The sequence below is a fragment of the Lutra lutra genome, chromosome X, assembly GCF_902655055.1.
Source record: "Lutra lutra chromosome X, mLutLut1.2, whole genome shotgun sequence".
Classification (NCBI taxonomy): Eukaryota; Metazoa; Chordata; class Mammalia; order Carnivora; family Mustelidae; genus Lutra; species Lutra lutra.
Window position 1 is genome coordinate 91,458,226 of NC_062296.1, and position 1,153,433 is coordinate 92,611,658.

Consider the following 1,153,433-nt stretch of genomic DNA (forward strand, 5'->3'; position numbering starts at 1 on the left):
CCTGAAAATTTTATATGGAGTAAAAGAAATCTTCCAAAATCAAAGTTGGGCAATTCTTACATACCCACAGCAAGGTGAACATTTGTGCCAAACACCTGCGTTTGTAAGTTCATTGTAAGTTTTTTTTTTCTTTAATACAATAAATGGTAGAGAAAAGTTACCTTTACATTCATATATAATTTTCTTCCCCCTGAAGTGGTAAGAGGACACATGAACATAGTTAAAAAAAAGTATGTAGGCATTTCCAACATTCTGCTCCCCTGTCCAGGAGGTTATAAGTTGTGTTGCAAAACCTAAAAGTTACATCACAAAGCCCGCTAGGAGGCCGGTGAGGCTTCGAGCTTTTTAGATTCCAGGGGTTGGACAGTAGCTGGAAAAGCTGCTTCCAGACTCGTTTCCAAGTGAGGAACATTGACATCGCCAGCTTTCTTCAGCTTCCCAGGAATGTGGCCGCTGTGCACTTCGCCCAGAGGCGTCCGAGAGCCGAACCCGGAGACCTATCACTCGGGAGCGCCAATCTCCGAAGCCTCTGGGCGGACGCTGCTTTGGGCGCCTGCCTCTCACTCACCCATCCTCCTCGAATACATTCACACATGACCCTTACTGGACCAGGACTCCCCCCACCTCCATAGTAGGTCCCCATCTCCAGCCCGTTCATTTGCAGCCACTGCTTTTGAACTGAAATCTGCCCTTAAAAAAAAAAAAAAAAAAAAGCTGTAGGGGTTGGAAAAGGAGGACAGGAGATTTAACTCCCAACTTTAGAGCAACCGTCCTGGGCTGCCCATCTGACACTAGTGGGTGGGGTGCAATCTGACACTTCCTTTCCTTTCCAGAAACGTGAGTGGTGCTGGCGCCCCCTCTATCTGGGGGAGGGGGGACAGGGAGAAGGTCCGAACTTCCGTCCTCACTAGCTATCTCCCCTGGAGACCCGGTATCAGCAGCAAGCTGCGCTCTCACAGCGCGGCTCCCGGGTTTGGCGCCTGGAAAACTCCACGTTCTGCTTTCTCCTGCTCTTGGCTCCGCCCCAGCTCCAGACCTGGCTTCCCTCCCGCCCTACCCGTCCCGCCCACCCCCTTCCCTCTGCCTCCAGCGTGAGCGTGCGGGGACAGCTCCGCTCCAGCTCTGGGCCCGCAGCTGGGCTGCGAAGATCCAGAGCCTTTATCCGGTGGGGCTTAGACACTCGCCCCTGGGGCTCTTTCCGTAGCTCCCTGAGCGCAGCCAAGAATTCTCTCCCACCGTAGCCACTCAGCTCTTGGGAGGCCCTAGGCGCAGCGTGGTCCGGTCCGTGTCCCCACTTCGTAGCAAGGTTTGCACCCCGAGGGATCCTGGAGCTTGGAGACACTCTCGCACCTAGCCAGTCGGAGGAGTGGGCACAGCAGCCAAGTGGAGACCAGACGCGCAGCTTCAGGGGCCGGGGCACAAGGACCGTACAGCCCAGGCGCAGCTCGGGCGCCCAACTTCAGAGCCGGAGGAAGTCCCTCTCGCAGCGGCGGGGAGCGCAACAGAGGGACGCGCCCTGAGCGCACGCCCACGAGGCCTCCTCCTCAGCCCTCGGGACCGTTCTTAGGGCGCGAGGAGGAGCTTGCTGAAGACTTCGAGGCTGTCCAGAGCCAGCGAGCGGGAGCGCGGCGTGTCCTGCCTCGGCTGGGAAGGGGGAGTGGCGCTGGCGGGCTGGAGCTGGGGACCCAGAGAGCGCCTGACCTTCCTCCTCTTCCTCACCCCTTTCGCGACTTGGGCTCTGGGGGAAAGTTCTAGTGGCCACAGGAGGCCATCCGACCTCTTTCCCTAGAAGGCCGGTGATGGATCTTCTGCTTCTGCACCCGCTGGGGCACTTGGAGCGCGCTGGTGGCGCGTGAGCCGGGCACTGCCCTCCACCGCCCTCGGCCAGCCTCGGGCCAGTACCGCCTGGCAGCCCAGTCTGAGCCCCCTTCCTTTCCCGGCTCCAAATCGCCAGCGTCCCGGGAGCGGGAAGAGGGTGGCCCTTAGGCACAGTCACGCCGGGATGTCCGCGCAGAGCCTACTCCACAGTGTCTTCTCCTGCTCCTCGCCGGCCTCGGGTGGCTCGACCTCGGCCAAGGGCTTCTCCAAGAGAAAGCTGCGCCAGACCCGCAGCTTGGACCCGGCCCTGATCCGTGGCTGCGGGGGCGAGACCGGCGTGGAGGGCAGCTCCCGGGGGGCCACCGGGGGCCGCCTCTGCTCCCCGCTGCCCCCAGCCGAGGGTCTCGGCCCGCGCTCGGCGTCCTCCCCTAGGGGCCCACATCCCCGGGCCAACCGACTCCCACCCCCTAGACCCCTCTGCTCATCCTTCTCCACGCCAAGCACCCCGCAGGAGAAGTCGCCTTCTGGCAGTTTTCACTTTGACTATGAGGTCCCCCTGGGTCGCGGTGGCCTCAAGAAGAGCATGGCCTGGGACCTGCCTTCAGTCCTGGCTGGGCCTGGCAGTGGCCGCAGCGCCATCCTCTGCTCCTCCGGGGGTGGCCCTAATGGCATCTTCACTTCTCCCAGGAGGTGGCTCCAGCAGAGGAAGTTCCAGTCCCCCCCCAACAGCCACAGCCACCCCTACGTTGTGTGGAAGTCCGAGGTAGGTAGGGTCCCGTGCTGTGCATTCTCATGGCCCAAGGCTGGACACCTGGGCATTTGTTTAATTCCATCACGTTTACAGCACCAGGGACCCATTGAGAGATTTCCATGGTGTGGCTGTCCCTCTTTGGCCGGTTAAATGGTGCCTGGAAATGGGATGTCCCTAGTGGCCACCCATGTGTGTCTTGTTAGGACTTCTTGGCTTCACTTTGGAGCAGTGGTGGGAGCTGCAGGGAGAGCTGATGTGCTTTCCTGTTTGTGCTGTGGGCGATTTCAGAGGGTCGTCTGATCCCTTCATGCACTGCGGATATTTTTCAGAACTCAAATGATCTAATTCCTGTGCTCTTATAAGGATTGGATGTAATGTGTTTTGAAATATGTCTGCCATCTGGTTGCTCTACAGAGAATTCAGAAACATTATTCTGGAGGGTGCTGTTGTGTGTGTGTGTGTGTGTGTGTGTGTGTGTAGGTGTGTGTGTTTGGGTGGTATGGGGAGTAAATACTAGAATTCTCTAGTTTGATCTTTTCTTCTCCCTACAGGTCTAATTTCAGGAATCTATGATACTGAGTACTAGTCTAATCTAGGCGAAAAAGAATCTCTGCTCAGGCTATGAGAGATCATGGAAATATGCCCAAGTTCCACTAAGGACAACTACTAGTTAGTGAAATATATGCAAATCGGGAATCTTTAATAAACAGGGAACTGAGAGGGAGCTATTTGGTACCTTTAAAATGTTTGCTGTCTGGTTAAGAAGAATGGAGACTAGAGCTCTTGGGAAACTGTGGTCGATGGGTACTTGGAAGGCAGCATGCTTTTAGGGAGTAAATAGTAGTTGTTTTAGAAATGAACAACTTCCAATCTCTTTCAGTTCACAAATTCTATAGATTTGCCTTGGATCTCTTTCCATAAGGGAAGGGAGATTCCATCAGTTGTAATTAAATATTTTAAAGTACAGTTAGAATTACAGAAATGAAATGAAATACCATGTAATTGCTGGAGATTTGGACTAAATAAAGGAAACGCAATCAAGAAAAACAGTTTGAAAATAGCATCCAAGATCATACCTCGCTCTGTTACCATGAGATAACTATGAAATTTTGGCTTTTAATAGACTGTCTTAGAAAAATCAACAGTATTAATCAGAAACATTAGTATCACATATTAATAAAATATTGGTTATTATGTCAAAGTAACTTGCTGTTGGGTGGGGAGTATGGATTACAAAAACTAACAAACTCTGCTGACTGTTCTGCCTATTTTCCTGAGGAAGATAGGCAGTAGAAAGAAAAGTCAAGTCAGAGAACAAGAGATTCTCTCCAAACCAGGGAACTCAGCATTAGGAAGAGGATAAAATATCTAGATGTTGAATTTCTCTTGGTCTTTAAAAGGGGCTGAATTCCTGCTATATAACAGAAGCACACATTATCAGACCAATCCTGTGAGTTGAGAGGAGAGAGAAATGCAGAAGCAAGCCAGATTCTTGGAGTGGACGGCCGCTGATGTTCACGTTTAAACCCGATTGCATCATTAAGAATGTCTCTGCTTTTCTTAACAACTGTACATACTTGAAATATAGTATCCAGATGCTGTTGCTGTTATGACCAAAAGGTCTTCTGCTATAGAGGATCACGGCTGGTTAGAAATTATCTTCTTATCCACTAAAATCTCATCCTCAATGGGCAAGTATGGGAACTGCGGCAATAGCGGTGGCTTTTCACTGTTCTGTACAGTATCTGGGCAGTTGGCTTAGCTTGGCTACCATAACTTGCACCTCTTTGCACTGGTTAAAACTTAGTACATAGCCGTCTAGCAAAAGAACATTTTCTCATCAAGTGTTCACGTGGGCGTATGTGTGTGTGTGCACGCACAATTTCTTGAGTCTCAAGGCAGACATGGAGTGACTGGATGGAAGGAAGGTCCAAGGCTGGTTTTGTTTAGTAGAGGCCCAGATATCCTGTTTAACCCCTGGGTCTGGGATTTAATGGCCTAGATCACCTTTCAAAGGTTTAAGGCTTTGGAACCGTCTCAAAAACCAAGGAAATTCATCCGGTTGGGCACTGCTTCTCCTTCTCACTTGCAAACGAGCTGGCTCATCTCTCCTAAAAGCAACTCTTTATCAATAATGTCAAAAGCCCAGCAAATGGACACCTTGCAAGGTTACTTCACGTGGGCTCTGGAGGGGTACTTGGGTTGCTTTGCTTTTCCTGGTTGCTCTGGCTCAGGGTTTCTCGACCTCTGCGCTGTTGACAGTTATGGCTGGGTGAGTCTTTGTGGTAGAGGCCATCCTGTGCCTCGTAGGATGTTTAGTAGTGTCCTGGGCCTCTACCCCCTAGATGCCAGTAGCACTCCTCCCCACCAGTGTGACAGTGACAAATGTCGACAGACACTGCCGAATGTTCTGTGGGGGACAGAATGGCCCCGACTGAGAACCACTGCACCAGTGAGTTGAATGTGAGCTCCTCATGCTGGCTATGCAGCGAGTGCCCACGTCAGTGCTCTCAGCTGGCATGAAGTTTCCCTGAGGCCTTTGTCCCCTCCTAAAACCACATGTACTTCTCTTTGGTCATGCGTGCCTCTTATGGTTCATGAACAATTCTGTTTATCTTCCACTGAATCCATAGCCAGACCTGAGAATTCACCCTCATTCAGGTCTAGCCAGTGATGGATCACAGTTATTTCTGCTTAGTTCTTTGAGCAGCTTCTCTGGTTTTAAACTAAATTGTTCCTAAAGTGGCTCCCGCTCCCAAGCTTCCCATAAGTGCCTGTAGCTCTGTGCCTTGTGCTCACTCAGAGCTCCCAAATGGCCATTTTATGGCCTAAAACCAGGAGGTATTAAACAAAGTCAGCTACGACTCTATTAATATTTCCTTACTATGTATTTCAGGATTGTTTTAACAAAAATGGATTCATGGACATGCTGGGTAGAATACCTGTTGAGTAGAAAAAGAGAGAAGGCAAAGGAGTAAGTGACCCAGTTGGTACATGCTTCTCAACTTGTGTTCTTAGAAGCCCAGCTCTGTCCGTGATTCTGATCTCAGAGGAGTAAGGTCTCCTTCCAACCCTGGCATTCTCCTGATGCTTACGGATCAGAGCTAGGATTATGCTCATAGCTGACTAGGAGCTTGCCAGCTTTGAGAACCCATAATTAACATGATCTCTTTCTACCCATGACTTCTTTTCTTCATTCCTGCCATAAGCACTTCTCGAGTGCAAGATTTCTCTAGGTACCAGAAATACAGAGAGGCTAAAATATGGTGTTGGCCCTTAAGGAGCTCACAGTCTAATGAGGAGGACAGATGAGTTGACCGGTAGGTACAGTGCAGAAGGATCAGGACAGTGGGGGACTGGGCTGTGTGTGGGGGGCGTGGAGGGTGATGATTCATTGTGCTTTGGAGAATTTTGGAAGGCTTCACTGTGCAGAGAACACTTGAACTTGATCTTCAGGGGTGCCTGCCATTTAGAAGAAGGAGGGAGGTGATTCCTTGGTGAAAGAGAAAGGAGTGGACGCGCAAAGGCACAGAGGAGTTGGTGACGTCAGAGTGTCCAACGAAGAGGACTTAGTGGCGCTTGAGTGCAGCGCTGGTCTGGAGGAGGAGGTGAGGACATCTGTGGCTTATTTTATGTAGCAAGCAAGTGGCTGTCTATATAGTAACCTAATGAGACCAGAAATCAGGCACATATTTGGGGGATCATAACTGACTATGGGCATGGATGCAAATGGCAGGAAGGCCAGAGCTCATGGCCCACGCTCCAAGGCCCCTCTTGTTATTAAATCTGCAAGGAAGTGAAAGGGAGTAAAGTGCTTTTGAAGTTGGGAGTTTGGTATGCCTGGAGCATAGGTTATGTCTCGCTGTGTTTTGGATAGTAGTGTTCAAAAGTTTGGGTAGCATTCATTATGAAGAGCCCCACTGTGCACGTCCCAGGAGTTTGGACTGGACATTTTGTGGGGTGATGGTTCTCAACCTGGAGGTGACCTCATCCCCAGGGGACATTTAGCAACGTCTGAAGTCAGTTTTGGGGTGGTGATATAGTAATTTCCTATTGCTGCCATAACACATGTTTTAGTGGCTTAGAGCAACATAAATTTATTACCTTCTAGTTCTGGAGGTCAGAAGTCTGAAATGGGTCTCGCAGGGCTAAAGGCAAGGTGTTGGCAGGACTACGATTCTAGGCAGTTCTAAAGGCTCTACGATCTGTTTCCTTTGCTTTTTCAGTGCCCCCTTCTTCCATATTCAAAGCCAGCCTTGTTGCATCTCTTCCACAGTCCTTTCTCTCTCTGACTCTCTTAAGGACCCTTGTGATTACGGTGGGCTCACCTGGATAATCCAGGCGATCTAATTGTTCTAAGGTCAGTTGATGAGTGCCTTTAATTCCATCTGCAGCCTTAACTCCCCTTTGCCACAGAGCCTAACATATTCACAGGTCCCAGAGATGAGGGCGTGGACATCTTCTGTGGACATTAGTGTGTTTGCCACGGCAGTAGGTGCTCTTGGCATGTAGTGGGGGAGAAGCCAGGGGTGCCGCTAAACATCCAGTGATCTATAGGGCAGTTCCACAGCAAAGCATTCTCAGTCCTTCGGTGTCAGGCGTGCCCAGGTGGAGAAACCCTGTGCTAGAGACTGGGAGAAATGGGTGATTTGTTTTAAAAGCATGAGGGTGTAACATGATCAGATATGTATTTTAGAGCGATCAGTCTGGTGTCTGTGGGGCGGTGGGAGATAGTGCATTAGCAGAGTGAAACAGGCCGGGGGTACAGAGATTCAGAGGAGGCCGGCATGGGAAAACCATGCCAAGCATCCTACAAACAGATGGGAGTTGGCATATAAACATAATACTTCTGTATTTCTTTTCCACTTTAGCAAATTGTTTCCTGGCATTATTGAACTACTACTGGGTTCGTCTCTGTAGACTAGTGGTTTTCACCTGTGGGTGAGTTTGCACCCTGAGCACATGGGGCAATACTGGCAGTGTTTTTGGTCGCCAGAACTGGGGTATGGGGTCGCTACCTACATCTGGTGGGTCGAGGCCAGGGATGCTGTTAATGATCCTGCAGCGTGTAAGACAGGCTGCTGTGGCAAAGAACTATCCTGCTTGAAATTTCAATAGCGCTGAAGTTGAGGAATTTTGTGTTATGTGCTACTTTATACAAGAAACGGAATTCTAGGTTTTGCTTTCCAGTACTTTTTCTCTCATGTCATTTTTTCTTCTTTTCTAGTATATGTCGACCAGAACTCTGAATTAGGAGAAAAAAAAAAAAAAGCCTTTCCAAAAGATACTGAGGATAGAAAAAAAATGTGGGGTTTCTAAATATATGTGTAGGGAAAAATTGAGTGGTAAATATATTATGGTGGAAACTGGAATTAAAATTTAAAGTGTAGGCAGAGATGAATACTGTTGTTAAAAATAGAGGCTCACTGGTGTCACCAAAGAGAAAGTAATTTGAGTAAGACAGCTTCGCATATGAAATTGACAAAGGGCGTTTTACAAGGAATTATGTCTCAAATCAGCATAATGTTGTGAGAAGTTACAAATTAGGAAAATAATTACTCAGCTTTCATATGCTCTCTCTTGGATTATCCCTCTGTTAGAGTTCATCCCTAAAGTAATTTTAAACATAAGTAGAGAATAATGTGAAGGTAACTTCTCAGATACCTGGAGATTGAACTTTCACCAGAATTTAGAGATTTGCGGGTTGGAAAGAGTAAGTTTTAGACTCAAGAAGGACCTGGGGTAGCATCTAGCTGTAACCTTAAAGCCAGGGATTGGAAGGATTAAGCTCAAATTCAGACAAGCCAAGGGCAGAACTACCTGGAAATTCTTCTGGACTCTCAGTATAAACTGCCAAACTCCTGGAAAAAGTCTGTGGCTACAAGCACCTTATTCCTTTGCAATCTCTTTTCCATCCCCATTACTTACAGAAACAGTTCTCTTGAAGGTCCCACAATTCTAGGACTGTTCTTAGACCTCCTTTGGCTGGACTTCTTTTTTTTTTTTAAATTAAAAATTTTTTTAATAAACATATACTGTATTTTTATCCCCAGGGGTACAGACCTGTGAATCGCCAGGTTTACACACTTCACAGCACTCACCATAGCACATACCCTCCTCAGTGTCCATAATCCCGTCCCCCTCTCCCAACCCCCCTCCCCCCAGCAACCCTCAGTTTGTTTTGTGACATTAAGAGTCTCTTATGGTTTGTCTCCCTCCCGATCCCATCTTGTTTCATTTATTCTTTCCCTACCCCCCAAACCCCCCATGTTTCATCTCCACTTCCTCATATCAGGGAGATCATATGGTAGTTGTCTTTCTCTGATTGACTTATTTCACTAAGCATGATACCCTCTAGTTCCATCCACATCATCACAAATGGCAAGATTTCATTTCTTTTGATGGCTACATAGTATTCCATTGTATATATATACCACTTCTTCTTTATCCATTCATCTGTTGATGGACATCTAGGTTCCTTCCATAGTTTGGCTATTGTAGACATTGCTGCTCTAAACATTCGGGTGCACGTGCCCCTTCGGATCACTACATTTGTATCTTTAGGGTAAATACCCAGTAGTGCAATTGCTGGGTCATAGGGTAGCTCTATTTTCAACTTTCTGAGGAAACTCCATGCTGTTTTCCAGAGTGGTTGCACCAGCTTGCATTCCCACCAACAGTGTAGGAGGGTTCCCCTTTCTCCTCATCCTTGCCAGCATCTGTCATTTCCTGACTTGTTAATTTTAGCCATTCTGACTGCTGTGAGGTGGTATCTCATTGTGGTTTTGATTTGTATTTCCCTGATGCCGAGTGATGTGGAGCATTTTTTCACGTGTCTGTTGGCTATCTGGATGTCTTCTTTGCAGAAATGTCTGTTCATGTCCTCTGCCCATTTCTTGATTGGATTATTTGTTATTCCGGTGTTGAGTTTGCTAAGCTCTTTATAGATTTTGGACACTAGCCCTTTATCTGATATGTCATTTGCAAATATCTTCTCCCATTCTGTCAGTTGTCTTTTAGTTTTGTTAACTGTTTCCTTTACTGTGCAAAAGCTTTTGATCTTGATGAAATCCCAATAGTTCATTTTTGCCCTTGCTTCCCTTGCCTTTGGCGATGTTCCTAGGAAGAAGTTGCTACGGCTGAGGTCGAAGAGGTTGCTGCCTGTGTTCTCCTCAAGGATTTGGATGGATTCCTTTCTCACATTGAGGTCCTTCATCCATTTTGAGTCTATTTTCATGTGTGGTGTAAGGAAATGGTTCAATTTCATTTTTCTGCATGTGGCTGTCCAATTTTCCCAACGCCATTTATTGAAGAGGCTGTCTTTTTTCCATTGGACATTCTTTCCTGCTTTGTCGAAGATGAGTTGACCATAGAGTTGAGGGTCTATTTCTGGGCTGTCTATTCTGTTCCGTTGATCTATGTGTCTGTTTTTGTGCCAGTACCATGCTTTCTTGATAATGACAGCTTTGTAATAGAGCTTGAAGTCTGGAATTGTGATGCCACCAACTTTGGCTTTCTTTTTCAATATTCCTTTGGCTATTTGGGGTCTTTTCTGGTTCCATATAAATTTTAGGATTATTTGTTCCATTTCTTTGAAAAAAAAAAAAAGGATGGGATTTTGATAGGGATTGCATTACATGTGTAGATTGCTTTAGGTAGCATAGACATTTTCACAATGTTTGTTCTTCCAATCCAGGAGCATGGAACAGTTTTCCATTTCTTTGTGTCTTTGGCTGGACTTCTGAGAAGAATTGCCACACTGTCCCTCCTGTGCTCCTGCTCTGCCTTTGCCCACCACCCTGAGTCACAGCTGCCACCTCTCCATGCCAGTGTCTCTTCCTGTTCTTCTGTCTCTGTGCTGGTTCATCTTTGTCCACCAATCCCCTCAGTCCTCTGTTTTTCCTTCAAATCATTCTCCTGTGATGATCTCATTCAGTCTTGCGACTTGAGCCATCATCCCTCTCGGGGACATGCTTACCTGTTGTGTTTGAGTTCCTGACATCTCTGCCTTCCTCCTGGACGTCTGCTCACAGTGTCAGCTGGACTCATGTTCTGCATGTCTGCATTGGAGCAGGTCATCCCCCTTCCCTGTGAGCATGCTTCCCTTTCTGCATTCCTAATTTTGCCTGGTGCCACCATTCTTCCACCTGCTTACTTTTCCCAGGTTGCAGGCATCTCCAGTGCTCCCCTCTGCTTTCTCTTGTCTTCTCAAATAAGTTACTCAGTTCTGCTGTGGTTACTTCTCATTTGCTCCATTCTGAAATGGATTTGAAGTGGAATGTATCCCCGCTCCTACATCTTTCTCCAGCTCTTCCTTCTCATTGCTGCCGCCTAGTCCATGTCCTCATTGGCTGTGGCTTCCTGCTTGGCCACCCTGCCTTCAATTTCTCCCTCTACCCATCTGGCTTATGGGACTTTTACTCCAAAGACGCTTTGTAATCATGTTAACTTTCTGAGCAAAAACCTTTGCTGGGACTCAGTATGTACAGAATGAAACCCAGACTGCTTAGCGAGTCATTTCAGGGGCTTTTACAATATAACCTTACCCTACCTCCTCTGTCCCCCATGAACTCTGGTCCAGGAAAACCAAACTGGCCACTCAGCTAGGCAATCATCAAATATTTATCAAGTACCGGCTGTGCACGTGACACAGGGACATGTGGAACAAGCAGGCATGGCCCCACGAGGTGCCGACCCTTTTATGAAAGCAACACTTTCAAATAAACAGATCCCTGTGCTGTTCAGAATGCTGTGGCATTATCATAGGACTACTGTAGACAGAGCAGTGCCCCCCTCCCCAACAAATGTCCATGTCCCGATTCCCGGAACCCATAGTTACGCTACCTTACTTGGCAAAAGGCACCCTGCAGGTGTGATTAAGTTAAGAATCTTGAGGTGGGAGATGATCTTGGATTATCTGTGTGAGCCAGGGTCATTCCAAGAGTCCTTTTTTTTTTTTTTTAAAGATTTTATTTATTTATTTGACAGACAGAGATCACAAGCAGGCAGAGAAGCAGGCAGAGGGAAAGAGGAGGAAGCAGGCTCCCCGCTGAGCAGAGAGCCCGATGTGGGGCTCGATCCCAGGACCCTGGGATCATGACCTGAGCCTAAGGCAGAGGCTTTAACCCACCCAGGCGCCCTCCAAGAGTCCTTGTAATAGGGAAGCAGGAGGGTCAGAGTCTGAGAAGGAATGTGGGGACAGAATGAGAGAGAGGGAGGGAAGGAGAGAGGGAGGGAGGAAGAGGAGGGATGACTTGGTTTTGAAGGTGCTCCACTGCTGGCTTTGAAAACGGAGGAAGGAGTCATGTGCCAAGGAATGGGGCAGCCCTTAGAAGCTGAAAAGGGCGAGGAGATAGATTCTCCCTTAGAGCCTCCAGAAGGAGTGCAGCCCCAGTCCAGTGGGACTTCTGACCTGCAGAACAGTGAGAGAATAAATGTGTCTGATTTGAAGCTGTAGAGTTTGTGGTGACTTCTTACAGCGGCAATAGGAAGCCAGTACAAGGACTAAGGGCGCCTGGGATGTCTAAACTGAAACCAGTGGATGGGGAAGCTTTGGCCAAACAAAAAGGAAGGCAGGTGGCACGCTGGCTAGCAGGAACAACCTGTAGGTCACCAAAACGTAGTATGCTCCAGGAACTTTGAGAAGTCCCCCGAGAGGGGAGTATGAGAGTGAGAGATGGCAGAAAGTAAGTCTGACTGGGCCTTGAGCTTCACGATACAGATTTCATCGCTTAATGCCAAGGCTTCTGTAGAGATTTTTGTCTTCTCCTTCTTAATTTGCTTTTGATCAGTTGGTCCCCTGTCTCTCTGAGAAAGCTCCATTTCCATTTCTTGGCTCAGCCAGATGCCATCTCAGAATAAACAGGCTTTGAGCATGGTACATGTCATGACACATTCAGCATTTGCACAATTGTGAGCTTATTTTTCCACAGTGGGATTTTGATTCTTCTGGTCTGGTGCCTGCAGCAGGGAAAGTGTGTTCATATCAGAATCCAGTCAGTGATTTGTGGGAGTCTGTGTTCTGACAGCAGTTTTCCAAATCCTGGAGACACACCTTTGGGGCGTGACATCTTGTTCTAAAGTTTACTGCATCCTCTCTGGGCCATTGCTTCTGAAAAAGAGAGAGTATAATTGCAACTCTCTTACAGTACGGCAGAAGAGGTAGAATGTAACATGTGAAAAAATGAAATTAGTTATTGTGTTAGTTAAGAATGATACTTTCATGAGCTCTTAGGGAACTGCAACTCAAAAGTACAATGGCATACCGTTTCATGCCCGCTAAGATGGCTACAATGGAAAGGGTAATAACAGGCGTTGGCAAGAATACCTCCTATGCGATTGGTGACAGTGCAAAATGGCGCAGCCGCTTTGAAAAACAGCATGAGGGTTTCTCAAAAAATTAAACATAGAGTTACCGTAGGACTCAGTTAATTCCACCTCTAGGGACATATTCAAGAGAAGTGAAAATATGTCTTTGCAAAAACGTGTCCATGAATGCCCATAGCAGCATTATTGTAACAGCCAAAATGGTGGAAATAACCAAATGCCCATCAATAGATGAAGGGATAGGCACACTGTGTCTGCCCGTACACCGCAAGATTGTTCAGCAATAAAAAGTGAAGGAAGCTCATCACAAGGGGCCACAAATGACATGATGCTGTTTATATGAACTGTCCAGAATAGGCAAATTCAGACACAAAGTAGATTAGTGGCCACCAGAGGCTGGCAGTAGGGAGGAACAGGGAGTGACTGCTAATGGATCCTGGGTTTCTGTTTGGAATGTTGAACACGTTCTGGAACGAGATAGAGGTGATGGTTGCACAACCTGGTGAATATCCTTTAGGACATTGCTGACCTGTGCACTTCAAAGGGTTGGATTTTACAGGATGCGAATTTGAATTTTTTTTTAAAAATTTTTTTTTTAAGATTTTATTTATTTATTTGACAGAGAGAGATCACAAGTAGACGGAGAGGCAGGCAGAGAGAGAGAGGGAAGCAGGCTTCCTGCTGAGCAGAGAGCCCGATATGGGACTCGATCCCAGGACCCTGAGATCATGACCTGAGCCGAAGGCAGCGGCTTAACCCACTGAGCCACCCAGGCGCCCCAAGGATGCGAATTTGAATGTCCGTTAAAGAAAGAATGGTGTTTATAGCTTTTAGAAAATATACCAACATTGTTGCTACACCATCTTTTCAAGAAAACATCAACCCAAGTGAGCAGTCATGCAGTTGGCCTAGGCCTAATGTATGGGAAATGCTGGCCTGGAAGACACAGCAAGGGAAGCAGTAATGGCTCGGGCAGATTCGGTGCAAGAGTTGACAGCCAGCCCAAGATTCTCTGAGATTGGTTACCATGGAGATTCTGTATCCTGATCATTAGGCCTTGAAAGCAAAGTGATTAAAAAGATTGTTTTTCGAAATACGCAGGGACTTTAAAAACTACTTATGATCTTGAAAAATTGCCAAGCCATATCACACCAGACCTATTAAATGGCCAAAGATTTTTAGGAGCCATTAGAATTAAAAGCAGCTTGAGAAACCGCCCATCAAACGATGGGCCGATGGACCCAAGAGAAGGCTAAGCCTATACTCTTCATGTCTGTGGAGAAATTGGAAATGAATTGAGTTGGGTGGCCCACGGATCAAGGAAAGTGACATGTTATTGTTTCTGTATATGTGGGCCACTCATGGAAATAGGTGAATTCATACCACCTGTAGGAGCCAAAGTGTGAAGAAGCATGGCATTGCTGATAACTTCATCTCTCAGGTGTTAAGAAACAGTTAGGCAAGCTGGTCCTCTGAGACCTAAATGGCTCTTGAGCCAAATATCACTCTTCTCACATTGGAACTTCCAGTTGATTCCCTGCGCCCTTATTTCAGTTGATGGATGTTGATGGTGATGGCAAGTGAAACCACAGTTCGTGTTTGCAGAGTGCTCACCGGTTTCTTTCTGTTATTACGACAATCCTCTGGGATGATGCTGTCAACATTTATTTTGTACATGAGGACACTGAGACTCTGATTAAGAGGCAGCCAAACTGAGTTGGAGAGGAAAAGAAGTGAATGGGTTAGAGCTGGACTCTGAACCAGACTGCCTGGGTTCAGATCCCAGCTCTGCCTTGTAGCCTTTGAGAAATTACAAAGCGTATTTCCTCCTCAGTTTCCTCATCTGTCAATTGGTGATAAAGTGCCTGCCTCAGGGAGTTTTTGTGAGGATCGCAACACTTAATTACTTGGAAAGTGCCCAGCACATAGGAAGGACTAAAAGATACCAAGGAGAACAAGGTTAAATAAGTGGAAGAAGTGTCCAGGTCAAACAACTAGGAGGCAACAAAGGTGGGACTTGCATTAAAATATTACATCAGTAAAAAAATACGCTTTCCACACCTACTGTGTGCCGGGAAGCTTAATCTTTTCGTTGTGGCTATCGAAGAGAGCTTAGGTGATCAACAAGTGAGTGAGTAGGCCTAGTTGAGTTAGACAACAGTGGAAGGCAATTTGAAATGTATTTTGCAAGCTGTTAAGTAAGATATACTTTTCATGATAGGCACTGTAGCAACAGCAGGCTGTCACTCCTGGTGTTTTGGCCTAGTGACTTGGAACACAGGAATTTGTCAGACTTGCATTGTGGATTTGTTATAACCCAACATGCCAACAGGCCTAGGGGTAATAACCTTCATTCCCACATGCTAGTCATAGTAAGTTCATTGCATCAGACACTTTTTGTTTGTAGAATACTTAGAATGTTGGAAACTGGAGAGCTCGCAGTCCAGCCCTGGTTCTCTAGCTGGTAAATGGCAGACTGCTTTCTCACTTCAAGCTTGGTGTTTTTCTCACCTCTTCGTACCACCACTGTCACGTGAGATCAAGCTGACTTTTCTCGTGGCTCATCTCTCCAACATCTTTCCAGGCAAACAGGGTAGCATCACTAAATAAGGCTGTAGCATCTACATTCAGATGCTTGTTTTTTTCTCTCAAAATCTAACTGTAACTCCTATTAACATTTCTAGACTGACTTCAGCAGGCTAGAAACAGAATATTAGGAGGGGAAAGCTTTAAAAAGTCTTCTATGTAGTACAGATACCCATGTGATGCTTAAATCCTATCTATGAAATCCCCAGTCTATTCCTGGACCCCACAAATGAAGACCTTCACAGTTCTGCCTTTAGATTTTAATAGACATGGAAATTCTTCCTGAAATTGTGTTTAAAAACCAGTCTCCCTGGTACTTTTACCATGCTACAAATGAATTCTGCCGCTCCTGTTCTGCAGATAGTCACTAATATTGTGTTATCCTTTTCTGCAAGTTGGCTTAGCTTTCTTTCTGAGTGTCAGCACAATGTTTGGTCATATTTTCTTTTTGGCAGATAAGAATTGTGAATACATCAAACTAGAATTGAAGAATAGTTTAAAGTTATACTATTGACCCAAAGTTCTCTTGGAAACTACTTACAGAAATGCAGGATTAGAGCTCACTGTATCAGGGTACCTGGGTGGCTCATTTGGTGAAGCATCTGCCTTCAGCTCAGGTCATGATCCCAGGGTCCAGGGACCGAGTCCTGCACTGGGCTCCCTCCTTGATGGGGAGTCTGTTTCTCTTTCCACTCCTCCCCCTGCTTGTGCTCTCTCTCTCTCTCTCACGTGCTCTCTCAAATAACAAAATCTTTTAGATTTTAAGAGAGAGTGAATGTGAGTGGGGGTTTGAGGGGAGAGACAGAGGGAGAAGCAAAAGCCCCGCTGAGTAGGGAGCCCAATAATGGTCTGGATTGCAGGACCCATGGGATCATGACCCGAGCCGAAGTCAGACAGTTAACCAACTGAGCCACCCAAGTGCCCCAGACTTACAAATTTTTGAACAAATGGATTAGTGCATTTCTCTTTGCAATATTATTCTGTTTTGGTTCTCCCTGGGAGAAGCTAGATGCAGAAGAGTTAGTAGCTTGTGATCGTCAAGTTTGTCTCTCTCTACCTAGAAATATTTCTCTTATAGGAAATATTTAAACTCATGCTATGTATTTTACTGTCCTCATAAGGTATCATTTCTAATTTATATAAAGATATGGTAGATGTATCTTATGTAAATGTTCATTGAAATCTAAAACCGTTCTAAAGAAGTAAAGTTATTTTTTTTAAAGTTCACTGGATGAGAAAGTTGAATGGTCAAGAAGAAAATTAACTTAGTATACCAATGGAGATTTTCTCCAAGTCATTGTTCCTATGCAATATTTTTACAGTGCAGAAAGGTTAATTTTTTCTTTTTAATTTTTTTGGAGAGAGTATGTGTGCATGTGCGAGCAGGGGAGGGGAGGGGCAGAGGGAGAGAGAGAGAGAGAATCCAAGCACACTGCCCATTGAGTGCAGAGCCAGACTCGGGGAACTCGATCTCATGACCCTGAGAGCATGACCTGAGCCAAAATCAAGAGTCAGATGCTCAACCAACTGAGCCACCCAGGCACCTCAATTTTTTCTTTTATTTGGAGAGACTTCTTCCAGAGTTTTATTTATTTACCATTATATCTTTTAATTTAATATTTTTATTTTTAAATTTTTAATTGAAGTACAGTTGACATAATATTATTATTTTAGTTTTAGGTATACGACATAGTGATTCAACACTTAGATATATGATGAAATTTTCACCATGATCAGCGTGGTTACTCTTTATACAAAGTCACTGCACTAAAAAAAAAAAAAAAAGTCACTGCACTATTATTGACTATATTGCCTGTGCTATACTTTTCATCCCCCTGACTTATTTCATAACTGGAAGTTTGTACCTCTGAATCCTGTTCACCTATTTTGCCTTCCACACTTGCTCCTGTGCCGCATTCTCTATGAGTCTGTTTCTCTTTGTTGTTGTTATTTGTTTTGTTTCTTAGATGCCACACATAAGTGAAATCATGATGCTTGCCTTTCTCTGTCTGACCTATCTTACTTACTGTGATATCCTCTAGCTCCATCCATGTTGCCAGAAATGGCAAGATTTCATTCTTTTTTATAGCTGAGTAATATTTCATTGTGTATATACATAATACCTTTTCTCTATCCATTCATCTCTTTTTTTTTTAAAAGATTTTATTTATTTATTTGACAGAGAGAGAGATCACAAGTAGGCAGAGAGGCAGGCAGAGAGAGAAGAGGAAACAGGTTTCCTGCTGAGCAGAGAGCCCGATGCGGGGCTCGATCCCAGGACCCTGGGATAATGACCTGAGCTGAAGGCAGAGGCTTTAACCCACTTAGCCACCCAGGCGCCCCTATCCATTCATCTCTTGATAACACTTGGGTTGCTTCCATATCTTTTTTTAAAAATTATTTTTAAAGAGGGAAAGGGAAGGAAAATCTTAAGCAGGCTTCATGTTCAGCACAGAACTCCGTCTCACAACCCTGAGATCATGACCTGAGCTGAAATCAGGAGTCAGACGTTTAACTGAGCCACCGAGGTGCCCCTGCTTCTGTGTCTTGGCTATTGTAAATAATGCTGCAATAAACATAGGGGTGCCTATATTTTTTGAATTAGTGTTTTTGTTTTCCTTGGGTAAATACCCAGAAGTAGAATTACTGGATTGTTCGGTATTTCTATTTTTAGTGGTTTTTAAGATTTTTTTTTTAATTTATTTGACAGATCACAAGTAGGCAGAGAGGCAGGCAGAGAGAGATAGGAGGAGGAGGCAGGCTCCCTGCTGAGCAGAGAGCCCGATGCGGGACTTGATCCCAGGACCCTGAGATCATGACCTGAGCCGAAGGCAGAGGCTTTAACCACCGAGCCACCCAGGCGCCCCTATTTTTAGTGTTTTTAAAAATTTTAATTCCAGTGTAGTTAACATGCACTGTCATATTAGTTTCAGGTGTACAGTATAGTGATTCAGCAATTCTGTACATTACTCAGTGCTCGTCATGAAAAGTGCTCTCTTAATCCCCTTTTGCCTATTTCACCCATCCTTCCCCCCACCTGCCTTCCGTCTGGCAACCACCAGTTTGTTCTCTATAGTTGAGAGTCCATTTTTTGGTTTGTCTATTTTCCCTTTGTTCATTTATTTTGCTTTTAAATTCCACATATGAGTCAAATTATATGGTATTTGTCATTCTCTGACTTATTTCACTTAGCATTATGCTGTCTACATCCATCCATGTTGTTGCAAATGGCAAGATTTCATCCTTTTTATGGCCAAATAATATTCCATCATGTATATATACACCACCTCTTCTTTATTCATCTGTCAGTGGACACCTGGGCTGATTTCATAATTTGGCTATTGTAAATAATGCTGCAATAAACATAGGAGTACAGTATATCTTTTCAAGTTAGTGTTTTCATATTCTTTGGGTAAATACCTAGTAGTAGAATTACTGGATCATATGGTAATTCTGTTTTTAATTTTTTTGAGGAACCTCCATACTGGTTTCCACAGTGGTTACACCAGCTTGCATTCCCACCAGCAGAGCACAAGGGTTCCTTCTTCTCCACATCCTCACCAACACTTGTTTTTTGTGTTTTTGAGTTTAGCTATTCTGACAGGTGTGAGGTGATAGCTCATTGTGGTTTTGATTTGCATTTCCCTGATCATTTGTGATGTTGAGCGTCTTTTCATGTGTCTGTTGGCCATCTGTATGTCTTCTTTGGAGAAATGTTTGTTTGTGTATCTGCCTATTTTTAAATTGGATTTTTCTTTTTTTGAATACTGAGTTAAGTTCTTTGTATATTTTGGATACTGACCCTTTATCAGATGCATCACTTGCTAATATCTTCTCCCATTCAGAAGGTTGTCTTTTAATTTTGTTGGTTGTTTCCTTCACTGTGCAGCAGCTTTTCATTTTTTTTTTAAATTTTTTATTTTTTCAGCGTAACAGTATTCATTATGTTTGCACCACACCCAGTGCTCCATGCAATCCGTGCCCTCTCCAATACCCACCACCTGGATCCCCCAACCTCCCACCCCCCTGCCCCTTCAAAACCCTCAGATTGTTTTTCAGAGTCCATAGTCTCTCATGGTTCACCTCCCCTTCCAATTTCCCTCAACTCCCTTCTCCTCTCCATCTCCCCTTGTCCTCCCTGCTATTTGTTATGCTCCACAAGTAAGTGAAACCATATGATAATTGACTCTCTCTGCTTGACTTATTTCACTCAGCATGATCTCTTCCAGTCTAGTCCATGTTGCTACAAAAGTTGGGGATTCATCCTTTCTGATGGAGGCGTCATACTCCATCGTGTATATGGACCACATCTTCCTTATCCATTCGTCCGTTGAAGGGCATCTTGGTTCTTTCCACAGTTTGGCGACCGTGGCCATTGCTGCTATAAACACTGGGGTACAGATGGCCCTTCTTTTCACTACATCTGTATCTTTGGGGTAAATATTCAGTAGTGCAATGGCAGGGTCATAGGGAAGCTCTATTTTTAATTTCTTGAGGAATCTCCACACTGTTCTCCAAAGTGGTACACTAACAATGAAAATACAGAAAGGGAAATGAGAGAATCGATTCCATTTACTATAGCACCAAGAACCATAAGATACCTGGGAATAAACCTAACCAAAGAGGTAAAGGATCTGTACTCGAGGAACTACAGAACACTCATGAAAGAAATTGAAGAAGATACAAAAAGATGGAAGACCATTCCATGCTCTTGGATTGGAGGAATAAACATTGTTAAAATGTCTATACTGCCTAGAGCAATCTATACTTTTAATGCCATTCCGATCAAAATTCCACCAGTATTTTTCAAAGAGCTGGAGCAAATAATCCTAAAATTTGTATGGAATCAGAAGAGACCCCGAATCGCTAAGGAAATGTTGAAAATCAAAAATAAAACTGGGGGCATCACGTTACCTGATTTCAAGCTTTACTACAAAGCCGTGATCACCAAGACAGCATGGTACTGGCATAAAAACAGACGCTTAGACCAGTGGAGCAGGTTTTCATTTTAATGTAGTCCCAATAGTTTATTTTTGCTTTTGTTTTTCTTGCCTCAGGAGACATATTTAGAAAAATGTTGCTATAGCCAATGTCAGAGAAATACTGCCTGTGCTCTCTTTTGGAATTTTTATGGTTTCAGGTCTCACATTTAGGTCCCTATTCCATTTTGAGTTTATTTTTGTCTATGTTGTAGGAAAGTGGTCCAGTTTCATTCTTTTGCATGTAGCTGTCTAGTTTTTCCAGCACCATTTGTTAAAGAGACTGTCTTTTTGCCATTGCATATTCTTGCCTCATTTGTTAAAGATTAATTGACCATATAATCCTGGGTTTATTTCTGGGCTTTCTATTCTGTTCCATTGATCTATGTGTCTGTTTTTGTGTCAGTACCATCCTGTTTTGATTACTGCAGCTTTGTAGTATATCTTGAAGTCTGGAATTGTGATACTTCCAGTTTTGGTCTTCTTTCTCAAGATTGCTTTGTGGTTCCATACAAATTGTAGGATTATTTGTCTAGTTCTGTGAAAAATGCTGTTGGTATTTTGATAGGGGTTACATTTAATCTGTAGATTGCTTTGGGTAGTATGGACATTCTAATAATATTAGTTCTTCCAATCCCCGAGCATGGAATATCTTTCTATTTATTTGTGTCAAAAGACTTCTTGAAGAATTTTAGACATGATCTATTAGCGTAATTTCTCTCTTTGTCTATATATCTCTACACATCATTTTTAATTTCATAATAACATCTCTCTTTAGAAATAAAAATGAATGGTTAATTACTACTATATATAATTAGAACAATCTGGATAAATTATTTTTATGAAAATATAAACGTTAAAACTCCATGATAAAAATTTTTAAAGGGGGCAAAAGTTCTGGGTCTTAGTTTGAGTTCCTCCAAAGTCAGGACCTGGCTGAGTGCAGTTTATTGGGAGGTGATCCCAGCAAGCAGGAGTGAAAAAAACAAAAAGGAGAATGAAATGCTGTTGTAAGTTACGTCATGGTAGTTGTAGCTGTGGACAAAGGGACAACTGGAGTTCCATTAGGACCGCTGGAAAACACACAGAAGGCCTCTCAGGATGATCCATCTGTGTTTCACTTGCCTATTGCTGCATAACAAACCGTACCCAAACTTAGTGGTGTGATTCTGTGAGTCAGGAATTAGATCAGGGCACAGCTAGGCACTTCTGTTTCATATGGCATCAGCTGATGTCTCCGGTGGTTGGAAAGTTCAAGATATCTTCATTTACATGTGTGGTGCCTTGGTATTCCTTCATGTGGCTCCTCTCTCTTCAAGTGGCTAGTTTGGGCTTCCGTGCTGCGTGGTGATCTCATGGTATTTGGTCAAAGTGAGTCACAAGGTCAGCCCACATTCAAGGGCAAGGGAAGCAGATTCTACTTCTTGATGGGAGAAGCAAAAAAGAATATGTGGCCTTCTTTGTTCTGTCACAAGCTAAAAGATGGGGATCTGGGATCTGGGCAATGTCCCCATTGGTTTCCATCCTCCACTGGTTGAGATTCTTTCCAGGGTTTTTAATTTACCTGATAACTTCTTGCACAATGCTGTGCATTCACTATAGACGTGGGTCACTAGTGGCACAAGGTTAGTGTGAGCTTGCACAGAACTTCCCAGCACAGTTCCACCTGAATTCAAATGTTTAGCATAGGCTCATGGGGAGCAGCATTTAGAATTAGTCACCCACTATCTTAGCTAACCAAAAGCATTACTGAAGGACTATATGACCATAGATTTTGGAGGTAGCGAAGCCTGGGGTCAAATCCCAGGGCTACTACTTGTGAGGGATGAATTTCAGTTTCTTCATCTTTAAGGGCAAATATAATTGTATTTTCTTTGTAGGTGGTTGTGAAACCAATGATGAGTGCGCTTAGGACCCGTAAGAGGCACTCACGCCCTCTGATGTAGTATGCACCGGGGTCTAGTGTTTATTACTCAGTCTACTTCATTCTGAAATCCTATCACAGGCAGGTGCAGATTAATGACTGTAATGCCTTCAGAGGAAAAAAGGCAATAATACTACGGTACATGTAAGTAACAAGTGTAAGAGGCAATTTTAGGCTTTTTAAACTGTAAGGAAAATATGTAGTAGTTAAAGAACTATGACATGCAGTTTTTCCTCTATATATTAGCTTTTAAGATTTGTATACTGCATTTTAAATTGTATTGAAAAGAATGTAATTCGGTTCCTGTCAAATGGATATACTGATGAATAAATGGCAAAATAAACCTCCCTTTTAATTTTAGTCAAAGTTGGAGCAAAGAAGTTAATTAAGACTGTCCATCCGGTCTTACAGCAGTTGTTTATTAGATGAGTCATTGTTGATTGATCTGCCGCCTTTAGGGAATTTGCACATACTCTTCATCTGGCAATATCTGCCGCTCAGACAACCCCATTGGCTGTAAGAGTTGCATTGTGCAAAGCTGCTTGTTCCTAGAACTTTTTGTTGTGGTATGTAGAGATCCTTCCAAATGACTGGAATGACAAAACACAGAGCAAAACAAACAGGTCTCTTTGGTTAAAACTGGCATTCTAAAGCTTAGAGGCATGGGGTGGCAAATGAAAAAAATTGTTTCTACCATTAGCTGATAATGATAATCTGTATCAGCTACTGAAGTATTTTACATCAGTAATTCTTCTTACCAGTTAATTCACTCATTCATTCATCAAGTAATTCAGCATATCTTAAGTGTCAAGCTCGGGGTTAACAGGACAATAATTATAATAGCCAAAATTTATTGAATGCTTGCCTTCAACTAGTTATCCTACTAAATGCTTTGAAAGGCATTGGATCATTAAATCCTCACAATAATCAAAGGAAATCCAGCTTGGAGAATTTCACCCTGGAAAGTAGGTATATATGGTCCTTGTTCGGGAGGTCCTCCATCTGGACAGACATGTAATAACCATAATAATAGCTAACAATTATTAGCCACTTATCTGAGTCAAACACTCTTAGAATTACTTTATGTGTGGGAATTCATTTAGTTCTCCTATCAACTCCATGAGTTGTTGTTATTAGCCCCATTTTATAAACAAGGAAGCATAGACACAGAGAATTAAGTAGTTTGTTCAAAGTTACACTGCTGGCAAAGGATTGGGTCAGGATTTGAATCCATATAGCCTGATTTTAGATCACTTGCTTGTAACCATTATTCCACATAGGGTAGATTTAGTCCCTTCTCATGTGAGCTAAAATGGTTTTGTAGAAGGTGCTTTAGGAATGGAAAGTCAAAATTTGCCTGGGGAAGCCAGGTGAAATGATATTTGAGGTCAGTCTTTTTTTTTTTTTTTTTTTTTTAATTTGAAGTCAGTCTTAAGGAGTATGAACTGGGAACAAAGAAGGGGAAGAAGGCAGGTAGAAGAAACAGAATGAGCAAAAATATGGAAGAATTAGTAAGCGGGGCATAGTATAGAAACGAAAAGTTGTTTGATATGATTGGAAAATGGGTCATGAATTCTGGAGTTGTTTTGCGTATGAGTTAATCTTCTACTCAGCTAGCCATTAAGATCCAAAGAACGGGACAAACAATAAATATACAATAACTTTCTTGATGGTAATATCTCGTATGACCATGGTACATTTATGAAAACTAAAAATAAACCTTGGTAACAACCAAGATAATCTTAGTGATACCAGTTAACTGCAGTACTTTTAACTGAAATAGAGAACTTACTTGGAGTCTCCAAGTTTTCTACTCTCGCTCTTTCTCGGTTTCAGGAGCCTGTTCAGGAACCCACATCGCATGTAGTTAGCAAGGCTTCTTAGCCTCTTCCAGTCAGTCTTTCATGACCTTTTCACTTTGTGGACTATTCCCCAGTTTTGGTTTGTCTGGTGTTTCCCATGGTTAGAACTAGGTGATGGAAAGAACACACACAGCATGTTTGAACACCATTGTTACTGTTTATACATCTACATTAGTAAAATATAACGTATCTGTTAATGGCAGTACTTTTTACCCAGTGAGCCACCTCCTCTTGTCCTGTCTGCATGGCAGCACAGTCATATGTCTGTTGAGCAGATGCAATATTGAGAGTATAGAGTGTGGTTAGGGGACTGAAGAAAGCCCCCACATAGCAGTGACCTTGCTAGCAACCAGTAGACCCTTGAGCCATATTCTCTCTCTATAACTTGGATTTGCCCACCCTTCTCCACGACTGGAAAAGCTCTATCATAGTCTCCTGCTTTGTCTGTGCTTATTGCCACCCTGAGCCATTAACGAGCATTTCTTTGGGTGCTGCATTTGTTGGGGGTGTGAGGCTGGGAAAAAGCCAGCATCAAAATGCTCTTTGTCATTCCTCAATGTTGGGGAGGTTGGTGGGGGGGAAGATTTGGACTTGGAGTAAATATTCATTTACATCAGTAGCATTCCTCTGTGCTCTTTGGATGCTTGCTTCTCTCTTGTTAACAGTGCTAGAATAAACACATAATTCTACCAAAATATTAGCAGTGTGTGCTGTTTTCTTTCACTTGCCAAGATTGTTTTATAATAAATACCATTGGGAAAAATACCATTGGCCAGCATCCTCGGTGATTACGTTCATATCTCTAGGGAATGAAGTATGGATTTGGGAGGTGCTTTGCAAAGAGAAGCAAAATATGCCTGGTTTATACTGCATTCCTTGAATATGCTGATCTTGTTATCTGTGAGCCTGATTTGAACTTAAAATATTTCTCTTGGTTTACAAAATTTGATACAATTATTTCCTATGATATTCACTAATTAAATATCTTTTAGAAGGTAAATCTAACATCAGGTTTCTTTTGAAATGGAGTGGTACTAAAACAGATGTCTATATTGTACTTTCATGGTAGAAATTTGTAAATTAAATTGGATATTCCTATTTGTCAAAAACAATTTTAGTCAAATGGAAGATATGGGTTTTCCCAACAGTTTTATTCACTTGGTTAATATTGTATCTTAGTTTCAATCATCAATTCTGTCCTTTACAAGTGCAAATGGTTATTTACCTCCCCAATTGAATCCTAGTTCTGTATTTCCATTTGTCTACCGGATGGTTCTTTTTGTAGGTTCATTTCAAATTTTATTTTTTATTTTTTTATTTTATTAATTTTTTAAAGATTTTTATTTATTTATTTGACAGACAGAGATCAAAGTATGCAGAGAGGCAGGCAGAGAGAGAGGAAGGGAAGCAGGCTCCCTGCTGACCAGAGAGTCCGATGCGGGGCTGGATCCCAGGACCTTGGGATCATGACCTGAGCTGAAGGCAGAGGCTTTAACCCACTGAGCCACCCAGGCACCCCTCATTTCAAATTTTAAATGTTCAAGATAATTAATGATCCTTTCTCTGCAAGAAGGAAAGTAAGTAGATGAACCACGGCTAGCTTCTCTAAACTTTCCTGTTTTCTTCCATGATAACCATTTACAGAACCTTGGAACCCTGAAAATATTTTGATTATTCCTTCTTTTTTATATTCTGTATTCATATGGCTCCCCTATGGGGGATAACTTACCCTTCTTTCTAAGTAATATTCTTATTTATTCTTTTCTTTCTGTCCATTCTGGCACTGGCCCTCATTTCTCATGCTGGGCCTTATAACTAGTTTCCTGGATGACAGGTTTCCTCATTTTAATTCCTGCTTTCTTCTTCCTTTTTTTTTTTTTAAAGATTTTATTTATTTATTTGACAGAGATCACAAGTAGGCAGAGAGGCAGGCAGAGAGAGGAGGAAGCAGGATCCCTGCTGAGCAGAGAGCCCCATGCGGGGCTCGATCCCAGAACCCTGGGATCATGACCTGGGCCGAAGGCAGAGGCTTTAACCCACTGAGCCACCCAGGCGCCCCTGCTTTCTTCTTCCTTAAGCACTAAGGTCACCATCTAATTTCCTATTATGAAGTCCTGTTACTATCAAGACAAAATATCATTTGTCATATAGACTCTCCCTACATTCATCACTTGTTATCGATATTTTGTTCCTTTTTTTTTGAGGGGGAAGGGGCAGAGGGAGAGGAAGAGAATGTTTTTTTCTTAAAGATTTCTCTGAGGAGGGGCAGACATGCATGAGTGGAGGGAGGGCCAGAGGGAGAGAGAGAGAAATCCCCCAGCAGACTCCCCACTGAACGTGGAGCCCAACATGGGGCTTGATCCCAGGACCGTGAGATCATGACCTGAGCTGAAATCAAGAATCAGACACTTAATCGACTGAGCCACCCAGGCACCCCAGGAGAAAGAGAATTTTAAGCAGGCCCCACGCCCAGCACAGAGCCAACCTGTGGCTCAATCTCACAACCCTGAAATCACAATCTGGCCAAAACCCAAGAGTTAGATGCTTAACTGACTGAGCCACCCAGGTGTCCCAATAGTTTGTTCCTTTTTGTTGCTGAGTGGTAAATTCCATGGTATGGATGTACTGTAATTTATACATTGACCTGTTAAATGATATTTGGATGTTTTCCAGTTTTGGGGGATTGTGACTAGAGCTGCTATAAATAAACCTGTGTAGAGGTTTCTATGTGAACATGGGTTTTTATTTCTACAGGATAATTGCCAGGAGTTAGATTGCTGGATCATATGGTGAGTGTATGTTTAAGTGTCAAAACCATCTTCTAGAACGACTGTACTATTTTTGCATTCCCGCCAGAAATGTGTGAGAATTCCAGTTGTTCTACATCTTTGTTAGCACTTGGTTTTGTCAGTGGTTTCTATTTTATCCATTTTAAGAGGAATGTTGTGGTATCCCATTGTGGTTTTGATTTGCATCCCCCTAACAGCTCATAATGGTGAATCTTTTTTTATGTGCTGATTGACCCTCCTTAGATCTTGTTTGGTGAAATGTCTATTCAAGTCCTTTGCCCATAGCTTTGATTTTCGTAAGAGAAAATATGCCCTAGGTTTCCCTAGGTAAGAGCATAATGAAGGCATTCATTTCTTAGCAACAGTGGAGGTAGAAGCTTCTAGCTTTTAGGAGTTGTCTGAAAGGTTAAGTTTCTGATGAGAGTGGCATCTGTTTGGTGACAACATAGTTGCAACAAAGTCAAGGTTTTGGAAGCAACATCAACTACACCCTCTGAGCTTGAGGAAGGCCAAATGCAATTTAATCATCGGGTCAGTTTGTGATGTGATTTGGGAAATTGTTTTGGGAAACTTGGTCCTGAGTATCTCCATGATCCTGTTAGCTGCTCTTCTTAATTGCCTTTCTGATTAGAGGGATTCAGCTTCTAAGAGCTCAGATGAGGGTGATATACTGCATCAATTATCTCTGGCCACAGAAAACGATGTAACAAACTATCACAGAACTTGACTTAATCTAACAGTGAATAATTATTTTTGCACACCATTCTGTAGGTTGGTGGAGTAGTTCTGTTGATGTGGGCAGAATTCAGCTGATCTCTACCGGGCTTGCTTGTGCCCATGCAGTCAGGGAGCATGTTGGTAGAGGATATTCATCTTGCTTCCACGTGGTCTCTCATTCTCCAGCAGGCTGGTTAAGGTCTACACTCATTGGGATGCAGGGTTTTAGTAAGAGGGATTAGATGCTCCAGAGCCTGTTGGGGCCGAGCTGGAAACTGTCCATTGTCACTTCTGCTGTCTTCTCTTGTTTGGGTCACAGGGCCAGCCCAGATTCAAAGGATGGGGTCATAGACTTCATCTATTAATGGAAATTTCTGCCGTATTGCAAGGGCCCAATTTGGTAATCAGTCTGTTTTATGTGTAAGTGACTTGGAATTTTGAAGTGAGTGTGTATTAAAAGAGAATCCAGCTGGAAATACATCAAAACATTAAATCGTATATTGTTGGATGAATTTAAATCCTCTTTTTGCATTTTTATATTTTTATTTCTTCTAAAGTAAACAGGTATTGCTTATATAAATTAAACATAAGGGAGTGATTACTTCTGTCTGTGAGGAAGGCACTAACATTTCTTCCCAAATAGAAGGAATTGTAAATAGTAAATTTCTGGGGGGTGAATTTGTTAAGATTTTTTTTTTTTTTTGGTGTAAAATGTTAAATGCATTGTATTTGGATGGGAACCTCTGCTTTTTATCCAAACTTTCAAAGCTTTTACATGTATTTTTCATAATAGCTCTGTGCTAAGAAGATAGAGTGTAGAAGATGACACATTCTAGTGTTAGCTCTTAAATTTGGGAGACTAGAATCATATATGAGAAGGAACTCTGTGCTATGGACTGTTCTTTTGACTGTTGGTGGGTGGACAGTAGGATGGTGGATCCATGGATGAGACCAGGGCTAAGAAAATTGCTTTTCTTCCCTAGAGCTCATATGTGTTCTTCACAAAAAATAAAAGTAAGTGCTATTAGAGAATCCATTTATCGAGTAGATTTGAGTTACAGCCATTATTCCCTCTAATTTTTTAAGAAAACTGCATTGAGATTAGTTCATACACTATGCAGTTCACTCATTTCAAATGTAGAATTTAATGATCTCTGATATTGGCACAGACATGTGCAACTGTCAGTTTTAGAACATTTTATCGCCATGAGAAGAAACCCTGTCCCCATCAAAGTCATTGTCCATTCTTTCTGCTCCAGCCCCTGAACAGCCATGAATCTGCTTTTGCTTTCTGTCTCTTTGGATTTGCATATTCTAGACATTTTATATAAATGCAGTCATACAATATGGAGCATTTTGCCTTTGGCTTCTTTCACTTAGCACAAATTTTTCAAGGTTCATCCACATACTGTAGCATGTATCCGGACTTCATTTAATTTTGTTGCTGAATAATATTCCATTGCTTGGAGAGGCAACATCTTGCTTACCCTTTTATCAGTCGACGGACATTTGGGTTGTTTCTACTTTTTGGCTTCTATGAATAATGCTGTTATGAACTCTTAGTACAAGTCTTTGTGTGAACATATGTTTTATTTATGTTTTTATTTATTTTTTCTTTTTAATTTTTTAATAAACATATAATGTATTATTAGCCCCAGGGGTACAGGTCTTTGAATCACCAGGTTTACACACTTCACAGCACTCACCATAGCACATACCCTCCCCAATGTCCATAACCCCACCACCCTCTCCCTACCCCCCTCCCCCCTAGCCCCCCTCAGTTTGTTTTGTGACATTAAGAGTCTCTTATGATTTGTCTCCCTCCCGATCCCATCTTGTTTCATTTATTCTTTGCCTACCCCCCATTGCATCTCCACTTCCTCATATCAGGGAGCTCATATGATAGTTGTCTTTCTCTGATTGACGTATTTCGTTAAGCATAATACCCTCTAGTTCCATCGACGTCATTGCAAATGACAAGATTTCATTTCTTTTGATGGCTGCATAGTATTCCATTGTATATATATACCACATCTTCTTTCTTCATTCATCTGTTGATGGACATCTAGGTTCTTTCCATAGTTTGGCTATGGTGGACATTGCTGCTATAAACATATGTTTTAAATTCTCTTGGGTATATACCCAGGAGTGGAATTTCTGAGTACACTAAGGTTTAAACAAATTCATTGCTTAGGCTCCTTTGACAAATATAGTTGGTTTTGCTGAGAATACAGTCTTTCAGCCTAACCAAGGTGTGAGTGTGATACATGTTATGAATGAATACCTGAGGGGCACTTGGATGGCTTAGTCGGTGAAGCGTCTGCCTTCGGCTCAGGTCGTGACCCCAGGGTGCTGGGATGGAGTCCCACATCAGAACCCCTGCTCAGTGGGGAGTCTGCTTCTCCCTCTCCCTCTGCCTGCCACTCCTCCTGCTTGTGCTCTCTCTTTGTCAAATAAATAAATAAAAGCTCTTTAAAAAACGAGTGACTACATGAGAAGAGTTTTCCAAAATGCCTCTCTACATATACTTTTAAGGAATAGCACAAAAGTTGGAATAGGTGTTCAGCATCTTTAGTGAGTTTTAAAGTTATATGTAAGCTTCTGCTGCTTGTTTCCAAGATGTTTTATATACACACACGCGTGCGCACACACACACACATATATGCACACACACAATATACATATATATATGAAACATTATATTTGAAATTGAATATATGGTATATTGCATATTCTTGGTATTACCATGCTTACATGGTGAACTGAAGAAGGTGAAATGGCTCTGTGCCCATGGAATGAAAGTGAGTAAAAGAAGGGGTAAAGTTATAAACTATTCATTGGTCTGTCAAGCAGTGTAAGAATAGTCTGGAGGTTTTTTTTGTTTTGTTTTGTTTTGTTTTTCCAAATGGTATTTTTCTATAGGGAAAAGAGCATAATGAGAAAAAAAGATGAGAATGCAAGTGATGTCGTCGAGCTTTTGCCAGAATGATATGATTGATAATTACCTGCAGCTGAGCAGAAACCACGTGGGCATGCTTAGAATTTGCTTAAGCAGTTTCTAGGCTTTCCTCCCTGCGGGCTGTTAAAATTCTTCAGCCTAAGAGCATTTGAACAAGGAGAATATTGCCTTTTTCTAACTATAGAGTCTGTTGAAGCATGCAGAATGCAGGCTGTGCTGAAATGCTCCAAAGCCAGGTTGTGGAAATACTTATAATGTACTCATCAGTTTATTCACATAATTTAAATATATGCTTTTTACATTTCTATTTTTCTCTGAAGTGTTTGTGTCTTTATGTCGGAATTTATTGCATCATCCGTTACTTTCCCAAGATGTCACATGTGGTGTGACCTTCAGGCTGAAAGTGTGACCGTTCAGCATATCACAATGAAAAGGTTCTCCTCTTTCATGAATGTTGAGACACTGAGCTGCTTGCAGTAATTGTCAGTATGCCAGGTCCCAGGCTATGTGCTGCTGTTGCTGAAGGGTAAGATAAATGGCTTTGGAAGAAGTTTTCTCCCCTCTGGGCAATCTTCTTGGAACCACAAATGTCCCCTTCTTCCATGCAAGGGAATATATTTCCCTCTCCACTCTCCCTGTGAGTATACTTTTGGCAAGTCCTTGTCCCTGTTAATTCCCGGGGGTGGGGGGGGGGCAGGGAGGGTGGCTGCCAATTTGAAGGATGTAGTGATTACCAAAACAAGAGGCCACATTTAACCTATGCTTCCCTTGAGGCAGGATAGGATTCTTATGCTGTGATCCCTTGTGAAGTCAGATAATTAGGTGACTGTTTGTCCCAAGGACAAGTCTCCCTATTCCTTCACCCTCTTACCAGCCAGGAAAAGAATTGATCCATCAGTCTATCTCCCAGCAAGTATTTGTCAAATATCCATGCCCCTGTTACTGTCCAAAATCTTGTTTTGTAAAACTGCCTTCGACTTCCATCCAGTTTACCATTGTAGTTGGATAGTACATGGGGAAAAATTAGGGAATAACACAAGTATTAAACTGAGGGAAAACTGTTGAGGTGTCTGATAATTCCATCTAAATTGAAAGAAGGGAGAATCTGGGATGATCGGGAATGAGTGAACAAGACCTCATAGAAGGGGGACCTTGAGCTGGCTCTGGAGGTAGATAGAACGTCAGTATACGACATGGGGACTCGCAGGCACTTGAGGCTAGGGAAGAAACATGCACCATAGTTCTGAAAGAGAAGCAACCCAGCCAACAGCTCTGAGGAAGAAGCAATCACTTTATGTGCGAGGTTATGACTGGAGCTGCCTGGAACAAAGCAGCAAAGCCAGAAGCTGCTTTTTAAGCATCTGAGCAAACCTCTTATTTTCTTGGTGTATCTTTGTTTATCCTGTTGCGTACTTTACAATAGAAGGTCCTTTAAGGCGAGGCAGCGCTGTTCTTTATTAGGTTTGCATTTATGTTTTTGATTTTTGAAACCCCACGACTTTTGGAAGCCAACAAGGGCAGAGTGAGGATGAACACCCAATTCCAGTGTAGGAGAATTTTCTTTCTCCAGTTCATTGAAAAGATTAGTATTTTTGGATTTTTGTTATGTTCAGATGGGAAACAAAATACAGATGCAAGCCTAGAAGACAATGCAGATGCCAAGTTTATGTTTTCTTGAATAGTAGATGTGGGATCAACAAATTTAGCACAGTGAAAGAGCAGTGAGGATGAATTAAAGAGTGGAATTTTCATGTTCCCTTCCTGGGGGCATTAGTCTTATCTCTCATGTACATGTTATTCGATTTTAAAACTATGGAATCAGAAGCTTATCAAAAGTTATAGGATGACCTTGCTTACTAAAAATCACTTAAGATTTTAATACACATTGGCTGAAACTTAAAAGGAAGCTTTACAAATGCGTGGTTCTCATCTACTTTTACTTAACCAGGAGTCTGGGGATTGGGAGTTTGGTAGTAAAGCCGGTTGGTGACCATCTCTCAGTCTCTCTCTCTACCCGCCCCCCACACCCCACAAATACATCACAGAAGTGAAATCCTGTAAAAATGTACTACTGAGTTACAGCATCATATGGTTGTTTACTCCAGAAGGATTATTTTTAAAATAATTTATGTTCTTTTCATTACTTGTTCAATGTCCCTATTTTCTTTCAGCCCTATGTTTCTCTTCTTTCCGTTCCTGCTACCTTATCATTCTTTTACCATTTCACATTTATTATACTCTTTCATTCTTAGTTTCCATCCCTGATTTTTGTCAGTCAGAAATCCTTTCAAATGAGACCACGTCAATTCGTGCTTCCTAAAATCTCTAATTTTCAGATTAACTCAATTATGAACTTTTCCACTGACAAGTGTTGTGTTCCTTTGTAGCCTAACGGTTGTTTAAAAATAGGGTTTGTATCCATTAGATCTCATTCGTTCTAATATACAAAATTAGTACTTTAGGGGCACCTGGGTGGCTCAGTTGTTAAGCATCTGCTTTCGGCTCAGGTCATGATCTGAGGGTCCTGGGATCGAACCCCACATTGGGCTCCCTGCTCAACAGAGAGCCTGCTTCTCCCTCTCCCTCTCCCCCTGCTTGTGCTCTCTCTGTGTCTGTCTCTTTCTCTCTCTGTCAAATAAATAAATAAAATATTTTTTTTAAAAGATTTTTATTTATTTATTTATTTGACAGAGAGAGAGAGAGAGAGAGAGAGAGATCTCAAGTAGGCAGAGAGGCACCAGAGAGAGAGGAAGGGAAGGAGGCTCCCCGCCAAGCAGAGAGCCCGACGCGGGGCTCGATCCCAGGACCCCGGGATCATGACCCGAGCCGAAGGCAGAGGCTCAACCCACTGAGCCACCCAGGTGCCCCATAAATAAAATCTTTTAAAAAAATTAGTACTTTAGCTTTTCTTTTTTACTAATAATTTTTTTTAAATTTTATTTTTTTTTTTCAGTGTTCCAAGATTCATTGTTTATGCATCACACCCAGTGCTCCATGCAATCCGTGCCCTCCTTAATTCCCACCAGCAGGCTCACCCATCCCCCTACCCCTCTCCCCTCCAGACCCCTCAGTTTGTTTCTCAGAGTCCACAGTTTCTCATATATTTAAGTCTTTGTATTAGTTGTTAGTCTGGGGCTACATATGATTTTTCTCTCATCTGCTGGAAATTAATATTTTCTTTTTGGTTGCCGATTAAAACTTAAATTTAATGTGAGGAGAGTAGTAATTTGGCCCTATTTTCTCTGTATACCAGCTGATTTCTTCTTTTCTAGCATAGATACCAGGAGGAATTACCCTTATAACTTCAAACAAGTGAAGATTTTAATGGAGGTATAGAATTTTATTTATTTATTTATTATTTATTTATTTATTTATTTAGAGGGCACACATGGGAGTGGGGAGCAGGCTAGAAGATTAGAAGGAGAGGAAGGAAGAGAATCTCAAGCACCCTCTGCACCCAGTGTGGAGCTTGACATGGGAGTCGGTCTTACCACCCTGAGATCATGTCCTGAGCTGAAATGAAGACCTGGATGCTGAACTGACTGAGCCACCCAGGCGCCCCAGTATAGAATGAATTTTATTTTATTTTATTTTTAAAAAGATTTTATTTATTTATTTGACAGAGAGAGAGAGAGAGAGACATCACAAGTAGGCAGGCAGGCAGGCAGGCAGAGAGAGGGGGGAAGCAGGCTCCCTGCTGAGCAGAGAGCCCGATGCGGGGCTCGATCCCAGGACCCTGAGACCATGACCTGAGCTGAAGGCAGAGGCTTTAACCCACTGAGCCACCCAGGTGCCCCTAGAATGAATTTTAGATGGCTATAATCACTAAAAATGGCTAAACAGTTCAGTCAGATTAGTTGTGTGATCATGTAGACAAATCATCTAAATACCTGAAATTTGGTTATTTGCACAGAGCCTCACTGTTATTTCAAGCTTCAATTTTTAATGTATGCTAACTTGTAAACAACTTTCATGGATTTAGTTCTGGTAGATTTACCTCCGACCATTGAGTTTCCATTGCTTCTGTCTGCGTTGTTCAGTGGTATTCTTGCTCTTTTTTAACTTTACCATTTTCTTCAGTCCAACTGTAAACATTATTCAGAATTTATTTTGCATTGGAAGAGATAGTTCTAGATAGCAAATGCCAAAGAACAGCTTCTTGTTCCTATTTTTGCTTCTTTCGGTGATACTGTTTGTATATTGCTTTCAAGAGGTGTCCCACCACTGTATGGCAAATTTGTACTATTAGCTATCTGTCTGTCTAATCCTCTGGTTTCCTTCCTTATGGGGACTAAAAATAGAATTTCTCCTGTTATCATTGAAAATTGTTGCTCTTAGCCCTGACCATATTATTTTGGCAGGAAAACAGCCCATTTGTATCATTGAACATCCTTTCTCATTTTTCTTTCTCTATAAGGAGAAATTCATAACTGTTTATCACCTGAACCTCCGTGAAACTACTCAAAAACTAATTTCAGAGAATCCCAAAAGAATCATTTTAATTTAAGCCACCCAGTCACTGGTAATTAGGAATACTTTTAAATGCCAATTGAAAACATTATCAAAATTTGCATTTATTATAGCTAAGACTTTGGAGGAAAGGGTAAAAGCAATTACAGAAAGAAATTTAATTAGTTTTGAAAAGAATTTGGAAGAGAGAAACGTATTTAAACTCAGTGAAGTGACTTTTTGAGCTCTTCACAGAGACATTTAAACTAAAACTGTGCTTATTATCAAAAGTTAGTTTTGTCTCTGTTTTCTTTTAGTATAAATAGGTGTTAGTCTTGAATCAGAGTTTAAATAATTAGGCTAATGAATTTTGCTTTCATATATTATTAGGAGAATAAACCAGGTGGAATGAAAGTGAAAGCAAGATTTAGAATAATTTTCTTTTTTAAAGTTCAGGTATTGTTAAAAGTAATTGATGTGGTCCCAGCAGAGCCCTGGATAACGGCAGGATTTTGTATCATATATTATCATTGATGCCTTTTGCCAGATTTTAATGGAATTGCCTGCCCTAAACATCAGCTTGACCATTCCAACTCTTATGTTTGAGATTTTTCACCAGCACAGTCAGACCATGGTAAAACCCATGATGTGCTAAGTAATGAATACTGTGCAGTTCGGACTTTTAAAAAAATGACTCTCCTTTAAAAAAAATAATCTTAATAATTAATATGTTAATTGCATATTGGTTGATAGATTATTTTTCCTCTTTGGGTCAAGTTTCTCTGCTTAAATTTATACCTTATAAGTTAATAAGGTAGTACCTTGGAGCAACACTGTTATTGGAAGGTAGTTCAACTTTGATTTCACAGAGTCTATTAATTTTACTCTGCACAAAGTGAAATTATGCAGATATTTTTATCAAATTGATCATGGCTTAAAATTTTATGTAACATATTTGGTTGACTGAAGTTATTGTTAAATTTGGCCTAACCAAAATTTGGATTTCATATTCCATGGTTACCAGTGAACTCTAAGAAGTTGTGATTTTCTTGTGGTGGCTTTTATCTGGCGCCAGCTGTTTCATATGGTTTAGTACTTGCAGTTTCTCATTGTACTGAGGAATGGTGATGCCCAACTTAGGTTTGATCTGATGACCATGGAGATGGCAACCTCTACCCCAAATCTCGCTGGATTTCAGACAAGTCCTTTAATTCAGTGAGCTTAAACTGTAGTTCTGAGGACAAAGCTGGGGTGAAAAACCTCATCTCAATCCCTGTCCTGGAGAATCCGAGAAAACCTATATAATCCTCTTCCAAAGCCATTGGGGACCTTTGTTCATGCTACAAACTCTAGGTGTGCCTGTAACCACCAAGCTTTAGGAGTCTTTCTGGTATCTGCTCTAGTATCCTGATAACGGTACAGAAGAAAAAAAGGGAAAACAACTATGCAAAAAAATACACTCTCACAGTCCTTGTCTCTAATTGACTAGTATCATGCAGCAATAATAAAAAAAGGTAAAACAAATTACCCTTTTAATAAATGAACAAATAATCTGAGTGAGTAAATGTTCTTTTGTTGGTGCTGGTAAGACATATTAACTATTGAATAAATGTACTCAAGTTAGTGAACATCCATGCTCTCTACTAGGGAACTTTTGCTTAGGGTATTCCTATCATTTTATTTCAAAATTGGGACAGTCTGGAATGTGAAAAGGAGCGCTATTAATTACTGCTCCAGAGTAACAAGCATAACCTGAGATTGTACTGGGCAAACCTCACCTGGAATGTCTTGTTCTTCGCCCTTCCACGTATGTTTAAGTGCTACCCACTTTGGAAGGCCCACATCAAGTATCCTACAAGAAGGATCTTTGGAGTACTTTGGCCTTCTTTTATCTGAATTATTAAGACAGCAGTGGGGCAAGCATGTGGACATCAGGATGTTTTACATACCTCAAGTAAAGAATTATGTGCTATTATTTGTTGTGTATTTGTTCTTTCTCTTACCAATAAGAACACAATATTCTTGAGCACAAGGACTGTCTCCCTGAAACTCTGAGGACATTGCAATGCCCAAAGTGAAGAGTGAGGAAATTCTTGTTGGGTTGTTGACATACCTTCATAGTAATATTCCTCTCTATGATTGTGACTAAAAGCATGGATGATGGTGCCAAAAATGATTATTTAAAGATATTTCTCTTAGGTTCATAGTTTTATACAGTAGAAAGGGTTAAAGATTAAGCCAGATATGGTTAATCATGACCCAAGTGCCCATTTAGTTACCAGGGTTAGAAAGTATTCACCTGGATTTAGACATTTTAACTACAACCAGACCTTTATAGGAGTATTTTATCACAGAAGGGATCATTTGAGAATAACTTGATTTTGGCATTCTTAGCAAACTTATAATTAAATTTTACTAAGTATTCATTAAAAAACATATTTCTCTAATTTTAAAAGTAATGTATGCTCACTGTAAAAAATGCTGACAGAATATAGAAGAGTGTAGAGACAATGCTGAAAATCACCCATACTCCTTCAGTTTAGAGATAATTACTTAGAATATCTTGCAGTATTTTTTTTCTGTATATTTATATATTATAGCATTGCATATAGCTGAGACTTCTGGGCAGTCTCTAAGATGGCCACTGATCCCTGCCTTCTGTCCTCACAGCCTTGTGTGATTGCTTCCCTGTGAGTAACTTGCTTATAATCAATCGAATACGGCACCTTTGAGGGGATGTCACTTCCGTGATTAGGCCACAAAGGATTGTGAATTTTGACTTGCTAGCAGGCTCTCTCTTGAAGCAAGCTGGCATGTAGGAGAGGCCCACATGGCAAGAACTTAGGGAGAACTCTGGACAATCACCAGAAAGGAAATGAAGCCTGTAGTCTAAGAGCCCTCAATGAATGGATCCTGCCAATAACCTGAGTAAGCTGGGAAGCATATGCTTCCCCAGTGGAGCTTCCAGATGAGACCTCAGCCTCCACAGATTCCTTGACCAGAGTCCTGTGAGACCCGGAGTGGAAGACCCAGCTAAGTGGCTCCTGTGCCACAAAACCTGTGAGATAAAAAATGTGTGCTGTTTAAGCACCTTACTTTTGAGGTAATTTGTTGCATAGCAATAGATAACTAATACAATTAGGGAATGTCTCATTTAGAGTCTTATAGTATTTTTATGTAACATTCTCTTATAAAATCTCCCAGGTCATTAAAAATTATTAAAAATTTGATTTTCTTATGGATGCAGAAATCACTTAGTAAGGATATGCCATGTCTTAGTTATTCTATGTTGTTGGCTATTTACATTATTTCTGATGACTGGCTACTATAGATAGTGTTATGCTGAATAGCCTCACGCATCCATCTTTGCCTACACATCTTTTTATTCCACTAAGGTTTATTGCTAAAGGAAGAATCAGTGATTCAAAGGCTATGAATAATGTTAAGGATTTAAGAGTATTGCAAAATTACTTTCCAGAAAAGTTAGATAGGCTGTTTAACATGCCTCAGAGTATTTGACTTGCCAACACTGAATACTTAAAAAAAAAATAGCTAACTTGAGAAATAGTATCTCCTTGTTACTGTAATCTTTATGTCTCTCATTATATTTTCACATGACTCTCGGTTGAAGCTTAGGAAACATTTAGATTAAAATAATTATGTTTGTATCTTAAACCACTAGATCTACAAGTAAAGATAAATTTAAGGATGTGTATAAGTGAACATTTGTCAACTGCTCCTTATTCATTTTACGAATATTATCTTAATCTGTCCTCATGCCAACTCCAAGGCAGATAGCACTATAATCCTCATTTTACTGAAAGTAGGCGAAGTGCAACTTGCTGAGAGCAGCACAGCTAAGGAAAGCATGCTTTCAAACTATGTAGTGAGGCCACTGTCTTAGTCAACTAGGGCCACTATAACGAAATACTGGAGGATGGGTAACTTAAACCACAGACACTTAGTTGTCATAGTTCTGGAGGCTGTTAAGTCCAAAATCAAGGCATGGGCAGGTTTGGTTCCTGGTGAGAACTCCTTTCTTGGCTTGCAGATGGCCACTTTCTTGCATGTCTTCATCTGGTCTTTTCCTCTTCCTGTAAGGATGTTAATTCCGTCATGTAGGCTCCACCCTCATGTCCTAAACATAAATTCCTCCTAAAAGGTACTGCCAAATACTGACACATTGGAGGTTAGGGCTTCCACGCATGAATTTTGAGGTTGGGGAAGCTCAAACATTCAGTCCATAGCAACAGTGGATCAGGAGAACAAATCCATTTAAATACTGTTCCCAGGGGTGCCTGGGTGGCTCAGTCAGTTAAGCATCTGCCTTTGGCTTAGGTCATGATCCAGGGGTCCTGGGATTGAGCCCCACATTGAGCTTCCTGCTCGTCAGGGAGCCTGCTTCTCCTTCTCCCTCTGTTGCTCCCCGTGCTTGTGCTCTGTCTCTCAGATAAATAAATAAAATCTTAAAAAAAATACTGCTCCCATGTATTTGTGAAAACTGGAAGAGTTTTTAATTTGTTGGTTGAGCTGTTCCTGCTGAGCCTTAATGTACCAAACAGAAGTACCAAAGATAAATTATATTAAGTTCTTTACACTGTGATCATTTATGCTGAATCTGTGGGAGTTAGATTGAGGTCAATTAAAAACACAATTTTCTAAGGGAAAATAAGGAAGACAAATAATTCCAAGTCTCTAACTTAGAAGGTTCATGTTAAAATCAAATTGGAGCTTTGCAAATGGTAATAGTTAAACTATGGTCAGGGCATTTCAATTCTGTCCCTAAAGGCAGGTTTTAATAAGTCACAGAAATCGTAGTCCCAAAAGCTTTCTAACAGCAGGATAGGAAATCGTTATGTATCATTTATTATATTAGGAAATGAAATGTGCCTTTCCAATTGTCATCACCCTAAAACACACTTCAACAATTGATTAAGCAGAAACCAGAAGAAAATTGTTTTTTCTTACTTTTCTTTCTTTCTTTTTAAAAAAAGATTGTATTTATTTATTTGACAGAGAGAGAGAGACTGAGGGAGCGTGTGCACAAGCAGGGGCAGAGGAAGAGGGAGAAGACTCCCCATAGAACAGGGAGCCGTACCTGAGGCTCGATCCCAGGAACCTGGGATCATGACCTGAGCTGAAGGCAGATGCTTAACCAACTGAACCACTCAGGCACCCCTCTTACTTTTATTTTCTTAACTTTTCTTATCTTTGCTAGGAAAGACAGATGTTAGCTAATCTGTGTACAGCAACAAATGCCTGCGTGTTTTAAGTATTACCAAACTTCACTGACAGCATAGCTTAATGGCAGTGCTTCATGTGTAGGTCAAATATGAAATTTAAAAATTTTTAAATTTTTAACATTGGATCATCAGCATATTTATTTTTAATTTTTTTTTTATTTTTTAAATTTCTTTTCAGTGTACCAGAATTCATTGTTTATGCACCACACCCAGTGCTCCATGCAATACGTGCCCTCCACAATACCCACCACCAGGCTCTCCCAACTTCCCACCCCACACCCCTTCAAAACCCTCAGATTGTTTCTCAGAGTCCACAGTCTCTCATGGTTGACCTCCCCTCACTCAGCATCATCTCTTCCAGTCCCGTCCATGTTGCTACAAAAGTTGGGGATTCATCCTTTCTGATGGAGGCATCATACTCCATAGTGTATATGGACCACATCTTCCTTATCCATTCGTCCGTTGAAGGGCATCTTGGTTCTTTCCACCGTTTGGCGACCGTGGCCATCGCTGCTATAACATTGGGGTGCAGATGGCCCTTCTTTTCACTGCATCTGTATCTTTGGGGTAAATACCCAGGAGTGCAATTGCAGGGTCATAGGGAAGCTCTATTTTTAATTTCTTTTTTTTTTAAAGATTTTATTTATTTATTTATTTGACAGAGAGAGATCACAAGTAGGTAGAGCAGCAGGCAGAGAGTGGGGGAGGGGGAGGAAGCAGGCCCCCTGCTGAGCCAGAGCCTAATGCAGGGCTTGATCCCAGGACCCTGAGATCATGACCTGGGCAGAAGGCAGAGGATTAACCCACTGAGCCACCCAGGTACCCCTATTTTTAATTTCTTAAAGAATCTCCACACTGTTTTTCCAAAGAGGCTGCACCAACTTGCATTCCCACCAACAGTGTAAGAGGGTTCCCCTTTCTCCACATCAACATCATATTTAAAGCAAAAACTCCTGATTCATTAAAGGACTCCAGTCAAATATTAAAGTAACGGCTTGATCTAGACTAAAAGTCGGTAAACTATGGTCCATGGGCCAAATTCAGCCTTTCACACATTTCACTTTATGGCCAGAAGAACATTTTGTGGCACATGAAAATTATAGGAAAATGAAATTTCAGCGTCCATAAATAAAGTTTTATTGGAACACAGACAGGCCCATTTATTTGTGTTTGTCTCTGACTGCTTTTGTGCTATAATGCCAGAGCTGAGTAGTTGTGACAGAGACTGTATGACCCTCAAAGCCTAAAATAGTTACTGTTTGACCATTTAGAGAAAGTGTTCGTTGATCTCTGCTCTAGATTTTTACGCCGTGCTTTGCCCACACTTTGTGGTCTTTTAAAACAATACTAGAACACACAAAACCTGGGGAATCATGTGATGATGAAAATAAAGTTCAGTTTAGCTCTTTAGGAAAGAGAGGACTACGGTTTATCTTGATGAACATTTTACTTAAACACGTAATGCTACAGCACAGACACAGTGCAAGATCTTTTATCTCTGCATATTTGAAGTGATCAATCGTAGATGTCCAGGGGCCTGAATTATTCGAACTGCTATCTCTGTTACCTGTACATGACTGACATGTCCTTTAACCCAAAGGTGATTATCAACTCTTTTCAATATAGCTCTTTCCAGCATTTAAAAAAAACATGGTGTCTGGCTGTCCCGTGGGCTCTTTCACTGTTACTTCGTTTTATCCTCTCAATAACCCAAGTACATTTCACTTTTTAACTTTAGTGATAAGGAAATGGGCCCCCAAAGGTGGCATTACCTGCTTAACCTTGCATAGCTGATCCAAGGTCACTGCAGGACCTGTACGTGAATTCACCTAACTTCAAAGCTTGCCTCAGAGTATTTTCTCTTATTGCTAAAGGGAGAGGGTCATTAATATGGGTCAGAAATCTTTCCCAGGGCACCTGGGTGGCTCAGTGAGTTAAAGCCTCTGCCTTTGGCTCAGGTCATAATCCCAGGATCCTGGGATCAAGCCCCACATTGAGCTCTCTGCTCGCCAGGGAGCCTGCTTCCCCATCTCTCTCTCTGTCTGCCTCTCTGCCCGCTTGTGATCTCTGTCTGTCAAATAAATAAATAAAAATTAAAAAAAAATCTTTCCCTAACTCATTGACTATTCTCTCTCTCTAATCCCTCCTCTATTCATCCAAATAGGGAACAAAATCTATGCATTCATTCACCTTTCCATCCACCCAACCATCCATCCATCCATCCTCCCTCCCTCTCATTCACCATTAATTCTAACATCAAATATTTACTGAGCACTTGCTCCATGCTCATCATCAGGCTAATTGAGCCAGGCATTAGGCACACAATTATAAGCAGAAGAGACACGGTCCCTGCCCTCAGAGACAGCACAGTCCTTTTTTCACCTGCCAGAGCCACATGGAGGATAAATTTTATTTATCTACAGATCTCTAAGGCCCAGGCATCCCCACCACATGTGGAGTTCGATGTCTGCGTGGTTCAGTCTGCTCATTCAGAAGTCACTTGAATTGGATTGCTTGGATATTTTGCTTTTACAAATAGTCTGAATAGTGCAATGAAGATCTTATAATTTGATTTTTTAATTGAAGGATGAAAAATATACTGGACATCAGCTTTATTTTTATTTAAGTGTAACACTTTATTTTTCTCTGAGCTACCAAACACATGCCAAATGTTGCTAACAATTCTCTCTCTCTCTCTCTCTATATATATATATATCTTTATATATACTTCTCTCTATATAAATCTGTTTATATATAAGTAAAACATTTGGTTATATATTTCTCTTGATCCTATCTGAACAGATTTTTATCTATTGCTTGTTTTGAGAGAACAAAAGCCAGCAGGGGTGATTAACAGACTTGAACTCTAGGGTGAATAGACACGCATACTGGTTGGGGGGGGCCTCAGGTTCTTTTCAAAGGACTTTGCTGGTCAAACTTGCAAGCACCGTGTGGCTGCTCAGAGAAGTTTTGTTTTGGTAGTAGTTACTGGTTAGGCTCTGTAAATTTTCCTTTCAGACGTTTGGCTGGTTCTCAAGAATTGCCTTTAAGAATTGTATTTTGTGAGTTAAGAGCAGAAGCTATTATTAGCTGTGTGTTTGTGGTTGAAACATGAGGTCAGATTTGGCAGGGAACTCTTAAGGGTGTGTGAGGGGGAACCTCAGCCCAGCCTTCCTGCTGCCACTCGGTGCCTTGGGGGAACAGCTTATTCCTGGGCATAGACAGAATGACTTTGTCTTCTAATTTGTGGGAGTATGTGCTTTAATAATGGAATGCTGCCTTTGGGAGCTAGGAGTGACTTGTGGCAAAGTTCTTTCAGAATTCAGTGTCCTAATGAGGATTTATATAATATTCATATTCATGATTGCTTTATTAGGTCAGGGACCATGTTGGTCTTGTTCATTATTGTACCCAGCTCTAGGTGCACTGCTTGGCATACATAATAAATATTCGTAGAATGAATGAATGAGTTAAAAATGACAAGAAAGAGCAGGTTTAGAAAGATAAAGATATACATTAAATGGAAGAGTAGGAGTTTGGAGTTGGAGCACGTTTCTAGGTCAAGCACTTCCAAAGGGTAACAAATATTCCAAGGGGAGTTGGCCATCCTCATGAATGGCCTTGTAGGATAAATGCAAAGTTCTCTGGACCTGAGAACATGGACCACTATGAGGTTATGGGCTGTATTGACGATGAGGTCACTACTGGTAATGGCAGATGAAGGAGGTGGAGGAAAGTAGGCAAGTCCCTCCTTTCCTAGTGCTCTCTTGGGATGAACTAAGTACTTTTGTATGGATGTATAAAGATATAAGACTTGCAAGACCCACTCTCCACCTTGTGTGTGCACATGACCCATATTCGCCACATTTGGGAGCTGTGGGATGATTAGTACACATACTTATTTTCTCGTGATAGCAAAACGGGAAATATTCATATACATCTGGAATATTCAAACAGGGAGAGAACAATTCTAGTTTTGCCAAACTATCTTTATATTCATTTTTTTGGAAAAGTTTCCATGTTAGGAAGAGGAGTTGATCTGTTCATTGCCTGCTTTTTTCTGATGTAGCAGGTTTTGGTGGGATTTGCAAGGGAGCTTTGGAGGAAGTGGTTAACATTTTTCCACTTGACGAGTGCTACCTGAAATTGTGTATGGTTAGAATGTCAGTGTATGTATGTGTTGTGTGGGGTGTGCATATGTGTGTGTGTATGTATGTGTGTTTGTGTGTGCGTATGGTTAGAATTTCTGTATGCTCTGATATCAGCTTGCTGTAGAGTACCACACAAGGGGACATAGCCTTTCTTCTCTGTGTACAGATGCGAAATGGACAAAGAGTATAACTATTTTAAAAGGAAGCTTTTATAAAAAGAGATTTGTAAGGCTTTCAATAAGAAACCTGTTAAGTTCTTAACAGTAGATAATAATGCAGTTTTCTTTTTACAGATTCATTTGTATCTTTACTGAATCAGAAGATGATGTTGGGGGGACAGTTGCTTTTTCAGTGTAGCAGTAATGTAATTTTCTCTGCAGCTTTCAAATAATTGTCTGTGAAATCATTTTGTAATTTTATTTCAGAAGTTTACCCATGACAGCAAAATCATAAATATTTTCCCCTATGTCAAACATTTTAGGTGACACTCAGATCCACCTAGTACATTTTGTTTTCCTCTGAAATCTCAAATATTGCACAAGCCAGTTCTTTTCAAAGTTGTGGTGTAATAAACGATTGGAGAGCAAAGTGATTTATTGCACAGAAAATGACTCATCTTCATTTAGCTTTTTTTCCTCAGATTTACAGTGACACTTTTATACTACATTGTTAATGGAAGTTTACCTATGGGTCTAAAAATAGAAATGAAAGACAATGAGTTGACTGGAAAAATAACCTTTAGAATTTGAATTTTGTGGAAACTGTGGCTTTGTTCTGAATAGTCCATGACACCCAAAGGCTTAGAGGTTGCAAATGCCAGCCTGCACTGCACAGGGGAAATGGTTTCTGCAATAGCAATAACACTCATCACTTAATGAGGGGATTATTACTTATGAGACCAGGTACTTTGTGAATTTGGTCAGTATGCTCATTAGTCCTCCCTGAATCCTATGTAAATTCTGAGATAGGAAAGTGATAAGATAGATTAGATAAGATACTCAAAGTCACAAAGCCAGTAAGGGCAGAGGCAACACTTAAAGCCGGGTTTGTGTTCTCATCACTTTGACCTCATGACGTGGTTGCTACCACTGTGTTCTTCTTATTCATTCAAAGTGGGAGAAACGTGATCATAAAGGCAATTTATTGTGACTGATATACTTAGTGGCTAAACTCAGCATTTTTGCATGTTTTAAAAAAATCTCATTTTATAGGTATCATTCTGCAACATGTTTTCTTTGCTCATCATAATTCTAATTATTCATGTTCTCTGATATATAGTATTCTACCTTATGAGTAGAAGATCAACTCATTCCTCCCTTTTTCTATTGATAATTCTTCAAAATTTTCTTGGCTGTGTTTGGACACCCCTTTTGTATAAATTTTATGATAAGCGCAGTAAGTTCCTGAGCAATCATGTTGCAGTTTTGTTTGGAATTGCTTTGAATTGGTATATTAATTTAGGAAAATTGACATGCGCATGATATTGAGTCTTTCTATCATGAAATGGTATGTATCCATTTGCTGAAGTAATGTTTTATGTTATTAGTGATATTTTACAATTTTCTCAACTTAGCTTGTACTGATTGTATTCCGTGTATTTCCAGGGATCTTATAGTTCTCATTGATATTTTGTGTGATGTATTTTCTTCCTAACTGGTTATTACTGGTATATGGTAAGGCTCTTGATTTTTGTGTTTGGCTCTTGATTTGGCAACCTTGCTGGATTCTCTTATTTGTTCTAATAATTTTCTGTAAATTCCTGTGGGAGATCATCACATCTTCATTAGTATGGGCAATTCAATCTCTTCCTTTCTAATTCTTCTTAACTCTTTTAGTTTAGTTTTGTTTTGTTTACATTGATTATGGCCCTAAAAAAGGGCTGGTGGGAAAGTGATAATCTAATATTTTGTCTTAGGTGTTTGTTAAATTCTTATCAAGTTAAAAGGGTCTTTTAAAATTCTTACATGCTAAGAGTTTTTAAAATAATAAGTGATGAATTTTAGGGAATTTTTTTTTCCTTGAACTCAAGGAGATGCAGATATGGCTTTTCATCCATAATATATATTAATGTGGTATATTAAAATTTTAGATTAAAAAAAAACTTGAACCATCCCTGCTTAATCGATATGCATGGTAGATTAAAAAAAAGTTCTATATTTTCTTTCAGACTTTGGTATCTATATTCATTGGCAGGTAGGGCTCCAATTTTAGTTTTTTATTCAGTCCTTATCAAATTGGTATGAGGAGCATTCTAGCTTCGTTCAGAGAATTAGGTGATTTTTTGTTTTTGTTTTTGTTTTTGTTTTGCATCTTTTGAAGTTGTTTGAACAAACTGTAAAACCATCTAGGTCTGGTTGTCATTTTCAAGGGCATACTTATAGCTAGCAATTAGATTTCTTTAATGGTTATTTATTTGTTCTGGTTTTCTGTTTCTTCATTACCAATTTTCATAATTTACATGTTTCTTTGAAATTATTCATTTTATCCAAGTTTTAAAATTTCTTATGTTGATACTATTTTTTATGACCTAAATCTTTGCTGCATTTGTATTTTTTACATTATTAATATTGCATACATGTGTATCTTCTCCAGGTATATCTTACTTAAGACTTTCCAATTTATTTGCTTTTTAGTACAAAAGTAGCTTTTGGTTTTACGTATCTTTTATTATATCTTGTTTTCTGTCATTAATTTCTGCTTTTCTCTTATATTCTGTTTTTATGTAATTTTCTTTTATTTATTTGTGAAAGTGTATTGAGGATATATCATAGACCAGGCACTGTTGAAATATTTGGCATACAATCAGTATACAACTTCAGGAATTATTAGAAATTGTGTAGTTCATGGTTCAATGTCTCCTTTGCAATTTTACCAACAAATGTTAAAGGTAATATAGAATGTATTTCTCGGGCTTATAAATAATAAGATTTTACCTGGGCTGTTGATAAATGCTATGTTTTGGTTCCATTCTCTTTGTTGAATATCTAGTTTGAAAAACTTGGCATAGATCCATGGAGAAAATGCAAAATATTTTCTAGGAACACCTAAAGCTTTAATACATATATATTTCAAGCCTAAGATTTTATACTTGTGACCGCTACATAATTTTTGCTAAGTAATTGAGCAAAAAGATGCTTTAAAATGATCTTTTAGGTTAATAACACCTTTGGTCAAGGATGCAGATATTGATTTTCCTCCATTCCTTGTTTTATCGATAAAGTAGTTAAAGCAATCTCAGTTTTGTCCAGGATACACATTTCTTCCCATTCTAATTTTTTTTTTGGTGGTTTTCTTGTCTTTACCTTTCCCCTAATGTTTGGTAACTATTTCTTTGAAGAGTTTTTTTTGTTTGTTTTTTTGTTTGTTTCTTTGGTACATTGTTTCTGTCTATAATTGATCTATTCTGGTCATTCCAAGTTTTTGTAAGCTTGTTTTTGACAACCTTTTGTCTCTCTACTTGAAAATAGAATTTTCTCTTTTAGTGAAATTAAAACCAATATATTGAGGTACCTGGGTAGCACAGTTGGTTAAGCATCTGACTTCAGCACAGGTCATGATTCTGGGGTCCTGGGATGGAGCCGCATGTCGTCATCTTCATAGGGCTCCCTGCTCATAAGGAAGTCAGCTTGTCTCTCTCCCTCTGCGCCTCTCCCCACTGATGCGCGCACGCACACACACACTCTCTCTCTCTCTCTCTCAAATAAATAAATAAAATCTTTAAAAAGCAATATATTAAAGTAGGGATTATGAGGTAAACTATTAATATTACTGAAGTCAAGGTCATTTGGCATTTTTGCGAGTGGTACAGTTTAACTCTTGCGGCAATATCATTTTGTTTTTCATCTATAAGAAATACAAATGCTTTTTTTCTTTTGTTCCATGCCTTTCCTCCAAGTTCATATTTCTTCTTGCTTAAATAAATCCTTGAATAGTTCTTCTAGTGAGTGCCTATGAGTGCTAAACATTCTTAATGTTTTATACTACCATTATTTTGCCCTCAATGTCACGTGATAGTATCCAGGAATAAAATTCCGTATTGACAGTAACTTTTCATCTTCATTGTAAAGGTTTTGCTTCAGGTTCTTCTATCAACTTTTGTCACTTATCAGAAATCAGCTTTGAGGGACACCTGGGTGACTCAGTCATTAAGGTCTGCTCAGGTCATGATCTCAGGGCCCTGGGATCGAGCCCCACATTGGGCTCCCTGCTCAGTGGGAAGCCTTCTTCTTCCTCTCCCACTTCCCTTGCTTGTGTTTCTTCACTGGCTGTCTCTCTCTGTCAAATAAATAAATAAAATCTTCAAAAAGAAAAAAGAATTTGGCTGTGAGTCTTTTTTTAGGTTAAGCTACTGGTTGTCTCTGCTGACTTTTAATACTGATATTTTTCAATTTCACTAAAATATGTCTATGTGTAGGATTTGTTCGTATTCATGCTGCTGAATACTAATAGTGTACTTTAAACTGAGGATTTTCATTTTTCTTTGATAATGGAAAAAGAACTGTTGTGTATTTATGTACAAATACTTCTCTTTAGTTGTTTCAGACTTCCGGTTTTTGAAATCTCTCTTAGCAATTTCTAAGTCTCTGATTAAGTCTCTAAAGTTGGAGATTCTCAAGCCATCTCCCTGATTCTTTTTTTTTTTTTAAGATTTTATTTATTTATTTGTCAGAGAGAGTGAGCACAGGCAGACAGAGTGGCAGGCAGAGGCAGAGGGAGAAGCAGGCTCCCCGCTCAGCAAGGAGCCTGATGTGGGACTCGATCCCAGGACGCTGGGATCATGACCTGAGCTGAAGGCAGCCCCTTAACCGACTGAGCCACCGAGGCATCCCCATCCCCCTGATTCTTAAATGCTCTTTAACAATTTTAAATTTCTTTTTCTGTTTTTGCTGGCTTCTGGGCAAATTTCTTTTTTTTTTAATTTTATTTTTAATCTTATTTTTGTAATTTCTTTTCAGCATAACAGTATTCATGTTATGAATATCCATGCAATACGCGCCCTCCCCAATACCCACCACCTGGTTCCCCCAACCTACCACCCCCCCGCCCCTTCAAAACCCTCAGGTTGTTTTTCAGAGTCCATAGTCTCTCATGGTTCACCTCCCCTTCCAATTTCCCTCAGCTCCCTTCTCCTCTCCATCTCCCCTTGTCCTCCATGTTATTTGTTATGCTCCACAAATAAGTGAAACCATATGATAATTGACTCTCTCTGCTTGACTTATTTCACTCAGCATGATCTCTTCCAGTCCAGTCCATGTTGCTACAAAAGTTGGGTATTCATCCTTTCTGATGGAGGTGTCATACTCCATAGTGTATATGGACCACGTCTTCCTTATCCATTCGTCCGTTGAAGGGCATCTTGGTTCTTTCCACAGTTTGGCGACTGTGGCCATTGCTGCTATGAACATTGGGGTACAGATGGCCCTTCTTTTCACTACATCTGTTATCTTTGGGGTAAATACCCAGTAGTACAATTGCAGGGTCATAGGGAAACTCTATTTTTAATTTATTGAGGAATCTCCACACTGTTCTCCAAAGTGGCTGCACCAACTTGCATTCCCACCAACAGTGTAAGAGGGTTAACAGACACATAGACCAGTGGAACAGAGTAGAGAGCCCAGTTATGGACCCTCAACTCTATGGTCAAATAATCTTCAACAAAACAGGAAAAAATATACAGTGGAAAAAAACAAGTCTCTTCAATAAATGGTGCTGGGAAAACTGGACAGCTATATGTAGAAGAATGAAACTCGACCATTCTCTTACACCGTACACAAAGATAAACTCGAAATGGATAAAAGACCTCTACGTGAGACAGGAATCCATTAGAATCCTAGAGGAGAACATAGGCAGTAACCTCTTTGATATCAGCCACAGCAACTTCTTTCAAGATATGTCTCCAAAGGCTAAGGAAACAAAAGCAAAAATGAACTTTTGGGACTTCATCAAGATCAAAAGCTTCTGCACAGCAAAGGAAACAGTCAACAAAACAAAGAGGCAACCCATGGAATGGGAGGAGATATTTGCAAATGACAGTACAGACAAAAGGTTGATATCCAGGATCTATAAACTCAACACACACAAAACAGATAATCATATCAAAAAATGGGCAGAAGATATGAACAGACACTTCTCCAATGAAGACATACAAATGGCTATCAGACACATGAAAAAATGTTCATCATCACGAGCCATCAGGGAGATTCAAATTAAAACCACATTGAGATACCACCTTACACCAGTTAGAATGGCCAAAATTAGCAAGACAGGAAACAACATGTGTTGGAGAGGATGTGGAGAAAGGGGAACCCTCTGGACAAGTTTCTTGGTACCAAAATCTAATTTACTAATTCACTCTTCAGCTTTTTCAGGTCTAAAGATTATCCTAGCCTTTGAATTTTTAATTTTAAAACTGAATTTTTTCCTAATTTTGAATTTATTTCTTTTTTCATTTTCCTGTCCTTTCCTCCCTTCTGCCCAATTTTGTGTCATAATTTTTTGTTTTTGTAGATGTGATCTTATCTTTTATATTCCTGAAGATTTTAAACATACTTCTTTTTAAGTTTTTGTCAAGCTATTTTGTAAAATTATTTTAACTGGAGTGAACTCACTTAGGAATATATGTTTTATTGCCTGTCTTTTTCAGTGTTATATTTATTCACAGGTTTTGTGATTTGGGTTCATTGGCTAATTTTGAGTGAAATTTTTTGTTTGTGTTATTTAAGCTCTCTCTTGCTCATTTGTTTTTGCATTTTTATTCTCTTTATGCTGTCTTTCTCTCTCTCTCTCTCTCTTTAATGGACAACTCTTTGTGTCTTGACTCTTTCAGTTGACTTCTACCTGGGTCCCCAGGACAGAACCACGTCCTGTATGATGGTTTCGAGCTCTTGTCCTATAGTGAGATGAGAGATAATACAGAGCCAGTCTCCAAGGCAGTAGCAACCTGATTAAGATTTTGGTCTAGACAGGCTGTATTGATGCCTCCTGCTTTCATAGGTCTTCAGTTTCATGTAACCCAGGATTTCTTGTTAGGGAAACTCTTGACATTTTGGACCAGATGGTTCTTTGTCGTAAGGGGCTGTATTTTGCATTGTAGGATGTTTAGTGGCATCCTTGGCCTCTACTCATTCTGCCCTAGTAGCACATCTTTCTCTCCAGTTATGACAACCCAAAATGTCTCCAGACATTGCCAAATGTTCCCTGGGGAGCAAAGTCATGTCTTTGTAACCAATGGTATAGTTTATAAATCTGGGAATCAGTTGTTAATAGTTTATTTTAACTTCCTTTAATAAGCAAGTGGTTCTAAATCCTGTCCAGCTTTAAGCCTAGAGCCTGGGTTCAGCCCTTCATATTAAGTAGAGGACTTTTAATCCTCCGCTGGAAAGGAAGTCCCACCTCTTGCTGCCTGTTTAAGGTCCCGACACCCCGCAGATTGTGACTTCACGTTCGCCACTACTGGTGAGGATAGTTATCTTTGTATCTTGCTGTTATCTTTTTTAAAAAGATACATTTATTTGAGAGAGAGAGAGTGGGCACGTGCACCCATGTGAGCCAGGGGAGGGGCAGAGGGAGAGGGAAAGGATCTCAAGTGGACATCCTGTTGAGTGTGGAGCCCAACTTGGAGCTTGATCTCATGACCCTGAGATCATAACCTGAGCTGAAATCAAGAGCAGACACTTAACCAACTGAGCCACCCAGGCGCCCCTTTGCTGTAATCTTTTGGTGTTATCTTTTTATAGTCCATTGATCATAACTATATATTTAGAGCAGAGGGGACACTATACAGCATGAACTTTAAACTCTTTCTTATCCAGAAGTCATAGAAGAAAGGTTTGCAAAAAAATATTTGGGTTTTTTCTAACTGAGTTTGAGGGTTTTTTTCCCCCTTTGGCACAGGCACATCTTGGAAATATTGTGAGTTTAATTCCAGACCACCACAATAAAGTAAATGTTGTAAAAAAGTGAGTCAAATGATTTTCTTGGTTTCCCAGTGAATATTTAAGTTATACTTACACTGTATTATAGTCTATTAAGTGTACAGTAGCATTATATAAAAAAAAAGCAATGTACATACCTTAATTAAAAATACTTTATTGCTAAAAAATGCTAACCATCATCTGAGCTTTTGGCCAGAATAATCTTTTTGCTGGTGGAGGGTCTTGTGTCAATGTTGAGGGCTGCTGACTGGTCAGGGCAGTGGTTGTTGAAGGTTGGGGTGGTTGTGGCACTTTCTTAAAATAAGAAAACAATGAAGTTTGCAGCATATACTGATTTTTCCTTTCATAACTGATTTCTCTGTACCATGCAACGCTGTTTGATAGCATTTTACCCACAGTAGAACTTCTTTAAAAATTGGAGCCAATCCTCTCAAACCCTGCTGCTGCTTTGTCAACTAAGTTTATGTCATTTTCTAAGTCCTCTCCTGTCATTTCAACAACCTTCACAGCATCTTCACCAGGAGTAGATTCTGTCTCAAGAGACCACTTTCTTTGCTCATCCATAAGAAGCAACTCATCTGTTCAAGTTTTATCATAAAATTGCAGCCATTCAGTCCCATCTTCAGGCTCCACTTCTAATTCTAGTTTTCTTGCTGTTTCTACTACATTCACAGGTGCTGCCTCCACTGAGGTCTTGAACCCTTCAATTTATCTGTCTTGAACCCTTCAACGTTACCCATGAGGGTTGAAGTCCGCTTCTTCTAAATTCTCATTAATGTTGATATTTTGACCTCTTCCCATGAATCATGAGTGTTCTTAATGGCATCTAGGATGGTGAATTCTTCCCACAGGTTGTCAATTGAGTTTGCCCAGATCCATCAAAAAAATCACTCTTTATGGCAGCTATAGCCTAAGTGTATTTCTTTCCTTTTAATTTCCATTTTGTATTGAGAAAAATTATATCCCTATCTCATACTACTTGGTAGTAACATTTCCTTTCTTTATGATTATAACATTTTCTTTCTTTTTAAAATTTAAATTCAATTAGCCAACATATAGTACATCATTCTTTTCAGATGTAGTATTCAGTAATTCATCAGTTGCATATAACATCCAGTGCTCATCACATTACATGACCTTCTTAATGCCCATCACCCAGGTACCCCATCCCCCCACCCATCTCCCCTTCAGCAGCCCTGTTTGTTTCCCAGAGTTAAGAGTCTCTCATGGTCTGTCTCCCTCTCTGATTTCTTCCCATTCAGCTTTCCCTCCCTTTCCCTATGATCTTCTGCACTCTCTCTTATATTTCTCATATGAGTGAAACCATATGATAATTGTATTTCTCTGAATGACTTATTTTACTTAGCATAATACCCTCCAGTTCCATCCACATCAATATAAATGGTAGGTGTTCATCCTTTCTGATAGCTAATATTCCATTGTATCTATAAACCACATCTTTATCCATTCATCTGTTGAAGGACATCTTGGCTCCTTCCACAGTTTGGCTATTGTGGGCATTGCTGCTATGAACATTGGGGTGCATGTGCCCCTTTGTTTCACTACATCTGTATCTTTAGGGTAAATACCCAGTAATGGAATTGCTGGGTTATAGGGTAGCTCTATTTTTAACTTCTTGAGGAAACTCCATACTGTTTTCCAGGGGTGCCACACCAGCTTGCATTTCCACCAACGGTGTAAGAGGGTTCTATTTTTTCTACATCCTCATCAACATTTGTTGTTTCCTGTCTAGTTTATTTTAGCCATTTTAACCAGTATACGGTGGTATCTCATTACAGTTTTGATTTGCATTTCCCTGATGCCAAGTGATGTGGAGCATTTTTTTTTTATATGTCTGTTGGCCATTTGTATGTCTTCTTTGGAGAAATGCCTATTCATATCTTCTGCCCATTTCTTGACAGGATTATTTTTTTCTTGGGGTGTTGAGTTTGGTAAGTTCTTTCTAGATCTTGGATACCAGGCCTTTATCTGATATGTCATTTGCAAATATCTTCTCCCATTCCATAGGTTGCCTTTTAGTTTTGTTGACTGTTTCCTTTGCTGTGCAGAAGCTTTTTATCTTAAATAATAAGACTTGAAAGTCAAAATGATGCCTTGATCCATGAGCTGCAAGATGGATGTTGTGTCAGCAGGCATTAAAACACCATTAATCTCATTGTACATCTCCATCAGAGCTCTTGGGTGACCAGGTGAATTGTTAACAGTAATATTTTGAAAGGAATCTTTTTTTCTGAGCAGCAGGTCTAAACAGTGAGATTAAAATATTCGGTAAACCATGGTGTAAACAGATGTGCTCTCATCCAGGCTTTGTTGTTCCATTTATAGACCACAGGTAGAGTAGATTTAGCTTAATATTTAGGGGCCCTAGGATTTTCCAGATGGCAAATGAGTATTGCTTTCAACTTACAGTCAGCAGCTACATTAGCTCCTAACAAGAGAGTCAGCCTGTCCTTTGAAACTTTGAAGCCAGGCATTGACTTTTCCTCTCTAGCTATGTCCTAGGTGGCATCTTTGATGGAAGGCTGTTTTGTCTACACTGAAAATCTGTTGTGTGCAGTAGCAACCTTCAGTAGACACCAGAGCTGGATCTTCTGGACCACTCACTGCAGCTTCTCCATTAGCACGTGCTGCTGCACTTCACGCTCTGACATTGTGGAGTCAGCTTCCTTCCTTAAACCCCACGAAGCAACCTCTGCTGGCTTCCGACTTTCCTTCTGCGGCTTCCTCACTCTCTCAGCCTTCAGAGAACTGAAGAGAGTAAAGGCTTTGCTCTGCATTAGGCTTTGGCTTAAGGGAATGTAGTGGCTGGTTTATCTTCTATCCAGACCATGAGAACCTTCTCTGTAACAGCAATAAGGCCATTTCACTTTCTTATCATTCACAGTGTTTATTGGAGTAGTAGGGTTTTTTTTTTAAAGATTTTATTTATTTATTTGACAGAGAGTGCGAGAGAGAAAGAGAGCGAGAGCACGAGCACACAAGCAGGGGTAGTGGCAGAGGGAGAGGGAGAAACAGGCTCCCCACTGAGCAGGGAACCTGATGCGGAGCTCAGTCCCAGGACCCCAGGATCATGACTCTAGCTGAAGGCAGACGCTTAACGGACTGAGCCACCCAGGCGCCCCTGGAGTAGCACTTTGAATTTCCTTTAAGAACTCTTCCTTTGTATTTCCAATTTTGTTGTTTGGTGCCAGAGGCCGTTTTAGCCTCTGTCTGTCCTTTGACATGCATCCCTCACTAATCTTAGACATTTCTGACTTTTGATTTAAAGTGAGACATGTGACTCTTCCTTTCATTGGAACACTGAGAGGCCAATGTAGGGTTTTCAGTTGGCTTGATTTCAATATTATTGTGTCTCAGAGAATAGAGGGGCCCAAGGAGAGGAGAGAGATGGGGGAATGGTTAGTTGGTGGAATAGTCAGAACATACACACTTGCCAGTTAAGTTTGCCATCTTAGATGGGAGTGGTTTGTGGCACCCCAGGACGGTTACAAGAGTTGCCTCAAAGATCACTGGTCACAGATCACCATAACACATATAATAATAATGAAAAAGTTTGAAATACCACGAGAATTACCAAAATGTGATACAGAGACACAAAGTGAGCAAATGCTGTTGGAAAAATTGTACCAACAGACTTGCTTGATGCAGACTTGCCACAAAGCTTTACTTTGTTTAAAAAAAAAAACCCCACTCTCTGTGAAGTGCACTAAAATGAAGTATGCCTATAGTTCAGTTCCTTTAGATACTTCTTAAAAAGAAGATTTATTTACTTATTTGAGGGAGGGAGTGAGAGAGCAAGTGAGCGAGCCTGAGTGGGAGGGACATAGGGAGAGGGAGAGATAATCTCAAGCAGACCCTGCACTGAGCGTGGAGCCTAACTCAGGGCTCGTTCTCGTGACCTCGAGATCACAACCTAAGCCAAAACCAAGAGCCGGACGCTCAACGCATTCCACCACCCAGGCTCCCTTAGATACTTTCGTATTACCTTCTTGCCCCAGCTTGATTGTGATTTCATTTCATCTTTTTTTTTTTTTTTGTATTTGCAGCAAAGCCTTCATAAACCTGCTTTATTTTTAGCTAAATTCTACATTTTTAGTATTGACCAGCCTAACTCTAAACTCTAAAACCTCTGGATATTTTTGAATGTCTTATGCAGACATCTCTCTATGACTTTGTATATTATCTCTGTGACTGAGCACAGGCATTGCATGTTGCAAGTGAAGACAAGGAGATTGTCCTGTAAAGAAAGATGTAAAGGGAAGTGCTGCCTGTAGTTTTAATGTAGAAGGACAGTGAAGATTATGAGGGAGAAGAGGGCAGCAGGAGGTTTAGACCTTGCTGGAAAATCTTCAGGAATGAAGAGAAATGTAGCCAACTTGGAACTTACCCCAGCCTTTCCCTCCATATTAAAGTTAGTTAAGTCAATTCCAGTTCCTATTTATAGTTAAGCCTTGCTTTTGATTAATGATGTTGGACAGTGATAGGAGGGGGGGTGCTGCCAGGAGGAAGGGAGGAGACGAAGCTGCAGAAGCTGATACGCTGATCTGTTGTTTGGATCCTACTCTTCCTCGCACACATATTTCTGGCCAAATGTAATGAAAATTATTTTTATTAGAGGGCAGTAATCTGTGTCAACATTTTCACTACAAGCCAAGTGAAGACATCAAATCCCTAAGCACTGAACAAACTATAGGACGAATCACGCTGCTCTTTTTCATTGAGTCATCAGACATGCATTGTCATGGACACAACCGGAGATTTAAAAGTCTTTATAAATTATGCTTTTATATGGTAACAAAGATGAAATTAATAAAACAATCCCGTATGAATGTTTACGCATGGATTGTTCTTCAGCTGTAAAGAGCCATAGAGACGCACGGCTGGTCTAATATTTTAATCTTGTGAAGGGGAAGACCATGATTTGAGAACCCAAGGGACCTGCTTAAAGCTGCATAGTATCTTGGTTCCAGAACAGGGACTAGATCCTATGTCTTCCCCCTAATCCAGATCTCTTGCTACTTCAGCCCAAAAGAGAATCAATTTTAATTTTGGTAGCTAGCCATAAATACTTTTCTGGTTGACTTATGTTCTCTGCTTTTAAAGTTGGAAATAGATTAAAGTTTATAGTTCTCATAAATTAGCTTCAGTTACTAAGGAGATTAGTGTATTATTAATCCCTCCTATTTAAAAAAATTTTGTTTTACTAAAGCCCACCTTCCTTGAAATGTGATATTATCCAAAGGATTAACTCTCTAACTATGCACTCAAACACAGAGGCTTGTGAATAGGGATGGCCTGCATTTTAAAAACCTTCATTTGCCTGGTAATCACATGCGTTTCAATATTATTGAAAAGTAGAGGCAATTTGCTTTTGTGTTGGAATTTCAATAGCATAGGTTGGGTAGTGACCATCCATCCACAAGACCCAGTTTTATATATGAATATGTATGTTATATAGGACAATCAATTTTTAATTTTTTTAGCTTCCTATTCTTTTTCTCTTTAGTGATTTCTACTTGGGGCACCATGCGGTGTTGTGCAAATCAGTTATCCGTGCATGGGCCCAGTATGGTTTACAGTAATTCACTAGGTAAAGTAGTTTTGGTAAATGCATTGCATTGTAAATGTGGAGGTGGTTTAGACCCCCAGAACACATCAGCTCTCAATGAGTGTGCTTAATCAAAGTCATATAGATTTCTACTTCCCAAAATGCAGTCATGGATTTTGCTAGAGTTTTCAATTTTGAAGGAAAGCTGATGTGCAACATAATCCACCTCTGCATTTATAATGCTGGATTAGTGTCCTGTGCTGCTGTAACAAATTACCAGAGACTTAGTGGCTTAGGACAGCACAAATATATTATCTTACAGTTCTGGAGGCCAGATGTCTGAAATGGGTATCAATGAGAGAAACCCAAGGTGTTGGCAGTGCTACGCTTCTTCTGGAATCTCTAGAGGAGAATTCATTCTGTTGCTGATTCCACCTTTTAGAAGCTGTGTGCACCCTTGGCTTGCGGCCCCTTTCTTCATTTTTGAAGCCAGCAGCATAGCAAGCATCTTTCAGTTTCTCTTGGACACGGTTTTTGTCATCACATCTCCTCTGACCTTCCTGCCTCCCTCTTTTCCTTATAAGGATCCTTGTGATTATTTTGAGCCCACCCAGATAGTCCACCATCATCTCCCTAACTCAAGGTCCTTAACTTAATCACACCTGCAAAGTCCTTTTGCCTTGTAAGGTGACATATTCGTTGGTTCCCAGTAAGGGGCTGGGGACATCTTTGTGGGAGCTATTACTTTACCTATTACAAATTGGAAGACAGTTTTGCAATAACCTGTTCTCACGCTGTTTTGCATAATGAATATGACGTATACTGTTTCAACTAGCTATTTTCTGGCAGCAACAATCTCTATAGCACCAGTATCCAAAGAAATATAATGCAAGCCCCAAGTGTTAAGGCACATACAGAATTTTAAATTTTCTCATAGCCCCATTAAAAAAATAAAAAGAATCAAGTGAAATTGATTTTAGTTATATATTTTATTTAATGCAGTAGATCCAAAATATTATCATGTCAACATGAAATCGATAGAAAAATATTGAGAGAATTTGTATGCTTTATTTCACACTGTCCTCCAAACCCAGAATTATCTTGGTATGGCCTGGACACATTTCATGCACGTGATGCTTATGTGTGGCTCGTGGCTTTTGTGTTGGAAAGCATGGCCCTGTAACCAAAGACAAAGCGATATGATGGTAAACACATGGGACCAGATCTGGGTTTCTCAACTTCAGCACTGTTGACATTCTGGGCCAGGTAATTCTAGCTTATGGAGGGCTGTCCTGTGTAGAATGGTACGTTTAGCCACATTTCTGGTCTTTTGCACTAGATGCCAGTAGCACCTCACCCTCGGTTACAACAACCAAAAAATGTCTCCCATTATTGCCAGAAATCTCCTAGGGGGCAAAATTGCCTTGGACAGAGAACTGCTTAACTGGGTATAGAAGGTTTGGGTTTGAATTCAGTTCTCTATATATTACTTTGCAACTTTGAGGCCTTGAGGGAGCCACTTGCACTTGTTAAAACACTTTCATCCCTTTTTAAAAAAAGATTTTTATTTATTTATTTATTTATTTATTTGAGAGGAAGGGCAGTGGAGGAACAGAGGGAGAGGGACAAGTGAGCTTAGAGCCTGATGTGGGGCTCAGTCCCACGACCCCGAGATCATCACCTGAGCTGACAACAAGAGTCAGAGGCTTACCTAACTGAGCCATCCTAGTGCCCTACTTTCATCTTTTTTTAAATGGGTAAAATATTATCTAGGTTGACTGAACGTTGAAGGAGACAGTACAGATAAAATAAACTACATGTAGTCTGCAGGAGGAAGTCAGCATTATTTATATTTTATTTATGTTTAGCACTTGAATTCAAGTATAGCTATTTCAGTAGAGATGTATTTTCTCATAATTTTTTACTTATTCAAAAATGTTCTATTTATGACAATTGGATTATATCTTGACAGACTTTCAGGTATTTTGTTTTCTTGGCTGTTGGTGCTTGTGGGAGTGCAAAAATAAGTGGAATTGGGTCTTTTCAGTGGTTATGACAATTGGATTATATCTTGACAGACTTTCAGGTATTTTGTTTTCTTGGCTGTTGGTGCTTGTGGGAGTGCAAAAATAAGTGGAATTGGGTCTTTTCAGTGGCTGAACGAACTTTGAAGTAAGTGGGAGTTGCTTTGTGGCTTTCTCCACTCTTGTAGTGTGCACCTTGCCCAAAGACTCACAAATATGTTCTATAAACTACTTTGATTGATCTTAGCAGTTAATGAACGCCTGTTCCTGCCAGGAACATTGCTAGGTCCTGGGAGCAGAAAAAAGAATGAGGCAAGGTTCTGTCCCTCAGCATGCTTTTAAGAGTCACAGGAGAAAAACCACCAGCACTAATGAAGAATATTCAGATGGAAGTAGTATTTGGTCAAGAGTGGAGTGGAAAGAGAAGGTTCAGTCTGTAAAACAGAGAGTTGATTGGCGGAAGGCCTGAGAAGGATGCAGAATGAAAGCGTGCTTGGACAGGCTCGTCATTCACAGAAATGGAGCATAGCATATAGGAGAGACATAGAAAAGGGGTTAAGTGGGAGCATAGCCTTCCTGGGAGAGGTGGGTCCTCTTCTGCAAAGGGCAGTTCTTGGGAGAAAGAGTCACCTGGAAGTCCTTAGCCAGTGTGCACAGAACTGGGAATGGGTCCGTTGGGGTGAGGGAGCCAGGAAGTCACACCACAAAATCCACCTTACAGGTTCCAATGTCTCTCATCCTTTTCTCTTAAGTAGACTTTTTTAGATATTTTTTTCCATAATTGCAATCCCCCATGAAATTTTTTTTTTAAAGATTTTATTTATTTATTTGACAGAGAGAGATCACAAGCAGGCAGAGAGGCAGTCAGAGAGAGAGGAGGAAGCTGGCTCCTTGCTGAGCAGAGAGCCCTATGCGGGGCTCGATCCCAGGACCCTGAGATCATGACCTGAGCTGAAGGCAGCGGCTTAACCCACTGAGCCACCCAGGCGCCCCCCCCCCCCATGAAATTTTTTTAAAAAGATTTTATTTATTTATTTGACAGATCACAAGTAGGCAGAGAGGCAGGCAGAGAGAGGGGGGGAAGCAGGCTCCCTGCTGAGAGCCCGATGCGAGGCTTGATCCCAGGACCCTGGGATCATGACCTGAGCCGGAGACAGAGGCTTTAACCCACTGAGCCACCCAGGCGCCCCTGCTGCAAGCCATGAAATTTTAATACCACAGATGTAGTGTATGTATGTCTGTATTTTATACATAAAAAAGAGTAAGTTTTCTTCTCTCCCAAGAGTCAGTTTTTACTCCCTTGGTGGCAGTATTGCCCCCTTGAGAATGTATGTACTAAGCCCATCACTCATGAATTGCGTTCTTGTCCTTGGTTCCCTTGACTCACAAAGGCCTTGAGAATAATTTTGTGTTTTAGGGGTTGCCCTGAAAAACAACCCTTTTCCCAAGCCTCGAGGGAAGAGACTGGAATTGGAGATTCTGAGAAGTACAGGGTCTGTGATCCTGCTTGGGTGGCATGTGTCTGGCCAGTGGGTCCTTAAGGTAGGCGTTAGAACAGTTGGCTGTGTGGGCCATGGGGAAGGGTCAGTTTGCTGAATTCGATAGATAGGGAAGTGGGTGCTACCAGCAAAATTGCCTGCCTTCAAATGGACCATGTGTGCCCGTGGTGCAAGGAGCCCTCGACGAGGCGCCGTGATGGCCTGGAGACCAGAGCCCTTCCTGTTTCTTGCCAAGTGCTCTTGGCTTCATCTGGGTTTATTAGAAACAGGCTCAGCTAAAAATAAAGTAGGACCTTGTTTTTACTTTTGCTATTTTTTTTTTTTTTAACGCATGGAGTCTTTTCACAAACCTAGAAGTGGCCGATGGAGGTAGATGGCAGGCAGGATTTAGCGCAGAGCTATCAAACACAGTCTTCCTAAAAGTGTGAGTCTATTTCCTCTTTTCTAAAGAATAGCAGCTTGGACACAGACCATAATGCCAGAGTATGATGGGACTGACACTCAGAAGCCTTCAAGTTTCATTGTAGATGGCAAAGTACGAACTAAGAAATGTGGGAGGCTTCAGATTTGTCCTTTATCACCTACCATAAGAAGCTCTGTCAAGGCTTTCAATAACTTCATGTGCCAGTTAGGCTCTTGGTTGTTAGTAACCTAAGCCGATGGAACTAGCCAGAGGGCATCTTGTAAAAGTATGTAGGGATATCTGTGGATCACAAGAGCAGCGATAGAGGCAGATCTCAGGAAAAGGCTGGAACCTAAAATTAGAATGATACATATATTATCCTGGATTCTCAGGTTGCTGTACATCTGCTTTATTCATCTCCTCCTGTTCACAGTCCTTTTCCGATTCTTGGTTCCCACAGTGGCCAAAAGGTAGGCCACTCTAAGGGGTTGTATCACATGGGCCCTGCTCCGCGTGGAACCTGATAACAGCCCTTCGGCCTTCTAGGCCCAGTTCCCAGATGCAAGAATACCATCAGCCATGCTTAAGTTGGTTGAATGCTCCAGGTTGGTCAGCTGTAAGGCAACGGACATAGATGCTGGGGGCCAACCCCTGGGGTGGGAGTGGGGTGGGTAGGTGAACAGATGACGGGTCCCAGAGAATATAACAATGAATTGTTGGCTTCTGAAGGTATCTGCCACAGACAGTAATCACTGGTTTTCCCACCTGGGATAAACCATTCAATTTTAGGAAATTATGGGCATTTTTATTAATGGCAGTGTTATTGTTTAAACAATGTTCTTTCCTTATGTTGTGTCTCTGGCTGATAGGCTTAGTTGGTTGGTGTATATCCAGGGAAATAATAACTTAATTTGAGTTTAATTTTCAGTTGCAGCTTTATTCTTAATTCTTAAGTCAGAATTCATATGAATATCTACTATGGACCCAAAGGGAGTGAGTGGGAATACAGAACGATTAGGAACAGAGAGGAGTTGTGCTCACCAGGGCTTGTGGGGGAGATGGGGAGATGCTGGTCAAAGAGTGCAAATTTTCAGTTACAAATTGAGTAAGGGGATCTCATGTACAGCATGATGACTATCGTTAATAATACTCTCTTATACACTTGAAAGTTTCTGAGTAGATCTTAAATGTACTCACCACAGAAAAGGAATGGTAATTCTGTGGTGTGATGATGGAGGTGCTAGCTGAAGCTGTGATGGTAATCACTTTGCAGCATGTAAGTGCATCAAATCAACACACTGTACACCTTAAACTCACACAATGTTTGATGTCAGTTACATCTCAATTACCTAGGGAAAAAATAATGCAGAAGGGTTAGCTGGCTGACAGCACTTACTGAAAGAATGACACCGAAGTGCCATCTCTGTGGATACTGAGTTATGAACTCTACTCTGTGAGAACCGTTCTTTCTTTCCATCTCAAGAGTGGGACCCAATAAACATCTGTGGTATGTGTGGTGACAGCTCATTGGATCAGAGATGGACACTTGACCCAAGATGGCCAATCTGTTTTTCTCTTCTGAAATTTAGAATTGAAATTGGGAGACGTTGGTCTGTTTGGGTGCCTACAATGTGCCAGAAGCTAGAGGTTACGTGTACAGTGTTGAACAAGAGAGAGGTCATTGCTCCTATAAAAGCTTGCGTTTTGGCAAGCAGTTATGTTCAGTCATGTGCAGATGAACACTCGCAAGGAATTATAATGACTTTTACTTCCTCCCAAGGCCAGTACATGTGGCCTTTCTAGTTCTGTGAGATTGAGACACCACAGTATCTTTCCAATGATTATATTCAGAGGATTAAGCTAGTTAGAATCGATTTTTTTTTTTTTTACTTACCACCAAAAGAGTGTGTGTGTATCTCTATATGTGAAATGGTTTTGATTATTTGTATACTGATTGATTAGCCTTCTTTTTTTTTCAAAACGGAGTAAGTTCCTTGAGAATATGTATGGGCCTTGCCTGTTAGTATTTTTCTGTTCCCGGACTGAACACCATGTTTGGCACATATAGGCACTCAGTCATCATTGCGTGTTATCCGATGTCCTGAGCACTCACACGGGGTGAGTCTTAGGTGGAAAGTGGGGCCAAGGAGTGAAAGGAGATGTTGTCAAGAGGGGATGACATGGGGCGCCTGGGTGGCTCAGTTGGTTAAGCATCTTCCTTTGGCTCAGGTCATGATCTCAGAGTCCTGGGATCAAGCCTCTTGTAGGGCTTCCTGCTCAGTGGGGAGTCTGCTTCTCCCTTCTACCCCTCACCTCTGCTCATGATCTCTCTCTCTCACTCTCCTCAAATAAATAAAAAAAAACTCTTTTAAAAACAAGGGGAGGGGCGCCTGGGTGGCTCAGTGGGTTAAGCCTCTGCCTTCGGCTCAGGTCATGATCTCAGGGTCCTGGGATCGAGTCCCGCATCGGGCTCTCTGCTCAGCAGGGAGCCTGCTCCCCTCTCTCTGTCTCTCTGCCTGCCTCTCTGTCTACTTGTGATCTCTCTCTGTCAAATAAATAAATAAAATATTTTTTAAAAAAAGAAGAAAAACAAGGGGATGTAACATTGATTTGAATTGAGAAAAGTCACTGGGCACTTGTTTTTGGAAGGTTTTGCTGGAAGATTTTTTCCTGAGTTTCTGGGTAAATTTTAGGCCAGCACATATAAATTATTAGATTTTTTAATGTTTATTTGAAAGAGAGTGAGAGAGAGAGAGAGGGAGAGAGCGTGTGCAGGAGCAGAGGGCAGGGACAGAGAGAAAGGGAGAAGCACACTCCCTGCTGAGCAGGGAGCCCAATGCAGGAATTGACCCCAGGACCCCGAGATCATGACCTGAGCAGAAAACAGACGCTTAACCAACTGCGCCACCCAGGCACCCCATTAGATTCTTTAAAAACATTTTTTTTCGTTGCTTATTCGTTTGAGAGAGCGAGCAAGTGAGCATGAGTGGTGGGTGGGGGTGAGAGGCAGAGGGAGACGCAAGGGGAGAGGGAGATGCAGAGCTGAGCAGGGAACCCCATTCAGGGCTCGATCTCAGGACCCCAAGATCATGACCTGAGCCAACACTTAACCATCCGAGCCACCCAGGTGCCCCATAAATGATTAGATTCTTATTAGGTCCTAAATGATTCCTTTGGAAAGATAAGCTTTAGCGACTACACCTTTCACCTGAAGGAGGATAATCCTATTTATTCCTCATCATGTGCTCTCTGAGGAGCAAAGATGCTGAATAGCTCTTTTTCTCATTACTATGTTCAGTAATATATCTGTACTCCATTTCAGTAAGTACATTGTGCCCTGGCTTCTTGCTGTTTCTTTTGAAGGTACAGTTTTGTCCCCTCCTAAAGGTTTTCTATTCCCTTATAAAGTGTCTTCTCTAATAGATTCATGTTAACTGTTCCCTTCATTAGAAAAGTTATTTTTAAGGCCCTAGCTCTAGAGATCTTCCTTAGGCTATGATGGATTATATGAAAACAACCTGATGGAAAATAATTTGTATTTAGAATTAAAACATAAAAACAAATATTCACAGTGGCATAACTCATAATAGCTAAATAAACAACCCAAATATCCATTGGCTGATAAATGGATAAATAAAATGTGGTACATCCATAAAATGGAATATCACGTGGCAGTAAAAACCAATGAATTAATGGTAGATGCAGTGACATGGGTGAACCTTGAAAATATGATGCTAAATGAAAGAAGCCCACCACAGAAGACTACATGTTGTATGGTTGCACTTCTACAGAATGTCCAGAAAGGACAAATCTGTAGAGATAGAAAGTCAGTGAGTGATTGCGGGGGGCTCGGAACAGGTGGATGGAAGGAATGGGGGATTGACCGCTAATGGGGCTGAGCTTTCTTTCCAGGCAGATGACATGTTTTACAGTTGAGTGTGGTGATTTGGGCACAGCTCTGTGGAAATACTAAAACCACTGAATTATACACTTTAAATGGGTACATTGTGTCCTATGTGAGTTACACCTCAACAAAGCTTTTAAAGAATTGAAGGCACACTTCTGAGCGTGTGTGTTTATGTGCACATGTTTCTGTGTGCATACATTTACATATATTGGTGATGTTGCAGATTTGGACAAATGCAGCATGAGTCAGGGTGGGCCCTTGTTCCCTATGACTGCTGGAGGAACTCTGAATGTATGTCAGAAGCCCGGGCTCTGTCATTGGCTGTGTGAACTTGGATGGGCCATTTCGCCTTTCTTAGTCTCCATTCCACATCTGGAAAATGGGGATAAGAAATCACTTTTTCATGCTCCTTGTAAGAATTAAATGAAATCGTATATGAAGGCCAGCGGCCCGTCAGGCACAGCAGGTGTGTGTCTGGGGCCTGCAGTACTTCAGGGAGCCTAAAAAATGTTTTGATTTCTTCTGCATTCAGATGAAAAAATGAACTCTTAGGTCCAAGAAAATGCCTTCATGTGTATTACCATGTTCATATTTATACCAACATGGTCATAAAATATATTTTACGTATTTTTTATGGAGGAAGGGGCCCATGAAGGCAAAATGCCTTGAGCCCCTTGAAGGCATCACGCACGCTTCTACATGGCAGCTCGGCCACATAGGCCGAGTGTCTCTTTTTGCATGAAAGCCTTCTTTAAAATGGCAGGAGCAAGGTGTCAACAGTGCAGGTGGCCGATGCAAAGCAGCCTGGCTGCACACCTGGAGGCGACCGGCTGGAGGTGAGGAGGCACTCTGGCTGGGCCAGACCAGGGTACCGACAGGCTCCTGAGTGCAGTGGTGCCCACCCTCCTCTAGGATGACATCTCTGCCACCATCCCTCCCATTTGCCAAGTCCTTGTTCTGGACCAGGCACTTGGCGCTCCGGTCTCAGATCCTCACGTTGTCTTGGAAGGGCAACTGGTGTCCCAAGAATAGCAGATGCTGTTATGCCTCGCCCCACCCCCCATAGCCTCTCCATAGACCTGCCGTTTGCCTGCAGCTATAGTCTTTGGCCTGCTGACGGGTTCCCACCGCCAGGGCCTGCCAGTGTTCTTTGTGTCTCTCCCTCTCTTTCTTCTTGGCCTTCCTGATCTCTGCCTGACTGCTTCTCTAGCATTCCCAGGGCTAGCTTTGTTGCCTGTAGAGGCAACCTGGAAAGGCCAAGGGGGATTGACACTCCCCAGGGCAGCCCTAAGTGGATGGTGGGTGGAAGTTAAGTAAAAAAATGCTACAGCCCTCCCTCTTTGTAGTGAGTGATTCTGAGCTGTGCTCCTTGTGGTTTCTCAGAGCGCCTCTGAGGAGGGAACCCCACCTAACTGTGGCAGGAACCCCCTCACTGAGGCTTTCCTGCCGTCTTCCCCTCCCTCTTCCCACTCCCTGCCTTGAGCTTCCTGAGATCACCTCCCATCCAAAATACCTGCACCCCCATCCTTCTGCAGGGTCTGCCCGGACCCAAGTTAACATAACAAGTTTGTAAATTAAAAACTAAGGTTTGGGAAGGGTTGCAGACCTTGCCCCAGGCCCGCTGGCCATAAACAGTGGAGCCAGGTTTGCAACCTGGGTTTATCTGGTCGCAGGGCATTCTGTCTTCTGGCGGTTGCCATGACTCCTGTTACAGGCCAGAATTTCCCTCCTTAATTCTGATGGAATCGGCCATTCCTGATGCCACCTGGAGGTCCAGCTGTGCCCTAGTGGGCAAAGACCACATAGCTGAAGGGATGCGAAATCACAGTGCATCACAGCCAGACTTGTCCAGCTCTGAGGCCGGGTTCCTTCTCCTAAGACTCTGTGCTTCTCCACAGTGGTGACGATGGTTGTATTGATGGTGGTGGTGGTGGTTTTGATGGTCAGACTTTTCTAGCCCATCAACGTGCAATGTATCATGGCTGTGTTCTCATAATTAGTACATTCCATAGTTCAATTTTACAGAAAAGAAAAATCTCTATATTTTGAATACTGAACTGCCCCAGAACCATCCTTTTCCTCCTTATTTATCTATCGTTACTTAAATTTATTTGTATTTGTAGGAAGAGTGTCATTTCAGTCTCTGTGATCACATGAGCTTGCCATTTTTGCACAATAATCCATTACTTTCTCTAGTGTTGTAGTTGTGAAGTTTCACTTCATAAAACTGAAATTTATTTGTAAAATAGTAGAAAATGAGAGATTAATGAAAACCAGGCTTATCTATTTTTTTTTTTCTAGTAGGGAGGACAAAACATCTTTAAATAATAGCCTGTTCTATCCACAAGATATAACTTCATACAGATTGCTGATTTAATTCTTAAATTAGTGTTTTTGAAGCAAATACCCTATGAAGAACCAAAATGTGATTCTTTCCCCTTATTTTTTATCATAGCCTATAGTGTCAGTTGTGCTGCTATGCTTTTGCACTGGTTCACTCAAAACTTTGTTGAAAGAAGCCAGAAGACTGCAAGTTATTTGTCGGCCTAGCTCTTTGGCTACAATTGCACATAAATTTAAAGTAGAATTTAGGGGCGCCTGGGTGGCTCAGTGGGTTAAAGCCGCTGCCTTCGGCTCGGGTCGTGATCCCGGGGTCCTGGGATCGAGCCCCGCATCGGGCTCTCTGCTCGGCGGGGAGCCTGCTTCCCTTCCTCTCTCTCTGCCTGCCTCTCTGCCTGCTTGTGATCTCTGTCTGTCAAATAAATAAATAAAATCTTTAAAAAAAGTTTAAAGTAGAATTTAAAGCAGACTATAAGGTCACTGTGACAAGCTATACTTTTATACATGACCTGATTTAACAGTAACAAGCAGCCAGCAATAAGAATTAGATTACATTCCTTCAGAGCTATTTTTATAATATATATTTACAAAGGAAGATGGAGTTTTTAAAACCCTAAACATAACTCCAATTGTCAGTTACTTTGCCTGTGGTTCTAATTCTGTTAGCCTCATGGATTTTTCCTCTGGGCAACTCAAACCTCACCTGACCCGTCTCTGAATGCTAAATGATGGTAGGAATGCTTTCTTTGCTTGCTTTTAATGAAGAGTGTGGAACCAACTATTGTGCTATAACAACCACCAGAGACACTCATAGAGCCACTCATTTCCACATCTGGCTTTTTCAGGGAACTCTGGACAGAAAACGCTGCCTGTGAATGAGCTGTGGAAGTCGTGCATGGTCACGGTCTGTCATCCCTTTAGACTTTTGTTGATGTTATCATTTGAGATGGTGGGAACTAGGATAAGAGAAATAAGGTTCTTAGAAGGCAGTGTTGAATGCAGGAAGAGCTGAGCATTGTACATTGTCAAAACACAAAGGGGCAAAAAAGCCTACCTGCCTAGTCTGTTAGGGACCCATCCACACAGATTGTAATCTTAGCTGTCCACAAGTGATAGCTAAGCATTGAAGGGTCGTAATGAAGATGCTTCCAGTCTTTACATGTAGGACAGAAAACTTAGTCATGAATATAGCTCGTGAATTGGCTGCTGTCAGAGCCAAATCCCACTTAATGAAATGAATACTTACAGAGGGAGAAGTATTTGAGCATCATGTTATGGGAAGTAAGATGAACAGAGGAAATAAACAGACTGGAGAGAGTTCAGCATTGATTGAGGTGATTTTGCAATGTGCCATTTTCAATCACCATGTGTTCAGCAACGTTTATGTTTTGCTAAGTGTCTTCCTAACATTTTAAACTATTAAATTACTGATGATGGACAGGTTTTGTTTGAAAGTGAAAGTAGCACCTAAATGAAAGAATGGATAAATTTACTATTGCGTCCAGATGGGGTCTTAAAGATTTTAAAAAGTAACACTGAGCCTCCAGAGATCTGAAAAGCAATCTGAGAAATGGTGTCTTTCACACTCACAAGATGCTCCCACTGCTTTCTTGAATGTTCCCTGGATTAGGCCTAAGGGAGATCCTGGCCACTGATTTCATTTCCACTTTAGCTGATCATGTGACCCCATCTGGATCCACCCATCCCTTCTCTGAGTTTCATTCATTGATTCTGTGCTCTACAAGGACTGCCAAGCACCTTGGATCTGCATATATAACATTTGCCCTCAAAGAGATCATGAGGCATGTGGAGGCTATGAATAAGTAGAAGCTGCAGCCACTTCTTGGGGTTCTTAAAAGTCAATAACACAGCAAGGAGTAGCATAAAGCACAAGACAACCCTTCGAGAACTATCACAAGGACATCCCCTAAGTGTTGCACCTCCATCCCTGCGAATCTTTGTTCTTTCTCTCTTTTCTTTTGTATAATGTGGATAAAGCCAAGCCACTTCCTGTTGAGTCCAACTGGGTGTTGCAAAAAATGAAATTACACTTTAAAGAATTTGTTGCACTTGAAAGAATTAAAGTCAAATTAGATTGCATGGCACACAGAAAATCTTAAGTGGTCCAAATCCCTAAATCCTACCCTACAGCATGGTAGCCATCTTTGCATATTTTCTGTCTCTCTGCTCTTCTTCCCCTCTTTTCCCTTTCCTCTCCCAACTTTGCCTCCTCAGGATCTTCCCTCTTTCACAGCACTGCCCCAGCTCCCTCCCCCCTCCCTTTCTGTATCCCTTCTTTTCTCCCTGGGATGGGGTTGCTCCTGGCTGTCATATAGATCATTCTATCTTCTCTGGGCTTCTTTCAGTTTACCTTTATACCCATTGCCCAGATCAGTACGAGCAAAGTCCAGGCCCTGTACTCTCCAAGCATGCTGCTGGTTTCCATGCAGAGGAGAGGAAGAGTGGACAGCTCTCTAGCTCTGGGTCAGCCTTGGCCATTTTGATCTGAAGCTTGGGTGTGGAGTCTCTCATGGAAATGGAAGGGCCTTAACCATGCAACTCAAACCCAAGCCTAGGGACCAGATGGAGGACATTCCTCCCATTCTCTTCCTCCCTTCTCCTGGCCCTCTTGTACAATCACTGGCTCTTCTCTCCTCCCCCAGTTACTTAGCAGAAATTCCTGCAGCAGATCAGTGGATACCAGCTGTGGTGGATTCTGAAGTGCTCTGTTAAGGACCCTTTCCAGGGACTGACACCCACCCAACTCCAGTTGCTGGGGACGATACCTTCCGAGGGCTCACAGCTGCTCCCCTTACTGGAATTGTCTTCAGCCCCATGGCACTGACTTTCTCAAGGTTACATTGCCTCTGAGAGGGTGATCCATAGCCATGGACTGGCCAATTTGGTGTTATAGAGGCCCTACCTCCTTGTGTCTGAAGGGCCACCCAAGTTCCAGAGCTCCTTGTCTGCTCAGCTGAGGCCTCTGTTGCAACTGCATTGCAGGACTCCTCCCTGTGCCTGGTCCTTCCTTCCCCCCTCACTTCCTCATAGGTTTATCTCCCTAGAGGATTCTCTAATCAGCCTTCTGCATGCAACTCCCAGGCTCAGAGTGCTTTCCCAGAGAAACTAATCCTAGGACTACCACAAATGTTACTGTTTGGTGAGGATGGAGAACTTGGGGCAAGGCTCCAAATAAGCTAGCTTTGAACTCAGTTACACAATAAATAACAGCTGTATTTTGCATGGAATGTGTAGATTTCATGTGAACACTGGAAATTTCTAGATGTTTGCAGAACCCAGTTTCCTAACTCACACATGAAACCTCAGACTGCTTCGTGATTTCAGCGGCAGTTTCCCTTTGTTGGTGAACTCAATGAATAAGTCATTCATTTCTCCCTTTTCCAAAAAACCCGTTCCTCATCAAAATGTGATTTGAGTGGTGGCATGCTCCTTTTCTTTTGTGTCATAGCGATAGGCTCTCTGTACAGTGTGATAGCTTGTGTTCTCAATTCTTCGTTACGCATGTAGTGTGTTCTTACAGTGTCCTCGGGTGACTATGGTATATTTTTCATACCTCTTTTTTTTTAAGATTTTATTTATTTATTTGACAGAGATCACAAGTAGTCAGAGAGGCAGGCAGAGAGAGTGAGGGAAGCAGGCTCCCCGCCGAGCAGAGAGCCCGATGCGGGACTCTATCCCAGGACCCTGAGATCATGACCTGAGCTGAAGGCAGAGGCTTTAACCTGCTGAGCCACCTAGGTGCCCCCATACCTCTTTGATGTTGGTCTTGGCCATATGACTTGCTGTAGCCGTTAGTAGGTTAGCAGATGTGAGGCCAGAGGAGCTCTTACGTATGTTGGCATGGTTAGGCTTGGCCTTTGGCCTCCTAATGGTGCAGTGATTAGAGCATGCCCCACCCACATAGCTGTTACCCCTTCAACCTAGGCTTCAAGAAACAGATCTGGACCCAGCTTGAAGCTGGAGCCAAACCCAGTTGACTGCAGCCTGAAACAGAGCTGTGTAAAATACATGAGCAAGGACATCATGGTTTTCTTGGTGAGGTATTTTGTTACGTAATTTTATCACAGCTCTAGCTGACCACTGTAGATCATTAGTTTTTGACCCGTGGTTTCACATTCTTCAGACTAATTTACCTTAATCAAGGTTACCATCTTTCCCTTGTTTTGTCCTTTCCCTCTTTTGAGCTTTATAGTCTCCCCTCCTCGGTTCATCCTCTGAGTGCCTCTGAGCCCAGAAAGCCCTCCTTCTTCCTGTTGTGCTTTCAGGTACATTGGAAGTGGTGCAGGTGGCAGAAAAAAGGAATAAAAGAGAAAGTCATTTTGGTTGGGATGGTCTGAGAAAGCTTCATGCAGGGAATGACACCCAAGCAAATCAGGTTAGATAAGGAATATTTTAGGGCCTGTGATTCACTCAGTAAACACTGAAAAAGTCCCTACTGTGTGCTAGGCACTGAGGAATACAGTGGTAAGCAAAACAGTCTAGATTCTTGTTACAGAGTTTATAGTCTAGTCTTGGAGCCAACCATTCATCAGAGAATGACACAAAGAGATCCTGGCATTCAAGAAAGGTTAGGAAGGGGTGCCTGGGTGGCTCAGTGGGTTGGGCCTCTGCCTTCGGCTCAGGTCATGGTCTCAGGGTCCTGGGATCGAGTCCCACATCGGGCTCTCCGCTCGGCGGGGAGCCTGCTTCCCTCTCTCTGTCTCTCTGCCTGCCTCTCTACTTGTGATCTCTCTCTGTCAAATAAATAAATAAAAATATATATATAAAAAAAAGAAAGGTTAGGAAACTGGTGGTAAATGCCTAGGAACTCACAATCTGAATCCTAACTAGGATGGGTCACCAGGGACTGAGATTTTTTGGTGAGAAAGTAGCCTGGTTAAGCTATGTGCTTGGGCAGGGGTCGTAGAAAAGAGTCAAGCATTTGAAGGGCCAAAACGCTATCTTGGGCTTTGAAATGGAATGTTAGGGCTTGTCTCAAAGGGTGGATAGTGCAGAGGTTTCTGGAGCCTGAGGTTCATGTCCATGGTAGCTGCTGATGAGAGCCTGCTTCAGAGTTCCTGCTCATATCTATACGGGCCTGGCATTCCCACTGAGGGGCTAGACAGCTCCCTGGATTTACGGGTGCTTCCTTGATACCAGGCTTCTCCACTGTCTGTGTGGAGGGAGTGTGGGGGCATGTCAGGGTTCAAGAGTGGGAGCCCCAAACCCCTGGATTTCTCCTTCCTGCTGTCACCTTATGAAGTTTGGGAAATGATCACAGTAATCCCAATTGGTTAGAGTTCTTTCATGTTAAAAGAACTCTGGTTGACAGCTCGAGTGGCTGATGCGAGGTGAGAAGTTGGAAAAGCATTCTAGGAAAAAACATTTTTTTCTTGAATTTAATCTCAAATTGGGAAATGAGGTGATACTACAAAAAGGGAAAATGAACATTGTAATCTTAAGCAAGACTGCTTCACCTGTGGGTCTTGGTCAGAAGAAGACAGTCTTCACATCAAATGTTCATTGGTATAGGTCCTCTTAATCTAAATTGAGTTTGCTATTTCCCAGGATAAAAAAGTTCCTTAACAGTGGAATAAATTGCTTGAGAACTAATTTAGGAATCTCACAACTTCTCAGAGTTTAAAGGCCACTTGAGAGCTACTACCAATGGGATGGGCTAGAGGATCTCAGTGCTACTTTCCAGGACAGGAGCCCATCTTATAAGATGTTTATGAGGATTGGCTGAAGCTGGCCACTGGTGGACACATAGCTGTAACTTGGCAATTTAGGTTAGCTATTTACATTAAAAATTGTGAATACTTTTCATTTCTGTTTTATTATACTCTTTTATCTTGTTAAATCAGAGGAATGTAATATAGGATATGCACAATGGATAAAATATTTATGTCCCCTCCAAATTCATAGGTCAAAATCCTGATCCTCAAAGTGGTCATATTAGGAGGTGGCCTTTGGGAGGTGATTAGGTCATGAGGGCAGATGAATGGGATTAGTGCCTTTATAAAGGAGACCCCAGAGTTCTCCCTGGTCACAGTGAAAAAAAAATGGCCATCTATGAACCAGGAGGTGGACCTTCAGCAGATCCTAAATCTGCTGGCACCTTGATCTTGGATTTCTCAGTCTCCAGAACTGTGAGAAATACATGTTTTTGCTTATAAATCCTCAGTTTATGATATTTTTGTTATAGGAGCCTGAACCGACTAAGACAGTGTGTATACAGACTAGAAAAGTACACCTTTAAGAAGATTCTGTTCTTGGGGCTCCGGGGTGGCTCAGTTGGTTAAGCCTCTGCCTTCAGCTCAGGTCATGATCCCTGGGGTACTGGGATCGAGCCCCACATCGGGCTCCCTGCTCAGCAGGAAACTCTGCTCAGCGGGCTCCTGCTCAGCTCCCTCTCCCTCTGCCTTCCCCCCAACTTGTGCTCTCTCTCTTGCCCACCCTTTCTCTCTCTCAAATAAATAAATACAATCTTTAAAAAAGAAGATTTTGTTCTGTATGCATAAACCTGAGTCCTGTATCCACAATTCTGTTTTCTTCTTTAAGTATAAATTACATTATTTTTCTTATAAACTATGTTCAGGTATGTAATCCCTCTTCCCCCACTATGTGAAGAAGACAAAAAAAAAAGGTCCCGTTAATAAATCAAACATCTAGTATTAGAGTCACAGAACCCACTGGCCCTTTGAAGTTTCAAGTCTGATGTATTTAAAACACCCCCCCACACACACACATGCATGCTCACAGACACCCACACACACAAGGTGTGTAAACATTGCACACACACATGTATTTGTAAGCCAGAGCAGCGATTAGCTGAGGGAAAGACACATTCCAGAGCATTATTATTATTATTATTTCCATTTTGCAGTTTTATACCTTTATTTGACAATCAGCACTTCGTCCTCAGCCCACATTAACTGTCTGTAGATTTTGGAAAGTGGTGACAGGTACAAAGGGAACCAATGTTTAGGACTTGTTTGCTGAATCTTCACCCTCGTTACGTTTTCTGGGCAACTGCACACAGGTATGGTAGAGAACATTCCTTACTCCTCTGACCCAGACAGCTTTGCTGAGCTCGGAGTCAGTGCGCACATCTGGAGTTCCCATCTTCTTTGTGGCAAATTTCCAGATCTTTTCTGAGGGCCTGAGAAACCCACTCTGTGATGCACTTGTGAATGTGGGTGGTGTATTTTCCGCTCACTCCCTCGATGGCGGCGGAATGGCCATCATCACCACCCTTCTTTTCAGGAGCTGTTTGCCGGGCCCCAGTTCGAAAGGGAACCAGTCCCTCATTTTGTGTGAGAAACAAAAAGACTTCCGTATCAAAGCCTGGCCAATTAAAAAATAGGACTGCGTTGTTCACATCTATAGCTCCTCTTCCTCCAAATAGCACTGGCTGTTTTCCAGTGTGAAAATTATTCTCTTGGTGGATTAAATTACCCTAGAATTAATTAGAAATCTCAGAGTTTCTGCTCAAGGTCTAAATGCCGCTTGAGAGCTGCTACCAGTGGGATCGACTAGACAACCTTGGTGTTGAATTCTGAGGCAGGAACTCCACTCTGCCGGTCAGATCTCAGATCATATTCTTGGTCATTTGCTCAGCACTGCGCCCTCGACCTCAACACATGTAACACTACTATAGCCTGTAAAACCACATGGTTATCGTAAGTTCTTTTCAGTCTTTATCTTCTTTGTGTTTTTTCTACTCCACTGACCATTTGTGCTTGGTTTCTTTCAAATGCTTTCCTTCTGCTGACTGTCCTTCAGACGCTGGAATTGCTCCACGTTCTTCCGTTCTCAGTGTTCACATTCTTCTTGGACGTCTTATTAGCCACCATGGTTTCTGCCAACATCAGGGTAGCAGAAACTGTACTTTACTGAAAGATCCAGTGGGGAAGAGACTTCTTCCTTCATATTCATCATGGCATACCTCTAGGGAGTAACACAGTGCCTGGCACAGAGTAGATATATTTTTAAAAATCTTTGTGGAGTAAATTTTGCTCCCTATATTCTCGTGATAGGCACAGATTGCTTCTAAGTTGCTGACCAGTAATGTCCACAGCATCTCTCTACTTGGATTCCCCGTAGGTTTCAAACTCAACATGTTAAAAAAAAAATTAATTCACGATGTTCACTCTAGGGTGTTCTGTTTTTCTGTGTTCCTGGCATAATGAACACTGCAGCCGTTTGGTCTCTTGAGGCAGCCATCTACAAATCATCCTCTTCTCACATTCCTTACCATCACATTATTCGTGTCCCCTTGATTCCATCTCTCTCCAGCTCCACTTCCTTTCCCTGGCATCACGCCTGCACCAGTTCTCCTGGGGATGGGCCCAAGAGCTTCCCATCTAATGGCCTTCTTTAGACTGACTCTGCTCCTGCCTACTGTCCTGTCCCTCTCCCATAGCACCCCCTCACCCTGCCCCAAACCCTACTGGCTCCTACTTGCCCTCCATGGCTTAGCTCAGTCAGTCACTGAGAACTGCTTGCTGGCCCCTTTCTGTGGAGTTTGTGCTTCCCTGTAGTAGATGCTGTCAGTGCCCCTTAGCATTCATCGCTCTTGTGCACCCTGACCCATTGGCCTCTGGCTACCAGCACAGGTTCTCCACATCTGGGATCCACTTTGAGCCTGTGACCAATGGTCACTGGTACATAAATGTACCAGCTTTCTTAGCTTTGAGGCATGTTCTACAACCATCTCTCAGAGGCCCCAGTGGGATCAGTCCCCAGTTTCCCACAGTGGTAATCTGCGCTAGTGGATATCTTCCTTTTCCTATCTCACTTCACACTCCTCTACTAGTTTCCTGGGAACACCTCCAAAATAAACTACATGCACTCAAATGTTTGCCTACTACCTGTAACTGGGCTCAGTCCGGCCATAAGACTTTGGGAGAGTGTGTAGAACACCCCTCAGAGTTAACCCAACTGGGGGCCTAGGAGATTGGTGTATTTGCCTACCAACACCTTATTTGTCTAAAGTAAGGGCTGCTTCCAGGGGCATTAACTTTCTGGTATTTCCAGCTTGCCCCGTGTGAGGAAGACTTGCTCCTTCAGCCAGAAAAAAAGCCCTCAGGCCTAGATTTACTGGCGTTCCTGGTAGGCAGCCTTCAACAGGCAAAGGTGAAGGTCAGGGGTGGGGCATCAACCATATATACTCTACAAGTTTAAATTTTGTACAAGATTTTGTTTTATTGCTACAACACTGAGGTTTTTCCTGTCTGTTTGTGGGCCAAGAGTCTTGAAATAGAATATAAGACTTGTTTGCATCCATGTTAAACATGGAGAGCATCTGGTTCTCTGACAATCTTCTTGAGCTGGTATGTTATCATCCAGATATGCTCTGGGATTCTTACGTAGTCGAAATTACAACTCTCCTTCTGGTTACCATTTTCCCTTGACTCCCTGTGGATTCCCAGGAATTCATGCACCGGCAACACAGTGGCCTGTGTTCTGGTTAAATTGCTTTTGAGAGTGGTGTGTGGTATCTTGGCAATCACCACAGAGCCATTTGCCTACAAGAAAATTTACAGAAAAAAATGCCACAGGGCATTCTATCATTGAAAATCCAGACCTATTACAAATTGGCACCTCTGTTCCATCTACTTTCTGCGTTCTTTATTTTGCACAAGTGTAAACATTTGTTTTGAGACTGTATTTGATTCTTGGGGTGTGTTTCTGAAGTGAAAATAGCTATTTGGATTATAAACATGGCATTATAAATTGGTGTTTTGTCAGCTTAGGACTCAATGTATAAAGCAGCTGAACTCCTTGTCTCTCCAACCCCACCCAGCCCCCTTGCCCGAGCTCCCAGGCCGGTGAAGGGCACAGGGTCCACTGATTGCTGAAGCCAAACTCTCGAACGTCAGTTTCAGCCGTACCCTCTCACATGACCCCATCCCACATCCAGTCACTTATCTCATGACATGTCTTCTACTTAAACATCTCTCCAGTTTCCCTGTCTCCTTCCCCACTGCCCTATATTCCATCATTCCATGGCCAGTGACAGCCTCAGGAGTGGGCTTTTTGCCTCCAGCGTGACCCACCAACAGTGTACTTTCTCCTTTTGCTATTTGAGTGGTGTGTCAGAAAATGAAAATCTGACATCCGCTTCCCTACTCAAATACTTTGATGTCTTTCCGTTGCTCTTTGAATCCAGTACAAACTCTGTGACCTTGTTGGTAAGACTCTCTGGGGTTTGAATCTACTTCTTCACTTCCTCATCATTGGTCTAGCACTACCTGTCCTCTTCTCAAATTCTATCTCAAACAAAAGAAACTCTTTCAGCTCCTTGAATATGCCTTGTGGTCTCTCACTTACAAGTCTTTATGCATGCTCTTCCCTCTGCCTGGAACATTATCGCTTCAGCTTGATTGCTTGCTTTTCTCAAGAGCCAAGTTCAAGGCTTGACCTGATGTCACTTTTGATTTAAAATGTTGACTTTGGCTTTGCCTTTTATATTAATAGTGATAAACTCTGTAATTCCTTACAGCTCACAGAATGATACTTGCTTCCCTCATGGGGATTCAAAGTAATTTTTAATGTAACATATTTGACAGGGATAAAAGGGCAGATTCAATACCTTACTATTAGTATCAAGAATAAAGGTGGTAGAGGGGTGCCTGGCTGGGTCAGTTGGTGGAGCATGAGGCTCTTTATCCTGGGGCTATGAGTTTTGAGCCCCATATTGGGCATAGAGCTTACTTAAAAAAAAAAAAAAAAGGTAATAGAACAGATGTTAATCATCTATAGTAATTGGTCACAAACCTTAATCCTTCTCAAGTATTTCTTGGTGGTCATAGATAAGCTGTAAACTCTGTTAGCAAGGATTTTCCTAGCTCTGCCATATTTTTAAATGCTATTAACATTTTGGCTCTGTGCTTTTCTTTTTCTCTTCATGTTCAGGTTGCCAGGAACTGACCGTTTTGTCTAATTATAACAGTACTTGGACCTTATGATGAATTCATAGAAAAATCACTTATGAAAATGTCTTCTTAAAAACACAGTGACACAAATGCATGTGGTTGAAATTCATCAGAAATTTTTTAAACAAAAATTATGCTTAAATCCCTGTGTTAAGCCTGTGGAAAACACAGATAAGCTCATAATTTATATCAAAGTTTACAGAATGACAAACCATCCCTGTTTGCCCAGGCCTTAGGGGATGGAGTGGGGTTTCTGAGATACCTACAGGACTTTCAGTGGTAAAGGTGGAAAGTCCCCAGCAAACTGGGATAGGTTGATCACCCTAGTTACTTATCAAAGTATAGGTTCATAGCATGGGTCATTTTATGGAAAGTACTATATAGTTAGTTTTAACAACAACAAAAAAAGATTTATTAAATGCTTGAATCAGGTGGGCAGAAAAGAGACCTGAAGACACTCATAAGCCAGGAACATGGCATGATCAAAGATAACATGCTGCAGAACCATAAAATGGATCCACCTAGAGTGTCCAAGTTTGAAGGTAAGTGTAGATCAGGGGATCAGAAAATTAAGATGCCAAATTCGAACATCTTCTAGGTTCCAAGCCTGGTGTGGGGACGGGGGGCGGACCTTATCTGCTAAGTCCTTGGGTGCTAATTTTGGATAACTTGGATCCTTTTGGACATCTGTGACTGACATTGTGAATAATAGAAGTGATGTTTTGTAGGAGTAGTCTAAGCCTTGTTTTGATCCTTCATTTTTAAGAGAATGGAGACATTGGTAGGAAATTGTGGTCATCCAGAAGACAACATCATTGTAGGCTTTGATGTTATCTTGTAAACAAAATCAAGTATTTGGAAACTTGTGTTTTTTCAACAATTGACAATATGACAAGCTATACTGAAAACTACCAGTCTGCCTAATTTAATGTGAAATCATTTTGTGAAAATACAGATTTACATATATAAAAAATGAGAGGGTTATTTCTTGTATAAAAATATTTTTTCTTTCTCTTTTATTTATTTTTTTAAAAGATTTTATTTATTTATTTGAGAGAGCGTGAGCAAGAAAGAGAGCACAAGCAATGGGAGGGGCAGAGGGAGAGGGAGAAGCAGGCTCCCCGCTGAGCATGGAACTGGCCTTGGAACTGGCCATGGGGCTCAGTCCCACAATGACCCATCTTGAGATGTGACCTGAGCCAAAATCAAGAGTCGGAGGCTTAACCACTGAATGAGCCACCCCGGCGGCCGAGCTGTCACTTCTTTGCTTAACTGAGGCTTGCAAGATCAGTAGCAGTTACAGTGATGAAAAACAGGGGGAATTACAGTCCCAGTAAGGGAAACACATGCGAAGATGCTGTGGCCAGGAGAGCATAGAAAATTCAAGAAACTGAAGAAACTTTAGGGGACTAGAATACAGAGAGTAGGGTGGGGCTGAAGACAGGTGGGTGGATCTGGAAGGGCAAGTGAAACCTGTTAAGGACTTGGGACTTCTTGCTCATTGTTTACAGGGGATCCTAAGTGCTTTAAGTGGGGGAGTGGCAATCGCTTGCTAAGGCCGGGCTGCTTCACTGGCATGTGACCTGTGCAGTCACACGGGACCTGATGTTTAGAGGGACCCCCGCTGGGTTTAATGCTTTGTTGTCACCATCTTGGAATTCTTAATAATGTTTGGACAAGGAGCCCTGCATTCCCATTTCTGGGCTCTGCCAGTTAGCTACTGGCCTTGGCCAAGGCTCCACGGAGACGGGGCAGAGTGAATGAATAGCTACTGAGAGCTGAGAGGCCCATTTTTTCTGCTTCCTTCCTTTTTTCTTTAAAGAGACTCTACTTTTTAGATCAGTTTTAGGTTTACAACACCACTGCGGGGAAGGTACAGAGATTTCGCCTATGCCCCCTGCCTTCACGCACAAGTGCACAGCCTCTGGCACTATGAACACCCCCACCAGAGTGGGACATTTGTTACCACTGTTGAGCCTACACTACCCGTCATCATCACCCAGAGTCCACATTCTACATTAGGCTTCACGCTTGGTGTCGTATGTTCTATGGCTTTGGACAAACGCGTAACGATGCGTATCCACCCTCGTAGTGCCAGACAATGTAGTTTCCCTTATTCATCCCTGCCAGCCCCCGCCTCCCCTTAACCCTCACAACCATGGACCTTTCTACCATCTCCATAGTTTTGCCTTTTCCAGATTGTTGCGTAGTTCCAGATAGTTGTGTAGGAATCATATAGTAGGTAGCTTTTTCAGTTAGCTTCTTCTCACTGCTTTATTTTTTCCCTGTTCAGCTTTTGATAATTCTGCAGGCCACTCTATAAGCGCCAAAGGTCACATTTCTACTCCTGCTGTAATAATCATGGGCACAGGAGGTATTATTGCTGGAACAATCAACTTTAGAGGGTTGGAGGACACAGAAACGCTCCAGTGGTCACAATGTTCCTGAGCAATAATGTGAAGAAAACATGGATGGACATGGGAGTTTTTATTCTGATGTTCTCTAAAGACATTTTTTGTGTTTCCAGGTTAGTTCAAGGTGGTCTACAACATTGCCAGGTCTAATCAGCAAACTAGTCATTCATTGCAAATGCTAAGGAAACAAACTTTTAGAAAACAACTAGCCAATGAGATTTATTAAATATACCTCATTCGATCCCAGACAGTAACGTTATTTTGCATGCCAAACTTTTGTACTTAGAGACATCCCTTCCAGAGTCTGACAGGAATTCAAGGTGCAGGGCTGCCTGGGTGGCTCACTTGGTTAAGTGCCTGCCTTTGGCTCAGGTCATGATCTTGGGGGTCCTGGGACTGAAGCCCGTGTCAGGCGCTCCTCTCAGCAGGGACCCTTCTTCTGCCCCTCCTTCCCTCTCATTCTCTCTCTCTCTCTCTCTCAAATAAATAAAATCTTCTTAAAAAAGAATTAAAGGGGGACGCCTGGGTGGCTCAGTTGGTTAAGCGGCTGCCTTCGGCTCAGGTCATGATCCCAGCGTCCTGGGATCGAGTCCCACATCGGGCTCCTTGCTGGGCAGGGAACCTGCTTCTCCCTCTGCCTCTGCCTGCCTCTCTGTCTGCCTGTCCTCGCTCGCTCTCTCTCCCTCTGTCCCTGACAAATAAATAAATAAAATCTTTAAAAAAAAAAAAAAGAATTAAAGGTGCAAATATGTTCTGACAGAATGCTGGTTGTCAGTGAGGACCATCTTCTACCCAACCAGAAATTTGCCAGAGGCCCTTCAAGCCATGCTTCTCCTATAGGGAAGCCCCCTCCACTGACAGTTTCCCTTGTGCTAATGACTCCTTGCTTCCTGTGCCATTTTGGATCTTAATTCTCTCTACTTCAAAGAAAGCAGCAACCACATCTTTTTCAACTTTCCTCTACATTTTATAGAATGTCTCAGAAATGCCGTCAAACCGTTATTATGATGTACATGTGGTTACATCACTAATATACTATGTTTTGCAGATATCATATACTATGAATAGTTTTTTTGTTTTGTCCTAAAATATTTTACTTTTTTGGCCTATGTAATCAAAACATGCTTGTTGCAGATCCTGCCAGGGCTTCATCCTTATTCTCTGGCACCCTTGTTTCCCGGGTGCTTTCACTCGCAACACCCAGTACCCTGTCTGCTGTTTTGGAGGACCAACCCTAGGCTATGGGTCCCACCGCTTAGCTGGCAGACAAAGAACCACACATACCTGGGAATTTACTCCTCCTGGTGGGTGGGTGGGGCATCGTGAGGACGGCCAATGACTGGTATTGTGGTGACACGCACGTGCACGTGTGTGTGTGTGTGTGTGTAATAAATATTTCAGCTTCCTTATCAGATGACTGATGTGGATCCCACACTGTCTCCCCAGCTCCCTCCATCAGTACGGACTGAGCCATGGTTAATCTTCCTGAGATCTTTGCCTGATGCTACATCTTTCCTTGGCATCTTTACTTTCCTGGCCTACTGTCCCACTTTACTTCAGGTTTATCCTCGGAATTATTCTTATGAATCACTTTCTCTATTTTTTTTTTAAGATTTTATTTATTTATTTATTTATTTGACGGAGAGAGAAAGAATGAGAGTGAGCAGAAACAGGTGGTGGGACAGAGAGAGAGAAGCAGACTCCCCACCAGACAGGGGGCCTGAACCCAGGTTTGATCCCCGGACCCTGGGATCATGACCTGAGCTGCAGGCAGACGCCTAACCCACTGAGCCACGCAGGCGCCCCTACATCAATTTCATACAGTTCTTCACCTGGGTCTAATTCTGGGGAACCTAGTATAAGAATTTGCTCACGTAGAAAATTTGCAAATCATTTGCAACAAAAAAAAGAAGAAAAAAGAAATCACGCACCATTCTCCACCCCCAAGGTACCCACCATCAGTCCTTTTCTATGAATTAAAAAACGGTTTATTGAGGCATATTTTGCTTATCATGTAGTTCACCCTTTCAAGTATATATTCCAATGAGTTCTTCACAAATTTGCTAAGCTGTCCATCCAGCACTACAAATTGGTCTTAGAACTATTTCGTTACCCCAAGCAGACCCATTTAAATGGCATTAATCTTGATTTTCCTTCACCCCAGCCCCTGGCAACCACTAATCTATTTTCTTTATCTATAGATTTACCCATTATGGGCATTTCATACAACTGGTATGGTAACATGTGGTCTCTTGCAGCTGCCTTAGTTTAGCCTGTTTCTGAGGTTCAGCTGTGTTGCATCATGTATCAGTTCCTTATGCCTTTTTATTGCTGAATAGTATTCTGCTGTATGGATACACCACCTTTTGTTGATTCGTCACTTGGGGGGGCATTTGGGTTGTTTCCACCTCTTGGACTACTGTGAATAAGGCTGTTATGAACACTCACGTACGAGTCTTTGTTTGGCCAGTTCTCTTGGGTGGATACCTAAGAGTGGAACTGCTGGGTCATGTGCTAACTCTGGCTTAAGTTTTTGAGGAACTGCCTGAATGTTTTGCAGAGGTACTGGGCCATTTTACAGTCCATCAGTGTATGAGGGTTCCAGTTTCTCTACATCCTTGTGAAGTATTCTAATACAGGAACGGATCTCTGGGAGACTCTGTGTTTGTAGAGCTGTGATCTAAATTTTTCTGAAATATGAATGGATTTCTTAAACTTCTTTGTTATCATTGTAGTACATGTTTAAAATATCTGATCCCTGTTCAGGTCCACAGAAAACTCAGGACACAGAAAGCCTATACAATTTGTATCTTCACTTACTCTGTCTTCACCATGCCCTCTCTTTCTTTCTTCTCTCATCCCTCTGTTTCTTCCAAAATAAAGCTGGTTCTTGAAACCATGCCTAGCGAGTCTTGTGTTTCTTTTACCTTCCAACAGCAACTAATTACTTCTTTAGATTTTGATGGGGGCATTTTGAATGTGTCTCACCACTGAGCTTTGTGCTGAGGTACTGGATTCTCATAAGCTAACGGTAAATGAACAGGTCACACAGATCAACAGGGACCGGGGATGTGAGGACAAAAGTGTTTGCAGTGAGGTAAATTTTCTCCTGCAAGTCTTTTAATGAGACATCACCACATGAGTGGGTTGGTCTGGATTTTGTCACTCTCATGTATCAACCTTCACCCTCTAAACCAGCCTATTGGGTTCTTCATTAGATAATTTTCTTCGGGCTCAGCATTTCTGCAGATAGTAAGTAAACACCTTCTTTCTTTCACTCAGAAAAGAGTTTTTATAGAAAACAAGAAGAGCTTGCTGAAATATTCTCAAAGGCAGGCTTTCCAGATGAGTTTATTTTCCCAGGATTTTTATAGTTTAATCTACTCACAAACTCCTAGAAACACGGTGTGTCTCTTTCTATGCAATCTTCTGCCTGATATCCGTGCATAAGAAGCTGTACAAGTGGTCATAGAGTTCTTCATTCTTTAAAAGCGCAGAAGAGCAAACCAGATGACTGTGTCTGATTTTCCTACATGCAGGTATTGACAACAGGATCACAGACAAGCGACAGAATATAAGATTATTTTTTAATAACAGCTTCATTGAGATACAATTGATAGACCAAAAAATTCACCGTTTTAAGGTGTCCAAATAAGGGGTAAGGGTCTTTTAGATTATTATTTTTTTAGTTTAATTGTTGAATTTATTTACAGTTGTGCAACTATCATCACTATCTAATTTTGGAACATTTTCGTCACCCCCACAAGAAACCCTGTGTCATTCAGCAGCCGTTCATTCTTCCCAGCCTCCCCAGCCCGAAGAAACCACGAATCTACTTTCCATCTCTCTGGATTTGCTTATTCTGGACATTTCACACCGATGGGATCATACAGTATGTCATCTTTTCGTGACTGACTTGCACTTCACATGTTTCCAGAATTCATCCCTGTTGGAGCATGTGTTGGGACTTCTTTTCCTTTTGTTGCTGAATAACTTCCATTGCCTGCCTCGAATGCATTCTGTGTATCATCATTTGGCAGACAGTTGGGTTGCTGCACCTTTTTGGCCCAAATGCAGCATTTCTCTCTTTAGACCCACGCTGCCGTGACCGTTCACGTACAAGTGTCTGTACGGATGTAAGTTTTTCACTTCTCCTGGGTTTATACCTAGGAGTATTAATTGCTGGGTCATATGGTAACTCTACGTTTACGTTTTTGAGGAATTGGGAGAACCATTTTACCGAGTGGCGACGCTCTCTTAAACTCACAATAACCACGGGAAGGGAGGATTATATTTGTAGATCAGGAAATGGTGGCCCAGAGAACTTTAAAAATCTACCTAGTAAACCAAGCCTGCTGTTATCAAAATGTTGGCTCATCTCAGAAGTGGGGCCTTTTCAGATTCCTTTAAGAAGGGCCAGTAACCGATATGGAAGGCGGGAGCTTGGGACCTGGGTAATAGGTGTGTCTGCCTCACGCTCTGAACATCTCCAGGGTAATTCTGCAAATGGCAGAATGCATCTGTAAAAATCACACTTCTGTTTTTAACAATGAAAAATGGCAGTTATTTCTATAACGAATACATATCATTTCAGAAATCAGGGAGAGAGCTTAAATAAATAGAAAACATTATGCTACTGAAAATCATGGTACTATAAGGATTTATTCTGTTAAAATCACCTCTTTTCCATGGTTTCTTTTGGTGGGGATGAAGGAATCCTGTGGCGCATCGATTTTTACACTGTTCTCTGTCTTGCAGCATATAAGGAGTTAATATTTTCAGCAACTCTGTCTCTGCTGAAAGACTCCCTCCTCTAGCCCCTCAATAACATGTGTGCCCTGCCTTAGTTACACTTCGTCTCTTCCCAGGACTGACCCCATGGGATAGTTACAGCACAGTCTTTCCTTGAAGACAGCAAACACCCCAGATTTGTTTCCTGTTTTAAATTATTAGGAACCGATGTGTCAGAACCATGCAACTGCTTCTGCTTGTACCTGCATTCATACGGCCCATCCTTCTACACCAGTCTCAGTACTCTTGCTGGCTGTGGCTTTTGGAACTTTTGAATCAGTCTTGACCTAGGGTCTTCGTTCAGGTTGCCCTCTGTGCCTGTAGTTATCTCACAGACTCTTATCTACAGTTTTCATCTCTTTGACATGCATGTATTCTTCCCGTGGATTCCAAGAATATTGCTTTAAAATGTATGCAGTCTCATACTTTTCCATTACATCTACAATTATTATAATCCTAATGTTTTGGAGCTATGCATACAAAGGATCAGCACCAGGATCTGCAGTTTTGACAGCGGAACAGCCTGAATATATGAGACCTGGGTGGGCTCTTATTCAGAAGTGAAGTTATTCATATTCCTTGAAATAGGAAGGTAATTCACAATACTCCAACACCCAACAGCCTGTGTGCAGACCTTCCTCCTCAGGGCACCGTGCAGGATATACAATCCTGGCCAGGAAGGGATCAGTGGGGACTTCTACTTCCTAAGGGGCTGATAAACACTCAAGAGGGGGAGGATAAATGCCCAACGGATGGGGTCTGCTTTTGGCTGGCCACACTAGCCACGCTGGCAAAATGTCAGTTACTTGGCAAATTACATCTGGGCAGCCAAATTGAATAGTTCAGCATCTCCCCCTTGTGAGGTTTTAATAGCTTATGTGCTCCTATTTGATGATAATTATTCATCAAAGTAATACTTGTAATTAGCAGATTTTCGTTTTTGTAAAATCCTCATACAGATCTGGCACATTTCTTGTTAATTTTATTCCTTACCACTTAACAGATTTATTTTTGTTTCTTCTGTGATTGCTTTGCTTTTCTGGATGAAATCTATTTTTCCATTATGTTTTCAATTTGGTTCTTGCTGGCATATAGGAACTCTATTAACTTTTATGTTGGTCTTATATCTGGTGACCTTATTGCTTTTATATTAGTTCCAATAAATTTTAAATTAACAGGGTTGGATTTGTAGATAGGAAATCATTTATCTCCCAATAACAATAATTTGAGATTGTATTTTTTTATCTAAGGTTTCTTTGTGTCTTCTTGTCATGTGTATTGATGGAATCTTCTGGTACAATGTTGAATGTGGGCATGTTTGCCTTGCTCCTGAGTATAATGGGGCCACTTCTCAGTTTCCACTGTTAAACAAGGATGATTTCTATCACTTTCTAGTGGATACCCTTGACCAAGATGAAGCAGTTCTTTCTATCTTGATTTACTAATAGTTGTATTTTTCTTTAATATGTAAGCCCTTGAAATTTTCTAAAATATATTTTAGCATCTGTTGACATGACAATGTTATTTTCCTCCTCCTTTAATGTAAACACATAGAGAATTCCATCAATAGTTGTCCTAATGTTGAACCATGTTGAATCTCAGGGATAAAGCTTACTTGATCATGATTGATTATTATGGAGTTTTTAATTTACTTTAAAGCTTTGTGATCATTCTCCATTAAAAAATACTTACTGAGTATGCCAAAATACCCAATGAACCATGAAGTTGTTTGAAATTATAGTAGGGAAAACAAATAGACTAGCTGGCAATACTGTTTGCTTTTTTCCTGAGTAATTCCATTCCATGCAGACATGAGCAATAGGATTTGACCTTAAAGAGAAATGACTCCTTGGCTGGGTAGACTGTATTTTTCCTGGTAATTCATTTGGTATCTAACACGGAGTAGCCTTCTGGCTTATTTTGTATGTTTAAACAACCCGTTCAAATTCACCTCAGTTGCCATAACCGTCACTTGCTGACAGAACACTTTTCTGAGCTTGTAGAAGTTATTACAACCAGGAAATTTAGTTGATTTCGGTGTGTTGCATTTGTCTTTGCCCAGTGATCCCCAGTTACAGAGGCTCTCGCTTCTTCTTCCATCAGTTGTCAAGAGCAGTTAGTAGGCTGCAGTAGTTCAGAGTAGGAATCGTCTGGTTTCACACCCCAGCTCTGCCGTTAACTGGCTGCCAAAACCGTAATTAGTTTCATCATTTTTAGAATGGGACTATTGCATGCCTTATGGGTTTTTGTGGATATTAACTGAGTAAATAGAAAGCACTTGAAATAGTACGTGGGGCACCGTGAGTATTATGCATGTGTTAGCTGTGATTTTTAGATAATCAGATTGGAGTCATTGATTTGTCAGGAGTTTTGTTACAGATACCATTGTCTTGTGATTGCACATGAAATATATTTTCTTATATATGACTTACGGAATTACATCCCATGTGGAATTTCACTGGGCCTTTACTCATTCAGGGCATTTCTGAAAATAGGCAGTTTTGTTTGAGTGTTTTTCCGGTAAAAAAAGGCTGGCTGATTTTTCCAAAATATTTTATGTTTTGGAAAACTCAGAAGGATGAGGTTGAAGCTGATTATCAGGATAAGCCAATGGGTCTATGGATACAAAGAGAAAAGCCATTCAGCATTGGTCACTTATAGTCAATAAGCAGTGGGGCTTGCAGAATATGGGTTGAGAGGCATGGGGTAACTCCCACCTCTCCCTGCTCCCCACGGGGCTCTTCTGCCGCCTGCGTGTTGGCTCAGAGAGCTAGCGATGAGCTGAAGCAGCTTATGGGGGGACTCAAGATGGAGACAGAGATGGTGGGTGGGCTCTGCTCCCAGACTCCCTGGCTTCAAAACTGGGTGTCACCACTGCTCACCTGCTAGTTGATCTTGGATATGTTTCCAGTGCCTCCATTTTCTCATCTGTAAAATGGTGATGGTAATAATAATTAACTTCTAGAGCTGTGGGGAGAATTTTTAAGGGAAAATCCCTGTTCTGGACCAGCACAGGACCTGGCACACAGGAGGTGCTCCATCCATGATGTGTTCTTTGGCACAAGGCGTTCTTTGTTCTAGTTTTTGTTGTCTTTGTTCTAGTCTGCAGGTCATCAGATTTCCAGCTGGGCAGCATAGCATATGTGAAAGTCTGATGACAGAAGAGTTCACTGCCTTTTATTTAAAAAAAAAAAAATAGCAGTTTTTAGTATATTCACAGTGTTCACAGATGTGTGCAACCATCACCCCTGTCAGTCTGAGCACATTTTGGTCACTTCAAAAAGAAACCTCACACTGTTTAGCTCTTACCTCCCTCTACACACACCCCATCCTCCTTGTTAGCCCTAAGCAACCGTTAATTTACTTCCTGTCTCTATGCTTTGGCCTATTCTGGACCTTTCATATCAATGAAATTATACAATATTTAGTCTTTTGTGACTGGCTTCGTTCATGTAGTTTAATGTTTTTAAGCTTCATTGGTGCTGTAGCATGCATCAGGATATCATTCCTTTTTAAAAAAAAAAGATTTTATTTATTTATTTGTCAGAGTGAGCACAGGCAGACAGAGTGGCAGGCAGAGGCAGACGGAGAAGCAGGCTCCCGCTGAGCAAGGAGCCCGACGTGGGACTCGATCCCAGGACGCTGGGATCATGACCTGAGCCGAAGGCAGCGGCTTAACCAACTGAGCCACCCAGGCGTCCCGATATCATTCCTTTTTATGGCTGGCTAATGTTCTACTGTATGGATAGAACACATTTTTTTTGAAAGACCCACAGCAAATATCCTCAATGGGAAAAAGCTTGCAGCCTTCCCATTGAGATCAGGAACATGACAAGGATGCCCACTCTCACCACTCTTGTTCAACATAGTATTAGAAGTCCTAGCAACAGCAATCAGACAACAAAGAGAAATAAAAGGTATCCAAATTGGCAATGAAGAAGCCAAACTCTCTCTCTTTTCCTTATATGGAAAACCCAAAAGACTCCACCCCCAAACTACTAGAACTCAAACAGCAATTCAGTAACGTGGCAGGATACAAAGTCAATGTACAGAAATCAGTGGCTTTCTTATACACTAACAATGAAAACACAGAAAGGGAAATGAGAGAATCGATTCCATTTACTATAGCACCAAGAACGATAAGATACCTGGGAATAAACCTAACCAAAGGAGTAAAGGATCTGTACTCGAGGAACTACAGAACACTCATGAAAGAATTGAAGAAGACACAAAAAGATGGAAGACCATTCCATGCTCTTGGATCGGAAGAATACACATTGTTAAAATGTCTATACTGCCTAGAGCAATCTATACTTTTAATGCCATTCCGATCAAAATTCCACCATTATTTTTCAAAGAGCTGGAGCAAATAATCCAGAAATTTGTATGGAACCAGAAAAGACCCCAAATCGCTAAGGAAATGTTGAAAAACATTTTTTTAAACATGAAATACTTTTAAGGTGTTTCAAATTTTATTTTATTTTTTAAAGATTTTATTGATTTATTTGTAAGAAAGAGAGAGGGAGTGAGAGAGAGCACAAGCAGGGAGAGCAGCAGGCAGAGGGAGAAGCAGGCTCCCTGTTGAGCAAGGAGCCAGATGTGGGACTCGATCCCAGGATCCTGGGATCATGACCTGAGCCAAAGGCAGACACTTAGCAGACTAAGCCACCCAGACATCCCTAAAACACATTTTGTCTGTCCATTCATCCACTGATGGACATATGGGACACCTTTTTTCTTAACAAATATTTATTTATTTAGTATTTGAGGGAGTGCAGAGGGAGAGGAAGGGAGAGAGAGAGAATCCCAAGCAAACCCCCTGCTGAGCGTGGAGCCTGACACAGGGCTATATCCCACAACCCTGAGATCATGATCTGAGCCAAAACCAGGAGTCAGACACTTAGCCGAACAAACCACCCAGGTGCTCCAGGCTGTTTTTACCTTTTGACCAATAGGAGTAATGCAGCAGTGAGTATTCATGTACAAGTTTTTGCATGGGTGTCTGTGTTCAGTTCTGTGCGGGATATACCTAGCAGCAGAATTATTGGTTCATATGCCATATAAGGAACTGTCAGACCATTTTCCAAAGTGGCTGCACCATTTTCCACTCCCACCAGCAGCATGTGAGGCCTCCAGTTTCTCCACCTCCTTGCCAACACTTATCATTGTTTGGCTTTTTTATTATAGCCATCCTAAGTGGATATGAAGCAGTGTCTCATTGTGGTTTTTTTTTTTTTAACTTTATTTATTTATTTTACAGACAGAGACCACAAGTAGGGAGAGAGGCAGGCGGAGACAGAGAGGGGAAGCAGGCTCCCCGCCAAGCACAGAGCCCGATGCGGGGCCCGATCCCAGGACCCTGAGATCATGACCTGAGCCGAAGGCAGAGGCTTTAACCCACTGAGCCACCCAGAGCCCCTCATTGTGGTTTTGATTTTAATTTCCTTAATGGGTAAACAACCCCAAGCATCTTTTCATGTGCGTATAGGCCATTTGTATATCTTCTTTGGGAAAATCTCTCTTCGGATCCCATGTGTAAATTGGGTTATTTTATTGAGGCACCTGGGTGGCTCAGTGGGTTGGGCAGCCGACTTTTGATTTTGGCTCAGGTCATGATCTCAGGGTCGTGAGATCAAGCTTCCATAAGGCTCCGTGCTCAGTGCTGGGTCTGCTTGGGATTCTCTCTCCTTCTTCCTCTGCTCCTCCCTCAACTTGCACTCATGCTCTCTCTCTCTCTCTCTCTCTCAAATAAATAAAGTTTCTCAAGAAATAAATTGGGTTTTCTTTTTAACTGTTGAGTTGCAACACTGGTCATTTTTATCGAGCTACTCTCTGGTGGGTCAGTGCTGCTCACCCCTCTGTGCACATAGGTCCCCTGGGGCCCTGGTTAAAATGCAGATTCTGCTTCAGTAGGTTCAGTGTGGGGCCTGAGAGACTGCATTTCCCAAAAGCTCCCAGACAGTTCTGCTGTCCATGGACCCCACTCAAGTATAAAACGAAAATATATTATTTCCAGGGGCTTAATTTCCCCCGCAGTGTGAAAGATCCGTAGGAAACACGAGTTCGGAAAAGAGGCTGGAAATGAAAAACGCAATTTAATGAGGTTAATTGTGAACACCCAGGAGTTTGTTCAAATGAGTTGCTTTTTTTGGTCATCGTCACTCTTATAGTGTCCTCACCTATCCTCTGGGACATATTATTTCACTTCTATACGGAATTTTCTGGCCTTTAATGAGTGCTGGCCGTAGTTAAGCCTTGTTGCAGTGGCTGCTGGTATAATTTGGAGGTGCTTTATGTTCTGCTGTTGAGACATTAAAATGGAAAATATGAGGCCAGAAATGATTTCTCTGGGGATGCACATACATGGTTAGAGCTCATAATGGACCTGTCAACATCTTCCCTTCTGCCCCTCCTTGGGTGAGATTTTGTCTCCTGACGCAGTTTTGAATGAGACTTTCATGAGGGCTGAGTCTCGTACCTTTTACAGTAAAGTATTTGCCCAGATGAAGTCATCTCCTTCGGAATTTGAGATTTCTCTCTGAAAATACAGCTAAACCCACAAGCTGTGGAGAATTATAATAATTCATTTAGAGATACCTTTTTGGGCAGCTGGAAGCCCTGGGAATTTTCTGGATTGTAGATTGGGGGAAGTTAGGCAGGCTGAAGACCTCTGTCCCCGGATAAGTGGCACTGAGGGAATTTGCCATTTCCCAACATGAGGGGAACGATGGGAGATGGGTTCATTTATCAAGTTCCTGAGTCAACATCTTATTTCTGGGACTTGAAATAATTAACAGTTACTGTACACACATTGATGAAATTAGAAAATATTTACTCTAAAGTCATGTGACTGTAATTTTTAAATGTAGCTTAGATAATAAATTTAACTTATACAGTTATAATAGAGTAATACTGTAGTATTGCCATACAGATAAGGCTTCGAGGCTAAGGAATTATAATTTTTTCTTTATTTCTTAGTTTAGAAGGCAAGTACAGATGCTTTATAATCTGTCCTTGAAATTGTTGACTTTCTTTAAGTGGGCCCATGCTTGTCCAGATAGTTCTCTAAGGAAAGTCCCCTTGAATAAAGGCAACATCTTTGATCATGGAAGTAAAAAATATCCTCCACATGCACAGAGTTGAAGTGATGACCCTCCACTTTTTATCGAGTTGGTAGAATCTCCACCTTGTTATTCACTGGCTGCCATTAGGAGACTGAAGGTAGGGGGTGCCCATGCCTGCCCATGGGACCCTGGGGTCCACTCTGCCCTGACTACAGCAGTGCTACCTTTACATCTTTTTCATGCAGAACCTCCACTCCTTTACTATTCTTTACAAAGTATAAAAATGCCCTGTTCTCCCTCTCTTCCTCCCCATCCCTCTTCTCCTTCTCTTCTTTCCTTTTTATCCCTTGAAACTTAGCGAACTCACTCATGCATGCTAGAGAACTGCCAGACATTAGGACGTAGCATCTCCTCAAGATGATGCCATGGTATGGGCAGCCTTCAGATAGTCGTAGGCTGGGGAATATAAGCGGGGGGCAATGCAGGTGTGGGCGGAAGGAGGATGAGTTCCCGTTTTGACTCTGTGCTTTTCAGCGCTGCGGAGCCGTTCAAGTCGAGGTGCCTCATAAGTAGCTGTAGAGCTGAGACAAGAGGTCGAGAGGTAGAAATAACAAAATGGATTGTAACAAGAATCAATAAAAATTCTTAAAGGTAAATGCAGAAAAACCACCTGTATAAATCCTGGATAGAGAGAATACAACTTAGAATTATGTTTACATGTTTTAACTAAGAGTCAGCTGGCAATGTAAGCTCACTTACTGAGGCAGTTTCCAAAAAATAAAAGTTTTCTTGGATTGCATTAATAGAAGTATTACATCTAGAATTAGGGAGGTGGTAGTCTTGCTATATTTTAGGTGGGTCGAGGCTACAACGGGAATAATGCATTCAGTTCTTAGCTCATGAGCTATACAAAACTGAGGAAGAGGCTGGATTTGGCCTGCGAGCTGTAGTTTGGCAACCCAGGCTTTGTAGACTTCTCTTCTACTAAATAGCCACTTATTACATCTAACACTACTCCTAGGTGTGTAATGTTGGCCAAGTTTGTTAGGACAGTATTCATACTCACATCTTAAGGGTGGCTAGGAAGATTAAATGTGGAAGCACATGTCAAGCCCTTGGTACAGTGTCCAGCACACAATAGCCTGAGATACTAACTAAATGGAAGCAGCCATCACTTCTTTTCTTTGTCTCATGATCTTGGGCCATCCCTTCTGGGCCTCTGGTCTTCTGAAAAGGGGATATGGTCAGATAAGATGATTCCAGAAGCCACTTCCTCCTGATGGCAAGTGCTTGAGAAGAAGAACACCTGCAGCTTTCTTCCCAGCACGTTCTAGCTGGTTGTGAGTGCCCACTGCCAACACAGGGAAAGCTGGTAGTGTCAGAGTTAGTGACAGTGGGAGCAGCCCTCACATGGTGGTAGATGGGCAAGTCATAGGCAGTCACCCCCCTTCTGATATTACTGAAGCATATCGGCCCTACCTCTCAGAGTCTCCCTGCAGGACTGAATCCCAGTTGCCCTTGGTGATGGCTGCCTTGTTAACTCACATTAACTGACTTCTTTCCCTTCTGTGTCTCACTTCTTCACTCCCCTACCAGTGTTTTCTGGTATCCCCTCCTGTGGTGGGCAGAATATTGGCTTCTAAGAGATGTCCATGTCTTATACACAGCCCTGTGACTTTGCTACCTTGCATGGCAAAAGGGACTTGACACATGTGGATTAAATTAAGAATCTCAAACTGGAACAATAAACCTGGATTATTCAGGTGGGCCCAGCATAATCACTAGGATCCTTACAGGTGAAAAAGGGATGTGGGGCAGGCAGATTCAGGAAAGGCAAAATGATGACCAAAAAGAGTCAGAGACTGGAAGACGGTACAGTGCTGCCTTTGAAGATGGAGGAAGGGGCCACAAACCAGGAAATGCAGGTGGCTTCTAAAAGTTGGAAAAGGCAATGAAATGGGTTCCTTTAAAGTCTCTAGAAGGAATGCAGCCCTGCCAACACCTTGATTCTAGCCCATTGTGACCCATTTTGCATTTCTGACTTTCAGAACTCTAAGATAGTATGTTTGTGTTGATTTCAGCCACTAAATTTGTAGTAATTTGTCACAGTAGCAACAGGAAACTGATACTCCTCCTAAGTGAACTATTTGTCTACGAATCTTTGCTTCAGCATCTGCTTCTGGGGGAGCCCACATTAAGACCCTTTGGAGCCGACATTGTGTGTTTATTTCTATCTCACTTAAAATATCAATGCTTTTTAATTGTTCCATAGGCACTGAGTTATTGTGTACTTCTTTATGCTTGATGTTGCTCTAAAGCTAGTCACAAAAGAGGAAATAAACTCAGCTCTCCCCAGCAGGATCTTATCGTCTAACCATGGAAATAAGCCACAGATAATTCTATCATTTGCCTTGTGTTATTCAGTGCTTTTTCTCTCAGAGTCACATAACCGTGTTTATTAAGTTTTTGCTGTGAACTGTGGTCAGATCGATAGCATATATAAATATATGCCATAGTCACTGCTAACAAAAGGCAGATTCTCAAATCTAATTTTTAATAATATGATAGTAATGCCTTTAAGGAGACCAGTCTCTCATTTTGTCAGTAGAAAAAAAAAGGAGAACAAGGAGTTCTAAGTGAAAACAATGCAGGGATCCCATTTTAGGGAAATCGAAGCACTGATTTCACCTCCTGGTTCCCATAAAAAACATGCAAAGTTTGTTTTGTTCCCAAGGAAATTCACTGTTGTTTAGCTCCTGAATCATCAACACATTTTTAAAAATTATAATTTACTGCAGCATTTGGCTGCGAAATATTCTGAAAGAAGGTTGAAGTCAGATTCACAAGATATGAGTTCGAATTCTGGATCTCTCGCTTCATAAAGGCACATGATCTCAGGCAAAAATGTAACTGCTCTGAACTCCATCTATTAACTGACCACAGCGATGTGAGCCTCTCAAGTCAGTTGGCCGGGGCGCCTGGGTGGGTCAGTCAGTTAAGCACCTGCCTTTAGCTCAGGTCATGATCCTGGAGTCCTGGGATTGAGCCCCATGTTGGCCTCCCTGCTCAGTGCAGGGAGTCTGCTTCTCCTCTCCCACTGCCCCTCCCCTCCCTCATGCACTCACCCTCCCCCCCCTTACCTTCTCAAATAAATAAATAAAACCTTAAAAAAAATAAAGTAAGTTGGGCAGTGGAGGCCAACACACACTGATGTTCTAAGCCTTTCTTTATTTTATGTAGTTGGGTATCTAGAAGAGTAAGCTTTTCCAAACTTTATAGGTTCCAAGTCTGGAATCCCTGTTCCTTTCATTTCTACTGGCAGAATTGAAATTCTCTCTCAGACTCCTCCTTTTCAGTTGCAGTCCCTTGCTCTGAATGCAACCAGGAGTAGCCAACATGTACAACATGTATGTAGAGATAGTTCATCTCTAAAGGTGCTGGGTCTGCCTTCTAGGTCATCGCAGGTGAACATTTTAACAAGTCCCACTGCTACAATAGCGGGACTGCAAAAGACAGTCACCTGTCTTTCCAGCCACTACTATTTCCTCTCTGCCTGTGACCTGATGGCTAAGCCTTTTCTACATGTTTTAGATCTTGGTAATGACAGCACCTCATGTTAAGGTTCAAGTATCTCTACTGGGGCAGGCTAAATGCTGCAACAAAAAGCTAGTTGCTGGAACAGTCTGAACGTTTCTGTGGCTTAACACATTAAAAGTTAACTTTTTGGTTAGCATTGGAATTACATCAGGTGTTTGAAGGGCAGACTTCCACGTGGGCACTCAAAGACACAGGCTTCTTCCATCTTGTGGCACCTCCATGTTCAGTCTGTGTGCTCCATGGAATGGCATGAGGATGGGGTACATCCCATGATCCTGACCTGGAGGTGACATGCAGCACAACCAGCACTTGATCATATGGTCCCATCCTAGCTGCAAGGGGGTTCCAGGGAATGTGGACTCCTGGCTTACCATAAGTCCTTTGTCATCAGCTTGCCATTTCTGTCTCTCTGTGTGCTTGTCTCAAAATGTTGCTATGTGGGATAAAAATGCAAAATAGATGAAAATTCCTTTTAGAGTAAAGTGGTGGTATAAATGAAAAGAAAGCTTGTTGTCTGTTATGATCGGGTTCTCCCAAAGACAGTTAGCCACCTCATCAGTTAATAGGGTTTGAGTGGACTTGAGCCCTCATCACTGAGTCTTAGCATTACTCTTCTGGGAGAATGACTACCTAGTTCCAAACTACTGGCCTAAAAATAGGCTCTTGGAACTGATTTCATAAGTTAGTAGCTTCCTCTGCAAGCTTTGCAGAGTCTATGTTCATTTTGACTTGATTTCTATTTTATTGTAGTTTAATTCAACTTTATATATAGTTTGTAGTTTTATGCTAATTTTACATCTTGTCTGTATTAAAGATAAAGCACAGTTGCATCTTAGCCTGGAGTTCTGGAGTCATTAGTGGCACTTACTGCCTCCTCTATGTTAGGTACACGCCAGTGTACCTCCCAGTAATGCTGCAACATATACATGCTTACCTCTATTTGATTATTGAGAAAACCAACCTAGAGAGTGGTGACTGTATTAGTTTTCTCTTGCTTTGTGACAAATGACTAAAAACTTAGTGACTGTGTTCTGTGCTAGAGGCTCTTGGGGGAGAATCATTTGTGAGCTCCTTCTGGTGGTTGGCAGAACTCCGTTCCTTGTATCTATAGGACTGAGGTCTCTGTTGCCTCGCTAGCTGTTGGCGTGGGCTCTTTCTTAACTTTGAGAGGTCATCAGCATTCCTTGGCTCATGCGCTCTCCACCTTTAAAGCCAGAAGTGGCATGTTAAATCCTTCTCATGCTTCCAGTCTCCCTGACTTCTGCCTTTTTTTTTAAGTTTTTTAAAATTTTAATTCTAGTATAGTTAACACACAGTGTTATATTCATTTCAGGTGTACAGTATGGTGATTCAACAATTCTATACATTACTCAGTGCTCATCATAAGAACGCTCTTTAATCTCTATCACCTATTTCACCCTGATTTCTGCCTTTTAAAAGGTACAGCCAGCTAATCTCCATATCTGAAGGTTAAATTACTTGGGACTTCAATTACATCTGCAAAATGCCTTTGTAACAGTACCTGGATTAGTGTTTGATTGATTAACCAGAGGTTGGGAATCTTGGGGGGGGGCATACTTAGAATTGTGCCTGCCACAGTAACTACGTTGCCTAAATTCATACAGCTAGAGAGTTGGGAAACGAGCATTTGAAACCCAGTCTATCTAGCATTAAAGTCTACCCCTTTTTTGTCTACCGGGCTGCCCATCTTATAGAAAGGAGTGGCGGGCAATACATAAAGAAAATGTCCTAGAAGGAAAGCCCAACCCCAATTCCTAACCTCAAGGCATGCAATTTAATTCTTACATTAAAAATGATAGATTTAAAATTTTAAAATCGTACATCAAAGTAATACTGGCTCTTTCCAAAATGCCATCACCAGAGAGATGGTATGATTATAGGCTACACAGACAGATCTGGATACATTCCAAGAGCTGCCACTTACTCACTCTGAAATGCCAAGCCTCAGTTTCTGCACTGTAAAATGGGATAATAATAGTATCTTACAGTTGCATCGAGAGACTGAAGCAATGACACTTACGAATGTTTTTCATAGTTCCTGGCACACAGTAAGCACCCAGTTGTTGACCATCACCTTCACCATCATTATCTTCCTCATCATGTTTGGTCATTGCTAGCCATCAGCCCAGACAGCAACGATGTATTAAATGTATCAGGTATTTATATTCCATATAATAACATGCAAAACCAATCATGTTCATTTATCAAACGGGGAGAAAAAATTACTATGCCTATGATCTCATTGTTAACTTGGCTTCTGAAACCTCAGCTGCGGATTAATAAGTGTAAGACTCGGTAACTTTTCAGTCTCTTGGAGACTCAGAAATAAAAGGGGAGGAATTTTCTCTGCCACTCATGTAATTTAAGAGTCTGTCCTCTTGGTTCTGATGCTGCCGGTAACTTAAATGTATATAGATTTCATGTCACAATTCATGAGACCTCGTGTCACTTTCAGAGCCTTCCTCTCTGGGCATCTTTGTCCATTTCCCTCTCGATCCGAGACCCATTATTGAAAGGTCTCTAACATATGTTTCATTTTCTTCTTACTCCAGACTTAAGCTTGCTGTAAACAAGAACTTTATTTTTAGTATTTTTCCTGCATTTTCGCCACATTCCTCGGCTTCTGTTAAGCCAACTTTTTGAATGTGAGAAAAAGAAATGTCACGAATGAAGACTCTGTAGCACCCAACAGAAGTGCCAGGTTGAGTCCTCTGTGGGAGGAAGCTTGAGACCCCCGGACGGTATAAGCGGAGATTGGAATGAAGAATTAAGGACAGAGGTAGGAGGAGGACCCTCCAAGACTGTTTATAAGCAGCAAATGCTAAAGAAGATGTGGGGATACCCAGACCTTAGTTAGGATGGGGGAGCGTGGTTGGGAGAGGCCCCCGCGGGACAGACTTTATCCACCCAACACCACGTGGCTAGAACTCAGTGGCAGAAATGGTCGATGGTACCGTAGTGTCGCCCTGGATTTAATCCCCTTAATGTCGGTACTATGTATTATTAAAACGTGAGGAGAGGAGAGGAATTTCTAATGAACAAAACTCAGTGAAATCCTTCTAGCTCGGCTCCCTTCCCCCAACCCCGAAAGCAGCCGCCTGCAGCATCCTTTACGAGGTACTAATTCGCTTCCCCTATTAACCTTTAGTACTCTCAGTGTCTGAGTCGGGGGTTTCTCAGCAGTGACCCTCTGGACATTTGGGGTTGGGTAGGTCTTTGTTTTCCCTCAGCATTCACTCTGCACCCGGAAGGCTGCACCCAAGCGCTTCTCTTCTCCCCCCTGATACTGGCCAGTGCTGTGAGTGAGAGCCTAGGAAAGCAGCCCTGGGGACGTGATGGATGGGGACTTGCCGGTTAGTTGCTCCAGCCTCCTCGATCCTTAACTGGGACAACTCCGAGGCGTGTTCCACATTGTCTCCCACCATTCCCTGCTGGGACCGAGGTCCAGGGCCCGCAGAAGTGACTTGTTAGTTAACACACCTCTATGGACGTCTTCCCTATTCTCCGACTCACCTCCCAAGTAAGCCATGTACCTTCATACCCTTGCCTCAGGCTCCACTTGTAGGGGAACCCAAACGGAGACTCCATGTCCCAAACAGTGCAATTCAGTCTGTTTAGAGAAACCTTGAGCTAATTCTCAAAAGATTTGTCCATGAAATGCCATTGATCAGTGTTGTCACCAAGTGCTCAAAGGCCTGCATTCTGGGTGGGCCAGGCTGCGCCGGGGATGGGTGTGTGCTGATGTGTATGTCTGCGATGATGTAGGCATTGTTATTTCTCGTGGGTTTGTTCTGAGTAAAACTTTTGGAAATTGTGTTTTCCCACAAGTTCCACAATGTTTCCACATTTTAGAAATTGTTTGAGCATGCTCTAAGCAGCAACTTTAAAAGTCAAACAATTTTGGCTGATGATATTATTTTTAAAGAAACAAAACAGTTTTGTTTTGTTTTCAATTTTGGCTTTTGTTATGCTTTGCAATCCTTTTCTGCTCTAAGGGCCTTTACTTCCTTTGTTTAGTGCGTGGCTTTGCAGAATGCTCAGGGAAGTATTTGGTAGACATTTTTGCGTGGATATGGTTGCAGTGATTTTTTACTGGTAATACTTTACATTCTAAAGCTCTTATGCATATAATGTTTCATTTAATTCTCACAAAAACCTGGTATAATAGGATTATCATCGTGCTTTAATGAAAGGGAAAGCCAAGTTCCAGAAAGTTGAAGTGATTTTCTGTTTAGCACTTTTATCTAGTCATGAATTAATGGGAAATTTTGATGAATGTGATCAGTGATTCTTCAAAGACAGCAAAGAAGGAGAATTAACTCAAGGGATGCAAAGCTGTAAGAGGTGGGGAAACTCGGGGAGGAAAGGACACAGCCCTCACTCAGCGACAGCCAGCACCCTGAGAAACTTGTGTTTTATCTTAACTACCAGACCATTCCCTCCGTAGCTCAGAAGGGCACCCCTTCACTCCCACCTACTTGAAATATCCTGCAGTCTCTGTGCTCTCATTGCAGCTCCATGGGTTCCATATTTCCTTACTCCCCTCCAAGTCTCATTGGATTGCAGAGTTAAGTTTATGGTGATGAAATAAAAACTAAACCACAGCAAAACAACAACAAATGGTTATAATGGTTGTAATGGTTCTAATAGTTGTGGATGTGACATAGGAGGAAACTGGGCCTTATACTTTGAGCAGAACTATCAGGAACATTGAGCAGCTCTATCCTCACATACTTACTAGGCATAGTACTTGGAGATTTCCTTACTTTCTGGTAGGATACGTTGCACGCTTTAATCAGCTGGCTGAATGTCTGTTCTACTCCTGTATGACAGGTCAGAGTCTTGGATAAGTTGTTGAATAAGTCTGCTCCCCCAGAGATAAATCTTGGAAAAAGTCCCCAGGAGGCAATGGGGACTGGCCAGAGGGTCATCCCTGGATATTATGCCATCAGACTGTTCCTACAGGGCATGGGACCTGGCCAGGAGTTCTAAAACCACTGTGGGGGTTGCTTTTAGTAGCATATTAGACTTGTCATCTGATTCACAACATTTGCTTCCAGAAGCTGTGCTTTTGGCCTAGGTACAAGTCTGGAAGGCCAAAGCATCCATGAAATTGACCTAATGCTGTGTAAAAACGTTACTGCAGCACAGGAGTTGTGAAGTCTGATTTGCTCTTCATTGAATGCTAGTAGTCAGTTTTCTTTTCTTCACAAAGTAAAATAGTCTTTGTATATTTCTGATTGGGTTTTGGGAAGGAATTTTACTCTGCTTAGTAGATGAATTCATAATAACTATCAAGCTGTGATGTGTTTTTTTTTTCCTCAAGAACACTTTATAAAACCAAAACTCAGTAAATTGCTCTTTTCGATAAGCCAAATGAAAGGTACTCTACCTGAGCACGTAGGGACTCTTGATTTAATCCAAGTAAAATATTAACTTCAAATTTTTTAATGCTCAATTATTCTTCTAATTTATTTCTTCTAAGAAATTTGTATTGGAATTATCAGCATTCTAACTATTTTTAAAAATTCTGGTTGGAAAGTAGAGATCAATCCACCAATAAAATTTTCTTTCTTTGATAACGATTAGCAAGCAAACAGAAAGGCATAACTTAATAATGAAAACACTAAATTTTAAGATTATTTTTCAAAGTAGATAATTAATTGGAAACTGTACTCTTTTCTCTCTATATATTAGAATTGTCCTTTAGTTGCTCTGGACAGTGGTTTATTGTCTCTCCTTGCTGTATCCCGTTTTTTCTTGAAGTAAAGACATCTTTTAGACTTCATATGATTTTTCTGTTGACAGGGATAAGATAGCATGTAGACAAAATGTTTAATAAGAGAGTAGGTTTGGGGGCTGCATCTGACTCTCTGTGACCTTTGACACATGATATGTTAGACCTCTAGACTAATATAAAAGGTGAGAAGTCAAGACCAAGAATGCTAAGAGACATTCTAAGCTAATGAACAGTAGCTTATCAAAGGGTGTAATGTTTTAGTTGTGGGACTAACCAAGAATACTAGATTTTGTTCAGAATTTAACTTCACCTTGATTTAATCTGTAAACCTAAATGTGAAATTATGCCAGTTCCTTCTAGACTTAACTTGTGGTAGGAAATTAGGAACTGGTATCTGTGATTGTGTTCCTAATTCTTACAAATGATGAATATATGCAAAGTATATTTCTAGTCTTTGTATAAATGCATTAATGTTCTGGTTCATTTGGAATATCTTTCCGATTAATCAGTGGATATGTCCTTATATGTGTGTGCATTCATGTAAGAAAGACAGAGATGCTTACTCTTAATTAATGTGCTGCTGATCATTTACATCTTGTGGGGCTTCATAAAATTGAAAAATGATCTGGGAAGAGTGATAGTTCTCAGTGTTCTTTACAATAGCTTTCCATAACGCCTGCTCTTATTATCCATGTTATTTATACCCCTTAACATCTTTATAATTAAATTGGATTCTCTTATGATTTAAAAAATTTTTTAATTTTAATTCCAGGCTAGTTAACATATAGTGTTATATTAGTTTCAGATGTACAATATAGTGATTCCACACTTCCATACATCACCCTGTGCTCATCACTAGTGAATTCCTTAAGCCTCATCACCTGTTTCTCCATCCCTCTCACTCCCTCCCCTCTGGTAACCATTAGTCTGTTCTCTATAGTTAAAAGTTTTTCCCCCCTTGGTTTTTCTCTTTTTTCCTTTACTCATTTGTTTTATTTCTTAAATTCCACATATGAGTGAAATCATATGGTATTTTTCCTTTACTGACTTAGTTTACTTGAATTATACTCTCTGGCTCCATCGATATCATTGCAAATGACAAGATTTCATTCTTTTTATGGCTGAATAATATTCCATTGTATATGTGTACACACACACACACACACACCCCACCTGTTCTTTATCCATTCTTCTATTGATGGACACTTGGGCTGCCTCCATAATTTTGCTATTGTAAATAATGCTGCTATTAACATAGGGGTGCATATTTCTCTTTGAATTAATGTTTTCATATTCTTTGGGTGAATACCAGTAGTATGATTACTGGATTGTAGGGTAGATCTTTTTTCTTTAAAAAAAGATATTATTTCTCTATTTATTTGAGAGAAAAAGTGAGAAAGGGCACAAGGGGAGGGAGAGGGAAAGAATTCCAAGCACACTCCATGCTGAGCATGAAGCCCTATACCCGTTCAGTCTCACGACCCTGAGATCATGACCTGAGCTGAAACCAAGAGTTGGACACTTAACCTACTGAGCCACCCAGGCGCCCCAATCCTACCATAGTTCTATTTTTAACTTTTTGAGGAACCTTCATATTCTTTTCCACAGTGGCTGTACCAGTTTGCATTCCCACCAACAGTATAAGATGGTTCCTTTCTCTCCAGCTCCTCGTCAACACTTGTGGTTTCTTGTGTTTTTGGTTTTAGCGTTCTTACAGGTGTGAGGTGATATCTCATTGTATTTTTTTTAAAGATTTTTTATTTATATATTTGATAGACAGAGATCACAAGTAGGCAGAGAGGCAGGCAGAGAGAGAGGAAGGGAAGCAGGCTCCCCTCTGAGCAGAGAGCCCAATGCGGGCCTCGATCCCAGGACCATGGGATCATGACCTGAGCTGAAGGCAGAGGCTTTAACCCACGGAGCCACCCAGGTACCCTCTCATTGTAGTTTTAATTTGAATTTCCCTGATGGTGAAACATGTTGTCTGTTGGCCATCTGTATGTTTTCTTTGAGGAAATGTCTGTTCATGTCTTCTGCCCATTTTTAATTGGATTATTTTGTTTTTTGGGTGTTGAGTTGCCTAAGTTCTTTATATATTTTTGGATACTAACCCTTTATTGGATATCATTTGCAAATATCTTCTCCCATCCTATAGGTTGACTTTTAGGGTTTTTTTTTTTTTTTTGGTTGTTTCCTTTGTTGTGCAGAAGCTTTTTATTTTGATGGCGTCCCAGTAGTTTATTTTGCTCTGTTTCTCTTTCCTCAGGGAACCTATCTAGAAAAAGCTACAGCCTACATCAGAGACATTACTACCTGTGCTGTCTTCTAGGATTTTTATGGTTTCAGGTCTCCCATTTAGGTCTTTAATCCATTTTGAATTTATTTCTGTGTATGGTGTAAGAAAGTGGCCCAGTTTCATTCTTTTGCATTGTAGCTTATCCAGTTTTCCCAACACCATTTGTTGAAGAGACTTTTTCCCATTGCATATTCTTTCCTCTTTGTCAAAGATTAATTGACCTGGGGCACCTGGGTGATTCAGTGAGTTAAGCAAATGCCTCTGGCTCAGATCATGGTCTCAGGGTCTTGGGATTGAGCCCTCATGGGGCTCTCTGCTCAATAGGGAGCTTGCTTCCCCATCTGTCTCTGCCTGCCTCTCTGCCTGCTTGTGATCTCTCTCTCTCTGTCAAACAAATAAAATCTTTTAAAAAAAGATTAATTGGCCATATAATCATGGGTTTATTCCGGGTTTTTTATTCTGTTCTATTGACCTATGTGTTTTTGTGTCAATGCCGTATTGTTTTGATTACTACAGCTTTGTAATGTAACTTGAAGTCTGGAATTGTGATACCTGGTGATTTTTTTCAATAAGTGGGTATTTCAACTCTTGGCTCACTTAATTATAGTTGGTACTTAATTCATTCAAGGAATTTTAACATAGTAAGTACTTATTTGAAATAATATATTCATATAATATCTTTTTTGGTTTTCTTATGAGTTTTCTAATAAAAGTATTTTCTCTTCCTTATTTCTTTTCAGATTAATGCCTTTTAAAAATTGTATTAATATGTGGTCTTAAGGAACAATGTATCCCAAGTTCTCAGTAATCATTGTGCTTTTCTAAATAACTTTTATTTGTGGTGGGTTTCCTCCCAAAGCAGAAATTAGTCCAAATACACATCGCCTTGAAATTGAACAATTAGGCAATTAAATTAGAAATATGACAACTGGCATGTGTTCAAAGTAATAAAGTTCCAAAAATAGAAAGTAAATCAAATTAACATAAAGGTGTTAACTTTTTCTGGGTGGCGTGAGTTTGCAAAAGTCTTGAGTAATTAGATTTGCTTATTCTCAAACTAGTCCTCAAACCTTGAGTGACATTGCATTTCAAAGGTGGGAGCCAGAGGGAAGGTCGCTGTTGGTATTGGAGTGACAAAAAAGGAGAGGTTTCACTTTGAAGTCACCTCAACTAGTACATGCTACTCTACTGTGAAGTTTTTACCCAGTACCCTAAAGAAATTATTTTGTGATTTATAAAATAATCCCTGGATTTGGAACTTTACACAGCTTTTAGAACTTTATCTTTGCATAGTTGTCCTTTTTTTCCAAGAGATTTTGTTTATTAGAGAGAGTCCAAGAGAGCGAGAGTGAGAGAAAACGTGTGTGAGAGTGTGGTGGGGGAAGACTGTGGGGGGTTGGGGGGAGGGACAGAGGGAAAGGAGGATGCAGACTTCTGGCTAAGCAGGGAACCTGACTTGGGGCTCCATCCCAGAACCCTGGGCTCATGACCTGAGCTGAAGGCAGAAGCTTAACCAACTAAACCATCCAGGTGCCCCTTACCTTTGTATAGTTTTCTATGTCATTTATATTTTCCTAACATTCAAGTAATAATAAGGTTGTTTTCATTTTGAAAAGAAACAATTCCAGAGAGCAATCCCATTATGTGCGATCATTGGCTCTAAGCTTTGTGTTTTCTCGGTATATTAGTTATATGATTATGGGCTTTTAAAATTTTGTACATAAGTGTTTTAAGAATGTATGAATGAATGAATGATCATGCCATTTCCATTACAAGCTGTGAGACTTAGTGTTTCATGCTGCAAGATTTGTTTCAAATCCAAAGATTTGGAGATCTGTGGGCAGTTCCCCAAAGTACTACAGTAGTTCCACTATTTTGAAAGACAGTTTTCATTTTACATAATTTCTGGCATGTTCTGACAAAGGATTACATGCACCCTTTTTTGTTGACTGCCCCAGTGTGGCTGTTTTCCATTTTGTTGTTGGCGTTGTTGTGCAGGTCCAGACCAGTTCTGGGATGACGTATTACCCCTGTTGCCCTTCCTGACCTTCTGTCAGAGCTCCTGGTCCTTCTCCTGGTCCTTAGGGTGGGCAGCATATTTCATGTTGCCCAGAGGTAGCCATGCTGAGTCCCCTGGGCCAGCACCTTTCATGGGAGCTCTTTCCTAGTGCTTCCCTCTTCAGATGGCTCTTGCCACTGGCCTTCATCTGAGTTTGTCTCACCACACTGGCCATGCATAGACATACACATGTTGTGTTCTTGGTTTTCATGTGGGACAACTGGTGCTTCTTAATTCCGAGGAGGCTGAGGTCTCTCCTACAGCTTCCTTTCTTTGACATGAAAAATGGATGTGGTTAGGGAAGGTTGAAATGGCTAGTCTATTTTTGTCCAGAGCTGGTAGAAAATTTGGGTTGGCCGAATATAACTATTTCTTTGGGGGCAATAGCTAGCCTTGATTTTATTTAGTGTATTAATTTTGAAAAATACCATTTCAGGGGTGTGTGACTGGCTCAGTTGGTAGAACGTGTGACTCTTGATCGCAAGGTTGTGAATTCAAGCCCCATGTTGGGTATAGAGATTACTTAAAAATAAAATCTTAAAAAAATTATTTCATTTTTGTATACTTATTAATGTTAAACATATCATAAATGCACATGGTTAAAAAGTTCAGATGGTTCAAAACAGATGTGCCTCCCATCTTAGTCTAAAGTCTAACATTTTACTTACCCTGAGTCAACCACCAAGACTGATTTCTTGCATATATTTTTGTTCTTCCTGTGATATCATATGCATTTGTAAGCAGGCATTTCTCTCTTCCTTTCTCTCCCTCTCACCAACCCCCCACACATGCAGACAAATTGTAGTACACTATTTGCACACAATTTCTTACACGTAACATAGCATGGAGATTCATACCTCTGAGTGTACATATGATTTCTTGTTTTTTAAGGGCTTCCTAGTATTCCATAAGATGAAAATTAATTATAGAACAGCAGTCCCTTATTTTATTGAACCCGCACCCTCCTGATGAACATTTATGTTGTTTTGGGTCCTTTACATTGGATCAGGGGTTGACAGACATTTCTGTAAAGGTCAAATCATAAATCTGTTAGGCTTTGTAGGCCTTGTACTCCCTGTCAGAAGTGCCCGACCATGTCCTTGTATCACAGGAGCAGCCACAGTCTGTATGTAAATGAACGGGTGTGGCTGTGTTCCAATAACATTTTATTTATCAGAACAGGCAGCAAGCCAGATTTGGCCCCTGCCTGGATGATTGGACAATTTTGAGAAGTACTGTCATCACACCTAACACTCTGACTGGCCTGTAGTAAGTGTTTGATAGATATTTGTTGATTGATAGGTGGGTTGTGTGGAAATTTGTGTTAGAAATAAGGAGAATGCTGAAGAATGAAAGACCTGAACTGGACGTATTGATACTGGAAACGAGTTAAAAAGAAAATTCATGACCTTCAGAGCCTTCTACTTTTTGGTGTTTAAAAAGATTTTTTTAATGTGGTGCTTTGACTTCTTTTTTAAGTGTGATAAACACAAATGTGAAAATTATGTAATGGAGGAAGGATTGATCTGACTCTTCCTAGCAGTGTTAATTACCCACTGAAATTTTGCTTCTTGCCATATGGGGCCTCAGTCTCATCAGTAAACTCAGAATCACTCATAGAACTGGGTACAGTGACATAGCTCATGGTCATTAAAACTACTTGGTTTTGGACAAAGAGTGTATCTTCTTGAAAATGAGTATCATTTCCATAATATTCCCTTCTGAGTGGCTTTCCTGGCTTTTTCATCTTTGTGACTCTTGGTAGGAGTCCGAGATATCACATGACAGGACTTCTCCTTTTATTAGATGCTTAATTCAATACTTTTTTTTTTAAAGATTTTATTTATTTATTTGACAGAGAGAGATCACAAGTAGACGGAGAGGCAGGCAGAGAGAGAGAGAGAGAGGGAAGCAGGCTCCCCGCTGAGCAGAGAGCCCGATGTGGGACTCGATCCCAGGACCCTGAGATCATGACCTGAGCCGAAGGCAGCGGCTTAACCCACTGAGCCACCCAGGCGCCCTAATTCAATACTTTTGAATTATTTGAAGTTGTAGATCATGGATCAGGCCAAATCCAACCTGCTGCTTGTTTTTGGAAATAAAGTTTTATTAGAACACAGCCGTACCCGCTTGTTTATGTACTGCCTGGGGCTTCCTTCCCATCACAACAGCAGACCTGAACAGTTGAGACAGCAACCATAAAATTCACATGGCCAAAGTATTTACCATGTGGCCCTTTATAGAAAAAAGTTTGCTAATCCCTCTTGGATTGTACTGTTCTTTTCCCAACTTTGAGAATTTGGTGTTCTCTGCTCTGAAGTTACGGGGGTCTATTCCTATTTTTCAAGAGAGACCTTGCAATAGGCCCGTTTCTTGGCTTTTAAGGAGCAGGCATGGTTGTTGTTGTTTTTGATTTGTCTTTATAATACACTGAACTCCTAGTTTTTTGAGCAGACAGTTATTGAATACCTGTCCTGTTCAAGCCTGGGCATACAAAGGCAGATATGATTGATTTCCTGTCCTAAAATGCTGGGGCTAATGGTAGACACAAATAGATCAGTGGTTATAGTGAGTGACAGAGGTTTGAAGGGACTCCTGTGGGAGGAGGAACCCTCTTTATTATCCTTGAGGACAGTGAAGTCTTCTTTATGCAGGAAGGTGAAGCTTGAGCTAAGTTTTGAAGGCTGAGTAGGAGTTGGACAAAGAAAGAAGCAGAGGCGTAGAGGGCAGATAGAGGGTACACGTAACGTGTATAAAGGTGCCGGGGCCTTAAGCCACTTTAAATCACCTGAGATAATGAAAGAGCTGGTGACAGAGGAGGAAAGAGCCTCATCCTAAAGGACCAAGGATATGGATGCTATAAGAGTAAGGTGAAAGCATTGCCTCCCCTTTCATAGCATGATTCCCACTAGGGGATCATGACCTTGAAAATTGCTAGAAAAGGAAGGACTCTGAAATTCTGGAGGAGCTGTTGTTGTCTCTGACTTCTTCAAAGGAAGGGAGGATGAGGATTTGTCACTTCAGCTGAAAAGTGACTATGGCCAAAGCAAACAAGTCGCCAGAGGCCGAATAACGGGTCCCAGTAAATGCCCAAAATAGTTCATCTGGAGGTAGAGGGAGTTTTACGTGACTTCACTCTAGAGTTTTCCATGGGGAGGGACATCTTTTTGGGAGTAACAAGTCTCCTTTTCAAACTCTAGCTGAAGCTCTTTATATTGGGAGAACAACTAGAGTTGATAAAGTCTTCATGACCCTCTGCAGACCAGTTCAAGTTAAAAGCAAGAGAGGAAAACAAAAGCAAATTAAGCCCTTTCTTTTGCCAAGAAGAAGTGTTATTTGATTTTTATTTGCATCCTGAATGTTCTTTGGAAAAGAACATGCCATTTGGCAATGTCCAAAGGCCTGTTGACAATCCTCCGACATCATTTTCTGTTTCCATTGCCTCACTCGGCACGAGGGCTCTCATAAGCTTTCCAGTCAACGATGAAGCCCAGATGTTGTGGATAAACCACAGCCTTTGGGGGGAAAAGAAGCAAATACTACTAATAAATAATGCCTCAAGGTCATGCTGTGGCTCTCCCTAAAGTGGCCTGATGATCAGGCTTCATCATTCCCCAGGCAGATTACTTGGATTTTAATCTTGGCAGCAAATAACGTGGAGCATATGGCCTTAGGAATGGTAGCTCCATCCCAGTAATTCCTGGTGATGGTTCCATTCCAGCTTTCTTTAACTTGGTGATTTGAGTGTGTATTGTGGTGGGTCAACGAGCCATTTCTGTCTAGAACGATTTAGACAGGCTGCTCCCAGTCTGGGCCCTTTTTCATCCAGATAAGTCATTGGAGGCCATATTAGCCTTATGTATAACTTGGGAGTTAAAATTTGCTCAAAAGCAAGCCTGGGTTTGATTAGCAGGTTGGAGGTTAGAAACATCCTTTCTTGTGATTTGACCCCAAATTCCCAAGTTATATTGTGGCACCTGGGGCATTTTTCTAATTAAGGATGACTTGATGGTACCACCATGCGGATGGTTTTTGGATGAAGTTCAGTGTGCTAACAGGTTATTCCATGATAAGTAACACTGGAACAAATCACAAGGCCCATCTTTGGATGAGAGCAGCGTCTCTCCAGTTTGTTTGTTTTTTAAAGGATTACCCTGAAATGATGTTGCTTGTGCCTGGGCTTCTTAATGCTATCTCTATTCGTTTCTTTTGTGAATTGTTTTCTTTGCGTCTTTTTCCATATACTTTTCGCATTGCAGTAAAAGCAAAGAAGAAGCTTAAAATTCAAGAGGTTCTCGGGGCTGTGGGCTAAAACTTGCGGTCTCTCGGTGCCACTTGTAACCTCTGCAGACTCCTAGAGTTTTACTCCTGTTTCAGCGTTGGGTCTGCTGTCTTCCTCATTGTGAGTAATCTAGCATTCATGCTGCGTTCTATTCATATTTGTCAGTACTATCTCTGACAGCATGATTTCAGAACTTCTGATCTGCTTCCAGAAAGAACTTTTACATGAGTGATAGGATTTAGAGAGGGAACTGTCAACTGAATAACAGGTACTAACTTCCTGGAAGGAGCAAAACAGGACGCACTGTCTCCTCCCCCTCCTCTTCCTTTTCTTTCTTCTTCTTTTCTCTTAGAGAAGATTGGTGTACAATAACTTGATGTTTCCTTTTTATAACAGTGTCTTTGTATTCTTCAATAGCAATGTCCTAGGCTAGGAAATGTGATTGTTGTGGGGGAAGAAGCAGGAAAAACAACTTACTTAGACAAAGATTTAATGAGTTCTTGCTGTGTGCCAGACTCTGAGCGACTTACTGGAGTACAGCTGCAGATAAGACAGCTTCTCTCTCTTTGGGACTTCTAGGACTTAGTAGGGCTACAGTTGCATAAATATTGTACAATATAGGAAGTGATGAGCAGATATTCTAGAAGCACTAAAGACTCTGAAAGCCGAGTCCTTTTCATTTCTTGGAGAAGAAATATAGGTTCTGAGATTAAATTCCTGAAAATAAGGGCAACCCCGGAATCACCGTGGCATGGTTAGCTATAGTTTGTTATCCTGATAGTAACTGAACTCCTTTTCTTTAGTTCTCGAGGAGCCCCACCTTCACGGGAGACCCAAAACAAGAGGTTTTGGGGGTGGGAGGGCGGTGTTAGCTTTGTGAAAAACTCTATTGTTTACAAAGAATGGATCTGTTGCCAGAAGTTGGCCAACTGAGTGTTGCCTAGTCGGATAGCAGCCTTGCTGTGGTGTGGCACAGGCTGGCCAGTTCCACTGGCGCATGGTCTGGCACCTTGGCTGTGCCTAGCAACTCAGATCACCTTGTGAGCTCTGAGAACTACAGGGAAGTCAGACATACCTCTCACTGACCCCATGCACCCAGCTCTCCTACAGAGAAAGGTGTTGTGTCTTGGCCTGTTATGTGGGAAAGCATCCCAAGCAATGGTTGTATGAGAAGTAACATAATTTGGAGGGGGATGAGGAGGAGCATGGTGATGATAGTGATGTCGATGATTCTGGTGCTGAGGATAATGGTGTTGATGGTGCGTGCTGCCGCCAATCTGGGTGATAAGGATGTGCAATTGCAATAATAGGCAGGGACTAGTTCTTTTTTTTTTTTTTAAGATTTTGTTTATTTATTAAAGAGAGAGAGCGAATATACAAGCAGGGGGAGTGTCATGCAGAGGCAGAGGGAGAAACAGGTTTCCTGCGAAGCAAGGAGCCCAAAGTGGGGCTGGATCCCAGGAGCCTGGGATGACGACCTGAGCAGAAGGCAGATGCTTAACCGACTGAGCCACCCAGGTGCCCCCATTCTTACTTATTATATGCCTATATTTGGTACAGAGTAGGGATTTCAAAATATTTTTTGAAGGATGGCGTGAGGGCTTAGTTTTCCTCCTAAGAGGTGATGCAGAGGGGTGCCCGGCTTGTTTGGGACGGTGGAGTGTGCCCCTCTAGATCTCGGGGTTGTGAGTTCAAGCCCCATGTCGAGTGCAGACATTACTTTAAAAAGAATCTTAAAAGAAAAAAAGGTAATGCAGGGCATGCTACCCCCTTGTTCAACATCCCGCAATGTACTTCCATTTCACCGGCATATACCCTGTTTGTTGCCTTGGCCTCTCTGCACTCTGGCCCTCCTCTGATGTCACTCTAACCTCTACTGTTATCACTCCCTAGGCACACTGGGTTCTTTCCTTTTCTTCAAATACTGGTACGTGTTTCCATCTCAGACTCTTCCGTCTGCCTGGAATGCATTTCTTCCAAATATGAATGTGGCTCACTCCTTTACTTCCTTAAATGTCTTCTTCTGATAGAGGTCTCCCTGACTACCATGTATAAAAAAGCATTTCCTCTCTCTCCCTCCCATGTCACTTTATCCGGCATCAAGGGCTGAATGTTTGTGACTGCCCCCAAATTCCTATGTCGAAGCCCTAACCCCCCAGTGTGATGATATTTGGAGGTGGGGACTTTGCAGGAGAGTTAGGTCGTGAGGTGGAGCCCTCATCCATGGGATTAGTGCCCTTATAAGAAGAGGCGTGAGCAAACCTTTCTCCCTGCCACGGGATGGGGGTGGGGGTAAGTTACAGTAAGAAGGCAGTTGCACACAAACCAGGAAAAGTGCTCTCACACTGAATCTGGTCCTGGAATTCTCAGCCTCCAGAATATGAGAAATAAATGTGTATTGTTTAAGCCTCCCCCCCAGTCTATTGTATGTGCTGTAGCAGCCCAAAGTGACTAAGATATCCAGCTTTATTTTTCTTTGTCACATTTACGTACGATGCATTATTTATGTTTTTTATATCACCTGCCTTTCTTCTCCCGTGCTGTCTCCACTGAATCAAACTGTATGAGGGCAACTGCTTTGTTTCCTTAAAACCATTTCCCCAGAACCGAGAACCGTGCATGGTACATAGGCAAAGAGCCATAAATACTGGTGACTGAATTTGAAATGAGTTGATGAATCATTTATACCATCAAAGGACAGATATATTTCTAGGTATCTTTCTAGGTTTGTCCATTTCCTCAGCCTCCCGGCTCTATGAGCCCTTTCAGTACAGAGATCCCATCAGAAACTTTCGTTGTCCCAAAGAGAGCCCAGCACAGACTCGTTTGCAGAATATTGTTCAGGGAAGACTTCTCAGTAGGCCATCTGAAAGGCCCAGCTGATGGGGCTTGATTGCCCTTCCCTGTGGCACTTTTACCACATTTCCCAGTTTCCTTGTTTTCCTTTTTGTGTTTTCACATGTCCTCCTACTTTCTTTCATTGTCGATTTCCATGTATACAAAAAGCGTTTATCCTTCTGCTCTTAAATAAATGCGGTGGGCTCAGGCTTCATTTTGTGTTATTCAGACCCTACACCAAAGACCAACCCCCAGGACAATTATAAGAGTCAGAGTATTTTTTCTATTTTTGATGAAACGTGGTTTCTCTGTAAAAAACCCAAATTCCTAACTTTAAAAGATCGAGTAGGATGATTCTTTTTTTTTAAAAGATTTTATTTATTTATTTGACAGAGAGAAATCACAAGTAGGCAGAGAGGCAGGCAGAGAGAGAGGAGGAAGCAGGCTCCCTGCTGAGCAGAAAGCCCGATGTGGGGCTTGAACCCAGGACCTGGGATCATGACCTGAGCCGAAGGCAGCGGCTTAACCCACTGAGCCACCCAGGCGCCCCAGGATGATTCTTAAAAGGGACTTCTAGGGGCACCTGGGTGGCTCAGTGGGTTAAGCCGCTGCCTTTCGGCTCAGGTCATAATCTCAGGGTCCTGGGATTGAGTTCCGCATCGGGCTCTCTGCTCAGCGGGGAGCCTGCTTCCCCCTTTCTCTCTGCCTGCCTCTCTGCCTACTTGTGATCTCTCTGTGTCAAATAAATAAGATCTTTTAAAAAAAAAAGGGACTTCTAGCTAATTACATTTAGGCCAAGCTATTTAGATTTTGCCTTGGTGTTTAGCATTCTTAGGAGCTTCTGAATAGAGCACGTTGTCACAAACTCAGTGCCCTTGAAATGTCTTTCTGAAATAGTTAAGATCATGTTGCTATTCACACGGAACTCAGTATCACAGCTTCCCTCACCCAAAGGAGCTTGGCCAGTTCCTTGGCCAATTGAAGCTGGCCTGGTACTTGCTGACACATTTTTCAAGAACTGGTTGTGTAATACATGTTGATATTCTGTGTTCTCCCTTCCCTTATTCATCCATTTGGCTCCTTCCTTCTTCCCTGACTCCCTCTCTGCCCTCCCCCTTGGCTTTTTGGAATCTATTATCTGCTTTAGTGAACTTAATAGTAAATTGCCTCAAGGATAAAAATGCTCTGCATTTCTAATCGGAAAGTACTGTTTTCCATATTTCTTGAGCATCTCACTCTGTCATAACTCTTATTTTAAACAAGTTTCAAGCAAGTATTTTGTTTGTTCAGGATTGGATTTTCTACTCACTTGAGTCTGATCTGTCACAAATAAAGCTTAAAGAACACTTTCTCACATCCTTCCTCACAAGACATATTCTGAACTAATAGTTTTCATTTTCATTGGGAGTGTTGTCTTAATCTTATAGCAAGTCAACTTCCCCCGGTTTTGATCCTGTCTTTGTTGTCCTCCCTTATGGCTCACTGTATTAGTGGGCCTGGGCTGCTGTAACGAGTAGCACACACTGGCAGGCTAAAACAACTGAATGTGATTGTCTGTCAGTTCTGGAGGTCAGAAATCTGAGATCCAGCCAACTCTTGGCCTCTTTTGGTTTGTACATGCATCAACCTGTTCTCTGCCTTCATCTTTACATGATGTTCTCCCTGGAGTGTTTCTGTCTCTGTGTCCAAATGTCCTTATTTTATAAGGCCACTACTCATGTTGGAGTAGAACCCACCCCAATGACTTCACTTTAACTTCATTACCTCTGTAAAGACCCCATCTCCAAATAAGGTCACATTCTGAGGCCCTCGTGGTAAGGATTCCAGTATATCTTTGTACAACCCAATAACATGCATTTTCTGTATATCCAGTATGTCCAGTATATCTTTGTATACTGTATACAGTATATCCTTGTATATACTTTGTATACTGTATACTGTATATCCAGTATATCTTTGTATACCCCAATAACATGCATCTTCTGAACCCTGAAGCTCTGGGGTTAATGAAAGGAACCTGTTTTCTGCTTTATCAAGTCTTTAATTTTTAAATTTGGATTTATTCACTTACTCAAGAGGAAGGAAGGACAAAGAGAGAGGGAGGGAGAAAGAGTCTTAAGCAGACTCTGTGCTAAGCATAGAGCTCAAGGCAGGGCTCTGTCTTATGACCCCGGAGATCGTGACCAGAGCTGAAACCAAGAGTTGGCACTCAACTGACTGCGTCATCCATGTGGCCCTCAAGTCTTTAAGTTTGACTCTAGATACAGTTGAACTTCACCTGATTCAGAAGAAATGCTCTAACAGATGGAATTTTCTAATTTACTTCAGAATTAACATGTAAATGGCTTTGTGAGATGTAGTCTCTGATTCTCCAGTAGAATATACAAAATTGAAATTGTATTTAAAAAATTTTTTTTTTCAAAATCGAAATTTTAGCGATTAACAGTCTTTCAGTTCAGTTCATAGTTTCCCATCCTGACCTCATTACCCTCCCCTAGGCCCACATTTCATTTCACAAACCCACCTGCTTGCCCATTATAGCAAAAATCACTACCCTGATGTTGCCTGTGAGTTTTATCTCAGACCTTCTTCCTTGTTCCAGTCACTCCTCCACCTCCTAAATCTTGCTTCTCTGTCCTTGCTTTTGGGCATTTGCATTTGTTCTCTGGATTTCACCACTCACCCTCCCCTAAAGAATTTGTCTTCTATGTGCTCTACTGGCTCTCCCTGACTTAAATCCAGTTGTTGGAGGGGCCCCCCCAGCCAGCCCTTTGACGTCAGCCACCACAGTCAAGTCTAATCACCGACATACGGGGTGGGCCCCCTTAGTTTGTCCACCAAGTAGGGAATTTGACGAGAGACTATATTGTCATCTCCAAGGTAAGTATTATGGTAGCCTTCTAGGTGACTTTGCCCATGGCTCTTCTCTACCTTGTCTGATTCAACTAAGGTGCGATTACCTGCATCACCTTTCTAATGCATACTTCTGGAAATGCAATTTGCTGCTCCACATCTCTCTGTTGCCCATTCATTGAGTGCAAATTCCTCAGCCTGACCTTTTACCTTCATATATGGGCTCGAGTTCCAAACCAGTGGTTCTCAGCCCTGGCTGCTGCACATTGAAACCACCTGGGCAGATTCACACACTGATACCTGCATCCTACTCTCACAGGTTCTGATTTCATTGCTTTGGGGTCTGGTCTATGTGTCAGGGTTTTTTAAATCTCCCTAAGTGATTCTAATATTTGACCAAGGCTGAGAACCACCTACTGAGAGCAGTAGCTCTCCAATTTTAATGTGTATAGCAGGTGCCTTGTTCAAATACAGACTCTGATGTATGGGTCTGTAGCCAGCCAGGATTCTGCATTTCTAATAATCAGTGATGCTGCTGGCCCACACATTGAGTAACATGGTGATCAACTGAGCTTTCTGAGGTCCAGGACCCCATTTTGCCCAATTTTGTGTCTGCAAAGTATAGTGCAGAGGTTTTCAGCAAATGTTTGAAACCAAGTTCAATGTCAGCCTACCACCAACTGTCTAGCCTTTTGCTCTGCTTATCGAAGTCCATATAAGCTTGGGCCCATCTCCTTTTGGAACCTATGCCTCGCCACAACCAGAAGGCCAGTATTTCATTCAGTCATTCAACTAACATTTGGTCATTATGACCAGGTACTGGGCACTCAACGGATGATAAAATGTGATTCCTGCCATCAAGTTTACATGTTGGTGGAGGGGATTATCCTCTAGGCTGGTACTTCATAGATTTCCTGTGCAAGGACCAGCTGTTTTGTTTCAGTCTCTTTAATTTTGTAAAATACATTATTAGGCACTTAGATGTCTCAGCAGTGTCCAATTGCTATAAAAGTTTCTAAAGTTTCAAAGAGAAGGGACTGGAGGTCAAACTCCACTAAGAACTACCCCATTATCTTCCTCCAAGTGTGGCCCATGGACCAGCAGCATGGGCACCACCTAAGTGATCATTAGAGATGCAGAACTCAGGCCCCAACCCAGACCTGCAGAATCAGCAAGATTCCCCAGGTGATTCCTGTGCACATGAAAGTTGGAGAAGCAAGGGCAGTTTTCTTTCTGTAACCTCTTTGCAATTCCCCTGTTCCTTCTGCTCCCATGGGAGATGGACTCACCACAAAGGGAAGACCATCAAGAGTGCAGGCACATTCTTTGCTTGGGAATTCAAACATCTGTGTTCACACTGCAGTGTGACCGTTGTGACATGTTCTATTGGAAAGTCACTTACCTAGATGCCATCATGTAGAGCCATAAGCTATTTTTAACTTTTCTGGACAGGCCAAAGATTCTGCTGCCCAGATGACTCCAGAGAACATGAAGCTGATCCGTCTCAGATTTTCCTGTAACCCTTGCTTTTCAAAAAATATCTTGGGTGTTTACTCTTGAGTTCAACCTCGTTTTACTAACTAAAGAAGCCCACACATTCACTATCCCACTTGTCAGGTTGTCCTTTTCCCCCTCTTCATTTACCAAAACATGTTAAGTTTCCTGGCACTGCTTTATCAGAGAGATAGAACCAGAAATTGATTTGATACGCATAACATTATATCAGATGGTCATGTCCCTCTCAAATTTTTCTGGGGGTTTGAGATAAGGAATATTGGACGTGGAGCTGGAAAAGAGACAGGGTGGTGGAGGTTCGAGTTTCCTCAGTTTTTGTTAGATGAATTTAGACGTTGCTGGGAAGTCATTAACAAATAAGCAGGCAGCCACCTGAGACAGTCCTTAGAGACTGGAAGAGCAAGTATAAAAAAAAATGGCCACAGGAGAACGAAGTTACTTAAGCCTAACACAATTAGTCGGAAGTGCTTTTCGAATGTGCGCCATTATACCCTGTTTTGTAACCCTCTGAACACCACCCAACACTCATCATGGAACTTGGGAAAAAACAGATGTGAATTTAGGCTTAAAACTTACTTAATCCTCACACATTTTACAGTCTTTTGAAGACTTGTATTTTAAAAAATTCTTGCTGCTGTCATGAAATTCTTCCCACTACGACAATTTAGAAGGGCTCATTGGATGGAGAAAGACATTTACATACAGTAGTCATCTTTTATCACAGACCCAATAAGTGCCAGGCATTAGGGGTATAAATCTGAATATAAAGAAGATAATGTCGCTAATGTAGCAGCATAAAAAGCACAAACAATATATAAATCAGGAGTGCCACAGGAGACAATGAAATAACCCTTAAATCATAGTTGATTTCTTAATTCTCCCAGTAGGAACAGGCTCATTTTTCATGTTTTTCTTTATTATTTTGAAGGCAGGACTTCAAAAGAAATAAAAACAGAAGGTCAGCTGCAGGGCAAATCACAGTGGCTCCGTTCTCCGATATCCAGATGGGCGTCACCTGTGTTTACCTTCCCAAACTGGGGATTCTTCCATCCCTTCAAAAAAACGCGATCCGTTATTATTTTGTTACTGGTAGGAAACATGTTTTTGATGGTAAGATAGTTTGTGAGTGAAATAAAATTAACATTTCATAGCTGCATTTCAAGGTGCTACCTCAAGCCAACATCAGCTTCTGCAGTCTGCAGAACAACTTTCTGAACTGAAGACTCTTTAATTCCTGTCGTAGGGGTGTTGAGACTAGGATTTGAGTGATAATTTTCTCCAAACCTCTAGAAATGAAGGATAGAGTCAGGGTGTCCACCTGACCCCCACGCTTAATTTTCTAAATGTTACCTTGCACACTGTGTCTTTTGTAATCTAGAAGTGATAATTGATGGGCCATTTTGAAACCCAAATCTAAAAACAAAACAAACCCCAAAACCCAAAAAACCCCACCAATAGCCTTATCTGAAAGAATTAGCTCCTTTTGTGCAAAAATTTGAAGGAAATAAATTATATAGCTACGTGAATTATTATATTTTAAACTTAAGGGTTATTGAAATTAACAGAACTGTTATCTAACTTCATATTTCCAGATAAGAAGCACGATATCTACTTGAAGTCAACATTGTTGCAAAGCATTATTGTTCGGAGAACTGAACATTGGTTTGCCAAATAAGATTTTTCCTGTTCCCGGGAATTATATAATAGGATCAGGGGCCTTTTGTAGTTGCCAAGAGTCACTTCCTGTTTCACGCAGAGCACTTTCCTCCTCCTTCATTTTATAGATGAGTAATTCAGAAGGAAAAGCATTTGCCCCAGGTCACACAGCTTGCTAGTATCTGAGATTAGTGAAACATGACAGGCTCTCTGATTCACCTTGGGATGGATCTCCAGCTGAACATTAAATGTGATCATGAGCTATCTACGTATTTTGTTTATAGGGTGTTTCAGAGTGACGAGATCATTTCTTTGAAGGTTTTGCTTGTTTGTTGTTTGCTTGAGATAATGTTCTAATTTCTGCCAAATAGCTTCAGCCCTGTTGGAGGACTGGCATAAAATATTTATCATTTTCTTTATTTGTTGAAATGTTTATCTTGTTACCCTTGCATAGGAACAGTCTGGGGTCAGAAAGGCCGATGGAGAATCAAGGTGTTCACAAGACAGAAACCATACTATTCAAATGGCCAAGATGTCAGTGTAAAATGAAGTTCCACCAGAGAACTGATGATACTGGTATTGGCCCTTGCTTGAAACAAGTAAATAAGATGGATGATAGAGTAATTCCCATTCCAAACAGGGCATCAACTGCTATAATGGTGACTTAAAAGACACTTGTCCTTGGTTCCAGAGTTTTCAATCTCAAAAGTAAATTGGTCATGAAGCCGGTTTCAAGACTCAGCTTTTAGCATTGGTTAGAACCTTGGCCATATTCTTAAGGCCACTCAAGTTTTGGCATGGCTTAAGCATTTGCCGCTTTGCCCCACATATAGTAAATCTCTGACTTCTAACTCAAGTCTTGCCAGTGGAGCTTTCCCCATATGTAGATTCAAACATTTTGTGTTCTCTTAAATAAACATTGACTAGACGTTGATTATGCCCATTGATTATGGGCAATCGCTGTTGACGTGGATCCTCTAGTTGTACACTCGTTTTTTTGTTGTTATTTTTTATTAATTAATTTTATTTTTTTAAACATATAATATATTTTTATCCCCAGGGGTTACAGGTCTGTGAATCGCCAGGTTTACATATTTCACAGCACTCACCATAGCACATACCCTCCCCAATGTCCATAACCCCACCCCCCTCTCCCAACCCCCCTCCCCCTATCAACCCTCAGTTTGTTTTGTGAGATTAAGAGTCACTTATGGTTTGTCTCCCTCCCAATCCCATCTTGTTTCATTTACTCTTCTCCTACCCCCTTAACCCCCCATGTTGCATCTCCTCTCCCTCATATCAGGGAGATCATATGATAGTTGTCTTTCTCCGATTGACTTATTTCGCTAAGCATGATACCCTCTAGTTCCATCCACGTCGTCACAAATGGCAAGATTTCATTTCTTTTGATGGCTGCATAGTATTCCATTGTGTATATATACCACATCTTCTTTATCCATTCATCTGTTGATGGACATCTAGGTTCTTTCCATAGTTTGGCTATTGTAGACATTGCTGCTATAAACATTAGGGTGCACGTGCCCCTTCGGATCACTACGTTTGTATCTTTAGGGTAAATACCCAGCAGTGCAATTGCTGGGTCATAGGGTAGTTCTATTTTCAACATTTTGAGGAACCTCCATGCTGTTTTCCAGAGTGGTTGCACCAGCTTGCATTCCCACCAACAGTGTAGGAGGGTTCCCCTTTCTCCACATCCTCGCCAGCATCTGTCATTTCCTGACTTGTTAATTTTAGCCATTCTGACTGGCGTGAGGTGATATCTCATTGTGGTTTTAAATGGTTTCTCTTCATCTCTTACTGAGCATCATCCCTTGCATGGAATGTGCTCTTTTCACATGTTGTATGTTTTGTGTTTCACTTTATATGCCTCATAATAATCCTGAATATCTAAAAGTCTTTAAACTGGTCTATGTACAAGGAAAGAGTTGTTGGAAACCCTAAAGCTGAAGTTACCTTCAAAATCACTAATGATTGAATTACCCTTGATATGGTTTTAGCATGAAGGCAATTTCCTTGCAAATTGGTAATCCATCTACCAATGTATGCTGCATTGTTCTGTTTCTTAGGGACTCTTGACTTCAACTAAGATTTCAAAAATTAAGCACATTTCCAAAATTAGCACTAGAAATTAAAACTCGCCTCTTCCCTTTTCTCTACACACATGTAATTATTTGCAAGGTTTCTGGACCGTGCATGTAATGTACTGTTTAGGAGTACATGCTTTGAAATTAGGCAATCTTGGATACAGACTCAGCTTTGTCACACTCACTTTTGACACTGGCAGGCTGCCATCCTTATGTGAGCAACAAAGTGGGGAGGATAATATTCACCTCTTGGAGTTGGTAAGGTTTAGCAAGATAATTTGAGCAAAATACTTTTGCATCTTCTAAACTAGGGTCTCTTACATTCTGCATTAATGACATTTGGCCTGGATAATTCTTCGTTGTGAGGGGCTGTCTTGTGGACTGTAGGGTATTTCCAGCATCCCTGGTGTCTGCCCCCTAGAAGCTCCCCTCCCTGTCTTGCAACAGCCAAGAATGTTTCAAGACTTTGTCAGATGTCCACTTTAGAGCAAAATTGCCTCAGGATGAGAACCACTGCTCTAAAATGATATGAAATGCCCCCCCTTCTTGATAAAGCAAAGTAATTTTTAAACATTCTCAGACTCCTAAGAAAAGGAACGTTGAAATGCATCAAACCACTAAGGCCATTTGAAGTGAGACGCTACAGAGAGCAAGTGTGTTCACAAGTGCCTAAATCTAGGAGGTCTGAGCCTCCCCCTGTCTTCCCTGCCCTGTTGAAGTTCCATTAGTATCTGCAGTGAATTATTATGTAAACACTGCCAACTCCATTTCTCAAGTCACTGTTTCATCTCTCGTTTGAAATCCCAGGTAGTAAAAGCTTTTCTTTTAGATTACCCCCAAATACATGATTTTTTTTTCCTACCTGAAAGAGACCCTTCCCATCTCATGTCCTAACATGTCTGTGCATTGACTCTTGGTAAATAAGGCAGTTGATCAAAAAATTAATGTGAACCAGCTGATCCTCGGGTTTTCCCTCCCGCAAGCCCAGAGGGTTTTCTAACTTTGCATGTTAGGTCCATAGACTCTTGAACCTCAAAGAAAGTCTTTCCATAGCATCCTTGACTTAAGGTCCAGGATGTGACAGATGATGCTTGTGGACAGGTGGAAGTGAGATGGGAGGGGAGCAAACAAACCTGTTTCCAGGAAATGGAGTCAGCTCCATGCCCTTCCATCACACCTTTCTGAAGGTTGACTCTCAAACTCACACTTGAGATTGGGCACATTGCTTGAACTAGGGGATTGAGAGTGAAGCCTGGGCATGATCTATCCATAAACCATAGAAGGTTACTTGTATCCCTCCCCTCCACTCTCCCCCATTCTCCTTCCTCTGGTTGCATTGGCATGAGGACGTACTCCTAAGGAATGAGCTGACAGGAACAGGATTTATTTGAGCAGAGCTGTCTTCTCCCTTTGGGAGAGAAAGAAAAAGTAAATTAGTGATTTGCCCAACCATTATTTACAGTTCCAAGAAACAAATACAGTTGAAATCTAATGGGAAAAAAAACAAGCAGAACCTTAGAGACAGAAGTTGTTCACAAAAAGCTCGCCATTCCCATTCCAGAGTACAGCACTGATATGCCTTCAGTTCAGGTCAATGGACATTTTGAAAACCGAACAATTACATGGGGCTTACAAGGCTTTTTATACATAGTAACCAATTATTCGATTCTCATATCAGTCATATGTGGTTGGTATTATTATTATGATTTCTTCTTCTTCTCATTACACTGAAACGGAAGGAAAGTGAAGGGCAGAGGTAGAAGTAATTTGCCTGAGGTCGTGAAGCTAATAAACGGTGGCTCCAGGAGTCAGATTTATTAAGCAGTTACCAGATGTACTAAATCCTGGACAACAAGGGAAAAAGTGTAGAGTTTTGTGGGGGAAGCCTCGAAATTGTTAGTCCTGGGATGAAGTGGTGAAGTGCTATTAAGCGTGCCCTTTTTAATCTTCTGTGTTTCTGATGATTTGACCTCTGAAGCCTTGCTGACCCTGCAGAGAAATGCCCCTCCTGGGGTTAGCCAACTCCTAGAGATAGTCAACCAGGGACCTACAGACGGACTTTTCATATGTAAACTAGCCAATCTGCAGTCCCTACCCCAACTACCCATTTTTTTTTAATAGGGCTCTCATATTCCAGGACACTGTTCCCCTGCCCTAATTATCCCAGGGCACCAAAACCAGAAACAGCCCCCTTATCCCTGAGCCTGATGAAATTATTCACACTCCCCGATCCAAAGCCTGCTTACCTGCCTCTCCCATTTTTTCCCATGGAAACCACAATAAAAGCTCTTGCCCACGTTTTTCCCTTGCCCTCTTTGCCTCCTGACTGACCCTAAGTATTTCCCCCATATGGCCCTGCCTGGCATCGTGTGCTCCCTCCTCTTGGAACTGTCAGTCATAAGCTGCCTTTTCAATGGCAGTTGTCTCCTGCTCTGTCGGCCCCACCATATGTGAATAATAATAAAACCGACATTTGAAAACAGTTGTGTGCTCATGTTGTTCCATACGGGCACTGAGGAGAGGAGCACAGCTGGACGCTGTTCGCAGACCACTCACAGCTACGCCATACTGTGCCACCATATGTAGTTCCTGTGCCCTGGCTAGTCCCCAGCAGCTTTTCGATTCCCCCCACAGGCCTGGTTTGTGCAAGTGGAACAGATGACTACGTACTGTTGAGAAACTGCAGCCCTCACAAACATCACTTTGCTTTAGCAGGACCACTTAGGAACTGCTTCCGTCACCGCACGACTGCTTTGTCCACTCCTTAATTAAAGGAGCAGTGTGCCTCATTTAAAGCAACAGTCTTTTATAGAATTTTCTATGTACACTCTCAGGGCTGTGTTGGTGTCGGTTAGCTATTTTTTCTCAAGCTGGCCTGGCCATTTGGCCGAGGAAAGACAGTTACTTGTCAGGTGGGTAATCTAGCCTTTGGAACCTCACTCCCCCCCCAAAAGGTGACCATTTACCATGATTGTTGAAAAAGAAGATTCTAAAATTGGGAGAAAGAATAGGAAGAAACTTGAGGTCTCTTGTAGCAGAGGGTCCCTTAAAGCTATAGTATTGATCCTCATGGAGGTTTTTCTAATTTAATTCCTCTAAATATTGCACTTGTTGATTTTTTTTTTTTTGCCCCTAGCTAGCCAATAAGCTCAGATCTAACTGGTCTACCCTAGTTAGTTATCTCCCTTAAGCTTAGTGGCTTTCATCCTCATAGGTTTACAAGAACTGCTTATAGACTTACAGACTCAGTGGGGCTCAGTGGAACAGAGTGTGCGGATGCATGAAGATACATGGGTACTGTGACTGCAGGTCTGTGTTTTTCTCCAGAGTGAGGATAAAGTCCCATTCCTTTTCGTGTCCTCAGCAACCAAAAGCGGACAGTGATCGGCCCCGCTAACATGTATTAGATGAGGGTATTTCCTGATGTTAGATCACTTAGGCTAGTTTCAAAGTGGGAGCTGCGGTCTGGATCTCTGCGAAACATTTCCTGAGAGGATGAAAGAAAGTGTTAACCCCCAAAGGCTGGGGTCTATGTCTATGTGGATGGCTAAGGGGTCATCTGTTCAGCAGGGCAGGCAGCTCAGCACAGAGAGAAATGAACTTTCTTGGAACTGATGGAATAACTTTAAGTAGACTTCATGGTAATGAAGCAAAGGTCTGGTGTGGATCCTACCAGGAAAGTATAGAGTCATATTCCCAATTCTGCTAAATTTGCTATGATGAGTAAGTTAGTTTTCTTAGTAACCAATTTATCGCACAGTTGAGTGGTGAATTGGTGGACCTCTCTCACTGGTTCTCTACTGAGGACGGTTTTGTGATTTCTGGAGACATTTTTGGCTGTCACAACTCAGGGAGTGCTACTGACATCTGGAGGGTGGAGGTCAGGGTTATTACTGAATATCCCACAATGCATAGGATGCGCCCCCCCCCAAACAAAGAATTGCCTGGCTTCAAATGGCAGTAGTGCCAAGTTGGAGAAATCATGATCTTTATTTACACAGAACAACTGGATTAGTTTTTAGGAATCTAGGCTAAAAATCAAGTGTCCAGGATGTTAAGAAATGGAGAAAATGGGGTGCCTGGGTGGCTCAGTGGGTTAAGTGTTGCCTTCAGCTCGGGTCATGATCTCAGGGTCCTGGGATCGAGCCGTATGTTGGGCTCTCTGCCCAGCGGGGATCCTGCTTCTACCTCTTCCTCTGCCACTCCCCCTGCTTGTGCTCTCTCTCTCTCTGCCAAATAAATAAAATCTTTGGAAAAAAAAAAGAAATGGAGAAAATGATTATTTAAAAATGAATTACTTTAATGTTTTAAAAATGAGAAACATTTTCTGAAAAATCAACTGCTTTCTGTTTACTGATGTCTAATACTGAGACCATGCATAGCTCTCTCTGTGGGAAATTCTGTCATTCATTATTATTATATACATTCTGGGAGTTAATTCTTCATCAAATACAGAAAAAAAAGTTGCAAAAATTTTGAGTTCTGAAATCTTCATGAAGAAAAAAGCCATTCTGGGTCTCTTCTCTGAGCAGTTGATATTTTGTGAGGTACAACTTGTGTTGTTCTTCTCCTAGAGATACATTTTATTGGGAAGTGCTCAACCATGAAGGGCTAGGAAAAAAAGTAAAGAAAAATCTAATTCAAGATCTCAGGGTCCCTTTTGTTACCAGATTTGATTGGGCTTGGACCCTTTAAACAGGAAACCGTGACCTTCTGATATTTCCAGATGTCTCAGATAGGAGGAAATTTAGAACAACGGATTCTTTTTCTCAAATGATCTTTGAGACCAGTGAGCCAGTTTACATGTTCAATATTAAAAATATCAAAGGTCACTCTTATGCTATAGTTATTTTTTCTCTCTTCCTCTCATTTGTATATGCTTTGGGCTTTGGAGGAAACTATAAGAAAGAATTATCTTAGCTCAAACTTCCAGAATGTGGAGGTCTGGCTACAATGGGGCCAGAACATCCTTAAGAATGACCACCAGGAGGATTTCTGGAAAGTGAAGGAATTCCTGCAGAGCCAGGGGAAGCCAAAATATACCCTTCTGCTGTACCATGTGATGATGGGTGACAGCAAGGTGGCCTAGACCCTTGCCAAGGAGACCTTCATGGCCACTGCCCCCCAGCTCCACTGCAGTCTTGTCAGCTATGTCCAGCAGATCGTGGTACCCAAGGGCAGTAGGCTCTTAGGCCTGACCTCTGCCCCCTTCAGACTTTGCAGGTTTTCAGAATACTGTTCCCAAATTCCAGTTCTCCAATCAAATTCCTGAAGTTTACACATCTTCAGGAAAATCTCTTCTCTGGGTTTGGTATCTCTGACTCTTGGGCCTCTGCTCTGGTGGCAGCTTCTCTGGACCAGTGAGTCCAGAGACCAGAGAACCTTCCATAGCTCTCTCAGTGCAGGCTCCTGGCTTTGGTGAGGGCAGGCAGTCTTTTCCCTCCTCCCCACTCTCCGGGAAGAACAGAGAGGATTTTCATGTTTCTTTTCTTTTCTGATTCTTTTTTTTTTTTTAAGATTTATTTATTTATGAGAGAGAGAGAGAGCAGGTGAGGTAGGAGAGGGGCAGAGGAAGAGGAGAGAGAGAATCCTAAGCAGACTCTCCACTGAGCATGGAACCCGATGTGTAACTTGATCCCATGACCCATGTGATATGACCTGAGCCAAGACTAGGTGTCAGACACTTAACTGACTGAGCCAGCCACGCACCCCTCTTTTCTGATTTTTGAAGTATTATGCAAAGGGCTGTCTTCTGGTAATTCTTTTTTTCAGGTATAATCTTTAATAAATATTTTTAAGTGAAAAGTAAAAAAAAAAAAAAAGAAAACTATCTGTACCTTTTAGAAATGATGAGCATATATTTTACAAGGGGAAATACCCTCTTCTGTCCCAAAGGAAAATAGAATATTAATATCCGGGAGCACCTGGGTGGTTCAGTGGGTTGGGCCTCTGCCTTCGGCTCAGGTCATGGTCTCAGGGTCCTGGGATTGAGCCCCGAGTCGGGCTCTCTGCTCAGCGGGGTGCCTGCTCCCCCCCCCACCTTCCTCTCTGCCTACTTGTGATCTCTGTCAAATAAATAAATAAAATCTTAAGAAAATTAATATCCACATCTTTAAAGTGAGTTCTTTAGTCCTATGTTTTTCAAAGTATGGTCTGAGGAACCTTTGTGGTCTTAGGAGTTCCTTGAGGTTAAAATTATTTTCATAGTAAACTGAAAACATGATTTGCGTGTTTTCATTCTCACAGCCTCAGGAATGTCTAATAGAATTTTTCCTGAGAGCACATGGTATATGATGGTATCATCCTGCTGATAGCTAATGAAATACATGCTTATGTTCTACAACTTTCTCAGTTTTCATTACTAATTTGATAAGTAGCAACACATAAAAACCACATAAATGCAAGCATTTGGAATCCTCAGTGATTTGTGAGAGTTTAAAGCGGTCCTAGGGCCAGAAAGTTACAAGAGCCACTGTTTTAGTGAATGATGGAGAACATTAATCAGGTTAAACAAAAATTCAGGACTCAGCATACTTCAAATACCACGGCTAAGGCCTGGGTCAGCACCATCTCTGATTGCCTTGTAGCTATCAGGGAAGCGAAAGGCATTTGGATTCTGTGCAGTGCTTAAAAGAACCAGAAGCAGTTGTCTCTGAGTTCTTGCTTCAAATTCAAAGTGTAATCCAGAGTTTCAAAATCGCAGTGCTGTTGACATTTTGGGCAAGATCATTCTTTGCTGTGAGGACTGACCTGTTCACTGTAGGATGTTTTAATAGCATCGCTGGTCTCTGCCCTTTTGATATCAGTAACAACCTTCAGTGTGATAATTAAAAATGTTTTGAGACATTTCCAAATGTCTGCTGAGTGACAAATCACCATAGTTGAGGAGGACTGTCTCTTAAGTCAGTTTTCTGTTGCTACAGGACATTTCTGCTTCTATCCCACTGTCCAGAATGTAGTCACATGGCTATCCCTAACTATAAAGGAGGATGGGTAACATAATATTTGTTCCAGCTGGACATATGCCAGCTAAAATTGGATTCTTTATTACTGTGGCAGAAGAGGAGAACAAGTACTAGGGGAGCCCCAAGTCTCCATCATGTATGAAAAGAAAAGTCATGCCTGAAACATTTGTGATTATAATGGCACATTCTACCAACTTAAGACAAAAACAAGTCATTGGATTTTACTGACGTATTTAGGTCTAGAAATTTGGAGGTCATTCTATTGAAAAGCTTCTAACTGGCCATTTTCTTTTATGTAAAAATCCTATTCTATTATCTGGGAGAGTTCAAACATACCATTTATCCTTGATAGTTATGGCACAAGGCAAAATTCAACTACCAGAAGGAAATATGAAAATAATTATATGGGCTCTTTGCTTTCTCCCAGTTACGTTGCAGTCCAGAAATTTTTTTTGTGTGCAGATTTTCATACTGTAAAGCTAAATTATTTTTCAGCTTTCATTAAGACTTCATCATCTCCCTCAGTGGTTATTGTTCACAGGCAACACAATATTTATCTCCTAATGAAAATTAGTGTGATTTGGGTGGGGTTCTCTAAGAAGTAGGATCTGATTCTAGGAATCAGGTTCAAGGGGGTGAACTGAGGAATACCAGTAGAGAAGTAGAAAAGAAGTGGGTGAGACCGAGAAGGAAGGAATCCAATAACGAGAGGATTATCAAACAAATTTCCACCTTAACCACTGGGCCACAATCCCATTAGGAGAAAGCAATGTACACCCTGTCTCAGAGCTATCCTATCCAAGGGCAAGGCTGCGGGGATAATTATCCTCCAACAGGCGGTTGGGGCTACATCCTAGAGCATGAGCTCCCCAGCACCATCTGGCCTGTGCCACGTTTCCTGGCCAGGAGAAAGTCTTAGGCCCAAAGCTGCACACATGTGTAGGAGGATGCCATTGTTGTGCACTGGAACAGTGAATGCTCAGAGGATGTGAGGGGCCACCGGCTGCCATCTGCTTCCGCCTGTAAGCTGGTAAGTTGGCTTAGCTCACTCCGCAGGCTCCGGCCAGCCAGCCTTGGTGTATATGTTCTATTGTGAGGTGACTGACATTGACTAAGCAAAGGAAAAGCAGCTGAAGCACGACCTCGAAAGCCTTACATAACGAATCAGTATGCACATTTCACCGACTTGACGCTCAGGAAGACACAGACTTTAATACATGTGCCAAGCTAGTCTGCAAGAGCCCTGGGGATACAGCGTTCAATTCCAGCCCAAAGGAGAATGCAGAGTGACAATGGGAAATTGAATGTTTTTGCCCTTGTTTGACTGGAACATGTCAGACTCATCCTCTCTAGGATGTTAATCAGGGACATCTTTGCGCCATACTTACTGTCAGATGTAAGCCAGGCCTCTGTTAATGAGTGTCGGGAATGCAGCCCTAGGATCAGTGTCTGTTTCAACACAGATGGGCATGCAAATGAGAGGAGGTGGGTGGTTGTGCAATATGGAAAAAACAATATGGTGACCTAAAGAAGGGCAGATGCCCTCAAAGCTTCTTTTTTTAGAGTACGTCAAAGCTGTTGACCAGTGCGGAGAAAAGGCCCAAGGTGGGCCTCTGTGGCCTGGTTTCAGCAGGAATGCTTATTATTTGGAACATAAGTAAACCAAAGGGCGTCGTATAAGGATCCAGAGCTTATCTGCAGATTCCGGTTGAGCCCACATCGTTTGCAGAACACTGCATTAAGCCTGCCCCCCAAATTCCATACAAGATTGATGGAATTTGCTCAAGGAGATGGTATAGCTCAAGTCTACATGTGAGCAGGAACGATTCTAGAAAGCGAGTGTTGGTCAGTGAGCCGAGGGACATGATGAAGGAGGCATCAAGACTTCTCTGGGTGGTGGGGGAGGGAAGCACATCAGAGGTACACCAGAAGGAAAGTATCATAATTCAATTTGTGTTTTAGACCAAGGAGGATAGCAGTGGTCAGATAATGAAGAGGCTAGAGGGGCCACTTGTTCATAATTTTATGTCTGTCACCCTTTATTGCAGTAAAAAAAGAGCCACGTGGGGCACCTGGCTGGTTCAGTCGGTGGAGCAGGTGACTCTTGATCTCGGGGTTGTGAGTTCGATCCCCATGTTGGGTGTAGAGATTACTTAAAAATAATAAAATCTTTTTTGAAAAAGGAGCCATGTGATACTTCCAGAACATCTCCAATATGTGGTTAAAAATATAAAACTAAGTTTGAGGGGGTGGAGGGGAAAAAAAGGTGAAGAAACTAAGAGGCCATCAGTATACAGAACTGCACGCTGTGAGATCCTGTACCTGTATGGTCCAGCAAGGTAGCCTCTAGCCACATGTAGCTATCGGGCACTTGAAAAGTGGTGAGTCCAAATGGAGATGTGCTATAAGGCTCAAGTGGGCACACTGGATTTCAAGTACTAACATGGAAAAAATTGTAAATTATATCATTGATAATTTTTATGTAGGTTAACGTGATAATACCTTGGATATATTGAGTTAAGTAGAATATAGTTTAAAAATTAATTTCATTTCTTTTTCTTTTTAATATGGCTACTAGAAAATTTTAGATTACATGGTGGCCCTCACTTGTGGGTTACATTACATTTCTGTTGGATAGGGCTGTTCTATACTGTGTCTTACACCAATGCCTCTCAACTGGGAGTGATTCCTGTCCTCCAGGAGACATGTGGCAACGTCTGGAAACATTTTTGGTTGTCACAGCTAGAGGGGAGAGGGTGTTGCTGACATCTGGTGGGTAGAGGCTAGGGATGCTACTAAATATCCTACAGTGCCCAGGACAGCGCCCCCCACCCCAACAAAGAATTCTCCAACTCTGAATGTCAGTAGTGCTGAATTTGAGTGACCCTAGTTTAGCTGATGCAAAACTGTTTTGTTCTTATTATCTCACTAAATCCCAACAACTCCAAGATGTACTGGACAGCCCCCTACAATAAAGAATGATCTAATCCTAAATGTCATTAGCACCAAGGCTGAGAAATCCTGCCCTATACCATCAGTACAGGAGTGCTGGGACACCTAACAGTGGACTACAGTATCAACAGACGTGTGAGGGTACAAAGGGTTTTCTCCAGAGCGGAGGCAATGGGACCCATAATAACATCCTTTGCCGCTCATTTGTGAATTGCCAGGCAGTACAGCACGCACTTCTGTTGATGTTATTTAACCCCTATGAGAGCATGAGTGAGGTGGGCAGTATCTCCGTTTTACTGGTCAAATTCCCTGCGGTTCATAGGGTTCAAGGAACTTGGCTGAGCTGTTGCGTTCAGGCAGTGGGGAGGTAGACTTGAATCACAGCCATTTCACTCCAGTGCAGGAGCTTTATCCACCCCAGAGACAAGGTCTCAACTGCTTCAAGTTCAGGTCTTCAGATTCCATTTCTTTCTTCCCATGAGAAGGGCCACTACCCTGGTCTGGGCCACCTAACTGGTTTCTGCTATTGACCACTTTAGTCCCCCAGTTCTTTTCTCCACATCACAGTGATCTTTCCAGAAACCCCAGAACTTTCGATAATTCTTTGGTTATACTTAAGATACAGTCCACACTCTTTGTCATGGCTTAGAAACTGTGATTTGGATTCAATAAATTTTTCTTAAGGATGCACAATATATTTTGGGTTAAGTGGTAAGAATCAAAATATAACTGCACGATATTATGTTAGTGACTGTCAGTAATAGAAATGTAGCTTGAGGACAGAGCTGGTGATGTCTCTGTCCTCTGTGAACAAAGATTTGGGGGCAATATTTTGCTCGTGTATAGTGGGACCCATGACCATTTGGGTAAAAACGCTTAGAAAATTTAAATAACTACCAAACCAGAACAAGTTTATTGGAGTGAGAGGACTACTTTGGGAGTTAGGTAGGATGATTTATGTTTTACTTTAAACATTTTTTACTTATTTTTTTTTGTTAAGAGAGGAGGGTGGGGAGGAGCAGAAGGAGAGAGACTCTTAAGCAAGCTCCAGGCCCAGCACAGAGCCTGAAGTGGCGCACAGTCTCACAGCCCTGAAATCGTGACCTGGGCCACAGTCAAGGGTCAGTCACTTAACCAACTGAACCACCCAGGTGCCCCAGATATTTTTTACTTTATTTTCTTTTATAAATTTTTGTTTATTTGAGAGAGAAAGAAACAGATAGCAAGAGAGAGCATGAGCGGGGAGGAGAAGGAGAAACAGGCTCCCCATTGAGCTGGGAGCCCCCTCCCAGGACCCTGGGATCCTGAGCCCAAGGCAGACACTTAACTGCTTAACCTAACTGAACCACCAAGGAGCCCCATATTCTTTACTTTAAATCAGCAAATTTGTTTTACTTTAAATCTACAAATGAACGGTACTTTGGGGGGAGAGGCTCTGATTTATATCTTTTTTTCTGTATCTCCAGCAATAATAATGTACAGTAGGCTTTGCTAAATAGCGGCTCTCAGTTAAATAGAATACCTAATGACAATCCGGAAATAGGTTAGTTTTGAAAGTATAAAGGCTCCTAAGTGCCACCTAGTGGTAACGAGATGATACCTCACACAATATATTTAAAACTGTGTTAGTGTAAACTTGTTCTTTTTATCCTGGCAACCCCAGCATGACTTAAGACCTATGAATATAAAGCACAAAAATAGTGTCTCCTTAAGAATATGCATTCTTACATTTTCCTCATTCAGTTCACCTGAATTAGCATCACTCATCTGTGTGCCCCCACCCCTGGACTTAGGCATCAAAAAAGAATTTTTTTTTTCCTTATCTATGTTCTTCTTAATGCTTCTATATGCATTGAGTTTAAAAGCCAAAAGTCTTAAAGTGGAAATGTTCAGGAACGTGTTTTTGTTATTATAATTCCAAAGGAACATGGCTAAGAAATGACATCAACTAATAAAGAATGAATGAGTGGGGGGGGGATGTGTTTTTAAAGAAACAGCATGTGCTTGCCTGATGCTTCTGTAATCCTTACTCACTTCTGCACACTGGCGCAGTGCAGATCGGTGCTTTCGTAGGGTCTGAGAGGGGCAGGGCTTCTCAGAGGTGGATGTGCATACACTCCCTTGGGGGATCTTACCAGTAATTGGAGGGGGCCTGCGTTGCTTCGTCTTTAATATCGGTGTTGCTGGTGCTTCTGGTCTGGGAACCCCACTTTGAGTAGTGAGAGAACTGTACTAATAAGGGCAGGACCTGGTTGTTTGTTTGTTTTCCCAGCTCCACAACCTTACATGATTTTGGCTTTAATGGCTAGGACCACAGGCAGCTGTCAGGATTTTGGACAAAGCGGGGATGAATAGGGAGTGGCAATTGAAACTCAAAGCTTGGGATAGCTATCATTGCGCTTTTTGCCAGAGAAAAATCAGTCCCTTGTTTAAACCTTCTTCATGCTGCCTTGTAGAGTTTTAAGAGCCCGGCCCAACTTAATGCCACTGAAACGGTCAGACAGAAATAATGAGATGCTTTGCTTTGTCTTGGTGTTGTTAGTCCGGGACATTTGGAAATAAAAATTACTTTGTTTCGCACTGTTAGCATACCGTGAAACGAGCGTTTTAAATACTTCTCTTATTTTCACATTTCATTGGTTACCGTGATCTGTAATAGATCTTTTCCAAGAATTCTATGATCCTGTATATTAATTATGCTTCAATGATAAAGTAGCAAAAAATGAATTTTACTCTATCATTGTCATTTTCTTGCTTCTATAATAATTGACTGGGTCTTTGGGGAGATACTTAGGATATTTTTAGTTTAAATAGAGGCATTTTCAGAAGTGCCAAAGAGCCTAATAAATAGTCAAAATCCTAACAATATCCAGAGTTTGTCATCTGTTTTTGGAGAATGGTTTTCTCTTGATATTCATCTAAGTGTCTTTACCAATACCTAATAATATTGATGGAAATTAAAAATAATTTCTAGTCAAAAGCTGGAATACCAAAGTCATACTCTGAGCACATGAATAAAGACACACCTGATCGTAGTGGATATGACTTTTACACGCATATGAGGTGTTGGTACATTGTAGACTTATAACTGAAAGAAAAAATTAATATAAGATTTCTTCCATTTAAAAATAGAGTGAAACAAAAACAGAAGATATTTTATATATTCAAATAATTTTGGATTATAACAAATTTTAAAGCAACAAATGGCAAACAAATGGGAATTAGCTGTCTGATGCAGTTTAGGTTTAAAAATAAATGTTATGGCACAAAAAAGGAGCTCCTTTCAGTAGGTATACTTAACAGACATGAATGAAAAGTATATCCGGGAAAGAAAGGAAACCGAGTGACAGGAATGGTGTGGGGTTCAGGTAGGGGGGATATCGTAGACCAACTAGAGAATGCTCCTTTTAATCTCCTGTTATTTTTCATGTCGCCAGGAGGGGGCAGCCAGTCCCCAGACTGGAAACAAGCTAACAGATTAAATTTTTCAAGTTTGCACGTACCATTTTCAGAAAGTATTGTGGTACGCAGAGATTTTTTTAAAAGCTTACCCCTACTGCCCATTCTGTTGACCATAATTGGAAGTTTGATGCGCATGGAGGGCACAACACCAGGAGTCTTACAAACAGATCTGAATTTGGAATGCCTTTGCCTTAGATCTTAGCAATTCTGTGCCTGCAAACAAGTTCATGAACATCCTAGAAGACTTTTCATCTGTGAAATGGATGTGATAATACCAAACCTGCCTCCTCGAAGAGTGGCAGTTTACGAGGTCATGTTTGTGAAAGCCCTGTCATTTGTTCGTTCCTTCATTCATTCGTTCATCTGTTCACTTGCTCAGTTACACATTTGAGCCTTAATATGTTGCGATACTGGATGCCGAAATACAAAGATGAGCATCTCATGGACTTTGCCTTCAAAGAGTGCATGGCTACCGGGATAGAAACAGGATCCTGGTGCCATGACAGCCCTGCAAGCAAAGTGGAAGGCCAAGGGCGCTTGCTGGGGGCCGCTCTCTCCTTCAGAACGCTGCCACGTTGTCCTTGTCTCCCGTTGCTCTACTCTTTGCTCACTCTGTTTTAGCGCACAGGTCTCCCAGCCCTCCTTCCGACTCATGTTCCCTACTTCTTTGGAAATTTGTTTGCTATTCCTTGCCTGGAAGGCTCCTCCCCTAGTTACCTACAAGGCTCCCTCTGAGGGATTGTTTTTAAGCCTCGGCTCACGTGCACGGTGCTTAGAGAGGCAACTCGAGCGCATTCTTGAAAGCAGCGGTTTGGTTCCTCTGTATTTTGGTGTCCCTCAGTCTGAGAATTGAGACCTCCCTCCCTAAGGCATCTGTTGAGTACTGCATCAGATTCTCTCCTCTGGATCTAAGTTGGTTATCACAATGCATCATCTTTGGGGAAACTGAGAAAATAGTTTCTCAAACCCCTTTCTGTGTTCTGTTGAGGAAAGCAAGTTGAGTGTGTGTTTTAGCTTCTTCATAAAAACTTCCCACTTCCCAGGTACTATATTATAAATACATTTGCTAATTTGTTTTTCTCTCTTTTTTCCTCACTAAAACACAAGCTCCCAAAAGATAGGAGCTATGGCTTGTTCATTGTTGTATCTCTCAAACGGTGCCTGGCAATATGCCCTCGTTGGGTGGATGGCTGGATGATGAACGAATGAATGAAATGTTGAGAAGGCACTTGAGAGAGAACGCTTGATCTGGATCTTATAAGCTACGCAGAATTTTACTTGGCAGGCGGGAGTGGGAAAGCTATTCCAAGTAGTAAAATAGCATGGTTTAATGAGACAGGCTTGTAAATTTGAGAGTGCCATATCCAGGTAAAGTGGTGGCTTTCTGAAGGAGTAAATCCATATGCTTTTTAGACTTCCTCAGGTTTATTTTCCTTCTTTGAGGAATATTATAGACTGGATACATATTGTATTATTTGCAGTACACTTTTTAAACAAAAATAAATTGTATTCGCTGGGCAGATACCTCCATCTGTTTATAGTCTTAGGTGCTTAGAAAAATATAGGTTTTAACATTGGCCTAAATACTATATATAATCAGAAATTTAACCTACCAGGGAAAATATTGTTAGATAAAATTTCAAATCTAACACATTACTTTGGCTTATCACAGTTATTCTTCTCTCATTAATAAAAGAACCAAATGTCAACTCATTGTTTAAAACAATAATATTCTTGTAGTGGGAGAGAGTGTCTTTTCAGTAATGAAATGTATATGCAGTCACCATTAGGTCTGTGCTACTCAGAGTATGGTCCCTGGACCAGGGCTTGTCCTTGGACAGTCCTTTCAGGTCTGCAGTGAGATAAATCAAGAGAAAGTACACATCTAGAAACTTTCATAGAAATTTAACAGTTTAATTTTATATCCATTGAATCTAATTTTAAAAATTAGGTTTATGTACATGACATGATACTATTTATAGAGAATCCTAAAGATGCTGCCGAAAAACTACTAGAACTGATAAGTGAATTCAGTAAAGTCATAGGATACGAAATTGATATACAGAAATCTGTTGCAATTCTATATGCTAGTAATAAAATAGCAGAAAGAAAAATTAAGGAAACAATCCCACTTATAATTGCACCAAAAAGAATAAAATACCAAGGGATTAACTTAACCAAGGAGGTGAAACACCTGTACTCCAAAAACTATAAAACACTGTTGAAAGAAATTAGAGACAACACAAGTAAATGGAAAGATATTCTGTACTCATGGATCAGAAGAACCAGTATTGGTAAAAAGTTCACACTGCCCAATGAAATCTACAGATTTAATTAATGCAGTCCCTCTCAAAATACCAATAGCATTTTTTTTGCAGAATTAGAACAAATAATCCTGTAATTTGTATGGAACCACAAAAGACAATGAATAGCCAAAGCAGTCTTGAAAAAGAAGAACAAAGCTGGAGGCATCACAATCCCAGGTTTCAAGATATGTTAGAAAGCTATAATAATCAAAACTGTATGGTACTGGCACAAATATAGACACATAGATCAATGGAATAGAATAGAGAGCCCAGAAATAAACCAATGCTTATATGGTCAACTGATCTACGAACAAGGAGGTAAGAATACACAATGGGGAAAAGACAATCATCTCTTCAACAAATGGTGTTGGGAAAACTGGGCAGCTACACGCAAAAGAATGAAACTAGACCACTTTCTTGCACCATCCACAAAGATAAACCCCAAATGCACTAAAGACCCACACGTGAGACCAGAGATCATACAACTATTAGAAGAAAACATATACAGTAATTTCTTTGATGTTAGCTGTAGAAACATTTTTCTAGATATGTCTCCTCAGGCAAGGGTAATAAAAGTAAAAATAAACAACTGGGACTATAACAAAATGAAAAGCTTTTGCATAGCAAAGGAAACCATCAAAAAAACAATAAGGAGGGGCGCCTGGGTGGCTCAGTGGATTAAAGCCTCTGCCTTCGGCTCAGGTCATGATCCCAGGGTCCTGGGATGGAGCCCCACATCGGGCTCTCTGCTCGGCAGGGAGCCTGCTTCCTCCTCTCTCTCTCTCTGCCTGCCTCGCTGCCTACTTGTGATCTCTATCTGTCAAATAAAATAAAATAAAATCTTAAAAAAAAAAAGCATTGGAGAATCAGCCTCTGGCAGGACAAGGAGATAGACCTCTCCAGCACCTCTGCCTTCCCCCTCACAGCTCAGTGTACTGCACAAGCAGCAGCTCTGGGGCAGAAGGCCAGCCAGAGATATTAAAAAAAAAAACAAAACAAAACAAAACAATAAGGACATCTACTGAATGGGAGAAGATATTTGCAAATGATGTATCTAACAAAGGGTCTGTACCCAAAACTTGTAAAGAACTTACACAACTCGACACCAGAAAAACAACCTGATTAAAAATGGGCAGAGGACCCGAGTAGACACTTTTTCAAAGGAGACATACAGATGGTAAGCAGACACAAGAACAGTTGCTCAACGTCACTCATCATCAGGGAAATGCACATGAAAACCACAGTGAGATATCACCTTAGACCTGTCAAAATGGCTAGACTCAAAAAGACAGGAAATAACAAGTGTTGGCGAAGATGTGGAGAAAAAGGAACACTCATGTACTGTTAATGGGAATGCAAATTGGTATAGCCACCCTGGAAAATAGTATGGAGGTTCCTCAAAAAACTTAAAGATAGAATTACCATATGAGCCAGTAATTTCACTACTGAGTATTTACCCAAAGAAAATGAAAAACCTGATTCAAAAAGATATATGCAAAAAGGTGGAACGCACCTAGATTTGTTGCAGCATTATTTACAATAGCCAAGATATGGATGCAGCCTAAGTGTCCATCGATTGATGACTATAAAGAAGAGGTGGTGTATGTATAGAATGGAATATTACTCAGCCATAAAAAGAATGGGATCTTGCCATTTGCAACATGGGTGGACTTAGAGGATATAATGCTAAGTGAAGTAAGTCAGGTGGAGAAAGATACCATGTGATTGCATGTATATATAGGATTGAAGAAAACAAACAAATGGACAAAGAAAAAAGATCAAAAAACACAGACTTTAAAAAAAGTATTTATTTATTTATTTGACAGAGAGGGAACACAAGTACGGGGAAAGGGAGAGGGAGAAGCAGTCTTCGTGCTGAGCTCGATGTGGGGCTCAATCCCAGGACCCTGGGATCATGACCTGAGCTGAAGGCAGATGCTTCACAACTGAGCCACACAGGCACTCCCCCCCAAAACCCAGACTCTTAAATACAGAAAACAAACTGGTGGCCAGAGAGGAGGTGGGTGGGGTTGGGGTGGGGGAAGTAGATAAAGCAGATTAAGAGTACAGTCATCATGAGCGTTGAGTTTTGTATAGGGTTAAACCAGCGAATCATTATACTGTGCACCTGAAACTAATATAACACTGTATGTTAATTATATTTTAATTAAAATACATAAATTAAAAAATAAACTAAAAAATCAGGTTTGTGTTTTATATGCCTTTCTTCCATTTTTGAGGAATTTATTTTGTATTTTTTACATTGTACAAAAGTATAAGCCTGCAATGGATCAGAAACAGAAAACAGAACAAAATCCTTGTCTTTCAGTACAGGTCATTTGAGGAATGTGGCTCCAGAATGTGGTTTGTGCTGCCTTTAGTCCCACAAAATTTGAGCTATAAGTTTGCTGATTGGTACATTCATTCTCTTTAATTACTGGGTGGTTTTAGTAACATTTTGAGAACTGAAACCATTACAGTCATACATGGGTGCCGGAAAGCCTATGAGTTTCTGGTTACTTGTTTGTTTGTTTGTGCATGCCTTGGAGACCTGTTGGAAAACTCAGAAGTTTCATAGTGACTTTTGCTCTGGGAAGCCTAGCATACTTGACCCAGAGACAAAGCCATTAGTATCCAGAATATGGGTCCTACTGCATGAAGATCTTGCTGCAACTGGTTCAGTTCTAGGTGGGCTAGGGCAGTCTGTTTTTTAGAAGCCCTAGATTTCACAACCGCATTGTCCATTGTAGTCCTTTCAAGGCATCCAAAGAATCTGCACTGATAACATTCTATAGATTAAAAGGAGAGGCAACCTCTTCTATAGTTTCCTATATTTGGAAACCCTGTGGACCATGCTAGGCAACCTTGCTAGTAAAATGCAGGCAGTGCAATGCGAAGATCAGTGGAGCCTACGTCAGAGGTGTGCCTGAACGGAATGAGAGGATGGGCCCTAGAGAAGCTGGATCTCACTAGCAGTGTTTCATCTCACTCTGTGCTGAAAGGTTAGCAAATATTTTATATGAACGCGTCACAGGAAGGCACTATAAACATTGTCTGTCACTAGAATAAATAGCTGAATGGACTGTCTCTTCTCAGAATTCTGGGTCCTGGTTCTTCAGTGATTACTCATACAAGAACGTGAATCTTTAGACGAAGTCTCCTGAAGGAAGTCCAGCCATACGTCTTAAAAATTTTAGTAGAAATTGTAAAACTAAAAAAGAAAACAAAAGAAAAAGAAAAAAGAAATTGTAAAACTGAAATGAAACTCGTATCCACAGATCCTTAAATCTTTTGTGCCCTTGTGATCAGGCATATTCATGTGATATAACATTGCCAGATTTAGTAAATAAAAATACAGGATACCCAGTCAAACAAATTTCAGTAAAACAGTGAATTTTGGGGTGTAAGTATATCCCAATGCAACATTTGGTATTTAGTGTAAGTGTGTCCTATGCAATACTGTTTTAAAAGACTGTAATGGACAATAAGGTTTGAACTCCAGGGCTTCTAGAAAGCACATTGACCCCAGTCCATCTGGAATCATGCTTTATTTGGGACATGATTATACAGAAAGTATTCCTTGATTGTTTGAAATTCAAATTTACCTAGCATCATCAATGAAAAGCTGTGGGAACAGCAGCAGAAGAGTGGTTAAGCTGAGCTAACTTTCATGCATTAAGTAGTCACTGCATACCAGGTTCTGAATTGCAAGTTTTATATGTATATCTTGTTTAAATTTCTCAGCACTCATAGATGAAAGGCATATCATTAAAAACCTTATTTCACAGATGTGCAACTTGGGCTTGAAGACATTAAGTCACTTGTCTAGGGTCAAATGGCTACCAAGTCATAGAGCTAGGATTCAAGCTCACATTGAACTTTGCAACACATCAGTGTAGTCCAAGTGGCATTTAATAGCACTTTGGAAGCAGATGGACTAAAAGAACACCCCCACCCCCATAATTAGCAAAGCATCATTGAGATGAATTCTTTAGTCTTCTTTAACCACTGAAGTAATGGTTTCTAAAATTTTTGTGTGTGAAGACCTCCTCCCCATTTTTACCTCTCATAGTTCAAATTACTAATTGTGATAGTTTTAGTATTTGTTGTCTAAAAAAATCCCACAATGGCAGAAACTGGTAAGTTAGGTTGTGCTTTAAAATATATTCATATGATTTTTCACAGTAGCATCAAACCACAAAAAAAAAACAGTAAAATAAATACTTGGAGATAAATTATTTATTCTGGAACTGATGCTTGGTGTGAGAAGAGATTTAAGGATTCCCCACTTCACCTCCAAGCATCTATGTCCTGCTGATTGGAAATCTCTAAATTAGAGCAATTGAATCTTAGAGATAGACTCCAAACGAATGAGCTTCCTATCCCTGAATGCAGAAGTGAGCTCACAGGAAAAGAAACAGAGACTACTGGAGTTGGGGAGAGATGCAAGGGGCAGGGGAGTGCAGGGTCAGTGATTTAATTCTGGACCATAACAGGTGCTTCTGGTTCCCTTCCCACATGCTGCCCACATCCACCCAAGGACTTTATACTGTGAACACCTGAAACTCTTTACCAGTAAGCTTCCTCTTCCACCCCTCCCGACTTGTGTGTTCAGCCAATAACAAGGCAATCTGGAAACGGCAGGGAGATCCTCCCCCTGGAAGCAACCCTTGACACAACCAGCTTCTTTGCCTCTTAAGTGGGAGGACTCTGAGTCAAGCTCTACACAGTCTCCCAGGGGGCCCAGCAGGCTTGAGCCCCAGTTGTCCACAGTAATCACCTGCTCATTAATGTGCTCTGAATTGGCTGCCTTCTCCTCCCTTCCAAATGCTTCTTGGGAGCTCTTCCCAATTGAACTACTTGCATGCACATTGTCATTATACTGTCTGCTTCTGGGATAACCTAAGGTTAAGATAAGGATGAAGAAGCATTTCTTTTTTTATATATATATATTTTCAAAATCTGCCATGGGTACCAGTACTGGAAAAGATTAACTCTCAGTTCTTTTTTCCAGTATTCAGTGCCTTGAGAATGAGTCTAGTCTTTTGAGAGTTAAATTTGTGAGCTTGGTTAATATCAATTCTCGACCGGGGGGGGGGGGGGGCTATGTAGCTACTAACAAGATGTATAAATAGAGCTTGGTGTCAGTTAATCATTCTTGCATAGATTCTTTTCCTCTGTAAATTTTGGTCACCGTACATAAAGAATTGACAGATTTTTATATACAGCACATGGTGAGTAACTGGTATCCTTCCTTGCCTCCCTCTTAGCATCTTTTTGAGGCATTTTCCTTGAACTAAACTGTGAGGGATAAATTAGATTGTTTTATTTGGTGAGAAGGTTGTGTAAGAAAACAGATGTATCCATTCAGTCTCATGCCTGGAAGGATGGGGTAGTGAAAGTGAAATTAAAATGGGAATTGGGATTCTTGATTTCTGCATCACCTGGGAAAATCCTATGACATCTCCAGATTTCCCTTCTCCTTGGGAACCAAATTATCTAAGAATCCATCCACCAGAGGCACCTGGCTGGCTCAGTGGGTTAAGCCCCCGCCTTTGGCTCAGGTCATGGTCTCAGGGTCCTGGGATCGAGCCCCGCATCGGGCTCTCTGCTTGGCAGGGAGCCTCCTTTCCATGCCTTCCCACCTCTCTGCCTGCCTCTCTGCCTACTTGTGATCTTTGTCTGTCAAATAAGTAAATAAAATCTTTAAAAAAAAAAGGAATCCATCCACTAGTAACTGGGTATGATCTTTTCAACCAACAAAATCCTTGGTGTAAATTGCAAAATTGAAAGGGATGCTGGATTAAGGACAGACTTCAGCATCTCAGACTTTTTTCTGCTCAACCACCCTTGAAGGATGCCATGCCTGCAGCATGTTGAATACCTGTGAAGATGGGTATATGGTTGGGATAGGCTAGAGGAGTGGTTCTTAGCCAGGGTGATTTATTCTCCCCAGGATACATTTGGCAAAATCTGGAGACAATTTAGGTTGTCACAGCTGGGGAGGCGGAGTGCTTTTGGCTCCTAATAGGGGTGCAAGACAACCCTCCACAACCAAGAATTATTCAGCTCCAAGTATCATTGGTACCAAAGTTGAGAAATCCTTGGCTAGAATAAGGCAACAAATAGACCAAAGCATCTAATGGCTCCAAACAATAGAAATTACTTTTTTTTCTTCTATGACCACCTAGGATGCTTCAAGCTAGACTGAGTTGGAGTTGTGAGAGTCGAGGGGAATAGAATCAGCTCTTCTCCATGCACAGATAACCGTCTGATGGTGCTCTTCCCATTTTCATGTATTTTCTCCAGGGCCACTCTAGGGTCCCTCCATTCCAGCTGCTGGAATAGCGAGACCATATGGGCCAGCATGTGTGGGAGCTTTATATGTGCCAAATCTGGCAGCAACACAGAACTCTTCCTGTCATAGTCCATTGGCTAGAAACCAATCAATGGCCGCTCCTAACTGCAAGGAAAGTTGGGAAATGTGAACTAGTCATTTACTCAGAAAAAAGAGGAAAAGATATTGCTGACTACTTATCCCTCTTTGCCCTAATTTGGTAGCTGCATCACTTTATTCTAAAAACGAGAGTGGTGATAATACCTTAGGTGTTGAATACCACTCGTATGCTTTATGAATTTGCATACATTTTGCATGGGTTAATTCATTTAATTCTCCCAGTTGCCTAATGGGATACATCCTGTTATTATTTTTGTTTTGCATTTCAGGCAGCAGAGGCATGAGAGGTTAAATAATTTCTCCAAAGTCTGCAACTAGTAATGTCCGTGCCCAGCTATGAACCCGGGCTGTCTGATGCTAAAACCCGAACTGTACTCACTGTACTATCATTCGTTATTTTCTCCTTGAGTGTTCCTATTCCTTCTACTGAATCCAAATCTGCCTTTCTGTCCATCTCCCCCCGCCCCCACCTCCGCCGCCCAACACACACACACACTTGCTGGTTGTTCTTTTGTCATTGGGGAGAAATAGACCAATCATTTTGTTAAGCTTTTAATTTTAATTCCAATATAGTTACCATGGAGTGTTCTATTAGTTTCAGGTATACAATATAGTGATTCAGTGATTCTGTACATTACTCAGTGCTCATCACGATAAATGTACTCGTTAATCCCCATCATGGATTTCACCTATGCCCCTTCCCCCCTCCCCTCTGGTAACTAACACAGGGAAGTAGAGATGTGAAGGTAAGAGATGCAGGGCCAGGGTGATATAGCAGCAGGGATGGGAAAGAAGCAGACAGGCTAAGAGTTGCAGCATTCACAGGAGAGCACCTCACCCAGCGAGTGTTAGATCTGAGACACAGTAGGTACTCGGTAGCTGTTGTCTTTGCAAATGAAAATGTGAGTGTGGCGAGAGTTCAGAGTTCCCCAGAAACAGGTTTAGAAATAGTCACATAAGATTGACAGGAAACCTGGGTGGTCTGTGTCTCCTCATAAATGACCAACTTGAATAGGGAAGACATTTCCTTTCCGCTGGAGGTTCCATGTTTGGGGGTGGTTTGGCAGTGCAGAGGCTCGAGTCGTTTGACTCTGTCTCTGTAGTTTAGTTTTCATTTCTTATTTTGGAACTACCAGTAAAATTTCATCAGTCAAATGAAATTTTGAGATAAAGCTCAACTAAATTTTAGAGAATGTTTTGAGCAAATAAATTGTTTACTGCTCCTGGAACAGGACAGATTTCTTCCATTACTAATTTGTATGAATCACTTTTTACTAAACAAGATGATTTTGTGCTCTCAACAATGGAACATTTGGTTCTTTTAATACAAAATATGTTTTAAAAGAAAAATAACAGTGAAACATGTAGAAGGCAAATGTCCCCAAAATATCTGAAAAGGTACGCATTTTCCTGGCTTAAGAGCTGTTATCCAGGTTCAGATACTTGGCCAAGATTGAGAGGAAGCTTTGGTTATCAAAAAAAAAAAAAAAAAAAAAAAAAAGAGGAGGTATACTTTTAATGCCCCAGCAAGTATATGGTATATAGCTGCTACTCAAACTGATAATTTGAAGAAGTCAAAATAGAGCTCCCTAATATGACAGTGTGATTAACACAGAGCCTAGGGAATGACTGCAGCAGGATACAACTTTTCCTTCTTGATTAATATATTAGTAAAAGGTTTAGGAATAATTTCAAAAGTTCTCTGTACCCTTAGGGACCTATAAACTAACATTTTCTTGTCTGAGTATCTGAGAGAGTTTTTCTTCCTGTATAAAGCATGGGTCCTGTGTTTAAGGAAATGATAGTGGAAGAAGGAAAAGTCAACCGAGCACCATGTAAAGCAGACTCTCTGGGGTGGCGTGGGCACCACCGTTCTGTTCCAGGTCCTCGGCAGACCTTAGTAGTTCACAACACACTGCTGCTGAGCCTGGATGACAGCTTCGCCTTCTCATTGCCATGCTGTAAGCAGCCACTGTGAATTAGTTATTGTTTACCCATGAGATAAAACTCATTGTTTACTTCATACCTATGCACCTATGGGAATTTTCAGAGGAGAGAGATCCCTGACGGTGGGATTGAAAGTCTCATGGGAATGGGCCATAGGAACAAATACACAGAAATGGAAGCGCATGTGGTGAGCGTGTGAGTGTGTGCCGTGCGTGCACAAAGGAGAAGAAAGCAGCGTTACAGAGACTCAGCTGATGTGTTGGGTGGTAAATGTCAAGAGCTTTAATGGAGAGGAGTATGGAGGTTTCTCAAGAAATTAAAAATAGAACTACCATATTATCCCAGCAATCCCACTTCTGGGTACTTATCCAAAGGAAATGAAACGGATATCTCAAAGAGATAGCTGTACTCCCATTTTCATTGGAACATTATTCACAAAGTCAAGGTATGGAAACAACATAAGTACCCACCAATAGATAAATGGATCAAGAACTTGTGTTTATATATATATAAACTACACACACACACACACACACACACACACACAGAGGAATATTATTTGGCCTTTAAAAAGAAGGAAATTCTTCAGTTGTGACAGCATGGATGAACCTAGAGGACATTATGCTAAGGAAAATAAGCCATACAGAGAAGGACGATACTGCATGTATCACTTATATGGAATCTTACAAAAAAATAATTTCGGAAAATAGGTTTGACTTGGTCAAATTAAGAAGTTAATGAAAATCACACAGAAGACTTCGGATTTCCAGTGATAAGAATGAAGAACTGTTTGATATACTAAAAAAGAGAAGCCTGGGATGCCTGGATGGCTCAGTTGGTTAAGCGGCTGCCTTCGGCTCAGGTCATGATCCCAGTGTCCTGGGATCGAGTCCCACATCGGGCTCCTTGCTCGGCGGGGAGCCTGCTTCTCCCTCTGCCTCTGCTGCCACTCTGCCTGCCTGTGCTCTCTCTCTCTCTCTCTCTCAAATAAATAAATAAATAATCTTTAAAAAAATAAATAAATAAAAAAGAGAAGCCTGTGCACACCGGATAGGTCAGAAATAGGGTATATCCAGCATATCAGATAGTAGGTCTCAAATGGAGGCAATTTGGCCATGCAGGGGACATTTGTCATTTCTGGACACATTGTTGGGTTGTCCCAATTAGTGGAGGAGGTGGTTCTACTGGTTTCTGGTGGTAGAGGCCAGAGATGCTGCTAAACATCATACAATGCATAGTATGATTCCCCCACAACAATGAATTTTCCAGCCCAAAATGTCAGTAGTTGTGCTGAGGTTGGAAACACTGGTAGAAGCTAATTGCAATGAGAAATAACCCCACATCTCAGAGACTTAACTCAGCAAATATCTGTCTTGCTCATGCAAAGACCAAAGTAATGTTAGCTGGAAATCCTGGGAGTTCTCCTTGAAGTAGTCATTTGGATCCTGGCACCTTCCATCATGTAAACCCGCCATCTTTAATACATAGGTGCCAAGGTAGCAATGGAAGGGGGAGGAGACTGTGTTTGTAGAGAAGTCACACTTGCTCTTATGTGCCTTGGACCAGAGGTGACCCATCATTTCTATTTGCATCTTTTTGGTAAGAACTAGTCCTATGCCCCAGCTAAGTGCGTGGCGGCTGCAAAATGTCATTTGGTGCTGTGCCTAAGTCAGTCTCCTTGAAGGTGGTCTTGAGTCTTAATCTTTTTTGAAGTCTGAACTCACTTGGGCAGTTCATGTTCCACATTTCCTGCATGAAAGAATGGACGTGTAGAGATAAAGGAGATGGGAATAAAACCTTTGTTGTTGTCATTGTTGGTTTGTTTGGTTATTGTTTGCTGGGGGATCCTGGGGTAGAGAAAAATGATTTAAGATTTAGAACATGATGAGTTTTCAGTGATGATAAAACATTCTGATAGAACTGGCCCCTAAAACATTAGGTAAGAATACAGCATTAGAGGGGCACCTGGGTGGCTCAGTCGGTTAAGCGTCTGCCTTTAGCTCAGGTCATGATCCCAGGGTCCTGGGATCGAGCCCCACAGGGGGCTCCCTGCTCAGCAGGGAGCCTGCTTCTCCTTTTCCCACCAACTGTGCCTGCTTGTATTCCCTCTCTCGCTGTCTCACTCTGTCAGATAAATAAATAAAATCTTTTAAAAAAGAAAAAAAAAAAGAGCACAGCATTAGAGATGTGGTTGTAGCGACAATGATCAGGGGAGTGGATTTCATGGCTATATCCCTGGAACCCAGTTCAGAAGCTGACACAAAATAGATAACTAATCATATTTTGTTGAATGCATGGATCAATGTATATTTGAATATTAGAAATGAAGACAAGAATAATTTCCCCTTTCATTAGAATGGAAGAAACCTGATGCTAATATATCTGTGTATCAGCTATTGCTGCATAACAAACCACCCCAAACCTTAGTGTCTTCCAACACTAAACATTCATTATGGGTCAGATACCTATGAGTCAGCTCAGTGGTCTTTCTGGTCTTGCCTAGGCAACCTCATGCCTATGTAGTCAGCTGTGGGTCCTGAAGATGGCTCTGCTGATGGCTGCCTCTCTCCCATGTTTGGAAGTTGGCTGGTCTAGGGTGAGAAAACTGGGCTCATTTTTTATCATTTTGGATCTCCCCTCACACTCTCCTGGCCTTTTCTCATGATGTGGGCAAGGATCTCAGAGGGAATGGAAGCATTCAAGACGTCTTAAGGTCTAGGCTCAAAACTGAAGTCCATTACTTCTGCCACCGCTGAGGAAGCAAAGCAGTGTATGGGGCCAGCTTATATTCAAAGGTGGGGAGATAGAGCCAACTCTTGACGGGTGTAGTTGCCAAGTCACATTTGAAAGGGTGTGGATTTGGAGAGACAATTAGTTGGTATCATCAAATAAAATCAGTCCATCACAGTCTGGAAGGAGGTTATTACATAGCATGGAAAGAGAGAACATTAAGCTTGATTTATTCACTTCTGGGCATCCTGATCTCTAGAGTAATTAATGCGATCTTTAGGATAATTTCAAGGTCATTTTTAGTACTCTTGATTAGTGAAGAATCAACTAGGAAAGCCCAGCATATTCCCTGCAGTTGAAAAATAAATAGTTGTCAGACTAAACGGATCTCCTGATATGTTAAATCCTGGCTCAATTTGCCTTGAGTGTAACCGAACCGTTTTCATGTTCCGGTATATGGAGGAAGCAATTCTAATTTTGTGGCACTCTAGAGTTAAAAGAGCAAGGCCGCTTGTAGTCAGGGAACTTGGTTTGTGAACTCTGACTCCCCCCGGGTCTCATCTGGCTGGCCTGAGGGCTTCCTACCTCCACATTCCTATAACCCACCAGCAGGGCAGGTTAGGATGTTATGCAATGGATTGAACTAATAATGGGTCCAGTGACTCCCACCACTTAGTTGCAGGATCAGGCACAGAAGCCTCTTAACTCAATCCCAGGCTTTCCATGAAGCCCGTATTGTGTTCAAAGATGTGTGGTCAATCAATGCACGTTTATCAAGTACCCACTGTTTGTCTTGAAATCTGCAAAACCCTGAGGATAATGTACAGGACATAGAAGGCCTGGCCTCTGTCCTCCCAGGGGTTAGGGAAGGAACTCTCATCCACCTCTTTTGATCTCTTCTCTGTGCCAAGTGTAAGCCCCTGTAAGGAGGCAAGAGCATCTCTTCTGGAACTACAAGCACATTGCATGGTCATCTTCCTAGGTTTCATTCACTGCGTTGAACACAGCATAATCCACAGAAGTGCAGGAAATAGAATCTGCTTAAAAATCCCTGACAATGTGAAGCAGTGTGAGCAAAGTGAGGCTTGGAAACCTCATTCTGGTGGATCCTCTGGTTCTGCTACTTAAACGTTATTTTAAATATGTTCACTCCCTTTGATACAATTACTACTAATTATTTACTAGTTTATTGTGTGTGTGTGGGGGGGAATCACTTGCATATGTATTGCTACAAAACTCCATGGCTTCAAGTAGGGTCGAAAACCTTTTCCTGGGAAGGGCCAGCTAGTATTTTCAGCCCGTGGGCCACATGGTCTCCATCCCCACTATTCCTTCGCTCTGCTCTAGTCCTGAAGCAGCTACAGGCAACACAGACATGCATGAGAGTGGCTGTGTTCCAAGCAATCTTTATTCACAGACACTGCGCTTTGAATTTCATGTAATTTTTATGTGTGCAAAAATCTTTTTTTTTTCCTACCCTGGAAAATAGCTGGCTATTTAAATTAATTACTAACTGGCTGGGGGCGACTTAGGTGGCAGCTGCATTTGGTCTGCGAGCCGTAGTATGTGGTCTCCTGGCTTCAAAGGACCATCATTGTCGCTTGCTGGTCTTCAGGTAGGGGCAGGGCTTTGAAGGGTGGGGGTGGGGTGTGACAGACTGGTGTCAGCTTGGGCCAGGTGACTTTGCTTTTCACCAGGTGGAGGATAACGCCTTCATATGCATGTTTGTTCTAGGGCTTGGGCTGAGTGGCTGCAGCTCCTGGGGGAGGCTATTTTCATGGCACGAGAGAGCCAGCAAGCCCAGTCACCAAGGGCAGCAGGTACATCATGCAGGCTAACGTCCCATTGGCCAGAGCAAGTCACGCGGTAAACTCCAAAATCAACAGGCAGGAGAATCTGCTCTTTAGCGAGAGAAACTCCGTCCAGTATGAATTCCGGGAACTGCGAAGAACTGGGGCCGTTATTGCCATTTGCCACACCCACTGTCCCCTTCCTGTACTGAAGAATGTAATGGTCTCCCTCTTTCCTTTCCTCCAACTTTCTTCAAGACAGAAAAGAAGGGAATAAGGAATCCATTTTATATTCTTTCTGGAGAGAATCACTTCCTGTGACCATTATTCTTAGTCATTTGCAGGAAAATGCCATGTATCATTTTGCCCTCGTTGCGCTATCTCTTTTACTGGAAAGTACACATTGCATGTTTTTGACTGGGCATTCCACAGCCTAATCTGATACACAAAAGGTCAACCAAATGTCTTCTGTGAGAGCATTTCAAACCATCACCTTCTGTCTGTGAATAGCCTTTCTTTAGCTTCTGAAGTTTCCGCGTTACCCAAGAGGTCCTCTTGTTCTGCACGCGGGTAGGTGAGAGGACTTTATTCCTGGAAGCGGGGCCTATGAAACCACTGGACCTTTTCCTACAAGGGCTGTACCCACGTCACTGACTGCGGACTGTTTAGCATAGCATTTTTTTTTCTTGCCTTTAGCCACATTCCTTCCACTTCACCATTTGTTGATGCAACTTTTAACACAGGACAAAGTGTCTTATGTTTTTCTAACCTTTCTTACTTTCTGGATTTCTTTCCTGATAACCTTTTGGGTTTTTAGAGTTATGAATTTGAATTCCTGAATAGAACATTTCTCAAAACACCACCACTTTTTTTTAGCATGCACCCTGATTTTTAAAAAATAATAAATCAATGAACAACAAAGCATCAAGGAGGACCGAGAATGTGGAGTTTCCTTATCAGGCTAGAAGACCCGTGTGGCTTTGCAGGACCTGTTTCTGCATCTCAAAATAAAAGTGACTTGCAACTTGGAAATTACATGATTCTGGGGTGCCACAAAAAGCACAAAACTGGAATCCTGTATAACATTTGAGGTAAAGTTCCAATAAGTTACTTTTATCACCTGGCTATAGGCTATATGTTAGACGGAAAAACAGTATTCCTGAGAACCTCAGTTCTCCCTTCCTTTTCCTGACTCTCCCCAACCCTTCCTGGTCCTAGGTACCAAAATCTTAAATTTAATTTTATTTCCCTAGTTAAGATGACATGAATCTTTAAGGAGTTTCTCGTAGACTGAATGTGTCTCCCCTAGAGTCATACACTGAGGCCCTAACTCTCAGTGGGGCTATAGTTGGAGTATGGAAGTAGTTAAGGTGAAATGAGATCGTAAGGGTGAGACTTGATCTGAGAGGATTAGCATCTTTGTAAGAAGAGACACAAGAGAGGTTGCTCGTTCCCTTCATGCACAAGAACAGAGGACAGGAGACATTCCCCTAACTTGATCATTTCCACAATTACATTCATACACGTTCACGTACACAAATACCTTCATGAACATTATCCTGGTCTGTCACACTCAGAACAAATCAAGCAGAGAGTATGTAGATAATATTTACAGCTACAACTATGGTAAGACTCCTTGTCATACATTAAAAACCTTCAAGAGAGGCAGCACAGTGGTTGAGAAGGGGAAGCCTGGAGCCAGAGCTCAGGGTCGTTAGCTCCCTGATCTCCCTCCCACTGACCACATAATATTGGCAAGCTGTCCTAACTCTCTGTGCCTCGTCTGTAAATATGAAAAGGGGGGAGGAATAATCACACCTACCTCGTAGGGTTGTTATGTGGAGTAAGTGCATTAGTATTTGTAAAGCACCTAGAACAGCATCTGACACACAATGACCGTGATCTCAGTGTTCAAGAAATAGAATAATAGTAAGCATAGAGAGCCATGAAATGCATTCATCAGTACAGACAAAATTAGAAAAAAGTGGGGGCATTTGAGTTTTTGTGGGAACTTGTATATGAGATGGGGGATTCTGTGAAAATCTTGTTATTTCTCCCACAAAGATAGGAACGGTGACGCCATGGGAGAGGCAAGGGAGGGGCAGAGTGGGTGGCATAGATGTCTGGGTCTCAGCTCTAGCTTTGCCACTGGATGCCCTTGGACAGCAAGTCGCCTTCCCTCCCAGGGGCCTGCCTCTACATCTGTCTAGAAACAGCTGGACTAGATCTGTATAGTAGTTGATTCCAGGAGTAGAAAGGAAGGATCCTTTGTGATCCCAAAAGCACATTGGGCAATGCTGCTAGGTCTCGTTGGCTATGGTTTAAAATAAAGGGGTTAAATGGGAGGCAAAGAATCAAGGATCCCAAATATTTTCAGAGGGAAGGAGAGTGAAAAATGTGAGAAAATGCAAAGAAATATTGGTAACCAGAAGCTTGACGTATTGGATGGTTTCAGTGCTGAGCATGAGCACTGAGTGAATAATTTTCAAGTCCTTGAAATTTGTCTAATGACATCTTTATAGCTGCTCTTGGTAGAGAAATATTCCTGACCTTACTCTACCTATTCAAAGATTTGAAGCCTGGGAAGATGGCGGCCATTATCATAGGATGAAAGAATTTGAGAAGCTTTTAGGTTATTATTGGTAAACACCCCTGTTTATTCTGTGCTCTCAGCTTCACGTGGTAGCCAGCATTGGGTGGGGGGCCAGACAGCCTGAAGACTGACTTTGGATTTGTGGGTTTTTCCAGGTGACTGTACAGGCTGTGGTTGCAACAGTGGATTGCATTGTGGTCCAGGTGGCTTAGATGATACAGATGTCCATTCTGCAGCTGGATTCTGAGTGTGTGTGTGTGTGTGTGTGTGTGTTTGTGTGTGTGTGTCTGTGTGTGTGTGTGAGGGAGAGGGAGAGACATTGAGATTGGGATTGAGATCTAGACCAAGGTTGCTGACCATCAATGCTCTTGAATCTCAGGGCCAGATATGTCTTTTATGCAGCACTGCTCTGTGCGCTGTAGGGCATTTTGCAGCATCTCCGCCCTCTACCAACCAGATACCAGTAGCACTCCCTCTTCCCATACCAGTTGTGGCAACCCAAACTGTCTTTAGACATTGCCACGTGTCTCCGAAGAGCATAATTGCCCCTAGTGGAGACACATTGCCCTCTACTGAGAATCAGATGGCCTGCTCTGTCATTGTCTGAGTGACTTTAGGAAAGTCCTCAAACTTTATAAGCCTCAGTTTCTCATCTACAAAATGGGTATTCAAATCCCTAACACATGGGCACTCTGAAGGATTGAAAATTCATATAAGTGCAAGTGTGTACGGAAATAACTATGCTGTGATTTTTAAAGACAGAAATGCAAATTTCCATGCCATAAAAAGAGTGGCAACCAATCTGAACAGATATCCCTGGTTTTAGTGATGTGTAGAGTGAGATGTGGAATCCTTCGCACTCAAGTGTGTCCTTTAACTGCTTAGAAGCTGTGCTGCCACGTACATACAGTATGCTATGCTAAAGTCACTTTGTGGAGAGGGTAGGTGAGGCGTTCACCCTGGAAAGAGCAGCTATCACCTCCCTGTCCCTGACCATAAACATTCATGTTACTTTGTAGTGGGTCACTGAGTCACAGACTTCCAGATATGTCTCAGGAAATCCTTCCCGCTTTAGGATGAGGCTTTTATCCTTTCACTACTAAATAACTTGTAGGGATTCAGGAGTGTATTAATAGATCATGTACAAGTAAACAAATATTTTTGCATTTTATAAGGCTCTGTGCTCAGTAAAAAGTAGTGGAGAATACAAAGGTGATTAAGACACAGTACTGAAGTAAGAAAAAAACCTTCAGATAACACTAATAAAGACACAGGCAAAATAGAGGAACTGGATCTTCTGACTGAGGGCTGGGGGGAACCAGGGGAGAGTTATGGGAGGAAGAGCCATTGGATTGGGGTTTTGCAGGTTGCATAAAATTAAATAAGCCCTGCTCAAGCTCTTCTGTATTCTCAATTTCATGACTCTATGTCATTTATATATTTGACTTACTCAAGTGTAAAGTGAGGGTCATCCAACCTAACCTGTCCCGGCTGCCTCAGCAAGGCAGATGGGACCTTGTAGGAGGGAGTGGAAGGCGCTACACTGGGGGGCAGTGTTCCTGTTGAGCGGCTTGTCACCTCCGTCGATCCTTCCCTTGTATGTTACTCTGGGGGGGCGGGGGGAATTTCAGGGAAACTTCCAGGTTTTTTGAATAAAAGCCATCTGGATTTTCTACTTTGGAAAACAAAAAACACCTTCCTCCAGATATCTTAATTTACCATGGCCAGGGACAGGTACAGAAAGAACACCCACTAACTTTTGGGTTTCATCTTCCTACTAGGACTGTCCTAGTGTAGCATCTGAAATATCTTTTGAACATTGTCTGTGGCTGTTAACTACTTCCACTCATTTTTACCTCTGTGTGTTTACCTCCAGGAAACCACCATCCTTCATTCCATGACCTTCGCTGAACTTCTCTTCAGCCTTGTGTTTCCTAAGTAAACCAATGAATGGGTGTGTCTGTGTGTTTTCCTCATTTGACTAAAGATCTCCTTGTAAAGCACTTAGGGTAGGAGGTGAAAGATGTAGTTGGATTTTAATCAATACTCTGCATTTCATCTTATTTAATAGCTACTTGGTGAGCAAGTTTAGATACAAGGACTTAAGAATGTTCTAGAATATTTATTTATATATAAAACAGTGGTTCTTAACTGAGAGCTGTTTTGTCCAGCAGGGGATATTTGACAATATCTGGAGACATTTTTGGTGGTCACAGCTGCGATGGGGGTGCTATTGTCATGTAGTGGATAGATGTCGTGGGTGCTGCTGAACATCCTACAGTGCCCAGAGTGGCCCCACAACAACCAATTATCTAGCTCCAAATGTACATAGTACTGAGACTGAGAAACCTGATTTAAGACTTATACTTTACCTGGGTTTGTCAAATTAAACATAATATGGAGCCATTACAAATAAAAGTAGAACTGAAACAAAATAAAAGGAGCAAGAGCATAGATGTCACCAAGGTCCTGAAGTGACTTAAGCATTAAGGTTGAACATTTGATTTGAGTTTGGAATTTCCTGATAAATTTTAAAAAAAGAAGAAGAAGAAGAAAGCATAGTTATAAGTATAGGTATAGGTATGTTTATTAGTAAAACTACCCTTCCCACCACTGAATTCAAAGAGAACTAGATCTTTCAGGGATTTATATGTGGGAGGGGTGTTGTGTAATAAAATAGACATATTTTCAACTATGGTTTTTGCAAGAGACACAGGTGTGTGTGCACGTGCGTGTGCATGCGCCCGCCCGCCCGCATGCACTCATGCATGCAAATGGGTATTTCTGGTCTCAACCCTTTACCAAAAAGTAGCAGAGAGTCTAACATTAGATCTCGTGCAATTAAAGGCATTTCTTTGAGGAGCTGAACAAATATGATCCGGGTATTGTCTTTGCTTGTGATACAACAAATAAGGAATAGAGTTTCTGAGGATCTGGGAGAGAGGTGGTTGACATTTCCATCAAACTCTGGAACTCTTTCTGGAATAACAAATGATTTCAGTGGGTTTTTGTCAAGGGCTAAAGAGTAATCAGTTCACAGAGGAGTTGTCTGATGAGCTCCCCAAGTGCTTGCTGAAGCTCATTCTGTAGCATTTACCTCTGCTCTACTTTGGATCATCCACTGTGTTTGTCTTGGTGCTCCCTGTTCTCAAGCAGCAGTCAACCTCGCCCTTGCAAGAAGATATATAAATAATTACGAATTAGTACACATAGTAATGTACAGTGTGCCATGGGAACTCAGAGGAGGAAGTGATTAATTCTGTCCCGCGGCTACAAGGAAGGATTCAGTGAGGAAGTGAGTTTTGAACTGTGTGGGTTATTAGAGAAGTCTTCACAGGTTTTATCTGTAAGCATTTTATTGGTGTTTAAGATATATGCAGAAAAGTGTTTAAATCATAATGCATCCCTGGCTCTATTTTTACAAAGTGGACCCACCTGTGTAACCAGCACCCAATCAAGAAAATAGAGCACCAGCAGAAATAGAACCTTAAAACCCCCTCATACTCTGTTATCTACCCCCATTTGCCAAAGGTAACCACTGTTCCAACTTCTAACCATGTAGCCTAGTTTTGTGCTCTATAGAAATGTAATCACACATTGTAGGTTATTTTGAGTCTGACTTTACCATTGTTTTTGTGAGATTATCCAGGTTGTCACATGTAGTTGTAATTCATTGGTTTTCACTGCTGGGTACTATTCCATTGTAGGAATATACCGCAATCTATCTGTTCAACTATTGAACATTTGTCTTATTTCTGGCTTTTGACTATTTTAAGTTGTGCTTTCATGCACATTTTTTATACATGCCTTTTAGTGAACACATTTTTGTACTTCTGTGTGTATATATCTAGAGATAGAATAGCTGAGGAGTATATAGTATGTATATAGAATCATATATATAGTGTAATATCTAGAAAAAAATTTGTATATGATATAGGATGGAGTATGTACATTGTAATATGCAGTATGTATATGTAATATGTATTATACTACTATATGCATGTATATATTCAGCCTTATAGACTGCTTGTGCCAATTTACATTATTGCTGACAATATATTAGAGGAGAATCTACAATCTATGGCCTGAAGGCCTGTTTTTGGAGGTAAACTTATTCACACACAACCTCACTCATTTGTTACATATTGTCTGGATCCATTTTTGTGTAGTCAGATCAGAGTTGAGTAGTTGTGAAAGAGGCTGCATGGCCTGCAAAGCTGGAAATATTTACTATGTGGCCCTCTATAGAAAAAGTTTTCTAACTCCTATCTTGGATTTCCAAGAGTTTCACAACCTTGCCAACACTTGCACCATCTGTTGTTTCCCGTTAGCTATTCCCGCGAGCGTTCTGGTGGGTATCACGTATCACGTTATGGTATTAACATGCATTTGCTTGCTCACCCCTCTGTATACATTACACTTCAGGCCTGTAGGAGAGAGCTGCCATTGTGGTTAAATGTTGAGCCCAGCTTGAGGTTCTGTAAATGTCCTCTCCACAAGACCAAAAAAAGACCTCATTATTCTATATGATTTTTCTAAATGATACACTATAAAAATTTGATTTTGAAAAAAAAAATTCTTCTCTTTGCTTCTGGATCTTAAGTTGTGGGATGTCACGGAAAGTGTTTCCCGGTGTGCTTGGGGAAAGACTTTTCTTCTCATGGGGTGCAGCGTGGTAAGCCGTCAGGTGTGGGGAGAGGCACAGACACAGAGAAGGAGCACCCACAGATGAGGCAGGTTTTGGCTGCAACAGTGATGAGGGAGCCTCTTGGGAAGTACCCTCCAAAGAAAGAAAGAAAGGGCCCAATAAATATTTCTTATCTGAATAAAAAGAAGAAAAGGTGGACCAGGTGACTCTTAATGCCCTTTCAAATTCTTTCATTTTATAAAATCATACACAGGGAGGTTTTTACAAACGACTTGGCAGTTTTCTCCCTTCTTGAGATATGTTCCTATCTTAAAGACTTTGCTGGAAAAGTGTTACCCTTTCAATGAGAAGATGCAACAAATAGAACAACTCATGACGACCTAGGTCCGAACCCATCTTTCAGAAGAAGGCCTGTGTGCACACACACACACAAACTGTGGAATTGTGCTCAGGAAGTCTTCCTGCTTCAAGATTGTTTCTGGCTGAAGTCACGCTTGGCAAAGCCTGATGCCTCAGAATGTAAAGATGGCCTTTGTCCAGTGGCAGACCTTCACTGTGCTCCTTCCTCTTCCCGTTTGCACCCAGCGGTGCTTGGGAATGGCTGAGATCAGAGTTCCTTCAGGCAGCAAGAATGAAATGGATGAAAAAAAAAAAAAAGAATGAGATGGATGAAGAATGAGGACGTTAACATTGGGAACCAGAGGTCAGGGAACCTGGAGCCCAGGGCTGCAAGGAGATGTGAGAAAACAAGTCATTTTGTGAATACCTGAACATCAGAGAAACACTTGCTCTCTGAAGAGGGGTTACTGGAAAAAGGTTCGGAAGCTCTGTGCTCTTGGAGGACACCCCCCCACACACACACACCCATGCTCTTGGAGGACATTGAGGAGGAAAATGAGGAGACACCATTTTGTTTAAAAAAGGAAAGAAGTAGAGAAGTACAGGACTACTATTTTGAAGATAAATAGATTAATAGAAAAAGAGAGACCTATGATGTGTTTAGAAGGAATAAAAACTACCAGAGGAGGTTGAGAAAACATTTTCATAAATGTAAATAAACTTCAGAAATGTCTTCAGATCAAATGCGTGACTGACTAGAAGAAAGATGAGTGACCCTGAATTCATCCATGAACACCAGGGTTATGTCTACACACAGAAGTTGGTTTGACTCAATGCATTAGAGGGAGAAAAGATTAAGTCAATAAAACAACCAATTCTTAAAGTGCCAAGTACCTGCTTCGTGCTTTGCCTGAATGTTTTAGTTTTTGGTTGTTTTGGCATCCTGTAGACACGACCAGAAAATATTACAACAACAGAAATATCTCATTCCAGGATGTTGTTTTAGTTACTGGGACAAGGAAAAGGACAATTGCTTTCCTAGTGTTATTCAGTTAATGGGTGCCCCTGGTTCCTAAAATCATTATCAGAAATTGCTAAGATCCTGAACAAATGTAGCTACGGATGTTCATTTTAAAATGCTTCCAGAAAATGCTCTTTTACCAAATGGCTTTAAAACACAGCCAGAAATAATTGGGGTCACCTTTTCTATGTATATATATAGCTTTATTTCAACAACAACACAATGGTCTTTGAAAGCTGGGACAATATATTATCCTTTTTAAAGCTGTACCCTCCCCCAGATGCTTCAGTATAACTTCAGTTCAAACTTTGGTTTACTTTTTACCCTTTATTCGGTGAGGTGACTGTTAACCCACTATATGGTTGTGATGAAATTGAAGTTCAGAGAGGTGAAATGAGTAGTAAGGTCTTGAGGCAGGTCTTGAATTGAGTCTTTTGGTTTTTCTACCCTGACACCCCCACTGGACTTGGAGCCAGTTCTTTGCTTTGATTTCAGTAACACAAATGGAGAAGCTGTTTGCATAAGAATGCTGTAAAATGATATTAATAACTATAATAATTTTTTTGCTAGTTCAAGATAATCAGAAGGCATTTAACCAAAATGAATCACCCTCAAATGTCAGTGCTAATGAAGAACACATGATAAGTCTGTGAATCTCACTCATTCGTTTGAATATAAAGTTAGCACAGTAGCTTTTTGGAATGTTATAATAGATATAGCATAATAAATCTTATAATAAGCAATCACTTGTTATTATGCTAATGAAATTTAAAAGTGCAAAAAGACAGGATCTGCACAAGAAATTTCCCTGTGTATCAGCCAGGCTGCTTTTGGCCACGTGAAACAGAAGACATGACTGAAAATTGCCGAGGCAGGAAGGATATTTTTTTTTAAATCTCACATAGGCGTTGTATTAGTTATCTATTACTGTATAACCGATCACCACTAATTCAGTGGCCTTATTACCTCACAGTCCAGACATAGCTTAGTCCAGTCCTCTACTATAGGGTCTTTTATGAGGCCGCAGTCAGGGTGACAGCCTAAGCTAGGGTCTCATCTGAAGGCTCAGACTGGAGAAGGGCTCATTTACAAGCTCCCACTGACCATTGGCAGAATTCAGTTTCTCAAGGGATGTTGGAGTGAGGGCCTCAGTTTCTCACTGGCAATCGGCCAGAGGTCACCCTCAGTTCCTTAACCTATGGGTCTCTCAGGACACATTCTCAGTGAATAAAAGAGGGCATTCCGTGTTTGTTATTTTTAGAGAAAGACTTTCCCAGAAGTCTCCTGACAGACTTCCCCTGGGGTCTCATTTGTCAGCATGGGGTCACGTGCCCGTATTTACATTGCAAAGGAGGCTGGGAAAGTACGTGTGAGGATCTGGCATTTTGCCCTTAGTAGGAGGCAAGTCTCTGCCAGCAAGGGAAGGCAAGCAGAGGGTGGGAGTTGGGAACTTGCTGTTGAGGAAGCATAGTATCTATTGCAGGCACATGTGATTAGGGACAGACTCCTTCAGGGCATGTGTCTGTACTCCCTTATATCACATGATGGCTGAATCTGCTGTCTCTTTTATCTGTTCTCCTTGCTTGAGAGATTTATTCTTATAGTGAGCTATGATGTCATTCAGTTTGTAGTTGACTCAAACATCCTTATACAAACAAATGCAAATACAGGTTCTGAAGCTGCCCAAAGTTCCCTATTATCATTATGCTTATTTTTATTCCAGTGTTTACTAAATAAATTGAAATTAATAAGCTACTTATAAAATTTTTATTCTCAGGTCTCTTATCTGTAATCATTTGTCTATTTTTTCTTTACTTCACACAAAAGTTACTGGTTCTTTAACGGACCATTAACTTGTAATCATTGAAGTCATTTCTTTAGTCATGCAAAGATAATTATTAAAAGAATAATAGGCAGTGGTACGAGCCTTTGATCTACCCTCCAACTCCTACCTCTTTAGCACAAGGCCCCAGATAAATACACCAACGGTGGGTTGGTTACAAAACAATCTCTTCTGTAATCACAGCTGGAGACTGTGACCACAGCAGCTTAGGTTACGAAGCTTCCAGACCCTCTCGTGAGTCCCTCAAAGCCTGGTCACTGTCCCCCCACAGGTGAGCCTGTGACCAGCCAACTTAGACAACTGTCAGGAATTTGCACAAAATGACTCCTGAGAACCACTCCTTTGGGTAGTCATGTTATAGTTTGCTCTAGCAGAACTTCTTTTCACAGTTGCAGAAGCTAAATCATGTCTCTCTCCATCCTATAATTTGCTGTTGGTGGTCTGGACTCAAGTGAATAAGCTTGTATTTATTCTGTTGGAGTGGAGTCATATTTATTAGGCCCATTTGCTGTGACCTTTTGAATCCTTCTTCTTTAATCTCCCATAATTACTGTAATGCTCAATGTTGTGTCATACACGTATTTTAAAAAAAGCATGTCCGGGCATACTAATCGACTGGGCCAGTTTTCAGTTATGTCCTAAATGGTCTGACCATTTTGTGGGATTTTAAAAGAAAAGGTAGAGGGAAAGTGATGATTTTTATTAGTTCACTTAAGGCAGTGGTTCTCAACCTGGGTGGGAGGAATGGATTCCATGCCCCCCACCAGGGTATATGTGCTAATGTGGCGAGACATTTTCTCATTGTCACAATGGGGGAGGGTGGGCATGCCATTGACGTCTAGTAGATAGATGCCAGGAATGCTGGTAAATATTCTGCAGTCCCTGCCACAAAAGATGATCTGACTCCAGAGGTTTATACCATTGAGAAATTCTGGTTTAATATAAGAAATGCCATATAGTTTTGTATGGGAAAATTTATATAGCCTTTTCTGTCAATTTGATGTGAATTTCTGTTAATTTTAAAAATATTTTAATGTAGAGCCCAGTCTTACCATATTTGCCCACATCTTTGTCTTGTTTTCTATTGAACAGTTCTTGCTATGACATCTGGACCCCACAGCTGAACTCTATCCCAATCTCCCAACCTGTCTGGGGCTCAGACACCCTCAGGAATACGATCCTACTCTTCATACTCCATGCCATTGGTAGTTTAGAACACAACCATGGTCACACCAAAGAACGGTCAGGTCAGGAAGCTTCCCTAGGGACGCTTGCCGCCACTCCTGTTAGACTCAGTGCCACTGTCATCAGCATGAATAATCTCTCATTGTCCTGTGACCCTGTGTCACTCTCTACAGATTCAAAGTGTTAGTCAGGTGCATCTAATTGGCTAAGTCCGTGACCAAATCTGAGATTTTGGGATGGTCTGTGGACCAGAGGATTCAAATGTATTAATCTTGTTTTTAAAGATTTTATTTATTTATTTGACAGAGAGAGACATAGCGAGAGAGGGAACACAAGCAGGGGGAGAGGGAGAGGAAGAAGCAGGCTTCCCACTGAGCAGGGAGTCCAAATGTGGGGCTCAATCCCAGAACCTGGGATCATGCCCTGAGCTGAAGGCAGACACCCAATGACTGAGCCACCCAGATGCCCCTAATCTTTTAATCCACTGAGTAATTCTCATTCCTCATCACCATGTTGATTCTCCAGAATCAACTGTTAACAGTTTGTGGAATATCTTTGCAAACATTTTCAGTGCGTATATAGACACATGTCTTGTGTGATGTACTCTTCACATTATAATCTGCATGTAAGTTAGGGTTGACTAGGATGTGATGAGACTACCCTAGTTAAGCAGTTTAAAGCATAATGAGATTCATTTCTCCTTTGTGTCCAGGTTTGATGTCTGTAGTCTAGGTTGGAGGGCAGCTCTGCTGGAGAGAGTCAGTCATTTGGAAACCCCAGTCACTGTGTCTTTGCCATCTTCAGTGCCTGGTCCTCCAGGTCACTCTGGTGGTCACTGTTCTACCTAGCGAGAAAGAATGAGACACAGCATGAAGAAGGCACATAGCCCGGCTTAAAGGGCAGGTTTGAGCAAGAACTGAGTTGCATGGCCCTACCTAACCGTCAGAAGGGCCAGGAATTGAAATGTGGGGAGGCAGCCACATACCTTGCTACAGTTCTACTCTATGAGGAAGTGGAGAACCAATTTTGATGGATAACTGCCCAATTGTAGGGAATCTCTCCTTTCTATCTCAGTTTCTTTCAACATAAATAGGACCACATTAAACAAAAACCATGCTTTACTATTGTCCATATCCATGAGGCATCCACAAAGATGCCTCTTTTTAAAACAACTATAATAACTTAAATGCATGGATTATATATTCTTGACTCTCGTGAAGCAAGTGCATACTTTCTTTCCCCATAAAGTTACTCTTTTGAGCCTTTCCATCTGTTTCACTGTTGATCGAACGTTCAGCATATATAGAACTTGGCCAATATATGTTAGTGCTTTTTTTTTTTAGGAGTTTATTTGTTTATTTGACAGAGAGATCACAAGTAGGCAGAGAGGCAGGCAGAGAGAGAGGGGGAAGCAGGCTCCCCGCTGAGCAGAGAGCCCGATGCGGGGCTCGATCCCAGGACCCTGAGATCATGACCCGAGCCGAAGGCAGCGGCTTAACCCACTGAGCCACCCAGGCGCCCCTGTATTAGTGCTTTTTGAGTGACTGGTTAGGGCTTCCTCTTTCTCGCCTTTCTTTTCTAGTACAGAAACTTGGATTCTGATGCACAATGTCTGGTTTATAATTCTCCCAAATCATCGATGAAAGAAGTGTTCATTTGTCCTGTTTTTGTTAAATAACAAGGGCAATGAGGATGACACACAGTACATTGTATTCCATTTTCCAAGAACTGGAGAAAAGTCTGAATTCCTCTGAAGTCTGTTGCTGGCTTGCTTTTACACTGTTGACATACCTCAGAAGAGAGGGGATGGCTGAAGAATAACATGATACCCATTTCACTTCTGACCCTGATGGCTTCCTTCTCGCACTTCGCTCTTCTTCTTTGGCATTACAGTTTCAACATGAGATATTTTTCTTTTTGAAAAATTGTTGGGGTTTTTCGGTCTGTTGTCTCCATTTTGATAGACTAGAAATAGTCTTCCTGTCCACAGTTAAGTCAAATTTGAGCTTCAGTAAAACAATTTTGCTATGGTTTCTGTCTATCTCCCACCTGTGATTTGAAAAGCAAGAAGAAAATGTAAAAAGCTAGTAATATCTGAGGCATTTCTGCATTGGAGTCTTCTAAAGACTATGAATAGACATAAACTGGTGACCAGTACCAGATCTGGACACGAGCGGCCATCTGAAACACCACCAACGTCTGGGACACCCTGTTCCTAATCATTTATAGTCATTTCCTATCGCTGCATCACATATTAACTTGGAGCTAGAGGCTTAATCTGCCACATATTTATTAGTTCACAGTTCTGCTAGGTCAGGAGTTCAGGCACAGCTTAATTGGGTCCCCTGCTCAGGGTTTCACAAGGCTCTAATCAAGGTGTCAGCCTAGCGGTGTTCCTTTCTGGGGCTCCAAGTTTTCTTCTAACTCATGTGGCTTTTGGCACAATTCAATTCCATGTAACTCTCTGATTTTTGACTTCAGGTGACTTGAGGAATGGCCAGACCACTGAAATGAGGAGAAAAGCCAGAAGGAGGCGGTATTCACCATAACACTATTGGTTTCATTTCACCCATGTTGCATCTGACTGGACCAAGAGACTTTCCTTTTCTGGCTTTAAAAAAGTTCTGTGGATCAGAGCCCCCAACCAGGGGTCAGCAAACTCTGGCCTATGGGCCAAATCTGACCCACCTGCTCATTATTATAAATAAAGTTTTACGGGAGCACAGCCATGCCTGTTTTTTTTTTTTAAAGATTTTATTTATTTATTTGACAGATAGAAATCACAAGTAGGCAGAGAGGCAGGCAGAGAGAGGAGGAAGCAGGCTCCCCGCGGAGCAGAGAGCCCCATATGGGGCTCGATCCCAGAACCCTGGGATCATGACCTGAGCTGAAGGCAGAGGCTTTAACCCACTGAGCCACCCAGGCGCCCCACCATGCCTGTTTTTTTAAGTATGGTGTATGGTTGCTCTTCCAGAACAAAGACAGAGTTCAGTAGTTGCTATGGAGACTGTCTGACCTACAAAGCTGCAAATATTTATTAGCTGGCTCTTTACAGAAGGCATTTGCTGACCTATGCTCTAAACTAAAGAGGACCAAGCTTCTTGTTGTTGTTGTTGTTTTTTTCCATTTAAACTTCTGGTAGCCTCCATTCTCTCCATTTTATTCCTTCTGCCACTACTCACCCTAGTTGACTCTCTTGTCCTCATACACCTGGATAGACACAGTCATCTCCTAATTGGGACCCAGCAGCTAATTAGGGCTGCTCTTCTTTGAGACTTTTGATAGATTGCTGTTGTTTTTGCATCTCAGGCTCTTCCCTGTCTGGTTTCAAATTCTTTTTTTCCTCTCTCTTTCCCTATGTTCTTCAGTAGGAACCCATCTTTGCCACGCAAAGTATTTGAAAGCAAATACTAGCTCAAAGACTTTATCCAGTTTTGTCTCTGTCGAGCGTGGGACTCACTTAGCACTTCTCATAAATTGTTTAGATTCGGTAGTTTTCTCTCACCCTGCATGAGCCCTAGATCCTTTGTAGAGGATAAGATCATAGCACACGCACATGGGCTGTGTCATACATTTTGCGTCTAATAAAATGATCAAGTGGTAGGTTGAGCTGGACAAAGAGGTATAGAAAGTATGCACTATTGATAGGCCTGTGTGGCAAACTGCTTTACTATTTAAAAAAATAAAGCCTCTGCTTCATTTTATGTTACTTTAGATGGTGGTGACTTTTAAAAAAAAATCCTTAAAATTCAAACGTAAGAACAAGTTGCCAATGTGATGCTCCATCACTCTTAGTACTTTAGTGTGTCATTCCTACAAACAATGACCACAACATAAGCCCCCTGATTAGGAAATTAGCATTGATACATTACTTCTAGTTAGTCCCCAGGCCCTTTGCAGGTTTTACCAACGGCCCCAATAATCTCCCTTATATCAAAAGATCCCATCCGGACCATGAGATGGATTTAGTTGTCAGGTTTCTTTAATCTCGTTCAATCTAAAACAACTGCTCAGACTTTTTGACTTGCAAGACCTTGATATTTTTTTGAAAATATTTTATTTATTCATTTGAGAGAGAGACAAAGAGAACCCAAGCAGGGGGAGAGGCAGAGAGAGAAGGAGAAGCAGACTCCCCACTGAGCGGGGAGCCTGACATGGGGCTTGATCCCAGGGCCCTGGGATCATAACCTAAGCTGAAGGCAGACTCTTAACGACTGAGCCACGCAGGTGCCCCCAGGACCTTGATATTTTTGAAGAATATAGGCCAGTTGTTTTATATGACGTCCCTAAATTTCTATTTGTCTGATGATTCCTCATGACTAGATTCGGGTCATTCATTTTCATCAGGAACATCACATTTGAGGAGCTGTGAATATCCCATTCCTCATCAATCTTTTACCCACTAGTTTCAGCATCCATTGACGTTCCTTGGCTAAATTATTACTGTGATAATTGCCAGATGATAATTTTCTACTCCATGAAACCTTCAACAAATACTATTTGGTATTCCACCATAGGGAAATGCTTTGTACTCTTACTATTTATTTACATCATGATGGTCTTACGGATTCCCATTCTATTCAGTGGGTTGTAATCCATTACTCTCATTCATTCATTCTTTCGTAGAGGAAGAAAGAGAGGGAGAGGAGGGGCAGAGGAAGACGGAGAGAGAATCTTAAGCAGGCTCCATGTCTAGTGTGGAGCCCAATGGGGAACTCGATTTCACAACCCTGAGATCATGACCTGAGCCAAAATCAAGAGTCCGACACGTAACCACTTAACTGACTGAGCCACCCAGGCGCCCCCATTACTCTCATTTATTTTGATGCTCAAAGAGTCCCTACACTTAGCAGTAGGATGGGGTTGTCAGATAAGATACAGCACACTTAGCCAAATTTCTATTTCAGATAAACAATGAATAATTTTTTAATATAAGCATATCTGAAATATTGCATGGGCATACTAGAATTAGTCACTGTTTACCTGAATTCAAATTTAACCAGGTGTTCTCTGATTTGATTTGCTGAATCTGACAAACCTATAATGGGAGTCCCTTCAAGACCCTTTTGGTGTCCTTCCAGTAGTCCCCATCATTCTTTGAACACTTACTTGCTTTGTGGCCCAACAAGATGTTCCAGGATCATCATGTACTTTTCCTGCTCTAGCACTCGAATAAGCCCCTGGTTCTGTTAGTATAAAATGGTATTTTGAAACCAAGATCTCAGGGGTGCCTGGGTGGCTCAGTCGTTTACACAGCTGCCTTCGGCTCAGGTCATGATCCCAGGGTCCTGGGACCAAGCCCCAAATCAGGCTCCCTGCTCAGTGGAGAGTCTGCTTCTCCCTTTCTCTCTCCCTCTGCCTCTCCCCCGCACGTGTTCTCTCTCCCTCTCTCAAATAAATAAATAAAATCTTTTAAAAAATAAGAAAGAAACCAAGATCTCAACACAAGGTATACTCATTGCTATTAAGAATCATATCTCCTAGGCCTGCCTCTTCAGTGGACAGACCCAGGGGAATATATGTATGATTCTATGTATGCGTATACGTACACCAACTTACATTTACATATGCATTTACTTCTCTAGTCTTCTCCCAGTTTTATTGAGAAATAATTTACCTACATTACTGGATAAGTTCAAGACATACAGCATGATGGTTTGATTTACATATATTGTGAAATGATTACCATAACAGGTTCAGCTAGCATACATCTTTTCATATAGGTACAATAAAAAGAAGACAGAGAAAAGGCATTTTTTTCCTTGTGATGAGAACTCTTAGGATTTAATCCCTTAACAACTTTCCTGTACATCATACAAGTGTTATAGTCATCATTTGTACATTACATTCCTAGTACTTACGTATCTTATAACTGAAAGTCTGTATCTTTTGGCCATCTTCCTCCAATTCCCTGTCCCTCTCCCTTCCACCTCTGAAAATCACAAGTCTGATCTCTTTTTCTATAACTTTGGAGGGTTTTGTTTGTTTTTATTTTTAGATTATACATAAAAGTGAGAACATACAGTATTTGTCTCTCTGACCTATTTCACTTAGCATAATGCTTTCAGGGTCCATCTATGTTGTCACAAATGGTAGGATTTCCTTTTTTATGGATAAATAATATTTGTGTGTGTGTGTGTGTGTGTGTGTGTACAAATGCTTTATCCATTCATCCATCAATGGACACTTAAGTCGTTTCCGTGTGTTTGCTATTGTAAACAATGCTGATATGAACATGAGGGTACAGATATCTTTTTAAGTTAGTGTTTTTGTTTCCTTTGGATATATTCTCAGAAGTGGAATTGTTGGATTAAATGGTAGTTCTGTTTTTAATTTTTTGATGACCCTCCATTCTGTTTTCCATAATGGCTGTACCAATTTCCAGTCCTACCAACAGTACACAGGTGTTCCCTTTTCTCCACATCCAAACCAGCATTTGTTATCTCTTATCTTTTGGATGATGATCATTCCAACAGGTGTAAGATATCACATTGTAGTTTTAATTTGTATTTTCCTAATGACTATTTACGTTGAGCATATTTTCATGTACCAGTTGGCCTCTCATAGATCTTTGAGGAAATCTCTGTTTAGGTCCTTTGGCCACTTTTTAATTGGGTTATTATTATCATTTTTCTATTGAGTTGTGCAAGTTCTTTATATATATTGGATATTAACCTTCTATCAGATAAAGATTTGCAGATATTTTTTCCCATTCCATAGGTTTTTTTTTTCACTTTGCTGATGGGTTCTTCTGCTGTGCAGCAGCTCTCAGTTTAATGTACTCCCACTTGTTTTTGATTCTGTTGCTTGTGCTTTAGGTGTCATATCCAAAAAACCATTACCAAGACCCATGTCAAAGAGCTTTATTCCTATGTTTTCTTCTAAAAGCTACATGCTCTCAAGTCTTACATTTAAGTCTTTGATCCATTTGGAGGTAGTTTTTGTGAGTGGTGGTATAAGAGGAGTCCAGTTGCATTCTTTTACAAGTGACTGTTCAATTATCCCAGCACTATTGTTTGAAAAGACTGTCTTTTCTCCATTGAGTGTTCTTACCTCCCTTGTCAAACAGTAGTTGACCATATATGCTTGGATTTATTTCTGGCCTCCTGATTCTATTCTCTTGGTCTATTTGACTGTTTTTATGGCAATACTATACTGCTTTATGGTATAGCTTGAAATCAGGAAGTGTGATGCCTCTTGCCTTGTTGTTGTTTGTCAGGATTTCTTTGGCTATTTGGGGTCTTTTGTGGTTCCATATGAATTTTAAGAGTATTTTTTTCTACTTCTCTAAAAAAATGCCATTGGAATCTTGACATTCCTGTCAATGCTTGCATTGAATCTATACATGGCTTTTGGTAGTATTTATAGATTCTAAAATCCAAAATCCTAAATTTTTTTTTTTAGATTTTATTTATTTATTTGACAGAGAGAGATCACAAGTAGAGAGGCAGGCAGAGAGAGAGAGAGAGAGAGAGAGGGAAGCAGGCTCCCTGCTGATCAGAGAGCCCGATGCAGGCCTCGATCCCAGGACCCTGAGATCATAACCTGAGCCGAAGGCAGCGGCTTGACCCACTGAGCCACCCAGGCGCCCCAAAATCCTAAATTTTAATAATATTAGTTCTTCCAATTCCAGAACATAGGATACCTTTTCATTTATTTGTGTCTTTCAGTTTCTTTCATCAATGCGTGGTAGTTTTCAGAGTAGAGATCTTTCTCCTCTTTAGTTACATTTATTCCTAAGTGTTTTATTACTTTTGATGCTATTGTAAATGGGGGTCAATTTATTTCTTTTTCAGAAAATTTGTTGTTAATGTATACATCAACTTTTTATATTAAAAATCATGGCTACACACCTGTATTTCCAATTCCAATCCAATACTACATGGGTAATTCTAGTTTTCTCCCCTCACTTCTCTGACCGTGAGGAATTTGGTCCTCCACCCATCAATATAACCATAATGGATCAATCAGTCCCCCCTGTATGTATCCATTTCTCCATTGTCACCACCAACTCTTACACCTGTACGTGGACATCTTTCTCATTTCTCTTGGGCTCCCACATCCCACGCCGGCCTGCCTCTTTCTGTCTCAGGCTCCAAAACACCACATCAAGCTGCTGCCACTGTCACTTCCTACGTGTGGCACATGGACATTCTATTCACCCCTTTCAGGTGCCACAGGCCTATACCAGGCTAGTACCATTGCCTCTCTGTGTGGATGCCTTCCTCATGCCACTTGGGCTCTAACCTCCAGCAGCAGGCCACTTGAGCAATGTCCTTCTTACTGTAACTACTTGTGTTCTGCTGTGCTGGGTTACCACCACTTCCCAGCCCTGTGCAGATTCATCCCTATCCTGCACAGCCCACCTCATGGCTCTTGTATTAGATTATTTTGAAAGAAAGAAAGGAGGAAAGGAAGCTCTTCATGCATTTCTCATTATGTGAAATTATAATTGATTTACTCTTCCATTATTTGTTTCCTGCTCTTAACCTGGTTCGTTCACTGGTATTTTACGAAGACCTAGAAAAATTTCTTCTCTGTAATGGACACTCAAAGATTGTCCATTGAATGGATACATGAGTAAATGAATGAACAATGAATATGTGGAGACCTAAGGTTTGTTCATCCCCCCAAAATAAATCCCAACACCCTTAAAAATTTCTTCGTCTCTTGAACTCACTTGACTTTTGATGTAGAATTCACCCATGGTAACCCACTGATTGTTTTGGGTTTCCTACTTGACCTAACATAACATCTGGGCAAGTTTATTTTCAGGTCACTATAACCCAGCCTTTTTATCCTTGCAAGGGAACGGCCAAAGCATCATTTTTCCTTATTAGGAGGTATCTTGTATGTTTGTGTTGGGCTCACATTTCATGCCTCCCAAGACTTCTGCCCGCATCCCCTATGCAGACTTAATAGTATGCCTAATGGTGATTTCAATGTACAGAGATCAAAATCAATTGGTACTTCTGTCTGTGAATCAGAATGCTAACAAATAAGACATCTGCTCAGTAGAGCTACTTCTACTCATAAGCAGAAAGAACTGAGGACCGCTTCTGTGATTGGTATGAATGAGTTGGAGAGAAGAGGCAGTAAGGCACCAACCAGATGCACCTGGGGGGTCAGGAGATGGTATTCTCATCCTTTCACCAGCTAGTTATATTCTTGTGGGAAAATCCCTTCCTCTCAAACCTGCAAACTGGAGAGATGTAGCAGCTGGCCCATTGCCTCCACCCTAGGTCATCAGAAGGAACGCGAGCAATGTAAACAGGCATTGCAGTTTATGAAATTATATTTTCTTTTAGGTTTATCATAACTAGTTTCCTTTAAAATCACATAAAAATATTACAAAATATTGCACAGTTTCCAAGTTTATTTTACTTATGTACGTGGAAAAGAGAGCAGGTATATGGATCTTTAAAAATAATATTTATTTCATGACTAAGAATTGCCTCAGGGGCTGAGAAGGAAGACTAACATTGCGTAGTCAGAATATTTTTAGAAGTTAAATGGCATTTTGTACAATTTTACTTCTAATGCATTCAGCTGATCACCTCTTTCAAGATACCTTGTGCCTTGCATGCCTTTTTGGAAGGCTTCATTCTTCTTTCCCCCTTCTTTTCTAAGACCTTTCCCTGATAAATCATCACTCATCCTATAACGAAGAACATTTTCTCTATGAAACTTCCAGTGGTTGTCTCATGAGTTTATTTAGACCAATTACCATGCACTGAAATTATATATATATGTTCTCTCTCCACCATAGCCTGTGAACTTTCAGACAAGGAGATGTTGCATTTCATTTAGTTTTATTTTGTTTATGTTAAGGATTTCAAGTGTACAGAATCGAGGTAAATTTCACTGGCTCACTCGTGCTACTCTAAATGATGTGTTATGTTTCTTTCCATTTTTAGTACCTGGCCTTCAGTGGCATTTAGTGTAAAAATGGCTAAGAGCAGGACTATAGACTTGGATGCACCTGGACTGAATCCCTGTTCACCTACTCTGCTGTGTGACTTTGGGCAATTTACATAATCTTTCTGAGCCTCTGTTTTCTCAAATATAAAATATAAATAATAAAGAGACACATGAAAAAATGCTCCCCATCACTTGCCATCAGGGAAATACAAATCAAAACCATAATGAGATCCCACCTTACACCAGTTAGAATCGCTAAAATGAACAAGACGGGGAACAACAAATGTTGGAGAGGATGCGGAGAAAGGGGAACACTCTTAACACCGTTGGTGGGAATGCAAACTGGGGCAGCCACTCTAGAAAACACTATGGAGGTCTTGCAAGATGTTAAAAATAGAGCTACCTTGTGACCCAGCGATTGCACTACTGGGTATTTACCTCAAAGATACAGATGTAGTGAAAAGAAGGGGCACATGCACCCCAATGTTCATAGCAGCAATGTCCACAAAAACAAAACTGTGGAAGGAGCTGAGGTGTCCTTCAACCGATGAGTGGATAAAGAAGGTGCGGTTCCTATATACAATGGACTCTCAGTCAGCCATCAGAAAGGAGGAAAATACCTACCATTTACATCGATGTGGATGGAACTGGAGGGTATTATGCTAAGTGAAATAAGTCAATCAGAGAAAGACAATTATATGGTTTCACTCATATGTGGAGTATAAGGGATAGTGCAGAGGATTATAGGGGAAGGGAGAGAAAAGTGGATGGGAAGAAATCAGAGAGGGAGACAAACCATGATGGACTCTTGACTCCAGGAAACAAATTGAGGGTTGTGGAAAGGGAGGTGGGCAGGGGGATGGGGTGTGTGAGAGAGTGCACACACAGAAGACTGGGTGATGGGCATTAAGGAGGGCACGTGATCTGATAAGCACTGGGTGTTATACGCAAATAATGAATCATTGAGCACAACATCATAAACTAATGATGTACTATATGTTGGCTAATTGAATTTAAATTTTAAAAAAAGATGTGGAATTTAAGAAAACAAATGAACATGTGGGGAGGAAAAAAAAAGAGAGAGGGAAGTAAACATGCAACTGTAAACAATAGAGAACAAGCAGGGTTGATGGAGGGAGCTGGGCGTGGGGTGTTCTAAATGGGTGTTGGGTGGACACTTGTTATGATGAGCACCGGGTGTTGTATGTAAGGGAAGAATCACTGAATTCTACTTCTGAGACCAGTATTACACTATATGTTAGTTAGCTAGAATTTAAATAACCCAAAACTTCCTATTTAATATTTTTTTTCTTTTTGAGTGTTAAATGTAATATTGAAAATTAAATGCTGAAGAAGGTTTATATGATAGGAAGCAGTTATAAATTTTAGCGCTTTTTTTAATGGATTGGAGCCCAACAGCCCTTGAATTAAAGATCTATGAAATTTTTTGGAATTCCAATCAAGTATACAACTGCCTCCCAACTCGTCCTTCTCCCTATTCTTCTTTTTCTCTCACTTATCTCTTTCTCCTTTCCTTCCTTCTTCCCTCCTCCCCAGCCCTTTTGCCATCTCTGAGCACAGCTGCTGCACAAACCAAGGCAAAGTTGATCAGGTACCAAAGTCTTTTTCAAGGAAAGCCAGTTTTCAAGCTCAGGCACATGGACTTCTAGGATGCAACCCAGACACTATCAAATAACAGTATTAAGCTTCTTTGCAGATAATGCTGGAATACCTCATTATCCAAGGGTTTTAAATTTAGGGAAGTGGAACCAGGCACTTCACAAATGTTAGTTCAAATCATTCTCTTTTAACAGTCCTGCATGGTAGGAATCATTATCTTGCCTTTACGGATAAGGAGGTTGAAGCTAGTGTCACTACAAGAATTAACTTTTTTGTAGTTGCAGTCTTTCAGCTCTGTTTCCTTCCCTGATTGGTCTGCTTTCTCCTACTACAGAAGTCTTTCTCCCTGTAGCCATAGAAAGTGATCATTGGCCAACAGAAACATCTATGCTTAGAGCTCATAGTCCCAAAGGAAGTGGAGCTCTATGAAAGCATCCGATTTCCTAACCAATCTTATGGGAGGCCCGTGATTGGGTTTCATCTCAGGACTTTTTCATTGGTAAGCTAAAGAGTCATCAGCAGTGGCTTAAGGGGAAACAAAATGTTTGGTTGTTTCACAGATCTAGAAATCTAAAGGTGAGGGGCTCTCAAGTTGCTTTGGTGACTTGGTGAAATCACGAACTGGACAGCGTGTTATGAATCTGTTGAGTTTATGCTCCTCGTTGCAGATGGCTGTTGGTGTTTCAGGCATCACTTCTTTACCTCAGTGCCATAGGGAGACGGGAAGGATAGTAAAGGGGTTTTTCTTTCCACAACACTGTTATTTTTTGGGAGTAAGAAATCTCTACCCTATAAAACCTTAGCAGTACATAGCTGATGAACCACTAAATTCTACCTCTGAGACTAATAAGAAGTAAATTAATAATAATAATTTTAAAAACCTCAGCAGACTTATTTTTATATTCCACTGGCCAGAAATGGGTCACGTGTCCACTCTGAGAGCAGTCACTGGCATGGAAAGTTGGGGTTGCCACGAGTAGCTGGAGCAGTGGTGACTCACATTGTGAGGCTAAGGGAAAGGACAGCTTTCCCTGAGATAAGGGGTCTTGGCTTGCCGCCCAAATACATTGCAGGTTCTGTCGGTGGGGCAGGAGGGGGCATATGTACAGAAGGTTGTTGGTAAGGTGATGGCTGAAGTCTGCCATGGCCCATTTGGGTCACATGTTCATCCCTCAGATCTGTTGAGGACACTGGTAAGTTTTGCTTGTGGTCACATTCCTGAGTTGCAGAGTCCGAGACTAGGACTAGTATGAAAGGGATGGATTGGGAAATATTCTCGGGAAAAAATGGTAAGGGAGGCGAGTCGAAGAACGGAAGTGGGCTCCACAAGGATTCAAGGTTTCACCAAGTCCTCTTCAGAGAGTAACTGAAGTTCAGTCCCATAGAGGAACACTGGGGACAGTGTAGGTCCCACTCAGTGCCGCTCTCCCCATTAGGACTGCCGCCGCTACCTTGTAGGGAAGGAATGTAAATTTCTAGGTGCTTCACGCTCTCCACATGTGCAGGCAGAAATGGTTCTGGAAACCTGAATGTGGTCTTCCAGCCAGGAGATACAAAACTGGCTGTTTGGAGTAAGAGCACTCCAGAGCTACTGAGGAAATACTGGGAAAGGGATGGGAGTGGATAAGAGCAGAGCCCAGAGAACATCTCTTACAGGACATTACTTGGTGGTTGCCAAGCAAACTAGGACAGTATGGGTGTGAGGGATAGCTCCAACAGAAGGGTAAGTGCTAGGAGGTGAACTTCTTGCATACCCCCTCACCGGCCCTCTGCACATTCCCTCAGCTTGTTAGGGCCCCTTCAGGAGGGGTGTTATGTGTGAACAGGAATAGTGGTTGCACAGGAACTTTCTGGAGTCAGCCCAACTCTCATCTTGCAACCCAGCAGCTGCTGGCGTACCCCCTGTCAGTGATGACTTCTAGTGTGGTTCCTCTCCACCGAATTTGGTTCCTCCGACTCTCTTTAGCTGAGAGTAGGGTTTCCTTTTTTAAAATTTATGTATTAGAGAGAGAGAGAGAGTGCGCGCACACAGAAGAGTGAGAGAGAGGAAAGGATTGGGGGAGAGGGAGCCTTTTTTAAAATTTATGTATTAGAGAGAGAGAGAGAGAGAGAGAGAACACAGAAGAGTGAGAGAGAGGGAAGGAGCAGGGGGAGAGGGAAAAGCAGACTCCCTGCAGAGCAGGGAGCCTGATGTGGAGCTCGATTCCAGGACCGTGGGACCATGACCTGAGCCAAAGGAAGATACTTAACTGACCGAGCCACCCAGGCGCCCAGAGAGTAGGGTTTCTCAGCCCCAAGCACTATTGGTAGTTGAGGCCAGACATGTCTTCATTGTGGGGATCGGTCCTGTGAAGTGCAGGATATTTAGCAGCGTTGCTGGCCTCTGCCCACTTGATGCCAGTGCCACCCCTACCTCCTCCCCCATTGTGACAGATGTCTTCCAGACTCTGCCAAAATTGTCCCTAGTTGAGAACTTCTGGCTTAGAACAATGGCCTCCTGGAACTCTGGGTTTTAGGTTTTCACCTGCTAAATTTCAGAAAATGTCTTCCAGGTGGTGGAACTCTATGACCTTTGTGGGAATTTGTCAGATCTAATGCAACAATTCTTTTATTCTAGAATTATTACTTATTGAGTTAATTTAGTATTTGCGTCTCATTTTTCCTGTGCTAGGGGAAGAATACTGTGGCCTATTCAGACTCTCCTCTGCCCTCTCACCCTTATTTGGCATTACTCTAGCTGAGACTTTCTTCCTTTGGAATTAGGGTTGCCAGATTTATCAAGTAAATTTGAATTTCAGAGAACAAGTAAAAAAGAAAAAAGGAAAACAATTTTTAAATATAAATATATCCTGTGTAATATTTGGGATATACTTATACTACCAAAGTATGTGTTCTTTATCTGAAATTCAGATCTAAGTAGGCATCTTGTATTTTGTCTGGCAGCTGTACCCGGACCCCACCAAGGAAATGCCCACCATTACTAATGGCCAGTGCTCTCAGCTTCTGCTTCCACCATGGAATCCCTGCTCTGCTGGCTGATCAGTTTCTACTCTACTCCCCACAGCCCCACCACTCAGACTGTCCCCATCACAGTGCTTTTAGCACTGCTGCTACTCCCACCACCCTCGGACCCTTCTTTTCTCCAGCTTTTGTGTCTTTCCCCAGCTTCATCCTATGGGCATGGACTTTCAAGGCCTGATGCAGTTGTGTGTGGATGTGCCTGGGTGTGAGAACAAAACCGTTACTGTCCCTAAGAGAAGCTCATGGGAATGGAATAATTGAGTAATACAGCCGCAGAGGCTCTTGGGGAAGGAATTCTCCAGCATTCCACAGTAGCCCCTGTTCTGAAAGCCTCCAGTCAGCACAGCCATGAAAATATTAGAGGCAGAGGAAAAAAATCCTCTGTAAATAATAACACTCCAGGGGATGTCCTAGTAGTTTGTATTTTTAAAGAACAGATGCAGTTAACCTTTGATATGTTGTTCATTCTTTGGATGATTTTTCTCAGAGTTTGGTCACTAATACTATTGTGGCTTAAAAGAACAGTTGAATCTTGAGTTGTTTGAATAAAGCCAGTCAAAAAAATAAGAAAAAAATATTGCTTATCATCTTTTGAAAATGTGTTTCCACTGTGTTAGAAAAGACAGTGGGGAGTGTTAAGTGCCTAGGGGGGAGCTACAGCTGGGGGCAGCGATGTAGGAGGCAGCATTATGGGAAGCCACTGCTATCCAAGAGACTCAGATAATTCACATTTCTGTTTATGTAATGGCTGAGGGGAGTTTGGGCATGGGTTATAGCGTATGTACTGCTGATTTCTTTTTGAGTGTCCTGCTTCATTTAATTAAAAAAAAAAAAGGAAGGAAGGGGAAAAAAAAGCAGCTGTCATGCTAAAACTTTAATAATTCCTTGACATTATTTTTTAAAAATCAGCTTTGCTGAGACATAACTCACACAGCCATTAAATTCACCCATTGAAAATGCACAATTAAATGGGTTTTAGTATATTCACAGAGTAGTACAATCATCACCACAATGAACCGGAACATTTTTATCACACCAAAAAACACCCCACACCCTTAGTCATTACTTCCCATGCCCCCCCTACCCCCACCCCCGCTTTCACCTCGTCTCAGGCAACCTTTAATCTACTGTCTGTCTCTGTGGACTTGCCCATTTTGGATATGTCATATAAATGGAATCATGCAATATATGATTTTTTTGTATCTGGATTCTTTCATTTTGCATAATGTTTTCAAGGTTCACCCGTGCTGTAGCATGTATCAGTACTTCATGATTTTTATTGCTGGGTGATATTTTATTATGTATGCCACAATTTGCTTACACAATCATCAGCTGATGGCCATTTGTGTTATTTCCACTTCGGGGCTGTTACGAATAATGCTACTGTGAACATTCACAGAAGGGTTTTTGTGTAGGTATCTGTTTTCATTTCTCTTGGGTGGATAGCCAGGAATGGGATTGCTGAACCATGGGGTGACTTTATGTTTACTATTTTCTGAGGAACTATCAAGCCATTTTCCAAAGTGACCGACCCATTTATGTTCTCATTAGCAGTGTATAAGGGAGGGTTCCAATTTGCCCACCTTCCTACCAACACTTGCTGTTATCTAACTTTTTGATTATAGCCCTCTTAGTAAGGGTGATATGATATCTCATTGTGGTTTTGATTTGCATTTCCTTGATGGCTAATGATATTGAGAATCTATTCATTCATAAGTTTATTGACCACTTGTACATATCTGAGGACAAATGTCCATTAGATCCTTTGCACATTTGTAAATTGGGTTGTCTTTATTATAGCATTGCTAGAATTCTTTATATTCTGAACACAGGTTCTTTATCAGATATATGATTACAGATATTTTTATCCCATTATTTAGGTTGTATTTCTTTCACTTTCTTGATGGTGTCTTCAGAAGCATAGAAGTTTTTAATTTTCTTGAAGTCCAGTATATTTTTTCTTTTGTTTCTTATGCTTTTGGTGTTTTTATTTATTTATTTTAAAGATTTTATATATTTATTTGACAGAGAGAGAGATCACAAGTAGGCAGAGAGGCAGGCAGAGAGGGAGGGGGAAGCAGGCTCCCCACTGAGCAGAGAGCCCGATGCGGGCCTCGATCCCAGGACCCTGAGATCATGACCTGAGCTGAAGGCAGAGGCTTAACCCACTGAGCCACCCAGGTGCCCTGCTTTTGGTGTTCTATCTAGGATGGCTTTGCCTAACCCAAGGTTATAAAAATTGGCTCTTAGGTTTTCTGCTAAGGGTTTTACAGTTTTAGCTCTTACATTTATGTCTATGATCCCTTTGGTGTTGAATTGCCTTGGGCCCGGCTCAAAATAAAAACACCAGACCCCTTTGGAAGAAATTGTTAAGAATCTCGAGCTGAGAGATTCAGCCGAGTTCAGAGCCCTTCGGAGTATGGAGCCCTGTGCACAGGTTGTGCCCCCAGGAAGCTGGCCCTGAATTGAGTTTCTCTAGATTTGAGAATTTATCGATTACGTCTGCTGCGCAGTACCTGCCTATAATCCAAATTACACATCTGCAGATGCTTCCTCAGCAACACAAGTTACCCCTGGACCTGTAGATCTGAGGGACACTACCCTGCCCAGACGAGCATGTGACCACGCGTCTCCAATTTGAGATCTCTTTGGCTGAATCTTCGCAGGGGTGGCATGACGAGCTGGGCTGTGAGGTTGCCCTCGTTTGGGAGGGCCCTTGCTCATTGTGCGGTCACGCAGCTTTGCCTTTCACGACAGAAACAGCCAAACACCATGGGCGATGCATTGCTTCTTGTGTGGCGAGCACTGTTTGTCCAACGGCGTATGAGAAACCTTCTGACACACAGGGTTCTCCAGCTCGGGACTCCCCAAGTCAGATTAACCGTGACCGCAGAGTGCATGGGTTGTTATGAGTAACTCTGGGAGAAAGCTGCATTTGTTTAAAGTGGGCACTGAGTTGATTCTGAATGCATTTTAAGACCTCTGTGATGGCCAGACTGCTGTGTCAGTAGCCTCATTGCCTGCCTGAAGCTCTTTGCGTGCGTGTGTGTTTCTGCTAGGAAACAGAAAATGTTTGGCTTCTCAATTTAGAATCCCTTCTTCTGTGAGTTCAAAGATTCTGGGCTTCCACATCTCAGCAGCCTTCTGTTTTTGTTTCTTCAGGCCCTCAGAGAACTAGAGCTCCGTGTCACTTTGCTCTCAGAGGAATTTTGTTGTTGGTAAAGAATAGTCTTGAAATGTAGCATCTTGGGAATCTCTAAGAAAACACGAAAATGAGTACAAATGAACATAAGCTCTGAAGAACTCTCCAGCCCCCAAATCTTTCTGGCTTTAAATTTTATTTTGGGTTTTTCTTTTCCATGCTTTCAAGATATAATTTATATGCAGTAAAATGCACCAGTCTTATTCACCTTGATGAATTTTGAGACACGCACACACCCATTTCCCAGATTAAGATAGAAAACATCGTCAACCCAGAAAATGTCCTCGTGCTCTTCTAGTAAGTTCCCCTGTCCAAGGGCAACCACCATTCTGATCTATCCATGTAGATTGGTGCTGTGTGTTTTTGCAAATCCATATAAATGGAGTCATAGTATATGTGCTTTTATGTGCCTTTCACTTAACGCGTGCTTTTGAGATTTGTCCAAGTCGTTGTGAGCAGTGTTAGTTTTTCCCTTTATTGCCAAGGCCTTTTCCATTTTTAAAAAAAATTTTATTATTTTTTTAATTTCTTTTCAGTGTTCCAGAATTCATCGTTTATGCACCACACCCAGTGCTCTGTGTAATACGTGCCCTCCACAATACCCACCACCAGGCTCCCCCAATCATTTATCACTTCTCCTGTTGATGGATCTTTGGATAGTTCCCAATATTCGGCTGTTGCAAATAAAGCTTCTGTGAACCTTCTTGTACAAATCTTTTTGTGGACATATGCATTCATTGCTTTTGAATATAAAGCTAGGAGTGGAATTGCTGGGTCACAAGCAAGCTGTTTATTTAATTTTAACTGCCAAAAAAGTTTTCCATCAAGGCACAAGAGTTCCAATTGCTTCATATTTTTGTTGACACTTGGTCGTGCCAGCCTGTGTACTGTAAGTCATACTGGTGGGTGTGTAATTGTAGCTTATTCTGCATTTGTCTTAAAATCAACTTTATTGAAGTATGGTTAGCGTTCAAGAAAATATGCCATTTTTAACTGTATACGTTGATGAGATGTGACACACATATATATGTATATATCTATATCTACACACACAGATACACAGATGCCCACCCATGTAGCCACCCCAACAATCAAGATATTGAATATTTCCATCACCACAAAGAGTCCCTTCCTGGCCCTTCTCAGTCAGTGCTCCTCCCCTGAGTGCTCCTCAGGCAACTGCTGATCTATTTTCTGACCCTGTAGACTAGTCTTATTTTGTTCCACAATAGGAATCATATGGTATGTGCACCTTTTTTTGGCCTGGCTTCTTTTGCTTAATGCATTTTTGAGATTCACATATATTCTTGTGTATATCAGTAGTTTGTTTCTTTTTATTGTTGAGTCATATTCACTTGTGTGGACATATCCCGATAGTCGGTTGATGAACATTTGAGTTGTTTTCGGTTGGGGCTGTTATGAATATAGCTACTATAAACATCGTGTACAATAGTTTTTCATTTCTTTTGGGTAAATATTGAGAAGTAAAATGGCCAGCAGTGTGTATTTGATTTTTTAAGAAACTACCATGCAGTTCTCTAAAAGGTTGTCACATTTTTACACTCCCATTGGCAAAGTATGAGAGTTCCACTTGTTCAACCCTCTTGTCAACATTTGTTTTTCATACCCCAATCATACAATGTTTCAATTCTAGTAGGTTTATAGCAGTACCTCATTATGGTTTAATGAGCATTTCCCTGATGACTAATGATGATAAATATCTTCTCATGTGCTTACCAATCATTTAAAAATTTAAAAATTGGATAATTTGTCATTTTTATTTTTGAGTTGTAAGAACGCTTGTTGTATTCTAGGAACAGATATAAGTACTATGGACATTTCCTTCTAGTCTGTGTCTTGCCTTTTCATTTCTTAACAATACCTTTCAAAGAACTGGGGTTTTTAATTTTGATGGAGTACAATTTTTACTATTTTCGTCTATGCTTGTGACTTTTTATATCCTAAATCTCTTGACCACAAGATCACAGATTGTCTTCTGCATTTTCTTCAAAATGTTTTAAGGTTTTAACATTTACACTTAGGTCTTTGATTCCATTGCGCACGTGCATGTGTGTGTGTGTGTGTGGGTGTGTGTGTGTGTGTATGGCGTGAAGGGGGCTAGTTTCATTTTTTTAAAAAACATTGCTCTGCCAACATCTTTTGAAATTCTATTCTTGCCTACTGAATTACCTTTTGATACTTTCGTTGAAAATCAACTGATTATGAGTGTCTGAGAATTTTCTATTCCGATTCATTGTTCTATATATCTTTCTTTATGCAGTAGCACTCTGCTTGATTACTATAGCTTTATGGTAAATCTTTAAATAAGGTAATATAAACCCTATAATTTTGTTTTTCATTTTCAAAATGTATTAGCTAATTTGTATCCATTCCTACACAATTTTAGAATAAGTTTGTCAGTTTCTGCAAAAACTGATGCTAGAATTTTTATTTAGATTGCACTGAATTTACAGATCGATGTATTATTTCTTTTTTCTTTTCTCCATAATATTTTTTGATTTTCAGTTTTTTGGTTGTACATTATATTTTATTACATTCGTCCCTGAGTGCTTTATGTATCTTGATTAAATTCTAGATTATATTGCTTTTCTAATTTTATGTTTCCCCTTCTTCATTGATAGCAAATAGAAATGTAATTATTTTTGTATATTGACCTTGCGTCCTGAGACTTTGCTAAATCCACTTACAGTTCTAGTAGCTTTTGGGGGTATATTTCTGGATTTTCTTTCCACATAATTAATACATGACTGTGGTTTCTGGGAATAAGTTTAATTTGTCTTCTTTGTTTCCTGTGGATATGTCCTTTATTTCTTTTTCTTGTCTTGTGGCACTGTCTAGGATCTTTTAGTTAATCTCACTATGGCTTTATATGCATTTCCTTGTTGAACACCTTTTCATATGTTCATTGACCATTTGAGTATTTTATTTTGAGACTTTCCTGTTCTTATCTTTTTTCCATTTGTTATTGGGCTGTTTCTTTTCATTATTTATCAGTAGTACTATTAAAACATGTATCTGAATACAAGTCCTCTTTTAGATATATGTTTCATACATATTTCTCCTAGTCTTTGATTTGTCTTTTTCACTTCCACAATGGGGTCTTTTCCTTTTTTTTCACTGTGATGAAATCAAATTTATCAAATTTTATGTCCTAGGAAATGTTTATCTACTCCCAAGTCAGAAACATATTCTCTGATGTTTTCTTCTAGAAGCTTTTAAGTTTTAGTTTTTATAATTAGATCTATCATTCTTTGTGTGTGTGTGTAGTTTCTTTCACATAATATACAAGTGCTTTGTCACCATTTTTCATTGGTAAATTTGAGAAAGATGAACGATGTGTAATATATGATGTTGGTGATTGGGTAGGTATATGCTGAGATATGCTGCTGAAGGTGCTTATGTATGCAGTCTTTTGGTGTGGGTGGGGGACAGTTCTGTAGTAGAAATCAAAAAAGTTTTAAAAAATGTTAATTCCCAAGACCACATGGGTCCACATCCAGAAATATATTCTGTGGAAATAATCCTGGGTGTGTGCCAAAATTCAGCTTCAAGGATGTGTTTTCACAGATTTTTTTTTTTATTAAGACGAAGAATCAAAACAGTCTACAATAATAGATTGTTTAAATTATATATGCCACTGTTAGGGGACACTGTTTAACCAATCAGGATAGGGCTGTAGAATATTTAATACCATAGATGGTGTTCATAAACATTTTTAAGTGAAAGACAAGTCATAAAATTGAGCTTATGGGTTGATTGCCTTTTGATCTGTGTGCACACACGTAAATGCCTATATTCTTACCCTACGATTTTGTGCTTATTTGTGTTTCTAAAGTTCTTAACAGTGCACACATATTCCAGGAAAAGCTATATATTTAAAATTTTGACTCTGGAAGAGTATAAAATATGAGGGAGGGGGAGGTGTTGAGGTAAATGATACCTGGAAGGGAATGTGTTACAATGAGAACTTTTATATCATGCTATAAAATGTCTTAAAATTGACATATCTTGACTGGTTTTATGCTATAAATTTGTTCCTTTCAGTCTATGTCTATTCTTCTGTATGACTAAGGAAAGGGGCCTGCCTAGTCCCTTGGCTATGAGTTGAAAGCTTGACAGAGAAGTGTTACTGGCTAAACGTTTCTCTGATGGTCCTGTGTTCTGTCACTGGAGCTACAGTGCCTTGAGTCAGTTATGATTTGGGGAGATGTATCTGTTTAAATTCCCATTGGATGAAGATGGAAATAGACTTAAACAAGAAACACTTACCTGACATAGGGATAGAGGTATGCAGACCCAGAGAAGCACCAGTAGGTGAGGCTGTAGATAGACTTGGGCAAGAAACCCTGGTATACATACCTCTGGGCATTTAGCCAAGGCTGACTCAGGGGCGGTGCAAGGGTGACACTTCTAGAAGACTGTGCTCAGGTCTTTTTGGAGAGGCATGGGACTATGTCAAGCTTATGGCTTGTGGGAAAGAGTAATCAGAATGTGCAAAGGCTTGTCCAACCTTTCCTGAGGTACTCTCACCCACAGTACTAGGGCTTCCGGGCCCTGAGGATACACATCGAATTTCTCTGTACAAAGAACCCAGCACGAGAGCCCTGGGCCCCAGGAGCCTGCATCTAGCAAAGCCGTTGTGCAGCTAAAGGCAGTTTAATCAGGCCACAGGTGTGCAGAGCCAACCAAACTCTGAAGGTCAAACTCTGCTGGAGTTCTTGATCTCATTAACCTTCATCTTTGAAATACTCTTTACAGCTTTGCAGCAGAAAATTCATTCGTAGACAAAATGCACCTTTTGGCCTAAGTTGTCCAAATGAGCATTTTATTAGTTTTTTAGGTCTGCCAAGAAAAATGACCACAAACTGTGTGGTTTAAAACAACAGAAATCTATTCTTTTCAGCTCTGGAATACAGAAGTCAAAGATCAAAGTGTCAGCAGAGCTGTGCTCCCTCTAAAGGCCAGAGGGGAGGATCCTTTCTTGCCTCTACAAGCTTCCGGTGGCTTTCAGCGATCCTTGGTGTTCCTTCGCTTGTGGACCTTTCACTCCAGTCTCTGCCTCCTATGTCCCATGGCCTTCTTCCCTGTGTGTATCTGTGTCTGTATAGATCTGTTCCTCTTTTTATAAAAACAGTGGTCACTGCTTATCTTAACTAATCACACCTGCAAAGACCCTATTTCCAAATAAGGTCACAGTCACAGGCACTGGGGGTCAGGACTTGAATATATTCTTGGCGAGATGGGGGGAGGACACAATGCAACCCATCATCAGCATATGCGGTAGAAAAATCACCATTGAAATCTCCTTCCTTGGCTGCTATGTCTGCTAAGCTGAAAATCATTCCTCTTTTTTTGCATTTCTGACCCCTACCTGTACCATGTCTGTCATTCATAAGATGACTCCGAGAAACTTCTAGGCCCTTCTGTGGCATTCATAATGGACATAGTGGGGTTTTATAGTTACAGAAACAGAATGTTCAGCTTTAGCTTTTTTTTTTTTTTGTATTTTTTAAAATTTATTTTCAGTGTTCCAGAATTCATTGTTTATGCACCAAACCCAGTGCTCCACACTGGCAGTGTTTGGAGGGAAAGTGGGTGTGAGGGAATGGCAGGGAGACTAAGGAAAGATGAGGCCCCAGACATGGAGCTGACCTGTGCAAGTGTCAGGGACGACCTGTTAGAAGATGAGGGTAGAGAGAGGGATGAAGAACCGGAGACTGAGCCCAAGCAAACAGAAATGTCACAAGCCTGGCCCAGTTGGATGCAGGGGTGGACTTCCAGGAACATGGAAAATGGGGCACATGTTGGCAGACACACAAAGAGTGAGGGAGCTTATGGTTCCCATGCGGTCCACCCACCAGGCCTCTCAGCGCTATACTGCATGTGCCAGATTTGTCCGATGTCTCTTCATTCCCTCCACTAAAACCCTTTTCCAGCCCTTCCTGTCTCTCTCCTAGACAGTTCAGTTCCTTCTCCTGCAATCCCACACTGCTCTCCACAGAGCAACTACATTTTTAAAACGTGAACCCAAGTGACCGTATGACCCAGGCCCTGCGCACCCATCTTCTGTCATTTCACAGCAGCCGCTCTGCTTTCGCTGCGCTCCTGAGCATAGTATCCTTACACCTCACAGCCTTGGCACATGCTGTGCCCACTGCCTAGAACTTTCTGTACCCACTTGTCCGCTACTTGGCCACTTCTCCTTGGAATAAGCTTCTGTGACCCTCCAGGATAAAGTGGTGCCTCCCATCACTCTCTAGCCGTCATCCGGTTTGATTTGATTTTACTTATCCTTATTACTACCCGAGAAGTTCGCTGGTTTCAGTACTTCTCAGGCTGGAGCCGTGTGGCCTCCTGGGCACATTTGGCACCACTGGAGCTGTTTTGGGCGCTCATAGCTTGGGAGTAGGACTGCTGCTACTGCCTCTAGGGACTAGAGGCCAGGGTGCTGCTGAACATCCTGTTGGCACAGGGCAGCCCCCAAACCGAAGCTTTATGTGGCCCTTAAATGCCAAGAGTGCCAAGGTTGAGAAACTGATTTATCTGTTGCTTTTCTGTTCTCTCTCTGTGCTTAACCTCCTCTTCAGATGTCCATTCCATGAAAGCAGAGACCTGTTCTGGTGTCCATTTTCTTCCCTGCTCTATCTCTGGTCCCCAGAACAATGCCCAAGCCATGGCTGATGCTCAAAAAATCACTGATGGAGAAATAAATGAATGAATAAATGGCTTCAAGCCCTGCATCTGCCCTTTGCCAGCTTCTTGAGCCTGGGAACATTGCTTAACTGTTTGAAGCTCCAGTTGCTCCCTCTGTCAAATAGGGACCCCAGGGTGCCGACTTCAGAGTTATGTGTTCCGAAGTCATCGACAAGCACCCTTGGTGAGTAGCAAGCCTGCAGTTCACAGTCGCTCTTCCGGCTGCCACATGCCCCTTGCCCTAAACTTTTGCTCCCACGTTCTTTCTCTTTTTCCATGTTTAGAAAAGAATACGTTCTTCTTCCAGCCAGCTTGGCTTGAGATGACCATCTCAGCTTTGTACTCTCCCTTTGCCTTACCCCTTTCGCCATGGTCAAATTCTTTCCCCTGCTCAATGTGCACTTCGTGGACACAGGACAGGGAATAATATTCTTGCTGTACGCTGTAATGCCTTTCTTGCCGTGTGCTCACACAAGAGACCCTCACATGTTTCTAAGTGAATTAAGCTACTATTGACCTGGTTCAGCCCTAGTCTTAGGTGGGCTCTGGGTCCCTGGATCTCAAGGGTCACACTGTGACCTTTTCCTTCCCCTTGGGGATGCTTTCCTGCCCCACCTTGTGGGGACAGAAAGATTTTTCTTTTCCTTATATTTTCTTTCTTTCTCTCTTTCTTTCTTGCAAGAAGAATTTATTTTTATGTATTAATTTGGGGAAGGCTGATGTCTTTATAAAAAAATTTTAAGATTTTATTTATTTGAGAGTGAGAAAGAGAGAGCATGAGAGGGGAGAGGGTCAGAGGGAGAAGCAGACTTCCTGCCAAGCAGGGAGCTCGATGCGGGACTCAGTCCTGGGACTCTGTCCTGGGACTCCAGGATCATGACCTGAGCCGAAGGCAGGCGTTTAACCAACTGAGCCACCTAGGCATCCCTGATGTCTTTACAAAATTAAATCTTTCCATCCAGAAACAGAAAATGGCTTTTCATTTCTTCCGGTCATCTTTAGCATCCTTTAAGAAAATTTTATAGCCTATTCGCACACATGTATATTACTAATGCAAATGTTTAATTTTTCTTTGATCCAGTAATTTTTTAAGAATGCTGTTTCTGTTTCATTTTTAGTTTTCTGGTGTAAGGGGCTTGTTTTTTGTTTTGGGTTTTGATTGTTTACTAATTTTAGGGGGGCCTGGGTGGTTCAGTCGGTTAAGCGTCCATTTTGATCTCAGCTCAGGTCTTGATATCAGGGTCATTGAGTTCAAGCCCCACACTGGGCTGCATGCTGGGCCTGGACCCTGCATGGAGCACTGGGTGGGATGCATAAACAATCTTGGAACACTGAAAAAATAAAATTAAATAAAAAAATTAAAAAATCAAATAAAATACTGATTTAACTTTGTAAGTTTATGATGACCTGGCCTTGGCCCTTTTGGAATTAGCTTAGATCTACAGAAGAGTTGCGTACATTGTACAGAGTTCCTGTAGACTGCAGACCCAGCTTCCATCGCCTCTGATGCTATCTTTTCCTATTACTGTTCTCTGATCCTTTTTCTCATCCTTCTGGTGGGCCAGACCCTCCTGCTGCTAAAAACTAAAATTTTAATTTAGTATAAACAGCCAGTATCATACGTGCAAACAATAAGGAAGAAAGAGGTCTAGGGAGGGGGTAAAAGTAAGGTTGCACTGCTGTCTCCAAGATTGTCACATACTTTGGGAGGCCCAGCGCAAAATGAAAATGCAGAGCCCCTTGCTCAAGACTTAAGAATTTTGAGACAGCGACAGCAAAGTATTAAACTAATTGTGGGGATGTTTGTACTCAGCCACGAAGGCCTGGTGACTGCCCAGGTTGCACACCCATGAAGCCAGCACTTGCTGCCTCTACCGATATTTCAACTCTCCCCATGATCCAAATACCTAGTGAGTTAAGGGAAAGTCTTCTGCATGACCTAGCCAGATCTACTCCTGTGTGAGTTTTTCTGGAGCCACACTCAGAGTCACAAGCTTTGCAGCTTGCTCACCTCCTAAATCTCAGTTCAAAGGCTTTGAGGTGAGGACAATGGTATTAGCTACTCTGAAATGGCAGCAAAGCTAATTCTAAAATAACATCCACATTAGCTCACACAGGCCAATGTTTTCTTTGCTGAAGATCAGGCAAATGGAGTATCGGTTTTGAGTGCCTTCCAATAGTACTTACAAGTAGCCAAGAATGCCTGGGCTCTTGGAAATCGTACCTTATGCCCAGAGGCTCTTGATGAATATATATATATATATATATATATATATATATATATATATATATTTTTTTTTTTTTTTTGGTCAGAGAGAGAGGGAGAGAGAGCAAGCACAGGCAGACAGAATGGCAGGCAGAGGCAGAGGGAGAAGCAGGCTCCCCGCCAAGCAAGGAGCCCGATGTGGGACTCGATCCCAGGACGCTGGGATCATGACCTGAGCCGAAGGCAGCTGCTTAACCAACTGAGCCACCCAGGCGTCCCGATGAATATATTTTTTTTAACCAGGTTTACTCATTTAACTTGTCCAAATGGGGCACTTTCACAAGGGAACCCATCAGCCAGTCATTTCTGATGAACTCACAAAAGTACCTGTGAGGAAATGAACTGTGAAAGCTCTCGGTAAGCTGGGGGTTTGAAAGTATCTGGGAAAAACACACGGCTGGAAATTGGGTGAGCTTCATCATTTCTTTATCAACCTTCCGCAGCGTTGTATTTTGGAATCTGAAAGCACGAAGTCCACTTGTAGTATTTGCTTGGCCGAGCTGGTCAGACAGCTGCATGCTCAGGTTGACCTATAGTGTGAGCTACACACCTGCGGTGTGGCACACGCTCCCTTCTGCCCTCAGGGCCCCTGTTCATCCTGTCAGAGGAGGATTCTGGTTCTGGGGCTGCTTTCTTCTGTTTCTCTAACACAGGCACTGGCTCCCATCACATAGGAGAGATGCTCCCTTCTCTCTCTCCCGTCTCTTGTGAGGCATGGGTGGTGCTGTACTGGCTTCTGGGAACTGACATCCACTGAGAGCAAATGGCAGATGACTGCCGAGAATGACTTTGGGAGAAGCCTTTTGCTCACTGCCATTCTGTTCCCCGTGTGTCTGTGCAGCTGGTGTGCAGACCTCATGTGTTGCATTGTACCAACAGGTCGCTCACTCAGAATTTCAGGCTGTGTTCTAGGGGATTAGAATTGCCAGAAGTCTGCAAGAGATTTGAAGCGAGAGACTGCTTCAGAAGCTCTATATCCACTCTATGGAGAGGCTAGGAGCATAAGGTAAATATATATATATATATATATATATATATATATATATATCTGTAATTATATATATGATTATGTGACATCATTTTAGTTATATAGCTAAAGATACGTAACTATATAAAACTAAATATATGTAATTATATATAGCTATATAAATAAATTTACAGTTGAAATTATATATACTTGGTTCCTGGGTGGCTCAGTCAGTTAAGTGTCTACCTTGGGCTCAGGTCATGATCCCAGGGTCCTGGGATCCAGCCCCGCATTGGGCTCCCTGCTCAGTGGGAAGCCTGCTTCTCCCTTTTCCCCCTGCTCATGCTTTCTTCCTTGCTCTCTTTCTCTCTCTCTCTAATAAATAAAATCTTAAAAAAAGAAATATATACTCATAATTACTATGTAATATATATAAACACACACGTATCTGAAGAAATGCTACAAGTGGACAGACATCCTGCTCTCACATTTCAAAACACACGCTTGTTTATAGCTTGCTAAATAGCCGCGGTCTCTAAGCCAGCCTCTCCAAGGGCGGTGGATTCCTTTGACTTCTCTCTCTATAGATGAGCTGCCCTCATCTTTGTACTTTATGTAAATAGAATTACACAGCATGTGCCTTTTTGTGTCTGATTCTTTTGCTTGTCATTATATGTGAGTTCACCCACAATGTTGGATCTGTCTTGTCTGTTGTTTCCAGTTGCTCTGTCACGTGTCCTTCTGTGTATATCCCACAAGGTACCCATTTTCCTGGCAGTGTGCACTGGAGAAACAGCTGGAGTTGTTCCCCCGGTGAAGTCTGAGGCAGGAAATTTTCCTGCTTATGACTGGAGGGAGGAGTATCCCTCCTTACTGCAAGGATTTATCCTGTTAGAGTTCCAGCTTTATGGGATGTCCTGTTCAACTTGCCAACTTGTTTTCATGACTGCAATTTGCATTTCGTCCTCTAAATCCTATAAGGCCAGAAAACTAGAATTTAGGTTCACCTGGTTCAGCAGATGCCGTCCAAGTAACCCCTGGCTATAGGGCTGCAATGTCCTTTCTGATTATTTTGAGATCTAAGTGTTTCTTACTTTCTTGCCTACTCGTACATACAGTTAATAGTTTTAAAATATGCTACCCAACATTCCTAGTTGTTTTCCATGGAAGGTTGTCTGGAGAGTACTCTGACTTTCTGTAAGAAACCTATGTAAATCAGTACTTTTATAATGCCCCTTGCTTTGTGAGATGCATGTGTCTGTTATAAAACTTTCAAAAGATGATGTATGCTAATATTTCTCAACTTATATAAGGACACCAAAGAGACTGTAGTGCTTTACTAAAGTTTTCCTCTTTTTTTTTTTTTTTTTTTTTTTGGTGGAGAGTAAATAGCTCCACTGCAGGGATTTAGACTTATTTCTTTTTAATACTTCCTTCACAGTCATTTTGGATGATTCAGGCAAAAAAAAATTTTTGAGAAGCTACTTTTTACGCAATTTTGAGGTAAGCCAAAGATGGTAGTATGAGAAAGGAGTGAAGGGAAGTGCCAGTTAGACAAAGGGAAATGTGAAGGTTGCCATTCAGGAGTTGTCCAAGGTTGGAGGAGGAGTGGAGTTCTGGATGCTTTGTGAGTGCATCAGAGAAGCGTCAGTGTAGGAGGAGGACCTGAGCTGGCCTCGTGGCAGAGGAGCGGATATCCGCAGCACGTGAGCTTGGACAGGGATGTGTAGTTGAGTTGCTCGTGAGGACATTCATTAACCTAGATCTGCACTGTCCCCGTGACAGCCACCGACTCCATGCTGCTCATGAACACTTGACACTTGACACATAACATGGCTAGTGCGACCGACAACTGATTTTAATTGTACGTAACTATCATGACATTAAATTTAAACTCTACATGAATATTATGTTCAGTTTTTGGAAAACCTTTAAATATGTTCGGGACAGTTTGGGTATGTGAGTGTACTTTTCCATCTGTATATTCTGTGAAATCTAAATCCAGATCAAGTAGTTCTAATGAAAATTTGTTGTCCCAACTGAGATATACTATGACAGTGTAAAATGTCTTATTAATAATTATTTTTACATTGACCGCCTGTTGACAGTGATACTATCTGGGGTATTGGGGTGAGCTAAAATACAGAGTTGGTTATAATCAGTTTTATCTGTTTATTTTTACTTTTTTAATCTGGCTACCAAAACACTGAAGATTACATATGTGGTTGCACGATGTTTCTATTGGGCAGTGGTGCTCTAGGCACAGGAAGGTTAGCCTATCAAGTGGACGTGTCTTGGCAGCTTTAGCAAATTAACTTCTCTACAGTTTTGACCTTGTCCAGGTAGTATGAGGGCCAGAGTAGATTTGCTCTGCAGAGCCCATATCAACACAGGAGCACCCAGTTCAGTAATTGGGTGTCCTAATTCTTATCTTTAAAGAGATGAAGGGGAGAGGCGACTGGGTGGCTCAGTCAGTTAAGAGTCTTGATTCCTGATTTCGGCTCAGGTTATGATCTCAGGGTCTTGAGCCCGAGCCCCCCATCCGGCTCCCTGCTCAGTGGGGAGTCTGCTTCTATCCCTCTCCCCCTGTCCATCCCCCTGCCCATGCATGCTCTTTCTCTGTCTCTATAAAATAAATAAATAAATCTTTAAAAAAAAAAGACAAAATGACAGAAAACCAAGTTCTGCAGAAAAGGGAGGAAACTCCAAGACTGCCTGCCTTTATAAAATGTCTGATATGATGGCATGAGTGGTTCTAAGGCTCAAAACCCAACGATCAGTGGGTAACGAAGAGTGCCCTGCAGCAGAACAGCAAAGGGGATTGGGAGCGCTGGAAAGAGATGGCAGGTGAGCGGTGCACGCGGTGGAACCTGAAGGTTGTTCTGGCTTTGACTTTGCCATGAACAGCCGGGGGTGAAGGGGGTCAGTGAAACCAGCTCACCTGACATGGCTCTTTTCAGCATCTGCAGAATGATATTCCTCTTGGGCCAGTTTAATTTGGTGAAAAGAAGGAGAAATAACTTGTTCATGACCGTTGGTTTTCCTTTGTACATGAGGCTCATCGTGGTTAAGTAAAAAGAGGCAATTTATCACAAGAAAGGTCTAAGGAACGTCTGATGAAAGACTGAAGAAAATGAACAGTGTGTGCAAAGGGGAATTAACTTGTGGAAGAAGGGGTTGGCAAATTCTTTAGCTTTGCAGTTGAACTTGCTTGGCAATTACTGGAGATAAAGAAAAGGAGGAGGATTTGGCTAAGATTCATTAACTTTTATAAACAGGTAGGAACATCCTGTGCCTTTTCCCCTCTAATTATAGTTTATGAATAATTTTTTGGGTGTTAGGACACCTGTCTCTTGGCCTTTTAACGTATTGTTGCATGTCCTCCTTGTTTATCTGTGATTTTGTTTCAGTTTTCATGTCTTTGCGCTTTTAGCCTGTCAGTAAAATTAATCACACGGGCTTCAAATGTTGAACGAGAAAAGCTCAGCAGGGAACATTTGAATTGAATGCACAGTGATTTCTTTTAAAATAAAAGTAAATAATTTTGACTTTCCTGGAGGGCAAGCAGTCACTTTGTAAATGTTCCTCTTTGCAAGACGGTTCCCCTGCAGTCTAACCTTGGCCAGGAAGAGGGCGTGATTTTATATCTCAAGGTGGAATTCATTTTACGTGTAAACAGTGTATAAATAAGGATGAGAGATTTAGCTGCATATATGAGAAAATGGAAAAAAAACTATAGCTTACAAAGAGAAGAGGTTATGATCTTCTTATTTAAAGGAGGCTGGGATGGCAGCTTCACCTGTGCCTGGGACCCAGGTTCCTCCAGTCTCCCTCCTCCAGCTTCCCAGCACCTGTGTTTCTCCTCAAGGGTGCTTCGTGGTTCAAGATGAGTACCACTGGTCAAAGTCAGAAAACTGAAAAATGCCAGGTGTTGCCGAGGACATAGGGATCTGGGACTCTTCTGCACTGTCAGGACTGAGACTGGTGCAGCCATTCTGGAAGCCGGTCTTGAACTGCTTGGTCAAATGGAAGCGCCCTCATCCGATGACCCAGAGCTTCTGCCTCTGAGCAAATACAGCCCAGAGAAGTTTTTACATGGGTCCATAAAGGGCCACACAGGAGACATTCATCGCAGCCCCTCGTGGCAGTAGGGAATCACAGGCGATCAAGGGTCCGTCCCTGGGGGAACAGATAAGTGACGTGCAGTAGATGCGCACTGTGAGAGGTTGGGGAGGGGAACAGAGGGCGAGGAGACTCCGTATTTAAGTGATGATTGTGCCTTCTCGTGCCTTTTATCCCTTCATTCTCTCCCTCCTCCGTCTCCACATGCTTCACTCCCATCGTGAAGAGCACGCGGTGTTGAACTCAAGGCAAATACACGGGCCTGCGACGTCACTCCTGCTTGTCTTGCCTCTCCTCCCACACTACCTTCCATGTTGCTTGGGTGTCTCGTGGGCACTGCAGTCCTGAACTTAGTGTAGGGAGAAAGGAGTCTACCAAGGCCACCGAGGAGAGACACATGAAATGCTGTCATAACGCAGTAGAGGGTTGGCTGCCCAGATTTCTAGCAGCGACAGACTGAACTTCTGAGTGATGGCACAGACGGGAAGTGAGAGATGGAAGAAGGGTCTTAAATCCTTTAAAAGTTCTCACCACTACATTTAAAAAGCCATTCAGTCAACCATGGTAGTAGAAGCACATGTTAGGTTCAGCTCTTGGCATGGCCGTGTGTTCTCTTATGTTGTGTCACTGTGGGATTCTAGTTAGAGAGTGAATGAAAATGCCTCGTCAGGTGCTCGCCACTCAAAATTGTAAATTTGAATACCGTCCTGCCACAGCCTTAATGGGAAGAAGAAATGACTGCTTTCTAAGATTTGGGAGATCAGAATGTCACGTTAAATCTCTTAAAAATGTGATGAATCAATTTGGAATGAATTTCCAAACACAGTGTGGTGAGGATGTTCCTTTCTTTTCTTTTTCTTTCTTTTTTTTTTTGACTGAGTCACTAAAACAATACAATTACTGCTATATTCCTATTGTGTTGCTCCTTGACCAGAGCTGAAATGAATTCAGAAAGTGTTTTCAGAGGGTTGGGAAGGAGGAAACACAAGGATACCATTACTGCGCCATACAAATAAAGCGAAATGTCACTTTCCCACATCATCTCCAGGTTTGATATTAATCTAAGACAAATATGGTTTGATATATATATATATATATATTTTATAGAGAGGGCACTGTTGTGGGTGGAAGAGAGATGGGGCAGTTCCCTTTGACTCAGATGTGACTCAGCTCAGGTCATATCTCTTGGCCTAAATTTCACGGAGAATTAGATGTGTGCGATTTTACAAGTTGGACTCTTTTTCAGCCATTTTTAAAAGCACAAGAAGGACATGTGCAGCCTACCATGTGCTAAAAAGCCAGTAGACACTTCTGCTTTCTGTATGCCTCTGATTCCTTTCGCATCTCATAAATAAAAGATTTCTACCAAAATATGGAAAATATCCTTGCCCTAAATTAGGAAAGCAGCTTTGCTTTAATTTCCTTCCCTGCAAGTTGGCAACTGGGTAAAAGAAAATATTTTGACTTCCAGAGATGCTGTAGTCCCTCCTCCAGCCTCCCTCCAAGCTCTGGCTTATGGGCAGGGTACACGGCATCCTATCTGGCCAGTTCCTGGTCAGACTGGTCTGTTTCTCCTTGACAGGGCCCCCTGGTTCTCAGCCACCACAGCCTTCAGCAGGGAAGCTTCACTGCCTGGAAGGAGTCTGAACTTCAGACATATCTTTTGGCTCTATCCTTAGCCTCCAAGATAGGAATATATTTTCCTTGATAACGTTCTGCTGAGCTGTCTCCGTACACAAGAAGAATTTTTTTATCCTTCTTGAGATGTGTTTCCAAAGCCTGGTTGTGATGGTTAAGAAAAAACCGCTCTCTCCCCTCCCCTGAACTTCCTCTCTTGCTTTTTCTCAATGGTTTTTTAAACAGCTTTTTTGAGGCAGAACTTGCCTACCATAAAATTTGCTAATCTTAAGTGTACAATTCAATAATTTTTAGTAAAGTTGTAGAATTGTGTAACCGTCACGTTTCAATTTTAAGAGCATTTCCCTCTGCCCAGTACCACCCCTCATGCTCATCAGCTGTCACTCCCCATTCCCTCTGTCCACACCTTGCCAGCCGCTGCTACCACTAATCTTTGTCTCTAAATGAGAGAGCTTTGCCTATTCTGGACGTTTTCTATAGAAATGGAATACTACGCCATGTGGTCCTTTTTTGTCTGGCTTCTTCTTCCACTTCCCATAAGTTTTGAGTTTGTATTTTGATTGCTGTAGTTTGTATCAGTACTTCATTCCTTTTTGTTCTTGACTAGAATTTCATTGTATGGATATGATGCGTTTTGTTTATCCATTGACCAGTTGGGGGACATTTGGATGTTTCTGTCTTTTGGCTCTTACGAATAATGCTGTTGTGAACATTTGTGTACCAGTCTTTGGGAGGGCATGCATTTTAATTTATCATATAGATACCCAGAAGTGGAATTGCTAGGTGAAACATAGATATTTAAGCAAGTACTTACAACAAAGTGAGTTAAGAGCAGGAAGATTGAATCTAGAAGTCATGCTCTATTTTGTTTCCTCTAGTCATGGAGTAGAGGATGAGCACTGATCTGCAGATTTGAAAATCTAAGCTCAAAGTCTTTGTTTAGTTTGTTTTTTTTTTTTTCAAATTCTTTTTCTCTCCTTAGTAATTGGATAAACTTGGAGCAAATGGCTTTACCTCTCAAGAGCTCTGTTTCCTTACCTATAGCATGGGGATGGTAATATCTATAGTGAATATTATCATGAGAATTAATTTAAGTAATTTATCAATCGCCCGGCCCATATATAGTATTTAAGGATTTAATGTACTGCATCGTGACTATAGTTAATACTGTGTTGCATATTTGAAAGTAATTAAGAGAATAGATCTTAAAAGTTCTCATCACAAGAAAAAGATTATAACTGTGGTGATGGATGTTAAGTAGACTTACGGTGGTGATCATTTCACAGTATATACAAATATCAAAATATTATGTTGTCTACCTGAAACGAATGTGTTATATGTCAGTTATAGCCTAATAAACAAGAAAACCTACTCGAACAAAAATAAAAGTATATGAGAGATTCAGAAAAAGATTTTTTAAGATATTTAATAAAATATCTTTGGAATATACATATATTTTATTCAACTCCAGGAAAGTGAATGTAAACTAAGCTGATCCTAGGCCATCTGGCTTTATTCCGGCTGCTCTCAGTTTGAAAGGCTTCAGGAGAAGAAAGTTTGGGTTTCCAGATAGTCTAGGGAGTTGGGTCTACTTTTTGTTGAGGGCAGGCCTGCCTGAGGATGGATGTGGCTTCCAGAACTGTTTTCGTCCTCAGAGATCCTCCATACTAGGTATTGTTAGGGACCACTGATAGAAAGAGCCAAGGGACACTCCTATGCAGGCCCGTTTCTTGACCTGGACTGGAAGCGCTGTGGTTTTCAGGGGTCAGATGTGGATGTATTTCCTGCTGTCTGCTCCAATGAGGAACTGATGCTCCTCCTGGTGACTGAGTCTTGCAGGATCTAAATGGAAATTGCTCTTGGAATGGTCTTTGAAGCAGGCAACGCGTGCCTTAACTGAACTCATCAGATCTGGTGTGTAGAAGGAAAGCCAAACACATATTCAATTTGTTCATTCATTCGGTCAGTCAACAAGCGTTTACTAAGTTTATCAGTGCATCTACCATACTAGATATTGGAGGTACAGTGGGGAAGGTGGGGATTTCTGCCTCTAGTACAGGAGACTGGGGGAGTAATAATACATACACGATACAATTCCATGTAAGTACAATGAGGAAGTTAGAATTGGCTAAGGAGTGGGGGGTGACTGGAGAAAGGGGGATGCCGTTTTAGCTAGGACAGTCAACAAACACTCTTGGAGGTGGAGATTTGCTTCTGAAGCTTGAACAGATCCGTGTGCATCTTGGTGAGACCCTGCCTGATCTCACTCCTTCCTGCCTCTATAGTGGTTTCTTCTGCACTGCTTGTCTTTGGTCACCACACAGCTGCCGCAGTGGCCTTCTTACTCCTTGACTATGTCGGTCTTTCCTTCCTCAGAGCCCGTCTCTTCTCTCTACCTGGAAAGATTTCCACACGGTGGGCTTCTTTTTAGGTCAAGTCTCTTCCCAAACAACTGGAGTTAGGTGGGGCTATGACTGGTCTCAACACATGCACTGTGAGCAGAAGTAATGGGTGTTCCTTCATGGCCAGGGTGGTAAATGCCCTTCAGCTCTCTCTAGGCCATGGTCAGACGCTGGCATCTCAATTTGGAGGATCTGCCACCTGCTGGAGTCCATGAGTAATGATAAGATGCAGGGCACCTTAAAACCCAAGTTGAACACCTAGCATGAGTGAGAAACATGTCCTAATTGCATGAAACCATGTGGGTCCATGGTTAATTTGTGGCCCCAGTGTAACCTAACCTACTCTATCTAATACAACCCATTTGAATGGAGTAGAAACCATTACCTGCCATTAGAAATGAGGAAACTGAGGCACAAAGAAGTAATAATTTCCCCAAGTTCACAGCCAGCAAGCAGAACTGAGATTTGAGCCAGGGAGTTTGACTCCCAGGACTGTGCTCTAACCCCCAGTGATAAGCTGCATGAGGAACACAGAGAAAAACACCTAAACAGAAATTTCTGGCTGGAGGGAGCTGTTCTGGGGTAGTACATGTAGCAGGGGCCCAGTACATGTTACATGAATGAGTGAGTCTTTTTAAGGAGCAGTACATTCAGTTTCTGTGGCCGGGTCGCAAAGTGCTGCAAAGGCGCCATCTTGGAATAGCACTCCTTGATTGTCTCATCATGAGGTTGCTGGGGGTTGGGGGTCCAGGCACATCCGACAGGAACTGCCACTCGGGATCATACACAGCTGCAGAGAAGATGTCACCTGGACCTCAGGATCCTCTTCCATGCTCATGTTTCTTGGCAGAATCTAGTTTCTTGTTATTGTAGAACAAAGATCCCTCTTTCTTGCAGGCTGTAGCCAGGGGCTCCTGTCAGTTTCTAGAGGCTTCCCCATCGTTCCTTGCCATGTGGCCTTGTCACAGGCCCCTTCCCAATATGGCAGCCCACTTCTTTAAAACCAGCAAGGGGAAGTCTTTCTCTAGTCAGCTACTCTGGAGTCTTACATCATGTGATGTAATCACAGGAGTGACATCCTATCATCTTTGATGGCAAAGCTTGCCTTATATTCCACATTTATATTCCTGCCTGCCCCCAATGAGAGAAGGTTATACAGCATGCAATTACTGGGTGGTACGAGACTCGCGTGCCGTCTTAGAATTCTGCCTACCACAGCAAGGAACAAAGAGAAACTGGTAAACTTCTGGGAGGTCAATCAAATCCATTGGCTACTCACTCTTTAAATGTCGAACCCAGTCCTGGAGTCTGTGGAGAGATTCAAAGCTAATAGTACATGTAAGTCATACTTCAAGGAAAAGACAAGAGAGTTAAGAGAAAACACAGAAATCACGCTTAGCCCATGCATTAGAGACACGGCTAAATGGAAATGTTCTGTAGGGTAACTGGGGTGAATGGAACTGATGATTTCAAGATATGCAATGCAAATTTTCCAGCCCCCCCTTTTTTCAAGGATTTATTTATTTCAGAGAGAGAGCGAGCGAGTGAGCAGGGAGAGGGGCAGAGGGAGAGGGGAGGCAGACTCCCCACTGAGGGGGGAGCCCGACTCAGGGCTTGATCTCACGATCCTGAGATCATGACCTGAGCTGAAACCAAGAGTTGGGCCCTCGACTGACTGAGCCACCCAGGCGGCCCAACCCAGTGCTCTTTAAAGCCAATTTTATTGAGGAATAATTTAAGCATAATAAATTGTATGCATTTTCAGTATAAGTTTGATAAGTTTTGACAATTACTGTGAAAGGACCACCACTGAAAAATAGCAAAATATTTCCATCAGCCCCAAGAGACCCCCTCATGACCCTTTGCAGTCCCAACCTCCCTCTACCCCCTCAACTTTCACCCCAGGCAATCAGTCCAGCACCCCTTAACTGTCCTTTTAGTTGAAGAAGGGCAGTATGGTATAGTGGCTGAGTGCTCAATATTTCTGTCAGAATTCTTGGATTTCCTTCTTCCTCACTTATTTGCTGTGTGACCGTGAAAAGTTTACTAATTTTTCCATGCCTCAGATTTATTAGCTCAAAATAGAAGAGTACCTCTCTCAAAGATGGTGCCTACACCAAGAGTTGCTGTGAGAATCAGTTTAGTTAATGTACGAGAAGCCCAAATAACACTTGGCACACACTAGGTAAATGTTTGTCATGTTTCTTTTATTGTTACTGTCAATATTGTTTAATTCAATTAAAAAGCCGCTATGAAGATGGCTAGTGGAAGATATTTAATATACACTAAAGTATATTTATGCCTCTGCCTAGGGCACTCTTTCTGTAAATATCAATACTTCAACTTCCTCCTGTCCTTCTAGTATTTTCTCTGATGTCAGCCTCTTCCTGAGAACTCTCACCAACCTTATCTGATACTACACGTTGACCCACCCCACTCCTTCCCTCCTGCTGTTTTTCGACCCTGCTGTACTCTTCATTTTTTTCACTAGCCAAATACCTAGGAAACACCATCTAAGATCCTAAGTGGGGGCACCTGGGTGGCTCAGTGGGTTAAAGCCTCTGCCTTCAGCTCAGGTCATGATCCCAGGGTCCTGGGATCAAGCCCGGTATTGGGCTCTCTGTTCAGTGGGGAGCCTGCTTCCTCCTCTCTCTCTGCCTGCCTCTCCGCCTACTTGTGATCTCTCTCTCTCTGTCAAATAAATAAAATCTTAAAAAAAATTTTTTTAAGATCCTAAGTGATTTAGTTGTGTATCATGTTTCCTATTTAGTGTCTATCATTTCTTGTTAGAATGTAAGTTCCTCTAGGACAGGTTTGCTGATGTATCCCAGCCTTTTAGAACAATGCCAGGCACATAAACAACACTTAGTAAACGCTTGCTGAATGAAAGAAATGGGCATGTGTATTGTGAGTTTTATATATGTTCACATATAATTATCACGACAGAACTATGAGACGTTGATGTTGTCACCACATTTAATAAATGAAGAAAGCAGACACTAGAGAGGTGTAGTGGCTTGCCAAAAGATGCACAGTTTAGTTGGTACACCTCCCAAATATACTCTTTCAGCCGTAGTATTCCGGATGAAGGAAGGGGCGTGGAGGAGCCCGAGGGCAGATGTGATGAGTCAGGCATTATGGCCCAGCTCTAGGAACCCAGGAGCAATTTGTATGTTTGTACACATTGGGTTTTAGATACCCTGGCTTATGCCAAGCCGATTCTTTATCCCTGCCCTGCCACATTTTAAAATACTGGAGTGGCAAGAGGCAGAGGCATATTTCTGAAGGATTAGCTCATTCCCTGGCCTGCAACCCTGCCAAAGTTTTCAGTAAATCCATGGCAGAAGGTTGGACTCCATAAAGCTTAGGATTATCTTGCTTTACTACAACTGGGACCTCAGGAAAATCAATATTTGAGTCATCATGGTAACTCCATGAATCAAAAGCCATCCTATTAGAGGAAAGAATTTGTTTTCATGCTAAGATATTTCAAGTATGACTTCCTTCCATTTTTGAGGCCATGTCTACCCATCCCAAAGCAAAGATGTCAGTTATGGACCCTGGATATTCACTGTGCATTTATTTCTTTGCTCTGTGTTGCTGTGTGCTTTCTAAAACCAGACTCTGAGACCAGGAGTTGAGTGAAAGTAATTTATTTGGGAGGTGATCCTAGGAGCCCAGTGAGGGAGTAGGGAGGTGGTAGAGGGAAAAGAGGCAAGCCAGCAGATGGTGTGTTCGCGAGCTGATTACTGCTGTGGGGACCTGGGGCTGAATTCTGCTGAGACACTGTGGAGAACACACCTGAGAAATGTCCCGGTGGGAGGTGATGGAGCAGAAGTTTGTGTGTCAACATCTGGACTCTTCACTGGGCCTTCAACCTCTCTGCACTTCCGGTGTGCCCTGGGCAAGTGATTCAGGACACCTGCATGGCCAGAAACTGCTCTGAGGCAGACACAGGAAGCTACCTGAACGTGGGGAACTGTCAGTTGGTGACCCCTGCTGAAAAATGAATCTCTGTGTGTCTGTCACATTCCATAGATTCTGAGTGCACTAAATATTGTTTTACAATTGTAAGTTGTGCATCTCTTAATGTTATAGTTGGTAACTGTTGGCTGCAAGCTTATCAAAATGCAATTTGTCTTTGTATGTTGAAATTATCACAGCCACTTTGCTGAACCCACCCATTCATTCTAATTATCTGTAGAGTCTTTTCAGTTACCTATGTAGGCAGCTATGTCATCTGTAGATTATGACAGCAGGCTAGAATGTGCAAACACTTTCATGTGTATTGTGCCAGCTGATTCTCCCAGAGTAAGTTTTATTCTCCCTCTCTTAGAAATGAGAAAATAGACCCAAAGATTTCAAGAGACTGGCCATAGGTACCAAATGACTGAAGTGGAACATTCTAGACCCTTGTCCTCTTATTTCAGTGTACTAGGATACATCCTAAAATCACTTATCATGAGAAGGCGTTGAAAATTACAATAAGAGAGAGGTCACAGATAGTGAAGGTAGATGAGAAAGAGGAAAATAATTTTAGCTACCATGGGGACATCAAAATACCATGAATTTGCCACGTCTTGCTTTATTGACCAGAGGGACTTACAAATTCTTCTTCTCCACGCCCCCCCACCCCAGTTTGTAAGGTTTAGTATCACTGCTGTCTTTATAAACTTCGACGTCTCCATTCTGTCCCAGCACTACTGAGGTCATGAAGTCCATGGCTAAAGTCACACAAATGGCGAGGCAAGATGAGGCCTTTCTAGGTTCTCATGATCACCTTGTAAATGGTAGGGACTGGGCTCACTAACTGTGCCACCTTTCACAATGCTTTAGACAATGACAAAGATGTCACCAGTGAGTCTACCCATGTTTATACCCTCCTAACCATTATTCCAAGTAAAAGGTCACAGCTTCTTCTTTTGTCTTCCTTCTGCAGAATCTGTAAAAGTACTTTAAAGTTTGGATTCGGTAAGAGTATATCCCATTTCTTCCCGTGGTTTTTTTCAAAAGAGGCCTGGAAAGTAAGTGGAGGAATTTCCATTTGGTAAATATAATAATTTCTTCCACTGTCTTGGAGAATATGTTTCCTCTCCAGTGTCAAGTAGATATATTGGAATCTGCCCATTGAATAATAAGGAAATAGAGTCCGGGAAAACTCATGAAAGATTAAGTGTTGGTTTCCATGTTTCTAATAAAGATCTGGCATCTCCCCAAGTTGTGCTTGGAAAAAAAATGTGTTTTGTTATAAAGCCAAATAGCTCCTATCCCAAGGTAGTACAGTATTGGTCCCTATAGTCAGCAGTAATTCCAGTCATGAGGCCAAACTCGATTGAGGTGCATGTACCGAATAACAAATATTTTGCATAGTAAATGGCCTGTGTCATAATGTCCTCCCCATGCCAACTGCTATCTAAAGTGCCCAGAGTGGGTCAGGGACTCCATAAGTACCCCACATGAACCACGGAAGTGTAAAGTGAGGGTTTGTAAGCAGGACTCTCAGCTGTGACTCATAAAATGCAAGGCTGGACCGGCTGTACAGTCAGTACGCAGGCCGCAGCGTGAGCCTAATCATCTCCAAGACCCTGAAAACCACACTCCTCGGTGCCTGCCAATGCAGCTCCGTATGGAAACTTACTATAGGAAATATTCCAGTGAACTCAAATGCCAGATTGTTGGAAAGCCGCCTGGAGAAACAGTAAAGCCCCTCTTAGCCAGTTACTTTCTTTACAGAAGATACCCCGGGCTTTATTTCAGGGGCTGCAAAGGAGGCATCCTTGCTCTCTTTCTGTACTCTGCATGCTTCAAGGAGAGTATTTTAGGGCTTATTATCTCAGAAGTGTGATTTTCTCAAAAAGGAACTTCACCATGGAGGGTTCTTTGAGAGCCCACTCATTTCAGAAGTGAACCTTCAAGAAACAGCTCACCTATGAGATGGACCCTTTTTCTGGTTTCTGGAATAACATGAGACAAAGCCAAGGAAAGACAATGAAAAACACACCTGAAATGCAGAACCACAGTAGATAGCTCTGGAGGAGAGGTTAATAAAGCATATTAATTTGGAATAATACAAAAAAATGAGAGTGGATGTGCATGTTCTACATGCTTCTTTGCCTACGTTTCTTTGGGGGGGGGGATATTAAAACAAAAGTCTATATTAACGAGCTTTCATGAGCTGAGCAATAATATACCTTCAGAGGCCTGGAATATGTCATGTAACTGATGTTTGGCTTAGCTTTGGAAGAGTCAAAAGAATACTGTTCTTATCACCAGAAATCATTGTGAAATAATCCTGTTAACTTACATGAACTTCTTGGAAATCATCAAATAGTCAGTATCCAGAACTGCTGTGTGCCTCTCCCATCCGCCGTCCTCAAGCATGATCGCCAGATCCACACCACTCTCGAGTGCTCAAAAGCTCAAGAACCATTTCTGTGAGACTGAGGCCCCTTGGAAGCCAAGGCAGGTGCATACGGAAGCTGGACAAGCCAGAAGATCTTTAGCATGTTGGAGATGGGAGTATATTAGAACAGTCTTAAAATTTTGTAAAACACAAAGAGGCAAACGTAGCCTGTCCCACATAAAACTGCAGCAAATAAATTTAATACATCCAAAATGAAATTACAGCTTGCCCATTTTTTTGGTTCTGTGTCACCCAAGTGGATCTGATCATATCTGGGTTTTCAGAGCCCACGCTAGCATTACCTTATTTTGAATCGGGGCTTTTTATAAATAAACGCCCACGTAAAGGTGTCTGTAGGTCAACTTTTCCGAGTATCCTGGTGAGGAATAGTTTTGGAAACTTGGCTGTGGCAACTTTCAAGACTAAGAAAAATTGTAGAAATCATCGAGCTTCGGCTTGATGTCCCTCCGCTATTTATCTTAATAACTAAGTGAGCTTCCTGCCTTTGGACAAAGCCCAGAGGACTTTACCACAGAGAGAGATTCTTGTGTGATGCTGCTGTGGCGGATCTCCTTGGACTAAAACCCTGATTCACTAGCTGAGTGTTGAAATTTGAAGATTGGGAACTTTTAATTATTTGTTGTGAAGCGTAAGGTTCTTCAGAGGTGTTATTCTGAATGGAGGTGGTCATCAAAAGAGCTCCAAGTGTAATATCGGTCAGGAGAGGTGGATCTCTCATGCATATGATCTTAGGAAAACACAGCCACTGAGTTTCTGAATATTACTCTGATTCGATTATGTGGCTTAAACTCTTTATAGACCATAAAGCCTTAGAGCGGTATAAAACCTTATTATTCTCACCTGTCAACCACCTAGCATGTAGTGGACATTCCGTGGATAGTCCTTGAATGAATGACATACTCTCAAGGCATTGATGGAAAATTTAGAATTTTAGATTGCATCCGTACTCCCCCAAAGTCTTCTGCCAGATGCCTTGATCTGGGGTGTTTGTTCATAATTGTGCTCTTTCTTGGTTTTCCAAATTATTTTATGAGTTTCTTTTGTTATCCATTGGTTTTCATCTTCTCTTAAGTGCCAAACATAAAAGAGCCCTCTCGATTCAGTAGACATTTATGAAAATCTTTTGTTAAGTGCCAGAGACGATACCGTCTCTACCTTCCAGGGGTCTCCAGTCTCACAGTGACTTCAGATATGTCACTACAATGGAGCAGATTAGGAACAGGTGCTGTGGTGATGGAGAAAGGGCATCATCTCAGCTGGGGAACTGGGGGTGAGGTGACATCTGTGCAGGGTGTGGGAGGCAGTGTGGGCAGAGGTACCAACAAAAGCAGAGCTAGAAGGGTTGGGAGTGGCCAGAATTTTGTACTTCAGATCATTTACTCATGCTCCCCATTTCTGCATTCACTTAGAAGTGGAGTCAGTAGTCTAGAAGAGCCTTCAGGATTCATGTTTCCCCTAGGAATATTCTCCAGAAAAAAGCCCCATGACAGCTAGAAGAACCGTGTATGTGGATGCTCATCCTCACTGTGACTGAGGTTCTATTTCTTGAACTGTAACGTGTGAGTGTACCAATTCCTATCTTATTGCAGTTAGAAAATCCAGTCTGTGATGAATGGATAAAGAAGATGCGGGGTGTGTGTGTGTGTGTACACAGGAATATTACTCAGCCATCAAGAAGAATGAAATCTTGCCATTTGCAACAGCGTGGGTGGAGTTAGAGTGTATTTATGCTGAGCGAAATAAGTCAGTCAGAAAAAGACAAATGTGATATGATTTCACTCATATGTGGAATTTAGGAAACAAAACAGATGGGCCTATGGGAAGGAGTGGGGGAAGAGAGGGAAACAAACCGTAAGGGACTCTGATGATAGAGAACGAGCTGGGGGCTGCTGGAGGGGAGGTGGGTGGGGGCGATACGCTAGATGGGGGATGGGCATTAAGGCAGGCACTGGCTGGGATGAGCACCAGGTGTGATACGTAAGTGATGAATCACTAAATTCTACTCCTGAAACCTGTATTGTACTATATGTTAACTAACTAGAATTTAAATAAAAGTTTGGGAGGAAAAAGAAGATAATCCAGTCAGCTGGCACTGGGAGCCTGCTCTGCGAACTCAAAGGGTTACAGGAAATGCACCTTGGCTCTGTTGCTATGGCAACAAGTAGCTCCAATTTTGGGTTCCAACCAAGCCACACAGATAACATTTTCTCTTGGGGGCAATTACGAAAAAAAGAATTGGAGAAACATACAAAGGCAATGGCTTGGCATTTGTCTTTGCATTTAGCAGCTGAGATAGGTTCCTGCAACTACTAAAGGTATCAGAATGAACTTTTGAAGAGGTGATTACTGTCGATAACTCTCCTGAGGCTCCCTGTGACAGTGGCTTCAGGAAAACTTTTAATGTACCTGGGGCTGAGCTGTGTTGCACAGCTGGGTCTGCAAAGAGGGTGTTGGAACCTGTCACCTGGGGTCTCTACGGACCGCCCCCTTGATTCCCCAGCAAGATGCTATCCTTTGGACCAGGGGTTCTCCATGGGGGAGGGGGCGGGGGATTCGCCTCCCCCACCAGGAGACATTGGGCAGTGTCCGGAGACATTTTTGATGGTCACATCTTGGGGGCAGGGTGTGCGAATGGCACCTGGGGGGTTAGAAGCCCACGGGTGCTGCTCACCTTCCTGCAACGCACAGGACGGGCCCCGCAAATACCCATGGTACCGAGGCGGAGAAAGCCCGCTTTTGAGCTGAAATTTCAGGATTTGGGAATGGCTGGAGTTCAGGAAGGAGCAGCAGGGTCGGGGTGTAAATCTCATGCCGCGAATCAGATTTCTTCAGGGTGAGTTTTCCGTGGCTTCTCAGAGCACTATCGGCGACGCCCCACCTTGGGAGAACATGTGTTACTAGGGGCGGCCTTGTGAGAGCCTCCCAGTCAAGTGTTCATCTTGAAGCTCACATGACTCAGAAGCCTGGGAGGCTCAGGTGCTCAATTCCAGAAATAAACTCCCTCCCGCCTCACACTGCATTCCTTGTTTAGAATTTCATGTAGGTAGCAGAGCACATGGAAATGACACGTTTGTTGTACTTCGATTGAGCACCATATGTTGAAACAGCTGCAGGAACAGTAAGCTGTTTTCCAGAGAATTTCACTCACCCATCACCCCTCTCATCAATCTAGGATCGAACACCCAGGAGATAGCAAAAGAAAACACACACACACACACCCACGAACGCTCACACACACACACACACACCGGCTCGTTCTTTGCTCTAGAAAGGGGATTTCCAGTGAAAATCATGTGTCAAGCTCTGGGTGGATATCAACTCTGTGTTGGCCTACTTCTTGTTCTGGAAACCTTTTCTTAAAGGAGCAAGAACAGACTACCTTGTTGGTATCTGGGGACTGTTCTGATAACAGCTGCGCATATACATGGCTCTGAACGGTGCTCACTCCTCGGCCATCGCTGTGGGGGTGACTGCCACCCCTGTCGCCGGGAAATAACATCACATTTGTAGAAGCGTCTTCGAGTGTTCCCAGCAGCCCCGTGGAAGTTTACAGCCTGTTACTTTTTTTCCAAGCCAGTACTTTCTACACAGGTCAGTCTGCGAGCATCTACTCACATATGTGCCCAAGGCCTTTGGGCTCACTGAGGGCCGTCAGCTACAAATCATCCTGGAGTCCTGCTGAATCCTTGGACTTCCTCGTATTAGTTCCTAAGCCTTTATGACCCCATCTCCTGCAGCTCCTGCCAGAGCCTGGGCTCAAGGATGCAAATCTCGAAATCAGGGAGGTGCGGCTCCTGCATTCAGGAGAAGTGAGCCTGGGGGGAGGTGCATGTGGGAAGTCAATGATGGCTGCTCAGATGTTTGTCTCCCATTAATGGGAGGTGACTGATCTATCTGGCATTTTAGAAAGGCCATTCTAGAAGTGGAGAGGGGCATGTATGGATTGGGACTTGTGAAAGCCCAGGGAGACCAATGAAGAGACTATTAAATGGACTCAAGAGAGATCTCTGATGTGGAGCCAACTGGCCTGGGAGACTGTTGGATTGGTGGTAGGGGGTGGCAGCTCAGCCAGCAGTGGCAAAGAAAGGCTAGTGGAAGATCTGGCCTCTCATGATCTTCACAAGCATCCTGTTCCAACCACCCCACGTCAACATAGAAACCACGTCAAAACAGCTTGTTCCCGGCCTCCACCCCCCCAAACCAAAGTGCTGTGTATAAAATTCTGGAGGCATCACTATCCCCTGTCTTGGAAAATTGAGTAAAGGTAAGGCTTTTACCTGAAACAGACCCTTTAAGGTGGGAGAGGGGAGTGAGTCATGTTTGGTGTTTCATGATAAATTTGAGATGCCTGTGGAATGTCCATGTGTGGGTGTCCAGGGAACTTGGCGTTGGGTCGCTGGAACTCAGGAGAGAGGGCTAGGATGAACATGTCCATCTTGGAGGAATTACGGTCTACATCAGTGGTTCCCAGTGGTTCACATCACCTAGGGAGCTTTGAGAATCCTGATGCCCAGGCCAACCCCTAGACCGATTATGACAGATTCAGACACGAGTTTATGTTAAGGAAAGGTGGAAGAGTTCCCAGCAACAGGTGAGTTCTCAGTGAGAGGTAACCTCAAGTGATGCAAGTCTGGGGACAAACTGGAGAAAGGGAGTGGATGTAGACTGAGAGCTGAAGGGACCAGAGAAGGGAGGAACGCAACGGACTGATGGCCACACATGCTTTGGGTCCCCTGAGAGGAGAACCACAGATTTGTGTCCAGTCTGTACATGGTTTTTAATGGAAGTAGAGACATGCAACGTAATGTTCATTTCAGGTGTACAGCGTAATGATTCAGTATTTGTGTACCTTGCAAAATGATCACCACAGTCTGGCTAACACTGGTCGCCACACATAGTTACAGAATTGGTTTTTTCCCATGATGAGAACTTTTAAGATTTACTTTCTTGGCAATTTCAAATATGCAATAAAGTATTATTAACTATAGTCGCCACGCTGTAGATGACATCTCTAAAGCTTATTTGTTTCGTAACTGGAAGTTTGCACATTTTGACTACCTTTACCCAGTTCACTCATCCCCGCCCCCATCCCTGGCCACCACCGATCTGTTCTCTCAATCTATGAGCTCAGTTTGGGCTTTGTTTCTTAGATTCCACATATAAGTGAGATCATATAGCATTTGTCTTTCTGTCTGACTTTTTGCACTTAGCATGATGCAGTCTGCACATTTGTGCAGTTTTTTTCTCCACGTACTTAATGTCCAGATTGGGGGAGGGGGCATGGTCCTGCTGATCAGGAGTGGACTTTGCTGAAAGGGCAAGAATTTCTGCAGCCAACCCTGGAATCCAGGCTGGCTAAGGAAGATGCTGAAGTTGAGAGGGGGCTGCTTATCTGGAAGCAGCTCAGAAGTGGAGGAAGAATTAGAGGCAGTGCTCAAAGACTAGAGCAGAGCAATTGGGAGGGCATGTGAGAGAGGGTGGCTGGATTTTCTGGGAAGTGGAAGCCCTTGCAGTTGAGGTGGAAGTTGTAAGTGTGGAGAAATTTGTGTTCACTCCTTTTGTACTCCTTTCCTCTGTGGTTTCTTCTTCTCCTTCTCCTCCTTCTCCTTGTTCTTTTTTTTCTTATTCTTCTTGCTTATGGCCAATTTCCTTGACCTAGGGGCAATCACTATCTCACAGTGACGTGGAGTGTTTTCGTACAGCTGTGTTCTACAAAGTAGATATATTATATCTCCGTTACTTAAAAACACCCACCACAACAAATCAAAAACTCTCACCCTTACATCAACCACTGTTTATGTCCATAACTAATCATTTATGGAAATTGCATTGCCTCAAGCAATGCTTTCAGAGTCAGCATCTTTTAGAAACACCTACCTTTTGTTCTTGATTTGTAATTGTTTGCATAGTTTGTTACTTCGTCTGTAGATGATATTCTTTCTTAAAGATTATCAAAGGAGGAGGAGGAGGAGGCTACTCCAATTGGTTGTGTAATTTTGTGGGAAAGTCTCTTCAAGTTCATATTTTAATTGGATCAACTTTCCAATTTTGGCTTTCTAAAAACATACCGTAGTTTGTTATGACTTTATAGAAATGAAATAACTTGTAAATGATGATGACACATGTAAGGTTTTCTGACTACAGATGGGTTTGTGGAAACCTAATAGGTCATGACAGTCTGATGTAGACAGTCACTGGGTTTGTCATCTTAAGGTACTTCCTAGAACACTCACACATGTCCCTACTGGTCTTGAAGGAACATGGGCATCCCCTTCAACTGGGTAATTGATTGGCACAAGTGAAACTATAATTCAGCATTTGCTGTACTAATGCCTATCTTCTAAAATATTTCCTCGTGGAAATTCAGTGTCTTCTAGGAAAACTAACTCTGGACTGAAAATCTGTTCCTAGCTTCCAGAAACTCTTCATTAATAAGCACCTTTTTTTGGATAGTGAAATATGGCTTGGCCAAAAATATCTCTGACAAAATGTCAAGACTCAATGTTGCTCTTGTGATTTAGAAGACTGGCTGACATGGGAGGATGCTTCTCCACAAATAAGTATTTCTTAGAATCTCAGCCAGAGTTACATGGTTTCATGGTATCATTAAAGGAGTTAAAGACTTGCTATTAAGGCTTGGTAAATATTTATGACTATGGTTGCCACTCTCTAAGGTGGTTTGATGTTTCAGTCATGGCTCAGAAGGGCTGCTTTCCATCAGCCATTCTTTGGAGTTAAATGTGTACATGTTGGTAGGACAGGAAAGGAATGGAATGTCAACTTTCTGCCAATGATTCTTCTGGCCGAAAGGAAATTTCTTAATTTCTTTCTTGTCAGTGTGAGTCACATGGAGAATTTATCTGAGGAGGACATCAAAAGAAGGAGTAAAGGCAATTAAGGAAGAAAAAAAAAACCAACTCCTGACATTGATGTTGGTCTTATTCCTATTGGAAAATGGGTACCAAGTAGGATTGCTGTTACCATTTTGTTTTTCTTTTTCAAGCATAATTACTGAATTTCTCATTTGGGTTGTGCCCGGATGGAATAGGCCTTATTCAGGCCTCATTCTGAAAGAAGAGATATGGAAATTCTCATTAGAATGGCCAGTTGAAGGGCACCTGCTGGCACAGTTAAGTATCCTTCTCCTACTCTTGGTTTCGGCTCGGGTCATGATCTCAGGGTCTTGAGTTCAAGCCCCGGATCATCGTCAGGCTCTGTGCTTGGCAGGAAGTCTGCTTGAAATTCTTTCCTCCTGCCCCCGCCCCTCGCTCATTCACTCTTTCAATCTCAAATAAATGAATCCTAAAAAAAAAATTTCTTAAAAAATTAAAAATAAAAAAAATAATAGCCATTTGAGGCAACTTCAGGGAATGCTATCTGAAGAGATTCTTTTATTTCAGATGGTAGAGCAAAAACAAAGAATTCATTAAGAATGATTAACCTTGGGGTGCCTGGGTGGCTCAGTGGGTTAAAGCCTCTGCCTTCGGCTCAGGTCATGATCCCGGGGTCCTGGGATCGAGCCCCGCATCGGGCTCTCTGCTCAGCAGGGAGCCTGCTTCCCTTCCTCTCTCTCTGGCTGCCTCTCTGCCTAGCTGTGATCTCTGTCAAATAAATAAATAAAATCTTAAAAAAAAAAAAAGAATGATTAACCTCAGGCGCCTGGGTGGCTCAGTGGGTTAAGCCTCTGCCTTCGGTTCAGGTCATGATCTCAGGGTCCTGGGATTGAGCCCTGCATCGGGCTCTCAGCTTAGCAAGGAGCCTGCTTTCTCTCTCTCTCTCTCTCTCTCTCTGCCTGTTTGTTATATCTCTCTGTCAAATAAATAAATAAAATCTTTTTAAAAAAAAAGATGGGATGGGATAGATTAGATTTTATTAGATTTTTATTTATATATATATAAATAAATATATAATATAATATATAATAAATATATATATTTATTAAATTATATTAGATTATCCCTGGATGGGATATATTTGATTTACAGTTTATTTAGAATTGTTGCTTGAACATACACACACGATAACCAGAGTCTGACACTAACTTCCATTCCCTCTGTATGAAGCAGCTAGTGAGCGCATATGGCACTGTGACGGACAGTTAGCTCTGCCCAGCTTGTGACTGATCTCCCTTCTGGACCACTCATTGAGCATAGCAGGTAGTGTGTGTGCTTGAAATCTCACACCTGTGTGCTTTGAAATGTCCACGCCCCATCCTAGGTATTGTTCTAGCTTTCACTTGCTTTAACTCTGGGTTTCTCAACCTTAGCACTCTTGTTGTTTCTGGATGATTCTTTGCCATACAGCTGTCATATGGGTGATGTCCATATGCTGTCAGGATATAGAGGATTCTCAATGGAGGACGTCACCCATCACGTGGCTCCTGGCCTCCACCCATCACGTGGCTCCTCCACCTCTCACGTCCTACCCACTTCCCATTGCGACAACCAAAATGTCTTCAGACATTGCCCAGTGTCCCCTGGGAGGCAAAATTGCCCTGTTTGAATCCCACGGCTCTAATCTGATACTGCCCAGCCCTGGGTTTGACATCAAAGTGATGCTCCAAAAAGCATTGGCTACATCCCCACGCCACCCTGGGTTTCTCTCTGTACATTCGATCCCAGCTTTGCAGTAAATGGTGGAAGGAAGGGGCTACATGGGTAGGGTGTCCACACATCCAGATTTATCTAGGACAATCAGGTTTTTGTCTGTTGTCTGGATGTAATTATTAAGTAGCACCACCGTGAAGAGTGTCAGAGTAGGTTGAAAGATATCCAGCCCCCTTTCAATCAGGGCATTTTGGCCCTGGAGAGTGGGGAAGAGTTTTAAGGGCTCCTGTAGTCTCAAAAGGCTTTTCTCCTCTGCAGAGGTCTTAGACTCCTTCCTGTCTGTTTTCAGGAGCCTGGAAATTTAACCATTTCATGCCCATGTGGACCGCATACTCAAACCTCGAGTCTTAACTCCCAAGCACTTCAGTTTTTGACCAAGTAGGCAAAGTGAGCTCAGACAATAGGGAAAAGAACAGTGCCCTTATGAAATTGTTCTTTGCTCTATAGAAACAGAGTTTAAGGTTCTAAGTAAGAAGGAGTTGAATTTATAATGGCTTTTATATTGGCTTTTGCAATTACACTTTTATTGGGGTCAGGCTTCCTGCTTGGAAAAGTGCTGTGCAGTACTTCAGACAGAAGAGAACAAGTTTCAAACAGACTGGGCTACAATAGAAAAGAGTTGAAATAAAATCAGCGGTGGTTTGAAAAGCAATCATTCCTTTGGTCTTAAGAATAAGGAAAAAAGATTTTTTTTCTCCCTCAGTAAACACTGTCACGTGTAGAGCAGAATGCTTGTTAATGCCTTGAGTGGACATTTGGATTGTTTGGTTCCTGGCATGTACCTTTGCTAGAACACACACACACACACACACACACACGTACACACACACAGGTACACACACACACACACACACACAATCTGCACATGTTAATACCCACTCTAACCTGTAATCAGAATCAGCCTCTTGCCTAGAAATATGAAGACAAGATTTTTAGCCCATAATGAAGGCAAAATAATGATGTGAAACTACTCTGTTGAAAAGGTCAGCATTAATTCGGTCATCTGCAACTCAGTACCAGTTGAGATGTGATTTCTAAAGTGATGCACATTCATGGCATCCTCGAGATATTAGACACACAATCTCCCTTTTTCCTCATACGTTCCTTCTTTGTCAGCCTCCTAGTGCTTTATCTTCTCTTTAACTCAGATAAAATCCAGTAGGTCTGGAGGGCTGAAGCTGCAGATCTCTGACAGAGAACGACGAGGCTGGCTGCTTTCACGCACCGAAGACTCGTTGTCCCAATCTCCTTATCTTCACGTTATGATGTTTTCTCTCTGGGTATAGCTGGCATAAAACTTGTAATAGATACCATCTCTAACACTTTAGCAAAGGGCGTGTCTTTACCTTCGTTGGATTTCGGGAGATTTTTTGGGTATTTCCTGGGTCTTGTTGCTCTTCCATGTGCCTGGCTGTGAAATAGGAGTGGGCAGACGTGCTGTATTTCTCTGTGGTTCTCAGTCGGGTAGGCGTCCATTGAAACAGTCAACTCCCAAACTGGTCGTTAGCCCCAGATAGTAGCCCCTTGTAAACTAAGGGAAACCAACTATACAGAATATGATAAAAATGACCGTCTGAAAATTGTTGAATGGGATTTTGCTTTGGAACGTGTTTCATAGTTTTCTAATGATACAGAATGCTGTCTTAGGATGTAATATTTTAGGAGGGTGTGAGTGTGCCTCTCTGCAACTACAAAGGGCAGCAGTCTCTACTCTGCCTCGTGAGGAAGTCTTATATGATCATCTGAACCTCAGCTCGAATGCACTCCAAACATAAGAAATGGATCTCTTGCTAGTTCGCCTGAAGGCTAAACAGTGCCACAAAGAGTGTAATTTTGATTTGCTTAAATTTAGAGTGTCAGTATTGCAGAACGGTGTGCCTCCGAAGAGCCTACCCAGCCCTGCCCTTTGTCTTTAGAGCCCAAGGTCACCTTTCTTTCACTGTCTTTTGAACCAAAAATATCATGTCCTTTTGCCGAAAGACGTATGTTCTTCACCATTTGAACGTAAACATCATCATCACAAAGAATCATTTTTTGAAGCTGACTACATGTGATGGAAGTACTACTTACTGTGGACACAGAGTATGAGACGTTTCTTCTCCATCAAAAAAGTATGTGCCCAAGGGGAGCAAACAGGACAGAAACACAGAGAGAGAGAAAGCTCGAAAAGATAAAAAGGCATGTGCTAAGTGTTTCATGACGATGGATGAGATAGCTAAACAATTAAACAAAGCTAAAATTTCAGTCAGGAGTTAGGAGGGATAAAAATATAACCCAACAGGATGGGAGTGTTCTTTTATCCATTACAAATTACCCCTGGGCTGCCAGTGACAGAACTAAGAGTGTCTTAAACAGGTGGTTGGGAATTTTCCTTGCACATAGAACACATGAAAGAATTGGGCTAGTATAGCAGTTCAACAGTCACGAGTGTCTCTCGTTCTTTTTGTTTCCATTCTCAGCGCCAGCTTTCATATTCTAGGTTGTCTCATGGTGACAAGATAGCCACTAGACATCCAGCCATTGTGCACATGGCTTAGAAAAAATAAGGACGAGGGGAGCTCTAAGGGTCATCCTTTCTGAGACCGCTTCCCTGTAACAGTTTCCTAGAAGCGTACACACGCTTGGTCTCTGGCGGCTCCAGTTTCTTTCTGCCAGGTCTTAATGGTGCCCCCTCCAGTGTTACGATACCAGGAAGAACAGTAGATAGCAGATGAACAATAAGCAAGCCCTGGGATGTGGCTCAGCCTTTGCTAATATTTAAAAATCAAAACCACCTAGGTCTTAAAAAGTAGCGGTGACCAAACCATGCGTGAGCTAAATTCCACCCACTGACTGTTTTAGTCCGTAAAACTTTACTGGGACTCAGTGACACCCTTTCATTAACATACAACCTGTGGCTGCTTTTGTGCCGTCACAGCAGAGTTGAGCGAAGCTGTGACAAACCGTCTGGCCTGCAAAGTGAAAAATACTTTCCATGTGGCCCTTTACGTGAAAATGTTGCCAACCCCATTCTGGACAGACAACTCAGTGGGAAAATGGGCAGCAGACTAGAAACAGACACTTTGCAAAAAGCATATCCAAAGATCAATAAACATAGGAAAAGCGCTCCAACTCCTCAGTCCCCAGGAAATGTTTTTTTTTTTTAAGATTTTATTTATTTGACACAGATCACAAGTAGGCAGAGAGGCAGGCAGAGAGAGAGAGGAAGGGAAGCAGGCTCCCCGCTGAGCAGAGAGCCCGATGCAGGACTCCATCCCAGGACCCTGAGATCATGAACTGAGCTGAAGGCAGAGGCTTTAACCCACTGAGCCACCCAGGCGCCCCCCCACCCACCAGGAAACGTTATTAAAGCCGCAGTGCACATCACCCCTTACCCATCGGAACGGCTCTCACGAGGCAAGGGAGAGCACGCGGACCTCGCCACGGATGGCACTGAGGTGGGACAGCCGGACTTCTCGCGCATTGCCGGTGGCAGAGAGAACTGCACCCGGGCTTTGGAAGACCATCAGGTGGCAGCTACTGAAGCGGAGCATATGTTCCCCGGGAGTGCAGCGCTTCTACTCCCAGGTGTAAACCTGACAGAAATGCCTACCTACGCTTACTAAAAGGCATGTACTAGAAGGTTCCTGTGAGCACTGTTCTGGTAAAATGTCTCTCAGCAGTAGAAGTGGGAGACGATCGTCTTTTATTCCTGCCATGGAATGCTTCTCAGCGAAGAAGACAAAGGGCCACTAACATGCATGAACAGGCAACAGCGGTGGAAGAGGCCGGCCGGAAGACTAGATGGTCCACCGTGGGATCGTATGAGGGGAAGTTCAGAAACAGGCAAACGAAACAAAACCTCTAGGGTCACTGGTCAGGCTAGGGGTTCCTTTGGGGGATAAGACGTAGAAGGGGGCTTTTCTTGATCCGGGCAGTCATTATTCAGGGCTCTTCACTGTGGCAAAATGTGCTGAATTGTGCACTTACGAATTCAGTACAGTTTGGCTCATATTTTGTAGTTCAATAAGGAATCCCCCTCCCCGCCCCGAGAAGGAAAAAGAACACACATCTCTTTAAAGCTGGAAACCTAGCAGTGCTACTCTCAGCCAGTTTTCTATTAAAACGTTGCCCATTATGCTAAGTGAAATAAGTCAGACAAAGACAAATACCGTATGATTTCACTTATACGTGGAATCTACAAAAGCCAAACGAATGAACGGCAACACCAACACCAACGATCATGACAACAAACCAAAACAGAAACAGACTTGTAGGTACGGAGAATTATCTGGTGGTCGTTGGGGGGTGGGGTGGGGCAAAATCGGGGCAGGGGACTCAAAGGGACAAACTCCCAGTTATAAAAAAATAGGACAAGGGGATTCCAGGTACAGCCCAGAGAACATAGTTAATAACACCGGACAACTTTGTACGCTGACAGATTTATTGGGGGATCACTTTATCGCACACACAAATATTGAATCACTATGTTGTATCCCCGAAACTAATGTCATACCATATGTCAACTACACGTCAGCGAAAAAGATGAAATGTGTATGGAATCAACACTTTGGACCCCTTGAACTTACACAGTGTTGTATGTCAGTTACATGTCAATAAGGCTGGTGAAAGAAAGAAAAATCTTTTTTAGAAAAATGTCTCCTATGGTGATGTGTTCCTCATGAGACGACAGCACAAGACTCCCCAACTGGCCGTGCCCTTTGTCTGAGACTTTGTCTGCATTCTAGTCTCAGGAACAAATGGAACACATTTCCTCCGCACAGCTTTTCTGCATCAGACGGCAGCCACTCTGACAGCGTGGCCCTCTGGGGGCTCGGAGCTCTGCGGGCCCCGCCACGCAGCAGGGACGGGATGGCTGTGTCTAGCTGCGGTGGCTTGACCGGCGGAGCGGCCCCCGTGTCCCTGGGCTTGCCGGCCAAAGGAGCAAGCGAAGGCTGAGAGGCCAGGGGAATGTGGAATTTACGGATTCTAAGAAGGCAATTTGGAAGGAGGGATTTTTTTCATTTATGTTTAGTCTTAACTCTGTGAGGTTGTAAAGAGGCGCTGGAGACGGAGGGAACTGTTTGTATGCTAAGTGTTGTCTGCCTCAACTGCACTCTTGTGTTTGGGCCGGCTGCCCAGTTTTGTGTGGGAGGCTGCTTGAGATATGTGCATGTCTCCAGAACATCAATTTTTGATTTTAAAAAGGATTAAAGTGTTATTTCTCTAAAGCCATGGAGCTGAGGCAGGTTTTAAAGGAGGACAGAAGAGGGGCGCCTGGGTGGCTCAGTTGGTTGGGCATCTGACTCTTGGTTTTGGCTCAGGTCGTGATCTCGGGGTCATGGGATCGTGCCCCGTGTTGGGCTCTGTGCTCAGTGGAGAGTCAGCTTCTCTCCCTCCCCTTCTCAAATAAATAAATAAATAAAATCTTGAAAAAATGAAGGAGAAGGTCAGAAGAAAGAGCCAGGTCTTTTTAAAGAATCATCCAAATTTTTGGCTGGTAGATTGTGTTAAATTTGTTTCTCTCCTGGAGGCAAGTGAGGAATTCTAAAAGAAAGAAAAACATTAAATGCTAAGAATGAATAAAAGGGAAATAATAACCCAAGCATTAATTGATGGCCAGACTTAAAAAAAAAAAAAAGGCACTGCTATAAACTAAGTTTAAACAATTGGATAATAGTTAATAAGTGTAGCTGTTCAATCCAGAAGTTCTGGTACATACATCAGATGTACTTCTCACATTTCGTAACTATCCAAGATCTTTAATCTAAAAATATCATGTTTATGGATTTTATACGACTTGTGACTATATATGTATATGTGTATAAAGATACATATCACCACGTGTGTGTATATATTTGAGTACATATGTGTAGACATTCACGAGATTTTTTAAATTACCATCCTCTAAAAGAAAGAAAACAACTGGCAAGTCATGAGAAGCAACCAGAGCTGACTGTTTATAGGAATCTCAGAAGATTTAGATTATGTTGCTGTGGCCTCCCAGGTCTGGTATAGCACCTGAAAGGACAATTTTTTGAGAAAAAAATATCCAAATATCAGTTGAAGAGAAGCCACTGAAAACTGCCTGACTTGCATTTTTGTGGAAATGGAGATCTGGCTGTAGAAAGCCAAGTGACGCCCACCGCCTTGGCCTCAGTGTTTGGGTTACTCCTGATCAGGGAGGTAACTTCCCTGTTCCTTCTGTTTTTTCCCTTAGCAGTCCCCGGAGGAGAGCGCAGTTGGGTGCCGTTGCCAAGCTCCTGTGGTCAGAAGCCAAGTGGGCTCCTTGCTTTGTGAGCCTAAACATTTGGAGAGCCCCATCTTAGGAGAAGCAAATTGTCCTGCCCCATGGTGGCCCCTCAGTGTTAGCCCATCATGCAGTTCGGTCTCAGTGTCTGATTCCAGAGATGAACAGAGATAAATGTGTCAAGATGGGATGGGCTGTTATCAAAACTCGGCCTTTTGGCAGGATTTGGAGTGGATTCCCCTTGTTGCGTGAGAAACCGAAGCAGAGATCCCTGCCTACTAATCCCTGCATGGACTGATATGTCCTTAGGAAGCTCTCCTGTTCTGTGAGCCGCATCTGCCTCTTGCAAATGCTGAATTCCTTTATGGGGGGGGCCTTGAATGTAGCTACTCTATAATCTAAAATGGTGACCCTGAGGTTGGACAATGTCCCTGGAAGTTCCTGGGGACTCAACTTTTCTAGAGAAGTGGCAAATTCCTTCCTAAAAACCAGGGTTATGATTTTAAAGGCCTTTGCTCTTTATTTGCTCGTCACAGTGTCCTAATGATAATTGAGAGCTGTCTGCAGCATGGACCATGAGGGCAGGGGAAGTCCAAACTGGAACCAAGGAAAACGATTATGTTGGATAAATTACCAGATTACTCCAGAGAGCAGTCACTGCCATCGTAGCGGATTCTGGTTCATGTTCCTTGTAGACTTGCTGGTACTGTCATCACCAAATGCCGATTGTTCTCATCTCGTGGACTCATACATAATAACAGTACTCAACAGATAGTTCTCCAGTGGTTGCTGTATGGTAGGCACAGGACCAGGTTCTGGAGGTAAGAAGATGACAAGGACAGCCCCTGCCTTCAAGGAGAACAGTGTTTTAGGAGGAAACAGACAAGATGAGTGGTCTAGCAGAGGTCCGACCAAAAGGCCTGCAGTGCCTCCTATTGGGGGGTGTTGGGATGGGTCCGTAAGGTCCTGGGGAGCCAGAGAAGCTAGTGGGAGGTGTACAGGCAAAGGGGAAATGGAAGGGTGGGGGGAGGGAGGTGGTGGATGTGATGCGGGCAGAAGGGTGTTACAGGCGGAAGGGTTCACCCCTTGAAAACAAAGGACTCATGTCTAATGTGTGACCTAGAATTTCAAAGGGCACCTCCCCTGGCACCTCCCCTGGCCAGAAGCCAAGAAGGTGGATGGTCACATCTTGGAATGTTCAGAATGTGAAGAGGGTGCTACTGGCATTGGGCTGGTTGTAAAAAAATGGGTTGGGTTCTAGTGACCTTCCAGAATCTTGGCTAGTCTGAAAATTTTATATGCACGCACATTTGTCTTTACGGTATGGCATGACCTAAAAGTCACAGCCTGATACAACGTTTAGGTCATAAAAATAAATAACAATCTGAGGTTACTTCCAGTGAGCAGCCTAGGGTTTTTAAGGCAGGGCAAAACGGCCTGACTCTGAGGGCCAAATATAGACATGGTTGTTTTAGAATCTTCTGCTTTTCTGGTCTCAGAACGCATGGCATGGCATGTAACTGAATCCAGTGCAGATGGGTGTGAATCCAGTTCAATTTTGGAGGGAGGGATATCAAGGAACAGCATGTGTCTAAGATCAGGATTAAACTTGCCAGATGAGGGCACAGGGAAAACTTTCTTTTTGATGAGACCGCAAATCCCAGTCGGTGGGAGGGACAGATGATTGGAGAATAGTAAATACAAATGAAATAAGGGAATGTTTGTTTTTAGTTATGGTGTATATTATTCTAAAAGAAATGGGGGTGGGATGCCTTCTGCAGACTGAACGAATCCCACATACATTTACCTGAGACTTCTAGAAATAGCATCGATGTGTCTCCAAAAGCTCAGATGCGTGGAGAGCAGAATCCAATCTGGAAGTCTGCCTCACCTAAACGGGCTGGCTTATTTTTGGCAATTCTCTGCTTCAAGACTATAAATGAAATAGAATAATCAAAATGTTAATAGGAAGGAGTATGTAGAAGATATATTTTTTCTTTGGGCTTGTAAAACTCCAGAAGGGAGAAAATGAAAGCCAAAGTGGACCAAAAAAAATCAAACAAACCAAAGTTCTATTTTAGTTTTCTAAGTCAGAGGTCAGTGAACATTTTGGGGAAAAGACCAGGTATGTTAGGCGAAAAGCGGCCGAAAGCGGCCATAGACAAATGTGTACATGAGCAGGCGTGACTATGCTCCAGTGAGACCTTATTGATGATGAATGCTGAAATTGGAGATTTTTGTCATTTGCACATGTCATGAAACCTAATACTCCTTTTGATTTTCCTTTCAACCATTCAGAAACATAAAAACCATTTTTACTGACTCCTATGCCAGATTGGAGACAAACATCTCCCCTCATTTGTTCCTTTCGAACTAACCAAACCAAGGAAAACCAAACCAAACTGAACAAATAACGTTGAAGAGCAACGTGCTTTCTCTTCAGGCTTTTGTAAATTCATTGAGTCATAATTTTTCACCTTTGGTATTTTCTGGGATTTTCTGGAATGCTTTATGCTCCTGCTAGAATGGTTTGGGCCCTTGTAACACTTCCTAACATCAGTCATCATGCATTTATTAAGTGCTCACCATCAACAGAGATGCTGGGGACAGACGTCAGAGGAAAAGAAAATATTAGCAATAGAAAGTGGTCCAGAAGCTCCTCTATTTATGGAATTTCACCTTGTGCACTTTCACAGATACAAACAAAACCAAACTCTGGAGTAAAGCCCTCTGGCTGTCTCCTCACTGCCAAAAATATGCATTAAGAGTTTCTGGGAGCTCGTTTTGTTTCTGCCCTACCCCCCTCCTTTTGTTTTTCAATCTACCTAATATTTACTCCCTTTCTATTTGGTACTGAGGAGTTTTATCATTAACCCCATCTTGTATGGTAACCTCAGAGGAAGTGGGAGAAGAAAGTGCTAGTAGGAAGTATCAGAGGGGAAGGTGAAACAGAAGCCATTTTTCAAAATTGAAATAGGTAAACAAAATTGTTGCATGTTCTTTGGCAGAAGAACAGTTTTTTAAAAGATTTTATTTATTTATTTGACAGAGAGAGAAAGAGCACAAGCAGGGAGGAGCAGCAGGCAGAGGGAGAGGGAGAAGCAGACTCCTGCTGAGCAGGGAGAGGGACGCAGGGCTCAATCCCAGGACCCTGGGATCATGACCTGAATTGAAGGCAGATGCTCAACCAACCGAACCATCCAGGGACCCCAGCAGAAGAACAATTTTGAGGACAAAGACCTCACCATATAACCTGACCATACCTGTGTGATGACAGTAAACATTGATATAGAGCTTATATATATGCCTGGCACTGTTCTAACCTCTCTCTCTCTCCCTCTCTCTCTGTCTCCACACACATACACACGCACACAGGCACATGCAGGGATGCACACACTCATTCGTATAATCTCCACACCACCCCCCAAAAGATGGTAACCAACCAGTGATGTCATAAAATGATTGATGAAACAGAGAACATCTAACTGTGTTGTTAGGAATCAACAGCTTAAATATGTTTGTGATGATCTATAATTTGGCAAAAGGAAATCAATCCAGTAAGTAAGGTAACCCAGTCCTGGATGGTTCTGTGGACTGGCAGCTTGGGGAATCTGCCCAAACTCAGTAAGTGGCGAAATGACAACTGGGGATAGCGAAGCTGCTGAGAAATTCCCTGGGATGCTTGTGCTTTATGAGCAAGAAAGAGGATGAGCTGGAGTGCCAAGCCTTGGAAAACTGGCTCATACTTCACCTTGCTGGAAATACTTTGGAGGCTACAAGTTTCCACCCTGCTCAGGACCTCTGCACATAGGAACAGAGTCCTAAACAGCCTTTAGGGCTTAACAAGTTTTCAACCAGCATGTGCAATGGATACTCGCTATTGGTGCTTTGCCCAGAATATCACAGATCTGTTATCAGTTTTGTGTGCCTGACCCATCCCCCAGCTTCTATGTGGTTTGCTTCTAATGACCAACATCTGTGAACTTCACAGGATATCCCTTGGGATTCTCGAGCAGTTCCCCCCCCCCCCCCCCCCGCACCCACAAAGAACAGGAAGTGCCTGAGACTTTACATCACCCTGGGGCATCCCATAGCCCATGGCTGGCAGGTGTGAGAATGTTAAAGCTCAGCTCCTTTGGTTTGAGATGAGACAACTCTGAGATGGAATCGACACTCCGGAACTCCCCCTCCCCCTGCCCCCCAGGACCAGGCTGAGATGGGGACTTTGCCAGAAATCACACCGTTACTTGGCTTCCTCCCCTGTCTTACCCTGTTACGCTTGCCCCTTACCCATTTCTCCTGGGAACGTGTCCTTAATAAATCACTTGCATATGAATCCTTATCTTAGTGTCTGTTTCTGGGGAACTCTGCCTCAGGCAAGAAGCAACTCTTACTGAGACAAGTCGCACAAGGCCTTCCCTTCAGTTAGCGTTGAAAGACTGGATGAGAGAGTGGACTGAAAAAACTAATAGAAACCCATCTTTAGCCTGGAGCCACTCGTGTCGTAGTCAGGGAAACAGGAAAGGGATGAAATGTCGCAGGTGCAACAGTGAAACTTCTCACGTAGCACAGCTCTCCAGCTGAGGCTCTCCGGGCTCGGCTTATTAAATGTCCCAGAGAAGAAACCACCACATCCTGGGCTAGCTGCCTGTCTTCTCTGGCACCACTCAATTTATTATGAAGACCTCCTCCTTCCCTCCCTCCTTTCCTTCTTTTTATTAAAAATATTTATTTACCTGAGAGTGTGCACACATATACATGCAAGATGGGGGAGGGCGGGGGGGAGAGAGAGAGAGAGAAAGCGAGTGCCCAGCAGACTCCCCGCTGAGCATGGGGCCTGATGCAGAGCTTGGTGTCATGACGCTGAGATCATGATCTGAGATGAAATCAAGAGTCAGATACTTAAACGACTGTGCCACCCAGGTGCCCCTTTCTTTCTTTCCAGTAGCTTTATGGAGATCAGATTCACGTTTCATCCAACTGGAGTTCAGTATACTCAAGATTCGTGCAACCATCAGCACAATCAGTTTTAGACCATTTTCCTCACCCTGCAAAGAAACCCTGTACTTTTTGGCTATCGTCTCTTCATCTCCCCATCCTCTCATCTCCCCAGCCCTAGACAACCACAGACCTGCTTTTGGTCTTTGTGGATTTGTCTATTCTGGGGATATTTCTAATAAATGGAATCATGTGATCTATGTGGTCTTTTGTGACTGGCTTATTTCACTTAGCATCATGTTTTTAAGGTTCATCCATGGTTTATCATATAACAGTATTTCATCCCTTTTTATGGTCAAATAATCTTCCATTGTATGGAATGTGGATAGACCACATTTTGTTTATCCATCAGTCAGTTGATGGACATTTGAATGGTTTCCATTTTAGGCTATTATAAATAATGGCTCTATGAACACAAGTGTACAAGTTTTTGTGCAGACGTATGTTTTAATTCCTTTTTGTTATATACCTGGGAGTGGAATTGCCAGGTTAAATGTAGAAAGTTTTTTCTTATGTTGAGCCAAAATCCAAGTCTTCTTAATTTCCACTCTCGAGCCTTGTCCAGCCTTCTGGAGAAAACTGACAAGGCTTTCCTTTCTTACACATGATGTCCCTTCAAATCATTCATCATTGTCTCCATGGCCTTCTTCAGCTCTCACAGACTGAATTTTCATTGTTCTTTTGATCATTCCACTGTAAAAATGGGAGTTACAGAAATGCAAACTGAGAGCCTTGAAGTTGTCACACAGTCTGTTATGATGTACAAACCAGCTTTCCTTTGTTCCAAATCTCAAACTCTCCCGTCAACCATAGGAGAATAGTGGCTGGCAACTTTATTTAGCTAAGATGGGAAACGGAATTGTTTCTAGGTGGGAAGGTTTTTCAGTAGACTCTGAAGGGATTTTCCCATTGGAAAATCTAAAAGGACTAATAATTTGTGTGATTTATACGCATTTGTCATTTTTTTGACATGTTCATGTGAGAAAAAGGAATTCCATGGTTTTGAAAAATTAAAGTTTAATGGAGATCAGTTATCCTAAGAGCTTTGAAAGAAGTCATGTGTAGCATTCTTTTTACTGTTAGTCACAAAGACAGTGGGGAGAAAACTTGACAAAACCACAGGAAAAATGAAGCAACTCACTTAGCAGGCTCTAGGTTGTGGTGAACTGGGCCAAATGTTATGTTCATTTACTCGTTAATAACTACAAATGGATCTGATTCTGGCTTGTTAGTCATGGAGTTAGGAATGTTTTCTACATTCCTCTAACATTCAATCCAGAGGGCCGGATGGGTTCTGATGTTGTCTCATGCTAGCTGCCTTGAACAAGTCATTTGCCCTTTCTAGGCATTAGTTTCTGCATTTTACTGCCATGGCATCAGTGGCTTTCCAACTGTGTTGTTATACGTGATAACAGTCAAAGGATCTTGCTAAAAATGTCAGTCCCAAGGTGGTGCTTCAAGAGATTCTGAATCATTGTGTTTTGGGGAGGGCCTCACAATCTTTTTTCTTTTTTTTTTTTAAATATCTCCTGCCAAGTGATTTTAATGTATGTAGTCCTAAAGACCATACTCCCAGAAACACTGATTAGCCATTTATTTCGAATCTCTTTTCCTCTTGTCCTGTGTTCTGCTGAAAGGGAGAAGAAATCTTATAATCTCTCCAGGTCTTATCTGTCCCTATATGCTGTGTTTATGAACGTGAAGAAGGATGGCAACTAAAATTGAAATAATGAAAAAGCCTTAGTCCAATGCTTAGATTCTGCTGTATTAAAATTATTTTGGCTGGAACAACTTTATCTATAATGTAGGGTTTCCTCAACCTTGGCCCTACCGGTATTGAGGGCCAGGACATTCTTGGCTGTGAATGTGTGTGTTTGCGGGGCGGGAGTGGGTGTGTGTGTGTGGGGGGTGCATCTGGTTTGTTGTGGGATGTCTGGCAGCATCCCTGGCATCTATCCAGTAAATACTAGTAGCACGTCATGTCCTTACTCCCACGTGTGACCCCCCCCCTCAAAAAAAAATCTCCAGATGTTGCCAAGTATGCCCTGAGGGACAAAATTGCCTTGCCCTTAGTTGAGAACCACTTTTGTAAAGCATGGTCCCAAAGAAAACAAATCAAGAAATTAAGCTTGGAACAGCTTTCTTTGGTTGGCTCTGACTGCACAGTAAGGTGGTAAAGGCCCTGTTGAATTGTTGGTGCTCAATCTTTCTGATTCAAGCACTTCTTGGAGATCAGGAACTCTCTGGCCCATCCTCCCTGTTTGGTGGATTAATGGGCTACAAACAGGTTTAGGTGACTTGGCAAGTGAAGGGCATTCTGTCTCCTCATTTTATTACACTTCTGGCAACATATTCTTTTTTTTTTTTAAAGATTTTATTTATTTATCTGACAGAGATCACAAGCAGGCAGAGAGAGGAGGAAGCAGGCTCCCTGCTGAGCAGAGAGCCCGATGCGGGGCTCGATCCCAGGATCCTGAGATCATGACCCGAGCCGAAGGCAGCGGCTTAACCCACTGAGCCACCCAGGTGCCCCCTGGCAACATATTCTTAATATTTGCCTTATATGTCCTGCTCCCTATGAAAAATGAAAATCATAATCGCAAAATAGGTTAAGGAGGGGGACAGACACTGTTCCATGTGAAATTGCTTTGAAAGTTCTAGGGACGAGAGTAATGCCAGGTGCCATCATTCCTAATATTGCGGAGCCTCTGAAATGAGGGATTTTTGAGGTTTTAACAATGGTTTCATTTCATGACTCGTCAAGTGCTCCAAAGGACCCTGTAGCTATCTGTTTGGGTCACACAAATAGCCAGTTTTTACTCTACCTGCTAGCCTTTCAACATGCCATGTTGCCTGGAGAGCCACTTGTGGATAAGTCCCGTTGCTCAGCCCTACTCTTCTGCTCTCAGGATATTTCTCCTTGTTTTCTTGGGGGAAACGTTACCCACTCCACTGAGAGAAAAGTTGTTGTTGGTGTGGATGCGCTACTAAGTATAAATTATTAAAGGATGGGTTTCTTAGGTCTGTGGAAGGTTTAACAACCTTGGCACTCTTGACATTTTTGGCAAGCTAGTTCTTTGTTTGGGGGGAAGGGCATTCTACACATTGTAGGACGGTTGGCAACAGCCCCGGCTTCTCCCCACTGGCCACAAGTGGCAACCCCCACCCACATACACCGTTTGTGACAACCAAAAATCTCTCCAGACATTGCCAAGTGTCCCTTTGGGGGGAAAAAGAACTACTGGCTTCAGAGATATGGCTGGGGCACTGGTGGTGTCTGACCCCGTTTTGCAAGAATCCCCCATAGTAATCTCATAGATGAGTCTGACTTATCAACGAGAGTCTCTACTTGGAAATGTACCGGAATGGTCCTCAAAGAGATATGGACCCATCTTTCATTTACATCTCAACTCCGCCATTTACCAGATGTGCAGAGCAAGTTAATCACCCTCATGAATAAAATGGGGGATAATCATACTTTCCTCATACTGTGATTCCAAGGATCCAGATTTGCTATTCGCAAAGCATCCAGTTGAACAAAGGATCAGTGACGTGTGAGCTCAATAATTAGTGGGATTGTTATCGCTCCAAATAGTAACCCCCACACCTGCAGCGCTGGGGCAGCCAGGAGCGTCCTGCGGGCTTTCCGTGCTGCAGCACCACGCAGGGAGAGGGCGTCCTAATGGGTCGAGCAAAGGCAATAGACTAACATTAGATGATGGATATAATGAAAAGCAGTTTCCTTAATCTCACACTCTTTTTGGGGGGAACCCATAACCAGAGGGATTGCAGCCTCCTCTTTTTGCCTACTGACGCTTGAATAGAAAATTCATTTTAGAAATGTCTCTCTGTGGATACTTTTGAAGGGCATTTTCCCTGGCTCCCTGATATCAAATACAGCAGTTCTTCAGGGAAAATATCAAAATGGCAGGAAAAGGACAAACCAGTCATACCAAGCTGAACCTATTTTAATGATCACTTTATCCTCACCGTCCCTCCCTTGGCTTTCCCCCCTACATTCACAAATCATCACGTTGTCAGTTCTGGCTGATATATAACTTTTTTTTTTAATTTTTAAAATTTAAATTCAATTGGCCACTACACACAGTACATCATTAGTTTTTGATGTAATGTTCAATGATTCATCGGTTGCATATAACACCCAGTGCTCATCACGATGTATAACTTCTTTATATTCTTTGTAGGAGGGATCAAGGCTGAACGCAATAGGAGGAGGGGATGCCAGGGCACTCTTCTCTTTCTTCTCTGTCCTTTGTCATCACAGCTCCAGGCACCATTCCCAGCACCCCCAGGAATTCCTCATTCACTGTTCTTCGGACAGGGTGTGTCTTTAGGCTGGGGGTTGTCTCTCTCTAGCTTACCTGGAGCAAGGAATGGGATTCTTTATTCTTCCTTGGATCCCTCCCATCTACACATCCATGTTAGAGTTAAGAAGAAGGGGAGAAATTGTGGCCATGGAACAAAATGGTAATTCTATAAGTGGCACTTATGTTTACAGTTGGGTTGCTGAGATACTGTGCCACTCCTCCCCTCCCCCAGTATACTGAACTTCTGCAAAATAAAATGTCTTTCCCCAAAGGCATAGCTGATGTATCCATCGCTTTAACTGTATGTGTGGACAGAGTCAGCAATGGCATGACGTGAGCAGGGCTAGTAAAGTCTTCACTTACGGGATTCATGTGATTTGGGACAAAGAAAACCTTAAGCTTCTTCCCCATCTCTCCTTCCTGGTCCGGGAGTTTGATTTCCTGAATTGTATCTTTGTAGCCCCATGAGAAAACCTAGAAGAGAGACAACTCTAAACTATGTTCAGTCTTTATATAAACTATGTTCAGTCTATTTATACTGTAGTGTAAATAAAGATTCGAATTGGTACAATGAGTTCAGAAAATTATTGGGCACTGTCCAATAAAGTTAAAGACATGCATACCTATGACCTAGCAAGTCCGTTTCTAGATCTGCACCCTATACAAATGCATGTGCTTGTGCCCAAGGAGGTTTGTGAAAGGATATACAAGCAGTATGGTTTTCAGTAGTCCCAGACTGGGAAGGACACAAATGTCCATCACAGTTGGAGAGATGAACAGTGGTAAACACATACAGTGAGATCCTGGACAGCAGTGGGTATGAATCAACTATGTCTACCTACGCCATGGAAGAGCCTTAAAACAATATTGAGTGAAAGAAGCCACATGTAATAAAGTATACATAGGAATCATTTATATAAAGTAAGAAAACCAGCCACGCTGAGCTCTAATATTTATGGATGCTCAACTTCCTAAGAAGCAGTAGGTCTCAAAACAGGGGTGATCTTGCTCCCCACCCCAGGGAGTATTAGTCAATATCTGGGGACAGTTGTGGTTGTCACAGTTGGTGGAGGGAGATAATGCTGGCGTCTAGTGGGTAGAAGACAGCCTCCACAGTCGAGAACTGTCAGTATAATGCCAAAGCTACAAGAAACAAAAGCAAAAATAAACATGTGGGATAACATCAAAGTAAAAAGCTTCTGCCCAGCAAAAGAAGCAATCAACAAAATGAAAAGGAAGAAGGAATGGGAGAAAATATCTACAAAATATCTGATGAAGGGTTAACAGCGAAATAACTCAAGAACAAAACCAGAACCAAAACAAACCCAAGCAGTCCAGTGTAAAAACAGGCGAAGGACTGGAATAGACATTTTTCCAGGGAAGACAGACAGATGGCCAAGAGACACATGAAAAAGTGGTCAGCATCACTCATCATCAGGGAAACACAAATCAAAACCACACGAAGATACCATGTCACCTGTCAGGGTGGCTTTTATCAAAAAGACACATGATAGCAAGCGTTGGCGAGGATGTGGAGAAAGGGGACCCTAGCACACTGTTGGTAGGAATGGAAATTGCTGCAGCCCCTGTGGAAAATGGATGGAGGTTCGTTAGCTACTGTATGATCCAGCAATCCCACTTCTGGATGTTGACCCAAAAGGATTGGAGTTAGGATCTCAAAGAGATATCTGCCCTCCCATGTTTATTGTAGTATTATTTACAATAGCCAAGATATGAACACAGCCTAAGTATATGTCTGCAACTAAATGGATAAGGAAAGTGTGACAGCTCTCCCTGACCCCCATCTCTCCCTGTCTCTTTCTCTGTCTCTCTTTCTCTCTCCCTCTCGTGTGTGTGTGTGTGTGTGTGTGTGTGTGTGTGTGTATCTGTGTGTGTGTACATACACATATTTCGGCCACAGCAAAGGGAAATCCTACCACTGGCAACAACATGGATGGACCTTGAGGCCATTATGCTAAGTGAAATAAGTCAGAGAAAGACAAATACTGGTGATCTCACTTATATGTGGAATCTAAAAAAAGACAAGCAAATTCAAAGAAACACAGAGTACAGTGGTGGTTGCCCGGGGTGGGGGAAACGAGGAGATGATGGTCAAATGGTACAAATTTCCTTCCAGTTATAAGATGAAGAAGTTCTAGGGATCCAGTGTGTGGTGCGGTGACTGTAATTAACAATACTATGTTGTATACTTGAAAGTTTCTAAGAGAATAGGTCTTAAATGTTCTCACTACACACACAAGATATGGTAACCATGTGAAGTGATAGAAGTATGAACTCATCTTATTCTGGTAATTATTTAAATAAATACTTAAACTTAAATAATGTTATATGTTAATTATATCTCAATAAAGCTGGTGGGGGAGTGGAAGATTATTGGTTCCCAAATGTCAACAGTGCTAGGATTGAGAAACCCTGCTATAAAAGGGAAGCAAAGAAGTCAAGTCCATAAAATATAGGGCAGTGTCTGCCACTGGGGGAGGGTGTTACAATATAGCTGAGGGACTTGGGACTCTCTGTTGACTTCAGTGATGGTGATGATAGGCATATGTTTTGCAAAAATTCATTAAGCTACACATTGTATGTTATCATTTTTTTAAATTCAAAATTTGGAAAGTACTCTAGCAGGTAGATTGACAAGACAGTAGGATGGAAGAGTGTAGGCACTGGGTTTTAGGGAAGGGGTCCCTCCACCCAAGAGGGTCTCAGAGCTACTCTGCGACAGGGCTGGGCCTCCAAGCGGGGCCTTATCCTGCTAGCCTACATAGGTTTTAGTACTCAGATAGCCCTTAGGTCCTCCTAAACTCTGAAGCTGAATTTGCTTCCATGGGTTTGGGTAAAGTTTTCTTGAAAAACTAATCACCCCTGGGCTGGCACCAAGTGTGGAAAATGTCAACTCAGCTTATAGGCAGACGGAGTAAAGGCAAACAGGGGTTTTAATTTCAATGCTGTGGTGGCAAGGACAGCCCTTAGTCCTGAAAATGCTGTAATGTTCAGGGGGCAGGAAGACAAGGAAATTCCACTGTGAGGATGACACATGTTTATCTTAAAAGTGATGCTGGTAGAGGAAGTCCTAGAGATTATTTCTGAGTCCTCTCTGGGCGAAGTGATAAACATCAGAGAAATGTATTATTTTTTGAAAAAGTGACTAACCAAAAGAGAACATTAGCCACACAGGCTCTTAACGTAACGAGCGAGAGGCATGAACTTCAGCCTCCGCTAGGGGAGGGTTCGTGTGCTTGGGGTCATCTCCCATGGTCACCCAACAGACAAAAACCGGAATTTTGAAACCACCTGCCGTGTTAAAATGTAGTTTAAATGACCTAGGACAATACCGGCAAATTGTATGCCCTTAAAAATATTTACTGAATGAGTGACCGAGTGAATAAATAAACACCATGGAGAGGATACTTAGGAGCAGAAATGTGCAAATAAGACTTTTTGATTGGAGCAGTATTTAAACTATGCCTTGAACTATATTCAAATAGAAATAATGTGTGGAATTCAAATTGTTTAAGACTTAATAGGACTTTTCAAGTTTGGCACAATCTTCTAGGTACCTTCTTGAGTCTTGAACGAGCAGACTGAGAACTGAAAAGGTGTGGGATTCCCTCTGAGGTGAATTTGGTGTCTTGCAGCATGAATCGATCATTTCCTTTCTCAAATGCTTTGTCTTATATCCCCAGACCTTTCAAACACGGAAAAACAGCCCTGTTGCACTTAAGAATTTAACTCTGACTTAGCAATGACAATTTAGCAAGAAATATGCCAGCAGGTAGAAGTCATTCCTAGAATGTAAGCACACAGTTCGGGAATGATGGATTTTTTTCTGGCTTACGATAATGCTGTTTCGTGACAACACATTTTTCAAAGGTGGCACACCAACAATGTGAGGTGAGCCAATTTAACATGGGGGTGGCTTACTGAGGGGTAATGATCAAAGCACTGTTGTTAAGGTGTTTTTTAAAAATTTTATTTATTTCTTTGAAAGAGAGCACGCACGAGTTGGGGGAGGGGCAGAGAGAAAGAGAGAAGCAGACTCCCTGCTGAGCAGGGAGCCCCATGCAGGGCTCAATCCATCCCAGAGCCCCAGGATCATGATCTGAGCTGAAGGCAGAGGCTTAACTGATTGAGCCACCCAGGCGCCCCACGGTTCAGGTTTTTAAATCCAGGGACACACCTTGTATTGTTTATGTATATTAATAATGAACCCGTTTCTGTAGGGCAAAGGATTTTTAGCTTTGGAGGTTCGATGGCCAGTATGACACAGAGAGAAATCCTAAAGCTGGAGAGTTCAGCTTTCTAAATGGACCACGGTGAAGCGAAGTTCCCTAAATGGGTCGGGGCTTCATTCTCTGAAAGATGCCGCGTGGCGAAGCCGATGCTAGTTCTCTGCCTTATCCTACGGGTCTTCGCTGCCAGAGCTCTAACGGCCGCTTTCTGCAGCAGAGCAGAGCCGAAGTGAAGAGGGGACTTGAGCATATCATTTTTCCAGCTCTGCCTGGAGGTGTGAGGAAGCAGGGAGGGCCTCCAAGGTGAGCAGGCGAGCTCTGGTCTCCCAGGCAGCAGAGGGGAAGGAGACCTATGCAGCGCGGGCTGCAGGGGGACCGGGGTGAATGGTGACGTGGACTTTCTCTCAAGACAGGCGGCAACACGCTGGTCATAAGTTCCCGTTTGGGACAGGGCACTGGTTTTAAGCTTATTTTTATGTTACTGCAGTATAAAATACACATAGCAAAGGGTGTAAATTACAGGAATCTGAACTGGAGTGCTCAATGAGATTTTCCATGTGGGTGTCCTCGGGTAAGGTGTCTAACCGATCAAGATACAGAACGTCTCCAGCACCCCGAAAGGTTCCCTTGTGCCCCCTTCCCAGTCAGTACCAACTCCCTATCTTGGTAATAGATACTCATTTGTTTATATTTATTTCCTTGTTTATTTATCCCTGTTGTGGCTTCTGTAACCATAAGTTGGTCACAGCTGCCTATTTCAGTTCAACATTTGAATTTCAATTCTGGAATAAGTAAGTAGAATCATACATTGTGTCCTATTTTGTGTCTGATTTCTTTCAACATTTGTGAGAATAATCCATGTCATTGTGTGTGTCAGTATTCTCTTCTGTTCATTGCTGAGTAATATCCCATTGTTGAACAGACCACCATTGGTCCATTGAGGAGCTGTTGATGGGCATCTCGATCGTTTTCATTTTAGCGAATCTACCTAAAGATTTTAAATATCCTCGTACGTGAGGAAGCTGTTGGCACCCGCTTTTCTCTACGCATCTGGGAGTGGAATTCCTGGATCAGAGGGCAAGCGTGTAATCAGCTTTAGCAAATGTAATCTTAGAGCTTTCCAGAAAGATGAATGGTCACGGGATTATCTATTCCTCAGGATACCTGTGCCCCTGGCTTCACATTCCCGGTTGTTGTTGTTGTTTTTACAATGTCCATATTTACAATTACGATGCCATTGTTTTCAAAATATTATTAGTTGGGTGGTTCATCCAACTGAATTGTAAGGGTTCAAACACGGGGGACACATGTTATTTCCCTTATTCCCACCCGGTGCACCCACACAGAGCGCAGGAGGTGCTCCTGGCCAAGTGCAGTACCGTGGGAACCCTGAAGAATGGAGACAGGCCACCCAGAAACCCGCCTTCCCCTGGGTAGCTCCCCGTCTTGGGCTTTGATGGATGGATTTCACCGGGTCTGGAGTCTCCACACTGGCCCCAGACCCTGCCTTTGTCTGGACTTGGCTTGTGGGAAACCTCAGGTAAATCACAGAATGCCAGGCCGAGGGAGGGACCTCTGGGGTGTTTCCAAGTGCACACTTCCTCAAGGGATTGTACAGCGGAGGCCAGTTTTCAGTGGTGTTGTGAACCTCCAGTGTGTGCTAAAAATTATTTGGTTCATCTGGCAGCATTTGCAAGGAGTATACGTTTCTTCTGTTTCCAGATTCTTGCTGTGCCCTCTTCTGATGCGCACCTCAGAACTAAGGCACAGAAAGCAGCGACCCCAGCCCCCAACTCCGATGCAACCTGGCACCAACACCAGCCGTTGCGTCGTGGCAGACTCTTAAGCGACTCCCGCTTCCAGCTGGGTTCCTCAGACGTGCCCAGGTCCCGCAAGCTCTCTTGGACTCAGTTTACCTAAAGTGGCGCGGTCAGGCCGGCAACCGGCCGGGCCTTCCTCAGGCCTTCCTCAGCCCCCCACCGTGCTGCACTACTTGGCCCCTCTCAGGCCTGCCCTGTCCCGGGGTTCCCGCCGTCGAGACTCTCGCGAAGGAGGGCTTTTCCGAACACCAAAACTCCGCCCTCGCCGGAGCGGGTTCCGAATCGCCTTCCAGCGTCAGGCCCACACCCCTTTCAAAGTTAGCGAAAGTCGCTCTTTCTTGGAAACCCAAGCTCGCCCTCTCGCTGATGTTGAGGGCTTCAGCAGCCCCAGCGCTGGCAGCGCGGCTCCCACGGGCCTGGCAGGGGTGGAGGGGCAGGAGGTAGGAGCGCCGGCCGCCCTGACACCTGTCGTGGGCGCGCTCGGTCGCTGCAGCCCCCAGCAGCTGGCGGCGGCGGCAGCGACAGGAGCCCGCCAGGAGCGGAAGGAATTAAGCACCCGCCCATCCCATCTGACTCGGCCGCTCCCCTCTCCTCCTCCCCCACCTCCTCCCCCTCCTCTCCTCCTCCTCGCCCTCCTCCTCCTCCACCTCCCTCTCCTTCCTTGACGCCGCGGCCGCCACCTCCTCCGGGTCCCTGTCAGCCTCTGGGCGGGACGCTGGTGCCTGCGGGCTTTGCGGCGCGCTGGGGGCGCGGGGAACGGGGCTCGCGTCCGGGGGCTGGCCCGGGATGGCGGTGAAATAGGGGGACCTTGGAGAGGCGCCGCGACCCCAAGCTGTGCTCAGGGGCCTGTCACTCCTTCTCAGTGGCGACATGGGGGACCCGGTACACCGCCAGAAACCACAGCTGCACTACGCGGTGAGTGTCCCGGCGCGCACACGGGCGACAGGGGGCGCCACTTGGCCGGCCTGGGAGGGGACAGCTTGGGGTTTAAGGGACCAGTGTCTCCCCAGAGGTCCTCGGTCGGGGGTTAGGGTGTTGGAAGGCATCCTGGGCGTCACCCCCGAGCGTCACCTGCTTAGAAACTCGGCTGCACCCTAGAATGGGAGCCCCCAGCCCTGAAGCCCGCGTTCCTTTGCCCCGCGCGGTGGACACGGCGTTCGCGGCCAGAGGCTGAGTCCTGCCGCCGCCTCGCCGGCCAGGTCTGAGAAACCGGGCTCCTGGGGCCCAGGTTCGCCCGCTCAACCTTCGGTCAGATGTGCGCCAAGAAGGAGAATAGAACTAGCCGGGAGGCAGGGCTGCTCCGCGATCTGAGCGTGGGGCTAGTGGATTCTCATGAGAAAATGCTGCAGGGCACTTTGGGGTGCAGCCGGTTTGCTTCTGGAAAAGAGGGTGTGCATCTCCCTCAGAGTCTGTGGCGGGACAGAATGTCGCACATTATCCGATTAACACAAGGTGACGCCAGGGGGTCTTCTGCCAGTGGCTTCTCTCCTCCCTGTTGACTCAAATACTCCTCAGATATTTACCGGGGACTTTGGGCAAACTGAGCGCCAGGCACTGCGTGGACTCTGCACGGGGGTCGGCAGGACACCACAGACTAAAAGCTCAAGGGCTTTTCCTCTTTTAAAGTAGGAGTCAAGGTTTCAAGGTGAATGACGGACCGGCAAATCCAGATTGCAGATTGAGTTTATTTTTGAGAGAGAGAGAGAGAGAGAGAGAGAGAGAAAAGAGGTGTTTTTGAGGAATGAGTACTACTCCTGAAGGTTCTGAATGCCTTAGCTCACCGTGGTCTTCCGACATTTATTTTCCAGTTGTAAGATGCGGTGTTTTGAGATGGGCCATTGCAGCCGTCCTGCCGTCTGCTACTTTACTGACTTGTCTTTGACGTGATGTTCACTGCTGAAATTACACATGCTACTTTAAAATCGGAGAGAAGCAGGCACAAAGTTAAGAATCATCAGTATTTATAATTAGTCTCACAGTTATCTGTCTGGAATTCCTGTCCTCCAAAATGCACTCTCCACGTTAAAAAAAAAAAAAAACAACAAACAAACAACTAAAAAATATATATTTTATTTAAAGAAAGGAGTGGAGAGTGGACAGGAATTGTAAATACAGAGGTCCTGGTTCTTGTTGCCAGGGTGGGTCCTAGATCAGCTAGGGGCCACTGGGCTAATCTGGAAGCCCTACCCTTTCATGCTGATGCGTTGGGAGGAAAAAAAAAAAAAGAGGACCTGAATTAGAAAATCATCAGGGTCCCTACCGGTGAACATTCTAGGAATCTTATGATGGCTTTCTCTAGTTTTGCCATTAACTTGCCTTGAAATGACAACTGAAACACTAGTAAGTTACTAATGCTCGTTTTTGGAGACACGCGTGGCTCAGTGATTTTCCTTTTAAAGTGATATTAAGGGTAACCCAGTTTTGGCTGAGGTTTCCTTGCACTGAAGGTTCTGAAGTCTGTGCTCATTACTCCCAGTCGACATTTTACCCCACCACCTTTTCCAGATTTTGAACTGTGTGCTGATGCCCTTTGATTTGCAATCTGAGGTCTCTATGCCATTTCCAAGGTGGAGGAGGAAAGGTGAGAACTAATTCCTTACTTAAAAAAAAAAAAAATCTATCCATTCTATGAATGATTATTGCCTCAGTTAGGCAGATGCATCCCCAAACAATTTAAAAACTATTTTCATTCAGCTGTCTCATCCTGCTAAAAGCATAAACTTAAAGTCAAGCTAATGCGGACATCTCCTCTTGTGCTCTGAAGATTCGCTGATGAACTAGCCTTTTTTTCAAGCACAGACCACCACATGCCTATTTTCTGATTTAGGGCTATAAAAAAGAAGATTCCAGAGGGAATTTGTTGGCTTTCAGGTTGGAAGAAATCACCCGGGGTCCTCTAGAAGTTTCTCATGCATACTTAAGGGTGATAAAGCAGCAGCATTCAGCAGCTCTGTATCAGTCACAAGTCAAAAGAATGTTCTTTATTAAGTGTGACCCATTGCTTTTCATATCAACATAACCCTCTAAGGCTTAACATCTCTTCTAACACTGCTCTCTTCGTCTGCTTCCCCCATCCTGGTTTAAGTAATTCCAAAAGCTCATTTTGCCTTTTAGCACGAAGAATCCACTTCCTTTGCGCCACGTGGTTCTGCCCCACTATGTATTACCGTATCTTAGTACCTCCTGCCCACCCTGAGATGTAATCCAGGGGGCAAGTATTTAATGTTCTTCCTTCGGTGCTTTTTCATTTGCCCAAGGCGAGACTTCCCGTGAGAAATCAGTGGCTCACATTTTATTCATTCAACAAACATTTGTTAAGTGCCTATTGTGCGCCTGCCATTTGGTCTGTTTTCTAAAGGGACAATTGAATAGTGAAAATGCTAAGAGTTGCCACAACACTTGCTCATGTTTTTACACGGTCATAATGGTCTTAAGTAGACAAGAGCATTCTCCATTTGTATAATGTGACAGTTTTCCAAAGTATAGCACCACGGTCTTCTTGTTTTTATCATCAGAACAAAAATGTCCTGTAGCAGCTAATGCTCTCCTCCCAACCTTTCCTCCCACGGTTTTCCCACATTTGGTTTATGGTGTGACTCCATCCTTCCAGCTGGGTGTTGTCCTTAACGCCTTATGGTGACTTGGTCAGATTTGCATTCCATCTATGTGGAGCCCAGGATGGAGTTGAGGGTGAGCAGGAGGCAGAGTGCATCCTGGTGGTGGGGCCAGGGAGAGATGAGAGAAGAATGACCTGCGTATGATGGCAGCTGGACCGGAGGTGGAGAGCAGTTAGCGTGTTCAAGAGATACTCAAGATAGCGAACCAGCCGGTCTTCGTTTGGATGGGCTATCAAGATGCTGGAGTATGATGGTCACGGACGGTGTGCATGAATCCGTGATTGCCTGGCAACACTTTCAGAGAAACGGCAGGTCATAATAAATACCTCCTTATTATCATACAACTTGCAAAGTGTTTGGGTACGGTCTGTGTCAAATCCAACTAGTGGGTTAGACAGGTTTTCTATTTTGTGTTCCTTGGAAAACCAAGCCTCAGTGGTGGGGTTCAAGGTGGCACAGGTGTAGCTGGTGACAGAGTGGAGTGCTCTCTCCCAAGTGCCCTGATTTCGCACAGCTCATCTGACTCATTTAGACGATTGAGATAGATGAGCCGAGTTGTCCTTCCTCCTCCCTGTTCTGTCACTGTAATAAACCAACAATCAAATATTGTACCTTCGTTGGCTTACTGTGACCATCCGTGTTGTTGAATTGCATGGCCAAATGGCTCTTTAATTGGACAGGCATAGACAAAATCCCAATTTTAAGATACCTGTTGAGTTCAGTGCTGTGTCTTTATGTCTTTCTTGGGGTTTCTTAGCCTCAGCAAAATGAACATTTGGGGCAGGATGATTTTTTGTGGTAGGAGCTGCCCTGCACACTGTAAGATGGTGAGTGGCCTCCCCGGGTTCTAGTCATTAGATGCCAGTAGCACTCCTCCCCCCAAGCTGTGACAACCAGAAATGTCTCCAGACATTGCCACATGTCCCCTGGGGGACAAAATCGCTCCCACTTGAGACCCACTGGTGTGTGTGATTTTCATGCGTGCTTTTGAGAAGAGGTGACAATTACCACATAATAAGAAGATCTGAAAATAGGAAACATGGTAAATGTTATGAGTCTTATGCATGTTATTCAGGGAACATACAGAACTTGAGCGACAGGCTGACACAGAGGCTCAGAGAGAGGCTCAGACCCTGGGGGCAGAGTAATGGGTCACCTAGTTTCAGCGATCATGGCTTTAACAGTATCCTCCTGCTCTTGCTGACCCTGAAAAGTTAGGTTGCTTGGTCTGGGTTAAAGAGTAGGTTAATCTACCTTCCCCAACAGTCCCCATATGCGTTCGTCCGTTAAACACAAACAAAATATTACAAACCTTGATTGTCTGCCAAGATCATGTAACATAGGTCTAATTTCCTGACAACTCACGCAGTTAAGTACAGTGACTCCTCCAGCAGAATGACTGCGCTGAGCCGTAGTTTTAGAACAAGGTATCCGAGGCACTTTCGAGCTGCTCATGAACAGTGTCTCTGAAGCAGCTCCCTGGAGTCACGCTCTTCCTTTCACCCCCTTCTACGAAGGGGAAACAAGGAAGTTTCAGGAGGCCTCTGGCTGAGATAAATCAATCCGTGGGGTAATGTGTGTTCTGTTCACTGAGCTGTGCCAAAAAGCAGGGGATTAGACTCTGACTTGACACCGATCCCTGGGGAGTCCAGCTGTCAAGGTGTAGCCGTTCCCATCCCTCGGACGGTCTGCTGCTGAGCTCCTCCGTTGCTCCCTCACTTCCTCTTTGGTGCGATTGCCCCACCGTCTGTGCTCTCGACCACAACCTCGACGTTAAATGCTGACTATTCCCTGGCTCTGTGTGACCGCTTCTTAAGGAAGCCACTGGAAGGGCTAAGCTGCCTACCCCGAGTGGGAGCCTCTCTTTATCACAAACGGTTAAGATCTTACTCTGCAAATTGCCAGATTTGCTCTCTGTGAACATTCGATTTCCGAAGACTTGGAAGCTATTGAGTTCACTTAATAATTCAGTGATGCCGATTACAGGACATTCTTTGGTAATTCTGAAGACACCTTGAGCTGTTGCAGAGCCGAGCTGATACGAATTGGTTATCACCCATCAGCACTGTGGGTGTAGACATCTTAAGAAATTGAGCAGGACTGGTACTGACCTGCTACATGGCCCAGAATTCACCTTTGTAGCTCTCTGCTTGTTGTCTGTCTCCTCACAAAAGCTAATGTTTTGCTTGTTACAAGTAAATGGGAAATTATTGAACCCCCTTAATTCACAGCTCTATTAATTGTGGATACCTTTTCCAGCCTCACCCCAACCCCACAACGTACTCTCTTTTCAGTTGCTCTGAGAGCTTTTCCTTTACGTGGTCCCTTTGCTGTGGAATTCCCATCACCTTAGGAAACCATGCCTCCCACCCTTGAAGACACTTTTTTTTTTTTTTAGTTTTTGATTTTTTAATTTAATTTTTAAATTAACATATAATGTATTATTTGCTCCAGGGGTACAGATCTGTGAATCGTCAGGCTTACACACTTCATAGCACTCACCATAGCACATACCCTCCCCAATGACAGTTGGGTTATGGACATTAGCCCAACCATCCTATCGCAACCCCCTTCCCCCCAGCAACCCTCAGTTTGTTTTGTGAGATTAAGAGTCTCTTATGGTTTGTCTCCCTCTGGATCCCATCTTGTTTCATTTTTTCCTTCCTTACTGCCCAAACCCCCCACTCTGCCTTTCAAATTCCTCATGTCAGGGAGATCATATGATAATTGTCTTTCTCTGATTGACTTATTTCGCTCAGCATAATACTCTCTAGTTCCGTCCATGTCATTGCAAATGGCAAGATTTCACTTCTTTTGATGGCTGCATAGTATTCCACTGTATATGTGTGTGTGTGTGTGTGTGTGTGTGTGTATGTGTGTGTGTGTGTGTGTGTATGTATATATATGTATATATATATACTACCTCTTCTTTATCCATTCATCTGTTGACGGACATCTAGGTTCCTTCCATAGTTTGGCTATGGTGGACATTGCTGCTCTAAACATTCGGGTGCACGCGCCCCTTCGGATCACTACATTTGTATCTTTAGGGTAAATACCCAGTCGTGTGATTGCTGGGTCATAGAGTAGCTCTATTTTCAACTTTTTGAGGATCCTCCATACTGTTTTCCAGAGTGGCTGCGCCAGCTTGCATTCCCACTAACAGTGTAGGAGGGTTCCCCTTTCTCCACATCCTCTCCAACATCTGTCGTTTCCTGATTTTTAAATTTTAGCCATTCTGACTGCTGTGACATAGTTATCTCATTGTGGTTTTGATTTGTATTTCCCTGATGTCAAGTGATGTGGAGCACTTTTTCATGTGTCTGTTGGCCATCTGGATGTCTTCTTTGCAGAAATGTCTGTTCATGTTCTCTGCCCATTTCTTGATTGGATTATTTGTTCTTTGGGTGTTGAGTTTGATAAGTACTGTATAGATTTTGGATACTAGCCCTTTATGTGATATGTCATTTGCGAATGTCTTCTCCCATTCTGTCAGTTGTCTTTTGGTTTTGTTGACTGTTCCCTTTGCTGTGCAAAAGCTTTTGATCTTGATGAAGCCCCAATAGTTCATTTTTGCCCTTGCTTCCCTTGCCTTTGGCGATGTTTCTAGGAAGAAGTGGTTGTAGCCGAGGTCGAAGAGGTTGCTGCCTGTGTTCTCCTCAAGGATTTGGACAGATTCCTGTCTCACATTGAGGTCTTTAATCCATTTTGAGTCCATTTTTGTCTGTGGTATAAGGAAATGGTCCAGTTTCATTCTTCTGCATGTGGCTGTCCAATTTTCCCAACACCATTTGTTGAAGAGACTGTCTTTTTCCATTGGACATTCTTTCCTGCTTTGTCAAAAATTAGTTGACCGTAGCGTTAAGGGTCCATTTCTGGGCTCTCTCTTCTGTTCCATTGATCTATGTGTCTGTTTTTGTGCCAGTACCATACTGTCTTGATGATTACACCTTTGTTATAGAGCCTGAAGTCTGGAATTGTGATGCCACCAACTTTGGCTTTCTTTTTCAACATACCTCTGGCTATTTGGGTTTTTTTCTGGTTCCATATAAATTTTAGGATTATTTGTTCCATTTCTTTGAAAAAATGAATGGTATTTTGATAGGGATTGCATTAAATGTGTAGATTGCTTTAGGTAGCATAGACATTTTCACAATATTTGTTCTTCCAATCCCTGAGCATGGAACATTTTTACATTTCTTTGTGTCTTCCTCAATTTCTTTCATGAGTACTTTATAGTTTTCTGAGTACAGAGTCTTTGCCTCCTTGGTTAGGCTTATTCCTAGGTATCTTTTGGTTTTGGGTGCAACTGTAAATGGGATCGACTCCTTAATTTCTCTTTCTTCTGTCTTGCTGTTGTTGTATAGAAACGCAACTGATTTCTGTGCATTGATTTTATATCCTGACACTTTACTGAGTTCCTGTATGAGTTCTAGCAGTGTTGGAGTGGTGTCTTTTGGGTTTTCCACATAAAGTATCATATCATCGGCAAAGAGTGAGAGTTTGACTTCTTCTTTGCCGATTTGGATGCCTTTTATTCTTTTTGTTGTCTGATTGCTGAGGCTAGGACTTCTAGTACTATGTTGAATAGCAGTGGTAATAGTGGATATCCCTACTGTGTTCCTGACCTTAGGGGAAAAGGTCTCAGTTTTTCCCCATTGAGAATGATATTCACTGTGGGTTTTTCATAGATCGCTTTGATGATATTGAGGTAGGTACCCTCTATCCCTACACTTTTGAAGGGATCAAGAAAGGATGCTTTGTCAAATGCTTTTTTGGCATGTTTTGAGAGTATCATATGGTTCTTGTTCTTTCTTTTATTAATGTATTGTATCAGTGATTGATTTGCAGATGTTGAACCAACCTTGCAGCCCAGGAATAAATCCCACTTGGTGGTGGTGAATAATCCTTTTAATGTACTGTTGGATCTTATTGGCTAGTATTTTGGTGAGAATTTTTGCATCTGTGTTCATCAAGGATATTGGTCTGTAATTCTCCTTTTTGATGAGGTCTTTGTCTGGTTTTTGGATCAAGGTAATGCTGGCCTCATAAAATGAGTTTGGAAGTTTTCCTTCCACTTCTATTTTTTGGAACAATTTCAGGAGAATAGGTATTAATTCTTCTTTAAATGTTTGGTAGAATTCCCCTGGGAAGCCGTCTGGCCCTGCGCTCTTGTTTGTTGGGAGATTTTTGATGACTGCTTCAGTCTCCTTATTGGTTATGGGTCTGTTCAGGTTTTCTATTTCTTCCTGGTTCAGTTTTGGTAGTTTATATGTCTCTAGGAATGCATCCTTTTCTTCCAGATTCTCAAATTTGCTGGTGTATTGTTGCTCATAATATGTTCTTATAATTGTTTGTATTTCTTTGGTGTTGTTTGTACTCCTCTTTCATTCATTATTTTATTTATTTGAGTCCTTTTTCTTTTCTTTTGGATAAGTCTGGCCAGGGGTTTATCAACCTTATTAATTCTTTCAAAGAACCAGCTCCTAGTTTCGTTGATTTATTCTGCTGTTCTTTTGTTTTCTATTTCATTGATTTCTGCTCTGATTTTTATTATTTCTCTTCTCCTGCTGGGTTTAGGCTTTCTTTGCTGTTCTTTCTCCGGCTCCTTTAGGTGTAGGGTTAGGTTGTGTACTCGAGACCTTTCTTGTTTCTTGAGAAAGGTTTGTATCGCTATATACTTTTCTCTCAGGACTGCCTTTGGTGTGTCCCACAGTTTGAACAGTTGTGTTTTCATTTTCATTTGTTTCCATGAATTTTTTCAGTTCTTCTTCAATTTCCTGGTTGACCCATTCATTCTTTAGTAGGATGCTCTTTAGCCTCCATGTATTTGAGTTCTTTCCAACTTTCCTCTTCTGATTGAGTTCTAGCCGCAGAGCACTGTGGTCTGAAAATATGCAGAGAATGATCCCAATCTTCTGATAGCAGTTGAGACCTGATTTGTGACCCAGGATGTGATCTATTCTGGAGAAGGATCCATGCGCACTAGAGAAGAATGTGTATTCTGTTGCTTTGGGTTGGAATGTTCTGAATATATTTGTGATGTCCATCTGGTCTAGTGTGTCATTTAAGGTCTTTATTTCCTTGTTGGTCTTTTGCTTGGATGATCTGTCCATTTCAGTGAGGGGGGTGTTAAAGTCCCCTACTATTATTGTATTATTGTCAGTGTGTTTCTTTGATTTGTTATTAATTGGTTTATATAGTTGGCTGCTCCCATGTTAGGGGCATAGATATTTAAAATTGTTAGATCTTCTTGTTGGAGAGACACTTTAAGTATGATATAATGTCCTTCCTCATCTCTTATTATAGTCTTTGGCTTAAAATCTAATTTATCTGATATAAGGATTGCCACCCCAGCTTTCTTTTGATGTCTATTAGCATGGTAAATTGTTTTCCACCCCCTCACTTTCAATCTGGAGGAGTCTGTGGGTCTAAAGTGAGTTTCTTGTAGACAGCATATTGATGGGTTTTGTTTTTTTATCCATTCTGATACCCTTTGTCTTTTGATTGGGGCATTTAGCCCATTTACATTCAGGGTAACTACTGAAAGATATGAATTTAGTGCCGTTGTATTGCCAGTAAGGGAACTGTCACTGTACATTGTCTCTGTTCCTTTCTGGTCTACTACTTTTAGGCTCTCTCTTTGCTAAGGGGACCCCTTTCAATATTGCTTGTAGGGCTGGGTTTGGTGTTTGCAAATTCTTTTGATTTTTGTTTGTCCTGGAAGCTTTTTATCTCTCCTTCTATTTTCAATGACAGCCTAGCTGGATATAGTATTCTTGGCTGTGTATTTTCCTCATTTAGTGCTTTGAATATATCCTGCCAGTTCTTTCTGGCCTGCCAGGTCTCTTTGGATAAGTCTCCTGCCCATCTAATATTTCTACCATTGTATGTTACAGACTTCTTGTCCCAAGCTGCTTTCAGGATTTTCTCTTTGTCACTAAGACCTGTAAGTTTTACTATTAGATGATGGGGTATGGACCTATTTTTATTGATTTTGAGGGGACTTCTCTGTGCCTCCTCGATCTTGATGCTTGTTTCCTTTGCCATATTAGGGAAATTCTCCACTATAATTTGCTCCGATACACCTTCTACCCTCTCTCTCTTTCTTCTTCTTCTGGAATCCCAATTATTCTAATATTGTTTCATCTGATGGTGTCACTTATCTCTCTAATTCTCCTCTCATGGTCCAGTAGTTGTTTGTCCCTCTTTTGCTCAGCTTCTTTATTCTCTGTCTTTGGTCTTCTATATCACTAGTTCTGTCTTCTGCCTCATTTATCCTAGCAGTAAGAGCCTCCATTTTTTTATTGTACCTCATTAATGGCTTTTTTGATTTCAACTTGGTTAGATTTTAGTTTTTTTAATTTCTCCAGAAAGGTATTTTGTTTCTCCAGAGGGGGTTTCTCTAATATCTTCCATGCCTTTTTTGAGCCCAGCTAGCACCTTGAGAATCATCATTCTGAACTCTAGATCTGACATATTACCAATGTCCATATTGATTAGGTCCCTAGCCTTCAGTACTGCCTCTTATTCTTTTTTGTGTGTTGATTTTTTTCCACCTTGTCATTTTATTCAGATAAGAATATATGAACAAGAAAATAAAATACTTAAGGGTGGCAAGGACCCCAGAAAAATGTATGCTAACCAAATCAGAAGAGACCCAAAACCAGGGGGAGAATAAAGGGGGGAAAAAGAAATTAAATATATATATTTTTATATATTTTATATATATATAAAATATATAAATATATGCATATTTACATATATATATAAAATATATAAATATATGTATATTTACATATATATAAAATATATAAATATATGTATATATACATATATATAAATATATGTATATTTACATATATATATATATATACACACACACACACACACACATACACATACTGGTAAAGAGAACAGTGCCACCCCACTTGATTTTGGGTGTATTTTGGTCTCTTAAAAGAAACTACCTCCCAAAATTTTAGAGAAAATAATCTTATATATATACAAAAATAAGGGTAAACACAGCGAAGGGATGGGCTATGACTGTAAAGATGAAAATTAAAGACAAATTCTAAAAAGGGAATTGATGAGATAAGTTGGTTGGAAAAAGAAAAAAAAAGAGAGAATGTGCTCAGGCTGGAGACTAAAACAAAGCCATGTGCTAGATTTAGGGTGTATTTTAATCTATTAGAAGAAATTGTATTCCAAAAATATTTAGAAAGAAAAAAACCCTATATGTGTATAAAAAATAAGGTTAAATACAATGAAGATATAAAATATGACTATAACAATAAAGGTTTAAAAAGGTATTGTTAAGATAAACTAGTTTAAAAATGTTAAAAGCAGAAAGAGGAAAAGTTAAAAAAAATAGAATGAGGAAAAAAATTTTTAAAACTTAACTTTGAGGGGCGCCTGGATGGCTCAGTGGGTTAAACCCTCTGCCTTCGGCTCCGGTCATGATCCCGGGGTCCTGGGATCAAGCCCCACATCAGGCTCTCTGCTCAGCGGGGAGCCTGCTTCACTTCCTCTCTCTGCCTGCCTCTCTGCCTACCTGTGATCTCTGTCTGTCAAATAAATAAATAAAATCTTTAAAAAAAAACAAAAACTTAACTTTGAAAGACTATCAGATCATGGGGAAAAAGCCATGAATTCTATGAGTTGCTTTCCCCTCCTCTGGAGTTCTGGTGTTCTCCTTGATGGCTGAGCTTGGTCTTGGCTGGATGTTCTTGCTGATCTTCTGGGGAAGGGGCCTGTTGCAGTGATTCTCAAGTGTCTTTGCCCCAGGTGGAATTACACCACCCTTGCCAGGGGCCAGGCTAAGAAATCTGCTCTAGGTCGCTCTCTGTGCAGTTTTGGTCTCGGGAGCTTTTTTTCCCTGAACGCTTTCCGTAGAGTTCCGGAGGATGGGAATGAAAATGGCGGCCTCCCAATCTCTGGCCTGGAGGAGCCGAGAGCTCAGGGCCCTACTCCTTAGTGCGGCCTCAGAAGAAAAGCGCTCAATCACTCGTGTCTCCCTGGCTCCAGCCATGCTCCATGCTCACCTTGCCTGTGACCGAGTGTTTCTATCTCTGGCGCACAGTCCCGTTTGAAGTCTCCAAACCCAGATTTCTGCTGCACTTCTCCTCCTGGAGGAGAAAGGTGAGTCTCCCCGGATCTGCCCACTTGTGGGGTCCCTGCTCAAAGACCAGTGGTCTGACTGTGCCTTGGATCATGATTTAAGGTAACCCTGAGCTGAGAGCTCATTCCTCAGCTCTGTCTCTGTAGTTGGCTTCCCCACTCTGATACCTGGGAGCTCTGCCACACTCAGATGCCCCCGATCTCTCTGTGACCCCGCAGGACCTGAGACCACGCTGTCCCCACGAGGGCTCCACCCCTGCTTAGCTTCTGGAGTGACGTCCCTCGCTGGAGTGGACTTCCAGAAGTTCGGATTTTGTGCTCTGCCGCTCCACCAATTGCCGGGAGCCAGCCCCTCCCCCTGTGGTCTATCTTCCTGTCGCTTCGGATTCACTTCTCCGCACGTCATGCCTTCTAGAAAGTGGTCGATTTTCTGTTCCTAGAATTGCTGCTCTTCTTGTATCTCTTGTTGAGTTTGTAGGTGTTCAGAATGGTTTGATAACTGTCTAGCTGAACTCCTGGGACCTGATGTCATTTCAGTCCACTACTCCTCCACCATCTTGCAACTTCCTTGAAGACACTTCTTAAGCACCACTGTGAACGCATAAATAGTCTGACTCCTGTTGCATGTTCCATTGCATCTCTGCCAATCATGGGAAAACAAATACTACTCTTTGCCTCATCCTTTCTGGTAATGAACTCCTGTGATTTACTTTTCCCGTTCCCCACCCTGTGGTAACCCTGGACCAAGTGCTCTTGATTCTCAACTTGGCTGCGATGTTATTTTCTCGTCCCAGGCAGCCCTTGCTGGCTTGCCAATTTCTCCCTCGCCCCGTGCCCATGTCACCCTCAGTCTTTGCCATCTCAGTAGGTGGCTGGTCACTGGGGGAGCCGCACAGGCCCGAGCACCTTGGGAGCAGCCCCGCCGGATCTGTTTTGCAGTGCTCTCCAAATGCATCCTCTTCTTTGCATCTCCATTGCTGTTACCTAAATCCAAGCACCCAGCTGTCCACACTAGGACAATGTGGTAACCCTATATCCCAATAGTGGGAGCAGCGAGATCTTTGAAAAAGATAATGCACTTGTGACATTTCAGCACTTAATGCAGCACTTAAGGCTTCCACTACGCTTAGGCTGATATCTTTGTTTGTGACTGTGGCCTTTCAAGTCCTCCCCAATCACCCCACCCTGCTCCCTAAAACCCTCCCTCACCTTTCCACTGCCCGGCCACCTGAGTGTTACTTCCGGTCTTCGAGTGCAACCAGCTCTTTCCCACCCGAGGCTTTTGTACTCGATCTCCCTTCTGTCTAAGATGGTCCTTGTGCGGCAGGCGTCCCTCCAAACTGCGGGGGAAAATGTCATCTTCCCTGAGTGCTCTTCCAAAGTGCTTCTGATCTCACTCAGTAACCTGTGATTAGATCATGCTGGCTGCTGTCTTTGGGTTTGCCTCACTCCTTGGTCTTCTGTCACACATTTCGCCGTTTGTCTGTCTCTCCCTACTGATGTGGAAGTGTGTTTAGGGCAGTGACCCAGTCATTCTTTTCCCAGGGTAGCCCCACCGCCTCTAGGGTGCCCAGCCCAGGGTAGGCACCCAGTAAATAGTAAGGAGTAGAGGCCCTTTGTAATCTTGGGCCTTAGTTTTTAAATATTTCCTGTCTGCTCTCCTGTGTCAGAGTGTAACTGACTTCTTGATTTATTAGTGTCTAACAGCCTTGTCTAAATTTGCTACCTCTATTCCGATGGATCTGGGGTACCAGTTTATTAAATCCGTTAGTCCTAGCTCTAAAATTAGGAATCATAATCTCTGAACTCGCATAGGAGCGATTCTCAGAAGGCCTGTGTGCATAGACATGGGATCCATGACTATGTGAGTAAGGAGCTAAGGTCCACTTCCTTTCTGCAACCACCCCTCAAGGATATGATATGGACAGGCCTGCTCCAGGGAAAAATGCAAAGGCACTGAACAAAGAGTAAAAGGAAAGAGGAGAGAGACAGCTCCCCCTTCACTTTTTGCTCTCAGTCCCATCCACTTTAGAGGTCTCCTGGGCAGCCCAGCCTGGTGGGTATGTCGGTGGTCTGTCTAGCTTGCCATCAACAAGGACTGCAGGGCCCTTTCTTAAGTCCTGGCCATGTGACTGAGTGGAAATTACACAACCTGTTTTAGATTGTAAGCTCCAAAATGATGGGAGTAAATGGATTTCAAGGTCTTAGGTGCTTGTAAAACGTTGGACTAAGATCCACCAGGGTTTACAAATGAATGCAATTAATTTTTAAAAAATTTTAAATTTTTTTATAAACATATAATGTATTATTAGCCCCAGGGGTACAAGTCTGTGAATCGCCAGGTTTACACACTTCACAGCACTCACCATAGCATGTACCCTCCCCAATGTCCATAACCCCACCACCCTCTCCCTACTCCCCTCCTCCTGGCCCCCCTCAGTTTGTTTTGTGAGATTAAGAGTCTCTTATGGTTTGTCTTCCTCCCGATCCCATCTTGTTTCATTTTGAATGCAATTAATTTCATATCTTTTAACATAGCCTCTCAGATTTTCTGGTTCTAACATTATTTTCAAGAGACCTGCCTCTCTGATTTCTTTTATTCTCAACTACATTCTGAGTACCTAGAAACTTGAAAGATCAAACAAAACAGCATGGACTCCTACAAGTCATTCTAGAGTATGGCTTTCTCTGACTTGATGGCAATGACTTGGACACAAATATGGGATATGTCTCAATTTGGATGAGTTGTACACGAAGTATAAGACTGATTTGTTCACTCAAATATGATCATCATTACTAAAGGCTTTTTCCTTGAGAGATGTCATGACCGTTTGAAATGCAAACAGATCAGGATTTTCTCTTCTCTCTGGTTACTTGACACATTCTTCGAACTCTTCTAACTTAAAAATTTTTCATAGTACAATTTGATTGTTTGGAGTGTCAGCTAAATTGAATTTCTGAAATGAAGTTTTCAGAAGAATTTGGAGTTGTGGCTTTGGGGAAGAGTTTCCATGGAAACAGCAGAAGGTGGTCGGATGAATAAACTTTAAAAATATTTTTGAATGACCCCTTTCTCCAGCCGACTGAAATATCTGGTAAAGAAACATATAAGACCGTCCAAGTGAAATAAAGAGCCGACAGGCCTCCCGCCAGCACGTGGAACCCCTCAGCTGCGCATCAGCGGAGCTCCCCTGTGCGAGGTGGGGGCCGCTGTGCATGGGCAGAGCGCCCTGACATCGCTCTAGATTTCTTACTTGGCAGCGCCAGCACCGTTTTCATTAGCTCCACAGGATAATAATAGTTTAGCGAGAGAATGGAATCTCGAGTTTGCTAGAAGACTTTGCAGACGGTAACGTGTAGTATTACTTTTGTAAGTATTTATGCGCAGGACCTTCAACAATCCCATTATGATGTCACTTTGATGGTCTAGGCAAAATGTAAAACACCGATCTCAAAAGATGAGGCATTCCCCCCACCTTAGCTACTGACTCACAGCAGCAGGAGGATGGCACACCCCAAAAGCCTTTGCTTCAGGAATGAACTCTCCCTGATGTGCCAATACTTTTAAGGGAACCCAAAAGGGATGGGGCAGCACGGAGCATTAGCAACATGGGGAAGCTGTTACCACGTGGGCGCAGGGAGGGACCGGGGTCACTAGAAGCCAGTGACTTCCAATCTCAGCTGAAGGGACCCCGGAAATGTGCCCAGGGAGGATTGCAGCAAGGGCAGAATATGGAGAAGCAGGGATGGGGTGGGAGGAGCAATACTGTGACCTCTTGGGCTTCTTATTCTCTCCTCTCCCCTTTCTAGTACCGAGCCCAGCCCATCCACCAAGGGGCAGTCCATGGGGATCAGCCTCACAGGGTGCAGGCCAGCGCAGAGATGGGCAGAAGTGTTTCTTTTGTTTTGGCAGAAGTGGAGTGGGAGAGTTTGCACACATGAAAGTCACCCTACTCATGTTCAGTTTTCTTTGGGGTTTACTTGCATTATGAAATACCCTAAATTCCCAAGCAGGTACAGGATTTTTGGATTGCTTAGAATGTCTCTTTTCTCTCCCCTAGGGGTTGTTTCAATGACCACATTTAAACTAGTAATGTGTTACGCCAGCTCCATCCATATGAGATGTGCATGTCTTTAAAAATATTCATATTACAAGCCTATTAAAGTACTTACTCTTCACTTATTATACCATGATATATTTTACATATGTATTGTAATGAATTTCATATTGAGAAGCTCCATACTTCATTCAAAAATACTTTGGTATTTTTATTTTTATTTATTTATTTATTTTTAAAGATTTTTATTTATTTATTTGACAGAGAGATCACAAGTAGGCAGAGAGGCAGGCAGAGAGAGAGGAGGAAGCAGGCTCCCTGCCGAGCAGAGAGCCCGATGCGGGGCTTGATCCCAGGACTCTGAGATCATGACCTGAGCCGAAGGCAGTGGCTTAACCCACTGAGCCACCCAGGCGCCCCTACTTTGGTATTTTTAATATAAGCTTAAACTATAATTAATTTTTCCCCTATATGCCCACTGAAATAGTCTAATATAATTTAGTTTCCAGACAATGAAAAAGGAAGAATTGGTGTGGCTCTTTTTCTAGTCGATGGTTACAGAGTTTGATTCCTTGACATTATACATCGACACAAAGTGGGTTGACCTGTGCTTTCATGAAAAGTTATTCTCATTTCTCTGTGGTGGTTAAGGAGTGGTTGCAAGTGAGGTCTACGGTTTAATCACCCTATTAACTCCAGTTAACTTAGCAGAGAGAAAACTACCGTTTCAGCCCTGACTACAGAAAGTGCCTCTCATTCCTGAGTTAGTTCCCTCTCGAGGCCCGTGTATCCACTTTTGTAATACCTATCCTGCTTGTAATTGCTTCTTTAAATGCCCCATTCACTACAGAACTGAAAAATCCAAAGGGGCAGAGGCCAGGACCAGGGGCGTATCTGGACTCCACCTCCTTGGCCACAGGTAGCAGGGACCCGACACTGGTATGTGCTTGAATGCCAGCAAAATGAATGACTTAGGACTCTTAGAAATAATTAGGCAGATATGTTAAGAAAAAAGAAAAGAAACAATTAGGTAGACTTACAGTAATAATACCAGCCAATATTTATTGAATGCTTCCCATGAGCCCTTGACATTCTACATTATTTAATCCTTAAAAGAAACCTGTGAGGTAGGTCCTAAATCTGTTTAAAAGAGGAGGAAACTGAGGGACTGAGTTGAGACGTTTCAGGGTCACACAGCTAGTAAGTTGAGTAGTGAGACTGGTTCTCAAATCCTTGTCTCTCCGACTGCCGAGCCTCAGTGCTTGAACCACTACATAGTGGCCGATGGTTAAAATGCGATGGGCTTATCTTTGAGATGATAGTTTCAAAACTCTCATTTTGTAATGATTGTAGACTCAAAGGAAATTGCAAAAATGCTACTGAGATATCCCGTGTCCCCTTGACCCAGCTTCCGTCAGTGATAGCTTCCTACATAAGTAGAGTACAATATCAAACCAGGACATCGATGCCGGCGCATTACTATTAACTTGTCTACAGACCTTGTTCACATCTCACCGCCAATTTTTTACGTGCATTCCTTTGTACACATGAGTGAGTGAGCGAGAGAGGGGGGGAGAGAGAATAGTACCATGCAGTTGTTTCCCATGTATAGATGGGCATATCTGCCACTCAAGATACAGAACTGTTCCAGTGCCACAGAAGAACTCCACGCTCCCCCTTTGTAGTAACAGCCATACTGTGTCTTACCCCGTCTCTGATCCAGGCAACTGCTCACCTGTTCTCCATAAAATGACACCTTTTAAGTGACCCCCATCTCTCCTTCCTGCACAAGGGCAACATTCCTTTCTTCTTCTTCTTCTTTTTTTTTAGAGGGGGGTGGTGAGGGGAGGGGCACAGGAAGAGGGAGACAGAGAATCCCAAGCAGGCTTTATACCCAGTGAGGAGCCTGACGCAGGGCTCAATCTCACGACCCTGAGATCATGACCTGAGCCAAAACCAAGAGTCGGATGCTCAACCGATTGAACCATCCAGGCGCCCCACAATGGCAGCATGCCTCTGTTCACTCATCGTTTATGCCCAAACCATCCAGAAACGTAACAGAAGAAAGTAAAATGAATAGATAATGAGATCAGAGAGGATTTTTGTATTCTTGTTGTTAGTAACATATACAACCGCAAATAAAGAACATCCTGTTTGGTATTTTTAGCTGAGTGTGGTGGTAATTTTGTCATTCCAACTCTTGTGTTTTCTCTCGCAAAGGGCTTTTGATCAAAACACCACAGGCTTTTTTAGCTCCTGCACGGAGGCCCCGTGCCCCCTCTCTGCATGGCTGTTCTGATGGGACATCCATTTCAGGAATGACAGCCGCATGGGTGAACTCACAGCAGCCTGGAAAAGGTACATGAGACCTGGCACTCTGCCCTTCACAAGGCTCTATGAGCAAGGAGAAGCACACGTCCCACATGTACTTGCTGCAGCCATGACCCACTTGTGCTCTGGGCAGCCCAAGGGTTATGTAAACCCTGGCATTCAGGAGACACATGCATTTTTACTCATTCACTTCAGAGGGAGTGGTGGTTCATAGACCTCTCTTGGGGAAAAGTTTGAACCTTATCAAGATTAGCTGTTTCAAAAAAACAAAAAAAACCTTAATAGCTGTTTTTATCCAGGATGACTGCAGAGTGAAACCTTATCATCGGGACACAGTTATAAAGACTTCCTGCACTTATTTGGTTCCCACTATTTAAAAAAAAGGTGTAAAAAGTGCTGATGCTCTGTGATTCTGCAAACACAGGCATACTCTTCTTGGATGCTTCAATTACTGCAGAGTTTTACTATGTCATCTGCCTTGATCTTTATTGGAAAAGGAGACTATTTTTTTTTTAAATCTAGACATTCTTACACCAAGCTCTGGCTTTTAATTAGGTAGGCATGCAGTGCCATCATTTCCATGGTGGTTCCTCCTATCACCCTTGTAGGGAGTCTCAGGAGAACCTGGATGTAAAGAAGTGTAAGGCCTTCTACGGGATTTCTGCACTGGGGGACACTTTTTATTTTATGTATCTTTCAAAAGAAAAGTCTAGAACCCCTGCCGTGCAGATACATACAGACACCCAAAATGGTGCTTGGCTGTGTAGTTCTGTTGACTGAAATGTAGAACTGTCTCTTCCTGTTGGTTAGCTAGTGCCACACTATTGCATATGACAAGCTACTTTGACATTTAGTGTCTTAAAACAGCCATCACTTATTTTCCTGAGTCTATGGGTCAGCTGGGATCGGCTTACTGGGGCAGAGCTTAGCTGTTTGACCTGAGGCCAGGCTGCTAGTCCCGCAGGGCTTGGCTCCTCGATTAGTTGTGCTCCATGTCTGTTTATTCGGGGGTGTGGGTTTGTGGGCAGCACCCGCCTGGGGAAGTGCAGAAATATGACCAGCAGAATGGACTAAGGATTCTTGACGCATAGGTGGGACCCTGGAACACACTCATCTCTACCTACCCGCCATTGGCCCAGGCGAGTCACGTGTCCACGGCTAATGTCAGAGGATAGGGAAAGAACACTCCCTCCGTGATGGAGCCATGGCAAGTTTGTGAGTGCAGTAAGGGGTGAGAAGTGGGGGCAAATCGATATGTAATCAGATACATTTGAACATGCTGATGTTTTGAAGAAGGCACAGATCTATCTCATTTTTTTCCATTTGGTCAATGGGCTGTCTCTACCGAGGGTGTGACTGTATCCTTCCTTATGACCTAATTAGATGACAAAGGCAAGATGATGGGGCTATCCCACTGACACCAGTCCCCACAAATCCACATTGATTGGATATAGACTGAACAGATAGCAAGGGAGTATTTAGAAATAGGATGAATAATATTAACCTTCAAACAGAATTATTGTAGTCTCCTCCTGGTTCCTTGTGTGTAGCAGCTCTGGTTCCTCAATCTGTCAGAAGGAAAACATTCGGAATCACCTCCTGGGAGATTTTTTTAATCTGCTTTGATTTACTGGTGTCACTTTAAAAAGATTTGTAAATTTAGCTCCTGTTTTAAAACCCAGAAGAATTGTAGATGAGGTCATGTATAATTGGAAGAAAAATACATTTAATCCTTTAGTTCAAACAAATCGGAGCCAACCTTTGGAAATTAGATGGTTAATTTGATCAATTTTGACATGTAAATGGATAAGCTAAATTAAAAATAATGCACACACACACACACAAAATCTCCTCTCTGAAGTTTAAAACCTTTGCCCTGTCTTCTTCCATTATATCAATTGGTTGAACAGTTGCCAAATCCTGGTGGTTTCTGTTTTTGTCCCCCAGTTTGCTCTGTAGTTGATTTTACCTAGCAGAGCACCTGCTGTATTTTAGTCACTCAGTTGTCTAAATTAGGGGTCAGCAAAGCGTGGCCCATGGACCAAATCCAGACTGCCGCCTGCAGTACTATAAGCTATAAGCCCACAAAGCACAGAATAAGCATTAGGTTTTTAAACAGTGGGGGAAAAAAATCAAAAGAAGACGATTTTATGATATGTGCAAATTATATGCAATACAAATTTTAGCATCCATAAATCCAGTTTTATTGGAAACAGCCACACCCATCGTTACGTGTTGGCTATGGCTGCTTTCAGGCTAACACCAGAGTTGAGTGGTCGCAATAGAGCGGTTGGCGGGAAAGCCTACACTGTGCGTTATCTGGCCATTTACTGACACACTTTGTGAATCTCTGGTCTAAAACTCTGCCTCGCATTCCCACAGACACGGTAGACAGGTCTACTGCTGATATAAGAGCAAAGGCCAAAGAAAGGGGACACACATCCTTTGAGTGGAAGAGAATTCTGGGAACATTTGGATAAGGGCAAAATAAGATCAAACATTCATGTATCTGCCAGTATGTGTGGAGAACTGGGTATGTGTCCAGTGCTCAAAGAATTTTTCAAAAAAGGATAATATCTGGTTTCTACTCTCAGGCTTCCTCTTGAATAAAAAGCACGTGTCCCCATTATAGGTCATAGAGTCTGAAACCTCTCTGCCTTGTCTAATTCTCTAAGTCACCAGAAAACCCTTTGGAGTTTTTAAGTTGAACGTGATATTTTTTTTCATGGCTTATCTTGTAAATATTCTTGGCAGAATCATTTTCACAAGCCTTACTGTTCTTACCAGTTCAAAGCTGAGGGCTGAACTCTGGAAAAATGTCATTTACTCATTGGTTTAAAATGCTGGCCCCTCTTGTTTTGCATTGGAGATTTTTACATTAGTGTGTCCAGAACTCCCTCAGAGGAAAGAATGTAAAGGGCCTCGGAGGGCTGACCCTTAAAACACCATAGTCTGCAGCGCTCGCTGCGCGCTTAGTCACAAGAGGTGTGTGGGGAGAGAGCTCTCAGTCCTGCCAGTGTAGCCTGTGTTTTGCCAAGGGATGTGGCCCCCTCTTATGCTTTGTGATGTTTCTCTTGGCTGACTCTTCCACATTCTTGTGACCCTTTGAATGGAGATGTCTTTACAGCGTTAGCCCCTACAACATGGCCTCCTGCTATCATTTCCTGCAGGTCTTGTCTTAGATCTCAGCAGCTTCCTGAGTAAATGTCACCTTGGTGTCTCCTCAGAGGAGCTTGGGAGGCTCACAAAACCTGGTTCCCACCAGATATGAAGCCTAACGTCTGTGAGTCGTCTTCTCATTAGACTTTGCAAGAGGATGAGCCTGGAATTCTCTTCAGTTCAAAAGTGAGGGGCAAGGTATGGCACCAAACAGGGAACCAGGAAAATGCCACACAAGGTGGGGATCAAGTGACCCCCAGAGGAGGAAATTCCAGTTGAAAATAGAAAGCCGGTCAGCACCCTTGTGAGAGCCAGTGTACTAGACTCTGAAACTGGCCACCTGTGGCCTGTGGAGACTGCCGTCAGAAGGTCATGGATTGGCCTGAAGAAGGGTGTTGTGTTTCAGGGCAGTAATTGGGTGGTACGAACCCAAAACGAAACATTATTTATCTACTTGCACAGTTGTGCTGGGCTGGAGAGTTATGCGGAAATGACTCAATTTCTTATATTTGACATGTTGACCAATGGTCAATTCATTAACAGAGAAAGGCAATTTGGGAACAATATTTCCTTCAGGACTATAGCGTACGTATTACATGAGGGGGCAGAATTCTAACTCCCCATGATAAGAATTTTGTTATTTTGTTAATTAAATTAAAATATCTCAGTAAGTGTTCCTTAAAAGGACAAATCTATGATCGACTGTGAACTGCTCACATTATGGGGTTGCTAAGAAAGCTGGTGGCTCTTTGACTAGTCAGAACTTTCCAGAAAATCTTTAAAGAGAGTTTAATGTCTTGAAACTTTACCAAAGCCCTGAGGAAGCTGTGGAACTGGGTGTCATTTGGGAAAGTTTTGTTTGTTTGATTCAACCTATGATCCAAATTTGGAGGAGATGAAACCTCTTCAGGGTTTCTAATGCAGATAAAATAAAGAATATGTGCCATAAACAGTTTTAACCTGTTTAACTTGGTGCTTTTTTGTGGGAGAGGAATGCTGGAAGGGGGCAAAATGGACCCTTTTGATTTTAATGAGGAAATCTTGCACGATGGAAAAGTGCTGTCTGTTGGTCAGTTGTCACAGGCTTTTTATTTTTCAGTGGAGAAAACAGGTTTGTAGGACTGGTTTTCAGAGATTTCTTGGCAACCTTTGATTTATTTGTTACTTAAAAATTGTAAATATTAGAGACACCAAGTCCTTTGTCTAGAATTAGGATTTTGTTAAAGGAGAGAGATTTTTAAAATCTGTATTTTGTGTATGTGTATGAAAATAAAATGATTTCCACAAATCTGTAGCAATAGAGGGTAGACGAGTGGTTGTCTGGAGCTTGAGGGTAGGAGAGGGGTGTGACCGCAAATGGGCACCAGGGATGTTATTAAGGTGATGGAAATGTTCTGATATTGGATTGCGAAGATGTTGCAAAGTTCGGTAAATTTACAGGTAAATTTTATGGTATGTAAATAGCATCTCAATAAAGTTGTTTTTAAAGAGGATGCACTTATTAGAGAATCAAAAAGTGTTTATTTGCAAATGAATTGAAAGCAATGTTATACAACTGAAGTTGAAATACATGAGTATTCTAGCCCACCCTCTTAGAAAAACCAAATGTAATAAATGAGAAAAAGCATCATTTTTTACTACTTATTCAAGATTCACAGTAATCTGACAAAGCATACGTTTCTGGGTAATGCAGGAACATCACACTGAACTAATCACCAGCCTGGTAAGAAATTGGACTTTCTCAAATCAAAAGCCAAAAAGGATCTGAGCTACCATCAGAATTGTCTATGTAATTTGTTGAAAATGTTTTAAGACTGGATTTTAGTTATGGTTGCACAATTTGGGCATTGGCTGAAAATCATGGATCCGTACATTTAAAGTGGGTGACTTTGACGATGTATAAATCATACTGTGATGAAGTGAACATAGAAGACTTCCTGGTGACGCAGGCCCAATGCCTGAATTCCATATAATGAAGTCACTGCCTCCAGGCCATGGTCTTGTCTTCCTCATCTTATTTGCAGCATTTTGGCCATGACCGCGTGATCATGAAGTTTGCTTGGTGCTGTTAAAATTATTCCCTTTGCTTAAAGAGATTCTACAGGAAACAACTTTTCACTTATTTTTTTCCTTTACTTGATTATTTTGTGCAGTGGAAAGATCTCATTCCAACATTAGCTTTTTTCCTCTCCTCCTCCTTTTTTTCCCCCTAATTTCTCTTTATCATTCCCTTACTCTTGTGGTCAAGGTCATTCAGACCCTGTGGTTCCATTGGTATGGGCTTTCATTTTTCTAGCATTTGGTAAGACTGTCCTGTGATAGCTGGAGATGTGTGCATTAGCCTGACGGATGTGCGTGTTACGTGGTCTAGCATAGACACACTGAGGTTGGGTAGGGATACCCTCCTCTCTAAACTCGAGGGATAACTTTGTTTCACACGTGTAAATAACAGCTCATACACTGAGAGTGTACAGTTTGGTAGGTTTTAAGTATATCTGCAGGATTTCATAGTGATCGCCAAGAGCTAGTTTTAGAATATTGTGTCTCCCCTAAAGAAAAGCCCATTCGCACTGGCAGTCAGATTCCATTCACTTCTGTCACCCTCCAGGTCCTGACTGCCACCCATCTCCTTTCTGTCACCATGGATCTGCTTATCCTGGATATTTCATATGAATGGAATCATACGCTATGTGGTCCTTTGCGACCATCTCCTTTCGCTTAAAGTGTTCAGGGTTCACTCCTGTTGTGGGATGTATCAACACTTCATTACTTTTTATTGCCGTATGATGTTTCATCATATGGAAACACATTTTGTTTATCCATTTGTGAGTTGATGGACATTTGGATGGTTTCCACTTTTTTGCTCTTATGAATAATGCTGCTGTGGGCATTCATGTAGAAGTTTTGTATGGCTGTGTATTTTCATTTCTCTTGGGTATATGCCTAGGAGTGGAATTTATGGGTCACTACGTTAACTCTAAGTTTAATCACTGGAGGAACGTCCAGGTTGCTTTCAAAGTGACCATGCCATTTTCCAGTCCCACCAGAAGTGCATGAAGTTTCCAATTTCTCCACATCCTCGTCAACAGTATTATCGCCTGTCTTTTTGATCTTTGCCATCCTAGTCAGTGTGGAGTGCTATCTCGGTTTTGTTATGATTTTCAGTTTTAAGCAAAGGCATGATAGAAGGTGGTTATTTTCTTTACAGCACTCTTTGCTGTAGTGCTCTAAAATTGCCTATATATTTAAAACAGTGTCCTTTAAAAGAAATAGCTCACTGCAGTCTGCACACTCCGGCACTATCCATTACAAAAAACAAAGTACACACAAAGGGCTCCCCCTTCTCTCCTTGCCTCGGCCTGTGTGTCTCCTTGAGTGTGGAGGCCATATAGTACCTTTGCGGTGCTCCTGGGAGGACATGGCAGGGCTCCTCCAGCTCAGCAGTCCCCAGCCCTGGCGCGCTCGGCAGGCAGCAGGACTCTGAGAAGGCCAGAGGGCGTGTGTTTCCAGGTTCCTGCCTGTGCTCCTAGTGAACAACTTGACACAGATATCCAGCGAACCATGGGGTACAATCCAGAGACCTCCCTCCCCCTTCTCGGAGGGCTGTGGAACCAGATCGACCTGACTGTGGCACTTGTTGTATCTGTCACGGCTTGGCCTAAACATCAAGACGTCCAGGCTGAAGAGGCATTAGGTGGCAAAGAGAAGGAGAAAACACTCCAGAAAGAAGGAGTCCTTTGTGCAAAGACCCCAGGGAATAAGGAGGCAGAGCAGGTTCGAGGAAGTGAATGAAGGAAGTCCAAAGTGAGTGAGAGGAGGAATGGCATGAGAGGCATTTGGAAAAATGGGTGGGGGTGGGCAGGAGGAATTGCTGGGTCTTGTAAGCCACAGAGTAAGGATATTGGATTGTAACCCAGGAGCAAGAGAGAGCCATTGAAACATTTTAAGCACTGTGAGGGTTGTGGATTTCGTGTGTGTGTGTTATGATTGATTTCCTCATCCGTGAAAAGGACATGATGAAATTGTGTTATAGCCTTTTGAACGCTGAGGATAGGAGGTCCTTTATCACCAGGACACCCATAGGATCCCCAGTCCCAGGTTTTGGTCAACCCTGGTAGGAAGAATTCAGGGATGACTGCTGTAGGATCCTCCTATGTTAAAATCTGCTTCACTCTGTTCCCGGCTTCTTCTGCTCTGACACCCACTGAACACCAGTGACCACATCTGTCAGCTAACTAGCACCAGAGAAAGTCCCATTGGTTCAGTTAGGGCAGTGGCATGCATGCTGGGAAGGCTCTCTCACTACGCCTTCTCACAGGTTTCTGCAGATTGGGCGGCTGCTGGATCACCACCCCGGGGCCAATTAGCCAGGGCTCAGGGCTGGTCTGTAGGATCTGGATGGACTTTTATGCTTAAGGAGCCTCCAGTGGCTGCTCACCTCAGGAGGAGCTAACTGTGGGCAGGAAAGGACTTTGCTGCCCTTCTCTGTAACAAGCAAACCACTGCCAAGGGCAACAGTAAAAAATAATCTTGTAGGATTGGGGCAAGGATAACAGATACTGTAGGTGAAACACAACGCTTGCCACACTCTTGACAACAATGCTTGTCACATAGTGTACCTTGAGAACTTGGTTGCCCTTTTTGTTACTGACCATCCCATTCCACCCAACCTCTCCCACATACACACATCACCTCGGTAGACTGCGTGACAGGCTACCAGGCTGGGGTCTTAATATTTGACACAGGAGCCAATGATAACACCTTTGACCAATGGATGGATGACTTATAGTTCTATTTTCATAGCTTTTTTTTTAAAAGTTACGGTATTGAAGTCATTTGTTTTTTTTTTTTTAGTTATTAATCTTACTGCTTCTTCCAATGTTTTGTTGAATAGTATTTCATCGTGTTTTGGTTAAGTGATTTATGGCTGGCTCACAAATTCCAGTCTTAAGATTACAGTTACTTACAAATTCCTCAGGACGCTCATTGTGCTAGCAGAAATTAAAAAAAAAAAAAAAAGGACTGTAGGATAACATTCCTGTATCTGATTCCTCCACAACTCTGTTGGAAGTTCTACCTCCTACGTCCACTCCGTTCACCTCCAAACGGCCAGTAAGCATATGTAACATACATACAGTTGACCAATAAGGAGATGAAAAATGCTCAAAATCAGCAGCCATCAGAGAAATGCCAATCAAAACTACAAGGAAATACCACTTCATACCCTCTAGAGTGGTAACAATCAACACGTCAGATAATAACGACTGTTGCCAAGAAGACGGGAAAACTGGAGCCCTCATACACGGCTAGTGGGAACATAAAATGGTGCAGACACTTTGGCAAAAATCTGGCGGTTCCTCAAAGAGTTAAACAGACAGTTTTCCTATGACTCAACAATTCCACTTCTAGGTATACACGTAAGAGAAAGGAAATATGTGCCTGCATACAAACTTGCATGTGAACGTTCATAGGAGCCTGATTTATAATAGCCCAGGGGTAGAAATAGTCCATTAACTGATGAATGGGTAAATGAAATGGAATAGACCCATACAATGGAATATTATTTGGCATTTAAAAGGATGACGTGTTGATACATGCTACAGCATGGATGAACCTTGAAAACACTGTGCTAAGTGAAAGAAGCCTACCACAGAAGGTCACATATGGGGTGGTTTTTATGTAGGTGAAATGTCTAGAATAGGCAAACCCATAGGGAGAGAAAGTTGACTGGTGGTTCCCTAGTGCTGGGGCTGGGGGAGGGGGAGTGACTGCTACTAGGTGTGGGTGTCTCTCTGAAATGATTAAAATGTTCTAAAATTGGTTGTGGTGGTGGCTACAAAACCCTGTGAATATACCAGAAGCCGTTGAGTTGAACATCTTAAATGCATAAATTGTAGAGTATGTGAATTATATCTCAATGAAGTGGGTATAAAAAAAATAAGCAAAGAAAGCCAACCAATGCGCGACGGGAATGGCGCACTCCACTGTATGGTAATTGTCTAGGCCTATTTACTCATGAAACAAGACTCCTCGGTTCTCTATTTATGTGTTACTTTGCCATATATGTACTTAAGAAACTTCTCAGTTTACTTACAATATATATGTGACAGCCAGTTTATTTTATGTCATGGGAAACAGAAACAGAATGAGCAAAGGACTGTTTATGTGAGCACAGTCTGGCCTTTTGCTGGAGACTGGGATATATTTTAATGCCCCAAACCACCCACATACCCCACACATTAATCAGGGCCAACATGCTGGGAGCAGCCATGACTGCCGACCACAGGAAACTAGGATGCGTTTTGTGTGGACATTTGTAGGCAAATGTAGCGTAATCTATTTAACCGGTGCTGTTGTGGTGGTGGGGTGTGTGTGTGTGTGTGTGTGTTTACATTGCATATGAGTGTGTGTTTACAGCAAGCTCAGTCAGAATGCCCTAGGCCAAAGAGTACTGAGAGCTTATAAAAAGGAAGAAAGATCAGTATCTTTGAAAATGTACTCTTGCACTCTCTCTGTTGTTCAAGGATTGCTTTTCCCAGCTGAGGTCCAGGTCAGTCTTCTGTAGCCAGAGAATCAGGAATGGGAAAAAGAAGTTTCCCTCTAATATCTACTCCCTGTCATTTTACTCGATGCCTTGTATGTGTACTTTCTAACCCTTGGAACACTTCTCTAGTGAAGTTAATTTATCCCATTTTTTTGGATGAGAAAACTGGGGCTTGCCGAGACTAAGTAATTTTCTCAAGGTCACAAAGATGTTGAATGGTGGGATTGGGTTTTGAACTCATGCTAGCTGATGTGAAAGACCACCTTCCTCCTCCTTCGTGGTAAGCTGTTTTCCATCTCCCAAGGAGAAACAAGACCCTTTATTCTCTTGCTGTTGACTTAATTATACTCATTAATAAAACTGAAGCAGAAATTAATTATTTGAGTAGAGATGAATTATATAGCAATTCAGTCTTTATACCAGGAACCAAGGATTTCCAATTTCCATGCCAGACCTTAGCAATTCAAATTCTAAAATTAGTTGTTTTTTTTCCCCCTGGGAAAATATAAAATCATAGAGCAAACCCTTAGTTTTTAGGATAGCAGCCTGCAGGAATTACTAAGGATTTAAGGAAAAAAAAGAAACAAATAAACAAACTCTCCTGAGAAGGAAAGCTGGGGTCCAGAGAGCACCTGCTTTTACCCAGTGATGTCATCCTTCATGGATCTGTCTTAACAGAAGGAAAGAGATGTGGCAGCCCATTGGTGATAAGTACATGAGAAGCTCATCTTCAGAACCGGAAAGCCTGGAGAAGCCACTGTAGATAATGAAGGGAAAAGCAAAGAGAAATATAGGAGTAGAGCTGGCCTGGTAACAGCCAGCTGGCCACCTGGGACTTGGGTGGGCACCCATGGTCCCTTGGTGGTAGAGACGAAAAGCAGCAGTGGGGTAGCAATTTGCCCATACTGTTGCCAGTGGGCACGAGAGAGGGCAGTGAAGAGGTAGAACCAAGAACTGCTCTGACATTCAGAGGAGACGCAGCCAGCAGTCCCTCACATGGGGCCCAGGAGGAGGCTGAGCTGAGTGCCACATTAAAGAGACATTATCACTCATAATGGGTTGTCACTGGGGATGGCTGGAAACATATTCGCTTCATGTGGTCCTATTGTGATGGGCTCATTCAGCTCTGAATTCGAGCTGTATTTTCACCTATAATTATGCCTATAAGACTAAGTGGTTCGGTGGTTCAAAAAGACAAGGAAATGCCTCCATTACAAAAATAAAAACTTACAATAAGATGGTTAGCGCGTAAACTTTGGGCTCTCCGGGATGTGTGCTTATCTAGAGTGACTCATTCCTAGACGATCCAGGGTCGCCCGAGGATTTGCTGTACTGGTCCTGAAGAACTGCAACCTGCTGTTTAAAAAAAAACAAAAAAACAAAAAAAAAAAAACAACTGGAGACATTTTTCCTTCCTGAGGTTACCCACAGCAGTATCCTTAGACCACACTTTCTTTGAGCTCTAGATTAGAGGGAAAAAAAAAAAATCCGTAGCCACCCACAAATACAAAATTTCTTAAGATGAGGCTGTGAGGGGCATAACAGTTATGAACTGAAAAGAAAATGTGGTTCCCGTTGGCAGGCACTGTTACTTTCATTGAGTTCTAATTACATGGAATAGTTTCTAGGTGAATTAAATGCAAAGCAAGAGGATTATCTTTGTATTTGCATTTATATGTTGAATTAAGGAGACTGAAGATTGACTTGAATAGATTGGAAGACTTGACAGTTACCGAGCCTAACACTCATCTTTGGAATCTTGCTCCAGTGAGTTATATGGATTTTAAGGCTTTGATGCATGGCTGACATTATTCGCCACCTGAAGTCTCCTTGCCATTATGGTAGTCTCTGGAGCCAAAGGTTAGAATGGCTCACAGTGGCAGAGTAAGTGCAAGACAGATCAGCAGTGGGAGATGCAAAGGGTGGAGAGGTGCATGAGAGTGATGAGGAAGACGGCTTTTGCCTCTGACCCCAGCGTGACTCAGTCAGGTGGTGGTGGTAGGGACAGAGAGGAGACATGGAAAAGCCAGTGGTACCAGCAAAGCATAGAGGGGTGGAGCTCGGCTCTCTCCGTGTACCGATCGCGAATATGGTATTCAACCTTCTCTTCTCTCTTGCCTGGTGCAGGCCTGGCCTCTGTCCATCAGCGTGTCTTTTGGAAGCACTGCAGGATATTCAACATCAGCACCTAATCATGAGCCTGTTCCAATGTTGGAGCCTGTCTCATCTCCGCCTTAACATGGTTTAAGTATGTCTGCAAAGGAAGAACATTTACTTACATTGTTAACCATCCCTTTTCATGTCTCAAAACAGCAGATTTGTTTACCCAACAGATTTTGCCAAGAAGGCAGTGAATGAAATTTCAGTTTTCAAGTATGTTTGAAGTTAACATTTTGTGATAGAGAGCCAAGCTCAGTCAAGCAACACTTTGTTACGAAAGCATCTTTGAGCTTGACATAAATCATGACTTAAAGTAACATTTCAGCCTTCAGACCGGTGCTGTCCAATAGAAATGCAGTCCAAGCCATATAGATAATTTTAAATGTTCTAATAGCCATGTTTAAGTAAGTTCAAAAAGTAGAAAGAGTGATCTGTTTTCCCCGATGTATCTGAAATAGTAACATTTTGATACACAATCAGAAACATTAGTAAGGAGATATATTATCAGGGATGGTTCTCATTCCAATTCTTTGAAACGTGGCATGTATTTTGTGCTCCTGTGAATCTCACACATCTTAATTTCAACTGGCCACATTTCAAGCACTGGAGAGCCGCAACACCTAGTGGCTACCATCTTTGACAGCAGGGCTTTAGAGGACTGGATTAGGAGACGAAAGACAACAGATCTGATGCGGTTTCCCTGCCGAGGAAGTTTTTAAATCCATTGGTGGGAATTTCCACTCTCCCCCATGCCTGTATCCCAGGCCCAGGCACCCCAGGACCACACTTCCCACTGACATAGTCAGTATTTGGCATCTCCGTAGGCCATCTGGGTACAGAGCCCTGTTTTCTTGTTGCATGCTAAGATCTAGCAGCTGTTCTCTGCTGGGGTGCTACTCAGCTTTGAATTTCAGCCCCTTGGCTTTCCCACACTGAACAGCCAACGCAAACTATTGTTTGCCATGATACCTGTTCGTTTCTAAGAAGATGAAGGCAGTAATCAGATTTGCACTTAGTACAAGGTGTTCAAGTGAAATTACCTACTGGTTTTGGCAATCCTCCCTCCCAAATTGCTGGGGTGTTATCTTCATTGGGGTTATATAAATAGGAATTGCCCACCTCCTAAATAGAGTGTGTAATCCTGGAGGTAACCTAGGCATCCTCCCACACGCTGCCACAGTTGATGCCCAATTATTCCCCAGAACACCTAAGCCTTTATGTAATAGGGTCCTGGAAAGAAGGGAAGTGGCAGGCAAAAGTGGAATAGATATTTCAAACATCGCCCATGTGGGAAATATTCAGATCTGGCATTTTCGGTGCAAGACTCCTTTTGCTTCCTGTCTCAGGGTTTGTTCCATTGCGAGCACGCTGGGTGCTGCCAGGGCATCTTGGAGCTGATACATACAGAGAGCCCGCGATTTACTGTGCCTCTTGATAGAAGCATGATTATGGCCAAAGCCATCCCAGAAGAGGAGATAAAGCTCGAGTCATTACAGTGCATTTCCTCATGCAAAATGGAGAGCACAGTCTTCTATTTATTAATGAATCTGCTGTATAAAGCTTTGCTGAAAAGGGGATGGCTCAAAGCATGACTCACTGACAGTCTTTAATGTTTGGAGAATGTTCAAAGAAGATGGAACCAAAATGGATGGAAAAATTTATACGCTCACTGGAGCTGTTCTTGTATGTTAGTATTTGTCATTTTTCTTCAAAATGAGACAGTCTTAAGCCATTTAGGTACGGTGTAATCATGTGGCCAGGAGCTTGGGAATCAGACCCTAAATTTCTGGGCAGTGTCATCCTTTGGGTTTGTATTTGGAGTCGGGCATGGCTTCCAATCCTGAGTCTGGAACTTACTAACTGGGTGACTTTGAGCAAGTTCTTTGTGACCCTCAGTATTATTTCACAGTCGGGTCAGCAAAATTATCTCATAGGGCTGGAGTCAGAACTAAGTAGAATGATGTATGTAAAGTGCTTGGATAGGGATCAGGACAAAGTAACCCCCAAAATAAATGGTAACTACTCAGTTTTAAAAGTTAATGTGTTACCAGATGTCTTTCAGTTATATGTGTGTATGTCTGTATATGTGTATGTGTGTGTGTGTATATTTATATGAAATGAGAACATATAATGTACTAGCTTTTAAACCTAATTATTTTATTTTTATTCAAAAGCAGAAAATATGTCCAGTTGTGTTTCTATTAGTCAAACAACTGAGTCAAAAGTCAACAAACATTTGCTGAGTTTGGGTTACGTCAAAGAATTTACTGGTGGGTGATGAGGTGTACATTATTGTCAGGTGTTGAGTCTCCAAACATCCTGTACATACGAATGGCTGTTAGATCACAGCTTCCTTCCTGTAGCTCTTAGAATGTAACACAGGTTGCCCTGTGGTCCTCAGCCGGGGACCACTTTTGCCCTCCCCCCGACCAGGGACTTTTGGCAATGTCTGGAGACATTTTTGGTTGACATGACTGGGGGAAGGGGGCAACCGGCCTCTAGTGCGTAGAAGCCAGGGATGTTGTCCAACATCCTACAATGCATGGGAGACCTCCCACTATGAAGAATCATCCCGCTCTAAAGGTCGATAATACCAAGGTTAAGAAGGCCTGGGTTCGGCCTACCCTGATCTACCCCCATTCCTGTTCTACACAGTCACACACTCCCGCTGCCCACTGGGCAGCACCCCTTGACAACCAGTGAGGGCAAATGTCTCCCACATGTAAAGCCCCACTGCCTCTCCTGTTCCTTCCTGCCTTCCCCTTCCAAATGTTGGCAACTTATTTTAAAAAATGTGTGTTGTTTGACTCCTGCTCTTTCTGTTTTATATTTAGAAAAAAAATGACTTTGTTTATCATCAAAGGTATGCTGCTAGTGAAATACCATATTAAGACCAATTTCCATCAGCTTTTAAGCCCTTGAAATTGTCCGAAACTGCCTTTCGGAGCTCTATCACCCCAGTTTTAGATGCCTTTCCTGGTCTTTCTCTTGTTAAATCCCTTTGTCCTGAGGCTTCAGGTTTCAGGGTGGGCACAGTTGTTTTAATCGGTGTTGTTCTACTGTTTCAGGTAACTAAGTAGCATTATTGCCTTCTGTGGGTCTTCACTACCTGTGTATAAATTCCCATGGAAATGTGAGTTAAGTAGATTTCTTTAAGTTAAGCCTAGCACAGTGGTCATCTTTTATGTCATGGTTTTTAAGAGAAAATGTTTATTGAGTTTCTTAAGAACTGGCTGACAAATTAATTTAGAAAAAGAAAATTTTATTTTTAAAACATTATCCATCTATCAGTGGGGGTTCCCTGCTTGTTGTCATCTTATTCATAGTGACTACCTGTCGTGTCAGCATTCATGTGTGCAGAGGGAACAAAAAAACATGATAACAATTTCACCATGTGTCGGTTGTTTTTTTTTCACCATGTGTAGGTTTAAATGTTCATTGCTTTGCCTTTTTTGCAGCTGGGGCAGTTTTTTTGTTTTGTTTTTATTTTTGTTTTTTGTTTTGTTTTGTTTATAGAAACAGTTTCTGGTTGCAGTCTGAGAGAGCACTGCGTAGTATGCCAGCTTGTAAAGAAATGCCCTGAACAACCGCTAAAAAATGTAAAGTGTTAGAATCATCAGTTGAGTATCAGTAATACATGCCTAATATTTAGGTGCTGGTGAATCTGCTTCCCGGATGTCATTTACGCTCTAGACCATAGGTCTCACCCAGGCAGCTTTGGTCCCAGGGGACATTTGGTGAGGTCTGGAGACAGTTTTGGGTTTCACAAAGAGGGTCGGGGTACGTACTACTGGCATCTAGTGGGCAGAGACCAGTGATACTCCCAAACACCTACATTTTACAGGACAGCTCCCACCCCAAAGAATTAACGCAGCCCTAAATGTCAGTCGGATGAGACTGAGAACCTTCCCTAGAGGTTATGTGTTTTTCTAGAGTTTATATCTTCTCTCTTCATTCCAGGTTTCAACCAGACTATTCAGTCTGTGGAGGTAAAAACCAGCCTCTCTCATGGACATAAAGCCATGAGGGTTAAGGTCAAGGTGATACCTACCCATAAGAGTTGTCAGAGGGAATTTGTTTATCAGGTGGGGGCCTGGATTAGCTCCCCTTGGATGTCTTTCTGATCCCAAGATCCTCTGTTCCCGTCTTTTGCCCCACCGAGCTGTGTTTCAGCAAGAATCCGTCCTAAAGTTTGTGGTCATCATGACCAGCCTGTTCTCAGATCCCGCCATTAGAGCCAAGCAGAGTATTTTTGGAATGTTGATGAATGTGCTGAGAATGTTATTTTTAAATAGCATTCTGCTATGCAACACCATGGTACAGTCTCTTGAATGGAACCGATTCCAAGTGGAGGCATGACCTCTAATGTCTAATAGTACGATCGAAAACCTATGAAGACAAACAACGCTAGGGGTTTCCAAATCTATTCACATGACCAGCTGCTGCCACTGTCATCCATCCCCCTAGACACAGAGACAACTCTGTCCTTGAAATTCAGGACCTTCGATATTGGGAAAGAAACAGAAGACTGCCCAGTCCTAGGACGTGTGTCATGGTACAGTGGAAGGTTAAGCTAGGTGAAGGTTAATCAAGAGTCTGATACTGAAATATTTCTGGATGAAATGATAGGATGTCTGGGACTCCTTTTGATAGGATCTGCTGGGGTAGAAACCTACAAGTCAGTGTTTTTAAGGGCAAATGGTGAGCCACAGGAGCGAACGTAGAGGCTTAGATGGTTTGCGTTTTGACTGCCCATTCTTCTGGTGAATTCCTCTGGAAGCAGAGGCAGATGTGCTTTGTAGCAGGGGAGGGCACACATTTATGGATGATACCGCCACAGCGGGCGTTAGCCTTTCTTTTTGTGCCTGGAACAGCAAGCAACCTCACTCTGTCCTCTTTTTCCTCTCACCTGAAGTGCCTTCTCTCCTCACCCAGATCCAGTGTATGTTCCTGAAGACCTGGCTTGGTCCTCATGGCCTTCTCGAAGCCTTGGAAGGTCTTCAAACATCAGCCATATTTCCCTCTCGGTTGAATTCCTGCACCCATGCCTCTTGGGCATCTTTTTGTAAACGTCGAGATAGAACTCTTAGAACATACAATTCACCATTCTAAAAAGTGCACAGTTCAGTGGGTTTTAGTACATTCACCGAGTTGTGCCTCTGTGACATGGTTTAGAATAACTTTCAGCACCTCAAGAGGAAATGCATCCACAGCCATGGCCCCTCTACCATTTGCCTTCGACACCCCCTCCCCTGACATCCAGTAATCACCTTTCAGCCTTGCCTTTTCTGCCTTTTTCCCCTTAGTGTGTTTTCAAGGGTCATCCCTGTTATATCATGTGTTGGAGCTTCACTCCTTTTTAGGACCGAATAACCTTCCATTGCACAGATAGACCACATTTTGTTTATCCATTTATCGGTCGATGGACATTTGGGTTGTTTCCACTTTTTGGCTGTCATGAATAATGCTGCCATGAATGTTCATGTGCAAGGTTTTTATAGACACATGTTTTCATTTCTCTTGAAATGAAACATGACTAGGAGTGGAGTTGCTGGATCCGGTGGTAACTCTGTGTTGATCTGTGCCTTCCCACCAGCAGCGTAGCAGGGTTCTCCTTTGCCCCCATCCTCTTTGACATTTTGAACAGCCCAAGTCTGTTACTATGATTATTTGTCTTCAGGATGTATGATCTCACATGCGTTACTCTCACTTCCCCAATTGAAGGGCAAGTTACTGCAGGCGGCAGTCCATCGGTTCAGTCTTTATGGTTCAGCAAGTGTTTCTCGATTGCCTTCTGTGTGTCAGGAACTAAGGAGTGAGGCTATGAAAATGAAAAAGTTCTCTTTAGTAGGGGAGGTACCTACAATCATGGCAGCCCATTTCTGGGTGACAGGTGCAGTAATGAGCACCTATTCAAGGAACAGCCTTTGCTTCCCAGAATTCATGTTGATTGTCTCCCTCCCACAATGTCATACTTATAACAAACACCAGTTAAACCTACCATTTCATACATTCTATTTCAGAGAAGGAACAGATCTCTGTGTGTGTCCTCCTTTTAGTCCAAATGTAGGAGCTCTGATCTTTCCCTTGGGCATTTGCATTTCAGTACCACGTAACAAATATGCTTAAGGAAGTAAATGCCAGCAATATTTCTAGCAGTCACTTTGGAAGTACAATGTGAGTTATTTTGAAACAGTGAATCATCAAGAATGTTAATCTGTTGACTTGTAAGTATAAAAGCTGCTTGAGACTCTCGGCCAAAGAGAGAAAAGGAACCTTCTAAAATTTTAATTCCTTGGGACTCAAAAATAGGTTGTCCATATGTTGCTTTCACCTGCAGTCAGTCTGGTTTTGTGTTTGTCTTCCTTCAACTACAAGTCAGGGGTCAAGAGATGTTAAGATGTTGGTGTCAAGATAAATGCTGTCAAGAATGAAGGGTATCAAACTACAAATTGTTGAAATGAAAGACGTGTTAGGCTATAGAAAGGTACAATTGTCCAAATATAGAGACATGATCATTAAAGTGCATTTTATATTGTGCCTTTTGGTGACTTCACAATAGTATCAAATGGTTTTCGTCTGAGTTGTTAATTACCTAATTAAAAATGTCAATGTTTGCAGTGCTGGAGCAGTGACATAAAGGCATTTCTTGAATTTAGGAAAAAGTTATTGATCGTCCGGTGCATTCGAGGAAAGAGAACGGCACTTTTCTTCCAGTTTGTAAATCACATTGATTTTAACAGTGACTGACAAATTCTTCTGTGATTTATTTGAACTCTGAAAAGAAGTTTGTTTGTGGTAAAGAAAAACTAAGACGTTAAGAGTGAATTGTGTGTTCATACTGAATATAGATGAGTGAAATCCGTACTGACTCCTTGCACATAGAAGAACAGTATGATTCTTCCATGGGTTCAATATTTTATAAGCACTTACACAGCACTCAGTATTTACCAAGCACTGGGTTAGGATTTTTACAAATACTAACTTCTTTAATCTTCATAATAATCCTAGAGAATGTGTATGATTATTATCCCCATTTTGCAGATAAGGGAACTGAGAAATTCGGTGACCTGCATAAGGCCACCCAAGTAGTTAGTGTAACCCCATGCAATTTGGCACCAGATTGTCTGCTCTGGCCTGTCTCTCAAAGAGTGCAATCACTGAGTTAATACCAATGTGGGGATTCTGTTGGCTTCACAGCATTCCAGGTTTTGGAGGGCAGTTGGCTGCAGGTTTTTTCAAAAGTCCAGGAGAGCACTGAACTAAGTGTGCGAGAGAAAATATACCATACATTGTAACCTGTATTTCCTGTGGTCTAGATGATGCATTATCCATGCCATGTATTATACATTACAGAGTCGAAGGCTTACATTGCATTTCCCTATCACATATATGAATGTCATATGTTGTGCCTATATGCATGTGTATGTGCCTCCATGGCCTAGATAACCATGTGGGCTCTCCATCCTTGCTCCTCCCTTCTCAGACTTCTAAGAACTGTGGACTGCTCGACTTCTCGAAAGTTATTACTCTTCCTTCTTGGTGAGGAGTATAGTGAGAATTGACAATGTCCATCTGTCTTTGGACACCAAGGTTAGATCACGGAAGAGAGGTCTGAAAACTTTGGGCCTGTCTACAGCTTGGTGGCCTGACACGAGTTTTTCTGGTGTGGGGCAGCTTTCACAACAATGAGTTTCTTGTCACCATTCCTTCATATGGGAACATCTCGTGGCAGTTGCTTGTGATATCAACTACTTCCAAGAATGACAAACCTGCGTTTCATCTTCTGGGCCGTGGCTTCTCAAAGATGGGCCCCATTTACCAGCAACTCCTACTGGCAGTAACTCTCCCATGTCTAATCATTTAGGGTGTGTGTGTGTGTCTATGTGTATGTGTGTATGTACGTGTTTTAAAAGGCCAAAATGGGGCGCCTGGGTGGCTCAGGGGGTTAAGCCTCCGCTTTTGGCTCATGTCGTGATCTCAGGGTCCTGGGATCAAGGCCCACATTGGGCTCTCTGCTCAGCGGGGAGCCTGCTTCCCTCTTTCTCTCTCTGCCTGCCTCTCTGCCTACTTGTGACCTCTCTCTCTGTGTCAAATAAATAAATAAAATCTTTTTTTTTTAAAAAAGGCCAAAGTAATGAATGTTAACAAACCTATTATTCCAGGCCAAGAGGATCTCAAATTAAGTAGGACTTTGCAGGTGCTCATAACAGCAAGTTCATTGTAAAGGCAAGGAAGACACTCAATTAAAACTGATAATCTCTATATAGGCTCTGAGATTTCTTTTTTAAAAAATAGAGCTTACATTGAACAGATATAATGAGGAGAGTCATAGTTACATAGACTTCTTTAACTTAAGTCAGTGTTTCTCATCTTGGCATTCGTTCCAGAACTTATTTTTAAATGGGCTGCTGTGTGCACAGCATATTGCCTTGCCTTCCAAGTACTGTGTCACAGTTTGGACCGGTACCCAACAAGAATAATGAAATTATGAGTCCCAGAACAGTGCCTACCTATAATAAGCATTTGATAAATACTTGGGCGGGAAAAGTGGATTGGCGACAGTTGTAGCAGGTAATAGAAGAAGGTAACTTTAACTCCTGACCGCCTAGGAGGAGGGAGCAGCTACTTGAAGAGGGGCAATCGTCCCAGCTCTCTCTGGGTACAAGTCACCTCTGGGCGCAAGAAGGGCATCAGAGGAGGGGTGGGGAAATTTGGGCCTGCTGGGTAGCAAGATGGCTCCTACCTTACACACCGTCTGGGAAGTGTCTCCTGTAGTATCATGCCCAAAGCCAGAATTTGGGTGACCGCCTTTTTTTTTTTTTTATTTCTTTTCAGCGTAACAGAATTCATTGTTTATGCAGCACACCCAGTGCTCCATGCAATCCGTGCCCTCCATAATACCTACCACCTGGCTCCCCCAACCTCCCACCCCCCACCCCTTCAAGACCCTCAGATTGTTTTTCAGAGTCTATAGTCTCTCATGGTTCATCTCCTCTTCCAATTTCCCTCAACTCCCTTATCCTCTCCATCTCCCCATGTCCTCCATGTTATTTGTTATGTTCCACAAATAAGTGAAACCATATGATAATTGACTCTCTCTGCTTGACTTATTTCACTCAGCATAATCTCTTCCAGTCCCATCCATGTTGCTACAAAAGTTGGGGATTCATCCTTTCTGATGGAGGCATCATACTCCATAGTGTATATGGACCACATCTTCCTTATCCATTCGTCCGTTGAAGGGCATCTTGGTTCTTTCCACAGTTTGGCGGCCGTGGCCATTGCTGCTATAAACATTGGGGTACAGATGGCCCTTCTTTTCACTCCATCTGTATCTTTGGGGTAAATACCCAGGAGTGCAATGGCAGGGTCATAGGGAAGCTCTATTTTTAATTTCTTGAGGAATCTCCACACTGTTCTCCAAAGTGGCTGCACCAACTTGCATTCCCACCAACAGTGTAAGAGGGTTCCCCTTTCTCCACATCCCCTCCAACACATGTTGTTTCCTGTCTTGCTAATTTTGGCCATTCTAACTGGTGTAAGGTGGTATCTCAATGTGGTTTTAACTTGAATCTCCCTGATGGCTAGTGATGTTAGAATGGCCAAAATTAGCAAGACTGCCTGACTTTCAAGAGGTTTTGGAGTTCTCCTGAGGTGGGCGCTCTCGGGTGGGCTAGTGATCCTCGACGTAGCCTGTGGTGACTTGAAGTGCTTACGTTTCAACCTGCCATGCCATCTACCCTCATTTCTACTGGAAACAACTAAAACGGATAGTGAAGTCTTCATGCTTTCGCTCTAAAAAGTACGAGTTGCATGTGTCTGGTATGATAGTACTCCTACAGGGTGATTCATAGGTTAAATCATTAGAACAGAAAAGAGGAAATATTTTTACTTGGCTAAGCCCTCCTTTTTAAAAACAAATATTGCTCTTTAAAAAAAAACCCATATCACTGGCATGGTTTTCAGTTCCTTTCACAATTGGTTACTCTTTAAGCATACAATCTTTAACTATGAAATCATTTGGAGATAATTACTTTTGGAAGGAAAATGACAAGGGAAATAGTTATGTAGTCGATTTTTGATTATCCATGAGGATTTTGCCACTGGAATTAAAATTGCATTTGAACAAATAGCAACAGTTACCTTCTGTCTTTGCTCACTCCTGGAACAGAATGTTTTATTAGGAAACAGGACTGAATTTTATTCCTCCTCCTGAGCCCTGGGCCTGTCCTGTTTTCTCTGCCTGTGCTACCGAATGTTTTCCCCAACTCAGCCGCGGGCTGGAGCTGGCTAGCCCTGGAGAGAGGACTGATTGGGTGCCTCTCTTTCCAGCCCCATGTTCCATTCCCCACCTTGGTCCCTTGGAAGCAGCCACAGTGGGAGCATTTACACCATGGAAATTGGTGAACGCTGCAAATCGGGGCTTTTCTCCAGAGGGTCAGCTGTTAAGCATTTCCCCAGCACACAGCTGCCCTGTTCAGTCTTTACTCCTCTTGATACATACCCTCTGAAATAGATGGTAGGCTGCCCTCCTTGCAAACATATAATGTTTGTAATGGAAAAGGCCACTCTTTCTTTGCTCGTTGTAGTAATTCATATACCTGGGTCTGCTTTTCTAGTGTCCCTTTCTCTATGTTTCAATCAGAAGGAGGCATCTTCCTTCTGAAAACCTTTGCTCACTTCTCATTAGCTCACTGTGATTGCCCACACGGCCCAGGATTTAGAGAGCCAAGGCATCTAGGTGTGCATATAAAAGAAAAACAAACAAGAGTTTGAGGAGTCCTATGATAGAAGAAAGTTCTCGAATAAAGTGCATAATCTTGGCCCAGGCCTTTTGCGGCAGCCGGTTTGGGTGCCAGGATTGACTTTCTGGGCATTAGCCATGGCCAGTCACTCATGGCCCCAGGCTCAGAAGGGCTTCACGCATGGTTTCCTGCTCTGCTGTCACATATCTTGAAATTCTGAATTCTTTTCGAACAAGAGGTCCTGCATTTTCATTTTGCTCAGGGCCCCATAAATTATGTAGCGATCCTGAGAGTTGTTCAGATGTCTTCTTTGCTTCTGATTTTAGAAAGTCAAATTTCTTAGAAGTCTGGTGTCTAGATCAGTGGGATGTTTCTATGTTAACCACAGATGATGCTTGGTCAGATCCCTCTTGAATCCTGAGTAAGTAGTTTGAAAAAAAATGGTGTTTGTTCTCCCTTATTTTGATTTTTCTAAGGCGGTGGCCCAGTTTGAGTGTATGAGATTGGTTTCAGTCCTTCATTTGCAAGCAACTATTTTTAATTTTTTTCTTAATGCGTACTTTTGAAATAATGTTACTGATGTATTTATTACCCATCACAAGATTCATCCAGCTGAAGTACACGATTCAGTGCTTTTTCATGAATTTACACAGTGGTACAGACCTCCCCACAATCCATCTTAGAACATTTCGGTCACCCAACGGGATTACTTATGCCCATTTGCAGTTACTCCCTGTTCCCATCCCTAGCCCCTGGCAACCGCTCATCTCCTTTGTTTCTCCAGCCTTTTGCCTTTTATGGACATTTTGTATAAATGGAACTACACAGTCTGTGACCTTTCACGACTTGCTTTCTTCACTCAGCATCACGTTTTTAAGGTTCATCCGCGGTGTGGCAGGTAAATGCACACTTTTAGGCAAAGATTCACAGCATGGGTGACATTTGTGCAGGACAAATAATAATCATCCCCTTATCTGTGAGTGCACACTCATTGTACCTCAAATTTCCATTTAGATTGAAAAGCTAGCCCCAATGCGTTCTAAAGTATACCATTTTGGCACCTTCCAGATCAACCATGTACCCCCACATCCGGAGAAAACTTAGGTGCTGTTTCTGAAGGTCTACGCGAGCTTGGTATTTGAATTCATTCATTACCAAGTATACTTTCTATGCTTTCTAGAATTACCACTCAATTACAAGGATACTCTGACAGTTGCAAAGAAGCTTTTCAGAGTCGATGCTCATTAAAAACATATTTTTTCACGGTATAAAAGCAAATACAGTAAAAATTCCATGGATTCAAATTCAAGCTCAGGACTCAGGCAGCCCTCGGTTGAAATCCTAGCTCTAGCCCTCAAAGCTGCTACCTTAAAAATAGGCTACTGTAGCTCTCCAAGATTCAGTTTCCTACAACTAGGTTATGAAATAATGTTAGACCCAACCTCTGAGAATTGGCATGAATTCAAGAAGCCACGTCTTGCCTCGAATGTAGCACCTGGCGCAGTCAATGTTCGCTGCATGTTAACTGCGAGGCTGATGGGTGTGATGATTCTGTCTGTCCTGTGAAGTTATCCACCACTCTTCCAAAGGGGTACCTGGCATTGTTTGGGTCCACATTGGAATTTGTTCCCTTTGGAAAAATCTGGCCTTTTCTTTTGCTTTTGAAAGTTAAGACAAAGATATGTGGATTGCATTACCTGAAAGCTCTGATTTAGGATCGAGTAATTCCTTATTTGAGGAATGCTTTTTCGCACTTTCATTTCTATGCCCACCTAGCACCCAACACAAAGCCAGGGGCTCAACCGTTGATGGTTCCCAATGCCAGCTACACATTAGAATCGTCCAGGAAGCTTTTGACACTCAGTATTCAAAGTGTGACTCTTAGGCCAGCACCGTTGGTATCAAGAAATGCAAAATCGCAGGCACACCCAGACGCACTTGATCGGAATCTGCATTTTAGGAAGCACACGGGGGAATCTGTATGCACATTAAAGTTTCAGATGTGCTATACAGTATCATACCAGAGGCCAGGCCCCTCCCCTGGAGATTCTGATTTATTTGGTCTGGGGAGGAGCCTAGGCATCATTAAATAAAAGCCCCCAACCCCCAGTTGATCAGAGGAAAATGTACAGCCAAGTTAGACAGCCCCTGGCATGGTCCTTCTCGCTCACAGGCCGTTGATAACCGGCTCACTATCTAGCAAGCACTTGGAAGTGGGTTTCATCACTGATTTAAATTGCCTGTTTTAGAACTCCCGGTCATGTTTTAATGTGTTTGGGCCTCTAATAAATAATCTTAATGATTTGTAAATCTTCCCCTAAAGTAGTCTTCTAGTTTCCATTTAACATTACTCTTATCACAGATCCGAGGCTGGAGATGAAGGATTAGTTTTCTTTGTCTTTCAGCCAAAAAAGGCTCTTTCTCCAGCTTTAACCATACCTGTATTCTCATATTTGAGGGTCATATCATTTCTCACTGTCCACATGCTTTGCAATCCTATAAAACATCTTAATATGCCACTTTCATTATGATCTCCATAAAATGAATAAATTTACTAAATGGTTTGGGAGAAATGAATATAAGTGCATTGCTTCCAAACCCTTTATTTTTCTACAAATCCATAATTTGGGGAGTTGAAAGTATCATATTCCACATGAATATTTAATTTTAGGCATCACTTACTAAATATTGATGATAAAGCAGGCTCTTTAGAGGTCTTCAATTTGAAAAAAAGTCTCAGTTTGTCTGAGTGTAAAGTCAACTCCAACAATCAGATTCCATTTGAAATTCAGTTTTCACTTCAGTGTACTGGTTGGCCAAGGTTCTGTCCTCCAGTCCTTAATCTCTGATTGTGATAAGCCCACGGAATAATTTTGTGTGTGGTTCAGTTTTCTGCGGTTGGCCTTTTTGTTTTTCTTTAATTTGGCATATAATGTGTACACACTGAAACTTATTTTATTTGCATTGAGATGGGAAGACACCGAATATTACCCATTATTTGTGGAAATGTGAACTGTGTTGTTTAGAGCAGGATTTCTCCAGCCCGGCACCATTGGGTCAGATTTGGGGCCAGATGGTTCTGCGTTGCCCTGGGGGCTGTCCTACTCACTGCAGGTTGCTTCTCAGCCTCCCTGCACCCCGCTCAGTGGATGCCAGTAGCATGGTCCCCAGTTAGGACAATCAGAAATGTCTGAGACATTGCCAGATGTCCCCTAAGGAGACCAAACTGCCCCAAAGTTGAGAATTTGTAGACACTTTCTGATTTAAATAAGACTTTCTCAGTGTTGCTAGTTTCCACTCGTGTGTTTGGGTGAATTGTTACCAGTGTGAAGAGCGCTGGTGTATTGGATTTCTAGCTCGAGATGATTGCAAATATTCAAGATGATTAGTTGAGAAAACTTTCTTACTTTCCTCCCTCTGGATTTTAAAGCTCCTTAAGCCAAGTGGAAAATCAAGTCATTTATCTGCCAAGGTCAAAGAAGGAAATGACTTTGGACACAGTTACTGGAGGGCTTCAGGTGCAAGTGGCTATTCTGGCCTGGTGATCTAGAGACACGGGGATGCCACACTTTTGCTCGATATGTACAGAACAGTGGGTCTCAACCCTGGTTGCACACTGGAATCATGTGGCAGTTGTAGAAATTTCAGGCCCCAAGCCCCAGAGAGATTCCAGCTCTGTGTTTGAGGGTGGGGCATATGTATGTCTTCAAGCTGCCCAGGTGATTCTAGGGTGCGGCCAAGGTTGACAGCCACGGTGGGGGGTGGATATAACCGCTTCACGGCCTTTCTCCTTCATCAGGCACTTTCCCACATTCGCCTGGGCCTGGCTTTTTTCCTCTCTGCCAAGTGCCAGCCTAACTCTATTGTCCATGTATTATTATTCTTTTGTGACCAAATGGTCTGTTGCAAGTATTTTTCATTTGCTCAGACTTGCAAGGAAACCACTGGCTCAGCCTAGTCCCCTTAAATCTATGAGCTTCCTCTGACTGCTGCCTTCGCTTCAACTTCGCTTCAACATGGCACCTGAAAAACCTTTTTTTTTTAACGATTTTATTTGTTTGACAGACAGAGATCATAGGTAGGCAGAGAGGCAGGCAGAGAGAGGGGGAAGCAGGCTTCCTGCTGAGCAGAGAGTCCAATGCGGGGCTCGATCCTAGGACTCTGAGATCATAACCCGAGCCAAAGGCAGAAGCTTAACCCTCTGAGCCACCCAGGTGCCCCCTGTTTTGGGTTTTAAACATGTGTTCCTGCTTCTGCAAGCAGTTCATGATCCCAGTTCCCATGGTATCTTTTCCATCACCACCTGCATCGATTTTCTGCCCTCTGTAGCTTACGTTTCTTTCTTTCCTTTGTGGTCCCTCATACTCCTTTTCTCATCCTTAGATGACATGCCCACATTTTGCAAATTCTTCAGTGTGTTTCAAGATGCCGAGAGAGTGTCCTCGCTTGGCTGTTTTGATCTTCACCTGCCTGTTATTTTTAGCTCAAGACCAGTGTGTTTTGTTGGCACATTGGTTATTTAAAATGTATGCTTTTATGTCCCCGTCTGCCCCACCTGAGCTCTTAAATGTGACACCTCATGTCTGCAGGGCTCCCAGGTTCCTATTATGGCTAGTGGCTCTGGGCCAGGCCAGCCCTCCCAGGCCTCAGGCATCACGTCACGTCTAGATCCACCTCTCCCCTTCCCGCAGGACCGGCTCACCTGCCTTTAGGGAGCGTGTGGCCGGCATCTCCCCCAACCCCTGTAGTCTGTCGAGGCTGTTGCACTTCTAAATGGGATCAAAACAGTCTTTATCCTTGGCTTGCCTGGAAGTACTTCTGCTCAGTCCCACCAGCAGCTTTCATCTTGTTTCTTCGGCTAGTTCTTCCAAAATAAATCAGCTGTGGCCTCATCGCTAAAACTTATGTCACATGCTCTCTCGACTCTGGTGGCTGAATCACTCCACAAAGGCCTCTTGGATTCATCTCAGTAGTTTTGCAGTGGAGGCTCCCAAGGTACGGTGAATGTGGGGGCCCCTTTCGGCCTCCTTGTTCAAGCATAGGAACAGATTCATGGTGCCCGGTCTATCCTGTTCCCTTTTCTAATTTTCGAGGAATTGTCTTTGTTTTCTTATCTCCTTTAGGACCCCAGTAACATACCTGTTCCAGAAACATCACTCCACCTGTAGTTTTTCGCCTGAGCTTCTGTTTGTGTCTACACAGGGACAAGACTAGTAACGTTGCGCCTGCTTTGTATAATTTCTCAGTATATCCACATCAAGTTACACTTTTAAAAGCACCTTTCATAAACTCTCAAACTCAACTTACAAATCTTTTACTTGTAAATCTTTAACATGCTTGCATTAATGTTAAACACACAGACAGACACGAACACACTTTTCTGTTGAGCTTTTAAATACCAGCCAATTAGATTTTTTTTCCCCCAAGTCTAATCCTTAAAACTTCACTGAGCATCTAAATATTCCTGAGAGGTCTAAATTTCCAGGGTTTTTTTTTTTTTTTTAGAGATTTTATTTTTGTGTAATCTCTACACCCAATATGGGCCTCAAACCCTCACTCAACCCCAAGATCAAGAGTCGCTCGTGCCACCGACTGAGACAGCTGGGCGCCCCGAAATTTCCAGGTTACGTACATTAGATTTGAATAGCAGTTACAAATGTAAATCACTAAGTCCCAAGTATGTTAATGAAAATGATAAATTTAATAAGTCAGATTCTCCTAGTGCTGAAAGCAGAAAAGGACCCAGGATGGCAGGGCCCCCTCCAGTCTAGAGCACTGGTTCTCAGCTCTCTCTAGAATGGTCTGGGAAACTTTCGAATATCCCAGGCCTGAGTTCCAGCTCCAGAGATCCTGACTTCATTGATCTGGAGTAGTGTGCAGGCACTGATATGTAAAAAACAAAACAAAAAGCACCTCTCCAAGTGATTTTCATGTGTAGCCAGGGTTGCGAAGCACTTTTCTGTACTCCTTACCTCACCTAAAACACCTTGTACAACATTTTACTGCTCACTTTGACCTCAGGGAATTCAGCAGATCTCAAATTGGACGGGCATGTGTAACATTTCCAGGAAATATTCCCAAGGGAAATAAAGTACACCTTTCTTGTGTAGATCATGTTGTTTGTTGTTTTGGAGTATCATCGTGTTCTTGTGGGTTTCTGCAGAATTCTTTTTTCCCTTTTTTGATGTTTAACTTGGCATCTGTTCATCAATGTGAAATCCTTTAAGCTGGCTCATTTGTCCATGTCACACCATCCTTGAGAGCATTCGTGCTTCCTGGTGGTGACAAAGTATACCAGGTCAATTCTGATTCTTCTGCCTCAAGATGTGGATTTGATTACTTTCCAAGGATCCCTGGCTCCTTTTAGTGGGGAGAGTTGTAGAGACAAAATCTTGGCTATTGGGGTGCATGTAAGTACTAATAGCAGGTGGGTCTTGGACCCATGAGCACATCTCCAGCTGAAATCCTTGATTCTCTCAATGCGGTTTCTGTGCATCTTGTTGATCATCTTATAATTTTTGTATCTCTATCTTATCTACTTTTCCCCCCTGCAACTGATATTACAGTGTTCTCTGTAGATTTTTGAGCATTAAGATGCTCTCCCTTCTTAATTTACTCTCTTTCAAATTTCTATTGTGTTTGAATCAGGAAAAATATGTGAGCGGTCTTTGTGTATTTTCTGGTTTATGTTCAGAGGCCAGGGGAAACACACTGTTCTCTTTTCCAGGCCCAAATTCTATTTCCTTTTATAGTTTGATAATTTCTCCCTTCTCCAGTCTTCATATTTCCTGAAGTTTCGTCACTTCTTAGCCAATTTGTTCATAAGCCATAACCAAGTAAGTTTTATGCGCAAACTGGAAAGTGGATTTTCCTCTGCAGTGAGAGGAAGTCACTATTTTGATACTATTTTAAGAAGTGGAGATGTGTGAGCAGAACTACTCTCCCAGTCATCACCCTGGCTGGTAATTTGTATCTGAGGTTGTAGATTCAGGTTATGGGTCAGAAATTTGGGATTAGAACAGCACAGACACAAATGGCAGGGACCACAGGCAAACGATTAATAATAAAATTCACCTAAGTGTTATTTTTGGTGTCAGGTATACTCCGTCTGGAGGTAACTTCCAGCAAGGCCCGAAAGCAATCTTCTTGACTTGATCTTAGAATAAGTCTTAACTTTAGAATTCACTCTGAGAAGACAGGAGGCAAACCCTCACTATCCAAAGGACTGCCCTCATTTGGGATCCTGAGTTTCGTCAAGTAACTTTAGATCAGCAATAAAATCCTGTTGAGAGTTTCCAGATTTTTCTCCACAAGGAGCCATGAAGCAGGCTGTTTATTTGTGGAACTCCCAGTTCTGGTTCTTTAGAACTCCTTTCTCTGCTGACCTAAAGATAACCAGCAAAGAAAAAAAAGAGGCACTTAAAAATACATGCCTTATTGATTTTGGAATGTTTGGGTAAATGCCAATCTGACTGATGTCCTTTATGTAGGAGTGGCTTTGGTACAAGACCCAGGATGATTATAGCCAAGAGGAAATAGAGTATCTAACAAATGATGTAAAGTTTGCATATATATATAAATGTTACATATACATAACACAAAATAGCAGTTATGGTTGCTAATAATAGCACTACAGGCACCATGCCCATCTCTCCATTTAGGTATGTTTTTAGTAGATGAATCCCAGTGAAATTTGACATACACATAAGCTTCTTTGGACTGAATTATTTTTTTATTTTGTTACAGGTACATTTTCAATTATGTTTTGTTGTTGTTGGTTTCATCTGTACTTTGACTTGTTTGGGGCAAAAACTTGGTGACTTTTTAGTGACTTAGGAAACAGTTTAATAAGTGTGCACACCCATGTTTCCGACTCATAAATGCAAGTGATTTTGCTGAGAATATCCTCAGAAACTACACCTTCTGATTGTTCTAAGATGGCATAGCTCTATTGATTTTGGTTGTACATATAACACATCCTCATTGTAAAGATGTCACAACTGCAGGGAAAATTTTAAAGAGCAGATTGCAGTAAGAAAAAAGTTCTGTGTATATGGCAGACTCCCTATAGTATGTGTATTTTTGCTTTTATATGGACGTAAATGAAAATGGACCAAAAAGTCATCAGATGAAGAGCCAGCCTTTTACAAATACAGCTCTATGGGGTTTTATCTGAACACAAAAGCATTCTCTATGGAATAATCATTAATTTAGCATTTATTTAACAATAACCTTTAACTCTATTTGCTTATTAATCTCTGTGTTTGGGGGCCTTGAAAGGTTTTCCAGAAGGATACGGATGCCCTGACTTTAAAACAAGTAAATGAAGGGGCACCTGGGTAGCTCAGTCAGTTAAGCATCTGCCTTTGGCCCAAGTCATGATCTCAGGGTCCCGGGACCGAGTCCCTCCTGCTCCTTGCTCAGCAGGGAGCCTGCTTCTCCCTCTGCCTCTGCCCCAGCCCCTGCTGTGTCTCTCTCTCTTGTGCTCTCTCAAATAATATATAAAATCTTAAAAAATAATAAAACAAGTAAATGAAAAAGCTAGGGTTGGGGAGAGGCTTTAATTAGCTACTCATATAAATTGCTTAGTCCAGTGTTTGTCCTATGGGGGCAGGCTTTCACGAAATTTAGCTAAAATCTCCATTACCTTTGCCACTGTTAGCATCTTCCTGGCAGCCGCCATCACTGCTACGGCAAGCACCACCACCACCATCGCCACCATCGGCAGCGTCACCAACCTTACTACATTATCTTTAGCAGGCAGAGACAACACAAGCCATTTCAAATTATCCTATGGACATGGGAACAATCTGAAAACTATCTGGGTTACTCTGTTTGCAAGTTTCTTCTTATATCATGGAGGACTTCATTATCAGTTGAAAAGCCACACCAGTTACATTCAAACATGCTATAAAAAGAAAGGTCTTAAAAATTGCACACAGAGGGGCACCTGGGTGGCTCAGTCATTAAGCGTCTGCCTTCAGCTCAGGTCGTGATCCCAGGGTCCTGGGATGGAGCCCTGTGTCTGGCTCCCTGCTCAGCGGGAAGCCTGCTTCTCCCTCTCCCACTACCCTTGCTTAAAAAAAAAAAGAAGAAGAAGAAGAAGAAGAAGAAGAAGAAGAAGAAGAAGAAGAAGAAGAATTGCACACACAGAATTATCAAGACAGGGATAGCGTATTCACTGCTTGCTGATGGAGTAGATGAAAATGCAAACAAGTGGGTAGGGATGTGAATGGCATCGCCTTTTAATACTTGATTCAGGAATGCTAAAGGACGGCCATTTCTCTCCACATTCTTTCAACAACTCACTTCTTCCGCAAAATAACTTTGACGGCTGCGGTCATGCACTTTCTCATGTCCAAGGCACAGAACTTTCTCTTCAGTAGCATTAATTTTTACATGTCTTATTCCTAATGCTTTATCTTAACTGTAGAGAAGAAAGAGCACCAAGAGACAGTTAAGTTTGTCAACTCTTGCCTCCTGGAAACAAAAATAGCTATTGCTATGGTGTTTGGAATAGAAAAGCTCCAAAGAACCTTATATACAGAAGTGGTTCGTACAGACTTCTCTGCTGAATCCATGCCAGGAGGTATTTTTATCCCATTAGGAAGTAACTGAATTTATTCAACTCTGGCCCGCCAGCCTCTGCCCCGGCGCATCTGACGAATGCTTGAGTGGTGAGAAAGTGTGGTACTCCTCCTGGTGGCGAAAGAGAAAAACTAAGGACAGTGCTCCTTCTGGGGGACCTTTGATAGGATCTGAGATATGTAAATGTTGCTTTATCCTGTTAGCCGGGTCTCTTGTGCAATTCTTATCTCAACTCCGTGTGGTTGCTTTTGTTCTTTGGACAACAGCTGATTTTTATCTTCTAAGGTCATTGAGATGCAAGGGACTTGACAAGCTGGCAGAGCGTTCTAGAGACGACTTGAGAAACATAGCTATGTCTTCAATCAGGATTATTTCAGAATCACAACAGTATGTTCAGCATATTAGTCACAGAACCAGGTTTTGAGCCTCGTGACCACAGAAATAGATCTTGGGCTTCTTTTCTGGTTACTGCTTCCAAACGCTCTGATTTCTCGAACTCGGTAGACAGAAACGGAGCCTTCTGCGATCAACAGAGTTTGGAGGGGGTTGGAACATACAAACAAAGCCACTCACTACCCCTTCTTGAGGCCTGCTTCTGGGCCAGCCCCAGGCTACAAGATCAAATACATTCTCCTTCAGTTGGTCCTTCATCACAGCTCTATGGGAGAGGCGAAACCATCCTCTTGATTAATGATTTGGACCCTGCTACCCTGAATCACGTGGGTAGTAAAAGGGTGCACCCAGAATCCAATTCTGATCTTTTCTATTCAGAACATACCCTACAAGCCAGTGGTTCTCATGGGGGACAGTTTAGCAATCTGAGGACAAGTAGCAACGCCTGGAGACATTTTTGCCTCTCACTCCTGGGGAGGTGCTGCTGGAATCAAGTAAGCATAGACCAAGGATGCTGCTTGATGTCCTACAGTGCATACAGCAACCCCTACCGCGAAGAGTTATCTGGCTTTAAATGTCAGTAGTGGTGAGGCGGAGAAAATTTGCTCTAAACCAGCACTACTCAAAAGGTGGTCCGTGGACCAGCGGCATCCACATCACCTGGAAGCTTGTTAGAATGCAGACTCGTGGACCCCATCCCAGACTTAGTGACTGGAAGCTTTGGGGCTGGAGGGTGGGGTCCAGGAATGTGTGTTTTAACAAGCCCCCTAGGCCCTTCTTACACACTCAACTGGGAGAAACTGTGCTTTAAAACACCAGGCCAGGGCTGCCTGGGTGCCTCAGTGGGTTAAGCCTCTGCCTTCAGCTCGGGTCATGATCTCAGGGTCCTGGGATCGAGTCCCACATCGGGCTCTCGGCTAGGCAGTGAGCCTGCTTCCTCCTCTCTCTCTCTCTACTTGTGATCTCTGTCAAATAAATAAAATCTTAAAAAAAATAAAAATAAAACACCAGGCCATTCTCTGTCTTATTGAGCTGGACACAGTAGTATGGTTTCCTCATCACTTTCCAGCGTTCCATTGTCGAATAGAAGTTTCTCTTGAGGCATCCAAAAGGGGAAAGTCTGGCATACACAGGAACAAGTGTGACTCATGGGGAAATCAGCGCAATTGCAAATTCAGGAACCGTGCCCAGCTGAAAATCTAAAGGGGCTTTTTTTTTTTTTCCTTTTCTTTTTCTCTCTGCTTAAGGAGAGAAGTCTTGGAGACTCAGCCCAGGTTTAAAAAAAAAAAAAAAAGCATATATGCTGGTTTGGTTTGAGGTTTGATTATCTAAAATTAAACTTACCTCAATTTAATAAAACCACTTTTGGAGAGAGTAAGAGCCACAGAATTCTGAATTGCAAATGACTTTGAGTTTCTGCTTTACTGACAGTCCTCAAATAAATCTTGCTCTCTGTATGTGCAATTTTTTTTGAATCATGAATTGTCTTTTGGAGAACCCATGGGATAATCATTTTGATCCGGGCCTCTCTTCAAAAATTGCTATCACTTGGTACTTACTTTATGTGATTGTTATGGGAAATACATTATGGGCGAGGATGAACTGTAAAGAAGAGAGCTGTCAGAACACAGGTTTGCCGTGGTGCCGTACCATTCTCTGCCTCACTCCTTAACGCTGCTGGAACCTGAAATATTAAAATATTTTTTTAAAATCTGAAAAAAAAAATCCTTTAATTTAGAGCCATTTTACTCATTGACTCCTTTGAGTTTGGGAGATTAAACTTTTTATAAAATCTAAAGAAGGTTTTCTAACTTGTCTGTTTTTTGTTTTTTTTTTCCGCCATCTATATTATGGCTAGAAAAAAAAAAGAGTCTTCTTCTAAAGTATTCTACGCAAGGATGACTGCATTAAAATCACCTGGGGTGATAGACAAATTCCCTGATCTCCTTCTGCTGGGATCCAGATTCAGGAGCTGAGATGCTCAGAAACAATACTTTTTTTAAAAACAGCCAAATTTAGCAATTAGCACCCTAGCGTGAGTTTCCAGCATCAATAATTTCCTAACAGACGGGAATCATACTGATGCGTCTTAGTTAACGCTTTCATGATTTTGGTGGCAGAGTGTTTACTGTAAATATTTTATCCTGTTATTAAGTAGTCAGAAATATAAATTAGTGGTCCCACCAGCTAACAGAGATCTAGAAATTCATTAATAATTTAAACAAATAATTCACGAAGCCATTTGTATCCCCTCTGTATAAAGTTGCTATGACTTTGTTAGGGAGGGGAAAAGGCCCAACCTTGTTGCAGGCAGAGGAATTAGGGATAGCAGCATCACTGATGAATTGAATCTAGAATGATCCTCCATTGACCAGGCATTGCAGAGAAAGGCCTGGGAAATATCTTGCAGGAGTTTTCCAGATAATTGAAGTTTTACCCTTTCGTTTTCCTCAAAATTATTAGCGTGAAAACCTAAAACCGAGGAATGTCTGCTTAAGAAGTATGAATTGCACATTCACCGTGTACCCCAAGCCAGGTAGAGCCACGGCTGAGGACACACACTTTGACCCCTCAAGAGGTCCCGCTCCTGAGGAGGAGAGTGGGCCGGGAGACACTCATGGCCAAGCAGCAGCCTGTGGGATGGTGCTTGCCACAGGTGAGCATGAAGGGCAAGGAGGCAGCACAGGTGGCCTCTGGAGGTCGCGTTTCTTGTTTCCATGCATCTGACCTCCACCGTGGGTGTTACCTGCACAGGAACTCTGCGGAAATGGGGAGGCCTTCAGGGAGCCTCGAGATGTGTCGGAATGTTTGCCTAGTTCCAGTGACTCCAGACACTCCAGCTACTCTAACTGGTTTTCTTCTTTCCCTTCATCCATCACTGTCCTCCAACCTCTTGGCTTCGAGGGCTGAATTTAAGGCTGTCACAGGAAACCAGATAACCGGGCTCATTAAATAACTGTCGTGGTAAACACAGTATGAAACTCGTCAACCCTGGCCAGAGCGGGGGAAGGGTCTCAGAACTTCCCTATCTTGAGAGGAAAGTTCATTGGAAAGCCTCGGGTCTACTTCCAGATTTAAGATTATATTCTGGATAATTCAGGCCCCTAAATGACAGACAAATAAGTGGAGGCATTTCTGTTATGTTGCTCTCAAGGACCCAAAGGAATAAACATTGCCATTTGTTGTTAAAGGATTTGATTTAGTACATCTCACGGCATGTATTTTTTAAAATTTTTAAAACTTTTATTGACATATAATGTTAGGTCACTTGTATTCAGATGGGACCTGTTTTAAGAAAGATAATTCATGGAATCCCAAATGTATTAGAAAGATAAATGGATGTTTTCTTATTTGACTAAAAAGAATCACTGACTTTTTTTTTTTAATCGAAGACACATTTCCGCTTCAATCCTTAAGTAATTCGCTGGAGATGAACAACTTGTTTGTGTCGAGTTTGGAAGGCAGGAATATTAGCCATGCTTCGTGATTTCCAGCAAAGGTATAACAGCTCTGACTATTATAATTTAAGACAATAGGATGTTGAATAATTGAGACCCAATGATTAGTAACAAGGTTTTACGTTTGTCCAGGGCTGTAGAGTTTATAGACTCTGTTATGTAACAATCATATTAGCTATTCCTGCCCTGTGAGGTGGGGAGAGCAAGAAAGCATTATTAGCGTTGGTTTATAGAAGAAAGAGATGGAAGGATTTACCAAGATCACACCACCTAGTAAGTGACAAGGCCAAAATAAGAAGGGAGGCCTTTGATTCCTTTTTATGCTCACTTTCAGGATCCTCCACAACAAAAAGCATGCTTCAGCATACTTTCAATTCTCTGATCAACTGGTTTTGTTTTTGTTTTTGTTTTCATTTCTGAGATTTTGGGTGTTTCTAGTATTTGTTTCCTTCTTTTCACTCTTAAATGAAGATGGTCTTAACATGATTTTAGTGCTGGAGGTGGGAGCTTCGGGTGAGGCAGGGATCAAGGTCGAAGGCAGGGCAGGAAGAGGGAGAAGGTAACAGGAATTTGGGGTTCAGAGACAGCAAGGTGACACTGTTACATCTCTCTCCCTCTCTGACAGACCCCGGCTGGGGAAGGTTCTCCCTCTAAAGACCCATGGGATGAGAGTAGGCCCATTTGGATAATCCCGGATACCCTCTCGCCATCTTCAGGTCCATATGCATAATCGCCTTTGTAAAGTCCCCTTCCTTGTGTAGGGAGGGTGACTTGGTCACAGGCTCCAAGGGTTAGTGGGTGGGCCTTTTTGCAGGGCTACTAGGGTGTTCACCATACCATGGCAGTCAGTCAGTGAGTTTTGGGTATGGTCTCCCCTGACTTGACTCTACCGTGTTCGTGAGTGTGTGTGCCCAATTGTCTCTTTATTTTCTCCCTTCTCTACTTATATCCTCGTTTTGTTTTCTCTTTTCATGATATATCCTTGTTTATCCCATTTATACATTCTCTGTGACCTTTGCTATGGGTTTCTTTTTTCCTTCATTATTACAGTTCTTGCTCCCCCCTCTCCTTACCATTTTGCTTGTGTTTCTTAGTCATTTAACTATTTAGGGCTGTTTTGAGCTTGTTTTATCTTCCTATTCCTTTCTAATTTAATTTTTTTATCACTTGCTTTCCTTTGAGCCCACTTGGTCTCCAGTTTTAGACGCCTTGACCCAATCTCTCTTTCCGTCCTTCTTCAACTTCCCCTCCTAACCCTCGCTCTCATCCAGAATTCTTATCTCCATGTGTACACATGGTTTCACTTTTGTGTCTCCTTCAGCCCTGGCCGTGCAGTTCCTATCTTAGAAAACAAGGGAAGAGGGGAAGCAGGCAGAACAGGGCAAAGTCATCTGTGCCGTTAAGCACAACCTAGGCTTGTACACATCTGCCTTGGAATGCCCCAAGCGCTGCATCCAAACTTGACCTTCTAGAACTCTTGCTCAGATCTCTTAGGAAAACCTTGACGGACAAAATGTACGCAGTCATTGATGACACATATGTAAATATAAACATATGTCCAGTAAGAAGGGTCAGGATAGAGTTTAGAATGACCTAAATGATTTAAGTATGGGTTCAGTTCTTCTGGGTTGCAAATCTTACTATATTTACAACAGCAAGCCTTTAAAATATAAACATTCCCCATGTCGTTGCTTTCTCAGTTTGTGCTTATCTATTTTATACAATTCTAGTACAGTGAGCATTTTATCAGTCGCAGAACTTTCAGTTATGGATGTTGCCAGTAACAGTGTTACAGATAATGGAATGGCTTTACACACACACGTGCAACTGAAGTTCGTAGTCTTATCAGGCCCCAGACGGAATCCATATGGAATAAGATCTGAACTGTGCCTTTCGTCTCCAGAGAATGGCACACATACAAAATTTTATATCCATTTTCAGAAGGTTCCGTTGATAAATTCGTTCTAAAAGTATTTACTGAGCACATACAAAGTAAACAAAACGGAAAGACTGTTCCGGGCACGATGGATGCATCAGTTAGTAAAATAGAAGACTTCTTTCTCTGGAGATGACATTGTGGAATGGGGAGTGACCGTGGATCAGTAAGTTTTAAGCGTGCCAGGTCCGAATAAGTAAGATAAAAGGACCACAGGCTGCAGCTGCTCAGAGGGTAAGGGAAGCTCTCTCGCAAGGTGATCTTTAAGCAGAAATATGACATAATGGGGGAGCTGATATTTAGAGGATGAGTCAACCATCGTAACAGCTTGCTATCACTTAGGTTCCTGTGTGGGAAGGCAATTGAGATAGTCAGACAAAGCCCCCTTTGTCTGTTAATGTGAAAAACAGGTTTTAGTTTAAATTCCTACACATAGCCATGAGTAGGTAGAAATGAACACATTCCAGGGAAGACGTGCTGTTTCAAATTTGTTTGGTTTTGCAGTTTGACTAAGCAAACATGTGATTATCCATTGAAACCGTAGCTCCAAAGCTAGGATTAGGTTGCCCACTTCTGGGGAATTGAGAGATCATCGCAGATCAGTTTTGAAAAGGAAAGTTTAAAAAGCTGACACTTTCCATTTCTATAGCATCTAGATAGGCAGCGTGGTCCATTTTTGTGACGCTGGAAATCTTTTATAGGTGTTCTCCGTGCCCCCCAAGCCCCTGTGGAATGCCCCGAGGGCCAGAGAGACTGACTCTCCGCCTGGAGCCTGGCCGCCTTAAGGTCTGAACAGTGGCTCCCAGGCACCTGGTCAACTAAGCTACGGTCCTCCTGGAGCTGGTTTTAAGTTTTCAGACTGCTCCATCTTCGGTCACTCCCTGCCTGGTACCACAGACACCAAGGCTGTGGTGATCCTGTGAAGGAGGGAGGGCCCCCGGTGTGACCCTGCTTCTTGGCCTCAGCAGGCCAAGCTGTAGAGATCGCTCCTCGGGCTTGTGCTTCTATCTTTGGATCATTTCCATGGGTCGTGGGGCTTGATTCGGTTCTTTTCTTTCTTTTCCATCTTCTGAGAGGCAGGTAATTGCTCAGTCTCGGGCAACAACAAGAAATGGCTTCCATACTGGGAGAGTCATCAAAAGGATGGGTGCGGCCTCTGTAGGACGCCAGTCTACACAAATATGGCTCCTCGAGGAAGGGGAAGTTTGGGTGCAAAGACTGGGCTTTATTTGCCATCATTCAGAGCCCCACTCCAAGAGAAAGAAGTCACAAATCCAGTGCACCTCATGGGCACCACTGGTGCCCGTGTTCCTGAAGCGTGTTCCCCACCGTTTGGTGGTCATGGTCCAGGGCGGCCCAGCTGAGAAAAGCTGGTGAAGTTGAATCTGTGCCCTTTGCTTCAATTTCATCCTCAAATGTGCCCTTCAGGATGTCACTGCGTTGGTGTGTGTGTCAATAACTTTTCAAAGTGAAGGTACAATTCCTTTGTTATTTATATGCTCGAAATGCACACTTCCTATTTTCCAAATCCACAGATGCAATAATTGAATTTTCAAAAGTTAGGAAGTTGGGGTCAGATTTTAGCCCTCGTGCTTTAGAGATTTGGGTAAACATTATCATTTTCTTTTCTTTCTCTTTGTTTCTTACTTGCTTGCTTGCTTTGTGTGTGTGTGTGTGTGTGTGTGTGTGTGTGTGTTATAAACATGAGAGGAATAGTGATTTTTTTCCTTCCAAAATAAAACAGAGTCCCTTGTTTTACATTTTACTTTTTATTTGACTTACCAAGCAGAAATTTGTTGGGTTGGTTTCTTACCTACTGACATATAACATCTGTGTGTCCTGGGGTTGAGGGTTGGCTATGACATGCTCTTTAAAAGGCTGGTACTGATGGGCAGAGATTTAGTATTCTTGTCTATTTTATTTTAAAGATTTTATTTATTAATTTGACAGACAGAGATCATAAGCAGGCAGAGAGGCAGGCAGAGAGAGAGGAGGGAGCAGGCTCCCTGCTGAGCAGAGAGCCCGATGTGGGGCTCGATTCCAGGACCCTGAGATCATGACCTGAGCCGAAGGCAGAGGCTTAACACACTGAGCCACCCAGGTGCCCCGTTCTTGTCTTTTTAAAAAAAAAGATATTTATTTATTTATTTATTTGAGAGAGAATGAGAAAGAGAGCATGAGATGCAAGAGGGGCAAAGGGAGAGGGAGAAGCAGGTTCTCAGCTGAGCACTAAGCCTGACTCGGAGTTCCATCCTAGGACCCTGAGATCATGATCTGAGCTGAAAGCAGATGCTTAACTGACTGAGCCACCCAGACACCCCAGAGATTTACTATTCTAATTACAAGAAATATATAGAAGTGTTGATGAAGTCAATAATACACTACATGTTAATAGATGGAATTTAAATAAAAGTATATAGTACCGAAAATTATAAAGCATTCATGTAAAAATTTGGCATTATTTGAACATATTAGTTTCATGTTTAGGAATTTGTATGATTTTTTAAAATAATTTTTATTTTAATATCTCCATATAGTAAGCATGTCTTGAGAAATTTCTTTGTACCTGATAAGGAAGGAAGGAATAAAGCAACATGAATTGTCTTGGCATTTGAATTTCCAAAGTCTTTCCGTAACCTTTCAGAATAATCAGAATTGTAAGCCATTGTTCCAGTTATTAATAACTTCTTAATTATTATTTATGATGCACATGAAGTGAGGACTAGGAGGTCAGTACTCTAAAGTGAAGGTGGAGATTTTTAAAAATAAAATCATTCTTTATCACTTCCCACTTAGTTAATCACTGATTCACTGATCAGAGAGTATTTGCAATATGAAAAATATATAATTTCACATATTGACTTCAAGTAATAAAAAGCTGATAATAAATATAGATATTAATTATGCACTTCATTTTCTGAGAAAAATAATTTTGTTGAATTTTCTATCTGATTATCATGACACATCTAGATACTGTGAAAATAAAACCACAGCAGGTACTTGAGGGTCTTTGAAAGGAGAGATAGACTCTATTTCAAAAGTAGCCTAAGTGTCCATTAACAGATGAATGGAGAAAGAAAATGTGAAGTACATATGCAATGGGATATTACTCAGCCATAAAAAAGAAGGAAATCTTGCTATTTGCAATGACATGGATGGAGCTAGAGAGTATTATGCTAAGCAAAATAAGTCTGTCAGAGAAAGAAAAACACCATATGATTTCACTCATATGTGGAATTTAAGAAAGAAAACAAATGAACATAGGAGGGGAAAAGAGAGAGGCAAACCATAAAACAGACTCAGCTATACAGAACAAACTTATGGTTACCAGAAGGGAGGTAGGAGGGATGGGTTAAATGGGTGATGGGGGTTAAGGAGCGTATTTGTTGTGATGAGCACTGGGTGTTGTATGTAACTGATGAATCACTAAGTTGATGAATCACTGAGTTCTACACCTGAAACTATTATTACACTGTATGTTAACTAACCGGAACTTAGGTAAAAACAAGAAAATTAATGAAAAAAATACATTGGCTATTTCTAAAAAACAAAATGTAGCCTAGACCTGAGTTGCAAATTATTCATGTCAGATGGTTTTGTCTCTCCTTTTTTTTTTTTTTTCTTGTGGAATATAAGTAAGTATTCATGCCTTATAATTAACTGAAGCAGGATGCAGGGATAACACTCTTCTTCATTTAAATATAATTTCCCCTTATTGGCTCTAGGTTCTCAAATAATTACACGTTTGCATTGAGGTGCATTAAATCTAAATTAAGATGATACTATATTTTTATAGGGACATTTCCGATATAACTCACAGAGGAGTCTTTTGGATGAACTTGTCTGTTCCCAGTTAGCGTATCCTAAGTTAGGCTTGGGATATGAGCATAACCTCAAATACTAGTTTTTATTGACCATATATTTGTAGAAGTCAAAGATATTGAATATGTTATTCATATATATGTAACATATCTTTCTATGTTATTACCTGCCTTTTCCCACTTGAATTCTAATATTTAAAACTTTATTATCTTTAATAAAGATATTATAGTAATAATTATTATTACTAAAGAGAAAGGCATATTTTTCTCACCAATAATATTTGGTTCATTTGTTAGTGACTAACTATATACCAAAGAGATATTGGTATAGAAATTTTTAGTAAAAACTTCTTCATGGTAGCTTTTTAATATCTTTAGGAAGGCTTATAATTATTTTAAATTATTAAAGAGATATATGAATTCTTCAAACCAAATCAGTACATCAATTATTAATCAGGAAGAGCTTGGTTTTTTGGTTTTTGATTGTGTGTGTGTGTGAAGTACATAGTATTTTAGTAAGGGCCAGATTGTAAATATTTTAGGTTTTGCTGGCCGTATGGTCTATGTTACAACTCTGCTGTCTTAGCACAAAAATAGACATAAACAATGCATCAATGAATATACATGGTTGGTTCCAATAAAACTTTATTTCCACTAACAGGCAATGGGCTGGATTTGGTCTGTGGGTCATAGTTTGGTCAACTTCTGGCTTAGAGGAGAAACAGCAATGTGCCTATAGAACCAGTCTGGTGCGAGAAACACTTAAGTGGCCATGTTCATGTTGCTGCTGCCCGTGTCCTGGCTGCCCGTTGTCTAGGAAACAGCCATCTCTCCAATGACATAATGGAAATGTGCTGGAGATTTCTCTCCCTGTCTTCATGGAGATCATCTTAAGGAATTTTTGAGATTTATGCACCAAATGAGATCTGTCAGTGCCAAGGGGGAAAATATGAATTGTATCTACTTATTTTCTCAATAAGCAGGCCCTCTTTTGCAGCCTGATAGTTGGGCTAATCTTATGTTATGAACATATTTTCTATTGTACTTTGAATGTACTTAGATGTACTCTGAAAATAGATGTCATCCACCTGCCATCCAGGTGCCAGGATAGCTGTTGCAGGAGGGAGCTGGGTTAGCCTGTAGATAGTGGTGGGCCTCAGGCAGCATGTTCTGGTAGTTCTGTGAGTGCTCAGTGTGAGAGCCATCTTCTCTTTTTTTTTTTTAAGATTTTATTTATTTCTTTGAGAGAGAGCGAGCGAGAGTGAGGAAGAGAGAGCACAAGAGGGGAGAAGGTCAGAGGGAGAAGCAGACTCCGTGTGAAGCTGGAAGCCTGATGTGGGACTCAATCCTGGGACTCTGGTATAATGGCCTGAGCAGAAGGCAGTTGCTTAACCAACTGAGCCACCCAGGCGCCCGAGAGTGATCTTCTTATGTTCTTCATGCTATAGGTACTGTGGTCAAATCAGATGTGAAATTGATAAGTTATTAAGTGAATTGATGGAAAGTTATAATCTGTAGTGAGCTTTGAATTGTAGGACGTAAAAATAGAGCATGTTGTGACTCTAAACTCAACGTTTCATTTTACAATGTCTAAATTAGAGATTAATTTTCCAGTGAGAAAATTATCCAAGTTTCTGTTCTCATTTTTCCCCTTCCATTGTTGACTCTGCCCAGACGGAGAACTCTGGTCCTGCTTTAGGACTGACATCAGAGGAAAGAGAAATGTTTATAGCTTCAGATGAGGAAGAGGAGAATAATTTTGATGACCACAACAATGATTGCGACCCTATAGATTTAAATAGCAAGTCTTATTTGCAGATTGCTATTTCAATCCTATCCGTTCATGATAGTTAAAACAAGTGTTCTGCTTATGTGGCTTTTGAAAGCCTAAAGGAATGAAAGTAAAACTGAAAGACTTGAAATTTTGCCTCCTGGTACCCAGTTAGGAAAAATAGGAGACAAAGCTTAAAATGAGACCCAGTTTTAAAAATTAAAAAAAAAAAATGAGACCCAGTTTGAAGAGGTCTTTTGTTCAAACTGCCTGTTTTTCTAATAGTACCCCCGCTGGTTCTTCTGCCAGTAGGACTGGGTTTTAGAAGAGTGCACGCAGTTGAACAGTACCTGCTCCTGGCTGCTGTTCTAGATGCACAAGAACTCGGGGAGGCAGCCAGAGCCCTGAAAACTCAATTTGCCCAAGTGACAATGGAACATCTGTGAACTGGGGTTAATCACCATCTTTCAACCAAATGTTTGTTCCTGCTTTTCCTGTGGCTCTGTTCAAACCCTGATTCCAAGTCTTGCATGTGCTGACCACTGGATAATCTGGCATGCCCAAGTGTCCTTTTTTATGGCACTGTTCAAAATACAGCTCGTTACCCTCTGATGTTTCCTTGAGCAAGTACCCTGTGATGTTAAGCTTTGAATAGAATGGGAGAAGTAGCAGGAAGTGCTACACAGAGTGGACGGGAGAAGAATGTGAGCTGTAGTTTAATGACTATGATGATGGCAGTTTTAACTACCACCATTTTTGAACATGCACAATGGGTGAGAGATAGTATTGTTTCATAGTTATTATGTCCTTTCATCCTCACATTAATCCCCTGAGATGGATATGCTTTCTATTTCATGTATAAGAAGATTGAGCCTTAGAGAGATCAAATACTTTATTAGATCTTGAAGTCATACAGGTAGTAAGTGATAGAGACAGGACTTGACCTCAGTGCTATGGCGTCTAAAGCGCACACTCATAAGTACTAAGTGGAACCTCCTCCTAATGGCTGCTCTTTACATTTGTGGCTAAATAGGAACACTTGCAGACCCTTGACTCTCCAAGTGTTGCCTTCAGCCCAACAGTACCAGTAGCAACCAGGAGCCAGTTAAAAATGCAAAATCTGGGGGGCGCCTGGGTGGCTCAGTGGGTTAAGCCTCTACCTTCAGCTCAGGTCATGATCTCAGGGTTCTGGGATCGAGTCCCGCATCAGCCTCTCTGCTCACAGGGAGGCTGCTTCCCCCTCTCTCTCTGCCTGCCTCTCTGCCTACTTGTGATCTCTCTCTGTCAAATAAATAAATAAAATCTAAAAAAAAAAAATGCAAAATCTGGGAGCACCTGGGTGGTTGAGTCGTTAAGCGCCTGCCTTCGGCTCAGGTCATGATCCCAGGGTCCTGGGATTGAGCCGGGCATCTCAGGCTCCTTGCTCAGCAGGAAGCCTGCTTCTCCCTCTCCCACCCACCACCCCCTGCCGCTTGCGTTCCCTCTCTCGCTGTGTCTCTCTCTGTCAAATAAATAAATAAAATCTTTCAAAAACAATGCACAGTCTGTGTTCCCATTCCAGACCTGCTGAGCACAATTGGAATTTTCACAGCAGCCCTAGGTGATACATATGCATATTAAAATTGAAAAGTGCTGGCCTAGATTTTTCTTAGACATCTACTACCCAATACCCAATGGTCTAAAGGTCCACGGAAATGCTTTATCATCAGGAAGGGGACTGGGGAGCAAAACAAACAGAAACTACTGCAATGTACAGGAAAGTGTTCACTGGAGGCCCCTGAAGTCCACATATAGAATATTGTAGAGGGGCTCAAGTGAGTCCAAGGGAGTAGTGGACACAGGTTCATTCGGACCAGGATACTTTTGAAAGGGAAAGGGTCACTAGTAATAATGACACTGGGACATTAGGCATAAACTAACACTTCCTTGAGGAAACTGGGACATACGGTCAACTCCATTACAGCACCTAAGTCTTATTTGGTGAGAATCCATGAAAATATTAGGATTCTTTAGTCTGTAAAAAATGAGGGTGGAGAGATGGGAAGCTTAAAACCTGCAGATTAAAAGGGGGTGACAAGAACTTGTTTGTTAAACTATTTTATTTCATCCCAAATATTTATTAAGCCCTCTCCTTCTTTGTCAGGTATCTTATAGGCTGTGGAGATAACAAAGGTGGACATAATACAGTAGAACCTAACAGGACTAGATAATACCCTTTACGCAACATTAAGAAACATGGTTATAGAATAAGAGTTAAGCTTGTGGGAGTTGTAAATGGAAAACATGTTTGTTCTATTTTTAAACCTGTATTTTAAGAAAGTAATATAGCCTAACACTTTTAAATGCAGAAATTCTAAAACAAGTTTAGATGAAATCATGGAAGATGAATCCAACAGTGATCATCAAGGCAAGTTAGGACGTTAGTATTGGAGGAGAGATAAGAATGCCATTTGAGATGATAACGAAATGAACTTGCCCTCTCTAATACATCATGTGGGTCTTCCAACACATACGGAACCCGGGGCCAAATGTGCCATGATGAAACTTGAACCCATATAAGTTTTGGAGTTCATCCTCTTTTGTGGGTCCTAGAATGGAGTATTTATCTTAAGGGTTTGTCTGCCCTGAGCCGTACCTCATAAATGCAGAGTACGGCATGTGCGTCTCCCATGCTGAAAAATAAACAGCAACTTCATCTTTCGTAAACAGTAATGCAATATGCTTAGTGAGATTTACAGATGCATCCGTTTAGATAAACAGTAAGAATCTTTATTAATAATTAGACCTTATGCAAGACCCATGGCCATGTATACTACATGGGAAAATTATTTCATGACCACCCCTCCTCTCCAGTGCCTACAACAGATTCTAGCACATAGTAGGAAATCATTTAAAATTTGTGGGACAAGTAGATGAATCCAATAGCATTTCAGAGACGCTGAGAGAGGAGAGCAGTGTTACTGGTTCCTATTTCAGTTCTTTTCTCAGAGTGCTGTATTGCTCCAAGGCAGCTCACGCGGATCGTCCTAGCTCAGCACAGGAAACTAGGTAGGAGAGGGCAAGGATTCACCTTGTGGCTTTGCCAACTGTCTCTTCTATTCTGGTTTTGTTTCCTTCATTGGGAGAAGTAGATGTGCCTACCCAATAGGGTGGAAGCCTGGAAGCCCCAGGATCTGGAGGTAACAATGTCCTGGTCTCTCAGACTTCCTGGGTGATTCATTGGCCGGCCACAACTGTAAGAATCGTCACTTCCAGAAACCCAACCCCATCGGTGCTCTTGTAAGATGGGCTTATATCCAGAGCAAGTAATAATAACTGGCAAATCACAGACAGCTCTGTTGTTTACACATACCACTTTGTGAGCTTAAAGCAAACAAATTTAAAACTTGATATATTCCGGTTGCCTGGGTGGCTCAGTGGGTTAAGCCTCTGCCTTCAGCTCAGGTCATGATCCCAGGGTCCTGGGATCGAGTCCCGTGTGGGGCTCCCTGCTCAGTGAGCAGCCTGCTTCTCCCTCTCCTACTTCCCCTCCTCTGGCTTGTGCTCTCTTGCATGCATGCGTGCTCTTTCTCCCAAATAAATAAAATCTTTAAAAAAAAATAAAAATAAACATGAAATCTTTAAGAAAAACCTTGAAATATTCCTTTCTTTTTTTTATTATTTATATATCCATTCTTTTTAAAAAATTTTTTATTTCTTTTCAGCGTAACAGTATTCATTGTTTTTGCACCACACCCAGTGCTCTATGCAATCCGTGCCCTCCCTAATACCCACCACCTGGTTCCCCCAACCTCCCACCCCGCCGCCCCTTCAAAGCCCTCAGATTGTTTTTCAGAGTCCATAGTCTCTCATGGTTCACCTCCCCTTCCAATTTCCCTCAACTCCCTTCTCCTCTTCATCTCCCCCATGTCCTCCATGTTATTTGTTATGCTCCACAAGTAAGTGAAACCATATGATAATTGACTCTCTCTGCTTGATTTATTTCACTCAGCATCATCTCTTCCAGTCCCGTCCATGTTGCTACAAAAGTTGGGGATTCATCCTTTCTGATGGAGGCATCATACTCCATAGTGTATATGGACCACATCTTCCTTATCCATTCGTCCGTTGAAGGGCATCTTGGTTCTTTCCACAGTTTGGCGGCCGTGGCCATTGCTGCTATAAACATTGGGGTACAGATGGCCCTTCTTTTCACTCCATCTGTATCTTTGGGGTAAATACCCAGGAGTGCAATGGCAGGGTCATAGGGAAGCTCTATTTTTAATTTCTTGAGGAATCTCCACACTGTTCTCCAAAGTGGCTGCACCAACTTGCATTCCCACCAACAGTGTAAGAGGGTTCCCCTTTCTCCACATCCTCTCCAACACATGTTGTTTCCTGTCTTGCTAATTTTGGCCATTCTAACTGGTGTAAGGTGGTATCTCAGTGTGGTTTTAACTTGAATCTCCCTGATGGCTAGTGATGATGAACATACTTTTAATGCCATTCTGATCAAAATTCCACTGGTATTTTTCAAAGAGCTGGAGCAAATAATCCTAAAATTTGTATGGGATCAGAAGAGACCCCGAATCGCTAAGGAAATGTTGAAAAACAAAAACAAAACTGGGGGCATCACGTTACCTGATTTCAACTTTTACTACAAAGCTGTGATCACCAAGACAGCATGGTACTGGCATAAAAACAGACACATAGACCAATGGAACAGAGTAGGGAGCCCAGATTTGGACCCTCAACTCTATGGTCAAATAATCTTCGACAAAACAGGAAAAAATATACAGTGGAAAAAGGACAGTCTCTTCAATAAATGGTGCTGGGAAAACTGGACAGCTATATGTAGAAGAATGAAACGGAACCTTTCTCTTATACCACACACAAAGAAATATTCCTTTCTTATCGGTAGTTCCCTGTGAAAGTACTGTGTCAGTTTGTTCTGTGGTAGAAGATCTGTCCAAATGAAAGTCAAATAAGCAGCACAGACCCCTCTTCTTCCCATCTGTGAGGTAAAGACATCTGTCTTTCTAACCAAATCCCATGCAGTCTTGCTTCCTCAGGGTCCACTCCAAATAGTATCATCTCACTCTCCTCCAGCTTCAACTTCTCTACATCCTCAGCTATCTCCTCATGTCAGAAATCCCTCTTGAGCAAACCCCTCCTGAAAGGCCTCTCTTCTTTTTCAGCTAAACCTCACCTAAGGATAATTTACACTCAAAGCTACTTTACATTCTCATTTCTATTCACTTGTCAACCTTCGGCCAGCTGACTTTCACACCATGATTCTTGAATCTCCTTTATTCAAGGTTATAGAAGACCTCATCACCAAGTTCAGAAAGATGAACCCTTACTGCATTTAAATTTGGAGGCCTTTGAATCCAACTCTGTTTCTTCCTGGCAACCTCTTTTCCTCCACTCCCTACAACTCCTTTATTTCTCTGGATTTCTCTGAGTAATATCCCTTGATCTCCTCTGCAGGCATCTATCTTTTCCTTCTTCTACTCTTTAAACACATTTCTATCTCAGCTTTCTTCCCTTATCACTGTATACACATTCTTTTCACCCTGTTTCCAATTCCATGGCTTTAGCTACCATTTACTTGGTTTTAAGATCTTTTTTAAACTATTTTTTATTATGTTATGTTAGTCACCACACAGTACATCATTAGTTTTTGATGTAGTGTTCAAGAGTCATTGTTTGTGTATAATACCTAGTGCCCCATGCAATCCATGCTCTCCTTAATACCTACCACCAGGCCAACCCATCCTCCCACACCCTTCCGCTCGAAAACACTCAGTCTGTTTCTCAGAATCCACAGCCTCTCATGGTTCATTTCTTTTGTGTTGCAAGGAACAGAGACATGCTTGATTATTTCAAATAGGAGGAATTCATTATAAAGTTACAAGGGAAGGAATGTGAAGAGGAGAGAAGCATCTTAGTCCTTGGGAGAACTGGCACCCTACTCCAGGCAAGACTCAGAAAGAACTCATCACTGTGCAAAACATGAGTCTTCAGCAATGCTAGACATTTACCAGACTAGAGACTCAACTTGGCTCATTGTCTTTTTCAGTCTCTCTCCTCCCCATCCCTGGCCCACGTCATACCTTCCTCCCTTAATCCTGCCTTTCTTCTTTACCCATTCCTTCTCTCTAGTCTTAAATACTTTCTGTTTCCCACATGGCTTCTGCTCTTTGTGTTGTCTTTTGCCTTCTGGTTTCTGCTTTTTCTCTGACTACTCATAATTCCTTGGTATATACACTTTATTCTAGAACTTAAAATATTGCCGTGGTGTTTCCGTTTGCCTTCTGGCTGCTTTCAGTGCCTTCTGGGAGTAGATGGAATATGTACTTATACATGTATAAATGAATGAAGGAAAGAAAGAAAGGAAGGAATGCAACTTTGAACCAGATCCGATTTCATCTTTGTGTCTTCAGTGGCTGCCCATGACATTGATAGTTTCCAGTTACTGAGCACCTAGTATATATCTGACATTATATCATTTACATACATTTCTGAACTTCACACACTTTAAAAAGGGATGGTATTTTTCCTTTCTTTTCATATAAGGAAACCATGGCTCTCACAGATTAAGATACTTGTACTAGATCACAGTACCAGAAGTGGTGTACCCAGGATTTTAAAACCATTATGCTTTTCAGTAAATACTCGAATACCTGAGTAAATGATTGTGCAATATGGTTTTGTTCTTTTTTTTTTTTTGCATTCCTTTTTAAATAAAACCAATAGTAACCACAGTATAGTTTGATAATAGTGAATAAAACAGTAACTGGTTGGTCTCTTATGTCTCTAGAATTTTTAGCTTGTGAAAATACAAACCAAGAGGAGAAATAACTGTCTTCGACTTTGGGAGTCCTGTTGGATGGGTGGGATGGATAAGGAAGCATTCAGCTACAAGTAACAGAATACTCCCCCTCCAACAGAATTAAAGAGCAATGAAATTGCAGTCTAACATCATAAGAAATCCAGAGTGGCATAAGATCCATGTGCAAAATATTAGGGTGGCAGGTCTTTCTCTGTACAGACTCTGTCCTGCTCTCTTTGTTGGCTTTCAAGATGGCTGATTGGTAACAAGATGGCTGCATCAGTTCCAGACATCACGTTGCTATCTGACAGGGACCAGGGAGAGAAGTACAGGCCACGTCTTCCTTCCTCCTCCTTAGCAGGGGACTTTCCTGGAATCTCCTTCATAGCTCATTGGCTGGGATTGGGTTGCGTGCTGTGCCAATAACTATCAGTCACTGCCCCTCTCCCCGGCTGCCCTTCACTGCCTCCCATACAGCTAATTGTGGCCATGTGACCAATGAGGGCTTCCTGTTGGCTGGAAGACAGATATGTTTTCTGGAGCTCAAGCAGCCATGTTGGGCCCGAGGTAGCACAGCAAACTGACAGGCAAGTAAGCTGGTGGGAGCCTCCTCCCTGATGGCATTGGGTGCTCCAGGACGCCTGACACCCGGCTTCTCTCTCCACCAGGGAATTCTACTTGCATCTTATTTGAAGCCCTGTTACTTTAATTTCTCGCTCTTTTTGTTGTTGTTATGCAACTGAACTTAATCTGATGTCCATTTCCCTCCTGAAAACAGCCCTGGCAAATGTAAGGGCATAACCACAACCAACTAAAAGTAATGCGGCTCTAGCATTGGAACCAGGGATGGGTCACATACCCTTCATCACCAGGGGGAAGCTTGAAAGGCTTACAAATGTCAGACTTCTGGAATGAGGAGGGAAGGGGAATTGACTGCTGGAGAGACAACTAACAGAGGCTGCTTACCAAGTTAATAGCTTTCCCAAGGTCACATGGCTAATTATTGGTAGAAGAGAAATTCTGGCTCAGGTTGTCTACGAGCAAGTTCGGTGGACTTACCTTTGCAAGTTGAGTTTAGTTGACACTTTGTCATTGATATTACAAAGGAAATTCATACAAATCTGGGAGATGGCACCCCAGCTCTTAAACATCTCTTGCTTTCTGGATTCCCTCCTACTAAGATACAAATTGTTAGCAGTCCCTTCTGCACTGGTGGGGATCGTAGGCCTATAGATGATGTTACGCTCACATGGAAAAATAGCAGGCAGGCAGACCACTTTAGACACTAGGCTGTGGGTAGTAATGTAAGAAAAACTTGCCTTGCTCATGTTGTGTGCCTGAGCCAAATGTTGAAATGGCATGTATTTGCCTGGCCCGTGAGCGGGGAGGCAGTGGGGTCAGGGGTGGGGTGAACTGGGATTGTTTCAAGCGGTAGGAGGAAGCCAACCCAGTTGTATGTTTGTGGGCTTTTTAAAGATTGAGGTCATTTGGAAACATGGGTTTCTTTGTCGGTACTATCCCTGTGCTGACCCTAGAAGTTTCACTTCCCTTCCCATACTGTGGCTCCATTTGGGGATACTGCGTGGCGCGTGGATTTCAAGGGTGGGGGCCTCGTTAGCAATTTGTAGAACTCAGTAGCCCTCTCAAACAAGCAAAACTGTAAGAATGATACTGCTGGAAAATCCTATAACTCAGCTTTCTTGTGTATGGTTTTATCTTTTCCTTCTTGTTTTAAGAGGGCCTTCAGAGTGAAGTAGCCAAGGGCAATAGTGCCTTTGTTATTATATGTCTATTATCTAGATCGATTTCTCTTATTCAACTGAAAAGGTGGGAAAAACATTTTGTGTTTGTGGACAGTGTTTGCATAAGATCCAAAGGCAAATTTGATCTATGTGACTGATGGATATGTTGTGAATCACCTTCTGTCCCAGTGGACTTTACAAAATGAACTCCCTGTTACTGAGCGAGGCAGGAGAAAGAAAGCAAATCTGAAATCTGCAAGATCCCTGGAGAAGTATCTTCTCAGAAGACAAGGGAAGGGATATTTTTCTAAGTGTGAAGCAATACAGTATAAAATTATAGTGTTTAATGATGTTTGTGCCAAGATGATTAGGAATTTTGAATACACTGGAATCTGGTGGTAGGAGGTTTGGTACTGATTGGACTAATCTTTTATTCTAGGTTTAAATATGATTCGGAGGTTTTATTGACAGGACTTAAGGGCAAGACTGATTATATTTAATCTTCCTTTAGGGGCTCTTTACAGAATTAATTTGTTAATTTTAAGTAAGTTCCTCTTATTACCGAATGACATTTATTATTCTGTTATTCTGAGTAATTAAGTGTTCCTGGATGTAAAAAAAAAAAAAAAAGTTGCATATAAAAAGTGAGGTTTTTCTGGCATCACTAATTCAGGTTGGGTCAGTTGTCTCATGGAAGATGGATGTGACCCTATGAGATTTCTCTTTAGATGGATGTCATTACCCCTTGAAAGACTCGACCCTCATAGAAGGAAGAAATGGATCATACTGAATACCAGGAATATTTGTTCTTTTAAGGAAATGCTATGGCAGATACTACTATAAGAAGGTATTATTAACCAATGGAGAATTTACCCATTCTATTATCTATAGCATTCTTCTAAATAAGATGTTATTTATTTTTAAGAAGATAAAAGCCTCAAATTTAATTTTGACTTTCTGTAGGTCTTTGCATTAAATTATTCATAGACACAAACGGATGGCCTTTAGAATAGAATTCTACGACCCAGAAATTCCATTCCTAGATGTCTTCCTAATAGAAATGAAAACCTATATCCACACAGAGACGTGCACAGGAATGTTTATGGCAACATTATTTGTAGTAGCCAAAAAGTGGAAACAATCAAAATGTCCATCAACTGATGAATAGATAAGCAAACACGATATAGGTAAACAATGCAATATTCTTCAGCTATAAAAAGCAATGCTAAGTGCTACAACATGGACGAGCCTTGACAACATTATGCTAAGTACAGCATGCAGACGCAGGAGGCCCATGCTGTGCGATTGCTTTTATATGAAGTACCCAGAACGGGCTAATACATAGGGACAGAAAGGAAATTCATGATTGTAGGGACTGGGGAAAAGCAGAATGGGGAGCAACTGTTATTGGGTATGGGTTTCTTTTTGGAATGATGAAAATGTTGTAAAATTGACTGTGGTGATGGTTGCACAGCTCTCTGAATATATTTAAACCCTCTGGACTGCAGACTTTAAGATGGTGAATTTAATGATATGTGAATTATATCTCGGTTTTTTTTAAGTGATAGTTAAGACACAAGTTTGAGCAAAAGCAGACCTGGTTGGTAATCCTAGCTCCTCCCTCTACACAGCAGAGATTTATTAAGAAAATTGCTATGTCTCTAGCACACCACTGGTCATGACTTATAGGCTACCCAAGATGATCCCTGGGCTGCAGGTGACTTCTTAGCACAGAGGAAAGATGCTGTGTGTCACTCAGGCAGATCTGTGCAGCCAGCTAGAGAGGCCCCATATTTGAAAAGTGCTGTGACATTGGGGGAAGAAAGGAAAAAAAATAATGTAGCTGTTTGAATGCAATGGCTAGAATTAGGAGTCTGATCAACTGACCAAGAAACATGTCAGATTTGGAGACCAGTAAAGGCAGGAGCCCAATCATGAGAGTGTAGGATACAGATTTCTCCAACTCCACCCCTAACTTAAAAAGAGAAAGAATTTCCCACCAACTGAATGGGAGAAAAGCCAGGAATCCTGTGAATCAGAGCCCCTTGGATTTCATCCATCTGCATTGCTCTGGAAGTGATTAAGTCCAATGATGAACCAGTGTCTGTAAAGAATGACGCATTGTGTATGTGTCTGTCATTTTGATATTAATTAAAAAGGTAACCAGAAGAAAATGACTTCCCAGTTCAGCACAGTTTGGGGGTGGTTCATAAGCACAACACCATGGTAATCAAAATCCACAGTGAAATGCTCCGAGACTGCAGGAGCAAAAGCCATGGCATTCTCAGTTGACCCAGAGAGTCATCTACTGGCAGGTCATAGGGCTGTGGTGAAATTCCCCAGCAATACAAGGTGAAAATGAATTAACAGGAGCCACAGACTCAGTTAGGACTAAGTGCATGGCCAAGAGCAATGAAGAGGTAAAGCAGATATTTGAAAATATACTCCTTCAGCAAGTGTGCCTTACAATCATGTTCTAGCCTTGCTTTAGCTCCATAGCATCATTGTCCTTGTTTCTGGGTCAAGGCAATGTGGACGTTTTGTGTTATTTAATGATGTGATAGATTCTCAAGTTGCTTTGGTGTAATTTAACTGTATAGCGATTAGATGGTTGTAAATCTTCTAGAGAGTTTTGTTAGTTATTAAAAGGTACCTATATATATTAAAACACAGTGTATGCTATGATATTGAACCGTTAGAGTACTGAAGTGCAGACTAACAAAATTGTTAGTGTCCCATCAGACACAAAAAAAGTATATTTTTGAAAAGACAAGAAGGGAGTTGAGGGAAATTGGAAGGGGAGGTGAACCATGAGAGACTATGGACTCTGAAAAACAGTATGAGAGTTTTAAAGGGGCAGGGGGTGGGAGGTTGAGGGAACCAGGTGGTAGATATTAGAGAGGGCACGGATTGCATGGAGCACTGGGTGTGGTGCAAAAACAATGAATACTGTTATGCTGAAAAGAAATAAAAAATTAAAAAAAAAAAGACAAGTTAAAAAAAAATGACCAGCCATCAGAAAATTTAAGGAAAAAAAATACCTGTGTTGACAGACTACTATGATATTTTGCCACAAAACAGCCCAAACCATGTTTTTATCACTCCAATGTCCAAACACTTCCAATTAGGTTAGGATCGTTTACCCTAGTGAAAGCAGTCAAGCAAAGAGCCCCTTGGCCTAACTAGACTTGCCACCGTGGGTGAGTCATTCCTCATTCTTTAACCTGAATCCTCTGGAGAAAAAGCCAAAGGTAACTGAGCAGCAAGGGGCTGGGGAGCTCTGGACCTAAGCTGTTGGGAGGACACGAAAAAGCATGAGGCAACATCCCATCCTTCTGAGGGCAGGGATAGCATGTAGGGTGCTGGCAAACTGTCTTCCCCACATTGTCTTCAGGATAGGATCAACCTTAAGTGAACTTCTGAAGTTTGGTTCAGGCCTTTATTATTTAATTAGCATGGATCTATGAAGGAGGCCACCTGCTACACCCCTTAGCCACCCAGAGCCATTGGTAGACTTCGTGTCTCCAGTTTCTAAGCACCTCCCTCTCCCTTAACGAACCCACTGCATCTTCTTCCTGGCTGTCGTCAAAAGTCACGTAGGAGAATTGAATGACAGTGGTGGGACCTCTAAGGTCATATGTTTGGCCTTTCCCCCAAAGCAGAAATCCTTTTCTCCACGTTGAGAACGGAGCCCTTGGTTATCTGCACAAACCTCTTGAGTGTTGAGTCCCCTTACCCCTAAGTCACTTCTTGGGTAAATGTTTTCTTTAGAAAGGATCTCCTTGGGAAAGGCCAGACCTACTCCCTGGAATTCCAGCCATTTGAAATCTTCTCTCTTGAGATAGGCCTGATCTACTACTGAATTTACCTGCTGGCCAGTCAGCATTTCTGTTATCCCTCATTTCTATTATCCCAACCCCAGGCAGACTACACAGCCTTAATGCCTTTCGTGGACTTCAAAGTTTTGTTAAATGGCTTTCCAGAAACTCCCCCTCCTAGCCACACTGCCCCATTCAGGGCTTGCTGGATTGCATCAATGTCTTTCAAAGCTATGCCCCTCCAGCACAGTTTGCTGCTCCTGGAGTACTGTAGTCTGGGTGGATCGCAGGGCATTATCACTTTTCTTGAGTTGGATTCTCAAGTTCTTTTCATGCAGCCTAAGTTTCCTTTACCCGGTTTAGCCCTTTTGTCAGCTTTCCTTTGCGCATAGTGGACAATCACAGAGCTCTACCTATTCCTCAAGTCACTTCTCTCTCTCTGATTAATTTTTTTATAATTTAAATGCAAACTTCTCTCCGTTTTTTTGAATCTTTTTGTTTTAGCCTCATTCTAAACATTCAGATCTAATTAAATTATTATATGTAAATTTAAACTATGTTTTAAAACCCTAATTCTCTCTTATTAGCTATTTTTCCTAGCTTAGTGCCACCCGCAAATTTGATAAGCAGGATCTATACTTCTATGCAGTTTTTGATGAAGTTGTTGAGCAATGTGGAGCCAAGTGTCTACCATTGTAGTCTTACCCTCTTTGTTAATTAGCTCTTTCCTATTTTTTTAGACAGAGAAGGCGGGGTGCAGGGAGGGGCAGAGGGAGAAGGAGAGAGAATCTTAAGCAGGCTCCCCGCTCAGTGTGGCGCCTAACTCGGGGCTCAATCTCACAACCCTGAGATCATGACCTGAGCAGAAATCAAGAGTCAGACGCTTAACTGGCTGAGCCCCCTGGTGCCCGGGTTAATTAGTTCTTAAGTTCACATGAATGTACAACCATTTCTGCTACATTTTACTGTCTGGTCCATAGATGTTCCAGAAAGATTTGTCCAGTACTTCACTGAAATTGGTCATTTATGTAAACCTTCAGGCTTCTGGGTAATGTGAGAAAAGTGGAGATAGACAGTCTATTGAGGCAAAGTATATTGAGGCTGATGAACTATTGGGACATTCTTCTATATAAAAGAACTGTAGATTACCGTGTTTACCTTTGAGTTTACTCTACAGTAGATCACATTCCCTTCCTAACTAAAACTCTATAATGAGTCGTCCTTCTTTTCACACTGAAGGATAATGATAATAACAATGGCGATGGTAGTCGTGGTGGTGACAATGATGGCAATGGTGATGATGATCATGATGATGGTGGTGAAAACATATGTGTATGTATTTCATTTAGTCATGACAGTGAGCTTGTAGGATAGATGTTGCACACTGACCCTGGACCGTGACTAGTTTGGACATTCACAACTATTAGGTTCTCTTGTAATGGAAACCATTGAGGAAGCACAAGGTGGTAGTTAACCTTTAACTTCTGCTCTACCGTACCCCTATCAGGTTTTATGAAAGACCAAATTCTTCCATACATATAACTATTTATTAGCCATCGGGCACCCAAAGTCTTGTTAGCCTGGCAACAACAAAAAGTTAGCTTCTCTATCCTTTCAGGTAATCTGAGCGTCTCTTTGCATGAAAAGTTTGCCTGCTGCAGCCACAGAAGACTGTTGGCTCATTACAAATCCCAGGCAGTGACTTGTCTAGAATATGACTGCGCCAACTTTACGGACACACCCTTTCCAATGATGGGGTCAGGGAGGGTGACCAGAAAGTGCTCAGAGGAAGCCGAGCAATTAGGGAAGAAGGAATTGAGACAAGGAGGGACCTGGCAAAAACTCAGTTGGGCCGCTTGCCATGTATTCTAACTCCTTATCCTAAGCTGGATTTGATCAACTACCAAGAAATAGGTATGGCCCTTGGGACAACTTAGCCCAGATTAACATGTCTGTCATCCTTTTTTTTTTTTTTAAATTCTTTTTCTGGTGTTTTGTTTTGTTTTGTTTCATTTTGAGTATAGTATAGCCTTCCTATTGAGCAAGACAGATGGCTTCTGGTCAGGCAACTATACCCCAGCAAGTGTATCAGCACCCAAGACTCGTAAACACTGGTCAAGTCTGGTCAACTCCCTGAAAGGAAGAAGTTTAGTTCTCAGGGTGACTGGAAATTAGGACTTTTTCAAAAAAGCTATATTTCTTTTAAAATGCTTTTGCCTGGGAGAAAGCCCTATGTGGAATTAATACCTTTTTCTGGTTCCACAGCACCATCCAGGTTTACCTAATGTGGATGGGGAAGTTATTTTTTTGCCTTCTTTCCAAATGCCCGTGAAGGAACACTTTCTTTCTGGGGCTTACCTCTGTGTATCAATCAGACTGAGCCATCCAAGGAGCTATGGCTGCTCCAGAGGATGGACTCGTGTTGATGCTTCTATAATAGTATAAAGGATAATACTTTTAACAACCAATGCAGATGTACAAACTTGCATCTTACTTTCGGTTTGGAAACCTGTTAGTGAGACAGTAATTTCTAATTAGCAACCCACAGATAGATGTAGTCCTAAGTACACTTGAACTCAAGAGTACAATTTCAAAGCATTTTTAAAGGTCACTTAGCATCCATATTATATGAAAAAGCAGTATGTATATATATATACATATGCACAGTGTATATAGATCAATCTAGGTGAACACAGTCTATGTCCATAATATAAAATATTTATTTATGTTTATATATATTCTGTGCCAACTAAAAGATCATTCTCAGGCATTTATTTTAAGAATAAGCCCAAATCTGCTCTTTCTTCATTTCAGATTCCCTGTGGAAGTGAGAATATTTTATCCTTGGGGATGATTAAGTAAGAAAGATGGTGGTGGGTATGACACAGATTGCATGGGGCACTCAGTGTTATATGTAACACTTGTAGCACTACATCAAAAACTAATGACATACTGTATGGTAACTAACCATAACATAATAAAAAAATAAAATAAATTGAGATATGATTAAAATACCATAAAATTGGGCACCTGGTGGCTCAGTTCATTAAGCAACTGCCTTTGGCTCAGGTCATGATCCTGGAGTGCCAGGATCGAGTCCCACATCAGGCTCCCTCCTCAGCAGGGAGTCTGCTTCTCCCGCTGACTCCCCTTTCTCTCATTCTCTCTCTCTCTCCCTCTCTCTCAAATAAATAAATAAAATCTTTTGAAAAATACCATAAAATTAAAAAAAAAAGATATAACAGCAAAGCTGAAATATCATTACTGGCTCTGTACTGGAGATCATTCATGTGTGCTGGAATCTCTTCTGGTCCCCTCCCTGGAGGACAGGCCACCACACTGAACTTGGTCCTTGTCTCTGCCCTTGCCCTTTGATGAAAGACTGATCAACTGACTTAAGAAGATAGCAGATTTGGGAAACCCTCGGCTCTTCCATGGACCACTGTGGTCTTCAGTGGTTCCTGTGCTGTCTTTAAGTAAATAATGCAGCTTGGGCTTTCTTGGGCTGCAAAGACTGAAGGTATGTTGAATGTACTTACTTCAGCATCACCATTGTCTCCCTTGGACAGGTTAAGAGTGTGCATTTTTAAGGCTCCTAGGCAGTGAATATTTTTCATCTCCTAGCAAAGTATAATGTGCTGATAAAATCATCCAACATCTCCTCTCTTGCACTGTTAGCTCTGTGTATGTGTGTTGAAACGATTTGGATTTGCAATTCATCAACTTTTACCAAAGTCTCTTTGCCATTGATGAGAACAGGATCCTTTGCACATGTAAGTTTCACTAATCCAAGAGGACTGTTATGTAAGAGAGAGTCTCTCAGTTGATTTGAACATGATGTTATTCAGATCCCAGGTCTAATCTTGATTACAGCTCTTTCACTTTCTGTCCCATGGCTGAGCATCTCTATGCTTTGGCTGGTTGTCTATAGTTGTCTTTTTGGCCTGGGGAGGAGCCAGTTGATGTAGATGAACAAGTACAAATCAATCCCCAGAGCAAGAAAACAACAGCTAGAGTACTCATAGTTCAAGCCTGGATCATGGTTTATTCTTTTCCCAAGAAAAGACAAAGATACTTCTTTGTAGACAAAAACATGTTCACATGGAACATGGCACGGTGGAGTGTGTGCATGTATGTGATGGGTCTCAAGTGTCCTAATGAGTGTGTACATGTGTATGTGTGTCAGGGGAGAGGCAGATCTGTTACTGTATTAATGAGGCAGCAAAATATGCCTATTAGTTACCATGGTCAGGTGCCGAGTGTTGACCCTGCCGTATGTTTATCTGCAACGTTTTACTCTAGCGATCACCCAAGCACTTCCAGAAAGGAAAGGTGAGGGTTGATTTGTCAATGCCTAAGGGTCTCTCAACATGTGGTCTACAACCATGTTTGTCAGTGAGTTGTTTGGGCCTCAGCAGGAATTTTCCCACAGAAAGGATGTTCTAACTGGCAGGCTCCCAGGACCGCCCACAAATCCATTTAACCATAACAGAGCTGATGAACACTGTCAGGGCTGGAGTTGGCTTCCAAGAGGGAAGTCAGCCTAGTATTAATAGCACAGTTCCAGCTGTACTGTGGGCCCAGCGGACTTCTGATGGACCCGCCTGGGAACCAAGGCGCTCTTTGTAACATTTATGGGAAATGGATTCCTTGGTGAGCATGGTGGGAAGGCAATACTGTGGTGGCATGAGAACCATGGCTTCCCATTTCTCCATTCTACTCTAATCACTGCCAACACCGGTGTCCAGCAGGAAGAGACCAAGGGGAATCCTTCTCCCGCCTTCAGACCTGGGGAGAGCCTGCCCTAGTCCTGGTCCAACTCACTTGGGTTGGCTGTTCCCACATACAGGATATTTGTAAGTTGGGTGTTTCTAGGTCACCTGTATTTAATTATGTGATATAGATATTTTATTTTAACATGGTAGCTGTTGATCCAGGCAAAGTTATAGTAGAATTTAAGGTTTATTTTTGTCTTAAAAACCTTTATTTATTTTGACTAATTTCAGCCCTGATTATGTTCTTTGTGCTTCTTTCTTGGTTAAAACCATTATTTTTTATGCAAATTGAAGGATGTGCATGGTTGCTGTAAACCGTTCCATTTTCTGGTTACAGGAGGAAACGGGGGAGGTGGCTGGTACAGAGTGTGTGTGCATGTGTGTGTACGATCGGAATATGTCCCAAAGGTGTGTGATTTGAATATGACCTGAAAGTATGTTGTTCAAACCAAGATGTGCTTTAAGGAATTAAAAATTGTGGTTGTACTCAAGGGAGCTTTTTTTCACTAGCATATTCAGAAATATTTCAGACCATTTTTTTTCTTTGGGCAAAGGTATTAGAATTAAAAGACTTTTCTCCCCTGGGAACTCTTTGAATAGGTTACTTTTTAAAAAGGACTTTTAAAGACTGGATGGCAACCAGTAAATTATTTTCCACTAATCCTAAGTAAATTTTTCTGTGATGTCAGTGCTGTATTCAAGGTATCTTATGGGGTGCATGTGACCCAAAGGGAAAATAATTTGTGTGGTAACTTGATTTTCTTCCTTTTTTTGTTATTCACAGGTTGTCAGATTCATCCTGTTTGGGTAGTATAAATGTGGGAACTTGTAAATGAGGAACAATTTTAAAGCATAAATCAACTGAAATGCGTATGAAACTTTGATGGATTCTTAAGAGGTCTCTTGGTATTTCTGAACCACACTTCTCTTTTCTAGGATTCTCTTTTGGGACACAGTCATAAATGCAAAAGGAAGATTTCAGCACCAAATTTTCATCTTTAAAATATTGGGCCTCTTCAGCCCCTCCCAAACATTGAAAAACTCTCTAGAGTTTGAACTGCTGAGACATGGAATGTAACTCTTCTTCCAGAAGACTTGTTCAGGAAAAATTACATTTTAGGGTTATGAGTCTAGAATTACAACACACACAATTCACAATACTTAATAATCCTCTGTAGATATGTCTAGATTATCTCTATAAGATCTCTTTAATTCATCCAGCCCCATAATTACATACTTGGGGAGGTAAAAGTGAGTGCACAGGATTTTCAGAGGGGAAGATCTATTTGGAATCATTCTAACACAATTGTTCATCTTCTAGGAGCAGGAAGTGGAGACAAGGGGTTCAGTGACTTGGGCAACCTGTTGCTAATGGGGCAAAGCTGGGAGGGTGATGGGAAGCAATGGTGAGAAAGTCATCACCTGTTGAAAGTTCTCTGCCTCCTGGGTTTACTTACATCTTTTCATTTCACCCTCACAACAACTTCGAAAGGGAGTGGGCCATCTTCCGGTTTTAGAAAGGAGAAAACTGAAAGATGGAAGGTTCTCTAACCGCTCAAAGTCATTAAGACATTAAGGCATTAAGAGGCAGAGCAGGAACTCAAAGGCACACCTACCCATGCTGATGGTCTTGTTTCTCCGTTATATTGGGCTAGCTCCCAGGCCTCAGGGTAGCCTCAAGTCCAACAGTAGCCCTTCTTTATACATGTTTATAGATAAGCAAGAGCATCTGTATTTAGGCAACCACTGCATTTACTGAATTTGCTGGGTAGTAGTCTGGGGTACTGGGTCTCCTTACCTTAATTTTTCTGACCAAAAATGATTGTCCTTCTCCTCCTAGATTTAGTAAGATTCCAAGATTTGTCTTCCATTAATGCTTCCTTTTCTTTTTTGGAAAGTCTGTACTTTGAGATATCTAGCTCCTCTATTTAGATCTAAAGCAGAGTATGCTCCTTTCTCTCATTCAATTATTCATATGTTCAGTAAATATGTGTCGAATGCCTACTATGAGCAGACACTGCTCTGGGTTTTAGAGCTACAGCTCTGAAGGAAACAGATGCACACTCCTACCATGTCAGGGGATAGCCACTAAATGGCAGAAAACAGACTAAGTGAGAAGGGATCTCTGTCCCAGAAACAAAAAAATAAAGAAATAAGGTAAAATATCAGGGAAAGGAGACACCAGAAAGGTGAGGTGGGCGTTATTCAAAAAGGGCTTCCCAGAGAGGGTGAATTTGTGAAGTGTTTGTTATCACATTATTGCTTCAGAGAAAAATGCTACTAGGTGTCTCTATTTTCAGGAAATTCCTTTCCAAAACCATGATTCTCCTATCCACGCCAGTGGTTTCTGTCTCCATCCTAGTGATACGTCTTTCCAGCCACCACTTGTGGCAACCATTGTTATCCCTATGGTGGAAAAAACAGGAATAAAATGGGTTGCCCACCAATCTGAGGGGAGATGAATAGAGAGCAAGACAAGCATAGTGCCTGGTCTACTCAAGCATCTAATTCAGATTCACAGGGAAGGAGACTAAATCTCAAAGATGGTCGAGTGACTAGCCCAGAATCATACTGTGCTCATTATTTCATTTAACCAGCAAGTTCTGGATGGAGATCCTACGGCGGGTGGGGCAGGCTACTGACATGGACCCAGGAGATTCCATAGGACTCACAGGAGATGGTCTCTGGTCTAAAGCCACCGAAAGGGACCTCTGACCCCAACCCAGTGCTCTTTCTCCTGATGATGGAGGAGGTGATGGAGGACACCTCTTCTTACCAGGGTCTGAGATGAATGAGAATTGTGTTCCCATTTATTTTTATACTTCCCACTCTGCACTTCAGGTTTGTTGTGGGTTAAATGAGACCACATCAAGTGGCCCGAGAACCCAAATCACTATGCATATGATTGTTTCTATGGGAAAACACCAACCATCTTTACAGACCTTCAAATTGCCAAGTGCCTAAGTTGGATAATATGAACAAAGATTGTTTAGGGCTCCCCAGCCTCCAAGATATTGACCATCTCCTGGAGTAAACAACTTCCTCTTCAGTCCTGAAGGCAGCATCAAATGAGATACAAATGAGTAGTAATGGCTTCCTGACAATTGTATGGAAACATTTTTCTTCTCTCCACTATGAAGGCAAACGGATGTTTATAAATATTTTCCTTTAAGAGAAAGGCCCCCAAATGCTAATCTGTGGAGTGTGCCTACTAGCCATTCTGTACTTTCTCATAGTTCTCTAGGGCCATGGGGATCTACGAGGCAATTGCAGCTCATTTTAGTCTCTGCTTAGTGCATTGTCTAGGGGTGGGGCTTATGTCCCCATCCATGGTGAGTACCACACATGCTTGTCGAATGGAGTGGAGTGGGGACAAATATTCTCTTGGCCATTGGGTATGCTAGCAAGTGGCAAGTGTTGTTTTCCCAGCTTTTCCCCATGAGAGGAGTGCCAGGGGCATTTCAGTTCCTGTTCTTTACTCTTGTCATCACTTGCTTGATTAGAATGATACTGCTGTAGATAATAAGGACTTTGAATTTATATAAGCTTCCTAAGGAAACATGAACTTGGATTGAACTACAGTGGATGCTCCACCGAAGTTCAAAGGAAATATGATTACGGTTGCCTTGGCAACCATAGCTCTGCACTCTGTTTTATTTCTTACTATTTTCCTATTCTGTGATCATTTTGAGGAGAAATGAAGGGATATCAGTGGGGTCTTATTTTCAATTTATGAGGCTGCTGGGAATGATACAACTTTTTGTAGCTGCAAAAGCTCCTTTTCTTAAAATTTCCCCAAACACTGGAAAGGCCAGGCCTGTTATGTTGAAACATAAATGTCATCTTTACTCTTTATAAAGGTAATTATTTTTAAAGGGCTGGAAAGGAGATCATCTTTCTATTTCTCTCTAGCATACAACTATGACTTCTGTATTTCTTTTAAAAGGGAAGAGTTCTTGGTTAATAAATTTTCTTGAGTAGTTTTACATGTAATGCAGTTATTCAGCTCCAAATAACTGTACAATTAAAATAGTTTTACTCTAGGAAAGCACCAGTTTGAGAGATTGTCAACATGTTAAATTATTAATCATCAACACACATCCTCCGTTAGGTTTCCTTTGTAGGCCACATCAATTTTTTTTAAGGAGAAAATATGGTAGTTAGTATTTGAATCTTTTATAATTGGTTTGTGAGTATTAAAAGAAAAATAGAGAAGAAATGTGTATTATCACATGACAATAGTACAAAAAGTCATTAAATTTTTCCTTTTGTCTAATCTCTTATTATTAAGTTTCTATGGGAAAATTTTATATGTTAAGGAGTTCAGAAAGCTTTTTACAAAGGGCCAGATGGTAAATATTTTAGGCTTTTGGCCGGGGTTTGTTATAGCTACTCAACTCTGATGTTGTAGCTGAAAACATCCAGAGATAATATGTAAAGGAACAGAGCAGACCGTGTAAAATTACTACTGTATTTACAGAAACAGACAGCAGACTGGATTTGGCCTCTGGGTTGTAGTTTGCCAACTCCTACTCCAGGAGAAACACTGTTCTGCTTACTTATCTGATCACAGCCCACACTCCACTGTAGTGCTTCCAGCAAATTGGTTCTTTTAATTAATTAATTAATTTTTAAAGTATGCTCCACACCCGGCGTGGAGCCCAGTGCAGGGCTTGAATTCATGACCCTGAGATCAAGACCTGAGCTGAGATCAAGAGTCAGACGCTTAACCGACTGAGCCACTCAGGTGCCCCCAAGATTAGTTCTTTTAAAAGATGCACCTAGGGGCGCCTGGGTGGCTCAGTGGGTTAAAGCCTCTGCCTTCAGCTCGGGTCATGATCCCAGGGTCCTGGGATCGAGCCCCGCATCAGGCTCTCTGCTCAGCAGGGAGCCTGCTTCCCCCTCTCTCTCTGCCTGCCTCTCTGCCTACCTGTGATCTCTGTCTGTCAAATAAATAAAATCTTTAAAAAAAAAAAAAGATGCACCTAAAGGGCTGTCCTCTTACTCCCTTTTTTGTAAAATGTCACAATTACCACCATATTGCTTTCTAGAAATAGAGACGAGTACGGGGGAGGGGAGAAGCAGATATTTCATAACATGTTGCTTAGTGTAAAAGCCAGTAGAACATGTGACAAAAATAAACTCCTTCCATGCAGGGCAAGTTCAACACTGATCTTGAACGTCAAAGGCCTGATGTCTGCTACCTGCATATGCCAGCGGTGGAAACAGAGCCAGGCAGTCTGAGGTGGAGCCCCTTTGCCTCCAGCTGGCCTCCCATCCCTCTGGGGGTCTCCTTGGTCACCTGACACCAACTAAAACATGTCTTCTTTATTGTTCCTTCAGAGTATTCTTGGATGCTTTGTTCAAACTGATCTTAACATATTCTTTTAGTCTTAATCAAATATTTCAAACATATAGAAAAGTTTAAAAAATAAAAACCTATATATCTGTTGTTCAGATTTAATAACTGTTAATATTTGGTATTGTTTGCTTCAGATACTTTGATCTTTTATTTTTATTATTTATTTTAAGGATTTATTTATTTATTTTTTAGAAAGAAAGCATGAGCAGGGGGAGGGGCTGAGGGAGAGGGAGAGAGGATCTCAAGCAGCAGTGAGCATGGAGCCTGACTCAGGGCTCTATCTCATGACCCTGAGATCACGACCTGAGCCAAAATCAAGAGTTGGATGCTTAACTGACCGAGTCACCCAGGCGCCACATGATCTTTTTGTTTTTCTAAAGAAATCATACATATGGACACAGTTGAAGCCTATACCAGACTTCTAATATATATGATTTTTCTACTTTGTAACAATTTTTAGAGGTTTTAACAATGTTTGTTCTTCTGATCCAAGAGCATGGAATGGTCTTCCATCTTTTTGTGTCTTCTTCAATTTCTTTCATGAGTGTTCTGTAGTTCCTCGAGTACAGATCCTTTACCTCTTTGGTTAGGTTTATTCCCAGGTATCTTATGGTTCTTGGTGCTATAGTAAATGGAATTGATTCTCTAATTTCCCTTTCTGTGTTTTCATTGTTAGTGTGTAAGAAAGCCACTGATTTCTGTACATAGACTTTGTATCCTGCCACATTGCTGAATTGTTGTATGAGTTCTAGTAGTTTGGGGGTGGAGTCTTTTGGGTTTTCCATATAAAGAATCATGTCATCTGCGAAGAGAGAGAGTTGGACTTCTTCATTGCCAATTTGGATACCTTTTCTCTTTGTTGTCTGATAGCTGTTGCTAGGACTTCTAATACTATCTTGAACAAGAGTGGTAGAAGTGGGCATCCTTGTCGTGTTCCTGATCTCAACGGGAAGGCTGCAAGCTTTTTCCCATTGAGGATGATATTTGCTGTGGGTCTTTCATAGATAGATTTTATGAAGTTCAGGAATGTCCCCTCTATACCTATACTTTGAAGCGTTTTAATCAGGAACGGATGCTGGATTTTGTCAAATGCTTTTTCTGCATCAATTGAGAGGACCATGTGGTTCTTCTCTCTTCTCTTATTAATTTGTTCTATCACATTGATTGATTTTTACCTTCAGATTAATTTGAATCCTCTCCTACTTATTCAGATGAGTTATTGAGAGCCAAGAGGGTAGAAAGATTAGGGATTTGATTTTGGATGTGCACATTATTGCTGGTGAACATTATGACAGTTTGATCTGATCTAATACGTTTTTCTAAGACTAAATAACACTACCAGTTTACTCCTAAGAAACACTTTGCAAATTCCCCACATCTCTTTCCTATTGTAAATGAGGTGTGCATCCAAGAGACAGTAAATATAAATTGTCCTAGTTCGTTACAGAGGGCTGGATACAGCTTTTGCACGTCATCTTTTTCCAATCCATTATTTCTCCCTGCCGCCCTTAGCTTTGTGTTTGGTGGAACACGTGCTTTTACAGGTGATCTCTCATTTGATCCTTGGGACATTCTGTGTGATAGCTAGAGAACAGATAGCATTGCACCCATCTCCCCGGTAAGGAAATTAAGGAACAGGGATGTCAATACAGTGTTTGGAGGTCTTGGCCGCACCTCAGCAACACCTGGCGAACTTTGAGAGAGTACCTGTGGATTCCTGAGCCTACCCCAAGATCTGCTACAACCCGATTGGGATGGACTGTGGGCATCAGCATTTTTAATGGAATCCACTGTGCAGCCAAAGTTGAGAATTCCTGGTGGACCAATAGAAATGGGACATTTAATTATTGCCACAGCTTGGGGGCGGGGGGCATTGCTCCTAGCACCTAATGGATGGAGACCTGGGAGGCTACTTAAACATCCTGCAGCTTCCCTCCCACAGAGAATTATCTGGCCCCACATGTAAATAGCACTGAGGTTGAGAAACCCCCACTTAACCCGTACAATGCTGGAGTAAAGTCTCTCTGACTCTAAGCCATTGATGTTTCTTCAGACCCAAGCTGCTAGGTGATTCAAATTAGTCATCCTCTTATTATTGCTGCTAATAGCTTACATTTTAAATAGGTAATTCTGGGGTGCCTGGGTGGCTCAGTCATAAAGCATCTGCCGTTGGCTCAGGTCATGATCCCTGGGTCCTGGGATCAAGCCCCATGTCAGGCTCTCTGCTCTGCGGGAAGCCTGCTTCTCCCTCTCCCGCTCCCCCTGCTTGTGTACAGTCTCTTGCTATGTCTCTGTCAAATAAAATCTTTAAAAATAAATAAAATAGGTAATTCTTTGAAGCTAAAATGTCTACAATGACTTTTTAGTTCATCAGGAACTAGGTGAACTTGCGTCATAACCACACTAGGATAAGCAGAAACCCCACTTTTGTCAGAATACCAAAAGAACACAAAACAAGTGAATAGGCAAGAACAAACAAACGAACAACCCCAAACCTCATAGCATCAAAAAGAAGAAAGGAGCTATTTCTCAGCTTCAGTGTATATATGTCTGATCCTAAATGAGAAACACGTATTGTGTAAAGTTGTGGTTCTCACACCTGAGCACGCACTGAAGCTCGCTGGAGGGTGTGTGGGAACACAGACTGCCAGACCCTACCCAGAGTGTCCGATTCTGTAGGTCTGGGGTGCGGGGCAGGCACTTGCATTTCTATGAAGTTCTCTTCTGAGGCTCGCCCCGGGGACCAACTGCTTGTGGCTTACTGATGGGAAATATGTTTCCACAGTAGCTTTTCAAAGGAATATTAACCTTGAGGGTCTCTATTGAAGTCACAAGTTAAATCTTCTAAAAATGCCAAACTCACTTCTTCATAATGTACAAATAACTTAGAAATATGATTCATTAGGAACAAGGGCCTTCTACCTCTAGCATTATGATCCAGACAGACCTATGGAATGGAGGCTTTTGCTCCCTTCTCTGAGAGCAGCAGGGGCTAGCTACGGTGGGCTTTATGGAAAGAACATGTGTAGTGTGAAGAATGCGCGCTCTCCACCTGATCAGAAATGAAAAGACGCCAGTTTGCTGAGACATTTAAAAAGGCATCTGGTCCGTGAGAGAGTCGATGTGTCCTCCGGTACCTGATACACGTTCTTCAAATTAGAAGTAGGTGCTCGGCTGAAAAGTGACTGGAGCCAGATTGTTTCCTCACTCTGGGTTCATCAACATATGATTGTGGAAGGGTGGTTAGATACCTAAACTTTCAGCAAAATGTATTTCCTATGTATAAGAAGACACACACATTTCCTGCACTAATTAGAACATTAGCCCAGGCAGCCGAATAATTTTGAAGTAGGGAATTGCAAACCTATTTTGGGTGTTTTCAGGAACAAGCCAGTTTTTCTTTCAGTCCATCGGCCAGTGACACTTTACAGATAGTGATTGAGATGCTGTGCTCTGTGATTGTCCTACGCTAGCCTAAAGTGAGATGTTACAGCATATTTTGTAGGTGAAAAATCGAATCCCCAAAGTGGCAGAATTCAAGAGTACCCGTACCTTATTTTCTACAGCAAAAGCTCAAAGAAGAATATCCCCTTATCTCTGCTTCTTGGTTGTTTTCCGAATCCCTTGATAGTGAAGATTTTGCTACTTCTTTCTAGAGCCTGGCACACTTCCTAGCACATACCAAGTGATAATTACACGTTCATTGAATTTACTTAAATAGGTATATGAGAAGTCTGTGTAGTCCTCTATTTCATGAATTTCAAAGAATGTATTTCAGTCCCGTTTAAACTTAGGATCCTCATAAAATCCTAAACTGGATCCAGCCTATACTGTCCAAAGTGCAAACTTTTAGTGGGGAGCAAAGGATTAAGATGAATAAAGGGCAACCATGGGTGAATTTTCCAAGAAGTAAACACTTCTCTTGTGCTGGTCTTGATGATATCTATGGCGGTCAGCAGTGATAAGACTCCCAAAGGAGAACTAAATAACCCTGTACTATAAAATATGGTATCAAGTTAAAACTGCTAAGAGAACATATAAAATCTAAGGATTGGAAAAAAAAAAAACCCATACCTATTAGTATCATTCTGCTGTTGTGTGTTTAAGGGCAAATTGGGAGGTTGCTATGACATCGACTCATGCGTGCATAGCAACAGAGCGAGCTCAGTGATTCAGCTCGATAAAAGAGGAAATTAGCTCACTATTTCCCTTTCCCCAAATCGGAGTCAGATATCCAAATATTTCATTTAGAAATGGTATATCTATCAACATGTTCTAATGGATAAAAGTCAGTAGTGGGGGCTGGGGGGAAAGGTCACAAGATGAAATTCATATGCCATGGGCTTACTTTAGAGAATGCAACTCATGTCTAAAGAATCTATTAATATCTGTGAATCCTGCTTTCTCCCGATAGAATGGAGTTTCTCAGTGGCATATGTTGGGTGACTATACCATGATGAGTAATAATTTGGCAAAAGAGAGCAATTTTTCAGCCCATATAACTTTGTTCTAATGAAAGTCGATCATGATAATATTTTGAGAAAGAAACATTGTTCAGCTGTGAGACTCTAATTCTCTGTGGGTAACAGCCCTCCAGGGAAGGGGTAGATTTTGCCAGGGTAATATGTGAAGTTTAGTCATTATCTGCTGCACAAAGCAGAGGTCAGCCGTGGGTGTGTATGTGGGAGGCACCATTGTGAAATCAGCCCACAGCCACTGCACCCGTGGGGTGAGCCAATACAAACAGAGCCAAGTGTCCCAAATGCTGACATTTTATCACATGATTATTTTAAATATTATTTTAACCACTGTCTTTTCTTGTATTGTTTATCTGCCACATCTTGAGTTTGCTTCCGGTTTCCTTTCTTTAAACTGATAAATGAGAAATGAGGAAGTATGGTTTGAGTCAGTACTTGACCACGAACATGGGGAGTTAATTGACACCCCCTTCCCAAAAGAGCCCCAAGCCTATGAAGCCTGGATTCTTTGATTTGCTCTGAGTTGACTTGGGTTTTGGAAACACCACAATTTTATTCATTTGTTTTTTAATTTATATACAGTAAAATGCATCTTGTCGGCGGGGGGGCAGTACTATGAGTTTCGATAAATGCATGATGTTGCATAACCACCACCACAATCAGGATGTAGAAGAGTTCTGTCACACTCCCCCAGGCTCCCGCAAATTCCTTCACGCTGCCTCTTTATTGTCAACCCCTCCCCGTACCTCCAGGTCTAGCAACCACAAATCTATTGAAGCCGTTCTGTTTTATCTGTTCTTCTCTTTGTTCATTCATGCAATAACCATTTATTTCGAGAACTATGTTCTGGACTTTGAGGTGTGGGGATTAAATGGCCAACAAGACTGACATGGAGCTTTTCAATGCAAAAACAAGACAATGAACAATGGTACATCAGTAATTCCAAGTTGTAGTAGATGCTGTGTAGAAAATAGATTTCTGTGATAACAGATATCAGAAGATGGACTCTAATTTTAGATAGAGTGCTAGAGAATGTTGCTCTGAGAAGCTGACATTTAATCTGAGGGCCAAAAAGAGAAGGAGCCAGCTTTGCAAAATAGGCAGGGGGTGAAGGCACACAGGGCAGTCATTCCAGGCAGAAGGAACAGCATGTGCGAAGCAGATTCTGGTAAGAGAAGAGAAGATGAGGGACTGTGGACAGGTAGGCAGGGCCTAGCTAAAGAGTATGTACTTTATTCCATTGCAGACGGAAGCCATTGAATTGGGATGTATCTTTTTTTAGGGATGATTTGATTGATGTTTTGAGTTCTGTGTAGAACATGGATTATTATTAGAGAGCAAGAATGGATGCACGGTGGTCATTGGGCCACGACAACCATCCACTTGACTGTTGAGGGGCGATTGGGCTTGTGTAGCAGCTGTGGAGATGGAGAAGGGATGGATTTGCAATGTATTTTAGAGGTAGATGAAAACAAGACTAGGTGTTTAATTGGCTATGGGTTAGGAGACTGATGAAGGAAAAGAAGGAACCAAATGCAACTCCCAAGTTCTTGCTTGAGCAGCCAGGTTGCTCATGCTATCTACCCACATGAAGGATATACTGAGAGAGAAACAAGATTGTGGGGTGGGAGGAGTTAAGTTTGGTCTCTGGACAGTTTTAAGGAGAGAAACCCACTAGATATCCACGTGGAAACTCGAGGCTTCTAAATGGATATATACCTTTAGAATTCAGAGCAGAGCTTGGAGCTAGAGAGAGAAATTTATGCCGTCACTTAATAATTATTTATTATATCATTAATATAACATTTAAATATATTTAGTGTATGTATTATTAATACACTTTTGATGTATTAATATTAACATAATATTAATCCATATCATACATATTAATTTAGTCACTGATATTTCTTGAGGGCTTACTATGAATAAGGCTTAGGTGAAGAAATGGGAATACGAGAAGCCTACATGATCTGAGGCAGGCTGGTAGGAGAGAGGACTTCGTTAAATAGTTGCACACGTGTAGGGGTGCCTGGGTGGCTCAGTGGGTTAAGCCACTGCCTTCGGCTCAGGTCATGATCTCAGGGTCCTCTCTACTCCGCAGGGAGCTGCTTCTTCCTCTCTCTCTGCCTGCCTCTCTGCCTGCTTGTGATCTCTGTCTGTCAAATAAATAATAAAAAAAAATAAAATTAAAAAAAATAGTTGCACACGTGTGTATAAAATTAAAGTGACAATAAATTCCACAAAGGAGAGGATTCTGTGAAGGGGCCCAATAGAGAGAGACTTACTTTGGGTGGTATTGGGGTTCAGGAAAGACATCTCCCAGCATGGAGGATGAGGAAGAGGGGAGGGTATTGGGTCAAAGAAAGAGCATGGATGAAAGGTCATGTGACAGAAGACCAGAGATTTTGGTTCTCAGATGTCAGATTGACTGTGATTCCAATTTAGAAGTCCAGGGATGTATCCCAGATTTTCACAAGCACCTCAGGCAATTCATTTCTTCAACAAATCTTTCTTGAGCACCAAGGAATGCCTGGGACTCTTTCAGATTCTGGGAATTCAGCAATTGATGTTAAAGGTTTGCTTCCCTGATGGAGCTTATTTCTGGTGAGCCTGAGTCAAGAGATCCATAGATACTGAGCACCTCTTGAGAAGGTTGGACTGAAGAGATACTAGCCTAGGACAGAGCGATGAGGTGCACCATCATTTAAAGCTTGGAAAAAGGAAGAGCAGCAGCAAAGAAACAAAACCAAGTGGCTAGTGAAGGCAGAAGTGAGGAAAGTGATGTATTCAGCAAAAGCTAGGAGAGGAAACAGGTGCAAGATGACTGGGTGAGTGGCCAGCTCAGCCTAATGCTGCTGTGGAATCAGGTGGAATGAAGGCAGAACAATTTCTCCCCTCACCCCTGCCCTGAAATTTACAACATGGTATCATAGGCGATCTTCACCAAACCAGTTTCATCTGAATAGTGGAAGCAGAAAACAGACTGAATTATATTAAAGAGCAACTGGGAAGTGAAAAATTGTAAAGTGAGAAGACATGGACAATTAGAAAATAAAAACATGCTGATGAGTCTCAAAAAATTTGCCTGCAGCTTGGGGCTTCTTCATTGTCCTGTAGGAAAGAGTCTTATGGCAGTAGTGAGGTTTATTTTATTGAAAAATAAACACACTAATAATAAAACACAAGGAAGCAAATGAAATTCACCAATTATTGTTAGGTGTCTATATATATATACATATATGTATGTATGTATGTATATATATATATATATATATATATATAAATATATATATAATATATCCAATCCTGGTGTATTTTTTCCCTCCAGTAGAAATACTGTGATTATCAGTAGAAAGTACCAGTAGGAAGATTACCCAGAGGGCCAGAGATCAGGAGGCATTCTCAGGACTCATTAAGGAGCTTAAAGACGGTGGGCTCTAGGAGTCTCGCGGAAAGCTTGAAAGGTGTCTATCACCTATTGAAAGAGAAGACTTAAGGAAAGTAGACTTACTCTGTGCATGTCTCCCTGGGATCTTACTTATGGGCTCAGAGGAACAGCCTAGAAAAAGCATGTGGAGAAAGCCCAGTGACGTTGGACCCAGTACTTGGTTCCATTATTGCCCTGCAGTGGCAAGAGTGATCTGTAGAAGCTCCGCTTTCTAGGCCATCTCTATGGTCTGTGTGAGTGTTGCCTGGGAACTAGAGAAGGGAAATGGAGCCAGACCACCCCCCAGATTCCTTCCCAAATCTCTTGGGTTGGGTCACTTGAAACTGCCATCTTTATAGGTCCAAAACTGTCAACTATTAACCGTTTCATGAAGTTCAACCAATAAGTATGATCCTGATATCGTAAGTGAAGAGGTATGGATGGAGGGAGACCTTGTTGGTTTAAAGTTGGATCAGTGGGTGGAAGCCTGGAACCAGATATTAAGGCCTCTCAATTCTGTGAGCCAGAGCCAAGGCATTTTTGTTCCCAGCTCTATTTGAATAGCATCTTGGATGAGAGAATGCCAACATCATCTATTTATTACCTTCCATGCTCAGATTATTTGAAAAGAAAGGAAAAGACCTTTAAAGCTGGAGTGATTGTCTAGACAGTCCTAAAATAGCTGCTCCCAGGTGCAAAGGAAGCAGTAAAATGCAGACAAAGCATGAGGGTCCTTTGCCAAAAATACGGTGATTGAACTTTCATAAGCTCCCTGTAAATTCCAAAGGAGAGAATGGCCAGGAGACTAAATCCCAATAATTACGGTCATTAGTTACTTGAAATTACCACCACTTACTTCAGACAGAGGCATTCTATGCAAACTAAATTAAATGAAATATTTTTTGAGATAATCATTTGGATAATTCAGAGCTAAAATAGTCCCAGCTAAAATATTTAGCTGACTGAAACACCTGTGCAAGCTTTAATTTAAAATATGCAGAAAATTGACTGCATTTTCACTTCACTGTGGGGGTATTGTAATAAAAAACAAGGTGGTTTATGTAATTCCCCCACAAAGTCATATTACATTATATAGCATGGGTGCAGATAAGAAAATTGCATTGAATCAAAAATGTGTTTCTGGCAAAACAAACCATGGTGTGGTCATACCACAGAACACAGTTTGATCATAAAAAGAAATGAACTATTGATGCACTCAGCAACTTGGATGGATCTCAAAGACATTATGCTGAGTGAATAAAGCTGGTCAAAAAAGGCTACATGCCATATGATTCCATTTATATAACATTTTTGAAATGACAAAATTATAGAAATGGAAAACAGTTTAGTGGTTGCCAGATTTAAGAAGGTGTTAGGTTGAGAGGGAGGTGAGAGTAGTTATAAAGGGGTAGCATGAGGGATCCTTGTGACAATGGAATGTTCTGTGTTGACTGTTGTGATAGTCCCATAAATCTACCCATGTGATAGAATTGCATAGAATTAGATACACACACATTCACACACACAAATGAGTGCTTGCAAGATTGGTGAAATCCCAGCAGAGTGGTTGGATGGTATCAATGTCAGTTTCCTGGCTCTGACATTGTACTACAGTTGCACAAAGAGGTCTCCCCGGGGGCAGCTGGGTGACGGGTACAGGAGAGTGCTCTGTATTATTTCTTACAGCCGAATAGGAATCTACAATTATCTCGAAATAAAAAGTTTAATTTAAAAAAATGCGTTTTCTCAAAATTGTTTAAATTGGGTCAGACTCTGGGTCTTAATGTTGGAAGAGAGGCTCCTTTATGTATTCAGTCCACTAGATAGCAGATGGAAGACCCTCTGATATCACCAGCAAGCCAAACCACATGTATACCAGTGGGTGGGGTTTCTGCGCTGTGGACAAGGGAACGCATGCACCCTGTAGAACATTTTAGTTGGCTTTGGGTTTGCATCATTAAAATCTGCAAATGAAGGTGAATATATGTGTAGATCTCTACAATTCATCAGCACTCAAATATAGGAATAGACCAGATGTCATGGGGAGGCTCTGTAATGGGAAGTACGGGAAACAACTGGATAATTGGAATTTTTTCAGACAAGGCATATTTCTAGGGGACAGATCTAAGAGGAGCTTGTTAATGAAAATAGTGGTAGTGAAAAGGGTCACCAAGTTTAAGCAATGGTTCTTAGGAGAACACATTCGCTAAACCTTTAGGGACTAAAATGAATAGACTGGAATGGGAAGTAGACACATCATTGGGAAATATACTTGGGTACTTTGTACTCATTGATTGATCAATATGCTCAGTTTTGTTTGTTGTTGTACGTAGCTTCACAGTTAGTCTTTTTTTTAAGATTTTATTTATTTATTTGACAGGATCACAAGTAGGCAGAGAGGCAGGCAGTGAGAGAGAGAGGAGGAAGCAGGCTCCCTGCAGAGCAGAGAGCCCGATGTGGGGCTCGATCCCAGGACCCTGGGATCATGACCTGAGCCGAAGGCAGAGGCTTTAACCCACTGAGCCACCCAGGTGCCCCCACAGTTAGTATTAAAGTAAGCCATAGCCAGATACGGCTCTGATTTCTCTATGATCAGTTGCATTTGCCCAGGGAAGTCTAATCAACAAAGAGTTATCAGTTACCTTACCCATGACAACTTTGGGTGAAGTGACATATCAGGATTAGACCAAAAGTGCTTCTCTGTGTTGGCCTCAGACCTTCAAACCAATAAAGCAGAAGAAAAACACGTGGTAAATCAATTACAGATGCATAGCATTTGAATTCACATGGATGGTTTGGTTAGTGCGCCTGATTAAATAGCTTCCCTTTGCAGCTCAAAGAACCTTGTATTCACTCTGCCTGCCTGTCTCCATCATAGTTTTGTCATTTAGAGCATAAGCAGTTGGCTTATTCTTTTACTTAATTTTATTTAATAAACTCTTCTAAAATGCGGACCATGTGCCAGGAACCATTCTAAGAGCTTCATAAATAGTAGTTCATTTTAATAGTCAAAGCAAAGCTAGTTTATTTGCAATTTGCAAATGAGGAAGCCAAGGCACAGAAAGGCTAAGAAAGTTGGCCCACAGTCCCACAGCCAGTCCAGTATGATTTCCTTTTGGGATTCACCTCTTGACATCAATCTCTATGATCAAGCCATTAGTACGTGTTCGGCTAGAGTCCTAGGTGGGCCTGATTGATGAAGCTGATTGAGAAAGCAGGGAGGATGCTTCCACCTGATAAGCCATGTCTGTTCATTCCCTCGTTCAACTTCATCCCTTCATTCCTTCATTTGGTTCTTCCTCAAGTGTTTTTCAAATGCCAGCCGTGGTCAAAGCATTATGATGGGCAACGTAGATAAAAGTATGATTTTGGTTCTCATAGAATTTACATGCTGTGTGGGAGATGAGACTTCTTACATAAGTTTTTTTGGATGAAAGGCCTTCGGGGGCAAATGTTCTGACAATGGCCTGGATAAAATGTCTAGCTGGGAGCAGATAAAGCAGAGATCGTCTCCAGCTGGGGAAGGAAGGGAACATCATGGAAGCTGGCCTGGAAGAGATAGCATTTGAGCGGATCTCCAGAAGAGGCAGCGTGTTGATATGCGGGAGGCTACTTCAGCCAGCCAGTCTACTAGGGACGTGTTCCTGAAAGGGAGTGAAAGCCTTAGGACTGGAGATTCTGTAGTGGTAGAGGGGAGGGGAAGGGAGGATAGGGAAGTCTCAGGAAAATGGGGACTACACCGAGGGGTAGGTTGAGGCCAGCATGGACGGACCAGCCCATGTGGGCTGTCCGAAGCCTTGAGGAGTCGCCGGTTGTCCTTTTACAGTATGGGAAGCTGTTGAAAGTGTCGAGGCAGGGGAGCCTGGGTGGCTCAGTGGGTTAAAGCCTCTGCCTTCTGCTCAGGTCATGATCCCAGAGTCCTGGGATCGAGCCCCGCATCGGGCTCTCTGCTCTGCAGGGAGCCTGCTTCCTCCTCTCTCTTTGCCTGCCTCTCTACCTCCTTGTGATCTCTGTCTGTCAAATAAATAATATCTTTAAAAAAAAAAAAAGAAAAGAAAAAGAAAGTGTCGAGGCAGTGGAGTGCCATCAGTAGACTTCTGCCGGCAGTGAACAGGAGGGATTAGAGAAGGAGAGGCTTTGGGCAGGAAGACCATCCTGCCATGTGAGTCCAAGCAGAAGCATATGAGGGGTTCATCGAACATTTAAATAGAAGCACCACACAACCCAACAATCCAACTCCTAGGTGCACACTCCAGAGAAGCAATTCTACTCCTAGGTATGTGTTTCAAAAGAATTGAAAACAGGTATTCAAAAAAAAAAAAATACTCGTATGCGAGTGTTCGTTGCAGCTCTATCCACAGTAGCCAGAAAGTGAAAACAACCCAGGTATCCATCAACAGATGAATGGGTAAAATGGGCAAACAAATGCAGTCTGTCTTCGCCATGGATTATTGTTTGGCCATAAAAAGGAAAGAAGCACTGATTCATGCTACAGAAGGGGTGAATCCCCAAAATGTTAGGACACGTAATGTATGGTTCCATTTATAGGAACCATTGAGAACAGGCAAATCCATAGAGACAAAAAGATACATGAGTGATTTTCAGGGGTTGAAGGAGGGAGATTGGGGAGGCACTACTTAGTGGCCCCTGGCTTTCCTTTAGGGATAGTAAAAGTGTTTTAGAGCTAGACAGAGTGGATGCTTGCGCAATACGGTGTGTGTCTTGAATGCCAGTGAACAATACATTTACAAATGACTGATTTTATGTTAGATGAATTTCACCTCAATAAGAAACAAAATAAAACAAGAAAGCCTCTGTGGACCTGGGCCAAGATTGTGGGAATGGAGGGGAAAGAAGGAGAGGTCTATGAAGACCCTCAAGAGAATTGGCCAGTCTTGGGGATGCAAGTAGGGGAGAGATCCTGAAGTTTTTACCATGAGTGCTGAGATGAATGGTGACACCATTTGCCAAGTGTCCCACGTGATTAACCAAATCTATTCTCTTCATGTTGACTCTGCCACTTCCTAGCTCTGGGTCTGTGGGCAAGTTTGTGTACTCGTCTGCCTGTAAACTGGGGACAGTGGTCGTGTTGTGATGATGAAGTGGGTGAATATACCTAGAGCATAGAGCTCAGTGCCTCGCACACAGGAGGCCCTCAATTAATATTTGTGAAATACCTACAGGACCACGTTTGTTTTTCAACGTAAGACAGTTCTATGTAGAGATGCCAAGAGGGTAGTTGCCATGCTTTCTGGAATTCTAACACCCTCGCGTATCTCATTAACCCTTGAGAAGTTCGCTCCGTTCCCCCAGGATTTTGAAGCAGCATGATGGAGTTCCCAGCGTGATGGAGTTCCCATAATGCTTTTGGGATTTGTGCTTAGAGCAGTGGCCGGCCCACAGGAAGTGCTAAAGAATTTTAGCTTTTGTTGTTGTCATTGGGGTGGTTGTGTGGTTCTAAACTGATGGCCAGAGTCGGCTTGGGAATGTACTTTAACACAGACACAACTCTCAAACACCTTGTCATGGAAGGAGCTGGGATAGGTAACAGAAATAAGGGTTAGCTGGTTGGGCTCTTTAATTATGAAACTCATCAATTCATTAAAACACCTGTCTATGTCAGTACTTAAGTTGAGGTACGTGAGGGGGAAAATGGCTTCAGTTTTCCAATTTGTCATTCTTCCTAGCTGAACAAATAGCTGCTGCTGGTAAGAATGTTAGATTATTGAATACTCAAGCCAGACTTGTGAAATATTGAAAAGTGACTACTCCAACGTTCACCCATAAAATCCTTACCATCAGGGAGAAAACGAATGACTCATTCCCCTGACATCAGCTCCAGGAACTTCCTGTAATGATCTCCTAACCCCGGTGTCCGCCTTGCCCTGTGTTGTCAGCCTTCAGGAAGTCCATTATTGAAGGAGAAACCTGTTTTTGTGTAGGTGTGATGGGGTCAGTTGCATTACAAAGATGGTAGAGCATCTTTGTCCATTTAGAGGAAAAGCTTGCGTCTAACCCTTGCCTGTTTTAATGAGTCACCATAATGCTTTTGGGATTATAGAGGTGGTTTCCTTTCACAGAATTGGCCATTTTGCAGCCTTGGGAGAATTTGATGAGAACATTCTGTCATTCGGTCTGAGGAACAACCTGGCTATGGGTTAATATTCTTTGGATTAAATGTGTTGAAAATTAAGTGAAAATTAGAATTTTTGTACACCGAAGCCTCAGGTGACTTTTGGCGACTCCAGGCACCAAAATAACTCTAGATTTGGACACAAGTTGTACTAAAAATACTTCATACTGCTTCCCACCCCATCCAGTCAACCCATCCAGCCTTAAGCTGCCCCATTAAGTCGCTGGGATGTGTTCCTATAAAATAGCTAATCCTGCCATATGGACTAAGGCTCCGATGTTTGGGGATAAAGGTACAAGGTATGGAAATGATTTTGGACACTCTTATTCTTCCTTCAGTAAAATGAGAACATTATCACTAAGCTAATACCAAAACAACCGCGTTTACAAAACAAAAATGATTTTCTTATAGTGTAAGAAATTCCGTATAAACTGTTACTGAATGCTGTCTGAATGGGTGCCACCTTGATGCATGTCCAGAGAAGCAGGCCAGACTAAATCAGCAGGGGCTGTGTTGCTGCATTTGGCCACCCCTCCAAAGGGCTTTTCTAAAAGAGCAGGTTAAGCAAAGATTTGAGGGGACTTCTGCAGTCGCAGAGCCCGTCGCAAATGAAGATCCAGTCTTTTTTATTTTGATAAACCCAGCCTATTTCCCGCTCTAGCACAAGATCATACTCAAAAGCAGGCTCTGTTTGACCCCACATTCTTAGGTACCCTTGTAAAGTCAGGCTCAGATTCAACTATTTGGATCTTTATATCCCAGCACCCACTTTCCTGGCGCTGAGAGGGATTGGTAGGTAGTCACTAAATGAACTTACGGTATCCATGTTTTGGCTGAGGGATGCTTCTTGCTTTTCTCTCGGTTTCCAAATGCCTCTCTACTCCCCAGTAGTGGCCTTCTGGATTATGGTGCTCACTTGCCGTGCCCGTCCCAGAGGGGTTTACCATTTTAGAACTGTTTGGTACTATGTAAAGCATCCAGTAACATTAAGTCTCTCCCAACCTTTTTTTTAAAAAAGATTTATTTATTTAGAGAGAAAGAGCAAGCAAGGGAGGGGCAGAAGGAGAGGGAGAGAATCCCAAGCAGACTCCATGCTGACCTTGGAGCCTGATGCGGGGCTCGATCTCAGGACCTTGAGATCATGACCTGAGCCAAAATCAAGAGTCAGAAGCTTAGCCGACTGAGCCACCCAGACACCCCTCTCCCAGTCTTTAAAGGGCTGAACTCAGTTTGGCCTTAAAAGAAGTGGATTACGGTCATGTAATCTACGGTGATACAACATAGTGATGTATTTTGTCCTGAACTCTTTAAAATTCAAGAGGAACTTTTGTTTTTCATTTCAAGTCTTTGAATGGAGGGTGTAAGCAAGATTTCAAGATTTCTAAGATTTCTTAGATGGAGTGAATGCCAGATGCCCTTTGCTTGCCTCAGTTTCTCACTCCTTACCCATTCAGAAACTTGAGACCTGTTTCCTGAGATGTTGATGACCTGTGTTATCTAAAGAATACCATAGGCACTCAAGAAAAGTAAACACACAGGAAACATTTCTCTTCCTTCCTAGTGTGAAGTTTTCTATTTTTCTTTCCTGTGGGTGGGGTGAAACATGAGTAATTTACACAGTGCTAGTCCCTAATGTAAAATTATAAAGTAATTTGTATTTAGGAACATGTTTCTCCTTTTTTTAAATTACTGTGTATTAATTGTGTGATCAACTAATTATTTGTGTCAGGTCTATCCTGTGACTTAATCAGAGGGTCTTCCGTGGCATTCTTTATTGAATTAAAAAATGGTTTTATTTGGAAAAGATACACTGACCCACTGAAGAGAAATTGTAGTCAAAGTCGGACAAGTGCTTTGTTCGCAACGAGGCATTTGCAGCTGTAAGCAATCATATTACTCTGCCATCACTTCAGTTTCGTGAAAAATGAAGATGTTTACTTAGGGCTGTTAAAAGTTTGATTTTAATAACAATTCCCAAGCGCAGAATATCCCTTATGGCTGACATCAGGGGGGAAAGGACAGTTATTTAAACTGGTTGCTTATGCTGTAGCTTGTATTGATTTTTATGATGTGTTTTTTTAGCATGTCAAGTGAGTCCTGTTTTACAGGGAAGGCATTGCTTCGACTCAGTATCCAAGCGCATCCTTGTGGCTCATAGAAGATAGATTCAATTAGAGAACAGCATCAGGAGGACTGCCCACTGCCCACTTAAGGCTGTTTCTGCTGTCCTCTCAACCTTCCATTTTCTTTCCTGCTCCATCAGATGCCAACAGTAATAGCAAGAAGGGATAGTTAAAATTCCACCAGCCACGGAAGGAGAAAAATCTCTTTGGTAAAATACTGCGTGCTCTCCAAAAAGGGATTATCATCACAATATATTGAATCTGGTGCTTCTTGCTTTGTTGTGCCGATTACACCAGGCTTTCCCAGCCTCAGCCCTTACTGATTGACATTTAGGACCAATCTTTTTTTTTTTTTTTTAACTGAAATGTAGTTGACATACAATGTTAGATTCATTTCAGGTGTACAGCATAGTGATTCAAAAGCTGTGTACATTACACAGGCTCCCCACTTGTGAAGGGCTGTACAATGCATTGTAGGCTGTTCAACAACATCCCTGGTCCCTACTCAGTGGTGCCATCCCCCCGCGTTGTGACATCCATAAATGTCTCCAGATATTTCCATCTGTCCTGTGAGGTGCAAGGCACCCCAGCTGAGAACCACTAATCTAGCAAGAGCAATATAGCTTTTTCTTTTTATCTTCTTAGTTTAAAATTTTTTCTCTTTTTTTTAGTCATGTTCAGTTAGCTGGCATATAGTACCTCATTAGTTTTTCATATAGTGTTCAATGATTCATTAGTTGTGTAAAACACCCAGTGCTCATCACCACAAGGATCTAGGATGTTTGATCTAGGATGTTTTTCTCCTTCAAATGAGGTATCTTTTAGACCATTATAATCTCAACAATAGGTGTCAAATAATTACAGAAGTCAGAATTTAGATTTGAGATGTTTATCTGTGTGGGAATGTGAGTAACGTAGTGACAGTATTTTCTGAAGGAATAATTTATATGTACAGACTAACAGAGATATTTTTCTGACTTGTGCATTTAATTATATGAAATGTCTTTTGGTGAGATGATAATGTGATTATATTTAGTGATAAATGAATCATCTTCATGAGAAAATTATAAAAGGAAATGAGGAAGAAATGAACAATTTAGAAAAAAAATTATAGCTTTCATATTTTTCCCTTTATTATTGAAATAGGCATGTTGTCACCACTTGCTCAAAAAACAAAACACATAGATACAGAGAACAGAATGGTGGTTGTCGGCCGGTCGGTGGGGAGCTTTGTATGGTGATGGATATTAACTAGACTTATTGTGGTGATCATTTGCAGTGTATACAAATATCAGATCATTACATTACATCATACACTTGAAACTAATACAGTGTTATATGGCAATTATACCTCAATAAAAAACTATTCTTAAAAATTTCCAGTAGGAGCACCTGGGTGGATCAGTCGGCTGGACATCTCACCCTGGATCTCAGCTCAGATCTTGAGCTCAGCATCATGAGTTCAAGCACAAGTGTGGAGGCTACTTAAAAAAAAAGTCCAATATTTCTTGTCAAATTTGAGTAATTCCTCTGCATTGCAACTGAACGTATTATAATTTTAGTAGTTATTGATAAGCATTTTGATCTCCAGATTTATTACCACTAAACAATGTAGTCACATATTTTAAAATAGACTTAGCCAAGAAAATGTGCATATTTTCTTTATTTGGAATATTAATTTCTCAGGTTAAAAAACTAAGAGCTTAATATACTTTCTCTTTGTTCGTTTTACTAGCAAGTTCTACTAAGACAAATTTTAAGGACAAAAATCTCCCTTAAATGGTTATTATGATTGAGGATTTCTGTAATAATTTCACTGGGGAGGTTCCCCCCACCACCACTGATTACTTTCAATATTTATCTAAGATAGATCTGATAATAATAACAAAATCTTTAGAATTTCAGGGTGTACCATCCTCAGGAATATTACTCTGAGATTCTCTTTAAATAGGGGAAACAGACTGTTTTCCTTCATCTAAAGTATAACAATAAGCAACACGGTTCTTCTTATACAGTTTCCAATGCTAACACAGTCTGTGCTTCCATTTTGAAGAGAGCATTATGTAAAACAGTGATAACGTTTTGATTTAAGCCCAAAATCACAAATTCTGGATGAGAATCCTTGGGTATTTTCATAAAATCATCAGAAGTATTTTAGTGTATGTCTTTAAATGTTTATACCTAAGAAACAGTCACTCCATATTTGTCAGTCTGTTGTGATTAAATATGAAAATTTGTATACAACACTTAGGCAAAATTTGCAGAATGACTTCTGCATGAATGTAGGATTTTGGAGAGTTTTATAATATTTATGATGTCAATTGATCAGCTAAGTTTATGTAAACATGTGCTCCCAGTGCTTTTCACAGGGTGTGGGGGAGAGTTTTGCCCCCCAGGACACTTTTGCCAATGTCTAGAGACATTTTTGTTGTCACAATTGGGAGGGGATGGTTTGCTACTTGTATCTAGTGGGTGAAGACCAGGAATGGTGCTAAACATCCTTCAATGCTCAGGACAGTCCTCTACAGCCAAGAGTGATCTGGCCCCAAATGTCAAGAATACCAAGGTTGAGAAACTCTGTACTACAGATGATTCATGAAAATATTTTTCTTTATTCTCCAGTAAACTCTTGAGATGTTTCTCAGACCTGAGACATTCTGTGACTCTAAAGTTGGCATCCGTGTCTCCGTGGGTGTGCCGACTGTCTTACTCATGTAGGTCCCATCACAATACAAAGACGAGATAATCTCTTAATAGGTCCCTTATCTCGTTTTCCAGAGCTGTCATTTTAACTGCAGTCCCTTCATAATGATTTCTCAGTCAGATATGGGCAACTTTGATATTTATGGTCAGTTTATAGTAACGATGGGAGTTTAAAGTTTTACTCTATTCCTGGGACAAATGTTTTTGAATTTCTGATGCACGCTTGTTTTGAGTATCTGCTTTGTGTTTTGTCTGGGCACAAGTCTGTTTTTAACAGGATTAAATTTAATTTGAAAATGAGTGTGTGTGTGTGTGTGTGTGTGTGAGAGAGAGAGAGAGAGAGAGAGAGAAAAGAGAGGGATGGATGGAGAGAGTGAGGGAGAGAGAGAGAGGGAGATAGCTAAGAGGGAGCTAAGACTTGAAAACCAACAGATTTTTAAAATGCATTCTTTTTTCATTCATTTAGTTTATTACAGTTATTTGTGAGGAGCATTTATTTTGCTATTTTATATATAAAATATTACATTTCTTTAGAAAAGATATTAATTTTGGAAAGTGTTTGATTTTCCTGTCTTTTATACTGATTTTTACTTCAAAATACCATTTTGCAACTCAATTTGTGCCTAATCAAACACATTTTTAAACCAATTGAAACTACAGGCCAGTTTCTGCATCTAGATACTCTTAGGAACAGCCTATGTCTTCTACTGCAGTGATTCCAATCAGTTCTCTCCACAGCACAATCTGTGACAAATTACCTTTTATTTTGGACGTATCTTTAGCACCAAAAAAAGAAAGAAAGAAAAAAGAAAGAAACACCACTTAAACGTATCTACAGCTGTAGATACTAAAATGGAGATTTTTTAAATCACAAAATCTGAGAGTGTGTGCACACACATCAGTCTATCCACCCATCCATCCATCCATCCATCCATCCATCCATCCATCCATCCATCCGTCTATCAGGATATTAAGGGAGAAAAAGATATTTTCTGAACTGGCCAAAGCACACATCTTCCTTTTCTCTTTTAGGGCACAAGTTTTGTTCCTATTCTTCCATCTCTCGTGTTGTCCTGAAGTCAAAGACATCTGCGGCAGGTCGCAGGTGGCCATCATTAATGATCATTTCAGTAGTGAAATCCATCATTTTGGGATCATTCCCTGTCATTGCACATCACCTCCTCGCCCCAGACAGTCTTTGCTTTGACCTCGTCTGTAAACACGTACCTCCCTTTTCCGTGTCGGCATTTCACTTCCTGAAGAAGTAACCTTCGTTTCTCAAGGATTTGAACAAATGGAATACGAAGTGTTTCCTGACTGCACCAGCACGGAGTGACTGGCTTTTTTTCCCTCAGTCTTGCAACTGTTTACCCACTAGAATTACCAATTACATGTCCTTGTGTACATGTCTTGTCTCCCACTAATTAGTACCCACGGAGGTCTGAGACAGCACAGCCCATATTCTTTTAACTTCACCCTGAGGAGATGCAGGCCTAGCTTTTATTTAGGTTAAGGTTGGCATCCGGGGAACTGTGTTCCCATTACACGCTGCAAACATGAGCCAATACAACCCTTAGATCCAGCGCTGTGAAACTAACACAAGGAAGCAGGCTTTGTTCTTCTTTGTTCTTCGAACCACACCTCGAATATGGCTAACTAACAGGGTTGACATCCAGCAAAGCCAAAATTGACTTGAAGTGATGTGGTTGGTTTGGGACTTAGACAATGACTTGTAGACCTGGAAAAAAGAAGTGAGGAGAATAACATCTGCTTTTCTGTGTGATATTTTCTCGCTGTTGTTTAGAGAATTCTAAATTGCTTTGTCAAGCGTTTGTTTACAAAAGCTTGGCCAATTTCAAAACGAAGCTGCCTTTGAGTCGTCCCTGTTTCATCTCACTGTTTGGAAAAGAAACCTGAATTGTTAAAATGTAAATACATCAAGTTAAAAGCCAAAGGCAGTGAAAACCAAGTCAAAGCAAGAAGTGTACCACAATCCAACCATTCTCCTGGGAGGAAGAAGATACCTGGCAATCATTTTTATATCTGACAATTTTTGTTAGTTAAGTGGAAAGAATTGGAAAGCACCATAATATCTGTTTTCTCTTGTATGTGACGCTACGGTTTATATCGACAAGTGGTGATAATGGAAATTAAAGTATGTGAGGGTGGCCATATGTTCCCTAAAACACAGATTGGTAATGAGATAGAGGTGAAGTTGGAGACGTAAGTGTAGGCGATGCTTCTCAAAGCATAGTCTCCACACCCACGGCAGCTTCAGCGCCTGGGAGCTGATTAGAAATGCAGTCCGTGATGGGCATTAAGGAGGCACGTGTTGTGATGAGCACCGGGTGTTAAACACAACTGAGGAATCACTGAACACTACATCAGACACTAGTGATGTACTGTAACAGTGGCTAACTGAACATAATAATAAAAAAAATTTTTTATTTAAAAAAAAAAAAAAAGAAACGCAGATCATGTGCCGAGGCAGAGACATGCTGAATCAGAAACTCTGGGGATGGGGGTGTGCGAGTCTTGTTTGAACAAGCTGTCCCGGGGATTCTGGTACATGTTCAAGTTTGAGAGCCACCGACCTATAGATGGATGGATGGGTATGGAGATACAGGTACAGATGTGGGTACAGACATACGAACAGGTGTAAATACAGACACAAATACAAACATAGATACTGATAGACCTGCAGATGCGTGGATATACATTTAACTATAGATATCTGGAATCGCCACCACAGGATTTCTGCAGGGGAGCAGATTACTTTTTTGTACTAAGGATCTGGCTGGGTAAAGCCTGTTTTTTCCTAGGGAATGGCGCTATGACTTAAAGTGAGAAAATGTGAACTCGTTGAACATTTCTCCGTGTTGTTTATTTAGTGCCCGCCCCGTCATGTCCGTCGCTGGGGTGGCTCCATCCCTGAGAGACTGGTTTGCTCTTGCCTCCTTTTTGTCCCCTTCGAGGTTGCTTTCTGAGATTGGATCAGCAAGGGAATGGTAACAGAATTTCGAAGCCAGTGGTATTCTACGCAGCAGTCTACTTTTCAGATTTCTTTTTTTAAGATTTTTTATTTATTTGTCAGAGAGAGAGGGAGAGAGAGCGAGCACAGGCGGACAGAATGGCAGGCAGAGGCAGAGGGAGAAGCAGGCTCCCCGCCAAGCAAGGAGCCCGATGCGGGACTCGATCCCAGGACGCTGGGATCATGACCTGAGCCGAAGGCAGCTGCTTAACCAACTGAGCCACCCAGGCGTCCCAACTTTTCAGATTTCTTTTGTGCTTGTGTTCGTCCGTCCCGTTTTTGGTTTTGAGCAGAGTCTAACTGATTTTCAGTCGGCCATTCATATGAAGCACTGCCTGCAGTACGGGTGAATTAGAAACAACATAAAGAGTGATAGAAGGGAACTTAAACATAAACATAGATTTCAAAATAGTAATGATACCATTTGGGAAGAAAAATCTCAATATGCAAGAAAAATATTTGGGAGAATAGTCACGAAGACATAATCGGTGATTCTTGGATTATAGATTATTTTAATATTATCTGTTTTGCTTATTTCTGTAGTTCTGGTGTTTTTGGTTAGAAGCTTGCATTGCCTTTATAATAGGCAAAGGTAATATGATAAATTCATATATATATAATATTATAAATTCATATAAATTCATATACATAATAAAAGGAAGGGATTACGATTTTATCTTCTTCCCCTCCCCACTGCACCATGAATTAAGTGTCAGCTCTATTTGTTCTTCAGTTTTCACATTAAAAAAATTACTGCTGGATGGTACAATTAAATGACAACTCTGCCTGTGGAAATGACAGGAAGTCCGCTCCAAGTAGATCACTGAGTCGTTAAAACCACGTAGAATTCCTGTTTAGGGAGAAGGGAATATTTAAGTGTATGTGGTCATAAGAAAATGTCTCCCTTTGCTTTTTATGCAAGATGTATGGTGACTTGTCCTGCTCAGGAAGTGTTTTGAAGTGGCTAATGGCTCTTTTCCTGATATTCGGAGTCACGTGGCTTAATCCTCTTTTGAAAGCCTTCCTTTGAAGATAAACATAGGCATTGGTCTTTGCTTAATTCTCCTTCCCTAAAATCCCTTTCTGCTCTAAAATTCTACAGTTCCATAATGAGTGTGCATAAGCGGCAATTAACAAATGGGAAAACGAGCCATTTTATTTTTGTCCCGCACATGAAACTGAACCCATAGGATCTTATCCCAAGGTGGGACCTAGGTTATTTGGCCAAGCCGGAGGATAGTCCAGGATAAAGCTGTGTACTATGTATGAACTGTGATGGCGGACCCCAGGTCCCTTTGATGCCCCTGGCTCATAGTAACAGCAAAATCCACTTAAATCAGCTTACATAGTTGGGAATTACAGATAATCACAGGTATGGTGGGTTTCATGTAGACACTCTGGATCTTTTTCCTGCCATTTTCTTCACTTTCTGTTCCTTGAAGCATCTCTAAGTCAGTACAGAGAGAACCTGTGTCAGGCAGTCGAGATGAAGCTGACAATGTTTAGGCCAGTGGTCCCCAGCTTGGGGTCATCCCCACCATCACGACCACCAAGGGACACCTGGCAATTTCTGGAGCCATTTTTGTTTGTCACAACTGAAGAGCTGCTGCTGGCATCTAGTGGGGAGAGACCTGAGTCACTGCTAGACTCCTGCAGTACCCGGGACAGTCCCCTACAACTGAGTGACCCAATGCAGAATGTCCGTAGTGCTGTGGTTGAGAAACCCCGGCATACAGGAAGAAAATGTTCCCTTTTCCTGCGTCTCTTCCTTACATTTAAACAAACATTTTGCAGAAGACCCCAGCCACCTCTTCCTCAAGTGCCTCTCTGTCTGTAAGGAAGGCTGATGGCTTTAGGTCTGGGTTCCAGAATCAGTCATGGGCAGGAGGGGGCGGTATCCCCAAGATCAGCTCACTCATCCCCAAAATATGTGGGAATGGCCGCTCTACCCACTGTTTGTGTGAGCGACAAATGCACATCGGGGTTGGTACTATTGCATTATGAGCAAGAAAGTGGAATTCAGGGCTCATTAAGAATCCTGCGAGCTGCTAAGGAGTAAACACCTTCTCCACAGCGATTCGAGTTCTCCCTGTGGGATTTGTGGCAGTTCTTCTGCACCTGTATTTTTTTTTCCTGGGTCACCTGCATTAATACCTTTTTAAGAAGAAGATATGACTGGAAGTGACTCATTGACTATCCAAAGATTGTTTCAAGAAGTTGTCTTCATCAAGGAGAAGTGACTGTTTTAGAGACGGTTTTGCAAAACCAGATTTTATTATTTTTATTTATTTCTTAAAAGTTTTAGTTTTGTAAGTAATCTCTACACCTCTGTGGGGGGCTCGAACTCACAGTTCCGAGATCAAGAGTCAGATATGCTTCTGACTGAGCCAGCCAGGCACCCCAGCAATCTTATTATTAATTGAGGTGAGACACGATGTTAGCTTGGATGAGGAGGGAACAGTGGAAATGAGTAGAATAGGTTAGATTCAGGCATGCTTTGAAGATAGAGCCAACAGGCTTTTACTAATGGGTTGGCCATGGAGTATGATATGGAGTCAGAGGGAACAGGGAGTCAAGGTTTTGGCCTGAGTCACTGGAAGGATGAACTTGCCATTGACTTAGCTGGGGAAGACCAGAGAGGAACAGGTTGGGAGGAAGTTGAAGAACTCAGAGAATTCAGGAAAAAACAGCCGCTTTTGTCATTTGAGCAAGCCAGGAAGCTCTTCCTGCCTTCAATTTTAGTTTTCTTACCACTATCCACTTATAGCCTAAAACATAGTCAAGTTACAGGCTAAAGCACTTACCTTACTATCCTTTTTATCTGGCTAAATGGTTCATCCTTCCCCTCCAAGGTGAGAAATGTCTGTTTCTTTCTTTCCAGGTGGATATGCAGGCTATGAAAGACATTTACCAGAGATGACTTACCAAAAAAGGCTACTGATAATGTGCATTTATGTGCCTTTAGTGAGCTTAATACAGTTAATAGTGTATGTTTTTCCTTTAGGTGAAATGTTATCTTGGATTGCTCAGAATTAAACCATACATTTAAGGAGTGGACACTGGATCTCTGTGGTATATTTTTCTTTTTCTTTTCTTTTTTTTAGATTTTATTTATTTATTTGAGAGAGAGACAGTGAGAGAGAGCATGAGCGAGGAGAAGGTCAGAGGGAGAAGCAGACTCCCCATGGAGCTGGGAGCCCGATGTGGGACTCGATCCCGGGACCCCAGGATCATGACCTGAGCCGAAGGCAGTCGTCCAACCAACTGAGCCACCCAGGCGTCCCACTGTGGTATATTTTTCTAAAACAATCCATATAGTCTAGATAGAAGTAACAGCTCTCAAATTTTATTTGCATAACAATTTCCTGGAAAGTTTCTTAGAAATACAGATTCCTGAGCCCCAGAAGACCTACTGTGCTCAGTTCAGGACTGGACTCCAGCTGGCCCAAGCCATCCATTACACATCATTATCTGATAACAGGGCCCAAGAACCCCAAGCTTTCCAGGAGCCCACACAAATGTCTGCAAGCTGAAAAGGAAATTATTGGCTCCCAAGGCAATTATGCAAATGCTTACCTAAATATCTAAAAGCATAGCACATATCAATTTCATTGTCAGTGTTTCGAAACAGTCTTATCTCATGTGAAAGCAATTTATAATATACACTTTTCTCTCTTAGCGAATGTTCCTGAAAGTGTACACTGATTACTTACAAATCACAGCCAAACCAGTCTTCTAGGAGTTACTCATTGCCAAATCATGTCAACATTAAAATTACAAAAATTCTTTAGAAAACTAGGTGATAGGCCTCAAAAGTAGGTGTTTAGGGATACCTGGGTGGCTCGGTTGGTTAAGCCACTGCCTTTGGCTCGGGTCGTGATCCCAGAATCCTGGGATCGAGTCCCGCATCAGGCTCCTTGCTCAGTGGGGAGCCTGCAGCCTTGCTCTGTCTGCTTGTGCTCTCTCTCTCTCTGACAAATACATAAATAAATAAAATCTTTAAAAAAAAAAAAAAGCTAGGGGGACGCCTGGGTGGCTCAGTTGGTTAAGCAGCTGCCTTCGGCTCAGGTCATGATCCCAGCGTCCTGGGATCGAGTCCCACATCGGGCTCCTTGCTCATCAGGGAGCCTGCTTCTCCCTCTGCCTCTGCCTGCCATTCTGTCTGCCTGTGCTTGCTCTCTCTCCCTCTCTCTCTCTCTGACAAATAAATAAATAAAATCTTTAAAAAAAAAAAAAACTAGGTGTTTAACACAGAGTCCATGGGACTCTATTTTTGATTAAAAAAAAAAGTCATCCTTAGGTGAATCTAATTCTGATCCTGCACTCACACTCAGAGAACCTAAGGTCTGGATGGGTGTTTAATATCACCAAAAAATTCTTGCCTGTAGCCAATCATTTATTAGATTTTTACAGCATCTACTATGTACAGGCGTGATGCTAGATGCTGGAAATACAGTAGTGAACAATATTTATCATTGTTCAACTTCCATGCCAGTGAGAGAGACCGTCAATAGACCCATGGACAAGCATATGAAAGCAAATACAAGTTCAGATAGATGCTGAGAAGAAAACCAGCAGGGTGTTGACATCAAGAAGCCAGGTGACATTGACTTCAGACTGGGAAAGCAGGAGAGGGCTTCTCTGAGGGCGTGGGAGTACAGAATAAAGAAGGAGGAGCCAGCCCTGGGAAGAGCAGGGAACAGCATGAGCAAAGATCCCTACCCTGGACCAAGCTTGCTTTGTCCTAGAGTGTCAGGAGAACGGGAGGAAAGAGAGAGAGGTGGAGAGGGGAAGGAGGAAGTTGGCCGAGACCCTTTGGCGCAGGGACTTCCTGTGCAGATGGATTTTACTCTAGGTGCAGTGCAAGTGAAGTGACAGTCTTTGCTTGCTTGTCTGTTATTCGATAAAGCTTGGGTATGGCATGGTACTTTGTGTAGCAGTGCTTGGCCCTGGAGTGCGAATTCTAGCTTTTCCTCTTAGAGGCAGAGTGACATGTTCCAGCCTGTCTTCGCTCAAGTCCTCACCTGCAGAGCAGATGTAACGGCACCACCTGCCACCGAGGTAGTTAGGCGTATGAATGAGTCCATGATAAGCACTATATACATCTCAGTAAGGAAGCCGCATGTGTCTCAGAGCATTCTGGTTTCCGACATGGACAATTAACTGGGCAAGGGCAAGAGCAGACACCTTTAGGTTGGTTGGGAGTCTGTTAAGTTTGTTTGGGAGAAATGTGATGGAGGCGGGAGGTGGGGTGATGAGAGCAGAGTTGAAGAGGAGGGCTCAGATTCCTGATTTGTGTGGAGGGCAGAGTTGATGGAACCCCTGGGAACAGATTAAACATGGGACACAAGGTGAAGGCAAGAATAAAGAAAAGCTGTTCCGTTTCTGGCTTCACGAAGTGGGTGCATGAAGATCACGGTCATCAGTCATCATCAGTATCAGCAGCAGCGACATTTATTGAGCGGGTGTGCCTGCCAAGTGCGGAGATAAATGCTTTATAAACACCTCTTAAGATGTGGGAGGCTTAGGTACAAAGACATTTGCCAGAAGGGAAAGTCAAGAGTTCAGCATTGGTTGAGGGAAGCTCGAGATGACCCTGAGATACCAGCTGGAAAGGTCAAGAAGGCAGTTGGATAGCCGACTCCATAAAACTCAGAGATGATTGGTTTGGAGATGATATTCACGAGTCATGAACTTTGCAACGGAATTCACCACAGTGTTCTTTTATGTAATGATCTGGGCTGTCTCAATAACGTTTTATTTCTTTTGGCTGAAGCCTTTTTTGAGTTCAAGGCTTGCTTCTTAACAACCTTCATGTCAATGGACTTTTCAGTCGATTGTCTATAGTGTGACATAAAGTATCACATTAATGTTTCTGACTCCAAAACAGAACTCTACTGACTCAACTTGTCCAATTTGAAGTTCATGTTCCCTGTGAAACATATCTGAATTAAAACCCAAAGACACTTTAGTTCAAGTTATGGTCTAAAGTCGACAGAATTATATTAGTTCATATGGGTATAGAAAATCACGTATTTACAGTCTTCCAATTGACATTTAAATTGACATTTGAACGGTTTTTCCAATCCCACACAGTTAGTGGCATAAGGTCTTGAGAAAGCATGAAACATTTGTTTATCAGCCTCATATTTCATCGGGCTTGCCAAACACAGTTCATTTTCCATAGAAATTCACAAACCTGAGCAGTGGCCAAATTGTCAGAGTCGCTGAATGTAAGCCAGCGAATAAAATTGTTAAACCCTTTGATTTCCCCCACTTTTTTCCCTTAAAAAGTAACATAGCGTGTGCCTCTGAGTTTTATTATTTGACATCTATTACCCACAGCACCCAAGTGTGTTTGAGAAAAAGCCTGTATGAACATTCTAGCACAGAGCAAACACTCGCAGGGTCTTATGGAAACATTCACTTGCAGCCTTGCTCACCCTCCAATGAGAAAGACTATTCCTTCGTAGTCACATGGACATCCTTCTGAGGGCAATGGTACCCACTTGGAAGAACAAATAATTTTAAGGACTTTTAAGGGTTGAAAAATTATAAGGCAAATTCAGAAGAGGCAAAACTTACATATTGGTGCAAAATGTGATCCTTGTAGTTAACTGGGGTCACTAGCAAACCTTTCTCTCTCTCTTTTTAATCAGAGAGGGAGAGAGAGAAAGAGAGCAAGCAAGCACAAGCAGGGGGAGTGGCAGGCAGAGGGAGAAGCAAGCTCACCACATAGCAAGGAGCCTAATGAGGTACTCGATTCCAGGACCTTAGGATCGTGACCTGAGCCGAAGGCAGCCGCTTAACCTGCTGAGCCACCCAGGTGTCCTGCAAACCTTTCTCTTAAGACTTTAGATCTGGGGCACCTGGGTGGCTCAGTCAGTTAAGTGTCTGCCTTCAGCTTAGGTCATGATCCCAGAGTCCCAGGGTTGAGTCCCACATCAAGGGACTCACCAAGCAGGGAGCCTGTTTCTCTCTCTCTCTCTCTCTCTCTGTCACTCCTGAATAAATAAATAAATAATCTTTTAAAAAAGATAGATTTTAGTTCTAATAGCAGAATGCACTGATTCAAGTAACATCTTGAGCATGGGGCAGGTTGGAACTAGTTCTCATGAAGGAAATAATATTCATGGGAATTGGTCCATTGTGCCCCCAAAATAGTATGGAAAAATAAAGGATATGTAAATGAATAATAATAATCATGAATATTAATAGTTAGAATGTGTCCATAACTCTAATGTCGTTTTCTTAGTGGATAATAAAATTATCAAAGAATGTTGGATTTTTTTTTTAACTCAGTCACCGCTATGGTATTCTCTTCATTGAATCACTTCCTTCATTGGCATCACCTGCTAATTTCGTTTTTACTTATCATAGTGAAAATGCACAGTAGCCCCTAGAGGCAATACCCTTATTTTAAAATTGCTGGGAAAAAAATCCTTTCCCTTCATAAAAGGTGAAGGGTAACAATTAACTTCTGAATTTCAGCTATAAGAAAGTCACTGAGCTGTGAGGCCCACAGTGCAGAAGTCACATGGAATCTATTCGGGGAGGGCAGCCACATGGGACAAGGGCAACTGTGTTCAAAAGGACTGTCACAAATGGGGACCACAGGCACGTTGGAAAGGGAGTCACCACTTGGGAGTGGGGGTGTCATATAGGAGCGGGGCTAAACCACGAAGCTGGAGCAGGACTCTTGTCATCAGTGGCCTAGAAACGAAGTTGGAGAGAAGGGTCCCAATGTGCTAGAGGCCAGGATTTGTCACTCTGTGCTTGCTGGAAGCCCCCTCTCCCCAAGACCCCTGCCGAGCCCCACTGGTGAATCAACAGGCACAATCATGACCTCAGAAGAGCCCAGTGTAATTGGGGAAGGGTTGGGGCAACAGGATGAGAGCCAGCATTTCATTTTTAATGTAACAGTTTGGTTGAGATATAGTTCACATGCCATATAATTCAGTCACTTAAAATGTGTACCTTAATAGTATATTCATAGAGTTGTACAGCCATCACCACTGTCAATTTTAGAACACTTTGATCTGCCCCAAAAGAAACCCCGTGTGCCTCCTAGTCATTACCGCCTGTGATCTTCCCATCCCCCAGAACCCTTGACAACCACTCGTCTTCTGCCACTCTACAGGTTTGCCTATTCATGGAATCCTACAACATGTGGTCTTTTATGATTGCTTTCTTTACCTTAGTGAAGTACTTAGTTTACTGTTTTCAAGGATTGTCCGTGTTGTAACATGTACCAGGACTTCATTCCTTTTCATGGCTGCATAATATTCCATGGTGTGGATTTGCCACATTTCATTTAGCCATTCATCAGTTGATGGACATCTGGCTTACTTCCACCTGTTGGCTATCATGAATAATGCTGCTGTGAACACGCTCTTGTCCAAGTGTCATGTGAACATCTGTTGTCAGTTCTCAGGGATATAGGTAGCCGTGGGATTGCTGGGGCATATGGTAACTCTGGTTATAATATTTTGAGAAACTGCCAAACTGTTTTCCAAAGCATTTTACATTCTCATCAATGGTTCTAATTTCTCTAATTAGAGAGGAAAGTTCTAATTTCTCTACGTCCTTGTCAACCTTTCTTTTATCCATCCTAGTAAGTGTGATGTGCTATATCATTGTGGTTTTGATTTTGCATTTCCCTGGTGGCTGATGATGTCAAGAATTTTTTTTTTTTTTTTTTTTTTTGAGAGAGAGGGAATAGGGAAAGGGGCAGTGGGAGAGGGAGAGAGAATCCCAAGCAGGCTCCATGCCCAGTGTGGAATCCAACACCAGGCCAGATCTCACGGCCCTGAAGTCATGACCCTGGTCAAAATCAAGAGTCAGACACCCAGCCGACTGAGGTACCCAGGCGCCCCCTCAAGAATCTTTTTGTATGCTTATGATCTTCAGAGAAATGTCCCTCCAGAGTCTTTGCCCACTTTTCAATCAGGTTGTCTTTTTATTATTGAATTTTAAGAGTCCTTTAGATATCTGGATACAAGTCCCCTATCACATATGTGGGTTGGCATCTCATTTAAATGAGTTGTTGCCTCCAGCATGCCTGTTGCCTCTCTACTGCTTACTGTCAACTGACATAGGTCTACAGAACCTTTTACCTCTGCTTCCTAACTTTAGAGTCTTCTCCCTGTAAGTGCTTGGTGCCTCTCTGCTTTGTGTGCTGAAGGAGGCCTTCCAGAGCTGACAGCTCCCCAGGGTGTCTGACTCAGAAGATCACAGTGACCCCCCAGGCCTTCTCCCTCCCAGGGCCTCTAGCTGCACATTCCAGCCGGGGAGCCTGCCTGCCTGACTCCTCTAGCTCTTTCAGCAGGCTCCCTGTCTCTAGCCTCCTCTTCTGTTCCCACACTGACCGGGGGCTCTGCATGGAGAGGATGGGGGGTCAGTTCTGCCTGGAGCTGCTGTTGCTGCTGAGGTGTAAGGACCCTGGAGAGGTAAGAAGATGCGGCGCGTGCATTTCAGGCTCTGTGCCTCGTACCTCCTGCTTCGGGCGAGGCAGATGTGAAAGCCTTCACGGGGTCGTGATTCTGGAGCAGCAGTGGGGGCAGGTGGACACGAGCAAGCAAGAGCGAGAGAGGCAGTAGCTTTGGAGGGCTTTGCTCCACGTACTCCAGCACTCGGGTCTCTTTTAACCTCAAAGTTTAGATGGTTCAGATGACACTTACAACGTCTCTGCCTGTTGCTTTAGGAGAAAGCTCAGAGCCTCTGAGCCAGGGTGACTAGAATGTTGTAAATCATCATGAAGACACTAATGTTTTTATTGCAAGCTCCGAGCACATCTCAGTTAGACCGTCGTTTCTCTGCACCTTTCCTTTTGGCTCTTTATTCAGGACTTCTGAATCGATGCATTTCGCCTACGCATATGGACGTATGCTGTCGTTACATAGTTCTTGGTGGCCTTCTAGTGTGCTGTTTTATCTGTGATGGGTGACGAAACGGAGGGTGAATGTGGACCACGTTGTGTGAGGCAGGGTCAGCTGGCTAGTCTGTGACAGAAATGAGACTAAACAGCATTACTCTGTAGCCTCTCTCTGGGTCTGGTTTATTGGATACCGTATAATGACAGACATTTGGGACAAGGGCAAATGTTGTCCTTCCCCTCAGTATGATAAAGGAGCAGGATTCAATGACAATGACAAGCAATATGGGTACTGATGTGAAACCACAAAATGTGGTCAGCCTCTTCCCTTGTGGCCACTCTGTGCAGCAAAGATAGATGATCATTCCAGAAAATCAGAAAACCTTGGTTCTGCTGCCTGTAGCTTCTGGTACAAATCTTATTTTTTTTTATGCTTCTAGTTTTTCATGATTTCAGAGAAAGAATCTCAAAATCCATCTTTTCTTATTATTAATTTAGAATATTACCAAAGTATTTACAGAGCTTAGGTACGTGCTGGTTTCGGATAGCTCCGAGTGAAAGTTTCTTTGAATCCTTCCTTAAGGAACAAGATGGTATCACATTAAACATTGGTTTATTTGGTGAGTTAAAAAAAACAGCAACCACAAAACAAAACCACACACCAAGGTGAAATCACAAGCTTTGTCACAGATTGGCTATGTATAAAGCAATGTAAACATGTATTAATTAATTTGTTAAAAAACAAAAAAGCTTTTGGAGAAAAATTACTGCTCTAGATCACCATCCTTTACAATCTGTTTATGATTCTGTTTTGAAGGAGGGCAAAGGATATTGTGATTCTAATTATTTACAGTAATAGCAACTAGAAAATAAATCAACTCAGGTTGCCATCATGGCAGGTTCCTGGATAGTGCCCACTGTTCCTTGGGAGACTTTGTGTTCTTTTGTGGGGAAATGAGCCACAGAGGCAGTAAATCCCCTTCTGTTTTCCAGCTGTCTTTGTAAATCCCACTGATAGGAACTGCACATTTAAGCACTGTTCAGTAAGTGCTTTCAAAAGCTACCACTGTATTTGTTTATTTTTATTTTTTAAAAGATTTTAATTACTTAGAGAGAGAGGAAGAAAGAGAGCATGAGCAGGGGTTGGGGCAGAGAGAGAAGGAGAAGCAGATGCCCCGCTGAGCAGGGAGCCTGATGCCAGGCTCCATCCCAGGACCCTGGGATCATGGCCTGAGGCAGAGACAGATGCCTAACCGACTGAGCCACTCAGGCGCCCCCTCACCACTATCTTTAGAAAGAAATAGATTTTGACATTGCTCTGCTGTGCCCATCTTGAGATGAAGAAACAAATCACTTGTGGAAACCTGAGTGAGCCCAAGTTCCACATCCAGGGCGCAGGTAGGACTTTGTGAAGCTCCAAGCCTTCATCCGTTCTTGCCTGTGGCTGTGGGAGGTCGTGAGCATCTCCTCTTCTAGCGGGGTCCCTGCAGTGGCAGCCAGTCCTTGGCCACCTCCATAGTGAACATTCAGGGAAGCTTTTTGTATCTTTAATCTGGATGTCAAGGGCCAGGGAGAGAGTCATTATCCCACGAGAGATAGAGCAGCCACCCTCCTATTGTGGCCACTCTCGGCGAGCTTCCGAATGTCACTTGAGATGGGCTCCCTGCAGGTGCCGACTGTGCGTTTCACGGGCTACTTGGCAAGGAAGGTCATAGAGGGCTGGGGCTGGCCTTTTCTAACACGACATTGTTAGTTCCTGCTGAACGAATCAGGGGGGAAGACAGCACCTTGCAGTTCCTGCGAGGACTGGACTTGGTTGGTTGGTTTTCAGTCCGTCTTTGGGAACTAAGGAAACAGAGTGAGGGCTGCTCATGTTCAGGCGCGCACCTGCCGCTGGGATGGACGGATATCTCCTGTTTCCAAGGCAGCGCTGCCTTGGTGTGCTGAAATTGCCCATATTTACAGAAGTTTCTTCCCCATCCGTGGGGGTTGACCACAATGGCACAGAAGTTACTGGACGGGGACCTCTTCAGTTTTCTTTGCCATTAGCTGCTTAACCTTGGGAGCTCAAATGGACAGGAAAGACTAAGTGACAAGGGAGACGAGCTTCATGACTCTGGTCGAGCTGAATTCATACGTACTGTTTAGAAATAGAGGTGGTTTTAGTTAGGATCCTAGAGGCAGATGCAGATTAGTTTGCCTATCAAACCGCAGTGATCAAAAATGGGAGAGTCTGTGTGTGTGTGTTAAGAAGTGCATTTCTTTTTAAAGCTGAACGTTTAGATGACTCCTCAACTGTAAATTGGGATAGAGACAGCATTTCCTCTAAAGGTTGTGAGCATTAAGTGAGCTAATATGTGTCATACGCTTAGAACAAGTCCAAGAATATAATAGCCCAATAAGTGTTCGATGTTACTACTAACATTAGTTTTATATTACAGTATGGTGGCTTTTTTATGCTAATGATGGTTCCTTGAGCAGATACTAAGCACCCTGACCAGTTTCTATGGATTTTTCTAAATCTCCTCAAGGAGGTTATGGGCTAGTGGAGAGACCAAAGTAGAAACAAGTAGTTGCTTGAAATAGAAGCGTGCCCAACATATCCTGGGAAAGCTAGAGGCCTGAACACTCCAGTCCACATGGACCAGTAGAAGAAGGTCCCTAAATGAGCCGGCATTGACCTGATGTTCATTTATGGCCCTTCTGCTATGAGGTATATGGGGGACAGATGGAGGGGTTCATGTCACATAGAGGAGTGTCTTGAGTTTGCTATTTGGACAGATAGAATGTCTCGTGTTCTGAGTTTGTCACATATTGTAGGTTGCCCAAAGTCTGCCCTCCAGCAAAGTGGGTCTCCTCTACTTATAGCACACTGTTTATATTCTCCATGGCTGTCAGAGGTTTTCTGGTAATAATATTGTAACAAAAATTTTGTCATACTTATCAAAGAATACTTGTGCAGAGTGATGGTTCTGAAAATCATGAGCATTATGGCGTCTTAAATCCCTACCCACTTATTTCTCATTATTATGCCAAATTCAAGTAAATCCCAGAACAGGACTCTTCCCAGACAAACTAAATGAGTTCTAATTCAGTAGTTATACCAATGGCTAATAGTCTGGTTATTTTTCTCCTCATTACCACTGAGGCAACACAACTTTTTTTTAAAGATTTTTTTAAATAGATTTTATTTATGTATTTGACAGAGATCTCAAGTTGGGGGAGAGGCAGGCAGAGAGAGAGAGAGGAGGAAGCAGTCTCCCCACTGAGCAGAGAGCCCAATGTGGGGCTCGATCCCAGGACCCTGGGATCATGACCTGATCCGAAGGCAGAGGCTTTAACCCACTGAGCTACCCAGGTGCCCCAACTTTTAAGTAACCTCCCAAGAAAAAATGAACACACTTTTAAGTAACTTTTATTTTAAAGATTTTATTTATTTATTTGACACAGAGAGAGAGAGAGAGAGAGAGAGAGAGAGAGAGAGAGAGAGAGAATGAGGGGGGGAGGGGCAGAGGGAGAAGCAGGCTCCCTGCCGAGCAGGAAGCCTGATACGGGCCTCGATCCCAGGACCCTGAGATCATGACCTGAGCCAAAGGCAGGTGCTTAACCGACTGAGTCACCAAGATGTCTCTAAGTCACTTCTGAAGAAACGAATAACTATTTTAATTTCTGCAGAATGGTTTTGACTTAGAGACCCCAGCTCCTTTAATCCTGGTGCAGCTATCTCTTTTCTTTTGCAAATTTTCTTTTTTTTTAAAAGATTTTATTTATTTATCTGAGAGAGAGAGAAAGAGAGCGAGCGGGCACAAGCAAGCAGAGTGGTAGGCAGAGAGAGAGGGAGAAGCAGACTCCCCACTGAGCAGGGAGACCAATGCAGGACTTGATCCCAGGACCCTGGAATCATGACCTGAGCCAAAGGCAGCTGCTTAACCGACCGAACCATCCAGGCGTCCCTCTCTTGCAAATTTTCTTTAACACCTGGCCATTCCCCAAGCTGTTTGGATTTTGCTGATATAAGTAATGGAGGAAGTGAAAAGCCTACTATATGAGGTCCTGCATCAAATTTACCAACATTAAGATTTGAGCTCCTGGGTTTTGCTTTCTCAGTTACATTTAAGAAATGTACACAGACTTCTACATTTGTTCGCTGTTACTGTATGTTAAGTTCTGAACACACAGCATGGTTCCATATTGGCTTCGTTTTCTAGAGCAGTGTTCCCATCTTCAGCGGTGTTGACATTCAAGGCTGGGTCATTGGTTGCTGTGGGCCCTGTCCCGTGCACTGTTGGATAATTAGCAGCATCTCTGGTCTCTGGCCACTAGGCACCAATAGTAGCAGCTCAACCCTCATTCCCAGCCCATCATTGTGACTCTGGGCGTTGCCAAATGTCCTCTAGGGGGCACAGCTGCCCTGGTTGAGAACCACCACCCTAGAGAAAGAGTTTGGTAAGAAATCCCTCAAGTGGAGTTAGCTGACCTGTGACCAAAGCCGGAGCAACAAGAGAAGGGTTGGAGTTGGCACTATACATGGCAGCCGGGCCTTATAAAGAAGGTCAAGAGAAGACAGGGAGGAGGTCTAATGCTGTGGCCTCTAATGAGCCCTGTGCAGCCCATGATACCCTACTGGTGGCTTTAGTCTCATATCACCCTCAGGGTGACCTTAGGAGTGGCAAAGAACTGCCTCTGGGGGTGTCGGGTACAAGGCGGGGGTCATGTAGGGTAGCGATCAGTAAGGAAGGCGTTCAGGGGCTGTACGTCAGAGATGGCACATTGGTAAGCGACATGTGTTTGGAGCCTTCGGCATAGAAAACTTCCATGTTGTGTCCAAATTTTACATCATTTCCGATTCCAGCTGTGTAGTGTTCCCTTTGCGGGGGTGGGGGCAGGCAGAGAGCCTGGAGAAGACTTCCTTTCACACTAGAAGAACTATGGCCAACATTTGTGGAGCTTGGGGCTCGTTGATGTGAAAGGACGCAGAGATAGTACATTTTATAGATGAGGAGACTGAGGCACATGGAGACTGAAAAACTGGTCCAGATTTGCACAGGAGATTGGCAGAGGTCCTGCTTGTGAAGCGGGATGGTCTGGTTGTGAAGTCTGCGTAGCGCGCCAGCACGCTGGGAAGCCGTCTTTGCCCTTATGCGTAAACGTAACTGACCGCAGAGCCCATACGTTCCACAGACTGGAAGCATAGAAAATTTGGGGGAGAGGAAGACAAGATTTGGTGGTTTTGAGGAAGATATTTAACACTGTTTAACACTTATTATTTATGAAAAGAAGGTAAATGCTGGACCCTGGGCTATTTTTTGTTGACCATAGGGAAATGTTATTAGAAAATTTGGGGGAGAGGAAGACAAGATTTGGTGGTTTTGAGGAAGATATTTAACACTGTTTAACACTTATTATTTATGAAAAGAAGGTAAATGCTGGACCCTGGGCTATTTTTTGTTGACCATAGGGAAATGTTATTTGTAAGGGGGCTTTATTGATCTTGTTGTTTGTTTTGCTTTGTTTTGTTTTGTTTTGTTTTGTTTTTGTAGATTATTCAGGTGCAATTTATCAAGGCAGATGTTTTGGGACCCAAAGGATCGTTCCTGTCTTCACTCACCACCACTTCTAGCCCGATCTTATTCCTCAAATATTATTTATCTTCTAGAAGAGTCAGGTGTTTCAGATGAGGCCAAGATGAATTCTTCCCAGCAGGGAAGTATATTTGGATAACTAAATGTCAGCCAATGATCCCTGCTGATAAGGCTCTAGACCAGTGAGGGCAAAAGGAATTATAAGCCAAATCACCAAACAATAAGTAAAAAGTCCAATTAATAAGAATTTCACAACAAACATAGGCTGATGACTATTTTATTAAAGCAATATGGAACACTACTAGAGATCGCTGTGTTCTGGAAATGTGGGAATTGGTTGAAACTATTTTTCTCTTGTGATTCCCATATTAAGCTGTTCACAGTCGGATCTCTTTTGGTTTTTTTCCTAATTAATAGAGTTGTTAGCTCTTTTATATTCTTTTTAAAGTCTTGGTCTTAAACTCAAGCTTGGTATTTTCAGCAGTTGTTTACTACTAAGAGGCAATGTTCAGGTTTATGGGAAAAGCCAATGTTTTCATTTTAGAGGAGTTGAGAGAGGAGGTAGTCAACTTGACATTGCATATAAATAAGATAAGCAACTTGACCTTTCTTTCTTGATAGATTTTTATCTTGGAAGAGGTGTAGTGTGCCATAATGATGATAATTGATACAATAGCCGTATCTAAATGATTAGAATGGAAAGAAGCTTTATGGAACACTGCAAGGTTCTCAGATGGTCTGTGTCTCCGCATGTGTCCTTTTACTACAGGTAAACTCAGTGGACAGTATACACGCACATACGTGTGTGCGCATGTGTGCGTGTGTGTGTTTGTGTGTGCACCCATTTGTCCTATGTCACACTGTTGCTTTGAACCACAAAAGAGAAAAGAATGTAAATATTTTTGATGTTTCCAGGCAGTCAGCCACCCTTAGGGATGGACAAAAGTTTGCGTTTTTTTTCTTACTTTTATCTTTCCATCAGCTTAAACTTTGGCCTGTTCCCAGGGAAGCCCTAGGTCAAGGGCAGCCCCAGCCTTCTACCTCCAGCATGGATGTGGCTGGTAGAGGTCTGAAAATGAATGACTATTCCTTTGGAACCAAAATAGTTTTTCTGATGAGGAGAAAAAATAGTGTAGCTGAACTCCGAATTCATCTGTTTTAGAAGAGAACTGGAGGGAAAACCATTTTGGTGTGTGCGATTTGACCTGTGGAATAGAAGGGCGCTTCTACAGTTCTTCGAAAATTTCCATACAAGATCAGGACTCCTGGAATGCTTGGGAAATGACTTGTTATGGATAGTTGAGATGTTCAGCTCTAACCAGCAAGTCTGTTTTGTTTCATCTTTTGTTTAAAATCTTTGAATTAACAGGATTTGCTCTTCTACCTCAGGAAATAGTGTATAGAGCAGTACTGTCCAATAAAACTCCTGGCAGTGATGGAAATGTTGTGTGTCCGCGCTGTCCAATATGGTAGCCACTAGTCCCATGTGACCTTTTAGCACTTAAAATGTGTCTCGTGTGGCTGAGGAAGTGAAGTTCCAATTTTATTTCATTTTAATTCTTTTAAATTCGAATAGCCATGTGGGGATACATACTGAACAGGACAAGTATAGAGTGTAATTACCAGTTAGTATATATCTCTGATTTCAAGTATTCTATTGTATTATCTCCCTACGTATCTGAATTTTTATTTGGAAAATGCTGCCAACTAGTCACTGTCTCTGTCAAAGTGAAGATTATTTCCGGCTAACCCTTTGAACCTCTGTCTTCAAAGCATACCATCAAGAGGTACGTGGTCGTATGCTATCAGGGTAGGTGGTTCTGGAAATCCAGGCCAAAACCCAAGTTTGTGAGGTTACATTTTCCTCTGCCCTTTCTAATGCGTGAGCTGGAAGCATTTTCTGATGATTCAGACCTAATGTCATTAAAGATAGAAGAGGAAAAAGCACATTGTAGCAAATTGAAGCCCAAAAGTGAAATTAGATAATTGATGAGTTTTAAGGCATTATTTCAATCAGAGGAGAACCCACTTAATGTGAGAAGTCACTGCGCACCCAGCTCCTTAAGACTTTAGGGGTTAGATGTGTTTGACCTCTCACCGGAATTTCAGAATTTCAGCAGGAGCTGCTTTGACGGTCATTTCTCTATTTTATTTTATTCATGCCGTTTCTAGTTCTTCTTTCTTCATCCTATAATGCTCATCTCCTTTTTGTTCTTTGATCTTGTTGCTCATTTTTGTTCCTGCTAAAGCCAGTAGTTCCTTTCCCTTAGCCCTTCTTCAGTCAAAATGTTTCTCTGAAGATCAAGTACGTGTGAAGTCGTTTCTACTTGAAATTTACCTGCAGGGGACCCACCAAGAACCAAAACTCACATCACAGGGAACTGAAGGAAAGAGCTGTGTCTGCACTGAGGTAGAAGAAAGGGAGAACAAACTTTTAAATAAATAATTTAATGATTCTAGTTTACAGAAGCAACTTACATTGATTGTGGGAAAAATTGTGTCTTTGTACAAACAGCTGCATCTCATTCCAAGTTTTTGCCAATGCACATTTATGTGTATTTATGTGTAAGTAAATTAGTTACATGTTAAGGTCATGTGTAATAGTACGTATGATAGGTGGTTTTGGTCTTAAGTTTTAGTTTGTCACATTTTCTCCACTAATAAATTTTCTTCTAAAGCATACTTTTTTTTTTTTATCACATTACTCCTTCAGCTAGAGGTAAGAAAATTGAAATTTCTCATAGTATAAATAATGTTGTGACCAATACCTCTGCGTGTATCTTTTTGTGCATTTTGATGGCTCTCTTAAGGTAATTCCCGCACACACACCCCCAAAAGGATGCATATTGAAGTCCTCACCAACAGAGAGTGAACAAGGGCAGAGTAGATTTCAGATTTATTAGTGACATGAGAGTGGTTCTGACTGACTTATTTTGCTCAGCATAATACCCTCCAGTTCCATGCATGTCGATGTAAATGGTAAATATTCATCATTTATTAGTGACATGAGAGTGACGTGAGAGTGGTTCTGGTGAGAAGGGAGTTTCCTTGAGGTGGTTTCCTCAACTTCATCTGTCTCTTCAGCTGAATTTCAAAGACGTAGTACAGCTTCGTAAATAGTCTACTTTCGTTTGTTCCCTGATTTAAGAATTCTTCGGGTGGAAGTTCGGGTTTATTAGTGCACTTATGGCCAGTCCTGTTATTTATTTCAGCCTGTACTTTGAGGCTCCGTCATTAGTATCTAGTGATTTTCTTCCATATTTTACTCAAGTACAGTGTTGGGCAGCTCGCTCTGCCTGAGTTGTAATGAATGAGAAATGCTCTGTTTATTCATTTTACATCAGATACGTTCTGCTATGTGGTGACGGCCACATCCATGTCAGAATTCTGTCGGTTGCAGCCATCTGCCACAGTTGGGGAGTCAGGAAATAAAATAGTCTCAAAACCACGGTGGAACTTCTGAAGTAACAATCCCAAGGTCAATGTACTTAATTTTGTTAGGGAGAATATGTTTACAAATAAGCTACACGTTACAAGATGTAAATATACATTAACAAAAAGAAGTGATAGCCAAGAGCCGAAAGGGACAATTACAGTGAAAAGGAAATTTAGAACCGGCGTTAAGAGCTTCGAGATCTCTGAAATGCCCAGGCAACACACCTCACTGACAGGTGTTCCTATGTCTCATTCTGGATCATCAGAGAGGTGCTGTGTTGTGGTTAATAGACATTGTTTAATGCAGTAGAATAATGTCCGTTGTAGCCTACCATGAAAATGATTATATTAAAACACATGTTTGGCCATTGAATACACAAGTTTCTGTTTCTCATAAAATTAACTTATGCAGTACATCTCATTCCATAGTGAATAGTTTTCAGAGTCCAAGACCTGACTTTTTCCCTGTAATTCAAAATGTGATTTGAATGTGTGTGTGTGTGTGTGTGTGTGTGTATAAGTTGAATCATTATAAAAGGAGAATTATTTTGTCAATGACTTTTCCAAATAGAGAGTCCTCTTATATCATAAAAATTGAAAGCAACTCCAGTCTCACTCCAGAGTTTCTGTTTTTTTTCCAGTGTCACACATAGTCTCCCAAGTAACATCAGCCCTTATACCCTCCAAACGTTTCTCAGCAGAAATGAATGTAATGACAATACTTTCATCAACTGTGAAAGGCAGTGTGTGGGGAGGCATATGTTTTCTGGAATATACCAGGATATATATCTCTATCTATCCACTGGCTTTTTTTTTTCCCCAGGAAATGCATTGACAAAATAATTCTTAGTTCTGGCCAAATAAGCTTTAAATTATTGAAAGAGACAGCTTGCTGGCATGACACAAATGCCAGGGCTCCTGATATTGATGTCATGACCCACAATTGAAAAATACTGTTATGGAAATAGAGTGTTTTATCCATCTAGGAGTAGATGGTTCCAGGGTAGGTTAATTCAGGGACACAATGATGCCACCAAAGACTTAGGTCCTTCCTGGTCATAATATGGTAGACACAGCTCCAGGCATCATATCCTCAAACAAATAGATCCAAAGACAGAACAGCACTCTTTCCTAGCATGAGTGGTTGTGTGTGTGTGTGTGTGTGTGTGTGTGTACTTTTTCTTTTTTTTTTTAAATTCAATTAGCCAGCATATAGTACATCATTAGTTTCAGATGTAGAGTTCAATAATTCATCAGTTGCATATAACAACACCCAGTGCTCATCACATCACGTGCCCTCCTTAATGCCCATCACCCAATTACCCCATCCCCCCACCTGCTTCCCCTCAGTTTGTTTCCTGTAGTTAAGAGTCTCTCATGGTTTGTCTCCCTCTCTGATGACTTCCCATTCAGTTTCCCCTCCCTTCCCCTATGGTCCTCTTATATTGTTATATATTCCTCTTATATTGTTTCTTATATTCCAGGTACAAGTGAAACCATATGATAATTGTCTTTGTCTGATTGACTTATTTTGCTCAGCATAATACCCTCCAGTTCCATGCATGTTGATGTAAATGGTAAATATTCATCCTTTCTGATGGCTGAGTAACATTCCGCTGTGTTTATGTACCACATCTTCTTTATCCATTCATCTGTTGATGGACATAAGGGCTCTTTCCATAGTTTGTCTATTGTGGCCATTGCTGCTATAAACATTGGGGTGCATATGGCCCTTCTTTTCACTACATCTGTATCTTTGGAGTAAATACCCAGTAGTGCAATTGCTGAGTTTTAGAGTAGCTCTATTTTTAACTTCTTGAGGAACCTCCATACTGTTTTCCAGTTGTGTGTGTATTTTTTAATTGGAAAGTACTCTTGCCCCTCAGAAACTCCTCCTCTCCTAGGAAATATTCCTTGTGGCCTCCTCATTCATTGTTCAGGTTCCACCTCAACCCGTCCCTCAACTAGTCACTAGCAAAGGGAATAGATTCCATATTTGGTATGGATATGGTGTGTTATGGTAATTGATGCCATAATTGGCATGGAGAAGTGAACATTCATTCCCTGGGACAGGGGAGGGGCTCATCTCTCCTGGGTTTGTGGAAGGCCAGATGCTGGGAGCAATTCCAGCTCTGCCAACACAGAACGAGTGGTGAGGAAAGCTGTCGTGCAGCTAGCTAAGGAAGTCTGCCGTATTTGCCAGGGTGTCTTGACCATACTCCTGTCATAGTGGTAATGGTGCTAGGCCTTCTCTTGTCAGTATTTCTTAGCTCATTTCATCCCTTTGGTGTGTTCTAGATTTCTTTTTTTTTTAAGATTTTATTTATTTATTTGACAGAGATCACAAGTAGATGGAGAGGCAGGCAGAGAGAGAGAGAGGGAAGCAGGATCTCCGCCGAGCAGAGAACCCGATGCGGGACTCGATCCCAGGACCCTGAGATCATGACCTGAGCCGAAGGCAGCGGCCTAACCCACTGAGCCACCCTGGCGCCCCGTGTTCTAGATTTCTTAAGGATGGGAACTTACTGCTTTCACCAGGGCATGGAATAGTGCCTTACCCTAAGGGGTTATAAATAAATATTTTCTAAATTGATCAGGATTGGTTCGTGCAAATTGATTAAAAGATTTCTTACATTTTTATGGGATCCTAGTTCTTTTAAATCAAGTTATTTGTTTAAATATCAAGACCCTCCCTGTAAAGTTATGTTTATTCATGCCAGAAAATGATTAAGGAGCCTTGATCATAAAGGTACTGTGGGTGCTGTGTAATGTAAACCCTAAAAGGACTGTTTACAATTCTGTGTGGGCGTAGGAGGAAAAAAGTATTCGAATATAAATACGAGTGGGAAAGAAAAGTTGTGTTGAGTCCATTTTATGCATGTGTTAACATTTGGAAGACTATACAGTACAGTTTATCATCTTAAAAATTATTAAGTGAAAGAAATGACTTGTGTACAAAACCGCTGTGAGTCTCTGTTTGAAGCTCCATTTAATAAAAGTTTTCTTAGGAAAACTGATTACCCCAATAATTTAAAATTCAACACATTGTTATACATATCACATAATTTCAGTTAAAATCCTTTTCAGTAGAATGAGATCAAAAGATTGGATTTTGGTTACTAATGTGGTGCAAGATATAAAGCCCGTGTTCCACGTCTGAACTTGTTTTGTAATATAAACATTTCCCAAGGGCTTATTTTTTTCAATTTAAAGAACTCTTCGTATAAACTTCCCTTCATTTGATTTAGGTTCAGTGACTATACATGTTCATAATTTTTCACTTCATCTATTATTATAACTACTGCATAAACTTCTGGGTTTTTTTTTTAAATGTTTTGAGATGCTATCCATTTTCTCCATGAGGGAAAATAGTCCTCATTTGCCTGCAAAATGGTCAGTTTTGCAGGTGTGTGAGCAGTTCCTACCTTATCGGAGAAAGGCCATTTATAATACCTTCTCTGAAGTGACAGGAAATTGTAAGCTTCAAACAACACAAAAACGTGAGTGATTATTAAACCATTTTATTGTTTGCTAATGGTACTGATCTTTAGTTACAGAATGTACTAAGTGAAGTGATGGCAGCCAAAACGCGTCGTGTTCTTGTGTCTTTCTGAAAGCACCTGAAGTATTTACTTCAGTTCTCATTTCCTGATGCCTTAATCCTTAAAATAATAACAAAAGGAAGAATTAAAATAATTTACAGATATTCCTAGTGAGTGTCATTTACAATCACACGTGTGGCTTCCGTTTTGCCAGAATGATGTACAGCCCTTTAAGTCGAACTCTGTAATTTTCCAAACTTCTTTGTTATCTCATTGTCATTGGAGAGGAGGTATCCAGAGTGAACGTTCCTGCCTTCAGGACACTTGCAACTCTTCCGTTATAATAAAGTAACAGTAGCTGCCCTTTCCCTGAGGACTTCCTGCGTGCCAGGCTCTGAGCTCGTTACTTGATTTTTATCTCCTGCAAAACAACTCTAAGAAGCTACCAGTATTGATACTCTGATTTTACATAAGAGTTTTTTTGGTTTTTTTGTTTTAAAGAGTTCAAACTACCTGCCCAAAGCCACCTTTCCAGAAATAGCTCTAGTAGGATGTGAGCACATTATAAAGTTCATGGCCTTAATCATTCATGAAGCAATGAATAAATGCACATTCTATACAGAGGGAACAGTACCTTAGACTAGAAGAATCGATGAGAGGCACCAAATTCTTTGGGATACGATTTCCAAAATTCTGCCTCATATTCTCCACAGATATGCTCATAATTATGAAGCCATATATGGCAGACACTGTAATTTTTTGTTGGGAAACTATGGTATTTGTACTTGGACAGAGGCTGGAAGTTATCAGAGGTAGTCACTTTTTCTTCTTTTAAAAAAGAGAAAACACCCATAAATTTGAAGTAACTTGTACAGTATCATTTTCTCTTTGGAGGCAAAGCCAAAACTGGAACCTGGGTATCCCATAGCTCCCCATCCAGGTCATTTCCATCTCAGCCCTCACTGCTTCTCAGTAGAAAAGTCATCAATAGTGTTTGTAACTTGGAATTACACATGCAGTAGAATTACATAATCTCATATACACAGAATAAGGATTTGTGGATATGGATAGGAGTCATTTATTTTATTGGCTACTTCCCAATCATTTGGAAGAACTTTCTGTAACGCAGTGAATTTTGTGCTTGTGGAAACTTCTTGCTGAGAGTTTAATCTATAGAGCCCAATACTGAGAATGAATGTAACAAACCGTCTAGCTTCCTCCAAGTTAGACTAAAATCCTCTCTAGACTGGTAATCTTCCTTTAAAGAGATTAAAGAGGTCTTCAAAGAGATTTCCCACCTACCTTTTGTAGCCTGTTCAAATATTTACATCCCCCTCCACTTTCAAAAATTACTTTTTTTTTTAAATCTTCAGTGCAATTCTAGCCTATTCTTCCTAGTCAAACCCTTGAAATATAAGGAGAACGGATAATTCCCTTATACTGCTCTCCTTAAAATTAATGGGTTTCAGTAATACATATTCTGGGAAAAATTCAAAATCATCGTAGAATTTAAACCCACCATAAAAACTATGGTCATAATTCCTAAGCTTCCCTGATAAACTTATTTATAATATGAAGTTACAGCACATGCTTGGACTCATAGAGTCACTGCCCTGTGTAGCTGCTGAAACTCTAGACCCTGGATTGTTTGAGAACTTAGAACTCTGGGGGTCAGTTTTGCTTTACCATTTTCCCAGGCACCGCAGTGGCTTCAAGCGCTACTCACCACTTCCTCCCGCTTGGTCTTATCTGTTGCTGGCCAGGCTTCCAGAGGCAGGTCAGGAAGCATGGGGGGCAGGGGCTGTATGGGGAACATCGGAGGCAGAGGTGGCTGTGGCGGCAGGGGCTGGATGGGGTGCACGGGTGGCTGGGGCTGGATGGGCTGGTGAGCCTGTGGCTGGACGGGCTGGGGCTGGAAGGGCTGCTGGGCTGGCAGAGGGAGGTTTGGCTGGTGGTGTTGGGTTGGAGTCATGGAGTGTTGGCCAGGAACTGGCATCATTGGTTGCTGGGGGACCACGGGCTGCTGAGCTGGCATCATGGGGATGTGGTGATGAGGCTGTAGGGCGTGGTTCGGGGGATTCTGCTGGGACAGCACGGGAATGATTTGGTGGTGCAGCCATCCACCCATGGGTTCGTAACCATAGGAAGGGTACTGGTGAGAAACAAAGAGTCAGGTTTACCATTGGCTCCGTTGACTTCCAGCCGGAGAAGTAGTCATGTTTTCTTTGTCATTATTACTATGAGTATTTATTCATTATTTTTGCTGTGCAAGAATTTCTGACTGTGTACACAGACAGGACCTTTTACAGGCTAGATTTTCCGTTAGTGTCTGTGTGTGGCATAGATATGTTATTTCATTTAAAGGGGAATTGAAATGCATGCTTATATTTTAAGGGAACAAAGAAAAAAAACCTACATACCGGATGCCTTATCATGTTCTGGTACCACTTCAGGGGGGTAAGCACCTTAAGAAAAAGAGACATTAGAATACATTTGCTTTCATTTCGTTGCATGAAATGCAGACTCACTGTTGCAGTCCTGTCAATACTGATAGCCTGAAAGCGGGAGTTCTACAGAACAAGAATAAAGTTAACATTTCTCAGGAGCTTCCTAAGTGCTGGGCACTACATTACCTCCATCACACACATGTTTCATGTGTTCTCACATATCCTGAGGCAAGTATCTTCACCCTCACTATTACAGACGAGGTCATGGGGAGTTCAAGAGGTTCATGGGCTTGATCAAGGTCACAAAAGTAGTAATTCTGGTCAACTCCACAGCACCTGCTCTTGTTTGCAAGAGCAAAACAAAACAAAACCAATGAACGTGCCATAACATTAGTCATATCCTTTTTTGATTTGCTGTCACAATGAAAAAATAAAGAAGCCAGAAAAGCTGTCCCTCACCCTAGAAACTCAGGTTTTCTGGTCAAATATGTCAACCTTTTAAGGTTTCCCAGGAAATCTTGCCTCTGAGTGTTACTCACAATTTCCTCAGCTTGTATGAGTAAACAGATTCACAGAATGTCATCTGAACCTTGGAAAGAAGTAAGAGTTTATTCCTCCCTAAATGGTATATACTTGGTTAACCTCAGTTCTGGGGATTTCGTGGTGTAGTAGTACAGCATTTGATATCCATACAACAATTACTAACCTTGCTCAAATTGTACTTGACAAAGCAGCTGTTATATTGCTTAACTATTTTGCTCCTCAAGCCATATTTTGAAGTGTGGGTATTATAATTATTTCCCTTCTCCAGATGAGGAAACCAACGTTTTAGAGAGAAAAAATGATTTGCCTGTGGTCGCGTGATTTGTGTGGGGTTGGAAAGAGCCTCAAACCTGATTTCCAGAAATCTCTTGCTTCCCATTGCTCTGCAGAATGTCTCACAGACCCCTTGGTCACTGATCACTGATCTTTCAGTAAAGACGACAAAGGCAACACATAGAGTGTGAACATCTTAGAATCAAGAGTTTCTAGTCGGAAAGGATCTTCAATAGCGTCTTACCTGACCCCCCCCACCTTCCCCAGGCTGGAATAGAACAGAGCTGTTCAGCCAGAGTTCACTTTCTGCGCTACCATGCAGCCCCACCCTGCGCGGTAGCTCACGATGAATAGCTTTATAGCCATGTAAGGAGGAGAAACTAAGTCAGAGAGGCCAAGTAGGAGTGTGCTGGGGCAGTACAGGCTTGAGGCAACCCATCAGGGCTTAAACCAGGAAGCTGGTAATGGGAACTGAAGAAAGCAGGACTGAGAAACATCTTGAATAAAGAATCAACACACTGTTCTTTACAGAGCCCAGGGCATTGTTAACTCAAACAATGGTCAAAATTAGTAAAGAGAAAAATTACCTCATAGCTGAAGTTGATATAACCAGGGTGCCCAGGATGAGGTGGTAGCTTTTATAGAAGGGAAAGGAGGAGAAAAAGAAAGAGGGAGAGGGAGAGAAGAGGGAGGGGGAGAGAGAGAGGGAGGAAGAGATTAAGTCAATATGCAATTGTTCACATTAAGAGAGACTGAAGCTACTTAAAAAAAAATCTATATGGTGCTGAATATATTTAAGGTCCCCTTTTCATTTGAGCATGTATGCTGTGTAGGACAGGACTCCTCTTATTTTAAAGTGGTCCAGAGGAACTAAATGACTTTCCCAAGACCTAGAAGCAAAAACCAGCACACATTTGTCCTCCAGTGATCTTCGGACACCCCCTTCCCCCATCCGTGTGGTCAGCTAATTTTATGTCTGCCATTTTATGTCTTCATGCAGCTCGCTCCATGTTGGAAAGAGAGATGGGTTTCTCTTACACGATTATGAGATACCAACAGGAAGAGAACTAGCTCACAAACCTTCCCTTATAGATCAGGAGGCGGCTAAGTGCTTCAGTATGGAAGAGAGTCCTCACAACGGACACGTGCAAAGCACATGCACAACAACAGAAGCGACAACTACCTGTGAATTCTTGATGAGTGTGCGGGGATGGGTGTGGTCAGGTGGAGACGTTAGGAGTCCCATGGAAAGTGAAGGAGTTGATTTATGAAATTTACTCTGATTCTTTTTATGATTCTATCAAAGTTTTTATGGCAGAAAAAAAAATTTAAGTTAAAAAAAAAACCAGCCTGAATCATTATCTACACAAGGACTGTCTGTCCCATCAAAAGGGAGGCCACGTGACGGATGCCTGCATTGTGCAATGCTGGTTGGCCCTGGACGGGGGAGAGGAAGAGGAGAAGGGACGGTGCAGAGCCTCTACCTCGGACACTGAGCTGATTAACACTCTGTTATTTTTAAATGCTCGCATTTTATAAGAGGGTTTGTTTGCTCTCATCTGAATGTGAATTCTTCTAGTCAGATAACTGCCTTTCCTATACCTTCTTGATAGAAGCTCTTAGGGAGTAGGGTTATTCAATGGAGGAGTGGAAAAAGGGCTCAATTTGTAATGCAGAGGCCCCTCAGGGGCCTAGAAATTGCCCCAATGCAGGATTTCAGGAAGGCAGAGCACAGAATCTTGGTCTTGTGGGCAAGAGAGGAAGAGAGGAGGCAGATACACAAGTTTGCTGGCTTCTGGTTGTATCAACTGCTCTCTATGCCACCGAAAGGCAGCTGGGTCCTGTTTTGCCTGCATGGGATCTGAGCTCTCTAACCTTATGTATCTGTGTCTAAAGAGAATGGGTCAGACTTCCTGGTCCTTGGTACATTCGAATGGAGAAACTATCCGCACAAATTGGGCACAGGTAGGATCCTGGACGACTGCACGGAAGCCCCCATGTGCCGAGCAGGTGTGCACCAGGGGATGAGGCCTCTGACAATGAGGAGATGGTTCAAGAAGGAAATTCCTGACATAGAAACCTTACCCTCTGAAGGATAACAGACAGTAGGGTTTGGAGGGTAGGAAGAGAGCGGGACATTCGTGAGAAATTGGGCTTTAGAGAGAACTGGCATTTCTGTAGTATTTGCCTAAGGCTGATTGAGCACTTTCTCTGGAGGTCTTTCGAGGGTCCCTTCCAAAAGTTTCCTCCATCTAGAGATGGGCAATGATATTTACAAACAACTTGTTTGCATAGACTCTCCTGAGGTGCTTGTTAAAATGCAGAGTCCTGGGCACTGCCCCGACTTCAGCTGTCCCCAATCAGAAAGAGGCTTGGGTGGAGGCCTCTGAGAGTACTTTTTCTAACAAGCTCTTCCAAGTGTTTCTTAAACGCAGAGACATTTGAGGACATCTGATCTCGTACTGTCTTAAACCCGCAAGTTGGCCAACTGTGGGGCAGATTTTTATTTCTAAACTTGTGAAATTGGATATTGACATCTGCAGGGGTGTTTTACTCACGGGCATAGCAAAGGCTGCTCCCAAGAGGCAGGCAAACAAAATCCAGGTCCCCATGTCTTGATGGCCCTGAAATAGAAGTTGACACTTTTCAAAAAATGTTTTTGCAAATATGGACATAACTAATGCTCCCTAAAACCCACATAGCCCATATTAGTCCATTGCCAGTAAAAGAGGATGGGGGCACATTTTGTGAGGTGACTTCATTCACATGTGATTTCTAGTGCGGAGCTCATTCCATTGCTTTTGGAATCCCGATAGCGGTGAGGATGCTTCTCATTTCATCAGAGAGCAGAACAAACTGTAGCCATGTGAAGCCATCATTACGTGATCTGCTGTGCTATTTTCCTACACGTCTGCAGCCTGGGGAGTCCTAGAAACTAGCTGTAGCTTATAATTAATGAACCCAAGGGTGGAGTGGGCTCTAAAAGCTGTGCAGATCTTCAGGGCACACAGTATTTGATACTTCTAGAACCAGGAGGGCACAAAAATGGTGGTGTTGTTGGTTTTGTTTTGTTTTGTTTTGTTTTGTACAGTCCACCTGACCATTGCTACTGTTAAAAACAAAGACTAATCATCTGAGAAGAGGCATTAAAATAATCTTCCAAAATAGAGTAAGGAAGAAGTAAAGTGGAGTTCTAGGTGTTTCAACTGCAGGACTTCCAGCAGGACCTGCAGGAGACACTTCTAGAGCTCTAGAGACGGAACAACAGGTGTGGTTGAATGGAAGGGAGAAGACAGTGCCAATACTTTGTGGTCATTCCATGAATTGTGAATGACAGCTCCTTGAAATTTGCCATATTTAGTCAATGACATCTTCCTTTTTGTTTGGCCCAGCACTGTAATTATACACTTTATGACCCTTGGGACACGAAGCAAAACAGGCCATCCTAAAATATGCACATTGCTCTGTGGTAGGAATTGTTGACTATGAAAGCTGTCAGAAGTATCTTAAATTTTGCAGAGAAAGTAAGTAGCTTGTGTAATAATGTTGGCTATAAAAAGCACACCGATGTTTTCTACCTCCCAAATCTGTTTGAATTAATGAGAAAACACCACATTTTGTTGATGGTTCTATTTGATGTAATTAAACAAAATGGATTTCAAAGTAGTCGATGACAGCCTGTGAAAAAGATCATTTTTATCTTAATTGATAAGTAATTAAAATAAATATTTTGCTGTGAGATTTGGCCCTGAAAAGTGCTTTGGGATGCTGGAAGTAAATTAAAAAAAAAAATAATACAGAGAAACATTTTGCTGCATTAGAAGGTAAAATAATTCATCTAAGTAATCAGTCTAATTGAATTATGGTCCAACTGAAGAAGTAACCAAATATGACAGCATGAAGTATTAGAAATGCAGAATACATTTGCATCTTTTATACATGAAATGCAGAAAAAGAAGTAAACACAATAGAAAGGGTACCAAAGGAATAAAGTCCACATACCTTTGAATATGCGTATTCCAAGGAAGTTTCTGTCTGAAACTCAGGGATGCTTGATCCTGTAGCTTCCTTCCAACTAAGAGCTCAATTTATATCATTCACAGCATCTAGCGCAGCCAATCACATTTCTGAAGGAAAATGTGTTGAGTATAACTAAAAACCCCTGTATCATGAAGTTTTACAAACTGTGATCAAGCAGAAGGCTGCATGTTGTCATTAGTGCATATACAGTCTTTCATTATGGGCAATAATAGGTTTAACAGGCAAAAAAATTTCATCAGACTGTTTTTAAGTCCACTTTTAAGTCAGCAAATAAGTTGGCTGCACATGCTGATACATTCAAAGTTACTTCTAAGAAGTAGCTGTGTCATTGTCTGGTCCCTGGTTCCAGCAAACACAACATTGTTCTTTACCCAAAAAAGCTAGATTGTTGATTTCTGTAGTGTAATCAACATGTCCCCTACAGTTCCCCAGCTCTTTTAGATCGGGAGATGTTGATTCAAACTCCCATTCTGGTAAACCCCCAAGGTTCTCCCCAGTATTTCTCTGAGGGATTCTAAGTTCGGGATCACCACTGCTCTGTTTTCTACTTTCATTGGAAGTATTTTCTCTGTTCCCTGTGGCCATTCCTTTATTAGCAATCTGGTGTCCCCTGAAAGAGGGGACAAATGCCCTTTCTCCATAGCCCCATCTTACCACCCATCTGCCATGCAAGCAACCATGAACCCAAGATGATCACAGTAGCAAAACTTGGGCTGATGATCTGAAGGACAAGGCAGGAAAGGATGTCCTACATCCCACAGAACAGCTCAGCCTCTCTCTGTATGATGGTCCTCCTTTGCCCACATCCTTCTGGCCCAGTCCCTCTTTCTCTTATGAACAAATCCAAATCCCTCTCTTTCTTTCTCAGGGCCTCTGAACTTCCCTGGTAGGCACGTTGTCCCCATGTTCTCAGCAGCCTCTCCTTCTTTGCCTAAACGACAGCAACCAAAGAAAGCTCTTCCCTCACTGAGAGGACCTCTGATCTAGCTACTCAATCCATATGTCTTTTACTCTCCTACTGTAGTAAAGCATATGGATTCTTTTTCCTGTTGTTCTAGCATCTCATCAGTTAAAAAGCAAATCTGTAACTGCTGATGAGAGGCGGCTGCTGAGCTGTTTATGAATATTAGTTCAGTAAAGGGAATACTGGATTTATATATACTCAGACACTAGTGGTGGTATAGCCAGATCTCTTTTACTACTTAAGTGATATTTTTTTTTAATTTTAAAAGATTTTATTTATTTATTTGAGAGAAAGAGAGCAAAAGTGGGGAGCAGCAGGCAGAGGGAGAGGAAGAGTCAGGCTCCCCTGAGCAGGGAGCCCCATGTGGGACTCGATCCCCAGACTCCAGGATGGTGACCTGAGCGGAAGGCAGATGCTTAACCAACTGAGCTGCCCAGGTGCCCCAGCTTAAGTAGTATTTTTAGAGTTTATACAGGTACATATATTTTTATATACATGCTTCGCATTGGCTGAATTAAATTCAAGGAGAAAATACCCATGAAAGGCAATGTAGTACTATTAAGAACTAGAGCTTAGACTTATGTGGTTCCTGACCCCAGCTTCACCACACTTGGCACACAGTAAGGGTATAAAAAATGCTAATAAATAAGATTACAAGTTGATCTTTGTGGATGAATTAGTAGGGAACAAATAACCATGGTGAAGAAAGGTGGATCTCTCAAGCACAGAGCGAGAGACAGATCGCAGAGAGGAAAGTGGAAGATGATAACAGACAAAAGGTATGAGTGAGAGTGAAGGTAGACTATAGTTCTAAAAGCCAGCTGTGTCCAGGGTTCGCATTTATTCCTGAGTATGTTTGTGGTGAGTTGTATGTCAGAGGTAAGAAGGATTCCTTCCCTTTGAAGGAAATTATGAAATGGATTTTAAGAGAATTGGCATCAGCTTACTTAGAGGAGGAGGAGGTGGGGGGTGTGACGCAAAGTGGCACGGGAAAGGTGAAGGGAGAGGAACAGCAATGTAGATCACATCATATTCTTTTTCAATCTTTTTTTCTGTTTTATTTAATTACGTATAATGGTGTCTGAAAAGATTCAGGACATATATTTCTTGCAAAGTCATGGATCATCTCTACTAACAAAGTCACTGGTGAACTATTAGTGGTCTTGTAGCGTTACAGAACTTACCTCATTACTTTGTGTCCCACTTCAAGAATGAGAGACTCATGTATTTGTCCACAAGAATCAACAGAAAGATCCCGCATTGTGGCATTAATTTCTCCGGCCCACTGGCTAGTGAGTTATTGCCATTTCACCATGGACAGTTGTTCAGGCTTTGAAGGCGAATACAATAGTAACGATGTGGTTCTTTCCGTTTATTTTCTCCCAGTGTGTGTTCTGAGTCATAGGGTATTAAAATATGGATCTCTCTGCTGAAATGTCTTCCGCTAATTTAGGTCCCACATATGCAGTTTGAAAGTTAATGTTTGGGGGGAAAAAAAAACAAAATTTCAATTGAAAATCTTTTGCTGTAGGCAATTATTTCATTTATGAATACATTGAGTTTATAAAAGAAAACAGAATTTACTGGATCGGCTGCTTACTTTGTTCTGTAGAGGCTGTAACATTTCCAAAGTGTTTGTGTTCTTGTTCTTCTTGCTCTTTGATGTCAGATACTGTCTTCTCTTTTTAAAAAGAATTGCTATTTTAAAAAAATGGATCATAAGTGTAAAATATTTTTCTCTCTGGCATTATCCCTGGAACAACTGCGACAAGATGACCCGAGAAGCTGTCTTCGTTTACTTAGGCTTTCATTCCATATACGGATGCTGAATACCAAAGAACCTGAGACCATTCGTATTACTGTAGCAGACAAATACATCCTGAATTGATTATCATCTCTAGAAGCTTTTCTCCAAAATGATGAATGAATAAACACCCTTATGGATTACAGGTTCCCATTCTTGCTTAGTGGGAAGCAAGAGCGTCTAAGAAAGGGTTATTAAAAAAAAAATCACACCTGGGACACCTTTTCGCCCAGAAACATCTGCTCTCAAGTCCTTCCTGAGACCCGTAGGATCAAGCAGGGCTGCAAAAGATGCAGCTCGTGTGGAAGGGCCTCAGGCTGGGAAGCCTTCTACTGTTTTTGGCACAAATCAAAACCCAGATGGTTCCCGCCCGTGGTCAGAGTTGAGGGAAAGCACGGGTTAATCCTGGGCGGTGGGAATCTGACCCACCGCCATTACATCTCCTCACGTGGGCCTCATGGGATCCATTTAATGGAAGGAGGCCATGGCCGTCAAGAGCCGAAGCAGTCTGGAGCTCTGAGAGGAAGCATGTCTTAAATGTCTTCACCTCCCGCAATGCCTGGCCCCAAACAGTAAGCTCTCAACATAAACAACAATGGATTTTATGGTTATTCTTTTTCTTGACACGCAACTCATCGTATTCTGCTGTGTCCATGTTGCTCATGCCAACAGCTTCTCCCCTCCTAGTTGGCTGCTTCTAATTTACAGCATGCCGGGAAAATCTGACGGCCAAGCTTGTTAGAATTTTGTGTGGACTGCAAGTGAAGAGATGCCCTAAGCAGTATTGGTACTGGAGGCTCGCTTGTGAGAAAAGCTCAAACGTTTCAGTCTTGAGGCCTTGCTTTTTGACTGCCAGGAAGAGGTTTTGTTTTGTTTTGGAGGTTTGCCCCCTTTGCTTAACTTCCTGGGTTCGAGCAGTGATTGAGGCATACAGGGGACCTTCAGATAAGTCGGGTGTTAGGAGTTCCAGAAGCCTTTCTTATCTCCTAGGGGAGCTCAACTCTCAAGTCTTTTTTTTAAAGCAGGTCCAAGATTGTCCAATATTCTGGAATAATCTCAAGAGTGAGTATTCTTAAGTAGCTGGAGCCAAAGTCAGCTTTTAAATGTTTCTTCTGCGGATATTTATTTACAAGAAAATCTTGTTCTCTAGGCTCCTGTTTTGGTTTGGTTTGGTTTGGTTTGGTTTGGTTTGTTTTTTTGCTGGAGTGGAGTTGTACCCTCTTGAGAACTCAGGTACACTGCTGCTAAGTGATTCTAATCAACACGGTGACTTCCCTTTGCAACCCATGGAGGTCAGATATTGTGTCTTATATGTCCTTGGGAGCTCTTCGTTATCTGGAAAAATCTCTTTTACAAGCTAGGTGCTGGATGAATGTGTTGATTAATTGAAGAAAATGTAGAGAAATTATCTGTGACACTATGAAAATGCATAAAGAAAGTCCTTGATCTATGTGGCTTTTCCATAGACAAAGAAATCTTGATATCTTGATTCACCAAGATGACAGATAACTCAGCATCACTGTCAAGTCTTCCAATGGACTTTCAGGCAAATGGCTTCTAATAAGAACTTTCAAAGGGAGATACTATAAAAGGTTTCCAGTCCATTATCCCAACATCCTTATTATGTTTGGCTCCGATCTGTGAGTTCAAACTATTATTTACTATGAACAAATATACTATGATAGATCCACTTGATCTTTTCTTATTTGTGACTAAGTTTGTTTGCTTAAGATAATAAAGCTTTATTATTGTTGTTGTTGTTGTTATTATTATTATTATTATTTTCTTGGGCTTCTAGAATCACTTCAGCCCAAGGAGTAATATGAAAAGAATAACAACAAAAAACCCTCTCTCACTCGCATTCACATACTTCGTTGATTGCAAGCCATCAGTATCTATTCCAGAATACCCTGGAAATAACCATGTTTTAGGACTGGTTGTTTGAAGCTATGAAAAAAAGGAGGGATTGTTTACTGGCTAACAGCACTTAATAAGTGAGTAGACTGGGGACAGGGAGCATAAGAAAAGCAGTAACAGAAGTAAGGAAACAGAAAGAAAAAAGGCACAAGTAAGAAGAGGGAAATGTAGTGATATTTCGAAGTGGTGATCAAAGATGGGAACAGGCTTATTAGCAAGCCACCAGCGTCCTGAAAAGATAAAACTTATTAATGAGGAGCGCCTGGGTGGCTCAGTGGGTTAAAGCCTCTGCCTTTGGCTCAGGTCATGATCTCAGGGTCCTGGGATCGAGCCCCACATCGGGCTCTCTGCTTGGTGGGGAGCCTGCTTCCCCTCTCTCTCTGCCTGCCTCTCTGCCTGCCTCTCTGCCTACTTGTGATCTCTCTCCCTGTCAATTAAATAAATAAAATCTTTTTAAAAAACTTATTAATGAAGCAATAGGAGATAATACAGCTACACGGAAAAGGGAGAGGGCCCTTGGTCACAAGCTCTGAACATATTCCTTAGAGGCCAAAATTGTGATGTGACTTCAGCAGCCATTATGGAGCACATGGTATATGCCTAACGCAGTCGTCAGCCTTGGTGTATAAATGTGAAGACGACAGTGGTCCAATTCTCAAGCTCCTCATGGCCTCTAGAAGATTTCTCCACTCTGAGTTGGAGGGGAGAATGCTGGGTGTGCTGTTGGAGCAAATCATCCTTCTCGCCTTCAGGAAGCTAACACACTCTGTGTCTCTGTCTGTGTTTGTGGATGAGAAAGGGGTGAGGAGGGAGCAGAGGGAGAGTAGTGACACCAAAATGCAGCAGAGGCTATGGCAAAGGCAGGCCTTCTGGAGCATTCCAGTTGTTCTTTGGGTGGGTTGGGAAGGGGCATATTAATTATAATAGGACCACTTCTGTCTTTCAGCCCGAAGTCCTTTACTTTCTGCTTCTGCATGATTGAACATTAACAGGATACAGACACACTGAGTCCGTCGGGGGAAGAGTTAGTTATAGCCAGCACCTGCTGTTTCCATTACGAACTAACACCGAAAACAAAATGTCTGCCAGTAGGGGGCTGGCTCAAATCACCTATGGCATGTGTAATATTCAAAGTGAGAGTGTTAATGTGTATTGGCTGACACAGAAAATGTCTGTGACACATAGTCTGGTGAAAAAAGGTTGATGCTTAAAGTTCTCTTTATCTAAAACGATTCTTCCTCCTCCTCTTCCTTCTTTTCCCTCCCTCCCCCACTCTCTCCCTTTCTCTCCATTTGAGGAGAGAGTCACCAAAATATTAACAGTCATTATCTAAGACACTCATTTCTGAAAGTCTCTGGGAAGCCAGGACTTTATTTTATTTATTCTAAATAATCCATGAATGGAGCAAATGCAGGGGAGAGACAAGAAGTTCGGGGCATAATTTCTCAATCATGTTCAGTAAGAGTGATGAGTGAGTGACAGTGCTATGTCTCCCATAGGCCCTGGGTTTATAGAATATTCATTCTCAGAGGAGGGAGGAAAAGCTGAACAGAAAATCAAAGACAAAAAAAAAGATTGTTTTAAAGCAATAGGCTCCCTTTTAGATCAATAGTAGAAAATATCCTAATATAAGCATTCACAGAGTTCATACAAGCTTGTAATTTGAAAGATCTGTAAGCATTTGCTAAATCTCTGGTGGAGCGATTTTCAATAAGGGAAATTATATGCAGATGGATCGTGTGTTGTTTGGGTTATAATTAACTGGTCACTGTCGGGAGTGAAAATGTTACATCTGTGTTAACAGAGATACCACAGTAATGTAAAAACAAGCATTCCTACTTCTGCTTGTCGGTCAAAGTACTCCAAAGTAAGCTGCACTTACCTCCTGGGGTTCAGCACACAAATGCACAGACTGGTATTTTCTGAACAAAAGCAACATGCCATGGTGGAGAGAACTTGACTTTGGCAGGACAGCCTAGGTCAGAACTGTGGTTGGGCCACTGACCCACCATGCCTGACTTTCACCAATGTTCTTGACTCTTTGGTACACTTACTTTACTGCCTGGAAAATGGGAAGACACCAGCAAGGAAAGCTAGATGTCTTTCAATACACATTTGACTCTTCGCAATCATGATTTCCAATATCAAGAGTGGCAATTTTAGTCATCGCTCAAGGGGCAGAGGGAGCAAATTGAAAGAAACAAAGGAAATAGTTGACCACTTTAAAGGTTGGAAATGATCCTTCTCACATATTTCCTCTGCAGAGTTTCTTCCATTCCTGGACAGAACATTCTTAGATTGTTAAGAGTTTGGTGGCATACTTTCCGTCTTCATCTCTTAAGGAACTGCCCACAGGGAGACAAATATAAAATGTCAGAATACGATTTTCCTACGATCTGCTCATTCTACAGAGGACAGGAAATAGGTGGCGAGACCTAAGTATCAGCGATGTGTTGTCACTGTTGGTATCCATTCCAGTCATTGTTTTAGCTAATGGCCCTTTGAACGGGCACAGAGCCCTGAGCTGCTCTCCCCCTAGCAGCCTCTTCTTCATATCCCTAACTTATGTAAGATCCGGTGGTAGCAATTGAGAATCATTTCCAAACCTCTGTTACAAAATCACATCACGAGTGGTATGTCTGCTTGGATTATTAACTAGATTTGAAGCTGATACAGTCCTGAAGAATGAAATGAATCAGGAAGAAGACCAGCAATTAATTTAATTCTACGCACATACATTTTATTATAGGGAATTTTTACTTGAAATGAAATTAGACAGATGTAATTGTCCATCACAGATATCTGTGGAGTGACTGCAAGGTTGTTCTAATTGTAGGCAATGTTTCTCCCAGTATAATGCTAACGTAGCTTTAAAATAATAATAAAATCTCCATTCTGGGGTCTTTCCTGTGCATCGTCTTTATCATCCTCATGCTTTTAGGAGAATCATAGTCATGTGCTAAGTTTTTTTCTCAATAGCATTTCATGTATCTCCCTACTTTTCAAATCATTAGTATAAAATATTTATCGAGTATCTGTAATATCCAAGGCATAGGGATATGTGGCCTGATAGCCATACGATGAAATGGTATTAGCCATACAAAGAAATGAAGCACTGATACACGTCACAATGTGGATAAATCTTAAAAACGTGCTGAGTGAAAGAAGCCAAACATAAAGGACCGTATATCATAGGATTCCATTTTTAGGAAATGCCCAGACTGGGCAAATCCATAGAGACAGAAAGCAGATTTGTGATTGCCAGGGGCTGGGGAGAGAGGAATGGGGAGTGACTGCTAATGGGTTTGGGGTTGGGGGCGGGCAGTGATAGAAGTGTTCTGGAAGTAGTGGTGGTTAGTTGCATAACCTTGTAACTGTACCAAAAGCCACTCTGTTGTACACTTCAAAGTGGTGAATTTTATGGTGTTTGAATTATATCTCAATCTAAAAAAAAAGACCTATCAAAAATATATACATGTCGGTCTCTACCCTCAGAAAATTCAGTCTTTATACAAAATAAAGAGGGGGGGCACCTGGGTGGCTCAGTGGGTTAAAGCCTCTGCCTTCGGCTCAGGTCATGATCTCAGGATCCTGGGATTGAGCCCCACATCGGGCTCTCTGCTCCGCAGGGAGCCTGCTTCCTCCTCTCTCTCTCTGCCTGCCTCTCTGCCTACTTGTGGTCTCTGTCTGTCAAGTAAATAAATAAAATCTTTAAAAAAAAAAAAAAAAAGAGGGGCACCTGAGTGGTTCAGTCAGTTAAGCATCTGACTCTTGATTTTCAGCTCAGGTCTTGATCTCAGGGTCATGAGCTCGAGCCCCACTTTGGGCTTCAAGCTGGACATGGAGCCTACTTAAAGAAAAATTAAAATAAAGAAACATGAAATACTAAACACAGTGCAACAATGAAGAATAATAGTACAAGAGTTGACACATCATGGTACACTTATTGATGATCATGACCGTGATGGTGGAGCTTATCATTTACTGAGTGCCAACCAGTGTTCTGGCACTGTACATGTTTATTTTTTTAACTTTTTTCATTTTTTTTTCAGTGTTCCAAAAGTCATTGTTTATGCACCACACCCAGTGCTCCATACAATATGTGCCCTCCACAATACCCACCACCAGGTTCACCCAACCCCCCACCTCCCTCCTCTCCAAAACCCTCAGGTTGTTTCTCAGAGTCCACAGTCTCTCATGGTTGGTCTCCCTCTCCGATTTCCCCCAACTCAATTCTCTCCATCTCCCCATGTCCTCCATGTTATTCCTTATGCTCCACCAGTAAGCGAAACCATATGATAATTGACACTCTCTGCTTGACTTATTTCACTCAGCATAATCTCTTCCAGTCCCGTCCCTGTTGATACAAAAGTTGGGTATTCATCCTTTCTGATGGAGGCATAATACTCCATAGTATATGTGAACCATATCTTCTTTTTTTTTTTAAAGATATTATTTATTTCAATCTCAAGTAGGTGGAGAGGCAGGCAGAGAGAAAGAGAGGAGGAAGCAGGCTCCGTACTGAGCAGAGAGCCTGATGCGGGGCTCGATCCCAGGACCCCGAGATCATGACCTGAGCCAAAGGCAGAGGTTTAACCCACTGAGCCATCCAGGTGCCCCTGAACCATATCTTCTTTATCCATTCGTCCGTTGAAGGGCATCTTGGTTCTTTCCACATTTGGGTGACTGTGGCCATTGCTGCTATGAACATTGGGGTACAGATGGCCCTTCTTTTCACTACATCTGTATCTTTGAGGTAAATATCCAGTAGTACAATGGCAGGGTCATAGGGTAGTTCTATTTTTAATTTCTTGAGGAATCTCCACACTGTTTTCCAAAGTGGCCACACCAACTTGCATTCCCACAACAGTGTAAGAGGGTTCCCCTTTCTCTGCATCCTCTCCAACACTTTTTGTTTACTGTCTTGTTAATTTTGGCCATTCTAACTGGTGTAAGGTGGTATCTCAATGTGGTTTTGATTTGAATCTCCCTGATGGCTAATGATGATGAACATTTTTTCATGTGTCTGTTAGCCATTTGTATGTCTTCTTTGGAGAAGTGTCTGTTCATGTCTTCTGCCCATTTTTTTGACGTGATTATTTGTTTTGTGTGTGTTGAGTTTGAGGAGTTCTTTATAGATCCTGGATATCAGCCCTTTGACTGTAGTGTCATTCGCAAATATCTTCTCCCATTCCGTGGGTGGCCTCTTTGTTTTGTTGACTGTTTCCTTTGCTGTTGAGAAGCTTTTGATCTTGATGAAGTCTGATAAGTTCACTTTCTCTTTTCTTTCCTTTGCCTTTGGAGACATATCTTGAAAGAAGTTGCTGTGGCCCATGTTGAAGAGGTTACTGTCTAAGTTCTCCTCTAGGATTTTGATACATTCCTGCTTCACATTGAGGTCTTTTATCCATTTTGAGTTTATCTTTGTGTATGGTGTAAGAGAATGGTCAAGTTTCATTCTTTTATACATAGTTGTCCAATTTTCCCTGCACCTTTTATTGAAGAGACTTTTTTCCCACTGAATATTTTTTCCTCCTTTGTCGAAGATTATTTGACCATAGAGTTGAGGGTCCATATCTGGGCTCCCTACTGTGTTCCACTGGTCTATGTGTCTCTTTTTGTGCCAGTACCATGCTATCTTGGTGATCACAGCTTCGTAGTAAAGCTTGAAATCAGGCAACGTGATGCCCCCAGTTTTGTTTTTCTTTTTCAACATTTCCTTAGCAATTCGGGGTCTCTTCTGGTTCCATACAAATTTTAGGATTGTTCGTTCCAGCTCTTTGAAAAATGCCAGTGGAATTTTGATCAGGATGGCATTGGAAGTATAGATTGCTCTAGGCAGTGTAGACATTTTAAGAATGTTTATTCTTCCGATCCATGAGCATGGAATGGCCTTCCATCTTTTTGTGTCTTCTTCAGTTTCTTTCATGAGTGTTCTATAGTTCCTTGAGTACAGATCCTTTACCTCTTTGGTTAGGTATCTTATGGTTCTTGAAGCTGTAGTAAATGGAATTGATTCTCTAATTTCCCTTTCTGTATTTTCATTGTTAGTGTATAAGAAAGCAACTGATTTCTGTACATTAATTTTGTATCCTGCCACATTACTGAATTGCTGTATGAGTTCTAGTAGTTTGGTGATAGAGTCTTTTGGGTTTTGCATATAAAGTATCATGTCATCTGCTAAGAGAGAGAGTTTGACTTCTTCTTTGCCAATTTGAATACCTTTTATTTCTCTTTGTTGTCTGATTGCTGTTGCTAGGACTTCTAGTACTATGTTGAACAACACACAGTACATATTTAAAAAATTATTGATTGTGCTCCCCGTGCAGCCATGTTCTAAATTCATCTACTACATCAGGGAGGAAAATACAGAGATCCCTGCTCACAATCCTGCAGAGAGCAACGATGAACAGTAGATGTAATAAATAATGGTGCATTAGAAGGTGGAAGGGCTAAGGAAAAGGAAAAAGTTGGGCTGGCTAAGGGGGATTTGAAGTGCCGAGTGGCAGGTTTCAATAAGGCAGTTATTTATCAACAAACCCTTCGAGTAGATGAAGTATCTCCTGGGCATCCCTAAGGTCAGTACAGGCCAGTATGAAGGCATCAATATGGAGGTGCTCTTGGTATGTGGGAGAACCGGCCGGAAGCTGGTGCTCCTGGCATGCGATGAGGTTGAGGGCATGCGTAGTATGAGATGATGTCCAAGAGGTGACATCTTGCCATGCTTCCATGGGCTTAGCAATTAAATGTCCTATTTCTTACCTACAATAACTGCTGTCAGTGCTCTGGGGAGAGGCGGAACAGTGTCTGGGCTTCAGGGATACAAAGGATTTGGATGGACGTAGAGGCAGTTCCATCACAGGGCTTTGTCATTGGAAAGATCCAAAATGGAAAAATGCAGAGCATGTTTGGGTGTGCCAAAGGTGACCAGCTGGGTGGGAGCAGAGGTTTTAGATGGAAAAAGAGCAATAGAGAGGGCCCAGAAGAGAGAGGGCCCAAATGGCAGGCAAGGAGTGAGTCATGTACAATAGGCAGTGGTGAAGCTGTGAGCATTTGCTTTCCCCATCCTTGCTTTCTTGGGTTTCTAACAAAAAAGTTAATCAGGAAGCTTAGACTTGTGGCAGGAATGAGGAAGTTGAGGCACAAAGTGGTCCGATGACTGGGCCATCTTCCCACTGCAGTGAGAACCAGAGCAGAGGCGAGACCCTTGGGTTTCTGCCCTGTCCCAGTCACTCCTGACCTATTTGCTCACAGATGAATGAACTGTATTTCAGCGGCCCAGATCAAACAATAACATTATGGGAACAATTGGAAATTAAGCTATTTTGGCAGTATAGAAAATCTTGAAGTCTCTCCTGTAAGACACAGGGTTGCATTTAAAAAGTGTTGCCAGAGAATATTTTCCACTCAAAACTAAAGCTGCTCAAAAATACTCTCCAGTGGGACGCCTGGGTGGCTCAGTGGGTTAAGCCACTGCCTTCGGCTCAGGTCATGATCCCAGGGTCCTGGGATCAAGTCCTGCGTCGGGCTCCTTGCTCAGCGGGGAGCCTGCCTCTCTCTCCGCCTCTGCCTGCCTCTCTGCCTGCTTGTGTGCTTTCTCTCTCTCTCTTTCTGACAAATAAATAAATAAAATCTTTAAAAAAAATACTCTCCAGTATTAGTTCTTGCACAGTAAGAATAGAAATTACTGCATGAAAGACCTCTCAAAAGAATTTTAATAACTTTATTGATGTAGAATTTACATACCTTGAAGTTCCCATTTAGAATGTATAATTGAGTGAGATTTAGTGTATGTTTTTTGTATCTTTACAAAGCTTGCCACCTTCAACCGCAATTTAATTTTCATCACCTGAAACGAAATCCCATCCTCACTAGCAGTCATTTCACATTTCCCTCTCCCCAAGCCCAAGGCCACCACCAATCTATTTTCTATCTCTATGGATTGGCCTGTTCTAGACATTTTGTTTCAATGGAATCATATAATGTGTTTGGAAAATGGGTCTCTGAGAACCTGTCCTGGAGGTTTTGTCAACATTGGCATTCTTGGCATTCTGGGCTAGGTAATCACGGTGGGGGGCCGTCCCGCATGCTGTGGGGTGTTGAGCAGTATTGCCAGCCTCTGCCCACTACGTGCCAGGAGCTCCCCCTCCCAGTTGTGATAGCCGATACTGTCTCCAGACAAGGCCACATGTTCCCTAAGGGTGAAGGGGGACAAAATTGCTCCCAGTAGAGTACCACAGATCTACCGTTACCAGACAACTGAGCTGGGCATAGGGGCGGAGGATGTGGGGTTGGTACCTGGACCCAGTGCACTATTGTGGAAAGACCACTGTTTCAGGGTCCTTGAAGGGTCAAATATTGAACCCCAAGTTCTAAAGTTCTGTGATTCCTTTTAGAAAATGGTGGAGAGATGAATAGGGGAAAGAAAACACCATAGTTATTTGGATGAAATGATCGTTCAAAAAATATCCGGCAGGATGGGACGCCTGGGTGGCTCAGTGGGTTAAGCCGCTGCCTTCGGCTCAGGTCATGATCTCAGGGTCCTGGGATCGAGTCCCGCATCGGGCTCTCTGCTCAGCAGGGAGCCTGCTTCCCTCTCTCTCTCTCTCTGCCTGCCTCTCCGTCTACTTGTGATCTCTCTCTGTCAAATAAATAAATAAAATCTTTAAAAAAAAAAAAAATTAAAAAAAAAAATATCCGGCAGGAAAAATCACCCATTTTTCAGATTATTTCAAAAAGATTGAAATTGTTATTTTAAAAAATAAAATAAAGCCGAAAATGCCAGCGGCCTTTTTACCTTCATTATAAAGGATTGGCACCACACGTGGTGCCAATAATTCAAAAAACATATAAATTTAAATTTGGCATGTTCTGTGTTAGAAGCATAGAGGTGTATTATTGGTTACCAAGGACTTTTGTTTAAATCAGCATTAAAACTGACCCTGTGAGCAAGCAAAAAGAAGCATGAGATTTGATTTATACTGTGGCCAACGAAAACAAGTGGGCAATCACAGGTTAGTCGTATCTTACTAATCTAACTCAGCCTCAGGAATGGAGGAGAGAGAGGAAGTGTGTGGGCTTTAGAAATACGTAAATTTCAGGGAAAAAAATCAGTTTATAAGCGTGACCTCTTTTCTGTTCAGAAATGCATGAGTGGGGGCGCCTGGGTGGCTCAGTGGGTTAAAGCCTCTGCTCAGGTCATGATCCCAAGGTCCTGGGATTGAGCCCCGCATCGGGCTCTCTGCTCAGTAGGGAACCTGCTTCCCTTCCTCTATCTCTGCTTGCCTTTCTGCCTACTTGTGATCTCTGTCTTTCAAATAAATAAATAAAATCTAAAAAAAAAAAAAAAAAGAAATACACGAGTGGAGGAGGCCCTCATCCTCTGCTAACTCATTTCTAGATGGATGAACGAAAGGAGATCGTGCCTGTGGTCCATTCCCTTTCTCAGGCTGTGCCCTCCTCAGGGTGGGGACCTTCCAGTCATTGAGGTAATAACTGACATGTTTCCTGCTCTCAGTCTGAAGGGAGGGTTTGGTCGGTGTGCCTTGGTCTGTGTGACCTTGACCATCTGGGAGGTCAATACCCTGTGTATGGCACTGCCATCAGACTAGTTAGTAAATTCGAATTGTGTTTATGAGTAGGTTACCTTTCCCCAGTGGCTTCTCTGTAAATACAATCACAGAATGTTCTTCTTAGCTTTTGTTTCTATTAGGGATATTATCAAGTGCCTTAAAGTCATGCTGACTTAAATTTATTTCAAAAGCCATGTTCTGAAGATGTTTTCGAGATTTTGAGTGTGCATATTTATACAGTGTTTTTTTTTTTCCCCTTTAATCTCTTCTCGCACTCTGTCAGTTAGGTGGTAGAATAGGTAAGAGTGTCCAAAGGAGCCTGGGTCTACCCGATCAGCGATAAAATTGGGTGAGAGCAAAACTTCTAGAAAAACCTATCTGTGGGGACGCCTGGGTGGCTCAGTTGGTTAAGCAGCTGCCTTCAGCTCAGGTCATGATCCCAGCGTCCTGGGATCGAGTCCCACATCGGGCTCCTTGCTTGGCGGGGAGCCTGCTTCTCCCTCTGCCTCTGCCTGCCATTCTGTCTGCCTGTGCTTGCTCTCTCTCCCTCTCTCTGACAAATAAATAAATAAAATCTTTAAAAAAAAAAACCTATCTGTGTGGTGGTTCATCTGGAAAGATCCATTCCCACTCCGTTCTTTAGAGAATTATTGTGGGGACCAAACAAAATGATTGAAATCAAGCCCACGGAACAGCGTTTAGCCAGTGGGAGCCCTTCCCAGACCAGGAGCACGCTTCTCTATGTGTAAGCTGAAACATCTGGCACCATCACGTGGTAGTTTCACCCGGCGATCAGTCTCCTAGCCGCCCTGCACAGGCTGAGACCGAGGCATGTGGGGTTTGTCTACAAAAACGCTTCTTGAAAGTCCACTTCGGACTTCTTTAATAATCTTAATTTAGAGGAAACTGGACTCAGTGCAGGTTGTACTTTAGAACCACTTGTGTCGCTTTTAAATAACACTCCTGCCTGGGTCCCGTTCCACCTGGCTACCGATTCAGCTGGTTGGAGCCAGGGCTCTGACTCCTACTGTGTTTTTGAATCACCCCGGGAGCTTTCAAAAGTATCATTGACGGCCAGGCACATCTCCGGATATTGTTTCAGTTGAATTTAAGGTGAGCCGAGGTTGAGAGGCACGGGACACAGTCTATCCACCCATCGCGCACGGGTCTTAGACCTTTACTGTACTTGAAAAGTTGTGGTTTTATCCACCTTGCCCAAATCAGTGGAGCTTTTTTTGCTTTTAAGGGAACTTCCATGCTGGGCCATGGGTGGAATTAAGAACACTCAACGCAGTGACACTGGCAACTGATTATAAAGTAGTAGACTCAGACCCACCCATTTATCATGATGGCAGACCCGCAGTGAGCATTCAACAAACGTTTGCTGGTGATGGACAAGAATAAGCAAACAAACAAACAAATAAATACATAAGAAGTGTTTCTTATGGTCTCTTGGTTTATTCGTGAGTATTTCATTTCAAACGGGATCTTTCACAAAGTATGCATGAGGCTGCTAAAATGTTGATTCGGTGAATGGGCACATTTCATGAGCCGCCACCCATCCAAGCGGGTTACTTTGGGTGCAGGTGTTTGGATTTTTCCTTCCTCCGAGTATATGTTTTTGTTCATTTAATCAAACAAATCCAGTTGTTGTGCCGTTTTGCAGACACATTCTTGGTGTGGCCAAGAATCCTGTTTGCAGTGGCCACACCATAACTAAATTTGAATGTGGAGCAGCCCGGCAAACAAGTGCTAATTTGAATCAACTGGTAAGAGTGCCGGCAGCAAACCCACGCGACCTGCACCACTGGGTTCTGTTCGCTACCCTCCAGGCAGGGAACTAGGTTTATTTCGTTACCATTTCCTTCACCCATCAGAAACCCTCATCTTTACTGAATGATGAAATAATAACGATCTCAAACTTAAGGCATATTTTGTTCATCTTAACTTCCTATAGATGCTTTTTTCTGAGTACAAACATAATACATACTTGTAAATAAATTCAACAATATAGGTATTAAGCAGAATGCCAAAGTCCCTAAGAATCCCATCCTAAAGTGACAGGTACTATTAACCATTTGAGGGTATAATTTCTGGACTTTCTGTGCTTACACTAACATGTATTTCCGGTAGAAATTATAGTAGACATATTATCATACTGTTCTGAAACTTTCTTGTTTAAGTTTATATATAGTGGACATCTTTCCAGGTTTGTAGAGAGAGAGCTACTTCATTTTTTCTTAATGACGGCACAGAATTCTATTGAGTAGACCCATTTTGTAGTATATATAGCTTGTCACCCACCGATGGACATTTAGGTGGTTAATGTTTATATAGTCACATATATATATATATATATATAATGTGTATATGTATGTGTGTGTATATATATAAATATATATATATATAATATGCATATAGAAAGATGCACAAGCTTACAATTTAATCATTTTCCACAAAGCGAACACACCTATGGCAGATGAGGAAGCAACATGACCAGCATCCAAGAGGCCCCCTTGACTTCCTTCCAGTTACTTCTCCCCAAGAGTAACTTCTTACCTGCTTTTCCTAACACAGATTGGTTTTGCCTGATTTTATACTTTTTATTAATGGTTTCACACAGTATATTCTCTTTTTTTTATATTTTATTTATTTATTTGACAGACAGAAATCACAAGTAGGTGGAGAGGCAGGCAGAGAGAGAGAGGAGGAAGCAGGCTCCCCGCTGAGCAGAGAGCCCGATGCGGGGCTCGATCCCAAGACCCTGGGACCATGACCTGAGCCGAAGGCAGAGGCTTTAACCACTGAGCCACCCAGGCGCCCCCAGTATATTCTCTTTTGTGTCAGACTCCTTTTGCTCAACTTACTGTAGGCGCTCGGTTGGTTTATTCTTTCCCATTGCTGTGTGGATATACCACAATGTATCCATTCTCTTCGGGTGGGTGTTTGGGTGGTTGACAGACTTTGGCTGTTGCAAATAACACCATTGTGAACATTCTAGCACACGTCTTTTGGTGAACATACACATGCATTTCTACTGTTTTTCTTTGCTATTAGAAATGGTGTTGAAATGAACATCTGTGACTGTATCTTGCACATTTCATAAGTATTTCTGTAAAATGCATTCTTAGCAATAGAATTGCTGGGTCAAATGATATCAGCAATCACATTTTAAGTCGATATGGCAGATCTGTTCTCTGAGAATATTTTGACTTTTAAGCTTGGTCTGCACCCCAAGCAATCCATTGTGGCTGTATCCCTTTGCTATTGCCATTATCTGTGACGCAGATGCTGCTGTTGTGTCTTCTGGACTACAAGGCAAAGCTAATGAAAACCAGAATCTTCTTTCTGGCCCCTCTCAGGCACTTCCTAGTGGGCTAAGGCCTCTCTCGTGTGTTCAGTGAAAGAAAGTAAAATGACCTCATGTCCCAGGGTGTCAGGGCATACTGTGCGACTACCGGCTGAAATGATTGAGTAAACTGATGCTGCGAGAAGGTGCACCAAATGGACACCATGGCTCTACGTGCCCTCCACCCCAGGGTGAGAGGACCTCATGTCCCAGGCTGAGACAGAGATTTCTAACTTGGAAATGAGAATCACATATCTTACCCACAAATGGCCCATTCAAAATGCCTGGACTTTGGGAGGTGTTAGGCTAAGGTAGTGTTTCCTAGCCCTGGAACTCTTGACAGTGTGGGATCATTCTCTGCTACGGGGGTCTGTTGTGTGCACTGTAGGATGCTCGGTGGCCCCCTTGGCCTCCTCTCACTAGATACCAGGGGGGCTCCGCCTTTCGTTTTTGATGACAGAAGATGCCTCCAGGCATTGCCCATGTTCCCTGGGAGGTAGAATCACCCCTAGCTGAGGGCTCGCTGGGCTGCTGCCTATGGGAGACTGGCTCTAAATCAGATTATATTCAGGTTTTGGCTCCATTGCTTTTTGCTGCATGACCCTGGGTGAGGTACCTAAATTCTCTGTACCTCAGTTGGTGTATATATACTGTACAGATGTTAATAGTGATACGTTCCTTAATCATTTCTTAATAAAGATTAAATGAGAGTCCTTGTGTGATGCATGTAGTACAGTATTTGGCATAAAATAAGCATTCGATGTTATTAGCTCTAATAGTTGAAGTCTTTATTTTTATTTGTGTTATTATTATCTAAAAGCTGAGGTGGTGGGAAAAAAGTATATTCACTTTCTGGAAAAGGATGTGGATAATGTGTATTTGAAAAACATCAAAGGACCGTGGGTTCACAGCCCTTGGAACAGGCAGTGGGAAATGTGGAGAAAGCATTATTTAAGTGCTACAAAGGAAAACAACGGCATTTGGTTGTACCTCTGTTCTTTCTCAAATTAACATTTATGGAAACCAGAATTTGTGGGAAAGGGACTTTGGCAGCAGAATTAGGCACTTTTAGGAACATGCGAAATCACTGTGGGGAAATACTGCATTCTTCTCATTAATATGAAATTAGTAAATTTTCAATAGTTTGTTGAATGCTTTTATTTTAAATAATAAGATATGTTGAGTGCTAAAGTAGCCATGTTGTTTTTGATATTATTGAGTAGAGAATTTGATCTGTTATGAACTTTGTTGGGTTGCTTCTCACCTGATATCCTTTCCTCCCACCAGAGGTTTAACTTAGAACTTGAGTGCCAGAAAAATGGTGTCCCCTTCTCAGTGGTACAGAGTGGCATCCTAGACAGGTTTCCAGATGAGGAGGGTAAAGCCAAGGTTGTGTCTTTGTGTTGCCAAAGTGCCGCCTTGGTGAGTCATTTCTTCCCTTTTGGTCTCAAATTCTCAGTTGAACAGGTAGGATTAGTTCAGTGGTTCTCAACTATGTTCCGAGAACTCTGAGGAATGTGAAGACATATTCTGAAAAGAAAAAAAAAGGAAACAGAGGTGAGATTATAGCAAATGTATTTAGAAGATACTCTGAGTCACAGTTCTCCCTCTGCAGAACAGTTTTTCTTTAGTTATTGTTTAACATGACTATTTAAGACGAGACTAACATGAACAGCTTTCTCATGAAAGCTAACATGAACTAACCTGATCATGGAGCGATTTAGGAAGTTTTGCCTTAAATGATTTATGAGTCCAGGGATGCCTGAATGGCTCAGTCTGTTAAGCATCTGCCTTCAGCTCAGGTCATGATCCCAGGGTCCTGAAATCAAATCCTACATTGGGCTCCTTGCTCAGTGGGGAGCCTGCTTCTCCCTCTGCTTATGCTCTCATGTGTTCTGTCTCTCTCTCTCTCAAATAAATAAATAAAATCTTTAAAAATAATAATAAATGATTTATGAGTCCCTGTAGACATAGAAATTTCCTGATTCCTTCTGTATTCATTTTCTATCACTGGTATGACAAACTACCATAAACTTAGTGGCTTAGAACACCACATACCTATGATCTTACAGCTCTAGGTTAGAGATCTGATGCAGATCTCACTGGAGTGAGATCAAGGTGACAACAGCACTGCATTCCTTCTGGAGGCTCTAGGGGAGCTAGAAATGTCCCATTTCTTTGCCTTTTCTTGCTTTTGGAAGCCACTTACATTCCTTGGCTCATGGCACCCCATCACCATCTTTAAAGCCAGAAATGTTGCATTTCTCTGACCACTTTGCTATAGTCCTCTCCCTCTCTCTGTGAACTCTACTAGAAAAGGGTCTTCTATTTTAAGGACCCATGTGTTTACATTGGGTCCACCTTGATAATCCAGGAGACTCTCTCCATCTCAGAGTCATTAACTTAACTATATCAGCAAAATCCCTTTTTCTATGTGAGGCAACATATTTCCAGTTTCCAGAAATTAGAGTGTGAACATCTTTGGAGGCCCTTTATTCTGCCGACCACTTTATCTGTTTCAGTGGCTTCTCTATTTCTCAATCGTGCAGGGTGAGGTGTAGTGTTCTGTAGAACCAGAAAGAAGCTCAGGTGATTATCCTCCTCATTTATTTGCTTCCTAGCAACTCTTATGGCACAGAATGACTGTCTTGCAAGAGGTAGTAAGTTCTGGCTCCCCCGACCAGGAGCAATAAAATCAAAGAACAAAAGAGCAATTAAAACAAGGCTATTGATCTAATCAGTGCAACATTTTTATTTTTAGCTTCTCTCCTGATGTAGACAAGAATATTTCCTTGAAATGAACTAGGCTCCAAACCGTAATTTGTTTTATGTGAAATTACCAGACTAGGTGTTAACAGTTAGTCTTTGAAATTAAAATATGAACATAAAGGGATTAAAGACTTTATTTGCTTTTTTTTTTGGCATAGCCATTACCTGGTTAATTTCTAAAAAAAAAAAAAAGAATGCTTTAAATAAAAGCTTAAAAAATGAATGCCACCACAGTGTTTAAATTTTTCAAGCTACTCATGACCCTTAGCTTGGGAAAAAAAAAGAAACTGAAGGATGTGTTTCTTCTCACTGCTGGGTAAAAACTCTGATGGCCAGTCTGTATGGATTGGAAACACAGTATGGGTTTGCTGGAGGTTGTTGATATTTTATCTCTCATGAAAGGAATGAGGTGGAAAATGAGTTTTACACTACAAAATATTTTTAGATTTTGGTATTTCAACCCATGTTGCTTAAGTATTTGTTGTTCTTTTTGTTGAGCTATTTGAGTTATCATATGACCCAGCAATTCCATTCCTAGGCATATACCCAAGAGAATGGAAAACATATGTTCACATGAAAATTTGTACCTGAATATTCACAGCTGCTTTATTCATAATGGCCAAAATGTGGAAGCAATCCCAAATATCCATCAACTAATAAATGATAAAACAAAATTTGGCATATCTATACAATGAATATTATTCGACCATAGAAAGGACCATGCTCCAATGTGGATGAACCCTGAAAACATGCTAAGGAGAAAGAAACTGGAAACAAAAGGCCACACATTATGTAATTCCACTTATATTTAAAGTAAAAAATAGGCAAGTCTGTAGAGACATAGACTAGATTAAAAGTGGTCAGGGCCTGGGATGACAAGAGAATGGAGAGTGACTGCCAATGCATTTAGGGTTTCTTTTTGGGGGGATGAACGTATTCTGAAATTCGATAATGGTAATGTTTGCATATATCTGTGAATATACTAAAAAAGTTGAATCATATACTTTAAAGTAGTAAATTTTATGGTATGTAAATTTTATCTAAAAATAATTGCATCAGAACTTTGGATATTTTGTCTGGAACATAAGAAGCCTAGAAGCCACCACTTCAAGTATAAGTCTGAACAAACTGAAAAATCAACAACTCTTCTTAGATCCATAGGAGAAGTGAGTTCATAGGGCAAACTGCTAACTCTAAAAATTGGAGAGACCGACAGATCAATATAGAGCATCAAACTTATTGGAGCAGCAATCTCCAAGGGAACCAGTGCTGGGGTAGGGACACCTGAACTGTAATTGATAAATTGCTTGAGGCTCAGTGTGGACAACTCTGACAGTTAAAAAGTCCAGGGAGACCCAGTCATCAGGAGGCCCTTACAGTTTTGTGGGCTAATTTAACGCTTGGATCTCCACTGGGTTCACAGATGATGTGATTAGCTACGTAAAAAATATGAAAAAAAATCAGCAAAAAATCCTCTCGGAGCTGATAAGTAATTATAGCATGGTTGTGGGATACAAAGTTAGTATACAAAAATCCAATCGCTTTCCTATATACCAGCAATGAACAAGTAGAATTTGAAATTAAAACTACATTACTATTTACATTGGCACCCCTGAAAATGAAATACTTTGGCAAAAATGTATTAAAATATGTACAACATCTATATGAGGAAAACCACAAAACTCTGATGAATAAAGACAAAGAGCTAAATTAATGGAGAGATATTCCATGTTCCTGGATAGAAAGAGTCAATATTGTCAAGATGTCTGTAGATTCAAGGCAATTCCAATCAAAATCCCTGCAAGCTATTATGCAGATATTGGCAAACTGATTTCTAAAGTTTACATGAGGAGGCAAAAGACCTGGAATTGCCAGCACAGTACTTAAGGAGAAAAATAGAGTTGGAGCATTGACACTGCCTGACTTCAAGACTTAGTATAAAATGGCAGGCATCAAGGCAATGTGGTATTGGCAAGAGAAGAGATAAATAGATCAATGGAACAGAATAGGAAGCCCAGAAATAGACCCACATAAATATAGTCACTTATCTTTGACAAAGGAACAAAGGCAATACAATGGAGCAAAGGCAGTCTTTCCAACAAGTGGTGCTGTAACAACTGGACATCCACATACAAAAAAAAAAAAAAAAAAAAAGAAAAGAAAAAAAAAGAAAAAAAGGATCTCGACATAAACCTGTACCCTTCACAAAAATTAACTCAAAATGGATCACAGACCTGAATGTAAAATGCAAAAGTATAAAATTCCTGGAATGTAACACAGGAAAAAACCCAGATGACCTTGGGTATAGTGATGACTTTCTACATACAGTACCAAAGGCACAGTATAACAAAAGCACAAATAACTCATCAGCTGGCCTTGACTAAAACCAAAATCTTCTGCTAAATCTCTGACATCAAAAGATAATGTCAAAGAATAAGAAGACAAGTCACAGACAGGGAGAAACTATTCACAAAATACACATCTGATAAAGAACTATTGTCCAAAATATACAACTCTTAAAACTCTCTCAAAACTCTCAATAAGAAAACAAACAACAGGATAAAATGTGGGCCAAATACTTTAACAGACAACTCACCAAAGAAGATATACAGATGCCAAGTAAGCACATGAAATGTAATTGTGATTATGGAGATGCCAGTTAAAACAACAATGAGATACGACTGCATACTTAGTAAAATGGTCCAAATCCTGGAACACCGATGACGTCAAGTGCTGGGAGGATATGGAGCCCAGGCTCTCTGGCACATCGCTGGTGAGCATACAAAATGGCACAGCCCCTTTGGAAGACAGTTGGGCAGTTTCTACAAAACTAAGTATACTTTTATCGTTCCATCCAGCAATTACGCTCCTAGGTATTTACCCAAAAGAACTGAAAACTTATGTGCACACAAAAAGCTGCACAGAGATGTTTATTCACCGTGGCCCAAACCTGGAAGCAGCCGACATGTCCTTCAGTAGACGAATGGATAAATGAACTGTGGCCCGTCCAGACAATGGACTCTTATTTGGCACGAAAAAGAAATGAGCTATCGAGCCATGAAAAACCATGGGAGAACCTTCAATGCACATTACTGAGGGAAAGATGCCAGTCTGAAAAGCCTGCATGGTGTATGATTCCAACTATCTGACATTCTGGAAAAGGCAAAACTAGGGAGACCATAAAAAGAGCAGTGGTTGCCAGGTGTTCGAAGGGAGAGAGGGATGAATGGGTAGAGCATGAAGGATTTTAAGGGCAATGAAAACACTCCGTGTGAGGGCGCCTGGGTGGCTCAGTGGGTTAAGCCGCTGCCTTCGGCTCAGGTCATGATCTCAGGGTCCTGGGATCGAGTCCCGCATCGGGCTCTCTGCTCAGCGGGAAGCCTGCTTCCCTCTCTCTCTCTGCCTGCCTCTCCGTCTACTTGTGATCTCTCTCTGTCAAATAAATAAATAAAATCTTTAAAAAAAAAAAAAAACACCCCGTGTGATACTATGATTATAAATGCATGGCATCATTCATATCTCCAGAGCAATAGAATAGAGAACACCAAGCGTGAACCCTAATGTAAACTGTGCAGTCTGGGTGATGATGGCGGGTCAGTGTAGGCTCATCAGTTCTAACAAATTTCCCCGCAGGGGAGGACGTTGATAGTGGGGGAGGCCGTGCAGGTGTGGGGCAAGGGATAGTTGGGAAATACCTGTATCTTCTACTCAAGTTTGCTGTGAAACTGAAACTGCCCTAAAAACTCAAGTCTTATTAAAAATGCACCCATGAATGATAACTCTCCAAGCTGCCGTAATAGATGACTGTATTTAGTTTGGGAAAAACTTCAGTTCCTGTACCTTTTGTTGCTCAAAGGAAGCGTTTTCCTCATGCAAACACATTTAGCCAGGTCTGGGAAACACTTTTTAATTTATCATTTTAAAAGTAGTATATGTAGAAGGAAACATTTCCAGAAAAAAAAAGTCTGAAACATGGTAACTAAAACCTCGGATCTGTTCCAGTAAGTTCAGATGGTTGGTTTTTATGTTTTTTTTTTAATGTCATACCTGGCATTTAGTATCATTCTGCGAATTGATTTCTCTCCGTTCATGTGTCCCTCTTACATGTTTTGACACTTGATAGTAAAAGCCAGGAAGCAAGCTTTTTTTTTTTTCATTTTTACTGGAAGTGATTTTAGCTACTTTAGAACAAATGTCGTCGATATAAATATGGCCCACTGGTCTTGTTTCCGTGCTAATAGACACAGATAGCTTTCTGTATAGATGCTGCGGCTCTTTCCCAAGAGCTTTCTTTCAACCCACAGATATGCAAAAGCACAAACCTCAAGTGCTATTTCTTCTGATTGCTGCATCTGTCCTTCCGGAATGTACAGTCGAGCACGGGAGAAAAGGCACAAATGCAGAGAATCGATGTCCAAATCAGGGTCAAGAAAATAGCCGAAATGTGTGGTGTGTGTGTGTGTGTGTGTGTGTGTGTTGGGGGAAATGAGTGTGATGATTAGGTAGGAGGGAGGTATCTTAGGAAGTTAGAGTTTTCTGGAAAAATAAGTAACATTGAAACATTCCCAGTCCTCTTGCTTCTCTCCGTGAGACATGGCATGGACATTCCCTACACATCTTAAGCATCTAGGTCATTTGGATTCTTAAAAGAAACATGTAGGAAAAAATAAGCTATTGAGCGATCTCTGTGGACCCATCTCCTCATCCATATATATGTATATGTTGTAATGATGTTTGTAAAAAGAGGCAGTTCCCTTGTTGTTTGACAGTGAAACGCCCTAGGAAACTCCATCATTTCCTGTACTAGGTGTCTGGTGATTTTTCAGCGGGTCGAGAATGAGGTCAGCAAACGTTTTCTGTGAAGGGCCAGATCGTACATATTATAGGCATTAGGAGTCCTACATCTCTCACCTTTCTGCTCTGCTGTCGTATCAGGACACAGCCCCACACAAGACGGAAAGGAATGGGTCTGCCAGGGCTCTAGTTATTAAACAAGCGAGGGCTGGATGCGGCTGGGGCTGGTCCATCCCTGCTATAGATCAACAGTTGGCACCTCAAGGTCAGCTCGTGCCTCAATCAATGTGTTAGGAGTAGTATCGCCCGTAATAGATCATTTACGGACTTCAGAATTTTACATTGTGGGGAAATGAAATAAGAATGGATTTCATTCTAATGTACTTTCTTGAGTCATACCTTGCCACTCCTTGAGAGAAAGTTATGGTACTCACCGGGAGGTCGCATGGGGTGATGGTTAAGACCCTAAACCCTGGGGTTAAGGCCTATGACTTTGAACCCCAGCTCTGTTACTTGCCTCTGTTGCCTTGGGCGAGTTACTCAACCTCCTGGCCCTTGATTTCTTCACCTGTGAGATGGGTGTGTATCAATAGACCTTACCTCCTAAAGTTACTTAACAATTAAGGCAGGGAGTACATAATTTGGGCTAGGAATAGTGATGGGTACGTATGTACATTCACAAGAAATGTTAGTTATTCCTCGAATTTCTAAATCCCCTGGGGATGGAGCATAGCTCCCGGCTTAGCTTATCTGTGCCGTGAGTCACGATGAGCATGACTTACCATTAATAGTTTTGTTGACTCCAAACTCTCGTGGTGCTAATGGGCTGTAATTTTGTATTTTCTTACATTAAAAAGTTGCTCTACGCATAGATGGATATTTTATAAGGAAGAAGGCAGCAAAACTCACTGTAGAAAATGTGAACATAAATCAACAGTGCCTGTGAGTGAAAACAGCATTGGTCCATGTCAGGCTATGGCTGTTCAGATTTGCGGAAAGGTTGGCAAACTGTTATGTGACTGGAAATTGTGCCGTATGCTCTTTCGTTGCTATCAGTGAGCTCTGGAATTCTGAGTCTTACCATTTTTAGGAATAAGGTGATGTGTATTAGCACACCGTTCCTTGTTCCCTTAATATTAACCAGTAATGAGTCAATAAAAATGAAGACATGCTACAATAAATAAGTCGAATATTTTGTAAAAATCACATTAGCATATTCTTTTTTTCCTCATTAACCACTTTCCAAATGGCCTTCCTATTGACACGTTAATTAATCATGTGCTTAGAGGATGCTTTCACGAATTCCGCGACTTCCTCCGGAAAAGTTTCCTCTGCTATTTGTTTTAATCACCACAAAACTGTGTGTCTGTGTGGCGCGGTTGGGTGGGGGAGGGAATACAAATCTGGCTCTCGGGCAATGGGTGTGTCACCCATGTCTCATTCATCATGCAAATGACATGCGTCACTCCACCTTCCCAACAGGATCCTTCTTTATCTCCCCTTCCCAGAGGGTAAGTGAGACTGAGAAGGGTTAGACACCCACGTGGCTAGTTGTGGGCTGAGCTAGACTTTCAAGGCAGTCAGACTATGGAAACCTCCGAGCGGCCATGGTGCTGTAACACTGTGTCCTGCGGGGAGGAAGCAGCTGCAAATGAGCACGTGAGACCTGCTTATCACATGAGCCCCCAAACCCCACGACCATTAGCACTATTCCCCGTGGCATCCGTGGCGGAAATCATAGAGAGTGGCATCTGGATCAAGCCTGAAGAAAGGAAAAACAGTTTTAAATTATGGGTGCCCAAGTTGGGGGATTTAATTCCCAATCGGTAGTATTATTAGGTTTTTATTTCTGTTGCCAGTGGAAGAGAAGGGGAAAGGGTAAGAATCTGCCCTTGGTGTCAGAGAAATCTGGCAGGGGCAGTGGGCGAAGGAATACAGAGCTATAGCGCCCCTGTCACAGGGGAGTATGGAGGGGGTGCGAGAGGGGAGGCGTGGAAGGAGAGAGGCAGAGGTGTGTGGCAGATGCTTCGTGGAATTTGGAGAAAAAGGAAAAAGAGCAAGGAATTTGCCACCCCACTGGTTTCCTAAAACCCCGGCCATTGCAGTGGTTCTCATCTTGGACTGCTCACGAGAATCCCCCAGAGGGCTTTGTAGACCTACCAAAGCCCGAGCCCCAGCCCTAAAGAGTCTAGCTGTTGGGCTCTGTACCTGCGCAGTCCAATACCACTAGCCACTGTGGCTATTTACATTTAAATCAATGAAGATTTAGAAAACTAAAAATTAAATGATTCCATTCCACTAGACACATCTCAAGTACTCATCAGCCGCAGGCCGCCGGTGGCCGCCATATTAGACAGTACAGTCATCGTAGAAAGGTCTGTTGGACCTCACTGGTCTGGAGGGGTGCATGGGCGTGGGTATTTTTTGAAAACCGCACCAAGTAATTGTTTTTCTTTTTTTTTTTTTAATTGAGGTATGCACTAAGTACTTCTTTTTTTTTTAAGATTTTATTTATTTATTTGACAGGCAGAGATCACAAGTAGGCAGAGAGGCAGGCAGAGAGAGAGGGAAGCAGGCTCCCTGCTGAGCAGAGATCCTGATGTAGGGCTCAATCCCAGGACCCTGAGATCACGACCTGAGCCGAAGGCAGAGGCTTAACCCACTGAGCCACTCAGGTGCCCCGACAAGTACTTCTAATGTGCAACCAGTTTAGAGACCTGCTGGTCCTTAATACAGTTTGTTCTGACATTTATTGCCACTTGTACCTGAACTCATTTTGCTTTTGAAGCAAATACTCCAAGAGTATTATTAAAGCTGGACTCTTCGTGCAATCTAGCAGTGCAGATGCCTATATTTTCATTTCAAATAGCTTACTTGCTCGTCGCTCAGCAACTCAAGGTTAAGTTAGATGAGTTAACTACCAGCCTTCTGCTGGAATGTATCAGTTGTTTTTTCCCATTGAGGTTGAAGAATTAGAGCAATTCATGCTGATTTGGAAGTACTTATTGGGGGAGTTTAAGAAGATAAGGTATCTTAAACTGAAACCCAGAGGCTGACCAGCCACAGCTCACACTTGGGGCCCAGATTAGAGGTGACCGATGTTCACACACTTGGTAATACTCGAAACTAATTCATTTGGGTAATGAGTTTATTAAGTCTAACGTCAACCTTAGGAAGTTGTTTTCCTTTCCTGTTGGACAAAAACCTCGGTGAGGGGAGACTTTGCGGGGTGATAGGTGCAGCTGATGCAACAAAACGAGGACAAGTGTGGTGTTGAAATGAGAAACCAAAACGGAATTCACTCTGCCATTTGCCGATTTTGTCTTGCCTACGAGTTTCCAGTGCAGATCTTTCCCTCTCCTGAGTATGATAGTCATCTCTCTTCAAGGCTTGCTTTACTTCCTGCTGCTTTAGAAATACCTGATGGGGAATCGAGTTCTCCAGTTTGGGTAACATTACTTCAGCATCCCGAATGTTTCAGTGAGCAGTGGACGCCCCCCCCCCCCCGGGTCTGAATAAATGACCTGTTCTGCAGAGCCTCCCCACGACATCTTCCCCAGAACCAGTGTCCTCTCATCTGAGGGGCCTTTCCTGGGTGAAACCTGCAGCCTTCATTCTTAGAACTCAGCTTTCCTCGCAATGTGGGTAGAAGGAGCCGCCTGAGAAAGGAAGGCCACTCTGTGCTGTGTATGAAAGCCAGTGACATCATGTCCGTGTGTCTCTGTGAGAACGGGAAGAGAATGGTCTTTCCTAGGTCTACCCTGCCTGACCCACAAAGTGACGTTCGGATTTCTCACTCCCCCCTCACCCCCGAGGGCACTTCTCCCAGTAGCATACTGGGCCCGGCCTCCCTGGGGATCCACATTTCTTGGAAGAGTTGAGGGACTGTCCTAAAGAAAGCATCCCTAAGGGGTGCCTCAGTTATGGCTGCCGAAAGCCTCGTTTTGTCAGTCGGTGTCGTGTGTGGGGCCTCCATTTACTGATCGCGCTGCAGACCTCAAGGTCTGCTCGTCCTCTCTATCCCCTTCCTATCCGCTCTGCAGCACTCTGCCTCATTCAGCTTTCCTCAAACGCCCCTTTCCTCGTGTTACATCTCTACCCAAAAACATAAGGTGCATATTCCTACTGGCAAAGGATGGGACACTCTGGAAGTTTTCTAAAGTGCCTGCTCCTCTTTCCTGAAAACAAACCCCAGTCCCTCCCCTTGTTCCTGGAGGCAGTTGCCTCAACAGCTTTTCTTTTCTTTTTTCTTTTTTTTTTTTTTTCCTCTGAGCACTCAGTCCATAAGGGATTCATTGAAAAAAGGCTTAGCTGGGATGTACCCTAAGGGTTAAACCCGTTGCATTTGGAAACAGACCGCCTACGTTTGAACTCCTTACTCCCTAGTTAGTTAAGTTCCCTTTGTCTCCGTTTTCTCAGCTGCAAAACGGGGATAATCCTAGTATCTGCCTCCTAGACTGTAGCAAATATCCATGGAGGCAATGAGCACTAAGTATTACATGTTCTTTACCATGGTTTTGACTGTTTCAGATCCGTGGCTTTAAGTAACTTTCCAGTTACCTAATACTTTGTTTTGATGGTAAGTTTTTAGATATTAAGGATCTAAAATTCACTCTCTCTGCAAATGGGTCACAGTGGTAGCAGGAGGATGCTAGAGATAAGACCAAGGTCAAGTACTGGGGCGGGGCGAGGACAGAGAGAGCTATGGTTAAAGAAGCAAAGGACAAGGGCAAGAGAATGCAGAGTCCTCGTTCTGTGCTTGTACTTGGCACCCCACTTCCGCAAGTTCTGATCAATCCAAAGGTAGGGTCCAATAGGTAATTAAAATAAAAGATACCACATTTTCGCTGCATGCTTTATGGTAGCAGGAGAACTAAAATGTCCTTCACAATTTGCATTTTTAATGTATAATCGGAAAGCATCAAGACCTTATGTGCCAATTCTGTAGCATTGGCCAAAAGAGGTTAATTGAACCAATTCATCAGTAATGAATGTGTCTAAATGAAATTTTGCTATGCCATTTTATCAGATGGAGTCGTAATTCTGAAACATAGAAGCATCACCTGTTTCTAAATATTGACTACATATTATTTAAAAACTGAAGGATGCCATTAGATACGCATTTATCTTCTTGCTCATAAAAGACTTTCTAAATTGTCTGCAAAATGGTTTATTAAGGTTAGCTTTTATTTTATTATCCAGTTCACCAGCCACTTTCTTTCCTTGCGAACATGTAGAAAGTCAAGGAACGAGCTGTTAGGCGGTTCAGTAGGGAGACGTACGGGAGAGAGTCCAGGGGCTGGTTTAGGTTAAAGGAGGTGAGGTTAGCTGCTATGTCACATGCATCCCCAAATCCCACCGAACAGGTGTATTCCTCCCTCATGTCGTCCCCGTGTCCATGGCTGCTGGGATGGCTAAGCCCCAAGCATGGAGTCAAGGGCCGGGGCTCTGCTCTCTTCCACACGGGAAGATGTTGATTTGCTTATCCGTGGCTGCATCACACACTATCCCAAGACCTTGGTGCTTAAAACAACCACCATTTTATTTGCTCGTGGCTCTGCGGTTCAACCTGGGCTCAGCTCTGCTTTTCTGCTGACCTTGACACTGGTCACTCAGGAGGCTTTATTCAACCTGGAGGTTGGCAGGAGGATGGATCTCGCTGGGACGTTGGGACAGCTGAACTTTACACTCTCTCTCCACATGGTCTCTCCAGTACAGTAGCCAGACTTAAGACATGGTGGTGGGAGGGTCCCAAGGACGCAAAAGCAGCATTCTCCAGGCCCTCCATAGTCTGAGGTCCAGAATCATCTCAGCATCATTTCTTCCACAGTCGATTGCTTCGAGCAAACGACAGGGCCGGCTGGGACTGCAGGGCAGCAGACGCTAGGACGTGAATACTGAGAAGTGTGGTTTCTGCCTGGAACGGCCACATGTAGCTCTGAGAACTCTTGTCTCCAGGTTGTCATGGGCTAGAAGCGAAGCTCATCGCTTTCTCCCACAGTCCATTGGCTAGAGCCTAGTCACGTGGCTCCTAATACCTGCGAGGGCCTGGGGGCAGTGGCTAGGAAAGAGTGAGAGTCTGTGAGCAGCCCATCGGTCTTTTCCTCTGTTTCTATGCATCCCCTCCTCTGTATCAGAGAGTTGTGGCAGGGAGTGAACACATGACCCACGTACACTGCTTAGTACTTAATACATGCTTCATTCCTTTTCTATTATGATCATTATTGTTGTTATTTGTTATTATGCAGAGACTACTTGACTTTACGCCATTTAAATCAACACACATGGATGACAGTGGAGGCCATGCGGAGGAGACGTCCAAGGGTTTTAAGCAAAACAGTGTTGTCATTGGAAATGTACTCACCCCAAGAGTTGGACAGAGTGGTTGTGTAATATTTTTGCCCTGAATGTGCAAAATGTCCCCAGTGGCCTTTGCAGGAATAATCCAGAAGAGCCAAAGAAGAAGGTGGAGTGAATACTTAGGGGCATAGATTCTGAAGCTGTAGGCTGGTGTGTGGCGCCCTTGCCTCGTGAAGAGTCAAGTAGATAAAGGATTGCTGTCGTGTTCTAGGCGCTTCCCCTGAGCAGGACCTTCCGCAGATTGGACCTTTTCGTTGCTTCCCAGAATTTATTTCTAGGGCCATCTGGGTGCTTTTTTGGCCTCTTGTGGGTTCTATGTAAAGAGCTGATATTTAATAAAGAGAAGATTCTTTATCTTCGCCCTTCGTTTTTCTGGCTTGACCGCATTTTTCCAAAGAATGCCAGGGATACACAACTTCTCCATTATTTCTGCATTTCCTCTCCTGGCCAGACTCGGTTCCACTCTTAAAACAGACTAGGAATTCCCCAAGACGTTGTCTCTTGAGATTATTGGAGATTGTTCACTTAAAGAAATAGTCACTTTCTTATGAAACATTTGTTAACCTGACCATTAAATAATTGATTTCACAGGCCACTCCAGTCTTAGGTAATGATTCTTATTAAGTTACTGTGTCTAGTTCTCATTAGACATTTATGACATGGCGCTGACTAGTGTGGGCTGAGGACTGTGGCTTTGTCATCCAGTTAATCTGTAAGCCGCATAGTGGTTGGGATCACAGCTGCGGTACTTACAAGCTGCGAATCTTTGGGCAAGTTACTTAACCTCTCTGAACCTCTGTTTCCTCCTCTGTAACATGGGATATAATGTAACCCACGCCTTATAATTCTTTTAGCAGTTAATGAATCAACACCCATAAAATGCTTAGAGAAAGCGTTGGGAGCACTTAGAGAGCTCTCAACGAGAACTACATGTTGTTTTCATGTATTCATAATCTAAGAGATGACTTGCCTAGCAGTGACGAATGAATTGCATATTTATCAATTCCACGTGAAGTAGTATACGAAATACATTTAAATGAGGGTCTCAATTCCATTAGCCAGTGTTCACATTGCATGAACCACTCTCTGCTGGAACGATGACTATTTTCCACATCTGAGTTTTTGGGGAAGTAGATGGAGGCGGAGCTATCTGAGGACACAGGTAGATTTTGACTCGGAATTTCTCTTTAAGTGTAACTGTCCTAGTAAAGAAAACCATCTGATGTATTTTATTGTTTCTGAATTCCTTTCTCTTGCTAAATAAATACCAGCAGCAACAGAAGCTGTGTGTGGCTTATATCAAGTGATGATTAACCTCACAGAATCCTAGTAAAAAACATACCAGAATCTCTAAGTTTTGAGTAAGATGTTCCATGAAATCATTTCTCAGTTTGTCAGTTATCATCACAGTGAGAGCTGGAATTCACTTGCAACCACAAAAGAACTATAACTTCGTATCGACTAGAAAACAAAAATGACTTTTTGAGTTGTTTTTTTGCCTCGGTGCCATGTGGCATACATGGAACTCAAGGTAATTAGGGATCAGGATATGTTTTGAATCTTTCATCTTTCCTTTTCTTTCCGCTCTTTCTGGATTTCTCCCCGCCGCCCCCAACTCCCACCTGCACCCTCTTAAACATACTCACGTGATGAACATCCACGCTGCCCTCCACACCCCCTGTTCAGGAAATGAACAACTTCTCAAGGACTGTTGTTCCACAAAGAGCATAAAATTCAGAGCATGTGTTATGCTTCAGTCTAAAAGAGAATGAAATCTTTTCCTTTTTCAATGTTTTTTTTTTTCCCCTAGTGTTAGAAAAATGAAGACGCCTGTGGTTTTAAAATATAGTTTAGGAGTTGAGAATTGGCCCTACACAAGGAAAGCATCCTGTGTGCTTTATCATGCCCTCAGGGGTTTTACCCGAGGCTTCCAACATTCTTTGGTTGATTCCTAATAAGGACAGTTTGCACAGTTACAATCCAATTACCATTTGTAGATCCCTCTGGAAAAGGGGATTTTTTTTTTAAGAGGAATCTTTTCCTAACTCCAGAATATCTCTTCAAAATAGTCTTATTAAAATAAAAATCAGGAAATCCAGTTTCACTTTCTCTGCATTCTTTTCATCCCTCCCCCCTCCCCCATTCTCTTTCACACACACACACACACACACACACACACACACACACACTGACTCACTCACACACTCTCTCAGTGACACAGCCTGCCTCCGTTCTGAAGGGACAGGAACTTCTCAATAGTCCAATGACAAGATTGCCTTTTTTTTTCTTTTTTTTTTTTTTTGGTCCCAAGATTCACAGTAGCAGAGATCTCTGGCACCAAAAGGTACTGTGGGAGAGTCACTGCCCTGCCAGCTGGGCCATTTCTCAGACACTCTTGTAATCTGCCATTGCACGCTGCATTTTTCACCAAAAGAATAATTTTTTTTTTTTTTAAAGAACAGACTCAAGTTCCTACTCCAAGCTTAGCTCGGTTAAATTAGGACAGCAAAGACCCGGCCGAATAGAATTCATGGGTAAGCGATATCAGTATCTCTGCTTATGCTTCTTTCCGAGAAGATTACTGTGCTAAAATGTTGTGCTTCTTACACATCTATCTTGTAATTTGGGAAGAAAAGTGGATTGATCAGTGTCTGAGCTGTGCGACAGCCCAAGTACTGTCTGTGCCAGGAGAGATTTATGAGCACGTTATTTTTAGATCAGTTGATAATGTTAAAGCAGCTTGAACTGAGCAAAGCGGGGCCGAGAGGAGCCTGCCGTGATGACATGGGACAGCATTTGCTGGGCTGCTTTCTGCGAAGGCTTCGGCACAAGTCGTTTTGAGTTCTGAAAGAATAAAGTGGCTTATCTCCTGGGCTTCTTGAACTCACTGCGACATTTTCGTTGCTGTGCATATGATAAATAAGGCTCATAAAAAAAATTCTAATGTGCTCTATTTTACCAAAGAGGAAAATCTTAAGCTCCTGGATTTTTAAACACTGTCTGGCTTGCCCTGCTGTAGGGCTGTGTCCCGTAATGAAAAGACTCGGTGGGGGAAAGAGGCAGAATGGGACCCTTATGTCCCAGCTCCTGCTCTGTCATTGTAGGAGCCGTCTAACCCCTTTGGACCCTGCTGTCGTCCTTTGTAAACGGAGGGGCTTGGATCGGTTTATCATGAGAAGTGGTGAAATGCGTAGAGTGGGTTGGGGTCTGGATTCTGGAGCCCATAGCCTGGCTTCAGATCCCAGCTCTGTCACTTACTAGTCACTTCACACTCATGCGTATGTTTCCTCATCTGTAGCATGGGAATGATGATGGTAACATAGTCCTTAGGGTTGCTGTAAGAAGGAAACGAGCTACCACAATAAAGGCTCAGAGCAGTCACTAGCAGAGAGTGAGCTGTCCATGAGTGTTAGCGCTATCTTCAAGGTCCAGTCCATGCCCGGAGGTCAGCCATTTCTACTGTCCGTGAACTAAATCAAATTATAGAAAGATAAGCAAAACCATCAGCTGCTGGTCCTGTCACTGAGAATTTCTCATTCGTGCAAATGTTTCCATTGTCCACACTCTGGGATCGGTGCAGGCTGTGTTACCTCCTCTCCATCCAAGATGCAAGTGAAACTTAAAACTCAGAATTAAATTGGTGGTGGGTAGACCAGTCCATGATCTAACTGAGGATATACAGAAATGGAATTAACTTTTTGTTCTGATGCTTTCGCCTTTGGGGACTCCCAACCTGTTGCTCTATCCGGAAACAAGATGTGAGTGACATTTTATTTTTTTGAACACTAGTAGTGCCATCCTCGCTCGACAATGTTCATTTCTACTTCTTTGGTTTATCAGTAATTCAGATGAGTAGGTCATTTGCAGATAATCACTTTTATATCACCCTGACTTTTACATCCTTTCCAATATCCCCAATTCTTACTACATTATGTGATTTCTTTGTAGGCTCTTTGGGATGTTGCCCAGAGAAAATCTTAGGGGAGGAGGAAAATGTTGATCCCAAAGACAAATCCAAATCATAGAGGTGCCTTTGCTTTTAGTCTGGTCCAGGGATCAGCAGGTTTTCTCTGTGAAGAGTCAGATAATAAATATTTTCAGCTTTGCAGGCCAATGAAAGCAGCAGTAGACAATACCTAAGTGAATGAGTGGCTGTGTTCCAATAAAACTTTATTTACAAAAGCAATCAGTAGGCGGGGTTCAGTTCACGGGCACTTGCTTGCCAAACCCTGGCTAGTCATCATTCCCATGCCATAGTTTAGGAAAACAAAGCATAGGAGGGAGAAATAGCTTCCTAAAAGCCACAAGGCTGGAAGGTGGCAGAGGTGGAGTTTAAGCCCTGGCAGCCTAGCTTGCCAGCCCTTGCTTTTAGGCACTTCCCCAACTGCCCTTGTGTCAGTTCATCTCTGCCTGAGACTCACCTCTCCTGGAAGCTGCCTGGCTCATCACATCACCTCCCTACATAAGGGTTGACTCAAATATCATGTTCTTGATAAGGTTGCCCTGAACGCCCCTCCCCTACCCCAGCACGCCTGATTCCTCTCAGCCTGCTCTACCTTTTGTTCTCCTAGGGTTTTAGCACCTTGTAGCCTGCTATGTAATTTACTTGCTATGTAAATTACTGTGCTCTGTAATTTACTCATTTATTATGTTCATTTCTTATCAGTTTCCTTCACTAAACAGGAAGCTTCTTGAATGCAAGGTGCTTTGTTTTGTTTACCGATGAATCCACAGATTTATTATTAGATGTAAGAACAGTGCCTGGCCCTTAGAAGGTGCTCATTTAATACTTGCTGAATGCGTGAAGTGCACATTTCCATTACGCTACGGTGACTTTTTTTGATACTCTTTGTATAGCAATAAAGAGCTACTACCCCAAAGGAAAAAAAATGGACTGCCATACCTACTAACTGTTCAGAATTTTCTAAAATTCCTTCTTTAATTAAAAAAAACAGACTAGAATAGATTAATAAAGCATAAATATTATGCCCGATGTAGCAGAAGTATTAAATTTTCTTAAAGATCTTTTCAGAAGGAGTGACTGACACATTAAGAGAAGAATTAGCCAATGTTCTTCTATTGAGTTCCTCAAGGAGAACTTCTTTTAAGAGTCCAAACAGGGGTGTGACAGCTACACAGATACGGTTGGCTTTGCCCAGAAGCTCGTGAAGAAGGGAATTCCTGGTCATTGGCGATGTGTTTATTTTGGAGTTATAAAGAACCAGGCAGCCCTTTTCAGAAATGCTGGTTGCAAGCCTGGTATTTAAACTTGTACCATACTTCAGCAACACATTGTGATTTTCTGGGAACCTTGGCTGTGCAGATGACAGCTGGCCACAGTAGAAAACAGTTAAAAAGACATTTAGCCCCTGGTATGGTTTATCTAAATGGCGTGCCATTTTTCAGGCCTCAACGGACTCATCTGATCTGTTCTTCTGCTCCTCACCCATGGGGAGCCACAAGCCAGGTGGTGAGCTTGTAACACCTAGAGAAGGCATCTGACACACAGTGGAGCCATTTATTACTGAATTCAGTGCACATTTCTTAAGAGTTTTTGGTGTCCCTAACCCTGCCAGGTTTAAAAGGGCGATGCAAATGTAGAGTCGTGATGATTAATATTATAACATAATTACCATGTATTCAGGGCTTGCAGGGAGCTAATAAGCTCTCTCCAAGAAATTCCCTTGCATTGTTTCTTATGATCACTATAAACCCATGAGCGGTCTTGTTCTTTGCTCCATCTTACTGATGAAGGCAGCGAGGCTCGGGGATGTTCTGCCTCTTGCCAAAAATCTCATCTCTGTCATAACCCAAGTCTTCACCACCATACCAGTGGGTCTCAACCTTCATTGTGCAAAAATAAGAATCATCTGGGTTTATGATGAAGGTGCTGGAGCCCTACATCAGCCTTACAGCCCAGAAACCTGCATGTTTAACAAGATGATTTAACAATCATCTGCCCAGGTAATTGCATGGCACTAGGTCTGCAGCCATATTTGGAGCGGCCCTGCCCCACTCCTTGCTGGCTCCCTCGGCCTTGGGAAGTTTACAGTTGGATGAGGTTAAAGAAATGCCACAATTAGAGACTAGTCTTGAGGACATAAGAAAACAATGTGGTATAGACCAAAACCAAAGTTATTTCAATCAATTTTATTTCATGGGAAAATCAAGTCTGTTTGTAAAGATGCAATTTAGCTCAAAAGAATGACCTTTCGGAATAAATCACAGATATTAGATTGTTGGTTTTTCAGTTTGTCTTTTGCTTCTTTTTTTTCGAAATGTGGAGACATGCACTTCTGGTGGAAAGGAAGTCTCTTTAGTTAATGCTTTCGGTGAATTATTCTCCAGTTGATCCAGATTCTGTCGTATGGAGACCTTTCTTTGGTTTGTTTGTTCCACTTAAATTGGTTTGTGCTGTTTGTGTTTCTTAATGCTAGTCTTAAATCACTTCCATAATTCTGTTTATTTATGTAATACGCAGAATAATACATGTGTAATATACAGAATGATGCATCATATACTTAAGATTACATAGTGCATGCATTTAGTGTTAAACCAAACTCATCAATGATTGTTAATAGCTCCTGACACCATCATTTTAAGGAGATTCTGAGTAATCTGGGCCTAACAGCAGACCTAAACGTATGCCATGCCCGGGTTTCTCAGCCTCTGGACTACGAACATTTTGGGCCAGACATTTCTTTATTGTGGGGGGCTGTCCTATGTTTTGGAGGATGTTAAACAGATCACTGACCTTCACCCACTAGATGCCAGTAGCAAAGCCATCCCCAGACTTATGACAGCCAAAAATGTTTCCAGACATTGCCAACAGTCCCCCGAGGGGGCAAAAATCACCCTCAGAGACTACTGCATGATATCTTTTTGTATCATATCATTACCCTTTGTTAACGCTGTCCAATAGTACTCCAGATTTAAAAGATATTTTTACAACTGTCACAGCCTTTAGTCTATCCTGAAACATGGGGTCAGTTTCAACTTTGCCTTACACTTATGATATTTAAACAAATTTAAAGTCATCCACTCTCAACCTCGAAAGAAAAATCCTATGGCAACCGCTCGAAAGACTAGAGCCAGAGAGCCTTGAAATGAATCATCCATTTATGAGATGAACGGCCACCAAAGAAACATGCTCGCCTGGTACACAATTTGGGGGTCGAGGAAAAGCCAAAAGCACATCCTAGGCTGCACTGGTGGGCCTTGGCACTCTTCTGGCTGCTTGTCATGAGGATCGCAGAGCAGTATCGACCTTTGTGTTCATGTCTTCCTGCTCGTGAGAGGTCTGATGGGTGAGGTCTGATTCATTATTCTTCAGTTCTGATATTATAATGTTTATTTTCTGCCCTCATATGCTGCCATTTTTTGGCTCATCCACAGACTCTGTTTAAAAAGACTGTTTCTTTTTTGTTTTTGAGAAAGAGAGAGTATATTATATGTTAATTAATTGAATTTAAATAAAAGAGAGAGAGAGAGGGAGAGGGAGAATCTTAAGCAGGCTCCATGCCCAGCTTGGAGCCCAAAAGACTGTTTCTTAGCAGTTTATTCAAATCCACAGGACATCTCCCACGTAGATAAAACGTTACATGGGTGCTTTGTTTCCAATTTATTACTGAACTCATGATGTACCTGATTCATTTAGTCCATAGATTGACACATATTTATTCAGTGACAGTTAAGAGCCAGGTACTGTCTTGGGTACTAGGAACATCAAGGTGAGTAAACCAGGTGAGTTTCTTCATTGAGCGTCTGCCTTTGGCTCAGTGCATGATCCTGAAGTCCTGGGATCAAGCCCCACATCGAGTTTCCCGCTCATTGGGGAGCCTGCTTCTCCCTGCCCCACCGCCCCTGCTCATGCTCACTCTCTCTCTTTCAAATAAATAAATTAAATCTTTTTTAAAAAAATAAGCAGAAGAGTAGGACACAGACATGTACTGAGAGAAGACCATGTGAAAACAGAAAAGATGCCATTAAAAACCCAAAAGATCGTAATCTCTATGTATCAGGGGTTGGTCTTTGCACCACCAAGCCAAGAGCAGTTTTTCCATTTTTGAATGGTTGAAAAAAATCACAGGAAGAATAATATATGGTTCTAGGTGTCTTTCTTAGAGGCTTAGAGAGTGTAACTCTCTACTCATTCAAATGTGACTCAGCAGCATACCTAACCTGGCACCTTTGCTGATCTCTACATGTGGGACGTGCTCTCTCCCTCAGTTTCTTTCAAAATCTGTTTCCAGTCATCTTTCCCATATGTAGATGTAATCAGGCTCCGCTAGCAGTCAAGTTTCCTTAATGTCTAGCCATCACCTACTGAGTAAAGTCCAATCTACTTTGCAATGCCCGCCGAAGAAGCCCTATAGGATCTGGCCTTGACTTCTGCATGGCTTCGCCTCCCGCTATTTCCCTCCCTCCAACCTTGTAACTTCCCCAGACAAGCTCGTTCTCTCCAGTTCCTTTGCCTTAGCACCCACTGTTGTTTCCAGTTTTGCATTTCTTCTAGGCAAACCCTCCCTCCTCTTACCCAACCTTCCGGTCTTCACTGAAACACCACCTTCTCTGGAAAGCTTTCCTTGATCCCCCAGACAGATGTCTGGGCCTTTTCTCCTAGGCACCCCATTGCATCTGGTACTGACTTCCAGTATCACAGTCTCTATGTTTGATGGATCAGATGTGCTTTTCCTTATACAAGTTTAACTCCTTAGGGATAAGGACTGTGTTGTCACTTTGATAACCACAAGCCTAGTACTGTTCTCAGCATATAATAGGTACTCATTACATTTTTTAAAAGTAATTAACCAAGGGGACATAGCAAATAAAAATAAAACATATCTCATAGGGGTTGGTTTATTTCCATGATAGGCTATGGTTCAGAGCTTGGCCAGCTATAGCCCAGTGGACAAATCCAGCCTTCCACCTGTTCTTATTAATGAGGTTTTATTGGAACACAGCCACACTCATTCATTTCTGAATTGTCTGTGGCCACTTTCTGCCACAAAGGCAGATTTGAGTAGTTTTGACAGAGACCACATGGCCTGCAAAGCCTGAAATATTTACTGTCTTGCCTTTTACAGAAGAACATAGTCTAGAGATAATTGAGCCAATTGGAGGTCCTATTCTTAAATGCTTTTTAAATGAATAGGCATGTAATCCCATTTTGACACTTCAGATAGCAGTGGGCTTTCCTGGATACCTAAACCTCATATTTAAAAGTCACCGACTCATCTGGAACTTACCTTTGGGAGGAAAACACTGCAATTCACTGATACTGGACCTTGTGGTACCCTAAGCCTGGAGGGTGTGAGTGAGAGGTACACCCAAGGCGTGAGTCCCTAGCTCCTGTCTAAACTTGGGTTTCCTCTGATTATACCAAAAAACAGGAAAAAGAAAGAAAAAATGCAAAACATACTGGGCCTGGAAGAATTCATTTTTCAGTTCGCCAAATGCGATGGCCGTTGCCCACTTTGCCTAGATTTGCTCACTCACTTCCCTGCCCAGACTGTCCTCACATCATGCCCCTGAACCCAGCCTGGGCTCCTGTTACTTCTCACCATTATCCACTGGACACAAACTCAGACGTGTGAAGACAAGCAAAAAGCCCTCACTTGCTTTAACTCCTTCCCGGTCATGGTGTTCCCTGTGTGGCCTTTCCTGGCCACTCTCTCCGAAACATAAGTCGTGTCCTCTCCTCACACTGCTTCTGCCGGTCCCTTCCCTGCTTTTTGGTCCATCCTTGGCCGTTACCATATTTAACACACTCTACCCTTTACTTACCCTGTTGATTGTCTGCTCCTACTGGAGGATAACCTCTCCATCTGTTAAATGCATGCCACCCTACATAAGAGGGGGGCAATACCAAAGAATGAACAGAGTGCCATTTACTGTCAGAATGAACATTCTAGGCAGGAATTTGCTACCACGAGGGAGTGCAGGTGTTTTAATAGCTGCTGGGGCCAGCCTTTCTTGTCTCTCTTCTGTGAGGTGAGCGGTGAGGATGGTGAGGTCTTAGGGGACTTCTTAAGGGTTCCTCAGGTCCCCAGCAGCTCCCGAGCACTGCCCTTGGGGGCCAGCACTGTCCCTTCCTCCTGGAACTTCTTTTGATGGTCAAGGCACTGCTAGCAGGTCTTCCAAACTCTTGGGTGGTGGCTTTCTGTGGGTCACAGGAAGTCCTCAGTAAGGGGACATCAGGCTTCAGAGGATCATGAGGACTTATTTCTCGGGGCATCACATCCTCACTGTCTGCAGGGAGGGCAGAGCTATTCACTCTGTGGATGTGTGTGTGCACACGAACATACTCACGACTGGGGGAGTCTTGCCTTTCCTTCTTCGATGTGATCAGATGTCTCTGTAATTATACATAGTTCTTATAGATCACATCTCTGTACCTTTCGTGATCAAAGCAGCTCAGAGTGCTGGAAATAGAAACTTCACTGGTTACAATTTAGCAGAGTTTGAGGGCACGTGTTCTTAGCTTGAGTTCTGATTGGTTCCCAGTCTTGTGAAGTTTTACGATTTGGGGAAAAGTACTTAACTTCTGCAAGCCTCAGTTTCATCTGCACTATAATATATTAACATATACTGAATATTACTATAATATTACTATAATGCATCATACACATATATTATAATCATGTGTCATAAGTATATATTTGTATCTAATAATATATGTTATATAGTAGCAATATACTAGATTGTATTATTATATAGCATACTGTATTATTAAATACTATGCAGTTTACTCTTGAACGTTGTGGAAGTTGGGGCACCAATTTTTGACTTGCCCCAATTTAACTACTAATAGGCTACTACTTGACTGGAAGTCTTACCAATAACATAAAGTCCATTAACACATATTTTGTCTGTTACATGTATTGTAGACTACATTCTTCCAATAGAGTAAGCTAGAGAAAAGAAGATGTGATTAAGAAAATCATAAGGGGGTGCCTGGGTGGCTCAGTCAGTCAGTTGGGCATCTTCCTTCAGCTCAGGTCATGATCAGGTCCCAGGATCAAGCTCCGTGTCTGGCTCTCTGCTCAGCGAGGAGTCCACTTATCCCTCTGCCCCTTCCCCACTCCGCTCATGGTTGTGCTCTCTCTCTGTCTCTGAAATAAATAAATATCTTTTTTTAAAAAAGAAAGACATAAGGAAGAGCAAATATATTTACTGTACTGTACAGTATTTATCCAAAAATATCCAAGTATAAAGTGAGTGGACTTGTGTAGTTCAAATCTGTGTCATTCGAGGGTAAAGCAAAAATGGTAACCACCTCATAAGGGTGTTGGTAGGCTGTCCATACGCGCTTGCCCTCGCGGATGTAGCACACAAGAAGGCAACTAGCAGCGATTGTTGCTGTTTCTGAGATATGTAACCACAAAGATCCCATGCATTCCTGGAGAAGAGAGGCAGTAGGACCCTCGAAGTATCTTTTCCAGAGCTTCCTTTGGCCTCTGTGTGAATTGTTATATGGGATCACGTGATCCAACAGCTCCTAGAGATTTGGACGTTTGCAACAGACTGAGAAAATTCCCAATTAACTGAGAGTAGATTTGATTGGAGGGATGGAGAGACAATTTTGGGAACCGAAAGAGGAAGTTTGCTTGACTCTGTGACTAAGAGGAAGGATGATCTTTGTGAGACCTAGACGAGCTGTGTAACGCCTGGTGTGTTCTTGCTCTGCAGGGTGATTTCACCTGGAACAGCATGTCGGGCCGCAGTGTGCGGCTGAGATCTGTCCCCATCCAGAGTCTCTCAGAGCTGGAGCGAGCCCGGCTGCAGGAAGTGGCTTTTTATCAGTTGCAGCAGGACTGTGACCTGAGCTGTCCCATCACCATTCCCAAAGGTAAGGCTGTGTGTGCTGTTCCACCAGGGAAAGCTGTGAGTCAGATGTCTGTTTTGCCAAAGCTGCAGACTCATCTCACACCTGACATTAACACAGGAAGGAAATGACAGCTTCTCGGTTGTTGGCTGGCATTAGTGTCCACTTTGAAAGACATGTTCAAGGAGGACAATTGACATGTCGGCCAATATGTTTATTGAAAGGGAAGGTCAGCTTGAGGTATTAAAATGGAAAGCCATGTGTATCTCACTAGTCTACATAACTTCAGAACAGTCCATTGAAAAGAACTTTCCAAAAGGTCAACTTCAAGAACTCACGCTAAAACCATGTCTATTGCAGCAGGATTTCAAAATAATCTGTTGAAAAGAATGTTTTTGCAATCTATTAAACGTGTCATTTGACCTTATGCTAACCCAGAATCAGGGATTATACTCAGGTTAACTCGTTTTTATGGTCTTTCACCTGGCATGTTCATGCTGAGCCATTCAGACCTGGTCAGCTGAGGTTTTCACAGATACAGGTCCTGATTCTGGTAAAGATAAGACGCATGTATTTGAAATCTTGTCATCTATGAAATTGTGTTTTTGAATGTTTACCCTCTTCTATGAGGGTCCTTTATACTTGGTGGAAGCGTGTAGCACAAAGGTAACTTCTTCTTTTAGTTTCTCAACAAAACAGAAATGTTGTTGGCAAACCTGATTTGTAGTGAAGGGAATGAGGACTCTAAAAAGTTCTACGAAACCGAGAATGGATGCACATCAGATAAGATACCAGGGAACAAACATTCTTTTTAGCTTTGTTTTTCAATCCGGTTAATTTGATGTTTCTCTTTGTTCCTGCTTTTTAAAGACTCCACTAAATAAATAACCTTTACCAAACAGACAGTTTTATAAAAATTGTCTGCTGGAAGCTCTGTCTCCATTACTCGTTTCCGAGACTTGTGGTTCCCAGCATATTCACGGAAATATTTGCTCTGTTGAGATGTTCAAAGATGTTTGGGCTATCGGAGTTATTTTGATACTTTCTATCAAAATAGGAACGAATGATTTACAAATAATTTCTTACTGATGGAGGAGAGAAAGAATCATGTGGCTGGGTAGAGAGAAACAGGCATCAACCCACCCGAGAGTTCTGAAGCTCTTGTTTGAGGTAGACAATTGTAGACATTAACCGAGGTCCTTCAAATCCAGGACAAGTGCTGAGTGCCATGATGGCAGCTTTGGTCCAAGGGTGGCCACTTGGTTCCATGTGAACCCCCAAGTCTGACCCGAAACAGGGTCAGACTCACTGTGTGAATAACTTATTCAGGAAAAAGCAGTACAGTGGCCACAGCCTAGAACCTAAAGAAATGATGACAAGCCTAACGAGACAGTGGGTATGATGAAAATGGAAACATTCTCGAGCTCACGCTTCTGTTCTTTGTCACTCTAGGAGGATTGTAGGGATTTGATTATGGGTATCTGTTTGGAGACCCCTCTTCCTCCGGGATACTGGTGCTTCCAGGGTTCAGATGAATGAAGCCTGGCATATTCATCAGCTACTTGGGTTCCCTGTAGAAAGGGAAGAATCGAGGAGTGGATGGTGGGGGAGTGACCGAAGTGACTCCCCAGAGTGACTGCAGGAATGGGGGTCCAGAGCACCAGCAGAGTCTGACCTCTCGAGCTAAAATGAGAGGTGGACATCGGCGATAGGGGCGCAGAGGCAGGCCGATTAAAAGACACCGTCAGCGAAGTAAGAAGCAGTGCCATCTTCTAGGAGTGAGGGTGGTAAGGAGGTCCTGGAGGCTTGAGGAAAGAGAAGAGGAGGGGAAGAGAGGGCAGCTGATGGCCCTGCGGTGTTGCAGGATTGCAAAGCAACCCGAAAGATCCATTTGAGGCTAGTGGCTGGGAATTCAAATTACAAAATAAACATCCTGGCAGTAAACATAGCTAAACCGGGACATACCACTTTGCGCTTTAAATTCCCAGCCCCGGAGAATCCAATCTCTCCCCAAACTTAGGATTTTCTAGTTGAGCTCAGTGATGGTGGAGAGGGACAAGGCCATTGTAAGGACATCAGTGGTAGGCAAAAAACTGCACTCCCAAAGATGGCCACGTCCTCCTCCCTGGAGCCCACCAGTGTTCCCTCGTAGGCCCCCAAATCTTTGCAGATGTGATCAGTCAAGGTCCTTGAGATAGAAAGAGGATCCTGGTTTATCTGGGATGGCCAAGGCTAAGCAGTACAGGGTTACTGGAAAGCAGAGAAACTTTCCCAGCTACGGCTGAGTCTGAGAGAGCCAGGATTGTTGGAGGAACAGTCAGAGCGAGGAAACGGATTGTCCTAAGAGCCCTGGAAGGGATACAAGCTGCTGGCGCCTTGATTTTAGCCCGCGAGACCTGTTCCAGACTTCTGACCTCCAGAAATGTGAAATGATAAAATTGAGTTGTTTAAGCCACTAAGTCGATGGTTGTTTGTTACCGAAGTGGTAGGAGACTAGTAAATACAGCGTCCACAGGAGTGATGAGAATTCCAGACCATGGGATCTCAGTTGGATAAGAAGAGGAGTTAGGAATAAATACAGAAGTCTGCATTTTTCTTGAATAAGAAGAATCCGTAAAGCAAAGATGTCAATTATGTCATTGATGAGCTATAAACTGAGTGTGATTCCAAAAACCACACCAGAACAATTTGCTTTTGGATCATCACTAAATTGTTCTAAACATCTAGACAAATAACTGTGTACGAGTAGGCAGGGGAAATCTGAGAAAGAGGTCAAGTGGAGAGTGTCCCTGCCCATTTATTAAAGTGTCATACGACTAGAGCAATTAAGAGTATTATACTACTGCCCCATGGGCAGATCAATAGAAAGCAGCAGAGCCCAGAAATGAGCAAAAATAAATACAGTAACTTATGACGTGATAAATACTACTTTTTTTTGATCAAGGGGAAAATGATGGATTATTATTATTAGTGACAGTGAGACAACCGTTGAGGAGAAAAGGTTGGACTCTAACCTCAGTCCTTGCGTCAAAGTAAGTTGATATGCAAGAATTATTAGAGGATTTTTTAAAGATTTTATTTATTTATTTGACAGACAGAGATCACAAGTAGGCAGAGAGGCAGGCAGAGAGGGAGAGGGGGAAGCAGGCTTCCCGCCAAGCAGAGAGCCCAATGCGGGACTCGATTCCAGGACCCCGAGATCATGACCTGAGCCGAAGGCAGAGGCTTTAACCCACTGAGCCACCCAGGCGCCCCTAGAGGATGTTTTTAATGAAACTGTAAGTGTGCCAAAACAAACCATAAGTGGATATTTATTTATTTTTACATTGGAGAAGGCATTACCCAGAAAACATAAAGAAAGAGAATGACATGTATCACTATGTTGAAGAAGAAAAGATAGAATCATTTGCGTGGCAAACAAATAAATAGAAATTCACAGCACATCTGACCAACCAAAGGCTAACTTCTGTACTGTATAAGGCTTTATTACAAATTAATCTGGAAAAGACAAATAATTAAAATACACGCAAATTATGGGCAGCACACAGAAAAAGTAACACAAATGGCTGAGAGGTACTGAAAAAGGTGCTCACCCTCCTATGTACAAAAGACATGCAAGCGAACCACCAAGGAGGGTTTTTTTTTCCCTCTTAGATTGGGTTGGCTCCAGAAGTTGGGTGATAAACTTGATGGGAGGACAGACACTCTCATACTATTGTAGGGGCCACTCTTACGGTAACTTACAAGGCAAATGGGCAACAGCTAACTTTTAAATGGCTCAGCTATCTTACCTCACAGATACACCCTTGTGTTAGCTGAGGTAGGCTAACCCTCCGCGCCTCAGCATGACAGAAGTTCCTTACTCAGACATGTGTCCCAGGCAGGGTGGCAGTGGGAGTGGGGAGAGGGACCAAACCGCATGCAATTATTCGGGGCCCTAGGCTTCTCATGTCTTGTGACAGCTTCTTCCTTGAGATCTATTCAGCCAGGAGACAACGCAAACTAAAAACTGACAATTACGTAAACGTTATAAAATGACTGATAAGCTTGATTCTCTATCCCTTCTAATCTTAAGCTGCTTCAACAAAGGACTTTTTTTCAGATTATAGTTTTAATATCTGTAGCATTAGTTGCTTTTAAATTCCTTAAATAAAAATTCCACTACTGAATTTCTATAACTAGTCACATGTCTAGAAATGGTTTAAGGGACTAGAGAACCTAGAGAAATCTTTGATGGTAGTGATCGGAGGTCTTTCGGTGGGAGGGATGCTATCTGTGACTTCCCTGTGAGCCTGAGTTTCCCCCATGGAGACAACCGTGGCATGTTTTTCCTCCTGATCAAAGGCTGCTCTCGGCATAGGCTTTGGAATCAGACCTCCTAGTCTGTAACTGGCCCAATCCTGAATAGCAGAACCAGGAAAACAGATGCTGGGAGCGGGGTCATGAAATTCAACAAGACCTCAGGCCTGCGTGAACTCTTCATTTATTCACAACACATCAACAGAGTACTACTTACCTATCAGATAGCGGGTTAGGCTCAGTTGCCATGCATCTGGTAGCTTTTCAATACAAATGGTCTAAGGCGGGGGTTAGCCACTGGCCTGCTGGTCCCACCCAGCTCCCCAACTGTTTTCTGTAACTGAAGTCTCCCGGGAACGCCGCCGTGCCGTTCCACGTACGTCTTGTCTCTGGGGCTTTCAGGCAGCAAACGCAGACTTAAGCAGTGACAGCCCCTATGTCTCGCGGGCTCAAGTGTTTACTCTCTGGGCCCTAGCAGGAAAACTTTGCTGTTGACGGTAAGATGAAAGGAAATGACTGATTTCTGCCACAGTCAGAAAAGCATGTTTCTGCGGGCGCTGTGGCATCCCCTCATTCTGTCAAAAACAAAGTATTTGAAGCCGAGTAGTTGTTCCACAAGACAGAAATGCTTAACGCATGTTGTCTGTAGTGCTCCCCCCGCCCCCTGCATCATTCAGCCGATTTCTGATAGCACATGAGAAAGGCTCAGTTGATGTATTTTGAGAATGGTGTCATGGGCTGGGGAATTGCTGACGGTCTCAGAAAAGGTCGGCAATAGTCTCATAAAAGAGTACCCTGATGCGTCAAAATTTCTATCATACCACTTCCTTGTAACATGGTCCCTCACCCGTGTCACCGGTATAAAACCCAAGTAAACAACTCAGTGAAAATCAAGAAAATGGTATTTTTGGTGGGGTAACACTCAAGGTGTCTTTGGGATTTCAGTGTGGTTTGTGATTTAAGTGTTGATTTGAAAAAATAAGGGCAACCTGACGGACAAGGAAACAGAGCTTGAGTGTTCACGTGCCAGCCCTGGACAGGAGATCTGACTACCCTCTTCTCACGTCGTTCTTGCTGGCAGAGTCCAGGGGGAGAGGCGATGTGCTGGAACTGTTTGTCAAAGCCTTCTGTGTAAGTAAAAATGAAATTGAGAACTGGGGTAAAATCCACAGACTCCCCTAGAAGTGGAAACGTGGAAAGGAAGTCAATGCCGCCCAACAGGGCGATCAGAGAATAATGGCACCACTGGGCTTTGAGGTGCTCAACGCGGATCTCCATGGCGTGAGCTGCCAAGCTAGGTGTGTCTTTCATGTGTCCACACTCACCTTTGCTGAGGCCTCCCAGAGGACTGTGATTCCCCTAGGGTCAGCCTCTATCTTAGTTCTCTTTGAATCTGGAACACCAGATAAACCACTCACTTCTCTGCCCGATTCCACCGCCCCTCCGCAAATCTTCGAGAGGTGAATGAACGCACACAGGCACCTCTCCTTTCAAATGAAGCTCCTTCCTCTCCTCTTCCCTGACTCTCCAAAGGGCATCGCTCACGCCTTTCTCTCCTTTTCCCCAGGAGCCCCAGGAATGATTCTGAGACACAAGTGTTTCCCTGTTGCTTCACCCCATGCCCGGTTTCCAACTTTGGTTGGTGGTCTCATAGGACTGATGTGAGGTTCAAAAGAAGTAAGAACCATGGTGATGCTTCACACATCTCCCGAAACTGTACACACTCTCAGGGAAAGTTACCTGTCCCCATCTCCGGCATCATTGTTGTCAGCACCAGGTCGCTTTGTCTTCATCTGCCCTCAGCTTGTCTTTATATCTCATCTAAACTACAGCCAGAGGTCCCCCACCTGCTTCCCTAAATTCGGGGCTTCTCCCTTATTCTGCCCACCACACCTGGAACCATTAGAGTGGTCTTCAACCACAGAATCTACTCCTTTCTTGGGGAAAAAAAACAAACAAACAAGATGAAACAAAACTCCTGGGCCTCCTGTTGCCAACTAATGTCATGATCCAAGCCATTTACCACACTGTTGCATAGAAAAGAAAAATCCATTTTGCTTGCAGCCTCTTGTGGGAAAGCACCACAGATTTATGTGCATTTGTCTCAGAGCACTAGGTTTCAAACTCTTTGTCCACCATCTACCAGTGAGGGATACATTTTACTCCTCAGTCCAGGAAACACATGAACCAAATGGTGCTCATGTTTATCAGAGATACACTTTGATGTTGTCTCTAATGTTCTGTCCTATCCGCTTCTATATGATTCTTTATCCTTTCCTAAAACACACTCATGTGACTCACTAAATTTTCCTTGAGATTCACTAAGGGTTTGTGACCTACAGTTTGAATAATGCAGTCTTGGAAGGAAGATGGAATAGAGGAAGGGGCAGTAAGGAAGGAAAGAACAAAAATGTCAATGTGGAAAACTTGTAGTTGTTCTTTGCTTTGGCTCCTAGGGCCCTGGGAAGGTGGATGGGGCATTGTTTCTGTAGGGCCACAGAAAGGAACCAAGGTCGACCTTGGCCTAGGCACCTAGTCCCTTCTCAGTCCAGAGCCCAACTGTGGACGGCCAGCCAGGGGGCTTCCTTGTGCTGCTTCACTGCTCTCTCTCTCTCTCTCTCTCTCTCTCTCTTTTAATACCAAGCTAGGCATACAGCCCAGAGGAGGTAGATATGTGGGGCTTTAGCTTCTCAAGAGGTAGAAGCCTTTAATGAAGGCTACAATATCATGTCAGAGGTAGTCCATGTCGTCTAGGATCTCCTAGTCAGTCAATAGAGAAAACAGAGATCCATCAGTTACATGGAAAGAAAGAACAGTGGATGGCATTTATCCATGATACCATTGGTAACACTTAGAGATACGAGCTGTCTCGTCTACCTAGTCCAGCAAAAGCTGGGAATGACAGAGCGGCTTCTCTGCAGGCTCCTCTGTAATTTTCTTCTTGGATGCTCTCCTCCGCACCCCCGGGCTTAGACCATGTCAAGTTCTCCCGTGTAGGCTGCTGTATGATTCTGTTCTGCTGCTGAGTGACCAGCCCGCATGATAGCAAGTGGTTCTTCAAGCCATAGGCTCTGTGCCTTTGTAGTCATAAGTGGTTTCCTTTATGTTCTCAGACCACAGTTTTCTATCCAAGGTCTTGTCCCTACTGGTCACGTATACACGTGACCATGTTTTATATATCTTTTATATATATCTTTGTTGGAGCGGCAAAACTTTTGAACAAAACTTTTGTCACTGCAGTTTCTGAAATACTCTGGCACCTTTCAAGGGTTTGCAGACTACACTATTCTTTCTGTTGGGATCATGACCCAAAAGTAAACCTGATAATTACAAAGAATGTCTCACCCCTGAAATATGAATAGGAGCTCCCATTTTTGCTCTTTTTGTTTGTTTCCCCTGGGGGAAACAAAGGCAGGTAAGTATTAACTGAAATTAAATACTAAGTGCTTTTAAACCAATCAGGCTTTCCAGATCATTTGAAATGAAGTCCTCAGGATGATTTCCAAATTGAATTAGTAGGTGTTTATAAAATTGTTACACAGGCAAAGCTCTGAAAAAGTAGTTTCAGGGGTCTTCGCTTAAGATAGGAGTGAACAGACTGCAGCCCAAAGGCCAAATCTAGTCCACTGTCTGTTTTTATAAATAAAGTTTTATTAAAACACAGCCACCCCCATTTGTTGCCGTATTGTCTAAGGTTGTTTCAGTGCTACTGCAGAAGAGTGGAATAGTTTTGGCAGAGACCATATGGCCCACAAAGCTGAAAATATTTACAATCTAGACCTTTACAGAAATGGCTTGTTGGCCTCTGAGTTAAGAGATTAATATTAATTTGATATAGTAATTTTTAAAAATATTTTATTTATTTATTTGACAGACAGAGATCACAAGTAGGCAGAGAGGCAGGCAGAGAGAGAGGAAGGGAAGCAGGCTCCCTGCTGAGCAGAGAGCCCGATGTGGGACTCGATCCCAGGACCCTGAGATCATGACCCGAGCCGAAGGCAGCGGCTTAACCCACTGAGCCACCCAGGCGCCCTGATATAGTAATTTATAGTTATTATCTATGTAGTTGATCAAGCATGCCATTCTCTTCATTTCATTGTCTTCACTATCTTTATTTTGCAAGTGTTTTTTTAATGATCAGACCTAGGCAACTCTCGATGTTTTGAGTGTTTGTTGTGTTTATGCCTTTTTTAAAAAGATTTTATTTATTTATTTATTTGAGAGAAAGAGAGAGTGAGGGAGAGTGTGAGCAGGGGAGAGGGGCAGAAGGAGAGGGAGAAGCAGGCTGCCTGCTGAGAAAGGAGCCCGATGTAGGGCTCAAACCCAGGACCCTGATCAGGATCCTGACCCGAGCCAAAGACAGATGCTTAACTGACTGAGCCACCCAGGTGCCCTTAAGTGTTATATACTATATGTATATTTTATTTCTATTATAAACACTCACATATAATATAAGCCATATTATATTCATATTATATTATACAATATAATTCTATTATATTCACTTATAATTCAATTACCCTCCTTATCCCACCCAATGTACAAGCATTCTGACTTTCCAGGGACATCTTTTTTAGGGATGCCTGGCAATACCTGTCAAGGCTGGTGCTAATATAAGTAGAAAAACACATCCCACAGCAGAGTTTCGGATTATCCACTGTTAAGATGCTTTGGCTGCAAATTACAGAAACCCAATCCAAAGTGGCTTGAATAATAAAGAGATTGATTATATTACTTTACAAGGAGCCCATAGATAGATAGACTAGTTTTAGGACTCGGGAATTTCTTCTTGGCCATCATCAGTGGGTCACTCTATTCTTTGGCTGGCTTCGCTCATCACAAAATGACTGCAGCAGCCCCTGATATCCCAGCCTCTATAGCAGCACAAAGAAGCAGAGAAGTAGGGACTCTTCATCAGGTATCTTTTTAATAATAGAGGAGTGTTTCCCCCTGCTTCCCAGTAGACTTTCCTCCCTTCTCCATCCCCAGAATGGCAACGTCTGCCAGTGTCCAAATCCACAGTAGCAAGCAGAAAGGAATCACTGGAATTGGTTTGACCTCAGATTCCTTTCCTGAGCCTGGACTGAGTACTCACCCCAGGCTGTGTATGTGACCACTGGGAGGGTGAGCACCTAGCAAATCAGGGAAAGAAAAAAATTGGTCGGGACATAGTAGGGTAAAGGTGGATTTAGATTAGAAACTATCGGTACACATAATGGCAACGTCGTCCATCATTGCAAAGAAGCAATAGGGAGGAAACCATTCTTCGGTCACATTTATTTGTTTTAGTGTATAGCATGGGCCTTGGCATAGATCTGTGGCTCAGGAAATATGTGAGAAATTGAAGGCAATGGATTTAGAATTCAATCAGAGCACATTTATTTATACAGTGTTTTCTGTGTTGTGAAGAATTATTTCCCATGTCTCAAAGAATAATCAAAAGCAAGAATGGAAAAGGAAAGAATGAAGACCCTAATACTTTTCCTCTAATTACGTCATTGGTCCGGTAACTGCCTTTGTGAGAGCTGTTTTCATGGGAGCAACCGGCAGAAATTTGGAAGCATTCCCAAGGCTTAAAGTTTATGACTTAAAGATATTTGATTCCGTTCTTACTTGTTCACTATAAAACAACAGCTGTCAAAAGAAAGTCTGTAGCATTGGCCCCTACGCTGATCAAAAATCAGACCATGGGGCACCTGGGTGGCTCAGCGGGTTAAAGCCTCTGCCTTCAGCTCAGGTCATGATCCCAGGGTCCTGGGATCGAGCCCCACATCGGGCTCTCTGCTCCTCGGGGAGCCTGCTTCCTCCTCTCTCTCTGCCTGCCTCTCTGACTACTTGTGATTCTGTCTGTCTAATAAATAAATAAAATCTTTAAAAAAAAATAAAAAGGGGCGCCTGGGTGGCTCAGTGGGTTAAAGCCTCTGCCTTCGGCTCAGGTCATGATCCCAGGGTCCTGGGATCGAGCCCCACATCGGGCTCTCTGCTCTGCAGGGAGCCTGCTTCCTCCTCTCTCTCTCTGTCTGCCTCTCTGCCTGCTTGTGATCTCTGTCAAATAAATAAATAAAATCTTAAAAAAAAATAAATAAAATAAATAAATAAATAAAAAATCAGACCATGTGTAGACCCTTGTCTGTCTACCTTTTCAACTTGAACTACAAGCTTTGGCTTTAAAACAAGTAATGAGGGGCGCCTGGGTGGCTCAGTGGGTTAAGCCGCTGCCTTCGGCTCAGGTCATGATCCCAGGTCCTGGGTTCGAGCCCCACATCGGGCTTTCTGCTCAGCAGGGAGCCTGCTTCCTCCTCTCTCTCTGCCTGCCTCTCTGCTTACTTGTGATTTCTCTCTGTCAAATAAATAAATAAAATCTTAAAAAAAAAAAATAAAACAAGTAATGATGAAACTTCTTTAATTTGGAGTTTAATTTCCTTAACAATCCAGGGCATTTCTTTGGGATAAGTGATCTTTGTCTTTTTGTTTTCCTACCTGCTTTCTTTCCCTTATGCTCCAGGAAGGAAACATGGCTTAAGGAAAAGACCTGCCAAAAGCCATTTCTCTTGCTCTGATATTTGGAAACTTCTGTCTCTGCAAATATAACGCCTACCTAGGTTAAGTTAAAAGCATTGTTTTTGATTTAAGGAATATGCTGTAAGAAATGCAAGTTAGGATGCCTGGAGAGACAAAAGGACAGCAGGGATATCCAGTATATATAATATATATATATAATATTTTTATTTTCTTTACTCACAGCATTTGAATATGGAAAAATGACAGCAAGTAAAAGATCCTTCTAGGGCATAATTTGATCATGACTGGTTATTACAGCAAGCAGTGATTATCAAGAATGCCTGGTTAAGGAGAAACCACCGTTGAGCTTTTCAAACCCATGACCTCCGAGCCATGAGATGAGCTTCCCTACCTTGCGTTTTGATAGAATAAGACATCATCAACAAATCAAATATCTCAATGATTTTCTGTAATAGAAAAACACCTGCTTTGAGGCTCAAAAATCTACAAGGTGATTTTTTTCCTCTTAAGGAAAAATTTCAGAACAGATTACTTTGCCAAATTAATTTACGCAAAGCAGAGAAGGCTTCTTAGCATTTAATTTAACGGGAAGCATGGTCACCTCCAAGAGCTGACTCCCTTTACAACAGTGAGAGAGACTCACAGAATGTTCTTGTTTTCTGACCGCAGCTTTGCTAATTTCACCACTACTTCAACATGTAAACTGTGAGGATTAGTACATTTCACAAGTACTTTGTGGAGCCTCCGCTCTAAGGAGAGGCATCTGTATTGCTTAAGAATGCCATAAATATTTTCTTCCCTGAGAAACATAGACACTTTGGAAACAGATTTTGAAAAATCTAACCCACAGGGTGCTAGCAGGCTAAAGAAACAATGCTTAATTCATTGGGGTTCACACCAAGAAAAATTACTCAATTGCTGTGTTTCTACTTGCCTCCTATTACAATCAAGGTTAATGGAAGTACTGCTAGGGAGAAGGTGATATATAAATGGAAACTTTGACCTTTGAACTTGATTAAATAACCAACAGTCTATAGCATGGAAGATTTCTTAATACATGAAAAAATATATAGTGAGATCCAAACTTGACCAAACAGTGGGACACGTTTGGGCTTGAATATATTGTTTGCCATGATTTCCATGTAGACTGTTTTCTTCCAGAATTCTAACTTGTCACTCTCTTGAGCCCTAGATCCCACTAAAGAAACTATGGGGGTTAACAATCTTCTCATCTTTTTTCCCCAATAGAATGCTTGCTTGATAAAGGGTTGGATTACCAGGAATAAGAGGCTTAGGATAAGAAAGGACCTCCTAGACTAAATAGTCACCATGTGATTTAGTGGAGGGAACCCCCACCAAAATTCAAAGGCTCCTGAGAGGCCTCACTTTGTCCTTTAAGACTGAACATGAACATTAGCCTTCTCAAGCAGAGTTGGAGACAGCCTTCTCACTTCTGACCTCCCACTTGCTAGATGCCTCCACTGAAATGTTTCTTCATTTCGCTTTAGTGAGTTTTCCATGTATCTGTCTTTGGCACTAAACTCTGTGTCCGTTCACCTGGGTTCATAGCGCCAAGCTCCGTCTCCCCTACAGCATGGGCTGTATCGGTGTTGGATGGAGGGATGGATGGAGCAGGGATGGATCAATGTATGGGGGACGAGCCCACTTTCTGGGGGGACGACGCTGTTTCAACAGATAACTTGTATAGTATAAATCGTATTCCCACGCCAAGGAGATCCGTCACATTCTGTGGCACAGTATCCGGGGACAGAGAATATTTGTTTGCACACCGAGGCCAGAATGCTGTTTCAGCTCCTCTCCTGTACCTCTACAGTGAATCCCAGTTCAGCTTTCAGACTGGAGCATCGCACTGGTCACATTGGGTCCCCTATCCTGGGCTCGCTGCCGCATTTCCTGCCAAGAAGTAGAGGTGTCCGTTTTCCTGCTAACTACCTCCGTCTTTTTATCAGGACTACCCTCCCTTCTGTTTCTCCAGATGGACTTTGAAAAGGCAACTCAAAGCAGTAGGGACAATTTCAAGTCCATTCCACTGAGGATGGCGATGGCAATAACAACTGTCCCCAACCTACCCAGCGGCCTTTTCCTGGGATGGGTCTTTGCCTGGCGTTTTGTCATCAGTCCTGCCAGGTTTTCAGTGTTGACTTAAACATGCCAGATGAACTTATACCACTGAGATGAATCACTGGAAAACATGAGACGTGGAGTATGGGCGCAAGGAATGGCCCTCAGGTACCAGGACCACTAATAATAACGTAACTTCTTTGACAAACCTTCCTGTCCCAAACTAGAAAGAAAGTATCTGATTTAGTCTTTTTCTTGCTTTCGGTTTAGAAGTCTGTGGCTTGAGAGCCCTCAAAAGGGGAGGTGGATGAGACTAAAGGATGAGTTTGAGTTTTAGTGAGGGATAAAATATAGTTTTAGTAAACATTTTGATAAGACATCCACATCCATTGTATAGCTCGCCTTATCCACATTCATTCATGTAATTTAAACACTGTATTTTGGTTCATCAGAACAGTCATGGGAACTTGAAAAGGAAACAGATTTATATATGTATCTGTGTTCTTGGAGGCAAACAATCAAGCAACAAGTCTGGATAACTTACGCAGAAAAGGGATTTAGGGAACCTAAGAAATAGGAGGGATCATGCGACACTCCAATCAGCCGCCTATGAAAACATCACCAGCACCATAACAACAAATCTGGTCGAACCTCTCATCTGTCCACTCCCTTTCCAGGAAACATGCTACACCAGAATGGCAGGCATAACAGATGCTTTACATTGGCCCAGACCCCTGGTTTCTTCCAGATCGGGGAGATGTGACTAGGAAGATTATTTCAGGAGTTTCCAGCCAGGCAGAAACTCTGACTTGTGAGTCACCTTCTCGCCATGAAGTTGAGCTCCACGGCCTGTGTGTTTCCGAGGAACCCAGTGAGCCGTGAGAGCCTCCACCTTCTCGCGTGCGTGACAGATGAGGTCTCAGCCTTTGCTTGAATACGTGCAGTACCGGGGTGAAAGGGTTTTTTAAAACAACAACACAACTGCTTTATTCTAGAATAATTTTAGATTTATAGAAAAGTTATAAAGACAGTTACAGAGTTCCCTTACACCCCTCAGCCAGTCTTCTTCAATGACCTTGTGCCCTATGTAACCTTGGTACACTTATCACCACAAAGGACCCAACATCGATACGTTGCTATCAGCCAAACTGCAGACTTTGATCCGATTTTACCAGTTTCCCCACGAAATATCCTTTCTCTGACCCAACATCCTATCTATGATACACCAGGCATTTGGCCGGGCATCTTTTTTGTTTTTCTTTTCTTTTCTCTTGTTTTTGAAAATAGTAAACATTTCTGGGACTATCACAGCCCGGCTGCTCTGGTTTAGGTTCTGGTGTGTGAGGTTTGCCGTCAAGCTCAGCTGGGGCTGCAGTCATCTGAAGGGTTGACTGGGGCAGGAGAATCAGTGGCCTGGCCCACTCACAGGGCTGCTGGCTAGAGACCCCAGGTCCCCACCGCATAGCCCTTTTCATAGCACTGCTCATGACGTGGCTTCCCCAAGAGTGAAGGATTCAAGACAGAAAGAGCAGCGGAGACAGAAGCCACTGTGAGCAGTGCTTTCTTTTTTCTTTTCTTTTTTTTGGGGGGGGGTGGGTGGGTGGGGTGAGGCAGCTCATTCCATTGCTGAACAGCTCCATTTGCTGAGAAAACGGCCTTCCTGTAATCTCCTTCTGGATCCTTGCTCTGGCCAGTGGAGGGCTGGCCAGGAAGTCTCCCCATCGACCATGTTTAGTCCTCAAAAGAAAGAAAGAAAAAAAAAGAAAAAAGAACTAGTGTCCCCTGAGTCTTCCCCACCTGCCAAAGACACGCTCATGCATCCATTCAGACAGCCGTTCATCATCAAATGCAGTTCCGCACCTGACCTAAACAAGGGTGAGATGCTTCATACAGAGAAATGGAAGGCTGTTTATTCAAAGAACCTGCTCTATTCCCCTACCTGTAGACAGGAATCTGGTAGAAAGATAGCCATAGGCAGACTCGCATTTCTTTCCAAATTGACAGAAATTGTTATTCAACCGGATACATAAGAGCTCAACAATTTATAAACATATTTTACTGTTCTGCCTCAAACAGAAACCGAGATTGGGTATGGGTCGAGCATTGTGATAACTAGGAAAATGTGACTCTTCTGGAGTTGGGTGTCACATGGCTTGAGCCTGTAGCTGTCCTCTAGGTAGAGTTATGCACAGACCAGGGCTTCTCAACCAGAGTGATTTTGTCCCCGCGGGACATTTGGTGACATCCAGAGACATTACTGGTTGTCACCACAGGGACTGGGTGGGCTCTCTGGCATCCCGGAAATTGAGCCCAGGGATGCTGCTAGATATCCTGCTGTGCACAGGACAGTTCCTCCCAGCAAAGAGTTAGCAGCCCTCAGCTTTGCTAGACTCAAGTCTAGTGGTTAGGTGCCATCTCTAAAGGGCCACTTCCCGTTCTGCCACCAAGTGTCTCTTTTATAGCATTTTCCCTTCCCTTTTCACTGAGCTCTCCTCGCTGCCTGTGAACTCCTTCATCCTTCAGTTTGCCTTCTCTGAGAGTCTAGGTTTCTGGTCCGAGTCAACAGCAAGGCAGCTGTGGTTGGGAAAAGTAAGGGAGGTGGTGCCGAAAGGCATTCTTTCAAACTTCCCTCAGCAGGCATTTTCTGGAGGTTGGAAACAAGCTAGAACCTTCCTTTGAGGCTAGGATGGAGTGCAAACTCCAAGACTTGCCAGGTGTGCTGTGACCCAGGGTCACTTATCCATGCTGACCTGGGGTGAGTGTGAGTGTGAGGACGGTCTCATGAAGTGAAAAAGAGAATGTTTGTATCCGTTGTAAATAGCTAAGCATTTTTAAAATTGTAGGCCACTATTCACAAAGAGCACATTTTTTTTTTCCCCTATAAGGAGGCTTTAAGATATTGTTTGGAATCTTGGAATTTGAAGTACACATTATCCTTGTGGGACTGTGTGAACTCTCATGCTGGCGGGAATACAAATGAGCGAACCTACCTGGAAAATGTTTGATGTTACCTAGTAGAGGCCAAGATTGCATACGTGCTAGCCTGACAACGCAGCTTGTACATAGCTCTCCCAGAACAGTGGTTCTTAGATTTCAGCGGGAACTAGCCCCTGGTGGGCTGGGGAAAGCACACATTGTGGGGCCCCGCCCCAGAGTTCCTGAGTCAGTAGTTTTGGGGCAGGACCGTAGAATTTGCAGCTCTACAGAGTTTCCAGGCACTACCGATGCCAGTGGTCCCAGAGCCACATTCCAAGAACCACTATCTGAGAGAGGGTCTTCGACATGGACATAGCAAGACATGCACAGCATTTCTCAAAAACACGGGTCCTGAGAATCTCAAGCTAAAAGCAACTCACATTTCCAGTGAACCGTGGTATATTCGTACCAGAAAGCAGTATACAGCCACCTGATGGAGTGATCCACAGCCACCCGCTTCCACGGGGTGAAAATTTCCAAAGTGTTGATGAATGGCATAAAAGAGGCAGGAGAGAATTCCTACAGTGTGACTCCATCTAGGGGAGCCCAAAAGTTGGAAAACAAACTGTATTCTTTATAAATGCATCTGTAGATGGTAAAACTACGTAAAACTACGAAGAAAAACAAATGCTTGATTATGGCAAAAACCAGACCAGTGGTCACCTGAGGGGAAAGGGAGGGAGACACACAGGGGGCTTGGGCACGAGCAGTGTCTACCTCTGAACTTGGCTGTTGTGGTGTGGGATTTGGCCTCCTATTATTTATTTAAACTGCACATTTGTAGTTATACACATCTTTATATATGCTACAGCTTCCAATTAAAAAGAAGTTTTAAAAAAACCTATCTTTAAAGAAAATGTCCCCTATCCTATCTATCTGTGTGCTGGTTCTTTGATAACTTGCTTGAATTTTAGGATCTGTGCACTGGTTATGAAAACTAAGTCTCTTTAGCTTTACTATATAGTTTAGTTATTCTTCTGGGTCAACGATTAAAATGAAGGAATGAGAGAATGTTGTTAAAGAAATAGACCCTTGTTACAGTCAGAGACACATGGAGATGTGAAATGATGAACAGCGTTAACAAAGTAAAAGTCTTGTCCTGTTTGGAGAATGGATTTGAGTCTTGTGTTGTTAGTATGTTTATTGTCGTATATTTTATAATAAGTTGTGGGTAGGCCATATAAGTAATCATCATCTAGACACTGGAGATAAGAACATACCCATAGTGACAGGTGGCTGTCTCTTCACCGCATTACAAGTGACTTACTCTTGTCCCCCCGTACAAACCTCACGGCTGCAAGGGTGCAGGCTCTTACGAACTGTGTCCATTTTGTGGGAGGAGAGGCATTCTTGCAATATTTCTTTGCTTTTTGAAAGAAGAGGGATTGACTGTGTCTGTTGATTATACCATGATATCTTTTGCCTCCAAAAATCCGGAGAGAAGGAATTGGGAACATCTGCAGCCCCACTAGGATCCCGGGAATGCTCATTTCTGGTTGAGAACGTGCATGCTGTCTTTTTCTGATATCAGCATTTGGCTTTGAAATTTTATTGGGCTGAGTCTCCTTCTGGACTACAATTTTGAGTGTATCCTGTAAAAAAAAAATTCTAAATCCTCCTTTTAAACTCAAGTTTCTTTGCAGCATGGGCTGCATTTCCCCTACTTGACCTCGGTGTGGATTCCCGAGGTTTGCCTCCCACACGTTAGGTTGACGGCAACATTTTCTGATGACATCCCAGGAATTTGATTGCAGCTGCCTACTGATATGAGTGGTATCTTTATTATTTGGAGAGTTAGCCAGACATGCTACATAGGTTTGTTGCAAGTACAAGATGCTGGAAGGGGGTATATCCTTTACTTATTGTAGTGAAAACTTCACAATGACCCAAATGTCCATTTAGTGGGGGAATGGTTAATAAAACTACAGTACAGCCACAGAGATCTACAGAGAAAGTAAATCTGAATTCATGCCTATGAGTCAGGGTCCCCATGAGGCATTTGATGTACAGTGTTTCATTAAATCTCACAACAACCTCATGAGATTCCCATTTTATAGATGAGGACGCTGAGACTTGTCCCAAGTCACACAGTTAGTAAATGGTGCAGCAATAGTTAGATCTGACTTCTCTAGACTCCCAAATTCATCTCCTTATCCAGTTACACTCTACCAGCTTATAAATGTCAAAATCATATGTCCCGTTGACTTTCCTCTAGTGGAGATTTGATTCAAGATGACATTGGTTTGCATAAATATGAAAAATAGGAAGAGACCCATTTGATAGGAACAGCAGACATATCTAAGTGTCAACACTCAATTAATTCTGAAGGAGGTAAGTTTTCTGTACTTTCATGATTGAAACAAAATTTGAGAGCATACGTCAAGGTTCTCGTTGTGTGTACTATCCAAGTCAGGGATTTCTGTGTATTTTCAGAGCCATTATTCTGCCTAAAATGTCAAATTAGGAGCAAAGTAAGTGAGAAGTCATGCTTTTGCTCAAATGTAGGTATTGATGGTGTAAGATACGACATGTATGCTTCTGTTTACGACTTTTCTTTCTTTTAATACTTACAGATGGACAGAAGAGAAAGAAATCTTTGCGAAAGAAACTGGATTCACTAGGAAAGGAGAAAAACAAAGACAGAGGTAAGGGACAGAATGACCTAGAGCCGAGGCATCTTCCGTGGAGCATAATGGTTGAATTTGGTGGAGTTTTTGAATTGCATAGATTTATGCAGTTCGACTCTATTATGCAAACTGGATTTCTACAATGGAATGTCATTAAAGCCTGTTTTGGTCTACTCTTTTGTGTTTGAGTGGCCCTGTACTGAATTGATGAATTCAACTGGTTTGAGCAAAGTGTGACTTGGGCCAAGTTTATGGTTCCAATTATGATGCTGGCCAATCAGCAGCGCATAAGAAGACCCTGGGTTGAGTAGCCATGGACAGCATCTCTAACGCTAACCAGCTGTCTGGCAAGGCCAGATCGTTAGGCAGGGCTAGTTGAATGAGAAAAAGTTTGGATTCGCCTACCATGGCTACTGGAAAGAAACAGTCTCATCTTCATGGGCTACAGGAGATGGGCCCTTCTCAGCATTTTTCTGTCCGATCACAGCATGCTTATTTTTTGCCCTATATGTTTTGGGAACTGTTGACTCTCTCCATACTGGTTTGTGTCCCCCTCTATGTCTATTTAGGGAACTGACACATTAGCCAGTCTTTCAGAGGTATTTATGGTCATTTTAAACTAATTTCATTGAGCCTGCATAATGGGCACCTGGGCCCCATTAGCGCAGTACAACTCTCTGTGGCTTGTTGGTATGGTCCCATATGAAATGACTGCTGAGTGGTGTGGTTGTGTGAATGTATTTCCATTTTATGTGACATAATGAATGAGTGTTGAGTGAGCCGAGCCATATGTCTCACCTTGAAGTTCTTTTCTATAATGATTGAATTTCTGCTTGAAAAATGATGAAAGGCAGTCAAACCGAAGGTATAAAAATAAATGCACTATGGTCAGTAATGGACAAGACCTAGTCCACACCATTGATCCCCGACTCTGCACCCACGTCGTGAACTGTGCCTAAAGTGTCATGACATTTGGTTCTTTGGACTAAAAGGAGATAAAGAATTTGAAAGAATGGGAAGCCAATGTTTTACTTCCCATAGAGCATGATTTCTCAACCTGGGTCTATTGACATTTTAGACCGGATAATTCTTTTTTTTTTTTTTTAAATTATGTATTCATGAGAGAGAGAGAGAGAGTGAGAGAGAGAGAGAGAGAATGAGTGGGAAGAGGGGCAGAAGGAGAGGGAGAGAAAATCCTCAAGCAGATTCTCCACCGACCACAGAGCACCTCGCAGGGCTCCATCCCAGGACCCCAAGATCATGACCTGAGTCAAAATCAAGAGTCAGCTGCTTGACTGACTGAGCCACCCAGGCACCCCCAGACTGGATAATTCTTTGCTATGGAGACTGTCCTGTTCACCGTGTGAGATGGTTAGTGGCATCTCTGGCCGCTACCACTGGATGCCAGTAGCACCGCACCCAACCAGAATATCTCCACACATTTCAAGTGTATGCCTCGGACTAGAGAAAGGGAGTTGAAAAACGTGAATGATCCCTGCCTCTCGCTGCTGAATCTACTGCCGGAATGATCAAGGCAAAGGGCATTAGCTCTTGTCCAGCTACCTATCGCTGTGTGATTGATTGTATTCTAGTTCATCGGTCCGTATGTTCTTATCCTTCTTTGTAAATGAAAATTAGTAACCAGGGTAGCTTTTTTACATGAGACCCTTACTCGTCCTATTCCTGCCATCCATCACATTTACCTTGATAGATTAGAGAAATTCTTAGTGTTTATTGAGAGGATTAAAGGAGCCACTTGGACTGGCATTAGTAATGTGTATCTTTGAAGTTGGTTTACTCTAGGATGATGTTACTGATCTGAGGACTGAATCCTCATAATGGAGACTTTTGGTGATTCTTCCGAACTGCCCATTTAGGCTAGACCAAGCAGAACGAGATGATTGAGTTCCCCCAGCAGAGAGAGATGCGTGTGTGCTTGCTTAGGTTACAAAACAACAGGAAGCAAGGATGTGAATGAGCAGAGAAGGGCGGGCCAGGGGAAGTGATTGACCAATGTGTACTGGGCCACTATATGTTTTTCAGACCTTATTGTATTTACATATTATATAAGCTCAGGGAAAACTTGGAGGTGTTCTGGAAGGCTGTACAGGGTGCTGGCTGGGAAAAAGGAAGGCAGGTTCTGGTGGTCCAGAGAAAAGACACATCGCCCAACCAACTAAATTAGAGAAAAATATCAGGCTTCGGGGCGCCTGGGTGGCTCAGTAGGTTAAGCCTCTGCCTTCAGCTCAGGTCATGATCTCAGGGTCCTGGGATCGAGCCTTGCATCAGGCTCTCTGCTCAGCGGGGAGCCTGCTTCCCTCATCTCTCTGCTTGCCTCTCTGCCTTACCTGTGATCTCTCTCTCTCTCTCTGTCAAATAAATAAATAAAATCTTTAAAAAAATATATCGGGCTTCATGGCAAAAGAGGTTTTTTTTTTTTTTTTTTTTCTCTTTTAAAGTAGCTCTGATGTTTAAAAAGATGTCCTGGGCTTAAGTGAAACTTAATCACCGGGCATCTCTTCAGAACAGAGAGTCCTGTCTGTGTGCTCACATCCATTCCACGGCCACCCTGGGAAGCAAGGCAGGAGGGGTCAGCGTGCTGGTCTTGCCGAGCTGTAATGGTTCACATGATTTTCTTGCACTTGAACATTAACATTGGGGTTCCTAACAGCTGCACATGTGGAAAATGATAATCATTGGAGTCCAAAAGTAAAAGAAGGAAAACAGGAAGCTCTCAGTGACCTCTTGGGTTAGGTCATCTAAAAATAAGTAGGAGCAGCTTTTTAGAATCCAATTGGTCTCCCAATAAAGAGTGATTCATTAAGTGTTTGATATGCAGCTGGATTAATTGTTCAATCAGAATGAATCACGTCCTGTATTTTATTTAATTGCCTTGACATCAGACACAGCAAATCACGTGACACTCCCGTGTCTCCCCCCCCCCCCCCCGCCACTTAAGCCAGTGCCCACATGACTCTTGAATTCCGAATGGAAACAAATTCAAGATGGATGCTGGGTGGGAAAACATATTTTCATCCAGAAGAGTTCCAAGCCCTTAATTTCTCTTAGTTAAATTACTTGGCAACCAAAAGCACTTTTTAAACTTCCAGAACTTCAGCAAATTTCTTTCATGGGTCCAAAAGAAATCACTTTTGGGGAAGCGATTTTAAAATAGCCACTTCATTCCAGTTCATGTGGTTCCTAGTCGGAGCGTAGGGGGATTAGGTTCCACTGCGGCATATGTCTGGGAGATAGGTCCCCACTTCACAGGACATTTCAGACTAATATATCTGCCATCTATTTATTGACATGAAACCTGGGGATAATTCAGGTCTGGCACATTCCTTTAGGCGGAAATAGTATCATGCCATGTTTTATTGTTCCTCTGCATCCGAGTATGTTACTACACGCCAGCTATGACTTAGCGCTGGATAGGAATAGTTGATACAACTTTATTTTGCATCACATTAAATAGCAGGATACAAATCAAGTATCAGTTATCACTATGTAGAAATTCTCAAAGAGAATATATCGAATGCTGTCTTTGGGTGCTGTTAGTGGAGACGAGAGAATCCTGGGGAGTGAGATCCCAAGAGAGAATAGCAAGGGGCCACCTCACGCAGGACTGTGTGAGCCCCCCCGACGGTGTTTGGTCTGTATGCAGAGAACGTTGAGACACCATCAAAGTGCACTAAGGAGGGCGCCTCCTAGTGGTGTGTTTTAAGAGATCGCCACCCTGCAGTGTGGAACATGAACTTGTGGGGGGGGGGGGCCGTAAGATAAGAGTGGAGGGAGGAAGCCTGATTCTTGAGGTGAATCCCTTCTGGAGAGGACAAAGGCCAGGATGGGACCAAGGGAGTGAGTGGAAAAGGTGGCATGCAGGAGAAAAGTAAGGGTGAGGAGACGGTCAAGGTGATGGGAGATGGGGAATTAGATGGGCCATTTAGGTAGCCATCCAAGCTGCCAAGAGTGATGGTAGCTTGGGGATCTGACTGCCTGTCAGTCAGTGCCAAGAGAAGAGAGCGATGGGCAGGAGACAAAGGAGCCTTGTGATAGCTGGTTTCTGCCACACGGTGGGAAGGTGCAGATCTAGAAATGGCAGTAGGGAGCAGAGGATGGCATGCCACCTCCTGACCCTGCCATTCATGGGCTGGGAGAGTGCACAGTTGCTGCTAATGAGTGCAGCAGGGGAAGCAGTCTCCTCGGTGAACACGTACTGTAGATCAGAACACGATACACACTGTCCCCAGCCCCAGAACACTGAGTCTTGGGAAATGTCCATCTGGTTTTAAAAACCTATTATCAACTGTATTAGCCACTATCAACACGGAGTCTCCAGGGTTTTTTCCCCCCGAGAGAAGAGCTTTGAACCCACAGATAAGCATGTATGCCCAATGTTTTATTTACACATGAGGAGGGTTTTGCTAAATAGACTTGCAATGATTCCTCAATTTCACAATAGCCACATTTTGAGAAGCAGTCACAGTCAAGGAATCCGGCCTAGAACTTTCCAGAGTCTAGACACTGCAACACAAGTTTAGGGCATAGGGAGGCCTCCTTTCTGAAGCTTGTAAGGGTTCTCGAGAGAAAGCAACAAGAAACAAGTGACCACATCAAAATTCTAACCCCGAGAGAAACAATAAACTCAGCTAGGAAAGAAAGCCCATTAGGGAAAAATAAAAATCTGTTAGCAGGTCATCTCTTGAGTGAGAATCAAAGAGAAAGAAAAGTCAGAAAGAACGACTTCATGTGTCCCATCTATTTAATTTGTGTCAGTTATTCCTATTTGCAGGGAGAGTGGCAGATTTTGGGATGTTGAAAATGACAGGTAGCAAAGGACACCAGTTTTCTTCTTTTTTCTAGGGATATTAGAAACTCTAAATGAGTGCAGTTGGTTTTCCTCACATGGCAAAACTGGCTAAGAGAAGAGTCAGTAGTCCCCATCTCCTATGACAACCCTGAAGTGAGCATGCCTACGTGAGCAGACAAGTGTCACTCAATACATTTATCATTGTCCCTTCTGCTGTTGTCACCCACCCCCCACAATTTTTGTGTGGTCCCCCTAACTGTCAGCCTTGGCACCCGCATGTTTCTAGACTCTCCCCGGGTTTTCTGAAGCAAGACTCTTTGCTTATTCCCATACACAAGAAAGCACTGACTTACACCATACATCCGGGGGTGTGTGGCTCGTGGACTGCTATTCCAATTGTGCTAGTAGAGAAGATGGCCTTCTATCAATAGTGAGTATCAGATCTTGCTACACCGTCTACACCGATCACTCAAAAACATGCCGAAATTTTGGTTTGCGTTATTACTGTATGCCACCTAGTTTGTTGATCAAGAATGGTAAGCATCTTCTGAAAATCCCCAAATGCTGACGTTTTGATTTTTCACTTCAAAACAGACTACATGTTGTGATGGAACCTGAGGTTCAGACTTCCTAAGTGCCATTTCTGCTTTTAACATAGACTTGGCCATTAACCCAGTGATGGTACCATGTTGCATGGACCAAGGAGGAAAGCCTTTTAAAGGCTCTTTCCATGTGATTTGAAGTTAGCCTTTTCTTTCCAAAGAACAAACCCTTAGAATTGTTTCCCCGTGATCATTCTGGTTCTATTCATAGGGTTATAAAAACAAGAGAGAAGCTAGACTCCCATATTCTGCTGCTAGATGTAATTTTGAGTCTAAAAGAAATAATGCATTGAATTTCATTATGAGTGCTTTTTGGCATAAATCTAAAATAATGCCCAAGAGGTGGCCGGCCCTAAGGATCAGTGTGCTTATTACAGTGTATGTGTATGAATTTGGACACAAAGCAACTGTGTGTCCATCTCCAAATGAAGCAGTAGATTTCTGTGATATGCTCCTTCCCCCAGATTGTCCTTACTGGAGGATTTAACGCATTGTATCTTGAGCCCTTCGCTGGTTCCTTAGTGAGGAGAGTCTATTGCACAGGGCCCTGCAGAATGGCTTGAGTACATAGATCATGAGAGCGACAGCCCCAGCCCAGCAACTGGAGGCAGCCAGTGGGGACAACAAACGCAGAGGGAAAAAGCAGACTTCCCCTGAGCTGCTTCCCTGTCTCTTGGGTCCTCACTCACGTATCTGGCTCTTTTACTGGGAACCCCAAAGTGTATCCACTTCACGAAACTTCAGTCTTTGCTCCATACACCTGAGAGACACCTGTGTAATTCTTTACATATCTGACTCCCGCTGCCCCACACGCCCCTTGCTCTGGACCCTTCAGGAGCGAGCACTACACCTCTGGTGAGCTTTGCCCTCCCATCGTGGTAGCTGTTCTGTAAGTCCCTGTGGACTAAGCAGATGTACCTAGACCTTTCACGCCTTATAAATTCTGGGGGCTCTTGAGACACATAAACCCAAGACTAACGGTTTGTAAAATGGTATCCTTGTGAGGATAAAGCATCGTGTACATTCTGTCAAAAATGTCACATTTCTCCATTCAGTTCTTTACTTTAAGACATACTTGAGATATGTGGAGGGAAAACTAGTGGCCTAGATTTCTGAAAACCCATGTTCTTTACCCATACTGGCCTTCTTGACAGTAATAGAAACTTGGGCCGCTCTGATACATGCCAAAGTCCTCCCTGTATTTGACTGAAGAATCAGTCCTTCAGGAAACAGTCATTTGAATGCGGCTGCACTTGGGTCTGAAGCGTGGGTGCGAGCCTTCCCGGGCCCAGCCACGTCTGAAAGTGTTTTGTTTTTTGATTCCAGAATTCATCCCGCAGGCATTTGGGATGCCCTTATCCCAAGTCATTGCAAACGACCGGGCCTATAAACTCAAGCAGGACTCGCAGAGGGACGAGCAGAAGGATGCGTCTGATTTTGTGGCTTCCCTCCTCCCGTTTGGAAATAAAAGACAAAACAAAGAACTCTCAAGCAGTAACTCATCTCTCAGCTCCACCTCGGAAACACCAAATGAGTCAACGTCCCCGAACACCCCAGAACCGGCTCCTCGGGCCAGGAGGAGGGTGAGTTGGCCAGGACTTTCTCTGACACTACTGCTGAAACAACCGAAGCATTACTAGGTTATTCTCTGAGTCTCTCCGCTCTTGCGAAAACTGGAAAGGGAGCCCGGGGATCTGTCCACGACCCCATGCGGGGACAGCGTGCCCTGGGCCATGTGGCATGTGACACAGCCCCAGAGCCTTTTCCTGACCACTCTCAGAGCTGCTGGGTGCCCCTCCTTGGATCCCCATGTGTGTGCCCCGTGATGTCCTAAACATTCTAGAGCATCACTGTTGATCATGCTGTAGCGTAATCTTCTGTCGTTCTACGGACTTGCCCTAGAGACTCTACGGGTTGGGGGCGGGGCCAGGTGGTTCGTTAGTCTCTTCATCTCTAATCCAAGAACCATGCCTGGCCCCCCAGCGACCTGACTACCAGTCTTCATAAGCAAGAATATTTTTTTAATCAATGGAACTTCCCCCCCCCCACAAGAAACCTACATATATATCGTGTATCATCTATCATCTATCTGATATAGCATATCATATATCATATATATATAGAGAGAGAGAGAGAGGGCACATATGTCCTCTTTCTTTCTTTCTTTCTATCTTCCTTTTTTAAATTTACATCCTCTTTCAAATCAATTCTGTAACAGAATCAATTTCTTGTTTCAGGTTTCCTGTTTCAATCCAGGAAAGCTGAGTTCTCAGGCAAACTGGTTGGTGATGGGCTGAGTCGGTTGAGAAGCATCTCTAAAATTTCCCAGGTCCCTGGGAGATCTTCTCTTCTCCTCTTGCCCGGAGACCCCCCAGAACTTTGCCGCCTCTAACCACTCACTACTGCTCTAGTCAAAACCCCAAACGCTTCCCACTTAAAATCCACACTCAAGACATCTCCAAGATAAAGGGGTACCTGAGCCACTGCTCTTTTTCAAGGCGTTGGCTATGTTTAAAAGCGGAGAAGTGCCGACTTCACAGGGTATTTAAATGGACGTGACGGAACTGTTCTACAGTCCTGTCATCGTTTGCGTGTCATAAGGCCATAACACCCAGACTCCACGTGTGCGCTTTCTGGGAATCAGGGGCCCAGGCAGCGGGCCTCCCAGATGCCCTCCCCTCTGTCCAGGCCTTGCTAAGACATGGGCAGTGAACCCCTTCCTCTCCGCTTCATCAGCCGGCTGGCGGGGGGTGGCTGTGCAGACATGGCTGGTGCCCTGCTCCCCTCCACTCGGCCTTTACCAGTCCCAGGACACCAGAGCCCTCCTTCCACCTACCAGCACCTCGCCCCTGCCAAGGGCTTTCTCCGACGGTCAGAGGCACCAACCCATGCAGGTGATAGGCTGCAAGGGCCGAGACATTGAATGTCACCTCCCCGCCCCGACCAGAGTTGCTCTTAATCAGTGACTCTTGAGGCTTGTGGTTTAAATAGCCCAGCACCCTTGCTCCTGACCACAGTTGGCTCTGAGCTCCTTGACCCACACTGTCTCCCAGAGGTGCCGGGGGCTTGGGCATGAGCTGCATACAGGCTCGTCATAGACTGGGTGACGCTCTCCATCCGCTGCCCTCCCTCCCCTTTCTCGACCCCCTACCCCCTAGAGCTGTCTCCCAGGACCACGTCCCTGATCAAGTTCTTGGTGCCAGTTCTGGGGGGAAGCCCAGCTAGGGCTGTTCCATGGAATCCAATGTTAAAAATCTACTTCCCCGAATCCCAGTCGAGATATTTGGTTTTTATTCACGAGGCTTCTCTGACTTTACCTCATTCATCAAGCATGTGATCTTTTTCTTGTTTCAAGAAACGAAGTGGTTGGGTCAAAATACAACAACGCAACAGCCGCCCTCTCCCGTCTTCCATTTGGCGAATGTTGTTTGTGGAAATTGTAACTGCCATTCCCTTGTGGTAGTTTCCTGACTTCTTCAAGAGGTGTTTGCCGCGTTCCTTTTATGGAATGAACAGCATGATTCGATGAAGTGGCGTGGTTTCAGGGGGATGCGCAGTCCTGGGCAAAAGCGTTACCGGCTGGCATGCGAGGGAACTTGCTCGTGTTTTCTCCATCCGCGCCCTTCATTCATGCCTCTGTGTGGTTTGCAGGGCGCGATGTCAGTGGACTCTATCACAGATCTTGATGACAATCAGTCGCGACTGCTAGAAGCTTTGCAACTGTCCTTGCCTGCCGAGGCTCAGAGTAAAAAAGAAAAAGCCAGAGATAAGAAACTCAGTCTGAATCCCATTTACAGACAGGTCCCCAGGCTGGTGGACAGCTGCTGTCAGCATCTTGAAAAACATGGTAAGCAGATTTGTCTGTCGGTGATGGAGTATGAGAGATTCTCGGTTATTCAAGCTTCATGGATTTAAGCACCCAGTTCAATGCTTTGTTCATCTGCTCAGACTCTGGGCTGAAATTTCCTTTGTGAAGAAAGTTTACAGATCTGACTGTTGGCTTTAGAGAGTACTGGGCTATACATGATTATGGGAGAAAAAAATCAACTTGATGGTGTTCAGGCCACCCAGCACCCAAGGGTTCTCAGACGTGAGCCTGGAGGCCAAGATCTATTGGTCTGGGTCTGTCCCCAAGCCTCTCGTCAAACACAGCCCAGCCACTTTTATCTTTTTTTATGCATTGATGCTGCTAGCAAGGCTTCCTTTAAAAAAGTAAGAATCTAGCTACTTAAAAAAAAAAGATTTACAAACCATTCTTTGAGTAGAAAATGCATGGTTTCTGACAACAATTTTCTATATTGCTATTTGCATTTTTGTGGAAAGATGTTCACTTCAAACTTCTTCACAATGACCCTTTGGCAACTCTATACCAATTAATATGTGACTTAAAAATATACTTCTTTAAAAAATTTTTCTGAAGTGTAGACTTATTGGCTCATCAAACTGCTATTTCCATAACCTGAGTGTGTTTCCTGTAGTGTTAGCATGTATTTTATGGACACGAGAAAAGTTAATTGCTTTTTTACTATAAAATAATACGTTCATTGTAATCAAGAGAAAAAGAAACAGAAAAGCAAAGAAAATTCTGAGGCTATCATGGAGACATAACTACTGTTAATATTCTCATCTCAGTTTTCCTCGTGTAAGTGGGACTTCGTAAAAAATGATTAAGGAGATACCTGATTGTCTTAATCACTAGATAACATGTAGATGACTTAACAAAATGAGTACATATTGAAGCTTTGTCTACACAAAATTTTTTTAAAGATTTGTTTGAGAAAGAGAGAGAGCACAGTATGGGGAGGGTGAGAGGGAGAGGGAGAGAAACCTAAGCAGATTCGTGATGAGCCTGGAGCCCGATGTGGGCGGAAACCAAGAGTCAGATGCTCAACCGACTGCGATACCCAGGTGCCCCTCTGTACAAAATTTTTATATGTACCTGTGTGTATGTGTGTATCTATCTATCTCTGCTCCTAGGAAAGCACACTGGGAGTCAAGGAAAATGCCTTCGTATTTTGAATTCCCAACAGTTAGTATCATGATTAATATAATGTAGGTGTTCAATAAATATTACTTGCACAGAATTATTTTCTAAAATAGCTTAACAACACAAGTGTTCAGTACCATGAATATGTAAATTCAGCCTAAATTCCACCAGAAAAAGAGACTCATGCTTTTACAATTATGGTTTTTCTCCATAAAGAATGTAGAGAGTGAACTGTAAGCAGTTCGAAGAGTCCTAAGTGAGAAAATTCTACTCCAGTCCTGCAAAAATCCATTGCCAGGCTGAGTAACTCTTTACGTGAAAGAAAACTTGATATGTCTTTCTATTTTCTTTTTCAAAATGAATTTTCATGAATTATAATTTGTAAAATAGAATTTCCTTGAAGCTTACTAAGAAACTGGACAGTTCTTAACATGCCATGTAGGGCCTAAAAGAAAGGATATTATCCTGTCAAGGACCTGATTCTGCTCCTGGTTTCCATGGTGTTTAGCTCCAGAAAAAATACAAGACATATTCAAATGCAAACAGATATTCATCCTGGTTACTTGAAACCAATGCAAAAAAAGCAAGCCTCAAAAACAATTCTCTCATAAGACTTTATTTGCCCATGTGGGAAATGGGTAAGACAGAGTCATAGTCACTGTATCCTTATAATCATTTGTCAGAGATCTTTTCATTCCCTCCACAACTGGTCTTGGACAGTTAAATTGACTCTTGTCTGTGTCTGTGTATAATACCCTTCCCTACTTATATTTCTCCCAGATGCTTTCTGTACTATTAGCCAAAATTCCTTAAGCATCCTCTATTTCCCAGAAGCACAAATTTAAAAAAACAAACACCACCACCACCACCAACAACAACAACAACACTACCACCAACCACCACCACCAACACCACCACCAAGAACAACAACAAAACCAGACAATACAATGGAGGCTCAAGCCCTATTACATTTCTGGGATTGGGGCTGATTTTAGGGTGGGGCATCCTGCTCATTCTGCCTGCCTGCTTTATTTGAATTCCCTAAGCTTGAGACCCAGGTGCTCCGGGGTCATGTTTCCATTCCAGTTTCTGCTGAAAAGGAGAGAAAGATGATCATGTCAATTTCTGGGACAGGCCACTCAAAGTCACGTTCCTTTGGCAGGTCAGTGCCTTTTTGGATGTACGCCTGTTTTTATCAATGACTGTCTTAAGTCAAGGTTACTAAATGCCTAGACTGTATCTCCTCTTTGAGGAAAATCACCATATAGCTCGTGGGAGAGAATGGCATTGGCCTTCTGATGGCTGTCAGTTGCTCTCCCTAGAAACAAGCAAACAAGATATATTTCAAAAACTTGAAACAGATTCTAACCAACTGAGATATATAGGAATTATAGCACTTGATCACTAACTCGTTATTTTTTCAATTACAGTCATTTTTGCTGAGCGAAAAAGTAATCTAATTGAGGAAAATAATGTCATCAAAATGGGCATTTCTGAAGGCTGGAGAGATTCAGCCGAATGAACAGTCCTGCCTGTGTAGGAAATGCCCTTATGCTATTTCACTTCTGTAGAAAATTCAACTCTCTGGAAACCATCAAAAAACTAAGAAAAAAATGCAGCCAAAATTAAAATTGCTAACACCTGCTATTATATTAAAGTTTTCTCTCTTGTGCAAAGGAGGCTCATTCCATTCAGTCAGGGTCTGTTTCTCTCTCTATAAGAGATGCCAGATATGATTCGAAGAACTCTATATGCATTAATTAATTGAATCCTTGCATAACTCTTCAGACGGATACTCACTGTGCTCCCTTTGCAGGTGAAAAAGTATAATTCTGGAGTGACTCTAAATAGCTCGATTATCCTGTTCACAAGCTCCCGTCGAGGTAGAAGCAATAGATTAGGCTAGGGGTTGGCCTCACTTGTGAGGAAGACAGACTGAGAGCAGCAACAAGGGAGGTATGGAAGTCTTTTGGAAAATAGATGCAGGGGCGCCTGGGTGGCTCAGTGGGTTAAGCCTCTGCCTTCTGCTCAGGTCATGATCTCAGGGTCCTGGGATTGAGCCCCGCATCGGGCTCTCTGCTCAGCAGGGAGCCTGCTTCCCCTTCTCTCTCTGCCTGCCTCTACCCCTACTTGTGATCTCTTTCTCTGTCAAATAAATAAATAGGATCTTAAGAAAAAAAAAAAAGAAAAGAAAATAGATGCAGAGCAAAATCCTACCCAAGGGCAGTCACCAACATGTGATTATGCAAATCAGCAAGAATTAGCCTCTCAAATTATTCCGGAAGTTCAGGATACCATTTGTAAGCTATAGAACTGATAAACAGGGTTTATGGATTTATAATTATATTTATAAATGAGTTTGTAATAATAGATACTAATCCTTTCTGACTAAAAAGCCCTGGAAATCCAGCCAAAAAGGGATTATACTTAATACATAAAGTGGCAAGACCATAAAATACATATACAAAAAGATACCTATTTCCTATGTAAGAGTAGTAATCAGTTATATACTCTAACCATAAAATCATTCATATTAATATCAGAAACGTACCCAGAGTATCTATAAGAAGCAGCAAGGAACTTCTATAAAGAAAACTGTAAAGTTCTACCAAGAAATCTAAAACATGACTTAAACAAATTAAGATGTTGACTTTGGTTCTGGATGAAAAGGAATAATGTTATAAAGATTGTAATTCTTTCCAATTTAATGATATGTTGTACTACTCCGAACTCTTTCAGTGGCAAGAGAGAGGAACCCATATAAAATTAGATTAAGGAAAGCACCCCCCCAAAGATCCTATTTACAAACTGGAAGTCTCAGTATTTTATCGAGATTGAGACACAGCTGGAGCCAGGATTCAAATGATGGTAGGAGAGCATGAGTCTGTCCGCTGGCTTTCCTCTCAGGCCAGCTCTCTCCACGTGGCTACAGAATGTCCATGGGCGGCTCCAAACCAGCATCACCCTCATAACTGATTATCCCAAATGAAGAGAAAATGAGCCACCAGTGAAAAAAATAAATGTAGGTGATGACCATCGGTGATGATGATTAATGGCTTGCGCAGGAAAGGGAGAGCTGCTCAGACATTCCGTGTCCCGCTGCAGGAAGGAAGTACATAATACTTCTTAGGAAGTGTTCTGCTGCCCCCTCCCCCCGCCCCAGAATCAAACCTGAATCAGAGAAAACTCTGGCTCAACTATGTAAAAAGAAAAAATACACACACATACAGACATACACGGAGAAAAGACTGAATAGAAATAAAACAGAATATTAAGAGTGGTTATTTCTGCATCAGGTATTCTTAAAAACATTCTCTTTTACATTTTTCTGCATTTTATACATTTTAATATGTACTTGTTTTAATTCTAACCAGTGAAACAATAAATGTCTATTTTTAACATCGATAAAGAACTAAGACTTCATATAAAATGCGTGTTTAAGTAACGAATCTGAATGATGAAGAAAACGGTAATTTTTTCATATGGGGAAGATATGGAAATACATAGTATCATAGGAGAAGTTTTTCATCAAAAACGTTTAACATGATGGGTCCCTGGTGTTTAGAGGGTTTAGCTTCAGTTACCTGAAGGCTACTGGGGGGTAACTGGCGGGTAACTGAGGCTACTGGGGGTAACTAAGCAAGCGCTCGTGCACGCTGTTGTGATGTTGCTGTTCCGCACGTTGCTGGCATTCTATTCTATGTCCACGGTGATTTCCTCCAATTTCAAGCCACAAAACAGGACTGTTGACTTTGTTTTCTTCTTTGCAGGCCTCCAGACGGTGGGGATATTCCGAGTTGGAAGCTCAAAAAAGAGAGTGAGACAGGTAAGTGAAAAGCGAAGACTGTCTTCGACGTTTCTTGACTTTCAGTTGAATTACCTTGCGCGAAGCTCTAGCTCCTGCAAATTCATTTGAGAGTAGCTCTTCTGGATCCTCCCACCAATTACAGGATAATCGACTCCCAAGAGGTAAAAGGCAGCAACTCAGAAGCTCAGAAAAGTTGTGATGGAGTTAGGATCAAACCTTTGAAATCAAAATGTTTGGATGTGTTCATGGTGTGTCCAGCCAAACAAAGATAATTTATAAACATCTTATTGAAACTGTAAAAGCAGGAGATTCAGAGAGCACCTAATTAGGAAGGGATAATAAATAGAAGACAATTGTCTAGCACTTGTTTTTACTAAAACATAATGAAATGATGCCCTTGACATTCCCTTCATATAAGATGCTGTATTTATAATTTTACTTTCTCAAAAAGAAATCATTCTTATTACATTTCCGTGGAACCACTGGCGCCCTCCACCCCCAACTCCTTGTACACCCGGGGACCGTGCCCCTTGCTCCTTCGGCATTGTACAACATTCCCGCCACAGAATTTTGATGCTAGACCTTCAGGAATAGGTTCCTGTGAGCGGGCAGGTAATTGTGCCCATGAGGGCTTCACAAAAGGCAAACCGCCCTTTGAAAAAAGAATTCGTTTGTTGGCTAAAAGAAAATTAAAACGTGACGTTTCCTCCATTGGTCCCAACAGACCAGTAAGCAGTAAGGAACATGGCAACTCAAAAGTGAAGCCAAATGAAAATAATTTTTAGCTGATAAAGCTGAAGGAATAATTGTTCATAGTATTGAAACTACTGAAATCAACACCCCCTGATACTTCTTTTTTGTCAAGATAAAAGGGGCTTCCAAAAGGAGCCCTTTTTCTGTTTATTTGGTGGGTGCCTTTATTTGTAATAGCCACACAAGGGACTACAGAACATACAACACTTTGCCACAGGGCTTGCAAGAAGGAAGGTAGCATGATAACATTCTGGGGCCCTCTCGCCTGGGCAGAGCAGCAGAATATTTTCAAAACATTATCTTACTGACTCCAGCCACCGGCTGTGAGAGGGGCCCCTTCGCCCACTTCTTTCGAGGCTTAGAAAAATTAAGAAACTCAATTCAAGATCACACAGTTTGCCCCAGGTTCGGTTCAAGCTCAGGGTTAAACTCAAGATCCCACAATTTAGATTAAGCCTCTTCCCACGGTCCATTCTTTCTGCATGTGCGTGTGCTGGGGAGAGAACCTGGCGGGTTTGAGTGATCACAGGAAGGAGTGGTGCCAAAGGGGCGACTTCCGTTCCGGCCGCCTGCTGCCCACTGCTGATGAGTTGGCTGGCATCAGTGGGCAGCTGGGGACGGGAATGGCATTCTCACCAGGCGGAGAGGCGGCTAGTCTCAGAAATTATTCCTCGCTTACATCGGGACCCACCAAAGGGAAAACCTTTGCATAGAGATTTCTTTAAGGATTATCCAATCAGAATATAATTTGTGGTTATGGAGGCTTCGATTCCCAGGGTGACGTATCCCTTAACCCACCATTTTACTCTTGAACATCACTTCTTAGCACCCTACACTTCTTAATTCACAACAGTTGTTCTGAATAACAATATTAACAGCGACTTAATCGTCTGTGGGATTACCGGTTGCTCACCAGTCTCTCCAGCAGCCTGAGAGCTGGGGAGGGGATAGGAACATTGCCTCTTTGTTCCCTAGCATACTTGGAGAGCCTAGACCTCGGCCCGGTACACGGGAAATCCAGTGAATGGATGAATGAGTGAGTGAACCGATGAACTCTCTTACAGAAGCGTATTGCATAAAGGAGGTTCAGGTACTCATGGAATTATTTCTACAGCAGAAAACAATACACAGGAGAAGTTGAGCCATCGGTCATGGAAGTTGGCTGCAGAGTTATGACTCCCTTCCTCTCGCTATTTTGCTTTCATGTTGTCATAAATGCTAATGAACCCAGGATAACGAATAAGGCAGGGACTCCCTTTGGGAATTGTTAATAAGGCTCCTTTGACTAATCTAAGGCAGCTTTTATTTAGTAATTGTCATCTTTTGAGGCTTAGTCACAAATGGCTTATCAGGGTTTTTAATTTCATCGTGCGCAGCAAAAAAACCTTGCTTTCTTGTTGAGTATTTCTGTAAAATGTCAAAATTCCAACCTGGTACGATCGCTGATATGCAGAACTGCTGTGTGATAGATGAATTCCTCCCTCCCACATTCACCCTTGACCTAACCCCCTCATCTCTTTCCTCCCAACCTTCTGGATGTCATTCTCCAGCCCTTCTGCTTGCATCATTAACTGTAAACCTACAGATACATTCATTAATAATGCGTTTATTTAATAATGCATAATGATGCATATATATATGCATGTGAAAATATATTCATGGTTAGACTCTGTAGATCAAGGCAACACGTTGTTTTCTTCTCCTTTCTGGTGTCTGTGTAAGCTTAAGACCAGATACTGCATGTCCCCGCACTTCGTTTGCTGGGCTCTGAACATTGAGGTATGGTGTCATGAGACTGCCATTTGAACCATTATTTTTCCAGTTACGTGAGGAATTCGACCGTGGGGTTGATGTCTCTCTGGAGGAAGAGCACAGCGTTCACGATGTGGCTGCCTTGCTGAAGGAGTTTCTGAGGGACATGCCGGACCCCCTTCTCACCAGGGAGCTGTACACAGCCTTCATCAATACTCTCTGTGCGTAACACGGCCATTTGCAGGAACGTGTCCAGGGATTTACTGGGATGGCCGACTCACTCATTGGACCTTGTACATGTATTTCCCAATGACTTTTTTTGCTTCTTATTTATTGGTTTCTAATGAGTGGCCTATTAGGGAAATTTTCTGAGATTTACCCTGGGGAGCATTAGCAAGAAGAAAGTTACCATAAAACAAAGAGGAATTTGGGATGCTTTCAGATGACCCCAGCCCAGTAGAAAGTGCTATAAACTGATGCTTTGGAGGAACAGAAAGCGCTCACAGTGAGTCTGTGCCTTAAAAATGAGTTTGCGTTTCTGGTATGAGGAAGGAGGGAGCCATAGAAACCCAGAGTGAGGAAAGGGGGCAGGCAGCATTCCGGGGAAAGCGGAATGGCATAGCCCAGTGGCAGGGCTTTCAGTATGGCTGCTTGAGGGCTATCGACCCAGATCACATGAAGGAGAAAAGGAGGAGGGGAGGGGAGAAACAGGCCAGAACTGTGACAGCCTCCATATTTTTCTTCCTCCGATGCCACAATTAAAACAGGATCACGGAAGAGCGTGAAGACACTGGCATTGTGCCCTGGCTTTGGTTATTGCCGACAAAAAGTCAATTCCTTGTGGATTCCTCAATAGAAAAGGGCCTCAGATCTGCTATAAACTCAACTTTTAGAAAGTTCACCAACTCCCAGTCACTGTTAGTAAATATTTACTGAAAGGGAAAGACCACAGTCTACAAAGTAAATGATGAGAATGGCAGGGAAGGGAGAGAGAAGAAAGTAAGGGAATTGAAGCTACCTTTCTTCCCAGGGATGGTAATGCCCGCTCCCGCTGGCTATTTCCCCCGGTCTGCTTCATCTTTACGCCCTTCATAGGACCTTGTGCTAAATTGCTAGGCCAGCGGGAGAATGGGTGCGGTGCAACGTGACTGGCCTGGCTCATCCCTTTCTGAAAGGGGTTGAGAGGGGCCTCTTCTCGGGACCTGAATAGTGGGAGTTCCCCCTTTAACTTACTCAGAATGCCTCCCTTTGCCTTGCTTAGTGTTGGAACCAGAGGAACAGCTGGGCACCTTGCAGCTCCTCATCTATCTTCTACCTCCCTGCAACTGTGACACCCTGCACCGCCTCCTCCAGTTCCTCTCCATGGTGGCCATGCATGCCAATGACAACGTCAGCAAAGATGGGCAAGAGGTATGACGTGCCCCCAGCGGCCCTAGATGCTGTGACTCTTCCTTTTTCCAGTTGCAGAAGAGCGGGCCATCAATGTGATGATCTGTTTCACCTGGTGGAAATGGCACCTGCCCTTTCCTGACCCAGCTGTTGATGTAGAAGGAGAACTAGTGCAGGCTTTTTTCAGGAGGGACAGTTCCTAGGAGCACACAGGCCACTGACGTCCTGTGTTTCCAGAATGCTTCTAAACGAGGCTGCCATTTTCCCTGATGATGCTTTATGCAAGACCTTGAATCTCCACTTGTGTGAAGAAGATGAGCGATGAGCTGTGGAGGTGTTTACAGCTGTGAAAAAATGGAGTAATGGGGGCAGGGGGAGATTGCTGTCATTGTCATTAATTTGATCTGCTTCTTTAACTCGGGGCCCCACTATGTCGTCACCTTGTGATTCTTCCAGATTGTCCCTCAAGCTCCCATGTGCCCTATGGCTAAAGGAGTGTTATCCTCCTTTTAAGAGGTTCTTTCTCTCCTTAAACCCTTCCCCCCCAAATCGACTGGCTTAAAGCCATGGAGAGTCGGTCCTGCTTCCAAACCTGGTACGGAAGGAAGTAGAAGGATCTAGAAGGCCTGATCTACCATTGCCATGCATCTCGATGCCACAGCATGTCAGCTACTGAACAGATTCTGCACAGTCCCATGGGCCTTCGTGGGATGTTCTTGTTGAACCTAGTCCCCACTCGGGCCCTAGGGTGACTCCACCCCCTGCCCATCTGAGGTCCTGGGGTCCGGTTCTCTTTGGTTCATATGCAGCCATATGCTTCAAGGTGGTTTTGGTTTCACCCTCAGACAAAGGAGATGCTGGCTTCAATTTTAGGTGACCAGTTAACAAGCCTATTCAGTCTTCACTGTAACAAGAGATCTGTTTCCCTTTTTGGTACGATCCAGTCATACTTCTCCTTGACCTTGGACACCCCAGGTGATCTCAGACCCTTTCCTGTGCTAATAACACTCATTACAAATCAAACACGAAGATGCCAAAGGCATTCCCAACTTATTCCACTGCAGAACCTTTTTTTTTTTTTTTCAATCCTTGTTAAGCAGAACTCAGCCCTATGGTAGAATTGGTTCTATATTTATCACATTTCTTTCCTAAAAATCCTGGTCCTATTTTTTTCCCACTTTAATCTGGAAAGGGAGTTCTGCATTTCTTGAGGTCATCCTCGCTGTTGGTGCGAGAATGGAACTTTCCTGACTTAGCCATGTCTCTCTATCGTAGTTATAATTAGTGAACCCTCTGCTGGCTTCAGGCTTCATAATATGGTACCGACACCTTATTTTAGCACACACAGCTCTCCCCGGGATATACTGTAATTCTCATAATTGTTAAGTGGTAGTTGGACTCCCCGCCTGGGTGTCATCCCTTATCAGCTACGGATGCAACGCAAACTGTGGAATCACCTGCCAAATCACTGGGTGGAGGCAGGGCCCTGTCTGCGTTCCTAGGCGCCCAACCCCTTCTCTGATGCTCCTGCAGTAGCGTGGGAGCAGACAGTCGGGTCTTAGGTGACGATGAGGAAGGCTTCGATGAAAGCAGGAGGTCCGATCGAAGCGACTCTTGCTTTTTTAGAATCCTTTGCAGACACTCTCTCAGTCCAAATGCTGAACTGAACGAAACCCCATCACCTAGGCCCAAAGGAAGAAAAGATTCCGGGCTTGGGACCGACACCCCTTGGCCTGTTGGCACTGAAGCTGTTTTCATTGCCCTCTCTCTGACCTCATGCCAGCTGCATGCCTGAGGCTTTATACGTTACAGTCAGTCCTCCACTGCACAAGGCCGCTGTCACTGCCTCCGCATTTCAGAGGTGGAAACCGAGACCTAGAGGAGTTAAGTAACTCTGCCAGGATCCCACAGGGGCACAACTCTGGGGGAAGCACCCTCCACCCCATAGACACGGTAGATTTGCAGAGCATGACAGGACCCTAGAAGATGGCAGGAGAAAATGTGGAGGGAGGGGCTCATCATTCTCATTCACACAACCTTCTCGTATGGAATAGTGGTCGGAGCCATCCAGTGACCAGTAAAGTCGCAGCTGTGGCTCAAACTGGTCTAGCTTACACAGAAGACAGGAATCTAGACTAGGAATTAGGGGGAAAAAACCCATGGGTCTAGCTGGCGGTTTTCCACCCTCCGTATGTTTGATATTTGGGACCAAGTAATTGCAGGGCTGCCCTGTGCATTCTGATATTTTAGCAGCATCCTGGGCCTTTATCCTAAATGCTTGATGTCGGTAGCAGCTCCCTACCGTGTCCCCGTTGTAACAACCAAAAGCATCTCTAATTGCCTAGTACCCTGTGAGGGGTGGGGAGGGGGCAGAGTTACCCCTGGTTGAGAGCTCTGGGTAGCTTTATAACTAACTGACCAGGTGTTCTTGGAGAAATCTATTAACCTCCCTAAACCTGAGTTTCCTTATCTGAAGTTTGGGGATACAGAGTCTCCACCCGGCACGGCACGGTGGTTGGGAAGACTGCTTTACTCTAATGTGACAGTGTCCCGGGAACAGCAAAGCTGTATGGGGAAGCACGAGTTTGCAAGTGCTTCTACGCACTCTCCACCTGAACCTTGAGTCAAAATGAAGCACTAGCAACCAAATGTTAAAGCGGCTGGGGAAAGAGGAGGAGAGGTTTGCTTCTGTGGAATGGTGAGATGTCCCAGGCGAACGGGCAGCCCACGCAGCCATCTCGGTTGGAGTAGAGGCTCTTGGAGTGGGAAGGTCCCGAGGACGTATGAGGGGCATTGGGCTGTGTTCATGGAGTGCCGAGTGCCTTTGTAAGGGGGTAGGTGCTGCATTCCTTTCAGCCCTGAACGTTTGGAAGGATTCTGCTAAGGCTGTCTGACCCATGCTGTAGATTGGTAGCGGCGGGGAGCGAGAGCATTGGGAAGCCTCTGGGTGACTAGCGATGTGGAAAACAGCAGTCCGCGTTGTCAGCGTCTCCACGGGACAGTGGCCTTGGTGTTCGAATCACGGACATCCTGGGCCCCGATCTGAGTGTTGTTCCAAAACTGTCCGGTTGCTGTTCCTGGGATGCTGCGGCCCCTAGGAGGTGGAGGAGGTGAGGACACGAGGCAAGCGTGGAAGTAGGGGAGGCAGTGCAGAGCCAGCCCAGAGTCTCGGGACAAAGGTGGCGAACACGGGCCAGGAAAGTTAGGAGTGGCTTCCTGGAGGAGACGTCTCGAGGGGCTCAAGTGAACGGACCATGTAAGCCCTGCGCGGGGATGGGGGTTGGCCGAGAGCCCCTCCGCTCGGAGTTCAGAGTGGAGGGAGAGGAACTGGCGGTCGTTTGTGAATATTTTGTTGGTGGTGGTTTGGCACGAGTACGTAGAGGCTACGGGATGGGCGCACTGCGGCGAGGCAGGACTCCAGCTGTCAAATAGGGTCCAGAGACAGAGCAGCCTTCCGCTTTTCTGCTTTTCCTCTCGCCCGTCCGGTGCTCGGGCTTAGACAGGTCCTGTCTCTGCTGGGTGGTGGTTGTGGCTTGCAACGTGCAGAGCCGCGGTCAGAGAGCGTCGAGGAGCTCGGAGGTTCCCCTGCTCTACCAGGGCCTTGCTGCACAACCTGGTTTCTGTGACCTAGAGGAAGAGGGAAGAGAACGGAGTTGGGCAGGGGGGAAGGTCTCAGCTTCCTCCTCTATGAGATGAGCATAATATTCCCTTTCTAATCGGCACTTACAGTGTCCTGCGTCATTAACTAATAGGATCTTAATGATTTTGACAAGAAGGACGTGAGAACATCTGTTGGCTGGGAAATTGGGGGGAAATGATAATGGCATTTCGCTATCTGTGTTCACTTTGTCTGATTCCATTTTATGTGCTTTGCTCCTTGGGGAAAAGAGAAATTCCCAAAGGGAAGAACGATTTCCTTTCTTTAAGAAAGAATACTGCAGGAACATCACTGAAACCTCTTGAGCCTGGAAAAAAAAAACCCCCAAAACCTAGTGGTTTTTCAGGTTGTCTAAGATTGCTCTGGTATTGCAGAAAATGTGGTGTGGATATGCTCATTTTTGGTGGGAGAGTCCGTAGCTGGCCTTCAGTTCTTCACAAAGTCTGCGAGGCAGAAAAGACCTTACGAGCCACCGGCGTAAAACCAGGATTACTGATCTCTGAGGAGGTGTAGACCTTCAGGAAGTGGGAGGTTGGCTTTGGAACTGGAGCAGGACCAGTGTCTCACCCTCCCCACCCCAATCCCAGCCCTTGCTTTAAAGTTTAGTTTTCCCATTGCCCCATGCTGTGACCAGGGGGAGGTGCCGGCTCATGAGGAAGACTAGGGCTGGCTCCTCCGCTCCTCCCTGCTCCTGACTCCCCACTCTGGGCATCACTTCCCTGGGTGTTTAAAAAAAAAAAAAGGACAACAGCCCAGCTGCTTCCCCAGCTTATAGCACAAAAGAACTGAAACAGCCTGTGGAAAGTTCCTAGTCCGGTGACCGTGCATGCCAGACTGATAATCAATGCGAGCGATTCCTGTTAGGTTTAGAAAGGCTCTGGGATACTTATTTAGTGAAGATAAAATCGGTCGCTTAATTGGCTGGCTCATAATTAGCTCATGAGCTGCCCCCAAGGGCACATGTTGTAACCTAGACCCCCGTAGAGGTAGATGCTTACCACGGGCTGCAAGGCTGGAGGCTGTCTTCGAGCGAGTCCCCTTTCCAGTCTCAAGCACAATGAAACAAAAACAAATCACAAACCAACAAATAAAGCATTAACAAGCCACAGCAGCATGGTCTACAGCTGGAATCTCTGTGCCATTTTACGGACGGATTGGATTGCGTTCCCAGAATAGCAACAGGAGAAGGAGGGAACGGAAACAGAGTTTTGGACTGTCCTTGTGCTAAACATTCTTTTAAAGGAAAACAAAATCTCCTATTTGTTAATGTTGAAAAAAATAGGAAAACCCTGATACGACTTTAAGGGGGTAGAGGGAAGCGCTCCAAAAGCCTAAGTTCCAAAGGGATGAATTTGAACATGACACATAGTTGATTTTATCCTCAGCCGTAAATTTCCAGGAAGGGAAAGGAAAAAGCAAATGAAAAAATGGCAACTTTTATATCCATGAAGTAAAATGCAGAAGAAAAATAATCAAACAGTCCTACGGATAAAGAGTATTTCCGTGAAAATGCCCAGTGTTTACATGTGAAAGCATTTCACTTGGCAGGAGGCCTGAAAAACAGGCTCACCTTCTAAAAATAGCACCTGCCGTGTGCCATGCCAGGATCGCAGGCCTGGGCGGCCACCAGCTCCAGCTCAGGGCTCCCCAGGACAAGGGTGGGACCAGGAGTCTTTCTTGTGGCTGTGAATCAGGACTCTCCAATTCTATGCTGGGCACCCAGATGCCTCTCAAAGGCTCTGCACATTTTCCCAGACCAAGGAGCCCCACCGAGCAGCCACAGTCCCCACACGTATCCCTGTGTTCCTAGATTTGCAACTAATATCGAAAAGAGAAAGAAAAATTTGCCTAGCCTAGTGGTTCTCAACCAGGGCCAGTTTTGCCCACAGGGGACACGTCGCTATGGCCCTTGCCTGCCTTTCCCACAGAACCCCCTGTGACGCTGTTGCGGGGGCGCGTTGGGGTGCCTGGATGTAGTTTAAGTGTTTCTGTTTTTGCATACGGTGTTCCTCCTACTGTGAAATAGTCCCTTGCCTCTGCTCCCCTGCTTTTTGGCCTAACCAACTCCATTCCTCTTTCATGGTTTTGTGCAAATATCACCACGTCTTTGAAGTGTCCCTGGGGCCGCCAGAGTTGATAGCTTCATACTTTGTACCCAATCCCTGTAACTGATATGTTTACTTCCCCTCTAGAAAGTGACCTCTTTAAAATAAGGACTGTACTGTGGTCATTGTTGGGAAAATTTTAAATAATTCAAATCCATGAAAATGGTATAGTATGTGGTAGGCCCTGAGTGGGTGATTTAATAGAGGGGTGATGGGCTGATAGATGCCAGGATAGGCGGAAGGCTGGCTGGCTCGGATGGAGGGACGAGTGGTTGGTTGGATGGATGGGTGTGCGGATGCAGACAGAGAAGACATTTTATATAGTACCAGTTTCACAACGGATAACTTAGAGATGTAAAATTGTGCTTAATATGCTATTGAAATGACCACTGAGCTATGAGAGTCAATCCAAGATATGAAACAAAAGGGAAGTGATGGTGCTCCTCATGGATTCTACCAAAGGTGATATAGTCCTTGCAGGGGGGAAAAAAAAAGGAAAGGAAAAAGGTCCCTTTGATTACCAACCCACCCAGCAGTTTGAAAAGCAAAAATAACACCAATCCTTGTGTTGTCCACTCTTACAGGTCACTGGGAACAAAATGACCTCTCTGAACTTGGCCACCATATTTGGACCCAACCTGCTGCACAAGCAGAAATCATCGGACAAAGAATTCTCTGTCCAGAGCTCAGCCCGGGCTGAGGAGAGCACAGCCATCATTGCTGTGGTGCAGAAAATGATTGAAAATTATGAAGCCCTGTTCATGGTAAGTGGCTCTCCTTAGGCAGGACACCTCGGTAAGCTGCCTCGTGGGGTTGCTGGGCTGCAGACCAAAACTCACGCACACCATCTCTGGTCTGCAGGGCCAGTCATTGCCCGAATCACTAGAAGCCAGGCAGTTTCAATAGAACTAGAAATGTACAGAGCTGTGGTGTCACTGGAAGTTTGTGATCCCACGTTTAAACAAACATACCCAAGTTAGAAGCGTATTTTGTTGTCCCCTAGACCATGGCCACATTTTGGAGTGATTTAATTATCCAGATGGAGAGGTCCTTGCTCAAAATATTGTTAACATCCTTTTTTGGGGAGTTTTCTGTGGCCCTCCTGAATTCACGTAATCCATAACCACCCCGTCGATAGCATCTCCTCCAAGGTCAACGCTGACATCTTACCTCCTCCATGAAGCTTCACCTCTCTCTCCCATGTCCTTCTCATGTCACTTCTTTGTCCCTTAAAACCCATCACTGTTCTTATTGATGTTTATCTTACTCAACATTGTGTTACAGTCGTTTATGACTAGTTCCCTTAGTGGTTTCTAAATGCATCTGAAACATGGGCTGTGCCCTTGTTATCTTCTCCCTGTATCCTCTGTACACTTTTGGAAGGCCTTCCATCTGGCAGGCACTCAATAAATATTTTTTGTATTTGTATTGAATTACCAGTTCCTGTTTTCCTTCAAAAAACTGCACTGCTTGCTCCAACTTCCCTTGAAACATTAGAACAGATGCCAAGCCTCTTCTATTTCTGTTCACCGCTCATATCGCATGTCAGAATTTACAGGAACTTTCTCCATGTTTCCTCTCCCATTTCTCCTGTCAATTTGCAAACGCTCACCATAAATCTTCCCCTATTCCACTAGAGCCTCATGTGGCCGCTTCAGCCGAGCGTGTCAGTTCCCTCTTTTGCAACCCCTTAGTATTGTGTCTGCATTGATCAAATGCCCTGCGTGAGATTTACTTCCACGCCCATATGGTATTTTTGTCAGTTTGAGAGCCGGTGCTTTACACTCTGCCCTCTGTGTCTTACCTGTGTGATCATGACCAAGGACTTCAGCGCTCAACAAACATCAATTTCGGTTTTTCTGAAATGAAAAGGTTAAAAGTACACCCTATTTCCCAGGGTGCTTCCCAGAATCATTTGATATGTGAAAGCTTTCTGCAGGCTCTCAGGGTCTATGTAAATGTTCATTAAGAATCTCGTTGGTTGGGCAACATGAGCTGGTCCAAATCTCAGGACTTCAGCACAAACAGACGTCAAGATCTTGTTGATGTGAAGTGTAAGCAGATGCGTGTCAGACAGCTTTGCAGCTAATGATTTAGGGTCTTGAACTCCTGGCATCTTAAGACGCTGCAATCCCCTAGGATGTTATGGGCCGTACCTAGAAGAGCCATCCATCACGTCCACTCAAATCCCATTACACAGGCCATGCTTAACAACAAGGGAAGCTGGGAAAACGGATTCCTGCTGGATGCTCAGGAAGAAGACAAAATGGATTTACACACGGTGGGAAAGTTCACTGAGGTAGAATGGTGTCTTGCTCCCCTCTGAGTCTCTGAAGCGCTGTTCTGTTTGCAAACAACGAACTCTCAAAAAATATGGAACTAGTCATTGCCTGCGTGTAAGTTTCACACTTCAGCCAAAACGCTCATAATTAACTACATATTAGGATGAATCAAATAACTGAACTTTTCACCATTTTCTTCAAGTTTTAAGTCCCATGTCATCATGCCAAGTAGTCTTGGCATGATTTCATGCTCTCTGGATTTTTTTTTTTTTAACAAAATAATACCTCTCACCAATCTGAATTCTGTTCTCTAAATTCCATATTCTAAGCAAAGTTCTTTAGATGAGACCACAAATCATCAGGCATTTCTTTTCCATGCGTATACCAACACAACCTTTCCTGGCCGCTGTATCCTGCTGCCCGGACTATGGAAAACAGCAGAAGAACATCAGTCCATCGGTTCCACCTCTTCCAGCATTTTCTTCGCTTGCTGTTCTTGGGAGACGTCGATGCCTGGGGTCTCTGGGGTAGTAGCTTACATTTGTGCTCCACAACCCAATTGTGGTCTTTACTTCTCAGTGAGGCCTTTCCTGGCCACCTGGTCTAAAATACACCCCCGCCACCACCCCCCTGTGCACACCCCCTCACTTCCTATTCCCTCTCCCTGCTTTTTCCCCATGGCACTCATCACTACGAATATAGGATTTTACTAAGTTCTCTCGTTTGTTGTTTCTTTCCCCACTGGAACGCGAGCTCTGCGACAGGATGAATTTGTGCCCGTTTCCACCTACTTTCTTTACTGCATCCCCCCTGTGCCTGGCACACGGTAGAAACACAAGAAATATTGGTTGAATTAATGAATGATTTGGTGGTAGTTCTGGAACATACGATTTCCGTATTGTTAATTTTTACTCTGTATACATATGAAAAAGTTTAGACGTGGAGGAATTAAGGATGCCTTTCCAGAGTAAGTTAAAATTAATACAAGCATTCTTGATTTCCTAGACAGATAATGGGAATTACGTATGGAGGGAAAAAAGGGAGGAGAGGTGAGATGAAGATCCCAAGCCAAGGTCAGTAAAAAGCAAACCAGCTCTGGAATCAGGAAGCTTTGCTCTAGTCCTTTCTTTGCTCCACATCAACTTTCTGAGATGTCTGCTTCTTTAGGTATCAGAGGACAAGGTTAGAACGAATGAAAACCAAGATCCCTTCTAGTTCTAAAATCTACACGGTCCTGTGCCCTCGCCCCGACTTTACCTCTTTTATTTCTAGAAAGCACAAAAGAAAACGAACCTTATCACTGGTGGCTTCTCTTGGCATATTTGGCATCTCAGAATCTAGTTGGTTATCCTCAAGCTGCTGGCTGGTTGGCAAAGCCGGTCCACGTGGGTGGAGAAAACTTCAGTGATGTATGTCGCTGTTTCGTTTTGTTTCTTAAAGAAGCTTTCAGAGTGAGCACAATAATCCCAAGCAAGGATGGCCGAAGCCCAATGGTGAAAGGTTGTTAGCCATTGTGCCATTTCATGGATTTGCGGGGAGGCGGAGTTGATGAGCTCCAAAAGGGAGGCCTTGCTCCCCACTGGCATTAGAAAGGCAGACTTGTCAGGAAAGGTGGCAGAATGGCTGGAGTGGTCATGCAAACCCCCAGAGGCCCGGCGACCACTCAGATGTTTGTTCTGAGTGTTAATAATGTCCTCCATGTCCTAGTGTAGAGACTGCCTCTCCCGTGCAGGAGAGGCATCTGAGTTAGTGAGAGAGGCCCGACAAGAGCCTGACTTTGTCCCATCATTAGGAGAGGGGCCTACATTCAGAGGCTGGCGCAGGCTTTGAGAGGCTGGCTAGGGTAGTCTTTCACACTGGTTGTTTGCTTTTCAGCCACTGGGTTGGAAATCCTAGAGCTGGAGACAGGTCCTGATAACAGCCCTTGTGATCCCTCTGTGGAAAACCGAGGCAGCAGATTGTAAGAGTCACTCTCAAGCCTGAGCTTGCAGCAGAGGAGCAAGGAAACCACATTTTGGGAAACCCCCAAGGTGCAGGAAAGACCATGAGCTTTGGAACACGCTTGCAGAGTTCACATCCTTGTCCGGCTGTGTATTTGCTATGTGACCTTGGGCCCATGCTCAGCTTCCATGAGCCTTGAGTTTCCTGTTGTACCAAAATGAGATGAAGTTATCTCCTCTTTAGGATTATTTTGAGAATAAGAAGTAACATTTTAAGGTCCTTGGGACAAAAAGTGACATATACTAAGCACACAGAAAAGATCGCTGGTATTACTGCGTGAAATTGATAAGAAGCTCCACTATCACGCACTTCCAAACTTGTCAGCTGTGTGGGGATGCCCACCGTGCCCGCTCTGTCCCACACGCCCACATGCCTCCTTCCTTCCCCACTCTTCGGTTTCCTCTCACCCTTCAGCTCACTGTATAATAAATATATTTACTTAGGATGCATATTGAAACCTAATAGAATGTAAACTTCTTGAAGACACGGAATTTCACCTGGTTTATACAGTTTGTCGATGTCCCATAAAGCAAATGGGTGCCCAGTAATGATTTGTTGATATGCGTTCCTCTCTGTTTGTGCTTGCTTCCGTGCCCATGCCCCTCACTCCCTCACCTTTAAATCCTGACCCTGCATTTGTGCTATCAATAGTTTCAAAACCAGATAACATAAAATGATATGTGCGGGGAACACTGGAAATAAAAGAGAAGGTTCATGCCTATCTAGAAACCCTCCCCGGTATCATTGTAAGGTAGAAAACATTCCCTGACGAAATCGTTAGCGCGCGTTGTCCCACAAGCTGTTGCTTCCATAACTGCTGTCGGCAATCCCAGAGAAAGCTCATCATTGCTCCTGGAATTAATAAGAGCTTCAGAGCAGAGTGGGGAAAACTGTCAGCTCGTGCTGAGGGCCGATTCTAAATGATCCCTACCAGGGTTCCTTTTTTGGAGAGAGGGAAAGAGGAGAAGGCACTACCCTTCCAGGCTGATGAACAGCCCAGGGAGCATTGGAGACGTGGGAACGCCGGCGAGCTCCCAGCCCGCCGGGTCGTCAGCCCAAGCTGGGGACCAGCACCGCGCACATGGGAATTTTCATGAGAACCACTGGGAGCAGGGGTCAGAGGCCGATGTGAGGATTCCAAGCTCAGAAGCCAAGCTTCGTTCCATGTTCCCTTCATTCCCTGACACAAACTGCAGGTTCTTAAAACGGCTTTTGCACGCCAAATCAAAGGGAGTCAAGCTGTGATCCAGGTCCTGGCACTAGGAACCAGCCGCTACCAACATAGCCAGATCATTATATATCATGTCCATTTCCTTTGCTTATATAATCGCTGTTTTTTAAAAGGACCACTGTTTACGGACCAGGGGTCGGGCCGGTCGTGATGAACAGCACCAGCTCATCTAAATGTCACCACTGTGTCGTGAGAGCAAACCAAGGTAGTTTGCCCAAGTGATGCAGCAACTGAGTGAATTATTTCTACAGCATGATGCCTCCCTGCCCGGAAGACAAGGTGCTTTAATGTGGTGTCTCGACTATGGAGTCCATTTGCGGGGGAGAACGAGACTGTGTTAGCCAGTTTGAAAATGGGGAGCAAAGAAGACGTTAACCAGCATTCATCTCTCTGGACTAATCCTAACAGCGACCCGCTTGATGTTCAGTGTCTGTCGCCTTCAGCCTGACACGGTGGAGCGAGGACTGCTCGTTTTTTCTTCATCTTCCTTCCTCCCGTTTTCCTCCAACCACAGCTCCACGAGTCCTGGGCTCCTTGACTGTATCTGTTCCCTCACGTGCCCCAGTTGCCAAACATGCTGCCTGGCATGTATCAGGCACTTGAGAAAAATGTGTTGAATTTCATGCCTACCGACCCTCCGGATACACCCAGAGCCCCTTCCCATAATGTAAAGCCATCCTCGGCAGCAGTCACATGGAAGGTTCTAGGCTGGGCCTCCTCGTGTTTGAGCTTATACTCCCGTAAACAACCCAAGAAATTAGTGATTTCTGTCAGCGCGTGTGTTGACTTACAGAAATGTCATCGTGACTTCCGGTGCCACTTGCTTTGGCTGGAAAGTGGTAGAGTTTGCAATGCTGAAGCCTCCTTCCTGGTCCTCTGCAAGGGGATGGGTTGGCATGGAACACTTGGAGTAACTAACGTTTGTAAATGGAGAAAACTTGAGCCATTTTGCCGTCTCTGTGGGTTATAGAATAAGCTACACCGTTAAGTGTTATACCCTAGGTGACCGTTCAAGGTTTCATTTTTAATTTGATAGGGTGGATTTTTATTGTGACAGTTTTATTCCTTCGTATGTGCAGTGTTTACATTTTTTCTCTGGAGCAGGAGCGTCCAAAGTTCTTTTGATTTTTGAAATAGCATTCTGCTTTGAAGGAACACATGAAAATCTAAGGAGTTGAGTCTCCAGATAAACACAGCCATAAATGGTACCCTTGGGAAATATCTAAACTTACTACATAGTTGACCAAAACCCAGTAGAGATTTTGATGTGAGACAATAAATTGTAAGTGAAGAAGGCGCTGGGGCTGGGTTTTGTTTCTTCACTCCGATGTGCAGAATTGGTTGATTTTTTTTTTTAAAACTAGTGTGTTTTTCACAGTCCTCCTTAGTTTCTATTTTGCTATGTACAGAATCCCAGAAGAAAAAAGATAATAAAATGTGTTTGGTTATGGAGTCATACTTTTCGATTTTTTCTCTTTTTTTAAGTAATCTCTATGCCCAACGTGGGGCTCAAACTCATGACCCTGAGATCGAGAATCGCATGCTCCACTGACTGAGCCAGCCAAGCTCCCCTCATTTCTCATTTTTTAAGAAAGATTTTATGTATTTATGTATGTATGTATGTATGCATGTATGTATGTATGTATTTGACAGAGAGAGGATGCACACGTGAGTTGTGGGGGATGGGGCAGAGGCAGAGGGAAAGGGAGGGAGAGGTTGGGAAAAAAAAATCTCAAAGCAGACTCCACACTGAGCTAGGACCCCAATGCAGGGCTTGATCTCACAACCCTGAGATCATGACCTGAGCTGAAACCAAGAGGCAGTTAACCCACCGAGCCACCCAGGTACCCCTCATTTTTCATTTTTCTATTAAGGAGATAATAGTTTATGAACATGTCAGAAAATTTCTCATGATCCTCAGTTGGGAAAGGAAATTTATTTTCCAACTCTAAAAATTAATAGGAAGGAGATTTTGCTAGAGCATGACACTGGTACTATTTATAAGCAGAGAGAAGCATCTACATAAAGGTAGAAGAACCAGTGTACGTATGCCATGAAGACCAGTAATTCTGGGTTCTTCTTGATTCTTATTTGTCACCATTCTAACAACATTTTTTTGAGCACCCATTGGGTTGGAAAGGGCCCCTAGCTTGTGTTCTAGAAGAATACAGTTTTGACCTGCGAGAGTGAGTGGGTGAAGGGTCATTGGTGTGCAGGTAGGAGCTTCCGGAGAGAAAAGAGCAGGGAGCAAAGAGGAAGAAGAGGCATAATGGAGAAAGCATTTGACTGACTGCTGGGAGGAGAAAGCTCAACTGCTGATGGCTGCAAGCAGCAGGATTATTGCGTCACAGAAACAGCCTAAGGGGCGGGGCTTTAGTGGCTCACCTGCACTTCAACTTCAAGACACTCCAGTTATCTCCAGCATCTCTTGCGGCCATCATCACATCCACTGATGAGAAGAGAGGTTTCAGGAACCCCACGAGGGGCACCCGGGCCAGGATTGGCACTCATGAGCTTGCCCGTGCTGCGAACGAGGCTAGCTGACGGAGAACTACAACCTAAGGAGCCCCTGTCACTTCTGGGCAGACAAGTCAGATCGTCCCTGCCCTCTGGCAATTTACCTACCACGGATGTGACCAACGGAAGACTTGGGGTCTGGCGGAAGAGAAGGAACCAGAAGCGGGAAGCTACATGGGGTTGGTCAAGACCGTTGCAGCTGAGGGGCCAAGAGATCACAAACTTCAACTCTAGAAATTCAGGCACAGGTCAGGAGCAGAGACATATCAAGAGGACATCCCACAGCTTAGTTACCCACCCAAAGTGTTAAGCAAAGGAGAAGAGAGTGATGCTTCTCTAGGAGCGCACAGGATAAGAGGCAGAGACGGATGACTGAGTCAAGAAAAAAGTCGTGGAATAAATATTGGCCATCTCCATGTTATCTGCTTTTATTTGGTTCTTTTAAGTATTTCATTTATTAATTATTTTGTCTATTTCTAACAAAATTTCTTATTCTGAACCTCTTTGCAATTGGTAAGGTACTTTCAAAACTGTTGGTCCTTTTGATCCTCATCACACTTAAATAAAGGTAAATGGGACAGATAGGATATGCCTGGATTTTCAGATGCAGGAACAGAATCCTAAAGAAGACTGTTGATGTATCCAAGTTTACATTAAGGAATTATTTGCAGCAAAGCTGATAAAACCTGGACCTCGGGGGCTATCGACTCTTAATCAGAAATTCTTTTGACAGCATCCTGATTCCCACAGAGGAGCATATATAGGAATGATCCGTCTGGATATTTCTGACTTACCCTAAGCTCCTGTTTCCTATCAGTTCATTCCCTTCACTTGTGTTTTCTCTGTTACATACCTAACTTCACAGGAAATGAATGCTCATCCAATTGAACTGAGCCAGTAGTTTGAAATTTGTATTAAGTAATAGGAAAGGAAACATGCAAATAGGGACAAAGATTGGAGGGATTGTTGGGGAGACAGCACTGGAGGCCGTTATACGAATATTACAAGTCAGTTCTAGGCATCGTTTCAAATTCTCTACTCTCATTTTCCCACTGGCCCCAATTTTCTGTACCATTCCTTAACAATAAACAAACAAATGTGGTTTTATCATATGAATTTTTAAAGCTGCTTTAAGTCATTTTGTAATAAGATGGGATATAAATAAACTAATTAGAATAAATGGATTATGTACACTGGAGTCAGTCTTAGCTAATACAGAGGAAAATATTACCTACCCTTCCTGTAGTACATGAATCCACATTTTGAAGCTATAGCTTTATACTTATTTTTAAAGAGCGTTTCCAAGCCAGAATGGCATCATGGGTCTTTTAAAAAGAAACTATAGATAGATTTATAGCACTGACCCTTTCTGTTTGCATTTGTTAGCAAGTAAAAGTCATGTATGCTACATAAATAAACCTCAATGATTATAATTGGTTGGGAACCGAGCCGAGTTGAGAGAGTAAAAACTCTGAATTATGGAATAATTTAACAGAACATTATGGAATGTTATGTTTTAAATAATGATACTTCCTGTAACCTATTCTGATAGTGTACCCAAGTTAATAATTTATTGTTAGACACACTGTCTACTCTCCCAGAATTAATACCATGATACCCCACTCCAAAGGATACGCATGAGGGTTGTTTATTCTTCAGTGGGAATGGATTAGTGCTTGGAACAAAATTTTTTATTACGTGTCTAAGCATAGAAAATTTTAAATTAAACTAACTGGATGAAAAACAAATATTTTTCCTCATTTGCTCATGGAAGTTTCTTTTACAAAGGGTTCAGGATATACGTTTTTGGCTTATATTGTTTTTTGCTTTCTGTTCATTTTTCACAAATGAGTTCTCTCCTCATTTTTACCCTTCAGGCATTACTTTTTTTTTTTCTTTTTTTACAGATTGGTACAATAGTGTGTATCTGTTGGGTCGTGTTGCTCAAAAAAAAAAAATCGCTCAAAAAAAAATAAAAATTATCAGTCTTTTGATGTTTAATTTAGTCAATAAAGTAGAGAATCGAACCCCTTAGCCTTGACCTAAAAACCCTGCCCTTTCTCTTCTCCTTCCCATTCTCATTCCCGGGGCCACTGGATTTAGGCACAGAGCTTTAAATGCCATCTGTATGCATCTCCCAAATTTCTCTGTCCAGCCCAGTCCTCTCTCTTGAACCCCAGAGCCTTATTCCCAGTTGCCTCCTACATCTCTCTTTCATTTGGATGTCCCACAGGCTCCCCACCCCCCTTACCCTAGCGAAGCCACCCTCCCAGCTGTGACCTTCCACCTCCTCCACCTGCAACTTCTCTGTACAGGTCAATGTCAGAGGCAACCCCGTGCTTCCAGGTGCCTGCCAGCTCCAAACGTTGAAGGCGTCTTTCCTCTTCTCCTCCTCCCTCTCCCTCTTTCTTTCTCTCTCCAGCCAGCAGATTAGCTAACTCGATCATGTCTATCTTCACTGTCTCCAGGATCCACAGATACCTCATTGGCTCACCAGCCTGGTCCAGCCCTCTGCCATCTGTCTTCTGGACATAGCAGCAGCCCCTCTTGGCACTCCTTGCATCGCCCCTTGCTTCCCTGTGATCTGCTCTCAGTGCAGCAGCCAGCGATGCCAATTCATGTTAGCCCAGTGGCTCCCCAGCCACCTAGATTGAGAGCAGATGTCCTTATCCTGACCTGTAAGACTCCACAACATCTGGCTTTGTCTACCTGACCCACTTCCTACTGCTCGCCTCCTTCCTCATTCCTTCTAGCTTCACTGGCCTCCTCTCTGCTCCTGACTCATGATCTTGCTGATTTTTGCTTCCTTCTGCTTGGAATTATTTTCTCCAGTTCCTTCATCAACTTCAGTTCTCTGTTCAAGTGGCAGTTTCTCTGTGACCTGCCATCCTACTTAAATGGCACTTCCCTGCCCCGCCCTTCCCCCCCAAATCATAGTCCTTTGTCCCTTCTCTGTTTTGTTCATCTCCATCTCCGTGTGATCCCCGCTATGTTTGCTTTATTTGTTTAATGCCAGTCTTCCCATAGCGATTGTCAGTTTCAAGGACACAAGGGTTCTCGTCTGTTTGGTTTATAGCTGAATCCCCACATCCAGTGCCTGGCAGCCGATAAGCAGTCACCAAATATTTATGTAATGAATGAAAGGAATGAGGTGGGAAAAGGCCAGAGTGAGAAGCACAGTGGTTACTGAAGTAGAGAGCAGGAGAGGGTGGCCACCAGGGGACAAGATGGCAAACACACACTGGCGAGTGGGGGGCCTCCACTGTAGGGATAAAAAGGTTTCTGAGAAAACGTCTTGATCAGGGCACTCGAACAACCACGGAGAGAAAAAATTAGACACCGGTGGTGAAGGAAATAGCCAGTGTCTAAGTTAGCAAGCAGTTGCATCAAAGGCCCATGAAGGATGTATCTTTCTTTTCAACCAAAATATCAAAGTAGTTTAAGGAATTTGAGATCCACAGGCAAACACGGCCTCGGGCATAGGTTTACCTAGGACTCATGCTATCCAGAGATCCTTTCCTTTTCTTGCTGTAGTTTCTTACAGCGTCAGCACAATCCTCAGGCCTGTGGCTTCTGGCCCTGTGTTGTCTCTTCTCAGATGCCTCGGGGATACTCCCCCGGCTGTTCATGACCTTGAATGGAGTCCCATGCCCGTGGCACAGGCAGCCCCGGGAATCCGGGAGGGGCATGATGGCAGCCTTCGACCAGCTTACATATCACCCTTGAGCTAAGGGTTGGGGAGCACTTGATTCTTCAGAGGGAACGTGGGGCAGAACTGTTACAACAAGAGGGAAATGGAAGCTGGTAATGGCCAACAGATGCCACTACAAAGGGGTAACAAGGGCTTGAACTTGGATCAGTGTGGTGAGAGTGGAAGATAGAGGAAAGAAGGAACAAGCTTCACAGAGCTGAAGTCAAGTAGGTCTCCCGGTTCTGAACAGGGAGGGGAGAGGACACAGAGAAGCTTGAATGCAACCCAGACTTTGAGTTTGTGTGAGTAGGGTTTGGCGATGTCATTAATGAAGACACAGGATTAAGTGGGAGGAGCAGATTTATGGGGGAAGGAAAGTTTTGTTGTTGCTTTCTCATCCCTGTTTTTATTAATAAAATTGTTTCCAGCTTCTCAGAGCTCAAGAAGAACTGAGTTCTGCAAGAGGCAGGAGGCAGATTCTTCTACCTGCCGCTTATTCTCCGAAGACTTGTCCCTGCATGTTTTAAGGGCCTGGTCTCCGAGCCCTTCTGTGAGAGAATCAGACACAAATGTTGTTTCCTCTCAATAATTGGAATTTCCTTTACTTGAGCTACCAGCATCTGTAGAGTAGAAAGCCTGTTGGAGCTGAGGTCATTCTTTTCTCATAGAACATTTTCACACAATATTGTGGCTCAGGATTATGAGGCCATCTTCTAATACGCTGCGGGTGAGCCTAGGGAAATGTGACACTCAGCTCCAAAACTCAAGCAAATGCCTTGTCAAATGCTGAAGCGAGAAACCTTTTTCACTGTCGTTGGAGCAGGACGCAAGTACAGAGTGAGGGCGAGCACCCAGTGATAAACTGACATGGGCAAATGCAGTAGTCAGCAAGTTTTTTCAAGCATTGACTATCTGCCGGCTACTGTTCTAAGTTTGCAATGGGTACTAAGTCATTTGATCACCACAGCAACCCCTTGTGGTGAGGCCTATCATCCTCTCCACTTTACAGATGAGGAAACTGAGACCAAAAAAGGTCACATGCCTTGCCGAAGGTCATACAGCTAATAAATGGAATTTATTTATTAATAAATTTATTAATAATAATAATTAATAAATTAAATTAAATTAAATTAAAAATAATTAATAAATAAATAAATGGGACTCAAACACAGTCTGGCTCAAGGGCCTGTTCTCTTTTTTTTTTTCTTTTTTAAGAGACAGAGAGGGGGGTGCGTGGTGCCGAGGGGGAGGGTGAGAGAGAATCTTAAGCAGGCTCCACCCCCAGTGCGGAGCCTGACATAGGCCTCGATCTCACGACCCTGAGAGCATGGCCTGAGCCAAATTTAAGAGTTGAACATTTAACCGAATGAGCCATCCAGGCATCCCAAGGGCCCGTCCTCTTAATAAACTAATCTTATGTTCCAGAACTGCCCAAGACAGTTACAATTTATGCCTGTCGTCTTGGCTGAATTAGAAATAGGAACTCTAGAAAGTGTCCCCATTTGGACAGTAAATGACGAGCACTGCCCCTCGTAACCGTGATATTTTGCTTATCCAAAGCCAGGAAAACCTCATCTGAGCAATAGAAGAATCAAGTGATGAGGCTACCTCTCCGGTCATAAGAGGGGTAACAGTTCGGACTGAATATGACGTTTCGGTCATCATCCACTTTTTCCTGAGAATTAAAATGGCTGAATGAGTTGGTGTACGTTTGATTTTAACTGGCAAATCACTCTGTCCTGTTACGACTTTTAACGCTCTGTTTTATGTTACCGTAGAGTTGCCCATGACCATATTTTTCCTCTTCCCGGAATGGTTTGATTTATGCCTCAACATTTGGTCCCTCCAGGTTTCGCCAGATCTCCAGAACGAAGTCCTGATCAGCCTGTTGGAGACCGACCCCGACGTGGTGGACTATTTACTCAGAAGAAAGGCCTCCCAGTCCTCGTGAGTAGACCAGTTGCTTGTCTTCTAAAGCTGCCATGGGGATTCCTCCTTTCATTTCTAAAGAATTAGGGAAGTTTACATAATTCCACACAGGATGACTGGAAGTGGACATGTGGCAACTTTCTGGCAAATCTTGTCAGTCCACCTGCCTGGAAAATGCTTCACGTTTCCTAATCCACTTATTGAATTAGAAAGTGCTTTATGGAGGTTTGTTGTTTCATTTTTGGCTTTTTCTAGCCCCTTGAGGTCGCTTTGACTGTGTTTACGGGGTGGGGGGGACTAAATCCCTGGCAAGAAGCACAAAGGAGTTTGATGCACACCAGTGATCCTTTTTCTAGAGTCCTGATTAGCTGTACTTCCGGGTCCCTTAGGCTGCACCTGGTTGCATCTGACTTGTGTAACTTACTAGCCCAAGTGACACATCACCAAAATCACAAGACTAGCCTCTACCAAAGCCTAGGTGCCCATTTGAAATTGGAGGGGTGCACCCTCCTGACTCTTCTGCTCTTTATAATTAGCATCCTTTTGGTAAAAATGCACGCTAAACTCCTCACACAGTCACGTTTGCAATGAATAAAATGCAAGCCGGGCTGTAGGCTGTGCTTAGCCGCCATTTTGCCCTGAAAGGAAGACCAATGGATTTTGCTTTATATCCAGATTTTAGGATTAATCTCAAACATTTGGTACACAGGCAGCGTGTATGGGGGCTCTGAGCACTTGGCAAAGCCAGCGACGAGGGGTATTATTGTGTTATTAACCAGGAGCGATGTTGCCACCGTGACGCCAAACCTTAAATTTGGCCAAAGAGTTGTTGTCCTTCTCTCACGAAAGCATCGTTTAAGTCATGCTTTTAATTTACTGAATGTCAACAACTCTAAGACACATTTTGCCCCATATTTTATCGTCTCTGAAATTGAGAGTCATCTTTGTAATCAATGACATGTCCTAATATACATCACGGCATTTTTTTTGTCTTTCTTAGCTGTACGTAGGATAATGGTATGTCTTATTCCATGGTGTCTCAGAAATATTGATGCGCGCTGAATTGTTCCTTTATATCGATGTGGAACTTGAGAGACTGATGTTCATTTGAAACTATGTCAGATATAAAAATCTTATATTCTTTAGAGAAATGTAGTGAAAGGAAATCACGTTGCTCAGACCTCCTTCTTTCCTGCACCATTGCATGAGTAGCACCGCAAGACCTAGCTTCAGTCCATTTCCCGCAGAGCAGGAAAGAATTTTTAAGTGGTTCCTCTTTTCAAATGCAGTTTTTCAAAAGTTCATCTTTGTGCCAATTATCATCAGACCGGATTCTGGCTCAAGTAAGGCGTTTCGCCTGGATTCTGGCCCTAAGAGCCACGAGTGAATAAGAATATGATCAAATTGTCTAAATAGGCTGACATTTCATGGTCTCGCTTTTCATTTCAGATAATTGGGCTCCCTTAAATTTTCCCGAGATTTCTAACTGTCGTCAAGGTATAAATTCTAGTTTAAACTAATGCAAATGGCTTCTCTTCACAGCAGACCTTCTATCACCAGAATTTTAATGAACTCACTTCTTTCCCTCCCCGTGCAAGAAGCAGACACAGTGGCGTTTCTGTCTGTGAATCCCTTGTTCAGCTGCATTTATGACATTTTGTGGGTATTCTGCGGAAAAGCTGGAAAACACACACCTGAAAAAAACACTGGTGTTGACTTGCCAAATTTCCGCTTTGATATGGCATGTTGAAATACAGAAATAGTGTGCTTTGAAGAATAGTTGATAGAAGTTATTTTTATGTGGTTTTCAGGTATGCTCTTTGCATATAAATACCAAGAAGGGAACCTTTTTTTTGCTACTCTTAGGAAAAAGAAGGAGCTTACAAACTAAGGTCATCCGAAGCTATACAGTTGTCTAGCCTCTCCCATTCTCGATCCCTGTAAGATTAAGAATTGTAAGGTCAAAGCAAGCTGGCCCTAGAGCAGGGTCATAGGTGAGTGTCAGGACCTCAGGGGAAGGGAAGTGAGCTCCCAGGTGCTCTGTGGATGTCAGGGACTAGCATCATTGGACAGAAAACATTTGGAGAAGACTTTGTCTGTTTTCCTCTAGGTGCAGGCCAAGGAGCAGCCAAGAAGGGTTGATAATGATGCCGTGAAGTAAAAATACATAAATAAATGCATATTTAATTTGAGTTGCTTTTGAGGCTTGAGAGTCCTACCCGTTGAGCTGTAGATAGTGCCTTCATACCTTAAGCCCATGCTTCTCAAAGCTTGCTATGTCTACGGATCACCAGGGGATCTTGTTAAAAACAAAAGCCCTCTGTCAATCAGGAGGTCTGCGGCAGAGAGTCTGAAAATCTGCATTTCTAGCAAGCTCCTAGGTATTGCTATGATGCCGCTGGTCCGTGAGTCACACTTTGAGTAGCGGAAGTTTAAAATCTGAAGGCATGTTCTCGACTCCCAGAGCTTGCAGACTTGTTGAAGGAGGCCTCCGAGGATAAAAATAATACGAAGCCTGTTATTAAGTGTGTTGCAGAGGGCAGAGTGGTTTGTGCTGGGCCATTGGTTCTCCGACGTGAATCCCCTGGGGAGCTTGAAGAATGACCATGCCTGAGTGCCTCCCCTAGAGATTGTGATTCATTTGTTTTAGGGCACAGTGTGGACAGTAGGAATTGTTGAATCTCCCCACCATGAGTGTACGGAGCAGCCCCCGTAAGAACCTCCAGCTTAGATCTGCAGATATCACAGATTTGCCGTCACCGATCACTCTATTTGAGGTGGGTGATTCCTGACATTAAAAGGAGTCTTCATGTTGACAAAGGGAGGAAACCAGCACTCCAGACCAGAAATTGGAGAAGAGAAAGAGATGTGACCTGTAGCCTCAGGGATGGCTTGTGAGAAGAGCAAGGATCTGCAGTGGATTTTGAAGACTGGAGAGGGGTCCACAGGCCTGGACGTTTGGGAAGATTGAAGCAGGGCCTACACCGAGTAACAACTGTGTCAGCTGGCCATGGGCACGATGAAGGGGTCGGCCAGCACACAGGGCAGAAGCCCTTAAATGGCAGGCTTCGGGGTGGCACTTGTATTGAGAAGCAGTGGTCCCTGGTCCTGACAGATGACAGGGATGACAAATCTCAAACTGCAGGACCTTGCGGGCTGCATCGCTATGTCAGTTGCACGTCAGTTGCCTGTCAGTAGCACGCTCCTGCAGAGCTGAGCACGCGGGTTCTGATGTTGGGATCCAGAGCCAGATCCCCTGTGTTGGAATTCCTTTTCCACAGCTCTTCGAGCTGTGATCTTGGGTAAATGGATTCATCCCTCTCTGTCTCGGTTCCCTCACCTCAAACCAGAGATTAAAAAGCAGCACCAACTTTACAGAGTAGTTGTGCTGTGAGAAGAGTATCCAGTCTCTAATAACTGCTTAATGGAGGTCAGTGATTTACTTACTATCATGTTATTTCAAACCTCACCATTTTGTTCATTTACAGCCACTTAGCAAAGGCTTTGGAGTCACTACTTTCTACCTTTCTATGAAGGCAATATGACACGAAGAGAACCTGTCCACCTTAAACTGTGGCAGTGTCTGAAGGCAAAGCCCACCTGTACGGGCCTGGTCCCACTAGCAGCAGGAGGGTGGCATTGATTCTAGAACAGAGAGAGGGTCAGGACAAAAAGACACAGATGTGGGAAGGCGACCTGCTCACGCGAGGCTGGGAAGAACTGGGGAGGATGGGAGGCCATCGTGTGTTTGCAGGAAGTGAGGGAGAGGCCTGGACAAGCCATGCCACTGCGGTCATGGACAGAGTTCTTGTTTTGAAGTCTTGAGTGAAGACTCAGCTACAAGGCGGAGAGTAGGGCTAAGAGAAGTAAAGACTATGGGGATTGGCGGGACGACCGCTGAGCGGGAAGCAGCAGTCGTCTGCTAAAGGCCATCGTTAGCGGTTCAGGTCATCTCCTAAAACACCTACCTGAGTGCAGTGATGCATGGTTGGTTTTCTTTGTGATTCTCCTCCGACCCTTCGGGTTTTTTCCTGAAGCTTCTGTTCTTTGCCATCAGTTTACGGCACAAGACTGAATCGGGAGTGGAAACATGAGCTTTCAGAAGGGTGAGAACCAAGAACAAGAACATATTTATGATAATTTCTGTCTTGAAAGAGCAAACAATTCGTGATATTTGGGAATTTAATGTTTTGTTTTCATTTGACTTTTTCTCTTGTGCGACAACAGAATCAGGGCGACGGTGAGAGGAGGATTCGTTATTTTTTCTTGTGTTTGTCCACTGACATTTTTGGCTTCAACCAAAATGCAATACCAAAGGGAGATTAGAAGAGATTTATATTCCTGACAATGCAAGACTTCCAGTTTTTTCATTGCTTGTCTGGAATATTTATTAGAGCCTATGCTCCTTTCTTCACACACACTCAAAATAGATCCCCCTCCCTTGATTTAGAGATGGAAGGAGATAGGGGATGAGAGCGCAAGGCAAATCAAAAAGGACAAGGCATGTTGAGCACGGGTATTTGCAACAAAAGCAAGGCCCTGTGGCAGGGCAGGGAGTAGGTCGAGGAGAGTGAGGCGCTCATGTAGGTGCCAGAGGGAAGGGATCAAAATTAACGTCGACATGTCATATTTTTAAAAATTAAAGTTAGCACCAAAAATCTATGCTGAACAAAATAGTTCTAAAAATTTAAAAGACTAGTATCATGCCCAGCCATTCTGGAGCCTTCCTGTACGTCCTGTATGTCTCCCCCTGTCCTAAGGCAAAATGTATACTCTGCCCTCCATGGAAACAAACCCATCAGTGATGCTTTGAAAATGTACCGCTTTGCTTATCTTATTTTTCAACCAAGAGAACTGCTGTGTTTGACAATTTCTCCTGACCAAGTAACAACCCTTAACTAAGTTAACCTGAACTAAATGATACGATTCTGTTTGGGCACGAAGGAAGCATCTTAAACCGAATATAACTGTTGTAAGTTCCAATGTGCCAGCTTTGGGATTTTCGGTAGTTTTCAACTGCTTTAATGTTCTGGGGAAAAGCCTAACCATTAAAAATTACATAAAGCCAGGTCTACCTATACAGTATCCCCACGTGGTATACAAGGCTTGGTAGACCATTTTCCTTCCTGTATTCTGGAAATACAATCAAAGTACATTAAACTGCACTTGGGGAGAAAGCCAATATGGATGAACCAAACCTATAGCTGTACATTTGTGAATTTCATTGTATTTAATTCTGTTTGTGGCCTTCACACGGTTTTTACTGGACTTGCCCCCCAACATAGCAAAACTGGTGACCAGGTGATCAAAACCATGGAAGAAGACTCATAGCTGTCTTGAAGGATAACATTTCAGAACTGAAAAGTATTGTTTTATTGAACTGGATTCTCCTCCCAGTGAATTAAAAAAGTCCACCTTCTCATTGATGGAGGAGTGTAAGGCTTTCTCATAATTTCAAGGCACCATATTTAAATTATCCCATAAATATCATGTAGATAATTTATTTTAACCTTTCAAAAACTGTCATGGAAAATGTCTTCTTCAACAAAACCATGGAGCGTTACAAGATGAATTGTAATTTTGATTTTCCTTTCACTAGGATTTGTAAAATCAAAAAGTTCTCAGGAAATTTTAAGAGATAAGAAATCAGACTTCATCGGTGTAGTATGACAGCCATGAATCCATTGACTGGCAGTAACTATGGCCTCAACTGTCATTCTGCTCTGGCATCTTGGAAATTAATGAAGCATTAACACCTGTGTCCCCCACCCCCAACACACACGCTGTTCAAGAAAGCCTTTTTTTTTTTTTCAGCCAGTTTTAGGAAAAATGTATGTAGAATAGGGAATCCGTAATGAAAAATTCCAAAAAGTCTTGAATGTGCCTTCTAGGAAAAGCCGATTCAAAATGGAGGGAGAATTTATCACATCATCTCTTTCTTCCAAAGTCTTTGTGGTTCACAGCTTCTTTATAAACTTGGAAAATATTAACTTGAACATGTTTTATCAGGCATAGTGTACAAAGAGAGAATAAGGTCAGCATCGTTTTCTCTTCCCTGTCCTAAATGCCTTCACGGGCCATGGCTATTAGGAGGGAATTCATAAGCGCTGAAAGGGAGGGGAGACATTTCACCAAAGCCATGAGTAAGTCCTAATGTCCAGGGTGCTGACCTCATCTCCTGTGGGGAGTTTGGCTCCATCCTCAGCTGCTTCTTGGAAGGGGGTGCCTTTGTCTGCATAAGGGCTGCTTTGCAGAGCCGAGCATGACTCATGTGAGAATCCTCCATAAATCCAGAGCTGTCATGTCCGTGGATTCCGTTCCCTGTACACCAAATCGTGTCTGAGACGGTTATGTGCTTTGCGTTCCAACAGACGGAGGTTTATCAGTTGAACGATAAAGGCAAGGATGAAGCCAACACAAGCTTGTCGTCTCCGAGGATGTTTCTCACTGGGGTGGCTCAGCAAGGGGCTGGGCCGCCACACCCGGTGGTTGAACCCCAGTTTTCCATTTATCCGCAGAACAAGTTCTGTGCAGCCGGCGGCAGGGCAGGCTTGCCCACAGTACCCTGCCGGCAGCGTCCTAACCCCCTGACCTGGAAGGACCAGCGAAGGGTGAGAAAGTGATTCGCTCTCCATGTCCATCTCATGCTTGTTTTGTTAGCTGAGATTGGCCACGCCTGTGTGGATGGTCCTGGGGTTTTCAGGTCTCATGGAGAAAAGCCCTCCATTCGCGGAGGCAAACCCTTGCCAACTGGTTACCTGTCCGCTCACCATTCCCGACCTCCCTCTGCTAAATTCCAAGACATAGAGCGCCCACTACCTGCCTCCAGACTAGTCCTCATCTAGTGAATCACTATTTTCTGTAGAGAAACAGATCTTTTATTACGTTGACTTGCAGCACTGAACTGAAAATTGTCTTCACAGAGTTGAATCATCCTCGAGGCGAATGTGAATGAAGGCAGTGGTGGCCGCTTGTCCCGTCTTTCAGCGATACCCGAAATAGGGGTTCTGGTTTTGTTTCTAGTAGATTTAATGATAAAGCCATGGAATGCCACCCATTTTGTTTTTAACCTCGGAACTGCCTATGTTGTCAGTGAAAGTCCCGAGAAGTGAATAAAATAGTTTGGTTTCGTTGACCAACTGGCGGGCTCCCATGCGGAAAGGCGGTTCTGGGATGTGGGTTCTTAGCCAAATGTGGCCACAGGCTGACGGACCTGGGCTGAGAAAATGGAATGACAGATAGGAAATAGCTCCAGCATTTAAGAGGGCCATTAACTCAAGGTGTAACACATGGCATTTTCCTAGCGATATTTAATAAGACTGACTGCCGTTTTTCACATAAGTTTGAGAAGTGTCTCAAGCCCTGCCGTCCCGGCTGCTAGAAAGACACGCGATCACCTCGTGTCTTCCGCTCACCTCTAGACCGTGATCAAGGGCCAGGAGAGTTGTTGGCCGGCCATGCCGCCTGAGGTCGGGGTCAACACCAGCCCTCACCCTTCTTACAGGCCATGGGGCTGTCTCACATTTGTGCATTTCACGAGCCACTTACCATGTGCTCGCAAACCACAGCCTCGTCCGTCACTGAGCTGTGCCGGGTGGCTGAGAGAGGAAGGCATCCCCTCTCCCCCGTCCCTCTGTTCCTGTCCCTGGCTGCAAGCCCAGCCACCCCAGCAGGGGGCGTGTCCTCTGGTTTGTCCCCTGATTGGCGCCCCAGATGTCGTCACTTTGGTGGCTTGACTTCAGAGAATGAACCAGAAGAGCAGAGTAAGGCAGGTTGGCCTCTCCTGCTCCCTCTCGCCTTAACTTGTTCGGACCCGCAACCAAGCTACATTCAGTGAGCTGGGTCCGGCGGACTGGAGCTGGTAGGATGGACACACACACCCTTTCTTCATATCCCCGCACCCCCACCGTCAGCCGGTGCTGAGGTTTGGGCCACTATCTGCAGTTTCCTTCCCGATTTGACTCAGTGGAGCCTTAGCCCACTGTCCTCTCTATAGATGAGGGAGGGAAGGCAGGTTCCGCATGGACGTTCTCAAACTTGCCCACGTAGCACACTTCGCCGGAGGGGTTTCTGAAGCACAGTTTGCCAGCCTGGCGCCCAGATGCCCTTTCAACAGGCAAAGCCGGCTTTGCAGTCTGTGACCCGGGCAGGTGCACGGGACCTCCACGGACCAGAAGCCCACATTTGGCTTGATGATCTGTGGTCACCACCTTGAAATTCTTAATAGTTCCCCCACCCCCGGGGGTCCCAGCTGTTACAGCCAGTCCCTTTAGCAGGCTCGGAATGGAGCTGGAGAATTGGCTTTTCCAGCAAGTTCCCAGGTGGTGTTCCCCAAAGAGCAGAGGAGAGGGACCCTGGCCTTCCACCTCCTCCTCTCCCGCCTCTCCTCCACCAGAGCCAGTCACAGGCATGAGCGTGGAAGGGAAATCATGTGGCAGCTTCGATTATTTTTGTTACCGTTGTGATTGTTCTTTGTTTTATTCTGTTTGGGTTAAGCACACTCAATGTTCTCATGAAGCCTTTTCGGTACCCGCAATAATTCATGTGCGTGCGATTTCCTTGTCTGTACACCAGTCCACAAAGAGTTTGTGGAAGCAGCTTGCCGAAGTATGTAAGTGGAACAATGTCGTAGTGAATAATTTGAGAGCCGAGGGAAAGGAAAGGGGGAGAGCGAGCGATAAAGGAAGATGAGGTTGGGGCGGGAGCGCCCCGTCGCACCGACAGGCTTCCTGTGTCCCGACCCCCGAGCGGAGCCCGGCGCCTGGGAGCCCTTCGCAGCCTTTGCCGAAAGACGTGCATGACTTATGACGTCACGTACGCTTCCCTGGGGGGGGGGGGGGGGACGTCACCTACTTGCTCGGCAGGAACCCAGATAGATGTTCCTGGTACTGAGACTCGATACAGTTAGGGGACCTTTCTTTATGCATGTCACTGTTAGCAGAATCTGCAACTTGTCACATTTTGCTGACTGTATTCTCTGTTTTTTAAGACAGATGAACGAGACATGACACAGAATAATTGGGGTCTCCGTGAGTGAAAATACCACCTTTCTGACATTTTTCCTCCCAGTAGGAGGGACCAAGAAAGCCTTCCTCACCCTGATGGGTATTCTGTGTTGGCTAATGAATTGACTTGGCTCTCTTTAAAACATCCCGTAAAGGAAGGCTTTCTGGCCCCGCTGGTACTGATAGAGTACCGTGACTTACTCTCGCGGAGGAGACAGAAGATATTTTCATTAATGACTGGGGAAAACCCATCAACTAAACGGGGAGAACAAACAGAAAGGGGCCCAGTCATAGAATTTCTAGCCCTGGTCCGAACCCTGATTCTAAGCCGAGCAACCTGATCGACACATTCAGTTTTTCTTATTTTCATAGTAAAGTTTCCTCAAGCAGAGTCAAATTCATGACAGACAAGCGTCCATTTGTTTTGCTCTGTGTTTCCCCCACTAGAATTAGGGAGGAACCCCCCCCTTGAATTAGAAGTGGAGGTTAAGTAGTTCCCCCCACACACACACACCCTTCCAGCAGAAAATAGTAAGTTCTTTTGAGTTCTCCTTCATTCGCTGGAGGCCTAACTAGTTTCTGGAAAAACATCCTCATGGTGGTTCTCTGGCTCTTTCCCATAAGATTGTCACCTGTTTAAAGAGGAGGCAAGGAAAGGACTTATTTATTCCATGTGGGTAAGAAATTGCCTCAGCAAAAAGTGCTCGGGCCCTGGCTGCGTCAGTGACAGGCGAGGCATGTCACAGATGCTGAAATGCTTTTCTCCTGGACGCCAACCCCCTCTGGAAACCCGAGACAAAGCTAGGTCCCCTGTGAGTGCGGGTCCTCCATCGTCCGGGCTGTGTGCACACAGCCAGCTCGTTAGGAAAAGATTACTCAGGCATGTGTTTACCTTTAAGATCCCAGAGGATTTGTTTTGAGGAATTAAACCAGAAGAAAGCAAAGACTAGTAAAGAGGAGTGAAGCAGGGTTGGCAGGGAGAGATGGAAGGAGGTTCTGGAACTTTTAATCATTCTGTGATCATTTCCCTTTAAGATGTCAGGGCCACTTGTTTTGAGGAAGGTAGAAAATACAGATGTTCCCAGGTAAGACTTCCAACACTCGTTTCACATTCCTGACGTTCTCATTTTCCTGTTCCTCTCGCATTTTCACTGTTGTTTCTGTTGGTGTGACAACCCATGCACATAGAAAACATCATGGACATGCTAATTAGCCTGTTTTATATCAGTTTAGGAAAGCACTAGAGCCTGGTAGAATCATTTCAGGAGTATTAAAATACAGTGAACTCTGGTGATGGTCATATATTTATCTCGTTGGCCTGTACATGAAACTGTTACTCCCACCTGAAACATCACCACCACCATCACCACCATCATCATTGCCGGCGTCATCATCACAGGAAAGATGGGTTCACGCACATGAAGTATTTGGGCGGGGGAGGAGACATTATCTATAAAGCCATCATGAACTTCTTGTACAGTTTCAATCATAATTCGAATTATTTTTAAATTCAGGATGTGGAGGAACGTAAGAGGGTTATCTGCCAGTTTCGCCTTCCTTAACAGATAAGGAGCATCAGACTCTCATTTCCCAATGGCAGTGGGAGTAACACACCAGGCATTTCAGCGCTACACAGTGGAGAACACAGGGATCCATGTCTGTCCCATCATCCCGCACCCCCGCCCCCCCAGTTCCCCTGCCAACTGTGGGGTTTCACTGCCCTCTGCCGGCCATGTCGTGGAAACGCTTTCACATTCTTGCTGTACAAGTCTTGGAACCTTGCTCCCAAGGTCTTCTTGTTTCGGCCCCTGTGCCCATGCGTTCTCCGCCTGTCATTTGTGTAACGGTCATACTGTTTGCGTCTGGTCGCTAAGTGTTAACACGCTCACACACTTGCCATTGTCTCCTTACACCAGAAGCCCTGACATGTTACGATCGGAAGTTTCCTTTTCTGTGGGAGGAAGGCACTCGTCCACCGACTCCAACAAGGCCTCCAGCGGAGACCTCTCCCCTTATGACAACAACTCCCCAGTGCTGTCTGCACGCTCCTTGCTGGCTATGCAAGAGGATGCGGCCCCGGGGGGCTCGGAGAAGCTTTACAAAGGGCCGGAGCAGTATGTGCTGGTGAGCCACTTGCCATCGTCGAAATCAAGGGAGAGTTCTCCTGGACCAAGGCTTGGCAAAGGTAACTGGAACCTGGCTGGCGCTGGCCAGATCAGTGACTCTCATTACAGGTGGCGTGGTAAGGACCCTCGGACCTCCTCTTCGTCTCTTTCTTTCCCTTTCTTTCTTTCTTTCTTTCTTTCTTTTTTTATAGCAGAGTAAGGGTTCCATGGTCAAATACATTTGGGGAATGCTGGGCTAACCAAGCTAATAGTTTCTCTATCGTACAATTTCTCAAACTCTGTAAAGTGCCAATGGGCACCATTAATTCGCACAATGGAAGGGAGAGTGTGGTTTGCAGTTTTTCCCAAATTTCTTTGACCACTGAATGTGTGGCTCTGTTCTTTCCCTCCACAGAATAATTCCTCAGTGCCAGGACTCAGCAGGGCAGTCTGAGAAATAAGTGGAAGACACAAATTCTTGCTCTCTTATCCTACATGTATCACTTAATCCAAAGAGACCCCCTGAAAGGGCTCTGGTTTTTGATGGTTTTTTTTCTTTTTGGTGGTTTAAATCATAGCATATTTTTATTTTACAAATCATATTTTTATTTTACAAATAGTCATGTCAAAAATAATTTTTAAAAATTATAATGAAATGAAAACAGTAACCCATGTCCCCGTCAAGCATAAAATTTGTTTTTAAAATGTGAAACTTCATTTTTTCTAATCCTTGTCCAGATGCATCTCTAATTTGATATATTTGTTTTCAAAGCATAGCTACTTTTGAATTAAGCTTATTCTACTTAAAATCGTATCATTAACATTTTCCATTTTGCTAATATTCCTCATGCCCACTATATATTCCCATTAAGTCGGTGTATTGTAGATTTCTAACTATTCCCTTTCTAATGCATATAGATGAGCTCTCATTTTTGCTCTTTCCAATTAGTGACAAATTTTCTATATGTGGTATTCTCTACAATGACAAAAAGAGATTTTTGCTCTTATGAAAGGCATGGTGTATTCGGGTTTCTAAATACAAATTCAAGGGGAGATTAATAGACAACTTACCACCAAGAAAGCTAGATTCTTTCTTCCCAGGATCTGTGTGTTTGCTTCGTAGTTTCTTAGCACATTGGCTAAGATACACATTTGCTCCGATTCGCAGGTGGACTAAAGCGCGTGTCCATGCTTTCTGTGCATTCGTCTCAGCCAGCTCTAACACTGCCGTCCTCAATTCTGTGTCCCCAGAGACATCTGACAATGTCGGGAGGTATTTGGGGTTGACACAGCCTAGGACCGGGTGCTGCTGCTGTGTAGACGGTGAAGCCCAGGGCTGCTGCTCAGCATTCCACCTCACACAGAACGGCCCCACACAGGGAAAGTTCTGGCCCCAAATATCACTGCAGCGGGGCTTAGCAATCCTGCCTAACTGCAACTTTCTCCCTGGAAATAACTGCACCCTGAGGGAACTCGAAACAAGTCGCGGGCACCTGGGTGGCTCAGTCGGTTAATCATTTGCCTTTGGCTGAGGTCATGATCTCGGGGTCCTGGGATCGAGCCCCGAGTCAGTCTCCCTGCTCAGAGGAGAGCCTGCTTCTTCCTCTCCTTCTTCCTCCCCTTGCCCTCTGCTTGTGCGCGCTCTCTCTCTCTCTCTCTCTCTAATAAATAAAATCTTAAAAAACAAAACAAGACAAAAAGAAGTCGCATTAGGGACGCCTGGGTGGCTCAGTCACTAAGCATCTGCCTTTAGCTCAGGTCACGATCCTGGGGTCCTGGGATGGAGCCCTACTTTGGGGGTCCCTGCTCAGCGGGGAGCCTGCTTCTCCCTCTGCCTGCCGCTCCCCCTGCTTGTGCTCTCTCATGCTTGCTCACTCTCTCTCTGTCAAATAAATAAAATCTTAAAAAAAAAAAAAGAAAGAAAGCAGTCATGTTAGAACCCTATGGGGGTAAGAGCCCTCGATCTGGATTCAGTAACCGTCTTGGTACTTTGGATCTGCAGGATCTCGTGTGAAAGGCTGAGTTCTTCGGAGTCCCCGTTCTTCCTCGCATGAGAACTAGGAAAGACAGCCGCATTAATTCATAGAGTTTAACCAGCTAATCCGTGTAAAGTCCTCAACACAGACCGTGGCATGTAGGAAGCGCTCGATAGTCCCCGCCCCGTGCCCGCGGCCTGTTCTTAGCCGCTCCTTCTGCTGCCAGCCTCACCTCTAAAGCAGACTCAGGCCATTGCCTGGGAATTCAAGGAGAGGCTGCATTTGCAACGCCTGGTAGACGTTTGCTTCGAGAAATACTTATAATCACATCCCAGGCTCTCACACACTCTCCCTCTTTCTCTGAAATAAATAAATAAAATTCTAAAAAAAAAAAAAAAGATAAAACAACGCAGGCATTTATTATCTTACAGTTCGGGACCTCAGGAATCCAAAATGGCCCCACAGGGCTGCATTCCTTGAGGACACTCTAAGGACCAATCTCTTTCCTTGCCTTTTCCAGCTTCTAGAGGCTGCTTGTGTTCTTTGGATCTTGGCCCTTCCTCCGCCATTAAAGCCAGCACTGTACCATCTTCTCTTCTGCCTCCCCCTTGTAAGGACCCTTGCGATTGCCTCGGACCCACCCAGATAAGCCAGGATCATCTTCTCGGCTCAAGACCCATCATTTCATCACATCTGTAAAGTCCCTTTGGTATATAACACCTTTACAGGTTCCGAGGATCATGGCGCAGACATCTTTGGGGGGCCTGATTCTGGGTACCACAACCATCATAGAGAGAACCTTTCTGTAAATCGCAAATGGGCTAAGCCCCCGAAGGGCAAGCATCCATCATATTCTGTCTTGTATCCACCACAGCCTTGAATGTGGTGCTATGTTACCAGAATATTTGTTTTTTGGTTTTTGCCCTTCGCTTTTCATTGTGAGTGACGTGCCTTTCTCTATACACTTTCTCCTAGATGTGTCAAAGGAGCCTTTCAATATCTGGGGAACTTGGCATTCAACATTAAAAAGTGGTTCCAAAGACCCAGGAATGACAGGTGACATATTATCTTTTAAAGACCGTTTATTGCACTTACTTTTTAAATTAATTTTCTTTGATTTTTGCCTTACTCTCGTATTACAAACTCGTCAGGCATTATTTGGAAAATGCTGAAAATAGGGGGGAAGACAGATCAAGCTGTACTTAGCCTTTCCACCAAAATATATCAGCCTTTCACTATATTTCATTTTACTTCCTTTGCAAGAGTTTTTAAACACGGCTACCATCATTCTGTCCATGCAACTTGATATTATCTGTTTAACTTCCATTTCCCGCTTACTTGTCATTTTTATTGTTAAGGGCCACATAGTATTCCAGAGGACGTAGTCATATTTTACAACCCATATTTTTGGTCATTGTTGTAGTAAGTTATGCTGTCAGGAACCTCTTTCATGAACTTTTTGTTTTGTATTTTCAATGATTAATAGATTCACAAAATTTTGGAAAGCAAGTTATACATCCAGAATAGGACAGTGGAAATTACGCAGCTTTCCAAGCAATCCTGTCAGCATTGCACATCATTGGGTTGCATTTTTGCCAATTTGAAAACCAGACTGGGGGCACCTGGGTGGCTCAGTGGGTTAAGCATCTGCCTTCGGCTCAGGTCATGGTCCCAGGGTCCTGGGAACGAGTCCCGCATCGGGCTCTCCCTGATCAACAGGGATCCTGCTTCTCTCTCTCCCTCTGCCCCTCCCCCTGCTTGTGCTCTCTCTCTCTCTCTCTCTCAAATAAATAAATAAAATCTTATAAAAAATAAAGCAAAATTGTATTTATCATTTTCATTTGCATTTCCTTCTCACCATTATTTTCCAGTTTTTCTCTTAATCAGCTGAACCTCCCCAAGCTGATGTTTTGTATTTTTTAATTTTTAATTTTTATTTTTAAAAGTTTTTATTTATTTATATTTGGTGGGGAGAGAGAGCAAGCAGGGGAAGGGGCAGAGGGAAGAGGGGGAGAAAGAGAGAATCCCAAGCGGACTCCAGGCCGAGCTCAGAACCTGGTGCCGGGCTCAATCTCACAGCCCTGGGATCGTGACCGAAGCTGAAATCAGGGGTCGGCAGCTTAACTGACTGAGCCACCCAGGCGCCCCCTCCCATATTCCATTTTTAAAGCTCAGTGCCTCTTTAATCTAGTGGCCTGTAAGCTAGCTGAGTTTAGTACCAATCCATTATCTAACCACATCGCGTTGTACCCTATGAAGTGATTTACTGCCTTTTCCCCCAAGGAGAAAGACTTCCAAGATGTTGCGCTCCATTTCCTTCTGCTATTTCAACTCTGATCAGTCCCCGTGCAAATGCTCATGCCTCTTGCCCAAAATGATCTTTCTTTCCCTGCCTGCTTTTGAATAAGCGAGAGGACTAGGCCGGTCTTGCCCACAGTGGTGGTCGTGACGTCCACACAGCAGCTGCTGTCTTTATTACCTTCTGGCCCGAGATGGGGCATTTAGCTTCAAGTCATTCATTCCAACACCTTTTCCTGACACGGTGGGAACATCAGAGCATTGTCCTTGGTTTCTCCTCAGGACTGCGACTCGCACCGAATGAGAAGAGAACACTTTCTTTCCCTTCCAGGTTCAGAAGCCACGTGGAAGGGGCCTTTCTCGAAACAAGTCAGTGCCAAGGACCATGGGATCTCGTGTGACATCTGCAGCTGGAGCTGATCCCTGGGTTGTGCCAATAACCAAAGTGTTACTTACTTCCTTTCCCAGGATGCGTCTTACTTTAGCCAGTAGCAGGAGTGCCCTGTGCTTCCGCGATTTTTGAAGTCGGCCGTGAGAAGGAAAGTAGCAGGACACATCCCAACAGGGATTCTACAAACTAATTCCATTTCTCGCCCTTCTCTCCGGCTTCCAGGTTCCTATGGAGACATTTTTGAAAGCAGCTCCCTACGACCGGGGCCCTGCTCCCTTTCGCAAGGGAACCTGTCCCCGAATTGGCCCCGGTGGCAGGGGAGCCCCACAGAACTGGAAAGTGGCCCACAGGTCATCCGGAGGACTCAGACCACGGCCACCATCGTGGAGTGCAGGGCCTGCCCTCCCGTGTCCCGTGTCTGCAGCACGCCCCACATCCAGGGTGGCGGCAGAAGGTCTGAGCAGGCCACAGCGAAGTCAGAGCAATATTTGACTCTGAACAGCGCCGAAGACCTCACAGAGAGCGAGCTCGATGTGGCCTGGCGGCAGGGCAGGCGAGCCAAGCCTTTGCACCAGAGAACTCGGGAGAGTGAGAAGCATGACAAGAGGCCTCCTCCTCCTTACCCTGGTCCAGGGAAGCAAGCTGGGGCGTCATCCCACCAGCCAGCAGAGCCGCTGCTGTGGAGGCCTCAGAGGCCAGAAGAAGGTTCCAGAACAGCTTTGGAAGAGGGAGGTCAAACAGCCGAGCGAGAGCGAGAGCGAGAGCAGCAGGCCGCTGAGCAAACACGGAGCAGCGCCTACTCCACCTCCGCCAGTGATCAGAACAGTGAGACTTTGGGGGATGCCACGTGGCTCGAGTGGCAGAGGGAGCGGTGGCAGATCTGGGAGCTCTTATCACCCGACAACCCCGATGCCCTCCCGGAGACGCTGGTATGAGCCCGCCCAAGCTCACGTCCCCATGGCCCAAACACCCTCCTTTCACTCCGCAGGGAAAAGTTGGTGTTGGACAGTTGGACGCGGACTGATTTTTCTTCTTTAACACTTAAAAAAAAATAACACGAGAGAAACCCGGTTCACTTAAAGATATAGAGCACTAGTACCCTTGCCATTTATAATAAACTTCTGTTGCATAGCCAGCCTTAGGAGAAAACGAAAACAAAAATAGATGGTGATACCCAACCTAAAAACTACTCCCACTGGCTTTGTAGAAGATAAAATCCCTTGCTTTGGTATAGCTTAATTGTATTTATGTAACTTAGTTTTAACTGTTGTATATTCTGTAACAGATTGTGTATGATAATCATATATGATATATTCACAGAAACGGAACAATTTAAAAAAATCACTTCACTTAAACTATTAAGTAAGGAGATTCTATAGAATGTTCTAGAATATGCACAAGCAGGTTTCTGTGCTTTTGCCATAGCTTTTTAGCTGGGGACAGCCCTTCCTTCAATGCCGAGGAGAAACACTAACAAAAGAGATTATGCCAAGCCATATTTTTATATAGTAGTGAGATACAAAAGAAAACGTAGTCACTGAATGCTTTTTCGTATTGAATGTGTTTTAAGGAAGATATTAAATTTGATACATTATGGAATATATTTTTAGAATCTGTTTAGAAAGGATTCAGTTACTCAAACAAGAGAAAGGCCGTGCCTAACAAAGAAAGAACAACTAAGAAGTTGTCCTTCCCATTTCAGATCAAATTCAATTTTATATAGACCCTACATAATATATATTTCTAATGTATACTTTTTATGTATTTTTCAAAAGTACAAACTGGAATCCAACTATAAAGCGTTTAAACACCCAGAGTATTCAAATCACAGGACAAAGTTTTTCCTTTTGCCCCCTAATCAGTATTAACCCAATTATATGCAAAGCTTTGTAAAGTAAGTCGTGTTTGGACAAAATCCTCAGCCTTGTAGTTACATCGTGCCAAAGGCTGAGGACATGTTTTCTTCGGTAATTTTGTGTGTATCGTAAATACTCCTACCGTACTTCAGTAGTTTCAAGTTTTTCAACCGCAAAACCATTTTTGACCAGCAGGTGGCGATTCGCTTCAGTATTTTATGAGTTTTTTTTTTTTTTTCACTTCGTAAGGGAATGTGTCTTGTAGAAAAGGAATTTTTTATGAAACGTGCTACTCTTAGTTTTCATGTCAGCAGTGACATTTTCCGTGGTGTTTCGTAAAGTTCTATCTTGTGTCATGATGAATAAAAAGTTAAACAAAGGCTTTGCTCTCTGGCATTCAGTGTGGTGAATGAACTCGCCACTCCCGGTCCAGACATCCGCTTCGCTTGCCCCAAGTCCGGCGCCATCAATAGCAGCGACGCCATGCGTGCACAGCTCAAGGCTAGTGAAGGCTACCCGGTGGTTTGGGGACACTGACACACTTAGGACGTCGTACTAATTACGTGTTGCAAGTGAAGGCTGAGTGTCGCTCAGTTGAAACTCGGTTGTTGGTGAGGAAGGGTTTGGTGCAACGCAGTCCCTGTACATTACATCTGTCCTAAAAGCCTTGGATGCTTCTAGACGTGGTGTCTGCCGTTTCGTACTGGGCAAAGGATCGAGCTATCTTCAGGCTCCTCCGCTGGGACTCGGGAAGGATTTGCCCACAGGTCTCCGGGTCTTCCTGGCTGCCCACACGCAGCCAGAAGTTGTACCCAAGACTCCGAGCAAATGCTACCTGACTGTGACTCCGCAGTTGCTCTTCTGGGTCACCCACCCCCATTCGTGCTCACCGTGTGTCCTCTGGGCTTTGAGTCCGATTGGGAGCTGCTGTTCTGGACTGATCCGCCCCATGTCTGGGACCCTCTGTCCACCCAGCTCCTGCTCTAACAGTTCTATTTCATCAAACTCTGAGGTTGATGTCTGTGACACAAAGGTCCATCCATCTGTTGACAGTCGGGTCTAGAATAGCCGGTCCAAAAAACAGGGCTTGGATGTGTTTTAAATAATTAAACTGTGTGTGTGTGTGTGTGTGTGTGTGTGTGTGTCTGTGATGAACAATATTCACAGCATCACTTTCCCTTTCTCTTTGTGTGGCTTAAGCCCAGTGGCCATATCTTTTAGCTGAATGAGTGAAAGCTAGGTATTTAGATGCCCTTATCACATTGAAAATAAGCTGTTTTAAAACACACACACGGGGCACCAGGGTGGCTCAGTTGTTAAGCATCTGTCTTCAGTTCAGGTCATGATCCCGGGGGCCTGGGATCGAGCCCCACATCGGGCTCCCTGCTCAGCGGGAAGCCTGCTTCTCCCTCTCCCACTCCCTCTGCTTGTGCTCCCTCTCTCGCTGTGTCTCTCTCTGTCAAATAAAATCTTAAAAAAAAAAAAAAAAAGTAAACACACACGCAAGACTCACGGACCTGAGCGGAAATGGAAAAAATTTATAACACCTGGACAATGATACAATAGCTGACAAGAAGAAAAATGAAATCCAAGCTTTTTCAAGTTGGACAAAACCATTTGAGAGATTGTTCAAGCCCGTGGATCCTGTGAGCAGAGAGCAACTCCGAGTGAGAAGAGAGCTCACGCTGTGCCAGTGGAGTTGGTGCAAACGAAGGAAGCTTTTAAATTTAAAGCCCAGCTTACTGCTTTCCTCGGGTGCATTTTACCACCCCTGGGCTCAGCAGAGGGGCAGAGGAAGGGCATGGGGAGTCATTGTCAGGAGCCAGGGGGACAAAGTCCAGGCCCTTGGCGTGTTGGCTGATAAGCTGGCTGTGGTGGGCGGACTCCACAGAGCAGAGAGGAAGGAAGGACAGCGACAGGAAAAGGGGCACACGGAGATGAAGACAGGACCACAGCTCGACCAAACCGAATTTTAAAACAGGACTAAATCAGCAGCAAGAAAAGCAAACAAAAAATCCAAAAAAAAAATGCAAAGCAAAGGAAAATTCTAGTAAGGGTTGAGAATCTTCAGCACAGTCGAAGCAACAGACAGCGTGGTGCAGAGGGGAGGCTGCCGAGAGGGCTGGCTGGGGTGGGCACCCCTGGCCCACTGAGGCCCCCAGGGCATCCGGCCGCAACCGAGGGCCCCCTGCCCCCCACCCCGGGAGATGGCCGAAGGTCAGAAGATTCCCCAAATACAGTTCAGGCGACATATGTTCAGCCTAGCGTGACCCGGTCACCCCAGTTCGCCTGCAACATCCCAGGTTTAGTAATCAAAACTCCATGTCCGGGGGCACAGCCATGCTACGAGCCGGCAGGCAGGGGAAGGTGGGTCGGGGGTATGGAGCCCTCTACCTTGGCACCTCTCAGGTAGAGTCACCAGAGCAGATAGAGGACACCCAGTCCAACAGTCAGATAAATGAATGTCCGTGTTTTAGTATGAGTATGTCCCGTGCTATATCTGAGATGTAATTCTACTATTTTATTATGTTAGTCACCATACAGTACATCATTAGTTTTTGATGTCGTGTTCCATGATTCATTGTTTGCGTATAACACCCAGTGCTCCATGCAATCCGTGCCCTCCTTAATACCCATCACCAGGCTCACCCATCCCTCCACTCCCCTCCCCTCTGAAACCTTCAGTTTGATTTCCAGAATCCACAGTCTCTCATGGCTCATCTCCCCCTCTGGTTTCTCCCCCTTCATTTTTCCCTTCCTTCTCCTAATGTCCTCCATGCTATCCCTTATGCTCTACAAATCAGTGAAACCATATGATAATGAACTATCTCTGCTTGACTTAGTTCACCCGGCATAATCTCCTCCGGTCCCGTCCATGTTGATGCAAAAGTTGGGGATTTGTCCTTTCTGATGGCTGAGTAATACTCCATAGTGTATATGGACCACATCTTCCTTATCCATTCGTCCGTTGAAGGGCATCTTGGTTCTTTCCACAGTTTGGCGACCGTGGCCATTGCTGCTATGAACATTGGGGTACAGATGGCCCTTCTTTTCACTCCATCTGTACCTTTGGGGTAAATACCCAGTAGTGCGATTGCTGGGTCATAGGGAAGCTCTATTTTCAACTTTTTTAGGAACCTCCACACTATTTTCCAAAGTAGCTGCCCCAGCTTGTATTCCCACCAACAGTGTAGGAAGGTTCCCCTTTCTCCGCATCCTCTCCAACACTTGTTGTTTCCTGCCTTGTTAATTTTGGCCATTCTGACTGGTGTGAGGTGGGATCTCAATGTGGTTTTGATTTGAATCTCCCTGATGGCTAGTGATGATGAACATTTTTTCATGTGTCTGTTAGCCATTTGTATGTCTTCTTTGGAGAAGTGTCTGTTCATGTCTTCTGCCCATTTTTTGACTTGGTTATTTGGTTTTGGGGTATAATTCTATTAAAAAAAAAAAAGATTTCTTGCCCCAGATATGGCACAGGACATGCTTACCATCAAAAGTATTTAAAAGTCATTCACTGGTTAGCAAGTGTCTGTTGGCTAAGTCTGACATCCCCAGTCTCCAGCCTAGATAGCCCACTCGGTCCCCAGTGGCATGATATCTTCACTGAGTGTCGCACAGAGCCCCTCAGTCCTGAAGGACCAGCTGCACGCCTCGACTTCCATGTGGAGCCACATTCCCTGCTGCCTCCAGCCACCTGCTCCCCCCCCCAGCCGCCCAGGCATCGTACCCCAGCCTCCCTGGGGTCCCAGCCTTGCCACCTCTCTCGCATGTGTCTCCCGTGTGTCTGCCCTCATCCTCTTAGCCTCCGGTTCTTGGGTTCCCTTCTGTCTCCTTCCTCCCCGCTCCTGCACACCAGAGCCCCTTACACACACCTCGTCCCAGGCACGTCCCTGCCGCCAAGCCACTGATGCCCTCCTCCCCCGCTGGCCCACAAGACGAAATCCACACTCCTCGTGGTAACCTCAGAACACTCCACAATCCAGCCTCCACTGACCTTCCTCCTGTCGTCTCTCCCCAACACCGTCCCCCCTGCTCTGGCCTATCCGGGAAACACCCCTTTCCCACACGTGGGAGGCACTTTCGCACTTCTGTCCCAAGGGCCTCGAGTGCTCCTCCCTGTTTTTCCTAGTCCTGCAAAAGCTATCTTCCTTGTCAAGTTAGCTTGATTCTTCCCCTCCCATAAACGTGCAGGTTCATAACTTATTCAGACACTTGGCTCACGTGGCGGTGGTGAGGAGCGTTGCTGGGCGTTATCTGGAAGGCTGCGAGTCTTATCTCGAGGTCATTCCCACCCTGTCCTTGATGGCGGGGACTGTGTGCTCGGGACTGGGCAGAGACCCAGCATGTGGCCGGCATTTGACTAATGCTGGCCGAACGGATGCATATGGACACAGTCCGGTGGTTTCCCGTGTAATGGAGAAAAAAATACACAAGATCGTTGACCTCCCGCCAGAGCTTTGCGTATAAAACCCACTGCTCCATGCAATGCAGAGCTCGAGGTATGTTTGCCAAATAAAAAGGCTTTTGAGGAAATGGGGACACAGTCTGGGGAGAAGCTGAAGGCAAGCGCGGAGACCCTGTCTCCGAACCAGCCAGGCCGCACAAACTCGCGTTGCCCAGCTCTGTAATATCTGGGACAGAGAGGGCAGGTGGCTTGGATGTGGTACCTTTCCATTCTTAAGAGGAAAAATTTACTAGTAAACATGGCAAGTAAATGCATATTTGCACGCTTCCTGGTCGGTGCTCACTTCAGATTGCAGGAGCAATGGGCTTTCCAAGTGTGGGCTTCAGGGTGAAAGACGTGGGAGTTTGAGTCCTGGCTTTGTCATTCATGAGCTGCGCGACCCCCGCCCAGGCCCGTTCTCCTCGCTGACTCTCCATCTGCTCCGGTAGTCAGGGCATAACAACACCTGGCCTTCAGGATTGTTCTGAGGGCTAAGGCAGAAACAAGCCAGAGCAGTGCTGAATGAGGAGTCAACAACCAGCAGCGAAGTGGGGTTCCACGTGCGGTCACTTTCGAAGAAACAAATTGGGGCCGTCCGCTGCCAAAGGCCTGTACTGTTAACTCACGCTAACAGCATCTGCTCAAACCCAGGTGTTTTACTCTGACACTCATTTAACCCCCACAAGCAAAAGACAGGAGCCCCAACCTTCCTCTCTTGCCAGAGGGCAGAGAGGACTCAGAGTGACAATCAAATGGGTTGCCCCGGGTCACACAACTACAGGGTGGCAGAAGCAGCCGTCCAGGTGGGCCAGCCTGCCATCTGGATAATTCAGAGTGACGTGCACAAAGCTCTGTGGGTCCCAGGGCCCTGGTCTCTTTCAGGAAGGGGAGGGGCTCACCCGGAACCCCACGGGAGGAGCTCCTGCCTCTGGAATGACAACTGAGTCCAAAGGAGGACAGACCTTCCAGTGTCCCCTGGGGGTGCTGGGAGGAAGCTGTTAATTGTTTCCCTACAAATAAGCTGCCCGCATTGGCTCAGAGGCTGTAGAGGAGGGAAAAACTCCAAAGCCTTTCCTCCTACCCTTTTAAGTGTCTTAACCAGGGCCTGAGAATTAAACCAGCAAAAGATAGCTTGACAGGAGAAAAGGGTTTGTTTCATATGCATAAGAGGAGCCAACAAAAGAGTTGCTGGTTCCTTAAACGGTTCAAGTTAAAGGTTTGGATATCTAACTTAGGAGAGGAAAGGGAGCTGGGAGAAACAGCTTCTTTTTTTTTTTTTTTTTATATTTGGTTGATATGCATTTTATTTATTGTTTTAAATATAAGATTAACATATAATGTATTATTAGTTTCAGGGTACAGGTCTATGATTCGTCAGTCTTATATAATACCCAGTGCTCATTACAATACATACCCTCCCCAATGCCCACCCCCCCATTACCCCACCCCCCATCTCCCTCCCCTCCGGCAACGCTCGCTTTGTTGTCTCCCTCTCTAGCTGCGTCTTGGGAGAAACAGCTTCCATGAGAAAAACAAATAGGTTTTTAGGAGAGCAGAGGGGAGAAAAGGAAGTTTGTGAGAGTGATTGTACAGGTGGGCGTGATTTCCCTATCTCCTTCAGGACCATAAAACTCCCCCAGAGACCCTTCTTTGTGGTGGCTTCATTTCCCAGGAAGTTGCTGCTCTTAGATACGGGAAACTCTGAGAAGGTCTTTATCAACAACAGTTGACTCTCAAATGTGTTCAGCTTAAAGTCGTCTTGATGCCAGCTCTGGGGTTCTGAGTGGGTCTCCGCAAGGGTAAAATGAATGAGAGAAGGAATTAGAAACATGCTTCTTCCTTCAGGAGGGAAACGGGGCAAGTCAGTGTTCAGGAGCCTTGTCAGTTACTTTGCTTGGTCCAAGATCAAGGATCCGGGTCCAGGATCTGTTTGGGAAAGTCAGTCTCGAGAGGAACACCAGGGCAGATGAGCCACCTGGCTCTTGTCCTTCCTCCTGCGTTGCCGGACTCTTTGCATCTGGTCGTCTTGCCCTCCCCCCCACCCCAAGAGATTTCCATCAGCTGCTTAGCCGGCTGGGGAAGGCTGGGTGCCACTGTGGCCGTGAGCACATCCAAGCTTGGCAGAAGCTACTTTCGAGAGACCAAGCCAGTGCTGGCTCTCAAGGTCACTGCTGAGCCAAGTGTGCAAACAAAGGCAGTGGAGCACTTCAGCGGTGACAGAGCTAGGAAGCCAGAGGGACAAGCTGGACCAGCCCTGGGTGAGGTTTTTCATAGCCATCCCGCAAACGGCCATGTTTTGTGTGGAATTGTGTCTGCCGAAAAGATGTTGAAGTCACAGTACTTGTGGATGTGATCTTATTTGGAGGTTCTTTGCAAATGATCGACTTCAGATGAGGTCATTAGGGTGGGCGCTAATCCCATGTGGCTCATGTCCTAATAAAAAGGGGAAATTGGGATGTAGACACAGACACACATTCATGTGAGGACTGGAGTTCTGCTACTACCCCAAGTCAAGGAACTACCAGAAGCTAGGAGGGAGACCCGGCACAGAGTTCCCCTAGCACCTTCAGCGGCCTGGTTCTATGTACACTCTGATCTTACTCAGAGCTACCAGAACTGCAAGAGAATCACTTTCTGTTTAAACCACTCCGCTGGTGGTGCTTCATTGTGCCCTAGCGAACTGACACTGTGACCAGGTTCAAGGATGCGCGCAGGTTCAAGGATGCGCAAGGAAGTGCCACTCACATCACAGCACCGGCCCCCCGCCCCCAGCAGCGGTCGTGTCTCCTGGGAGCTCTGTTAGGAAAGCAAGTCCTCTCTGACCTGCCCAATCAGGGACCCTGGGGGTGCCCCCACCATCTGTGTTCTAACAAGCCTTCCAGGGCATTCTGCTCTACACAAAAATTTGAGAAGCATTGAGCTGGGGAAACCACAAAAGGGGGAGAAGTGGAGGGCGGCAGGACAGGCGGCAAGAGCCAAGATGCGGCTCTAATGCACACTTTGCCCGACCGATATTGGATCATATATATATTTTTTAGAGTCAGCTGAAACAGGAAATCATAAAATGATTACCTGCTACATTTTAATCGAAAAACACGTAAACGTATATCATTTGTTCATCGGCCACAGTCGCGGCCGCCTCTCCGTGTGTAGGGTGGGGGGTGGAGGGGTGGACCTCATCCATCTATCGGTCCCCTTCCAGTTTCTCCAGCGCAACTCAAAAGAATGCTGTGAGGCCACGAACGGAGCATGTTCTGGAGTTTTACAAATGTTTTCCCGACCCTTTCCAGGTTCAGGGAAATATTTTTTGTGATTCTCCTTCAAACCCTTCTTAGCCACTTGGCGGCATGTATAGACTTGGTTTCTGCATTTACACGGCCTTGTCTTGTCTTTCGCTTCATTAAAATGAAGTTAGTGGCTCTTGGAAAACTGACATTCGATTACTCGCGCGGGGCTCGGTCGCTGTAGGGATCAGCCAGCACAAGTTCTTCTTTCTTAAAAATAGCTTCAGGGAGCTGTCATCACATACCGTGGGGGTCACCCATTTGCAGTTGCCGGTCGAGTCACCGAGGGCTCCAAGGAGCAATTTCAGAACATTTCGTCACCCCTGAGAGAAAGCCCTGCACCCTTGGCGGTCGCTCCCCATAACCCCCTCGCCCGGGCAGCGGCTGCCGCTAACCTACGCTCTGCCTCTATAGCTTTGCCTGTTCTGGGCATCTCTATAAATGGAATCATATGGCGTGTGGCCCTCGGTCTTTGGCTTCCTTCGCTTAGCGTGATGTTTTCAAGATTCCTCCGGGTTGTAGCGGGCCTTGGTGCGTCTTTCCTTTCTACGGGTGGGTAGGACTCTAGTCTAGTCCAGTGCTGGGTGGGTAGGACTCTAGTCTAGTGCGGCCGGACTACCACTTATCTGTTGGTTCGTCAGTTGATGAACATTTGGGTTATTTCTAAGCCGGCACATTTGACAGAAGGGAAGCGGCGGCCGGCTAGGAATTAGCCCAAGTGTAGGCCAGGCGAGTCTACTGATGTTCTTTCTGTGAAAACTAGTTCGAAGCAGGCTTTTGAACCACATTATTTTCCTTCGCTTGTGCATCCTCAGCCCCAAACATGGCACGACCCAGCCTGTGTGAATGTGAGGGAAGCAGGCTGCATGAACCCTAGCAATCTGGTGTGGAAGATCATCTGAGGAAGGTGAGCTTTCCAGATCTAAAGCGACTGTCCGCATAACCCACCCGGCAAACGCCAAGAACGAGCACACAACGAAGATTCTCTTCCGCCTTCCGCTGTCACGCTAGCCACCTGCTCCAGATTTGAAACCCTGGCATCAGAAAGGGGCCCCAATGAAGGAAAAATACCGTAATGAAATGATGATTAAGTGTGGGATTTAAAAATCCATAGTGAGATATTCCTCTGGTGGGCAGCAGTTTATTCTAAATGATTCATCGGATAAGGCTAAGCACGAGACTCTCTCCTGGGAACGGACAAGGGAAGGGGATGGCAGGACACAGACCTGATGCTGAACTGGCCCAGTGAGCTTGCAGAGGCGGAAGCTTACTGTCCATGGCTGCGGGAGCCGCCCTCCTGCCCCACATCACACCTAGCGGCCATCAACAAGCATTGTGAAGCTCGGGCAGCAGGTAGGAGCTGTCTGAGGATGCTGGAAGGAATCCACCCTCTCGGGACCAAGCTCAAATCAGGCATGAAGGGAACAGCATGAGAGAGCTGGAATCGACCAGGCGTACACCCAACCTCGCACTTGTGGTGAGGAGTCCCAGCAAGGGCTCTGAACTTGCACCCCGTCGACTACTGGAGGCTGTCTTTAAGTTGGAATTCCAGAACTTACCACCATTTCATTTACAGAGCATCCCTCAAAAGACTGGGTACCTCTCTGGTCAGGGCTGCCCCTTTCGCATTTCATATCCCCGGGACGCGGCAGAGGGCATAGCTCCCTAGACAACAGGGAACTGCTAGGAATGGTCCAGTTTAATACATGAGCCCAGTTCCAACCCCACCTTGTCCACCGATACCTGGCCTCATGACAGAGGAGTTTGTTCTGATTCTGAATGGGGCTAACGCCACAGAGAGAAGACTTAGCCTAAAATCCCGGACATCTGAAATTAATTCCAAGTTCTAAATGAGACTTCCTGTCAGAGCAGGGAAGTACTGACCCCGGGACATGAGCAAGCATGATCTGGCCCCCCAGGAGCTCCGAAACCCAGTAGGCTGTCTTCTCCAGGAGTGCTGGAAGGTGGAGCGACCGACCGTTGACTTTGACCGTTGACCTTGTCCTCAGCTTTGCTTGACAGTTTCCCGCGGGTGTGGTTCTTCAGGAACTAACTAGTCCGGCTCTTTAGAACTGCGGTGACCCGCCCATGGCTCAATTTCCAGCTTCCAGTTACACCGCTTTCCCATTATGATGCCTCATCCTATACTTATTCAGCAGTACTGAGCCCCCCCCGCAATATGGCAACAGTAATTTCTTTTCTCAGCCATTTGAACCGTGATGAGGAGACTACAGCCTGACTTCTGCAAAGATCATCTCTGTAGAAATGACTGCGACACGCAAAGTAACTCTTAAAGTCCAAACCTGTCAACTATCAGCTTTATTTTATTTTAAAATATACAAATATTTTGACATGTAGAAGAGCTTCAAGTTGTTGGATTTTGAAACCAGCACACAAAACTGACACAACAAAGAAATCAGTACCAACCGAATCACTCCAGACTGCCAGTTCCTTCTGCTAACCTAACGCTAGACTCCAAGGAAATCCAAATATTATTGACACTTAAGAAAAACCCCAACAGTCGTCGGGAACATGCTGCTGTAAGGAGAATAACCAGTGTATGAATCACTGGTAGAGAGAATTTCAACGGCAAACTTAGAGCTCTTTTAAAAAAGAAAATCTGCACCGAGAGAGCGAGTTGATGCAAACACCGTGTATCTGGGAAAAATACTCTTCTTCTGAACCCTAACATTCAACAGAACGGAATCCCATTTTCGAGAGGGACCGTCCTGGTGCTGTGATGCGCACCCAGCCTTCAAGGCTCCGGTGAGGCCGGTGGGGGCGGTGGGGGGGGCGGGCTTCGGGCAGGAGGAGAAACGGGCTCAGGCATGGGGGAAACGGGTCAGGGGCCGCGGGCAACGAGACGCGCTTGCTGGGAGCTGCGGTTCGTAGCAGGATAGTGGGAATTTACAAAGTGAAAACACAGATCTCAATGCACATGCATCCTCAAACCAAGGGGGAGTTGAACTATTCTAGAAGAAAGTCCAGCCCGAGAAATTCTCACCGCTGAGAACTTGGAGCCAAGATGCGCCTCCGTTTGCGGAGTCCGTTGCCGGCGGGTAGCTCTGCGTTTTCTTAAGGGCACGCTATTCCTGCAGGGACAGCGAGACGCTGGTGACTGTTCCCGAAGCAGAACCACTTATCTGTGACACACGGTGGTGGTGCGAACACCCGGCCGGCTGAGCTCCTCCGCAGAACACGGGCTTCCAGGTGTGCGGCTCACGTACCCCAGAGAGACGGGAAGGGAAAAGCAGCTCTCTTCACGCGACAAACGTTCTCAGACGTCGTTCACTTTTCTAGATTAAATACACAGGCAATACCATGGCCGAAGGAGAAACCAAGGGACTGCTTCCCACTTAGGCCAAGTGGGAAGGAAACCTGCAACGAGCCGCTAGAAACTGGGCAAACTAAACACCAAAGAACACGGCGCGGGGCGGCCTCGCTCGCTTGCCGCCCCCCTTACATCACGAGAGCGATTCAGTTTGGAGAAATAGTTTAATGTATTGCTCGGAAAAAAAGAGTTTCTATTTCCCCATCTCTGGCGAAGCAGCGGCTAGGACGTCCAGCGCCACCACGCGACCTTCATCCTGTCCCACACGGCCGACAGCGAGTCCAAGGCGGGCCGCACGTCCAGGACGGTGAACTGGTAGTCCTGGTTGACCTCCCCGCCGTCGTAGTAGTCGATGACGTACCGCACTTCCGTCCCGCAGCGGTTGATGATCCAGTCGTGCCTGTCGAAAGGCAACTCGTACCTGAAATGAAACACGTTTTCGAGCGTGAGACGCCTGCTCCCGGGCGCCGGACCCCCCCGCTGGCAGGTGAGGCTCCGGGGAAGACGGGGCCGCGGAACTGTGCGGAGCCCAGGTCAGGCGACGGCTCATCTGTCTGCAAAGGCAACGCCGTCGGTGGGGAAGAGCCCCAGGCCGGGGAGGTCACGGAGACGCTGCAGAGCTCCACGTGCGAGCTGAGAACCGGCCTAGGCGGGAAGGAAAGGGGGCCACTAAGTGCCCCGACGCAGAGAGACCACGGGAGGAGGGAGAGGGCAGTTCCGAGAACAAAGAAGGCAACTCAACTCAGGGCTAGGACAATCAGACAGGAACGACGCACGACACCCAGAGAAGCCCGCCCACCGACGGCAAACTTGAGGGAGAGCAAGGACTCTCCGGCTGAGTGCCGGTAACGTTCTGGAAGGTGGCCCCACAGTCCTGAGACTGCTTGGCCTGGGTGCCACGAGTGGAGGACGGGCCGGGAACATTTCTGCAGCGCCACTCACCCCATCCAGGACCGAATTCTCGCCCTCGGTGAATACTCTTTCGCTTTACCTCCGAACCGGATCAATGATGGACCACAAGGGCACTCCCTAGAAAGTCCCAAATAAGAAAAGCGTATTAAAATACTTCCTCTCCGTTGAGAAAGGTGGCACTGCCGGCTCTTAACAACACACAGTCTTCTGCATGCATTTTACATAATTTCATGTTGACAGAGTGAGGGAACTTTCAGGACAGCTCAAAGAAAGATCCCTATTCAGTAAAAATGCTGCTCTTTGCTCCTGGATCGAGTGCATTCCACCCCTCCCCGGCATTCCGAGCATCAGCGGTCTTCCCAGGAGGCCGAAGTGCACTTCGCGTCTGCTGGGGGGATAGAGGCATATTCTCAGGGGAAAAGAAGGAAAGACATGTGAAGTACTGAGCATTACACTTGACTTTCACACCCTGCAGCTGGATTTTTTAAAACAAATAAATGAAAATCTTCTACTTTTCTTTCATTTGAAACCAATGAACAAGGCTTCATGAAGAAAAATGCTGCAAGAATCCGTAGGAACAAATGAAATTCGTGCCGCACCGGCTCTTTTAGTAAGTAAATACGGGGCAGGGGCCGATCTCGTCAGCTGCTGTCCCTGTTAGGACAGACTTCCGCCTTGCCCGGCCTAAGGACGTGGGCGGGAGAGAACAGGCCCGAGGGTGCCCGAGCCCTACGTGAAGCCCATCGGGAGTCACTCTGCTTCCTGCTTTATCAACGACTCACTAGCATCTCTTCTCAAGAGGGTCCCGGGAAGCTGCAGCAGGTGTCTTTAAAAGGCTGACCTAATTTTGAGGGACCCTAGAAAACGACTAGAAGGGGGGCTGGAACTGTCAAAGTGGCATGTCCTCGTCTGTCTGCTCTGCTCTGTCCCGCTACAAGTGGTTGGCAGGGGCTGTCGCTCGGGCACACGCTCCCACCCTGGCAGCTCACATCACTAGCGAGCTGGAGGGAGGACAGATCGGAGCCGGGCTGCTCCCGGGTTACCGAGAAGGGAGTCGTGCTCGCTGCAGCATCCCCTCCTCACAAGGACCCCTCTTGGGCTTGGTGCCTGGCCGCCGACACAGCAAGTGCTACTAGTGAAACTCAGAGTCCAAGTGTTTAAAAAAAACAACAGGACATCTACACCAAATCGTTCCGTGGACTTGTGCCAAGAAGTTAACCACATTTTATCATGAATTTATTTTTTTAACGATTTTATTTATTTGACAGAGAGAGACACAGCAAAAGAGGGAACACAAGCAGGGGGAGTGGGAGAGGGAGAAGCAGGCTTCCTGCCGAGCAGGGAGCCCAATGTGGGGCTCAAACCCAAGACCCTGCGATCATGACCTGACCTGAAGGCAGAGGCTTAACCCACCGAGTCACTGAGGTGCCCCTATTTTTATTTTTAAAGAGTTTATTCATTTACTTGAGAGAACAAGTACCACCAGGGGGAGGAGCCGAGGGAGAGGGAGCAGACTCCCTGCTGAGCAGGGAGCCAGATGTGGAGCTCCATCCTGGGACTCCACCATCATGACCTGAGCCGAAGGCCGACGTTTAACCAACTGAGCTACCCAGGCGCCTCCTATCAGGAGGTTAAAATGTAATCCGCCTGTGATAATATAATCTGGCTATTTGTGCTGACATTCCCCACCCCTTCTCAAAGTGGCCTCCTCAAACCAGGAGCATCTATGTGGTTCTGGAAATGTCAAGTCTGGGCCTCAGCCCAGATCTACTGCATCAGAAACCCTGGGGTGGGGGCCCGGCCCTCAGTGTTTCAGTAAACCCGCAGGCGAGGCCGACGCAGCTCAAGTGCGAGGACCACCGCTCAAACAGACTGACGGCCTGTCGCTGCCAACACACTGTGCTGCATTCACCGAGGCCCTCCGAGAAGAAGGCTCGCGGGCTAAGACTACTCTTGATGTTTAATCCTACTGGGGAGTCAGTACAGCTAAGGGAACAGAACTGGTTTTCTCCTCAGCCCTGGGGCGGAGAGCACTGTACCATCTCCCATCCCACGTGCGGCTCCTTCGATGCACCGCAGGATTCCTCCCACTGAGAGGGGCAGTCCACGGTCCCTCCCATCGAACCTGGGCAGGCTTGCAGGACAGCTGAAGCCAGGTCATCAAGAGAGAAGCAGCTTCCCTGGAACTTTCTGGAATTCTAGCTCTGGCAACCCAGCCACCATGGTGTGAGGAAGCCGAAGCAGCCACAGTGAGAGGCTGGGGGAAGGCGTCCTGGCTGACAGCCGGCACCAATCAGCAGACGAGCGAACCGTCCAGCCTTCAGAGGATTCCAGCCCTCCGCTGCCAAGCCGTCCCTGATCAGAAGCTGGGTGAGGCCCGAGCCGTTGGAAGCAGAGACAAGCCATCCCTGCTCTGTACCTTCTGCACTTGGGACCCACCGAATCCACGAGCACGATGAAATGCTTGCCTCTCACACAGCTGCGTGGGAGCGGTCTACCCCACCAGTCACTGAAGCGGGCCTGCTGCCCAAAACGCTGTATGAGAGGGATGCCGGGGGGTCTGTCAGTTACGCCGCTGCCTTCGGCTCGGGTCATGATAAGGATCCTGGGATCGAGCCCCACATCGGGCTCCCTGCTCAGCGGGGAGCCTGCTTCTCTCTCTGCCTGTGCCTGCCACTCTGCCTGCTCGTGTGCTCTGACAAATGAATAAAATCTTTTAAAAATAACTAACTAAGTAAATAAAATGTATTAGAGTAACACGTTGTTTGAATAAAAGGTTTAAACTCTAGAAAGCAGAGATGAAGTAAGAAAGATGCTGGAAGGATGGTTTTTTTTTTTTTTTTTTTTTTTAAAGATCTCAAACATACTTACGCAGCATGAAGGGCTTCCCACTTCAAAATCTCCTTCCAAGCTTGCTCGTTATTCTGATTGTGAATTCTGATGATGTTATACATATCTTTCTGACTAATATCATCATCTTTCCACTTCCACCTAGGAAAGAACATCTGGTAAAACCTAATAAAACCTTACTGAGAATGCCATAAAATCAACCCACATATTCATTTCAACAAGTGACCAAAAACCACTCATACATGTATCAAGGAACCATAAGATGACACTTTTTCAGTCAGTACCACTGATTAGTGATTCCTCAACTTTTTCTAAGTATTTTATGTAACTGTATTTTTAAAAACGGCTACTGGCTATGATGGGTTAATCTTGTGTGTCAACTTGACTAGGCCGTAGAGGGGTAGGTATTTAGTCAAACGTTATTCTGGGTGTGTCTGAGGGTGTTGTGGACGAGAGTAACACTGAAACGGGTCAGAGGGCTCTCCGGAGCGTGGGCGGCCTCATCTGATCAGCTGAAGCTCTAAACAAAACAGGAATGAACCTCCCGCACGAGAGAACTCTGCCTGCATGATTGCCTTCCAACCGGGGCCCTGGTTTCTCCTGCCTCTGGACGGGAATGAAATCAGTTCCTCCTGGGTCACCAGGCTGCTGACTGCAGACCGTGGGACTTCTCAGCCTCCATAATTACGTGAGTCAATTCCTTAAAATAAATCTCTTTCTATGTATAAGGACACACACATCCTCTTAGTTCTCTTTCTCTGGAGAATCCCAGCTGATACACTGGCCTTGCATTTAAATTCTTTTAAGTCTGAATAATCAGTTGAATATTATATACTGATGGGCGTTTGGGGATGAAAATGTCTTTAACATTTAATTCTTAGATGAATTTGATGAGCATATTTATACCCTCGGTAAGACGCTTGCTCACCCTTTCCGTAACATGGCATTCCAGAACATCTGTTCGGAAGGATACACCCAGTTTTTCTCCGAATCTGCTCTCGGAATGGATGACTCCTCTCTCACAGTAGACAGTGCAAACGGCTGATCGGGGGCTGGCATCTGATTGGGCGGTGGCATCTAAAGAAATTAAGCGGATTTTTTAAAATGTTGGAAACAGGACATAAAGTAGAAACAAACAATACTAATCAACGACTTTCTGGAAAGCAGTGCATCACACACAGGGTACAGGTCCCGATGACGCCAGTGACGGCAAAAGTTCAGCTCTCCCAGATAACCTGGCCGCTTTAAAGAGCCAGAGTTCCAAAGTTTCTCCTTCTTGTTGAAGTTCTCACAGATGGTAAATTCACACTGTGCTTAAGTTTTCTGTCTCTTTCTCCCCAAGGATTAAGAAGTAAAAACTAATACCGTGACTGCCGACGTTTCTGTAAACATTTCTACGATGAGCTTTTCAAAAATGACTGTTCACTCTTCTGAGGGGAAGCATCATAAAGTATAGGTGCGCCCCCACTTTCTTTTTAGATATTCTTTACTTTTTAGGATCTGGCCGATGCTTTCAGTCTCTGGGCTGAATACAAGACAGACGAGCAGCGACACCGCACCGGCGGACTGGAAGGTGGGCAAGAACCCTTCCTCCCAGACACCGGGGGCAGCAACACTGTTGTGCGAACACCTTCCCTGGACCAGGGTTCTCACCCCAGGCCTCGATGCCATTTGGGGATGGACAACTTTCGGTGATGGGGGTATGTTCTGAGCACTGTAGGATTTTCAGCAACCTCCCCGGGTCGCTACCATATAGTATCTCTCCTCCCAGGCTGTGACAACCCATGTCCTCCCAGGGGCAAAAATCATCCCTGGCTGAGAACCCCGGGCCTAGAACTTCTTCTGTGTTTCCAGGTTGAAGATCTAGCAGATGCCCGTTTACTATTAAGTCACGCTATGGCCCCAGCTCGAATGGTGGCAAAGGGAGAACTGGGTATGCCAGGCGCCACAGCGAGCACGTGACCTGCATCATCACCACAGGGGGCTGAAGGACAGGTCAGAGGCAGCTGGGATTCAATGGGGGCCGCCGCTTCCCCGCTGAGCGATGTGGGGCGAACTGCACCCTCGCTCATTCTCGGTGGCTTCAGCTCTGAACATGGGGACATTAACACCCCTGGCTGCCGACGGGCATGAGGATTACTGGAGAGTGTGTGGTGCCCAGCGCAAGGGCTACAGATATCTCCAGAAGCAATGCTGGCTAGTATTCATTAATATTCTTGCTACAGGGGACGCCTGGGTGGCTCAGTTGGTTAAGCAGCTGCCTTCGGCTCAGGTCATGATCCCAGCGTCCTGGGATCGAGTCCCGCATCGGGCTCCTTGCTCGTCAGGGAACCTGCTTCTCCCTCTGCCTCTGCCTGCCATTCTGTCTGCCTGTGCTCGCTCGCTCTCCCTCGCTCTCTCTGACAAATAAATAAATAAAATCTTAAAAAAAAAAAAATTCTTGCTACAGGTAACAATCCCATGAGTAAGAGTCTAGGTCTGTGGGATTCCAAAAGGCCCATGTTCTGACCCACTAGGGTATGACAGATTATCTAGAACAGTAGTCCTACGGTGGCACTTCCGGCAATGTCTGGAGACACATTAGGTGGTCGGGACTGAGAAAAGAGGGAATCATGGCATTTGCGGGTGACGACCACGGATGCTGCTAATATCCTGCAGAGCACAGGACAGTGCCCCGCCTCACGGAACTGCCCAGCCTCAAATCTCAACAGTGCTAAAGGTGGGGAGACCCTGATCTCGTCCGTCAACACAACAGTTTCCTTATAGCTTGGCAAGGTCATTACTGACTGTTGCGGCTGAATGTTAGTGTCCCTCCAAATTTACTGAAACTGCCAACACCTTCCAATAGGACTTCTTGGCCTCTGGAACTTTGAGAATGGCATGTCTGTTGTTTACCAACCACCCAGCTGATGGTACTGTTTTATGTGTGTGCGCATGCGTGTACGTACATATATAACATGTATGTTGTCATACACACACACACAATCCCACCGCCCTTCTCTTCCAGACTAAGTATATCTGGTTCCTTCAAATGTTAGCCAAGGATTCTAAATACTTCAGATAACCTGGCCTTTTTTTTTTTTTTAAAGATTCTATTTATTTATTTGACAGAAAGAGACAGTGAGAGGGAACACAAGCATGGGGAGTGACAGAGGGAGAAGTACGCTTCCAGCTGAGCAGAGAGCCTGATGCAGGGCTCGATCCCAGGACCCTGGGATCATGAACTGAGCCAAAGGCAGACGCTTAACGACTGAGCCACCCAGGTGCCCCAACTCTGGCCTGCAAAGCACCCTGTTCTGCCCTTCCAGGGTACAGATTGGAACATGTCTGTCTCTCCATTAAAATGTGATTTCAAACAGGAAACCTCCATTCCCTCCGCTATCACAAAATATGCTGAGGTCATGCTTGTCTCGTCTTTGCTTTCTCGGTGGCATTCCACTGGTGGCCGCCACTTGACGCTGTGCCACAGCAGTGACTCTCACACAGGCTGGCACCTGGCTGTGCCAGAAAACAGAGCCCTAACCAGGCATCGTGCCTGTGAGGTTTCCCAGGACCAGAAATACCTCTACCCAGTGTAGCGGAACCCCTAACGGCACTTCCCTGCCTTCTATTATCCCTAAAGGAAAATCCCTTGGCTGTGGCTTCTCTCCAGTCAACCTATTCTGGCGCTTCGTGATCAGTGTTTCCTTTACGAGGCACTCTCTGAAGCTCCGATTACTGATGCGTTCAGGAGTTTCAACGTGGACGGAATATCAGACTTCTTTATTTTGAAAGGAAAGAAGAATGAATCCTAGCAGTCAGCAGTCTGCCTTGGGAGGCCATAAAAACATCTCTGCAGAAAAAGTTCCAGAAGAGGGGCTGAGTGCGAATTACCAGATTAGAAGGATCTAGGTTCTCCTTATTCTTAGCCACAGCGCCCGTCACAGGACATTCCACATACTCGTACGCACGATCCTGGTGGGCAGGCACGGCGTCCATTTTGTTCTCACAAGCTGGTTTAGATGGCTCTGCGCTCACTGGACAGCCTGAAATAAATCAAGTCAAAAACAGTGTCACCACAAAGGCAGGACATCTGGCGCTCTCAGTCCCGGCCCTAAAGAGCCGGCTTTCTGACCAGTGGTCACCGTCAAAGGCAAAGCCAGCTTCCTCCTGTTCCACGCTGCCGAGAGCTAAACCAGCTAACATTCTAATATCCTATAGACCAGGGGAAGGTTCTATAAATTTACTTTCCCCTTGAAAGAGAAATGGGTACGCATTCCCTTATCGTGTCATGCCTGTAGCAAAACTAAACCAAAACCAAACAAACAAAAAAACCTCAATATTTGCAAGAGAAATGTACTGTTCATTGCACGGTTTTAGCGATGGGCGAGAAGGTACCCGGGTGGGCCCCTGGCAGCGAGCGGTCGCCGAACAGACTAAGCAGAGGCCCGGCCATGCTTTACTGGGTCTCCCTGTATTTTCAATTCAGAGTCCAGACAAGGCCCGGCCTGACCACGACACAGGACGCCGCGCTTACCAACACCCTCCCCCAGGAACTGGAGACGGGAGATGGAATTGAGCAGAGGAGCCTTCAAAAAGGCTCCCGGAGAGAAGTCTGGATGGCGCTCTGCTTGTGCTTTGCTCCAGGACAGAAACAAGGCACAGAAAACTACCCCTTGATTCCGTTCTATTCCCCATCAGTAAATAGCAAGCATTTAGCAAGGAAAGGCACATATTAAAGAAAATGGTCCATCGTCCATGGGGGACCCAGCTGCCACTTAAGAGGGAAGGTGTGAAGCTACAAGGGCCCAGCACGAGGGGCAGCTGACACCCAAGAATCCAGGGTGCTCCTGGAAGCAAGTGTGGGGACTGAGAAATAGGTCTTCCGCTATTGAGAGGGGGCAGGCACCGAGAGAGCCATGACCCAGAAGACAGCTGCCCAAGTAAGGGATCCTTGCGTTAGGCAGCAGCAGTGACACCAAGAATGTGCTAGATGCCCATACACACCAAAGACAAATTTCTATTCACTTCCATTCCTCCGTTCCTCCTCGCTGACCCTCATTCCCTAGGACCCTGTACGGCTGTCTGTTTGAGGGGTGAAGGGAGACTTTTCTATCAGCTTTCCACTCCACCATTCAAAATGCCCATCTCTCCAGGGTCAGTGATCCCAGCTGGGTGTGAGAAAATACTGTTACATTTTCCATATAACCAGGAGCCCCATTAGTCGCCTACAAATATCCATATTCTTTACTTTTGCAAACAAATCTGACTGACAGCGCTTCTGGATACATAGTAAATGAAATCAAACCACATTCAGGGCTCTATGATCCACCCGGGGACACTCAGCACAGATACACAACAGCTCTGTCCAACTTTGTCTCCATTCTTCCTGTACAGAGGGAACCCTGGAAGAGCACTGGGTCTGTCCTTGTCCAAGGTCACAGTTTTTGCTGGCTTTGCCACTTACTAACTGTGTGGTTTTTAAGTTTCGTGAATATAAAATAGAAAACCTAACCACACTGGAGTACGAGGATGAGAATGCGTACTCCACCAGGCAAAGGATTTCTGTGTTCTATGCACTGCTGTCTCTCGGTGCAGAAACAAAACCAGCCGGTGCTTGGCAGAGAATGGGCAGTGGGTAAATTCTTGCTGAATGACCAAGGGAATCAAAGACTACAATGCAAGAAAGTGTTTTTCAGGTCATACTTTTATATAAAGCATCTAAAGCAAATGTGGACCAGTGAGGAATAAAAGACAGCTTTTCCATTCTCACCTCTGCAGCTAAGGAAACAGCAGGAAGGCCATAAGTGATGACTTACTTTTACAAAGATGAATAACGCAATGGGTGTAAAGTTGCCTTAACAGATAAAGACAGATCCAGACCAAGGTTTCTCAATCTTGGCACTGCTGATATTTGGGGCCAGGAGATCTTTGTTGCAGAGGTACATTGTGCACTACAGGATGTTTACCAGAACTCCTGGTTTCTACTTGCTGGATGCACCAGCTCCTCTCAGTTTTGACCAACAAAAATGTTTCCAGACATTTCTGAATGTCCCCCCCCTAGGGGGGATGGGCGTGGCCACCCACATTGAGAACCTCTGATTGCAAACTTTAAGGGGTGAGGGCTAATGTATGAAGCCACCAGTCCACTCTCGTGCACTGTCTTAATTGTCACAACAGCCCTGTGAAATATTATTATATCCTCACCTTTCAGATGACAGGTTATGACTTAGAAAAGTAACTTGTTTATAGTCACATACCTTGAAAGTAGCACCGTAAGGACAGAACTCACTTTGTCCCACTAGCGTGCTGTGCTGCCTCTTCCTTAAAACCCTTTTGAGAATTCTTTTTTGTTTTTATTTGCTAGACAAAGGGTCAATTACCTTTCATTTTCCCTTCATGCATGGGACATCCGGAAGGTGGGGATGCTGTCTGATGATCTGAAGCATTTGAGGTCTGAACGGCAACAGCAGGGGTAGATGCAGACAAACCCATGGCTGGAACCAACGTGCTGAATCCAAATAATTCTAAACTCAATCGTGCCAAAGCAGAAAGACAGGTTAATGCTGATGCCTGGGCCCCGACAACTCCCTCGGTCTTCTTAATCTGTCCAATCCTCCTTAATCTACCCAACGGCCGTCCCTCCTCGTCATTCTGATGTAAATCTACAGGGCAGGGTATCCACTTCGAGAGATAGCTTTAATGTATTATAACCCCTTTGGGAAATATCAGTGTGAAATCTAAACCACACCATTCTTTAGAGTCACGTTTCTAAGATGCGCGGATTTTGGGGGTGAGGTGATGGGGGTCCCTGAAAAACTACGTCACGGATAGAGAGCGTGGGTCTGGGGAACAGGGAGCCCTAAACGTGATGACCCAGAGGAGAGTCCAGACTAACCCCTCAGACCCAGGCTTAGAAAAGAATTGGGAATCAGGGCAGGGTACCGCGCGAAAACGAATTCGAGGAAGGAAGGAAAGGACCTCCAAGGGGGAAACGCGGCCAAAGTTGTCTTCACACGGTCCCTCCGCGTCCCACCTGTTCCAGTCCCGGGACCCCGAAACCCACCGGCCTCAGCCAGCCTCCTCCTCCGCACCTGACTCCTGTCCCGAACCGCTCCGAGGAACCGGCCCCGCCTCTAACCGCCAAACCGTGGTCGCCTTCTCCTCTCTCGGTCACCGCTAGCTTCGCGGTCACCGCCGGCGCCCTAGCGCACCGCTACTTCCTTTTCCGAAGGCGGGACTTCCGGGCGCACAGGAGGCGGGGCGCGGACGGAAAAGGAAGAGCTTCCGTCGAGCCCGAAGAAGCGGGCCCGCCCCCTCCCGCCTCTACCTATAAGTGCGAGTGCGGGTCCCCGGCCCCGCCCCTCCAAGCCCGCGCGGGCAGGGAGTGTTTGGGTTGAGCCCGAGACTTCCACAGAACGAGGCTGTCCACTCTAGCTCTTTTAAGCCGTAGAAGGGTTGCTTTGGAGGTGTTAGTTTTAAAAGTCTTTATCTTTTAAGCTGTATCCCATCAGCTTTAATTATAGCAATGACTCAAGTACTATCAGTAGGTGTCCAGAACTGTGGCCGACTCTGGAGATCCCAAAATGAACAAATCAAGGTTCCGGCTCCCAAGGCCTTCTTAACTGGGTGTGCGGACTTGAAGGTCTGTATTTTCACTTACCTCTAACAGAAATCTAGTATTTTTTCCACCAGGAATGCAGGCAACAAATCCTAGTAGTGTTAGCAATATGCAGTACTAATAGAAATCACAGATAAATTGTCACAAATGATGGTTGTTTCTGTCTTAAGATAATTTTATCTTGTTAAGTGTTACTAAGAAGCATATGCCTTTCTGTATCTGTGATACACTGTGGTGGAACTGTGAAGCATGCCCAGATGGCCCTTTAGGACCTGCACGCCATCTCCAGGGTGCTGGGGGCTGTTAGCCGCTGACACCGCTGAGCTGAGTCTCTCCCCAGGAATTGTCCTCTGCCAAAGAGAACTGCATCAGGCAAAATCAATCCCCTCCCTGAGCACAGGCTGCTGCCTCCAAATGGCCTCTGCAAGGGCACATAACCCCCAGGCCCTCGATTCAAGGAGGTCACCTCAGAAGGGTCCTCTGAGTGTCAGTGGCTGAGACTTCCACGGCGACTGCATCACAGTTCGACTTCTCCCGTTGCCTAGACCTCCCGTCACTCTCATTGCTGTGTATGAGAGCACTGTGCTGCACATTTCTTGGAGTCTCAACCATTTTAATAAGTTTAATTATTAATTATTATTTAGATTTGGTGAGGTCAACGAATCAGGAAACAACTGCCATTGAATAAACAGTTGATTATACTCACAGATCCCAAGAGAGGGGTATACATCACACGGTGGGGTGCCACACGCAGGGGCCCTGGAGTCCATGAGCCAGCGGGAGAGCGGGGAGAAACAGGAGAGGCAGGCTCTGGGGCAGGTGCACAGCGTATAGTGGTTCAGAGTATGAGAGCCCAACATGGGAGGTGGTTGGCAAGTGCGGACTTAGCTGCTCAAAAAAGGGAACGGACCAGCCACTAGGCAGGGCCTTCAAACTGGATCAAGACAGCATTTTAAAATCTATGTTATATCAGTGTATATCTCCTGGGGAACCTGACCTTTAATGATCAAAATCTGTTCTTCTAAAATATGTGGATGATTTCTTTTCAATCTATTAATTTTTTTAGTGATTTCTTGTATTTTGTTTTACGCACGTAAAAATATTATTCTGAGAAGATACTCAGAGATTTCACCACAATCCACAGGGGCACATGGCACAGAAAGGCCCCACACCCTCTGGTGATGGGAGAGACAGGCATGCAAACAAATAACCGTATTTACATGCGAGGGTATGTACGTGCAGACTCTTGGAGGCAAAAGGGAAGAAGTGACTGTTTCGAGGGTCATGTGCCAAAAGTGGATAGGAAGGAAGGAGGTAACAAGGGTGCTTTATAAAAGAGCTACCAAACAGGGTGTTAAAGGAGAGCTGGACATGGCTAGGGAGACTCGGAGGACACTTCACCCTCAATTCCCACTCTACCCAAAGACTTACTGCCCCTTAACTGTTTCTTCTACTTTTTCTTCATGTTCCAAACAACATGGTAACACAAACACATGTGTCCCTCTCCTGTGCCAATAGCTACACAGTTTTGGATACATCACAGTTTAGTATTTCTATTTTTGTGACTGTGAAAATATTTGTTATGACCAAAGATGGATTTTTTTTCAATAGAATTTAATACTTGCCTTTTCCCCCTTTGTCTAGATTTTTAGGTTATCTCTAAGCTTTCTGTCTGCATTGTAAGACTCCTCCCAATGCATTTAAATATGTCAACTACTGTGTATGTTTCCCTTTTTTCCCTTGAGACCTCTCTCAGATACGCACCTCACCTCGGCCACTGCCTAATTCTAAACTGTTTGGAAGTGACTTTTGCTCGTCATCTTCTAGGACTTCCTTTTGACCTTTTCCCATCTTGTGTTGGAGCTCTGGTTCTTGGATATCCTGTATCCTTCTTTGCATTGTTTTGGGAGCACATCAGTTTTCGAGGTCTTGAAAATCAGAAACTGTTTTTGGTTTACCCTCCCATGTGATTGGTAGGTGGGATATATAATTCCAGGTTTAGAAACATTTCTCTCAGAATTGTTAAGCGGTTGCTTCATTGTCTTTTAGTTTCCATTGCAGATGTTGAAAAGTCAAGTGTTGTTTCTTTTTTTCCCTCAACAATATTTTTAACTTCTCTTTCTACTAGTAGCTTGGAAAGATGCCTGATACAGACCTCTTTGCTTTCATTGGCTGGGCACTTGATGGGACCATTCATTCTAGAAACCTGTAACCTTCCCATTGGGGATATTTTCTTGTATTATTAGTTTTCTTGGTAACTTGCTCCAGTCCCTCTTTCTCTTTTAAGGAACTTCTCTTCCTCAAATGTTGGATTTCTTGACTGACACTCTGGTTTTCTTCTATTATTCTGTCACCTTTTCATCTTGTTTTATTTTTTCTGAGATTTTAAAAATTTCCCAACCATTTTATTAGTTTATTTCTGTGATCATGTTTGAAATTTCCAAGACATGTGTGCGTATATATTTGTATGTGTGTGTGTTTGTGTGTGTACATGTACACACACGTGTGTGTGTCAGTCTATGTGCATATGTTTATGTATATGTCCCTCTGCCTAGACAAGGCAGTGTGTGTGGGTTTGCGAATCTTTGGTAATGTGATGTGAACTCCTGCTGTCAGACCCAAGGGTTTAGCAGAGAGGAAAATTTGAAGCTCTTTTGTAATTACAAACTGAATTTATGACTGGTTCTTGTAAAAAAAGTCTCCTTTCCAAACCTTTGGTTACTTATGTTTACAAAGTGCTGCTTTTGTACTTCTTAGAGCTCCCACAATTCCATGTCTTGTGCCTGACTCTCCTTCCCCCCCCATAATTCCCTGTTTCTTTTATAATTCCCCATCTCTCTCCAATTCTCCACTCTTTCACAATTCTCTGCTCTCTCATAATATTCCTCCCTTTATAGTTCCCCAGTTGTCCCACAATTCCCCTTCCAACAATTCTCTGTCCTTTCCCAGAATTCCCCATGTCTCCCACAATTTTTTACGATCTCCCACAGTTCCCTGTCTCACACAATTCTCTGTTGTTTCCTGTGATTCTCTGTTTCTTCCATAACTCCCTGTCTTTCCCATAACTTTTGTGGTGGGTTTTAGAAATACTTTTTAAATTGAGTTTTGATTGACATATAATTTTCGATTAGTTTTAGGTGTACAACATAATGATTGGATATATGTAAATACTGCGAAATGATCACCCCAATAAGTCTAATTAACATCTGTCACCACACAGTTAATAATTTTTTTCCTTCCAATGAGAACCTTTAAGATCTGCTGTCTTAGCAACTTCAGATGACTCAGACAGCATTGTTAACAATTGTCGCCATGTTGTGCTTTATATCCGCAGGCCTTAATTTATTTTACAACTGGAAGTTTGTACCTTTTGACCATTTCCATCTATTTTACCCCATCTCCACCTCCAGCCTCTGACAACTACCAGTATGTTCTATCTATGAGTTTGGTTTGTTGTTGTTGTTGTTGTTGTTGTTTTGTTTTTAGATTCCACATGTAAGTGAGATCATACAGTGTCTTTCTCTGTCTGACTTATTTCGCTTAGCAAAATGCCCTCAAAGTCTGTCCATGTCACCAAGGACAGGATTGCCTTCTTTTATACGGCCAAATAATATTACATTGTGTGTGTTACCTTTTTTTATCCATTTGTCCATCAGTGGACATTTAGTTTACTTCCGTGTTTTGGCTATTGTCAATAATGGTGCAGAGAACACAGGGGTGCATGTGTCTTTTTGAGTTAGTCGTTTCCTTTGGATAATTACCCAGTGAAATTGCTGGATCATAGGGAAGTTCTATTTTTAAGTTTTGGGGGAATTTTTAAAAAGGATTTTACTTATTTATTTGATAGATCGAGAGCACAGGTAGGCAGAGCAGCAGGCAGAGGGAGAGGGAGAAGCAAGCTCTGTGCTGAGCAGGGACCCTGATGTGGGGCTCGAATCCAGGGCCCTGGGATCAGGACCTGAGCCGAAGGCAGCCGCTTAACTGATTGAGTCACCCAGGCACCCCTATTTTTAATTTTTTGAGGCAGCCCCATAATTTTTCCATACTGGCTACGTCAATTTACATTCACACCTATAGTTCACAAGGTTTCCCTTTTCTCCATAGCCAACTTGCTATTTCTTGTCTTTTTGAGAGTAGTCATTCCAACAACTGTGCAGTGAAATCTCAGTTGGGTTGATTTGCATTTCCCTGATGATTAATAATGTTCAGCACCGTTTTAAAAAAGATTTATCGATTGCTTTGAGAGAGAGAGAGAGAGAGAGTGAGCGTGCGCAAGTGCACCTGAGCAAGGAGAAGGGTAGAGGGAAAGGGCAAGTATCCTCTAGCAGTCTTCCCGCTGACTGCAGGGCCTAATGTGGGGCTGGATCCCAGGACCCCGAGACCATGAACTGAGTTGAAACCAAGAGTCGAAGCTTAGCTGACTGAGCTACCCAGGCGTCCCTGTCCTGCACATTTTGTGTAGCTATTTGCCATCTAGGTCTTCTTTGGGAAAATGTCTACTCAGTTTTTCATTGGACTTTTTTTTTTTTTTTTTTTTTTTTTTTTTTTTGCTTTTGAGTTGTATGAGCTATTTATATATTTTGGCTCTTAATGCCTTACGGGATATCTGATCTGTAAATGTTTTTGCCCATTTTGTAGGTTGCCTTTGTATTTTGTTGGTGCTTTCCTTTGTCATGCAGCAGCCATTTAGGTTGATGTTCATTTTTACTTGTTTACTTGTTTATTTTTGCTTTTGTTTCCTTTGCTTATGGTGTGAAATCCAAGAAAATTTTCTCCAAGACTGAGGTCAAGGAGCGGACTACTGGTGTTTTCTCCTAGGAGTTTTATAGTTTCAGGTCTCATGTTCATGTCTTCCATCCATTTTGAGTTAATTTTTGTGTCTGGTGTAAGATGGGGTCCAGTTTCATTCTTCTGCATGTGGCTGGCCAGTTTTACCAACACCATGTATTCAAGAGATTGTCTTTTCCCCATTGTATAGTCTTAGGTCTTTTGTTGTAAGTCAGTTGGGCATGCATTCATAGGTTTATTAAGGGGTTCACGATTCTTTTCCATTTTTTCTATGTCTGTATTTATGCCAGTACCATACTGTTTTTTAGTGCTAAAGCTTTGCAATGTGGTTTGAAATCAGAAAGTGAAGTGCCTCCAGCTTTATTCTTTCTCAGGATTGCTTTGGCTTTTCAAGTTCTCATGTGGATCCATACAAACTTTAGGATTGTTCTATTTCTGTCAAAAATGCCCTTGGAATTTTGTTAGGGATTGCACTGAGTCTGTAGAATGCTTTGGGTAGTATGCATTCTTCAATATGGATTCTTCCAATCCATGAGTATGGAATGTCTTTCCATTTATTTGTGTCCTCCTCTATGTCTTTCATTAACATCTTACAGTTTTCAATATGCAGGCCTTACACCTTTTTGGTGGAATTTATTTCTAGGTATTTTGTTCTCTTTGATGCAATTATAAATGGGATTATTTTCTTATTTTCTCTTACTGATAGTTCAATATTAGTGTATGGAAATGCAACTGATTGCCCACAATTTCCTGTCTCAAGCACAGTTCTCTATTTTTTCCATGATTTCCTGTTCTCTCCTACAATTCTACATCACTCCAACTATTCTGTTATTTCCCAAAATTCCCCTTATCTTCCACGTTTCTGTTTTTTCTCCACAATGATACCCTCTCCCACAATTCTCCATGTCTCCCACAATTCTCTGCTCCCTCTCATAATTCCACGTGCCTCCCAAAATTTTCTATCACACCCACAATTCCCTGATGCTTTACAGAATTCCCCATTCTTTCCCAGAATTTCCCTTGTCTCCTATACTTCCCTATTCTCTCCAACAATTCTTTGTTCCTCAGAATTCCTCTTTTCTCCTACAATTCTATTTTTCCCCACAATTCTCTACTTGCTGCCACAATTCTCCCTTCCCTTTCTCACTTCCCTATGACTCCCACAGTTCCTTGTCACTTCAACAATTCCCTTTTGTCCCACATTCCCCGTTCTTTTCCACAGTTCCCTCTCTCAAGTATAATTCTCTGTTCTCTCCAATTTCTTTATTCTCTCCCACCATTTTCTATCCTCTTTCAGAATTCCACATCTCCCACAGTTCCCTTTTAAGCACAATTCTGTATTCACTCCCACAATTGTCTCTTCTTTCCCACAATTTTTCCCTTTATCTCCCACAATTGTTTCTCTCACAATTCCCTTTATTTCTAACAATTCTTTATTCTCTTACCCAGTACACCATTATCTCTCACAATTCTCTCTTCTCCCATAATATTCTTTTCTCTGACAATTCTTGTTTTATCTCACAATTGTCTTTTTTTCTTCTTATAATTTTCTGTTCTCTCCCGCAACTCCCTGTCTCCCACAATTCTTCCCTTTTTCCGCAATTTCCTAGTCTCCACAATTTTGTTCCTTCCTACAATTTATTGTTTCCCACAACTCTTTGTTCTCTCCCACAATTCTTGTTTCCCACAATTCCCTGTTCTTTCTGAAAATTTCCCTTGTTACCCACCATTCTCTATTCTTTCCCACACTCACTCTGGACCCCCACTACTCTGTTCTCTCCTACAGTTCCCTTTGTTTCTCACAATTCTCTATATTCTCCAACAACACCTCTGGTCCCGCACAATTCTCTTCTCTCCCACAGTTCCTTGTTCTCTCCCACAGGCTCTCTTGCTTCCCACAATTCTCTGTTATCTCCTACAATTTGCTTTGTTTCCCACAATTCTTCATGCTTTCCCACAATTCCACTGGTCTCTCATAATTCTGTTCTCTCCCACAATTCCTCTGCTCTGCCATAATTCCTGCTTTCTCCCATAATGCCCTTTGTTTCCCATAAGTCTCCATGCTTTCCCACAATTCTCTGTTCTACCCCATAATTCTCCTAAATTTCTCCTAAAATTCCTCTGGTCTCCCTATAATTCCTCTGCTTCCCCACAATTTCTCTGGTCCCCCACAATACCTTGTTCTCTCTCACAAGTCCTCTTGTTTCCCACAATTCCCTATTTTATCCAACAATTCCTTTTGTCTCCCATGATTCACCATGCTCTCCCACAATTCCTGCTGTTTCCCACAATTCCACTGGTCCCCCATAATTCTGTTATTTCCCACAATTCCCTTTGTCTCCCATAAGTCTCCAGGCTTTCCCACCATTCTCTGTCCTCTCCCACAGTCCTTTTCTCTCCCACAGTTCCACTGGTCACCCATAATTCCTTGTTCTCTCCCACAAGTCTACTTACTTCCCACAAATCCCTATATTCTCCCACAATTCCACTTGTCTCCCATGATTCTCCTTGCACTCCCACAATTTCTATTGTTTCCCACAATTCCACTGGTCCCCCACAATTCTGTTCTTTCCCACAATTCCTGTCATCTCCCATAAGTCTCCAGGCTTTCCCACCATTCTCTGTCCTCTCCCATAGTCCTCTTCTCCCCACAATTCCACTGGTCACCCACACTCCCTTGTTCTCTCCCACAAGTGTACTTATATCCCACAATTCCCTATTTTCTCCCATAATTCCTTTTGTCTCCCATAAGTCTCCATGCTTTTCCATAATTCCTGTTGTTTCCCAGAATTCCCTGTTCTCTTCCACAATCCTGTTCTTTCCTAATATTCCTCTGCTCCCCCACAATTCTGTTCTCTCACATAACTCCTTAGCTCCCCTGCACTTCTCTATTCTCTCCCATAATTCCCATTGTTTTTTCACAATTCCTGGTTGTCTCTCACAATTTCTCCACTTCCCTACCATTGTCTTTTCTCGTCCCCCACAATACTCTTTTCTTTCACAATGCATCTCATATCCTGTAGTTCCCTGTTCACTCCCACAAGTCCCTTTGTTTCCCACCATTCTGTACTCTTTCCCACAATTCCCTTTCTCTCCCACACCAGTCTCCATGCTTTCCCACAAATCTCTGTTCTCTCCCATAATTCTGTACTCTCCCACAATTCCTCTGGTTCACCAGGATTGTATGTTCTCTCCCACAAGTCTCCTTGTTTCCCAACAGTCTCTGTTCCCTCCCACATTCCCTGTAGTCCACTAGTTCTGTTCTTTCCCACAACTTCTCTACTGCCATACCACTGTCTATTCTGACAGTTCCTCTGGTCCCCCACAGTTCTGCTTTCTTTCACAATTTTCCCTGTTTCCCACAATTCTATGTACTTTCCCACAATTCTTCTTTTGTACACTTTACTTTGTCTCCCACAATCCTCCATGCTTTCCAACAGTTCCTGTATTTCCCAGAATTCCTTGTTCTCTCCCATAGTTCCCTTTGTCTCCCATGATTCTCCATGCTTTCCCACAATTCTCTGTTCTCTCCCAGAATTCTGTTCATTCTGTTCATTCCCACTATTCCCTGTTCTCACCCATAATACCTCTGGTCCCCCCCACAATTCCCCCGTCTTCCACAATTCTATGTTTTCTCCCACAGTTCCCTTTGTCTCCCATAATTCTCCATGCTTTCCCACAATTCCTGTTGTTGCCCTCAATTCCTCTGGTCCCCCACAATTCTTTTTTCTTTCACCATTCCCCTTATTCCCATAATTTTCTGTTCCCGCCTACAATTCCTTTACTCACCCATAGGTCTCTGTTCTTTCCCACAATCCCTTTGTTTGTTTCCCACAGTTCTGTATTCTCTCCTACAATTCCCCCATTCTCTCCCACAATTCTTTCTTCTTTCCCACAGTTACCCTTGTTTCCCACAATTCTATGTTCTCCTTCACAATTCCTCTTTTCCCCACCATTCTCTAGTCTCTCCCACAATTCTTCTGTTCCCCCACAATTCTGTCCTTTGCCAAAATTTGTCCAGTCCCCCACAATTCCCTATTCTCTCCCCAAATTCCTCTTGTCCCCCATATTTCCCTGTTCTCTCCTACAATTTCTCTTGTCCCCTACAATTCTGTGTTCTCTCCCACAATTTGCCTTGTTTCCCACAGTTCTCTGTTCTTTTCCACAATTCCTCTGGTCCCCCACAATTCCATTTTCTTTCATATACCACAGATACGCTTGAAAACGTGAGAAATGATGTAAGTACATTTTTATTCATTGTAGTGTTGCTTGTAATAGGAATGTATTAGAAACCATCCCAATTTTTATAATTAATGAAAGACCAATTATATAAATTATATTAATCCAGACAGTGGAATAGTATACAACTGTATACTATGTTTTATGTAACTATATGGAAATCCTCCAAGATATTTTAGGTAAAGAAAAACACAGGTGAAAATACTCTGTGAGGTATGATGCCATTTGTGTAAGAAAAATTGGAGGTGGGGAGAGAAGCGCTTTCCTGTAGCATGTGACGGTGTCTGCTAAACTGAAGTAAGACCTCCTTAGCCATTAAAGTCAATTCTGGGTGATGGTTGCCCAATACTGTAAATGTGCTTGATACCACTGAGTTGTACATTTAAAAATAAAGTGGTGGGGGGGAGTCGATTCAGAGGTCATCTCCTCCAGAGTAAGGGCCATGGCTAAATATATTTTCCTTATATTCCCACAGTAACTTTATAAATTAGCACAATCAATGAAATTGTCTGAACATCTGTCTGTCTTACCCCCTAGTGTATTGGTGAGACTATCGGTGGGGACCATGTCCCCCCCCCCCCATTATATGGACTCTGAGACTGGCTCCACGTCCACCATATGGTAGGTGTTCAGGCAATGTTTCCCTGACAGCCCATCCTACAGATTTCAGACTCAGGACTGCATTGGCAACTTCTGCTGAGTTTGGTATTTGCATATACTACAGAGTGATCATCCCCAAAAGTAGTTCCCATCCATTATCATACAGGTGGCTTCCTTCACCCTTTTTTGCCCACCCCCATTCCCATTTTCCCCCCGATAAGCACCAGTCTGTTCTCTGTGTCTATGAGTTTTGTTTGTTTTGTTTTTCATATTTCACATGTAAGTGAATTCATATGGTCTTTGTCTAATTCCTTATGATTTTTTTAACTTTACTTTTTATTTTTTTTAAGATTTTATTTATTTATTTGACACAGAGAGAGAGAGAGAGAGAGCAATCACAAGCAGGCAGAGAGGCAGGCAGAGAAAGAGGGGGAAGCAGGCTCCCTGCTGAGCAGAGAACCCGATGCAGGGCTCGATCCCAGGACCCTGAGATCATGACCTGAGCCGAAGGCAGAGGCTTTAGCTCACTGAGCCACCCAGGTGCCCATTTTCTTTTAACTTTAATTACCTCCCTGAAGATTACTAGCCTTAAAGTAATATTTGGGGTTAAGGCTTCAACATGTGAATTTTGAGTAGGACGTAGTAAGTCCATAACAGTAAGTTAGACATATTTTCTGTTTATCGTTTTTCTTGGGTGTTTTTTTTTTTCTTATGGTGAGTTTTGCTTTAAGTAAATTTTATGCACCTTAATTTGCACAGTTTTTTTTTTAACAGTTTCTGGGTATTAGTAACATAGTCAGAAGTACTTTCTTTTTAACTTCTAAATAAATTCTTATTTTTTCAAGTTTTTCAAAGTTTTTACTTTTTATTTTTAAAACATTAATATATTTGAAATTTCTCCTGGTGTAAGGAATAAGTTATAGCTCCAGCCCCCCTCTGTATTTTTGACATTTTTACTCAATTGCCCCAAGATGATTTATCCAATGTTCTATCCGCCCAGACACTCCTTCACCCATACTTAGATTTGAGATATCTCCTCGTTATTAAGACATTAAGTCCCCATGTATTCTTGGGCCTATTTTTGGATTTTTTACTCTGAGCCATTGTCGTATTCAAGAACACACCAACGCCAGATTCACTGAAGTATTGGGACCATCTGGCAAATCACTAACCTCTCATTACACTTCTTTTTCAGAATTCTTCTTGGTACTTTTGCTTATTTATATTTCTGAATGAAATTTGTAGTTGGCTGGTCAAGTTTTTTTTTTTTTTTAAACCTGGATGGCAATTTCATTGAGGTTATGTTAAATTTATATGTTAGTTTAAAAAGAAGGGCCATATGGACCCCAAAGTTCATAGCAGCAAAGGCCACAATTGCCAAACTGTGGAAGGAGCCAAGATGCCCTTCAACAGACAAATGGATAAAGAAGGTGTGGTCCATATACACTATGGAGTGTTACGCCTCCATCAGAAAGGATGAAAACCCAACTTTTGTATCAACATGGACAGGACTGGAGGAGATTATGCTGAGTGAAGTAAGCCAAGCAGAGAGAGCCAATTATCATATGGTTTCACTTACTTGTGGAGCATAAGGAATAACACGGAGGACACTGGGAGATGGAGAGAAGAAGTGAATTGGGGGAAATCAGAGGGCGAGACAAACCATGAGAGACTGTGGACTCTGAGAAACAAACTGAGAGTTTTGGAGGGGAGGGGGATGGGGGAATGGGTGAGCCTGGTGGTGGGTATTAAGGAGGACGCGTATTGCATGGAGCACTGGGTGTGGTGCATCAACAATGAGTCTTGGAACACTGAAAAAATAAAATTAAAAAAATTATATGTTAATTTAAGAAGACTAAAACTCTTCAACCTATACAACAATATGCAGGACCCTCCCAAATGTTTAGTTCTTCTTTTGTGTTCCTCAATATCATTTTTAAGTGTTTCTTCAAATCTTAGATATTTTTTGATGAGTTATTTATTGGTATTTAAACTTTGTTGTTGCAGTGGAAGGGAAATCCTTTCTTTTCCTATGTCTTCAAACTTACTGTTGGCATATTTATGAAAGCTATTGGCCACATTCACTGTATGTTCTACAATGTTTTGAATTTTTTATTGTCTTTGGTCTTATTTTCTGTTTATATTGGGTTTTCCAGGGATTCTTCCATATCATCTTAACTAATAAGAACTTTACTTCCTTGTTTCTCATTCCGATGCCTAAAATTTCTTTGTGCTGCTAATTGCATGGGCTAGGGACTTCCAGCAAAATATTAAATAATAGGAGTGGTGGTGGGCATTTCAAAAATTTTGGGAATGTTTCTAGTGTTATTTATCCATGGAACATTGTATTAACTTTTAGATTGGCTTAGATGTAGTTTTTTTTTTTAAGATTTTATTTTTATTTATTTGACAGAGAGAGATCACAAGTAGAGAGGCAGGCAGAGAGAGAGGGGGGAAGCAGGCTCCCTGCTGAGCAGAGAGAACCCGATGCGGGGCTCGATCCCAGGACCCTGAGACCATGACCTGAGCCGAAGGCAGAGGCTTTAACCCACTGAGCCACCCAGGTGCCCCTCTTTTTTTTTTTTAAGATATTATTTATTTATTTGACAGAGAGACAGATCACAAGTAGGCAGAGAGGCAGGCAGAGAGAGAAGGGCTATGCAGGCTCCCCGCTGAGCAGAGAGCCCGATGCGGGGCTCGATCCTAGGACCCTGAGACCATGACCTGAGCTGAAGGCAGAGGCTTTAACCCACTGAGCCACCCAGGTGCCCCTAGATGTAGTTTTTTTAAATCATGTTCAGAAAGTCTCCGTATGTGTCTGTTTTATTATGAGTTGTAACAAAATCAACAAACGCTTTGGTGAATGGACTTCCATAGAAGATGATAAAGGGGTTGTTTGCTGTCTGAGTTAACACAAACTGAGCCAGCACAGGCCGAAGGAGGAGGCCACAGGCAGAGGTGACTGTGAGAATGTGAGTCCTTGGAAAGTATCATGTAACTCAGGGAAACTTGATCTCCCATAGATCTGGAGATTTGAGTAAAGCAGATCGTGAGCTCCAGGGGATAGGGAGACCAGGCCCAGCTGACAGTGGCTTAAACTTTGCTTAAGGGTGAATTTATTAAATACCTATTATATAAAATATGGTGAGTTGATCATAAAACATTCTGTGGTCTTAAAGTTATATGCGTATGTCTGCGTGCCTGTACAGTTGCTTTTGATTTTATAGTTCGGGCCGATGCTTCTCATCCTTGAACGTGCACACATGTCCCTCCAGGGGTGTGTTAAAACGTGGAGTCTGATTCAGCGAGTGTAGCTGGAGGATGAGCGTGTGTGTCCTCACGAGTGCCCCGGTGACGCGAGCGCTGCTGCTCTGAGGGCCATACTCTGGATGGCAAGGTTTTAGAGTAGCCTGTGTGTTTTTTTGTACAAAAACATACAGAGATCCCGAGCAAGTATTTGGAGAGTTTCGCAGCAGTGTAAGTGATTTTATATCTGGCGAATCTGAACTTAGGCTGGCGTTTTGTATGTTTGCTTTTTATTCCAACCACAATTTTTTTGTTTTTCTTGTTGTTTTACAAAAATACTGGTCTGTAATTAGAAGTTTTTAAAAACCCTAGTCCTTCACTGTAGGTAGCTCAAGAAGCTCTACTTTAAACTACCATGTAGTGGGAGAAAACTGCTTCTTTCTGTTTTCTCACGTGGAAGCAAGAGCATTTCTCTGAAGTCTTCACTTACCCCAAATGAATTCATCTTTGTGATATATTTAGCGACTAGCAGAGATGAGTATGACTGTGCCACTATTTACAATAATAACGTAATTCGCCCCACCTTTATTTACGTAACAGTTTTAATAATAATAATAAACTTGGTTTATTTTTAAAAATTGCTTTATGATTGCTCCAAGTGGTCAGAGCACTGAGCCACGCGAGGTGAGAGAGGAGCGTGTGCGCTGATGTGGTTTGAGGCCCACCTTCAAGAGCCCCCCTGTCCGAACCCCTTTATCCCCAGGTGAGCCTGCCGTGGGGTTGGAATTCCTCACACTGAGGAATGGCTGCTAAAATGGGGACGTCATGCAATGCATATTTACTGCGTCAGGTGAAATAGAAACAATTGGTTGCATTTGATATTTACAAGAAATTCCATTTCTGGGAACTCCGCTTGACTTTTTTGTTATCGTTGTTGTGTGTTCATCTGCTTCGTTCTCACAACATGAGAATTCCACCTCCATGTATGCTGGAGAAAGGGTGAAAATTAAGAATGTTCTTCTATCTGTTCATTTAAAGATTTCCTTTAAATCTTTAAGGAAGATTATTGTGTGTGTTACTGTGTGTGTGTGTGTGTGTTTGCATGTGGCTATTATTTTATTATAATGGTGACCAGGTCAGTCTTGTCCCCAAAGTATGAGAAAACTCTGAGAACCATCACTTTGAACCATTAACTCTAATAGATTAATTTGTCGTGAAAGTTATGTCCCTGAAAAGAAACCTCAACAGCATGCTTAGATCATTTGCTAAGGAGGACAAGGGGGTATTTCATTATTGGGTGGTGGTTATTAGCGGGAACGTCGGGTCTTTATAGAATAATTTTTTTTCTCTACCTTTCCTTTCTATATTATTCCCTCTTTTCCCTCACTCCTTTCCTTCCGTCCTTCCTTCTTCCTTCCATCCTTCTCTCCCCTTTCCCTTGCTTTTATTTTTTAAAAATTTTTTTATTTATTTCTTTGTCAGAAAGAGAGAGCACAAGCAGGGGGAGAGGCAGGCAGAGGGAGAAGCAGGCTCCCTGCTGAGCAAGGAGCCCGATGCAGGGCTCGATCCCAGGACCCTGGGATCATGACCTGAGCTAAAGGCAGACGCTTAACCGACCGAGCCACTCAGGCATCCCTGCCTTGCTTTTAACAAATTATTGAGGACCTACTATGTGCAAGATATTATGCTAGGCATGCACAAGAAGATGGGCTTTGGCACTAATAATGAGGCTCCCCAGACCACTGGGATTTAAAATGAGATTTGATGAACTTTACCCTTCAAAGTGGGGGTCATCCCTGTCCAGAGGAGAAGAATGTTCTGTCTGGAAAGGAAATAAGATCCGAGTAAAGGAAGCTGAGGGACGTGCACTTGCGCTCAGGACTTTGGAGTGGCAGGAATGCTTGGCGTGTAGGAGGTTAGCAGCAGGCTAGTATTATTTACAGGACGATGAGCCTGGCCTCCAAGCCAGAAGGGGCGTGGGGGCGAAGCCTAGCAGGTGGCAAAGCAAAAGAATTCACCGTGATCTGAAAACTGTTGAAATACGGACTCCAAGGCAAGAGCCTTCCCTGTTCTGAGCTGAAGGTAAGCTTCTTCAGTCTGGACTGGCTTTCTTCAGTACTAGTTCTTCCCTTTCTAGAAAATGAGGTGAAATGCTTTATACCAACCATAAAAAGCACTGACTGTGTGTAATGCAAATTTGTGAGCTTATTATGCTATACAAGTGTTCCTTGGCTCTTTCACGTGTAATGTTTGTTCTCTCCCACAAAATAGTTCGTATTTTTGGAATCCCAAGGAGCCCTCCACTTGTTTTTCAGAGAAAACATTTGGTGGCTGTCGCTAGATGAGTTCTTTCCTCTACTCTATGCAGCCAAGGCCAACTAGGTCTCTAGGCCATCTAGGTGCCACCCACCGAGAGTCTTTTCTGGGCTTAGGGATTTGGTACTGGCTATTTCCACCTTCTCTGAGAAAGGAGCCTCAGAGTAGAGGCCAGATTGAAAAGTCTGATCACTCTCTTTTGCTTCTGGAACCATGAAAGCAAGTACTGTATCTTACCTATCCTTTCTCCTTGGCACCTCACACAGTGTCTGGCACCTGCCTAACGTAGGGATGGGCGGAGACAGGTCATCAGGGAAGAGAAACGGAGCCCACAGCATACTACTAAGTAGCCTGCGAAGTCATCCCTGCACCCAAGACCCACTCCTTCTCCTTCGTTTTCTGTAGGGTGCCTTTCTCAGCCTAAGCGGGTAGATGGGAGCACGGGCTGATTGGTGGATAAGGAGCGGATGGGGTAGTAGGTGGGCAGAGGGGTGGGCGGTGGATTAAATCTCGTATGTCAGTCCCTACTGACTATTGAGACTGCTTGGTGCCCTTAAACTATGTTTGAGGACTCAGGGCACCTGTGTCACCTGTTTTCGGGTCTCATCTGCTTGCAGTTTGAAGTCACTAAAACTTTTATTCATTTCGTTCTGCCACTTCATGTATAATCCGCTCAAAGCTTTGCCAACCTGACAGTGATATTTCTGTGTGCTTTGTGTGCGTTTGATGTCGGCTTTTTGCAAAGTTACACATATATGGTTTATAAACCTTCACTTTTAGTGGTTTGAAATTTTCTCACCTCCTTGGACAGTGTTACAGAACATTTTATGGTGGAAAAGTTTACAAAGGGATAGCACAAGTCCCCAAAAGTCATAGTAATTACTAACAGTTTAATTGGACCAGAAACAATGGAAACCCAGGTCTGGATCCTCTAAATAAAAAAAAAAACTCATTTGAGGTAATTGCTTTAATACTGGACTTTGCAGGTATGGTAGGTAGGAATTTTTTTTAAGGGGCACCCCAATTGGTGAGATCCATCCAATTGTGTATTTCTTGTCCGTCACATGAATCTGTGACCCCATGACCCAGCAGCTTAGTATGACGTTACTAATACATGTCCACACAAACTTTTCATAATCTTCAGTGTGAGAATTAAAAAAAAAATTTTTTTTTTTTAAAAACAGCTTCGTAAGGATGAATCCTAAGCCTTTTGAAGTAAGACTATCCCGGACCAAAAAAACAAAAACAAAAACAAAACTTTGCCACTGGGGGGCGATGGAGGTTCAGAAACCGCCCTGCTATTCCCTGAGGCAACCGAGCACTTTAGCTGGTTTATTTATTCAAAGCTGGAATTTGGACGTGCGAACCACCAAGCTCAGAGAAATTCCTGGACTAGGAGCACAGTCCTGGGAAAAACCTACCAAAGATGGAATTAGCACCTTGGCGGACCGCCTTTAACACAAAGATCTTTCCTTCCTTGTGGGTCATAAGAATTGACTTCGGCCCCCATCAGCGTGAAACGGAGGGAGCCAAGTTAAACTGCGAAGACCTGAGACAGCACAGAAGCGTGCTTATTTATCCGTACCTGCAAACACACTTGAGCGTGCCGTTCACATGGCCTTAAGGCCTCTCCCAGTCGCTTGGCTCAGAGTTCTGGCTGGTGTGGGCAGGCCTCAGTCAGGTCCTCTCCTCTGCAGAGCGGGGAGACGTCGTAGAGTTTCTCGCAGGAAACTCTGAGTCATAGCTAACACTAGAGGTGACAGCTGTAGAATCCAGCAAGGCAGAGTTTGGACAGGTTCAGAGAGGTGTCGGCTGTGCTGGGCCCACTGGTAGGTTTGGGGTCCAACCCTGGCACCAGACTGTGTCTGTCTCACTCTGTCAAGCATTATCAATGTGTGGGCCCAGCCGTAAATCCTACCTGGTCTTCTTTTTTTCCCCAGATCGATTCCATCAGTGTCCCAGCCTAAGGTTTTTGTCTTGCTTCTACTCCAAGATGGGCCAAAGGACAGGGAGATGCAGAACTCAGGAATACATATCCAAGAAATGATGTTATGTCCTGTGTCCCGTAGGCTGTCCATTTCTAAGACCCTCTAGCCTGGCAGAGGGCTGGCCTAGGAGTTCCAGGAGTGCCACTAGGAGGGGGGCCCCTGTGGATCCCAGTGCCCTGTGCCCTCTGGGAGTGGCTGATGCATATTTCTGAGAACACTTGGAAAGAATGGATTAGTTAAGGAGACAAACGAATGTGTTGGTTTACATGCCCAGGAAGGCCAGGGCTGGGTAAGAGCTCAGGAAGGGCTTGATGCGGGGGGCTCCACCTCCCTCCCTCAGCACAGTGTCCCTTTGTTGGATGGCCTCTCTCCCAACTTGTTCACATGCTGGAGACTTGGTTCCCATCGGGTCACATAGTTTCCCTTGTGTCAGCTGCTGTGTCTCAGGGTAGAACGGGGCGATATGATTTGCAGGGCCCTGGCATGTTGTACCTAGGACCCCATGAAGTGGGCACGAGGCCGCTGCTCGGAGGAAACGATGTGGATACACGAAAGCACAATACTCCACAGAGCGTTCTTCTGTGCACACAGGAAGATCAAGAAGCCAAGTCCTGGGAAGAGTCCTTCAGCCAACAGTAAAAGTCAGCCCAGTTGCCGTTTTGCTTCCTTAAATTCCACCGTAGGCCTAGTGAAAAGGCTGTGGATTCACATGCGAGGAACGCCTCCATGAACTCAAAGAGGATCTGAGAACTGTTTCCCATTGACAAATGCGTCCATAAACAGGAGCCCCAGTTGTAATAGATACAACGAGGAAAGCAGCCTGAGTTCAGTGTCGGATGCTGAAAAAGGAACATACTGGCTAGTAATGAAGAGGACCAACGATTGCATTTAGGACTAACAGTCCCAAAATTATCCCTGGAAACCCCTTAAGGTCTACATAATTATTTGCAAGGCTCCCTTAATGCGCACGATCTGCTTTCTATGTAAACGCTAATCATACAAAACACATGCCCTGGCACAAAACAAAGTGAAAGAAAATAAAATTTCAAGAAACCGAGGACCTAAAATAGCCGTAAGCAAAAACTCATCAGGTGTGGATGGGGACAGCGGGACATTCGGGCCTGAGTGACAACAGTCTGGGAGGCTGAGAGGGAAAGCCATGGTGCTGGTGGGACCATTTACCCAGGCCACAGGCGATTCCAAGGTCTAGGAGAAAAGCCCTAGGTCCTGTGGTGGGGTGGCCTGGAAAGGGCTCCCTTCCGAATGTTCGAGATCTTCTCCAGGCTTGCCGGCTCTGAATGTGGCAGTCACTTCTCATTGCAGAGCCTCCACCGCCTCATGGGTGACGTGGCAAGCAAGAATGCAACCTAGGGAGTCTTCCTGCGGAGGAATCAGGCTGTCCTCTGTTGGCCCAGAAGGGCTGAAGAGGAGTGGTCGGGGGCTCAGTGAGCCAGACTGGCGGCCGCTCGGCTCTGCCTCCTCGCAGAAGCCTGGGCCGTGTGTCCGTGGTGGCGGTGGCCATGCAGCAGAAGTTGATTTACAAAATCCAGGTGGCCTTCCGAGCAGGCCTGCAGGCCCTTGTTTGCTGTCCTCCCGTCCGCCCGCCTCTTCGTCCCTGCTCGTCCTCTTAGCCCTCTGGCCCCTTGTCAGAGAACGTCTTTGTGTGGACTAACTCGTGCCCCCCACCAAGTTCATGAGTTGAAGCCTTCACCTGAGATGTGACTGTCTTTGGAGATGGGCCTTTAAGGAGGTAATTCAAGTTCAATGAGGCCCTGAGAGTGGGGTGTCAGCCTGGCAGGGCTGCTGTCCTTGTAAGAGGGAGAGACACCACAGCGCCCTCTCTCCACGAGATGAGGACACAGCAAGGCAGCACCCCCGGGTGACACCTGCAGCTCAGGCTCCCCGACTTAGGAACTGTGGGAAAATAAATGTCTGTCACTTAAGCCACCCCATCTGCGTCTGCCTATTAATTAACTGAACGAGGGCGTGGCACCTTATGGGTCTTCCTTCTCTTACGCTCTCCCTCCTCCCGTCTTCCTCCTTTCCTCCCTTTCTTCCTTCCTTTCCAAAAATGTTTACGTCTCTCCAAAGGAGCTAAAAAACCACCTGTCCTGCTTATCTAACCAAATCTGTGTGAGGCTTAAATTAATAGAAGACGTGAGGTACCATATAGGACGGGCAGTCACTGCAGTATTTCTGCTTAAGCTCCATCCCCTATCGTTGCAGATAGAAACTACCCCACGGGACAGCTGACCTGGGCCCAAATGTCGGGGGCCCCCGCACCCAGCCCCCACCCGAAGTTACACGGACATGGAGTGTGTGTGCCCACAGGCAGAAGGGGAGAGGAGGTCAGGCTCAAAACAGAGGACAGTTGAATGAAGGAAATAATGACAGACTCCGAAGAAAACCAGCTGGGTCCCGTGTCAGACATTACAGAGGTGGGTCTGCTGGAAACAAAACCCACAGTGTCCGTGGTCTCTTCAGCTCCTCTTTGTCCTTCTCTTCTCCTCTCTTCCCTCAACCCCAATCTCCAAGAACAGCTCCTAGTTCCTCCCAAAAATGTTGAATCAAGATGACAGTCTTCTTGTTGGGATCATTCCTCACATGATTTACATATGCAGGTCCCAGTAATAGTAACAGCTATTTTTTTTAAAAGATTTTATTTATTTATTTGACAGAGATCACAAGTAGGCAGAGAGGCAGACAGAGAGAGAGGAGGAAGCAGGCTCCCCGCTGAGCAGAGAGCCCGATGTGGGACTCGATCCCAGGACCCTGAGATCATGACCTGAGCTGAAGGCAGAGGCTTAACCCACTGAGCCACCCAGGCACCTCAGTAACAGCTATTATTAATAGGTACTTCTGGCCTGGGCACTACTCCTCTAGGCACTTTTTGGTAATAAACTTTTAGTTTTAGAATAGTTTTATTTTTAGAGGGAAGTTTTCCAGACGTGCAGAGTTTCCGCACACCCCACACTCAGTTTGTCCTATTACGAACATCTTACCTGAGTATGGTACATTTGTTGTAAGCTCTAAGCCAATTTTGATACGTTAATATTAACTAACATCCATTCTTTACTTAAATTTCATCCATTTTTATCCTAATGTCCTTTCTCTGTTCCAGGATCTCTTACAGGATGCCACAGTACAGTTGATGGTCATGTGTCCTCTTGGCTGTGACAGTTACTCAGACTTTCCCTATTTTTGATGACCTTCACAGTTTTGAGGACTACTGGTCAGGTATGTTGTAATGTTCCTCAACTGGGATTTGTCTGATGCAATGCATCGTTTCTTATTCTCATGGCTAACCTTCAGCGTCAGTATAAGTTACTCATTTCATCCTTACAGATGAAAGCACTGAGGCACAGAGAAGTTAAGGAGTTTCCCTAAAGTTGCACAGCTAGCAAATGACAGGAACAATGATTCAAACTCAAGACTGATACGACTTCATACCATACGTTTACTTTTCCTCCCCAGCCCCTCTCTGCTGAATTCCTGACAATGGAAGAGGTCCCTTCAAGGCTGTCTGGGTGATTTCTTTGGTAATTGTTCCTTCCAAATAGTTTTAGATGATTTACTATGTTAAATTAACTTAGAGCAATTTCCCCAATCGGTTATTTGCTGAACTGATTATTTGTGTAACTTCAGTGGCTGTCTTCTCAGGACAGTTGATTAATCCAGAAAGAACTTCACGAAGAAGTATTCAGGTGTCTGTGTTTCTCCAAGTGGCTCTAAAAGTGTGCTCAGCTGGAAGACATGAGTATCACCCGGACTGCTTGTTAAACGCCCGCTTCCCTGGGGTGGGATGACCAGCTGGCCCAGTTTGCCCGAAACTGGGCAGTTCCCAGGATGTGGGATTTTCTGGCTAAAACCAAACCCGGGATGGTCCCAGGCAAGCCAGGATGCTTGGTCAGCCTACCACAGAGCTGCCATTGATGCTGGGCCCCAGCAACCTCCTTGTAAGCCAACCACCCAGGAGATTGTTCTAAATACACACAAGTAGGAGATCCCCTACGTCAGATACGGGAATGAATTCCCGGAAGAACTGGTGGTGGATTTCTGGAAACGCCGAGAAAGTATGAGTTTCACCTGGGTTTGATTCTGCCTGAAGTCGAGGTAGAACATTGTCACCCAGCATTCGGCCCAGATGACATCAGTGGGGATGCTTTTTCACTCTTTAGGTAAGAAATGGGCACTACTTTTCCAGCTCTACAATTTTGTCGAGGGATGATGGGAGCGCCCAAAATATCCTTCTGGTCTTTCTGAGGCCGTTATTTATCAGTGGGGATCCATGACTCTGTGTTAAGCTGGGGCAGTGTTTCCCTACCTGGCAGATGAATAGAATCAGCGGGGAGAGTTTACAAACGCTACTGCCCAGGCTCACCCCAGACCAGTTGCATCAGACTCCCTGGAACTGGGAGCCAGGCGCTGGTAGTTTCCTGACGTGGATCAAAAGCAGCCCTGTCCGGTAGAAATAATACGTGAGCTGTCCTTTTCTAGTAGTCACATTTCAGAAAGTAAAAACAGCACGTGAATTTTAAGAATATATTAAATTTAACATAGTATATCTGAAATTTTATCTTTTTAACCTCTAATCTTTATAAAAATGATCAATTACACATTTTATGTACATTTTTTCATCCTGTGTCTTTGAGATCTACTTCACAGTACTACTTCACAGTACTTTGCAGTTCAGATGCTGAGTTTTCATCAGAAATATGATCTGGATTTAGATTCATACATACCCCAGTTGTTCCAAATGTGTTTAGCTTAGAAGTAGTCCAATCACAGCATCAGGCATTATTTTCCAAATTTTAATTTTAATTAAAATGAAAAATGCAGTTTCTTGGTCTCACTGATCACATTTCAATTACCCGATAGACAAGGGCAGCTAGTAGCTTTGGAGATGGTTACCATGGATCCAGGGCAGTGTTTCACAGACGAATCACCTGCAGTCAGTCTGGTTAAAAGCTACGTTCCGATTCAGGAGATCTGGGGTGAAGCTTCAGAGTCTGCATTTTTAAAAAATTTTTTTTAAGATTTTATTTATTTGACAGAGAGAGAGAGATCACATGTAGGTGGGGGGGGGACAGGCTCCCCGCCGAGCAGAGAGCCCAATGTGGGGCTCAATCCCAGGACCCTGAGACCAGACCTGGGCAGAAGGCAGAGGCCTAACCCACTGAGCCACCCAGGCGCCCCAAGAGTCTGCATTTTGAACAGGCTTCTAGGTGATGCTGACACTGCTGGTCTAGGGGCCAAATTCTGAGCGGCAACAGATTAGAATTATCTTGAATGAAGGGTGCCTCGACTCTGATTTCTCTACCTGCTCATGGGTATTCTCTCATTTTAAAGGCTGGGAAAGGTGCGTGCGATCTTGTGAATATATGTAAAATACACGTGTGTACATACATACATGCAAATGTATGTTATGTGGCTGATTACGCTGAACTTGTGTTTTATCTGAATTTGGTGTAGACCCCTAAGTTAGCCTGCAAATATAGAGAACGGTTCATTCTTACATGTGTTCTTTGCCTTCTTCACTTTCTTTTTTTTTTTTTTTAATTTTTTTTAAAGATTTTATTTATTTTATTTGACAGATAGAGATCCCAAGTAGGCAGAGAGGCAGGCAGAGAGAAAGGAAGGGAAGCAGGCTCCCTGCCGAGCAGAGAGCCCGATGCGGGGCTTGATCCCAGGACCCTGAGATCATGACCTGAGCCGAAGGCAGAGGCTTTAACCCACTGAGCCACCCAGGCGCCCCGCCTTCTTCACTTTCTTTATAATTCAACTTACTTACTCTTCCTTGGTCACTGGAACTGAACAATAACTGACTGTTTAACCTGGATTTAAGTCCCTCTATGTATTTGTTTGCTTTTTTTTTTTAACTGAGTGCAGTAGGTTCCTGCATTGTATTTCAGTATTTGAAGGTATTTAAAAAGCATTTGATGACCCAGCCTCTCTGCGGTTTTGTGTATAGTGCAGAGTAACCTCCAGTTCCATCTGGTTCCCTTGTACTTATGAGTGGAAATATTACGCCCCAGTCTCTGTGTTTCTTTCTGTAGGTGGTTTCTCATTCTTCTTTAGATGTCAGTATGGAAAGGTTATGAATTACTTCTAAAGTGTCCCAACATTTACCGCCCCCCCCAAACCAAACAACAAAAACTAAAATTGACTGAGTTCTCTTTTTCAGGATTTATAATCTGAGAAAATTATTGGAACATCAACAGCAACCAAAGTCCTAGTGAAGTTAGAGAAATTGGTCATGCTTGTCCTTTTATTATCCTTTACTTTCTTTTAAGGGACAGGTTTTCCATGGGAAAACACCATTATTTTTGGCAGTTACTGGAATCAGACAAAGGATGAGATGAAGGACATAGCTATTATATACTTTGGGGGAAAAACCGGGGAATAACACTTCCTTCCACTAAAATGGAAGGAAATAAAATGAGGGATTACAACTGGGTATATCAAAGCAGGATGGAGGGTAAAAATATTATTTTTTACTCTAAACCAAGTTTCCATTTTATTTTCTGTTATAGGCCATGTGTGGTGGAAAAAATTACATATCTTTCTGAGACACAATACTTACACTGTGTACTGTTATAGATCCCAATAATTACAAGATTTGGCATCATCCATGAAAATGGCTACTAATTCAAAAGCTTAGTTCATTGGGCTGCATTCTGGAGAATTCAAAAATCTCCAGGGAAATCAAGCTAGAGCTCAGTGTGACTAGTCTCTTAATTTTATTTCTTTTGATTTGGCAAATGGGTGTCTCTGGGTGAAGTTTTGGATATGTTACATTTTCTATTTCCTGTGGATCATGCTGTATTTAATTATAGCTAATAATAATATCTAACATTCATTAACTGTTTAATATGTGTCAGGGCCTTATTAATTACTTTATTTGCTTTATTTTATTTAATTCTCATCACTACTTCATAAGATAGGTACTGTCAAAAGTGTAATTTTTAAAGAACTAAAAACATAGTCTCGTACAAATACAGAATGAACACCTGTCAAGAATTTATTCAACTCATTAATGATCAGAACTGTAAATGGGTTAAGCTGATTCTAAGAGCATTATGAGAAACTTGGTATTTATAGGCATTTTGAGGGGGGAAAAGGTGTTGCAGTAAGATTTCTAGGGTAGATTCAAAGCTGATTACTGTCCTACAGGGCAATAAAACCACAACCTTTGGGGCTGTCTTTTCTATTGGACAGAAGTCTATGAATTAATATGTAACTTCAGAGCATCTGAACTCTAATCAAGTAAAAAAACAAAGTCAAACACAACTGCATTCCCAAGGTAACGAGGTAAGTCATAGGTAGGCAGGTTGGTGCCTCATTAAGATTTTGAAAGGTCATGCTACAGCCCATTTCACCTCACTTAAAGTTTGGGAATAGTTTGCTTAAGAAAATTATACGTATCCTCATTGTACCAGTGAGGATGCTTAGAGATGTTAAACAGTATGATAAAGGAGTCACAGAGTGAAACTGAAACCTACTCCCTTACACTAGGTGAAATCCATCTGACCTGGTTTTACGAAAGTCTGTGAGTGTGTGTGTGTGTGTGTATGTGTACATGTACATGTGGCAGGAAAGAGGATTTGGAAACTGGCATTCTAACCTGGGTATTTCGGGGGCTTTGACTGGCAAAACTTATTCAGATGATACTAACATTTTGACCATTTCTTCCTTTTCTGAAAAAAGAAAAATCTCATCCCTTGCCCACTAAAACATCCGTCATTAGAGGAGGAGTCTAATCTCTTGGTTTCTTAGGAATGGGGGAGGGGGAGGGCTTGCACTGAACCATCACACGTGTTATCCTTGCCCTTGACCACCAGCACGCGTTTGAGAACTAGCTGGCTGGGGGGGGGGGTTAGACTTTGAAGTTCTGAAACAGGCTTTTCCTTGGTATGAAGCAAACTGTGTTCATGAACCCCAGTCTGTAATCAACACAGCTACCTAGCTTTAATCCAAGAGAGTTAATACATGCCTTTTAGGTGTAATTTGAGTGAAAAACAGTCTAAAATCTACCGGATTTCAGACAGAGGGAGAGAGAGAGAATGAGAGATTACATTAATTGAAGGCAAAGTTGAATTTTGCACCCATTGGGGGATCAGAGGCCGGATTGAAAGGCTAAAATGTGGGGGAGTGTGTGGATTTGGGAATTTGGCAGTATGGCAAACTCCATACCCTTTCTTGGGTCTCCCACCTCTAATCTGTTTGCCTCCCATGAGCCAGGCAGCTGCCACAAGGTAGGGGGGAGGCAATTAGAGCAGGTGAGGACTTGGGCTCTGCTAGGGCCCTTGAGAGTTGGAGAGACCTGGGTTAGACTACTGCACAGAGGGGTCACCTGATGATGACCAGACGATGGCAGATCCCAGCTCAGGGCTGGATGACGATCCCACCCGAGTGTGCTGGGTGTCTGTGATCCACACAAACAGTAGAAAATGAAAGGTGTAAAAACTACACCAAAAAAACACAACTGGTCCTATGGCCAGTTGTAGACATGAGGATGGCAATGGGTATATTTTCTTCCTGTTGTGATATGGATGTGTCTGTACATATAATAAAATTTGGTCTTCTTCCCTCTGCCTATTATGTAATATAAGGAATGAGTTTGGGAGGTATGGGGGATAGTTGATTCAAGTAGGACGGAAGCATTATGTTGTTCACTTATTTGGAAGTTGAAAATGGGTGAAAGGAGAGTGTTGGGACACTGCACTAGCCAAGGGGTGGAATGTGCTGGACCGTCCATGGCCAAGGAGGCATCACCACCACCCCTTCGGAGATGTCTTCTGAATTCCTGGAGAGGCAGGGCACTGCGTCTCCTACGGTGTCTGTCCCCATACTGTCCCGCGTTAGGGTTGCCGATGTGGTCACGTCTGCTGTTTTTCAGGTGAAAGAGAAGTAGAGGCTGGTGTGCTCAGGGGTGCTTGCAGCTGGATTGGGCAGACAGGAGGCTCGTGGTGGCTTTGCAGGGGGAGCTTGAGAAGCAGTGGCTTTTGCTGGAGCATGCTGAGAGGCGATGCAAGGTTTCTCAGATGATCTTACGGATCAGAGATTTCCGTAGAGCTTTGGATGGGCGCCCACATCGCTATGCCAGGCTGCGAGATAGCCAGCGTCTGCTTCCCAGGCCTTTACTAGTGACTTTCTTGACCCAACTGTCCCAGTGTATTCCAGCATTGACATAAGCCCTACTTAACATATTAAGTCCTTTATTCCTGGAATGTTTAGAATGACTTGATTTTCTTGACCGAATCTAAGCTCATGCCAATAGTTGGATAAAAGATGTGCATCTCAATGCATTTAAGGAAAATGCTATTGGCAAGCAGACATCATAAGATCACACAGGAATCAGGGGTACTGCTAAGCGCATTTTAAAATACAGCGAATTAATGGGGCACCTGGGTGGCTCAGTTGGTTAAGCGACTGCTTTCAGCTCAGGTCATGATCCTGGAGTCCCGGGATCGAGTCCTGCATCGGGCTCCCAGCTCCACGGGGAGTCTGCTTCTCTCTCTGACCTTCTCCTCGCTCATACTCTCTCTCACTGTCTCTCTCTCAAATAAATAAATAAAGTATTAAGAAAATACAGCAAATTAAGAAGCACTATAGTTTTCAATTTGACCTTGCGATCTGCAGCTTTCCGTAGGTTTCAGTCTGTTGGACAGCCATCTACATATTATTTGAGGGGTTGGCAGACTACAGGCTATGAGTCAAACCCAGCCCATCACCTGCTCTCATAAATGCAGTTTGGCTGGAACACAGCTCCGCCCATCGGTTTACATCCCCCCGATGGCCGCTTTCAGCACAGCGGTGGAGCTGAACGTTTGCGAGAGAGACCGTGTGGCCCACAAGGCCAAGGACGCTGGCTTTTGGCCTTTGACAGCAAACCTTTGCCGACCCCGGTATTATCCTAATTCCTGCTTCCTTCCAAAAGGAAAGCCTTTTCCTCTGTCGTCAGCTTGGCTCGCTCAGTGGGATTGGGCTAAAACATTAAGGCTTTTTGGCAGAGCAGTCACAGATGTAAGCACCCACTTACCAACCCTTCTAACTTGGCATGGCAACATGTCATTTTTAAGTTGTGGAATTCTTCCTTAATCATTTTGGCTACCTTTGCGATGTCTTGCTCCCTGCATGGCTCAAGGCGGACCAATCTACCCAGCCCGGCTCGTGCGCCCCAAGTGCAGTCCCCACGCAGGCTTTTCCGAGGAGCGGCTCTGTTCTCTAACTGGACTTGGAGCGTTAGCAACGCGGGAGGTGTTCATGTCTGTCCTCATCTTCACACACTACAAAGAAAGGTTTAGTAGAACCGTGGAGCCTTATTGCAACCTAAATTCAACATTTTAGAAGCTACTGACGAGTTGTTATATAAATTACCGGAAATGCAGACGAGTAGTGATTAAGATGCTTTAGAAGCAAAACCTTCGTCCGTGAGTCTGTTTGGACTTTTTTTTTTTTTTTCAGCACTTGGCTATGCTGATCTTTCTTTGTTAGTAACAAAATGGAGCTTGCCCTCTCCTCTAAGCAGTGACAATTGAAGAGAAACTCCCGAAAGGTATAGTTCAGGACATGTAATAGCCAAGTTGAGACAATCCAGAGAGAATTCTTCAGCTTTTGGTTCTGATACTGCATCTGCCACCATACAGTGAGCCCACAGATACATAAGATGATGACTCCTTTGATCAATCCTTTGATAAATGTTTTCCATCCCTGTGCACGTGTCGTTAAGTCCAGCCCCTGTTTGCTGAACTCATGTAAAAAGTATGTGCGTATATATGTGTATGTATGTACGTATTTGGATCCTACTATAGGCCGGGCCCCGCTTTTGTTTTGGGGCGTATGAGCACAGGAGGTAAATAATGAGAGAAAGGAAAGTTCTGGAAACCTCTCCGTCACTCATCTTATTTTGGAGAAGTAGCTCAGTTACATGAACCCTTTATTTGTGGCCGTGAAGCTGAGGGGCTCTAGAGTGGCTCGGGCAGGCAGCCCCCTCCACGCTCACTCCTGGCTTGTGTCCTCTTGCTGTGTGAGCTCTGCTCACCGAGCAACCGAAAAAAAAAAAAAAAAACAACATAGGAGGATCATTTTAAATGGATGTTTTTGTGAAGAGTCAACTATAAAGTTTGTATTGGACCGAAGGTAACATGGAGCAGCAGGAAGCCTCTTGCACTCCCCCTTCCAACTCCATAGTCTGAGATTTATTCTTCTCGACAGGAAGATAGACTGCCAACTTTGTTTTTAATTATTTGAATAAAATTACATACATCATTCTCCCTTTTCTTGTGCCTCCCTCTGAAATCCCATCTTCTGTGTAGCTGATGCTGATGAAATTGCCGGTTTGGGCATTACTGCTTCTGTCAGCCAAGTGAGATGAACTGAGTTAATATCCACACCCTGAACTGAAGCCAGGAACATTTACCCCCGGGTTACTCCCCTCCTTCTCTGCCTCCCTCCGCTCTTTACCTGCCACCCTGCAGACATACCACACGTCTCCATGCACCTAACCTGGCACCTGAATAAACATTTTCCAAGTATTTTCTAATGCCCCTCTTCCCCCATCATCCTCTTTTCATCCTTTCCTTTCCTTTCCTTTCTTTTTTCTTTCCTTTTCTTTTTCTTCTCCTTTCCTTTCCTTTTCTTTTTTTTCTTTCCTTTCCTTTTTCTTTCTTTCTTTCTTTCTCAAAATGGTCGGACCCTCCTTTTTTGTATTCCAGTATAAACATGGAACAAATGTGTAGCTCATCATAATGGACATCTGTTACATGAATAGTGGCGAACTCATATCTCTCAGATTAATCACTGTTTCTATTCATTTGGAATTATCAACCTGTGACTTCAAGTAACTCCCTGATGAAACAGAACACACATTCTTTTCACAGATGTATAGAAACAGGAATAAATCTACAATTTGGCAAGTGCGCCAGATGCAGAACACAGTGCATGCTTATAATAAGAAAATATAATAACTGTCCTAGACTAAGACATGGTAACTCTGACAAAGAGGAATTTATATAGTTGAAACTTCTTGAAAACAGCCTCACCTGCGTAAGTGTTTTCTAAACTCTGGCCCTGAGGGCCTGTCATTTCCTGACAAAGTTTTCTCCTGTTATTTGTCCTCTTTGGAGACTTGAAATTCTTCATCACTTAGAAGCAGATAGAAATTTGGAAGCTATGAAGCATAACAGAATTATCGTCTGTAGGAACCAGGGTCTTACTGGCTACCCTTCTTTGTCAAGGTATGTTTTCAGAAAGACTGCATTTCTGTGGGCTAGGACTGGGGATCCAAGACATCTATCATATACGGACCATTGACTAGAAGTCTGCAGAAGCTAATGATTCACAGTTGTATCCCATTGTACAGTCACACAGAATATTGCCCTTTAACCCAAATAAGGAGTGTCCAGCATGAAGTATTTGTTGAATTTGTTTGTGCTGTGAATAATGCCAGCTTTTACAACGAGGTCTTTCATTCATTTAGCAATGGCTTATCAATCCCGTTTTATCAGAACCTACTGGTCCGATCCTGGGGCTGTTCTGATTTGGGGTATGAACACATGAACTTTTTTCCTAAAAAACAGTTGTCTCACGAAGGAGCCAGGTGTGTGTACACGTAAAGCCAATACTGTGACAGAACTTCTGAGGGGCATCTGGGCTGCAGAATGGTCAGTCTCTCTTCAGTGGGCTATAGGCAACGAGAAGAAATCCAGAAAAGGCTAGAAGGAGAGGATAGTGTCTTAGCAGAGTCTTGAAAGAGAGTTATTGATCTGGGGCCTTGGAAAGAGTGTTGGACGCAGGGTGGGGACAGAGGGGGACTGTTACTGATGGTCTTCCTTAGGTTGCATCCTGTTTCTATTCTGCTTCCAGAAACAAACTTAGAGCGTAAGAGATGGTAGTAGGAAAATTCTATAGCAGGGTCAGGGTTTGAGAGGCCGAGATAAGGGACAGTTGAGGTCACTTACAGTGATTATCATCTGATGGTAGGAGAAACATCAAGTAGTCCACCTCTGGTTTCCTTTAATCAACTATGCTGAGGGTAGACAAGGTAATAAGAAAATTGTGCATCAAAAGCGGTCAAATATCGGGTCGCCTGGCTGGCTCAGTCGGGAGAGCGTGCGACTCTTGATCTCGAGGGTTCTTAGTTTGAGCCCCACGTTGAGTGTGAGGTTACTTAAAAATAAAATCCTGAAAACAATTTTCTTAAATGGTCAAATATTGGTATTTCCATAAGGTTCTGTCTAATATGTATGACATGCATGTACATGGCACAAAATCCCAAAGCCCAAAAAAACGTGAAAAGCACGTCTCAGTCCTTTCCCTCTCCCCGGCTCCTCCGTTTCCCTCCTCAGAGAAGACCACTGCTAGAGTTCTTTCAAAAGATATTCGTGCCACATCCAAGCATTTCCATAATGTAAAATGTTGTTAAAATGGGGCTCTTCTAGGTCAGTTTTGGCTGAGGAATGAAGACGATGGCCACTGCATTCCAAGATACCACCGGGACAGTAATTCTCAGTTGACCACGGAAAACCTGAAGAGAGGAGTCACTGACATGGGAGGTAAGAGTTAAGAGGAGTTTGTAGGTGTATGTGTCTTTGGGGGGGCTCCTTGGAGGAACTGGCACCAAGAGTCCCACTACTCCTTACCCATTGGAATGAGGGCAGGGGACTCCTGCCTCTAGCCCCTGGCCTCCTGAGGGGCGCATCTTTGGGATCAAGCTGAGACACATGAGGTCTGTTCCTTGCATCTGAGAAGCCCAGAGGGCTGGTGCCTGGTTCATCTGATGGGCCTAAGCGTCTTATGATCAGAGGAAAGGGGCTGTATCTGGAAGGAAGCTGCCCTCCCTCCCCAGTTGCATGGATTCAGGAGATCGTATGTGGAGTTTGTGATGGGAATCTGGGCCCACCGTTGTTCTAACAGGGATCTGCTGGCTGGGTGTTGCAAGTCGGGTGCTCCCGGAAGCATACCATGAGAAGGAGGTCAGTGCGCACATGTCTAAAGGGGTCAACACCTGAAAGGGGAGAAGAAGGAAACCATGCTGGGTAGAGGGAGAAGCTGAGCGGCAGTGCAGGCCAAATCAGCCTTGGCCACACCCCTGGATAGCTCTGGCATGAAATGGCCCATCATAATGATCCCACTTGGGGCCAAATAGCGCAGATTTTATACCTTTACTTTGACCGACCATCATTGGGTATAGGCCACCCTGGGAAGGATGCATCCCTGACTTTGAGAGCCATCTGCCGCTCAGTTGCTGCCAGCAGAAGGCTGTCTGTCTACCTGCAGCCCTCCCAACAGCTGGGGCGACCGGCCGTCCCTGGAAGGGGGACCTGGACAACACATCTCAGTGTTCATCAGACAAGGTCAGGGTACCTCAGCGTTCGGGGGCGAGTGTGTGTAGTGCTGCGGGCAGGAGCCAAGAGGGGACTGGGAACAATGAGTCAGAGGAAGGACCTATGAGATTTGAGCCTCAGGAGAAAAGGACACCAGTGTTGAAGTTTCTGTGATTTAGTCCGTTGCTTAGAGATGGACGCTTGATTCTGCTCTGAGGACGATTTCTTTTCAGCTGTGGGAACGAACAATGACCAAAGCAGACCTTTTTGTTTTGCCAAAGAGAAGCTGTAACTTGTGCCATCTGCATACTTCCTCACCGAAGGCCAGAGTCGTACCGTCCCAGGAGGGGAACCCGGGGCTGGTGTTGGAGGATAGACTGCTGTTTCCTCTCTCTAGGTCCCAGGAGAGTTTGGGAAGTGGGGGAGACAATGGCCAAAACCCCTCCCAGGGTGAGAGGATAGTGGGGGGCGGGCTCAGCGTCCCTGCATGGGGGTGGGCAGAGTTCTGGGCAGAGTTCATGGGGCCTGCTGGCCGAGGCTGTGAGGCAGGAAGTGCTGAAGTCCCATAGCCACAGGGCACGAGGGGGAGCCGAAGGAATAATCTGGGAATTTCTGTAGCAGAGAGAGCGGGGGGTAGAGAACACACGGTGGCCGGAGGTGGGGCTTTGCCACTATTACAGGGACCTGAAAGGCAAGCACCACCAGGAGGGAGGAGCACTTGGCCCACTGGAACACAAGTGCTGGCGGACCTTTCGTGGTCTCGCTGAAGGCCATCTTGTGCAGCCACTGTGTGGGTGTCTGTGGCTCTGGTTTTGTGTCGTTGGCCGGGGCCACTTCCTAGAAAATCCTTTCCAGTGAAAATTAAATTCAGGTTTGCTTACCTGCCTCTTCCTAGCTGTCTCTTTATTCTGCTCCCTTCTGCACGTTTCAGTTCAGCCCTGCTTTGATCAAGAGGCATGGCGTATAGTAGAAGCATTGCTTTGGAGTAATGAAAACTCCTTTTCAACATTGACTACTTCTTCCTGGCGACCAGTACTGGCACAGATGACTTAGCTTCCCCCAGCCCGAGTCGGTACAGCTATGACTTAGCAACTTGGCTGCACTTACTCTATTTGCTGCTCAGATCGTCACAGATTTGACTAATAGGGGCCTCTTTAAGTTACTTCCAATGTCCTTCTGAAATGACCGTATCTTTGAGATCTTCCCTGATTCCTGGCACTACGTGACGTCTCAGGCTCGTCTTATATCTTCTCTGCCACTGAGCGAGATCTGGAATTGGCCATTTTCCCAAGAAACTCTGATACCTTTCAGTGGGGATTGGAGTTGAAGACCAAAATCTGGGGGCTTGGTCATTTATTTCTACTGGTCGTTTTAGTTGACCTTATGTGACTAGGAAAATGGAATGACTGTTTTCATGTATTAATCAGAAGAACATCCGTGATGTATTGGTCAATGATAAAAGCAAATTGTGGAGTAATATAATACTATTTTGGAAAGAAGTTTAAAGGAAATAGGCACATATTACAATGAGTCTAAGAAAGATGTAGAGGGATATGTAGAAACTGCTAACAAAATTGTGGGATTTGAGAAGAGTTAGGATATCTTTATATTATATAATTTCCTACAATGATTGTGTATTACCTTCTTTTATATTCTGAGATCTGTTAAAATAATTTAAATCACTCACACACAAATACAGAGGGATGAATTCGGGCCTACATTAAAAAAACTTCATTCCATTTTATTTTGTCTACTGTAAGCTCTGTGTGTTGCTACAGATGATCCCTGGGGCTCTATCAGGGGGAAACATGCTTGATGGAACCCGTAACAAACCTTCATTCTTAGATTTATGTAAGTCACTATACCTTTAGAGAGTCTTGTTTCAAATATGTGTTACTCTCTGGCAAAAAGACACCACGTTGTATTCCAATGATAATTACTGTTTCAGTCACATAAGAAAAAGTTATTTGTATGTATTTTCATATCTACTCGTTCAGTAAAAATCGATTTTTATCGGATTTTTAAGTGGTTATACAAGTCCTCTCCTCTTCTCCCATGTCTGGTTCAAGGCCATCTCAGTTTCACTTTTGACCTCTGTGAAATACCAGAAGGAAGGGTCAGTAGCTAATTCAGGACCTATGAGTTGGTGATCCAGTGTAGCCATTTTAGGTAACTCAGCTGAAATGGTCCCTGTCACTCCCCTTGGATGTCATTTGGTTTGCTGGACAGTGGTGGCAGGAGTGTGATTTATGCTCAGGTTGAAGGTTACTCCTCCTCTTTCTCTCTATTTTGTCCTGTGATAAATTGCCAAGGTTTCTCAGCAGGACAGAGGAAAACAGGCACAAGGATGATGAGAATGTGACCAATTTCTGATAGAAAATAGTCCTTAAATCCAATATGAAGATTTTATTGAGAAACTAAAGTTTGTAGATGCTTTGAACTTTTATTAACAAGTTTTAAATGCTGTATTTATGAAGATGCCCCCACCCCTTAATTAGGATCTAAAACAATAAGCATTCAATCTTCAAAAATTTAAATATAAATAATCGAGTAATAGTAATGATTTAGGTTTAATAGGATGTAGTTCTAAAACATTCTTTCAAGCTCTTGTGGCTAATATTTTGGAAAAGATATTTTGTCCCATATAGTTTGTTCTATATATCCTCAGTGAACATTTAGTTGGTATTTTAATATATTTCCTTTTATGATCTTTCTGCCAGCTTCTTTCCGTCAGAGACGGCATAGCGTAGTGAAAACTGCACAGGCTACAGTGTTAGGTCTGAGTTTGAATGCAGCCTTGGTCCAGTTAGCCAACCCTTCAGGAACTTGGCTTTCTCGGCTGTGAAATGGAGATGAAAATGTTGTCTCAAGGGTTAAATTATGAAATATATAAAGGAACTAGGATGCCTGTTTAATGATAGTCATTAATATATGGAAGTAAACATTTTATAGCTCTGCATTTCTGAGGAGTGAGCCAATGAATGGATGCAGGGAACACCTGCAGAAATGAGGAAGGGATGAGAAACTGCGCGAAGGACATGAAGACGTGGGCTAGAGGGTATTGTGCTAAGTGAAAGAAGTCAGGCAGAGAGAGAGAAATGCCGTAGGATTTCAGTCATATGGGGGATTTAAGAAACAGCACAAGCAAAGGGGAGGGAGAGAGAGACAGAGAAAACACCAAACAATAGACTCTGAACTACAGAGAATAAAGTGATGGTCACCAGTTGGCAGGTGAGTGGGGGGTATGGGGGAACTAGGCGATGGGGGTGAAGGAGCGCACTTGTCATGGTGAGCACCGGGTGATGGGTGGAAATATTGAATCACTGTATTTTACACCTGAAACTAATATAACGCTGTATGTTGACTAACTGGAATGAAAATAAACACTAAAAACAAGAATACTCCCTGTAATACATTGAATTCTGGTGGCCTAATGTTACAGAGAATATGTCAGTATTTAAGCGAGCCCTCAAATTTATCATAGGACTGCATTGTGTAATGAATTATTTATAACTGTGGTTCCTGTTTTCACCAAAACAGCATAGATTTTCCTCGAGAAGATTCAGTGCAAGCGTATCCTTCTCAAAATTAATCGTATTTCCTTCAATCCAAGTAAACTAATTGTTGCCAATTCACAGGAAATTCGGTTCGAAGAAAACGTTTATAATTTTGGGATATCATTCATTGGAACGCCACAAAAGTAGAGCACAGATTAATAGAGAAACCGTTTCCAAACCAATGTCTGGGATTTTATTTGGAATTATCCTCAAAACCCCAGTTCTGGAGCTTAACTGGTAATATCAGATGACTTTTCATGTCAGTTACTCCTCCTAGTCCCTCCTTGTCCCTCCTTTCTGCCAAATAATTTTCCCCTCTAACTATGGTATTAATTCATTCAACTGAACCCCCTTGAATACAAAGCAGACTGAAAAACTCACATGGTGTCAGAGATGGAAATATCAGCTCATGTTTTTGATCGTGCTATAATGAGATCTAGACTCTACACCGTAGTCATTCGTGTTGCGTCCTTTTGGAAGGTCTTGTGTACCACTGACACATGCAGTCGACTGCCTTCCCGGAGCTGGAAGTGTTACATATTTCAAGAAGCAGTTCTCTGTGCTAGTATTTGAAACGCAAGCTCCTTTGTGTGCTATTCTATCCCACCCCCTTACTGGTATGAAGCTGTATACTTCAAAAATGTCTTGCTTATGAATACCAGGCAGAGAGAGCACCCATGTAAGCGTTTAGAAAGGAGAGAAGCAGACTAAACTAGACGAAGAGAAGCATAGTGAATTTTGGAAACCTTGCTTGTTTTTCCGAAAGAGATTCCCTGGTTCCTTTGCCACTCCCCTCCTCCCAATCCTTATGGAGCCGTTTTAGAGCCAAAAAGAAAAAAAAGAAAAGAAAAAAGAACAAGAAAGAAAAGAAAAGGAAGAGAAAAAGGAAGGAAACAGAGAAGAAAAATGGTGTTTCAACTTTCATAATGTTGTAGTATTCCTTTCCTATCTTTGTGCTTTTCCTTTCATGTTGAACAAATAATACATTTCTCTTTGTCTTTTGCCGAATTTCCTGATGAATTTGCATTTGTAGCACTTGTCCACTGGGGAAACATTTATAAAACAATTTAACCCATTACTGATGTTTGGATTTTGCCTGTCGCTGTCACTAGTGTCTGCCAATTTCCTGTCGGGTGCGCCTTCCCTTGCCCTGCTCCATACAAGCAGATCCCTTCCAGCTTTCTTACCTGTCCTAAGACCATTGCGCATCTAGGATTTTTGTCGCTCTTATTACTGATTTTGGGACCTTTCACAATTTTGTTGCCCACCATTCATATTTCAGTCCTTAAGGAAATTCTACAATAAGTAATACTTTTGATCCTCTAGCCTCTCTCTTGGCAAATGGATTCATTTTCTTTTATTTTATTATTTTTAAAATTAAATTAATTTCATTTTTTAAATTTTGGGATTTTATTTTTAAAATCTTATTATTTTATTTTACTTTTTAAATTTTTCAAAAATTTTTATGCTTCATTTTGAATCATATTATGTGCAAGATTACAGGCAAATCAGCCGCGTCTGCCATAGATATAATTCCTGAGAGAGGAGAAACCGTTGGATTCAAAGTATAATTGTTCACATGAATTTATTAAGGACTAGAATTACCCATGTCGCTTTGTACACCTTCAGCTATTTACATCCAGCTGAATTTATAGTGTCTATTGCTAAATGTATGCAAAGACCAAAACATCAAGTGAAATGGAGAGCAGAATCAAGGAGAAGCAGTCCCCTTCCTCTCTGAGCCTTCTCTTTAGAATGCCGGGTCCATTACTAAAGGGCCGGTAATATCAAGACAGGAATCTTTAGCTCCCTTTATAAAAAAGGAGGGGACTCCTAGTTCCTCTGAGAAGAGAGGGTGACTCTCTGAGAACACCCGCTCTCCAGATCAGTATAAATGCTTAAAATGTGATCATTACTTTTGCCTTAGGATTTTGGATCATTTCTTTTTTCTTTTCATGCTTTACAATTTTTTTTATTTGAGCCTCCAAACAACCCTATTGAGCAGATAACATGAGAATTATTTTATGTTATTTTGTTTTTTTTTAATTATGTTCTGTTTGGTAGTAGAGTAGAAGCATCACTTTTAATATCCATCTTCTCATTACTGTGGACTCTTTCTTTTCTGTCCTCTTCAGCGTGTCCCTTAATTCTCTTTAGCACCTTAACTGAGGAGAAATGTATCTGGAAAAAATTTAGTTGGGATAGACCTTGTATCAAGCATCAAAATGAAATTAGGGGATTATGATTATCATGTTTATTTAAACTATTACCAGCTCCTAATAACACACACACACATACTCAATTGGAGTGAGATTTGACTGACCGCTCACGAACAGCAGAGGTTTGAATAAAATGTTTAGAACCTAAGTGGATGTTAAGATCACATTGTTTTCCTTCCTGATTATATGCGGTTACGCTTGATTTAGGATTATTGCATTTCCTAGCAGTAGAGAGCCAATTCAAACTATTTAAAGAAAGAAATAGAATATATTGATTTATGTAACTAAGGAAAGAATTAGTTCCGACTTCAGGCGTGGTAGGATCCAGGGACTCAAATGATGTCATTAGAAGATGTGTGTGTGTGTGTGTGTGTGTGTGTGTCTTTGTTTTCGCCTATCTAATCTTTTTTTTTTTTCATTTTTAATGGTCTTGGGATTTTTAATAATTTTTATTGTGATAAAATATGTATAACATAAAATATGCCATTTTAACCAATTTAAATGTATAAGTCAATGGCATTCACTACGTTAACAGTGTTGTGCAGCCATCACCACTACCTGTTTCCAAATCTCTACCACCCTAAACAGAATCTCTGTAACCAGTCATTAAGCAGTAACTCCCCAATCCCCTCTCCCCCCCCAGCCCCTGGAAACCTCTAATCTTCTTTCTGTCTTCATCAACTTGCCCATTCTAGAAATCTCATGTAAGTGGAATCGTACGATATTTGTCCTTTGGTTTCTGGCTTATTTCAATTTGCATAATGTTTTCAAGTTTCATCCATGTCATAGCAGGTGTCAGTATTTTATTTCTACTTATGGCCAAATAATATTCCATCATATGGATAGACCACATTTTATTTATCCATTCATCTGTGGATGGACATGTGGACTGTTTCCATCTTTTGGCTGTTGGGAGTACTGCTGCAACAAACATTGTGTACAAATATCTCTTGGAGTCCCTGTTCTCAGTTCTTCTGGAATATACCTGGGAGTAGAATTTCTATCTGGTCTTGATTCCTCCTTCCTCTCTGCGGTTTCATTCTCAGGTAGACAGAGGTAGTTTGTTCCTTACTCCTCAAGTTCCTGAAAGATGGGAGAGATTTTCTCTCCCATTGCCTATATTAACCCCCGAAGAGCAATTCTGATTGTCCATATTCAGATCTCTACCTCTGGGTGGGTCACTAGATCTAGGAAGAAACTTCTTTATGACTGTGTGACTAACAACCCACTGGGTTGAAGGGCAGTTCTCTATAGAAAAGGGAGGCTCAGCTTCTAGATATTTCTAGATGCCAGTGGGTAGAGTAAGTCCCATTCCTGGTGTAGGCAAAAAACTCATCTTTGCTGTTTATCAGGGACCCTTGGATGAAGGAGACAATTTAAGAATGACACCGTTGGAGTTTGACAAGAATGAGGGAAAACCATCTGTCAGGGCTGCTGATTGGAATACTAATGCTATTACCTCCTGGGAGAACATTTCAATGATATCTAGCATGGCTGAAAATGTGCAAACATTATGACCCAGCAGCTCTGCCTCCATCTAGTCCCAGGAAAACCTCTTCCACCGAAGCCTCTGGAAACAGGGACAAGACTCTTCTTTGTGGCATTGTTTGTAATCGTGAAAAATGTAAAAACCCCGAAGGTTTCATCAGCTGGCTAAAAGAGAAATTGTGGTGTATTTATAGAAGGGAATGTGATACCACATTAAAAATGATCTAGGGGCGCCTGGGTGGCTCAGTGGGTTAAGCCGCTGCCTTCGGCTCAGGTCATGATCCCAAGGGCCTGGGATAGAGCCCTGCATCGGGCTCTCTGCTCAGCAGGGAGCCTGCTTCCTCCTCTCTCTCTGCCTGCCTCTCTGCCTACTTGGGATCTGTCAAATAAATAAATAAAATCTTAAAAAAATGATCTAGATCTATAGGTATTGGAATAGATAGGCCCAAAAGTGTAACAGGAATTAAAAAAATCAAGTTGTGTTATCATAGGTGCTGATTTGATAGCATTTATTTACATATCAGAAAACATACAAGACCCTGTTCTGCATTTTTGAAGCCACATTTAAGATATATGTGTATAAAATGAAAGTGTAAAACCATGTCCTGGAAGGGTTCTCAGCCAATTAAATAGTTATAGGCAAATGGGACAAGGGGGGGGGGAAATCAAAGGGATTTCAGTGTTTTCTATATTGCTCCTTCTTTTTTTCATTAAAAAAAAAAGATATATTTACTTATTTAAGTAACCTCTATGCTCAGTGTCGGGTGCAAACTCATGACCCCAAGATCAAGAGTCACATGCTCCACCAACTAAGCCAGCCAGACGTCCCCCCCCCTTTTTTATTATTTTAAAATTAGCTCAGTTAAAATGGCTAAATGTAATCAATTGTTAATTTAGTCTGGTTGGTATTGTATTGTTTTTTTCTTGACCATTCTATATTTTTCCAAGCTTTTCACAATTAAAAAAAAAGTAGCACATTATTAGAGTTCAAATGCAAATCTGATTTTTTTTCCCTTTAATCTTAAATATTTGGGGTATGTATGCAGATAGATGAAAAAGGTAGATGGGTAGATAGATAGATAGGTGGCATATTACAATTCTTTTACTTCGTATTTTTCCCAAGTAATCAAAAGAAGAGGCTCTCGCCAGACTCTCCCTGCTGTGCTAGACTACTTCACGCCATTTTGTGTCATTTCTGTGTTAGAGTACATTTTGTCCTTAATCTTGGCTGTGCCCCAGTATTTCTCTAACTAGCAAGATACCCAGTGTGTTTCCCATTAACCTCAAAATTCCTACCAGGATTTAGTCTTCGAGCCCTGAAGTGCCTCCTATCGTTTTAGCAAACAATCAGACTGCTCCCCAAACGTTAAAAGCTGGCAAAAATCAACTACCCAAATCAGTATTCCTAAGAGAACAAAGTCCTGGGAGGTGAAGATGGATTTCAGAAACCCTATTCCTACCATAAGGGAAAAGTCATTAAATAATTGTGCTTGAGGCAGTCGGTGATAGCCGTGTCTCTTTCGGTTTTGCAAAAATGCTAACAGAAAGATTTGCAACATCTTGCCTGATTCTGAAGTGGTTAAAATTTTATAATAGGAACCTTAATGGCAAGAAAAAATATCGCAGTGAGAGCATTGCTCGCTGAGCACTGACATCACCGCATGGGAATGAAGATTGTCTTACACAATGGAATGCGCTCTATCCCTCCTCCGAGAGGGAATTTGGCTTGGTATGCAAATTAAAATATTGTTTTGAAAAATCTGTTGCATCACATGACAGAAACACTTTTTTTCTAATCCGGCTCTTCGGTGCATTATTGGCAAAGCAGTTGACAGCGCGCTCATGTAGCTGGTGCGTCTGGGCCACGCTCTTGGATTTTGTAATGGAACCCAATCAAGCAGGATTGTCCTTTGGCGACGATGTCAAACAGCCCTAAATTCTTGGGGTCTCTGTTCCAATAGTTTTATTGGGCATAAAGGAAAGGAAGGAACATTTACTTGAAATGCTTGCAGACCCTTAAAAGCATTTCGAATGTGAGTGTTATTTTGTTTTCCTTTTGTTGGGAAGTTGGCAGGTGAGGGAGGGGCGCGCGGGCTTGTTTGGGTAGGCGGCCTTCCTCTCCTCCTCTCAAGGTTCCTCAAACGGGTCTCTCCCCAAATGAAGTCTTCCAGTCTCAAGTTCTGCAACCTGGAAATAATTTGAAACGACTCAGAAATGTTACCCATTTCACGGGTCTGCTTTGCAACGTCATTTGACTGAGGTTGAGCCTAAGTTCACAGGTGGGGATTCCGGGAGTGACCGAGGCCATCACTCATGCTCACTGCTCCTGCGTCACCCCTGCGCACTGGTTCCCCAACGGTGGTCCTCAACAGCCTCAGCGATGTCCCCTGGGAGCTGGTTAGAACTGGCGATTCTTAGAGCCCACCCTAGACCTCCTGGGGCCGGGACCCAGTGATCTGATTTAACCAGCCCTCCGGGTGATTTGGATACACGCACAAGTGTGAGAACCTCTGCTTCAGGGAAATCTGTCTACTTGGGTGTAGAGAAGCCCAAGTCTGAGCCCCCTTTACTCTTCCTCCTCCTGCCATGGCTGAAGTCCATATACCAAACCTGTCATCAAATAGTTTGTGATGGAATAATTTTAAACGGATTGCCATCACACGCAAGGGACTTCTGGGGTTACCTGGAATTTGCAGGGCCGTGTTTTTCCACAAGGAGGTAAATGTAGTCATCCTTAGTTGTAAAGAGGGGACTGTTAGTCTGGGACTAGTCCCCTTATAAAAGAGGCCCCAGAGAGGTTCCTCTGTCCTTCCGCCATGGTAGGTTATACAGTCCGATTAGTGTCTAACTGGATCCCTTTTTTCTTCCAGAGATAAACTTGAAATTAAAATGGAAAGAGTCTTTCCCTGAGATTATATCTCCCCTAATGACTCCTTTCACTTGTTTCTTGGTACAGGACTCTTTTCAGAAATGAATTTGTCATCTTGGGTAAGAGTCCTCAGACAGACCGTGATACTTTTGGTTGCTGGCCGTAAGTGTATTATGTATATCATAATACCTAAGTGCAAGGAATGGAAAACTATATCTAGATGATTCACCTTCTAGTTTGCTTGGTGTCTAGTTTTTAAAAATCTCCTTAGGGAAAAAAAAAATAAAAATCTCTTTAGGGGAATAATGCTATAATTATTGATGGGGCATGTTGAGGAAAAAATTGACATTTATGGAGCAGCTAGTATAAGCCAAGTGTGCTTGCCGTATGCTATCTTATTTTTTAAATATTTATTTATTTGAAAGAGGGAGAAAGAGAAGCAGACTCACCACTGATCAGGGAGTCCTGTGTGGGGCTCGATCCCAGAACCACAGGATCATGACCTGAGCCGAAGGCAGAGGCTTAACCCACTGAGCCACCCAGGCATCCCCATACACTATCTCACTTAGTGTTTCAAACAATTATGAGAATAGATTATTTTGCCCAATTTACAGATAAACAAACTGAACCTTTAATTACTTATTATAGCCATTCATTGGCTGCCCAGTGGTGACTTCTTTTTTATCTTTTGTTAAGAGAGGAACTCAGAATTACTGTGGGTATCAGGTAAAGTTATGTGCTCAGGTAGGAGGGTTCAGTCTCGGGATATGAAATATGATTGAGCTCAAGTTGAGCGTGATTATTCTACCTCCTTTCCAGTATTTGAGTTGAGGGTGGTCATGTGACCTGGTTCTGACCAATTAAATGGAACAGAAAATTTGTGGGAGAATGCTGTGAAAACCTATCCTCCCTGATAAAGTGAGACCGGTACAAATAAAAGACCTCATTCCTTCTTACATTGGACTGCTGTCTTGTAAGGATGTGGTGCTTTGTTGGAGCTGCAGCAGCCATCTTGCAACTATGAGGAAAAGGCCAAGGGAGAGAGCTGTAGGGGTTGTCGTGCCTGGCATTGTTCTGCTTTTGGATTTCTGGTTGTGTTAGTTAACAAGTCTCTATTGTTTAAGCCACTTTTTGTCAGACATCCCATTGCTTGCTATTAAAAGTATGTATTCTGAGAACATACATGTTTATCAGACACCAGATTAGGGACTCAAACTCAAGTTTAACTGATGGTAAACACCCACCTGGTTTGGTCTCTCTCTTACCCACCTGCCTTCCAGTCTTTTCTTTTAACAAAAGTAAACTTCATCTATCATCAGCCTACAGAATTTGAAGTCATGGAAGTGACCAACAAAAATGAGATGGTCGGGGCACCTGGGTGGCTCAGAGGGTTAAAGCCTCTACCTTCACCTCAAGTCATGATCCCAGGGTCCTGGGATCGAGCCCCGCATCGGGCTCTCTCCTTGGTGAGGAGCCTGCTTCCTCCTCTCTCTCTCTGCCTGCCTCTCTGCCTACTTGTGATCTCTCTCTGTCGAATGAATAAATAAAATCTTAAAAAAAAATGAGACGGTCTTTGGAAACATTCTTTTAAGTACAGTATATTCTAGACCAGATCGTGACAAGGAATGCTTCATCAGTATTTTTCAAGTAACCTGATACATTTTAGGCATGTATGTGATAAACACATTCTTCTTGTAAAAATCCAGATATTACACCAGGCCAAAATTGTCCAAGATTTAGTCAGACCTGTTTTCCCTTCCAGAAGTAATCATCCATTGGCTCTTAGTCAGATATCTCCCTAAATTATTTTCTATGCATTTATATATTTACATACTCAGAGATGAATTTTAGAACACAGGTAGTGTTACATAGCCTCTATCGTTCCATTATTTTTTTTTAAAACTTCACAGTATGTCTTGTAGATTCTGCCACATCAGTTGATTAGGTGTATTTTGTTCTTATTGTATGTAGCCCAGTGTTCTATAGAGCAGTGAAAGGTTTTATCTGCTTATCCCTTTGGCTAAAATAATACCTGGCATATAATAGGCATTTAGTAAATATTTGTTAAACAGATTTGTCTTTGAAGTTCCTTAGGGTGTTCATAATTTTTCCTTGTTTCAAACACTGTTTCTACTTAAATTGGAGAGTCAGTTTTTCTCTTTGCCCAAAATTAATCCGATTGGGACTTTGATTGGAATTTTATTGGCAGGATTTGACATTTTTGTCATACTGAGCTTTTTCCATGCATTTTTTTTTTTGCATAAGTATCTCTGCAGGACAGATACCTTCGAGAGAAATTGATGATTCTAATGGAATAGAAATTTTTAAGATCTAATAGTTACTGCCAAAATTATTTCTAATAAAGCTTCTATGGTTGTCTGTACTACCAGCAGTATAGGGCGGTGGCAGTCATGGTGGTGATGGTGGGAATGGTGGTGACAGCAGTGGCGTAGCGGTGGTGTTGGTGATGGTGGGAATGGTGTCCTGGTGAGTGTGGTGGCGACTGGGAGGGCGGTGGCGATGGTGGTTTCTGTCACAGTTCAGTTTAGCTGCGATTATCCTCAGATTCCTGATCACTTTTAAATTTTATGGCTCCTCAGCAGTGCCTGGGTGGCTCAGGCAGTTGAGCTCAGGTCATGTTCCCGGGGTCCTGGGATCGAGCCCTGCATCGGGCTCCCTGCTCAGCGGGGAGTCTGCTTCTTCCTCTGCCCCTCCCCTTGCACATGCTCCCTCTATCTCTCTCTCTCAAATAAATGAATAAAATCTTAAAAAAAAATAAATTTCATCGCTCCTCCCTTCAAGTGTGCAGAGAAGTACTGATTCTTCAGCTAAACCCACATCTGGAAACTTAGGCTTGCCTGAGAGTATACATTTTACAGTTGCTGCCAAAATACTGGGCCAGTCCTAGGTGAATGCCCACATTGCTGCATTTCGTTTTAGGAGTAGGAACTCCCACAGTCTCCAACAGCTGTCGTAAAGCGTCCCAGGATGGCAAAGGAAGCCTTCCAGCAGGAAAGGCGAGCAGTGAAAGTGAAGTAGTTGACTGTGGGTTCATGCCCATGTGCCAGGACTCTCAGCCGAACTGCTGCGTGTCCCCATTTCCTAGTAAATACCCAGACCCTGTATGGAGGCGGATCCCGGGACCTCAGAGGGAGCACAGCTGCCTGCTTCCATTTAGACCTTGTTTCCACGAGGTCTAAAGCTGAGCTGCCTGTGCAGGACCTAGTACTCCTGACCTTCATCTCACGGTGACTGGCTCATCTTCGGGAACTCGCAAAAGTACAGGCAGACGAAAGACCGCTTTTGCCACCATGTTTGGTGTGTGTGTGTGTGTGTGTGTCTGTTGTAGTCGTGTGTGTTTCTTCGACAAAGTATTTTTGTGCTCAAGGATTAATGCCACTAATCTAGTTAGCAATAAACCAGATCAGTTGCTCTAACTTGAATATCATGCCACATCCAGTATTGGTATTTCTGGTTTTACATATACAGTTTCATTCTGAATGACGAGTTAAATGCTGAAGTAAAATGGTTGGAGAAATTATGAATATTCTGAATTATTGAGATTCGGTGATTCAAGTGTATTTCTAAAGAGGGTCTGGAACACTTGCATAGAGATAATATTTTAACTTAAATACTCTATTTTTAAAAAGATTTTCTTTATTCATTTGAGAGAGAGAGAGTGAGACACAGAGGGAGGGACAGAGAGAGGGGGAGCAGCAGGCTGCCCGCCTAGCAGGAAGACAACCGTGGGGCTCGATCCCAGGACCCTGAGATCATGACCTGAGCCAAAATCAAGAGTCGGATGCTAAACTGACTGAGCCACCCAGACACCCCTTAACTTAAATACTTAAAAAAAAAAAAACAACTTAAGACTCAAAATATGTCCCCACGGCATGCCAAATATACTGTCACTATGATTTTACTGTCTCTTATCTCATATATATGTGATATATATGTATGATATATACATACCTTATACCTTATTCTTATATATATACGATATGTATATCGTATATATATCTTATCTTCCTTACTATCTCTTATAATCCTTATAATCCAAAGGTCACTTTGGGGCAAAATCTGTTTCCTTTATATCTGCCTGAGGAGCAACGTTGTACCCAGCAGTCATAAGGACAAGAGTCCACACCTGATTATGGAAGCAGGCTCTGGCCTGTTTTAGGGAGGGACTCACTGACCTGCATTCTTCCCTCCCTGGCTGTCAGGCAGAGTGTTCCTACCAACCAGTGTGAGCTGAAGTGTTGGTGAGACGTTGCCTGCGGTCCATTGCTCTGGTCCCAGATGATTCTGGAAGGTCTGCTGCCTACTCTGTGGCAGCTGCAGGTCAGTAGGAGTCCTACAGATTGGTGATGGGAATACACCAGAGAAGATGCATGATTTTGATTTAATACAATGATTTTGAGCTAAGACATGAAAATTAGAATGCCTTTCCAGAAAGCTTCTTTTCAGTTCTGAAAGCTACCCTTTGTCCATTGCTGGGACGCTGGCTTGTATATTTTGACCCTAAAGCAGTCAAATGTTGAAGCCTGGACTGAGAATGCACACAAGGAGAGAGGTACTTTCAGGAAACAGAGAACATAACCATAGAGAAAAAAAATACCTGCCCCTGACAACTCAAAGTGTGGACCACGGACTAGCAACACCTTGTAACCGTAAGCTTGTTAGAAATGCAGACCGTATCTTGGGTACCTGGGTGGCTCAGTTGGTTAAGCAACTGCCTTCAGCTCAGGTCATGATCCCAGGGTCCTGGGATCGAGTCCTGCGTCTGGCTCCCTGCTCAGCGGGAAATCTGCTTCTCCCTCTCCCACTCCCCCTCCCCCTGCCTGTGTTCCCTCTCTGTCAAATAAATAAATAAAATATTAAAAAAAAAGAAAAGAAATGTGGACCCCTGGGCTCCACCCCAGACCTACTGAAATCAGAATCTGCATTTTAACAATATGCCTTGGTGATTCCTATGCACGGTCAAGCGTGAAAGGTGCTATTTTAGGCAGTATTAAGACTGTTTTAAGCATGATTGCCTCTGGAGTCACCCCACCGCATAATACCACTTGCCATCACTATGCCCCAAGTCGCTTCTGAGAGTTTCAAAGGAGCTTCCCAGGAAAGCATTCGCACGGACTTGCACAGAGTTCAGATCAGAAATGGTAATGACGAGATCATCAGGTAGTTAATGGTAGAGCTCTAGCAAGCCATGCAGTCGATAAGCTCTGTGTGGTTAGAATGGGAATCCCCGGTGCTTTAAGGGCTGACCCTGAACAATTATAGGCTGACACAGAGATTAGGGCCATGACACATTGGCAGGTTTTGGGTGAATCAGCATGAGATAACGCTGGCTAGAGACAGATGAAAGGATACGATCACTCATTAGGTGTGGGGTTGTGCCTTTCTTTTAATAGCAAGTCCTGTCGTGTCTGCACCCGGTTGTTAAATGCTATGAATAAAAGAAGTGCTGGGATTGTTTTATGTTGACCTTGGGTGGCCTGCAGGACTTGGCTTTTAACGCTTGTATCCTGGACTCACTTTGGAGCTGACTCATTCTCAATATTCAGACATGGTGACATTTGACCTTGTACATTTTAAAAGTGAGATATAATTAAGCTACAATAAATTGCACACATCTTCATTTCAATTACATTTTGACAACTGTATGTATTAACTATCCAGAACACAATATAGACCATTTCCATCATCCCGGAAAGCTTCCTTATGCCCTTTTCTGGTTAATTCAGCTACCGTTTTGATTTTCATCACCACACATTACTTTGCCTGCTTTAGAACTTCATACAAATGGATTCACGCCTGTCTGGCCTCATGCTTGGCTTCTTTCCTTCAGCACAATATTATCAAGCATCATCCGTGTTGTGGATCATCGTGTCTAGTGCTGAGTAGCGTTTTGTTGTGCGAATGTACAGAGTTTAACCACTTCCGTGCTGATGAACATATACAGGTAGTCTCCAGTTTGGAGCTTCTCTATGTTCTCTCCATCTCAGCTAGTTGCATAATAGTGGAATTGCTGGTTCGTAGGACAGCCGTATGTGGACCTGTTGGAAACTGCCGAACAGTGCTTTAGGCTCTGACCGGAAATGTCTGAGAGCTCTGGTTGCGCCATGTCCTCACCAATATTTGATGACAGTCTCTTTGGTTTGGGTGTAATTTGCATTTCCTCGGTAGCTAATGACATGGGACACTAGGTCACACGCTTTTGCCTTTCATATCATCTTCTTTCGCAGTGGGTGGGTCTGTTCAGGCAACTCTTTTGCTCATTTGTATTGAGATGTTTGTTTGTTTGTTTCTTGTCAACTTGTGGGAGTTGTCGCAGACGGATTTCTTTTAACTTACCTGGCAAGCCCGCTGCCTTCAGGACCTCAGAGCCCAGAGTGCCCCTGATGCCTTTTCCTTGGTTCTGCTTGTGGAGAACGGCGGCTTTGCCCCTGGGAAAGGCCCTTTTCATCTCAGGGGAAAATCCTTCTGCTACCCTGTTCCAGCGTTTGGCATGATAGCCCTGAACACTTGGTCACGATCCGTGGGAATGACCCATCAGGGTCAGTGCTGACGTGTTCGGTGGCCGAGGTCCTTGGCATCCTCCGCTTGTCCTGCTGGACCGTGGGCAGCCGTTGAACTTTCACTGCAATCCTGATGAACTTCTCCTTAGCCTTTTCACGTGGCTTGCTTCTCCATCCATCACTCCGCTCTGAATGGGAACAGTCATGGCTCTCTTCTCCCCTACGAAGGGCTCATTGTTCTCTGGAAATCTGTTCGTGCACGTTGCTTTGCACTCCCCATCCTGAGATAGATTTGATAAAACTTTGGTTTTGTAGCTAATCAGGCTTCTCCGGGTGGCTAGGTGAGAATGATGCCCTCTTGGGATGCCTGGGTGGCTCAGTGGGTTAAGCCTCTGCCTTTGGTCCGGGTCATGGTCTCAGGGTCCTGGGATCGAGCCCCGCATCAGGCTCTCTGCTCAACAGGAAGCCTGCTTCCCCCCCCCTCTCTCTGCCTGCCTCTCTGCCTACTTGTTATTTCTCTCTCTCTCTCTCTGTCAAATAAATACATAAAGTCTTAAAAAAAAAAAAAGAATGATGCCCTCTTGACTTTTCTACACTCTAGCCAGAAGTGAAGTCCTATACGTTCCCCACACTCCATCCCTTCCTACAATGTGCCAGAAATGCTCTCTGGGCTAAAACCTAGAGAGAGAGATTGCCTTAGACATAAGAAGCCAGAAGGTTCACCATAACCCAGTGTGGAAACCCTGGAGTTAGTAGAAGACCCAAACTATGTGACAGCAGTCGACATCACTGTGACTCAGTTTTCTTGTCCATGAAAAGGGAATAAAAAGAGTCCTTGCATCACAGGGTTATTGGAGGAATAAAGAAATGTATGTAAAGAGTTTAGAATCATACTTCTATTTTAAAGATATTTATTTACTTATTTATTTGAGAGAGAGAGAGAGAGAGAGAGAATGAGTTGGGGGCAGAGGCAGAGAAAGAGGGAGAAGCAGACTCCCTGCTGAGCAGGGAGCCCAATGAGGGGCTTGATCCCAGGACCCCTGGATCACAACCCGAGCCAAAGTCAGAAGCCCAACCAACTGAGTCACCCAGGTGTCCCTGGAAGCATACTTCTAAGGCACATAGTAAATACCTGATAAATGAAACAGCTGTTATTAATAATATGGTACTACTGGGCCTCCCGGATAGCTGAGTCAGTTAAGTGTCTGACTCTTGGTTTTTGGCTCAGATCATCATCTCAGGTTATGAGATCAAGCCCCGAGTCAGGCTCTGTGCCTGGAGTCGGCTTGAGATTCTGTCTCTTCCTCTCCCTCTGCCTCTCCCCCATCTCTCTCTAAAATAAATAAATCTTTAAAAAAACAAGCTATGTTAGCACAAATGACAGTAGTTATAGCATAAAGAGTTCCGTTAATCAAGGACCTACGTCTTCTCTGTCAGTCCCTTTCATGTGTTAATTGAACTTGAAGTTAGAGCCTTCTCTTGGGATTAGTGAGGGTTTGCGGATACGGTCAAGCAACACTAGTCAGTGTTCCAGTTCCACGAACAAATGGATCAGAAAACCGTGGCTTAAAACTTGGTCCCCATGTTGATAGTTAATATTACTTAGCAATATCTTCGGTCCTCCTGCTTTTAGGTGGGATTGTATCTCTGTGCCTCCTTGATATGGGGCAGGGCTGTATGACTTGCATCGGGCAACGAAATGTGCCTGAAACGTATCACTTCCGGGCAAGCCTTGAGAGCCGCTTTGCAGTGCAACGAGCTCTCTTCACCCAGCCACCAGAACTCGCACAAGTGGCACAGCTTCTGAGTGAGGGTGACTCGGAGCAGACTCATGGCAGGCCCACGGCGAATATGCAGAATAGGCCCCAAAATGAACATTAGCCTTATAACACAGAGAGTTTGAGGCTGTTCCTGACAGCAGCATCGCCAAGCCTATCTTGATGGACAGGCACAGCACCTTCAGGCTGTGGTCCACACTGTGCTTTGCTCTGGATGGGCAGGACTGAGTCTGGTGGATGCACCGGCCAAGCAGAGGACTCCTAGAGACCACACTTTGGCTGGAGGGGTAGCGAAAGGCACGGGTGCCAGAGAGCGAGTTCAAACCGTATCTAAGACCAAGTGCCAAATAGTCAAGTGTCCAAATCTGTCCAGAGCGCAGGTGTGGGCCTGGCAGCAGGAGACAGGAACGAGAGCCGAAAAGTCTGGAGCTGAGTAAAGACAGGGAGGGAGCAGGAACTGACGAACAAACCCTGGAACCGGATAAGAGGGTCTGCCCGTGTTGTTTTGCTGGGGAGCAAAGGGAGAGCCAAGGCGCGGTGTTATTGGGTGCAGCTGTTTGGTGTGTGGCGGGCTGGCTGGGGGGCTGAGGGTCGCAAGGTCAAGTGGGCAGCGCCTTGGGGCTGTTTCTCTTTGGATGCGTCAGTCTTTATACCAGCAAGATTCCTTGGTACCCCAAGGTTCGAAGAACACCACAGACATTCACTGTTCTGGACAGTGTTTGTGCTCATTCTCTTTCTTACGCTGAGAATCTCCCAATCCGGATTTAAAGAGGGATCCCTCTCTGATTAGCTCAAGAGTCTGAGTCACTCTGCCAGGGTCACTTCCGAAACATCAAAACATGTACTCTGGCTCCCTTTTAAGGTACCATGTCATGTAAATCGTGTAAAATGTTGCCAACACAGAGCTGTCCGTGTATGTTTCTAATTGGGTCAGCGGAGTTAACACAGCAGAGAATTTAAAAAATTTTCCCCAATCCTTTTGGAATTCAGCTCTTGGGCTTAACAGACATGTATTGACATAACTAACTTGTTCAACATGTCTTTCTGTAAGTTATAAGTGAGGAGAAAGTAAAGCTTTGCATTAAACTAACAGATGAGATTTTTGTATTAGGAATAATATACTAATATGATACACGCTAATAGGGTACACATCCCAAAGTGCAGTTTCATCACTTAATGCAAAGGTACCTCTTACTGGGAACTGAAGATTATTTTACAGACAATATAAATAACGGAAAGCCTTTCTTCACACTCAGCAACCACCTGGGATGTGAAAGAATTTACTATGTACCATTGGCCAGGTGCGCTTTTCTCACATTGAAGACGATCAGTGGTGAATGGCTTGTCAGGGCTGGAGGGTGGGCAATTCCTGTTATGACAACCAGGGACCAAAAGCTTGTTTTTGTTCTCACTTGTCCCGTTAATGAACTACAAAGGTAGAAAATGGTTGCACGGATCTGTTTCTATTTGCAACTGTGAAGTTGTTTAGCATTATTACTTACTGGTTAAAGCTGTGTGAGTTTTTGAGGTAGTCGACTTGTTGTGGGTAATCATTCGAAGTGATATTCACTAGTACTCCCATCTCGGCAGAGTAGACGTTTAATGAATGGTGAGAGTGATTTTATTTGTACATTTATGAAGTTTGAAATCTACATGGTCGGAAAGCTAAAAAGAACCCTTCGGTTAAAAAAAAAATCAAAGCAATCTGAAACATTTGAATAGTTTGTAATATATGTGCATGTGACATGTGTTAGACATATAAATATGGAAATATTTGACAGGAGATATCTCTGAAGAAATAGGAGCAGATAATCTTTTGGTGTTTAGAGGAAGACTTGTACGAGGAGGACAGATTCAAGGTAGACGAGCTGCCTGAACTTATTTTATTGCTTCTTTGCTAAAGGTATTTACTCAGGACATCAGAAGTAAAGCTTTAAAGTCAAATGTCTGGAGAAATTTAAATATATGTGAATGCATGTGTTTAAATTGAAGAAGAATGTTGACAGAAATAAATCACTTTTAGAGAGAATTCCCAGGACCTAGTCCCTTTTAGGAAAGCTTTCTTGGTCCTTGTGCAAATACACGGTCCTTTAAAGTACTGGTGCACGTAATTTATGGGTTTATGTCTGTACACCTCTGTTTATTTTTGGCATAAAAATCCTTGCTTATAAAAGGGGTAGTTAAGTATGGTACTACATAACTGTGATCCCTTTTGCCTGACTTCAGAATTTGTACTTGAGGAACACAAACGAGAGTCAAAGGTAATTCAATGAACATTCTGAATACACAAAGGTATGCTTGCTTCTCAGCTTTAGGGCACGGAACAGAGCCATCAGATTAGAGCAGTAATTACAGCGTGTGTCCACATTCTTCAAAGTTTCACAAATTGCAGGGCCAAGCTCTAATTTCTGATGTTTGTCTGTCTGTCTCTGGAGAATCAACTGAAACAGAAATCTTAAAACCAGAGAGCTCAACTCCTTGTCTAACCTCACAAAACAAAAATCACCACCTTTGTTCACAGACACGTACCCAGGTCCCCCTGTTTTCCTACCGCTCACGCTAATTCATTACCAAACTCCGTGAACCTGGCTACTCCTGCCCGCTTTCTTTGCCATGGTCCTGCAGTGGGATGCTATCTTCTCTTGCCCATGTCAATGTCCGTGATCTTGTACATGTTCTCCCCGCCCCCATACTGTCTCCTCCAGCCTCTCCTCCACTTTGCACAGGGCCATACTTGTAATAAATAAAATTGTGCCGAGAAGAACGCTGTGAGTCTCAGCTTAGACAGACTTCCCTGGGGCCATCCCTGGTTTCAGCTCCCTTTCTCTGCCTTCCCAAAACCTCTGTAATTTCTCTGTTGTGACGAGTGTCACACTTGATTGTGACTCCCGGTCTAGTCACCAATTTCAGGAAATCACAAGCTCTGTGAGGGTAGGGACTATGCTCGTCTCGTTTACCTCGGAGTCCTTGGATTCCAGCCCAGGACGGACTTTCACATTACAAGAAGTTTCTCAGAGCTCTGTAACACGAGAGCAGTCCTTGAGTCAAGGCGTGTCCCAACACTCTTTCACATACCAGTATGTTCTTTGTCTCGTGCAAGAACATTTATGTCTCTCAAGGAAAATTCCCCGAACTGGTGTATCCCCACAGGCTTTATTTTAACTAGTGAGGATAGTAAAATCTTATAAATTTCTCCGTGAACAAAGGGTACCGACTTAAATTCCTTCTCTTGACTTCGGCTAAAATGCTAAGAAGGGCGGTTCCGAAGACTTTTATTTTAGGCATGCTTTATGACATGTTAATATGGAATTACATACAACTTGGTGTAAAATGTATGAAAATCTGCACATGTGTGGAAGGCGGTATAGTATTGTTTCCCTTAACTGTTAACATGTTAGACGACGTTTCGTGCATTTTTCTTATTTCTTCCTCTAACGCCTTATTTACGGGTTTTTTCCCCCCATGACTGAAAAATCTGGTTTAGTTTAGGCTAGAAGAATGTGATATAGGAAGAAAAATTACATGTGTCTCTGTGTGTGTATTTGTATGTATGTATATATGATGATGGATTAATGACTATTATGAGCAATAAGAAAAATGTAACGTGTGGGAGTTCGTGGAGCAGAAGTTCATTCGTGGCTCTATTGCGAAGGAAAGGTCACTGTCAGTTCAAATGAGATCCTTTTCCCCCCACCTTTATTGAGATATAATTGACATATAACACTGTGTAAGTTTAAGGTCAAAGGAAATCTTGTCTTCATTATAAATGTTAAAAATGAGTAGCATTGAACAGACTTGGTCCTTGTTCTGAAAATAGTAGAAGTAAATGTAATTCTCCTTGCAGAAATAAAAAATACTCATTTAGTTACGGCCATTGATAAATTTGGCATAAAATCTCACACAAGAAATATAAAGTTTAAACATATACGTACGTACAGAAATAGTGATAGGTGAAATGGTATAGTCTGGGGTAAGTGGGGTGGGGGTGGGAAGGGGGGTAGGGGTAAGGAGAAAATAAGAAGGCCCTGAGTTGATAGTGGCTCAAACGGAGTGTTGAGTACATAGTGGGTTGTTAGATATTCTGACTTCTGCCTATGTTTGAAAGTTTCCATAATGAGATATTTTTACAAAGAGAAAAAGGAATCCTTTATGTAGAAGTAGAAACATCCTAAAGCTGATAAAACTTAAGCCTGAGGACCCACCACTGAATGGGTCCCTTCTGGAACAGTGGGAGTAGCCCCTGCGGTGTTTTCTAATGTTTATGTGGTTTTGTTTTGGAAAATTTGCACAAATGAGATAATTTAACCACAGTGGGCTAAGACAGCTGTCTCTTCCCATTTCAAAATCCCCTCCATTACACTTCCCTTTGTGGTGAGAGGTGTTTGAGAGGCTGTGGGCTTTTGAAGGATCTAGCGAAGGGGAAGTTGAGTTGGGGACACAAAGAGCCACGTTTCGCTATTTTTACTTGTGGATGAAAGATACAGATTTCAGATTCCCAGCAGAGACATGCATGTTGGCACCCCCATAATTATTGGTGGGAATATTGATTCATTATCCGTCTCTTCTGTGTGTTTTGGCACTAGTTCGTTGTGCTCATGTAAGGATGGCTTCTAGCAAGGCTCCTGTCCAGGCTGCTGACTGTTGTGACTTGAGGCGTAGGACTGCAGACTGTATTGGAGTGTGAATATGCCCCACGGTGCTTGGCACGAAAGCATCTAGGCAGGAGAGGAGAAACGAGGCCGGAAGTGTGCGAAGCCGGAAGCCAGTCTACGGATGATTTTTCCGCCTGACCCATGTGTCAAGTTACAAGCTTCTGAGTTGGCTCCTCCTGATAACTGGTTAAACTAGGAATCCTTTCGAGTCAGATATACTCAAAAAGGCTGCAAATACAGTTATAAAGGCATCATACTTCTTTTGCACTTCTATAGACATCGAGAGAGAGATAATTCAGCAAAATGTTGTGTTGATAGTGCACAGACCTCCACCAGCGGAAACATAAACTTGAGTTTGACTCTGCGTAGCTGCTTAAATATCCACTCATTGTGTATTAGCTTATCGAATGCATTTTCCCCCTGAAGTAGTGTGGGATTCCAAATTTGAAGAAATGCAAAACTGCCTCTGATGCAACAGAATGACCTGCAGCACACATGTGTGCCTGCAAAGACATGAGCGTGCGCGCGCATGCGCGCGCACACACACACACACACACACACACACACTCGCTGGATTGGACCGGCAGTTTGAATGTGACAGGCATTCAGACATGAGTAAGTGGATGAAAATGTCGCAGTCTAGTGAATATTCCTATGAACTGAAAGATTTTTGGAAGCCCCCTTCCACAGTGACTTAAAATACGTAATGTGCTCCTTGAGGATAAAATTTAAAATAAATGAAATCAGATGCGTTTCTAGGTTTGAAACCAAAGTTCCTTACTACTTTAAATTTGAGCCCTTTGTGAAGATGGTTTCAAAGATAACAATCTAAGTCTTTTTTAAAAATAGAGTCCCCTCCAGAGAACTGAAGTGCAGCCAAATCCCTCAACATAGAATAGAACAGTCACTTAAAAGAGAAAAGCAAGTCATCCTGTTTCACTTGGTTATTTTCTCTTCCAAATAACGGAATCTAGGCATCTCGAAAGGGCAACAGCAAGTTAATATTCATCATGTTTTGTTTGTCTTGGCTTTTAAAATACCATTTCTTAAATTTCTGCTTTCTATAATTTCCCTATTTACCCAAGCCGCCTTATATCTTTCCAAGTTTTCGCTTTAGAGTGAAGATCTTAGTCCCTTTTCCTCAGGTTTTCCTTCTTTCTTCCCAGACATTGCTCATCATTTTTTTCTAAGTCTGTTTCCTCAGAGCATGGCGGCAGGATATTTTGTCTCTGAAACAAGATTTAAACACGTTAGCACACAATCGGTGCTATGTGTAGTATGTATGGGCGAGCGCAATTACATGATCCACTGATCTCTTCCATAGCTAAGCGCAGGTTAGCTGGTTCTTGGTTTGTAAGTGGTTATGCCTTTGATTAAATTATCTCAACTAGCTATGCCTATAACAGCACAGAAGTCTTTCTTTTTCTTCGCTGAATTTTCTAGGATATTGTTATGGATAGGGCCTCTCTGAGACAGGGTTCCTCAAATATCAAGGCATTTTCTCACAAACGTAGCTCTCAGAGCTGCATGCAAATACAGCAGCAGTCAAAGTATTAAGGCACGGAACATTCTGTAGTGACAAGTGACCTACGGATCTCCATGCCACGACCCAAGCATGATTGACATTGCGTAGGGAAAGGCTTTATTATGTACAGATATTCGGGGACCCAGATTCCATAAGTTTTATGGCTCTCCCCTTGCCCACAGGCTCAGGATTTGCTGGGATCATCTGCAACCAAATGGAAGAAGAAAGAAGAGAGAATGCATGGAGGCCTGTGTAGGGTGGGGGGCGGAGGGGGGCGATTCGGGATTCAGGGACCTGGCCTAGTAGTAGCAGACATCACATGCGCCGAAATCCTGTGGGCCAGAATTCAGCCGTGTGCCCGGTGGCGTCGCAGGGAAGGGTTAGGCTTCACTAATGTGTAACGGGGAGGCTGGGTGGGACCAGAGTTTGGTGAGTTCACAGCATTGTCTCTGCACCATTCGGGTCAACCCGCTGTGATTGCAGTGGGCTGGGCTTCGTGGATGTTTAGCAATATCCCTGGCTTCCACCCGCTAGACGCCAGTAGGGCTCCTCAGATCTGATGACCAAAAAGAAATTTCTAGACGTTGCCAAATGTCCACCAGGGGTCCAAGTCATTCCCAGTTGAGAACAACTTGGCTAGAAACTTCAGCGAGAGGCAGCACTTGCCATGACAGCAGCTTCTATGTGAGCAAGGGACATTACTTTTGTGAGGTGAAAATTTAGGAGTGTGTTTAATGCCGATGGAAGTCCAGATGCTGACTCTCTCTCTTGGGAATACTACACTTGCGGTGGGCGTTTTATTATCTATTCTTGATGATCTGTCCACTTCACAAAATATCTCTGCAGTTGAGGTCTGGTATATGGACCCGATTTTTCCCAAAGTTAATAGTTCAGCTTTTTCAAGTGTTTCTTATGGAATATATAGTCGTGGAATAAAAAGATCATAGTTAATAATCATTTGTTTATTATTTTTTGGAAACTTTGACCAGCAGGGAAGTATGAGGATTTTTAGAAATCACCAGGGTACAGTGAAAGTTGCCAATAAAAATGTAAAATAATACAGATGTTGTTATGAAGCAGAAACATGTTATGTTTTAAATAAATCAGTATCCTTAACTATTAGCAAGAGAACTTGAGTTTTTAAAAAAGAACAATGGTATTATAATTTTATTATCTTTTTCCTACACATCTGGAATTTTGAAAACTTTTTGAATAAAAAAAAATCCCATTAGATTATTTAAGTCATTTTTGAGTTTAATTGTAGTTTTGAGAGTATATGGAAAAGTTCTGTTTCAAATCTCTTACGGAATCTTTTTAACATTTTCAAAGAATTTATCTGTGAGTTATTGCCTAATATATGTAGGGGAAATTCAGAGAGAGTCTACAAATTTTGTTTTAAAGTCACACTACTTTTCCTACAAAACTATAAAATTTGAAACATAGAAACAAATATAAAGAAAGTAAATGTGATTTATAATATTTTTATATAATTTTTATAGCTTTATTCTTTGCTCATATTTTAGTGCTTCCCCAGCTTTAATGTGCACAAGAATCATAGGGAGAACTTGTTTAAAAACCATGTTCTACATTCACTGCAAAAGAAGGGTATGGTGTGGGGCCTGGGAAACAACATTTTAACAGATACGCCAGAGGATTATGATTCAAATGATCTCTAAGAAGCGCTTGGGAAAATCTGATGTATGTTCTTATGTTGCCATAATATCAGGACCATTCATTGACTGGTTAGGGGCGCTCCCCGCTCCTTATAAATACCAATTCTTTCTCCAACAGTTAGTTTCTATTTAAAGACACAGCATTCATTTTAGTCTTTTAGTAGCTTTTTTAAGGTTATTTTCCATGAATTGATAATCACTCAGTGTTTTTTGTTGTTGGTTTGTTTTGCCTTATGTTACTTGGAAGATACACGATTAATCCATTTAAGAGTTAATAATCTCCCCTGAACAACTATAACACTTGACTTGTATTTGTCTTGACATGTGTCAGTTCTAGGCAGGAGATAACAGGGGGTGAGGAGTGTGAAACACACATTGTCAGTGTGCAGGGAGAGGAGTGGCATAGACCTGAGTGGATTGGGGGGTGGGGGTGGGGGTGGAAATCTGTAGTAATTAGCACCTGTTAAAGTGCAAGGGCAAATGAGAAGGAGGTGTCTAGATGACCTCAAGTTTGTGAGTCTGAGCAGCAAAGAGGAGCTGTGTGGGGGAATTTGGGGTTATGGGAGCAAGGAATCTAGAAAGGGAAGGATGATGCAAAGTTTCAGGGGCCAATGGATCAGCCATCAGGAATGTGTATAAGCAGTTTAGAAATTTTGAACCATGCCGAAGAAGTAAATCAAGGATTGACATAGAGAAGTAGGAGCCAAAGAAGTGAATGGACTGAGCAAAAGAGGGCAAAAAACGAAGCTGTGAAGTCTGTCTTCATTTAGAAGCCTGAAGAAGGAGGGCGGCCTGGGTGGTGCAGTTAAGCGTCCAACCCTTGGTTTCCACTGACCTGGTGACTCAGGGTTGTGGGATCGAGCCCTGCTTCAGGCTCCACACTCAGTGTGGAGTCTGCTTGGGACTCTCTCCTTCTGCCCCTCTACCTTGCACCTCCCCAGTGCACTCTCTTTCTCTAAAATAAATATATTTTTCTAAGGAAGCCTGGGGAGGGGAGGGAGAAAGGAATAAAACAGATAAGAAATGGCCAGAGAGGAAGTAGGAACACCAGAAAAAAAGCCTGTCCTGGAATCAAGGGAATGCATCGGCAAGGAAGATGTGTCCAGCAGGGACAAAGCCAGTAGAACTGAAAGACTGAAATAAAGTAGTTGAACTTGGTGGCCCGATTTCATTGGTGACCCCTGATGGAAGTTCTGTTCTTTAAGTAAATTTAAATTATTGAAAAGCCAAGAGCTTACAAAAGAACTTAAAACTCGGAATCGCAGCGAACATTTGACTTCTCCATCTACTCATCTCGACTTCCTTACTTTGCTGTTGACTTCCGCCTGCAGGCAAAGTACTCCCCTGCATTTTTGCCTTGGTGACCCCTTCGATGTAATCAGTTTAGTATTCATGGTGCTCTTCCGTGACCCTCCTCTGAGGCTCTCTCAGCTAGGTGGGATGCTTCAGTGGAGTTAACTTGTTCAACTGGCAATTCATGCCCAAGGCAGCTTGTCATCCCCTGACTGAGCTCCTGATGGGGTATGCTGGGACATGAGGGAGGACTTGAACTAATTTTCTATAACCCTTTCACCTAAGGGCTACAATACCATCACTCTCCCTTTTGTTTAGCTATTTCACCCTCAAATACTAAAACCACTCAATTCAACTTATCAAATCCCTGAAACAACTTAATACAATGATATAATTCAGACATTTGGAAAAGGCCTATAGTGGGGGTTGATATGTACCCGCTCCCATTCTTCTCTGAGATTCAAAGCGCATATTTAAGAAACCGTTTAGTTTTCTTCAGTGAGTCCTGTTTCACTGTAGTAGCTTCTCTACTGGGAACTATATCTAGTGTGGTAATATGGCCATGAACCTATACATAGCTTTGGAAAGCTAAATAACCTGGAAGTTGCAGAGTTGAATTTGACTTCAGTTTGGTCTGACTCCATTGCCAATATTTCTGCCATACCATGCTACCTTGGCAAGTCATTTTTCTCTTCAAATTTTGCTTTATAAGAATGGATAGTTGACATATTTTCTTTTTGCTGCCTCCTATAGAGTACATAAATACAAGTAAGAAATAAAACCAAGAAAACGCATTATCAAATTGATTATGTATGACCCAAATGCTTAGGAATGAAACATTTAACCTTATACTTATTCATTATGCATTAGCAGCCAAGAACAAGTCCTAGTTTTCTAATGTACCTCTTGATGGGCTAAAAAAAGACCATAATGAGCTCATCTTCCATAACACATCTCTAATGTTTATAAATATTTTATATAAAGTCGATTCATGGAGTTAAACTTGTACCAGATTATGGAACCTGACAGATCCCATCTTTTTAGGGCAAAGTTGAAAATCTCTAATTCAAAGCCATCATAAATTATTTATATGTAAATTAAAACTTTTAAAGTCTCATTTTTGGCTTGTCCTCATTTTCAGAGAAGGAATGGGTTGTTCTCGAAATGATAACAAGCTGTAAGTATAGTTATATGAGATGTCAACTTATTTCCAGATATTGGGTTGAATACCCCATAAAGCATGCAGGGGAGCTGTGTATCTTATTTCTGGATTTGAACACTCAGAGGCATGGGCTAGGGTGAGCTTGAGGACACTGCATCGAGGAAAGATGTGGGTTTGGTTCTGAATGGTGGATGTGTCTAAGGTAATATGATCTGGCTACTGAGTCAGGGTGTCACTCACTGGAAGGACAGACTTTTGTGGTCATAGATGATGAGTCCGGCAGAGGACCACCCCAGGCAGTAGCTGTGGGTCTAGGGGAAAGAGTACCTCTCACTCAGGGGACAAAGTTGGCAAGAGTTGGGAAAGGTAGGGATCGTAGGGAGAGCTCCAGGCCATCCCTGTGGAGAACCCGGAGGATAAGGATGAACGCTACAATGGGAATTATGGAAATTATGATGGCCAGCAGGTGGGTAGCACTGTCTCCTCCTGATGGGAGCATGTGGTATTCCATCGCCACATTGTCTCAAACTCGAAGGCCTTCAGTCTGCAGTGATAAGCTCAGTTACAAAGGGCTGAGAAAGAGGAAAGCTGACATCTTCCAATCTGTTGGTCTTTAATCCTACAGTCCCATGATCTTAAATACTTTATTTTTATTTTTATTTATTTTTTGAGAAAGACAGAGAGAGGAGGGTCAGAGGGAGAGGGAGAAAGAGAATCCCAAGCTGGGTGTGGATCCCAACACACACAGGGCTTGATCTCATGACTCTGAGATCATGACCTGAGCTGAAGTCAAGAGTTGGACATTTGACCAACTGAGCCCCCTTGGCACCACCCACATGCCCTCTAAATACTTGATTTAAAAAAAAAGATTTTATTTATTTATTTGACCGAGAATGAGAGAGAGAGAGAAAGAGAAGGAGAGTGAGAGAGAGACAGCATGAGTGAGAAGGAGGGGTAGAGGGAGAAGCAGGCTCCTTGCTTGCGGCTCAATCCCAGAACCCTGGGATCGTGATCCAAACTGAAGGCAGATGTGTAACCAACTGAGCCACCCAGGCGCCTTAACTACTTGATGTTTATGTGTGTGTGATTAAGCCTCTCAAAAGTCAGCAAAGCATAGTGGATATGAGCACAGACTCTGGAGCCAGACTGCCTGGGTTCAGCTGTGGGCCCTTGGACGAGTTACTTAACCTCTTCGTGGTTTAGTTTCCTCATCTGTAAGTTGAGAACAAGAGTCCTACATTGTTAGTTTGTTATGAGGATTAAATGAGTTAATATTTATAAAGCATTTGGAACTGTAGCTGGCAGAGAGTAGGAGTTCTCGATTACATTGCAAAATCCAAAAATAAAACTTCATCTAGCTTAGTGGGGCCATTTGTAGCAGTCTTTAATAGGGACATTATTTAAAATGCAGATTCTGGGGTGTCACCCCAGACTTACTCAAATTCTTAAGGGTGACCCTAGGAATCTGTATTTCTCAAGAAATTCTTTTGGTCCAAGTCAGATTTGGGAATTAAATAAGCCATGTCTTCAGTTCACAATAGATTTGAGGGCATTAGCAAATTATTTTTTGACTGATTTATTAAGAAAGACCCTTAATACGTGGGACAAGCCTGGATTACTTATTTGGAACACAAAGAATATAAGCAAATCAGACTTTCTTCCTCTTCTAACTCCAGGTACAAATATATTACCTTTGAGTTATAGAAGCCACTCTCAGTCATTTTTTTGGTATGTCATTTAGTAAGACTAACCTGGAATTTGGTTTGGATTATCAAGTATTTATTTTATTATTTTTTTTTTTGTAAAGATTTTATTTTATTTATTTGAGAGAGAGACAGTGAGAGAGAGCATGAGCGAGTAGAAGGTCAGAGAGAGAAGCAGACTCCCTGCAGAGCCGGGAGCCCGATGCGGGACTCGATCCCGGGACTCCAGGATCATGACCTGAGCCGAAGGCAGTCGTCCAACCAACTGAGCCACCCAGGCGTCCCTGGATTATCAAGTATTTATAATACAATATAAAGACAATGCAGTTGTTCCAAATGTTAAGTATCCTAAGGAGAGTGCTCAATTTCTAAAGGAAAAAAAACAACACTGTGAAAGGCAATCGCCAACTGTTCATGGATGCATTTTTTAATAGTGCAGTCATGATAGAAAACCAAACAAAGAGCCTCCACAAAGATTTAACCAACTGTAGCTGCCAAGACAGTAATATTGCATTTTAGCAGTAACATGACTTGATCATCTCAGTTAAAACAAAAACAAAAACAGAAATGTGATCTGGTCTTCTGTAAACAAGTTCAGGAGAACAGTAATATACAAATGATTTATTTGAAAAGAAAACGGAAAATATTTTTTTTTTTTTTTACTCCTGTCCTAAGTGTTCATGAGCGTCCTCATTTGGGCAAAGAAGTCCCCATGTATCTTCAGCAGATCCTGTGCTAGAGGAAATGGATTTACACTGAGCCATTCTTTTTTGTTGTTGGCTTTGTTCGGTTTGGTTGACCTTGTTAGCAGTATCACTAATTTTCAAGGTGATTGGCTCCAGTTAAGGACCCATTTCATGACCTCGAAGCAAAGCAAAGCGGAGTTAATTAACGTAGCAAAAGATTCTGTTAGCACTTGTATCTCAACCATGAAACCAGATGGGCAAGGTAGCCTAACTGAGAAATTAACTGTATCTTTTCTTGCCTGTGGGCTTTTAACATGCACAGATTTAAAAAGAAAATCTTTCTTCCTCTTGTTTTTAATGTAGGAAACTAGGTGTGGCAGATCATATTTTCTGCAAATTGCCTCAGCAATATATCCAGTCCCACATGTTCCCCCAGAACCATGCCACACTCCTACCAAGAGGTGGAATCTATTTCTCCTCCTTTGAACTTGAGTAGAACTTGGAGACCGGCTCACCTAGTAGAATGCAGTGGAAATGACACTGCATGACTTCTGAGGCCGGATCATAAATACTGCCACGTCTGTATCTGGCTCTTTCTTTGGGGACACTCACTAGGCTATGAGGAAGCCTCAGACACATGAGGAGACCATGTGTTCATTCCTGAATGATAACATTAGCTGAAGTTCCCTATTGGCAGCTAGTATCAGCTGCCAGAAATGTTAGTGTGCTAGCTTCCAGATAATTCCATATCCCAGGCCTTATCCTGTGAGCAGCCCCAAATTGCAGAGTTTTGAGCAAAATAAGTGTTGCCGTTGCTTAAGCTGCAAAGTTTTGGGATGATTTCTTGTGTGTATCCTTTTTTTTTTCTTTTTTCTTCAGGAGACAGATTAGAGGCCCTCGTTTTCAAAAGCCAGGGAGAACAAGATCAGGGCTCAAAGAATTCAAGAAGTAAAGCAGCAGTCCAGCCCTTAAAAGTAAAATTCCTAAGCCCCATGGATAAGATCTGGGAGTTCTGAGAACAGTGCACATGGTGTTCCAATCCCAACTGGGTGCTGAAGAAGGGGCAGGACCTCTGACAGGGCTGGCAGTGTGGGGGCCTGTGGACCAAATACTAAGCTCAGTGATCTTGGGAGTAATGGTAAAGGCTGTCATAAGCCCAAGTGGGGTGTGGGGTGGAGGGGGGAGATGGTGTCAGAAAAGCCAGCTGTCTTCAGATGTGCCATGAAGAGCCAGAGCAAAGAGAGGTGGCAGAGTTATAACCACATACTAAAGGACATCCTTGGAATCCTTGTCAGCCCCTGGGATCCTTGTCTGATCCTGGGAAGAGAACGGGATTTTCAGAATTTATTCTGATAAAGATTTTATATCTATGTATATGAAAATTGCTAGTCATTTGTTATAATATCATTTATCAACTGGCTAGTTTTCTGGTTAATCCTTTTCTTACCAGTTTGAACTATTATATTATCATATACCAAATATTTTTATGTATTTGGTTTTGCTTTTTTGTTCGATTAATCTGTCTATAACTACCATATGATTCCATTTTAATAATTTTATATTTACATTTTAATATCTTGTAGAGAAATGTCTCATCTTTGTTTTTTTTCCCAGAAGTTTCTTGGCTTTCTTACAAGTGTATTCCTCCAAACAGGCTCTCAAAACTCCCAAAACTCACTGGGGCTTTGATTTTGATTGTCTTACATATAAATAGTTAAGAATGGCAGATTGGACACACAGGTACCTTAACTCCTCTTCCTCTCACAATCCCACTAAATGAGAGTAAAGGAATGTTTAAGGAAGATATGAATACACAAGGACAAAGAACGAGATAGGAGACAATAGTAACAAAATTTTGGAAGTTGGTAGACGGATAGATGGGAGTTAAACAACTTAGCAGATGGGAGAAAGCTGAATCCTAAACTGGAAGTTGGGAAAAGGGGAGAAATAACCTAATGTACATTGCAGAATCCTCCAAAGGAGTAGGATTTGGCAGGTGGAGAGTTGGTTGAAAGTCTGTTTAAGAATTTAGTACCTCATATCTCCATTCCAAATTTAGGCACCTGAGCAAACATCCTTCCCCCATTCTGGCAGGAGACTCGAGGCTTATTCTGTAAAGAGGATAAGCAGATGATCTTTGAACACAATACCAGGCACCACTAAGATGGAGAGACCAAGTAGAAAACATAGGGATTAAGATAAACCTTATATATGGGACTTGAGATCTTCAGCCTTCTTCCTTCATATGACTCAAGAATTTTGGCAGCCAGATATGTACCTCCTAGGCAAGAGGTCAGAAGCTTTTTTTCTGAAAACCTAATGTCCCAGGGAAATGAGCACAAAATATTCAAATCTGAGATCTTCCAAATATTACCCTGGAGAGAAAAACACTGTTGACAGGCATCTTCCCCCAAGAGCTCTCAGTCATCTTTTTTAGTGCCCCACTCTTAAATATGACCAGATGGCTAAGGACTGCCAGACATTTATTTTTTTTAAGTGGAAATACCAATATAATGGAAAGAAAAAAGTCTATAATAACTATTATTATCTTCAGAGAAGATATGAATCTATGAAACAAGAAGTGGATACTGTAAAAAAGAAATAGTGAACACAAAACGTTAGAAATTAAAAATATGATAGCACAAACTATTGGAAGATATACTGCAGGGAAGCCCCTAGAAAGTAGAATAAATGCCAGAGAGGAAAAGAGGAAATACACAATTTAAAAAAATAGAGACCCATCTAGAATGTTCTAGGATAATTGAAGTTCTATGAATAGAGGATAGAGATAACAAAGGTAAGGAAACCATCAATAAAATCATTCAAAACAGATTTCCCAGAATTGAAGAACATGAGTGTCCTGATTGAAAGAGAGAGTAAGTGTCCAGAACAATGGATGAAATACCAACACCAAAGCACATTATCAAGAGATTTCAGTAAGCTGGGGACAGAAAATAGATTCTGCAAGCTCTCAGGGAGAAAAAAAAAACAAACAAACCCCAAGTTCGTCCAAAGTATCAAGTGTTAGAGGACATCAGACTTAGCAATAGTGGAAGCTAGAAAACAATGGAGAAATAGCACACTCGGAATTCTGTGGAAAAACAACTTCAAACATAGAATCCCATATTCAGCTCCTAAGAAACAAAACTTAATTCCCATGTAGCCCTTTTCGGGAAGCTGAAATGTGCTTCTATAAAATTATGGAGTTAGTCAAGAAAGAAGAAACATAGGGTTCAGGAAACAGGGACTCCAGTCTAAGAGAAAGGCTAAGGGGATTCCCATGGTGGTAATTAAGGGAGATTTCTGGATGACTTCTAGGTATTAGGTACAGTGGTGGACAGAATTATTCTAAGATGGTTCCCAAGAGTCCCACCCCCTGATAAATGTATCCTGAATAATCCCCTCCCCTGAGTCTGGGCAAGACCTGTGAACAGGATGGGCTATCAGTCCCATGATTATGTTATGTTGATGATGAAGGCAAAGAAGTTTTAGAGATGTCGAAGGCCCCTAACCAGTTGAACTTAAATTAATCAAAAAGGAGATTATCCCGGGTGAATCTGACCTAATTGGGGGAGTCCTTTAAAAGAGGAAGTAGAGATAACAGAGTAAAGAAATCAGAGAGATTTGAAGCAGCAGAGTTTCTCTCCTGTTGGCCTTCAAGAAGTAGACAGCCATTGTGTGGAGAGCATCACCTGTCAGGGAATGGTAGGTGGCCCAGTTCTATGACCAAAAGCAACTGAAGAGCCCCAGGAGTTTGGAAGAAGATTCTGTGCCTCAGATGAGAGCACAGCCCTGGCCATCACCTTGATTTTAGCCTAGTGAGAACGTGATTAGAGAACAAGTTTTGCCAAGCCTAGACCTCTGGCCCAGGGAAACAGTGGGATAATAAATATGTATTGTTTTCAGCCACTATATTTGTATCAGTAGGTAACTAATGAAGCTTCCAGATGGGAGCAGCACAGGACATTGGAGGGATTTATCCAAAGCTGTAAAATTGTCCCAGTGTTCTGAAAGATGTACACACCTTGAGGATAATTAGAAGGTATATTGGTAGTAAGTATATAGAAAACTAAGCAATCAAACACAAGACCATTGGTAACTTTAAGAAAAAACAAATTTTTCATGAGAAAATAGTCCTAGTATATAAACTGACTTACTTATAAATACGATTTACGGAGTCATAATAATGTAAAACCCAAATTACAACCTAAACAAAATTGCATGATAAATACCGTAGAGGAGGGAAAAGTTCCTTGATCCTTTTCGGGTCCCTGGCTGGGTCAGAAAATTAGATTGACAAAGATACATAAACAGAACAGCTTACAAATTTATTTAATGTAAGTTTTATGAGACACCGGGACCTTCATAAGGAAATGAAGACCCAAAGAAATGGCCGAACCTGAGTGTTTACATGCTGGGTTTGGCGAAATCATGGAAAAATATGATAGGACTTAAAGGGGTATGTGCTAAATGTGTTATCTGAGAAAAAGCATAGCAAGTCCTCTTGGTTCAGATTCCTCTCCCTGGTCCTTCGTCTTCAGAGATAAAGCTGCTCCTTTCCTCCAGGTATGGGAAGGACACCTGTCACATGTTTCTCTGACCAGCTGCAGGGTAAGATCAGAGAGTTATCCCTGCGAGTGCCTTTTCTCAGGTTCCTTCAGCTGGAAATACTCAGTACGGCGAGGTACCATATTTTCAGGTAGCATGTCCTAAACTCTGCTAATACATTGGAGGGTTGGAGATGGAAGTCATATGTGGGAGTAGGCATGACAGTGAGACGGAGCAAGATCAAAAATCATCATCATCCCTGGCAGAAGTCATAGCTAATGACCAGGACTGAAAAATTTAAGAGTAGCAATATATATCTACCCCAGTGGCTGGGGGAAGGGAAAAATTGGAGTCGACGAGGCAGGTTACTTTTGTAATCAACTATTATTATGGACCTTGCTAAAACCTTGGGAAAGTACTTGACTTTTTATTTATTTTTTTAAGATTATTTATTTATTTATTTGACAGATGAGATCACAAGTAGGCAGAGAAGCAGGCAGAGAGAGAGGAGGAAGCAGGCTCCCCGCTGAGCAGAGAGCCCAATTCGGGGCTCGATCCCAGGACCCTGAGATCATGACCTAAGCCGAAGGCAGAGGCTTTAACCCACTGAGCCACCCAGGCACCCCAGTACCTGACTTTTTAAAAAATTAAACATAATATAGTAATTTAAAAAGCAGACTTCAAGTTACAACACAATTAAAAATGAGACAGAAGAAGAAAAAAAAGAAAAGTAAATAAATAAGTTATGTGAATATATATATTGGACAAAAGTGAAAACGAATCTAAAGCAAAGAAGTGAATGTTCAATAGAATAAAGATAACTAAGATTGGTTCTTGAAATGACATTTTCACTTAATTGCATTTTCATATTCCTCCCGTTTATGGGTTCTTTATAAATGAACAAGATTATAAATGGTAAAATTCAATTAGTTTATTCCATGTGTGAACAAATGCCACAAAAGAAAAGACTTTGTTTTCATGGCCACCTACATTTCCCTTGAAAAATACCTTCAGGAAGCTGACCAGACCAAACAAACAAGAGCTGCTGCTTGTCAATTTTTAGCACATCACCGAGTGAGAGGATTGTTTCTGTTTACCCTTGTGTTTCTGAGAGTAATTAAAATATTTGATAGGGGCACCTGGGTGGCTCAGTCAGTTGAGCATCTGGCTCTTGGTTTCAGCTCAGCTCATGATCCCAGGGTCGTGGGATCAAGCCTCACGTCAGGCTCCCTGCCCAGCATGGAGTCTGCTTGGAATCCTTACCTCCTTCCTCTCCCTCCCCCTCTGTTCCTCCCCTGCTCATGCATGTGCATGTGTATGCATACATGGTCTCTTTTAAAACATTAAAATACTTGTGATATATTAACACCCTCAGTCTGGTGAAGGGTCAAACATTTCAGTGTTTGTTTCTTCAGTAATCAATTTCTCATTTGGAATAGTGGGAATCTAATTCTTGTTTCTCACACTTTCCACTCTCCAGAAGCTATGATTTGGCTGGATCAAGAAAGAGATGTATTATGCTGGTTTCTATATTTTCTGTTGAAAAGTATTCACTAGCTGTGTACCAGAACTTGGCGTGCGCCAGTGTTGTGCATCATTTGCCAGTACAGGCACTCACCATGCCAGCTCCTAAACCTTGCTAAACCTTGTTAAGCAGCTGTTTCCATCTCTGTACAAAGGATCACATAAATGAGATAAGTAGGCGAAGGGCTTAGCACAATGTCTAGCACAAAGTGAGAAATCAACAAGCATTAGCTGTTGTAATTATTCAAGAGAACACAATTGCCAATAACAAGCATTTACAGTTAATGTTTCATAAATGTAATAATGAAATTCTAACTTTAACCCAATAGGAGCTTTTCAGTTCTGTGTATGGAATTTTCTCCTCCACTCCAAGACGTAAATGGAAAGTTGATCCATTTCTACCCTCTTTCTGAAACTCAGACTTCATAAAGCATGGTGGTTCATATACTCCTTTTTTATCCATTTAAATCTGTGCAGTTGAAAGGAACTTTTGGTCGCAGGGGCAGGTATATCCATGAATTTTACGATCATTTTTACCCATTTATTTCTTGCTGAAAAACAAATTTTAAAGCAGAAATATCTGTGCTTTCATTTTTCTGAATGATAAATTTTTAAAAATTGCTTTTAGCAAAATGGTCATCATTTCTCAGGAAAAATTCTCAACATAAATGTAAAGAATAAAAGCCCATAAAGACAATAATCTTTTGTTCTGTGTTTTTTTTTCTGTTGTTACCTTGCAGTCCCTTAAAGACAAATGAATTAAGAACTTTGGAGTAGGGACTACTGAGTTGAAAATTTCCCTAGAATGCTTTCTTCCTTTAATAAGCCCATGGAACTAAACGCAAATTCTGTTACCATACGATCTATGCGCAAAGTCCAAATTTTAGAACAGTTGTCAGGAAATTCCAAAGGGTCTACAGCCCAATTATGTGGGTGTTGTGGCCTGAATGTAATTTTTCTATCCCTCCTTCCCTTGAAAATTTATACCTTCAATGCAGTTCTGTTCATGTGGTAAAAACTGTGTCAGAATTTGCCCAGGGTATGTAATTTGGCCAAGTTCTCATTGCTCCCCAAATCCTTAACTAGGCATTTCCTGACTTTTGATTTTTCACCCTTTAAACAATTTTGCATTAATGTGTACCATACAGAATACCCACTTGACAGAAGAGGAAGAAGCTGAGGATTAGGATATTTATAAACACATGACATGGCATCCACAGAACACAGTTCCAATAAAACCAGGCTTGCTGTGTGAATAAATACACTTTTTAACACAGTCAGCTTGTCCTTTAAAGCATGACGAGAGAAAGAGAAAGACACATCTTGATTTTGTATTTTGTATAAAAGCTGTGCTAGGCTTGCCTCATTCATCATTCGGCTACAAAATGGAAACTTGGCCTTTGTTCACTCAACTCTAATTTTTCAAGAAAGCGTGCACAGATTTGAACAACTCCCACTTCTTGTGAACAGTCAACATGAAACCCTCAGTTTTTAGAACTTGGGGAAAATTTTTTTCACAAGATAAGGAAACAGTTCACCTTGGAGATTCAAACCCCTAGGTACTGGAGACCTATAGGGGGAATTGCGAATCAAGAGAGACCCGAGATTTCCACAAACCACAGTTAAAATAAAATTAGTTCCAATGTGGTACACAGTGAAATTACTGTTAACATAATTAGTTAATATCATAGTGCATTTAAGGGATATCTTTTCTGTACAACCATAGGAAACCGTGACTGCTATCTAATAGAGTGGTTTTTTTTTTTCTTCCTGTTTCTTAGCTGAGTTCTGTTCCCACCTCCCCATTCCCTGACCCTCTTGCCTACTCACCTTTCTCCCTATTTCAATTGGCCAAGTGGGACAAAGTTGGCTGGAGATGGGGGTCACAGCTGCAAGTACCTTCTGCCCTCTTTTTTTTTTCCTTGTCTAAATCTTCCTATTTCAGAACCCCAACTCTGTGGATTCACATTCTCTTGGCACCTGGGTTTTCCCTTGCCTCTACCACATGGCTATCCAGCTTCCGTGTGCTCTCTGATGGGGCAGCTGGCAAAAAGAGCCAATAAGAATTTATTGCAGGGGCGCCTGGGTGGCTCAGTCAGTAAGTGTCTGCCTTCGGCTCAGGTCATGATCCCAGGGTTCTGGGATCGAGCCCCGCATCGGGCTCCCCGCTCAGCGGGGAGCCTGCTTCTCCCTCTCCCACTCCCCCTGCTTGTGTTTCCTCTTTCACTGTGTCTCTCTCTGTCAAATAAATAAATGAAATCTTTAAAAAAAAAAGAATTTATTGCATATAACCGTGTATCTGGCATGTGGATTGCAGTCACTCTGATGGCTGGTGTTTTTCCAACTTAACCTAAGACTCTACCTACCGCTACCTCCTTGGGGCCCCATGCCACAGCCTGACATGGTGAGCATGCTGTCACTCATTTTTGGTGATCCTCGACTTCCAATTTTGTTCCCTTAGCCTTAGGAAACTGTCAGATGTTCTGCTCAACTTCTCAGCCTTTTAGTCCCTTCTTTTGGACTTGACAGATGTCCCTGAAGGAGAAGGAAACCCCAAATGGCAGGCTTACCTCTATGCAGTTCTGTTTCCAGTTCCTTGACCTTAAAATTCTTTACTCCTTTGTCAGCTGCTTAATGCCTTAAGTCAGCAGTTTTTATACCATGTCCAGTAGTTCATAGGGGGATGGGTGGTTCCAGTGATCTAGTCTGTCATTATTGGAACCCTTGACCTTTTAAGATTCATTTCCACATTCTTCCTCTATGAGATTTTATCTCTGATACCCCGTCCTTCTAGGCAGAATTCATCATGTCATCCTCTGTGCCAGCAAACTCCTGGGCATATGCCTGATTAGAGAGGGTATTCATTTCAAAATAAATTTAGCATCCATTGTTCCCAATAGACAGTTCACACGTGAAGGGCATCAGTTATATCTAACCCATTTTTGTATTCCCAGTGCCTAATGTTGATGCACATAGTAGATGTTCAGTAAGTGTTTACTAGCAGAGATGGTTGGCATTTCATGTAAATTTCATGTTTGTAAATTCAGTGTCTCGAAAAAAAATCATGTAACAGCTACCGTCCTAGAAGAAGGAAAACAAAAGAAAGAGCAAAGCTTCTGTGTCTCTTTTAGCATACTTGAGACAGGGAAATTTTTAAAAGCAGGTGTCTTCTTTGGTTTTGTCAAAAGAAAGATGGGGAAATAGACAAGGAGAAGTACAGTAAACATAAAACAGTGCATTTTTGGCATAAGCTATGGATGGGAAATAATTAAGGAAATACTAATTTTTACTCTCAGTGGAAATTCTTTTATAAGATAAAAATTGCCTCTTCACCATACATTAATTACTGCACACAGCATAAGCAGATGGAATTTGTGTGCAATGCTTAATTAATCAAATAATATGAAGAAGTTTATCCACAAACAGAATGTTGCCGTGACAAACCATTGCCAGATGTGATATTTTATTTCTTCAGCTCCTAGACTATGAATCAAGTAGAAAACAAACATGAATAAGGGTAAAAGGATGAGAATTTGTCTCTTTTTTGGAGATTTTATTTATTTATTTTGAGAGAGGGAGAGTGTGCAAGCAGGGGGAGGGGCAGAGGGAGAGAGAGAATCTCAAGCAGATTGTATACAGAGCATGGAGCCTGATACGGGGCTTGATCTCACGACCCTGAGACCGTGACCTGAGCCTAGATCAAGAGTTAGATGCTTAACTGGCTGAGCCATTCAGGTACCCTGAGAATTTGTCTTTATAATAAAAATTTAAAAGTATCAGAGGATTCATACCAATTGTACTGTTCTCTATTATAAAATACATAAAGGAATATAGTATAGGACACTCATTTTTACCATTTCATTCTTGTCCCCCTTCTCATTTTTTGTCTCTATACCTTCTCTATACCTCTAAGAAAATTGGCACATGGACAATTTTCCTCTGTTCTTTAAGGAGGTCCCATTTTTAGAATAGTACCATCCCACAATAATGTTTCTAAAGTCAAATTTTACAATAGAAAAAAAATGAACCTGCCATTCATATAGGATCAGTAGGCCACAGAAATCATGCTGTGACAGTCTCTGAAGTTGCTTTTCGAATAATGAGGGAGGCAAGCTTCACCATCATCTATTCATTCAGCGAACTTCTAGTGTTAAGAAAAAAACTAGAAGGAAGCCTATATAATAAGCATTATGAACCTTAACACACCAATCTTGTATTCTTCCCAACGAGCCTGAGAGGTAGGTAATACTACCTTCTTAGAACCAAGGAAGCAAGCCTTCTGAGAAATGTGAGATCTTATCCAAAGCAAGGAAGTGAATGAAGAGAATCAGAGCACAGACATCTAGACTCTCTGCTCTGTCCACTTGACCACAGTGGCTTCAGTCTTGGGGCAGGGCATGAATGGGTCATGGCCCTAACACATGAAAAGTTCAAATCCTCCAATATAATGCAAAATAAAATAATGCCAAACTCTAAAATAAGGACAAAAATGTCCCACAATGTTTTATATTTTCCCCAAGGTAATGATTTTGTTTGGTTATGGAAATATCAGTAACCATATATTTTCCAAGAAACCATACCCCTCTACACACACTTTTTCCCTCCCTCCCTCCCTCTCTGTCTTGCTTTGGTGTTGTCATAAGCACAGGTTTTGTTTTCCATTTGTGTAGTCTATTACCAGGCAAGATAGGAAAACCTTTTCTCTGGAGCCGAGGTTCTGAGGTAGTATATGGACAACTAAGTGCCCAACAGATGAACTAGCAGTGTTGATGAGAGCCAGGGAATGTGCGCGTGGGCACTTGTCTGGAGTGAAGGCCAGAGCTTTTGTTGCCATCCCAATAGACGAAGAGCTACTGCTCTAAATAAGCTGGGGACTCTAGGAATTCATTGAGAGCAGGAGAGGAAACGGAAGAACAATTAAAGAGAAGATTATGCAGACTGCTTTTATCAGAGAAATGCTAGACATTTCACTCATCTGCTTTTATTTTTTAAAAATTTTCATTCAAATCCCAGTCAGTTACCATACAGCGTTATATTAGTTTTGGCCGTATGCTCTAGCGCCACCACACTGCCATCCGTCACCTGGTGCTCATCCTGACAAGTGCCCTCCTTCATCCCCATCACCCATTGAACACTCAGCTGCTTTTCCATCAAGAACAAGGATTCAATCTTATGCAGTATCTGCCAAAAATTAAGGTAATTGTTCTACCTTTCATGTATGCATCTTTTTTTTATTATGTTACATTAGTCCCCATACAGTACATCATTAGTTTTTGATGCAGTGTTCTATGATTCATTGTTTGTGTATAGCATCCAGTGCTCCATGCAATCTGTGCCCTCCTTAATACCCACCACCGGGCTCACCCGTCCCCCTTCCCTCTCCCCACTAAAACCCTCAGTTTGTTTCCCTGGAGTCTTTCATCATTCCTCTCCCACTCCAATTTTCCCCCTCTTCATTTTCCCCTTCCTTCTCCTAATGTCCTCCATGCTGTTCCTTATGTTCCACAAATAAGTGAAACCATATGATAATTGACTTTCTCTGCTTGACTTATTTCATTCAGCATAATCCCCTCCAGTTCCATCTAGGTTGATGCAAAAGTTGGGTATGAGCAATATTCCATTGTGTACATGGACCACGTCTTCTTTATCCATTTGTCTGTTGAAGGGCATCTTGGCTCTTTCCACAGTTTGGCGACTATGGCCATTGCTGCTGTGAACACTGGGGTGCATATGGCCTTTCCTTTCACTACATCTATATCTTTGGGGCAAATACCCCTGTCATGCAATTGCTGGGTCATAAGGAAGCTCTATTTTTAATTTTTTGAGGTATCTCCACACTGTTTTTCGAAGTGGCTGCACCAACTTGCATTCCCACCAGCACTGTAGGAAGGTTCCCCTTTCTCTACATCCTCTCCAACACTTGTTGTTTCTTGCCTTGTTAATTTTTGCCATTCTGACTGGTGTGAGGTGGTATCTCAATGTGGTTTTGATTTTCTCCATACCCAGCATGGTTCCAAGCATTTCACACATATCCTCACAAGAACCCAGTGAAGTTAATATTATCATTTCCATTTTATTTAAGATATTTCATAAATAAAAATATATCCTAGCTCTATATTACTACAGTCCATAATGGAGAAAGACAGAACAGGGGAAGGGAAACAAAGAGAAATAGGAAGGAAAAATAGAGCAGAGGACGGGTGATGGATGAAAGGGCGAGAGGGAGAAATCTAATACCAAAATGCTATAGGAAGAAAGAGAAGTCCTAACTGTGTAGAGACTGGCGTGACCAGAGCTGTAAAAACACAATTCTGCTGCTTGCCAAAGCCACATGCACGAACAGATTAATCATTTTAGAAGAAAAAATATATATAAACGATTAGATTAAAAACACGTATAAACACTGTCAAAATTTATCAGAAGCAGTGTTTGAATTTCAGCCTAATATTTGGAATTACAGACATTTCTGAAATGTTCTCTTCTCTTCATCTGATGGTGAAAATCCTCATTCACATGCTGTAGAAACAGCCTGAGAAAATAGTAGTTTCACTGAATAAACATTTGTCTCCCACCTGGTCTTTTGGACTTTTAATTAATGGCCCATCGTAGCTCGCCCTGTGCATTGGTGAACTTAAGCCAAGAACTGAATGGAGACCACAGGTGAATGCTAGTCCATCCTTCCTTGCTTGCCAGGTCTACCATGAAATTAAACCCGGGCTGTCGTAATTGGAAAGTAAATGATCTATATTGTACTCTAGTGCTCTCAATGTGTTTAAAGTAGCCCGTATACTACTATGATAATAAACATCCTACTGTAGCAATTTCAACTGGTTTCAAAGAAAAATTAACCAGGAAATTTTATTAAGAATTTATAAAATGTTAAACTCCACTCTTTTGTTTTCTTTATTTTTTTTTTTTTATGAAGTGTAGTTGACACACAATGTTACATTAGGTTCAGCTCTTCAACATGGATTTGGCCGCTCGATACACTGTGCTGTGTTCACTTCAAGTACAGCCATTGCAGTGAACACATTTAGCACAAAGAAGTTTGCAGGATTTTCCTATGAAATTAGAAGAGGTTTGTGATACAAGGGGAAATGGATGATTCAGTGTCAAGCTTCTCATTGTATGTTTTCATCTTTAGAAATATGGAGAGAAGAATGGATTTAAATATTAAAACTGACTTTGTTTTTCTACCTTTGTTCTCAGTGATCAGAGTGGCCCAAGGATGTAGCTTTTCTGAGTGTTTTCTAATAGACTTTGTCTTTGTTGCTGAGAAGCCTGCCCTACCTCATTCCCATTGCCTGCATACACCGTCTACTCTCCACGACTGCAGGCCCATGGTATTGCACAACTTGGGGGACAGGACTGGGAGGCCACAATTTGGGCCCTACATGAATTGTCTCACTCGCGGAACTAACTGACACATAACGATTAATTTTGACTAAGTGGTTATCAAAGATCTATGTTAAATACCTAGAATTGGCTCCAAATGACCAATTTTTTAAAGAAATTTAAGCATATGTATTTCAAAGAAAGAAGGGAAACTTGCTTATTTACTATTCTCTTAATGTTCACTTATATAAATACGTACTCCCTACTTGCCTATTCCCTCTCATTGGACATAGACTGTCGTCACAATCAGCTCATGAAGCTGTCAGCAGGTCCGCGGAGACCACTTTATGATGTCAAAGTGAAGGCACAGTAACATCGATGCAAATCCCATGGTTATTAACAAAACAAACAGAACTCATTTCAAATGACTTTTACAGTTGAGGCCCCCTCTCTGGACTCTTCCCCACTACTATGTTTCTATTTTAAAGTCACATCTCTGTTAATAATATCATGGGATTCTGAATTCAGATTGCTTGTGCTTTGCTAAATCTTAGGGAAGATTCATGCTAGAGTTCCGATTTCCCTTGGGCATATTAGAAAACCACAAACTATTTAAAAGTTTGTTTTTAATATTGGTTAGACACATTGTTCACTATAATGCTATATTATTGCATCAGACTTTAAAATAGTCCCCGGAATTGGGGGTATCGAGTAAAAGAGAATTCAGCTAAATTGCTAAAATGTTTGCAGATAAAGAATATTTGAATGAGGACTTCTCCAGTTTTTACTCTTTCTCCCCAAAAGAACATTTATTAAGTGCTTACCTTATGCCAGACTTTGGCTACATGTTAAATAGGGGGAAGAAACTAATGCAAAAAAGGAACAAGCACGCCCACGACACTCAAGGGTTTTATGGAGTTTAAGAGTGAGGGAAACACAAACACACAATTCCAGTATGGCGTGCCGTGGCGCGGGTATGCTCTGTGAAATTGGGAGCCCAATGCCTGAGGGAATGTGGTGATGAGTCTTGGAAGGAGAATATGAATTTGGCCATCAAAGAGGAAGGATGTAATGGATGGTTGCTGCCTAGATCCATTTACACACTCTCCTAATAACTGAGAAACTCTTGGCCTCCCAAAATAGAAGGCAAAAAAAACCTCTCCCTAGCCTCATTTGAAGCTAGACACTTGCCCATGACCTAGATTTCAGCAGTCAGAGGTGCTTGTAGGAGATGTTGCTGTAGAAGTGAGCAAGAGAGGTAGTAAGTATGTGGGATTTATCCTCTGGAGCCAGAAGTAAAGTTTTGGGGTGAGCTCTGCAGGAAAGGGGAAAGTTGTGATGTGTCAGTTGGAGGAGAGTGGAGCAGTTGGTATTGTTTTTGGCTTCAGAGTAAACAAGTTGGCCCCTGGTTTTCCTGAAGATTCTGCAAGTTTCCCCATACCACTCAGAAGATGGTATGAGTGACTAATATCCTATTAAAAATCTTTTTTTGCTAGAGCAGTTATGGTGTGGACCCAAGGGTCTTTAACCTGCTGAGCCACCCAGGTGCCCCAGGACCCCAGGATCTTGACTGATAGAAATATGTATATATTTATGGTCCAGACAAGGTGGAGGGAAAAGGATGTTCAAAGAAAAGGAGTTAAAAGAAATAGACCAAGTTGGGTATATGACAAAGGTGGTAAGGCTGGAGTGGGAGAAATACAAGATGAAATAAAAGGAAGTTGATAGCAGACTTTGGGGGAATGAGGATATAATTCCTCTTAATCCAGACTTTGCCTCAGAGAAAACGGAACCTCTAGAAGATTTTAATTGGAAAAGTGACAAAGATATTTTTGATATATTTTCAAGCGAGAATCCTGGTGGCAGTGAGAGGAGGCAGTAGTGAAGAATTGTTCATGATGGGGAAACTGGTTTGGAAGTTGATAGCATAGTTCACATAGGAGATAAGGAGGCCCTCATGTGATAGTTATAATGACGAATAGAATGGGGGGCGGGTCTGTGAAGTCTTTAGGGGGAGAATCGGTAGAGCTTTTTGACATTGAAAGTGGTGGATAACGAGGAAAATAAAGATAACTCCAGTTTTCTCATTTAAGTTACTAGGTGAATGGTAATGAAATTTATTGAGATGGGAAGTATAGTAGAAGAGGCAAGTCCTAAGATGAATTTGCTTTTAGACATAGTGAATTTTAAGTACTTGAAAGAGAAGCGTAGTTGGGAGACCTTTAGCGTAGTCACTGTTGCAGCTAAAATTTGGAATCATTAGTAATTCAGTGGTAGTTGGAGTCATGGACTTGGGTACAGTAAACATGGGAGAGTATGCAGGGACCGAGGAGCAGAGATCTGAGTGGGGGGCTGGGGAGGTGTCATATTAAGGGGCAGAAGGAAATCAATAAAGGAGACAGAAAACTGGAGAAGGCTCATCAGTGAGCCTTAATTAATTAATTATTATTAATTTAAAGATTTTGTTTATTTGAGAGAGAGAGAGAGTGAGCAGGGGAAGGGAGAGGGAGAGAGAGAATCCCTAGCAGACTCTGTGCTGAGCGCAGAGCCCAACGATCCCACGACCCTGAGGTCAGGACCTGAGCCAAAACCAAGAATCAGAAAGAAAACCAGAAGAGATGCTCAAACAGACTTGAGTCTTTTAATTGTTCGAAATCCATGGCTTTATTTTTATCTGACCCACATGAAGGCTGTATTATCTCATAAAATATTTTCTTTTCACTGGAATATTCCCCACAGAATACATCGGAATGTCAGCTACTAATTCATCTTGCAAACGTTGTAGTCAAGGTTGGAGAAGGTGTGGTGCGCATTAAATAAATACAACAGAGCAAACGTGAGCGCGAGGGGTGGGTGTCCTGAGACTGGCGGTTGGCGTTAACTTAGCTTTTTGACTGCAAGGAACTGAGCCTCTTTAATTTACGTTAGGCACACCCCACATGGTCCTCTCCTCATGAAGTCTCCCCTCACTCTGGATTTCTATTCCTTTCACGACTCATTGACCAGTGGCGTACCGAAGTCTGGGGCAGGGGAGTTGGTAGTATTTTATCACTGACGTTTAGAATCACAAGTGCATGGTAACAACGAAAACAAGACCAGCTTTTAGCCAGTTTTATTATTCTTTTCAGATTATCTATAGATAATGTACCCCCTTTTATCTGCATTCAGGGTGGACTGGTCCCCTGTAGCCACTGTGGCTGGTTCATTCTTTTACCCCAGCTCATCTATCTTTTCCTTACGTCATAACTTCAGCTTACTTATGACTCGTGTATCCTCCTAACCACAGCTTCTGTGTTCATGGCCAAGGTCGCCAAGAATGGCTACCTAGGTTATGCACTACACAACTATGGGGATCCTGCTTGTGGCCCTTCTTCTGCCTCACTGCCTTTTAGCTGAGGCTTTGGATCGTTCTAAAGAGCAGGAAAGAGAATCTACAATTTCTTTTTGCATTTGCTAATTTAAATTTCCAGGGAATAGGAATCTGGTTGGCTTGACTCTTTTTCGTGGTAGGCCACATGGAAGGATTAACTCCATTGAATCATGGACCCATCTTGGATCTAGTAGGTGATCACCCTGCTGTGTCTTAGACCGAGTCCCATGAGGGGAAGCTTCCACTTACAAAAAAGAGAGTTAGACATGCCTTGGCATACTAGTGGCAACTTTTTTGTTACTTAGTTTTTCATTTATAATATAAATTTCCTACCAAGAGAATTCTTTTAACATATAATGTATTGTTTCAGGGGTACAGGTCTGTGATTCCTCAGTCTTACACAATTAACAGCACTCACCATAGCACATACCCTCCCCAATGTCCATCACCCAGCCACTCTATCCCTCCCCCCTACCCACCAGCAACCCTCAGTTTGTTTCCTGACATGAAGAGTCTCTTATGGTTTGTCTCCCTCTCTGGTTTCATCTTGTTTCATTTTTCCCTCCCTTCCCCTATGATCCTCTGTCTTGTTTCTCAAATTCCTCACATCAGAGAGATCATATGATAATTGTCTTTCTCTGATTGACCTATTTTGCTCAGCATAATACTCTCTAGTTCTGTCCACGTCATTGCAAATGGTAAGATTTCGTTTCTTTTGATGGCTGCATAGTATTCCATTGTATATATATACCACATCTTCTTTATTCATTCATCTGTTGATGGACATCTAGGCTCTTTCCATAGTTTGGCTATTGTGGACCTTGCTGCTATAAACACTGGGGTGCATGTGCCCCTTCGGATCACTACACCACCAAGAGAATTTTTGTAGAGGATCTTCTCTGCAGAAAACAGTCAGTCTTCATTTCTGTTTACAGATTTCTAAACAGTTAAACCCACAAACAATTCCTTATGGTAAATGGCAGCAGACAATCTGGGGAGTTTCCTTATGTAATTACTACCCTCAAGGATTTTTGGAAAGGCAACCACACCAGCATAATACTGATAATCCAGACACCTTAGTTTGACCTCTCAACAGATGATCTAAATAAGAACAATCAAGTCTACATGTTCACAGGATTTGAAACATTCAGCACATCTACAGAAACCTTTCTTTACAGAACTTGATTGAAGTTAGCAATCATGTGTTCTTTTCTTTTTTAATATTTTATTTGAGAGAGAGAGAGAGAGAGAGAGAGAACAGGAAAAGGGGGAGGGGTAGAAGGAGAAGGAGAAGCAGACTCCCCGCTGAGTACGGAGCCCGACATGGAGCTTGAACCCAGAACTCCAGGATTACGACCTGAGCCGAAGGCAGTTGCTTAACCAACTGAGCCACCCAGGCACTCCAGCAATCATGTTTTCTAACCAAGGAATTTTAATCACTATCCTTCTAGTGACTCTCAGCATTGACAATAGCCTCAAAAGGCCAGAGTCAGCTTTCTTCCCCTTTTTAGATTTTTAGCTCTTGAGTACATTGACTCCCTGTCCGTGATTTTTTTTTTAAAGATTTTATTTATTTATTTGACAGAGAGAGATCATAAGTAGGCAGAGAGGCAGGCAGAGAGAGAGAGGAGGAAGCAGGCTCCCTGCCAGGCAGAGAGCCCAATGTGGGGCTCGATCCCAGGACCCTGAGATCATGAACCTGAGCCGAAAGCAGAGGCTTAACCCACTGAGCCACTCGGGTGCCCTGTCCGTGATTTTTGAATACTCAATTTGCCAGACTCTTCTCCTAGCACGTATTTCTCCATCTTGGAGAATGCTGGGAGGAGGAAAACATTCTCCATTCCTTTATTATTATTATTAATTTAAAGATTTTGTTTATTTGAGAGAGAGAGAGTGAGCAGGGAAAGGGAGAGGGAGAGAGAGAATCCCTAGCAGACTCTGTGCTGAGCGCAGAGCCCAACAGAGGGCTTGATCCCATGACCCTGAGGTCAGGACCTGAGCCAAAACCAAGAATCAGACACCCAACCAACTGAGCCACCCAGGCACTGCTCTTTGTTCCTTTAATGTGCTGTTGCCATTTTGCCCTGTCTTACCTGGAATCATCTCTACACTCTCCCTCTGCCCCTAAATCCAAAGAGAAGGAGGGACCCTTACCCCATCTGCTTGTATAAGAAATCACCAGCACCATCACATCCAATGCCCCTTCGTCCTACATTTGCTTGGTACTCCTGGTGGTTTATGCAATGAATCCCGAACAGAACTACCCTGATTGCAGATAGGTTTGTGATGGTAACCAACAGCACTTATGGAATTGTTTAGCACCCTTCAGTACACACCCAAGTGCGGGCAGAGTGAAGGACCGCTACAGGTGGAGTTGTCAGAGTGAACAAGTTGAAGGCTTCCAGGAGAGCTGATGAAGTGACTGACTCTGGAATCCAAATTGGAAAGGTCAGTTTATGAATTTATTTATTCCTTTAGCTGGTTATTATGTGCCTGTTTCTCACCAGGGCCCGGTGACTCTTCTATCCCCAGTATTTGCCTTTTTTTTTTTTTTCAAAAATGGAAAGGATTTAAGGAAGGAAATGACAGCCTTTAAGCCCAACTCCTTGACTCTGCTTTCCCAGACTCCCTATACGCTGTCCCTAAGACGGTCTTGCAGTCTGTGGCCTCTGGCACTCCAGTCTCTGAAATGCATTTGATTCTTCTATCTTCTGTACTAAATTCCCGGGAAGAGCTGTTGTTCCCATGCTTTGTTGTGTTTTGGCCTACGTGAAACCTTCTTTCCCAGATTCGTATTATAATGAGCATGCCACTCAATTAAGAAGAAAAACATCAGTTACAGTAGAAACCAGTCTGCTGAGGAGAGAGGGAACAGAGTGGGTGTGACAGGGAAAAGAAGGAAGAGAAAAGGGGTAATGAAGACAGAAACAAAACAAATAAGTTTGGAAAAGCTTGACACAAGAAATTAGAGGAATTAATTTTGGCTGAAAGGCTATGGGGAGAGGTCATTAGGAAGTCTTTAAGATTTTAAAAATGATAGTATCTAAATCTGGAGGGGTGAAGAGGGCATTAAGCATTGCTGGAGGTGGTATGAATCTAGAGTTTGGCAAGAACCTTAAAGATGTTTGTACTGTTTGGCTCGATATTATGCTTCTTGGAATATGACCTTTAAAATATTTCTAAATCTTGAAGGAAAAAAGAACTTTTTGTGGAAAAATTTCTTCTCAGTAATGTTTGCATAAGTAGTGACAACTAGTATGACTAACAATAGATGCATGATTAAATAGTTTTAACTATTAAATAATTCCTGTCACTTGATTGAATATTAGGTAGCCAATGAAAATGGTGATTTTGAACACCATGTGATAGAGAAAATGCTTCTGTTGTCATAAAAACAGGCTATAAAAAGGCCATATGATCCCAATCATGTTTACAAATGAAAAAATGTCTACGATAAACGTTGAGAAACACACCAATGTGTTAATAGTGGTTGTGTCTGAGTAGTGAGACTACCAGGCTGCTTATGTGGTTGTCTTTCTTTTTAACAAATTTCTAAATGGTATTATTTAGATCTGATAAAATTCACCCATGTTTAGTATGCAGTATAATGAATTGTGTGGTATTATATATAATTAGTTGTCACCACCTTAATAAAAAAGTTTCCCAGTGCCCTTTCAGAGCGAATGCCTTCTCCCCACCCCTGGCTCCAGACAACAGATCTGTCATGAAAATTTTGCCTTTTCTAGAATTTCACATAAATGGTATCATATAGAATATGAGATTATAGTTTTTGAGTTTTAATCTCCTTTTTAAAGTGTTTCTTCAGTGAGCGCATTGAAACATGATTTGAACCTAAAACATAGAGATTTTACCTGCGCTTTCTTGGTGGGTAAAATAAGTCACAAAGTAAAAATTTTCCCTCTCAGTGGGAATAGCTGTAAGTATTGCTTTCATGTCTTAGTACATGGGCTACAGCGTCTATGACAATTTTAGAAAGTGTGGTGCTATTGAGAATGCATTTGTACTTACAGTTAAGCGTGAAACTGTTTTCCTAACAGAGATGTTAATTATTATGTTATAGAAATAGTCCTAGATTCTAGGACTTTTAAAAATTGGAAACAAGTATTGAATTTAACAAAATAGCCCCTTAACATCTATTTGAAATAGTGTTTTTCTCCTTGGATATATTCAAATGTTTAATCAAAATAATAAAATTACTAGTAATAAATCTAAGATAAATCCCATGTTTTTAAGGCATGTCATTCAAATAATATACAGCAGTTGTTTTAGTACTCTTTCGATTTGCTTTTATTCGATGTTGATTTTTACTTATGGACTTAAAATATTTTAGGCTATAATTTTCTCTGTAATGTATTCTTGTCAGATTTTTAATCAGCCTTATGTTTACTTATTTCTTATGCACTGAAATGTTCCTAGAACAGCAGTATTCCTTCTCTTGAAGATTTGGTAGAACTCATTTGTAGAACTCTGTAGACATGGTGGAACTTTGGGGAGATAATTCTTGAAACCATAGAAGAAATTTTAAAAGTTTTTATTATAATCAGAGCTTTTCTCTATCTTCTGTCAGTTTGGTAATTTATAGTTTGCTAGAAATAACCCATTTATTATAACTGTTAAATATGTTGTCATATAATTATAATAATATTTTAATATTTTAAAAAATCTCTGTGACTGTTATATATATTATATATATCCCTTTCTCTTATTCACATTTTTGTGTTGGATACTTAATATTTGTTTACTAAAACTTGACAGAGTGTTTTCCCTGTTTTTTTTTATTTTTTCAATTAGTCAAGTATTTGGTTTTATAATTACTTTATTCTATTTCCTTTCCCTGACTTTTCTTATTATCTTGCTTACTTCCTTTTTTAAAGTTTTTATTTAAATTTCAGTTAGTTAACATACAGCATAATATTAGTTTCACATGTACAATATAGAGAATCATCACTTGATACAACACTCAGTGCTCATCACGAGTGCTCTTCTTAATCCCTATCACCCCTATCAACCTCCCTTCTTGTTTATTTGTTAATTGAGTTAGCTCATTCATTTCCATTGTCTTCTTCTATTAATATCAACAAAATCTGTGAAATTACCTTTGGGTATAATTTTGACCCAGCGTGTATATTATGGTATATTGTAATCAACTTTAATTGTAGAGCTTATTTTCCATTATAAATAAGATACAAATTGAGATTAATGCTTTAAAATTTGTGACTTGTTACATTTTGTGTGTATTTAACTAAAATTTTGTTATGAATTTCTAGTTTGTTGCATTGTAGCCAGGAAAATGTCCACTTTGGGGGAATCTAAAAATAGTTTTGCTTTTTTGTGACTGATATTTGTTTTTTTTTTAAATTATTTTTATTAACATATAATGTATTATTTGCCCCAGGTGTACAGGTCTGTGAATCATCAGGCTTACACATTTCACGGCACTCACCATAGCACATATCCTCCCCAATGTCCATCACCCAGCCACCCTATCCCTACCTCCCCATTCCCCAGCAACCCTGTTTGTTTCATGAGATTAAGTGTCTCTTATGGTTTGTCTCCCTCCCGATTCCACCTTGTTTCATTTTTTTCCTTCCCTACTCCCCAAGCCCCCTGTCCTGCCTCTCAAATTCCTCATATCCGAGAGATCATATGATAATTGTCTTTATCTGATTGATTTATTTCACTCAGCATAATACCCTCTAGTTCCATCCATGTCGTTGCAAATGGCAAGATTTCATTTCTTTTGATGGCTGCATAGTATTCCATTGTGTGTGTGTGTGTGTGTGTGTGTGTGTGTGTGTATACCACATCTTCATTATCGATTTATCTGTTGACGGACATCTAGGTTCTTTCCATAGTTTGGTTTTTGTGGACATTGCTGCTATGAACACTTGGGTGCACATGCCCCTTTGGATCACTACATTTGTATCTTTAGGGTAAATATCCAGTAGTATGATTGCTGGGTTGTAGGGTAGCTCTATTTTCAACTTTTTGAGGAACCTCCATGCTGTTTTCCAGAGTGGCTGCACCAGCTTGCATTCCCACCAATAGTGTAGGAGGGTTCCCCTTTCTCCACATCCTCGCCAGCATCTGTCGTTTCCTGACTTGTTAATTTTAGCCATTCTGACTGGTGTGAGGTGGTATCTCACTGTGGTTTTGATTTGTATTTCCCTCATGTTTAATCATGTTGAGCACTTTTTCATGTGTCTGTTGGCCATCTGGATGTCTTCTTTGCAGTGTGGCTGATATTTATAAACATTCATTAATGTAGATACACATTCTTTGTTTAGGGCAAAGTTCTATGTGTAACTATTAGGTAATTTTGGCAATTAAATTGTTCAGATTATCTATATTCTTATTTTTGTTCTATTTAATATTTCAAGATGGTTTTATTCATTTTTTTAAAGAATTTTAGATAGAGAGCGTGCATGCACGTGGGGGGAGGGGCAGAGGGAGAGAGTGAAAGAGAATCTCAAGCAGACTCCGCACTGAGCACAGAACCTAATGTGGGGCTCCATGCCACAACCTTGAGATCACAACCTGAGCCAAAACCAAGAGTAGGATGCTTAACTGACTGAGTCACCTAGATGCCCCTCAAGATTTAACATTAAAACATACACCTTCTAAGCTAATTTTAGTAACATCTACTACATATATACTGATACCCAAACATGTGCTGTTCAATATAATAGTCACTCACCACATGTGGCTTTTTTTTCCTTTTCTTTTTTAAATTTATTTTCAGCATAACAGTATTCATTGTTTTTGCACCACACCCAGTGCTCCATGCAGTCCGTGCCCTCTCTAATATCCACCACCTGGTTCCCCCAACCTCCCACCCCGCCCACCTCTTCAAACCCTTCAGATTGTTTTTCAGAGTCCATAGTCTCTCATGGTTCACCTCCTCTTCCAATTTCCCCCAAATGCCTTCTCCTAACTCCCCGTGTTTAATTTAAATTTTAATTAATTAAAAATAATACAGTCCATCTGCTACTCTGGCTGTATTTCAAGGGCTCAATAGCCACTATTGGCTAGAGTCCACCATATTGGACAGCACAAGTATAGAATATTTCCATTGTCCTGGAAAGTTCTATTAGCACTGATCTGGACTATTATATTTTATTATGGATTATGCTTTTGGTCAGTATAATATTATTATTTTTGTTATATTCTGTTATATTCTGAATTTAGTATTTTCCTTTTTAAATTTAATTTAATTATTTTTTATTATGTTCAGTTAGCCAGCATATAGTATATCATAAGTTTTCACTGTAGTGCTCAATGATTCATTTGTTGCATGTAACACCTAGTGCTCATCCCATCACGTGCCCTCCTTAATGTTTTCTATTTTTTCTTTTAATCAATTGACACGTTTGCTATCCTTTTATTTTTAACATTTTATATATATATTTTTTTTAATATGTCAATATCTTATTCTATATATCCTCTTATAAATAACCTGCAGTTCTATTATTTAAATTTTTTAAATGAGTCTAACAAATTTATGCTTATTTTTATACTTTTTTTAAGATCTTATTTATTAATTTGACAGAGAGAGAGAGATCACAAGTAGGTAGAGAGAGGGGGAAACAGGCTCCCTGCTGAGCAGAGAGCCCAATGCAGGGCTCGACCCCAGGAGCCTGAGACCATGACCTGAGCCGAAGGCAGAGGCTTAACCCACTGAGCCACCCAGGCGCTACTATTTTTATACTTTTATTTTTGATCTTCTAACATCTTGGTTTATGCTTTTTGAAGAGTGTTTTTTCCATTGTTCCTGTTGGTTTCCACCTTTTGATGCATGTGTAGAGTGTTAAGACCACTAGCTCAGGCATATGCTTGCCTGAGCTTGGATCCATTTCAACATTTCAAGAATCAATAGTGCTTACATTCTTTTTTTTTCTTTTTTTTTAAATAGTTTAAACCAAGAGTGCAACTAAAGTTCCTTCTTTTTTTTAAGATTTTATTTACCTGACAGACAGAGATCACAAGTAGGCAGAGAGGCAGGCAGAGAGAGAGGGAGGCAGGCTCCCTGGAGAGCCCGATGCGGGGCTCGATCCCAGGACCCCGGGATCATGAACTGAGCCAAAGGCAGAGGCTTAACCCACTGAGCCACCCAGGCGCCCCACATTCTTTTTTTTAAAGGTTTATTTATTTGGGCGCCTGGGTGGCTCAGTGGGTTGGGCCTCTGCCTTCGGCTCAGGTCATGATCTCAGGGTCCTGGGATCGAGCCCCACATCGGGCTCTCTGCTCAGCAGGGAGCCTGCTTCCCCCTCTCTCTCTGCCAGCCTCTCTGCCTACTTGTGATCTCTCTCTGTCAAATAAATAAATAAAATCTTTAAAAAAAGGATTTATTTATTTATTAGAGAGAGAGGAGGGGCAGAGGGAAAGAAAGAATCCTCAAGCAGACTTCCTGTTGAACATGGATCCCAGCTCAGGGCTCAGTCCCAGGACCCTGAGATCATGACCTGAGCCAAAATCAAGAATAGACCACTTAACCAACCAGGCCACCCAGGTGCCCCAGCTCTTAAATTCTTTTTACCTAAATGTCCTCATTATAAAATGTATAAAATGGGCATAAAATAGTACCCGATTCACAGTATTATTAAGAGGGATCTAGAAATGAATATCTTGACTGTGCCTGGTACATAGTAAGTGTTCATAACTATTAGTAGTTAATTCCTGCGCTGTTTTCCTCTAGGAACACTGAATATATTTTCATTATAATAGTTCACATTAAATTAAAAAACATAGCTATCGCTAATTTTTTATTTCATAGAGGAAATACAATTATTTGAATCCCACATAAGATGAGGTCATTAGCTTGTTTTTATGTCTCCCTCCTCTTTGTATACGCATTTCATGATTTTTTGTTGGAAAATCTTGAGATTCTAGAGCCACATTATTTAATATTGAAACGATTTTAACCCATAGGTGTATGCTTTCAAGAATGATCTATTGTTTTTGCAAATCTGTAGTATATAAGTATTTGATTCATCTCAGATCGAGTGTTTTCAGTGCTTACCAGCAAACCTTTTAAACCTTTCTTATATTCTTTTTCGTTTATATATTTACAGTTTTTAGCCAAGCAGTTATCACACTGTGTACATTTTGAATCTGCCTTTATTTCCTTAGCAATTTTTGAAAAGCAGAAAAAGTCATCCCAAGAGTAAAAAATAATTAGAGTTCAGCTGATATGCCAAAACACGTGAAATACAAACATCCAACTTTCTCTACTTATTCACATGGTTTGGACTGTAGAGTTATCTGTGCTTGGGTGGCGTCCATTTGGCCATTTCATTATGGGTGTGTCACTCTCTACATGCTTTGCTTGGAGGCTGAAATGCATCTCTTCCCTCTGCTAGGGCAAACTGTATCATCATGTATGATTTCAATTACTGCATGAGCCTAGACCACTCCAAAATCTGCGTGTCCATTTCTGGACTCTCTTCCTCTTTCTAGTACAATAACTCCAGTTTTAATGCGTTATTTCCACAGGTCTGTTGTCCATAAGATATGTATTTCTTTATCCATAAATAATGAGGTTAGAGTAAATTATCTCAAAGGTTTATTCCAGGAATAAACACCTATGATCGGTAAGCTGCCATTCCTTGATTATGCCACCAAGAGTGTTCTTTAAAATGCTTTTAAACTCCTCCCTCTGAATTTGTTCTTTTTTCACTGTTGGTCTGGAAGGTAGTCATTATTTCTCTAACAAATTGAGCCCTACTTCTACTGGGGTGAACAGCGGTGGTAAAACACCCACAATATTTGATCCCCTCAAACCTGCTCCATTACATTTAGGGGCTCCAGTATCCAGCTGCTCACCAGTTCCTTCTTGTTTACTCATCCACACGTGTTCTCAACTCTCAAGTCACCTGATAAGTCACATTTGGGTCCTGCTCAAAAAATGGTATCCTAAGAGCCAGTACCAGGGGTATGAGGGATCAGCTCAAGGGATGGTGGCTTTCCCTCTGTTTCTATTTCTCCTCCTCTTAAAGACTTTTGGTAGCCCCTTACCACCTCTCACTGCCTTATTTCTTTCTTAGCTGGTACTCATTTCAGTCAGTTTAAACCATACCCTTTACCTCAGGAGTACTGGCACCATTTTAGTCCAATAGATGGGGACACATGCCACATGCTAGGAGCACCCAAGAGAGATGGGTAGACCTCGGAGGCTCAGGAGGTCACTTCCGTCAAAGGATGATTATATTTGGGCCATGATCTCCAATGATGGTTTTTGGTTCCAATTTACTTGGCTAGTCAGAACACCTCTCTCACTCACTCACATACTTTCCCTCGCTCTCTTTAGCATGACTTTTGGCCTCTAGACCATACCAGAAAGATTTCAGGTCTATGTCCTTAAACAACTGCTGCTACTAGTACTATTGTGCAGGCTTCTGTTACGGCCACAGCCACAGTTGTTGTTCTTGTAGCTCTTACTCTGTGACAGGAAATGGGCAAAATTCTTTACACATTCTTTATCTCATTTAACCTTTACAATAGCCCTTTTCAATAATTTTACTATGAGCCCTACTCGAGAGAAGAGGAAACGATCTTAGGGCGGTTGAGTACATTTCCCAATGTGTCTGAGCCTGTGCTTTTCAGTTGAGGTCTGGTTGATTACAGAGCCCACTCTCCTAACTGCTACCAAGCCCCAAGCTGGAAAATTTCTGCTCGTGAGCTGACACCCTCTCATTCTGGAGTACTGGCAAGTGTTGTGAATAGTCTCTTACCTTCTGTCTGCCTAAACCCAGATACCATCTCAGAATCCTTCAGAAAGGGCCTAGGCAGCTACTAGGGAAACGCCATCAGATTTGGCATATGAGCCAGATCTGAGTAAAGCCTGTTTGTGAGCCCTATCGTGCTTGGCACAAAATGGTGTCTCCCCTCTGCTTTCCATTCCGTGGTTCTCCTCTGGAACTGAGATGACAGAGGCTAAATTCAAAGCACAATCACTTGAGAGACACAATAATATGGAGCCACAGGCAGAAATAGAAACTGTCGCCACAGTATACTCCTGTCCCTTTTCTTGAATGACACATATTGATCACGGCTGCATATGCTTGAACACTGGCATTGAGTTGTGCAGTCAAAAGTAACCCAAATATTTTGTATATATTCTTCCTTAATATTTTTAAAGTGTGGACAGCTCTGTAATTCCCACATCATTGACCACATCATCTCTCCTCCCTGGAATCCATTTTTGTTATTTGAAGAATGGGATTTATAGTACTGAGAACTTTCTATAACTAGAAAGCTTTCAAATAATGAAATGTACATGTATGAGTATCGCCTGGAAGTTGAAGACAATTGTAATTGCTGCAGTGAAGCAAAATGAAGCTAAAAATGCATATCCGTATGATGGTACCCTTAGAAAAATGTCCATTTTTTCTTTGTGTTGGTGTAAAATGTGTCAGTCCAAGGAGAAGGAGAGATTTCTTCCTGTTATTATGAAGCATTGCCAAAAAGAAAAGATCAGTTATTCTCAAGACACACTTAGTTGAGCCTTCTTCCCACATCCTAAATGCTTATGTTTATGGGAGGTATACATTTGTACAATGCAGCGATTGTTTCATCTTTCCCAAACTAATAGAGATGCTAGAAACATCTGGTAGTTGATAGTTAATTCATTTTTTCATTGCACCTTTTCATAGGAAGCAGGGAACGCAATTCAATATATCCCCTGAGAGCGTCTTGCATTTATGACAGGTGTGTATTTCTTAGCAAGTCGTTGTTTGACACCATTGCTTCTCCTAAGTCCAGCTGGAAGTACATTCATCTGGCAAAAAAAGAGAGGGGAGGAAAAGTGAAATTTGAAAGGAACTTGGAGTGTCAGGTGGTGGTTGCATAAAGCGTCCAGTTCACTCCGGTCGTATTTATTCTGCTTATTTTGTGCAATTTCCTGCAACTGCCTTTTACAAGTCTGTCACGATGATGACTTTCTCTGTTTTGAGCATTATTTAGGTACATACTACTAATTTATTTGAGACAGTAAAATGAGGTTTCTTTTCAGCATGGAACCAGGAATTGATTCGATGTAAGGCTTGACCACCAACCGCCCCCTCCCCCAATCCCAGCATAGCATCTCAGCCCCCTCTGAGGGTCAGAAAGAACAGAAGGATATAAGATGAGTCATTACATCCTGAATTTTCTGACCCCTTCTCAGGGTACCTCTTTGATCTCTAAAGGCTTTTATAGCTCCTTGTGACCTCACTGAGATTATCTCTATCCTCCCTAGCAGTTACGATTAGCTAAGGTTATTTTTACTGAAAACATCTCAGGGCTTGAAGTGGGAGGGCGAGGATACTGCATTCTTGGTGGAGGGCCCAGTGTTTGGAATTCTTCCCTTGATGTGACATAATGAATCTTAATTGGCCTGCCCTTGGGCCATGGCACAGCAACCCCAGCTGGCTAAGCCTAAAGGACCGAAGCTGTTTAGGGAGAGGTTCAGAGGTAGCTCCAAGAAGTGCCATTAGTAGGCAGACAGTGACCACAGGGCCACCTTGATGGCCGAGAACATCGCATCTACCCTACTGGCTCAGCGACTTCCTCATTTGAAGACTTAGCTTACTAGATAGCTACAGAATATTTATTCAAACAGAATCAATGATGATGGTGTTTATGTCACTCTTGTTTATCTCAGACTTCTCAGACTCCTAGGTGCTATTGACACTCCAGCCTTGTAGTTTTGTAGTTGGCTTAAAGTATTCTTTCCTAGACATACACGTGCATGTGCGCATGTGTGCGCACACACACACTAAATGCAGGAAAGCTCTTGTGTTAATAGAAATATTTGATTGGTCTCCTTTTAATGTTCAATGTTAGGCAACATATGATACTTGTCTACTGACTCAGTGACTTCCTCATTTGATTTCAGTGATGGGAGCTTGGAATATGGACTATTTCTAATTTGTTCTTGAAGGTAAAAATTAAAATACGTAGAAAATTATAGAACACAGTACAGAAGTGCCCAACTCTTGTCATCCATTTCTTTCAGGAGTCATCCAGTAATGAGTTGGTGATACTATTCCCACTGGTCTCATGAGGTCACTGGAGCAATAAGGGATTTAATAATTTGACCAAGGTCAATGCTAATGAACAAAGTGACCATGCCTCCACACTGACTTGCCCAGCTAGTCCTAGTCATATAATTTCACTTAGCACGTGAAATTATTTTGAGTTCCTTAAAGCATCTGTTGTAAGGTGGCAGAGCTAATGCAAATAAGCAGTTGGATTTAGACAGGACCAGGAGGTGGTAGGGTGGCTGGTTGAGCTCAGATGACCTCAGTGCCCAGGCATCTCCATCCCCTTGAAGTCTTCTCCTGCTGATAAGTTTAGGAAGGAGTTTGCTCAGTTCATGCTCTTCCATTATTAGCCGGCATGCCCTCCCTTATCCTTACTGTCACTTAGTGGCTATAAAGAAATGTGTTTTCCTGAGATATCCACTTGGAAGTGGCTTTAATAATTGCTCTTTGTGCCTCCAGTCAGTCTTCTTTTATTTGTCATTAGGGGTGGTCTGATGGCCTCAAGAATGCTACAAATGTGAGGAATGTGCACAAGTCTGGGGCTCTGATTTCAAGGCAATTTCACCTGAACTCCTCTCCCCTTCCTTTGTGACTGGAATAAAGAGAACTTTAGTAATTAGGTTAATCTCTTTAGGAAAAATTTCTTGATAGAAGGTGTGTGACAGCACTGGAAAAATCACTACAGAAAGGTATTCTGATTCATCTTGGCTACTCTGTCTTAAAAGTTTTCTTTGTCTTAGAAACCAATGTAATAGATTTTGGAATGACCTAATGAGTGTTATATTTCTTCCATAGCAGGAAAGAGAGAAATTTCTTTTCCCAAGTATGGTCTTCTATTCCTCTTTTCTTTAAGTCCCAAGAGTGGTATTTAATCTTTGAGAACATTATGCTTTGCATATGGTAAAGATTGTTAAAACCAATGGGGAAATTTACCAGGAAATTGGCGCATTTTTTCCTTCTTCCTTTTCTTCATAGAACTAACAATGATCCTAACACTGTTTTCTGTGATCTAAGACTCACAGAAACAGGGTGAGTTTTAAGGATTCCACCAGAATCTCTACAAACTGGCTTTGCCCATATCAGCTTGGCCATGTGATTGACAGGGGAGTTCCATCTGAGGGAGATGCACCAGAATCACCCAGAGAGTTTGTTTGTTTTCATCTTATAGTATTTTTTATTGCGATATAACTGACACACAATAATATATTAGTTTTGGGTATATAGCACAATGATTCAGTATTTTTTATGGACATTCAGCTAGCCAACTTACAGTTTGTTAAGACTTAGATTACTGCCTACTACTTGCACGGTCTCTGATTCATTGTGTCTGGAGTGAGTCCCAAAAATTTGCCTGTAACAAGTTCCCTGGTGATACTGATGTTGCTGGTCCCTGGACCACAGTTTCTGAGAACCATTGGAGAAGGAGATGAGAGTACGTAACAAATGTCCCATAGCCAATATCCGAAACGAGTCTTCCCTATGCTAGGGTAACTTGTGGACTTGCTCTGTTGGAAGAGTTAGAACAACCTATGCTACTACCAGGAACTTGCTAATTCTGTTATTGCCCTGTTAGGATGCTTGAAAAATGGGCCAGGAATATATTTGCAAAATTTGACTCTAGCTTCTTAAGAGATACGCAAGATACCATTATTTTTGTTGTTTTTTGTTCCACTCCTTGTCTTGGAATTGTTGTGTTGTGAGAAAAATGGCTATAAAAGCCACCAGGAAAGTAAGGTCTTAGTATGATTTTCAGTTTAACACCTCTTGGAGAAGGACTTGTTTTTCTGTGTCACATGGCTTAAAAGGTTAGTTAACCAGGACAAGCCTTGATGTGTCTGGATTGAGCTAATGACTAACTGAACAGTTTACCCAGAAGTGCGGAGTAATCCTCATGACCATATGATATAACATGGAAAGTAATCAACAGTTTCAGAAACTGACATCACCCATCCTATTGTTTTCATTTGACTTAACTGATAGTTCCTACGTGCCTTCAAGGGAGAACTGGACTAATTAGTAGAGGAGGGAGAAACCACCTGGCAAAGAGGCGCAACTCTAATTACATAAGCAAGCCCAGCCATAGTTTTTCAGTTACAGCATGTGGAGATGGGTGAGAATACAGGGCAGTAAGAAGCCAGTGCCCGGCAAAGATTAGAGGTAGATCCTGCTGCCAACAGACTTACTGACAAGTTCCAACAATATCACAGATGCTTTATGAAAGGAACAACCAGATTATAATAAGCCAACAGGTATAAATGAAGTTAATGATGTCTTCCTCTTCTAAATGACCTCTTGAGAGATGTGTGTGTGTATATATATATATATATATATATATATATATATATATATCGAGAGATCTATCTATATCTGTATCTATCTGTCACTCCTGACAACTTAGTGATAAATCAGTAATCTCTAAATGCAGAAGTATATTTGGTGCAATCGTAAATAAGATTGCTTTCTTAATTTCTCTTTCTACTGCTTCATTATTGGTATATGGAGATACCTAGGAAGAAACCTAACCAAAGTGGTGAAAGACCTGTACTCTGAAAACTCTAAAACACTGATGAAAGAAATTGAAGGTGACACAAAGAAATGGAAAGACATTCCATGCTCATGGATTGGAAGAAAAATATTCTTAAAATGTCTATTCTACCCAAAGCAATCTATGCACTTAATGCAATCCCTATCAAAATACCAACAGCATTTTTCACAGAGCTAGAACAAACAATCCTAAAATTTTTATGGAGCCACCAAAGACCCTGAATAGCCAAGGCAACCTTGAAAAAGAAAAAGTTGGAAGCATCACAATTCCAGACTTCAAGTTATATTACAAAGCTGTACTGATCAAGACAGTATGGTACTGGCACAAAAACAGACATGTAGGTCAATGGAACAGAATACAGAGCCCAGAAATAAATCCATAGCTATTTGGTCAATTAATCTTCAACAAAGCAGGAAAGAATATCCAATGGGAAAAAAAGAATGTCTCTTCGACAAATGGCGTTGGGAAAATTGGACCACTTTTTTACACCAAACACAAAAAAATAAATTCAAAATGGATTAAAGACCTAAATGTGAGACCTGAAACCACAAAAATTCTAGAGGAGGACACAGGCAGTAACCTCTTTGACATTGGCTATAGCGTCCTCTTTCTGGATATGCTCCTGAGGCAAGGGGGAAAAAGGCAAAAATAAACTATTGGGACTTCACCAAAATAAAAAGCTTCTGCATAATGAACAAAATAATCAGCCAAACTAAAAGGCAATCTACAGATCGGGGAAGATATTTGCAGATGATGTATCTGATAAAGGGTTAGTATCCAAAATATATAAAGAACTTATCAAACTCAACACCCAGAAAATAATCTAACTAAAAATGGGCAGAAGACACGAATAGACATTTCTTCAAAGAAGACGTCCAGATGGCCAACAGACACATGAAAAGATGCTCAGGATCACTGATCATCAGGGAAATGCAGATCAAAACTGATGGAATTTGAGTTTTGGGGTTTGTGAGCAAATGGCCAAGAAAGAATTCTTGACATGTTCTTGGTACAAAAAGGTGATTTCATTATAGCGTGGGGACAGGACCCGTGGGCAGAAAGAGCTGCACGGGTATTGTGAGGAGTGACTAATAATATACTTTTTAATTAGTGGGAGTTCGGGAGAGCGTAAGTCTCTGAGGAATTTGGAAGCAAGGCTTTCAGGACCCTGAGGGGCTAGCTGCTCTTAAGATAAGGCTACTTTTAGTCTTTAATAAAACATAAATCTTAAGGCACTAAGGCAGCCATGAGTTCCTTGAGGAAGGTCACGCCCTGCATGGTTCAGGTGTCTATCAGTGGGTACAAACTGTAAGGAGATTTAATTTAAGATGCATTTCTCTTGCCTTTGTTTCCCTCATCAAAAACCACAATGAGGTCTCACTTCACACCTGTCAGAATGGCTAAAATCAACAATACAAGAAACAACAGGTGTGGTAGAGGATGTGGAGAAAGGGGAACCCTCATGCACTGTTAGTGGGCATGCAAACTGGTGCAGCCACTGTGGAGAAGAGCATGGAGGGTTCTCAGAAAGTGAAAAAGAACTACGCTACAATGCAGCAATCGTGGTACTAAGTATTTACCCAAAGTATATAAAAATACTAATTCAAAGGGATACATGCACCCCAATGTTTAAGGCAGCATTATCTACAAGAGCTTAACTATGGAAACAGCCCAAGTGTCCATCAACTGATGAATGGATAAAGAAGATGTGGTATATATATATAATGGAATATTACTCAGCCATAAAAAGAATGAAATCCTGCCATTTGCAATGATGTGGATGGAGCTAGAGAGTATTACACTAAGCAAAATAAGTCAGAGGAAGAAAAATACCATACGATTTCACTCTTATGTGGAATTTAAGGAAGAAAACAGATGATCAAAGGGGAAAAAGAGAGAGAGGCAAGCCAAGAAACAAACTCTTAACTCTAGAGAAGAAACTGATGGTTACCAGAGGGGAGGTGGGTAGGGGCGGTGGGTTACAAAGGTGGTGGGATTAAGGAGTGCCCTTGTGATGAGCGCTGGGTATTGTATGGAAGGGTTAAATCACTATATTGTACACTTGAAATTAACATTACGTAGTATATTAACTAACTGGAATTTACTATTTTTTTCCTTAGAGAGAGTGGGAGAAGGGGCCAAGGGAGGAGGAGAGAGAGAATCTTAAGCAGGCCCACACCCAGTGCAGAGCCCGACACGGGGCTCAGTCTCATGACCCTGAGATCATGACCTAAGCCAAAGTCCAGAGTGGGACCCTTAACTGACTGAGCCACCCAGGTGCCCCAACTAACTGGAATTTAAATAAAAACTTTTAAAAAGCAGAAGTTTAAAGCTTTTTACAATTTTAGGCAAAAATTAGTTTCTGATATTTAATGGCAGGAAATGGTACAAGACTATAAAGCAAGAATAATAGGCTAACAAATGACTTATTGGTGGATAAACTTACTTTTTGAACTAGCAGCTCCATGCCTCTGTGTTGTCCAATGAGGATTTCCCTGACGAGTTAAAGAACTGGGGACAGCTATACAGGTTCGGGCTGTGGATGCCTCCAGTCATGGGGCACTTTCTATTCTGTTCTCCAGAAGGCACCTGAAAAGGAAAGCCTAGAGACATCTGACCAGGGAGGCTTTGTCTCCCTCAATGACCCTTGTCTCCTAGCATTCCCCATATCTGCTCCTTGACTGCTGTTCCGTCATTCTGTCACCCTCCTTGTGGTACTGGTTCCCCCCCCCCCCCGCCTTCTGTCTTCTCCCTTGCTGCCACTGCCCACACCAGTCAGAGAATGTGGCGAATCCCAAGCGAGTCTTGCCTGGCCTATAAATGATCTTTTGGGTGCTCCCAACCAAAGAAATTTTTGCTATTTCAGTTTTTGTCAATTGCCTCAGATGAGGCTGAAGAACCTTGGTGCACCCTGGAACTTACAAAAACAACTCCCTCCTGGTCCCTGCCCAATAAATGGAGAGCCAATACAATAAAAGTCCTGTCTGACCTAGATTGAGTACTTGGTGTGGTGGGCATTTTTCCAAGCGCTTGAATCCATTGACTTGTTTTAGCTGTATGCAGTTATCCTAATATGTAGCTACCCAAACTGTTCCCATTTTACAGATGAGGGGACTAGGCACCATGTCAAGTAACTTACGTAAGTTTCCCCAGCTAGTTGGGGCAGAGCTAGGATTTAACTCCATGTGCTGAGATTCTTGGTCCCGAGTAATGAATTCTCCCTCCTGCAAGGGTATCCGCCATCTCCCTTGAGCACTGTCCTGCTCCCACTAAAATCTAGGCGATCTCATCTTTCTACTCCCTGCTAGTTGGACAGGATCATTTCTGGCTTCCCCATACACAGGAAGCACTAAGCACAGAGACCTCTGGGGGAAGAGGGGTGAGGCCATAGAGGAGCATTCTCAATCTTGCTAATTCACTGAAAAAAATGATTGAGATATTTCTATATCAATAGTGAGAGAGCTCTCCTCAATACTCCCCGCTCTTTAACAACAAGATCCCAGTCCTTTCAAGTTAAAATAGTCCTGATTAATCCAAATGGACTAAACAGGTAAACTGGGATAGGAGGTGTTCCTTTGTAAGATGACTCCATTCCATTTGAGTTGCTGAGTACAATTAGGATAGAAACTAATTGTCACATACTCGAAACATATACAATTTTATAGGAATATATTCGTACCTATATAGCGCTTTATTCTTAGAAAAATAGAGATAAGTGGATGGCTGGGTTTTATGGACATTGGGGAGGGTGTGTGCTATGGTGAGTGCTGTGAAATGTGTAAGCCTGATGATTCACAGACGTGTACCCCGGGGCAAATAATGCATTATATGTTGATTTAAAAATAGAGATAAGAAATCAGGATTTAAGAATTGACTTTCTTAAGTGTGAGAAAAGTGAATTTGACTTGCTTTGATAAATGAATAGATATACTAGTTCTGTGGAAAAAATCCTTAAAAATGAAACTTTCGGTTTCCATATAAATTTTGAGCTCATTCATGTCTTTGTCTAACAAGTATTTATTGAGTTCCTTCTGTATGCTCAGCAGTGGGGAGACAGCCCTGAACAAGAGAGATGTTTTTTGTCCTAGTGGAGTTTAAAGTCTACTGGGAAAAACAAATACTGAAGTGATTATGGTAAAATCTGTTGTGAATAATGGTGGTGGATGATAGATGGCCTATGAAGCTTTCGGTAGGCGACCTAACCATGGTAGAAGTGAAGGCCTCCCAGAATATTTATCATTTATGCTGAGATCTGAAAGATTTGGAGGGTCAGCCTGGTGATGAGTGAAGGACAAGCATTCTTTCCAAGTAGAAGCAAAAATCTGAGATGATAATGTATGTAGTATATTCAAATAACTGAAAGATCTCCAGAACCAAATTTCATTCAGTCAGTGAGGACATTCGGACCCAGAAGGGTGAAGAAAACTGTCCAGTGGGGCCAAGTGTAGAGCGCAGGTCACCTGATTTTAGCAGCTAGCATCCTGCCATATGCCCATGGCCTTCTGTGGACTGAGTAGGCCTTTTGGGAGGGGCCGCTGCTAGCTCATATGGCACCTTCACATGAATTAGGAATATAACCTATTTCTAGATCATTGTGATACAAAAATATTGCTAAAAGAAGTCTGCCAGAACATTATGGCAATAAATATCTAAACCTATAGCATCTGCCTTCTTAATGGTTCCCCTTAGATATACAACATGCGTAATGGTATTGGCCTCTGTGGATTCCCATCAAACCTGAAGTAATAATCTCTGAAGGTTCTGTTGGAGAAGAGTCTATAACCATCTCATACCAGCGGCTTTTTAATGGTTTCTGATGGGCTGCCTAGAGTGGAACCATTGACCTTGACCTCGTCTCAGGCATTTGTGTTCTCTCAGTTTCTGATTTATAACCCATTGCCTGCTGTGACCTTCAACATTTCCTGTCTGTTCTCCCACCTGCTTGTCTTCTAGTTTCTGATTTATTACTTGTTCCACTATCAGGTTAACTTTTTCTGTCCAAGAGGACCATAACCACCAAATCATAGAATTAGACATTTAATTTTGAGTTTTCCTTCCTTATTGGGTTTCTCTCCTTCTTTTATTCAGTCTCTCATTTGTGTGTGTGGTCTGTCATAACTCTTAGGGCTTTGTTTGGGAAGTTTACTGGAGTCTTCTTTTATAAGGGGCAAGCTGGAGGGAAGAATGGAAGGTAGACTTGGGTTGGGATAGATTTTCCCAAGTGTATTCCACTTGGAAAACACTAGTTTTGCACAATGTCCACAAGCGTATAGCAAAGAGGGAAGATTCAGTAGTCGAATCATCCTGGACAACTGTGGGATAAAAAAGGGCCACCATCTTTCTGCACGACAGTCTTCAGAGTCATTATTATGCTAACATGTGAATATACATACACATACATACATACATATGAATATGTACGTGTATGCAGCATTTGTAAGATTTATTTGACCCTTTAAATGATGAGGTTCTTGTGCCCCAGGGCCTACCCTTGCCACCTTGGCATGGTGCTCTAATTAGGCCATAGAGAACTTGGTTCAGAAGAAGGAGAGAGTAGCCCAATCCTTGATGCCCATGGAAGCATGGCAAAGGTGGGCTGTCCATATCCCAGGCAATACTTAGTGGCGGAAAGTAGTGGCTGGGGAAGGCCAGAGGCAGAATCCTGCTCAGGGTAGGAGAAATGATAAAGTCTGGTGATCACAGCTTCTGTTAGCTGGTTAGGGCTGGCTTGGAGCCACACTCAGAAATCGGAATGCCCGTCTGGAAACAGGGACTGGAAGAAAATGGTAGGGGGCAAGTGTGGTGCTCCTAATAACTGCCTCAAGGTCGTGGCAGAGTGGCCACAAGCCTTGAATCCAGAGTCTTACAGATTTTTGTCTTTCTCTCATCCAAGTCTGAGAGAGAGTCGGTGGTCCTTGGCCATCTTGGGGCACAGGCAATTATATATGCATGCATCCTTTTATTTATTTATTTAATTTACACAAATGGCAACTTATTTATATCGTGTTCTGTACTTGGCAATCTATCAGTGAAATCACTCTATATAATGCTGCTTCAATTTTAAAATAATGACAGAATTCTCATGCATGGGTGTGTCATAATTTACTTAGTCTTACATTGGTGGGCATGGGTATGATTTGTAGCTGAGATGTGCCCCTGGATATGGCCTACTGGTCCTGAAATCTCGGGAGATTTGGATAGTTCTACCGAGATTTGGACAGATATCCTGAGACATGTGACCTGAATCTCCCAGCCACGGCCGGAGATCTCATGAGATTTGGATCAGGTGTCCCCATATCTGAACTTCGGTCCAACTAGATTTGCCCCTCGATCTCGCTGACCGTGCCCAAGGTCTCAGGAGAGATGGATGAGATCTCCCGAGATGTAGACTACAATCAGGAGTGATATGCCCCCTGGATCTTGCAGAAGGGGTCCAAGATTTCACAAGATGTAATTTCTTCTTCTGAGATTCGGACTGAAAGCGCACAGGTTTTTACCCTGGTTCTTGCTGTCTGGACTTGAGAACTCAGTGACTTTGGGTGAGTTCTCCTGAAAATTGGCTTTAGGTCACCTGAGATTTGCCCCCTGGATCTCACTGACTGGGCCCAAGATCACCCGAGATTTGGACTGAGGTTACATGAAGTTAGATGCTGGCTTCTCACAGAATGGCCTTAGATCCCAGGAGATTTGAGTGAGTTCTTCTGACGCTTGGACTAAGATCACATGAGATTTGCAGGTGAATCTTCCTGCTGGGCCCGAGATCTCAGGATCTTTTGATGAGTTCTGACCAGATTAGGACTTAGATCCTGCAAGATTAGCCCCTGGATCTCGCTGAGTGGGCCAGAGATTTCATAAGATTTGGAGAGTGCTAGCGAGATTTTTAGAATCTGAATTTTTAGAAAAGGAAGATTTAAATTAGAAAATCAGCTTTTCAAATTTTATTTTTTCAGTGTTCCGGGATTCACTGTTTATGCACCACACCCAGTTCTCCATGCATTCTGTGCCCTCCTTAATACCCACCACCAGGCTCACCCAACTCCCCCCCCCCCCAAAACCTTCAGTTTGTTTCTCAGAGTCCACAGTCTCTCATGGCTCCTCTCCCCCTCCGATTTACCCCAATTCACTTTTCAAAACTAAGCATTTTAGATAAGAAAGGAAAAAAATAATGGTACAAATAAAAAAAAGAAAATCTGGTTTTATATTTTCTTGAAAAACTTGACTTTGGCCCCACAAACCCACAAGTGTCAGTCAGCTAGGATCAGTAGTGACTGTCTTCCTTAGGTGGGCTGTGAGCACTCAGGGTGATCATAGTCTCCTGTATTTCTTATCACATCCCAACACTGAGCCATACTTTAGATGCCATTTGCCATCATGTATTTATAAAATGTATGTGTGTATAGGCGAATTGTACATTTATACATATATACATACAGGAGAGTTAAGAGGAAAGTGAAACATTTCTTGTCTACAGTAAAGAGGGAAATGTGTGTTGATTATGGTCATATTACACACAGAGCCCAAATAACTCTTTGCCCAGTGCCCCCAGCAAATAGGAAGCACTTAATGAAAATATGTGTATTTATGGTTGGAGGCTGGATTAACTGGGGTTGGTCTAGAGTAGGCTTGCCTCTTGGGGGCCTTCAGTACCTACAAATGAATGGAGTTGGAGACTCCAGGGCTGATATTCAATACATGTTTATTGAATCAAATTGAAAAATCTAATTTTAAAAATGATTCTTAAACCCTGCGATCCTTTTGCTAAGCATGCATATATTTTAAATGGTTTAGTTTTACAATCTTGATTTAGGATTAACATCCTGTCCAAAAAAAAAAAAAAAAGACATAAAGAACAAGAAAAGGAGCTTCAGATACCAGTAATGGAATGCGAGAGACTCAATACAAATGCCTTAGGTCTAATATTTTGCATTCCTCTAATATATCATAGAGAGCTAGGCTTTGATTTCCTCCTTAGGTCTTTATTTACACTGTATATGTTCCAGGCCGTCTCCAGGGGAGACTTCACGTGGTGATCGTCTGGGTAAGGGAAGGTTCCTGGGTCCCCCTTTGTCTCCTAGTGCGCTTCAAGGAAGGCAAGCTATCTTGGCTTTACTTTCCCTCATCCTAAGGGAAAAGACTTGAACTTAATATGTTTTCGTAACTGAGGTGGGGAAGTAGGATACAGTGACCTCTAAGTATCAATTAGGAGCCAGCTTAAGTTATAAGAATAGTAACTCTGCTCCCTCCACCCCTCATGGAGCTGGGTGCGCAGCGGTCATGGCAAGTCTTCTTGTAACATCAACTTCTTGGACGACCTCAATGTGAGCTGGAAAAAAGACAGACATGGAAGTGGACATCCAGCATGTTCCCAACAATGTAAAAATATCCATAACACAGAGAAGACTGAAGGAAATGCACTGCAACTCTAGTAGTGGTCAGCTCTGAACAGTGGCATGAGTGACAGTCGTCTTTCCTTTTTGTTGTTGTTGAAGTTTCCAACCTTTCTAAAGGAAGTTTTACTTCTATCATCAGAAAATTATCAAACTATATTTATATATCTGAAAAAGAGGAAAAAGACACGAGTGACAACCCAAAGATGCCAAGCGAGTGTTTGGCTGGCCGGCCTGTTCCTGCTGCTTCAGTCATCTCTCCAGAGTGCTGGGCCTTCCAGGGGACATGCCCCTGGCCTCTCGTCCTGCTGGTGCCCCTCTGGTGCTGTGGGAGTGCGTGTCATCTCTCTCCTCTCCTGCTCTGGGGCTCTGTGGGGAGGAATGTGATTGCCATCAGAGACCCCCACAGGAACTCTTTCCACCGCAGCTGTCTCTCGAGGGCACTGCTGCTGGGGTAGCAACCAATGCCGTCTGTCAAGATTGTGGATGGGGGCCGCCATGTCACCCCCATGATCACCGGAATGAAGCAGCCACGGCCATCAGCGCCTCTGCTAATGCCAGCTTCTCTTTCACAGTCACAGAACCTCCAATCCTTTGTACTTTCAGTAGCCTTCGGAAATTTCACAGAAAAAACTGTGGTTTATTAGAGTCTCTTTGTCTGGAGACTCAGGGTGAATCCACAATGACTGAATAAGGGAACAGTTCTGATGCAGGATGTGTGCTGTGCTCAGAATGACCCCTCGTTTCAAAGCTCACCTGTTATCTTTGAAACACACTTTTGCTGTTGACTCTTTGTTCTCTTGGGATGAGTAATTTTCTAAGAGGCTTCTGCATTTCTTTTGTGCAGAGATCCAGGGATCTTGAGTCACAAGGTGAGAAAATAGTGGTAGCTCAAGCCCCTGCCTGAGTCTGGGATCACTGATGGATGGGAAATCTCAATTCTCAAAAGGAGGTAGAAAAGAAAGAAAAAAGAAAAGAAGAGAAGGAGGATTGAGGAACCCTGAAAATGTTGGGCTGTGAGGAGAGGATCAGACTCTCTCCTTCCTCCCTCTGCCTCTATGATATTCATTCCAGAAACCACCCAGAGTAAGAAAAAAGGGAAAAGAAGGAATGGCTTTTTGTTGAGTGCCTGTGGGGAGGGGTTCATGTTTAATATCTTCTTTAACCCTTACATATTCCTGTAGAGCAGATATTAGGACGCTGAACTTGTAGGTGAAGAAATTGAGATGGAGAAACATTTAGTAATTGTCCGAGCTCATGTGGCTGGGAAGAGGCGGGCTCTGGATTCTGACTACGAAGACCTTAACATTTCAGTGAGTTCCTGTTTGTTCATCACCCTGAGTGAGAAGTTTTTCCAAAGTCCAGAGATGCCCCATGCCTGGCTCTACCCAATGCTGTCCTCCTTGACCACATAATCTGGCTGCTTGTGCCTCACCAAGGTGACCATTAGGCCAAGGTTTCTCAATCACTGTGCTAGCGACATCTGGGGTCACATCATTCTTGGCTATGGGAGGCTGACCTATGCATTATAGGATGTTTAGCAACATCCTGGCTTCTCTTCACTAGCAACCAACAGCCTTCTTGCCCCCAGTTGTGACAACCAAAAGTGTCTTCAGATATTGCCCAGTGTTGCAGGTGGGGGAGGAGATGGTGGGGGACAAAACTGCTCCTGGTTGAGAACCACTAATTTAGAGGTTCCAGTTGTAAGGCATCAGTTCTTAGATGACTCAGCTTCTCTGCTCAGCTCCTGTAACATTTCCTCATGACTCACACTAGCCGCATTTGCCATACTAATGGCTGGCTCTTCTTAGATGAGGACACAGAGACCTGTGCATAAGGTCAGCTGGGCTGAGTGGACCACCTGAGCTCCAAACAGAGCCTGGGTGAAAATGATGGCCCTGAAAGATAAGAAATGGGCCAGGTGGGGATGAATGGAGAGAGTCTCTGAGTAGGACAGACTGATGCTTCAATGATCTTCAATGCTTTTCTCCCTCCTGAATGGGCAGGAAGTGGGGCGGTATGGCTGAGGCCTTGGCCATGCCTCCACCTCTCCCACTCCCATCCTCAATAGATTTTGAATTTTTATCTCAGGTTGCTGTCTTCTCCTTCCCTGTGTTGTCTGTCCCCTTCACCATTTCCCTGCTTTCTACCCCTTCCATGGAGAGTCTGGGCATTCCAGGTGAAAGGGGAGACTGGTTGGGATGAGTTGAAGTCTGTGTATCAAAGGAAGCATCATTTCCTTTACACTGACTTCATTCCCTTCCAATGACAGTGACTCTCTGAACTCAGCAAATTCCACAGCAATACTTGCCAACTGTGATTAGACACATCACAGCACACATGGACACACATGTGCTTTAACACAAACACAGATAACAAGACTTTTGCTCCCCCCTGAAATGGTGTATTTTTGTTCCCCTACTCTATTGTCTTATCTAGACACCTCTTAATGCAGGACAGCTTTAAAAGTCTCCTTACCTTTGATCAGGTCCTCACCCAACTGCAAATAGCACCCCTGTGTCTGCTTGTCTGTCTTTAAAGAACACTAGAGAAGGATGACTCAGTTCCGATAAGTAGTCTTGGTGGAGGATAGATGGAAGGGCATATGAGTGCTTACTGGTTGGCCTGAAGATTACGGACGACCAGTGTTTCTAGCTTGGCTTTGGGTATCTTCCCGTGTTGTGGCTGTGTCTGAAGTCCTTGGTGTTGGGGTGAGCTGTGCAAACCGTTGTGTTATGGTGGCTTCTTACTTCCTGTCTCTAGTTGCTAGATTGAGAATTGTACACGCCATGGGAGCTACAGTCCAGATTTTAATTTGCTGGTCTTGAAAAATGCATGTACCCTTCCTGCTCAAATTCAATGTCAGTCAGATGCCTCCTGTTTACATCCTGTTCCAGCCACTACAGTTTTTGTAATCCTTTCTTTGTTGTCACCTGAAAGTTGACCTGCATCTTCACTTCACACCTCTCATTAGTCATCTCACCCCTCTCTAGTGCGCTCTTTACCCTCTTGTCCCCAACCTCTTCTTTCCCTTTCCTTTTTGCCCTCTGCTCTGCTTTCCCCAGTTTATAGTTATTTTTTCCTTTGCAAAATTGTTTGCATCTGTGTCCCAATTAGAGTCAACATTTGTTGGTGCTGAATTTGGACAAGACTTTGTGTTAAAGTATCATGGAAAATAGAAATACAGACGTGAATCATGCCCTACCCTCCAGGAAATCCATAATTTGAATTATACTACAAGACAAATTATAAAACTATATTTTTTCAATCCATTAATTTGGCAAAAATGTCCTGAGTAAAATATGTCTGAGGCAATGTTTGGGACAGGTGATGCGCCCTAGAGAACAAAATAGACCCCCATTGTCCGTATGTAGCTTATAGTCTTAGAATCATAAGCTATGTCTTGAATTATAAGGTGCAACATCTGTTTAATAATACATTTTTCAGGAATAAAAGCTGCATTAAATGTTTGTATCAATTGTAAGATACTCCTTGACTTCAGGACAATTTTAATGTGGGGAAAAGAAGTTTGTTTTCAGTTTGGTCCCCAGAAACACTGAAATGAGGATTTATTTGTGAGTGACGAAGAAAATGCTTCCAGGTGGAGCTGGTTAAGGAAAGAGAACAGGCAGCAGGACCCAGTGAAAGCCAAGGTCGAGCAAAATCCCATCCTCCCCCTGAGACCCCACAGAGGAGCTCAGGGAAAGCTAGTTATACCTCAGAGATCACCACCTGCTCTGGTGCCAGGGAGCTTCCTTCTCAGGCTCCCATCTCGTTAGTCCTGAGCTAAGGTCACCTCCCAAGTAGGTCAGGATGTTGGTGCAGCCAGAGTTGCTCCCGTAGCCCAAGGGCAGTGCCAGGTCAAGTCCCCGGAGGCCAAAATATACCCCAAGCGGGGGAGGTGGCTGGTGGAGAGTGAGAAGGACCTCAGGAGATCTGGAAGGAGCAGAAGTGTCTATTACAAGGTCATCTCAGATCAAGGACCCATGGGAAGCATTACCATTTATGGGTGTGTTTGCACACCTATGTGTACACACATAGGTACATACGTGTGTGTGCATGGATAAATTTTAAAAATGGATTAAATTTATAAGTGACATTGAAAATGTAAAAAAAATATATGAGTAACCAGCTTCCTCGTAATTTGAACATCCAGTTACAAGTTCCCTTGAAGATTTAGGTGTGTGCCATTTCAGCCTTGCCTCTTTTCAGTTCATGGCATTTTGATGACAAGAATTAGACTTTCCAGGGAAGTTTGGTGTAATATTTTCTCTTACGTTTCTGACCACTTGTTGACATTCGGGAAGGCTGGGCTAGGTTTGCCTGCTCCCAGGTAGCTGTATACTGCGGGAGAAGAGCAGGCCCGTGACAGCAGGCGACTTTTGCTGACTCTTCTTCCAAGAAAATGCCTGGGTTTCTAGTTCGGAGTAACGAGGATTACGTCTGTATAGTTATCATCCATAGTTTTGCCATTGTTGCTCTTTTTTTTTTTTTTTAATCAAATGGGCAATTAGTTGAACAGTGAGTGTAAAACCCATGAGTTATAGTTACAGACTTCCGTGCACAATACATAAGTGCTAGGCAAGAGCAGAAATGTACAGATAGACAACCCTGTTAGCGAGGAATTAAAAGGCAGTTCCTTGTTCTGTCACGTGATAACAACCCGTGTTAAATATTGATATGATTGGGTTCATTTTAATATGACTTGGTATTGCTTTTGCATAAATAACATCAATTTGATTGTCAGAAATACATCAAAACTTTTTCCTTTGCTATTAATGATGATTTTGAGTTTTGCTCATGAAATATTATCTTAGGAAGGTTTTTTATTTCTGGGAGGTAATGTCCCTCAAAAGACAGGTGGCAAGGGGTGCCTGGGTGGCTCAGTGGGTTAAAGCCTCTGCCTTCGGCTCAGGTCATGATCCCGGGATCCTGGGATCGAGCCCCACATCGGGCTCTCTGCTCAGCAGAGAGCCTGCTTCCCCCCTCTCTCTCTGCCTGCCTCTCTGACTACTTGTGATCTCTGTCTGTCAGATAAATAATAAATAAAATCTTAAAAAAAAAAAAGATAGGCGGCAAGACTCGTGTGTATGTTTTGATAGAGATGTGGCTGTCGCTTTTTGGAAATGTTTTTACTTTGAAATAATTCGATTTGCAGGCAGCTATAAATAATACAGATACTGTATGTGCTGCATTCCCAGTTTCCTCCAGTGGTTAGGTCTTATGTAAATACACTACATGTCGAAGTCATGAAATTGACATTGGTACAGTGCATGTGTATAGTTCTGTTCCATTCTATTACATATAGAAACTTGTGGAACCACCACCACAGTCGAGATACAAAACTGTTCTGTGACCACAAGTCTCCTTCATGCTACCCACTCAGTGACACCCACTCCCCGTCCCCATCTCTAAACTTTGGCAACCACTAATCCATTTTCCATCTCTATAATTTTGCTGTTTTGATAATTTTATATAAATGGAATCATACAGTATGTGGCCTTTTGAGATTAGCTTTCCTTCCACTTGGAATTGTTATCTGGGATCCATCCAAATTGTTGCACGTATCAGGAGTTTGGTTTTTTCTGTTGCTAAGTCGTATTCCGTGGTATGGCTTTCCTAGTTTCTAGTGTATACATCAGTTGATGATGTTGGGTTGTTTATACTTTTGACTATTAGAAATAAAGTTGCTGTGAATATTGCATACAGCTCTGTGGACATGAATTTTCATTTCTCTGGGATAGATGCCTAGAAGTGTGATTACTGGGTTATGTTAGTATAGATATAGTTTTTTTTTAAATATAAAAACTACAACCACACTGGTTAATTTTTAGATGTCAGCTAGAAGGTATGGACTCAGCCAAACATGTGTTATACTTTCTTAGAAAAGATGAACTTAGCATTAACATAATGGTGATTTTATAAAAGAAGGGCTTTGTCCACAGGGAATTCACATTGTAAGTATTGTAGTTTTCTGCGGTCGTGCTATATTTCTAGTCCTTGTTCTAACCTATAATTTTATAACAAGCTGTGACTCCCAGTGAATTCAACTGGAATGGCTTCTCTCTACAGTAAGGGACACTGTTCTTAAGATCAGATCATCATTATTCCACTTAACTTTACTCTTTCTATGCAACTAATCGTTTCAGTCCAGTGCAGTGCCTCTGAGCCTGATGTAAACGTAGCCAGGATATATTGTTTCTCCTTTCAAAGAAAACTATTTTAGCTTCCAATTTTCTACCTGGTTTTTTTTTTTTTTTTTTGGACACATGTAGTTTCAAATGCCTGTGAAACTGGCAGCCCCTTGTATTTCAAAAGGCATTGCTACTTTGTTGTCTCGTGTTGTTTTCAAACTTTTAAACCTGGTAGAAATAAAGTGTCATTGTTCCCTCACATAAGCCCCTAAGCCCGAGCAAGCCGGAGCACATCAGCTTCCACAGGGTAAGGCTGACCCCCTTCCGCCCGATGTTGAGTCAGCTTGATGAAGCAATTTCACGGTATTCAACTTAGTGAAGATTTCAGGCGCTGTCACACTAGGCTTCTGGGATTCTCATCACACAGTAAGTCCAGTGACTGAAGCATGGAGAAGAAAGATATTTGCCAAATGTGTCGCAACGGTTGATGTAATTTGCAGTTCATTTTGGGTGAAATACCATGGGGCATATGTGGCTAGCCTAAACTTATTTTTAAGTCAGGATGTATTGAGAAGTGAAGAGAAACTGAAAGGGAAGAGAGAAGCTCATGAATTAATTGAGTGGCCCTTTAGATGCGGGTGTAGCTAAGCTCTTGAAAGTGTATGTCTCAACCCTGGATGTCTGTGTTCCAGCCCTCGGTCCTCCCTCAACAACAGCTGTATTGCACTGGATGTTTATGATTTATGACTTGCCACTTACAGAGTATTTATAACATTTTGGGGAAGAAGAGTCTGACCAATGTCCTGACTACAAGACAAGGGTTTGAACGAGTCAGCCTAAATCCAAAAGGAAGTAAATTCTGAAGTTGGCATTAGATATTGGCCCAAGGGAGTCCATTTTCCCAGGAAAGTCCAGGTTAAATGGTCCCACTGCAAATACTAACAGTGCCTCTTAATTCTCCATGTTTCTCACTTTTAGGACAAATTCTGTGTTCACTCTGCTGGTAGTTGCATTAGTATATTTTTCCTGATTTCCTAATTTTAAAAGATTCATCTGTTTTTCAATTATGCAAGATAAATAGGTGACACTCATTGCGTCCTTTAAGTCTTTCCACTGATAGAAAAACTTCAGTTTGATGATTGATATATTCTGCTGGTTAATATTAGAATTTCATTCCTCGTTACACACCCAGGGGAAACAAGTGCATATATCCACAGTGTTATCAGTAATCATCCCCAACTATTTTTTAACCCCACAAATATCTATTAACAGGGTCTGTGGTATATTTACATGATGGAATACTATGTAGCAACAAAAAAGAACAAACTGCTGACATACAAATTTATACGCATGAACTTTAGAAAAATATTGCATGATAAAAAGTCACAAAGATTACCTATTATGCAATTTAACTTATAGGCTAAAAAGCAAACAAAAAAAAACCACAGTCAAGGCCAACCTTCATTGACAGAAATCAGAATAGTGCTTGTTTTGAAAGGTGAGGGATAGGTATTAACTGGGTGGAGGCAGGGAAGCCTTCTAGGGTAATGGAAATATTCTGTATCTTTATCTGAGAGGCAGTTGCATGAATGTATACATATGTAAAAATTCATAGAGCCTTAATACTTTATATTCGAGCATTTTATTATTTATATCTCATTCTATAAAAAGCCAGAGAAGAAATTTTGTAAGAATCACATCTATTAAGGGACGCCTGCGTGGCTCAATCAGTTAAGCGTCTGTCTTTGGCTTAGGTCGTGGTCTTGGGGTCCTGGGATAGAGCCTGCTCAGTGAGGAATCTGCTTGTCCCTCTCCCTCTGCCCCTCCCCTTGTTCATACACTTTCTCTCTCCCTCTCTCTCAAATAAATAAATAAAAATCCTTTTTTAAAAAGAAGAACATCTATTAAACATTTCTATTAAATTTCTGCAGCATGGCTGTCTTTGACATATTCAGAGAAGTAACCCAACCTGTGAGTAAAAAATCATAACTCATTTTGATTAAGAATGAATATCTATACCTCACTCCAGTCAGAATGGCTAACAAGTCAGGAAACGCCAGATGTTGGTTGGTGAGGATGCAGAGCAAGGGGAACCTCCTCCACTGTTGGTGGGAATGCAAGCAGGTGCGGCCACTCTGGAAAACAGCATGGAGGTTCCTCAAAAAGTTGGAAATAGAGCTACCCTACGACCCAGCAATCGCACTACTGGGTATTTACCCTAAAGATACAGATGTAGGGACCTGAAGGGGCACGTGCACCGAGTGTTTTTAGCAGCCATGTCCACAATAGCCAAACTATGGAAAGAGCCTAGATGTCATCAACAGATAAATGGATGAAGAAGATGTGGTATATATATATACAATGGAATACTATGCAGCCATCAAAAACTGAAATCTTGCCATCTGTAATGATGTGGATGGAGCTAGAAGGTATTATGCTGAGCGAAATAAGTCAATCAGAGAAAGACAGTTACCATATGATCTCCCTGATATGAGGAATTTGAGAAACAAGACAGAATCATAGAGGAAGGGACAGAAAAATGAAACAAGACAAAACCAGAGAGGGAGACAAACCATAAGAGACTGTTCATCTCAGGAACAAATTGAAGGTTGCTGGAGTAGAGGCCGGTGAGAAGGCTGGAGTGGCTGGGTGATGGACACTGAGGAGGGTATGTGCTATGGTGCGTACTGTGAATTGTGTAAGACTGATGATTCACAGACCTGTACCCCTGAAACAAGTAATACATTATATGCTAATAAAACAAAAAACAAACAAACAAAAAGAATGGGTGTCTACTTCTCTCCTCCCTCCCTTCACCATATCACCCTTGTTGGGTCTTGACCATCTCTCACCAAAGTTTGTGGTCTTGAGTGGAAAACCTGAGCGAATGAGACCCTTTCTATGGCCTTATGACATTGGGGGCAGGGCCTAGGTGGTGTTCGAAGGTTTGGTTGGCAGGTTCTAGAAACCTGAGAGGTCGATGCTGAGTGTGGGCATCAGAATGAGGTCAGAGACGAGCACATGAGGCACTCTTCTGTCATTCCTTCCCTTTCTCCAAACTCCGGGCTAAGGAAGGGAGAAGAGGAGAGAGGGAATTTGAGGTTGGAAGTGCACCAATTGGTTCTTTCCAAAATTCGCTACAGAATTATATCATAATTACAAACAGGCAGCCTCTGTTTTCATGGCAACAAAAACACACTTGAAGGCAAAAGTGTGGTGGGAGTGAGGGAAGGCATATGGTTCATTAAAACAACTTTCCTTTTTCATTTTTTCTTCACCAAAACATTTCAATGGCTTTAGAGCTAAGGAAGGTTCATAGTCAGAAGTGCCAGTGAGTTCCTTTTTATCCCACTTTTCATCTGTGCTTTTGTCCCTGTGTTGTGTCCGGGTTTATATATAGGTGCTGAAGGATTTAGACCAGTGGTTCTGAGTCTGGGGTGATTTCACCCCACAGGAACAGCTGGAATGTCTGACAACATCTGTGGTTATTAACCACAGCTCAGGGGTTGGAGTGCTGCCGGCATCTAGTGGGTAGAAGCCAGGGATGCCGCCAAACAGGATGGCATGGGACAGCAAAGAACCATCCAGCCCCAGAAGTCATTAGCGCTGAGGTTGAGAAATCCTGGTTTAGACCAAACCCCACATCTGGGATTAAGGGTGAAGGCGGAGTGTGTTAGGATCCAGAATCCCACCATGGAACTCGTGTCTTAGGGATCTTTTCATTTTACAATAGCATTACTTAGATACAAATTGTTATCAAAGGGTTTGGGTAGATCCAATCCTTAGAGCATTTCTCAGTGACTTTGTGGGGCATTGAGAGAAGCGGAGCCCCAAGAGTGAGTTTGTTCTTACTATTTTGATTCAAGATACATCAAAGCAAACTGCAGTGGGGTTACAGTGGGGGAACAAGTTAATACTATACAGTAATAAAACAGTCTGCTAGAGGAGAAGGACAATGACAAATGAGAAGATCATTGGATGAGTCATCAGAAGACCAAGGTCCTAGGCCTGAATTGTCCTGGATCTCTAGTTTTGTGATAGTACACAGCTCAGAGGCCCTTTCTAGATCTTGTTTTCTTCATCCATAAAATGAAGAGGCCAAAGTAGATCATTTCAAAATCCCTTTTAGCACCAACATTCAATGATTTGATGGGAAACGACATGTCCCTAACTCAAAAATAAGTGATGCCATTCGCTTTAGAATTTCTTCCAACAATGAAATGACTAGAGGAATATAAAAGTTGTTATGCAAGAAACTCTCCTTTAAAATAATTGATCTTATTATGCCTGTCACATAGACAGAGTTCCTTTGTCTCTGTAACATGAAGATGTGTCTTTTTAGCTTGTCAGTTTAACTGGTTGGCAAAATGTGTTCAGGTAAAGAAAAACAACTGTGCAGAGCTGTTTAACATTTGTTCCTAATGTTAACTTTTAAACTCTGCTTAGAAAAATAATTCTGTTCAGAAATTTGATCTCTCTGCCTTCCTTTTGTATTGCTTTTGGCTCTTCCAGAACTCAGAGATGTCAATTTGTTATTCATGTTTGCCTTCACTAATCCTTCCAAAAGAATGTGAAAAGGCCCACAGTCTTTTATATTAGGAAATAACAGAAATTAAAATGGATTAAGTCTGAGCTCTTCTTTTGCTCTATATTAATGTAATGAGTATTATCGCAGCATTTACGAAAGCGATGGGGTTTTTCATACGAAACTATAATTTCATTGTGTGAGCTTTCAGTAGGGGCATTGATACAGTTAGGCCTGGTGACTTTTCACAAGTTAAATGCCAAGATCCTGCAGCGTCCTTCTGAAATGTTGGACAAGGTGATGGATAGGGGTTAGAGAGACAGAAGTATGTGTCAAGTCAAAGTCTTGAAGAAGGGGCAGAGGGCAGTGGATAGACAGACTGAGGGTTGTTGACTTGGAAAACCAGTGGGAGATCATAGCATGGTGGGAGCATTCATCTTCTAATGAATTGGAAGTAGAATTGTTCATGCAACTGTCTTCTATCTATCTACTTTTATCACCAAGAATAAAAGAATCTTTTCCCTTTACATGGAAGACACTATAGGTCTCACATCAGGAGGATAATGTCTTTATTTTCCAGTAGTTACAACAAATATGCTGATCTGTCCACACCCCTTCATACAGACCTATTTAGGATGAGACACTGTACCACAGGGCACAGGTAAGCAACCTATAGAGGCTGAAATGCACATGGAGTTGGGCTTCCATTCTAGTCCCCCAACTAGCATGTCAGAAATTTTATAAAGACAATGAATGAGTTTTTGGATTTGTTAGATCTTACTCAGCTAGATTCTCTAACTAAAAGCTAAGAGAATGCTAGATCCAAATTATATCAAGGGTCTGGGCAAAAGTGTTCCCATTTTAGAGATTGCATGAGAAAGTTCCCTTCCAGAAATGTGAACCCTATTATTGTTCCTGGTAGTTCTACTTTCCAAAAAGGAGAAGTTATTGTGTGAGCAGCTTATGTCTGCTGCCCTGTACTGACCACCCAGCTCTCAGATTATTCCAAAGAGCCACAGAGCACACCTCCCCAGAGCTGTATGGGACCGCAGGCATCACCCAGGTTCCGTCTGAAGGAATGGCTTCTCAGGCTGGCCATGACAGTCCAGCGTCCAGTATGGGGAACCAGCCGTCCAGGATGGAGGAGACAAACAGTTAAATAAATTATTTTTTTATAGTTTAGTCAAGGAAATAGTTGTGATGTCAAATCCGTTTTGGTTTCAAATGGGCAACAGACTTAAGCTCTTTACACCATTCAGAAAAAAAATATCTGAAAAGTGAAAGAAAAAAAGAAAAGTTTACCAATGGATTCAATCCATGCTAGAGAATTTAACGACAAGTCTTCATTCCACCTTCCCGTCAGCTCAGTTGACTAATTGTTTAGACTGGATTGCCTTTTGTTTTTTGTATATTTCATGTATTGGATTTTACAACTGGTCATAAGAGGAACAGTGAGAGAAGGATGTCTTCATTGTACTAAATTATTTTTTTCTGATTTATTTGAGAGAGAGAGGGGAAGGGGGGAGTGGCAGAGGGAGAAGAAGACAGAGTCCCAAGCAGACTCCGTGCGTTGAGCGTGGAGCCCAACACAAGGCTCTATCTCACCACCCTGGGATCCCGACCTGAGCCAAAACCAGGAGTCGGGTGCTTAACCAACTGTGCCACCTGGGCGCCCCATTTCTTTTTTTAGGACATGGCTCATACCTGACTTTAAATGTCATATGTGATAAATGCTTCTTTAAGTGTCATTGCTTGAAATTGTGAACATTTCCTAAAATTATTATTTGAAATTCTCATTATTTCAGAGGAGAATTTTTTGCACAGTGGTATTTTTGAGACTGCCTGGTGGTCATTTTATCACTATAACCACATTCTCCATTTTTCCTGTCATGAACAAGCAAAATTAAGAAATTAAATAAAAGAAACATAAATAAATAAAAACAAAAATCTGTTCCCTCAAGCCTTGAAATCTTCCTCAACGCTCATCTGTTTACTTAAAGCTTACATCTCGAAGATCACCCATGATATACTACGATGAAAGTCATGGCCTTTCCTTAGTGATCACTCAGTGTATCTTCTCCATAGTGGTCAGCCTTGCTGACTAAGGCTTCCTTATCCTCTCATCTCTTTGATCACTTGATTTTGCCTCCTCTTTCCATTTGCTTAATGTAGGCACTTGTCCATCCCTCCCTCCCTTCCTTCCCATGTATTAAATGTAATCTGTGTCCCAGGAATATTGTCTGATTTCATACTCCCAACCTGGTAGTCACTTGTCATGTGTGGCTTCTGATCCCTTGAAATGTGGATCCTGTGACTGAGAAACTGAACTTTAAATTTTACTTTTCTTTTAATAAATTGATATCTCAAAATGATACTCAATTCAGTTATCAGGAAACTTATAAAGAAGGGACTTCCTTTCCTTCTTTCCTTCTCCCTTTCGTAACGATACTATACCAACATGGCTTTCACTACTTCTCCTAATTGGAGAACTTCACATATTTTAATTCATTACTGACCCATCCTTTGAGTTCCATCTAGACCAGAGTTTCTCAGCATGGGCACTATTGACATTTGGGTGCCAGAAAGTTCTCTGTCGTAGGGTTGTTTTGTGCACCATAGGGTGTTTAGCTATATCCTGTGGGCATCTGCCCACTAAATGCTAGGAGCACTTCCCTAGTCGAGACAACCCAGAATATCTCCAGCTGTTGCCCCATAAGGCAAAGACACCCCCACTTGAGAACCGCTGAGATAAGTATTGACCAGCAGTAAGCAGTGGGGAGTGCACACAGGTCTTGGAAAGAGGAAAGATGGTATTGAAAGGAATGAGATTTTACCTAACGGTGAGAGTCATTGGGAGGTATATTTCAACGAGTGAGATTAATGGAACTTTTCTGATGAATTAGAAAGGAAACACATGTTTGCTTTTCCTCACAGAAGATAGTTAATTTTGGAAGGTTTCTGTTTTCATACGGTTTTTTAGCTGTAAGTAGCTAAATGACAATAAAGAGAAATGGTATCCTTAGAACTTTCATTTTAATTCTGTATTAAAGATCACTTCTTTGACCATTTTTTTCCATGTAAGAACAATAAACGCCTTTTGCAAAGCTCTGGAACATACCCAATAACAAAGAGAAGAATCGTGTAGTTAAAGGTTAGACAAAGTACAGGCTTAACCTTTAGACATTTCAATTAGACAAGGCAAACATTCTCCTTGAAGCCAAGTGTCTGTCTCTTTAGTGTCTATCAATTTAATTTTATCAGTTTTAACTAACTTTCTAAGAATTAAATAAACTGTGTTTATATCTTTAGAGAAGACTCTAAATTTAGGACACAGAGAGCCTTGGGAAAACAAGCCAGTCATTCAGCTTTTACAAGACAGACTCGCTTCCCAGGGGATCTTTATCAAAATTGCAATTTTCAGACGAAAATTAAGTGTAGGCCTACAAAACAAAGAAAACTACCATGAACTTTTGACTAGATAGTTATGCTCCCGGAGAAGTAACCTTGTTTGCAGTGATCTCAGCGAGGTCTGTTTGGATTTCCATCGACTTTAAATCTTCATTTAGATTAAAAAGACAAGCAATGCAGCCATATACGAATTAGTTTTCTACTGCTCCTATAACATATTGCCACAAACACAGCAGCTTCTAACAGCACAGACTCTCACAGCTCTTTTGGTCAGGAGTGTCAGTTGGCGTGGCAGGTTCCTCTGCTCAGGGGCTCACAAGCCCGAAAGCTATGTGTCAGTCACCTGGACTCTTGTCAGGAGGCCATGAGGAAAATCAGCTTCCAAGCTCCTTCAGGTCATCAGGGCTCATGGGATTCCACTGGCCCACTCAGACATCTGGGAAGCTCTCCTACTTTAAGAAGAGCTGGTTCACAACCTTCATTCCATCTGCACGACCCTTTCACAGCAGTAGGTAGGTTAGTGCTTGAGTGGGTAACCAGGACACAGGAAGCTTGAAGGGACACCGTAGAATTTTGCCTACCACAGCCTAGGCACCTATATGTGCAGCAGAAGTCTTTCCCAACTAATGTCCTCACCTCTTCCACCAAACAGGTAAGCATTATTACTAATTCTTGTTATTCTTCCAGAATTTCTTTATGCATATAAATAAAGTATAAATATATACATTCTACTTTCCTCCCTTCTTTTACAAAACATAGCCTTCTACAGGTAGCATTTTTCATCTTACTCTTTCAGGTATGGCCATATCTTGGAGAACTTTCCATATTGGTATGTATAGAACTTCCTCATTCTCTTTCACTGCTTTAGAGTAGTCAACCATCATTTATTTAGCCAGCTCACTAGTAGTGTACTGTAGGCTGGTTTCCTGCCTTTTGCTACAACAAATGGTGTTGAAACCAATGCATTATCTCACTTATGTGCTGATGTGTTTATAGAATGAATTTCCAGAAAGGGAATTTATAATTTCAATAGGTATCACCAAATTGCCCTCAATAATGAATGAACCAGCCTACCCTCCTTGTCGCAGAAGCACTTGAGTGGTACTTTTGTACAACCTCGTGAGCACAGAGTGTTGGAAGACTTTTAGACTGGGGCCAATCTGGGAGTTGTAAACTTGTGTTTCCATTTGCATACCGTGCTGCGACATATTTGAACTTCATGACCACAAACATATTTTGTCAAACCATGTAATGCTTTAAAAGGCTATTTTTCCTTTGCGTCCCGCCAGAGTCCCCAAAAGCAGTATATTTTTCTTAGAATAGAATATTATTCGGCTACAAAAAAAGGAACAGAGTACTGATATGTGCTACAACATGAATGAACCTTGAAAACATTATGCTAAGTGAAAGAAGCCAGGCACAAAGGACCACATGTTATATGAGTCCCTTTATATGAAAAGTACAGGATAGGCAAATCTGTAGAGACAAAAAGCACATTAGTGGTTGCCTAGGGCTGGAGGGAGGGTGAGAAGTGCCTACTAATGTGTATGGGGTTTCTTTTTAGGGGAATAAAAACATTCTCAAATTAGATAGTGGGGATGGTTGCACAGCATTGTAAAAATCTGCTGAAAACCACTGACTTGTACTTTGAAAGGGTGGATTTTGTGGTGTGTAAGTCATATCTTTGAAAAAACAGGTCTGGTCCTTACCGTGTGCGTATGACATGGGTATATGAATTACTGAAACTGTATGAACCACAAATGCCTCTCTTCTATAAAACAGAGGAGGGTTCCCTCCAGGGATGTTGGAGGGATGAAAGTTGATGGTGTTGGTGGAGCTCCTGCCCATGGCCTGCCCTTGACACATGGGAGGGCACTGCCTCCTCCCCCCCCTGCCCAAATTCCAAACAGGGGCCCCATGAGGACACTAAGGAACTGGTGCCCAACAGGGGAATAGGAGCACCAAGGAAAAGGACTGAGAACTGGTCACCCTAACCTGACTGGACTCTCTTTTCATGAACTGGTTCTGGTCTCAGAAATCCCATGCTGGACTAGAATCAGGAATAGCTCTTTGGAGAGATGACACATTCATCAAAGGTCAAGTGTATGAAATCTTCTGCGGCAATAGCATGACTGAAATGATATGCTTTACTCTTTCTTAAATTTTGGCATCTGTTTTCTTTTTAGCCATGTGGTTGCCAACCATATAAGACAAATAATTTAAGAGAAACTCTTAGAAACTCAAAATGTAAGATTCTCCAAAAGAAATTGAGACACAGTTTTCATGTGAAGGGAAATGATTAACTTGATTGATTTGGGTGGGGCTGGGGGGTTCTTTCTCAGTGTGGAGGAAAGCAGGTAATATACCTTGTTAAATGATTTCCAAGACATTGATCTACTTAGCAAACATTTACTGAATGTCTGCTTTGTTCAAAGCATTTTGTTAGGCGCTTTTGGGGAATAAAGAATTAGATACAGGTTTGAAGGGGCGGGGGTGGGAGGTTGGGGGAACCAGGTGGTGGGTATTGGAGAGGGCATGGATTGCATGGAGCACTGGGTGTGGGGCAAAAACAATGAATACTGTTATGCTGAAAAAAATAAAAAAATTAAAAAAAAAAAAAAAAGAATTAGATACAGTCCTTGAACAGAAGGAAGAAGGGAAACCTACGTTTTTGGAGAGGCTGTGACTTATTTAAGCCCTACAATAGCCCTGGGAGGTGACATTATTACATTATTTTTTTCCCAAGTTTTTAAAAAATTTTATTTCTTTATTTCCAAATTATATATACCTTTTTTTTCTTCAAATACCATACGATACTGACAGAGTTTGATATTAAAAGGTACTCATGTTTCACTTTGGGAATGCATCTTCCTTTTTAGGCCAAATTATTTTAAGGCAGACACATTAAAAATCTATATTTTACATCTGTAACACTATAGACCTATTCATTTCAATCCATTTTCCTGTTATGTTAGAGTTTCACTAGGAGTTCTTTATTTTCCAGACATTGTACATCTCCTGAACAATCATCTTTGCTCTTTGATTTATAACCGTGGTGAGATACATTTACAAGTCTTCTTGATATCAAAGATTTGGATATTAACCCTATTGAATGAGGCCTGTCATTCATATTGTCTGAATTTGTGATACCAAATTTTTTGGTATTAAGGGAATTAAACTTTTATAAAAATTATATAGTGAGCAACAAGGATTCCAACCTAGATCCTCCTGACTCATACATGTACTTTCTTTTTATTACTCCATATTGTTTCTCTTATTCTAACATTTTTGTAATTTCTTTAAGATAGTTTCATAAACTGGGACTTTAAATGTAATCTGACAATATCATTGAAATAGTCTGTGTATTTCACATACGTGTAAATTCATAGATTGAAAATACAATTTTTGAGGTTAATATATTTAATGTTTTTAAAATACAGATCTGTGTACTTTATATACACATGCAATTAATTTAAACAAAAAGTAAATAGTTATGTGAAAAAAAATCTATCTTTTCCACAAGGATTATATTTCTACAGGAGTATAGTTCTGTATTTATTTGGCTAGAATAATGTTAAACATTTTTAAATAGACAGGATTTTTCCCCCCAAAAAATGTTGACATCTCTACCATCTACACCAAGTCAGTTATTTTTTAATAACTTTTCCCTTTCATGCCTCTTTCTCTTCATCCATGAACCTCAATTGGCAGCAAAAATTGTTGGGACTATTTTGTGAGGTTTTTGAAGCCTGTAACAAGAATATATTAGTGTCAGCACTAGAAGGCACATAATTCTGTTTTCAATAATGGGAAACCATATGATAAAGTTTATACATTGATGAAAGTAATATTTTGTAACCAACTTTTGGAGACAGAGATGGAGAGATGATTACCTGAAGGCAGATCCAGCTCTTTGGGGTAAGAGTTCCAGGGCCTGTGATGATCAGCTCATGAAAAGCTTTCATTTCAATGAGCTGCTTAGACCATTGAATTCAGTAAACATTTAGCGAGTGCCTGTTACATAAACGACACAGTTCTTTAGGACTTACAAGCAGAGTAACTTTATTTTCCAAAATGAAACAAAGAATATTTTATATTTATGAAGACATTGGTGTAGAGTATTTGGGGTTAGGGGAGATAATGATCTCAGGGAATTCCTGTTAATGTCATTATATCTATTATGTTTCCTGTGTGTCTCTGAAAGACACAACAATCTAATATTCTCTCTCACTTGAGAACTTCTTGATTTTGAAGCAAGGAAACACGGTAAGAGGAACTAAGAAGACAGGGATTTCTAGCTTTGGAGATCTAAAGATGTAAAGGGAAAAAACTAGAGAATGGTTTGTCCTGGGTGGCTTAGATGGTGCTTACTGGCATGCAGGCGTGGAGCTTATGAACCCTCCTTATATGCTTCAATGACAGAAACCAATAGATTGACATAGGGGAATATGCAGAGGGCATGGGATCCAGGGCACATGGAGAGGATGTGGATTTGAGAAGGACAAAGGGTACTGATTTTGAATCAAGAGGAAATAACTAAGGTAGCTGAAGATGAAAGACAAGGTGAACGGCTGTAGATGATCCCACTCTTCTCAGCAAAGGTAGCCTCGTTCAAGGGTGAAGTGGGTGGAGGTAGGTTTGGAATACCAGACAGAGTAGAAATATTTGTAGCATCTACTACTGAGCCACTGGTGAGAAATCTTCAAGGAAAAAAAAAATAGAAAATTCAGAGAGTTATAAATGTTCCCAACTAGTTTGGGATCTGCTCCAACATCATTCAGAAACTGATGAGCAGGAATGAGAAAGTCCACTATTGGGACAGAAGTCAATCAAGGTTGGGGACTGGCAAGGTAGAAGTCCAGAAAGGTCTCTAATGAGAGGAATTCTAGGGTGAAGCAATGGGCAAAACTGAAATTATTGACTATTGGCATGCTCAGAACTGTGTCAAGAGGCCATTCAGCTGCATGAGTGGTAGATTGGTTTCCTATCACTGCTGTAGCAAATTACCACAAACTCAGTGAATCAAATAAAAACTAATGTGTTATCTTGCAGTTTTGGAGCTCAAAAGTCCAGAATGAGTTTCACTGGGCTGACATCATGGTGTCAGCAGGGCTGGTTCTTCAGGATGCTCCAAGGGATCATCTGTTTCTTGCCTCTTCCAGCTTCCAGTGGCTTCTAACATTCGATGGCTCATGGTTGTATCACTCTAATCTCTGACTGTGGTCTTCCCACTTCTCTCTTAATCTGAGAACTTCATGAGTACACTGGGCCTACTGGGATAATTCGGGATCCTTCTTCGACCTCAAAATCCTTAATTTAATCACATCTGCAATTCTATTTTGCCACTTGGGAGGCCACTGTCCATCTGAGCACAGATGATCCACTGGGAAAGCAGGGAGAAATCAAGGATCAAGGAAATGGATGTCACGATAGGGAAGGAGTTTGAGATCACAGTTTGAGATCTTAGTAGCAATAAATGGTCAAGTGTATTATGATGCTTCCTTAGAGGGTTAGTGCTGAAGAATTGCGTACTTACTGCTATGAAGGACAAGGATCTATGAGGTGTGGTATCAGAAAGGGCTTCAGTAGGTTTTCGAGCCTTAAAGGATGATAGCCACTGAAAGGGAAGACAATGCTAAATGCCGTGTTTCTTAAAGGACCTGGCGAAGGATCCTAGGAGGGAACAAAGGTGAATGGCAAAGAAGAGTTGTGCAAGAATATGGAAAAAGGCTTAAAAACTAGGAATATTATTACATGTTGATGGTGAGGCAAGAACCTAGACACTGCGGAGGAGAGTAGGGAATGTTCCTTTGCCTTCCAGTCATTCTCCCCATCCCTAAGTCATGGGAGGTGCGACAGAGCAACCTATCTTCCTTCGGACAGATCAGGAAGGGAGTTGAAGTTTTAGGAACATGTTATCAGTAGACTGTGGGTCCCACAATGATAAGGGTAGAGTAATCTTTTGGGGACTGGGACTAGAATGCTTCTGGATGGTCAGGAGAATTCTGCGGCAATTACAGTGGGAGGTCATTTCACTTTATAGTACTGAGCGCGGATACGTGAGACAGTGGCTTTTCCTCCTAGAAGGAGAATGCCAACACATTCTTTTGTCAAGTATTTACCGTAACAGAGATGCATCTGAATAAAAAATACCTACATCCACCATCTTGATACTTACAAGGCTTCTTCACAAACTACCATTTCTGTGAAGCCTCTACTTGTGCTCTAGCTATTGGTGTCATTCTTTTCCAGATAAGGCCCCTGGGCTCGGAGGGATTTCAGGACCAGCCACAGTCCATGTAGCTAAAAAAAAAAAAAAAAAAAAAAAAGGCAAAATTGGGTTGATTCCCCACTTCTTCTAATCCAAGTCTAATCTTTCTTTCTTTTTTAAAATCTGCTTCTAGAAAAGAGAGTGGCCTGAAAAAGACTGCCACAATTGAAAGGAGTGTGAGAAAAATAAGGGAAGTTTATTAAACCACCAGATAATTTAAAAATTGCTGTTCAACAAAAAAGGGAAGGGGTGGTTAAGAGAATTTTTTAAACTTAGAAGTAAATATGAAAATGATACCGCAAAATCTTAGAGGAAAAATGTATTGCCCTGTGAACCATGGTTGTATTGACTTGTTGTTCATTTTGTGGTGAATCCTGAAACAGTTGGCCTAAAAATTTTTCATGTGGTGTGGACACTGCAGTTCTGGCTTCCAAGATGACTGTATCATTTTGGAATTTCAAGTGATAGAAAGGACAAACTCCCAAGCAAAGCAGAGTTAAGGTCATTCTTCCAAGTTCTTGAATGGGAAAAACTGCAGAGTGATTGAGTGGGGTGTGTGTGTGTGTGTGGTGTGTTCCTCCAGGCTATTTATTTGGGGGCCCAGAAATCACTTTTCTTCCAAATTAAAGTGCCCTGCTTATAAAGTCTTTGGGATATTTGAGTCTGTTTTGGGGCCAACTAAAATGAAAATCAGATAGAATGGAAATATAACACTCCTTCTTTCTAGAATTTTAATTTAAAAGTTGTGAATACTGTGTAAATGTGTAATTTCTTTAAGCCAGATCTTGAGAGGCTATCATTTAGCTAAAAGTTTAAACATTTTCCTAATGTTTTTATTTCCAGTTTCTGGTAAAGATATGGCAAAGGAAGGGAGGCAAAGAAGAGTTGAAAGAAGAGAGGTTTTTACACACAAGTGAAATTTTTTCTGTAATTATCATGAAAAGAAAATTAAACATTGTCAGAGATTAGAGAAACAAATTCTTTCAGGTGGCTTTTTGGGGGGGGCCTTTCAACAAAATATTTTACCTCAACTCAATTATTCTGCTGATGTTTATGTGAAGTACTGTGGAGGAATTTTTAATTTTATTTCTGCCAGTAATTTAATTATATGTCATGAGAGTTAGTTTATTTTAGCTCAACTAGTGATGAATACTTTCAGCTTAGGAATAAATCAGAGTTAAAAGATTGCAGGGTAGGGGGATTATTCATTTAGGACATTTTTAACTTTTTCCTGTGTCAGACTTAGGAGATGTACCTCCAAAGGAGACCAAATCCAGTAAGCACCTGTAATGGCTTTTAAGCATGGGGAGGAAAATCACTCTGTTGCTGGCGGAAATGAGGAACCCAGTGAAAGGGTTGCAAATCATATTAATGTTGCATTTTCATGTTCAGATAGAGATTCTGCTTGACAAGCAACCAGAGATCATTACCAAACACTTTAAACCTGCAACTCTTCGTGAAGGCATGAGCACTCTCTTTAATGGAAAAATGATGCATCAATTGCCAAGAGACTGGCTTCCAGAAATGCATTTCCCAATTGCTGAAGGGATGAAACAGTATATATCACAGAAGACAGGTTGCTAGAAGGAAGGGAGGGATATCATGCTACACATTCCGAAAGGAATATGGAACTATTACATGGGGAATAGGTTTTCAGGCTAGGAAATGAGAAGACTACATAAAATATTGTCAGACACTCAGCTCAACCCAAACGATTATGCTATTCTCTGGAAAAAGTGACGAGCAAAGGGCTTTCTCGGTTCAGTGAGTAAACACAATAACATGAAAAAGTCATGTAAACCAATTGGTTCTCTTTTAATTTGTGAATAGGGACACCGGTGTTGACTATCTTTGTCTTGCAGAATTACCTCTTCCTCTCTCCTCCTGGCCTTCCCCTCACCATCATCGTCTTAGCTCAAAAGTTAGTCCACTGTGGAGATCCCATCTGTTGCCTCCACTCCCGTTTTCCCACACCGTAGCAGTAGCTAGACAAGCCCAGGTTCCAAGGGCCCCTTTTTTCTTATCCTATGTGTCGCAGCTTTGGCATCATACATAAAACACTTCAGTGCTGACTTATTTTTTCTAAAGAGAAGGAAGACATCGACTGTGCAGGATTATTGTGAGCAGAAGATAAGGTAAAGACAAGTAAAGTGCTGACCCTTTGATCAATAATATGTGTTGATATTAAAATTTTGAATGCCACCCGTCTTCCCCTTGCAAGGCTTACAGCCTTTCTTCCACTTTTTCTTACCTTCACTCTTTGGTCCTTTTGAGGACATTCCCAGCCCACTTGTCTGCCAGTTTCTCAACCTCCAGCACGGGCCTCTGCCTTTACCTCGCCTCTCTGGCCTGGCCCTGCCCCCGCCGTCACTCCAAGCTGCCCGGCTCTGAATACATCACTTGCCTCCATCTGCGTCTTCCATGTCGTCCATATGTTGCTTGACTCAGTCGTCACAGTAATGTCCACAGGGCGCTCTTGCTATTGCTATTTTAGAGAAGGAAACCGTGATGTAGAAAGACGATATGATTGGGCCAAGGTCACACTAGCAGGAAGTGGCAGAGTCCAGATTCCAAAACAGCATTAATGGAGGCAGGGGCTGTGGCCTTAGTCACTGTGTCCCGCTTCCTCTCGTGGAGTAACGCACTCTTGGGGCATAGTCTCCAGTGTTCAGTGGGAACCTGAGACCTGTGCTTCCTCATCCATCTCCCTCACAGTCTTCCCTCTACTCTAGCCAACTCATTTGGTACCTTCTCCTGGGCCTCACAGACGTCTTCCATCTGTCTTCATCCCTTCCCCGGTCAGTCCCCATTACCCTTCTAAAGCCTACTGTACTCAGAAACTCAGAAATTCCCCACTCCTCCCCTTTGAGAGAGACAGAAGCTTGTTTTTAGGGAACATGGAGGACATGATAGGACCTGAAATCAATTCACAGAGATTGGCACTCTGTGCTAATCCAGAAGGCAAGTGGGCCTCATAGCTTCAGAAAAATCTGAAGGGTCAAAAGCAGCTATCTCAGGGAACTACAGGTGACAGGAAGTAAAATGAATCTCCACACACTTACTGTTTATATAACTGGAGATATAATTTTGCCAAATACGTATTTTGAATAGTAAATTGAAAATCAATCTTTAGAAAAGCTGGAAGAGCAGAACACACATAGAGTGGGGTCACATAAAATTATTTTGGTAGTTTTCACTCAGCGGTAAGTTAGCAGATACCAATTCAAACCAGCACGTGGGTGTTTTTGTATCACATATTTAACATAAAAATGTTGAGTCTAAATCCCTCTGGATCAAATGTGGAGTGATTCAGGAAAGCTCTGTATGTACAGTGAATATGATTGATACAAGGAAATAAATGTGTGATGTGAACTAGTGAACCAGGAATGGTTAGATTGCTAAAATGGAGTGTTAATTTCATGACAAAGTAGATTATCCTAATAAAAATTTTAACATCAGAGAAACAGAAAGTGGACTGTCATTAACTTCTCTTTGTCCTGTAGGACTCCATTCAAGGGTTAACTTACCTTGGATATATCTTCTTCTCCTGCTTTCTAGCCCCAGGCTGAATTACTTGAGAGTTCTTCTCCTGGAGACCTACCTTTGTAGGACTATGTGCATCTTTTTGTACTACTGATCACAGTCTTTTATCACTTTTTATTTTCTTGGCTGCTTTTCCTTCTAGACTTGCACCATACAATATGGTAGCCACTAGGTCCATGAGGCTATGTCAGTTTAAATTAATTAAAATTAAATTAAGAATTCTGTCCCCAAGTTGCAATAGCCACATCTCAAGTACTCATTAGCCACAAATGGCTAGTGGCTACTGTATTGGACAGTACAGATATAGAACATTCTCATCAATACAGAAAGTTGTCGGACACGGTGATAGCCTCTGATCCCCTGAAGGGATTGATTTTGCCCTTTTTATTTCTATATTCCCTATACCTAGTACATGTCAGGAACTCAATAAATATTTGTGAGATGAATAAGTACAGGAAATTCAAACACTGAGATGAGAGAAAATAATTATAACCTATTATTATTTTGAAGCTGTATTTTCAAGTTTCTGTCATTTGTTAGGTTGCTCTGGTGAACATCTGATTGTAATTAGAAATGATGGATTAAAGACAAAATTTCCTGAATTGTGTGCAAGATTGGCAAATATGTGTGCATTCAAGTGGCCTGAGCTGCAAAGGCATTGCTTTCCCCAAGGATTAATGGATATCATCTTTGGTTATATTGCCATCCAGCTGTGAGGTTTGCCTGCAGAAATAATAAAGGACATCTCTCTTCTCAGATCTTCAGAATGTAAGCCTGTTTGCTTTCCTTTTGGAGCATCAGGTTACCAAGTGTAGCAGTACAGTTACCCTATGATTTTTTTTTTTTTTTGGAAGGAATACTTTGAAAACGGATCTTGGAAGAAATGGGAAATAAATGCATCCAGGAAGTAGCATCAGATAAAAGGTTTTAATGGCATGCATTCAGAAGCAGGACATCTCAGCTGGGCTGACTTAAACCACAGAGAGAAATATTAGCTCACATAAGGAAACTTCCATAAATGTAGCATGTTCAGGGTGTTTGATTCTGTGACTTCGTGATATCAACAAAGGTCCAGGTTCTCACCACTACTTGCCTGGGTCATCCTAATGACTGGTTGTATTTCAAGCAAGATGGCAGCAGCGGTTCTAGGCGTCACCTACAGACACAGAGCTTTCTAAAGAAAACAGAGAGACAGTTTCATCTGTTGCTCTTCCAAAAGAATTAGGAAACCTTTCCCAGAAGCATCTACCTGATTTCCTCTCATCTCTCATTAGCTATAATAAGGTCATATACCCATTCTCTAGCCAATCACTGAGAGGACTAAAGTATTACCCAGGATCAATCAGGTCTGTGGGTGGAGCTAAAAAAGAGATTCAGCCTCCCTCGCTCAAGACACATGGCAGCCCGAGAGTAAGGGGTGTTTGAATGAGATGGTGCTCCCTTAGCAAGCAAGGAAGGAAAACATGTTGAAGAGGTTAACAAATAATTTCTACTAGTAGATCATCCCCGTATTTTAGAATATATGACATAGGACACCTTATACCTCAGTGGAAAAATAGTCCACTGATGGTCACCCCAGAATATTTTGGAAAGTCAGTCAATTCATTACTAGTGTCAGTAGAAATCAATCTTATCATGCCAACTAAATCCTGAATTCATAATTTGGCTAATACTGTCTCTTATATTCAATGGAAAGTAATGAGTTATGAGATTTAGGTTCATATTCAAGCAACCACGTTTAGGAATATGGCATGAACAAACCCACACCCCATTTCTTGTCTCTCCAATTTAAAAAATATAATCACGCTCTTTTCTTCTTGACTCAACTTCTGGAATTGTGGAAATTATTCAAAATTTAGGCTAATGATTCTCAATTGCTGGTATGGTTGGACAGGACCATGGCGATCAAAATCTCTTTGGGGAACTTCTTTACATTCCTCCCTTACCTTTCTTCCCACCCCTTTTAACTATGTTCCTGCTCTTCTCTCTGGTGGTGAAAGTAAATTTTGGTGAAACATTTATCTTTGCTTTTGTTTCCTTTGCCTTTGGAGATGTATCTTGAAACAAGTTGCTGTGGCCGATGTCGAAGAGGTTACTGCCTATGTTCTCCTCTAGGATTTCGATACATTCCTGCCTCACATTTAGGTCTTTTACCCATTTCAAGTTTATCTTTGTGTATGGTGTAAGAGAATGGTCGAGTTTCATTCTTCTATACATATCTGTCCAATTTTCTCAGCACAGTTTATTGAAGAGACTTTTTTCCACTATATATTTTTTCCTGCTTTGTCGAAGATTATTTGACCATAGAGTTGAGGGTCCATATCTGGGCTCTCTACTCTGTTCCACTGGTCTTTTTGTCTGTTTTTGTGCCAGTACCATGCTGTCTTGGTGATCACAGCTTTGTAGTAAAAGTTGAAATCAGGCAATGTGATGCCCCCAGTTTTGTTTTTCTTTTTCAACATTTCCTTAGCAATGCAGGGTCTCTTCTGGTTCCATACAAATTTTAGGAGTGTTTGTTCCAGCTCTTTGAAAAATGCTGGTGGAATTTTGATCAGGATGGCATTGAAAGTATAGATTGCTCTAGGCAGTATAGACATTTTAACACTGTTTATTCTTCTGATCCATGAGCATGGAATGGTCTTCCATCTTTTTGTGTCTTCTTCAATTTCTTTCATGAGTGTTCTGTAGTTCCTTGAGTACAGATCCTTTACCTCTTTGGTTAGGTTTATTCCCAGGTATCTTATGGTTCTTGGTGCTATGATAAATGGAATCAATTCTCTAATTTCCCTTTTTATATTTTCATTGTTAGTGTATAAGAAAGCAACTGATTTCTGTACATTGATTTTGTATCCCACCACATTACTGAATTGCCATGTCCTCTTACACTGTTGGTGGGAATGCAAGTTGGTGCAGCCACTTTGAAAAACAGTGTGGAGATTCCTCAAAAAATTAAAAATAGAGCTACCCTATGATCCTGCAATTGCACTACTGGGTATATACCCCAAAGATACAGATGTAGTGAAAAGAAGGGCCATCTGTACCCCAATGTTCATAGCAGCAATGGCCACAGTCGCCAAACTATGGAAAGACCCAAGATGCCCGTCAATAGATGAGTGGATAAAGAAGATATGGTCCATATATACAATGGAGTGTTATGCCTCCACCAGAAAGGATGAATACCCAACTTTTATATCAACATGGATGGAACTGAGATTATGCTGAGTGAAATAAGTCAAGCAGAGAGAGTCAATTATCATATGGTTTCTCTTACTTGTGGAGCATAAGGAATAACACAGAGGACATAGGGAGATGGAGAGAAATGAGATGGGGGAAACTGGAGGGGGAGACGAACCATGAGAGACTGTGGACTCTGAGAAACAGAGGGCTTTGAAAGGGGGGGGTTGGGTGAGCCTGGTCGTGGGTATTACAGAGGGCACGTATTGCATGGAGCACTGGGTGTGGTGCATAAACAATGAATTTTGGAACACTGAAAAAAAAATAAAATGGAAAAAAAAACACAAAGGGATGTCAACTGTAAAAAAAAAAAAACATTTTTCTTTCCCTAATATTCTAGTTCTTTCAAAAAATTTCCACAACATGTAAAAAAATGAATCTTAAAACAGTAAATGAAAAAAAAACAGTAAATGTCCACAGATTGTGAGATCATTATTTATTGAGCACTTACTGTGTACCAAGTGTGATGCCAGGTCATTTAGTACTCCTTTAATCCACATAGAAATTCTCTGTGGAGCAACTCATCCCTGGTTATAACTTAGGCACTCAGACTCAAAGTTTGAGAGAATTGCTGGAGGGTTCCCCTGTTAGTAAGTAGAAGAGCTGAGACTCAAAACCACAGCTCTCTCTATCCAAAGACAGCCCTCTTCCCAATGAATCATTGATACGCTATTCTGAGAGTGATGTTTTAAGCTTGTGGAAAGTGAAGCATAACATTCCCAAGGTCATGGTTTGAGAGCTGGTAGTGAGATCATAGCAGGCCAGTGGGTCGAAGCCCAGCCTTGAGTTTGTTATTGATGAAATATGAGGCCATGGGCAAAATACTTAAAATATTTAAATAGTTAACATCCCAGATCTCTCTTCCACACCAAGGCTCTATTAGATCAGGGGTTGGCAAACCATGGCCCTTGAACCAAATCTGTCCCATTGCCTGTTTATGTTTTGTTTTGTTTCTATAAAGTTTTTGTAAATAAAGTTTTATTGGAACACCGCTATGCCCATTTGTTTACATATTGTCTGTCGCTGCTTTTACCATGCAATGATGGGGTTAAGTAGACTATCCAGCCCTTTACAGAGAACATTTGCTGACCTCTATACTAGACCAGTGATCCTCAACTTTGGTTCTATTACCTTAGAACATTTAAAGATCACTGATGTCTGAATCCCACTCCCAGAAATTTATTTTTTATTTTTTATTTCTTTTCAGCGTAACAGTATTCATTGTTTTTGCACCACACCCAGTGCTCCATGCAATACGTGCCCTCCCTAATACCCACCAGCTGGTTCCCCCATCCTCCCACCCCCTGCCCCTTCAAAACCCTCAGATTGATTTTCAGAGTCCATAGTCTCTCATGGTTCACCTCCCCTTCCAATTTCCCTCAACTCCCTTCTCCTCTCCATCTCCCCTTGTCCTCCATGTTATTTGTTATGCTCCACAAATAAGTGAAACCATATGATAATTGACTCTCTCTGCTTGACTTAATTCACTCAGCCTAATCTCTTCCAGTCCCGTCCATGTTGATACAAAAGTTGGGTACTCATCCTTTCTGATGGAGGTGTAATACTCCATAGTATATATGGACCTTATCTTCTTTATCCATTCGTCCGTTGAAGGGCATCTTGGTTCTTTCCACAGTTTGGTGACTGTGGCCATTGCTGCTATAAACATTGGGGTGCATATGGCCCTTCTTTTCACTACATCTGTATCTTTGGGGTAAATACCCAGGAGTGCAATTGCAGGGTCATAGGGAAGCTCTATTTTTAATTTCTTGAGGAATCTCCACACTGTTCTCCAAAGTGGCTGCACCAACTTGCATTCCCACCAACAGTGTAAGAGGGTTCCCCTTTCTCCACATCCTCTCCAACACATGTTGTTTCCTGTCTTGCTAATTTTGGCCATTCTAACTGGTGTAAGGTGGTATCTCAATGTGGTTTTAATTTGAATCTCCCTGATGGCTAGTGATGATGAACATTTTTTCATGTGTCTGATAGCCATTTGTATGTCTTCATTGGAGAAGTGTCTGTTCATATCTTCTGCCCATTTTTTTATATGATTGTCTGTTTTGTGTGTGTTGAGTTTGAGGAGTTCTTTATAGATCCTGGATATCAACCTTTTGTCTGTACTGTCGTTTGTGAATATCTTCTTCCATTCCGTGGGTTGCCTCTTTGTTTTGTTGACTGTTTCCTTTCCTGTGCAGAAGCTTTTGATCTTGATGAAGTCCCAAAAGTTCATTTTCGCTTTTGTTTCCTTTGTCTTTGGAGACATATCTTGAAAGAAGTTGCTGTGGCTGATATCGAAGAGGTTATTGCCTATATTCTCCTCTAGGATTCTGATGGATTCCTGTCTCACGTTGAGGTCTTTTATCCATTTTGAGTTTATCTTTGTGTACAGTGTAAGAGAATGGTCGAGTTTCATTCTTCTACATATAGCTGTCCAGTTTTCCCAGCACCATTTATTGAAGAGACTGTGTTTTTACTTAGTTGATCTGGATGGGGCACAGGCATTCCTAGATTTTTTTTAAAAAATCACCCCCAGGGGGCATCTGGGTGGCTCAGTGGGTTAAGCCTCTGCCTTCAGCTCAGGTCATGATCTCAGGGTCCTGGGATCGAGCCCCACATCGGGCTCTCTGCTCAGCGGGGAGCCTGCTTCCCCCTCTCTCTCTGCCTGCCTCTCTGCCTACTTGTGATCTCTGTCTGTCAAATAAATAAACAAAATCTTTTAAAAAAAAAATCACCCCCCGGTAAATCTAATGTACAGCCAGAAATTCTCCAGGTGGAACATTCTGAGTCCATGAAGATGTAGATGTTCAGAGAACATTCTTACTTAAACTAGTAAATAGCCAAATCATGATTTGAATAATTTGAATTCAGATCTCCAACACATGGGCTTTTTACCACCACTTACTAGCTAGTTGCTAACTTCTGTGAACCTCTGTCTCTTCATCTACAAAATGGGGATAATAGAATTTTTCCTGCCTGTCTCAATGATCAAATTAGAATGGAGTGTCCAAATGTACCTTGAAAACTGTCAAGTGTTAAATAAATCTAAATACCTAAATTTTGGGGAACAATTTTTAGAATCACTAGAAGATATTTTAAAAGTATGGACTTTAATATTTTTGTTCTAGGGCGCCTGGGTGGCTCAGTGGATTAAGCCGCTGCCTTCGGCTCAGGTCATGATCTCAGAGTCCTGGGATCGAGCCCCACATCGGGCTCTCTGCTCAGCAGGGAGCCTGCTTCCTCCTCTCTCTCTCTGCCTGCCTCTCTGCCTACTTGTGATCTCTCTCTCTGTTGAATAAATAAATAAAATCTTTTAAAAAAATGTTTTTGTTCTAAACTCTGGTAGGAAAAATATGGCTTAAATATGTATTTTCCAAGTTTTATTCTTTTTTTTAAAGGTTTTATTCATTTGACAGAGAGAGAGATCACAAGTAGGCAGAAAGGCTGGCAGAGAGAGCGGGTGAAGCAGGCTCCCCGCTGAGCAGAGAGCCTGATGCGGGGCTCAATCCCAGGATGCCAAGACCATGATCTGAGCTGAAGGCAGAGGCCTAACCCACTGAGCCACCCAGGTGGCCCCCAAGTTTTATTCTATTTCATGTTTTCAAATCTCCAAATGGATGAACAGCATATTCCCCTTCTTTCTAGAGTACTTGTAGTATTCCTACATGATTACTTTGCATGGCCTTCATAGTCTTCATTTATCCTGCCTTGTTACCTTTCATGGGGTCTTTCTAATCATTCTCTAACCATTAGCTTCCCAAGCCTTCTTTCTGGCCCTGTGCCTTAGGACACATACCAGTGACTATGAAACCTTTCCAATGGTTTGGACATTTCTTCCCATTTTCTTCTTCATGAAGTGCCTGGACCTGTCTATGTTTTTCCAAGCATGATCTCATTGGCATCTTCTGGAGAGAGGGTCATCTCTTCACAACCATGATGAGTATGGCCTAAACCATAATGTGGCCATTGGTATTGCTATGATTTGATCTTTCTTCCTTATCCTTAACCAAGAATTTACTTATCTCTTGGTTTCATTTTTTCTTAGACATAAACATTCTCACTGTAGTGTTAGTGGATTTTTTTAACATTGAATTTTTGTTTGTTTTCACTCTTAACAGTAACTATAATTTTCCCGATACTAATTGTGATCTACATATTGTATCTGCAGCTGGCAAACTGTGGCCTCTGGGCCAAATCCAACAACCATCTAATTTTTTTTAAAATTTGAGTGTAGTGGACACACAATGTTACATTAATTTCAGGGGTACAGCTTAGTGACTTAACAAGTTTATATATCATGCTATGTCCACCACAAGTATAGCTACCATCTGTCCTATTACATCACTATTACAGTATCATTGACTATATTCCTCATGCTGTGCTTTTATTCCCATGGCTTATTTATTCTATAACTGGAAGCCTGGAGTTCCCTCTCCCTTTTGCCCATTTTTTCCCATCCCCCTCACCTCCTTCCCCTCTGGCAACCACCAGTTTATTCTCTGTATTTATAGGTCTGATTCTACTTTTTGATTGTTTATTCATTTTTTTATTCATTAGGGTGTTTTTAGATTCCAATTATGAGTGAAATTATATGATATTTGTCTTTTTCAGTCTGACTTATTTCACTTGGCATACTAGGTCCATCCATGGTGTCTCAATGCAAAAAAAAAAAAAAAAAACACCTCATCCTTTTCCTGGCTGTATAATATTCCATAGTGTGTATCTACTACATTTCCTTTATGCATTTGTCTATCAATGGACACTTAGGTTGCTTCCATATCTTGGCCATTGTAAATAAGCCTGCAATAAACAGGGGTGCATATATCTTTTTGAGTTAGTGTTTTTTTCTTTGGGTAAATACCCAGTAGTGGAAATATTGGATCGTATGGTATTTCTATTTTTAATTTTTTGAGGAACATCCATACTATTTTCCACAATGGCTGCACCAACATTCCCATGAATGGTGTACAAGAGTTCCTTTTTCTCCACATCCTCACCAATACTTGCTGTTTCTTGTCATTTTTATTTTAACCATTCTGACAGATGTAAGGTGATATCTCATTGTGGTTTTGATTTGCATTTCCCTGATGATTAGTGATGAACATCTTTTCCTGTGTCTGTTGGCCATCTGTATGTCTTCTTTGGGAAAATGTCTATTCAGTTTCTCTGCCCATTTTTTAAATAAAGTCCTTTGTTTTTTTGGTGTTGAGTTATGTAAGTTCTTTATAGATTTTGGATATTAACCCCTTATCAGAAATGTCATTTACAAATATCTTCTCCCATTCAGTAGGTTCTCTTTTGTTGATGGTTTTCATTACTGTGCAAAAGTTTTTTTTTTTATGTAGTCCCAATAGTTTATTTTTGCTTTTGTTTTTCTTACCTTAGAAGATATTATCTAGAAAAATGTTGCTACAGCTAATGTCATAAAAATTACTGCCTGTACTCTCTTCTAGGAATTTTATGATTTCTGGTCTCACATTTAAGTCTTTAATCCATTTTGAGATTCTTTTTGTGTGTGGTGTTAGAAAGTAGTCCGGTTTCCTTCTTTTGTGAGTGGCTGTCCAGTTTTCCCAGCACCATTTGTTGAAGAGATTGTCTTTTCCCCATTGTATATTCTTCCCTCCTTTCTCATAGATTAATTGACCATATAAACATGACTTTATTTCTGGGCTCTCTATCCTTTTCCATTGTTTTATGCATCTCTTTCTGTGGCAATACCGTACTGTTTTGATTTGTACAGCCTTGTAGTATATGTTGCATTCTGGAATTGTCATACTTACATCTTTGTTCTTCTTTCTCAAGGTCGCTTTGGCTATTTGGGGTCTTCTGTGGTTTCATACAAATTTTACTATTATTTGTTCTACTTTTGTGAAAAATACTGTTGGTATTTTTATAGAGGTTGCTTTTAATCTGTAGGTTGCTTTGGGTAATGTGAACATTTTAACAATATTAATTCTTCCAACCCATGAGCATGAATATCTTTCCATTTTTGTGTGCACCATCTTCAATTTCTCACATCAATGTCTTACAGTTTTGGGAGTATAGTTCTTTCACCTCTTTGGTTATTTTATTCCTAGGTATTTTATTCTTTTGGTGCAATTATAAATGGTATTGTTTTCTTAATTACTCTTCCTGTTGCTTTGTTATTAGCGTTTAGAAATACTACCAATTTCTAGGTATTAATTTTGTATCCTGCCACTTTACTGAATTCTTTGATTACTTCTAGTAGTTTTTTGGTGACGTCTCTAGGATTTTCTTTGCATAGAATCATGTAATCTGTGAATAGTGGTGGTTTAACTTCTTTACCAATAGAGATGCCTCTTATTTCTTTTTGTTGTTTGATAGCTGTGGCTAAGGTTTCCAGTATTGTGTTGAGTAAAGGTGGCAAGAGTGGACATCTTTATCTTGTTCCTGGTCTTGGAGCCAAAGTTCTCAGTTTTTCACTGTTGAGTATGTTAACAGCTGCCTATTTCTGTAAACAAAGTTTTATTTATTTATTTTTATTTTATTGTGTTACGTTAGTCACCATACAGTACATCACTAGTTTCTGATGTCATGTTCCATGATTCATTGTTTGCATATAATACCCAGTGGTCCATGCAATCCATGCCCGCCTTAATACCTACCACCGGGTTAACCCATCCCCCCACTCCCCTCCCCTCTGAAATCCTCAGTTTGTTTCCTGGAGTCCACAGTCTCTCATAGTTCATTTCCCTCTGTGATTTCCCCCTTCGTTTTTCCCTTCCTTCTCTTTTTTTTTTTTTTAAGATTTTATTTATTTGACAGAGAGAAAGAGATCACAAGTAGGCAGAGAAAGGGGGAAGCAGGCTCCCTGCTGAGCAGAGAGCCTGATGCGGGGCTCAATCCCAGGACCCTGGGATCATGACCTGAGCCGAAGGCAAAGGCCTCTACCCACTGAGCCACCCAGGCACCCCTCCCTTCCTTCTCTTAATGTCCTTCATGCTATTCCTTATGTTTCACATATAAGTGTAACTGTATGATAATTGTCTCTCTCTGCTTGATGTATTTCACTTAGCATAATCCCTTCCAGTCCCATCCGTGTCAATGCAAATGTTGGGTATTGATCCTTTCTGATGGCTGAGTAATATTCCATTGTATATATGGACCATATCTTCTTTATCCATTCATCTGTTGATGGGCATCTTGACTCCTTCCACAGGACATTGCTGCTATGAACATTGGGGTGCATATGGCCCTTCTTTTCACTACATCTGTATCTTTGGGGGTAAATACCCAGTAGTGCAATTGCTGGGTCATAGGGTAGCTCTATTTCTAACTTTTTGAGGAATCTCCACACTGTTCCAAAATGGCTGCACCAACTTGCAATCCCACTAACAGTATAAGAGGGTTCTTCTTTCTCCACAGCCTCTCCAACATTTGTTGTTTTCCTGCCTTGTCAATTTTTGCCATTCTAACTGGTATAAGGTGGTATCTCAATGTGGTTTTGATTTGAATTTCCCTGGTGGCTAATGATGATAAACATTTTTTTATGTGTCTGTTAGCCATTTGTATGTCTTCCTTGGAGAAGTATCTGTTCATGTCTTCTTCCCATTTTTTGATTATTTGTTTTTTGGGTGTTGAGTTTAAGAAGTTCTTTATAGATATTGGATACCAGCCCTTTATCTGTAGTGTCATTTGCAAGATAAACTCTAAATGGATGGAAGACCTCACTGTGAGACAAGAATCCACCAAAATCCTGGAGGAAAACATAGGCAGTAATCTCTTTGACATTGGCCACAGCAACTTCCTTTAAGATATGTCTCCAAAGTCAAGGGAAACAATAGAGAAAGTGAACTTTTAGGATTTCATCAGAGCGCCTGCATGGCTCAGTTGTTAAGAGTCTGCCTTCGGCTCAGGTCCTGATCCCAGGGTCCTGGGATTGAGCCCTGCATTGGGCTCTCTGCTCAGCGGGACGCCTGCTTCTTCCTCTCCCACTCCCCCTGCTGTGTTCCCTCTCTTGCTGTGTCTCTCTCTGTCAAATAAATAAACAAAATCTTAAAAAAAAAAAAAAGCTCTGCACAGCAAAGGAAACAGTCAACAAAACAAAGAGGCAACCCATGGAATGGGAGAAGATATTTGCAAATGTAAAAAGTTTAAAAGGAGCACGGCCACACCCATTTTGTTTATGTGCGATGTATGGTGGGTTTATGCTTTAAGGACAGAGTTGCCTAGTCGAGACAGAGACGGTAGGTCCCACAAAACCTAAAATATTTACTCTCTGCTCCTTACAGAAAAGTTTGCTGACCTCTGCATTAGATGAATACACTGATTTGGACTTTAACTAGATAGTTTGAGAAGGGAGTTAGCTGTGATTTTTTTATATTTCTCTTCCATTTTATACATTTTAAAAAAGATTTTATTTATTTATTTGTCGGAGAGAGAGAGCAAGAGAGAGTGAGAGCACAAGCAGGCAGAGTGGAAGGCAGAGGTAGAGAAGCAGGCTCCCTGCTGAGCAAGTAACCCAATTCAGGACTCAATCCCAGGACCCTGTGATCAGGACCTGAGCTGAAGGCAGCAGCTTAACCAACTGTGACCCCATTTTATAAATTTTATTTTTTTAAAGATTTTATTTATTTTTTTTGACAGAGAGAAAGAGAGATTACAAGTAGGCAGAGGCAGGCAGAGAAAGAGGGGGAAGCAGGCTCCCCGCCGAGCAGAGAGCCCAATGCGGGGCCCAATCCCAGGACCCCGAGATCATGACCTGAGTGGAAGGCAGAGGTTTAACCCGCTGAGCCACCCAGGTGCCCCTATACATTTTTATAATAAAGCCAGTTTATAGTATACTAGCTCTTGTATATTGATTCATTCATCACACCATGTGCCATGCGTGGCCCTGAGCTTTGAGTATGGAGAGGGAAGTAAGATACACAGGCTTCTTTTGTGGACTTCCGTGCTCATATGATGACACAGATGAAAAAGCAAAGAAAGGCTAGCACCAGGATGTCTTCAGATGGTAGGTGTGGTGAAGAAAGTAAGACCTAGTGACGTGTTAAAAATTGATGTGCAGACTGGTTCTGTGACGGTCAGGGAAGTGCTTCCCGAGATTTTAACATTGGCATGAAATGTGAATGAAGGAAGAGGCAAGTATGTGAAAATCAAGGGAAAGAACTTTCCAGGCAGGGGGAATAGCAAGAGCTAAGACCCCGAGGAGGATATGTTCCAGAAATAGATAACCATTGTGCTCCAAGCAGAATTGAAGGAGGGGAAGGAAGGTGGGAGCTGAGGCAGCGTATAGACCTTTTAAGGCTGTGAGCATCAGAGTACAGGAGTCCAGACTATGCTTAAATGTGGCTGAAAGCTTTGGGACAGTGGCGAGCACACAAGACACAGGTCTTGATATGTTTGGAGGGCTCACTCTAACTGTTCTCTGAAGAATTGATGACAAGGGGTCAGGAAGGAAGGAAGGCATCCCAGTTATAAGCTATTAACATAATACTATCTTCAGTTATAGAGGAAATCTAGTAAAATTTGATGGATCCCATACCTCCACTTGGAAAGGCAGATCCAATTGAACAAACTGGGAGGCAAAGATGACGACCCTACCATCCAATCCCTGACTGAGGAGTTCAGCCCAGGAAAAGACAGATACATGCGGTCCATTCTGCTATGAAGAACTCGGTTACTGGTCATTATTCCCTTTTAGCCTTGGCCAACGGGAAGCTCAGAAGTATACTTGTTTAGTTCTATCAGATACGAGTCACATTTTCTTTCTCCTTCCTTCCATGACCTCAATTTCTGATTTTTATTTGGAATTTATGTACTTACTTGAAATCCATCTCAAATCCTGCTTTGAAAGAATTGACCAAGACATAACGGAATAATGGAGTCTGTAATTTCTAGGATCCACTGAAAGTTCTGGAATTTGTTTTCCCTTTGTTCCCTTAGTTTCTCTTTGTTTTTCTTAGTGTACTGTGTTACACTGGCTGTGGAAAGAGGCCCTCAGAGGAGTTTATCATCCAAGTGATGACCTGACAATTATGATTAGCACCAAAGCACTGAAACAATGATTTCGTAATTGTTCAAGGATGCAGTGGACCTTTCTCATCAGTGTTGAACTCAGTATACTTTGCAAAGTGAACTCGCTCTTGTATATAAATACAAACATTAAAGAAAGTTCTAATTAGTTCAATTAGTGGGAAAGAACTCTGGCTGTGACAGATTTCTCCATGACTGTTACAAGTCTGAGCTGCATAATTAAGAGAAGTATTCAGGGAGAAATGGCATGTCTAAGCAACACTTTCATTGGTTCATGGAATGCTGGGCTCATGTAAGGGATACCTGTTTCTCAGTAGAAGCACTGTTGTGTTTGACATGCAGGCTGCTCTTAGAGGCTGAATGCAAGGCTGAAATGCATGATTTCTCTATGATGGCGTCACAGCTCAGATCTACTAGAGAGGTGGAAGAGTACACAGCACTCCATCAACTGGAGTCTGCGCTCGGATGCGCCAGACCAGTCACAGCAGTGCTGTTCCCTGATACATGTGTTCGCACAAGATTGCACTCTGGGAGCAGAATTTATTTCTTATTACTCTCTCTGTTTTCAAAGCCCAGATTGTGCTTGGTGTGGTAGCTACACTGAAAGGCTATTAGTTGAGTCAGTGAATGAATGAATGAATGAATGAATGATTCTCTAAGGGTGGAGGACGCGTACCTAGATAACCATGATGTAGGCTAGAATCCGATGAACACCCTAGGGAGAGTTACAAACAGCAATCAGGGTAACAGAGAAAGCTTGGGTGTGGGAGAGGCATATGAACTGGGGCGTAGAGTCTGGGCGGGTGCGCAGATTGGGGATACTGGAAAGTCATCTGTGCTGGGAGAGAAGCATAGACAAATACACCGGACACACCGAACAAATAGTTCTCCTTGGCAAGATCCACAAATCCCAACAATTAGGGAATACCAAAACCCTTGTGTGGCAATACATCTCTTTTCCCCTGCCCTTACGAATTAACAAAAAAGTATCTCATCATTTTTTCATAGTGTAAATGAACTAGTTTTAAGTAGAATGTATTTAATTTTGATGAGTAATACTTGTTTTAAGGTTTTCATGGTTATTAACTTTATTAATGGTATATAAAGACAAATTTGTTTTCCCCATTTAGTAAGTTCCAATTAAGCAGTCTTTTAAATTTTATTTTTTTTAATTGTGTTTTATAAAAAATATCTAAGGTCCATGGGGGGAAAATGAGGGTGAGGGGAAGCATGACTTGTTGACAAATCAATTACTGGCTGTGGGATACTGAGCCAATTGTTTACCATTCACCATGACCTTGTCTGCACACACAAGTCACTGTGCCTGGTCCACAAATTGTTACAAGCATTAAAAAACATATTGGAAGACAGTTAGCAGTTATAATGGGCCACACAAATGCAGTACTGGATGGGGAGTTTGGAAATATCTCTCTTCTAGTTTGGAGCCTACCATATAGTCTAAATGAAAGAGAAGGAAGACAGGAACTAATGGTAGAAATTTGGAGAGGATCCAACGCAAGTGTCATTTCAGGAACAGCATGAATCAAATTTAGTGGCTAATTAAATGAACAAAGTTCATAGGAGAAAGACATGAAAATGGCTAAAGTCTTGAACCTATATAATTAGGCAGATATCAGTACGCTTAAACACACATATAAATACACAACATGCATACAAATATATTTGTGTGTGTGTATTTTTTTTAAGATGAGACTAGAAATGAGATTCTAGAGAATGTCTTTCATCTATTTATACAGCAAGAAAAGTCTTGTTCTTTGGTGGTTTTGCCAAAGTGTTTAGGGCAAAGTAGTGTTGAACTTGACACTGCCAGGGAAATGGCCACCATCCCTCCAGTACCTTCTAGACGGTTGCACAAGATGGAATATGTGATTGCAGAGGATTTCTTTTAGCCGTGAGTGTCATGCAGCTCTGGAACAGAGTGGTAAGGATGCCTTAAAGCCAGTTTTACTAGAGTTTTTCAATACCACAGAGCTGATCATGCACCTAACATAGCTAGCTTTCAGACTGGGGACGAACAACGACTGGATGTCCTCTATGTTTCCTGTATCTGTAGAGTCCCATGATCATCTGTAAAAATGGGGATTGGAATTGCAGAAGGGGAAGGAGAAATACAAAAAGTGAGCAGAATGTCTGAATTTAGTCATCTCTGAATCGCTGAGTCACTCTGAGGGCACAGATGTGCCTGACCTCGTATCAGTAGCACCCAGGGCAACAACTGGGTACAGCCCGGTCCCGCTCTCAAGGTAATCATCACTAGTGGGGGACAAAAAGGCCAAAGGGATTGTCGGGTTGCCACTATTTGTAATTCATAAACCCCAAATGACACAGTTTAAACTTTCTATCTACTTTCTGCATTGCCTGTCATGTCTCATCATCCCTGAAATCATTGCTGTCACTCCTAGATGTGTGACAATGTGACCATGTCACAGGGGAGTACATTATCAGGGCTCAAATAGGCAACCACTTGTGTGGTGGGTCCTGACATGTACCAATAGTTCCACTTATTTAAAAATAGCCTCCCCAGCAGCCACGTGGGAGGCCTGCCTGCCCTACTTGGAACATAGGATTAGACCTTCAGAAGTTCCTTTAAGCTGTTAACATTAGTAATAGTTCCCAAAATGAGTTCTGTGGACACTGCAGAGAAAAGGAAGAGTTCCATATTTAAACACATTGCAAAAACGATCTGTACTGCTCGGACACACCTACGATATTTACAATGAACATTAACATGGAAAACTCTGGAAATCAAAGGTTTTGAAAAGTTTTGACTCCCCACATCTCCGCCACGGGACTCTTCTTTTCATGGGACTCTTGCTAACAGCCTGTAAGGCATATGGCTTTGGGAAATGCTGCTTCATTAGATGGGGTGGCATCTGCAGAAGCAGCAAGGTGGGCCTTGAGGGAATGGAACGGCAGATGAGCACGTCTGAAGGGAAGCGGGGGAGAACATTCTGGCCCATGCGTTCTCCTGGCGACCTTCTGCCTGCGGTGTTGGCCGTCCCACACTGCCGGCCTGAATGCTGACCCGCACAAATGTAGCAAAGTCCCATTCTCAGCTGCTTGTTACTCAAGGAATTTTTAAGAGACGAGGGTGAAGATTCCAACTGCAAACGTGTATACGTGTGGGTGTAAGAAACATAAACAGAAAAGAGCATTTATGGGGAACAGAAGTGCCAGCTGGGACTTTAGAACTGGGTGGTTTGTGTTTGCACAGTTTTTTTTTTTTTTTTTTCAGTCCAGAGTAGTTCTTAGAGTACATCATCCATATGGTGTGTTTAAAATAGACCACATAGTCTGAAAGTGGAGCTCCTGAGAAATTCACAGATAAAAATCTCAACTGTTATTTTCATATATAAAAGCTGGAATCATCTTGTAAAGATAATTCAGGATGAAATATTTCCATTTCCATTTGAACACAGAATTATTTGGTTTTCATTGCAAAAAGCTCCACCCGGAGCCCCCATTAAAGTCACATGCCTGGCCCCAGGCGTTTCTGAAGTGTCTGTTACAACACTTCAGTATTTATCTGGCAGGAAAAGATATAAAGAGAAGATAGGCGAAGAGAAAATCTGGAATCAGCTGTTCTCATAATTAATTCTACTGGGAAACAGGGAAAGGTGACTTGTAGAATTAGAGGTATGGAGAGTGCTTGACTACTCGGCTTTATGATAAAAAGCCCAAATCACTCTCAACTCTGTTCTTTGCTTGAACTGCTTTAATTCGTTTCTGAAAATCATTAAATGAAAAAGTTTCCATTAATTAGCTGAAATAGATGCTACGGAGACAAATACATAAGCAGACCTAAAGTATAATGTCGGGGAGGTTTGTTGTTATTTTATTTTTTTCTGACCCATTTTCCTGACCAGTTTTTCAATGCTTCGGGGCTGATGGCTGCATTATACTCATGACAGACATACAAGTAAAATCGTAGTGCAGAAATATACTTTCGGGGAAACTGTGTTTCAAATGTGGAAATGGCACGTATGGCCAATAGCCATTGAGCTGGCCATCCCTCTTGGTTGGTGTAAGGACCAAGCAAAATTCTTTAGGTTTATTCACACATGGTATACATGAAATCTGTTCCATATTATTGTATTCTCTGACTAAAAATTGTTGTGTCAAGTAAATTGGTGAGTGTGTCATTGCCTAAATTAGTAAAGTTGACATATCACTTCTTAAAGTTTATTTATTTAGTGTGTTTTGGGGTGAAAAAATTGGTGTTCCAAGGGGAGAAAAAGAATTGTCCTCAAAGTGATATAACTTTTCAAAAGCTGCTATGGCAAAAAAAACTCATTAACTGCACAGTTATTGCATATTAAGCATTATTTATTATATTTATTAAGTCTGTGTTACAGTAATTTTCAGCTCACTTTAAAGAAGAATTGTGCTGCATGCTTAGTGGAAGGATTTTAATTTGAGATAAAAGGATGGGAATAAATAACTTGCTCGGGGACTTATATCAAGTTTATAATAAATTTAAAAAGTTTATAATAAATTAAAAACTTTACACAGCTATTCTGGAACATTCAATTCCAAAAAAGTCAAGCAAAGAAAGATTAGTCTGTTGGGAAGATCCCAAGCAGAGCTTTTGTTCCGGATTGGCCACTAACCAGCCCTGTGGCCTTGGAAAAGTCTTTTAACATCCGGGAGCTTCTATTTCCTCATTTGTAATAAAGGAGGTAGTGGCTGTACTAGATATTATTAGTCCTTCAAGTATTTATGTTCCGGAAGCCAATGATCTTTTAGTTTGCCTCTGAAAGCAGAGAACACAATACACGTGGGATTTCCAATTTAAGATGTCCCCGGTGCTTATGGAATTATAGCTATTCCTGTTCATATGCCTACACTGGCAATACAAAGAGATCAATTTGAATGCTTTGGAATAAAATCTAAGTCATCTCACACCACCTTCCTTTATAGAAATTGTGGGACCCTCCGAGGTCCAAAAGGATTTGAATACGACACCAGGTTGATAAATGGAGACACTAACAAACTACCCAGAAACTTGAAGTGCAAACACATTCTGAATTGGAGTCGGTAAATCACTAGGTAATTGTCAACACCTACTACATGCAGAGCACTTTGCTTCATGCTTTTGTATTCATCTCTGGGGTAGCAGTTCGGTGCCAGAGCAGTGTTTCGGGGAATTAGTTGCTACTGAGTTTTTCTCAGTATTTCCAGAAGTTGGTTTAGTGCCTCATGGGTGACCATACAGGTGACATATTGCTACTTTATGTAGACATGAAAATATAAAAGGTGTGCCTTCAATGAAAGGCACCAAAGTCTGAAAACCAAAAATCTGCTGATAAGATTTGTATCTTTTTAAAATTGGATTTATACTCCGTTGGTCCCATGGAATGACAAATATTTTAAGTCTAAATCGGAGTGTCTCAAACTTGGCGCTCTTGACATTTGGGACCGGGTAATTCTTTGTTGCAAGGGGCTATCCAGTGCGCTGTAGTACGTTGAGCAGTGTCCCCAGCCTCTACACGCTAGATGCCTGTAGCATGCCCTTCCCCATTGTGACAACCAAAAACATTTCTACACGTTGCCAGATGTCCCCTGGGGGGCAAAATTGCCCCCAGTTGAAAGCGACAGCTTTTAAGATACATTGGCAGTGATATTATACCACAAGTTTTGTCTTCTTAAAAATAACACTAGAGTTATTATACATTTGACGAGTAAAAATAATTTGATGCTAATTGAACCCTGCTTTAAGTTATCAGTGCTGCTGTGCTGTCCTCTACTTTTGAATAGGGTTCAATAGAGTTAATTTACTGCCCTTTTAAATTGTTAGGCAACATGGAATTAATTCACTTATGTGGAATTAAAGCTGGGCAGGGAATCGGGAGTTAGTCCATATATTAAAATGGGTGGAGGGAGATTACCCTCAAAATTGCACAAAGAAGAACTTGTTTCTTTCCCTTGGAGTGGACCTAAGAAAATTTATGTTGATGTTTTTCTCCCTGAGAGTTAGCAACAAAGAAAATAAAGCCAAAACACAAGTACATTGAAAAGTGAATAAATCAGTCGTTTCTCCCATACTTATTTCAGTTAAGAATGTTCTCACCAGATGATAATGGATGGAATTAAACTTCTCCTGGAAGATCATTATGCTTTTGCCCAAGAAACTTACTATAATCAGATGCAGGCTAGCATTTTGTGAAAACATTCAAAAAGGGAGAGTCCTGAGGAGTTGATGTTTATATGTATAATTGTGTGTCTGTGTGTCTGTGTCTGTGTATTATAACCCAGTTTTGTCAGAAGCTGAGAGAGCAGCCAGGGGACCACTGTAATAACCCAGGAGAGACCAGACCCGGTAATTTGCACCTCCATGGTCAAAGTGGAGTTGATGAGAGCCAGTGATCGGATTTGCTGATGAAGCAGATGTGATATGGGAGGAGTCGAGGATGTCCCCAAGCTCTTTGGCTAGAAAACAGAGATGGGTGGAGTTGGCAGTAACTGAGATGGAAAGACCAGGAGGAGCAAAATTGGCAGCAAATGACAGGTTGGGGAATAGTAAAAGCTCCGCGTTGGCCAGGGGACATTTGACATGCCTGTTAGACACCCACCAACAGATGTTGAGCAGGCAGTTCGGGGATAAGAGTACTGAGTTAGGGAGAGAAGTCTGAGTTGGAGAGGTACCGCATCTGCACAGTACCTGAGGCAGCATGACTAGAAGAAACCCACTGAAGAGTGAGGTGGGAAGGAGTAAAAGGTGAAGAGGCAGGAGGACTCAGTCCCAGGGCACTCTGATAACAAAAAAGATCAGGTACACAATAACCCAAAGGTATAAAAAACCCAAATGCCATCACCAGATGCAACAAGCCATGACCTATCCATACAATGGAGTATTAGTAAGCCATAAAAAGAAGTTAAGTACTGACATGCTTCAAAACATTATGCTGAGTCCAAGAAGGCAAAACCAAAAGGTCATCCACTGAGTAGTTAAATCCGCAGAGACAGAAAGCAGATGGTTAGCAGGGACTAGGGGGAGGCGGAAGGAGAGTGACTGCTCGGGGCTGTGGGTTTTTCTTTTGCAGATGGAAACGTTTTGGAACTAGATAGAGGAGGTCGATGCCCAACATGGGGACAGGACTAAAGGCCATTGAGTTGTTCATTTTAAAATGGTTCACTTTAAGTTATGTGAATTTCACTCCAGTTTTTCAAAGAAGTCAGGGAGAGAAGAGACCGACAGAGGAGGCTGAGAAGAAGCAGTCAGAGGGGCAGAAGGAAAACTAGACGAGTGCGGTGTCCTGGCCACCAGGCATCAGGTGTTTCAAGGACAGAGCGGTGAGCTCTGTAACATGGTGCCGAGGAGCCGGGCCAGAAGAGGACTGAGATTCGAGGCTGGATTAGTAACGCGGAAGTAGCCAGTGAAACTTCAGCGGAGCAGCCTTGCTGTACGGTTCCTGAAAAAGCGTGATCGGCGGAAATTCCCAAGATCGGGAAGCAGGGAATTAGAAACGGGAAGTAGAGACAAAACTCTGAAGGACTCTTGTTGTAAAAGGAAGTCAAGAAACAGAGCAGTGTCTGGAGAAGGATTGGGTGACGGGAGAAATAACTGCGTGTTTTGAAAGTGATTTTAGAACCTTGACTTATTCCTCTCTCCACCCCGTAATTACTCAAAAGTGGCTGGCAGGGATTACCGTCGGAGATGGATGCACTTGCCAACCAAGCCATCACCCTAGCCCCCTATTATCACTTAGGGAAAAAACACATCCAGTGAGCACAATTATAGAAGTGCAAGATGACTGAGTGACATTTGTGTACTTAAAGGGTACACAGCACACACGAGGCCGCACACTCTATTTACTGGCCCTGACTAAAGGGAGCAGAAACACAATATTTTAACTGTGTATCATGATGCTTTTTTTGGCATTGTACCAGATTGGGACGGGCTTGTTGATTCTACAAAATACGGCTGCTTGCAAATAATAGTTGACAATAGATTAATATTTGTGCTGCAGGATGAAGTTGTAGACAGCATTTTCACTTTAATTTTATTGACCTAAGGACCCACCGTGAAAGAGCGTAGCCATGAGCTAGTACAAGAAGCCAGTCTTGAACTGATGCACAAGCCTAATTAGAACATAGTCCTGGGGCACCTGGGTGGCTCCGTTGGTTAAGCGGCCAACTCTCAATTTCGGCCCAGGTCAAGATCTCAGTGTCCTGGGATCGAGCCCCGAGTCTGGCTCCATGCTCAGTGGGAAGTCAACTTAAGGATTCTCTCTCTCCCTCTGCCCGTCCCCTGACTCGTGTTCGCTCACTCTCTGAAATAAATAAATAGGTCTTTAAAAAAAAAATATTCTGAAACGAGAGTGGAGAATTGGAAAGAAAATGAGATTCAGTGTAGAAGTAGAGATGAATTGTTTCGTGTTTGGGAGGCTTCTGTGTGAATGGATTTTATAGTGAGATAAAGAAATTGAAGTAGCATAAAACACACAGGAAAAGAGATATTGGGCTCGGAGTACAGACAATTCTTCAGAGGAATTGTGTTATAAATGACAGGAAATAAGGGGTGGAATAGTTAGAGGGGATTGGAATAAATACGCTTTTATTTAAATAGAACAAACAGTAGGATGTCTGTAAAGGTAAGCTGTAAAAGTTTAACTTATTCCTTTCTTCACTCATAATTTCTCAAAAATTACTCTTAGTATGGGAATGCACCAGCAAATCAATATCCATCACCGTCACCCGATAGCGCCATATTAGGAAAACAACCACGGCCATTTCTTTTCCCCTCCCTTTGGAAGGTTAAGATCACCGACATTTGTTTCTCAAAATAATAAATAAGAACACAGCTTTAAAAAATCTGCATTTCACAAGTTCGTGAGCTTTCCCATGATCCTTCCTCAACTAAGAAGGGATATAACTGGTGTGTCCATTGGCTGGGACTGTGCCCGGGAGAACGGGGAGACAATATGGGAGGTGACTGGTGGGTTCACTGGATGATCAGCTAATTACAGAGGTTTGTAGAGGAGCAAACCACACAGACATATTGACGAGTGCACAGGCCCAGCATTAGGGACGAGCTGAACCTACTCCCATCTCTCTACGAGGAAAAACACAAAGGGCGGGACGCGTGGGGAATTGACCCGCCAAACATCTGCATTCAATTTGTCGGCAGCGGTGACCACCCAGGGGGCAGCGGCTTCTTCCCAAGGAAACTCGATTACACCAGCATGAGGTGCTTAACATCCTGGAGAAAAACTCCTACCTCTAGTCACACAGCAAAAGCTGCTTTGGAAAGAGTGTCCCAAAGTGTTGTCTCTGCTTTGGTTCGAGGAGTTTTAGAGGATGACCTTCTAAGCTCCGTAGTTTCCCTTCTCCTTTAGTGGCAAGTTCTGGAGAGGGCAAGGGACATAAGGGGGTGTTCACTGTGGTGCAAGTCAGCTGGTTTGGGAGGTGATGAGATGCCCATTCTGCTGAAGTCATTATCACTCGAGACCAGGGCATTCTAAGTGGGTGTGTTCCCGGAAGAATTCAGAACCATATTCCTTTAGGTCGGCGCTTCTTTCGGTCAGCCAGACAGGTTTTAAGGCTGGCCCCCAGGCACTGCTGTGTGCTAGAACATCTTCGAATGTTCCAGGAAAAGCCATGATGGATTTGGACGGAGATGCAGGGAATGTTCATGGTGCCTCTGGTGCCACTTCCTGGCCCAACGAGCCTGCCTTGCCCTTGGCTCAGTTTAACCCATTATATAGTCTTCATCCCAGTACATTGGCATCAGCTCTTTCTGGACTGTGTTCCTCCCCTTTTGTGTGCAGCAGTATGTTGTTTACCAATCTTGACCTCCTTGTACATTGTGAGATTTACCTTCATAAGGTCCAAGGCTGAGCCTACATTTCTTTTCATGATTTTGCCCGAATTATTTGCTGGAGTGTTTACTGTTTTTATAGCATTTCCTCCTGTTGGACTCTAGCATACATCAGGGAGTGTCTCATTATTTCCTTGCATCTTAATGAAATGGCAGCCCACCTGCTGCCCTGCTCACCCCGTTGCCCTAAGGATAGACTTCAAGGTCCCTCCCTCTTTTGTCTTCAAGCCTGCCGTCATGCGTGGCATATGGTTGCATTCCATGAATATGTGTTGAATGAATGACTGGATGGGATGAAGTGGCAGTTGTTCAGGACCTGATACATAGTCTGCACGCCAGCCTTCTAGAATTAAACCGTGGACTCTGGTGCCAGGTTATCCTAGCTTCATCCCTTATTGGACACTGTGACCTCACTCAGCCTTAGTTTCCTCATCTCTAAAATGGATAAGTAGTAATACCTACCTCCCAAGCCCTGAAAGGCTTACTAAGAGTAAGTAAGCAGGAAAAACTATGCAGGGTATGTTATTAAAACTATGTAAAGATCAACGATTTTTTTTTTATCTCTTTGCCATACCCCCAAATCTTTGCTCAGGTCACATGTACTCTCATACCTGATGCTTTGCGGATGCTGTCCTGTCTCCTGGAAGATGGTTGTCCCTCTTCTTTACTTATCATGTCCCCCAACCTCCAGTTAAAAAACTTCTTGGGCTCCCACAGTCGGTGCCAGCTGCCTCAGTCACGGGCATGGACATCAGCACGTATAGACCTCTACTAGAATGCTTATATTATTTTGTAACTGGCTGTTGTCTGTCCTTCCCACAAAAATATGAGCTCCGGTAGGGTTGGGACACGCTTTCATCTGCAGATCCCTGATGGGGCCTATGAGCAAAGGTGGACCTCCCAAAATGTCAGACATTGAGGAGTGTCTGGACCACAGTGACATGTCTGAGTAAGAATATATCCGCATGTTTGACTCTGACTATGTTTTTGAGGCATTAACTGGATAAAACTCTAAAGCAGCTTTTCTCCAGGAGTGCCTAGAAGATTCAAAGAACTGAAAGCTGAAAGATAATATGTGAATTACAAGGATGCGAAAGAATGCGAAAGCTAGCCAGGAACTTATCAAATTCCAAGTGCAGTAAATTAAATAAAACCAGAGGCTACTGCGAGAGACAGTTTTGAAACTGATATGGTTCAGTTGGTGGAAGGAGGCAGCAGCCAGGCTGCACTGTGCCAGTACACATTTTTAGCAAACTTTTCAGCCTTCAGAACTCACCCCCCCCACCCGCCCCCAGACTCAGGGTGATGTTATCATTTATGGTGCATTATCAGAATCCCATCCTCAGAGCAGAAAAGAAACATTAAATGTGTCCATCACGGGTACAGAGAAAAAACACCATGTGCCCTAGGGTCAGGTACACAAGTTTGGAATCTAGAATGTCTGAAATTTTCTGATATCAGGATTTATTTTCTTAGTACCTTTGGCCAAATTTCAAACTCTTTGGTTCATTTCTCACCAGTGTTGAGGTTTGGGTCACATAGAGTACTGTGTTTGGTGATATTTTTTGCAGTGATTAAGGCGAAGAGATATTCCTTATCATTGTTAAAAGTTGTTTATTAGGGATGCCTGGGTGGCTCAGTTGGTTGGACGACTGTCTTCGGCTCAGGTCATGATCCCGGGGTTCCGGGATCGAGTCCCACATCGGGCTCCCAGCTCCGTGGGGAGTCTGCTTCTCCCTCTGACCTTCTCCTTGCTCATGCTCTCTCTCACTGTCTCTCTCTCAAATAAATAAATAAAATCTTTAAAAAAAAGTTGTTTATTAGAACAGAGTCAGTATCTTCACAAAGAGGTTAAGAGTAAGGACTCCAGGGCCAGATGTTCTCCGTTCAAATCCCAGCTCCACCACTTGAGAGCCTTGGATGAGTTTCTCTGACTTTTCAGGCTTCAGAGTTTTCATCTGTAAAACGGGCATCATGGCCGTCACTCTGTCAGAGGGCTACTGTGAGGTTAATAGGCAACAGCGTCATTCTGGAACTCAAGAAAGGGGGTGTTCGAGGACATCCGTGGATGGGCGCTGGGCCCCAAGGGGCCTGCGGGCCTGCTGTGGTCTCGCCATGCTTCCGAGGCACATCTGATCCTCTCTCGGGGACCTATGCGTCTTTATCTACTCTCTTACAGCGTGATGTGGTCAGGAGAGCGGCAACACTTTCCAGGCTGGTTTAGCGAGTCTTTCTCTTTATTAATAGTAGGGAGGCTAACCCCCAGCTGAAAGGTCCACAGACCTAGGGTACGTGAAATGTAATATGGTCGTTCTCACTCTTGACTTCCAAGGAGAATCCACTCTGTTTTAAATAAACACCAGTGTCCAAGCCCCACCCTAGAGCAATTAAGTCAGAATCTCTTGCAGGAAGACACCTGGACTTCAGTACATTTTAAGAGCTCCCCAGGTACCTAAATGTGTTGCAAAGGTTGAGAGAAATTGTGATAATTGCTTGATGCGGTGGGAAGAAACTAAAAGAACCAAAACTTGGCAGTTCCAAACTAGATCTGTTGGTGGTTCCTCAAAAAGTTAAAGACAGCATTTCCATAAGACCCAGCAGTTCAGCTCTGGGGTACATGCCCAACAAAAGTGAAAACTTATATCAACATCAAAACTTGTACATGAATATTATTAATGGCACTATTCATAAAAGTCAAAAAGTGGAAACCACCCAAATGTCCATCAGTTGATGAGTGGATAGTTAAAATGTGGTCCAGCCATACAATGGAATACTATTCAGCCATAAGGAAGAATGACATGGTGCTTCATGCTATGACATGGATGAACCTTGACAATATTACCCTAAGTGAAAGATGCCAGGCACAAAAGACCACTTATTGTATGACTCCATTTATATGAAATGCCCAAAATAGGCAATTCCATAAAAACAGAAAGCAGAGCAGCAATTTCCAGGGGCTGGGGGTAGGAGGGAATGAGGAGTGATGGCTATTAGATATGGGGCTTTTTGGTGGGAAGGGGTGATGAAATGTTCCAGAATTTTCTAATAATGATGATTGCACAACTTTGTGAACACACAAAAAACACTGAACCATATACTTTAAGAGGGTGAACTTTGTGGTGTATGAATTGTGTCTTTGAAAAACTAGGTCTATTGCTTGCCGTTTGTGTGACATGGGCATATGAATTATTGTAACTCTATGAACCACAAATGTCTCTCTTCTATAAAACAGAGGAGGGCTCCTTCCAGGGATGTTGGAAGTTAATGATGTTTTTGGAGCCCCTGCCCATGGCCTGCCCTCGACACATGGGAGGGCACTGCTGCCTCCCCTCCCTGCCCAAATTCCAGACAGGGGCCCCATGAGGATGCTAAGGGACTGGTGCCCACAGGGGAATAAGGAGCACCAAGGAAAAGACTGAGAACTACCCGGTCACCTTCCCACAACTGGCCTCCTTTTTTATGACCTGGTGCTAATCTTGGGAAAGCCGTGTTGGGTGTTGTAGACTAAATGTTTGTATCCCTCACTACCCCTGAAATTTTTATGTTCAAGCTCTAAGACCCAGTGTGCCGGTATTTGAGATGGGAGGAAATTAGGCCTGGATGAGGTCAAGAGGGCGGGGCACTCATGATGGAAAAAGTGCTTTTACAAGAGATAGCAGGGAGCTTGCTCTCTCTGTCTCTCTCTGCCATGTGAGGACACAGCAAAATGCTCGCCAGCAAGAGAGCCTTCCCCAAGAGCCAAACTGGCTGGCACCTTGATGTTGGACTTCTCAGCCTCCAGAACTATGAGTAATACATGTCTGTTGTTGAAGCCCCCCAATCTGTGGTATGTTGTTATGACCGTCCAAGACATGGAGTAAAATCAACAATAGCTCTTTGGAGAGATGACACCTTCATCGAAGGTCAAGTGTATGAAAACTTCTGCAGCAGGGGCGCCTGGGTGGCTCAGTGGGTTAAAGCCTCTGCCTTCAGCTCAGGTCATGATCCTAGGGTCCTGGGATCGAGCCCCGCATCGGGCTCTCTGCTCTGCAGGGAGCCTGCTTCCTCCTCTCTCTCTCTGCCTGCCTCTCTGCCTACTTGTGATCTCTGTCTGTCAAATAAATAAATAAAATTAAAAAAAAAACTTCTGCAGCAATAGCATAGGTAAAATGACATGATTTCCTTTTTTGTACATGTGGTATATCTTTCCATTTTAGCCACATGCTTCCCAAACCCTATAGAAGACAAATAATTTAAAAGAAAACTGTATTTTCTTTTTCTAAAATGGGAAGATTCCCAACCAAAGCCTGTATGATATGATTATTTTTTCTTGCTGTGAAGGAGCAAGCAGTTAAATTAGGTTCACAGAGCAGTGAGATTAAAGTCTTGCTTGGCTAAGGCAGTTGAATTCTGAGTGGATAAGGAGAAGGCAGCAAGCTCAAGTTAGTCATCTGCATTTCTCTCCTCAATCCTGGAGAGTTCCCAAGCTTTATCTCTCAGTGTTGCCAATCTTCAGGACTTGGAATGAGAAATGAGAATTCTGGGGAATCCCATATGTTATTCTCTATTATGCAGTATTGTAAAATACATCAGCATTATTCAAGTGTTTTATTAGCTATTATGGATATTATAAATTGTTTAGTAAATGAGGAATTCTCAGATTAACATTATTTAAAAAGAGTTGTGGCCTGTGACAAATATTCAAACACTGGAAAATGCTGATGAGTATTATTGGGTAGTATCAGAAACAACCTTACGTTCAGATCTCCTTATAAGACAAACAACATCACTTGAGTCACCCGGGGAAGTGGCCGAGTGAAGGACTTATTTTGCTTCAAACACTTGTAATGTCTTGAACACCAATCATATGCTTTCTATAAGGTATAGTATGCGTATCAGCTGATTTCCGTTTCTCCTATTTACAATGAACACACAGGTGTCACATGGCAACAGCTGCGGGCAAGGCTGACCGGTGAGCTCATGACCCCCTTTCTGTGCTCCTGTCCTACTTCCGGAGATGCCAACCTTGTTCTTTGGCTCCATGCACGCATCAGAGTTTCCCGTCTTACTTTTGACTTTGTGTCAGCAGCTTTCCTCAAACCAGTTATGTCTCCATGTTGATTGTTCAATTTTCATTCTTGGAGGAGAATTAGAACACCTTTTCTCATTACCTTAATGTGTTCAGAAATTTTTTTTGTGGGTTTGGGTTTAAGAGACACACAGAAGTTCCCTGAGAAATGCCAGGAAGGAATTCATACGTGGAAGTACTAGTCGTGATAAGGCCTGGCCTGGCTGGCTGCTGACTCCAATTGGTTGGTGCAGACTGGGAGACAGGGGACGGAAGTAAAACAGCATGCGCGTGCATGCAGGGTGGGGCCAGGGCCTGGGCTCCTGGCCCAGCTGTAGGGGCTGGAAGAAAGTGCCACCCGACAGGTTGTGAAGGCCATGAGCATGCATCTGGCAGATCTGTGACTGCGGGGGGCATAACAAGACCAAGGGGCCCAGCGGCTACAGGCTGAAATCCGTCACGGAGTTTATGCAGAAGCTCCCTCCCACAGGTTGCTCCATTCCACTGACTAAATGATGACGAGGGACTAAGGCAGACCCCTTCCTGAGACACATAGTACCCCTTTGATGGGTCACCATGGTTGACCTGCTCTCATGACAGCTTCCCGAAACTTTCTAAGACTGAAGGGAGGGCTAGGAGCTTCCACCTTCTCCCCTTCTGTCCTTCACTCTAAGTCCCTGTACATCGTGATCTGAATGGTCTCTCCACCTTCTCCATTGGCCACCCTAGCTCCTTTCACTCAGGCATGTCCCTTAATGAAATCCTTGTGCACTTTATCCTGTGTTAGCCATTGTTTCTCAGAGGAGATGGACCCAGCCATCATGGCTGTAGAAATTAGGGCTTAGAAGATCCAGTGGACTGTCTGACAAATGGGAGAAGCGCGCTGGCAGGAAATTCAGGAGCCAGTGGGGATGTTCGGCAATCTCGGCGGCAGCCAGGCAGGAGATTTCAGATATGTTTTTCCCTGAACTGATGGAGAGCAAGAGAATACAGCCCCCACCACTGTAAGGTACCCAGAAGCGATGAAGACAGTACTCTCCCGAGGAGGCTGAGCTCATTCCAATGACTGAGATACAAACTGGGCCCAAGAGGTGAGCCAGGAGGCCACAGGTGAGGCAACCATCCTGAGAACAAGGAAGAAATCCAGTTACAAGAACTGGGGGTAAGATCAGAAGCAAAATGGCGGCCAAGAAAGTATAAAAGGATGTCCTAGATATTAAACCAGAATTCCTGAAAGCCTCCCGACAAAGATAAAGATTGGTCCTAGAAAGTAACATAGGATCGAATCTTCAAGTATGGAGAAGGTTTTTTGTAGGAAGGCTGAGGGCTCAGCTATAGGAGAGAGTAGAGCTGCTGAGGGTCTTGAAGAGCACGGTAAACATTCATGTGCCCTGAAGAATGGGGCCACCCACTGAGGTGACCCTGGCATGGTCACTTTACTGACTATTCCTGAGAGCTGGGCTGGCCCATGTGAGAGAACATCAGCCTAGGGACTGGTGCAACTGTGGACTGAAAATGCTGGGTGGTTTGAAGTACATTTTGAAATTGGAAGTATGTGTTTGAAAGTTGTCCAAGTCACAGTCTGGCCTTAACATATTTTGGCTGATTGATATGGAGAAATATTTATGGAACTATTTGTTCTTCTCAAAAAATATTCATTGGACAACTCCGTGCAAGGCAAATACGGAAAGATGCTCTATTGTAAAGATACTTGTATCTCTGCTGCAACACGTCAATTATTTGCACCTGAAAAGTGTATTTGCTTTGTTGAAAGTCTCGAGAAACCATGAAAAATTAAGTGTGGAAATAGCCCAATGTAATCCAAGACCAACAGAATTTAAAATAATGAGAATACACCAGTAACGAGAGGGTAATGGGCAACTTTATTCATTTTTATTGAGTATCCCAATAGATGAAATCAAAGATTCTAGCATATTTCCCCCAAGAAATATGGGGTATTGGCAGCATTAAATCTGAATGTGTTCTCCGAAGAAATCTGGAGGCCAATATTTCTCTGACTTATACCACTCTTGTTATGGATGACCAAATTTGGCGTAGCTATTCTGGAACCAGATCTTGTGAGAAATTAAAGTGGTCTAAAAACCAGGAGAAAATTAGAAGTAAAATCTCCTAATTTAAATGCAAGCTGAAAATATAAGCCAAATTATAAAAGCCCACTTTTTTAGGTCACTCAAAAAGTGACCTGTGGCTGGCCACGTGATCACTAATCAGAGAAAGGAATGGTGCAGTTGAGTCAGGTCAATGCATATATTTACAGTCTAACATATTTTAAAATGTTTAAGCTGAATAAAATAAATTGAGAACTTCCCCCACCTGTCATTGCAAACTTATCAGTGGAGATAGGAAAATATTTTATGAGCTTTTAGAAAAGCTACTCCCCTAGTGTCAAGACAAAGGCTAATCTTGTTAATGGGTTTCAGTCTATCTGTCTCTATGGTCTTCTCCATACCAGGCTTAAAAAAAAGAAACCCCACATGCCATTGTCATGTTCTGGCTTCATCATAAAGCTGCCCTTGGAACTTGGAACATTTGATACATGTGGGTTATGACGATTGCCTTCAGTGTCTCAATGATATTACCAAATGTTATGCCCAAACTGATGGCCTAATGTTGCATTCTGAAAGGTGAGCCTGATTTACTGCGGTGTCTGAAATTTTATTGGAACAGGATACTGTGTTTTCTTTCCAATGACTGCACAAGAACTATATGCTCTCTCAGAATTAGCCCAAGACACCTATAAAGCTACTTTCAAGTGTTTATAAGATTGGAGTCAAAACATGAGATCATGAGTCTTTTGCTGCAAATATTATTTGTTTAAATGTTCTTCTCTGTCATATTACAATATCAGGAAACTACTCTTTATATGTTCACTAATAGCACAACCGAAATCAGAAAAACCCAAGTTCATTGTCCACCTGGGTTAAATGTCTGTGTTGGTTTAACTTAATTGAAAGGTTGGAAAAGGGGAAAATAAAATTCCCAAATCCTTATCTCAAATTGATTTACTTTAAGTTAGATGACAGCTTAATTATTTTCTCCTGATATTCATTGGACACCTACCACATGCAGAGACAGAATAACAGGACATTGGGAGCTAAGATCATTTCTGTTCTCAGTGGGCCATCATAGTCGAGTAGGGAGCAGAGTACCCTGATTACTTTCAAAGTGTAAGATCAGAGACAAAGGTCAGCAGACAGAGGCGAAGCATGACTGTCCAGGTGGCTGCATAGAAATGACATATTTCCCGAGCAGGATTCATGGCTTGGCTCTGCCTTGGTCTCTTGGACAAGTATACTCAGTTCCAGCAAAACTGGCATCAGCAAGTAGCTGATGACTCGGTGTACCACACATTATTCAGTCCTTTGCATGCATAATGTTCTTCCTGGAATGTTCTCTCCTCAGCATCCTCTGCCTCTACCCGATCCCAACTATATCCACTCACTTGGCCTAATTCCTATTCATTGCTAATATTGCAAACTAACCACCAGTTCCTCTAGGAATCTCCCACAACCCCTTTCCAAAAGGACTCCTTCCTCTTTGCTCCATGGCATCCTTTATTTCTTGTATTACAGTGCTTACAAGTGCTTCCTTAATTATTTGATTCTCCTAATATAGTATTGGCTCCATGACTCAGAGACTGAGTCAGTCTTGCTCACACGGGTCTAGTACAGAACCTGTATGTGATAAGCATCCAATAAGTACTTAATTAAGTGAACAAATAACCTATGATAATTCTATAGAAAGCTTTCAGCTAAGGATGTTGTGAACAGCTGGGCAGGTACAACTCCTAGGGACACTGTTCACTTTGAAGACTTTGTGAATGACTCTCCCTGGGGTTGAGCAGTGTCCAACTAGTACAGTCTTACATGATGGTCTTGCCTCCCATCTGCTATGTATTGTACCCAAATTTTCCTTTATTGAGTTAGTTGAAACATAGACTTTTAGAGTCTAATAAAAGCCAGAAATTACATTTTAGCCTGCATGTCCAATGAAACTCAATAAAAATTCCTTGGAACAATTGCATATGACTTACAAATCTAACATTTGCATGGCCCTTCACAAGGATTAAAGTCTTGGAATCTGGTATAGCAGGAAATTGTTTGTCATTAAAGAAGGCTTTCTGGTGGTGGTGACGGGATATGTTCAAACAAAGGAAATTAAGACAGCCTTGAGTGAATCACCTTCTTGTTCTTTACCTGCCTTGTCCTGTTAAGAAAAAGCAATCCCCCCCCAAAAAAAATCCCCCCCAAAAAAAATCCCCCCCAAAAAAAAAAGAAAAAAGAAAAAGCAATCCCTTTCATCTCTAATTTTTAAAAAATAAAGAAAAAAGGAAGAAAGAAAGATGGGAAGGAAGTAAGAAGGAAGGGTGGGAGAAAGGGAAGGGAAAAAAAGAAGAAAGGGATGAGTTTGCAATATCCCAGAATAGATGGACAAAAAGAATCCTAGGGTGGGAATGGGAAAGTTAAACTTATAATACTGATGTGCTTTTTAGGGTATGATAGTATCAAAATCAACTATAAACTTAATGCTCATTTCTCTGGGTTTGCTCAAACACAGGAGTGGTGTCCATCTCCGTGTCCCAAGTCAGTCAGCCATTGATGTTAAAGCCATTATTGCCAAGGGATGAGCCAAGAGATATCTATTGACAATGTGGGCTCAGAAAGTTACTGACTGGCTAAGCGTCTCAGCATTTTTGCCCTCTGATTAAGTGCAGCAACTTGGAGTATAATATTTGCCACCTACTCGCAGCTTTACATATTTCAATCCCCAAGAATGCTTTCCTATATTCCAAAGTTGTTCCATCTATAAAAAGTATGCTTTTCCCTTGAGGATTGCTGATGCTCCTATATTAATTAATAGCTTGATAAATATAATAGATGACTCATCTGTCACCAAAGGGTTGGTTATATTGTCTTCTAGCTTGGTTTAAGGCCTTTGAATAATTCTTATGACTTCAAGACTTTGTTTCCCTATTAATTCCATTCAGGTCTCAATGACTCCTGAGGTCATTTTCCAACTCAAGACTTTAAACTACTCCTTTGGCTTTTGGAGGTTCAAAGACAAATCATGATGGAGACATTTTGACAATAGTCACTAGTTAAATTGCTGAAGTGGTTTGATCAACAACACACAAACATTTGCACCAAAGCTAGTTTATAAATTCTCTGTCTCCTATACTATCTTATCTCTCTGTACCCAAAAGCCATCTTGCAGGTGTCTGCCTCCATGAAGGAGGTACACGTCTGTGGTGAGAAGCCTCTCCCAGAGCCAAAGAATATTGCTCTCTTCAGATGGGGCTGGAGCATCTGTATTTTTTTTTTATTTTTAAAGTTTAACTATAGTTGGTACGCAATGTTGTATTAGTTTCAGGTGCACAACCTAGTGATTCAGCATGTCTATTCACTGTGCTGTGCTCACCACAAATGTAGCTACCATCTGACACCATACAATACTATTACAGTATCATTGACAGTATTCCCTATGTAACTTTTATTTCCCTGACTTACTTATTCCATACTGGAAGCCTGAATCCTCCACTCCCCTTCACCCATTCTTCCCATCCCTCCCTTCCCCCACCCCCATCTCCTTCTGGCAACCATCAGTTTGGACTTAGAGGATGTTATGCTAAATGAAATAAGCCAGACTGAGAAAGACACATACCATATGATTTCACTCATATGTGGAATCTAAAAAACAAAACAAATGAATAAGCAAACAAACATAAAGCAGAATCGGACCTATAAATACGTAGCATCTGTCTATTATATGCACAGCAACACTGGGGAACCCAAGAGATAGTTTGAACCTCTTCCAACATACCTACTTTTCTCACCTCGTAGTTATATCCTGGTCTTGCGTTTTCTGTCAGATATGTCCCTTAGAGAACAGGGACTACATTCTATGCATCATTACTCTTCAAGTGGTGCCGAGGGCAATGTCTTGCCCAGAGAAGGCATTCAGGTCAGTGTTTGTTTCGTTGAATCAAATAGAATATATGCTTGAGAGACACGTAGACAAATAAATTGGGCCATGTTTGTGTGGAATTTCAGGGAGAATTCTATTTCATCAACAAAGCAAAATTACCTGTGTCCTTGGCCATTTACTTTTTGGTTTTTCCATATTCTATGAATTTAGCTACTCCTGGAAGGATAGGAAAAAGTACAAGTTTGATCTTAGGGCCATCTGTAGAGCAGCACTGTCCAAGAAAACTTTCTAGGATGATGGGAGTGTTCTAATCTATGTGGTTCAATATGGTAGCCACATGTGGCTACCAAGCAGCTGAAATGTGGCGTGTATGAGTGAGGCACTAATTTTTTAATTTTGTTTAGTTTCAGTTGCTTTTAATTTAAACAGCCTCATGTACCTACCAACTTTGCTATTGGACAGAACTACTCTAGACTGTCGGTAGATAGCCTTTAGCACTAAGATAGTGAGCATTTTTACCCTTCTCTCTCTCTCTCTCCCTTTTTTTTTAAAAAAGATTTTATTTATTTATTTGAGAGAGAGAGAGAGAGAGAAAGAGCATGAGAAGGGGGAGGGTCAGAGGGAGAAGCAGACTCCCTGCCAAGCAGGGAGCCCGATGTGGGACACAATCGTGGGACTCTAAGGATCCGAGCCAAAGGCAGTCACCTAACCAACTGAGCCACCCAGGCACCACCCTTCTCTCTTTTCTTCCTCCCCATCATAGTGTCTGGTACATTATCTGTTTATTTATTATTTGTTTTTTTGTTAACCTGAATTGAAAATTTTCACTCTTTTTCCTTCCTTTCTTTGGCTCTTCTTGTTTTGTTTCTTGTTTGTATTTTGGTTTATTTATACATACATCCACACATACATACCCATTTATTTTTTTATTTTTTATTTTTTTTACACTCTCCACAGCACTCACCATATGCATACTCCATTTAAAGCCATTTTTCTTCATGTGTCATGTTCTGTCCCTTTGGTCCTATTGGTGACCCTCATGGATGAAATAGAATCTGTCTAAGATACAAGACTTTCATCTCCCTGAACTTGATAGAGTTTTAAGGATACAAAACCTACTTGGGCGAGGGGATCAGCAAATACTCCCTGAAGGTTCTGGATGGTTTCTATGTGGCTCGTCACTGTTCTTGTCCACCTGGAGGCTTTGATCTCCCATCATGAGGTCACACATGGGTTGGCCAGACATTTCAAGTATCACTTCCTCTCCCTTTGGCCAAACCTGAGGCTTAACGCCCTTGCTAATTCAGCTCTCTCACAAAGTACGTTGTCATGCCAAGATAGGTACAGAGATGGGCCCATCTGATTAAAAACCCAGCCATGCAGTTTAAAATGTCAGATCGTTAAAATGTAGAACTAAATGAAGCAAGTAATCCAGTGATTTCCTAGCCAGGAGTACCAGATGCATGCACCTGGACCCCGTTTGTAGATGTCGACAGGGCTGCTCTGCTGTAATCCTTTCCAGCTGAACCCTCTGGTAATGGATTGTGCTGGACGGTCTTTAGCTTGGATGGTTAACTTCAATGGCATCAAGAAGGAGATCATATGGGTCTTGGTTTTCAGGGATGTTTAATAGACATCATCTCCTCCTTCCAAATATGACTTCAGCACTTTGCAGGGAGAGGCATTTCAAATATCAGGGCAGTGGTTCTCAAACTCCAGTGTGTCCTGGAGGGCTTGTTAAATACAGATGTTGGGCTCCCCTCTCAGAGTTTCTGACGGTGGGGAGGTCCTGAGAATTTGCATTTCTGACAAGCTTCCCAGTGACGCTTCTGCTCCAAGGACCAAACTTTGAGAAATGCTGTCATAAGGAATATAGAGCCACCATAAGCGCTGAATTTTCCAGGATGGTTCCAGTGTCTTATCATTTTACTCTTTTCTGCAAAGCTGATTTTTTGGAAGTTGATGGCTGAATTTGTATGCATTTGTCAGATCTTTTATGAATATATACATATAAATTTTTTCATTTGACAGGCGTTCCCACTATGTGCCTAACGCTATGCTAGCTTCTGGAGCTACAGGTGTGAACCAGACTGACTGCCTCTTATAGAGACTGTGGTAGTGAGTGAGGGCACAGACTGCACTGCAAAGTAAACAGGGAAATATGGTAGTGACAGGTGCTAGGAAGGATAGAGCATCAGGAGCTTTGTTAGCACACAAAGGTGTTTACTTGGATGCTTGGGCAGGATGGTGGCGGGGCGGGGGGGGGGGGGGTCTTCCTGGAAGAGGCAACATTTAAATTGAGATCTAGTGAGTAATAAGTAATTAGGTGGTGTCAAAGAGAGGGTGGGAGGAGAGGAGACAGAACAGCAATATGAAGGACTGGAGACGAGCTACGTTGCAGTTCCCTGTAGACAGGGACAGAATCTCAGTGTGGCTGGAGCATAGAATTTGAGGAGGAGGGTATTACGTACCTGCGAGGGATAAGCAGGCTCAGGACCGCACCAGGCCTTAGGAGCAGTGGTTAGCACTTTGGGTTCTTTCTCATAGCCTCAAGCCAAACTTCCTATCTGCTATATCCTTCATCACCTTTTTCATTTTGGAAAATATGGCCACCTATGGGGGAAAGAAGCAAAAATGAAGTTTATTTCATTAAAACGGCCTGATGCATGTAGATCAAATAAGGACAATGGATGCTGCAATCAAAATGCAACTTTAGGGGCACCTGGGTGGCTCAGTGGGTTAAGGTCTCAGCCTTCAGCTCAGGTCATGATCTCAGGGTCCTGGGATCGAGCCCCACATCGGGCTCTCTGCTCGGCAGGGAGCCTGCTTCCTCCTCTCTCTCTGCCTGCCTCTCCGCCTACTTGTGATCTCTGTCTATCAAATGAATAAATAAAATCTTTTTTTAAAAAAATGCAACTTTATCTCCCACACTTTACTTGGGAAATTTGAATGTCTCCTGCCCCAAGATAAAAACTTTTCTGCTCGTTATTGTAACATGTAGCTTTTATGGTTATAGAGAGTTACATACGGTCTTGGTCTGCAAATCAGTATCCAATCCAAGATATTAATGAAAACTCTGAACTTTGATTTAAAGGCAGCACTTCATCACTTTCCCAGGCTTGAAGCCTCCTGTGGAGAGAGGGGGCACAGACTTGGATTTTTCCCCTTCCCTAGTTCCCCAGCATGTTGGCCAGATGGCTCAAGGATTTGGGCATGAGGACGAATAGCAAAAGGAAGGGGAAAGGAATGCTGCCTTTGCTTTCTCTTTGCCTGGCAAATGTTTAAAACTGGGTTTTTTGTTTTGTTCTGTTTTGTTTGTCATGTGGGCCTTTTTGAGGGCTTCTTGGGGGATCTCTGCTTGAACCCTCTGACCCTCATGCCCTTGAGTGAGGCAGGTGCTTCTCTCTTCTGTTTGGTCACTCATGTCATCTCCTTCTACCAGCCCTGTGTATCAGATCCTCATGGTATCTTTCACTATATGCTCTTAGTCTAAATGATCTCCCTGAAGCTGGGATACACATTCCATACATTCTACCAGAATGCCTCATCTCAGTCTCACCATTGCCTTGTTTGGCTTCTAGGGGATCTTCCAAAGCAGAGAGAAACCCTTTAGGCCTTGAACAGCCACTGCCCTGAAGTGTAAGGGGAATGTTAATGCTCCCAGAGGTGACCCTTATTACAGAAGGGCAGTGAGAGTCAATAGATAAATTGTTTTATTTCCTTTTTGTGTGTGTGTGTGGCTTTACTTCCATTTCACTTGCTGTGACATTTCTGAGATCTGTTCTACTAATTCCACAGATGGTCTTAACTGGGCTTGTGCCCAGTTGCCTATACTGTTTACCAACTCAGTAACTCATTCTTTTGTGGTTTTTTCTCCCTTCCCTGTTCCACTCTCCCCATTCCCTCATTTCTGCTTTGAATATCACCTCACAAATTAACTCCACTCACGTCATTAGCTCAGGCTCTTTTTCAGGAATACCCAAAGGTGAGATACCCTGGTAATCCAGGTTATCTTTTGCTAGGATCCTACTCTGTAGAAAGACCAACTAGACCCCAAACCACAACCACTTACAATCTCTCTTTTGTTCCTCACATTTTGGCCAAAGGAATTACTAACACATCACTTGAGTTATAAAACTCTGGGAGTGTGTACCACCCCAACTGGCCAACCCAGCTCCACTTCCCTTTGGAAGGGGAAAAACAAAATTCCATTTTCCCTCTTTGTCCATTTGGTATGCTATAACAAAAATACCATAGACTGGGTGATTTCTAAACAGCAGAAATGTATTGCTCACAGTTCTGAAGACTAGAAGTCCAAGATCTGAATACCAGCATGGTCATGTTCTAGGGAAGGCCCTTTTCCAAGCTGCAGACTACCAACTTCTTGCTATTTCCTCACATGGTAGAAGGTACTAGGTAGCACCCTGGAGCCTGTTTAATAAAGGCAATAATCCCATTCAAACAGACTCTTCTTTCATAACCTAATCACCTCCCAAATGTACCACCTCCTAATATCATCACCTTGGGGGTTAGGATTTCAATGTATGAAAACTGAAGGAACACTGACATTTAGACCATAGCAAAGAGGATCGATAAAATTCTAATGGGAGTTTACCTGTCTCTGCCACATAATTCAAGAAAAAATTCTAGAACTCAAGTACATGAATCTCCAGATCAAAAAGACCCACTAAGAGTATAATTCAGAATACAAAAGACCCCCATCATGGTACATCATTGTGAAATTATACACATAAATGGTATAAAAAAATCTTAGAATATTCCAGGGAGAAAATATCAGGTCCTAAATGAAAGATCAGGAATGAAAACAATTTTGGACTTAGGAACTTCGATACCTAGAAGGAAATGGAGCAATAACTTCCAAAAATTCTGGGGGAGGATAATTTCCAACTGAGAATGATATACCAGCCAAACTATTCATTTAAAATGAAAGCAAGACAAAGGTTTTTTAAAAGGTATCTCCAGTGCATCTTCTCTTAGGACGTTCCTGGAGCATGGTTTGTACTGCAGCAAACCAAGAAAAAAGTGAAGTCTTGGAAGCAGGAGATACAACACAGGAAAGAGGAGAAGGTTGATGTCAAAGAGATATTTCAAAGAAAACAACTGTCAGAAGTCCAAGAAAGTAACTGGTCCTAATGGAACACAAAGATGGAGGGTTCTAGACAGGAAGTCATAAAGGAGAAAAAAGCAATTGATACATGAACTGAGAGATTTGATTGCATGAAATCTGTGTTGCAGTAGTATGGTATTGGAAGAATTAACTATAGGCAAAAGGACAACTAAGCAAAGGAAAACAAGACAGTTATTAGCACCAGGAAAAAAAAAATTTACAAGAAAGTTAGTTTAATCATAGTAAACATTTGGCTTATATTTACCCAATGATACTGAAGAACAATTTAGCGGAAAGTTATCATCTACCCATATTTGGATGATGGGTTGAGGGAAATGGGGATGTAAGAGAACTACATAATTATATATCAAAATGGCTAGTAAGTAGATGATGTCACTTAAAAAGAACTGGTTCTGTTATGAAACTAGCTTAATCAGAGCTAATTTTGGATTTTGGAGCTTGCTATCTTATATAAACTATTTCCCACAAGTGTTTCCAAAACATGTTTAAGAAAGGTTTATATCTTCCATCTAGATAGTCTAGTAAATTCATGCTTTGGTGCACAGTTTCTGTTCTCAGCACATGGCAATGAGATATAGATAAAGATGTGGTCCAAAAAGATTTTTTAAAAAGCACACATAAAAAGAGTAACATTTCCATAGTCCAGAAATATAACAGAAAATTGAAATGTTAGGCAAAGGAAAGCAAGGGACATCTTGGAATCTGGGTTTGATAGCAGAGAGTTGAACTTCTGCAAAGTAAGGGAGACTTGAAGTACTTTCTGGTTCTCCATTTTCCCTTGAGATGTACTAGGTTAGTCTCATTGCTTACAGCTAGGGCTGATACGGGACTTCCTCTCCCCTGACTAATGAAAGGAGAATTAAAACTTTTCTGTCAAAAAAAAAAAAAAAAACTTTTCTGTCACTCACTGCCTAGGGCCATAAATCATAGTTACCTGTGGGCCAAGCCAGTGGAAGAACTCAGGCGTAGTTGGCTAACTAGGAGCTTAACCAAATTACCAAATTGCCTGGGGTCCAGGTCTAGAAAGAGATAGGTGATCATTGAGAAAGACAGGGAGAGAGCAGAGACATAAAACAAAATCTCCATCTCCAAATAAGCTTGCAAATCAAAATGTAAGAACAAGAGAAAAAAATCCAAAGCAAGGAACATGGCCAAAATAATAATTAAATCAATATTTAAGTTCTTCTCCACTTAAAATTAATTTCTAGAGAAGCCTGACAAAGACTTTTTTAAAAAGGGCATGTGGGTGGCTCAGTTGGTTAAAAATCTGCCTTCAGCTCATGTCATGATCATGGGATTAAGCCCCATGTTGGGCTCCCTACTTAGTGGAGAGCCTGCTTCTCCCTCTCCCTCTGCTGTTCCCTCTGCTTGTGCGCACACGCACGCGCTCTCTCTCTCTCTGTCAAATAAATAAATAAAATCTTTAGAAATAGTAAACACCAATTTACAAAACAAAGCAGGCATATTAATGTATTATTAAATAGAATTTAAGAAAAATGTATTAAAAGAGAAAAAAGATATTAAAATGGAATGAGTAAGGAAGAAGTAATTAATTAGTAACATTATTAAAGGGTTTTGGTATTGGTGAAATGTGTTTGACTAGGAGTTGATGATATCAAGAATCTTGAGGATTTCTATTTGTGTTAAGTATTTAATTAACAAATTAGAAGAATTTCTAAGAGAAAGAAAATTGATATCTAGTCTAAGAATCACAATATGAAAAAGAGGTAGTGCAGTGAGTAATTTACAAAGGGCTAAGACCATGTTTTTATCTATTTTACAAGTTCCTGGTTATCAAAAACAAGGTGATCAGGCTTCACAGTAATGATGCATTTAGACTTATTAAGTTCTTACTCTCAATTTTTATTATCTGTAGAGAAATACAAACCACTTACAAAAGCAATTCAGTTTTTTAAACCTCCAAATAAAATATCAGAATGTGTGAATATTAGAATGTGGGAATATATTAAAAAGGCTACTCACTATGTAATTGATAAGGAAATATTTATCTTGTACAAATATTAAGGTTTGGATATAGATATAATCAGTTTCACCTGGGAGTTGGATATGTCAAGAAGCACATTTTCAGGGGTAAATTTCAGAAAAGATATGGCAGGAAATTGACTCTATAAGGATGGATAATTACATTAGTGTTTTTTTAAGAATGCTGATACTCCGGTCATATCTGTGCTCATTTCCCCAGTCTACAGTTGTATGTCCTGAAAATAACCAAAGAGAGCCGTTCTCATTGCATTATGTGTCACAGAGTTTTTATAACTTTTCATTTTCATATCCAAAGCCTTATACATTATTAGCCTTTACATGTTAATTTGTTGCAGGTTTGATTGCTTTACAAAGCTCCTGTCCTTGTGAGCACAGTGTTAGAAACAGATACTCTCAATCTAATTGTCCTACTGATAGCAGGATGGCTACGTCAATTGAGGCAATGTCAACTAGAATATCTAATATCTATATATCTCTATCTATTTATTATATATCTAATATCTAATCACAGAATTAGCAAACACAGAACCGCAGTGATAGGATAATAATGGAGTGAAAGACATTTGGGCAGAATTCTATGCAGTCTATTCTGACTGTCAGCATGCAAAATACAATGCTTGTATTAAAAGAGAATAATAGGGATGCCTGGGTGGTTCAGTCATTAAGCATCTGCCTTCAGCTCAGATCATGATCCTAGCGTCCTGCGATTGATTCCCGCATCAGGCTCCCTGCTCAGCGGGAAGCCTGCTTCTCCCTCTCCTACTCCCCCTGCTTGTGTTCCCTCTATCACTCGCTCGCTCTCTGTCAAATAAATACATAATCTTTAAAAAAAATAAAATAAAAAATAAAATCTTTTTAAAAAGAGAGAATAATGAAGAGCTATTGCAGTTGGGCAGCAAGATAAGTGATTTTCTCCTCTTCTCCAAAATTTTTCATACAAATATTATTTTATAATGCAATTATTTTACTTTATATAAAACCAATGCACTTATATTTTTAAATGATTAAAAGTAATTTGAATAAGAGTGGAAAAAGACAAACTTTTGGAAGCTGAAAATATATCAAAGAAAAGAGAATGAAGGCAGCATTAAAAAGGAGGTTCACAATGGCACATTCAGCAGAAAAAGAGCAGGGGGATTCAGGCCAAGGAACAAATCAAATACCAATGCCCAGAAGGAAAAACAACACTTGAGAGTTAAGCACTTCGGATTTTTTATTAGCTCTTAGTAAATAAAGTAAGATTAAAGGAAAGCATCGGAGACAGCCAAGACATCTTCACCCTTCAACCTCCTCTTGTCTTGGCGGTAAGCACGAAGGAATTAAATAAAGAACATATGTTCTGTTATTTTACCTGGTCAGCAGGCTGTAAGGTTTTGAAGGAAAATAAAATGAAGACAAGTTCCCAAGGCATTCAGGTGTGTAGCTCAGCTTAGAAAGCTGAACTTTGCCTTCACTTGAAGTGGTCACTTAATGCAACTAAGAGTAGCCCTTGCTAGAACAGAATCGTGCTCAGCTTGACTTCTCACAGGGCTTAAGAACTCTGGTCATGACTGCCTGTAGCACTGACTTGGCCTTTTTCTCTCTTCAAAGCATTTTATGCACTCCTACTTTTTCCTTAAGCAAACCCCCATTCTGCCCCAGAAGTTTAATTCATATACAGAGGAGACTGAGACAAACGAGTGTGCGTGTTTCCTAGATTTGAACTGGAAGTGGAATCAGAGCAGGATTTTCTAAGTCGTGTCCCTACTAAAGGTTGACTTTAGTAACTTGTTTTTCATAAGTCCTGAACTAGTTTTTTAAAAATCTAAGCAAAATATAAGTGAAAAATGAGTGCCCAGTCAAGAATGCTGTGTAGACTCTACTTTCTGTGTGCCACCCATCTTCCCAGCCTAAGCATAACGACATAGGGCTATTCCAGCAATAAGAGTCACTGACACCCATCCCCTGCCCTGCACAGAGCCCCAGGAAATGGAGCATCCATCTGGTTCTAGTCCTGAATCTTAACTTCCTAAACTTTTTCTTCTAAGCAGGGATCTAAGAGTACATAATGTCATTCCACTTGAGTGCATAACCACATCACTTTTATTATTTAACACGGAGTCCACCCAGACTCCATGAGAAGCAGTACATCAGTAGCACCCAGGTGAAAGTAATTTTTGATATTCTTTCCCTTAATGACATCAAACCTAACCTTGTGATCAAAGTAAAACTAACCGGATGATCTGCTCCAGCCCCAATTACTGTTTTCCTCATTATCGTGTGAATTTCTTTTTATGTCATTGAAATAAGGTGGGTTCTTAATTCCTGGGCGACCAGGAATGGAAAATGTGTGGAGAAGTTGTGGCATCAACCTTCAGGATCTCTAGTCAGTTTCCCACAATTCTCTTGATTCCTCAAATTCCTGTGGTTAAAAGAATGCCAACTGTGTCAGAGCTTTGCTGCTTTCTCTTCCTGCATAGTCTGCCTCCTGCTCGTGGGTTTGGCTGACCTACACGTTGTCTATTGAATTTACTAATTTAACTCCTACTTGCTGATCTTTAGGCTTTTCCCCTAATCCTACAAAATTGAGCCCCCTTTGACTTATCATTTCCATTCAGCAATTTTTTTTTAATAAAGACTGGCATTATTTAAATCTGGGCCGAGATTTGCAATTGTGAGTGCACTTAAATGTACACTTTTCCTCTCGTTCATTATACAGATTTGGGAATAATATTGGTAAGAATTTATTCTAAAACTACCAACTTTCTTGATTTCAATAAGCAGTTTTCTTGGTTTCAACAGATAATTATAGGATTTCAATAAGTAAGATAGTTCTGATCTAGAATGAGGTTGATGTTTCTCATGAACTGTTTATCCACTCTATCTTTTCAGGGATGTCCTTGGAATTTTTGGTAGTCATCACAGAAAAGCAGCAAAATTGCCTTTGACAGTTCTGATCATGTCCAAGAAAATCCAAAGCAAAAAGTGCCACCCAAATTTGCCTGTCAGATAGTTCAGCATTTCAAAGGAGGTCTCTTCTAAGAAAAGCAGCTAGAGCCAAAGAAAACTCAGCACTATTATGTCATAAATTCATCATTGCTAAGTTTTTTTGGCTAAGAACCATGGCCTCCATGGTCTAGGGAAATATTCTTTAGCGTCTTAAAATTCTCCTATGAATTTTTAAACTTATGTGTTTTTGTGTCAATGATAATCTAACAACAATATAAACATATTCTGGATCACATGTATGATAATATAACCAAGAAGTCAGTCCACAATTATACCAAATCCCTGAAGCCAGATGTGTTTTAGAATTCACAGTTTTTCAGGTTTTAGGAAGATTTCATGGTGCATATACTGAGTATTATATAACACCTATAGTGGAGGCTGGAGAAACCCCAGGAAATCAATTGTATGAATATTTCTGTAGTGAAGCATGTAAATATTTCTGTAGTGAAACTAAGTATGATAAACATAGAATAGGAATAGACCCTATTCTGAGCCATAAAATAAACCTGGACAGATTTAAAGTAATTGAAAATATTAAAATTATGTGTCTGACTAAAAAGTAATTAGACTAGAAATCAGTAAGTTACCCGGAAAACACTCAAATATTTAGAAATGAAATAACACACTTCTAAATAACCCATTAGACAAAGAGAAAATCACAAGGAGGTTAGAACGTATTTTAATGAATTAAATTAGACAAAATATAAATTGTGTGGAATGCAGCTAAAGCAATATTAAGGGGAAAATGTATAGCTTTAAATGTTTCAAAACAAAGGTCTCAAACCAATTTCCTAAGTTTCTACTTAAGTAAGTTGGAAAAAAAAAGCAAATTTAACTGAAACCGAGAAATAAAAGATTAAGCAATAAAGATAAGGCCAGAAATCCAACAGACAAATGAAAAAGTGCTCCACATCACTCAGCATCAGGGAAATACAAATCAAAACCACAATGAGATACCACCTCACACCAGTCAGAATGGCTAAAATTAACAAGTCAGGAGATGACAGATGCTGGCGAGGATGTGGAGAAAGGGGAACCCTCCTACACTGTTGGTGGGAATGCAAACTGGTGCAACCACTCCGGAAAACAGCATGGAGGTTCCTCAAAAAGTTGAAAATAGAGCTACCCTATGACCCAGCAATTGCACTACTGGGTATTTACCCTAAAGTTACAAATGTAGTGATCCGAAGGGGCATGTGCACCGGAATGTTTATAGCGGCAATGTCCACAATAGCCAAACTATGGAAAGAACCTGAATGTCCATCAACAGATGAATGGATAAAGAAGATGTGGGATATATATACAATAGAATACTATGCAGCCATCAAGAGAAATGAAATCTTGCCATTTGCGACGACGTGGATGGAACTAGAGGGTATTATGCTGAGCGACATAAGTCAATCAGAGAAAGACAATTATCATATAATGTCCCTGATATGAGGAAGTTGAGATGCAATGTGGGGGGTTTGAGGGGTAGGAAAAGAATAAATGAAACAGGATGGGATCGGGAGGGAGAAAAACCATAAAAGACTCTTAATCTCACAAAACAAACTGAGGGTTGCTGAGGGGAGGGGGGTCGGGAGAGGGTGGTGAGGTTATGGACATTGGGGAAGTTATGTGCTATGGTGAGTGCTGTGAAGTGTGTAAACCTGGCGATTCACAGACCTGTAACCCTGGGGCTAATAATACATTATATGTTAATAAAAAAGTAATAAATAAGTTAAAAAATAAAAAGATAAGACCAGAAATCAATGGAATTGAAAATAGAGAAAAGAGAAAATCAATAAAAGCAAAATCGATTTCTTTGGAAAAAAAAAACAATAAAGTTGATAAAAAAAATTTTAGCTGAACTGCTCAAGAAAAAAGAGAGAACTCACAAATTAATAGTATCCGTGATGAAAAAGGAAACATCACTAAAGATCCTAAGGACATCAAAAAGGAAATAAGGGACTATTTTGAATAATTTTATGCTAATAGATTTGAAAACTTAGATGCAATGGAAAAAATTGCTCAAATGTTATAAATATACCACTGAAGCTCACTCAAGAAGAAACAGGTAAACTGAATAATCCTACACCAAATAATGAAATTAAATTTGTAGTTAAACATCTTCCAACAAAGAAAACCATGGGCTCTGATAACTTCACTGGCAAATTTTACCAGACAACAAAGGAAGAAGTAAGACAATTTTATATAAACTTTTCCTGAAAATAGAGGAACATGAAACACATTCCTGGTCAAATTATGAGGCCAGCATTACCCTGATACTAAGACCAAAGACATTTAAAGGAGAGAAAATTACAGACCAATATCCCTCAGGAGCATAAACACAAAATTTCTTAACAAAATGATAGCAAATAAACTATAAGAATTAAATTATATTATGACCAAGAGGGACTTACCCTAGTAATGCAAGGTTGGTTCAACATTAAAACTTCAATTAAATTTATCATGATCATCTCGATAGATGCAGAAGAATCATTTGACAAAGTTCAACATGTATTCATCAGGCAAATGGTCTTCATTCTGATAAAGGGTATCAAAAAAACAGCTATAGCCAACCTCATACTTTCCTATTCAAAATCAAATATTTTCTTTCCAAGATTAAGAATAAGGCAAGGATTTTTATTTTCACCACTCCAGTGAACATCATACTGGGAGATTCTAGCCAGTGAAATATGGCAATTTTTTTTAAAGGCACAGTTTGGAAAGGAGTAAATAAAACTTGTCTTTTTCTTTAGCAATGTGATTGACTATGTGGAAAGTTCCAAAGATTTTACAAAAAAAAAACAAAAAACCATTAGACCTAATAAGTGAGTTTAGCAAGTTTTTAGATGCCAGATAAATTGTTGGTTGGAATATAAAATGGTTACTACCTCCAGTGTAGATTAAAGTTAACCATACACCTATATAACGATTTAGCAGTTTCACTCTATACTTATCCAAGAGAAATGAAGACCTTGAATACATTTCTCTTCATTTGTCCACACCAAAAAATTGAATGTGTGTGATTTAGCGGTTTTATTCTTTTTTTTTTTCTTCAAGATTTTATTTAAATTCCAGTTGGTTAACATAGAGTGTAATATTTGTTTCGGGTGTAGAATTCAGTGATTCATCCCTTACATACAACACCCAGTGCTCATCACAAGTGCCTTCCTTCCTCCCTATCACCCATTTACCTTGTCCCCCTGCCCATCTCCCCTCCAGTAACCCTTCAGTTTGTTCTCTAGAGTTAAGAGTGTATTTTCTGGTTTGTTTCTCTTTTTCTTTTCCCCCATGTTCATCTGTTTTGTTTCTTAAATTCCACATGAGAAATCATATGGTATTCATCTTTTTCTGCCTTATATTGCTCAGCATAATACTCTCTCCTCCATCCACATCATTGCAAATGGCAAGATTTCATTGTTTTTATGGCTGAGTAATATTCCATTGTATATATATACCACATTGCAGTTTTACTCCTAATTTTGGAAACAACTCCCATGTTCACCAGTTGGTGAAAGGATAAAGAAGCGGTGATATACCCATAAAATAGAATACTACTAAGCAATAAGGAAGAAACTATTGATACAATACAGTTGAATCTCAAAAGCATTATACTGGGTAAAAGAAGACAGTCTGAAATGGCTACACACTATATGGTTTGAACTTCATATCTAGCACCTTCTAAAGTTAAATGCCTTCCTCTTCTGGATAACACAAGGGTAATATTTTCTGATGAATTTGTTTGTTAAAGGTAGGGAAAGCTTAAATGAGGAGTGCTTCATGGAAAGTGTGAACAAGATCAGAGAGCTTATTCTCCAGTTGTGAAAGGATGACTGTGTCAAGATTCAGAGCACAGTGACATGATAAACAGAGGGCCCTTGACATACTGCCACAGGGACATTCCAACAGGTTAGAAAAAAATGTTTAAAAACATGATATTTGTGGGGCGCCTGGGTGGCTCAGTGGGTTGAGCCTCTGCCTTCGGCTCGGGTCATGGTCTCAGGGCCCTGGGATCGAGCCCCACGTTAGGCTCTCTGCTCAGCGGGGAGCCTGCTTCCCTTCCTCTCTCTCTCTGCCTGCCTCTCTGCCTACTTGTGATCTCTGTCTGTCAAATGACTAAATAAAATCTTTTTAAAAAAAAAAAAACATGAGGGGCGCCTGGGTGGCTCAGTGGGTTAAGCCGCTGCCTTCGGCTCAGGTCGTGGTCTCGGAGTCCTGGGATCGAGCCCCGCATCGGGCTCTCTGCTCAGCAGGGAGCCTGCTTCCTCCTCTCTCTCTGCCTGCCTCTCTGCCTGCTTGTGATCTCTCTGTCAAATAAATAAATAAAAAAATCTTAAAAAAAAAACAAACATGATATTTGCACAGATTAGGCAATAAATCAGCTTTTGTGAAAGAAAATTCAAAATATACAACTTGGTTGGATTGTTTAGATATGTGGCTATGTTATGCCTTTTTCACCTTTAATTTTTAAATATCTCCCATTTGAAAGAAGACCTCCCCTTAGTCCAACTCCCATCACCATATCTTTGTCCCTTTATACACACCATCTCCATTTCACACTCTCCAAATCTCTTACACACCCATTCTAATCACTCCACTGAAATGACCTCTTGTCAAAGTCATGAACAATCTACATGTTTCCAAATCCAGTGGTCAGTTCTCTGTTCTTAATCCACCTCAAAGCACCATTCAGTACAGCTGATCACTTACTCCTCGAGCTTCTAGGACACCACACTTTTCTGGTTTTTCTTCTTCTCACTACCTGATTGTTCTTAGCTTCCTTCCTGGATATCTAAGTACTGTAGTGTTTAAGGACTCAGCTCAGCCACTGTCCCTCTTCTCCCCCCAGCTGGCCTCACCCAGTACCAAGTTTACTTATTCAACACTTACTCCAAACTCCTCTAGCTTTCCTTCTAACACTCAAGAGGTTGTAAAACTAAAATGACATATCTTTCTTATAGCTGGCATGGAGACATGTGGCTGAATTTCTTCAACTTATATGCACCAGTGCAAATCTGGGTGCACATGACTAGGAGAGATAGGGTCACCTTTCATGACTAAGGCACATCTGCTTTGTCTGAAGGAAGTCAGATAGATTTCCAATGTCCAGTCCCTAATGTCGCAGTGGGCAGTACAAACAATGGTGTTCTATTGGAAATTTCCCACGGTGTAGTTGGGTGTTTGCTCTGGCTGTATCATGTCTGGCCATGTAATGTCCACGTCTTGTTCTGTCTATTCTTGGATCCATGTAATACTCCCTTTTTTCTTTTTTTTTTCATTTTATTGAATTTTCTTTATTTGATCAGACTATACAATTCTACATAAATTAATAATACTTCATTTAGCACATTTATTTTATTTTTTTTAAGTAATCTCTGTATCCAACATGAGGCTCAAACTTAACAACCTTGAGGTCAAGAGTCGCATGCTCTATTGACTGAGCCAGTCAGGAGCCCCCTTATTCAGCACATTTTTATACTTTGACTTAGCCTAAATGCATAAATACAGAATAAAAGTAGGAACATTACAACTGTTTTTTCCCCACATTTACTGATTAAAGATTATTATAGTTGTACATTTTTAATATGAAACGTCTACTCAGAGCCAACTTTTACTCCTCTTATGTTGCAATTCCAGTTGTTACTTTTTATTTTAGTTGCTATGGTTTTTATTTTTTTTCTTTTTTGAGTGGAGTTGACCCACAATGTTACATTAGTTTCAGGTGTACAACATAGTGAGTCAACATCTCTATACATTATACTATGCTTACTGCAAGTGTAGCTACCATCTGTCATCATACAATACTATGCTATACATTTTATTCCCATGACTTATTCATTCTGTAACTAGAAGCTTGTATCTCCCACTCCCCTTCACCCATTTTGCCCATCCCTCCACCCCTCTCCCCTTTTGCAACCATCAGTTCGTTCTATTTATAGGTCTGATTCTGCTTTTTGTTTCTTTACTTATTCTTACATTTTGTTTGTTTGTTTTTGAGATTCCACCCAGGAGTGTAATCATATGGTATTTGTCTTTCTTGGTCTGACTTATTTCACTTAGCATAATACCCTCTAAGCCCATCTGTGTTCTCACAAACAACAAAATCTCATCCTTTTTATGGCTGAGTAATATTCCATTGTATATATACACTACATCTTTTTTTTATTTTAAATTTTTTTTATTTTTTTATAAACATATAATGTATTATTAGCCCCAAGGGTACAGGTCTGTGAATCACCAGGTTTACACACTTCACAGCACTCACCATAGCACATACCCTCCCCAATGTCCATAACCCCACCACCCTCTCCCAACCCCCCTCCCCCCAGCAACCCTCACTTTGTTTTGTGAGATTAAGAGTCTCTTATGGTTTGTTTCCCTCCCTTCCTACCCCCAAAACCCCCCCACATTGCATCTCCAATTTCTCATATCAGGGAGATCATATGGTAATTGTCTTTCTCCAATTGACTTATTTTGCTAAGCATAATACCCTCTAGTTCCATCCACGTCGTTGCAAATGGCAAGATTTCATTTCTTTTGATGGCTGCATAGTATTCCATTGTGTGTGTGTGTGTGTGTGTGTGTGTGTGTGTGTGTGTGTGTATGTGTGTGTGTGTGTATATATATATATATATATATATATATATATATATATCCCACATCATCTTTATCCATTCATCTGTCGATGGACATCTAGGTTCTTTCCATAGTTTGGCTATTGTGGACATTGCTGCTATAAGCATTCAGGTACACGTGCCCCTTTGGATCACTACATTTTTATCTTCTTTTTTTAAAGATTTTATTTATTTATTTGACAGACAGAGATCACAGGTAGGCAGAGAAGCAGGCAGAGAGAGAGAGAAGAGGAAGCAGGCTCCCCACTGAGCAGAGAGCCTGTTGCGGGGCGCAATCCCAGGACCCTGGGATCATGACCTGAGCCAAAGGCAAAGGCTTTAACCCACTGAGCCATCCAGGCTCCCCACTACATTTGTATCTTTAGGGTAAATACCCAGTAGTGCAATTGCTGGGTCATAGGGTAGCTCTATTTTCAACTTTTTGAGGATCCTCCATGCTGTTTTCCAGAGTGGTTGCACCAGCTTGCATTCCCACCAACAGTGTAGGAGGGTTCCCCTTTCTCCGCAACCTCACCAGCACCTGTCATTTCCTGACTTGTTAATTTTAGCCATTCTGACTGGTGTCAGGTGGGATCTCATAGTGGTTTTGATTTGTATTTCCCTGATGTTGTACACTACACCTTCTTTATCTCTTCATCATTCAATGGACAACGTAGGTTGCTTCCATTTCTCGGCTATTGTAAGTAATTCTGTAAGAGAAATAAGAGTGCATATATTGTAACATCCCATTTCTATTTAAACTGGCTGGAGGGGACTTTGTTGTCTTCAATTCAGAAACCTGTGTGATACTTCTCTTAAGTTTTTATTTCCAGCCAAGCATCTAACTTTAGATTCATATTCCCAAATGGCTACTTGATATCTATGCTTGGATATCTAAAGAGTTCCTCAATGTTATCATGTTAACAAATGAATTTTTGATCTCCTCTCAAATTAGCTGCTTTCCCTAAGTTCCTCAGCTCAGTAAACCACATCATAAATCTTGGGGCCTGTATTGAAGGCCCCAAGATATATATACTGAATTCATCAGCAAATTTTATTGGCTTAGTATTTGCAATGTATCCCTAATCTGACCACCTCTTATAGTTCCCACCCCTGACACTGGGGTTTACTTTAACAGATTCCTAGATGATATCCCTGCTTGTACCCTAGCCCTACCACAGTCTGTTCTCACAATGGTAAAGGGATCCTGTAAGTCCCCTTTTATCTGTATTGTGTTGCTTTTCTCATCATTGATTTCCATGTGACATTGTTCATAAAGTCAATCATCTAACTCTCTAATTTGGTTGCTCTTAAATTACTGCTGAATTTAATGTAAGAATAAAAAATTTATAAGAATATTCCTTTCGAAAGAGGAGAGTTACATGAAGAATGATGATCTCAGTATGTCCTAACATCTTTGACTTATCTCAGAACTTCTATTTGTATTTAATGGAGAAACCATATTTTCAGATCCCCACACTCTGAACTTCAGAATCCCTTGACTTTCATTTCTTTTGTAGTGATCACTTCTTCTTCCAAGCTTTTTTTTTTAAGGTTTACTTACTTATTTATTTGAGAGAGAGAGAAAGCGAGAGACAGAACATGAGCGAAGAGGGAGGGGCAGAGGGGGAGGGAGAAGTAGACTCTCCACAGAGCAGGGAGACTAAAGCGGGGCTCAATCCCAGGACTCTGGGATCATGACCTGAGCTGAAGGCAGATGCTTAACCTACTGAGCCACCCAGGTGCCCCTCTCTTCCAGACTTCTATTTATTTTTTCCTTGAAATCATTCTAGTTTTTGTTCATTCATTCCTCATTTACATTGCTGTTATTCTACTTATATACTTTATTGATCTATATGAAGAATATAAAATAATTTCATTACTAGCTTCAGGTTTTCCTTTCGCCAATCCTTCCAGCACAATGTCACTTGAATTATATTTCTAAGTAATTATTTTGGTCATATCATTCTCATACTTAAAAAAAAAACAAAAAACATTGTATCCAAGCTCCAGTTTGGATGTCAAGTACTCCACAGTAATTGACCCAACCAGGTTGGGTCAACCATTGACCCAACCTGGCTAATGCCAGGCAATCAGCCAGGCATGTATCTTAGGGGATTGCCAGTCACTAGGAATACGAAAATTATGAGCTGCACATAGATGGCACCCATAAACCAGGAAGTAGGTAATGAATAACACCAACTCAGTACCATGGAAGAGCTCAAAAGAGAGCAGGATCATCCTTTGGAGTGACCACTGAGGTCACACAGATGCTCTGGTTTGGGGATTTGTGAGTTATGAGCCAAGGCAAGATGTGAGTTCACAGAATGGGACCTAGCCTATACTGACCATGGTTCAGGACTCTTGCTATGGAGATGTAAGGAATAGTTAGACTGTGGGTTTCCTAGGGTAATCCATAAACTCAGTGAGGACAAGAATCATGCAAGAATCTTGTCTAGTACCACCTTGTGTCCAGCAACACTCCTTTACATGGTAGCTGACTGTGGAATGTATTAATAAATAATTTATTTTTATTTTTTTAATTTGATTTTGTTTTATTTATTTTCTTGTATTTCTTTTCAGTGTTCCAGAATTCATTGTTTATGCACCACACCCAGTGCTCCATGCAATATGTGCCCTCCACAATACCCACCACCAGGCTCACCCAACCCCCCACCCACCTCCCTTCCAAAACCCTCAGTTTGTTTCTCAGAGTCCACAGTCTTTCATGGTTTGTCTCCCCCTCCGATTTCCCCCAACTCACTTCTCTTCTCCATCTCCCCATGTCCTCCATGTTATTCCTTATGCTCCACAAGTAAGTGAAACCATATGATAATTGACTCTCTCTGCTTGACTTCTTTCACTCAGCACAATCTCTTCCAGTCCCGTCCATGTTGATACAAAAGTTGGGTATTCATCCTTTCTGATGGAGGCGTAATACTCCATAGTATATATGGACCACATCTTCCTTATCCATTCATCCGTTGAAGGGCATCTTGGTTCTTTCCACAGTTTGACAACTGTGGCCATTGCTGCTATGAACATTGGGGTACAGATGGCCCCTCTTTTCACTACATCTGTATCTTTGGGGTAGATACCCTGTCGTGCAATTGCAGGGTCATAGGGTAGCTCTATGTTTAATTTCTTTTTTTTTTTTAAGATTTTATTTATTTGACAGAGAGAGATCACAAGTGGGCAGAGAGGCAAGCAGAGAGAGAGAGAGAGAGAGAGAGAGAGGAGGAAGCAGGCTCCCCACAGAGCAGAGAGCCCGATGTGGGACTCGATCCCAGGACCCTGAGATCATGACCTGAGCCGAAGGCAGAGGCTTAACCGCTGAGCCACCCAGGTGCCCCTATGTTTAATTTCTTAAGGAATCTCCACACTGTTTTCCAAAGTGGCTGCACCAACTTGCATTCCCACCAACAGTGTAAGATGGTTCCCCTTTCTCCACATCCTCTCCAACACATGTTGTTTTCTGTCTTGTTAATTTTGGCCATTCTAACTGGTGTAAGGTGATATCTCACTGTGGTTTTGATTTCAATCTCCCTGATGGCTAGTGATGATGAACATTTTTTCATGTGTCTGTTAGCCATTTGTATGTCTTCTTTGGATAAGTGTCTGTTCAAGTCTTCTGCCCATTTTTTGACATGATTATCTGTTTTGTGTGTGTTGAGTTTGAGGAGTTCCTTGTAGATCTTGGATATCAGCCCTTTGTACTGTCATTTGTGAGTATCTTGTCCCATTCCATGGGTTGCCTCTTTGTTTTGTTGACTGTTTCCTTTGCTGTGCAGAAGCTTTTGACCTTGATGAAATCTCAAAAGTTCATTTTTGCTTTTGTTTCTTTTACCTTTGGAGATATATCTTGAAAGAAGTTGCTGTGGCCGATATCAAAGAGGTTACTGCCTATGTTCTCTAGGATTCTGGTGAATTCCTGCCTCATGTTGAGGTCTTTTATCCATTTCAAGTTTATGAAGCTGTTCAAAAAAAATTAAAGGGGAAAGAAAAGTATTTTTATTTTTTACATGATTTTGTCTATTTAGAGAGAGAGAGGAGAGAGAGAGAACATGAGTGTAGGGAGGGGCAGAGGGAAAGAATTCTCAAGCAGACTCCCCACTGAGTGTGAAGCCTGATGTGGGACTTGATCCCAGGACCCAAGATCATGACCTAAGGTGAAATCAAGGGTTGGACACTCAACTAACTGAGCCACCCAGGTGCCCCTAAATAATTAAAAAGGCAGAAAATGAATACCTGTCTCACTAGTTATAAAACCATGGTTCTCAACAGAGGGTGATTTTGTCCACTAGGGGACATTTGGTGATCCCTGGAGACATTTGTGGTTGTCATGACCAGGGTGGGGTAGCTACTAGCATCCAGTGGGTGGAGGCCAGGGATGCTGGTAAGCATCCTACAATGCATAGGGCAGCAATCTCTACAAAGAACTATCTGACCACAAATGCTCACGGTGTCAGGGAGGTTGAAAAACCATACTTATAAAGCAAAACTTCAAGTATCTTTGTGTCTTTTATCTGGAAGTAAAGAAAAAAATTTCTGATAGGTAGAGGAACATGATGACTTTGCCAACATTTTTACTCTAAGGAATTTGAAAAGTAACAAGATACCCCATTGGCTCTGGCAAATGGGCTCATTACACTAATGAAAAACCTGGCATTGTCGTTCCACTGGTAAAGGTCTAAAAAGACATTCTGAGTTCCAAAAGGAGAACTTGGCAGAAACCAAATATAATTGTCAAAAGACACAATGCCCTGGGAGAAACCTGCTGTAAGCACAGTCAGCTACGTAGAAACTTAGATCTTCAGGTTCTAATGGCGACTAATTGAATCCATGACCGGCTGTGTGGGTAGGAGTCTCGAGTCTCCTAGTGCTTAAAATGCCGTGTCTTCTAGAGTTGCCTTGCAAATGAAACTGAAGAATTCTTTGACGCTGGAAGTACGGCAGTGGGCTAACTTTATGAAACTGAAAAGTGAGCAAAAATGCTAATGTTTACTTTTTAGCTACCATGAAAGGTGAATATGTAGACCGCTAAATTGCACCTTGGTTCCATAAGAGAGATAAATATTCTTCATGATGAAAACTCCTTTTTGCCCTCATGAAGGAGGCATTACCCATGATGATGACTCAGTGTTCTTAAATATTCTGGTAATTGATGGAATACATTTCCGTGTAATATGCCCTCCTTTTAGGACTGTTTTCCAAGTTTTCTTTGCGTCACCTTATACCCCCAGAAATAAAACTCACATACCTTGGCTGAGCTCACACAATCAAGGCAAAATAAAAAACCAAAAAACAAACGAAAACCCCCAAGCACTTTTAAAAGCTCTGTTCGGGATCCTAAAAGCAAGAGTCGTGGAGGGGATTGAACTCTTCCAAACCTACACATTTTTTTAGACACAGATTTAAAAGTGCACCTTTGTTCCTGCCACACAAAAGAAAAGTAAACCTTTGTTTAATGGTTAACAATTTTTGGCAGTGGCTACCTTTTAAACTACTTCAGGGCCAAGATGACTATCTGGAGAGACGAATTACAGATCACTTAGGCAGCAGATTATGCCATGTTGACCCTCTCTGAAGTTTGATTTTAAACAGTGATTATATTCTTATTGTGCCGGCTACATTTTCTTGAGCCTTGTTATCTGGGCTGAATGGTAATAGAGCAAGCGAATACATTTGCGCAAATGTTGCAGAAGACCTCAGGGGCTGTAGGGAGCCGTAGAACACAGCATGATGGTTTGGACCGAAGAAAAGTCTTGTAACAACCAAGAATTTAAGCTGAGATATTAATTGAACGATTAGACCAGAACACTCCACGCCGCTTATCTTTAAATCGACATAGTAATCCCTGGATGTTTGTAGGACTCAACCGTGAACTAAAATGGAACTCATTCAAAATAAAGTCTTATCTGTTTCTGAATAAAGTAGGAATTAAACTGGCAAGGCAAAAAAATTCCTTATTTGGGTTTCATTCCGAAACAAAACCAAAATTTCATTTGGCTGAAGCCCCTAATGCAAAACACACACACACACACACACACATACACACACGCGCACACACACACACACACTCACCTTCTCACCTTGATGGGACATTTTATTAATTCTCAATCATGCTGAGGGCCTACTATGAACAACCCTTGTTTGCAACAATGCCACCTAAGAGAAGCATGTCCTTCTGTGAGTGGCCAAATAAGGGACCCCTTCCCGTGCCCCCACCTCTGTATTTGTCCTCTCCACTCTGCCCCGGACTGGGTAGTGCCCACCCATGTATTCACTGCCAACAGAATCAGTTGGCTACACTGTTTAATAGTGGCAGTCCTCTTTTAAGTGTTTTGATCTGTGGGTTAATGATATGCCAATTCTGTACTCTTGATATCTGCCTTATAATCTCCAATTGCTGCTCTGTAATAAAAATATAATTTGAAATAGCTAAACTATAACTTGGGTAACGGCTGAACTAAGCTTAAACGATTTCTGAAAATTGAGTGGAACCTCAATCAACTGGAGGTAGGACCTCAAATTTTTTAGCTTCTACCTCACATTATAAGCAAATTAAATTAAAGCAACCTTTGAAAAGACACTTTCAAGGCAACTGGGGATATTTGAGCATAGGCTAAATATTAAAGGACATTAAGGAATTATCATTAATGTTGTTACTTGCTATTACATTTTGTTTTATTTTTAGTTATTCAAGGGTTTCATATTGAAATGCTTAATGGTGAAATGAGGTGAAGTATGAGATTTGCATAAAAGAACTCCAGAAAAAACAAACCGGAAAATGGTGGTGGTACTGGATGAAATAAATGGGCAAAATGTTGATCATCACTGAAGCTGGGTGAATGGTTCATGCCGATTTATTATACCATTCTCTCTACTTCTGTGCAAGTTTTTAAAACTGCTAGAAAACAATAATAATGGGGGAGCCTGGGTGGCTCATTCGGTTAAGCATCTGCCTTTGGCTCAGGTCCTGATCCCAAGGTCCTGGGATCGAGCCCCACATCATCGGGCTCCCTGCTCAGTGGAGAGTCTGCTTCTCCCTCTCCCTCTGTCCCTCCCTGACCCCCCACTCCCCGCAGGCTCACTCATGCTCTTTCTGTCTCTCTCTCTCTCAAATAAATAAAATCTATGTTAAAAAAAGAAAACAGGTTACTTGCTGGATAAAAAACAATGTAAAAAAACCCACCTAGGATAATTTAGAACATCAAAACTTAAAGGGATCACAGTGAGATATCACCGTACCTGTGTGAGAATGGTTAAAAATGAAAGAAACAAATAATATGTAGCGATATCAAGTGTTGGAAAAGATGTGGGACAATGGGAGCCAATACATTGCTGGTGGAAATGCAAAACAATCAGATCTCCTTGAAAAGAGTTTAGCACTTTCGGGACACCTGGGTGGCTCAGTTGGGGGTGCCTGGGTGGCTTAATCATTAAGCATCTGTCTTTGAGTCAGGTCATGATCCTGGGGTCCTGGGATCAAGTCCCACATCAGGCTCCCTGCTCAGCAGAGAGCCTGCTTCCCTGCTTGTGTTCCCTCTCTCACTGTCTCTCTCTGTCAAATAAATAAATAAAATCTTTAAAAAAAAAAAGAGTTTAGCAGTTTCTTGTAAAGTTAAACATAGAATTATATGATGCCGCAGTCCTACCCCAAGGTATTTACCCAAGAGAAATTAAAATTAATTTTCACTCTAAAATCCATATGTGAACCTTTTTAGTGGCTTTATTCATAATTACCCAAAACTAGAAACAATCCAAATATCCTAACAAGTGGTAAATGAATAAACAGTGGTATCTTCCCACAGTAAAATACTATTAAGGAACAAAGGGAGCAAACTACTGATACATTTGCTGTCTTTGGCACAATGGTAGGCACCTTCCTGAGTCTTGCTTTCCTTTGCTTCTAACTTGACCATATTGAAGGAACAGGTTTATACAAAAACATGTATGCGATTGTTTATTGCAAAATTACTCCATAGTAGCCAAAAGGTGCAAACGACTCAAATGTCCATCAACTAAAGAACAGATGGGCAAACCACGGTTTATCCACGCAATGGAATGTGATTCAGCTGAGGAGGAATGAAGTGGATGGACCTCAGAAACATTATGCTAACGGAAAGGAGTTAATCAAAAAAGACCACATATTGTATGGTCCTGTTTATATGAAATGTCCAGAAGAGGCAAATCCATAGAGATTTCTAGAGCTGGGAGGAGGAGGGTATGGCCAGTGACTGCTAGTGGGTACAGAGTTTCTTACTGGGGTGATACAAATGTTCTGGAATTAGATAGTGGTGATGATTGCACATCTCTGTAAATATACTAAAAAACCACTGAATTATTCTCTTTAAAATGATGAATTTTATTTTAGGATCAGTAGTCTTTTGGCACTCTTCACAAAAACATAAAATGATTGGTTATATTTTATGGGTACAAATCACAAAGTCCTAGTGAACTTTGGATGCTCATGCCTGGCATGTAGCAAGGATTCGATGTTTATGAATATTTCCTGAATGAAGATTCTTTTAGATGAGAACCATCTCTGTTTAGTTTGAAGAGGTTATCAAACTTCCTTTTCTCATTTATTCAGTTCTTTCATTAGAAGAATTTTACCTGAATGTTCCTCCAGTTTGGACTGAGGAACCTCCATTAGAACTGAAAACTTTTCCTAAACTCTTTGCCAGTTGCACACAACTCTCTGTGAATTCCGTCCAGCTAAATATTCCATCACTCTTTTGTTCATTAAAAGAAATGAATTCCAGCAGCTCAGCTTTGTAAACAACTTTGCAATAAAAAACAAGTGTTCACATTCAATGAATGAAAACCATTTTAGACAGGAAATGGGCTTCAGGTTCCAAATCCAGTGCCTGTGTTCCAAACAGAAATGTGATTAGGAAAATATTGAAATGGGAATTGGGAAGCTTTTTCTCTAAATAATCAACTGAAGACTTTTCTCTTCCTTCAAAATTGAAAGAAATAGTGGATCTCAACACCCAACCTTTTCTGTAGTCAAGGAAATCCTAAATTTCTGTAAGTAAAAATGAGAGGAATGAAATACTATCCTTTATTTGCGGGGATGAGAAAAGATTCTGAAGCTGCTTCTGTCTGCTGAATACTGTTTCAGGTATCTGATGTGGGTGGGAGTGATAAACTTGGGCTAAGAAAGCTTGGGCTCCAATCCCAGTTCTTTTGCTATCCTGCTATATGTGACCTTGGACTTGATGAAATGAGGATAATACTGCCTAACTAGAAAACTCACTATACGGGGTGCCTGGGTGGCTCAGTGGGTTAAGCCTCTGCCTTCGGCTCAGGTCATGATCCCAGGGTCCTGGGATGGAGCCCCACATCGGGCTCTCTGCTCAGCAGGGAGCCTGCTTCCCCTCTCTCTCTGCCTGCCTCTCTGCCTACCTGTGATCTCTCTATCAAATAAATAAATAAAATCTTTAAAAAAAAAAAGAAAGAAAACTCACTATGAAGTGTAATTGATGATAAGTAGAGGAAAACCCAAAGCACAGGTGCTGATTGCCCCAGATGTGACGAACCAAACTAAAGTATTTATGGAGTTGTCTTATGTGCAAACCACTGTGTTAGTGCTGATGACACCCAGAAGAACAAGCACTGAGTATCCCTACCCTCACGGAGTTTACAGTCCAGTGAGGGAGCACTGCCAACTTAGGCAATGAGAACACAACTTTTCTTTTGCCTGGTCTTCATTTGTCTGTGTCAGTGAGTGCAGTGGCATTCTATGTGGCCATTTTCAAGGGCATAGCAAGTAAACAAGAATATTTTAAAATGAATATTTGTTGTGCTCAGTTGGTTAAGCAACTAACTGCCTTTGGCTCAGGTCATGATCCTGGAGACCCGGGACCAAGTCCCACATCAGGCTCCCCGCTCAGCAGGGAGTCTGCTTCTCCCTCTGACCCTCTCCCCTCTCATGCACTCTCTCACTCTGTCTCTCAAATAAATAAATAAAATCTTTAAAAAATGAATATTTGTTGTGATTGGGCAACCAAAGAGTTCAGACTAATAAAACCAGTAAGTGATACTCTGAATACTCAGTGGGAAGGTAAGTAAGAAACTGGAACGAATCAAGAGTTTTGTGAGCTAAGTATTTCACAGAGAAGGAGTTGTCCCCCAGGTGTGGAACCAGAACCCATTAAGGTAAAGATACTGCAATCCTACCTTATCTTCAAGGTTTCCTTTGTAACTTTTGGACATGTTAATTTCATCACCCCCTCCGCCCACACTGCTCCTGCTTTATGTAAATGTTAGATTGTAACTCAAGGAGCTTCATAAATTTAACCACAAGTTTTAGAACCATTGAAGAATTATGTCAGCATCTTTCACATTTCTTTTCTTTACAGAGAGAAATCTGGAAATTCACTTTCCTCTTACAGCCAAGGAATTAGAGTGGGAAGTTTTGATCTAGATCAAAGTAGTACTGCTGGTCTTACTCAATTTTTATTAACCCAAGACTTTGAAGCATGAGGTTGACATTAGGTTGTTTCTGAAGCTCCTTGGTCCCTATTCTCCCACACATCTAGGTACTTCCTTGATTCCTGTGCATTTCATGATTTTAAATGGAATTTCTCAATGTATATTATAAATGATGGTATTCCGCTCCACAGCCCAGGAAATGACTGTGGATGTGATTATTTCCTTTAAAATCTTGAAACATTTCAATAATTTTACATTTAGTTGAGAACTCATGTTGTTTCCAAATCAAAGAATATGCTGTTCAAATAATTTACTCCAATATTGAGCTGATCTTTCAAAGCGAATGACCCACATGAAGGTTTCTAATATATACACCAAGAAAAGCCCCCCGGGGAATCTGGAATTCAACAAAAAGAAACCGAATAAAGTCATTGCACGCACTGAGAAACGTTCTCAGCTCATGACTTGCACAGTTGTTGAAAGATTGCAATTTGAAATGCTGTTGATTCACATTATTGCTTACTTGAGGCAACTAAATATTTCTGTGTCCCGCGGCCCATATGATGGTACCACCCACTTCTTTTCTACTGGCAATTCCAAACCTTTAAATCAAAACCTCAGAGTGGAGTCCTAAAATTGCTCCGTGGTGAGTATTTTTCAGTGAAGCCCTATCTTACAACCACATCTGCTGAACCATAAGGTTTGTCAGGCTGTGGTCACCCTCCAACTGCCCTGTGGCCTACTTACTTTATGCCCAAAGGAATGCATGAATATTCATAACCCTGAGACTCAAATTATTCCATAGTCTGTTTACCAGTGTTTGGGAATGAAACAATTATTTTATTTTTTCCAAGGTAAAAGCAAATTGCTGGCAAACTTCTCACCTGAAGTACAATTTGCTTAATATTCAAACTCCAATGTTAGAGCAGTAGCTCGAGACATGGATCCATGCATGTCGCACACCAATATTCAGTCTTATGAAATTGAAAATGTAAAAACGTCTTTTTGGTATTTTACTGAAATTGACTCTTTTACTTCAAATCAAATCTTTAAAGTGTGACACAGCTTCAAATTAAATTTCCAGGGAACCAATAAGACATTATGGACACTGATAATATTGAAAGGGGTTTTTCTCTTTTTATTTATCCCCGCGATGAGTGGCTGTATATTTTGCCTATCTTGCATTATGTTTGCATCTATATAACTTCCAAATCTGTTAAAATTATAAAATGTTATAAAATTAAATTAGCAAAGAATCCCAAAATGCTTTCATGCTCCTTGAGAATAAATATATAGAAATAATCTTCACAGGGATGCCAGGTATAGAGAAAGGATTTCAAAGTTTAAAGAAAAGCCCAGAGGGTTCAGGGAGAATAGAAATGATATCTTACTCCTTAAAGGGTTAGTTAAATGTCTTTTTTATATATTCTTACTCTCCTGGAACAAAATTATGTGGAGTTCCCCTTTAATTTAACCTCTTCTATTTAGACACCATTATGTTCTAAAAGCTTATATTTCAGGGCGCCTGGGTGGCTCAGTGGGTTAAGCCGCTGCCTTCGGCTCAGGTCATGATCTCAGGGTCCTGGGATCGAGTCCCACATCGGGCTCTCTGCTCAGCAAGAAGCCTGCTTCCCTCTCTCTCTCTCTCTGCCTGCCTCTCCGTCTACTTGTGATCTCTCTCTGTCAAATGGATGAATAAAGTCTTAAAAAAAAATAAAAAAAAAATAAAAGCTTATATTTCAAAGGTATAATGTTTAAGAAGAACATTAAACAAAACACCAGGTCAGAGATGAATCAAAGGATGGAGAGAATGTTAGTGTTTCCCTTTTTCCAACCTAATGAAATAATTTAAGACAAGAACTTGGTTCTCTGCAGAGAACTGGCTCTCCAAACGTTTTAGATGTTAAAAATATATATCTATATATATGGATACCCGGCCCACAATTGCAGATTCTGATTCAATAGGTTTTGTTTAGGATTTTGGGATTTTCAAAAAAAAATAAGGTTTGTAATGTACAGCTAAGTTTGAATTTCCCAAAGATGCTTGATCATAAACCTTACCAGGGAAGCATTTCAAATTGCATGGGCTGGTAGAACTGAAGAATCACTATTTATCCCAAATTCCATGGGTGATTATTATGATCCCAAAGTTTTGAGAAATGCTGATCAAGAGACAAAATTGGACAGCAGGCTTAAGTAACTATGGAAAGTATGATACACGCGTAGATTTTGTTATCTTTGTTTTCACGAATGACATGTTTAGCATAACACATTTCTAAAGCAAGTGATGGTCTTGACTAAAAATAGTACTACACTCATCTTTTGAAGAATTTGGGTTTTCTAAGCTTATGGAGGTGGGAGGAGCCTATGTAGGGAGAGGTATAAGAGGAGAAAGGATCAACCCTAGTGTTCAGGGCACTGATTTTTTTTTTAAGATTTTCTTTATTTATTTGACAGACAGAGATCACAAGTAGGCAGAGAGGCAGGCAGAGAGAGGGGGTGGGAAGCAGGCTCCCTGCTGAGCAGAGAACCCGATGCGGGGCTCGATCCCAGGACCCCAGAATCATGACCTGAGCCGAAGACAGAGGCTTTAACTCACTGAGCCACCCAGGCACCCCTCAGGGCACTGACATTTTATAACCACCATTGCTTTATATGCGGACCATCCTTGTACAAAATGATTGTATTCTCTGGAGATCTTTACCCCACTTTCCAGGATAAAATCCTAAGATTTCAAGTCATCCCTCTAGGATAGCATATCCCAAAGTGCCTATCATAGAGTGTTAGTTCTGAGGGTCATAGTACTGTGAAGGAGGTAATTCCATGAAAAATGAGCAATTTGGGAAAACATAGCATGTTAGAGTCATCTGGAGATCCATAGCACATATTAGCATATTTAAAGCTCTGATAAATCCCACATGCCTGGTTACCATTGTTTAATCCACATTTTTCAAATTAATATAAAAGTCTTTTTTTTTTTTAACAGGAGTACCTATTCACACTGGAGGACCTGTTCCTTGGAGAAATCTGGAGGAACATTGTTTTAAGGTACTAATATGGTACTGACATCTAGAATTATTTATGGAATTTAATAATGATGACAAGGAATAGGCATTTACTGTGTCTTAAGAAGATGATATTAAAGAGAAAATTAGGTATGCTGAAAAAAATGCATTTGTTCAGTAGCTGATGGAAATGACCACATAGAACAAAGAAAATAAATTTGCTGTTTTGTATGTCTGTTTATATTCTGGGGTTTAAGGAGTCAAACAAGCGACGGAACTCTAATTTCTAAGTTGAGCAAGAGGCACGCATTAAATACTACCAGTTAATCTTTGCTCTGTTGGTTGCCTTGGATGCTTCTGAGGGGTATGGGATTCAGGGATTATAACAGATTCATGATATTGATAGTGAATGCTTATTGAGTCCCTAACATGTGCTAGAGTCCAATCTAACGCTTTACTTCTATCGTCTTGCTGAGTCCCTACAAAGCCATGGAAGGTAAGTACTGATATCATGCCCGTGTTTTCTGGATGAGCAACTTTTCTAAGACATACTAAAATCTCAGCTTTGTTTGACTTAAAATATATTTTTTAAATGTATATTTATATTTTAATGTATTTTAAAGTGTGTAAATACGTATGTATGTATGCAGTACGTATCATTTGGCTTAGGCCACGTACACAAAATATCTCCCATCAGTATATATGCGTGTATGCCATACATTTGCTTGAACTTACATTCCTACCTCTTCAAGGAAGCTCCCGCCCCATCCTTTTGTAGGAACTCTGTGTTTTGAAAAAAAAAAAAAAAAAAAAAGCTTGGCCAAGGTCATTTTTCCCCTCCGACCGCAGTGCCAGGCTACGTGTGAAATATCAGTCTCGTTTGGACTCTGTACACGGGTGGATTTCATAGTCTGTCATTACTTCCCAGTGACATGGAATTAAAGGCCTTGTCTTGTGTTCGTTGGCAACTTTTGGTTGGCTCGGTCCTACTGAGGTACTATGAGCATGAAGCAACCCTACTGGTTTACTGGGAGTTTTAGTCTAGCATATTAGATACAATTTCAGGCAAATCCCCCTTGTTCGTTTTCTCTTGGTTAAGTTTGCTCTTCTCCCATCCCTGTGGGCTTCTAGCTTTGAATATTTATTTACGCTTCTGTTGGTTTAGAATGCACGCTTTCTTGTACCATGGGATCCTTTCAAAATGTGAAGTCGACCGTGGAGATGACAAAACACTCTTATTGAATTATCTTTTCTTCTGTTGCCTTATTCCCTGCAGTGTCTTGGTGGGGCGCAAGGGCAAGGCTTGCTACTGACGGGGTGCCAAGCTGTTCACTATATCACGTGTGTTGACCATACACATGGTGAGCGCTCCCGTGTGGGACCAGGGGTGTCCTTGAATAAGCTCCTTTGCTTCCAAATTCCTTCCAGGATGACTTGCCCATTTCCTGTCCTGCTGATCACACCCTTGGAAGGGATTTGAAGTCTGGAGTGTCTTTGATGTTTTCTTCTGGCCATGCCAAAGCCGCCCCGGGAGACAACAGGCTCTCTCAAGCCTGTGCAAATGGGTTTTTAAGTCAGTGTGTCTGCCAAGCTGCTGTGTTTCTTTGCTCTCTCTTTGATGTCCATCTAGCGTGGTGCCTTGTATGCCTCACCCAAGGCCTGGCATGTAGCAAATTCTCATTACCATTGCCTCGGTATGGAAACTTGTGTCGAAAATATTTCTGGAACTCCCTCCTACCCATCCCAAGTTTATTTCCTTCTTCCTGTTCCGTCGCCTTCCCTCTCCCCTCTACCATACAGACATCTGCCAGATGTTAAGGAAATTCGGTAAATTGGAATAAAACAAAACAAAACAAACAAGTAAAACCAAGAAGAGATAAGAATGCAGTTTCTTTAAATAACAGACTGCAGGGTTGGAATAAATGGAAGTGTCACTTTATTCATATACAGAGAACGTACGGTTGCAAGGCTTCAGATCTCCTGACAAGGCTTTGGATTCATCTAGTGAGCCCCATTTAAATATATTCTGCTCTTGTTCTTTCTGAGGTGTGAGAAGAGTATTTATGGAGGGGCTGATCCCAAAATGAGGTGTTAACAAATCAGACAGTCCCTTTCACCACCTATTGACGCGTACATAGAGGTCTATTGGCAACTTTCACCGCACTCATTTGATTTTATGCTTGCTGGTCGGTTTCCAAATGAATTTCTTTTTTGTGAGGAAATGAGTGAAATAAAACACAAGGGAGGTGACTTTAAAGGATGCTATGTTAAATTTAGAGTTTGGATAAAGAGTTTGGATGGCATTAAAAATATGCGGGCATATACTTCAGTTTCTAGAAGCTTTCACATCAGATGTTGCAGTGTGGTTCCCTGGGAGGGAGTAGAAAGGAGGATGGTGAAATGTGGACACGCTTAGGGGTGTCCAAGGTCATCACTGAGCTGTGCTTTCTCTCAAGACTCTAAGCCTTCTTCTCGCTTTCCTCCTGACTGGTGACTCTAGCTCTGCTTCTTCTGGCAATCTCCGACCTTCTTCCTTTTCAACGTGAATTGCTCTACCCGGTGCCTGTTGTTCTTGTATATTTGGTGTTTCCCTCCAGCATGCCTCTCCTCTTTCCTTTCTACTTTGGGTTTCCACCAAGAGTGCCTCTTTCTGCTTCAGACTCTGTTGTCTTGTTCGTCTTGGTTGCTATCTACAATGAATGACTTGCCAATAGGAGATTATTAAGACTAGCCTAGTGTGGGCAGACTTTCGCCCTAGCAGTATTTCCCAGGGGGCTGGTCAGGCTATATGGAGCCCTAAGATTGGTGGCCTCACACCCCTTTGAATGATAATAAATAATGCAAAGGGAGGGACAGTGTTTAGGTGAAGAGGGGCAGAAATATTTCTGCTTGTTCTTCATTAACTGTGAAATGGCGAGGAGCAGAGACCTAGATAATGCAAATACCTAAACAGGATATTTGCCTGTGGCTTCAGGGTGCTTTCTTTGCAATGAAATTTAAATGTGAGCCTTTTGATGTTCCAGACATTCACACCTTACACACCAGGGCTGCTTAAATACTGGACTGGGGCACAGGGCAAGTTGTCCAGGTTACTTCGGAAATCCTTCCTTCAAGTCTCATTTGCTGAAGACGGGTTACAGCCCATTCTCTGCTGCTCCTGGTAACCTCCGCTGTTCTGGCTGGAGATGTATGCTTTTGCAGTTCAACCTGCCTTTCAAGTGCAAGAGAGATCATCATGAGAACTGTCAGCTCAGCATTTCTGCCACTGTGTGCTTCCTCCTTCTGGGGAGAGCATAGCTTAGAAAGTCTTGCCAAAGAAGTGTTCAACACACAGAGTGTGGTCTCCAGCAATGACCTTCTTTCATGATTATGGCCAAATATGTTTTTGGAAGGAAATAAATACATCGATACCTGAATAGATACAGCAATATACAAATATCAGATATATAAGTTTATTAAAAATTTATATTTATTGGGGCACCTGGGTGGCTCAGTGGGTTAAAGCATCTGCCTTCAGCTCAGGTCATGATCCCAGAGTCCGGGGATCGAACCCCACTTCGGGGGGGACCTGCTCAGTGGGGAGTCTGCTTCTCCCCTCCCCCTGCTCTTGCACTCTCTCTCTCCCTTTCAAATAAATAAACAAAAATCTTTATTAAAAATTTGTATTTATTTATGTATTGATTTGTTTATTTAAAAGAAAACCTACTTCTTGCTAGAGTGAAAGAAGGATTTACCTATGATAAAAATCATGGAAAATAAGGAGTTAAGGAAACCATTGGACCAAATGTCCAAATGACAAAAAGCATTGCTCTAAATACACAATTTTTGAGTTCTTTATAAGTATTTATGAAAGTTTTATAATATGCCTTTCACCGTCTTAGATATACTGGTATCTAAAAAATAAATGCAAGAGATTATCTTTGCAAACAAAGGCTTTACTATTTTAAAAACAAACTTTGCATTGGGCACCCAGGTGGCATTCAAAAAAAAAAAAAAGTTGTATGAAAAAATATGCCTTCAAATTATGTTGGTCATAAGAAGTAGAGAAAAAAAAACTTCACTTTTGCTTAATAATGCCAAAACCAACATAAATTTAGAAATGTTTGCTCACAAAAAATAGTTCAGGGCTTCCTTAGTGATATGTCCCACTCAGCAGACCTTATCATGATTTACCATCTATCTTTACCCTATCTTTGCCCAGAATATACCAAGAGCAAATAGAGACCGAGAGAAGGAAAACAAGAATTGGGCAGACAGGGGGGCCATGATTCATTTTAGAAATGTGTTTCCCTTTAACCATGCCTAAAATTGATTATAAATTATTAGATTAAATGGTAGTCTCTTTTGAACCCCAAATGGAACCATTCAGAAGACAAATTGGAATACCAGCCAAGCCTGCCTTATTCGGACTTGGGACCCCTGAGATTAGGTTCTAACCACACCCTTGAACTCTTCAGCCGACTATCAGATGTAACTGTAAACGTTCAAGGTTCTTAGACATGAATGTGCTAAGCTTAAACATTGTTTTCTATACAAAGATTTTAGTTTATATTACATTATGTATTACAGTCCAACAGACAGCTCCTTCTATACCCACAATCATTTGCTGATTCTTTTGTTGTCTCCCTTCCCCCGGCCCCTTAATACTCAGCTTCTGTCCGGGAGTCTGTCTACCTGTTCCATAAAGAGTCTATGGTTGATAACAGAAAGGACTGTTTTTCCTTTTGACCTGTGCAGTTTGAATGGCTGTGTTAAGCAGCCCATGACACTCACCCAGGAAATGTTGGAAGGTGATGACACAAAGGACTCAAACTGAAGACCACTTGTCTGCTCTTGCATCGGGTTGTCCCTGGTTTTTTGCTTGACATGTAAGAATGGGTAGAAGATTACATTTGTTGGAATTGTGTCAATTTGCATAACAGCCTTATTTACATAGCATGTGAATTGGACATATTGTGCGCTCAAGGGTGAATGGATCTCGAGTGTGAGGTTTAACAGAACATAATGTGTTTGGATGGGTTCCCCAGTTCTCGCTACCAGAAGCCTGACCCAACCGTACTGTGTGGGTGTAAAAGCACCCTATTAGCCAGGGTTTTGAAAAGTGGTATTTTCTGTTGCTTATGTAGAAACTGAAAATAGAAAGCCAGAAAGAAATTTGAGATTGCAGGTAAACCCTCAGCTCCAGAACCCCTTTGTTACAAACAAGAAGGGACATGTGCTCATTATTTTCATGTAGCTAAGAAATAGAAGTTCAACTTCAGTTTAAAGGTAATTTAAACTAAATTCCTATGACAACTCTTAACAGGTTAATTAAATTTGCCCAGGTGCTTAAATACACTACTGGGCATATTTTGTGTAATTCTGTTCATCACATTCCAGAAAAACAACAATTATAGAAGAGCTATGTACATTTAGGGGAGGGGTCACTAATATCTTTTTCAATATTTAATGTGCGCTAGACCAGTGCTTCTCAAATGAATTCTAAATAAGATTTTAGCAAATCAAATCCAATAATATATTAAAAAGGGTAATGTGGGCACCTGGGTGGCTCAGTGGGTTAAGCCTCTGCCTTCCGGCTTAGGTCATGATCTCAGGGTCCTGGGATCGAGTCCCACATCGGGCTCTCTGCTCGGCAGGGAGCCTGCTTCCTCCTCCCTCTCTCTGCCTGCCTTTCTTCCTACTTGTGATCTCTCTCTGTCAAATAAATAAATAAAATCTTAAAAAAAGGGGGGGTGGGTAACGCATCATGATCATGTGGGGTTAATCCCAGGAATGCAGGTTGGCATAAAATACGAATATCAACCAATGTAATTAGCAAACTAGAAAAAGAAAAAGCTGTATGATAATCTGATTATACCCAGAAAATGCATTTGTCAAAATCCAACATCCATTCCTGACAAAACCTCTCAGCAAATAGGAATAGGAGACATCTTCCTCAAGCTGGTAAAGGGCATCTACGAAGAATCCGCAGGTAACATCATAGTTCTGGTGAAAGACTGAAAACTTTCTCTCTAAAATCAGAAACAGGATCAGGATGTCTGTTTTAGCACCTCTATTTAAGTTTGTCCTGGAGATTCTAGCCAGAGAAGTTAGTTAAGGAAAAGAAATAGAGATTGGAAAGGTAGGTATTAAGGAGGGCATGTATTACATGGAGCACTGGGTGTAGTACATAAACCAAGAATCTCAGAGCACTGAAAAAATAAAATTAAATTTTAAAAAAGTAGGAAAGAAAAAAGCAAAACTGTCTATATTCACAGATGACATCATAGCCCACATAGAAAATCTGATGGATCTACAGATTAAAAAAATCTGCTGGAGCTAATAAATGAGTTTAGCAAAGTTGCAAGACACAAGATCAATATACAAAGATAATTATAATTCTGTATACTGGCATGGAACCATAGGAACTTGAAATTAAAATATCATTTAAAATAGCATAAAAGAATGAAATGCTTTAGGGATAAATTGGACAAAATATCCAAAAGAAACATGCAGTTAAAACTATAAAACATTCCTGAGAGAAATTAAATAATTACCCACATAAATAGTCAATTATGCCTTATTCAAGTGCCAGAAGACTCAGTCAATATTGTTAAGATGTCATTTCCCCCCAGGTTGGCTAATAAATTCAATGCACTCTTAATCAAAATCTCAGCAGGCTTTTTTATAGATGACAAACTGATTCTAAAATTCATATGGAAATTCAAAGAACCTAGAGTAATCAAAACAACATTTAAAAAGTTGAACAAAGGTAGGCTAACACTACCTAATTTCAAAAATTATTATTAAGCTGCTATAATCAAGCCAGTGGGATGGTAAACATAAAGATAGACAAATAGGGGCAACTGGGTGGCTCAGTAGGTTAAGCACCCGACTCTTGGTTTCAGTTCAGGTCATGATCTCAGGGTCCTGGGATCGAGCACCATATTGGGCCCCACACTCAGTGGGGAATCTGCTTGAGGATTCTCTCTCTCCCTCTCCCTCCCTGCCCCCCCCTGCTCTCCCTCTCTCTCAACTAAATAAATAAATCTTTTTTTTAAAAGGTACACAGATATTTCAATGGAATAGAATAGGGAATGCAGCAATAGGCTTGCATATATATGGACAACTGGATTTTGACATAGGTGCATAAAACAGAAATCATAGTCTTCTAAAAAAATGATGCTGGAACAATTGGATGTTCATACACATTCAAAAAAGAAAAAGAAAAATGAAACTTTGGTCTCTAGCTCATATACAATATATATGATCTGTGATCAAAATGTAAAGCCTAAAACTATAAAACTTCTGTAAGAAAACACAAGAGAAACTTTTCCTCTTGAATTAGGCAGACTGCTTAGGTAGAACACCAAAATATGATCTATAAAAGAACACATTGATAATATGGACATTTTTTTATTAGTTTCAGAGGTGGAGTTCAGCGATTCATTGGTTGAGTAAAACACCCAGTGCTCATTCCATCACGTGCCCTCCTTAATGCCCATCACCCAGTTATCCCTTCCCCCCACCTACCTCCCCTCCAGCAACCCTCAGCTTGTTTCCTAGAGTTCAGTGTCTCTTACAGTTTGCCTCCCTCTCAGTCTTCCTCTTATGTTATTTTTTCTTCCCTTCCCCTGTGTTCATCTGTTTTGTTTCTTAAGTTCCACTTATGAGTGAAATTATATGGTATTTGTCTTTCTCTGACTGACTTATTTCACTTAGCATAATACCCTCTAGTTCCATCCATATCATTGCAAATGACAAGAGTTCATTCTTTTTGATGGCTGAGTAATATTCTTTCTTTCATTCATATATATATATATATATATATATATATATCGATAAAGAAGATGTGGTATATATATATATATATATATGTCTACATATATGTGTATATATATATACATCTGTCAAAGGACATCTGGACTCTTTCTGTAGTTTGACTATTGTGGACATTGCTGCTATAAACTTTGGGGTGCATGTGCCCCTTCCAGTCACTATGTTTATATCCTTTGGATAAATACTTATTAGTGCAATTGCTGGGACATAGGGTAGCTCTATTTTTAACTTTCTGAGGAACATCCATATTGTTTTCCACAGTGGCTATATCAGTTTGCGTTCCTACCAACAGTGTAAGAAGGTTCCCCTTTTTCTGCATCCTCACCAATATCTCTTGTTTCCTGAGTGGTTAATTTTAGCCATTGTGACCTGTGCGAGGTGGTATGTCATTGTGGTTTTGATTTACATTTCCCTGCTACCAAGTGATGTTGAACATTTTTTCATGTGTCTGTTGGCGATTTGTATGTCTTCTTTGGAAAAATGTTTGTTCGTGTTCTCTGCCCATTTCTAGGCTGGACTTTTTTGTTTGGAGATAATACAGGCTTCCTCAAATTAAAAATAAATTTGTTCTTTGAAAGTCACAGTTAAGGAATCAAAAGACAAGCACAGACTAGGATAAAATACTTGCAAGTCATATATCTGATAAAGGACTTGTATACAGAATGTGTAAACAACTCTTTAAATTTAATCATGAGAAAACTACCACCCATTAAGAAATTAGCAAAATTCTTTTTTTTAAAGATTTTTATTTATTGGACAGAGAGAGATCACAAGTAGGCAGAGAGGCAGGCAGAGAGAGAGGGGGAAGCAGGCTCCCTGCTGAGCAGAGAGCCTGATGCGGGGCTCGATCCCAGGACCCTGGGCTCATGACCTGAGCCGAAGGCAGAGGCTTAACCCACTGAGCCACCCAGGTGCCCCAGAAATTAGCAAAATTCTTAATACATACGATGCTCTTCTCTATGCCTAACTTCACAGACCCAGGATCCTTCCACCATGTAGGATTACATGAAGGATCCATAAAGTGGGAATTTAATGAGCCAGGCCTAGGGGTGTAGTGTACACATCACTCACGCCCACATTTTGTTGGCCACAATTCAGTCTTGTGGTCATACAGAACTACTCAACAAGAGGAAGGTGGGCTTGATAAACAGCTAGCTAATCTCTTCCACATTTTGCATCATTAAAATTGGCAATGTTAGTAGATGCTTATAGGTGGTTTTATGGCAAATAAGAATGTTCTATAGCAAATCCCAAAAGTATAAAATCATTACCACTATACCATTAGTTTGACCTACTTTAGCTCTTTTTTCCTTCCTCTTTTTCCTTGTGATTTCATGGGGTAAAGAAATACTCTTTCTGGTTGGGTAGAGTTATAGAGATACCTCTTTTTTCATCCATAAATATGAGAATATTTACATAGTGGGGGAAGAGTTGAAAAAATGTTATTTTGGCCCTGGCCTGACAGGAAGAGAGCTAATAAACCAGTTAAGCTGTAGCAGGTGATCTCCCAATGACATGGTCTGTAAAGGAAGATGTTAACAAAGATCAGGGTGGGATAGGAAATACTGGATGCAGAATAGAGATCAAAGAAATGAGGCAAGACTGGGAATGTGAGAGATGTGGCAAGAGGTTGGAGCCTATGGAAAAAGAGTTTATGGGAAATTCTAAGATGGGAGGATGAACAGCAGATTTTAAGGAGAAGGATGCTAAAGATTCAGTTGTACTTCATTTGTATGCTACAAGGTCAATGCCATCCTTTGCCTTTAATCTTCAACAAAACACTGCTACCCGCAGAACCAGTCTCATTGGTACCTTGAGTGGCATCTAGCATAAGGCTGTAAGAGCTATGTCAATTCAGGATCTCTGAGAAGCACAGATGGAGAAAACACTAATGACAGATAAAGGGGAGAGAGAGCAGGAGCAGGCAGGAAGAGCCCTTGATCCATTATTCAGCTCTAATACCTATGAGGGGAAAGAAGGAGGGAAGATAGGGACAGACGCCTCCTAGACTGCAGTGCGGCTCTAGAACCATTGTGGCCTGGCTAATGGGGAGCCTCTGAACAAAGTTTGCCCATTAGAGAATCAGGGACCTAGATCAAGTCCCCTTCCATGCTCAGTCCTTGGCTGGGAGTAACCTTGAGGCAGTGTAGCACAGCATCAGCGCCATGGCAGATCTGTAAATACAACAGCTGGCCACTGCCTAATAACCATATTCCTAGCTGGAAATTCTCTTGAAGAGAGATCCAAGTGGTGCAACCCCATGGCCACCAAAAAGAATAAGCTCGGAAGGGTGAAATGGTCGGTCCAAAAAACACCAAGCTAAATCATCCAAAGCAGAACTGGGGAGTCAGAAAAAAGGAGAACTCCAAGCATCACCAACCCCTAGGCATCCTTGGAGGGTCTCTAGAGCAGCTGGGACAGAGATACCAACGATTTCATGATGATCAAAAGGGAAAGCATGGCAGGCTGACATCTGGGTTGTACCCTGATTCTTCTCGTAGAGCAGAATGGGAAAAGTCCAGCCAGTTTCCCTCTCATTCCTCATCTGTGCACTCTGTTAAGCAGTGCCACAAGGAGATGGGAAAGGTCTCAACCCAAACACTTCCTGTGTAATGGTCAATTGTGAAGGAGAGGTAAGAGAGGTGTCTAGTTGTTTTTCAGGTTTTTAACAAGTAATTTTTGAGTGTAAGTAGAGTTGACCATTGAACAACATGGGTTTGTACTGCGTTTGTACTCCACTTATACACAGATTTCTATTTCAAGAAATACAGGACAGTATTGTAGATATAATTCCATTATGATTCTCTTAATAACTGTTTCTTTTCTCTACCTTACTTTTTCTTTTCTTTAGCTTACTTTACTGTAAGAATACAGTATGTAATACATAGAGCATACACAGTATGTGTTAATTGACTGTTATTGGTAAAACTTCTGGTCAGTAGTAGTCTATCAGTAGTTAATGATTAGGGGAATCAAAAGTTATATACAGATTTTTTATTGCACCAGGGGTTTGGTACCCCTAACCCTCGTGTTGTTCAATGGTCAACTGTATCTCCTTTTCAGAGGTCCTTGCTTCCCATGAGATGCATTTAGCCATGCTCCCTAATTCTGGGCATAGCTGAGTGTGGACAATGGTGGTAGATTCAGGTATAGCTTTTTTGAAAGTTACTACCAGAATATCAGCCACTGGTGACTTTTTTCATATTAAGTGGGCATTCCATTATCTTGGAGAATTCAGTGGTCACAATGATAAAAGTAGCTATTTTATAAATTCCTTTCTGGACCTAAAATCACACTTTCACCCGTACTGTAAATATCCTTCTTCCCCTCGTAGCAAATCACTAAGTTCATGTGCATCTCAGACTTGACATATATCTTAGGGAGGGTTGGTTTTCTTTAATGGAATTTGTTTTAGAATATACTGTGTTTATATCAATATCCTGATTACTCTGGAGATATTAAACTATATACAGCACTCATTTTAAACTTTTAAAACATTTAAGGTTTTATTGTGGTTTCAGGATTTTTTCTCCCATTAGATACTGCGAGCATTTCCAGGAATGATCTCAGTTCTGGGCACATGAAGGATGGTCATGTGTTCCAATATCAGACCCAGATGGGTGCAGTTTGCAACACCCTTGACAGGTTTCCCTGATCTAGGGTAACCAACTCATGAGTTCCCAGGACTTTTCTGGGCACTGAAAGTCCCACACCTTGGGAACCTCCCCAGTTCTGGGTAAATGGGGCAGTTGGTCACCCTACCCTGCTATTATCCTCAAACAAAAGAAGAAAGTTTCAGCAGGGTGGCCATTCTTAGCTGGCAAATTCGTTTCCTGTTTACTTTCCAAGGTGGTGAAAAAGCATCTTTGATTACTGTCACATTATTTCAAACGTTTAAGATTAACAATGGTGTAGGATATCTAGTGGCTTTACCTATAGTTATTGATTTATCAGAATACGTTCTTCATAAAATTAAATACTGAACACATTTAAAAATACTGCTTATTTTCCAAAAGCAATAAAGAGATGGAAACACTTGTGTTTTCAACAATCTACATATATATTATTATTGTCTTCTCTCTTGAATTTGAATTTGCTGTTACTCAGCTTCTAACTCCTTAGAGCTGCCCTAAATGAAGAAATCAGATTAACAATGAACCAAAGCATGCATGAAATTTCTTCTTTTTTAACTTTAGTTTGTGTGGGTGCATGTGTATCCATACACACATGTATGTATAGATATATATATATACATACATATGTATGTATTTCATGGCACATCTTGCAAATCAATAAATCATAAGGGAGAAAAAACTAAAAAGTGGTGGCTTACTCCTTAAAGCAAATTCAGTCCAACTGAATTACTATTTCAGTTCACAATGTGACAAAGCCAATTGGGAATTTCCAGATGCAGAAGAGGTAAAAATGCCAACTTTATTAAAATGTAAGCCAAAGCAAAATCACAGTCTGAGATGGAAATGGGATTGAGGAAAAGGCTGATTTTGTTTGGCATGCACTGTAAAATTCTAATTTCATGTAGGTTTTTAAAAAATGAAATGCCCACCCTTATAGAGCCATAGAGGGAAAGACAAGCCCACACTAAGCTGATTGTCCATGGTCCTTAAATTTTTATGTTAATAATAATTTAAATTGTTGATAATATATTGGGGCTCAATTGATAATGGCATTGGAAGATTTCATGAACTAAAACAAATTATTTTAGTAGAGATCATCAGAAAAGTGATATGATTTGATCTTGGGAGACCAACTTGGACCTACAACATAGCTATACGTATCCTACATATGAAATCATAGAGGAGTCACATTTTTAGAGAAGATTGGAAGTATGAGTACCTTTTCTTAAACCAAATAAAGCCAGTTTTTTTTTCAGTGCTTTAGGTATGATTTCTCTTAGAAAGGTGGCCTACATATCTGTTCATCTGTTCACCTACAGATGAAGGCAAAGGGGTACATTTTCACAAAGATTGGAGGTACTCATAATTAAGGAATTCTCTGTGACTCTGGGTTTGACTTCCCTTAGAGTGATGACCTAAGTACTGTGCATGCTAGTGGGCCAAGACACCCTGTAATTGTAGGATTTGAAGTAATCCGATGCATAGTAAAATGATCATGAGTTTCAGAGTAAGGTACACCTGGATTCAAATCCAGCGCAACTTAGATATGTACAAAATATATTAAAGACGGATAATTGAGTGTGGAATAGCCCCTGGATCAGAGAACTAGTAAGGAGCAAAATAGCATTTTTTAAAAGATTTTATTTATCTATTTGAGAGAGTGAGTGTGTGCATGAGCAGCAGAGAGGGGCAGAGGGAGAAAGAGAAGCAGACTCCTCCATGTGGGGCTCGATCCCAGGACCCTGGGATCATGACCCAAGCCAAAGGCAGCCACTTACCCAAGTGAGCCACCCAGGTGCCCCGCAAAATAGCATTTGAATATAGGACATCTTCCCTTCAAAATACATTATGTAAAAACTAAAAATTTCTGACCTGCAAAAAACCTACCATACACAAAGTTGAGAAACACATGACAAATACAACAGGTGAGGAGCTGATTTTATTAAGATATAAAGAGTTTTTACAAATGAATATCCAAGAGACATATATGGGCAAGTCACAGAAAAAAAAAAAACAACAATGAATATCTTGTAAGCAAACAAAGTTCCCACTTCAGCCATGTTTAAGTGAATATATATTAAAACAACAAAATATTAAAGATTTAAATTATACCGTGTGTTAGGAGAAATGTAGGGAAACAAGGATTCTCAAATTAGACATGTCGACTGGCAATCCTGTTCGGTATCACTTAAATGAACAATAAAGAGTGTGAGACATGTTAGTCTGCTATTTTGCAAATAAGACAATACATGGAGCACAATGGCTTAAATAAGTCCATGTTTACTTTTCTCACATAATTTGAAGCTTGAAGGTAGGTGGCTGCTGTTTTGGGGGGTTGTGGGGTGGCAAGATGCCTACCACAGCAACAGGAACCATGTCTGCAATCAAGTAGTAAGGAGTGAGGACGAGGGGTGGGATCAGCGCTGGCACATCTGTCCCTTCATTAAGTAAATAAAAGCTTACCAAGAGAGGTCCCAGCAGACATTCATTTACACCCTACTGGCTGGAACTGTGAGATGTTGAACACACATAACTCAGGGGAAACTGGAACGGGAAGTAAGAGAGAAAGAAGGTGGGAGCAGTTGTTGATTCAGGCACCTTGCAGTGTCTGCTACACATTTGCATAACAGTATTCGTACATGCCATCTGACCATATAAAGTAGTGGCATGATTGTGAAGCAACTGGAACTCTCATATTCTGCCATGAGTAAAAAATGGCACAACCACTTGGCAAAACTTGGCAGCCTCTTATAAAGTTGGACATACGCCTAGAAACTCCACCCCTGATCATTTTCCCAAGAGAGATGTACGTCTGTGCCCATGAAAAACATTTGAAAGAATATTTAAAGAAGCAATATTCATAATAACCCCAAACTAAAAATAACTCAAACATCTATCAGAGATGAATGAATAGACAAATCGTAATATATCCATATAATGGAACACTGCTAAGCAATAAAAATAAAGAACCATCGATATACAAAACAGCATGAATGATTTTCAGAAATATCATCCTGAGCAACAGGAGTCAGGCACAAAGGTATGCACATTGTTTGATCCCCTTTCTATGAAATTCTAGAACCGGCAAAACAAACTGTGGTGATAGGAAACAGATAAGTGGTCACCTGGAACCAGAGGTTGGCGTGGATTTTCTGCAAAAAATTGTGAGGGAACTGTTTCAGTAATGGAAATTGTATTAGCCATATTCCTAGATTCAGTAAACTTGATGCTTTACCATCTACCCTCTATGCAGATGCCAGACATACCTTGTTCCTGACAGCCTGATTTGAGTCATCTCAAATACAAACCAACCAATCCACAGTCTACACCGTCCTCTGTAATAACCAATAAAGGTCACTCCCTGCCCCCCACCCCGTGCTTCCTGCAAAAAACACAATTTAGGCTTGGACACACTGTTGCACTCTTGTTCACTGATTTTGCTACCTCACCCTTGGTGATTCCCCCTGTGGCTCCCCCGTGGCATGACATGTATTCCCTCTCTTGGGAACTGTGAGTGTAATAAGCCACCCTTTCCTCCTGATCTTGGCCTCACCTTTCCTCAATAATAATAAAGATTATTGAAACAGGAAGATTCTGTTTTTTAATTGTGTTGGTGGTAACACAGGCACACACACTTCACACTTTAAATTTGTGTATAAATTTCATACTTTTGATTATATATGAATAAAGTTTATTAAAAAAATTTTTAAATGTACATATGTTTTATGTCTGCAACTTTATCACTTGACTATATTCTTTAGATATCCTTGCACATGTATGCAAAGGTAAAACAAGATCTTCATGACATTGCAGTAGACTTAGACTGAAAACAACATAAATGTCCATCATCTGGGGATTGTCTGTTAATGCGGCATAGCCTGCACTACCAGAATGGATATTCTACTGCATCTTAGGATTTTGAACTAGACCCTCCTCCATGCCTCCAGCATTTGGCCAAGTGTGCCATCAAGTCAAGTCCCAAAGTGTGATGAGATATTTAACTATTAGGGGAAAAATGAGTAAGTCCATGAGGACTGAAGAGAAATAATGGCCTAGAGAATGTTAAGAGCAGTGTGCACTCTGCTCCCAGTTATGTTGGTAAATATGGGGCAGGAGCAGATTTTGTAATTGTATACACTATGTATTATATTTGTGTATGCATAGACTACATAATAGCAAGAGTTGCTTCTGGGGAGGACTGCAACCTGGATACAGGGGAAGGGGGGTAAAAATGAAATGTGGTTTTCCCTGCATATCCTTTTATAAGACTGAATTATTGTCTGATCATTGTGTAAATATATGAATGTTTTAATGAAAAGTGACTAGTTTTTTTATAAACAAAATAAGGAAAAGTTAAAAATTAAAACATTTAGTATTTGCAGAAACACAATTTGTATGACCCCTCAGGCTGATATAAGAATGATCTTATTATTATTGGATTGGCTACTATTCTTAAATCAGTAAATAAGTGTAGCAATCCCATGTTTTGCTAGGGCCAAATATCTCAATGGGGAAGGGGGACCCAAATAGTTTAGCATGTAATAAACGTGGGAAAATAGGAAACAGATTCTAGCATGCTCTGGAGGTCTGTAGTTCTCCTGACTGCTCCCTTGGAATAGAGTGCCTTTTTCGATTATAGCTCACTTTATGCAAAATATACCACATTTCCCCTAACACTCCCCCACACACCCACACACACTCATTCTCATAACCACCTTGGGAAATATCATTCTTGTCCTTGCTTTACAGAGCAGCAAGAGGAAACCTAAGATGATGGTGGTTTGCTTCATTTATAAAGAGACATTGGAACTCTGAGTATTGTGTATATTCTCATCAGTTAATTTTTTGATAGTTGAGTTCCATGTCAAATCTATCTCTCAGAGAGAAAGAGAGAATGTGAGTTAAATATAGAACTCACTATGGTTTGTCATGGTTTGTGTCATAGCTTCATATGTTAGTGGGAGGCTCAGAGGAAAAGAAAAGAATTATGAGCCCCTTGCCTCCCTTTATTGTCTCAAATAAGCATGAGGATGCTGATGAATATGATATATGTGGATAAAGTGGTGCAGATGGCCAACCCAGAGGACTATAGGTGGGTCAAGTTTAAAATCATGAAATGAAGTAAGATGCTAGTTGGGATAGCACAGATTATGCTGCGTTAACAACCAACCCCCAAATCCTAGTCATCTAACACAATAAGGTTTATTTTTTTTTAATCACACTTGATAAAGAGCAGTTGTCTGTAAGAGGTGCTTCTCTATGTCATTCTACCTCTGGAGTCCAGGCTAATAGTGATACCAACATATGGAACATCACCTGTCATGACAGCAATGGAAAGAGAGTGCTGCAGGGTCTCACAATGGCAATGAAATTCCCCAGCTGGAAAATGACATAGGTTACTTCTGCCAACAGGCTATTGGCCATTACTAGTTACGTGACTCTCCAATGTCAAGAAGGTTTGTTAAGTGAATATCCTCCCATAGTTCTAAGGGAGAGGAGACCCAGATATGCATGAACAGAAATCTGTTCCACCAGAATGAAAGCAAAGGCAGGCAAAAATAGTGAGCTGGGATCTGATGGATTGACGGCCCACGTGGTCTCTCCACCTTGGAGTCATCCTCCAGGATCTAAGGTAAATTTGGTCTTGAAGAAGAAAGAGAGGAGAGGATGGTGGCAGAGTAGGAGGACCCTAGGCTTATCTTGTCCTACAAACACAACTGGATAACTATCGAATCATCCTAAATACCCGCAAAATTCACCCAAAGACTGAAAGAACAAATTCCACAATTAAAGGGAGAGAAGGGGCCATATCAAAGAAGGTAAGAAATGCAGAGATGTGATTTAGAGGAGAAATAGATCTTGGGTCCTGTGGAGGGGAGGGAGCCATAGTGGCAGAGAAAAAGGAGCACACAGGGGAACGCACAAGGAGGACATATCCCCATATCCCCATAGCTAAATGAGTTCTTGCAACCAGCAGGGCTTAAAGCCTGGTGCTTTAAAGGTCAGCAGGCTTAGTTGGGAGAGAGCGGAGAGCCTGGAGGGCAATGCACTGTTCCTGGAGAGAAGGCAGGCAGAAAACCCAGGAGCAGACTGTGGAAACAGTGATCTGAAGAGTGCCTGAGGCACATGGGGGTTGGGGGGGGAGGATTATTTGCTTTCCTCAGAGCACCTCCCTGAGAGGCAGAATTCCCAGAGCTCCCTCTCTGGAAACAAAGAAGCTGGCTGGCAGCATTTCCATCCCCCATCCCCATCAGCATAAACACAGACCTACCTGTGGGAAGCAGCACAGCACCGAAGCTGGCTGCCTAACTTGTTTACAGCAAGCCACAGACCCTGCCCTGACAGGACTGCCCTTCTCAATCAAGCTTGCCTAAGTCCCAGTGTGGTGGGCCCCTCCCCCCAGAGGACCAGCACAAACCCCTGCCCACACCATGTCTCCAAACCAGAGAGTCTTTCAGGGCCTCAGTTATGGTGGAGTTGGTGTCAGGTCTCATTTCACAAGCAGACCAGAACACACCAACTTAAAATTTGCCACATTCAGGCCAGGGATAAAACACTACCCACAGCAAACAAGGAGAGCCTGTGCAGATGACTAGCCTGAAGGATAGGCAGCCAAAACACAATAGCAGAGCACACACAGCACACACCAGAGACACTCCCTGATGTTCCAGGCCCTGGGCACTACATGACCTCTTCTCCTTAAGGCCATTACTTTCAGAAGCAGGAGTAATAACTGGCTTTTCTAACACAGAGAAGAAGGCAGAGACTTAGACAAAATGCAAAGATGGAGGAATGTATCCCAAATGAAAGAACAAGATGAGGTCGTGGCCAGAGATCTAAGTGAAACTGATACAAATAACATGCCTACTAGAAAAAGCAGCAATTATAAGGATACTCACTGGTCTTGAGAGAAGAATGGAAGACATTAGTGAGACCCTTAACAGAGATAAATGAGTTAAAAAAGAATCAGAGATGAAAAATGCAATAAACAAGATTGGAAACAGGCTTGATGCAATGAACAGGAGGTCGGGAGAAGCAGAAGCATGATATAGTGACCTAGAAGACAAAATAATGGAAAATACTGAAACTGAACAAAAGATACAAAGAATTATGTAACAGGAGAATAGACTTATGGAACTCAGTGACTATCAAATGTAGTCACATTTGTTTTGTAGGAGTCCCAGAAGAGGAGAGAGAAAAGCGGTCAGAAAATGTATTTCCGGAAATAATAGCAGGACACTTCCCTAATCTGGGGAAGGAAACAGACATCTAGATCCAAGAGGCATAGAGACTCCCATCAAAATCAACAAAAGTAGACCAACACCAAGGCATATTTTAATTACATTTGCAAAATACAGCAATAAAGAAAAAACTTAAAAACAGCAAGACAAAAAAAAGTCCATAACTTACAAGAGAAAATCCATAACGCTAGCTAAAGATTTCTCAACAGAAACTTGGCAAAACAGAAGGGGGTGTCATGATATATTCAAAGTGCTGAATGGGAAAAATCTGCAGCCAAGAATACTCTACCCAGCAAGGCTATCATTCCAAATTGAGGAGACATAGAGTTTCCTAGACAGACAAAAACCATGAAAGAGTTCATGACCACAAAACCAGCCCTGAAAGAAATATTAAAGAGGACTCTTTGGGGCGCCTGGGTGGCTCAGTGGGTTAAAGCCTCTGCCTTCGGCTCAGGTCATGATCCCGGGGTCCTGGGATCAAGCCCCACATCGGGCTCTCTGCTCAGTGGGGAGCCTGCTTCCTCCTCTCTCTCTCTGCCTGCTTCTCTGCCTACTTGTGATCTCTGTCAAATGAAAAAATAAAATCTTTAAAAAAAAAAAAAAAAGAGGACTCTTTGAGCACAGAGGAGAGACCAAAAATGACAAAGACAAGAAAGGATCAGAGAAAACCTCCAGAAACAACAACAAAACAAATAATAAAATGGCAATAAATACATATCTATCAATAATTACATTGAGTCTAAACAAGCTAAATGCTCCAATCAAAAGACATAAGGTATCAGAATGGATTAAAAAACAAGATCCGTCTATATGTTGCCTACAGGAGACTCAATGGAGACCTAAAGACACCTGCATATTGAAAATGAGAGGGTGGAGAAATATTTATTATGCAAATGGGTGTCAAAAGAAAGCTGTAGTAGCAATACCTTTATCAGACAAACTAGACTTTAAAACAAAGATTATAAAAAGAGACAAAGAAGGGCATTCTATAATCATAAAAGGGGATAATCCAACAGGAAAATATAACAATTGTGAATATTTAAACACTAAACATGGGAGCACCCAAATATAAAAAACAATGACAAAACTTAAGGAACTAATTAATAATAACACAACCCCCACTTATATCTATGGACAGATCATCTAAACAGAAAACCAACAAGGAAGCAATGGCTTTGAATGATACACTGAAACGGATGGACTTAACAAATATATTCAGAACATTCCGTCCAGAAACAGCAGAACATGCATTCTTTTCAAGTGCACATGGAACATTCTCCCAAATACATCACATATTAAGTCACAAAAAAGGCCTCAACAAATAGAAAAAGATTGAAATCATACCATGCGCCTTTTCTGACTACAACACTGTGAAACTAGAAGTCAAGCACAGGAAAAAATTTGGAAAGACCAAAAGTAAATGGAAGTTAAACAGCATGCTACTGAACAAGGAATAGGTCAACCAGGAAATCAAAAAAGAAATTTAAAAAATACATGGAAACAAATAAAAGTGAAAATGCAACAGTCCAAAACCTTTGGGATGCATCAAAGTTGTTCCAATAGGAAAGTATATAGCAATACAGGCCTACCTCAAAAAGCAAGAAAAATCTCAAAGAAACAACCTAACCTTACACCTAAAGGAGCTAGAAAAAGAACAACAAACAAAGCCTAAAGCCAGCAGAAGGAAGGAAATAATAAAGATTATAGCAGAAATAAATGATATAGAAACTAAAACAAAACAAAACAGTAGAACAGATCAATGAAACCAGGAGCTGGTTCTTTGAGAAAATAAACAAAATTGATAAACTTCTAGCCAGAATTATCAAAAAGTAAAGAGAAAAGACCCAAATAAATAAAATCATAAAGAGAGAGGAGAAATAAGAGCCAACACCACAGAAATACAATTATAAGACAATACTATGAAAGACTATATGCCAACCAATTGGACAGACTGAAAGAAATGAATAAATTCCTAGAAATATATAAACTACCAGAACTGAAACAAGAAGAAATAGAAAACGAATAGACTGATAACCAGCAAAGGAATTGGATCAGTGATCAAAAAATTCCCAAAAAAGAAAAGTCCAGGGCCAGATGACTTCACAGGCAAATTCTACGAAACACTTAAAGAAGAGTTAGTACCTATTCTTCTCAAACTGTTCCAAAAAAATGGAAAAAGAAGGAAAACTTCCACATTCGCCCTATGAGACCAGCATTACCCTGATACCAAAACCAGATAAAGACTCCACTAAAAAAAGAGAGCTAGACGCTAATACCCCTGATGAACATGGATGCAAAAATTTTCAATAAAATACTAGAAAACTGAATCCAACAATACATTAAAAAAAATCATTCACCAAGATCAAGTGGGATTTATTCCTGAGTTGAAGGGTGGTTCAATATTTATAAATCAATGTGATACACCATATTAATAAAAGAAAAGATAAGAACCATATGATTGTGTCAGTAGATGCAGAAAAAGCATTGACAAAGTATAAAATCCATTCATGATAAAAACTTTCAACAAAGTAGGTTTAAAGGGAACATACCTCAACATAATAAGGGTCATATATGAAAAACCCACAGCTAGTATCATCCTAAATGGGGAAAAACAGAGCTTTTATGAAAAACCCAAAGCTAATATCATCCTAAATGGGGAAAAACTGAGAGCTTTTCCTCTCCGATCAGGAAGAAGACAACAGGAATGTCCACTCTCACCACTGTTATTTAACATAGTACTGAAAGTCCTAGCCACAGCAATCAGACAACAAAAAGAAATAAAAAGCATCCAGATCAGAAAGGAGGAAATACAAATTTCAATATCTGCAGATGACATGATACTCTACATAGAAAACCCAGAAGACTCCATCAAAAACTGCTAGAACTGATAAGTAAATTCAGCAAAGTCACAGGATATAAAATCAATGTAGAGGAGTCTGTTGCATTTCTATACACCAATAATGAATCAGCAGAAAGAGAAATTAAGGAATCAGTCTCATTTATAATTGCACCAAAAACAACAAGATATACCTAAGAATAAACCTAACTAAAGAGGGGAAAGACCTGTACTCTGAAAGCTATAAAACACTGATGGAAGAAAGTGAAGGTGACACAAATAAATGGGAAGACATTCAAGCTCATGGATTGAAAGAACAAATATTCTTTTTTAATATTTTATTACTTTATTTGACAGAGAGAGTGAGTGAGCACAAACAGGGGGAGCAGCAGAAGGAGAGGGAGAAGCAGCCTCCCCACTGAGCAGGGAGCCCAATGCAGGGCTCAATCCCAGGACCCTGGGATCATGACCTGAGGCCAAGGCAGACACTTATCTAACTGAGCCACCAAGGTGCCCCAAGAACGAATATTCTTAAGATGTCTATATTACCCAAAGTAACCTACATGTTTAATGCAGTCCCTATCAAAATACCAACAGCATTTTTCACAGAGCTAGAACAAACAATCCTAAAATTTGTGTGAAACCACAAAAGACCCTTAATAGCCAAAACTACCTTGAAAAAGAAAAACAAACCTAGAGGCATCACAATTCCAGACTTCAAGTAATACTACAAAGTTGTTGTGATCGAATCAGTATGGTACTGGCACACACAAAAAATAGAGACCTAGATCAATAGAGCAGAATACTAAACCAAGAAATGGACCCACAACTATAGATCTTCAACAAAGCAAGAAAGAATATCCATTGGGAAAAAAGAATGTCTTTTCAGCAAATGGTGCTGGGGAAACTGGACGACAATATGCAAAAGAATGAAACTGGACCACTTTTTTTTTTTTAAAGATTTTTATTTATTTATTTATTTGACAGAGAGAGAGAGAGAGAGATCACAAGTAGGCAGAGAGGCAGACAGAGAAAGAGAGGGAAGCAGGCCCCCTGCTGAGCAGAGAGCCCGATGCGGGACTCAATCCCAGGACCCTGGGATCATGACCTGAGCGGAAGGCAGAGGCTTAACCCACTGTGCCCCCCAGGCGCACTGGACCACTTTCTTAAACCAAGCACAAAATAAATTCAAAATGGATTAAAGACCTAAATGTGAGACCTAAAACCATGTAAATCCCAGAGAAGAACACAGGCAGTAACCTTTTTGATATTGGCCATAGCAACTTCGTTCTAGACATGTCTGCTGAAGCAAGGGAAACAAAACCAAAAATAAACTATTGGGACTTCATCAAAATAAAAAATGTCTGCACAGCAAAGGAAATAATCAACAAAACTGAAAGGCAGTCTACAGAATGGGAGAAGATATTTGCAGATGACATATGTGATAAAGGGTTAGTATCCAAAATATATAAAGAACTCATCAAACTCAACACCCCCAAAATGAATAATCTAATGTAAGAAATGGGCAAAAGACACAAATAGACATTTTTCCAAAGAAGACATCCGGCTGGCCACCAGACATATGTAAAGATGCTCAATGTCACTGATCATCAGGGAAATGCAAATCAAAATTACAATGAGGTCTCACCTCATACCTGTCAGAATGGCTAAAATCAACCAGCTGGTGAATGACAGGTGATCAAGGCTTCGAAGTAAAAGGCATATCCTCTTTTCAGTAAATCACACCATTTCATGCTTAGTTCAATCCCGAATATCATCCAAAATATTTCCCCAAATGCCCCTCCATCTCTCAATATTTCATGCATTATGAGAGGGTTATACTTGTGAGCAAGGAAAAACATTCTGCAAGATTTCCTAACTGCTGGAGCAGATCACTGGTGGTGGTGAAGGGAGCAGCTATCTAGACCGATCAGAGAAGAGGCCATCGGCTACAAGGAAGGAGGAACTTGCGAAAGTCATCTAAGAAGTTGCTTCCACTTGGGCCAACAGCAGAAGGAAGGAAGTTGGATGGTAACCTGACCCCAAGATCAAGAAGAAGAGAAATGCTGGAATCTTTTTTTAATTTACTTTCATAAAGAAGAAAAATGCCCCTCCAGAGATTTCCAGATTTCTATTTGCTTCCAAATAGATGGTGCTGGAGGATGATTGACATCCAAGCTCTTCACCTGACAGTATTTGAGTTTGGAATCATGTTTATTATGCTGAGAAGGACATTCTGGGGAAAGTACATGTTTCTTTGCATTTTAAAATCTACAAGCATCGGCCATTATGGGAAGCTAGGTCTTATTTACACAAAGGATTGCTTTTTCAACCTTCCGTCCACTCAGAATTCCTGAAGCACTGCATTACATTGTTTTATCGTGTGGTCATGTGTTTTGGGTTACCCTCGTCATAAACTGCAGCTGCAGGAAAGAACTTAATAAAATCTTCCACATGGAAAATGAATTTTCTTTAATTTTTATTATGTTAGTTAGACACCATACAGTACATCATTAGTTTTTGATGTGCTGTCTCATGATTCATTGTTTGCGTATAACACCCAGTGAATTAAACCATCCTGTTGTGGTACATGTTTATTGTGATGACGCGGGGAAGTGGGGCATGGTGCCTGGGTTTTTGAGCTTTTGCTTTAGGCCATCAGAATTTCAAGGCCCCCTGGGACATTGTCCTCTCCAGGACCTCAGTATTTAAAGATTGAAGTGACTAAGTCAGGTCTCTGGAGAGGAGAAAGTGTCTGCCAAAGCGATTGGGAGGCTCTCTCCCCAACCCATTCTTTCTCAAAGCTGATCAGATGGGCAGGGTCCCGCTCTAAACTGGCCACCCCTCTCAGGGGCTGGTTTGTCACCGACTCCCAAATGGCTTAGAACTGAAAATGCTTTAATTAAAATAGATTTGGAGCTCGCAGATTCCCTGAACCTTAAATCCAGAATCTACCTTCGGGATAGATTTGGTAAAAATGAGAAAGGGGTAGAAGAGATTTCCCAAGGAACAAATAATCAAGCCCAAATGCAGAGTCTTTGTGGATCCGTAGCCTCTTTCCTAAGTCTCATGTGCCTGACACAGGGCCCTCAAGTAGTATTTGTTTAGAAATTCAAGAAGCTTTGACCCTATCTTCTTTTCCACACAAAGGGAAAGAGTTTTCTGTGACAGCCCGTTCCCTCATCTCCCAACTCATGCATGCGTGCATGCATCTATTTACATATACAAAATGCTTTTATTAATGTTCTTCACGTAATATTATACTTCAAAGCCTGAGAAGGCACAGATAGAGATAAAAATGAGAGTGAAGAATCTCTTAAAATACTGATTGTTGGCTGAGCCTTAGGTGACTCTACCCTGCTCCTGCTTCTGGGATGAGTGTCTGTGTTCCGAGAAGTGGGTGTGTGTGCCTTGCTGGAGAGGGGGACAAAGGGAGCAGGAGAAGGGAGCGAGAGAACAATCTGATGACAGGACAGTTATTACTGTGATAAATGCGGAATATAGGACATGGACAGCCTGGAGCACCTTTGAATTTCTACTGTCCTCTTTCTCCCGGGAATGCATTCTGCCGTGTTGGTTGAAATGTCCCCCCAGCTAATCACCAACAAATCCTTACAGATTGCCCGTTGCTTTTTCCCACAGGTGGCTGGTTATGCTCAAGCATCTGAAAGCTTAATGCATTTAATGCTTGTGCTTAAGGACAAACAAAATGGCAAATTATTTCATCAATGCCACACAGTCACTTTAAAAATATATTTAACTGTTTGTGGTTGTGATTTGTACCTCCCTGATGCCGAGTGCACTAAACTCTACCTCTGAAACTAATAACATGCCCTATGTTAAGTAGCTGATTTAAAAAAACTAAATAAATTTAAAAAAGCAATCTGACCATCTAAGGTAGACCTTAAAAAAAAATTACATTAGGTCTTTTAGGTTGAAATGTGCCCATAGTTGTATTTGGGATTTTCTTGCCATTGACTAAAGCAAGTAACGGTCTCTTCTATGAAATATTTATCCAGCGTGAAGATAAGGCGCGCATCAAAGCCTCTCAAAGTGTTTGATGAAATCACAAGGGACCGAAGGAAATCTTGTTTGGTGTCACGTTAGTGCACATGCACACATGCACATACACATGCTCACTCACATGAAACTCTGTTTTGGAGGAATGGATTTGCAGAGGAACTTGGCCAATATCCTGTATGAACCTAAGGCCCAAATTGTGGTGCTGCTTCAGGTATCAGCTCAGATTCCCTGCTGCTTCTAGCTAGAACTGGAATGTTCCTTCCAATGCACTAGAGAATTGCCACTCCGCCCAGATTCTGCTGGATTATGTGATTCTTGGCACCTTAATTATACTCAAAACTTCACACCATCTTGAAAATCTGTTTCAGAGTTCAGAGCTGGGTTGTCCCATACATGACTGCTGACAGTTGCTGACAAGGGCCATAAACTATTGAATAGTTTAGAACAGTGATCACAAAGCATGTTTGATTATACAAGCCTAGAAGTAAAAATAAATGCACATGGATCCTAAATATAGGTATGTCAACTTATAAATTATATATATGACTCAGGAACTATCCTTTTTGTATATTATAAAATATACCTAATGGAATAACAATGAAGTAAGTAAATGTGTTGTTCATGAGGCGCCAGGGTGGCTCAGTGGGTGAACAACCTTCTGCCTTTGGCTCAGGTCATGATCGCAGAGTCCTGGGATCGAGCTCCACATTGGGCTTCTTGCACAGCGAGAGCCTGCTTCTCCCTTTACCTGATGCCCCCCAACTTGTGCTCGCTCGCTCTCTCTCCTCTGTGTCAAATAAATAAATACATTATTTTTAAAAATATATTGTTCACTCTGATGTCTTCAGCCTGTGGGAAGGCACATATGGCTTCATCCTATGGAAAGGCTAGGTAAGGTTTATCTATAATGGAAGTGGTTGTCAATTCATGTTTAAATGGATTTCTTGATAATATTAAATATTTGTGGCTGAGTTCTCTTCGGCTATGAATAGAGTTGTAAAGTGGCTGATGATGGCCTAGTTGGCAGAGGAAAAGGGTTGCTTCTGACATTTTCTCAATCTTAAGGGACTTGAGATTGCAAGGATAGTATTACCTCAACCTGTTGTTTCCTTACAGACAAATTTTGAAGCCATTGGTCCATTATTTGAGGTTTATTCTAGTTAAACTTAGATAATATAATCCTTAAATTCACTTAGCTAGGTTCTTACAAAAGGCAGTGCATTGTAATACTCCACATGACTATCGGTTGTAGGATCCATGGGTAGGGTGCCAGTGTAAAATATTTAAATATTGGCAAAATAATTTATTTTCTAGATTAAAAATAAATGCAAATATAGGTTCTAATCCTTTCTTCCTGTACTCCTATTGACTATCTTGCCCACCCTCAGTAGTACCCATACCCCACTTTGAAGCTGAAGAGAGGGGCCACGGTCATTTGGTCTCTTGAGAACCTACAGCATGAGCTCTTTATCATCAAATGACAGCTCAAACATCCCCTCTCCAGAGACATCCTTCCGTAGAGTAGCATCCCTTCTGACACAAACAGAGCCCAGCGCATCACTATCACCAGAGCTTTTACCCCTCTTGAAACTATATTGTTTGTGTATTTGCTTATTTATCTATCAGTGTATTATTTCCCTCTTATCCTCCCTTAGAATCTAAACACCACAAAAGCAGATGCCCTGTGTGTTTACACCACCCTTGTCCCTTGACCTGGCAATCTGTTAAGCTTTTGATTGATATAATCATAACATTAATATAATTTGGTTGAGTAACCATTTACTTCATTCTCCTCAATACGATGACATGATTATGGTACCTTTACAGTGCCAAGAAGAACAACCTGACCATCTTCAAATCTTCCTACTTACCTTCTCAGTTGCTGAAATGGATAATCACGTATGATGGTTGGCTTGCGAATGAGGGGAAGAATTCCTAGCTTTTACCACAGAAACCAAAAAATGTTTCTAGTTCCTATGTTGTAGAATGCCAAACCCAAAAAGCACTCAAGTAAAAATTATATTTAGGCTCAAAAAATGTGTTTCCTCTGTATTAATTTTGAAGATGAGAGGATACAAACTATGAAATTATTTCATGGAGCTTTTCCAAATCACAAAATGACATCTGAAACCAAAACAGTTATAATTATAACAACTGAAATATTTGTTTCCTAACTCAGGGAAAATGATACGTATAAAAATGGTATGCAATGAATAGGAGACGATTTTGAGCACTTTCTTTACATCAGTAATTTTACCAGTATTCATAACTTAAAATTCAACAATTTAAACACTTTAAAGTGGTTATTTTTATTCTTATTTAATATGTAGACCCCAAAGCAACAGAATGTACCTAGGGTTTTGGTTTTTTGGTTTTTTTATTTTTAACAATCTTAGGAAAAACTAAAAACGCTCATAGAATAGTTTTTATTTCCACCATTTTACATTATTTACAACACCAAAGACAAAGAGTTACAAAACTTGAAATAAGGATTTAGTAGATGTTGTGCAGGCAGAATAATGGCCTCCAAAGATGTCCACATTCTAATCTCTGAAGCCTATGAATATGTTACCTTACATGGCAAAAGGGACTTTGCTGATGTGACTTAGCTAAGGATCTTGAGATGGGGAGATGATCTTGGATAATCCATGTAGGTTCAATGTAATCAGAAGCATCCTATAAGTGAAAGAGGGAGGCAGGAGGGGCAGAGATGTAAGGATGGAAGCAGTGTCACAGCCATGTGATGTGAGAGAGACTAGGCTGGCCCTTGCTGGCTTTGAAGGTGGAAAAAGGGCCATGAGCCAAGGAATGAGGGCGGTTTCTAGAAGCTAGAAGAGACAAGGAAACAGAATCCCCCCAGAGCCTCCAGAATGAACATAGCCTGGCTGACACTTTGGTTTTAGTTCAGGAAGACTCATTTTGGACTCCTTTTTTTTTTAAGATTTTATTTATTTGTTTGACAGAAAGAGATCACAAGTAGGCAGAGAGGCAGGCGGGTGGGCGGGGAGGGGGGAAGCAGGCTCCCTGCTGAGCAGAGAGCCTGACTCGGGGCTCAATCCCAGGACCCTGGGACCATGACTGAACTGAAGGCAGAGGCTTTAGCCCACTGAGCCACCCAGGCGCCCCTCATTTTGGACTTCTGACCTCCAGAAACTATAAAATAATAAACTGGTTTTGTTTTGAGCCACTAAGCTTGTGGTGATTTGTGGCAACAGCAGCAGGAGACTAATACAGCTATCTTTTTCAAATATGCACTTTTAAAAATTCATCAGTTCCTCTGTGTAGCCTCTCACATTCAGCCTAGGACAATTTTGATGACTTCAACAAAATAGAGTTCTTGAAATCTGAGCTTTTGTCATATTAGAGAAGCATTTTAAGTCATGCAAATTAGATAATAAGGCCAAGTTTTTGTGGATCATTATTTATAACTCTAAGTTTCATATGTAAAAAGACACCTAGTTGACACAAAGCCATGTTCTATCGTAAACTATCTGAATGTTCAGTCCAAGCCTTCTATTTCATGGGAATTGAGCAAATCCGTAAGGAGAATGTGCTCAAGAAATGTTGACAGATCAATACAAGAGACACAGGTGTCTGGAATGTAGCCTTTGGACCTGTAGATCTTCCCTGAGTCTGATACTTGGCTGTCTACAACCCATTCCTCTAATGAAACTTATGGGATCACATATCCGGTATTGTTTCTCAAATAGAACAAGGAAGAATAGTTTGGGAAATGTACCATTAGCTGGAACTGGAAAGAATCATGATACTTGAAGAGTCTTAGCACTCTGGGTGGACTGTGATTTTCCATTAATCAGGTTAAGTGCTACTACCCAGTCCTCACTACACAGTGCCCTGGAAAGCAAGATCCACCAGTGAAATGCTTTAAAAACAATCCATATGGAAACCATTGGCAATAACATATCCTAGCATATGGTAAGTGACATGTATACATATAAAAATAAGAACTGTAAACATTGCAAGCTATTTCAATAGTGAAATCATATTCCTCCCCACCACCACCTCTCCAACAAAACACAGTAAAGAGTCCCCTGCCTCTTCTCTGCCACCCAAGCCACCCAGAAGGAATGCGGATTGTGCAATAATGGCTATGCTCAGTCACTGTACCAGTTAGGTTCCCAATTGGAAGCAGATGGCACACTGAAGTGAGTTTACATTGTCGTTAATGAACTTTTTACAGAGTATTGGACAGGGTTGAAGGACTGATGAGGAGATAGTAGGCACCAAAGGATCAGCAATAGTGGGAAGCTGCTGGTACCACTCCTAGGTCTGAAGGAGCAAGGAAAAGGAATGTTCTTTCTGGTACTAGAGAGAACTAGAGCTATGGCAGTGGGATGTCCTGACAGGATCTGTTCCCATAGCAGAATACAACCACTGGCAGAACCACAGCAGGGAGAAAGTGGGAAGGGTAATTACCATGACTTCATCTTCTACCCACCCATCTATCTCTTGTGCGATCCTCCTCTTGGCCAACCCCATCCAAATTGCAACTGGTCAGTAGTCTGGATGATACAGTCCATGGACGTCTCTCTGGGAGAGACACAAAGCAAGAGAAGAATGGATGGAACATAAAGAACATAGAGCAGCTTTTCAATTCAGTGACTATTGTAAGGAGCACTTACTGTGAGCAATGCTCTGTGAGATGCATGTGGTCAAAGAGATAGAAGTGGCTGAGTTTGCATTACAAAACTCAGAGACTGCCAAGGGAAGACAGAAAAGCAAATGATGAAATGATGGCAATGATACTATGAAATAAGAAGAGCAAAGTATAATGGAAACACTTAAAGGAGCAAGCATATATAAAGGGGTCAGTGAAGGCTTCTAAAAAGGAAGCCAGATCCAAGCCAAAATATGAATTCATTGGCCTTCACTGACTTTCAGTGAGGACTGTTCTGAGGGCTTCACACATTGTAGCACATTCAATCCCTCCAAGGACCCTATGACTCAAGATCTATTATTCCCCAGTTTAAACATCGGAAATTTGATACACAGGAACATGACTTACCTAGTGTCACATACCTTTAATTGGTGAATTCAGATATCTAACTCCAGACTCTGACTCTTAGCGATCCTGGTGTTGGAGGTCTGTGTCAGAAGACAGAGATCTCCAGCTATGGAAGGGAGATCTTAACTATTACCTTCTTAACCATCACCCTAGAAGTAAGGAGAGTTCTAGGTAGAGGGAAAAATCCATGCTAAGGGTTTGAGAGTTCAAAGCCTGTTCAGAAAGCTAAAATTTAGTCTGGTTCATATAGAGAAGGGGAAGGGTCCAGATGAAGTGGAGAAACAGGATTAGAGGCTACAAAAGTGAGAACACATCACCCAGGCTCCATAAACAATGTAGCAAGGCTTTGGTTTTAATCTAAAAACAATGGGAAGTTTCTGTGGGGCGTTGTAATGGAGTCAAACAATTTCTAGATTTGCGCTTTCAGAAGATTCTAGCTGTGGTAGCGAGAAGATGTTGCAGTGGGTCAAGATGTGAGATAAGTAGAACAGTTAAGAGACTGCTGTGCAACAATTTGCTGTACAACCCAATAATTCCAGTACTAGAAATGTGACTTATCTCCATTGGCAGATTTGTGTATGAATGTTCACAGCAGTATAATTCACAGTAACTCAAAAGTGAAAACAGCTCTAGTGTCCATCTGTGGGTAAAGTGATAAACAATAAATGTCCATCAGTGGGTAAATTGAGAAACAAAATGGTCTATCTATACAGTGGACTATTATTCAGCCATGAAAAGGAATGAAGTGCTGATTCATACTACTGTATGGAGGAGCCTCGAGCACATTATGCAGAGTGAAAGGAGCCAATCACAAAAGGTTATGAACTGTATGACTCCATTTATATGAAATATCCAGAAAAAGTAAATCTATAGAGGCAGAAAGATTAGTGGTTGTCAAGGGCTGGAGGTGTGAACAAGGATTAAGTCTACATAGTAGAGAGGTGTCTCTTTGGGGTGATGGAAGTGTATTAAAACTAGATTGTAGTGATGGTTGTACAACTCCATGAACTTACCAAAAATCATTGAAATGCACACACGAAAGGGGTGAATTTTGTGATATGTAAATTACATCTCAATTACTTTTACCAAAAGCAAACGAAACGAAACAAATCAGGTTGTTTTGATAATGCAAAAAAGAAAAGATGATGGCCTGAACCAAAGTAGGGGCAGTGGGGAGGAAAAGCAGAGAAGTGATTGAAACTGATAGTGCCACATATGGTTGGGAGAGACGACTGGAAATTTTGGTACCTTGACCAAGAGGCTTTGAGAAAGAGACTATGGCTCTTTGACATCGTGGTGCTGGAGGTCTCCAGCTATGGAAGGGAGGTTACCCAGCAGTCCATGCCTTCAGATGAGCAGTAGCTCTCTGCTGATGATAACACGTACAATTCTTGAATACAAATTTCCTGGCATTAGAAGGGAGACTTTGAGAATTAGCCAAATACCTTTGACGAAACTCGAAGAAGGTACTGAGGACAAGCCTAGCACGATGTCTGTGTGGATGACGGCTCTCAAATGTGTCAATCAGTTTTCCAAAACAATCAGGATATCTGGGTTCTTGAGTTAATACCCCTTTCCACATCAAGTACAGTGACATTTGGTATCCCTTGAGGAATGTTTGGGTTGCAAGGTCCCCTAATGTAGCTTTAGAGCCAAGAAAATGTCAATGATCTTTCTGCTTCCCCCTCGAGCCACAATAAAATCCAGAGTCTGATTAGTTGTTTGGGCGACACCTAGTCATGTTTTGATGGAGTTTGGTAAAACAAGTAAGAAGATCCATTTTTCCCAGGCCCATGAAATGCATGTAGTGGTAAGAAAATTGGGTTAGACTGTGTTTCCCCTGCCAGGACGTACAGTTCTCCGTGTAGTTCAATACCCCCTAAGGGATGGTCAAACCTTTCAGCATATGGTTAGTTAATCTCTCTTATGCTGGGTTATCAGTGGGTCAGCTGAAAGGTCAGAAGCTACAACAAGAACATGAGAAGTCTGAGCTCAGACTTCTGCACCATAGGGTGACTTTTAAAAACTTGGGAAGGGGGTGAGGATATCTAGGGCATGGTAAGAAGGGGGAATTTCCTGCTCGATTTCAGCAGCTTTTCTCTAGTCTACCTTTTGTCTCCTAAGAGATCGATGTCACTCGCCTCCCTGATATAAAATTTGCTCTATGTATTTACTTTTCTGGTAGCTGGGAGGCAGATGTAGCAAAGGGCTGCCCACTCTTTGCATATCACTGGTTTTAAGCTGAGATCTGGGCCACTTGATTTAAAGCAAAATATTTCTTCTGGTTCAAATATCTTGAGGGAGATGATGTGGGCCGGCAATATAAGCTAAGAATTTGGTGTGGAGAAGCCTGCATAAATGCTGGCTTTATGTGTGGTTTCAGCTGTGAGTCAACACGGACGAGTCGGGGTGACCAGAAGGAAGCTTTTGCATTAACCCTTGATCAGTTCCCGCTCCGCGCAGTATCCCCTGCTATTCCTATAGCCGTGAAAGTCATCAGAAGAGCAGCTGAGAACGTTCCTTATTTACAAAAGATTTTTCTAAGTTCTACTTTGTATTGAAAGCAAATCATGTTCTGCCCTTTTAATAATAAAAACTGAGAGATGACATATTGGCAGAGTGGGACTTTGTTTTCTTTCTTATGCTTTTAATTCCTCATAAGTCTTCAGATCACGTTATTTGCTTTGACAGTAACACTTTTTCAGCCCGAGGACTTGGGAAGCAAGTGAGCCAACTGAATTCCACACTGCCTGGTCAAGAGCTGAGTAAAATGAAAGCTAAAATTGGATTACTGCATCATTATTAAGAGAGAAGATTTAACAGGCAGAAGGAAGACAACCCAGATTTCTCACACTGTGTTGAGGACCTTGTAGCTTTCTTTTTTTTTTTTTTTTTTAGATTTTAGTTATTTGAGAGAGTGAGCAAGTGAGAGAGAGAGCACGAGTGAGAGCACAAGCAGGGGGAGGAGCAGAGGGAAAGGTAGAAGCAGACTCCCCGCTGAGCAGGGAGCCTGACTCAGGGCTCCATACTGGGACTCCATCCTGGGACTCCATCCCGGGACTCCATCCAGGGACTCCAGGATCATGACCTGAGTTGAAGGGAGACTCTTAACCAACTGAGCCACCCAGGCGCCCCAAGGACCTTGTGGCTTGAAATAACATATCTTGGTTCCAAATACATTTATTAGAGAATTACCAAGAGAGAATAAGCCTAGAATATTATGTTCTGGTTTTGAGAGGACTTTTTGGACAATAACATTTGCAAATCTGGACACAAACTCCAAGAAACTTGAGTCACAATAAGGAGACACTTGAGAGTGACTTGGAAAACTTTCTTTTTGTGTAAGACATCATTTGTGTTGCTTTGTTTAAACCATACCTGCCCACTAACTCCATAATGCTTTTACTTCGTGGGCTTGTTTTAACTCACAGGGAACATCAGTGAAAATACATTTTTGGTAGCAAATTCCTTCTGAGGATAAGAAAGGTTCTTCAGTTTACCTTTGGGCTGAAATACTAACCTTTAGCATTCATGGCTGTTTCCCTAAAGCAGTAAAGTGTTTGGGGAAGCTTTGGTTTCCCTGAGAAAAAGACAATTGATGTCTACAGCACTGAAAACAAAATGTCAAGGTTGCTACAAATCATGTGGAGATCTTAATGAAATATTCTTAAAATCTCACTTAAACGTAAGCAAAAGAGACTGTTTACTTGGGAGATTCTGTCAGGAAAGAAGATGCATGTAAACACATACACTCATCAGTTTGGGTTTTTTTTTAATAACTATCAATGTCAAGATGGTGAAATGCATCATGTTTAATATCTCCTCCAATGTAAGGTATTTAAAAATAGCCTATAATTTTAGGGGCGTCTGGGTGCCTCAGTCGGTTAGGTTAAGCAGCTGCTTTTGGCTCAGGCCATGAACCGAGGGTCCTGGGATGGAGCCTGAATTGAGCTCCCTGCTCAGCAGGGAGTCTACTTCTCCCTCTCCCTCTACCCTGCCCCCCACCCTGTCCCTGCTCATGTGCTCACTCTCTCTCAAATAAATACATGAAATCTTGAATGAAATTAAATTAAATTAGCTTATAATTTAATAACATAGTCTATATAATAGCACAGTCTTTTTGAAGTACCTCTGCCACATTCCCAAGAGAGTTAAGTAGTGATTAAACTTTAAACTTTAGTATTCTGATGGGGGGTGGTCCTTTCCAAATGGCCAGAGTTTAACCTGGGAGAAAAGGAATATAAATTGGAGCCACCACTATGGGAAACAGTACATAGATTCCTCAAAAATTAAAAAATAGATCTACCATAAAAATTGATCCAGCCAGGGGTGCCTGGGTGGCTCAGTGGGTTAAGCCTGTGCCTTCGGCTCAGGTCATGATCGCAGGGTCCTGGGATTGAGTCCCGCATCAGGCTCTCTGCTCAGCTCTCTGCCTACTTGTGATCTCTCTCTCTCTTTATCAAATAAATAAATAAATAAAATGTTAAAAAAATTAGATCCAGCCATTCCATTTCTGGGTGTATAGCCAAAAGAAATGAAAATAAGATATTGAAGAGACCTGTTCACCCCTATGTTTAGAGCAGCATTATTCACAATAGCCACAATAAGGAAACAACCACATGTCTGTCAACAGCTAGATGAATAAAGATGTGGTGTATCTATACAATGGAATATTATTCAGCCATGAAAGAAGGAAATCCTGCCTTTTTCAACAACATGGATGGACCTAGATTGCATTATGCTAAGTGAGATAAGCCAGACAAAGACAAATATTGTATGAGCTCACTTATATGTGGAATTTTGAAAAGCTGAACTCATGAAAACAAGGAGTAGAATGGTGGTTTCCAGGGGCTGGGATAGGGGATGGGGGAGATGCTGTCTAGGGGTACAAACTTGCAACTAGTACGTAAATAAGTCCAAGAAATCTAATGTATGGCGTCGTGATTATAGCCCTCAGTACTACAGTATAAACTTCAAAGCTGCTACCAGACTAGATCTTAGTTCTCACCACAAAAAAGAAACAATAATTATGTGATATGATAGAGGTGTTAACTAATGGTACAGGGATAATCATATAGTAATATATAAATGTATCGAATCAACACATTGTACACCTTCAACTTAGATAATGTTATATGTCAATGGTATGTCAGTTTTAAAAATTAAAAGTGAAAATGAAAAATCAACTGGGTGGATAGATTGGACTAGGTCATTTGTTAATTTCAGAATACCTTGTAAAGAAGAGGCTTGGAGCCAACTAAGATGGAAGGGAAGGTCAATATCCTGAGTCCTACCCAATTAAAAGTTTACAGCTCCCTGCTAAAGGCATCACAAAGGTGCCCCTCATTCTTCTACACCAGTGATTCTCAAGCAGGGGAACTGAGCCCCCTCCAACCCAGACATGTGACCATGAATGGAGTCATTCTTGGTTGTCACAACTGGAGGAGAGTCTATTGGCATCTAGTGGGTAGAGAAGAGGGATGCTGTCAAATGTCCTACAAGGCCCCCACAACCGAGAATGGGGGCACAGGTTGGCAACAGGGGCTCTTAGCCGTCTGATGATGTCAAGTCCCATGGGTGGGAGTGTGGCAATTCCAGGCAATCAGCCCCTTTCAAATCAGCATTTTAGGTAGAATGGGACCTTCATACAGACTCACTAAGAAAAGACCTCAATTTCCACAGATAGAGAATTGGTGTCTAGAATGATCCGTGCTTATGGATAGTTTAGAAGGGAAGAACACAAAGGGATTATGTCCCCATCACCACCCTCATGACCTATCACATGTTCCTCCATGCCCAGCACCAGCATGTGATGTCTGTCCCACAAAGAAAACAATACAGCTGTTCTAGTCAGAGTAACTAATGTCAGCTGTTTTAATAAATAGTGACTTCCCACAACTGTTTATTTTTCACTGCCATTTGATTCCAGTGAGGTTGGTCAATGACAGTGGAAAAGGAGGAATCCAGAGACCCGGGGTCTCCCAGTCTAACAGCTCTCTCATCACTAGAGCCTTCGGGACCTTAGCTCTGCTCTCAACATCTAGCCAAGAGGTGACTGAAGGGCGAATTTCAAGGACCATGCCGAAGGTTTTAGAAGCAGGCTACTTGCCACAGGCCGACTCTATTCCCTGGCCTCCCTTAACTGCAAGGGGCTGGGAAATGTTGTTTAGTTTTGTGCCCAGGAGGGCTTGGCAAGCACATGCCAATGTTTCTGCCAGGATATCATTTCAATATCTGAGGAAAATGTGATGGAGCTTGAAATAGGATAGTATTTGAGATCAGCTGTGTAAATTATGAAATGGATTCTCTTTATATTGTGACAGGGCAAAATTTACGTTTTTTGACAAGAAAGTAAAAATAATCAAAACTCATGAATTTCAGGGACCTGTTCTTAACATGTCAGTTTTTCCTCCTCTGTTCCTTCACCCCTCTCTCTCCAACTTAGGATGTTGAGGTCAGCTCAGGGACAGTGAGCAACTGAGCTGGCAGCAGAAAGGGGCCTGGGAGTAACGATAAGGACTGTTTTTAAGGTCCAGACACCATGCTAACCCATAACATTTGTTATGGAAAGGACTCAGCTGAGACATCACCAGACCCCACAGCCTTGAAATATTCACATCTACTTCCTGTTAAAAGCCCAGCCGTGATGGTCAATTCCTTCTAATCATTTGTTCTCCTAGGTTAGTGCTGCCCAACTTGGTTGTATGCAGGAATCATCTGGGATTCCATGGTGGACAGATTCTAAGGACCCTGCTCACTGACTTTCTTTTTTTTTCTGGTATTCTCCTCATGGTGTAATCCTCTCCCTTGAATGTGGGTGGGACCTGGGACTTGCTTTTAACCAAAACAATATGGAGAAGGTAATGGGATGTCACTTCCATGATTACATTACTAAAATTGTAACCCCTGTCTTACTTGTGGGCTCTCTTTCTTGCTGGCTTTGATAAGGTAAGCTGCCATGTTGGAGATGCCCATCTGAAAGGTACTGAGGGTATCCTCCAGCCAACAGCCAGCAAAGAACCTAGGACTTCAGTCAAACAGCCCTGAAATAACTGAATTTTCTTAACAACCTGCATGAGCTTATAAGTGGTCCCTTGTTGGACCTTCAGATGCAGTCCCATCCCCAGCTGGCAAATTGTCTACAGCCTTATAAGACCCTAAAACAGAGGTACCATCTAAGGCATGCCCCAATTTCCTACCCACAGAAGCTGTAGAATAATAAAATGGGTGTTGTTTTGAGCTGTTAAGTGTGTGGTAATTTGTTTACAACAATGATAAGAAATATAGATGCTTGTTAAAAATATAGATTCCCAGGTCCTAGCCACAGAATCTGTTTAGCAGGATTGGAGAAGGACTTAGGAATCCCAGTTCACCAACACGTCAAATGGATTCTGAAGTACCAGGTTTAGAAATCACTCCAAATTCAATAATCTTCATTCTTATATCTAGTCAGCCTCACCAGACGGTTATATAACTCAGCAATATGACTTTTGCTCCCAAAAGAAGTGACTTAAAAGTTACATTTCAGCAATTTTCCTCTTGGTCCATTATTTTAAAATCTTCACTTCTTTTCTATTGTGGTTGTAACAAATCACCATAAATTTAGTGGCTTGAAAAAATATAAACTTACTATCTTCTAGTTTCAGAGGTCAGAAGTCCAAAAATAGATCTCACTAGGCTAAAATCAAGGTTTCAGCAAGGGTGGTGCTTTCTGGAGGTTCTAGGGGAAAATCTGTTTCCTTGCCTTTTTCAGCTTTTAGAGGCCACCTGCATTCTTTGCCCCATGGTTCCCTTCTAGCAATGGCATCACTGGACTTCTGCTTCCATCATCACATGTCCATCTGACCATGCCCCTCTTACTTATTTCTTTTCCATATAAGGACTTTTATGATTAATTGGGCCCACCAGCATAGTTTAGGAGATTCTCTCCATCTCAAGACTCTTAACTTGATAATGTCTACAAGGTCCCTTTTGCTATGTAAGGCAACATTCACAAGTCTGGGGTTTAGGACATGAACATCTTTGGGGGAACCATTATTTTGCCTATCACAAGATCCACTGAATAAAATATCTATGTCTTAATGCTGGTAAAATGTAATATGTTTGTCTCTTTCTTTGTATCACGTGAACTATATAATTTGTCTTATTTCCTTTTCTGCCCTAGCTACTGCGGCTCTTGGAGCTAATAATTGTGCTCAGTTGTAATAACTCTGCTGACATGCTTTCTAATCCAACTGCTGCCCTTGGTTTGTTATTTTGCTCTTGTTTTTTTATTCTTATATTAACAGTTCTGTTTTGTCTGTGTCACCTATTATAAGTTGATTTTGAAATGTAACTAGAATATACAAATCCCCATATTTAAGCTTAACCCCTAGATCCTCTGATTCCTAATCTCTTGCCCTCCAAGATCACCAGTGAGTGAACCATTTTCTCACTTGGTACCTGGACTTTCTCTCTTCTGTATCTCACTCTACTGCTCCTTTGTCCTTCCACAGCCAACCCTGGACCTCCAAGCCACTCACCAATCTAGTTGTCAATTTCCCCCAAGGGACTGTGAGTGAGTAGTTCACCCTCCACCCATTGGGTAGAATCTGCTAAGGCCCTTCATACTGTGATGGATTAACTAGTCTCTGAACCCTTGGTCAGCCTGCCCATGGAAGAAAGATGTTCTAAACTGATCTCAAATACACTGGACTCATTAAAGTACTTGAACAAATTGCTCTAGTAACTCCCATAATAGCCACACACCTCGGGGAGACAAGTAATATTATCCATATGTTACAAGAGGAAATATTGAGTCAAAGAAGGCAAAGAGAGCTATAGATTCTATTTCTTTGGGAAAATTGTCTCGGTTTCAGGGTTTTAGAGGACTTAGATGGATGAATCCCAATCCTAGTTTTCCATTTCATCAGTACACCCCAATTATTGTTAGCAGTGGTTTGACAAAATAATTTTGTTAGCCTAATTAAAATATAGATTTCAGATACCATATTTTGGAATGGTCAGAAGAGTGGAGAATGGAGTGTGAACTTTAGAAACACAATGATTAAAGTATCTGCCAAAATGTTTTGAAGTTAAACACATATGTTCAGCTCAACAAATTTTTATAAAACAAATACCTATATAGCCACTCTCTCCTTATGTCCAAATTCTGTCCATGTCTCAAAGACCAGATTGTATGTCCTTCAACAAAGTCTTGCATAAACCTCTTCCTTGTAATTTTTTTTTTCATTAAATTCCAGGAACATATTAGTTGGATTCTTCTTATGTCCTATAACATCTGTATTTAATGTGGTGTGTGTGAATCAGAATACATACATATACATAACCATCTATGTACATATATATCAGATATATAACCATATATATGTAATAGATATATATATGTTAGATATATATATATATCTGATTCACACATACATTCACTCTGTGTCATTGTTTTACTATAATTTAAATATAGTTCACCAGAGAGGCGCCTGGGTGGCTGATGGTTTAGTGGGTTAAATGTCTGCTTTTGACTCAGGTCATGATCTCAGGGTTCTGGGATAGAGTCCTGCATCAGGCTTGCTGCTCAGCGGGGAGTCTGCTTCTCCCTCTCCCTCTGTCCCCAGCCCCCACCCGCCACCGGCTTGTGTGTGTGTGCACTTTCTGTCTCAAAAAATAAATAAAGGGGCGCCTGGGTGGCTCAGTGGGTTAAAGCCTCTGCCTTCAGCTCGGGTCATGGTCCTAGGGTCCTGGGATCGAGCCCCACATTGGGCTCTCTGCTCAGCGGGGAGCCTGCTTCCTCCTCTCTCTGCCTGCCTGCCTCTCTGCCTACTTGTGATCTCTATCTGTCAAATAAATAATTAAAAATAAATAAATAAATAAATAAATAAAATCCTAAATAAATAAATAAAGTTCATCAGCGAAGAATGAGTGAATGAATGAGGGAGGGAGTGAATGAGGGGTCAAGTTAATGGAGGTCACCCAGCCCAGGATGGAATAGTGAAGTCTACCATGGTAGTTCAGGGAGTTGGACAAGGGCCAGTAGGCCAGGTGAGCAAACACTTCAGTCCAGACTTTAGGCTGAAGCTGGTCTTCACTCTGTCCACTTCCTGGGATTAGATGACCTGGGGTCCCTTCAACGTGGAAGCCAGTCTCCAAGGGCATCAAGCAAAAGATTAAACATTTATATTAGGATACTTGCTCTTATTGATCTCATTTCATCCTCAGAGAAAACCTAAGAGATAGAATTATTATCCCTCCCTTTTTACAGATGATGGAATCAGAGAGCCTCATAGAGTTTTAATGGCATCCTGAAGGTCATCTGTCTACTTCCTGGTTGACCACATGCTACTCAGCTGTGGTGCAGGGGAGTCTGATTCATAGTAAAAAAGCAGACTTAGGGATTTTGGTTCAAAGGAAGTGGCCCAAGTTGTTCTAATTATGGTCTTGTTTATGACTAAGTTTAATATGAAGTGGTAACAGTTAAGTATTCTTAAATATGTACCCTAATTTATTGTAAATGGTTGAATCCCAACTATGTGCAAGCCACTGGGTTAATGGGACAGTGCACCCCACAAAGCTGACTTTTCCTCATCTCCCAAATAGGAAGTAGGACACAGCTCTCTTGCTTTCAAAAATCAAATCTTGGGGCACCTGGGTGGCTCAGTGGGTTAAGCCTCTGCCTTTGGCTCAGGTCGTGATCTCAGGGTCCTGGGATCAAGCCCCATATTGGGCTCTCCGCTCAGCGGGGAGATTGCTTCCTCCTCTCTCTCTGCCTGCCTCTCTGCCTGCTTGTGATCTCTGTCAAATAAATAAATAAAATATTTTTTAAAAAATCAAATCTCTTTGGTTCTTTTTGTTAAGTAAAATTTTTTTTAATTTTAATTTTTTATTATATTAGTCACAATACAGTACATCATTAGTTTTTGTTGCAGTGTTCCATGATTCATTGTTTGTGTCCTTTTTTTAAAAACTTCTCTGGTCAGAATTAGCTGGGGCTCATCTCTTGGTATTTAAAGAAAAACTTTTTAAATTAAAAAATCCCATTTTCCCTTCAAAAAGCCCAATTTTTACATCTCAAATGAGCTTTGTTTTTGGATTATTGTGATTTGCTCTAAGTTTACTAATTTGATTCAGCAGAAATAGTTGAGTTATGTGTTCTAAGTCGTATCTGAAAGCAGCATGCGCAGAAACAGTTTGTTGCTACCTGCCACGTACAAGGAACAGGTAGAAGGCACTGGGGAGGGGAGCACAGGGATCCCAACAAAGCTCTTACATTTATTACATAGTATTATAGTTTATGATTATAATAGACATATACTATGCATATTATCATATGCAGTAATCCCACTGCTCTTGCACACTTTCTCAACTGATCATGCCAGGTGGAAGCCTGGAGGTTTTACAAAAAAATCTGTTCATTTATATTTCTTCTATAGGTATGTAGATGTTTAGAGATTAGAGATTAGGAATTTTTTTTTCCTAGGTTTTTTTTTTCTAGTTGTTGTTGTTTTTTTTTTTCAGCGTAACAGTATGCCTTGTTTTTGTACCACACCCAGTGCTCCATGCAGTCCGTGGCCTCTCCAATACCCACCACCTGGTTCCCCCAACCTCCCACCCCCCGCCGCTTCAAACCCCACAGATTGTTTTTCAGAGTCCATAGTCTCTCATGGTTCACCTCCCCTTCCAATTTCCCTCAACTCCCTTTCCTCTCCATCTCCCCTTGTCCTCCATGCTATTTGTTTTACTCCACAAATAAGTGAAACCATATGATAATTGACTCTCTCTGCTTGACTTATTTCACTCGAGATGAGGAATTTGACATTACAGGTAGAGATAGAGGTAATCAGTGGTTCTTACCTGGGGGAAATTGTGGGACACACACACACAGTGAAGAAATCTCTGATCCAAAATGTCAGTGGTGAGAAACTTTGAGATAGATACAAAGATAGCTAGATACACAAGTAGATACATAGATGCACAGGAATGAAGCTAGTTATATGCTAAGTGCCAGGCACTGTGCTTGGCAGACACTGACCAGGGCATCCCTCACTGACAGCATAACTTACTATAAAGTCATTGTATGTTTTCACATCTCAAAATCTCAGTCTTGTTTCCAGGCCATTTACAACCCAGTTCTTTTTGAGGAAAAATGAAGTTTGGCTTCTTCCAGGATTTGCTGTCTTTCTAATCAGTATATTTTAGGAGTAAAACCACCTAAACATACGTTTCTAGGTGAAGTTAATTTTTTGCACGGCATACGTAGTTCCTAGCACTGATAACAAATTCAGCAGACTTAATCAGATTCAGATTTGGTATGCTGTTTCAGTGGAAAAGGAAAACAAATATAAGAGGGCACTTTAGAACTTCGCCCCTTATTAAAGAGTTTATGTAATTTGCTGCATTAAAGATTAAGTCCAAGCTCACAATAACTTCACATTTATGATATAAAACTAATTCAAGATGAAATATGCAGTCCCCTGAGATGTCTTTGCAGATCTGTGTCCCTACTCTCCTGCTTCCAACATGGCAACCGTTACCAAAATCTCAATCAGTTTCTACATGGAGATTTCTTCCATCTAATATGGCATGTGGATTTTCTGATCAATATCAATAAAAGATTTGGAGACCTGGGTATGGGTATCCCATCCACAAAATACATGTTTGGACTGGCACACACTAATCAAATACTTTTGAAAGACTATTAATATCTCGCATTTAACCTTGTCAAGACTGTCCTGACTTACAGTCAATACTGTTTCAAGTCCTTTTTGGAAAAAAAACATGGAAAATGTAAGTGAGTGCACACTGGTCTGCAGAAATTCTTAGCATGAATCAATTGCACATTAATTGTGAGGTTAAATGATCAGGGAAACCTCGGTGAAATACCAGGGCTCCTTTTAAGAAGAGAACCCCAAAGACTTCATATGTGCAATTGTGAAAACCTAACCTAACCATAGGGATTTTTTAAAACTTTTTTTTTTGCTTCCTTTTACATGTATTCCCAGGCAAACAAAAAGCTAGATTAATTTCTAAATAGAAATACCCATTAGGATGAAGTCAAGGTTAATCCTAAATGTATCCTTTTGACATTAGGATACTCGAAAGTATGGGATTCTCAAAGAAAAGCTCTGTTACACGTGATAGCTTTCAATGTCAAAAGCTTGCTGATCAGTCTGTCAAAGGTTCCTGAAAAACTTGCTAAACAAAAGCTCTTCATTGACACATCTGCCTTCAAAATCGCATGGGAACAACAACAACAACACCTAACATTTGAAAATTCAAAAAGGCAGAGCAGTTTCTCAGTACTCCAATATGTTTCCAATCTATGTCGTCTCTCAGTTCTTTTAAAGGCTGATCTTTTTTCTTTTTCTTTTTAAAGAAGATTTTTATTTATTTATTTGACAGAGAGATACCAAGCAAGAGAGGGAGCACAAGCAAGGGGAGCAGAAGAGGGAGAAGCAGGCTTCCTGCTGAGCAAGGAGCCTGATACAGTGCTCCATCCCAGGACCCTGGGATCAGAACCTGATCTGAAGGCAGACACCTAACAACTGAGCCACCCAGGTGCCCCTAAACACTGATCTTTTTTCCTGATCTCTGTAACTTAAGAGAGTAGCAGGGAGCCACATAACAAGGCACTGGGGTTTGCACACCCTCCTGGAGCCCACCAGAAGGACCTGGACTCTTACTTCCATATCTGCCTGTTTCTCTTTAGATGTTCCTGCCTCTGTCTCTTCCCTTCTTGGATGGGTCTTTTCTTCATCTTGTTTTTCCTTCTCTGGCTACAGTATAAAACTAATGTGTTGCTCTTGTTCTGGGGAATCTTTTTTTTTTTTAAGACTTTTTATTTATTTATTTGACAGAGAGAGAGAGATCACAAGTAGGCAGAGAGGCAGGCAGAGAGAGAGGGGGAAGCAGGCTCCCTGCTGAGCAGAGAGCCCGATGCAGGGCTCGATCCCAGGACCCTGAGATCATGACCTGAGCTGAAGGCAGAGGCTTAACCTACTGAGCCACCCAGGTGCCCCTGTTCTGGGGAATCTTAAAAGCATTTTTAAATATCTTTACTCTTTTATTTTTGAATCACTTTAGATCAACAAAAAAGTTTCCAAGTACGTACAGATACATCTTATATACGCTTCACCCAGTTTTTCCCTGATGTTAATGGCTTACATTTCCATGGTACTTCTGTCAAAACTAAGAAATCAGCTTCGTACCTTCCTGCTAACTAAGCTCCAGACTTTATTTGGATTTCTCTGGGTTTTTTTCCACAAACGTCTTCTCTCAGTTCTAGGATCCCACCCAAAGCACTTAGTACATTTAGTCATCATGTCTCCTTAGGCTCCCCTGAGCTGTGAGTTTCTCCATCTTTCCTTTCCTTTTCAAGACTTTCACAGTTTTGAGGAGTACTGGTCAGGTGTTTTGTAGAATGTCACTCAATTTAGCTACAACCATCTGAATGTTTGTGTCTCCCCACCCAAAACTTCATATGCTGAAATCTTAACCCCCATGGTGATGATATGAGGAAGTGAGGTCTTTGGGAGTTGACTAGGTCGGGAGGGCAGAGCCCTCATGATTGGGATTAGTGCACTGAAAAAGAGATCCCAGAGAGCTCCCTGGCCCCTTCCCCCATGTGAGGGTATGACAAGAAGTCTGCAGCCCAGAAGAGAGCACTCACCCAACCATGCTGGCAAACCGGTATTGGACTTCAAGTCCCTTCCATGGGTTTGTGGAAAAATACCACAGAACTGAAGTGAAGTGTCCTTCTCATGACATCATAACAGGGATATTTGTATGCTTCCTAAAACTTAACTTTTGAGGGGCGCCTGGGTGGCTCAGTGGGTTAAAGCCTCTGCCTTCGGCTCAGGTCATGATCCCGGGGTCCTGGGATCGAGCCCCGCATCGGGCTCTCTGCTCCATGGGGAGCCTGCTTCCTCCTCTCTCTCTGCCTGCCTCTCTGCCTACTTGTGATCTCTGTCAAATAAATAAATGAAATATTTAAAAAAACATAACTTTTGAAATACTTCCAACATTTAATTAAGTTGCTGTTATCTACCCTAATATATGAATGTGTGTCTGACACGTAACATTTACCCGATATTACTTGGTAAATAAATGAATGACTATGTCTGTCTTGGTCCTCATCTATACTCTAGTTCAGGGCCCTGGGTGGGGAAGAAGGGAAATCCTAGGCAGCCTAGATGCTAACCTTATGGTAGACCAACCCTGGTTATTGATCTGGGTTTTAAAGAGTTAATTAAAAATTACTTTGGAAAACCATGATGGATTTTCATCTTCCTAAAAGAATGTTCTAAATTTTCATTTAATTTTGTTATTCAACTATGGTGTTTTAAACAGTGCTAATGAAGTGAGAACTAAGCAGCTAGGAGTGAAGAAACACAGACCTGGGGAAATGGGGAGGTGGTTTAGAATTATTGCTATAAAATTGCTTGTTTTCATTGCTCTTTGAGGATTTGCCCTCCCACGTGGTTATTTGCCATCTCATTAAAAGGAAAAGTCTCAATGACATGGTCTTGAGACACCTGCCTAGCCAAATGGAAAGAGGCAGTCTTTTAAGAGCTGCAGTTTTATATTTTCTATAGCTTGATGGAGTTTTCTTTTTCTTTTTAAAAAATGTATTTATTTTATTTTGAGAGGGAGAGAGAGTGTGCACGTGCGGGGAGGGGGCAGAGGGAGAGAATCTCAAGCAGACTCCCATCGGAGCGCAGAGTCTAAGAGGAGCCTCAGGAGGCTCGATCCCAGGACCCTGAGATCCTGACTTGCGCCAAAATCGAGAGGGGGACGCTTAACGCCCTGAGCCACCCAGGGGCCCCTTGACAGAGTTTTCATACTTTACTCAAAGCAGTGACTTTTAAGCTGCGGACAGACACAACTGAAAAAATGCAAAGTTAAGTAAATTGTTGACAAATACAGCCCTCTTTATTTTGCAGAACATGCATCCCCCCAAAGCTAAGTTTAAAAGGCCAAAATGATGGCTAGCCTTTGCTGGTGTCAGCAGTGCTTTTGCGGGGAAGTCAGCGGCTCCAGTGCCAAGACATAAAGAAAAATTGTCTGCCACTGTGACCTGAGGAACTACGAGTTTCTTTGATTTCCTATTCTTTTCTACACGGCTTGTTAATAATTTTCAAATGCCCTGGCATTTTTGCCAGCAACTTGAAGGCCCCAAATTCCCGGGTGGGGTGGTTTGTGGGAGTAGGCTGGGTGGGGAAATCAGTAATTCTATTCTTCTGTTTTGAAAATAAACATTCAAGATTAAAATGAAGGTGAAAGACCCCTTTTCTCCCGCCTTGACAATGGGTCCAAAAATCAGATGATAGGTCTCTGAGGAAACCATGTCAGCCTTCGCTCCTCTTCCGGTTCAAAAAATACTAAGAAAACCATGGGTGACAGAAGGGGCTTCTACAGGGAGTCAGACACCCCAAAATCCATTTAAAATAGAATTTCAAGAACAAACTGCTCAGGACAATTCATGTACGACAGCACCGTTGCAGGGAGTCAGACACCCCAAAATCCATTTAAAATAGAATTTCAAGAACAAACTGCTCAGGACAATTCATGTACGACAGCACCATTGCTCTTTTGGTACTTGGACCCTGAATTACCAAGGAAAGGTTTCTTAAGATAAGCATTTGTGGTTCAAATTTCCCCCACTTGGCTCTTTGTGATAACAGCTTTCATAAATAGCGTAGCAGTTGAAACATTTACTATTGGAACAGAAATGCAATTACATGCAGATGTTGTCCTGTGATTCATTGCTTTGTGCTACGCACATTTTTAAAGCTGGAGGAAGAACACGCAGGTCATCAAGTAAATGCTCGAGGCCGAGCTGCACTTATTCTCTTGACTCAAGTTATCTCATCTCTTTCGTGAGTGTTGCCACAATCTAGGCCTCCGTGGCCCTTCTTGGCAGCCTTGTTTCATTGTGCAATTACTCCAACTACCGTCAAGAATGTCTTTTCATCCAACATAAACGTTCTTTGCTTAATCCAAACCTGGTTCCTTCTCCAGCATTCCTGTTCCGAGACATATAAAATGACCACTGCCATTTCTTTTTTCGACTGTGTCATTGTTGGCTACTTTGTGTCAAGGTGGGTCTTTTCTTCCCTTTTTCCTTTCCTTTCCTTTCCTCTTCTCTTCTTTTTTCTTTTCTCTTCTTTTTGCTTTTCTCTTCTTTTCTCTTCTTTTCTTTCCTTTCCTTTCCTTTTTCTGGCTTTGCAATGAATGCACTACGGTAATGTCAGACAGCCACCCAAGCTATGAAGGAAATAAAACGGGTCAACTGTTAGAGAACCACGGGAGGTGGAAAGGGCGGTGACTGGCAGTCCCTGCTATCATGGGTGGCCCCCTACTGGAGAAGAAGACAGTTCGCACACGTTCTGAGGGTTTAGGAGCTAGCAGTGAAGATGCCAAGAACATTGCTTTCCTGTTGCTGCTGTAACAAATTCTCAAAAGCGTAGTGCCTTAAGACAGCCCAGATTTATTGTCTTCCAGTTCTTGAGGTCAGAAGTCCAACGCAGGTCTCACTAGGCTAACATCAAGGTGTCAACAGAGTAGTATTCTTTCCAGAGGCTCTAGGGGAGAATTTGCTCCCGGCTTCGAGAGGCCGCCCACATTCCTTAGATCGTGGTCTCCTTCCTTTATTTGCGAAGCCACCGAAAGCTAATCCAGTCCTTCACAGGCCACGGCTCAGACACTGATCTGCTGTCTCTCTCTTCTACAGTATACGGACCTTGTGATTACATTGGGCCCGCCCAGATAATCTGGGATAATCTTCTTATCTTAAAGTCAGCCTACTAGCAACCTTAATTCCATCCGCAATATTAATTCCCCATTGCCATTTAACTCCCAAGTTCAGGAATCCAGATGTGGACATCTTTAGGAGGCTGCCATTCGGCCATATGCACCAGGAGGAGCGTTCCAGGCAGTGGAAATAACGTATACAGAGGTCCTGAGTTCTGAACGAGATGGGTACATTGGGGAAGGAGAAAGAAGGCCACTGTGGTCATGGTGCCGTAGGATTAGTCTGGAAAGGCTGACAGAGGTCAGACTGGAGCATTCTGTGGGCCATGGCATGGTGACTAGATTGTATTCTAATTATGACAGGATACCGCTAGAGGTTTTAAGCAGAGAAGGGGCATGATCTGATGTATATCTTGAAAAGTCAGCCTACTAGCAACCTTAATTCCATCCGCAACATTAATTCCGCATTGCCATTTAACTGGTTTTGGCTACCCTGTGAAGTACAGACTGAGAGAAGCAAGGGCAGAAGTAGGGAGAACAATTAAGAAGCAATTACAATCACCTAGTTCAGAGGTTTACCAAAAGGGGTAATTTTGTGCCCTGCCCACACACAGGAAGATTTGGCAATGTCTGAAGATACTTCTGGTTGTTGTGACTTGGAGGGTAAGGGGAGGGGAAATGCTCCCAGCATCTAGTGGGAAGAAGCTGGCGATGCTGCTGAAAATCCTGCAAATCTCAGGACTGCCCCATCACAAAGAATGTTCCAGTCCAATTATACTGAGCCTGAGAAACTGATCTAGCCACAAGATGACACTGGCTTGGAATGGAAGTGTCAGAGGCAATGGTCACAAGTAGTCGGACTCAGCATTCAGGGGCATTTGCACAAAGACTCACGCATAACCAGGCTTTAGTTTTCAGGGCTTTATCAAAGGAGGGAGAGGCTATGGTATGGGGCTGACTGCAAACCAGACTGCACTGGAGAGGGAGGGGGGAGGGGGGGACGGGCGGTGCAGGTGTGTATCAGGGAGGAAGGAACACATGGTGTTTGGAGTGCTGGGCTTTCCCCAATGCACCTGAAAAGACATACCACAAGGCTTCCATTGTATTTCGTGTCGGCTCTTTATTCTCCCAGCCTCTGTGCACTTGGTGCTTATCACGATTTAGAATTGTAAACCCAGGGAACCTCAGTCCTATTTCCTTCTCCATCGCCACTAACTTGTTGATGTTAGACCATTGACTTAACCTTCCTTGTCTCCATTTTCGCTTTTGGCTAATAAGGACATTTGCTTCATTGACCTCAGCTGGTTATGAAGAACTTGGGAGAAAAAATTAAAAATGCTATGCGGTTATACCTTGTTGCAAAGTTTTGTTTCCTTTACTTTCATCATTTTAATCCTATTCTAGCTTTTCTTATATTTTTTCATCTTTGATATTTTTGTAGCTGAAAGGCAATATAATTGATAAATATTTGGCAGATTGAAATGGGAAATTATATTTTGGATTTTATTTCTGTGACATCCTCAAGAATTACATATTCTAAACATATATAAGCATATTAATAAATAAGATGATTCATGTTCAAGTTATACGAAAGGATTAGAAATAATCAACAGTTTTTGTCTTTATTCAGAACATCCTTGCAAACGCTATGAGAACTACGAGAATATCAGTAAAGTTAATGGATTAAGAGCATGAATTTTGGAATTCCAGAAAATCAGGGAATGAATCATGGCACTGACATTTATTAACTGTATGACCTTATGGGAATTGCTTAGTCTCCTAAACTTTTTATTCTCCACTTGGAAATTGGTATAGAAAATGTTTATTTTGTAGTGTTGTGAGGATAATTTGTGAGAACATATATCAGTCATTTATCAAGCATTGGCGCATGCAAAATAAAAAGTACATTATATTTTTTAAAAAAGAATTACATATTCTAATAATTTTTGAATATTTAATAAGGAGGCTGGTGTAGTAACATTTCTAGCTAATTTCATTTCTTTTTTTTAAGATTTTATTTATTTGACAGAGAGAGGCATTGAGAGAGGGAACACAAGCGGGGGGAGTGGGAGAGGGAGATGTAGGCTTCCCACTGAGCAGAGAGCCCGACGCGGAGCTCATCTCAGCACCCTGGGATCATGACCTAAGCCGAGGGCAGACGCTTGACCGACCGAACCGCCCAGGCGCCCCTCTGATTTCATTTCCTTTATTTCACCAGTTTATTCACTAGCACCTGTGTGGAAAAGCACTATTAAGGGAACTTGATCAATGGGAGTATGGCCAAAACAGGGTCCCTCTTGCTTTCTAGGCACTTGCAATCAATATGAGTACCTTGCCATTCTGGGATACTTCTTATAATGTAGAGAGAGCAGGGGTCTGCACAGTTTAGCCTAAGGTTGGCGACCCAGTTTTGTCTATAAAGTTTTATTGGCACCCAGCCATGCCCATTCATTTCCATATTATCTGTGGCTGTTCTGGACCACAATAGCAGAGTTGAGTAGTTGTAGGAGGGAGACTTATGGATGGCAAAGTTGAAAATATTTACTATCTGGTCCTTTGCAGAAGTTGTTTGCTGACTCCTGCCTCAGGATACTTAGCCTTTTGGAAATTTCTGCTTTTGCCTCGAATTTGCTCTGATTTCTTATTTCTTAAAATGAGGCTCGCCAGTGAAGCAGTGCTCTGAGAATTCCTATTTTCCAGTGTTTACGTGGCAAATACCACCATACCAAGGCCTTTACAAGTAAACGTGCTAAGCTGTCATTGTATATTCAATTTACAGGCTTGTTTGTGCTCAGTATAGTTTTTCTTTTTTTTTTTAATAATGATTTTATTTATTTGTCAGAGAGAGAGGGAGAGCGAGCACAGGCAGACAGAATGGCAGGCAGAGGCAGAGAGAGAAGCAGGCTCCCTGCCGAGCAAGGAGCCCCATGTGGGACTTGATCCCAGGACGCTGGGATCATGACCCGAGCCGAAGGCAGCTGCTCAACCAACTGAGCCACCCAGGCGTCCCCTCAGTATAGTTTTTCTACCATGTATTTTGTAGACCAGTCATTCCAATCCTCTGTTTGTCCCTGTTGGACATAAGCTTCTTTCTTTTAACATCATTCCCCCACCACACACTCTTCAAGGTCATTTTGAATTATAATACAATCCTCTGAGGTGTTAGCTATCCAATTTGGCACCATCTGCAAATTAAATCAACTTGTCTTTTATTTCATCACTCAAGTAACTGATAAAAATATTAAGAAGAACCTGCCTCAGGACATCCTTTTTAAATGTCACTGTTTCCCTCAAGGTTCAGCCAGAACCACTAATTAATCTCTGAGTCCACCTTTAAGCAAGCACCCTAATGGAAATTGGAGCTGGTCAGTAACTTCCAAACTTAAAATGCCAGTCCTTATGCGAAGTGGGGCGTCCAATATGCCTGCCTCCTTGATGCTTTCCTCCAGCCACGTGGTTGCCGTATCTGTCATGTCTTCATTTGTCATGAAGTCTAGCTCTGTCCCTTGCTTTGAAGTTAAACAGGGCCAGAGGACTTGCTGTGGCCCATGAAAGGTGAGCGGAAGTTTAAGTGTCCCTTATGAAGTGAAGTTTTGAAAGGCAGTGCGTGATTCCCCGAGTCCCTGTTTCCTGTCTCAGCAACTGCCGAAGTAGTTGTTGAAAGGAACCTTCCTCAGCCTGGGCTCCTGAGTGGCTATGAATAGGAGAGCCTTCCTGGTTGATCTGTGTAAACATGTGGCATGAGTGAGAGAAACACCTTTGCTGTTACAGGCCACTGAGATCTGGGGGGGTTCCTTGTTACCAGAGCATAACCTCACCCATCCTGCCTGATATAGCACCATAATATTTTTCTAGAAAGTTCCCACTAAAGCTAGGGACCATGTTTTTTCTGTGTGTCCTCTCCTATTTGTATCCTTCACAGACCCTTATCCATAGTAAGTATCAACTAAATGCTTACTGAGTGGAAAGGAACTAAAAATAGATTAGTAGCTAGATAATGGGCTATAGTTGTATGCTTTTCCATCACTTCTTTACGTAGAATTAATGATAAAAACGAACTCCCGGTACATCCAGCTTCCCAAGCGTCTTCAAGATGTTTTGCAATTGAACGTGCCAGTCTTCCTCGATTGTTCGAAGGATGTTTCATGATATGACAGACACATCAAGTTTTACCCTTTCCCTGATATTTACCTTATTTGGCTCAGCCCAGGCCCACCAAGTTTAACCATAGTAAGGCCAGCCTCTGGCCGGAGATAGCAGCGTGGATTGACTAGAGTGAAAGTGTTAGCTCAGGCATTTGTCTATTAATACTTCTGTACTGATGTGGAACTCTAGCTCAACATGCTTGCGTTATGAGAAATCTAGGAAAATGTTAGAGTTTCACATTCCATAATATAGGTGTGCACAGCCTTTCCTTGAAGATCATTAGCTGCACAATGGGGAAAACATGCCTGACTTGCTCATGGCTGTATTCCTAGGATCCAGAAGAATGGCTAGACCATGAGAAGCTTCAATAAATTCACTGGGAATGGTTGAAAAAAACACCCATTAGGTACTTCCGGTAATCTGTGAGATGTGTAGCCATTGTTTTCCCCTTGAAGGTGAGGCTTCAAAACGTTACCCAAGGTCACACAACCAAGACATGGAACCAGCATGGAAGCTGACTCAAGAGCATTTGCATTTCCTTCGGTAGTGTGGTACACCCAGGGTGCGGTGGAAATAGCAAATGTTCTAGAGTCTGAATGACCGAGGTTTGAATTATAGCTCAACTTCTCATTAGTCGTATGTCATTGGGAATTTCTAAAATATGTCCCCCGATGTTTTCCTTAAACCACTAGGATATTTTCTCTCCTTCAAGTCGGTCTTGTATTTTATTTAGTTTCCCATAAGTGCTATTTTTTGGGCCCGGTGTTAACTACTTAGCTCTATGCACTCTCTCACTGGGAGCTTCTATGGTTAGGTTGAATTCATGCTGACTCAGTGACCCAGCCTTTCCCAAACCATTTCTTGAGGCGTCCAGAATGGGTTTAGCAGAGGGTTATGTTCCTTCTTTGAAATATGCTACTTTGAGATCCAAATTTCATTTTGACCTTCCAATTCAATAATTATAGCCTAAGATATTTTGTGTTTAAAACCTAAATGATTGCTTGCTTAGAATCATAAGAACAAATTTGGAGGCCAGCTTAAGGCACTTAAAGGTTTCGCCTGCCCTGGGGGAAAAAAAATGCATTCTTTGTCTTGCATCAACATGTTAATAAAGTCTAAAGTTCCTGCATAAACAGAACTTGCTTCAGCGGGAATTATGAGAACATAAAGGATGAAGGATCGTAAATGGACTGTAGTAGTGAAAGCCATTTACCTAGCATGGTACACAGAGTTTTATTTAAGATTAATGAAAACCCAATAAGTAGAAAACACTAATATTCCTGCCAGTGGGGGAGTCAAGATGATTCTTAACTTGATGCCATAGAAATGTGTGTACTGCGAACAGAAAAATGTGTGCAATATTTGCAGTTATACCTTCATAATATTTTATAACCCAAATTCGTATTCAATAAAAATATACTTCTATCTCACTTTATGATCTTTCTGGAGTCACTTTAGCAGTAAGTTATGAGTATAGAAAGAGTATTTTAATAGGTTTGTATATTGCATTTAAACTCTCTAGACATACGAGTATTAGAAATTACATTTGAACATGGAAAACTGCCATTTTAATGTTCTTCTGCCCTTTAAGTCGATTCTATTTTTGGAAATCCTACCGGAGTTAAATTCTAGAAGATCTGGGATTTGGGATCTGCCACAAACTGACCATGAAACTTGAGGGCAATCGCTCTATCTCTGTGAGTTAGTTTTGTTATCATAAAAAGGAAATAGTAATGCACATGCTTCCTGGTGTTCCTGTGGAGATAGGAAGAGAAACTGTCTACAAAAATCTCTGCCTGGTGTAAAATGCTATTCAGAGATTAGTCACCCATCCTGACAGTGTGATTTCTGCACTTTACTGCTCGTAGCAGAAGCTCTTCCTCCTCTTCTTCTTCTTCTCCTCCGCCTCCTCCTCCTTCTTCTTTTTTCCCTGCACAATTTTCAAGAGTTTTATTTGATTGGATTGGAATCAGGCAGTGCTAGGACCGCCCCCCCACCCCCCCCTCCCCCGCAGAAACTCTTGATGGTTTGTGCTGGTGCTGGCTTAGGTATGTAAACATTCTCTCCCCTTTCCTGAGCAGGGGCTGAAAACACAGCACTGAGCTATTTTTACTACGATTGACTGACGCTATCTGTCCCAGGAGCAGTCACCCAGTGGATGAAATAGGAATAAATGATGGATCTGAAGATAGGTTTTGTTTAGCCCGCAGTCCTCACCTCCAACACCTAGTAATGGGAAGTCATGGGTCTCTACTGAGTCACAGGAAAACTGCAGTGGAATGGGTCAGACTTGCAAAGAATTATTACTTTACTTGGTGGTAGATAATGTGGGTCGGGGGGAAGCCGATTATTAGACAATTGATATGTTACAGACTTATCTTTAAAAACTATGTTTTGAGCCCAGAGTTAGGCCTGGCAGGAGTTCTTTGGAAGATGTAGCTTCTTATCTTCTTAAGTCCAGGAAGCTGTTTAAAAAAATTTTCCGTGTAATTATGCAAATTCATGTGTCTTAGATTTCCTTCCTGAAACCATCAAATAACACTTCAGTGTGTGGGCTCAGGAGGGTTATTACAGAGAATAAATAGATGTCATTATGTGTCATTTCGCCCATCAAATAATACAGTAGCAATTACTGCCTTGTAAAGGGAGTAAACTCAAAATGATCGTATTGCATTATCTACTAAGGGCCTGGAAAGTTGAATAACTATCAGTTATCAGCCTTATCTGCTGGAAGTTATTCACAGTCTCTCCCTATCACATTTTCTATTCACTTCTTCGAAAATCATTTCAAGACAAGTGATCCTGGTTTTAAAAACAGGGAAGGCAAAGGATAACGCCCTCTCCTTTGGTTTTGCTCCCTGCGGTGCCCTTGGATCGTATGAGGTCGGTCCCAGCTCCTGATATAAAATACTGGCTGTTGACTCCCAGTTCTCCTAGAAGGGCCAATTTCACAGACTGCCAGGATCAAGATGATTTTAATTAAATCGTGCAAATCCCTTTGTGCTGCAACCCAACCCCCGTGTGGGCTGCCGCCCTCTGAGCCGTTCTGGCGTGTATAGAGTTAACCAGGTTACCGGGATTCCTAGTTAACTTCTTTCATGTTTACCTATATAAGGAAACCTGTTAGGCTGACCTGAGTTTGGCAGATCTTTGCGCTGACTGGGAGGCGTGTAAGCACACAGCCTGGAAAGGGGAGTGATTCGGAGCTGGACAGAGCAAGCTTCCTGAACGCCCCAGCCATTCAGCTGACCCGAGGCAGCCTGCTCGGAGGACCTCAAGGTTTGTCTCTTCCAGATCACAACTGAGGAACGGAAACCCCGTCCTGGGAAAAATGGGGAAGCCGGTGAGTCTTACCGATCTCTCTCTGCTGGCCTCAGCTAAGTGGCACGTCCCGCGGCTTTCACCCAGGAAGCAAAGGGAGAGGAGGCGTAGCTCAGCCTCCAACCCCACAGCTCCTTCCCGAGCAGACACAGTGCTTCGCAAATACCTCCAGACAACTTTTCCTGCCTGTTTTATACAACAGGAACTCACAGAGGCAATGATTTTAACGCCTTAGACATTCCAGAGAGTGTTTTTACTAGCCAAGAGTTTGCAGACCCTCGTGATGAGCGAACTTTCTCATCTCTGTTGCACTCTGAAACGGTGGAAGTGAGCCTTGGGGTGCTTTGTGAGGAGGCTGACTCCCCAAGGAAGTAATAGTAAATCTAAGTGGGTTCTTAAAACCACAGGCAGTGTGATACTCCGCAGAAGTGCAATTTGTCACTAAGAAGGTTTTCAGTCATGCAGCAGCAAAACCCTTGCATCCTTCACACGTAATAAAGGACACCTTCTGAGCCACTGAGGAAAGGAAGAAGCCGGGCTGGGCTCTTTGTTCTAGACAATGTAAAGATCACTTGTGCGTTTTGACAAGTAGCGTGTGTCTATTTATATATAAGGCGAGAAGGATGAATGCGAGCTTGATGTCAAAGGCTTTGCGGTCGATTGAGTGAGAATTTGGTGATGCTCTGGATGTATACAAAAATCTCAATCTGAAGGTGATTAAACATGGAAATGTGAAAGTGTTTACCGGGCTTTTCAGGGTGATTGTAGTTAGGCTCGGGAACACCCAGTTATAAGAGGCAACCGAGAAAGAAGAAAAAAAACTATTCCAACTGAGTTCTGGGGCACAGGTAAAACTTGGGAAAAGAGAGCCGATTTTCTTAGAGTAGAGTTGTCAAAAGTGATCTGGAATCAAGAATTGTTTTTTATTTGGAAGGATTTTTTTTACATTTTTCATGCCAAAGGGGGTTTTCTTAATTGAGTTAGCTGGGATAATTGTCTCGGAATGATGTGACGTAGTGTCATTTCCCGTCCTGCCCATCGACTTAATCCTAAAGAGTTTGGGGAACAGGACTCTGCTACTGACTGCGGCAAGTGGCACGGGGGCTCGGGTTCCGATTCCTCAGATTCGGAAACTGACCTCCAGGAGAGCCATCAGCGCAAGCAAAGCTATGGCCAGTGTTGTTTAAGGCCCTCAACTTGAGAAAAGCGTAGCCATGCCCGGTAGCGTAGTTGCCGTGAAACCCACGCACCCCTAGGAGAGCGAAACCCCAAAAGGGGCGCGCGTGATAGAGCAGACGTTTCAGTAAATGAAGCTCCCAACGGCAAAGGCGGCAGAACCGAGACGCCCCGTGCAGACGTTTTTGAGCCGTTTGCTTATCTCAGTGCTGCTCAGGAAAACGGGAGTCTGGATATTGTGTTGCTTTCAGTGGGAATCAGTCACCCAGGAGACGCAAAACACTATTGGAAAATAGACGGTTAATAACAGATGTTCATACTGGGCTGTCTCACCCCGCCGATGAGATGGCCCCAGGCCAAGTCAGCCGGCATGTCCGCTGTTTTTCCTGTGAGTTAATATGTACACACTTATTATATACTAATTATATCAGCGGCCGAGGGAATATATAAGCAGAAAGATAGATAAGTCTCCTGGGCTGGGGAGGGCCTCGGGTGAACGGGGGGAATTCGAATCTCATGTCTAGAGTTCTTGCCACGGGCACATGAATTACTGCAGACGACTGGGGGGCCGGGGGGCGGGGGCCAGACTCCACAACCTACCGATCCGTGGCTCCTCGGCAGCTCATTTGGGGGCAGTGAGAGTGATTATTGTCTTTAACACCTTGGTGTCAGTAGAGTCTCAGGAGGATTCCTTCTGGAAGAGGACACTTATTTCAGTGGCCAAAGCGATCCTGCAGTGAAAGGCAGAGAGTGGGGGGGCATTGGCCCCTGCGAGCCGCCGCTGGCTGTTGCGTGGAGGTATACCCATTCGACAACCTCTTTAGATCTGGGAGACGTTAGAAGGTATCTCAGTTCAAGGAGATTGAAAACTCATAGGGGGAGAAAAAGACAAGGGGCAACAGGCCTTCTCAGAGCCTTGGCATGCCCATTTGCTAGTATGTGTGGTGAATCTCCCAACAAGTGTAGCCTAGCAAGTATGGTTGGCTGCAGATGGGCCCGGTGGCTTTGTTTTTTGCCCGATCAGCCTAATGAATATCCTTTCAGCCAGAATTTCCCAGTGGCTGAGCCCCAGAGCGCTGGTAGATAACGAGTGGGTCACAGACCTGCCCAGATGTTGGTCTGTCTTGGTCATCTGGGCCACCTAGCCATGCCTGGGCTGGATGTGGCCTCCTGAAGGGTTATCTCTGGGCCACACAGCTTCCTCAGTTGGCCCCCGTGCACTGTGCAGATGGGATGCATTTCTGTATCTGTCATGATGTGCGACAGTTAGGAAACTGACACTCCAGGCGCAAAATGTAGATGGCGCAAGTCAAAATTCTGCGTCAGTCTATTAACCTAGTCCTTGGTGCTAAACGTGAAGGAAAACATCCTTTTGTTGTCTCTCATGCTGCAGAGGGGATATCAAGGGCCCCTGCATGTCATCCAGCTTGCCCTTTCTACTCCATAAAGAATTTTAAAAAGGTGTTCCTGCGCGTGCACGTGCACGTGTGCGTGCGCCTGTGTGTGTGTTTTTAGATTCTTAAAGATCTCCTACAAAACTGATACACAGGGTTTCCTCATGGGATCCTTTCTAACGTTTCGTTCTGGTTTACACTTCCCGTCCTCAGACTGCGATCAGGGTTGCTTTGGTGGGGATTCTGCTGGTGCCAGTGTGGCCTAGTCCAGAGGCAATGACATAAAAGAACCTGGTTTCAAAAGTTATTTATTAAATGTAAATTCCTTCCTTGGACACTGTACCAGATTTGTACGTGGCATTCCTGTCCCTGGTGAACTTTCTCTGGCTTTCTCTGCCTACCATTTGACATCCATTACCTTTTCAAAAACATTTGGCGTTATTAATTCCTGTTCCATTCATTCAGCAAATATTTATTGAGTGCCTTTTGAAGTCCTATGCTAAGTATTCTGGAGGAAAAGTGGGTATATAAGAGACAGATGAACTTAAACCAAACCTTCAGACCGCCGAGCACATTTCTGCCAAGAGAAATCTCACTGCCTCTTGAGTGTACGGCATATGAAATACGAATTATTACAAACTTACATGACCACTTCTTTTTTTCTCTGATCATCCGGAGGGACTTCCTTTAAGTCAGAGCTTCCCAGCCGGTGGTCATAAACCAGGCAATGCACAGGTCAGGATGTCCACGCCTTCCGTGGCCAGATGATTTCCACATCGGGGTGTGTCAGGTAGATGCCAACGAACTTAGTTACACTTACAAAAGAAAGATGCCACTTTGCTCCCTGCAGAACATCCATAAATGCCTCTTTATATTTTGTTCATGTAATTTTTAAGACCACACTTTCTTGGGGGTATCGGGGATTCCTGGAGCACCACACAAAGAAGAGAGGCTTTCAGAATACTGAGTAACTCAAGAGCTTTGATACTGGTTTTTAACCACTGGAAATGATTAAGGTTCAAGTTCCAGTGACAGTTCTCATGAAGCAGACGAAAGCAGCTGCTGTTACTTCTAAGGTTGTATATATAAGGCTTAAGACTAGGGAGCATGAACTAATAACTGGTTTGTGTCAGTAGGGTTCTCCAAGTATCTAGGGCATTGGCAAAACCAATTTAAAATATATTTATATTTGAAGAAAGGTTAGCCGGCGAGGTGAGAGACAAGACTAGGGTTTCTAGTTAAATGTAAAAGTACATTTCCATATTTTAATTAATCGTTTGCAATCACATAGAAGGGAATCGTCTCTGAGTGAATCTTTCAGAGAAATTAAGTGCCTTTATATATTATTGCCAAGGGTTCAGTTAATTTTATTTTTTATTTAAAAGGAAAATAAAAATGGATAGCGGTGCTTTGTGGAAGGTAGCATTTTCAGACATGCGTGGTACTGCACGGCGGGATGTGTGTAAAGAACGGCTCTTGTGGTACGTCATCATGTGTTCACTCTCCTGCGAGTTGCCCTTCACTTGTCTAAACTTGAGACAGAAATGAAATTAAGCAGAACCTCTTCAATTTGACAGTTCGAGTTTTAACATGTGACAGAACTGGAATTTTAGTTAAAAAGCTTAAGCCAGGAAATGCTGCATTATTTATAGGTATTGTTCTGCAGTGGAGGCTTTTGGTTATTTAATCCAAAATTATTTCCCCCCCTGAGTATCTAATTGTGCCGTTATTTAGGTCTGTGCTGAGCTCTCATCATGCATTGCCTCGGGGAACCAAACAGTGTATAAACTCGAGAGAATGGATAACAAGTTTACTCGAGCTGATATACTTGGCTTGAAGTTAAGAAACAAAGCAGTGGATGGTGGGTTTGGCCAAGTCATCTTTAACTTCTCTGGGATTCGGTTTTCCTCCTCTGTCAGTGGAGACACAAATACGCAGGTCATCGGACAGTTATGAGTGTGGAAAATGGTCGTGTCTGGGAAAGGACCTCATGCAATGCTGGGCCTAAGGCCAACTGATAAGTATTAGTTGGATCCGAAATGGATGGCTTTGAGTCAACAATTAAGGGATGGGAGGAGTGGAAGTGCAGGCACCCGCTGGTGGCCTGGTGTGTCGTTTTGCCCACTCGGCGACTTAGAGTCTGCTTTTCAGTGAAGCCTGACATGCGTTCCAGTGTCTTGTTCAAGGTCCTCTTCGTTTGTGTTCCTGCCTGTCCCCTGTAGGTTTTTGAGTTTCAGACCCTTGTTTTCAAGTCTTCTGCCTTCCGCAGCAATCTATGTTAGCTCAAACATAAGCTTCCTCCTTTTAAGGTGTTTTCTCGAAAGCAACACGTTTTTGTAAACAGGACAGAAATACTCACTTTGTGCTTACTAGTTTGACAGCGTGAAAGCTTATCCGATAGCAACGGTGGGAGACTGGGTTAGTGAATCCATTGATAAAATCCTCTTGTTTCGTTAATGACAAGTTAGAACATTTCCCTGGCTTCGGTTCATAGCAGCAGTTCTCCAAGGGTCTTGAGGACGGACCTCTCTAAAGGCGTTACACCCCCGAAGTTACCCCCAGACCCCACTCTCTTTCTCCCGCTCCCCACCTACCACATCCCTCTGCTTTTTGGTACAAAAAAGCACACACAGGATAACTCCAACTCAAAAGTGATTTAGAAAAGTTGGAGTCTTAGTAATTTTACCTTGCCTATATTTCCCACTCATGCATGTACAGGATGAACATGTGATTTAAAAAAAAATGATCTAAATAAGTCTAAAAGAACTCTTTCAATTAATGTAGCATAAAATATTTAAATGCTAAGAAAACATTGGTTTATAGTCTAATTGGAAGATTTTTTTTCTTAGTGTTGTAGCTTATCTCACATTCAATGAAACTATGCCAGACATAGGGGATCTATACTTTTTAAATTTTTATTTCAATTCCAGTTAGTTAACCTAAAGTGTTATATTCGTTTCAGGTGTGCAATATAATAATTCAGCACTTCCATACATCACCTGGTGCTCATCACCATAAGGATCGACATTTTGATCAAGCCACTGCTGTGGACTGAGTGGCGTGGTCCTCCCTGCTCCCAGAACTATACCAGAATGATATTCCTTCCTCATATGGTCCTGCCTGGGAATGGACTTGCCCATTCACACCCCCAGGAATATCCACCAAGTTACTATATTTCTCAGTGAGCTAATTCCTTAACCTTTCTAACACATATCTGCAAATGCATTAAGAACCAGCATGCTGGTGGATTCCATAGATCTCCTGGGTATCTGTCCAGAAAACTTCCCTCCAGGCCCACCTGAGCCCTGAGAGGATCTTCCCCTGGCCTGGGGAAAACCCTTCCTCCTTTCCATTTCTTTGGTAGGCTTTGCCGGGCACATGACTTCTCCTCTCCCAATGGGTGTGTCTAAGTTCAAAAACTGCCTAGAACTCAACAGAAATGAAAACAGTATGAACTTCTGTGACCAAGAAAGTTCATGGGCAGGCCAGACAATTGTATCAGGACTACAGCCTAGGCAGCCACAGTGTAGGATACATCCCAACTTCAGCCATGCTAAATTAGAATTTCCCCCTGAAATCTCAAGAAATACAGTGTAATGCCACCACCCCACAGGGCTGCCTAAAATCTCAGCATTCGAGAATGATTTCATTATCTTTCCAGGCATGAAGAGTGTTCTAGTAGAAATTAATGGCTCTGGAGAGAAGAACACCTGCAGTTACCATACTTGCTGCTCTGGCATGGATTTCTCTCCAATGAGGGGAATTCTTCTCCAAGGAAGGGAACTCATGATACAATTGTCTCGCCTGCCCACGAACTTTCTTGGTCACAGAAGTTCATACTGCTTTCATTTCTGTTGAGTTCTAGGCATTTTTTGAACTCAGACACACCCACTAGGAGAGGAGAAGCCATGTTCCCGGCAAAGCCTACCAAAGGTCCCGTGAAAATGGGACAAGCGGTGGGGTAGGGATGAGGAGACAGGAACGCAGGGAGGACAGGAATAGAGAAAAATAAGGAGGAGGAACTCAACATCCATTCAACAGTACTTACCAAATTCCTGCTCCGAACCAGGCATCAGCCTACATGCTCAGACTAAAGTAGAGCCTGCGCCCAGTAAGGTAACAGTCACGTGTCGGAGGCAGACGTTGCTGCCGTGGCCGGACTGTATGAGGGAGTTTCCAACAAGGTATGACATTTCTCTTTTGGAAAGGCCACGTGGGCAGCACCCTAGAAAAGAGGCCCCTGGGGTGTCAGACTGAATGTGGGCGAACTAAGCAGGAGTCTAGGAGAGGGGTCTGGGGAAAGGTGATGTCTACTCATACTAACATCGTGGCAGTAGAGAGGAAGAGAAGCGGATGGCTTTTAGCTCTCTTTCCCAGGTGAAAGACACAGGAGTGGCGATGAAGGGGGGACATGGGTGATGGGGGAGGACCAGGAGGTGTCAAGGCAGACTCCCAGGAAGTTTGTTCACCTAATTAGAGGGAGAGTGGGATCCTTAATGACTTAGGGAACGACAGAATTGACCTGCTTTGGGGCTAGGGAGCCCTTTGTAGCCTGCTGGTGTAGAAAATGCACGAGCTTTGGGGCTGAAGATACTGCTGTGGGTTTAAGTCCTGGCTCATCCACTTACTGGCTCTGTGATGCAGAGTTTCTCTGAGCCTCCGTTCTCCCATATTGCAAAAAGGCCATAAACACCCATCTCACAGCGTTGCTGGGACAAGCAAAAGAACTTCATCTATGGTCAAAGGTCCTACGTACATGAGTTACTATTATTACTCCACAAATTCACCAGCAATGAAGCCTAGAGGAAGAAGGGCTATTTTCTAATGACTTCCTGGGGGGTGGGGGTGAGGGCGTATGGTGGTGTGTTGAGAATCTGGATGGCTGAGATCTCCATGCTCCGTGAGTTTCCCTAAGTGAAGTTTTGTCGCGGTCCATAACGTGCAGGATAGCCATTCATGTCCGTTGTCTGGGGAATGCCTTCTGATTTCATCCCAACCCCCTCCCCTCCTCTCCCTCTGCCTGGATTACGGGATTCCATATAAGAAAAGCTACATTACTTTTCTCAGCTGAGATCCCTTATCACTTGTAAGAGGACTATAGGATTTAGGAAAACGTAACCTGAGAGTTTGCACTAACAGATGAGCACACTCAGTTCACTTCACACTCCCTGTAGTGTTTGGGTGAAGGTTTTACCGTTCTGTTTTTCTAGCATCAACTTAGTGAGCGCCTTTTATATGACATGTGTAATTCCACTGCCCTTGAGTGACCTCAGCGAATTCCTTTCTGGCTTCCAAACATGCTCTCGTTAAAGGGAGCCATTAGGCAGTGAAGCTGCGGCCATCGGCCATCGGGTTAGGAAAAGCTTGTCATGGGCAGGTGAAGGGGAGGAGGGGGTTAAGCCCTGTGGAATCCAGGTATTACCTTCCCTCCCTGCAGGTGTTCTGGAATTGTAGGATCCAACTCCAAATTTCTCCTCTGATTGCCTCCTTGCGTTTCTTTCCCTTTGTTCCTGATGTGCGCTCTTAAGTCTCTTTGCTTTAGAGCCACGTTCCTCTCTCAGTGGATTTTCAAGAAGATGAAGTTGCCCACCAAGACCATTGAGTTATTTTTCCAGGCAAGAAATATTCGTTTTCCTACAGGAAAACATGGGGGAGAGAGTGAGAGGCTTTCCATTCTGCCGTTTCACTCATGTCATATTTGGGCGGCAGACGGTGGATACGATTGTACGAACTTGCCAATAACCAGCTTGGTTCTCCATCTGGATCCTTGAGATTTGACCGTGTACACCCGGACTGGGAGCTGGGCGTGTGGGAGGCGTGGGGAAGGAAGTGGAGAGGAAGCTGTTATCTGAAATAGAAGCCTTAGGCACGTTTCTAAGAGCTTCCTCTTCCCCTGCCTTCATATTTCTTTTTCTATGCGACCCACTTTGGTGCAAATGCATTCCAAGATACAAGGGCAGTTTAAAAAGGCAATTCTAAGTCGGAATTGTATCTCCAGAGGGGCTGCCATTTCGCTGCTTAAAGACGCACTTGACTTTCGTTGTGCTGAGTTCAAGGCAGGAGCCTTCCATGGAAATTTGGAATCAGCGTTGCGAGAGGAGTCGCTCAGCATCTGGAGGGTTTCAGATTCACAACACGGTATCAGGAAGCCAGAGCTAGACAGGGTCACAGCAGAGAAAAGAGTTCGCTTCGCCCATGAATGTGGTTACCTGCCGAGAAATAATTTGCCAATAGTTCAAAGATAATGAAGGAACCTGGTAAAGTGATCCCGAGTGAAGGTCACAGCAAAGAGAAAGTACATGGAATGTTATAATGAGGGAAAATGGTGAGAACTTCTGTTTTCAGACCCCCAAATAAAGTTCTTGCAAAGATAAAGATGTGAGCTCTGCACACCGTCAGGCCCTCTGGACTGTTTATCCTGCTCAGAAAGACTGAAAATGGGGAGGAGGAAGGCCTCTGCCGACAGATTGTAGGCCATAAATTAGTTAATAAAATCTGTCCTGCGTTATCTCCCAAACAGCCTATTTTATATATACTTGTCCATTTGATTTATTTGTTTCTCTGCTTACTCCAGGCTGTATTTTGGTAGCGTAAGTCAACATATGAGTTTCAGATTATACAAAACTTTATTTATAAATGACCTGCCTTCTGTGGAGAAAATAGCAGTTGGGTGTGTATGTGTGTGTGTGTGTGTGTGTGTGTGTGTGTGTCCGTGTGTTGTATATAATGTATTGCTGTTGATCAAGAATTTCAAAGTTAACTTTAGATTTCAATATATAATACCAGTGATTCCAATTAAACATGTATATTGTTATCTGTCAAAATACATTTGTCATAAACTTAATTTTTATTGCTGCTTCCAAGAACTTTTCAGGGCTTACAGGTTTGCAGTAAAGTATTTCCACTTAGGAGTTTGAGTACATCCCGTTCTCGTTTTATGTCCTAGAGTAACTATCGATGATAAAGCAACATTGTACGTATCTATGTACATTTCTATATATATTACATATATGCACATGTATGTGTCCATTTGGAAGGTTTCTATATTAAGGAGGGTAAGCTGTAGCCATTGTTTACCGAATTTTTTCAAAGTCAGATGACAGATATAAAAAAGAAAATGTCACAGGTTTTTACAACCAAGTTAATTATTTAGAAGATACATGGAAGTCCAAGGAGGGAGAGGGGGCGGTGGAGAGGTGGGAAGAATAGAAACAGAAGAAAAGGAAAGAGAGAGAAGCAGGAGATGAGAGTGAAAGGGAGGTCCCAAAGCAGGAAAACTCTCCTCTCCCCTCCCCAGCCACTCTCCCTGTATAGACAAAAGCCCAGCAGACAAACAGGTGGAGAACGAAGGGGTCAAGAAAAGAAGGGGCATGACTCAAATCGCTAGAAAGTGCCTGAGACTGTAAAAGAGAAAGAACAAAAGAAAGGGTAAGAACAAAACAGCTGAGGAAATGCTGGCGCTGTGTAAGCAGATGAGCCAAAAGGAAGTGCAGAAGAAAGTAGGAAATGAGGAGGTCACGTTAAAAACAAACAAACAAACAAAAAACCCAGGGAGTGTGGAATGAGACAGAAATGGTCCCTGTGCTTGAGTGAGTAGATGACAGAGAAGACTCTGTTCTCTAGGTGTCTTGATGAAAGGAGGGCTAGACAGCACAGAAACGAAGGTGGGCGGGAAGAAGGTGGGCAAGAGGAAGGCAAGAACCAGGTGAAGGGGGCACCTTTAGCCCACGTGAGAAGATGAGAAGACAGCCAGCCAAGCGCTAGGTCCCAGAGAGTGGCCGCATGGTCATGCCCTGGGGGCTTTCATCCCGGTGAGGTTGACCCCCCCGGAAGATGGCACGGCTAGTCTCACCTTCGTAAATAGTCCTAAGCTGCGATGATAGTGTGAATACAATTTACTTTGTAAATGTCCCTTCTTGCTAAGAGCGGTGTAGCCAGGACCGCACAGCTCCCAGTCTTGAGATGCCCCAGAAGAGGGTGCCTCTTCCTGATCTAACAGATGATTATTCTGGAACAGTGAATGATAACTTGCTGGGCTGAAGAGTTCATCCCCTAGATGCCTTCCATACTTCCAGGAGTCATTTACTGAGCCCGCAGTACCCAGCTTAATCCCTATTAAACACTTTGGATTTCGGAAGGGGAATGGGAGGGAGAGGCGGTTGGATGTGAATCCACGTCCACTGCCAGGTCACCCGAGTACCCAGTGCTTGACTTAGAGCCTGCCCGTGGAGGTCCCAGTCGGGTCTCCTGTGGGCTTGGACTTGGTCCTTTATTTTTCCTGTGACTTCGCTCATAATAACTTACGTTTGCAATTCAGCAGTCCGAGGAATTGTTTTTATGGCAAGTTCGGAACTTACAGGCAATCACACGTTTCAAGGCCCAGCTCAGGAAATGAGTTTGAAGCGGCACGTTAACAGTGAATTCTTCATTCTTAGCTGTGGCAGAGAACGACGCTCAGAGTGGTCGGGGAAAGCTCACCGGTTGTTGACTCCAAGTGACGTGGCTGCATTTAAAACTCCAGTGGGCAATTGCGAAGATGGCAAGCTTTACTTTGATACCGTGCCGTCGCACCTCCATTAGTGCCCTGGGTAGAAGGCCAACGTCTGCCTGCTTGTATTGCCCGTGCGTTACTTAAGACAGTCTGTTTCTTTATGACGTAAATCACTGCAATCAACTGTTTTTAAAGTCTCTTTTACTGTTTCCCTGAAATGATCACTCTCTACAATTGTTTAATAGATAATTGGCCCTTTAGGTACACAACAAATTATACGGATCAGATTTCCTGCTTTCCTGACCTTTTGCAAGAATGACATTGTGACAAAGGTACCCGGGACCGGGGTGGAATTTGTTGTCTTCGGGGGCTGTGTGAATTGTGGGTCCACATTAGCGTAGCTGCTCAAAGGAAACCTCATGTTTCCATTTACTGACTATGGGACAGTCAGCCTGATGATTTTTCCCAGTAACCGGAGCTTGGTGGATTTGCCCTGCAAGGGTTTGCTGTTTCCTTCCCTGTGTATTTACTTTACCATGCTTGCTGCTGGGCAATCTGTTTGCCCTGTGGGCTCTGTGCATGTCCAGACAGAAGAGCTTCGGGGCAGTAAGGACCATCACTTTAGTTCCAATGGACTGGCTGTATTCCAGGGCCTCTTGTTGGGAATTTTATCTTACTTTTATGGCGAGTCAAGGTTTGAAGCCAATGGGAGCGCTCAAGAAAACAAGAGCCATGAAACCCATCAATTATGATTCCAGATTTGAGAAAAGATTGGCATAAGCTATAATGGATAGTAAAATGGCTCTCCTTAGCCCACTGATTAGAAAAGCTTGGGAGGACATATCTATACACACTGGGTCCTATAACTCGTAGAATGTTACAGAATAGGCCATCTGGAAGAGTACTCTCGTGGTATTCCATAAAATATGACTCTTACTCAGATCCTAGGATTGCACAGGGGGAGGAGGCTTCCATGGGATTCCCTAGGGCAGAATATTGGAAGATGATTGTTTGAGGATTGTGAGAGCTCCTGAAATGGGCCAAAGAATTAAGACAGGAACTAATTGGGAACTCTGAAAGACCAGACAGAACAAATGTGGAAATGTTAGGTTGTAATGATTCTTTCCACTCAACATCTATGTGTTTCTTGCTCTCTCTGGTTCCAAATACTGAATTTATGAAAATGGAAGGAAAGAAATGAGTGTGTGCCACAGGGGAGGAATCAGGGGTGGGGGAAAGTAGCCACTGCCTCATGATTGGGAGAGAAAAAGAATGGGAGAATGGGATGGAGAAAATTTGAGGTCATTGCATGGAGTAAATGTAATCACTACAATGTGGCATTTAGGACATTCTGTAAGTCACAAGTAAGGGGTGTAAGGGAGATAAAATACAATCCAAACTAATTTTATTTAATTAGTTAAAAAACCTAGATGAATGGTCTTCAAACTTTTCCAATATTTCTAAGTATTCTCTCTCCCTCTCTCTCTCTCTCTCTCTCCACACACACACACACACACACACACACACACACACACACGATGCAGATTATCTCTCCATAAATTAACCAAAAATAAAATTAATACATATATGTTGCTTCCCACTGCAGCTAAGGAAAGATGTGGAAAAGAAGCACTCACTTTGTTTACTCAGCCCTCAGTTTCCCACGGCCACTATCACTCACTGTTCGATGCCCTCTAAAGACATACGGTATGTACTAGAGGTACATACTTTTGAGCCATGCAGACCTGAGTTAGAACCTCTGCGGAGCCAGTTGCTAGCTGAATCTCCCACCATTAACACTTAACTCCCTGACCTTGGTTTCTCTTACCACCTGCCTTCCAGGGTCATCTGCTATGAGTAAATCAGAAGATGCAAATGCAGCATTCTGGATATTCAGTAAGTGCTCAATAAATGGTAGCTAGTATACCATCCCTGCTAAGTTCCTTGAGAGCGATGGCCTGATATTTGATAAACACGGGAGCTACAGAGCTGTCACTCTGCAGTACAAATCATGCAAAACACACTGCCCCTGGGTGAAAGAGTACCCACTAAAAAAGTTTTTCAGTTTGTTGGCTAATACTGCTTTTACTCCAAATCACTCACGGGGTGCCTGGCTGGCTCAGTTGGTAGAGAATGCATGTGACTCTTGATCTCGGGGTTATAAGTCTGAGCCCCACATTGAGTGCAAAGATTACTTAAAAATAAAATCTTAAAAGCAAAGAATCACTTAGACTTCCTTCAGAGGTCCGTGGACTTAAGCAGGACTTAGGATCTTTTTGTTAATATAGTTAATGGAAAGGACTGGTAACAGGTTGAGACAATGACTTTCCACAGTTGAAGCTCATTTTCTATCATCCTGTCCATTGTGAACTGGATCTTTATACCTTTAAAGGATCTTTCTGAGACTAGATCAGCCTGAAGTTTTGCATATGAAACTTTGCTCAAATAAATTTGGACTAATGTTACTAAAATATTCAAGTGATTGCAGGCAACCGTTGTAACATATGTTGGCTCAAAACTAGCTTTTAAGAATTTTGCCTGGAGACAAATTCTCTGTGAAATGCTTGAACAAATTAAACACAAAGTTAAAATTTGTTTGGAAGATGATGTTTTACCCAGACTGGTTTTCTAGTCCCTCTTGGATCAGAAACATGTTAGTCCTTTTAGAAATACACATGTCCTGTAGACACATTTCAAGAGGGCAAAAACCCTAATCAATAATCAAATCCCAGTTCTAGAAATATGCAAAATGGTGGCAATGTTGAATGAAAGAAATGACTATCTCTAGCTCTTTCCCCTTCCTGTCACTCCCAGGGAAATGCTCTTTTGAAAACCATGTTGAAGTTATCCTAAGATTATTGATAAAAGTAGACATTTTCCAAAGTACTTCACCGCTAAAGTCTACTTGTCATAAACATTAATTTTACTTTTTCCTCCTCTTAGACTCCAAAGCATAAATGAAGGACTTATCTGCTTGTTTTACTCAAAGACAGATTGCAAAACTTGTATCCCTCTATAGCGTTTGATAACCCACTGAGGAAAACACTTAGAATTGTCTGTCCTTCCCACAAGCTGTATGAAAATTAAAGAACACAGTTATCTTACCTTAGATCCTTGCTAAATTATCGTAGATCCCTGATCATAGATGTGCTTTCTGCTTTCACCATATCTGACATTTCAAGAGCGCTTATTTGTCATGATGCCTTTCTGTGCAAGGGGCGGATACTTTGTCTTACAGAACAACCGACAAGGCAGGGAAACCTAAAAGATCAACATCAAAGGGCTTGAGACATCCCTACCTTAAAGCCGGAACTCGGATCATCCGGGGAGACTGTGTAATTTGGGTCCTTAGCTAAAAAATCTGTGGTAGTAGCAGAAGCTGGGGACCACCTGTTCATCTGGCGGGATACCCATGGCCTCCTTTCTCCTTTATTGTTCCATGAGGGACCGTTCTGAAATTAGCTTTTCCCACATGCACATGGAAATGATGTTGATAGTAAAATGGTTCGGAGTCTATGCAGTGGCATAAGATGCAGTTTAGTTGGTCGTTGTCCATTCAGCCATGTTTATAAACCTACAGTGTTCAGGGAGATCTGCTGGGTGCTTAAGGAGAGCCAGAATATGTTGGAGAATCCAGCATCTTCCACAACCTTAGAGGGCACTGTGTAGTGGAGGACGAAGGCACTCTAATATAAAACATAAGCCATTCATTGGTTCAACAACCATTTATTAGGCACCTCTTTATTAGGCTACGGAGACACACATTTCCTGCCCTCAAGGAAATTACAGTTTGATAAAGAATTTTAAAGAGGTGCTAAGTAGAAGCACAAACTTAACATTTTCATTAGAAACATAACTTATGTACAGCATGTGTGAAGAAAGCTATGATCTGCTGAACGTCAGAAATAACAACTCTGGCTCGCACATATATCAGCGTTAACCTCATAAAGACGGTGTAATTGACAGAAAAGGACTGAAACTCGTTTGTTGGCTCGTTTTTCTTTTAACTCATTTGCAAGCCGGGACTTACGTTCCCATTGTCTACTGGAAAGAGTTTAGGGATGGTTGAAGACAGCGCTGAAGTTTGAGTGAGCCAGTAAAAAGACAGATGGCTGGGCCCAGCTGCAGGCTTTCTGAGTCTACTGATCTTGCGGGGGTTGGAGCGGGGGAGTTGGGGGCACCTGAGACTCCACATTACTCTCGGGTTTGTCAGCACTGTGCCTGCTGCTGGTCCAAAGACCCTGTTCTGAGTAGCGCGGGTTTCAGATCCAGACCCACACGCAATGCCTCCTAGATTCTGAGAGAGTGAAAGATGGTGGGAAATCTGCACTTTCGGTCGTGGCCAGTGGGGCGAAGTAGCCAGCTGCCCACTCTAATGTCATCACGAGAGACGTTCCTCCTTGCACCGTTCAGGGCCTCCAAACCTGACTGGTAAGGCTTTAGATTTGAGGACTTGTAATCTTCAAAGCTAGTTCAACCCTCTCCAGTCAGTGTAGTCAACTCGTTAACCACACAGCTGTATAACCCCCGGGGGACTGGTGAAAAGGGTTTGTTTGCCGTGGTCGCAGAACTTTCGAGTTTCTTGTTCCCGTACACACCCGGAAGTGTGATTAAATGTTGTTTGCGTGTTCCCACTCTGCCGTCCCCGATAACTTGCCCATGCTGTGAGACAGTCTTGAGTTTTGAGTGAGGAAGCCACACAAGACGTTTATTGAGGGAGGCTGTGGCAAGGACAGATGGTTGGATGTGAGCTCACAACGCCCCTAAGAGACAAGTAAATCATGTCCCTTCTCCCATGATGAGAAACACCCTGTCTTTGGTTGTTTCCATCTGTAATTCTACTCGTGCAGCATGTTAGGGTGAGAGCAGTAAATGGCAAGATGGAAGAAGTGATTCGATTTCTTGTCCCAACTCAGCCCACGCTGCCTGTTTTGTGAGTTGTGACCCTTTGGGGTCAGTTAAGTGCTCTGGTCTGGACTTCCTGGGTCTCTCAAATAAGAATGCAAGATGGCAGGGAATTTTTTAAATTAACATATAAAGTATTATTTCCTTCAAGGTACAAGTCTGTGAATCATCAGTCTTACACAATTCACAGCACTCACCACAGCGCATACCCTCCCCAGTGTCCATCACCCAGCCTCCCCATACCTCCCCCCAGCAACCCTCAGTTTGTTTCCTGAGATTAAGAGTCTATTATGGTTTGTCTCCCTCCCTGGTTCCATCTTGTTTCATTTTTCCTCCATTTCCCCTATGACCCCCCACCCTGCCTCTCAAATTCCTCATATCAGAGAGATCATATGATAATTGTCTTTCTCTGATTGACTTATTTCGCTCAGCATAATACCCTCTCGCTCCATCCACGTCGTTACAAATGGCAAGATTTCGTGTTTTTGATGGCTGCATAGTATTCCATTGTATATATAAACCACATTTTCTTTATCCATTCATCTGTTGATGGACATCTAGGTTCTTTCCATAGTTTGGCTACTGTGAACATTGCTGCTATAAACATTCGGGTGCACGTGCCCCTTTGGATCACTACGTTTGTATCTTTAGGATAAATACCCAGTAGTGTAATTGCTGGGTCATAGGGTAGCTCTATTTTCAACTTTTTGAGGAGCCTCCATGCTGTTTTCCAGAGTGGCTACACCAGCTTGCATTCCCACCAACAGTGTAGCAGGGTTCCCCTTTCTCCACTTCCTCGCCAACATCTGTCATTTCCTGACTTGTTAATTTTAGCCATTCTGACTGGTGTGAGGTGGTGTCTCACTGTGGTTTTGATTTGTATTTCCCCGATGCCGAGTGATGTTGAGCACTTTTTCATGGGTCTGTTGGCCATCTGGATGTCTTCTTTGCAGAAATGTCTGTTCATGTCTTCTGCCCATTTTTTGATTGAATTATTTGTTCTTTGGGTGTTGAGTTTGATAAGCTCTTTATAGATTTTGGATACCAGCCCTTTATCTGTAGTGTCATTTGCAAATATCTTCTCCCATTCTGTCAGTTGTCTTTTGGTTTTGTTGATGGCAGGGAATTTTTAAAGGGCCTTTTCCGTGACATCATTTGTTATCAGGTGTTTCCGGGGATAATGTTAAAAAACTTATTTTGAAATAGGTGGAATGGTAATTTTTTGAAAGTAGCAAATGTGAAATCCTCATAGCCCAGAAATTGTACTCTTGGACATTTATCCCGGATAATTGAAACAGTCACATAAAAACCTGTACGTAAACGTTCACTGAAGCTCTATTCACATTAGCCTGAGCCTAGAAAGAACCCAAATTCCCATCAACAAGTAGAAGGTTAAGGAAGCTATGGTATACCTACACCATGGAGAACCACACAACAGTGAAAGGAGTGAAGGAATGAACTATTGATACATTCAACAACCTGAAGGAATCTGGGGAATTCAGAGTCAAAAAAAAAAAAAAAAAAACCCCAATCTACCAAATTGCTCCATTTACATGACATCCTTAAAATAACAAAACTTTAGAAGTGAAAAACAGGTTAGTGGTTGCCAGGGGGTAGGGATGGGGGAAAGGGAGGGAGGTGAATGTGGTTCTAACAGTAACACAAGGAATCCTTGTGGTAATGGAATTATTTTCTATCTTGATCCTCATGGTATATAGACAAATCTGAATATATGATAAGTTCATATAAACCTAAATACACACACACACACACACACACACACACACACACACACCAGTACACACAACTGGGGAAATCTGAATAAAATCAGGAGATTATATCAATGTCAATATTCTGGTTGCGATATTGTACTATAGATTTACAAATTGTTACCATAGAAGGCTATTAGGCAAAGGGCACAAGGGAGTTCTTTGTGCTGTTTCTTAAAACTGCCTGTGAATCTACAATAATCACAATAGAAATTCCAATTTTACAAAAGCTTTTTTTAAAAAAAGTAATATAGGACTGTTTTGTGTGAGTCACCCCCAAGTCACCGAAAACTGGTGGTGTTAAGATTTAAAATGTCAAGTTGTACTCAGTAGTTTTTACTAACTATTCATTGACAGATTTTCTCTTCTACTTTTGTGAACTTTGTGAAAGTAAGCCAATCAAATGTACACGAAGCAGTAAGGGAATGACTATCCACAGCAAGGACTGGCAAACTGGAGCCCGTAGGCCCAATCCACGCTGCCACCTGCCTTTGTACAACCCATGAGCTAAGGATGGATTGTACATTTTTTAGTTTGAAAAAGATTCAAAAGAAAAAGAATATGTCGTGACAAGTGAAAACTATGTGAAATTCAAAATTGTCTCCGTGAATAGCTTTATTGGTGCACAGCCACACTCATTCATTCGTGTATTGTCTGTGGTGGATTTTGGGCTATAGCCACACACTTGGGTAGTTGGGGACAGAGAGTGTCTGACCCATGCAGCCTGAAACATTGACTCTCCGACCCTTTACAGAAAAAGCATGTCCACCTCTACGCTAGAGGAATCACTGCCCACGATTTGCTAGTCTGTGACAGCTTCCCGTTGTCACCTGAGTTTCCTAAGGTAGTCCTGACAAGAGCGTATGGTGATGTCTGACAAAGGTTTTCATGGTTTCATATGGTTTCAAAAACCATATGAAACATATGGTTTCCAGGCATTCCCTGAGAAAAATGAGGAAAATAACGCTAACTGTTCACGACATAAACTCTATAGGAAAATGTCCTAAGTGTCACTGCCTGAGTGAGTCGCGTGGAATCTCAGGTTATTTGGCATGCCTCCTCTGCCTCTCTGGCAGAAACATTACACTTTATAAACTCAGCCCATAGGACAACAGGCATCTGTTTCGAAAGAGCAGGGTTTCTTGTGCACAGGAAAGAATGTGGTCTCAGAGCGAGACAGACTTGGGTTCAAGTTCAAATCACCGTTCAGTCATTTGCCAGCTATGAGACCCATCTTTCTAGAGGTTCTTTACTCTTTTTTAAAAGAAAGATCATCATACCCAGGCTCCGGGGTGTCGAGAGGATTCAGCGAGCCCATATGTCAGTGTCTGGCATGTAACAGGACTCAGCAAATGCTACTTCTGGTACGGAAGCCCACTGGTTGCTTTGTTGTGTGTCTGGGCTCCCTCGTGCCTCACATCCATCTGTCGAACCCCAGAATCTACAAAGGGGCATCGGGATCCTTTGTCAGACATCACTCTGATTCCGTTTCTGCAGCATTCTACACCGGTATCTACGGAGTACCTTTTTTCAAAACTAGATCATCTCCCTCTTGCCCAGACCTCTCCACTGAGAGAGCCGAGTATAGGCTCTGACACAATGGAATATAAATCAAATCTAGTTTTCAATTATAGGATGAAATATGTCTTCTGTTCTAGGGGAACCCTGCAGATTGATGTTATCCCAGTAGGCTCAGCTCTAGTCTCCGGGAATAGGCCAATTCAGGTTTTAAAATGTTTTCAAGCCTTCAGGCTATGGAGACAACCTTCTCGGTGAAATCACACAGTCTGAAGGGAAGCATGCAGGGGAGCAGCTGGCCGGGTCATCACAGGCGAGCGTTCAGCTCAAAGAGCGCTGGCTTGTGATTAACTCACTGCATTGGTTCAGCAGGGACCCGGGCGTGCTTCCCACACAGCTTCTCCTAGGGCAGACCAGGCTGGTGGCTGGGAGTCCTGTGTTCTGTGCCTCACACAGTCTGCAAAGGACATAAAATCTGGTCTCAGATGCCCTCCCCACTCCAGGCCAGGCAGAGCTGGCCTGCCGTGCTGACGGACACGTGCATCCCTGATCAGGACTTCCGACCGCATAGATGCCCCTAGAGGAGGTGTGTGAGACGCTGCTGGTAATCTAGCTTCTCACCTCATGGGACCTTGGCATGGCAAGCGGCTACTGCTTCCTCTATTTTGTGTCTGGGCTGTCTTTCCGGGGTGGGGGGGGCAAAAAAAAGCTGATGAATGATTGATTTTTTTTTTGATGGAGTCAAATGTGTATTTTGGAGTTTGTTGATCTTTTTTTGCTTCAGAGCTATGGCTTAAATTACTAGTCCCTTTATATCTCCCCTCATCCCCATGTGTCTTAAGGACACGGCAACCTAATAACCAGCAGAATGCAACTATTACATATATTAGTTCTTGTATGTAATGAGCCAATGTACATTTTTTCCATGTGGCTACTCAAGTTTTGCTACCTAGAGATGAATGAGAATTCTCTGTCCCTGGGATAGCCTGCCTCCCACCCCCATCACTCTGTCAGAACTGTCCCCAAATAATGTCACCAGGGATCTCCTTGGCTAATCCACTTAGTACTTTTGCCCTGACTGTATTTGATTTCTGCGATCTTTTCTATTGCTTCCTTCTGACTTTTCTAATGCACTGCTTCCCAGATCTTCAAGTTTTAGAGACCAGTAATTTTTTTTAAGATTTTTATTTCTTTGTTTGAGAGCGAGCAAGAGTGACAGAGCATAAGCAGGGCAGGGTGGGGAGCAGCAGAGGGAGAGGGAGAAGCAGGCTCCTCACTGAGCAGGGAGCCCACTGCGGGGCTTGATCTGAGAACCCTCGGGTTGTGACTTGAGCCAAAGGCAGATACTTAACCGACTGAGGCACCCAGGCACCCTGGGACCAATATTTTTTTAATGGCAGGTTTTGCCACTGATAATATACCAAAAACAAAACAAAAAACTTTATAAGTTATCTAAAAATGGATATTTTGGCATCAAAAATACAAACAGAATATAATTTTAGACTAAAGTTCCCTTTTTTATATGAAATACATCTAGCTTTATTAAGAAACAAAATTGTCTACATTTTCTTCACTACTGTTCATTGGAAACTTCATCACAGATCAATCCTAGTCCAATCCACCATAGTTCCAAACTCTGATACTGTAGCGAAGCCCTTCCTGGGTTTGAATTCGAGCTCCTCCACCTATCAGCATGTTTCCTTGGACAAGCTTCTCATCTTCTCTAGTCTCCCCCAGGGCAACACAGAACAGTGCCAGCCAACCACCTCAGCCGTAGGGGGCAGTGAGAGTATGGGAGTCCCCCCCACCCCGCCAGCTTTCCCAGCTGTCTGAGAGGATGCCTAGTACTCCACTTGCAACAATGGATGGGTCATCACCAAGGTATCTTAGTGGTCACAGAGAAAATAATGGGCATATTTTGGAACTGCACTTTAGACCAAATGCGCCTAAAAGAAACATATAGAACATTCCATGTAATGACAATGGAATACACATTCTTTTTCAAGTGCGTGAAGACATTCTCCAAGATAAACCATATGCTAAGTCACAAAACACTTGTTACCAACTTTTAAAAGATTGAGAACACATCAAGTATCTTTTCTGATCATGAAGGCATGAAACTAAAATTCAGTAACAGGAGGAAAGCTGGAAAATTCACAAATAATGTAGAAATTAAGTAACATCCTCCTGAACAACCAGTGGGTCAAAGAAGAAATCAAGAGAGACATAAAAAAATGAAATGAAAACACAATATATCAAAACTTATGAGATGCAGCAAAAACAGTTTACAGCAATAAATGCTGAGATTAAGAAAAAAGAAAAATCTAAAATTGAAAACCTAACTTGACACCTCAAGGAACTAGAAAAGGATAAGCAAAGTTAGGAGAAGGAAAGAAATAACAAAGATCAGGGCAGAAATAAATAGAAACTAGAAAAACAACAGAAAAGATCAATGGAAATTGACAAAGAAAATAAAGCTGACAGCATCTTACTTCCTGATTACAAACTATATTACAAAACTATAGTCCCCAAAACAGTATGGTTCCACCATAAAAAGAGACACAGACCAACAGAACAGGCTAGAGTGTCCAGAAATAAACACATGTCTATCCAGTCAACTAATCTTTGACAAGGAAGGACGGTCTCTTTAATGAATGGTGTTGGGAAAACTGTATATCCACCTGCAAAAGAATGAAACTGGACCCCTATCTTACACCACCCACAAAATTTACTCTTATACCACGCACAAAATTTATACCACCCACAAAAATTAACTCTAAATTGATTAAAGACTTAAATGTAAAATCTAAAACCATAAAACTCCTAAAAGAAAACATAGGGGGAAAAAAGTTCCCAGACATTAGTCTCAGTAATGACTTTTTTGGATATCACACCAAAAGGCAAGGAAACAAAAGCAAAAGTCAACAAGTAGGATGACAGCCCATGAAAAGCTTCTGCACAGGAAAGGAAACAATCAACAAAATGAAAAGGAATCCTAGAGAATGAGAGAAAATGTTTGCAAACCATGAATCTAATAAGAGGTTGATTTCTAAAATACATAAGGTACTCATACAACTAAATGGCAAAATAATAAATAACATGATTAAAAACTGGTCAAAAGGGAGGTTGGTGGCTGGGGATGGGGAGGCATGGGCTGGGGAAGAGTTAGGGAGGGCTGCATGCCTGCTCTCTGTGGTACTCTGGTGTCTACGACCTTAGACTTGCTTGAAATTCTTTATTCCTCAGGCCTCTAGGGTCTGGCCAGAGACTGTTCAATTCAAGCCCCTTCACTAGCTCCTGAATTCTTTTCTCTCTTGCTGAGTCTCAGCTCTTTCTTTGTTCCCAGAGGGTGGCCCCTGGGGCCCCAAGAAGTAGGGACATTTCTGAATGTGCATGACTTTGAGGGAGCCTGTGTGAATGCTGGGGGTTTAGCCTGAGACCCAAAGATTCATGAGTCAAATCTTTGGAGAAATTAAGCACCTCTCCCCATACACCTGACTGATGGGGAACTGAGGTTTTAGAGATGGGAGGTAAGGAAGAGACTTGACTGGAGTGGCACAAGGAAGCACTGAAGCAGGACTGTGGGCTGGGCACTGAGCTCAGGACTTGTTCGTGTCCCTCCCCTCAGTGGCAGTGGGAGGGAGGGAGTGTCTAGGACCTCCGTCATAGCAGCATCTTCCTCAGGTCTCCTGCCCTCACTTCCTCTACTCTATCTGGGATTTTCCCCCAAGAGTCCAAAGGGGAGGCTTTATGTCTTCCTCTGTGGCAGGCTGACTTCCGCTTTTCTTTCAAAAAAAACTGGTCAAAAGACCTGAATAGACATTTTTCCAAAGAAGACATACAGATGCATATATGAAAAGGTGCTCAGCCTCACGAATTATCAGGGAACTGCAAATCAAAACCACAGTGAATTATCACCTCACACCTGTGAGAATGGCTGTTATCAAAAAGATAAGAGATAACCAATATTGGCGAGGGTGTGGAAAAAAGAGAATCTCTGTTTGCTGTTGGTGGGAATGTAAATTGGTACAGCCGTTATGGAAAATAATCTGGTAATTTTTTTCTCAAAGAATTAAAAATACAAGTACCATATGATCCAGTAATTCCACTTCTGGATATATATCCAAAGGAAATGAAAACAGTATCTCAAGGAGATATCTGCACTCCCTTGTTCATTGCTGCATTATTCACAATAGCCAAGATATGGATGCAGCCTAAGTGCCTATTAATGTGTGGATAAAGAAAATGTGACTATATCTATATAGATATAGAGCTATTGAGAGAGAGAGATAGACAGATGGATAGATAAGGAAAATGGAATATTTTTCAGGCATTAAAAAAAGGAAATCCTACAATTCACAAGATGGGTGAACCTGGAGGATATTATTCTAAGTGAAATAAGCCAGACAGAGAAAGAAAATACCTCATGGTATCACTTGTATGTGGAATCTAACAGTCGAACTCAGCAGAAAGAGAGTAGAACAATGGTTGCCAGGGCCTGTGGTGGGGGAAATGGAGAGATGTTGGTCAAAGAGTACATACTTTTGGTTTTAAGATACTAAGTTCTGAGGATCTAAATTACAGTATGGTTACTATAGTTAATAATATTGTATTATATACTTAAAATTTGCTGAGAGAGTGAATCTTAAATATTCTCACCACACACACACACACACACACAAAAGGTCACAATATGAGGTGATGAGTGTGTCAGTTCACTTGAGCATGATAATCATTTCACAATGTATACATATAAAAAATCATTGTGTTTTATACTTTAAATATGTACAATTTTATTTGTCAACTGTACCTCAATAAAGCTGGGGAGCAGAGAAAGCTAAGAGAAGCATAATAAATTTTTAGAATAAAACAAAAAAAAATAGAAAGGAGAATAGATTACCAGCACCTTGGGGGACAGGGAGGAAGGGGGAAATGGAGAGTTACTGTTTAATGGATACAGGATTTCAATTTGGGAGAATGAAAAACTTCCAGAAATAGATAGTGGTGACGGTTATACAATGATGTGAATGTACTTAGTGCCACTAAATGATACACTTTAAAATGATTTAAAGGGTAAGTTTTATGTTATGAATATTTTACCACAATAAAAATAATTTTTTAAAAAGTGGCTTCATTTGCGACAACGTGGATGGAACTAGAGGGTATCATGCTTAGCGAAATAAGTCAATCGGAGAAAGACAACTATCATATGATCTCCCTGATATGAGGGAGAGGAGATGCAACATGGGGGGTTAAGGGGGTAGGAGAAGAGTAAATGAAACAAGATGGAATTGGGAGGGAGACAAACCATAAGTGACTCTTAATCTCACAAGACAAACTGAGGGTTGATGGGGGAGAGGGCTGTTGGGAGGGGGGTGGGATTATGGACATTGGGGAGGGTATGTGCTATGGTGAGTGCTGTGAAGTGTGTAAACCTGGTGATTCACAGACCTGTACCCCTGGGGATAAAAATATATGTTTATAAAAAATAAAATTAATAAAAAAAAAAAAAGAGTGGCTTCTGGGGTCCCTGGGTAGCTCAGTTGGTTAAGCGTCTGCCTTCGACTCAGGTCATGATCCCAGGGTCCTGGATGGAGTCCCGGGATTAAGCCCTGTGTCATGCTCCCTGCTCAGCAGGGGGCCTGCTTCTCCCTCTGCCTCTGCCCCCATTCATGCTTGCTTGCTCTCTCTCTCTCTCTCTCTCTCATGCTCTCCCTCAAATAAATAAAATTTTTTTAAAAAAGTGTGGCTTCTCAGAGTAGAGTTCTTAACAACAGGCATGTTAGCTGATGGCTTCATAGAGACAGGCATAATGAAGAGGACCACCATAGAGAGGGACATTATAGGGAGGGACAGGACAGAGAGAGGCATCATAGACTGATTGCATCATAAACAGGTTCATCACTAAGAAGGACATAAAAAGGGGCATCATAGAAGGTCTTACAGAGATGGACATCACAGGAAGAAGATTTGATGGTTATCATATCTAATCTCATCATAGAGAGAAGCAACAAAGGACCATCCTAGAGAAGACCATCAGACCATCTTAGAGGTTTTCATGTCATCTTCTGCTCTCTGAACACCAAGTTGTGAGCTCTGTGCGAACAGGAGTGGGTCTTACTCATCTTTACCTTTCCAATATCTGATGTACACTCTGGTATATAATAGGTACCTGATCTTTTTCGTTGAGTGAATATATGTGTACCATTACTTCTATATGCAGCTATTGAAAAATGTAAAACCTATTGCCCTTTCTTTTTTGCAGAATGAATTGGCCTCATTTTTAGAATAATTTGTAGTGTGCTGAATTCTCCTGACTTCCTCCCATCCTGAAAGTCCCCTAGATACCCATTTGTGGAAGGCAGGATTATATATACATCCTTCCCTAAACCCTGGAAGCTGTGAGTGTTCTGAGATAGCACTCCCATGATTATGTTATTGTTATATGGCACACTTGACCTTAAGATAGGTAGATTATCTGGGTAGGCATGATCTGGTCCCATGAGTCCTTAAAAGCAAACAATATTTTTGGGCTGGTGATAGAGGGGAAAGACAGAGAGACTTGAAGCACAAGAAAGATTTGATGCACCATTTCTGGCTTTGAAGATGAAAGGAGCCATATGCCCAAGGATGGAAGAGCAGCCTATGGGAGCATAGCAACCCTCCACCGACAACCAGCACGGAAACAGGGACCTTGGTTCTATAACCACAAGGAACAAAAATCGGCCAGCAATCTGAGGGATCTTAGAAGTAAATTCTTTCTCAGAGCCTACAGAAAAGAGCCCTGGCTAGAAAATACTTTAACTTCAGCCTCGTAAGACCCCCAAGCATAGAACCCAATAGAGCCTGCCCAGATTACAAACCTGCAGAACACTGTGAGCTAATCAAGTGGGTTTTTTTTTAATTCACTAAATTTGTTTTAATTATTATGCAGCAATAGAAAACTAATATGTCATTTGTCACTGTCTCTTTTGGTGGGGGGGGGTCTCTGTCTTTCTTAAGGAGTTCCTAGAATTTTGATTGGAATGGCATTGAAAGTATAGATTTCTCTGGCAGTATAGACATTTTAACAATGTTTATTCTTCCGATCCAAGAGCATGGAATGGTCTTCCATATTTCTGTGTCTTCTTCAGTTTCTTTCATGAGTGTCTGTAGTTCCTTGAGTACAGATCTTTTACCTCTTTGGTTAGGTTTATTCCCAGGTATCTTGTGGTTCTTGGTGCTATAGCAAATGGAATCAATTCTCTAATGTCCCTTCCTGTATTTTCATCGTTAGTGTATAAGAAAGCAACTGATTTCTGTACTTTGATTTTGTATCCTGCCACATTACTGAATTGCTGTATGAGTTCTAGTAGTTTGGGGGTGGAGTCTTTTGGGTTTTCCATATAAAGTATCATGTCATCTGCGAAGAAAGGGAGTTTGACTTCTTTATTGCCAATTTGAATACCTTTTATTTCTTTTTGTTGTCTGATTGCTGTTGCTAGGACTTCTAATACTGTGTTGAACAAGAAAGGCGAGAGTGGGCATCCTTGTCGTGTTTCTGATCTCAACAGGAAGGCTGTCAGCTTTTCCCCATTGAGGATGATATTCTCTGTGGGTTTTTCATAGATAGCTTTTATGAATTTGAGGAATGTTCCCTCTATCCCTATACTTTGAATCGTTTTAATCAGGAATGAATGCTGTATCTTATCAAATGCTTTTTCTGCATCAGTTGAGAGGACCATGTGGTTTTTCTCTCTTCTTTTATTGATTTGTTCTATCACATTGATTGATTTGCGAATGTTGAATCACCCCTGCATCCCATGGATAAATCCCACCTGGTCATGGTGGATAACCCTTTTAATGTACTGCTAGATCCTATTAGCTAGGATCTTATTAGGAATCTTGGCATCCATATTCATCAGGGGTATTGGTCTGAAATTATCCTTTTTGGTGGGGTCTTTTCCTGGTTTGGGGATCAGGGTAATGCTGGCTTCATAAAAAGAGTCTGAAAGTTTTCCTTCTGCTTCAAGTTTTTGAAATTCAACCGGCATTTTTCAAGGAGCTGGAACAAACAATCCTAAAATTTGTACGGAACCAGAAGAGACCCTGAATTGCTAAGGAAATGTTGAAAAAGAAAAACAAAACTGGAGGCATCACGTTCCCTGATTTCAACCTTTACTACAAGGCTGTGATCACCAAGACAGCATGGTATTGGCACAAAAACAGACACATAGACCAGGGAAACAGAGTAGAGAGCCCAGATATGGACCCTCAACCTTGTGGTCAAAAATCTTCGACAAAACAGGAAAAAATATACAGTGGAAAAAAGGCAGTCTCTTCAATAAATGGTGCAGGGAAAATTGGACAGCTATGTGTAGAAGAATGAAACTTGACCATCATCTTACACCATACACAAAGATAAACTCGAAGTGGATAAAAGACCTCAACATGAGGTAGGAATCCATCAGAATCCTAGAGGAGAACATGGGCAGGAACCTCTTTGACATTGGTCACAACAACTTCTTTCAAGATATGTCTCCAAAGGTAAAGGAAACAAAAGCAAAAATGAACTTTTGGGACTTCATCAAGATCAAAAGCTTCTGCACAGCAAAGGAAACAGTCAACAAAACAAAGAGGCAACCCATGGAATGGGACAAGATATTCGCAAATGACAATAGAGACAAAGGCCTGATATCCAAGATCTATAAAGAACTCCTCAAACTCAACACACACACAAAACAGATAGTCATGTCAAAAAATGGGCAGAAGACATGAACAGACACTTCTCCAAAGAAGACATACAAATGGCTAACAGACACATGAAAAAATGTTCATCATCACTAGCCATCAGGGAGATTCAAATCAAAACCACATTTACATACCACTTTACACCAGTTAGAAAGGCCAAAATTAACAAGACAGTAAGCAACATGTGTTGGAGAGGATGTGGGAAAAGGGAACCCTCTTACACTGTTGGTGGGAATGCAAGTTGGTGCAGCCACTTAGGAAAACAGTGTGGAGATTCCTTAAGAAATTAAACATAGAGCTACCCTATGACCCTGCAATTGCAGTATTGGGTATTTACCCCAAAGATACAGATGAAGTGAAAAGAAGGGCCATCTGTACTCCAATGTTCATAGCAGCCATGGCCACAGTCACCAAACTGTGAAAGAACCAAGATGCCCTTCAACGGACAAATGGATAAAGAAGATATGGTCCATATATACTATGGAGTATTATGCCTCCATCAGAAAGGTTAAATATCCAACTTTTGTATCAACATGGACGGGACTGGAAGAGATTATGCTGAGTGAATTAAGTCAAGCAGAGAGAGTCAATTATTATATGGTTTTGCTTATTTAAGGAATAACACAGAGGATATGGGGAGATGAAGAGGAGAAGTGAGTTGGGGGAAATTGGAGGGGGAGATGAACCATGAAAGACTGTGGACTCTGAGAAATGGACTGAGAGTTTTGGAGGGGAGGGGGCAGGAGGTTGGGTGAGCCTGATGGTGGGTATTGTGGAGGGCATGTATTGCATGGTGCACTGGGTGTGGTGTATAAACAATGAATTCTGGAACACTGAAAAGAAATTTTAAAAAATAAATAAAAATTAAAAAAAAAGAATTTCCCAGAATTGATTTCTTAAAAGTGAGTATTCTAATAAAACATTTTTCTTCCAGATCTAAATAGGAAAAGAATTTCCTGCATCATAACCATACTCAAATATGGTAGAGAATTTGGAACTATCAGACTAGGAATGTAAGATAATTATAATTAACATGCTAAGAGTCCTAATGGAAGAAATGGACAGCATGTGAGACCAGACGAGTAACATAAGTGGAGAAATGGAGACGCTAAGAAAAAAAATCAAAGGAAATACTAGAAATCAAAAATACAGTAACAGAAATGAAGAATGCCTTTGTGGGCTCATTAGGAGACTATTCGTGGCCAAAGAAAGAATCAGTGAGCTGAAAGATATGCCAATGAAACATCCCAAACCGAAATGCAAAGAGAAAAAAAAGAATGAAAACAAAAAAGCAACAGAATATCCAAGGACTGTAACATAATTACAACTGGGAATACCAGAAGAAGAAGAAAGACAAAGGAGCAGAAAAAAATAATTGAAGTAGTAATGGCCAAGAATTTTCCAAAATTAATGACAGAACCCAAACCATAAACCCAGGAAGTTCTTAAAACCCGAAGCAGGATAAATACCAAAAAGCGTACACCTAGCCATTTCATATTCCAATTGCAGAAAACCAAAGACAAAATCTTTCAAATATAGTAACTGCTACTTACTATGTGCCAAGCACAATATAAACATTTCACTTACATTATATCATTTAATTTATATGGAAATCTTTATCTCAAGGACTTTATATCTATCCCCCCTTACAGTTTTTAAAACTGAGGGTCAAGGATGTTGAAGCTGCCTGTTTAGGAAGTGAACTCAGCTAAAATTCAAACTCAGGTCTAAACCCCAAAGACCATGTCCTAAGTACTAAGAAATCGTGCTGATAGTGCATAGTTTAGTATAATGAGTAAGTGTTGACCTCAGAACAGAAAGTTAGAAATTTCTGCATTTTGTTAATAAAGTTTGGAGCTGTGGTTTTCCATTCGTATGGAAATCATCAGGCATATATTGTCATTTCTGATATTCTTACAGAGGAACTGATATGGAACATAAAGGCCAATCTGTAAACGAAGAGAAAAACATTGAACAAATAGGAGGAATTTTTGAAATTCCAAATGAGCTTTGACTAATTTTTAAAGCCAGGGGAAATAACATAATTTCTCATATTACCAGATGTAATTGGGCCAGACATTTCTTGAATGTGTGTTGACTCTCTACGTATTTTAAATAAAAGCTCTGTAAAAAAATGGAAATTTTCTAATCCAAAGGACTATTCCCTGATGATGAAGCCAAGGCGTGCAGAGCTAGCCTAACCAACCAGGATACCAAAATAATTCCTTAGGGGATGACTCAGCCATTCTCTCCATTTAAATCTCAATTTTGGTTGGAATTCTGTCCCACTCCAGCCTGGCTAAGTCAAGTGATTTCTAAAACTCCTATCACTCAGTATGTACTCATTTTTTGTTCCTGTGTATGAATTTATTACATCTATGTGTTTGTTGGCTGTTTCTTTGCCTAATGGTTACATCTTTTCTGGGGTTTTTTTGGTTTGTTTTTTTAAAGATTTTATTTGAGAGAGCGCATGAAAGAGAGAGTACAAGCAGCGGGGAGGCAGAGCAGGAGGGAGAGGCAGGCTCCCTACTGAGCAGGGAGCCCAAATGAGGCTTGATCCCACGATGCCGAGATTGTGACTCGAGCCAAAGGCAGATGCTTAACCAACTGAGCCACCCTTTCTGTTTTTGACACAGAAGTTAAGCAAAGGTATTGGGCCCAGGATGGGTGTGGGGGGGGCAATGCATTTACTGTATTGTTTTTAGCCTCTTTTCTGGCTGCGACGTAGTGGAGGAGTTGAGGTGTCTGTCACTTTGAAAACCAGCATCATTGTCTTCCATGGGTCACAAACTGGTGGCCACATGTGGCAAGTCAATTGGTGTTACTAGGCCATTCTGTGAGGCCCTTGCATTTCTGCTCTACTGCTGCCTAACAAATTACCCCAGAACTTAAGAGACTTAAAACAATACACATTTATTATCTCACAGGTTTCATGGGTCAGGAATCCAGGCACAGCTTAGCTGGGTCCTCTGCTCAGGACCATACAGGCTGTGATCAAGGTGTCCACTGAGGTGGGTGTCTCATCTGAAGGCTCAACTGGGGAAGAATATACTTCCAAGCTCAGTCATGTGATTGTCGGCAGGATTCAGTTCGGTGAGAGCTGTTGGTATGAGGATTTTATTTCCTTCCTGGCTGTTACTCAGAGGCCTCCCTCAGCTCCTTGCCACGTGGACCTCTCTAACACTCCTGCTTGCTTCATCCAAGCCAGCTCGAGAGAGAATCTGCTAACAAGATGGAGATCGTGGGCTCTTTTTGACCAGTCATGGAAATGGCGTTCCCCACAACATTGCCTTAGTCTGTTGGAAGCAAGTTACTTCAGGGAAGGTGAATACCAGTTCATGAATACTGGAAGGTGGGGACCATTGGGGGCCATCTTAGACTTACCTACCACAGCACGATGGTGGTTTGAATGACAGCATCCTCAGGTACCTCTTGTGCCTGGTTCATCAAAAAAAAGCTCTAGAGCCAAAAAGGAGTTTAAATCCCAGATCAGCCACTTCCAATAAGTCTGGACCTCCGTAGAGTTTCTTGACTTCATTGGGTCTCAATTCTTCCTTTGTGAAATACAGGGATAAAAATACTGGCTTTGTCAAACGGTTGTGAGGATGTAGGAGAAGTGCCTGCTGGTCTCCATGTGGTGGGTATAAGTGTCCATTGCATGTTACTATCTTTTTGCCCTCTCCCAAATATAAATGAGACTCCAATTGGTGTTTAGTATCTCAACCCCATCCTAAACTTCCTGCAAGTTCTGGAAGTAGGCAACTTGTCATGACTTTTATAACATCTCACCGGAACCATGTATCACTTAACTCAGTATTGAGTGCTTTTCAGTAATGGTGGTTTCCAATCATGATATTTTTATAAAATAACCCAAGGGATTCAGTTGTGGCCTTATATTATGATAAGATTTTCTTTTTCTGCTACCTTCATGCCATGGCTTACCTGCACAATTAGAAACCTAAGGTTTCTATGAATTCTATGGTCGTCCATTGTTGTACCCAGTGTGCTGGTCGGTAATTGATCATTTTGCCCAAACTCAATACAATTACCTTTAAAACAATTTTTTGAGGGCCTGTGATGTGTTTAGAAGATGTTAAATCTCCTTGCCCATTATTCCTCACTTACATTTGCTTGAGGGAGCAGGGAGGAAGAAAGATGAATAAAATTTGTATCAAAGAGCAGGAACTGGGGTGCTGGGTGGCTGTCATTAAGCATCTGCCTTAGGCTCAGGTCATGATCCCCGGGTCCTGGGATCAAGCCCCACATCGGGCTCCTTGCTCAGTGGGAAGCCTGCTTCTCCCTCTCCCATTCCCCTTGCTTGTGTTCCCTCTCTCACTGTGTCTCTCTCTGTCAAATAAATAAATGAAATCTTCAAAAAAAATAAAAAGTAAAGAGCAGGAACCAAGGTAAAGTAGCCACATCACAGTAATATTAGTAATGATAGCCTGATGGGTGAAAGGCTTGATCCGATGACCTCAACTCAGTGCCAGTTGCTAATATCACACATTTTGTACATTGACGCTAACACCAGTAAGAACTGAATGTAGTATGAATTTACTTTATAAATAAAAACTCCAATGAGATCGAAAAAAAAAACCAGTAAGAAAATCCACCCACAAATATCATTGTGGTGACCAAAAAAAAAAAAAATCAAAGACACATCTTCTCTTATTCCAATATGTGGTGTGTCTTCTGTCTGGCCCCAGAGTATTCACAGTCAGACTCAGAAACACAAAAATGCCAGGCTGCCATCAAATAAAGGACCACTCACTGCCCGGTGCTTATAAAACACCTAGGTCTCTAAAATTTCTGCAACTACCATACCAGACTGAACTTTCTTGCATTTTTTCTTTGCTTTCCCTTCCTTGTCTGCCCTTTTCTCCCTTCTCACACACAGCGCTGTCCTCAGAAACACCAATGAGGACCCTGATGAGCTCAGCACACACAGCGAGCTAGTGACTCCCAAGTCTGCGGTGTTTCTTCTTCACTGTCCTGGCTTGCACTAGAAATCTAAGGGACTAATACATCAAGAATAGAAGCCAAGTGGAGTGAGGAACCAAAGCGGTAAATCACTGCTGTAAAGTTAGGTAGAAAGTTGAATCGATGAAATGTAAAGAATTCAGATGAGAACTTTCAGAGGCTATAAACCAAAATAGGGGAGGGGAGCATCAAGGCGTGCCAGGCATGGTTTCCAGGCCCTTAGGCAATCCAAAATAACGAGCAGCCCATCTGCTTTTGAGGGGCTCCAAGTCCTGTGGACCAGACAGACCGGTCAGGACATGCTTTGACGCAAGATGACAAAGAAAGGATGCGAACCTAGTGAAGAGCGGAGCAGAGAGGGGGGTCCCGCAGGACACGTTACAGAGAGGAGAGCCACCGAGAGTGATGGCTCGAAAAGGAGGATGTAAGGAATTCTGCAGGTCATGGCCATGGCTTACAAGGTCCCATCTGCAAGGTCCGTTGACAATGTCACACTCTGCCGTGCTCCGTGTAGTCTAGGCGTCCGCACCAATGGTTCGGTAGCTGTGTTCCAGTTGGCAGCTCTGACACTGTCCTCAAAGGGGCCTTCCAAGGCCAGTCCCCGCTCCATGCCTGCTCTGTCGATTTCAAGAGCTGTCGGAATAAGGCCCAGCTGATGGGCAAATGCTGGAGAAGAAAGCAAGAGGGACCGGACTACACTGGCGAGATTGTCAAGGAGTAGCAGTGCTTCAGCCGTGGATCTGTGCACAGTTCTCGGTCTTAGAGAGGGAGTAACATGGGAATAATACTTAGTACCGAGTATGAATGTCAACGGGTACTTAATGCTTTAGTGTCCTAGCAAGCCTCGCCCAATGGGGCAGCGGGGTAGCAGCGGTTCCTTTCCCCATCTTCGCCATCTTCTCACAAGGGGAGCCAACAGCTCTCCGCCTCACGCGGCTGACTTACTCTTCCAGGCCGTGGTGCTTGGACAGAGCCGGCTTCCAGGCTCACCTCAGCCCCTTGCCGGCCTCATGACTCTGGAAAATTATTTAGCCTCTGAGTAAAACAGGAGAAATGACACCTACCTCGTAAGGTGAGCAGAGGACTGAATAAAATAATGCAGATAGTAGCACTCACTGCAGGGTTTGTGTTCTGGGGCTGATGGTCCATTTAGGTTTTCCTCAAGGGAACCGATATTGGCGCCGAAGACCCCCATATGGATTGTGAAACTCTCCTGAGTTGCACCGTGAGAGCAGGCCTGATTTCCTAGGGCCCCGTTCTCAACATGACTCCAGTTGTCCTCCTACTTCTTCAATAGTTACCTTTTAAATAGCATTTTACATCTGAAAATAGAAGACGCAATACAGGGAATGCCTGGACCACAAGACATTCACTGTGTCCGAATGGGTTAATTTGCGGTAGATCCCCTTAAAATACGCAACCGAAGTTTTGCAAAGAGGATGTACTGACAGATGTGTCTTCCCTGGACGGGGATGAAAGGGAAAACAAGAACACTCTTTATTCAAGTACTGTTCAAATCATCCATTTCCTTGACTTACAACTACAAGATGCTCATTATTGGGGATCAGTTATCTTGGAAATTACGCAAAAGTAAGTTGGAAGCATGTAGGCTCCTTCTCTGAAACAGAGTCCAAAATGCCAGTCTGCCCCCCAGGCTGCTGTTGAATTAGTTGGTAGGCCACCTTTAGAAAGGAAGGGTGTTTAAATGGCCACTAATTAGAGCTCATAAACCCCCTGAATCCAAAGTTAGACAAAGGACCCAGGCTTCCCAAACACCTCACCCTCTGCATTTGTGGTGAGCCACTGTTCTTAGAGAAGAATGCTGGGGACACGCCTGCCCTCTCTGATGAGCCACATTCTTTCCAGCTGATCACCCTGAACATGGCCTAGTTTGGGTTTTGTTAATAAGAAAGGCAAGGTATTAAATAGATCACAAGATGCAAGCTATGCATAGAGGGCTTAGAGCAAAACCACAAGTTAGATTGACACGGGCTATGTCAAATATTCTTCTCTTCAGCGAAACAAAAATGTGGGCTTGCTCAAAGCAAGTCCCTAACCCATCAGGAAAAAAAAAAAAAAGATTAAAAATAATACTAATCAACTTTTCATCTCTCTGGAAACAGCCTTTTAAAGAAATTATACCCTTCGTGCCAAACGTACATCTGGTGCTAAGTCAAAACCCGTAAAATATCGTACCAGAAAATCATAAAAGCAAACAAAACCACACGATACCATGACTATGGCATCCGGAGTGTTACATCGGACAGCTTCCTGGGCAAAGGAAAAGAATCCATGTGTGACTGTCAACAGCCTCGCAAATGCACTTTTCTAATTAGAAGACGTTATTCCTGGGCAAATAAGAAAGTTTATGAAAATTCCTGAGGAAGAGCTTTCTCTCAATCCCTGTCAGCTTTACAGGAGAAGGCTGGTGAAGATTTATGTTTGATTTCTTGCTTAGTCTTCCTTCGCGCTTACTGCTTCTTGGTGAACAAACTTGCAGCCTCCTTCCTCCATGGGAAAAACAGTACGGAGGGATTTGGTTGATGGCCCTTACCGAGTCGAGGCAGATAAGGAGTTTTATGGGTAGCGCGATTTAGACTTGGAGGATTTGCTCTTGGATTATAACCAAGACGAGAGAATGAGGCAGTTGGAACAAATTTTCTTTAGGTTGTCTTTATAGATTGTTTGCTGATTAATGGCCTTTTCAGAACTGTAAAATCTTGTAAGGCCGATACCAGGACTAGTCCTGCTCTTCTGTTGTTAATCTAAATACATCGTCATTAAGAGAGGTTAGTTATTTTAGCAAAAGGCAGAGATAAACGACTTGTTTTTTCATTGGTCTCAAACTAAAACCATCTCTCTTCTTTCTCCTTAAAGAGCTCTTGGTCCAAATATTATGATCTTTAAAAATGCCTGGTTTGAAACCAGTTTTAAGATCCTTCCCCCGACTACAAATACTGCCGAGTTTCAGAGACATTTACGGGCCCTCGTTGTTTTTAAAAAGTGTAATCTTGGCATAGGATCCTTGAGGAAGGCATAAAATTCTGCCCCAGGTTTCAGGGAGTCTTCCGATAAGAGCGGCCCAGACACTTCAGCATTCCAGTAAGATGCTGAGCAAAATGGCTCGCTCTCTGTGTAGCGTGTTGATTACTCTGTGATGCCGGTCCTCTTACTCAAAGGCAGGAGCAAATGGTACCGGGGCAATCTGTGCGTGTTCTGGATTTATAAGTGTATAATGTCCAGGAAATAAAATGTGCTGGTCTCTGTTGAAAGAGGAAAATCATTAGGTAGTGTTTGCCGATCTTTTTAACTTCTCGTTTTTTATATATAGCATCTTGAAGGGTGGCTTTCAACCGGGAGTGGTTTTGCCCCCCAGGAAACATTTGGGAGGTATCTGGAGACATCTTTGGTGGTTACGGCTGAGGGATGGGCGCTCCTGGCATCTGGCGGGTGGAGACCAGGGGTGCCTCTTGGCATCCCTCAGTAGCCAGCGCAGCCCGACAGCCCCTACCACAGGCAGCTGTCCGCCGCAAAATGGTCAGCAGTGCCTAGGCTGAGAACTTGACTCCAGACTCCTTGCCGCGTCCATGGAAGGCACACATTGTGGGGAGATGGAGGAGGTGGGTGAGGATGATTTCCTTGGCTCAGTATGTGTGTGAGAACTAAGGAAAGGTCAAAGGCTTGACATTTTTCACCTTCGAGTCTCTTAATGGATCAACTGTTATTTCAAAGATTAAAAAAGAGAAAAAGCCGAGGTAAGTAGCGAATTTATAATGAAGTCATGTCCCTTCTTGTTTCTTGATCTGCTTCCAGAAGAGGAAACAAAGGAAATCACCAGAGACTGCAGTTTACGCTCATTCTGTGCTTGGGTTAATTAAACAGAACTGAACAGCCGTCACCGTCTTGGGGAAGGTGGGATTCCACATCTTAATTATGGACTTGACCCCCTCCCCGTGCGTTGCTCTCTGGGGAGTGAGATGGTTACCCTAAGGTGCTGGTGCCAACTGTCACTTTACTCTGCGAGTTACAGGGTGTGTCACCTTCAGTCACTCTGGTTCAAGTTCCTTAGCTGTGAGCCTGCCGACTGGTTTCTCTGTGTCGGGTGATCCTGTGTCGAGAGCAGCTGGTTTCTCTTAAAAGCCTGTGTCTATGTTTGCTACATTTCTATGACAGTGAGTTCGCACCAAGATAATTATGGCTGCATTAACACTTGCCCCGTAAACCACATGATTAAGGGCTTTATGAGTAGGTCATAAAAACTCTCTCCAGGCAGCAGCTTGTCTTGGACACAGAACCTTGGGGGTGGGGCCGTAGCAAATGGTCAGTCTGGGGTCAGCAGAAGTCCCATTCATTGGTCAACCCTCTGCAGACCCAGGACCGGGTGCTGTGGGGTTAATATCTTTAATCACTTAGCTCCGCGGACAACCTTCGCCAGTTTTCATCTGCGTTCATTCATTCTTTTCAGAAAACATTTGAGTGCCTAGAACGGGCCGGGGGCAGGTGACCCTTCAGTGAACAGCACAGGAGTTGATGTTCTCCTAGGGTTTATGTTCTAGAGCGGGGGGCAGGGGAGAAGAAGGAAGAGAGGGAAGAAAGCAGAAAGGAGGAGGGAAGGACAAAGGAGAGAAGAGAGAGGGAGGGATGGAGGTTGGAAGGGAGGGTGGGAAAGAGAGAAAATATCGGATGGTAAGAGCTTTGCAGAGGGTTAACATAGAGTCAACCGTTGCTATTCCAGGATGGGACACAAGACCAGTCTGGTGGGAGGTGGGGGGGGGGGGGGGGCTGAGTGCGGAGCCAGCCATGTGAAGGGCACTCCAGGCGGAGGGAGAGGGGCTTGATTTTTCAGGGGGGTGGGGCGTGGGTGTATGAGTGATGGCAGTTTTAAGTGGATCCCTCTGGTGAGCAGGAGGTGGCACAGGGAGAGCAGTGGGGAGGCTGCTGCTGAAACCAGGTGGCTGCAGCAGGAGCACGTTTGAGGGGCGTCGTCGCATGCGCCCCCTCTCAGGGAGAGAGAGTGCGGCTGGGGAGCAGAGAGCCAGTGCGTGAGGTGTGAGTGGGGCTGGGCACCGTCAGCGGAGATCCCTAAGATCCGGATAGGGGGAAAGAGCATGGCCCTTGACAATCAGTTTGCTCATCTGTAAAATGGGATTTGGAATGCACCACCTGCTGAAAAGCTCCTCGCCCAGTGCCGAGATAATCATTTTATGTCCAGAGAGATATGGTAACTCCTATGAACAGATCAGCTCTCTGTGGGCATCTGCAGGGGAGGTCAAGTATTAGCTCTGAATTGTTCTCAGAACGTGTTCGAATCCACGTAAACAGAGCCGTCCCAGTTGCCGAAATCACTGATGTCTCTACTTTCTTGCTTCCCTGCTTCCTGCTGCCCTTCGGTCTCCACATCTTCTTAGTTCCTGTTTCTCCTTTGCTTCCCGCATTTGTAGGACTCTGAATACATTAATGTCTATTGCCTCAAGTTACCTTCCAGAAAGATGGAAACGCTGTACGAGACTGTCCTACTCCCTTTTTAAAATTGAGATACAAGTCATGTGCCATAAAAGTCGCCCCTTTAAAGTGTACAATTCAGTGGGTTTGGGTACATTTACAGAGGTTGCATGACTGATTCAGAACATTTTTGTGACCCCCAGAAGAAACCATGCGCCCATTAGCAGTCGTTCCCCATTTCCTCACCAGCAACCCCCCCGCCCACACACACACCCACTAATCTGCTTTCTGTCTCTATGGATTTGCTTCTTCTGGACATTTCATACAAGTGCAGTCATAAAATATGTGCCCTTTTGTGTCTGGCTTCTTTCACTCAACCTAATGTTTTCAAAGTTCATCTATGTCACAATTAGCTCCTATTTCAGAGCTATGTATTTATTTATAGTTTCCAAAATAGAATTTTTGGGGGAGAGAGTGCACATGTGCAAGCAGGGTGGGGGGGGAAGGGAATGGAAGGGAGAGAATATCAAGCAGGCTCTACACTGCGGGATGGGGCTCGATCTCACAACCCTGTGATTATAACCTGAGCCAAAATGAAGAGTCAGACGCTTAACGGACTGAGCCACCCAGGTGCCCCCCAAAATGGGATTTTTTTAAACATAGTAGTCATAGTTGCTAGGAAATTCTACCAGTGACTTTTATTTTATCACAAGGAAGAATATGTGCTCAGTTACTCACAGTTTGTTGATTTACTGTCACTACCTTAGTATATCGTACAACTAAAATATTCTTTTGGTACCAGTGCAGGGCTGCTATCAATGATTTGATTTTTTCCCCCCACTTGTTTTAGAGCTGTTTCCCTTGTTCCCAGTTCATTCTCTTCCTTTCCTTCTTTATAGTCTGGTGCAGGGCTGGCGTACTATAGCCCACAAGCGAAATCTGGCTGGCCATCTATTTTTGTAATCAAAGTTTGATCGAAACCTGACTATACCTGTTCATTTACATATTGTCTGTGGCTGCTTTCGCATTATGATGGCAATGTTGACTTGTTGCAAGAGAGACCATATGGCTCACAACCCCTAAAATATTTACTATCTGGCCTTTATAGCAAAAGTTTGCCACCCTCTGCGCTCATGTTTGACTGAGGACAGGCCCTTGGTGCTGATTCGATCCCAATCAGAATGATTTGTGACTCATTGTGACCTCTCTGGACTGGGGCAACTCATTGACAAAACTATGAAGATGATAAAAGCCTTTGTTGAAATCACTATTTTCCTCTACACAGGAAGGTTTAAAAAATATTATTTCAATGAAAAAAGATGTTAGAGTATTTCTTAATATTTCCAGACAGGAAGAATGTTGGTGAACATAACTGTTACCTTGAGGATTATAAACGTCATAATGTAATCACAGAGGCTCATTCGTACCACCCAGTGGCACATATGTGTGTATCAAACTTGACAGCGGGTAAATGACCTAAACCTTCCTGAACTCAGCAGAGGCAGCTTTCCCGGGAACTCTAGCTGGAGGCTTCCATGATCGCTCTCCTTGGGCTTCTACGATGATCAGGACTCACATGTCTGGAGTCTTATGGGAAAACCCAGGCAATTTTCATGTTATTGCCTCTTTACCTGCCAATACCACCTGGACTCTTCTTCGGACGGAGACATGACCCCAAAGCAACACATTTTGGCATGAATGTTGCCTTCCTTGTTCCCTCTCTGAATTTGAGAAACAACAAAGAATTTACGGTCATGGTCGCCATTGTTTTTGTTTTTGTTTTGTTTTTTAACAAAACTGAAACATGCTCTTGTTGTATTTTTTTTTTAAGTTTCCAGATGCCTCCTTTGTCAATCTTCCCACTTTGATAGCAATCTCTTTCTTGACCCCCTTGTGCCCCTGGCTCATATGCCCCATTATCTTTGCATTTCTATCTTCCCCACTGCTCTATGAGCCTTTGATAAAAGAGACAGTTTCCTTTTCATGCCTCTGCTCCCAGTGTCTGATGAACACTGTGGAACTGGGAAGGTCTGAATAAATGTCACTTTGGATGTATGCGTGCAGGCAGATAAAGCTTTGAGCAGTTTCCTTCGCATGTGTCATTTTACTTATCCATAAATTCCTTATATTACCATAGTTTTTAAATGATTTATTTCATGAAAAATGTAGGTGTCTTTTCTCAACAGTGACATTGTCTGCCCTTTAATCCATCCATTCAGCTGTAACTAACCAAACAGCCATGGTCCCTGGAGACCAGAACTGTTGCCACATCAGGCAACAGATATTACACAAAGAACCAAAATACAAACACACATGCACACATTTATAAAATGCAAGAAGGGCTTGGAGTAAACGTGATTGAAGGCTGTGGAAGAATCTATATGAAGAATCAGACAAAGAATCTATACTGATTTAGACTAAGGAGTGTGAATGCCAAAGTGCTGGCCAGAAACAAAATTCACTTTAGATGGTTCAAATGAAAATTTGTTAATGAAGGTGTGGCTTCCAGAGGTGGGGGCAGAGTTAAGGGAAGACAGGAGACATGCCAGCTTAACCCCAAACTAGCATCAGCTGGAGGGACAAAGGGACAGGATGTGGCACCGGGGCTTAATGAGAGCTGGGGCTCTGATGCTCGTGGGAGGAAGTTCATCCCAGAATGGAACCCAGGTAGGAAAGGGGGTGGAAATGCCGGGATGACTATCTCCTCCAGCCCTCAGATCTCATACTGATGCTTCTCATTGGCTGAATCCCACCCACAGCCAGTTAGCCAGGGTGCTTAAGTCATACAGTCACACAAGGGTCGGGGGACAGAGCGAGGCATGGAAGGATGGGGTATGGATAAGGAAGCAGGGAATGAAAGGAAAGGGGAAGGTAGGCATGGCCTTTTCTAGGACATGATATTTAGGTCATGATATTGAGTGTAAGGATATAGTGGCAGGGGGAGGAGGATTCCAGTTAGAGGAAACAGAATCTGTGAAGCCTCTGAGATGGGAAAAGAATTTAGGGATTATTATAGCTAAAGTAGAGTAAACAGGTAAGGGTATGAGGTGGCAGGGTCTAGGTTATGGGCATGTCGTAGGTTCTGAAGCAAGGTTGAATTAACTTTCAAGTGCAGTGGGAATTTGTTAAGAATGCTGAACTGGAGCGAACCTAATCTTGGTGTGTAGCAATCCGGAGAGGGAGACATGATGGGAGCTTGGCCAAGGGTGGGGCAGAAGAATGGGAATTCATTCCCATAAAAATGAAGAATCCCGCACCCTTCCAAATTACGTATTCTTAACCCACTTCTAGAAAAGTTGTATTTTGTTTTAACCCCCAGACAGCTAAAAATAAGATTCATGCATTCCCTGAAGAGGAGATTACTTACATTGTTAATCTACGCATTATCAGGGAATTGTAAATTCCTCTAGTTTAGCCAGGATAAATTTCCTCATTTAAAATCTGGAGAGAGTGATATGTCTTAGCAAAGGATTTCTAAACCTGGGCACTATTAGCATTTTGGACCAGATAATCTTTGCTGTGGAGGCTGTCATGTGCATTATAGGATGTCTAGCAACATCTCAGGCCTCTACTCACTCACTGCATGCTACCCCCACCCCAAGGTGTGAGAACCAACATGTCTCCAGATACCGTTGAACATCCCCCTAAGGTGGTCCCTGGTTGAGGACCATTTCAACTTAGCACATACTCTGGTATTACTCTTCTTTCTTCTACATGGGGTTATGATTTTACACCTTTTTTCCCCTGGATTCAAGTTTCCCTGAAAGCAGGGAAGATGCCTCATCCTTTTCCTATGCACATGATAAGCAACATATTGGGAGTTTGATACATATTTGCCGAACAAGTGAATGAACAATGGGTGGACCTTAAATGTGATAGAACTGTGGGCATGGGATTGGGATTCAAAGATAAGTCATTCTCACCCACAGCTGCTGCTTCTCATTAAAAAAAGATCACTAAAAAAAAAAAAAAATCACTAGAAAGAGTGTGAGGGGAAGTTTTTAGAGACCTCCCAAGCAGTATAAAATGCGACAAGTTCATCCATAATTGCTTCAGATAAACCCTTTAAACTTCACAAAATCCTTCATTGTCTAGATTGTGTTGTTTAACTTCTCTGGTCAGAATCGGTTCATCAGTTTCTCTGAGCTGTTTCTGAGTTGAGGGAATGTAGTGGTTGACACCTCGGCTTTTCAATCAGAATTTGGATCAAATTCTAGCCCTGCCACTGCAATTGGCCAAATGCTTTAATGAGCTTGAGTTTCCGTTTCCTCATCAGCAAAATGATGATGGTGAAATCTGTCTCACTGTTAAATTCACAAATGTGATAATGAATGCAAAGTGTCATTTCTAAACTATGAAGTACTATAAAAATATTCAGTATCATTAATGAGAGTTAGTCGGAGGTCATTAGCGAGCCCTGTTTAATTTGTTATTATGTTTTCCAAAAAAATTTTTCATTAAAAACTTGCTTTTGCTCCTGGGGCAAATAATACATTATATGTTAATAAAAATAATTAACTGAAAAAACTTGCTTTTGGGGGCACCTGGATGGCTCAGTTGTTAAGTGTCTGCCATCAACTCAGGTCATGATCCCATGGTCCTGGGATCAAGGCCTGCATCAGGCTCCCTGCTCAGCGAAAGGCCTGCTTCTCCCCCTCCCACTCCCCCTGCTTGTGTTCCCTCTCTCACTGTGTCTCTCTCTGTCAATTAAATAAATAAAATCTTTAAAACAGCAAACAAAAAACTTGCTTTTGTGGGGCACCCAGGGGGCTCAGTCGGTGAAGCCTCAGCCTTCAGCTCAGGTCATGATCCCGAGGTCCTGGGATGGAGCCCCACATCATGCTTCCTGCTCAGTGGGGAGCCTTCTTCTCCCTCTCCCTCTGCCTGTTGCTCCCCATGCTTGTGCACTCTCTTGCGTGAGCTCTCTCTCTCTCTCTGTGTCAAATAAATAAATAAAATCTAAAAAAATACATTAAAAACTTGCTTTTGTACTGCTTTTTAGGAAAAAATCTTTTGTCAGAAAAAAATATTTCTTTTGCCTTTCTTTAGATTTTTTTAAATTTTCTTAAAATAATTCTTCCTTTTGGTTTCACAAGCAGTACATGGAAACAGTCTTGTTATAAAAGATTCAAACTAACAAAAATACATAAAGTAGACTTATGAAAAATATATTTCACATAACTCTCACCACCATTACTCATCCAAAGGAATCCAGTTTTAACTCTGTGGTGTTCAGGTTCTTTTCCTGTTTTCACATCTATTTACTTCATTTTTTATATAACTAGAATTATATATGTGTGCCATCTTTTTTATTCGGTTATCCATATGTCTAAAAAATATTTTTGCCCTTAGGTTCTAATAAATGGTGCATTATTGACATAAATATATTAACTTCTCTTGGACCACCAGCCCATTCTTCATCTAAATTAAGTGCCCACAATAAATTAGAAAGTATTGCCTGGAAAACTACATCTTTCCAAGCTTCTCAGAACAGATGGAAAAGAACATGAAATGTGTCATGTGTGGACACTTAGAGTGTGCTTTTCCCCTATGGTACAATCAGACAACCTAAAATTTTTGAAAATACAACTTGTAAGGGGAGTTGGCATTAATGTTAGTTGGTGAGTTCCCATAATGAAAGGCACAGTGAAAACTGTCAATTGTATTTGACATTCAGGTTTTCAAATCTAATATGAATGCTGCCATTGCCCATTGTTGGGAAGCAACATACGTTTCCCATTCACTTTTGTGTGAAGGCATTGTGAAGTGTAAGTTCTTTGGAGTGCTGTATTTGTGAGTCAGTGTGAGTATGTAATCCCTATAAAAGTCTAATGAGGTTTATTACATTGATGGCAGAATATACTTAATTATTAACCACCTTAATGTTTGGTTTGGTGTGGTTAATTTCATGTATTTTAATTTTATAGCTTTGTAAAAACAGGATCTAGTATAGAACTCTGAAATAAAGCAGAATGGATTGTGTTTTCTTCTCACCTTTTATGGAAAAAAATAAATATTATTTTTCTTATTTTTAGTAAAATATTAGTCCATTCAGAAGTCTAAGATCTTTCATGAAACTGATGGGAAAACTGCTTTTATATCACCAGAAAAAATGTTTCTCCAATAAGAGTGCTATTTCCAAAAAAAAAAAAAAAAAAAAAAAAAAGCTACAAGTCTGTTTTTAATTTCAAATTTAGTTAAGGAACAATTCTGATGGAGGTAAAGGATTGCCAAAGGAAAATGCTTTCCTGCTGCTAAAGAAATGATGAGGCAGGCACTGTGTTTATTTTTATAACAATGTATTTTGATCCTGTGACAAATGTTTCACCACGGCTTTAACATTTTTTCCTATTCTAAACTAAATTGTGTATGTTAACATTTTGATCTGTCTCAACTTCTAAGAACACTAGGATGCATTGTTGGCATTGAAGACTTTTCTTTCTCATTTCACGTAGGTTTAATTCAATTACATGGTTGATAAATGCCTTCCATTTGCAAAGTATCAGATCGGTGCTATCATGGAATAATAGATGATTAAACCAACAGCTGTCCATCTGGGGGAGGGAGAACTCATCCCTAAGTAATTAGGCACAAAGCAGAGACTAGTAAGTTCTATAAGAGAGTGAGTAGAAGCACTGTAGAAAGAAAATAAGGAGGAAAGTTAACTTAAATAAGGAAGATCCTGGAGGTCTTCTTGGAAGAGGTGACCACATTGAAAAATGAGTGCATTTTCATAGATTACTTAAATAAGGAAGATCCTGGAGGTCTTCTTGGAAGAGGTGACCACATTGAAAAATGAGTGCATTTTCATAGATTACTATTACTAGGAATGAATATTCCTAGGTGGACTGGAAAGTTTCAAATACAACACAGAGATGACACTGCAGCTGTCTGCTTACGGGTGTGGTATAGGGAACAGACCAGCACTGTCCAATATGGAAGCCACTAGCCACATGTGATGTTTAGCTATTTTTCTCTCAGCTAATGGTTCTTTATGAGTAGTTATTTTATTTTATTTTATTTTAAGATTTTATTTATTTATTTGTCAGAAAGAGAGAGAGAGAAAGCACACCAGCAAGCAGAGAGGCAGGCAGAGGCAGAGAGAGAGGCAGGCTCCCTGCTGAGCAAAGAGCCCGATGTGGGACTCGATCCCAGGACCCTGGGATCATGACCTGAGCTGAAGGCAGTGGCTTAACCCACTGAGCCACCCAGGCGTCCCTAGTTATTTTATTTTTTAATTGAGATCTAATTGGTATATAATACCATTTTTGTTTTCAGTGTGTGACTATTTAGATTTAAGTGAAACTCGATAAAGTTAACATTTTTCTCAGTCATCCCAGCCACATTGCAAATGCTTAGAACATGGGCTACAGGGGGTTGACAGAGTGGTGGAAAGATTGCTAATCGGTGGACCTCAAACGTTAGCCTAGAACCTAGAGGGCTTGTTAAGACACAGATTGCTGAGACCCACTCGCAGAGATTCTGAGTCAGTAGGTCTGGGGTGGGACCTGAAATTCTGCTTCTCTAACAAGCTCCCCGGTGATGTGGATGCTGCCAGTGTGGAGCCGCACTTGGTCTCGGGCTGTGGTAGAACAGCGCTCCACGAACGATCACTGTATGAATTTCCAAAGTGCGGTATCCAGATATATATTTTTTCAACCATAAAAATGAGTTACTAGAAGAAGGATATTCAAATAGTTTTTAAGTCTACAAAACCGAAACCATATTAGTAGATTTGATGGAGGTATAACTACATTTCAGTGAAGATACTCAGAACAAATATGAGGAAAAAAAGAATGTCTAGGGAGGTTTCCAGATGAAGACTCCATATTTTTCTACATATCTCCATAGTGAACCACACTAAGAGGTTCGCGGACCACATTGGCCCACGGTCCGCACTACGGTAATTTGAGTATGGGCTCGAGGATCCTGCATTTCACGCTGATGATAATAGCGATTCTTCACAGCTTTTGAGCAAGGAGATATAAGCCAAATCTTAGGAAGGGTAATGTGGCGGCAATGGAGAAGAGTCATGGGGAAAGGAGGCTGCCAAAGTTGGGGAGACCAATTCCAAGGCCATGACAAAATCCAGGCAGAAGGAAGTATGGGTGGCAGACAGGAGGAGTCAGATGCCAAACATGTTGAGGTCATAGAATCAGCAGGACTGGGCAGCTAATTGGATGTAGGGTGTGATGAAGAGGGGAGAGGTAATGATGACTTTGAGGTTTCGATCCTGAGCAACTGGAAGGGCAGCGATGGCATTCACCAAAATAGGAAACACCAGAGCACCTGAATCACAAGCCCTTTTTGTTATCCCTGAGATCACATTTAAGTTTCACTCACCTGTGTGGTTTTCCTTTAGGATATTAGTGGACTCTTGTTTCAGAGGTGTACTTTATAGGTCATTACCACACACAGCAGAAAAATGTCCTGTTGGGTAGGGACTCATATGAAGATTATTTACATGTGAGATTGGACATTTAAAATGGACAGATAATGAAAAAGAATGAAATCTTGCCATTTGCAACAACATGGGTGGACCGAAAAGGTAGAAAAGGTATTATACTAAAGTGAAATAAGTCAGGCAGAGAAAGAGAAACGCCACAGAATTTCACTTATTTTTTTAAGACTTATTTATTTTGAGCAAGAGAGAGTGTGGGGGGGGTGGGAAGGAGAGAGGGAGATAGAGACTCCCTAGTGAGCACCAAGCCCAGTGCAGGGCTTGATCTCATGATCCCGAGATTATGACCTGAGCAAAAATCAAGAGTTGGACACTCGGGGCGCCTGGGTGGCTCAGTGGGTTAAGCCTCTGCCTTCGGCTCAGGTCATGATCCCAAGTTCCTGGGATCGAGCCCCACATCGGGCTCTCTGCTCACCGGGGAGCCTGCTTCCCCCTTTCTCTCTCTGCCTGCCTCTCTGCCTACTTGTGATATCTGTGTCGAATAAATAAATAAAATATTTAAAAAAAAAGAGTTGGACACTTAACCAACTGAGCCAACCAGGCACCCCTACAATTTCTCTTATTTATGGAACCTAAAAAAAAAATAGATGATAGGTACATACCTCACACCTTTATCCATTCCTCTATCAATGGACACTTAGATTGTTTCCATAGCTTGGCTATTGTAAATAATGCTGCAATATACAGAGGGTTGCATATATCTTTTTGAATTAGTGTTCTTGTTTTCTTTGGGTAAATACCCAGTAGTGAAATTACTGGATCATATGGCAATTCTATTAATTGTTTGAGGAACCTCCATACTGTTCTCCATTGTTGCTGCACCAATTTGAATTCCCACCAACAGTGCACAAGGGTTCCTTTTTTCTTCATATCCTCGCCAACACCTGTTATATCCTTTTTATTTTTAGCCATTCTGACAGATGTAAGGTGATATAGTGGTTTTTGATTTGCATTTCCCTGATGATTAGTGATGTTGAGCATCTTTTCATGTGTCTTTTGGCCATCTGGATGTCTTCTTTGGAAAAATGTTCAGGTCCTCTGCCCATTTGTTAAATTGGATTATTTGGGGTTTCTTGGTATTGAGTTGTACAAGTTCTTTATATATTTTGGATATTAACCCCTTATCAGATATATCAATTGTAAATATCTTCTCCCATTTAGGAGGTTGTCTTTCGTTCTGTTGATGATTTCCTTTGCTGTGCAAAAGCTTTTTATTTTGGTGTAAATTTTTGTTTCCCTTGCCTCAGGAGACATATCTAGAAAAATGTTTCTATAGCCATTGTCAAAAAACTTACTGCTTATGTATACTTATTGGAGTTTTATGGTTTCAGGTGTCACAGTTAGGTCTTTAATCCATTTTGAGTCTATTTTTGTGTATGGTATTTTAAAAAATGGCCCAGTTTCATTCTTCTGCATGTAGCTGTCCAGTTTTCCCAGCACCATTTGTTGGAAAGACCATCTTTTCCCCATTATGTATGTTTTGCTGTAGATTAATTGACCATACAAGCAGGGGTTTGTCTCTGGGCTCTCTATTCTGTGCTGCTGACCTACGTGCCAGTGATGTGTGATTTTTGTGCCAGTAGCATACTGTTGTGGTTACTACTGCTTTGTAGTATATCTTGAAATCTGGGATTGTGATACCTCCAGGTTCCTTCTTCTTTCTCAAGACTTCTTTGGATATTCAAGGGTCTTTTGTGGTTCCATACAGATTTTAAGATTATTTGTTCTTGTTCTGTGAAAAAAAATGTTGTTGGTATTTTGATAGGGATTGCATTAAATCTGGAGATTGTTTGGGGTTGTATGGACCTTTTAACAATATTGGTTCTTCCAATCCTTGAGCGTGGAATAGTTTTCCATTTGTTTGTGTCATCAGCAATTTCTTTCATCAAGTTTTCATAGTTTTCAGAATACAGGTCTTTCACCTCCTTGGTTAGCTTTCTTCCTAGGTATTTTATTTTATTTTATTTTATTTTTGGTACAGTTGTAAATGGTACTGTTTTCTTAATTTCTCTTTCTGCTACTTCATCATTAGTGTGTAGAAATGCAACAGATTTCTGTCTATTAATTTTGTATCCTGCAACTTTATTGAATTCCTTTATCAGTTCTAATAGTTTTTGGTGGAATCTTTTAGGTTTTCTTTATAGAGTGTCATGTCGTCTACAAATAGTGAAAGTTTGACTTCTTCCTTATCAATTTGGATGCCTTTTATTTCTTTCTGTTCTCTGGTTGCTGTGGCTAGGACTTCCAGTATTATGCTGAATAAAAGTGGTGAGACTGGACATCCTTGTCTTGTTCCTGATCTTAGAGGAAGAGCTCTCAGTTTTCCACCATCGAGTATGATGTTAACTGTGGGTTTTTCATGTATGGCCTTTATTGTATTGAGGTATGTTCCCTCTAAACCTACTTTGTTGAGGGTTTTCATCACGAATGGATGTTGTACTTCATCAGATGCTTTTCTGCAACTATTGAGATGATCTTATGGTTTTATCTTTCCTCTTATTAATGTGATGTATCACAGTGATTGATTTGCAAATAATTTAACCACCCTTGCATTCCTGGAATAAATGCCACTTGATCACAGTTAATGATTTTTTTAATGTATTGTTGGATTCAATTCACAAATATTTTGTTGAGGATTTTTGCATCTGTGTTCATCAGAGGTGTTGGCCTGTGTTTCTCTTTCTTTTGCAGTGTCTTCATCTGGCTTTGGTATCAGGGTAATGCTGGACTCATAGAATGAATTTGGAAGCTTTCCTTCCTCTTCTGTTTTTTGGAATAGTTTGAGAAGAATTGTATTAACTCTTTTAAATGTTTGGTAGAATTCACCCGTGAAGTCATCTGGTTCAAGACTTTCATCTGGTGGGAGTTTTTTGATTACTGATTCAATTTCATTGCTAGTAATTTGTTCAAATTTTTTTGAAATTTCAAAAATTCAAATCAATCAATTCAAAATTCAAATCAAGTTCAAATCTTCTTCCTGATTCAATTTTGGAAAGTTGTAGGTTTCTAGGAATTTATCCATTTCTTCTAGGTTGTCCAGTTTGGTGGCATGTAATTTTTCATAACACTTCCTTATAATTTTTTGTATTTTGTGGTATTTGTTATTATTTCTCCTTTTTCATTAATGATTTTATTCATTTGAGTCTTCTCTCTCTCTCTCTGATGAGTCTTGACTGGAGGTTTATCAATGTTGTTGATCTTTTCAAAGAACCAGCTCCTGGTTTCATTAATCTATTCTATTGTTTCTTTAGTCTCTATTCAATTTATTTCTCCAATAATCTTTTTTTTAAAGATTTTATTTATTTATTTGACAGATAGAGATCACAAGTAGGCAGAGAGGCAGGCAGAGAGAGAGAGGAGGAAGCAGGCTCCCTGCTGAGCAGAGAGCCCGATGTGGGGCTCGATCCCAGGACCCTGGGACCATGACCTGAGCCAAAGGCAGAGGCTTTAACCCACTGAGCCACCCAGGTGCCCCAATTTCTCCAATAATCTTTTTTATTTCCTTCCATTTCCTGGTTTTGGGCTTTGCTGTCTTTCTAACTCCTTCAGGTGTAAGGTCAGGTTGTTTATTTGAGATTTTTCACTTCTTAAAGTAGGCTTGTATTTCTATAATCTTCCCTCTTAGGACAGCTTTTGCTTCATGCCAAAGATTTTGGATCATTGTGTTTTCATTTTCATTTGTCTCCATGTATTTTTTTTTAATTTCCTCTTTGATTTCTTTGTTGATCCACTTATTGGTTAGTAGCAATAACTATTTAGTTTAGTTTAGTTATTTAGCCTCCATGTATTTGTGTTCTTTCCAGATTTTTTCTTATGCTTGATTTCCAGTTTCATAATGCTGTGTTCAGAAAAGATGCATGATACTATTTCCATCTTTTTAAATTAATTGATACTTGTTTGTGACCTAATATGTGATCTCTTCTGGAGAATGTTCCATGTGCACTTCAAAAGAATGTGTATTCTGCTGTTTCTGGATGGAATGTTCTGAATATATCTGTTAGGCCCATCTGGTCCAGTGTGTCATTCAAAGCCATTGTTTCCTTGTTGATTTTTTGTCTGGATGATCTATCCATTGATGTCAGTGGGGTGTTAAAGTCCCCTATTATTATTGTATTATTCTTGATTACTTCCTTTCTGTTGATTAATAGTTGCTTTATTTATTTATGTATTTGCTCCATATGTTTATGTATTTAGGCGTATTTGTTGGATTGTTCCCCTTGTCATTATGTAGTACCCTTCTTCGTCTCTTGTGACAGTATTTGTTTTAAAGTCTATTTTGTCTGATTTAAGTGTTGCTACCCCAGCTTCCTTTTCACTTCCATCTGCATGGGAAATGTTTCATCATCCCTTCACTTTCAATCTGCAGTTGTCTTTAGATCTGAAGGAAGTCTCTTGTAGGCAGCATATAGATGGGTCTTGCTTTGCGGGGGCAGAGTCTTGTTTTTTAACTTGTTCAGTCACCCTATGTTTTTTTATTAGAGCATTTAGTCCATTTACTTTCAAAATAATTCTCAATAGGTATGTACTTATTACCATTTTTATTACTTGTTTTATGGTTATTTTTATAGTTTTTCTCTACTCCTTTCTTCTTCTTTTGCTCTCTTCCTTTGTGGTTTGATGGGTTCCTCTCTCTTTTTTTAATGGCTTTCTTTAGTGATATGCTTGGATTCCTTTCCTTTTACTTTTTGGGTATCTGTAACAAGTTTTTGATTTGTGGTTACCGTTAGGCTCATATATGACATCTTATGAATATAGCAGTCTATATTACATTGATGATTGCTTAAGTTCGAACCCATTCTAAAAGCACTAAATTTGTACCCCCCCTTCCTACATTTTATGTAAATGAAGTCATGCTTTATATCCTTTTATTTTGTGAATCCCTTGACTGAGTTTTATAGATAAAATTGATTTTACTGCTTTTGCGCATTAACCTCCTTCTTGCTTTTATAAGTCATTAATCTACTACTTTTATTACATGTTTGCATTTACCTGTGAAATTTTTTTCCTTTCATAATTTGCTTACTCCTGAGTATGGCCTTTTCTTTGAGTGGGAACAAAAGACTGAACAGCCTTTTCTTTTTGAGAGAGAGAGAGAGAGAGCATGTGCACGTGCATGAGTGGGGGGAGGGGCAGTGGGAGAGGGAGAGAGAGAATCTTAAGCAGGCTCCCCATGCGGCGCAGAGCCCAACACAGGGCTCGATCTCATGATCTGAGCCAAAATCAAGAGTCAGATACTTATCTGACTGAGCCACCCAAGAGCCCCCCAAACAGACTTTTCTATACAGAGAACAAAATGGTGGTTGCCAGAGAGGAGGTACGTGGGGGGATGGGCAAACTACATCAAGGGTATTAAGAGGTACAAACTTTCAGTTGTAAAATAAATAAGTAACAGATGGAAAGTACAACATAAGGAATAAGAAAAAAAATGGCAGATAAATAATGTTCTAGTAATACAAAGACCGAGGAAAAGTACTATACACCTTGCAGATTTAGGACTGGTCCGGAGTTCTTGAAACACCTTGAGAACTTTATACAACAACTTAATCTCTTGAAACTTAGAAGAATGTATTGCTGTTGTTTTATAAATACAAAATCACATCTCCAAGAACAATGGACAACACTGATCCAACTTACTGGAATATATTACTAATTATCCAAAAGATCATCCTAAATATCATCTTGACATGGAGATCTAGTAATGGAAGTAATTAATAGGTAGTGTTTTAAACCCACAAAAGCAAGTGGTAAAGTTATCTTTGAATATAACAGGAGTTATGGAATATTTGGGGATTTTAGCAACAACAAATTCATGTCATTTAATGCACTAGGAAGGCTCTGGGATATCTCCTCAGGTCACTAAAAGGAATTTGATGGTTTTCTTTCTTGTTCAATATCCATAACACATCTATCACCCTTAAACCTACAAACAGTAGTGTGGCCATCTTGAGAATACTGTTTTCAACATACCTGCACATCTCAGGGTATACACCAAGGGTATCGCTGTCCTAGGTGTTTGGGACAAATTTCCATGATGCTGGGCAAGGAAATTTCATTTTCATATATAGCCCTTACTTCTTACACTTTTCAAAAAGTGGAAAATGTGTTATTTCCCATGTTACTGAAAATTCTTATGTTCACAAACTAAAGGCGTTTTGATATTAAAAAGTTGTTTTGATTAACTCAAGCAAAAACACATTTTCCTTCTTTCATTTTCTTACTTATCTAGGCCATTTCAATAACCAGTCCTCAGCTTACAATGTGAACACTCAACCTAGTGGAACTTGGGAATTCATTGTCACCTCCTTCATCCATGTTTCTCTAAGTCTGGTTGGATTCATTACTTCTCTCCTCCCAAACTGTATTTAAAAATGTGCTACTGGCTGAAATTAATGTTTCAGCAATTAGTTTAGTCTAACTCCCAAAACAGATTAAAAGATTTATCTCTCTATTTAGGACCAATTGCCTAGATTAAGTTTTTTAATTCTTCCTGATGCTCCCTGCAACTTACACAAATATAGTCCTTACTTTCAGTTCTCTACCCCTCCACACCCACCATCAAAGCTCTGGTGATGATGGAAATTAATGAGATAAGTCATGAAAACCACAGGATTGGGAAGACATCTAATTTTGTCAGCTAATGGACACTTGAAAGGCTATTAGTAGCTCCTCTCATGTTATGTGTTCACACCAAACCCATAAACAAAGTTGGGCTCCCAATCCAGCCTTTATCCATAGTCCCTTACTTTAATATCATTACCCCTCAGCCTACAACATGTTCAGATAGCCCACAGGTTCAAAAATTAACAAACAAACATGTACTCAAACACTTCTCCCTCAACCAACCCAATTCTCTCCCTGTTGCTCACCCAACCTTCAAGAGAAGCTTCTAGAAATCATGGACTGTCTTGGTCTTGATTTCCCCACCTCCCATTCACTCTCTCACTGGATCTGGTTCACATTCCACAGGTTACTGGAGTTACTTTTGCTGACAGCATCAAAAACCTGCATAATGTCAAGTCAATGCCCTCTTCTCTGAGCTCTTCCTACTTGGCCTCAAAGAAAACTTGAACTTGACTGACAATTCCCTTTCTAGTCATCTCACAAGGTTTTTATGACACAGCCCTCTCCAAGTTTTCCTCCCACCTCCTTCTCATTTCTTTTGCTGGTCCCTTTTCCTTTGTGAAATCCTCCAAAGTCGCTGTTTTCTAAGGTGTAACACTAGCCACTTTCTGGTTCTTACTCCTAGTGATAACCCTTCTTAACCCCTTGGCATGACCATCACCTATGTATTATACTTCAGACTCCCAATGCAACATATTTACCCCAGCTCTGGTCTGAATTCCAAGTAGGTGCACAACAGGGACTCAAATTCTACACACATAAAAGTGAATTCTTTCTTTATTTCCCTGTTTGTCCCCTCTATTAGTTTTCTTTTGACACCATAACATAAGCTTATAACATATAAGATTACCCCAAACTTAGTGGCCTAAAGCAGTGCAAGAAGTCCAACATGGTTCAGCCTTACTGCCTTTCTTCTGGTGACTTTAGAGAAGAATCTGTTTCCTTCCTTTTCCAGCTTCTATTGTTCACCTGGATTCAAAGCTCATGACCCCCTTCCACTATCCTCAAAGGCAGCCACAAAGCATCTTCAGACCTCTGTCACCTGTGCTTCTGTTGTCACATCTCCTTTTCTGCCTCTGACCTTTCTGTCTCTTACAAGACCTTTGTGATTATGTTCAGTCCACCTGAATAATCTCCAGAATCCAGAATGATCTCCTTACCTCAAGATCCTAAACTTAATCCCATCTACAAAACCCCCTCTGCCTTAAGGTAATATTTTTAGTTTCTAGAGATGAGGACATGGACATCCTTGGGGACATTATTCTGCCTACCACACCCCCAAACCATTCCTCTGTGTTTCTCTTATCTCAGTGAACCTTCATCGAGCCACTCAGCCAGTAAAGCTGGACACTTCCAGGCCATCTTCTGTTCCTCTTTCTCATCCCTTACATTGAAAGTTTCTTAGGTCCCATATGTTCTACATCTGAACCCTCCTCATAAATATACAATCTTTGCATCCTAATCATTACTATCTCTGTTTGGAACCTCTGCTTTTCCACCCCGGACTTCTTAAACACCATCCAAATTTGCTTTCCTGACTTCTAACCTGTTCTTCTGCTTCAAGGAATTTCAGATCCTGTTTCCAAACTCCAGATCTCTCTATGCTTCAATCCCAATTGTCATGCATTTTCATGTTTTTGTGACTTCCTTTGTACGTTCCCGTTCTTTCTCCCTTCTCTACGTGAGAGGCTTATGTCCATGTTCCAAGGGCCAACTCAGCCCTCCACTCTGCAACGCTTCCTCTCCCGCTCACACAGGAGTTGCTAGAGAATGTGCTAGCAGAACGCTCCATGTTCAGAAACACAGAGGCACATTCCAGTATATTGTAGCTCTCTGGTCATATGACTGTGGTTCTGGCTAGGTGATGGCAAGTTTCATAAGGGTAAGACAAGGTGTTATGTAACATTTCTAATCAGATTCCAAACTCTCCCTCTTCCTCCTTCCTTTCTAGTCTTCCTTGCTCTTCCCCCGCCACCCAAAAAGCCCTCCTTGCAGCTCCTTAATTACAATCTCTTCTCTTCTGCACACTCCTCTACAGGTTGACTTTCAGCTCCTTTCTTTGTGATCCCATTGTTTCTTTTATGCGCGTCTCTTTGCCCTAGAAGTCACCTCATTGCCTGGCCTTTGGCTATCACACCTATGTATTTATTTCCTAAAGATTCTGGGAAGAAGGAATCAGTGTACTTTTTCAACTTTGCGTCCCTAACATATGACAGCACAGTGCTTGGCATGCAGTAGCTGCTTAATATATATTTATTGAATAAACAATTGAAAATAAGTGAAGAGGGGTGCCTGGGTGGCTCATTCATTAAGCGTCTGACTTCAGCTCAGGTCCTGATCCCGGGGTCCTGGGATCGAGACCCGCATCAGGCTCCCTGCTCAGTGGGGAGCCTGCTTCTCCCTCTCCCACTCCCCCTGCTTGTGTTCCCTCTAGCTGTCTCGCTCTGTCAAATAAATGAATAAAATCTTTAAAGAGAAAAGAAAAAAAGTGAATAAACTGGTGGGCCCATTGCCACCTTCTCTACCTGGGAAAACCTAACCCATTTAATTGTTTGTTGTTGCATTGTTTGGTTGGTTGGTTGTTTTCTGTTTCCTTGTCTCTCAGGCTGGACAATACGCTTAAACCTAGGAGCTGTGTCTCAGTTCCTGTAACCTGGGCACAAAAACAGCATCTAGAGTACAATTTTAGGTGCTCAGTAATTGCATGGAATTGAACTGGATGCTCTTTTTTCATTACTGTTACAAGAACTTAATTCAAATAAAGTTAAATAAAATGTGAATTCGGATGAGAATGCTTAAACTGGATATTCTGGCTGTCATTCATACTGGGATAGGGCACCAAGCCTCCTAAGCTCTGTCTGGACTCTGTAACTAACTTGTTTGGAATGGCTTGATGTTAATCACTTCACCTTTGAGAATCTCCATGTCCTCATTTTGAAAATTGGCCTGCCCCTACTTCACAATAGGATCAAGGCCAAACAGGAAAGTAGGAAACATCCTAAAAACAGCACAAACTGCTATATGAGTACAATTTATTGTTAGGAGTCTTCCTAGGGAAAAAATGCTGTTTTGCTTTGTCTTATGAGTTAAGGCTCTTGGGAATCCTTCATGTTGATGGAGAAAGGAATAGAGGGCAAACCTTAATGCCTTTATATAATCTGGACATTTGCCTTAAGAATTCAATCTCTTCTCTCCATTTGACCCCTCTAGCTCATGACTATTCAAAAGAGAACAAGCTTCCTCCATTACCTATCAGGAGCTGTTTGTGTAGGAATCCGAGGTTGAAGAACCTTTGAAGCAATCACTGATTAAATTAGCAGAAGAAATAACTTTCTCCCTAGGGTCACGTGGTTTCGAATCAACCTGAATACACTGGATGGCATTCTTGGGTCCCATTAACCCACACATGGAATACACGGAATTGCCAGTCTTCAGGGAGGCCAAGGCTAGCCCGAAAGGTCCCATGCAGTACAATCCCTTGACAGGTCGTAAGAAGCTTGTAGTGTCTCTGTCTGATGTGGAGGCTTCATTGATGCTGTACTTCTGTGTGAGGCTTCTCTGTGTGAGAGCTCAAAACAAATCATTCACTCGTGACTGGTGACAAGAATACGTGAACCGTATTCTTGTTTTTCTGGTTTTATATTTTTATTTATTTATTTATTTATTTATTAACATATAATGTATTATTTGTTTCAGGGGTACCAGTCTGTGATTCATCAGTCTTAGACATTTCACAGCGCTCATCATAGCACATACCCTCCCCAGTGTCCATCAACCAGACACCATGCGGTGTCTCCCACCCACCTCCCCTCCAGCAACCCTCAGTTTGTTTCCTGAGATTTAGAGTCTCTTATGGTTTGTCTCCCTCTCTAGTTTCACCTTGTTTCATTTTTCCCTCCCTTCTGCTATGATCCTCTGTCTTGTTTCTCAAATTCCTCACATCAGAGAGATCATATGATAATTCTTTCTCTGATTGACTTATTTCGCTCAGCATAATACCTTCTAGTTCCATCCACGTCATTGCAAATGGCAAGATTTCATTTCTTTTGATGGCTGCATAGTATTCCATTGTCTATATATACCACATCTTCTTTATCCATTCATCTGTGAATGGACATCTAGGATCTTTCCATAGTTTGGCTATTGTGGACATTGCTGCTCTAAACATTCGGGTGCACGTGCCCCTTCGGATCACTACATTTGTATCTTTAGGGTAAATACCCAGTAGTGTGATTGCTGGGTCATAGGGTAGTTCTATTTTCAACTTTATGAGGAACCTCCATGCTGTTTTCCAGGGTGGCTGCACCAGCTTGCATTCCCACCAACAGTGTAGCAGGGTTCCCCTTTCTCCGTATCCTCGCCAGCATCTGTCATTTCCTGACTTGTTAATTTTAGCCATTCTGACTGGTGTGAGGTGGTGTCTCACTGTGGTTTTGATTAGTATTTCCCTTGTGCCTCAGTTAGCTTACTTGTAAAAATGGGGCGGACAATGACTCATTCATCCAGTCCTTCTGCTATGGTGAGCTGAGAGCAAAAACGTCTAGCATGGGGCTTACATAGCTTGATGTTAGCTTTTCTTCTTCTGTGGCATGAAAGATCAGGACTAGTCTGAGAAGCTGGAAGAAAAGCCCCCCAAGGTCTGTGTCATTTGCTAGATAAGCCCTATTGTATTATATTCATGTAATCTAATAGCTAGAGATTTTTTTTACTTATTTCTGGTTGTAACTGTGAATGGCAATACTTTTTCACTGTTTTCAGAATGTCGGTGTTGCTTTTGGGCATTCACGCCAGTTGACTTTCATAAAGTTACTTTTTTTTCTCTTCTGTTTACGCAATCCTAATTAAGACCATTTTTTAAAGGTAACTCCTTTTGGGGCACCTGGGAGGCTCAGTCATTAAGTGCCTGCCTTTGGCTCAGGTCATGATCCCGGGATCCTGGGATCGAGACCTGCATCGGGCTCCCTGCTCTGCGTGAAGCCTGTTTCTCCCTCTCCCACTCCCCCTGCTGTGTTCCCTCTCTCGCCGTGTCTCTCTGTGTCAAATAAATAAATAAAATCTTTAAAAATAAATAAATGGGACAGCACAAATAGAGAACATTTCTGTCATCACAGAAAGTTCTACTGAACCAGCAATGTGCTAGAATGTTCCTATTGGATTTCAGTGTTAAGATGAGTCTACAATGACACATTAAGGGGCACTGTTTCTATTCTTATTTAATTGTTTAAGGTAGTATGCATTCATTTTTATCAAATATCTTTTGGTATATCTGGAATGTTCATATGATCTTTCTTATTAAAGTGTAGAATGCTACATTAGTAGATTTCTATTTATCCAATTATCTTCATATTTCTGAAATCATCCTAGATTTGGGATTTTAAAAAAACATCACTAGATTCTGCTTATTACTAAAATGTTTTGGTAAGTTTATCATGTTTTAGAATTGAGGCCACAGTTATCTTCGAGAAAGATTTTGCTAAGATGAGAGACTTCGGAAGCATTCACCAATAAATCCATTAACGTCTTAGTGTCCTTTAGAATTCTGAGTTTGGTATGGGGAAGGTCACTTAAAATTTTCTATTTTTTTAAAAGATTTTATGTATTTATTTATTTGACAGAGTGAGAGAGACAGAGAGAGAGGGAACACAAGCAGGGGGAGTGGGAGAGGGAGAAGCAGGGTCCCCACTGAGCAGGGAGCCTGATGCGGGGCTCGATCCCACTACCCTTGGATCATGACCTGAGCTGAAGGCAGACGCTTAAAGACTGAGCCACCCAGGCGCCCCAAAACTTTCCATTTCTTATCGGTGGACTTTGACTAAAACAGAGTGATCTCCATCATATGGTGCACCTCGCGCAATCAGCTGGGTTTGCCAGCCTCATAATCACAAGGCCCAATTCCTTATAGTAATTTTTTTCTATATACATGCAAAAAACCCCTTTCCATTTCTTGAATAAGAGACCATTTGTCCTCTTTATTGTTGAGGTTCTGAAGTTGAGGCTTTCTTCTCTTTATTGTTTGATCATTATTTTGAGTTATGGTGAGTTCTCAGAATGTTGGATATATGCACTATTGAAATATATCCAAATCCCCACTACAATATAAGTAATTTTAACTTTCTTTCTGTTATTTTAGAGAGCTGCCTAAAACTTAGAGTTGATTATGTAGATATCACTGTAACTAAGATATTGTTAGTTAATGAAGTCATGTTAATGAAGATATACTTTATGTTTTAATTAAACACTTCCAGGAAGATTAATGATTTTATCAGATTGTTTTCATCTCAATTTTAATTGATTTGGCGTGATCTGTTGAGTAATTAAGTTTTTACTAAAATGCCATTTCTAAGTGCGGTTTGTTGCATTTCAGCAATTCATGTAAATGAGGACAGGAGAAATGAAAATATTAATTTTAAAGGATTGGGTAAACAGAGTCTTGGAAGATGTTGGAGGTATTTGCACTGGGGACAGGACAGGTATGTTCAGCAAATATATACCATTCCTCAGTGAGGGATTTGTTACATAGCCTTCCTTGTGCCAGAATGGAGCAAGGAATTATGGGGGACAGTGGGGGAAGAAGCGACATCCTTGATTTGACAAGAGGTTTCCAATAAAGCTGAGCAGATTTAACTAATACACAACAAACAATACAATACAGTGTGTAAAACAAGACAAAACGTAGCCAGGAAAGAAAAATCTAGTATTTAAGTTTCAAAAAGGTCAACTGCCCAACAGCAGAATCAGGGGGATTTTGATTTACCTGAGTTCTGGCAAAATAATTCTCGGCGGTATCAGTTGACTAAAAGCTCTAATGCGAGGCATAGCATGACTCAGGGACCAGATCACGTATTCGGAGGCTTCATTAGCATCTAAAGTGAACAAATCATTAGACCTACTTTTCTCTGCCCTGATCAGCACACAATGATTAAGAGAGGAGAAGTCTAAAATAGCTAGGTTTGAAACACACACGCATACACGCGCGCGCACACACGCACACACGCACACACGGTGGCTCTCAGTCAGTTTACCCAAGGCTAATACGCATATTTTTTGATTTATTTAAAAAATGGCATTAGAACATTCCAAGGAGAGCTTTAACTGAACTCTTCCACCTTAGTATTTGATGGGGGGTTATATGCACCTTTTCTATACAATCAGTTTAATAATTGATAAAGCATATGGAATATATTTAGAAATGGATTATTTCATTATTGATAATCAAAATGTCAGAACTCACTGCTTTTCAGTTTAAATTAAATACTTTTTAATGTACTTTGCTTTTACAGTCATCTTTCAGTAATTTTAGTTGTTTTGACCAATTTATTTTCGTCAACCTTCATGTACAATTATACACTTACAGTTAATGTATTTCTGAAACTGAACTACCAGTCAGTGAAGTCTCCATATGTCCCTTCTGGGCTACCATATTCCCTTTCTGCTCCTTTATGTGATTTTACCTCTCAAGCCTTTCAGTACATCTCAACTATTTAAAATATATATAGATACATTGCTATAGATATAATCAAACCGTAAGATGGAATTGTTTTGGCAATTTATGAATGTTTGGATGAATGGATTTAAATTTTAATGCTTACTTTGAGTTAAATTTTAACCTAATTCTTAATTTTAAATGTCGATTTTCCTGGTCTGTTTTCTAATTTGTATTTAAAATTTTATTTGTACTTATTTAAAGTTTAATTTACTTTAATTTAATTTCTGTTAAATTTTTAAATGTTGTGAATTGCTAGCGATAGTAGAAAAAGACTGATAGTCCATTACAAAATTAGATAAATGGTTTAAATTAGAAAAAAACAGGAAGTGTCATTTAAAAGCATCCAGACTGAGGCGCCTGGGTGGCTCAGTCTTTAAGCCTCTACCTTCAGCTCAGGTCCTGATCCCAGCATCCTGGGATCAAGCCCCATACCTCCCTGCTCAGTGGGGAGCCTGCTTCTCCCTCTCCAGCTCCCCTGTGCTTGTGTTTCCTCTCTCGCTATCTCTCTCTGTCATCAATAAATAAAATCTTTAAAAAAATAAATAAAAGCATCCAAACTGAAATCAGAAGTAGTTGAAACAGTCCTGTTACATAAAATGCCAATTTTTAAATTAAAAATACATTTTTCTCTTTTGCCAAGTTTTTGGCATTTTTCAAATTCTTATGCTACCCTTAGTTTATTTAACTGTCCCAAAATAGGTATCAGTCACTGAAATCCAACATTCCACTTAAAACTATTAAAGTAATTAAACCTACAATAAGTAAATTTGGTGTATTTGGCTTCCAGAAAAATGAGCTTTTGGCAAATTGACCTCCTTGTGCAAAAGCTAGGTGAGATCCTAATTTCAGTTTATAAAGTGTGAAAATCATGAAGCAGATAGTTTTGAGCCATTTTCGACAATTTGAAGAATAGATCAAAAGAAATGGTTAATTATGGTAAAACGAAGGATTTGGACTTACTGGTCAAAATAATCTTCTCTCATAAAGAACACCAATATCGGGCTCATAACTGATTGAAAAGGACATTTCTCCTGAGTTCTGAAACTAATCGCTTGCTGATGTAAACACTGGCCTCAGAAGAGTTCAGTCAGAGCCTTATGCGGATTTTCAGTAAGTGATCTTCTAATGAATAGAGAAGCTTTCGCTTACCTTCTTAGTATGTTGAAATGAACCCCCTGGTGCATTTACGCTAGACTCACCTTTTGCATTATATCACCTGTGATTTTCCCAGTCGGGGCCAAAGCAGAAGCATTCACTGTCTTTCCCCAGAACAAAGGGCTCAACAACATGGAATCCCTTGGAAAGCACAGAGGGAGCCAGCAAGTGAGCAAATCCTTTGTGCAAAAAGAAGGTCCTCGGAGGCTAATTAAATTTGGAGAAAGAAAACTAAAAATAGGATAGAGCGTTTCCCGAATGGAAACTGTCTTTAGACCCTTCCTTACAGCCCAAACTCACTCTTTTCAGGGTGTCTGCCACGTTAATTCGTTAGCAAGGGCAATGTGCACAATTTCCAATCCAAGGAAGGGGACCGGGGTGGACCGTGCAGCCATGTTGCCATAGTGATGACATTTGAGCGTCTTCGGAGTGGCGAATCTGATTAGTCCGTGCAGTGTTTTCCCTCATTCCACTTTGTTACACAGGAAAGGAAACTCCTCAAAAGACAGTTTCATGTGTATTTGTATCTGATCAAAATACAAATATTTCTCATGCCAGCTCATCTATGGAAATGGCAAGACAGTCAAAAGTCCAGCTGTGTCATCTCAGCTAGGAGTCTGCACAAAAATCGGTTTGCCCTGATGCCATTAATGAATTGAAATCTGAAGCCAGTCCATAGAAGCAAACAGCATGCTTCATGGGAAAAGTAGTTGTGATTCAACTATCTTTGCTTCCTTCTGTTCCTCCTGGCGGAGCTTGGGCTAAAGATTCAAAGTCTCCAGCTATTTCTTGTATTGGTTGACGAGCTTGTAGCTAATCTCTTTATTGGAAAGAACAGGAGTAGAAGAAGAAAATGAGGGAGTTAAAGATAATCTTTGTTTGCTAAGAAATGTATTTGTTGACGGCCAAGCTGAATCCAAGGTATTTTCAGTTCTTATGGGCTTCTTTGAAAGAGGAGAAATGGGTTCCCGGAGAAACGCGAATGTTTTATCTTAGAAGGAGGCCTTGTCACCTTTGTGTTTCAGAGGGCATGTGACAGGGAGTCCCAGGGCGAGTGAGGAGGGAGCCGGCTCCTTCTCCCTTTTCTCCTATCAATTACCTTTGTTTGGTGGCCCTGATTAGGTAACGCCTATTAGCGATCGGCCAGAAGATGGCGCTATTTGGTTTCGTGCTAAGGAGAGCGTCCTGGTTTTGTTTTCTGTTGTTTTTTTTTTTTTCAAAGAAAGTAGGATAAACAAGGATTTTGCTTTTATTTTCAGCTTATTAGCCTGTCATAAGATCAGTCTAAATACCAATTCTAGCTATTGTGAAGTGTCATCATAGGTCATTTGGATACATTTTCTACAATCAAAGCAAGATAAAAGGGAAAATAAAATAATACCCCTCTTTTAGCAAAGGCATGTCATGATATTATCAAGCACAGGCTTGGTATCATCTTCAACTTTTTGAAAATGATAGAAAATTAGAGGGAAAAGTAGATGCCAGCCTTCACTTTCCCCTCCTGCATGCAAACACACGCACCGCCCAGCCCCACCCCCACACATGTATCACTGTCAGGCGGTTCAGAAATTGTCTCCATGTACTGTGTCTCATGGCACCCCATTGCTTATCTGCTAACCCAGCAAAGGAACTCATTGAAGTCCGTAGCCATTACTAGGTAAAAATTGGCAAATCTTGCAGAATGAACTTTAACAAATGAACAGAGTGGAGAGAAAGGGCGAGTAACCTTGTTGGAAAGTCCTCTAAGGTTGTTGCCCAGGACGAAAGTTCAGCCCCAGTGCAGAGGATTCGTCCTGGCCATTTCACCTCTGGGGGGGAGTGAGGCCTGTGATCTCCAAGGTTCTTTCCAGAACTAACATTCTTATATTCCATTTAATAGTCCCAGGAGGGACTATAGGCAGCACCATTGTCTTATCTGCCCGGGGCCACAAATCCTTTTTGGTTTCCTGGAGGAAAATGGGGCACACAGAGTTGGCTCCAGACATCCTGCAGCTTTGACACCTGGAAAGTGATGTGCCTTTCTAACACATCCCCTCCGCTCAGTGGGAACAGCATTTCTTGATCGCTAAATGACAAGTTTGGTTATTATTACTGATTTTTTAAAATGTTTAAGGCTGGCATTTTCTTTTGCTTTTCTCTCTTTCTTTTTTTTCTTTCTTGCTTCCTTCCTTCCTTTCTGTGCAGAAAGGGCTATTTATAGTTATGTAGGCTTTAAATTTACATTACCTTATTGAAATTACAAAAATCAAAATATTCCTCAAGCTTTTAAGCACAACTTACAAATCTTATTTTTCTGCTTATAATTCTAGTAACTTTGGGGGGGATATAATAAGAACAAATAGTTTCACAGAGGGTTTTGATTAGTGTTGAATCAATTTAAGTTGAGCAATCTGAACTGAAACAATTGCTCTCATTTCTAAACTTAATTAGCTAGAATTCTTTATATATTTTAATCTACATTTATAAAGTTAATATATTCTGTTTGGGGCTTAATCATTCAAGTATCTATCTAACTGGCAAACTTACAACTGTAACAGGCAAAGCCTTTTTAAAAACTTTAATGACTTTTATAAATCTAATACGTGCATTCATTTATTCAACAAATGTGTATATTTAAGTTTATTACTATTTCAACTTTAAATATTTCAACTTATTGCCACTAAAACTTTTCAGTATTTAAGTTTGTTAAATATTTAGAATATCCATACTTATTTAGAGAGTGAAGTTCACCTAAGGAGTCAATGTTATTTACCACTTAAATTCTGTTATACTTTTCAATTTATAATCGCAAGTTCAAATAAATCTCTCATTTAAAATTGGAGTGAAAAGGCTAATACATTTAGTCATTTGACAAATATTTACTGACGGCAATTATGTCCATTTGCTAATATGCCAAAATACTCTTAAACATTGAAAGTGTTTTCAGCTGCATGCCCAGATTGTCCCTGCATTTACTAAGTATTTTCCTAAATTTAAAACAAAAGAATTAACCCTATAACATTCATTTATTAACTCAATTGAGTTGCCATTGGGTTGACCAGGCATGCTAACATGGTGGCTTATGGGATAGAGATTTGACCCCGGATGTGGGACCTGGAGGCTGCTGTCATCTGGGTTGTGTGCTCTGAGCCTCAAAGGATATCCGTTTTTTAGAATCACCATGCGAACATGTGACTCTAAATCCATTTCTTTACTCAGTTCTTTAATCTGATTTGGGTTGAAAGAAGTCGGCTTTCTTTGTATTGTCTTTCTGGCAAAAACTCTAAAGATATTTTAATTCTTCTCATCTGGCTCTAAAGATAACTGGAAGCCATTCCATTGTATCCTGGGTAAGTCTCAATCCCTTGTTTGGTTCTCTTTCTACATGGAAGTTTCCCACATGCTCACATCAGCTAGAACCTCCGAACTTATGACCCTGGAGAGCCAGTGCTCTACAGTTTACCCCAGACACTCCTCCCAAACCCCCTCTCAGGCCAGGCAGGATTCTCGGCCTCAGCACTACTGACACTGGGGACCAGATCATTCTGGGGGGCTGCCCTGTGTATTTGGGAAGTGCAGCAGCCTTTGACACATCCTCTCTCCACTAGATGCCAGGACCATGCCCCCCCCCCAAGTTGTGACAACTAAAAATGTCTCTAGACGTCACCAGATGTCCTCTGGTGAGCAAAATCATCCCTCTACCCTGCTGTACACACTTCGAGAACCACTAGCTCAGGGCAACCAAGTAGCCACTGAAAACAGAGGCAGAACGATAGAAGCATCTGTGGCATGATTGTGTTGTTCTTTGTCTTACAACCCCTCAGTGCCTTTGGGTCTGCCCCACAACCTCCTGTCTCCCCTTGGGAATTTGAGCATCTGTGCCCTACTCGGACCCTAAGGTAGGATGCTCTTCTTTGAGGAACAGAGCCCGTTCTTTGGTTTTTGACCTGTTTTTGTCTTAATCTTTCAGCCTCCATGACATTAGACAGTATGCTTCCTAGATAAAAGAGCTCTGTGTCAGCTTTTAGCTCTGTATTAATAATTGTTACATAAATCGTGCTCTTAATTTTCATATGGCATCAGGAAGTATGCTTTTAAAAACACCACTATTTCTACATATTCTCGTAGTCCTAACCAAGACAGTTTCACATGAATTTCCTGACTCTTTCTTTACATTATCAATGACTAACTGGAGTTTTTTTTTAAGTCCCCATTGACAACATTTTTGGTTATAAGGGCTCGAAACCAAAAATAATCAAAATCTGGGCAGCGGAAGAAAATACAGTCTTAAAAACTTTGGAATACAGACAGGCTGAGAGATGAAAGGGAAGCCTGGGGCTTCTGTCACAAGTTAAATCACTTATTCTTGAGGACGAGAGGACCATGCATCTCGCCTCATGAGACGGATGTATTGCACAGTCTAGCTTTATCTCAGAATACCACACTTTGAAATGAAGGACAGAGTAAATTGCCCAATCAAATAAATGCTCCACAGCAGGCTCCATGTTTTTGTGGCGATCTCCAGGAACCCTTCACCAGCTTCCGCACAGCGAACTTAGCTTACACATGAATGCCTTCTTAGCAGGGCAGGGCGGCTGCATTCATGCAAACTCTGTGGCCGTGTGTGGCTCCTCTAACATGTTTCTTCCGGGCTGAATGTGTTGGTTAGCCAGTCTTCCCAAGGGTGAGCCACGGTGATTTGGGGATTTGGGTGAGATCCTGTTAACATGAGGAGGAGTGAAATAAATAATGGTGATAAGGGAACCAGGTAAAGAGGAGCTTTCCAAAGCCAAGGAGATTCTACACCCAAGTCCTTGGGGTAAATATGTATTTCCTATGATATTCCTATTGACACCTATTTGGAAAACAAACCCAAAAAATGTATTATCCAATATGGTCACCATCAAAACAGGATTGAGCAACATGCAAATAGTTGGAAAATAGTACTACATTTGTGCTACACAGACCCAATGTTGATATATGTGGAAATAACAGAATAAATGTCCTAAACAGAATAATTAGCTAGAAATTGAATTAAATCAGCCTGCTGGCAGGATTTGTCCTTAGAAATTCTGTCCCGCATATGTTGGGAAACTTTGGGCCATGAGGATAGAATAAATAAACAATAAACAACTAAATGAATAAAACCTAACCTTATGATCATCCTACATAGAACCTTAAAAAACATTCTAATATTTAAAAGCAAGCCCAAAAGATACTTACATATAGTGTGGATTTTAGATTAAAGAATGTATTTGAGCTTCAGGGTGGCTAATTTTGCATTAATATCACTGTGACTCTGGCCTTATAGTTTATTGTTTATAGGGGCTGTCTGCAAATTCTGGCCCACCTCTTTTCATACACAAAGTGTCATTGGAACATGGCCACACCTATCTGTTTACATGCTGTATATGGTCACCTTTGCACTACTGTTGCAGAGTGCATTGGTCACAACAGAGACCATATGGCCCCCAAGGCTGGAAATACGAAAATACATACTATCTGGCCCTTTTCAAAGAAAGGTTGATCAACCTGGTAAAATCATTTGACCGTCCCTTCCAAATGATGATCACTTCTGTAGCTGCAACAGAAAAGAAGGCAAGCCTTGTGTTTTTGACATTGCTTCATACGCAATGTCATGGGTCGAATTAGAAAACATCCCCATTACAGCCAATACTTAATCAAGCAAGTCTATAGAGGACAGGGGAGAGCAAAGAACAGTCACTTTGAAAGAAAGACATTTAATGATGTGCTGTGCCTGATTTTCTTTCAAAAGAACTTTATGTTTGAAAATTTGTCCTAAACATGAAACTAGTGTCCAGAGAAATGTAAATAGCTGAGTGGGACCTGCCACTTTTGGTAAATCATCCCCTCGGGGCACTGGGCAAAAGGAATGGCAGACTTTATAGTTGGATTTTTCAAAAGACCTAAGGCAAGGAAAAGATAAGAGTTATGTAAGTGAAACCAGAGGAAAATGAGCAAAGAATTAAAGGAAGAAAAAAAATGGAATACAAATAATGACTCAAGTATAAATAGACTTTCGCTTGCACATTGTATTAAATAAAAATAATGCTCACATTTATTGTTCTACCCTATGCTGGGTAAATGACATACTTTATCCATTAATTCATACCCTTCAAGGTAAGTGTGGTAACTTTTGTTTTACAGATGCGTAAATTGAGGCTCTGGAAGGCTAGGGAACTTTCCCTCTACATGAATTTATAGCCATCTGAAGCAAAAGCCAATCTCTTTCTATTAGGAAGCTCTTAAAATGATATTGAAAAGCATTATTGTATGGTTATATCACAAAAAAATAAGTTAATCAAACAGTCCCCTACCAGTCAGTTCTATAAACCAAACCTGCCTGATAGCGGTTTAATGATGCATCAGTCAGTTCATGCCATGTAACAAACCACACCATTACACTGTGGCTTAGAACAATTACGGTTTGTTCTAAAACAATAATGATTTGGCTTATCTGGTCTTGGCTTGGGGAGGGCTCCGTGGCAAGCACCTCTCGTCCTTCTCAGGGACCAGCAGGCAAGCCAAGGCATATCATTCCAATGGCAGAAGCAGAGTTCAAGAGAGCAAGTGGAAACACACAAGGACTCTCGAATCCTGGGCTTGAGACTGACACGCCATCACTCCTGCCTCGTCCCATGGGCCAGAACAAGTCATGTGGCCAAGTCAAGAGGCAGAGAGGCACACCCTGCCCACAGTATACTATGGCAAAGGGCTGGAGACATGCAGCCGATCTCCCACTCATAGATTGATTAAAATTAAAAAGACTTTATTCCAAATGCTAGGAGTTTGAATTATCTGAAAGGCAGGTCCAGAATTATACTTATTTTCCATCATAATTACCCTGTAACCGAAGAGGCAGCCAGCTGATGTTCTCTACCAAGAGTTCATGAGAGCAGCATCTGAGGTCCACATGGAAGATCCTGGACACACAGCCTCCCAGAGTTCCTTGGACCCTTTTCAACTGCCAGAGTCCTGTTTTATTCTAAACTCTGCCCTGAGAGTAGCCAGTGCTTTGGTGTCCTTGGTGAGAGGACAAGGCCCTGTTGGTGCCTGGTGGAGTACATTATCTTGATTAAATTAGGAAGTCTTTGCCAGTTAAAGAAAGCAGCATCTTCTTCATCTAGACAAGATTCAGAAGGGCACAGGAGTGTGTGTGTGTGTGTGTGTGTGTGTGTGTGTGTGTGTGTGTGTTAGCAATAAAGGAACTGAATGCAGGTTTCACATAATTTGACTCTTGTAACAATTCACTTTAAAGTACTGGTCTACATTTTGGGGGCGCCTGAGTGGCTCAGTCGGTTGAGCATCGGACTCTTGATTTCGGCTCTGCTTGTGGTCTCAGGTTGTGGGATCGAGCCCCACCTCTAGCTATGGGCTCTGCCCAGTCTGCTGGGGATCCTCTCCCTCCCCCTCTGCCCCTCCCCCTGTGCTCAGTTGCTCTGTCTCTCTCTAAAAAATAAATAAATGAATCTTAAAAAAAAAAAAAAAGTCCTCGTTTACATTTTGGTAAAAGGAATTATTTCCTTACCATCAGTTGTTCTGAGGAAGAGAGAGAGCGGTTGCTCGCAGCTATGTGGTAACATCCTGCTGTTCTCAGGTGCTTACACCATCATTAATAGAAAATAAAAGTGATAGTGAGGCTTAGACAATCGTTTTCAAGGCAGGAGGAATTGATTGGTGTGAATATTCTGCAGATTCTGCTCATGCTGGACAATCAGGCAAGACGATTATGGACCTTTCCCAGTGATCAACAGAAGCTTTGGTCAATGCAGTTTTTTTTTTTTTTTTTCAAGACGAGTGCGGTTTTCCTTTATTGTTTTGTTTGGTTTTTTGACAAGACAAAGGAAACTGCATATTAGCATCCCCCCAAATAATGCAGCCATAGAAGCACACGCAATGTTGGAGATGTGATGAGGCCCAGTAAAAGGAAATGTAAATTGTTTTTTCATGTTCTTTGCTGTCTGAGGCATAGTGAAGAGCATAAAAGTCACTTTACAGTTTTGGAGTGAAGAATAAAGGCGATGTTACCTCCTTCTCCTACCTTTGGGGAGGGAGGCCTTCACCTGGTAAGCCAGCAGAAAAACAAAAAGAGAAGACTAAGTGGCATTTCCAGTGGGACTAGTGAGCTCGTAGGTTTCTAAGAGACAGTTCATTATGCTTTTATCTGCCCCCAAGAAAGCCTTCCCCTGTCCTTGACTAGCCAGGACGCCCATCACTGTTGTGCACTGAGCATTGGTCTGCCAAAGGTGTGGCTGCTGGTTGACCTGATGCAAAGCATGAAACTCAGAAAGCAGATTGGTTTGGAAGAGTGCTTCCCACAATGGTGAGAGCCCAGTGAGTCCTCGAAGGGCAGGCCTGCGTGGGAGGCAGGGGCAGCCACGTGGGAGAACGTGGTAGGAGGGAACAGGCGGGTCTTCCGGGATCGAGTGACAAATCCAGGCCGGGGTTCCCACTGGGCCTCCTCTCCCCTAATACACATGCCAATGGAATTCACTTAGAATAATTTTTATGTCTGCCTTTAAGCTTCTGGTTTACCAGCCACATCGACATTTCTGATGCTAGAGAACAGAGGGCTGAGTTGGTCCTGAAGAGAGGACTAAAGGTGGAAATATGTGTGTTTGAAATGCGTGCAGAGAATAGGGTGGCAGGCTGGCAAGGCAACTCGGTGACCAGGGAAGACCAGGGCGGATTGGGGAGGCCGAGGAATGTGAGCTTGGGGCGCTCTCTGGAGTGGGGACCCTTCCCTTGGCACTCCCGGGGAGGAGGGAAAACAAGGTGGTTTCACCAGATACGGAAGAAAGTGACTCAGATCGCCTGTCCCGGGAGGAAGGAGGGGGACAGAGATCCCCCAGAAGTTTTCCTTATCGGACATCCACCTCAGAAACCAGATTTGGTGTGTCTGGGTTTCCAAGCCCTTCTTACTTCAGGAGAAAGTCCTGAAAATCATTAGAGCCCCTCACTCCAAGCCTAGAGTCCAGCCTCTCCTCTTGATCTCCTTCCAATGTTCAACCATGGTACAAAACGGCCAGAGCTCTTTGGAAGAAATGTTTCGGAGGCTGGCCCTGGGCGAACGTCTGCTCACCTACCTCCAAGCTCGGATGACTAGAGAAATGGCATGATTCCAGCCACCTTCGTCAGTGCACAATTAGAATAACATAGATACCTGTGAGCAAGGCCCCCTTGAAGCCTGAGAAAGGAATGGCATTTTACCGAATAAAAGATGCAAACCGGGAAAGTTTACGTGTGGGGAACATCTGTAATAATTTGCCTGCCAGTGCAGAATTAATGAAGCGTGTACAGATTTTAAAGAGTTCCCTTCATCTGCTTGTTATATAGATAGAATTTGTCCTTTGCATTCTTTAAATTTTTGCAGCTTGTATTCAAGCTCGAGAAACAAAATGTTAAATCTATTTCAATTACATTTGGAGGAGAGTGACATAGTAAAAAGTACTTTTATTTTTTTAAAGATTTTATTTATTTATTTGACAGAGAGATAGAGAGAGAGCACAAGTAGAGAGGCAGGCAGAGGGAGAGGGAGAAGCAGGCTCTCTGCTGAGCAGGGAGCCCGATGCAGGGCTCGATCCTAGGACCCTTGCAATCATGACCTGAGCCGAAGACAGAGGTTTAACCCACTGAAGCCACCCAGGCACCCCCATAAAATGTACTTTTAAAGATTGGTTTCGAGAAGACCTGGAGCCATTTGGAGACCTGACCAAACTTTTGGTCAATGGACTACAGATTCAGAGGAAGGTTAATAACAAGAATAAATAAATGAATTTAGAAGAAGATTTGAATCTTGTCTTGATAAACTGGCCTTTAATGAGAACTATAGAGTGAATTATGAAAGCAGATGATACACATTTGTATGGTTTAAAACCATTACCAAGATTCATAAATAAAATGTCGAGTTGCCTTCAAATCTATGTCAAAATTATTATTTTTTCTTTTTTGTACACATTGAGTCAGTCAAAACGAGAAGACTGCTTTCCAAATAAGTGCATTGCTTTGCAGAGCGGGCTTGAGCAGAACATGTATTTTCTCATTTTGATGGATTTTCATTTTCTGCACAAAAGTAAAATCCAATATTAAGAACAAGAACTATGCAATACTTTTCTTTGAGGAGGAGGGGTTCAGATGTCAAGTTGCCATAATTAAAACGTTCTTCTCTAATGAAGCAGTTTCAGAAATAGTTAACTTAACCCCCAAAACTGAGTTAGAAAAACTCCCCACACTTCTTGGAAGTGCATACATGAACCTCAACAATTACGGTAATTACACTGAGCTTTTATTACCGAAAGAGGTTTTTTTTTCCTTATGTTCCATCCCATTGATCTTGCATACAGAGACCATTGAAACCCCTCTTTGGAAAATGTGTGTAATGGATGCTTGTCAATATTTTCCTGATGGCAGTGCTGGAGACCTACCTCCGGCTTTGTCGCTGCTATTTTGTGTGGTCCCATAAAAAGAGCCTTGCTTTCATCCCTCAGTTCCGTAATCCTTTTTCAGTCAACTTCAACTGTGCTAGTGCAGGGTACTGGGTCTGAGTGTGGTCTGCGTGCAGAAATGCACGTTGTTGGGCCCCAGCCAGGCTTACGGAGTCGGAAACCCTGGAGGTGGAACCCAGGAACCTGTCTTGAGCCTTCCAGGCCATGCAGACCCACGCATGTGCAAATTTGAGGACCCCCGTGCTAGGATGTCTGGGTGCACACAGGAGGCAACGGGAGTGTCAGGAGTGAAACCAAATGACCTGTACCACTGAACCAAATAATACAGTATACGTTAATTTAAAAAAAAAAAAGAAGAAGAAGAAGAAGAGTGAAACCGAATTCTCCAGGGGTTCGTTGCAAAGAGTGATTTTTCACTGGGGCAGATGGGGTGGGGGTGGGGAGGGGTAGTAGTTTCAGGAAGTGGTTTTTTAATTTTTTCTTTAAAGATTTTATTTATTCAGGGCGCCTAGGTGGCTCAGTGGGTTAAGCCTCTGCCTTCAGCTCAGGTCATGATCTCAGGGTCCTGGGATCGAGCCCCGCGTCAGGATCTCTGCTCAGCAGGGAGCCTGCTTCCCCTTCCCTCTCTGCCTGCCTCTCTGCCTACTTATGCTCTCTCGCTCAAATAAATAAATAAAATCTTTTTTTAAAAGATTTTATTTATTCATCTGAGAGAGAGCTTGAGGAGGGGAGGGTCAGAAGGAGAACCAGACTCTCCGCCAAGCAGGGAGCCCGATGTGGGACTCGATCCTAGGACTCCAGGATCATGACCTGAGCCGAAGGCAGTTGCTTAACCAACGGAACCACCCAAGCACCCAGGAAGTGGTTTTTTAAACAGGATGAGAGCTCCAGTTTCTGAGGACAATACAGAGATAACCTAATGCTGTGATTTAGGTCTGCTCCCATGGGAAGTTGCTGGTATGCTTTACAAGCGAACTGGGCCCGCTCATCATTTTTCCTCCATCCAAAAGTCCGAGTCTGCCACCCAACCTTTCAGCTCACAACAGGAAGGCTTGACTTCACGTGTGATGAATTCCTCTTCCATGCAACGTGTGTTTTCTCCCTGGAGGACCATGTGTTGCCCCACTGTGAGCTGCGTTGTTTTCACATTCTTTCTTTCTCTGTGTATTCGAGTGTATGTCAATCTCCCCCTTCTGATACATGCATAAATGACCAGACACGCAGCCCTGACCCAAGCTCGTGTGTGTGACTTCACATGGTAGGAATGTCCGGGATCTCAGGCTCCTCGTCTGTGAAGGGAGGGACTTGGACAGGGGACTCCCGAAGGCCCTCCGTAAGAGTCCACAGACCCTATATGTTTGTACTTGTCTTTCTTTGTTCACTGTATGATTTAGCATTTTAATTAGATACGATCAATCTTAATAATCTTCAGAATGTTCCTCCCAGAATTAAAAGCTCCTGATGAAATTTCTCTACCCTGCTCCAAACACACAATGTCCTGATTTTTAATTTCACTGCTCACTTATAAATGATTATATCACACTTGACCATCAAATAATCTGCAAAACTTGTTTGAAAACACTTGCGTAAGTCAATGGCATGGGATTTCTTTTCCTTCCAAAGGAGCTTAATTTACATGGACTACAGGAACCTTCTGTGTTGTGAGTGGTTGTTAGCTAAATGCTTTCAATTTTGCTTCTCCCTCTGAGCCTGTATGGGTGCATAAAGACCGAAACGAGGTCATCGCCTTGATATCTTTGTTCAGTTCCTAAGGTGGTATCATGTCACCAAGAACATCAAGAACAGATTCACATCATAGAGTGTAAAATTCTACTCATTCGCTGTTATTTACCAACTGGATCTTCTTTTTCCGCTTCCTGGTAGTGAGTCTTGGTGTGTGGGACGCAAGCATGGAAAAGCATTTCGCAACCGAGAATCCAACAAGCCATGTCACAGCCCAGTTTTCTTTTTCTCTCCCCCTTTTTTTTTTAAAGCTGTATTTATTTATTTATTTGTTTGTTTGTTTATTTATTTATTTATTTGACAGAGACAGAGAGAGAGTGAGAGAGGGAACACTAGCAGGCCTGAGTGGGAGAGGGAGAAGCAGGCTTCCTGGTGAGCAGGGAGCCCAGTGCGGGACTCGATTCCTGGACCCCGAAGGCAGATGCTTAACAACTGAGTCACCCAGGCGCCCCCACTACCCAGTTTTCTCCTTGGATTTCTCTCCTTCGGTGGACCAGTCTCTGCCATCCTGAAATTTCTGGATCTCCGTTTCTGTGAGAACCCCAACGAGATGCGCTCTCGGGGCACTCCTAGGCGTCCGCTGGTAAACTGCTGACATTCTTTCCCGCTGAGCTCCGCTGGCTTATTTTATTAGTTCATCTCAAATTCCACAGCTGCCACCTGAGCTTTTATGCCGTCGATAAGGCCCCCCGGCTTGGGGGTTGGAGAGATTCTGGTTCAGCCAGGCTATAGTCTGCCTTTTACCAAATGTCTTTGCTAAGAAATGGATAAATCTGTTCTTTTTCTCCTGCTGGCTGTGAAATGACAGGTAACTCCCCCTTGCTCCTTGAAAGCATCGTTTGATGTTTACTTTGTTGGATTTTAAAAATTCATCTTTCCGCGCTCCTTGCCAGGCTGGCTGTACCTCCCATTAGCAACTCTTGCAAAGAATCTGTACTCTGGATAGTGGAAATGACTCAGTGTTCTTCATTTTGTGTAGTTTTCATGAGTGTCTCAGGGAGGGGAGCAGATTTTTGTTTTCTCCAGTCTGCTCCATGAATACAGCATAACTGCCCCGTAGGCTAACGGAAGACACATTTGGATTCACATTGATTTTTGCATATTTCTCTCGAGCATCCCTGCTTAAATTGTCAAGGTACAAACTTCAGCTACGGTCCACCATCTAACCAGCTGAACTGGATTCACACAAGCGTTTTCATGCTTTTCCCCCTTATGTAAATGTCACTTTAAGGTGCCTTTTTCAAACTTTTCCTGCAAGTTCTCTGGCCTTGTACTTTTGGTATGACAAACAGCCTGGTTTGAAAACAAATCACATACCCGAGAATGAAAGTTATAAGAAAAAAATATTTTTAGGGTAATGTTCAATTCAACATTTTCATATGTTTTGGGCCAAGTGCTTTGAATTGGGATACCTAGAAAACAATAAAAAGAAAAATGATGTTTGATGTGTTCTGCCACTGAATAATAAGATTTTTCATTTGCGGTGATGTGAACTTTCCCAGGGAGATGTTCCCTAGATCTGAGACTGATCGTGGTGATTATAGGGTCAGTAGACACTGACCTTCTGCTCCCACAGGTCAAGCTAATCACATCTGTTCCATCACACAACGCACCTCACTCAGGAAATGAATACAAGATAGAGCAGAAGAGAGCTTTTAGTCTTCTCAGCCCTCTCTGTTTGTGAATGATTTGTTTTAAGAGGTAAAATTCCATTTTCAGGGGTCTTCTGAGATAAAATTCAGATAGAAAGCCTGTCCTCAGTGCTTTCACAGTTTACTTGAGTGAAGGTTATTTATATACGCCTTTTTTTTTTTTTGCTAAAAAATATCACCAAGTTCATTTCTTAGTGAGAAAAGGTGAAATCGGAACTCAGTCCCCTGAAAACGTTCTGTATATGTCCCCTCTAATGGTGGCTCATGTCACAGCGGCCGGCCAACAGATGACACAATTATCTCATCTCTTCTTCTAAGACAAGTCAGTGTAAATAGAAGTCAGAATACTCACTTGATACAAAAATGTCTTGAGTTCAGCGATATCTCTCCTCAGGAATTCGGCACTCATGCAAATATTTTGCTCGTAATCGTGATATTTAAAAAAAAAAAGGAAGAATCTGCTCTCTTCTTTCGGCAACCTCACTCTTTTTAAAATATGCTCCGTCTACTTATTCTTATTGAGCTAAACCTATACTATTTGTACAGCTTTGGGGGAGATTTGCAACAGGCCTGAAAAAGATCTGAATTTCTTATTTGGGCTTTTGACAACTCCTACTAAGAATATATTGTCCAGGTTATGGGCTCTGTAGGCTAAAACATCAAAGGGCTTTGCTTAATCAAAATTATGTAAATAGCCTCTTTTAGTCTTTTTATAATTTTGGTTCTGAAAAGGAGATTAAGAAAAAAATTTTCCACATTCTTTTTGGCAACCAGTTTTCTACTTGCCGATAGATACATCCATATTTTCTAAATGTGGCTATTTTTGACCACATTATGAAAATATTTTTACAAGTTTTCATCAAGTAACTTCCACGCCCAGCGTGGAGCCCAGTGTGGGGCTTGAACTCACGACCCTGATAGCAAGACCTGAGCTGAGATCAAGAGTTAGATGCTTAACCAACTAAGCACCCCAGGTGCCCCTTTTTGTGACTTCTAAAAATTTTCCCCAAAATTCATTTTCAAATTCCAGGTCAGGAAAAATGTTTTAGACTTAGGGTTTTTAGAATTTTTTGAACATAGCTGTGTTTTCCCGTCACTGCATTTTTATCCTATGAGATTTTAAATGCCTTTCATTTCAAAAGAAAAGGTTTTTTTCTTTTTTTTTTTTTAAGTGTGTCCTGGATATGTCTAATGAATAGTCCTTGAAAACAGAATCACCTTATTTATAAATTCAATTCTCTTTCCATTCATACGAGGAACTTTATCCTTCCTCGGGGCATATATTTAATAACCATTAATGAAATCTGAAATTATATATGAGCACTGAGACCCAAATTTGCTACTCATTTTTTTTTTCCAGTGGAAATTTCATAAGGGTTTTGGCATGGGAACACAGCAGACATTTAAGGCAGATGTAATAATACAGTTGGCCACAATGGCTCCAAAGGAATCATAACAGTTTATAATCAATAATTTGCTTACTGGGGAAGACAGTTTTTTCAGCCAACCCAGCACAGAGCCTACCAGTTAGCAGACCACTGCCACCACTCTACAATTTCGAGACTCCCGTGGATGTTACGTGTAGAAGCTGGGGGGCTCAGCACTCATTTGTTCTGTCTTTTATGATTTCTGTTTCCACCCTCCCCTCCCCCACTCCATGTCCCATTCCCATTTCCCCTTAATACTGTGAAAGCCATTTGAGCAAAGAGGGGCAACGGGGGCCAGATCCAGCAGGTATCTGTGGAAGGGGACGTGACCTACAGGGGAGAAAGATCCATCCCCGCTGGGTCTAGGTCGGAGACCACCAGACGAAAAGGGACTTGGGGAGCAGGGGAAGGCCAAGACCATTGGAAGTTCAGATGAATTTTGATTGGGCCTGTTGGAATGAAGTCTTTGCGGGATTTCCTTTTGAAAAGAAAGTGGAGAAAACCATGGTCGACTCTGAACTCTGAAAGGTGAGGTTAGCAAGAACGCTGTCCCCACCTTGGGTGCCGGTTTCCCTGTAGAGAATGAAGAAATCTGGGCAGCCGAGAGGCCGAGGAGGATGGGGTGTGGGCAGTTGTCCTCCAGGTGCTCTCTTGCAGGCTTCTGGGTGAAGGGGCTATCCGGGGAGCAGACTGACAATGCCATCTACTAGATGCGTGGCCTGGGATTTTCTTAGCTGTTTGACATAAGTATTGGGATTATCCTGACTCCTGTGGGCCAACCTGAGGCACATAGACTCTGAATTACCAGCCCCAGATCTCCTAGTCTCCAAAAGGCTGGTGGGATTTGATGTCGGCCCTTTGGCTGGGGAATTGACAGTCTTGGTCCCCACGCTATACTCCTTTTTTTGGCTCTTTTGAGGAAATGCCAAACGTAATATAGGTCTATAATTTCGAGTGTTTGTGGGCAGTAAGCCTGACAACGGCCGTGGATTTGAGAATGTATACGGGGTTACTCAGCAACCAGATCCTGACATTGACGGCCGTGAACTTACGACGGCAGCTCAGACCCAGTGGGAGGTGGAAGCCCACCTGGACAGTGGGAGCTCAAGGAGACCCCGGTAACAAGCAGCTACAGGAAGAGCGTACATGTGCTTGCTAAACATGGAGATGCTTGGGCCCCCTCCTCGGAGCAGTGGAATCAGAATCTCTGGGGTATGATCTAGAAATATGTACTTGTAAGTAGTGAGTAAAACACAGCTTCAGAAAAGTCCTCGGCAAAACGGCCAGCTTATCTTCGATCATCTCTTCTGTCATCTTGACTTGGCCATCCTTGCTCCTGACAACATTGCCCTTCTTTCTTCAGGGTTGGTGCAAACCATAATATGCACACCAATAATCCTGTTAAAACGCAGACTGTGACTCAACAGGTCTGGAGTGGGGGGCCTGAGATTCTGCCTTTTCTCCGAGCTCCCAGATGCCAACGCTGCTGGTCTGTGGACCGCACTTTGAGTAGCGAAGCCCTGGTCTCCTCTGCAGGCCATTCGTTTCTGATGACAGTGTCTCTGCTCGGACCCGTTGTGCCTTCCTCTTCCACATAACGTCCATGATTTATTAGTGTCCTATAGAGACAAAGCTCTTTCTGGTCTAGTCAGACATTGAGGATGGACCCCTGGGATGGAAATTCAGAGAAAGGGGAAAGAGAGATGGGGAAATTGTGGACTGTTAACTGAGGCATTTTGGGCAGTGAAGAGATACAAAACCCTCCACATTATATAGTGTGGCTGTGCACAAGGATAGCCTTAGAAGCTTCCGGAAATAATCTGCTCTGCAGAAAAGTGAAATATGCATGACCCCAGAGCTGACCACAGAGGAGATGTAGGAAGAAGGGACCCTGGAAACAGCAGCAGAAAAGACTCTCTTGCCTTCTGTCAGCACCTGAGTGTGCCTCCCAAGCCCAGTCCCGCAGTACTGATATGCCGCGCCGCACGTTTCTCTGGCACGTTTAATTCATGAGGCTGGAAGTACCAGAGGTCAGACCCTACGGAACTTACAAGCCGCCGTCTACTGCACGCTGTGGATGAGGCCGTTCTTCTTTGGGGCAACATCACATATATTTTACATGACCACAAACACATGTATTGATCACCTCGAAACTGGTTTTACATCTCCCCGAACCCTACTTTGTTTTCCATTCATCCACTTTATTACAGCAATTATAGTTCCCACTGGCTTTGAGGGATGGGTTAATTCATAGCAATAAATTACTCAGGTGATAACTACCCAACATTACAATCAATTCATACAAATTAAGAGAAGAGTTGTCTCGGTATAAAGGCATCAATACCTTATAACTATGCCTTTCTTTAGAATTCTGACCTCCTTTTGAGTTTTTCGGGACAGTAAATAAATCTTCAATGCCAGCAATATCGACTTGCGCCACCTTGACTTGCTTGTTGTTTAATTCTAGACTTTGCAAAACACACCTAATAAATCAAAGGTGTATTTTCACGTGTGATTGTTTTCTGTCCCACGGCGGTGGGGGGCGGGGGGGGGCTATAAACTGAACCTAGACCCAGGACACTGAGGCCAGGGCAAAGCAGTTGTCTCTGCCGCTGTGGGCTCTGTGTCTTTGCATAGTGACAGCCTTCCGGACGCGCGGGAGCCAGGGGAACAACAGGACTGAGGCCAACCTGCTGGGAGAAGCTGGAGCCAGGTGTCACCAGAAATGTATTAGTCCCTGGACATTGAGATGTTCCTAACGCTTTGGGCCACTAGAATCGCATGAACCATTGCTGTCTCCAGCTCACTGCATGGATCCCAGAAGCTTTAAGAATTGACACCCCTGAGAAAATGTCCCCCTCTTTGCTCTGCAGGATCAGGCCTAATGTTTACAGCTTTGGGTTTTAAAGGAGCGTAGGTCGTATGTTAAGAATACTTAGAAGGTGTGTGCTGGTCTTAAATGCATACACATGTCTTCTGATCAAATAACTCTCACGAATTTGGGGTTCAAAAGAAACACTGAATGGGTAACTTCCAGATACACACGACCAGGAAGTTAATGAGATAGGGAGACTTCCATGAAGAAATGAGTTTAAGGCCTAGAGGAAAAAATTTTAAAAACACACGCACACAAAAATGATCGTCGATTAGGTAAATGGTAAGGTCTGTCAGCAATAAATTCATAAGCCAAAAACAAAGATACATTGAGAGGTGCCCGGCTGGATCAGTTGGAAGAGGGTGTGAGTCTTGATCTTGGGGGTCATGAGTTTGAGCCCCACATTGGGCATAGAGTTTACTAAAACAAATTAACTTAAAAAGAATTATTTTATTTTATTTATTTGCCAGACAGAGAGGCAGGCAGAGAGAGAGGAAGGGAAGCAGGCTCCCTGCTGAGCAGAGAGCCCGACGCGGGGCTCAGTCCCCGGACCTTGAGATCATGACCTGAGCCGAAGGCAGAGGCTTCAACCCACTGAGCCACCCAGGCGCCCCAAGAATTTTTTTTTAAGATGCATTGAGATCTCTAAAGACCCAAGAAAATGTTAGTGACTGTATCAGTCAAACCAGATAGGCTTCTGAAGAAATAAGAGCATGTGAAATAATGTTCAAAATGGATTTCAGGGGCGCCTGGGTGATTCAGTTGGTTGAGTGACTGTCTTAGGCTCGGGTCATGATCCTGGAGTCCTAGGACTAAGTCCCGCATCGGGCTTTCTGCTCAGTGGAGAGCTTGCTTCTTCCTCTGATGTCTCCCCTCTCATGCTCTCTGTCATTCTCTCTCTCTCAAATAAATAAATAAAAATAAAATCTTTTTTTAAAATGGATTTCAAAACCCATCAACCGTCATTTTATTTTCTTATTACCCACATCCCTTGCCTTAATTAGGAAAACTTCCACATCGGTGACGTGAGGTCACAACGTTGTGAAAGCCAAAGACTTGCTCTCTGTTGACATGCTGTGGATGTTTCTGAGTCCTCTGTCTCCCAGAACCCATACCCCGGCTGCCACCGTATCACCTCTCACGAGTATGTTCATGTTCATTGCCTCCGTCCTCACCTGCTGTGATGGCCTCAGTTCAGAATACCCACGTCCTTCCTCGAGTCTCTCCCCTCTCACATCCACCCTCTGCCCTATCTATAGGCTCACCCGCTAACACCCAGATTGGACACCTAACGCACAAGATCCAGACACTTCCATGGCTCCCCTCCATCTGCCGGCTGGGTAATCAGTGGCACTGACAGTGTGATCCAAGCCCCTTCTCCCCTCTTTCTGTCACTCCCCCTACCCCAGCAGCTCACGTTAGTTTCTTTTCCTAATTGATGACTTGTCTGTAGAGTAACAGAAAACTTACTATTACCTTTCTGGCTGGCATCAGACTTCTTAGAGAAGTATTTTTAATAGGCTACCTACGGGGGCGCCTGGGTGGTTCAGTGGGTTAAAACCCCTGTCTTCAGCTCAGGTCATGATTCCGGGGTCCTGGGATCGAGCCCCGCATCGGGCTCTCTGCTCGGCAGGGAGCCTGCTTCCTCCTCTCTCTCTGCCTGCTTCTCTGCCTACTTGTGATCTCTGTCAAATAAATAAAATCTTTTAAAAAACATAATAGGCTACATACGGTAGACAGTGAAATCCAAAATACTGGTTTGAGCAAAAAGAATCTGTTTCTAAACCCCTGGGCATGAGACCGGTGGAAGAATCGGTTTTGTCCCTAAATGGAAGAAGAGAATTGCTCTGCCTCATATAGGAAGAATCATTTGGATTCCCAAAGAACTCTGTAATGGTAGAGAGTGTGTGTGGCTAGGAAGATGGTAGAAGGTTGTGGAGTTTTACCAACCAATACCTTCAGAAAAGCGTCCTAAACTCAGGAATGTGAGTTTGAGCGTGTGAGTGATTTTGTTGGAATGGAAACCGAATGGGCAGAATTTCATGCAAAAATCAGAGCAGCAATGGTCAGATGGGCTGGATCCAGGAAGCTGAAGAAACTCGGAAGTGGTAACCTGCTAGCCATTCCCAGAAATCTGGGCTTTGTATATGTGTACGATCCTAAAAGGTGATGGTGGGCATGGCCGTGGGTGTCAGGTCACTCCTCCTAACATCTCTAGGGACATGATGACCATCAGCTACATCTAGATCCTGTCAGAAGAGATTAAGGGGGCTATACCAATATATCTGGAGTTCTAGCCACTGTCCTCCTTGCGTCTTTAGCGCCTCCCAAGCACGCATGCACCGTCCTGCCACCCTGACTCCATGACCGTTCTCTCTGCTCAGGAACACTTCCCAGCTCTTCTCTGCCTGGTGAACATCAAAGCTCGGAACAAATATGATCTCTCTTGTGTCTCCTTCCGTGGCCTCCTCCCAGACATAAATCATTGCCTCTTCCTCTGGCCTTTCACTGCTCTCTTGGTCCTTGTCTCTGGGTCTGTTTCAGTGACAGACTGTGAACACCAGGATTACGGTTGTGTTTTTCTGCTCTAACCTCAGTGTGAACACATAGAAGGTGCTCAGTACATTAGATGATGAACTAACTCTTTGCTTCGACTCTCCCCCACCCCTTTTTATTTTTTTTTTAAGTAATCTCTATGGGGGAGCTTGGTTGGCTCAGTCGGTAGAGCACGTGACTCTTCATCTCAAGGTTGTAAGTTCGAGCCCCACGTTGGGCATAGAGATTTTTTTTTTTTAAATGTGTGGAAGTGGTCTTCATCACAATGCCAATTCTCCTCTTGCCCTCTAGGAAAATAGTAATCATCCTTTCCTACATTCTCAAGCTCGCTAGAGTTTACACTTGTCAAAAGAGAAGATCTTCTCAGTAGTGCTATAAATGCATAGGGTAACTCAATTTCCACCCTTTGCCAAAGCAATGCTGTGCCTTAAATCTTCAAGTGGCAGAATCAGGGCCAGGACCTGGTCTTTCTAGTGCTTCTGTCCAGCCCTTTACAGTCCGCTGTTTGCATTTAACTTAGTGAAAACCGGGGATTCTTTGCCACTAAGTGTCAGTGCATACGCAGGCCGGAACATCTGCACGGGGTCAACAACTTGTGTCGTGAGTAGGGTGGTACTGTGTGTGTGGGGGGGTCTCCGTTAGTGGGGCCACAACACCAGATCCTCGCTCTGCGATCACGTCCTGTCCCTTTGTCTCTATCCTGGACGGTCCACTTTCGATGGGACTCACTTAACAAGTGGGGTGAAAAGCAGCTGTTCCAATGAACTTCTTCACCCAAATGTGAGAGAGGAGGAATGGTTCATCCCCACTCAAGAGAATAATGTAAATATTTATGAAATCCTCTGCGTCAGGCACCGTGCTAAAGGCTTTACATGTATTTTCTCACCTAGCCTTCACCTAGAGTTTCAGAAGGTGGGATGACCAGGGTGGTCTCGGGGAACTGGGGAACCAGAGCCAGGCATTCAAAGGATCTGGGGAATTTCTTTGTCTCCTCTCTGCATGTCTTTGCTGGTCAATGTCATTCTCTTGCTCGGTAGACCAGCTTTATCCAAGTGATGGAAATGTGATCGCCAAGAGCCCCCGCCAGCTTCACTGCTGGAAAGAAGGGGTCTTGTCCTGAACATATGTGAACCCATACCCTGATCGAGTGCTTAAATTCCCAATGGCAGGATTTTGGTCAGCCGGTGTTTGAGTCATTGCCCAAATGGTTGGACTAATCACTGCAGCCGAGGTGGAGGTCAGTTTGGGTGGTGTTGGTATTCTTCTTTATAACCCCCACAAGAGCCTTCGTTGGCTGCGGATTCTCCCAAAAAAACAAGGTGGGGGGAGGTCTGTTACCAGGAGAAAAGACAGAAGTGCTGGGCTGGAAACAAGCATACGTCGGGGTTTCACAAAGACTCCGAGGCTATAAGGGGTTTATGTAACTTGCCCAAGGTCTCCAGGCAGAAGGATCAGAATTTGGACGCAGGAGAACCAGACCCCAGAGGCTATGCTCTGGACTTGCGGGCTGTGCTGATCATGCAGTTGCAAAATATGTCTACTCTATGGCTATTGAGAGCTAATTAGCTGGTTGGCTCAAGGCCAAAGTCCCTGTCTCCTTTTGATGGGGCTGATCAAGTCAGGAATGGGGGTCGCCTCATTGAGCCCTGATAAATGAACTCACAGGACCCAGGTCTTCTTTCAAAGAAGAGCTATGGGCTAGCAGGTGGGCGAGTAGCAGCGTGACTCAATCCTCATCCCATCCACCTTCATTACTAGTAGAAAATAACCCAAAGCACACCTTTTCCCACAGGGCGCCTGCAGTACCATCTCAGTAGGAGGAGGGCCTCAGGCTTTCATTTCCCTTTCCAGATCTTCTTACATTTTCCCTAACAAGGCTGCCTTCCTTTTCATTTTTCCCCCGCAGCAATGGCCCCTGCTGGGCTGAGAGGCAGAGCTGTGGTGGTTGATGATATCGCCGCTCAGCACCCCTCTCGCCGTTATTAAGTGGTGGCCTGTGTTCACTTGCATGTTCCTTAGCAACCACCATACGTCATGTTTGCGTCTTCCTTCTCCAACCTAGGGGGCAAATTTAGTAAGAAATGAACCCCTGCCTTTTCAGGCTCTCAAAATGATGACCGATTGCGTGGGCCAGGGGTGGGGGAGCAGAACCCTTTTCCCGTGTGTTGGCCGTGGCTTTGCAGAGCCCGTGTGAGTCATGGCGTGCATAAGCTCATCTTTGGGGAAATTGATTTAAACTGAGATTCTTTCTAAGATCAAACATGTCTACTGCGTTGTAACTCGCTTAAGTGCTAGACATGCATTTAAGGCTAAACATTTCAAAACACGAAGACTGCTTTCTTACAAGTTTCCAGCAATGACGGCTAGTTCCGCCGGCCTCTTCCTTTTCATATGGTGTGCACTCGGTATGGCTCTGTTTGAGGGGAAGCTTTCCTGAGACAGATGCTTAATTTCTTATAAGCGAGCCAAGTGCTTGTTCTCATTCCTTGTACATATGAATAAATAATCCCGCAGCCCCCCATCCCCGCCCCTGCCCGAAACACAGTTGTTAGGATCCTGGAACATGGAACAAAGACTAGATTTCTTTTGCTCACAAAGCTTGGAATCTTGGCTTTAATTTATATGAATCTGGTTTTATTTGTTTGCTTTTATTTTGCATTTTTAGTGCTGCTGTTTTATATTTGTCCTTGGCTTCTGTGTGCCCCTTCCATCACCACCGCCTCTCCATAGTTCCGTCTCATGTGGGTGTTTGTTCTGTAGTCATGCGGGTCATCCGTACCTGCGCACGTGTGGCAGGGAAGCTGCAGAATCGTTTATCAGACGGTGTTCCCAGCGCAGATCGTGAAAATGGTCACCCGGCTCCAGAGGCAGCCACCGTAAACGCATCCTGTTCCTTCTAAGCCACAGTGGTATTCTGTCTAGACGCAGTCTGTTCTCTAGAACAGATGACTGTAATCGAATATGTCAGTTTGCAGGGAAGACTTGCTTCTAATAAGCTTTTAATTCCAAGTAACAGAATTTAGCGAAATGCAAAGACAGTTCTGTTGTTTAAAGCGAGGCTTTTGGAGTAGACCTTTGGGGCTTGGATGTGCTAAACCCGTGTGTAACCTTTCCCCTTGCACATCATCTGAAAGGACCAGAAAAGTCAAGTTTACCCCATTTGTTTGACTGCCCCCAGTAGGCTTATCCGTAGACCAGGTATTCCAATGCACTCTGTTTTAGTTCATTTGATAGGCTGAAGTTAACACATTAGCCATAGAGACTGCCAAAGTCAACCAATTGTTCCAATGACTGGAGATCTGAAATGCCACAGGGCCACTGATGTGTGGATGGGGACATGCAAATCTCATAGACTTGTGAAGAAAACGCGTCTAATTTTTCTACTGAGAATAATTTGTAATTATTTGAAGAAATCAAGAAGTCAGGGGTAAAGTATCCCGGCCTCTGGATATTTAAGCCACAAGCAATTTGTCTTTCACCATTTGAAGTGTTTTTAAGGTACTAACAAAGAAAAGTCATAATAAGGTATTGTAGCAAATTCCCTTTCTTTGCTCTTTTTTTTTTTTAAAGATTTATTTATTTGACAGACAGAGATCACAAGTAGGCAGACAGGCAGGCAGAGAGAGAGAGAGAGGGAAGCAGGCTCCCCGCCGAGCAGAGAGCCCGACGCGGGGCTCGATCTCAGGACCCTGAGATCATGACCTGAGCCGAAGGCAGAAGCTTTAACCCACTGAGCCACCCAGGCGCCCCCCCTTTCTTTGCTCTTTAAGAAAAGTAGAGTTTGTTCTGTTGATTGTTAGAAGGGCCAAATTTTAATTTCTGCAGTAAGCACCTCACGCCTTTGGCAGGTCAATGGTTTAAATACATAGAGAATTTTTTTGTTTTAATGTAGCATGTTTTCATGAAGACCCTTCTTGTTGGTCCTCACCTCCTCAAACTCCTTTATACATCTTCCTACTTTCTGGCCACAATCTTGAATGTCAGGTAGAAGGATTACTGTAGCATTAATCTTTGATCCCTATTAAAATGCAATTCTGGAAAAGGGGAGGTAGAATGTGGTAATCTCATCAGTTTTTAGAACTTTCTTTTTGTAGTTTTTGTAACTTTATAACTTTTATGACTTCATTTTTTAAAGATTTTTATTTATTTGAGAGAGAGGGAGAGCATGAGCAGGGGAAGGGACAGAGAGAGAGAGAGAGAAACAGACTCCCTGCTGAGCAGGGAGCCCCATGTGGGCCTCCATCCCAGGACCCCAGGATCATGGCCTGAGCTGAAGGCAGGCGCATAACCGACTGAGCCACCCAGGTGCCCCAACTCCCTTTCTTCTTGAGACATGATTTTATTTGATAAGTTGCTCCTGTAGTACAGTGTCTCCCCACCCCCAACAATGGAATCAATCTTTTATTTGTTTTTATTTCATGGTGTTCCTGCTGTAAGCTCAGCAAGTTATGAACAATTGTGTCCTTCCCCCAGCGGACAGGCTTGGAAGAACTACCTTTCTGTGGATTCTTAGTAGCTATAAAAGGAACAAAGATTATTTTCAAAGACTGAAACCATTTTTCCACCTAAGAAGAAAAGAATGTATTAGAAAAAAATAAGAAAGCATGTCTTTGCCCGACCTTGTTATCACTTCCATTAATTCAGGAGTCAGCCAAGAGCCCAAGGCTATTGTCTCGATCTGTACATCCTGTCTGCACACAGATCCTAAGCATGTAGGTCTCTCACTATTTCAAAACATTTCCAGAATTCCTCCATACTTGGACCCTCTTTGTGTTGAAACTGGTAGTCTTAATCTATTTCCAAAGTCTATCTTTTCTCTCCAAATTAAACAACAGTGTCGTGAAAGGCTTCATCTTCTAATACCCTCGCAGCAAAATCCTAGCTTTAAAAGTGCAAGGTTATCTTCTGGGTTGTAGAAATTTGCAAGCATTTAAGCTAAAATAACGTTGACAAAGCACACATACCTCCTTGCGATATCACGATGAATGTTTTCCCTTTTGGGTGCATTTCCTCCAAGCCAAGCTCCTATGCTACCATGCTTGGTTCCACGTGACTGATTTCTGATACTTCTGCCCACTTGTGAAAAATGGTTAGGAATATTTTGATGAGTCGCTTTCACCAGACTTGAAGATAAGTTACTTTTTAGTGAAATTCTTAGTCTCCTCTTTCAAAATGCCTGATTTTCGAGCAAGTCCATAAGTCCATAAGCCACATCGTAGGCTGACGTGCCCCTCACCACGGAAGGACATGATGCTGACCAGAAGAGGAGGCGGAGGCGTGTTCGATGCTAAGAACTTCACGTGTAGGAATTTAATCCTGCCAACGACAAGAGTCGAAACCATTGTGAGCTTTTTCACAATGAAATCCTTCACTGTTCGATGAAGAAAAGATTGTCAGAGGCGTCCTACTGTCAGAAAGACTAAGGCTGAGAAAGGACAGACTTGTGCGTGGATATGCGGCTGGTCAGTGGTGGGATCTGATTCCAGGTCTCAGTAATGAACCTGTTCGATGTGAACCGCTGTGAGTTCTATGGGCACAAAGCCCCTCGAGGTCAGTTTCCTTTGTACCAATCATATGGCACTGGGAAAGTCACCTCTGGTGGAGTGACAAAGCATGGAACTTGAAAATGAGGAGCTCCGACACTGGTCACGGGCTGGGTTTTATCGCTACAACGGCAGCGGTAATTCCTGCCTCCTAGCGCTGTTGGGGACATCCCACATGAACACGTCCCCGTCCCCAAGTCCTGTGTAAAGTACCACACGAATATAATTTAATATCTGTCCCCATATTGGATTCTCTCCATTTATCTTTCCCTCACATGCTGTATGGCATTCCAGTTCTAAAAATAAGGGGGGAGGTGAAGTGACAGTAGTATGCTTCTAGAATATCTTTAACTTCTGCACCAAAGAAAGGCACAGGAGATTCATTTTCAAGTATGCAAGCATTAAAAAAAAAAAAAGTATGCAGGCACTTGTGGAAACATTTTCTAGATCAGTACATCTTCTTGGGTTGCAGTTCACGGCCCTCTCTGACAGGAGGTCACTGCCCACACGTGAGGCATGAAGGTATTCCAAACAGATGCAGCCTCTCCTCTAAGGTCCAGCTCCCGCTAATTCTTTCCTGAGTTCTAAGACGCCGTGGCTATATGCTCAGAAAAAGAGAGTGTGCATTTTGGGGAGGAGGGGCGGGTGTGGGGGTGTGGGTCGCAGTGGTGGGCACTGAGCACCACATTATATAACGCCCCATTTGGTTTGAATAGGTTTGCTATTTCTCTCTGGCAAGAGTACTCTTTGGTCCAGTTATTGTTTCTAATGTTCTTTCTACATTCTCGCTCTTCCAGAAGCATCGCCGCAGCTGTATCCCTCTGCTTATAACTCCACATTCCACTCAGCCCACGGGCACTTAACCAAGATGTGCTTGAATCTTTCCAGTTCATGCAGTGTCCTGATGTTCTCTGAGAATATTTGGTGGGAAGGCTTAGCTCAGTCAGTTTTATTCCTGCCCATTTCCCATGCTCATTCCTTCCGAAGGCAAGCAGGACATAGTTCACAAAACCAACGAGGCTCCGTGAGAGAGTTTTTCATTGGAATTGGAGGGAAGGCTCTTCAGAATGCACATGGGCCCAGAAAAGTCAGAGTGAAATGGGATGTCACGTCCCACTCACCACTGCTGCAGGAAGGGGGTAACAGAGCTTCTGGACAGGCGATCCGTGTGACCCACACACAGGAACAGGATGTGTAACTGTGAAATTCCATCTCTTCAACTGCCTGTCCTCAATCTTATTTCTGTTCTCTTGACCTTCACTCCTCAATATAGCCAACCAATGGACACCCTTCCCAACACATCCCAGGCTCTCTGCTATTCGAAGAGGTGGGCAGTCTATGCTGAATGCGCCCAATCTCGTCTGAAGACACAGACATAATACTTTTTGTCCGAACAAAGCATTGCAATAAAGCAAAACAGAGAAAACAAAAGAAAAAAAAAGGAAACCTGGCACAGTGGGGTGAAAGTTTAGGAAATATTCTGCATTCAGCAGAGAATCACTACACTATCGGGGGTATATCCTAATATCTGTAATTAACTAAAAGAGATTTTTTAAAAGGGCAGACGAGACAGTGGAATTAGTGAAAAGAAGTTGAGAAAATAACTTATGGGGGGGGAAAGTAGACCTGAAACGAGGGTTTCCAGGTCAAATGCAAGATGCCCAGTTCAATTCGTATCTCAGAAAAACATATCCGTAATATCAGTACACCCCCAAATACTGCCTCTGTCTGTCTCTGCCACTCTGTGTCTCTCTTGCCCCTTCCCACCTTACCCCCCTTTCCAGAGTGTTCTGTCTCTTTCTCCCTCTTTCTGCATGGGATATACTTACCCTAAAAAAAATTATTATTACTTCTACTGAAACATTATTTATGGTTTATCTGAAATTCATATTAAACTAGACGTCTGTATGTGTATTTGCTAAACCTGCTAATTCTGGCTGATGGCCCCACAGACTTCCTGCAGAAAGAAGGTTCCAGACAGAGAGCCCTGATACCAGAGCCATTCTCATTTGCTTTTCTGCCTGGGTCTTGTTCCTTCCTGGGCAGGGCCTCCCTCTGTTACCCATGGAGATGACATTGACCTTGTGAAAGACAGTGAGAACTGCTAGGGGCGGTTCTACTTTAGGGTTACAACTTCTGTTTCCAGACTCCAGCCCTCCCCGGCTCCACTGTGGCATTCCTGTCATGCGTAGACTCTATTTTTGTTCTGAGCCCTAACCAGGGAAGGAGACGGTAATGCCGCTTGTGAATCACTACAACATTGAGGCCGGGCCCCTGACATCTATGCCTGCGCAAGATCAGGACTGCCTGGCCTTTGGAGACGAGAGGCACCCCCAAGTCCTTCTGAGATGGGCATTTCCAGAGAGCAGCAGCCCCAGAGAGAGAGCACAGGGGCGTCCGACCACTCCCGGGGGGTTGCCCTGGCTTAGCCACCTTCGCTGTCCATCGCCACACACAGCCCCCAGCCCTGCTCCTCTTGTCTCCCTCCCTTCATCTCTGCCAACCGCACCTCTTCTCCCCTTGACTTTCCCATCTCACCCTTCCTTTAAGGGTGCCCTTTCTCTCCATCCCTACCCCTGTGTGAGTTCTGTCTCTCACTAGGTCGTTCCCGTCTGTTTCTGCGCTGGTGCATCCCTCCCCTCCCATCCTAGCAGCCTTTTCTCCATCTGTCACACACCCCCTCCTTCCCCTCCGTGACTCCTCTTCTCCTCCCTTTTTCCTTCCCGTCCTGCCCCTCTTCTTCCTTTGTCCCTCGCCCCCACTCTGTCCCACTTCTGTCTTCTCTTCCCGCCTTTCCCGGCCCTGTCACGCATGGCAATCAGTGCCACACCACGGAGGTGGCATCTGTGAGACCGTGGCAGGCACTACCTGCGGTATTTGTCCTTCGGGCTTTGCCCCTGGCCTCAGTGACACATTCGGACGGGGTTGGCCCCAATCTACGCACCAGACCTGCTCAGGCGGGCGGCAGGACCCGTCCAGAGGGCGGACTTACTGAGACAAAGTACAGGCTTTTCTAGCCCGGGATCGCGGATGGGGCCTCCTTCCCGAAGGCCCTGGGGTGTGTGTGTGTCTGCGGCGTTTGAAACCAGTTCAGCAAGAACTCTGAGAAAATCTGTCAAATCACTCTTATCCTTGGAGCTTATGTTTGTTCCTAAGCATATTTTTGAAAGGATCAAAATAAGGTTTTCTTAAGCTCTTTCCAAGTTCTTTGTTGAGAATGAAAAGCAATATTCTAAGACTCTTTATTTCCCAAATCTGGAGGGGAAGTGCAGACTATTTCGAAATAAGAACATGCCTATATATTTGTCTGAGAGTGAACACACACAGACACACACACACACACACATGCACGCACACACGCACACACGCAGTGTCAATACAATAACTCTATACATGTATTTCCTTCCAAATATACTTTACATATTTAAACTGTATCTGAACGTGAACCTGCCACGCACATATACACACAAATCCTCTAAAGCCTGCGGGTCTGTATAAGTCTTGGTTATAGAAGAAGACTGTTAGGATGACATCATGGACCATGGTTAGGGATGAAAGAATGAGGAATTTGGGGTTTCTGATTTTATTCAAAGATACTGGGCCGCGTCTTCGTTTAAGTTGAAGTTTAAACGAAGTCTAAGCACTTTCATAAAAAAAAGAAACCTTACGTAGCTGTCACCAGTAAGTGTAAAAGGAAAGGAGCCCCCGTTCAAAGAAGCCTTTGATAGCAGGGAAAGGACGGCCCCCGTGGCAGAAGCGAAGCTCAGAATTCGGAAGTTTGGCATTCTGCTCATGGATGGACTCAGTCCACAGGCCAGGGGCTGACGACAGGCTGGTGGCCTTGAGAACCACACGCCATCACCCTCATCAAACCTGAACACGTGTGAACAGCCGTCTTCCGTTCCCTTTCACGGGAGGGGTTTGGAGTTGGAGTCTTGAATTTAAAATGAAAAAAACGGCTTTCAAACATCATGTTCAAAATATCTCTCTGCTTGTTCCAAAGAAACACTCAACAGTAGAGTCCTTGTGGAGTGTTGCTTTCAAAATAAGCCCTGTCCCCTCCCGCAGCCCCTCAAAAGACCCTCTGATGTCAGACTCGGTGTGAGAATAGTCATTAGCGCACACACAACAATTTTAGATGAAAGGTATCACAGCTACCCCTAACAACTGATTTTAATTAATTTATAATATTTACTCCATGGTAGAGGTTAGGAAGGCATTGTAAGGCGAAAAACCCTGGCGATGTCCCTTTCTCCCGAATCATAATGTAGAGATTTATGGGCAAGAATTCCTTATCTTTAAAAGGCAGAATGTTTTGAAGTTTGAAGAATAAGTTTAAGCAGAACTTCAACCCCGTACATACCCCTACATGAAAGGCAACGAAAATTCTCCAGCCTTATTCATAGAGAACAGATAGTAATATGTGGACAATATTGGATCTTCCAAGCCATAATCACAGTCCATCTCTGCATTTGCTTCCGCTTTTTCAAATTTTTCTCAACATTAGTTTATAGTTTTCAGTCTAGGCTTACAGATCGTTAGTTAAATCGCTCCCCCAGTATTTTATCCTACTGTAACTATATAAAAAGACAGTTGATTTTTTTTAAAGACAATTGATTTTATATTAATCGTGCAATCTGTAACACTGTTGAATGTCATTGTTAGTCTGGGTAGCCATTTTGTAGATGGCTAAGCATTTTTCACATAAACTGTCATGAAATTTTTGCAAAAGGAGAGGTTTACTTCCTATTAAATCGTTATAACCCTTATTTACCTTTTTCATTTTATTGCCCTTGCTGTACTATCCAATACGATGTTGAGTATCACTGGTTAGGGCAGACACCCTTGCCTTGTTGCTGATCTCAGGGAAAGTGTTCACACTCTCACCATAAAGTATGATGTAGTTTTCCATAGATGCTTTTCATGAGGTTGATAAAATTGCTTTCAATTCCCAATTTATAGAGAGTGGGGCGGGGGGGGGGGGCGCCTGGGTGGCTCGGCAGGTTAAGTCCCTGTCTTTGGCTCAGGTCAGGATCAGGTCCTGCGATCGAGCCCTGCATCGGGCTCTCTGCTCAGCGGGGAGCCTGCTCCCCCCGCCCTCTCTCTGCCTGCCTCTCTGTCTACTTGTGATCTCTGTCTGTCAAATAAATAAATAAAATCTTTAAAAAAATTAATAGGGAGTATGATAGCATTGAATGGATGTTGAATTTTATAAAATGCCTTTTCTGCCTTTAATGAAGTGATTGTCTGGCTTGACTCCTTTTCACTCTTCATGTGGCAAATTATATTGGCTGATGAGTTTTTTTTTTTTTAAGATTTTATTTATTCATTTTACAGACAGAGATCACAAGTAGGCAGAGAGGCAGGCAGAGAGAGAGAGGAGGAAGCAGGCTCCCCGCTGAGCAGAGAGCCCGACGTGGGGCTCGATCCCAGGACCCTGGGACCATGACCCGAGCCGAAGGCAGTGGCTTTAACCCACTGAGCCACCCAGGCGCCCCATGGCTGATGAGTTTTGAATGTTAAACCAACCCTGTATTCCTGGTCAGGATATATTCCGCTTCTTACATGTTGCTGGACTTGATCTGCTAACATTTAGTTTAACACTTCCATGTCTATCTTTGTGAGGGATCCTGATTTGTGATCTTCTTTGCTTAGACTGTATCTGCTTCATCAGATTTTGTTATCAGATTTATGCCAGATTCATAACATGACTTGGGTAAACATTTCCCCCTCCTCTGTCTTCTGAAAGATTTGCACAAAATTGGCAGTGTTTTTTCTTCTTTCAATGTAGGGTAAAACCCCCTGGGTCTGGTGTTTTCTTTTGGGGAAGAATTTTCATTTCGATTCAATTTCCTTAAGAGACTTAAGATTAATAAGATTTTCCATTTTACCTCATGTCCATTTTGGTAATGTTTTTCTACAAATATGTGCCTTCTAACTAACTTGTTGAAGTCATTGGTATAAAACTGTAGTAGTAGCTTATTTCTCTAATACCTGCAAAATGTGTTATATCCTGATATAGGTGATTCATATTTTCTCTCTTCTTCCTTGCGTGGTACTTACTGCCAAGAGTTTGTTGATTTTATTAATCAATTCAAAGAATCCACTTTTGGCTTTGTTAAGTGCCTACTATTTATTTGCTTTCGATCTCATTGTTTAGTGTTTTGCTCTTTATTTTTCCTTCCTTCTATTACCTTTGGGTGTAATTTGCTCTTTTTTGTTCTAGCTACCTGGGGTGTATACTTAGAACGTTGATTTTGAACTTTTCTTTTTTATAAACATTTAACTCTACAAATTTCCCTCTAAGCAGTGTTTTGGTTGCATCTCACAAATTTTGATATATTGAGCTTTCTTTTTCTTTCAGTTCAAATGATTTTCTAATTTTTCTTGCAATTGCTTCTTTTAACGTGTGGATTATGTAGCGGTATGTTGTTTACTTTTCAAATATTTGAGGCTCTTTAAAAGACCTGATTTTTTTCTTTCATTGTTTTGTCTGTCACTTAGAAGGAGGTAAACACATCTGCAAATATAAGCATGAATTAGTCTTTTTCTTCTTGTTTTTTTTTTTTTAGATTTGTTTATTTATTTATTTGACAGAGAGAGAGAAAGAGAAGGAACACAAGCAGGGGGAAAGGGAGAAGCAGGCTTCCTGTGGAGCAAGGAGCCTGATGTGGGGCTTGATCCCAGGACCCTAGGATCATGACCTGAGCCAAAGGCAGACACTTAACGACTGAGCCACTTAGGCACTCCAGTCTTTTTCTTCTTTAGTCCTGGCAGGTTTTCTTCATTTGCTTAAAGCTCTGTGATTAAGTACATACACATTTATTATTGATATGTCATTCTGATAACCTGCCCTCTTGTCATCATGAAGTGTTCCTATTTGTCTCTGGTGACATTCATTGGCTGTCGTACCTGACATTAATACAGCCCTGCCAGCTTTTTTATGTTGAGTATTTGCACGATGTATCTTTTCTATCTTTTTGCATTTAGCCTACTTGTGTTTTTATATATTTCTTTTAAAGATTTTATTTATTTATTTGACAGAGAGAGATCAAAAGCAGGCAGAGAGGCAGGCAGAGAGAGGGGGGAAGCAGGCTCCCTGCTGAGCAGAGAGCCCAATGCGGGGCTCGATCCCAGGACCCAGGGATCATGACCTGAGCCAAAGGCAGAGGCTTTAACCCACTGAGCCACCCAGGCGCCCTGTGTTTTTATATTTAAAGTTGATCTCTTTTACACAGCATTTAGTTAATTCTTTCTTTTTTAACCCTTCTTGATACTCTGCCTTTTAACTGGAGTGCTTGGTCCCTTTATATTTAATACAACTATTGGCATTGTTAAGGTTGGGTCTACTATCTAGCTATTTATTTTCTATTTGTTCCCTCTGTTTTAGATTCTCTCTTAGGCCTTTATTGCCTTCTTTTGAGACTAGCAGAATCATTACTAATAACTCCAAATATTTTTTCATCTCAAATATTTTCAGGAATTAAACCGAGTGTTTTTTTCTGTGTACCTGCACACTTGAGATATCACATAAGTCAAAATTATATTAATCATATGTAGGTAACACAAATTTCAGTGTTAAAGGGCAGTCATTGTAATGGAGTAATTATGATTTAGATTTTATCCAGATTTAAATTATCTAGATTCCAGTGAGATATGATTTCTTCTCTCAAGCATCTGACCTAAAAGGTTGTGTGGTTGGTTTGTTGGTTGGTTGGTTGGAAATGTTTTCAGTGTCATAGATCTGGGCATTATATGCTTTGATGTGAAGCTTTTTTCTTGTAAAAGCAAAGTAATTATTTTTGAGATTAGAGCTCAAGTTTTATTCCTGTACAGATCCATTTCCTCATATTCCTGCCATGTGTAAAACATGTAATTTAAATATTAAAAAATCCGGTGTCAAGGTTTGCATTCAAATCTGCACTCTACCCGCATAACAAATATACACTAGGCCAGTTGTATTACATTCTGTTAAATGTAAAAGATAAGATTTTTGAAAAGCTTTGGAAACACCTTGAGTCTCTAAAGTATCATTTCTAGAAATAAAAGAATTCTCACTGTGCAATCTATTTTGATCATTTTAAAGAGTTCGTGTCCAAGTTCTACAACGTTTAGAGCAAGTTGTATCTTGAAACTAGTAGCTTGAAATGAACAGCTGAGTGATTTAGAAAAAAAAGTCCATTGTTTTATTAATAATCCCAGGTACTGTTTCACAAGCTGGGCTGGGAGAGCATGTGGATGAGGCTTCATTATGACCCTCACGAACAGGAGCTCCACTTGCAAACTTTAGAAGTTGAACACTTGATTTTTAAGTGAAAATGATTTTCTTTCCTTTTCAGAAACTCACAGGATGACCTCTGTTTGGATGGACACAATGATTGCTTTAATTTTTTTTTCCAGTTTATTTTCCCTTTCTACTCCTGACTTCAGGAAGGATTAGCATCCAGTAGCTAAGGTTTAAGAATGTACTGTTGATCTGCCCAGGCAGACGTGGTTTTGGAATTTAATTCAGTCAGCCCCTGCTTTAGCCAGACAAAGAGAGAGGAAGGTGATAGCGTGCCCAGTGCTTGTTGTTGGAAACGTGACCCTCCACTTTTGAAGGGTTCCCAGTGTATGTGCAGCAGCGAGCCTCTAGGACACAGGAGAGCAGTCAGCGAGGACAGTGAGTGAACGTGGATGACAGAAGTGTCTGTGCCACTCATTCATTAGGGACTCACAAAGGGGCATAGAAATTCTGGGCTTTTGTGGAGATGGAGAGCTTCATATCAAATGTCTGTCGGGCAATTTAATTACATGGGCATGGTAGGAATGACACAGTGGCTACATTAATAAACTGAGGCATTAAAGAATAATAGCCCAGTTATTGCTGAATTATGGGAAACATGCTGCCTATTCATTCCTGGTGATATTAGAAGGCAGGAGGAGGGGGCTTCCTACGTTGCACTCACAATGCATAAAGAAACAGTTTCTTGCCTCTCCAGACCTGTGGAAAACCTGGTACGGGGGAAGGTCCAAAGTCGCACCCAATAGCATAAATCTTGCTTTGTTTGAGATGCTTAAAATATCATAAGCTAAGTCTGTTTTTATGGCGCTAAATAAAACTGACTCGAGCCAGACACGATAATGAGCACGTCCTGCGCAGACATCTCCCCACAGCCTTTCCAGCAGCTCGCAGGCCTGATAATTCCCATCCGTTGTCCGGGGCCTCTTGGTAATGGAATCCGTTTTATATCATCAGAGGCTACCAGGTTGGTAGCCTAAAAGAAGTAGCCTGTTATTTAATGGAAACTAAAATAATTTTTCATCTTCACTCATCCCTTCCGGCCGACTGGAAGCAAATGCCGTTTTCCCTTCTGTAGGAGTAGGGGAAAGGAACACACGTTTCATCTCATATCAGTTTGCAAGAAGCATTTATTGAACTTGGCCAACCCTGTTCCAAGAACCAGGATATGGAAGTCAGAGGGAGAGATGGAGAAGATGCAGTCCCTGATTTCAGATTTCAACAGAGGAATCTGTAGCTTAGCAGCCAGCCATCTACTCCCATTTAACCCATGATTTCTCTGCCCGCCTCTCATGGTTGTCATCCTGTGGTCAGAGTTTCTCCATGGGGTTAAAAAAAAAAATTATATATATATATATATATCCCTGAGTTTAAAATTTATATATATGTATATGTGTGTGTGTGTGTGTAATATATATATATATATATACATATATATATATATATATAAGCCATATATATATATGGCTTTTAAAGATCCATTGCACCTCTAAGATTCTTTGAGCCCCTAAATTCTGAAAAATTTATTCCGAGGAGACAATAAACCTTTCACTCGCCCAGAAACTCACCCAGAGAATGGCCCAAAGAGTCACTGTTCAGTAATACAAATTCTATTTCTCGCTTTGGGGATTTCAGGAGAAACTTTTCAAATTCAAACATGAACAAGTCAAGTACTAGAATTTGAGGGAGGCGGTGGCTTATTTCCTTCCACAAACTAGACAAAACTAGAAACTAGAAAGGAAACTAGACTAAACTAGAAACCAAGCTAAAGTGGTGTGATTCCGGACCAAATAACAAAGTTGAAGCGTCTGTGCTAACACGCAAGCAAGTAGCCCATTTCCCAGGGGAGGCAGACCCTGGTCACGTTCACGGACGCGCCCCCTCCCCCACGATATTTCCTTCAATCGGTGCTTCTCACATTGAGCACACAACAGAATCCCATGGAAGGTGTGCTAAAACACAGATTGCTGGGACCTCGCCTCTGAGTTCCGACTCAGGAGGGCTGAGATGGAGCCTGAGAATCCGCATTTCTAGCCATCTCCCCCACCCGCACCCCATGCTGCTGCTGCTGGTCCAGGGACCACACTTTTAGAAACCCCGCTTTAAACACAACAACGATGCTCTCGAGTCTTCAAAGCAGTTGCAAAATCCCCTCTGCTTTAGCAGAACGAAGACAGAATTTCGCCGACTGTGGTTCTCCATATGGCTCTGATGAGCCGTCCTTCATAATTCAAAAGGCAGAGTTTAAAAATACTAACAATGAAATAGAAACAGCATGAGCCCTCGTCCCGCCACATAACAGAGACATTACATAAATGGAGATCTGATTGCATGTTCAGTTCTTTGCTCTGGCTCTTCTGAGCATTCCACTGGGATCAAGACCATGGTTGTGGAACATTCGCTAATTGTAGCCCCTCCCAGTCCCACTTGGGGATACACTACAGGCACAAAAGAGGAATCCAGCCACTCCCAACTGGTTCCTGGGAACTCACAAGCTTCAGAAAGGCTTTAGTCAGCAGTTTGTGGCTCCTTGGCCCACACGAACCACAGTTTGGCCACCAAAAATGTGGGTCAGTGAGTTGCCAGGATGCCGAAGTTGAGTGGTGGTTATGAGGACCAGAAGGCACAAGTTGGAAAAATGTGATGCTGGCACAGTTCTTAAGCCGGGAAATGAGGGCAGAGGTCAACTCTGCTGTTCTTGGGTCTGGTTCGGTTATGCCACCCCTTTCTGAAGCCAGTTGCTGCTTACCCAATTTTACTTTTCTCTCGCAAATTCTGCCAGACAGTGGTTTCAACCAACCAGGCTTGGCCATTGAAGTTTAGTCAAACGCATCTTTATTCTTAGAGAAAAAGCACACTCAACTGAACTTTATATTACGGACTTCGATCTTAACCCGAGCCATAACTCGTAGTGTTAGAAATGCCTCCTTGCCGGTTTTAATTTTGTCACAAAGTTCAAGTAAATAATTTGATGTAAATGTTTCCTGGTTTTCCCTCACGGGAAATTAGAGTCATAGCTCCTTAAAAGAATACGAGATTTGTATTAATTGTATTATCGACTTGTAAGAAATGGCAAGTGTTGCTTAACTGATAGCCAGAGAGTGTCTCCTTGGTGGTTCGGGTTTAAATATGTAGTGAGAAATCAGGCTTAGATAAGACCAGGCTGAAAAAAAAAAATTTCAAAACATGTAATTTATCATATACCTTGCTTACATAGCTTTATCCACAGTCAGAGACTTAAAAACACATAGCGACTTTTTTTAAAAACCTCTACCTTGTTCCATTAAAAATTAAAAAAGCACTGGGCTCCTGGGTGGGGCAGTTGGCTGAGCTTCCGACTGTGGGTCTTAGCTCAGGTCATGAGATCTATCCCTGCATCAGGCTCTGCACTCAGCATGAAGTCTGTTTGAAACTCTCTCCATATGCGCCTTCTGCTCATTCATTGTCTCTCTCTCTCTCTCTCTCAAATAAATAAATAATCTTAAAAAGAATTAAGGAGGTGAAGTCCTAGAAATATAGAACAGATTAACCGTCACTATGAGGTGGGGCCGTGGCTGGCTCAGTAGAATGTGTGACTCTTAATCTCTGGATCATGAGCTCAACCCAACCCAACCCAACCCCACTTTGGGTGTTGAGATTACTTAAAAAAAAAAGAAAAAAAAGAGTAACTATGAGATGGTGCAGAAAAGAAAAATAATCTTTGGGTTCTCTGCAAAGTTCATCAGCTGTATATGTCTTTTGTGCAATACATTCTTTTTCTAAGGATATTGACCCTAAGCGTGGCGTGTGGTGATGTCTATTAAAGTAACAAGATTTTTAAAAATAACTCTTAATATTGAATATGTAACATGTGGCCAATATATCTTAAAAACAATTTTTAAAAAATGGCTGCATGCAGCTTTATCCCTACTGAGTAGAATACATTTATAATTTTTACATCAGATCTTCGAGAATACTACCATATTCTCTTTGCTGTCCTCGAAACCAAATCTCTCTCAAGCAGTGTGCTTGCTGAGGAGGCACTTGTGCAGGTCGAGAGAGGCAATCTGAACCTTTGGGTACAACAATTTACAGCCTTCGTGCCTGCTTTTATTCATCGAGCTTTCCCAGGGCCCTGAAGTGGACACAGTTGGATTTCTAGATAGGGGTTTGGCGCCCTCGGTGTCATGGCGACATCTCCGTCAGAAAAAGAGTGCTGCTTATTGTGTACTGAGATGATAGGATTGGCCCTCCTTGGGGGAGGAGGGTGTTGGGGGGGGGAGGGCAGTGTTCCCTGAATCGCTTACTTCTGAGCTCACCACCACTGTGTCATAGCCACGAGGCCACAACCTAAGGGAGCACCCCCCTTAACAAATGAAGCCCCCCACTGGTTTCCTCTGACATCTCCAAGCTTGCTGAGCAGCACACAGATTGAGCCCGTCTCCTGGGTTGTTTGTTTGTTTTTTTTAATTAAAACTATTTTCTCTACAAAAAAAAAAAAAAAAAAAACTATTTTCTCTACAGAAGACCACCCTTTATGAGTAAAAGGGCGTAGGAATCCTATGATTAAAACTCCAAAGTCAGCTAAGGTGACTAAGAGAAACAGCCAAACCACGAAGTGGACCAGATGGCGGAAAGGAAAAGCTCCTCTATTTATTTTCTTTGTTTTTGGATTTTCCTGCAGAGAAATAAGTCCTGAAGAACCTATTTGAAAGTCCCAGCTCAAGTGACACCCCATTCATGAGGCATTTCAGGCTTTCCCAGCCAGAAATGATTCCCCATCATCCTCGGAACTACAGAGCACCCAGGCCTCGCTTATCGCATTATTCTATCGGGCGGCGTGTTCTCCTCGTCCCCGTCCGCGTCTTGGTGCCGTTCTTAGGCTCTGAGCTCCTCCAGCATCAGCACCGCGCCCCGGACAGCTCTGTGTTTCCGAGGAAGGCCGCCCCTTACTCTGACAGTGCTCAGAACCGCACTCCGAATAAGCGTACGTATGGGCAGGGCTACCTCATTTACGGAGCCTGGTGCAAAATGAGAACTTGGGGCCCTAAAAATTACCAAGGGGGCTTCTGGGTGGCTCAGTTGGTTAGCGTCTGCCTTCGGCTCAGGTCATGATCCCGGGGTCCTGGGATTGAGCCCCGCATCGGGCTCTCTGCTCTGGGGGGAGCCTGCTTCCTCCTCTTTCTCTGCCTGCCTCTCTGCCTACTTGTGCTCTCTGTCAAATAAATAAATAAAATATTTTTTAAAAATTACAAAGGGGGCCTCTGGGTGGCTCAGTTGGTTAGGTGTCTGTCTTCAGCTCAGGTCATGATCCCGGGGTCCTGGGATAGAGGCCCGCGTTGGGCTCCCTGCTCAGCACAGAGCCTGCTTCTCCCTCTCCTGCTCCCCCTGCTTCTGCGTGCTCTCTCTGTGTCATGCAAATAAAATCTTTAAAAAAATAAAAATAAAAATTACTAAGAATTTCAAGATGGCACCAGCAGAGCATGAAGCCAGGCTCGGGGCCCTTCTGAGGCTGGGCCGCCATGAGACTACATGCTTGCACACCCTCGAAGCCCGCCTCACGGGTGTGTCAGTGAGTGAATGAATTCAACCGTCATTCACTTAACCAACCAAAGCCATGGTTTCTGTTGTCTAATCAGGACTCGGGCTTAAAAAAGAGCCACAAGAGACAAAAAACACACTAGCCAGGAGGCGCCTGGCCGGCCTGGTTGGGAAGGCATGTGACTCTTGATCTCAGGGCTGTGAGTTCAAGCCCCACGTTGGGTGCAGAGATTACTTAAATAAATGAGACTTTTAAAAAAAAAAACCCATACACATATATACTAGCCAGGAGACAAGTTTTTTTGGACTCCTTGAGGCAATGATATCTTGTCTCTTTGACTAATTACTGTTATTTAAATAAATGTTTCCTTAATATCTCATAGGTGAGTAGACACCCTTGAAGATGGTCCAGCTTTTTTCCAAAAGCTCTATAGCACGCAGTGCATATCCATGGTCTCCTTTTCCTGCCCTTTGGTTATTTTTAGCTGGTTTAAGTTAGGGATAGTTCTTTTTTTTTTTTTAATTGCCTTAGAAATGTGGGAAACCATTGCATGTCCTTTTTTTGGTAAAGATTTTATTATTTATTATTTGACAGAGAGAGACAGCGAGAGAGGGAACACAAGCAGGGGGAGGAGAGGGAGAACAGGCTTCCCACTGAGCAGGGAGCCCAATGCGGGCCTCTATCCCAGGACCCCGGGATCATGACCTGAGCTGAAGACAGACACTCAACGACTGAGCCACCCAGGTGCCCCTAAGTTGGGGATAGTTTAAATATTTCAACCATTCATCCAGAACTGCAAAATGAGATAAAGAAACTACACCCTTAACAAAACACCATTTTCCCGAACTTTCTCAAATGATTTTTTTCAAACCACTCTTTGTCCTTCCGATTTCTAAGAAGCCTGAGGATGCAAATGTGACATGTGCTTTCTGTGACAGATTCCTTTTATGATTTTACTAGCGCGATAACCGAGGGCCGCGTCCTTCATTCTTGAGTGAGGCTTGTTTATGCAAGTATGAGTGAGGGGAGTTCTACAAAAGGAAAATGGGAGAGCAAAGTCCGCCGTGGAAGAATTCAGCCACTAGAAATGTGGTCTTGTCCAGATAGTGAGAAAATAATTGTCTCCAGGTTTGATGAAGGGTTTATGGCGCTAACATTTTAGGATGAAATACAGCTGGTTTCAAATTCCACTATCAACTCAGAATCGAGCTAATTTCATGTGGTTTGGGGTTTTGCGACTACTTTTTTGCAGAGCCTTCTCAGGACGTTTTGTTCCAGAAACACCCTTGAGCCAAAAATAAAAAAATAAAATGAGATTTTACTTCGGCCCCAACGGAAACCCTCCTGGGTAGCACTACTGACTTTTCCCAGCAGAGGGCACTATTACACCTCCTTCCGTTCCTGAGGTCCCACCCCCACCCCCCCAACTTCAGCAAACCCCTCAAAGACGTTCTTTAGATCCTCAACCTGGACACACAATCTCTCTGATAAGGGAGTGGGGGGGAACCAGCAAAAAAAGACAGTGATACTTTCCAGAAGCAGTAGCTTCTGCAGTGCTAACGGACCCCCGGTGTCAGAGGTTGCTGCCGGGTTTCTCCTTGGGAAACTTAATTCAAAGACAGGATTCGGGCTGGGTTTCTGACTGCCTAGCCTCCCTTTGTTCCCGTCTACTTCCTGAGCTAGATCTCCCTTCATCTCAGAAGTTCCTTTTCTGCTTAAATAAATAAAGAAATCATTGATTAAAACTAGCATGATAATAAAAATTTCAGTTTTCCTCTTGAGGGCGAATATTCATTAACCTTGCAGCTCCAAGAACGTCCACAGATATTTTTGCTGCTTTCCGGGCCGCTTTGGTAGAGGGAGAACAATCGACTTAATCCTTAATTCCTGTTTGTCTTCGATTTTTGTGTTCCCCTATTGGAATTGTCATTTGTGCCCTATTAAAGATTCATCATCTCCAGCTGATTAATAATAAATAAGGGGTCAGCATTGCTACCTGTCCAGATCATATCATTCATACTTAAGGGATCGAGAATTCAAGTTCACATGCATTTATATAATTTGCTTTTATATATATATTTATATTTATAAATTATATACATAATTTGCTTTCTGTTTGCACTAAGAACATGTTCTTCGGTGGGTTAAGCCGGGCGGGGTGGGGGGGGATCCTTTTACATGGCAAAAGAAAACATTAGAACTACAAGGAGGGTTTGAGAAAGGTACACCCTCTGTCTCCCAGCTCTGCACAAGAAGCATCATTTATGGATGTGATTTTTATGCAGCAATTCGCTTATTTTTAAAATTACACTTGCCCTAGGATAACATCAAAAGGTTTCTTCTAACCACACGTTTACTCAGACTTCTAAAGAGATGGCCAAGGAACTGTGTGGGTGGCAATTTGGAAATATTTCTGTGCATAATCCTGCACATAGCGAGCCTGTGGTCCAAAAGAAAGTATTCTGTTTTGAGTGCAAAACTGCTGATTTGGCCTGAATTTTCAGAAAGGTATGTTTTTAGATTTAATCCCCTTCTTGCCAGCGCCATACATTAAGGAAGTCCGTGGCCCCCACGATCTTTACGTTGCGGAGTTGAACTTTGGGTGAGGGGAAATCTGATCCTGTGTTTGGGGCACAGAATGACCGTGGAAAATATCTGTTGATTGACGACGCTGCTGAAACATTAGCAAAGAACACTATCTCTTTAGGTCTGATAAGCCAGAAACCCAGAAAATGATACTTCATACAAATTTGTGTGAGTTGGAGACATAAAGCTGTTACAGCTGTTAACGTTAGTGGCGTTGGGCAAATGACTCCTGAACTCACCCGACAGAAAGCTGTCCTACACTTCTGACCACGGAGACATTCACGTATTCGAGCGCACATGTACGGCCAGAAAACGTCTCGTTTAACTCAACCACAGCTCCTCCCACCTAACTTCGTTTTGGAGAAAAGGCCAACTTTCTAATGCATCCCGATTGGATTATTCCTTTCAAACTTGTGATAGGTACAGTACCGGGAACAGAATATTATGTCCTGATGAGAACAAAATGAGAATAATAATGTTTTGAAATCATCACGTTTTAATGATAGAATTTTGTTTTGTTTAAACAAAGCTCGGCATTCTCTATATTATCACTATATTATCTATATTATCACTAACTGCTTGGGTAATTATTTTTTCCCCTTTGTCTGATGATATTGTTCCCTTATGTTAACATCTTGGCAGGCTCCTTGGAGGTAAGATCTTTTCAAGCCCTACCAGACATGGCCTCATTTCCATTCCCTCTTCATTATGTTCGGAGCCTTATAAACGAGGCTATTGGCCAGTGACGTGTGACTGACTTTTATCCATGGCTATCGGGAATCACGAGCTACAGTTAAACAAGCAATGGCATGAATACAATGGAAACAAAACCATGTCAGAGTGTTCTAGATCTGATGAACAAAAATCGATCGCTCACAGATTTTCCAGAGGCTGAGCTGGTTCCACACAGGTTCGGCAACTGTCAAAGATGAATGTGAATTTCTTCTTTAGAGGAGGAATTCCAGACTCGGCCGCGAAGGCCCTCGGAGCTGTGTAGATCTCCCGCTCGACGGCCACATGACTTCCATTGAACTTGACCCAGGGCTTTGCTTGAAGCTGCGCCCCAGGAAGGCTTGCTTCTTCCCCGGGGCCCGGGCTGCCGGCCTGCCAAGGAACATTGCCCCTTGCATGCATGCCCAAGCCTGGACGAGAGAGGAGGCTCTCCCTCGCCCTTGAATTGTATTTTCATTTTCTTTTAAGAGTCGTCCTTTCAAAATGCAAAGAGAAAGCATCTTGCAATGGCGTATGTGAGACGGAACGCTGCCAGCGCGCACGATTCCAAGTGCTCTGAGTCCAGGAGTGCCCTGGGAAGAAGAAATTAATAAACCAGGGCACTGCTAGAAAAGTCACACCCCATGCAGGGTTTCTTTCCTCAGCCTTCTGGATCCCATGGTCACAGGGCATGAAGACGCCATCGGGAATGGTGACTTTTTCCCCAAGCTTGCAACTGGGATGAACGCACAGGAGAGAGGAAGAGTTAACATGACAAGACGGACCCTGCCTGGAGAACATCAGGAGATGTTCTCCTGCGGCCCCCTGGCCTGAACTAGACTTTTAGTCAGGGTACCCCCCCCCCCTTACTGAACACTAGAGCTCTCAAGAGCTTTGAATCATCTCAACTGGTATGCTTGAAGTCTAGCTCCATGAGAATCGTGGGCTGCCCTGGAAATGAGATTCTAAGTGGAAATCCCAACCCAGATTTTACATTTTAATGTAAACGGTGGTGTTAAGGAATCTCTTGATTTGTTCTTGGGTACATAAACCTATAACTTCTTTAAGAAATTCTCACTCGCACTCTCTCTCTCCCCGCTTATTTTTTAGCTAAAGCAATGATTTGTTTTGTTTTGTTTTAAGCGTAGTTGCCATACAATGTTACATTAGTTTCAGGTGAACAACTCCATAGGTCCTGCTACGCTCACAAGTGTCAGTACCATCTGTCACCATACACCGCGACTAGGTTCCCTGTGTTGTCACCTTTCAGCCCCGTGACTGCCTCATTACATAACTGGAAGCCTGTATCTCTCATTCTCCTTCACCCATTTTGCCCACCTCCCCCCTCCACCCCAGCAATGGCTTTGAACTTGGACGTATTATCAGCATCACCTGGAAGACTTGGTAAAGCCCAATAAGCCCATGGTCAGAATTTCGGATTCAGTTAGGTACAGGGCGGGGCCTCAGAATTCACATCTCTAACCAGTTCCCAGGTAATACTGATGCTGCCGGTCCCAGGACCACACCTGGAGACTCACTGAGCTACAGCCTCATCACACAGAGGTCTCTTGTTCTTTCAAGGTTTTCTGGAAGATTCTAGCTGGGCTGAAGGAGCTCATTTCAGTAGGAATCTTCCTTACTCCACACCCCCCGATAATTAGAATGAGTTTATGAAGGAAAGCAGTCAAAGCTTTCATGACTTTTTCTAGAACCTGAAGATGTATCCAGGGGTTTCTTGAAGAAAAAAGGTACATTTCTCATTGATCCTCTGTATAGTTTCTTTCCTCAGCTAGTATCCATCCTTAAGAAGGACTCAAATGTTACTGAGGCACTGCCCTGTCTGGAAGTTTCCGACGCAGAAATGAAGACTTCTACCCATAACCTAGGCTAGGGTTGAATCTTGTTAAGATCCATGTTGTCATGGTTGATAATGCTTGAAATAATAATCCAAATGTCAACTTTGAATCCAACAAACTGATTTTGAAGTACATAGAATCAGGGCTTCTCAACTTCGGTGCTATTGGCATTTAGGGACAGTAATTCTTTGGTGTGGGAGGTTGTCTTGGGTATCGTAAGGTGTTCAGCAGCATTCCTTTCTCTATTCACTAGATGCCAGACCCCCCTACCCCAGTTGTGATGATCAGAAATATTCCAAACATTGTCAGATGTCCCCCACAGGGCGAAAGCACCCTTGGTCGAGAACCACTACATTAAATCATTTACATGGTCACCGAAACGTAGCAAAGAATTACAAAGTACATTTATAAGAACATGCTACCACAACTCCCTTGAACTTTACTTTCAACATTTGGCCAGTGCAAACCATACACCATATGCTGCATCTTGACCCCGTGCATCATCAGCTCGATCCTACATTTGCTTCTCTTTTTGTCCAAGAGGGGAAATACGAGAAAAGAGGAGAAAACCACAATTTCCATATAGCTTACTCTTGAAGAACATGGGGATTAGAGGCACCGACACCCCACTCAGCTGAAAATCTGTGTATAACTTTTGACTCCCCCAAAACTTAACCACTAATAGCCTAATGTTGACTGGAAGCCTTTCCAGTAACATCAAGAGTTGATTAACACACATTCTGTATGTTCTATGTGTTATATACTGTATGCTTACAATGAAGTAAGCTAGAGAAAAGAAAATGCGATTAAGAAAATCATAAGGGGGCGCCTGGGTGGCTCAGTGGGTTAAGCGTCTGCCTTTGGCTCAGGTCATGATCCCAGGGTTCTGGGATCGAGTGCCACATCAGGCTCCCTGCTCAGCGGAGAGCCTGCTTCTCCCTCTCCCTGTCCCCTTGCTCATGCTCGCTCTCACGTGCCCCAACATTACAGGGGCTTGAAAGAGGTCCATGAATGATCTGAAACTTGTCAGAGCATTCTGGGCCAAGGGTGAGGTCTGAGTGCATCTCACTAATTTAAAAGCTACCTGGGGGCTTTCTACTTAATAGAGAAAACCCTCATTAATGGACTGTCACTTTCCTTGACAAGAAGACTGTTGTTCATCCTGGCTTCTAAGAGCATCATGAAAATAGCTCATTAATACAACAGTCTGACAGAGGGGAGGAAGGGCACCGAAATACTCCATGTGCTCCTGTCTCTGCGCTGCTTCAGACACAGGGTTAAGGGGCAGGGAGGTGTAGAGGTGGCGTGGTAGGACCGTCACGGAGGAGGGCCACCCGGAAGAGCTACTTAATGAATTCAACAGTGAGCCTGGAGATGGGACCTGGCTGGTTTCTGTCTCCCAGAGTTATGGTGACAGTATTTCCAGAACAAAGTCAAGGAGCATGGTCTGACACAAGAATTTGTGTTCCTTCCAGATGTGAAAAGCATCTGGGGAAGGGAGTATGGAAGTCAACATGTGAGAAGTTTCCATGATATTTACGTGGATTACATAAGAGACCAAAGGAAGAGAACATACAGAATCATTACTCTCCCACACATGCTGGCTAATGTGATTGGAAACTTGGTGTCCGGTGCCTGGTTGTGGTGGGTTACGAATCAATGTTTGTCAGACGGAGGGAGGAAGGAAGGAAGGAAGGAAGGAAGTTGGGAAATATGCCCTCTCCAAATTGGGGAATGGCCTGGCTGGAAACTCTTAAACTAATAACTCTCATATGGTTGGTGGGATTGCAAATAAATGTAAGTTTTAAAGGAAGTACTTCATCATCTGCATTAAAACCCCCACAAAAAATTTGGAGATCTGGAAAAAAGAAAAAAGAAAAAAACAAAAACAAAAATAAAACAAAACAAAAACCTCCACAAAAAAATTATGTCCTAGTCACAATCAATCCTGCTTCTCAGGAAGTAACTGAGCACATCTGCTAACATGAGTATCACGTGATTCTGATAACAAACTACATTGGAGCCAAAACATGGCAAGCGATCTAAAGCACCAACAAAAGTGGATTGATTGAAATCGTGTATGGTACATTTGTACAATGGAATATTATATAGCAGTTAAAATATTAAAAGGGCAGATTATAATGTGATATATATATATATAATAATCCCACTTAAATATATATTATAGTAACATAGGAAAAAACTTGCATAATAAATTGCTACCAGTGGCTGACTTTGGAAAGTAGGCTAGCTCTTAAGCTGTTTTGATTTACTTCCCTGGATTTTCTAATAGTTCAACAATGACCATGAACTACTTGAATGATTTTTTTTTGAAGAAAAAATAATTTAAAAATAATTCAATCATCAGGTGCCTGTCTGGCTCAGTTGGTAGAACGTGCCACTCTCGATCTCAGGGTCATGAGTTCAAGCCCCATGTTGGGCATAGAGTTTACTTAAAAAAAAAAGTTGGGGCACCTGGGTGGCTCAGTGGGTTAAGCCCCTGCCTTCGGCTCAGGTCATGATCTCAGGGTCCTGGGATCGAGTCCCGCATTGGGCTCTCTGCTCAGCGGGAAGCCTGCTTCTCCCCACCTGCCTCTCTGCCTACTTGTGATCTCTCTCTCTGTGTCAAATAAATAAGTAAATCTTTTTTAAGAAGTCAAAAAAAATAATTCAAGGAAGCCTGGCTGGCTCAGTCGGTAAAGCATGCAACCCTCAATCTTGGGGTCGTGAGTTCAAGTCCCATGTTGGGTATACAGCTTACTTAAAAATAATAACAATAATAATAATAATAATAATTCAGTCATGATGTATCTGCCTCATCCACTTACCCTGATTGCTACCTGATTTATATAGTAAGAGCCTCTTCTCCAGAGTCATTCTAAGGGACCCATGCATTTTTAGATAAATCATTTCACTATACACAGGTTTTGGTTGCAAAGACATAATTGTTGCCTGATAACTAATGTACTCATTAATTTGTATGACTTATTAATTACATGATTATGTACTTTTGCAACTTATTAACGAATACAATACAATATAATCTTATCACTCTAGAAAGAGGGAAGAGTTGGCTGCTTCTTAGTTTAGTGCAATTCTGGGCAAAATAAATTCTGTGGACACATAAGATTTGTTCTACATTTCTACAATGACAGATAATAGTTCGCTGCGTTCTTCTAAAACACAGAGCAGAGAGCACTAGCTCCGGGAGCTACCTAAACCCTTCACTAGCACACAGCTTTGGCTGCCTCCCAACCACCCCATCAGTGAACCCCACCTGAATTTCCTGCCCCAGGAATTCTCTCCCTGCCAGCAACAAGTTCCCACACCTGTAATAACAATTGACCATGAACGTTGGACCGCCAGGTAGCTTTTTTCCCCAGAGGACTCCAGACACATAATCTTCCCCAATGGTTAGACCCATAAATTCGGGGCAGTTAAACTGAGCTGTCTCATTTAGAAATGAATAATCACTTTTTTAAAAAAAAGGAAGAATTCACTGTCTTCCTCACTCCCCACATCCCACACACACTGCCTCCTCCAACTTTCTCCAGACTTTCTGACTTTTTCACTTCCCTTCCTGAAGTTTGTCTTTTGAATCAGAATCGTCACGGTAGCTAAAGATGAGTATCCTGAGTTAGAACAAAATCAAAAAGTCTTACCTGGCTCTTGTGACCTATCACAAGAGGATCCCAGCTACCAAAACGTCATGCATCCAAAAACGTGCAGGATTCAGAAGAAAGGACCCAGTGATCGTTAATCAATAGCATATGACTTCTGTACCATGTAAGTGAACCCACTTGTATAAATTTGGACTCGAGTTTAAATTTCGGTGGGTGACAACTATGACGGTGGTCAGAATTTGCTAACTGCCTCTGGCTGCCTTCACTCAAATAATTTTCCTCGACTTCCAGAAACTTGTCAAGTCACCAAATTCTTTCTTAGACAAATGAGCCAGCAAGGGCACAACTCGCCCAACCTGCCCGCCGTCTGCTGTTCTGTCTCTCCCAGATATTAAAGACCCAGAACTCCAGGATACCGACCCTGCCCTTCATCGCACACGTGGTACTTCTCACAGGGACAAACCAAGATAGCATCAGCCAACAACTTCTTTTTCTGAAGACTACTGACTGGTCTTCATCCTTCAGTTACCAGGCAATGCTAGTTTTTAGGTTAAACATTTGCTCTGAGTACTCACATTGGGGAGTGTTGGGAGTCAGAATCGTGGAGATTTTGAGTTACCTCGAAAAAGGCTTTGAATTCTTTTCCTCCGTTGTTTCCCCATCCAATTTATTGCTGGGATTGTCAGCAGGGTATATCTTACTTTGTACCAAGGATATGTTCCTGGAAAACTGAACCTTAAATTAACCTTGAAAACTTGCCTTTGCCTGTCAAAATGGTCGGATGTTGACAGTTTTGTCATGTTCAGCCTAAATATGTGAAAAATAAGTTTGACTCAACCGAAAATATGTTTTATAGGGAACATTGGGGTGAGGTGTGGAATCCCATTGTAAATTTAATAATGACCCACGAATTTATCCCTCTGGCCCCGTCTTCTGTTTACCGAAAGCAGGGCATACATGTTGTCTGAGGAAACAGTTAAGTGCAGAAAAGGGAAGCCGTTGGTGGCCTTCTGTTGAAAGCGAGGCTCGCAGGTTATGACTCCCCAGATAGCCTCAGGATGGCTTTGGAGAAGTCAGTCTCCTTAGCTGCACTTTCTTCTCATATCTCCCAGGAATGTGGATTTTCTCTCTGATAGGAGTCGAGTGACTTATGGAGAAATAAAGCAATCTGGGTAGCTCCAACCCCCTAGACTTCTGTCCATTTCCCTTCTTCTTTCTGACCTGCCAACCATCCTCTTCTTCTCCAAACCTCCATCAAGCTTGGAAGGAACCGAATTCGTTTCCTGAATTATGAAGAATGTACCCTGACGACTTAAGAGTTGAGATTACTTTGTCGTGATTTAATTACTTCTTTTTTTATCTGTTTTTTTTTTAAGATTTTATTTATTTGACAGAGAGAGACACAGCAAGAGAGGGAACCCAAGCAGGGGGAGTGGGAGAGGGAGAAGCAGGCTTCCCAAAGAGCCCCAAAGATGCGGGGCTCCATCCCAGGACCCTGGGATCATGACCTGAGCCAAAGGCAGAGGCTCAACCAACTGAGCCACCCAGGCGCCCCTTACCTAACTGGTTTTAAAACACAGGAGTTATTTATACATGTCTGAACCACCAGCCCACACTTCACCACCTGAAATAAATTTAATTTCATAGAATATACATTTTAAATAACTAATAAATGTTAATATCTTGACATACAATGCCCAGGCATTCATATTTATGATTTGAATAAATGCTAGAAAACAGAACCTCAGGCATTCATCCACATCAGTAAAATGACCAGATAATTTCTCCTAACCATTTTCCCGTTAGCTGATTTATGATTATATCTCTTTATTCAATAGTAAGGTCTTGACATTGAAAGATTCATTCACATAACTCTAGCAACACAGTGCATTTATTTAAACCACACTTGACTAGTGGTATATAAATAATCTCCCCCAAACCATATTGATTTCCCAAAGGGAATATTAAATGCTAAATAACTTCACAGATTGGAAGCAGTCCTGTCTCTGCCTTCATTTTTGATATAATCAAAAATGATGACATTGTAGCTAGCTTATTTTTAATAATTCACACATTGAGAGCAAAAGAAAATATTACACTATCGCTGGGGGACATGAACTCGTACTGCATAGCACATTTGCCTTTTCTTAATGAATGATAACGGATTGACCACATCAGGATGTCTGCCAGGGATTAAGAATGTTGTCTATTCATAATGGGGCTATAAATTAGCAGAGTGTATTATTCTCCGGAAGCGTACATAGCACAAAGTCTTTGGGAAGAATGGAGCTTACAAATCTCTCCTTAGTCTTCACAGAACCTTTATAAAGTACATGATATCCTGATTTTATAAACCAGAAAATTAGACAATGTATGGCTCTTGGGCAATGAAAATCATTTTGACCATATTGGCCAAGAATGGCTCTATGTTCAAACAGGCCTCCTTTCCCTCCTGGACACGTCGCTGGATTTCATCTTCTAGTGTCCCTTAGAGAGCCGCTGTCGTGTAACTGAGTTCTTATTGATGGCATATCAGGATTCTGGTCATGGTCTGTAAACCACCACCACCACCACCCCCGTTGCACTCTGTGCACACTCTCACCCACTTTCACTGCTGAAGGTGAAAATTCCAAATACCCACAAGAAAGCAGAGCCATAAGGTTGGCAGAGCCTGGGTCCCTGAGTCTCAGTGTAGAGAGGAGCATCCCAGAAGTCCGGAAATCCCAGGACCATCCGTGTGGGACTATTGTGTAATTTCTGGATTGCAACAGTTAACCTACCAGGACTAATCCCACCAACGACCTGGAAATATCGTGATAAAACTGAAGATGCTGAACCCATCAACCCTGGATTCTAGGCTCCCCAAAGTCAATGCTTTCCTGCCAGTTAGAGAGCTACAAATAGCATCCGCGATGGTATGTGTCAGTAAGTCTTCACATCCCTTTAATGTTTTGGAAAGCATAGTAATTTATGGTAAACCCTGTTTCAGGTAAGTTAACTATAAAACATATTTCTATGGTGTACTTCTTTTTTTTTTTATGATGTATTTCTGTAGAGAAAGTTTGATGGACTTCCTTTTCCAAAGCAGAAATAGTTACACCAAGAAAGCTTTCCATAGAACCATGTGGAAACTTCTCGTGAGTGATAGTCCCATGTCAGGAATTATGGCAGATGATTGGGGCTTTTTGCTTTTTAAAGAGAGACTGGGTATCTTAGAAAGCCTCAGGTAGAGTTGGGGGAGTTCCCCAAGTCCTTAAGCGTAAGACCCATAATACTGTATTTACCAGAGCAGTGTTCTTCTTCAGGGCAATTTCCTCCCCAGAAGATATTTGGCAACATCTGGACATTATGAGTTGTCACGACTGGAGGAGAACGGGGTGCTGTGCTACCGGCAGCTAACTGGTGGAAGCCCGGGATGCTGTTTCACGTCCCACCGTGCATGGGATGGCCGTCCTTAGCAAAGAATTGTCCAGCTCCAAATGCCAACAGCGCCGAAGCCGGGAACCCCTGGGTTGGGTTGTGAGCTCTGGGAGGGCTAGGGCCAGGTCTGTTTTCACTCATCGTTGCATCTTCAGCAGTCCATAAAGTGCCTGAAACATACGAGTACTTAGTACTATTTCCCCGATGAGTAATGGACTGAGCCCCCCTCCGTTAGCAGATCAGCCGGCGGGGCCATACCTGGCTAGTGAGTGGAGAGGGCAGGATTTGGAGGAGAATCGTAGTTCCACAGCTCAGCAGGAATGTGTTCTTGAGCAAGGCAGTCTACCTTGCTAGGTCTCAGTCTTTTCGTCTGCAAACTGGGGAGACTAGGAGTACCACCTCCATGGAGCTGTTGTAACGATTAAATGAGATGAAGAACAGAGAACGCCCAGCGCGGTGGCTGAAATGCCCTCAGTGAAGATGAACGTGGGTCAGGACTAAGAATAAAGGAACCAGCGTCTCCTGGGATTTTCTCATGTGCCGGCTAGAGTGAAAGAGGCATACCAGCTCATTTCATCTTCTCGACAATATCTACGGAGGAGCGCTTTTTGTTCCTAAGTCACAGAAGAGGAAAGAAACTGGGCTTCGGAGATGTCAAGGGACCCGCCCAAGATCGCACACAGCAACGTGGGAATTCGAAGACCTCAAAGCCCAGGCTCTCTCCATCACGACACACTGGCTTCTTTACGAACCTCCTGAAACTCCACTATCTTCCACAAAATCAAAGGGTGTGAAGGTAATCCCTTTCAGCTCTACAAAGCTTCTTTCCTGTGGTTTTGACAATGTTTATTGAACTGGGTAGCAATATCGCACTTTCCCCAGCTTTTATCTAGCATATAATGTACTCTGGCCAACATATTCAGAAGGTTATAAAATCGTTGGTCCCATATTGTGCCATGCCTTGAAAATCAAAGTTGCAAATATTAGGTTTACCAGAAAGGAGAAATACCCATTCATCTGTAACTTTGTGCCTGCCCTGTTTTATCTACTGGATTCTAAGTTTCTTATAATCACATACTAGCGTCTGTTTCTTTTGTGGTCATACCTGACCCAGAGCTCCTGGCAAGGGTAGTGTGGATTTCTCTGAACAAACTGACTGTCATGCTGCCTGGGAGAAATCAAGTTTATTTGCCTCGATACAGTTTTCGTAGCTGCCTCAATTTTTTAAGATGCAGAAAAAGTCACCCCATAGTGCTATGAAACTTACATTGACTTCATAGTAACAAAAGGATTTAATAAAGCCTTAAATTTCCTGTTAAAGCTTATCCAACATCCATCTAATGCTTAACAAGATTTAGCAAATTAAATTTAACAATGTTTTGAGAATCAAAACAAAAAATCGTAAAGGAAAGGAGGCTAAGTGATTATAATCTTTCTTGTCTTCCTTTCTTTCTCTCATTCTTTGAGTTTATTATTTCTCAACTTGTCCCCCTTTTTTAGCAATATTTGTTGGTACAGTGACATTTGGATTCTGTTTTAACTTTGACCGACAGTGTCACATGCTACATCAGCTTGATGGAGTTTTGCGAGCTTTACAAAACCAAATCACGATGATTGGAATGGTCTGGAGTATCATAAAGGCTAGGGAGGCCGGGCTGCTGGTGATGGCCGTGGTAGGGGACCATTCTGGCCATTTCCTGGGATGCTTCTCTAACAACAGCCACCACACCGAGCAGCAACGTGTTAGTCCCTGCATTCTCACTGAACGGTGTTTTTCCTTAGAAAAAAAATTTCGTAAGAAAAGTTTTGACCTGCGAATGACATAATAAATGAAACCTAGAGCTAAATGTACTTTGTGAATGTCAAGTTAAGTAGAAGAGCTACAGCAGAAACAGGAGAGACTTTGTGACCCCTTCAAAAAGCGAGGTGACTGATGGGAAGGTTACTGTGCCTGCTGGACAAGTTGCTGGGCGGAGATTGGGAGGGGATGGTCTAAATATTTCATTAGGCCCTGGTTTTAAAGAAGCCCATTTACGTCTTCTTTGCCTATGAAACTAGCACCATATGCTTTTGGTGAAGCTAGTCTATCAACAAAAATGATATATTATAACAGCCCTCCAAAATATATTTAAGAGATGTTTTGGCAATGGATTTGTTTTAGTGATTTATAGTAGGATAAACACATTGCCATTTGTCAGACGTTAGAGATGAAATAAAACTGGAATTTAGTCTTTATGTATTGATTTTAAAAGAAAAAGGAATGTTTTTTTTTAAAGATATCATTTTTAAGTAATCTCTACACCCTACGTGGGGCTGGAACTCACACCTTGAGATCGGGGAGTCCCACACTCTTGATCTCCCACCCCCAGAGCTAGCCAGGCGCCCCCAAAAAGGAACTACTTTGAATGCACCAAAAGGAAAGAAGTCATTATGAGCAAAGCTTATCTTATTTTAAGCTATCCTCTTTTCTTCTCCCTCTTACCCTCCCCCTCCCTTCTTCCACCAAATATGAGGGCGGCTGGGGTATTTGGTGTAGGATGTACTAAAGGAATTTTAAGAAATTGCTTTTAGCCAGCTTTCTCAGAGTGAGTCATTCCAGATGTGCCCACGCAGCGGGCCTGTGGTACCGTAAGTTAAGGAAACACTGGAACAGTTACACAGGTATCTGTATACAGGACATCTCAGAGGCTTTATGATGGCAAATTTTCTTGGTCTCCTGACATTCTTAACGGGAATCATCCCAAGGAAGCACACTGTCGAAGTCGACACATTTTGCAAAAGTTGTGACGTAACTATTTCTTCTCTTCAAAGACCTCCCATGTTCAGTCCAGGCACAGAGGGTGCCTAATCATTCCAGGCACAGAGGGTGCCTAATCATTCTGCCTAAAATAGAGATACCTGTGTCGGTATCTTAACCTGTGTTGGTTAAGCATCTGCCTTCCGCTCAGGTCATGATTCCTGGGCTCGAGCCCCACATCGGTCTTCCTGCTCAGTGGGAGGCCTGCTTCTCCCTCCCCCTCCGCCTGCTGCTCCCCCTGTGTGTGCTCTTTCTCCTTCTCTGTCAAATAAATAAAATATTTTTTAAAAATAAAAATAAAATAGAGAGATAATTAGAGCTAAACAAGCATATCGCTTTTCAGTGTTGAGCGTTCCTAGTATATAATCGCATATAGAGAGTATTTATTTTAGTTACGTGAACTGTATCACAGTTCTAATTATCAGAAACGGGAAAATCTAGATTTGATAGTATACATACACATATAACATTTAACATTGTATCAAGCCTTGACCCTTATTTTTATGCTATTTTCTACAAATTTGATATGCCAAAGGCACTATTGGCTTTAGTGAACTTTGTAGGACACTTGAATTTCACAACTGAAACTGGTGAAAGCCAGAGAGTAGAATATAATTAACAAGTGGAATACAAAATGATATAATATCTTTTGAAAATATAGTTGAGAAGTTGCAGACCCAGACAGCAGAGTCCTTGTTGAATCCTTTATTTATGCAACAGATGTTGGTGAGAAATTTCTGTATGCCAGGTGCTGGTCTCCTCAACGGAGAAAGAGAAAGAAAATGCCTGTCCTTGTGAAATTTAGATCTTGAGGAGCGGAATGTGGATGGGTAGACAATCTAAAAATAGATCTATGCGCTGTGTAGTGATTAGATGGTGGTCAGTGCAGGACCCCAGGTGGCTCAGTCAGTTAAGCGACTTTGGCTCAGGTCACGATCCCAGGGTCCTTGCCCGGTGGAGAGCCTGCTTCTCCTTCTCCCTCTGCGCCTCCCCTCTGCTCATGCTCTCCCTCTCTCTCTCTCTCTCTCAGATTAAATAAATAAATAAGGTGGTAAGTGCAATGAAGAAAAATTTTGAAAGGAAGGAGTTTGGAGGAGCCTGCAATTGGAGGTTGGGGAAGTCCTCACGGAAAGGAGACAATGGAGACGGAAACAGACAACATCTGAAGGAAAGTGGAAAGGGGAGCAGGTGTCTGGGGAAAGAGGGTTCTGTGAATCACTTGCTATTACTCTCTACCTATTACCGTTATATCTACCTATTACTTTGGGCAGATTGTATCTCCTACTGGAATCTGTGTCTTCATCTTTAAAATGGGAACAAATTGTTCCAGAAGTTGTATTTATTCCGGGTGACCCAGTGAGGTCAGATATGGGAAACCTTCCCGTAATCTAGAGCAGCATTCTCTATTACCATTACCACTACAGTGCTGATCAGGGCTGTCCACCCCACTAACCGGGCTATCCCTTAGGAGCTGGGGAAATTGGTCTAATGTTAGGATGTGCCTACAGAATCCAAAGTTCACTTTCCCTGCCACCCCACTAGCCTCCAGTACCCAGACATCTTTCTCCCTGCCCCAAACTTCAGAGTTCTTTTGTTGCATAAGCTGGGAAGATTCCAAAGCATTTTCAGGGTAAGCAGACAGGCAGAATCTTTGGGGACATAGATTCCCTCCTGATGGCACTCTCTCTCTGAGTCATTAGTCTCTTCCCTTCAGTAACAAGAGAAATGGTCCAAGGTGAAGGGCAACAGTGGTTTGAGTCTCATCAGGGTGGCAATAGGAGAAAAGGTTGAGCTAGAAAAGTTGTAGTGTCCTGATAGTCTCTTCTTCTCTGCTCAGTGAGCTAGACTGTGCAAAAGCAAATGAAGTGCTCTAATGGAGGGAATTCCAGAGAGAGCAATCACCGGTCACTATTTACACATTAACTCTTAATAAACTGTCCTTCCTTCCTCCCTTCCTCCTTCCCCCCATCCTTCCTTTCCCTACCATTCCCTTTCCCTCGTTTTCTCTCTTCTCCCTTCCTACCCAGCTCTGCCCTGAGCCCTAAGGATCCATATATGTATAAGACCTTATTATTCTCGTTCTATCCAATCTAGAGACAGAGACAGCCCCACACATAATCATAGTCTAATGTGAGTAGTACAGCTGGAGAGAGAGGTTCCCAGAGGTGGGGTGCTCAGAGTGCCAAGAGGAAGAAAAGTGAAGTCGTTGGTGGGAAAGACGAGCAGGAGTTCCAGAGAAGATGATACCATACCTGAGTCTGAAAGGGAACAGTTCCCCCAGAAAGGAAGAGTGCTCGGGAAAGCCTGCTTTCTAGCTCAACCTGGGAGCAGGTGTTTAAATTTTGCAAGGCAGGAGAGTGAACCAAGGTTTAAAGGTAAAAGTCAGTGTGGGGTGCAGCGTGTGTGAACTCGCATGTGTGTGTGTGCACACATGCGTATGTGTACTATACTGGAAGGAGGTAAGAGCACACTATGAGCAATGTGGTGCCATCTTGAGAGAAAGAAACACAACTGGCTAGGGATAATGGTTATTTGAAAATTCTAGGCAATGCACAAATTATTCAGAGGCTTGGAATCTTAAAAGAATGTACAGTACGTTATTTATAAAAATGGTCACCTATCTGTATCAGTAATCTAACGGGACACTTTCATCCCAATTTGTCATATGTAGAAGAAAATGTTTACTGTAATTTAGAAAAAAAATTGATCTTATATAGACCAGAAATCATCAGTGAAAACTCAAAGGCAAAGTTAGAGAAACCACCTACTGTGTTTTTTCCCCTTTGCTCAGTTTCGGGTTGAAAGTGGAAAGATAAAAAACACATGTTAGTAGACCAGGTCCAAATCTGTCTACAGTATTGACAAATTGGAAAGAAGATCTGAGTCTTCTGAGGTTTTGACCTCATGATGCTGCCAAACCTAGGCAAAGTTTGGCTTGGGTTTTCATCGAAGCTAAATGGGGCACTGAGGGTGTGTTTCTCAGCATTTCAAAGCCCATTTGTGATCATTTTTTGCAAAACAGCTTTATTGAGATATAATTTAGATGCCATAAAATTGACTCATGTTAGGTGTACAATTCAATAAGTGTAGGAAATTTACAGAGTTGTGCACCCTCATCACAATCCAGTTTTAGAACATTTCCATCACCCATAAAGATCCCCTTTGGGGTGCCTGGGTGGTTCAGTTGGTTGAGCGTCAAACTCCTGATTTCGGCTCAGGTCATGATCTCAGCGTTGTGATATCGAGCCCCATGCTGGGTGTGAAGCCTGCTTTAAGATTCTGTCTCTCCCTCTTCCTCTGCCCCCCTCCCTCTCCAAATAAATAAATAAATAAATAAATAACCTTAAAAAATAGATCTCATTTGCCCACCGGTAGTTACTCCCTATTCCCGCCCTCAGCCCCTGCCAACTGCTGATCTACTTTCGTTTCTGTGCATTTGCCTTTTGTGGACATTTCCTATCAATGGAATCATACGATATACGGTCCTTTGTAGCTGGTTCTTTCACTTAAAATAATGTTTTTTTAAAAGATTTTATTTATTTATTTGACAGGGAAAGAGAGATCACAAGTAGGCAGAGAGGCAGGCAGAGAGAGAAGGAAGCAGGCTCCCTGCCGAGCAGAGAGCCCGATGCGGGGCTGGATCCCAGGACTCTGGGATCATGACCTGAGCCGAAGGCAGAGGCTTAACCCACTGAGCCACCCAGGCGCCCCTAAAATAATGTTTTAGACATTCATCATGTTATATATATCTGTAATCTGTTCCTTTTTATTATTGAATAATATTCCATTGCATTTTATTTATCTGTTCACAAGTTGATCGACATTTAACTTGTTTCCCCATTTTGGTCTTATTTTTAAAATGAGAAAACTGTATTGTAAGCAAGTCTTCAAAGCACCTCTAAAATTCTTAGGCTACATCTTATTTTAGTTTGTGAATTGCCCATCATCTTCATTTTGTATTGCAGAAAAAACATATTAAACATCGGCTCTGATGGCTAAAAAACAGACTCTAGGTATCATGAAATTGTGACTACGTCCTTACGTTCTGCCGTTGCTTACTGAGCCCATATAGTAGTAGCTAAATATCACATTTAATTGTGTGGATATTGCAAACTGTACCACTTCAGCAAGAAATAATGATAATACTTAGCGGCTAAAGGTGCTGATAATGTGATTTTTGGTGACTTTTTCTTCCTGAATCCCAGTACACTTTGTGCTTGCTCCAGGAATCCTGCTGTAGTGATAAGTTTCCAACTAAAATATATTTGTACGATTAAGTTTTATGTTGTTCGTCGTATTAGTCAGCTTGGGCTGCCATAACGAAATACTACAGACTGCGAGACTTCAACAACAGAAATTTCCTTTCTCACAGTTCTGGAAGCTAGGAAGGCCGAGATCGGGATTGAGGTGCCGGCCAATTTGGTTTCTGGTGAAGCCTTTCTTCCCCACTTGCAGACTTCTACTTTCTCAATGTGGCCTTACAAGGCTTTTCCTCAGTGCTTGCATTTGCCAGGGGGTGGGGAAGAGCGGGAAAGAGAGCTTTCAGGTATCTCTTTTTCTAAGGACACTAACCCTTTTGGGTCAGCCCCCTGCCCTACGACCTCACTCAAACTTAATGGCTTTCATAAAGGCCCCATATCCAAATACAGTCATGCTAGCAATTAGGGGCTCGATATATAAAATGAATTTGGGAGAAACAAAAATGTTCAGTCCCTAACATGCATTAATTGCAGAAAAGACTAAACTCTCCATTAGGGGTGCCTGGCTGGCTCAATTGGTAGAGCATATGACTCTTTTTTTTTTTAAGATTTTATTTATTTGTTTGACAGAGATCACAAGTAGGCAGAGAGGCAGGCAGAGAAGGTGGCGGGGGGCGGGGAGCAGACTTCCTGCTGAGCAGACAGCCCGATGCAGAACGCTATCGCAGTACCCTGAGATCATGACCTGAGCCAAAGGCAGAGGCTTAACCCACTCAGCCACCCAGGCACCTCATAGCATATGACTCTTGATGTTGGGGTCATGAGTTTGAGCCCCATGTTGGGGTAGAGTTACTTAAAAAAAACACTAGATGAATAAACTGTCCAATAGAATTTTTGATAACTATTGACAGACTTTCCTGGTGGTTAAATGAATGTTGGGAAAGAATTTGTATTGGTGCAAACTCAAGTTTGCCTTCAAAAAAACACAATGGTGTTTATTCAGCTCAGTCATGGATTCTGAAAGGAGTGTACACTCAAAGATGAAGCAAGATAACTAAAATAATTCTCGGTGCATATGTGATTGAAATCATCTCAAAGAACTTTTCATATGGCTCGTCTTCACTTTAAATAATAAAACTATGCATTGAACACGGTTTAATGAAGATGTATCTTTCTGAACAGATTCTCCACGATTTGGGGAGACATACCATAATAAACATTCTTTTCAAAAAAGCAATTTCAACTTAGGATTCTTGACAGCTTCATTTTCAGGCAGTAGGCTAGGATGAAAATTGAGCTGCGCAAAGAGAGTTGGCAAAATAGTTTACTCACTGTAATTAAAAAAGGGGAAATTTCTAAACCACAGTCATCTTCAGTGCTAATATGAACAACCAAATGTTATTTCCAGCGGATTTTTTTTTATTTCCTCATTCTTGGCAAGTTGGTACGGCTTTGTGCAGTTGGTAATCAGAAGGATATCCTTCGTGCTCACCGCCCACATTCATTGCCAAAACCCAACTTCAATAATTGCAAATTTGAACACTTAGCTTTACACCTTTAGAAAGAAATCATAGCAGCTATGTACTTCTGGCAGAATATTTCATGTGGTCAATGTTATTTACTTATACAATTGGAAAATGACTTGATTGCAACCATGTTGAAAATCTTTGCAAGGGTATGAACTTTCCCTACATTGGATTTTTCTTCGAGGGAATAGGTAACTTCATTTTGTGATCTTATTTGGTTCTGCGCAATGACACAATCTGGCCTAGGAGACATACTAGACAGATCTTGGTACAGAAAAAACAAACGCAAGGATTTAGATTACAGCCCCTTGCAGATGAGCCGCTGTAATGAACAATCCGTGTCCACTGGTCTACAGTGTTTAAGTTAGTCCATCACTTGGGCATTGGGCACACGAATAAGTGAGTCACTGATAGCTTCCAGATGTTTTACGTTTTCAACTGCTGCCGCATCTCCTCCACTTTCCCCTTCTTCTTCTTTAAATGGAACAGTTTAAATTCTGAACTACTCCGCAAAGAAACTTTTCCAAGTGCTTCGTTTCTAATGTACCAATCGTGAAATGGCATCATTGTGTACTCGGGAAGAGACAATGGGGGCTGCAGGGGAAGCCGGGAAACTGGGGGAGGCCAGCTCCCTATTTTGTCCACCTAAGCAATGCTAAAGGGGTGTTTGGGCAGACTTGGGCCACGGCCCTATTGTGCTTATGTCAGCGTCTTACCCGAAGCCGAAGATGCCTTTTGAATGGCTTCACCATTTTTTGCACGTCTCCATGGGTCCTGTTTACCAGCCTTGAGATGCAGATGGAGGTAAAAGCCCAACTCTATTCTGGCTTCGATGGAAGGACTAAGGAGGGATAACACTTCTGCACTAATGGGATTCACACTTTGTTAGGAAGTAGCCTTGTTGCTCTAACCTTTGCTTGCATCAACAGTGGCTGCTTTAGAGTGAGTATTTGCTTTTCTGCTTGCCTGTGAGGTTATATTAATTTCTTTTTCCAGCTTAATGGTCTGCCTGTTCTGGATTTTACGTTTAAAAAAAAAGAAAAAAGGAATTTCCAGCACTGCGTTCTCAAGGGTTTGTGTTCAGGCTTGCAGGCCACTCTTTCGTTGTCTAAAGAAATGATATTTTTGTCTTCGTCCTTTCAGGGCAGGTTGTTTGGAGATGGCATTTAAAAACATAATGCTGAAGTCTACAGATTCCTTCTTCCCACTGGTGGGGCAAAGAACACTATTGTTGCACATGTACACTTCACGTTAGCACAGAGTAACAGTGGCCTGGGTTTTTTTTTTTTTTTCCCTAATCGTTTAGTCAAAAATATTGATTCTCTTTTAATTCTCTCCATCCAAGGCAAATCCAGTTCTCTCCTTAAGAGAGCTCAAAGCTCGGGGCGCCTGGGTGGCTCAGTGGGTTAAAGCCTCTGCCTTCGGCTGGGGTCATGATCCCAGGGTCCTGGGATGGAGCCCCGCATAGGGCTCTCTGCTCAGCGGGGAGCCTGCTTCCTCATCTCTCTCTGCCTGCCTCTCTGCCTGCTTGTGATCTCCGTCTGTCAAATAAATAAATAAAATCTTTAAAAAAAAAGAGAGAGAGAGAGCTCAAAGCTGCCTCCCTTAACCTGTTTTTTGAAATCCCCACTTTCCTAAATGTAAAGAACTTGTTAAAAAATTCTTTTGACCCCGTTTCCTGTACTCGTATTTTCCACAGTCCATGAGATATAAAATGTGTTAAGCATCAGGAACATTATAACAGTTTTCGCTACATCCTAGGATAAATTTACCTTTCAAATGTATTGTAGTAAAACTTGATTAAAATACCGAGCTAGCCACTTACCTAATCTAGAAACCACCTGGTGTGAGGTTCTTTAACACATTCAAAGGGTATATTTGTGGTCACTGGACTTAGAGACTCTGTGATGTCCAGAAATTTCTTTTGCCTCACACAGACTAAGTGTGGCACTGCCAAGAAGTACACCATAATTCTTCAGGAGGAGGGGACAAGGTGACTGCTCTGGGGAAAGACCAGCCACACCTATCAAAACAGGGCCACAGAAAAAAAAATGACAGGTCCAATGTGAGCCTACAAGTTTAAGTCCGGGGTGGGGGGTGGGGGAAGCGGGCAAAGCTCCAAGCTTCAGCCTTCAGTTTGCGATGGAGCTGCGTGTCTACAGGGCAGCTCTGTGTAGCGAGCTAGGGGGAGGGTGGTGCAGAGATTTCCTTCTTTAGTGATGGTTAAAACGGGTGAGGCCGGCCAGTAGAATAAAGGCATTGGTGGAGTTGATTCTAGACAGGAGATCGCAGTGCTGCGTTTTTGGATAAAAGCAGCATGACCTGTCCATTTGGTCTGTTTCACGTCCACGTGGAAGGTCTCGTCCTCTACCCTCTTAGGTTCAGTGACTGGGACCCTGCAAAATAAACGGACAAAAGACAGACTGACAGAAGAAAAAAAGTTTATTTAACGTGCATATGGCGGGGAGGGGGGTGGGGGGGCAGGGGGGCTCACAGTGGAGTGAAAACCTCAAACAGGCTATCAGACCTGGAGGCTTAATACACTATTTTAGCAAAAGGCTATAAATTGGGGCACCTGGGTGGCTCAGTCGGTTAAGTGTCCAACTCTTGATTTGGGCTCAGGTCTTGATCTCAGGGTCCTGGGATCAGCCCCTTCCTGGGCTTCCCGCTTAGCAGGGAGTCTGCTTCTCTCCTTCTTCCTCTCCCTCTGCCCCCATCCCCTCTGTGCACTCTCTCTCTCTCTCTCTCTGTCAAATAAATAAATAAGACCTTGTTTGTTTGTTTGTTTGTTTTAAAAAGGCTGTAAATTTGTAGAGAAGTGACAAGACAATGGAAAGGGGTTTCAGGCTTCTAGAGGCAGTAAATTGTGAGAAGGCAAATATATGGGGGAAATGAAGGAGGATGAGCGTTATTTCAGTAAAGCCTTGTCTGCACCGATTTCAGTCTGTGCTGTCTCTGGTGGTGACCATCCTCTCCTCCTCCTGATAGGGGAAAGTGGCTGGGAGGGGTTGGGGGTGGGGTGGGGGGAATCCCGTCATACAGGGAAATGTACGCCCTGCCTTTCAGCAGATAGAGGAGGGTAGAGAGCTTTTCTGTGTCTGCTTTTTCTGTCCCTCAGTTGCCTTCAGCTCAAAATAATCTTTATGCCGAAGTGACATGTTTGGAGATAGCACCTTTGGATCTATCTAACGGGTATACGACAGTGGAAGTGGAAGTGCAAACTGGGGACACCACGGATGTCGACCCCCTTGCTATTGAATGGCACCCGAGTACCCTTTCTTTATTTTTTTTTCAAGATTTTATTTATTTATTTGACAGAGGGAGACACAGTGAGATAGGGAACACAAGCAGGGAGAGGGAGAGAGGGAGAAGCAGACTTCCTGCTGAGCAGAGAGCCCGATGTGGGGCTTGATCCCAGGAACCTGGAATCATGACCTGAGCCGAAGGTGGACGCTTAACAAGTGAGCCACCCAGGCGGCCCCCTCTGAGTCACTTTTAGTTCAGCATTGGAAACAGCACACTCCCATGCATTCAGTGTACCTTCCTAGTGAATGGGTATGCTCTCCCCAGACTCGCGCACTTGTCAAGACATAAGCTATGTTGCAGTGAGATCTCTTTTGGAAAAACCAAGATGGAGCATTGTTTCCATTTTCTTTCATTTGAGGGTGAACACAAATCAGTGTTATGAGACTCTTTCATTTCTCTGTTTTGGATGGGGGTAGGACTCACCAGCCAGAATGACAGTGCGGGACCGGAAATGGTCTTCCAAACAGGCTGGGACCTCAGGCTGCCCAGAGAGGGTCACGGCTCAGTGGAAAATGTGTTCTCTCCACCACTGTCCAGCTCATCAGAAAGGCACATATGGAAGGTATGCGTCGTAGCACTTAGGAGTAAGAAGCACCCGGGAAGACCTACATCAATACTTTGAAGTCCGTGTTTCTATAAATGCTCTGTCTTAAGGGATTCATTACATCAGTGCTTCTCAGGAGGAGGAGGAGGAGGAAGAGGAGGAGGAGGAAGGCAATTCTGCCTTCCAGGGGACATGGAGGCAAGTCCGGAGACATTTTTGGTTCTTAAGACTGGGATGTGGGTGCTGCTGGTGGCCCCTGATGAGTAAGTCCCAGGATGCTGCTGAACATTTTGTGATGCGCGAGACCGCCCCCGCAACGGACGACGCTCCCGCCGCAAAGGTCAATAGTGCCGCCCTGGAGAAAACCTGCTTTCCATCACCGCGCCCCACCCCCTGCCTCCCAACCACGGCTGCAAAAACAAACCACCACAGCAGGACACCCGCAGACGCTGCGCCGGAAAGGAGTTAGAAAGAGACCAAAATCTTCGATCCATTCCTAAGAGTCTTCTGGGTTTTTCAACAAATACACCGAATCATCCGTAAAGATATTTGAGCTCTTCTTTTTTATTAGACTCGAAGTGGATTTTTTATGGGGGGGGGGGGAGTCATCAGTGATGAGTGGACACAGGCAGTCCTGTATAAATCATCTCCCAAGGTCTCCTTATTTTGAAAGCTCCCGCTAAAGAGAGGCGGTTCGCGTCCCCCAATTCCTGGGCTCCAAGCTTCTTTTGGTTTCTCTTAGTGTTTCCTTTGGTTTTGTCGGCACTGGGACTCGTAATTGGAGTTTAGGGAATGTCCCCTGAGGTCTGGGATCCAATCCTTTGAATGCTGATCCTTAGAAAGATCAGTAAAGAACCATTAAGGGCCGGCAGTGGGGTCCCTTTGTAGAACAAAGTCAGCATTTTCTTCCCCTGAGAGTAGCCCCCTTAATCCATTGTTTCTATTTCTCAGAGGAAGTAGCAGATTTTTGTAACTGAAAAGCAAAACCACCTGGTAAATTTCTGAAGGAGACTAAGTCTCCAAAGTCCCAGTTCTTTTACAAATAGGATAAATGCTATTGGGAACCCGGTGGGTGTCCCTGCACCCTCTTGAAATGGACAGAGGTGTAGTAAACAAATAAGAAAGTAACAGTAGGTGAGAATTGTTTTAGTAATAACTTCTCAAAAAACCGTTTTCAAAACAACACTTGGATCGGCTGGGGACAAAGCTCAGCCTTCCGTTTGTTCCAGGCAACACAGTTAGTGGCTGGGATGTACTTGGGTGTAATTGTTGTGATTTTGGGATATGTCATTGTCCTACAAACAAATCCTACCCTAGCTTGCCAGGCCCTCCTGGTCGAGAGCAGCACTGTCTGATAGAAATACAGTGCCAGACACATCTGTAATTAAGATTTTTCAGGCAGCAAAACTTAAAAGTTAGTAATTAATTTAAAAATAAATAAATAAAATGGATTCTAAGGATCCATTGTCTCTCACTGCAAATCCAAGTTATTTCAACATCTAGTCAATATTTTTAAAATTACTATTGAGTTACTTTAAATAACTGAATAGTGGTTAATAGAAAGAAACTTAATAGTGGTTAACACTTCGGTTTTAAATTAAACCAAATTAACTCCGTTAGACTGGCCATGTTTCCAGTGATCAGTAGCCCCATGGAGCTGGTAGCTTTCACGTTGGACGCGCAGTCCCCGCCCATTCCTCTGATGAATTCACATTCAGCCTTGGTGAGCTTTCAACTCCGTCACCCCAAGTGATGTTCTCTCTTATTTCTTGGTCTTTGTGCAGGATTCTCTCCCTGGAACGCTCTCCACCATCCCTCCCACCATACCTGGTTCATTCCCATCTGTTCTTCACAGAAGTTGATTCTTCTGGAGAAAAAAAAACTGGGAAGGAAAAGCCTTTCCTCCACCCTCTTCGGTTTAGGAATCGGGGCCTGCACGTTTAAACTGACAAAAGGCAGATTGGCAAGAGAACAGGCGGAGTTTCTTGATGTGTGCGATGCATAGACACAGCGCAGGGCTTGAGACTAAGTAACTCACAGGAGCGGTTAGAATTTGGAGTTTACATACCTCACTTAAGGGAAATGGAGTGGGGAGAAAAGACTTCTGTGGGAGGGTTTCTTTAGGAAAGGCAAATGGGCTTTTAGGAGAACAGATGAGAAAAAAACTTTTATGATCATGTTTGCTTGTGTGGGTACCGGTGGTCTTTCCGTCTTCTCCAAGACCAGGAAACTTCCCCAAGAGGGGATTCCTGGTAGGTTTACTCTTGCTCTCTCTCCTGGGAGTAGAAGCCATTCTGAAGTGAGAATTTATGGCCGTCCTCATTGCCCAGAAGTTTCTGTTTTTAGTCAGATAAGCAAAGCTCCGAGAAGACTTCCTTCCGCATCTGTTGAATCTCAAATGTCTTCAGCTTAAAATCGCCTTTTTACCAGGGTGCCTGGGTGGCTCAGTAGGTTGGGCGTCCTGCTCCTGGTGTCAGCTCGGATCTTGATCTCGGGATTGCGGAATTGAGCCCTACAGGGGGCTCCACACTCAGCATGAAGTCTGCTTGTCCCTCTCCCTCTGTGCCTCCTCTTGTGCTCTCTCCATCTCTCTCTTGAATAAGTAAATAAAATCTAAAAAAAAAAAAAATGATCATCTTTTCAGCAACTCTGGAATTCCAAGCAGGTTCTCGCAGAAACACAGAAGTTAGATGTTGCTACTCTATGTGTGATGCCACTTGGACCGCCTAGTCCATAGCCCTCCCTCACTGTATTACTCCTCAAGTTTGAGTGTTTTTTCCTTTCCAAATAGACCATAACCCCTGGAAAGCAGGGGCAGAGCTACCTTCCTATATATTAAAGGGAACTCATGATCTAGGACAGTGGACTTGCGCATCATAGTCCCTTGATAAATATCAACCAAATGTACATACTCTTGGAAGAGAGGAAGATGTTTTTCTTCTACCTTTCTATGTTCATTACCGGCTGGGCCCTTGGGAACAAAAGATTAACAAGGGAACCGTGTATATTTAATATGAATTTTCCGTGACACAAGAGACTCCATAGAGAAAGGAAGCCCCAAAGAAATGGTTAAACTGGAGTGTTTTTATGCGGGGTTTGATAAACAGCTACATGAGCTGCTCGGCAGGAAAAACCGATGGAGTGGCGAGCCACGTCACTACAGGGCCGATGCTCAAAATTTATTTAGTGAAAAAAGCTGCACACAGAAGACCATGTGTTCTACGACTCCATTGATAGCGAGTGTCCAGAAAAGACACATCTACACAAACAGGAAGGAGTTGCCGGGCCTGAGGAATAAACTGCCAACAACGGAAATGTTCTCAAACTGACTTTCGGTAGTGGTTGCAGAAGTGGGTAAATTTACTAAAAGTCATTTAAAATGGATACATTTTATGATATGTAAGTTATATCTCATGAAGTTGTTAAAGATGAAAAATGCTAACACTTTTAAAAAGACCCGATGTGAAAATGTATACATATCCAGTATGAACTCCGAGAGTTGAATATTATCTCTGTCCTTCTATCCATCTGTCTGGCTGCCTACCTACTTACCTACCAATCTATCCGTATGGGTAGCAAACTTAATAGTGACTAATACTTTGGTTTTAAATTATAGGTGATTTCTTTTCTTAGTTTTTTTTATATCAAATTTTCTTTTTTTTTTATGTTTCAAGTTTTTATTTAAATTCCAGTTAGTTGACATACGATCCAAATTTTCTATAGTGAACATTTATTAAAGCAACTACTCACAAACTGGCTGGGGGGGAAGCTTTTTAGAAAGAGGAAGTGCACTTACTCTTTTGAACAGAATGTTCTGGTCTTCCAGGAAGGCTGGACCTTGCTGTTCCAACATACCTACAGTGCACGTCCCGTCGTAGAGTACCTACTCGAGAGAGATTAAATTTACAATTGAATGACTGACCCTGGATGAATAAAGTGTACATGTATGTGCGTACGTGTGCGTGTGCATGTGATGCTAGTGAACAAGGATTCCATTCCCAAGAGGAGGACGGGAGACCCTAGCTTCCAGAAAGAATTGTCTTTACCCAGGGTGTTAATGAAAAAGAAGTGGAAATTCTTTTTGTTTCTTGAGAATCGGGGCTGAGTTCATCCATGTCTTCTTTTAGAGGGGTGACTTTTCAAGGGTTGAAGTAAGGGCTCTTAAGAAGCAGAAAGTGTTCTAGATTTCAGTTGGGGTCAAATCAAAGGAAATGACGACAATTGAAGACTAGCGTGACAAAGCTTACTAAAAGCTGATTACCATTAAACCAGTTTATGAGTTTGGTTAAAATCATATTCTCCTTCTAGTGTGACACCAATGAATTTCATTATATCAGGATCTTTTGTTTCCTCCAGCTTTGTCCAATGCCCGACACCCTGACTACTGTCTCTCTTACTAGAAGAGCAAGTTCTACATTCAAATTTGCCCATGCATCTGTCATTCCTGGCATCGTGGTTAAACAGTGCTTTCCAAGTACTTGTTATATGAGATGTTGGCAATTTTCCCTCCAAAAATAAGTTGTATTTTCACGTATTTTTAAAACTATGAATGTTTGGGGGAAAGGCATTGATAGTGTAACATAATGCATTACATGCACACCACAATTTTTCTTTTCTGATATCCTGACCTGCATTGAACTATCTCCTACTATGTCAGTGATTGAAATGTGAATTTATTAAAATAAATTAGTATTTAAATTATTTATTTGAGGGACAGAAAGGGAACATGAGCAGGAGGGAGGGGCAGAGGGAGAGGGAGAGGCAGGCTCCCCACCGAGCAGGGAGCCCCAGTTGGGACTTGATCCCAGGACCCAGGTATCATGACCTGAGCTGAAGGCAGATGCCCAAACAACTGAGCCACCCAAGTGTCCCAAAATAAATAAAATCTTTTAAAAAATTAAAAAATAGGGGCGCCTGGGTGGCTCAGTGGGTTGAGCCTCTGCCTTCGGCTCGGGTCATGGTCTCGGGGTCCTGGGATCGAGCCCCACATCGGGCTCTGCTCGGCGGGGAGCCTGCTTCCTCCTCTCTCTCTGCCTGTCTCTCTGCCTCCTTGTGATCTCTGTCTGTCAAATAAATAAAAAATTAAATTAAAAAAATTTTAAAATAAAGGGGTGCCTGGGTGGCTCAGTAGGTTAAGCCTCTGCCTTTGGCTCAGGTCATGATACTGGGGTGCTGGGATCGAGCCCCACGTCAGGCTTCCTGCTCAGCAAGGAGTCGGCTTCTCCCCTTCCCCCAGCTCATGCTCGCTCTCTCTCATTCACCCTCTCTCTTTCAAATAAATAAAATATTTTTAAAATAAATAAAAATAAAATGTGGGTTTGTTATTATGTTCACCCAGGATTAATTAATTAATTAATTAATTAGTTATGTTGCTGGTACTCTTTTGTCATCATAAACAAAAAAGGAAGCTCTTATTTTTATATCCCTTAAATACCTTAAATACTTTATATCAATTAAATGCTCATAGATAGCGAAACAGTAAATTCTCCTAACAAGTAGAAAAAGGAAAAAGTGATTTGCCAAGGAGCATTCTAATTAGCTTTCAATTATCTAAAAAAAAAAAAAAAAAAGAATTAGGTCAACCTTTGTGACAACTCAGATTATTGTCCTCTGAGGTTCATTTTGAAATATCTTTTAATTTTCTATGAGCATTCATTATGAAAATACTATAAATGCACTATCTCAAAAAAGTTGAAATACAATCTCAGCACAGAAATATAACCAATGTTCATGTTTTGGTAGTTTCTCTTAGACTATTTTCAATATAGACACAAATGTAAAACATAATCCATTTCTATACAAAGATTTGTTCAACAAATGTTTATTGAGTGTCTATTATGTGCCAGTGTTACTTTTACTGGATGGCATCGCCTTTGCTTATTCTGTCAACTCAGCATTCACTGTCATTGGAAAGTCCTTTCATGTCAGTAAATTTGGATCTGCTATATCCTTCCAGTGGCTGCACGATCAAGAAAGATTGTACTTTCCACAAATAGTGACAGCAACCTTTTTATTCACTCCCCCCCCAATCCCGGACCTTGTCGTGTCCCACCAAGACATAGAATCTATGTCCCCTTACCCTGAACCTGGGTGAAGTTCTATGACTGCCTCAGTCCAGCAGAAGTGAGGCCGTAGGACTTCCAGGAGAGATCACAAAAGGTGCCATAGCTTCTGCCTAGCCCTCTCTTGGGACACTCACCCTCGGAAGCCAGCCACCGAATTTTGAGGAAACCCATCCCACATAGGAGAGATTGCGTTTAGGAATTCTAGCCAACAGCCCCCACTAAGGTCTTGGGCAACAGCCAGCATCAACTGCCAGCCACTTTGAAGGTGAGACTTCATATGACTCCAGCATCCACACCGCAGCAGTGGAGGCCAAAAGGAACAGAAGTGGCTGTCCCCACCGAGCCCTTCCAAAATCACAGACTTGGGAGAGAAATGCATGTGGCTCGTTTTAAGTTGGCAAATTTCCAGGTGGTCTGTTGCACAGCGGTGGATACCAGGAAGAGCAGTATTTCTTTGAATGACCATACTGCAACTTTGGTTGCCGATGCCTAACTTTTAGACCTTTCTGTCGTTACTAGTGTTTTGATATTGTTGTTGCGTTCCTAATATAAACATTGTGTGTGTGTGTGTGTACAGGATGGTATGCATAGCATTGTTTCCTCAGTATAAATATTATTTCCCAAAAGTAGAAATGCAAGTCAGATGATCTGCATATTTTAAGGGATTTGTTTTTAGGATTTCTTTATTTTATTTTATTTATTTTGTTTTTTAAAAAGACTTTATTTATCCGAGAGAGAGAGAGAGAGAGAGAGAGAGAGACGTCACAAGCAGGGGGGAGGGATAGAGGGAGAAGCAGACTCCCCGCTGAGCAGGGAGCCTGATACGGGTCTCAATCCCAGGAACCTGGAATCGTGACCTGATCCAAAGACATGCCACTCCGAGGCGCCCCTGAGAGATTCTGATGCAAGTTTGGAGCAATTCACTTTAATATAGTTTAAAGGCTCACAGATATGTATAGTTTAGCAAGAGTTAAATTTTAAATACTTTGGCAAAATCAATCACTAGAAATATGAGAACTGAAAAGGAAAATTCATTGAGTACAGGAAAAAAGCATTGATATTTCTATCAAAAGGAGTTCTGGCTTTTAAGTTAAAGTTAATACATTCAAATATTTAAATTAAGAAGAAAAAGTGATTATGCAAACATGAATTTTGAGGGTGAGAGTCTCTTACTTGAGTCTGATTATGTATTTGTCACATAAAATCCCCAGATGGATCCCAGACCCACTTAGTCACTTAATATACCACACTTCATAGTAAGATAACCTTTATTAGATGAATTTCAATTGCAAAAACTGAAAGATATCTTCAAGCATAGAAATTTCTAGAGCTTTCTGAAGACCAAATAATTCTACTGCAGTGTGAAGTCCTTGAGTAGGGTTTTACCTCTGAGTCAATATTGTCAGTCGACCAGCCACAGTGGCTTGACTGGTTGTAGAGAACAGACAAGAGCTGAGAGTTACTGTGTGACCAGAGCTGATATACTTATAACCTAAAAATGTTAAGTGGAGAAAAGTTCAAAGGCAATGTTTTAATGTTAAGTTCTGCAAATTTTTAGTGTTGGGGCTATTCTAATATTAAATGTTCTTAGTAATTACATATGTGTGGGCATTACCTGTCACCCTCCAATATTAATAATAATAATATCTTAGGTTGGTATTGTAGTTTAGAGTTTACAAGGTGCTTCCATATTTGTTTTCCTGCTTTATTTAATCTTCATAACAAAGCCAAAGAGTCATCACTCTGTAGACGATGAAAGCAAGTCCAGGGATGTTAAATAATCAGACAGAGACAACTAGGACTTGAACACAAGTACTCTGATCTCAACCTAACCATCTTTTAAAGTAGAAACCAGGAACATCTACCCCATCTTCTTAAGACTACCTCTTGCATTATGCTAAAACTCGTCACTCAGAGTAGGGGTAACTTTTTTCTATAAAGGGCCAGATAGAAAACATTTTTGGCTCTGTAGGCCATGTGGTTCACTCCTCAGTACAGCAACTCAGCGGTGACCCTGGAGCTCGAAAACAGCCTTGAATAGTATGCAATGAATGACCATGACTGTGTCTTCATAAAACTTTATTGACAACAACAAGCTGAGGATCCTTTTGGTCCTTAGGCCTTGCTTTGTTGACCCCTGACATGAAAGAGTGAGTAAACACAGAGGAGTCTCACGTCCACTCTTTTCCCTCTACACCCCAGTCACTCCCTTTCCTTAAAAAACCCTATTTTTATTAGATTCTCCTTTACTCTTCCAGACTTCCTTTCTTTTTTTAAAGATTTTATCTTTATTTATTTGAGAGAAAGAGAGAGAGAGGGAGAGAGAGAGCATGACCACAGGGAGGGGCAGAGGGAGAAGGAGAAGCAGGCCCTCTGCTGAGCTGGGAGCCTGACTTGGGGCTTGAGGCTGAGACCCTGAGACCAGACCCTGAGGGTAGACGCTTAACCGCTTAACCGACTGAGCCACCCAGCCACCGCCCCCCAGCAGACTTCCTTTCTTTTGCAAATACAAGCACAGGCATAGACTTCTAGTCCTCGGGCTGCACTTTCCTCTCCTGCGCTCTGCTTTGATTACCAGCGCTTTTGTCCAGACAGGCTTAGCGGCCGTCGCTCCCTTCCGTAGCTGCCTAGTACTTGACTACACAGGTCTGCTGCAGATGACTCAGCTGCCGCGGGGCATGTGTGTAGTTTCCATGATTTTGCTTGAATGTGTGACAGTTTGTGCTTATACTGATGATTCTGTGGCATAGATGCCTAGAAGTGGTATTGCTGGACAGAAGGGTACATGCATCTGTCAATTTGCTACTTATTGCCCGAATCCTTCCATATATGTGGCAGTCCTGTGTACTCCCCCAGCAACCTATGAGAGTGCCTGTCTCCCCAGAGCCTCACCAGCGGAGTATGGGGCCAATCTTTGGATCAGGCTACTCTGTCAGGCAAGAAATGATATCTTGGTATAGCTTTTACTTTGCATTTTTATTTTACTGGAAGTGAGAAAGAACACCTTTCTGTACATTTCAGGATCAATTATACGTCTCCCGTGTTTCATAACCACAGCCCATTTTTCTTTTCGGTGGTAGGTTTTTCTCTTTTCAAAGTTTAGGCACTTGTTAAACATGAAGGAGATTGGCCGTCTCTGTCCCGTTTCATCATTTCTTTCTATTTGGCTTATGCTGGTTTTTGTTATGCAAAAGGTTTTTTTTTTTAATTTTTGTGTAGATAAATTTACTGATCATTCATCACTAGATAGATAGATATGGATATAGGAGATACAGATATAGATATAAATGAGAGAGAGAGAGAGAGAGAAACAGATATGGTAGATTGATGGATGGATGGATGGATATGCTAGCTAGCTAGCTAGATACGGATGTTACATGTGGGATGTAGATGGAGGGTGGGTGCCTGGCTGGTCGGTCGGTGGAGCATGTGACTCTTGATCTGGGGGTTGTAAGTTCGAAGCCCATATTGGGTGTAGAGATTAGTTAAAAATAAAATCTTAAAAAAAAAGATGTACCTGTGAATGTAGATATAGATATCTTCTGGGTTTTTTAAAAGATTTTATTTATTTGTTTGAGAGAGAGAGAGAGAAAGAGAGAGAGAAAACACAAGCGGGGGGGGGGGAGCTGGAAAGGGAGAAGCAGACTCCCCACTGAGCAGGGAGCCGGATGTGGGTGGGGCTTGATCCCAGAACCCTGGGATCATGATCTGAGCTGAAGGCAGATGCCCAAGCAACTGAGCTACCCAGGTGCCCCCCTTCCGGGTTTTTTACTCTCCTTTCACTAAACATCTAAAAAACTTAAATGGGTGAAAAGGACAAAGGTGATGTGAGTCATAAGGACATGAGAGCTTTTTATCTGCAAGTAAGTTTGTATTCAAAGTACGGATGGATTTGCGAAGTATTATTTTAAATGTTAAGACAGGTGACATGCTAGTACAGAGAATAACTAAGACCTAGAATAAAGCAAAACGGCCAGTCAATTCAAGAGCTGTATATTAGTTGATGATGCGGAGAAGTAAAATCCTTTACAGTCAAGAAAAATGTGATATTAAACGAGTTCCAGTTAAGTCTGAAAGTCTTTATACAGACACTTAAAATCGTTGTGGTTGCTTCCATCCAGTTTTAATGCAGAATCTCTTAAATCATGTGTAACAGAAAGATATTGGTACCATCATGCGAGTGTTGAATAGCGACACAAGTGAACAAACCAAAGGTCCCTTTTGTCGGTTACCATTTTGCTGTCAGGTGATAAACTCAGAATCCGGAGTTCTGCACATTTGTCTCATTTTGCCTGGCTTCTCCCCCCGGCTGATTCGCACCTTGTCCTGCGTCCATTCCCCCGGCAAAGCAGAGTCAGTAACTTGAAGTTAAGAAGGACAGAGAAGTTTCCGCATTGGCCATGCGCCCCAGGTTCACGTTCGCTGTGGAGATGGCACTGTCACCAAGGAGAGGCAGTTCTCTTCGGAGAGAGAGAGGAAAGGCTGGATGGCGGCCTTGGGTAGGGGGTGCACACAGCACCATGATGTCACAGATTGCATTGTCTCTCGGGAAACTCATCCATCAAACCGTCACCTCTGATTCTGTGCAGGGTCACTACGGAAAGAGGCGGCATGCCCCTGTTTGGGCATTCTGAAACGTTAGTATGTGCTAGAGCCAGTGGTGTGAAGCCGATTCATTTCGTTTCAAAGGCCCAAATGGCATGCTGCCGAACAGAGACGCAAGCCCAGCGGCGTCTCCTTAGAAATAATAACTCCAAGGCAAACAGCCCTCGTTGCGAAACGTAGAACGGTGCCATCTGCTTGTCTCCTTTTTTGATTTATTCGTTCCGGGGGTTTTAAATGATGTAATAGAAAGAAAAGGTAAGTCTTCTCTTTTAAATCTGGAGGGGAGTGGGTGGGGGACGTGCCAGCTCGATTTAGCCTATCTGAAATCTATATAAGGTATTTGTCTTCGGTGAGGAGGGGATTTGGATTTATAAGGTGAGACTGTGGCTGTGCAATACAAGGGCGAACCCTGTGCTCCGGGGAAGAGAAGGTAAACTGTAAATCTGAAAAAGGATCCTGCCTTGGGACTTAGCAGTTGACTTTTCCTTACTGTTTTTAAGACCTGGTTGTGAAAAAATGCAGTTTTGTGGACTGTCATCCTCGTGCTCTTGGGTAGAGCGAGCAGATCCCCAATTTCATGTTTCAGAATCTGCCTCTTGTCACATTTCAGTGTATCTTCCGTTGGCGGGGGTGGGGGTGTGTGTGTGGAGAACAAACAGCTGCTCTCAATTGTCCCGGGCTCAAAGTGCTAGGTGAACCTGGGCGGCGTGGAGCGCATCTCCGCACAACTTGTTGGAAATCCTTCTGTTCTGGGAGGGAGTATAAAGAGAGGTAGAGAACTCGGAGGAGATTAGAGGCTGAGCCACCTTCCCCATCCCTGGGAGATACCGCGTGGCGTCTAGGGGCGGTGCGTGGGGGGGTACAGAGCTCAGAATGCTCCTCTCCATGGTGAGGGAGCCCCCCTACTCCCGGGTTTGGGGTCTGGTGCCCTGTGTCCTGTCGCCGAGGGCCGGCCGGGCTGGATGCCTCTCTGAGGATTGGCCTGGCAGGGATGAAAGCCAGCGAACACCCTCCGGCCCCCCCTCCCCTCCGGCTCCCCAGGAGAGTCGCTTCTGCAGAAGTCATTCGGTGTGTGCCGGGTTTCCTTGAGAGGGGATTAGAGAATAGGAGAGTGCTTTGTGAGCAAAATCCCGGGAGAGGTTGCTGGGGAGAAGGCAAACAGAGGGAAGGAGGACTTCAGCGTTCTTGGTCCCCTCCCCGAAGTGACTCTAAGACACCCAGGTCCCTGGCCTAGAGCAGCTGGGGGGTTGTTTTCCTTCGCTACCTTAGGAGAAACCGGTAAGGCTCACGTTTGGTTTTTTGTTGTTGTCATTCCTACTGTTCTGAGATGCCGCTCTCATTGCTTTAGGAAAAGTGCCCAAGTTGGGAGGAAGGGAAATTGGTTGGCGATTCTGGGGACATCGTGCATTGTCTCTGCCTAACGTATGAGAAAGGCGCTGTTTCCCCCGCACAAAGGGCTGGTAGCCATAGTGTGATTTTACTTTTCCCAAACTTGATTAACATCCCTTCTGAGCCACTGACTTCAACAAAGCATATGCACGCGCAGAAGCTGCGCTCCATATGGGAAGGCACCTATTTATAGGAAAGTCGTAATTTAAAGGGTTTTTAAAAATCTAAATTTGATTAATTTGGAGGTACGACTGCATGGGGGAGGGGGGAGAAAATCGGGCCTTTCTGGAAAATTCCAAATTGTTTAAATTGTTTCCTATGAGAATGCATGTTTCACCTGTTTTGTACCTAGCGCTGTGCAGCCCCAAACCACTGCTAATAAACCAAGTAGTCCCCAAAGTTGAGTTCCAGACAGTGTGACATAAGGGGATGGGGTGGGGGGCCCCACTAAAATGAGGAAAATGGAATTTTGAATTAGTCACATAGAAGTATATATTCTCGATCTGTTACTCAGCCAGTGTTCTAATTGGAAAGAAGGAATGAGGAAGCCACTTGGAGTCAGAAAGTTGGGTACCATATCTCCTTCAGTATTTTCAGGTACGCAGCTCACCAAACCTTATTTGTCATGTGTTACTCCCTATGGTTCCATTTTGTTATTTTTAGAGTTGATTTTGCTATTTGTGTGGGATTTTATATATACATGTGTATATAAAATATATGGATTTTATATATGTTTATACATATGTAAATACTTTGTATCTTATATATATTTATACATATATAAAATATACTTATTTTATATGTGTGTATATATAAAATCCCACACAAATATAAATATGTATATATAGATCTATAATAGGTATGCATATATACACACACTTTTGCTTTATATTTATATATTTATATACATAGTTTATATTATATGTACATATATCCTTTTATCATACCGTGGGAAACTTAAGCCTGCAAAGTTTTGAAATGTACAAATTCCGTTTGAGGCAAATTATCCCACAAACTAACTACCACAGTCCTTCTGAGCTGGAGTGTGTGTGGAGAAGATAGGAGTGACAGACAGCTGTTGTCTCTGCGAGGGACGAGTCCAGAAGTCTGTCCTGAGAGCAGAGAACCAAATTCCTGCAAACCCTGCAGCCCCTCCCCCACCCAACTAGGAGTGGGTGGTGAGCGCGGCTGCTGTTGTTTTTCCGGGAGAAAGTTTGGATCCTGCCTAATGTGGCTGGCTCTCCGCATTGTTGTTCCTCCTCATTAAAATAAAACTAAAGGCCACGCTGTGCGCAAAGTTCTGATGACAGATGTTTAGTTTCTAGACTTAACATATTCCAAATACTACACTTCCCATCCTTCCAGCTGAATCTGTGCAGCGTGAAAACAATGATCAAGTAAAATGATTCAACACCAACTAATTACCCAGGTCTGCAATTTTCACTTCCATCACAATTAGGCCCAGAGAGTTTTTTCTTCTTAATTCTGCAGTCTTCGGATGACCCGATTATTAGACTATCCAAACACTGTATTGCATTCGTAACAATCAACTTTTTTAAAAAGGTGTGTAACTATTTAAGTAGCTTCTCTGCATGCATATTAGTATGAACACCTGAAAAGATATAGGCTCTTTCTTTAAAATGAGCTAATCATTTGTCTGACGGATGCTTTACAAAACAGGGAAAGCCCATTCGCTTTCAATTTAGTTTCTTCTTCTTCAGCTGAAAATGCTAATTCAACCAAACAGTTTTATCTCTGCCTTTTGCAATTGCTTAAGGAAGGCGGGCTGTTAATGGGGGAGGGGAGTCCTGAGTGTGAAATAACAGTTAATCCGTTTATCTGTGAACTCCGAGGACACCTGGGAGGTTTTCAGGTTTTGATTAACGTTGTTTCCCATTCTATACCGCAAGCTCATTCTAGTTCCGAAGACTATTTACCTTCATGATATTGGAGCCTGAGAGCATCGAGTTTATTGGAATTGATTTTCTTTCCAGGTTGATCTTTTCAAATACTTTTGCTGGTTGGTTCTCATTCCTGCCTTATGAGATTTTCACTCATCCGGCCTATATTTATTGAGTGCCTGGGTGTCACTAGGGTGGCCCACATTTGCTCTTGGGTATGAAAACTCTGCTTCCGTCTGGCTCCTGCCAGAGGTGGCCAAGGCCAGGAGGGATAAGACTGACTTTTGCTGTTCTAACAATTGTTTGTAGGGTCACACAGTTCCATTGCCGAGTGTGGGTTCAGCAACTACAGAAAAATGCTCGTTCTCCTGAATTATTGATACATGAAAATATATTACCGCCTACTTAGAAACTGGGAGTTGCGTTAATCAATAATCCTCTCGCATTGCACAGGACCTGCTGCGTGTTCGTCTCATCGCTGGGCATTTAAATAATTCAAAAAGGAAGATTTCTCAGGAATTAATACGGCCTTTGTACAAGTTGGGAAAATACGGAGCGAGACGTTTTAGCAAGCTTCATCTCCACAGCTTATAAATGACCATTCCTTCTCATGTGTTGCCTTTGATAGATTAGGTTTTTTTCTGTTAGATGGTTTGAGTTAAACACGCTTGTTTTGCTAAACGACATGTTACCATAACGTACATGATTTATAAAGCTATCAATGGGAAAAGGCATCATGGGAAAGAAATGGGTGTTTCTTGTATCCTCAGGGTAGCCGACACTGCCTTAGCCGCCTTAGCCTCACCGTAAGCGTGTTTTTATTTAATCTTTTTAACCGTGCTGCAAAATCGGTATCATTATGCCCATTTTACAAATGAGGACACTGAAGCCCAGGAAAGTAAAGAATGAAGTCACGTCCTGTAACTGCTAGGGTACCCAACGCTCACCTGTCCCCTGGGCCACAGAAACACTTTTTTTTTTTTTTTTAGCCCCGTCTCTATTGCTCTCAACAGCCACGTCTTTCTTCCCAGACCCCATATCAACTGCTGATTCCCTACACCGTATCTTGATGCTTCCAGAGAATCTCCCTTGACAATTGCAGCCTGTTCCCTGAGTTCCTTTATGAGCTGACAGCCGGCATATGTAAATAGGGACTGGGCAGGTGCTGTTCACGTTCACGTGTAAAAAGTGCTTTTGAAATGTCAAGGCAGAAGCAACATATTGGGTTAGACTACAGAGTGCAGCGTATTTGATGTGTTTGGTTGGGTGCCAGTCCTCCTCTATTTGTATATGGATATGGGTTTCCATCCCCACTTGTGTTACTTCCTGTCTCCAAGCGGGGGGGGGGGGGGGGGGGGGGGGGGGGGACGCTAAGGCTGGGGTTGTAGGAGCCTGGGGAAGGTATCTCCTGCCCCGCTTCTAGAGCTCTTAGTTGAGAGAAGGGAACCGATGGCATATTGTTAATAAAAGAGGTTTCTACATGTATCGATGCCTTAGTCTGGCCGAGTCATAGAACGGCCATCAATTGACCTCAGCCCATTTCTTTGGCAGACACCAGCTATAGAATTGCCTGTGTATTGGTTTTCTATGACTGCTGTGACAAATGACCACAAATTTAGTGCCTTGAAACAACAGAAATCTGTTTTCTTGTGGCCCTGGAGGTCTGATGCCTGAAACGGATTTAAAAACAAAGTGTTAGCAGGGCTGCATTCCTTCTAGAATTTCCAGGGGAGAACCCGTTCCCTGCTTTTCCAGCTTCTAGAGGCCACCAGCATTCCTTGGCTCATGGCCCCCACATCACTCGCAGGTTTGCTTCCATCAACCCATGCCTCCTTTCCCTTAGAACGACCCTTGGGATTACATAGGCCCCAGCGGGCTAAGCCAAGGAAATCTTCCCATCCTGACATCCTTCATCACATCTGCAAAGTCCCATTTGCCCCGTATCATCACATCATCACAAGTTTGGAGACTTGGAACGTGGACACCTTTGGGAGGCCTGTATTCCGACTCCCACACTTTTTAAATATTTCTCTAGAACTACACAGTATTTACTTACTCCATGCTCTTGTAGGTGACGGGGAGCCCCAGAAGGGTTTCAAGTGGAGAGGAGAAATAACCAGGTTTTCCTGTTAGAGAGCTTACAGGAGGAAGCCTGTAGAAGCAGAGGCCCGACAAGGACGTCCACTGGAAGGTAGGAGAGAGGAGCTGAGAACGGGCCTAGTGGTGGAGTCTGAGAGGAGGGGACGAGGGCAGAGCTGGAGAGAGATGAGAAAGGGTACACTGGCAAGACAGTGGAGAGGAAAGAATGCGTGGTGTGGATGACTCGGGTGGATGACGGGATGGGGAGGGAGGGAGGGAGGGTAGGTGACTCTGATATAATAATAATAGTACTATTATTTTATGGACTGCTTTATCTCATTCCAAACACGTTCCATTTCATCTACACTGGTAGGTCGCATTATCAACCCATTGTTCAGATGAAGAAATGAGGCAAAGAGAGGTTATTTGAGCAATTTGCAAGGATTTGAAGCCGAGTAGGCTGGCTCCAATGTCCATGCTTTTAATTTTTACCCTCCACTGCCTCACTTAACAACTAATTATAATCGAATGAGATCCCTAGTATGGGAACTATCTGTACATTTTAGGATGGCCTGGGAAGTTTTTTGAAGGAAATTCCTACAGACTCTGGCCATCAGCAGCACATCATTCACGATAAAATAAAACATTTGTTTGCAGCCCTGGACTAGGCATAAGGGTGAAATGAAAAAGATCTCTTATTCCCCTGGTCTCTAAGAATTTATATTCGCGCGGAGAAACCCATATTGCCACCATAAAAGAGAGACGATGGGAAATGAAATGGTTCCAAGGCCCTCTGGGTAAATCCAAAGTGAGAATACAGTCCTTTTCCAAAAGGAGTGGGAAAGAGTAAGGCAGTGAGAAGGCCCAGATAAGCAGATGCAGGGGCATTACAAGCGCTCATCAAAGGACTCAGTGTACTGTGTACTTTCCATACACTCTCCCATTTAATCCCATGACAATGCTAGAAAACTCCCTCTGCCTTCCGGATGGAGGAGCGGAAGTAGAGAGAGGTTAAGTTAAGAAACCTGCCTGAGGTCACAACATACCTATGGAGGGAGGGAAATTTCTGGTCCAGGTTCTCGCTTCTCCCTCTGCTACGTGTGTGTTTCGAGGATGTGGGTTCAATGTACCGGGCAGAACCACCTTGAAGTAAAATTGTAAAGTGCCTCGAGAATCCTAAAATGATGTTTATAGTTTTTAAGTTTCTGGTATTTTGATCTGGTTGCTCTTCCTGATCGGTATGGTCGCGGTGGGGGGGGCTGCTGGGTGGAGCGGGACTGTGTGTGTGCCTGAGGGTTTCACTATCGCTCAGCTGTAGGCCGTTTTTCTTTTTTAAGATTTTCTTTATTTATTTGACAGAGAGAGAGAGAGCACAAGTAGGCAGAGAGGCAGGCAGAGAAAGAGGGAGAAGCAGGCTCCCCGCTGAGCAGGGAACCTGATGTGGGACTCAATCCCAGGACCCTGGGATCATGACCTGAGCCAAAGGCAGCTGCTTAACCGACTGAGCCACCCAGCTGCCCCTGTAGGCCGTCTTTAAAAGAAAAATCAGGGGCACTGGATGGCTCAGTCAGTTAGGCATCTGCCTTCGGCTCAGGTCATGGTCCCAGGATGGAGTCCTGCGTCGGCTCCGTGCTCAGTGGGGAGCCCGCTTCTCCCTCTACTTGCTGCTCCCCTGCCTGCACTCGCGTGCGTGCTCTCTCTCTCTCTGTCAAATAAATAAATAAATCTTTAAAAAGAAAGAAAAATCTTACCGAGAAAGATGTATGTGCACTTCTTTCTTACGTTCTCTTTTTATCTTCTTCAAACTATTCTATAATCTTTGTGGACGTTATAAAGTGAAATTATAGAACATGTGTGTGTGTGCTCTCTATACTTTATATATGTAGATAGATGTGCCTAGTAATCATTGGGCGACAAACGCCAAAAGTTATTACTGATAGGAATATGGTGCTTTTTTGTTCTTTTATAGCGTGATCACTCAGAGGATATGAAAACTTGCCCCTTAAATTCGCTTCTTAATTTATGTAACAGAACAATTTAGATCCTCTTGACCTTTTCTACCGGACATTTATTTAACAAACAATTACTCGGTATCCAATGTATATCGAGCATACGTCTGATTTCATTGGTCCCTTGCAACTCTTGTTAGAAAGACTCCTCTTTATGGTAGGACGAGAGTCTCAGAGAATGGCCCAGGCGGACTTGAACTCCTGGCTTCTGCCCTTTAGCCGGGAAGACTTGCTCACATGCCACTCTGCCCACTTAGCTAAGATGGACGCTAAGAGCCACTGGAGATGGTATTTCTCCATTTGAACAGCGAACTAGGAGAGTTTGCTCCTATCTGCACGCGGGAAGGCAGGCACGCTTTGGAACCAGTATTCCTATTTAGCAAGCTAATCTGCAGCTTGCTTTAATGAGAGGGGATGTCAAAGCCCGTTTGTTGAAAAGATAACTCTGTGCAATTGTATAATTTGCCTCAGAGTGAGAATTCCAGAAAATGTGAGATTTCTCCGAGAGCTTGTTAGCCAATAGCTGGGAGATTTACATTCAAGATGACATCTGTTCGGGCTTACACTCAGCTTGCGTATGTGTTGGCAAAACACTTTCAGTGAACCTTCCCCACATTCTAACCCCACGTCGACTTCTCCTGAAACTCATGACAAGAAAGGGACAGAGCTAGAATTATCATCCCAGAGTTTCTGACCCTGGGTTCAATGCTTAGAGTAGGTCATGATTAGTTTTAATAGTAAATAATACATAATTGCTGACAGGTGCCTTTGGGCATTGGGAAATAGCATTTGAAATAATATTTGCAGTGATATATTGCCTACAGGAGGATGTCATCATGCAAGTTTAATAGCAATGTTTAAAGGTGAGAGCTCAGTATCATGTGGAAAGGGAACATTTGCTCAGATTTTCTCCTCCACTGTCAGGGAATCAGACATCATCTAGCATGTCATAGATATATACATTTTTTTTTTATTTGTGTGCGCAAGAGCGAGGAGGGGAACAGTGGCAGAAAGGGGGTAGGCAGAGGGAGAGGCAGACTCCCAGCTGAGCAGGGAACCCGATGTGGGGCTTGATCCCAGGACCCTGGGATCATGACCTGAGCCGAAGGCAGACACTTAACTAACGGAGTCACCCAGGTGCCCCGCGCATCTTATATTTTTAAGACTAATGAAAAAAGAAGCTAAAGTCTATAGTTGAAACCTAAATAAATGCAGTTATCAATAAGATCTGCAAAGACAAATAGCCTAAGCTCTCAATTAAAAATTATTCAGTGAATTTCCATTGCAAAGTTTAGATGCCCTCGGGTCATGGTAATGGCGAACTACTCTTCCTCGTGCTTCTGCAGGGCTAGGAGAAATTCACACCTTATTTTCACTAATTCAAAGTAAGGTGATGGTGGCGCCTGGGTAGCTCAGTTGGTTAAGGGACTGCCTTCGGCTCGGGTCATGATCCCAGGGTCCTAGGATGGAGCTCCGCAGCAGGCTCCCTGCTGGATGGGAAGCCTGCTTCTCCCTTTGCCTCTGCTGCTCCCCCTGATTGTGCTCTCTCGCTCTCTGTCAAATAAAATCTTAAAAAAAAAAGGTGATCAACAAATTTAATTTTCATATACATGCGTATCTTCAAATACCGAGAGGCTTGAAGTTGCCGCACACAAGCTTAGTTACTGAATTGTATTTGATAATACCTAGACTCTTGCCGCATGAGGAAACATTCAAAAACTTCTCATAGATCCAAGGAAATCCTCCATCTTGGTTAATTACGTGAATTTCTCTCATTTGTAATGCACAGTATAGGCCCTGGAAAAGTGTGGGAAATTGGCACGTAATTGGGACATAATAGACACTTAAGCCTTATATTTTCATAACAAAACTGTCCTAAATTAAAATAAAAATGATATGCAAATGAGATTTGTTTAGCTAAATGTGGGCAGAAGGGCTGTAAGGATATCAGTATGTATTAGAATAACATGAATAATTTATTTTACGATGTAAAACCTAATAAAGATTTAATGATCACCCATACGCCTTGAAATTTACGTGAGATTCACCAATATGGTGGGCAAATGGATGCAACTATTGTAACTCTGTCCCAAACTCTGGTAACTCCTCCTACACTCGTTACTTTTTGGAAAGGGCCACAGAATGATGCAATAAATGGTTGCAAAGAAGTTTCTGTCCCAAGACGCCCATTCAGTGAATTCTAGAGCTCAAGCTGCTTTTTTCTAAAACCATGAAATACGCTCTGTTGCTGGAGAATGGGACTAACTGTTTTCTGATATATAAATTTAATGCTTTCAATGTGAGAGGATAATTTTGGTGAAGAAAAACCATTTTAGGTGCATAATTCCTACAAAGATTGTTGGCCTGTTGCTCTGAATTCCATTTGAATGCAAGCTACGAGGCGGGGTAGCTGCGCTAAGCCCACAGCATCTGGGTTATTCTTCGTGGATGAGTTCCAGTGCTTTCGGTGATAGAACTAAAAGCTCACAAGATGCTGTGTATCAGCAATGAAACAATTAGTCTTTGAGAAGCTTTGGGGAAATTACTCAAGCAGTGAATTAATCCGTGTGATTCTGGTCCCCCTTCCCCAATAATAGATCTCTGAAAGGACACCCCCCCCCCACCCAGCCTGGTTCATGGTGCTCTTCTTAAAGGTGTAAAATTTCATAAGCCTTTGGTAAACCATTATGAATTTGGTTTCTGTGCCATACAACTGGTATTTTTTCCAGACGTGTATTTCCATAATTAAACATCCTAAAATACAAATCCCATTATTATTTGTTATGTCTAGTCAGTAATTAGACCTCAGCTGGTAGGGCAATTTCAGAACAGAGTTTACCAATTTACATACTAATCCAGCAGAGTCTGGTGGGACATGATTAGCATAGATTCAGTCAACATCTTAATTAGCCCTAATCCCAGCATGCACTCTGAGGTGCCTTACCCCACCCCCCAACCCTGTGAGTCTGGTTTAGCTGACTTTTTTTCTTCAAGAAATTCCCACCCTTCAAAAGATATTTTCCTGTGCCCTTTTTCACAGTTGAAATGGCTATGTCTCAAAGTGGTCTGCCAGGCAAGACATTTTGTGTCTCGAAATGTGACTAGACATGTGGGAGATCTGGCCAGGCAAGTGGTGAATACTTGAGTCGGACATAAAAGCCGAAGTCCCAGAGTGTTGTGGAATGTTAGAATAGATCCACTCCTTCCCATCCTTCCCCCAGCTCCAGGTAGCAAGGCCTGTAAGCCATCCCGATCACAGGAGAATCTTACCAATTTCCTAAGACACTAGAGAAGGATAGTCCTTAGTTCCATCCGTGGTCGGGACCCCATTTCATGGTGTACCATCCCCTGTGTCAGGAAATTCCTTATACTTAACTGACATCCCCCATGCTGCACATTTAAGGCTCTGGCCTCTCTGTCCATCCATAGTGGAAATGGAGAACAGGTGTTCCGCTTACCTATGAAAAGCTGCTTGTGTAGCTGAGGACCATAATGAAATGATCTCCCGAACCTTCTCTTCTTTGGGCTAAATTTTTCCAGCTCCCTGACTCTCCTCTCAGGTCCCTTTCTTCAACACTTTGATCTTCCTTGTGGCTTTTCTGTGAACGCTTTCCAAGCTTCCCACATCTCTCTTCAATGGCGGAGCTCAGGACTCGGCAGAGAACCTTGGAAAGAGCTTGAAGGGCCCGGTAGCCTCAGGAGCCGTATCTGACACTTCAGTGTGCCCGCGTGTCCCCGTATTGGGCGCACTTTGAGAACCCGTGCTTGTTCTTAGTTAGCTGACTAGCTTTCTTTATTCCCTTCCCATCTGAAAAAAGAATTTGGTTTTCTATTGGGGTGCTCTTCTGTAACCGGATAGGGATTTCTTCTATTTGCTTGGGACTATTCTACTGCAGTTAGTCAAGGTTATTTTGTGTTTTGCTGTCCATTTGCAAATCTATAAGCCACTGGTAACTCCTGCTGAGGTTTGAAGTCGGCTGAAACTCAATTTGGACGTTATCAGTGAATTGCTGCACAAACCACGGGGGTGCAGGGCCCTCCGCCGGGAACTGGGGTGAACCCAGTAGAGTGTCGTTGGTTGACACCTTCAGCCGGAGGAGGCATCTCTCTTGTCTTCTTGTTCTCTGCCAGCCTTCCCCACTGTTGGCTTTGTCTTGGGACAGACTCTTTCCCTGTTTCACTCTCTCTTCTTTTCTCTCTACTCATATCTTCTTCCTCTTCATCTCTTCCGTGTTCCCTCAACACCTGCCAGCCGCCCCCGCTTGCTATTGCTCCCCTGACAACACTGTCTGGTGATCAAGGTTGGGAATGGCACGGGGGAGACGCTGGAAGGCGAGAAACATCCCACACAGTTCTCCCTCCTTGTACTGTCTTAGCTGAAATCAGGCCACATAGGTCACAGATACGAACTGGTCAAAAGCACTAACTGATGAATATCGTAACACCCATGAAGAAGTGCCCTCCTCGGGCCCAGCCGCGGAGCAGTGCTAGCCCCAGCAACGTGTGCATCCTTCCGCTAGCATGTACCTCTCTGGCCTCACCGATGGAGCTAGTCAGAGTGTTGCTAGTTTCATGTTCAAAAGAATCAGTCTGACTCACATTGACTATCGCTTGATTTGTCAGGGGCCAAGCCCGTGTTTTAAATTCCAGAAGTTGTCCCAGCTTGCCTTGAAAGCTAGGGTCTGTATTAATGCCTGTCTAGAAATTTAAGAATCCTTGAGATTATAAAAGGTTTATTCATACTCCTTCGGAGATTTTTTTTTTTTTTAAACAGCTGTGTGTCTGTGGCAAGAAGGAGGTGTGAGGGCTTCTGCATGGATGTCTCTGCCGCCAAGACGATCTCTCACTGTTGAAAACTAGAAAGCTATAAAAACCAGTTCAGATATCCCCTACGTCTTCAGGGGTTACTGATGGTAGAACAAATGCCTACTTTGGGGGTTTCTGTTTGACTGCTTGGTTGATTTGGTTTGCTTTTCTTACCTTTGGCCAATTGAATTTTGTGTATCCATTTGTCGCAACCTAAAATCTTAATTTCCTCACCAAAAGATAGTTCACACTCTGGAGGTTGAATTGATAAACACATCCTTAATTTCCTGTTTTTAAAGATTTTATTTATTTATTTTAGAGAGAGAGCACGCATGAGCAGGGAGAGGGGCAGAGGGGCACGAAGAGAGAGACTCTCAGGCAGACTCTGTGCTGTGTGTGGAGCCTGAGTTGGGGCTCGATCTCATGACCCTGAGATCACAACCTGAGCCAAAACTGAGAGTCCAGTGCTCAACCCACTGAGCCACCCAGGCGCACCCCCCCCCCCTTTTTTTAGTAGGCACCCAACGTGGGACTTGAATTCACGACCCTGAGATCAAGAGTCTCATGTTCTACCACCTCCCCCTCCTTGTTTTACATTTTAGTTCCTGGCCACTTTTCTGAAATCATGGTGAAGCATATACCCTCTCCTGCCTTACCACTGGCCAGACCTAAAAGTGTGTAAGAGAAGGGACTGTGGAGTCTACTAATTATGGCAAATGACAGGAGCCACCAGAGTAACTTCGTCAGTTTGGATTAAGAAAAGTAATTTTTGGTGGGGTGTGAAATGGTGCAGCCACTTTTAAAACAGTCTGGCGGGCAGGTCATCAAAAAGTGAAGCATAAAGCTACTTATTGTGTGAGCCAGCAATTCCACTTCTGGGTGTGTACCCACGAGAGATGAAATATGTGCCCGCATGCAGACTTGTACGTGAATGCTCACGACAGCCTCATGCACAGTAGCCAAAAACTGGAAACATCCCACGTGTCCATCAATTGCTCAATGGATCAATGAAAGGTAGCATATCTGTACAATGGAATCTTATTCAGCAATAAAAATGAATGAGATACTGATAGATACCACATAATACTAATAAAAGAAGCCAGTCCCACGGGATCATATCTCGGTGAAATGTCCAGATTTGGGGCGCCTGGGTGGCTCAGTCAGTTGGGCAGCTGCCTTTGGCTCAGGTCATGATCTCAGGGTCCTGGGATCGAAGTCCAGCATCGGGCTCTCTGCTCAGCAGGGAACCTGCTTCTCCTTCTGCCTGCTTCTCCCCCTGCCTGTGCTTTCTCTCTCTGACAAATAAATAAATAAAATATTAAAAAAAATGAAAAAAGAAATGTGCAGATTAGGTAAATCTGTAGAGACAGAAGATAGGTGGGTGGTTGTGGGGTGGGAGGAGCGGGGCGGGGAGAGACTGAGAGCAGAGGATACGAGGAGTAGGAGGTGACTGCTAATGAATACAACGTTTTCTTTTAACGGGAGATAAGCTTCTTCTAGTTTGTGGTGATAGTTGCGCAGCTCAGTGCATATACAAGTAAAACGCTGGCCCATCCATATGAAATGAGTGAATCATCTGATAGAATTATATCTCAATGAAGCTATTCCTAAAGAAAAGCAAACGGGTGAGTTCGTAGAGGCCGGTGCTCTAGGTCGTTCACCCCATGCTTTTATTTGTTAGGGTTCAAAAAGAGATAGCTATGGGCGCCTGGGTGGCTCAGTGGGTTAAAGCCTCTGCCTTCGGCTCAGGTCGTGGGATCGAGCCCTGCCTCGGGCTCTCTGCTCAGCGGGGAGCCTGCTTCTCCCTCTCTCTGCCTGCCTCTCTGCCTGCTTGTGATCTCTGTCAAATAAATAAATAAAATCTTTAAAAAAAGAGATAGCTAGCTCCTGTTATCATTTTAATCAAGCAGTTTCTCCGGATGGCACTGTGGGAGGTATCAAGCAACTCAATACCGTAAGCAAGGATGCAAAATCCATGTTTTAATCCTTACCCTCACCGTGAGCTTGCCTGACAAACGTAAGCCAAAGGCTGGACCTCTTTGGAAATTAGCTGTCCATTTTCTCAGAATAACGGTGGTAATGTCCAGCGAGCTTCCAGAATCTATCAGGATCAAATTAGATGTCTGCTTTCACGGTCCCTTAAAGAGTGCTGTGGAGATGCGAAGACATTATTACATAGCCAGCAGTATATATTATAAATATCGAATATGTGTATGTTTAATGTGAATATTTAGGTGATTCCTATGGTCCTCTTGGTCCTGACATTGAATAATTATACCTCTCCCCCCTCCCCACCCCACCCCATATGAAATATGAACATTTAGATTACATTTAGACATTTACCTTAGATATAATCTTGGTTTGTGATATGTTTATTGTCCTCGTGTTAATCTCCGAACTTCACTCGTGAAGGGGAGGAATGCAAAATAATGATTTTAACCAAGTTTTTAAAAAGAGAACAAGAAAGTTAAATGGAGTGATAGCCAATGATACAACCAGGTCTGTGGGAATTGTAAATACTGTTGTAACCTCTACATCCAATGTGGGGCTTGAACTCGTGACCCCAAGATCAAGAGTCACACACTCTTCCCATTGAGCCAGCCAGGCGCCCCCGGAAATACTGTTTTAATAACTCCTGGATGAGCATCTGAAGCAGTAAAAGGAAGTAGATCTCTCATTTATAATCATTTACAGAATGCTTTTCTGAATGAATTGAAAATGTGGGGCAAGTAGAATTTTCGTGGAGAAAGTTAACTCATTGTCCAAAACCCCTTTGACTCTGGACACCGACACAAGTGCTGGGAAGACTGTGGCATGTGGCTCTGGCATTGTAATTATCGAAGCTTCACTGAGACAACACATTCCTCGACAAGTACCGGTTGGAGAAATATATTTTCATTCTGCATCAAAAATAGATTTTTTTTGCTCTCATTTTTTGTATTTTGAAATAGTTTAAGAAATAGTTTAAGAAACACAGCAGGCTGCAAAGCGAGCACAGGGTCCCTGTGTACCCTTCACGCAGCTTCCCCAGTGAGAACATCCTTCCTTCCTCAGGGCAGACAGTGTCTAAACCTGGAAATTGGCATTTATGCAGCACTATCAAAAATTAGTTTTCTTTTTTTGTTGTTATTTTTTAAAGATTTTATTTATTTATTTGACAGAAAGAGACACAGCAAGAGAGGGAACACAAGCAGTGGGAGTGGGAGAGGGAGAAGCAGGCTTCCCGCCAAACAGGGAGCCAGATGCGGGGCTCCATCCTAGGGCCCCGGGATCATGACCTGAGTCGAAGACAGACGCTTAACGACTGAGCCACCCAGGCACCCCCCAAAATCGATGTTTGTCATGGCGAAATTTCTCACAGAAGCTGGGCTACTAATTATCCCAGCCTTTCAAATCCCAAGTGTCACAATTGAAACTGTTTCCATTGGCTCAAGCTTTATCAAAGGGTGTCATTTGATTCTGCATGTAAACAAATGTTGCCTTAAGTGTTGGGGGTTCTTTTAATTACAAGTGTGGAACCCAGATAATAGCGCATATTAGCTTATGTTTGTATCTGAAAATACTAATAAGCTCCAATTCCGAATATATTACTATTTTTTAACTCTGCTTGCTTTTAAACAACACTTGGATCATTAAATCAAACCCTCATTGTTTCCTCAGAGGCGGCAAGCGTTATTAAAATGTATTCTGCATATTTTGTTTCTGTAATGACACCTCATCAGTGCCAATTAACACTGTAGTAAAATACTTAATTAAAAACACCTATTTGAGAAATAAGTGGGAAACAAAAGAGAAACTCTCCTACCACGCCTTCTAAGGGGCAGAATCTGATGGAAAGTTGAAATATTAGACAAGACCAGTAGCCTGGTCAGGCAGAAACGTGTTCCTAGGGCGAAAAGCGCAAAATGTCTCTGGAAATATCCCAGCAGTACAACCAAAGCAAGGGCTTCCCCATTGTGTATTCCTTCGCCACTGCAGAATCCATTCTGAAATGGGGAGATCTCCCAAATGTCTCCAAAGACCAGTCCACCGCACCCAGGGAGGGAGGCTTTCTGAGAGCGATGTCTTCCCATGCTGCGTAAATGGCATGTGTCAAGGGGGAAAGCCCCCAATGCGGTCGTGATTGAGTGGGGTGGGGGGGGCCCCCCCCCCCGCTGCGGGCCCTTTCCTTTGTGTCCCATCATTTACATGACTTAAACGCGACAATGTGCTCCACAGTCAATAAAACAAGACGCTTGGCCATAGCAACCGGTTCAGAATGTGGCCCAGCTTCACTGCTGTCCCCGACACAGAGGAAAGTGCCATAAAGAAACACTCCATATGAATATGTTCAGAGATTTCTTTATCCCACTGGTACTTGTTTCGGATTCCACAGGGTTTGGGTTTTATTTACGGGGCCCATCTTTCCTTTGCTCTGTGAGAACGAGCTTTGTGTAAAAGGTGCGGACGCGACTGCGGGGTCAGAGGGTGGGAATACATACTTGGCTGTAATGGAAATGGAATTCTTGAGTACATTCGCAGCAAGCTATTAACACTATCCAGGAAACCATGTAAAACTCAGGAATGTACTGTACCTCTCTAAGTCACTGTTGATTTCTTTGAAGGTATGTCATAAATGGCCCTGGGAGTGTGTGCGCTTTTCACTTCTTCCTATCACGTAGCAACATGTGCACATAATACAACCCACTTCAGAAAATCAGAAGGAAATGAGCTCCACTCTCGGTGCTGTTGTCCAAGAGACGCAGCACATATGCGGTCAAAGCTGTAATTAAGCTCCAATGTCTTCCTCTTCTTTCAAGGTCATTTCCTGGCATGATAAAATTTTCCTAAGAAAGTCCCGCTTCCTCCTCCTCTTCTCCTTCTCTTTCTCCTCCACTTTCACTTCCTCCTCCTCCTCCTCCTTCTTCACAATCATACTTTCTCCAAGTTTGAATCTAACGCTGCTGTTCTGGTAAAATTTTCACTGAGGAAGGCAAATCAGAGAGGAAAACTAGATACAGAATTTTAATGATCAGTGATAACAGTTGGATATATTTTTGCCGTGCAACGTGGAATGGGTTTTACCTTTAGGACATAATCAGAGAACTTTATCATTTGTTGGTTCAGTGATTAGGAAATTCTTGCCCTGGAGACATTTGTGCTGCTTCTGAGAGATATGCCTTCTGTGACATATGTGCTTTGTCCCTTGTCCTCAGCTGTGTTCCCCTTCCTTGGTTTCTGGGAAGTAGCCATCCCTTAACACTAGAGCTGCTTATAGTGATGGATGAGATGCTGGGTCCGTGCACCTAACTCCAGAGTCATCTATAAATTAGTTATGAGCTGGTAATAAAAAAAATCCTAAATGTCCCTGCTTCTCAGGGAGCCACAGACCCCAGGGATTGCCAAGCAATGAAGGATCGAACTGGACTCACCAGTGAAAACACGATTAATTATTTACACACAATCAGCATTTGACACTGGTATAATTTGAATCGGGAGATGCTTTGTTTGCTACGTGGCTACATTGATTTGTGCACTACATGCTGGAAGTTTGGCCACACTCTTGTTCAGGTGAAAGGGAGATGAATGGACCGTGGGTAATAGAAGGTGAGCTTTGGGTGTCGGATTTTATGCGCATGTTCACAGTAGAAGGAAAGTCATGTTGCATGGTACAATGATATTTTAAGGCATTTTGGAAACACAAAGATTGTGCGGAGTGGAAGGGATGGGGGTGGGTGGAGAAGCAGTTATAATCCTCTTATGTCAGGCCAGTGAAGGCAAATTCATTTAACCAGAACTGGGGAGAAGTCTCAAGGGACAAGACCTTCCACGTAACATCCCACTGGAGAACCTTGAGCAAAACCAGAGAGGAATGGCTTTAATCTATGTCTCTTGGTGACTCTGCCATCCTCTAAGATGATTTCTTGAGCATAAACCAGCCAGTGAGTTCCATGGCAGACGATCCTGGCTCCAAATCACAGGCATTTTACGCATTCATGCCGCTGGGAGAGTACAGGTGCCTCTAATACTTTGCCCTCCTCAAGAGGCTGAGCGAGTCCAATTCTTTCTGTGAACCTGGGCAAAAGAAATCATAATCTTCATTTTGTAAGTTCTCTACATTTCGAGGCTTTTTACAACCTAAGAGCTGTCGTTTGAACGTCATGGATTTGGTGGGCCGCTGCTGAACAATGGGGAAATTTCTTTAAGCTGAGCCAAGGCTAATTCTGAAGCAGTTCTAATACATTTCCTCATAAGTAGAGGGACTTGATTCCCTATCCCCCCTTTCATGCTTGAAGAATTTCAGAATCTTTGACAAAGCAAGGCCCGCAGTGCTGGCTGCAAGCAAAGGGGGCCCCTTGGGATGGGCAGCGTTGCCTCCCAGATGCTGAAATCACTTTCTTTCCTTAGAACTATTCACAACTATTTAAGAACTTTTCCACTCTTTGCTAGAAGAATAGGTCATAGATTTATGTGCAGGCCTTTTTCCCCAATCAGTTCAAGACACCTTGATTGCTCACTGTCCCAAAAGCTGATGTGTAGACGTGTTCAATATTTAATTCATGTGTACGAGTAAAGGCTGATAAGTTTCTGGACCACACAGAATCCTTGTACAAGTTTTGGATCTAATCTCTGCTTTTGTACTAATTCCAAAAAAGTCAATGAAGTCTGAAGGCATTTGGCAATAGAACTAACCAATTTCAACTCTGTGCTTTAGTCTACAATTAAAGTCAATGTTTCATAAATATTTGAACATGGTTATTGGAACACCCTAGTTATCTTTTTAAGTTGTACTTTGCTATTAGACAAAGAACCATATCAGAGTATCACTCTCCCATAAAAATCTGCAAAGTAATGCTTAAATAGCTCGACATGAAAAGAGATTAAATTCCCCAAGTTCATTGTTCTGTGGACTTTGGGCAAAGTGACTGATGCCCATGTTATAGATGAATCGAGTTATAACCCAAAATTACCCTTATATGCATCCTTGGTTCAGTTACTCTACTATCAGGAAAATCAGCCAGACTCTTGGCTAGAGGACAGATGGGGCCCCCTGGCAACTGACATCCTCTTTACCCTACAAGTGGCTGGTTCTGTTCCTTATCACATTGTCACACTCTTCCCCCCCACCCTGAATTGTTGTCATCACCTTCATAGATCTGGTTCCTATCCTTCAAGGCATCTGATAGGTGGGTTATTGTCTTGTCTGGGTTCTCCTGGATATAGATCTAGAAATAGAGTATCAGGGGCAAGTCGCTTATTTGGAGGAGAACGATGCGGGAGGCAAGGAACCCAATAAAGAATGTGTGTTTGAGTAAGTTCTCACTATGGGCAACTGGAGCTTAATCCTATTGGGGAACTCTGGGAGCTGGTATAAAACATACTCCTCAGAGATAGCCCCCCTCAGACACCAAGTGAAGAGGGAGTCGGGGTATTTATGTACCGACTCTGGTCCGTCACCGGATGAGGACCGCAAAATGTCAGAGGTGGGAGACTTTAATTCTCCTGTACCCCTTGCCTGCCAGAGCAAACAAAAGTTGGCTCCAATGCTAGAGAAAGCTCCATGGCAAAAAGACTTGGAGGCTGGCATTTGGACGTCAGGCTACCAGGCAGAGAGATGGAAAGGCTTACGGGAATATAAATAGAACGTTGGCCTCTCTGGTTCATACTGTGGGGAGCCAGCTTCACTGTCTACCAACCCCAGAGGCAGCACACACACTCCACAAGTCCCTTGTGGTCACCTCATCAATATTCCTCCACCAGGAAGAGACATCATTTCCTCATGACCCGCCTTAAAAAATATTACAGTCTACTTCCACTCTATATACTTTGTCAGCTGGATAGGAGAGCTCTTAGAGATTCACCTAACTTCCCAGGCCCAGCTCTGTCTCGGACAGAGGATAAAGCGGAAGAATAAGAGTGTGGGAATCTGGGCCTAGTGGGGCAAATATCCAGGGAAGGAGCTGGCCATAGCATCTGACAGGTAGATAGCTCTTCCATTTGCAGGAGAAAAGTCTGCACAGAGAAGTGAAGAATTCTTTCTCCACATGGATTTCCACAGATGGATACCATGCAAAGCATGCTTTTTCATGGCCCTTGCCTTAAGATAGTCCAAGTCCAGGGTCAGGGCGCCCAGGTGGTGCAATAGGTTAAATGTCTGACTCCTGCTTTCAGCTCAGGTCATGATCTTAGGGTCATGAGATGGAGCCCAGCATTGGCTCTGTGCTCAGCACAGAGTCTGCTTAAGACTCTCTCTCCCTGGGGCGCCTGGGTGGCTCAGTGGGTTAAACCTCTGCCTTCGGCTCAGGTCATGATCTCAGGGTCCTGGGATCAAGCCCCACATTGAGCTCTCCAGTGGGGAGTCTGCTTGTCCCTCTCTCTCTGCCCCTCCCCTTCCTCATGCCCCCCCTCAAATAAAATAAAATAAAGTCAATGTTTTTCCACAGTGTACAGGTATCACCCCACAAATGAGGGAATCATGTTACCTTCTTAAGAAATCTGCTCTGACTCCTCATGTAAATTATCAATCTTACATCTTGTGATCATTACTCACAGTGCCCCGACCACATTCTATTTCCCCATAGGGCGTAGCTTCTGAGATAACTCTAATTCACTTATTTATTGTAGTCCTTGCCTGTTCTCTTTTAATGGAAGTACATCAAAGACAGATTTTGTCGGTTTACTTCTCTGATGTATCTATCCTAAGCATCAAGAACAGTGCCTGGTACATAGCAGTCTCTTAATAAATATTTGTTGGATGGATCAGATGAGTTTTCTGTAGCTCATGCTTTTGTTGTCCCCCCCCCCCACCCACTCTACTATGGGGCTTTGGGATCTTATGCATGTGTAGGAGTCCCATAAATTGTTGTTAAAGAGATAACTGACTTTGGGGGAGACTGGGTGGCTCAGTGGATTAAGTGACTGCCTTTGGCTCAGGTCATGATCCTAGAGTCTTGGGATCAAGTCCCGCATTGGGCTCCCTGCCTGGCAGGAAGTCAGCTTCTCCCTCTGACCCTCCCCACGCTCATGTTCTTTCTCTCTCATTCTCTCTCAAATAAATACATAAAAATCTTAAAAAAAAAAAGAAAGAAAGAAAGAAAGAACTGACTTTAAAAAAAAAGAAAGAAAGAACTGGTTTACCAGATAAAGAAAAAGTAGCCAATGCTATTGGAAGGGAAAGTTTTTATGTGTGATAAAAGTCTTTTCTCTATCAAAATTATATTTTCGGGACACCTGCGTGGCTCAGTTGGTTAAGCGGCTGCCTTTGGCTCAGGTCATGATCCCAGCGTCCTGGGATTGAGTCCCGCATCAGGCTCCTTGCTCGGCAGGGAGCCTGCTTCTCCCTCTGCGTCTGCCTGCCGCTCTGTCTGCCTGTGCTCGCTCTCTCTCTCTCTTCGACAAATAAATAAATAAAATCTTTTTTAAAAATTATATTTTCAAGATAGAGGAAGTATATGGATTAATTTATCATAAAGCATAAGACAAATTTCCTTTTGGTTGCTGCTATATTTATATCTACATAAAACTGTAACTATATTAATGTCTCTATCAAGTTGCCCTAGATGACGATTCAGTTGGCCCACCAGAAATTTGTCTTGCCCAGAACTGTCTCTGCTGAAGATACTTTTTCTCTTCTCAAACTTTATGTATAAAACATGCGCTCTCCATAAATATTCATTGTCTGACCATAGAAAAAATGTATAGATCTTTTTAACACTTCAGTAAGGAGTTAATTGAAGCTAAAGAATTGTTCTATTAAAATATTGCCAGAATTTTCTGTTTTTCAAGTAGAATGCTTGGCAGGAACAAGTTACACAACATAAATTTTGGGGAAATTTTCTTTTGCATTCCTAGGAAGCAAAACCTTAAAAAGTATGGCTGGGAAATATTTTCTTTTTCAACAATGACCAAATATTTTGGCAAAAGTTCATAAAACTTATCTTTTTTTTAACCTCCATACACCAAATAATTTAATTTTGTTATGTTTTCAAATTTGGGGGAATTTTCTGACAATTTCCCATTACATATTTCAATTCTTGGATTTTTCATTAGAAACACAATGCTTTCTTTTTAAAAAAAGAAAGAGGGAGGAAGGGAGGAAGGAGGAAAAAAGAAAAAGAAAGGAAAGAAAGAAAGAAGGAAGGAAGAAAGGAGAGGAAGAGGGAGAGGAAGAAAGGAAGATTTAAAAATGCTACCATTTTTAAAGATTTTTTTAAAGATTTTATTTTTAAGGAATCTCTACACCCAACATGGGGCTTGAATCCACAACCTCAAGATCAAGAGTCACACGCCCCACCAACTAAGCCATCCTGGCACCCCTATTTCTACCTTTTTTACCAACATGTATAAGAAAGTTTAATGCAGGCATAAGCCTTATCTCTAATTGTTGAGAGCAAATGTTTTCCGAGAAATGTGCTGTGATGATTTTTGCATTAACAATGCCTAGTGCCAACAATATTTTAGAGAGGACTTTGGTTTTTGCATGGGAGTTGATGTTTGCGTGGGAGTTGATTTCATAGAGAGGACTTTGGTTTTTGCATGGGAGTTGATGTTTGCGTGGGAGTTGATTTCTAAGTCAGATGGCAAGGACAAAAGACAAGACATGGGAGTTCCTGAACTGATCTTGCCTAAGTTAACATAGAGTGTAAACTAGTTCTTGCTTTAATGAAACTTACATTTTATTTATTAATGTACACATTTGAAGGGTATTCTATAAGGCCAGGAGAATGGCGAATACTCTGACATGCAAACTCATGGGCCAACAGGGCTCAGGGGGTGACATCTCTGTGGGAAGAGTGTACAAAGCCAGGGGGACTGGCAGGCCAGGGCTGAGGCGGGCAGTGGAGGGCCATAAAGCACCTGTGCCTCCATGTGTGGATCATTACTGAGCACCATCACTGCTTCTAGCTCGATTCCGTATGCTGAAGCTATAGAGTCAGCTCAACAAGTTCTTTTCCTCATTTGGCTTATATTCTAATGTAACAAGACACACAATAAAACACTAAGTATCCAAGATGTCAGATAGTGCTATGAAGACAAGTGGAGCAGGGCACAGGAGTTAGGGAGCTCCAGAAAGAGAGAGGAGTGAGAAGGTTGTCAGTCATTGAAAGTGTCCAAGAAGGCCTTTTGGAAAAGAGAACAGTAGAGCAGAGACCTGAAGGAAGTGAGGGCACAAATTGTGCTTTTATCCTTAGGGGGACAACCACACGCAGAGAGAAGAGCAAGTGCAAAGGCCCTGAGATGGAAGCATGTGGTATCTGTTGTCGACCTACAGGGGGCTCAGAGCGGCGCAAGCGGTGTAAATCAGGAGACTGAGAGAAGATGAGGTCTTGCATGGACTTTGGCTTTTACTGGGTGTGAGATGGGAGTCACTGAAGAGTTTTGAGCAGGGGAGTTCAAAAGAATCACAGCTTTTCAGTGGGCTTGGGAGGAGGTGCAGGGTGATCCAGAAGTTAGGAGGCTGCAGCGGGAGTGCAATGAAAAGATGGCGATGGCTTGGAGCAGAGCGGTAGGACAAAATGAGAGAGCGTCAAATTCCGGGTGTGTGGTTTTTTTAAGTTTGTTTTATTTATTTATTTTAAGTAATCTCTGCACCCAACCTGGGACTTGAACTCATGACCCTGAGATTGAGACTTACATGCTCTTCCAAATGAGCCAGCCAGGAAGCCCTCTGGGTGTGTTTTGAAGAGGAGATTGACAGCATCCATGATGAATTAGCTGTTGTCCTGAGCATCTGTGTTTATGGCCAACTCTTAAATGCCCACTTGCTTTTAGGGATGGTTATAGGTGTTTAAGAGGCCAGAGATGGGATAGACAGGAGCAGCGTTGTTCCAATTAGTCTAGGCACAGTATTCAAATCTAACAACATGAAATGAGTAGATATCAAGGCTTCCATCAGTAAACTAAGTGCAAAAAGAAAGAAATGTTGTTTAGCAGCCCTGTGTAAAACCAGTTAGAGGAAGTGAGTTTATTGTGAGTTAGCAGAACTTAATGTAATGTTAATTTGCAGTAATGAATTTACAGTATTTAAGGTGGGCTCATTATTGCAGTATCTCATTTAGTTTTCCTTCAAACTATAGAGTGGTTGGAGGTAAGAAAAACAAAGATCACAGAGGGACATAAAAATTGATCATGTGAGAACAAGTTAATTGGTTGGATGAATAGCCCAGAAGCAAATGAACCAAGAGACATAATGACCATCTTGGAATATCTGTAGGGCTGTTGTGTGAAAGTGGAATTCAATTTGAGCCAATATGATCCAGAGGTGAGCTGGCTTCTTTAGGTAGAAACTATTGCAAGAAACTCCTTAGCTAAATGGAAGGACAGCTTTGGACAACAGATACTGCTAGCGTTCTGCAATACCTTTGAGCTCATCTCCATCCTTGGGACCCTGACACACTATTTGTGCTAGCCTCTTGTTAACGAGGTGGGGCCATGTGCCTATTTCAGGCCGACAAAAGGCAAGTGGGATTGATGTACATTCCTTCTAGTCCTGACCCTTAAAGCCTCCTTCAAGATCTTTCATCTGCTCTCTGTTCCCTTGGCTGCTGGCCAGATGCAGAGATCCAGGGGAGAACTCTGAGGTCCTAGAAGTGGTAGGTGGAAGGAGCCTGGGTTCATGAAAAGAGCCAATGGATAGCAACTCCATGTTGGATTGTGATATGAACATGAAATAAAACCTTAATGTGTCGAGCCGTGGAGGTTGGGGAACCCTTTGTCATAACAGCTAGATTTACTTACCCTGACCGTATAATCTTTTAACTTATAGAGCTGTCCAACTGTAGAAGGGATTATAAAAATGGGAATTAGTTTCCTATCCCTGGATGTGTTTAAGAATACTCACTTAGATACGAAACTCTTGAGGCAAAATCAAGCTAGAGATAAGTGACTTGGCCAAATATCCACTAAGGTCTCCCTACTAACAGAGAGGTATGACCTTTTACCCTTAGGCGATATGATGTATAGTTTCCAGTGAACCGTCTTTGAAATCTTTTGTCTTCATAATCTTATCTGAAATGTGAATGTGGTTTCTGTATTCTTCTCTACAACCTATCGGCTCATTTTAATATGTTTTTTTTTTTTAAGTTATAAAGTGCAGACTATTACCAAAGGGGACTCTTTCTTTTAAATCTTCCAGTGAGGTGGACGCATTAGGGTTAAGTGTTCAAAAATTAATATGTTCAAAGTTAAGATGTATCAAAATCAATAAATTCATATTTAAGCCCTGTTCCAAGTGAAAGACAAAATCAAAACTCAAAATTCATTTTTCATTATTTTAAAATAATTTCCTATATTAAGTCAATAGTATTGTACATTGCATGGTTCACATTTAAAAAATTACCACGCCAGCTAGGGTTCTTTGGAAAACACTGGAGACTTCTTTATCTTTTAGGTAACTTATATAGAAATTATTTCCTTGATTTTTTCTTACTTAGATGAATAAAATTGTAACTGTTGTTGTGCCTGTTTACAAAAAGAAGTTGCTGTAAACATGATAGGACTCATAGAGTGAAAACTGTGTTGACATTAGCAGGTACATGCTTTTTACCTACTCATATCTGGTCATGTGATCCAACCAGGAGAGGGGCGTTTCTCCTTTGGCATTTCTCCATAACCCCATATCTTCCTTTAAACCAGCCCAGGGGCGCCTGGGTGGTTCAATTGGTTAAGCATCCTGACTCCTGGTTTCAGCTCCGCTCAGGTCACGATCTCACAATCATGGGACTCAGGTCATGATCTCACAGTCATGGGATCAAGCCCCTTGTCAGGCTCCCCGCTCAGCACGGAGTTCGCTTCAGATCTCTCTCCCTGCCCCTCAGCTTTTCCCCCTATCATGCTCTCATTCAGCCTCTCTCTAAAGTAAATAAATTTTTTTAAAAAATCTTTTTTTAGAGGCTGTACTTGAGAAAAGGGGAAAAAAATGCACCTAAGTCCATCACTTTCTTTACAGGCATTCTCTCTGGTAGATATTTATTTTATTTATTTATTTTTGTTTTAAAAATTTTATTTGACAGAGAGAGACACAGTGAGAGGGGGAACACAAGCAGGGGGAGTGGGAGAGGGAGAAATAGGGAGCCTGATGTGGGGCTGGGTCCCGAGACCCTGGGATCATGACCTGAGCTGAAGGCAGATGCTTAATGACTGAGCCACCCAGGCGCCCCTCTAGTAGATGTTTAGGCAAAAATAACACCTACTTAGAGGGGCAGATGTCTCCCCCAAGGAGTAGCTGCTTTGTTTCCCTGGGGAGAGTTTGTCCATGGATTTTGCAAACTATATTTGATGTATTTTTTAAAAATTTTATTTAGTTATTTGCCAGAGAGAGACACAGTGACAAAGGGAACACAAGCAGGGGGTAGTGGGACAGGGAGACACAGGCTTCCTGCTGAGCAGAGAGCCTGATGCAGGGCTCCATCCCAGGACCCTGGGATCAGGCCCTGAGTCAAAGGCAGATGCTCAACCGACTGAGCCACCTAGGTGCCCCCATATTTGATATTTTAAAGCAGATATTTCAATACTTCTTTATTTTTACTATAGATCTTGGGCTAGCTTTCTTGATTGTTAATTTCCCCTTCATTTTTACTTTTTTTTTTTTTAGAAGATTTTATTTGTTTGTCTGACAGAGAGATAGAGAGCATAAGCAGGCAGAGCGGCAGGCAGGGGAAGAGGGGGAAGCAGGCTCTGCGCCAAGCAGGGAGCCCGATGTGGGGCTCAATCCCCGGACCCTGGGATCATGACCCGAGCTGAGGGCAGGTACTTAACCTTCATTTTTAATGATCCCCTAAATAATCCCCTTCATTTTTAAAGATTTTATTTATTTATTTGACAGATAGAGATCACAAGTAGGCAGAGAGGCAGGCAGAGAGAGAGGAGGAAGCAGGCTCCCCGCCGAGCAGAGAGCCCGATGCGGGGCTCGATCCCAGGACCCTGAGATCATGACCTGAGCCGAAGGCAGAGGCTTTAACCCACTGAGCCACCCAGGCGCCTCTCCCCTTCATTTTTAAATGGAAAGCAGGAAATATGAGTGGAAAGTGAGCATTGTAAATTTGAGTAAACTTATTAAAGATTTGAATAAAATAAAACTGCTCAGCGTCCATCTAGTGGCCAGTATGAAACTTGGTCTCAAGTCTTGAAATGTCACAGTAACAAGACACCGAAACCTGGCAGGAAGATCACGTGGGGATTGCATCACATTTCCCACAGCCTGGAACTCAGTCACGTGACTGAGACCTATTTGTGTGGGAAACTGGGAAATAATGGTCTTCCTGTGTGTGCAGGAAGAAAAACAAAATATAACAGGATTTGGTTGCCCTATGGCATTGTCTCTTCCCCACCAGCCTTCTCCTACCTAATATAACAGTCACAATAATCAGTGTATGCCTGCTAGACATTTACCATCTCGATGTAGTACAGAGATATACTTTTGGATTCTGTTTTGCAGATGAGAACTTTGAAGAGCAGATTTGTTAAGGGGCTTTCATCTCCCTGAATCACTCATCCTCTCTGTCTGAAATGAATTCGCTTTATCACAATATGAAATTTGGCTTGGGGATGAGTTGGTAAACATTTCAAAGTACCATAATTCAAATTTTTGGATTGCATGTTTTAATTGGCTACGTTTGGTGGTTTGAACAACACAGATTCCCCAGCCCCCCCCCTTTTTTTAATCTCCCACACACAAATTAAAACACAGTTAGTTCCAGCCTTGATTAATTCCTGACCTAACAGTGTCATCAGGAATCCTGGTGTGTCTTCAGTCCTCACTCTGCCCTCCTGACCCAGTGCACTCACATCAGCAAGTGGCTGGCAGAGGGTTTCCCAAGCTCTACGCATTACCTCCTCACTCCCCACCCCCATACCCACAGGCAGGAAGTGGAGTTCTTATTCACACACACCCCCCCCCTTTTTTTCCCTTTTAATCGGGTATTAAAACCTTTTTTTAAGAACACTTCAAGCAGCCTTCCCTTACTATCTTGTTGGTCAAAAGTGATTTGCATGCCCATGCCTAAGCCAATCCCGGACAAGGGTCATGAAATGACCCTGATTGCCTTTGAGGATCCCAGTTCACCCCTTGGGGCTGAGCAAGGGGCAGTGGTTACCAGGGCAGGCAACCAACGGTGTCTGTCAGAAACAGTCTCACCTCTCAATAAGTATTAGAAATGAGCCATAAAATGAGAAACACTAGAGCAAGAGTTTGAATCAAAGGAGTTTGGAACTTATTTAATTCAACGCTCACTTTGCAGATGGCTAAACCGAGCCTCAAAGAGTGAAATAAGGGTAGAGGTAGGACTAAAAGCGAATCTCCTGATGGCTCGTATGATCTAGATCTCTTCATACCGTTGCATCATACTCAGGAGTCCATCAGTCACAATAGGATGGTACGCTGTGCTTGCTTTTTTGGGTTTGGGTCTTTGTCTGGTAAATTGTGAACTCACTTTTCAAGGGACAAGAGCATCTTCCTGAGCTTTGACTCTCCAGAGTCTGGCATGGGATCCTATGTACAAGACTAGCAGACTTCACAGTTGTACAGGGTTTAATGACTGATTGCATTTTAGTCTTACCGTAACTTACCAGTAGGTGAAGAAACTGAAGCAGAGCTACAAGCTCCTCGAGGCACTCTTACAATAGCATAGCTACAAAAACATACACTAAAATCTACAGGCAGAGGGAAAGCCTCGGAGAAATCTTTCTTATTGTTGCTGCTCATGCGTACATGTATGAAGTCTTTAAAAACTGACTTTATGGCAATGGAATCTCATAATCTTCTGCTGGAGGTGAAGTTAAAAAAAAATTAAAAACCCAGGACTAGGGTATAGTTAGAGCCCGTGGCTGGAGATAGTGAGAAATTTCCTTCAATACTTTTTCATAAAGAGGATAGGCACACAGTGATGGGTAGAAGATGAAAGGAAAAAGTCAATTTTGACAACTGGAGGAAATCCCTAAAATGAGGAATGAAAAGTGGGCTGTGGGATTTGTGGTAGTTCCGATTTTCTTTTATGGACATATCAGGCCATCCGGATGCTCGATGATTTCACCCAGACCCACACTGGAATGGCAATGACTGTGTTTTCCATGGTTACCCACACAAAGGGATGGAATTGTTCTAAGCGGGCTCACTACATGCTTTGTACACATGGAATCAGATGTACCCTTAAGTTCATAACTACCCCCAAATTATAGCCTATCTCTTTGTTTTGGGGACTGTGAGTATATGCTTTTTATTCTTCCATTTCCAAGTTACCATTTGTTGCCTTTCAGGTTTGGGGGTTTTACAAAAGTTTTTAGCACTCTTTTGTATGAACTCTCCTAGAGTCTAATTCTCCACTTGACGTTAGAACTAAAAGACACACAGCACTCTGTACAGTTTTCCGGAAGGGATTTTGACCCTTTTTCAACCTCGTTTCAATTTGTGAGAGTAGTATTGGAGAAGGGCCAAAATAGCAAGTAAAAATACCAAGTGATTCTTCTTTTCTAGAATGGTGAGCAATGCAAACTAATAAAAACAGCAAAATACAAATGTGATGGTTGGGAACAATCCTGGGTCAGAACTGGAAGATCTGGATCTTTGCTTCTGGCTCTGCCGTGTGTGTGTGTGTGTGTGTGTGTGTGTGTGTGTTTAGGAAGGAAGGAGGGGGACAAAGAGATAACCTTAAGTAGGCTCCACTCCCAGCACAGAGCCAGACTCAGGACTTAATCTCACAACCCTGAGATCACCACCTGAGCCAAAATTGGGAGTTGCACACTTAACTGATGGAGCCACCAGGCAGCATGCCTCTGCTCTCATTTAAACACAGGCCAAGCTGAGGTTGTTTCCCCTGCTAAAGAGTAAGGGATCCTGGGGCTGCTGGTGGCTCCGTCTGTAGAGCACACGACTCTTGATCTCAGGGTTGTAGGTTTGAGCTCCATGCTGGGTGTAGAGATTACTTAAAAAAATAAAAGCTTAAAAAAAAAATAAGGATTAAGAGTTCCTGTTCTGGGGTGCCTGGGTGGCTCAGTGGGTTAAGCCTCTGCCTTTGGCTCAGGTCGTGATCCCAGGGTTCTAAGATGGAGCCCCGCCCGCATGGGGCTCTCTGCTCAGCAGGGAGCCTGCTTCCCTTCCTCTCTCTCTGCCTGCCTCTCTGCCTGCTTGTGAACTCTGTCTGTCAAATAAATAAATAAATTTTTTCTTAAAAAAAGGAAAAATAATATTCCTGTTCTACCCACCTCCCAGTGTGTTGTTGACATTGAAGAGTGCGGGTGAGATGGGGCAAAGTCATGCCAACCTGAAATCACCAGGCGAAGGTTAGGTCACCCATACACCTTCTCCGACAGTAATCTGCCAGGATTACAGTGTGAGAAGCGACCTATTACCTCCTCCAGTGGAGACATGGTTCACAGTTGTACGAAAAGGATCGCCTTCTTTTCACTCCTCCCAGCCGATTCCACACCTTCTTGTTCTGCAAAAGGCCTGTGGAAAACGATTCTGTGGAAAAATCCATTCAGGAAATGCTGCTTTTGGAGTCTCCCCCTAAAAGAATCACAATCTATGTTAATATTTTGAAGGCGCAGAGAAAATTTACCCTTTATAAAAGAGACTGCTTAAAGAAAAAATAAAAATGAAAGAGACTGCTTAACTCATTTCCCAAACTTAATTGACAATTAATGATTGTTAATGTCCCTCGCTTATGTTCTAAAGGGAGAGATGACACGCTTCTCTCATTTTGGGCAACATGCAAAAATGTGTTTTTCAGAAATTTTTCTCCTGACCTTTTAAAATGTCTCCTGTTCTGAACAGAAATTCAGATGAAAACGTCCTTCCCCTAATGGTTTCCTTAGCATTGGGGAGTGGAAAGAAAGAAGAGCAGTTTCTGGGTCCTTCTCATTAGCCTATTTCTGTTTAAATTCCTCTCTGTTACAGTTCTCTTTCCACTTATATCAGGTCACCATGGGATCGAGCCAGATATACCCTGGGACTGTACCAGAACCGCACGCCCAGTGGCCTCTTGCTGGAAGTAATTTTCAGCTATCCTGGCCGCTCAGCCTCTTCCCAGCCTGTTCTTATTACAAGGACCACTGGGCAGCACTGAACTCTGCCAACAAGCAATTGCAGAACCATCAAAATTTAGAGCGGGGAAGGATGTAAATGTCTGATGCCACGTAGGCATTTTTAGCCTGGATCCCCCCCAGAGCGGGTCCTGAAGACAGCCTCCTTGCAGGAAGTGTGTACGGGAAGGAGTCTCAGAGAGCAGCAGTGTGAGGCTGGGGAGGGGCAGAGACAGTGGGGAAGCCCGCCCAATGGCATGGTCAAGTGGGCTTCTCCCAGGTTCATCCCAGGGAGTGCTCAGAGGAGCTTGCCAAATGCGTCCCAGAACTTACCTTTGGGACAAAAGGGTCTTGGATCCCATCGGTCTTGGGTGAGCCCGTGAGAGTCAACCCCTGAGTTCCTGGGCTGTGCCTCCGGGAGAGCTGAGCTATAGGAGTCCCATGGCCTATGGGAAAAGCCCCAAAGCAGGCAGGAATCGAGAGTTCCTTGGAATCCACAGAGGCAAGACACAGTCGGTTGCACCCAAGGGAAACTGGTTGAAACCCACGTAGGAAGGGTCACCGCGGCAGCAGTGGGAGAAAGAGGTAGCAATGGAAGGACTTGCCGTGGTTATAAGAGGCATCCAACAGGGTGTTCACGAAACTCTAGAAGTTTACCTGAGTGAAGCCCGTCCCCTCACTGCCTCCTCGGTGAGCATTATGAGACCCCGAAAAGTTAACCAGATTGCTTCAGGGAAAATCGGAGGCGGCTCTCCCGACTCCCTGTTCCCTGTGGCTTTTGGTCACATGGTACCATCTCACCTTGACACTGGCAGAGCAGGGGGTCATGCAGTTGTACCCACAACACGTGGGAAGAAGTTCAACAGACAGGTCTGGCTTCAATAAGGGTAGTAACAACAGAGAAGCGAACGTAAGTTCGAATGGGATCCATAATTACATGAGTAATGCAGACAGCAAGGCTCCTTGGAATGAGGACAGCAAGAGAGCTTAAAGGGAAGCCGGGCTTCGGAGACCTACTATTGCCACTCATCATCTGGGCATCTTATGCTTTCTGAGTTTGGAAGGGAGTAGCGTTTTTGTGTCAGGCTTGCAAATTGTGCTTGGTGACTGTCATGGGAGCTGTGGACCCTGTTCTGGGGCTAAGAATAGCTGAGCTACTAATTAGGTTACTTGACGAGTACTGAAGAGGAACTCATCAAATCCAGAGAATTCACAACGGGACCTCCTGGCCAGACTGAGACTGGCTCGAACTCAGACCCTTGCGCTGCCCCCGCCACAACGACCACCCCTTGCTTTCTCTTACGGAAAACACTAGGATGTACTAGAGATCTCGAAATTTAAATAGTCGAGTCCTGGAATTTATTGACTTCTAAATTCAAAAATTGGGGTATCAGAATAAATGAATGTACAACTGTTCAGATACTCAAACATAGGAGTAATGACAAAGAAACGTCATGGAGGGAAGGAATGAAGATCAGGTTTGGAGTGGGCCTAAGACTCGAGGGAAGGTGAAGAGAGCAAGCTGAGAGGTGGGGCGTGGGGGTGGCTCAGTCGGTTAAGCATCTGTGTTTGGCTCAGGTCACAATCCCGGAGTCACGGAATGGAGCCCTGCATCGGGGTCCCTGCTCAGCAGGGATCCTGCTTCTCCCTCTCCTGCTCCCCCTGCTTGTGTACTCTCTTTCTCTGTCAAATAAATAAAATCTTAAAAAATAAAAGAAAGAAAAGAAAACACCAAGCGAGAGGAAGAATAAAGGAAGGTTCTCCTAGTGAAATTTAAGCACCACATCTTTTTCCTTCAAGAGTTGGTTCTTTTGTTACTCAGAGTAGGCAACGGTATTCCTTTACCAAAGCACTTGAAGGGGCACCGTTGTAATGAGTTAATGTTGATATGGTGCATAGTTCAGTGCCTGGAGCGTAACAGACAACAGTAAATGATCACATGTTAGTAATCCTTTCTACAAGAGAACTTTGTCAATCCTTTCCCACTTCCCTCAGTGTTATTTACTCATTATTCTTCGTACTTTTTAAAAACAATACAATTTTGATTTCAGAACATTTTTAGATTTAGAAAAAAAGTTGCAAAGATAGTAGAGAGCATTCCCACATACCCTCCACTGTGCTTTCCGTAATGTTAATGTCTTACATTACCGCAGTAAAATGGGGGGAGGGGGAACTGAGAAGTTAACGTTGGGATGTTACTATTAATTTCTTGCACATTTTTAAAAATCAGCTCCACGTCCAATGTGGGGCTTGAACTCATGACCCCGAGATCAAGAGTCGCATGCTCTACCCATTGAGCCAGCCCGGCGCCCCTAGAATAGCTCTTTTTGAACAAAAGATTCTAACCTGCTGTGAAAACGTGATGTGTTCAGAAAGTGCACTGGCAGATGGCAGTGCTCTTTTGGACATGACGCTTGCCACAGGTGACATTATGAGAGTCAAACTTTTCAAAAGGGGCCCATAGAAACATCCCAGATGAGATGGCTCAATGGGGAGTCTACCAGATGGAATTTACAGGCCTCTATCCTAAACAGATGTTTTCCAGCTGGGAAATCTGTGACAAGAGCATGCACCCAAATGCATCTAATGGACAGAGCTCTGTGCGTGCATCTGCGTGCGTGTGCACGCGCGTGCACACACACACACACACACACAACACACACCACACTCATACACAGAGCTTTTTACGAACTGAAAATATTTAGATTGCTTAAATATATCCATCACTTAAAAATTAAAATTAATTTCAGGTGTCTGTCACCACCGGCTCAACATTTATTGGATAGACTCGGGAAAGTTGGAGATGATTTTGTATTCAACACCCTTTCGTGTCCAAGTGTTAGGAAAATTGTACCTGTTGTCTGAATTGCCCAATTTGTCAGCATCAAAACTCCTGTTAGCTGAGATAGTCTTTGGGACTAATGAATTCATTTCAGTTCCCACCAAGTCAGTTCTGGGCTACTTGACTGGCTTGAAGTGGTTTAAATAGTAACTAACTTCCATTTGCACAAAATCTTAAGAACACCAGTCAGGTGGCCTCTGACTTCTTGAGCTTTTGACATTCAGCCACCAGAGGTTGCTCTGAGACCATTATCTTGCTTTCACTCTGGGTCCAAACCCCAATAGGGGAACCCGTAAGGACTGATTTGGCTTCCATCGCTTTGAATTGTCGCCACTCAGTGCAGTTCCCCGGTGGTCTGCAGTTGGAGTAAATGATTAATTATAGCAAAGAGCAGGCACCGAAGGAAGACAAAACTACCCATTACTATTGTGCCCTCCTCTCTATTTTTATACTCTTAATCTTGTTGTTTCTTTTAAGGAAAAGAGAATTGACCAAGACTTTCCTACTGGCGTTTGCTCATTTGGGGGGCTTTTTCTCTGTTACTGTATTTTTAAAGAAGATTCCTGAAGATTTTTTGGGAAACCTTTACTCCACAATACTTACTTCCACATGGTTTCTATTCTTCCACATTTTACCAGCATTTTATAGCTGCTTTCATGCTGTTCTCTCTCTTTTGTTTTGTTTTTTAAATTTTTGTCTTTCTCCCTTATTTAAGTCTTTCTCTTTATCTAACAAATCAAAGATTAAATGAAGGAGTATCTGTAGCTCAGTAAGAAGGATTAAAAGTGGTTTCGGTGCCTGTGATATGTTTTGCATTTAATCTTAGACAACTAAGCACTGATTGAAATTGTTGATTGAAGAATGAAACTAGTTTCTTCGTGTGAAATTGTTTTCAGTCTTTTTTGAGCAAAGGCATGATTGTGCCAGACTACGATCAACCCATGGAAAACAACTGGATTTATGTTATTGTTACATAGGTCACCCTAATTAGTGTATTTGCATGAGAATAAATTACTACATAAAGATGCAAAGTTTTAAAGCCATGAAAAAATTCTAAATTAATAGCTTCGCAGCAGGCAAAGTCACCGATGTATTTCAATGCGGCAATTGTTTAATTCCAGGCTTTAAAAAAATTTTCGTTTTTGCAAAATTCCATGGCTGGTTGAAAAAGGTATAATTTAGATATATGTCTTCTTAAAGGTTCTTCATTTTCTAGAGATTACAGGAAAAAAATCAATTGAACTTGCAGGAAAATGGATACCGATTTTGTTCATTTCCATCTGTCGTCCAAGATGAACATCTCAAGGTTTCTTTTGCACTGCAAAGAAATTCTTGAGATACCATGAGACATTCCTAAATGTTTGGTGCCATTGTATTCATAGAGTGGAACAATCATTAGAAGCATGTGGAAGGTTTTTGGAATGACGTCTGGAATGATATTTCATCTAAGTGTAATCGTAAAGGTGGCGATCCTTACCTAATAAACTCCTGGCTAAAGTCAGAAGCAGGGTGGCTTGTGTTTTCAGGTTTTCGGGCAGCGTAACAGCTCCATGCTGCATTCCTTCCGAAAAGCAGGTTCCGCTTTTCAACTTGCCCCTACTCAGGGGCGAACCAGAAGTCATTTGTCCATGAAGAATGCCTTATTAAAGCATCGTGACTCAAGATGGCACACATTTCCTCTTGGTTTGCATGCCTGACCATCGACTTCCCAAGCATCACGTGCGAGGGGAGCCCTGGAAGGAAAATAGACCCACCGAAGTAGCATCAGGCTGGCTTTGTGGGAGGCAGGAGTGGCCTGTCAGAACAAAGACGAGGGACGTAGGCACAGAAGATTGTCACGTGGCCCTGGGTCCCGGGAGCCTGGCAGACGCAGCGTGTGACTCATTATTGTGACTCATTATTAAACATGCCGAGGACAGACAAATTCCAGGCGAGTGAAGCATCCGCTGATTGAAGTGGATAGTCCGGTGGGCTGGGTGAGGTTGGCCTTACCCGCTTTTCCTTAAGGAACTCCCACGCCGCTTCCAACTGCTCCTGGGCGCCGTATACCAGGCGCGCAGAGCAGCTGCATTAAGATACAATTGTTAGCATTAAAGACAGGCGCTTAAATTAGTATAACCCTCAGGCCAGGTGTACCTCACTTAAATTGCACGGGCTCTAAAATACCAGCCTTCAGTTAAAAAAAAAAAAAATGTAGCCATGGCAACCTTTTTGTCAAGGGAAGAGTCACCTGAAAAGGATACACATCTCTTCACAGAAGCAGGGGGCAAGAGAACCCTGTCAGGTAACCGGGGATGATATTACTGGGATTTAGATTTAATTAGGGGCCTGAGTCAGGAGGAGAAGGGGCTTTTGAGGACGTTTTTACAACTTACGGGCTTATTTCCAGCAGGATGTGTTCTCGGGCCTTCTGTATCACCGAAGACTTCTTACGTAGCAGGCTTTCATTAAAATACGATGCAGTAAGTACTGAAAAGGAGATACCGTGAAGTGACTTTTGGGGTTTCAGATATTTAGGAATGAAGCGTAGCCCTCCTCTTCACCCTGCCCGTGGCGTGCCTGCCATTTTCTCAGAAAGATCCTCTGTTCGCGTCTGCAGTGGCTGTGTCCCGGGGTTTGGCTGCAGAGGGATCTGGGGTGGTCATTTCGTGCGCATTTGCCACCAGAAGGGACACAGGGCCATGTGTTTCTGCTGCGAGGTGACCGAAACCAGCCTGTTTCCAAACGGCTCTCTCGGGCGGAGTGGCCTTTCCTGCCGTCCTGTTCCGTGGCGGGCTGCGGGGGGAAACCCTGGAACTGGGCTTCGGCTGGGATCTGTCCTCAAACTGAGAAAAGGTGAAGGAGAACTTTAGAACCGAGGAGTCTGCCGCCTCAGCTTCTCCCATCTCTGCGGTCAGGAGTGTCAGGTAAGGGAGAACGTTTCCTCTACTCCCAGGTCCGTCAGCGGGGCCTGTGAATGAAACTGACAAAAGTCAGATTAACAGAATGAAAGGCCCACAAGTTTTTAGTATGTATGTGCTCAAGAGTTCAGGGAGAAGGGGCAGGACTCAAAGAAGCAGTGAGAGTGGAGGGCTTCTGTGCCCTTTTTACAAAGAAAACAAGGTTTGGGCTTCAAGGATCGCCAAAATGTGGGGAAATGATGAGGAGGTCTCCGCGGGCGCTACGCGCAGGGAAGGGGTATGTTAGTATGGTCTGCTCCTGCCAACCCATCTCGGTGTCGACGCCCTGTCTTCTTCCATGAGAAGACTCACTCTTCTCTCCCCCAACCTGGGGGAGAGCACCTTCCCCCAAGGGAAATGTACGCCCTGATTTTAGGCAGATAAGAGGGCCACGGCGAACTCTTCCTGCAGCTGTTGGTTCTCAGCTGCCTTATTATTTTTTTTAAAGATTTTATTTTTAAAGATTTTAATTTTTTTTAATATTTATTTATTTGACAGGCCGAGGTCACAAGCAGGCAGAGAGGCAGGCAGAGAGAGAGGAGGAAAGAGGCTCCCTGCTGAACAGAGAGTCCGACTTGGGGCTCGATCCCAGGACTCTGGGATCATGACCCAAGCCGAAGGCAGAAGCTCAATGCACTGAGCCACCCAGGCGCCCCTAAAGATTTTTATTTTTAAGTCACCTCTACACCAAACGTGGGGCTTGAACTCACAACCCCGAGATCAAGAGCTGCGCGCTTTGCTGCCTAAGCCAGCCAGGCGCCCCAGTTCTCAGTTGCCTTTAGTACAAAATAATCCGGATGCCAAAGTGGCATATTTGCAGGGGGGCATACTCTGATCTGCTTCGGGAGGCAAACACCTAAGCTCGAGTATGAGCCAGTGGCAGTCCGGGTTATCTTCATCGGCAAACAGGCAGTCACACCAGGCTCCAGCTCGGTTTAATGAATGGGTGTGACTGCCTTCCAATAAAACTTTATTTATGGACCCTGGGATTTGAATTTCATATACTTTTCCCATGACTTGAAATAGAATTCTTTTGATGGTTTTCTTCGACCGTTTGAAAACAGTAAGAACCGTTCTCCACCAACCATGCGAGAACAGGTGGCCAGCAGGATTTGGCCTGAGGGCTGGAGTTTGAGAAGCCCAGATTGGGAGAAGTGGTTCACAAACCTGGGGCACAGCCCCACCCGGGAACTTGGGAACTCTTCAGAAGTGCAAATTTCCAGGCCTCACTCCAGACCTGCTGAATCAGGTGGGGTAGGGCTGGGTAATTGTGTTTTAACAAGCCCTCTAGGGAATTGTGACACACGCTGGCATTTGAAAGCCGCTGATCTAGACCAACCCAAAGTTCTCTAACTTGGGCTGCTCATTCTAATTCCCTAGGGGAACTTTAAAAAAAAAAAACAAAACTCCCCACCCAGATCAATTAAATCAGAGTCTCTGGGACTGAGACCCTCTCACCAACACCTTTTATTTTATTTTTTAAAAATTTTTTTTTAAGATTTCACTTATTTGACAGGCAGAGATCACAAGTAGGCAGAGAGGCAGGCAGAGGGAGAGGAGGAAGCAGGCTCCCCGCTGAGCAGGGAGCCCGATGTGGGGGATGTGGGGCTCGATCCTAGGACCCTGAGATCATGACCTGAGCTGAAGGCAGAGGCTTAACCCACTGAGCCACGCAGGCACTCCTCACCGACACCTTTTAATACCTCTTAAATCTCTTTTCCTGGTGATTTCAAAGGGCAGACGAGTCAGCTGATGCTTTGATTGTGCAAATAAGGACACCGAAAGCTCAGAGTAAGGGAGTTGTCTGAGAGCGGCAGCCAGAGGAAATAGGCGTGGCATAGTCCATTTCAACTTTTCTAGAGGCAAGGGTGTTACAATAGTATGTTCGGTGGTGGAACGTGTTTGCCAAAAGTTTCAGGGGTCATGTTATCTTTTATTACTAGTGCTGATTAATTTTAAAACACGGCTGGAAACTTGCCCTAAATAAAATGAAAACTAGTTTTAGAAATTCATTAGGCCAGAGGATGTGACTGTAATGGGAAGAAATAAGGCGCAGAGGCTCGGACAGTCCCATTTGCAAGCACTTTGGGGCTGAGGCGAGACTTCCATGATCCACGTGGAGGGCAAAGGGACAGCAACTGCATCTCATTGCCTACCCTGGGGCTACTTGCCAGTGGATCTGAGCGTTTGGTTCCTGTTCCGTATCTAGAGCACATGTAAATAAGTTATAGTCTTAAATGTCACTAAGGACAGTGAGAAACCACCGTTGTTCACTTACGGCGGTCTTCTGACTCTTAAGGACTCCTATGCCTTGGGTATTTTTTTGTTTTGTTTTTCTTATTTTAAGTAGGCTCCACCACGAGCGTGGGGCTCGAACTCACAATCCTGAGATCAGGAGTCTCACGCTCCGCCCACTGAGCCAGCCAGGCGCCCCCGGGTGTTTTTAAGGGGAACTTTCGAAGGCTGAATGCCTTGTTCTGATGTTCTCAGCAAAGGTGGCCCTGTATCTGTGCATGCCCCAGAAGGAAGAACACAGGCTGTGCACCCAAAACAGAGCTGGCAAAGGTGAGACACAGATCGAAATGGAGTCACACGGTGACTACAAGTAGTTTCACAAACGCATGAGTGACCATTGGGCATTTTCTTGTTTTAGTCGTTACCTCATCATCACACGAGCTGCAATTTTTGCATGTTCACCCTGCGCTGTGTTCTCTGTGGCTAAGAGCATGTTTCCAGGGGCCAGTCAGCCTGAATGTGTAAACCAGGATCTGCAGCCTCCTAGCTTTACGACCTCAGCAACTCACTCTGCCTCTCTGTGCCTCAGTTTTCACTACTGGCAAATGGGGATACTATTAGTACCCATTCTCCTGGGGGCAAAGGAGAATTTAACAGGCTCACAAGTGTCTGGCATTTAGTAGGCCCTCCGTAAATGTTAAATAATAGTATTTTTTAAAAGATTTTATTTATTTATTTGACAGACAGAGATCACAAGTAGGCAGAGGAGGCAGGTGGGGGGTGGGGTGGGGGGGTGGGTAGCAGGCCCCCTGCTGAGCAGAGAGCCCGATGCGGGTCTCGATCCCAGGACCCTGGGATCATGACTTGAGCCAAAGGCAGAGGCTTTAACCCACTGAGCCATCCAGGTGCCCCTAAATAATAGTATTTTGAAACAAATCGCTTTATTCAAATCACACTGACTTTGAGCGAGAATAAGTAGATGGGCCATGTTCACATGGTTATTAAGTGACAAAGTTGATATTTGGACTGAGGCTGTTTCTGGAATAGGTGCTTCTAGCCACATTGCTGTGCTGCATTGACTGGGAATAATAAATCAAGTACTACGGGCAGTGTTTTTTTTCCATGTGTCGTATAAACTTTTTGGCTTGGTTCACATTCATTAGCAACATAAAGGTAGATTGCTAACCCTCCACAGGCTGCACGCTTTCCTAACTGTGGAACTGAATCACAGAAACATATTCCAATGGGAAAACCTTGGAGAAATTCTTAATGAAGAAGGAAAACCTCATTTACGGCCCTAGAGAAATGGCCCTAGCACTCATGTTCCGCCCTGCAGCAGCGACCTCTTTCTCCACGAGAAATACCCCATCGATAGGCACCCATGTGGGATATTTTTTTCCTCCTGTCTAGAAATGATCAAATGAACACACCCCGAATTTGGAGAGCCATTGAAGGTGAATAAAAATCACTAAAGTGCTTCACTGGGTTTTCAAAGATAACGGTGAACTCTGGGCTTACCTTGTTTTGAGATTTCAGACAACATATGTTGTCTAATTTAGAAATTTTTGGTCTTGAACCCAGGACTCATTCCTTTAATTTATCAGCACTATCAAAGCTAATCATTTCCCCTTGTATTCACTTTTTTTTTTTAAAGATTTTATTTATTTATTAGAGAGAGAGATCACAAGTAGGCAGAGAGGCAGGCAGAGAGAGGTGGGGGGGAAGCAGGCTCCCTGATGAGCAGAGAACCTGATGCAGGGCTCGATCCCAGGACCCTGAGATTATGACCTGAGCCAAAGGCAGGGGCTTAACCACTGAGCAACCCAGGCACCCCGAACTCTGGGCTTACCTTGAAGGTGCTGTGTGACATGCTTTGGGAGGCGGATTGAGGTTGGCGATTTCAGAACCAAACCAAAGCAAGCCGTGAATCCCAAACACTCCTGTATATGGCACTGGGGGTGAGGGAGCCCTGCGGCACCTCTTCCCAAAGGAGAGCGGCACCAGGGACCAGGGTGGCAGCACCATGTGCCGGAAATAGCACGAGTTTCGGAGTCAGAGAGATGGGTTTGTCACATACACCCCAGAAACTCGCTCCGTCTTCAAGAGGGCCTGACGCTTACCAGGTCCACAAGAGACCCGCGATTCCTTTCACCTCTCGTTCCCCGTAGCACAAATACTCGTGCATCTCTCTAGTGCAGATGTCCCCTCCTCAGTGTAAGCTTGCACTCCGTTAGACCTCTTAGAGCAGAGTGTATCAGCTGGTTTTGAATTCCTTTAATTGCATGAAATTAATTTGCCCATAGATGACCATAACGAAATTATCTTTTCCCCCCACACAGAGATCATTTAGGAGAAATATTCTGATATGACACAGATAAAGCTCCACTGAAGGGCACGGTTATCCTGTTCATTGTGTGATGTTCTTTAAATCACTCGCATTAAAAGTATTTTTAAGTAGTGGCACCGTTTATGAAATAGACAAGCAACAGAAGTCTTCCTTTTGGAAGTTATTAAATCGAAGGAGAAATAAAATGAAGCTTCATTTGAATGCAGTTCCTGAGACATTTCAAAAAGCTCTTTAGTGAAAATGGAGAAAGGCAAGGCACTGCTACTCAGCGTTCGCATTTTTTCCCTTGCCTCCCCTCAACGTGTTTATCTTGCATCTTGTATCAGGGGAGTAGTAGAGGAAAGCCTATCTCAGTCTGCGCGAATTTTCCTAAGTGGTTACCAGCAGAGGAAAGACTCATCGTGAGCCATCTAGTTATAAGGAAATAAGGGCAACTATTCTTTTTTTGGCTATGAAAAGGGAGTTAAAAACAACAACAACAACAACAACAACAACAAACCAAACCAGCCCGATCGGTGTCTAGCAAAGGACAGAGGCGTGTAAGCCATGCTTCTGGCTCATCGTGAGTTTTTCCTCTGGTGGGAACCACTTATTGAGTCGTGCCAATCAGGGGAAAAAAATACAGCCATTTCAGCAGTCTTTCTCTGCATCTGAGAAGTGTCAATCTAAAGGATAAAGCATTGTCTTTTTTCAAGCAAGGAGCGCAAATCCTGTTCAAAGCTTCTTTTGATTAAAATTTCTATTCACCTTCTGTCCATGTGATTATCAATGAACCAGCCTGATTTGCTTGTTTCTAACATATAAAAACTGAGATCTGGGTCACAAAAGTAAATGTCTTTTTAATCTCTAAGGCTAATTTAAAAATCAGCTTTGAGTATTAAAATATTAAAGGTTTGAGAGACTAACTCTTTTCTTATATAAGAAAAATAAGGGAGAGGAAAGAATAAGGATAAGAAGTAAAGTGGTAATAATATAAAGAAGCGTGACAAGTTATTCCTAGCCATACTTAAACCCAATTTTAGAAAATGAATTTAAATCAAGAATGATGCCAATTGGAATAAAAAGAAAAAAAATTTTTAATTAGTCTAATGAATTATTGGGACGTCCAGGTTGTAGGATTTTGATTCCTGGAGATCTAAAAGAATGTTCGTCTAAAACAGTTTGGATCAGGGCTGTCTCATATATGTATTTGCCACTATGCATGGCAAATCAGTCATAAACTTGGAGCAAAGTAAATCCATGGCAGGGGAAAGAGAAAATGCCAATCAGATCATATGTGCATGACGTGGTGACATTGCCCTTGAGATTCAGCTGGGGCCATCAGGCATGTAACTTCTCGAATGCTCTACCCTGACTCTTTGGTTAACTGTGAGCCAGATAATCATAATATACTGCTAATACAGGAAGTGAGTTTAAGGACAAGAAATTGGTTTCATCACCAGTGCATATCTTTTTGTTTGTTTTTAATTATTTTTAATTTTTATCAAAGTAATATATCTTCAAAGTACAAATATACTAAAGACTTGTAATAAAAACAGCCATCCCCCTCCATCCTAGGAGCAATCCCTTTCGACTTGTAAATATTTCCTCTGCTATGGACTTTGATATTTCCCAGAATATGCTTTTATTGCTCTTTCTTGGCCTATGAATTTTAGACCTTATCTTTCATATCCTGCATAGATCAGGAAGAAATGACCTCTCTTGCACCACGCTCCCCATCCCACCCCACATCCTCCCAATAAAATTGTGTCAGTTAGGAACTGTGTTCATCTATGAACACAAACTCTGAAACATGGGCTCACACAAAGTAGTGACTTATTTTTCTCACCGAACATGAAGTTCAGGGCTCATGCGGAGACTCTAAGATGTCCTCGGGAATCCAGGGTCCTCTGTTCTTTCCTGTTTGCCAGCTTGACCGCATGTCCTGTCCCTCTCGTGGTGACACAGCGGCCCCAGTCCCTCAGACACTGCATCCGTACCCCTGGTGGGAAAACTGGGAAGGCTGAAGGGCAAACTGTGTGTCTCCTCGAAGAGCTTTCCCAGGAGATCGCCACAGCAGCTTCTATTAAATTTCCATCGGCCATACAGTGTCCCATCACCACCCACACTTGCCAGGGAGACTGGGAGATGCCCTTCAGCCGGCCACATTTCTGCCACCAAATATACTGAAGTTCTGTTGGAAAGAAACAAGGGGAAGGTGGGTACTGGATTGGCTCCCCGTCGTCTCTGCCACAAGATCGAGATCAGAGATTGCTGCTGATAGAAGGAGCGTCCTAGGACTGGGCTTCTTTTCATGTGCACTCTTTTGCTTTCTGGAATGAATAATAGTGTTGCCTTTTGCTTATATCCATGTGCACCTGTTCATCCTCAGATGCGACCTCTCAGTATCATTTCTCCCCCTGGAGGCCTCTGTCCAGGAGTTGTCCATCTTCCTGCTCCAGCTTGGATGGAGGCCTTTTTTAGAACTATAACACCCATCATCTTCGCTTCTCTTTATGTTGGCTTATCTTCCTCGGTTTAATTCCCTCCTTTTGCTAAAACACATCTTTGAGTGGATTCCAAAGAAAGAGTAGAAGGGATGCAAAAATTCTGAGTCCTTCTATGGAAAAAAATTGCATTCTATCCTGACGTTTGATGAATAGCATGACTCGGTATAGAATCGTCAGTTAGAAATCCTTTTATCTCAAAGTTTTATAGCTCCTACCTTCCAGTGTTGCAGTTGAGAAGCACATAATAAATCTATTAGCAAGATTTCATTATTTATAGAGAAGAGAGCCTTTTGCTGATGGCAGTTTTGAAATTATTATTATTATTAGTTGCAACAATTCAGTAAACATTTATGGACTAATTGATTACATATTGTGTGCTTTGATATTAACAAGTCCATTGGCTAAGCTATAGTACCCATTATTCACTCAAACTCTAATCTAGGGGTTGCTGTGAAGGCATTTGTAGATGTGGTTAACAACTATAACCTTTAAGTAAAGTACACTATCTTTGAGAATGTGGGTGGGCCTCACCCAATCAGTTGAAGGCCTTAAGAGCAAAACTGAGGTTTCCCTGAGGATGAAGAAATTTTCCCTCGGAACTACAGGATTAGCTCCCGCCAGCCTGCCCTACAGATGTCAGACTTGCCAGTCCTCAAAATCATCGAAGCCAAGTCCTTGAAATAAACCTCAAGATATATGCTATATATCCGACCGGTTCTATTTCTCTGAAGAACCCTGACTGATACAGGCCTCATTGACCTCAGAATCTAGGAAAAGGGTTAATAAGATAAGTAAAAAATATATTATTATAATAACGTTCTTGCAAATTTAAGCACGAAATTGTAGCAAAGAAAGTAGATGACTTGGAAATTGAAAAATTACTTTAGGGAAGTAGGATATTATTGTGTTGACATGAAGCAGAAGGTTTAACTGGGAGTGTAGAGACTATTTGACAGCAGGAGGAGTATATAAAAATCATCACCAAGTTCATGCATAAACCTTTACCAGATTACTAAGAGGAAGATAAAGAAGGATCAGCCATATTTAATCCATCAACAAAAACTAGGAAATGTCAAAATATTTCACCTCTAAAAGCAGAGAATTATTAAATAATTAAGTTAGGATTAAAATTTTAAATAGGATGATTTGTTTTAACTTCTTAATTTTTCAGTGAGGAGATATTAAGTTCAATATATTGAAAACCATGACTCTGTCCTGTCTGCAAGTCTGCCCTTAGGGTACGTTTTCCAAACCCATTTCTCATGGTGTGACTATTCCTTCCATTTTTGTATTCACAGATTTCTTTCCTTCTTTCCAGAATCTTGTCATCCGAAACACTAAGACATCAAGAGTTATAAAAAAACTTTCTCGCTCCTGATTTTATCTGTCTTGGTCCACCAGGTTGCTAACACAAAGCACCACAGACTAGGGGATTTATAAACAACAGAGATTTATTTCTCATGTTCTAGAGGCTGGTAATCCCAGATCAAGGTGTGGGCATATTGGGTGGAAAATAAGAGCCCACTTCCTGCTTCAGACAGCTGTCTTCTTGCTGTGTCCTCCCGACGCAAAGGGGGAGATAGCTCTCTGCGATCTCTTTCACAAGGGACTAGTGTGGTTCATGACTCTCCACTTTCATGACTTGATCACCTTCCAATGATAGCCCCCCACCTCCTAATACCATCACATTACGGTTAGGATTTCAGCATATGCATTTTGGGGCAGCACAAACTTTCAGTCCATAATTTGCCCAATCGTCCCCTGAAAATTGGGGTTAAAGATGTCAGTTGGTTTACTTGGAGTCCATCAGCGAGCTTACCAGCCACATGGATACCAAAAATGGACTCCAAATGGCATCTATGACCCGTGCTTCTGGTATACCATGTTGCCGCCATCAACCAACTCAAAGAAACTAGCTTAAGGAGTACCTACGCCCACTGAGTAGAGACTTGTTGCATTTTTGTGACCTCCTGTAAGAATTATAGGTGGGGTTTTCTTTTTTTTTTTTTTTTTTCCTAAGCTGGGCCTTGTATTGTCATCGACGTGAACTACCTTCCCTCATTACCTCAAGTACAGTGTTCCTCCAGCCTCTGTTAAGTATAAGGCAATCAGGTTTCTGGAACTTCTGCGGGAGAGGAAATACTGTCTTTTCACAGACCCCAGAGACTGCACTTGCACCAAGCACACTTCCCAGGTGGTGACTGGCCAATTTCAGCTTGGTTCACTGACTTTTAATGACGTGTCCTGACCCCTATTTCAATAAACTCTACAAAGTTACTGATAGCCAACCATGATTTACTTACACAAATGCTAATCCCATAGGCTTTGACCTCAGCAGAACACAGGACGAGGCGGCCCAGGTCCTGCTAGCTCTCCTGTGAGGAGGCATGCTCACGGCCAGCCATGTCCAGTAGGGCCTGCCCAGGGCCACCTGCCTAGGCTCCTGTGTGATATTTACTGTGTAGGTGTGTTTATACCCAAACCTGCACATGACCACAGAGGACTGTTGTCTAGACTACTTTTTCTTCTTTTTCTTTCTTTTTTTTGGGGGGGTCTAGGCTACCTTTTATGGAATATCTGTCAATATCTGTCAATACCGCAACATTTGCACACACTGTTTCTGTGCTTGTGTCGCTTGACTAGCTTACGCCGTTCCCAATAAGTGGATCTAATGCTCACTTAGGGACAACCACCAAGGGGCCATTTATTTCATTAGAAGCTTTAAAAATTATACCAAAAAAGTCCAAAAATTTGTATTTGTTTATTTATAAATGAAAAAGACTTCATTTTTTTACACTATCCACTTTCTTTAGGTGTTTCTGGACACTTCTGGAAACAGCACATCTTACAACAAAAAGCCGAGTTATACTGATCTCAAACACTTGCTTCCTGGTATGGCAATTTATAACAAGATCTTGGGTTATTTACCTTGCCTCGATGATCTTGTCTGTTCCTCTTAGCATGACAGTGGTGATGTCTAGTTTTTGGTATTTTGGTGGAGGGTAAATGGCGCACATTTGTGAAGAACCTGGCAACATGCTTGGCTCCAGTAGGCACTCGTAAGTGCTGTTTGTTAATGACACCACCGTTAGCGTTCCTGCTTTAGTGCATAATGAGAAGATGGTAGAGATGGCCATCACCAATTACTGTCTTTCTTCCCAGTGGCTATGCCCTCCCATTGACTTCCCGGGGATTATTGTATATAATCCTCCTGAGATCTTTGGAATCTATAGCTGATAGGATGTGCAAGTATGTGGGTGCAAAAGCGTGGGATGCCTTCATACAAAACCACAAAAAGCGTGGTGTCTCAGAAATACGTCCATGAAGTTGAGGTTCTGTTTTAGAAGGCTGGCCTCTAGACTTTCACTCTGGTCTGTTTATGGCGCTCAGACGTGGGAGCAGTAGGACGGTGGATGACATTGTGCGTATTGTTTTCATAAATACAGAATAGATAGGACATTATGGTAAAAAGGTAACTGTCAGAGTTTCTACGAGCGTCTTTTCCCTTCCTTGCTGTGGCAGTGGCGGCAGGCAGATGGGGGCCCATGTCTTGGGGAAGCTGCCCATTGGATTGCGTTCTCTCCCAACGCACGCTGGTCGACCACCTACTGCACGGCAGGTACAGTGTGAGTGGCTGCGGTTGCGAAGATGAATGGGAAGCCATTCTCGCGCTTGAGAGTGTTACAGTCTAATAGGAGAGAGAGACTCAAGAGTGGAGGATGACAGTATCCCATGGAAGTGACCATCATGGTTTGCTCAAGCTGGTGCATACCATGTCCTGATTCTTTTCCAACTCTGTGTTCAGTGTCCTCATGGTGGGAAAGGAGGGAGTATTTACAGCATGGAAATTGACAAAGGCTACTAAAAATCTTGGCTTTTTTTTCCCCCCTGCAGGTTGGTTGGTAAACATTTACCAGCACACCACCCAGTGTCTATGAACAGCTTTATGAGCATAGAGGAGGGAAGGGATTAATTTGTCTTGGGCGTTGGGACAGCACAGAAGAGGGGTGACCTTGGAGGATGGTAGGGGAGTGAGCTAAAAGTGAAGAAAGATGGATGAAACTCGGAAAAGGCGAGAGGAGATCCCAGCTCATGTTTACCTTTGAGATGATGGCCACAGAAGGCAAAGGCAGTTGTGAGAAGCTTCTGTTGAGGGTGAGAAATGAGATGAGTTGTACCTTGGGATTTAACCCAACTGACACGGAACGGCAGCAGCTCTAGGTAGCTCCCTAGGTCCTGGGGCTGTGGGCACACCTAGGGCAGGAATAGCGCAGTGTGTCTCCAAGTGAATCAGAGTCCTTTGATGCGGGCGAGGGGACACACAAAAATGCGGATTCCCAGGCTCCTCCTCAAACCAGTAGATCGGATTCTCTTGGACAAGGAGCAGGGGCTTTGGGATTGGCATTTTTTAACGGTCTCCCCAGAAGCTTCCTTGCACCCTGTAGCTGGAGAGCCAATATTTCAGAGCTGGCACATCCACGGTTCTCTGGCGTGATTTTACCCATCCTGCCCCCGGAGGACATTTGGTAATTGGTTATTATGGTTTGTCACAGCTGTGGGAATGCCACCGGCATCTCATGGGCCTAGACCGGCTGCTCAGCCTCCCACAATGCCAACACAGCACCCTCCGCAGAGAATGATCTGACCCCAAATGGCAATAGTGCTGAGTTCTAGTTCCTAACAAAGGGCTCTGAAATAAGTACAAGTCAGCTTGTGTCCCCAGGTGGGCCCTTTGCCTACTAAGGTGGGGGACTGGGGTGGGTATGGACTTCTGGGTCGAGATATTGGGCTGCTGAGTTTTCAGAGAACTGGGAAGAGTTCCTACCTACTGAGCCCATGTAGATGACATTCTAGGAACAGCCCATTCATGATCTGCTAACGTGTTATTTTTGCCCCTGATACAAGAATTTTAAAAATTAGTCTCACAAAATTGTGGCCCCTTCTTTGGGAAAGAAAATATACCACTGGTGCCACACAAAGTGGTCTTTGCTGGCCTTGGGCTTTTCTGAAATCCAAAGGTAGATTTGCATTGAAATCACACTGGCTCAGAACTGAATGAAGTTACTGTTTACGTGGAGTTAAGAAAGCTGACTTTGGGAATTCTTTTTAAGTCTGGGTTTAGGTTTAGAAGACGCCAGCTAGGTTTTCTCCCATTCTGCTGAGATGATGGCCAGCCGGTCCCTGCCAGTAAGTTCCCCAGATCAGCTCTGTTGGTATGGTGAGCCCTAGTGACAGGTAGATACTTACCTTAGAAACGGTCTTCTCAAAAAAAAAAAAAAAGAAAGAAAGAAAGAAAGAAGAAAGAAAGAAAGAGAAAAGAAAGAAACCGTCTTTTCCACGAAACGTCAGTGTTTCTTTTTCTAATAACAGTATTATCTGAAATTATGCCTTGGGCCCTTAACAGATAAAGATTCTTGGTCTTTTGTTGCGGTTTCACTAGATTCACGTGCAAGTTCCCATCCAGATTTGGTTTTTGTTGGTTGTTGTTGTTTGTTTTTAGACTGGCTGTACAGTTCATCTATATGGAAATGAAGTGGGCGGGGCCTCCTCCCAAGGTGTTCTGCCTAACAATTAGGTGTCCTCCCCCGCGGCTACGCCAAAGCAGGACTTCGGGGCCAGATACCCTTTTCTTTTCTTTTCTTTTCTTTTCTTTTTTAATATTTTATTTATTTATTCGATGCAGATATCACAAGTAGGCAGAGAGGCGGGCAGAGAGGGGAAGGGGGAAGCGGGCTCCCCGGTGAGCCCAATATGGGGCTCGATCCCAGGAACCTGGGATCATGACCTGAGCTGAAGGCAGAGGCTTAACCCACTGAGCCACCCAGGCGCCCCCAGATACCCTTTCCCAAAAGATGGTCGGGTCCTGAATGGTGCACTCCCTTGGCTGAAATAATCGTGCGCCTTCCAAAGGTTTTCGTGCTTTTGGGGCGCTCCTAAAAGGCAAAGGCCTTGAGGCCCGAAGCTAGTTAGTCAGGCTTTGAGCAGACCCGGAGCAGCGAGATAAGAATAGAACTAACTCATCCTTTACTTTGGGAGCTTTCGCCGTGCTTCCAGCTGCTTCCAGCCATTTAAATCCCGAAAGCTCTGTAATCCTCGCGGAGGCAGCCTTCCTGGCTCCCAGGACCCACCCCTTCCTCCTGATTGGCGGGGCGCCTCCGGGGCCCAAGCCAGCCACCTACGACGTCTCTGAGACCCGATTTGAAATAAGAGCCAGGCGGTCCTCGCTTCCCGGAGCCCGACTTTTCATAGGCTGGGGAAGAAAAGCTTGAGAAACTTGACATTGTCTTGGGCAGAGTGCGTGTAGCAACAGATCAAAGAAAAAGGAAGAAAACGTGCTCTTTGCTGCCTGTGGATCTCACTGAGTTGCTTTTGTCTGGCGGGCTTCTGTTGGGTTTGCTGTTTCCCCTCTGAAGACCGCCGGCGTGGGCTTCGAGGCAGCTCGCTCCCTGCCGGATGGGTCATGGAATTCTAAACATGAGGCAGGTAAGCTCGGGGGGCTGCCCGGGCGGGCGGAGAGGGAGGGCGCAGCCTGGGGCCCCCTGCGATGGTGCTCCGGAGAGCTCGCTGGCTTAGCAGATGCCGGTCCAGGTCCGTCCATTTGGCGTGAAGGCGGGGCTGCATTTTCCTAAGGGAACCGAAGAAGCCGATTTTCCGTGCACCCCCCCCCCAACCACTCTTCTACCCCTCCCCGCTTTGCCTCTAATGGTGATTGGTGATGTCAGCCAGTCATTGTAAAGGGCTTAAAAGCGGTTTGTAGAATATGTAAATCAATTCCAGTTTGCGCTCGCTGGAATGTATTGAGCGGGATCCATCTCCAGCTTTTAGCCTCTCTCCTACGCTTCGGATTAGAATAAAGATAACTGAATATCCTGAAAAAGAATTACACGGGGCGTCTTATCTCACTTCGGCTTCCCATTCTGAGCACTTAACTGTGTTTATGGCTGAGAAGGCGGAAGCAGCCTGAAGTGAACACAGACAGTCCTTCCAGAAAAATGCAGATTTGTTTTTCTGTTCTAGCACTTTGGAAACCGTGTTGCTTCTGGACGTGAGACGGCAACCCTGAAGCGGGGAGATGAGAAAGGCTCGGGGTTACTTAAAATGAGTCTTTGAAAGGAATTCTAAAGGGGCAGCTTCTTCCGTGGCTTTGGGGCAGAATGATAAAATTCCTATCAGCCCAGGCAGGGGTTTATAGCTTTACCAGTAAGAAAAGGAAAAGAAAAGAGTGGGTGTGCGCAGCCAAGAAAAGGGTGCGATTTACAACTTATTCAAACTTTTGGAAGACTCTTATGTCAATATGTAAATATCAAGATCACTACTCATAGAAAGGGAAGACAAGATTGGAAAAACATGCTGGGAGGCAGGCAAGGGCGAATTACCAGAGGAGCGTTAATTGCTTTTGCCAGCTCCTGATAAATCTGGGTGGGAAAAGTTAGCATCTGCATTACCACCAGAAAACCTCTTCACTTTTTTTTTTCCTAAATGGGTTCAGCACACGCCACCCCGAGCACTTTGGGGGAGATGATTTGCATAGGAAGCAAACTTTCCCTTTGAGGACCAGGGCGAGGGGTTTAGAACTTTCTGTCCATTTCCTGCCACCTCGGGAGGTGGTGCAGACCCCCGCCCCCAACTCCGCTGCACAGCAGACAGGCGCCAAGACCCTCTGTCGCTTATTCCCTAAGCAAGCACGGTTGGCAAGTTGCAGTGATTGCCGAAAAGCGGATTTAGACAAGCAAGTGCCGTGTGTTTTCAATGAATTGCCCTTGCCTTGCTGAACACTGCGGGGCCGAGGCTGAGCTGCTTTCAGTTCCCCAAACCCATCCCATTCTTTTTGACGCCGAGCAGTTAGATGGGGTGGGGTAAAGGAGCAAGAAGCCCACATGGAAAGGATCTAAAAGGAAAAAGAGGAGTGCAAAACAATTTTGACAAAGGTCCTTAGCTGGAACAAAGAAGTCATTTGATCCTGTGCGGGGCCACCTGTCCTCTCCTTACTGGGGTCTGAGCTCAGTTTTCAGAATCCCTGTTCCCACACAGTCCCTGTGGAACGGTGGCACTCCCCATGCCTGATGCCAAGAGGCATGCTGTCTGGCTTGGCATGATTTCCCCCATGCCTGGCGCGTCGTGGCATTCGTGTGAATTGGAATTGAGCCTGGTATTGAAGTTTTAAGGGTATGCATGTAATAACTCCTTTGTCATTTAGTGAATGAACGACTTTTTAATCCTCTGACTACGTGTGTCTCATCATTTTTTGGCCTGTTCCAAGCGTGGGGTGGAGGAGTGGGATGCTGCGGGGGTGGGCGGACGGAAGGAGGAGAGAAGGGGGGAAGTCCTTGCTCCTCCAGAGAATCGGGGGCAGTCCAGCGTTTCAAGCGTCTCACACATTGTTCCGCAGCAGCTGTGGAGGGGTGAGGTGGTGGAGTTTGGTGTGGATTAAGCCTAACTTTATTTGAGTTTCTCTTGGGGCAGACTGCTGCGTCCCTGGCTGGGTAAATCACACCCACCAGCCAGTCGGCCAGCTCAGCCGGGCCACCCCAGCCCAGCAGCCCCGGCCAGATTCGCAGAGGTTAACTATCAAATAGGTCCGTGTGTCATCAGCTCGGCAGTGAAATCCAGTCTCTTCGCTGAGGAGTGATCCGTCCCCGGGGCTGCACAGTGTGGAACAATGGTGTGGCAGCGCGGAGACCCCTGCCACGTCCTAGGTATAGCAGGGAGCCGGGAGTCGCCAGCAGAACGAGAATGCTGCCTGCCTGGAGATGAGATTCAGAGCGGTTTGGCTTTCTGCCAGGGTGGCAGGAAAAAAAAAAAAAAAACGCATAGAAGGTTAATATTATTTGAGGGTTCCTAAGGTCACGCTGCGTGAGAACAAAAGAAAAGTGTAAACCTGATTGGCCTTTATCAGGAAGTAATTTCAAAGCGTGTGCCAATCTTTCTCCGCACTCTGATCCTAAATGGGAAACTTTCCTGAAACTTCCTTGAGAAGGAATTTGCTGTGTTCCCAGGCGAGAGGAAAGGCATGGCCACCTGTTGTGGCGGCCCCAGCTAGAAACAACAGGTTGGCCTGTTCCGTTCTGCAGCTCTCTTCCCCCACACACAGCGCCCCGCTCATTGTCCCTGCAGGAGAGAAGAGCAGATGATTCTTTCTGGAGCTAGAAAGGAAAAAATTCCCTCCTCCAGATAAAACTGCCCACCAGACCTAGCTTGCGTTTTTGATATCCTGATGACTTTGTGAAGCACCCCAAGAGAAGAAGGCACACACTGTGATCTCGGGTGGGTTAAAGCAGATCACCACCTTTTGCCTTAGAATGTGAAGGGGAAGCAGGAGGTCGCTAGCCTGTGCAGTTGGCACCTGCTCGGTTCTTGGCCTGGTGCTGTTACCGTGCTGTTACGGAGAAGCTGCGACTGGCCTGTTTTGCATTCTTCAGATTGGAATTAAAATGCCCAAGGACATCTGGTTTAGTAATGAACATCTTTGTATTCATCTTTCCTTTGAGGATTAGAAAGTCCTTTCCCAACATGATCTATTTATTCTCTGTCACATCCCCAGGAGAGAACGAGGCCACAGTTTGATCCTCATTGAACAAATGGGGAAGTGAAGGTAGAGAACGGCGAAGTATAAAGATGTGTAGCCGATTAGGAGTGGTTCTGAGGATGAGTCCTACCCACTGCGAAAGGCAGGCTACCGGGGCGCACGGGGCTTGGAATTCGAGGTGCTGGAGCTTAAAACGGGACTCGCCTACAGCATCCTTTTTTCTTACGGCTCTGTAAGCATCACGTAGTGTCCCAAGTATGTTTTACGGTTTCCTTCATTTGAAAGTCAAGCCTATAAAAGTTGAAAAGGCATTTCTGTTCTCATTTGTCCCAACACGGCGATAGAAGGATACTGTAACCGGAATTTAAAATATGTATCTGAGAAATGTTCCCTTTCAACAGCTGTTTCAAGTTTTTGCATGTGGTTTGAAGGTTGGTTTGGAGGTCCCGTGTCTTCAACACTCCGTCGAGATGTTCCTGCCTTCCCGGCTATCTCTCCTTTACAGGGAATGTTAGAATCCTAAGACTTGCTTTCGGATTAAAGATTCTTATTGGTCGTTTTGAAACATTCAGGTTGACTTTTCCCTGCCATTCGTTATGACATGCGTTTGTAGTTTGCTTGGCTGTGGACCGCGTAGGCTGTGGGCAAATCCTTTAATTGGTGGGTACATGTTATCCGCAGACATTCCAGCGAGTTTTAAGGCCAAGTGTGTATGTGGATGTCTCCTGGCTTTGATCCCTTGTGTGGTAAATCGACATCCAAGGTAGCTATGGCAACCTGCTCTGCGCGGTGTTTCGTGAAAGGGGGGGATTGGGTCACTGGACAAAGAGTGATTTGTTTGATTAGAAGAAGGTGGGGCTGATCAGGACATTTTTTAACCCGTATGCTCTGAGGACCCCAGTTCATCCAAATCATTCGAATTTTTCTCCGTAGGCAAAAAGAATCCATGGTTAGCCACGACCAAAGTATTTTGCAAATGAAATATAAATGTTTTTCAGTCAGATGGTGGCTACTTCCAAAAATCAACTTATGAAACGAAAGGGAAAGCCAACGTATGATCAGTCTCCCTGTTACACTTAGTATGAATGTTCGCATTTTTAGAACCCGGTGGGGTTTTAAAAAAGAAAGACCGTAGTCCGATCAGGCGGTGTGCATTTCAGTTAGCAACCTGCAGAGGTCGGGCTTGAAGTGTCTATGATGGAAGGCCTGGCCACCGCAGCGGGAGCTGATCCCAGGCCCAGAGAAGTGCTCTGCTTACTTGGAACAATTAGTTAGCGATTCTTTAATCTTCTGACCAAAGCCACAATGAAAATGAGTTCATTCAAGGAAGAGAATATCAAGTATGCTGTGATTAAAGAAAGGGCTAGAAAGCCAGGTCAAACAGGAATCTAATCTCCCATTTAGATACGGGACAGTTTTATCAACATGATTCTTTCTGGCTCATTATCAATTCCTTTTATTCCACATGAAATTCATCTGGGGGGGGTTGTTCTAGAAGGTTGATTGCCTAGTTTTATAAGCCGGCATGCTCTAGAAATTTCTTTAAATGAAAGGACAAAATATGAGGGACCCTTCTGCATCCACAAGACTCCCCCCTCTACCTCCTGGAGGAAAATATCCCTTTGACATAAATTAGAATGGTTGATGGCCTCCAGAAAGTCAGGTGGTGGTAAAGAGGTCAGAAAATTGAGGCACTGAAAAAAAAATGTTTAGAGAGGACTTTCCTAAAATAACACAACACAAAGCAAACACACAAACAAAACTAAGAACTTACCTGCTTTGTGCTATAAGAAAAATTTTGGCTAAAAAAGGCCAAAAAAGGGGGAAGATGAAGGTTTCATATGCAGTCAGCTGTTCATGATGAATAGAGTACATTATTCAAGGGCCTTTGCTGGGTACGTACAGAATTAATGTATCCAGTAGTCGTTCATTTAAGCTACTTTAAATGGTTATTATATGCCTTTTTGAGCTACAGACATGATTTTAATATGATCCCTTGCCCTCAAAGGACCTTTGATCTGATGTATAGTTTATTATTTCTGTAGCTCAATGTAGGTTATTTGTGGGCAGAATGCCTGCCTATAGTAAGTACATTTGTATGGATAAAAATCTTCTTGATAATTTGGTAGCCAAAGCTTTCTTGACCTTAGGAGAGTTGACAAATGGTTTGTATTTGTGAAGTTTAGTTAATTTGTAGCCACATATCATTTGGAGAAAGTTATGAGTTCCTAGTCAAAATACATTTATCATAATTATTAAGTAGTAACTTAACCAGTTTTTATCTTTTTTTAAAGAAGGTCTTTCTTTTCTTTAAGACTGTATTTATTTGATAGAGTGCATGCGAGCATTCAAGCAGAGGGAGCACCTGAGGGAGAGGGAGAAGTAGGCTCCCCTCGGAGCAGAAAGCCCAACATGGGGCTCGATTCCAGGACTCTGGGATCATGACCTGAGCCAAAGGCAGACGCTTAACCCACTGAGCCACCCAGGCGCCCCCTCACCAATTTTTATCAATAGAGAAAAATAACTCCAAGGCAGTCCCCAGGCCAGGAAGGCTTTGTGCTCTGAGTTTGGTTGTTTGAAACCCCGAAGGTTCTCCAGTGAGAAATGATTCCATTTCTAGAACTTGCTGTCTTAAAAAAAAATAACCAGTCAGATTCAGTTCTGAGTTTTGAGGACATGCCTCCATGTTACACAGGATGGACCACAGAAGGAGAACGAGTTACTGTACTTTGGCTAATGGGCCCCTCTTCGTAATATTTGAAGTAGGAAAAGTTTACTCAAGTTTGCAGCTTTCTTTCTACAACCTTCTGATACATCTGGCTCCCACTGGGACTCCTTATCCAAATACAGTGAGTTGAGTTTCTGTAAGTGCCCAGTTTTCCTCCTGTCCTACCCCACCGCCAAAACACACTCCTACTTCCTCTAGACAATGGTCTTGGCCAGGTGTTGGGGGAGAAGCAATATGGTGAGCTAAGGCTCATGTCTTAGCCCTTCGAACCTCAGGATGAATCTTAACTTGGAGAAAGAGTAGGTGGTAGAGCCTGGAGCTGGAAAAATCGGGATTGCTCTTTCCGGGACAAGGTTTGTGGGCAAGGTCATGGCTTTGGCAGATGGGACTTGCTGGTGTGTCCACCTGTGGGTCCGACCTCTTCACTTGTTCTTTTCTCGGCGTCCTGCCTGCATCTGGGGACTCACTGAGGTCTTTGTGGGTGACAACCAAGAAAGCACAGGGGGCCAAGTGAGGGGAATGATGGCTCTTGTGGGTTTAGGTTGTTTGTAAGGATTCTCTTCGTAAGCTAAATGCCTGTCTACTGGATTAGGAGAAATGGAAAGAAAAAAGTGGGAGCTTCCTCTTACCCACACAAGTATTGGAAATGGTGCATACATTTCCAGTTCATCATTTGCCTGCCTGTCTTGGGACTGAGTTGTTCAAGACCAAGAGTTACAGGTGCCTGGGTGGCTCAGTGGGTTAAGCCTCTGCCTTCGGCTCAGGTCATGATCTCAGGGTCCTGGGATCAAGCCCCACATCGGGCTCTCTGCTCAGCAGAGAGCCTGCTTCCCCCTCTCTCTCTGCCTGACTCTCTGCCTACTTGTGATCTCTCTCTTTTGCTGTCAAATAAATAAATAAAATTAAAAACAGGGCGCCTGGGTGGCTCAGTGGGTTAAGCCGCTGCCTTTGGCTCAGGTCATGATCTCAGGGTCCTGGGATCGAGTCCCGCATCGGGCTCTCTGCTCAGCAGGGAGCCTGCTTCCCTTCCTCTCTCTCTGCCTGCCTCTCTGCCTACTTGTGATCTCTGTCTGTCAAATAAATAAATAAAAATCTTAAAAAAAATTGATTTAAAAACAAACAAACAAACCAAGAGTTACATCTTAATTATCTTGAAATCCCCGAGCCCAAGCACAGTGCCTGGCACACAAGAAGAACCATTACCTATTTTATGGGTACGTACTACATGAATTTTTAGCAGGAAAGAGCATCTTCCAATGGAGCATTTTTAAGAGGAAGAAAGGGCGTTAGAAAGATTGGGGAACAGCAAGGACTGAATAGATAGACATCGGAGAAAAATCAAAGGAAGTTGCAGTTGTTTGACCGCGTAGCCCATGCGGTTGTGTTCTGGGTGAGGACAGGGCCTGGAACGTGGCAGGCGGCTTAGCTTCTACCCTCTGTCGTGGGGCTACAGTACCAGTTACCAAACGGGATGTGTCCTCCGATAGCGCAAAAGCCTAGAAGCAACGATGGACTCTGCTTCTTGCCCTCATGGAGCCCAACCCGGTGTGTTCGGCCCTTGGCCCATGTGCAGCTGGTTTATTTTACCAGGTGAGTGGTATGCCCAAGGTCACTCAGCAACTGGGAAAATGCTTCTGAGAGAAGACAGCAGTCTTCTGCTCCGTTCTACGCATATGGTGGCCACATTTTCTCTACGAGATTCAAGACATATGCTGGACAAAGCATTTTCACTGCTTCTGGGTGTGACAGACTGAGAGTTACAGTTAAAATGATGAAATAGAAATTTCTGAGACATTTACTGGTTTACGGATACAACGGGACAAATACATTTTCAAAGGGCCCACACAGTAGGCTGTGTTGTCTGTCGCATGTCAAGTGGTGGAGTGTGGCTTCAGTTGTACGTGTTTTGAAGTGGCCCTTCCCCAGATAATTCAGAGGAAAAGAGATGTTTTTGGACAAGTGCAATTTGTTGAATGCCCTGCTCACTTGCCAATAACTAGATGAATGGCCAGATGAAGAAACAGAGATGGAAGATATCCCCAAATGTTAGAAAACTACATGTTTAGGAGACAGCAAGAGTACTGGTTAAAAGTGTAGCATGTGTGGGTTGAAATTTTCACTCCAAGGGATGCTTTACCCTCCATCAGGGAGCAAAGGTATGAGCAAGTTTACTTCTAGAGCCTGAGTCTTCTTGACTCCCCATCTTACTGCCTTTTGACTATACTACACGCCATCTGGTAAGATAAAATTTGAATGTTTGGGGGTCACAGTCTAATGTAATGAGCCAATAAATGCCAAGACAGTTCCAGAAAGTCGATGGTTTCTGGTGAGTCAAGAATCAGGAAGGACTGTATCCCCTTTAGGAGCAAATACTGTCCAAAAAATCCAAATGCTCACATAGCTTTATCTTTGGAGTTTGTGCTACTTTTGTCTGCATAGTCTTTGCTGTGATTTTCGATAAGTGTGAACATGGCAGAGAGTAAAAACCTTAAGAGGATTATGTTTACACAGAAGAGTTGTGGGAGTGAAGGGAGTCTTTTTCTCTGCGAATTAATCAGGGGTGTTTTCTGGAAGTAGTACAGGAGAATGCAGTGGAACAAATAGAAGGGCGAGGCAAGCAGAATACAAAAATTGGCTACTTACGGAGGGACTTGGTGGTGGAGGTTTTTTGTTTCAAGAGGATTTCTAGAGAGAGAGGATGCTGCCGCCCTTTCTACATCGCTCTGCGTGAGAGAAGGAATAGAAATCATGATGACTGAGTGAGAGAAATTTCTCGGTGGAGAAGAACGTGATAGGAGACTATTAAATATGAATATTTACTGACCAGTGCTTCTCAGCCTAGAGAAGACACTTCCTGAATATTTTTAACATTTCCCCTTTCTAACATTTTAGCTGTCAGAATGGAATAGTTCACACGTAAACTACATTGTTTTGGTTTAACTAACAAAGAATGATAAGACACGAATCGTTTGTGACAGCACCCAACATTGATAACAGAAGACATTAATGCCTGCAGACACAGCCTACATGGTAAAATTCTGGGAGCAAAAATGCTTATTATGTTAGGCCAACGTGCTTTGACCTAGTTTTGCTTTTCTGCTTGGAAATTATGTCAGCATTAGTTACATCATCCCTGCGGATGAGCAATTTCACATTCTTGTTTATTTCAGCATTCGTTTTGTAGATTTAGTTCTGGCCTCCAAGAAGCCAAACTAATCCTCATTGACTTGCACTTTCCTTTTGAAATGACTCTTCTGCATGATAAAGAGAGAATTTCGTGTATTAACCAAACAACCCAAGATGCTTTCTTCAAAGACACTCATTTCTCCTTGATCAGGAGCCTCTGCCCTCTCCAAAGGCCAGGCAGTTTTCTGCTGATGAGAATTAGTCTCCGTTCTTTGTTGTTTGGGGATGGAGTAGATTACTGTGCCTAAGACTGCCATAGTTGGATAACAAAAACTTTGCAGAGGACAAAGCACTCGATAGGATGTTTCCCAGCCCATCATCCTAAAGTTTGCTTTCTTTATCCAGTAGAAACTGGTCTGGTGTATTTTTCCTACTTAACATTTTTATGGGATAATTTTCAAAATGAATTATTTCCTCCGTTGATTTCAAACACATTTTTTTCCCTGCCGTTTAATACTTCATATCACTAGGGGAAAGAACCACTTAATTCTTTCATACATTTCTGAATTCAAATCTTCAAAGAGTGTGAGTTCTTCCAGTGATCAACCTAAATCAAATTTACAAGTATAATTTGCTACCAAAAGACCTTGAGCGGTTTTTGGTGCACATGTGTCGGCATTCCTTATTAACAAATGTAATCAGGCAAAAGCCCACAAGAGTATGTATCTGTGGTTCCCCTTCAAAAGCTACCAACGGTATGCTCTTGTTTTCTAATTAAATCCCTTTGTTGTTAGCTCCTCTGCAAATCCTGTCTGAATGCAGAAAATCCAAGAAGGGAGTGTCCCCTTCAAAGCACTACCAAACCAACTGAATTTTAACCAGGTAAACTGCTGATCCACTGTGGATCCTTTAAAGAAACAGTCTGAAAGTCACTGGCCTAGGCCCAAGTCCTGACTGTGATCCCTGGGTAGGGGTTGGAGAGGGTCCTTCAAACGGTGTTTGAAACCCTCAACTCAGAGTATTAGAGTATCTGTCTTATCCTTATGTTAATTTAAATCCTAGCATCTTGAAGAAAAACTTCGTTAGAGGACTTCTGAGGGCCCTAATGGGCATAGAAACATTGTCATTCCTGAGCTGCCCAAAGATGGGAAGTACACTGTCACTGAGAGTGAGATCCTTTTCTTGGGTTTGGTGGCAGACTCCCACCAATTTTTCTGATTCTCATAGGCAGACACGACTGTATTTCCCTCATCCTACATAAACCGAGGCCTTTCCCATACATTGCTTGCACCTTTTCTCCCCCGCTTTATCCTGGAGAGCCTTTCATAACCGGGCGCAGAGCTTCCCTCCTTTTCTTAAACAACTGTGCTGACTTCCATCTTGACAATGTACCATAATTTATTTGACCCTTCCCCTACTGATCCCATGGGTTGTAGCCAGTCTTTTGCTATTAAAGCGCTGTGCCTAGAAAAGCCTCGAACATTGATCAGTTTGTGGGGGGCAGGTGTGTCTATATTATAAATCCCCAGAAGTGGGATTGCTGGGTCAAAGGGTGCATGCGGTTTCTGATTTTGATGAATAAGTAAAAATTGCCTCCCCAGTGTGTGCGAGCTTGCCCGAGAGAGCGAGCGCAGGTGCAACTTCTGCCTTGTTGCCTACTTGACACGGGAGGAGAGGTGTCGCTGTGTAGCTTTCCCTCTCTCTTCTGGGTGATGGTGAGTGTCTTTGCGTGTACACAATGTCTGTTCCTATCCTTCATTTTGAATTGTTCTTGATACTCATTTTTTCGTCCTCTGTCTTCATAATAACCATTCACCGGAGGGCTGTATCTTGTTGACGGTCCTCGAGTGTGTTGGCAATCATCCGAAGTTGCTAGTTCCTCAAGGTTTTATATGAAGGGAATTAGAGCTGGTTCACGGCAGACCCTCATGCCGGACTCCAGACTTCTGGGCCCGTTTATCGCTCTGTCTTCTGCTCTCTAGCCAGCAATGTCAAGTGCCTGAGCTTTATGAAACACAAATAACCCCCAAAGTGTTGAAAGCTTGCTACTGCAGCTCTAATTCTGGGTGGACACTCATGGTGCTAGTAGGTCGGTTTGTTGGAATTACGACCACTTTCCAAGGAAGTAAGAGGTTCCACTCAAGACCTTGGAGAAATCTTTGAGACAGTAGTTTCCACTTTCCCTCTGAAATACCAGATGTCGGGGCACATCGATTGTAAGAGCGGTTTTTAAATTTCTGCCCCTTGGGATGGTTCTGTGTCCACCTTCGTGAAGACTGGGGCTTTATGATCAACACCAGCCAGAGGAGAACAGTCGCACGGGTCTGAGGTTTCACTGTATGCTCTTTGTTTTAATAAGGAAAACCCTTTGGTGCTTAGTAAATATGTACAGCACGTTCTTCCATCGTATGGCAATGATCTGGCTACTTAGTCACGATTGCACTAGCCTCCCCCGTAAAATGGAAATCGTAGTCACAGTGCCTGTCTTACTGCGTGATGGTAAAGATTAAGTGAGTTAGTATTTGTCTCTCGCTTAGAATAATACCTCATACAGAGTAAACATTCTGTGTGTGTTAAATAAGTTAGAGAGGGCGGTTGTCAAGAATTGTGAAGGGGTCTGAGGCTTTGCCCTGTCTGCTAGCGAACAGGTCAACCTGCCGCTGTTTTCTTGGGTGTCGGCAGAAGACACAAAACTCCGGGGTCAGAGACAAAGGTCTTTATCGCTCAGGGCACAGCAAGCAGCGTGAGCTTCAGGTTCATGTTCGTTCTCCTTGCCAGCCCCAAGTCCCACAGGGTAGCCCAGAGCAGCCCCACTGGGTGCGAAGCAGGCGGTGGATTTGCCCTGCGGGCGTGGATCCTGAGCTGAGCGAACCCGAATCTCTTAAAATGGACAGTGAGGACAGCTCCCTGTTGCTCTCCGGGGAGACACGGCCATCATTTTCCAAGACAGTTCCCCAGACAAAAAAGGTAGCCTGAAACAAAGACCCTTGGTGCCTCTGCTCATAAGACGTGTGAGGTGCGAGGAAGGGCTCCACGGAGAATCTCCCCCAGTGCAGTAGTCCGGGGAAGTGTGTCCTCGCACCTTCGCTCCTTGGAACCCGAAGACTTGTGCAGCGATGCGTGGGGTGGAAGGAGAGTTTTGCCGGACGCGGGGAGAGGGAAGAGGGAGCCAGAGCCGTCCTCCAGTTCCCTGCCGTTCTAACAAGAAAAGCTCAGGTGTTTACATCTGTTTTTCTGTTCTTCCAAAAATATTGGGCTTCTGATTATGATTTCATTTGAACAAAAGTATCTTAAAAAAAATTGAGGGGATGCCTGGGTGGCTCAGTGGGTTAAAGCCTCTGCCTTCGGCTCAGGTCATGATCCCAGGGTCCTGGGATCGAGCCCCGCATCGGGCTCTCTGCTCAGCGGGGAGCCTGCTTCCTCCTCTCTCTCTCTGCCTACCTCTCCGCCTACTTGTGATTTCTGTCTGTCAAATAAATAAATAAAATCTTTAAAAAAAAAAAATTGAGGGGATGCCTGGGTGGCTCAGTGGGTTAAAGCCTCTGCCTTCAGCTCAGGTCATGGTCTCAGGGTCCTGGGATCGAGCCCCGCATCAGCCTCCCTGCTGAGCTTCCCCCTCTCTCTCCGCCTGCCTCTCTGCCTACTTGTGATCTCTGTCTGTCAAATAAATAAATAAAATCTTTAAAAAAAATTGAAAACACCAGGTCTCATACAATGATGTTTGACATCATTTTGACAGGGATAAAACTACTATTTAGTTGAGAGAATCACTCCAGGTGGTCAATTTGGAAGCACAGTCTTGGAGACCCTGGAGTGAGGACCCCAGTGGGGGATTCTTGCTAAGCTGACTTAGCAGGATTCTCACTAACATTGGGCTGTGCAGGCCCAGCAAGGATAGAGGCCAAGGTTGAGGCCTAGTGAAGATGCGGAGTGTGGGAGGCTGACTAAAGTTTGATTAAAGAAGGAGTCTTTGTCATATACCATGATCCAAGAAAGCATTCTTCTTCATCTGTTTTATTCTTTACAGGGCTTCCGTGATTTTACAGTATTACACACCTTCTCTTTAAAAAAGTACTCTGAACTGAAATTACAGTTATACTCGTGTTCATGTGTTTATGTCCTTCAGGCCAAAACAAAATGACTAAGCAGAGGAGTAAATACAAAAGATAGAGTCGGTAAAGGATGTATTTTGGAGGTGCATACGTTTGCCCTTACTGAGAGCTAAGAACTCTACCTTGACCATGACCAACCTACAACTGTGAATGTGGCCGTTTGGATGCTCTTGTTTCCTAGGGCTCCGTAAGTGCAGAAATGAGTGTGTGTGAGGTTTTTTTTCTAAAGCTTTTATTTACTTACTTGAGAAAGCAAGAGAGAGTGAGTGAGTGGGGGAAGGAGAGGGAGAAGCAGACTCCCTGCTAAGCAGGGAGCCCAGCGCAGGGCTCGATCCCGGGACCTTGAGATCACAACCTGAGCTGAAGGCAGATGCTTAACATCTGAGCCACCCAGGTACCTTTAGAAATGTGGTTTTAAAAAAAATTCTATTTTGAAATAATTATAGGTCCTTAGGCAGTTGCAGAAGAATGTACAATGAGGTCCCACGTACCCTTCATCCACCCCTGTCCCCCCCCCGCATCCTTAACCCCTGGCAACCAGTACTCTGTTCTCCATATCTATAATTTTGTCACTTCAAGACTATCAGATAAATGTAATCATAGAATATGTGACCTCTTGAGATTGGCATTTTTTACTCTGCATTATTGTCTAGAGGTTCACCCAAGCTGTTGTGTGGATTGCTGGTTTGATCTTTTTCTTCACCGAGTAGTATTCCATGGTGTGGATGTATCGCAGTTTAACCGCGCACCCGTTGAAGGATTTTTTGGGTTGTTTCCAGTCTGGGGCACTTACAATAAATTTGCTATACAGGTATAGTGAATAAATTCGCTGTCTCGGTATACGGGATTTTGTGTGACCCTTAATTTCCATTTCTGTGTGATGGAAAGTGTGGTTACTGGGTCACGTGCTAAGTGCACATTAAGTTCTGTACTGCGCGACCGGACAGCCTCCCAGTGTGGCCGAACCACTGTACGGTCCCACCAGTGATGTGTCAGTGGTTCAGGCTCTCTGCCTCCTCCCCAGCGTTGGTGGTGGTCCTGTTTTTATTTTGGCCATTCTGGCAGTGTGCAGTGGTATCTCATTCATACTGGTTTCTAAAACGTGAAGAAATATTTCATAATGCAATGTGGCTGTATTCGGTACCTCTCCGGTAAAATTCTCGCACCCCCATGGGCCCGTCTTGGTGCACGGCTAAATTGTCCACATTCCCCGTGATTGCGGGCTCTTTAGTTGTGCTCTAGCTCAAACGCTAATAAGCAATAAAGGAGCAGTGTTGTGTAAAATAGATCCTTCGATGTTAGATTGGCCGATTTATACTCTGAGAACCCCAGAATTGATACTTCCTCAAGACACCACAGATCTGTACTTTAACCCATATTCACTTCGGGGAATAGACACGTTTGATACCAGGAAGAATTGCCGACTATTTAAACATTCTTTCTCTTCCCCCAAACATGGTAGCCTTGCTTTTGCACTTGCATGAGTTCCATAGAGGCATGACTCAGCTCCGTCGTCGGTATGTACACAGGTGGGAATGTTCTCCAACACCCGGTCTAGGTTCTTCCAGGTCAGGCTTTCTTGGCCTCGGCACTATTGATGTCTGTGGTTAGATGGTTCTTTGTGGGGCACTGCTGTGCCTCAGTAGGACGGCGAGCAGCCTCCCTGGCTTCCACCCACTAGGGGCCAGTAGCCAACCCTGCACCCGCCCAAGATCTGACAACCAAAAGTGTCTCCAGACATGCCAAGTGTCCACTGGGAGCAAAGTACCACCCCTTCGCCCACCCTGAGAATCACTGGTCTGGGTAGATGAGAAGGAGAATGTCAGCCTTCAGGTTAGCTCACCGGGCTGTGGACACGCGTCACTTCTGATAAGTACCGATGTTGTTCATTTCGCTTCTGCACCTGATGGCTAAAAATTAGTGGTTAGTGGAGAGAGATATCAGCCCTTGTTTCTTACAGAGCTTATATGAATCGAACACACCTAATTAAAAACAAAACCTCAGGGACGCCTGGGTGGCTCAGTTGGTTAAGCAGCTGCCTCCGGCTCAGGTCATGATCCCAGAGTCCTGGGATCGAGTCCCACATCGGGCTCCTTGCTCGGCAGGGAGCCTGCTTCTCCCTCTGCCTCTGCCTGCCACTCTGTATGCCTGTGCTCGCTCTCTCTTCCTCTCTCTCTCTGATAAATAAATAAAATCTTTAAAAAAAAAAAGCTTCACACAAGCGTGGTTTTATTTTACTTTGTATTGATAGTTGATCACTTAGTGTTAGCATGATTATTTCAACAGATATATGATTCAATAAATAATAAAATATCTTTATAAAATGAAGTATATCTGTATGTATGTACATAGAGAGTTTCATAAAGAAATTGGCACAATCCTGGATATTCCTCTGATTTAACTCGCTTCACTGAATTCTCTAATGGTAGAGGTTTTAAGACATTTAAAGAACTCCAAAACAGGCAAGAGAAAATACAGTTGGTTTTTAAAATTTAAATTATTTGGTAAAAATCATTACTTTATCATGTAAAATACCACTTTTTTTTTACCTTAAATTATATTTACAGGGTTAAAAATAATATGTATTTTTTTAAAGATTTCATTTATTTATTTGACAGACAGAGATCCCAAGTAGGCAGAGAGGCAGGCAGATAGAGAGAGGGGGAAGCAGGCTCCCCGCCGAGCAGAGAGCCCAACGTGGGGCTCGATCCCAGGATCCCGGGATCATGACCCAAGCCGAAGGCAGAGGCTTTAACCCACTGAGCCACCCAGGCGCCCCCAAAATAATATGTTTTATATTTATTATCTTTTAACACATAAATGTATCTTTCTATTTAGAATTAAAAGAGGGTGAAAAAAATTACTGTTTGAAATACTGTAAGTAGCATCTTATTGCTTTAAGAATTAAAATTTGGATTTTATATTTACATGCCAATTACAGATTACCAGAGAGAAGAATAACCCATAATCTCACCTAACAATTACATATTACTGTATCAGTTATACAATTTAAATTCCACTTTTATTTGTCACCCTTTCCTTGTTTTTATTAGCAGCATAATGTAAATTATTACAGTGAGCTCAACAATTTGGACAATAGTTATCATTAATTCACAGCCATTATGGCCTTGCCTGTAAATTATGCCGTTGAGTGGTATTGTTCCACAAGTCTCCCCGGGAATGCTGAGCCGATGCAGAATGAAGCCTTCTTTCTGAGGAATAGAGATTTATAAACTGCCTGGAGGTATCGCTATTTCTAGATGAAGGTGTGTCCTGAAGTGTTTTTGTTCTTTTCTATGCTCCTGTGATCCCAGCACGCTAAACTCAAGTGACACTTAAATACCGCAAAGGCTCTTGGGAGTGTATGAGTTTTAATAAGACAGTTTTGCCAAGAAAAAAAAATAGACCGAGATACAGTTCGACTCCCCAGATAATAGAATAACATTTGTAAATTATTCGTTTCAGTATGACAAATAATACTCAAAAATACTTGAAAATGCTTGAGTCTGTTTAAAAAGGGCACAAAAGGATTTGTAGATTATGTTGAGAAAAAGCTTTGGAGAATGAAATATTGTATCCGTATGACCCAAGAGAACGATCTTCCTTTGTTCATAGGATTATGTAGAGGAGTTTTTGCTTCTTTTTTTTTTAAATTTAGATTTAAAAAAAAATTTATTTGACAGATAGAGATCACAAGCAGGCAGAGAGACAGGCAGAGAGAGAGAGGAGGAAGCAGGCTCCCCGCTGAGCAGAGAGCCCAATGCACGGCTTGATCCCAGAACGCTGGGATCATGACCTGAGCAGAAGATAGAGGCTTTAACCCACTGAACCACCCAGGCGCCTCGAGAAGTTTTTGCTTCTAACATGAGAATACACATTTTTTCATAGGCTAAAATCACCCTTCTTGTAGGAGATGATTCTGGTTTTCGTAATTTAATATTCTTCCAGAACGTCTATCCCAAGTTATAGCATGATAACTTCATTTAAGAACTGCCTTCTAGGGGCCCTGGGTGGCTTAGTCGTTTAAGCGTCTGCTTTGGCTCAGGTATTGATCTCCGGATTCTGGGATCGAGTCCCTCATCGGGCTCCCCGCTTGTTGGGCAGTCTGCTTCTCCCTTTCCCTCTCCCCTTCGCTCTGCTCATGCTCTCTCTCTCTCTTAAGTAAATAAATAAGATCTTTAAAAGAAAAATAAGATCCGTCTTCTAGGAACATCGCACACTTTTGTGTTACTTGCACAGCTCTTACGAGCCAAGCAAGAGGCTCATTTATTATTGGAATTATATAACAAAGGGGCGCTAGACCGCCCAATAACTTACCTTTAATTTCCAGTATTGCCTGACAAAGCTCTCTTTTAAAGATACAATGTCGGGGACAAATTGAATATTGTCAACCTGGTCCCCACTTGTCCTCATCTTTGCCTTCCCGTATTCCTTCCTATGCAAGGGACAGATGAAGTGACCTTTTAGGGTTACAGTATCTTAATACAAATTGAGACTGATTTGCGGAGGTTATAACAATAGCTGAACGTTCCCTAAAATCAGTAAAATGTCAGTAAAGAAAGAAAGACTTCAATTTTTTGGCAGTTCTTTTAAAGCAATTCTTTGAATGAGTCCTCAAAACCCGTATCGTGGAGGGTCTGAATTGTCCTCAGTGCCTCGCACAAAACTTATTTACTGATCTGGTAAGTGTATGGATTATGGAATTAATTAATGGAAAGCAAACTTTTTAAATGTAACCTATTGGTTATTTGGGATAAAATGTGATCTCCACACAATAGAACATCATCATTAGAGCTTTAGGAATTTTCAAATACTCTAGCTGCTACTCAGTCTTATTGGAGCTCCTGAAGTTTTAACATGATAAGAAACCAATATTCCAGGGGTGTCTGGCTGGCTCAGTCGTTAAGCCTCTGCCTTCAACTCAGGTCATAATCGCAGGGTCCTGGGATCGAGCCCTGTATCAAGCTCCCTACTCAGCAGGGAGCTGCTTCTCCCTTTCTCACTCCGCCTGCTTGTGTTCCCTCTCTCACCGTGTCTCCCTCTGTCAAATAAATAAATAAAACATTAAAAAAAAGAAAACAGTATTCCATATAAGAAAAAATTTGTCAGTCTTAAAAGTGTTTCTAGTAGGGGCTCCTGGGTGGCTCAGTGGGTTAAGCCTCTGCCTTCGGCTCAGGTCATGGTCTCAGGGTCCTGGGATCAAGCCCCGCATCAGGCTCTGTGCTCAACAGGGAGCCTGCTTCCCCCGCACCATGCCTGCGTCTGCCTACTTGTGATCTCTGTCAAATTAATAAAATCTTAAAAAAAAAACTATTTGTAGTAAAGACAATGAATGTTTTTCCCCTTCTAAAAGCACTTCAAATTGTATAATAGTTTTGAGATTTTTAACTTTGAATCAGTGTAATTTTAAGAAATATAATGTTATTTCAAGAAGTGAAGAGTATTTCTCATTAGTTCCAGCCTAAAGCAATAGAATGCTTCAGGATTTTAATAAATTATTGTGTTCTTCATAATTAATGTCAAGGTAGAGTCCTCCTTATGGTTCATGATTTTCTTGTAAAAAACACATACCACCTGCCTTGTGTTTTTAAATTTCAGATTTTCTCCTGGAGCTCTTGTCTAGTGATCATGTTAAGAATCTATATATATTTTTAAAAAGAACCTATATATAAAGATTAAGTATTTATCCTTCAAATGATAGATATGACTACATAGCTTCTCTTTTTTGTTCCAAAAGACTAATTTTGGCCTTTTGCCCAAATTAACAAAAATATATAATATTAAATATCTGAGCAGGTTAAAAATCTCTAACACTTACGTATAAATGTTAACTAATGCTTCCTTTCTGTTTGCTAAATCGCTACATAAATGCTTTAAAAATTATGTTGCCATTGAGACATCATTGTCATCACTTTTCTTTTTTAAGATTTTATTTATTTATTTGACAGCGAGAAACACAGCGAGAGAGGGAACACAAGCAGGGGGAGCGGGAGAGGGAGAAGCAGGCTTCCCGCTGAGCAGGGAGCCCGATGCAGGGCTCGATCCCAGGACCCTGGGATCATGACCTGAGCTGAAGGTAGCTGCTTAATGACTGAGCCCCCCAGGCGCCCCATCATCATCACTTTCAAAAGCACCCCAGTCTTTGGGGTTGAGCCGTCATGATGGTTTCAAACTTAAACATCCCCTCCAGCTGGATTCCTTACCCACCGCCCTTAGCACAGATTTTACATCCCTGGGAGTGAAAGGTCTTGGGTTCATTTCTTCGCACCTCGTCCCGTTTGAGTTCCTATAATGTCACCACCACTCCTGGCATGCTAGCCCAGCAGGGGAGGGCATTCGCCGAGACCCCTTGCCATCTGGGGACATCGTTCACAGGTGCGGTTTGTCCTCACATGAAATCTCTGTCTCCCTATTGCTTTTACCCATGTTTGGCCCCCTCTACACAGCACAGAACACGTGCAGTTACTCCGTTCTCTGACAGCACTTCAAAGACAGAGCTACTAGGGCCTTCTGGGGGCATTTTTCCAGGTTAAATATGCCCAGATGTGTTTGATTTGGTCTCTATCCTTCAGGATCAAGCAATGTTAGTAAGTACAAATGTCCAACAGTTAAATGATCTGTCCGTGGGAGAGACTCGCCTGATTGGAGGAAAGAGATACCATTCGGCTTCTAATACCCAGTGATCTTAAAGCCACTGTTTTAAACTCTCGCTGCTTGGTTTATACAGACTTTGCCCAGCAGCCCACTTCTGGAATGGAAATTCTGAGTCTTTGCTAGTGAGCGAGTGTTAACAGGATGGCGGGCATCTAGGAACTGAAAAAAATATATATCATTCACGGACAAGGTTTGAAGTTCGTTCTTTTGCTTGTCTGATGCTTCACGGATATTCGTCATATCTTGGCGTGTGCTGTGGGACTCGGCATGATAGTCAAAGAAAGGAGTCCGAGGTGGAAGACAGGAAAATTGAGGGCGGCTGAGTGGGGAAAAAAGGGACGAGGAATCAGGAGCTTTCTTCAGATATCTGGAGAGCTGAAGGCAACTGAAATTATTTTGAACATCTTAAGAAATGACATCATTTTTACAGAAAAGACGAAAACCCTGGAAAATACGCACAGTGTGTTGGCAAGGAGATGTTCAGGGGTTGACAGATCAAGCCAGTATCTAGTGAAAAGTAAGGTCGTGAAGAACTAGATCTGGAAGCCAGGCCCGTCTCGCTGTCTAGCACAGCACTGGGCAGGTATCAGCTGCTCATTTGTTGCGTCAGTGACAGAATGGGCTTCTGGTGGCAGAGCCATGCACTGAATGGCATTGCCGAGACTCGCGGGCTTCCCTGTGGATGGTGAGAATGGTTTGTGGGCTATTTTTATCATTTGGAAAAACTCAAAGGAAATTACAGTCATTACTTTGAAATGATTATTTTCATCAGATACTTTAAAAAAAAGATTTATTTATGTATTTATTTGGTGGGGGGAGAGAGGGAGAGGGAGCATAAGCAGGGGCAGAGGCAGGGGGAGAAACAAACTCCCTGACGAGCAGGGAGCCCGATATGGGACTCGATTCCAGAACCCCGGGATCTTGAGCTGAGCCGAAGGCAGATGCTTCAATGACTGGGCCACCCAGGTGCCCCTCATCGGATACTTCTAAACCTGGAGATTTGTGAAGTTAAAAACGAAGAGATTTTTTTAAAAACATTGTGCTGAGTGAGAGAAGCCAGCCATAAAGGGGCACATATTGTGTGATCTATTTATGTGAAAGGTCCAGAATAAACACATTTCATAGAGACAAAGTAGATTAGTGTTTGCCAGGGGTCAAGAGGAAGAGAGAATGGGGAGTGACTGCTGATGGGTACAGGGTTTCTTTGGGTGGGGGTGGCGGTGATGAAAATGTTCTGGAATGTTGGAGTGATGATGGTGCACATGTCTGTGAATACGAGTTAAACACCTTAACTGGTTGAGTTTTTGGTGTATAGATTATATTTTAGTAAAACTGATTTTAAAAATGATAATTATAGCGCCCAGCCTTAAAAAAAAAAAAAAAAAAGAAAGAAAAGAAAAGAGGTCCTTCAAAGTTAAAAGGTTGGGAACCACTTGCTAATTATTTTGTAAATATCCCAGATTAAAATACCCCTTTTTCATCTCTCTAAAGGGAGCCAGCAGAATATTCCCACAACCATGGTGAATGGACATGGGTTCTGCTATTGATTACATCCCTCTTTCTTCAACCCAATAGTTGGGGAAAAGTGTGTGTGTGTGTGTGTGTGTGTAACAGGGCAGTGTGCAGAGCTAGATCATGAGAATTCCCAAGATCTGTGGACACCCCAGCACTCAGGGGGTGAAGTTTAAGCCATTTGCACCCATCTCATACCATATGTAGCTAGGTCAGGGATCAGCAAACTTGCTTATAAAGACCAGATAATAAGTATTTTAGGCTTTTCAGGCCACCCAGTCTCTGTCAACATGACTCAGCTCAGCCATAAGCAATAGGTAGAAATGACTGGACACTGACATTTACATTTCATGTAATTTTCACATATCACAAAATAGTGTCCTTCTGATTTGTTCCCCCTCCGACCACTTAGAAATGTAAAAACCATTTATCACTTGTGGGTCACATAAAGCAGGCAGAGGGCTGTAGTTTGCTGATCCTGGCTCTGGGCTGATGGTTTAGAAAGATAGTGGGCCTGAGTCATAAAGCATGTTAAATTCCTTACCCCAGTGGACGACGTGAAGCCTCCAGTTAATGCTGCGTGATGTTTAAAGGCCTGGCTTTTGAGAGACTAAACTGTGCCAGTCCGCTTTTTAGCAAATTCTGCAAGATCAGCTAATAGGATCTTTTCTTAAGAGTATTTAGAGTACAATAATGCTACCTTGTATGGTTTTGAGATTTTTATTTTTAGGTCAGGGAACCTAGGGATATCTTGAACAGAGGCCATTAAGAGGTCTGCCAAGGCTGTGGATTTAAAGCCCTGGGAATTCTTCATTGCCCCTAGCTGCTGTGTTTTAACAGCAAAGTTATACATTAAGTTCACATTTTTAAAAAACTGTCGACAATGCTGCTTTATGTTTTATCTGAATTTGACACACTTCCAGAGAGACGATCTCTAATTTGACTGATGAGTGCATCCAGTGTCACTTTCATGACAACTCATTTACAGAAAGAAAAGCTGTTCAGCAAGGGTGTCTCTTAGATCTGGAAGGAAATGTCCCCAACCTTCTAGTGCAGGAGGGAGCAGTTGCTGTTAGATGACTTGTACAGGACGTGGCCGCTAGGACCCTGGAAATATTTTCCAGGTAATGAACCGGAAATGCAAAAGGAAGAAAACAGTTTGAAATACATTGGCCATTTTATACCGCACTTCGGGGACTTAGTTTCTGATTTTAGTGGAAGCCAGAAATTGAAGAACATGGAGATTTGGCAGATGTCTGACCCACTGACCCTGACCCCCAAACATAACCTTTAGTTCTGTAATGGAAGTATTTAGATCTATTAAGGGTTTTTTTTTTAAGATTTTATTTTATTATTTGACAGAGCGAGAGCGCACAAACGGTGGGGGAGGGGAGCTGGGGGGAGTAGAAGGAGAGGGAGTAGCAGGCTCTCTGCCAAGCAGGGAGCTAGATGCAGGGCTCGATCCCGGGACCCGAGCTGTGATCATGACCCGAGCTGAAGGCAGACGCTCAACCATCTGAGCCACCCAGGCGCCCCTAGATATATTAATTTGAAGAAAAATGGAACCTGTATTCATTTGGATCATAAATAAGAGAATTCAAGAAAGAAAAACGTGGAGCTCACCACAGTTATCAGCATAAACCTCAGTCTGGAACTGATTTTGGGGTGCACGACTAAGTGCCCACCGAGGCCATGGCACGTGGGCTCTGTCCCCGGGGGACTTAGGCTTTAGTCACCTTTACAGAAAAACCAATAGAAATATCCTTACAGATGTGGCAACTGCCGAACTTTCTTCCTTAAACGCTTTCCTTCTGCTTGACCAGAATAAAGAATACGGACAGCATCGGTGTCAAATGATTGTCTCCGAGTCACACATACTCAGTTTGTCCAGGCTAAAGTCTGCCTTCAGGAAGGTTAACTGTGGCTTTTCTCTTGTGATAATAGAAGAGATAAAGAGAAATTTACGAAGCTCCCTCCTGAAAAGTTGAAAGCATTTTATGCAAACTGTTAACCGAATTCTCCCGGTGACCTTTACAGTTTCTGTGATTTGGAATTTTTTCACCAGTTTTACTCCTACTTGCCACTAGGAGGGAAATAGGAGTCCTGCTCTTTTCTAAATGAGGAAAAGGGGGCCTAGAGGATGTACCGGAGACGATAAAATACTGGGAAGGCTTCAAGTTCAGCTCCATCTGATGCCTAATTCTCTTCCTTCGCTTTGCACCTTAGCATATGACTTCGCAATCACTGCTTCTGTTTTCCCTACAGAAGAGTTAGGAAAATTAAGGCGTGGAAGAGTTTTTGGACTTCCCCGTATTTCCTTCTGTGATCCTTTGATCGGCCCATTGTAGCTAAATGAAGCCCCTGCGGAAAGTGAGACGCGGACACAACATCCGGAGTTGTCAGCAGGTAGAAGAAAATCCGAGTGAGACGCATCAGCTGGAGAAGCTGTGAAGCACCAAGTGAACCAGGTTCAAGTGAACCAAGTGAACCGAGAACTTGATCATTAAGTGAAAGGTGATGAAAGTCCTCCTGAGGGACCATCGGTCAGAGCAGAGGTCAAGAGCTAAGTCTTGACTGGAGGGACTGATTGTAGATTCTCAAAGGGTCGAGAGGGCGAGTGAGAGGCCCAAGATTGGAAGCTTTATGTGAGCTGATTGTCTCTGGCGCAGGGCTTGTGACCTGGGAGACCCACGTTGCCGGCATGTCCCGCATTCGTGTGATTGATAGGATTGTCAAGTAGAGAAGGGAAGACGGCGTATTCGTGACTGTTGCTGTGTAACTGATCACCACATATTACAGGTTATAACCGTATCTGTTGGTGGTTCTGTAGGTCCCAAGTCTGGGTGGCCCGAGGTCTGCTCTGGTCAGGGTCTCACGGAGCTGAAGTCAAGGTGCTGGGCGGGCTCGGCTCCTGTCTGGAGGCCCTGGGGAAGAATCCGCTGCCGAGCTCACACCTGTTGTTGGCAGATTCCTTTTCCTGCGGTTTGGGGACCGAACTCCCCATTTCCTTGATAGCTGTCAGCCGAGTCCCTTCTGTCTTCCTGGTGGTGCCCCGTATTCCTTCTTACGTGGCCATCTCCACCCCCAGAGTACAACAGCACACGGAGTCTTTTGCACACACGTGACGTCTCTAAATTCCTCTACTGCTATCAGGTGGAAACAGCTTTCTCTTTCAAGGGCCTGTGTGCTCAGGTCAGCCCATCTGGGTCATCTCCCCGCCCCAACGTCACCCGTGCTGTGTCTCAGTGCAGTCGGGTGTGCGAGCACTCATGTCCGTGGGTCCCGGGAATTAGGGCAGACATCTTCGGGCTCCCCTTTTCGAAATTCTGCCTATCTCGGAAGGAGATAAAGATAGCCAGCTGCTGCCTTGCTCCTTTGTGAGTCGCGTTGCCTGGGACGACAGCAGCTTCGTGGACAGGTGGTCCACTCTCCCCCAGGGTTAAAGGGCAAAGGAGAAGCGCCCCGGCTTTTCCTGACTCCTGCCCCTTGCTTCTTCCTGCAAGGAAATCTGTGACTTCGGGCCTTCTTTTCTCTCTGGGACCCCCTCCTGCATGATGGTGCCAAGAAATCCTGGAGGGCCGATGACCCATCAGTTTGGAGCAACTTCGGGTCATTGAGAAGAGGCGTCCCGGAGGCCCAGACGGCGCCAGAGGGCAGCACAGAGCAAGAGCCTTGCAGAGATGGTCTCTTCCTCCGTCTTCAGAGCATCTTCTCGCCTAGCATGTGCCTCCTGAGCCAGTCTCTAGTGAGAACTTGGCAGATACGACAGATGCCAGCCATGGGCTCATCACCAAAAAAAGAAAAAAAAATCATCGTGGTAGATCTGCTTCTTGGAACCTTGGTTTCTCCCAACTCGGGAACGGGCTGGGATTCATTCAAGGATGAGACACTGAAAACGGAAAAACATCCTTTGGGTCGCCGTGATGTAAAGGCCACTGTTTACAAGTCCAGTGTCTCACAAACTGTTTTCATACTTGATCCTTCAAGGAGCATTTCCAAGCCCCGTTTCCTAGTTGCCCCCCTCCCCCACACATGAAATGTTACGACAACCACCGTACCGTATACTTATGTCTATTTCTGCTTTGTAGATAACCAACGGTAAGATTTTTTGGCCACTAAAAACTAATTATCTCACCGTCGGGGGCAATATTGCCCTCATTGATGATGCACGCTGTGAGAGGAGAAAGAAATAGCTCACGTTTTACTATTAAACGTGCAGCTCGCATGATCTATTTGATTTCACGACTGGCAGGAATACTTCGGTTGTACTAAAAGGTACTTAACGATTAATCCTGAGAAATCACAAGAGTCCTTGAACATGAAAAATCACCCAATATATTATATTTAAAATAATAGCTTGCAAAACAAAATGTGAAGTATGATCCCATTTTTGTGGCTAAGATGATAGAAAAATGACTAGAAAGATTAGCCTACTGAATGCTGCTTCTTAGTGGTCAGATTCTTCAGACATTTTGCTTTGAGGGAGTGTTATAAATGAGCACATATTATAATTGTGGCAAGAAAAACAGTATTAGAAAAGTTAACCAATCATCTCTCTCTCTCTCTCTCTCTCTTCTTTTTGGCCTTCAACATTTAAGATTAATAGGCAGTGTAAACTCAATCATTCATGTGTAGCGAAAGGAGAAACATGTTGCGTGGTCCATTCATGATTCCTTTCGATCTCTGGGGGGCTTCAGGCCTGAAGGTTTACTGTTGCATTCTTAATTCTCGTCGAGCACATGTACATTATTTTCTGCAAAGAAGTACCACCTACTAAAGAGTGTTTCTTCTCTTCTAGCAAGGTTTCGGTGTCCCCAGAGCCCCCTTAGTGCTGTTGACTTTGGATATTTCAGGAGTTACTGTAGGTTTAACTGTGGTGAGTCTTTAAGCCCTCTTTCGAAATTCACAGACTGCCTCTAATCTTAGAAAAATGTCAGGTTACACTTTTGAGAGGTTTGGGAACTTGACGTTTTGTAGCCCAGTTGGGGTGTAGGCTGCTTCCATTCTGAGCACCTTGTTCCAATTTACGTCAGAGGGAATTATATACAGGTCAGGGCCGAGAGCAGCTTATAATTAATGGGGTGGACAAGTGGATTTTTAGTGTTTCATAAAATAAAATGGAAATCACATGTGCCTGGAACTGTTGTGTGTTTTTAAATATTTACATTTATTCTAGTAAACATTAATTATAACTGATATGTTTCTCCTGTGAACTTGCTACCTGGGAGGTCACAACCCATTGTTCACTGAGTAAAAAGGAGGGCTGACAAGCTTGTTATATTAAAAAAAAAAGAAGAAGAAGAAGAAGAAGAAGAAGAAGAAACAAGAGAGTGCTTGGGGAGATACTGGTGAGTGAACTCATGGAAGTAATCCAGTCTTAGATTTTTCTCCTAATTTTCTCTCGTGTTTAAAGCACCCACTTGCCAATATGATCCAGATGTCAGTCCTTCTAAGGGAGACAGGGGAGTGCTTGGCTTGGGAAAGTCCTGAATGGTTCCTGGTAAAGACGCATGCCTAAGCTTAACTGTTTGTTGGTTTGGTTTTTTATTTGTTTGTTTGTTTTTAAAGATTTTAATTATTTATTTGAGAGAGAGAGAGAGCGAGCGAGCGAGCATGAGCAGAGGGAGGGCCAGAGGGAGAGGGAGAGAGAGAGAGAATCTCAAGCAGGCTCCACAACCAGCAAAGAGCCCGACGTGAGCCAAAGTCAGACACTTAACTGATGGAGCCTCCCAGGTGCTCCTGTTTGTTTGCTTTTTAATGAAAGTTCAGAAGGAGTCGAGGCACTTGTCAGAATCCACAGTGTCCAAATTTTCTTTACATTCATCAGGAATGTCCACTTCCTTGTGCTGTGACAGCACCATGTTGCTGAGGAAAGCAGCCTTCACAAGTCCCAAAAAGCCACCTTCAGAGCTGGGCTCTGCTTTGTGCTGGCTGTGCGGCTCGGGCTGGAAGCTCGAGCTCTGAGCCTTAGCCACTCAGCCGTGGGATGGACAACACGAGACCATAAAATCTTAAAAAAAAAAAAAAAAGGAAACTCCAAGGAAGCTTTCTGTAAGTTGCATTACATGTCCAACATCTGGGTGTTAGGTGTGTAATGCAAACTTTAGTCTTGCCTCCAAGGCCCCCAACTTCCCCCAAGTGAGTGTTGTTTCCATTAAGTCAGCAATTGCTTTGATAGGCACGTTGTGTTTTGTGCAGTGAAGAGTCAGGGTAGCGTGCTGTCGCTGAGGGCATGAGAGTTAACTGAGTCGTGCAACAGGAGCCCTGTTGGCCCTTTTCTGAGGAAGCTATTTTGGGCTTGAACGGGAGGGCAGCTTCCAGAACTAGCAGGTAACAATCTGTAGTACTTCCCAATCTGCTTCTGCAAATGAGCCAGAAGGGTATTTGGGCTGTTCTGGATGGGATGGGGCTACTTGCCCAGACCTTTGGCCAAGGATGTCCCATCCACCCACCTGGAAATCACCGCGGTTGACGGAGGTCGGAGGCAAATCACCCTTGGGTCCCTTACACTGCTTTTGAGTGTCCCACTTTAGAAAGTCTCTGCGGAACTCTCCAACATTTCAGGTCTGCTGTGTTCCCCAAGGGGGTCCCTAGGAAAAAGAAAAGTGTCTATGCTTTGTGTGTCCTTATCCTTCTTTGGGGCAAACCTGTTGAAGATACTGAGAAAACAGAAACAGGACAGAGAGAAGGATGAAATGAGCAAGAGGAAAACCCCACTGATGACGGGCAAGGTCTAGACTGAGTTGTAAATTCTGAGACTTAAAACATACACTCGGTACATGTATCCTCAATATATGCTCGCCACGTTTGTGCCCAAGACATATTAGTTGATCGGATTAATACCTAAGTGGATATATTTATGCCTTACAGTGAAGTCCGATTTTTACCGTGTGACAACTGCGTCATTTTCAAAATAGTCACTGTCTAGAAACACTTGACGCTGCAAATTTGGTATCCTTAATTTACCTATAAGGAGATCTCATCTAGGTCCATAAGTGAACTCTGGCTGATCCCTTCACTTTCATTTAATCCTTTATGGAAATCCTTATGGAAATCCTGCCATGTGCCCAGTAGCTAACAGAGTTCCTGGCAAATGATAAGATTTCAGTAGGCTTGAAATTTTGCCCTAGTGCTGCTGCTTCGAGGATGAGTGCATTGTAACGCCCCTTGCCACTCTAACACCCCTCCTCCCCCCGCCAAAAGAGGTGTGTTTGAGAGAGAGACAGAGACAGAGACATTCTACTTAGAAAGATTCTACTTACGGAGCAAAAAGCTCGGTCTTATCTTTGCACGTACATGGCGTGGTGGTATTTAGAATGGGAAATGATCTTAGCTGACGTTTTTCCAATCTCCTACCCAGTGCAAGAATTCGTGCTACAGTAGTCTTCACCCAACAATAATACCATTATTGAATCAAAGTATTGCCCAACAGTAAGAGCCCTCCAGTCTTACATTAGGCTTCCTGCCCTTTGGTGGCACAGTGTAAAGTTCTGTGACAGTGAACTTGCTGTGGCCCCATTGTGGAAGGAGGACATTTGGGGCCAATTCTGAGCTGCCATCATATTCTACCATGAAACCTAAATCCTAGTGCTTTCTTAGTGAGTTTAAATAGATAATCAAAGGAACGTACATGGTCTTTAATTTGCGTCACTAAAATCGATGGGAAGCGCTGTGTTAAAATTATTCACTATGGACTTTTACCTAGCAGGTATACAAGGGATTTTTAAAGTCAGTTTCTTTTAACACACAACCATACCAAACCTTTAGCTTACCTGAATTTTGCCAAAAGGGTCAGACCTCTCTGTTAACCAGTTTCCTACACTACCCTTAACCAAGAGATTGTGAAACGCGAGGAAGAAGGCAATATCACGGGTTCATTTAAAAATTAGTGGTCATGGATACTTATAGTCAACCTAATCTTTGAACTCTCCTCTTTTTATGATGAAGAGAAAGAAGATCTTTATAGTGATGATCTCAAGAAACAATAAAATTTGAAATTACCTAAGAACCTTTACATTCAACCCACTATGTGGTTTGTAGTTAGGCAAGTAAAACGGGGCTCAGGCATTTTAGGAACGTTCTCAACAAGGATTTAAAAAAAAAAAAAGGTTTTCTATTTGAGGTTCAGTTAACCAGAAAATTAAATTAACCAGAACTTCTCTCATTTTCAGAGAATTGCAATCAATTCACATTTGATTGTACTTTTATTATAGTCTTCGTTCTTACGCAGGAATGAATTCCACTTTCTGCCTTATTTTTTGGAGAGTACTTAGCACAAAAACACCTTGGATGAGCAGGACAGAAGTGACTCTTTTTAGATTTAAATTACTACTTTCTCTCTCTCTCAACGAGAATTTAAAGAGAGAGAAGGAGAGAGAGAGAGAGACTGAGCTTGGTGGCAGACCGTGTTTACGTTTAAAGAAATCTGAGTAGTTAATGGCCTCACTGTGATTGGACTTCCAGCTTCCTCTTTCAAGGACTCTTTTCCCCTTTCAAACCTGCCATTTAGAACCAAGGAGTAGTTTCCTCGAAATAGAACAATGCTTTCTCCTCTGCTTCTCAAAGTAGTTCACAGAAGGAAATTCATCGTGGTAAAAATAATTTAATAAGTGAAATTATAATGCGTTGCTAAAGATAACCAGGAAGTGAGGAGCAAAACCCTCAAATACCAGAGAGACCAGATGGTCTATTTTTTTTTTAATGCAGTTGCTAAGCAGGAAATTTTGCTTGATTAAGAAGGCACTGGTGTCGATTTTCATTAAGCGGTTTTGAGAGCCATTTTTTAATGGAGATACACACACACACACACACACACACACAGCACACACAGTGTTCATTCAACCAGCTGATCACGTGGGCCATTGTAAGCGAACCTCTGCTGATGAGAATGTGAAGTTTGAATGATAAAGAAGTAAATGGGTTCCCAGTCTCAGCTATGAGAGAACCTGGAATCCGCCCGCTGGCCTACAAACTCTCCTCATTACCATGTCCATCATATTGTTGTAGGTTCTGGTGTTTTGTTTTGTTTTCTTTTGATAACCCAGAATGGAAGAAAGGCTGTGTACCACAGTGGCTAACTGGGGCTTTGTGAGATACGGGTAGACTTGGGCAGAAAATAGAGGTTTTGGAGTTCAACACTCCAGGGGGCTAATGTGCATAAAGGACCTGAGTTTAATCCTCGGAGCTGCCAGTCAGGATCATGGTGAAGAAGCCTTTCTGGATGCTGATAGGCGGGGGCGGGCCGGGCGATCAGAGCGCCCCTATTTGGACCGTGATGTTTTGGCAGTTGGTGGCTCGGGCACAACAAAGCTCCCTTCTGGGAAGTCACCCTGCCGCCGTCCTGCTCCCTTTGCCCAGCGCCCCAGGAGAAGGGCATTTCCCACTCTGAGCGCGACAATGAATGGCGTTGGGGAACGGAATATTTGCATCCATTTACAAGAGCGAGCCGCTTGGACGAGTTTGTAAGAGAAAGAACGGACTCAGACAACTGGCGGAACTGTTCGGAAGAGCGGCCGGAATCTAGTGTCTGTTGATTCCCATTAGGACCAGCTAAAGGAGCTCCACAACGAGAGCAGACATTAAGAAGTGGGTTGTTTTTTTTTTTTCAAACATGAAATGCTTTCTCCCATAATTGTGATGCTTTTTCCAATTCACATCCATACGCATTATCAAAATAAATACATCTCCACTTCGAGGCGGCTCAGCCACCTTGACAGTTCACTGTTCTTAAAGCTAGATATTCTTCCCTAAGTGAGTTTTGATGCCCTAGGTTGTATCTCAAGCACTGAGCTTTTCAATTCCCCCTTCACTTATGTTAAAAAAGCCAGCTTTTTTTTTTCTTATATAATTTGACTCAAGGAGAGGATAAAACGTACAAGATAAAGTGCACGCTCATTGGCTGAAAATAAAACTCTTTTCCTTTACGGCTCAAGTAATCCCAAACACCAAACAAATAAGAAACGGAGCTGCACGACAAAAACCAAATCTTTGCGTCAGGTCCCCGAGATCATACCTTTTGATGTTAATTCCAAGGGAATGCCTTGATTTCTGGTTTTATCAGTTACCATGTAATTTCTCTCCAAGTTACAATGGGAAACATTTGGGTAATGCAAGAGAAATCTCTCAGAGGTTAGCCTGCCTTGAGAGTGTTTTTAAGAAGACACCAGAAGCCTCCCAGCCTTTGTGGGATTTGTTTTCATATGATTACAAGTATTTTTTTTCTTTTTACTGCTTTTTTTTCTTCAGATTTGTCAAACTCGCTCTCCGAGAACTTCTCGTGTCATAACCCCCTCTGCCTGCCCCTCTGTCCTTTCCTAAACCTGCTTACTGGTTTCACTGTGGGGTGGCTGACACCCGCCACCAAGACTTCCCAGACCCATCCCTCAGCCTCTGCTGAGCTACAGTGGCCACTCGTTACTCTCATGATTCCTGCTGATTCCTGCCGGGGTGTCTCTCCCTTCCAGCCCCTTGAAGAGATGGGCTCTAGAAATCACGCCATTTTACCTAGCTGGTGGATTTCTTTCTTTTGAGATACCTTTTGTTATTGTCATTGTCAGTGAGACCTCAGCAGAGCTCCCAGGCTGTGGGCTTTCCTAGTTTCCCTTCTTCTTTGACCCTCCAGGCGTGCAGCCCTGTCTGTACCTGTTCGCGAAGCCCCACGCTATTAACCCACCACTTTCCCTTCCTGAAATTTCTTCTAGAGAGGCCAAAGCAAAACCAATGATTCTTGAAATGTCTATTAATTTCCTTCACATCCTTCCTGTGCCCTTAACTGCATGTCCATGGTTGCTTTCAACTTTGGGCTAATATCCTGCCATCAAACACTCAGACATGCAGGGAATTCTGAGTACCATAGTTCCTGTTTTTTTGGTCCACCATGTGATCGTGGCTTTTCTCTCAAACTTGATTGCTAAGATAAATAAAGAGGTTGCTGTTTTCTGATAACTTACCACTTTGTCTTTTTGTGTAAGGAATGGTAAATGTTGGATTTTAACCGTCCTTGAAAAAGAAATCATCCCTTAAGGAAATCTGTCACTGACCATTTAACAATTTGAGGAATAATCGAAACTCTGTGCCCAAATGCTGGAAAGTTTTAAACTGAAATTAAGACATTGTTTGCTTGTTTATTGGCAGAGGAACAAAGCCAAAATATCAAGAAAGCCTGCGCAGGTACAAGTAGAAATCTTTGGAGCAGAAGTAGATCTTACCCACCCTTCCATCCTCTATCATGGCTTTCCTTTTGTTTCTTTCATTATATGTCTGGTTCTTAGAAATGATGGTGTTTTCTCACCCACTTCCTGGTGCATTTTCTGTTTCCCTCATGGAAAGGTAAGCCCTCCCAGGGTAGACCTTGGTTCTCATAGTCACCCATGCATTCCCAGTGCCCAGAACAAGGCCTGGCACACAGCAAGACCTCAAAAAGACTCGTTGAATAAACGAATATTCGGCGAAATGACATTCTGGCTTTACTCCAAAAATAGTTCTAAAATTGAAAAAGAAAAAAAAAGGTGAGCTAAAGAAAGTCACCTTAACGTAAGTATAGGATTTCTAATATCATAGAATTAACAAAACTAGCTTATACTTCCAAACTCTTAAAATAAATTTTGGTTAAGGGTGAAGGCTGATCCGGCTAATGAGGAAGTTACTAAGGGCTCTGTTTACTTGGGCAGAACCTGTGGGTGGGGCATGCCTGCTCCCTGCTGGTTTCCCCGGGTCCATCACCTGATACTACAGGATGGTGGGGATGAGGATCATGGGGCACTTTCTCGTGGGCTTTTACCTCTGGTCTTCTGTGGATGGCTCAATGGTCATTCAGTGTCAAGTCAACTGTCTCTGCCCTAACTACTGGGAAGCCCAGGGGTGATCTGATTTCTCGTGCCAGCTCTCCAGGAGGGGACAGGAGCTGTGTCTGTTGGGAAGTAATTCTCCAGGGACCTCTCACGTTTCTGTACCTCTTGTGAGCTGAGGTGCTGATGGCTTTTGTTCCAGACCGTCTCTTCAAAGATATGTATTTGTATAGCAAACTGCTTGGAAGATCGAGATAGGCCATCTCCCTCCAGGGTAGAAAGCAGGTTTGTTTGCTGCCCGTTATAATAAAGCTAATGGCAAGGGCAAATGTCAGGCAGGTTTGCGTGTGTCCATAGTAAAAGATAGGGTTTCCTAAGCTTGGGTTTCTCAGCTGTGTTGTAAATCCCCTGTGAATGCGGTGCGCACCTGGGGCACTCTGTGGACTTGGGGGACAAGGAGAACTGACGTGAACACGAAACACACCAGGCCTGCTGCGCTCCGACCAACAACGTCCTTTGTCTCTGACTCACGGTTCTCTTGTCTTCTGCCAAAATCCATGAAACTGGTAGGCTAACTGATTAGCTCGCAAGTAGGAAAAATCTGAAACCCTCCACTGTTCTTGATAGTCTCACTGGTACCACCCATGCCAGGGCCTCTGATTTCCCGCAAAATCAAAAATTCTGGCAGACGATTCGTCTGGGACAGGGAGCTCTTTGGTAAGGAGCAGAGAACCGAGGACTCTATCTACGTCATGGTCGGAGACCCAGGGATAATGAAGCACGGCATGTCGATGGTTGGGAAATATAGCAGATTGCCTACATGAAGACAATTATTTGAAAATAATTGACATTAGGGGCACCTGGGTGGCTCACTGGGTTAAAGCCTCTGCCTTCGGCTCAGGTCATGATCCCAGGGCCTTGGGATCGAGCCCCGCATCCGGCTCTTGGCTCAGCAGGGAGCCTGCTTCCTCCTCTCTCTTTCTGCCTGCTTCTCTGCCTACTTGTGATCTATCTGTCAAATAAATAAATAAAATCTTAAAAATAAATAAATAAAAATAATTGACATTAATAATAGAAATGCTGGCTTATTAGTCATATACTGTTTCATCACAAAGACATTCTGTGCATGTTATTAAAAAATACATGGATTGGGGCGCCTGGGTGGCTCAGTGGGTTAAGCCGCTGCCTTCGGTTCGGGTCATGATCCCAGGTCCTGGGTTCGAGCCCCACATCGGGCTTTCTGCTCAGCAGGAAGCCTGCTTCCTCCTCTCTCTCTGCCTGCCTCTCTGCCTACTTGTGATTTCTCTCTGTCAAATAAATAAATAAAAATCTTTAATAAAAAAAAAAATACATGGATTGCTATCCTCCCCGTTTCCAAAAGCGGGTTGAAGAAGTTTCCAACAAAAAATACAGATCATTAATGTACTCGAAGAAGAGTGGGAAGAGGAGATTCGGGACAAGAGGGGAAGAAGGGTGTGGGAGCTACAATTTTGCTAGCACTCTTAAAACTGCCTCACTTAACCCTCAGAAGACCCTTCAAGATTGCTCTTGTTGTCGCATTTTACAGATAAGGAAACTGTAGAAGATAGGAAGAGAATCTGTGAGTAGAAGATATGTCGAGTAGCTGGCTTCTCTCCTCCTTTGTTAGGAAATGGCAGAGCCGGGGTTTGAACTCTGGTTTATCTGGTTTCAAGGTACGTGTTTCTTTGCACGACACCACCCTGATGGTCACCTCAAAACTAGACCAAGGGTAGTTGGGCCAACTGAACTCAGGGTTTAACCCTATCTTTTCTGCCAGCGTATCATAGAGAAAGCCAGATGAAATGCATTGTATGAAAGAGGAAAGCCCACGAATTTCCCCTTCCTCTTTCAATAGAAAGAGAGGATGGGGAAAGAAAAGGAAGCAGGGCAGCGGTAGAACAGAGAAGAGGAAAGGGCAAGCCATTTTGGAGGCAGCGCAAGACAGGATATTTTCTTTGAGTGCTTTAGTTTAGAGGCTGCAGTAATGATCATTATACCTCATAATGTGGTGAGTCCAATAAACCATATGAACTCTGATGATCTCACCAAATGTGTTGCCCTACTAGCAGCTCAGCAGAATTTGCCTTAGAAGAAAACTAGTAGGTGCTAAGAGGGGCCTTGACCAAACCAATCTGTTAACGTTCCTGTGAGTTACTTGGTGGAGATGATTGTTTCTCAACAAAGAACCCATTTCATAGCTTCCCTGGGGATTCCTGAAAGCTCTCTTTAAAGGTTATATTTCAAGTATAAGAGTAGGCTCTGAATGGGGAGAGATTTTTTTTCTTTTTGTAAAAAAATTCTGTTTCCTTCTAAATGTCCACTAAGTTAGCTGAGTTACTTAACAAAAAACAGTATCTTATTTCAGATGGGTCAAAACCAGATCCAGAAATGTCAAAAAGTGGATCATGGGTTGAAAAGTGAGTGATTTAATGTGATTTGAGAGCGGTTTTAATTTTATGATACTTGGCGCATGTGTGGGTATGTGTTTTTTTTTTCTTTTTTTTAAAGATTTTATTTATTTATTTGTTAGAGAGAGAGAGAGCATGAGCACAGGCAGACAGAGTGGCAGGCAGACGCAGAGGGAGAAGCAGGCTCGCCGCCAAACAAGGAGCCTGATGTGGGACTCGATCCCAGGACGCTGGGATCATGACCTGAGCCGAACGCAGCCGCTTAACCAGCTGAGCCACCCAGGCGTCCCTGTGTTTTAATGATAACCTAATTTTACTGCCCCGAACTTTAAGATTTCTTCTCATTCATCCATTAGCATTTGAATCTTCTTAAAATAATTTTTGCTCAAATTTCTCCCAAGAAGCCTCCTGCCTTTGTTCTGCAAGGACACACAGTTTCGAAGCCGTCCTCAGTATCCTGTTTTCGTTTGTCAGCCCTGTTGTCCTTTTCATTGCCATGTTCCCGTGTTCCCTTTCCCTCATGTGGTGCTTTACAATAACAATTCAGAACAAAAGAGTCACTCCTCTTTCTGTCGCCTTCAAAAAAGAAAAAAAAAAAAAAAAACTTCGTCCCCCAACTGCGGGGCTTCAGTGATCACGGGAAACGTTTAGAGCAAGTTCTTCATAATAGTTAACCGGGAGTTGTGAATAAAGCTTACTTTTCTGTATTTTTTTAAGATCGTAATGTAGCTTCAGGGCATTGTGAACATGAGGTTTTGTGTGTGGCCAACTTTGAAGCTGAGAGAGAAAGCAATTTCCTTTGAGGAAAGGGGCCATCGTATTTGAGAGAATTTCCCAATCGGTCCATACAATAGGAATCAGCCACTATGTGACATTGTCATTACTTGGGTGAGTCATGGGACTGGAGTAGCTGTGCTTGCCGTTGAGCCGTTGAACGTCAGCCCTTCAGTGCTCAGAGAACAATGGCGGAATGCCATACTGGCCACCATCGGCAGTTTTTATCGATGCATTTTTCTCCTGGTGGATAAGTGGGAAGGAGAAAGTGTGCACCTTCTCGGCCTCCTAGAGGGGTACGATATGAATGAAGTAAGAAAAAGTTTTCCCAGTTGGCAGGCGCTTTTCCAGGTGGAATCTTGCAACAATCCAGCCGAACCGGTCTGCCCTTCTGAGACTAGACCTCTTATGTCATTTTGCTATTTTCCAGGTAACCCTTTTCAGATATGAGTAGGCATTTGGGGGGGTGTTAATATCTCAGTTATGTATAGGTTTCCATTTTTGTGCAGAGGAAGGAACGTTTCTCTTATGCAGGAGGGATGCTGTAACTGAGGGGTTTGTGAATAGTGAATTCCGTCAGGTGTCCCAAGTCATTTTGCGAAGGTGGTTTTGTATACGGATGCATGTGTGTGTGGAGGTGTGTGCATATTTATGTAGGACTACGGAAGTCAGTTCCACTGTGGACATACATAGGATTTTATATAGACATAGAGTAGTTCTTTAAAAACACTGTTTTAGATATTGTATTTATTCATTTGAGAGAGAGAGAGCACCAGCAGAGGGAGAGGCAGGCAGAGAGGGAGAAACAGACTCCCCACTGAGCAGGGAGCCTGATGCGGGACTCGATCCCAGGACCCTGGGATCATGGCCTGAGCCAAAGGCAGACGCTTAAGCGTCTGAGCCCCGCCAAGGCGTCCCGACATAGAGTGGTTCCGTGAATGGGTACAGAATCAGAGGTAGCTTCCATTTCCACCAGCATCACAGTGGCGGTCCGCTCTCCAGGAAAGGTGATTTCGACTTCTGTTAGGAGACTGGGTGTCACAAGTACCTGCTCTCTTCCTCCTGTTTCGCATCTGCGATCACTGCCTTCAGCACCAAATTCTTGCCTGACACTTGGTACAGCATAGACGGGGAAAACATCAGTCATTTTCAATTGAATATAAAATAGGTTCCATTTGCCTTTAATGCTGGATTTTTTTTTCTTTGCATCAACGGTAAAAGACATGAAATGTCTTAGATCCTCTGATGGTGGGAAATCTCCTGCACAGGTTGTCAGATTAGGCTCTAGGGAAGATTTATAAAGGTGGTTGTTGTTTATCCTTCTCTTTTGTTTTCGAGGGGTGAAGTACGTGTTTACTGGTGTTTCAAATCTAGACATTCATGCTAATTTCCCCCCATAGCGCCAGAACATGGACAAGTTAGCCAAGTCCCACAGAAATTTTGACAATTTTAATGTTGTTTTAACAAAGCAATGCTTTCACATCTCATGATGAAAAAGTTTTTTCAAATTCTATTTGATGTGCACGTGTCTTTTCTGTGTTCAGTGAGGACTTCTTTGGGAAATCATCTGTATGTGAAATTGAGTAATCCCTTTGTTTATTGTTAGCAGACAAATGAACTTATGACTAAGGCAAGAGAGTATATGTTTGCATTTTTATGTCCAAACATGTGAAGCATGCTTTGGTTTACCGCGAGGTGTTGCAATGGCGTGACAGTGGGAGTTGCGACGTTCCCGCCAGGCAACGAGGAGGAGGCGGTCTTTGCCTCCTGCTCCTGCTTTAGCAAGAAGCTCTTATATACCTTTGGTGGGGGCCGGATGTCTGGGTTTGCACGTGAATTGTGCAGGTTTGCAGTCAGCCTGTTTTTTTGTTTTGGTTTGATTTGTTTTTTTTACACTTTCCTGACACTTTCCTTTAGTTGCACTTTCTTGTCTTGCATGGTGATAAGCAACATCCTTGAGAGAACTACAGGGTAGGATTTTTTTTTTTCCTTTTGGGAAGACTACTTCCTCTTCCTTAGACAGTCAGTGTTTAAAAGATTACTTTCCATTCTCAATTCACTCTTTCTCTGCCATTCTGGAAACTGAAATCTGGGACACCCATCACAGATTTGCTCTTAGGTGTATGTGCGGGCATCGTACGCATACATAGACATATGTCTATATGATATGTTATATGCATGTATAATATACACATATATGTACGTGTGTATATGTATCGCTTCTGTGTGTAGAGGCATATGTATGTATTTCATACACATCTATTTTCTTTTGTTTATCAGGATGATAGATTGCAATTTAGATCTCTATTTTGGGAAGAAAAAAACAACCACTTTATTGTGTCTGTATGCGAGATCGTTCTTCTTGATGTAATGTTTTAAAAAAACTCCTTCCAGGTATTGTATTTTAATTCAGAAGATCGACACAAAATAATCAGTATATTATTAAAAAAAAAAAAAAAACACCAGCAACCTGGCATCTAGAGCATAATGTGATCGTGTGCTTTGGAGACCACCAGAAAGACCAAAATGCAAGGGAGGCGGGCGCCCGTCGCTGACCCCGGGAACTGGACAGAACTCTCCCGTTGGCAGCATGGAAACCTGGCACCCAGCACTCAGCTGCGGGACACTGACCTGCTGCTGGTTCCCATGAGCAAGGAGGGTACAGATCTCAGTGCCAAGTCATCTTTTTAATTTTTTTGGGGGGGGGGGACTAGGCAGTGGGTATTAATCTGCCCCGAGCTGCCTTTTCATTTGGCTTGAGTCGAACGTTGAGTGGGCGAGGGCCCCGGGAAGCCCTGCCGGGCTCTCTGGAAAAGGCAGTTGGAAAGCAAGAGGGAGTTTTGATTCTTCAACTCAGCGAGCCTGGCGGGGTGGATGAGGTGGAGCTGGCCTTCCTGGAATTGTCGCGTCGATTTTCCTGTTGTGTTTCACTGTTGACGCTCTCACAGACACACAGGACCGCTCCAGCACTGCCTGCCACCCGCCATCTGGTCTCCGTGGCCTGTCTGTCATTTCGTGGGTCCCCATCCTCTGCTTACGGCGATGTTTCTTCAACAAGAACTAGGGTGCAGTCCATTGGTGGGTATTCGAGGCGATCTGTGTAAGAATCTGGAGAGATGCTAAGGGAACTAGTAAGGCCAAGTGTGCTGTTTCCTGTTCTTAACCGATTTATTAGTCTTTCAGTGGGACTGATTGCATTCGTGAGACTGTCGAGTGGGTGTCTGTGCTGTGAAGGCAGAGTGGACTCGGGCCAGTTGGTCCTGGAGAAATCAGGATTGCTTTTTTGCATTGTCACTGGTGCCTTTTTTTTTTTTTCTCGTCTGCATGTATAAATGAACTCCAGAAGGTGTATTTAAGCATTCTGTTAAGTAAATTTGGAAGACTGGGTTTCAATTAAAATAACCAGACAGTGTGACCTAGCTCCCATTTCTCCTTAATTTTTATCATTAAAGCCTTCATATCCCCAAAGACATCTGCTGTGCTTCCAAGTGATTCTTTTCAGGAATGTTCATTCCTTATTAATCAGGTTGCATGGTCAAGAGAGTATGTGATTATTTTAAAGACTATCCTAGAGATCCAATTACTAAAAAACCGAGCACGTTATGGACAGATGTGGAAGTATAGAGGAGGTTTTGCAAATGGCTTAATTCAATTTGCATGAATTCCACCAGGTGGGGTTTGGTGAAATTAAAAATCTTCCCTGCTTCTCACTTTTGGTATTAAGTGAAACCTTTTAACTTCCAGCACTCCTCAAAATAAAGAGGAAGTGGCAAGTTATTAAAGACATGTATTGTATTAATTAGTTACTTTAAAACTTGAGGCTAGTGCCTCTGTGCTTATCTGCTTGTCACGTTTTGTGGTGGTTTTTTCCCCAGTCAGTCCCTCTGGTCCCTTAAAATTCAGTTGGCAGAAATTCTTAGTCATCCGTTACTGATTAAGGGAACGAATTTGAGTGCTCTGACAGTCGGAGGTTAGTTTCAGAAGCGTTGCCTGTAGAAAGTTACAGATCACTTTGGCGCTTGTTCCTGCTAGTGTGTTACTTGTACTGTTGCTTTGAGAGCCACTTCGCATTTTGACTCCGCTCTGCCATACTTTGGTGTAGGAGGTAGCCTCTGTTGTGGCAGTCAATTTCCACTCTCTCAGAGTGCCACCAAATTCAGTGGGCTCTCCCTCTCCCCTCTGTGTCGCATATGTGGCCCTGTTTTACTGTGTATTTACTGACTCACCTGTGTCTCAGATCAGCCAGGGTGCTGATCGGTAAAGTAGCATTTGGGGAAGGTGTTTCTTCTGTGGTTTTTATAATTCAAAGCTAAATACTCGATGCAATAGAAATTTTAAATAACACAGTACAAATACTCTCTTTGTGGTGACTGTCTTGAGTATAGCACCCAGTTTCTATTGTTTCTGCCTCACAAGCTGAGGTTAATTTCCAGAGGTTCACAGTTCCAAAGTTTTGAGTCCTCTGAAAGTCCATGTTTCTTCTGATCTAAGATAAAAACATCATTCCACGGTCCTTTAAAAAAGAAATTCCACCTGTGGTTCTGTAATAGGGATCATCTCAGAGCTAAATTCCAAACGGCAATAAGCCAGCTAAGTCTTCGTTACTCATGTGAAGAGAGGGAATAGGAAATTGATTTGGTTGTGGCTCTGAAATGTAGGACTCTTTAAAGAAAATTTATTCATAGAATTTGGGATGCTGCTTGTTAGTCACAACACTTTCCAGGGCTTTCTGTCTGTGCCCCCCCCCCCATACCATTTTTATGTGATCTGGTGTAACACTTGTACGGTTTTGGTGGTGTGTTTGTTGTCTCGGTACTGTTTTTGTAAATTTAACATCAAGCTTAGTTTCCATACCCCAGAGGATATGTTAAAAAAAGCGGGTTGGGTGGGGGGAGGAAATGCTCGGGGGATCATCCGGGCAGTGGCAGCGAGCCACCTGGTAGGAACAGTGTCGGTATCCGAGTTTATTCCTTGGTCTAGTGGCTCCTGAATTTCCCTCATAGCGATGGCTTGCAGAGCCATCCGGAGTGAGGGACTGAAAGTAAAATTATTGGTGGCTGGAATGCGTGTTCTTTTTCATGCACTCCGAATCAGAAAAGTGATCATTGTTCGTGGAGTCTGCAGATGTGACATACAGTAGCTGCGGGGAAGCACTGAGAGATGGGCTTGCCTTATGATTAAAATGTCAAAACTCCACTGAGAGAAATTTGGAATTAAGAAACTCCTGGATGACATGCTGACAGTCAGAGATCTCCTTATTCTAGTGGCTGATCGAACTAATAGACTGCACTAGGTCTGGAGACTCCTGATTCTTGATCGCTTGCATGTGTGGGTGAAACTTACATACTCTTGGGATTTTGACCTGGACCTGCTCACTGACTTTGGCCACGGGTTAAAGCTTGCAATGTGTGTCATCTTCCTAGGGATTCAAGGTACAGGTTATCTTCTCGGTGTCATAGCAGAAGTGAGGGGAGATTACACGGAATAAAGTTGTGAAATTCTAACATGAGCTAGCAAGGAGGATGATGGCAAGGTTTGTGACAGCACAGGCAGGGGGTTGAATGGGTTTTTTGCATGGATTTGCCCGGATGATGGTTTTGCCTCTGATTTCAGAGGAGGGGGCAGAAAAGATGAATCCAGCAGCCACGAACCCTCTTCACATCCATCTCTCTGGCTGAGAACACTAATCCATAAGGATATCCAGCCTGAGTTCGCCATCTCCCTCCTCAGGCCCAAACCTTGTATCTCCACTAAGTCCTGGTGTCCACCTCTTCTACCGGGCACTGTCTCCTTTAGTCCATTTCCCCCAAGATCCCACACTTCGGACAAAAGAAAGCCCTTCCTTCTCCCTCCAGGTAAGTCCTCCTGCTGGGATGAGAGCTACCTCGAGGTGATGATACCTAGAGCCCAGAGGGGGCAAGAGGCCATCTGCCCAGGCAGCTGGTTCACCTTAGCCATCACCTGGGTGCCAAGGTCCAATCATGCCTGCAGCCCTCACCACCGGCTGTCCATCTCTGTCTTGATTAATTTTTCCTAACCCCAAAAGGCACAAGCCTCTGGCATCCAGATTTCTCATGGGGGATTTCAAGGAGTAGGTGATCATTTGGCTCCGGCCACCCGTTTATGATCGGCCTCAAATTTAGACGATGAGTGTTATGTCCGTATGAGGTTCGTGTTTGTGTTTGTGTCTGCGCTGGCGCGTGCCTGCCTACACTGGCCCCGAAGCTGATCCAGCTCTACTGAACGAAGGGGATGAATCCCAGAACTTTAAACCGGGGTCCCCTTTCTGATCACTCTGTTGTATACCAGGAAATAGTATTTTTAAATGAATATTTTGGTTGTTTTGCAAATATGGTAGTTATACTCCTTTGTGGTTTTCAGCTCAAAGCTTTACTTTAATTGTAAACATTTACGATATGTCACACTATTTATAACCATCTTCTAAAACAAGTCTTCTTGGCTTAGTATGAAATCTCCAAATACAACCATGGCCAGGGCTCAGGCCTCAAGGAGGTTCTGCCGTCAGCTTAAAAAAAAAAAAAAAAAAAAAAAAACAGAAAACAAAAACAAGAAAATAAACATGTAATACAGGAGCCAAAAAACAAAACAAAACAAAAACAAAAACCCAAAAAACCTCACAAAGGAAAAAAAAAGCTCTGTGCTCGGGAGAAACGCAAAGGCAGCTGCTAGGAGCAGCAAATGGTCCCATCCACTGGGTCCCTGGGATGGGAGGTGAGTGTGTGGAAATGAGGTTGAAGAAGCAGTTCAGGAGATGGTTGGACCAGGAGCTCAGGGCATCCGTCAGGACTCATACTCCAGCCAGCAGGGAGCTAGCTAGCCGCTCACCATGTGGGCCTTTAACAGAAGCGACGGATAGAAACCCTGGTACCAGAAGCGTGTGGCAGAGATGAAACTTGAGGGACAAAAAGATTGGAGGTAAGGAATCAGATGAGGAGGTGGTTGCTTGTTTTTTGTTTGTGTGTGTGGTAGGGGTTGATAATAGTCTAGGAATGCGGGAAAGAAGATCTGGATCAAGCTAGAGGCGGAGAGAAGGAAACCGATTGAAGAACGAAGGATTGACCCTTACATGTCTTGGCTAATGATTTGGATTTGGGGGAAGGAGCGTGCGTGGCCTCCTGTGGACGCCGGGACAAATGGCCACTGACACGACGGCTTAAACCGCACTGGAGGACAGGGTGCCTGCAGGCTGCGCTCCTTCGGGAGGCTCTGGGGAAGACTCTGTTTGCCTTTTGCAGCTTCTAAAAATGGCTCATATTCCCTGACTCGTGGCCCTTCCCTCTCAAAGCCAGCGATGGTCATCAAGTCTTTTCTCCATCTCCGCACCTGTTCCTGCTCCCGGGAGGGCCCTCGCGATTCCACCGAGGCCGTGTGGATGGTGCGCTCGCCTCCCGCATTTTCATGAGGCGAGTCTCTGACTTGTAGTGAGCAGGAGAATAGAAGCACTGTGAGGAGACCCCGAGGCTTGTAGGGCAGACAGGTTTGGGAGGGAAGCTGATGAAACCCGTGAGACGCACCCTTGGAACTTATAGTAAAGGAAGCAGAGAACTGTCAGTGCTGAGTTGGGATTCTGGAAAGAGATGGCCCTGGGAGGGACAAGCCTACGAGTCATTCTCAGAGATGCTGTATGAGAAATGAACAACCTGGATGGCTTATTTTTTTAATTGAGGTTTAATTGACAGATAACATTACATTGGTTTCAGGTGTGCAACCTGACTCCCTATTTGTATACAACGTATTATTAACTACAGCCATCGTGCTGTATATTACATCCCCAGGATTTCTTTCTTTTACAACTGGACGTCTGTACCTTTTGACCCTCTTGGATGGCCTGTGGGTGGAGGGCCAGACCCTTAGAAAACACCCAGGCTCTGCTTTGCTGGAAGGAGAAGTCAGCAGGGCTTAGGGAGACGAAAACCAGAAGAGCACAGTTTTAGTGACATCCAGAACGAGAAAGGGTGAGACAGGAGGAAGGCAGACGTATGAGAACATTTGTAAGATGTCTTTGTAAGAACGTTTCTGGAAAAGATGTCTTGCAACCAGTGCCTCCCAGGAGGCGGGGCTCGAGTGCAGCCCACGACTAGGGACTGTCCCGCTTACGGATTGTTCGGACTGAGTGCTGGAAGGAACTGGAGGGAATCCTTGTGGACGCTGTCCCAGGGCCACGCAGCTGATAAATAGCCGAGTTGCGTGTCATCCTCTGACTGTCTGCCCAGCCATCCGGCTCTCTCCCTTCACTCTATTCCATGTCCTGTTCTAGACTACAAACCGTGGGCCAGCAGAGGTGTGAGCTGTAAATTGTCCCCGTTCCCAGTTTGTTGCAAGGGGTTTCCATGATCACCCTAGTCCTCTTCTCCATGAGGACCAATCAGCCCAGTCAGAAAAATGTTGAGCGATAGAATTTCCTGATAATGATATGCACGTGTGATTTCCTTCCATTGTAGCGAAGGTGAAGAATCTATTTTTTGAGGCCTAGACATTAAGTTATGGGAGTTAAGAAAAGGAAAAGTAACATTTTCCACAAACCGCCCCCCTCACTACTTGTACCTGTCTGGTGAACGCCTGTTCATCTTCAAAAATCCTTCTCATGTGTTGCCTTCTTCGGGAAGCTTTCCATGTTCTTCTCCCCCAGTCTTTGGCACGTGACTTTTGTTACATTGCACAGCAGTTTGTTCATGTTTTCTCTGCCCGTAAGATCACCGAGGCAGGGGCTGAGTGTTACCATTACTTGTCCCAGCACCAAGAACCTAGAGGGGCTTCAATATTTGGTGAAAGAATGAACGGTATTTTCGCTTCTCAAGAAGCTAAAAAACAAACCACGCTGATCTTCTCGGGTTGGGGAATGGCGTGCGTGCTTGCTGGCAACATATTGTTGACTAATGTCACCAAAAAGTACTTGTACCACAGCAAGATCTGCATCAAAGGAGAAAAAACAATCAGATCTACTATAGGTATCGAACCCAGAGCCTCTTCCCTTTTGGCAGCATATGAGCACAAGATTCCGAAAATTGGCTCAACGTCATGGCGCATCCACATTTTGTCATCACTTAATACAATTAAACCAACATTTACAGTGTCGACGCTTGCACAAAGCTCCGTGCCAAGCACTATGGTGGTAAAAGCAAACGATCCTGTTCTGAGCAGCTGCTATTAAATCATTCTTACATGAAGTGCCCCTGAGCACTCGACTCAGCATTATTTCCATTGATGTCAGGGGGAAATCCCATTGCCTATCACTTCCCGTTCGCGTTCGCAACTTGCACCCGCTTGGCGACGTCTCCCTCTACCACCATTCCCTTGTTGCCCGCATGGCATTTTCGTCCTATCTCTTTGGGAGGGAGTCTCCCCTCTCTGTTGTCTGGCTGTACATGTCTCTATCTTCTACCCCGTGGGTCAGCAAAATAAGATCCTCGCCCCAAATGGAGCTTGCCGCCTGTTCTAGAAATCCGATTGTATTGGCCAGCCACACTCTCCCCTCGGTGTGTCGTGTGTGCCGGCTTTGGTGTACCACACTGCTGATTGGAGCGGCCGCAACAGGGACCTTCTGGCCCGTGGTGCCAGAAATAGTTATTGTCTGGCCCTCTCTACAAAAAGTTGGCTGACCTCTGCTCCAACATGTCGAGACATCCTTTGAGACAGCAGGGGTGTCGTATACATTAAGGTTTTTAACCCCGATGGCTGTGCTTTTCCCCAGTCATTCAACCCATGTTGGAGTTCCACTGTGTGCAGGGCGCTTCCAGGCGCTGGCAGGACATCCCCCAAAGAGCCAAGCCAAGTCTCTGCTCTCGTGGAGCTTACCTTCTACTGGTGGGGCGGCGGGGAGTGATGATGGCTCTGTGGCCAAACTACTAGAGTATGTTGAATGACAAAAGTTATGGAGGAAGGCAAAGAGAGGCGGGGAGGGGTGGGGGAGAAGGATTGCCGCGATGGTGGGGGGTAGGTGGCCATCTTGGTAACAGGGGAATCGGTTTTATGTGGGTTCACAAGGAGGTAACACTGCTGCAGAGAGTCACATGGATTTCAGAAACCTTGGGAGGGGGAGATGGGACGTGCTTGGCATGTTCCAGGCATCACAAGGAGGCCGGGTGCCCCGAGCAGAGCAAGGGCTAGCGTGGGTGGAAATGAGGTCACTGTCTGAGTCTGTTTTCTGGGGCTGGTTTTATTCTGCTGACTTGCTCCCTGAGTGAGATGGGAAGCCCCTGGAGGGGAGAGCAGAGAAGAGGCAGGCTCGGTCATGTTTTAACAGGATCTTCGGCTTCAGAGGAAAAGATTGTGGGTGGGGGCCAGAGTGAGCAGAAGGCGGGAAGCCATTCGGAAAGGTGTTGTGATAACCCAGGTGAGGCGTGATGTTGGCTGGCCCACGATCATAGAGCCGGGACAGCGAGAGTGCCAGATTCCGGCTTCTCGAGCCAGCTCACTTAATGTCCCTTGACTCAGAGGTCAGCGTTTCCAGTGGGGTCAGCAGGGGAATCACCTCTAGAAATTGTGATTGCACCACGCTGGGATGGGATCCTGACACCTGCGGAAAAATACAGTCCTCCTAGCTCTCCGGACACCTTTGGGGCTCATCCCCGTGTGGGGATCTATTGGGAGGCGTTCTTGGTGCACCTGAGAACAAAGCAGACCCAAAGGGCGACGGCTTCCCTTTAAGTTCTTCCTTAAAGTTCTTCTCTTCCCTTCCTTCCAATGGGAAGAGAGAAGAAACTCAATTTAGTGATAATTCCGTTTTTTCACAATTAACCAAAATAATGATTAATAGGTAGACCTTTTCAATTTCATCCAAGCCATGTCGTAGAAGGGGTGGGGAGGACCAAGCGGGGATGGCAGGTCTCATGCCACAGCAGCCCGGCGGTTGCCGCTGCGGGTTGTGAAGACGTGAGCAAGCTTTCATATTTCAAATCTCAGCTACCTGTTTCTTCTCTTTCGTGTAGTTAATATTCGCGAATGGCTGAAGATCTCTTTAAGATACCAGGCTTCTGTGAAGCCAGCAGCTCTTTAATTTTTAACAAACTCAGCACGCACTTGGCACTTTTAATGATCAGTTCCCGTTCGTTCAGTTGATGGCAAATGAGCGTTAGCTTAACCAAAGCCCCACGTGGTATTTCTGAGGGATGCTATTTCAGAAAGGGGCAACACGTTCTGGAAATCGCGAATTTGGTAAATAAATGGGGGTGCGACTACAGAAAGGCCGATTGTCGGAATCACTGAATGGTAGCTGTGGATGTGAAGCCTTCCCATCAAGCAGGCCCATGAACCCCCCCCCAGCCCCCCTGACCCCCCGAGAGTGATTGGAGCCTGGCGTTCCCCTGGGTGAGCTGCACTGTTCTCCCACAGGCGGCACTGGGCTGCATCTAATACGCCCGCAGTTCCGCGGACCTCGGCTAATGGTCTTGAGAGGGAAAAGGTTCAAAGAGGCTTGGTTCCCAGGCCTGCTAATGAGCGGAGGCCTCTTCCCCGTTAATGAAGCGGGGTTTGTGTGTGATTCTTTTCTCCTGCCCTTTTTGAAGGGAAGGCCGGCACGGGTTCACAAAAGCAGCCCCCCATCTTCATGGCACGGGGAGCGCGCAGCTGGGCCACCCGAAGGCACCCTGGTGGGGAGCTCAAAGCTGGCGGAGCTCGAGTCCGGGGCCAACAGAGCTCTGGGTGTGAGGGTGGACCTCCTGCCGGCCCGGCCTGTCGCTGGCTATGGGGACAAGCCTTTGATGGAACTCTTTGGGCCAGGAGGGCTGCACGGGGTCCCTCAGCAGCCCTTTCAAGCCTCCCCAGAGTAACGTGACTACTTTATTTATCCTGCTGCCTACAGTGCAGCCGTGAGCCCAGTTAATAACTTCTCGAATGAATATCGAAGCCACGAAAATCCTTGTCCTAATTAACTAAATCGTTATTAGTCATTGGTACTCAGGCTCACCACAGCCACTGAAAAGGCCCGCAGATATTTTTCTCTGCTTCGCTCTGCCCACCCACATCCCACTGCAGGATTAAACAATAGAATTATTCAGGAGAGTAACGAAGGCATGCCAAAAAACATTGCCTCGATCACAATCATCTCCGTGAAAGTCAGTGTTTTTCCGCAAGAATATATTTTGGAAGCTGACATCCCCTATTTAAGCATTATCATTTCCGCTGAAGTCATGCGTTGGATTTCATGCACATTTCATGCCCATTTCCACAAGAAGCGCCTTTCTACTTCTCTGAAGCCTGCTGTGGTATCGTAGAGTAAAAAGTCCTTCAGACGCATAAACTTATTCACATGCAAGTTCATCAATTCAAAGTCATGAAAGACTCTAGTTCGTTAATTAACATTTCTACATCTTAATTCTCCACACAAGGTAAAACTTGGCCGTGACACAATGAGATTATTGTGATTAGATACAAATTATGGAAATTACAGTTTCAATAACTTGCCAGTCTGGAGTAGGACCTTTCAACAAACCAAATTGCGAAAAAAAAGAAGTTTTTTGTTTTGTTTTGCTTTGCTTTTTGCTGCTTTTGGTGACAGGAATTTTGAGAAAATGTTAGTTGGTACGCTGGCTTAGGGTGTTTCTCCCCGCCTCACTCCCCCAGCGAATAGAAAGAGAATTATTTGGAATGTACACACATTTACCCTTCCATGACCCGTGTTTGGAATTATTCTGAGATGCATTCAAAGCTGACAGCTCCCCATGGCTGACCCCCTTGCGCCTAATCAAATCTTACGTTCTGTTTCCAGATAGCTGATCAGCTTCCTTGGATTTTGCTGATGACCCAGGAGAGCTTTGCCTGAAGATGGAAACACTGGAGTCGGAGCTGACCTGCCCTATTTGTCTGGAGCTCTTTGAGGACCCTCTCCTACTGCCCTGTGCACACAGCCTCTGCTTCAGCTGCGCCCACCGCATCCTGGTGTCACACTGCGCCACCAACGAGTCTGTGGAGTCCATCACCGCCTTCCAGTGCCCCACCTGCCGACATGTCATCACGCTCAGCCAGCGAGGTCTAGACGGACTCAAGCGCAACGTCACCCTGCAGAACATCATCGACAGGTTCCAGAAAGCCTCCGTAAGCGGGCCCAACTCCCCCAGCGAGACCCGCCGGGAGCGGGCCTTCGACGCCAACACCATGACCTCCGCCGAGAAAGTTCTCTGCCAGTTCTGTGACCAGGATCCTGCCCAGGACGCTGTGAAGACCTGTGTCACTTGTGAAGTGTCCTACTGTGATGAGTGCCTGAAAGCCACTCACCCAAATAAGAAGCCCTTTACGGGCCATCGTCTGATTGAGCCAATTCCGGACTCACACATCCGGGGGCTGATGTGCCTGGAGCACGAGGATGAGAAGGTGAATATGTACTGTGTGACCGATGACCAGTTAATCTGTGCCTTGTGTAAACTGGTTGGGCGGCACCGAGATCATCAGGTGGCAGCTTTGAGTGAGCGCTATGACAAATTGAAGGTTAGTCCGATCCGCCTTAAGCCAACCCCTTTCTGCCAGCAAATGTCATGGAAATAAAAAGTGTATTCACTGCTAGCTGCACGGCAGGTGAAGGTTTTCTCTTCACCTTTGTTATCTGATTAGTTTTAGCACGTTTTTTTGGCAGCCTGCGAAGGTCGCACAATCAGGGTATCTTGTAAAAGTTGACTGCTGCTTGTAATGTTAGTGTTGTCGGGGTGAGGGCGAATTTGAAAAATCTGGGTCATTTTCAGTCCCTGCAGGGGAGAGGGGGAGAGGGGGAGAGCGGGCAGGGGGCGGGGAGGAGAAGGAAAGAAGGGATAGCACATAAAAATCTGACTTTGGGCATTTTGGGGGCATTTATTTTCTTCACTCATTCAGGAAAGCTAATTTCACCGGAATTGTACCTGTATCCAGTTACTCGCACAAACAGAAGGACAGAGGGAGGAATGTCTATAGCAAATGTGGGATTTTAGAGGACATGTGACCTTGTATTTCTTGTGTGAATGCTATCCGGCTTATTGGTGAGCTAGAGTGCTCTGACCGTCTCGGGTTTTGGCAAGGAATTCCTTTTCGTGTAGGCTTTTTCTTTGGTAACGTCACAGGTGAGACTCTTTGAACTTCACTTTTAACATGAAATTATTACCCTAACTCCAGCATGGGGAATGATAATTAATATGACTATATGTCAGATTAAAAATCTCACTCTCTAAATATGGATAGAATGCACCAGGGAAGAAATAAGTCAGGTCTCCAGATGTCTGTCGAACTTCAGGCAATGGTGGGTCTAATTACGGCAAACTCAGCCGAGAGTTTGCTCTAATAGTGAGATACCGCCCTCGCTGGTTAATTTTAGATCACAAGACGCCAATTAAAAGGAAAGGAAGTATAAATTAAGAGCTTTGAGTAAATATATATCGAAGCCCTTCCTCTCAGGAAAAACACACACCGCGTTGTTGAGCAAACAAAAAAATGAATCACGTGAGTGAGAGTGTTACCACTCGGGGCACATCGACCCCTCTCAACAAACGGTTCCTATCACTTTTCCTCAGCGCGCTAATGGGTGCTTGTGTTTACTGGGAGCTCAGAGTTTATTCTGTGACGCTGGGATTAAGGGACCACACCTGTGATGTGGTCGGGCTCTTTCTTGAGATGCTGAGGGAAATAGGCGAGCTGAGTGAATCCTGCTTCTGAATGTCACTTGGGGAACAAAAGCCTCACCTGGGCGGCATCTGTCACTTGTAAGCGTCCGAGGACTGTTGGTGCAAACCCATCTGTGAACTTGGAGAGGAAATTAAGCCCGAGGATGTAGGTGCTGGGGACAAGGGGAGACGGACGCCGACTGGTTTTCTAGCGTAGTGCGCAGCCCTAGCCGAAAGCACACCTCCACACATAATGAGAGCAAAGGCAACGCGTGTGGGAATTGTGCCTCCGATATTCTTCGGAAACTGACGTGGCAGTCTGTCTCAGAAACAGAGATGATCATTTCCGCCCCTTTTTGGTTGCCGGCAGAATGTTTAAGATGAGTGGACGTAGGTGTTTTTTGTTTTCCAAAACGTGAACGTGGTGGACGGCGGTCTTTTCCTTACCCCTCAAAATGTTCCTTTGACTGGATTAACACTGCCTTTTAATGACCGATCGTTAAAACACCACAATGATTGATGTTCAGTATTCAGCAACCTTCAGACTTGATATTTAAACTGCGTAGCCAAGTTCTGCTCATTATTTGTGGGCTATCATAAAGGAGTTACTAATGATTTACAGAATGTCTTCAAATTTATGAGGACATACTGTCATGCTCTAGGCTTTTGTGATGAAAATGAAACTCTTCAGTTATGAGCCCTACACACTTGTCTGATCAAGCCTGTGGGTTAGCGGTCGTCGATATGGTCACCAGAGGGCCTGACAGTTAACAGTACAGTATATTTTATCTTCTAATTACAGAAATAGAAGCATATAAACAGCACCTAGTACACCAAAGCACATTTACAGCCACTCAACAAAATATGTTTATGAGCATTTATTTACCATCATTTCACAAAATGTGCTTATGAGCATTTAAACAGGTAACCTGCTAGCACTGCATGTTTGTCCTAAAACACGCCACTTAAGTTAGAATAGAGAGATCATAAGAATATATTGACATTTGGGGTGTCTTGTGATATCTCAGTTATCACATATTTATGAACATATGTGCTTTTTGTTTATTTAAAACCCAAGTACAACATGGACATTAATTTTTGAGGAAAGTAATAGCATATTGAAAGGACCAAAACCAAGGAAAGGTATTTTCTGTTAATTATTAGTTTGGTCTGAACAACTGAATGTGCTCTGTGTCTTTTTCTGGGGCTTTAGCATCTCGTACAGAAATAGATTTGTGATGATGTGGAAATAGAAAGCATGGAGAAATGTGAGGGTGCTTTCCTTGAGAAGATGGTAGAGGTGCTAAACTTATTTGGCTATGTAAGGACGCAGGTGTCTCCTTTTGGAAAATGTGTTTGCTCTTGTGTTAGTAAAAGTCCATTATTTGGGGGCAACCTGGGTGGCTCAGTCGGTTAAGCATCCGCCTTCGGCTCAGGTCATGATCCTGGGGTCCTGGCATCGAGCCCCACATCGGACTCCCTGCTCAGCGGGAAGCCTGCTTCTCCCTCTGTCTGCAGCTCCCCCTGCTTGTGCTCGTGCGTGTCCTCCCCCCCCCACCGCCCTGGTCTCTCTGTGTCTGACAAAGAAACAAAAATACAATCTTTAAAAAAAAAGAAATTCCTTAAAAAAAAAAAAAAAGGTCCATTATTTGAAGATGGGAATTCTGCAGTGATTATGAAGAACAGTTATTTCTCGCACTAATCTTAAACTTTGGGGATCACTTTTACTCATATTAGGTCTCAGTATATATACACGTGCCTATGTAAAGAATTGGAATATACTTTTGTACATTACAACTCTTTTTCCGGACACAAAAGAAAAAAAAGGGCATAAAAATTCCAACACGTAGGGTTCATGCAAATAAAATCTTCCATGTCATCTGAAATAGCATCGTGTCAGTAGTCTGGTGCTGTCAGACACTAGGCATTGGGAGGCACTCATAAAATATTGAAGCAAAGAGAAATTAAACCAGCATTTCCTGCACTCAGTTTTAAGATAAAAAGAAAAAAGTCTTCCTGCCAAATGCATGTCTCTAAGTGGAGTATGTCATAATGTGGATCTGCTTGTATCATTTTAATTGAATTTTAAGAAGGTTCTCAATCCTCAAGTCTGGATTAAAAAGTTTGATTCGTGAACCATAGAACATAGAAGAGAATTTAATAGAATGTATTACAGAGTTTTCAAGGAGTTACAATGCAGTAATTCCATTTTTTCCCGTCCCAGCATACAATGTTGGGGCTCTTGCTTCTTTTCTCTAGTTATACCTATAAAAATACAGAAACTGAGAAGAGTTGACCTTTCCTTGCCCTTCAACTTTGGCATAGCCCCACTTCAAGTTAGCTGACGGTGAAGGTCCAAGCCATTGTTTTGCATTTGTGACTCCCAAGGCTGGCTCCAGGCATTCATTTGTGTGATGCCCATTTCGATGGGTCGTCCCACTGGACTTTTGTCATCGTTTGATAAAGGCTCCAATGAAAGCTCCACCTTCCTGCGTTGTCCTTTTCATCTGGAGGTAAAGGAGAGGGATTTTGCTCTTGGGTTTCATTTGTAGATTGTAAGGTTCCATAATTTTGAAAGTCCTGTGCTTTATTTGCATTTGGGAAAGTTGTTAGTGGATACTTGGCTAGACATTTTTTTTCTCTTTCCTTAGAATTTCTAGAACTTGTTTCTTCTTTGAAAACAGTAGCCGATATAGTACGGGTTCCAGTGAAAAGGTGTGTGTGTGTGTGTGTGTGTGTGTGTGTGTGTGTGTGTTGCATGGTGTATCCCTGACGTGGATAGAGGCTGGCGATGCTTGGACACCCTCCACTGTGCAGGCTGGACCCCCACCACAGGGAGTTATGCAGCCCCAAATGTCCAGAGCGCCCAGGTCGAGAAACCCTGATCCCTGAGAATTTAGTGTTTAGCACTGTATTAATTTGCTAGGGCCGCCGTAACAAGGGACCACAAAGTGACCTAAAGGACAGATACTTACTATCTCACAGTTCTGGAGGCTGCGTTCCAGGCTTCTCTCCCTGGGTCGTAGGTGGCTCTCTTCTCTCGTCTCTTCATTCGGCATTCTCCTTGTGTGCTTGTCTTTGTGTTCACATCTCCCTGCTTTATAAAGAACACCAGTCGTATTGGAGGAAGGAGCCACTGTACTCCGGTATAACCTCATCATAACTAAGTATACTGGCAGTGACCCTGTACCCGAGTAAGGTCACATTCCGAAGTCCTGGGGGTTAGGACTTCAACATGTGAATTGGGAGACGGGGCACAATTTAACCCATAGCCGTTACTGACTTCAGTGTATACCTAACTGTCTAGTCAACTGAGCACATACTCTCCCTCCATCAAGGATTTTATCACCTAAGGTTGGCAGAGCCCTTTGGCTCATACAACCCCATCACTCACCTAAGACTGACCACGGGGGCTGGTGGATCATTAATTCTCAACAAGTTCTTGTCAGCTGCTTGACCAGTGATCGACTACAAAACCTGCATGAAAACTTGAATTCATAATAATGTTGTAGGTATTCATCCTTCTGTAGGAGGAAACATTCTGTAAGAGAATTTATAAATAAGAGCAGAACCAGTTATTACAGGATATTTTATTTTATCCACCTGGACGCGAACCAGTATTGTGGTCTATATTGCACTTTGTTGGCTTGAATGGTGTGGATTTTGATAAACTGAGTCTCAACGAGTGGTGTTCACATGGGTTTCATGCTACCGCGTGAGGGACACTTGGTAGACCCACCGTACCCATTATTTCATTTATCCTCCGTTAGCGATAGCTGGCATGTAGGTTTTTTTAACAGGCCACCAAATAGTAAGCTCATAGATGCTTAATAAATGAACAGGCATAGTCTCCTTCTTCATGGAACTTGTAGTCTAGTAGAGAATTCCAATCATGTAAATGTTTATTGGTGGCGGAGGGAGGCCCAGCATGCCCAAAGCTGGGACACCAACCCCAAACCTAAGCGCTGGAGAAGGGCTTCCCAGAAAAGGACCATTCCACCACCATTCCGAGCCTATTATTAGAAAACAGTATCGAATTTGCTAGATGTCTGTAAATTCCCCGGTATTAGTCATTCTTTTTTATTGTTATCTCACATGACATCCCTTGTGCAACCCTATATAGTAATTCAAACCAGTTCACAATAATTCCAGGCTAGATTTTAATCTAAAATATAGCTATACCTTTGACGTTTTGCCACAGACCAGTGCACTATGTGGGTGAATCAGACATATGTCTTGTAAAATGTTTTGGTTATATGGGGTCTCACCAGTTCTAACTGGGCCCTTCAAAATGCAGTTCTGCTTGTGTTTCTTTCAATCTACAAGGTATGTTTAAAGTCCCCTTGCGATAAAAATATGGTTTCCAAGTATTTGTAAGTTACGTTAAACCTGTATTTGATTTTTCTTCATTTGATAGTGAAAGGATTTATGATACACGGAGTAAAAGAAAACATCTCTGAGGATAAGTTTTTAACAGTAAGCTTAAAGCCACATCCTTCTCCCTGAAGAATCTCCTCTCCCCTCCTTCACCTGCAAAGAGGAAGGTATTTTTGCCTGATGCTTTATTACCATTGGAATCGTTTGCAGTAAGTTTGACGAGTTCTGGAAAATACACAAATAAGTATACAGTCATGTGGCTGTGTAAACACATGTAATTCTTGGGTACATTGCTTAATGTTCAAAAAACAGAGCTAACGATGTACTTATGTGCATAGACACTTGGGAGTACAAAATAAAATATTTTACGTAAACCTCACTGTTGTGCCTAGAGCAGAGGAAGCCCGCAATATATGTTAGAACAAAACAGTGTCTCTTGGAAACCAGGGGTTAGAATGAGGTGGTGTGATGGGTAAGGTATGGACTTGGGAGGAAGACTGCCTTCCAATTATTTTATAATATAGCTTGTATTATTTGTGAGATAAGGGTCCATGTTGTTGGTTTAATGTGTTTTGTCGTTTTGTTTCTAAAGCCCCTGGCAAAGAGCAGAGGCAGAACAGTGAATAAACACTTGTTGATGGACGTGTCCAGAATTGATGGGTTAGAGAGGCATGTTTCAGGATTTGAAGGAGGAAGAGATGACTGTTGTTGAGTAGACAAGAAACTTCCCTTCGGGGTGGTTGGTTTTAAGCTGCCATGACAGATAGGTGGATTATGCATCAAAGTAGAGAGAGGCCTTCCTCGGGAGTGAGGCCAGCAGAGACCTGTTGGCAGGAATCTGCAAGACAGTTCAGAGATTCTAGACAATGCTGGCTAGAGCCCAGGGTGCCGACTGAGGGGCCAGGAGAGAGAATGTTGGGAGAATCATGTTGGGGGAGATTTTGAAAGCCATTGAATGCCAAGCTAAGAGTTGGGGACATTTTTACTCTTCTCTATGCGGTTAACACTGAAGTGACTTTGTTTTTGAGAGAGAGGCTGATGGAATGCATATTTTCTCAAGATAAGGTCAAATGAACATATCCGCGTCCACAGAAGAAATAGAGGGGGAAAAGACATTCACATTTCTTTACAGTTTATGGTCTCTTTTTTAAGTGACAAGGTGAAGTAGTATCATAGCTCAAAACCCACCATACTGTCAACAGAAACATGCAGCGGTGGGGACTCAGCATCCTGCCCGGGAAGATGAAGAAGAAACAGGAGGGTGTCATCGCCACTTGGCTCTTGGATCCAGGCATCAGTGCAATTCTTTTCCTGCTTTCCTGGTGCAGCGCAACACACGGGGGATGACGTGTGCTAATTTCTTCTGACTCTTTGAGTCACTCAAAGAAGGGCGCCGTTCGAGCCTCTGAATGCCCACTATACAGCTAAGTAATGTTTCAGAGCCAGAAGCAACCTTGGTGCTCCCCTTGTCTCATCCCCCTTCTGCAGATGAGGAGTTGAGGGCTGAGAGCAGTCACAGGCATTGCCGCCGAGCACCCAGCGAGGTGCCTGCCCCAGGGCTGGACACAGCCACTCTGTGGCCCGGTCTGTCCTGTGTCTTCTGCTCCTTCCTGCCGCAGCTGCCAGTGCTAGCACATAAAACTTGCCTCTCAGTGCTCTGGGCATCCCTGAGGCTCCTTTTGAGGCGTTGAGACCAAATACGGTGATTTTATAGTGTTTTGGAACACAACAGGCCTGAATATAAGCCACCATCATGGATGTAGGCTGATGCCTCTAGGACCACCAGAAAAGCTGCTTTAAGATATCTCATGCTGGGACGCCTGGATGGCTCAGTCAGTTAAGTGACAGCCTTTAGCTCAGGTCAGGATCCCAGGGTCCTGGGATCGAGTCCCGCATCGGGCTCCCTGCGTGGCAGGGAGTCTGCTTCTCCCTTTGCCTGCCACTTCCCCTGCTTGTGTTCACTCTCTTTCTGTCTCTTTGACAAGTAAATAAATAAAATCTTAAGAAAAAAAAAGGACATCCGTATGTCATTATTTTTTACTGCTACGCCAGTGTAGGCTGGGTTGTCTTGAGGGGCCGGATCTCATGTCAAGAGGCAGGTTCAGAAATGGACCCCGGTGCCCTCAGGGACACCACAGAGAACAGGATGCTCATGTGGAAACAAATGAACTGTTAATTGCAGCTTAAATGGGCTCATTAATTTCCCTCAGGGGAATTTTTTCCCTGAGTGTCTTAATATACAGATAACAATTTAATTTTATTTAAATATACAAGCTGAGTGAGTATAAGTGAGGAGTATCTGTTTGTGCATGGTACTTGAATTCCGGTTGAAAAGTTGTGAAAGAATGCGATTCATCTTGGTGGTTCCAGAGTTAAAGCTAGTAGAATATGCAGAAATTACATTAACTGAACAGTCCATTTTTTTAGGGCTGAGATATTCAAAATTCTCCTTCCTTCCATGTCGTTGACATGAATTAAGTCCTTCTTTTCAATACTGGATGAGTAATAAAGAAGACGTGAGTGGGCTGAGAAAGTGAATGTGGCTAAAGATTTTATTCATTCTCAATAGGTGACGTAAGTGTTCTGGAAAAATCTGATAAAATTGCATTTACAAAATCCACTTAAAACTTACTCGCTTGATGCTTTGGACTTCAAGGCATGATACTTAAAGTCTTTGCATACCCATGAGGATAGCTTTTCAGCTGACAGAGGAAACACATTTTGCATTTCTCATCAAAAAAGAAAATGCTTGTAAAGTGCCTACCGTGGTGACTGGCACATAGTAAGCGTTCCATGAGCGTGAGGTATTATTATATCTGGGCATTTACTGTTACAGTAAAGGCTTCATTGGTGTAATCCAATCGTGGATTTCCTGACAGTATCATAAATTACTCAGTGGTTATAGGGTCGATTTGTGTTTCTGGCTGACATGGGAAACGGAACAACCTTCAGGGGAATTAAAATTGGGTGGAAACTTTGATTGGTCCTTCTCTCGAAACCAAGCTAGGTAGTAAAATGGACTTTTAAGAAGCAGTGAGTAGTAGACTGAAAGAGAGGGATTGAAGAACAGGCACCATTTTGAAGTCCAGTCCATGGTGAATGAGCTAGTCTTTCCCGCTCCTGGTTTTTATCTGATGGAATCAACCCCACAGGTGTTGACGGAGGCCCTGTGGCAATTTCCTAGGAAAGAGAAGCTGGCTGAGGTGTCTGCCATGACTGTCACGTTTACAGACACGTAGAGACAGATGAGACGAATATAGATGACATGACAGGCAGGCAGCCCGGACCAATCACAAGCTCCATTGGCCAGCTTTCTTTTTTGGTGTAGCCTGTCCTTGGTGGGTGAAGGAGGGACAGAGCGAGCTGGCCTGGGCTCTGTTAGCAGCTGTCTCCTTGGTTAGGGCTGGAAGAGGAGGAAGGCTCTGGAGTTCAGGGGCTTGCAGAAGGGAAAGGCTTGAGACGCATAGAGCCCCTGCATTGTAGTGACCCTGAACCTGTGTTTAAGTGTTCTCCTTCTGCATCCCTGGGACAGAATGCATAGAACAGCTGTGTTGTCATCCGCCTCCTCCCTTATATCTTCTTTACATCCTAGTGGCATTTCCTAATGCCCCAGGAAAATAAGGGTTTTTATTCACATCAGTATAAACTAGGTTATTATTACTAAAACAACACAGGAATCGTGAAAAGCTTCTACCCTGTTTGTGCCTTTATAAATGATCTCTTCTGGGGCACCTGGGTGGCTCAGTGGGTTAAGCCTCTGCCTTCGGCTCAGGTCATGATCCCAGGGTACTGGGATCGAGCCCCACATCGGGCTCTCTGCTCGGCAGGGAGCCTGCTTCCCTTCCTCTCTCTCTCTGCCTGCCTCTCGGCCTACTTGTGATCTCTTTCTCTGTCAAATAAATAAATAAAATCTTAAAAAAAATAAATGATCTCTTCTCCCCATCTGCTTTATCAAATCCTACTTAAAAAAAAAAAAAGAACCCTTATTTATTCACCCAAAGACTATTTGTTTGTAGCTAATGAGATCAGCACCGGGTAAACTCTGGGAATGCAGAAATGAATAACTAAGATAAGTCCAGATGTAATTATAACACACGATAGGAGTGTATAAAAGGACTATGAAAAGAATTCTATGAAACTCAATCCGTGAGATAGTTTTTAATCTGATTGGTCATCAGAAATCGCTGACTTTGGTGTAGCTGTCTAGAAATTGTCTAATTCCAAAAGCTGAAGGGGAAACACATTTCTGGGGAAAACACCGTCCAGCGGCCACATACTAACATTTGCACTGTGTATTCCCTTGGAGCGGCAGGTCAGAGCAAAAGCTGAGGGCTCTGATCCCGTAATAAAATCTGGGCCAGACCCTTTCTTATTAAAGGTCTGCTCCTCACGGGCTGGACTGTTAGCGTTTCTCACGTGCTTTTCCTCAGAGGTCTCCGTGTCCTTCCTGAGCAGGGCTCCCAGGTCAGGTAAATATCAGGCTCGGAAGCGGCTGACGTCATTTCCGCTCTGAAGGGCCCCATCTCTAGGAAGACGTGAGAAGCAACTGGAGGAAGTGGTGTTGTGTTGCCAAGCCAGCTGGCGGGATTTTTTTTTTTTTTTTTTTTTTTTTTTTTTTTAATGAACTTAGGCGTTAGGCTGAATATCCTGGCCTGGTAGGGAGGTTTATTTCTCCCTCCTTTGATCGTTGACCTGGCTGTCCAGAGCTTTGGAAGATCTAGGAGACCTCGGGTACCTGTACAAACCCCACCTGAGGAGCTTGGAGGGAGATGCCCTCTAAGGCCGTCATGCTGCCTCCACGCCTCTAGAAGAAAGTCTTGTAGGCCAAGGCTGGCTGGTAGCAGGGAGAGGGAGTGAGCCTTCAAGATGCTGCTCTAAGTTGTTTTGAGATGTGGTTCTAGGGTATTTGTTGACTCAACATCTAGGAGCAGCTATTACCGGGAGTGATGACTAACACTGGTAAATCTCCAGATTGATAGTTTGCAAAGCACTCTCAAGTATTATTTGATCCTTGGAACAACCGTGTGGGAATGATGATACCTGCTCATTAGGGATCTCGGGGGGATTAAATGAGATAATGTAGGGCCGAGTGTCTAGCCCAGAGTCTAGTGGGTGGGAGAAGCTTGGTACCGAGGAACCTTTTTAATTATGTGGAGCATGAGGCCGCAAGAAATTAAATAACATAACCATGGTTAGAGAAATCAAAGTTTGGGGGCTCATTCCCAGGGAGCCCATTTTGCCCCTAATTATTCACCACCTATGATTAAGACTGAAAGAACGATGGCTCAAATGTGCTATGCTTCAAAAGAATCAGTGACGAGGAAAAAGAGCTCTGGTGATGGAGAGATGAAGCACTTGACACCAGGGCTCCCTGGACTGAGTAAAGAAATTTCCTTGAACGTGGTGACTGTGATTGAAGATGATCTGTTTTCCATCCTGATAGAAATAAAGAAGGAAAATAGAAAGTTGGAATATGAAAATCCATGTGGAATAATTTCTACGTATTTATAGTAATGCTGAGTTATTCAAAACTCACCAGCTCCTCCATATGTAAGTGTTAAATGAAGGAATGAACGAATTTCCTGACAGTCCCTAAATTCATTTCATCACTTGAAATGTGGTGATTTATTTGCCCTGGTTAAAAATGTAAATTTAGAGTCGCAGTGTACGAGTTTGACATTTCAACTCTCTTAAGAGACCTCACCAAGTTCTTATTCATATTTAGTTATTCTTGGCAAAGCACGGATGCAAATAAAAATGGTCACTACCATTTTTATGTTAGTTGTGTTTGTTAATAAAGCTTTTTGATCTATTATGCATTCCTCTCTCCACGATTGCTTCTCAGTCGGAATTGTAGGCTTGCTTAAATTCATTTGTTAGACCAGAATGTCTCAAACACAAATGTACGTGGGAACCACTCGGGGTCTTGTGATTCAGTGCAGATTCTGAGTCAGCAAGTCTGAGACGGGATTGGGGTCTGATGGCAACTTGTGGCTTGGCTTTGCAGTTTTTAAGTTGTGTGCATTTAGGTAAAGGAAAAAAGCAAAACTAACTTCTCCGAGCCTCATTTGCTCCTTGGTAAAACAGGAGGTAATAATTCTGGATGAAATCCTGTAACACTTGGCCCTTGAGAAGCCTGGGACGAAGGATAGTGGCTCCCCTCTCCATTCCTATTGTTATTCCCTGAAGACTTCCATCTTCTCCTTTACTCCAAATTTTAAGCCTCTTTCTGTTGTAATCAAGACAATACAGGTTCTTCTGAGAAGCCAGATGATGTAAAGTTTCTGTAAATACAAGCGAATAACCTCCTTTCTCAATCCCTCTATCCCTTCCTCTCTTGATTCCACGTTATTCTGAAAGGACCCAACACTAGGCTCCCTGAGGGTTTCTTGAGATCAGCTTTTAATGAAATTCCCTTATCTCAGACTTTCCGTATTGTCTTTAGCCCCCCTTCCTAATTACATTGCATTTGGCATTATTTTATAAACATTCTCGGGGCACAAGCCTTCCCAGCCCAACCATTTGTCCATTTCTCAAGCCCGGTGACTGTATCTTACACAGCCCCTTTGTATTGGATTACTCATTTTTCAATGACTACAGCGTTTTTGAAAGCTACAAGGTATTTTATCAGTAGTAACTACTTGTTGAAACAAATGGAACAGCCCATAATAATTTAATCAGATTATAGTCTCCACTGTGTTGGTAGAAAGTGCCCATCAGATAAAAAAGGAAAACCATACCTAGCCCACCAGCCATTCTTTTGAATTTTGAATACATAAGCAAGTGAAACACTGCCTTTCAGGTCCCTGCATTCATTTCTGAAACTACAAATTGCTCCCCAGTGATTTCTCTCGAGAAAGTATTATGAAGAGACTGTTTGATTTTTTTCTTTTTAAACTTTATTAGTTCAGGCAGAGGTGATGAAACATTTGTCACTCACAAGGGGTAGGATAAACTAACTAGTATGTATATGTATACTTTTTGTGTATAGATTTTGTCCTCTGCTGCCTCAGAACGGTTCTCTTTAATTCCACTTTGAGGCAGGATACTAAGAAATCGCGATTTGCTTAGGGGGTAAATTTAACAGTCCACAACTGCCTCATTCTGGCTACCCGTGAGGCAAGGGGGCCTATGCTGGCATCTGGGGGGTCAAGGTCAGGGATGCTGCTAAGCATCCTAAATGCACAGGACAGCCCCCCCTCCCCCCCCGCCACCACAACAGGCCCGGCCCCAAATGCCGGGGCCATGACACCCTTGGATTGACTCAAAGCGTCTTTTTTTTTTTTTTTTTAAATATTTTATTTATTTGACAGACAGAGACCACAATTAGGCAGAGAGGCAGGGAAGCAGGCTCTCCGCTGAGCAGAGAGTCCAACACGGGGCTCGATCCCAGGACCCTGAGATCATGACCTGAGCCGAAGGCAGAGGCTTTAACCCACTGAGCCACCCAGGCGCCCCTGACCCAAAGCATCTTTGCCAGTGACACAAAGGGAAATGCTCAGCTTCGCTCTCAGAGGCGTTGACTTATCTGTGTGATGTCCAAAACCAAATCTCTTTGGAGATGGGGAAAACTCAGCCTCGTAGAATCCCGCTTCCCCCATCTGTGGCCGCCCGAGTGGCTGGCTAGCAGCGCCCCAAGGCTCTCTGCATGGCTGATTCCACCACCCCAGGCCCTCAGGCCCAACTCGAGCGGTCTGGGCCTGCACATGCTGTCCTTCGGGCTGTCTCAGCAATATTTAAACCTCCCCAAGCTTGTTAAATATTCTTTAATCCCTTCCTCAAATATGACTGAGGCGCACTTGACATTATCCGCTATCCTGTGGATTTCCGAGTCATTGAGGCTCACATTCGGGGCGACCTTCCAGGTGTGGCTGTCTGTGTCGGAGACAGCCTGGGGCTTTTGACCAAGCGGGAAGTCTGCAGAGAACAGGCTGAGGCTGAGATTTTTTCCCCCAAGTGGCTTACATTTGATGTATAATAGTTTTAATTGGGATACATTCAAGGTGAATTATTTCCACAGTTCAAAAGTTACTCAGTAAATCTATTAGTCTATTTTAATAGACTCCTTCCAAAGGAGCTGTTTCTATTTCTAGAGCTCTGCTTCTTCATCTGCAAAAACTGTTGATTCTCAGCTTCTCAGATTGAAGGCTTAGAATGTGAGTGAGTCTAGGACTCAGACCTGAGTCGTCAATGCCCACGTCATTTCTAGGGGCCTGTTCCTGCAGGCTGACACGATTTATTCCACAAGAGGGTCACATCGCGGAAGCCCTGACATGGGAGGGCCTTCGTTATTGTCTAGCCCCATGGTTCCTGTCCTGGCTGCACATAGATCACCTTAAGTGGGGTGCCCAGCCCAGTGCAACGAGATCGTCTGGGTTCCAGCTCGGGTCCTGGGATTTTCCAAAAACTACCCCAAGTGATTCTAACATGCAACCTTGCTGGAAAAAGTTCAATCTTGCACAGCCTCTCAATTATGAATGGGGAAACTGAGGTCCAGATTAATTCATCAAAGCAGGAGTCAGCAAACACCATAAGAGCTAGCTAGCTACTAAACATTGTCAGCTTTGTGGGCCATCTGGCTTCTTTTGGAACCCACTCAACTTGCCTTAGTGTGAAAGCAGCCACAGACAATGCTCACATGGGTGGGTGTGGCGGGTCAGTTGGGACCACGGGCTGTAGTTTGTCACCCCGTGGTTTGGGACTCACAGCTGGTTAGCGGAAATCCATATGCCAGACCACAAATAGACTGGCATTTGGGAAATGTTCTTCCATTTGATGTCGTCTTCCTGTTTGAGGCAGGGTCTAAAACACACCCAGTTTGTGTAGAAGTTAAATAAGTACCCTTCTGTAAGGTAACACAGGCCTCCTCGTGTACTCAGCCTGCCGCCCAGAGATTTTCATTACCTGTGGTCTCATAGGAGGTCTTTGTGTTGAAAATACTTATCAAATTTAAGATGATGATAATAGTCACAGTGTCTCTGTTTTACTAAAGGAATAGGCCAGTCAACACGATTTCTATCCAAGAGATATTTTCATCTGAAAAGTCAGAAAATGATTTCTTCTGAATAACTCTGAGCAAATTTGAGTATTCAGTCAAATAGCTAGAGGCGCCTCCTTTGGAGGCCTTGGGAGTGACCGTGGAGTAAGGCCAAGGTAGAGGAAATGAAGCCATCACAATTAATGTGGAGAGTTATGTGTTTGGCTCTGAGCACAGTGCTGGTCTGTTTTGCTGTTTGCGGAGCACTTCTTCCAAAATGCACTCATAAAAATGAGTTCCTTGGAAGGTTCAAAAGCATTGAATCTGGCCTTTTTTCTTGGAGACTGATTTACCTGTATTTGTTAGTTACCTATTGTCTGTATTTTTAAAAAGATTTTATTTATTTATTTGACAGAGAGAGATACAGTGAGAGATGGAACACAAGCAGGGGGAGCGGGAGAGGGAGAAGCAGGCTCCCTGCAGAGCAGGGAGCCCGATGCAGGACTTGATCCCAGGACCCTGGGATCATGACCTGAGCCACCCAGGTGCCCCTACTTGTCTGTATTTTTCAGAGAAGATTATTCTATCTCTTCCATTTTGTGTCTAAAGAATACATTTAATAAAAGTGCTTAAAAAAATCAGTTGTATCTACAACGATAAAATGGGTTTCTGTCATTGATTTATCTGAATGGATAAACACTAGAGATGGTGGGAAAAAAATGAAATTTGTTCCCCACAGGAAGTGTCCCTTATCCATCTCTATGACCCCCCCCCTTTATGGTGCCTTCTCCCGGTGATGCCCCCTCTCCGTGATGCCCCCCACAAATGTGACGACAGCTGTATCGAAGTTCGCTTTCTCCACTTGGCTTACTCCGTTCGACTAAAACTTCACTGCTGCCTTAATCTTTGATTCTCAGGGCTCAGGGAGAATCATTTTTCCCTGTGCTGTTGAGAGTTATATAGCCCTAAGTGACTTTATGAAAAAAAGTGTTGCAAAAGAGTGTTCTAGAAGGTGAGTGATAGGAGTTAATCCCATGCGTTTCTTATGACAAGGGAGTGTTAGGTGATAAGAAAGCTGCTGAAGGTTGAGCCGATCCTTATCCAGATAAGCTCTGCACTTGAGGTTGTCTTTGTGGGATGGACAACAGGCATAGAAAATGTTGTAAAAAATAGGTTTGTTTCCCACTATGATCCAAAAAAAAAAAAAAAAAAAAAAAAACCCAAAACCCAAAACCCAGCCCAGCTATAAAGAAGACAGAGTGTGGTCATTAAGCGCTACTGACCCCTTGAATGATGATTTATGAGTTGCTGAACTGAAGATAATTTTCATGAAACCACAACATTTCAGAACTTGTTTTTTCCCCCTAAAGTAAAGCAATTGTTCTTCCTTTTAGTGTTTCAAAATGTTAGTTTGTTTGTTTGTTTTTGCTGTTACTGCTTAAAGAATAACTATTACTTAAAAATACTTTAAAAATATTTCTTAAGTAATAAATTCCATGCAGTCAAAGACAACGAGCAGAGAGCATAAAGCCAGAACATTTTCAGGCGTGCCCCAGACGGGCAGGATGGAGGAAGCAGCCTCATGGGTCTTGGCCATTTCTCTTGTAAAGTCTTCAACTCCCATGGGAAGTCCATGTAGGACATGCTATTGTTTGGGAGTTCCATTTAAAATCCACTGGCAATATTCAGTATTTTTTTAAGTTCTGGAAATCTAAAGTGCAAGCTTTTTCAAATACAGAGTTTACTCCAGCAGCCAATGCTGCCAAACAGAGCTAACAAAGGAGAAAATTAAGAAAATATAAGTAGGAACATCGTGACTGCAAAGTGATAAATAGAAGTTTTAATTTTTTATTTATTTTATTTTTTAAAAGATTTTATTTATTTATTTGACACACAGAGAGAGAGAGAGAGATCACAAGTAGACAGAGAGGCAGGCAGAGAGAAGGGGAAGCAGGCTCCCCGCTGAGCAGAGAGCCCAATGCGCGGCTGGATCCCAGGACCCTGGGATCATGACCTGAGCCGAAGGCAGAGGCTTTAACCCACTGAGCCACCCAGGCGTCCTAAACAGAAGTTTTTAAAGGCAGCAAAGAAAACTAACCCAGCCTCGTTTGGGAAGGCAAAAGTTACGTTATTTCGAATGTTTCTTTCTCCTCTCACCCCCTCCTTCATTCAGAAATGATCATCTTGTCCCCACAGGCACGCATCCCACCTTGAAGATGTTTTCTGGGAACGTCTCCCTGTCTTTTAATTTTGTGATCAGAATATTGATGTGACTTTCCTCCTTTTAGCAAAGGGATTATGAGATGCGTTGAAGGAAAATAGGAACCTTTCTCTGATTGTAGACTGAGCAAAGGGTAAAGAATGATGCTTTATTCCTCTTTCAGTCACGTGCAGCAAAAGAGACTCCCAAACTGACCTTCGGAGCTTATCAGCTGGTATCATAGTCGCCTACTGTGTGTTGAAAGTCTAATTGATCTGGCCTCAAGAATCCACATTTTTATAGAAAGCAGGGCTGAAGCTTTCCAAAATGTTTTCTATCTTGGGCTTCACAAACACACTTATATCCAGATATTTTTTTCTTGTTAAAATCCTGAAGTGAGTCAAGGCGTACATATGGAATGATCTAAAACTTACCTTTGAAATTAGGTAAGTCTACAAATTAGGGTTTCGAATTATGGTGCCTTTTTACTACGTAGGGCCTCATCATTTTCACTTGGTCTGAATTCATCTGTTGACCTTTCCTTACCAATTGGAATTCAGACCTTCGTCAGGCTAAATGGATGTCCCTATCATTGGTAGCAAGCTAAATCAGAATTAACCCATAATAAAAATTTGGGAGAAACCTGTGGAATTAGGGGGGACAATGATTTGGAATACATATATTTGTACTCTTAGGTTGGGGGCAGTCCTGTTACTGTTTCTGAGATCTGAGTCAGGTCAGTGGCCCAGAGTCGGTTTTATCTAGAGTGAATTAGATACTAAAATAGAACAATATTTCCCTTCTGCTGAATAGTCTTCAGATAATGATTTCAATTCATGGTTGAAAAGTATTCCCTAATTTAAAGGTCTTTTAATTGAGTACTTGGTAAGCAGAGGGCCTTCCGTACCGTGCAGTTACTGTCGCCTAAGATTGCTGATCCTGGTGGTTCTAATCAGGGCCGCTCTGATGAACAGTGTTGCCTCTTGGCTTTTCTCCTGTAAGTGTAACCTTGGAAACCCCAACCTTCCCTTTGAAGCACCAACTCTTGTCTTTGGTGTCTCAGTTTGTGAAACCAGCACAAGCTGCTGTACTCAGAACAGGCATTTTCTAGAGATGTTACAAGGGTACAAAAAAAAGCAACTGAAATGAATTGCCTTGTTAGAAGATGGCGCCATGAAAATGAAGATGTGCGTCTCCTCCAGAAGTCGGATAGTGTGTGTGTTGGGGGTGGGGATGGAGAACGAGTTTGGGATCAAACAGAGCTGGGCTTAAGATCTCAGTTCCAGCGCTCACTAAGCCATGTGAACTTGGGCAAGTGAGGTTCTCTGAGTATGTTTCTCCATGAGTAAAGATCAGGGTACTAATGCATGCCTCTAGCATCATTAAGGGGACTAGAGATAAAATATGCCATCCTCGTCACACAGTATATGCTCAGTAAATGCTAGCTGCTGTTATCATGACTACTGTAGCCGTGACTGCCTTCTCTTGTGGCTGCACTTTTTGTTGTTACTAATTCACTACTGCTATTACTGTTCCCAACACGATTCTTCTATTTCATCAGGAGGCTGTATGGAAAGAGGAAACGCCTAGTCCAGCTCTAAACGAAGGAGTCATCGCCTCATCCTAGCCCACCTTTCTAGCTGGGGTAGGAGAATGACCAAGTGCGTTGGAATCAGATATACTCAGAGAGACTTAAGGAGAATGATAGGAGCACAGAGGATAGGAGAACCTGAGAGGATATTCCCAGTGCTGAGTTTGTGTGGCTGTGAACATTGGTTTTCCAGAATCGAATATTGTCAGATGTATTGGGATTTAACTTGTGGTCAATCTTTTGTAGCGGACAAGTACTTAACACACTTCAAACTGGATGAAAAGTATTTAGACTTTGGTGTGTGGCTATTACTGTAGATTTTTATATACCAGCAAGTGTGTCATATGGGGAAGATTATTCTGTGTTTGGTACGTGGTCGTTGAGCTAAGACTTCCACTTAATTAGCTGTAATTGAATTGCACTAAATTCTTTGGTTCTTTTTCTTTAATTCAAAAGAAAAGGAAACTTAAATATAATTATGATGGTGCCTTCCAGTGTGAAGTGGTTGGAGTATCTTCAAAGTGTTTTGAGTCCAAAGTAGAATGGAATGGGGTACTTCAGTTACCCCCACTGTCCATGTCCCTCTGTGTTCCAATGCAATTCAGACATTTATTGATCCTACTCAGTGTTCAGACGGGAAGTGGTTAGTATTAGCACAAAGATGCCTTTGTCTTCAAGGAGGTTACTGTCCAGGGACACCTGGGTGGCTCAGTTGGTTAAGCATCCGACTCTTAGTTTCCGCTCAGGTGGTGATCTCAGGGTCCTAACATGGACCCGGCATCAGGCTCCACTCCCAGTCTGCTTAAGTCTCTCTCTCCCTCTCCCTCTGCCCCGCCCACCTCAGATAAATAAATAAACCTTTTTATTAAAAAAAGGCTACTATCCAGTAAACCTGGATGCTATATTTAGTCTATGATTATTTTAAAAATTTTATTTTTCATGATTGACTCAATAATAGTTGCAGGAAAGAAAGTATTTGGAGCAGCAGAGTTTCAAGTTCATTCCTTTTCTTCTTCAGCTTTTTGTTTAGACACCATTTGTGATGTTAATCACCACATTAATTAAGTCTTAAATTCCCCACCCCGACCCTCCTCTGTGACTCTTTCATTTCTTAACAGCTGGCAGACATTGATAAATAGTGACCTGCAACCTTTTTGTAAGGTACTGAGTATTTATTGGGACAGCACAAAGTACCCTATAGAGACATTGTATACACTAGTAGCAAGGAGCAAATGTTTCTTTTATTTTTATAATTGTTTTGGAAAACCATATGATTGCCAAAGACAGCATACACATGGTCAATTTGGATTCATCCCAGCCTCTAAAAAAAAAAATCTGCAAAACACATTAATGGTTGTAATGTATACAGTGGAGGGTTGGGTTTTTTTAACATGCCTCCCAGCTGTACATTTGTAATGTTTAATTTAGGTGAAAATTCTATGAAGGATTTAATTGATATGGTCCAGAAGTTTGTTAACAATTTTAACTGGCCATTGATTTTGCCAGTTTCATTCTGTGCCATGAGAACATGGTCCACACTGGGTCGCGTTAGTGGCGATAAAAGTCCCGTTATAGATTTGATTCTTTAAGTCAAATGGTAAAAACGGCTGCCTGGAAACAAATGAACCACAGTCCTGGGGAGTCTGATTAGGCCTGGAAAATGTAGTGGAAATACCTGGCTACGGAGAGTCCCAAAAGTCTTTGGAATAAGGTGTTTCTCCCTTAAAACTTCCCGCCCCCTCCCAATCTCCCACATTCTTCCATCCGACTCTTCATTTACTCCACTGCTGCTCAGAGAATTCACAGTTGGGATTTTTGTGCTTTAAGCTCATTTTTGCGATTTCCTTTTACATTTCTGGGTACTTTTTTTTTTTTAAGATTTTACTTATTTATTTGACAGAGAGAGATCACAAGTAGACGGAGAGGCAGGCAGAGAGAGAGAGAGAGAGAGGGAAGCAGGCTCCCTGCCGAGCAGAGAGCCCGATGCGGGACTCGATCCCAGGACCCTGAGATCATGACCCGAGCCGAAGGCAGCGGCTTAACCCACTGAGCCACCCAGGCGCCCCCTGGGTACTTCTTGAGATGAACCCCAAACTACAATTGCAGGCTTGTATGTTCAGGAAACACTTTGCGATACTACAGAATGCAAATAACATAAAATGGATTGGCCTCACTTTTATTGATGGATTTTTTTAAAGAAATATTTACTTATTTTAGAAAGAGAGAGAGCATGTGTGAGCAAGGGGAAAGGCAGAGGGAGAGAGAGAATCCTCAAGCAGACTCCCCACTGAGCGCAGAGTCCCTGTGGCTCCATCCCAAGACCCTGAGACCATGACCTGAGCTGAAACTAAGACTCACAAACCCAACCGACTGAGCCACCCAGGCGCCCCTAGTGGCCAGCCCTTTACATTGCACTTTAGGGCTGGAGGAAAGAAAATGCTTGTCAATTGACAACTTCCTCCTGTTTTTCAGTCTCAGTATGTCATTGGTTATCAAAAGGGATGAAATGCACATAGCCTGCTTCAGAGTCCTTTGAAGAATGTTTTCTTCAGATTCTAGTTTTAAAGCTAGTGTTTCAGAGAGTGAGAAGTTGTAATACCCAGCTGCGAAACACCTGAACTCAATGTTTTCTGTTTGTGTGTAATCTGAAAACAGCTGTCCACTAGCTTCGTCTGTTAATGTGCAACAGCAGCTTTCCAGGCAGAGGAGAAAATGTAGCCTCGGGAATAAGGCCTTTCTTTTCAGCACATGTAGAGGAGAGAATTAAGGTTTTTGACAGAGAAAGAGAGAAATAGGCCCACTGCCTTCAGTATCTTCCATAGAGTGTCAGAATACCAAGTATTTGGATCCTTCCAGAAAGTTCTCGATAGAATCGCAAGTGCTCATTTAAGAGAACTTGAAATACTTCCAACTCTCAGGCTGCACAGCACAGCTATGAGAGCAGTATGAGCTGAGAACTTTCTTTAGCACCTAAATTCTTTCTCAGGATTCTGGTGTTTCTGTGTCCAGTAACTGCTGGTCCAGATTTTCTCCATAAAGTTTCAGGAACTAAACGGTTAAGATTCATGCAAACAAATCCAGGTTCTACAAGGAGCCAGGAACCCACCTACCCACTATCTTTCAGCCTCCCTCTGGCCCTAAGGACTGGCTGTAGCCAGTATCAGATCTCTTAGGCACCCTATCCTAGAGTGGGCTCCTAAGGAGATCTCTTTTCTAGACCTAGAATTTTGTTGAGGGCTAGAATACTCTTCGGGAGCTAGAGACCAAGAGCAGGAGTATCAAATTCTCTAGCAGTATCATTCCATCTGGACAAAACAAAATGTGCCTTTCTGATTGGTACACCTCCAAGCTGTTCGTGTATACACTGTGGTGTAATCGTCCCAGCCTCGCCCAGGGCATGTCCACTTGCCTTTGTATCCTGAGCACCAAAGGATGTCATTTGCCGTTAAACCAACATGAAGGTCCCCCTAGGTACATTATTTTTTTAATTTAAAACTTTTTGATTGTTTGGTTATTGGAGAAACTTATAGCTGCAAATAGTTAGTGTTCATTTTCAAGAACTTGGTTAAATGGTAAAATTCAGGCAACCGTTATAATGAAGCTGAATCATGAGGAGAAAGTTAAATGCGTAGCTCGGTTTCTTTCGTAAAATAGCATAACATTGCAAAGAAAATCTAGATGAAAGGGTAAAAATCACGGGGCTAACGTATGGGTAAAGCGGTGTTGGCGGTCACAGGTAGTGTAAATTCTCTGATTATTACCAGGCAGAGGTGAGCTTTATTTCGGGGAAATGGATCATTATTAAGTCATCCGTCTGATCTAGGGCCAGTAGCACAATCTAATGATTTCATTCCTGGATTATTTTTGATATATAGAATTAACGATGTATGGGAAGCATTCGCGATTATTTTAATAGTACCATATCCTCCTAAATTGCTTTTGTTGAGTAAAATAACGTTGCATTGGAAGAGAGTGTGTATTTGCTTAGTGGCGCTTCACAATTCCTTGTCTTACAATTCAATAAATCATCTTAAACCTGTCAGCACATAGAGTCTAAGATTTATTGCCTGATCCATTGCCTAGTAGATAGCTCCTTGGCTGGAGAGCAGTTTCTGAAACTAATTTAATCAAAGTGTTTTTATAATATAGTGAACTCTGGCTTGATATTTCAAATATGTATTGATGTCTTCAGAAACATATGATTTCATCTTGTCCGATTGTGAAATAGAATTCAGATTTGGCTCTATGCGATTGCTATTATAGACAGGAAATCGTTAGCTGCATTAATATTATTCATGTATTTTTTTTATCAAGCAAGCATTTATTAGTGCCTGTATTTGCCCATACAGCACTCTGCTAGATTCTGGGATGCCGTCGGGGGGGACGAAACAAGTGCTGGGCAGGTGGAAATGCACAACCGATGGCTCAGTTGGCACAACCAACTACAACCGGCATGGTGGTCGTTGGGCAACAAGGAAAACGGTGTAACTGAAGTGCAGTCCTCATTTTGCAGGGCGGTGGTCATCACAGCTGGCTTCTACTGGGGAAATCCTAAACCTATTCTTGTTTTGAGGACTTTGCATGTCAACTCCGGAGCTTGAATCTGATCCCTCAAGACTAGACAGCTTTTGGACTTACGAGAATGGGGTACTGTGATAATACCAACTTGCTGGGAAGATTACTTTGGTGACCACACATGGACCCGCTTGGCTGAGCAAAAGTTCGAGGAGTGAAAACCAAAGATTCAGGGAAGAAGATGGTTAGAGTGGTGACCTTGGGAAGAAAAGGAAAAGCTGAAGCCCGAAGCTGAGGGATCTTTTAATAATCAACCAGGCAGCTGTAGAGAGGGATTGATAGAATGCGTGAAGGAGAGGTCAGAGTCTAAGATGATGTTGTGGTTCTGGACCTGAAGAATGGCAGTTCTCCTTTGTAAAGACTAGAAGGTGGGAAGAAAAAATTTTTTTAAAGATTTAATTAAAAAATTTATTTATTTATTTGACAGAGAGAACGAGAGCACAAGCAGGGGGAACAGTAGTGGGAGAGGGAGAAGCAGGCTCCCCGCCGAGCAGGGAGCCCGACGTGGGGCTCAGTCCCAGATTCCCCGGATCGTGACCCAAGCTGAAGGCAGATGCCTAACCATCTGAGCCACCCAGGTGCCCGAAAGTGAAAAGAAATTTCAAAGGAGCAGATGATACAGTTAAGAAAGCTGAGTTTAAAATAATGAGGGATCGTCAAAGCTTAATGCTGGGATGGAGGTGGGAATGAGAGACGGAAGTTTAGGTATGAGTTAAGATCTGAGGTTGAACTTTGAATATTATCGGGACAGAGGAGGAGAGAGTTGAAACTGTCAAAGAGTCCACATTTGCCGAGGGAATATGTATATGTGAAGTCACTGTTTTGTCGTCATTCTTTGGAGATGGAAAGAACACAGTCTGGTGAAAGCCTCACTTGCGGTCAAAATTACGCGGTGCCGGAGTCTGCCTTTAATTATAGTAAATGTGTCTGATTTGAAAATGTATTCATTAGCTATGTAAGTGACACTTCATTCAAATAAAACTAACGCATTGGAGAAAAACAATGGTTAGTGGAAGGCTATGCTATGATTCACTGTCACCATTGAACTACCAAGCTGTCTCTGATGTCATACGTTAACATTCTACCTCCCCAGAGTGTCCTATCACAGTGGTCAACCAAGGTCATAGACATTTGAAAATCAAATGACAAAACTCACACTAAAAAGTTCGGAGAGCCAAGCGTAACGTTTGCTTTCAGGTTTATACATTTTGTGTCAGGCCAAATCTTAAAGAGGTGCACGACTTCAGCCAGTTGGGGTGGGGGGCTGGCATTATTTTTTCATCATAAACAGATGAGTTTGGGTCCTCTGCTGGCTGAATGCCCTCTCCCCCTTTCAACACCACTTAAGCATTTTTCAAAACAGCATTTATAAGTAATTGAGAATACACTGGGGCAACTTCACCAAGACTGATTTTTTTTTTCTAGAACATTCTGAACATCTGAGTTCTATCTATGCTTTTATTAGAAAAAGCAATTCAGAATTGCCAATGGTGACAGGATAAAAAGCACAGTTGACTGAGGTACACATTCATTCCCAAGCCTTCCATCCGCCATGATGTTGGGTCATTGCCCCCCACCTCCCAGATTCTGCAGCCCTGCCTCGTTTCTCCCATGCCTTGGCTATAGCACCCCCTTTCATCCACTATGCTTCCTGGTCCCCAGTGGAGATAGAAGGAACTACGGGAAGGGCCAGGCATAAGGCCTGATGACAAAGACCGAGCAAGACGATCAAAAGGTGTCCGCAAGAAAGGGAAGATAGGAAGAACAGCACAGGCATCGCCTACCTCCCACTTAGATTCTCTTCTCTTTAAACGTTGTAAACCCCCATGTGTTGAAGGGTGTTACAACATTCAGGTAAGTGGTTCTCGAACTTGAGCACTCACCGGAATTCCCTGGAGGGCTTATTAAATCACAAGTCCTGGGCTGCCTTTAGTTTCTGATTCAGCAGGTCTGGGGCGGGGCCCCAGAGTCTGCGGGTCCCACCAGCTCCCCAGGGAGGCGGCTGCTGCTGATGCAAGTCTCCTTCCATTTCTCTGCATATTGGACAGTTTTTGCACCCGGGGTTGAAACCAGATGGCTTTCAACATTTTTTTTCTTAAGCGACATTTATTCTTTGACTTCCTCTCGAGTCAAATGCTGTGCATGCGAACCAGAATGTATTCTATTCCAGGGAAATGAGGGTTTGTTCATTTCCAAAATACACTGACCCTTAAATGGTCTTCAGTCATGTCTACGCAAGCCAGCTCTGGGAAGGCGGCTTGACACTTTTTGGTGCAGCACTGCAAATGGAATAATGGACTCTAGAATGATTACGACTAGTTTTTGCTAGTAGACAGGTGGCCCTCGATCAGAGACACAGAATATTATGGGGGAAAATGGAAGGAGTTAAATGTTATCGCTGTGGTTGCCATCATTGTAAATATTTGCATTTTACCTTTCAGGCATCAGAGGCGTTTCTGGTCTTCAGGGCAGTCGTGTTGCCTGAGTTGACCTTTCAAAGAATCTGGGTTGGGCAGTGAATCTGTTCTTTTGTTCCTCTACGTCTTTGATTGACCGCATAAAAAACATCTGTAGCATACTTCTGTTATATTTCTGGTGAAATAATTACTGTTAAAATCAACAAACCCAGTTTGTAGGACACTAATATGTTGCAAAGTAAAAATTGAGGTCACCAGAAGTTCTTTTTTAGACATTAGGAACACTCGAATGATTGAGCAAAGCATTCCCCTGTATTTTCGGGTCAAAAAAGCCCTCTAAATTTCTAAACAGTAACAATCAGTGTTCCCTGCAAAGTACTGTTTAGTAAAGTTCCTGGGATTTTTTTTTATGATAAGTTCAGATGAATTCACACTTCTAGCGACAGCTATATATAATTTTGTCCTTGCACTCACTATATGCATATGCTGCATTCCAAAAGATATTCTTTTTATTCTGAATAAGTCTGAAAGTATAAAACTAGCCAAGGGAATAAATTGCTCATTTTTGTTTACTGTATTACAGATCCAGGTACTTAGCGACCGGATTTCTCAATTTTGAGCAATGGTTCTTGCTTTTGGCCAAGCATTAGAATCTCCTGAGGGAAGTTTTAAAGATTCCAATCCCGGGACCTTACCCCAGTCTAAGTAATTCAGACTCTCTGCTTGGAAGGGGTTGTAGACTGAGCATAGTGTTTGCACAATTCCCCAGGTACCTGCAGTGTGTAGGCCAAGATGGGAACCACTTACCCATTGATCGGTCATCTTGCTTCCTTCCTTCCGTAACTTGTATGTTTCTTTAATTTTGACTCAATCAAAATCACCTTGATTGGACAGACAGCATCAGTCCTACTAAATGAGGAGGAGATGGCTGGGTCAAGGTGGTACAGTCAGGGATGAAGGATGGGATGAATTCAAGGAGTTTGAGATTCAGATGTCTAAAACCCAAGGAAGGTTCTGTCTTTGAAGGTTACTCAGGGCTGAGAAACAATGGCATGCTTTCATATTCTTTGATTCTCTAGGCTGTCCCAAATGGGGAATTCTCTTACATAACATTGATTTTGTAAATTCTTAACAGACCAGACCCCTTTAGATGGAGTGGAATTTTAATCTTTTTTTTTTTTTTGAGTCAGTGTACCTCCCTTGGCTTTAATATTCTGTGTACCTCCCAGATGGGGATATGAATTTTGTGAACAATATGAATCCTTTCTGGGAATGCCACAAATTCAAGAGCAAAGCTGACCATGTATTGAATTTTAATAATCATTTTCAGCAGCCAGTCCAGAAAAGGCATCATCCTCTAAAACCTAAAAATTTGAGGGCAGACATGTTGCGGCAGAAACAGAGCCAAGTTATCGACGCAGAATTATTAGATCAAAGACTCAACTACTTTTGCTCGAAATACATTCAGTATATTCACATTAACCGAAATGAAGTATCTGCAGAATGTGAAGTACTAGCTTAGAAAAAGATTTGGTCTTCCCACGGTGTCTTACAAGCAAAAATGTATTTCCATTCATTGAAGGCTACGCATCCACCATGAGATAGGTCTGGTAAAAATGTTTGATGGTATCAGTTAAAACCCTATTTAAGTAGAAAAGCCAGAACATGTTCGTTAATGAGTATCTCACAATGTCATCATTGACTTAAAATGGAGGAAGGGGGATAAGATCAAAATGATTCAATGTCTGAGTGATGGAGGTGACATTCACAAACAAGGTGTATGACTTACATGGTATCGGGATTCTATAGACATTAATTATCCCGTGCTCTAAGGCCCCCTTTGAGGTGTGATTTATGAGGAAGAAAAAAGCCTGAGGAAAATAGAATTGATGGAAAAAGGAATTGATGAGTAATTCCACATTTGGTGTGTACCTACGACCCAACGCTTTATGCTTAGTCACAGATTGGAAAGTACTGACTAACCCTTGTGCTGCGCTTTCTTCTTTACCTACTCTTGGCCATGTTCTTGCTGTAACAACTTTGATTCCAGTTAAGATCCTTTCTGACTCTTTCCCGGCCTGAATCTTCTGCTTCTCTGAACAGAAGTTGACTGTGGCACCTAGTCAGACATTTGCGTTTCACCCATGATTTCAGGCTTTCCTTTTTTCTTTCATGAGTTACAAATTACTTTGGTAGCCAACAAAAAGAGCCTTCGCCTTCAGAATTTTGAGTACCTGAATGAAATTTTAGGCACACTTACACTCTCATAGTAGGGATTGAAAATGTTAAGTGAGTTGGATTTTTGAAATTTTAAAATGATTGGGACCAGCAGAGCAAACACTCTGTATTAATAATTATTATTAGTTTATTGTTATTATTAGTTAATTTGATTATTAGATAATTTTATATATAGTTTTTAGATAATAAGCTTATTAGATTATTAGATTATGTTTTTAAAGACATTTTTATTGTTTCTAAGGAGACCCGTTTTCTGTAAAGGGCCAGTGTTTGGGGCGCCTGGGTGGCTCAGTGGGTTAAGCCGCTGCCTTTGGCTCAGGTCATGATCCCAGGGTCCTGGGATCGAGCCCCGCATCGGGCTCTCTGCACAGTGGGGAGCCTGCTTCCCTTCCTCTCTCTCTGCCTGCCTCTCTGCTTACTTGTGATCTCTCTGTCAAATAAATAAATAAAATCTTTAAAAATAATAATAAGAATTTAAAAAAAGGGCCAGTGTTCAAGTCTGTCATTCTAGCTCATAAGCAGCAACAGACAGTCTATAAACAGATGAAAAGTATTCGTGCTCCTATAAAACTTCATGGACAGAGAGATTTGAATTTCATATGCTCTTCGCATGTCACAAATTTTTACCTTCTCATTTAAAAATGAAAATCCATTCTTAGCTGGCAAGCCGTACCAACACAGGTGGGGAGCAGGGTTTGGTCTGTGGGCCATGCTGTGCCGACCCCCGGGATTGGGAGATTAATATTTTCCCCAACTTGAAAGCTTTTTTTTTTTTTTGAGTAAAAATAATTAACTACTCTTAGTCCATTTTCAGAAATTCCCATAATCTTTCCACTATCTAATTCTTGACCGGCAGTTGGTTACCTCTCTTGAGTCAGCCCCACAGATGTGCTGTGTTGAGATTGATTCAAGTCCCCCGAATGGGGACACGTAAGCAGGGAAGGGCAGCAGGACAGCTGCCAAATGGGACCTTCGTGGCCCTTTTACCGAGGCCATGATCTCGGGAAATGCTTTCTGGAATGCTCCATTGATCGAAGTTACAGTCATTTTCTCTGAAACATTTCTCTGCAGGCCTCTATGTTGCAGTGGAGGTAATTATTTAGAATTTTGGGATTTTCAGAGGCTCCCCATCATCCAGCTTCCTTCACGTCAGTATTAATTCTCAAAACTAACAGATAGGATTATGAGTCAGTTGCTCACCTCTCTTATTATGGGCAGAAGTAGCGCCCGGGGATGAGGAGTGAACAAGAAAGGCCACTCACATCTCTAGTACCTGTAACGAAGTAGTTTGTAGTCAGATATGCTAAAATTATAACTAGGTGAATATAACTCTTAAAGATAGAAACTTATCTCCATCAAAATTTGAAACCATTTTAGACCATAAATAATATTTAAAGATTGTTCTCTGTATATTATTGACGACCGTATTAGAATAATAACCCCTGAATTCCTGGTGATGGACTTTATAAGTACATAGAGCAGATTCTGCACAGTTAATATGGAAATTCCAAATAAAACCTGACAAGGTAAATACAGTATCGCATATCAAAATGGCTTAAATTGTAGCCCATGGAACACTAGACTTAAATTTGTATGCAGATTGGGTTTTATTATGTTTTTGAAGTTCCCTGGGCGGCCTGTCTTGCCAGGACATTTGGAAATGTTAACTATCATAACCAATGAAAAAAGGCATTAAAAACTAAACCCGGCATAAATCACACGTCCTCGTGGTCTGTCATGAGTTGAACCTGAAGATAGCCTTAAACTCCCACAAGGTAATTAAAACATCTTAAGTGTTTGGTTACATATAAAGACTTTATGCTTTTATGCAGGTGGCATGTGTTAATACGGGTGTGTGTTTTCACATTAAGGATTGTGATTAAAGTTTCTTAGAAGAAAATATATGGATTGCGGCACTCGACGTGTTCGTATCCTGATCGCGCCGGAGTCGTGGTGGTGTTGGGTGTCACAGACTGAAACAAGCCGGATCTGTGTTTGCCTTGAAAGGGATCCAGACTTAATATTATGCTTTAAAGACATTCTAAAGCATCGACTTTGGAGTAAGAGCAAACATTCTGTACGGCCTGGGTCACCCCAAAAGGAGTTACTGAAACCTTCTGTTTCAGGCGTACATTTTACTAGTAGCGCTCAATGACAAGTCATTAACTCCCTGCAACCCGACTCTTAGGGACAGGTTCTCCGAAGGCTGAAATTAGCAGCATTTTTGTCTGCTTACCTTGCCATTTGATTAGGTATCCGTGCGTGTCGAAGCACAAAGCTCGGATTTACTGTTCTCAGCTGGTGTCCGCAGCCCTGCGCGCCCGGCCCTGTTGAGGTCGGTGTGCAACCTTGTGCCCCACCAGGGATTGTTAAATTGTTACATTATCAGTTTACCTGACGTAAAGGAGGTGCATTATGGCTCTGTGAAAATGCATTAGCGGTGTATGCATGAAAAACAAAAATTATGGGAAAAATGAATCATCCTCAAGGCAAAAAAGTGTGCGGGGCAGCTTCGTTGTTTAAGCGGGTCGTGGCTTACAACTGGGCCTTTCCCAGGTTTGACATGGATCTTATCGTTGGCTTGATATTAAGAAACCAGATCTGCCTTTTAGAAGGACCATCCTTATAGCTTTTTGAAGGACCATCTTAAATTATTTGTATTCCTCTGCTTGGGTGGTAGCGGTGGCAGTAGGAGGCACATGGTGAATTCCATCGGCCAGCTGGGTGCTTACGAAAGCCTTGTCTGTCTCAACAAAGACACATTCTTAGCCCATCCTTCCCCTTCGGAGAGTAGCAGCTCTAGGAGAAACACAGCTGGGGAAGAGGTCATGAGTTAAGGCTAGGAGCAACTTGACTTTGCTTTTAGGTGGAATTTGGACTAGATGTGTCCGTGATAATTGCTAGACTATTTATCTAAACCCATGTTTATTAAAATTTGCTCAACAGTGTAGTATTTGCCTTTCCAGAAACCTTGTGGTCTTAGAGAGTTACACAGCATTCCTTTCAAAATGCTTCTTGGTTGCCAAGCCCCTCTTCTTGGGCTCAGACTCAATGCTACCAATGAAAAAGGCTCTCAAGGGGAGAAGGCAATGTTTCAACAATCTGTAGTAGTTGTTAAATGAACTAACTAGTTAGCTGATTTACTACATTAGATTTCAGAAGAGTCGTCTAGTGGATATTCAGTTTTCCTTGCTAATTGATCCCACAATAAATATTGGAGCACTTATGATGGGAAGGGACTAAGCTGTGATGGGTATACAACAGGCACTCAATACGTACTATGGTTTCATTATGCCCTCCCCTTAGTAGTGGAATTATTTCCTGCTGTGCAGGTGCATTCCAAAGGGAAGAGCGTGTGCCCAGGCCCAGGAAGGAGCTTGGCCTACGAGCCGAATCTCAGTCACCACCTGTTTTTGTAAATATTGTTTTATACTGGAACAGAGCCCTGCCCATCCGTTTCTGTAGAGTCAGTGGCTGCTTTCTCACTAAAAGGGCAGCAGAACTGAGCAGTTGCAACAGAGAGGTTGTGGCCAATAAAAACTAAAATATTTACTACCTGGCCCTTTCCAGAAGAGGTTTGCTGACCCCTGCTCAAGACCCTAGCACTGCGCTGTTCAGTAGTAGAGCTGCTCGCTGTGTGTAGCTGCTGAGCGTTTGACGTGCTGAGTGGTGTGAATGGAGATGTGTTATGTGGATAAAACACATACCAGATTCCAAAGACCTAGTAAAAAGAAAGAAAGAAAAAGAATGTAAAATAGGTCATCAGGTTTTTTTGGTTTTTTTTTTTTTTGTTTTTTTTGTTTTTTTAACATCTTGAGTAATCTCTACCTACACCTAACATGGGGTTTGAACTCACAACCCTGAGATCAGGAGTCACATGCTCCACTGACTGATCTGGCCAGGCGCTGTGGCTCATCAGTTTTTAAATATTGATTATAGGTTGGAATAATACTTCGGATATTGAATGAAGTAAAATATGTTCTAAAATTAATTTTAACTGGTTCTTTTTACTTTTTTTTTTAAACACGACTATTAGAAAATTTAAAATGTGATTCACATGGCGGGAATGGCCTCAGGGGAGCGTGCCGGTTTCTAGGGCTCTGAGGGTATTAGAGAGCACCAAAGGAGACGGCCTCCTCCTGGCTGAGAATCTGAAACCTGCCTTCAGTCTGATGCTCCCATCCATGGGAGGAATTGGGTGTCAGGCCTCTGGGGTCCAGAGCCTGAACACCCAACCTAGGGTTAGGGTTTGGTCCTGGGAGGATGGCAGGCCTGGGGTGCCAATGCGGACTCGGGCTCTCCAGAGGGCTGAGTTGAGGGCATTGCCCCGGTGGCCCATCAGGCTCCGGGATTGTGGTGTGGGGGTCCTTGGAAGGTGTGGGTGGCTTCAGGGGGCATGGACGTTTCTCCGGCCAGGAGGGTTCTGCACAGGGCCATGGGGTCCATGTGTGGTCCAGCCACACATGGCTGACATTGTATTTCCAGTGGCTGCTGGTTTAGAGCCTGGAATTTGGAGGATATGTGACCTCTAGAAAAAGCTAGAAAGAGGGGAGGGGACACCTGGGTGGCTCAGTCAGTTAAGCGTCCAACTCTTAGTTTCGGCTCCAGTCAAGATCTCAGGGTCCTGAGATCAATCCCCTCGTCGGGGATCCGCGCTCAGTGCAGAGTCTGCTTGTCCCTCTCCCTCCTCTGCTTCTCCTCCCCCAGCTCTCTCTCTCTCTCTCTCTCAATAAATAAAATCTTAAAGGAAAAAAAAGAGAGGGGAGGTGGAGGAAGAGAAAACAATCTCTTGCATTTGCAAATGTCTTTTAAGACCAATGAAATCTTTAGTTAATTTGGCTCTTCCTCATAAGAAGGAATACGCACGAATAGTGGACTAGGATTATTTTCCTAATAAGGTTTCAGTCGAGTTCTCCCAGAAGACGACCCTGGCTCAGAATCCATGTTGGAAGGCGACCCAGGAAGCAGCTGTAAGGGAGAGGGGAAGCGGGACCAAGAAGGGAAGGAAGCAGAAAGAGGGCGTGGATGGGAGCCGCTCGTCACCACAGGCACCTGGCTCCTCTCAGTGAGGCTCCCTGAAGGGCTCTATGGGTTGTGACTCAGAGGGTTCCCACCTGGGATGTGAAGGAAGCCAGGCTTTTCATTTACCTACTGCCAGTAGTTGCTGACTGAAGGCTGCTCCTAGAGGCATCAGCCTCCCCACTCCCCTCAGCCCCCCAGCGCACCCTGCCCGGGCCCGATAAAACCCTGGTGCCCAAAAGAACAGGTGTTTGCAGCCCAAAGCCAGCAGCAAGCCCGAGAGTGTCCGGGGCCCGGGGTTGGGCCCCTCTAGTGCCTGGCCCGGACACCAAACCGAATGTTTTCTCCCATAACTCATGATTTCAACAAACGTTTGTATAGTTCCTGGTGTATGTGTTCATTTCCTCCCCTGAGTTTCACAACAGCGCAGGTAGGCAGCTCTGTCCACACGCACACCCCCCAGATGGGGAAGCTGGGCCCGGGTGGCGTCTGTCCAGGAGAACTGAGCTGGGATGGTAGCCCCAGTCTCCTCACTCCCTGCTTGTGTGGTCGCTCAGGCCAACTGCTTGGATCTCTCCAGAGCTCAGCTCCGTAAGGAGATATAAATGTATTAACATTTTCGAGGCAAGAACAGGAAACTCAGACTGTTTTTTGGGTACCCCATAGAATTCCGTAGATAGCCGTAGGGAAGTAGATACTTCTCTACACTTAGTCCCAAGACTCTTAAGCCAAAAAATATTATCTCTCTTTTGCACAAAGCACAGTCAAAATTGGGAGGTTATAGGACCGGCTGACCGCCACACAGGATGTGAGCGATCCAGTTAAATTCTCAAAAACACCACAGAAGTCCCCGTAGTAGAAGCTTATGGATGCATGGTTCACTGAGGACTGGATTTTGTTACCTCCCCATTACCCGGGCTCTCTTCAGAAGTGTTGTCAGTCCCTTTGGTACTTCTTGGAAACAAGTCTCTCTCCCAGCTTCATTTCCCTTTATTATGCTTGTAAGTGACTCGATAATTCTTTGTGGACTTCAGTAACACTTGTACTATTTAAATTTGAATAACCCCAAAGGATCCAGATAGGTCAATGTATTTAAACCACAGGCTTTAGTCTACATATTAGCTGATTAAAAACAGATTTTTATACATGATGTATACTTAATAAAAGGAGGGGGAGCAAGCAGATGTTTGTAAAATCTAAATATGTTAGATTCTATTTATTTGGCTCTCTTTCGCTGACTAGCTTTAGAAAAATCATACCTGTGATCACCGAAGTATAAACAGTTAGATGATGTATTTCCCTAGAAATTTCCTGCTCAGAAGGGTCAGCCAAAAAGGCAAGGAAAAAGATTCCCTGAGATTATCATACCAAAAGAAGTTGACAAATATGCCATAAAGGAGTCACGTCTAGATCAAGGACACTGAGTAATGGAATGCCTCAGAATTAGTCTCAAGTCTCTGGCCATAAAGTGATTAGTAGCTGTGATTCATTTCATCCAAACAGAAAAAACTTTTGGCTGTTGTCTGCGTTGTTGTTGTGGTCTGCGTTGTTGTTAAGAGCTTCGAAAGCAAGGTTTTCTTTGATGCAACCATGAGATCATGAACTTGAACTTTAATCACTCTGTCTGGTTCCTTCTCTTTCTGTTAAGGTGTCCCATCCTTTCAGTGGGAAATAGTCATTTTTCTCCTTTAAAATATTTGTATTTGAGACGCTTTGCATGTTTCAAAGCCAAAATTGAAGCATTCTTGTTGGTCTTCCAGTCCTGATGAAATACGTACCAAACGTCCATCTGAGTTCTGAGCACATGAGAACACAGATAAGATATTTTCAAATGGATTTTGAAGAGTAATAATCAAGTTTCAACATAAGTGCAAAGTCTCCAAGGACCAGAAATGAAAGGAGATGCAGAATGGTGGGGGAAGGCTGAAGCTGGGCTACTCAGGAGAAGGGGAGATGAGACGGGGCGGTGGGAACCGGATGGGGGGAACATGGTGGAGAGTGTCCCGCATGGGGCAGAAGCCTTAGACTGTCCCATATGCCCGGAGGCCAGAACTCCCCATGGAAATACTGGACTCAAAGGGTACCTCCCACCTTGTCTGGAATTGGAGCCAGACAGAACTCTCAGGGACAGAATGCCTCAGGGAGGCCCTGAGTCAAACTGGAATCAGTGCCTCTAACACACGGGCGTCCTGTGGGAGTGCCCTCTCTGGGGAACCGATCTCACGCCCTAACATCAGAGTGGGCAGCTCATTTGGCTGTGCTGTGCCAATCCCCGGATCCCAGCCCAGGGAACAAAGTTTGCATCAGATGAGCAGTCGGACAAAGATTGTAAGATATGAGATAAAATCAGACTCTTGAGAAACGTCACGCAAACACAGGAAAGTAGGGAATTACCTTTTTTCAAGTAAGCTTAAGAATAAATAAGTGTGTTTACTTTTCTTGAAATTGTGAAGGAGGGAACTACCTATCCTGGGAACAAGAAGAGAAGGTAGTTCAAGAAGAGGAAGGTGTGATAAAGAATCCACTGGAAACGAAAAATGTGGTCATTGAAATGAAAAAATTAGGCAGTAGGATAAACACCAGATTAATAAGCAGAACTTGTTTAAGAATGACCAGGGAGATTTCTGTTCCTGACGTATGCATTTTAAGCATTAAGTAAAAGTGACTCTTTTCCTGAGTGTACCTTTCAAAATCTAAAATTATGTGAAGTAGAAAGAATAAATGCTTTCAGAAATTAATTTCATGGCATGGTGAACTGTTATCACCTTGATGAAATTATTGATTTTCAAAATACTCTTCAAATCCTCTCTCACAGATGGCATTATAAATCCTCAATCTGTTTTCTTTTCCATGAAATTTCCTTCTGTTCTGTCTTTTCACTGTATTTGTGGAATTGTCTAACTAGTAAAACGCACAGTCGCCCTAATCCTTTGCCATGATCTTGGTTCATGACATCGTTCTATCCCCTGCCCGTGACCACCTCTACCTCCATCCCATCTTCCCAAGAAATTCCCATTGTTGTTCACCAAAAACTCCATGGCCCATCCTTCCAGCCTCAGCGGAAGGAATGTGTCCTCTGGAAAACCTAACTCGTTCACAGCACTTCCACACTCCCCCCGCCCCGCCATCTCCTGGTGGACAGGGAGTAGGAGTTTCTGTTTGTGTTTCCCCAGTATCTCTCAGAGTCTGGCATTAGTAGAAGCTAAATAAATACTTGTGTGAATGGATAAATGAATGAGTGGCATCAATGAAGAGCGTGCAGAACAAGAGGCGGGTTATTATGGTCGAAAACTAGATTTAATGGTCATTACAGGGAACTTTAAATTTGATGTTCTAAGGCAATAGGAAGTAATTCTAGATTTGTAAGCAGGACGGTGATATGAAAAATGTGGCATTCAAGGAAATTTAATCTGGCATTGATATGTTGATAGACAAAGAATAGAAGCACGTACGATAAAATGTACTACGAGTGAGTAAATGTGTATGATGAGGACTTCTTGTATCTTAGAAATGCCTATAAATAATATATAATAATATCTTAGTCATCATGTCAGCAATAGCCAGATAATTCAAACCTTCCTCTGAGGGACTGACCTCAGCCTGCCCGTAAGATGGTAAATCCTAAAAATCCAATAATAGTTTATTTGCAGTGGGAATATATTCCTTATATTATTGCCACTTCTGAGTCAGGTAAGGAACTAGAAATCCAATTACCTCTTTTCTCCCTAGTTCATGACCTAGAGCTAATTATTCCGGTAAATGTGCCCGGGTTCATACAAGAAGGAGGAAAAAAAGAATGAAATTTGAACCTTTTTTGAAGGTTCTTTTAAATGCAGCTACTCAAAGTCGAGTTTAAATCTATAAATGCAGGGTGCCTGGGTGGCTCAGTCGGTTAAGTGTCTGCCTTTGGCTCAGGTCGTGATCCCAGGGTCCTGAGATCGAGCCCCATGTCGGGCTCCCTGCTCCGCAGTGGGTCTGTTTCTCCCTCTTCTGCCCTTCTGCCTGCTTGTGCGCATGCGCGTGTGCGCTCTCTCTCTCTCTCAAATAAATAAATAAAATCTTTAAAAAATAAATCTGTAATTTACAAAAGCTGCATAGATTTCATTGAGGTTTCTGAAAAAAGGATCACATTTTCCTGAGTATGAGTAATTTGCTTATTAAAGGTTTATAATACTTCAGGATATGGCACAATATTTTCAGGATGCAGAATAATATTTTTCTTTTCTTTTTGAACAGCAAAACTTAGAGAGTAACCTCACCAGCCTTATCAAGAGGAACACGGAACTAGAGACCCTTTTGGCTAAACTCATCCAGACCTGTCAGCATGTGGAGGTGAGTGTCTCTTTGTGCTGTGTTTCACAATTATACCCTCCTTGCCTTTACGTTTTTAAGGTGGGAATCTTTTTAACACTAGATCTTTTGCAGAAGCCAGATATAAACGATGGGCAGAACTGGAAAGAACTAGGATCTCAGAGACTCTCTCCCCATGCACTGCTTTGTCCCACCCCCACTGCCGCCATGACAGCTCTATCTGCTGCGGTGGCTTTACTTAGCATTCCTTTTTTATTTTTTTATTGTGTTATGTTAGTCACCATACTGTACATGATGAGTTTTTGATGTCATGTTCCATGATTCATTGTTTGCATATAACATCCAGTGCTCCATGCAGTCTGTGTCCTCCTTAATACCCATCACCGGGTTAACCCATCCCCCCACCCCTTCCCCTCTGAAACCCTCAGTTTGATTCTCAGAGTCCATATTCTCTCATGGTTCATCTCCCCCTCTGATTTCCCCCACTACATTTTTCCCTTCCTTCTCCTAATGTCCTCCATGCTGTTCCTTATGTTCCACAAATAAGTGAAACCATAGGATAATTGACTTTCTCTGCTTGATGTATTTCACTCAGCATAATCTCCTCCAGTCCCATCCATGTTGATACAAAAGTTGGGTATTCGTCCTTTCTGACGGATGTATAGTACTCCAAAGTGTATATGGAGCACATCGTCCTTATCCATTCGTCTGTTGAAGGGCATCTTGGCTCCTACCACAGTTTGGCTATTGTGGACATTGCTGCTATGAACACTGGGGTGCATATGGCCCTTCTTTTCACTACATCTGTATCTTTGGGGTAAATCCCCAGTAGTGCAATTGCAGGGTCATAGGGAAGCTCCTCTATTTTTAACTCTTTGAGGAACCTCCACACTGTTTTCCAGAGTGGCTGCACCAACTTGCATTCCCACCAACAGTGTAGAAAGGTTCCCCTTTCTCTGCATCCTCTCCAACATTGTTGCTTCTTGCCTTGTCGATTTCGGCCATTCTGACTCATGTAAGGTGGTATCTCACTGTGGTTTTGATTGGCTAATGATGAAGACCACTTTTTCATGTGTCTGTTAGCCATTCGTCTGTCTTCTTTGGAGAAGTGTCTGTTCATGTCTTTTGCCTGTTTTTTGACTTGAGTATTTGTTTTTTGAGTGTTAGCATTCCTAATGTTATAGATTTTAATTACCTTGACAGAGGGCATCCAGAAAAGCACTGTATAAAAGGTGTCGTATCAGTTTCCCTGAGGCTACTGTAACAAATCCCCACGAACTCGGACGGCGTGAGATTATGGAAATGTGTTCTCTCATAGTTCGGGCAGCCAGAAGTTCGAAATCAAGCCTTGCTCCCTCGAAAGATTCTAGGGGAGGACAAGTCCATGCCTCTTCCCACCTTCTAGTAGTTCCAGGCAATTCTTGGAGTTCTTGGCTTGTGTCTGCAGCACTCTCACCTCTGCCTCTGTGGTTCCATGGCCTTCTCCCTGTGTGTCTCTGTGTCTGTGTCCAAATCTCCTTCTCACAGGACACCAGCCATTGGATTGGAGCCATCCTAACCCTGGGGTGAATTCACTTTAACTCAACTACATATGTAAAGACCCTGTTTCCCAACCAGGTCATATTTGAAGATACCAGGGTTTAGGACTTGAACATAATCTTTCTGGGCGGGTGAGCGGGGGGAGGGGGGCACAATTCAACCCACTGCAGATGTGCATTCAGTGCATCTTAGTTGTCAGATACATTTCCATGAAATGGACCACTTGTTGGGATTAAGTCAAGAGTATGTAAGCAGCAGTGACACCAAGGACAAATCGCAGAACACGGATGTTTCTAATCCTCTGCTTAGAATGGATTCATTTTGAGGGGGTTTGGGTGGCACATTTAGTTGAGCATCTGGCTCTTGATTTCGGCTCAGGTCACGATCTCAGGGTTGTGGGATCGAGCCTTGCATCGGGCTCCGCGCTCAGCTTCTCCCTGTCACTCTGCTCCTCCCCAACTTGAGCGTTCCCTCTCTCTCCCCCCGCGACTCAAATAAATAAATAAAATCTTTAAAAAAAAGAATGGATATGCTTTTGGCAAGGGTCTCTCCAGGGACTATTTTGAGCCTTGTTGATTAAACAACATGGTAAATACCAGTGAACAAGCATAATGTTTTCATTATTGTAGGGCACAGTGAATGTGTTATAGGAATAAATGGGTGAACTAAATGGAATGATCCATGTGCTATATTTTATTTTTATGAAGTGATGGCATTTGATGTTTAGGACAATAAGAAAGAATAATTTCTCTTCAGTAAAAAAAAAAATTACCTGTGTTTTATGGGGAAATTTTACAAAGGCTTTATGGATTGGGTGATTATTTCATTCAATTTCAGCTAGTTACTTCTTAAAGCATTTAGTGTCTGGTTTCTATTACGGCCTGTAGTGATTTCAGAACAACTGTCTCGCTCTTAATGCAATGTCAGTATGGCTTGAATTTACAAAATGCTATTCATTTTAACATGGAAAATTACTTTCCATAATGTTCAGTCATTTCAAAGGATAGAGAGAAATTTACCAGCAGATTTTATTTTTCTTCCAAAAGATCAGATATTTAGTTGTGATAGAGGCTTTTTAAATAAAGCTATTAGTGAGTTGATCGTACGTGCCATTGAAAGTTATTTACAAGGAGTAAAGAGTATGTATTCTTTTCACTGGGTTTCTGTATAAAGCCTTAGGAATGGAAAGGAATCCTTGTGGGTGAATAAATTTGGTATTTGGGGAAAACATTCTGGATAAAAATTAAAATTAATTATGGGTAGAAAAATGATAGTGTAAGTACCTATTTTTTACTCTTACATTGTGTATTTCTTATTCATAATTATTAATATTCTCAGAATGTAACTTTTCAAAATATTGAGCATCCAGTTCTCATGCAATAATCCAGTGAGTCTGTTGAAAATTTATTTAAGGCACTGATGAAGGCGTCAGCAAGGTTGTAAGGCTGGCCTGAAGGAGCAGAGCAGAAGCCAATGCCCACACACGTGGGGTGCGGGGGGCGCTGGGGGCGTGGCGCAGGGAGAAAGGCGCTAGGATCAGGGAGCTAACTTAGATGCAAAACCGGTTCATGACCCAAAGGGCTGGAAAGTCATAACATTTGGGCAAAATGAGTGGTATAGCATCAGTTCTCTCCAAGTTAATGTTTGACTTTGCCCAGACTAAGACTGGATCAGGAGTGAAGAGAACGCCGGACCCTATGGCCCGGCATCCTGGAGAGTTACGGGACTCTTCCTTGGGCCGCCTTGGTGGGTTATGTGTTAGTATGATCTAGTGCCATCTAGTACAATCTAGTACAACCCCATAAGGACTCACAGTCTTCTTTTCGCCTTATTTCCCAGTTTGGGATAATTTAGTTTAACATAAATTTCCGCTCTTCCTGTTCCCATCCCCGTTGATCGATAAGTAGTGTTCACCACACACACATTTCTGGGCAAGGGCGTACATTTTAGCCTCTGGCCAGTTACTTCGGTTTGTTCAAGTGTGACGCTAGCTCGTTCACTCGGCTCACGTGTAGGGGGCATCTGCTGTGTGTGTCACACTCTACTAGGCACCAAGGGAGACCGGCCGGCCCACGGGGAGCTTATGGTCCTGCTCAAGACCCAAGAAGAACCGCAATACAGAATAGAAAACTACCGGCTGTAGCGAGGCGTGGACTTGGCACTTGGACTTTCCGAGAAGCAAGACATTTCTTCTAGCAGTGGGGGGTGGGGGGAGGACGACAGAGCAGGCAGTTCGTTCTGCGGAAACAGGTGTGTGCAGGGCATCGGCAGGAACCAGCCTTTGAGAGATGGAGAGCGGGGCGGACTTTAATAATCCCATCGTTCTCTGAACTTGTGTTTGGTCCTGAAGGTTTAGTGAGGGTTCACGGAGTACAAAGACCTGGGTAACGTTCCCAGCGACAACCGGCATCCCCAGTTCTTTTCAGTAAAGGATCTTTTGGGCTAACGGAAAACTAACACGGATCGCTTGGTGCAGAAGGCACTGAGCGCACGGCCTGGGGGCGACCCCCACGGCCCACTCGTAAACTGCAAACAGTGAGTGGAATTTGTTGGGCCCTTTTAAATCCGCGCAGAGCGGACAAGAATTTCCTGGTTCACATCCGAGGTTCCGGGACTGTATTTCTTCCTTTTCCTCTTCCTGAAGGTGTCCTTGTGTTCGGGGCTGAGCCGGCCAAGGGAAAACGACCCCCCTGACAGGCGACTCGCGATTGTTGTAAATGAAATCAATGAGTTCCCACCAAATCCTGAGGAAATGCCACATCCTTCTAAGTCCACACCTCCTTCCTGGGATTCACTTCTGCTTTTCTTGAGAATGAAACGAGTCTGAAGGTCTCCCCCCATCCCCATTGTTTTCGTAACTTGTTTTTACAGGGAGGGTTAGCAAGTGAAATGGCTTTTTGAGGGTAAGTACCAAATCCTTTTAAAATACTGTTACGCTGAAAAGAAATAAAAAATTAAAAAAAAGAACACAAAAAACAAAGCAAAACAAAAAAAACAAAACTAGTGAACATGGGGCATGAAGTCCTGCAGGCTCTTCGGGACTCAGGAGGGGGAGGCCCAGGAGGGGGAGGTAGACTCCCAAGAAGCACGCAGGGAATGTGGTGGCTTCTAAAAACCAGTGGGTTTTTGGCCACTGGGTTTTGTTCTCGTTAGGAGAATTGGACAGAGGGCGGAGTTTATTAGCTAAGCAAATACGGAGAGGTGTCAAGTTCTCGACACATTCCCAGAATCGAGTTCTTTCACAGGGCCTACAACACTGGACACAAACAAGATGTTCATTTGGGGAGTTACAGGTGACCAGTGACTAAATACACAGAGGGATGGTGAAGAAAGACTGGGGAACGGTGACTAATTCATTGCCAGAGCAGCATGGAGAAAATAAAGGCTCATTCACCTGACTTCACCATCCTTGCCCAAGCTCATCCTACCAAGGGGGTTCTCCAAGCCAGCATCCTGCCTAAATCCTGGCATTAGCCCCTGTGGCTTATCTTGCCTTATTTGTAATTATTTTTTATTTTATTTTAAAGATTTTATTTATTTATTTGAGAGACAGAGAGAGAGCATGAGTGGGGGTGGATGGGAGGGGCAGAAGGAAAGGGAGAAGCAGCTGAGCAGGGAGCCTGATGCGGGGCTCCATCCCAGGAACCCGGGATCACAACCTGAGCCAAAGGCAGATGCTTAACTGACTGAGCCACCCAGGCTCCCTGTAATTACTTTAAAAACAAAAACAAAATTCCTTTTGCCATTGTTTTTCACACTAAGTTTTTGAATTATCTTTTTCTTTGATTTCAATGAAACTTTGCTCTCTTGCTGACTTTCTTTGAGTTCTTCACTGCTAGATGACTCGTGAAGTGACAGGCTTCTCGGGGGTGAACTAAGTGCCGTTTAATTCAATTTTTGCCGAGATATCAGGCTCCCTAAATTGGGGGAGAGGAGGGTGATGTGTCACAGTAGCTTGTAAGAAACGGTTAAAAAAATTGATTTGGGAAAATAGGGATCCGTAGAAGACTTTTTCAGTCATTTACCACATCCTAAAAACATTCAGTTATAAGCTTTGAAATAAAAGGGTAAAAGCACTGGGTTAAAAAGAAAGCTGAGGGGCGCCTGGGTGGCTCAGTGGGTTAAGCCGCTGCCTTCGGCTCAGGTCATGATCTCAGGGTCCTGGGATCGAGTCCCGCGTCGGGCTCTCTGCTCAGCGGGGAGCCTGCTTCCCCCTCTCTCTCTGCCTGCCTCTCTGCCTCCTTGTGATCTCTCTCTCTGTCAAAAAAAGAAAATCTTTTAAAAAAATAAAAATTAAAGAAAGAAAAAGAAAGAGGAAGTTTTAAGTTTAAATGATTGTGTCATGCAGTTTTACGTTGGCACTTGCTTTGTCTATGGCCATTGGCTAGAGACTAGCTTGTGATCACTGAATGTGCCATTTGTGTCGTGGACAGGTTCTGATCTTAGATAACATACGTCATGGTGGGGGCCAGCTTGAATGTGCAGTCATAGTCTCTTGTCACTTGCAGATAAAGATTGGATTCCCACCACACTGGAGCCTTTGTGAGAATGCTCTCAAGGTAGAACGAGAGTCCGAGTCTGGCCTCATTAAAGCACATCAGGCAGCCCACGGTCATCCATGGGTCTCTACGTAGATGGCTCTGGAATGATGGTCATGTGATAGTACAAACATAGTGGCATTCAAAAACTGGATTATGAGTCACTATGGTAAAGGCTGCTCTCCCAAGTTCAAATCTTAGGATTCCCAGGACAGACGAGAACTCTTGGGCTGCACTGAACTCCATTCTCTCCAGAGCAGATTAGCTACCGCGTGTGTGTAATGGCTACATGTCCAGTTTATTCCCCGTAATTTGCTCAAATTGACAGCTTATAAAACAAACTTAACTTTTCTCCAAGGAGATTAAATGTAATTGTTTATTAAAGTAGTACCTAGGGGCGGCTGGGGGGCTCATTCGGCTGCCTTCGGCTCAGGTCATGATCCCAGGGTCCTGGGATGGAGCCCCACAGCGGGCTCCCTGCTCAGCAGGGACCCTGCCTGTCCCTCTGCCCTTCCCCCCAGCTTGTGCGCTCGCTTGCTCTCTCTCTCTCCCTCTCCCACCCTCTCAAGTGAATAAATTTTAAAAAAATCTTTGAAATAAACAAAGCAGTATGTAACACATATGTGAACGTCTTTCCCTAGATTCAATGCTCTTGCCTTAAAAAAAAAAAATTCAGAAGCATTGGATCCTGTTACCTTCTTAGGTATAGTCATGACACATAGTGAGAAGAGATTGGTAGAAAATGTTCCGGTCTTCTCTTGTTTTGGAGTAAGAGATGAATCTTAGGAATGAATGACTACAAGGCTTGGTCAGTTTGGCATTACTCTAGGAATACCATTTCCAAGTTTCAGCTTTGAAAGTATTTTCAAACCGTGATCCAAAGCTCCCCTCATCCGCTATCCTCTCCAGTGTGGATGGGATGAACCATTGTGTCCTTTGCAGAATCTGCCGCCCCGCTGACCAGGTGGCGTGGAGTGGAGTGTGAGCACACGTCTGTGCCTCTGAAGAGAATTCCTTGGACATATTTGAATTTAGTAATGCAGATTCCCAAGGCTAATACTTAAATGTGAAATAATTGGCCTTAATTGGGGGCCCAGTGGATGAGCACTGAGAAAAGAAAGAAGGCATATATCTTAATTGGTTTCTCCCCATAATAATCACGTCTCCCTGCCACTGTTCCACACACAACCTCCTTGCCTTAAAGCACTGGGATGCTTGACTGCAGCAGGAGGGATGCTTCTGGCATGGTATAAAGAATAATCAGGATGGGTAATGGCAGATCTAAACATGGCCATCGTGGTTGTCACGGGATAGCAGTAAGGTGGATGGATCCAGCTGAGAGAGAGAGTCAGCGGTGTGAGAGGAGCCGTCCCAGATGAGAAGGTGACTGTCAGGTAGAAGATTGAGTCTCATCACGCTCCCGTGCATGCCGTTCAGAGATGAGCCTGATTCCAACCACCAATCCATCATTTTGTCACGGAACTAGCCTCTTTTGTTTCTGGGTCTTAGTATCTCGTCTAAATTATTTTTTCAACAAATGAATATAAAATTGCTTTTTATGGTAAGCAAGCTGAAATTATCTCTGTACATAAGATAATTACAGAGTGTGAGAGAAAACGGGAAATGTCATCTTTTACCTTCATTTGATTCACTTCTAGTTTTAATTGCTAAATGTTATAGGGAGAACTGAAGAGCTCTGTTCTCATTTTGAAATTCTCCCACAAAATAATTGAGTCATGCATAGAAAGGGTTCGTTAACAAGAGCACAATTGTAGCATTGATTATTTTTGTTTGAAACAGAAATATGAAATTTTAAACCCAGCTATTTAAAAAGCCTGAGGCTACCACTGTGTGTGAAAAGCTTTCAGTGAGGAGCAACGCAAATAAAGATTTTTACAACCAAGTGAGGTAACTTTCCAGCCTGGGAATTTATGGTAGAGCTTTTACCATGCTTTTAAGGGTATTTTCCCTAGATAGAACATCAGGTTTATATGTATGAGGCGATGAAAACTATCCTAGTAGCCCAATTCTCTGACCAGGCAAGCTCCGTCGGAGGCTGTGGTAAGCCCAAGGAAGCCTTGCACGTGTTTACTTCGGCAGGGAAGATGGCACTTTGCTGGTTCTTGCGGGTGTTAGAAGGTGATTACCGGGTCTCGTGTTACAGGTCCACAGCAGCGTGTGGCCTGTGGTGAGGGGAGGCAAAAGTGGCAGGACTTACGCAGACGTATACAAAAAGAAAAATGACCACTTAGTGAGCTCCTACCGTCGCTTTCTGATTTAATGATCCCAGTACTGTTTTGAGGTAAATGTCATTCAGGTGACCATGGAAATGTGACTTGTAGGCAGACATAATCAATTCCCCATAACAAGGGCCCCGGCGAGTATACCTCCGTGGGGCCAGCGGGCCTCCAGGCTTTCTGAGATTACTCTTAGATCTTGAACCATGAATCCCTGACCTGGTGACGTCAGCTTCTTTGAGATGATCAGTTTGCTTCTATTAGTAAAGAAAGTTCTTTTTTTCCTCCTCCCCAGGAAGTTGGAGACGTATGTGGAAGGATGAAGACCTAAACCATATCTATAGAATCAGTATTTTGTATGACAGTTTGGAACGAAAGCCTGTGTTTGTATTTTAAGGGTTTGTAGCATTTAAGAGAAAATGGCACATTACAAAAACTTGACAGGTTAGCGTTGAGAGTCCAATCCGAAACATGTCATTTATTTTAGACCTGTGATTTTTTTAAGTTAGAAAGTGTAAGATAGTTGGTTGCAAACCACTCTTGGAATGTTCAGGAAAACTTGAGTTTCACTACATTTGTAAGTTTCGTTTATTAGATTTCTAAGAGCTACTTAAGGATGTGAGAAGGTTTACCTTGTTAGGGTTTTCATTTTACCCTGCTAGGCATTTAAAGTGTTTATAAAGTGGGGCGCCTGGGTGGCTCAGTGGGTTAAAGCCTCTGCCTTCAGCTCAGGTCATGATCCCAGGGTCCTGGGATCGAGCCCCGCATCGGGCTCTCCACTCAGCGGGGAGCCTGCTTCCTCCTCTCTCGGCCTACATCCCTGCCTACTTGTGATCTCTGTCTGTCAAATAAATAAATAGAATCTTTCAAAAAAAAAATAAAGTGCTTATAAAGTAAGTTGAATATGTTACATTTATAAATGCAATTTAAAATGTTACAGGAATTTGGTGATAAAAATCAGAACAGTGGTTACCCATGGGGGTGAGAATAGACTGGAAGAGGGGCTCCAGGGGATGGAGATATTTTTTATCTTGATTAAGCTGTTGGTTATGTTGGTTATCAAAATGCATTGACTTGTCCCTTAAGATTTAAGCATTTTCCTGTAGGTAAATTTACCTCAATTAAAAAAAAATGTGTACAGGAATTTAATCAATCATCTAATTTATATATGGTGCTGATTGTTCAATGGAGTTATGTCTGCTCAGGTTGAGCTAGTTAAACATTGATTCAGGACCCCCCTGAGAGTGATTATTCTTGGTTTTATAAAATTTCTTGGATTTATGAATAGAGTAATGAGATTCATAACTTGAATCTAAAAGCTTAAGGAAAACTGCACAGTGATTTGTTGATATAGCTACAGTGCTTGGGCAAATATCCTCATGGTCTTTAAGGGCACGTCTAATTCCCTCTCCTAGTCGGTTAGACTCCCCAGGAGTAAGATAGTATCTTTCTTTTCCTAGTGCGTCTGGCAGTTAGCACAAGGCACATGGCTATTGATGAGAAAACAGGACCCTCCCAGAGAGACCAGCTGCCTCCTTCTGTCCTCCCTCTGTCACTTGTCAGTGCATTCACGTAGATCAGCGCATCAGGTAAATTCTCATCCTGAAGGGCAGGGAAAGGAGCCTTCTTGAGAAGACCATATGCAGGACAGGTTTGGTGTGATGCCAGGTCTCAGAGGCTGTAATTCCCAGAGGCAGTAGCAGGATGGGTGATACACACTGGGAGCTCTTCCCAGCACAAGGGCTCTGTCACCGGAAGTGGGCTAAGAGAATGGGGTTGGCGGAGGGAAGTCAAGAATGCCAGAACTCTCCATTGGGTCATTGCTGAGCCCTTAAAGGAGGTCACAGTGGGTTCAAGTGCTCCCAAACCACAGGGGGCTGGTAGCTGCCATGTTGGACCACAGAGCTCTAGAACTTTCTAAGCCCATGGTTTAGCAGTTAAGTGTGTATGCAGTCGGCGTGTTTGCTGGTTGTTCTCTAATGAAGTCACTGTCTTTGGAGGGCAGAGTTTGTTCCGGGTCCAGTGTGGCGCTTTTTTGCACACTGTGGGCACTCAGCAAGTCTGTGGATTGCTTCCGTGTGACCCCCGTACACCGCTAACACTCGTGGAGAGACAGGCGTGTCCTCATCTCCTCTCATGTACATTCCCCAGCTACTAGGGCCATCGCAGAGATCTCTGGAAAACAGCAGCTCTGGCCGCCCTATGCTTGAAGTGGAGAGGGAAGTAAACCTTGCAGCAAAGTGGGGACTGCATGGAAAATCTAGATCGCTGGCACAGTCACAGCAGCGCTGCATCGAGACTCGTGTGCGGTTCCTCATTCTCTGCATCGAGCTCGCAAGAGGAGTGCTGGCGTGTTTAGTTTGGTGCAAAATGTTTCTTCCTTGAGCGCGGTATCGGAGAAGCACGCCGCCGAAGAGGGGCTTTCCCAAAGGAGGGTGGTTGCTTTCGTATGGGTGACATAGCCTCGATCTCAGCTCCGCGGAAAGGTGGGGCGCCCCGGCTGACACTGGCACCAGCCGCCAGCGCCAAGAGGACACATGCGAGGCCAACCTAAGTCAGGCTCTGGCCACTTGAACAAAGGATTGCTTTTATTTTTGCCGAATATACTATTTTTCCTTCTGTTTTTCATGAAATGGCCTTAAAGAATTCCTCTTGTTTGTGGTCTCGAAAAAATTAGAACTATGCCCATGAGGCCCGCCTTGAAGGGTTCTAGTAAACAATAAGAAGGCTTTGTTCTTGGTAATAAAATGAAAGCAAGCAGTGTTTCCATTACCTGGCAGGATGCCGCCCCCCCACCAGCCCCTGATCCTGACAAATGTAATCAGAGCATTTTGTTTCCCAGTTAGGAGGTGAGAAGGCAACATCTGTCAGGTTTGTGTATAGAAATATAGTTGACCTTTCAGATAATGGAGAGAGAGAGTGAGAGCGAGAGCGAGAGAGAGAGAGAGAGAGAGAGAGAGGCCCTTCTTTGCATAATCCCTGACTTAAGTATTTTAAGACTTGATTTTACTCTAGAAGACTACCTACTGAGGCTTCAAACTGGAAAGCCATCGTTTTAGAAAGACAGTAGTAATTAACCAATGAGTTGGAATGATGGAAAAATCTAGGGGTCTCTAGATAAAAGAAATTTATCTTTTTTTTTTTTTTTTTTTTTTTTTTCAGTCCGACTCACTAGATTTCATGGGTTTTCTTTGCTGGGTAACTTTGCCTGCTGCTTCTCAGATGTAGACCTATTTACGGTCAGTTGTAAATTAACCTTTGTGGGTTGATTGTGGCCCTAAGCAAAAAAACGACCAAGGTCAGGATAGAAAGCACTGTCAGATACAGACTCTCTTCAGCCCTGCAATTAGTCTGAAGTTGTTGGGGCTATAGAGTCAGCTGGACGAGTGTGACACGGGTGCCTCCTGACCTCCTCTAGAGCTCTTCTTAAGAAATGTCCGCATCATAGTCCCCTCTAACGCGGGTGCTTCTGTCTGAAATGGTCAGCGCCATGCCCTTAGAGCACTCACCAGTCCTGTGTCTCCTGGCCCGAGAGCTTCCTTTCCTCTGGAAGCTGCTAAGACTCCAACTGGTGTCTCCCCCACCGAGGTTTCCCCACCCACCTGTTAATTCCAGGGGAGAATCGCTGCCCAGCCACCCCCAACAGCCCTCAGCTGGCCACCGATGGGAGATATGACATACATACTGCACTTTCTTCCCATCAGCTGGACTCTTCTGCAGTTTCCCAAGGTCACCCACTGGGATTACTCTCCAGCTGCCCACCATGGTGGAGACAAGGCATACTCTCCCAGCTTCATACCTTTCCCCTTCTCACCTCCCGAGCCCCTCCTGGTGTTGCCCTGCAGTGACTTGTACTCCCAGCGCAGGGTCCTGCCCTGCTTCCTGGAGAGAGAACCACAGGCCACCTCTAAAATGGAACGAGCGACAGCACGCACTGCTTTTCCCCCTCATGCCCCCAGCTCACACGTTCAGTTTCCCTATACTCTCCTGGGTTTTGTGTTCTTTGGATAAATGTGAATATTAAACACTGGGCAGCAAAGATATTTAAAAATCGGTCTACCAGCTTCTGCTGGCTTTCTAGAGTCACGACAGCCAGGCAAGGGATCACTGATGTTACCTGTGGATGCGTCAGGAAGACGGATCGGCACTTAGCATTTTCCAGTTGCGCTTGGAGGCAGAGGGCTTACTGGTGACACAAAGGAATGTATTTCACTCACTGTAAGGCACGCTGAAGAGCAGGGATTCCCATCCTCCTCCGTAACTTTGCAGGGGAGCGGATGGCATCTGTCTTTGAGTACCTCAAGCCTGAATAGGAGTTCAACTTTGTATTTTTCCAGTACACTGCTATTCGGGAATCATGGCATAACAACTGAAAAGAATGCCACTTAATGAGAAATGACACGGAGGATGAGTAATGTAAGGTCATGGGATAGAAGCTTCCTCTTTCCATTAGAAATGACTTCCCTTCCCTGAGGTGGATCACCTCTGTCCTCCCCAGCAACTCAATTAACGATCCCCTTCCATAAATTATTTTTTAGCTTCTGACCACAGTGTGACTTTTGCCAAATACGTTCGTTGAAAATTACTTAATATTAAGTAGCACTTTTCAGAAACTTTACAAAAAAGACTTGATAGATACAAGCGTCCAGGGCAGGTTAATAGATTTTTTTTTTTTATCATTCTGCATGCCCAGCCCAAACAGAAGGGTGTGAAGCATTTGTTTTATGAAGTGTGTCATTAATAAGAGAAAGGAAGGGAGGAGTTTACTGTTTTTGAATGAATTATTAGCAACACCTTCCATTCTGCTGTTGCTTTTTGGAACTGCTTCGAACAGTTACCATTTAACACAAAAAGAAAAGTCTGGTGCGTTAATGCCAAGAATGTGAGTTTGAAGTCAGTCAAGTGGGCTCTGAGGAAGACAGCAGGAAGAGCTGCGTTATTCTGTGACAGAAGCCAGCAGGACGTCGGGGCTGGGGGAGAGAGGAAAAGCCATACTGCAAGTATATTTTCATTTTCAAATTGAAATCCCGTGAATCCTCAGTAATTGCAATTAGTCATGCCCGGACGAGAGAAAACGGGTGTTTATCAAGCACCTACTGTGCGCCACAGAGAGTCTACAGATATTTTCATCGAAAGTATGCAAACGAGGAGACATTCTTACACAGATTTGGCATTTTTCATACCTGCAGCTCTCCGATTACAATGTCTATGATCTTTTCCTCTGTGCTAGACGTTGGCAAACTATGACCCTTGGGCCAAATCTGACTTGTCACCTGTTTTCCAAAATAAAGTTTTATTGGAACACAACCACACCCATTTAATTCCTTCTTGTCAGAGGCGGCTCTCCTACCACAACAGCAGTGCTGAGTAGCTACAACAGAGACCATGTGGTCCACAGAGCTGAAATGGTCTAGCCCTTTATAGCAAAGTCTCCCAACTCCTGCTTTACATCTGGGAAGATTCGTCTCTGTCCCCACCCTCCCCCACCCCACTGAATCAGGGAGGAGCCTTTAGAGAATGCCTTTGGGATCTGAAAATAACTCCAAAAATTCTGGAGTTAGTTCTCATGTTATGGCCTCCCAAGTCATTGTTTTGGTGACAGATGTAGATGGAAAAAAAATTTCAATTCATGCTATTAAGTCCTGCAGGTAATCAGCCCGGGCTGACCGGTCCTAGAACTTGTAGCTTTGACTCTGTGTGGACATTCCAGATAAAAAGACTTTCTGAACAATAGTAATAGTTATCATTTATTGAGTTATTACTGTGTGCCAGACATTTTTCAGTGGTTTTTCGTGTACAAATTCATTTAGCTCTCACCCCAAGCTACCCCAGGGTTTCTCTGCTGTGGCGGGGGCTGTTCCAGGCATTGCTGGATGTTTGTTGGGCGGCGTGTCTGGCCTCCACCCACTTGTGCATCTCTGACCCACATCCTGCTTCTGACAACGGCGAATGTCTCCAGCACATTGCCAGAGCCCCTTGGGAGAGCACCTGGCCTACCGAGTAAGAGGAACTTGAGAGGTGGAGAGTTTCAGCAAATACCCACGAACACATGGCTAGGAGGTAAGGAGGACCTGGGCTTCAGCCCCAGGAGGACTTCCTCAGGACCTTGAGTTCTGAACTACCGCCTCCTTTAGCCCTTGTTCATTTCACCTTGTCTGACGATTTCGCTTTACCGAAAAATTAACGACGACGTCAACAGTGTCTTTGGTGGGCATGTTGTGTGTGCTTCTCTTGGGGAGACATTCCTTTGTGTGAAGCTTCAGAGTTTTAGGCGTTAGCAGTGATGCTCTCACTGGCCGGTTTTATTGTATCGTCACAGTTGTGTTTCATTTATGAGAAGACTTTTTTATTGCCAGCTTACCACAGTGGGCTGCCATTTTTAATGGCATCGCACTGCCTTATCCAACGTTTAAGCTTCATAATCTTAGAAACCTCAAGAAAAGAGGATTTATCGTGAGGTTTCTGGGAGCTATTTTCCGATCCCATAACAAAAATGTAGCAGACTTCTGTATGGAGAGTTCCCCAGCATGCAGACCTGGCCTCCTCTGGGCCAAAGCGTTTTCCCCCTTGTCACTCTGTGGCAAAGACGGGATTCTGAGAAGCGTCTGTCCATACTGTCACTACTTCCCCTTCTCACCAAAAGTACTTTATGAAAGGATTCCATTTTTAATTTTTCTGAAAAACCTGTCTCTTTGGCTTTCAAAAGTTTCAGTTGAAAGTGTTCAACTTTAGGGGCGCCTGGGTGGCTCAGTGGGTTAAAGCCTCTGCCTCCGGCTCAGGTCATGATCCCGGGGTCCTGGGATCGAGCCCTGCATCGGGCTCTCTGCTCAGCAGGAAGCCTGCTTCCTCCTCTCTCTGCCTGCCTCTCTGCCTACTTGTGATCTCTGTCTGTCAAATAAATATAATAAAATCTTTAAAAAAAGTGTTCAACTTTAAATGAACATATAAAATATTGTCTTGTACTCCAGTTTCTCCCCCAAAGACAGGGACCCTGGGAACTTGGCCACTTTTCCCTCTGTCATCCACTTGAGCTAGGTCCACAAATATTTGACTTTGGTGTAAGAGAGTTTTAGGGTGAAGATTACATATAAACATATTAGATGAATTACAGTAATACAGTCTGCTCTTACTCAATTCTCTTTGGCTCAGTTTTATATACAAACTCAAGTGTTAGAGTCTCTTTCATTGTTCCTTCTGGCAGCTCTGTCTAACTTCTGCCCCAGGGTCTGGAATGTTCATCACAGCTGCCTTTGGCAATAAAACCCAAAGCACCCTCAGATCCTCGTATTTCTCTTCACACCTGGACAGCAACGCATGGCCGGGCATGGAGCCCACCTGCATACAGGCTTTCCCTGTACCCTCTTCTTCCTGGCCAAATTATCAGCTTATCTGTGGCTCTGTTGTGTTTCCGTTGCTCCAGCCCCAGGCAGATGGGAATGAACTCCTCCAGTGTTTTTCTTTTGTAGTGAGTTGGGTTTGTTATAGATGTTATAGCATATAACAATATGAAATAATGGTGTTACTAAGACATAATAATAACACTAACCCCTTGAAATCTGGATGTAGACTCAAAATGACATATACTTAGTAACAGAAAAAAGCGCTGTTGAGTTTAACCAATAACAACATCAGCATAACATAAAATAGAAAAGGGTTTTGGGGCACCTGGGTGGCTCATTCGGTTGAGCATCTGCCTTTGGCTCAGGTCATGATCCCAGGGCCCTGGGATCGAGCCTCACGTCGGGCTCCCTGCTCAGTGGGGAGCCTGCTTCTCCCTCTCTCTCTGCCTGCCTCTCTGCCTACTTGTGATCTCTGTCTCTCTGTCAAATAAATAAATAAAATCTTTAAAACAATAGAAAAAAATTTTAACCTTTCTCATGGTCACCTTAATTTGAATCACGGTACAGCTTTGCTTTTGCCATGAGAACCCATTCTAGGCAAATTTGTAAAGTAGACCTTTGTCTCTTAAAGTCCCAGTCTCATCCATAGTGATTTTAAGGATAGCAAGGTTTAGAATCTTCGACCAAGGGGGTCGCAGTTTGATGGAACAGTTTCAAGAGTGCACCGATGGTGGGCCTGTGTGGTAGGGGCAGTCTCCGGGGCTGTGCAGGCTGGGGTGGGGCGGGGTGGGGGGGTAGGGAGGTGTGGGACAACATTCTCATTCCCAACATTTACATTCTCAACATTCACATTCTCAACGTGAATGGTGGCCTCTGGGATGTGTAATGCCATCACCCCTCCTTCCTCCACACCCTGAAATGAAATTTCCTTTTTCCGACACATCAGCCTCATCCTCTCCAAAGCTTAGTCCGCTGTTCGCATCTGTGTATGAATAGAAAGTGATCTGCCAGGTCAATAATGTCCCTCTCACGAGGGGCATTAAAAGGTTCTGGTCTCAAAATCTAGAGATGGCTAGCCCATTTCAACAAAGCATTTCAAAATGAGAAAATGAGGATTTCTAAAATGCACCCATGTGACATGGCAACATACTGTTTCCCCATTGATGTCACCTTCTAAGGGTTTCAAAGTATTTCTAAAGATGTTAAGGCCACATGTGGCTGAAATCTAATGGTGTTTATACTCTGCACCGAACATCTCATTTTGCAGTCGAATACAAGTCAAATTAAAAGAGCAAGTTTTTAGAAATACTTAGAAACTGTTTACAGACTGCTAAAGAACATTTTGCAGACACGTAGTCCAATTTTTAGTGTGTATGTAATTAAATCCTTTTAATGTTTATACATATATGACAAGAACAAAATAAGAAATTGTCCGCCTCACCCCACCCCTTCTGTGAAATGCCGTAACACTATTATACCATAAAACTTAACGGGGGGGCTTTTTACTGGGCATGGCTAACCAAGTGCTCTGGAGAAAATAGCTAACCCGTTTATGTTATCATTAACAACACCAGGGAATGAGTACCTAGGAAAGCAGATAAACCTTGCACCCAGGGGTGACTCCCACGGGACCACCTCTGACTGTTGGTGTCTGACGTGAGTGCTGAATGAGATCTCAGGGCTAGTAGGTGGAGACAGGAGTGTTGGCCTTCTACGCTCGCATCATTGTTTGACTTTCTCATTTCTCTTTCATCAGTAGGCTGTAAAGAATGAGATAGTCATAGTCTGTCAATGAGAAGAGTCAAAACTACCGTAGGAGCAGGAGAGAGTGGGGTACCCACTCTTCAAGCCAGGCTGTTCTTCTGTGTCTTACATAATTTCCCTTCTCATTCTACCTTTCCTGCTCCCCAAGTCCTTGGGACCATTATGGGCACACTAGATAGTAGGTAAATCCATCGATTCTCGTCATTTGTGGTAGTTAGGGTCTAGAAAGTTGCCAGGAACACTGAATTGGCCAATACCAAACCATTGGTCTTTAGGGAAAGAGCCACACATGCACGCGCGCGTGCGCACACACACACACACACACACACACACACTCCTCACCTAGATTATATAATCTTAAATCTTGAGAGCAAGTCATCCTGGTAGATTCTATTGTCTTTGTTTTGAGAAAGAGAAAAGGAGGTTCCAGAGTGCTAAGTGACTTGCCTGAGGCTCACCCACTCACAGGTGCCAGAATTGGGACTCAAAACCCATCCACCTGCCCCAGAGCCAAAGCTTCTTACACCACAGTGCGCTGTCCCTGTTGTCGCCATCCTTAGATTATAGAAGAGCTGAAGCAAGAAGGCCGAGTGTGTCCTTATTCAACCTCACCTGGGTGCTAGGAGGGTGACTCATGTGTTTCTCGTGCTCTGAGCATGTCTGAAACGAACACAGAGAGGCCGCAAGTATTGATTTGGGGTTACAAATTAATCCTTAAGTTGGAGTGAGCACGTAAATCGCAAATATGGAATCTACAAATAATGAAACTAGACTGTAGGATTTGTGTGGGGGGTTCCCGTTAAAAGCAGAGTTGGGAGTGCCAGCAAATACCTTTCTATGGCTTTTGGCTGGTTCCTTTTCACCCCTGCAGAGACTTATCAGAGAATTCTTGTACAGCCCATAAAATGGACCCTACTCTCAGCCGTGTTCAGTCACATTACCCTGTTTAATTTCCTCTAGGCACTTGTCATGATCCCAAATTTTTATTTGTTTCTTGACTTGTTCAGCCTGTTCCCCTATGCTTATATGTAAACTCTGTGATAATGGGAACTTTGTCTATCTTGGACGCCCTGCCTGCCCAGCGCTTGGAATGCTGTCTGAGACACCCTGGGAACCCAGTTGCTATTATTCGAATGAATAAATGAATAGACCGATGAATGAATCAGTAGTTGTATGTGGGTCTTTCACAGTGAAGGCCACAAGTGTTTTATACAAGTAGCCTCGAGCTTACATGACACTGGCTGTGTCGCTTGTAGTCTCAGATAAGGCATCAGGGCCTAAAAAGTAGAAAGAAGAAAAAACTTCTGCCAGAATTGAGTTTGGGTCTAACTTTAGAAGAATTACTTTAGAGCATTTTGCAAAGGGGTAAAGTTAGTACTAAGGACTAGAAACAGTGATGGGGGGAATGGTGTGTTTCAGAATGAGAAGAGAAGTCGTAGCTGCAGATGTAGAGAGGTTGCGTGCCGAGCACATGGGTGAGGCCAGAAGAGAGAGGAGGTCAAGGTAACTGAGCTTCTTCTCATGAGGGACCGAGGTGACATTTACACATGAGTATAATTGAGATGAGAAAAAAAGCTAGTGGTGAGAAGCCTGGAATGGGAAGAGGCCTCATTCACAGCTCCGTTTTGTCCTGTAATATCAGGGCGCTGAAGAATATGTGCCCTATTTCCAATGTAGTCCAGAGGTGGGGTCCAGTCGTCACCTACCACTGGCCATCATTCCTAATTAGCCCCATCCCACTCTTGTCTTTAAGGTAGGGATGAAGAAGGTGGAAGTAGAGGTCCATGAAAGCAGGTTTGGGGGCTGTTTCTTTCATCCTTAGATTGGCTCTCTACTCAAAGCACTTCCATTGGCCTTAGTGATTCTGAGTCAAAAGATGTGAATCTGAAATTGAAAGCTGAAATCATAACCAGGAGCTGCCGGCTTCCAAACCAAACTTGGGAACTAGAAACACCTGAGTGCACTGCTAGCAACCAATAAACCATGCTGTATTTGGATTAATAGCCCTTAGAAGAAGTGAAGTCCAATCAAATCATTAACTTCTTTTAAGTGACATATAAAACAGCAAAACTGTGGAAAATTTCTTTGTAGTGGAAGAGTTTTAGAAATATAGGATAGCATTCAACTTACTTTATTGTACCTTTTGGAATATAAGAATGCTAGGGTTACAAAAATTTGGAAGCTTCATCAAAGTATAAGAAGAGATTCAACTTTCCTGGTTTTAAAGGAAAGTCAGTTCTGTGCTTTTTGAAAGATCTAAGGAAAATACTTGGCTGAAAATGAACAGATCATGTTTCCAAATTTCTGGGAATTTATATTTTGGGGCCGAGGTGGTTGTGGTATCAGCTTTCTCAAAACATATTTGGCTCAACAAAGTAGATTTCGGTCTCTCTTTTTTTTTTTTTGTAAAACAAATCTATCCATCATAAATATCAAATGATCAGAATTGGGATTAAATGGAACCCCATGTGATGATGGCAACTGGACCACTTTTCCCATCATAGAGTAACTCCAATCCCAATGATCTTCAGAGTGAAATGGATCCCAAACTAAATTGTAGTCTATGAGCAAAACGACTTCGCAGTATGGACACTACCGCCTCAGATCTATGACTTCACAGTGTTACTTGTTTCCTCACATATTATTCCACATATTTACTACAATAATCCCACATGGCCAAGACAGCAGGTATTACTCACCTCATTTTACAAACTAGGAGAACTTAGAAATGGATGTTTTCCTTGACTTTCCCAATATTGTCCCTCCGCAAGTGTGTAGAGCTAGTACTCCACGCCACATTTCAGGGCACCCGCTCCAGAACTACCAGTGGGGTTGGATCAGATTTACTCAAAGCCAGAATAGCATTCAGCACAGAATATGTTAGCAACAACATCAAAACCTGAGGACTTCGTGATTCGCTCAGTTGATTTTCGACAAAAGTGCTAAGACGCTTGAGTTGTCTTCCAGTTGTCTCTTCCATACACAGTGCTTAGACAACGGGCTATCCATTAGTCAAAAGATACAGTTGGACCCTACTTTGCATCATACATAAAACTTAACTCAAAATGGCTTATAAACCTAAAGGTGAGAGATAAAACTTCTAGAGGAACATGGAGGTGTACATCTCCATGACCTTGGATTAGGTTGCTTAGCTATGACATCAAAAGCACAAATGACGACAGAAAAGTAGGTAAATTGAACTCTATCAAAATTAAAAACTTTCATCAATCTCGGGGTCATGAGTTCGAGCCCACGTGGGGGTGTAAAGATTACTTAAACTTAGAAAAAACACCAAAGGGCATCACCAAGAAAATGAAAAGATTTGGGAAAGATGCCTCATTTCATTCAACAGCCAAAGATCCCTGCCTTTAGGGAGCTTGCATCCCATTAGATTTACCTTGATTGTACGCTTGAGTGGTTTTGCTCTTAGGGCTCATTCTGGAACATACTTTTTAAGTATTAGGTGCCGCTTTCCAGAAATTTCACTTTCTCCATCATAATGTGCCCTGGTTTCTATATGATTCCATCCTTTTCACAGCTCAGTTGTAGTCAGTTATTAAATTCAGTTTGAGGTCAAGGGGAAAGAGAAGAACTTTCTTGAGAGTAATGGCATTTTGAGTAAATATTTCCATGGGTAGCAAAGTTTACTTGGGAATCCTCAAAGGGAACTAGAAATGACAACAGAAAAGTAATGGTAAGAGAAATTGAGCCCAGTGATGAACTTCCTTGAGATACTAGCCCGAGTTCCATGTTCTGTACTTGTCCATCAAAATGCATCTTGTAATTTTGTTCATTAAACATTTAGCCAGCAAGTCTGTGTGCTAATCCGACATAGGACCTGATCTTGGGGTTTGCCGCAGATGGCCACTGACCATTATCTTCTCAAAAAGAAGATGTCTTGAGTACTCTCTCTGCTGTGTCTTGCAAGGATCAGGAATAAAACTCAAGGAATCTTGGCCTCTGGACACAGGACATGCTTTCTCTGAACAGCCATCAATGGATTTTTATCCTGAACTTCTGACCCTACTTCCAGTCTATCTCATTCGGAGAGAATGGAATTACTGCAGTTAAATAAAGTATCCCAAATCAAAAGGGCTTAATGACTGGGCTGTGTCTCCTCCCTGAGATATGCTAGAGTAATCAATGATGCTATTGTCATTCTCCGTAACACTGCAACTTCTGTGCTGTGTTAAAATCATAAAACTCCTGCAGGCTCTCTCCATTTCCCACAGCTGTGATTTCTGGGTCTCTGTTTGCGAATAAGCATTTCAGAATTGTCATGAGGTGGAGGAAATAGCATGTGCAGAGTATTTCCCAAGCCCTGTTGCCAAGAATGAACTAATTGTCATCCTCCCTTGCATATAATGTCTTAAAAACTTCAAATACAAGCCATTCTACAATCATCTACCTTTCCTAGAGAATGGCATGTGTTCATTGTAGAACCTCGGTCTTCTGGAAGTATACCAGAAGGAAAATCTTAAATTATGTCCTAAGATTAATAAAATAGTCAACCATCCTTTTTCTTTTTTGATGTTTTCTTGGTGATGAAATACAAAGTCGATGTCCGTATTTAAAAGAAAAGTTAAGTAAATGTGATATAATCTTGCTACTTTGCTTCTGGAAAATTTGTTCAATGGATGTCAATAGTAATTTATTCTCCATAAAGGAATAATACTGTTTTTTTTAAACTTACTTTTTTGTTTAATTGGCCAAAATTACACTTTCTCTCAAGTTATAAAAGCAGGAATCACAAATATATTTCAAGCATCGATTTCCAACTAATGGTAATAGCTACATATATGTTGGGTTAAGGAAGATTCTGAAGCCAAGTATGGCTTTGTAGAAAAGACTGCTACCATTGGATAATAATGTTCTCCAAGGATGCAAGATAGGGAGTGGACGTGTAAGTCCTGTATTTTCCATATCTGTATAATTGGAAGAAGAGTTAACATTTAAAATATCTTTTTTAGTGATTACCAGAAACATAGTAGTCTTTATTAAAGAGCATGTAACTGAAAATCGAACGCCAAATAAATGCTTACTATTCTTTCTATCCTGTAGGTCAATGCATCACGTCAAGAAGCCAAATTGATGGAGGAGTGTGATCTTCTCATTGAGATCATTCAGCAGAGACGACAGATTATTGGAACCAAGATCAAAGAAGGGAAGGTATGATTTCTAGGGTAGAAGATTTCATATTCTCTACCCGGAGAAAACACCATACTCCCATGCACTTCAGTAGCTTAGGAAACATCGAATACCCTCCCTTTTCTATATTTTCCACAGTTTCCTCTTAAGTCTTTAAGACAGAGCTCAAAGGCCCCTGGTTGGCCATTGTTTTTCTCCACCCCTTTCTTTGTATCATCACCGTCTCCTGTGCACATCTGTAAGAAGAGGGTTACATTACATTATCTCTCCTCCATTACTGAACTCCAGGGGTAGCTTGAAGCTCTGGTCTATTATAGCCACTGTTTTCATCTCTCTTCTCTATGAGAAGGGGGGTTCCACAGCGGAGGAGTTCATTTCATATTTATCGCTATATCCTAGCAATTAACACAGTATTAAATAAATGTTTCAGTGAATCAGACTTTATATAGAAATTGCAGTGTTTTCTCATGTCCAGGAGCGAATTCAGACAAGTATAATTTCATGGTGGCAAAACTACTATAGTTTCACTATATCATATATCCCTTTGTGGATATAGTATTAGAAATTCTTTTTTAATGTTTGTATCTTTTAAATTCCTATGGTTTTTATTGAAATACTTAAGATCCATTTTATTTTACTCATTTCTCTGCCACCCTCAAGAGGTAATTTTGTAAATATTTAAAAAAATAGAAACATTCATTCAAGATCCTAAAGTTCTATTATTACTGCTCATAACCATACTTTAATGAAATATATATAATTAAGTTAACAACAATTAAGTGGTACACAGAGGTTCTAATAGCTAATATATGTGCTGTTCTCTGTTTTCTACCACTTTTAAAAGATACTTTCAATCCTGTATAATGTTTCAGAGTCCTTTGTCTATGTAAGTTGAAAAATATTTATGCATGTAAATTGTGATGGTGATCAGAAAAGTTAAGTCAGATAGCTCTGGAAGCTGTTACGGTGAATTAAGAAATTAATATGAACTCATTCCCTGGCAAAGAACTGACTCATATGTGTTGAATGGCGACTTTTCCCCACATACAAATTGTACAACTTGAAAGAGCACTGAGTGTCCACCTGGAATCCTCCCAGGACATTTTTCCTCTTCCATTATCATGTACCAGATGTGTACATCTCTTAATACCTGACGTCTTCCAGGTCCTCAGATGTATGATTGCCTGAAATACAGCTGCAATTCATTAATATGCATGTGGGAGGGAATTTGTTGCCTTTACGTGGTACAGGGATCAGCTCTCAATGCTAATATTAGTTTCTTATTGCTGCTATAACAAATATCGCAGACTGGGTGACTTAAACCAAAATAGATTTAGTATCCGACCTCTCTCCAGATGTCAAGAGTCCAAGATCAGTCTCACTGGGCTTAAAGTCAGTGGTTCAGCAGTGTTGTCTCTTTCCGGAGCCTCTAGGGCAGAATCCATCCCTTGCCTTTTCTGGCTTTTAGAGGGCACCCGCATTCCTCGGCTCCTGGTTTCTTTATCCCATCACTCTGACCTTTGCTTCCCTCCTCAGATCTCTTTCTCTGGCACAGTTCTCTCTGGTTCTCTCTTGTAAGGACCCTTCTGATTACTCTGGGATCCCCCAGATCATCCAGGATAATACCCCCCTCTCTCAAGGTCCTTACCTTAATCACATCTGCAACATCTCTTATCCATGTAAAGCGACATAGTTTAAAAACTCATGGGATTAGGATGGAAGCATCTTTGGGGGGCCCTTATTCAGCCTGGTCTGCATGCCTTTCCCTTGCTTAACTTTGCAACATCGGGGTTTCTCTCATGAGCTCGATTGAAGTAGCGAAGGGATGTCCACAGTTCCTGCCGTGGTGATACATGGGGTTGGTGCTTTGGTGTACCCACTCCACCCCAAACACATGTCAGTGACAAGAGAACATAGGGAAATAGGAAAGCAAAGAGATCCAGCTGGACCCAAAACAAGACAAAGGTCTCCATGGGCCAGAGATGGGACAAACCTGTAAAGCTGCGATTGTGGCTAAAACATGGGAGGGGACTTGGTCTGAAAGAGACCAGAACAGCAACACCTTCAACTCCAGTGGATAAAGAGTTCTTGAAGCCTTGGGATAAAGTGGCTGGAAGTGCTCCAGATGGTATAGGGGACTAAAATCAGGCTCGTTGGTTAATGCCATGGGCCGTAGAAGGCTTCTCAGTTCATTAAAAGGCATTAAAAAAATTATTGCCAGCCTCTACGTCGGGTCATAGTTTTTAGGGATTTCGGTCCTGGGAGTCTGGAACAAGTTGTCAGGCTGGAGCCTGGCTCTGCACTATTTCTGATACCTGCTCAAAAGAGAAGTCTCAGAAATGCAGAGGATCCCTGAATGAGGACCCCCAAGGGGGAGGGAGGTGAGGAAGACTGATGGCATTACGGGGTAGGTGGAGGGGATGGGAGGGCACTAAGCCAAGAGGGTGAGGGAGGAAAAAGATTATGAATGACTTCTTCCCTTTAAATCTGAAACTCAAACCACAGTGCTGAAGCATATAAAGAAATCTTGCATTTCTGAAAATAGAGCCCGCAAAATCAACATTTTCTCACCCCAGGTGAAATTCATTGTATGGGAAAATACAGGAAAGATGTTTAAAGTGATAAATGAAGGGATGGCTTCTATTTTAAAAGAACAAAAACTTGTGAAGCCAGAAAAGGATATAAGATCAGAAAGAAGGAAATGTGAAAGCAACAAATTAGCAGTTTGGGAAGTAAAATGTAGATACCGAAACTGCAAAGACAACTCAGCCGTAGGGGGAATTTGGAAACTAAGTTTTAGCCTCTGCATAGGAGACGCTATTCTGCACCTAAGAATGTGAAATTTGAGCCATATTTCATGCCATATACAAAAACCAAATCGAAATGGATGTTCCTAATGTGAAAGACAAAACGATAAAACCTATAGAAGAAAACATGGGAGGAAATCTTGGTGAGCCTTGAGTTGGGCAAAGATTGTTCATATACAAGGTTAAAAACATCAGAGAAATATTTATAAATTAAACAGATAATTGTATTACATCAAAAGTAAGAACTTCTCTCTAAAAGACACTATTAAGAGTACGTAAAGACAAGCCACAGGTTGGAGACAAATATTTATAAATTATTAATTGAAACAGAAAAGTATTTGTACATGGGTATATAACAAATTCTCAAAACTCATTAGCAAGGAAACAACAATAAACTTTACCAGAATGGATAAGAGATTTGAATAGGTACTTTACCAAGGAAGGCGTATGGATGGCAAATGAGCACATGGAAAGATGTTCAAAATCATTACTTGTCGAGAAAAGTCAGTGAGGCAAATTAGGACCTCAAGGAGATACCCTACTTACCTAGTAGAACAGTTAAAATGAAAAAGATGGGCCATACCAAGTGTTGTTGAGAACGTGGAGGAACTAGAACTCTCATACGCGGAGAGTAAAACTGCATTTTGGAAAACTCACAGTTTCTTAAGTAGTTAAACATACACTTTTCATATGATCCAGCCATTCTAGGTGTTTTCCAAGAGAAATGAAAGCATATGGCCCTATAGGACACGTACATGAATGTTCACGGGAATGGCAAAGGTAATAGCCCCGACCCAAGTGTCCATCGGCTGATGAATGGATAACAATTTGTGGCACATCCATACAGTGAAATACTATTCAGCAACAAAGAAGAATGAGCTACGGATGCATGCAACAGCTTGGATGAGTCTCAGTAGATTAATGGTGGGGGAAAGAAGCCAGACAGAAAATAGTATGTACTACGTGAACACATTCATGTGGCAGTTTAGAAACAACACTTTCTTTTTTTTTCTTTTTTAAAAAGATTTAATTAATTTATTTGTCAGAGAGAGAGAGAGTACAAGCAGTGAGAGCAGCAGGCAGAGGGGGAAGCAGGCTCCCTGCTGAGCAAGGAGCCCAATGTGGGGCTCGATCCCAGGACCCTGAGATCATGGCCTGAGCTGAAGGCAGACGCTTAACTGACTGAGCCACCCAGGTGCCCCTAGAAACATACTTTCTAATTATCTACAGTGACAGAAGACAAATCAGTGGTTGGCTAGGGACGAGTGACAGAGCATGGGCTGGGGCGGGGCGGGGGGGTGGGATAGGATGAATTACCAAGGGCAGGAGGAAAATGGAAGCACGATCTCTGTGTTCATTATCTTATGGGTTTACACATATTTGGAAACCAGATTTGTCCTTTAAATATATACAGGTTGTTGTATGTTAATTATATCTCAACAAAGCTGTTTATAAAACAGTTGTATATTTATGTAACGGAACAGTCTTCAAAACTCAGAATTAATGAACTAGGGTGATACATATCTATATGGACAAATCAAAAAAAAAAAACAAGCTTTACAGTGCTTTGCATGGAGTGAGACTTGTTACTCAAAATTCGAAAAAATATAAAAAATATCCCATCAGTGTTTAGACCCGCATACATACTTGGGAGTGATATGCCCTGAATTCAAAAGGTGTTTTCCTCTGGAGAAAGACTTGAATGAAATTAGGGACAGACACACAGGGCTTCCATGCTATCAATAATATTTTTCCTCCTTCTGAGAAATCTTTTATGTTAATATGATGAAAATTTTGAGATTCGATAAAGCTGGGACTATGCATAGGGAAATTCATCATATTACTTTAAAAATCATCTGTGTGTTTGAAATTGACCACTTTTTGAGAAGTACACACTTGCTTGAGGACGTTCTCTCAGAAGGCAGTCTTAGAAAGCAAACGTTACTTAGGAAAGATGAGGCCCAGTTTGGCTTTCTTGTGAATTAACCGATTTGGTGCATCACTGAAGGCTAGGGGATCCCAAACCTCTGAATTCACAGTGACTGAGTCCCTGGCCAGGTCATGCGGTGTCAGAGATACATTGCAAAGAAGACAAGAGCGTGAGTACCAGCGCGCTGGGAAGCAGAGGTGCTGGGCAGAGAAGGCCAAGTATGGACGTGGTGCCTGGTGAGGGCGCCCAGGCTGGTGTCTGTGCGGTCTTGAGGACGCTGAATCCAGAGAAGGGACAGTGGGGCCCTCTCACAGGCACTTGCAAGTGGGGAGTTGGAAGAAGAACTGGCGGGACCATGGGGATCACGCTGTGAATTTCATTCACCTTGTGACCTCGGCCACCATGTGTCTCTGGCATGGATCACGAGGCCATTAGACCCGATGGAAACAGATTCACCACAAATCCTCCAGCTGGGGGCTTGCCAGGTGGGCAGGGTTGGGACCCATGGGTACATACTGGTAATGCTTGCTCTCAGACCATTGTGCAGTCTTCGAAAGAAAGAGCTCAGCAGCCTTTCTCCTTGGAGGGACTGGAGAGTCTCAAGCCATGAGACTCCCTGGGAAAAAATTGTCTTATCTCTTTGGTAGTAGGAGATAAATTTCATGTCAACACACGAAAAGCAGGCCACAGACTCCAGACTGAGTAAATTACGTGTTTTATGTTCAGACACAGATTGATGGTAGAAGGCTGCAGCCACAGAGAGAAAGGGTCCCTTCTCTTCGCTGCTTTTATGTACTCTAAATCTCCAAAATGTAAGATAATTAACTGGACTACATGGTCGGGCTTTTCTAGAGCCTTATAGAAACGCCAGGTCCGACCTCATTGGCAATGCCGAGACTTGTGATAACCGAGGCTCAGTTGTTAGGACATGACGATTTGGTGCTGGGAATCCTACAATGTATATAAAGCCCATATATTAAAAGCATTTAAAATGCATTTAAAGAAAAGTGAAGGGCTGCTTTTTAAAGCATGTTCAAGGTATAATAAACAGCAAATAAATCGGTATATTTGGCCCATGTCCTCACTGAAAAGAGATTCAACTGGCAGGCTAGTTCCATGATGAGTATGGAGCGAATTCCTGAAATTACAACGTGCAATCAACACTTCCCAAAGGAACAAAAGAACAGGGCCGACTTGGAAAAATGACCCCTGCGACAATGACACATACATATAAAGAATCTTCTTACGTGTCAGTATCCAGTGTTTCTTTTCAAATATCAAGTTTTATTCATCTTGTCAGATTTTTAAAATAGTATATAAAAAAGTGTTTTCTAAGGATGAAATTAGTATTTCGCTAAATGCTTGGTGTCTGATTTTGAAGTGTTGTAGCAAGTAGGGTAGCGTGTCCCAGAGTATGGTTCAGATTAGGGCCGTTTGATCAGAATCACGGAGGTTGGCAAGCTTCTTCTGTAAAGAAGAGAGGTGTCTGTTGTAGTATGAAAGCAGCCATAGATGAGTCATAAATGAATGACTGTTTCAGCATGCCAATAAAACTTTATTGACACGGGTAGATGTGTGCTGAATACAGCGTACAGACCATAGTTTGTGAACACCTGATTTAGAGTAGTGTTTTTCTTTTTCTTTTTCTTTTTTTTTAATTGAAGCCCCCAGGAGAAAATAGAGAGGACATGAAATCCAGCATGCACGCATACGAAAAGTTTTTGCAAAACTGAATTTGCCTTCTCTATCAGGAATGCACTCTGCTACTTTCTTCTCTCCTCTCCTCTTCTCTTCTGTTTAGTTTTTCCATGCTCGTCGTGACTACTGACCCATCACCAGCAGCTCTTTGACCGCTGAGATGCAGTTTCGAGCCGCTCTGCCAATGACAACTCTTTAGAGGATATTGGCGAGTGAGCCCAGATATCTCTAAGTTTCTCTTTTCCAAAGATTCCTCCTGATTCCTGTGCACACCATTTTGAAAAGCTGTGATCTGGTGTGTGAAGTGGAACTGTACACTTGAACTAAAATTAAAATGATGCTAACAGTTGTTTTTCTGTAAAGCATTCCTGTGTTTTCAAAGGAGCCTCTTCATTTTGGCTTGCTTCAGCTTAACACATGATTTAGGGCTGTTGTTTGGCTTCGTTTTTTATCTTTTCCTCTTGATGCCACTTTTAATTTCCAATGTCATGGTAGAAGAAAAGAAGGAAGAAAATAGAATTCAAGCATTGGTGCCTGTGGGATCACAGATAGGCATACCAAAAGGGTACATGACCGACAGAGTTGTTCTAAAGGAATATTTGGACCTTGTATTTCTTTTGTTAGAATTGTATTAAACATCTTTAATTCCATTGTATGCTTCAGTATTTCATTCCCTTGGTTTGTTGGGGACTCTAAGTTATTCTCCTTCCTCTGCTGGATGTGTTCTAACATCTTGAATTGGACTCTAGGCCTTTCTCAGCTTTACCTCTGGATGTAACCATGTTAAACGCTACATTCAATTTGGTGTCAAAAAAGTGTTCTTTCATTCAACTAATGAACACAGTTCATCTGCTGCGGTTGGTCGCTGTAATTATAATGAGTTAAGTCTTTTACCAGCCCTAATCTCATAGGCTGTTTGCTCCAAGGTTTTGACACTCCCTATCTCTCTCTCTCCTTTGAGGAATTTTTCTCACTCTTGCCCGAAATCTTGCGGCTGCTGCCTCCCCGTGCAGCATGAATTTCCTTTGTTTGCTGCAGTACAACCTAGCTGGAATCAGATGTTCCATACAGGCCTCAAGTTCTGACATCTCCTTCCTTCCTTTTCTTCGATTAAAGTTGCACGGGGATGATAATGATGACTTGGAGAAAGAAGGAATTTCTTGGAGTTAGCAGGAATTCTGGAGGGAGCCGGAGCCAGCCTTGTCTGCAAGACAGATTAACTGGCCTCCTCCCTACCCTTTCACCCAGGGCTGTTTTCCATTCCGGAATGATCCTGAAGCCGGCCAAGACCTGTCCCAGGCTGTGTGGATGGGGCATTGGGCACACGGCAATTCCAATTAGCAGTCTAATTTTGACTTGGCTTCCGGCCAGAGGGCTTCATCTCCCGGCACATTTCAGACACCGGAGCGAATGGTCAAGTGGGTTACCGTGCACTTATCTTGGCCTACCCCCGAGGTCACGGTCAATTACATCGGAGGGTCGTTTTTAAGCAAGACAGAATCAGGAATTGGAATGGCGGTTGGAACCAAACATGCATTTTTATCCCGACTGGGAAATGCTTATCAAAATAGTCCTTAGTTATCAAGTAAGCACAAAGTGCCTGGAAATGACGTTCCCAGTGAGGGGAAATGGCCCAGCTGTGCTTTTTTTGGCTTTCTCTCATCTGCTCAACAGGAAAAATATTAATCAATGGAAAAAAACACTCTCTTTCTGTTAATTTAACACATGAGTTTTAGATCGTGTGGGAAATAGTAATACCTCATGTTTTCCCATCACGGTTTTATGACGCGGATCACAAAGACCTTTTTAGAAAATGGTCCTTGCTTAAGCCATTCGCACCTACCGGGATGTCTTAGTTTCTTGACGGCCCAGCCAAAAACCCGAGATAGAGAAGGTCCCAGCAGTCACTGCCATCTTCTAGTAATTGAGTGGAATGGCGAGGGAAGAGGTCTGGTGACCCTTGCAACTTGCCATTAGGCAGCACCTTTTTTCCCCATCAACAAGGAAGCAATTCACAATAGAGTATTTTCTCATAAAACAAATTAGCGACACTTCTCCAAGGAGATTGAGACTGTCCAAGCCAGGAGTCCCGTACCTGGGATTTCCGTAGTTCTCTGCCCGCTCTCGGATGTTTATCGAAGGACAACTTTCCATGCAGCGGGACGCACATATCCAGAAGCGTCCAGCCCGATGCGCGTTCCCTCAGCGAGCCCACCCACCTAACCGTCTCCGTGCCTGTTTTCAAGGTGATGAGGCTTCGCAAACTGGCTCAGCAGATAGCGAACTGCAAGCAGTGCATCGAGCGGTCGGCCTCCCTCATCTCCCAGGCGGAGCACTCTCTGAAGGAGAACGATCACGCGCGCTTCCTGCAGACGGCCAAGAGCATCACCGAGAGGTGAGTTGTGGGGGCTGCTGGGAAGTTCTCAGCCGCTGGCCTCCTGTGTCTGCGGAGTGATTGCTTGGCCTTGCCCTTGCCTTGCTTTTGTTTTCATTTTGGAGGCTGAGTACCAGGGAGAATAGAGCCTTTGAGTTGCTTTGTTCCAGCCAAAGATGCTTCCCTTTGACATGGCAAAGCCTTTTCAGTAGCGCCCTGGAGTTCAAGGCCTTTGAAACAAGAGTCCACCAGTTAGAGAGAATAAAATCAGCCTTGCTTTGGGTAGGGGGTGTGGCGGGGGGGGGGGGGCAGGGGAGAAAGCTTACAGTGGCATAGAAATGGCAATTATTGTGAATCTCAGCCCTGATCTTATCATGCACTTGGTAACAAAGAGTCAAACTGAAGGCAACGACATGAAAGGGAATCTTTTCTTCCATCTCAGGGCTCGTCTGTTAAAAAGGAGAAGGAAAAAAAGCCAAGGCCCAGGTGTTGTGCTCTGTTAGACCTGTGTTTATTTGGTTGAGAAGCTTTGCTCGTCAGAAAGGTCAAAGCTGACTCATGTGGGAGAGAAAGGACCCAACTGTCAGTCCCAAACCTCTTTCTTTTAAAGGATCCTTTATTCTGGGGTAGGGAACCTAAAGATAACATTATTCCATTGGTCAGTTCAGCAGTGAAACTGATGGGAGTCCGTGTTTCTTCGCTGCCCGTCCCGATTGGCATAAACTCCACCGAAATGGTACCTCCAACCCCTGCCGATGCCCTTGACTTTTCATTCATTCTCATTTTCAGAGTCCCCTGCCCCTTACGCAAAGCAATGATAGAACGCTATCACCGGACAACCCCGGACAGTTCATTCATGCTGGTGTTTATCCTAGAGCAGAAGTCTGCACACTTTGATCAAGGGCCAGAGACGAAATATTTTCAGCTCTGCAGGTGATAAGGTCTCCTTCATAGCTACTCAGCTCTGCCGTGGTAACTCCATAACGCCCTGTCATACACAGAAAAGATGGGGCGTGCCTGGGCTTCCAGAAACATATCGCCCAACAGGTATTTCGCCCTCTGGTTGTATTTTGTCAACGCCTGACCCAGGGGGAAAAAATACTCACCATCTTCTCACTTGCATTTCTTCAAGGAAAGAGAGAACTAACATTAATCGAGTGCGTGCTTGTGTTAGACACTGTGCTAATTCTCAAAATAGCGCTTAGAGGTAGTCATTGACGTTTCTGTTTCCACTGTTCTCTTAGTTAGAGCAATGTACAGCGGTTTTATACCTCGGGCCCTGTATCGAGCCAGCTTCATTGTGTTATTTCTTATATTTGAGAAAAACTCTTCCGTGACTGGTTACGATGGTTACGATACTTAATGTCTTCCAAAGCACGTGGCTCACAGCTGCTTATCATCGCTTTTATATCCTTAAAATGATCGCCTCCCTACCTTAAGAGAAGCCAGTGTCTTTGCTCATGACTCCTGGGTTCCCAGTGTTTGTCTTTGTGGCGCCCATCTGGACTGTATCCAGTTGCTCTGTGTTCATCCTAAGGTTAAAAACTGCAAATGGCGCTAATACTCCCATGTACCTAGGCCACTCTGCTAGACCCTGTTTACACTTACGTCATGCTTTCCAACTGGGATCCAAGAGCGCTCTTCTCCAGCTACGAATCATGAGGTGTCCAGATGAAAGGGCTACTGTGAGCTGCATTTCTCAGTAATCCCTAAAAATTTCATCAAGTGTAATACGAACAGACTCTTAGCTATTGAGGGGAGAGAATGTGGCCCCATAACAGTTGGGATAGAACATTCTGGAGGAAGACCTACCTTTGAAATAAAATGTGAGTGCATGAATGTCTACATGTGATCTTCCACAGATCCGGCAGGTCATAACCTGTCCCATTCACTTCTACCTATAACAAGCCCATCTCTTCAAGAACAGAAAGATGACTTTGATTTTTTCTTTCTACAGATGAATTGTAGAATACAGTTGACCCTTGACTAGCATGGGTTTGAACTGCTCAGGTCCACTTATACATGGATTTAAAAAATATATAGTGCAGTACTGTAAATGTATTTTCTCAATAATATTTTCCATAATAAGATTTCTTAATATTTCTAGTAATATTTTCTTTTCCCTAGCTTTTCCTTACTTTATTGTAAGAATGCAGAGTATAATACATATAACATACAAAAGTTGTGTTAATCGACACTTTATGTCATCAGTGAGGCTTCTGGTCACTAGTAGGCTCTTAGTAATTAAGTTTGTGGGAATCAAAAGTCATACATGGATTTTCCCCTGAGTGGGGGTTCCCTAATCCCCACACTGTTCAGGGGTCAACTGTATGGTATATTCTCAAGCCTCACTAATATATAGTTCTTGGTGTGATTGTATGTGTACTTTTATAAAATCGTTTTAAATAAGCAAAACTATTCACTGAACCCAGACATAAGGAAGTCGGCCTCCTGCTTATGAGAAAGCTAAATTTCCAGCAGATTTGAAGACGTGGTGCCTATAACCGTTGGCCAAGAGCCTTTGTCCTTCTGCTCCTACGGCCCCTCTCTTCCCGTGTCCATTGTCCATCCTCTTGGTCAATTCCTGAGCCTTCCTCTCTTTCCAGGACCGGAATGTAGTGAAGGGGCAGGGAGCTTGGACCAGGACCTGGGGAACTGGGCTGGGATCCCAGCACTGCCACTTTTTAACTGTGATGCTTTGGGTTTGCCTGTGAGCTATTTTCTGCGGAGAGTGTTGGGCTCAAAGGGGCACCCTGCTGGCACAATCAGATAAGCATCTGACTTGGCTCACATCGTGATCTAGGGTCCTGGGATGGAGCCTGCATGGAAGCTATGCTCAGCGGGGAGTCTGCTTCTCCCTCTCTCTCTCCCCCTTCCCCTGCTCATGCATTCCCCCTCTCCCTCCCTCTCTCTCAAATTAAGAAATAAAACCTTTTTTTAAAAAAGAGGGGTAAAAAAGAAAATTGGGCTCATAATAACTGCTTCGATCTGTAGTTGTAATACTGTTACTGATAACTCCTAAGAACAGAACTTCAGCATCGCAGATAATCCATAATGTCTGTTGGATTTAAGTTCTCGTAGTTTAGTGTGTGAGTATGGCCCCGCCTCGTATGTTCTGGAGCTGGTCTCTGCCTGTCTCTACCCTTCAATCCTTTTCTTAGTAAACATTCTTCTCTAGGACATGACTTTGTAATTCTCTGCCTCCTACTGTGTCTGCCTTGGGCTTTGGCATCTGTGTACTTCTAAACCATCTTTATTCTTCTGTTCGAGGAGGGAAAGCCCGGAACAAACTTTCAGTCCTGTAGGCCTTCCTAAAGTGAGACTTGGATGGGATTTTTCTGTATCTTAGAATCACTTAAAGTAGGTATGTTCCTCTACAGGGTGAATCTAACTGCAAAAAGATTTTCGATTCAGACATATTAAAAAAAAAGAAAGAAAACCAAACCCAAAGGAGAGAGACCATCAAGCTTTACATTGTAGGAGATGCATATGCTTTGGAGTCAAGTGTCTGGCTCTGTGCTAATTGCTTAGGAGTACTTACGGCCAGCACTGGGGCTGCTCCTTTAACACTTGGGAGTCTAATTTCGCTCATACACTCCTAGTGGGCAGAACCCCCAGCCACCTTGTTTTCACCATGAAAGCGCCGGCACATAGCAAACTGCCTGCCATAAATGAATGAGTGAACAAATCATAAAACATGTCCATTGTTCCTACCTAAGATGGTTGTTATAGGGACAAAATGAAATAATACGGTAAAACCGTTAGTCCGATTCCTGTCCCAAGGTGATCATGCAACAAATGCTAATTCCCTTCCTTCCCACTCACTAAATTGACACAAATGGAGTGCGTAACACACTATATTCCCAAGTCACACTAATACATAGGTCTTCTGCATGGTTGTGTGGGTATCTTTATACAACTACATTAAGGAAGCCAAACTCTTCTCTAAATCGAAGCATAAGAAAGTTGGTTATGAGAAATCTGAACTTAAAATCACTTTTAGTACCTAGTTATCAAGATGGTAAAAAGAAACTTCCCTCCAAACGGTACCCATTTTTCAGAGCTCTTAGGAGGGTGTCCGACTGCACCGTCTTTCAACACCGTAAGCAGTTCAAGCATCCATCAGACTTGCCCCAGATATAAAACCAAGACCTCCATTTGTCGACGCTGGAGAGATGTCACTTGATTTTAAGACTTCAAGCACATATGATGAGTGGTTTTTGAAGTGTGTTCTGGTAGGGTGTTAATTGGTGTTAAAACAACAACAAAGTTCCAGAGCCAAATGCATCTGGGAAATCCTGAGCAGACCAAAGCAAACCGCGTTTTGCTGCTGTGAGACCTCACTGGGTTTTACCGTGGTGATTTGCCCACTCGCCCAAGAGATACCCATTTACGTGCCATTGTCAAGGGTCGGGCATGGGGAGAAGGATATTGGGCAGGAAGGATAGAGCATCTTCCCCTGGCATTGGCTGTTTGAGAGAAAGCCTGTGAGCCACATAGCTCCGGACACGTCCGTCTTCTAGAAAATTGCCTCCAAGTGGCCCTAGCAAACTGTCACGGAGTTAGGAGCATCGAAGTCAAAACAGAAACAGGAAGTAATGTGCAGGCCACCCCCTTAAGCATCAGGATAGGACACATGTCCTTATTTGCCTCAGTATGATAAGAGCTTAACACACACCCACAAGCATGAGCGCACATGCGAATATACGTACACACACACAGACACACAAAACTATGAAAGCACAGAATTTCAAAAGTGGCCTAAGGCTGATGGCCCTGGTGGATTTTGGCAACTCATCTGAAAGGCCAGAAGATGGGCAACAAGGATTTGGGGAATAAAAACAAGGCCTAAAATGTTGAATTTGGCAGATCTGCCCTCGCCTGTCACTCCAATTACGAATTTGAAATTGTAGCCAAAGATAAATATCTCTCCTTCCATCAAAAAACTGTGTAGGTGTTAAAAGCAGCAGTAATCCACCCAGATTCTTGCTGTCAGTCTTGGCCTCCCAGGCTTAGGGACTTTCAGCCTTTCCATTCCCACTCCACAAAGTTCCCACCAGCGATATGGCAGGCATTGCCATTTTTTTTTTTTTAACACTGTCACTTGCCCGAACCACGTTTTAGTTAACTGTGGACCATAGAACCAGGAGAAACTTGGGAGTAAAATCTGTTTGGGGTGGACCTGAACAGAAGCTTCTGTCTCTGGACAGCAGAGCGCTAAAGCGAGATTGTCTGCTCAGAGCGCCTGGGATCCTCTCAGCCCAAGATCTGAGCCACACAACAAAGACAGAGAAATGCGACAGAGAGACGCCCGTTTCTTAATAGCTCGGTGCAGTTTTCCCTGCTGGACATCATGAAACATTCTAATTGGGGGTTCACTTTGAAATTTTTATTTGGGGAGTTCACATGGCGCTATAGCATTTCTTTTAACTTCTCTGCACTGACGCAAATATTGCGGGCTCTTCAGTACATGTGGGCATGCTTTAAGAGCTCCGTATGTATTTGCTGAGTGATCCCAGGATCGCTCTGAGTTCTGAGGAGATTTGTGATTATGGGTCATAAGGAAGGCATTTTTTAAGTACAGTTTGACTATGTGTGAAAAACACCTAATAACCATGCCTTTATCCACCAGTCTAAATTAGCAGGTGTTTGTCACAATAATTAGCCCATTCCCGTTGGGTGTGCTCTTTAGCTAACAAAATCCCACATTTCTGCTATTCACTGTTTCTTTTTTTTTTTTCTTTTTAAAAGATTTTGTTTATCTGAGAGAGAGGGCATGCATAAGCAGATGGAGCAGCAGGCAGAGGGGAAGCAGGCTCCGTGCTGAGCAAGGAGCCTGATGTGGGACTCGATCCCAGGACCCTGAGATCATGACCTGAGCCAAAGGCAGACACCACTTAACTGACTGAGGCCCCCAGGCGTCCCAGCTATTCACTGTTCCTCGGTGAAACAGGTGGTGAATTTAGATTCTCCACCCTCATTCAAATACTTGAAACGTTTCTTTCGAGTCTCTGCCTCTTCAAACTTTTTATCAGTGGATCCCAGTATCATCCTGGTTATTACATTATTAATTATCCTGTCTACCACCCTCCCAACACAGAACTGGAAATGTATCAGAATCATAATTCTAGAAACTTTGTTTCTAAGGATTTTGAGCACTTCACAGGTGTAACTTATACTGAGGTGAAATTCGGAGAACATGAAATTAACCATTTTAATGTGTGCGATCTGTCGTATTTGGTATATTCATGATATTGTGCAATAAGAGTTCCAAAATCTTTTTATTACCCCCCCAAACTCCATACCCATTGTGCAGTCATCATCCACTGTGTGCCCCCACCCGCCACCGCCAGTCTGCTCTCTGTCTCTGGGAATTTGCCTGTTCTGGACATTTCCTACAAATAGATCATACAATACACGGCCTTTTGCATCAGACTTCTTTCACTTAGCGTTAACATTTTCAAGGGTCATCCACACTGTTGTGTCTATCAGTACTTCAGTCCTTTTTACACATGAATAATATTCCATTGTATGAATAGACCCGCAAGTATAATTTCTTTAGCCAAAATACATCATCTTTATAAGATACAGTTTTAAGAGCCATTAAGAGACCCAAGAGGAGATAGATCTCCTTAGGTAACCAGGCTGAAATTTTTCTAGATTAAATGGAAGAATTTAGACCTAGAATTCTCTTCCTGGCTAGCTAAGTAGTTTCCTAGGCTAGCTCTTCCTGGCTAGTTCCAGCTAGCTTTGTAACTTTCTATAAATGAGCACCAGCACTCTTAATGAGAAAATAACTAGATTTAGAGATGAACCATTTAGAGTATTTCTTTGCTCACCGAGTCCCAGCACCCTACACAGCACTCTGCATGTAGTTGGCCCTTGGTGGTGTTTACCGGACTTCCTGAAATACCCAGATCAGCAAGATCACGGGTCTAGCATGGTCTGAGATGCTCACACGTGGTTTACGTCATGCCACAACTGTATCGTTTTTAAGAGGATCGCTTGCATTTTTAATTAGTCCAAACATTCTGCTATTGGCAACTGAACTTTGCAAATCAACCTGAGGGATTAACACACACATAGCACGAGATTCTCTTCTGGCAGGAGCGTCGTACTCACCAATACGTTGCTTTATAGTTTACAAATGAGAACGCTTCACTAGCAACCGTAAATGAAGAGGGGAAATGGGGCATCCATGGGAGGAATTTGTGAGGGAGCTCGTGAATATTTTCCATGGCATCTGCTGGGAATATGGTGCAAAAAAAAAAAAAAAAAATACAAGAAGAACGAAACAAGCCAGACAAAAACTCCTTTTTAAATGTTTATTTTAGAGAGAAGCTAGTAATTGATTAAACTAATCCAATATCTGGAAACATTCTTTTTTAATCTTCACTTTGCCTTTTATGCAGTTTGAAATTTTGGAGACTCCTCTTTGAAGTGGAGCAGGGTCGGGTCTGAAAGGAACAAACAGTTTCCCAGACAGATGTGTGAAGAAATGCCCGGAGCTATGTGCTTCTTGCTGGGGTTAGATGTGAAGGGGGCCAGGCTGTTAAATACACAGCAACATGAGATATGAATATTCTTCCACCTCCGTGGGGAGTTTTTTTCCGACAGTAAAAAGGAAGGCCGGTGGTGTGTGGGGGGGAGCCTTTAAGCTCGTCTTTAAGCTCGATCATTTGCATTGTGTTGGCTGTGTTGTGCCGTTCCCAGGTTCTCTTTGAACCTGTAAAACGTGTAAAAACAGCCCCATTTTAAAATGATCCTTCTTTTCCTTTTATTTTTTTTCATTCCCAGGCAGTGATGGTGACAGGCATCTTGACATTTCTAAAAAGTTGTTTTGTTTAAATTACAGAGTCTCCATGGCGACTGCATCCTCCCAGGTCCTAATTCCTGAAATCAACCTCAATGACACATTTGACACCTTCGCCTTAGATTTTTCCCGAGAGAAGAAATTGCTAGAATGTCTGGATTACCTTACAGGTATTGTGTGTGTGTGTGTGTGTGTGTGTGTGTGTGTGTGTGTGTGCGCGCTTTAATATTGTGCATGCGCTTTGATATCCTGTACAATCGGTGATACACATACTTTGCCACCACATCGATTCCCTCAAAACCAGAGGTGTGGGCTCCTGATTTAGGAATGGAGTCTAATATTCCCCTAAATGATTTCTGGCATGGTTTTTTTTGTTTCCCCACCCAAAACGACATGGTCCGAGACCAAATTGGGGACAGAGGAAAAAGGCAAATCTCGAGAATTAAACACGTACTTCCTGCCATTTTCTCTCCCTCTCAGAGTGTGGGTGTCACAAAGAGCAACTCTGCTGGCCATCACAGAGTCGCGTAAGGTAGCGGGGCTGTTTTCCACTTCATCTCAGCAAGGCTTCGGACTCTCACGGTGTCTTGGCAGAGACACAGTTGGCAGCTAACTCTTGGTTGAGTGTCTACGTTGCTTCAGCTCTTTGTATCTGAGATCTGGCATGATCTTAGCATGTTATAATCCTCATTTTTCCCATGACAGGGGTCACCCATCTCACTGGAGGTCAGGTAGCTCGCGAGTGGCAGAAGTAGAATTTGGCTTGGGTCCTTACGGACTCCAAAGACCTCTTGTTCTTTCTGGTAAAAGACCGCATTTCATCTTGGCAAAAGGTCACCACAGCAAGTGTCCCAAAAATCGCATGTGAATTCCCAGTGCCATCATTCTGATAGACAGCTTTTATGGCGGGGGGTAGGGGGCTGTCAAACTTACGAAAGAAAAGGAACAGCAATAAGAGAAAACCTCAGGCTACTCCTGTTCCTAACCATGCTTCCAAATGTTTCTTCGCCGTTGACCTCGAAAGTGAGGACTGAAATCATTTGCTGGTAGAATGCGGATTGTTTAAAGGACCTTTATTTGTGTTAGCCAAAGCCGCTGGTGCCTAGGACTTCTGGAAGGCTCCGTGTATACAGTGAAGCCAGATGTGCGTGGAACTGAGGACATGCAGCCTTCGAAAGACCACGTCCCTAACTCAGCATGGCGTCAGCTTCCGCATTTCGGTTCTGCACGCGTGCGTGTGGGAGAGCGGTTGGGAAAGATGGAGCAGGAGAAAGGGAACATTGTGTGATGTTCGCTTTCACAGTCTATGGATCAAAAATGAGCAGTTTTATATCCAAGGGGTGTTATGCCCAGATAGGTTTTTTTTTCTTTGCAAGAATCCGAGATGCTGTTTTTAGCCTTTCCGCATTTGTAAGCAAAGTGTTCATCCCACCAACTTATCTTATGTCATTCTTTCAAACCACACCACTCTTATTAAGGAAGAAAAAAGGTGACTCCACAGTGCATTTGCAGTAAGGAACCAAACTCAGTTTCAAATATTTATTCATATACTGCCCCCCTTTTTAAGCTTTTAACTCTGAGACAGTCTAAACTAACGCCACCCCCCTAGAACCTGCCACAAGGATAAAAACATTCTGTATCGGCACTGTCCGTTTTGGTAGCTGCTGTCCACATGGGGCTATCAGAAACTTGAAATGTAATGGTGAGTCTTTACCTTCATTGAAATTTAATTAAACTTAATAGAAGTTTAAACAGCTTGTGGCTACTGTATTAGGCGGCACAGGTCTAGATTTTCTCTGGCTGAGCGGTTTTTCATGATGGCATCCTATGAAAAGTCTTTTTTTTTTTCTTGCGTCATTTGGAATTGAGTAGGATGGCAGCAACAGAAAATCCAGTTAGCAGTGACTAAACCCATCAAGCGGTGTTTGTATCCTGCAAACCCGGGCATGGAGATGTGTGCTCCAAGCCTGGGCCACAGCTCAGTGAGGACCGCAGACCCCAGGCTCTTCTTTCTCCTGCTCTGCCATCTTCCCTGCGCTGCCTTTTTGCCACACACAGCACAGCTGCCTGCCTCCACGCATCGTGCTCAAGTTACAGGTGAAAAGAGACGGATGCAGGGGAAACGGGGACAAAATTCTGTCCTTGTTTATTAGGAAAACAAAAAGCTTGCTGAGAAGGCCCACCTGGCAAACTCCCACTTGTGTCTCGGGGGCTGGATCCACGTCACAAGGTCATGCCCAAGGATAAAGAGGACTGAAAGACTGTTGGGCCGGGCACATGAGCTTTCTGTACAAAATCAATGTCTTGCTGACCTGAGTGTGTCCTCCCCGTTGCCCAGTCATCGTTTAATGGTGTTCCGGTGGGCGTCCACTCATGGGCTCCGTCTCCATGCGAATACCAAGGCAGTGATTAAAGGGGAAGGTGAGGAAGTCGTTTGCACCGACTAGGACTGTGTACCCCATATATCATCCCGATCGCTGTTTATGCCAAGCTAGAGACCACATGGGGTACCTGCCATTCTGCCTTCTTAGCTGTCAAACCTCAAATACAAATCTGGCCCATTTCTAGACATAACATCGATCCTGGCCATAACATATGATGCTTGGCTGATATTGCCAAGTCCAAATAGTTTATCAGACATTTGTAAGCAGGAAATGAAGTGTTTGTGGAGTATTAGCCCACCATTTCTTGTGTCCTGTTTATAACAGAGGCAAGAAAATAACAGTTCTGCCACCAATCCCATGAATGTTGAAATTGGCATGCTGCTATCCTCACTTACAGTAAATTGCGTATTGACTTTTCAGGACAAACCCATTGGGCTTATAATCAAAACAGGGTTAGCCTGCGTGGCTGTGAAAACAAGATGATTTTTTTCCCTCTGTGACATGCCTCTAAGTGGTATGTCAAGTTAATAACCCAGAGAGGTGACATTTCCTCCCTGATCACAGCTACTTGCTTATTTTGAACCCAAGTTTGCTTTCTACTTAATCCTCTATTGCAATACAGAAGAGACACCATCTTTTCTCCGGTGGTTGATGGAAAAGTAATTCAGTGAGCTGTTTAGATTATGGGAGAATAAGCATTTCTCCACCACTCCCTGCCGGGTGATCGCACAGCGACAGCGGCCACACAGACGATCCTACGGAGTTTTATGGAGCAGCTGGGCCTCCCCTGGTTCGGTGTCCCTGACTCCTGCACAACCAAGTCACAGCAGACGACACTAAATCTTGCATGCGGATATACTTCAGGAGACAGATGTATAAATACACATTCCAGAAAGAATGCTTTAAGGGCTCTATGGAGCCTTTCTGTCTTAACCCATGACTTAATGTGTTGCCAGCCCACATGCACAGGTGTGTAGTCATGTTGCTGGAACTCAGTGAGCAAGAGACCAAGCTGCCCTAATTGACTTTATGCAACAAACAGAAGTTGGACAAAATGAAGCCTAAAACAATTCGAGTTTTCAAGTTGCCTTTTTTTACAAACTCTTCTCCCTCTTTGGGTTTGTTTAGGACTCCTCGGGCCTAATCAAAATTTAGAGCAGGAAAGAGCTCTGCAATAGTGTGAACAGAGGTTGCTCCGAATCTATAGAATGCAGATATGTTTCTCCTTTTGAAGTTAGGTTCTAGTATACAGAAGACTGGAAATAAAGGCCTGGATCGATTCTCCAAACCAGGGATTGGCAAACTTTGACTATAAAGGGCCAGATGGTAAATATTTTAGGCTTTGCAGGACATATGGTCCCAACTACTCAACTCTGCTAGTGCACAAAAGCAGCCACAGACAATACATAAATGAATGAGCCTGGCTGTGTTCCAATAAAACTTTATTTACAAAAACAGGCAGTGGGCCAGATTTGGCCCATAGCCATAGTTTGCCAAGCCCTGCTCTGAAATATTATTGCCAGTGCAAAGCACTCCCTGCCTATTCTTTTTCTTGCTCACAAACTCTTCTCATAAAACCAGTTACTGAAATCAAGCTGGTAGATTTTGAATCAACTTCAAATCATTATTTTGCTAGGATTTAGACTTCTCTGCTCCAGACTGTGTTCGAGACATAAAACAGCAGCCTTCTCTAGTAATAAAGTTAACCAAATGCCAAGGAACCATGTTTTCTTGGGGAAGGAAAATGTACTTCTTAGATAGGATTAACTGTTAATCATGTTCTTCTTAATTTGAAATATCACCTATAAAACTGAAAGATGAGAGCAAAATATGGCCACACTAATAAGGTGTTTTATTTTAATAAGGCATCAAAACTTCTAATGAGAGAAAATCTTCAAACACTTATTTGGCTGGGTTTGTTATAGGATAACAAACATTGGTATTTTTCCAATCGGGTGTGTAAATATAAGAATACGTGACCTCACGTAGTTCAGGGGTTGGCAAACCTTGGCTCGGAGGCCAAATCTAGCCCTAACCTCTCTTTGTCAATAAAGTTTTACTGGAACCTGCCCATGTCCATTTGAATACGAATTGCCCAAGGCTGCCTTCATAGTGCAGCAGCAGAGTTGAAAGGACAAAGAACAAAGAATGTATGGCCCGCAAAACCTAAACCATTTACACCTAGCCCTTTACTGGAAAAGTTTGCCATATCCCCAGTGTGGGTGAAATCATAGAAGTTCATCTTGTTTGCTTTTTGTTTAATATTTTTTTTTCATGGATAAGAGTATTATTTGCTTAACCTCCTAAACATACTTTCATGATAAATAGAGGTAAGTCCTTACTGGCTGGCTGAAGTCACGCTATCCTTTAATGACAGCAGCGACCAGCCAACCAGACGTTGGTTCTTTGGATCGGGGTCACCACCTCTGAGCTAGTGGTCCTGATGGACCTGTGTAGAAAGGCCTGCTTTGACTGTCCCATGTCTCCTCCGAAATGTGTCCTGGAGGTGCCTGCTTTTTGGCTGATGAGCGTTCTTGATCCCCCCTCCCCCCACAGCTCCCAACCCTCCTACAATTAGAGAAGAGCTCTGCACCGCTTCCTACGACACCATCACCGTTCACTGGACCTCCGATGATGAATTCAGCGTGGTTTCCTATGAGCTCCAGTACACCATATTCACCGGACAAGCCAATGTTGTTAGTGAGTATCGCGCCCCCTATCGATTTCTCTGTTTGGTGACTGTCTTCTGTTAGATGGCAATTCTAAATTGAAGCGTCAAGGTAAGACAAGGAAGGAAAGGATTCACAGTAGGTATTGGCTGCATTTCCTCACCAAGAGGATGATCGCATTCACTTGTACTATACCAGCAGAAATAACGGGCCAAAGAGTGATAAAAATTAGTGATCTCTAGCAGTCCACACGGATGAGTCTTACAAACATATACTTAAGAGAAGGAAGCTGGAAATAAAAGAATACATGCAGTAGGACTCTATTTATACATTCATAATTTAAAGATAAAAAGGAAAACCATTTTGTGGGGCAGGGGCGCCTGGGTGGCTCAGTAGGTTAAGTGTCCCGACTCTTGCTTTTGGCTCAGATCGTGATCTCAGGGTCATGGGATCAAGCCCTGCATTGAGCTCCGCGCTCACTGGGGAATCTGCTTGAGATTCTCTCTCCCTGTGCTCCCCCACCCCGACTCGCACATGTGCATGCTCGCTCGCTCGCTCTCTCTCTCTCAAATACATAAATCTTAAAAAAAAAGTTTTTGTTTAGAGATGCATACATAGGTATAAAAATAATAAATAAAAGGGAGGATGATGGTTACTTCCAGGATGGGAGGGGAGTGGCACCACTGAGAATCAGTATACAGGGGCTCATGGGGTTAACTACTTTCTGGGTGGGAGTTACACGGTTTAGTGAGTTTATCCTACATTTAGTATTACGTACGTCTCTGAGTGTTATTTCACAACGTAAAAAAAAGAATTTAATAAAGTGGATAGCCGAACAATGCCCAATACCACATCCCATTTGGAGGAGAGCAGGCCCGTTGTTTAAAATGTTAGTCATTGGCCCCCACCTGGGAAGAATTTCAGACCTTACCTGAAACACAGAGAGACCCTTCTCTCCCTGGGGCCCATGAGCTCTCTGGTATCAGAGACAGGTTGATGATCTCAGAGAACCCCAGTTGCTGGCCAGAGCGGTGGTAACAAAGCAATCTCACCTCCCTACCTCCACGGTTACTCAAATTGAGTTGAGTAAATGGGAGAGGACCAGAAGATGTGACTTTTCTGGGAAGCAAGTTTGAAACTTCTTTAGCGAATGGAAAGAGAACGTATCAAAGTAGAACAGAATAGAATAGAATAGAATAGCAGTCACTTTTCAACAAAGAAATGTTTTGAATAAATCCATATCAACTGAATGCTTTTATTACATACACCTCTTCTCCCTTAAGCACCCTGTTCTTTCCTAGCACAAGGAATTCTGAGGCACATGATGCTTAAAAAAGAAATTAAATTTAGGATTAATTAAAAGAGGGGGGAAAAAAAGAGGGATGCGTGAAGAACCCCGCCTCCAAGTAACTAGCATTGCCGGCTCATACCAACAAACAGACCCCCCGGCCTCCTTACATCCTCATTTCCCAGGCTTCCTTCCTCAACCCTCTGACCTTCCACTCCCTAATTGGCCTGCCTTGGAAGCCTTTATTAAAATCTTACCATTTTCCAGGAATGCGTAAGGAGGAAAAAAAAATCATGAAATGTTGCTAACTGCTGTGGCCAGCTGCCTGAGTAAGAAGGCAGACATGATGGGTGAAAATGCCTTGGGGGAAATGATGGTTTAACTAAGTTTTGGAAGAGAGTGGGTACATATCAGCAAGCTAAGGGGAATGCCAGGCAGCCACATGATCGGGGGCAAACCTGTGGAGACGGAGAATGGCAAGGCATTTTCTGAGACATTCTCTACTCAAGCCTGGCTGGAGAATTGAGTGGGGAAGGGGAGATGGGGGGAAATGAAGATAGAGAAATAGAACCGGGACTCAAACCCATCTGGGTCTAGTTCCAGAAAGCACATGTTCTTAATCACCAGTCTCTTAATCCTCACCCATAGTAAAGACCTAGACCACAGAGGGCCACTCGGGCCACACGATGTGGGATTTTTCCCCACACAGAGCAGCAGTGCGATCAGATATAGGGTTAGAAGCCCCCCTCAGGCAGTGCTGTGGGGGATAGAGTGGAACAGGGCAAAACTGGAAGCAGAGACATGAACTTGGAGGTCTGTAGTAATTCACAGAGGCAGAGATGGCCAGGACCTGCCAATGGCAGTAGCGCCCACAAAGGTAAGGAGAAGATAAATTCCAGAAGAGACTTCTCCACCTCTGACCCATAGCTGTTGGAAGTGCTGTGGGGGGCAAGTCTAAACAGCACGGGCGTATCAGTGGTTCGCCATGGTTTGGCATCATTTTGCCCTCCTTTCAGGATTTTGGATTCTTCTGGTATTGCTCCTCATCCCTAGTTATACGTGCATGAAGAAATACTAACTTCCCTAAAACCTTTCTTTTTAGTAAGTAATGCACGAACACTGTGTGATAATATATAAAATGTCTACAGTGATGATTGGATGTTTTTCAATATGGCAGCCCCAAAGCCCCAATATGGCAGTTCCAAAGTTACCTACTGCACCAACTCCATTTCACACGCATCCTTCCTGTGGTTGTCTGTTGATACAAAAGGATGCACAGACACTCACACACATCTAGAAATACATTTTTTAGGGACACAAAAGGTAGTGGGCAAAACACAGTTCTTTACCTTGCTTTGTTCACCCAGAATAATCTCTTTTGATTAACTCAGAAATAGCTGGTCAGGGATCATAAGTACATTTGCAAACTCATGATGCTAGGACTTTTGTCCTTTGCTGTATTCTCTTTTTTTGGAAGCAGGTCACCGGTCTTGCCTGCGCTCAAGGAGGGTGAGAATTACATGAAGTTGTGAATATATTGCTGGGGAATCATGGGGACTACCCAAAAGCACACCCACCATAGATGGTTCCGTCTTTCCTGAAGTGTCTTAAAGCGAATTTTTGTGGGCATTGAGACACTACGTAGAGCCTTGGCCTAGACGGGCAGGCCCTGTATCAGTTGGCTTTTGCTGATCAGCCAACAACCACAGAACCGAAGTAGCATATAACAGTAAACATGTATTGCCTGTGTGTTTGGAATCAGGTGGGGGTCTGCTGATCCCACTGACCTGGGTGAGGCTCTGTCAAGGTCATGCTGCATTGGGGCTGCCTCCTGTAGTCCCACATGGGTGCACTCTCCCGGTGAGTGAAGGTGAGCGCAGCGCACGCCTGTAAGGACAGGCACACTTGCACAAGTACTTTGCAGGCCCCTGTCTTTGTCACTTTAGCTGATGTGCTAGAGACCAAAGCAAGTCCCACGGGCGAGCTCAGAGTCAGAATGTGAGGGCCAGCGAGGTTGCTCCGCAAGGAGTATGGATACTCGAGGAGCGAGGATGTGGAGCTGAAAGACAGTGGATGCGCTTAAGAACTTGGACTCGATCCCAGTGCTTTACTCCCCCACCCCCCACCAAATGAAAAGAGGAGACCTAGTGCCTAAAACTTGGGGTTTCTCTGGCTGACTTGGCTTCCATGCTGTTGGCATGAAAAATAATATCAAAACAAAAACATATGAGTGGAGTAGATGAGAAAAGGCCATGCCTACAGAAACCCACCAGCAGCCACACCACTGACTTCAGAGCTCCATTCTCGGTGATTCCAGACACAGTGTATTATTCCCCAAAAGCAGGTGCCACAAGAAAATAAATGGGGATGACTTCTTGAAGGTGACAGACCTTGCTTGTTTGGTGCACACATGTCGGAAAGGCTATTCTTCCCAGGACCAGTGGAAATCAGGGAAACCGCAGGTGCCCATCTGACTGGACACTCTCATCAGCCCATTAGTACCGGGAGCTGTTTGTCTCTTTAACGTCCATTAAACCAATATAGTGACGTCCTGAGGCCTACAGGATCGAATTGTAACAAGGAAAGAAAGAGTAAATGTAAATAAAAAGACAACTGACATGCAAAGACCTTCAAATTATTTTCTTCTTGACTATTATATATATTTATAATGTCTGAGAGGGACCTGGATTTGAATCCCAACTGTGGACCTCACTATCTCCGTAATTTGGGGCGAATTATTCAACGTCCTCTGCGTCTGTTTCCTTGTCTGTAAGGAGAGGTGATGTTTTAACTTTCCATGGTTGAGATGATAAAACTATGGTCTGAGCCCCATGCTTGCCACAGTGTCAGCGCAGAGGTAGTCCAAGTTATTATTCCTGCAAAAATACGGCGGCACTCACCCGTCACCGCATTTTTTTTTTTTAAAGCTAATGTTTTGGGTCATAGGACAAAGGTCAGTCATGAAATTAGTGAGGGTTTTCTACAAAGTGGCATTTTACACATTCTTCAAGTGCCAGGCCTTCCCTGAATGTTAGTCCATCTGTCCCGCCATTTGGAGGAATATCCTTTGCAGATGTTGTTACATTGAATGACGAGAGCCAATAGTAAAACTGTACCGAAAGTTAGAAGACATGGTAGCCCCCAAACCGGCCACAGCCCCTCGTGCCACTAGGAATCTTCGCTGCCTATAGGTCATGGTTCCTCCACTTGTCGTAATGAATTCTAGTTAATTGCCCACAACTGACTTTGGTGAAGGAGAATTAGATAATATCTGTGAAGCTTTTGATCTTTAAAAAGGCTCTCCCTAATCAAATTCATATATTCAAATGCAAAATTAATGATACCATTAATTTTTTATTATGCATTCTTATTAGCAGACTTAGGCCTACAGATGTTAATGAATTGCTTATTAATAAGTAGATATGTATTTAATTTCACAACGTTTTTCATGTTTTTTTCCAAAACCCCTTTCAGTGTGCCATTTAAAATCCTAAACTGGGCCTTTCCCCAGCAGCCTATTTTTATTATTAGCCGAAGTCCAAAGATGCGCTTTTCCAGGTCTCCATGGCGAGGTAGTTATCTGTATTTAATTAATCTTAGTCGATTTGAAAACATTCATGAGCAGTTATTAAACAGATACTATTTTTACAGAGAAGAAGGAAAAGGATGTTCACTTCTGTCCGGTCTGGTAGAAGAAACAAAGGACGTTTGAAGCCATGTGCCACCTCTCCGAAGGGTGTCCGTGTTGCGTAATGTTTTATACAGAGTGTTTTACTGCAAGATAACTGTTGCTATACAAGGCTCTGAAATCCCAAATGTAATTAGGATCTTGTAATGAGCGGCGTTACATAGGGAGATGCTTCTGACCCATTGTGAATGAGAACAAAATGTATAAGATTGAGAAACTCAATTAAGTTTCATTATGAACTAATTATCTCCCACATTCCATTGTTGCTTTAATACTGGAAGCCAAGTTAGAGAAGGTGGATATTGGAATACCCTCAAAGATGATTGAGAATGAATTGGGAAAAAAGTGAGGCTTCATTCCAGGATGGTGCCACAGGTGTCTCGTAAAGAGATGCTTAAAACCTGGTCAGCGACCCCGACACGGTGCGGTACCGAGGCAGAGAGGTCTGGCACTTGGCACCATATGCAACATGTTAGGTGATGCTGGCCCAGGACCAACGCTAGCAACGCAGTGACGGTGTCCTTGGAGACGCCCCACTTGCTCCAGCCGCCAGAAGAAAATGGTCGCTGCTGCTTTCTTGGCGTTTTTAATCAACTTCTCAATTATTGTCCTGGCAGCAGTAGTAACAGAAAGGTAAGCCGCCACAGAAATAGCGAGCTATCGCGAGAGCAAGTTGTCCCAGCGTAGACCTGTCCAATCAAATTTTACCACTCTGTCAACATTTTTGTTCTTTTAATCTTTGAGGGGAAAAAAAATGAGCGACCTCTTCAAAGTCATCAGGCTGGTCAGGGTCCCTTTTCTGTTTGGAAAAGGGTTCTGAAACATTAAATCTCTTTTGTTGGGTTTTAAGGCCAACTTGCTGTTCGTAGCAATTTCAGACATCTGCTTTATGATGTCGCTGAAAGCATTCCCCCACCACATTAAGCCCCGCTTTTTGGTCGCACAGTGATGTAAAGTTTATTGAAACATTTTTACATTTGCTTTCTTTGACCACAATCGTCATTTTCCTGTAACATGTGCAATTAAACGGGAACAGTGTAAACGCAGTGACATCGATAGTGTTCTCATTTGAGTCTACTGAATGCCGTTACTGTGTTCGTCCGTACTCGACTGCTGTTGACAAAGGTCTAGGAATATGAGTGGATTATCCTGGGCAATAGAAAAAGCTCATTGTTTTCGTTTTATTACTGTTGGAAGATCACGATGAAATGTCTAAAGTGAGTTGCAGGCTTCTTGGGGCCCAGAGCTCAGAGTTCAAAATGACCCTTCTTTGGTCGGATCCAAATCTGTGATTTGGCCCTGGTGCTATCCAGAAGCACCGAGCTTATGACAGCTGTATGCACGGTAAAGGTGAGGTGAAGAAGTAGCCAGAGGGAAATGTAGTAGGGAGAGCCCCGTGTTACTGAGCCCCTGGTGGATGTTTTCCTGGGTCTCACACGAGTGAGAATGGGCAGGAGAACAGAGGGCTACGACTTGGGGGAGAACAGGGGGTGGGGTGGGGGTGGGTGGTGACTCAGTCGTCCTGCTCCGTCTCCAACATGAGTGCACACACGCCTTCGCCGCCTTCCGTGAGTCTCCCACGGTTCCCTTGCTTTATGCTGGCTTTGTCAACTCCGGCGGCGCTGCTGGTGAAATGTTCACAGGTGGAGATGAAAAGAGGTGACAGGAAGCGCACAGGGTCAGATCTGACCTTGTGAGTTTGTATGTGTGTGTGTGAGTGTATGTATCTATGACTCACTGGAGGGTGTCTAACGAGACTGTGCCCCCAAGGTACAAATCAGACGAGGTGAAGTTTCACACTTGACGAAAGACTTCTAAGGTTCTTCTCAACGGTGCAGACCAGCAGGAGCGGTGTTTTACTCAAAAGTTGGAGAAGGTATTTAGTGCGATCCAAAGACAGATGTCACGGGGCTGTGAATGTCTTGGAATGCCATGCAGATATTTGTGGCTCGGTAGGGATCTGCACATGTGACTCTCCTACTATAGAAATGTTTTATTAGATTCTCAAAGAGGTTGAGACCAAAGAAAGATTAAGGGACTGCTTCTTGGGATTACTGTAAGGTATAAGTTGCCTCCAGATCAAAAGAACTAACCCTTTGACTTGCAAATCCACTGAAAGGGAGAGAGTGGGCCGGGGGGAGTTCGGAGCCCCTCAGGAAGTGGAGGGACTCAGGCCTCCACCAAGAACTGGTGAAGGAAATTCACCAGAGTCAGGAAACTTGGTGACAGCTAGTCACCAGGGGGCTGGGAAAAGGTTCTCTTAGAGTGGAGATTGATGGGTGGATAGAGAGCAGCGCTGGGCCCAATACCAAAGAGACGTTTTCAGCATCAGCCTGCTGCAAAACGAAACGGGCCTCCTTTTCCCTACATGTTCTTCCAAAAGCATCGTAAATCCTCAGCCTGCCCACCCCCCCCAGCCCACATCCTGCAGAACACAGCCGGAGCTGTGGCCCCGCCACACTAGGGACTACAGCTGGTCCGAATCCCTGTTTGTGCTTTTCTAAGGGCTACACTGGGCCCTGGCTGTCCCGGGGTGCCACTGCTCCCCACTTCTCCTAGGGACAGGCCTCCCGAGTTGGTTAACTGTGGCCACACTAATGCTGGGAAAGCCCGTGACCCTGGTGATTGCTTTTTTCGCTCCCCGGTCAGAAGTCGGGCCAGTCTCTGCCGGCCTCACTCCTGCAGGGGTGAGGCAGTAGAGCTGTTCCCGGTGTCTCATCCTGCTCAGTCGAGAAGACTCTGGGGAACGTTCTCCCCTTGGCACTGACAGAGACCCAAGGCATCAACAGAAATCCTCGAGGCCTTGGAATGCCTCCTCTCGCACACTCTTGTATTCCCACGAGGGAACCCATCCCATCTCTGCCAAGCCGCTCGGGCCTGGGTCTGGGGCAGGCTGAAGATGAGAGGCACAAAAGCGATCGACTATGTAGACATCCGTGGAACCAACTTCTCCTACGTGATTCAGGTCTCTTCTCACCTGCTGTGAGGCTCAGACTTGATGAGATTCCGATTTAACAATCACGCTCATGAGTGTGGCGTAAGGGGGCCGGGAGCTGAGCCTGTGGTGACTTGCGGCTGCTTTCTCCTCACCATGATGCGTCGCGCACGGACACCACGTGCAGCCCGCCACACAGGACTGCCTTGGCTGCTCCCGTGTTTACTGAGCAGAAGCTGCGATATCATTTTCCTGGGGTTTTCCATTTGGGGCACACAGCAGGAATATATAATAATAAATACAGGTCGGCCGCCCACTGTAGGCAGGAGGCAGCCCTCCGGTTTATTAGCGGGCTCCCTCGGAGATGCAGAAGTGACAAAGAATTGTACCTTGTCTGCTTGGCTTCACAGGTCTGTGTAACTCGGCCGACAGCTGGATGATCGTGCCCAACATCAAGCAGAACCACTACACAGTCCATGGTCTGCAGAGTGGCACCAAGTACATCTTCATTGTCAAGGCCATCAACCAGGCGGGTAGCCGCAGCAGTGAGCCTGGGAAGCTGAAGACAAACAGTAAGTGCCACGAGCTCGGTAGAGCTGTCGCCTCCCTTCTGCTCTCCTTTCGGCCGCCTCTGTCCCCCTTTCTTTTCCTTCTGTCTGCCTCAGGCATCGTCGACAGGCCCGAGGAGCAAGTCAAGAGCCGGGGCGGTGGGGTGCAGTTGGCATCAGACGCCTCTGGGGTCCCCAACTCTCTCGACCCTTAAGGGCTGTGAGTCCATCCACTTCTCTGCATCGACTTCAGACCTGCTCGCTCTTCTAACAAATAATCTGGAGGGGTTCTTGTGAGAATTAGAACAGATGTGTGTGTGTGTTTCTATTATATATAATATATAAAATATATATTTATGCTTTATATATTTATAAATATTTATTTTATTTATATATATTTTTTATTTTATTATTTATATAAAATTTATATATCATATAAGATATATGAATATAAATTATAGAGAGAGAGACCCTGACAGGTCGCTGGGGTGCTGCAAACGACAAATTATTTTTCCATAACAGAAGAGCAAATTAGTAACTCTTTCTTCAAGAATTCCTTACTCCAGATATCTGTCTAGGTCTATGATTCTCAGAAGCAGTTCTGCTCTCCCCACCCCCAGCCCCCCAGGGACACTGAGCAATGTCTGGAGATATTTTTGGCAGTTAGAACTGGGGTAGTTGCTACTGGTGTCTAATGGTTAGCAGCCAGGGATGATGGGAAACACCCCACACCCCACAGGACACAAGGAAAGATCTGGCCCGTACATATGTCTTGTAACACTGTCGTCTCCCTCGCTGTCTCTGCCCACATGTGTTTTCTTTTATCCTCTCTTTTTTCTTTACTATTTTTGATCTAGAAATATGTTCTATAACATGGAATTTCTTTGCATAGGACCTCCCAAGAGAAAGCAAAGGGGAGTGTGTCGATATGGGACCGTGTTAGACAGTTGCCCCTAGTCACTGGGGACCATTAACTGCTTTTCCAGAAGAATCCTCACTTAACGCAAGTCCTCGATTTCAGCAGCCAAATAACTTCATTATACTCCAGGCATATGAATTTCAGCCACATACATTTAGGTGTGAAGCTAATTTCTCCCCTCAGTATTTCTGCTGGTAAAGAAGGAAATGTTTTTAGAGATTAAGTAGGAGAAGAATTAGTAAATACATACACTGAGGTTAATTGTGTAGAAAATGTCTCTGAGACATCGAACGCGTGCTTCATCAGTTTCACTGAAGATATCGCATTCATTTCATGTAGACAGATAATGTCATCTTCTATTTCTAGACATGCGATTATTGAACAGATATTATCAACTTGTACACGAGGAGTCAGCGGACTTTTCTGCAGTGTGCCAAAGAGTAAAGATTGGAGGCTGTGCACATTAGATGGTCTCGGTCACCATCCATTCTTATTCACCCCTGCCACCGCAGAGCAAAAGCAGCCATGATTACCCATAAATGAATGGACATGCTTGGGTTTCAACAAAACTTTATTCACAAACACACGCAGTATGCTGGGTTTGGCTTGCAGGCTGTAGTTTTCCAAACTCCTACATGCACGATATTACAATGAATTGAATTCTTTAGTAAAGTAAATGGTTAATTTGGCCCTTGAACTAATTTGTCCTCATTGAAGCAAAAGCCTTGAACTTGGACAGAGTAGGTGATGGTGCGTTTGAGAAACACATCTGAGGCGCAGGTGGAATTTGCTCGCTGAGGATGCAGGGGTTGGGGTTGGGCCTGACCTAAGCTGTCAAGGGGCTACTCCACGCGTGTGTAGGTGAGGGTGTGAGTTGAGGCGAGATGGCGTACATCTCCCGTCTTCATGAGGCCAGTCTTCCTGACTCGCTTTGCCATTCTCATATTCCTTGCTGGATGAAGGGCAAGCAGCACACGGCCCCCCCTCTTCAGTGACGGCTGCCTTAATGAAACCACCCCCCTCCCCGGTCTGCCCATTAACGTCCACTTGTTTTATACACAATCTCTTCCAAAAACGGAAATATTTTAGGCAAAACAATCTTCATACTCTCCTTGCCTTAGTTCATACTTTATCCCTAACAGTTGCTGGCATGATCATTTCTGAGGACAGCAGTGTTTCCCAAGACAAGCTGAAATTCAAACTCAGCATGTAACCCAGCAGCTCTTAGAGCCTCTGACAATGTCCATGCCTGATCCGCCCTTGGAAGCTTTTCCTCAGCATCCTCTTTAAGCTTTTCTGTGATGTGGACAGAAATCTAAAATGGGTCAGCAGACGATCCAGCCTGCCAGTCACATCTGGCTGCCTATTTTTATAAATAAAGTTTCATTGGCACACAGCCGCACCCGTCCATTTCCCTCTCGTCTCAGGCCGCGCGCTCTGCAGCAGCAGTTGGGTAGCCACATAAGAGGCCACATGGCCAGCCGAGCTGAAAAGATCCATCTGGTCTCTTATCAGAAAGATGTGCTGACCCCTGTCCTAAGAGAAGGGATTTGACAGGTGTGCGTGTCGTGTTTGTATCCAGGTGACGGCTAGAGATCCTCTGACCCACGCGGACGTGACACAGCACTCATTGCCCTGCGCTCTGCGTGCCACTGTCTCAGCCGGGGTCGTGGATTTCCCCAGCCAGTGCACCAAACTCTGTCCGCTGGCTGCCTGAGGGCGGGCCTAGCAACTGCGGCCGGGGCCGTGGCCATGGCCGCGGCCGGGGAGGGGAGTGGCCTTGAGACAACTTGGTATTTGCATGATCTCGTAACTCATTTCATGCCTTTTAACACCGATGTGGTGTCGAATGCCAGGCAGTCCTCCAGGACCGTGTTACATTCTCAGAGAAGTAACAGCTATGACAAGACGCTCAGGGGTGACTCTGCCAAGATTTTCTAACAGTTCGATCTTCAAAACACAAATATGTATTATATATATATATAAATCTTAAAAATTACATAAAGAGGGGCGCCTGGGTGTCTCAGTCATTGGGCGCCTGCCTTCGGCTCAGGTCATGGTCCCAGTGTCCTGGGCTCAAGCCCTGCATCGGGCTCCCTGCTCAGTGGGAAGCCTGCTTCTCCCTCTCCCACTCTCCCTGCTTTGTTCCCTCTCTCTGTTGTGTGTCTCTCTCTCTGTCAAATAAATAAATAAAATCTTGAAAAAAAGTTACATATAGCGAGATCTTCAAAACACAAATGTGAATAATGAAATACAGGGGGATTTATTTTATGTATATGTATGTATGTACACACACACACACACACGCACTCAGGAGTAGAAAACCCAGGTGTTATGATCACATTTTTTTCCTCATCTTGTTGTGGGCTGAAAAATGCACATTTTTATAATCATTCTGAGTTCATGAGACTCATTTGTAATTTGCAACAGTTTCAGAATTATGTAAAGCCTTTATGTCAAAATCTGCAATCTTGATTTCTTTGGCTTCTGGTCTGTAGTGTACTGAGCGTGAACCCCATTTTAAGCTGGATCGAATATGGGAATGGTTAAAAACGAAGTCTTCATTTTCTCCTTCCCTTGGGAATGCTGTTTAGCCACTGTGTACCAGAGCTGCTTGTGTCCAGCTGGGACCCCCGAAGATAGCTTCTACTACATACCGTGGTTAACCCCGCCCATGCTACGGTTGAATCTTTAGCCACAGCAACTCTAGATCCCCATCTCAGAACTGACAGGCTGGGAGTTCATGAAAGCAGGATCATGTTTGTATTCAATATTTTACCATGTTCTTAAAACCTGATTCTGAAAATACAGTATTGGTCATGTTGAAATAAACGGTCCTCTTCTTCCTCTCTTTGTTTTTTGTAAACTTGTTCCCAGGCCAGCCATTTAAACTGGACCCCAAGTCTGCACATCGAAAGCTGAAGGTGTCCCACGATAACTTGACGGTAGAACGTGATGAGTCATCCTCTAAAAAGAGCCACACGCCCGAACGCTTCACCAGCCAAGGGAGCTATGGTGTAGCTGGAAATGTGTTCATTGATAGCGGTCGGCATTACTGGGAAGTGGTCATAAGTGGGAGCACATGGTAGGCAATGCTATCTGTTGTCGTCCAGTTACAAAAAGCCACATGTCATTCTGTACTTTGTCAGAGCACTAACCCATTCCAGGGCCCGTCTTGCAGGAAAATATGCAGAAAAGCTTTTTGTGTCTGTTGTTGCAACAGTAGTGCTGCGTAACGAGCACCCCAAGACTTGGTGGCTTCAAACAATAATCATTCATGATTGCTCGCTCTCTACACCCTTGTGTGGGTCCGCTGCCAAGGCTAATCTCGGCTGGGCTTTGCTTTAAGCTGTAGATTGGGTCTAGGTCTCTTCTTTGTGTCTCTTCAGCCTCTTCGGCCACGAGGGCTGCCCGTGTCACGTCTCTCTCGAGCCCGAGAGCACAAGCACAGCTAGGCCAGCCCATTCCAAGCCTTTGCTTACGTCACTGTCTACTGACTTCTCATTGGCCAAAGCCAGCCACCTAGCCATAGCCAAAGCCAAAGCTGGTGGTCTAGGGAAGAATCTCTCTCCCATGGAGGTGAGAGGAAGGAGCGAATATCTGCAAAACCATCATCTAGTCTTCCTTTCAGCCAATAAGCAAAACAGCTTGCTTTAAGTGCATCCATTTTTTTTTCTTTTTTACTTACTGCAAGTTGAGTTGATTGAGTTCCGGTCCCTAACCGAGCTAGTATGCTAACACTGCTCTTCTACGCCTTAAAACACGAGTCAGCCGATGACGGCCAGCGGGCCAGACCTGGCCCTGTGCCTGTTTTGGTAAACTAAGTGTGTGGGAACACAGCCATGCCCATTCTTTTCCACATTGTCTGTGGCTGCCTCTGAGCCACACGGCAGAGTTAAGCAGTTAAAATAGAAGCCTGTGGTCCTCAAAGCCAAAAATATTAACTCCCCAGCCCTTTATCAAAAACGTGTGCCTATTCCTTCTCTAAAACATTACTCTTTATCATCTAAAGAGAATGAATTTCTGTTGCCTTGTATGTTTTATGACTCTAGACGGGGCCGACGACTGGAAATAGTCCAGAACGGAGGGGCCGAGGCAGTGGGCAGTCGCTGGAAACCCTTTCGAATAGTCTGTTAGGTCCAGCGCCATGCCTTCCGCCTGGCCAGATCTCGAAAGCGGGGGGGTGTCAGGCAGGGTGCGGTGTCTGCGTTGGAATGAGCCAGCCTTTGCCTGGTGAACCTCACAAAGCTTACCTTGTCTATTCTGTGAGCCACGAACTGTCCCCCTTCCTCTGGCTGGCTGGCTGACAAACACCTGTTCGCTCCTGCTCTTTTATTTGTGTTAACCTCGCCCTCCTCTAGCACAGCTGTGGGCCACGCATGGTCTAAGCATCCTGCAGATGTTCACTCCTTCATTCATCTTAATAGACCCCAGTGGTAGGCGCTAGAATCCCCCATTTACAGATGAGATGACTGGGGCACATGCCCGTTAGCACAAGGTGGCAAAGCTCACAGGCGACAGAGTTAGGAAGGCCACAGTCAGGGCGCAGGCTCTGACCCAAGGCTTCACAGACCTTTCTGTGACAGGCTAGTGAGCCAGTGTTGCAGTTTGGCAGGCCAGATGATTTTTATCCTGACGACTCAGCAATCCGGTTATAGTGGGAGAGCAGCCGCAAACCGTGTGTCCATGACTGGGCATGGCCTTGCGCAAATAAAACTTTATTTATAAAAACCAGCAGAGGGCCCAATTCGGCCCGTGGGTTACAGTTTGCTGATCTCTGCTCTGAAGCACCGTGCTCTGATTTTGAAACCTAATTAGTCTTTCGGGCGTACAGTGGTATACTTGATGAGCGATAGCTTGCTAATCCTTGCTTAGAAAGAAACACCTCCCAACTGCATAACCCAAAACGAGGAGTATCATCACAGTGTTATGTTTGAGATATGGAAGCTAAATCATTTATTGTGTCTTAAGTCCCTTATGGTGTTGGTACAAAGCCACTGAGATCTAAAAAGTGAAACCATAAGCTTGGGTGTCTCCTTTCTCCCCAGAACGGTACCTATGTCGGCCAGGCAAGGTTTTCTCCTGTTGTGATCCTCGGAATTCTCTTGGCCCAGAACATTTTCCTGTTCCAACATCCTGCCAGAGGATGGAGGACAAATCCTTCCGCCCCACTCGGCTCTGGGCCAGATTTGGCATTTACAGTTTTTAGCGGCACTGGGGCAAGATAAAAGCCCGAAGGAAAACACGATGAATTTTTCCAGGTGCAAAGGAGCAAGCATTTCTAGTTAATTAATGTGCTTGTATTAATCTGGGATAGACTCCAGTGTCTAAATAATTACAACCCCATTAATAATTATTTATGATAAATGATACCCGATCATTATGATCTCATTCCCATTGATGAATGGTGAGGGAATTTCCAGCAGACCCCTTCAGTTATATAAACACAGATCAGTATTACCTTGAAAACACCCTCCAGATGTCAAAACCAACTCAGGAGAGGGGGAAAATCTAAAATTAATTGCCACACTTTGGATCTTTACACACCGGATTGTGTCAGCTTCAGAAAAACATCTCATGGAGAAAGGAGTTGAACATTTCCTGGGAGGTGTTCAAGGAGAAGGGGTGACCCGTATGATCAAATGCTTGGGGCACCTTGATTTACACCAGCTAATGACACATCCATTTTCTCATGAAATATCATCCTGACTTTCAATTAACGTATATGTTACGATCCCTGCAATTGGGGCGTGTTAGCATTGCTCTGAGAAACATAATTTTTATACTTCGTGAATTCTCCAAGTGTCACTGCGTAACTTAATGGAACATTACCTTCTGCCCGCACCTTTCAAGCTCAATGGAAATCCGTACATCGTTTTACAGATTAATGATAACATAATGGTATTTTCCTTTGCTTAATGGGCTATGCACAGAGTTATTTTCTTACTCTCTAATGCTGTTAATGTGCACTTGGTGTTTTATGAAATGGTGTTAACTCACCGTGGGTTCACGTGAAGACGACTGGGCCAGAAGTCAAGGGGGGAGGGGGCGATATTCCGGATTCTGCTCCTAATTGTAACCTTCTCTGTGTTTTCCCATCGCTACATGAAGGCAGTCATACCTGCCGCAGCTGCTTCATAGCAGGTTCAGTGAAGGTTCAGATGGGAAATAAACGTCAGAGCCCTTTGGTACAAAGTAAAAATGGTGCCCAGAAACAAAAGGAAACAATACAAACGTGGCTAATTTTGTTATGCAAATGCAGGTTCCACAGTATCTGAAAATGGAAATAGCGTCTGTGGGGCATAGTGAACATCGTGGGAGACCAATAGTCCGAACGAAACCTTTCCAAAGTGTCTCTCTGGCTGGCTGCTGTCTGGAAAGAGTGTTTCCCCCACCTCTTAGAAGTTCTGGATCTCAGGCAAAGCCATCACAGGGGCAGAACCTGACCCAGCCTCCCACTGGGAAAGGAATCTGGGAAATGCAACCCCAGGATTCTCCCCGGGATGCAGAACCAGATTGGCCGGAAAGAGGAGAGGAGGCCAGGCTGATGGCAAGCAGGCTAGGACACTAGGCTTTCCTGAGGATGGAGTCCCTCCTCTTTTTAAATTCAGTGATAGCATGTTCTGTTCATTTTTTTTTTTAACACAGCACTCTTAAAGTGATTGTATTTTAAATCCAACTTGTTGTTATTATTTTTTTAAGAATGTAATTTTATCAAAGACCAATGGAGTTGGTTTTTTTTTTTTTTTTCTCTGCACTGGGTAAGGTACCCTATGTCAGTATCGGCTTAGACTGGTTTCTGCTCTAACATATTAAAGGTTGAGCTCTGAGTCATTTACTCTTTATTAAGAATGATAGGCTTTGCTTATCTTAATCACCAAAATCCTGCAAATGTTAGGGAGGCATACCTCAGCAGGGTAAAAAAAGATTAAGGAGCTTCGAAGACTGTAGAAAGAATTCTTAACTTTTTTGAGCTGTTGAGAGTATATTTGGAGTAACTGGGATATTCAGAATTTTTTAAAATGTAGTAAGAAATGTAATCAGAGGGGCTCTTGGCAGTGATGAATCACATACTTTCTGGTGAGTCATCCTAGGTTCAAATTCTGATTCTGAGACTTCTTAGTTATGTAACATTCGGCAAAGCTAATAAAACAGCAGTTACCCAAGATTCCTTGCTGTGCCTTGTGCCCCAGATTTTACACATATTCTTCCCTTTACTCCCCAGAATCACCCTCCGAGATGGACGCTGTCTGTGTCCCTGTGTTGTAGATCTAGGAGAGGACAAGGAACTTACGCTGGAAGTGAAAACCATTCTCCACAATTACCTGTTGCAAACTGTACTTGAAGTCATGGAAAATGACAGACATGGGGGTCAGCCGAAAAATTCGAAGTAGGTCAGAAGGAGAAGTCTAGGGTTGTGCTATTCAATATGGTAGCCCTGAGCCACATGCAGTTAAGTTAAATCATTCAACTTAATTAAAATTAACTAAATTTAAAGTCTGGTTCTTCAGTCTCAACAGGCACAGTTCAAACATGTGGCTCATGGCTACCATACTGAGCGGGGCAAAACATTTCACTCATGCAGAAACTGCTATGGGACACCACTGGCCTAGAGAATTCATTGTGTGGGCCATGATGCGTGTAAAAAACAAATAAACAAAACCCAAAAGGCAGCGAGGCACAAAGTTCTAATTCTCTTATAATGTCCGAACTAAAAATAGGAATATGAGTTAACACAGCGGCCCATGTCCGCGCACTGTGTGTTTGGGAGGAAGGTGATGAGGAACACTTGTGTTAGGGCCTTTGCCAAGTTTTCACTGAACAATGAGCAGGGAAAACAGCAAATCATGTTTTCATGACCCCTGAAAACCAGAGAAAAGAGGTAGTGTCCATATGCAACCCACCTCATGGTTTTTGCCGTCGCTGTTTTGTTCATGCAGGTATGCCATTGGCCTTGCTTACAAATCGGCCCCGAAGCACGAGTGGATTGGAAAGAACTCTGCTTCCTGGGCGCTGTGCCGCTGTCACAATAACTGGGTGGTAAGACACAATAGCAAGGAAACCCCCATCGAGCCAGCCCCCCACCTCCGGCGCGTCGGCATCCTGCTGGACTATGACAATGGTTCCATCGCCTTCTACGATGCTTTGAACTCCATCCACCTCTACACCTTCGACATCACCTTCTCGCAGCCTGTGTGCCCCACCTTCACAGTGTGGAACAAGTGCTTGACCATTATAACTGGCCTTCCCATCCCAGACCATCTGGACTGCACAGAGCAGCTGCCGTGAGCACCTGGCCACGGGGAGCTGCTTTCTGGGTAATACAAAGGGTCTTGGCCACCATTTCAGGGACAGAGAAAGCACAGGCTTCCAGAGTGATTAAATGTCGCCAAAAAGCGTCCAGAAATATCAGCTAGGATAGGACTTGAAATAGGCGATTCTCCCCTTTTACTGTCTTTTGTATTAAGTACACGCTTTAATAATTTCTTCAAATTTTTCCTGTATTTGCAGGAAAATTTATAGATTATTTATAAAAGAAACATAACCGGAATTACAACTCTTAGACATTATTTGGTTTTGCACATTAAGAGGCCCAGAAGTTTACCAGCTCTTTACAACAACCTTTGTGTCATCACGGTCTGTGGGCTTGAGGAAAAAAAAATCTTTTATAGTTTTGTATGTTTATTCACCTCCTCACATCATCGTATCTCATACTGATCCCATTGTGGGTCCTGTTGCCTCAACAGTGCGTAACAGAATATGCAGTTACCTTAAAAATAAAAAATAGTTTCGAACCTAGTAGGGCAACAAACGGGCTTCCTTAGTCTGCTTTATTTTGAAGTGTTTTCAGTGTGATGTCAAAACCATCTTGGATCAAGAGGGAGAGTGGAAAGAATTAACTTGGGAATCTGCCATGGCCCAATCTTTAATCGCCCTCTGATGGCTGGTGGGGTCACGTTGGACAGAAAGGTTCTGAAGCCTTTGGCCATGTGTGATCTCACCCTTCCCAGGATTCAGGATTCTGGGAGAACATTAAGAATGAGCTTGCCATTAAAAATAGTCACTTCGAATCCTACTGATGATTCAAAACGTCATAGGCTGATTTGTCTTTGATCAGCAGTAGGATTCTTTTTCATGACCTAAATGTATTTCGTTCTTCCTTTTAATAGTTTCTTTAGGCCTGTGACATCGCTTACTACATTTAATAGCTGTCCTGTCTCTCTTTCCCCCAAATCATTCTTCTTTTGTTGCTGGGGGTGAGGAAATTAACGTTTTCTGTTACAAATGGTAGTACCACTTTGAACTGACTTTGCTCTCCAGGACATCAACACAGGGCCCTGACTGTCTCTACCACGTCCAGATATGACTCACCCCCAAATACTTAATATTTATAAGTTGGTAATGACAAGGGACGTTGCATAAAGTACTCTTTACTAGTATATGTGCCTCAAAAGTTATAAACAGACTTTTATTAAACACATCTCGAAAGATGTAGAGGTCCCTCTGTATTCTAGTATAGTTCACCATAGAGTTGTAAAACAAAAAACAAAAAAACAAAAAAAGAACAAAACAAAACAAAAAAAAAAAAAACAAAAAAATCAAACTCACCATTCCCATGCTGGAACCCGCTCATAGAACCTGCTAACAGAATGTCAGGTGGGATTCTTGGCCTGCTGATCTGGTAAAATGGAATGGTCCATGAAGCAAGGCTTTCGTAAGCAGCCCTTGGACTTGGACCGGGAATCCAGCATTGGTTCTATCTTGACGAAGGGTGTGACATCTATAACTCATTTCATCTACTAAAATATTTATCTGAGCTACTGAGTTGGCCATTTTGACTGAACGGACTGATGGATTTAGGCATTGTTTTTAGCAATTTTGTTTTTAACCAAATCAACGCATTGTCTCCCTGAGATCCGTCCATAGACCCGCTGTTTCAGCACGGCGCTGTGTGAGCCCCAGCCTAGACCCCATGGGCTGTGTCACGCCTGCTTCTGTCCTCTTCACCCCCAGAAGCTCTCCTTTTTCTTAACAGATAGAGTTTATATATTTACTATATTATTTATACCCAGATGAATATTTTGATAGCTACTTAGGACAGTTCCACATCTAAAAGATGGACACCTCAATGGAAAAAAGTTAATCATTCTCTGGAAACTTTTTTTTTTTAACGGTATAAAAACAACGTGTATTTGCCTTCCCTGAACAAACTGAAAGGGTTGTAATTTTTACATACTGTTTTTGGTAGCTGGATAACGGATATTTTAATGCACTTTGTACACTAACAGGTTTTAAATAAAAGGGTCTAAAACTCAGCTTCTGAGTTTTTTAAAATCATGGTCGCCAGGTACCAGTAAACGCTACAGTTTGCCTTATGATGTTAATGTAAAGCATTTACAAGGACAATATTTCCATGAATATAATGTTTTTCAATACAAAGAAGTTACTACTCGAATTTTCACTGCAAGCCATTTAGTTTCTGTTTTGGCTATTTTTATAAGGACAAGAGGGATTATGTTATAATTTGGTTGTGGAAGTCTCACTCTTTGCTAACTTAAAAACCTTGTGGATAGCAGCAGTTACTATTTCCATGTTGTCATATTTACAGGAGAATATGTATATGGTGAAAGGCCACAGTGTTTACCTTCATTACTGTAACGATGTAGAAAAGATTTCCATGTGGATTTTTTTTAAGTCTAAAAAATGCACGCCATAAACATTGCTGCAGTACAATTCTTTTAAGTGGACCTGGGTCACAGTATTTTGTTTTCGAGGTCCTGACTTCATAGGAAGCATTGTGACACAGGGGGAAAAGAGATGGCAGTGCCAGTTACATTAATACAGCCAAACTGATGTGGCACCAACCAAGGCTGCCAGGTCTGATGTCGTGGGTGTGTGAAGAGGGCTGTCGCCGCCATCTTGAAATTCTGTGTAATATTTGAATGGGGGCCTGCACCTTCGTTTTGCGCTGGGCCCCCAAAATTCTATAGCCAGTCCTCATAACAGAACTCAGAAACAGGGTACCTCTCTTCCTGGTGGATACAAATGAAGAAACCTGGATCCAACGTCAAGAGTGGCTGGCCATATAATTCTAGTAGGAATCCAAATGGATTAAGAGGAGAATGGCATGGGTGAAGATGTTCTTCCCAGCTTGAAAAAAAAGAAAAGAAAAGACTTCAAAAACTGACTGCAAATGTTGGTGAGGATGTCTGCTGGAGAAGAGAAAATGGCCTGATGGCACATGCGCTAGTTGATCGCGGTACTGAGATAATTGACCCTAAACTTCCCAAGAACTGAACCAGCGCTATCCGGTGAACGGGGGATTCTGTTTTGGCTCCACGCACCTGTGCGGTGCCTGAAGAGAGACACACGTGCACGCTCGCCTACCGGTGCTGTTGGTGTTGGGAAGTTGATGATCTGGTCTACCCTTACCAAATGTTAAAAAGGAGACAAAGACCACGATGATGGGGGCAGGAGGATGTGTTTGAAATTGTGCTTCTCAGCGAAGGGGCGATTTGGCAATGTCTGGGCGAGGGTGCTATTGGCGTCTAGTGGGTAGAGACCAGGGATGTTGCTCAACAGCATCCGGGCAAAATACCAGTGGTGCTTCGGGGGGGGGAAACTTGATCTTTGGGGTTCTTCAAAGCAAAACTCTCACAAATATGTTTTACTGTTCCTGTCATTGCTTCAATGCCCGAGAGCGAAAGAAAAGGGGACACCACTGCAAAACCTTCACTGCAGTGGCTCCTTCACTTTAAAAAATATATATATTTACAAAACCATGGTAAAAGCCTGGAATCTGGAAAGCAGCCCCAGCCTGTGTCAGTGGGAATGTGGGGATTGGCATCCACGAGGATGTGGATGCGATCGGCTTAGCTGGGAAATGCCAAGCCGACTCTGTAGGCCGCTCCTTTCACCCCAACACACGCAGCCCCTGGTACTTGCATCAGGCTGCCACGACCTCGGTCCTGACTGGTCTGGCCATTGCTGTTGATTTCTAGTTCAAAATAAAATCCTTTTTGTGGTTCCAAGGCCCTCTGTGTCGCCTCTCTCTGTTGCCTTTTCATCATTGTGTGTTTTCACGCTCATTGGTTCCACACGTATTTATTCACCATCTGCCGGGCTTTTTGAACTACTTTGCGACCTAGAACGTTTCCTTTTATTCCACAAACTCCGACCAACTATCCCACTTCTCTCCATTCAGAACACAGTTACTAAGCTCCAAAACAGTCCTTAGGAAATTCTTTTAAAAGGGAAAAAAAAAAACCAATAAAGGAAACCTACACAGGAGTGGAGAGCCAGAACAAGAATGGCTTGATTTCGAGTCTTCTAGAAGGCTTGGAAGAGGTGAGGACAAGGGGGACTGGAGCAGAGGAGTGAGGCTTTTCACAGTGGAGGCTGCTACACGCCCAGTGGCCGGCCCGTAAGTCTATCCCTGACCCCATCCTGTGGCTCCCGGGACTTGACTTTCTCTCGTTAGGGATACAAGCCCTTTCGATGGAAGTCAGCGTGCTGCGGAGTGGTCGTGGGTCTGCGGCGCCGGCACCACCTGCGAGCTGGCGAGTAATGCCCGTTCTCCAGCCCTCCCCGCCCCCCCAGGCCTCCTCATCAGCATCTCCGGGCGTGGGGCCAGCAGTGAATTCGAAGAGGCCCTCCCGGGGACGCGGATACTGGCAAACGTTTGCGAAGCGAAGCTCGGGAGGGTTTTATCCGGTCCCCTATCCCCTGTGAAAATGCACTTACAGCCTGAAGTGTGTTTTCAAGGTAATGTGCTTTAGAGACAGCATGATGTAAGGCGGTCATTCGTAACCCGGCAGAGCGTTAAAATCGCCTTGTTTACAAATGCTGATTCCTGGGTCCCCTGCTGGCAGATCAGGGCTGAAAGAAGGTTTCGAGGGTGGCCCGGCTCCCTATCCTGTTGTCTGAACAGATCCTAAAGTGCCGCCAGCATTGGCAGCGGGTGGCGGAGACAGGGCTCGGCCCCTTTGCTAAAGAAGTCAGAGAGCGAATTACTTGGGGGTTTTGCAGGGCATACTGTCTCTGCGGCACCTGCTGGAGTCCGCAGCTATGGAGTGAAAGCAGCCCTAGAGAATATGTAAATAAATGGGTGAGGCTGGGTTCCAATAAAACTTTATTTGCAAAAACAGGCATGGCGCTGCCTTTGGCCCTCAGCGTCCTTTTGCCGCCTGCTACTGTAACAGATCCAGTACTCGACTCACCACGGTGCATTCACGATCCCCTCTCCCTGAGGGCTCGGCGGCGTGGCTCTGGGCCTCTTAGCTCTCAAGTCCTTTCCACCTTTGAATTACATCAATTCTGAAAGCACAGAACTCGTGGAGTGCTCGTGGAGTCACTGAGTGCTTAAGACAGGGCCACTCCAAGGTTATTAGAAGATTTTTTCAATCGGTAGAGTAGGGTGTGTCAGTTCTAATGATTAGCGTTCCCTCTTTCATAATTTTGGGTTGAATCAGCCCTTCTCATAAGTGACAGGTGTGGAAAATAGATTCCCTTTAATAAGAGTTTTGAAGTACATTTAATTTGAACTTTTGGAACTGAACAGACAGCGCTGTAATTAATCACCTTTCAAAGTCAGCTTGAAGGGCATGCCAGACACTCCAGAGAGTGGCCCGCATCTTCCTCTTTTTTTAAGTTATTATTTTTAAAAATACACAAGTAGACATGTTGAAGAAGATAGTTGCTTGCGATGATAGTAGGAGCATAAAAAGGGAGACGTGTGCAGCTTGCAAAGTCCTCCCTTGAGTATCATTCTTGTGTGGGATGCACATTCAAGAACAAAATTTAAAAATGGGGTTAAGGCCTTATGGAAAACTTTTCTTGTAGCTGTCCTATCTTAACATGGGCAATTTATGGAGAGGAATTCAGGTCTCCCTTTGGATCTTTTTCAGCCATGTTCTCCTGGGAGAATTATAAAAGCATGATTAAACAGGAAGTATAGCAATTAACAGACAAATGTGTCGTGGCCAAAACCCAATTACTAATTAAGGAGAGACACAGAAAAAATGATTTAATGAACATTGGTGCTTTTGCACGGTCTGTTTATTCTCAAAGCTTAATTTTTGATTATGGTCATTAAAAGGTATTCAATTTCAGTGAAATATTTCAGTTAATAAAGCTCACAACTTCCCTAGTCTTATTTTCCCTCCAGCTTCTGCCCTCTCGCGCCTCCTATTTTCTGTCAAGCTTCTCACAGGGCGGCTCAGATGTTCCATTTCTAAGAAATCAGGGAGGGAGATAAACCATGAGAGACTCTAGACTCCGGGAAACAAGCCGAGGGTTACAGGGGGGAGGGGGTTGGGGGGGCTGAGGTACCCAGGTGATGGGTATTAAGGGGGGCATGTGTTGTGATGAGCCCTGAGCGTTATACGTAACTAATGAACCATTGAACACATCAAAAACTAATGCCGTATTATATGTTGGCTAACTGAACGTGAGAAAAAAAAAAATAATCAAAAAAACCCAAAATGTTCGTTTCTGTTTCCTCACCTCTCGGCAGACCTCCCCACGCTCCGTCAGGCATTCGGGGTCTCCGCTCTACCAAACCGCGGGCGCTGACGTCGGAAACATGCCTGCGTCCATGCCGACGTCCGTACACATTCCACTGACCTCATCTTGACGGACAGCAGCTCTTGAGATGCTGGCAGCTTCTTTTTTTTTTTTTTTTTTTAAGATTTTATTTATTTATTTGTCAGGGAGAGAGAGCGAGAGCGAGAGTGAGTACAAGCAGATAGAGTGGCAGGCAGAGGCAGAGGGAGAAGCAGGCTCCCCGCTGAGCAAGGAGCCCGATGTGGGACTCGATCCCAGGATGCTGGGATCTTGACCTGAGCCGAAGGCAGCGGCTTAACCCACTGAGCCACCCAGGCGTCCCTGGCAGCTTCTTTTTAATCCCTCCCTATGCAACGCCATCCATGCCACCTCCTCTGGCACCGTTTTGTGCAGAAGCCTCCCCAGCCGCAGTGTCTCCGTCTGATTTTTTGGCTACCTCAGCCCCTCATGTTGGCCTGCTTATGTGGTCACCTCTTTCGGACATCTGAAGGTCACCTCAAACTCCACATGTCCAAAACCGTGCTCATGCTCTCTCCCCCAAAACTTGCCTCATCCAACCGGTTTCATAAACCCCCCAAACCACAGGTTCATGTCCGGTGCCCTCTTTTACCTCCATGTCCCACCCATCACCAAATCCTGATGATTTTATCTCTTAAGTATCTCTCTACTCCTCTCTCCGTCTGCACACAACCTCCAAGTCCAAGCTTCCTGATCTCTTAATCTACAGCTGACTTAACCGGCTGACTGGTCTACCTGTAACTCCACACTGCACCCCACCCCCCAGAGGATGGAGCAGCCCGTTCTCTGAAATTGGGTCACATCATCATGTGACCCCTGAAATTGGGTCACATCACACTCAGCCCCGCACACTCCTCCCGCCATTCTCACCCCCGACTCCTGACCCCCACCCTGTATGTTGACTTTAAAACTTTTGGGGCACCTGGGTGGCTCAGTGGGTTAAAGCCTCTGCCTTTGGCTCAGGTCAGGATCCAAGGGTCCTGGGATCGAGCCCCGCATCGGGCTCTCTGCTCAGCGGGGAGCCTGCTTCCCTCTCTCTCTCTGCCTGCCTCTCTGCCTACTTGGGATCTCTGTCTGTCAAATAAATAAAATCTTTAAAAAAAAAAACAAAAAACAAAACTTGCCTTGAGGCTCTTCTGCAATTCCCGTAAGATTCTCCACGGTCCCTGTGTATTTCCCCGGTGCCATCTTGAACCACCCTCCCCGTATTCTCCGTATTCTGGCTACACCGGCACAGACCTTTACTCCCCTCACCTTCTTCCCTACCACTAACGTTTCAGATTACTTCTCAACCCTTTTCCCCATGACTCTTACCACGATCCCCCTGTCTGTGCCAAATTCCCCTAATCTCATAAAGCAACTCCTAATGTTTGTCACAGTTGAAAGTTAGCATGTATTTAAGTTTCGTTTACTAATTCTGTTCCTTCCCCCCCCCAACTAGACTGTAATATTCCCGAAGTCTGAGGCCAAGACTCGCTTAGTTCAATGTTTGCCATGTAGTATGTCCTCAGTAAATATAGAATAGAATTCTGATTTCTCATGAGTGTGTTCTACTAGAAACTTTCTCTTGAACCTATAACATCCACTATTCTCTCTTTTTAAAAATTTTTACTTAAATTCAATTTAGTCGACATATAGTGTATTCTAGTTTCAGGGGTAGAATTTAGTGATTCATCAGTTGCATATAAAACCTACTGATCATTCCATCATGTGCCAATCACCCAGTTACCCCGTCCCTGACCCACCCCACCTCCAGCAACCCTCAGTTTTCTCCTAGACTTGAGAGTCTCATGGTTTGCCCCCCTCTCTGTTTTTCTCTTATATTATTTTTCTTTCCCTTTCCCTATGTTCATCTGTTTTGTTTCTTAAATGCCACATATGAGTGAAATCATATGGTATGTGTCTTCCTCTGGTTGACTTATCTTGCCTAGCATAATACCCTCTAGTTCCATCCACATCGTTGCAAATGACAAGATTTCATTCTTTTTGATGGCTGAGTAATATTCCACTGTCCGTGTCTGTGTCTGTGTCTATGTGTGTGCATGCACGCACCTGCACACACCACATCTTCTTTATCCATTCATCTGTTGATGGACATCTGTGCTCTTTCCATGTTTTGGCTGTTGTGGACATTGCTGGTGTAACATTGGGTTCCATGTGCCCCTTTGAGTCACTATTGTTATATCCTTTGGATAAACACCTAGCAGTGCAATTGCCTTGTCATAGGTGGCTCTATTTTTTAACTTTTGAAGAACCTCCATACCATTTTCCAGAGTGGCTGCATAAGCTTGCATTCCCACCAACACTGTAAGAAGGTTCCCCTTTCTCCATATCCTCTCCTACATCTGTCGTTTCCTGACTTATTCATTTTAGCCATTCTGACCCATGTAAGGTGGGATCTCATTGTGGTTTTGATTTATATTGCCCTGATGCCGAGTGATATTGAACATAAGAGCTGGTATCCAAAATCTATAAAGAACTCATCAAACTCAACACCCCCCAAAAAACAAAAAATCCAGTTAAGAAATGGGCAGAAGACATGAACAGACATTTCTCCAAAGAAGACATACAAATGGCTAACAGACACGTGAAAAAATGTTCATCATCACTAGCCATCAGGGAGATTCAAATCAAAACCACCCTAAGATCCCACCCTGTACCTTGAAAGGCTGGTAAAAGCATATGCAGATATGAAAGCTGACAATCAATCATCGACAAACATCTGAAACGTAGTAAAACCTTGTTAATTCACTGTTGCCGATCCCAAATAGCATGTAATTCAAAGCAACTGCTGTTCCTGTCCTCCATTTTTTTCCTCCTTTCTCATGTTACCCGGTAGCTGGGCTCTCTGTCCTTGTCCTCCCTCGGACTTGGTTTCTGGTGCCTACACTGAACTTCCCAGGCAGGCAGAAGCCCTCCACGTGGAGTTTCACCCAATGCCTGTATTGCCTGCTTATTCAGCTTGGTCTCACGTTACCAACGGGGTGCTCCTGTCTGCTTCTTTGTATGGGCTGATTTCTCTGGTTTCATTACCTCAGATTCTCCTCCCGTGTTCCCAGCTCTGCTACCTCCCCGCCCCTTTAAAAGAACTGGTCACAGGGCCCCTGGGTGGCTCAGTGGGTTAAGCCTCTGCCTTCGGCTCAGGTCATGATCTCAGGGTCCTGGGATCAAGTCCCGCATCAGTTTCTGCTCAGCAGGGAGCCTGATTCCTCCTGTCTGCCTGCCTCTCTGCCTACTTGTGATCTCTCTGTGTCAAATAAATAAACAAATAAATCTTTTAAAATTAAATAAATAAATAAAAATAAATAAAAGAACTGGTCATGTCCATATTCCCAAAGACCATAAATCAAGAGCAATGCCAGGCTCATCCCTCCTACACCATATCCACTCTACAAGAAACTCACTTTCAATGAGAAAGACAGAGACGGGTCAAAAGTACAGGGATGGCTGATGAGGTAACATGGAACACTGGAGTAGCTATATTAACAGCAAAGTCAACTTCTAAGCAGGGAACCTTTCCTGGGAGTCAGTGTGCTTCATAGGCAAAGATTCTTACTTTCTTTCCCTCCTGTTCCCATTTTCTTTCTCCCCGACCAGAGAGCGAGAGCAAGAGCAAAGACAGGGTCAGCTGGGGAAAACAAGGCCCGGCGTCGGGAAATCTGGAGCTGGAAAACCGAGCTGGCTGTGCAGCCCTGTGGTCGGGTCCATTGCTTTTCGGAGTCTGTTGTCAGCACCCGACAAGTAAGTTACCGTAGATGATGACAGAGACGAATATTCTCGGTTTCGATCCCCATGTCAAGCCTCGGGTGAGTCCGTTCTTGGTGAGGCCCGTTCAGAAGCAGCCGGAGACCCAGACAGGAATAAACGTCCAGCCCGAAGCCCGGAACAATGAGCCCCACCAAAGCCTCCGGCCCCCGGCCCCCAGGGAGCCGGTGCGCACAGACGGGGAGGGGTGTCCATGCGACTGCATCTGCTATCCGTTGCCTCTGGCTCCCTCCCCGCATTCCAGGCCCGGCGCGCAGGACATCCTGAAACGGAGACGGTTGCTGTTGCGGAGGGGCGTTTGAAACCTTCCAATGATTGACTGGAAACCGACGTGCAGGGCATGAACCCTGAACCCCGGAGTTCACGGGGGCCCACCAGCCTGCAGAGCCCAAGCCCTTGATGCCGCCGGACAGGCAGTTCCCATTAAGCAGTGCCGCAGGACCTGGTGGCAAAACCCGCCCCCCCCCGCCACCCCCCTGCCCCCGGGCTCCATTTCTAGGCCCTGAGGTGCCGGTATTTTTAACATTTCCCAGTCAGGCCATCTTTTCTTGGCAGCACTGATCCAGCAGGGCTAACATTTGTTGAGCAGGGGATGAGGTACACTCGTCCTCACAGATGGCCACGTGGGAAACATCCCAGGCACGGACGGCGGCCCAGGGAGTCAGGCCCGAGAAGCTTCTGGACCATCACAGGAGCGCCACTCGGAGCTTCTGTCTGAATGACTTGGGAGAGCGACTGCACACGCCGGGCCAGCTGACTTGCAAAGGCAGCTTCTCCTTCCAGAAGCTTTTGCCCTTGAAACCAGGAAGTCCTCAGGGGACAGCTCTGATTGGACAAAAAGCCACACAGCTCGTGACAGCCCCCAAGACACAAACGTGGAACAGTTCTTCACGTCATCAGACGCAGCCGTCAGAATCATCCCCAGCGCGGAATGGCCAGGCTTCGGGCTGCGGAACAATTGGGCTGTAGGGAGATGGACGTCATGTCACCTTCACAGTTCTGGAAGGAAGCAGAGTGGCCGAGTGCTCACATGCCTTGTGAGCTGGGAGAAAGTGAGGAAGTTGTTCATTCTTGCTAATTACAGTCTGGGTGTCAAGGTCTCCTTTTCAGTTTAGGCAGGATATTATGAAATTCGTTTGCCTACGTATTTGGGGTCTGATGAGATTGCCGAGTACAATCTTGTACCTTCATGGAGACAAAGGACAGGAAAGCCGGTCTCTGTTGGATGTTTTTTCCTTAAACGCTTCTTCCTCCCATCACTTGTTCTGCGGCTAGTCTTCGGATGCCTGCTTTCACCATTGCTCAGTCTTTCCTCTAGCTGTCCCTTCTTGGAAAGCGGGAGTTCCCCATCTCGGCGCTGTGAACATTTGGGGCAAGACAATTCTTTGTCGGGGGACTGTCCTCTGTGTTGTGAGATGTTCAGTCACATCCCTGCTCTTGGCTCCTCCCAGCTGTGACAACCAAATATATCTCTGGACACTGCCAAATGTCCCCTGGAGGGGACAGTCACTCCTGTTTGAGAACCGCTGGCCTAGACTTCAATAGTGCTTCAATAGTAACATTGACATCACGTGATTATAACATTCTAATGTCACATATGTTCTTTCATAATACCATTCCTTCTGTCCACAGGACCTTCTCATGTCACCTTCCTACAATGTTCTATCCCTTCCTTTCTGCTCCCGAGCCACTGCGTCACTTGCGGGGTGACTGTCGATAATGTGGCCATCATCCTGCTCATGGGTCAACGTCCCCGGTGTGCCCAGGGTGCTATCAGTAAAGTCGGGAGAGAGCGAGGCAGAGATGTGGGAAGAAGAAACACTTCCAGCTTCTCCCTGGATCTGGAAGCTGCCAATAACCACATACCCAGGAGATCTGATTTGAGATACCTGTGGAATTCAGATAGAAAGAATTTTTGTACACTTGCTGATAATATTACACAGATTACTGTTTGCAAAAAAAAAAAAAAAGGAGTGAAGTGACAATGTGAGTTTTAAAAGATACCTGAAAGGAATTTACTTAAGTCCTCACGATATTTCTCTGCATTGCAAAAATGGATTATTTCTGAGTAGCCCAGGAAATCCTGGCCCCCTCACCGTCTACATCAGACCTCCAGGGAAGACCCTGCCCCGGTCGTGGCCGCACCATCGCTCTGCTGTCCTTACATTAAACCTCTCTTCCCAAGGCTAACTTGAAAGGATAGTTTTGGGTTTCTGGTTTTGTTTTCTTTTTGCTACCAGCTGGAAACGTATTCTACAGCAATATAGGGGTCCGCTTTTTGAAAGAATATGGCAACCCCAAAACCTACCATATTTTCTCTTTCCTTCCTTTCTTCCTTCCCTACGCAGTTCAGGAGAATCCACAAATTTCTACCTTTCTTCCCCTGATGGATTTTTTTCTTCTCTCAGGACTTAAGCTCCCTGAAGGTGGGGATTGTGTTTGTTATCTTTTCTTATCTCTGGTGCCCAATGCAGTTGCTAGTTTGGTGCGTATCTCCGGTGGATGTTTGCTACCAAAAGGAAGGAAGAGAGGGATTGGGGGAGGGAAGGCAGGAGCGAAGGAGGGAGGAAGGAAAATTGAAGGAAAAGAAACAAGAAAAGAAGGGAGGAAGGAAGGGAGGATGTCAGTGTTAGATTTATGTAGGACGTACTGTTTCAAGATCAAAAGAATCACATAACTGATGCTTGGTTTCACCTGCTCGCTCTCACTGGCCGCCATGTTGCCCAGAAGTGAGTCGTGCTTCTGGCCTCCAGCATCTCATGCAGAACAGAAAGAAGCAATGTGTGGGTTTAGATGATCTAAGAGATCCGATTGAATGAAAAGTGACAGCGAGAGAAAATAAGCAACTGTAACTAGTCAACAGATGCCCACATTTTCGAGTTACACACATTCCATTAACTAATATTAGACAGGAGGACAGAGCTTCCACTATGGAGCCATGAAAGACAAACAGAATGAGAATGAAACAACAGGCTTCAAAGTCCTCCAATCCATTCCCATGCCCTTCAAGCAAAACAAAACAAAAAACCTTTTAATTTTCCTTTTCTACAGACTTTTGATGGCAACTCCACTTCTTGAAAGGTCCTCTTGATACCACATCAAGTTTTCAGCTCTCAAATTTAGTCCGTTTTCTCCAGTCTGGTCGTGTGTATCGATTGAAGAAAATTGTGAAAAATATCAAAGGGTACGAGGGAAAAAGCAAAGCAAGATAAATGCCCCTGGTGTTCCAGGAATCATTTAATCAATGAAATATCTCATTTCTGAAAAAATTTCATTTCTACTACATGTGACTGTATGAATCATTCTGCCTCTACATCCTGACTCAAGCCCTAATTCTTAATTCACCATTAATGAGAAGTGTTGTATATTTTTGAAGTGTGTTTAAGTCTTATATTAGGACATGGGCCAAAAGGCAAGGTTCTCCAACTCATTAACCTGCGCCATAAACTTTAAACCACTGTTTCCTACGGGAGGAAAACATACCTGGGAATAGAGTTACTATTCTAATTCTTTCCTTCTATTTCAAGACCGGTTTATCCCCATTTCATCTGAATGAAAATTGCTTGAGAACGTTTCCTCCCTTGTGCAATAAGGGGCTTAACAATTTAATTCTGGTTAAGAAATCCGATTGCTTCCATCGGTCAAAGATCCAGAAGCCAAACAAAAATTAAGAACCAAAGGAAATGCGCCCTGATGGCGTCGAGAGTCCCACGGAGGGCGCTGCCAATCAGCGGGCCGGATCGACCCTTCCGACCTTGTAACTCTGAGCCGCGCTCCCTCTGGCTTCCACAGTGGGAAGGAGGAAGGAGTGTGGTCACCGCGCCGTGTTTGTCCTCAACCTTCTCCCAGCCATTTCCTTTCCAATGAGGAAAGGGAGCCTTCGGGTTCAGTGTGTATGAGTTTCATTTGTTTTTCCACTTCAGGATTATGATCTTTGGCTGGGAATTTGGGAATTCTGCTTCTGCAGGCCTCAGCCTGAAAGCCATCACTTCTCCCAACTTCTCTAGGCGGGAGCTGGCGTCCAGGCCAGTCAAGAAAACTTCCCAGCTTCCAAGGGGCCCGCAGCCAGGGGTTTCTGCTCTGCTCAGGGAAGCCTGCTCATGGAGGGGGGCTGTTTTCCCGGGGCCTGGGCCCATGCCCACATTTTAATGACAGGCTGGAGCCAAGTGCCTTTGCTGATTGGGAAAGCTATATGCTTGCTTGGGGCTTTTTAGTCATAAAAAGCCTTTGCAGGCATTGTTCCCGAGCTGTTTCCACCTTGGCCTTGGGATCCTGAGCTAAATAGTCCGCACACTGTTATCAATGGTCAAAATACCCCACCAGTGTTATTGTAGGGCTCTCCGGTGTGGTCTGACCTTGCGCAGAATCAGTAAAAAACATAACCTCTGTCTTGAAGACCCTGTACCCTGAAAGGCTGGTAAAAGCATATGCAGATATGAAAGCCAACAATCAATCATCGACAAACATCTGAAACGTAGTAAAACCTTGTTAATCCACTGTTGCCGATCCCAAATAGCATGTAATTCAAAGCAACTGCTGTTCCTGTCCTCCATTGTTCTTTCATGGAAATACGACATAACTCAAAACTGGCGATGGGATGTTTCTTTTTCCAGGTCCCTGGCATTTCAAATGTTCTAATTGTATGTGCGCCGTTAAGTAACGATTTTCCTACGTCCACCAATTGAGTTCTCTCTGAGAAGTTTCACCGTTGCGACTCCAAGACAGTCGTGTCTGATCAGAAAGCCGAGGCTCCGATTGTCTCAAGAAATTAACACCAGCTAGAAATCCAAGCGTGGATAAGCGACTCCATTTTTTTTTTTTGTAAAGGAATTTGTATCTGATTTAAAAAATGATACAGGTTTATCGCAGAAAGTTCCAATTTAAAGAATAGCACAGAGGAAAACAAAAAAATACGCCCATGACCCCACATGCAGCAGAAACGCTGGTTTATTGACCTCAGGGTTATGGAGATGTTGATCCCGAAGAGATGGGCAGAAGGAGGGAGGCAGACACAGAGAGAAAGAGACTCCTTCTCCTTTATGACTTGCTCCTTTCATTTATACTAATTTGGATCCAGAGCAAAGAATCAAGCCAGCCACGGCTGCCAATATCGTAATGAACTCTCTTTTCCATCAAACAGGATTCATGGTAAAGCAGACGCTGCTCCCATTTTAATTCCTGAAGTAAAAAGAAACTCACGACAAGATGGCCTCCTGCAGGAAGTGACGACACAGGCTAAGCCCCAAGGACAAGTCTGTATGCACAATGCTGCCCTGGGGACATTGAGTTCAACCAGGGGTTCTGAACTTGTGGTGATTTTGTCCTGCGGGCGACACTGGCAGTGTCTAGAGACAAAAAAAGTTCTTGGGTGGGGGGGCATGCTACCGGCACCTAGTGGTGGGGGGGACCAGGGATGCTGCTAACTATCTGGGGGGGCACCGGGCGCCCCTCACAGCAGAGTGTGGTCCAGCCCCAGAGGTCACCAGCGCTGAGGGTGAAGAACTTGGGGTTAAATTCATCGCATCTTCATCCACAGAGAGTCACAACCTAAGGGGCAACGGGGCTGCAGAGACAACAAGAGACCAAACCGCCTGTGCTTCCTGTGATTCAGTGCGTGGAAGGACATTCCGTCAGCCAAGCGCAGAGTTTAAAAGTTCTGCTGTGAAGACAAAACGAGTAAAAGAATTTAGTGCCTGGCACTTCGTTTGTGGCTCCAGAGATGGTCACTATGGTAATTGTGGGCTAACCCCAGGGACTTCTGACACGTGGCTTCTAAACTGAGAGGTAGACTTGAGGTGTCCTCTGGCAGCGGATAAGCCGACAAAGGGCTCTCGGGGGGAAAAAAAATGGAGTCATTTCCTTAAGAGTTCGTTTGCGTCTAAACCAGAGTAATGCCTCATGTGGCTAGAAGCCTTTTTGGGTGTCCATTGTTTTGTAATCACGGTATAATCAGATGGTCTAAGAAATTCTTCAGGCTCTAGATTGCTTAGCCTTCCCCGATGCTAAGCATCTTCTAATGACAAATGCTAAATGAATTTGTGGTAAATGTTGTAACGATATTCTGTTGAAGAGTTTTTCCAGCCAAGTAAATCTTTGGCTTTAGAATTCTAGACAGCTATCATCTGGCCGTCCTTCCCAGCATTAACTAATCACCAGTGAAAAATACAAATGTCATTCACGAATCATATCAAAGACGGGAACAGCTGGAATCAAATTCAAGAGACTGCATCATTTTATCATCTTGACATTAATCATTCTACATGGATAGCCCAGGCAATCTGGAGCAAAGAATTATTTATGTTGCAATATAAACGTTAACCATTTAGGCCTGGGACACTCTCTTCCTTTTCCCTCCGTCCAACCCAGAACACCCCTAGAGACTCAAGTCCGGGGGTTAAACGAAAATGTTTTGTGAAACATTATTTATAAAGTAGCCACGAGAGCTAGGGAAAAAAAAAAAATCCTAGTATGTTCAAGGCTGAATTGTCTGACCATCCAGATTGGGGGTCAGCGAATTGCTCTCTGTGGGTCCGTAGACCAAATCCGGCCTGCTGCCTGTTTTTCTCTGGCCTGTGAGCTCAGAATGTTTTGGTTGTTTCTTTGTTTGGTTGTTTTTTTGTTTTATTTTGTTTTGGTTTGTTTTGGTTTGGTTTGGGGTTTGGGTTTTGTTTTTTTGTTGTTTTTTTTGTTTTTTTTTGCTTTGGTTTGGTTTTGTTGTTGTTGTTGTTTTGGTCTGGTTTATTTTTTTTTTCAAATTTTTAGAAAGATTTTATTTATTTATTTGGCAGGGAGAGAGAGAACACAAGCAGAGGGGCAGGCAGAGGGAGAGGGAGAAGCAGGCTCCCCACTGAACAGAGAGCTCAACTCGGGGATTGATCCCAGGATCCTGGGATCATGACCTGAGCCAAAGACAGAGGCTTAACAGACTGAGCCACCCAGGTGCCCTGGTTTTGTTTTATTTTTATATGGCTGGAAAAAATCAAAAGAATAAAAACATGGTGGCAAGTGAAATTTATATGAAATTCACATTTCAGTGCCCATAAAGAAAGCACCATTGGAACCCAGCCGTCCCCATTGGCTTACAAGCTGTCTCTGGCTGAGTATTTTCAACAGAAATCATACAGATCACAAGTCACAGAATATTTATTACCTGGCCTGCTCCAGAAAAATCTTTGCCCACCCAGATCTGGGAATCTAGGGACTCAACACTCTATTTTTTTTCTATGCAATAATTACAAACCTGACCAAATATCTGTAGGATTTTGCCTGCCTCACCCATACACTGCTTCCCAATAGGATAGCCCTCTGGAATCCTGGTGGGCAGTTACCTCTCCCCTGTTGTGAGTGGTCTCGGTGGAAAAGTAATTCCAACTCCTCTAGCCGACATGTTGGCCTCTTCTGCCTTTGTGTCCCTAAGTCTGTGCTTAAGATTTCAGAGGCGGGCCTGCCTCCAACGGATTCTTCGTGTATTCACTCCACAAACACCTGGGGAGCAGCTCTCGTTTCCCAGGCGCTGCGCTAGGCTCTGCACAAGGTAGGTGAAGTCTTAGTGCCTGTGGAGTGTACCAGTGAGACGGTCACAGAGACAGTCACAGTGGCTGTGTGACAAGGAGCCAGAGAGGTCGGTTGGTGGACATTGGTAGTCAGGAATGGCTGTCCCCGACAAGGCTGTGTGCCATGCCCACTTCCCATGGACACGGACCCAGAATGGCCACGAGGCTGGTTTTTAGCTCAAAGGAGACAACAAGGCTAGAGATAGAAAACTGGAAGTCACAAGTCCACGAGGAGAAGTGTAAACCCCTGAGCCTCTAAGGAGAGAGGGTAGAGGAGTGAGGGAAATGTGATGCCCAGAGAAACCACGGGAAGAAATGGTTTAAGGATGAGGAAGGGACTAATGAGGAAAACGTCAGAGGCAGGCCTAGAAGCCGTAGGCTGGGCCTTACGGTCTCATTGCTGGCGCCCGTCACAGAGAAGAAAAGAAATCCCCTCAGTGTCCCGCCGAGCACATCTCCTTTCCCCCATTTTCCTGGGACGAGAAGTCAGAAGACCCGGATTAATTTCAATACCGAGTCGTAGGTGATGGCTAAGGGTCTCCTCAGACGGTTCTGGGGTAGAAGAAGCGAGGACAAGGGAGTTGGCTACGCAGATGGGAAGCCACAGGCTTCGCGGTGTGAGCCTAGCCCGTGAAACCTGTCCCTTCACGCTCGAGCCCGGATCTGGCTACACCACTGCAGTGTTCCATTTTCCAGAAGCTAAACCACGAGTGGGAGTGGAGAACTGCAATGAGCTTTCTCTAAATCATTTAAAGATGCACAGAAGCCATTCTGGAACACCAGTATTTGTGAGGACCAACTGAGGGGAATGTAAAACAGCGACATGTGAAGCTAACACAGAAAAGCGCTTCAAGTGACAACTTGAAAGGAAGGCTGGTACAGAAAACAGATAGAACCAGAGCCATCTCATTAACATTTGCGTGGGGCACGTGGAGCTCCATCTGCTGGAGCCCCCCTCACTCCCTGCAAGTGGGAGCCACAGATGTTCTGCAGAGCGGATTTGAAAACCACTGGGCTACAACAACTGGAAGGTACTCTTGGATTAGTTTTGTCCGAGTCTCATCCCCAAGGTCAATTTGGTCTGCTTCCTTACCCTGGCGATCCTGGCAGGTCAATCCTTGTCCAATAAGACCCAGAGGTTGCATTTGGAGAAGGGCACTGGGGAAGAGGCTGGATGTTTTAGAGCTAGAAATTTGCCCCTTTCTGAGACCCCAACAACAGAATGGGAGCAGGGACCTCCTTAACCTCTAAGAGGGCTGAACTGGGAGAAGGATGAAGCATAGAAAGAAATGCTTTATGGGAGATTCTGGAAAACACCACTCAAGATTGCTTCTGACCCAGCCTTGGAAGCATGGGTCTCCAGTTTTTTGAGAGCCACTTTCAGAATCTAAAGAGCAAATTAAATTGAAAAATTCGATAAACTGTGGGAGACTACCCCGTTTGGATTTTTACAATGGTGTGTTAGTGTGGCCTCCAGCAGTCAGATTCTCCTTCTCTTTGAATTCACTTTGTTACTATAAATTTATACACACGGGACGCCTGGGTGGCTCAGTTGGTTGGACGACTGCCTTCGGCTCAGGTCATGATCCTGGAGTCCTGGGATCGAGTCCCGCATCGGGCTCCCAGCTCCACGGGGGAGTCTGCTTCTCTCTCTGACCTTCTCCTCACTCATGCTCTCTCTCACTGTCTCTCTCTCAAATAAATAAATAAAATCTTAAAAAAAAGAATATTAAATTTATACACACTCTTAAGCTTCAGAAGACTTCATATAATCCCTGTATTTTGTTCACGTGCCCTAAACTTAAATTAAACCGCTGGGACACCAAATTCATGGAATCTTTACACCGCGTTTCCTTATTTGTCATGTTTTTGCTGTATTAATGGTGATAACTATAAATTCTTGATAACATCAAATTAAGCATTATTCAATACAAGAACTTTTCCAAAGAAAAGAACTTTCATAGCTGAGTTCAACTCAAATATTTGTCTGATATTTTTCCTGCTAATGATATTGACATTTTACTGTATTAGTTCATTAGAGCATGAAACTTCCTGTCTTATTTTTGAAAAGCTATTTTAGTACTTCGTATAAAAGTAACCCTATACCACTGGGACGAAGCAAATGCAATGGAACGATCAACCACTCAGTGGGAAAGAAGCCCACGGCAAGCCACGAATCGTTATTCTAAATGGAGCACGTTTTAGTCCGCACTTGACACCACGATGGGTTCCTCACGACCTCTCTGAATAGTAGCAGGGCTGAAAAGTAGATCTTCTTTGTTTTACTTGTCTTGTTTTCTTGGACAAGTTTGCTCTCCTTCTCCATAGGTCTGGGTAGAGATGTTAATTTTTCTAGAAGAATATCTGCGATGCTGAGTTTGGGTGGTTTGTCCAGCAGCAGCAGTAGCAGGGACACTGAATTCCCACTCTGTTGTCAATTGAGTGACCAGGATCCACTTCACCCAACAGAATGCTGGGCGTGGGTCAAGGTGTAGACAGAGGAGACCCTTGACAGAGGCTGGCCCCTGGGTTTAGGGGAGACAAGCTGGGGTTACAAAGTGGAAGCACCATTCTAATTTGGTCACTTAGCAATGGTACTGCGGACTAGATGACAGCAGTCCTGCCTCCTGAAAGACGCATTTGTCTGCACGTGGGATTGCGGGCATCGATGCACGTTTCAGTACTGGTGTTACTCGGGTTAACTGGTACCCAGAGAGCTGGTTGATTGACTCCGGATTTTCCTTTTCCATTGGTTTTGGAGCAATGTAGGAGCCACAGCTTCAAACACAAATGCTCATCACAAAGGGCCTGACATCAGAATTGGAAGCCTGAGCTCTTCTCTGGGCCCCCACGATCATCTGTGTGTGCAACGCTATGAAGGCCAATTAACCTCTCTGAGTCTGGAAAAGGACTTATAAGCCTTGTAGCAGATGTGCAAGCGAACAGACTTAACATTCTTTAGAGGGCGGCATCGTATAAATGGACTGAAACGCTGCCTATTGCTCATTGCTCAAAAGGAAATGAGGACCATAAAAGAGTAAAGTAACACAAAATAAAAGCTTATAGCTTATTAACTGCTTCTCAAGTTAAGGTGTGCTTCAGCAGACACGTTCTCTAAAGGGACAAAGAAATATTCTTGCCTTTGCTGTCACTGTCACAAATGCTCAGTGCCACTGTTGGGGTGCGGAAGTCACCATAGACAAATGTGAAACCATGGGTGCCATGGTGCTCTGGCAAAACTCTGTTTACAAATGGGAGCAGAGGTCCGGATTTGGCCTAAAGCCTGTAGTTTGCCAACCCCTGGTCTGTGTTAAAAATGATATCTGGGGGGCTCCTGGGTGGCTCAGTGGGTCAAGCCTCTGCCTTCAGCTCAGGTCATGATCCCAAGGTCCTGGGATCGAGCCCCGCATCGGGCTCTCTGCTCAGCAGGGAGCCTGCTTCCCTCTCTCTCTCTGCCTGCCTCTCTGTCTACTTGTGATCTCTGTCTGTCAAATAAATAAATAAAATCTTAAAAAAAATAATATCTGGTGTCCTTCCATTCTGCTCAGCCACATGAAAAATTTCAGTCATTATATTAAAAATAGAACTGAGCAACAGGACTGTAATCCTGGTTAGCATCTCCAGAATGTGCTAGAAGTCATTAGCAATATCAATGGATGCCTTTGCCTTTCTTGTGTAATGTGGTTTATTTTTAAATGAAACAAAACCTACATCATCATGAGACACAGTGTGGGTTGCTGGGATTCTGTGCTCATTGACTTAATCATATAGAATAACTATAAAGGAACATAAAAGGGGAACATATTTCTAAGAATAAAAGGCTGTTTTTGAGGCATCTGAGTGTCTCAGTCAATTAAGTGTCCACGTCTTGATTTTGACTCAGGTCATGGTCTCAGGGTTGTGGGGTGGAGCCCCACATCGGGCTCCATGGTCAGTGTGGAGTCTACTTCAGATTCTCTCTCCCTCTCATTCCTGCTCTGTCTCTGTCTCTCTCTCTCTTGCTCACTCGCTCTCGCTCTCAAATAAATGAAATCTTTAATTAAAAAAAAGAATAAAAGGTTATTTTATTTATGATCTTTTTCTGGAATGTCATTTTTCCTAAATCCATTTTCTTCTCCAACATAAGAACTATTCAGACTATAAGCATCCCACGTTTTTTAAATTAAAAATATTTATGTGTAAGATACATGGCTAAAGTCACAGATCACGGCAAGTTCACCACCTAACAGAAGAGACCAAATCATAAGGGAAACTACCAAGCAGGGCAAAAAAAAAGTGGAGCCAAGCTTTTTGAGACAGGAAGAGCCCTTACCATCTACCCAGCCCAGGCCCCACCGTACACTTGGGGGGCTTTATCCCTGAAAAGGAGACTTTTCTGGTTTTTTGCAGATAGACCATGTCCCAGGGACTCTGCTTGGTCAGGAAAATGCAGTTCTCAGCGGGGAAACTAGGGACATGCCAGGCACGCGTGCTACACTAATGCAGCTGGGACAGGGGCGTCTCACCCTGGCTAATGACCCACCTGGCTGAAGGATAGCAAAACCCGTTCCAGATCCCGCTACTGTCACACTTGAGTTGGACGAGACACTCTCGCTCCTGGTCAGGCCGGGCCAGACACTGCCCAGGTAAGAACACATCTTGGCAGCCCGGGGATCAGCCTAGGGAGGGAAGAAGGCAGAGCCGCTGATAGGTGGCAATGACCCCGTTCTTCCTGCCAGTACTGGGCCAACAAGCTACCTTGATTCTGAAGACTCCGTGTGTGGCTGCTCAGAACAGATGAGTGGTCTGCACAAAGAAGGTTCCTGTTTAGCGTGGCACCTCTTATCTCCAGATAAGAAACCCAATTCCCTGAGCACTGCTCAAACCCTACAGAGGCTGGAAAGCCATTACGTTTCATGTCACTGAAGGTTTAAATGGGCTCGGCCAAGAGCAGGTTCGACCCTCTCTAGTCTCAGAGCACTGTTTTGACTCGCTGTGTGATCTCCAGCCAGTTATTTGCTTTTTCTGTGCCTGAGCCTTCTTCCCTTACACAAATGGGGGATGAGCGATGTTGGCCCACCTCGTAGCACTGCCAAGACAACAGGCAAGCTCGTGCCCGTGACGTTGTTCTAGCTGCCCAGATGTCACCTACGTGTACTAGTTACAGTGCATGTTTTCTGTATTTTATGATTCTTTGACCTTTGGAGTCTTGTCGATCCCGGAGAGCTTGCCCCTCTAGAGCTAATTCAGCCCCAGAGACAGCCCACACCGGCCACCTACCTCCTCGATCTAGCTCTCCCGGGTTCAGCCGCCACTCATGTCACGGTCAGAAGGTTTGCACCCCTCCAAAATTCATATGTTGAAATCCCAGCCCCCAGTACAATGGTACGCGGAGGTGGGGGTCTTTGGGAAGCGATTCGGGCCTTAAGGCGAAGCCCAGTGATGGGATGAGAAGCCGCAGGGAGCTCCGGCGCCCCTGCCTCCAGGAGAGAACACCGCGAGAGCCTGCCACCCAGCACAGGGCGGTCCGCAGCCCCTGAGCGCGGACTTCCAGACTCCAGAACTCCGGGACACAGATGTCTGTTGTTTATAAAGCACCCAGTCTGTGGTGTTCCGTCAAGCAGCCTGAACAGCCCAGGGCAAGTGCCCCGCTCTCATGTCACCCCAGGGCCCCCTACCAGGCAATGAGGGGCAGTCCCTACCTCCGGAAAGGCCCTGAAATTATTCAAACTCACCAATCCCCTATCTATCCTGCTTTGTCCCTTTCTTTGCTGTGCAGAGCACTATAAAGGCTTTTCCCATGTCCTTCCTTTGCACCTCTGCCTCCAGACTCTCGTCCCTCCCCACGTGGCCCTGGGAGGTATGTCTATGTCGTGACTCCTGTTTCTAGAGATCAGTGAGTAGGAACTTCCTTTGTGACCCTCATTCCCAAGTCTGTGTGTCTTCCCAGAGTTGATGAAAACAAATTCCAGGGCCACCTTCAACACGGCCCCCCTCCTCCAGTAACTCTCTGCCCCATTCCCTGCCGGGGCACTAGCCTGGCTGCATTACAAATCACCACAAACTTGGCGATGTAGAACAATACACATTTATCCTTATGCAGTTTCTTCGAGTCGGGTCCACACACGGCTTAGCCGGGTTTTCTGCTCCACGGACTGTCACAGGTCTGCAACTGAGGGGACGGCCAAGGCTGGGGCATCATCAAAGGGCTTGACTGGAGAAGGATCTGCTTCCCAGTTCGTGTGCGGTCAGGGTTCAGTTCCTAGAGGGAGGTTGGACTGAGGATCTCCGTGCCTCAGTGGCATTTGGCTGGGGGTAGCCCTCGGTTCCTTGCCATATGGGCCTGTCCCCCATGACCACTTGCTTCCTCAAAGTGTGCAAGCTCAGAAGACCATACGGAGAATCAGATGGCAAGACAGAAGTCACTATCTCACAGACGCTAATCACAGAAGTGACATCCCATCACTTTCGCTGTGTTTCCTACGGTAAGAAGCATTCACCTCGTTCACGTTGATGAGGCCAAAGGATGTAGCTATAAACATACACCTTTCCATGCTCAGCCCCTTTTCAAAGCTCACGTGAACACAAAAAGCCCCTCGGTTTTTGATGAAGAAGCATCAGGTCTCCCGTTTAACGACTGAAAAAAGCAATGTGCGTTACTCGGCCAAAGTAGACAGAGCCTAAAATGTTTAAATTTCTAAAAATAAAGTTACGTACAGCCCTCTGAGGTGTTCGCCAGTTAATATTTAGAACTGAGGATTTAAAAATAATCAGTATCCATGAAAAGCAGTCTCTCTCCCTTTTTTTCTTAATGCTTTTTTGAGCAGAAGTGTTTCATAGACTGAACTCCCTAATGAGGGAATATTTATATGACATACCAAAGCAGCTGCGAGTCCCATTTTATGAAACCCAAACCCAGATGGTCTTTTCTTTCCATTGTCTTATGTAATTTATATGAAAGCAGAACATGAAAAAAAAATTCAAATGTAATTTCTTTTCCACCATTTACGCTTAATGGTCCTGTAATCACTTTCATGGCCTCAGTTTCTCTGCCGAGTCTCCAGAGGGTCTGTGGATTAGCTCATGGCACAGAGGTGCTCTCCGGCAATTGGAAATGCCCAGCAAGAGTGGAAATGTCTGTTATCATGAAACATGCATTTCCAATTTAGGTCATTCCACCATGTGTCCTCCGTAGAGAGTCCAAAATACTCTTCTAATTTGAATCAGCCCAGAGGGTATAAACTAAAAGAAGACCGTAGATGAAAAAAAAATAAAATAAAATAAAAAGACTGACCCTGAACTCAACTTCTTAAAATGAGTTTTCTGGGGGAGATTTCTATTTCGTTTGGTCATCTGCAGGGAAATGGAAGAGAGGATTGAGGGTCGATGAAAGAGAGGGGAATACAAAAGGGCTCCGAGAGGTGTCTAGGAATTTCCTTTTGCTGGAGAATTCCTGGAATATGACGAGGAGAAGGTTTAATTTTTCCACTTGGCTTAGTGACAGTTTCTGCCACCTTCCCAGACATTACCTTGACAACCAATTCATGCTACGTTCTTGAGAATTCGTTAGCAGGCTCAGAACAGAATAATAACACCCATTTAGTTATCCTCTGTTTAGAATTGTATTTGTACATGTTGGCTTCAAACACTCTGAAGGGCATTCGGAGCTCCGCGGATAGCATTAAATTGGACCATGTAATGTAGTATATTTCCCAGCACCTCATAAATTGTGCGGTATTCGTATATTCACGGTATAGAGATACCTCGGATTCTCTTTGAAATTAAAAATTATTTTCTTCTCATTTCTCCTTGAGTCGCATTCCCCACATTCCCCGGCGTGTGAGTGATTGGCTGAGGGAGAGAGGACTGAGTCCCTCCACCCAGGGGGGACCAGATACCAGGAGAGTTTCAGGGAGGGGTTGTGTGAGCCAGCAACCAGGAGACCTCAAAACTACAGGTAGGGGCAGGTAGGGAGGTCTGAGGAGCCGAAAGAAAATTAATATCGGGGCCTCGGGCACCTGGGGTCTGGAAATTTCCGCAGGCTGAAGAAAGCTAGCATGTGGACGGTTTTCTGAGCCCAAAATTCTGTGGGAATTTAACAAAGAGCATTTAGAGCTTTGTATTTTCCTCTCTGTGCTTCTGAGACTAAATACAAAAGAAAAGGGGGGGGGACTTTCCACATTTGCAGGCAGCAGCTAAGAAGCTACAAGAGAGTTAAAAAAAAACAACAACAACAAAACCATTTACACACCATTAAACTTAGAGTCCCTCATGACACCGTGAGGTTCTGTGACAGATGCTGAAAATATGTGCCGCACGATACGCCAGAGGACCTGATCAGGGCCTGCGATGTTGCTCTCTCCGAAGCTTATTTTTTCAGGGGACAGACCTGAAAAGGTCTCATATTTCCGTCCACCACGTCTGTCCTGCCGACAACACCTTGATTTCCCTGCCAGCACGCCCCCCCCCCCAACAGCAAAAAGAAGTCAAGGCAGCCGGCCCTACCTAGGAGGCCCTGGGACGGCACCTGACGGGCACTGGTGGGGGGGAGGCGCGCTCAGTTTCCCCAGCTTCAGAGAGGGGTCCGAGGAGGATTAGGAGATCAAAAGCATCCTGTGACTACTTTTCCCACCTGCTCCCTGTGCAGCGGGTCCGGGGCTCAGGGGACTGCGGCTGGAAACGGAAAGCAGTGACTTCGAAACAAACCTTTCATGGGCTTGGCCAACTGTCCGTCCAAAAAGTCAGAAGTCCCTGCCCCACTGCGATTGAAGTGTGCACGACCAATGCCCTCCCCCGCCGGGCTCTTTCCTAAGCTGACACCACACACTGCAGTTCCCGCTGTCAGCGCCGCGACACAGCCCATAACCAACCCACCGTTAGAAAGAAACTTAACTTCTTCTAATCAAAGAAGAAACCAGGACGTTTGGTGGGGGGATGATTTATATCTCATAGGCAGCTTCACATAGTTTTAGAGTTATATCAGTGACTAAAACCACACAGTAAATACCTCCAGATTCAGAGAACTCTTAATATTTAAAAAAAAAAAAAATGGACCTTCAAATCTAAGAAACGTTTTGGACATTTCCATAAAACACAATTGATTTTCTTAACTCAATTACCCCAAGGAGAGCCTTAATGAGTACCACTGCTCTTCCTAAATGGAAATCGTCCTGAATTTCAAGATCTTCCGCACATAAAGGTATATTATCTGACCATTTTTTAAAATGTAAATAATGTCTCCTATGTCTCAGCAGTCTGCAATTCCCCCACCAAACGCATTTGGGTAGCAAAACCATATTTTCCCCATTAGAAATTCTGTCTTAAACGAAGCCTCACCCTTAAAAGTGAGATAAGCATCTAATTGGAGAACGCTGGGAGCTTCAAGTTCGAATTTTTATCACGCAGCTTACTGCCATCTTTGCCGAGAATGTCTGGATCTCCGCATACAAAAAGCACACTGCTCTCTGCTCGTCACGTTTTGAACTTTAATCTCTGCTATTAAAAAATTGCATTGTTGGCATTTGGAAAGCTTCCATTGTCAAAAGGAAATATAATAACCTTCCCTGCAAAGAGGCCAGGTGTCCTGCAGTAACAAGCCTGGTGACAGAGCGGCGAGTTGTCCGGGACGGCTATGCCTTGGTGATCTTGCCGCGGCCGCTGTGGAGACGCCAACAAGCTTGGGCTAGAGAGCGGCTGGGTCCACCACACCATCTCCCACAATGGAGCGGTGCTGCGGGGAAGCTGCTGGGAGACTTGGGAAATACAATAAGCTTGATCTCTCCTGTGGGAAAATCCATGGTGTTTAATAGCTTCATAAAGCGGCGTGCTTTTGTCTCTGTATATAAAGTCCCCAGTAAATTCTTACATTACCACCATTATAAAACGCAGCAACGGAAACGTTGAGCTGTGCTATGTGATCCCCACTGGCAAAGGTTAGGAAGAACCAAAATTCATAATGACTTCCAAGAAAATACTATTAGAGTGTAATTTAAGGAGGCTTGGCAGCCATAATTTTCAGTGTGATGCAAAACGTGCTTTCATGACACACACACCGCACCAAGACGGTAACGCTTCCCGAGGAAAATTGACAAGAACCAAAAAGATGAAAGGTCGGGAGGGAAATGAAGAGCGTAATCCTTCGCGACAATTGGCTCTGCGGCAGGAGTTCAAGAAAAGAGACCACATGTCGTTAGACAGGATTCTACGGTAATTCGGAGGTTCTGCTCTCCGCTCTGAAAGGACACTGCTTTCCACCAACTGTCATGTCAGTGTGCACCTGGAGCCTGTGACTGGAGGCTGAGCCAGGCATTTCCATGGAATCACCATGGCTCCTGCTCGTACATGGTGGGCTCTCATCTTGACAGGGAGCCCTGCCAGTCACTCAGACCTGTATGAGAGTAGGAACCTGGATTTTCCCCAGGTTGAGTCCCCAGTTTGGGCGTGCGTATCAGTGTCGCTTCGTGGTGAGGACGATCAGTGAGGAAGGGAGCACAAATTCTCTAACGGGACACTAAATGGAGCAAATGGTCCACCACCCACTAACTTGAGCGGAGGGGTGTCCTGGATATCTAACTGCTCACCGTAATATACCATTAGCCAAAATGCATCCATTTCCTGGGAAAGAAAAGCCTATAATAGACATATATATATAATATTGAATTAAAGACTTGATACATTCCACAAATGTAGAAAGGACATTTTATCCGATAGTCTTAGCACAAGGGTTAACAGGGTCTGTGAAGCCCCAAATGGCAAATATTTGGGGCTTCACAGGCCGACCATCTCTGTCTCAGCTTCTCGACTCTGCTGTTGTACACACAAAAACAAATGGCATGGCTGTATTCCAATAAAATGTTATTTACACAAACAGGTGGTGAGCTGAATTTGGCCAGTGGGCCATGGTTTGCCAACACCTGGTCGAGAACAGCCCTGCCTAATAGAAATATAATGGGATCCACATAGGTAGTGTTAAATTTATACTGTAATAACATTGTGTGGTGACAGATGGTGACTACACTAATTGTGCTGAGCCCTGAGTCACGTACAGAATTGTTGAATCAGTACGCTGTCCACCTGAAACTAATATAACATGGCATGTCGACTATGATAATAAAGAAATATAATTTTAAAAATGTAAAAGAAACACTTCAAAGCAATGAGTAAAATTAATTTCAAGAATATATTTTATTTAACCCAATATATCAAAAACTGCTGGCAGCCACCTAGTCCCCTGGGGGCACACTGAGAGGGACCCTGTCAGCAGAACGGGCACGGCCCTGGAGGATGCCAAGGAGGTCGTAATGAGACATGCAGGTGGAAAGGTAAGGGGCTGCCCCCTTCCCCAAGCCATTCCAGAAAGCGGCCGAGCTCCCGGACCAGGTTCCCTTCCAAAACCGAGGGAGAGCACTGCCTGGAAAAATCTCTTAGGACTCCGGGCAAGAGGGGCGTGAAACATGCCTTCCTGTGTGGTAGAACACCTCCTTAGCTCCTAGACCAGCCCGAGGTCACGGCAGTGGAGCGGGGAGCCCTCCGTGGGGAGAGGTGTTTTGTGCAGAGGGGGGAAGGGCGGCTCCTGATGCGATTGGAGGGAGGATCCCACCTGTGCAGGCCAGCCCCAGATCCGTCGGCATTAGGACTGTAAGCTTACCCCGAGGAAGGGGCAAAGAGGGACGACATCCGTGGAACCTTTGGCTGGAGCCAAAAAGTGCTGGGTCTGGCAAGTGACTGCCCGCAGAAGTGGAGAGAACCATAGTCTTCATCTCGGGCTGCAGGCAATGAGACCTCTGCACGGCCTGGCCCAGCGCTGCCTTAAAAATACATAGGATCTGGTCAGCCCACGCAAGGCCATCGAAATCCCTGCAAGTGACGGAAGTGGAGACATTAGCTTGAACAGAATATTCGAGAGCCTGCTGCCCAGGAAGGGGGTGGTGTGCGGGTGAGCAGTTATCACGAAGAGTAAAAGAATTTGATCTGTATCCTGTGGGTGGAACCTCCTCCAATAAGTAGGATTTTCACAGGAAGACAGGAAATTGGAGGTCTGCTATAATTATAAAGGTTTGAGAAATCAAAACCATTATGGAGAAAATTTTCCATATAAATGAAAGCTGTGGCCTGACCCACGAGACAAATTCAGCTTGAATTACTATTGAGAAAAAGAGAAGGAGCCCCTGACATCAGAAGCTGGCGGGCATTCCCAGCCAGCCTGGGTGTTCTCCCCTCGAACAGGAACTGTTTCACAGAACATCTACATCAGACAAGGCCACCCTGTGACCATGATGAAGACAACAACAGCAACAAGAACAAGACTCCTCCGTAAACATGTTGGATCACAGACAAAACACGGACACAGTCCAAGCCACAAATTAGAAAGCCTTCCCCTCCCCAGCGACTAGGAGCGATTGCTGCATTTTTTTTTTTTTTTTTATCAATTACTGCCTTGGCCTCGTTCTCCTCTTCGCTCCTCCTAGTTGAGATTTATTGCAATACCCAAGCCCAGAATTAGCCCTTTGGCTTCCTGAGATCGTGCCATCCAGAGCAAAGCCTCGCTTCCTTACAGCCTCCTCAGAGTCACCCAATAGAAGTTAAAATCCTCGGCAGAGGCCAGGTGTTTTCCCTGCATTGGGGAACTAAGGCATCAGCACCTAAGAAAAGAAATAATTAAGGATTTACGTGGCCACAGTATCCATGGCAATGACTCAGTCACTGCTACCTGAGGCAGGGGAGTCGGGAGCTGGGTAACCAGCATCTCCTGAGCTTCATACCCAGCGCACATTATCTACTTTGATCCTCAGGACCACTCCTGAGGTGGACATGTGTCCATTTCATGTCCATTTCATCCTGCGTAACTGGACATCCACTTGCCTCAGGGCCAACACGAGGTGGCAGGGCCGGAACTGCGTCCCAGACTCAGTTGGCTGGGAGTCCCATGGCTCAGGGAGTTTCCATGGCTCTTAGAGTAGGTGACTCCCATCAGCCCATGTGACAGAAGAAGCAGGGTGATGGTCGGGGGGACAAAGGCATGAAGGGAGAGAAGCCCAGATAACTGTGGGAGAATGCCTCTGGCACTGTGTTTGGTTTCAAGCAACAGAAACTCAAGTCTAGGGACGCCTGGGTTGCTCAGTTGGTGAAGCGTCTGCCATTAGCTCGGGTCACGAGATCAAATCCCACATCAGGTTCCCTGCTCAGCGAGGAGTCTGCTTCTCCCTCTCCTTCTGCCTGTGGCTCCCCTGCTTGTGCTCTCTCTCTTTCTCTCTCTGACAAATAAATAAATAAACTCTTTTAAAAAAAGAAATTCAACTCTGGGGATCTTAAGGAGAAGATGAATGTATTTGGAAGTTTACAGTATGGGTGAGATACTCAACCCAACGGCTCTAGAAACAGGGCCAGAAAACCCAGGGGATGCGAGGTTAGGAAACAGGAAGGGTTTGGGAACTGAGGGCAAGCCTGCTTGTCCACCCAAGGCCCCTCGGCTCAGGAAGCCCAGGTTGGGGTGCCCAGAGAGCTCTGAGGGTATGGAATGTAGTCACTGCCCTCGAGGGCCTTGAAAGCTCCCAGGGGAGCCATAATCTTGTCAGGACAACAACAAAAGCAGTAGTGGGGTAACAGCTAGTGGAAGTAACAAAGAAGCAACAATTAGTTCCACAAGAGGGGTACGGGAGAGCTTTATGGAAGTGTCCCTATTGTCTGAGAATGTTCTATTTCCTCACCTTTTGGTATCTCAATTCCCAAACCAGATCAGGAGAGGAATTTCTTTTTTTTTTTCTTTTTAAATATTTTATTTATTTATTTGACAGACAGAGATTACAAGTAGGCAGGGAGGCAGGCAGAGAGAGAGAGGGAAGCAGGCTCCCCGCTGAGCAGAGAGCCGGATGTGGGGCTCGATCCCAGGACTCTGAGATCATGACCTGAGCCAAAGGCAGAGGCTTTAACCCACTGAGCCACGCAGGCACCCCAGGGAGCGTAATTTCTAATCTCATCACTGAAAAGAGCCCCTAGCATGGCGTGGGGAGCGAGGCAGTGCCCAGGGTGATGGGCCGCTTTCCCTGGGGCAGCCCACCGCCCAGCACGCTGCCCGACACGCGACACACGGAAGTCAACAGCGCTGGGCACAAGTTGCAGTATCGCTCCTTCACTGCTGGCTTAGGCACACTATGGACAAAAGGAAGAGCTGCCATTGTGAAGCACCGGCATTTCACACATTTTATTTAATTCCCCGACTAATACAAATTCCCCGACTAATACTCTCTTCAAGCTCACTCTTTTCGTTGCCAACAGCTACGTCCTTCAGTAGTTTAACGAAATTTCATGGAATTGTTTTATCTACCTCAAGAAACTAGAGCCTTTGGAGCTTTGCCTGTGAGAGGATTTCATTAGTACAGTTTAATCACTGAAATCGTAATGTCCTTATTTTAAATTCCTTAAACTCGTCCGGGAAGTTCCTTTTGGAAACCAGATCCTCTGGGCTGTTTCATGGACTATTATTACCTTCACTTTTGCCAAAGTTGAAACCCTTGCAAGTCAGTTGGTTAGAAGGGTGATTCTCCACAGAGAGTCAGCGCCTCCTGACCTTGAGTGTGGGGGGGGGGGAAGGGGGGAGTTCACATCACTTGGGGGGCTTTTCCATGACACATGTGTCCCCAGGAAATTCTCACTCACCTGCTTCGAGCAGGGTGTCTTGCCAGAGTAAATTCCTGTTGCTTTGAGGGGTGTGTGTGTGGATATTCCCGCAAAGAATGGTGGGAACCACTGGTTTAGGGACAGAAGCCAACTTGTACCTCAGACCAGGTACCTGACGTCCACACCTTGATGGCGTGCTTGCGACATCCTACTTTAGGGTTAGTCTGATGGATGGTGAGAACATCACCCCACCCCCACTCCAAACAGCGCTGACGACACACAGGCAAAATCCTTCATTCTCACAACAGCATCCTGGCTCTGCCCCCATAAATAAAATCTGGTTATTTTAATTTTCTTGAGAGTAGTGGCAACCCGTAGCATATCAGCATCTTCTCTATAGACACTTTTCAAAATCAATACTCCGCTCTGTAATAAAATTAATGGAATAGTTCCCATCCTTGTCATCTTTATTTTTTATTAACCTTCCTTTTGGACACTTTATGGTCATTGTTCTCCTTTTTGTTCTTTTTTTAAAGATTTTATTTATTTATTTGACAGAGAGAGATCACAAGTAAGCAGAGAGGCAGACAGTGAGAAAGAGAGGGAGAGGGAAGCAGGCTCCCCACTGAGCAGAGAGCCCAATGCAGGGCTCGATCCCAGGACCCGGAGATCCTGACCTGAGCTGAAGGCAGTGACTTTAACCCACTGAGCCACCCAGGCGCCCTGTTTTATTTTTTTTAAGATTTTATTTATTTATTTGACAGACAGAAATCACGAGTAGGCAGAGAGGCAGGCAGAGGGAGGAAGCAGACTGCCCTCTGTGCAGAGAGCCCAATGCGGGGCTCAATCCCAGGACCCTGAGATCATGACTTGAGCCGAAGGCAGGGGCTTTAACCCACTGAGCCACCCAGGGGCCCCCACTGTTTTCCTTTTTAGTATTCATCATGGACTCAGCCTTCCATAGACATAACTTTCTTGTAAAAATAAATATTTAATACACCGTTTGTTTTTCCTCCAGGAGAATATGAAATCCAATACTCACAAAATGCTCTTTTAATGGAAAATAGAATTAGAAGCCCGAATCCGGGCATTAAGTGTGTATACTAAGGACTTCTATACCTGTCCTAGTAGTTGGTTTTCAGGCCACTTTAGTGATAGATCTAGAACAATTTTTCTATTTATGGTCATGACTTCCTATGTTTATTTCCAATATAACGCTAATACTAATAAGCCTCTTCTAAAACTTTTGTCTGCATCTCAACGATTCATCCTTATTTTTGGTACAATGTAACGAACCAAACTGTTAACTCCTTTCCCACACTGTCATCATATCCCTTCTCTCTAGAATTCTCCATATGTCTTTTGGACCTCTCCTTTGTAATCTCTCTTTTGACCTATATGAATCTATTGGGAATTATAATATCTACCTCACTGGGTTGTTTTCAGGACTCAATGAGATGATGTAAGTGAAGTTTTTGGGGTAATTGTCTTTTTTCAATGAGTGTAGTGATACATAAAAGCAATCGAACAGCTTTCACAGAAGTTAAACTGGGAGGAAGACATATTCTAGTTGAAGTTAAATACTTTTGAATCTACTCATGGCCGGTCCTGTATGTCATCCTTTTTCTCTCTCTGTGTGTGCATCAAGCTTGAAACCCATAATGAGACGTGAGACCTGGCGCGTCAAAACACACTGTACTTCAATAGCACATGTTTTAAACAAATCAAGCTCTGTGTCCTTGCGACAGGTAGACAAAATAAACTTTGAAGTCATTTTCAGTCGTAACCATCTGTGATTGTAGGATTATAGGTTTGCCTCTTTCTTGAGACGTCAATACCACTTTGCTTAAAAATTTTATTTTCAGGAGGAGACCACAAGAAAAGGAAGGAGCAAAAGATAGTAGCCTAGGAAGTCAAGGAGACTTCTTGGAAAGAAAAGTGGAGAGGTCTCCTTTGTATGCATAGGTAGCAATGAGATGTCGCATCAATGCCTCCTTTAGCCTGGATTTTATTTGAGAATATTTTTAACCCTATGTTTTAAAAGATATGGAGTCAGTGTAATAAACCACATTGAAATAATGAAAAAAACCCCCACGTGATCATCTCTCTTGATGCAGAAAAAGCATTTGACAAAATTCAACACACTTTTATGAGAAAAACCTTCAAAAAACTAGGAATAAAAGGAAATAATTTCAACATAATAAAGACCAGATGTGAAACACTCACAGTGAACATCATACTCAAAGACTGAAAACTTTTCCTCTAAGATCAGAAACAAGCAGAGGTGCCCACTTTTACCACTTATTTTTTTAAAATTTTTTAAAAGACTGTATTTATTTATTTGTTTGTTTGTTTGTTTGAATGAGAGAGAAAGAGAAAGAGCACAAGAGGAAGGAGGAGCAGAGGGAGAGGGAGAAGCAGTCTCCCCGCTGAGCAGGAAGTCCCATGCGGACTCGATCCCAGGACCGTGGGCTCATGACCTGAGCTGAAAGCAGATGCGTAACCAACTGAGCCACCCAGGTGCCCCTCATTTGTACCACTTCTATTCAACATAGTACTGGAAGTCCTAGCCAGAGATCAGTTAAGAAAAAGAGATAAAAGGCAAATTGGGTAAGAACAACATTATCTCTGTTTGTAGATGACATGATCTTGTGTACATATAGAAAATCCTAAACATTCCTTGAAAAGTTGGTAGAACTTATAAATGAATTCAGCCAAGTTGTCCGATACAAAATCAACATGCAAAAATCAGTTGCACTTTTTTTTTAAAAGATTTTATTTATTTATTTGACGGGCAGAGATCACAAGTAGGCAGAGCAGCAGGCAGAGAGAGAAGAGGAAGCAGGCTCCCCGCTGAGTGGAGAGCCCAATGTGGGGCTCGATCCCAGGACTCCAGGATCATGACCTGAGCCGAAGGCAGAGGCTTTTAACCCACTGAGCCACCCAGGCGCCCCCAGTTGCACTTTTATACACTAACAATAAACAACCTGAAAAGGAAATTAGAAAAATAATTCCATTTACAATAGCATCGAGAAGAATAAAATTCTTAGGAATAGACTTAATCCAGGAACTGAAAGATTTTTACTCTGAAAACTACAAGACAATGCACAAGGAAATTAAGGAAGACACAAATAATTGGTGAGACATTCCCATGTTCATGGATTGAGAGGCTTAACATTGTTAAGATGGCTACAATTAGCGATCTGCAGATTCAAAGCAATCCCTATCAAAATCCCCAATTTTTTTGAAGAAATAGAAAAATCTATCCTAAAATTAATACAGAATCTCAAGGGACCCCAAATAGCCAAAACAGACTTGAAAAAGAGGAACAGATTTAGAAACATCATACTTCTTGACAAAATATATTACCTAAGCTACAGAAATCAAAACAGTGTGGTGCAGGCATAAAGGCAGAAAGATAGACCAATGGAATAGATAGAAAGCCCAGAAATAAACCTTTGCATAGATAGTCCAGTGATTTTTTTTTTTTAAAGAGTGCCAAGACCATTCAATGGAAGGAAAGACAGTCTTTTCAACCAATGGTGTTGGGAAAATTGGATTTCCACATGGAAAGAACGAAGTTAAGCCCTCATATCATATATAAAAATTAACTGAAAATGGATCAAAGATTTATAAACATAAGAGCTAAAACTATAAAGCTCTTAGAAGAAAACACGGAATGGGAGAAGATATTTGCAAATGACAGTACAGACAAAAGGTTGATATCCAGGATCTGTAAAGAACTCCTCAAACTCAACACACACAAAACAGACAATCATATCAAAAAATGGGCAGAAGAGATGAACAGACACTTCTCCAATGAAGACATACAAATGGCTATCAGACACATGAAAAAATGTTCATCATCACTAGCCATCAGGGAGATTCAAATTAAAACCACAGTGAGATACCACCTTACACCAGTCAGAATGGCCAAAATTAGCAAGACAGGAAACAACATGTGTTGGAGAGGATGTGGAGAAAGGGGAACCCTCTTACACGGTTGGTGGGAATGCAAGTTGGTGCAGCCACTTTGGAGAACAGTGTGGAGATTCCTCAAGAAATTAAAAATAGAGCTTCCCTATGACCCTGCCATTGCACTACTGGGTATTTACCCCAAAGATACGGATGTAATGAAAAGAAGGGCCATCTGTACCCTAATGTTTATAGCAGCAATGGCCACGGTCGCCAAACTGTGGAAAGGACCAAGATGCCCTTCAACGGACGAATGGATAAGGAAGATGTGGTCCATATACACTATGGAGTATGACGCCTCCATCAGAAAGGATGAATACCCAACTTTTGTAGCAACATGGACGGGACTAGAAGAGATTATGCTGAGTGAAATAAGTCAAGCAGAGAGAGTCAATTATCATATGGTTTCACTGATTTGTGGAGCATAACAAATAGCATGGAGGACAAGGGGAGATGGAGAGGAGAAGGGAGTTGAGGGAAATTGGAAGGGGAGGTGAACCATGAGAGACTATGGACTCTGAAAAACAATCTGAGGGTTTTGAAGGGGTGGGGGTGGGAGGTTGGGGGATCCAGGTGGTAGTTATTGGAGAGGGCACAGATTGCATGGAGCACTGGGTGTGGTGCAAAAATAATGAATACTGTTACGCTGAAAAAATAAAAAATTTAAAAAAAAAGAAGAAAACACGAGAGGAAACCTTCATGGCACTAGATTCAGCAATGATTTTTTTGGATGTGACACTGAAAAAAGAAAAAGGAAAAACAGACAAATTAGACTACATCAAAATTCAAAATGTTTGTTTCAAAGTCCACCATCAACAGAGTGAAAAGGCAACCCATAGGATTGGAGAAAATATTTGTAATCATCCACCTGATAAAGGGTTAATATCTACAATATATGAAGGATTCCTACAAGTCAACAACCAAAAAACCCAATTAAAAATGAGCAAAGGACTAAGGTAGGCATTTCTCCAAAAATATAAAAACAGCCAACAAGCATATGAAAAGATGCTCAAAATCACTAATCATTAGGGACATGCCAATCAAAACCACAGATACCATTTCCCACCCATTAGGCTGGCCATTATGAAAAAAAAATAGAAAATAAGAATTGTTGGGCAACACAGAGAAATTGGAACCCTTGTGCATTGCTGGTGGGAATGTAAAATGGCGCAGCTGCTGTGGACAGCAATATGGCTGTTCCTCCAAAAAGTAAAAATAGAATGACCATGTGTTCCAACAAGTCCACTTCTTGGTGTGTACTCAAAAGAATTGAAAGCAGGGACTTGAATACCCATTTGTATGCCTATGTTTATAGCATCGTTATTCATAATAGCTAAAAGGTAGAGGCAATAGAAGTACCTATTGATGGATATATGGATAAAGAAAATGTGATCTGTACACTCAATAGAATGTGATTCACCCTTAAAAAGGAAGGAAATTGGGGTGCCTGGGTGGCTCGGTGGGTTAAAGCCTCTGCCTTTGGCTCAGGTCATGATCTCAGGGTCCTGAGATCGAGCCCAGCATTGGGCTCTTTGCTCAGCGGGGAACCTGCTTCCCTTCCTCTCTCTGCCTGCCTCTCTGCCTACTTGTGATATGTCAAATAAATAAAATCTTAAAAAAAAAAAAAGGAAGGAAATTCTCACATCCGCTACAACAAGGTTGAATCTTAATGACATAATGCTGAGTGAAATAAGCCAGTTACCAAAGGACAAATACTGTATGTTTTTTTCCCACTTGGGATGACACACCTGGAGTAGTCACTCTCAGAGAGATAGAAAGTAGAATGGTGGTTGTCAGAGGCTGGGAGAGGGGAGAATGAGAAATTAGTGCTTAATGGGTACAGTTTCAGTTTGGAAAGATGAAAAAAGTTCTGGAGATGGATGATAGTGACGGTCACACAACAATGTGAAAATATTCTATGCCACTTTGGTGTGCACTTCGAAATGATAAATTTTGGGTTATATATATTTCACCCCAATAAAGATATGGAATTAATGAGTTCTACCATTGGAGATGCTCTTGAAATATTAGCCAATATGTGGAACTACTAAAAACAGTGTCCTTTCACATACATCTTGACCAAATACAGAAATAACACGTCTTCAAGAGGCCAAATTCGTTCTGGGCAGATTTACAGAATGATCTGATCAAGACTTCTTCAAACTCCTGCAAGTTGATACACACATTAAGTGTGTATATGATTCTGGAGTCCATGGTTTAAGTCAGATTCTCAAAGGACTAGGACACCATAATTTAAGGATGCTTGAAAGCATTGAGACGTTTAGCTGTGACTAAAATGTAATCACTAAGCTGACAGCAGAACTCACATGGAGATGAGGAATCAGGTGAGGAGAAGATGAGAGCAGACCCCAAGGCAAAACAGGCCAACATGGCATCTCTCGGTTCCCACACTGATCTTCAGGCCTGGTCCCAAAGGTCTGCTGTGTATGGAAACGTAAGCACAGAACCCTGGCTTCATACTGAACCCATGTGTGTGTAATTAGGATATATTTGCTGGGAAAAGACCCCGTTGTTTTAGTTTTTATTTCATTTGCCTGATTATAATTAGTTTTAGCTTATTATTGAGTGGTTATGGCATAGATTTTTCACATTGCTTCTTGATGAAGAGAACGCATAAAACTCTTATTGTGAGAACTTCTTGGTATTTGTTTGGAAGTCTTTGATTTTCACACTGTCTTGTGCTCAGACTGTGAGATGGTATTTAGAAGTACACGGGGAGGGAAGGAATAGCTGAGCTAGGTCTCCAGACTCCCAACCCACCTCTAAGCAATGTAGTTTTGCTTCTCTCTGTCTTACACATGTGGATTTCACTGGAAAATATTCTTAACGTTTCTGAATTCTACAAACCCCATCAAATATCAAGTCTGTATCAGTCAGTAGAAACTAGATTATGCCACAGTAACAAACAGCCCCCACCTCTTGGTGCTTCACCCAACAAAAATACTGTTCTTTTTTTATATTACCTGTCCAACCTAAGTTTGCATGGGTTTGTGCTCACTGAGGTCACTCAGGAAACGAGGCTGATGAAGAGACCATCTGGACATTCTTCTGTAATAAATAAGATAAGCAAAGGGTGAATGTTAAATTACATACGAACTCTTAAACATATCTTCTCATTTTCTTCACAGATGCAAGTCATTGGACTACACCTACCTGAGAGCGATTAGAGGAGTGACATCCCATGGCATGCCAGGAAAGAGAGGAGAATATTTGTGATTGCATGAGAAACCTCCATAATATCTGTATTACTTACAACCGTGTGAAAAATTTAAAAAAGATTTTGTTTATTTATTTGAGAGAGAGAGAGAGAGAAAGCACAAGCTAAGGGGAGAGGGAGAGGGAGAAGCAGACTCCCTGCTTGAGCAGAGAACCAGATGCGGGGCTCGATCCCAGGACCCTGGATCATGACCTGAACTGATGGCAGAGGCTGAACCCACCAAGTCACCCAGGTGCCCCCATGTGAGAGATGTGTTATAAAAAGATTAATAGGAGTTTACCTAAAAGTTCTCTTTGGGTTTACCTAATCTCAGGGGAAGGGGAAAATCCATATCATGACTTTTCCTACAAAATATTATTTTATTTTATGAAAAAGAAAGGCTAAGTCCAACTAATCATATTTATGAGTACGTTTTGTTGTAAAGCGTATTCCACATTAGTGATAACATTGTACCAGTCAGCATAACCCAATCAGAAGGCTGCTATAATTTGTTGAATTCATGTCCCTGAATACGATAAAGCAGCCAAGCCATGAATAAAGGGACTTAACCCTTCCACCTTGCACTCCACTGACCGGGCAGGAGGAGGAAACAGACCAATGAGAGGACAGAACCTGTGTGGAAGGGCGGGGCCTGTGAAGAAGAAACCCCACCCCCCATACCCTCTTCACCCAATAGATAGGAGTGGGGGTGGGGCACGGACAGGAGGAAAAGGTCTGCAGCCCAGGCCACTGGAATGGCCATATTACATGCACCATAGTCCCATGCTTCCCTGAGACCCAGTTCTCCTTCTCTGGCTTTTCTCAGACATGAAAGAGAAGGGCAGACCCTCATGACCCAACCGTGGAACATGAGAGGATTACTAGCACAACACTGTAAGCTGCACCCTAAAGGAAAGAGTGACTCATCTGTTGAAGAATCCTATCATGGAGCCAAAGTGGGAGCCAAATAATAGGCTGCTTCTCCACGCCCACCTCCCTTTTAAGTGCTTTTTGTGCCAACAGCATAATTTGGCGGAAACACGACATGTTCGGTTGGTCTTGTGAGTACATAAATACTCTGCCTTTAAATGACTCCAGGTAATAACTAGTATGATGCCAAGTACTGGCCCTGGTGGGTAGCACTTAAACGCGGCAGGCCGAGTGTTCCTATTAGCTTCTACTCCTTCCCACAGTCCTCTATAAGGCCGCTCCCTACCTGTGCGCCCCCATTCTATTGTAGATGGCATTTCTCTGACTTGCGAATGGTTGACTCAGCTTCCTATTAAAGACAGTGAATTAGAATACACATGTGTGCCTCTTCCCCTTCCTGAAATCCCGTCCTTAACTCCCATGGCTGTAAATACATTTCAAAACAAAAGGCAGAAACCCAGGACAACAAAGAAAAAGAGAGGAGATAATAGGAACAAAATTTCAGCAGCTGGTGAGCAGATGGATATGCTAATTGATTTCGCAGACTCAGGAAAGTGGGAACCTAACTCAGCAATGGAGAACGCCAAGGGGAAAACCGGTATTACAGAACCCCCCCAAAGGCTCGGGAATTGATTGACTCAGATACTGCTGCAGAAAAAAAAAAGTGCAAATGTGGAGCTAATGATAGAAGGGTCAGTGGCATGTTTATTTCAGAAACAGTTTAACTTTGCGATTCACCGAACAAGTAAGGATTTGATGTCCACCAAACAGAACAAAAAATGTATGCTTATGCTTAGGCGAGAGAGAGAACTCCTAGACTGGGAAACACCAGGTTAAGGTGGTGCTTCTCAGGTCGGGGTGACTGTGCCCCACAGGGGACATTTGGGAATTCAGGGCGATGTTTCTGTTTATCACACTGTGGGGGAGGGTCGATGTTAAGGGCATCCACTGGGTAGAGATCAAGGATGTTATTAAACATCCTACAAGGCCCAGCCCCCTCCATGACAAAGAATTGTCCCACCCTAAATGTTGATGGAGCCAAGGTTGAGAAACTCCAGGTTAGGGCAAGGAGTCCACATTGGAAAGAACGAAATCAATAAACATATGTACTCTTTTTTTTTTTTAAAGATTTTATTTATTTATTTGACAGAGAGAGATCACAAGTAGACGGAGAGGCAGGCAGAGAGAGAGAGAGAGGGAAACAAGTTCCCCGCTAAGCAGAGAGCCCAATGCGGGACTCAATCCCAGGACCCTGAGATCATGACCTGAGCCGAAGGCAGTGGCTTAACCCACTGAGCCACCCAGGCGCCCCAAACATATGTATTCTAAATCCCGAGGCACCAACGCTTTCTCCCTGTTTCCCACACTCAACTCCTGATTCTGGTAGCGGTGCACGCTCCTGCTAGGGAGGGGTGCGGGAGTTGTCTCAGAGAAATCTCATCCATCTGAGAGGAAGACATCTGAAGATACTAACCTCAGAAGGCTCCAGTCCAAAGGGGCAGTCATCACCCCAGAAAGAAGCCCGTAGCCACCCCAACCACTCCACCCGTGTGCTCAGAGCTTCGTGCTGTCCAGTGTCCCATTCACACACACACAGTCAAGGACGGCCAGATTTTGAGGGAAGCCGCGTGCAACATAAGAGGAAGAAAAAGCGGTGTGGAACAAAAGAGGCCATGTGAGGGGGTAGGCAAGCTCAGAGATGTTCGTGTCCTTGGAAAAAACCAGATGGGATCATGTGCACGAAACAAGGACAGATGTTTTGAAAAAGGACCACTCAGAGGATAAGCACCATGGCCCTTGGAAATTACAATATAGCAGCTGAAATCAAAGACTTGAAGTACTGAAAGGGAAATTGAGCGGATCTGCCACAAAATTGCCTTAAAAGACAAAGTTACAGAACATGGGAGAAGAAAGACATGATAAAAGGGAGGGGGAGGGGACACAGCAAAGTCCAGAGAGACAAAGGGAAGAAACAGGAGCAAGGTCCACACAAAGGACCAGGAATCCGAACAGCATTAAACTTCTCAGCCCCAACGCTAGAGGATGAGAGCAGCCAGAGTGATGCCTTCAAATTTCTGAGGGTAAAGGACCCGCGGCACCGACTTGCACATTACGGTAATGCTGTCAGTCAAAGGTAAAGACATTTTCTGCCCCGCAGTGTCTCAAAAAATTATTTCCCATGCGTCCATTCTCAGGAACCAACCAAGGGACACACTGAACCACAGAGAGGAAAAACATCAGAAAGGAGGCAGAGGAAACAAGGGCATTGGAAGCAAGGGCCCCGAGGGAACCTCAAGATTCTGGGGAAGGGAGACCCCGGGATGGTGGAGAGACAACGGCAGGCAGAAGCTCTAGGAGAGATTTTCCTAAGAAGATGAACTGGACAGACTTCCTGGAAGTGCTGGAAAGCGGTAAGAGGAGAGATTTAAATCCAAGGGAGTGCTTGCAAAAGCATCTGACACGTGCAGAGAAAACCAAGCCAACCAGGAAAATAAAAAGATTATTTCTGCCTCCAGAGCGAGCTGTTTGGGGTGGGGCGGCATTACCTTGTCACAGTCATGCCAGCTCTGAATCCTGGTCTGACCCAAGTTCAGCAGGACCGGACTTCCAGGATCAGAGGCGGGAGGCGGCGTGTGGGCGGCAGAGGGAAGCAAGGAGGTCGGCACGGAGGTGGTCGCGCGGAGAGCTCAGTCCTCGCCCTCCAAAATGGAAACCAATGGGTAATGCGGAAATGAAACAATGAAGAAGTAGCAATATAAACACGCAACCTAGAGGCATGCGGAGCGATTTCCAAGCAGTTAAGGTCGTTGCCTTGGGAGCAGGAAATAAGAAGCGGTGGGGGGGGTCGCAGAGTGCTGCTTTTCAGATCAAGCCCGTGGAACTGTGTAACTTCTTAAACTGTGCGTACGCATAACTCGCAGAAAAATCATAGCTAGATCTTAAGGGAAAGGCATTTGGTGTGCATTTGGTGCCCGAGCCTGTGCTGAACTGTTTGGGGACCCCAGTGATGACTAACGAGTAGTCCCAAAATGTCCCGGGGGAGGTAAGACACAGAAATAAATAGCCACAAGTGTGATGAACCATAAAGAGGGGGAGAATTACTTTCTCCTTGGGATGGGAGCTCGATAGTAGGGGTGTCTGGGGCAGCTCCGTGGAGGAGCTGGGAGGGGGCGGTTGGACCTTCTCCAGCTGGGGTGAAGATAAAGGGAGGGGATGCGGGGAGGGGCAAAGACGGCTGCGGGTGGGCACGCACACTTGGTAATGAGATAGCTGTCCTTGCCCCTCGATATTACGAGGCTGCACCCATCTCAAGTTTCCCACCAGCGGGTTGGACTGGCATCTAAATGCTTTCAATACGGCGATCTGAACCGAGTTTGTGGGTTTGGGACTGAGTTTGTGATTTTCAAACAGGCCATCCGGAAACCAAGAAATGAATGCTGCGGGAGAATCAACAAACATCCCATTGAAACCTTGACCTCTGCAGATCAAAGGTGAAGGCAGGTCAGGCTCCTGGTGACTTCATTATACACATAGAAGATTCCAGTCCTAAGACCCTGCCAAACGCAGAACCGACACCAGTGCTAAATTCATCTTAACCTTCTCAAGACCTTTTCTCAATGAGATAATTTTCCTTTTTCTTTCTTTTTTTCCTTCTTTCTTTCTTACTTTCTTTCTTGCTTTTTTTTTTTTTTGGTAAATCCTTTTTCCTGAAATCATACTTTTCCCTGGAAATCGCATTTCATCAAATTCATGGTCGTCTTTCTCACATGACACAGATTACGGATCCCAGGTAAGAGAAGTTGCCAGAATTCTAAAGGTTGTTATCGCTGTCCTGTGCGTTGACACTGAAATTACAGGGAATGGAACATTGATAGTAACAAGAGCTAAAAACAAACAAACAGCCCTCCTTTCTATATTTTATCAAGATAAATGTGCACCTGTTCCTTATAATAAAAGTAACACGAGCGTTGGAACAAACACTATGCACTAGGAGAGCATAGAAAGGGTAGACAGAGAAGGCTCGTGACCAACGTTCCAGAGCCCAGCGAGAATGACAGGACGTGACGTATTGTCCCAGGCACTTCTGTATGCATGTGCATATATTTTTACAACAAAATTGGAATCATTTAATATATTCTGTTTGGCGAGCCACTTTTTCCCCAGGCCAAACATTTTCCCTGTCAGTCCACTCCTGGTTTATTGACAAAGAAAATACGTAACAGGGCAACTTCTCTTCAGTGAGTGAATCTTAAAAATTTCCCTGTATTTATCTGATTGCTGAACCTTTCACTCCACAGAAAAGGGCAAGATGTTGCAACGGCAATGTTTCTTAGCTGGAAATCAGAAGAGTTCACTTTTACCTCTGGGTCCACCTGCTTGGGCGCTAAGTGAAGGCTTGGAAGGGCATGTCAGAGAGCAGCTTTGGGAAGGGGGAGAAGGTCAGCCTTGGAGTCAGGGGCGTAGACCTTTAAGCTCGCCCTTTACTAGCCAGGAACCCCCGTGCCAGGCACTTAAGTGTCGCTAAGGATCACTGTCCTCCTCAGGAAAAAGGGACAGGAACGAATTCTCTTGGACAGGCTGTTCTGGGGGAGTTTGTGGCCCGGGCCCGAAGCTGAAGACGGCAGATGAGCTAGACCATCGGGGAAGGATTTGCTAGGTGGCTCGGCGCAGACTCTGGGACCCTGGCTCATTGCCGGCCGCCTGCCTGCACGCAGGAGTAGGGGCGGGCACGGAAAGAAGGGAGCAGCCCGTAGAGAGAGGGTCACAAGGCTGCTCTGGTCCCCTTTGGGAGAGCAGCGAGCAGGCTTCCTCTGCCTGCTGCAGGGGTAGAAGCCAGCCTCAGTGATTCTGATCCTGCCCCTGTCCCAGCATCTGGGCCACAGAGACTGGTGCGTGACGCTTGCCTGGACAAGTTCAAAGGTGAGCAGTCAGAGGCTGCGGTGGTTGGCACATACTACACCTCCGGCACCTGGTGGGGAGAGAGGCTAAGTTTTCCCCGGGGCTGAGCGGGTGATGCTGAAGGTGGCCCCCCAGAGCCTACCGCCCAAGGACCCGCCTGCCAGGATGACAAGTCCCCACCACAGGGCAGCTGTGAGGGAAGGAAAGAGAGGATGGCTGGAGTGGGGAAGCTGGGGGCAGCCTGAGGTCCCGGGGGGCAGGGTGGCCCACATCCCACAAAAGCACCGCAGCGCACGGGAGAAAGAGCCAGCTTTGGCAAGGCTGCCCGGTGAGGGTCCCACCCTGGACCATGAGGGCACGGGGCCTGGAGAAGGCTCTGCTCCCTGATCTCCCTCCCTCGTCCAGCCGGGCCCTGGAGGAGGCAGAAGCTGCCGGCAGCAGAGGAGGGAAAGGCTAAAAATGGGTTTCAGCAATGGGAAAGCTGAGAGCCTTTGAAATGCGTTTGTTATTGAAATCTCAGTTTCGGGGCGCCTGGGTGGCTCAGTGGGCTAAGGGTCTGCCCTCGGCTCAGGTCGTGATCCCAGGGTGCTGGGATCGGGTTCCCTGCTCAGCCGGGAGCCTGCTTCTCCCTCTGCCTCCTGCTCCCCCTGCTTGTGCATGCTCTCTTTCTCTCTCTCTCTTTGTCAAATAAATAAATAAAAATGTTAAAAAAAAAAACTTAAAAAAAAGAAGTATCAGTTTCGATTGGACCAGACTTCCTTTAAAAAAAAAAATTGATTGATTGATTTGAAAGAGAGAGAGACAGTGAGAAAGGAAACACAAGCAGGGGGGAATGGGAGAGGGAGAAGGAGACTTCCTGTTGACCAGGAAGCCCGACGTGGGGTTTGATCCCAGGACCTGAGCTGAAGGCAGATGCTTAATGACTGAGCCACCCAAGGCACCCCGGACCAGACTTCTTAATAGTTACAAATGAGACTGTTCTGCTGCCTAGAAGAAACAAACAGACAAACAAATAAAACCTAGGGGTTCTGCCTGAGAGATGATCTGGTGGGACAGGGAGGGGGAGATGTTAGGAGCAGTGAGAGGAGGACATAGAATTGTTCCCTGAGGAAACCCTATGCCATTCCGGCTCAGGGCTGCCCCTTAATATGCCTGGGCATCCCCTGGGCCTTGTGAAAATGCAGATTCTGATCCAGGAGGTCTAGGGCCAGAATTCTGCGTTGCAAAAACGCTCCCTCGTGATGCCAGGATCGCTGGTCAACGGAGCACCTTTTGGATAGCAAGAGTCTGGAGCAAAGATCTACAAATGCCCGCTGATGGGCCAAAGACCCAGCCCATGGGCTATTTTTGTGAGTAAAGTTTTATTGGCACCTAACCTCGCTCTTTTTTAATGTATTGTCAGTGGCTGGTTTTGTGCTACAATGCAGAGCTGAGAGAGACTGTACAGCCCACAAAGCCGGGAATATTTATAACCCGGCCCTTTATGGAAATGGTTTACAGACTCAGTTATGCGACCCTACAAGTGTGTCGAACATTGGAGGTAGTGATGTCACGAAATCCATCAAGAGCCTCACACATACTGCGCGGTGAGGTTCTGCAACCCCAGACAGGTTTTTAAAAGGAGCTGACAGGAGAGATGGTAATAAACCCAGAGGACTAAGAAAAGAAAAAAGGTGGTCAAATATGGGGTCAGTCATCTGCTAAAACAGCCCCCTTACCTCTACCAGGGGATTTTTTGTCATACTTCATCACGTAGTTCTTTTACAAAAACTGGGTGTCTTGGTGGCCCCAAGGTTGGAGTCCTCTGCCTCTCTCCTCTTATGTACACCCTCTCCCTAGTTTCCACTCCAAGTTGGCCATTTGGGAAACAAAAGCTCCTTGAATGCTATGTGGAGATTTCAATGGGTCTTGTCCCCCCCACAACTGAGCTCACTGTAACATACAACAGGAATCTGTCTCCGTAAAATCTTTAAATGGAAGTGCCTTTTATTTTCTCCAGCTCCACACATGTGATTTGAGGAGACACGGGACTTTGAGAACCTACAAAAGAATGTGCCCAATTTGGAATGAATTATGATGCCAACGAAGGGGATTTAGACCTAACCAGACTTAAGAGGTAGACATTCCAATACGAATACTAGAGAAAAGCCCGTGTATTTGTCAATAATTGCTTCGGAGTGGCAGTTCTCCCAAAATGAAAGGGGTCCTTCCCAGTGAAATGTGCCTAGTGGTCTCCGCAGTTAACACCCTGTTGTCATTCTGTCCAACCGACATGCCCTTCCTGTCCATTGGAAAATCCTCCAGTCACTTCACATTCTGTAGGATGAATTTTGTCGACCATGGGCTCTCCTGATTTTAAAGGTTTGTGTTTGATCAGAACCAGGTGGGCACGATTTCAAGCGGAGTTTTCTGAATGATAACCCCCGTGTCCGCATACTTGAATATGGTAAATGGACAGTATGGGTTATACTGTATAGGTTGTATATGGGTCATATGGTATATACCATACATGCCAGAGAGATAGATAGATAGATGAGATAGAGATAGATAGTTATATAGAAGGTAGTCCTTTCTAGTCTCATTCTGGCATCACTAAGTAGCAGGCTGGAAGGTGTCTATGCCTTTAGGACATTATCATCCTCCTTGCCCCAGTCTGGCCCCTCCTGAAATCCACAGAGACTCCTCCTTGTCCTGATGCTAATGGTATTATCCTACACACCTCTGGCCATTCTCTTTGAAGTACTGGCATTTTCAGGTCCTCTGCCTCCCCTTTATTTTTCAAGGTCTGGGGGCACTCTGAATGCTCCTAATCCCATTTTATAGTAGTTGGAAAGAAGAGACAGAGCTCCAGTGACTTGCTCTAAGTCACACATCAAAGTGGATACTCAATTAGAACACAGATCTCCAGGGTGTTTTGTTAAACTCTTCCCTTTATTAAATGTTACACATAATAAATTTCCAAGGCAGCCCCATTCCTGGAATGTACAGCATACATTACCCAGGGCCCAGTGGAGTTAACCTTGCCACAGACACCTTTAGACTCATTTCTGTGTTTGCTTCTCCGTCAGTGGGTTTTTAGAAGGAACATGAAGTTCTTCACCGCCATAAGGGAGAACATCATTTCCCGCAAAATGATCTAGGAATGTGCCAGCTCCTTTTCCAAGTTTACCATCTTAGAGATGACTCTTTTCCAAAGAGCAGGTGAGTCCACTGGAAAGAGTAGAACGAATTATCCAAGTACAGAGATCATTTATTTCAGTAAGCAAATGAATTTTTTCTCCCGCAAAGCCTTTTGGTTTCTATGGGCCATTTTCATTATTACTAAAAACAGCTGAAATTGCTCAGTGCGCACCCTTTGATAAGCAATGGGCTATGTACATCGTAGGAATGTATTTGTGTCTCGCAAGCACCATTCAAACACACTATTATCATCATCGACATTTCATAGGTAAGGCGCTGAGGCTTTGAGAGGGCATGTAAGTATCCGAAGTGGCGAGGCCGGGATTTGCGCCCATGGAGCCGATCCCAAGCTGCCTGGCGGCAAAGCCTGTGGCTCTGAGCACCTCTGTGTCTTTTTTCCTCTGGTCATCACCAGATTTGCAAGTTGATGTTACTTTCAGGGACTGCTGTGATGATCTGTTACCCCACAACAAACCACCCAACATTTAGTGGCCTTAAAAAGCATGTTACTGGGGCGCCTGGGTGGCTCAGTGGGTTAAGCCGCTGCCTTCAGCTCAGGTCATGATCTCAGAGTCCTGGGATCGAGCCCCGCGTCGGGCTCTCTGCTCAGCAGTGAGCCTGCTTCCTCTTCTCTCTGCCTGCCTCTCTGCCTGCTTGTGATCTCTCTCTCTCTCTCTCTCTGTCAAATAAAAAAAAAAAAAAAGAATATGTTTCTTCCCAAACTGTAGATTGTAAGCAGGGCACATAATATAAAAAAAAAAAAAAAAAGGAAAGAAAAAGCATGTTACTGTCTCTGTGGTTCTGTGGGTAGACTGGCCTCAGCTGACGGCTCTCGCTCGGAGTCTCATGTCAGTGATGGCTACCAGATGGAAGCTGGGCCTGGAGTCACCGAAGGCTTGGTGCTCACACGTGTGGTGCCTGGGCTGGCCAGAATTATGGGAACTGGCTGGTCATCCCTTGCTCTCCATGTGGCTTCCCCACAGGCTTGCTTGGGCTTCCTCACAGCATGGTGGCAGTCCTCCCCGCGAGCAGCATCCTGAAAGAACCCGGCAAGGCTCCTTGGAAATTCCAGAATGTCAATTCCACCATATTAAGTAGGAATGCTCTCTTTGGACTACTGTTTTATTTTGAGGGAAACAACTAGTTATTCTCCAATAACTTGGGTTTTTTTTTTTCTTTTTAATGGAAATAAAATAGAAACCAACCCTAAAAAGAGATGAGTTAACTTCTTACAGGTGATTTGTTCCATTTTCATTTATGTTTGTATGTGTAGATTTTCATTCCACCTCTCTTTTTAATCTTCCTAGTCTATCGGTGAGCAAGTTGAAGACGTCTATCCAGAGAGAACTCTAAATTTCATCCCATCTCCCAAAACACCACCACAATCCCCATCACCAACAATGAAACAACAGAAAGTTCTACAACAAATCCACTGCAAAAAACCATGCCACACTGTCTTTGATTGTATTCCTCAGTTCCCCCTTGGCCATTAGCTCAGTGCATGGGGCTTGGCCATCTAAAGGCCACTCTACCATTTATCAGACAGAATGATTTTTTAGCAATGCAACATTCCAAACAGCAATGGACATGTAAGAACCAGAGGGCTTTGGCTTCCCCAACTTTTCTTGAAAAAGTAGACAAAGGACTCTTAGCCAAAGTTCAAAGTTCTGGGGACAATTACGTTAACTTCTCCCACTCCTCGTACTCTAGCCTCTTTGCTGTGGTAGAGATGGTATCGGGCCTTTATGTGACTCCACCTTTGTTTTTTCTCCTTTTCATAAAGCAGGTTTTCTCTAAAGGAACCCAGAGGGTTAATCTGAGAACAAAGATGCTTTTAAACTCAAAACCATGTCTCCGTAAAAACACCTGTGACTAGAAACTCCGGGCCACAGTCCGTGGCTGTGCCAGCTCATTGCGTTAGCCGTGTTCTTTCGTGTCTGGCCAACAAAGAAGAGGGGAGCCATCCGTCTGCTCTAGAAAAAGTATCCATGGAATAAAATGCATCCAAATGATAAAATATTCTTTTTTATAGAAGCAAAGCTTCTAGAGAGGCGAAGTTGACCAAAAGAGGGATTTCACTCGTTTGTTTGCCTTAATGAGACTTCAAAAGGTTCTTGACCTATTTTGGAACTAAGACTTGGCCAAACAATAAAAATTCCTCACTTCAGTGGATGAGTCAGCTATGCCCACCCTCTTCCAGTGGTTGGAGATTAAGTCCTCAGTGACTTGATTATTTTCTCAAGAGCGCGAAAAGGGACATTCTTTTCTGGTTTGTTGTTTTAATGTTGCCTAAACAAGAGTGGCAGTGACTTATCCTCAAACCAAGCTCTTCTGGCTTGCTGGAAGAGTGGAAGCTATTAAGAAGGTGAAATATAAGACCTGATTTTGTTAACCTAAATTGAATCATTGTGCTGAATTTAGTTCTAATTATTGAAACAGCTGCCATTAACGAGCCGACTCTGCCTCCCCTAGGCTTCCCTGAAGCCCATATCATCTTCTCTCCCGTCTTATCTGGGGCTGATTTGAGAGAGTAATTTGTGTTTAAGAAATGGTTTTTTCAGTGAGTGTCAAACATTCCAACCTGGCCATGTAAATTTGTGTTTCAGTGATAGGAGCATGCTCGTGCCCTTCAACAGACAGTTACACCTACAGGGTGCTGTCCTAAGCCTGAGCCTTGCAATCTAGGCCATTCCCTTCTGCCTCTTATTCACCTCCAAATTTTATCCCTGATCGTTCTCTTGTCTAAACCTCCCATCACAATTTGCTGGGTCCTACCACTGTAGCGGTCTCATCTTTGTCCTTCCGCACGTGTGACTTTCTCCATCCAAAAAAGCCCTTTCTTCTTCCTAGCTATCCATCCAGGCTCCATTCTAGTTCCAAATCTTCCATGAGGTCATGCCTGAAAGTCCCAGCCTCCCTTTCATCTCATTTTCTCTTCAACCTGTATTACTCACTGGCCGTACTTGTTAAAAGACACATCCATACCCTGTATGAATTCAATGTACTGTGCAAACGAGGGTGTTCTTGGGAGTGACAGTGCTATTAATAATTCCACTGGAACAATAGGCACAAATTGGGACACTCCCAGGCATCTGGGGACATATGGTCCTTTCTCCTAAACTGTAAATGATATTGATCTGACGTTTTCCAATGGCACTCAAAACACAAAGAGATTACAGAGGATGTCCAAGAAATGCTAACCACACTTATGACTGCTTAGGTTAAACATACACGACTAATTAGAACATTTCTGTAATTTTGTAACATTTCTTAGCTTTGCCAAGCTCCAGACACTCTTTTGTTCAACAAGCCCTGAAAATGCTGACAGAGGCGAGAAAATAACCCTGTACACATATAGTCCATAACAAAACACGAAAATAAAGAATAGTATAAATGAATATATAATGAATAAATAAATACAATGAATAAATTGGTAATAAAAATGAAATACAAACATTGATGAAATCTGTGAAAAGAAAATAAGCATTGTAAGGGGGAAAGCAGAACTTTTGCAAGAGATTGATAACTAGCCAGTTAAATAGGGTGGCTAGGGAGGTCATGTTAGGGAGGTAAAATTCAAGGAGGTGATATTCAAATGGAGACCTTGTGGAGAGTAAGTATATGAGGCAGGGGGGACATCATGAACAAAGGCCCTGGGGTAGGACCAGCAATCAGGCCAGTGTGGTTGAGGGTAGTGATCAAGGAGCAACCTGGGCAGTGCGAAAGCGAGGAAGGCGGCAGGGGCCAGATCACCCAGGCCCTGGCAAGTCATGGGGAAGAGCTGGGGTTCAGCCTGAGTATAGCGGGAAGCCACTGGAGAACTTACGTAGGGTGTCATGAGGCCTGACTTTTGCTTTTTCAAAGACTAACATGGGGACTGGAGAAGAGACTACAGCAGGAAGGAGTGGAAGCAGGAAGATCGGGTAGAAGCTGTGGTGGTCAATTTCTGAGAGTCATGATTATCTTCTCTTAAAGCTTCCTCCTGTGTCCTCAGAGATCCTGTGGTCCAGGCTGCCATTTCTCCAGGTTGTGCAAATGGTGAGGGTGGGTGGCACATAGGGAGTGACAGGCTTCCAGAATAAATAACCCAACGGTGAAAATTTTGCTGTGCTGATGGGACTCTCCTCTCCTTGCTACAGATCCCTGCCTGCCCCATTTGCTTCTTAGGTGTGCGTTCCCATTCTGGTGTTGCCCTTGGTTCCTTGGCTTCTCTTTCTAGAGGATGGGAGTTTTCACCTGGGGCAACGTAGCTTACCAGGGGACCTTTGGCAATGGCTGGAGATATTTTTGGTTGTCAAAACTGGAGGGGCAGGGATGCTACTGGCGTCTAGTGGACAGAGGTCAGGGATACTGCTCAACAGGACACCCCCCTCCCATAGTGATCTAGTCCAAATCATTAATAGAGCTTAAGTTTTCCAAATTTGCCCTAGGGTCCCCACCTGGTGCCCCATCCTCCCTCAGGCACGTCCCAAGGGCCAATTCCTGTCTCTGGGCTCAGACCCACGGGGACTCATTCTCTGCTCACTCTATACCCTCTGCCTGCTCCAGCCTCTTTAGCCTGGGCTGGGGATAGGGCCCTTTGCCACCATCATCCCCCGGAAAGTCTTCGGGTTCTGAAGAACTGGCTTCTGGGCAATGACACCGACAAGGCCACGTTCCCTTCCAGGAAAACAATCATTTCTTTTCATGATGCTTCTTGATTCTTTATTTGACACACACCTTAGCCCAGAGCAAAGGACAGGACCACACGTGAATCATACATAACCGACTGTCCTAGCTTACAACATCCGGGATAATGGGCCTTTGGACGGCTATTGCTAGACTGAAAGCCAATCGTGGATCCACACAAATGATTTTAAAAACTCTTCACTTTTACACTGAGTGGCTTTCTGGTTAGTGTCACCGGATCAAATAGTCCCACTTAAATCTGAATTTCAGATAAACAACGAGCAGGTTTTTAGCAGAGGTATGTCCCACGTGATTGAATTATTTGGAATTCAAATTTAACCGGGTATACTATGTTTTGGTATTGTCATTTCTTTGGTGGCTTTTCACTGTTTCTTGGCCAAATCTGGCAAGTCCATTTTCTGTGTTCTCAGGGAGTATGAGGTGTGTGTCTCTGACTTCCTTCTTGCTCTGGTCACTTCTTCCCATGTCTCTCTTCTCCCTCTGACTTTCCAACTCCTCCTCCTTAGATGGGGGCAAAGTGTCCCTTTGCAGTGCTCCTGACCACTCTCCTGAGTTGCTCTGACACATTGTTGACTCTCCCTTTCCACCAAGTTGGGCAGCAGCTGTAGGGTAAGGCTCAGAAACCTCCTTCTGAAAACCTCTACATTAAAAAGATGAAATGAATTGGAACTGAATGTAAACATGTTACTCTTTTAACCAAATCTGGTTTGTAAAAAGTTCTGCTTTACAATAGATAGAGTAAAGTGCAATCCAAAGATTGAAGTTTAAGGAGCCTGGGTGGCTCAGTGGGTTAAGCCTCTGTCTTCGGCTCAGGTCATGATCTCAGAGTCCTGGGATGGAGTCCCTCATCGGGCTCTCTGCTCAACAGGGAGCCTGCTTCCTCCTCTCTCTCTCTCTCTCTGCCTGCGTCTCTGCCTAATTGTGATGTCTCTCTGTCAAATAAATAAAATCTTTTAAAAAAATTGAATTCTCTGTATAACTCCTTTATAGAGGGAATTTCCCTTGGATATCCAACATTTTATTTAATTTACTAACTAAGTGATATAATTTTTCAAAAATCGGGACTCAAATGTTGGGGAAGGAAGTATGGAAGAAAAGGTGGGAAAAAGAAATCTGAGACAAGCAGAATCTTCTGTGGCAAAAAAGTCTTGAGCAGTAAATGGCTCAAAGAAAGCCCAATTCCCACAGGGATTTTTGTAAAGAGTATGGAATGAATGTAGAGGAGTCTGTGATCTCCCCTCCCCCAAAAGGAATGAAATAGATCATTGTGTTCAATAATTGTTTGTTGAACTGAATTAAAGACTTAGTCTCCATCCTCAAGGAGCTCTCGAACATTTAAAAGAAGGAAGAAACGTAAGTGGAGAAATTAAATTATAAATCACATGTGACCTCTGTAATCAGATAATAAAATCCTTGCAAATGAACAGTGGAAGATAGGACACGAGCAATTAAATAGCTACCCTCTTTAGAGTGTCTAGAATTCCAGGGGCTCCTGATGTTTGCCTGGTCTCTGTGTTTGGCCCAAAAGCAATTCACTAGGCTTCATACCCTGTTCAGCATCCCCATGATTTATGCAAAGGAAAGGTGCTTTTCAAAAGAGATATCATAATGCTAAGGGTTCAAAAGATAGGCTCCTGAAGGCGAGGACCTGATCTGCCATATTCACCTCCTTTTCCCTGGTGCCTAGGACAGCGCTCAGGCTAAGACAGATGCGTACAGAACAGATCGTAATAAAGCCCAATCACTATATTATATAAACTTACCTTTATTTACACTCCCTATGGAGTGAAGGAAGGCTTTCCGTGTGTAATAAACAGAGCAGGTGATGGTGTTGAAGGGCACGGGGCTAATTGCCCCCACATCTTCAGTTTTCACCAAGCCCCCTCCATCCCCAAGGGCAGCAGTGCCTGAAGTCCCTGCCCCCTGCCCTTTGTGACGACTTCTCAAGGAAGGGTGACATCTCCTAAGATGCACCAAGCGTCTTTCCGCCCTGTGCCAGGCACAGGATAGCACTAGAGAACACTAGGAAGCACTAGGATACAAAGTTACTGTCTTTAAGAAAGAAGGGCTAGAGGTAAAATATGCATTTCAACTCATACACTTCAATAAGCTGTATACCCTTATAGCAAACCAAGGTGCTCTAGAAGCCCACAGAAGAAAGATCCCATAGAGGAGGTGAGGGTCAAGCTGAATCGTGAAGGTCACATACAGCATCACTGCCATAGTCAACACAGGCAAGGTGCGGTAACAGACAGCCCGAAATCTCTGCGGAATAACACGATCGAAGCTTCCATGTTGATACAAAGGGCAGAGCAGATGTCTCCCAACACACAGACGTCCCGGGCAGCACTCTTTCCACCAGGCTCCTTCTTTCTGGGGGCTTCCACTGACACTTCAACTTCAGAGACTTCCAGAGCCAGGAACCTCCCTGCCCAATTCCCTCTAGCCCGCCCATCCATGAAGGGAGGACGGAAGGGCGGGAAAAGATTCTTCAGGACTTTCACGAGGCCCAGAAGAGGAAAACGTCACCATTGCCCCCAGCCCATCCCGTGTGCACCATCTCAGGACCCACCCATTGCGAGGGTCTTCCACGGACCCAGGAGGAAATGGAAACAATTTCATGAACCTCGTGTTGATGCCTCCTCGAGCACCAGAAAAGGAAGAGCAGACCAGCCAGAGAAAAGTACTGAGTCCCGATTGGGAAAATGGGACAGTGAGGGGAGGGAGGAGACTGGGGGGAACAAGAGGGAAGTTTCCAGTAGGAGAGGCCGAGGGCTCTGATGGAAGGTGCCCAGGAGCCATGTGTGATATGATATCAGGAGGGAAAGTATCCCTAGCAATCAAGGCAGAGGGGAAGAGGTGTGTAATGACCAGAGAAAGGGAAGTGACCTAAGGCTATTTTCCAGAAAGAGGGACGGAAAAGTCTACCCTTGTCCCAACTGCCTTCTAGAGTTCAGCTATGCATTTACCTATTAAATCCTCCTAAGAGTATATGAACACAGCCCTGATTTATACAAATCTAAGACTTCTTTATATTTCCGACTTTCTCTTCTCTGCGAGTTATAACAACAAGAAGCTTTGAAAGAAGCTAATAACTATACAGGAATGCAGTCCTTCTGGAAAAGCCACAGGGAAGGGACTGAGTGCACCTAATATTTATGTAAATTTTAACCACATAATGGGCAACTCAAGAAGTCATGATCTGACTGCTGGGACCAATCCCCCGAACTGCAAAAGCATCAGAGTCACGAGGAACAGTGGTGTGATTATTGCTGCTCGGCCAACAGCCGACGGTCCGCATTTAGATCGGTTTGGGTGGAAACTGAAAACTGCAGACTTAGATTTAATGGGCTTACTGACGTCTGTAAGAGATGAGTAGTTTCAAAGTGGATGTATAGCATGCAGAATTGTGAGTTGCATGGAATTAATGAGAGTAGAAACTGATGATAATAATATAATTTTATAACGTAATAAGAATACATCATTGGAACATGATAGGAGCTGACCTTTGAGATGCCACTTTACACGTTTTCTTTCGCTCTCGCGCACTTTGCGTGGCACCGAGGAGCTGGAGAAATCAATGAAAATATAAAATCCCTCTCCTCGCCGGATCGCTCTTTGGGAAAAGAAAGACTTGGCAAGATCTTAAACTGGCTGCTTCAGCGTGTGATGCGGGCTGCGAGAGCAACAAGCTCAGGATTCCCTCCCTCCCTTTTCCTCCTTGTTTATTCTTCTGCGTATACAGTGGTTTTGCATCTGTTCGAATTATGCTCCTAGATTTCAATATTTAAATAGTGCCCCTTCACTTTCCCCCTTCTGTCCGGAAGTGAGAATGTATTTGCATCGTTGTAGACGTACTCAATTTATTACCCTCATCGACTCTTTGTGAATGGCTTGTAGATCTTCTCCTAGCCTGGGCTCCATTTAAAATTTAAATTCTCATGAGGATCACTTGCATATTCCAAACCGCGGCTAATTCATAATTCATAATTTGTGTTTCCTCCAAGGAGGCGCATGTATTATTTCCAGAGTAGAGACGGGTAGATACACGAGTTCTCAGGAGCCCCGGGCTCCGAGTTTGGGTGGGTGCCCGCCCCACAGTCGGCTCGACCCCTGCCGTGGAGAACTGGACACGGCAAGTAGGGAAGAAAGTAATCCTCAATGTCTCACTCCAACAATTAGTCGGCCAGTTCCACTTGATTTTCAAACAGCATGTTGTTTCTGCAAATGAACATGATCTAACAGAAAAACCTTAAAAAACCTAATGTATGTTTTAATGGCACATTTATTACCACTCTACTGCCCTCATTACCCATATAAAAGGTCATTAAAACGTAGAAGACTTTTGTCAGATTATTTAGCTCTCGGGACACAAATAAGCATCTCATAGCCGGTAAAAATTAACAACTTGATCCCTTAACCAGGAAGCACGTCAGTTCCTCTCTATAATTCCCCTCAAACATCATAACTAGTCAGAATACATTTACACATGAGAAGGTCACACATTGTCCCCTGGGAAACACTTTCCTGTTCAACTACATTTGGACACATGACTTTACGAAGAACAGTACATTTCACAGCACATTCTGACTTCCCTTTCTCGACTTGGGAACTGAAAGGCATGAACGACAATGGGAGATGTGTTTTTTAGTCATCTAAAGCAAAGACAGTTGAGTTTGGTTTCGTTTAGAGTTAATTGTACATTTTGAGTGATTCGGTTTTGGCAAAATCCAAAGCATATTTTGCAAATCGCTTTTCCCATTAAATGCTAAAACCCTTTATTTTTAAAAGGAAATGTAATCCATATGTTTGGAATTTGTTTACACTAAAAATATAAAAATATATATATATTATTCCTGTTCCAGAAGCTTTCTGCACTACTTTGTACCTCTTTCAAAAATCAAGAAGTCATGTATTGCCAAAAACTAATGAGAGCAAATCCATAAATGTTAGAAATATTGATTTTATGATTCCTTATGGTCTGACCTTAGAAAAACCATGTCCTTGGTTTTCAATCATCCATTGTAGAGAAAACGCCCTTTCTTTGGAGAAACCTGTAGCAAACAGGCCTTTTAGGGCAATGCTTTCTTCTTGTCTAGGACGGTTTTATTTTGCCTACACCGATCAAGCTACTTGACCGAATTAAATTTGGAAAATTATTTAATTCAGTTCAAAAAAAGAAATTAAGAATTAATGAAATGCTGGGTTATTAAAAATCATATCCAAAATTGTCAAGTTCAAGTCTTGGGGCTCATTAAACATGAGGAGGTTTCGCACAAAAACCCACCCCCAACACCTGAAACT

At 42.9% G+C, this 1,153,433-nt stretch overlaps 4 protein-coding genes across 14 annotated transcripts; 2 read left to right on the plus strand and 2 right to left on the minus strand.

Moving 5' to 3' along the window:
- The first annotated feature begins 1,075 nt into the window (after nt 1-1,075).
- On the plus strand, nt 1,076-489,402 carry ARHGAP6 (Rho GTPase activating protein 6). Of its 5 annotated transcripts, none has more exons than XM_047715474.1 (13): nt 1,077-2,581; nt 415,235-415,394; nt 433,823-433,894; nt 440,615-440,871; nt 442,940-443,135; nt 448,046-448,101; nt 450,659-450,809; nt 451,850-451,998; nt 458,325-458,504; nt 471,312-471,409; nt 482,313-482,581; nt 485,453-485,533; nt 487,389-489,402. In XM_047715474.1, the coding sequence occupies exons 1-13, from the start codon at nt 2,003-2,005 to the stop codon at nt 488,099-488,101; spliced, it is 2,961 nt and encodes a 986-aa protein (XP_047571430.1). In that variant the 5' UTR covers nt 1,077-2,002; the 3' UTR covers nt 488,102-489,402. The 5 variants fall into 5 exon arrangements, with proteins under 5 accessions (XP_047571431.1, XP_047571430.1, XP_047571432.1 ...); XM_047715476.1 differs by lacking the exon at nt 1,077-2,581 and adding an exon at nt 235,640-236,082; XM_047715478.1 differs by lacking the exon at nt 1,077-2,581 and adding an exon at nt 315,083-315,101.
- AMELX (amelogenin X-linked) lies at nt 364,725-372,108 on the minus strand. Of its 2 annotated transcripts, XM_047715479.1 has the most exons (6): nt 371,976-372,108; nt 370,532-370,597; nt 368,561-368,608; nt 367,131-367,175; nt 366,437-366,862; nt 364,725-364,830 (listed from the first exon to the last, which is right to left on the minus strand). In XM_047715479.1, exons 2-6 carry the CDS (start codon nt 370,583-370,585, stop codon nt 364,825-364,827), a joined length of 579 nt encoding a protein of 192 aa, XP_047571435.1. In that variant the 5' UTR covers nt 370,586-370,597; nt 371,976-372,108; the 3' UTR covers nt 364,725-364,824. The 2 variants fall into 2 exon arrangements, with proteins under 2 accessions (XP_047571435.1, XP_047571436.1); XM_047715480.1 differs by lacking the exon at nt 368,561-368,608.
- A 9,652-nt stretch (nt 489,403-499,054) lies between the features above and the next one.
- Nucleotides 499,055-511,064, minus strand: LOC125092052 (holocytochrome c-type synthase). Of its 2 annotated transcripts, none has more exons than XM_047716302.1 (7): nt 510,920-511,064; nt 510,209-510,352; nt 507,720-507,871; nt 504,775-504,923; nt 503,868-503,987; nt 501,027-501,113; nt 499,055-500,505 (listed from the first exon to the last, which is right to left on the minus strand). In XM_047716302.1, exons 2-7 carry the CDS (start codon nt 510,318-510,320, stop codon nt 500,307-500,309), a joined length of 819 nt encoding a protein of 272 aa, XP_047572258.1. In that variant the 5' UTR covers nt 510,321-510,352; nt 510,920-511,064; the 3' UTR covers nt 499,055-500,306. The 2 variants fall into 2 exon arrangements, with proteins under 2 accessions (XP_047572258.1, XP_047572259.1); XM_047716303.1 differs by having other exon boundaries at nt 510,892-511,047.
- Nucleotides 511,065-758,513: 247,449 nt separating this feature from the next.
- Nucleotides 758,514-1,098,775, plus strand: MID1 (midline 1). 5 transcript variants are annotated; one of them, XM_047716064.1, is made up of 10 exons: nt 758,514-758,771; nt 995,565-996,280; nt 1,033,050-1,033,145; nt 1,055,604-1,055,711; nt 1,064,372-1,064,520; nt 1,072,355-1,072,482; nt 1,077,253-1,077,396; nt 1,085,687-1,085,848; nt 1,089,621-1,089,828; nt 1,094,684-1,098,775. In XM_047716064.1, exons 2-10 carry the CDS (start codon nt 995,621-995,623, stop codon nt 1,095,030-1,095,032), a joined length of 2,004 nt encoding a protein of 667 aa, XP_047572020.1. In that variant the 5' UTR covers nt 758,514-758,771; nt 995,565-995,620; the 3' UTR covers nt 1,095,033-1,098,775. The 5 variants fall into 5 exon arrangements, with proteins under 5 accessions (XP_047572020.1, XP_047572018.1, XP_047572022.1 ...); XM_047716062.1 differs by lacking the exon at nt 758,514-758,771 and adding an exon at nt 946,417-946,673; XM_047716066.1 differs by lacking the exon at nt 758,514-758,771 and adding an exon at nt 946,417-946,673 and having other exon boundaries at nt 995,565-996,166.
- Nucleotides 1,098,776-1,153,433: the final 54,658 nt, after the last annotated feature.

Excerpts from the sequence above, each read along its gene's own strand:
- AMELX (XM_047715479.1), bottom strand. The coding sequence starts at position 370,585 with ATGGGGACCTGGATTTTGTTTGCCTGCCTCTTGGGAGCAGCCTTTGCT. Across the intron at positions 367,176-368,560 it reads ATATCAACTTCAGCTATGAG|GTGCTTACCCCCCTGAAGTG; the intron begins GTAATTTTTCTC and ends CTTTTTCTTAAG. Across the intron at positions 366,863-367,130 it reads AGAACATGATAAGGCATCCG|TACCCTTCCTATGGTTACGA; the intron begins GTATGTAGGTTT and ends GTTTCTCACCAG.
- LOC125092052 (XM_047716302.1), bottom strand. The coding sequence starts at position 510,320 with ATGGGTTTGTCTGCATCTACCCCTGCTGTTGCCGTTCAGACCTCAAAT. Across the intron at positions 504,924-507,719 it reads ACCTAGATCCTTCTAATCTG|ATGCCACCGCCCAATCAGAT; the intron begins GTAATTCGCACT and ends TAATTTCTTTAG. Across the intron at positions 501,114-503,867 it reads TGGGAAGCCCTTCATGCTGC|GGAGTGCCCTTGTGGTCCAT; the intron begins GTAAGTATGTTT and ends GGGACTTTCTAG.
- MID1 (XM_047716064.1), top strand. The coding sequence starts at position 995,621 with ATGGAAACACTGGAGTCGGAGCTGACCTGCCCTATTTGTCTGGAGCTC. Across the intron at positions 1,033,146-1,055,603 it reads AGACCTGTCAGCATGTGGAG|GTCAATGCATCACGTCAAGA; the intron begins GTGAGTGTCTCT and ends TCTATCCTGTAG. Across the intron at positions 1,089,829-1,094,683 it reads GTCATAAGTGGGAGCACATG|GTATGCCATTGGCCTTGCTT; the intron begins GTAGGCAATGCT and ends TTGTTCATGCAG.
- ARHGAP6 (XM_047715474.1), top strand. The coding sequence starts at position 2,003 with ATGTCCGCGCAGAGCCTACTCCACAGTGTCTTCTCCTGCTCCTCGCCG. Across the intron at positions 440,872-442,939 it reads CTCCTCGGGCCAGGAGGAGG|GGCGCGATGTCAGTGGACTC; the intron begins GTGAGTTGGCCA and ends TGTGGTTTGCAG. Across the intron at positions 471,410-482,312 it reads AGAAAGGCCTCCCAGTCCTC|AAGCCCTGACATGTTACGAT; the intron begins GTGAGTAGACCA and ends TCCTTACACCAG.